The following is a 1,153,433-nucleotide window of genomic DNA, read 5'->3' on the forward strand; positions in this document are numbered from 1 at the left end:
TCACAGGCAATGTTCAGCACGGTTCTTCGGGATGTGTTAACAGCTATGATGCTGTACAAGGATGAGTACATACATTTCCCACGTCCGGAAGAGTTGCCAGCTGTCAAAGCTGGTTTCTATGCACTGGGCCACATACCTCACGTTGTGGGCTCAATTGATGGCACGCACATCGCGCTCATTCCACCACGGGCACGCGAACAAGTGTTCAGGAATCGCAAACACTTTCATTCGCTGAACGTGCAGGTGGTGTGCCTGGCGAGCAACATCATCTCCCATGTGTGTGCAAGATTTCCTGGATCCGCACATGACGCCCACATCATGCGAACCAGCAATGTCCCACGACTCATGGCAAATCTGCCACCCGGTCAAGCGTGGCTTGTTGGTGAGTGTGCAGTGGGGACTCTTGTGATCTCTGTGTTGCATGGGGTACCCACCATATCTTGTTCTGATGTTTGTCTCTGTCATCCCCCTACATAGGCGACTCGGCTTACCCAAACCGGCCCTGGCTCCTCAGTCCCCTACGTAATCCGAGGACGGCGGGTGAAATGCGGTACAATGAGGCACATGGAAGGACACGGAGAGTCATCGAACGTACCTTTGGACTGCTGAAGTCTAGGTTTCGGTGCCTCGATAAGACCGGAGGGGCACTGCCTTACTCACCAGGAAAAGTATGCAAGATCGTGATTGCCTGCTGCATGCTCCACAACCTGGCAGTACGCAATGACATTGAACTGCTGTTGGACCCTGAAGACGAAGGAGTTCCTCGGCCTCCCATCCCACCCATGTCGACTGATGAGGATAGTGGTGAGGAGGAAGGTGTGGACCAGAGGCGCCAGCTCATTGATCGCTACTTCCCTTGAATGTGAGTATCTACCTCTAGTGGCGGTTGACAATGCCTCATGTATGTTTTCTGGTGTTGTGTGGATATGGGGTTATTCAGCTGGGTGTGGTTTGTGATGGTTGCACATGTGTGTCTTCATGTCTTTGGACATAGGAGTGTCCATGATGTGTGTGCTCCCATCCCATGCTTGTGTGATGGTTGTCGTTTGTGTAATGTTGCTGTGCATTGTGTTGTGATGTGTGTGAATCTCTTTACTGACGTGTGTTTGCTGTCTCTGGTTTTCTCTAGGTCACTCCCGCAGCGCCATGATCATGTGCGACTATGATCCCTGTACCTGTTTACGTCTGTATCTGATGGCAATCATGTGAATAAACATGGAGGCAAAACATCATTGTGTGAGTAAATGCAATTTATTGACAGGTTGTGCTTTTGTGCTGGTGAATATTTACAAGTAAGTGGGAGGGAGGGAGTTGGAGTTGTAGGTAATGGCAGATGAAATGTCCGTGCTGACACCACATTGGGGGGTGTCAGGCTAGTCCAGCAGACCAGTGGCAATGATTGTCTATGTGGGACAGGATGGTTTGCAGGGTGAATGTCTGGCACAGGCAGTGGCATTGTCAAGGTCGTCCCCTCTTGGAGCGTGTGCCTGGCGCTCCAACACTGCTCTCAGCAACTTCCTGCCTCGGCCGCCCCCTCCGTCTCGGAGGTGGTACAGAGGCAGCTGGGAGGGCAGGTTGGTGATGGGCCACATCCGTCGCCAGGGGCTCAGGTGGTGGTGGCGGCGGTGGAGGCGGAGGCGGAGGTGACGGGGGAGGCGGAGGTGACGGTGGCGGTGGCGCTGACACACATGGTGGAGGGGGGGGGGGTTGTTCCGGGCAACCCATTCCCTCCACATCGTTGCCTGCTGGCCCATGATCACCAACATCTGGCCAAGGATGCCAGAGATCTCGCGCAGGCTGTTGGTGTTGTCCACTGAGTCCTCGTGAACACGATCAGCGTTTGCCTGGGACCGGTCGTATGAGGCCTGGCACCTGGCAAGAGCTTGTAGGGACTGTGCCACTGGCTCGGGTAGCTGTCCCTCCTCTGACCGGCGGTGTGTGGGTCGCCTGATTGGCAGTTGTCCCGTTGCCTGTGTTTGTGGCCCACTCACCCTGCTTGTGTGTGGGGCCGTTGGACCAGCGTTGCGCGCTGGGTCATGCTGGGTGGCACCGGCAGGAGTCGTGGTGCTCGTGGTAGTGGTGGTAGTGGTGGTACTGGTGGTACTGGTGGTACTGGTGGTGGTGGGGACTGTGCAGATCACAGAGACGGGTGCCGCGGGAGTCACACATGCGACGTTGGTCGGTCCCGGGAGTCCCTGTGAGCCAGATGGCCCTGGCTGCGTGCTTGGTCCCGCTCCATCCTCCGCCCCGGAGCTGCCTGTGTCGTCGTCGGCAGAGAGTCCTGTAGGTGTGGGAGGCGAGGCTGGCGGCCGGGTACTGCTTTCCCCAGTCAGTTGACGATCACCTGAGGGACAAGATCGAGCAGGTCAGTAATGTGGACAGTACATGGTTACATTGATTTGTAGACATTTCTGTTTCCTGTCGCACACACCCCACCCTCCACCACCACCGCCACCCTCCCCGTGCACATGGGGGCCTGTTGGGAGTTGTAGTTTGGGCCTCTCACACACCCCACCCTCCACCACCGCCACCACCACCGCCACCCTCCCCGTGAACATGGGGGCCTGTTGGGAGTTGTAGTTTGGGCCTCTCACACACCCCACCCTCCACCACCGCCACCACCACCACCACCCTCCCCGTGCACATGGGGGCCTGTTGGGAGTTGTAGTTTGGGCCTCTCACACACCCCACCCTCCACCACCGCCACCACCACCGCCACCCTCCCCGTGCACATGGGGGCCTGTTGGGAGTTGTAGTTTGGGCCTCTCACACACCCCACCCTCCACCACCGCCACCACCACCACCACCCTCCCCGTGAACATGGGGGCCTGTTGGGAGCCATGGACATGTTAGTGTGTTGGTGTCCGACGTGCATGGGTTGGGGCGTGGGGGATGTTTCTTCTCAGTTGTGTGAGCCTGACCATGTCGTGCTGATCGTGGTGCTTGGTTTGTACTCACCAGTCTCTTCTCCTTCGTCAAGGCCGTCTAGGCTCTCTGGGTGTAGTATCACCAGCACCTTCTCCTCCCAATCGGTGTAGGGTATGGGCTCCGGGGGTGTGCCACCGCCAGTAAGATTGGCTCTGGCGTGGTTTTTCGCTCGGATGCCCTTGACCCTGGTCTTAAGGTCATGCCACCGCCTCTGAATGTCGTGCTTGGTCCTCGGCACAGTCCCCGACGCATTCACACGAGTGACGATCCTGTCTCACATGTGGTTCTTTTGCGCCACGGTCGTCTGCTGGACTTGGGCCCCGAAGATGTTGGGCTCCACACGGATAATTTCATCTACCATTACCCGCAACTCTGTCTCCGTGAATTTGGGGTTTTTTTTGGGTGCCATGGTGTGTGGTGCTCAGTGTGTGAGTTGAGTGAGTTGGGAGGTGCAGGTGTGTGGTGTGTGATGTGTAGGATTTGTGTGGTGGGTGTTTGTGTGGTAGGGTGGTGGGTGGGTGTCTTCTATGTGATTTTATGTGAGTTAGCAGTGTCTCGAATGGCCCTCTTGCTGGCAGCAATGCTGTGGTGCAAGGGATTGTGGTTGTGTGGGGGTGTCTTTTTATAGTCGTGTCTCGATGGTTGTTGGCAGTCAGGTGGTAGGTGGGCGTGTTGACTTGTGTGCATTATTGGATAATTGGGACGTGTCATGGTGGCTTGTGCTGGGGGGGGGGCCTTGTCAATGTTCGTATGTTTGCTTAGGACTTGCGGTGCACTTTCATACATTTGTTAGGCGCTAGGGATGTTGTGCGTGTTGGCCTTCCGCCCTGATGCTGTGGTTCTCGTTGCATTGTTTCCGCCGCGGACGTGGATGGCTGTGAGTTCCGTTGTACGGGCGGATTTATCCTAATTGCGGCCACGGAGTATTCTCAGGGATGGCGGTACATGTTTTATTTTCCGCGGTCATTTCCGTCCGCGGCAGTGGTTGTTCATTGGACTCCGTCCGCCGCGGACGGACTTGGTTGTGTTCCGTCCACCGCGGACGGTGTTGGTTGTGTTCCGTCCGCCGCGGTCGGAGTTTCGTGACATGAATATCCTAATCCCAACCGCGGTTTCTCCGCGGCGCAGCCGGGAGTAAAATTTCCCCCACCATGGCGGACAGTACCCATTTCCGTCCGCCATCCTAATCGGCCCCATAATGCTTAAGTACTAAAATGAATGCCTATGTATAATACACTACTCCACCCAAAACCCCATTCCCCTTACACCCCTTACACCCTTTCCCTAAAAGATAGTGTTCTTTTTTTATTTAAATATAAAAAATGGTTATATTAAATGTATTCATATTTATTTAAAATACTTATACATTAGCAATCACACTTCAAAATTGATACCTGAGTATTAATACACATCCCCACCCATAACCTGTAAATCTCCTCCATCCCATCCCTAATGGTTACTTCTTCTAATTTGACTTTTTAATAACATTTTTTTTTTTAAAGAGAATGCTTTTATCTTTTTTTAAAAATGCTTGTGTTAAAAATAACACCTAAGTATTATGTACTTTTCCTAAACCAATAAAATCCTTGCATCCTGTCCTTAAACGTTAGTGACCTTACTACAATTTGTTTAAAATACTTTGTTATTATTGTTAATAAAAACAGGGTTAAATGTTAAACATTATACTTACAAACATTTTTACTAACCTGAGTACTTACAACCATGAATTTCATGGTAATGACGTGTTGTGAGCTGCAACTATAAATTTCATTGTAGATGCATGTGTTGTAATGCCATTTGTTGTGAAAAATAATTCTGTTGCAAAATCAAGCACTGTAATGACTCCCTCACGGTTCAGGATTTGTTGTAAAGGCTTCTCATTGTTTAGCCTTCGTTGTTAAGGATGTTTCTTATGTGTTTCAGGTGGCAATCATGTGCAAGCTATAATAATTCACCTAAAATAAACCTGCCTCGTTCGGAATGTCTTGGTGAGGAGGATGAGGATTTTGGGTGGTAGGCAGAGAGGAGAAGGAGACAGGAGAGGATATTTAGGGTGAGGGTCACCCAGTCTGAACAGACTAGGAGGATGTTTACGAGAAGTATAGACTAAGTAGTGTGGTAATTTTGGGTTTAATTGCTGAGTTACATCTTCAGCTACAAAACTCAACAATAAGAAGCAATGCAGTTCCAACACATGTGGAGTTATTATGTTGTCTATACCTTTTAGATTCTGGCAGTTACCAGGGGGTTATAGCAGCGGGGGGTGCCACAAAGTGCATTTTCTAGATTTTTACATAGTTTTTTAGATATCATGGTAGGCAAATTGGAGCAATTTGTGGGGTTTGTTCAAACACTCCCCAAGATATGCAACACACAAAATATATGTTTTATCGGGAGACCAGTTTCCAAATGTTATTGGTTGTGTTGATGGTATACTGACCCATACTTGAATCCGAACCAGAAGTGAAAGGCAGTACAACAGGGCACATAACACAATGCATTAAATAATTTAACAGAATTTTGGAATACTGAAATCATGTTTCCGATATCTACAAAAAGACTGGTGAAATACTTCTCTACAGAACAGAGAGCTGTTGCAAAATCATTGCCACGTGTGCTATTCTTCACAACATAGCCATGAGGAAGGATCTTCACAACATCAACATAGAACCAGAATCAGATGATGAACTACCACCACTACAGATTCAACAGGATGGTACACAGGCAGCAGTGGATTGAGCACCACAAACCGAGATCACAAATAACTCTTTTTAAAGTAAGGACGGTGACCACATCTAAAAAATAGCCAACACATATGATGGTAATGTGTGTCCATTCCTGAAAAAGATTGCCTTTTGTTCAGGTTGTAATTATGTTTTGTAACTGTGTATCATCAAGTGTATCCTTATAGGATATCATTGTTTAAACAAAGCAACAAAGTTTGTGTACACAAACATAGCAATCTAGTAACATATGTCTGAGTGCATAAAAAAGTAACTTTTTACGACTTCTGGTGTTGGTCGCCATCTCAGCTGGACTTGTGTGTTGAGTTGAGGATATATCTGTGCCAGATGTGTGCTGGCATGTTTGCCTTGTACTGCATTCATCTGGCACAGATATGCCACTGAGACTAGAGCCATCTTCAGTTTCAGGTGGCGGTAATATGTTGTGTACTGACAGGTTATGTGTCTGAATGTTCTCCAGAGATGCAGTCACTTACACCAGACCACGTGGTACATCTTGGCAGAAGTGCTGCATCTCACTATGGATGTTCACAGTTCTCTTGGCAAGTGTGGTGGTGGCTACTGCCAATCCATTTATTGATTTGGTAAATGAGTCATAGCATCCCATGTATTGTTTTGCCGGAGAGTTTTCATACTTTGCTAATTTTCCATGCCAGCAAGCCAACTCCCTTAACCTTTCTGCAATTTCAGCATTGAATGTGACATGCTCTGCAGATGCCTATTCACAGTTTTTATCTATTTGGCTTGCAGGTGCTGTACTGTGAAGATTGATTTCTCATGCTGACCAAAGAATTGTGAACTGTCTATGTCATCAGAGACATCACCATTGTGAACTGTACATAGTTGGATTCCAAGGGCCTCATTATGATGTTGGGCAGACGAGTGTCCACCTGACACTGTTGCAGTCTGGAACCGCCCGACCATAGGTCAGCTGTTCCGTCCTCACAATTTGGATTCAACTACCCATTGGACGGTCAGAAACACCAATTTTGCTATGGCAGCTTGTGCCGTGGGTGGAAAAAGCCTGCAGCACAAGCTGCCATATCAAAATGGATGTTTGGAAACATCCCTGCATCGTGTGTCAGGCACCTCATGGTGCTTACCACAAGGTGTAGGACTGTTTAGGTGGGCACCATAGGTGCCCCCAGGCCACATAGCAGAGGGCTGTGGGGGAAAAGGGGGAACTGCTAGGGGCCCCCAAAGTCATTTACCGACAAACTTTCCATGTCGGAAAGGACGATATGGCAAGGCTGTCAGAAAATGTCATCATAACCTTGACGGCAGAGCTGAGGATGGCTCTGACATCGCTAAGGGATCATGAGCATTTCTGATTCCTTGACGAGTTCAGGGAGACCGTCAGAACAGTAGCGGATGGTCCCTCTAACCGATGCCGCCACCTGCTGCATCGTAATGCGGCGGGTGAACCGATATGTCGAATGTCGGGTGGACCGCAACTGATTGTCGGTCAGCTGCGGTCCATCAGACATCATAATCAGTGGCTATGTTGTCTGTGTGACCTATGTGTAGATGAAGTTGTGTTCCTGCCTGGTTCTGCTCTTCTTCACTTTCCTCAAAGTTTGGTAGTGGTGCCACGCTTTCTCTCCTAGTATTTGGAGTTGGAAATGAGGGTGTAGGAGTAGCAATTGTGCTGCCATCAATTTCCACTTGTGTGTCAATTGCTTCATCAGGCTCAATATTTACAGACACGTCATGGGTGTGATCTGCAGAAATGTATGTATATAGTTATTGTAAATAAATGGTTACTAAGTTTGTGCCATATAGTTTACAATGTGATTTATGTGTTTTTGGTAGGAAGATGATATATAATTCTATGTAGTTTATACATCAACACACACTACAACATATAACTTGGTTGTAATGCAACTCCAATATTGCATTACCAAATTACAGCAAACATTTTAATGGAGTTGTTGTAGCTAATGTGCTGTAGTTGAAGGCTAACAAACAATATGTGTAGAAAATTGAAAACAAGAAAAACTTTTACCTTGGCTCGAGCTCTCAGGATTGGAGATGCCAATTTCTGACACTCCCACCAAAATTGCAGGTTTTAGTGTCCCCTCAATAAGTGATTCCATAGGAGTAGGATAAGGATGTTTGGAGGGACCACCACCAGTGCCATGAGCCTCAGCCATCCTGCTGGCCACCTTCTCCTTTGTACAGGATCTTAGGTCATACCAGCATTTCAGTATTTCTGGTATGGTCCTATGTGTGAGACAAAAAGAGTCCACTTTTGCGAGGATGCTGTTCCATATTTAAGTTTTCTGGGCCTCAGGTATAGAAACATATGGTTTGCCAACAGCTGGTCAGTATGTGCCACACATTTCTCAGTCTACAGTTCCAGCTCTTTTATCAGAAAAGTTCACTTTCCTATTCCTGTTGCCAAGGTCCTTATCCCCATCATCCTTAGACATGGTGTTGGAGACAATAAATGTCACTGCCAGTAATTAAACAGGAGCACACCTTCCATCCAACACCTTCTGAGTTGTGGCAACACCTAGTATTTCTAAACGTCCTAGTTCTTAAATAATAAATCTGATTCAGGTCAGTGAGTACTCAGGTAAACTGATTTTGGAGGGTTTGAGTCCCACCTTGGGTTTCTGGTTTTGGTAGGAGAAAAAGGGGCAGATGATATTGGGAGGCAGAGATTGTCAGGCAGTGTAACAAAGTCTGTAGGAGTGATATGGTTGGTTTAGTAGTAGTGTATGTAGACTTCAACACCTCTTTCTTTATACTTCCAAAGTGCCTGTACTCCAAATTATCAATTGCAGTCGCTGACTCCCAGTATTCCCAGTGACTGGTGAAGATTACAATTGAATTCTAGGTAAGAGAATACCTTTAAGTGTACTCCATGACCACGTCCCTAGGAAGCAAAAAGAACACATGAAACACATTTCCCAGTTGTCATGGAAATGCAAAAAGAGTTGAAATGCACAGCTGGCTGCACACTGTAATAATGTTGATAATTTCAATTGGCATGAAGGTCTGGTCACAGCATCCTTTATCTCTTAATCACTTGCAGTCAAGGGAACTGTCAAGTGGGACAATTTGTTTTCTGGGGATGAAGAGTTTCTTGTAACAATGCATAAAGAGAGCTACCAGGTGGGGTGAAAATGTTAAGAAGGGCATCGCACAATATGAGACAATCATGACCTCGCACTCTGTCTCCCTTTTCTTTCACTTTTTCATTTTTATAAGATAAAAGAAGACGATTCCCTTTGAACCTATCATAATCTAAGGTGATCCCAGTCCGTTGCTGAAATTAGCGCATTTACCCATTGGGGGAGCTACGCTCATGGGCAATCTTGTTTCTTCCCCCATGAAAGGAAACTAAAATTAAACTATATTACAAGAAGATCCTCTCCAGCATTTTGGGTTTTAGGGCAGCCACCTCCTTACTTGGGGGGACCTTCAGAGCCCACTTAGCCTGCCCTATTTGAAGGATACATGGCCTCTCAAACAAAGCCATGGCTAGCAAGACTATTAACACTGGTGGAGCATAATCCTCTATGCTCTCACCTGCTCAAATTAAAATGGTAATATCAAATTGTGTTCTGGGGCCTGTGCTTTTGGCAGGCAGAGGTCTCTTCAATGACAAAGCTCACCTCCTTTACCTCTTGTGCGCACCCACCTGTGTCGCGGGTAATGCTGTGGATCAGGCCTGTGAGTGCAGTGAGTGACAAATGCCATCTGTCAGAACCCTCTAGTTTCACTAGTTTCACTGCGACCTACCACTGGAATGGAGAAATTGGGTGAGGTCCTTTAGATGTCCAAAACGCACTTCTTCAGCTCCACAGCAGGAAAAGGCTTCTACAAATGCAATGATTCCTGGGTCCTTCAACCCTCCTACGGCATCTTCTTTTCACTGGGAGACAGGGTAGATGTCATCTAGTGGCAACATTGCTTATAGTAGGACCTTGATTCTAATCCTGATTTTGTAACTTAACCAGAAATTGCATAATGCTGTGCAGATTACTGTATCACCATGTACTCATATTATACATGTGTGTGATGTAAAAACAAACTCTATGGGGTACCTGGTGCATGCTTCCATCCTACCCTGGTTTTCGTAAACTGCTCGATTGGTTCCCATGGATGCAAAACTGTTCCATGTAAAGCACCTCATTCTGAGATACTCCCACTGCAACAAAACCCTTCCTAGCAAAGTTCTCAACTGCGCCTTGGAGTTCAGTTGATACCATTTCAAGTGCCTAATATAAATACAAATGTTGACTGCTGAATCGTCCTAGTGTACCCAAAAGCTACAGCTCGTGGAAATGTGAGATGAGTAAGGACCTGGTGCAAGATGATGGAACTGGAAGGAGTCTTGGGACCTTACAGTGACATCTGCAAAGTTATATCAAAAGCAACGCCCACCTCACACACAGTGTCCCTCTCAGATTCATTGTTAACTCAGGACAGATTAAACAATTATACCCAGGAGAGATGACACAATTAGCAGCTACGCTGCACCTTAGACCCTCCTACCACGCGATGAGGTAGCATTGGCCATTCCTCCAGTCGGACTAGCAGAGCCAGTGCCTCCATAAGGCCAGCAGCCTTAGGGTACCAAATTAGAAGAAATGAGTCGAATATTTAGATTTTTGCAGTAAAAGTGTATTTTACTTGGATCAACAAACAGCCTTGATCTTTTCTTTGATGCCAGAGGTGAACCAAGTATCTTAGCACGGGCTCTTGGCAGTCCCTCATCATCTACACACTGACCTCCATTTGGATAAACATGCTGCCTTAAATTTGAAGAATCGAAATTTATCTTCAGAGAAAGTCCAACACAAATTCCTGCGGGGGGAATATGCTTTCGCAGCAGAGTTGCTTTCCTAAATTAATTTAACTCAAATCTGAGTCATATAAAAACAGAATGCCAAATGCTGCTTTTCGTCAGCATGGGTTTTAATATTTTCTAGGAAAGAAATTGTTCCCTTGGAAAGAAAATGTTGCCCGATTACGCAGACAGACGTAGATATTCAATGTTTATGAATATATATGACTATCCCAAGGCGGATTCTCCTGTACAGTCAATGTAAGAAACCAGACAGCTCGGAGACCTACAGTACACACTGGCAGGTTTTCAATTGCAATCCAGGGAGTGATGATGTATGTAAACAGGATATCAATATCTGAGATTACCCTCCCATAAAAAAGGTGTAATTAGAGGATGACAGCGCTTATGAAGCTATAGCCAGACAGCTGCAGGACTTGCCAGAACTAGGAGCTTTTCTCCATCTCTCAGTGGCTGGTTGCATCCTCTTGTGTTAATCCCAAAGCCAAAGCAAAGATATTCCATCTGTGTAGATTTTAGGCAGCGAAAACCGAGCTCTGATGTGCTTCCTTTTGCTAGAACTGCAAAAACCACAGTTGAAGAATGGTGGTGGATTAAACCCAGATCAGTTGACTGGGGGTGAGTGTTTGATTTGCTCAAACGCTCCGTCCATCATCCCCTTTTGTACCTCCTTTTGCTAGAACAGCAGATGTGCGGCGATTTACCTCTACACCTCTTGAACTAGCCATTACCTGTTAGGTAAATCCCACCTTCTCGAGACAGGAACATTTCAGTAAATGCTTTTTAAAATGCAAATCCACTACAACAGAGTGCCATAACGAGGCTGCCATTCCCAGCAGCCTCCTATTTGTGCCTGTCTAACTGACACAAGATCTTCAGAAAATGCTATGAGCTACCCACTGGGCGCAGACCGCCATCTGTGACACCTTAGCTTTTCCTATGCTTGGTGCAGGAAGAATAAAGACCCCACTATGAGACACTATTTAGAGATGTGAGTTGTTCCCTAGGAAATAGCACCGTGTGTGAGTCTTTTTGTTACAAGATTCTGTTTCTATGTCTGCTCACTATAGCCATGTCGGGCTTAAAGCAGCCATGGGTGTACTACAGAGCCAGCTTGGGGGGCCTGGGTGGCGATTCCCAGGGATGGACCAGCGATGAGGGGCCTGTTCGTCAAAGCCATGTGGAGTGTCGGCTGAATGGCTTTCTCCGGCAGCACAGGTGGGGCAACGATCGGGGAGGACTAAGCTTCAAATATCAGTGACGGTCTTGAGGAGAGAGTCAAAAAGTACTGGTAAGAGAGTGGGATCCGGAAGAGGGTGGCAAAGTGGGTCTATAGGACATGGACTATGGCGGTGCGAGATCCAGGATATAGCACATGGGGCGGGAGATGCCAAGTAAGGCATTGTAACGGAGGGGGGAGTCTTAGAGTAAAATGAGGCTGTGAGGTGCCAATAGTAGAGGCAAAATGGGCATACCTCATTTGGATCGAGAGGTGGAACTTGTACTTGATTGGGGAAAAATGGGGCATACGGCATTGGGATGGAGAGGTAGTAATTGTATACGGGATGGTTGTGCCACACTGGCATTTCCTACGTTGGCTGAAGGCTATGACACTGCTTTTAGAGGTGGATGGGCTGTCATGAATCAACAACTAAAGCTTCATTGGCTCTGTTTTTGGTTCCCTGCACAGCACAGGTCCTGGGTTAAAGAGTGCGTAGTACACTGGGCAGGCAGATGGGAATACTGGGTGTATACGTCATTGGGGTCAGGATGGTGGGAATAACAGGGGTGAAGAATGCATACAACATTGTGGTAAGTAAAAAGGTTGTCGGGAGACAAGATTGTAGTGTAATGATAACTTGTTTATTAGATAAAAATACCCTGAGTAGAAATCTGTGGCTCTCCCTCTGGCCAGTCAATCAGCAACTGCCAAGGAGTAGAACCATAAATGCTTCATAGGAATGTGGAACGCACTAGGCACAGTGCTCCATACTCCATAACCAACATAGAAGATTACAACATATCCTCTTCCCTTATATAAACAAATGACTTAAAGGAAAGTAAGGAATACAATACTCTAAACAATAGCTCAATTTGACCTGAAAGAGATAAAGCTAAAAAAACACACTTATAAGAAATGCAAGAGTAAATACTAAGCAACTTATATGAAGAAAGGAACCTAAAATCATAAAACCGTTGTGAAAGCAAAACATCTCATTTACAAATGTAATCTTTTAGGTAACCTAGAGGATAACGATTTCTGTAAAGTCTTACCTCCCGAGTAGGTTGGCGTACCACAGGAGAAACTGAAGGAACAGGAGCAGGGGCATCACCTCCTCCTTGTACAACTCTTTGAGAAGCAATGTTCTCCTGAGAATTGTAAATGAGGTCATTGTCAGAAATGGACAAAAACGTATTATCTAGAGGAGTATCATAACAATTACTCTTGACCACAACACTTGTAGCCACATTACCTTTCTGGTATAAAACCACCCGCCTGTAATTCCATTTCTCACCATTGTCCAGAACTACACAATATAGTAAGGTAAGTTTAACTTTGAAAGGTCCTAAAAACTTTGTAAATGGAATTCCAGGTCTGCCAGAAAGTATCTTCACCCAGTCTCCCGGACACATTTTCTTCTCTAATTTTTTCCCATAATTCACACTACTTTCTGAAGTAACTGAAGTTGACTTGATGGGAATTGAATCTTTTGTTACAATGTCTCTAATCCAAGTGGGAACAAGTTTTGTGTTAGGTGGTCTCCCACGCATCATCTCAAATGGTGTCTTGTTGGTGACACCATGCACACTAGAGCGATATGCCCAAATCATTTCTGACACCATTGAGTCCACCTCTTTACCACTGGAAATAGCCATTTGAATGACACCGTTGATTAAACGATTGGCTCTCTCAACAATTCCGTTTCCTTGTGGGTTATGTAAAGAAGTACGGCTGTGCTTAATACCACAAGTGGATAAAAAGTTTTTCATTTCAGCAGATGTCAATTGCGTGCCATTGTCTGCTATAAGCACAGAGGTTATACCTTCTTCCCTCCAAATGCTCCTCATAATATTGATGGTAGTTAAAATTGTAATGTCTCTGGTGAATTTAACTACTAACCATTTTGTGTTAACATCTACAACAACTATCCCAAAGCGTAAACTTTCTTTCAGGCCATTCATTGGATCAATGAAGTCCATATATATAGTATGGCAAGGTAGACCTGGATCAAAAATATGACCTGAAGGTGCTTGAATACCAACTTGCAGATTTCACATTTTGTGACCCAAGAATCTACTTCTAAATCCATAGCTGGCCACCACCAATTTGTTCTTAATCTCTTTTTTGTTCAGGTTTGACCCAGTTTGTAGAATGGGATTGTTTTCCCACATTGTTCATGGCACATATCTCATCGCAACTTTTACCATTCTTGTCACCTTTGTTACTGACTTCTTGTACAGTCTTCATCCATTCATCTGACTGTTCAAATGCTTTAGCAGTGGAAATGGTATCATGCAAACTCGGATTACCTAAAATCCATAACTGTTCTTGTGTTTTCTTACTCCTCACATTCACTATGATTTGATCTCTAATCAATTCTATTAAAAGGGCAATGTAGAGAAGATGTAAATAACAATAAAAAGGGAAATGGAAAAGGAAAGGAAATATGACAATGTAACACACCTCTCTCCTAAAGAAAACAAAACAATTAAGAAAAGTTGGAAGCATATATTGCAACACGTCTCACATTCCATACTCTTCCGTCTTGTGTAACTACACTATTGCGATTAACCTTTACGATCTTAATAGGTTTTCCAAATGTATGTTCTCCTTTGGAAACATGCCCTGGTTTTCCTATTCTCACCCATTCTCCAATAGTAAAGAAAGGTTTCTTTACCTTCATATGAGAATCATAATATAGTTTACTTTTGTTTTGTTTAATCTCAATTTTTTGAGCTAGTTCCTCCACATGAACTTCTGAATTACAATTTTTCATAGCATTCTTGAACCACCATGGACATAATTTAGAAATTGGATCGCTACCTCTCAACAAACGGAAAGGAGAAACTTCAGTTGTGGACTGTGGTGTTATACGATACAACCAGAGTCTCTCAATTTTTCCTTCCAAAGAACACCAAAACTACGCTCCCAAAGTATGTCCTGTTTGAGTACTCTATTATACCTTTCCACCTGCCCATTCCCTTGTGGTTCATACAACACGGTAGTCATATGCCTGATATTGTAAAAAATAAGAAACTCTAACATTTGGTTTGACTTAAATTGTACACCATTGTCAGAAATCAGTACTTCTGGGTAACCTTCACGAGCAAATATTTCTTTAAGAAACAAAATCACATTATCAGTACTGGGATGTGGTACTAACTTGACTTCAGGCCATTTCGAATGGTAATCTACTGATACCAAAGCAAATCTGCAGTCTTGAGGTAAAAAATTGAAAGGCCCTGCAATAACTAAACCCACTTTTTGCCAAGGTTTATCTGGATATTTTACAGGAATTAAAGGCGCAGGATCACATATACACATCTTATCACTCCTGTTGCACTCTGGACATTTCCTGACAACTCTATCAATAAATCTATCCATTCCAGGCCACCAAAAAACAGACCTAATCAACCTCTTAAAAACATGATATTCCCAAATGGCTCTCATGACTCATATCCAAAATACGACTAGGAAGAGATGAAGGAGGAATACACTTCCCATCTCTAAAACTAAATCACCTTCTATGACAAGTTCACTGGATACATTCCAAAATTGAACAATTTCAGCAGGAACATCATTCTTGGATGGCCAACCAGTTCTGATGTAATCAATGACTTTTTTCAAAACTTCATCTTCACTCATACTCTTCTTCCACATGTCTTCAGTGATAAAACTAAACTTCTCTGAAACGACTTCAGAAATGCTAGTTACAACTTCTTCCTCTGCACATACCCCTTCCTCATCACATGGAGTCTGGAAAGACAATCAGCCGTCACATTACTTTTACCTGGGACATATTCAATATCAAAGCTATATTCTTGCAACCGTGACATCAGTCTGGCAATGCGAGCCGTAGCTTTTCAATTGGATCACTGACATAATATAGAATGACAAAATATAGACTTACCAAAATATAGTTGCCAAAATATAGAATGCAAAAATATTGAATTCCTATCTACAAACAGGTAAGTACAAAAATATCGAATCCAAAATATAGTCTGTAAAAAATATAGTCAGTCAAAATATCGATTTTTGTTAAATGTCTTAAAAGTAATTTAAAATGAATGAAATAATAAATATAATTAACTAAAACATACTTAAAAATACTCAAATAACCTTAAAATTAAGATATAATTAATTTAAGTTATTAATAAAAAATGTACAATATTTTACCGTAGGATAGCAGGAGGGTAACATTTAATATTACCACTCCAGTGAGTGCAACAGTAGGGAAAGCGTTGGATAGCGTAGGGGTAAAAAATACTATTCCCACTCCAGTGGGTGCAACAGTAGGGAAAGCATTGGATAGCGCAGGGGTAAAAAATACTATTCCCACTCCAGAGAGTGCAACAGTAGGGAAAGTGTTGGATAGCGTAGGGGTAAAACTTACTATTCCCACTCGAGAGAGTGCAACAGTAGGGAAAGCGTTGGATAGCGTAGGGGTAAAAAATACTATTCCCACTCCAGTGAGTGCAACAGTAGGGAAAGCGTTGGATAGCATAAGGGTAAAAATTACTATTCCCACTCCAGAGAGTGCAACAGTAGAGAAAGCGTTGGATAGCGGGAAGGTAAGAATTACTATTCCAACTCCAGAGAGTGCAACAGTAGGGAAAGCGTTGGATAGCGTAGGGGTAAAAATTACTATTCCCACTCCAGAGAGTGCAACAGTAGGGAAAGCGTTGGATATTGGAAGGGTAAAAATTACTATTCCCACTCCAGTGAGTGCCACAGTAGGGAAAGCGTTGGATAGCGCAGGGGTAAAAAATACTATTCCCACTCCAGAGAGTGCAACAGTAGGGAAAGCGTTGGATAGCGTAGGGGTAAAAATTACTATTCCCACTCGAGAGAGTGCAACAGTAGGGAAAGCGTTGGATAGCGTAGGGGTAAAAAATACTATTCCCACTCCAGAGAGTGCAACAGTAGGGAACGCGTTGGACAGCGGAGGGTGAAATTACTATTCCCACTCCAGTGAGTTTAACAGTAGGGAAAGTAATGATTTAATATATTATTACAAATAAATTAAATATCAATACCAATAAAACATTAATTGAAATTAATAACCAATTTAATATTATGTAATAATTAATTAGGAATACAAATACATATTAGTTATTAAAAATTAATAACCTATTCATAATTATTTAACAACTAATTATCTTTCAATAACAAAAACGAATTAATAATAAAAATTAATACCAATTAATAATTAACAGTAAATTAATTGTCAATGCACAAAAAGTATTTTTATTATGTAATTAATTACAATTACATTACTTCCCACCCTATTCCCCTATAAACCCACATCCCACTATAGAAAATACATTAATGCAATTATCATAATTATCAAATATGTAATTAATACAAAATAATTACCAATTAATAAAACTTAATTGCCAATTAATAGAAATTAATTACCAATTAAAAATTAATTACCAATACATTTAAAATCAATACCAATAAATAAATAAAAATATTTACTTAATTACAATTAAATTACTTCCCACCCTATTCCCCTATAAACCCACAACCCGCTACAGAAAATAAATTTTGAAAATTAACATAATTAACAATTAATCAATTAATAAAAATTAATTGCCAATTCATAAAAATAATTACCAATTAAAAATTAACAATAAAATAAAAATGAATACTAATAAATAAATAAAAATATTTAATTAATTACAATTAAATTACTTCCCACCCTATTCCCCTATAAACCCACAACCCGCTACAGAACTAAAAAGCTAAATTTGTATTAAAAATGTATAATAATTGCTCAAAATTAATATTTAATATAATTAAATTACTTCCCGCCCTTTTCCCCTATAAACCCACAACCCGCTACAGAATTAAATTACGCAAAAATTAAATACCATAAAATTCATTACTTAAAATAAATTAAACATACATTACAAAAATGAATATACACTTTTCACACATATACTAACATACAAAACACTTTAAAAAAAATTATATTATTAAAAATTCGATATATTTAATGCCTATATTGTATACTTCGATATTTTGACTTCTATATTTTGAAAATCGATATTACTTACCTTCAATTCGATATTTTTAACCACTATATTGTGTCCATTCGATATTTTGTCCATTCTATATTTTTACTTCGATATTATGTCCATTCTATATTTTGGAATCGATATTTTGACTGTTTACCTTTTGAAACACCACCAGGAGACAAAATGGATACTAAAGGCTTATGATCTGTTCTTAATACAAATCGAGCTCCCCAAATGTAATTGGGGAAATGTTCGACTCCCCAAACACACCCCAACAACTCTTTTTCAATCACAGAATAACGTCTTTCAGATACACAGAGTACGTGAAACAAATGCTACGTTCCATTCCTCTTTCCCTGCTCATTGTGACAACACACATTCTAAACCGTAAAGGCTAGCATCGACTGTGAGAATGCATAACCTGTTCATCCAATATGGTTTAAGTGTAGGTGCTGGTATCATTTCAGCTTTAATATTGTCAAATGCTTCTTGTTGTCTACTTCCCCAAACATAGTCCACATTATTCCTGGAAAGCTCCCTCAATGGTTCCATTTTTGTAGCAAAATTTGGGAAAAATGTACTGTAATACACACAAAGCCACGAGAATGAGAGCAATTTATCTTTACAATTAGGAGTGGGTGCTTTTAGAATAGCATTTACAAGTGACTTTTTGGGGAATACTCCATCTTAAGACACAGTGTGGCCTAGAAAAGAAGACGCAAGAAAGGCTTTGGGCAGCCAAGAACCCTACTTTGAAAGATGCTATAGATATAGCAAAAGTACTTGAACACTCACAATATTGTATGCGTGAAATGAATAAGAAAGAAGAAGTTAGTCCTGGTAATGTTTCCGCAATTTCTTGTGGGGACTCAGATGTTGCAGCAGTGTCCAAATCAGGGAAAAATTTCCAAAGAGGAAGATAACAATTTAGGTCTTGTTACAGGTGTGGAAGCTCATCCCACAATGCAGACTATCGTAAATGTCCTGCCATCGACAAGAATTGTTTAAAATGTTGACGTAAAGGTAATTTTTCAAATATGTGTAGGAAATCATTCAAACAAAGAGTAGCCATGATAGATGATGTGTGCTCCTATTTTAACTAAATCATCCCCTGAGCACTTCCTACCTTTCCCTCACGCTTGCGCTCGCCACATTCAAGCTGGGACCACAGCAGCCGATTAGGTGCTGCTTCAGCTAACATCATCACCATCTTGGGTGAGTCAGAGGGCGAGCAGACCAATTGCTCGGCCCTCCCACCCTCACCACTATAAAAGCCCCATTCGCTCGGCAGCCTGCTTACCTGACAGACCGAGTGTAAGGTTCCTGAGGCAGAAGCCGGGAACATTGATATAGCGATCTTTTTTTAATTGTATTTTGTGTGTACTTTGTGTGCTCCTATTTTAACTAAATCATCCCCTGAGCACTTCCTACCTTTCCCTCACGCTTGCGCTCGCCACATTCAAGCTGGGACCACAGCAGCCGATTAGGTGCTGCTTCAGCTAACATCATCGCCATCTTGGGTGAGTCAGAGGGCGAGCAGACCAATTGCTCGGCCCTCCCACCCTCACCACTATAAAATGTCACCTCCCTCCCGGAAGCGCAGCGGACGGGCGCGGCGGGCGCGCCGGCGGTGCGCCGAAGGCTCGCCAAAGGCAAGCCCGGAAGCGCCTGTCCGAGCCTGTCCCGGGCCCAGGGCCACCCCCCCTCGCCCATACACGTCACACTCTCCTCCTCCTGCTATTCACTACGACGCAGCCTACCTGAAATCACTTAATATTACTAACTTCCACTGTGCCCCTACAGATCTACGGGCTCTCAAGTACGTTCTGTACACTTGTCCCCATTGTTCTTTCCATATTATGGACCACCCTCACTTAATAGCCCCAGCCTTTCCACCTCGTAACAAGTCTATTAATACCATCAAACTAGCCCTTCTAAATGTCAGATCCCTTCCTAAACATAGGTACGAAATTGCCAACTGCATTGAAAGCTGGAAACTGGATATCCTGCTCCTCACCGAAACCTGGGGTTACCAGGCTTCTGACCCCGATTTCACCTCAGCTACCCCGGTGGGATTCACTAATATTAGATTCGACAGATCTAAAAAAAAAGGTGGGGGCATAGCGATTATATATGGTGACGCTCTCCTCCTACGTACAGAACCCTTAAAGACCAATACTTGTGAAGCCTTGAATTTTACCTTTGTTACTCCTTACTCCAGCTCCTTCAGAGGCATCCTGCTCTACCGCCCTCCAGGCCCTCGCTCTGCCTTTTTATCCTCCCTGAGTCACCTCCTAGAGCCCGTACCCGGGGAAAACAATTTTACCATTGTTGGTGATTTTAATTTTCACCTTGAGATCAGTGATAACCCCGATACAAACGCCCTCCTCACTGAAATGAATGCAGCAGGTCTTTACCAACTGGTCCACTCACCTACGCACTCAGCAGGACATACGTTAGATGGAATTTTTTCCAATCTTAACTCTCTGGTCATAGAGAATACCATGCCACTTACCTGGACAGATCACTCCGCTGTCTGCTTCAATATTCTCCCTCCTATACCCCCTCCCAAGAAACCCTGTAATCCCAACATTTTCAAATCATGGAAAAACATCAACATCACCGAATTCAGGAACAAATTAGACCCCATGCAAGAGATTGACACCTCTGACCCAATAACCGCAGCCATCTCCTATATCACTTGCCTCGAAGCCGCAGTCAACACTGCTGTTCCCACTAAAAAACGTTCCACCAACAGACCTTCCAACTCAGCCCCCAGGTTCACTGAGTCGCTTAGATTAGAAAAACAGAGCTGCAGACGACAGGAACGCAAGTGGCGTAACAAATATGACCCCTATGAAAAAAGCTGCTATAAAGAGAAGCTAAAGAACTACAAACAAATGATCATTACGCAGAAGAGCATTTTCTTTAACACTCAAATTGAATCGGCTCAAGATTCAATTAAACAACTCTTTCAGGTCGTCTCCCACCTTTCTGGTCACAACAAACCCTCCACTAAAGAGGCGTCTCAACCCATGTGCGATGCCCTGTCAATATATTTTCAAGAAAAGGTCTGCGATATCTACTCCAAATTCAATAAACTTACCAACGACACAGCCAACCTTCACATCTCTTCCGAACCCACACCTTCCAACTCACACAGGTTTTCCTTCACTCACTCCTCTCCTGAGCTAGTCCTTAAATTTATGATGACTATTAATTCTGGCTCCCCCAACGACCCCTGTCCTCCCTCAGAACTTAAATTGGTCCCCGACACTATCTCGACAATCCTTGCAGACATTATCAATGTTATGATCACATCAGGTACTTACCCCGCCATCTGGAAAAAAACAGTAATTAAACCCCTCCTTAAGAAAACCACCCTAGACCCTTCCAAGGTCACTAGTTATAGACCAATAGCCTGTAGTCCCTATCCTTCTAAGATCATAGAAAAAATAATGAACAGTCAGCTCTCCGAATATATAGACAACAACAACTGTCTAGATGACTCGCAGTTCGGATTTAGAAAGGGACACAGTACAGAAACTGCATTAATAAAAGCTTCGGATGAGATAAGAATGATCCTGGACAATGGAGGTGCCGCAGTGCTCATTATGCTTGATCTTTCCGCAGCATTCGACACGGTCGATCACTCCATCCTTATCGACCGTGTCAAAAAGCTGGAATCTCCCCGAATGCCATTTAATTAATTGTGGGTTTATATAGCGCTAGGAATCGACTCCCGGAGGAGTATCTCCACGCTTCGACCGCTGGGGAACCCGTCCTGGCTCACCCTGAGAGAAGGTCCCTGATGGGTATCTCTAAGGTGCGACCAAGCATCCCCTGCGGTCTGGGGGGGCCGTTGTGAAGATGAGGCAAGCTGATGCCCAGAGTTGCTGAGTGTGGTTTCTGACTAGAGTAGGCACCGAGGCGAGAATTATCGAGTCCGCTGACCCTGGTCCACGACCCTGCCGCGTCGGGAATCGAACCCTGGTCCCGGGCCGTTCTCTGCTTACGGGTCTGCCGCCTCTAACCAGTGAGTCACATTTCCCTCCTTGCCTCATTCCTGACAGACCGGGAGCAATCGGTCTCCATGGGCACCTTCTCCTCCGGCTCCTTTTCACTGCCTTGTGGAGTCCCCCAGGGATCCTCGCTAAGTCCAACACTCTTTAACATCTATGTGGCGGACTTAGCGAGGATCATCAAAGCCCATCGTCTACCAGTAACATCTTACGCAGACGATACGCAGATTGTCCTGGCAATTAACAACAACGGATTGGAAGTCGCTACCAACTTCCAAAAGGGAATGCTTGCCATCAGCAGCTGGATGAATTCAAACTGTCTAAAGCTTAACTCGGATAAAACCGAAGTCATGGTGTTCGGGAAGCTCACCCCGGGCTGGTCTTCCACCTGGTGGCCCTAAGATCTTGGGCCCCCACCCAACCCGGTCACTAAGGTCAGAAACCTAGGCGTGATTTTCGACAATAAACTCTCCTACACTCACCAAGCAAACTCGGTAGTTTCTGCCTCATTTTTTACGCTGAAAATTATCAAAACACTACAACCTTACCTTCCCCCGAACACTATAAACACCTTGATTTCAACTCTACTAATGTCCCGAGTTGACTACTGCAACGCTCTCATGCTCAATGCTCAAGAACAAGTAGTGAACACGCTCCAGCTGGTCCAGAATGCGGCCGCCAGACTTGTTACATGTATACCCAAGTTCAAATCTATCTCCAACAGCATCCGCAAACTCCACTGGTTGCCTGTGAGGCAAAGAATTAAATTCAAGGCCCTTTGTATAGCTTTCAAAAGCATTCACAAAAAAGGCCCATCTTTCCTAAAGGACTCCCTTTGTCCCTACCGACCACTCCGTACACTCAGATCTGCAAATGCTAACCTTCTGAAGGTAGTTAAAACCAAGAAAGCTACACGGGGAGCTCGATCCTTTGCTGTAGTCACGGCCAAATTGTGGAACACCCTTCCCTCTCATCTAAAGAGCATGCCTACACTAACATCCTTTAGGAAACATCTAAAAACATGGTTATTTAACCATTAGATCCAGCTCATGCTCTCAAACCCGAACTCTTTTTGATCTTCTGTCAAGTGCCAAGACACCCACGGGTATTCGCGCGCTCAACAAGTTGTATAAAATAAATAAAGATGATGGTAACGATGGTACACCTCAAAATGCAAACTTAATTGGTGCCACTAATGATGTTCCTTTACAGGTTGATAGCATTTTAAGTGTAGATGATCCCAGTGATCAAATTGGTAGGAAAAACAGACCTAGGGCAGAATTTAAGATCAATGGTGAAACAGTAGAATTGATGGTTGATTGTGGATCTATGTACACCATTATTCCAAGATACATCTATGACAAACTGTGGCCTAACAATGAACAACAACCCAAAGACATCAATCCAGGGGGGTATCACGGTGAAACTATAGATCTTGTAGGTTATATGAAGTCTGTTATCGAATTTAAAGGGAGATCAATTGAAGGTAAAGTATACGTCGCAAGAGATGGACCACCTATTTTAGGATGGATGCATCATTTCGATCTGTCCATCATTATTGATCTCAGAACTCCAACCCAAGTACTAGTCATAGATAATCCCTTTTTAGAAGAAATGTTAAAAGAGGCTAAGGATGTATTTAAAGATGAATTGGGTTGTTTTAAAGGATATGTGCATAAGATAATTTTAAAACCAAATGCAATTCCAATTCAAAATAAAGTACGCAAGATACCTTTGGTAGCTAGGGAAGCTTTTAAAGGAATGCTTCAGGATATGCTTGATTCAGGGGTGATTGAATCAGTTGGGAGCTCCTCATGGGTTTCACCAGTAGTTATTACTGTAAAATCTGACGGGAAGTTTAGGTTCTGCATTGACCTTAGGTCACTTAACATAAATGTGGTGGTTGACACATTTCCACTCCCTAATATTGATGGACTAATCTTAGCATTGAGTGGTGGTAAATTATTTTCAAAACTGAATTTGAAAAATGGGTACCGCCAAATTAGGTTACATGAAGGATCAAAACCCCTAACAGCGTTCATTACCACAGAAGGTATCTATCAATGTATCAGAATGCCTTTTGGACTATGCTCTGCAGCTAGCATATTTCAAAGGATGATGAACGTACTATTCAAGGGAATGAAGAACATCGTCTTCTTCCAAGACGATATTTTAATATTTGGGGACACGGTTGACCAACATAATCATACATGTCGTGAAGCTTTATTCAAAATTAGAGAATCAGGTTTAACCCTTAGACAAGATAAATGTAAATTCTTGCTCTTGTGTATCACCACCAGCTCGCACCCCAGTTTCAATACAATGGCTCCACCACCAATTTCTTTTAAAAGATTAGTTTTTTCAGAAAAGGTACTTACGATGAGTTCCATATTTTCAACAGATGCTCCGGTTTCAGCTGCCAGGATCTATTTTCCACTTCACGGCATACATTACTTTCTTCACACGCTGGGATTCATCTGCCACTTCTGCTCAGGAAGATTAACTTGGCCAAGACGTCGCCAAAATGTGGAAAGTAAAAAAGTTGTGGAGAGACAAGATTGTAGTATAATGATAACTTGTTTATTAGATAATAATAACATGAGTAGAAATCTGTGGCTCTTCCTCTGGCCAGTCAATCAGCAACTGCCAAGGAGTAGAACCATAGATGCTTCATAGGAATGTGGAACACACTAGGCACAGTGCTCCACACTCCATAACCAACATAGAAGATTACAACAGACATGTTGGCTTTTACCTACATAATCACCATACTTAAGCAGAAATATACAGCATATCGCTGTGTATATGAACATTTAATTTGATTATATGTATATATCTACATATGTGTATTTCTTTGTATAAATACATATAATAATGATGTTTCTAAGTATATAGATATTCTTTATGTCTGCTTAACAAATGTGCATATTACTGATAGTTTGAAAAAAAATATATATATATATAATTCTATGCTTAACATTTATATAGGTCACTGCATAGTTTTCATATAAGTTATTTGATTGGATTCTTATTTTTTCCATCTATATATCTATCACAATATGTCAATATTATCATACAGATGTATCTACAATTGCATCACTACTGAATTATTGAAAAAATATTTAATAAAAAGCACAAATAAATTAGCTTAAACCGTTGCGTGCGCACGTTGGCCAATGGCCGTCGCAAGAATTACCTCGGTAGTGCTGCACACGTCCGTTGGCCGACGCGGCCCCGCCCTCCTAATAGAACTCCCGCACCGCAGCGGATATTTGCTCCGCAGTTAAGGAGTTAAAGTACAACAACACTTGAAAATCTGAGTTTATTAAATGCAATTTAAATCTTGATATATTACCTTCCTTATACATGTACACCCTCCATGTACTTAAGTATCTATGTATGTATTACTTCACTATCACTACTGTAAAATAAAATAAATAAATACATTAAAGAAAAAATAAAAAATAAAAATGTTTTGAGTCCCTCCAGCGCACTACCCTATTTTTCACCCAATACCTCTCTCAATATATCCTGAACCTCCACTCTCTGACTCCAAAATAACTCTTTCAAGACTCTTACCTCCTCTGTCCCTCCCTACGTCACCCCAAACATAATTTTATTACTAAGATCTCCCAAACAACCCTTTCTAAATTCTTTCACCATGTATCCCTCTTTAGACTCAACTGAGACCTTATTTTACTACTATGATATCCCTAATCCATTTCTAGGGACGCTTCCCTCCTCCATCTCAAATGTACTCATCCTAAATCTCCTACTACTATTATGATCTCTCAATAAACACTTTCTAGACTCTACCATCTTCTATCCTTCCATTTACCTTTTCAATACAGCTAACGTACTCACATGTACATCGCTCAAATGAATTCATATTCCCCCTATACTAATTCACCACTAACCTTTTTGGGCTCCAGTATAGCGTGCTACTCACCGCAAAGTGCTTTGACGCCTCATCACGGTAGCACGCACTATATAAATACAATTACAATTCCATCTGGTATACAAAACCAGAATTATCGCTTTGTTGATTGATGAAAGGTGGTTGTAATGTCTAGGATCCACTGTGCAAGAACAGAACAGATTTGTGGGAAGTGGTTGTTCTTTATTTAAAATTTATCTCAGCCCAACCTTCTTCTGAAGGTGAGATTGATAGCTGGAGAGAAGAAGGTCTGTAATGCAAGATCCTTGTTAAGGGACTAGTGCAGCATTTTGGCATACGCACACTGGGAGACAGTTCTGTATCTATTGCACACATCCTAGCTTTTGGTTCTAGGATGTGGCAGTATGGGTGATCTTTCTTCTACATATTGTCCAGTCCTGGAAGTTGTTGAATTAAGGTGTTTGGTGTGGTTCAGGCCGATTTATTGCTGATCTGTGTCCTGTGTGCATTTCTGTGGCAGCATTGCAGGAAGAGGACGTCAAATTGAATGTTCTTTCTCCGCTTTAAAATCCATATACTTTTCTCCTCCAAGAAAAAGGTACCATGTGGCTTCCACCAAGATGGAAAAGGAGAGATTGAGATGCAGAGTTATTGAAACATTTGTGCAATGAATATAGGGGCACTGCAGTGTTTTTTATTATTGGGCTAAAGTCTTTATAAACAAGATTTGAACCCACAAATGCTCAGAATCTGATTTCATCTTAAACAAAGAAGTGTGTCCTGATTCCCGAAACAAAAAGTGGAGACATACCTAAAGAAAGTTTTTTCAGTTTATTATCTGGATTTAAGAGTTGGTTGTTTAGTTAAGCCTATCCATCGCAGTCCAACATATACATCTCTAAGAATGTATCCAAACCAGTGTAGGAGGGTACAGAGTGTTCTTCCCTGCTGTAAGGTAAGGAGCAGCAGACTGTGTTTCTGTCTGATGTGCTGTTAGTTATTGTCTGAGTGGTGGAACTGGCAAACGGAGCATCTATGGCTGCCCATTGTAATTTACTCTTTTAGGATTTAGCTACTGATGCATCTCAAACATAAGCTGCTGTTTATATACCTTTCAAGGGAACTAACTTATTTTGAACTGAAATAAGAATAAAGAATGCATCAACCTTTTTAAAGAAATAATCATTATACAGGATTTTTCACCACCAATGACCTTCCTTTGGCTTGGAATGACTTTTTGCCAACCTTCCAGAAAGCAGCAGACCGCAAGTTATTATAGACATTGTGGAAAAAGGTTATTGCACGTGCTGCCCTTAGAAACAGAAGCAAGCTTCGCCTCGACCCCAGCAGTGATCCTGACCCTGCTGAAGGTGGCCTTGAGCTGCTGGTGGGAAGCAGAATTCACCACTTTTGAGCAGTATGGGAAGTGTCTGCTTCAGATTCCTGGGAGCTTCAGATGGTCCAAGGAAGTTATCAGACTGCGTCCTCTTCCTTCTCTCCAGACTTGTGGATCAAGAAAACATTTTGGCGTGTTGTCCAATCAAGAGAGGTGCTTTCTCCGAGACTATTCACAATCTTCAAGAGAAACGTGTGGTGATGCTGTTTTCAATTCTGGAAAGTAAAACAAGATATACTCTACTATGGCTCTGGTTCCGAAAATGTCTGGAACGTACAGAATGGTAATAGATCCAGGAACATAGCTTCAGAAGGGTGTTTGGGGTTGGACCTCCCGCTAATAATGTTGTTATATGGGTCATGGCTTGGCAGAGACAGTCGGATCAGATGACTCCAGCAACAGTGACAATAATTCACTGGTGCTGCTGACTGGGTGGAGGAGGGTGGGCCAACAAATTAAAACAGATATCTGAACGAGTCGAAACATGAACTTATTTGGCATTTAAATCACTCACCAAACATCATGTAGAAATATGATAAAGTTGCTTCGAAATGTTTAATTTGTGAATTTCATTCAAGAGCAGAAGCATTTCACCTTAGTCCAGCAGAATATATCACTACATTAAGAGGCATGTAATAAAGGTGATTTTTTTGAAAAACAAGAACTTAGTACATGCTTGCCCCCCCCCCCCACACACCTTGATGACAATGTAACTAGTAAACCCTGAGGCGTCAGCTATCTGTGCCCCCTATTTGTGGCCTAAATTATTGTTATAGATGGAGCAACATTATAGTCTTTTAAATCAAATACTAGAGGTTTTTGTACATCACACTTCCTGAACTCAAGCATTTGCAGGCACTCTCAGATGTCACATATGCAATAATGAAGAAAAAGGAGGCTGAGCTAAATACAATATCTGTCCGTATCACACAATTTCTTGAAGCGGAGAAGCCGGGATTGAGCCCTAATATTTTGGTTTCACATTATGCAATTTAGCCACAAAATGGGTATCTCCTTCCCTTGCTTACTTCACATTACAGGCAACTGCTTTGCCCCTAATTCTTGGCCCTTGAAGTTAGAGCGTGGGGACAAGCAGGAGCCACATGACAGTTCATCTCGTTTTGGGTTCGAGGGTCCAAGCAGAACTTGAAATGAGCCACAGTTAGGAATCTAACTGGAGCTCTCAGTGGCTTGCCCACCCCTACAACTGGACCTGGGACATCAGAGTGGTTTACGAAGATGTGTGTGATGCTCAGGCAGGGCAGTGTCATTGGGCTAGTTAATGTGGTAATAGTGTGCTGCCTGCAGGGCTTTAAGTGGGTCGGCTCGTGCCAGGTCTCAGATGCAGTAGTATTTAAAAACTGTCTTGGGAATGGACCATATTGGGTCATGAATTCATGTCCCTTATAGGCAAAAAATGCTCAGATTCCAAGCCAGTGTTAAAAACGCTTTGAGGTGATTCATAACAATGCAGTCCTTGTTAATATTTCATTTTAACTTTAGCTTGCAATCTCTAAGAATAGCTGTTTGTTTCACATGTGTTTCTGAAGTTTTTTTTTTGCCACTTATGGGTCTTTTATCAATTGAGTTGCCTCTAGGTGTCCGAGTGAGTTTTGGTTGTGGTTGAGTGTTTATTGATCAGGCACTGGAGATGAATGCACTGCAAACTGCATGCTAAGGGGCAAACTGTGCTGGGAGATCAGCAGTGTGCTCCCACCCCTTCCTGTTTAAAAAGGCTTCCTTGAGCCACTGAGCTGACGAGCTAATGGAGATGCACCTGTGCGCCTGTGAGAGGTACTGAGACCTGTAAGAATTTTGGCAGCCTGCTCAGCAGCCCCAGATGAAAATCGTTTTTTGATCTCTACTGATGACGGATAAAATCCAGAAACACATGTGTCTGGAGATGACAGCACTAATCTGCACCAACTTAGGTGGAACACTCCTGCAAAATACCAAGTAAGCATGCACTGCAAACTGCATTTATCATAATGCTAAGGAGCGAACTGTGCTGGGATGTCAGCAGTGTTCTCCCACTCCTTCCTGTTTAAAAAGGTTCCATTGAGCCACTAAGCTGTCGAGCTAGTAGAGATGCACCTGTGCGCCTGTGAGAGGTACTGAGACCTTTAAAACTTTTGGCAGCCTGCTCAGCAACCCAAGATGAAAATAGTTTTTGGATCGCTACTGATGACTGATAAAATCCAGAAACAGATGTGTCTAGAGATTACAGCACTAATCTGCACCAATTTTGCTGGAACACTCCTGCAAAATACCAAGTAAGCTTGCACTGCAAACTGCATTTACCATAATGCTAGGAGGCGAACTGTGGGAGGTCAGCAGTGTGCTCCTACCCCTTCCAGCTCTGGAGATGAGTCTGAAGGCAGTGTGAATTTCTCACAGGGCCTGCCGGTCGGTCAGAAAGGTGTTCAGACTTCAAACACATGCAGTCCTTGGCCTCTCTGCAGAGCACAGGTCATATATGTTTCAATTGTAATTGTGATTTTATAGGAAAGTGTGTTAGGGAGGTATACAACTGTTAAATATTAACACCACCAAAGATAAATAAAATGCAGTGCTTAAAGCAAGTATGAGCAGAAGAAGAGAGTGACAAGATGGTGTGAAGAGGAAAAGGTTTGATGAGAGAGCTATGCAGTTGGAGAATTATGGGGGGGAAGGGAGTCAGTGTCAAACAGAGTAGGAGACGGCAGATGAAAGTGATGTGAAGAATAATAGAAGAGATTGAGACACTCTGAAGATCACCTCAACTTTCATGGGTCTAATCAATGTTTCATTCTATCACACATTTGTAGAATTTAAACATTTTCAATTCAAAGTATTTTCAATAAAATTTTTGTTGTTACTCATGTATTCGCTACTACTAACAAGCATTGGAAAAGTCAATTAGTCTGGCATGTTCTTAGGCCTAGATCCATTGTTGATGCAACAGCATGATGCTCCCGGAGAAACACCAAATACTGGTGAAGTGGCATGCTCTGTAAACCATAGAATTTGAGAGTTCATATTTTAAGCCACAACCTTAATTACTTAGGCTATGGCTTTTAGAAAGGATTACTAGTTGTACTTCTTTGTTAATGCCCCTTTTGAGAACCCCCCCCCCACAGTTTTTTTCATCTCACTGAAAGCACTATCCGACTGATATGATGATTGCAGTGATCCAATCAATGCACAGCGGTAGAGCTTCAAGCCCATCTCTGGCCTTGCGTGTGGTGGTTGGACACCTGGGACTGGGACTGAGGTTGGCTGTTAAATTATATTTTCATCACTGCAGCATCAGTTTTCCTCTCTCCGAACCCCCTCATATGTATGAGAAGTATCAGACACAGGATCTGCATGCCAGTGTTGGATCCTAACAAAATCCAGCTTTATACACTATCTCCAGTTCTAAGTCTAGCTTTTAAAGCCCCCAGCACTGCACCATCCACTTTCCATTAGGCTCTGCCTGGACTGTCACTGTCACTGTCACTGATCTGTCTCTGCAGTGTGACAATGCACACAGGGCAGGTGTTTGTGATAGTTCCATGTCTACTCTGAGAATAGAGTGTGAAATATGGCCTAACACCACATTGGCTATTAGGACTGCAGTGCGCACTACTTTTGTGAAGAAATTCAGCACAATTCTGTAATATTTAGAACATTTGACCAATATTAAACCATGTTATAACATTTACTCTGAGAATAGAAGCACAAACAGGTACACTGACTAGATTAGTAACACATTGATCCATACTAATATAATAAAGAGAGAGCCCAAACCTTTGAGGCGGGTAATCTCAGGAACCACAGCACCAATCACAACACCCAATACAGCGTTGGAAACGGCAGTTGCAGCAGAAGGACATAGGCTATGCAGACGCCCACCATATACATATAAAAGGTAAAAGAACCGTGCCAGCAAAGTAGTCCCTTGTGGGCGTGTCTGCGTTGTGCTGTGGGCGTGTGCTGGGGCGTGACAAACGCTGGGGGCATGTGGTACTTTCCGCCCTTCATGCCATGTCTCACATCGTGTGCTACTCCCACCCTGCTCCCTTTAAATACCCCTGCAACCCATAATCATAACCCACCCTTACTCCTTAAAATACCCTTAAACACTAACCCATCTTAAATCTATAAATATATCCTGTACCCCAAAACCCAAACCTATCCCTAAACCCTAAAAATATCCCTGTACCCCAAAACCCAAACCTAGCCCTGAACCCTATAAAAACCCCTGTACCTCAAAACCCAAACCTGCCCCTGAACCCTAGAAATACCCCTGTACCCCAAAACCCAAACCTAGCCCTGAACCCTAAAAATACCACTGTACCCCAAACCTGTCCCTGAACCCTAAAATACCCCTGTACCCCCAAACCTAGCCCTGAACCCTTAAAATACCCCTGTACCCCATACCCAAACCTACCCCTGAACCCTAAAAATACCCCTGCACCCCAAAACCCAAACCTAGCCCTGAACCCTAAAAATACTCCTGTACCCCAAAACCCAAACCTACCCCTGAACCCTTAAAATACCCCTGTACCCCAACACCCAAACCTAGCCCTGAACCCTAAAAATACTCCTGTACCCCAAAACCCAAACCTACCCCTGAACCCTTAAAATACCCCTGTACCCCAAAACCCAAACCTACCCCTGAACGCTAAAAATACCCCTATACCCCAAAACCCAAACCTAGCCCTGAACCCTAAAAATACCCCTGTACCCCAAAACCCATACCTATCCCTAAACCCTCAAACTACCCCTGTACCCCATAACCCACAACTATATCTGAACCCTTAAAATACCCAAACACCCCAAAACATATACCTCAGTACCCCAAAACATATACCCCTATACCCATACTTACCTTATCCAAACATTAAACAAAACACATGCTTTTACCATTCATGCATTTACAACTAATATCGTTGTAAATGTATGCGTGGTAAAAGCATATAAAATGTAATGCCATGCGTTATAATGGCATTGCGGAGTCATGGTATACTTTCATAATGAAAGTATGCGGAGTGATGGTATGCGGAAAGAAAGTTGCGGAATAATGGGTGTTTACCCTCCCCTGGTAAGTACATTGGTGGCACGGCAGACCACATCTCCAGCAACATACTCACATTTTTTCACCACCCATTTGAAAAATGCACATGTCTCTCTCATTGATGGCCAGCACCGACATACACTTTTAGACACACCTCCCACCACAAGTTCTAGAATTGCGAACTTTACAGCTGAGGAGCTACGTTCGAATCTCGGCATCAGCTCAACATCCTGTGATTCGAGGCAAATCGCTTTGTCTCCCCTTGCCTACCACAAATGAATGTGTTCTTCTGTAATGTAAATTGTGCTCATGCCATGTTGTCGAGTTTGTGCTATATAATATTGCAAGGAAAAATAAAGTAGGGAAACTCGAGTTCACACACTACTGAACACGCACTCTTAAGTGCATCAGCAGTGCACTGTGAATCGGAGCGTTTCACAGGCCTGTCACAGATAAGAAATGCTATCAAAACGAAATCCTACAAAACAATATACTACTGGCCGACAGCAATTCATACCCTGACAACGTTGGGACGGGCTGCTAGTTAGTTCATGTAGTCCTTAATGTTGTGTCATTCTAAAGCGTTGTAAATAATAAAGGTTCTGATCAATCGGGCGCCTGGTTAGCACAATTGCTGGAGTCACAGTTGAATGTAGAACTTAAAATGACATGTCAACATCATTCTGAGGTAGCTCACTAAAGTTCTTTTTGTTATGAGATTCCCTTATAGACAGCCGTGGCCAAGTCGCTGTGCCAAATCAAAGACAGTTGTTGTTGTAGAATCTTTTGTTACTGGTATATCATTCTCAAGTGCACGAAAGACAACTCCCAGTCAGAGAACAGTATCAGGATTGCTGATGAGAGTCTGTAACATCCTCATCACAGAGACTTATTGTGCTTTGTTGTGCAGCGGGTTGATGCACATGCCCTTCAAAGTCAGTACCCCCTTTTTACAGTTGTCCATGTGCACAAGGGGTGCGGCTCCAAGCATAGCAGCATCAATGTCATTTACGCACATCCATCCAGGTACACCGCTATCTGGGCACATGAGCACATTCACACACAGGACCCATCCATATCTACACACATCCATAGACACACCTCTGGCATATACATATCACACATTCACACAGGGACCTTTATTCCACCCATCCACATAAACTAACCATCACACATCCTTGCACACATATCCATCAATCCACTGACATTTTTTTTCACATGCATCTACTCATCTATCTGCCCACAAACATTCAGCATTCACCAAAACATACATTCATAAGATATTGGCCTCCACTCACAGATCTGTCCACCAACTCACACCACCATCCACTTTTCCATCCAATTGCTCATATATAAATACATGAATGCACACCTCCGCATATGTTATGTGTATTTGTCAGTACACGTTCACCTCTTGGGGCATCTTGGTGTGGAAATCGACGCAAGCACAAGGAGATGATGGACGGAGCGCTGAAACTTTTCAAAAACTCATCCCCAGTCACAGATCTGGGTTGAATCCATCACCGTTCTTTAGCTCACTTCGCCACCCCAGTTCAGACCCAGCCATATGCCAATCAATCTTGACCCTGTTCCTTATGGGAGTAGTCAAGCCTGAACTGCCAAGCCAGGTCTTCCCTGAACCAGAAACAAGCATCCTCGTACTGGTATAGGGGTAACACCCCTCATCAGCCAGGCTAGCTTGAATCCAGTGGCAAAGTTAGCAGAGGACCCACGTCTGGGCATACCCTGCCAACTTAGGGCAAACAAAGTAAACACAAGGAGATAATGGACAGAGTGTTGAAAGTGTTCAGACACTCACCCCCAGTAACAGATCTGGGATGGATCCATCATCGTTCTTTAGCTCACTTCGCCACCCCAGTTTAGACCCAGCCATATGCAAATCAGTTTCAACCCTGTTCTCATCTTGGTACTAAAATAGCAGATGTTTATACTCAATTAATTGATAGCTGACCATTTTTCTTCCTCAACCGTCCATGTTTTACTAATCCACATAGCCATACTGAAACATATACATCGAATTGGCAAGGGTGTTTGAACTACAATTGCGCCTGGTATTTCAGAGAGGCTTCCTGGATACTTTATGAGTTTTACCTGTTCAGTTACAGTAGGAAGATTATTCTGCCATTGTAATGTCTGGAATGGAAACGTTCACTGCTGGTACCATGCAGCACTTGTCCCGTAAAGGAGAGAAGTTTGCGCTGCTGACCATGCTGTTCCTGCTGATGGTGTGTGGTCCCTATTCTGTGAGGGTGAGAAGCTTATACTGAAATTAACCTTCTCGTGTTTCAGAAGTATTATTACGCTCACTGTTGTGTACCTGTCTGTTGGTGTTATGAGGTACAGCTGGCTATGGGTTCTAACCATGACTGTGAGCATTCAGTGAGTGTGCCCATCTTCTTTGAAGACCTACAGGAATGGATGCGCCTTTCTCAGAGAAGAATATAGGTATTCTTAGGTATGCAAGGGCAAGGAGATGGTACTTGAATAGCAGTTTTTGTTAAACCTTCTATATTCTTTTTTTTTTTAAATAATAGAATTTTGCCTCAATTTTTATTAAAACTATTTAAGAATAGATTTGACACTTCTGAAATACTTTATACATAGGTTCATCTTGTAGTTACTGCTTTTTCTATATTTAAAAGGAGAAAATTACAGAATTGTGATGTTTTTCACTTTTTTTATCTGACGTGGCATGAAGATACTGGTGAGACCAATGGTCACACTTTCAAACCTCTTAAAACCATGGCTGAATAATGTGCCTGCACCAGAGCATTGCAGGTAATGTGAACTCTCACATCTGTAGCTTAATTAAGATAGCTTTGTGGTTATTCCTTTTTTTACAAATATCCATGTTTAACCTTTGCCTCCACTAGCTCCCTTCCTTTAGCATCTGCATAAAGGTCTCTCAACAGCTGCTGCGCAGGAGGGTGGAGGTGAGGGTACAGACTAAGGGCCTTATTACGAGTTTGGTGGTCCAACAGCCATTGGATTGCGTCTGCCCCTGCCAGTAGCCCATGCCACTTGCGATCCCAAGACCACAGTATTACAAGTCAACCACGGGGCGAGAGATGTGGAGGCAGGGATCTTGCGGTGGTAGTGAGTACTATTACCAAATATATAGATGCCTGTGCATGCATTTCAACTGTATATCGTCGGATGCACACATATGCATGAAATGTGTGGCACAATACCATTTACCCATTACCAGGGTTTGGCCCATATGTGGGCAGTCCTGGCAGTGGTATATGGTACGAAAAGAACTCCCCTGAAGATCGCCGCACACAGGGTTGTAATTCACTGAGTGAAGATCCTCCTCCGTGAAGGGGGACCTGGAATCTGCCTGGGAGAAGAAAGGGGTGAGTATGCACTCAAAATCCTTCATCACTGCCACACTGAAGCAGGCGGTCGGACCACGGTGCTCAACTCGTGGACCAGGCAACTTGTAATACCCATGGCTGTGCAGCTCCACCTGTACTGCCCTGTGGTGGCTGCCTTTCCCCGATTCCCAGTGGTCGCCGGTCTGCTGGCGGTCTTGGGGATCCAGCGGGCTGTCTTCATAAAACTGATCCACCCAACTTGTAATATGGCGGTCCACGGGACCACCAAACTCGCAATAAGGTCCTTAGACTCAGTAGCTCCCAGTCTCTTCATGCCTTTGCCTGGGTCCATCTACCCTTTCTATTTTTAACTCCTTTCAAGTCAACATGAATAAAACGAAATTAAAAAGGCTCTAATCATTTAATTTTGAAATAAATCTTTTATTTAATTAAATATATTGAATTAAAAACCATTTTCTGAAGTTTAAATTAAAAAATACATTCCCAGGTAACGTAATAAAATATTTTTTATTATGCATAAATATTTATTAAAAGAGATTTGTAGAATTTATTAAGATTAATGTAGTTTTATTTAAATAAAAATGGGTTGGATGTATCTGTAATTTTTAAAAAGGCTCTCACGTGTTATAATTAAATACTATGTAATGTAATTTTATATTACAGCATTACATCACATCTATTTATATTTTTAACTATGTTAAGAGTTTAATGTAATTTAACGTTATTTGCTATAGGATTTTATTTTGCGTCCCTGGCTCCATTATTTTCTTTGTTGGGAGGGGCCATGTGTGGTGCTGGACTTACTACTGTCTCTTTTTTGCCAGTATTAACTTACACTTCTACATTTGGCTCAAACCCCTTTTTCAGGAGGTGGCACAAGTATGCATCTTTAAGCAACTTTACACTCAGATTTTGTGAATAGCTAAAAGTAGTAAAGTTACTCAAAAGTGTAAGAGTAAATTGCAGATGTGAAATAATTACAAGTGTAAGTTTCCTCATGCATACCTTTATTTTTGTAATACAATTTCTATATTTTGTATGAATACGGAGAAAGAAAGAGGGATCACTGATACTTTGCTCTGGTTGCAGCTGCCCAAACCTTTTCTTAGGAGGCTGCCACCCACGTTTGCCTTTGCACCACTCCTTTCCATCACTGGCATTGTCCACTGCCTGCACAGTGAATGCCAAATGTAGATTGCAGCAAATGAGGGGGGTTCGGTGGGGAGGTCTCTCTCTCACTCTCTCTTTCTCTCTGTCTCTATCTCTGTTTCTCTCTCTCTCTTACTAGTTTTTTGTAAACAGGTAAGTCTTGCACTATTTATAAAAGATTAAATGAGAGTCATAAAGATTTCTGGAAGCAGGGCAGTACCAGTCTTGAATTATTTAAAAAAGATTATGTGACAGTCAAAATGATTTCTGGTCCCCTGAAATGAGTGCTGAAGGAGCCCACTGGCACCCACCTTTGGAAATGACCTATTGGTTTTGCATTCGGTCCATGTGTTGTGCTTTTCTTGTATGCTAAAGTCCATTATTGGGGAGGGTATTTCTCACAAGTAATGACTGAGATGAGACCCAGTAGGTCTCAAAGTAATACAGATTACTGGTAACTAGTGAGGACATTGACACCTGCAAAACACCTGACATTATCAGATTAACAAAGGTAATATGTTAGGGCAACCTTTCTGACATAAGTTTCACATGTCACTGGTTCACTCATAAAAATACACTGTGACATGCGTTTCAGATTCATATATGCCCATCCACATTCTAGAGATTTGTGAATGAGACTCTAGTAGCAAGAAGTGGTATCCATTCTCAGACCTCCATGGCATTGATGAATACGGTAACCTGGAAGCAGTGCTTAATTTGTGCCAGTGTTTTCTGTTGCTCGGCACAGGCCCTTATTTCTAAACGCCATTACCTACCATGAGATTACACCACATGGTGGCACTGTGTATCTATTCTGCTGAATTTATCAGTGCAGTGTTTAAAAAAAATATATAAATCTAGCACTTAGGTAATGCTGGTACTGGCATTCAGCAGCAGGGGTAGGGCAGTTGGTAGTACCGGCTGAAGTGGACTTATTTTAACCCCTTCGACGCTCATGACGAGCTGGGCTCGTCATGAGGTAGCCTCCTCGCACGCTCATGACGAGCCCAGCTCGTCATGAATAATGGGTTTTTAAAAAACTCAGCGCAGCAGGGGAAAATGCGCCGCAACGATGCGGTTAAGTGCCTTGGGCCTTGGCACTTAATGTTTTACAAACTAAGCACTGCCTGGAAGGAAAAACTGTATCAACCAGGTGCTCTCTACGGGAACAGGTCTAGCGCAGAACATCTTCCTCTGTGAGATGTTACCTACTAACACCATGTGTGTAAAAGAGAGAAAAACCATGAGTGCAGGGTAAGGGGACAGCCATTGCTAGATGACCCCCATTTGAGAATATTTAGATAGACAGACATACATATAGACATATAGACATACAGATAGATAGATAGATAGATAGATAGATAGATAGATAGATAGATAGATAGATAGATAGATAGATAGATAGATAGATAGATAGATAGATAGATAGATAAAAGATAGACATTACACAGTGAAGCTCTCTACTGTGTAATGATAGGTATGTCAGAGTTTCTATAGGAAGAGTGCTTTTTGGCTCCATTTGAGGAATCTTCACAAAATCTTCCAAAAAATGTTAATCTACCTCAGCTCCTTACTGGAAAGGTTTGGTGTGATCCATGAAGTGGGAACTGGAACAATGGTTAGGGGGTCCCAAAATGTGTTTTAACCATGCAAATTCATATAGGGCATTATACAGAAAAAATGGTTGAACAGAATGACACAATATTTGGCAAAAAGCGAAATCTTGTCTCACAAAGCATGCTTTATGTGAATTGGTGTAAATCTGTTCAATTGTTTTTGAGAAATTAAGCTTTAAAATATAGTAATATCCTGAAAGTTGATCTCACAGGGGTACCACGGTTCTTCTGCAGTACTGCAAATTAAAAACATTTCTGAGTGGTGGAGAGGGCCCAGTCAGTATAGTGAGACCAGTACTAGCCCAGGGGTACCAAGGAATCTGGTGGCTGGCTGCTCCATTGACAGTAATGAGGCCACCATTTTAGGACTTGGGGACTTTGTGTCCTAGGTTTTGAAGAAATTGTGTAAGGGAGGCAGAGCAGGGGTATCTTGATGCAGTTCATTTGTTGGGGGAGGGCACGGCGCCAAAGGGACCCTCCAGAGGCCACAATAAAATAAAATGTTGCTCGGGCCACATTGTACTCCCGCAGGACCCAGAGAGGCCTCCCGTGAGGTCCTGCAGGAATGCCAAGTATTACAGTGTGCGTACCGCAGTGTACTGCAGGACCATGCAGGCATTAAAAAGTCAATCTTGCTCTCTCCCATGATACCTAGGAGTACCGTACATAAGACTGTATCATGGGAGTACCACCATATAGCAAAAACAAACCTTCAAAAATAAAAAATGTAGGGTTGGTATCCATGAGGTGCTGCATCACAATTGGATGTTGGCAAGCAACACAGTGTTGGCCGCTCATAAACAGTTGGGTGAAGGGTCTGTAGCCAATGCCCCACCACACATGGCCAAAGTCTGTGAATGGCTAGGGGTTGGTCGGTCTCTTGGGGGGTTAGAAGCAACACCTGGCCCTCCTGCCAACTCCATGCCAGAGGTAGACCACCCATGAGGGGTTAGGTGAAGGGCTTGGACTCAGGCCAGGACCCTCTCCTATGCATGGTCAACAGCTATGCTCAGTGACATAGTTGGGTGAATATGATAAAAAAAAGTCAATAATTATCTGAAAATATTAAAGTTAAAGTGATGTTATAATTAGGTAGGGTAATAAGATTTTACTTTACGTAAAAACAAATCACATAGAAATTCACTGAAAAACCAAAGGTTAAAGTTATATTATAGTTAGGCCTTTCAGTAACATAAAAAATGGGTTCAAAACACACAAAAAATAGAAATTCACCAGTTATAGTTTATTAAACTAACTATAATGTGTTCACCCACCATGCACTGCTTATGACCGCACGCATTACATCACTCATTACATGTTAAATTACATAATTGATGACATCACTGATGATATCTCAGATGACATCATTGATTTTTTTAACAGTAGTTTTTAATGAGTTTTTCAAGTAGTACAAATCACTCATGTCACATTATGCCGATTTTTGTCATCGCAGAACCTCGTATAATCAGTATTCGTCATGTATGTCATCAATAGTGTAAAATAGTATATATCAGTATTAAAGCATGTAATAACAATCCTAAGAACACCAGCCCAGCAAACCCTTCGAAGTGAGAGTGATTAAGCTTTAATCTAATTGGAGCTTTCCAAGTTTATGTCCCCATTGTAATAGCGTAGCCGCTGTACAATTCACTGAGGATATCAATTACGTGGGGGCGAGCTGTAGTGCATGATGAATGTATGATGACACTACGCGATCATGTTCATCTCGGTATGTTACAACGCAGGCTTTACAACACAAGTCGTTTCAATGACTTGCACTGAAGGGCGCTGGACTTAGGGGTAGTACGATTTACTATTCCAACACCAGTCTACGTACAGTAGGGAAGGTGTTGGAATTGTAAATCATACTATTCCCTAGCTTACAGTGCCATCCAGCTCAAGTCGTTGAAACGACTTTCATTGCAAAACCCGCATTGTAAACCTACCGCGGTGAAACGCCCGCGTAGTAAAGGTCGTCTCCCGTGCAGTATGCACTCTGGAAACAGACCTAAGGGTTACAGACTTGCCTGGGGAGGTGACCTTATCTCCAGAGAGAATTGATTGTGTATATCAAGTGGGATCGTGATCAGCACTGCTAAAGCGGCATGGTATCATTGCTGGTTGTATTCACCATCGCTCCCATCATGGCTTTCCACTATCTGAGATAGGTTTCTTATGCCATCCTCTATATTCTTTTCAATGCAAGGCTTTAAACTCCAAGTCATCCCTATGCCCCACTTCCTAACTCCAAGTGCCACCTCTGGGTGACTGTGCTATTTCCACCTCATAGTAATCGCCCTCTTTGCCAACAACAGAGCCAGGTCAATACATTTTGTACTAACCCTGTTTTTTTACGGTCTGGTGTGGTTGCCTAATAGGCAGCTCTCCACTGAGTGGAAGTTGTCTCGACCCATCACCCGTGTTAGTTCTCCTAATTCTGAGATTCAGTAGGCTTGTATTTTGGGGCAAGCCCACTTCATGTGTAGAAAGTCAGTTAGTTTCACAGGGCAATGTGCATGTGTGGAATAGAACATATGATGCTCTATGTAACTAATTTTATGAATTTAAATCGAGCATTGCGTGACACTTTATGGAGGTAAGCTAAGGGTTTTTCCTACTTTTTATTATGTAAGCATCATCCCAGGTCCATGTCCCATTTATCCCTAAGGGGCAGAAGGTCCACTCAGGTGTACTCCAACAGGGATTTGTATATCCATGTTGCCATGTGGCAAACTGATCCTATAGTGTAACATATTTGCACTAATGTATGTGTGAGAGGAGCAGTGGTTTTCCTTTGCCAATGAAATTGTTGTATTTTGTAAATTCGCTTATAGAGCAGGAATTGGCCACGTGGGAGGTCCCATTGCTCCACTAATGTGGTAAAAGGGTTTCAGAGCATTTTCGGAGTAAAGATCCCCCAGTGTATTTATAGCTGCATTTTCTAGGGATTGTAGCGCATGGCGAGTCAATAAGGCAGGGCCCATCTCCAGGCCCCTGAGTAAAATTTCTGGGGCATAGGGGACAGTGCCTCGGGAACATACTAAAGTGTACTTCCAACAGCACACTGCAGTAGTAGGGAGCAGTGGAAGTGCAGGGCCAATGTCTGTAAGCCTCCTTGGTCTAGCTGTAGTTAAGAAAGGCCCATTTTGCAATGGTGTCTACCTGACAACTAATAGTTCCGGTAATCCGGTGCTCCAATTCCCTCAATGTCAGTGGCAGCCTCAATTTGCTAAGTGCTACTCTATGTCTTCTTTGAGCCGTGATCAACTGCCCCAATTCCATATTAAGCTCTTTGAACACACTCGAGGGCAGTACGAAGGAGAGGTTGGCAAAATAGCATAGCAGGCGTGGGAGCATTACCATTTTGGAAAGTGCAATGCAACTGGGCACCGACAGAGACATTTTCATCCACAAGGATATCTAAGAGCCAACGATCTTATGGCTCAGTGTAAATTATCTTGTATAGTGTGTTGTTCTACATGATATATGTTGACACCTAAATATTTTAATGTGTGGGGTACTCCTCTAAGCATCTGGCCACTCAAAGTTAGTGGCCATTGCGGTTCAGGGAGTCGTAATGGGAATAAACATGATTTTATATAATTAAGCGAAATCTGAGAGACTTTGGGAAAATGGAACAATAATTAGCTGCTTTTTTTCAGGCAGGAGCTACTTAACCCTGGGCGGAGTTATAAAAAAAAGTATGTGGAACTCCGCTCTGCTCTGCCCCAGTCCCACTGAAACTTTTTTTAAAGGGTCAAAAAAAACACTTATCTGCTCTCCGGCATCTGTGGGCCGACCTCCTCCTCACCTTGGTGACTGCTCTTTGCCGCTGCCTTCCTCCTCATTGCCAGTTGCAACCCCCTACGTTTTATGTCTTGCGTGAACTTCACATGCCCAGTCCATGAAATTGTAATTAAATATATTAAATGTAATAAGAATATGCGATAAAACCACTTAACTAAATAAATCATTAAATAAAAAACAATTTTTGATACATCAATATACAAATGTGTCGCTACATTAATAATAGTACACTTATGGTCGCAGAAAATATATATTTAATGTAATTCATAACTGTTTTTTCTGAGAGAGATGGCATCTATCAATTGATTGTTTGCTATATTTTTCTTTTTCAAAGTGTTGTTTCCCTACATATAGCAAGCCTATTTACGTAGGGGTCCCCTGTTTTCCAAAACAGGTAGGGGTTTGCAGCCAGGACGAGGATGGCAGCGAGGAGGAGAGACACCACGGCGAGGAGGAGGGGGCACCGCAGATGCCAGGGAGCAGGTAAGTGATTTTTTTTACCCTTTTTTGGGGCAGTGGAGCAGGGGCTGAGGGGCACACTCTGCTCCACAACGGACTCCGAGTTTTGCCTCAACTTTGCGTTCCCAGTGGAGTGCGGAGTTGGTAAAACTCCACTGGCGGTGCAGAGTATCCCGCCCGGGCTTACTGCTACTATCTCGATATAGAGCAACATGATATCGGCATGAAGACAGACAATATGTGTCTCCTCTCCAATACATATCCCCAGCTCATCACTCAAGACTCACTTTTTTACGGAGAAGTGTTCAAGGGCAAGAATGAAAAAGGATAGGTGATAATGGGCAACCCTGTCTTGTGCCCCTGACAATAATATATGGCCACGAAATGTGTCTTCCCGCCCGTGCTCGTGCTGTAGGCACTGGGTAAAGCAGGTGTATCCAGCCTATTAGGTTTGGTCCCAAGCAAAACCGGCTCAATACAGATTTAATATAGTCCTGGCTTAATGTATCCAAGGCTTGTTCTATGTCTAAAGGAATACAGGCCGCATGGGACCAGATCGTAGGGGATTGTTCTATAATTTGGTATAGCCACCTCAAATTCAATGACGTATTGCGAGGTGGAATGAACCCATTCTGGTCTTTATGGACCAGCTCAGGAGGAAGTGTTAGGATGCTACCTGCTAATAGTTTACTCAGGATCTTGTATCATTCAAAATAGAAATAAATACTGTGGAGTCTCTTCAGGCTTTAATATAGAGGTGACCAGTGCTTCCCGGGTGGTAGAAGGGAGGGAGTCAGCAGACTTGGCCAAGTTGAATTGTGTGAGCAGTTTAGGGGCTAGTAATGCTTTGCAAGTGGCATACAAAAGTATGTAGGTAGCCCATTTGACCGCTTGTCTTACCCTTAGCCGATTGCCGTATACTTTTGTTTCTTGTTTTGTGAGTGGCTCCGATAAGTCTTTTTTTCTGATCAGGAGATATGTGAGGGGCCTCTCTACTGGACAGGATATATGTTAGGGGGGAGGTCCGCTAAGAATTCCTCCACTCTGGTCAAAAGGGAGGGTAGGGGCGTATGATTTCTTGTAATGTTCTCTAAAAGCTAAGTTGATGTTATTTTGCGTTTCAACTCGTTGCCCACTGACGTTAATTATGTTCATAATTGGGGGATCTGAAGGGGGTGGTTTGATGAGCTGGGACAATAGTCTCCCTGCTCTATCGCCTTCTGTATGTTGTAATTCAGTGAACGTCACATTCTCAAGGAACAAAATACGTTCAAATAGGTCTGCATGAGTGTTGCACATCCCTGTCAGTTTGCCCTCCATAGCTTGGTCAGCACTATACTCCTCCAGTGTGTAACTGCCGCTCTACTATTTGGAGTTCTGAGTCAATCGTCTTCCGCACCCCTCTAGTGGAATGGATGCAAACTCCTCTGATAGCGACGGTAAAGGCCTCCCATTCATTGAGGTCTGGAATAGTGGAGGCCTCATTGTTCTCAAAACAGTCCATTTTCTCCGACTGCAGGTCATCCTGAAATACTGGACCCTCCAGCCATGATGGCTGCAGTCTTTAGGTAGGAATTGGTGTAGGTATGATGCCCCAGTGAAGTCCCATCTGCAATGGGCAATGGTCTGAGACCGTTTTCCCAGTATATTCAGTCATAGAAACAGCCCTCTGTATGTGTGAGGAGCAAAGTACGCGATCTAAGCGAACATGTAGATTGTGCATGACAGAATAGTATGAGTACTCAAGAGCCCCAAAGTTCTGAGCGTGCTAGGCATCCATTAGAAGCCAATGGGTAAGCTAGTATTTCAGGGCCTTCGAATTGAAAACAGTAGGGCCTCCTGGTAGGTCGGGTGCTAAAGGTCAAGGTTTATGTCGAACACACAATTGAAGTGGCCCCCACCAAGATACAAGGGGCATCTGCTCAGTCAGCTAATACTCATGACAGGTCATCTAAAAAGTGGGGTTGGTCCATATTAGGGAAGTATAGGCTACCCAGGACTAGTAGTTGGCAGTATAAGTGACCCCAGAGCAAAACATAACACCCCCCCTGGATTATTCCATTTGTCAGTAATCACAAAGGGTGTACCAGGGCTCATCCAAGTCCCTGCGCCAGGGGCATACGCTGATTAAGACATGTAATAGAATTGGTCTTTCCATTTATTTGCAACCCTAGGGACCTCAGTCTCATTAATGTGAGTCTCTTGCAGGAAATCTAGAGTAATATGTTACCGCTTCAGTGACTCATCCATTTTGTAGCATTTGATTGGATTACCCATTCCATTAATATTCCATGTGATGAAGCTATAGCCCCAACAACTACAATCGTGTTCCTCGGGGCACTGGAGACAGCTGAGCGTGGGTAAGGGAAAACATGTATGTTAGGAGCTATTGATTATATGTGGTTGTGGTGCTCTCAGCAAATTTAGAACCATCTCCACAAAACTCCCTGCAAGCACAGAAAAGCGTGCTGACCTAAGCAATTTAACCCCAGAAATCAAACCTTTGTAACATAGGTAATCCGGGCAAAACAATGAGCCACTTGGGTTAGGGGTATCATAAAAAGAATGCCTCATAGACGTCGCAGCCAGTGGTATCAAAGTCCGAGTTTTTATATCACAGAGCAGCTCGACCTACAGGCAAATCCCACTGGAGGGGGAAACTACAGCAATGGCAGCGATGGGAAACGTCATTTACAACGTGGTCGTTACATCGCGATGCCATTACATCACGGTTGTTAGAACGCAAGTCGTTACAACGACTTGCGCTGGATGGCGCTCTAGGACAAGGAATAGTATAATTTACTATCCAACACTTTCCCTACTGTATGTAGACTGGAATTGGAATAGTAAATTATTCTACTCCTAAGTCCAGCGTCCTCCAACGCAAGTCGTTGTAATGACTTGCGTTGTAAGAACCGTGATTTAATGGCATGCGATGTATTAGCATACGTTGTAATGTCATACAACCGGCAGCGATAGCAGTCACTCACTTGCTGATGTTGTGGATTTTTCGGCAAGGAGGTGGTGGACACAGCCTCAGGCCAGTCGCAGGAGCAAAACTTCATAGACAAATGGGGAGGAGGGTGTCAAGTCGCAGCCCATTCATTAGAAGAGTTCATCCACAATTTATGGGATCATGCTAGTTAGGCAATCCCAATCTACACTAGCTTCAGTGTCTCCCACACTATCTTCTGATGTGACACTGCTGTGTGACCCTTCATCACCCCCTAGGACAGCCGCTGTATGGGTTGCTGATCAAGTCCGGCTCCAGGAATTTTTATTTGGGTGGGCCAAGGGGGCATTTGGGTGGGCCACTGCAAGTCCTATTTGTCACTTCTTGTGGTAGCCTACACATCCTAGATTATATTATATCTACTTGTAAACAGTCACCATGATACAACAGATCGATTCTGTGTGTATACAGAGCATGTGGAGAGTTAGTTGAAAGTAAGAGCAATGTCTGGACCTAAGTGAAAACCCTCAAATTCCAGCAGGCCAGGCTTCAACACAAGCTCTTCCAGGCCCATGTATCCACTTTTCTACCATCCCTCTCCTGTGCACCTTATCTCACAGCTGACCTTGGGCCCCAGGCCCATATCAGCCACCATCCTGCCCCACTTTCATTATTTCCCTAACAAACGTTACTACAATCACCTTCAAACTTAAAACATTGAATATATCAGTAAATATAATTAGCCCGCACTTTAAAATATGTTCCACAGTTGCCAAAATTACATGACTGCTAATTAAATAAACAAAATCAGAAAGGCCATGACAGGGCCGGCTTAAGCACTAGCACAAAAGTCTTTTTTAGCGCCCCACCAGTGACTTCTTTCTTCACATATACCATTACTACCACCCTCCAACTGTGCCCTTCATCTCTCCTTAGCCCTTTTCTAATATGCATTTAATTTGTTGTATAGCGTTACTTATATCAGTGTAGGGTGTCACAGTCCTTTACATCATGCATACATTAACAGAGACAATGAATCATACAAGTATGTAAATCAGCCTATTGGGAATGTACATAAGCCAATAAGGATTGCAAGGTGTAGGAATCAGTTGTCATCTATACTGGTGGGCAGTATATTTTAAGATGGTTTGGGCTGGGGAAGCACAAATTCGGGATTTAAAGAACACCCCAGGGGTTGGGAGTTGGCTTTACTAATAAAAATGTATATCAGCCCAAACTCTTTTTGGCAACATTAAAATAACGAGCGACTGGGGAAGTTCTAACTATATTACAACACAAAACGTGTTCATAGACAAATGGGGAGGAGGGTGTCAAGCCGCAGCCCATTCATTAGAAGAGTTCATCCACAATTTATGGGATCATGCTAGTTAGGCAATCCCAATCTACACTAGCTTCAGTGTCTCCCACGCTATCTTCTGATGTGACACTGCTGTGTGACCCTTCATCACCCCCTAGGACAGCCGCTGTTTGGGTTGCTGATCAGGTCCGGCTCCAGGAATTTTTATTTGGGTGGGCCAAGGGGGCATTTGGGTGGGCCACTGCAAGTCCTATTTGTCATTTCTTGTGGTAGCCTACACATCCTAGATTATATTATATCTACTTGTAAACAGTCACCATGATACAACAGATCGATTCTGTGTGTATACAGAGCATGTGGAGAGTTATTTGAAAGTAAGAGCAATGTCTGGACCTAAGTGAAAACCCTCAAATTCCAGCAGGCCAGGCTTCAACACAAGCTCTTCCAGGCCCATTTATCCACTTTTCTACCATCCCTCTCCTGTGCACCTTATCTCACAGCTGACCTTGGGCCCCAGGCCCATATCAGCCACCATCCCGCCCCACTTTCATTATTTCCCTAACAAACGTTACTACAATCACCTTCAAACTTAAAACATTGAATATATCAGTAAATATAATTAGCCCGCACTTTAAAATATGTTCCACAGTTGCCAAAATTACATGACTGCTAATTAAATAAACAAAAACAGAAAGGCCATGACAGGGCCAGCTTAAGCACTAGCACAAAAGTCTTTTTTAGTGCCCCACCAGTGACTTCTTTCTTCGCATATACCATTACTACCACCCTCCAACTGTGCCCTTCATCTCTCCTTAGCCCTTTTCTAATATGCATTTCATTTGTTGTATAGCGTTACTTATATCAGTGTAGGGTGTCACAGTCCTTTACATCATGCATACATTAACAGAGACAATGAATCATACAAGTGTGTAAATCAGCCTATTGGGAATAAGCCAATAAGGATTGCAAGGTGTAGTAATCAGTTGTCATCTATACTGGTGGGAAGTATATTTTAAGAGGGTTTGGGCTGGGGAAGCACAAATTCGGGATTTAAAGAACACCCCAGGGGTTGGGAGTTGGCTTTACTAATAAAAATGTATATCAGCCCAAACTCTTTTTGGCAACATTAAAATAACGAGCGACTGGGGAAGTTCTAACTATATTACAACACAAAACGTGAAGTTCTAACTATACCATTCATGTTTGTAGGCAAGTCTTTGATGACAATTCATAGGTCATTGTCCTATGTTAGGATTGTAGCTTCTAAACTGCAAGTAACAAAATAATCTCTGTGACAAGGGTAGTAACCCACTGAGCTATCCACATAAAATACATCTTATCTGCATAGTGCCCACACCGCCATGCGCTCCCCCCGTTTGTACAATACACAATTACACTTCCCACTCAAAGGAAACTCAGGAGACATATTTTGTGGGAAAGAACTGCTGCAGGTTTATTTCATACAACACAGGTATGACGTTATGGTGGGTCATCTTACGGGCGATCCAAAGCAGGCAGCCCCTCGCTGTCCCGCATGCCTAAGGAGCCATCTTGCACGGCGAGTCGATGCTCTGACGGTGCAGCACATTACCATTCCGTTAAACTCCCGCCCCCCCTGTCAGGGCGGAGCGGTGTGGCACACCCCCGGTCGGTTCAGGCCCCCCGACCGCCCGAAGGACTAACGGGGCGCCGTCGCGGTTTCCCGGAACCTCCTTCGGCTCCTGGTCCTTGGCTCAGGCACCCTTACTGTGCCAGGCAGAGGTACCCTTACTGTACCCTTCTGCTGCAGAGGTACCCTTACTGTCCGTCTGCTTCCAGATCGCCCTGTACTCCGCCACAGCTCTGGAGGAGGCCCCTGTCGATGACAGAGCCCCCCCACCCATCATGCTACTTACAACCCGCCGCCGTCAGAGCCTCTTGTATGTCTGGGAGGAAACATCCATACCCGGCCCAGACAAGTGCCCCCCGTCATTCTCGAAATACCCTTCTGTTCTGTCTTGTATGAGTGCATGTCTAATGAACCGCAGGCCCCTCTTTTCCATGAGCTTCTGCATGTACCTGTTGACCCTCCTGTGGGACTGCTCTATTGCAACCATCGATCTAGCGCCCCTCCACACTTTACGCGGGACAATTTCTGACCAAAATAACTCGGTGGCCCCTAGCCTGTTGGTTACCGCTGCCACATCCTTCTGCATGGCCTGAATCAGGGCCCTCCTCCCCAAAGTGACGAGATCATTCCCTCCCAGTGAATAATGAGGATATTGGGAGGCCCGCCCCGTACCATCAAGCATTGTTCAAGCTTGTGCTTCAGGTGACCCCATTTCATCCCAGGAACACCCAACCACAGAATTTCTGTCCTCGCGAAAGCCAAGTTCCATTTCTTGGATGTCGCCCATTGTTCCAGCCTGGTAACATAAGAATGGCCCATCACCCGCACGCAACAGTCAGCTGTAAGAAACAAGACAATTGTTCAACAACAACTGAAAAAGAGGGAGAGGACTAGACACCGTCACGTTAACACTTTGTTTATTAGTGCACACTGCAAACTTCACTCGAAAGACGTGATGACACATAAATACAGCGACCCGTTCACCCATAAGTGAAGCATTCGATTACATATGTTACAGATTACTAGTCACTTTGTACAGTATCATTGGTACAAGTGATGGCTGCGTGCTGGGCACCACATTTGCTACAATTGTGGGCAAACTTACAAGCTCTACCCCAGGTGCATGTTCCCCCATTGAACAGCCTGCACGTTCCCGAGTTGAAACGTCTCGGTCCGGACCCCTGGCCCCTCCCCCGACCCCCACGAAAGGGCTGCTGGAAGGAACGCCTCGGGAACTGCTCCCACTTCTTAGTGTCCGACTCACCCTGCGCCTTGTACGGTGTGTCTCTCTGACAGCTACCTGTCCTGCACATGTGTTTTATCCAGAGCTGGATATCCTTATGGTCCCACCCTAATTCAGGGCAGCTGGCCATTGTTTTCCTAAAATCCTGGTCATACCCGAACCAACCCATCCCCCCGGACTCCCTTGCTCCCTGTTGGATGTTGGCGTATTCCATCAATGCCTCACTCTGAGCCGGGTCCTTCTGCACTATCACTGCCGCTAAGATGTTAAAAGCCTCAGTCCAATTCTCTATTGTCTTCTCTGGCCAACGCTGATACCTAACTTTCTTCTCATCATCTTTCGCCCCCATCCTCGTAGTGTCTGCACCTGCGGTGTCATGCATCGACAGCGTCAAAATATCAATATACTCCCTCCTCCATATCCCTTCCTTGCAGCCTATGTTACCTGCCGTGCCAGGGAGCAACGACCGGACGCCAGCGGAGCTTGTGTAACACTTGGCTTGCCCGGCCCCACACCAGCTTGTTGTACCGCCTCCACCTGTGCCGGGGCAGCCCCCCCCGAGCCAGGTCGTACTATTCCTGCTGAACCACCCGTGCCGCTGGTTGTACTTGTTGCAACGCCCCCTCTCCGGGGCAGACGCCGACCCCGTGGCTGGCACCTGAACGACATTCTGAGGGGTGGCCATTGTGACAGGCGGCACGGCTGGTGTCGGCACCGTGGCTGCGGAAACCTGCAAGCTAGCTACTGCAGTCCCAGGACCGTGTGACCCCGCAGTGGTTCCCTGCTGAGCCCACACTTGCGCCACTGGATCAGAGGTTGTAGGTGCGGGGGGGTGCCATACCTTTCTGTGCCGCCGCCACATCATCTAAACGTTTTTGGAAGAGTGCCATTAATCCCAACATTCCGTCCATGGCCTTAACCATTTGGGCCAAGTCTGTTGGGCCCGCGGCCGTCTCCTGCACCACAGTAGGTGTCACAGGCAATTCGACGGGCCTCGCCGCGGGGGGCGGTGGCGTCGACTGGTGTTCCTATCGCGCTGGCTCGGCCGGGAATTCTTTGCGTGTGTGCTTTCGCTTCCGAGTGGACCTTCGCGTCGCTTCACCTGAGGGGCCCGCCGCGTCCTCGGGGTTGGGGGCACTAGTTCGCCCAGCGTCCTCCTGCCTACGCGCCTCGATGAAGCCCTGAGCCCATGCTGGCCCCTCTGCCTGTGCGACTGCCAAAAATTCTGCCCACAGCCCTTCTTGAGGTGGCGCGGCGCCGCGAGTGCTCATCACGGTGGCTTCTACCCTTGCGGGTTCCTATGGGTGAGAAAACAAGTGAGGTTGCGCTACTCCTTGCTGAGTCTACTGGCAAGAAAACACGCGAGGTTGCGCCACTCCTTGCTGAGCCTGCTGGCAACCGTAATCCGCTGTGCTAAACTGTTGCATGCTCCATTTACTCACATCCAACCCTTCGCAGGACTCGCACCCATGTAATTACCTGCTGATATACTTGCTAATCTTTCGCGGCTGCCAGTCCTTGCAATGTGTTCCCGGGCGCAACCTGAAAGACAACACCGAATTACTTTTCGTGTACACTGCATTTGTGCTTTATCTGTGTCTGCCGCTTCACCCCGTGCACAGCGGGCGTATTGGGCCGGCACCCGTGGCCTCAGCGGTCACACTGAACTCTGTGCCTACCTTACGAACACCCATGTATTCTACCTACTCTTTATTCTCATATTAGTAGCCTTCAAATTGTCGTGCTTTTCGCTCTGGAGTGGCAGACAAAGAAAGACGCATGATGTTCATTTTGGAAATTACTGTATGTGTTTCAATGTTGCTTGGAGGTGAAACCTTGCACAACATTTATCCGTGCAAACATTATCCGTGTTCATGAACCAGAAGGAGGCCTCATCCGTTCTAATGTCATAAATCAATTTTGCGTGCATTCGACTTCATGAATATGTTTCATGTTCCCAGTGTGACACCACGACCTAACCTGACTATTTATACAACACCATGTTACCCATTCTAAAATCAGTACTACACCTTGTTTTAACCCGAGTAGGTTCAGTTGGTTCAATTCAGTTGGCATAGCCACGACTTCTATTTATTTCTATTATATGTATTTAATCTATCGAATGCGATTTTATATAGCGCGAACTGTACCCGAACGTGGAGGCGTGTGTTTTCACACGGGTGGGTTCCACTCAATTGACGTCGTCACGACTCCTATTCATTTCTATTTTATGTCTTTAATCTATTGAATGCGATTTTATATAGCGCGAACTTTACCTGAACGTGGAGGCGTGACAGGTCGTTTTAGAGAACTGCTGTGCCTCACCAGGAAGAAACGGTGTCATTTAATGCCGGCAGGACAGACCGCAGGAACCCGACTTCCTCCGAAAAGAAGTCATCCGTCATGCGAGTCTGTGGGTATCAGTTTTGTCACGACTACGTCGAGGCCCTAACACGCCATGTCTGTACCATGGCTGCTCCTAAGATCATCGCTATCGGGCAACCTAGCTAATATAACGTTTAACGAAATTAAGCAAAATTTGCACTCTGAAACTGGAACACCTAAATATTCGCGTGTGCTAGAACAATGGCCTATTTTTATCCGCTTTACCCACCGATCGGGCGTACTGGCTCAACTGCATGAAGATCCCCACCCAGAAAGGCAACAACAGTGGCGTCATTGTGCGACCGCAGCTTTCGAGTTTAGTGCTGGTGGAGTTTTGCGCTTACCAGATAACCGCGTATTAGGATCGCCATGATGCGGTCCAGCCCCCGGAAATTAACTGCCTATTACATTCTGTGAATCGTAATCATGGTTCATCTCAACTAAACTAACGAGACTGAAATCCACGGACGTTTGTAGCAGGAAGAACTTATCCAGGCACGGGTGTTACTCATTATAAGAAGGATGTGCTAACCTTCGCAGTGCTAGAAATGCCTCTCATCACGCTTTAATTTATTTAATAAACGAGCTCCGAGAAACAGTCATCATGACCCGTGCAAGGGACGCTGTGAATAGATAACCAGCTTAAAGGCTATGTCCAATGTCGACAGGGCGCGCTCACCACAGAGCGCCTAACGAATGGCTTGTAACAAGGGACCAGTAATGGCGGCCGAATTATGGCGCCAACCCAGTCCCCTCGCTAATCGAATGACCGCTAACAAAGGACTGGTAATGACGGCCGAATTATGGCGCCAACCCAGTCCTTTAGATACTCGAACATCGCTAACTAGGAACACCAGTAGGAGCGAATTATGGCGCCAACCCAGTCCCTCGATAATCTAACATCGCTAACTTAGGAACACCAGTGCGAGTGTGAAACGCGATACAGCAATTAGTGTAAAACATCACGCACCGGAAAATTAGAAGTTTACTAACCACTGCATGAACCGAGACCTAACACTCGGTAGCCCAACGTTACAGGGCCGCCTAGGCATATTCAGTTCTTACGAGCGGAGGGGGAAAATGCCATTGAAAATTGTTACGCGAGATAAACCCATGCACTACGCTACCGTAGTAAACTATAACCCGCATAAGCATTCAAGTATTGACAGCAATTGGGACGGATGCATATCCCCTATTAATTTTCAGAGGAAAGAGGCGGTTTGATGCTAAGCGGAAGACATCGAAGAGGGATGTATTCCCCTATTAACTTTAAGTGAAACAGCGTCTGCTACGGGACCTGGATTCTCCCGGCGGAATCGGGGCTATTGGCCAATCCGCCTAATGTTTCTTTTAACAAACGCCCGTAAACCTGGAGGGACTAACCCGATCCCTTACACACCGAAATTAAAAAAGGTGCTGGCATGGCCCGCGCGGCACTGCGAGCTGGTCCACCCACACCCGCGATTGTCAAACCAGCTCGTGGCTCGCCACCACTAACCCCCCCCCGTGGCTGACACCACTGAGCCCCGTACAACCTGGTCATGCCCAGGGACGAGGCCGGGGGGAGGCAAGTTGGAAGCACATACCTCGCGTGTAACCGACGATCCGACGACGCGAGCCGACAACAGAGCAGAGCCGTGGGAGAATCCAGGAAGGGAAGAGAGAGGCCGAGCTATGGCGCTGCAGCGTTAAGTACTGAGGGGGCGCCCCTCCTCCCCAGATGAGCCCTCCCCTTTGGCCCGTGAGAGGTGGACGCAGGGAGGGGCGCCGATAGGTTGCTCGCTAGCCGGGTGGGACTAAGGCGCTGCCCCGCCCATGCTCCCCTGCGGGTCCCGCGGTCAGCGGCATTTCAAAACTACCAACAGACAAAGGATTGCTCTCCAGCAGGATGATTAATCACCAGTTACCTGGACATTTTTATTGTTGTCTTGCATCCGTGGCCATGATAATGAAAAAACTATGTAAATGAAGCAAACACAAAGTATGTGCTTTGCTGGGCCTGTGCAGACTTAAAAAATAAGAACAAATAGTAACACATTCTCTTACCTGCTCCATTAGGCAAACTTTGTGTCGCAGCCTGATCTGATCAGCAGCTGCAGGGTCAGGAAAGGTGAATAAAGATAAACGAACTTCTGTTCTCCAGTGCTGAATACACAGCACAGTTGGAAGTTACTCTGTGCCAAATAAATAATTTTTCCCCTTCGCCATGCCCCACTGTACCTGCACAACAGCCCACCTTCTAAAAGGAGATGCATGATTGGGGGTGCCTGTGAGAAAGAGCCCAGGCCCAATCACGCAACTCCCAGAAAGGAAGAAAAACAACATTCAGAGGAACGTTTCAAATTAAAGATGCCATTTTCTATTGGACTTCATGTCCTCACTGCGAGGGGCAGGGCTCATGTTTGGGTCTGTGGCTTATCCTCTTCCCTCTCTGGCCTCGTCCCTGGAGGGTGCCGCAGGCAAGCGCCTGCCCCATCCACGGCATTCAGGGCACAGTCACCTAGGCTTACTGTGTGTCCAATCATCGGTGAGCATGTTCAAACAGGCACCTGGGTCTTGCTGAAAGCATTCCTGCCAGTCTGCAGCCTTCCCAGGGTCATTGAATAAAGTTGTATGCTGGGCTGTCAGGATTTTTAGTTTGGCTGGGAACATCAATTACACATTTAATTCCCAGGTCACGTAGCTGGTGCTTGATCATGGTAAAGCTGCCTCTGCATTGCTACACCGCTAGGGTGAAATCAGGAAATATCATCACCTTAAAGTCATCACCTGTAACGTAAAGATTGCAGCAAGAGGTCGCTGTAATACATGATCCTAGCGAGGATGGGCCACAGGAGAGCTCTCGGAACAGTCGCTGTGTGGGTACTCTGTGAGACCTCACCACTACAAAGTATTTGGCTAGGCCCACTGGTGGCAGAGTTGTCTGCAACTAATGTTCGATGAATGCAATGGTGCCTGATTACTCGGTGCACATGAGGAGGCCAACTAAACGAAGGTTGTTGCATCTAGAGCAACCCTCTGCGTCTTCAACCTGACTTTCCACAATGAGAATTTGTTCTGTCAGCACTTGCTCAGCCACATCCTTCACTTGTGGAGTCACTGGTGAGGACTTTGCCCTTAAGTTTGTGCAGGTTGTCAGGAAGCAGGGTGAGGTGTGCCGCCACTGTGTCGATCTTCGCTTCTAGAATTGCTTGGGAACCCTCTATAGCCTCCAGAATATGGTCTTATTTGCCTGTGTAGGGGTTCAAGTCTGATTTGCTTGGGCTTCTGTGGGTAGGAGCACAAATGCAGCCAGGGGGGAAGCCATCTGGCACCGGCACCCTGAGTAGGAGTCTTAGTAGATCAATATTTCCCAATTGGGGAGAACCTTATGACGATGGCAAAAAGTTGGCAATCTGGTCCAGATAGCATCTCTCCAAGCAAGACAGCCCGACAGATGCCTGGACTAGGCTAGGACAGCGATTTACACTATGTCCAGGCCAACACAAGCAACAGTTAGACAGGAATGATAACCAGCATCTTGCCCAGTGGTAGCTTGCTCATCGATTTGGTGGCCTTGTCTTCCCCCGTCAGGGAGGGGAATCCACCGAGCAACGAAGGCGAGATTCAGGGATTGATGACACTGGGGACAGCTGTTGGCCTTAGGTGGGAGAAGTCCCTCTTCAATTTACAGGCCTACCACCTTACGTTTTGCCTCCAGAAGAGTTCATGTAAGGGGTGCAAAGCCCCCCTTTTATATGTCCAACAGGTAATGATCAACCATTCCGGGTGGAAACCAGGTGGCAGAAGTGCACCCGCCCTCTCAGAGATCTCAAGATATGATAATCCTACCTATTGTAGTGTGACTGGGCTCTCCTGAGCCATGGGAGGTCCGCACATCTCACTTACTGCGAGGGAGGAGGCAGCAACGCCAAGGAGGGAGAGGCCAATGTCCGCTAGGCTTCCCTACTCACCAGTCACTGTTCGGCCCCTCGGATCTGCTGCTCCTCTACATGCCAGCTGCATCAGATTCCCCACAATCAGCCCAATATCGCCTCAGCCATGGACTTAACAGCCTTACCCCAAATGTAGGCCAGGACGAGTCTAGTCAGTGCAGCCTCACAGTCGCTACGAGCATGCCATTTCCTCCACCATTTCACCCCAAAAGTACTCCTTTGAGCTATTCAGCCATTGATCCAGTACCTTCTGGCCGTGGAAATACTCTGAGATGGATGGAAGTGAGTATTACAGTTTCGCCTTGCAGATGTTGTGGATGAGCTTGGGCTAGTAAAGCCCCAGATTAAGCATTCAGGCAGTTGGCCACCCTTCCCCCCCAAATTACATCAGTGATGACATCATACATCGTGACACCGTACTACAGCGTTCGTGGTCTAAAGTAATTCTGCACACTGCAGGTGTGGTCAATTTTCTTTTCACCTTAATGAGATTACCCACTTTAATACTTCATATGACCCACAAATGTAAATCAAGAAGATGGCAGGTATACATCTGCCACAGTAAAGACACTTTCTTCCAGGCTCATTGGACTGTAGTTTGTAGTTTGTACTTTAGTAAAATACACTTTATTAGTTGCTGAGATGGGCACAGTAGCATACAACCTCACATCCATGCTTACAACACCAATGAGAGATGAACCAATTTTAAGTTGGACACCCCTACATTCTTCATTAGTCAACAATCTCAAATGCCTCAAAACCTTCCGTGAAGTTTTGGAAATAAACATCCACACTTTATATGATGTCATAGAAAGTAATTTAACATGTCATGAGTGATGTAATGTGTGAGATCATAAGCAGTGCATATGGGGGTGCTAGTATAGTTAGCTCACTAAACTGTAACTGGTAAAATGCAGTGTTGTTTTGTTTTAAAACCATAGTTATTATATTATTACAAAGCCTAACCAATATGTCACTTTAAACTTTGGGTTTTTTGCTGGGTTATGGTTCTGGCTTAAACTCGCCAAACTACTGAAATTCACAAATTATGGTTAGAAATGCAAACAACGCACAACATGACTTTACTTGTATTCATAGTGAACAAGCAAAATTGTTTCAGACTAGGGAAAGGTTATAGACATATGAGTAGGCTACAGCCTTGGAGAAGAGTGTTTCTGAAAGACAACCGTCACTCTAAAAAAAATCATGCTCCCTTGCTAAGAATAAAATAATAATTTTAAGTCAACCCACTGTAATACTTCACCAGCAGCCACTGTTAGTAAATCTAAAATAATTTGATCCCATCTATAACTCCACCTCCTCATTGGACCTGCAGAAAATCTGAACTATCTGCACAGGGTGTAACTTGCTAATTGCCTACACCTCAAAGAAGCAGCTATTGATGTCAGCCAAGAAACATAAACATCTTGTATGGGAGCATAAGAGAAAAGCACAAAGGGCCAAGTGGGTTAAAATCTTTGACTTGATTGCAGCCAATAAACTCCATTAATCTTAGCAGGTACCAAAAATTGATACTTATATCATGAGTACTGCACTAGAGGGTATTTGGTTCCAGCAGGAAATTGGATTGCACATGTCAAAGCTCTCTACACCGAGCACCATGACAAACCCTGGCTAAACAAATTAGATCCCAGGAGGGAAGTAGAGGAAGTTGATGTTGACATGACTGCACCATCAATGGATCGTGCAGCACTGAACGATATACTGGTCTGCAAAGTCCTGAAGAGTATCAAAAGGGATGGTGCTCCCAGCCCTATGTGCCCTACCAGGTTCATTATTTAGAGAAGACACGCAGTTCTGGGCGTCAGCACCCGCCCCGCTGTATGTTGCATGCAGACTCCTTGAAGACATTCCAGAGTCATAGAGGGGCCCTCTCCTGCAGCCCATCTTCAAAAAGGGTGACAACACTGACCCCAGAAATTATCACATAATAGAATTGTTAGACATTGAGGGCAAAGCCTAGACCAGTAAATTTCTACTGGAGCTAGAAACTGGACTTCTGTCGAGGGGCTGCTACCCTGCTATCAAACAGGGTTTCGAGCGTGAGGAACAACAGTGGACAACATTGTTGCCCTCTTGTATCTAGCGCATCAAGCGATAACCTGTACATATACTTCCCATTTTTGCCTGTTTTATCAACTGTTCCTCAGCCTTTGACGGAGTAGTCCGGAACTCCCTCTGGTAGAAAATTAGAGAGGTATAACATCTGCCCCAAATTACTGTGCACCATCATGTCTCTTTACACTAGGACCTGGGTAAAGGTCAAGCTCACATGGGACACAGCATCTGTCAAAATCCCTACTAACCAAGGGTTAAAACAGGGCTGTGTGCTGGCCCACTTCTATTCAACCTATACACAGCTGTTCAAGGCCCGGATCTGTCTTGTGCAAACTTGGACATCCTAAGGATTGGAGACAAAAAATCCACCTTATGCAATACACAAATGATCTAGACCTATTGGGCCACACGAAAGTCAGCCTCCAAAAGGCCCTAATGCCCTGAACACATATAACATAAAGGATGAACTTGTAGCCAATGCAAGCAAAACAAAAATAGTGATCTTCGAACGTTACCTGAAAATAAAGGGCTGCGAGATTGTGGCTTGAATGAGTACAAAATTACAACTACCTGGGAGCATGGCTGAGCAAAACTGGAAGACCGACAGTGCACCTGCAAAAGATGAAGACCAAAGGGAGGATGGTTACGTACGCACTTTGCAAATTAAACAACACCCTCAACAGCCCAACGACTACGGCTATATGGAGCGTGATTCGGGCAAAAATGCTTCCTTCAGTCAATTATGCTGAGCCACTAGCGGAAAGCTGGTGGCCGATCTTGAAAAGATCCTATGCACGGGCTTCAAAAAACTGTTCCAACTACCCTCCTACACAAGTAGCATGTTCATCAGGCTTACATTTGGCCTTGTCAATCAAGAATTTGAATGCATGGCTGCCTTGGCGTAATATTTCTACCAGACAACAGCCGCTACTGGCAACACTATGAAGGCAGTCATAAAAACAATATTCACAAAAGATAATAACCCATGGTCCACAAATCTCACAGCTGCGAGGGAATGCCTGCAACTTGCCGTGGAGAACTGGGAATCACATGCCATTAATTATTATTTTTACTATAATTACAGCTATTAAATCAACAATAAAAAGCAATTATTCCTCTGTTCACATGCACTGGACATGGAAGCCCTACAGGCAAGAGTCTTATATGTGTCCTTAACAACTCCTCAAATAAATCAGTCAGGCAAGAACCATCTCCATCAGGCCATTGGAAAATGCTCGCTAAATCAAATTGCATGGGCAAGACTGGTGTCACTCCCAATTATAGAATTGACCCCCACCAGGAAAACAACTGAAACCAACATGCGCTACAGACTGAGTAATGACAGACGGGAATCACTGACTCACATACTACTCGATTGTCCAGAGCTACTACAAGCTACCGCACCCTATTGGGGCCTATTGTTTTACACCAGGTAACTCATTCAGCAAAAGAGGATCTGCATCTCTTATACACTCTGGATACGTTGGTGGACATGGCCAAGTTTGGGAAATGTATATAACAGGCTCGCTCAATGCTTAAGGAAAAGTTGCCGAAAACAACAGAACAACTACCTGCCACTGTCCAGCCCTTTAACCCGTTAGCCGCGGCCATTGTTTTGCTGCAGTGCGGCGGTTTGAACGAGTGGGCGGGGCTGCGTCGGCTGTTGGACATTCGCAGCACCAGCGAGGTAGTGCTCGCGACGGCCAACGGCTGACGGCAGCAGGGAAGGGGTTAATGACGAGCAGCCAATCGTTCAATAATTTGCACTAATTAATTGACTTTAACAAGCTCTTTATTTCAGACCTGGCTAATATCAGCCACCCTGATCCCTATAAACTGGGTTTACGAACCAAACTCATTTGCCAATCTGTATCTGGAAACATTTATGTCCCGAGCCATCTCGTTTTTGGAATGGAATATTTTGCTGCTTCCATATCTATTATGTATCAACTGATTTTAATAGTTGCTTGCACTTTATTATATGCTGCCGTTATGAATTGCACACATTATAATGATTTTTAAGTAATGTTGCACTTTCTAATATGTTTTTTATCCTGAAATTCATAAACTTGTAATGATTTTAAGTAATCATACAATAAATTATTAATTCATTCTAACTACCTGCCACATATGATGCAGATTCATCAAATAGTGCTGAAGTTATATGGAATTGAAAATGTTATCCCACCTCCTTAACTTTACTCCCCTTGATGAGTTGGCATAAAAATTAAATAACAATCAAAAAGAAACCTTCCAAGCTTTTGTTAAATATTGTGCAGATTCCTCACACTCAGAGTCTTTAGCAAATGAATACAATTTGCCCCCATCCCCACTTCCTTTTATTTTGGTAAACGCTTGGTGGATCTGTGCAAACTTAAAAATACTAAAAGAAGGCTAAATATCCTAAGTCTCTGCCACATTATGTGCAGATCCAGCAAACGTTGACAAAGTTATTAATACATCAAAACAACTTGTTATCCTCCCCTTTGCCCTCCATTGGATCACAAAACCTAATATACCTTCACTGAGTGTCACTTGCCAACTACTGGCCGCACTTGAAAGATATAAATGAAACAGTGCCAAAGTTATAATCCAATGAAAAATGTATTGACCGTCCAAGATTTAACTATGTCCCTACCTTATGGAGTTGTACAAAAATTGACATGCCAATAGAAAACGAATCTTTCCTAACTTCTGTCAAATTGTATGCAGATTTGTCACACAGTGCCAAACTTATTATTAATGGACATGTTTTTGCCCCCACTTTTTAATTGTCACAGCCCCCTTTTATGGTTATGAACAAATCTGAAAATACACACTGTGATCTGGATGTAGTGTCTGCCAAATCTCTGACATATTGGTCAAGTGTTGCTAAAGTTATAAGCAAATTAAGAAATGGCTTTTCAACTGACACATTTTCAAAACGGTTACCCCGTTAAAACCTGTCGGGCACCATATTCAAATTCAAACATCTTAAAAACTAGTGACCAGACATGCACCAAATCAGTGCTGAACTATGAAAACATTTACTCAGGGTACCCCTAAAATGGGGGTCAAGGTGTGGCAGAGAATGGGGGGGTGCATTCACGAGGGCAGGGCATGAAAAGAAGAGTCTGATCGTCAATGTATATATTTGTTTTAAAATATGCTGCAAACCAATTGGAAACCAGGGCAAATGTGACAGCAAATCTGTTCTAGCTAGCTTACTTAATAAGCCACAAAAGGCTGCATTTTAAAATATCTTTCAGTGTTAAGACACCAGCTGCAGACATTTGTGCGTGCCTAGCAATTTTGAGATGGTTGTAATAGCAGTAAGATAGTTCTGGTGGTTAATGCAGTTCTGGGAGAGTTATTTGTTTTATCCGATCACAGGTTTGACTCGTGAAGTACAATAGAGGGTTAATGTGCCTGCTGAAAAGCTCATTGTGTAACATGCAGGTCACAGATCTGTATTTTATGTAGACAGGTAAGAGTGTTGTATAGCTCCTATATATCCTTATATCGTGTTAAGTTAGCATAGGTACATTTCGGATTTAAACGCCATTTTTCCTTTCTTGCAACTTCTGCACACGACCCTTAATTGTTGACTTAGCTTTCAACCTAGTGGTTTGCCGTGGTGTATGTGAGAATAATATGTTATTGCTCTGATATCAGTTTTGTTTAATAAACCATGTCTGCACGGAGAGTGCTGAAGTTTCAGGAGCAACACGATATGGAATTGTTATGAGGTCTGATCTCCACGCCTTCATAGTCATAACACAAGTGCAGCCTTTGCCAACTTGGGCTTGAGGCGGGATTGATATTGCTTTGCACGAGAATTGTTAACACACTTGATGCGGTGCACATGCAGAGAGAGCTGGTGTATGCTGATGTGATTCCTTCATGCTAGGACACTAAGGTATGGGCCCGCCCTAAAACAACCCAAAGAGACCTTCTTAGCTAATAATATAATATATGTGTTAGGGAGGGTGAGATATAAGTGTTGTTAACTCTTATTCATTACAGCATGTTAACATGCTGTCACCATTCGCTTTTTATGTCTTAGTAACTATGCTGATAATTTTGCTACTGATAATAAGTATACTTGTATTATCAAAGATACTGCGCCTGAGAAGACGGCATTAGTAAATAAACATTTCAAATGCACATGTGTCTTCTTTACTCCATGTTCTGGTTTGTAATGATAATATAACGAAAGAGTGTTCATGAGTCCCACGTACCCTGAGGTACTGTAAGTTCATGTTCTGGTTTGTCTAAACATTGGGTGTTTGATATGTCCAATGAGACACTGTAGCTAGCTCGGTAAGGGGTGAGTTGGTTGCTAAGGTAAGTTTTGGGACACCCTAATTTGCCGAGGTTCCACTCCTCTGTGCACAGTTCTGTGTGAGTACAGAAACCCTGCAACATGGCGCCCAACGGTTTCGGTGGTCTTATATCATGACACTCGAGTAGTTTATCGTTCATGCCTTAACCCCTTCACGTCCGTTTCCGGAAAACGGGGTGTCGGTGAAACCTACCTATTTTTTGAAATAGGTCTTTATTCAAGCTTGATTCTTTCTTAAACGGTTTCTTTGAATTACTACCCAGTTGTGCTACAAAGTATTCTTTGTGTTTTCTTATTTCCAATTCTGTAATGGCGGCAGCGGTGGCTATTGCGCAGCATAGTCGCGTAGCGGTACGCAACCATCTTCAGACGTACCAAGTCCCAGTAGATGGGATGGCTGTGATTTTCGTGGTATGTGCAGATCCGGCGTTTCCTTACGAGTTGTTTTACTCTTGGGTTACGTTTCCGGCTGTGGACGCTAATTCTGGTTTGTTCCACTCCTACACCGCCTCGGATGTCCCGGCTGAATATACGCCGTACAGGGCATTGGAAATACCTATTGATCATTGGCAGCATCGAGTTTGGTTTGATGGCGCCCTCCCCCACTCTATGTCCCCTGCGAGGTTAGGCCCACTCTCAATTCCAGGTACTAATTGGCCTGCGTTGGGTGGCTTTACCCCGCACCCGAATCACGGGGCTTGCACCCTGGCTGAAATTCGCAGGCTGCATGTAGTTTCCATTTCCGTGATTCGTGCTTTAGTGCAATACATCGGTCGACATCTTCCTGGTGGTCCCCAGGGGGGTGCGGCCGCTCCCATGGAACGAGGCGGTATGCGTCTCAATCCAGTGATGGTAAATTCGGTTTTTGGTGCGCGTCCTGTTGACAACGATGACTTCCCATTCTGGCTAGCAGAGAAGTTTGATCAACTGGAGGCGGTTTTTCCGAATTCTACTCCTGCTGATAAACATAGAATGTTAACGATTACTCTACCGAAGGATATTACTCCTGAACTTGCTGACTGTGACAGCTGGGGAAAAACATTTGCGGCAGTTTATACAAGGTGTTTCGGCACCCCGTCTATGACTGCCCTGCCTGAAATCGTTAGACGTGTTCAGAATGATCACGGTCCAGAGGCAGCGGTTGAATTGGGTATGCGCCTGTGTGGTTCTTTTGAGATTGTAAGTGATCTCATTCTCTCCAATGTTAAAGGAGATGCAGTTAACTTTCAGGTGTCGAATGCTTTGGCTGCTCTGCCCGATGCCGACAAACCCCGCCAGTTAGCAAAGATTGTGGTGGCCGCTTATAAAACAATTGGCCGCACAAGTAGAGGTCTAAAATATTTTCCAGTAAAGGAGAAAAAACAACCACAGGGACAATCTGCAGTGACGGATGCCCAGCCCAAGTCCAAGAAACAAAATTGGCCTAAAAAACAGACACAGGGGAAGCAGACAACGCAGACTCAGGGTACTTTTCCTGCAATACAAGCTCCTGCGCCACCAGAAAAAGTTTATGATTTGCGCGACCGCGCGATGATTAAATCGCCTGATCGTTTTCAGGGTTCTGATCAACGCTCTCCTCGTTCCTTTCAGGACACATCGGCTCCCAAGACCGGTGGAGGAGGAGGGGGTGGACGTGGACGTGGTGGCCAACAAGGACGTGGTCAGTCCCGCCAGACGGACGGCGCAGTGAAGCAGGAGGATTCTACGCCTAGGCGTCCGCAGTTTGCGAAAAAGAAAGTCGCAGCCTTAACAGCGCATCGATATGCCACAGATAGTGAGAACGCGGCTTCGGAATCTGACGTGGGCTCTGACCTTGCTGGACAGCGCGGCGGAGATAACCATAGTCAGAGAGGCGCTGCGTCCACTACTGAGGGTGACAGCGACTGATGTCTACGTTGTGATAGAAACAGCGGATACGAGACTTGCTCCCCCTGAAAGACTATATGAAATTGTCCTGTTAATTGAAGGTGACATACAGCGTACCGTTAAAGGTGTATTTTGGGAGAATCTGTCTTCTACATATGATATTTTACTTTCGGAGGCTGACTGGCCCCCACCTTTTGTGCTCGCGGCGCCGCGAGGGGAGGAGGTAATCCTACCCAGTTTCGCGAACACTGTCTCGAAAGAGCATGCGCAGCATTTTGCAGAAGAGTGGGCTCGGGCTCTCGCGCCGGCTCTGTACCGTAACCAATGTGGTTGGGATAAATTGTCGCCTTGCCACGAAATTCCGTTGCGGTCTCAGCCGCAGCCTCAACCTCAATATCCCATTCGGCGTGAAGCAAAATCTTCCGTCGCGGAAATCCTTGAACAATTGGAATATCAGGGAGTTATTGAAACGTGTGTGTCACCGATGAATAATCCCCTTTTTACTGTGAATAAACCTGACGGATCATATCGTTTGGTTTTGGATTACCGGCATTTAAACTCGCATTGCCGTAACTGTGCAGTACAGAATACCCACGGCTCTGCCCTAGTGGATAGTCTCGTGCGTAAGCGTTTCAAGACAACGCTTGACATATCCAATGGTTTTTATGCCCACAGATTGGACAGCTTTAGCTCCCAATGGACCAGTTTTACATGCGCTGGAGTCCAAAAGCAATTCCGGCGTCTTCCAATGGGCTACAAGAATAGTCCTGGTGTATTTACCGCTCGAATTGTCTCTATTCTGGAGGCACTCGACCCTGATGCTTTTTCGTATGTGGATGACATATATCTCACAGACGACGATATTTGGGAGCATCTGTGTCGAGTAAATTCTCTTGTTTGCAACTTCGCAGACATGGGTTACAAATTCAACTTTGCAAAGTCGCACATTGCTGAACACACAGTGTTGTTTTTGGGCTATGAGCTCAACAATGAAGGTAGAGGTTTGGCTCCTCACTTCTTGGAGAAGTGCGCACATTTGCGCGCACCAACAACTCTGAAAAAATTACAATCCTTACTGGGCTTTTTGAATTTCGGCAGAACTTACATTCCGGAATATGCCCAGCGTATCAAGCCTTTGTATGCTTTGATACAACCAACTTTCTCAAAATCTTGCTGGCTGCCTGAGCATTCAGCCATTTTGCAATCCTTGCAGGCTGATCTGCTCGCTTCTAAATATTTACTGACTCGTGATAACCACACCAACCTGGTCATAAGAATAATTCCTGGGACGGTGGGTTTCACTTACCTCACTTTTAATGAAGGTGACACAGTACCTATTGCTTACAAGTCACACTTGTACACCTCGGCTGAGATGCGGTTTCCCACCATAGAAAAGGTTTTAACTGCTGTACAGATGGCTATTCTAAAGGAACGTGCTCTGTCACAGGGGAAACGCATGCTAGTGGTAACACCCTGTCCTCATTTGGAGGCAGTCACGAAAGCGAGTGTACCAAATTCAAAAGCTTTGCACCCTCGGTGGATTCAGTGGGCTGCGTCATTGTCATCCTCGGATGTCATGTTTATTTTTGACGCTTCCTTACGGTCGCAGGAGTACTTGCAGTATGAATTCGTTCATCCTGCTCCTCTGGCGATGCGACCTTTGGAGGACTTCCATTGCATCGTTTACACTGATGGGTCGGCGCAGGTTGCGCATGGCTCTAAACATGCCTACGTTTCCGCATGCGCCATTGTGGTCGGTGCTATGTTGAATGATGAGTTCATTTCCAGGGAGGTACACACGTTGCCCCTGGGCGATTGCACCGCACAATTGGCAGAGCTTCGTGCTCTCTTACTAGCTTTGGAGTACGCAGATCCAAGTGTTACTACTCTAATTGTAAGTGATTCTTACTACTGTGTCCAGTCTTACAATGAAAACTTGTTCTTTTGGATTCAAAATGATTTTCATGATTCCAAGGGTAGCACAATAAAACATAAAAAGATCTGGGTTCGAGTGGCAGAGCTTAAGGCTATGTTGCCACTCGTTTATGTGATTCATACTCTCGGTCATCAGCGCGTGGGAGTTCACGCTGTTGGCAACTCGCTTGCTGATGAAGCAGCGAAATCAGCAGTATCTACATACTTAGTTGCAGCAGTTACTAGGTCTAAAACCAAGATTGATAGCGACATCTTGGCAGCGATTGCTGCCTCTGAGAAGGGAAGTAAACATCCTTCGGGATTCCCTTCGAAGTATAAATACCACTTAAGTCCCGAAAAGGTTCCTTTTGTGACAATTCCTGATGTTGGGGAACGGCTGATTCCCAACTCTGATCGCAGAACAGACTTGATTACAGCGGCTCATGAAGGTGTGGCGTCTGCGCATGCGGGCGTCTCAGCCACTGTAACGCAACTACAACAACGTTTCTGGTGGCGGGGACTGTACAAACAGGCGCGTGATTATGTCCTTCTTTGTGACATATGCCAGCAGATTAAACCTTCAACTGCTACGCGTCCGCCTCAGACTCAGTTGTACATTTCTAATAAACCACTAGGCTGTGTTTATTTAGATCACTGCGGTCCATTTTCATCTGATACTGCGTATAAATACATCTTAGTAGCAGTTGACTCATGCACACGCTTTGTGTGGTTATGGCCACATCGCAGCGCTGATTCCCGGACTGTCATCAGAGATTTGCGTATCTTTATAGGGATTTTTGCCTGTGGTACCTTCCATTCGGATCAGGGTCCGGCTTTCGCCTCTAAGGCATATAAGGATGCCATGACTTCGATGGGGGTCCAAGTCAAGTTTTCGTCACCCTACAGACCCGAGGGTAATAGTGTAGTTGAACGAATGAACCGTGATTTAAAGCAATCTTTGACAGCCCGAGTTATAGGCACTGGCAGAAATTGGCTGGCTCACCTCTATGGCGTGCAGCGTGCTCTTAATAATCTCCCTAGAAGGTCTCTGGGTGGGCGGACCCCATACGAATTGCTCTTTGGCATCAAGATGTTCGTCCCTGACCTTGACGGTCTAGACTCGGTGGTTCGCGCCACTTCCTTTGACGCAGATGAACATTGCAATGTTTTACAGAATCTACAAAAGACGAGAGACACTCTTGCAAAGGAACATTTGCCCTCCACATCGGATGATGCGTTGCAGATCCCGGTAGTTGGCTGGCTACCCCAAGTTGGAGAACTGGTTCGAGAGAAGATCGACAACAAGAAAGAGTTTGGTCCCTCCTATCGAGCTCCGGTCCCTGTGCTTGGAGTGAAGGGCACAAGAACAGTCATTTTACCACCACTTCCAGGTCGTAAGGAAAACAGGTTTATTTCTATTGACAATGTCAAGATACACAGAGTGGCCGATTCTTCTTAGCATGACACCGGCTGTTTCCTGTCCTTCCATTGTGAGAAATTCAATTATGCCCACTGCTTCTAATAATGAACCTGAGGTGGCCATCGAATTACCTGCTGTTTCCAGTCCATTATTGAATAATTTACCAGGAACTAACCTTGATGAGACAGACTATACATACCCCACTGATTTGTCCATGCCTGACCTGCAAGCTCGTTTAGCCACGGAATCCAGATTTTCATTTGACTCTGCTTCCCTTGCCTCGAAAAAACCCTCTAAAATTGCAGTATATGCTAGCCTGTTTAAAAAACATTTTTTGATACCTCCTTGGATATACATTTGGCTGGTCCTTTTTTCGGTTTACCTTTTTATGTCAATTGGTTTTGAGTTTTATTTTTTTCGGATTATGAATGGACACTATGTCGAGGAGAGAACTTGCATTACTCATTTGAATGGAACTTTGGCCCCACTTTCCTCTTCACATTCTACACACAGATTAAAAAGAGACTTGACTTTGGTTAACATCACAGCGTGGCCTGTTCTGGATGGAATCGCGTGGGATGCAGTTCGTTTTCAGATTCATGGCCCAACGGAAGTCGTTAATGTCCCTAATGTACTAAGAGTTAATATGGGGGATGTGGTGAAACAAAACATTCGTTCTGATGATTGGGATGTTAATGCTGTGGAAAGTTTGTTTTCTGATTTGAAATATTATGCTGCTTTTGATGCTGAGGATTTATATTTAGAATCTGCTAATTATGGTGAATTGTTCTGTTACCAACATTATGGCAATCACTTCTTACACAAGACATCTTCCCGAAGGGATGCGGTTAATTTTACTCAGTGGGAACATTGCCCAGCACCAACACAAGGGAGTTCAGAAACGTTTCTTAAAAAGTATACTTATTTCACTGACTTTAATCAGTCCAATCCCGAGTCCTTTTATTTTAAATTTCACAAACAGCCACTGTCCAAGGTTCGACTTACAAATACAAAATTGTTATATTCAAAGGCCTTCCTGGATCGATTAGTTAGTGGAGGGTATGAGTTATGGAAGGATACCATAGACCTTAAATCAGTTTGGGGCTCAAGGGCCTGGCAGGTACAAGGCACTGAGGCTTTGCACCGTGCATGTCTCATCCCAAATCATATGTGGTTTTTAAATGAAACCATTTCCCAGACCACATGCTTTGGATTGGCTACATCTAAAAGGTTAAACACCCCGTCTTTCCCGGAGTTGGAGGAATATGAGAATTGGAGTAATTTTACTAAATTGTCCATTAGAGATATACAGACTCTGCTTCTGAATTCCTCCTTTAACATTTCCAGTATGAATCCCAAGGGTTGGCTGCTTTGGCACCGTAGTGCTGATTCTTGCCAAAAGAGATTTTTAAATATAACTGACGGTTTTAAGGCTGTTAGATCTGATCCCCGTTTTGATTTGATTCATACTGTCACCTCTTACTCTGTTGGCAAGTTGTGTCAACCTTGGCTGAAACATTCAACTTTACCTGCGGTTAAGTATCACCTTTCCAAACTGAATGCAGACGTGGATTTGAATGATTTCATTAAGGGCCCAGCTAGTGGCAGGTCGAAAAGGTGGTTATATGGTGTTTACAATGAAATTTGGAAACTCTCACAGATTGAGGCTGCTTCACGCCTTAGGGCTATTGATCAGGCGAATCTTGAGAAAGTGCTTGCAGTTGTTGACAATAGCATTAACGTGCTTTCCTCTAGAATTTACACATTAGATAATATTGTGTCGTCTGTTGTTGATATTGTACATGATGAAGTATCTGTATTATACCATGGTCAAAATCAATTACGTTCGATCATGCAGTTTGCATGGACACTTCAGACTCTGAAAATGGGTAAAGTTCCCTAGGGATACATGAATGTTTCTTCTTTATTTGCACCGTTTAATTTGACAGACAAACAACGCTTGCTTTCAATGCGTGATGCTTCCTTTTCTATGCTCCATATTGAAAGGTTGGAATCTTTACCTTTTTCTGTGGCAGAGGCCACTGCTGCTACGTGGCTTATCCACGGTTTAATAACACTGCCTTTTGCTTTATATAAGTTTTCAAATTGTATGAAATATGTGCCAATAGGTCGTTTTGAACCCTTAGGTAGCGGTTTTCTTCATGAGGTCTGGTCACTCCCATACACATACAGATGTTTCAAGGATGAACAAGAGGTTTATCTAACAGGGGATGAGTGTACTGAGACGCCAGATCATTCTTTAATGTGCAGACACATACAGTTACACGGTTCATGTAACAAGGACCGACCGAATATGGCTTGCGTTTTACAGGGCACGCCAGTTCCTGCTATCATCCCCACGTTTAAATTGTTAGAGAATGGTAGTTATTTAATGCTCAATAATGAAAACTGTTGTGGTTTAATTAAAGGTATAGCTTTCATAGTAACAGTTAGTGAGCGAGTTATTTGCTGCAGAAATGTTCTTTATCCTCCCACACGTGAACATAGGGAGTCTTCCATTTGGCCACAGATACCGACCTTGGGAGCAGAATTCAGCGGCATGGCTAGAATAAGAGCTCTATTGTCCCAGAAAGAGGTGGCCTTGAGCTCGGCCCGTGAAACTTTCGTGCTTCACATTGCTAACACCCGCACGGAGGTTCAGGCTCTTTTAAACACTGATTTGCCCTTGCATTTCGGAGCCATGGTCCGTTCTATCTTTAACGCATCCTCCACAACGGGCCTAGCACATTTTTTTAAAGTTGTTAGCGGTGGTCTCGTGACTTCCTTTGAGAAGATTTTTGGAGTCATCCCTGCTTTCTTCCATTCTATTTTTTCATCCTTATTTGGAGGGTTCCCGTTTTTACTTGCTTTAGCGGCTGGCGCATTGGTGGTTTTCTGCCTTTTTAAATATGGATGCCCGTCCTGTGCAAGTCCACGCACAGCTACTACTGACGCGGTTTCGCAACCGCATGCTTGATTATTATGGCACACTGCCGTTGGCGACTCTGAGCACGGCGTTTGGATTATCTTTTCGGTTCTCCTATTTCACCTGTGTCCAGCCTGTATTTCGCTGCCTGACCTGTGATTTCCTTTGGGCCATTGATTTGTGTCTCTGCGGACCAATATCTTCTGACGTCGATTTTGATCAACTGATGAGTCCTATCATTGCTCACGAGTTGGTTTGTTCTGACGAAAGGATTATGGCCTTGGCGGTGGCACATGGACTAATGGGTCCCTGGGATGTGTTGTCGGCAGCGCGAAATTTCTTGGAACGAAGTTTTCTTGAAAACCCACCGAGCTGTCCTCTGATGGTTATAGAGGATCCGGTGCTGGAAGATCACGTATGTTCCTTTCATCTTTTAAATTGGATGGCTGAACTGTTTTCGGATGAGGACAGTGACTTCCTCCTGGAGGCTGTTGCAGCTTACTTTTCATATACAGTCTTATCATAGACACTGCCTCAAATTGACATGCTGATTGATAGCATTTCCTTGATTTTATTGACTTTTGGTCAAGACATTTTATTTTTGCTTGCCTATTGGCTTGAGCCACATTATACTTGTGGGCTATTTTTTAGCATTAGTTTTTATAATTGAATTTTTATTCATGCTCGTTTATAAATGGATTCTGCTCTCATGTGATGGCACTTCTGTTATCTTATTTAGTCCGTTCTCGGATCATGGGGGGGTGTTGTATAGCTCCTATATATCCTTATATCGTGTTAAGTTAGCATAGGTACATTTCGGATTTAAACGCCATTTTTCCTTTCTTGCAACTTCTGCACACGACCCTTAATTGTTGACTTAGCTTTCAACCTAGTGGTTTGCCGTGGTGTATGTGAGAATAATATGTTATTGCTCTGATATCAGTTTTGTTTAATAAACCATGTCTGCACGGAGAGTGCTGAAGTTTCAGGAGCAACACGATATGGAATTGTTATGAGGTCTGATCTCCACGCCTTCATAGTCATAACACAAGTGCAGCCTTTGCCAACTTGGGCTTGAGGCGGGATTGATATTGCTTTGCACGAGAATTGTTAACACACTTGATGCGGTGCACATGCAGAGAGAGCTGGTGTATGCTGATGTGATTCCTTCATGCTAGGACACTAAGGTATGGGCCCGCCCTAAAACAACCCAAAGAGACCTTCTTAGCTAATAATATAATATATGTGTTAGGGAGGGTGAGATATAAGTGTTGTTAACTCTTATTCATTACAGCATGTTAACATGCTGTCACCATTCGCTTTTTATGTCTTAGTAACTATGCTGATAATTTTGCTACTGATAATAAGTATACTTGTATTATCAAAGATACTGCGCCTGAGAAGACGGCATTAGTAAATAAACATTTCAAATGCACATGTGTCTTCTTTACTCCATGTTCTGGTTTGTAATGATAATATAACGAAAGAGTGTTCATGAGTCCCACGTACCCTGAGGTACTGTAAGTTCATGTTCTGGTTTGTCTAAACATTGGGTGTTTGATATGTCCAATGAGACACTGTAGCTAGCTCGGTAAGGGGTGAGTTGGTTGCTAAGGTAAGTTTTGGGACACCCTAATTTGCCGAGGTTCCACTCCTCTGTGCACAGTTCTGTGTGAGTACAGAAACCCTGCAACAAGAGGGCTACTGCTTTTGACACTGAGATTATTTTGTTAATTTCAGTTCATATATTGCTATTCTTCCAGTATTGCACACTGATCTATTTACAGGCATCAAGGAGCTGCATGAAAACTGTAAGCCAGGGGTTTAGATCCTCTTTTTCTCAATCTGTTTTTATTCTAAGATTTCCTCTGAGAATTAGCAAGTCTTATTAGCACAAACAACCCCAATCAGTGCTTTTATATCCTGACTTGTGTTTCTCGCAAAAGTTCACACAACATATATCTACAAGTACAGACAACATATCATTCCTGCACCACCCTCATGGTTTTAACATTTCCTGTAAATTGATTTAAACATGTTCATGATTTATTGTACTTTTGCAAGTGATGTAAAGTTATCTGACACTCTACACTAGGTTGAGTAGCGCAGTAAAATAATTAAATTAAAAAAACTTTTAGGTGTCATTTAAAAAATGATTAGTGTAATTGCTCATAAACACAGATAAATCTTGCATTCTTAAAGTGCATGCGCATCCCTTACATAGGCGTTTGAAAAAAAGTCAAAATCATGCTTCCAAGTCATAATTTCTCTAAGGTACTTTTGAAGTGAAAAGCTATGTGCCCTTATTTCCATTCGTTGGATTGGCATTTAGGTGTTAGGCTTCATGTGGCTCCCAGCCAGGGCGATGCTGGAACAAAAGAAGGGCTAATGGTCCTTTAAATCAAGCCTTTGTTTTGGACGTAATAATAATTAGAAAACCCCCTCGCTGACTTCAGGCTGCACACCAAACAGAATGTGCCCGTGTCAGAAAATTAACAAAACAATGACTCAGAAATAGCTGTCGGACACGGGATCTGGTGCAATCTCCTTACTTTCCAGCACTGCACCAATTCATAAAACATGCTTTTGGAAATATTTGATGTATAAATTATTTTTTTGCTAAATACTTTGAATAGGTTTGTCTGAAAGCTATATATAATGCTAATAATTGGTATATTGGTATTGGTATATAATTGGTAGGATGATTACGGAGATCAAATATTATGCGACTTCAGCAGTCAAAGTGGGACTAATTGGGCAGCCAAGAATGTTTAAAAGAGTATTTAATTGCTTCATTACTGGTTCTAGTTGTGAAGTGCCTGGGTGCTTTGACTACAGAGGGGCAGCTGATAACTAGGAAGGTCCTCAAAAACTAGAGGAGCTTTCTCCGAGTTTAAACACTTGCAAACAGAGCCTTGAACTTCATCAAATGTGAATAAAACATTGAGAGTGGACATTTCGAGAATGAATTAAGTTTCCTGGGCAACATGGAAAAAAAATGTGGCAAAGTGGTACAACTTCTTCTGTTAGGCCCTGGCAGAGAGGATGATTCCAGTGCAGCAGGAATGTGTGGGTTCTTGCCAACGCTTGAGCACTCAGAGAAATGGCAAGGATCTATGAATTTCTTATTTAAAACACTAAGGAAGGAACCCTTCTTCAGGCTTCACCGGATCAATTGGACAAATTCTAACAGCAGCCGTTCCATTAGAGCAGAGGAGCGCTGCCTCCCCTGCCACCACCAGAAATTAAACGATAATAAAACGGGTTTTAAACCCGTTTTATTTTGTTTAAATATCTTTATTGGTATTTTCTGACTTTATCATAACTGATATCACAGTATTGTACAAAATGTCTGAAGATTGATAACATATGAATATGGCACATAGAAAGAATAGCATTACACATTTCAACAGCGCAATGTTATTATTAGTGTACTATTCTTAATTACAAATACTTATGCCATATATGAATATGCATTCTGAGATCTCCTTGTGCTATCGCTCACTCGTGTTGGTACATCACGATTCATAAATTGTAGTCATAACCACCTACAACCTGCTGAGAACACGCCAGGCCGGAACCGAAATGACGATACCTGATATATATATGGCCTGACCATGCAGAAACTGTTATTAAGCATAATCATGGCGATACTGCAAAAAAAAGTATCACATAATGAAGAGAAACAAGGGAAAAACCACTGAAGGATACCAGTAAGACATATTTTCTATAACGTCCAAACAAAACTAAAACATAAAATATAAAAACTGCCATCAATAAAATGCTAATAGAGACTGGGTATGAAGGTGTATAATCAGTACTGAACTACATAGTGGCTCACCTAGTCGGAGTTTGAATCAGCACACATATCCAAGTACAAAAAAAAAAAGAATGACAAAGGGCACTTCCACGCCTAGGGGTAGGCAGGGCACGGGTGACCACCCACAGTGAACTAGGGGGCGCATAAGCTGTCGATTCTACGTGCTCTAAAGTGTATCCATTCCTCCCAGCTGTGCACTGAATCACTAGTGTTTCTGCTACAGATCAACAGATGGGGCATCATCTCCTTCCGCTATATCACCATGTTGGAGGGCAGTGAGTAGTGTATCCCAGTTTTGTGCAATGGGATATTTGCGGTGCCACACCGTCTCCTTTCTGTGTAATGCTGTGCTTTCCGCCTGTGCCCATATTGTGAGCGAGCACTTCCAGCTGAGTGCCTCTGGGGGATCCGCATGTTTCCATTTCTTGGTTATCTGTCGTTTTGCGGTTATCATCCCTAGATCTCGGAATCTCAAAGTAACTCTGTTCTTTTTGGATCTGGCATAAAGCCCTAAAATACAAACTTCCCATGACAGTGGCAGGAGTGTGTCTGTGCATAAGGCAAGGGTCATGGCCACTTCCTGCCAATATTGTTGAAGGGAGGCACAAGCCCATAACATATGAAGCAGGTCGCATCTAGCTGCTGACAGCGTGGGCATGCAGAAGTGACGATGTGAAAATATCTATTTCTCTTATCAGGTGAGAGGTACACCCTTTGTATAATGTATGTTTGTATAAGCTGGAACCTAAAGTTCCTCGGTATACACCTAGAGCCAGCTAGGATAATGTCCAATTCCATATCAGTCCAAGCCTGGCTTCTATCCACCTCCCATCTGTCTCTGAGATGTTGCATCAGCTTCAATGTATGTACAAGGAGAGCCTCCACCAACCAATGCACTATATGCGACCCTGCCCCTTTACATGTAAGTATTGTAGTAATAGATGTGTTGGTGGCTCAGTCATTAGATCCCCCCATACGGCTGACAAAGCCTTTAGAAGGTAGGTGTGCAGGAGGAATTGGCCTATCTGCAATTCAGTGTCTTCAGCAAATGTCTCGAACGTCAGTAATATGCCGTCCCGGTATAGATCGCCCAAAGTTTCTAGCCCTGCCGTATGCCAGGACGCCAGAGCAGTGTCGAGGTACCCATTCTACCCCTTGGCATTCCCACCAGTAGCAAAATCGGGACGTACGGAAGTGTTGTGCAGGAGAGATATAGACTCCTCCTGTAACATTTATGTGCCAGCCCCAAGTGTAATTGTGGTGGCCGCGGAATCTTGGCAGCCGGGTGGAACAGATGATAGATTTGAGAGTGGGACCAGGGCTGTTAGATGTGTCTTCCAGACACCTGCCCTCTAGCCATTTTGTCTCCCATTGAAGCTGGGCAACTAAGTAATACAGCTCCATATTTGGGACAGGCAGCCCGCCCTGGCTAGTAGGAGCATACATCTTCCACAGGGCAACTCGTGGTCTCCCTTTATTCCATATTAAATCTCGGAAGAGATGCTCTAATTCTCTGAAAATCCTGGGCGGGATATAAAGTGGGAGATTCTAGAAATAATGTAACAACTTTGGAAGTACGATCATTTTCAGCAGGGTGATGCGACTTATGAAATTTAGTGGAAGGGTCTTTCAAAATTGCAGTTGGGCTCGTATAGCCGAGATTGCTCTTATCAAATTACCCTCCAACAAGTCGTCAGGCATCCGGTATACAAATAAACTGAGATATCTGAAGGTAGTGGGATATCACGTAAGTAGTGAGTCATTCAGAAATACATCTTCCTCTGTTGTATCGGTACTAAATTGGTATATCCCTGATTTAGCCCAATTAACCTGGAATCCCGGTATAACAGCAGATCATCTGCATAGAGGGAAACAGTGTGTAGCCCATCTCCCAGCCGTATACCCCACATCTGGCCATCAACCCGGAGCAGCATCGCTAAGTGCTCCATAGCTGGAGAAAACAACAACGGGGACAAAGGGCAGCCCTGGCGCGTCCCTCGCCTCACTCTAATGGGGTCTGAAATTAACCTACCGGTGCGAACCCGAACACTGGGACGCTAATACAATAGGCGAATCATGTTTAAATAGTGCTCCCCCAGTTCATATTTGCTTAAAATTGCTGCCAGATAAGGCCATTCCAGAGAGTCAAAGGGGTTTTAAACCTGTTTTATAATTGTTTTATTTTTATCCCCTAGACCTGCCCCCAGGACGCTGACGAGTCTTGGGGCCAGGTCTACGGAATGACACTGCTGGTGGGGGAGTGGTAGTGCACTCCCTTCACTGCGCATGAGGGTTTCATCGGCCGCCTCAGGCTGGCCAAACACTCATAGGCAGCGAAGCTCTCTCCAGCCCCAGCTGTGTTGCTGGGGCTGGAAAGAGCAGGCCCAGGCTTCCAGTCTGCCTGGGAGCACAAGTTGCCAGAGCTAAGTCCAAAGCTGATGCTGCTTTTATGCAGCATCAGGATTGGCCGGGGTGCAATCTCTGAGCCTGGGCCCAAATGCAGGAAGAGCGTGATGCTGCGGGAGATGGCATCGGCGTCAGCATTAAGATAAGTTATTTATTTATTTATTTTTTATCCCCCGCGCCCCCTCACCTCCACCCCTCCCCACCTTCCTCCTCCGGCCCGCTCCGCCACTTTGGCAGGGGACGGTCCTCTACTGACAAGCTCTCATGGTTTTGAGAGGGTAGAACAATGCCAGTGATATGCATATATGTATACACTGCCCAACTCTCCACACTGAGGATGACAATAGCCAGTACGGTTCTCAGACACAGCTCTGTAAGCCCATCTATGATCATATTTGGGTGGTGAGTGTGTAAACCTTCTTGAGAGGAAGAGCAGTTGCTGCTGTGTGATGCTAGTGAATAGAAGAAAGGCATGCAAGATATAGATTTTGAAAGGTTCTCCAGAGTTATCTGAATGCTGGTGTGCCATAAAAATTAAATATGCAAAGGATTCTAAGAGTCGAATAAGGCAAGAGCCATCGTGTTGTGCTTATTTGACGTACTGAGTGGTGTGGAGAAAAATACTCTGCGGCTCTACGGGTCTTGTGACCTTACATCTGTGAGATATAGGAGGCCAACTCAAACAAGCATTTATAAAGCCAATAGGTCTCGCCTATGCAAGAGCTACTGGCTTTGCCAATGATTTTTAGCTATGTTGTACGCCAGTGTGGCTGCTGTTCAGTATGGCTAAACATTAGCAGCATAAAGCAGAGATCTGTGGAGTATATTGGAGTGCCGTAAAGTAGAGTGGAGAGGCGTAGAGTGGCATAGAGTGGAATAGAGTGAAGTGGCGTAGAATGCAGTGGTGTAGAGTAGATTGTATCAGAATAGAGAGAAGTGGTGTAGCGTGGAGTGGTGTGGAGCAGGGTAAACTACAGTGGTATAAAGTTGAGTGGTCTAAAGTGCAGTGGTGCAGAGTAGATTACAATGGCATAGAGTGGATTGGTGTAGCGTGCCTTAGCTCAGAGTAGAGTGATGCAGAGTAGAGTGGTGTAGAGTGCAGTGGCATAGAGTGTGTTGGTGTAGAGTGTAGTAGAGTGGTATAGAGTTGAGTGGTGCAGAGTGTAGTAGAGTGGTATAGAGTTGAGTGGTGCAAAGTAGAGTGCAGTTGAGTAGAGTGCAGTGACAAAGAGTGCAGAGGTAGAGTGGTGTAGAGTTCAGTGCCAGTGAGTGCAGTGTTGCAGAGTAGAGTGTCATAGAGTGGATTGGAATAGAGTGGAGTGGTCCAGGGTAGAGTGGAGTGATGCACAGTAAACTTGCATAGCGTGCTGTGGCATAGGGTAGAGTAGCATAGAGTGCAGTATTGCAAAGTAGAGTGTTGTAGAGTGCAGTGGTGTATAGTAGAGTGGCTTAGAGTTCATTGGTGGAGCATACAGTGTTGAGGAGTAGAGTGTTGCAGACTGGAGTGGCGTAAAGTAGTGTGGTGCAGGGTAGAGTGCACTAATATAGAGTGGAATGATGCAGAGTGGACTGGTATAGAGTGCAGTAGAGTGGTGTAGAGAGGAGTGCAGTGGTATAGAGTGCAGTGGCATAGAGTAAAGTGGCGGCGAGTGCAATGTTGCAGAGTAGAGTGTCGTAGAGTGTAGAAGTGTATAGTAGGGTGGGGTAGAGTAGATTGGTGCAGAGAAGAGTGTCATGGAGTACAGTGTTGCAGAGTAGAATAAAGTGGCATAGAGTACAGTGATGTAGAGTGCAATATATAGATAGAGTGGCATAGAGTGAAGTGAAGTGGCATAGAGTGCATTGGTTTTGAGTAAAGTGGTGTAGAGTGCAGTGGTTAAAGTTAAGTAGTACAGATTAGAGTGGTGTGGACTGTGGAGTGGTGCAGTGTTGATTGCAGTGGCATAGTGTGCACTGGCATAGAATGGAGTGGTGCAGACTGGAGTAGAGTGGCATCGAGTGCAGTGGCATGGAGTCAATGGTTAAGAGTAGAGTGAAGTTAAGTGGTGTGGAGGGGAGTGGTGCACGGTAGAGTGGAGTGGTGCAGGGTAGAGTGCAGCAGCATAGACTGCAGTGACGTAGAGTAGAATGGTGTAGAGTGCACTGGCATAGAATGGAGTAGTACAGAGTAGAGTGAATTGGCGTAGAGTGCAGTGGCATAGATTGCAGTGTAGAGTGGTGTAAAGTGGAATGGCAGAGAGTGGAGTGGTACAGAGTGAAGTAGTGTAGAGTGCAGTGATGAAGAGTGCAGTGGTGCATAGTTAGAGAAAAGAGGTGTAGAGTGAATAGGTGTAGAGGGGTGTAGAGTGTAGTGCCATAGAGTGCATTGGTGTAGAGTGTAATAGAGTGGTGTAGAGTTGGGTGGTGCAGAGTAAAGTGCAGTGGTGCAGAGTAGAGTGGCGTACAGTTCAGTAGCAGAGAGTGCAGTGTTGCAGAGTAGAATGTCACAGAGTGGAGTGGCATAGCGTGGATGATGTAGAGTAGAATGGTGTAGAGTGCATTGGCATAGAGTGAAGTAGAGTGTTGTAGAGTAGAGTGCAGTCGCATAGATTGCATAGGGTAGAGTGATGTAGAGTGGAGTGTTGCAAAGTAGAGTGTTGTAGAATGCAGTGGTGTATAGTAGAGTGGCTTAGGGTTCATTCGTGGAAAGTGCAGTATTGCAGAGTAGAGTGTTGTAGATTGGAGAGGCGTAGAGAAGAGTAGTGCTGGGTAGAGTTAAGTTATATCGAGTGGAGTGGCAGAGAGTGCAGTAGAGTGGTGCAGGGGATAAAGCAGTGGCATAGAGTAAAGTGGTGAAAAGTGCAGTGTTGCAGAGTAGAGTGTATAGTAGAGTTGGGTAGAGTATAGTGTAGTGGAGCAGAGGTAAGTGACGTAGAGTACAATGGTGCAGAGTGGAATAGAGTTGCATAGAGTGCAATGACAGAGTGTAATGGTGTAGAGTGGCATAGAGTGAAGTGGTGTGGAGTGCATTGGTTTTGAGTATAGTGGTGTAGAGTGCATTGGTGTAGAGTGTAGTAGTTAGAGTAGTGTGGTGCAGACTAGGTTGGCATGGTGTGGTGCAGTGTAGATTGCAGTTACATAGAGTGCAGTGGTATAGAGTGGAATGGCGCAGAGCAGAGTCGAGTGGTGTATAGCCCAATGGCATAGTGTTGATTGTTTCAGAGTAGAATGAAGTGGCATAGAGTGGGGTAGTGCACGGTAGAGTGGAGTGATGACGAGTAGAGTGCAGTGGCATAGAGTGTGGTGGCATAGAGTAGAGTGGTGTAGACCTCACAGGCGTAGAGTGGTAGTAGTACAGAGTAGAGTGCATTGGCGTAGCATGTAGCTGTATAGAGCTCAGTGTTGCAGAGTATAGTGGTGTAGAGTGGGATGGCATGGAGTGGAGTGGAATGATGCAGAGTGAAGTAGTATAGAGTGCAGTGGCGAAAAGTACAGTGGTGCAGAGTTAGAAAAGAGTGGCATACACTGCAGAGGTATAGAGTAGAGTGGTGTAGAGTGGAGTGGTGAAGAACCGAGTGCAAAGCACAGTGTGGAGTGGTGTACAGTGGAGTGGCACAGAGTGTTGTGATTGAGTGGTGTGGCGCACAGTAAAGTGCAGTGGCGTGGAGTGGAGTGGTGCAGTGTACAGTGGAGTGGCTTGAGGGGGAGACTGCATGGTGTGGTAGCACACTGCCTGTACAGACAACACATCTTAAATTGAAAGGACCATTCATTTGTACAGACATACAGGTTTACTAATAAAAGTATACAGCGCACAACGAAAATGTGTGATAATGTCATCACCTAGTGCATTAAGTTGCTAAGATCGTATTAAAATATTTGTTTCCACCACACCTCAGAAGTTCCAAAAAATGTACTTCTCAATTCTGAAATTCCTTCACAATTCCTTTACAGACATTTAAAATGTGTCCTGTGCTAGAAATAAATAACATCCTACAACCTTCCTCCAGCACACCCCCAGTAGCCAACATGTTTTTCACATAAATCCTCTCATTATGAAGTCAGAGAAAGAAAAGTAAACACCAAGCTCCCTGAAAGACAGAGCCTAAAAGTTGACCTCTGTCTTTAAATGCACAGTAAATGTGACAAGATAAAAACCAAATGTAAAGGTCTGTCTACAGAAATCGAACACTGGTGGAAGAATGTAGAGATCTGATATGATCTACGTAGGGACGAACTCAAGCTGGACAGTGTAAAACAAATAAAGCCAGCAAATTGAAAGCAAACACATTTGAGTTACAAACCACAAAGCCAATGGTAAGCAATGGGCGGAATGTACTCCCAGGGAAGCTTTCCGAATGTCCCCAAGGTGCCTTTAAGCTATCTGGTAGGCTTCGACCTAAACATGTTTACCCCATAGAGACAGCACTCATTATTATCCAGGCTGATGCCACCCCAAGTTGGCTTGTTATAGCCTTTACTGGAAGTGCTCTGCTTCATGTTGTCTAGTTTCCAGAAGGACATTTCTTAAACCTGTCCTAGTGCTTAGGATATCGAGAACATGTGGAAGCTTTTCACTTCCTAGTTAGAGCAGAAACTCCGGGTGTACCGTGTGGGGCAGGAACTGTGAGAACGAAGCAAAGTGTGAAGGGAGCTCACAGCTCAGCTCACCTGCTCGGTCCTTGTGGGCGATCCGTGCCTTGCGCCCAGGTCTTTCATCTGCAGGTGTGCGGTAGCCCTGCTGCCACTGCAAGGAGACTGTACATTATTGGTTGTGTTTATATTTGGATTTTTGTTTTATTGGTTTTATAATATCCCCCCTCCCCTTTCTCTTCACAACTCAGCTCTCCGCTCTTCCTCTGCACCTGTTCCCCATCCTCTCTTCTCTCCCCATTGTTCCTTTCTTTACTCCTGTCCTCTCGTCTTATGTTTGCCCTCCTGCTCACTTCTCTCTCTTCTTTCCCTCTCTTCACCTGTCCCTTCCCTTACTCCACCGTCCACGCCTTCCCTCTTCCTCGCCTCTCCTTTCTCACTATTCCACGCGGATTTACACATTTCCCCTCCAGCTGCCCCTGCCTCTCTCCTTCGCCCGATCCCCTCGCAAGCGGAGCGACCCGGGGAGCAGCGGGAGAAAAGGAGGAGCTACCACCGACTCCGGCGGCTCTCCTCGTTTCCAGTTTCCCTCTCTCCATCCCTCCTCTCTCACTTCTGACCCCCTCCTCCTCTCTTTCGCCCCCTCCTGCCGTCACCTCTGCTTCCTCCCCTCGCATCTCGCTCTCTTCCTCCAGCCTCATCCTTCCCTCCTCCTCTCGTCTCCCCACCCTCCTGCCCCCTCCCTCCCTCTCCCGTTCCTGCCGGGGGCGGCGGGGGAGGCTGGGGCGCGGGCTGCGCATGGGGCCGGGCGGGCTGTGAGAGCAGGGCGGCTGCGAGCACCGGCCGAGGGACCGGAGATGCGGGAGCTGCTGCTGGAAGTGGGCGTCCGAGCCCTGCTCTTCGGGGTCTTCGTGTGAGTACCGGGCCGAGGGGGGCCCACCGCTGTGGGGAGAGGGAATATTGCGGGGATGAGTGAGTGAGTGAATACGTCTGAAGTCGCTGCTCAACAGCTGGATCCACTCAAGGGGCGAGTGAGACTAGAGAGGGGCAGTGCGACGAGGGTGAGACTCGGGCCACTGTGGGTAAGAAGGGAGCGCGGACACCTGAGTGACACAGAGGTGGGTAGTGAGAGTGAGACTCGAGTATTGGCGTGCAGTTAGACTCGGGCACTGGCGGGCTGTGAGAGTGACACACTGGCACTGCTGGGCAGTAAGAGTGAGATTCAGGCACTGGCGGGCAGGGAGAGAGACTCGGGCACTGCTCGTCAGTGAGAGTGAGACTCAGTTACTGCTGGGCTGTGAGGGTGAGACTCGGGCCACTGTGGGTAAGTAGGGAGCGCGGACACCTGAGTGACACAGAGATGGGTAGTGAGAGTTAGACTCGGGCACTGGTTGGCAGGTAGAGAGACTCAGGCACTGCTGGGCAGTAAGAATGAGGCTCGGGCACTGCTGGGCAGTGAGGGTCAGACTCAGGCACTGGCGGGCAGCGAGAGTGAGACTCTGGCAATGCTCGTCAGTGAGATTGAGACTCGGGCACTGCTAAGAGTGAGACTCCTGCGCTGCTGGCCAGTGAGAGTGAGACTCAGGCACTGGCAGTCAGTGAGAGTGAGACACAGGCACTGCTGGGCAGTAAGATTGAGACTCCGGCGCTGCTGGGCAGTGAAAGTGAGACTCAGGCACTGGCGGGCAGTGAGAGTGAGACTCAGGCACTGGCGGGCAGTGAGAGTGAGACTCCGGCACTGGCGGGCAGGGGGAGAGACTCGGGCACTGGTACAGGAGTTGGATTCGGCACCGTCCTTAGAGTACGTGTAAAGGCAATTAAGGGCACTGCAGTCGTGCAGTAAAGTGGCACTGCGAGGAGGTGTGGGGTGGGTAGCCTCTGGGCACTGATCGGTCAGAGAGGATGGTGGAGCGCTGCAGAGTGAGACTGCGGGCACTGCTGGGGCAGTGAGAATGATGCACTGCCGGGGCAGTCAGATTGCTGGGGAGTGAGCTCTTGGCCCTGCTGGCGCACTAAGTTCGGGGGGCTTCTGGGAGAGAGAGGGAGTGACTGCTGAGAGAGAACGGGGTACTGCTGAGTGAGTGATGCTGGGCTCTGCTGGGGACTCAGGCAGGAGACTTGCGCGCAGAGAAACCAGGGCAGTGACAGTGGACATGGGGATCTGGAGGCTGCTAGAAGAGTCAGTCTAGAAGACTGCTGTGAGAGTAAATCTCTGGCACTGCTAGAGAGTGAAAGCGGGGACTGACTGCTGAATCGTGCGGCTGCGGCGCTGATGGTGAGGGGGGCTACGGGAAGGAACGACTGACTAGGGGAGTTAAACTGAGGACTGCGGAATCAGTGGGGGGGGGGGGCACTGCTAGGTGAGTAAGACTGAGTGCGGCGCTGCACGTGGAAGGTGGCGCTGCACGGAGAGGGACACATCTGGAGGAAGGGTGCCTTATTTCGTGTCTGGAGAGTAAGACGTGGGGCTTCTCCTGTGGGGTGGCAGGAGGAGAGTGCAGGGGGAGACCAGAAGAGGCCATAACCATTTTAGAACCCCCTCTCCTGGAAGGGTGAGACTGGGCACCGCTGGAGAGGCAAAGCACGTGGGCGCTGCTGGGGCGCGAGACTGTGACCTTGCGCTGGGGTGAGACGGGCCTGGGGCGTGGGTGCACTGCAAGATGAGAAACGGTGGGGCACTTCCGGTGAGTGAGATTATGGCAGTGCTGGTGGGCACTGCTGTGAGAGTGAGAGTGAGACCTATGGGCGCAGACCCGCTAGGAAGAGAGGCCGAGGAGGGAGACTGGGGAGGCCGAGCCGACCAAGTGACATTCCAGAGAGTGAGCCCTTGTGGGCACTACGGGGGCGACGGACTGAATCTGGTGTGGGGTGAAACTTAGGAGGCACAATTCAGGGGAAGCGAGAGGTAGGGCCACTGTTTGGAGGGGAGGCTGGTGGTAGTCCGTGGAGTGAGACATGTACGGCACAGCAGGTGGAGTGAGACTGTGAGGCACTGCTAATGGACATACAATGAGTTTAACCATGGATTTAAGTGGGCCGGGTCCTGCCAGGTCTGAGCACTTTGTAATAGTTAGAAAGGGTGACTGAAACCGCCCCTTCAGGCTCTATGTTCAGCACTTTAGTGAACCGAGAGCTGAAATGCAGGGTCAGCAAGGAGCCGAGTAACGGAAGCACATGCATTTTCTGTACGTATACTTTCTCCCCAGTCACTCCACTTGTTCCTGCAGCAGGACTGTGGCGAGTCTGAAAGGGAAAGAGCGAACATCAATCTGAATATTTCTAAAATGAGAGCCGGCCACTTTCCCCTCTGACCCCTGCCCCGGGTCACTTCCTGCTTGTGTTCCATTGCCGGCCCGAGCCCTGGTTTCCTCGCACCTGCCGGGCTCAGGCGGTTGCTGAGTTTAACAGTTTGTGGGGCACGGGAATCCGGATCCACATTATTTTGGCCACACCCTTAATCACATAGGCAACACCATCTTGTAAAAGGATCCGGTCAATTAGTCCCCCCTGTTTTTTCTACCACTTTAAAGAGGGTTCGCTGGTGGGGGTGAGCAGTGCTTTAAATGGGCCGGTACTGTCCGGATGGAGTACCTTCACTTTTTTATTTTGAGAGGGAGAGTACCTGCACTTCTCAAAAGAAACGTAATACTTTTAATTGGAGAGTACCAGCACCTCTCAGAAACGAGCGGGTACTCACTCCGGTACAGAGTACATGCTCCTCTATTTTCCCATTTCAAGTAGTGGGGGTGTGAGGAGGGGAGAGACGTCTGGAGGAGACACCGTGACAGGGCTGGAGGATGGCCCAGGGACACTGATGGGGGAGCGACGCGTGGGGGTACTCACGGGAAGAGACGCTGTGGGCATGCACTAGGGTGCAAGACGGAGAGGGGGAGCGGGGGCCTGTTTGGAGAACGAGACCATTGGGGAGGGAGTGGGGTGTGAACTGCTGGGGAATTCAACGGGCATGGCTGGGGGGTGGGGGGGCACTGTGGCAACTGTGTGGGGTTGAGACCGTGGCAATGGTGGCGGAGTGATGTGGTATATAAATAAATAATACCGGATCTATTTTTGAATGAATGAATGAATAACAGATAGCTCAATAAATAAGAGTCAAAATTCGAGGTAGTAGGAGTTTTGCAGGTTTATTACAGCATAAGGACAGGAACAGGACAACCTGCACGGAATAGGATGGCAAGCCTGGCAGCGCTGCCGTGGTCAGGGTCTAGAATGGCTCACCAACAGGATCGGAACTGGGAACACTTTTTAATAACAATACATGAGCATATATACATAACGCCAACACATAGCATTACATTGCAGTAGGCGTAGCAGTGGGTGGAACAGAAGGCGTGACGCGAAACAGTCGCGAAAGATAAGGGCTAAAGAGGGTGTAACTGGGTGTGCACATAGACATGTGGTGCAGACGTAACAGGATATGTCATGAATGGGGCGGAAACCATGGAGGGGGCTACCTAAGGAGCCGGGACCTCTAACCTGATGGTGCGCGCGAACTAGCAATGACGTATCACTAGGAGAAGCTGGGGGCTATGAACTCTGTGCTAGGAGCAGAGACTAAAGTCTGGAGGGTCGGAGCGACATGTACCTAAACCCTATCTAGTATCTGATGTTTAGGGAACATGTTGATATGAACTAAAAGTTAGGAGGGGAAAGGCTAACAGACTCTAAGGCTAGAGCATGCATTTATTCTACATGTAGTGCGTGATGAAGAATATTAAATGACCATTAAATACAGTATTTCTCCTAACATGGGGCCGAATAGGCTAGACAATGACGGAAACTATTGATGCAGTTCAGTAGCTTGGGAATGCAGAGAAGGAGGACTAAACTGATAGCTGGAATCATAACATAGTCTTGGCAGACTTAGAGGCAGAGCCAAGCTGCACCGGGCACTGCGAGGCAGGAAGTAAGCGAAAGGTCGAGGATACAGGTGGGGGCTGGATCGCTCCTCAGCGAGGGTTCGGGAGACAGGAGCTGAATCTGGTGTCCGGGCCCTGTTGAGGCCTAGAAACGGGGACTTTATAATAGAATAACGTGCACACTGAGAAACGTGGCAACATAACTTTACATAGGCCTGATACTCATATTACTCATGAGGACTGGGAACTGGCATACTAGAGATGGACACAACTATAATTGCGTCTTGAATCGGACATGGGGAATAACATATGCATATTGGTCATGCACACATAACATATGATGGATGACACGTAGGGACATAGAACATGACAAAATTTACTTTTCCACATTCCCTCCTTGTCACTACGTTTCCATCAGGAAACATCAATATTCATGATACCATCTATCATTTCATACAGTACCATTTGTTCATCTCGAATTGTCTTGGAACGGGATTTAGAACGGGGCTTGGGACTAGGAATACAAGAGGTAGCACACATGCCGCAAATCGCAGGGCCACATTGTATACAGAGGCAGCAGCTGAATATGATCGCTACTGCGATACCTAGAAAGGACAAGACTTTCCATCCCCAGGCGGAAATTATATTCCAGAACCAACCGGACCATGTCCAGGTGCCTGGATCTTGGTGTAACAGATGGGCAATTTTATGGAGTCTGGTTATAGCTGAATAAACAGACGGCGCGTTATTTGGAATGAAAATGCAGCAACTAGATCCGATGACTCTACAGGCCCCGCCCCTATCGGCCAGTATGACGTCAAGGACGAGACGATTCTGTAAAACGACAAATCTCATAAAGGATTGCTCTTCGGTTAAGTTACCTAGAGCGGAGGCAGTCTCATCTACTACAGCTTCAAGGGTTCTTGTTAACCTACGAATTAGCTTACTATTTACAACTGTGCCTAAATAAGGGAAAACACCTTTATCAATATCAATGAATTGCTCTGCAGCAGTTTCAGTATAGTCGACAATCGGGAGATTTCTCTTGTGTCTAGTATGTACTAGGTAGGAATTCCTATGGTAGTCAGGTGGGGCTAGAAAAACAGGTGGCAGTAGGAAGGCAATGTAACAGGTTCCCTCCCAATCGAGGGGCAGACGAACATATGCAGTTCGACCACAAACAAAATAAGAATGACGTGAAGCTTTAAAAATAGATTTCCCACGGTCACTATACTTGACAATAGTAGTACAATCACTATGTCCTACATGTACAGAACCATCATTTCGAACACATAATTCGCCTTTGACTGGTAATACTGAAATAGCAGGTGAGTCTGGAGTAGTATCAGACTGAACATTCAGGACCATAAAATTCGACGAATAGTTACCTAAATTGTACACTTCATTTTCTAGATCTAAACCTGTTCTGTGGGGGGGACCATGCTTGTCTGGGAAACATGTGCTGTTAAGAAAAGACATATCTGTTGAGGATGACGTTAACGTGGACCATGCTCCACACGAACCATTATGGGAAAAAGGATAAGGAAAGAGTGGCAGAACTCCCTTTGACGTCTGGAAAGGGGGGAGTCGACCACACACCCAACAATTAGTGGCATTGCTGGTCTGGTGTGAATAATGCAACATGCGGATAAAAGTATTGTTACGCATAGCGAGGCGGTATGAATATTCATGAGGAGGCAGATCACTAAACGTGTGCTCTACTGTAACATTAGAATGCTTATTTACATGAGGAACTGGAAAACACAGATAAAATGCGTAACTAGTGCAGGAAGTCAAAAGGCTGAGAAATAATATGAAACTTAGAAAAACGATACATCGGATTGAGTTTTGACTAACTCTCTCACTATGGGGGTCTATTTTATACATGTCAGAAACAGTCTAACCGTTTCACCTAGGGGAGGACTTATACAATCAAACTGGCTGACTTATTTTACTAGACCGTAGCTTTTGCTTATACTCCTGCTGCGGAGTTTTCTCTAACAGGGGAGGGGTTGTGTCAATGTCATTTGCGGGATAGTCCTTAGGAACAATGTTTTGACAAGTTTTTAAATCCTGGGAAATGTTCTTAGAGACCGGCTTTAATCCGTAGAATTTCTTGACGTGCGAAAGGTGTACCCAGCCGCGGCGTCCTTCCAATTTCACGGCTGTACGGGTGGTGAGGAGGACCTGACGGGGCTCCTTCCAACGTGGCTCCAGCGGACTTGATCTGTCGAAGTTACGTACGAGGACCATTGAACCTGGAACGATTTCATGCGGGGCCACCTCGGTATTGTCTGGAAATGCGGCGGCAACCTGTGAACGACATGAGTTGAGGGCAGACATCAAGGAAGCTAGGTAATCTGTCAGCATATTACATGAAACATCAGTAATACTTCGGGGTCTAGGAGTACCCCACATGTTAGGGGGGCGGCCGAAAACGACCTCATACGGGGACAGACCTGATCTGGAATGTGCGACCATGCGCATATAAAACAAAGCAACTGGCAGAGCTACTAGCCAGTCCACACCTTTCTCTTTACATATTTTGGCAATTCGGATTTTCAGAGTCTGATTATGTCTCTCGACCAGACCAGCTGCTTCAGGATGGCGTACACAATGAAACTTCCACTGGTACCCTAACAACAGGGAAACGTGCTTCATGAGTTCAGATGAGAATGGCTGACCGTTATCAGAATATACGACTCTAGGGAGTCCATATCGAGGGAAAAACTCACGAACCAACTGCTTGGCAGTGGTCGCGGCTGTGTAATCTGGGACTGGATATGCTTCTGTCCATCTGGACAAAGCGCATACAACTACAAGAACATACTTGAAACCTCGACATCGCTCCATCTGAATATAATCCATCTGGAGGACCTCAAAAGGGTGGTCAGGAGGCTGGAATCCCCCTTGTTCCACCGGGACACTTTTACCTGGATTAAACTGACAACATATCATACAGGTACGGACTTTCTGCTTGGCTGCAGCTCGTAAATGCTTGTTGAACCAAATGTTCTGGATACTGTCTAACATAGCTTTTTCTCCTAAATGTGCTGGACTATGTGCGGTATTAATGATGACTTGAACCATAGAGTCGGGGAGAAACCATGTGGCTCTACCCTTTGTTAACCATCCTTGATCTGTCTGGACCCCTCCTTGTTCGGACCATTTCTTGATTTCATCGGGAGTAGCATGTAACTGGATATCTATGACATCCTGGGTGGGGTCCTTAACTGTCATACATGTAGTCAGATCTGGAGTTTGTGTCTGTGTCGGATTAACTTGAATGTCTGGAGTCTGTGCTGTAAGCTTGGCTGTGCGATCTGCTAGATCATTACCTTGGGAAATAATGTCAGTAACTTTCGTATGTGCTTTGCATTTCATAATAGCAATGGATGTCGGTAAATGTATTGCATCTAACAGAGCTTGGATAAGGAAACCATGCTGAATTTTGGTTCCATGAGAAGTCATGAAACCTCTCTCCTGCCAGAGCACTCCAAAGTCGTGGACGACTCCAAATGCGTAGCGTGAATCTGTGTAAATATTAACTTTCTTTTCCTTGGCGTGTATACAAGCTTGTGTCAGAGCAACTAGCTCTGCTGCTTGAGCGGACAGAGTATCAATACGGTGTGTCTCAATAACTTCAGTGTCAGTAGTCACTGCATACGCGGCAACTAAATCTCCTGTACTAGTTCTCATACATGACCCATCCACATAAAGTGTCAGGTCAGGATCTAGTAACGGAATGTCTGTCAGGTCTTGTCTTGGCTTTGTCGTAATGTTGACTACTTCCACACAATTGTGTGCGGCAGAATTTGAACTAGCTGATGGTAACAGTGTAGCAGGGTTCAGGACGTTGCAGCGTCTGATTTCTATGTGTGGCTGGAACAGTGTCAATTCATAACCTGTTAAACGTGCAATTGTCAAGTGCTGAGTTTGTGTTCTATTCAAAAGAACTTCCACGGAGTGTGGAACTTGTACTGTCAGGGAGTGTCCTAAAACTATGGAATCACTTTGTCTGATAGCTAGTGCTGTGGCTGCAACTGACTTGAGGCACGCGGGCAAAGCCTGGGCGACTGGATCTAATGTGCTAGAAAAATAAGCACACGGCTTGTACTGTCCTGCTTGATCTTGTGTGAGAACAGATAATGCTGTACCTTCGCGTTCAGTAACGAAAAGTGTAAAAGGCTTACTGTAGTTTGGTGTCGCTAGAACTGGAGCTTGGCATAGGGCTTTCTTTAACTCATTGAAACTAAGTGTATGTTCAGATGTCCAAGGGAGGACAGTCGATGCGGCTGCCTCCTGTGCGTTAACTGTATCAGTGGCTTGGCTAGAAATGCATACTGAGGAATCCATTGTCTGCAGTAAGAAGTGAGGCCAATAAAAGCACGTACCTCCTTCTGGGTCCTGGGCTGAGGAAGACTCGCTATCAACTGGATGCGATCGGGTGTCAACTGCCTACCCCTCTTGGACAGCAAGTGTCCTAAGTAAACCACTTGCTGGACACAGAATTGAAGCTTCGAAGGGGACACCTTGTGCCCCATCTCGGCTAGGAAATACAGAACCGTCAGTGACGCTCGCTCACAGTCACGTTCAGAACGGGCTGTGATCAATAGATCATCGACATACTGGAGCAGGGCAGTGTCAGTTGGCATGTGAATATTGTCCAGTTGTCTCTTAAGTGCTTGACTGTAAATACTAGGGCTTTCTGTGAAACCTTGAGGAGCTCGTGTAAACATATAGCTCCTTCCATTTAAACAAAATCCGAAAAGGAACTGGCTGTCTGGATGAATAGGGACACTGAAAAATGCGTTCTTGAGGTCGATTACTGTAAAGAACATGGCTTCGGAATCAATGGCTGTCAATAGGGAAGAGATATCTGGGACAACTGGGTACTGAGGAATAATACATTTGTTAAGTTCTCGTAAATCAATCACTAATCGATATACTGGGGGTGCATTTGGATCAGTACGTTTCATGACTGGAATGATCGGAGAGTTACATACATTGGAGTCAGTTTCTACAACTACTCCTTGAGCCATGAGCTCGTCTATAATTTTGGATAAGGCTGCTACAGCCTCAGGTGGCAATCTATACTGCCTGATTCGTGGTAACACTACACCTGGTTTGAGAGTCACACGATGGGGTGTGATTTGCATGTAACCTACATCAGTTGGACCTTGCGCCCATAAATGCTGCGGGACATTAGACAATCTCGGATCAAAATCTCGTAATACATAGTGACCCTTAAAGTCACGTAGGAACAATCGTATTCCCTCGGGGGAACAACATATAACTGCACCTAACTCTTTCAATGTCTTAATGCCTAACAGATTTTCTGGACATGACTTAGTAAGTAACAGATCAGTAGTGCGGGACAATGGACCTACTTCTAGAGTGACTGGCTTTGAAATCTCATTTACGATAGGCTTTCCTGAAAATCCAAGGGAAACATTTCTAGAGCCTGAGAGCGGAGCCCCTGGAACTTCGGCGTGACTAATTGTGGTCCTACTTGCCCCTGTATCAATCAAAAACTTTCTGTCTTTCCCTAATACTTGACTGTGAACATAGGGACCCTCTTGATCTACAGGTATCTCGATGAGAGGCAAGCCTACCTCCCTCTCTAGGCTGTTTCATGAATACTGCTGGTACTCTGGATACTCAGACTGTGCATACTGGTACATCTGCTGTGTGACATGCTGGGTTGCAGCAATAGGCTGCGGTACTGTAACTGTCTGTTGTGCATTCTGTGGCTGAGGAGTCTGTGAAACTTGCTCTTGTCTAGGCGGACGTGGTCTTTCTTTAGTCTTACCAGTAGCTATGTTGTGTTTCAGAACTGTACACTCGTTTATGAAATGACCTGGCTGTTTACAATAATTGCAGTTCCCTTTAACGGGAGCTGCAGGATGACTGGCTTGATTCGGACCCCTCTTCTGACTGTCGTGAGGAACAGATTGTGCAACTAGCACTTTCATTTTCGTGTCTTTCATACGTTTTCTTTCGTGTTCTTGTTCTTCTCTGATTCTATTCTGGTGATACTGGAGCATCTGGAGCATCTGGGACGGAGTATTAGCTTGCCAGGTACTTTCGACTTTCAGAACTCGTTTTTTAATTGGTGGACTTGAATTCTCGACTAATTTAGTAACAAAGAGATGAGGGTATGACTCGCTACTTGTCTTGAGGCCACTGTTGATACTAAAGCACTTTTCAAACCTAGAATAAAAATCACTAATATCTTCATCTTGTTTCTGTTTACAGGCTGAGATTGCATCCCAGTCTTCCTTTTTCGTTGTTAATAATCTGGGTAAAACTTGAATCAATAATTCTGGTAATTCTTTACATTTCTCTCCTAGACCAGTACCTGGTACACGTATCTTATCTTCTGCATCTAGGACTGCCCAATCTATCTTTTTCTCTCCCACCTCCCATTCTTTCTCTTTGAGCTTTTCATACACCCCTGCGGGCAACAGAACCTTTAACATTTTAATTATATCCGGGTATGTGTATTCTCCCATACGGAGCATGTCTTTTAATTCTCTATGGAACCCTGCTGGATCTTTGTCATGACAGGGAATTAATTTCTTCATCTCTAGAAGTTCCATCTTTGTGATCGGAGTGTATACAAACACTCGTTGCATTTCGCCACCCGCTCCTCTGACTGGGTGGACTTCTCGTAACGGATTCTGTCTGTCTATGTAGAATGATTTACTTTCTGGGGGTGAGACATGAACGAAATGCGGGTTCAAGAACATTTTATATTTATGGCGTTGTTCTAGAATGACACTAATTAAATCGGTACCTAGACCTCTCCATCTGTACTGGAGTAACTCGTTCAGGATATCATGTAACGGGCCTGGATCAGAATGTTGACCCTCATACAGAGTAATGAGGTGCTGAATCATATACATACCCACCAGTCGCTGCTCGGCTGGGGGCATTTTCAGAAACATTTGTGCCACTATTTCGTCTGGAAAAGTGGTAGAATCAGTAATCCATCGGACTGCTGACCGAACTATTTCTTGTTCATACATGGTACTTAACTCACTATAACCGATTCGTGATTTCAGAATGTGATCGGTAGCTTGGAATACTTGTTCTAGGGAACCTTGTTCTGGTGCTGAATGATGGGAAATTGGCTTGTGTTCTAGACGTAAATGGCGATCTGGAAATCTAGGTTTTCCTACATACGCTATTCTGGCGGTATTCTCATCGTCTTCTTCTTCAGGATCAGAGGTACTTTCTTTCTCGCTTACTTGTGCTGCTTTACGCTGTTCGTGTATCTTTATTATCTCTCTACGGATTTTCTTGTACATACTTTCCATGGCACCAATGGTATTGTGCTTTCCTTCGGCTATATTATCACTCCATTTTGTTAGAGTTTTCATTTCTTCCGGGTCTTTAGACGGATGATCCTGTTCTCTTATTAGACAGTTAATTAAGAACTTTAATATCATGCGCTGAATCTCGGCTTTCCTTTGAGACATGGCATCACTAATACTTTGTGGGTCATCCCCTGTACGGATGAAACGATATATCCTGTCTAGATCTTCTTTCATATTCGGTAGGGTGACTAGATACTCGGTCACTCTCCTTACACGTACGGAATATAAAACCATATTAAACTCGCCTGGAACTGGGTCATAGACACATTCGCCAAGGGTTTGCCTGATCTCTGCAACAGACTTATTACTTTTAGGAGTACGCTGTGATGCTTGAGCATGTAATTCGAGTGCTGATAAACGCTTGTATGGCGGCGGGGTTTGAGGAAGACCTCCTCCTGCAGCCCCTAAACTAGAATCATCAACTGATGCTTTTCGTCCTGGCAGGGTGGGTAATTGTAACGTGGGCTGGACTTGTATGGCGGGCTGACCCGGGGGGGCTGTTAAGGGCACCCCGGTGTCTGGGGGAGTAGGAATTACCTGATTTACAGGGACTGGCGGAGCGCGGACAGGATTTACATATTCAGGGATTGTGTCGTCCAAATAGGACGAGATGAAAATATCAGCTGCGGTCGGTTTGTGACGTAGCTTGGTCGGAACTAACGGTGGCGGGAAATTACTGGATGCCTCTGGGGTCGCTTTTGGCAAGCCCTCGGCAAGAAGAGGATACATACCCTTAATGAGGGCGTTCCTCTGTCTGTCTGATTGCTCAGTTCTAACTCGTTCACCTATCTCGATTAATTCCCTTTCTTGGGCTCGTTCTTGGGATTCTCTACTTAGTTCTGACTTTCTGATTTCTTTTTCGGTTCTTTTATGAGCTTCTTTGCGCCATAGCTCGATGGCATCTTTCTGTGATTGTCTGGCTTTCTTTTTCCATAATGCTTCTTCTACTCGCATGATGCATTCGGCATCCCATATACCCGATACGGGCCATCTATACTTTTCTTCTAACTGTTTGGTATACTCTACCCATAAATCTAGATACAATATGGCACTTATGCCATGTTTCTGATACATAAAGTGACCTGGACTGTCCCTGGGCGGGACGGGAACTGCTGCTTCCAGCAGACCCTTTCTAGTTTTTAACTGACGTAACTTGGAAAATATGGGCATGACTGAACTGTAATCTAGACACAATACAATACACAATGAACACGATACTTATACCCCATTCATACCACGACATTAAAATACATGAAAAACATTTAAAAAATAACAGTTCGAACAGAATACTACCTGGAAATACTGAGAACAGAACACATACATTTTCTCGAGAACAGAAACTGACTAGAACAGAAACTAGATGCACTGCTGAAACAGTACGAAACTTACCGGTCTCATAAAGAGACACGTCAGGACCCGCATCCACCGAAGTGGACACTTCGTTTGTGGGACTGTGTACCACCAACCCACAGACCAGAGTCAATTAAATTGACCCTGTCTAGATACCACCCCAGTAACGGTACTCACCGGGCAGCAAGAACGGAAGGCCTCGGACTGGACTGCACTGCTACGACGACGGACGACGAACTTCGGACTTCGGACTTCAGTTACGGGTGGACCTCCGGATACCTCGGACCTTGGACTCTTGGCTTGGGCTCTGGTCGGGACTCGCCGCGTTCCTCCACCGTCTCGTCTGGATGCTGGACCGCCTCCTCCGTCTCCTCCGTGGGCCTGAGGGATACTTGAGCAGAAATATCTGCCACTGCGCAGAAGAGTTCCGTCACGACTGCAGAGGGTCAGGGGGTCGGCGTGGCTTCACCGACGCGTGGGGAAAGGGCAGGTCCCTGTTCGGGCGCCATTATGTGGTATATAAATAAATAATACCGGATCTATTTTTGAATGAATGAATGAATAACAGATAGCTCAATAAATAAGAGTCAAAATTCGAGGTAGTAGGAGTTTTGCAGGTTTATTACAGCATAAGGACAGGAACAGGACAACCTGCACGGAATAGGATGGCAAGCCTGGCAGCGCTGCCGTGGTCAGGGTCTAGAATGGCTCACCAACAGGATCGGAACTGGGAACACTTTTTAATAACAATACATGAGCATATATACATAACGGCAACACATAGCATTACATTGCAGTAGGCGTAGCAGTGGGTGGAACAGAAGGCGTGACGCGAAACAGTCGCGAAAGATAAGGGCTAAAGAGGGTGTAACTGGGTGTGCACATAGACATGTGGTGCAGACGTAACAGGATATGTCATGAATGGGGCGGAAACCATGGAGGGGGCTACCTAAGGAGCCGGGACCTCTAACCTGATGGTGCGCGCGAACTAGCAATGACGTATCACTAGGAGAAGCTGGGGGCTATGAACTCTGTGCTAGGAGCAGAGACTAAAGTCTGGAGGGTCGGAGCGACATGTACCTAAACCCTATCTAGTATCTGATGTTTAGGGAACATGTTGATATGAACTAAAAGTTAGGAGGGGAAAGGCTAACAGACTCTAAGGCTAGAGCATGCATTTATTCTACATGTAGTGCCTGATGAAGAATATTAAATGACCATTAAATACAGTATTTCTCCTAACATGGGGCCGAATAGGCTAGACAATGACGGAAACTATTGATGCAGTTCAGTAGCTTGGGAATGCAGAGAAGGAGGACTAAACTGATAGCTGGAATCATAACATAGTCTTGGCAGACTCAGAGGCAGAGCCAAGCTGCACCGGGCACTGCGAGGCAGGAAGTAAGCGAAAGGTCGAGGATACAGGTGGGGGCTGGATCGCTCCTCAGCGAGGGTTCGGGAGACAGGAGCTGAATCTGGTGTCCGGGCCCTGTTGAGGCCTAGAAACGGGGACTTTATAATAGAATAACGTGCACACTGAGAAACGTGGCAACATAACTTTACATAGGCCTGATACTCATATTACTCATGAGGACTGGGAACTGGCATACTAGAGATGGACACAACTATAATTGCGTCTTGAATCGGACATGGGGAATAACATATGCATATTGGTCATGCACACATAACATATGATGGATGACACGTAGGGACATAGAACATGACAAAATTTACTTTTCCACAGTGAGACTTGGGTAGTATAGAGGAGCGTCACACAGGAGACTGCTGGGGGATTGGGCAAATATTTACAGGGCTTAGAAACAGAAGTACGGGATGAAGCGCTATATCTTAGTATTACAATTATCATTCATTTGTTAGCATTGTTACCGGTGTTGGCTTGTGGAGGTCTATCAGTCGTGACGTGGCAGGGCACTTTCAGAAGGGGTCGACTCGAGATTGTGCGGCAGTATTGGGGGTTTTCAGACTGCGCTACACGGGCGTGAGACGGCAGTGCCACTGGATGCAAGAGACTGGGGAGTGAGAGTGCGAGAGAGCGGGAGCCCGAGGAGTGTGTGTGGTACACCGCCTTTGAATCGAGAGCGCGCAGGGCACTGATAGAATGGGCCTTTCTGGCGGGAAGACAAGGAGACACTCTTTAGGGATGGACAATGCTTTCGGGGGATGTGGAGTGTTTGAAAGTGTCCCTGCTTGACTGAGAACCATTCAACCCTCAAAGCGCGATGGCTATGCAAGCCCTCCCTGAATTCCTGGATTCGATGTTGGGGAGAAGGACAGTCATGTTAATGTTAAGTGGAATGCTTCACTATATTGCTAAAGAGCAGGGATGTTGAAATCACAGGGTTCCAGCATCGTGACGATTGCTCCGTATATTTACGATTTGCCACACTTGCCACATGATCCTGTGCTTCTAGCTCAAACTATTGCAAGTTACAAAGTGCTGGTCATTAAGTGGAACCAAGGGGATGATGGACGAAGTGTTGAACGTTGCAAGCACTCACCCCCAGTCAACTGATCTGGGTTTAATCCATCATCATTCTTTAGCTCACTCCACGACCCCAGTTCAGACATGGCCATATGCAAATCAGTCTGACCCTGTGCCTCATGGGAACAGTCCAGCTCAAAATGCCAAGCCATGTCATCCCTGGACCAGAAACAAGCATCCTGGGACCGGTTTCTGGCTAATCAACCGTCGTTAGCCAGGCTAGCATGAATCCAGTGACTGATTTGCATATGGCCATGTCTGAACTGGGGTGGTGAAGTGAGCTAAAGAATGATGATGGATTAAACCCAGATCAGTTGACTGGGGGTGAGTGTTTGAATTGCTCAAACGCTCCGTCCATGATCCCCTTTGGTATCGCTTTGTTCCCCCTAAGTTGGCAGGGTATGCCCAGACGTGGGTCCCTTGCTCACTTTGCCACTGAATTCAAGCTAGCCTGGCTGATGACGGCTGATTAGCCAGAAGCCGGTCCCAGGATGCTTGTTTCCAGTCCAGGGATGACATGGTTTGGCAGTTCGGGCTGGACTGTTCCCATGAGGCACAGGGTCAGACTGATTTGCATATGGCCAAGTCTGAACTGGGATGGTGGAGTGAGTTAAAGAATGATGATGGATTAAACCCAGATCAGTTGTCTGGGGGTAAGTGTTAGATTTGCTCAAACGCTCCGTCCATCATCCCCTTTGGTATCGCTTTGTACGCCCTAAGTTGGCAGGGTATGCCCAGATGTGGGTCCCTTGCTTACTTTGCCACTGGATTCAAGCTAGCTTGGCTGATGACAGCTGATTAGCCAGACACCGGTTCCAGGATGCTTGTTTCCAGTCCAGGGAAGACATGGTTTGGCAGTTTGCGCTGGACTGTTCCCATGAGGTACAGGATCAGACTGATTTGCATATGGCCAAGTCTGAACTGGGGTGGTGGAGTGAGCGAATGAATGATGATGGATTAAACCCAGATCAGTTGCCTGGGGGTGAGTGTTTGCTTTGCTCAAACACTCCGTCCATCATCCTCTTTGGTATCGCTTCGGTCATTAAGTGGGTTTAGCTCCTTTCAGCTGTTTATTGTGCTCTCCAAGCATTAAAGAGGTACAGGTTGGTATGGGTATTTTTATAGCGCTTATGTCCTCTGATGACACAATTAAGTGCTACGGAACGGGTAACACGCCACTCTGTGGGAGCCCAGTGTTTGTAGTGGAGGTGAACATTCTGCTCGCTTAACACCTTCATGTCGCCCATGCATCAGTTGACTTGTTAAGGAGACTGACTCTGCTGCTGTGGTACTCCACCCTGCTTCCTGCACTATACCTGTTCTGTGAGGGAGACTGGCACTGACCCTTGCTTTCTGTGTATCAGTGTTGTGAGCGAGGCGTGCACTGACGCTTGCTTTCTGTACTATACCAGTGTTGTTAGGGAGGCTTGCACTGACCATTGCTTTCTGTACTATACCAGTGTTGTGAGGGAGGCTTGCACCGACCCTTGCTTTCTGTGCTATACTAGTGTTGTGAGGGAGGCTTGCACCGACCCTTGCTTTCTGTACTATACTAGTGTTGTGAGGGAGGCTTGCACCGACCCTTGCTTTCTGTACTATACTAGTGTTGTGAGGGAGGCTTGCACCGACCCTTGCTTTCTGTACTATACTAGTGTTGTGAGGGAGGCTTGCACCGACCCTTGCTTTCTGTATTATATCAGTGTTGTGAGGGAGGCTTGCACCGACCCTTGCTTTCTGTACTATATCAGTGTTGTGAGGAAGGCTTGCACCGGCCCTTGCTTTCTGTACTATAACAGTGCTGTGAGGGAGGCTTGCACCGGCCCTTGCTTTCTGTACTATATCAGTGTTGTGAGGGAGGCTTGCACCGGCCCTTGCTTTCTGTACTATATCAGTGTTGTGAGGGAGGCTTGCACCGGACTTGCTTTCTGTACTATATCAGTGTTGTGAGGGAGGCTTGAACTGGCTCTTGCTCTCTGTACTACATCAGTGTTGTGAGGGAGGCTTGCACCTGCCCTTGCTTTCTGTACTACATCAGTGTTGTGAGGAAAGCTTGCACCGGCCCTTGCTTTCTGTACTATATCAGTGTTGTGAGGGAGGCTTGCATCAGCGCTTGCTTTCTGTGTTAAATCAGTGTTGTGAGGAAGGCTTGCACTGGCACATGCTTTCTGTACTGTACCAGTGTTGTGAGGAAAACTTGCACTAGCCCTTGCTTTCTGTGCTATATGAGTGTTGTAAGGGAGGCTTGCAGTAGCCCTTGCTTTCTGTGCTATATCAGTTTTGTGGAGGAGGATTGCACCGACCCTTGCTTTCTGTACTATACCAGTGTTGTGAGGGAGGCTTGAACTAGCGCTTGCTTTCTCTACTATATCAGTTTTGTGAGGGAGGATTGCACCGACCCTTGCTTTCTGTACTATACCAGTGTTGTGAGGAAGGCTTGCACTAGCCCCTGCTTTCTGTACTATATCAGTTTTGTGAGGGAGGATTGCACCGACCCATGCTTTCTGTACTATACCAGTGTTGTGAGGGAGGCTTGAACTAGCGCTTGCTTTCTGTGTTAAATCAGTGTTGTGAGGAAGGCTTGCACTGGCCCTTCTTTTCTGTACTATACCAGTGTTGTGAGGAAAGCTTGCACTAGCCCTTGTTTTCCGTGTTAAATCAGTGTTGTGAGGAAGGCTTGCACTGGCCCTTCTTTTCGGTACTATACCAGTGTTGTGAGGAAGGCTTGCACTAGCCCCTGCTTTCTGTGCTATATGAGTGTTGTGAGGGAGGCTTGCATTGGCCCTTGCATTCTGTGCTATATTAGTGTTTTGAAGGAAGCTTGCACTAGCCCTTACTTCCTGTGCTATATTAGTGTTGTGAGCGAGGCTTGCATTGTCCCTTGCTTCCTGTGCTATATCAGTGTTGTGAGCGAGGCTTGCATTGTCCCTTGCTTCCTGTGCTATATCAGTGTTGTCAGGAAAACTTGCACTAGCCCTTGCTTTCTGTGTGATATCAGTGTTGTGAGGAAAACTTGCACTAGCCCTTGCTTTCTGTGTGATATCAGTGTTGTGAGGAAAACTTGCACTAGCCCTGGCTTTCTGTGTGATATCAGTGTTGTGCGGAAGGCTTGCACTGGCCCTTCTTTTCTTTACTATATTAGTGTTGTGAGGAAAACTTGCACTATCCCTTGCTTTCTGTGTGATATCAGTGTTGTGAGGCAACTTGCACTAGCCATTGCTTTCTGTGCTATATCAGTGTTGTGAGGAAAACTTGCACAGACCCTTGCTTTCTGTGTTATATGAGTGTTGTGAGGGAGGCTTGCAGTAGCCCCTGCTTTCTGTACTATATCAGTTTTGTGAGGGAGGATTGCACCGACCCTTGCTTTCTGTACTATACCAGTGTTGTGAGGGAGGCTTGCACTAGCGCTTGCTGTCTGTGTTATATCAGTGTTGTGAGGAAAACTTGCACTATCCCATGCTTTCTGTGTGATATCAGTGTTGTGAGGAAAACTTGCACTAGCCATTGCTTTCTGTGCTATATCAGTGTTGTGAGGAAAACTTGCACAGACCCTTGCTTTCTGTGCTATATCAGTGTTGTGAGGAAAACGTGCACAGACCCTTGCTTTCTGTGTTATAAGAGTGTTGTGAGGGAGGCTTGCAGTAGCCCCTGCTTTCTGTACTATATCAGTTTTGTGAGGGAGGATTGCACCGACCCTTGCTTTCTGTACTATACCAGTGTTGTGAGGAAGGCTTGCACTGGCCCTTCCTTTCTGTGGTATGCCAGTGTTGTGAGGAAAGCTTGCACTAGCCCTTGCTTTCTGTGTTATATCAGTGTTGTGAGGAAAACTTGCACTAGCCCTTGCTTTCTGTGTTATATGAGTGTTGTGAGGGAGGCTTGCACCGGCCCTTGCTTCCTGTGCTATATCAGTGTTGTGAGGGAGGCTTGCACTGGCCCTTCCTTTCTGTGCTATACCAGTGTTGTGAGGAAAGCTTGCACTAGCGCTTGTTTTCTGTGTTATATGAGTGTTGTGAGGGAGGCTTGCACCGGCCCTTGCTTCCTGTGCTGTATCAGTGTTGTGAGGGAGGCTTGGCTTGCACCGGCCCTTGCTTTCTGTGCTATATCAGTGTTGTGAGGGAGGCTTGGCTTGCACCGGCCCTTGCTTCCTGTGCTATATCAGTGTTGTGAGCGAGGCTTGCACTAGGCCTTGCTTTCTGTGCTATATCAGTGTTGTGAGGGAGGCTTGGCTTGCACCGGCCCTTGCTTCCTGTGCTATATCAGTGTTGTGAGGGAGGCTTGGCCTATCCCTTGCTTTCTGTGCTATATCAGTGTTGTGAGGGAGGCTTGGCTTGCACCCGCCCTTGCTTCCTGTGCTATATCAGTGTTGTGAGCGAGTCTTGCACGAGCCCTTGCTTTCTGTACTATATCAGTGTTTTGAGGGAGGCTTGCACCGACCCTTACTTTCTGTACTATATCAGTGTTTTGAGGGAGGCTTGCACCGACCCTTGCTTTCTGTGCAATATCAGTGTTGTGAGGGAGGCTTGCACTAGCCCTTGCTTTCTGTGCTATATCAGTGTTGTGAGGGAGGCTTGCATTAGCCCCTGCTTTCTGTGCTATAGCAGTGGTGTGAAGGAAGCTTGCACTAGCCCTTGCTGTCTGTACTATATCAGTGTTGTGAGGGAGGCTTGCACCGGCCCTTGCTCTCTATACTATATAAGTGTTGTGAGGGAGGCTTGCACCGACCCTTGCTTTCTGTACTATATCAGTGTTGTGAGCGAGGCTTGCACCGGCCCTTGCTTTCTGTACTATACCAGTGTTGTGAGGGAGGCTTGCACCGGCCCTTGCTTTCTGTGCTATAGCAGTGGTGTGAAGGAAGCTTGCACTAGCCCTTGCTTTCTGTACTATATCAGTGTTGTGAGGGAGGCTTGCTCCGGCCCTTGCTCTCTATACTATATCAGTGTTGTGAGGAAAGCTTGCACCGGCCCTTGCTCTCTATACTATATCAGTGGTGTGAGGGAGGCTTGGCTTGCGCCGGCCCTTGCTTTCTGTGCTATATCAGTTTTGTGAGGGAGGCTTGCACCAACCCTTGCTTTCTGTACTATATCAGTGTTGTGAGGGAGGCTTGCTCCGGCCCTTGCTCTCTATACTATATTAGTGGTGTGAGGGAGTGTTGCACTGGCCCTTGCTTTCTGTGCTATATCAGTGTTATGAGGAAAGCTTACACTGGCCCTTGCTTTCTGTGCTATATCAGTGTTATGAGGAAAGCTTGCACTGGCCCTTGCTTTCTGTACTATACCAGTGTTGTGAGGGAGGCTTGCACCGGCCCTTGCTCTCTATACTATATCAGTGGTGTGAGGGAGTGTTGCACTGGCCCTTGCTTTCTGTACTATACCAGTGTTGTGAGGGAGGCTTGGCTTGCGCCGGCCCTTGCTTTCTGTACTATACCAGTGTTGTGAGGAAAGCTTGCACTAGCCTTTGCTTTCTGTGCTATAGCAGTGCAGCCACGGCCGGTGGTAGTTGTAACTGCAGGGCGGTGACGTAGGGAGGGGGAGGGGCAGGGTCGGGGGTTGTAATGTATGGATTATGGATTATGGACTTTAACAGGTAAGTAAACATATAAATAAATAAAACGAATTTCGTTGCGCGCACTGCATCGCATTTGGTGATGCAGTGCACACAACGAAATTCGTTTTATTTATTTATGTTTACTTACCTGTTAAAGTCCATAATCCATACATTATAACCCCCCACCCTGCCCCTCCCCCTCCCTACGTCACCGCCCTGCAGTTACACCTACCACCGGCCGTGGCTGTAGCAGTGTTATGAGAAAAGCTTGCACTAGCCCTTGCTTTCTGGGCTATATCAGTATTGTGAGGGAGACTTGCACTAGCCCTTGCTTTCTGTGCTATAGCAGTGGTGTGAGGGAGGCTTGCACCAGCGCTTACTTTCTGTACTATATCAGTGTTGTGAGGAAGGCATCGCTCTTTGCTTTTCATGCTCTGTGTTTTGTGTGGAAGGCCTCTGTACAAACATCCAGGCTTCAATGTGCAGCTGACAAGGCAGCCAATCTATATTAGCCTCACTGTTAAGAAGAGCGGAACAGACCCTGCTTTATTATACATTGACTGATGTGGTGTTATGGAGACAACTGCATTATGTGACCTCTGCATGTCTCTGTAACTGTATCATGTGCAGCTGAAGATCGCCCTGAGCCCAGTTATGTATTGTATTGTATTGCAACATTTATCTAGCACTTACTACCGCTACGCTAAGCTATACCGTGCAGGGTGTGCGTTTGGAGTGTGTTGTCTTTGTTTTGATCCTGTGTGGGAAGAGTTTCCATGTTGTGTTTGAGGACCACCGAGATGCGTTATGGGAGACAGTGTTAGCAGCATGATGGATGAAGCAGTGTGAGAGATAGGCGCACAGTTTATGGTTCTTAGAAAGATGGCAACTTTGACCAGCTCTGCAGGTCCCTTTATGTATTTCTGATTTTCATAGTCAACTTAGTTGCGGTGGAGAAGAAAAACGCGTTGACTGAGTCAACGCGTTTTTCTTCTCCTCCACCGCAAAATTGCGGAAAGAAGAGTGACTCACACCTGGAGTCACCCTGAAACCTATTATGGTTTGGACCTCTCGACTGGTATGAGCCAACGTGGTCGATTGAGGTTGTGAAGACAACAAATGTCCTCAAGCAGTGGCCACGTTGGCTCATACCAGTCGAGAGTCAACGCGTTTTTCTTCTCCGCCGCCGCAAAATTGCGGAAAGAAGAGTGACTCACACCTGGAGTCACCCTGAAACCTATTATGGTTTGGACCTCTCGACTGGTATGGTCGATTGAGGTTGTGAAGACAACGAATGTCCTCATGCAGTGGCTTAAAAATCTGTGATGCCCTGAAGAAATTGCCCGAAATGGAAGTGGCAAGGAAACATGTCGGCAAGTGGAGTATGGCTAGATAGGTATTAGCCATTCTCACTGTTTTAACATCCCACGACCAACACGAAAGTGACAGAATAAAGCTAAGTTCCGTGTTGTTTGTGGTCTTTTACGTATTTGTGGTTGAACATGTTTTGTGTTTGTTTGTTACTCCCACACACTGCATTCCCTCACAAACACTGTTTTGTTTGTTTTGTGGACACTATTCTTTCTTTTGAGCTTGATGACGCCAATGATGAGATCAGAGCAATCCTGGTGAGTACCTGCCAGGTTCCCGTTGGTGGTTCGCCCGTGAGGCGCCATCTCGCTCACACACACTTTTTTCTAGTTCTCTCCATTTACCTATTTAGGCACATAGGTGTGTGTTATCTGTTGTCTCACAACTGGCTTGTGTTTTTCAAGGGTTTGGGCAGTTGTTTTTTAACTGTGGCATAATTTGGGTGTACCTCCTACCTCAGTAATTAAAAGAGAGGAGTAGTGTGCAAAAAGGTTTTGTATTTGATGGTACACCACTAATTGATTGAATGATTCTATGCCTGCTCGGTCTAGGTCTTGTTTTGTGAATATATAATTGAGTGGAGGGCGACCTATGACCGTTTCTCCCTCTAAGCTCCTTGTTGTTAACTGTATGAGTTGGAGGAAGATATATCAGAGATCTACTGGGGGGGGCTTTGTCACTATCATCCCATATCTGATTGCCATTGTGAGCTGTCAGACGCCGGTTATAGAATGTAGCTTTTTGGGACCTGTAGTAGTGAACTACATTAATGTCCTCCGTGGCCACTGGCATGTGACAGATCTCTTTAGTTATTTCATTCCTATTTTGATTGTGATGGGTGGTTTATTGCTGTGGACTGTCACAGTACTGGGAGATGGACATGACTCATAGTAGTTTTGTCTTATGTGAGCGTGAAAGTGTCAAGCAGCATAAGGAAATTATTATGCATTCTGTATGAGCTATAATCTACTTCCCAATCCCTTGTGTCATGGTATTAGTGTGTGATATATTGTATTGCATTGTAATTGCATTTCTATAGCACTTCCTACCCCTGAAGCTTTACATTGGACTGCATGCTGTCTGGACCCCGGGGTTAGTAGTGTTTTCTTTTGTCTGTTCCTTGATTATTGGGACTAATTTTACATTCTTAAGGAAAACATTCCTTGCATTCACTCCAGTTTTTATATGGTAGATTAAATTATAAGAGTTAGGTGTGACCTTTAGTTGAAGAGGGGGATATGCGAATCCAAGCATTGTTTGGTGTTATAAATAAACAAGCTACAGGTGAGTATGTATTGTTAGGTTGAGAGGGTTTGACTTTTAAAGGAGAGATAAAAGAGAGGCTGAACTTTAAAATAAGGTGTGGGAAATACGTACGGATACAAAATAGAGATTAAGGCAAACATGCATGTGATTTAGAGAGAGGAGACATGCAGAGGATGAAAATGAAGAAGAGCTTTATTGGAAAGAAAAAGGAGAGACGACAATCAGATGTTTTAATTCAGAGTCAGCTTTCATGCAGGGTTTTTATGTGGATTAATATAGTGGCTACTTGAGATTGCATGCAAAACGGTATAAAGAAGCAACACTATTTGTATGCATTGGAATATCATGGTTGGCCATGAGAACACCAGTGCCCACACGCACACCACCATCCTTTGCGGGTAAATATATTTAGAATAAATATATTTTCATTTTCCCACAATGCAGATTGAAGAAAAATGCCAAACAAGAATGTTATACTTTAAATGTCTGTGCTCTTCACTTTTCCATCAGGTGATCAGCGTCAGATGAAGGAGAACAGAGTCTGTTTTAGTGAATTTGTATAAAGTAATGTTTCACATGGCAGCAGAGAGTACTTGGTGGTCTTTGGTCTGAACTGCCCACACCATAGGCTCAATAAAGTGTGAGATCTTGCATCTGGCTCTCATTCAGCCTTCCTGTAGCAGTAACAACAAGCATTTACAATGCAATGGTTTCGCCTTTGGAAAAGTTAGAGTTATTGGCATTGTATATGCCAAAATTTGTATTTATGTTTTTGTTTCGAAAACAGATAAGTAAATGGCATTGTCATTTACATTGCCATTACCTTTTTTTGCAGTCACTTGGCACTCTCTAGCACTCCCTAGTACTCTTTATGCACTCTGCATTTCATATGCACTCCCTGTGCACTCTGCACTCCCTATGCAGCACTCTGTATGCACTCTGTACTCTATATGCACCCTGCACGCTCCACTTCCTATGCACTCCCTATGCACTCTGCACTTTTTATGCAGCACTCTGTATGCACTGTGCACTTTGTATGCACTCCACACTTCCTATGCACTCTGCACTCCCTATGCACTCTGCACTTATCATGCACTCCCTATGCACTCCCTATGCACTCTGCACTCCCTATGCAGCACTTTGCATAGAGAGTGCAGAGTGCCTAAAGAGTGCAGAGTGCACTCCCTATGCACTCTGCACTGTCTATGCACTCTGCACTCCCTATGCACTCCCTATGCACTCTGCACTCCCTATGCACTCTGCACTCCCTATGCACTCTGTATGCATTCTGCATTACCTATGCACTGTGCACTGTCTATGCACTGTGCACTCTGCACTTCTTATGCACTCTGCACTTCTTATGCACTCTGCACTCCCTATGCACTCTCTGCATTCCTTATGCACTCTGCACTTCCTATGCACTCTGCACTCTCTATACACTCTGCACTCCCTATGTACTCTCTCTGCACTTTGCACTGTCTATGCACTCCCTATGCACTCTGCATTACCTATGCACTCTCTATGCACTTTGCACTCCTTATGCACTCTGCACTCTCTCTGCACTCTTTATACATTCTGCACTTTTTATGCACTCTCTCTCTGCACTCTCTATGCACTCTGCACTCCTTATGCACTCTGCACTGTGTATGCACTCCCTATGCACTCTGCATTCCCTATGCACTCTGCACTTTGTATACATTCCCAATGCACTTTGTATGCACTCTTTATGCACTCTCTCTGGACTCTGCATTCCCTATGTACTCTGCACTGCCTATGCACTTTGCACCCTCTATGCACTCTGCACGCACTCTGCACTCTATGCACTCTGCACTCCCCCTGCTCTATGCACTCCCTACTCTGCACTCCCTTTGTTAAAGTTTGAGCTTTTGATAAATGGTGTTTTGTATCTTCATTGAATTATGTGTAAAACGTTGATGTGTTTTACTTTACACAGAAATCTGGAGTGCATTTATAATGCAATTATTTGCAGAGAGAGGGAAGGGATGAAAGAGGCCAGGAGTAAGAAAGCTCAAAAGGAAGCGAGTGCAGGATAGAGAGGGAGGGCAGGAGGGAAGGAATAGACGCAGGAGAGAGGGAGGGCATAAAGGAGTGTGAGGGCATGAGGGAAGGTAGGAAAGTGTGAGAAAGGCAGAAAGGAGAGGGCGGCAGGTAAGAGAGGGAGGGCGGAAAGGAGAAGGAGGGCTAGAGGAGGAGAGAGAGGGAGAGTGGGCAGGAGAGGGTAAAGAAAGCACACGGGCAACAGAGGGTGGGCAGAAGAGGGTAGGGAGAGCACGTGGACAACGGAGGGTGGGCAGGAGATGGAGGGGAGAGCACATGGACAACGAAGGGTGGGCAGGAGAGGGTAAAGAAAGCACACTGGCAACAGGGTGGGCAGAAGAGGGCAGGGAGAGCACAAGGACAACGGAGGGTGGGCAGGGGAGGGTAAAGAAAGCACACTGGCAACAGAGGGTAAGGAGAGCACATGGACAACGGAGGGTGGGCAGGAGATGGAGGGGAGAGCACATGGACAACGAAGGGTGGGCAGGAGAGGGTAAAGAAAGCACACTGGCAACAGGGTGGGCAGAAGAGGGCAGGGAGAGCACAAGGACAACGGAGGGTGGGCAGGGGAGGGTAAAGAAAGCACACTGGCAACAGAGGGTGGGCAGGAGAGGGTAAGGAGAGCACATCGACAACGAAGGGTGGGCAGGAGAGGGTGAGGAGAGCACATGGAAAATGAAGAGTGGGCAGGAGAGGGTAAAGAAAGCACACTGGCAACAGGGTGGGCAGAAGAGGGCAGGGAGAGCACAAGGACAACGGGGGGTGGGCAGGGGAGGGTAAAGAAAGCACACTGGCAACAGAGGGTGGGCAGGAGAGGGTAAGGAGAGCACATGGACAACGAAGGGTGGGCAGGAGAGGGTAAAGAAAGCACACTGGCAACAGAGGGTTGGCATGAGAGGGTAGGGAGAGCACATGGACAACGGAGGGTGGGCAGGAGAGGGTAAAGAAAGCACACGGGCAACAGAGGGCTGGCATGAGAGGGCGGGGAGAGCACACGGAAAATGGAGGGTGGGCAGGAGAGGGTAGGGAGAGCACAGGTCAACAGAGGGTGGGCAGGAGAGGGTATGGAGAGCACATGGACAATGGAGGGTGGGCAGGAGAGGGTAAAGAAAGCACACGGGCAATAGAGGGTGGTCAGGAGAGAGTGGGGAGAGCACACGGACATCGGAGGGTGGGCAGGAGAGGGTAAAAAAAGCACACGTCAACAGAGGGTGGGCAGGAGAGGGTGGGGAGAGCACACGGACATCGGAGGGTGGGCAGGAGAGGGTAAAGAAAGCACACGGGCAATAGAGGGTGGGCAGAGCACACGTCAACAAAGGGTAGGCAGGAGAGGGTATGGAGAGCACATGGACAATGGAGGGTGGGCAGGAGAGGGTAGGGAGAGCACACTGACAACGAAGGATGGGTAGGAGATGCTGGGTCAAGCAAAATGACAAAGGATGAAAGGCAGGAACAGAATGAGTGAGAAACACAGAGGGGGAGAAGTACACAAGGGAGCCAGCTGGAGGAAACACGCACTCTCATAAAGTGGTGCTTAAATTAAAAGAAAAAAGTACCACCTGAAATAGTGAGCCGTGGATGGACAGCAGTGCGTCCATAACGGTAAAGAAGAAAAAAAAAAAAGAAATAAAGTAGAGGGAGGAAAACCTACCGAAGCTAAGAATTCCAAGCAAGCAAAGGAGAGTGACAATGAACCGAAGTAGAAATGGGCGGGCGCTAAGTCCACTGTAAACTACCAAAACGTCTGGCAACAGACAGAGGTGAGACATAATAAAAATAAAATGATGTACACAGTGGGCTTTGGATCCAGTCAGAGGAGTATTGGTCACTCACCTCCTGGTACAGGACAGCGAGGGGGGGGGGAGGGCGGGAACGGGGCACAGGACAGCGAGGGGGGAGGGCGGGAACGGGGCACAGGACAGCGAGGGGGGGAGGGCGGGAACGGGGCACAGGACAGCGAGGGGGGGGGGGGGGCGGGAACAGCACACGGTGTTCAATTATTCTCCTGGCGATGTGATTACTGCCAAAAGAGTCCACTTCAACATAAGAAATTCAAGGCATAGTGCATTTAATCAAAAGTTTGCTAATCCTCCTAATAGCACCATGCCCTGCTCCCAATTAGATAAAAGCCATACAGAAGAAACCATTTAAACCTTTGCGTTTTCAGTGGCAATGTAAACCGAGTGCATTCCAGATGATTTCTTGTTAACTGCAGTCAAATAGTAAGCCTAAACTTGCTCTAAATAGTATGGCAACCACGTGCTTGGGCGATACAAGTCTGAATGCAACCCCCTGGGCACCAAAAACAAACAAGCAACGGAGAGTGAAAGGGGAGGGGGGGCGGAACGGACAGCGGGAGGGGGCGGGAACGGGGCACAGGACAGCGAGGGGGGGGAGGGCGGGAACGGGGCACAGGACAGCGAGGGGGGGGGGGGGGAGGGCCACGTCAACCGTGCTGAAGGCCAACGTTCACAACCAGAAAAACACACCCTAGTAAAACCATAGGTTGAAAACCAGTCCGGTCTCAGAGTCCATTTCCGTTTAATGAGGTATGAAAGGAACCCGGTCCTCTCCAGATGTTTTCCGGCAGTACATCAATAACAACCTGGCCAGGGGAGGATGTAAAGCAACACACAAAAAACCCATGACAAGGGAAGCACAAACCACGTCACAGGAACATTTGACCCGGCTTTGGTGACGAAAGAAACGATTATTTTCTAAACTGGTTACAAAGCGGACACGCTCACACCTTCCTGTGCCTAAAACACATATTTAAGGAGGCTAGCAGCCCTTTTAGCAAGTTTAAATCACTTTGCAACAGTGATGGGCAGAATTGTGGGAGACAGCACAGAAAACATCACAACCTCAGTGCCCACAATTATACATAATCCTACAAGTAACTGGTGCTGACCGTCAAGAAATGTGGTGAGACGACTCGAGCTGGCATAGGGAGTCCAACTTGTGAGGAGTTCTGCTCTGGACACCGTCTGCGGCCGCTCGGAGAACACAGGCGTCCGGGGGCCCTGGCTGGCGAAACCGAAACTGTAGCCGCTCTGGCAGTACATCAATAACAACCTGGCCAGGGGAGGATGTAAAGCAACACACAAAAAACCCATGACAAGGGAAGCACAAACCACGTCACAGGAACATTTGACCCGGCTTTGGTGACGAAAGAAACGATTATTTTCTAAACTGGTTACAAAGCGGACACGCTCACACCTTCCTGTGCCTAAAACACATATTTAAGGAGGCTAGCAGCCCTTTTAGCAAGTTTAAATCACTTTGCAACAGTGATGGGCAGAATTGTGGGAGACAGCACAGAAAACATCACAACCTCAGTGCCCACAATTATACATAATCCTACAAGTAACTGGTGCTGACCGTCAAGAAATGTGGTGAGACGACTCGAGCTGGCATAGGGAGTCCAACTTGTGAGGAGTTCTGCTCTGGACACCGTCTGCGGCCGCTCGGAGAACACAGGCGTCCGGGGGCCTTGGCTGGCGAAACCGAAACTGTAGCCGCGGGCGGTGGTGAGCGCTGCTGCCGTGACGCAAGTCACGCAAGGTGGAGGAAAGTAGCGGTTCGGGCCGGTGGGCTCCCCCTATGGTGCCGAAGAAACGCATGCAATTCAGGGCAGATGCTGGTCCCGGCTGAGGAGGCTGCGGCTCGGTGTGTGGGCGCAGAGAGACTCGCATGGAGCCGGTGGGAACCCTGAGCGCGACTACACAGTAAGCGGTAAGGTCGTGTGTGCAACAAGGAGTCCGTAGGCCCCCCATCAAGTTTTTGAACTGCCGGTTGCGTGGGGCATCGGACGCGGCAGGATTGAGAGCGGTCAGGGTGTCGGGAGCGGCAGGGGTGAGGAGACTTCTGGCGCGTACACCCGTGAACAGCAGGGCTGAGCGGCGCTTACCGGAGTGCGGCACAAGCAGTGCTGGGGGGGCCGCTCTCTTATCCCGGGACCGCCTATGGGCATTGAGATGCGCTGCAGGGCTGAGCGGCGCTTACCGGAGTGCGGCACAAGCAGTGCTGGGGGGGCCGCTCTCTTATCCCGGGACCGCCTATGGGCATTGAGATGCGCTGCCGTTTTTGAATCTCCTCGAGAAGAGGCGTGATTGCGGCGGTATTCAGAGGAGCGTCTTTCCGGGTCCGATTTCGTTTGTCAATATACACTTTACAGACAGAGAAAGACAGGCTCACGGAGAGCGGGAGGGGGACGGCGGGAGGAGGGACACAGAGTAAGGCAGGACAGCAGCAAGCACGGCCCGGCCGGACCAGATTCGGGGGCGTTCCCGGCTTTTGGCTGACGTATCATGACGTAGCCAAAAGCCAAAGATTCTCGGGAACGCCCCCGAATCTGGTCCGGCATTGACGGACAGGCCCCTCGTCCAATGGCTAGGCTCCATTTATGGAGCCAGCCAATAAATGACGAGGGCCGACCCAAACCCCACTACAGTTCTCATCAGGTTTTCGCCTGCGCGAAAAAGCTGCGCAGAGCGCAGCTTTCGCCAGGCAAAACCTAAAAATGAACGGAAAGGTCCTATCTAAAAACTTCCTCCCCTAAACAAAAGAAACTGGAGCACCACCTCACACTTACCATCTACCAACCTGCATTACTCAGGAAAAACAAGTAATAATCAACCCCTTCCTAACAAGGCTCTCAATTAATTTCTAAAGGGGAACACTAAATCCACTTTCTCACTTCACTGTCTGATATCTGCCCCCTCAAGTAATAGGAATACAGGCAATAGGCTTCTACTGTCTGGGGAGGTGATTCCATTTGTCTGTCTTGAGTTCAAAAGAAAGGCAACAGTGCTCACGATTCAAGTACAGTGGCTGCTCCTCCGCTAAGGCAGAGGAGCGCCCCCCCCCCCCCGCCAGCCTCAAAAGTCGAAAACTATATTGGTAATAAACCGCATATATTATTTTATTTTTCAAGTTCAAGTTTTGGGGGCAGGGCCATCGCAGGGGCAGTCTGGAGGGGTATTGGAGGGCACTGGTACTGGTGTGCATGTGTGTTTGGCCGGCCATCGCAGGCTGGCCAAACGCACATGCGCACTGAGCTGTCTCCAACCCCAGCTGCATTTCCAGATTGGAGACAGCAAGGTACAGGTTCCTAGTCTCACTGGGAGCACACATTCTCAGCGCTCAGGCTAATCGTGACACTGCGTTCAGTCATGATAGCAGCATCAGGATTGGTCCCAAGGGAAACTTGGAGCCTGTGTTGCCGCTGCAACGAGACACGGAGTGGAAAAGGGGCGGGAAATCAACAGGTACGTTTTTGTTTTTTCCTTAGTTTTTTCAGTTTTTGTCCTGTTCCCTCCCCTGCCCAACCCCCGCCCCTCCGCCCGCACCGCAGCCGCTACTGTTTAGGTATGATTTTACACCATGAAAAGATGGTCTTTTACAACACAGCCTACAGGTAGAGTGCAGTGGGGTGCACACCCACCCCTCCCAGAGCAGCACAGTTCATCCTGGAGCTACAAGCTGGCAGGGAACATGCCACTCACCCTTGCAGACAGTGGAACTCTTACATAAGCATCAAAGCACATTGAGGCCACTGTGGTGCCAAGTAAATTCTATATAACTGTCTTAATTCGGTGTCAACATGAGTACTAAATGATAAAGTGCGACCGGAATGAGTACAAGAAGTTCATGGCTGTATGTAACCCAAGGACACTCTTTTGGTGTTATGATACACTTGGTTTGAGGAAGAGGCAATACTTTTTCCAAAACAAATGAACGCACCAACAGCAAAGGGGTGTCTCTCACAGCCCAAAAACGTCACAGCAAATTCAAACGAAAAGCAAGAACATGTAGCAATTACACCCACTTTAGGTGTCTTCCGACAGCTTCAGATCAAACACCACAATAGTTAGCGCGCTGACATCACCCCACCTCCTCCTTCCAGGCACTTCCTGCGGAGACAGGTACTCACATGTGATCTGCCGGGGTTGCTCGGCCTGCGGCTTTTGCAGCCAGCTCAGGAAAGTTTGGGTCCACAGTATCTCCAGAAGAATCTGTATCATGTGAAGCAGAAGGATGCTTAGCCTGGCTCTAGATTTGACATGCACTGGACGGAGGCTGTGATCCTGTGTTATGTGCAGGGAAAGAATACACTAATCCTGACTCTGTAGCTGTATCATGTGAAGCTGAAGGGAGCTGTGAGCGTTGAACTGTAACTGTATCTTTCTCTATTTCTTTTTGCTTAATTTATTCAGTTAGAAAAATTAATAACCATAAAAGTGCAAATACATAAAACAGTTAAAAGTACAACATAGGATTAAATTCTGTTCTAAAATTTCATCATAGCTAAAAATATATCACAGTTGTATATGAAAATTACAATTCAGAAAATTAATTTGAAGGTCTTCTGATTAGTGATTTCTTTAACTTAACTCTAACTGTGGAATAGTCAGCCCATAACGCACCTGATGCCCAGGCTGCTGGCGCAAGGCGCCTCTTAGTTCCCATCGTAAATAATTACCAAATAAAGAGACGGGCACTGGAAGCAGGAAGACAAGAATAGAGTTTTATTTCTCATGAGGAGAGCCTGTCATTTCAGACACTCTCATAGTGTCTTCAGGAGGTGCTCTAACAAGTTTCTCTGAGGCCTGGTCTTTTATACACTGGTTTAAGACATGTGAACGTTCTTTATTACAATAAAGACATTGTGAAGTATGAAGATGACATCCCCGGCACCCCCCCCCCCCAGTTCCGGCTCATTCCAACACGTGGCTACAGTAGAGGCCCTTACCCTCCATACAATAGGAGGGGGCTGTCACGCAGCTGAGTGTTCTGCTGATTCCTTTGGAATGTGTGCGCCTGATCGAATCTCAGGGGGTGGGGAGGTCATGATCAATAGTAGCCTCCTTTGAAGAGGGGCGAGTGCATACAGTAGTGGGCAATAAACTGTATCCTCGGGCTAAGGGATGACCAGCGGTCCGTGCAAACAATCGGGCTCAGAGGAAGGGGTCATCAAAGGAGAGATATTCATGAAAGGAAGGATCGGTGTGGACAATCGAGCGTAGAGGAAGGGTTTATCAAAAGAGGGGTATTCATGGAAGGAAAGGAGGTGTTGGTCAGGCGCGGGGTGTGATTCCCAGTGACAGAGTCATGCGGGAGGGGAGGGCTCATGACTTGTGCATGTGAGAGCGGGGGGGGCAGCCAGGGTGCGTGGGGGATGCTTGCAGGGTCAGGGAAGTGCGCCGACGATCGATCGTGAGCAGGGAGACCATGGTACCTAAAATGGCTGTTGTATATACGTGTGTATGGGTCTATGCTGGCGGGATAACACAGTCAGTGTTTTGCAATATCCATCCTGCTTATGACAAGAGGTACAGTGAACACAAATGAACGCCGCTTATGTGCATATACATTGCTATTTTCAACAGTCGCCGCTTTTTAACGTAAGCTAGTTCTTTTGTGTTTACCCTAACTGATGGAGTGTACATATAGTCATGTGTGGCCAATGAAATAGCGTTCGTCAAATGCTATCAAATTGCGTGTACCCATATGCAGTCGATACAATTGGCGGAATGCGGTACATATGAATTTACATTCGTTGGGTTATTCATACAAATCTAGAGATCGTCATAATACTTAGTCGGGGTCAACCAAGGAATGAGGTTCTGACTTTTTCTCCGATGACATCAACATACAGTAAAAAGTGCTCTGATACTTTCGGGTCTTATCAGTGCTATATGAGACCTTTTGGAAGACTGAATACATGAGTGACCGATGAAGAAAATGGCTGAGGGAAGAATACAGCTTGATACAAGCAATTAGTCAAGGGGTGGGTAGTAAGTTCAGGAAGGGGGGTCTTAGTGAAAATGTCTTTTCAACGATGAGCCACCACTGGTAGACTCTGGTAGTCCGTTTTCTTTTCGTTGGCGCTTTTGAGCACCGGCGGTGGAGCTATAAGTCCAGCTCGGAATCATCCTTACGCGTTGCAGGGTGCGATCAGTCCTCTGCTGTTAGATCACAGTCCTGTTTCCTAACTGATCTTCTTGGGGGTGCCTTATGCTGGGCACCTGCGTGTCTTTCTTCTTCCGTGGCAAAACCTAATTCTATAGTCAAAACTTATATGAAAGAGTTTGTTGAATAATCGAGGGAAGAGAGGGCGGAGTGGGGCCAGATCTTTGAACACACCAAGGGACCAAGGGAGCAAAGGACAACGAGCAGGCAGGCCCATCAGTCGGACTCGAAAGGGGACGGGGACTTCAGGCACGAGTGGGTCAGTAAGTCGAGGGCTTCAAGGCAGCCCTTCATTCCTTCATCTGCCGAGTTTGAGAGTTGTGCCTCGTCCCGCGTCTCGTTGCTCTGCGGCTCCACCTTTGGTTGCGGTCACATGTGCTTCATGATCTGTGGCCAGGCTGTGAGTCACGTCCAGCTCCTCTCCTCCGGTGATTGTATCTTTGAATGGGTACAAAACAAGTTTTTAGAAAAACTGGCAGGAGAAGACATTTATATATCTCAATTCCGTCCCCAATCCTATGTAGGTGGGGGATAAGTTCATCGGTCACAGTCAGAAGTCATCACTTATGGAGTACGTAGGAGGGCATTACCATTGAATTCATAAAACCTGTTTGGCGTTCATTCGTGACGTATGTGGAGAGAAATTGGACCTTTATACACAGTGTATTATATCATCACTCAAAATCGAGTCCTTATGTAGAGACTCGCCCTTTTTCATTTTAACCCAAGTACTGACAATCTTACATTTCCCTTCGGGGTTGGCTAACTCTTGCAAGCAGGGGCGTTATCGTCATGAAGAAGGGGGAGGGGAACAGATGTTAAACATGGTTTTCTTGGGGAATGACCGTTAATCAAGGTCATCAATTACATTTCGAGGGTAACTGACATGAAGCTGGGGTTAATCGGGGGAAGCGTGGGCGCTTTGGACAGGGAGCTGGGGTCGATCGGGAGAAGTGGGGTACTCTGGACATCCGCACTTAAGTGCAGAGGGGTGAAGTGATCGGTGCATTGGGAATTGCATTTCTAGCGAACTGGAAAACAGAAGGCCATTGACGTTATAGTCCCCCTATAAAAGGCCAGATTAGGGGACATCCGTCGTCTTACCTGTCCTTTCCTTCGTTACCAACTCGGGTTCTATCGTTTTGCAGAAAGGAGAGGTAGTAATATGGCAAGTCACAATCGTTTTGGTTTCGGTCAATTTTGCTGAACACCTTTGTGTTCGAGGAAACCCAATTATGTTTTGTGCTGGAGGGGCACAACGTCACCATACAAGGAAAGAGGGAACAGGGGGCTTTTGGAGAGAGAGAGAGAGAGAGAAGGAGAGAGAGAGAGAGAGAGAGGGAGAGAGAGAGAGAGACCGCACTCTAAATGGTCCATTCGGTACACGTATGACATGGAGAGAGAAAGAGAGAGAGAGAGAGAGAGAGAGACGTGTACAATAATGGGCCATTCAGCGCACACACAACACAGAACAGCAGGGGTTAAGTAATACGGAAACACAGGCAGAGGGATGACGTAGATCCATGCATCACGTACACACAAACTCAGACGGGGGAGACAGTACATGTATTATATACAAAAATTCAAGACAAAACATAGAACAATTATTGACCAAAATGATCTCTTCCTGTACGCTGCGCATTCTCAGCATCCTAAGCTCTCTTTACTTTTTCTTTTCTTTTTATTGTCGGCTGCCTTTACTGGAGGTTGTGGTTGCACACACTTACGCCTCTGTCAATTGGTCATGAACTAACCTGGTCGGGCTAATGCTCACGGTGGTATTTTCGAGTCATTTTACTAAATGTGTTTCCAGGCTTGAGACAATAGTTGGTGTCAGTTGGAGAACAATGGGGCAGCTTTGGGTTACATGTCAATGAGGATGCGAAAAAGGAGGTAGTAGGTTTTAAATATTGGCAATATTCCTAGTCCTCCCGGCGGAGGATACTTGTGTAAACCTTACCTCGGAATATTCCTTAAACTTTCCCTATTTAGTTAAACGTAGGAATGTATTCATTATTGTACGTCATTTTGGTTGCATTATTCGGGGTTCGTCGCGGTTAGGTACCATAATCAAACCCTCTTTCTCGTCTCTTCGTCCGCTAGATCACCATTTTTGTACATTAATCGACATTCCGATGTGACCTGCAGAGAGAGAGGGAAAAAAAGAAGGGGGGCAGGGGCTACATTGATAGACACATTAGCGTGCATAAACCCAGAAAGGCTTTTACTTACTGCATACGCGGCCTATCTCCACGGGATGCAGTCCCTGCCAACTGGGCGTTAAAGCCCAGGTGGACCGTTAGTGTGACTTTTCTTATACAGGTAGTATATAAAGCATAGGCTAAATACCAGGATCTTTAGCGGTTGCTTTTGGCTGTATAAAAAGGGAAAAATACACAACTAAAACTTGGACCCTTCATATCTGCAATATCTCTATATATTATACCTTTTAACCCTTAACAAATCGAGCTGAGTCATTTCACCTGTATTTTAGTTATATCGGAAATAGAGATCATTTATTTGAAACTTATCAACTTACGCGTGACAACTACGTTTGCTTTTTCCAAAAATCTTTAATAAGAATGTCGGTGCACAAATACGGGCCTACAACCCCGTGGGCCGGCCACGGAGCAGGCTGGAACTGTAGATGTGGGGATACTTTATTAGTGAAAAACTTAATGGAGTCGGTGGTCGTTAATTTTCATAATAAAAAGTGTGACAAGCGCAATATAATCATATCGAAACTTCAGTGTGAGCGAGTATCATAAGCATTGAAATTCGAACTTTCAATAATCATGATGTGCCAAAACTTAACAACAATTCATTGTCCGACTGTTCAATCGGTACCCATCTCATGTCAATTCATTGTCCTTCATTGTCCGAACACATAATCAGTACCCATCCCATATCAATTCATTGTCCGAACTGACAGTATACATCCTATATCAATCCATTGTCCGAACATATAATCAGTACACATCCTATATCAATCCATATGTTTAAAAACTACATACATATCCCATGACACCAAGGCTGAGCAATCGGGGTACAACAAGGAGTTGAAAGTTTCATTTGTACCGGCGCCATTTTGGGTGCAACCAGGCAGATCCAGGCATAGTCTAAATCTCCACTAACTCGTGGTTGGCCCAGAGCCTCTTTCGGCAGTCCAAAAGTTCCGTTAAAGGGCAAAAGAAAGGATCGGTGGTCTGAACCATCAGTCAAAGGGGGAGGGAGGCAACAATTTTCCTACCGGGTCATACTGGGTTTTCACCGGAACTGATCCGAACTGTAGTCTGCAGGATTCTAGTCATTCAAACTGAGGCTGGCGTCAGCATGGGAGCGTCGACGTCTTGCGGCTACATTTTCATCGTTCCGTGGGCAATCATGGCAGTCATTCCCCATCGGGGGTTTCTGCGGGGGTCGGAGGCCCCCGCGGCTCCCATAGAATCTTCAAGGTCGTGGAGAACTTTTATGATGGTGGAGTCAACAAGTGACCGGGCCATTCCTTCATGCTGGGCCCGCTCTTGCAGGGTCGACCGCCATTTTGAGAGTTCGGCAGCCACCGGCAATCGCGGGGTCAAATGAGCAGACGGGCTCCAACCTGCCGGGCGAGGCGTTGCATGAATTATGGTGAGTGGTGGCCCACCTAATCATGCACTGTTCACTTGGTGCTATGCACCTTAAAGCAATATCAAAAATGTTTAACCACAATTAAATTTGTATGTGATGGTAATAATCACATTTATTAAACAGTTTTACAAAATGAGTCATAAATAATGCAACTGAGTGTTATTGTATCATCATAACAATTCTTAAATGTATATGCAAATTAATTGTACAAGCATAATCATTATACATCCTATTCATGACATTCTAAAATTCAAATGATTGACGTGGAGCCCAATGCATTTCGGCACGCATATGGTGCCTTCATCAGGGGCAGTTCTAAAAGGAAGAAGAAGGAATGTGTGTCAGTATCTACATATGCTGGGGGACATGGGGGTGTGTGTATGTTATCGATTTAATCGTACCTCCATGTTTGATTGCTGGAGATCTATTGAAGTTGATAGCCGATTCTACAACCAAAAAATTATGAATGGTAGGTAACGCTGTAATGTGCTCATAAGATGAAATAAATGGAGAACAATGATTTATAAACGTCGTACCTGGTGATCTGGTTGCCAGTAGCTGCAACAATAAATATTGCATATAAGCCGCTATTGTTGATAAATATAACAAAACTTGATAGCATCATGTGCTAAGGGATAAAAATAATGGCCCTACCTTATCTTCGTAATGATGTCGATTCTACCCGGAAGTAAATAATAATAATAGTGAGGCACTAGGTAATTGCCAAATATACAATAAAAACGGTAACGGTGTAATGCGGGAAAGTAATAAACGGTAGTCATTTACCTGACTCCAAAATCCAAAACTCCTATCACGTTAGTTGACTGCTGTTCTATCAGTAATCGTCCACCGGTCTGCCTGCAAACTCCATTAAAAAGTAGCGTGGTGCACATGGCAGTGTAGCCGTGAAAATAAAGAACGGACTATGAAAATAACAAACCCAAAAAATGCCAAAAAAAAAAAAAAAAAAAAAATGCAAAGCGCTTGAGCGCCATCTTAAGAAGGTAAAAAAATATCGACGTCCCACCAATATTGAGTGACTAATGACATATAAAGTCTATGTGAACATAATATCTGGCGCACCAAAGTTGCGTCCGCGCTAAATAGCCTCCATATTATAGGCTCAGAAGCCCAAAATCAAATATCATGTGCGCATTAACTATAACTCATAGTGTTGTGGTCGAGATGCCCATATACCTACAAACGATTGAACGAATCGGGTGCTATTTTATATAATAAATAATATCCGCATATATGCACTAGGTACATGCTTATACCAACAGCTAATGATAGTTTATATATGTGATAAGTGATGCATCCTGGGATATAGAGTGCTTATACATTATGGTACCATTACGAAATGCTACCTATTCATGCTGGTGACTGGAAAGAAGTGTTAACGAAGTGAGTGACGTTTTATGCAATGAGGTAGAAACCATATAAATCATACCTAAACTAACAACAACAGATATTAAGTACACAAGATGATATTAAAGTACATCAAAGATAAGTTTGTCCATCATTGACAATAATATACACAGTGTTATGTTAATAGAACACAGAAAAACATAGGTTGGTTATGTAACATGGTCAACATAAAGCAATAAAATGTGCTGTACAACAACAACATTAATCAAACCTGTGGGTACATGTAGTGAAAGGTATGCTAGTCTATGGTTGACCAGACTATACTGTGGACTATGTGTGATCGTCTAAAATGAATGCACTATGTCAAGATCATGGGAATTGGACCTATAGATAACATGAAAGATCATATTTGTCATTCAGTCCCGCAGGGATCAAAGTGCCAAGATATTTAATCCAGAAAATTTCTCTACGCAATAGCCTTTGGTGATTGTCTAGACCTTGTTGGACCTGCACATGTTCTAGAATAAGGAACCTGAGTTGTGAAATGGTATGTCGTTGTTCCTTCCAATGTAACACCAATGGTGAGGTTAGACTCTCATTGCGAATACGGCTCTTGTGCTCTGTTATCCGTACCTTGGTTTTTCGTTCAGTTTTGCCAATGTACATTTTTCCACATGGACACTTTATTGCGTACACAACATTGGTCGTGTTACAATCGCTGGAATGTTTCAAGTGAATAAGTTTCCCAGAAGTTGGATGCGTACATGTATTGCCAGTAATTACATTATTACAATTTGAACAATTGAGACAGCGCGTAGTGCCCTTGTAGATTACTGGTCCAGTAAGGTGATGTTTCTTTTTTAATCTCTCTCTTAAATTTGGTCCTCGGGTGTACGCATGTAGAGGAAGATCTTTAAAGATCCCGTGAAAATCTGGTTCCAATGTCAGGAGTTCCCATCGCTTATTGATAATCTTCTTGATCTTTTCAGAAAGAGTAGTGTATTTAGTCACAAAAACCATCCGGTTCTGTGGGGATTTACTTTTCTGTGTCAAAAGATCCTGTCTTTGCATTTGTTGTACCCTATTCAATTGCGTTGTGAGAACATCCGGTGGGTATCCTCTAGCTTTGTACTTTTGAACTTGATTCTCAAGTGTAGTCTGACAGGTCACGTCGTTAGAGCAGATGCGTTTAATGCGAATGAATTGTGAAACTGGAAGGTTCCTGATCAGATTTTTGGGATGAAAACTGGTGAATTCAAGTGCGCTATTCCGATCAGTAGGCTTAGTGTACAAAGCAGTATCAAATCCATCAGCTGACTTCGTGATTCTAACATCTAGATAGTCAATGGTGTCTTTGCTGATTTTGTAGGTGAACTGGATCCTCGTGTCAACTTGATTCAATCTGTTGATCAGGGTTTCCAAAGTATTCGGTGTATCGTTCCAAATCAGAAATATATCATCGATATATCGTCCATACATTAATACATGTTTCCATTCATCCTGTGACATAAGGTGTTGCGATTCAAAATAAGCCATAAATGTGTTCGCATACGCAGGAGCCCCTGCAAATCCCATTGCCGTCCCGCTCAGCTGTGCATAGAACTCGTCTTGCCATATGAAATGGCTGTTGTATAAGCAAAATTTCAGTAGTTGAAGCAAAAAAATTTTTTGGGTGGTGGGTAACTGTTCCATACTTAATAACGCCCATTCACTAGCTTCCAATCCTGCTTCATGGGGAATAGAGGTGTAAAGAGCCACCACGTCTATGGTGCACATAATCCAATGATCCTGGTACCCTTCTTCACAGTGGACGAACCCTTTGCCGGGTGCGAGGAGCGTTGGGGGTGCAGCTGGGGAGCCTTCACCTGGGGAGGTGGGAGAGGCTCGTTCGCGCCGCCTCTCCCTCCCGGTGCACCCCGCGGCGTCTCGCTTGACATTGGTTATGGCCGGACCAGGTGATGAGGACGAGGGGGGTGATCGGAGGCATGTGCAAGACATCCCCCCCCAGGGTTGTCGCAGCCATTATAGAAGAAGTGGCGCCTAGTACGTTTCGGGCCGGGCCTCCGGTTGATGGCGGCCGGACGCTCTTCGCCACGGCCCCAGGAACGGGTCCCTTGGTTCATCCGGGGGACAGACCTTGGCGCGTGGTGCCACCTTCGGGCTATTCGCGTAGTGGCCTCTCCACCCCCAGGCCTCTTATGGAAGCCGGTCCAGACTGTCTGAGAGAGGGAGGGTCGGGGGCATGGACATTCCCCCCCTACAACTCTCCAGGGTTGTCGCAGCCGCCACCGCGGCCGGATCCCGTCGGCCCCGGCCTCCCCTCAGGCCCACCTCATGCGATGACCTCCGGCCGACGGCTGGCAGCAGGACCCGCCCTACATGTGTTGAAGATCTCGTCTTCCGGCTGGGCGTAGCCGCAAACCTGTTGCACTTTGGGAGTTTCCAGAATGGGGGCAGATGTTTGCTGACTTGTATCTTTCCCAGGTTGCCGTTATTGGGGCGTGGCAGGCGGTGGGACAGACATGTTTGGAGCAGTGAGGGGCGATGAAGCCTCGTTGCCTCGTGGCCGTCGCAATGTCAAGCTTGGCTTCTCTTATCATTTTCATGTTTCTTATTACGGGCTTATTTCTAACGTTTCTTGTTTCTAGGACAATCATATGTTTTATCATTAAGTATTGTTATCGTTTCCTTATTCGTTATTTAATAAAAATTTCATCAGTGGCCTACTGATTTCGTTTTCCTATTCCTTTCTTTCTAGTTTGTTTCATGCTAAAGTTTCTGTTAACAGGATACAGTGATCACTTCGTTATTATTGCATATGTCCTTTTCACTAGGGGTGCTCTCTGGTCGGGCCAGATGACCTACCTCTAGTAAATGGTCCGGGTGGAACTGGTTTATCAATCAGTGGGGAGTAGATAGGCATGACAGATTACGACGGGGGACAAAGGTCCACATTACCTACCCTTCACTACTTGCAAAGACTAGACAGAGTATTTCTTTTCTATGTTATTTGCAAACAGAGAATACCTCCAAAAAAAGAACAATTCCAAACAGTCAATGTTCAGACAACCAATCAATCAATGAGGAACGAAATAGGCACGACGGGTTACAATGGGGGCAAAAGCCTGCGTTACCTACCCTTCACTATCTGCAAAGGGAGAGAGAATATTCCTATTCTTCCCCGTTTGTAGGCAGAGAAGATCCTTAAGAGAACCAACTTCGAACAATTCAATGCTCGTTCAAACAATCAATCAATGGGGAGAAAAATAGGTATGACGGATTACGATGGGGGACAAAAGTCTGCATTACCTACCCTTCACTATCTGCAAAGGGAGAGAGACGTTCCTATCTGTCGCTGTTTGCAAACAGAGAATGTCTCCAAGAGAACCAATACTTCAAGTAGCACCCAAGGCTAAATGAACCAATCAATAAACAATACCAGTATCTAAATACCGTTACCCGGACCGGACCGTGTGGACAGTTCTTCGTCTTCCTTTCTCCAGCGCCCGATCGTTCTCTTTTCTCCATGTTTTTACCGCAGCATTCCTGTGGGATTCCAGTCAGGACAGTAGGTCACTTGAGAGAGGTCCGCTCGGAATCGGTGAAGTTCATTCAATCGGCAGCCGGACGAGGGCCCTCTCAAGGCAGGTATACTCCAATCATTTAGATGTTCACCCCATCGTCTGGACCTCTCTTACCGGACCCTATGTCGCTGATGGGCCCCACGTGGGCGCCAATTGTGGAATAGTCAGCCCATAACGCACCGGATGCCCAGGCTGCTGGCGCAAGGCGCCTCTTAGTTCCCATCGTAAATAATTACCAAATAAAGAGACGGGCACTGGAAGCAGGAAGACAAGAATAGAGTTTTATTTCTCATGAGGAGAGCCTGTCATTTCGGACACTCTCATAGTGTCTTCAGGAGGTGCTCTAACAAGTTTCTCTGAGGCCTGGTCTTTTATACACTGGTTTAAGACATGTGAACGTTCTTTATTACAATAAAGACATTGTGAAGTATGAAGATGACATCCCCGGCACCCCCCCCCAGTTCCGGCTCATTCCAACACGTGGCTACAGTAGAGGCCCTTACCCTCCATACAATAAGAGGGGGCTGTCACGCAGCTGAGTGTTCTGCTGATTCCTTTGGAATGTGTGCGCCTGATCGAATCTCAGGGGGTGGGGAGGTCATGATCAATAGTAGCCCCCTTTGAAGAGGGGCGAGTGCATACAGTAGTGGGCAATAAACTGTATCCTCGGGCTAAGGGATGACCAGCGGTCCGTGCAAACAATCGGGCTCAGAGGAAGGGGTCATCAAAGGAGAGATATTCATGAAAGGAAGGATCGGTGTGGACAATCGAGCGTAGAGGAAGGGTTTATCAAAAGAGGGGTATTCATGGAAGGAAAGGAGGTGTTGGTCAGGCGCGGGGTGTGATTCCCAGTGACAGAGTCATGCGGGAGGGGAGAGCTCATGACTTGTGCATGTGAGAGCGGGGGGGGCAGCCAGGGTGCGTGGGGGATGCTTGCAGGGTCAGGGAAGTGCGCCGATGATCGATCGTGAACAGGGAGACCATGGTACCTAAAATGGCTGTTGTATATACGTGTGTATGGGTCTATGCTGGCGGGATAACACAGTCAGTGTTTTGCAATATCCATCCTGCTTATGACAAGAGGTACAGTGAACACAAATGAACGCCGCTTATGTGCATATACATTGCTATTTTCAACATAACTGCTAGAAAGCTGGTCTGGAAAAACAGGCATGAACATCAGGTAATAATTGCAAATACATCAAGGTGGAGCACACGCTTTAAATTCAACCTTCTCATAAGGGGGACTACACATTGTAGTCTAGGTTGTTTACAATGACTGCAAAACATAATAGAGTGCAATGTGTCTTGGGGAGAGAAGCCATTACAGTCACAAAGGCCAGACGAGCAGTCAGGATCTGGTGGAATAGCCACCCGCAGAAAAGTGTGCAGCGTATTAAGTCTAAAACGGGTAAATAAAACCAGTGATGCGTATTTGGGACCATCTTAAGATATGGTTCCCTATAGAAATTCATCTGCAGTATAGAGTGTTCCTTGACTGATGGTTTGGCAGGCTCTTTATTTTCCCTTTATGTACATCTCCACCTGAGGTAGTTGGTGCGAATCCACGTAAGATCAGCCTTCCCAATCTTCTCTGGATTCTTATAAAGCTCACTCTCCATAAATCAGATCACCAATTTCTCACAAACCTCAACCATAGTACTGAGTGTCATCTAGTGAGGGAAAGTCAGTCTTTCAGGAGGAGCAGAATCAATTTTAGCTGTGCCTAGTCCAGATATTGAACCACTTAATGAGGGGACTCAACCCAATGACATCTCTCAAATAAGGTAGCCTCAGTTCTTGGTGGATGATGTAAGAAGTGTGGACAACAATCTTCTATAACATTTGTGTTTGATAGTCTGTAGAGAGGCAACTCCCGTGCATCCCCACAAATCCTATGGCTGCTAAGACACACTTGGTCTGATACTATTTAAGCATTGCCCCAGGGGCTTATTGCCCTTCTAGAGGCAAAGCCACTAATTGCCCCAATAATCCTCATCAAGGAAAATGTATTGTTCGACTAAAGGGGGAACCAAGAAAATGCACGGTCAAAGGTGACCTGTACATACTGAAGGAGGTAACACTCAGCAATACATAGCCACTGGCAGGGCACATTCTAGTTTTCATAAACTTGGGACACATAGTCATGACTTAGGATGTACCATAATTGTTAGACAGATCTAGACTTTCCATAAACAAAACCAATGAGTAATTTAATCGTTGAAGCCCCAATGCGATCCGAGAGAAAAGAACCACATCATGTGCATGAAGTAACTTAGATATAAAATGTGACCCCCATCTGCGGGCAATCAAAGTTGGTGGATAATGGAGAGCATTTCAGCCTATTATTATACAGCGTGAAGAGGAATGTGGCCCGGATAAAACCCTGTTGCACTCCACACTTCACTTGAACAAGGATCAGTGTAAGTACTGTTACTATTATATCAAACCATTGATGACATATCAAGGTGCAGATGCCTTAAAAAATATCCCTATTCACTTTATCAAAGGCGGACGCAAGGTTCATGAATGTGAGGTGAAGGCAATCCAACCCCGTGTTTACGTGCTTGCTCACAATCAAGTATAGATTCAGGCATTGATCACGGCCTGACCTAAAGCAGAATTGCGAATCAGAGAGAATACCATTCTCTTCCACCGAGGCCGAAAGCGATTCAGGATAACCCTCCATGTCACCTTTATTATAGTGCCTATTAATGAAATAGGGTGGAAACAATGAGGGTCTGCTCTGTCACCCTTTTTGTAGATGGGGGCGAAAACCAAAGTTGTCCAAGACTTAGGAGGGCCCTCCACAACCACTGCAATATTACAATGGGTCAATATAGGGGTCCGAAAATCAAGATTACTCAGGGACATATCAGCAGGGATCCCATCTGGGACTGGCGCCTTGTTACTGGAAAGAGCCACAAAGGTATTTCTTACTTCCTCTGGCCCACAGATAAGGATGCTACACCCGTTAAAGATTTAGTCTCAGTGGGGCCACTTTCATGACATATATTATATGCTGCTTTGAAATGATTCACACAGGCAGTGGCAGCTTGTGGCCTTTAAAAGGTAGGCTTGACACTACTGTAATGCTCTCCTGTTGGAATCCCCTCACTTCCTGTTGGACAGATTACAAAGAATCCAGTCGGCAGCAGCCAAATTAGTCTAAGGGTGGCCTAGAAGCTCCTCCGCTTCTGCAGCCTTATTAGAACTTCACTGGCTCCCCCTGAGACAGATAGTGCAATTCAAATCTCTTTGCCTTGTTTTTAAGGCCCTTCATGGAATTGGCCCCTTGCGCTTGCGGAAAAAATTTGAATGGTATGTCCCGACAGGAGTATTGCGCTCTTCATCAGCAAGATTAGTGAGGGTTCCCAGGTTTCGAAAGGTTAGGTCAGGAGGTAGATCATTTGGGGTGGCAGTGGCTAAATTGTGGAACAGTCTTCCCTGGGAAATCAGGCAAATCAGTGAGATCCTTCCTTTCAGGAAAAGTGTGAAAACCTGGCCGTTTCCTAAATCTTAGTGGCCGGTTTCCTGCTTTCCTCTCTCTCTCCCCCTTGAGCTACTTTTTTAGCGCCAGGATGCCTGCTAGGTGATAGCGCGCTTTACAAATTAAATAAATAATTAATAAATAAATAATAAAAGTGGTGGGGCGTATTCCTTGGCTCAAATTCCAATGAGCTTTTTCTTGAAGGGTTCGCTCACACTATCTTGCATGAAGTTCACTGTCTCACTCTGTCTCACTAGGTTTCACTAATTCAAGCATTCTCACTCATTCTACTCTAATCTATTATGTCTCACTCAGTCCTACTCATTCTGAATTAACTGTGTCTCACACACAGTAATACTCAGTTGCACTCACTGTCATTCACCTTCACTCGCTCAATTCATTCTCACACAAACTTGTCCGTACTGTCACTCATTCTCACTCACTCTGACTCACTTCTTTCCTGACTCTCTCTCACTTTAACTCATACCCATAGTCACACAGACATTCTAATAGTGTTGGAATTTTATCAGCTTTGAACAGTATCTCTGACGGCTGGCACAGGCACTTTCATGCACCTGTGGTAAGCAATCAAACAATACCACTAGCTGCCTCAGTTTGTTGCTGGACCCGAAGTACGTCTGCATTTTATCTTTATTGCACCAAGAGTGAATAATTATTTACTCTGGATACAATAAAAATAGACTACAAAACAAGGAGAGTGTAGAGAAGCTGTGGTGCCCATAAAGAAGAGACTCCACTGGTCAAGGGACACCCATCTAACAAACCAATCCATCCACTCAATCATCCATCCTTTCACTTATCCATCCCCCTTTAATCCATCCATTCATCCATCCTTTCAATCATACATGCTTTTGCTCATCCATCCACCCTTACTCTCTGCCTACCCATCCTTTCTCTCCATCCATCCATCATCTTCCCTTTGGCTCATCCATCTATCCACCCTTTTACTCAGCCATTCAGCCTTACACCCATACATTCACCCTTCATCCCATCCATCCATCCTTCCAACCATCCATCCATCCCTCTATTTACCATTTCATTCAGTCATCCATCTTTTCACTCACTCATCCACCTAGCCGTATGTTCTTCCACCCATCTATCAATTCACCCTTTCACTCGTCCATCCATCCTTCCCTTCACCCAGATGTCCATCTACCCTGCCTTTCTCTCATCCATCCATTGTTTCTCTCATTCATCTTTATATACATCCTTTCACTCATCCATCCTTTCACTCATCCATCCATACTTCCATCCCCTCATCCATCCATCACTCCATTCACCCATCAATCCTTCCATTCATCCATCCACTTATCCATCCATTTACTCTTCCACTCCTCCATCCATTCATTTTTCACTTATTCTAGCATCCATCCATCCTTCCTCTCATCATCCATCAATCCATCCTGTCCATTCATCCATCCATCCATTATCCATCCATGCATCCATCCACCCTCCCTTTCATTCATACAGCCTTTCTTCCTTTCACTCTTCCATTCTTATGTCCATCCTTTCCCTCTTTCGTCGATGCATCTACCCATCCACCATTTTATCCTCCCGTCCATTCATTCATCCATCCACCCATACCTTTCACTCACTCACCCTCCCAAGTTAATTATGAGCCTTTGTCTGTGGAGCTGCAGACAGAAGAGGCCCATCAAGAACCTCACCCTACTGTAGCTGCTAAAAGGTGGGTGGGTCAGTTGACAATGCCCCTGATGCAGGCAAAAGGTAACTGCACATTTACCTCTTAAAGTCTTAATACAGTTGTTCAATTGTTGTACACTGCTGGTTCCTTCCCTCTCTTGGGCCTCTACAGTCGAAATAAAAAAAAACGAAGTGAAAGCAAATGCAGTACTTAACAGGTGTTACTGCCAGGAAAGCAGCCCCTGCGTCCCTCCTACAGCCTGTCCCTCTGTGCATTCAAAAATGGTTGCCCCCCCCCTTCCTCCTTGACCTCATAGCCTGCCCTACCCCCAGCCATTGAGGTGAATGGACCTTTCTAACTCCTCCCAGGGCCACTGTTTGTGCTCCCCAAAAACAACCGATCCATGGCTTTCTAATTCAGCACTCCCTCTCCTATGATGTCACTACTGTAGTTTGTGCCTGAGGTCGGAGAAAGAGGGTGGCAGGGCAATGCTCCTTTTGCCTATTAACACAAGTCACCCTTGGACACAGGCAGGGATGTGACAGGAGACTAAAGCTGATCTGAGTTATTGAGGGATGGGTGATTGACAATTTCCCAGAATTTAGAACTATTCCGTTATGTTAATGCTAGAAGCAAATCCATGCCATGCCCCCTCCTTAATTCATTTTTTTAACCTGAGGATCTGGGCTTTATTGTCTTTTCTACAACTAATAATCAGTTTTCTGTCTATTGTATGACTCTTTACTGCCTTATGTGTGGCTCCGTGTCCTAGGGAACAATTTGAATCAAACCACCTCCGTAGACTGGGAGAGCCCCTATGGGTATGCGTCTTGAACATAGTGCAGAACGTATTTGCGACCACAGAGAAGGCACATAAGACCTCGGCAGGATTAATTGATCCCCTCCTACAGGACTCCAGCTCCGAAGCACAAGCCTCCGTGAGGTGAACATGAAATCCCTCCCTGACCACTTTTTACCATTTTATTCTTCTTGCTTGGTCACTTAACATTATCTTGTGTGATTGACTTACAGTTGAACCTTTCTTTGGGAAAGGACCACTTCAGCACCACGGATATAGGGTTATGATCTCTAATACCCTCTGGATATATTGCAATATCTTCAAGGTCACTGAACACATTGGCCAATAGCAGGATACAATCAATCACTGTCGCACAGCCCCTTCCTGTAAAAGTTGGGAGAGGGGAATCACGCCCCTTCATATCAAGCAATTCAAATGAACAAATCAAATTATACTCACAAACAAGGGAGTTCATAAAATCCCCTATGTTCGAATTCTCAAATGTTCTGTACTGTATCATGTGCAGTTGAAGAATACTCTGCTTGGCTCTCCAGGTATATGGCATGCTGTGGTTGGAGGCTGGGATCCTGTGTTATGTACAGAGAGAAAGATGCACTAATCCTGATTCGGTAACTGTATCATATGAAGCTGAAAGGAGCTGTAAGGCCACCTCTTTAAGTCTAACATGTGCCGCTGAAGGATGCTCAGCCTGGCTCTCTAGTTGTAAGACAGGCAGTGGACGGAGTCTGTGATCCCATGCTATGTGCAGGGGGAGTATATTCTAATCCTGACTCTGTAACTGTATCATGTGAAGCTCCAGGAAGCTGCGAGCCTTGTTCTGTAACTATATCATGTGCAACTTCAGGATGTTCAGCCTGGCTCTCTAGTTGTATGACATGCAGTGGGCAGAGGCTATGATCCTGTTAATATTGGAAAATACAATATCAATGCACATCATGATATATGTACATATAATACCGAACTCACATCACCTTTGCTGAAATCACCTGATGTGACCTTCCCCTCAACCGCGAGTCACAAGTACGTGGTCAGGCAGGTCCTACGACCTAGGCCTGAAGCAACTGATTGGCAGGGCACAGGTGGGGTGACCCGAAACCCTTTGATAAACGTGCGAACAGGAAAACTCAGATCAATCCCACAGATAGACAGCGACACCACAATGGTCTTAGGAGATCGGCACCAATAACACCCATTTGACCAGCGGGGCACGTTCCCAAGATACCATAAAGTCAGATGCCACACTACGTTAGGAACATCCAGCCAGGCAGAACATAGTCTAAACACTACAAGCAGTGATCACGCGCTCCCCAATTCGAACATCTGGAGATGTGACCGCTAGCTCCGCATTGTGTCTACGCAGGGTCGAGACCCATTTGGCCACCTTATCAAATCACCAGAGTTATTGCCCATGACTAGGCCCAGATCCCTGTTCTAAAAAGAATGTACAAATTGTTTTATTACACTTTAGGAAATTTATAAAATGACGGCCAAAACCAATGTACTTTGAGACAGTCTTCAGACCCAGGCTCTGTTGCCTGCTCTACCGACCGCTGCGTTTAATTAAACCAACTGTTCCTGTTTTGCCAAATGCCTCTTGTCTTTCATTTTTTCAAGGTAAATTCATATTCGAGCAACAATCCTGTGTTATGTGGAGGGGAAGGATGCTCTCTTCATGACTCTAACTGCACAGTGTGCAAGTAAAGGAAGCGGCGAGCCTAGCTCTGTAACTGCATCATATTCAGAAGAGTGAAGAAATAAACCTGGATCAGTGACTGTATCACATGCCTGACATGGAAGATGTCAGGCTGGCTCTGTAATGTCACTGTAATAGAAAGAGGAAGTGCTCAGCCTGGTTCTGTAACTGTATCATGTGCAGCGGAAGGGAGCACGGGGCATGTCTGTAGAACTGTAATACCTGCGCAGGGGAAACTGCTGATCGTGGCTTTCGTATTACACTATGTGCAGGAGGAGGAGGCTGTGGGTCTGGCTGTGTAAAAGTAGAAGTTCCGAGGGAATCACTTCACCTGGCTTTGTCTATAACTTCTGCAGTAGAGTGAGGCATGAGGCCTGACTGTTTTTAATGGTATCTTGTGTCCAGGAAGAAACTCTCTTCCTGTGAGAAAAAGGAGGCCACGAGCCTGGCAGTGCAGCTATACAACGCATCTAGCAATAAAGCACCAAGCCTGGTTGTTTAACTCTCTAATGCGTGGGGAAGCCCAAAGTCTGCCTCTGTAACAGTCTTTTGCAGTGGAGAAAGAAGAAATGAGCCTGGCTCTGTATCATTCTAATGTACAGCACAAGCTCAGACCTTTAACTGGATCCCATGCCCAGCCAGTCCATCTCTGTGACCATGTAATGTGTGGGCGAAGGAAGTGTAAAACTTGCCTCTGTAACTGGTCATGCCCAGAAGAACGGATGCACCTGGCTTTCTATTTACCTTGTGCAGTGGAAGGATGTGCACAGCGGCCAGTACTTAATTTGAGCCAGTGGTGCTCGACACAGGCACTTAATTACCGGCACTGGCACTTAATTGCCAGAACCTGCACTTATGACAGCTGCCATATGATGGCGCTGTTTAAGTAATTTAAAGATGAGCAGTAAACAGTTGCTTGTTCATTCAAAATGCACTACAAGCAACTAGTACCTGCCACCCAAGCCATTCTTAAATTTTGGCGGCCTTGAACCGTCTGAATTGTCACACTTGTAGCAGTGTGATGGTTAGTAGTTGTGAAAGTACGGTGGCAATGTGTGGTGCAAACTGCGGTGGCCTCTTGAGCGAGGTCCCCAGAACGTATTTCTTTTGCAAAGTAAGCACTGTCTGAGCCTGGCTCCATCATGTGCAGTAGTAGCGAGTGCGACATGTGCACTCACAGTTAGGGCCAGCTATTCACACACTTGCAGAAACCAGCAGTGGCACACTCATCATCCGTTCAACTGATAGAGTTGGATAACCTTTTCTAAGTCACATACCCTCGATGTGGACTCTCAGATGGCCTGTATTCTGCCATAGTCTACGGTTCCAGATTGCAACCGAATGCCAGAGAGCAAACCCTATGATCAGTTTTGCTATTCCCACAGCTTAAGTTTGGGAAAAATTAAATTGGCCAGCCTTGAATAAGCGACCGTTGTTCACAAAACAGTGTTGGCAATTATTAACTGGAAATAAGGCTTTTCTGATACTTTATTAAGAAGTGAATTAAATAAAGAATTTTTTGAATCTATATATTATTTGCCTAATTGACTTTATAAAGGGTGTCCTCTAAATTCATACATTTATCAGATTGAGAATTACCTAATGCGTCCAGCACTTGAAAGTCAGTGTTCCTAGAAACACACCCGTATGCCAGGGCTTTTGCAGAATGAGGGAGCCACCGATCAGGACATATAGTAAAAGTCCAGTAGTCTTTATTTAGTCATTTTAAGAGGATAGAAGTAAGCCTGGGTGGAAGTGCATAAAAAGCTCTGCTGCGCCACGCGGGGCTCCGTGGGCAGTGGAGAGCGTTAGATAAATGCTGTTCACTGTGATTTTCAGAGCCAGGTGCTTGTCCGCACTGTGCAATCATCGTGAACAGGACCATGCACAGCGCAAGCGGGCGCTACTTCCTTTCTGCGGCTAAAGTAGATTTTTACTCGAGTGGCAGCTTTCTCAATGTGAACAGACTGTTTCTCAATGCGGGTGGTCGTGGACATATGCGACCACTAGCAATGAGAAATGTGACCTCCCGCATTGAGAAATCTCGCCGGGAGGTTGATTTTCTACGCTCACGCTCGCCAACTTGATGTTGACGATTGCAAACAACAAAAAATCTCGTTGAAAAACGCTTGCGAGGAAAAAAACTCTGCTCCACTATGTGGAACAGAGTTTTTCAGAACTCAGCGAGGTCAGTGTAACGTGGAGTGCAGAAAACTCCGCAAACTCTGCCTGGACTTAAATAAAAGCATTTAGCCAGAACTGTGTGAAATGAGACCGAAAATAGGTGGACGTTCCAGCCAATATGCAGATTCATTAGCTTTAGGTATTTTGGTACAAAATTATTGATTGAAAAACAAAGAGATGGAAAAAGGATTGGTTTAAAAAATATGTATTCAAAAGATTTATTTTTCAGAAAGACTACTATAGACTGAAGAAATATAGTATTTTATGCGGTTCCCCTAGATTAAAACCAGCACATTGTTACTGTACTTAATGTTCTATTTTATTACACTTTACTGTACAGTGAACAGGACTGTGCTGAGAAATGTTGATACCTTATATCAAAACAGGGTGTGGCTCTAAGCAGTAAGGCTGAGCACCAATACATTAACAACCAAACACAATTGCCAATACTGCTATCTATTTATAACTAAATCCTGCTGGAAAAATACGCGGGTAAACCGTCATACCATTTGAAGCTTATTAATTGCTTCTTTTATTTCAATTCATTAAAGAATCTTTTTTTTACTTTTGAACAATTAGCTAATACAAATTTGCATCTCTATACACCATATATATATATATATATATATATATATATATATATATATATATATATATATATATATATATATATATATATATATATTTTTATACAATTTTGAAACACACTACATATACTCGCCATACAACATCCACATCCACAATTTTGTAAAGAAAGAATGAAGAAAAATTGAAGAAAAATTGCATTCACACACACACTCGTACCAAACAGAATTGCATTGAATACATCTTATAATTACATTCTATATACATTTCTTTTCTTGTTTATCCTGTTTAACACATTTACTTTTTTTCAAAACAGCATGAATTTGATCATTTCGGAACCCTTTGATTATGAGCAATTAGTTGGTATTTCCACAGTCTACGCGTTTCGAACCCTTAGACTCCAGGTTCTCATCAGGACCAACCTCACTTTCAACAAAGTGTGCCTTGCATCAAGTATGTTCTGTACTGATTTGTCCATACACCAATAAAGGACAAATGTTGTCACTGGGAGCCAGTAATCATCGTCATGTATAGTCTGCCACTGTATATGTTTGGTGTCCTCCCACTTGTATGGTTAATCCTCGTGGGGGTCAAGTTTGGCAAATTAATTTGGCCAGCAGTGGTGCTCCGCGGTGACCACCACGAGGATTATCCATACAAGTGGGAGGACACCAAACATATACAGTGGCAGACTATACATGACGATGATTACTGGCTCCCAGTGACAACATTTGTCCTTTATTGGTGTATGGACAAATCAGTACAGAACATACTTGATGCAAGGCACACTTTGTTGAAAGTGAGGTTGGTCCTGATGAGAACCTGGAGTCTAAGGGTTCAAAACGCATAGACCGTGGAAATACCAAACTAATTGCTCATAATCAAAGGGTTCCGAAATGATCAAATTCATGTTGTTTTGAAAAAAAGTAAATGTGTTAAAAAGGATAAACAAGAAAAGAAATGTATATAGAATGTAATTATAAGGTGTATTTAATGCAATTCTGTTTGGTACGAGTGTGTGTGTGAATGCAATTTTTCTTCAATTTTTCTTCATTCTTTCTTTACAAAATTGTGGATGTGGATGTTGTATGGTGAGTATATGTAGTGTGTTTCAAAATTGTATATATATATATATATGGTGTATAGAGATGCAAATTTGTATTAGCTAATTGTTCTAAAGTAAAAAAAAAAATCTTTAATGAATTGAAATAAAAGAAGCAATTAATAAGCTTGAAATGGTATGATGGTTTACCCACGTATTTTTTCAACATGATTTAGTTATAAATAGATAGCAGTATTTGCAATTGTGTTAAATTAGAGAAACTTTGATAAGCACCTTTGCCTAGGTTTACTGAAGAGCACACAGAATAGTTGATGTAGTTTAAATATGACCCCGTAATGTTGCTGAGGAATGTTTAGCTGCATTTTAAACTAAAGACTTTCAAACAAAAAAATCAACCAGAAGTGAGATTGTTTAATTGCATACATTTTCAGTCACAAAATGAATATCGAAAAGTTTTGACTAAACGTTATTTGAAAACAAACTCCCTTTGAATACAATGGCCTAACTTGAAATAACGTATTACTCGCGGGACGGGGTGGAGGACAGGAAGGTAATTTAATTGAAACCCTGACTGCAACTAATGCTACATTGTAGTTTAAGGCATGGAAATTATAAGAAGCAAAAATGCCAAAAGAGAACCGGGAAGACTACTCAAGGTGCCGGTGTGGCACTAAAAGATCTTGAGTAAACCAACAAACCAAAGCTGTGAAGACACCGGGTGTCCAGCGTTCTCCAGATTTTCTTCTGGCGCAATTTGGCACATGGTACTGGGGGTCGCCCTCAGAAGAAGTTATTCAATAACTGTTATTCACTAGGGCGCGTCTGAAAGCAGAGCTGATGATTGTAGGCAACGCCATTGTCATGACTCAATATGTATCTGGGAATATCATGCCTAGTTCACCAACACTGGTTTTTCTCTCGTTCCCCTCTCCTGAAAACCGGTTACGCACTAGGCATACACCAACTTGATTTTGTTTGTTCAATGGTGGTCGGTGGCCTGCAGACCTCTCTTGCCTCTGCCAAGGTTTCATTCCATCCTATGGATTGTTTTCTATCAACCTCTAGAAAACCCACCAAAAATCCACTAAAGCAGTTATATTTTGATAAAAACTAAAGATTTCTTACAATCCACGGCTTGTATTGACTTAGAAAAGATAAAATATGTTTTATAACCGGAGCAAAATATAGATGACATCAGTCACTGTGATAACTGAATGGATGAAACACTACTGTTTTGATGATATTTTTTTATTTTATGCAACATGTTTAATGAGATCTTGACAGTGGTTAATTTAAGCTGCTGGATGCAGGTGGGGCCCGCAGGCTGGGCCGGCTTTAGGGCAGTGCGACCGGTGCGGCGCACTGGGCGCTGACCTGTGGAAGGGGGACTGACCTCAAGGGGGGGAGGAGCGCTGTGTTTACCAATAACTTATGATTGGAGAGATGAGGGACACTTTTGCCCATTGGTAGTGAGCGAATCTGAGAAGTCGGTCATGGGATGAGGGGGCGCCAAAAATGATTGTCACACCAGGCGCCAACAGCACTAAAGCCAGGCCTGCCAGCAGGCACCCATTTGTGTAGCCCAGCACTTATTTTATATCAGCTGACTTTGACCCAGAGCAAGAGAGAGCAAAATACAAAAGATGGAAAGGAGGAGCAAGAAAAAGACAGAAAAGCAGTGACAAAGAAAGCAGGACTGAAAAAAAGCGTGAAAGAGTCAGGTGAAGGCGCAGGGAGTGTGTGGTGGATTCAAGAAGCATGAGAAAGAATCAGGACTATGAGCCTTGGTATTGGGCAATCCTGAAATTCATTAGGGCTGCATGGCTTCCGGGATCTGAGGCAGACTTTGGGCACCCGCACTTATTATTTTATAAGTTATGCAGTAGTTCTAGATATGACTCAAACGTGTCAATATAGGGCTCCAGAGAGCTCTATTGCATTTTCAAAAACTTGTAAATTCAAATTTACAGATGCTGCTATTACCCAATTTTATAGCACTCATTATACTTATTATGTAAGAAAGGAAGGTTGGTTCAGTACAGAACTCATCAACATATATCAGAAGCGACCCTTACGTCACTAAGTCATCTTGCAGGTTATGGGGCAGCTGCCCAATTAGGGAGCTGGAGCATTGCCCCCTGCCTTTGTTGCCCCCTTGGCACCACCAGTAGTAATTCTAACATTTACTTTAGGTATTTTTCCCGGCCGACCAGCCTCAGTGCTTTTATTTCAGGTCAGGTGGCAATCATTATGAGTGAGAGTGCAGTGTGGGCATGCTGGGGTGGGCTTTACAGCAGGCTTGGCTTGAAGTAAAGTGTAAATGTTGGGTTGGACAGGTACCTTTCTACATCCAACTCGACATGCGCACTTTCGGCTTCTCCTATATGTGCAAAATTAGTGAGCCGGGGGTCGCAGTTGCAACCCTTCGGTCTCTTAAGGAGCAGTGGGTTTGCCCTTTCCAGGCAATCCTGACGCTGCTTCTTTGCTACATGATAACATAAAAAGCAAAGAAGCAGTGTCTGGATTGGCTCAGGCGATGCAGGCAGGTGGCGCAACACGATGAATTTGTAGTGCTATATAAGAGGCTTTCAAAATAAACCATCAATTGTACACAACATAAAAATGAAAGGCAATTTATTAAGCACACACTGAGCACTTTTAGCATGCCCCGATCAGTTGAGGTGGTGCCTTTGCTTTGTGTTAAATACCACAAATAGACCTTCTTATAAGTCTATCTAATTTAAAGTCTTTTACGGGTCTAGGTTTTCCCTCGTGTCCCCCCATAGGCCTATTTTCCCGTAATAGGTTCTACTACTCTATGGTTTGAGTGTTTTTTATCATCTCCATAATGGCTGCCTCGTTAATATATCCAGTATCAGATAGAGGACGTGGCTCGGTTCAGGGATCCAATTAGAGATTCCACGCTAATATTTATGGGGGATGGCCGAGAGAGCGAAATCTATCACAGCTGACAGGGAGTGTCTGTCCATCCAATTCAGACAAAGGTAAGGAGCTTAGAAGGTAGATATTAGTGTTAGTTTTTAAATCTATTCCCCTTGTTTCAACCAAATACCAGGTATATTGGTAGGGGTGATAGTGTATGATCCGCATATTCAGCTAACAACTTTGATGTCGGCGTAGGTTTTTGACTTAAGACTTCTTTTGACTCAGTTTGTAATGGATCTAGTGGGTCCATGAGGGTGTTTTTTGCTATTAGACCAGTAGTCATGTACCTTAATGGAGAATCGTGACACACACCAGTCTCAATATAGGCGTTGTATATTTCCACTAAGGTAATTGTTTATGAGCCATAGCGGAGAATTATAACACGCAACAGTTCTATTGGGCATACTGCAAATTTCCGTTGAGGCAATTTCTTTCATATCCAACTTATAAATCCCTGTTCACTAACCTCTGTTGAGTGCGTCTTACTTTTTGAAGGGTGAAGTAAGAGCTTGCTAGTAAGGACAATGGGAGGATGATCTGACTTACAGAGAGGACAAGGAAGGGAGGGCCCTGTAGAGATAAGAAAGAGTATATAACAACAAAAGAGAGAGGGAGAGAGAGGCACTCTTAAACCCCCTGGTAATAACTAGGAAACAACTAAAGAGTGACTGTGGAATCACTAGGAAAAACTATAAAAAGAACAGCAAGGGAAAACAAAAGTTTTTTTTAACCCCTTGGCTGCTGCCGTCGGCCAACGGTCGTCAAAACGTCCGTTGGCCGACGGTGCCCCACCTGTTTTTCGAACGTTCAGCACTGGAGCTGAACGTTCGATGCAGCCAAGGTGTTAAAAGAACCCTCACTCACCAACCTAGTTGGTGACATGCTTCATTATTGGGTTCCCACCAAAGGGGCCGAGTGCCTCTCTGGTGTGCTTCGACGCCTGAATTACAGCGAAGCAGGTTTTTCTTGTGGGGGTAGAAGTGAAAGTGATGTTCAAAGTGCAATTAAAAGGTGGCCGATTTTAACCTATTAAATGACTTATTCTAGGCAAATCAGCGACCATTAAAAACAAGTGCGACGGATGCAGACTAGCTGGTTAGTTTAGCCAGAGTCATCTGATTTAGTTAAAGTAGTGATTGGGATTGGTTGACATGTTTCAGCGTATGCGTGCAATATGCTAAGCATTCATCAGGACCTATGATTGTTCCACGGCGGTATGCGCACCCTAAGGCGCACCCTGACCTGCAGAACACTGTAATGGTAAAACTCACGATCCTACCAGTTTGGCCTCCTGGACAATCCTAGACCATTGGAGCCTGAAATAGAAAATCAACAGAGCACATATACAGTTGTTAATACATCATCGTGGTCAACTGTATGACAGGCATCCATAAACAAGAAAATGCATGCTTATACTAGCCTTCTTTTAGTGCCAAAAGAACACACGTGTTCGTGTTCGTTTGATACATCCACTCCATACACATTCAACCGTGGAGGGGTCTAGTTTACACGTATTTATCCGTGTTAACAAATTATACGCCCACGGAATTGTAGGCATTTAGAAACATAACTGTGTTTCTTGTGATTGTAATCTTCAATGTTAATGCTTGCTCAGTGATTAAAAAATGGCGAAGGAAACGTATGTGCACCTTTAAAAATGCCGTGCCATTGTGGTGAGTGCTTCATGAATGAAAGAGGAGGTGCACTTAAACTAAAACAACGGCGTGGAAAAAATTTGCTTACTCGTGAGCCTAATGCAATTTGCGTCATGGGTCCAAGGGGAGGGGAAATTATGCTGTTAGGATCTGGAATAGAAACAAAGGGAAATGCCAATGGTAAGTCACCCCAAAGGGATTGCGTTAGGAGAGGTCCCCCAGCCCCTTTACACTTCTAGAGTCACATACTGCCGCCGGAAACCTCTCGGTGTTCGCCTTGGCCCGAATGTTGCCGCATATCGGCAAAACAGGCTTAAAGTACCCATTTCTGGTCACGGGCGCCGTGCTACAGCGTGTGGCGCGTGACGTGGCTCCGTAATAGAGGACAACTAGAACGCTGCCCTAGTGGCATTTCAAGCCAAAAACTTTATTTATGTACTGTGATCGCTCACACTCTTAATTACGGGGGTTATTTTACATCGGTGCTCTATTTGTGTATATTAATAATAGTAGCAAACTAGAATTTGTTGTAAATGGGAAGGTATGAAAGCCCGCATGTGACCACTGATTGTCACTAAAAATCGAGCGCGCTCACTCGAAAACATTGTCAGACCTGGTGGAAAAAATGGGCATGGACTGCAGTGCCCTTGAAAATTCCCTAAGACACATAACAAAACTATTGCAGAATTGCGTCTTGTAAGCTATGGTAGTGTGTCATGTTAGGTATTGAGTATCAAGCTGGACAAGTACCCCCCTATGAGTTCTAACTGGTAAGGGGATGATTAAGGGGTGGATCTTGTCACAACCCGCTGTGGTATATGATGTTTGGCAGACATTAATCACTGTCAACCTTTAGCTAGGCAAGGACAGCATATCAGAACCATGAACCAAGAAGCAATTATGCAATAGTTTTGTGAATCGTTTATATAGTGCGAACTAGACTCTTGTGGATATCAGAGCGCTTCAAAATGTAGCTATCGAAGATACATAGGCCTATGTTACATAACATTTAGTTCCATACAAATCAAGAGTCGTATAATCACAAAAATATCGAAGATAAATAGGCATATAGTAAAAAACATATAGTTCCATACAAAACAAGAATCGTTTAGTCACAGTAACCTTGGCTCAAGTGAATTTAGTAATGAGAAGAGATTTCACTTCATTATTGAAAGATGCGGTAGAGGGATTCAGTCTAGTTTTTGGGGGCAAAGCATTCCAGATCCTGGGTGCCATCCCCGAGAAGGCTTGGTTGTAGGTTTTCTCCTTGCTGAATCTTTGTGGTTTCAGTAAAAGGTTATTGGCACTTCGGGACACTCTGTTGCCACATGAAGGCACCAGTTTCTGCGCTAGATAGCTTGGAGTGTTGTGATGAATGGCTTTATGCGTCATGCATGCGATTTTTAGTTGGATTCTGGCTTTGAAAGGTAACCAGTTAAGGCAGCTTAGGTCAGGGGATATGTGAGAGTTTCTTTTGGAGCCAGTAATTAGTCTAGCTGCTGCGTTGATTGAAGCTCTTAGAGGGGCCATTGAGGATCTGGGAAGGGCACAGAGGGAGACACTCCCATATTCCACTCTTGGGATTACTAGTGCCTGTACCACCAGTTTGAAGTCCTTTTCAGGCACGAAAGGTTTTAGTTTTCGCAATGTGTTCATCTGAAAGTTTGCTTCTTTTGTTGCTGTGCTGATGTGTTATTGCATATTTAGTTTTCTGTCCAGAGTTATACCCAGAGATTTCGCTGAATCGACAATAAGAGGTTGGCAGTTGGGTGCTGTTAGGTGTTTGATCCATTCTTGAATTATGGGTACTTGGGAGGGGGGAGCGATTAGGAAGAATTTGGTTTAGTTTTAGATGATTTTTGGCCAGCCAGGTCTGAGTTTTTTCCAGAGTTGTGTTGAGAGATTTGATGTCTTCCATTGAATGGATCTTTAGGTATAATTGTGTATTGTCTGCGTACATATGATATTGTATGTTAGAGGAATTGAGAATTTCGGTGAGTGGTTCCATGAACAGATTGAAAAGTGTCAGAGAGAGGGATGATCCTTGTGGGACTCCTAAGGTGACTGGGACAGGTTTGGACAGGGAATGATTAACCTAGAATCATTGTGATCTGTTTTGGAGGAACAAAGTGAATCAAATTAGAACTGATCCTGATCATCCCATTCTGTGTTCTAGAAGGTCTAGCAGGTTGAGGTGTTTGACGGTGTCAAAGACCCAGGAAAGGTCAAGCAAGATAAGTAAACAGGCCTCGTTTTGATTCAGGATTTGTAGTGCATAGTCAATTATGTGGGGCATAGCTGATTCAGTACTGTGTCCTACATGGAAGCAGGATTGGTATTGGTTGAGCAGGTTGAAATGTGTCTCCCAAGCGGAAGGTGTACACATTTTTCTAAGAGTTTTGGCCAGGGTAGGGATGTTGGATATTGGGCGATAATTATTTAAGTCCGCTGGGTCAACCTTTGGCTTCTTTAGGATGGGGGATACCTGCCCGGATTTAAGGATATCAGGGATGGCTCCTTCAAGGAGCAAAGTATTTATAATCTTGGTTCAAAAAGGCAGTAGCAATGGGGTGAAGTCTTTTATCCAGCTAGCGGGAAGAGGGTCAGTGACATGACTGGCAGGGTTCAAAGCCATGAGTATTTTGAGTATAGTTTCTTCACTGTAGGTATTGAAGGATGACCAAGCTGCATTATTTTTTAGGTTGAAGAAGGAGGCAATCTCTTCGCAGTTGGGTAGTGTGTAACCCTGGGCGTTGTTTGCAGAGTAGTGCTACGCATAGCTACGCGAAGTGCACTTCGCACTACACCCGCTACGCTTAGCTACGCGAACTGAGTTGTGTGGTAGGGAAATGCTGTTCGCACTGGTTGCACAGTGCCGGATGCTTGTCCGCACTGTGCAATCATTGCAAATGGCATCTTGCACAGTGCAAGCAGTCAATTTCTGACGCTCGAGTAGATTTGTACTCGAGCGGCAGCTTTCTCAACGCAGACTGGTAGTTTCTCGTCGAGAGCGGACGCGAGCATACGCGATCACTCGCAATGAAACCTGACCTCCCCGCGTTGAGAATCTCGCCGGGAGTTTTGTTTTCCACGCTCGCGATCAGCAACATGAAGTTGCCGATCCCGAGCGTGAAAAATAAACACGGAAAAAGTCTCAGCAGGATGTTGATTTTGGTAGTTCCCGGTCGCCAACTTGACGTGAGGACAGCGAGCAAGCAAAAAATACCTGCCACGCTACGCGTTGTTGCACTGTGCTATGTGAAATACGCGTAGTGTGTAGTATCGCAAACTATGCACGGTCTGCGAGCGTAGCGTAGTTCTGCGCCCAGGTTTAGTAGTCTGCCTGTGTTAGTATAAGGGGGGTGAGGTGCATCCTTAGATTGTGTTTTGATTAGCTCAAAAAGTTTTTGGGGACGGTTCTTGGCCTGGTCTAATTGATGACTGAAAAAGTCTGCTTTAGATCGTCTGAGAGTTAAGGTGCTAGTGGTGCAGTGAAGTGAGTCCTGAGGAGAAGAAAAGGCATGCAGGGGGTGGAGAGGGAACAGTGGAAAGAGCACAGAATAGATGGAGAGGGTACAGAAGGGATAGATGTGGTTCTTGGGGTACAGAGGGGATGGAAAACATACAGATGAGACAGAGGGGATTTCAAGTGTCCAGAAGGGCAGAGGGTGGAGGAATGACAGAGAGCAATACTAGAATGGAAGGTTCAGAAGCGGTAGGCATAGGGTAGAGGGCCATGGAGCATGAGGCAGGTAAAAGATGCACGGAGCAGAGTGTATTGATGGGTCACAGAGAGAACAAGGAGTGGTAATGGTGAAGCAGGAATAGAGAGGGTGCAAAGGGGACAGCAATGGTATAGAGGGACCAAGAAAGGCACAGGATAGAGAGAGTACAAAGGGGGCAAGAAAAACAGACCGAACAGAGAGGATAAATAGAGGGCAACGTTTTTTTTATTTTCAATATCACGAATGTACGAAAAGATTAATTACACTAATAAAACAAGCATTTGCAATGCAATAGGTCTCGCAGCATTAAAGTTTGAGTTATTGGCATTGTATATGACAATGTGTTGCATTACATTTTTAGCAAAGTCTGTATTGGTGTATAAAGATGATTTGCAAGATGATAGCGATGGAGTGGGGGATGGATGGATGGAGTGGAGGGGATGGATGGATGGAGTGGAGGGGATGGATGGATGGAGTGGGGGATGGATGGATGGATGTATGGAGTGGAGGGGATTGATGTATGGAGTGGAGGGGAAGGATGGATGGATGGAGTGGAGGGGATGGATGGATGGATGGAGTGGAGAGGATGGATGGATGGTTGGATGGTTGGATGGATGGATGGATGGGGGAATGGATGGAGTGGGGGGATGGAATTCATGTCTGCATTAAAAAGAGGAATCTAAGGATAGAAATAAACAGGGCACCCTCCACTCGCATAGTGTATATAAATACTAGCCCCATTTATGCACCGCTCATTTCATTGTAGTGGTGCCCTACCTTCTGTACTCAAGCGAAAGGGGCAGCCTTATCCCATCTTAGGTATTGAGATCCAGCAAACTGACTGATGCAACAGTTGACAAACTAGGAGACAGCAACTTACTCACACTCCTTCATATACAACATTCCCTAACTAGCACATATCCTGCCCCTTTCGTGAACTGGGCCCAGATATTTCCCCAGAATCACAGGAATTTGAGCCCAGTAGAGACTCAGCCTTGGTTCCCCAGTTCGCAGTCACAGCTCTGGCAGAGAGTGTCAGGCAGACGCCACATAAAAGCTCGGCTCGAGGTTCTAACAGGACCTTGAGCTGAGCCAGGCTTGAGCCTGGCTCGAGCTTTCTGTGGCTCGCTCGGCTCTTTAGTGAAGTTCATGCATCTTTCCACCTCTTCCAATAGTTTCTGTCTGCTGTTTACAAGCCCCGTGGTTCCTGTCAGTTTGAAGATTTACTACTGAAAATGTACTTCTGCACTGGAGTAAGATTCCGATCTTGCTGGTATTAGCAAAGGATTCCAGAACTTCTTGTAGGAATCGGCAGTGGTTACAGACTCCCACGATTAAATGTGAAACTCTTATAAGGCACATGTGAGACTACCTTTCTGCGTGTGTAGTTGTACTTGCTGTGCATTTAGCTTTAAAAGATGTATTGTGTCTCTGCTGCAAAGTACTTTAACCTACAACCACCAGTTTGTGTTCCCCTCCTGGTGCTGCCCTGATTTGACATGACAATGCTCTGATATATATCATGTGTGAAGACTACACATGGGGTTACTTCTGCACGGCGGGTGTGCGTCTGAGGCGCAGCTCACGGGCGCACGAGGCTCTGTGAATCGACAAAGTTCTGCAGAGAGTCGTCTCTTCTCTGCTCCAGGTGCCTGACTCCAGGACTGACACCCGACCGGTTTTCTACCCGCAGCACCGAAATGTTACTGTCCCAGCCGGTACAGAAATTAGCAAAGTCGCCTAGAACCTGTATTTCTAGGCCTTACCTTACATACTTCAAACAGAAACTGCACACAGAAAAAAACAAGTTATGTGGATAGTAATTGCAAAGAGCAATTTCCGTCCCCATAAACTTTTTTTAAAATTAAATAAGGGCTGTAAGCCCGTGCTTGGTGCTGCTCAAGTGCCTGACTGCCTCTCGTACTTTCTGTGATGAGTGAGGCAGTCAGGACTTTCGAGTGAGAGACATGCTCTATCCACCCCAATGTTAGGGATAGGTAAGTCTGCATTTTAGCAGACATTACATTTTGGAGAAAACAGCAGTTTTCTCCAAAAACTAACGTGTGCTAAAATGCTGGGGCAGCCTTGTAAATATCGCGATGTGAACATTGGCGATATTTGCAAGGTTGTCTATCCGGGGTACGCCCAGTCACTACCACGTTGCATCTCATTAGAGATGCAAAGGGAGGCGTTGGCAAAAAGGGTGCTAACATGCGATTATGCATGTTAGGACCCTCTTGTAAATAGTGTGTTAGTTTTATCTCCGCTTTTGTGGCTTTTTAAGCCAAAAAAGCGAGATAAAGCCCTTGTAAATATGCCCCTTGGTTTTTACCCAAAGAGACAATTATATTTCATAATTTTGCACAACTGAGATTGTATGCTAGATTACAGGGTTGCCATGTATGATTGCCATATAGGTAAAGTGTTTACTTATGTTACACAAATTGGTATGTAAACAACGAGCTAAACAAAACCAATACCTACCGAAGGGCTGATTTTACCACAATGCCCAAAAATATTTGCCCACCTTATATAGCGAGGTTGCCTATCCCACATGTGCATATGAAGATCACCAGTCACAAGAAATATCACACTTCAAGTTGCCTACGTTTTTTTTTTTTTTTAAAACCTTTATTGTGCACATGAAGCTTACAAATACGGGCCTACAACCCATCGGGCCGTCCACCACACTGTATTAGCACGTAGGCCAGGAAAGAAGCTCCAGCGGGTCTCCGATATAACAGAAGCAATAAGGTGAGGCAGAAAGCCACAAGGAAACCACCATGAGTAGGAAAAGTGAAGGTTAATTTTATAATACAATAGGGTGAATAGCAGGAATAGTGCAGTCATTAGGGTCCAAAAGTCTGTGGCGGGCCGTCAGCAAGCAGTAAAACAATACACAGCGAATTTCAAAAAGAACAACCATATTATAGCAAGGGCAAAACGTAAGTCCCACATCTGCAAGCAAGTCCAACCACTGCCCAACGCCCACCCGTTACTACGAAAATACGCAGCAATACATAAAAAGGAAGTCAGGATTGCAATACAAAGAGCCATCCGCTACATCAACCCAAATAAAGGGAGAAAGAAGGGGAAAAAAGGGGAAAAGGACATCAAGAAAAAGGGTAGAAAAAACAGGGAAAAGAGAACGCGGCACCACAGCATGCGCCCCCTGGCAAGCAAAGCATACAAAAGAAAAGGCCAGACTATGGAACCGAAGGAAATAGGATTAGTGGATGCACAATGAACATCGGAGGCAGGGAGATCATAAGGCCCACGCTGGCAAAAACACCCCAGGAGGCCTACATGGAGACGCAGCGTCCAGAAAAGAGGATACATAAGAGCCATAGAACCAAGAACAAAGAAAAAAACAAAAATACAGACCCCCCCCACCCACCCCACCCTGCACCCCTGCAGAAGGCTACGGCCTACCCCCCCAGCAGCGTGCCTGTCGCCCTAACAGGAAACCCGAAATATAGAAGAGTCAAAAAGTAAGGAAGAGACCACATAGGCAAAAAGAGAGGAAGGGGAAAGGAAGGGAAAAAAAAAAAGGAAAAAATCTCTAGTGGGAGAGGAGACACATAATCAAAGCTATCAGCTCCCAACCCCCGTTCGAACACATTTTAGATCCCACGAGAAGATGAAGTCATTTCAAAAAACAGGCACCAGGAATATGAAGAGGAATCAATCATACACGTACAGCTGCAAGGTGGTCATCGGCCATGCCACGAAGTAATAGTCCGACGGCACAAGTGCAAGTCACCCCTGTCCTCGTCTGTCCAGTGCCATAGGCACAGAGTGCACAAAGAACCAGAACTTGAGGGGCCAGAGGTGAAAAGCAGGGATTCCAATCGTCGATATACCACACAAGTTATAGCGGCTTCGGACCGGATGAACAAGAAAGGACAACAACAGCAGCAGGCAACTCAAGCATAGCTCCGCCGACCAAGGAGAAAAAGTCGCCCCGGTGAAACAGTCACAGGATCTCCGCTCGGCAGGTCGAGGCAAAAAAACACCGGGAGACCCGGCGAGACAGTCCCGGACGGATCTCGGCTGGAGGTCCTCCAGTACATCCACCACAGGGAAGAACTCCTGACGACACAAGGCAGTAGGCATCTGTACGTCCAAACAAGCGGTGGCCCCGGTGTCTTCAATTTCCAGGAAGGACTCCGCAGCACACTGAAGCGGTGGAACCGCACACGCAGGGGACGGCCCAACGAGCCCGGTACCAAGACCACCATCCGGCCCAGCAACAGGTACAGTCATGGAAGCACGCCAGGAACACAAGGCGGCGAGGACGTCGCCAACTGTAGGCTCACCTTTACGGTATTCAGCAAACGTGCCGTGCGGCCAGCCGATGTCACGATCTCCAACTGGGCGTAGATACAGGGCGCAGGCCGCCATCTTTTTAGCCCGGCGGGGCCTCGGCAATCTCCGACCCCAATCCGGCCACCGGCGGGGCTCGATGAAATCCAGCCGGCAACAAACAATGGAACCTCCAGGGCAGAAAGGCGGACCACCAGAATATTGAGGCAGCCGGCGCCACCGACCCACAGGCGCCGCCCGCCAAGACCGGGCGGAGGGTTTCAAGATGGCCGGACAGGAGAACAAAGGGGAGACGAGTCGCCCATGCGGTCAACCCCCGTCCGTGGAAGGCAGCGCTCCACCACCAGGCCCCGGACAGCCAGACCAGGCCCGGTCAGTCGCCACCGGTCCAACCGCACAGTGGCTGCTTCGGCCGACCCCACTCCTCCACCAAGGGGTCGGCCCCGGCGCTCCGCCCCGTCCGGGCGCCGCAGACGAGTCCCAGGCCCGCCCGCCCCGGAGGCCCCGAAGCGAACAAGGGCACAGCTCAAGATCCGCGGCACCTAGGATCATCCAGAGCAGACGGTAAGTGCCAGCAAAACGTCATAATTCCATATTCCATCAAATAAGACTTCTCGGGGCATGATAAGGCGCAGGATAGGTAGTGCAAGCAGGAAAGTTGACGGAGCCGAGCTACAACACGGCCATCACGGTCGCGAGCTTGGCTCCTCCCCTAAGTTGCCTACGTTTTAAACGATGCTGTAGCAGTTACTAAAACTGAACACAAGTAAATCTAATGTAAAAAAAACAACGCCATGCTGTTGGGCTGTAAATTACACAATACACTGCATGATGAATTAAGTTGTGGTTGTCAATCAAACAAGCATGTGCACTTTGCACATTCCCAGTAGCTCCTACAGTACATATTAGTAGTTCACACCCAGAGGCTCCTACAGTACATATTAGTAGTTCACACCCAGAGACCAAGAGGAATGCATGTTCTGCTTCCAACATAAACAAAATATTTTCAACAACAGAAAAGATGAAAAAACAAGGTACCTTTTCGGAGAAATATTCATTTGTAAAAGCAAATAATATCCGTGCAAAGAATTCGTAACTTGGTGTGCATTGCTGTCTCGCTCCTATCCATGCTAGAACTCATGACCTTCCTGCAATTCTTCTTTTCATTGCGACTTGATTTTTCGATGTGCACTAATGATCTGGTGCTCCAAAACCCATCAGAGTGTAAAATGCACCTCATAAAACTTAAGAGGTCAAACTTTGATTTCAATCTAAACCAGATACATCTGTGGTTACCCGCAGAGAAGGTTTCTTCATTTTGTTAGTGGTTTTTTTACTTTAATGTTATTATTCAAGGTGCACTGTTATCAAATGTGGGATACAGTGACTTCTTTGTGGATACGATGGAGTTCCCGTTTGTCCAAATCCCTTGATAAAGGGTAATTATTCAAACAGAGCTCTGCTGCATAAATTGCCCATCAGTTACAGGCCTCCAAAGGGGCGTCCTGGCACTACTGATACAGCAAAACACTTTGCACGTGACCAGTGGAATGGCAAACATTAAATGCTGACTATAGAGGACATAAGCAGTGTGCATCTGAAACAGAGAAAGGACAAAGGACAGACCGCAGATCAATTGCTTGTCAAAAGTAACAATATTTTGCAAGCCAACCCACTGTGTGGGCATGTTGCCAGGGGGACGAGGCTAGTGAAGAGTAAGACATATGCAGAGGGAGGGATGGTGTTTAATCAGATTATGCTCCAAGCCTGAAACAGAAGATTGCACAAATTGGACTCTCTTGAAATACCATCAGCCCAAAGCCTGTGTACTTTAATTCCACTATACGTAATACCTCCATGGCTACCCAGGACAGCATATTCCATGCCACCAAAAGATATCCAGCTAAAGACCCATAATATGTATAGAATGTCTCCACTTTTAATTTGAAGTAGGTGCAGTAGAGGAAACTTTTCTCTTTACACTAGATTAATAATTAATAAAGATCACAGGAGGAGCCAAGCTCGCGAGCGTAATGGTCGCCTTGTAGCTCGGCTCCGTCAGCCCTCTGGCCTGACTCGCATATCCTGTTGCATATCCTGCCCAGAGACGACATAATTCCGAAGAAATAGGAACGCAACGTTTCGCTCTTACTCACCGTTTGGCCTGGAGACTCCGGCGTGCAGCGGTTCCGAAGTTGTGCCCCCCGAAGGGACCTGGGCCTTCGTGGTGTTGAGACCGGGGCCTCGCCTATCGGACTCGACCTGGCGTTGTGGTGACCGTCGGCCCCGGCCGAGAGACTGCGCCACTGGTGAGAGCCGTTGTGAGAACATCCCGGTGACCCTGATCCGGGCCCGCCTTTACGGCGGTGAGGCTGGTGCGGGGCGCGGTGCTCCGTGGACTGATCGTGTGAAGGGGTCCCCCCGCCGCTGCTCCGTCCATCGACCCTGGACCCTCGTCCTCGGACTCTGTTTGAGAGGAGCGCCAGCGATACTGCAGACGGCCCCCCGCCTTGGGCGAATCTCCTTTTATCACCGCGGCTGCCATTGCTGGGACCCCCCGGAAATCTGTAAAGGCCCGCATTTGTGAACTGTTCCGAAAATCGCGGAGGGTGGTGAGGAGGCTGAATTCACAAAATGGCTGCCGACGACCTGTGCTGTGGGTCTCCTCGTGATGACGGACTTGGGTTGCTGGACTGCACGGGGGCCTGGACGTGTGAGCGTGAGCCTACGATTGGAGACGTTCTTGATGCCTTACGATCTTTACGCGCGGCCCTGGCCCCCGGTGCTCCGGGAGACTCGATTTGTTCCACCGCCATCTTGGGTGAACACTCCTTCATGGTCCCCTCTTGTCTCAGTGATGCCACTGCCTCGCCTCCCTCGGTCGCTACGAGGGTTACTGTCGCTATCCATCGACGGGTTTGCTGGCCGGTGGATTTGGAACCTCCTGCTCTTCGATGTTTGGAGTTTGGGGACTTGGATGTCGTGCGGGGACCTGATCCTCCCCGGGTGCCTGAGAACAATGGTGGACCGCTGCCTGTTTTTGCCTTGATGAGGTCGTGTTTCTATTTTGCAGGGAAACCCCCGCTTTTCCTAACGGCGAGACTGAACTCCTGTCTATTATTGCCCTTGTTGCTATTGCTGAGACATTTGAACTGCCTATTTGAACTTTTGCCCACTTGCTTATTGATTGCCCTCCCTGGCCTACGTTTTGCTCGTACTTTCTTTCATTTGTGTGCTTGCCTCGCATCGTGTTGTTTACTTCACATTGTCCTGTGGTGGGTGGTAATTGTGGTTAGGAAGGGACTGGGGTGAGATGCACGGCTCCCGGTGGTTTATTGGTGTACAGATCCGTGGCGAAGTTGCTCATATTTCTAGTGCTGTGGGAGACCCCCCTGTACGTTTTTTGGCGCTCGAGATTGTGTCGTCCTGGTTCACATGTAATATAATCGCATGGTTGGGTGGAGGGCTGTGGCCGACCGTATTTGTTTCTGTCCTTTTGCTCCTCCCTCCCATTTATTTCTTTTGTTTTCATGTCCTTTTTTTGTCTCTATATTCTTCTTCTCTCTTATCTCTACTACATTTCGGGTTCTGGTTTAGGGCGACAGGCGCGCTGTTTGGAGGGTAGGCCGTAGCCTTCTGCAGGGGTGCTGGGTGGGATGGGTGGGTTGGGTCTTCTTTGATGTTTTATTTTCCTCAGTTCAATGGCCCTTTTGTATCTCTTTATTGGAGTGCCGCGTCTGTCCTTGCCTTCCGTGGTATGATTGGGGTGGGGTCTGTAATGTCGCTGTTCTTCTTTTTGTAGTTCTGCTGCTTTCCATTGCGACTCCCATGCCCTCCTCGTTGCTGATATTACCGCTCCTTTATGTGTTCCTTGCTAGGGGGCGCTTGTTTAGGCGCGGCATTCTTCTCTTTCGGTCTGTGTTTTTCTTTCCCTCTCTTATTTCCTTTCCCCCCCTCCCCTTTTCCTTCTCTCCCAAGGTCAGTATGACGGGTTAGTCTTGGTGTTGTCGCTATTCCGGCCCCTTTGTTCTGTTTCCGATGTGATCCTGGGTGGTGGGGATGCAAAGTTGTTCTTAATTATGTACTGACTTGTGTTCACGGCTCTGTTTTTATACCGATATATACAGTGCTGACATTCCTGCATGGCTGCCCTTTAGCCTGTCTGTTACCAATGGTTTGATTTGGGAATCCGGATTCCTCTATATTGTCGCCGAGCCTGTCATGCTCCTTATTGCCCTATTATAAAAATAACCTTCTTTGCTCCTGTTTGCTGGCCGTTTGGATCCTCTCTCCTCCCCCCTTTTTAAGATTGTATTGCTTACGTTCCTCTATGATTGATTCTGTAACTTCATTCTGGACTTCTTGACTGCTTTCACGTATTATGGCCGGCCAGTTTGGTTGTAGGCCCAGATTTGTATATCCTGTCTATACCAATAAAGGTTTACAAAAATAAAAAAAAAATAAAGATCACAGGACTCGCTTTCCAAACTGCTTTAGTATTCTGCACTTAAATGCTATGAACAGAAGGCCAGTTGAAACGGCTGCATAATTTCGTTGGAATTGCAAACATCTTTCATAAAAAGCACCCGCCCATCAGGACTCTTTTGAATTTGCAATGTGGTGTCAACTATGTGGCGGCTCCGCACAAAGAACCACCCTGACTACATTCCGCCTCCTCACCCGAATGGCTTCCAAGTAGCTTAAAACATGCATGCCTCAGTCGGCACTCAGAACCAGTCATTTCAGGTGTAGGAATAAAATGTGCTTACCACCGGGAGCGGATCATGAGCAGACCTGGGACCCAACGCAGGGCATAACAAAGGGTTTACTCTCTACGAAATAACTACGTCCTCAAGAGACAATACAAATCTGATGGCTTTACTGTGGTTTGGATGCTCCAACATACAGGTATTTGGAGCTTGACGCGGACTCTGGCTGCGTGCTAAGGTCAAATGTATAACTCGTCATAAGGAATATATGTTCAAAATTCTAAGGAGCAATTGGGGCGACACAAAGAGCCTTCCAAAGCTAAAGTGGAAAGGATAGCTGAGAATGCTCCAGACAAAACGTCAGCGAGCTTTTATAGGAGGCGGATTGTTTTTAGACGTATTCTGCTGTAATGGATTTGGGACCCTTCATCTCCGTCACACTCCCAAGCTAGCATTTCAAGGTACTTACCGATGGTCAAGGTGATTCGTAATTTGAAGCTGTCCGAGGTAACCATGCTTTCAGTGGGAGGGTGGGTACAGAGGAGTGGTGGTGAGTGGAAACGGTAGGGCTCTAAGAAATCTTTAAATCAGCAAAACAGGTTTTGCGACTACCTAAGAAATTAAAAGCAGATTACTTGAAAACAGGGTACTTTGACCGCCGGAAGCAACACTTGAGTTCAGGCACGGTTCCCTGCATGCTTGCAAGCTTACGGAACACGGTTACTGGAAGCACGCGCGCTGCTATCTACAAATAACCATCCACCTCCCTCCTCCCCTAAATTGCTCCTCACATACCCAACGCCAAACACAAACTCTCCGTACTCTCCGCACTCCAGGTTTCGCCCGCTCGCGGCATATTTAAATTAGGGAGGGAGCCCACCCCTCGTGTGCCTTTCATTCACCACCGCAGCCCAGGAGTTTGTTAAAGTCCCCGCCGGGCCGCCGCGCTGCCTGCGACGACCCGGAAGCGGTTTGGCAGCCGGCCAATCCCATCGCGGCCCCAACCGGAAGTCCCGCCCCATCGCGGAGAGAGCGAGAGAGAGCCACGAAGGCTCTGGATTCAGTCCCGGTCCCGAGATGGGGGACCGGGTGAAGAGCGGCCGGGCGCATGGGGAAGGCGGGGCTCTCATGTGGTGAGAGAGCCCCGCAAAGCGCTACCGCCGCCCGAGAGGCAGAACCGCCGCCGAGCACCGCCAGAACCGGTGAGTATGTTGAGGGAGAGAAGGGGTGAGTGGGGGTGGGGTGTACGTGCGTGTGTCTGTTTGAGTGTGTCTGTGCATGCGTCTGTCTGTCTGTGTGCGCGTGTGTCTGTTTAAGGGGGGGTGCGTGTGTGTATGCAGTGTGTGTATGTGCGCATGCGTGAGTGAGGCTTTCTTTGCGCATGGGAATACGTGCGCGCTCACGAGGTACAATCTCCGGCAGGAGAAGCTCGTGACAGTCTGCTGTCCACATTCCCCCAAAAGTGATTACATAAGTTGTCTCGCATAGACAGCAAAAGCTTCGCTTTTGCTTTCGTCTAGCGAGACCTAAAAAGCCCTCACTAAAAATCACTCATACAGATTTACACACATTAAAACAGGGTTTCTTGTACACATTCGATACTGCACATTAAGCGGTCTGTGACAGTGATGCTTAAATACTGTCATTATACCCCAAATAAAAAAATTCATCAAATTTTTTGTTGGATTCAAAACTATATACACCTTCTTCTTCTGGATGATCTATAGCAATAACCCTCTCTAGTACTGGATACAATCGACCAGTCTTTTCAAAGGGGTTCTATACAAAGGACCAACACCAAAAATAACAGCCTGACATACAGTTACAAAGAAAGATACCATTTTATCTACATCAATTCATCCAAATACTCATTAATTCAATGTTGTATTATTTCTCATTAGGAGTGATCAGAAATATCAAGAACAAGAATCAAGAAAGAACCAACCTGTGTCATCTAAAACATAATGTATGTAAAAATAGTAGTCCGAAACGAGTTCCAGTAGAAAACCAGCCACCCAGAATACACATATAGTGAGAAAGGCAATTTCTAACACAAGTGTGTGAAATATATGAGAGTCCAAACTTCACCCAGCTCCAAAACCAGACAAAAGGGACTTTCATGCTTTGCAAGTGTAATCTTCCACTAACTATGTACAGACATCGAATGTGGTAATTTTACTAAATAGCTTATTCACATAAGTATACCAATGTGGAAATAAAACAGGTAAAGTGTATGTTAACAGTGACGTAGCAAGGGCACCCTGGGACCTAATGCAAACAAGGATAGTGGTCCCCTCTAGGTCCTGGTTTAATAGTAAAAGAAAGCTCTAATTGGTGTGCAGTGGATCACTCCTCCCCCTGGCGTCTGTGACACTACATCTACTGCTCTGTTGGAGGCTACAAAACTTCCATGAGAGGGAGTGTGAGTTACAACATATAGAATTATAGACGAGTAACAGTGGATAACAGGGGTGTTTTTCACTGAGGGGTTTGAAGTGACATCACATAGACAGAAAGGGTAAAGGCCAAATCATCTATGATGTCACTAAGAACGCTAAAGTGAAAAACTTCCCCTTTAATTCATTTTACCTATCTATAATATTATGTCATGTGAAGCCCTAAAATCATCTTTGCCAGCTTTGAACTGTTATGGAGGGGCAGAGAATGGAAGAAAATGGGGGAGCCATGCATAACAAGGCCTATTCTTCCTGTCATAATTGTAAAATACCTGGCCTTCGGCCACCTAGTCTCACCACAACCCTCTGTGCCTTCCTGCTCCCTCCCCACATGCAGTTGTGCTCCCTTCTTGGCATCAGAGCAAAGAGCTAGCACTACACTGACTGCATGGCTTGGAGTTCCTTTATGATGTAGCAACAGTGGCAAACAACTTTTGTCAGACCCGTGAATTACCGGAGTTAGAATCTGGTATTCCTGATAGCGGTGTCTAGTGAAAGCCATAAATAACAAGATATTTAGACAATTGGCATAACCCATAAAGGGCCACTATTCATGTTTAATGTGTCGTGCGTGTGTCCGTACTCTGATGCCCATGAGGTAAAGAAATTATGTTAGTTTGCCATTCTGCCTCAGGAATGCAATTTCATCATATTCAAAGACACCTAGAAAAACAGATGCTGGGCTCACTGCAAAAGCCCCAAAAGAAATCTATCATTTAAAAATGATAACACACTCAACTCAACTAAAAACTTTAAAAAGTATATTGTTAAAGGTAAAATATATACAAATTTGCCTTCAGAGAGCAGTGGAAAATCTTATATTTCTAGATATCCTCAAGGTGATGATCTAATTTATTTATGTATTTATTTTATTTTTTATTTTAAGAGTTTTATATAGCGCTGGCTAAACCCGGAGGCATCAGAGCGCTTTACATGAGGTTCCACAAAATTACAAAATCACATCAGTTACAATTTATATCAGTTGCTAGACAAACATTACACGAGCATGGAAGACGAGATAAGTGAAAGTGTAGAGGGGAAGGGGGTTAGGGTAAAGGGGTAGGAGGTAGATAAGGCGGAGAGACGAAGGAAAGACAGACCAAAGTTCGGCTGGGTAGGTGACGGTCAAGGGGGAAGTCCAAAAACCCATCTCCTCTATTCCTCTATAGCAATCAGGTAGCTCCACCGGGCATTGGCTAATTAGCTAGGTCTCAATGGGAAAACATTTAAAGAACATGAATGTTATAACCACTAACAGCAAAACAAAAAATTCAAATGGAAAAAATGCTTTAAAAAATGTCTTTTTCATAACAAATAAATATAAAGAGGTGTTCACGATCACAGATACATTCTCATATCTAGAAATTAGATAAAAGTTGCACAGAAAGGGAGGCAGATTTCGTAGTATATTGGCATGGCTTGTATAATAGGAAAACCGGACACAGTCTCTTATCTGTATTGTTTGATGGGAGCGGAAACGCATACCACACAAGGGTGACTGAGGATTAACTCAACTTTCATCGATTACTCAAAATCTCCATATACTGACATTTACAACCCTGATCCACAACTGATTCTTATGTGTTTAACAAGCAGAATGTTGGAATGCCATTCTTGAGGGGCACATTTATGTCTGCTATGAAACTAATGAAGCGAGGGAAAACAGGGGGCTTAAATTGACCTCCTATTGAGTTTTATCAGACTTACTCTACTATATTGGTAGGTAAGCATTAGGAGGTCTACAGTGGATCCTTTACTCTCCCACATCGTGTGTGTTGCACTGAATAATATCCTGGCCTGTAACAGAAACTGCCAGGTATGCATTCCTTAATGAGTTCATGTTTCATTCAGGGTACATAATGTGTCTCCTTCATACATATCTCCCCTGGTTTGCACATCCCTTGTCTATCCAACTAGCCACACTTTATTCCAGATATACTTTCCTTAATTCTTCAAGATCCCCATAGTGGGCCACATTTCATATAAGGCACTCTTCAAGACTGGTCTAGAGACTCTATTTCATATTTGCGCTAAAAGACGGATTGGATTTCTTGTAATTACATGTAATTTCACATAATTTCCCAGAGATTTGATGTAATTATACAAAAGAAAATTAACGCAACTTCATTATGCTGCTAATGTAGGTTCCATGCAAGCATGCAATCATCCAAAAGTCTTTGCTTTTATCCGGGTGTTTCCGAGAGCCACTCAGAGAGATACTGTTAGTGTGCTAGCAGTCAATAAAATGTCATGTTAGGTACCCCTAGGCCCCCCTCATCCCTGGGAGGTTTCTACCTGTTCAGTTTAATTCTGGGAGAAGTGGTAGCCCGTAAAAGGGATACAATTATCACACAGCCTTCTAAATATTCTGCTAGGGATCAGGCAAAGGTTCCTTGAAACATACACAAGCACTTAGACAAATTCAACATCATTGTTAAGTCCACCTTTCCCAGTGTGCAAAGGAGAAACTCGGACCTAAATGATCTAGGCTTCTCAGTAAATGCCAACCGATCTTTTGATGAATATAACTGCGAAAATCAGGTGTCATTGTAATTCCTAGATACTTCAGTTGAGGTATTCTCCATTTTAGGTCAAAATCGTGAAAAATAGATTCTGCAGCTCATGACCTCACGTCTATGGGGTACAGTCAGGATTTTGAACTGTTAGTGTGAAGGATAGACAGATTTCAACATTCATCAAGAACATGTAACATACAAGCGCCTTGAGACCCTTCCGGGTGAGTAGCGCGCTATACAAGTGTTATGATTGATTGATTGATTGATTGGAGAAGACAGAACATAATTTCTCGAAATTCATACAGGCTGCATGCAGCACGCTCGGGTTCACGAAAAATAGCTTTATTAGGCTACCAACAACAGGTAACGCGTTTCAGCAGCACCGGCTGCCTTTGTCAAACCTAATGTTGTCGCAATATTTGACAATATTTATACATGTTCTTGGAGACTGAGGTTCCGTGGTTTTCGGGACCGGACTCCATTTTGTTTTGGGTTGCTCAAGACGCCATTTTGTGTTGCCCTCACGTAGGCCTAGGTGGTAAACGAACGAACGAAGTTGCATGGGCCTCGCTGCTCATGTACATATTAACATGGCCCTTTTCGACTTACGAGTGAACTGCAGGATGCTGACCCGGTCACCTGAAACTGACCTTTTGCGAAGCCAGTTTTGTTAGCTGATAGTAATCTAGGAATCCAATCATTGTTCAGAATATCGTTAACTTTTAGTTTCTCGCACATATCCTATCCTACTCTACATCTGAATTACTCTTTCCTTTACGATTTTTCATTACATGGGTAGTGCTTTCAATTATGGGTTTGTCCGGCTTTTTTGGTAATCGAATTTGGGACAGTCCTAATAATTAACTTGTGGGTTGGTACAATGTAAAGTGAGTTTTTTGGAATGTAATAATGTACGTAAAATGTGTTTCATTGGTCAGAATTTGCCGCAGTGGGTGTGCATTTGTAATGGGTTGAAACTGTGCATAAAAGAAGATGTCTCGCTCTACAAAAATTGAGCAGTTTCCTGAGTTGTACACCGTGTTGTATTGCTTGGTTCATTGCTACTAGCTGCAGCTAATAAATTGATCTTTGACGCCAACCAGAAGTATTCCGTGTCTCTGTATTACCAAGACAGGTGAATCCGAAGACATCGGGTGTGTCCCTGGCACCGCTGGGTTCTAAGAAAACCCGGTTCTTCAAGACTTCAAACAAAAGTTCTTTAAAGTGACAGTGATACATTGAATTCATAAAAAAACATGTGCTCTTACAAACAAACACCCATTGCCATTATTCCATGGGCATCAACACAATGTTCAGTGGAGCACTCTAGAACACAACCCATTAGTTTATTGGATGGTGGACACGGACTATCCTGAAGGGGTCCCATCTATAATCTACTGCGATACCCCCCTCCCCACTTACTCAAAAGACCAACGCGCATTATAGGGCAAGTGCTCAATGCAAAGCCACCTTCTCACAATACTCTACAACTTTAGATTCATCATATCTCTTAAGTGCCAGCCTTCTGGAAATTACATCATTAACCCATTGTGTTATATATATATATAAATATATCCACACATCAGATTCTCCGCTCTCTGTCAATTCCATCTGCCGGAAAAAGGATAAACATGGACCTCAATTTACTAGTGCAAAACAAAAACAATTTATTGCAGACAGTCCACCATAACACGTTTTGGCATGAACAGGCCTTGATCACATGCCGCCACAGCATTGTGGGACAAAAGTATTTAAAGTGACAAGTGCTGTCCTCATACCATCAACATTGATGGCAGACTGCTTATGCATTCGAACACATAGGGGCCCATTAGGATCACGGGCGGATTGCCACCGCCCGCTTGGCGGTGGCGATCCGCCCGTGATCCGACCCCACGCGCCATCCATTTCCCACCCATAGTAATATGGCGGGGGGGGACTGCGGTGGACAGAAGGACCATCGGCCCCTTTTCCGCCCGGTCAACGAGTTGACCGGGCGGGAAAGGGTTTAATATGGTAGAGGTGTCTGTTAGACACCGCCAGCCATATTACCATGGGTGGGGTAACATGCCTAAGGCCGCCACGGAAAGGCATGCAGGAATAGACTGCGGGGGCCCGTTGCAGGCCTCCAGGGACTCTGGGGGGGTGGAGTTCCATGCACAACATGGCAGGTACTGTACAGTGCTTGCCATGTTGTGCATAGAAGTGCACGACATGCCTTTCTGGCATTGTGGCGGGCGGTGCTGAGTGCACCGCCCGCCACAATGACAGGAATGCAGGATGCGCCCGCCACTGTGGCGGGTGCATCCTAATTGCCCCCAAGGGACCCCCGCCCTTATGGTGGGCGGTCCCGTTTCCCGGTAGGATGGCGGGCGGACTTTGTCCGCCTTCCATCCTAATGACCCCCATAGTATCTTGATTAAATCACATTTGACATAACCTGGTTTAAAATCACGGTAAAATACATCCATGTTATAAAAACATGTATTATCAAATTGGTTATAATCACGATAAAAAGAGCATTTTGTATATATCATCATAAATCATACTTCATGTATTAACATACAGTACAAGCATAAATGCTTTTTCAAAAACCTCATGATGGTGCTCCCTATGATAGAGCTTATTACTTGGACTTGTCTATATATCCTGTTATTAATGGCCAATATTTGCCAGCGCTAGTTATTGAATCATGTACTATCTTCTCATATCAAAAAGGAGTCTGGAAAAGTGCAAGGTGCATGAAAAAAGAAAGTGCAAAATGTGGCTGACTATTTCCTATATGTATTTTCCCTCAATTGTTTTTAAAGTGCAATTAGTATAATATCGGGTAGGTAGCAACAACGTGAAGTAACTAATGGACTTAATGCCCTAAAAAACTGTTCATATCCCTCAAATTGTTACTTGTTGTTAGATCTGGGGGTCTCTACTTGGCAATGGTATTCACCTTTGTCCAAATAGGGACCCTTACTTCTAAGTCAGGATAAGGGGATTACACTCCTTAATAACCCCTGCTCACCCCCTTGGTAGCTTGGCACGAGCAGGCAGGCTTATCTCAGAGGCAGTGTGTTAAGCACTTGTGAATATACACACTATATAGACTTAAACACAAGACCATAAACGACAAAAATCCACAATACTACACTTAAGATTACTTAAAAGATGATTAAAGTCTGTTAGTTCAAGTTGTTCTCAAATGCGACAAAGTTCTCAACAAAGTACCTGGATGTGTAACGGAAAGTGAACAAAAGGCTTGCAAAAGGGGAGATGCGTCGGTTCCATTACCCGGGGGAACGGTTGTGTCCTTCCTCAATGCTTGCGCAGAGTAGGGGACTCGTCGTGAGCCTTACCGGTGCGAAGGTGATGCATAGATTCTCAGCCTGCAGGCCCGTTGCGGTGCACAAGATGGCACCTTGATACGTTGCGATGATCCGGTTTCGATGCCAGAAGATGGCACCCTTGATGCGATGCGATGATGATGCGATGACGCCCTGGCAGCCCTGCGATGACTCTGTAATTTGGAGCCGTGACAGGCCCTGCAACACGCTTCTCAGGTGATGCGATGGCGACTCTCACGATGGCGTCATGCTTCTCCGGTGATGCGACAGCAGACAGCTTTGATGAACACGCGCTTCCAGGGAGATCCGGCAAAGGCTCCCTTCTCCGGCGATGCGACGATTTCAGCTGCGGCGGCGACACGCTTCTTCTCGATGCGTCGTGCTTCCAGCTCCCAGCGGAATGCAAGTGACTGGAGTCAGAATTCCCAGCAAGAAAATTCAGGAGGGAGCTGGAGGTGAAGTTTTCTGTCCCTGAGACTTCAGCAGGAGGCAAGCACAGTTCAAGCCCTTGGAGAATATTCTGTAGATGAAAGTCCTTACAAAGTTCCTTCTCCTTTCCCTTGGCAATGAAGCAACCACTGCAGGCCAACCCAGCACACAGCACACTGGCAGAGGGGCAGTACAACTCCTGCAGCTTCCTTGGTTCTTCTCCTTGGCAGAAAGGTTTCTTGTTCCAGAAGTGATCTAATTTATTGGGATCAGGGTCCCAATATTTATACTCCAAAATCCTTTGTTCTCTGAAGAGAGTCATGTGAACAAAGTGCTCAGGAACTGGTTTGGACTAGGCAGAGGCCTCTCTGCCTAGTCCAAACCAGTTCCTGAGCACTTTGTTCACATGACTCTCTTCTTCCTTTCACTGTGCAGGGCAGAGACATCAGCCGCCCCACAGGAGGTGGAGCCAGTACAGGAGAGGGAAGATACAGCTCTGGAGCACTCTGTTGACATGATTCCTCCTCTCCTTTCACAGTGCAGGGCAGAGACATCAGACAAGCCACAGGAGGTGGAGCCAGCATTGTAGAGGGAAAGCCCAGCCCTATTCAGGTCCCAGGTGCAACTCCTCCTCCCCATCTAGATGCAGATCTATCTATTCACCACTATGCTGCCCCAGCCTGTCTCCCGGAATCCCCCAGCCCTGTCACTCACAAACCCAGACAAGGAATACACAACCCAGCAAAGGCAGGCATGGATGATTAGACAAGTAAATACCTACTTTCTAAAAGTGGGATTTGCAAACACAGAATATTAAAATAAACCTTACTAAAAGATGTACTTTATTATTCTGAGTTCAGGCATACTAAATTCGAATTTCTACCATGTTCCCTGAGTCAGTTAGGGTTATAAGAATGTAATAATCTAACTGCCCATTCTGGCCTATGGAGAACAGTTAGCCTTCAATAGTGAAAAACGAAAATGGCTGTAATTCACTATTAGAGAATGCTACATACATCAGAGCATGTCCTACCTTATACTTACAATGCACCCTGTCCTTGGGCCTACCATAGGGGTGTCTAATATGAAGCAAAGGGAAGGTTTAGGGACTGGCAAGTGGGTGCACTTGTCCAAGTCGACATGGCAGTGCTAGACTGCACACAGGCCTTGCAATGGCAGGCCTGAGATACATTTTACAAGCTGCTTCTGTGGGTGGCACAACCAGTACTGCAAGCCTACCAGCAGCATTTGATTTACAAGCCTTGGGCACACATGGTGCACTAGACTAGGGTCTGACAGGTAAATCAAATAACCCAATCATGGAATAATGAATTAGTACATCAATATAACATAGGGAGCACTTGCACCGTGGCACTGATTAGCAGTGGCACAATGCCCAAAGCATAAAACCAGCAAAAACATATAAAAACAGAGGAGGCAATCCGTCAAAATGGAAGGGAGACTCACGCCAATGATGCCAGGTCTAACACGTGTCCCCTTCAGCTGAAATGTGGGGAGAACTACCCTTCCCCTTGGGAGTTCACTTCACTAAGGCGGAAAAATCTGGACAGACCATCAGGGTTGGCGTGTTCTGTACCTGGGCAGTGTTTCACCGTAAAGTCCATACCCTGTAGGGAGATGGACCACCTCAACAACTTTGGGTTCTCACCCCTCATCTGCATCAGCCATCTGAGGGGCCCGTGGTCGGTCTGAACCCGGAAGTGAGTCCCAAACAAGTGTGGTCTCAACTTCTTCAGTGCCCAGACCACAGCAAATGCCTCACGCTCAATTGCACTCCACCTCTATTCCCGCGGAAGTAACCTCCTACTGATAAAGGCTGCAGGTTGGTCTAGGCCCTCTTCATTAATCTGTGATAGAACAGCCCCTACACCATGCTCTGAAGCGTCTGTCTGTACAATGAATTATTTTGAGAAGTTGGGCGCCTGAAACAGGGGTGCTGTGCACATGGCAGTCTTCAGGGCGTCAAAAGCCTTCTGACAGGTGTCAGTCCAGTTCACTTTCTTGGGCTGCTTCCTGGAAGTCAGCTTAGTCAAGGGTGCAACAATGTTGCCATACCCCTTGACAAACCTCCTGTAGTACCCCGTGAGTCCTAAAAAGGCTCTCACCTGTGTCTGAGTCTTTGGGGGTTCCCATGCCAGGATGGTATCAATCTTGGGTTGTAGGGGCACCACCTGGCCGCTTCCTACCTGGTGACCCAAGTACACAACGGAGCCCTGCCTGATCTGGCACTTACTTGCTTTGATCTTGAGGCCTGCCTTGCGTAGTGCCATCAACACTTCCCAGAGGTGCAGCAGATGTCCTTCCCAACTGGCGCTGAACTCTGCAATGTCATCCAGGTAGGCGGCACTGAAATCCTCCAGTCCAGCCAACACCTGGTTGACCAACCTCTGAAAGGTGGCAGGTGCATTCTTCATCCCAAACGGCATAACCCGGAATTGGTAGTGCCCATCTGGTGTGGAGAATGCTGACCTCTCCTTAGCCCCATCAGTCAAGGAGATCAGCCAGTACCCAGATGTCAAATCAAACATACTAAGGTACAGTGCAGCCCCTAACCGATCAATGAGCTTATCAGCTCTGGGGATGGGGTGTGCATCAGTCCTGGTGACTGTATTGAGCCCTCTGTAGTCCACACAGAACCGGAGTTCAGGTGTGGCACCTGGCGAGGCAGCCTTTGGGACCAAGACCACTGGGCTGGCCCAAGGACTGTTTGAGGACTCAATGACCCTAAAGCAAACATTTTGGAGATTTCCTCCTTAATGTAAGCCCCAACCTTGCCAGTCACTCTGTAAGCCTTGTGCTTCACAGGAGGACTGTCTCCAGTGTCCACATCATGGACGCACCACTCTGTGACACCAGGGACCAAGGAAAATAGATCAGAGAATTGCCCCAACAGCTGGTGACAATCTTTTTTTTTTAACATCGTTTTTATTGCAGATCCAAATTTTTACATATATGATACTTTCATAAGCACGTTACCTTTCCATAAACCATAACAATTAGTAGCTCGGGCGATCCGTCCACACAGCCAATAGGCCCACAACCCGGAGGTCGGGCGGCGTCAAGCAATTCTTCGCCTCTCACATCATCCCCTGAGCATTTTAAAATCTTGTGCTATTATTTGTGCAGTCTGCTTTTACATTTTACTCCCCTTCCCCCCCAAACCTCGCCCCTTCCCTAACTACCCAACTCCCTCCACCCTCCCCTTCTTCACCCAATGCCTACATCTACGCCTGGAATCGCAGTTTGTGTTCGTGTATGACCACAGTCAGGAGGAACCTGTCATTTACAAAGCGTGTGTGCCCGGTGTGCCAGTGGGTTCTTCAGTTTCTGAGTCAGCGTGTTCCTCTTCTTCCTCCCCGGTGCCATCCCGAAGCACTTGTACCAGCGCTTCCCATGCTGTCGCCCTTTCCAGCGCCCTTTCATCAGCAGTGCGTCGGGCTAGTTGGTATCTAATTGTGCTTTCGCACGCCTTCATTTAAGACACTCAGTATACCATCGCTTATAAGTGGGCCCCTTTTTTGATTTCCAATTCCTAGTGATTTCTCTTTTAGGCAGTAGCAACCCCATATCAATAAACATACTAGTTATCTTATTCTTAGGTGTGTGTGGGAACCAGTGTAACACTCCAACCGCCTTAGTGTATGCAGCTCCCTATCCGTAGCGTTGTTCAATGCCTCTCCAATCTCCCGCCAGTAGTCTCGTAAATGCGGACAATCCCATAGCATGTGTCCCAAATCCGCCTCCGCTAAACTGCATCTGGGGCAAGCTGCATTATCCACTCCAAAGTATTTCCCAATTTTCCCCGGTGTGAGGTAGGCCCTATGAATAATATAGAAATGTATCAATTGAAATCTTGCATTTCTCGTGCTCTTCCTGGCTCGCTGCAGCAGCTGCGCCCAAGTAGTGTCAGGAATCTCCATCTGGAGCTCCTGTTCCCACGTGGTCTTCAGCCTCAGCAGTGGCTTTAATGTTTCTCGCAGCATTCGAGAGTATAGACAGGTCACAGCTTTATAAGTGCCAGCTGCCATCATCATATATTGGCAGGCCATGGATGCGGCGGGCTCCTGCAGTCCCTCTCCCCAATGCGCTTGCATGGCTCTGATCACAGCAGTATGCATCAAATAGTCTCCTCTCGGCAGATCGAAACGATCTTGCAAGGTCTGGAATGGGAGCAGTACCCCGTCCTCATACAGGTCACCTAACATTTGGAGTCCTGCATCCTCCCATCCCTGCAGTCGTGACCAGTCACCTCCGTGGGGGAGTGCTGTCACCATACCCAGCGGTATCTCAGGTGCGTACATACGTCGTATTCCTGCCCTCCTCCGCGCACGATTCCAACAAAGCCGAAATGTCTGCTCCTCAGTGGTGAGATCTCCGAGGCGGAGCTTCTGCTGTAGTGTGATGTAATCAAGCACATGCCTGGGGGTGCCCCCATCCCTGTCTATTTCCGGACCTCGATACACCCTCGCCACCTCTTGTGTAAAGACCTGCAACTGAGCCGCTAAGTAGTAAAACTCAAATTCCGGCACAGCCATACCTCCCTCATCCTTGGGTCTAAGCAACGTGTCTAATGCTATTCTGCGTCTGCTTGTGCCCCATAGGAAGGATATCAGCAAAGACCTCAACTGCCGAAAAAGCGAGCCCGGAACCCACACCGGCAACGTGCGAAAATAGTAAAGGAGACGCGGTAGTGCTATCATCTTAAGCAATGATATACGCCCTGTCACCGAGAGCGGAAGAGTGGCCCAGAAGGTCATGCTTCCCTTCAATGCTTTGATACATCGGCCTACATTGCCCTCTAGCATATCTGCTGCCGAATGATATATATAGACTTCCAGGTATTTCAGACATGTAGGCTCCCATTTGAGTATCTGGAGATTATCAGGTCGCTCCCCCCCCTGTCGTAACGGAATAAGCAGGATTTGGCCCAGTTAACCTTTAAGCCTGAAAGCCTGCCGAAGAGTTCCAGAAGTCTTTCCGCCCCCTCCAGGTCCTCATTCGCGTTCTCCAGAAACAGTAAGAGGTCATCCGCGTATAGCGAAATGGTCTGTGGGTTCCCCCGGTATACAAGGCCTTTGTAATACCGCCCCGCCCGTGCTTCCGCTGCAAATGGCTCCATGGCCAGCGCAAACAGCAGAGGGGATAGTGAACACCCCTGCCTAGTGCCATGACCCACTCGAAACTGGCTCGAGATCAAGGAGCCAATTCTGACTCGTGCTTTCGCCGATGTGTATAACACTTTGGTCCAACCAATATACTTATCCCCCAGGCTGAATCGTTGCATTACCCTATAAAGGTAGTCCCATTCCAGACTATCAAAGGCCTTCTCGATATCAATTGATAGCACCAAAGGCATGCTTGTCCTAGACATTGGGTCCCCGAGTAGCCGTATCAGTCTGCGTATATGAATAGTAGTGTTCCGCGCTGGGATGAAGCCGGATTGATCCCTATGGACCAGCTTCGTCATGTGACTCAGCAGTCTATTGGCCAATATTTTGCTCAGGATTTTATAGTCTGTCGTCAACATGGATAACGGACGATAGGAGGAAATTTTTTTACTCTCCCTACCCGGTTTCAGCAGCGGGATCATTAGAGCTTCGCGCATGGAGTAAGGCAGCCACCCTTTCGACCTAGCTTCATTGTAGATCGCCTGGAGTCTCGGAGCTAAGTCCACCAGGTATTTACTGTAAAACTCTATGGGCAAGCCGTCTAACCCTGGGGTTTTGTTCCGGGCCATCTGCTTCACCGCGCTCCCTATCTCCCCTAGTGTAATGTCTCTACCCAGGTCGTCTGCTTGTTCCTGTTCCAGCCGCGGCAATTGCAGTCCCTCCAAAAAGGTATCAGTCTCATATTCCTGGACTTTCGTCCCGCTCTCGTATAACCTTTCATAATACTCCCGGAATCTGTCCAATATTTCAGCGTGGGTATTGTAGGTGTTTCCCCCTCTTCCTCAATCGCCAAGATCGGGTGGCTACGCCTAGTCGGGTTAGCCAGCCAGGCAAGCATCGTTCCCGCCTTGTCCCCCTCGACATGCACCTTCCTCAGGTAGACCTTATAATCAAAGCTCCGCAGCCTTTCCATCTCAACCGCCACTGCCTCTTTGACCTTACTGACCACTCCTTGGAGCTCGGGATGATTAGGGCGCGCCATCTCGGCTTTTCGCAGCTCTCTCTCGGCCCTATCTAGGTCGTCTAAGAGCGTTTTGCGAACTCCCGCATAGGCACCTATACAATGGCCCCTGACGACAACCTTGAAGGCATACCATTCCACCACCCTGGAGGACGTTGTGTCAGTATTCTCATCAAAGTACTGTGTGATCCTCTCACCCAGCGCTTCTCTGAACAGTAAATCGTCCAGGGTATCTGGGCGTAACTGCCAGGTCGGGACTCGAGAGACCTCAGTCATCCAGTTAAGTGTCAACAGTAAGGGGTTGTGGTCAGACAACGTACGAGTCAAGTATTCAGCATTCGCCACAGAAGAAGTCACTAGCGGGGAGCACAAAAATACGTCCAGCCGGACGTGAAGATCGTGTAGACTGGAGTAAAATGAATAGTCCCTCATTGTGGGGTGCAATGCCCTCCAAGCGTCCACTAATTCCCATCTCTCCTGCCATTCTAACCTACGTTTCGCTAGCCTATGCACCGGTGATGCCCTCAACGGTGGGAGGGACCTGTCTAATGTGGTGTCCGCCACTGAATTGAAGTCACCTTCCATGACGACAGGGCCTGCTAAGTAGCTCGCCAGTGTGCCTGAGAGTTTTGTCAGAAAAGCTGACTGATCAATATTAGGCGCATACACGCTACACAGTGTTATGTCCCTGCCCCTGAGTTTCCCGTCTATGCCCACGAATCTGCCCTCCGGGTCTATTATTTGTCTGGTCACTTGGAAGGGAACCCCCGCCCGTATCCATATCAGCGCCCCTCGTGCGAATGCAGAGTATGTAGTGTTGTATAGTTGTCCTCTCCACCTGTGCTGTAGCGCTATGTCCTCCTGTTTTGTCAGGTGTGTCTCCTGCAATAGTGCAATCTGAACTCCTCTACGGACCAAGTAAGCATGCACCTTGTGCCTTCTTGCCATAGTGTGCAGCCCCCGCACATTCCAGGTCACACATTTCAGCCATAGTCTCTCATTATCCAATGTACAAAATCAGCAGTTTGCATCCAGGCGCGTAAGGCATTTTCCCCTTGGTTCATCACCCCCCCCATGCAACAGTTCCCCAAACCCCACTCCCCTCGCCTCGAGCCCCCCCAACTAGTCTCGGCATCCTCCCCCCAGAACAGGACCCACCTTTACAAAAGCAGCTCCCATCCAAACTACAACAAATGGGTCAACTACCCCAGTCGCAAACCCTTACTCTGCAGTCTCCACTACGGTGACCTTAGGGGCCAACAGGGCGTGACACAACTCCGAGGGTGGCTATCACAATCCCGTCCCCTCCGCCCCACAACCCCTCCATAATCACTCACGAGTCTCCGTTTCTCTTCTCCGCAGTTTTTGCATCTGGGGGGCCCCGGTCCCCGTGGCCTCCATATAAACCAGTTCTGCTCGCCGTTCCTCTCAAGCTTCTACAATTTCTTCCGAGGTTTGGGGCGTCACCACTGGCCCCTTGGCACCGCCAAATTCTGAGAGGTCTGTTTCCGAGCCTGTGGCCCGGTCCTCAGAGTTTGAACCCTTACAGGACTGATTACGAGCCGTCCCCGACATGTCCACCACCGCTTGCAGTGCTGCCTTCCTCTCTTCCTCCGTCTGTGATGGTGTCGGCTTCTTAGTCCTTTGCCTGCGCTTCCGGAGCCGCTGTGACTTCCTGACCGGAAGTCTCCGCTGTTCCTCCTCAGCTCTGACTTGTGCTCCGTCCGTCCCGGTCCTGTAGGTGTCCCACCACGCCCAGGCATCTGCTGACGTGGGGAAAAAGAGTGTTTTGTTGTCCACCACAACTCTTAGCTTGGCCGGAAAGAGTAGTGAATACTTGATGCCCTCCACCCACAGCTCACGCTTGAGAGACAAAAAGGAGGCCCGCAGTTTTTGCGTTTCAAAGGTGAAGTCCGGGAACAATGTTAAGTTGTTGTTGTCCACCTGAAAGGGGCCCGCTTCCCTGGCCCTCTGCAGCAGCCAGTCCCTGTCCTTATAGTGCAACAGTTTTATCACCACCGGACGAGGCGGAAGGCCCTGGGCCGGAGGTCTGCCCGGGACCCGGTGCGCCCGCTCTAGCATGAAGAAAGGTGAAAGCCCTTCTGGCGCCACTTCTGTGCGCAACCAATTGTCCAGAAATCCCACCATGTTGTCACCCTCCTTTTTCTCTGGAAGGCCGACCAAGCGTACGTTATTACGCCTACTGCGATTTTCAGCGTCCTCCGCTCGCCGTTCCAGCGCTAGTATTCGGACCAGAGCGTCCCCCAAGCGCCCTTCCATAGATTTATGCTCAGGTACTATCTCTTGCAGGGTGACCTCCGTGCTCTTGACTCTATCCTCCAATTTATCGTGATCCACGCGTAGGAGACCCAATCCTGTTGCGACTTGAGCTATGTCTTGTCGTAGAGCTTCTTTCGTAGCCGTGATAGCTTCCAATATACGGTCTTGCATTTGTTGTAATTCTGTAGGTCCCTGTTCCGCACCATCCGCTGTCTCCGAGCTAGCAGCTCCGTCCCCTTTTCCTTTTGTTTTCCCCATCGCGCCTGGTGCGGCTGGCGGCGGCCTCTGTCCCTGATAACTCAGAAATTGGGGGGAAAGGGGGCTCTCTCACCGTTGCAAGGTGAGGGCTCAACTGTTCAGTTACAAACTCCCGGTGGCCCCACAGACTCCAGGCTCCGAGTTCCTGTCAGCCCCTACTGTCTCAGCCTCCGATCAGCGCACTTTACCTGGGGACAGCCAGATCAGGGGTGGCCCCTTATCGCATCAGCCCCGTTCATATGGGGCTAGTCAGCTACTGCGCCCTATGCCTCCCTTCAAGCTTTGCAGTGTCCACGTCCGGCCAGGGAATATGGATTGCGCTATCCCCAATAGCCCATTGCCATGCTCATCTCCGAAGCTCACTGGGCCTGTGCCTGAGTGTGACCACGGCTGCCGCTGCTCTCTGCTCGGCACTCTCAGCTCCTCAGACCCATCAGCGCCAATACTGCTAAGCGTGGGCACTCGACTCCTATGCAGCTCCTCCTTTCATGACCGGGGGTCCCCGCTTATCCCCATCCACCTCCGCAGCCTCTCCCAGGCGTCACGGGCCTGCGTTTCGGTTTCGTTACCCCCGCGTCTCCGTTTAGGCCGTTCTCCGGTCGCCTACGTCGTCCGCTGTAGAGGGACAGTTCCAATCATTCACCCACTCTGACACAGGGCCACGGGTATTCCCGGTCCCCTAAAGCGTGCGCTCCTCTCAGGGCTCCGAGGCCTCGTAGCGCTATGCGTGTCTGACCTCGCACTCTGTGGGCCAGTGCTGTGTGCAAATGGCGGTGTCTCCAGGTTTCCGGCAGCACCTCTGCTGTGTCACACTGGGCAGGTCGCTTCTCTCCTGCCTACAAGGAAACCCTTCACTCGCCAGCGTTCCATATGCAGCGCTCCGATCTCTCCCGGGCTCCCCAGTTCACTCGTGCTGCGGGTCCCTCAGCTATCACCTCCCGGGTCCGCCACTATCTTACTTTGCTGCCGAAGAGGCCCGACAGCCGCCGTTCGATGCCTCCCGACGAGTGTGATGGGGTTCTATCCGCTGTCTCCGCCGCCGCTGCTACTCAGCACGACCTTCGGCGGCGCCCCGTGTGCTGGCGGTGTGCCCGTGGGGTAGAGCGCCGAGTCTCTGCAGCCTTCAGGTGCACCGGCTCGGTTTCAGTCCGCCATCTTGGGGCGACTCCTCTCGCTCTTCGGACGGTGCTCCGAATCAGATTTCCAAGATGTAGAACGGCTATTCTCTGAAGCCCTGGGGTCCCGTCACCCCACCGATGCTCTTGCCCTCCAGAGCGTTTTTTGCCGCCGGATTACGTGTCGTTTAGCAGGATGTTAGCCGGGATCGGGCGCGGAGCTCCGGGCTCACGCTGCCTACTTCCTCGGCATCCAAGCCACGCCCCTCACAGTTGGTGACAATCTTGCTGCTGATCAGGGGTCAGTGTGGCAGAGAGGCTGACACCATCCACTGACCCATCTTGCTCTGTTACAGACAGGAGGTCAGGAAGAGGCTCGGTCTCCTCCTCCACTCCATCATCTGTTGCTAGGAGCATGCCCACTTTGGACCTTTCTAAGTGGGGCTTCAGGTGGTTAACATGTAGGACCCTCAAAGGGTTCCTTGGAGACCGCAAGTTCACCAGGTAGGTGACATCACTTTTGCGCTCCACCACCTCATATGGACCGGTCCACCTGTCCTGGAGCGCACAAGGCTCCACCAGGGCCATGACCCAAACTTTCTGTCCAGGCTGAAGCTCAATCAGAGTGGCATTCTGATCGTACCACCGCTTCATTTCTTCCTGGCTGGCTTCCAGATCACCTGAGCGAGATCTCTGAAATGCCGAGTCTGGTTCCTGAAGGCCAGCATGTAGCTATATACGTCCTGGGGAGGTTTCCTGGGAGATTGCTCCCAGCCTTCCTTGACTAAACTCAAAGGTCCTCTTACCGGGTGACCATACAAAAGCTCAAAGGGGCTGAACCCTAGAGACTTTTGTGGCTCCTCATGGTAGGCAAACAGAAGGCATGGCAAGAGGACGTAACACTTACGCCTCATTGGTTCTTCAAGACCCATGATAAATCCATTGAGGGTCCAGTTGAATCTTTTAACCAGCCCATTTCCTTGTGGGTGGTAAGGAGTGGTGAACTTGTAGGTAACACCACACTCCTTCCACAGAGACTTCATATAATTAGAAATTAAGTTTGTCCCTCGGTCAGACACAACCTCTCTGGGGAACCCCACACGGAAGAAGATCCCCATCAGTGCACGTCCCACCATGGGGGCCATCACTGTCCTGAGCGGAATGGGTTCCGGGTACCAGGTAGCATGGTCCACCAAGACCAGGATAAACCTGTTGCCCATGGCTGTCTTGAGGTCCAGTGGCCCCACAATGTCAATGCCCACCCGTTCTAAGGGGGTACTGACTACAGGGAAAGGTTGGAGAGGGGCCTTGTGCCTCCTTCCACTTTTCCCACTTGCCTGGCAAGTTTGACAGGTCCTACAATGAGAATCTGAACTCTTCCGCATCTGGGGCCAATACAAGTGGGAGACAAGCCTTTCAAAGGTCTTGTTCTGCCCCAGATGACCAGCTAAAGGAACATCATGAGCCAAACCCAGTAGGAGGGTTCTGAAGCGCTGGAGTACCACCAGCACACGGGCTGACCCAGGCTCAGCAACCTTAGGCTCACTATACAGGAGACCATTCTCCCAATAGATCCAATGTGATCCAGACTGATCACCTGCTGCCTGGTTTGTGGCATGTTGCCTCAAACCCACAATAGAAAGGCACTTCTTCTGCTCTTCACAAAATTCCTCCCTGGAGGGACCCCCTTCTTGCTGCCAATGGGTCAGCTCAGCTCCAGTGGCCCCACAATGTCAATGCCCACCCGTTCAAAGGGGGTACTGACTAAAGGGAAAGGTTGGAGAGGGGCCTTGTGCCTCCTTCCACTTTTCCCACTTGCCTAGCAAGTTTGACAGGTCCTACAATGAGTATCTGAACTCTTCCGCATCTGGGGCCAATACAAGTGGGAGACAAGCCTTTCAAAGGTCTTGTTCTGCCCCAGATGACCAGCTAAAGGAACATCATGAGCCAAACCCAGTAGGAAGGTTCTGAAGCGCTGGGGTACCACCAGCACACGGGCTGACCCAGGCTCAGCAACCTTAGGCTCGCTATACAGGAGACCATTCTCCCAATAGATCCGATGTGATCCAGACTGATCACCTGCTGCCTGGTTTGTGGCCTGTTGCCTCAAACCCACAAGAGAAAGGCACTTCTTCTGCTCTTCACAAAATTCCTCCCTGGAGGGACCCCCTTCTTGCTGCCAATGGGTTTGCTCAGGTAGGTTCCCCAGTTCATAAACGTGCTCCCCTGTAGGTTCCAGGGCATCCCCTCAAGGTCTGCTTCCTCCTGGACCGTGGGAACAATGGGGGCTGGTTTCCCGCGCCCCCTACCTCTTCTCTTTAAGGCAGGTCCCTGGGCCATACTTTCAGGTTCCAGGGTCTCTTGAACACCCTTAGCTGCCATAGACTGAGTGGTCACACATGCCCACTCAGGTAGACCCAACATCTCTAAATGCACTTTCCCCTCCACCTTAACCCAAGGGGAGCTTTCTAAATAATTGCCTAACAGACAATCAACAGGCATGGATGGCCTCACAGCTACTTGAAGAGTACCAGAGACCCCCCCCATTCAAAGGGAACTTGAGCCACCTTGCAATGTCTCTCTGTGTTGTCAGCGGCAACAACTGGGAAGAAGGCATGCGAGAATACCTGCTCTTCAGAGACCAAGTGACACTTGACAGCTGTCACACTTGCTCCTGTGTTCTGAGAGTCTCCTCTCTATGGCCATTGATGGTCACCCACTGCCTGTATTTCTTAGTGTTATCAGGCAGCTGAGTTTTAGGGACCCTCTCAAAGTCTCCTAATAAGACAAGGGACATTTCTGCGGGACCCCACCCACCTTGGGCACCCATCTCCTCCCCACGCAGGGCTACACTGGCCATCTGACGGGGTGGTACACAGGGTGGCACATACTATCCTTTCTGAGGACACTGGGGATCATACCAATGGTGTCCCACCTGCTTACACTGAAAGCAGGTAACAGGCCCCCTATGAACAGGTTTACCTGTTGGGGGTCCTGACTTCTTCTCAGGGGGAGGCTGGGAATCCTTACCTTGGTTCCCTGGGGAATTACTTTGGGGACCTTTTTGGAACTCCCTCTGTTTACCCTTGTCCCCCCCCCCACTCTTCTGCTGGGGACCCAGCCCACCTTTGGCGGAGTCTCCCACAAGACCCTTGTGGACCCTGGTACTGACCCAGTGGTCCGCCTCTTCAGAAAGCTTTCTAGGATTAGTCAACTTGATATCAATAAGGTGCTGGCGTAGCTCTGGAAAAAAATTAGCAGACAAGTGCTCCCTAGCAATCAAATCATAGAGCGCTTGAAAATTATCAACATTGCTACCCCTCACCCAACCATCCATAGCTCTGCAAAAGAAAGACACATATTCTACCCAAGTGGTTCCCTCCAGTTTCTTACAATTCCTGAACCTCTGTCTATAGAGTTCTGGAGTTAACCCATACCTTGTCATCAGTGCTTGTTTCATGTGGTGATAAGACATCCTATGCTCACTGGGTAGGTCTAACAAAGTATCCCTCCCCTCAGTCAGAAAGCGGCTGCACATCCCCGCTTCCCAATCCTTCTCAGGGACCCGGTGGGCCAATTTGCTATCTCATAGGCTGCAAACCACTGACCAATATCGTCACCTTCGTGGAAATCTTTGATGACATCCTTGGGAATATGTACCCTGCCTTCTGAAGGCACAGATGGTGCGCTGCCACCAGAGGGATTGATTTCTAAGCCCTTGGCCTTGATCTCTTACTCCCTCAACATTCTCTCATGCTCCATTCTCATTCTCTCTCTTTCCAAAGACAACCTGTTATTCTCTGTTTCCCTCTGACTCTCCATCTTAAGCTTAACCAACTCCAGCTTGTGTGCCCTATTTCTCTCCCTGTCTTCCACCTCTCTGGGGGACAGGTCTTTGGAAGAGATGCTGCTGCCAGGCGGGGATGGCACCCCTCCCCTGGCTGGAAACACTGGCCTATCAATTTGCCCATCTGCATCCCCAACAGGCTCCCCCACAAGATCAGGGACATTTCTGGCTTCTACCCAGGCCCTCAGCGCCTTTGGTAGTCTTCCTTTTTAGAAATGCCTGGTGTAGCAACTTTCAATTTCCTGCAGAGATACTTGAGCTGTTCCACAGTGTAGGTTTCCAACCTCTCTTCCTCAAAATCAAGATCCATAGGTGCAACAGATGCTGGTTTACTCATGGTAGTAAGAATTGGGAGTTTTCAGGAAAAATAACAGTCCAAGGAAAAAGGATTCTAAAAAAAGTATGTGGTCCCGTTTGGTCTGCACTCACTAGTAGTGTACACCAATCACTGTATATGAAACACAAATGCAAAGTCCAAATCCTCACCACTGACCACCAATGTTAGATCTGGGGGTCTTTAGTTGGCAATGGTATTCACCTTTGTCCAAATAGTGACCCTTACTTCTAAGTCAGGATAAGGGGATTACACTCCTTAATAACCCCTGCTCAACCCCTTGGTAGCTTGGCACAAGCAGGCAGACTTATCTCGGAGGCAGTGTGTTAAGCATTTGTGAATATACACAGTAATACAGTGATAACACTACAGATGGACACAACACAGGTTTTATAAAAATAAGTATTCTTTAAACAGACTTAAACACAAGACGATAAACAACAAAAATCCACAATACTACACTTAAGATTACTTAAAAGATGATTAAAGTCTCTTAGTTCAAGTCATTCGAAAATGCGACAAAGTTCTCAACAAAGTACCTAGATGCGTAACGCAAAGTGAACAAAAGGCTCGCAAAAGGGGAGATGCATCGGTTCCTTGACCCGGGAGAACGGTTGCGTCCTTCCTCAATGCTTGCGCAGAGTAGGGGACTCGTCGTGAGCCTTACCTGTGCGGAGGTGATGCACAGATTCTCGGCCTCCAGGCCCGTTGCGGTGCGCAAGATGGCACCTTGATACAATGCGATGATCCGGTTGCGATGCGAGAAGATGGCGCCCTTGATGCGGCGGTGCGATGACAATGCGATGGCGCCCTGGCAGCCTTATGATGACTCTGTACTTTGGAGCCATGACAGGGCCTGCGACACGCTTCTCTGGTGATGCAATGGCGACTCCCACGATGGCGTCACGCTTCTCCGGTGATGCGACAGCAGACAGCTTCGATGAACACACGCTGCCAGGGAGATCCGGCGAAGGCTCGCTTCTCCGGCGATGCGCCGATTTCAGCTGCACAGGAGCCATTGTCTTTCTTACAATACTTACTTACCCAGGCTCCATTGTGAGTAGGGTTCCCTTGTTCTTTCGTTCACGATTTCAGCTGCGGCGGCGATACGCTTCTTCTCAAGGCGCCGTGCTTCCAGCTCCCAGCGGCACGCAAGTCAATGTTTTGCATTTGACCATATGTTTCTTTTCTTCCACTAAATCTGGTATTGACTGCATACAGATACTGCTGTACGTGGTGTAGGAAACTGTTGATCAGCGCCTATCGTTACCATTGTTTATATCTTTTTTGAGTTATTGTTAACATCACTAATACCCCAGGGTGCGGAGTGCTAAATAAAACTCTTAACTAAGCTAGCACACTGCCATCCCTGCCGAACTAGAAAGTGGCAAAGCCTTTTGCCATTTTTACACCGAAGTCTTTGTGGCAAAAAGCTTGGTCACTTTCTAGCTTGCCGAGGATGGCACTGTGCTTATCCTATGCTTAAAGACTTTGCTCTAAAAATCCTAAAAGGCTTTGTCACTCTCCAGCTCAGCATCTGCTAATCGTATGCTTGGAAACTCCGCTAGAAAAACAGACATTTGATGTGAGCAGATTTAGTGTCACTGGTGTTGTTAGGGTGCCCCACGTCAAGGAGCTGTTTTCCGCCTAAACTTGGGAGCTACCCAGAGTTCCCTGCTTCCTTTTTTGCTTAATTTGTGCAGCACTCTAAGCCTGAAAGAATGTTATCTTAACTTATATTGGTTGCTACCTTGTGTTTTTAAAAAGCTATACCTCTCTGATGAGCTCTAACTAGAATGAAACACATGTATCATGGGTTGCTTTATTCGTTCCAAGTTGGCTGGTTGTAGGGTGCTCCAAATAAAGGATCTGCTTCCTGGTTAAAGTAATAATTAGGTACATTTGTAAGTGACAACATTAATGTTTTGAACTATAAAAACACATAGAAATTCACCCGTTCTAGTTAGCACAGCTAACTATAACTTGCGCCCCCCATGCACTACGTATGACCTCGCATATTACATCACTCATGACATGTTCTGTGACACCGTTTATGACATCTCAAATGACATCATTGATGACATTGCTGATGACATAACTGATTACATCATCCAATGAGTGTGCTAGTTTGTTTTATAGTTTACATAGTGCCTGGTATCTACCATATTAATTTTCTATCTCATTTTGTACTGCTTGCGTCCAGCTAATGGGTGTACCTATTTACAAAATGCATGTGCTTCTAATGCATGATAGGTGTAGGTGTATTGAATACATTATAAATCTTTACATTGAACAGTAACTGTGTGTAGGTGACAGTTAACGATTTATGTTCATTATTGTGCACATGTTATTTTGGTACTACAGAAAAGTTTCCAGCAGGACAAAAATTCTACATACTACATACTAAGTATTGTAAACAGCCTTGAGTTGTTAACCAGAATCATCTCAGCTTGACAATTTCTACTTAGCATAGAAGACTGTTCCCACCAGGTATTAAGCTATGCACATGTGCTAGTTTTGCTTCAGAAGATGTGCTATCTGTAAACTTTTCACAACAGTATGAAAGGTTTCATGTAGTTTCTTTAGCACCTTCAGGTGTTTCTCATTTTAAGTGAATAATGTCTTTTTTGCCAAGTGTTGAAAAGAGTGTACACTTTTCTTAGTAGTCGTTTTTTAATACCCTGTAGTGTATTTCTCATGCAAACAGTTTGGTACAGGGTTAACTCTCTCCATACAGTTAATTCTGTTTACAGTACCCACTTCTCTACTCATATCATCTTCATGTCTCAATGTAGGTTCAGTGACTGTCAGAGGATTCATACAGATAAAAGCTGCCCATAATAGGGCATTCCTTTTGGGGGAGGCTTTCAGTATTTTTAGGAACTTGACTTTCTCTGAATAATTGTATACAGACTAAACACAGTATGCAATGAGGGTTTCCCATATATCTATGGTTGTTTGTTAATGTGTACTATGCTACCATTGCAGTGTATGGTATAGGATCAATGTGGCACATAACTTCCGCTTTCTACAACTAAGCGAGTTGTTTCTCTGCTGGCATTAATGATGCCTCATATGCATCTGAGCTATTTGGTACTTACATTCAGAGCTCTAATGCTGTTTCCATTTATAGAACAATATGTACAAAAGCTTGGATGATGTCATCAATGATGCAATTTGAGATGTCATCAGTGATGTCATAGAACATGTCATGAGTGATGTAATATGTGAGTTCATAAGCAGTGCATGGTGGGGGTGCAAGTTATTGTTAGCTCTGCTAGCTATAACTGTTGAATTTCTACTTTTATTAATAGGCATGGCCAGTACAGGTAAGAGTGGTGGGGGCGGGGAGTCGACATACGACGGATAGGGAAAACAAAATAAATAAATAAATAAAACCACTTACCTTGTCCTCGCCGCATCGCCCCGCTCCTGCCCTGCCCCACCGCTCTTTCTTGTACAGGCAGCGTCTGTTTATTTAGCTCAAAACATTAATGTTGTCACTGACAAATTCACCTAACTATAACGTTACTTTACCCTTTGCTTTTTTCAGTGAAGTTCTAAGGTTCTTTCTTTAAACAAAAACAGATCTTTTTATCGCACTTAACTATAACATCAATTTCACCTTTGGTTTTTTCAGTGAATTTCTAGGGGGTTTTAATGTCAAGACACGTTTTATTACCATCCGTAAAGCCAACCCATTGCTGCACATGGCCTTTGGCCAAGCATGGTTGAGGGGTGGCCACAGGTCCTTATGTTTTCTAAAGGGGAGAGGGGCAGCATGGTCCCCCTCCCTAAGCCTTATTATGCCATGGGGACCACATCCCTGGGGCCTTTCTTTATGAAGGGGGAGGGGGCTACGCGGCCCTTCTCCCAAAGCATCTTAAGGCCCTGGGAACCCCATCCCTCTGGACTTTTTTTCTATTCAAGGGGAGACGGACCACGCAGCCCCCCTCCCCAAAGCCTCTATAGGTCCTGGGGACAACATCCCCCTGCACCGTACATATAAGTCAAAAGGGGAGGGTGGCCGCACCCCCATCTGAGCCTCTTTAGGCCCTTGGAACCACATACCCAGGGCCTTTTATTGTTATTAAAGGGGAAGGGGCCACACATCCCCCCACCCCAAGTCTCTTTAGGGACTATGGACCGCATAACCCAGGGCTTTTTTTCTGTTCAAGGAGAGGGGACCACACACCTCCCTCACAGAGTCTCTTAGATCCTCGAGACCCCATATCCCAGGACCGTAAATATAAGTCAAAAGGGGAGAGGGGCCGTGCAGCCACCCCACTCGAGTCTCTTTAGGGCCTCAGGACCACATCCCCCAGGGCCTTTTCTTTATGAAAGAGGAAGGGGCCACACGGCCCCCCACCCCGCGTCACTTTAGGTCCTGGGGACTTCATCTCCCAGGGCCGTATATATATGTTAAAAAGGGAGAGGGCTGTGAAGCCCCCCTCCTGAGCCTCTTACGCCCTGGAGACCTCATCCTCCAGGACCGTGCATATAAGTTAAAAGTGAGGGGGGCGCTCGGTCCCTTTCCCCAAGTCACTTTAGGCCCTGGGAAGTGGGAACCCCATCCCCCAGGGCATTTTTTCTCCATTGAAAGGGGGGCATGCAGCCCTCCTCCCTGAGCCTCTTAATGCTCTGGGGACCCCGGGACCATACATGAAAGTTAAAAGGGGAGGTGGGCTGCACGGCCCTCATCCCCCAAACTCTTTAGACCCTTAGGACCACATCCCCCATGGCCTTTTTTAAGGGGAGGGGGGCCGCATAGCCACTTAGCCCCCTCCCTAAACCTCTTTAGGCACTGGGGACAACATCCCTCAGGGGCTACACATGTAAGTTAAAATTGGAGGGGGCTGCATGGCCCCCCTCCCTGGGCCTTGTAAGGCCCCGGGGACCCAATTCTCTAGTGCCATTTCTTTCTTAAATAAAGGGGGATACACCCGGCCCCCCTCCCCGAGCCTTGTTAGGCCCTGGGGACATCACCGCCCAGGGCCATTTCTAAAAATAAGCTGTTATGATCCCCGGGGACACTTATTTAAATTAAAGGGAGCCATATTTTGGTCTGTTTCCCTGCTTCAGTGCGGGCAGGGAAACAGATCAAAAGTCTACTCCCAGTTGGCGGGAACATTTCTTAAAGCTGCCATCCGCTGTGGTTGGACTTGATGTTTGTTCCACTTGCCGGGAAAATAAACAAGCATTTACAATGCAATGGTTTCGCCTTTGGAAAAGTTAGAGTTATTGGCATTGTAAATGACAACATTTGTATTTGTGTTGGTTTTGAAAACAGATAAATAAATGGCATTGTCATTTACATTGCCATTAGCTTAATCTCTGCAATCACTCTGCACTCTCTAGCACTCCCTAGAACTCCCTAATCACTCTGCACTCTCTAGCACTCCCTACTCACTCTGCACTCTCTAGCACTCCCTAGCACTCCCTACTCACTCTGCACTCTCTAGCACTCCCTACTCACTCTGCACTCTGCATTCCCTATGCACTCTGCACTCCCTCTGCACTATGCACTCCCTATGCACTCCCTATGCACTCTGCCCTCCCTATGCCCTCCCTATGCACTCTCCACTCCCTATGCACTCTCCACTCCCTATGCACTCTCCACTCCCTATGCACTCTCCACTCTGCGCTCCTTATGCACTCTCCACTCTGCGCTCCCTATGCACTCTCCACTCTGCGCTCCCTATGCACTCCCCACTCTGCGCTCCCTATGCACTCTCCACTCTGCACTCCCTATGCACTCTCCACTCTCCACTCCCTCTGCACTCTCCACTCTCCACTCCCTCTGCACTCTCCACTCTCCACTCCCTCTGCACTCTCCACTCTCCACTCCCTCTGCACTCCCCAAGAACTCGCGTTTCTCGCTCAGATATGGACAAAAAACAAAAGTACTCCCTTGGGCATCTCACCCACTCTGTGAGTTCACACATATCTCCTACACAGCACCAACCCCAGCAAATACAACATTTCTGCAGAACTGCAGCACAGAAGAAACCAAACTGCGATTATCCGAGGTCCTCCAGAGTATCCCCCTGTCCTTAACATCCTACCCACGCTCAGGGCAGAAACACCCCCGAGACTGTCCTCGTCCGTCTATGCCACACCCAGAGCAAACTTCACCCTGACACCAAGCGAAGAGGAGGCGCTTCCATCACCATCTTTCCCACCTTTGGAGCGCACAGATCACCTCACTCGCCAAGAGCGCTCACAAACATTACACGCTGTCCTGACACGCCAGTCAATGTAAATTAATTTTTTTTTTTTTTTTTTTAAACCTTTATTGAAATATGCGTATCAGTACAAGCGCAGGCCTACAACCACAGGGGCCGGCCGCAAAAGCAGGAGAGGCAAAAAAGGAGCAACAACAATGCGTATGACAAACTGAATACAGTATAGACGTGAAATAAAGTCACTACACAGTAGGCGCCAGGATAAGAAAGGTTCCATTTTATATTTATAGAGGAGGTAGCAGCCATATCTACCAGTGCGTCATGCAACATAGACAGGAGAGAAGGGAGGAGGGACGGGAGGGATATAGCCCCCCACGCAATCAGGTAACCATAGTAGGGCAAATCCCAAAGACATCCTATGCCCAACAAAGGGGTCAAAAATCAAGGACAAATCGTAGCAAACAATTGAATAGAACGCCACATAGACAGCCCACCCGCCCCGAAAAGGAGAAAGTGCAGACACTTGCAAAACGAAGGAGGAAGAAAAAGGACATAGCCCACCCCCTAGAAAGGAAGCAAAAAGGGACCATAGAACAAAACAAGCTAAAATAACAAACACCCCCCCCACCCTACATCACTGTAATGGCTATGGCCTACCCCACTAAGCAGCGTGCCTGTCGCCCCAGAAAACCCGAAAGGTAGGAGAAAAGAGAAAGGGAGAAATAACGGAGAAAGAAAAGGAGAAAAAGAGAAAAGAAGAGAAAAAAAGAGAGAGAGAGGAGAGGAGCCGGCGATCGGAATACAGAACACCTCCCCACCCGCAACAAAGATCAATAATCGAGGTCAAAAAGGATACTGAGAAAAGCCGACACACAGGATGGAGACAGAAACTGTCCAAATAATGAAGCCCGGAGATGCCATCAACAAAACGAAAGTCCCGCAGGCACCCAGGCACGATCACCCCTGTCCACTTCTACGAAGAACAGAACTGCCAGACCCCGGCATGGCCAAGAAACAGTACGATATAGTGGGCTCATGCCAGTCAGGGAAAACAAGTGGAATCTTCGCGGAACAGCGTCCCGGCCACCAAGAAGCAACCAGGAAGACTCGGCTGCAGTCAGAATGCAAAAGTACACCAAATATCCACGTGGTCAAGTACAAAATCCGGGCCGTCCAGCACGAAGCAAAGAAATCAGGACGTAGGAAACACTGCAGCACCGGCTTCAAGTCCACTTGATCCCATAGAATCGAGCAACCATCAGGAGATTCCAGCACAACAGCTGGAGGAGGCTCAACGAAACCAACTCGGGGAGACGACACAGCGTCACAAAATGGCGGAGCAACCATGGCGGCGATCCGCAACTCCAAGTCCCGGCATTGCAAGGACAGGTCGATCCGTAGAGCAGACAGGGCAAGCAAAACAGAACTCCGTGTAGGGGCCGCCCAAAGCAAACAAGGGCCGGGGAGAGCAAATGCAGCAACGTCCCTGTCTCCAGGAGGAAGACACTCCGAGGGGCCATCCGCCCTCTTGAGTACATCGCCCGCCGCCATTATCTCGTCCGCCTCCAAGTCCACCATGAGTGCCGGAGGCCCCAGGACACACAGTAGATCCGCGGCGGATGGCGCTCGGCGGAGAAAGGAGAGTCACCAGAAGAGCGGGTGTGCTCCCCACAACTCTCGGGGAGCCCAGCACCGGATCCCAGGCGGGACAATCAACAGGAGTGGGCGTCTCACCCAAGGGGCGCCGGACAACGCGGTTTCTCTCTCCGGTCCGGCAGGAAATCGGGCATGTGGGGCGGCCCACTATCGGGGGTGGGTCCGCTCCAGTCTCTCCGGCCCGCGGCTCTCAGGCTCCCACCATTGGGTCTTTCCACCGGTTCCGGGCCGCCGGCACTCCGAACACCTCCGGGCAGACACAGCACTCGAGGCCCCGGCGTCAGGGCCGGGAAGGCCGGCAGGACGACAAGGGCAGAACGCAGAAACCACTGCACGCCGGAGCCCCGGAAACAGACGGTAAGTGAAGGCTCTTCCTTGGTAACCAAATTCGGAACGCCCCGAACAGGATTAAAGACAGGATAGATGGCGGGGAGGAAAGGATCACGGAGCGAGGCGTTTATGCGACCGTTCCGATCGCCATCTTGGCTCCTCCCCGTAAATTAATTTTTAAGAAAAAAAAACATTTACCTAGCGCAGTAATTAAAAAAAAAAAAAAAAAAAAGGCATCTAGGCGCTGGAATGAATGACTGATATGGTGCTTCGCACGCAAGCCCAACGCACAACACACTAGTGGAACATGCATAGAAGCACACAAATGAGCAAAACAAACTCTATCATACTTAAGAGGAAAATGTAAAGAAAGTATCATTGCGAGTGCTCACACAGCACGTGCACAGCCTCTAATGGCATTGTAAATGGCAATGTCTTTTAGCCATGTGTTATGGAGTGTATGCATGTGGTGTGTAGTGGAATTATGTGGGTTAGATTGGAATTGTAGCAATGGTGGCATGCTGCGCTTTAGATGAATTTTTTTTAAAAAGTAAAGCGCACCGTACTGCGATTGCTACAATAGTTAATTGTGGATGCGTTAACAATTGATGTGTGCACTGATGGCTGGTGGTGTGTGTGTGCCTGTAGAAATTGTGCGCTGGTGGTGTGTGTGCCTGGTGGAAGCGTGCACTGCCATCTGGAGGTGTGTGTGCCTGGTGAAAGCGTGCACAGACGGCTGGTGGTGTGTGTGCCTGGTGAAAGTGTGCACTGATGGCTAGTGGTGTGTGTGTGTGTTTGGTGAAAGCGTGCACTGACGTCTGGTGGTGTGTTCCTGTTGGAAGCGTGCACTGACGGCTAGTGGTGTTTGTACCCAGGAAAGCGTACACTGACGGCTGGGTGGTGGTGTTTGTGCCAGGTGAAAGTGTGCACTGACGACTTATGGTGTCTGTGTCTGGTGAAAGTGTGCACTGACTGTGTGGTGGTGCATGTGTGGTGGTGCGTGTGTGGTGGTGCGTGTGTGGTGGTGAGTGTGTGGTGGTGAGTGTGTGGTGGTGAGTGTGTGGTGGTGAGTGTGTGGTGGTGAGTGTGTGGTGGTGAGTGTGTGTGGTGGTGTGTGGTGGTGTGCGTGTGTGGTGGTGTGCGTGCGTGTGTGGTGGTGGGGTTTGTGGGTGTGGTCTTATGGGTGTGGTCTTATGGGTGTGGTCTTATGGGTGTGGTCTTATGTGGGTGTGTGTGTGTGTGGTGGACTTAGTTCGAGTTTTCGTACACTGCACACTCACACACTGCCCCTACACACTCACACACTGCCCCTACACACTCACAGACTGCTCACTCTACACACTCACAGACTGCTCGCCCTGCACACTCACACAATGTTCGCCCTGCACACTCTGCTCACCCTGCACACTCACACACTGCTCACCCTGCACACTCACACACTGCTCACCCTGCGCACTCACCCTGCAAGCTCACACACTGCTCACCCTGCACAGTCTACACACTCACACACTGCTCACCCTGCACACTCACACACTGCTCATACTGCACACTAACACACTGCTCACCCTGCACACCCACACACTGCTCATCCACACACTGCACACCCTGCACACTGCTCACCCTGCACACCCACACACTGCTCACCCTGCACACCCACACACTGCTCACCCTGCACACTCACACACTGCTCACCCTGCACACTCACACACTGCTCACCCTGCACACCCACACACTGCTCACCCTGCACACCCTGCACACACACACTGCTCACCCTGCGCACTCACACACTGCTCACCCTGCGCACTCACACACTGCTCACCCTGCGCACCCACACACTGCTCACCCTGCGCACCCACACACTGCTCACCCTGCGCACCCACACACTGCTCACCCTGCGCACCCACACACTGCTCACCCTGCGCACCCACACACTGCTCACCCTGCGCACCCACACACTGCTCACCCTGCGCACCCACACACTGCTCACCCTGCGCACCCACACACTGCTCATCCTGCGCACCCACACACTGCTCACCCTGCACACTCACACCCTGCTCACCCTGCACACTCACACCCTGCTCACCCTGCACACTCACACACTGCTGGCCCTGGACACCCACCCTTATTAGCCTTGAAAGCATGTAGGATTTTACAACTATGGAAAATACTCAAAGAAATCCTCCATACAAAGCTCTGATGTTGAATTAAACAATCAGTACTAACTCTGAAACGCTAGGAAATGCAGCTACATGTGCACAGCGGTTTTTTGTGAAACCTATTCCCAGAGTTCGTTGAATCGACGAGGTTCCGTCTCCCAGAGAACTCTTGTCTTCTGACTGAAAATGTTAAAGAAAAAAATGCCAGACCTATTGCAGCAGCATACTATCTGCAGGGGGCAGACACAAGCAATCACCGGGGTGAATATACTGCTGAGTGACAAGAGATGGGAACACCAGCGGATTCATGGAGTGGACTTATGTCTGAGCCTGGGCCTAGGAGCCGAACCATCACAAGATTGCGGCATGTCTTTCTCTCAGCAGGCCAAGCAAGATATCAATAAGTCATTTCTCCAGCATCCCTGTTTCAAACACACACAGCGTATAGCAGTTCTTTCTGTAACATTTATTAAAATAAACATCGAATATCAGGAGACATTCAAGAATACATCTGTGACCTAACGATATTGCTGTGCGTCAGCTGAGAAATTTAGCACTTTGCCATTCATGACGGAATTAAGTACGTCAGCGAAACAAAGTGACCCCTGCGGTCCCACAAGGTGTGCTCTTGATTCGTGAGAAGCATGTGAAGCGCAATTCGCATTAAGTTCAAGCAGGCAATCACATTCATACATCTCAGCCGTCCTGCGTTTAACAATTGTGTCTGTAGCAGGGAGAGGATGGGGCAGTCCTGTGGTGCTCGTCAGGGCTCAGTTATGGTGCAATCCCTCCTGGGATACTGGCCGAACGAACTTTTGGCTAGCCCCCTCCCTAATAAAGGAACAGATGAGTGTACTTTCAGGGTCACGTGTACCTGTAGAGAACACATGAGAGTACACGCTGGGGGATGCTTAATTATGGGGGTTGGCAAGAGTACACCCTGGCTGGGGTAGGCATCAAAGGACAGGTGATGGTACACCCTGCCAGTGGCATATTTGCTGGGATGTGGATAACAGTCCTAAGGACGGTGGGTACACCTGCATGGGCAGGTTTGATTACAGTTGGGGAGGGATAAACCTGTGCGGGACTACAGATGAGCGTTCACCCTCGGAGAGGTATACCTGCAACCAAGGGGTGAGAGTAGTCACAAGGATGGACCCACCTTCAGAGGACAGTTGAGAGTCCACCTGGGGAAATGTAAAATCAAATAGTGGGGGGACGCGGTGTAATTTTCTAGGGTTCAGCGAGGGCGCAGTAGGATACTGTGGGAGCAATCGCCGGGATAAGCATACTGCGGGGAGGGGAGGGGAGGGAGGGGGGGGGGCGGCGGCGGCGGCATTAGGTTCTTTACATGAGCGGCAGATGTGAGCCTGTATCGGGCGGTGGGGTGTTCTTAGAGGCTGGGGTATACCTAGAGGTGACAGGTGTGCATATTCGGGTGAAGTGCTGGTGAGCCCGAGGTGACTCTTTATTGGGCGTACTTAAACCGAGCTTGCCGTTGTTGTGTGTGCACTGCTGAGTCTTTGGCACAGTGGTGAGTCTGTGTGTTTGTGTGGAGAGGGGGGGGGGGTAGTATACCCCTAGAGAAAGGTCCAACTTGACAGTAAATCTGAGAACTAAGGTAAGATTATATTTCAGTAGGTAGATAAGAAGGTAGAGGTATACCCGGGCGAGACCTTCAGTTACACCTGGGGGAGAAGTTGGAGTATTACTCAGGAAAGAGGCAAACTGTATATGGAGAGAGAGGTGTCCACGTATAGCACGACATTCCTTTCAAAGTATCATGATATTGTTGCGTTTTCTAAACTCGTCTTGGTGTTTAAAGAGGTAACATTTCAACGTTTGTATTTCATTTCAGTTAATGTATACACACCTGTCTCAGTAAAGAAGGAAGTGTGTACAGCTGCGTTTTTTTAAATGGCACTGTGTATTGTCTTCCGGTTGTCTCAGAAGGCTGACTTGGGCTCCAGGTGAGGCTGTGTCTCTCAAGAGGGAGGTGGGGTGCTATCCGAGTAGGGAGCGCGGATTATACTGGAGGATAAAGACAGGGTTCTACCTGTGACAGGCAAATATATGCCCGGGTGGGCCGGACAGTGGGAGAAATAAACATGACGAAGATAATGACAGGAGCAAGAGGGAGGTTACCACCTACCAGACCAATACCATAATTTGAAAGTGGGCGCAACGTAGATGGGTAACACCCTGCCAAGGCCAGGACTATGGGCTTCGATAATTGAGGTACACGCGCGCTGTCCCAGCCTTTGCTGGTGGCAATGCTACAAAACTAACATGAAATGCCACGGTCTTTCGGTCACTGTCGAAAACCAACAGAAATTAAACAAGACGTCAGCGGTTGTTTTATTTAGTTGCTTCGCCGTGAAATGGATCCAAAAAAAAAAGCAACGACTGTGAACACCCTGAACTGCCTGCAACTCGTAAATGCTAAAGATGGGAAGGGCAGCCAGGCATGAGAGATAAAAAATCAAAAAAATCGGGCGGGCGCTGTCTTTAATAAAGAAAACAGGGAGCGCGCCTCCTGCTGTGGGCTGAGATGGCACAGTATGCGGCGGCAGAAAGCATCAATTAAAACAAGCTGTATAGACAAAGTTAAAACTGCCCCCACCCCACTCCATCCCAGCTCGCTGCAGCGCCTAAAGAGACCCCTTCCGGGCCCTATGTCCTGCTGCAGTCAAAGACTCTAGAAACATTCACTCTGTGCACGGGATCATGGTATATTGTCACCGTTCACTCATTTCACCAAAGAGAAAAGCGTGAGCTGTCACCCGCTGTCTACAATGACTGAAGCCGGAGTCCAGCGTTTTGAAGCGCCCCCACATCACCCCACCCTGGTGTAGCCCCCCCCTCCCCCCCACAGAACACTTTATAAACTGTGAAAGCACGCACGCACGTGTGCACGCGGGTGCATTTTATATGTACTAGACTTGTGACCTTTCACTCACTTTATTAAAGACTGAAGTGAAAAGGGACGTCTCACTGTCCGAGCTGCCTGCAGACGGGCCCAGCACTTTAAAGCGCCACCACCCCTCATCCGTGCTTTAATGAACTGTTAATGCGCTCGTGAACTGGGGCGCATCTGTTACAACTACTTTTACAAACTTTAAATCATGTAATTAAAGAGAAAGTGTAAACTTTTAGTGTTGCATTGCGCTGATTCTTTGCAGCTTTAAAGTGACGCGGCGTGCTGCGCAAGTTTGTACCTCACCCGGCTGACCAGAAGGACTGCGTGCCTGTGCTGCATTTGGCTCTTGCTTCGCCGTGAAATGGATTAAAAAAATAAAAGCAGCATTGAAAGCGATCCGACCCCAGTCAAACTCTAAAACTTCACCTGTGGCCCCTCAATCATTATTTGGGAGTGTCCCTGTCATACAGGGTACCTGTACCTGCCAGAGACTTTCACCAGGGTGACCAGTCCCAAGCGACCATGGCAAGGACCAATCAGGGGCGCGTTCTGCCTCGCTTCCCACACTCTAGCCAAGGAAACGTGTGTACAAATAAGCCTCCCACTAAAGGCTCTCGTGCGCCGTGCCCCTGCCCCGCACAGTGCACTCTGCTTAATGCGCGGCTCGGAACATTCAAACACTGCAAACAAAGGCTTTATGGAGTGATAATGTGCTCCAAGCCTTAATTAGACGAGCAAGGCAATCTTATACGAGGCGGAATACGTCGTCCTCTCAAAACAACAGGTCAGCGCGACCACATGTAAAAGTTTCATAACGGCACAGGACAGCGAGGGGGGGGAGGGCGGGAACGGGGCACAGGACAGCGAGGGGGGGGAGGGCGGGAACGGGGCACAGGACAGCAAGGGGGGGGAGGGCGGGAACGGGGCACAGGACAGCGAGGGGGGGCGGGAACAGCACACGTTCAGCGGGAGGGGGGGCGGGAAGGCAATGAAAAGGAAAAACAAGCACTCACCCACCTGGACTTCCTCCAACGTCGGTCGGCCGCAGAATGAGAGCAACATGGCGCCGAAAAAAACAAAAACAACTCCGCCCACCGCCGCATGACTCACAGAGGGAACGCCCAGGGAAAAAATCGAGGGAACGCCCACGAATCTGGTCCGTGAATGACGGACAGATGTCTGTTCCAATGGCTAGCCTCCATTTATGGAGCTAGCCAATGGGACAGGGGGGCGTATTCCAGAGTCCTTACTGAAATCAAGAGATTTCTCTGGAAGCGGAGCTTACGCTCCGTTCTCCAGGCGAAACCTAAAAATGATCCTGCCAAGCGAGAGCAAACACAGGTTTCCCTACCCGCGCCGATGGGGGCAGGGACAGCGCTGTGTCCTGGGGTGGGCTCCACAGGACATAGCTACTAAGCTGGCCCCATGGGATGGGGTCCCCAGGCCATTATTGGCTCAGAGAGAGGGCCATAAGGCTCCCCTCCTTATTTACAGTAATTTGGGGACCTGAGTGGGCTCTCTGGGGCTTTCAGAGGCTCAGGGAGGTGGGCCACATCTCCCTCTCCTCATTTTCAATAATTTCTCTCCTGGCGTTGGGCTCCCCTGGGTCTTTAAAGGTTCATGGAAGGAGGACACACTCCCCCCCTTTATACCAGATAGCGCACATGGCAATGGGGTTCAAAGGCCTCTAGAAGCTCAAAGAATGGGGCCGCGCTGCCCCTCTCCCTTCTTTAACAAATGTCAGCAACGGGTGGGCTTCCCAGGGCCTCTAATGTCTCAGGAGGAGGAGGACATCGCCTTTATTAATAAAATTGGCCCCTGGGGGATGGGGTCCCCAGGGCCTCCTTAGGACCTTTTTTAATGATTTCGGCCCTGGAGATAGGCTCCCAGGCCTAAAGCTAATGAATCTGGGCCTGCAAGATCACAGCTTTTTTGCAGATTTTTTTTCTTTTGGGCCCCAGGGGGTCTGGGGCTTAGGGTATCCCTATCCTGCCCCCTTATATTATTATAATTTTTTATCTTAAGGACAGGGAATTAAGTCCCTGAATCCTGTAATGGCTGGCAGCAACATTTTTCTCATGTTTCTGGCAGCCAATCAGAGTGCTTGCTCCCGCAGGAATGAGACTCCCACGTGAGTGAGAGGGCCCAAGGGAACCAGAGCTCTCTGGGCCAATCAGAACATACTATTTTTAAACTGGTGCTCCGCAAGTCTCTCAAGACGCAATCACAGGGAGGCGAGATTAGCAGTCTCTCTAATGAAATGTCACTAGGGAGGTCATTTTGTGACCCTCACTAAATGGCCATTTTGAGATGCGATCTGTGAGTGCATAGGTCGCACCCAAAAATTACAGTCATTTGTAAAAAAGAGTCAGTGTGCAATTAGCATCCACTATTTACGACTTGCCTTTCTGTACATTGGGCTCCAAAATGCTGGGGCGCCATCTCCATTAGGGCGCGGGGGTCTGCCTCTTCCCAATCTGCTGTCTCCTAAATCAAAGAAGATATATATGATTTATAATATATTATTGCCCGTCCCTCGCTGAATCTGAGAGGTCAGGCACCAAGGTACTTCCCGGTAGCACAAATACAAGCTTGCATGTACGTCAGTCTCAGAATGACATCATGACGCAGGGCTCACCTGTAATGTAGGTGCTTATAATAATATGCACGACGCTGTATTTGTGAGTATAAGCACTTTATTTTCTTAATTGTAATCTCTGCTGAGGAGCGCCGGCCGGCGCTTCCTACGGTGCTAGTTCTCAGCGCGCAATGAGGCTGCGCGCGCAGCTTGCCGCCGAGGCCGTCGCACGTCACGCCTACGTGACGTGCAACAACTAGAGTGCGTCCGCTACATATCTCCCCCTTTTTATCAAACAAGAAGAGTCACTTACAGTTCATTGTCCATTTCAAAATCTCGATACCTGGAAGGTCTTACCACCTGCCTTCCGCTCCTCGTGACCCTAACTGGGTTCTCCATTGTCTCTTGACTCTGCAACTCATTGCTTACTGTTCCTTCGTTCAGAGCTCCCTCTTCATGCGTGCTTCTCTCCAATCTGTCCCATTCCATTCCTTGACTTCCATCTTCTCCTTCCTCTTCACTTTCCGTTCCTGCTCTCACTCCGCCTCGCTGCTCCGCGGTCTCTTGACTCCTTTCCACTTCAGAACCTTCATTGTCTTCCCAATCGGTGCCCTGTTGCTCCCAGCCCAAAACCTTATTGCACCTGGCCATGCGGTCTTGGGACCACACGTTTCCGTCGCTTAATAGGGCTGCCCGATCATACACCTCTACCACTTGCAACGGCTTGCTGTACTTGCTGTCTCCCTTCTTCTGCAGGGTGGCCAATCTTACTCTTACCCATTCTCCTTGCTCCAGACCTGTGCTTTTGACATTCCTTCGTCTGTTGTAGTGGTTGCTGTAAACTGTCTGTGCTTTTTCCAGGTTGGCCCTCACCACTGCAGGGGACCATTCACTAGTGATAAGCTTTTCCTTCCACACTCTGTTATCGTGGGTAAAGGGTTCACGTCCTCTCAGTATTTGGAATGGACTATACCCCGTACCAGTGGGTGTTATTCTATAGGCCCATACCATGTTCTCTAGCGCCTTCTCCCAGTTCTGTTCACTTGATATAGCTGCTTGTATGGCTCCCATCACCACCCTGTTAAATCTCTCCACTAAACCGTTTCCAGCCGGATGGTAGATTGCAGTATGCTTGACCGTGACGCCATTTCTTTGCATGAACTTGTTCCACTTTTCTGACGTGAACTGGGGTCCGTTGTCACTCAAGATCGCTTTAGGTATTCCTTCCCTCGTGAAAGTCTCTGACAGAAATTTAAGGATGTTCTCTGTGTCCATAGATTCATCTATTCTCAACTCTGGCCACTTCGAATATCGATCCATGAGTACACACACGTATTTCTGTGTGCCTTGGTCATCTAGGACCGGTCCCAAAATGTCTATGGATAGTTCCTCCCACGGATTAGAAGGGGGGTCAAACTTTCCTATCGCTGGCCTCAATGGTTTTAATGTCTTGTCCGCCCGTTGACATTGGGGACACTCTCTGACATGTCTTTCAGCCCTTATGTCCATGCCTGGCCACCAGTAATTTTGTTTGGCACGTGCTTTGAGTTTCCCTATGCCCAGGTGTCCCTCATGTAGCAAGTCCATCAGTTTTGAAGTGAGGTTCCTTGGGGGAATCACCTTGTCCCCTCTGTATATGAAGATTCCTTTGTCTCCTAACGACAGTTCTTCCCGCACTTCGAAGTACGGCTTGAGACTTGTCCTCACGTTCCTTTTGTCCGGCCATCCCTGTACGATGTACCCCTTCACTTCCTTTATGTCAGTGTCCTCTTCATATGACTCTGTCCATTCTTGTAGGCTGATTAGTTTCTCTTGATCCTCTATTAGCGCTACCAACTCCCCACTGCCAACATGGTCTTCCTCTCCTGGCTCCATGGCAGCTGCCCTGCTCAGATAATCCGCCACTCGGTTCCGGCTCCCCGGAATGTACTCGACATCGTACCTGAACTCGAGCAACTTTAGAGACATTTTGGATATCCGGGGGGTGGCACTGGCATGTCCACTCGACGTCAGCACCTTCACCAACGGTTTGTGGTCTGTCCTGAGTAGGAAGCGTGTTCCCCACAGAAATTGCCGGAATCTCGTCATGGCCCATACGACCGCCAGCATTTCTTTCTCAATCACGCTGTATTTGCTTTCCGTGTCTGACAAGGCTCTGGACGCAAAGCTGATGGTCTTGCATGAGTACAGCACCCAGGCCCTTGTCGCTGGCATCTGTCGTCAGTACAGTGGTGCCTTGTGGGTCGTACCCTTTGAGGGGAACAGCTCCAGTGACATCCCTTTTGATCAGCTCGAACTCTGCTTGGGCTTCTGGTGTCCACTGGAACACTGTGCTGTCTCTGGTCAACAACCTCAAGTTGTGGGTCTTGGAAGCGAAGTGTACCACGAACTTGCTGTAGTACTCCGCCATCCCCAGGAACGACCTGACTTCTTCCTTGTTCCTGGGCGGCGGTGCTTCAGCGATGGCTTTGACATTTTCCGATTTGGGGGTAATGCCCTGTCGTCCGATCTCGTGACCTAGGTACGTTACTGACTGCAGTCCCAACTGACACTTCGACCACTCCGCCGTGAAGCCTTTGTTCTCTAGTGTTTTCAACACCTTTCCCAGCTTCTGATCATGATCCTGCTGGTCTCGGCCCATCACCAAGATGTCATCCTGGAAATACTGGACATCCTTGCAGTCTCTGAACAGTTGGTGCATCATTTTCTGGAAGACAGCGGCTGCGGAGGCCAGCCCAAAAGGCATCCGACAAAATTGGTAACATCCAAACGGGGTGATGAAGGATGTGAGCCGTTTGCTGTCCGGGTGAAGTGCAATTTGATGATAGGCTGAGGTCAAGTCGATGGTGGAGTACCACTGCACCCCCCTGGTCTTAGTCAACATTTCCTCGATCCTGGGGAGGGGAAATTTCTCCACAACAATATTCTTATTCAGTTCTCTTAGGTCCACACAGAGCCGGACCTTCCCATTTGGCTTCATTACGACCACCAGGGGCGCCAACCATTCTGCACAGGTTATCGGCTCTATTATTCCTTTCTTTTCCAGTTCCTGGAGTTCAGTTTGGACTGCTTCTCTCACCGCAATCGGCACATTCCTCACCTTGTGGGCTACCGGAATGGCCCCTTCCTTGAGCACAATCCTGTGTTGGAAGTTTTCCATCCGTCCCACTGTGCCACCAAACACTTTCGGGTAGTTCTCCTTCCATTTGTTCATGTCTGGCCATTCTTCTTGCTCTGTGAGTAATATTTGTTCTTTTCCTCCTGGGTCCAGTTTTATTCCTAGGTCCCCTTGGTCTAGCCATCCCAGGACCGAGGGTTCTTTCTCCGCAATGTACAGCTTGCACCATGCTGACCGGCCCCTGAATTCGAACAGTAGGCGGCGGAACCCCAACATTGGAATGTGGTCGCCATTGTAGGTGACCGGTCGGATGTCTAACTTTTCCAACTCCGGTCCCAACTTGGGTCTGAATGTTTCTTCCCATACTGCCTGTTGGATGACTGTGAAGGGGGATCCTGTGTCCGCCACCACGGTGATGGTGATACCTCCCATTGACATGTCCAGGATGGGTTTTGTGGATTTCCTCCCTTCTATGCTCATTACCTGGTCATAAATGCACAGGACGGTGACCACCTCTTCCTCTGCAACCTCTTCCAAATCTTCTTCCCCTTGCTCGACGCATTTCACTGTCTCCTTAGAGTGTTTCTTCCTACACACCTTTTCGTAGTGGCCCAGGATGCCGCAGTGTAGGCACTTGGCTCGGAATGCGGGACATCTTCTGTCGCGTGCGTCGTGGGACCAACTGCCACATCTGTAGCACGATTTCTTGCTGTCGCTCCCTGTTTGTTTTCCTTGCCATCTACTGGTTCCTTTGGTTGGTGGGTCTCTTCCTCTTTGGTCCTTACGATGGTCTCCCTCTTGTATCCTGTTCACCATTGTTGGGGTGACCACTTCTTTCTTGGTCGCTGCCGCGCACCTCCTGGCAAGCTCCGCCCTTTTTACGATGACCATTACTTCTTTGAGCGTGGTGTCGCCGCTCGCCCACAACTTGTCTTGGACCTGTGTACTCGTCGTGTGCATCACGATCTGGTCTTTTATGAATTCATCCTCCCACAGTGCGTATTTACACGGGGCCGCTAGTTTCCTCAAGGCCCCTACATATTCCTCTATGGTTTCTCCAGCCCGTTGTTTCCTTTGCTGGAAGTTAAACCTATCCACAGACACACATATGGTGGGGCGGTACCTCTCATCCAGGTCTTCTACTGCATGGGCATAGACGTCCGTGTCGTTATCCTCTCTCTTCTTGGGCACCAGGCTCTTGTAAATCCTGAGACCCTCCGGTCCCAGGTTCAGCAGCAGGATACGTTTCTTTCTTTGGGGGGTGAACTTCTCTTCATTTTCATCCTCTAGGACCCCTATGAAATTATCAATATATTCCTTCCAATCTTCCCACTTCATCAGGGGTTCGCCAGGTTTCGGTAGGAACTGCACCGGCGCAATTGCATAGCCTGCCGGTGTGCTCATCTTCACCTCCCTGACCTCAGTCGCCTTGCTGGTGGGGCTCCCTGGGGCACTGTCCTGCACTTCTGTATGCGCGTCCTCCTGGGGACTCCTAGTTCTGGTCCCCTCTTCCTCCCTTTTGGTAGCCAGCTCTGTTCCTACCTTCCCCGTTGCGATGGTAAGGTATTTGCGATTATTGGTCTTCTGCAGGTTGCGGTGTTGCCTCTCCGGCCACTGCGCCGCCCCTCCGGTTGCTGTGGCACTGCCACGCTCCTCAGCCTGTCGTCCTCGGTGGGCTCAGTCTTGCCCCCTTGTGCTCTCCACACTCTGGCCTGTTAGCGCCGCTCTGCGCTGTGTCCCAGTGATCAGGGGGTTGCCTGTTGTGCTGCTGCCCACGTGGTGGGGGTTCGATTTTTTTTTTTTCTTACTTGGTGCCAGGTGGATCCCCTGCCTCGTCGCCACTGTAATGTAGGTGCTTATAATAATATGCACGACGCTGTATTTGTGAGTATAAGCACTTTATTTTCTTAATTGTAATCTCTGCTGAGGAGCGCCGGCCGGCGCTTCCTACGGTGCTAGTTCTCAGCGCGCAATGAGGCTGCGCGCGCAGCTTGCCGCCGAGGCCGTCGCACGTCACGCCTACGTGACGTGCAACAACTAGAGTGCGTCCGCTACATAACCTCTTACCCCTGAACAGCCCCATGTTCCAAACAAAGTGGCATCGGGAAGCTATCGGCCTCGTCACACCGATACTATGCAATCTTGACTGGGTGTCTGCATAGCCGTGTTTGAGGAGAGGCACTTAGGCAGTATGTCAATCAGAGGCAGAGGCCACCATTTCCTTTTCAGCATCGATTAAGCGCATGCAAGTGTAGTGTTGTGACTCTTCTGCAAAGTTCCAGAATTTCTCCCGGACTGGCCTCCTCGTGCGTAAACGCGGGTTTCCCACTGCAGTTTCAGTTGTGATAACCGCGAAAATGCTGTGGAAGAGCACAGATCCAGAGACCTCCAGAGAGGCGCGCGTCTGTAGCTGTCAGGGAGCCTGCCCAGCGGCAAGGACTTCAAATTGAAAGACGCTACGCTGCTGATTAGAAGAAAGGTAAAATGCTTTACATTTTGTAAACCTCCCTGAACTTCTGAATTCAATTATTGGATGTATACGGGAAATGTCATCCGTCTTTCCGTAGGTATATCTGAGGTGGCAGGAGCTAGCAAATACAAACAGGGGGAAAAAAAGCGGACATTTTCCTACCAATCCAATGATGTCACTTCACAGTCCAGTGTTTATTGCCCTTTTATTACCTCCCTGTTGTGAGAGATTACCAGCCTGTAGCATGTGGTGCAGCTAAACTCCAGCTGTGTAGAGAAATTACATTCAAGACAGTTAAATTTTTAATACATTTGTTAAAAAAAAGTTTTCTTTACAAATCATTAATCACAGCAGTGCGTTTTTCTTTTCTTTTTTAAAACATTTCACAAGAAAAAAATTAAACGTGTACATTAGATACAAGGCAATTAATATTACCTAATGCAACTATCTATAATGCCAGCTCCATATTTAACGGCATTGCTGAATTTAATGCTTAAAAGGGTGTAGACATTTACCAAACCTACAGCAAATTATGTTTGTCTCAGCTTCACATAAAACACATCCTGCATCTTCACCAGCCAAAACTCCTCCTGTGATAAACATGGGTTTCAGAGTCTATGTTCTAAAAAAAGAGGAAAGGATTTGCAGCTGCTTTTTTCCTGTGGGGAAGCATCCCCGCAACTGGTAAAGTGCACCTTGGGTTCAATGGTACTCCAGGCAAATGGTAAAGGGCATCCGTAAACTTGACAAAGTAGCGTTGTACTCGACAAATATGAACATTTATTACTAGCACTTAGTATGAAACTTGTATTTCAATCATTTCGTTGGCTGTGGGGTTGAACAATAACTGGTGACCAGGGATAACCTATTATGGCTAGGGAGACAAACAACGTAGGAACAGACAGCATTTATGCTGTTTCTGATGGGGATAAGTTCAGACTAGCAGAAAGGTTTGGCACGGGTAGGAGACAAATTTGTAAACTATAATCAGGGCCATTGGAATTATGAGGCAGAGGAGGACCAAATTATGTGGTAGGTTTGACTAAATAATGCTGCAAAAAACGGCAAATTATGCAGCGTAATGTGGCACATTTTGTGAAAGTATACTTCACTATTTTGTCATTTTTTTTAGTTAATGAAAGCACTGTCTGGGCAAAGATTTCACCCCATGTTTAGCAACCAAATAAAGCAATAAGCATCTGAAAGTTGACGAGTCAACTTTTACGTAGGACCTTTCGCCATGCGTAAACATATATTTTTACATTTTAATAACTTTTAATCATTTGAGCTAGAAACAATTTTCTTTTTTATTTTTTTGCTAAAATCTGCTAATTATGCAGCAGATGATGGATTATATGGCAAATGCAGCAAGCCCATAATTATGCAGACAACACAGCGGCCTGAGAATCACATCATTCCAGTCACCGTGATTATTATTTCAACCATTAACATTTGCAAAGGTTAGGAAACCTGAACAAGTGGTAGAAAAGAGGGGGATTCTGTGGAATATTGCAGCAAGCTAGGTTAAAAGGGGTTTACACCAATATTTTCAGTCTGACATCTTCAATAAAGGTTTTTTGCAGATAAATATTCAGAGAAATCAGCTCCAATCGAGTGATAAGGTACCTAAATACAACCTTAGTCCAAGCATGCAGGGTAGTGAGTAGGGTGTGTAAAACTGTGTGGCATTGCTTCTGCAAGTTTCATGAACATTTGTATAATGAACTTGATGACCATCACACAGTTTCCCAAAAAAGCTGGTATGAACACAGTTAAAATAGGTTTCCCAGGACACAGCCTCCACAAAAGCCATACTTCAACCACATAATCCTCCCACATGCTAGCAAACATTCTTGTGACAAAAGGTTTTTCACCCAATGTGCTACTGTGCTGAGAAATAAACCTTACAACTTCACAACCTTCAAAGTTGTCAACTTTGCACAACTTCACCACAGAGTTTCAATTTTTCTCACCTTTTGAAAGGAAGCATCTGATATGCTGCCATAGACTAACTGTGCAAGCTAAAAAGACACCTCAGGAGAAGACATCATACAGGTGCATAGAGTAATAATGCAGGTGTGGTGTAGACACACCCCTTTCAAGAACCGGTGCCTAAATCACTTCAATTGCATTACTATTATGTCTATTTAAATGTTCTTACTAACTACACCAAACAAATTAATACATTTTTTAAAGACGTGTTTCACTAATAAACAATTACAAATAATTGCTAATCGATATTAGCAAAATGCAGTAATCAACATTATCTACAGAAGGTTATGTACATTCCTTGTTAGAGACTAAAACGAGCTATAGATTTATCTAAACGATAGAAAATCATGCTGTTACATGCATGGAATTCAACTATTTTATTCCTATGCCTCACCACAATATGATATCGAGTAGCAAAATATTGACCTGCAAGAAGATTGAGTGCAAAATATTGACTACCACTATTCACACCTTGACAGTATGCATATCATCAAGATACATAGATGTAGAGTTAAGACTAGGACATGTAAGCATTTGGAATCCTGTCTCTTCTTTTGACAACTGTACCTTCAATGTGCCTCTGTAGACTCTCAGATGGCCACAGGAATCTCCCTAGATTTTCTTTCTTGTTTTTAGATGGAGAGCTTTACACTCTTGGAATGCGTGACTTCTGGTGATTCTCCAGATTTTCAAATCTCAAAGCCTCATTTCCATTAGCATCTGTTTTTAGTTGATGCTTTGCAGACCTGCCTGATGTTAACTGAAGCTGTGAACTCCAATTGTTTTAACTGCAGCAGCATTACAATTACCCTAAACGGTTCTAATTTAGGAGGATACAATCCCTTTATGTCTTGAATAATGTTGTCTAGTTCTGTTTCTGTTCCAAACGACCTGGGTTGTATTCTTTGCAGCCCTTGGGGCCAAATGTGTTATAATGAAGGTCACAAAAAGCAATCACAAATTACTTACTGAATTTTTGTGACCACTATGTTTTTTTTTGCAGACCGACCTATGTATTAATTGATGTGTTCCCAAAATAATTCATCTGAAGGGGTCGCAGAACGACCTGCCTAATTAACATTCATTAGGCAGGATGCAATTTGTGACACCAAGTGATTGGCTACAATCATAGGGAATGTGGCCTGCAAGGCACAGCAGACCACCATCTCTGTGAGTATATTCCAAAACTAATGCTCATTTATTATGTCTTTCAGAGTGCTTCTATTAGCAGTGTAATAATCACAAATAGTTGATTCAAAGGCAATAAACAAGGAAGACTCAGTTCAAGATCATATCCCCGGGGATGAGGAGTAGATGTTTTTAAATAGAAAATTTGGCGGATATGTTTAATGAATAACATGCCAGGTTATTTATTATTTGATTCCTGAAGACTATTGCTCCATATACAAGTAGTTGAAATATTTTGGTGGCTGTGGCATTAAGAGTATGTCCTATAGCCCCTGCTCCTTTTTATTTTTAAATATGTGATTACTTTTATCATTGCAGAAGTATCACTTATCTTCACTATATGAGGCAACCAGTGTAGTTTTGAGTACATTTCAAATCCGAAATATGTGTATTGTGTCACGTGTTCTAGTTTTTGCTTTCTAACTCTCAAATATAACTCAGATTAGCACACCAGAGTGGCATTATGTTTGCTTTGTCAAAGTTAATCAACAAGCTATTCAGTCTATAATAGTCTTGTAGATAATTTAGCTGTCTCTGTAGTTCATTCGGTGTAGTAGATAATAATGCAAGGTCCTTTACATATACTAGATGAGACATTTTCTGTTGTGGTTTTTGAAGAATCACTGTCACTCAGGTTAACTGTTTTTATGAGGTAGGTGGACAATATCAATATACATCCTTCTTTAAGTACGTTATTGGAATGAATCTTTGTGGTTACCCACTGCAATTAATCAGTTTTACCTGGACCCAAGTACTTGTTAGAAGCTCAATTAATTGATGTAACAGAGAGCTTGATCCATATATCCGATAGAAATAGATTGTGTTGTTTTTCAAATTTCGGCGTCCAATGAGCCAGGGTTACTAATGTGACTATATTATCTACAAATTAACAATTTTCTGTCTGATTAGGATTATTTGTTTGCTAGTAACACATAAAGTTTGAAATGTTAAAAGATGTTTAGCAACATTTTCCCCATCTACGGGGTCGATTGCGATGTCGTTTGGAAAGGCTCCGAACGGCATTCGGGTTGTCTGAATCCAATTTGGAAGCCTTGTTTCTGACCATTCGGAAACACTTCCGAACGACTGGTTATGATATTCGGAAACCGTTTGGATTTTCTGACTCGTTTCCGAATGGCGTTCGAAGTAACCGCGTCGTTCGAAGCAGGCTCGTACAGATCTACAAACTGCGTTTCCAAACGAGCGATTAGGATGTTGGATTCGGAAGCCTTTCCGAATCGGTTGTTCCGACACAGATTAGCTGTCGGAATCTGACTTTGGAGGCCTGTAGAAGGCCCCCCTTCACCCGGGGACCTCCGAATCGGGCCCATGAGGGTGCCCATGAATCCCCCTTTACAACCATGCACAGTGTGGCAGGCACCACAGGGTGCACGATTTTCCCCACCCACCCCTTTTTTTAATGGGATCCTTTGTTCTCGTTCAGAACACAGGCTCCCATTGAAGGCAATGCGAGTTCGACCGAATGAGGTTCAGTGTCATCATAATCGGTCATTCGGAATCGCATAACCCGATTCGGTCAGAATCGATTCTGAAACTGATTCGGTCAGATGAATTCCCAAATTATATTGTAATTGACCCCTATGTCTAATAAAGCAATAAGTTGCTAACTAATTGGATCTGTTTTTGGACCCTTTTTAGTCTGGTGTTAGCCTAGACCTTTTGATTGTACTATTACTATATGTGTAATATACTTAAAGGGGCTTCCAGCCACCTCTTTTCGTCCATTCGTCTGTTGGTGTCTCATTCAACATTTTGCTTCCACTCACTACAGAATACAGCATGGGGTAGTTGGTCAGCCTACTTCAGCCACTCGCTAACTTCAGTTTGAGTGACTTCATGCATCATAAGTAGTGCATCCATATTCAAGGTAGCTCCCTTCAGTGACAGAGTTTTTTGTTTACGTAGTCTTTCTTTTTTTAGTCCTCATTCACCTTATTTACCTCCAGCTGCCAACCTTAGATCCCATTGTTCTGCCCTCTTTGTCTTATTTGGGGAGTCATGAGTTTACCAGCCTTGGAAGATTTCTTCCCCACCATTTCAGAGCTACCCCACACCAAGCAGGGTTACCAAGATGTAACCATAGGACACAGGTGTAATCAAAGGACACCTGGAGCAGTTCTTCCTGGATCTTGACGTCGTCCTTTATTCTCTTGATTCTCTCCCCCTTAATGTCCTACTCCCTTCCAAGTGACCACTGGTGACCATATCCTAGATCTTTTTGTGGAAGTAGTATTCATGTACATTTTTAATAGCACATTACAGACTTCAACCATTCGGATTTGGTGGGGGGGTACCTTAGATATCCACTTCCTGCAAATCTCACTTCTCGCCAACAATATCAAATAGATTAGCAGCTTACTGTTGTCCTTGCTCAACTTCACAGACCCAGCAATACTCACAAAAATAATAAATCCAAGGCTTACCTTAATGTCTGCTCGGAGTATATCACTCATAACTTTACCCACATCATTCCAATATTCTTGAATCCAGAGGCATTCTATAAACATATGAATGTGGTCAGCCTTTTTCAAACAACACTTCAAGCAGGATGCAGGAACCATTTTCCCCAGTTTCAAATTTTTTTTCGGTGTCCAGAATACTCTGCGAAAGGGAAAAACACGATTCATTCTTAAATAGGCGGGGTTTACCATGCTGTACAGTGTGCATATTAATACTTGTCATAAGTCTTGGATTTGCAGCCTCAGCAAGTAGCCTTCCCATAACTCCTCAGGCAGATCAAAATCTCTGTCCATGATATCCAGCATCTGCCAATACCAAGGTGAAAACCCTTTCCTGCTTGGGTGCACTTTCCAGAGTTGTACTTCCAATTCGTTTGTGTTATCATCCTCCACCCTCAAAGTTCTTGACCAGCTTTTTAGTTTGAGATACTTAAAGTTGGAGTTGTTCCCCTGGACCACTCTCTGTAAATCACCATAGAAGCGAAGCTTCCCATCCTGTAATATCTGGCCCTTGTTGTGAACGTCCATCTCCAGAAGCAAAGTTGTTAGTTTGTCCTCCAGACTCTGGAGTGCCCAGAGAATCCCAAACAGGAGCGAGCCTACTGTAATACAGAAGCTTGGTGGTCTGCCTATTCTATTACCAAAGGAAAGCCATTGTCTTGCAGACATTTAACCTCACATTTTTGAAAGATTTTACATCCCCGAATTTGTACAGGAAGTTAGATTCACACACTCTTACGTCCTTCAATATTGCCGTGAGTAAGGAGCTGATTCCTGGGTTTTCTAAATATGTGACAAAACACCTATTGTTTTTAACTGAAATACGCATTCATCGAGCTTGAAATTGTCAGTACAACCCCTCCCTTGTCTCATCTCCTACAGAGTTTCTTCCACGAAATCCTTGCTTCCTTTGATGCTCAAATGAATAAATTGACTTTGCCTTGCAGCTTCACCAGTATCTCTTTCTTAAAATATAGGGGGATTGTCATTTTTATCAAGTTGGTCGGTCTAAATTTTGTTAATGGTAAGTAAGACCAAGTCGTTAATAATCTGCTTGTTTCTGTTAACACCCTATTAAAATTATATTCTTCAATCCTATCTAAATCTTGTGTGATTTTAATTCCAAGATATTCCATCTCCTTTTTTATTAGTTGATTTCCCCCTCTACACTGCAAACCATTATCTTGGTCTTTGCAGGCTTTACTGTATAGCCCAACACGTCCCTAAAATCTGATGTCAGCTGGTCAATAACCGGAAGAGTCGTTCATAGTTTTGTGGTGAAGATCATCAGGTCGATGGAATAAAGAGAGACTTTTTTTCCCCAAACGCCATATCTAAAGGGGCTTATTGCACTTTTCTCTCCTATCTTTCATGTCAGGAGTTCTATATATAAATTAAATACCAAGGGGGAATGGGGCACCCCTGCCTCGTTTCCCATGATATTTTAAATTCTGATGTCAACCTACCATGTAAAAGAATTCTAGATGAGGGGTTCGTATAAATCTGCTGTACTGCCCTCTGAAACCTATCTTGAAACCTATCCTCTAAATTAGTGTTTTTAAGTACAACCAGTTGGCCCTCTCGAAGGCTTTAGTAGTGTTCAGTGTCAGGGCAAATATTGGAATTTTAAAATTAGTGGCTAGGTCAATTGAGCTTATTAACTTGTGAGTCAACTCATACAGGTATCTACCCCTCATGAATCCCCCTTGATCCTCATGTATTAAATCCCCCACCACCTTACTCAGACTTTTAGCTAGATTATCAGCAAACATTTTTTAGTCACTATTTAAGAGTGACATAGGTCTATAGGACTTGCAGGAGGTGTTTTTTTAATCTGGTTTCAGAATGAAAGTAATCGTAACCTCCCCCATGATTGTAGTAGTGGGTGCCCTTTCTCTAGAATTTCCCCAAACAACCTAGTCATAAAAGGTATGACTGAACCCCCAGCACCGTAAAAGATTCATTAGGGAGTCCAACCAGGCCTGCTGCTTTCCCTCTCTTACTCAAGCTGATGGCCTGTCAAACTTCACACTGCATGATTTCCTGATCTAGATACTCTTCTTATCACCTGAACATTTGTCTAGTAGATCTTCTTCTAACCATGCACTAGCCCTCTGTTCTGAGACTACCTGAATCTCTGTGTACAATACTCTAAAGAATTTGAGGAAGACATTTTCGATATCTAAACTATTTGTTAAGTGAGATCCTATCCCTTCACTCTTTATCTCTCTTACCACTTTCCTAGTTTGATCAGTTATTAGTTTCTGTGGTAACAACTTTCCAATATTCTCAATATACTTGAAGTGGGCAATCTTACTCGCTTCCCACCTGAACCTTACTCCGGTCTTCAATATCAAGATGAGTGGATCCACCTGCTCCTGTAATTTGTTCCCTAATTATTTTCTATTATTGGCAGGCAATCTCTGATCAGCCCCAGGCGATCCATCTCAATCTCTAATCCATCCATTTCCTTTTTATATACTCTGTTCTTCTGAGCATATATATAAATTACCTTCCTCTTCATAAAAGGCTTCAAGGCATCCCAAACTATATTCAAAAGAGCTGAACCGCCATTTAGTTCTAAAAATTCCTCTGCTGGCTTCAAGCTATCAGCAACCTCCTGATCCAACGTGTTTGCTCTCCTGGATGTCTTCACAGAAAATATGGTCGACTAAGAAATAGTCGATCCTGGAAGAGTGCCCATATTTTAAGGGTCAAGCCTGCGAGAGCATGCGCTAGTGCATGCATTTTGCTTGCATGACTCTTGTGTACAGAAAAGGGCTTGGATCCCGCTTGTTGCCTACCATTGGTTGGCTTGCGGGGCACTTTTCTTTACAGCCTTATAATTTGTCAAGGCAGGCCTAACATCATTTCCGTTCCTCTCTAGAGAGCAGGGACCAAGCACTGATTGATTTAACTTAATTAGTGCCCGTCCACTGCTCCTGATGTGATTGAGGTACTATTTTGTTCTTTTTAACTTTTAATGCCCTGCAAACAGAAGGTTTGTGGCTGGCAAAAACGTGTCCAGCACAACAAACAAGATTGTAAAGATGTATTTTCTATATTTAACTTTCTCTTTATGTGGCATTCTTCTTTTCTCACATTGCACTCACGTTTTCTTTTGTTTTTGATCATGGGTGCTGTTCTCAAAAGACGAGGATTATGTTATTGCAAAGCAACATTATTTCTTTCTTATGTGTAATTTCTGAAATGATGCGTTAACACATAATTGTGCACTACATCCCAATCCACCATACTCATATCTACCCCATTCCAATTCACGCCAATCCACCTCACCTCACCCCACTTCAATCCACCACAATTCAATCATCCCAACCCACCCCACTCCAATCTGCCCCACTCCAATTTGCCCCACTGCAATCCAAAACAATCTGCCCCACACAAATCTTCAGCACTCTAATCAGCCCCACTATAATCCAAAACAATCTTCCCACTCCAATCCAAAACAATCAGCCCCACTCCAAAACAACCTGCCCCACTCCAATCCAAAGCAATCTGCCCCACTCCTATCTAAAACAATCTGCCCCACTCCAATCTACCCTACTTCAATCCAAAACAATCTGCCCACTCTTTTCCAATAAATCTGCCCCACTTCAATCCAAAGCAATCTGCTGCGCTCAATCCAAAGCAACTGCCCCACTCCAATCCAAAACAATCGGTCCCACTCCATTCTGCCTCACTCCAATCCAAAACCATCTGTCCCACTCCAATTTGGCCCACTCCAATCTTCCCTACTCCAATCTTCCCCACTCCAGTTGATAAGAATCTGCCCACTCCAATCCACCCACTCCAATTTGCCCCACTCCAATCCATAACAATCTGCCCCACTCAAATCCATCCCACTCTAATCTGCCCCCCTCCAATCCATACCAATCTGCCCCACTCAAATCCATCCCAGTCCAATCTGCCCCACTCCAATTTACTTCAATCTGCCCCACTCCAATCTGCTTTACTCCAGTCTGCAGAACGCCAATCCGACCCACTCCAGACCAAAACAGTCTGCCCCACTCTAATCTAGCTAATTCTAATCTGCCCGCTCCAATCTATAGAAATCTGCCCACTCCAACACACTCACTCCAATCTGCCCCACTCCAATCCAAAACAATCCGCCCACTCCAATATGCCTTCCATCAATCCACCCAACTCCAATCCACCACAATCCACCCCACCCCACTCCAATCCAATCCATCCCACACCAATTCAACATACCTAAATCCAGCCCAATCCAATCTACCTCAGTCAAATCTAATCCACCTCACCCCAATCCAATTAACCACACTCCTTCCCCAATTCACCACACTTCAGTCCAATCCACCACAATCCACCCCACTGTATTCCAAAACAATCAGCCCACTCTAATCTTCCCCACACTAATCTGCCCCACATTAATCTAAAAGAGCCTGTCTCACTCGATTCCAAAGAAATCTGTCCCACTCCAAGCCAAAATATTCTTCCCCACTCCAATTCAAAACAATCTGCCCGTTTCCAATCTACCTCACCTCACCCCACTTCAATGCACCACAATTCAATCATCCCAACCCACCCCACTCCAATCTGCCCTACTCCAATTTGCCCCACTGCAATCCAAAACAATCTGCCCCACACAAACCTTGGTACAAAAGGGGGTGGTGATGGACGGAGCATCTGAATCAATCAAACACTCACACCCAGTCAAAAGATCTGGGTTTAATCCATCACCGTTCTTTAGCCCACTCTGCCACCCCAGTTCAGACATGGCTATATGCAAATCAGTCTGACCCTGTGCCTCATGGGAACAGTCCAGCCCGAACTGCCAAGCCATGTCTTCCCTGGACCGGAAACAAGCTTCCAAGGACCGGTTTCTGGCATTCCAGCCGTCTTCAGCCCGGCTTGCTTGAGTCCAGTGGCAAAGTGAGCAAGGGACTCACGTCTGAGCATGCCCTGCCACACTTATGGCGGCCAAAAGCGGTACAAAAGGGGGTGGTGATGAACGGAGCATCTGAATCAATCAAACACTCACACCCAGTCAAAAGATCTTGGTTTAATCCATCACCGTTCTTTAGCCCACTCTGCCACCCCAGTTCAGACATGGCTATATGCAAATCAGTCTGACCCTGTGCCTCATGGGAACAGTCCAGCCCGAACTGCCAAGCCATGTCTTCCCTGGACCGGAAACAAGCTTCCGAGGACCGGGCTGAAGACGGCTGGAATGCCAGAAACCGGTCCTCGGAAGCTTGTTTCCGGTACAGGGAAGGCATGGCTTGGCAGTTCGGGCTGGACTGTTCCCATGAGGCACAGGGTCAGACTGATTTGCATATAGCCATGTCTGAACTGGAGTGGCAGAGTGGGCTAAAGAACGGTGATGGATTAAACCCAGATCTTTTGACTGGGTGTGAGTGTTTGATTGATTCAGATGCTCCGTCCATCACCACCCCCTTTTGTACCACCACACAAATCTTCAGCACTCCAATCTGCCCCACTGTAATCCAAAACAATCTTCCCACTCCAATCCAAAACAATCAGCTCCACTCCAAAACAACGTGCCCCACTCCAATCCAAATCAATCTGCCCCACTGTAATCTGCCCCACTCCTATCTAAAACAATCTGCCCCACTCCAATCTACCCTACTTCAATCCAAAACAACCTGCCCATTCTAATCCAATAAATCTGTCCCACTTCAATCCAAAACAATCTGCTCCACTCAATCCAAAGCAACTGCCCCACTCCAATCCAAAACAATCGGTCCCACTCCAATCTGCCTCACTCCAATCCAAAACAATCTGTCCCACTCCAATCTGGCCCACTCCAATCTGCTCTACTCCAATCTTCCCCACTCCAGTTCATAACAATCTGCCTGCTCCTATCCACCCCACTCCAATCTGCTGCACTCTAATCCATAACAATCTGCCCCATTCAAATTCATCCCACTCCAATCTGCCCCACTCCAATCCATAACAATCTGCCCCCCTCGAATCCATCCCAGTTCAATCTGCCCCACTCCAATCTATAACAATCCGCCCCACTCCAATCTGCTTTACTCCAGTCTGCAGAACTCCAATCCGATCCACTCCAGACCAAAACAGTCGGCCCACTCTAATCTAGCCAATTCCGATCTACCCGCTCCAATCTAAGGAAATCTGCCCACTCCAATACGCTCACTCCAATCTGCCCCACTCCAATCCAAAACAATCCGCCCCTCTCCAATATGCCTTGCTTCAATCCACCCAACTCCAATCCACCACAATCCACCTCACCCCACTCCAATCCAATCCAATCCATCCCACACCAATTCAACATACCCAAATCCAGCCAATCCAATCTACCTCAGTCAAATCCAATCCACCTCACCCCAATCCAATCAACCGCACTCCTTCCCCAATCCACCACACTTCAGTCCAATCCACCACAATCCACCCCACTGCAATCCAAAGCAATCCACCCACTCCAATCTCCCCCACACTTATCTGCCCCACATTAATCTAAAAGAGCCTGCCTCAGTCGAGTCCCAAAATCTGCCCCACTCCAAACCAAAATATTCTGCCCCACTCCAATCCAAAACAATCTGCCCCTTTCCAATCTGCCTTACTTCAAGCCAGAACAATCTGCCCACTCCATTCTGCCCCACTCCAATCCAAAACAACCCACTCACTTCAATCTGCCCCACCACAATCCATCCCACTCCAATCTAATCCACCCACCACAATCTAATCCACCTCATTCCAATCCAATTGACCCCACTCCACACCAATCAAATCAACTCCAATCCTACCAAATCCAATTTACCCCACTCCAATCCACCCCACTCCACTCAAATCCACCCCAATCCAATCCACCTGAATCCAGTCAACCCCACCCCAGTGCACTCCAGTTCACCCCACCCCAATCCACCTTAATCCAATCCACCCCTCTACAATCCTGTCTAATATACTCCAATCCACACCATCCCACGCCACTACAATCCATCTCACTCCAATTCACCCCACTCCATTCCACTTCAGTCCACCTCACTTCATTCCACCACACTCCAGTCTATTCCACTCCAATCCACCCCACTCCAATCCATCCCATCCCAGTCTAATCCACCCCACTCTAGTCCAGCCCCACCCCAATCCAATCCACCCCACACCATTTCAATCCACCCCAGTGCAATCAAATCCACCCCATCTAGTCCACTGCACTCCAATTCACTCCACTCTACTGAAGTCCAATCCACCTCATCCAGTCCACCCATTCCAATCTAGCCCACTCCACCCACTTCAATCCACTCCAATCTACTCCAGTCCAGTCAAACCCACCCCACTACCTCAATCCACTCCTCCCTTCTCCACCCTATTCCCCCCCCACTCCATGCCACTCCATTCTGCGCCTCTCCACTCTACTCCACTCAACTCTACGACACTGCTCTCTATGACACTGCACTCTACGCCACTCTTCTGCCTTCTACTCAGCTTAAAGACACTCTGCTCCCCCTTCTGCACTCTACAACACTCTACTCCAACAAATCAAGCCTACGACACTCTACTATCTCCACTCCACTCCAGAACACTCTACTCCACGAAGTTTTAGCCATGCTGAACAGCAGCCACACTGGTGTGCAACATGGCAAAACCACATTGCCAAAGCGAATTGCTCTTGTATAAGCGAGACCTATTGGCTTGGTCAATGCTCATTTATTATGGAAGGGATATCCACAATCATTTCTTGCCCTCATCCTCCAAATCTCACACAGTTCCCAGCTGTCTCATCATGCCTTTGATGAAGTTTTGCATTTTGGAGGACATATTAGGCAGCTGTTGGCAGGCTTATATAGCTTGTTGCCCATATTAAAATCTCCTGTCATGATAATAGTAGAGGAGAAATCTAGCAGCTTTAAACAGATGTTCTTAAGAGGATCTGTGTCCTCCACAATGGGACCATAATGCCCTAAGGTGTACCTACTACTGGCTATTTGTCAGTAGCAGCAATTACCCATCTACCCATCTTGTCCACTAAACTCTCTGTTATGGTTGGCACCCATTTTTGTTGTCAAAATAGCCATCCCTTTGGTGTGGCAGCTTTGGTCCAAACACACTACCTGCTGGACCCACTTCTGTTTACTAAAGACTCCAAATATTCCATCCTAGTTAAATGAGTTTCTTGCAGCACTATGATCTGGGCGGCCGAGTCCCTTAAATACTGCATGATTCTAGCTTGTTGCCGTCCTATCCGAAGCACGTTTACATTCCAGGAGAGAAATTGCACTATTTTTACCTCACCCCCAATTCTAGGATCCATAAACAACTAGTAGTACTGTTGCACGGCATGGTGATCTGAACAGCTATTAGTGTTGACCGAGATGCCAGAGGACTTTTAAAAAATCACTTTTTCCCTTAATGCTCCCCACCCTGTGGTCCTCTGTCCTTGCCCCCCACTTTCCCACCCCTGGAGAACCTTGTCATGCTTCCCCTCAGCCTTGACAGTCCTTTGAGTGCTCGTTAGGATACGAAGAAGAGAAAAGGCACACATAAAAACCTCTAGCCAGAATCCTAGTCCTAACTGCCCTGAATCACTTATATGAACATCATGCTGTGTTTGTGAGAAAGGGAAGAGGTGTGTGCCTCTACCATGACAGGGGGTCACCCTTTCTTGTGCTCCCAGTCAGTTTGTCCGCCTCCTTATAGTCCCTTAAATTATATATTTTGTTGTGGTACATTACCCTGAGGGCGGCAGGAAATCACATCTGGGCAGTGGCACTTAGTTTCCTAAGCTCTTCCAACCCTATCTCCAGCTCCCACTGCTTGTTCAAGGTGGCTCGAGAGCCATCTGACCTGATCTCAAAAGTGAATCCACTTCCCTTCACATAGTAGTTCCCTTCAGTGACAGGGAATACTATAGTAATGTGTGTTTATTTCAAACCAAAACAACATTTTTTCCTTCAGCCAATGTTTTTATTTTTTAGATTGATAAGGGCTTGGCAGCTTGAAGAACAACAACACTTTCCAAAAACCATGACAAAAAACACGAATTGTCAAAAAGCTGGCTGCCAATACCAGACCTTTTGGCTTTGCCACGCTTGTTATATTATGTATGTAAAGCGGAACCCTTTCATGATGGCAAAATTTGTCCATAAAAGATCATGGACTTAAACAAAGTAGAGAGAAAATGCTCATTTTTTGCTGCTAGTTTTAAGACAGTTAAATGAATACCTTGGGAATCGGGAGAGTGAGAATCTTGACAGCTTTTGGGGACCATTTCAGTTTTTATATAAGAAATGAAATATATTTCTTGACTTTCATCATACTCTGAGCTAGTAAAGGTATTATTATTTCTTCCCTTTAGATTGGAAGAGATTTAGGAAAATAATATAATCAGTGAAAGTTTGCCTTGCTGCACAACATAGTCTATAACAGACCAACATTTGCAGATAACCTGTGAGTTAATGCCAAGTTGCAGTTCAGTCAAGTATCCGCCTTTACATTTAGCTTAATGCTATGCAATTTTGAAAGCTCTTACTTCGATGACACTAATATCTGACTTTTGAGAGAGTCTCCATTTTTTTCTGTATAGCCTTTTTTGTACTTAATATTTCTCAGTCCACTTTATTTAGTCTTTAAATCTGTTTGACATTTGATGTTACAGAAATAGAGAAATGATTAAAAACATTTCCCAACAGGGTTTTCCAGATGGATGTCCAGTTCTTGGACAGGATTAAATAAAGAGGCATGCTCAAGAAATCCAAGGTGAACAATTGTTCCCAAAGTTTCCTTTGACAATAGTTAAACTCACAGTTCCATATGGTTCTCTTATTTACTGTCAAATTGTTTGGCTCAATTAAATTGTTAGAATTGAATAGGTGAATTGACCATTCTAGAGTGTCATGCTGTGAGTAATGGTTGCTTTCTGGTCAAGTAATGATTTTATAGTCCAGACTTTTTTCAGACTGTTATATAAAGAAAAGAGTAATCAATTACTGTTTCTTTTCCTAAAAGAAGAAAAGTATGATGAGCTGTTTTTTCATCGGGAATTGCCTACTTCCCAAGTTCCAAGAAAAGTAGTAGATGATCCTTCAATTTGAAGTCAATTTGGTTTTATTCTGAGCCAACTGCGGAAAGAGGTATTGTTCATCCAAGGACTCAGAATTTGCTATTTGTTTATCACAAACTAAATTTGAATTGAAATGTTCAGCAACTTTCTTCTAACTTGTTTGTGCTCTCTGGCTGTTCCTTTATATAATTAGCCCAGAGAACAGGTTCCCCAACATAATTTCCCTTTCTACTTAAAAACAGTACTTGAAAGTAGTTTTACAGGGATGTGTGTGTATCCTCAAAACATACAGGGGAAAGAATATATCATTTTTTGCTAAACACACTCCTTGACAATGAAGGTGTCATGCTCGGTATTTGGACAACCTATTGAGTTTTAAATATCGAGTTGCAAAAATATCAGAAATTAATATTGTTATACTGAAATATTGTGATGCTGAAATATCACTGTTAAGAAAATCTCTTTTTCAGGTAAGTTATACCGTTTACAAAATATCATTGTTAATATTGTTTTCAATTATATAGTTGCAAAAAATATTTTTTGAATTATCTATGTGTTTTAGTTCATATATTAATTGTATGTTTTATTATTGTCTGTAAAATTGTTTATAATATTTTTAAATATAGTTTGTAATTTTGAGTGATTTCGAATTCGAAATTTCATTATTAAGGGCCTGATTACGAGTTTGGTGGTGCGGGAGTGAGAACCGCATGCCGGAGCCCTGCTCCAGCACTGTCAAACCTGTGTGCGCACCGCCTACCAGATTGTGACTTTTTTAGTCACTGGCAGGTGGTTCTTTGGCGTTCCCATGGCAGTGCCTATGAAAAATGTGCCGCAATGGGAATTTCATAGGCAGTACCTGCATTGCATGGACTGGTGCAGTCCATGCCCTGAAGGTACTGGAGAGCATGCACACAGGGGAGCACAACATGTTCGCCCCCTGCATGTACCTCCTGGCCCAGAGGCAACAAGGAGCCCTGTAGGACCCCCTGTTTTTCCTCTCTGCCACAGTTTTCATGGAAGAGGAACCGCCGGTGGGACTGCGGCAGTCTCGCTAAGCATATTGCGGCTTCAAGATCAATCTCTAATCCCTGGCAGTTGTGGAGATGCAATGACCATCCGACTGCCCAACTTGTAATGGGGCAGTAGGACCAGCTGTGCAGTGGTGGGTGGACCACCACCACTGCGCCACCTCTAGTCTGGCAGTCCTCGGACAGCCAGTCTCATAATCAGGCCCCAATAGTAATTTATATTGTCGTAGTGGGTTGCTAGGTTTGCAGGGGTGTAGGGTGGGAAGGTAATTAAGTATAATTAATGATTAACTAGTTATTAATTTAAGATTTAATGTATTTATGATTATGTTAATAATTATATATTTAATATTATATATTATATGTGGGTTGCTGGATTTGCGGGTTGTACGGTGGGAAGTTAATTTAGTAATGATGAATTAACAATTCACTATTAATTTATTATTAATTGGTTAATATACAATATTTTAAGTGTGGGCTGTGAGGTTTGCATAGGTATAGTGTGGTAAGTTAATTAAGTAATAAATAAGGGACAATTGTATTAACTTGATAATTATTTAATTGTTAAATAATCCTGTTATTTGTTTATTCGTTTTCAATTTTTCATATTCATATTAAGAGTTTCATATTTTTATACATTTATAGGGTTATGTTTCATATATGTTATGTGTTCGTAGGGGAGTAGGTTCCCTACTGATGCACTGACTGGAGTGGGACTAGTATATTTAACCTCTTTGAAGTCCAACGCTTTCAATACTGTTGCAAAGGCAGGAGTGAGAGTAGTAAATTTTACCTGTCGAAAGTCCAATGCTTTCCCTACTGTTCCACAGACTTAAGTGGGAATTATAAATCTAACGCCTCCGAAGTCCAACGCTTTACCTACTATTGCACAGACTGGAGTGGGAATAGTAAATGTTACCCCTTGAAAGTTCAACAATTCCCCTACTGTTACACAGATTGGAGTGGGAATAGTAAGCTTAACTTCTCCGAAGTGTAACGCTTTCCTTACTGTTGCACAGACTGGAATGGGAATAGTAAATGTTATCCCTCCGAAGTCTTTCCCTACTGTTGCACAGACCTGGAGTGGGAATAGTAAATGGAACCCCTCTGAAGTCCAACGCTTTCCCTGCTTTTGCACAGACTGGAGTGGGAATAATAAATGTTATTCCTCCGAAGTCCAACACTTTCTCTACTATTGCACAGACTGGAGTAGGAATAGTATATATATTATTCTCAGGCTTCAATACCTTTTTTTAATATTGTTTAAATATATCTATTAATATTTGTTTATTTTCATATTATATATATGTGGAGTGGGAATAGTAAATGTTACCCCTCTGAAGGCCAATGTTTTATCTACTGTTGTACAGACTGGAGTGAGTATAGTAAATGTTACACCTCCAGAGTCAAGCGCTTCCGCTATTGATGCACAGACTGGAGAGGGAATAGTAAATGTAACCCCTCTGAAGTCCAGCGCTTTCTCTACTGTTGCACAGACTGGAGTGGGAATGCTAAATGTTACCCCTCCAAAGTCTAACACTGTCACTACTGTTGCACAGACTGGAGTGAGAATAGTAAATCTTACCCCTCTGTAGTCCAAAACATTCCCTACCGTTGCGCAGACTAGAGTGGGAATAGTAAATTTGACCCCTCCTAAGACCAATGTTTTCCCTACTGTTGTACAGACTAGAGTAGGAATAGTATATTTATTATTCCCAGACTTCAATACCTTTTTTAAATCTTGTTTAAATATATCTATTATTATTTATTTGTTTATTTTTATTATATATATATATATATATATATATATATATATATATATATATATATATATATATATATATATATTACCTACTGGTGGTCGCCAGTAGGTAGTTATAGTTAGGATTGGCTACCAAAAGGAGAGCCGCAACATTCTATTGGGAATAACTCTGGCGCCGGTTGAGAAATTTGTGTGTAATTTTCCAAAATTTTGGCCAGCTCCGCTCCGCTCCTTCCCTGGAAGTTTCGGGGAGATTCATGAAGTGAGGGCTGAGAAAAAAGGGGGGTCCCAAAACGTGTTTTCCCCATGTTAATTTCCATAGGACGGTCTGACAAGTCTACAGCCCGAACCGCTGAACGGAATTACGCCAAACTTGGCAAAATTGTAGGGACTGGTACGCAGATGTGCCTTTGCTATGTTTGGTGAAAATTGCTCCAGTGGTTTTTTTGAAATTTAACTTCAAAAACACATATATATCTATAGGCGCTCTCCGAGCGCTCACAGGTGCGCGTACCGGGGAGCGCACCCGGCGCGCTACGGGAGTGCGCGAGCGGAAATCTGATTGGCTCTCGGGTGTCTGTCAACATTCTAAACAGTCCGGAGAGTCTGCCATCTTGTGACTCAGTAGAATCGAGACACAAGAGGTGAAAAATAAAGGGGGAAATAATTAAAAGGGGGAAGAGTAGACGCCCCCTGACCCCCTAGGTTTTCTGAGGGGGGCCTAGAAGGATCCTGAAGGGTAAGCGCTGGGTGCGTTCCCAGGTGCGCGCTCCGGTACGTGCACCCTGAGCGCACCACAGGAAAAAACAGTGTAAAAAATTATAGTAAAAAAATAATTTAGAGTGCTTAGAGGTAGGGTAGCTCTGAAAAGAGCTGTTGTGTTATGTGGGTGTTTTTTGTACCTACAAGTAGGCACCAATGCAGAGTCTTATATTCAAGAGGAAAACTCTATTCCCCTCATCTGTAAAATGCACACCATCTCTCCTATAGATGTCTTGCATGTTGTAACGCAAGTTGTTGTGGTAAATGGAACCCATACCATAGTCTCTGAGGTAAGCAGAAACAGATTTATTCACATGTTTCCTTGCTTTCTCAATCTGTGGACAAAATTGGTTGGACCAGTTCCATTTTTGCCTTTGGCATATATTAGAAAATACAAGGCAGTTTTTGGAAAAAGTGACATCAATTGCCCAAAGATGTCCTTTAAAAGCATTTCCAGACCTACCCCAGTCAAAGTGCCCAAGTCATTGCCACCACAGTGCACAATTATAAGGTCAGGGTGTGGTAAATGCATAAAAGATTTTACCAATGGTATCAATTGGTGACTCCTCAATCCTCTCTGTCGAATCCATACAATGTCCACATTTGGTAAATCAAGATTGTAAATACCTCTGTTAGCTGCGTATTTGTGACTCCAGTAGACAAAGGTATGACCCACACACCAGACGTTTGTCATCTTGAAGATAGATGTGCTTGTATTCAGATGAGTTGTGGAAATGAAATGGCAGTTTGAAAGTAGGAGTTATGTAAAAAAGTGGTTGAGATTCAGTGCACTTGAAAAACAAAAAATGATTGGTGCTTTCTTAACACCCCCCACTGAAAACTAGGGTGCATGCTTTTGTTGTTTGAAAGAAGTCATTTCAATGGTTGAGGAAAAGTCATTTCAAGAAACACTGCACATGATTAGCTGGTACATTGAGTGGTCATACACCCTTGCTGCATTTTTTTGCAACATAGTATGATGAACTTCTGAACTGTGTGCTGGGTGAGGAGGGAGTTACCATGGTAACAGGGGAATGAGCACTGGGTGGATGGGTGAATGTTATGTGACTTTCAAAGTGTTCAAAAGTACAACCAATTAAAATGTGCAATTTGTTACTCCACTTCATTAACTCCTTCTCTTTCTTCCTCTGTCCTCTTTGTTCTACACTCCCCTTCCCTCAATCTGTCTCTGTTAGTCTCATTCTCTCCGTCCCCTTAGTCTCTCACTCCTCTTCTGTCACGCTCACTGCCTATAACTCAGCCATACTGAAACACTCACCTTCTTTGAAACCTATATTATAATGTGATGCATTGCTGGAGTGTGTCACAAAAGTGACGCAACTCCAGCAATGCATCCTTTCACATGGGGCCAGCCCCATGTGAAAGGGCCTGCATCAGTCTTACGCCTGCTGTGAGGCAGGCGCAAGATTTTGACGCAACGGTGTTCTAAAAGTGACGCAGTGAAAGCTCATAGATTTCACTGCGTCACTTCTACGACCCTTTCTTGCGTCAATACTCCCCCTTTGCATACATTACACCTGGCGCAGGTATAATGTGGAGCAGGGGTTTACAAAGTGACGCATCTACCTAGATGCGTCACTTTGTAAATATGACTCAACAAGGTGCATTTTTTACAGCACTGGTGCGTCACAAAAAGTGACGCACCGGTGGCGTAAAAGTGACGCATGGCCTCATAAATGAGGCCTTCAGTCTTCTACTCATGCGTCATATTTAATGTATGACGCATTATGTCGCAAGGAGTTACAGATACGTCAGTATTTCTGACGTATCTGTAAGCGCAAAAGTGATGCATTGCGGGAGTGTGTCACAAAAGTGACGCAACTCCAGCAATGCATCCTTTCACATGGGGCCAGCCCCATGTGAAAGGGCCTGCGTCAGTCTTACGCCTGCTGTGAGGCAGGCGCTAGATTTTGACGCAACGGTGTCCTAAAAGTGACGCAGTGAAATCTCATAGATTTCACTACGTCACTTCTACGACCCTTCCTTGCGTCAATACGCCCCCTTTGCATACATTACACCTGGTGCAGGTATAATGTGGCGCAGGGGTTTACAAAGTGACGCATCTACCTAGATGCGTCACTTTGTATATATGACTCAACAAGGTGCATTTTTTACAGCACTGGTGCGTCACAAAAAGTGACGCACCAGCGGCGTAAAAGTGACGCATGGCCTCATAAATGAGGCCTTCAGTCTTCTACTCATGCGTCATATTTAATGTATGACGCATTATGTCGCAAGGAGGTACAGATACGTCAGTATTTCTGACGTATCTGTAAGCGCAAAAGTGATGCATTGCTGGAGTGTGTCACAAAAGTGATGCAACTCCAGCAATCCATCCTTTCACATGGGGCCAGCCCCATGTGAAAGGGCCTGCGTCAGTCTTACGCCTGCTGTGAGGCAGGCGCAAGATTTTGACGCAACGGTGTCCTAAAAGTGACGCAGTGAAATCTCATAGATTTCACTGCGTCACTTCTACGACCCTTTCTTGCGTCAATACGCCGCCTTTGCATACATTACACCTGGCGCAGGTATAATGTGGCGCAGGGGTTTACAAAGTGACGCATCTACCTAGATGCGTCACTTTGTAAATATGACTCAACAAGGTGCATTTTTTACAGCACTGGTGCGTCACAAAAAGTGACGCACCGGCGGCGTAAAAGTGACGCACGGCCTCATAAATGAGTCCTTCAGTCTTCTACTCATGCGTCATATTTAATGTATGATGTATTATGTCGCAAGGAGTTACAGATACGTCAGTATTTCTGACGTATCTGTAAGTGCAAAAGTGATGCATTGCTGGAGTGTGTCACAAAAGTGACGCAACTCCAGCAATGTATCCTTTCACATGGGTCCAGTCCCATGTGAAAGGGCCTGCATCAGTTTTACGCCTGCTGTGAGGCAGGCGCAAGATTTTGACGCAACGGCCTCCTAAAAGTGACGCAGTGAAATCTCATAGATTTCACTGCGTCACTTCTACGAACCTTCCTTGCGTCAATACGCCCCCTTTGCATACATTACACCTGGCGCAGGTATAATGTGGCGCAGGGGTTTACAAAGTGACGCATCTATCTAGATGCGTCACTTTGTAAATATGACTCAACAAGGTGCATTTTTTTACACCACTGGTGCGTCACAAAAAGTGACGCACCGGCGGCGTAAAAGTGAGGCATGGCCAGTCTTCTACTCTTACTTTTTCTTTCACTTTCTCTGTCTCTTCACTGCCTTACTCACCTTGTCTCACACTCACTTGTCTTTATCCAGTCTGTATCTCCACTCTTTCCTAAACATCACTGCTCTTTTCTTACCCTTCCACACCCCCGTTCCTTTACTACATTTTCTTCACTTATCCTCATTCCCCATGTTCACTCTCCTTCTCCTCACTCTCCTTCCCCACACTCACCTTCTTTCAGTCCCCCTACTTCACTTCCCTTCCTCTCTCGTCCCTTTCTTTGCTTTCTCACTCATTTTCCTCTCCTCTTTCACTGCACTCCACTTCAGTTACTCTTTTTCATTTTTTTTAAGAATACAGCTCTTTGATGAGAATTGGAGGTAGTTCTGAAAAGAACTTTTATTTTCTTCTTTTTTCCTTTTTTTTGAACAAAAACAAAAACAGGGAATGGGAAACTGCTCAACAGGAGCAAAAAAAAATAATCAAAATTAGGGCTGGGGACGGCAGCGGTGGTTCTCTAGTGCTCGAACCATGAGCATAACACTTTGTTCCCCATAACAAATCAGCTGATCACATCGTCTGCATTTAATTGTGGCTTCATTAAAAGCAGGCTGAATATTAGGGATCAGCTCTTCTGGTCGCCCCCTCACCGATGCAGTCGCTCCTCCAGTTGAAGTAGAGGCACCATCTCTTGGAGCCTCTTGTGCCAGAGCCCTGACACTCTCCCGGGCATAGTTCTGGGGATGCCTTCTCTGCACGTGGCGAATCATGGTAGAATTACCAAAACTGTACTTCCTTGTGGGTTCTCCTCTGGAAAGTACAGTATGGCAGATCTTACATTCCACCTTTGGAGCATTTACTTTCTTACGTCCCTCAGGTATATCAAAACATTTCCAGATAAAATGCTGCTTAACTCTAGGCTGAGGAACCTCTTCATCTATAAAGCCATCTGTGTCATCACTGCTGCTGGATGGTCTGGCAGCCATGGTAATCCAACAAAGATTAAGCAGCAAAAAGACAGGTCTTGCAGTCACAAAAGTGAAAGAAGAAGTGAAGGAAATGGGTGGGGATTTCATTCTTTGTAAAAAAAACTGTTAGCAACCAATGAAAAGTGTTATTTTAAGGTCACATGACTTGACACGCTTACGCTACGCCCACCGGAGCGCTTCCGGGGTCGTTTACGCGGCGCGAACATAGGCGCTTCCGGGGGCGCTTACGCGGCACGCCTGAGTGACGTTTTGGTAGCTTTACGGAAATGCAAAATCATTTTCATTTCGTAAATCAAAAATACTGCTTTTATAAGTATAGTACTGAATGTCGGGAGAGCTTACCGGTGCGCGCACCCTGAGCGCTCCAAGACAAAATGATACGGGTAAGCTTACCGGTGCGCACACCGGGAGCGCAGCAGGAATAAATGATAAAAAAATTTTTTTTAAATAAAATAAATATACATTGAACAAATAATTAAAAAAAATAATAATAGTTATGAAAAACAGCTAATAAAAAAAATAGTAGGTTACAAAGTCGATATACAAAGGAATTAGCTTTTAAAAAAACTATGAAATTCACTGAAAAAACCATAGGTTTCACAAACGTTATAGTTAGGAATTAGCTTTTAAAAAACCTTTGAAATTCACTAAAAAAAACATAGGTTTCACAATCGTTATAGTTAGGAATTAGCATTTAAAAAATCTTTCAAATTCACTGAAAAAACCATAGGTTTCACACTCGTTATAGTTAGAAATTAGCATTTAAAAAACCTTTCAAATTCACTGAAAAAACCATAGGTTTCACACCAGTTATAGTTAGCTGAACATTTTACTCATACAAAACCATTGAAATTCCCACGTTATAGTTAGTTGGACTCACTATAACTCGCGCGCCCGCAATCCACTGCTGATGATGTCACATATTACATCATTCATGACATGGTCAGTGACATCACTGATGACATCACTGATGACATCTCAAATGACATCACTGATGACATCTCAAATGACATCACTGATGACATCACTGATGACATCATCCATGTGATAATACGATGCACCCCCTCACACTCTAAACTAACCTTTGATACACCCAGTGTCAAATACAAACTACCATTCCTGAAGTTATTTACACACCAATACGAGTAACTACATACGCACTCACTGATTTCTAGGTCTACACACACATCCACTCATTCGCCCATACAATCACTCATACATACGGTCACTCATCAATAGAACACTATCATATCCAGTCATACACCTATACAGACACTTACACACTGACACTCATCCACAGAGTTACTCAAACACCTAGTCAGTTATGCAAAAAATCAATCACACTCCCATTTCCTCAACTACACAGTTATACACACTAAACCTTACTTATTCAAACATATAGTAACACATACTTACTCTCTTTTACAATCACTGATACAAGTACACATTGATCTATACAGTCACTTACGCAATCACAGGCTCTCATGTATAGTTATTTATATATGCCAACTCTCACATGCACTGTGTTTTACATATGTACTTACTTGGACATGGAGCACTGAGATAGCCATTCACTCACCAACACATCCATGCAGACAGTCAACCCCCCATACAGCTCTTTCCACATGCACTCTTGAACTCATACACCTAGTGAATCAACTGCTTACACATCTATGTACAGAGTCACACACCTCCCAGCCACCCACACACACACTCGACCTCACATACAAATACTTGGACAACCAATCAATAACCCATATAGCCACTCATATAGCTACTGATCAACACATGCAGCAGCTTACACAACAACAGACATACTGATGCACACATTCAGACAGTTTAGTCACTAACGCATGCATTCAGTAAGACACATTTAATCACTCACTCATACAGTCAGTCACGCACCAACTAAATCCTTCATCCAGACACTTATACATCCACTCATTCTTCAATATATAAAACATATTTTTACTTTTTAGAAACACACATTCACTGGATGATGTCATCAGTGATGTCATTTGAGATGTCATCAGTGATGTCATCAGTGATGTCACTGACCATGTCATGAATGATGTAATATGTGACATCATCAGCAGTGGATTGCGGGCGCGCGAGTTATAGTGAGTCCAACTAACTATAACGTGGGAATTTCAATGGTTTTGTATGAGTAAAATGTTCAGCTAACTATAACTGGTGTGAAACCTATGTTTTTTTCAGTGAATATATATATATATATATATATATATATATATATATATATATATATATATATATATATATATATATATATATTCTATTTTTTTATATTTTCTTACAATATTTTTAATTCATGTATTTTCTGGTTTTTATAGGTAAATAATTTGGCAATTTATTTAATGTTTTGCATTTGATGTGTTAATATATTGTTTTATGTTTTTTGTATTTATATATATATATTTACATATATATGTATATATGCTTTTTATAGTAGTAAATTAAAAGAACACAAAGTTAATAAAATATAAGATATATGTTTTAATCTTTTTTAATAGTGCTATATTAGTTGTATTATATATATATATGTCTCTATAAACATACACACATATTTTTATGTTTTTGTTTATATACGTATATATTTACATATAGTATTAAATATTATTTACATGTATTTAATTTATGTGATTTTATTGTTATATATTGTTTTTAATTCACAATTTTAAACTACATATCTATTAAAAAATGATCTTTTTGTATGTTGTTTAACTAAATTAGTGTGAAACAATATTTTTTCCGGATATTTTTGTGCTTACCATTATAAGTATAACGAATGATATTTCTGTAATCGATATTTCTGACACAATATTTCTTTATCACGATATTGTTGTTCTCAATATTATGTCAGTGATCTGTCATGCTCCAGGCTGAGGGAGCTGCTATTTAGAATTGCGGAATTAAGTATACTGTCATTTTATCGTGTTCTATTTATCGACCCTCGCAAACTTTGCTTGACGTTTTGACATACAGTCGCCAGAACAAACTGAGAGGTGCTGTGTTTGCCTGGTGTAGACAAATGGAAATGGAGTAGCTCATTTTAAAGGAAGCATGCGTAGATCCACAAGATAAGCTATATCTATCTATCTTTTGGCCTTGACCAGCTGTTTGGGGTCAAAGAGGGGAATTTTAGATGCACTATGTTCTGAGTTAATAAGACACCATAAGGTTATCAGGAGGAGAGACGCTACCTAACTTTTTAAAAACAGATTTGTTAGCTTGAATTTCTGATATAAGAAAATAAGAGAAACACATTAAAAAATTGCCTCTTTTCAGCGTGCATTTGAGAGTGGCGCCCAAAAAAGTCCAAATGCAAGGTTTATTACAGCTTATAATAAGTAGCTCTCGACATAAATAATATTCCATAAAAAGAAATGATGCGTGTCAAACTGGATTTACATTCTGCGCGTGCCGTGCATTGCCAATGACGTTTAGGATGCATCTTATGCAGGGTAAGCGGCTACTCCCGGTATGCAAGAATGTGCCCCAGGCTTTCCTGAAGGTTTTATGATAGAGAAGCGAAGGTTTCTTACATGGACTCAACTAGTTCCTGTTTGGAGTGACATCTGTCCTGCTCAGTGAGTGGGTCCTGGTTCCCAGAGGTTGCCTCTGTGACTTGCTCACTGTGCTTATTTCATACCAAGCAATGCTTGGTCCAGGCCAACGTCCAGAGTTGGGAGGAGGTATGCTTCATTTAGAGCTGCTATGACCCAGTAGTGATCGGTAAGTATACGAGGGAGGCGGGTGGGAGGCCACACACGCACACATACACCTCACTCACACCCATGGTTTCACACACACCCGTTCACAACACTCATTAGCAAATTCACATACATTCATTCATACACACAATCCAAACATAACAAAAGATACAGGGCCAGATGCATCAAAGGGTTTCGCCCATTCTGTGACTATGGGAAAATGTGTTCATGCATATGGCCCATAAAACTTACTTTAACTGCAGCTCTCGGATAGAGAAGCATAGAAGGTCCCAGAAGGGTTGGGACTACTGCCTTCCAATGGGCTACTGTCTTCCCTCATTGGCTGGCCTAAGGTCAGCCAATGAGGAAAAGCAGCAGTCCCAAGCCTCTGAGGTTCCAGGAGGGTTGTGACGGCTGCCTTCCCTCATTGGCTGGCCTCAGGTAAGGCAGAAGTCCCAACCTCGCTACAGAGTGGGATGGATGGGGTCAGTGAGACTGCTGACCCCACAGCAGTATGTGACAAGGTGTCAGTGAGTGACACTACTCGTCACGAGGGGGAGTGCCTCGAGGAACGTTTGCCAGGCTGAGGAGGCCACGTTCAAAGGGCTGTGAAATCCTCAGCCTGGCAAAGTTCAGCTCAGGCAGCCAGAAGCATGCGCATTTAGTGCATGTCTAAATGCATTTAGTGCATGCCTAGCTCCTGGCTGCCTGACCAGAAAAAGAAGTGTGTCTGTCAGGCTGACCTTTATCCAGCCTGACAGACACTCTTCTTGCCTGGAAAAAGGTGGCGGGCGTGGCCATTCAGTCCCTATGGACAGGCTGCTGCTGATTATGACCCGATTCCTTCTCACTTCTGAGAGGAGTGCCCTTGGCCACCATCTGCTGGACACTGCTAAACATGGCGTTCTCCTCTCCCTACTCCCCTCCACTACCAGGCGCGGAGTGACCAGAGGAAAGAGCTGCGACCCCGAGATTTCTTTAAAAAGTGACTTTTGCACCCACTACACACATGCAGAGATGCACTAATGAAGCAACCTCTGGGCACAGGCCACAGCAGAGTGAGGACTGGGACCAGGAATGTTAAGAGAAGGATGGAAGAACTGGGCTGGCAGGCTGCCTGATCCCTCAGAAGCACAGCATGAATAGTGCAGGGAGGTACCACTCCTTAACATGTTCAGTTCATTCACCGTCTGACGCCGCCCAGAGAGGAGCACCAGTACTGCCTTTACGGGGGAGAAGGGGGCGATGATTCGTAACATAAAGGAGCAACCTAGGAAGCTGACACTGCATATGGTGCATTATGTACCAGGGAATGGTGGACACTACTACGCTAGCATTGCAATGGACTAGTGCTTACAGTACCACATACTGTAGTACTGTGTCAACTGCCTTGGAAATGTGGGCTTTACACATTTGATGGCAATGTGGATGCTGGCGTTGAAATATTGCTTTAAGTACTGGGGTGATTTTAAATGTAGCTTGCAGCAAAAAGTGTTCTTTACATAGAGGATGCTAGTGAAGAAATTTTGGTTTACACTGAGCAGCAAAGTGGAGAGGGCTCGGCACTATAGACACTGACATGGGCACGGGCACTTCGCACACTGGAGCAATGTATGATATGGTATGGAAACTGATAAGGCAATGTGTACTTTACATACTACAGCAACATAAATGCAAGCTTGGCAAAGTATACCATGCATTTTAAAGCAATGTGAAATTGAAAATGACATGGCAATGTATGATTGGTGTACTGGGGGCAATGCAGGTACTGACATTATAATCTGTGCTTCACATAATTGACAGTCTTGAAACTGACATAGCAACATATTATTATTCACTGCAGGTGGGTGCAGTGTGTTTTACACACGTGTACAATTGGAATATGAGCTCACCACTCAAATATACATTTTAGTTACCGTAGCATATAACGGAAATACCCTGATTTAGTCTAATATCCTTTGGGATTGTATTTTATTTTTGGCACACAAATCTGGAAAAGCTATTACTTGTCACAAACAGAATAAATGGCATTATGTCTTTGCAAAGTATTCAAAACAATGCTGTTTCTTCCGGAATGGGACTTTCCATTGCATTTCCCCTGAATGCGCTCTGCTTCTCCTACACTACACGTGCATTAGCCTGCAGGGGTTTGTATGGGCACACAATGTATGTGCTGCTGCAGGGAAATGTGCATTGCTCTCGAGCCAGACCCTCATTTATTTTCGCTTCTTTACTGCTTGCACATACGAGGGCTCGTTAGCCAAAACATTTAGGAAATTCTGTTCCCAATGCAAAGTCGCTCAGACGTGTTTTTCACATTTTCTTGGCAAGAGAACCTCCCAAAAATTCTTGGAGAATGTCAGGCTCATTATTTCAGTGCAACAGCCGTGGGGCTGGTATGATCAATGGTTTCGAGGACATGTTTTGCTTGTCTGAGTTTTAGGAAGAATATTTTTGATTGAGATTAGTAAAAGGTTACCCATGTCACTGGAGGGATGGAATTGCCTCTGTTAAAGTTGTCTGGCATATTCTGAAGTGCACTGAGAGAAAAAATAATGTAGTGTCTGCCCTTCTTCAATGACTACTCTGGGTAAGGGTTTCTTTCAGGGTCTAACCTTGTTTTAAGAACTGGTTGATTTTTGTGAAAAGAAGACTGGGGCACAGTTACCAGTGGTGCAGCAGGTGCAGTAAACCGGGCCCTTATGAACCCTGCTAATTGCTGTTTGTTAGTACCTCAGCAGCAGTCAAAGGGCCATTTTCCTTGCTTGCATCAGGACCCATGGCATCCTTTCTCCGCATCTGGACGAAGAACCATCATCAGCATCTGCTTCTAGGTCTGACCTAGAGATGGTGTTATCGTCCTTACCAGGAGAATGTAATCTGGAAATCAAACATCATCTTTATACTAATATTACATACAGAAATGCATTTTAAGTCGGCCTTCTTTAGCTATTGGTTGATTGGATTATATATGACATTATATATATATATGGATTATATATGACATTTTAAGTCGTCCTTCTTTAGCTATTGGTTGATTGGATTATATATGACATTATATATATATATGGATTATATATGACATTTTAAGTCGGCCTTCTTTAGCTATTGGTTGATTGGATTATATATGAATTGTTGGCGTTGCAACAGGAAAGCAGACATACAGGGTGGGTAGGGTGTCCCCTTCTGTAGCTATTGGCTTGGTTGGCAGTGTCAGTCTTACCATGGTTAAGCCACAGAACCGGACCTTGCTAATTGCACTCAAAACAATATATTGATGGCATTGTGCTTGTGCACAGGAGTCCAGGGTTTGATGGAGCTGTATGCACGTGTGGTTGCCTCAACATGAGCAGGCCTGGCAGCGGCTGTTGTAGAGCCGATGGACAGAAATTCTGTAGAGCAGTCCACAATAAAGAAAACATGTTCGCTGTTAGTTGCATCATGCATGAACATGCTAGGTCTAATTTATATTGTGTAAACACATGTAACAGGAGCGCATGACCACCAAAAGGTGCGAGGCGTGGGACAAAAAGTCCCGGCCACTCTTCCCTGGTGATGGCAACAGAATATGCCTTTAACAGAGACTTAACTCTTCCCTGAAAGGCGTTACAGATAGTGGGGTAACATATATACTGTAACACTACCTACATTCTGTATGCTTTACTAGTAAGAAATTGGTAAGTTGAGCTATCTTTTTTAGAACCAATATTGACATATAAATGTAAATAAAATCAGCACACAGCACAATAATACAGGTTATTTTTTGATGAAGCACTAACACTGTCCTGTTGCTGATTCTGTTCTGCTGCAAATAACATATTATGTTGTAGGTACCATGGGGCATATTAGCAAGAACCTCGTTAAAATTATCGCCGTTTTAGCAGAAGGAAACTGCCGCTAAAACGGCGATAATGGGCTTGCTAATATGCGTTATAGAATTCCAATAGAAGCCCAGGTTAGATGTCCTGCACATCTAACCTGGGCTTCTATTGGAATTCTATAACGCATATTAGCAAGCCCATTATCGCCGTTTTAGCTGTAGTTTCCTGCCGCTAAAACGGCGATCGTTTTAGCGAGGTTCTTCCTAATATGCCCCACAGTGAGACGCACATTCACAAATATACACAGTCACACAAAGGCTGACACATGCATGCACACAGTCAGAAACACACGAATATCCAAACAGATATTGAGACAGTACTTTCATAATCAATAGTGCTGCAGTTTGCTTAAGAGATGAAGCAGTTTGGGACTATAGTGTAGAATTGTCTAAAGGAAAGCTTTACTGTCACTGTGAGAAGCAATGTAAGAGAACATTACACCCTTTACCCCTTTCCTTTGATCTCTTACCAGGGCCACTGGAATTATGAGGCAAGGGAGGGCTAAATTATGCTGGAGGCTTGAGTAAATTATGCGGCCAGAAAAGGCACATTATGTGGCATCATGTGGCACCTTTTGTGATAGTATTACTTCATTAGTTTGTCTTTTGTGCACTAGTCAACACTTTCTCAGCAATAATGGCACCTCATTGTTACCAGTTAAACACCCACATTTAGCAATGAACAACAGAAAGGTGACCAGACAACCTTTGTAGAGAGCCTTCCAGCATGAATCAACACATGTCACTGGACTCTTGGGAAAGGGTAATATTGAGGAATATGGACTAACACTCCAAAATCGTGTAGACATCACAGAGTTCATCAGTGGCGTAATGAAACTTGAAGGGGCCCCCTGGCAAGTACATGCAGGGGGCCTCCCATGCTCTAGATCCAGTGCGAAACTCTCAAGCCAGTGGCGTTCCAGTGCTGGAGAGACCCCCCTCACCGCGGGGGTCTTTGTTATGCCACTGGAATTCATATAGGGGTATGTGCTATCAGCCACTCTCTTTAACTTATATTTATTGTCCACACACAACATGATCCACTTGGTTAACTCCCAATCTCAAACTAAAAACCATGGGGCCTATTCACAAACTGCATTTTTAGTGAGTTTTGAAGCACTACAACAGAACTACAAACGTTCTAAAAAACGCAACTCACAAATCTGTGTTTGGATTCACGGCGCCCCCATCTTTTTCTTTACAGAGATCTCTGCCCCGACAACAGAGTCTCCGCACACATAAATATGTTTTAGAAGTAAATGTGGGTGGGGTGGTGGTAATTGATGGAAAATGGGGAATACTTACAACTAAAGGGGAGGTGAATACGGAGGACTGAAGAGGGGTTGAGGGAGGTCAAGAAAGGCATTTAGGGAGGGATGTGTTCGCACCCACAAAAGAGTAAGCCCATTGCTATTCACAAAAAGGGGGGTGGTGATGGACAGAGTATCTGAATTAAGCAGAACACTCCTACCCAGTCAAAAGATCAGGGCTTGATCCATCACCGTTTTTTAGCTCACTGCACCATCCCAGTTCAGAACCTGGCTACATGCAAATTAGTCTGTCCCTGGCCCAATGCATCACGGGAACAGGGCAGACCAAACTACCAAGCCAATTCTTTACTGGAAAGGAAACAAGCTTCCGGGGACCGGTTTCTGGCATTACAGCCGTCTTCGGCCCGGCTTGCTTGAATCCTGATGGTGCAGTGAGCAAGGGACTCACATCTGAGCATACCCTTCCACACTTGTGGTGGCCAAAACGATTCAAAAAGGGGGGTGGTGATGGACAGAGTATCTGAATTAAGCAGAACACTCCTACCCAGTCAAAAGATCAGGGCTTGATCCATCACCGTTTTTTAGCTCACTGCACCATCCCAGTTCAGAACCTGGCTACATGCAAATTAGTCTGTCCCTGGCCCAGTGCATCATGGGAACAGGGCAGACCAAACTACCAAGCCAATTCTTTACTGGAAAGGAAACAAGCTTCCGGGGACCGGTTTCTGGCATTACAGCCATCTTCGGCCCGGCTTGCTTGAATCCTGATGGTGCAGTGAGCAAGGGACTCACATCTGAGCATACCCTTCCACACTTGTGGTGGCCAAAACGATTCAAAAAGGGGGGTGGTGATGGACAGAGTATCTGAATTAAGCAGAACACTCCTACCCAGTCAAAAGATCAGGGCTTGATCCATCACCCTTTTTTAGCTCACTGCACCATCCCAGTTCAGAACCTGGCTACAGGCAAATTAGTCTGTCCCTGGCCCAGTGCATCATGGGAACAGGGCAGACCAAACTACCAAGCCAATTCTTTACTGGAAAGGAAACAAGCTTCCGGGGACCGGTTTCTGGCATTACAGCCGTCTTCGGCCTGGCCTGCTTGAATCCTGATGGTGCAGTGAGCAAGGGACTCACATCTGAGCATACCCTTCCACACTTGTGGTGGCCAAAACGATTAAAAAACCACCCCCTTTTCTGAATCGTTTTGGCCACTATAGGAGTGGCAGGGTATGCTCAGACATGAGTCCCTTGCTCACTGCACCATCAGGATTCAAGCAAGCCGGGCCGAAGACGGCTGTAATGCCAGAAACCGGTCCCCGGAAGCTTGTTTCCTTTCCAGTAAAGAATTGGCTTGGTAGTTTAGTCTGCCCTGTTCCCATGATGCACTGGGCCAGGGACAGACTAACTGCATGTAGCCAGGTTCTGAACTGGGATGGTGCAGTGAGCTAAAAAACGGTGATGGATCAAGCCCTGATCTTTTGACTGGGTAGGAGTGTTCTGCTTAATTCAGATACTCTGTCCATCACCACCCCCCTTTTTGAATCGTTTTGGCCACCACAAGTGTGGAAGGGTATGCTCAGATGTGAGTCCCTTGCTCACTGCACCATCAGGATTCAAGCAAGCCCGGCCGAAGACGGCTGTAATGCCAGAAACCGGTCCCCGGAAGCTTGTTTCCTTTCCAGTAAAGAATTGGCTTGGTAGTTTGGTCTGCCCTGTTCTCATGATGCACTGGGCCAGGGACAGACTAATTTGCATGTAGCCAGGTTCTGAACTGGGATGGTGCAGTGAGCTAAAAAACGGTGATGGATCAAGCCCTGATCTTTTGACTGGGTAGGAGTATTCTGCTTAATTCAGATACTCTGTCCATCATCACCCCCCTTTTTGAATCGTTTTGGCCACCACAAGTGTGGAAGGGTATGCTCAGATATGAGTCCCTTGCTCACCGCACCATCAGGATTCAAGCAAGCCGGGCCGAAGACGGCTGTAATGCCAGAAACCGGTCCCCGGAAGCTTGTTTCCTTTCCAGTAAAGAATTGGCTTGGTAGTTTGGTCTGCCCTGTTCCCATGACGCACTGGGCCAGGGACAGACTAATTTGCATGTAGCCAGGTTCTGAACTGGGATGGTGCAGTGAGCTAAAAAACGGTGATGGATCAAGCCCTGATCTTTTGACTGGGTAGGAGTGTTCTGCTTAATTCAGATACTCTGTCCATCACCACCCCCCTTTTTGAATCGTTTTGGCCACCACAAGTGTGGAAGGGTATGCTCAGATGTGAGTCCCTTGCTCACTGCACCATCAGGATTCAAGCAAGCCGGGCCGAAGACGGCTGTAATGCCAGAAACCGGTCCCCGGAAGCTTGTTTCCTTTCCAGTAAAGAATTGGCTTGGTAGTTTGGTCTGCCCTGTTCCCATGATGCACTGGGCCAGGGACAGACTAATTTGCATGTAGCCAGGTTCTGAACTGGGATGGTGCAGTGAGCTAAAAAACAGTGATGGATCAAGCCCTGATCTTTTAACTGGGTAGGAGTGTTCTGCTTAATTCAGATACTCTGTCCATCACCACCCCCCTTTTTGAATCGTAATGACTACGGCTCAGCACAGATTGTATGGGCGACCCTTGGAAATATGGTCGCGAAAAGGGACATTGCCCAGCTCTGGGGTTCACTTAGGCCGCCCACCTTATCCAAGTGGAAAGAAAACATGGACTGGTGCATGTTCCGAGAAAAGACCGTGTACCTTTCCCGGGGACGGCCCAAGAAATGGGTTAGAATCTGGTCCCAATGGAACGCCTATCGTGGTAATATATGTACTCCCCCGCAGGATGTAACCATTGATGTGTCTTCGTCCCCCTGATTGACATTCACTCTTCATCTATTGTCAATGATTCCGCTTGTTTCCTTGTCCGCCCCTATCCCCGTACTAGCCGATTGAAATGTATCCATCTATCCTTTGAGCTCTGCCCGCACGGACCCATGATAATGTACTATTATGTTTTTGCCTTGTGAGGTTTGGTTTGTTTTCATGTATGTTTGTTTAATTTCAATAAAAAATTTAAAATTAAAAAACATATATATATATTTATCATAAAAAAGTATTTTTCTAAACTTTATAAATGTTTTTACTTGTCCCTATACATTAGCATAGGGAGACTACATAGATGTGGAGAGTGGTAAAGTATAGGGAACAGTTCAGTATACCGTACAATCGAGAGGTCTCCCAGTTGGGTACAATCGAGAGGTCTCCCAGTTGGGGCGGAGCTCTCATATGGGAAAGTATAGAGATAATGTCCCAATACTTTAACACAGGGAGATCTCCACCCTGGTGGCGGAGGTCTCTGCATGGAAAGGAATAAGAAAAAGTAAAAAAGTTTATTAAACTTGGAGAAAGTTAGTAAAATATTTTTATGTTAAATATTAAGGTACAACAATGTTATGTTTATTTGAGATGTAAAGCTAAACAATGCGAAAACATTAAATCAATTTGGAATTAAAATGAAATTATGTAAAATATATTAAATGACAATTAAAATATTTTCCTCAAGTTTAAATTGAAAAATAAATTCCCACCTAAAGTAAGTAAAGTTGTGATGTATAAAAATAATTAAAGGTGATTATATTTTGATATAATTTATTGTTATATTAATTTATGCATGCAAAAAAGGTTATTAAAATATTTCGTAACTAAACAAAGATTAAGAACTATTTTTTATAATATTTAACATTAAATTATATTTATTTATATTCTTAACTATTTTAAATTATTTAATTCAATGTAACATTATTTCCAATAGGTTTTACCTTTAAGTCACTACCTCTGGGTTTTGCAGTATAGCAGTGGTTGGCCATGTGTGGTGCTGGACTTTCTATTGTTTTAGTAGCTTACATACATATATTTAGCTCCACCCCCATTTCCAGGTGGCGGATACATGTAAGTCTACAATTTTGAGTAACTTTATGCTTAGATTTTGTGACTTGCCAAAAGTAGTAAAGTTACTCAGAAATGTAAAAGTTACACATGTAAATTACTCACAAGTGTAAATTACTTTTGTGAATAGCCAAATGATTTTACCATTACCAATCTATGCTTCTCATGCTATGCCATTGCTGCTTAGGCTACTCAGCATACATTGAACCCTTAACCTACTTTACTGATAATGTACTTCTCTTTAACGTTTGTAAGGCCAAAGTATCGAACTCTAGGCAGGCAAAGAATCAGGGACATTATTAAGTAGATAGTATAAACTTAGAATGTGTCATTATTACATTATTACACTTACCTCAAGGGTACATTTTATGCCAAACTAAAACACATTTTGTAGGAGTATCTTTTAGGTCTATTTCATTCAACAATGCTCTACTAGGGTGTAAAGTTTATTTTGGAAGTTTTAATCTTACTGTTTGACTTGGATGAATCAGGTGGAAGCTTGAGGTTGGTGCCTCTGAAGAGTTCATGGGTAATTGAAGGAAAGGACTGAGATTATTTCTTAATGGTAGAACATTACCAAAAGCAGCGATCTCTCATTAGAAAAAAGATGGTGCATTTAATGTTCAAAAGTGCTAATTCAATGCTAATCGTTCGAAGACTAAGGTATAGATGCATCAAAGGAAAAACCGGTCGCAAAGGGGTAGATTCTCAGAATCTGCCCCTTTGCGACCAGTATTTTTGCATTTGGGATGCATCATCCCAAATGCAAAAATCGCAATTTAAGAAATCGCAAAGTTGCGATTAACTAAATTGCGATTGCATTTAAGGAATCTCAAATTGAGATTCCTTAAATGCAATGCATCAAAGTAAAAAAAAATGCGATTTCGCTAATAGGGGGAGCAAATTACCATGAAGTTGAACTTCATGGCAATTTGCAAAAACTTTGAAAAATGCACTAAAGTGCATTTTTCAAAGTTCCATTTTACACACACACATGCCCTTGGGGCATGTGTGCGTGTAAGATGTTCTCATATGCAGATTTCAGGGGTGCAACAGGGTGTCCTTTTGACACCCTGGCACCCTTGAAATTGCATTCTCAATTTGCGATTCTCTAATTGAGAATCGCAAATTGAGAATGTCTTCCCATTCATTCCTAAGAGCCTCTAGGCCAATAGGAATGAATGGGGGGTATTCCTTAATTGCAAACTCGCAATTTGCGAGTCGCAATTAAGGAATGTTTAGAAATCGCTATTATTTTTGCGATTTCAACACGCATAGCCTTTTGCTATTCCTTATTAGCCCTTATTAGCGAATCCTTATTTTTCACTAATAAGGAATCGCAAATGGCATTGTTGATGCATCTTTACCTTATACTTTTAACTCCTTCCCATGTTAACATCCTTTTGACAAGACCACAAACATTCTTGCCACACCTTAATCGTCATAGTCTGATTTATGCTTCATTTCATTCACAACAATAAGTTACTTTACTTTCTATTCATGTATGCTTTCATTTCACATTATCGCAATCTTTACTTTCCACATAAAAAAGTAATGTAAAGACATCTTTGAACTACTGCTTCACGTGGTCTACACTGTTAATGTGCACCTCATTTCTTTTACCTAAATGATTCTATTCCCTCTTATGTTCATAATTACTTTGACTGAAAACTACCTCTTCCTGTTTACTATTTTTATTTCCCTGCGCAGTCACCATCTTTTAAATATTTTTAAGACCGTTCTCATTCAATTTGGATAAGTATTTATTTTCTTTTACGTATATAAACTAAAATAGTCTATATACAGGACATCCACCTTTCCTTTATGGAGTCCCATATGTTGCGGATGAAATGGGGGGGGGGCAGTTGTTTGCCACTACCTTTTCGGTCTATGTGAGCGGCGCAGCAGTCTGGATACGGGCTTGAACACCGTTTGAAGTAGTGGATATCAGAATAGATGCCAATGGGTGTTATGTGTTCATACATGGGATCCTGGATGGCCGACCTTTAGTACTGGTTAGTATCCATGCCCCAAACTCAGACCGAGATGTCTTCCTCTCACAGCTATCCTCTGTGTTGCCTGAATGGTCCCACTTGCTGGGGGTCATTGGAGGTGACTTCAATGCAGTAATGGATACATAATTAAAACACTCACGTCCTCTCTTACATAGTGCCCCCTGCCGCAGTTCGACAGGCTCAGGTGCTCAGTAAGTAAGTAAGTAAGTAAGTTACTTACTTACTTAGGTGCTCAGAGACTAGTCATCAAGCTGGTCACTATCAGCCGTGTGGAAAGAAATTAACACAAGCATGCATGAATACTCCTTTTACTCCCCCCACACAAATTACACACCTGTTTCGATCGCATTTTATACCCTTCACATATCCTCCCGAGTTTCACTGACACCACTTATCTGGGAAAACCCTGTGGACGACAATTCTCTGAAGATCATAATATCCCGGGGACGCATTCCCTTCCTGGCAGTAACAGCCCCTTAATTTGGAGGATGGAGTGTTAAGTATACTCTGGCTACTGCCGTCACCAACTATTTTACCAAAAACGCTAACACTGCTTCATCGTTTTGGACTGAATGGGAGGCGTTCAAGGTGATCATGCGGGGGTGTCTATTCCACAATGTCAGGGGCACGACACAAGTCCTGAGAGACCTTATCTCCATTGAAACCCAGTTGGGGCTGCTTGAGAAAGGGAACGTACAAAATACCTCCAAGACAGAGGAGTTCCATGACTGTCGTATTCATAATGACGAACTGTTGGAACACCTGAGAATTATTGACCACAATACATACACTCAGAAGTTGCAGGCAGAGGGGGAGAAAGCCGGTGCACTCTTAGCACATATGATCCATCCACAATTATTCTCCACTCCTGTCCGATCCATACGTGTTCCCACTGGGACCCAACATACGACACAATTAGATATCAATAACACCTTCAGAGACTTTTATGCCCAATTTTATGGCCCACATCTGGCTCCCTCCCCCCACTGCCCTTGCAACCTCCCTGGATGGTCGGCACCTGGCAGGCCTTGTAGCCCCCTTGATGCAGGCAGAAATCTGAAGTGCAATAGCAGAACTTCCCTCCAAAATGACCCCTGGACTGGATGGTTTGCCCTCCGAATTTTATGCCACTTTTAATGCCCGTCTGGTACCTCATTTAGACAAGTTGTATAAGACTTCCCTAGGGTTGGGCACCCTCCTGCCCACAACTCATCAGGCCCTAGTGACATTCCTACCCAAACCAGGCCGTTTTCTCACAGGACATGTCCTCCAATAGGCCACTATCATTATTACAATTCAAAATACTGAGCAAAATCCTGGTTAACCGACTGCTCCCTTTGCTTCCAGACTTGATCCACGCTGACCAGAATGGATTCATTCCCTATCGTAGCAACTCCCTAAACATTAGGCGCTTCTATCAGGTAATGGAAGCTGCTAAATCTACTTACCCAGATGCGGGCTGACTCTCCTTAGGCATCCAGCAAGTATTTGATACCCTTAGCAGGCGATATATGTTCGCCACCTTGACCAAATTTGGCATCCCCCCAATGTATATTAACTCGATCAAACTTTCATACATGGATTCAACATCATGAGCATGAGCATGACCCTAAATATTATCCACCTATTCAATCTAAAGAGGTACCAGACAAGGGTTCCGCATTTCTCCACTATTATCTGTACTCGCTATGGAACCTCAAGTGAAGGGTCTCAGAGAGGTGACCGCAAGGTCTCAGACAGGTGACCGGTGATTGGGGTATACTTCAAGGGCCTCAGTGTCATGCCATACCACTGTATGCTGATAACATTATACTTTACCTATCACTAGACTGTGAATCTCACACCACTTGCCTCCCTGCTCGACCTGTTCGCAGATCTCTCTGGTCTCCGAGCGTACCATACCTAATCATATGCCTTCTCCTTTAGGGAACGTGCACTGGGCAATACATTACCACTGGGCACCTCTACTATCCCAAACGCCTCCCAAACCTTTCCGTATCTTGGAGTGCAGATGTACTGGTCTCCGGCTGACTTGTTAGATGGTAACTTAATTATCACTATTAACTCCTTCCAACCACTGATCTGGTTCTGTTTCCCTCTTCCTCTGTCATTATTGAACTGACTGGCACACTCCAAAATAGTGATGCTCCTTTGACAGTTGTACTTTTTCGTACACCTACCTATAGTGGTCCCTAAAACATACTTTAGAAAACTTGATATGGGGCACAGGGAGGCGCAGAGTGGGCCTGACAAAACTACAGCTACCTCTGAACGAGGGTGGGATGGGTGCCCCTAATTTTTGGGACTACTGTTATGTGGCTCAACTGCAATGGTTGGCTTGTTGGCTGGCAAGCTTCAACCTCGCCGAAATAGATTATACCCCCCGGATGATGCGATTGGGTAAACTTCAGTGACCTACTGCTGGTAGGCAGGCTGTGGCCACCGTGCCTACCACTACTCTTAAGTACTCCCCTAACGTACGGGACAGGCCCCAAAATATGCAGGACCACTACACATTATGCTCCAAATATACCACTGCAAGGGTTACCGACACCTATGGGCTAACTCACGTCCCTTAAGCTGGAACAGTGGGAGTCTGCTGGCATACACACCATGGGAGATCTACTTGCCAATGGAAAATTAATGTCCCATCATGAACTTACCTAAACCCACTACTTGTCCACCTCCCTCCTCTTAACACATGCAACCATTTCATGTTATAACTGTACACACATTGTCCCCACAGGCACTGAACCAGAGACACACTCCTTCATTCAAGTGATGTACGAAAAGGGAGCGGGAGGCACTTGGTCAAATGGCTGTATAATCTCCTTAACACCTCTTCGCACACAATAAGAGGGGTACCTTGGTCGGGCCCTATATAATAAGGAGTGGCACCTCCTGATAGACTACCAAATTAAGATCCCCCGAAACTCCTGCTTTAATTTTCTACAATTCTCAAAACTATACAGGCCCTGTTTCAAACCACTAAAACTGCATAGAAATTTTCCTGTGGTGTCCTCCAGGTGCACAGGTGTCACGCTGACCAGGCAGACTTGATGCACATACTCTGGGTGTGCCCCTCCCTCAGCGCCTACTGGGCCGACAGGCACATCTCCTGGGAAGGGTTGGCGGGCACCCCCCAATGGAACACTGCAGAACACTGCCTACTAGGCTTATACCTGCACCCCAAAGAGGATAAAACATCTCATTTTATGGGCTGGGCCCAACTGGTGGCCAAATGACAAATCACCAGGCGATGGAAATGCCCTCCCACCCCGCGGTGGGCTACTTGGTGGGAGGAGGGTTTACACTGGGGCGAAGCACAGGGGCATGCAAATTGTAGGCAGGAATACCGTGGGCTCTGTAAGCATACAATGGAATCCTTCAGGGCCCAAACTAATGGAGACTAGAAGCATGCACACTACGATGGGTGCTTATCAGACGGTTGTATTCGGTCAAAGCTCCCTCTCCAGTTCCCACATAACAGACCACCACAGAGATCCTCAGACTGATGCCCTCCCTGTGGGTGTGCCTTTTTCCCTTTTGGTGGCCCATCCCCGCTTCCCCCGGTCACTCTTTGATATTATTCCTACAATGGCACTACCATCCCACATCATGAGAACTCTTTAGTTGGGTTTAGGGTGGTGAGGTGGGTAATCTAAGGTTGCAATGTTCTACAATGGGGAGAGGAGTTGGCCTAATGGCTAGGGCGGTCGACCTCAAATATGGGGAACTGGGTTTGAGTCTTGGCAATGACACTGAACATCCTGTGATTCTGGGCAAATCACTTAATCTCACAGGGCCTAACAAAAAAATTAATGTGTCCTCATGTAATGCAACTGGTGCTAAAGTGTCCTGATACCCGATTCGGGTCAAGTTCGCAGTATATAAAACTCTGTTGGATTTACTGATGTTGTCGGATTCATATTTCAGCATTCCCTGAGAAAATCACTCCTCTACTATACCATGAAATACAACTACAATTTGTGTGGCATTTCCCATTATCACAGGGAAGCTTGTAATTTGAAACATTTGTTGCACCCTGTAAATAAAAATGCCTATCATATCGTTACCCATGATACTGTTTTTTAATCAAGTGCTATAAATATCACACTGAGCACTGGGACGCTCTTAATGAGGGTGTTATCCTCATTCTTAAAAACATTCATATATATTTGCAAACCTTTAATCATTTACTGTCACATCTGAATTATATTTTGAAACATCTCTATCCTTTCTCATTAATAGAATAATCATCTAAGAACTCTTGCAATTCAGAATCTTTACTGAAAAATGTATTCACAGTATCAAATGTACTGGTCCAAATTGCCTTTGGTTTCCATAGATTTTGAATTCTATCTAATCAGTTTGGCTTAGGGTTTATTACGAGTCTGGCAGTCCACGGACCACCAGACTCGCGGGGGTGCGGCGGTCTTCCAACAACCCTATTATGACCAGAGTGGTCGGGTGGTCGGGGAGCCCTGGGACCACTGCAACCACCAGGGATCAGAGATCCCTGGCAGTAGCACGGCGCTCTTGAGCGTACAGGACCTGCTAAGCATATCACAAGTTTCCTCACTGCATGAAAAGTATAGTGGTGAGAAAACAAAGCCTCTGCACCATGGGGTGCATGCAGGGGGCACAAGGTATGCCCCCCTGCCTGCATACATACAGCCCAATGTTCCTGCATGGAATGAAATGCAAAATATCGCGCATATCAGTATTTGCAGGAACATGGTTGATGTTCACATTGCAGTGCCAATTTTAAAGGCACCGCTGTGGGAATGCCAAAGAACTGCCCGTCAGCGACTTAAACAGTTGTAATCTGGCAGGCGGTCTGTTTTGGCTTCAGTGATGTGGGAGCGGGGGGGCACCGTGGCGGTCCTGCTCTCACACCGGCAAAGTCATAATAAGGCCCTGAAATTTCAAATGTTCAGTCCTTACGAATCTCAATTTTTCTAAATTGTTCATTAGATCAAGCAAGTAATTGTTGTAGCATCTCGGATAGATTAACTTAGCAGGGGAAAGGAATCAGACTGAATGTAAGCTGTAAGAGGGTCCTTATAAAGTAAAAAACTTACACCTAGAAAGTAATACCAGGTCTCTATGAAGTATCCTGAGCTTGCATTTGGAAGCTTGCTAGGAGCAAAAGGCATCTCTCAAGAAAGTGCATAGGTAGTATTTAGCAGAACCAAATTAGTTAAAGTTACCAAACCAACCTTGTTATAAAGAATAACATTTAATCCTTAACATTATATCAACATAATAAAAAATGGTTACATTAATCAAAGGTTGTGAAATTCTAAAAAACAAAAAAAGCTAAAAGCATCCATAGAAAGCAATGTGGCATATCAAAGTCAGTATTGTTCTTTATTAGGTGCAGTAGACTGGAAACTAGGCAATTTTTTCTTGCTGACTGCAATAGAGTGAGTGTCAGCTAATTCCTAGTAGATTGTCCCTGACAACAGTTTTATTTTCAGGCTTAAAAGTGATTTTCTAAGCTCAAGCAATTCTATATGCTATAGTGGGGCAGGTCTCCACAAGGTTGACTATCTTCCTATCGAGGTCTTGCTGTAACCCTCACCTTTATTCTGAAAAGTCTCATGCAGGGCAAATCTGTAAAAGGTGGTTGGCGGCATCATGTCAGCTTTAGTAAGCTATGTACATTTCCACGATTTTCCAAAAGTTGAAAAAAGTCATAACTTTACCAAAAGTTGAATCTCTTCTTCCTTGATTTTCCAATCATTCTACAACTTTCAGGAACGCTTCTCGGCATACCAGGTTATGAACTTATATGGTAGATAGGTGTTGTGGACTGAAGAATACTGTTGTGCCATAAAGCTGTGCCCCAGAATGTGGGGAAATAATCTCTGAGGGAAGAAATCTGGAAAGAGTTGGAGCAAGTAATCCATTTTCTTGATGATGTTACTTTGATATGTATCAATAAACATGTTTTCAATGTACAAGTTACAGAATGAAGAAAGAGAACCCTTAACAAATTGACAACGAGATGGAGGAGCCTGTGCAGGAGACAGCCATTACATCATCACACCGGAAGAAGATTTAAAGGATGCTCCAACAGAAAAAACAACAAAATAGTCGCAATGTGCTTTGGGATAGTATAGCCTGAAAGATTTATTTGCCACCTACTGAATTTCAGGCAACATGCTTGTTTTAAAGAGGATCACAACATATAAATTTAATGTGACTGTTGGTGGTAGGGTACGTGAGCCTACCATTGTGTGATGGATGGAGCGCTCTAATATTAGTATGTGGGCCTTGCTGTATTCATAGGTATTAGAAGTCGTCTTGGAACATGAGAGGATCACGTGAGCAATGCCAGATGTTGAAAGAATTCAACCATCTTGGAGCGAAAGAAGACCAAATGAGAAATGCTGAATGTCATTGACAAATTGTTTCCAACCTACAAGCTGCAAACCATTGTCACTCAGGCAACACTGTCACCTGATGCTGCCATTTTGGATTGGACAACTGTGCCCAACGTCATGTGGAATGCTAATGCATGAACATTAACTGTGAGAGATGTTTATATTGATGGAATCCAGTCTTTGGAGTCACAATCACCTGTGATCTTTTGGACAGCCCAAATACAATTGCGGGACAGCTATTTTAATCAAACAAGAAGGATTTTTTTTTTCTCTCTCCAGGATCTTCACTGTTGTTTTTTTCGTGTTGTCATTCCAGTTACTATATTTGGGTCATTATTTATTTCCCATTTTTTTCTAAAATTATGATATCTGCAGCATGTATAACCCAACCTCCGCCCTTTTTGACTGCTATGGGTGAACCTCTACTTCCTTGCAAAAGGTGGATGAAAGCAAAGCATATTGCTGCACAATTTAGGGAGAGAGGGAAGGAATATACATGAGAGTCTAGAGGAGATACCATGGGTGGAGGGATAGTAAACCCTGGTGATGTATGTGAAATATCTAAAAAAAAATATAGAGTTGCTTTGTGGATCACAAATTAATGTTGTGATGGAGGAACATAAATTCTTTGCTCATCACTAAGGGGAAACAAAAACAATTGTGAGTTATGTTGCGGTCCTTAGGACCTTGTCATGAACATGTGGCTTTGGGGAGTTGACAGATCCACTAATAAGGAACCAACTGTGCACTGTGCTAATAATCCAAGTGTACCGGAGAATCTATTAGCACATGATCATAACTTGAAAAATGCTATGTCATTGACAGAAGGTATTGAACACACAATGGGGTGGATGAAGGAAACAAAATCTGAGGATACGACGCAAAATGGGATGGGTGAAGGAAACAAAATCTGAGGATATGAAGGCATCCAACATTTCTAGAGTGAAGATGGATAAATGCTGAGCGCACTAACAAGTTCAACAAACAAAATGTAGAAGTACAGAAAATTGCTTCTAAACAATTCAGATATTACTGATCTGGCAGCACCACACATTGTCCCTGTAGCCTGAATTGTTTTGCAAGAAAGTATGTGTGCCAAAGTGTGGCAAGAAGTGGCATTATGTGCCTGTAAAAACCTAGAAGATGATGGTAAGGCCAAGGTGTTCATAGTTGACTAAATACAAGACGTACAAGAAGTTCCCAGCAGGTTTTTTGTCCAGGTTACAAATGTTGTATCTGGTATCAATTAATGTGATGTGAGGAAGATAAAGATGCCAGAATGCAAAATGTTTGTTAAAGACAAATAAGTAGGTATACCTGCAGATTCAGAATCGTTGCATGTCCTTATTGGAGACTAAAATTGGAATAGAATATTTGGAAAAGATGGTCTTTTCTTATGTGGGCCAGATAATAATACAGTGCAGTTTAGGGGTGTTAAAGTGGATGTGTTGGGAAATGTTCCCATGTTGATAACATTCCAGAGGAGACAAACGTTTGTTAAAATCTATGTGGCAAAAAGGGATGACAATCTTTTTAGGTTGCATCATCAACTTGATCTAGCTATCATCCTAAGCCCGATTGCCAAAGATCAGGTGATAATGATGGCTCACATGATTCCTGATGGTGATATTGACAAGCAATTTCCTAAGTGCTTACAAAAGGTCTGGAATTACTGCAGATTATTCCTTGGAGTGGTTTGGTGGAACTAAAATCGTAATTAGAGAGATTGAAGAGTATTGAAGTGATTGTTTAGGATTTAATCCTATGTGTGGTTGGTGCCTTTAGTATTAGCAACTAAGAATGGAGGAAAAAGCATTTGCATGTGTGTTGACTTTTGAGATTTGATAAAATGCTTCTGGGTAGACAGGAAACCGTTGCCCAATATTGCAGAATAACTTTTGATGATTAAAATGAGAAAACTGTGAAAAAGAGAGGAAGAATCTTACTGACTTGGAAAAGAAATTGGATCATGTTAGAGATAAATTGTGCCTAACTGCTTACATTTTCTGTAGAGGACACACAGACGTGTGTGAAGAAGAAATTGGTGAGCCCAGCACTTGATGCCACCTGGGCAGGTATTTAACTAAGAACCAGTTTAGGGAAAGGTATTGGTGGCTGGGGATAGATGGTATTTGTTCCTTAGAGGATTCAAATCTCATAAAAAAGGTCAATTTAGAAAACAAGTTGTTGAGTGTTTCTGTCAATTTTGATTCCCACTTGAATCAATTAAAGTTCTATTTTTAGAGTGAACAGTAGCCGTGTTAGGGTAGGAAGAAGATGGTTTGGTTTAAAGTGCTGGTATTTGTGCATGTATAAGGTACAGTTGGTGGTAAATGTTGGAGGTGTAGTTGTGTGATGTAGATGGTGTTGTGGATGTATGATAGTTGCAAGTGATAGTAGGACATCATTGGTGATTTAAGTACATGTGCTACAAGTTGTGGCTTCAGTATTGTGGTATAGGTAGTGCTGTATCATGTAGGATAATCATGTATGGTGCAGAGTGTGTGTAGTAGTCTCTTGTGAAGACATTAAGTAGTGGTGGTAAGAATAGATGGTGGATTTGGGTGTATGAGGCCTACTTATTAGTTTATAGGGTATATTTGGTGGTGTAAAATAGTGAGGAATTAGGTTTAGAGGGGGTGCAGGGTATTCATGATGGTGTAGGCTTCAGGTGGTGGAGGTGTAGATTTAGGATACAGGTGTAAGGTAGTGGCATATGGTGTAGTTTGTGAGGTAAGTGGTGGTGAAGGGTGTAGGTGTTGATGTACAGGGTAGTTGGATGTGTGTTTGGAGTGGTGGTGTAGGTTGTATGTAGGAGTAATAAATGTAATTGTTGATGTTTATGGCAGCATAAGGATGTAGATTGTGAGCTAAAGCGCACGTTGTTTATGTGTAAGATTGTGTAGATTTACGGTCTTGGTGGGGTTTTTGCCCTAATCTTTCACCAAAACTTAAGCCAATCACACAGGGCGAACCTTGTTGCTTCAAATTAGAGATCACTTCACTATGCTTACACCAATATATCTTGGGGCACTTCTGTAATATCAAGTCAATAGTTTTTCTTCTATCGCTGCTGCAAAACTAAAATGCATTTTCCCATCCCTGCTTTTCAAAATCAGACACTTTCCTCAAGCAACATGTTCTTTTTATTTTCAACTCATTTTGCCAACTGCATCTTCTTTCTCAAAACAGCTTGTCATATCAAATTATTTTAGATTCAAATTTGTTTCTTGAAAGGTTCCAGTGAAAACAAGTATAAAATGATGCAAAAAAACATTAGCGTTTGAATAATGTTTAAATCGTATCTGCAGATTCAAATGTACATTTGATTAATATATATATACAAAAATAATCTTTGAGCATTAAGAGCTCTAACGTTGTGTTTCTGACTCAGTGGTTTCTGAACATTTCTGAGAGGTTCAGGTAAAAATGGGATAAAAAGTAATTAATGAGCAAAGTGTTTAAAATGTATTTTTCCCAATCAGATTCTCCATGTTGCATTGGTTTTTGGTGCTCGAGCCTCATCGGCGGCAAGTTACCAAAGTGACAGGATTAGCTGAAGTGACATCCCACAACCTTTTAGTTCAATGACATCAAATTAAGTGACATCACATGGCCTTTCACTCTGAATACCAGGTGGCATCACAATAATTTATGTAATCGAAGAGTAGTGAATAAATCAGTTAGAAAATGATTTGATAAATCGCAGGAAGATTCTCAATAAAGAGGTTTATAAAAACGATATTGGTCATGCCCAACAGTATTAATCATTTTGGACCATATATTGAATATGAGCAAAGTTATTAGCCTGATTTGTTCCCTCCATAGCCATTATTAACAAGTTTGATTTATAATCATTCCATAGGAGCTATTGTACTTGCACAGCATAGAGGTGGCTGTTTTTTCTCATACATATCCTTGGGCATGGCCTAGAGATGGCTTAAACTGTTTCACCACCCTCATGTAGTTGAAAACAAAACATACATATAAAACCACTAACATATAGATACATAGAGGTGCTTTGGGTCATCACTTTTTATTCATTGATCTGGTCATAATGCTGATTTTGCTTCTACCCACTGCAGCACACAGTGTGGATCAATGGGTTCTCCAACTTCTGTCACTGGCTGCCTTACGCTAAATGTGGCAACCTTTTCCTGACCATATATCCATATCTGCTTGAAAAACAAGTTCACTCCAGTGCCAGAAAGTCTTTTCCACTGCGTTACTCTTTCCGTGAATTTTTTTTCTTTTAATTCCTTATCCGTTAAAAAAATGGCATCTTTGCAGTGGCGTAACAAAAGCCCCTGCAGCCCCTGTGGTGCGGGGGGGGGGGGCTCCCTCTGTCACTGGCAGATCCCTGGCCTGAGAGCTCCACACTGGGTCTGGAGCATGATGGGGGGGCTGCATGCACTTTGCAAGGGGGCTCCCTCAAGTTTTGTTACTGCACTGCGTCCTTGTGTATTTTCAAACTATGTCTTCAGGTTACAGACAATTCGAGTCAATAGTACCTTTTCTTTGCGCCAGTAAAAGACCCATACTGCTCTATTAAAATTGGATGCTATTATTATGGTTTTTAATTTAAATGTGTTATTGCAAGCATATGGCATCACGTTTAGGTGTCTTTTTCAGGTGGCATACCCTTGCGATGAGGAAAAGTGCATATCACCAGCTTGCCAAAACCAGCCCAATTGGCTTTGCCAATGCTTGTTTTTCATGTATGCACAATAATAAAGCATGGTAGCAAGTTTTGAAAAAGTGTATTTGTTGCATTTTATGGGACATTCTAAAGAGTGCTGGACAGCTGAATGCATTTATTTTGCCAAATAAAGTGCAATATCACAGTGGGAGCTGTAGAAAGTAAATAATGCTCATCAAATCAAAACCAACATGCCAAATTGCAGGGCGAGGATGTGCATTAGTCTAACTCCTTGTTATATACTGTTTCTGATTGCTCTCACCCAAAAGAAGAAACACGCCTTCTCCGGGTGCCATCTTGGATTGGGCTGCTGTCCTTAATATTAAATCTGGGAGACACCATGAATGAATGGGAAGCCTGAAATGTCATGAAGTGCCCGGCTATCAGAGTCTCCAGTTGTGCTCCCCATACCAGGTCACAATACTTCTTAAAGCATTTGGAGGAAGAGGAGGACAAGACCCAAGCCTGGAGCTGACAAAGTGCTTTAGTTGTTCCCTTCCCAGGTGCATCTCTTTGACTTGCATCACCAGTACTTTCCTGGAACAGTTCTCTGTGAACATTGTTTTGCTTCCTCCAGGCATCCTCTAATTAGCTATTTGTCCTTATCTGCTACAATGCCTGTCTCTGCATCCAGTAAATTATTGATAACTTCAGTCAATAGTGCTAGAGTTTCAGTCTCTGACCTCCAGGATTACGGCTGCATTAAATATATACTTTAAATGCTTAGTAAATAATTTTTTGAAACATAAAGAACTTATACTCTATAAATCCAGATGACCAAAATCATTGAAAGTCTTGTAAGAGCCCTGTCATCTTCTGGGACAAGTAGGCTGTCTTGACTCCAATTGTGCATTTTGCATAGTCCAAGCGTTGCATAGGCAAAGAATCACATGAAGCGATGTCCAGTCACTGAGTGTAGGCCCGACCTTCTGTGCTACCAAAGACACAAGTACCCCAGAAGTTTGGAGGAGCATGTCTCCCTGCCTGGTGTACACAGTTGAGCCCGGGGATATAAAATGATTAGCTCAAACTAACCCACATGTTTTGGTGAAGACCCAAACCTAGGGTTATGACATAGGTCCTGAAGTTCCAGTGGCAGTACCAAGCCCAAAGAACCTTGACTTTCCAGTAAATTAAAGTATCTGACTTTTTGCTATGCCCACAGCAAAACTGGGTTCATGCCAACAATGCAAATACTCAAAAAGGTGTTTTTGCATCAAAATAGTAGACTACTGTATTTTCCCATGTACCTTCTTTTGCATCATTTGTGATATTGTGTATAATAATGTACCCCGGTTAACCAGATTATAAGGTTATTAAAAAGCCCCATTAGAATGTACTTGTATAAAGCGGTCGGTTTTTTTTGCTTCATATGCTTGCTTGTAGTTCACTGTGGGGGGTGAATTACCCTGCATATTTACACGTATTGTATCCTGGATGTTTTTCCTTATAATTCAGTTTACTTTGTAACAACCTGTGTTTTGAGTCAGTCTGCAGTAATCATTTCTGCAGTCTGTGGGTAATTGGATGGTACCGTATTTAGGCTGCACCGTGATTGCTTCCAGTCCTGAGCCTCTGCTGCTATAATGAGATCCCTTTTACCAACAGGCAATGGCCCTGTCAGCTGTTCTTGAAATTACTAACTCCTTTCATGGTCTATAAAGACAGTAATGACCTGCAGGCATTGCATGCTATAGCAATAAGATTAGTTTACTGAGGAGCCCAGCAGCCAATCAAGTCACAGAGAGTGGGAGAGAGATTCTGGTACAAGACCCGGTGCCAGGTGCATCAAAGGTTTCTGCAGGTGCAAAGAAGACTTCTCTGCAAAACAAAGTCTGTGCTTCATTGCAAATCTAAACTACATTACACTGAACTGAATACACAAAATGCTTTATTAAGTCCTTTGTGAATAGCAAACAGGTATTTTGCGCTTGTTAACAAATAAGTGTGTGTCCTCCCATTCTATTTGGGTCAGCGTCATGTTCAAGCTATCGATTAAGAGAGTAGTGAATCCCAAACGGGGTGGCTCTGACTGCTGACTCTATGTGCTGGGAGTCGGTAGAGTGGTGAGCGCCCCTTCAATACTTCCCACATCGCTGTACCCGCGAGCTCTGATTTCTCTCCTATTCCGGTATAATGGGAAGACCTCCTTGTGTCCTTACACAAAGACAAGGATAGAATTCTGCTGTACCTTGCAGAACTCTGTAAGAGAGTGCATGATCCACCTAGCATAGGTAGGCCTTCTGCCGCCAGTGGAGGTCCCAGCCTTTCCCAAGGCGGCCGTGATAGAAGAGCGGGGGGTAATGTTGGCGAACGGATCTTGCATTTGCTGCCCCGTGCGGGTTCAGATAAGAGTGAGGGGGACTCATTCCCCCCCCTCCACCTCCCTTGCTATGCCACTGGATGGGCCTGATTTCCTACCACCAGTAACTATAGCCAGTACTGGGGAAACACTTGAGGGACTGTGTCACCCACTGGTCCCACAATGTCCTTGAATTTGGGGATTGTTCACCAGAATCGCTTAAACTCTTCACATTTGCAAAAGAAACAGTGAAAAAACAGTATATCTTTAATACAAAAAATGTTCAAGGACCGCCAAAGATCAGGGCTGGTTCTGGGCATTTTACTACGCTGGTCTTTTCCCGGTGGGCTGCAGGCTAGGAGGCTGGTTCTGGGCATTTTACTACTCTGGTCTTTTCCCGGTGGTCTGCAGGCTAGGAGGCTGCTTTCAGAGCACGATGGCCGGTTACAGCTCAACCCCTCCATCACTGCCGCATTACAGCTACAACCTCCAGCAATGTGGATCTGGCTTGACCATTTTTGCAATGGGTTCCAGTCCAGGTCTGACAAAGATTAATTCATCACTAGGACAATTCGAAGATTAGCAAGGGCACCTCCTTACTTCGCTGCATTTGTATTTAGATGTACTTACCATTTTCGCCAGTAAAAATGTGAAGTTAACCAGCTGTGAATTGTGTAGGAGGAATTTTGAATTTATGCTTTTAATTAGAGATAGTCTAATGTGGTATAGGCCGACTGACATGTGTTATATATCTTTTTTAAGAATCTTAGGGCCAGATGTAGGCAGCTTAATACCGGTCTGTAACCGCTACCGACTGGTATTTAGCCCTTTCCAATGTGGGAAGCTCTAAATAAGGATTCAGTAATTTACCGATTCGTTATTTTAAGGAATCAGTAAAATACCGATTCCTTATTTTAAGGAATCGGTAAATTACCGAATCCTTAAAACCTATGTAGGAAGCACTCAAGTGAGTGCATTTTTGCTTTAAGGATTCGTTATTTACCACAAACTACAAGATGGTGGTAAATACCGAATCCCTTCAAAAAAGCAATTATTTGCTTTTTTAAAAGTGCCATGTGGCAGACATACATGCCCTCAGAGAATGTATGTGCGCCACATGTGCACATATGCACGACTCAGGGTTGCAACAGGGTGTCAATGTGACACCTGCCACCCTTGAATATGCTCCGCTATTACCGATTCGGTATTTACCGAATCAGTAATAGTGAATGGCTTCCCATTCATTCCTATGGGCCTTCAGGCCCATAGGAATGAATGGGAAGGTATTCCTCATTACCGAATCAGTATTACTGATTCGGTAATAAGGACTATTACCGAATCGGTAACTTTGACTGATTTATTACCTACATCACATTTACCGATTCTTAAATACCGAATCGGTAAAATTCGGTATTTAAGAATCGGTAAATTGTGATTACCTACATCTAGTGCCTTAGTCACATAAGCAATGCGGTGAGAGTCATGCTATACATAAAAAAGAACTTTCTGAAGACCGAGGGACCATGAAAAATGGAGTGAGACTTCAGATTTAGAGATTAATATAATGTCTTTACACAGTGCCTGAGAGAATATATATTTAATTCTTGGAGGAGTGCAATCAGTAATAATTGGTGCTTCCTTAGCATTTCCCACTAAGGGGCTGTATATTTTTGTATTTTTTTTTAGATTTATATAGCACGCTAGATCCAAAGATATCCGGTATCAGAGCGCTTTACATAGCACCTGTTTCATTACACAAAGACACATTCATTTTTGTTAGGCACGGGGAGATTAAGTGATTTGCCCAGAATCACAGGATGTTGAGCGTCGTTGCCGAGACTCGAACCCGGTTCCCCAGATTCAACGTCAACCGATCTAGCCGTAAGGCTACGTCCCGGTAAATTGCCATCCCTGCGGAAATTCCTGTTTGTGCAGGGAGAGCAATTATAAGTGGTGCGAAGCATATCGCACCCTTTAAATACTGTGCCCAATAACATTTGCACCATCATTACATTTTGGCATGTATATTTAACAGGTGAAAACTGCCTAGAAAATATAGGTACATGAGAATTTTGGAGCGATAAGCACTAAAATCAGCCAGGTTTGCCCCATTTTTTGGCCAAAACTTGTAACCGGTGATATTGATCTCATCCTTCAAATTCTAAACACCTTCGTGCCTTATTTTATTGGGTGTAAAGGTTTTTAAACCCAGGTCTGAGCACTAAAAACAGGTGATAGGTGCCCATTAGGAGTCAGGCAGAGCGGGCTCCATGGGTGGGCACTGACCCACATGATGACAAGTTTTCCTGATTGAGATGATGCACTTGGTAAAACCAAATGTGCCTCTGTGTAAATTAGGCACTGTCTCGAAGCTGGTAGTAAATGTCTCCGGAAAAGGCTCCAGAATCATGAAATGCTTCTGGGCTTTCACTCCTTTAATTCAAGTAGTTCTGCATAGGATTATCCATTCTGTGGCTTGAAACATGTGATCAAGTTATTTAGGGGTGGGGAGCTTCAAGCCATAATTGCTACTCAAGCCCCACTACCTTCCTCTCCAATTACTAGCATCTCATAATGAGATCCTCACAGGTACACCTCAAGTATGGCAGTCATCCTAAGAACAAAGTAGAGCTGCCCGGTAATACTGACCTGCTATCTGTCTTCAACCAACACCTGTTACATATGGTAATTATTTAGATACGAGTGACAATGCCATGTATATTAATGCTATTATTCATTGCAACGTGATAATCACGTCTGCCTGATAATGTTCTTAGTACTCCATCTGAGCTGAACAATCTGTTCTTAATAATTGCTGTTGATTTATGTCATAGAAGTTGATAACTTAATTCCTCTATTATTATCGTTCAATAAAGGGCACAGTTTCACAGATTGAAAGTAAGTTAAAGGCTACTGAGGCTTGTTTTTCTAGTTGTTTCTTCTGAAAGATTAAACAATTGCACGATAATGTTCTATAAGCTAAGAACAGAGAGTGCTGGGTTAGAGAGGAACTTCATGCCAGAAGACTGAAACTGGGCATTCAGAATTATATCATCTACTTCTGCTGAAATGTGACAGGAGGCACTTTCCGCCTTTGCCAGCTGGGCTGGTCAGCCTTCCTTCCAACGCAGACAAGAATGGCAGATGATGCTGATATATTGAATTTAGCCTCATTATTCAAAGCAGGTTTGTAAGCGTGAAACACTGTTGAAACTGGAATTGGACTTTTCTTTTAGTTCTGAGATTAGCTTAGTAAAACAAAGACATGAGGGTATAATTGGTTTAAAATTACATAGCCAATATGCTGCAATATTTTTTGATGTTGACACTTCTTGTACATTTTTCAGCTATTCTTCTATTTGCTTTATCATAGTTACTACTCACATTGTGTGCACTAGAATAGGATTTTGATTTTAAAATACATCTTTAAAAACGATCCCTTGTTTCATAGTGTTCTACCTCATAGAATGTTATCATTATCTGAGACACATTTCAATCAAATGTTGCTCAGTGAGATGTGGGTTGGTTGCAGTCCAATTTATATTTTGTCTTTAGTTGGCACATTGGCAACGTCCATAGTGCAGGAGGTCTAGAAAGCCAGGCAGTGTTCTAGACGATCCAGAAAATGTATCACTAGACTTCAATTAATAACAATATTGTTTACTCTCATTTTAAGGTTTGTTTTGGTTGGGGTACCTAGAAATCAAACATTTACAATGATTTTTTTAAAATTGCAAATTGAGACTCTCCCTTTCATTAATCTTTACCATTTCCTTTTACGCCTTGTATCCTGCTTTTTTTTTTTTTGCATAAGCAATATTCAACAATCAATATAGACACAATAGATACTATATTAGTTATGACATGTCCAGCCGGACAGAGGTCCCAATCTTTTACTTTTTGGAAAAATCACAGATGAAATTCCTTCAACAATTCTTCGTAGTGGGGCACAAGCCTGTACCCTAACACATACAAATTGGCATGGTGAAGAAAAAATCACAGACAAACAGAACAGGGCTTTTAGGCAAAAGCTTCAGATTCCTGTGGTTACTAGTGTAACAGAAATTCAATTCACACCATTACAAGCATATAACACATGGTATACGTTTTTAGTATATGGTGCTCAGAAAAGTCGACAGCGTTTCGATCCCATTATTAAATCAAGGGGATCATCATCAGGACATACATAATGCCTAAACAGTATAAGCCTCTATAGCCGAATACGCCCAACCTAATGAGTAAGGGCAGGGTAAGGAGGAATAGGTTAAATAGCCCGGCAATCCAGCAATCGGGAGCCTTGGGAAAACGCGTCAGCGGAGTGCTTGGTCGCGTTATGTGGAGGGGAAGTTAGCCGGGTCAGTCGGCAGGGGTTTCACAAATATCTGCAGTTTCACAAATATCTGCAGCTGCGTCATGCCCTGGGCCATTGCGGCACCTGCCTGCATGAGATGCCAGAGTTCTGCCCCCTTGAGGTTTGTTTGTTGATGTGGAGGTTGGGTGGGGGGAATAGCCCAGCGATACCAAGCCCTTGTATCCAATGTTCCGGAGACACTAAACCTATTAAAACAGAAATGAGAGGGCTGGATGGGAGAGTTAGAGGAGGTTAAATGGCAGGAGCCCTGCATGGCCCCTAGGGAGCTGGCGATATCGGCACAGCTCCGCCTTATCCAGCGACACTGTCTCCACCAAACTTACATGACTCCCAAAGCGATTGGGATGAGCTGGTACCCTCCTTGACCTTATATGTGCTTCATGTCACTCCTCAGTTACAGAATTTATTGACATGGTCTGGCTGTGTCCTGTGATTGCCCAATACTGGATTTGTAGTGGTACTGTCTTCTCTGCAGTTCTGGGTATCTCAGAAAATTATTATTAAAGCGTATAGCATTCACATACAGCATAGAAATCACAAGCAGTGAAAGAACGCTCTGGAAATGTACAACATTTTATTATAATGCATGTTATGGGAGGTCAACTAGAAAAACATTTAATTGAAAATGTCAGCGAAATTGAAGTAAGAAATGTAATGCAAAAACTCGGAGAAGGTAGTACAGGCTCACAAGAGATTACTAACACAATAAAACAAATCCCCAATTATCCAGAATATACTGCAAGCCAGTGCCCTGCAGTTCCCAATTTTTATAACCAGAACTAGCAAAGAAACCAGAGAAATGTCTGCTGCTCCACAAAGTTTCGAGGATATAAATATCACTGAAAACTTAGCCTTGACATACATAAATTACACTTTTTTTTATACAACAATGGTAACAATGAGAGAAGAATAATTATTCAAGCTACTAACCATAACCTACTAGGGTGTACATAGAGAAACACAGGGATGATGAACAGCACTTTCAAATCATGCAGTCCATCATTGAAACAAATCTACAAAATCCACAGAGAATACCAACACACCAACATCCCCTTAGTGTAAGTACATTTACCAAATAAAAAAAGTGCAACACACCAAGAAATACTAAATGAAAAACAATCTAAAATCAATAATTGCAACCACAAAAAATAATTATAGACTTTAAGCAAGCAATGATTTTGCTATTTTGAAATATATCCATACACAGCGATTCGAGGTTGTTGCTACCACTTTAATTGTATATGGGCACACCTGCAAAAACTGGCAATAAGTGTAGAATAATCCACAAATGCTGAAGTTGCCCATGAGATAATAAAAAGAAAACAAATTGCCCTTGCGTAGGTCCCTCTAACTGAATTAGCTAAACATTACAACCTTTTAATAGAATCACCTTAGTATCAAAGACGTGACAAAGATTAACACTCCTAATGGATACAGGGATTGGGATACTGCACTGTTTTGGTCAAAGACTCCAATTTAACTATTTTATACTGAGGTGGAACGTTTATGATAGTACCATAGCACAATAGGCAAAACAAAACAGAAGGGTGAAACAATCCAATTGAAGGAACTTTAAGATGAATCCACCCCACACTATACCAGTTTTTAGAAACTTAAAAAAAGGAACAAAGGAATCACGGACTAAGACTTTTACAATCCCTAACACAACAAAAACCTGAAGTCTCAAAACAGACCAAAGAAATTCACAACTTGATACAAAGCAATGCCCAATATTTTTCTGACAATCAAAGGCTATCATACCTAGACTCCATAGCAAGAACCTAACTTTAAACTAACACATAAAAAACCCCACTAAAAAGCAGTCCTAAACAAACCTATAAACATCTAAACAATATATTTAATAATAATATTATGTCATTATTTTGCTATTTAATCTTAAGTAAAAAAGTAAGCATACAAAAATATTTCACAATGTTACATTGTAAAAAAGACAAATAAAAGTGAATACAAAAAAATATTAAATACCACAAATATCAACTGAAATAACGCAAAACAAAATACAAAATACAGTATTAAATATACAGGGCATACAAATATTATTTACAATAGAAGATGCAATACAAAACAATGCAATAGCATATTCCAGCCATTAAAAAAATAAAAAAGCATTATATACAGTTTTGTAGCCAAAATCCAAAAGGGATTAATAATTCATATATAAAAAATAAAAATACCCCCCTCCAAAATTCGAAGAAGTAATAGAAAAGCATGGAGACCATCCAAGCCCCAAAAAATATAAATAAAAAACTGTAGAACTGTTGAACAAACACAACACACCCACTCACACAACATAAACCCCATAAACATCATATTACAATATTCAGTTTAAAAAACATGTGCAATCAATGAATAGCTTCCAAACATAGTGGGACTTTAACTATGATACAACAAAGTCTACTTTACTCAGCTAACACATACACAGCATACTTCTAACAATAACCGAACAAAAAATTAACAGACACAAACCTACACAAATTAAACTAATCCTAAAAATAATGCACAGAACACTAAAACCTCAAAAACTTATAGAACTAAACTGTTCCTGACAGGCGTGCAACACCCATTGGCTTAAGCCCATAACACCCCAACCCTCCTTCGTGAGTACAATGTGGGAGAGACCAGAGAGGTGGCTGAAAAAGAACAACACGTTCTGCAACTCAGAGATATATCTTAATGCATTTTTATATTATGATGTCTCGGTTAAGGCGATCACTGACGATGTCCCTGTGTGTAACCAGACAGTCACAGATCTAAATCCAGATTGGTGCACTGGGGAATTGCGATATGTATTCCTAGAGCTATGAGGTTCCAGCTTGTGACAGAAAGCACTGTGAATACACAAGTCATTATTGTATTACACACAATATTAGATAGGCTACCGCAAAATGTGTAAAGATATTTAGGGTCAGATTTTACATTTTCGTGCAAAGCAGCAACCAAAGGTGCTGTGCTGCTTGGTATGAAAGGGATAGAGAATGTCAGCACTATATCTACAAAGTTATGTTGCTCTAGCTCTCTTCCAGATCACCAGTGCACAAACTAGCAGCCTAGCACCACAAACACATCTTTGCACCATAGTGTAAGCGTGGGTGCGTGCTATCTCTCATAGGTTACCCATGTAGTACAACATACTATATTGAGGCATACTTAAAAGTTTTCTCTCATCATATGTGTGTTGTACAGTGCAGCACCCACGTAATGTGGGAAAAGATTGGAAACATAAAAATATTTCTCCTTTTTAATGCCTTTCTTGAGATAGCGTTAATGTTTGGCACAATGCCCTGATTACCATAGGTAGTAGTTAGGGTATTACTTCAAAAACTATGGGTGGTTGCGTGGGAACGCCCATTGACTACCGATGGGATGCCACGTTGATGCAAAGCAGCACAAGCACTACTCTACATAACTTTATGGCTACTTTCTAGCGAAAATAAAGGAAAGTAAATCTGATTTCTAAACTATGTGCGGTGCAAAGTTTTAGTAAATCTACCCCATTTAGTGCTTAAGCTAACACAAGTGTGTTACAATATACATTTTCAGTAATCTGCAATCAGACTATACTAGTACAAATCTTTTTATAAGTTTCCATTAGAAGGACACACTATAGAACTCAGCTGATAACATCCTTCCTTGCATTACCTCTCAAAAAGAATGAATCTATGTCACCACAAAGCCTCAAATTACCCCATTACACAAAGACATAAACTCGCTCCCAAGCAACCATTACATGTTCTACTTAACGAAGCACTATGCTTTGTCCACACAGCCTGTTATGAAACAGGCCCCATACTGCTTATGTGTTAGCTTCCGAGTTTAAGCCATCCCTTCATGTTGGCTCTTGCCCTGATTTAGAAGGACTCAGTGGGGGGCCTGGGCTGTCGTTGGGGATGTTTCTTCTCTTTTATTGCTTAGTCTGTTTGGAATTCACTTTAACCTGACCTGCTCAAAGTAGAGGACAAATATATGTCGAGGAAAGCTGTTAAAATCCATCTACTCTATTGATTATTTTCAAATCTTTTATGATGTTGTTAGCTCAGCACCATGATGCCAAATGCCGCGTGTAGAACTTTATGAGTAACAATTCAACTCAACTTATAACCTGGACTTACAGATTTTTAATATATTTTTGGGTGCCCTCAAAAACTGAAGGCGGGGATAGACCATTTTAGAACAACTCAAGCAGAAATGAAGGGGTGTGGCTCTTGTCCTTTGATAATGGAGCATTGCCACCTGAGAGATAGCTCAGGTGTCTGGCGCTTAACCTCGTGTGTAGACTGATAGACCGCTCAGCTATGTGAAGCAGAGCATATCATGTATGTGTAACTAGAGGCATGCCTCTGCCTCCTAAAGCAAATGCACCTAAGATCAGTTTCTCAGAGTGCATTTTAAGACAAATGTAAAAATTTGCTTTAAAGTATGCCTTGTGTGGTTTTTCGCGAGGATGGCGTCTGTGCAAAGACAGTGAACATGCACTTCCCTTATGTAGTATTGTACTGCTGTGGCGTGCTTCTTCAAAATAGTGTAGTTTGGCAAAGAAATTACTGTGAAATGTATGCGTTGGTCAAACTATGCCTGGGTCTGTCACAAGCAACATAACTCTGATATTGTGTATAATAGGTTACTAATGAAAGGCATTTCGCAATTAAAACAGTGCTTTGTGCAATACTTTTTCCAGTGTTACTTTGACAAACTGATAGCTATACTGTCAGCGTGGTGCCTCTCTTGTGCACCATTTGAGGTTGCTATTTTCTCTACCCAAACCATGCAAATTTCTGTAGGGAGACATTGTTTAGTTTGCATGCTTGCGATACATCGCATGCCATTACAATGCGGTTGTTACAATGACTGTGTTGTTACATCGCATACGATTACATCGTAAGTAGTTACAAAGACTTGCTGTAGGGGGCAGAAGGTGTTGGATTTACAATCATTAACAACACTACTGGGTTCTGGCTCCCAAGCAGTAAGGCCAAGCCTTTGAAACCAATATAACCACAACAATTGCCAATACTGCGACCTGTTATTTCTAATCCCAATTGCCTACCACTAATTGAGAAAAAACAAAAAGGGAGGTACAAGGACTATTATTTGGTCCGATTGAATCAGAAATTAATTTATTCAAGTTATTTCATTTTTAAAGGAAAATATTTTTCAGTTTTTTGTTTTTTGATAGCGGCGATCATACAATTAAAATTTTTTGTGCAAAAATACAAATCAAAACAAAAATAACATTTAGAGCATTAACCTGTGTGATTTTCCTAGCATTCATACCCACTCTACACATTCATCCTACACAACAAAACAATATTTACAGTGATTGAAACTTTTTACATATACATATCACTTCTTATTTGCCATAAAGATAAATGTTTCAGATAAGTTCTCTTTTTAAAGTAAAGTTAACGCAATACTGTTTTTTGCAGAGCTTTTATGGCATGAGAAAACGGGGGGTCCCCCGTTTTCTCATGCCATAAAAGCTCTGCAAAAAACTGAAAAATATTTTCCTTTAAAAATGAAATAACTTGAATAAATTAATTTCTGATTCAATCGGACCAAATAATAGTCCTTGTACCTCCCTTTTTGTTTTTTCTCAATTAGTGGTAGGCAATTGGGATTAGAAATAACAGGTCGCAGTATTGGCAATTGTTGTGGTTATATTGGATTTACAATCAAGCACCTTCCCTGCTGTTGCACAAACTGGAGTAGGAATAGTAAATTATACTATTCCTAAGTCTAGCGCGCTCCCTACAGCAAGTCGTTGTAACGGCTTGCAATGCAATCGTATGCAATGTAACATTAAGGTTGTTGTTACAACCGCGTTGTAATGGCATGCAATGTATTGCATGCGTTATAACGACATATATTAATTTCTGGAATTAGAAAAGACATTAAGTAACAACCATTACAGAGTATAATGTCATTCTTCCCAAAGGAATTGTGGAGAAATTCTCAAGAAATGTTTCATGTTATAATACACATTGCCACTGCAGGATTTAAAAACGCTGTTGACATTTAAGTGGATTTGGCACTTTGGGCCTAATTACGATGTCTGACACCGTTGTGGTCTCAGGATCAACCGACCTCTGGTCGGAGTTCCGACTCCACGATTACAATGCAACTGCACATGGTGCGGTCTCATACTCTCATTTTTCTATGGGAGTTTGTGCTACGGCCGAAACCGGCCGTAGCACAAGCTCCCATTGATAAATGGGAGAATATATTCATCCCTGCACTGCGAGGCAGGCACCTCGAGGTAGCTGCCACACAGTGCAGGCATGAATAGTGCGGCACCATAGGTGCCCCCTTGGCCGCCAACCAGTAGCCGCAGGATGAAGGTGGCCCTGCTAGAGGCTCTCAATGTCGGTTCCCCACAGGCTTTCCATGTCGGAAAGCCAGACATGGAAAGCCTGCCAGAAACCGACATCGTAATCCATATGGCGAAACGTCGGCCATAGTGATTACGTACCGGTCTTCGACTGGCCGATGGGCCCTTCGGAACCCAGCCGGAATGACCGTCTGGTTTCAGTTTGGGCTGCCTGCATTGTAATTCGGTGGTTGAAACTGAAACTGCAATGAGGTTCAGAAGCTCTCCGACTCCCATCGTAATGAAGGCCCTAATGTGCTGTAGACTTCAGAACAGAATTGAAGGCATGGTTGTTTTTATTAGCACTTATGCTATTAAGAGGTACTCGTTTTGTTTCTGTTGAATTGACCTCTTTGCAGAGCATTGCCCATCAGTAATAGATTCTGTGTTCGGGATCTTGAAGGAACATTTGTATTCTTTGCATGCTAGAATTACATTTGTTGCAGAGGTATTTCAAGGCGCCTACCTTTTTTAACAAGTTCTTTAGGCCTAGTGGTTTCCTGTATGGTTGTGGCTCAGCCATATCATATGAGAAATGTTCAATGTGGGATTTTATTTTGATTTTGAATAGTGTGGAATCCAGCCATTGTAAATACCAGGCGGTAATTTATATTACCAACTGATTGGCACTCAGTTCTTAAATCACAGAAGGAATGCACAATACATTAGGAATAAAACCAGAGACTTGCCAGGTACACATGCCTAAATCAGGAGCTTTAACCTACTATGTTCAATATTCTGAAACAAGTTTGAGGCCTCAAACAAGCATATGTTGAAATGTCCCGACTATCAGAATGAAAAGTACCTTTGGTCAACCGTCACACATGAGCATCATTCTGAAGACGGAATTTAAATTATTTAATGAGCTTATTACCATTTCACAGAAGGAATTTTTGTAGAATTGACAAAAAGTATTGCTATCTTGAAGTAGCCTCAATTAGGTGACCTGCTGCTAATTCCAATGTGTAAGTCTAGTTGTGCCTCTAGTTCCAGACCCGGAGAACAGGAAGAGGGAACTGTGACCAAGCACAACCGGAACAGCCCAAGTTAACAAAGAATAAAGTGATACAAATGGTCACTACATAAACATTAAAAAAAGACTGAAACCCCAAAGAGAACAATGCAAAATGAAAATATATTTTTTCTTAATATTTAATTTTAGTAGAGGAAAAATATTGTAAAAATGTAAAAAAAAGTTTAAAAAAATGTAAATGTACCTAAAAAAGTAAATATATATCAAAAAGGACTATACATAACAAATAAAAATTACGTATAGTACTTTTTAACAAATAAAAAATGTTTTTGAATATACAGTGTATACAATAAATTGTATGTATGAAGAAAAAAGTATTGCAATTCTGATTCAATTATGTTAAAACTATATGTAAGTAAAAAAATCTAAAACTATCAAATGTTCAACATAAGTGGTAAAACAATGTATTAAAATATAAAATAAATATGTTTTAAAATGTTCATGTTGATGAAAAATGTATGTACATGAGAATGTTGCTAAAGAAATTATGACAAATTATTGTGGAATACAAAAATGTAAAATGTATAAAAAAAAAAGGAACCGGAAACACACAACTGTCAATGGTACTGAAATGACTACATGTAATAAATACAACTTACCTTTAAAAAACAGTCTTATTCTTGAATTTTCACTTGATAATCTAAAATGTAAATTAAAGCGCATTACACATTTTTTTACCATTACATATAAACACTACTTTCACCTATAAAGCTACAAACAACACAACAAGAACAATGCTTGGTGGGGCTTGTCTTGGAACCGCAAGATGTTGGATGCCTAATAACATCAATGCCGTGGAAGACCCAATATCGGACACCATCCTGGCCGCAGGGAAGATGCCTGGCATCAGTGCAGCAGTTACGGGGACTGAAGGATAGCGTTTTGACTGAGGAAGCAGGCGAACAGGCTGATCCTGGGTGCTGTGGCTGACTGGGGCAGATTACTGCGACGCTGGGCTCCTGGGCTTGGTGGTGTATGGCCTGTGGTGGGTACCGCTGGGCGGGTTGAGTAGACAAGGAACAGGATGGTCTTTGTCCCCCCCTTCACGGTGCAGAGGAGTTCAGGAGACCACATCGGAAGTGATGGCAGCAGCCGCAGGGAGCTGAGGATACTGGGGCTGGGCCTGCAACACCTAAGGACGTCACAGCCCCCTGGGACGTCCCCATGCAGTGGGCAAGAAGAAGCTGCTTTTCCTGACGGGGTGAGTGCTGGAGGATGGTAATATTGATGAGACGCTCCCCCTCGATTCCAGGTGCCTGGTGAGCTGGGGGCTTCCCTGCCCTCATCCTCTGCCCCCCTTCCGAGTTCACAACTGAGGAGCACCACAAGGGGGGTGGTACTGCGGCAGCTGGAGACTTCACAATAGACCTAGGACCAATGGAGGGCCACATTAAGACAGACACTGATTGCGGAATCGGGGTTGGTACATCCCACAGAGTATACTGAGGAGGGAGCTGTTCATACCTGCCCAGGGGCCTTAAGTCTCACCATTGTGGGTGTAGGGCGGGCACCCTACTCCCCACCTTTCAGTGCTTCTTATAATTTTGGTCGAAGGTGGATGTCCCCCTACTGTGGGAAACTGACTCACCTGGGGGCTGCATGGGCCACTCTGAATGCATAGGGCAGACTCCCTCCCCTCGATTCTGGAGGGCTCTCCCCTGCTGGCATCAAAGAACAGTACAATTTCTGTCATCCTTAGAGAAGCAAACAGCTAATTGGCAGGACTGCATGTGTCTCCCTGTCCTGCAGGCCCTATCCTTGACAGATTCTTCAGCCTCCCACGTTGGTGAGAATACTTTAATTAATTTTATGGTGGTATGATTGGTGAAGGGGGCACTGCGGGGTGAGTGGAGCCACTGACCGAGCTTCGTGCTGTGATTTGAGTACTACCCCCTACTCGGTAACCAGCAACGATGATGTCCTCTACAGTATCTGACCACATGGAGGCAAAGACTTAATCAAATCCTCGCTGCCATTATGGACACCAGCTGCGATGTTGGTGGCAGGGTGGATGTGGTAGAATTGGAACTGGGCCTATTGAGGAAGGACCAGTGCAAACTCTCCGACACAGTCTTCCAAGCTGAACCAACTATAGAAGCCCTCCAGCCTGCAACTGAGGAACTTCATTGGCAGATAACGGAGCTTATGATCACAGTCCACTACCTGAAGGGCAGAGTAGAGGATGCAGAAGGGTGATCGAGACACAATAATCTCTGCATCATTCCATTCCCGAATGGGGCAGACCTCACTGCTCTCTTTGGCGCATTACTCTCCACCCCTGTGACTCCCACGGCACTGTCCTCTTTCTCATAGTGGATCAGGCCCACCAGGTGCCTGTGTGGAGCCCTATGCCTGGTGCCCCCTCCCCACGACCAGTGGTAGTTAGGCTCCTGAACTTCACAGACAAAGATACAATACTCAGGAGTGCCACTCAATCGGGTCAAATCGCCTTTGATAATGCGTGAATACTACTCTTCCCAGACTATACATTAACAGTTCAATGTAAACGGGCATCATTTTTTGGGAAGTGAAGAGAAAGTTAAAGGATGCAGGCCTCACATAGTCATTACTCTTCCCTGCCAAACTTAAAGTTATTGCGCATCAAAAAGCTCAATACTTTACTGAACTGGAGGATGCTTGGGATTGGATGCAACAAAGACGTTATGTAAAGTCAGAGTTGGAGACCATCAATGCTGGATAGTGCCCGCTGCTTTACCCGGCCTAAATGCATGAGACCCCTGTTAGACCGGGCACCATTGGCGTGAGTCTCCCTTCCATTTTGACGGATTGCCTCCTCTGTTTTGATATATTTTTGCTGGATTTATGCTTTGGGCACTGCGCCACTGCTAATCAGTGCCACAGTACAAGTGCTCCCTATGTTAAATTGAGGTACTAATTGGTTATTCCATGATTGGGTTATTTGATTTATCTGTCAGCGCCTAGTACAGTGCACCATGTGTGCCCAGGGCTTGTAAATCAAATGCTGCTGCCAAATTTAAAGTTATTGCGCATCAAAAAACTCAATACTTTACGGAACTGGAGGATGCTTGGGATTGGATGAAACAGAGATGTTATGTAAAGTCAGAGTTGGAGACCATCAATGCTGGATAGTGCCCACTGCTGTACCCGGCCTAAATGCATGAGACCCCCAACTGTGGGGATGAACAAAACCAGTTGCCAGCATCCCAGAACCAACCCAGGCTAGGAGGGAAGAAATACAGGTTTTGGCTGTCATGGTTGGAGTCCACACTCAGAGCATGACTCCAACATCAGATGACTCAGAGGGAGTACCCTTTCACCTGAGGAGTTTCGCTGTATAACATGTGTGAAGAAAAATTTGGCATGTAATGTAGATTGTTCTCTCTCTACAGAGAATTCATAAAGAAACCTTTGTCTAGCTAGATCTCCCCTTTTAAAGCTAATAGTTGAAGCTCGTTTCATGATTTTTTTAGGAATCTAGTGATGGAATGTTTTATGGTGCCTAAAATTATTTATGATATTTTTTTATTGTTGTGGTATATGTTGTACACAATCTACTTTTATGGTTTTTACTAACCGAATAAAGTGGTTTTGACTGATTGACTGAGCCTCCGTCAGAGCAGGAGTTAAATACATCTCAGTCTGTAGCCGCCTTGGCCTTGCGCCCCAAAGTTACATGGTAAATGGCAGACTACATTATCTAATCGTGTTTAGGAGCCTCTGTCCTCTGGAGGCACCCTCACCCCTAGACTGCTGTACCACTACTCTGAGTGCTTCAGTGGTCGGGCGCCCCTGCGTTAGTCTGGATACTTACTAATGAACTTCTCACAATCTGTGCACCTTTGGGGCTCCCGTCCCCTGTCCAGGTAGTACTGCACAATTGGCCTACTGAGACATGTTCCCCCCCACTGTTCAAGTGGTTTGCTCTGGAGCTCTCGTACATCGCTCTGAGGGACCCACATTCGTAGAACTTACTGTTCAATGTTTGGGAAGTCAGATGTTGCTCTGCAGCCCTTAGAAAGGGAGTTGGGTACTTTGTTTTGCTGTTCTTATTCAGCCTTTCATCATGTATGCACTGAAGTTTGAGTGGGAACTTCCCATCAGCCTGATCTCATTGTGACCAAGGCCTATCCCCTGCTGCAACCCCCATTCTTCCCTGCCAGTAGCTATTGAATGTCTAAGTTGTTGTTTTTTAACCTGGAATGTCCAGGGTATTGGTACGGCCAAGAAGCGTCACACCATCCATCAATATATTAAAAGATGAGGGTTCCATGTTGAATTCGTCCAAGAAAACCACATAGCCAAGGGGGAAGAACTTAGGCTTCAAAGGCACTGAAGGGGCAGATCTGCACAATTTATTGGGGCTATGAGTGGGGGTTGCTCATATGGGTATGGTCGTAGCCCCCTCCAGGAGTGTGGTTGTTGAGGTGGACCTGGAGGGATGTTATGTGTTTGTGGAGGGCCAACTGGATGGCATGGCTGCATTGCACAGATGCAGTTCCTGGCCCTTGTGCCAACATTATTCACCAGATGGTCCCGTTTGCCTTGTATTACAAGAGGGGATTTCAATTGTGTGATGAACTCTGAATTGGATAGATCATACACGATGTTTCCTTTAGGGGTGCAATTGGCATTTTGATTATTCACACATATTGCATTATTTACTGTAAAGAGATTACAACATTAATGCTGATGTTAATAAAGGTGTTTTAGGTTACAGCTCCGAAATCCATGCCATGACGTATACCTCACTTTTTACGGGCTCGGCGACGTCGCCACGAAGTGGGGAGGAGCTACGACCCGTATTGTTAAGGATGGAAAAAGGGTAGAAAAATTCCTCTGTGCTCGTGGTTTCGCAGTGCTTTATTTTATAATGTGAATGATGATTGGTCCTCGCGGTGCTGTATTTTTAGTAGTCTTGATGCGATTGGGCAGATGTAATTTTCGGCCGCCATTTTTGCCATTTTCTGTGCGGTTTCGCGCACGGCAGTCCATTAATTTTAATTAGGAGCTGTCAGGGTGCCCGTTTAATGCATTCCAGATGGTGTGCGCGCGTTCACCATAGAGCAGTGCGTTTGTCGGGCGCGCGTCCTCCTCACGTGCACACAGGCATAGCGAATCAGTGGCATTTCAAATTGAATTTTGTTTTCCCGCTGGGTAATGTGGCATTGAATGCCTTTGAGGTTATGACCGTTTTACGAAGATTAAGACTTCACACGAGTTTGGTTCTGCTCTGTGCTTTCATCACCTTACTCTGGGTAAAGTGAGTTGTACTTATTCAGCTGGTATGTGATTTGCATGCGTCACTTCCGCCACTCTGGCCATGCGCGGCTCGCCACTGAACAGTAGGACATGCTGACATTCACAGCCTTCTGCTCGGCCATCAGGTGAAATGGCAGATTGCCCTCGAATTACCAGGGTGCGCGCCTGAAATCAACGGGATGGTTAGCTAATGACGCTTGGTAAATGGAGCCTCTGCGGCAAGTGTCACGCGCAGCCTCATTTCCTGAGGGAAAGAAAGGCAGCTCGGGCCCTTTTCGCATATGAACTGATAAAATGTGTGCTGCGCTCAGCAGCTGAATGCAGCCCTCTTTACTTTAAACGCATCGGCTTTTCTTGCAGGGTCCTCTGTGAAGCTGCAGACATATACACAGACAACAAGTAACGTTACATAAAAATATTGTCACCTTCCCACCCCACTGACCCCGGCCCCCGGCAATGCCCGCACAAACACGATGACATTGGGGCGCGCACACACATGAAATATAGACACACAGGTACATGCACACATTTTTTTTCGTTTCATATCCAAATAAATGTAGCTGGTAAAAGTGACTGACCATCCACTCAACGAAATCACACACCTGAAACTCATCTTCTAGATGGCTTATTGATGTTGACCGCGCGGGGCTAGTGAAGCGACCAATTGTATTTTCTCTACAATGGAGCGCGTGCCCCTTCAAAAGGGTTCTGCACATTAAAAGGGTGGTGTGTGTTTGTCAGGCAAGGCGGACTTTTGAATATTCCATTTTTAGGCCTCGGCGACGGAGTGCAGAGTGAGTGCGAGAGTGACAGTGAGTGCAGAGTGAGTGCGAGAGTGACAGTGAGTGCAGAGTGACAGTGAGTGCAGACTGAGTGCAGAGTGACAGTGAGTGCAGACTGAGTGCAGAGTGACAGTGAGTGCAGACTGACTGCAGAGTGACAGTGAGTGCAGACTGAGTGCAGAGTGGCAGTGAGTGCAGAGTGACAGCGAGTGCAGACAGTGAGTGCAGAGTGAGTGCAGAGTGACAGTGAGCGCAGAGTGAGTGCAGAGTGACAGTGAGTGCAGAGTGAGTGCAGAGTGACAGTGAGTGCAGAGTGGCAGTGCGTGCAGACTGAGTGCAGAGTGACAGTGAGTGCAGATTGTCAGTGCGTGCAGAGTGACAGTGCGTGCAGAGTGACAGTGCGTGCAGAGTGACAGTGCATGCAGAGTGACAGTGCATGCAGAGTGACAGTGCGTGCAGAGTGACAGTGAGTGCAGAGTGACAGTGAGTGCAAAGTGATAGTGAGTGACAGTGAGTGCAGAGTGACAGCAAGTGACAGTGAGTGCAGAGTGAGTGCAAAGTGACAGTGAGTGCAGAGTGACAGTGAGTGCAGAGTGAGTGCAGAGTGACAGTGAGTGCAGAGTGACAGTGAGTGCAGAGTGACAGTGAGTGACAGTGAGTGCAGAGTGACATCAAGTGACAGTGAGTGCAGAGTGAGTGCAGAGTGACAGTGAGTGCAGAGTGAGTGCAGAGTGACAGTGAGTGCAGAGTGACAGTGAGTGCAGAGTGTCAGTGAGAGCAGAGTGTCAGTGAGAGCAGAGTGACAGTGAGTGCAGAGTGACAGTGAGTGCAGAGTGACAGTGAGTGCAGAGTGACAGTGAGTGCAGAGTGAGTGCAGAGTGACAGTGAGTCCAGAGTGACAGTGAGTGCAGAGTGACAGTGAGTGCAGAGTGACAGTGAGTGCAGAGTGACAGTGAGTGCAGAGTGACAGTGCGTGCAGAGTGACAGTGAGTGCAGAGTGACAGCAAGTGACAGTGAGTGCAGAGTGAGTGCAGAGTGACAGTGAGTGCAGAGTGAGTGCAGAGTGACAGTGAGTGCAGAGTGACAGTGAGTGCAGAGTGGCAGTGAGTGCAGAGTGGCAGTGAGAGCAGAGTGACAGTGAGAGCAGAGTGACAGTGAGAGCAGAGTGACAGTGAGTGCAGAGTGACAGTGAGTGCAGAGTGACAGTGAGTGCAGAGTGAGTGCAGAGTGACAGTGAGTGCAGAGTGACAGTGAGTGCAGAGTGACAGTGCGTGCAGAGTGACAGTGCGTGCAGAGTGACAGTGAGTGCAGAGTGACAGTGAGTGCAGAGTGACAGTGAGTGCAGAGTGACAGTGTGTGCAGAGTGAGTGCAGAGTGACAGTGAGTGCAGAGTGACAGTGAGTGCAGAGTGACAGTGAGTGCAGAGTGAGTGCAGAGTGACAGTGAGTGCAGAGTGACAGTGAGTGCAGAGTGACAGTGAATGCAGAGTGACAGTGAGTGCAGAGTGACAGTGAGTGCAGAGTGACTGCAGAGACAGTGTGTAAGGGTGCACATAGTGTGAGTGTGCAGAATGAGTGTGCAGGATAAACAGTGGACATTGGGAGTGTGCGGGTGAGCCGTGTGTGAATGTGTAGGGGCAGTGTGTGAGTGTGCAGAAAACACCACACATACATACCACACACACACACCATACACACATACACCCCACACACACACCACACACACATAACGCACACACAAACCACACACCTCAGTCTCTCAACACCACACACTCGTCACCACTCAACACAACACACTCACCACCACACTCACTCCCCAGGCTCACCCCCACAGACTCACCACCTCACACTCACCAGTATACAGAAAAGAAAACACACAACAACACACCCCCAGCCGTCAATGAATGCTTTCACCATGCACAAACACCAACAACCATCAGCCATCTGTGCACGCTTTTACCAAACACACACCCACCAGCCGTCAGTGCACCCTTCCACCAGGCACACACACCTCCAGCCGGCAGTGCACTTTTCCACCAAGCAAACGCAGTATGGTACACTTTACTTTTAAACATATTCATATAAAGCACAGCATGCCACCATTGGTAAAATTACAATTCAACCAACATAATTCCACTACACACCACATGCACACACTCCATAACACATGGCGAAAAGATATTCCCATTTACAATGCCATTAGCTCAAACTCAAATAAATCCGAGCCAGATTGCATTTCTAATGCTTGTTTATTTCTGCTCATGTTCGTGAGCCTTCACGAAACCCTTTGGGCCACATTTACATTAGTGGGCTGTTTTCACCATGAAACTAATTTCAGCATTGTTATTATTATTTATCAATTAAATCCTATACAGTGATTGTGAGCACTCAAAGAGGATACGTATATGGGCCCAATTCACAAAGGTAAACTTAGACATTTGGTCTAAAGTTGGGCCAAACGTCTTTGTTTACGATTTTGGGAATACACATGAGTACTATCTTTATGTCCGCCAGCTATGACTATTGAGAAATGAAAAATGGGGGACAACAGAAGCATTCTTGGTGGAGAATTGAAATTTGTTGAGCAGTAAAATAACAATGGGTATGAATTAAAAAAAAATAAAAACAAGAGAGTGAAATAAAAATGGGAAAGATGGAAAACTAAAGCAAATTAAAAACCGGAATCACAGCAGCGCTAAATTTGAGCCGCTGGTTCCACCAGCACTCATTTTTGGGACTCGACACATGTTTTTCCGAATTAGACATTTAACAATTGCTACAGAGGAAAAACACAAAAAGCAGAAAGACAGTGAAAGATAAAGCCCAAAAACCTGTCAAAAATGGAGAAAGCAGGAACCTACAAAAGTGAGATAAAGGGGCAGGAAGTGTCTGCTAATGGATTAAAGTGGCATGAGATGGATTTAAGACTATTGAGCCTTGGGTTTCGGACTGGTGCACTGCTATTAAATTGCACCTGCTGCGGGCTTTTGAGCAGCGTTTAGGGCACTGGTGCTAATTCAGGTAAAAATTAAGCCCTGAATCAAAGGTAACCAAAACAGCACAAGTAGACAACTAATAATATTGCCTGAGAACTGAAATATCTATGGCACATGATAGGGGCGATTACAGAGATCTAACATATTGGAGCTGGAGAACTGAAACAATGTTGGAACACTGCAAAAATAATTGCTAAGAAATGAAAAAAACTATAAGGAAACAATTAAGCAACAGTGGCAAAGAAAATATCTCCAACAGTGGCAGAAATGCAATTAAATGACTGGAGGACTGATACAATTGTGGAAACTGACACCCTCTTTAGATTTAAATGTTACTCTTTTTTTCCTGTCCCCTAAAGTGCCAGTTTGGGCTGAAAACGAATGTGTCATTTTCTTGCATGCTAATGTGACCCTTTTCCTCGCAACTTTGAAAATGGGTGCATGTGGCCATCATTTTCTTCTTTAAGCACCTTCAAACAGTTGTAAAAATCCTGATAACGACAAACAGAAACTTAAAAACCATGGTTACTACTAATAATATTGTTGAGAATTACAGAAAGTTCAAAAGAGGTATGAATTGCAACTTTGAAACACTCTTACACATTAGACGTGTTGTATCCTGCTATGTCCAAGGCGAGCCTTCTTTAAGTCAAAGCCCCTATTTCTTTTAGTTCATGGTTAGCCTTGGTGGAACGACCCACTCTGGATGTGCAAAGAGTGAATGGGCCCCACAGCTTAACTCCTTTTCATCTTTGATGTGAAGTCACACTCTCCACTACTAATTAACAAACTGCTCATAGCAGGTATCATCAGACCATTTAAATGCTTCAACACTTGCAGGTTGCCCTGAAGAATGAACAGGTGGTGTGGGGGTGGTGCAAGCTTCAAACAACCCACAAAGCACGGAGGCAGAAAGATAGAAAGAGATGGAAGACACCTCAAATCTTACTCATTGGGTCTGAATATCACACCAGGGAATCATCAGATTTCTACTAACACGTGTTTTGGGTTTCAATTAATCTAATCTGAATGAATGTAACAGTATTTGTACAGCACACACTTAGATGGGAAGCATCATAGACCTGAACGGCAGGTGCCTGCTGAAATATGATTAAATTGTTTACAATATCGCAGGTGAAAGTGTTTCTGCTGCATAGGGGGTGGTAACACTACCTCTTGCACCCTCAAATCCCTGCAGTTTGTGACTATTTTTTGCCAGCAGAGACCACCTTTGTAGAACCGAGTGGTGGCTGCGGGGAATTGAAAGTGGTGAGGCATAAAACTAGCAAGCAAACTTTGATATGTGAGCATAGGTAGTGCACAAGCTTCACGTTTTGCAAGGGAGAGTTTAAGGTGGGTCCCTCTCCCGCAAAAGATTTTAAAACTGGTGTAGTATGGTGCATTATCCAGCACAATTTCTATTATAAATGCAGGAGCAGCTGCTGGGCATCAAGGGCTCCTCCCTGCCAATTTTTCGAGTAATGTAGATAGTATTTGCACAGAGCAATTACCATGCGCATTTCTTTTAGAACAAGGCCTGGGCCTCTCTGACTGCCACGCTCCCTAATTGAACAGGCCATGAAGTCAGGCAGTTTTCTTGAGTTACATGTGCAAGTGCGTAAATGACACTATCATAGTTTGTTTTCTTTTTTTTAAAGATTTTGAAATTAATGTAAGCAGCCTAAGGTCTGACGTGGTGACAGAACTAGCATGCCATACTCAGGGATCCTAAGGAACCACCTGTCGATGACACGAAGCAGCATCATATTTTAGAGCTGCCCGGGTGTGTAGGGCATCTGCCCTGTATTTCCAGAGGATGTTGCCAATCTTTTGACTCTGTCTCACCACCCAACCTTTCCCAAATCATCTCAGTATGGGCTGAGGTCACTACTCATCACTGGCGCCACCCCAACCAGTGACGAGGTGGGAAAAGTCGGGTCACATGAGGATACAGGTGTAAAAGGGTGAGACAGTCTGTGGGCATGTGCCCTGACACCACTTAGAGTCATGAGACTCACAGTTCCGGGTCACATGCAACATTCTACCAGCGGGGGCGGCTCCTCCATGTGGGCAGAGGAGAAGAAAAATTAGAATGGTATAATAAATACCATTTTCTATTACTAACTTCTCGCACTGCCAGAAAACAAAAGGGTTTGGTTGAGGGCGGGTGGGTGGGCGCTCCCGCTCTAAGGCAGGGGAGGAGTGGTTTGTTCACTCTGAGAGCTCTGAATGTTTGGTCGGCCCCAGATCCGACCAAACCAGTCATACACACTCTACCTTTTCTCCATGTAGGCTGCATGCTGCTTACATGGAGAAAATGGCTTCCCCATAGACACCTGTGTGATTGGCGTCCCAACCAATCACAATGCTGCCATTGCAGTATTGTGATTGGCTTAGGGGAGGGAAGCTAACTGCTTCCTGTGAGGAGCAAAGAAGTAGAGACGACGCGGGACCGGACTGGGTAAGTTAGCTTTTTTTAAATTAAACCTTTCCCCCGCGCGCCCCACCCACTCCATCCCATCCGCTAGTCATGACAGTCAAAACTGGCTACCAGTACAACCCTCCTCCCACATCAACCAAGTTTGCTCTTTACTCCTTGACCCTCAAGGACCGTCAAAGTCTAACCTTTACAATATTACTAATATGACCTCAAACCCACGCCATGTTTCTCTTTCTGCTGTCTAGGCCTGGGCGGTACATTCCGCTCCACTGGCGGAATTTTGGCAATTCCGGAGTCCGCGGAATTGGCAAAAATACCGCAATCCGCGTTATAGCGGAATTTTTCCCTTGTTTGCACTTTCAAAATGCGTGATCGTACGTGCAGTAGCGACTTACTGGGACCCCTGCATTCGCAGACCAGCTTTCCTATCTGTTTGCGTCCGGCCACGCGATTCCGCAAGAGTGTGCGATCGCGAACACGTCATTCAGACGTGCCATCGGGCATCAGTGTTCGCAAACAGGAAACACGCACCATGAGCGGGCATGACAAGTGAAACGCGATGGCCGCGATCGCATGGGCAAATTCGCAAGATATTTCCTCCAGAGCATGCAAACAGCGCCCCCGAACAGGAAAAACGCATTGTGAACAGGCGGAACAAGCAATTCCTCGTGCTCACGGAATTCTGCCTAGCTCACAGAGATTTTTTACTATTTCACGGAACTTTGCGTAGCACGACTACGCAAATTCCTCCCACCCCTAGTGCTGTCATTAGTCCCTTGTTGCTGTTCATAGCCAACATCAGCCATTAGCAAATGTAAATGCACCATTAAATACAGGAGCTCATGATGTGCATCATATGGAAAAGGAATCCTTTTTGTACAGTGCACAACCTCACTTCCTATATTTCAAGGCGCCCTCATGTCTGCTGATGACTGATGTTGGCTATTGATCCCCGCATCCTGAGCTCATGTATTCCCAAGCACAACATCAGTCAAAAGATATGACAGCGCCTTAAAATTCATGAGCTCAGGGTGTGTGCAGTATATATCTGCTAAAGCTCTCTCATATCTGCTAATGGCTGATGCTGTGCCTCGAAATACATGAACCAAGGATGTGCTCCTGAACAGCTAGCATCAGTTTTTGTACATTGGACAGCACACATCCTGAGATTATGTATTTCAAGATACTTCCATATCTGCTAATAGAAATTTTGTACAGAGCTCATCCTGGGATCATTTTTTGAAGGCGCTCTTGTACCTGCTGACTGATTTTGCACTTGGACATACAAGAGTTCAAGATGTGCACATGAACAGACGGTATGAGTCATTAGTAGATTCAAAGTAGCTGTTAACAGAATGCTTCATGTGACATGACAAAGTTAGTCTCATGACTCTGTGTGATGTCAGGTCACATGCCCATGGACTGGCCCACCATATAACCGTATAAGCTTTCCGTAACCCCACCCTTGCCCATCTTGTCACACGGTGGAGTGCAGTCTGTGTTACTTTTTGTGCAATATTATTACACTGTGTTGTTGCGCTTTTCTGTGGTTTGTGTGTTGCATTTTACTGTTTTACTATGTTATGCCTGATTTGATTGTGTTATTTTTCCCTACATTTTTCAGTATTATTCCAAAGAACAGTAAACATTTTTTAAAAGAACATTTAATTTTATTAAAAACAATGTTCAAAAGTTTAAAAAGACTATATTATATATTCATAATATCCGGCTCATAGAATAGCAATATTGCAGCAGAAATTATATTCAAATCTCCTTTAACAATCATTATATTTACTAACAATCTCCTAACCTTATTTAATTCTGTACAGAAAAAAATCAAATAAATATAATTCTGTAGTGGATAGCCACATACATTACAGTTCTTTCAATAAAGATCAGCTTTTTTTACCTAACCACTAATTTACACAAATTGGTAATATGCCCATCCTAAATTTCACATAAAATCTCACTTCAATGTCCACATTTGCCTGCATATGGAATTTCAATTTACGTGGCCAAGCAACAATTTTTTAATACTGAGATAATCATTTCTAAAAGCTTGCTTGCTTATTTTTCTGTTTCAACATATTTTTCAGTGCAAATTTGAAATTAAAGCAATAACATCCTTCTTCAGGACAGCTAAGCATTTAATGATATAGTATATTTTTAAACATAAAGAGGAAGTATATTGTTATAGGTAGAGCTTGTTGTAATTGTTGAAATAGCGTATTAATTGTATAAAAGCTTTTCATGTGAGACTACCTCACTTTTATCTCAATCCACTCTCCTTTGCCCAATCAGATAAATATTTTCCAAAGCTTTTTCAAACTTTATTATTGATTCACTATTAAAACTCTCTCTTGTATATATTAATATTGCAGATATCTTAGCATTACATATTCTACATAGGGCAGCTACATTCTGGGACTTATATTGATGTCGGTCAGAAAACCTCTGAGCGGTGGTCGGAGGCTTTCCGACTGACATGGAATGTTTACATTCCGACCGTCGAATTACAATGTCGGTTATCGGAGTGTAAACCAGTCGGGAAATTGACTGGCTTCTGATAAGCTCAAGGAGCGAGTCGACCAGTGGGAAGCTGCTCATAATCCCTTAATGACAGTGTTTCTGCCGTAGGGATTATGATGTCGGTTTCTGACAGCCTTACCATGTCGGCCTATGTGACATGGAAAGGCTGTTAGAGAGCAACTTTAGGGGCCCCTAGCAAGACCCCTTTCTCACCTGGCTCTCCAGTGCAGGCCCTAGGGGGCACCATAGTGCCCAGCTTCACATCTGTGCAGCTGCATCCTAATTGCGGTATCAGACCACCAACCGGAGGTCGGTTGGTTCTGCATCGACAACGTAATGAGGCCCTCTGTTTCCTGTGGGATGTAAAAAAATGTATTTATGCCAACCACTACTCAAAATGATCGAGCTAAATGGGATTGAACATGACATGTAAACGGCGTACTACTTGAGAGAAAACTTGTAAATACTTCTGTTACAATTTAAAAGGTTACTTTTATATATCAAGAGAGGGATCAAAATGTATTACCAATATATTTGTAGTTTCATAAATAAAAAGTGCCTTAAACTGTTTTTGTAATCCAGTAGGAGTTAAATCAAATGTTATCATATCATTTGTATACATTATGACTGCAAAATGTTTATCTCCCATCTTCAAAGAGACCCCCCCCCCTTTGGCTATTTAAGATGGCAGTTCCACTATATATAAAGACAATATTAATGTCACTAGGACTTATATTGTTTTAATTCATTAAGGACCTGTATTTGTTCTGCGAATTGATTACTTGTGTCAATTAACACCCTCAACAAAGTATGCGTTTTAAGTGCTTTAATAATGACTGAAGGATCTGGGGATATACACTTTTTCGACAGTTTAGACAACAATAAATCTCAAGCTGTCCAATCAAAGCCACTGGAAAAATCTGTAAATGCAGCATATACTCTGTACCATTTATTTTGTACGTATTGCTTCACAATTAGACACTTTATCAATACATTATCTACAGTACTACTATATAAAAAATATTATATTGTAATATTGTTATCTAAAACAATATTTTAGTCTCTTCAATACTAACTATTTTGGCAAATAGTATAGCTGAGGCATCCATTCAGGCAATTGGGCGATAAATAGTTGAGCTCTGCTGCGACCCTCTCTATAAATTGATATTAATATGCTCATGCGCCACAACTAATGTACAAACAGATTCTTAAAACATTGCTTTATTGTGCAGGTGGTATCTTACTCCACACGTGCGGGCCTGCTTGTAAACAGTAATAGATATGTCACCAGGACCTTGTGCAAGACTCTCCTTTGAACTATTATTAAAAAATAGTACTTCATTTTTGACAAGTGCATACATCATATTACAAAACTATATTATCCCCAATTGATTGAGGATGCAGATCAATATTTTAATTATCATTCATATATAGCTTACAAAAATCATTTTTTCATATCATTTTAAGAAATGGGGACTGTTGGTAGCTCTTTATCTAGTGTATAGGCATCCAAACATCACTTAAATGTGGCTTTTGTCAGGATTCATCAATCAGACACCTACATGTTGCAATATAAAAGTCTCTGCTTTTCTTTCTCTGACATACATAGTATTCTTAGTCAAGGCTGTCTTCTTTGAGAACAAATGTTTCCGAAGTATGAGTGACAGTGCTCATCGATCAAGTGGCATAATATTTAAAATTTCAAACAACTTAAAAATGTCCTCAAATTCAAAATGTGCAATATTACACGCTGCCAATAGCAATTCTGTTATACCCTTTAAAAGTAAAATATCACCATAGGCAGTTTTTTTGCTTGCAAGAAAAATACTGGCCCTTTGTATTTTGTATTGCAACTGTTGTCTTGTAATTTAAAGATAGAAATTCCATTCAAGAACTGTGAGGCTAAAATCAGTCTCTAACATATTAAAAGTATTTACTATATCCAATGCAATATATGGAATTAACATTTATTTAATTCTTGATAATTTTCTTGGTGTACGCAAGTTGGCTTACCAGAAATATCTTTCTTAATTCTACCATTCAAAAGTACAAGATTAGAATTAGTCATCCAGTCACTAATTTCATTGATCACTTCTCTTGTTTGCTATTTGTGAAATGTCTAACTGCCAACATTCATCTTTTGCTGTTTACAGTTTTTCTAGCTGTTTACTGCTACTCTCTTAATAGTATGGATATGCCAACGTCTAGAAACCCTTTTTGTGTAACAGTTCATGCTAAATAAGAAACAAATACAAATCTTGCTAAAAAATGCCAGATGCCTCATAATACCTAGCAACGATGTATGCATTGAAGTCACCCATCGAATATATAACAGTGCTGTGGGGTACCCAAATTAATTTAGTCCTAGTGGTCACATTAAGGATTTAATGTAATAACCCACGAATGTAATGATTTAGGGATTCCTCAACAAGGTTGGTATATACACTGCATTTCTATTAATCTTCCTCGTGTAGCCAAACCACCTATTGCATGACCTCTTATTTCTTCCAGACTCAGTAACCTTATTTAAATAAACAAAATAATGATCCAATTCTATTTTCTGTATTGGCCAATTGTTCTAGAGGCACATCAATGCATATTTTCTATCTTCTGCCAACATTCTACCAGCATTGAATTGTGTAAGCACAGCTACGATTGATCTTAACATACTAACGCGTTGGTTAGTTACCATGTTTGATCCGGCAGATGTCATTTTAGTGAAAATAGCTATCAACCATGTCCAGTTATCCTGCTCAGTTTTGCTGCTACAGGGTTTACCATGCTTTACTTCATCAAACTATCAAAATCCTTTTGTTTTAGTGACAATAGTTTCACCGCCCCCCTAATAAAGAAGGTGTGAAATGTTGTCGCAAAAATCCTTTACAGTCTTTTTAAACAACAACCTCAAGTTCCCATCATTAGGACAACTGGTTGCGAGCTAAAGCATAACTAACTATAAATTGTAAATCTATTCTTGCAATCCATGCCAGCCTCTTCCCCAAACTACCTGTCTTCAGTCCTCAACAGATTTATGAGCAGTAGTACCAATGAAAATAGGGGCCCCCTGAATGCGCAAATACGGGGCAGACGGGCAGGGGAATCAAGAACAATTCAATACAGCAAAACAATCTGCCCCCTCTGATACAGGAAAGGCTTGGTTAGAGTCCCCTCATTAAATTATCAGTAATAAGCTCACTAGAACCAGAACAAAATCTTAATTTCCAAGACAACATAGTCATGACGAAACATTCAGTATTTATTCCATTTTTTTAATATATATACTTATTTTTTCAACAATAGCAAAACATAATTACAATTACCTAAATTAGGATTAAATCATTCAAACTGAATCCCACACATCCCTTCAGTCACTCAATTCAACTCACACATAGTCACACATTCTTCAATCATCCAATACATATCACACTTCAGTTGTCAGTAGTTAACGATGTATCCAGTCCTGAGTAGGCTCCCAAAGACAATTGGAGACTAGATGACCAAATAACAAGACAAGCTTGAAGTGCCAACGCGCGTTTTGATGCTTGGCCGGATCGAAGGCCACACCTTCATCAGGGCACACAATGGAAGGGAGGGGGAGGGACAACAGCAAAGATCTCACAATTTCAATCTGTCCCATAAAATTATTTAGGGCACGTAGATAAATTCAAGGCCAGCCAGTGAAATCCTAATAGGATAGGGATAACGCACAGGACACGAACTTGCGGCACAACAGGGCACAAATACCGATCTGAAAGCCCCTGATCATAAACAAAAGGATAGAGCAACTATCCAAGAAGAAGTCCCATGCGTTGGTAGTAACTCCGTGAGTCGAGTTGAGGCTAGTCGCGATCCCAAACCCGTTTATAAAGATTGAAGATTCGGGCTCTGAAAACGGTTACGAGATCCACTTTTTTCAGATTAAGTGGAGGCTGGAGGGTGCATCTTTTCATTAGCCACTCAAGGATAGAACAATATTCTTCGGGAGCCGGGATCACGTCGACGAGCAACAGGATGTCAGCAAATAAAACGCTGTATTGAATTATGAGCAGTAGTAACTTACGCTCAGCCATGTTACTCTCAGGGAAATTTGAGAAACTTCCATGTGTGTCTTTCAGATTCCAGTTGTTTGATTGATTCTTTCTAGAATCCTCTCCTGACTGATATGTACACTGCCTCTCTGCTAAGCTACTTCAAGGCGGGTATCATGGATCGCTGCATGTCACACAACTCATCATCAGTAATACTGAGCTCACTTTCTGATAATTTGGGTTTATAAATATTTATATGTGGATATATTTGTACTGTCGTATTAACTATTCACCACCCGGCAACCCCATCTCTGCTTTAGTGTTACCACCACACCTGCAACATGCTTATGTCCCAGTTACTATATAGAGCCTTTCCTGTAGACAGTGTTATGCTGTTACAACTAAATAAACGTTGCTCATGTTGTTTGAGCTCTCCGTTGCTGTTGTTTCCTTTCTCTGCAATATTTGTTTCATCTCTTACCATTGTTGTTTATGCTGTTCACCAATGTTGTTTTAGCTCAGTACTTTTGATGTTTCATTTTTCCTATTGCTGTTTCTGTGCTTTACCATTGTTGTTTGAGCTTTGTATCATTATTGTTTCAGCTCTCTGGTGCTGCTGCTTTAATTCTCAGCAATGTTTGTTTTAGTTGGCCACCAATTGTTTCTCGGCTGTGCCTCTAGTGCTGTTATTTATCTCCATTGTTGTTTCTGTTCTCAGCCATCTTTGTTCTAGCGCTCCACCAGTATTTTTTTAGATTTTCAGCACTGATGTCTTGGACTCCACCACTGATGTATAAGTTACTTACCTTTGTTGCTTAAATCCTTCCTGTTTGTTGTTTCAGTTGTCTAATATAATTACTTTGTATCTCTACCATTGGTTATATTTTCTGTCATCGATGGTTCAGCTCTCCATGATTGGTATGCTAGTTCTCCAATATCATCGTTTGGGCTCTTGTTGTTCTTGTTAAGCATCTGCACCACTGAGGATTCTGTACTCCTTCATTCATATTTAACGCTTTCACTACTGTTGCTTTTGTTCTCAGACACTTTAGTTTCTGTCTTCTTCTTGGATGTTTTTGGAATCGAACTGCGTAATCTGCACCTAAAGCTGCTCTTTGGGGAAGGGCCCAGTGTGTACAAAGTGCTTGCTGGGATCTGTGTTCTCTTCTTCTGATACAAATCAGTTCCTTTTCTACCTCTGATGGGACTAAAGGATGTGAATGACATTCGCTCACTTTATTACAAGTGCCACAGGATGTAATGCACTTGTATCAAGGCGGAGGAGATATCTGTCACATTTGTGACAGAGTAATCCATCCACCAAACTCTAAATCAGAATATATGTGTCTTTCGGCTACCCCAGCCTCTCCAGCAGAGCCAGTTTTTGAAAGACAAATGTTAAGGCGAGAGGAGCTGATTTAGAATTTGTAAGAAAGGGTGTATGTTTGCCAGGGTGATGAAGTAAATCACGTTGTTGCCCTAGAAGACATACCGTCCCACAAATCTAGAGATACCTCTTAACATTGTCAGGAACGGCTATCACAGCGGTTGCTGTCAGTGATGTAAAAGTTTAATGTACAGCATCATCAAACAGAAACGCGTCCATCAATGGTTTGCATGATTTCGTTTTTTTTCTGAAAAACACTCCCAAAGCTAGAACCTGTTTTTGAAAAAGTGAAACAAATACACACTATATGTGAGTTTTTTTCCCCATGGCCTGGGGCAATTTTTTAACTTTTACTGTACCTCAGCAAAAAAAACATCGGATTGCTCACTGTATATTGGGCAGATGGGCAGATGGATAATCTCAGATGGCCCGTACTCTATCCGGCCATCAGAAGAGTATGTCAGGGATATGAGCCGGGATATGTCTGGGTGGACCTAAGGTCCACCCAGCCCTAAAGTGATTGCACAGAGGTAACTCTGTCGCTGTTGAAACAGAATACCCTCGCTACCATACTCTACCCCACAGTCTCAGAAAAATAGGGTAACTGATTTATATCTCGCTCCAGAGGTGAAATTATGTATCAGATGTTTTTGTGGTAAGAACAGGCTTCTGAGTTGCAAAGAAGGAAAGTGAAGGGCGAGAGGGTACAGCAGAAAAGGTAAAATAATGATCCTAAGGGAAGGTGCAGAGGCAATATGCATTAATTGGGTCGCAGTGTTGCGATGGTTCTTAAATGCCGAAATAGATCGAAGTGCTTTATTGGGTTTTGAGAGGTATGTATGTGACAAAGCAGACCTGTGACAATCTGAAGCACTCCTTCTCTATACAGAAAAACTGAACCCTGAGAGATCATTCATTTGTCCAGTATCACAGGGAATGTCAGGGAATAGCTACAGAGTATAATTGTGGCCGTGATGGTAGTCTCTTCGATTGCTAGCTAATATATTTCCCTGATCCTGACATAGGTAGGGCTTCTCCTGGGGATATGCACACCTAGGTCTCGATTAGGAGTACTGCAGAGTAGCCTTTACGTTACACACAAGTACCTCATGTAATGTTGTTATTATCTTCCCCCTTCCACAGATGACAGATGCAGGATGTGAGCAAACTGTGTTTATTAGAATTTACAGGTCGCGCTATAACAGAGCGCCGAGCGTGTCACAAACACCGACTCCGGTCCTTCTCCGTCTCCCTCGCTTCGCGCTCTTTTTCCCTCTCTCCGTGCGCATGCGCTAGTGTTCCGCCCAGGCTCCGGCGCACCGCGTCATCACGTCGGACGTCGGAGTCTAGAGCGCAACACTACATATCTCCTTCTTTTCCAATAACAGAACAGAACAAGGTCCAACCATCAATAGTCACTTATATCATAGTCTTTGAACCGAGAGGGCAAAGTGACCACCCTTCCTACTCGGGTTCGTCTTACCGGTGCGAGCTCTTCTCTGTTGGCGTCACAGGGAAGACTCTTCTCTCTCTTGGATGTGTCCATTTCCTTTTCTCCAGCAGGGGTCACGCTCACATTGGTTTCTTCTGACCGTGCTTGTTCCTTCTCCTCCCTGCTTCCTATAATGGGGCTTTCCTTCAAGTCCTCGCTCCCTATCACATTCTCTTCATCGTAGTTGGCTGACTCCTGGCCTTTTCCTCTTCTTCCTTGGCAGCGGGCCACTGCATGATCCTGTTGACTTTTGCCATGCGGTCTTGGGACCACACTCTCCCATCACTGAGTAGGGCAGCTCTTCCGTGTACCTCTCGTACTTGTAGAGGTTTGCTGTACTTGCTTTCGCCTTTTCTTTGGAGAGTCGCCAGCTTGACTCTAACCCACTCCCCTTTTTCCAGAGCTGTGTCTTACGTGTTGTGCCTTTTGTCGTAATGCGCTGCATACACTTTTTGAGCTTTTTCCATGTTGTGCTGGACCACCGCCGGTGACCATTTGCTCGTCACAGTCTTTTCTCTCCATGCCACATTGTCTCTTGTGAAGGGGAGCCTGCCTCTAAGGATTTGGAAGGGGCTGTACCCTACGGTCGTGGGGGTGATCCTGTAAGCCCATAACATGCTCTGCACTTCCACTTCCCAGTCTTTCCCTTGCATTATGGCTGCCTGTATGGAGCCCATCAGTACGCGGTTAAACCGTTCCACCTGACCGTTGCAAGCTGGGTGATACACTGCTGTGTGCTTCGACTGTATTCCATTCCTTTCCATATACTTGTTCCATTTGTCCGACGTAAACTGCGGCCCATTGTCACTTAATATTGTTCTCGGTATCCCTTCTCTCAAGAACAGCGAGGTGAGGAATCTCAGCACAGTGTCCGTGTCCATGGTTTCCTGTATCTCAGTCTCTGGCCATTTCGAGTATTTGTCTATGACTACACAAACGTACTTGGCTATGCCCTTGTTGTCGAGTATGGGCCCTAAAATGTCTATGGCTAAGTCCTCCCAGGGATTCTGGGGCTGTTCGAATTTACCCAATGCTGGCCTCAGGGGTCTTAGGATTTTGTCAGCTCCTTGGCACTGGTTACATTCCCTCACTTGTCTTTCGATGTGGCTGTCCATCCCCGGCCACCAATACATTTGTTTCTCTCTCAACTTGGTTTTGACTATGCCAAGGTGTCCCTCGTGGAGTTGCTCCAGGAGTAGGGGAATTAAAGTCATCGGAGGAATTACCTTGTCCCCCCTGTACATGAAGATGCCTGAGTCGCTCATCGACAATTCCTCCCGTATTTCATAGTACTTCCTCAGGCCTTCTTTGAGGCGTCTTTTCTCTGGCCACCCTGAGATCAGGTACAGCTTTACCTCCTCCATTTCTCTATCTTCCTCATATGCCTGGGCCCACTCCTGCCTGCTGATGGCCTTCTCCGCGTCCTCCATTGCTGCCACCATCTCGTCATAGTCCGGCGGAACAGCCGGTGCATCCTCCATGGCCGAGGCGCGGCTGAGGTAATCCGCAACCTTGTTGCGTGTCCCCGGCAGGTACTCCACATCATAGGTATAGTCCAGAAGCTTGAGTGACATCTTCGCGATGCGAGGGGTGGCCGTGTAATGTCCACTTGAGGTTAACACTTTGACCAGGGGTTTGTGGTCAGTTTGAAGCGGGTGCCCCAGACAAATTGTCTAAATTTTGCCATGGCCCAAGAGACCGCCAGCATCTCCTTCTCGATGACGCTGTATTTCTGCTCCGTGGGTGACAACGCTCTAGATGCAAAACTGAGTGTCTCAACAGTGCCATCCGCTCTTTCTTGTGCTAACACTGCTCCTAAGCCTTTTTCGCTGGCATCCGTTGTAAGGATGGTATCGCTTTTGGGGTCAAAGCCATGAAGAGGTACTGCGTCACTGATGTCAAGTTTCAACTTTTCAAATTCTCTTTGAGCTTCTTCATCCCATGCAAAGTGTGACTTGTCCCTGATGAGCTGGCGGAGTTTGTGTGTCTTGGTGGCAAAGTGTCTGACGAATTTACTATAGTACTCCGCCATCCCGAGGAATGACCTCACTTCTTCCTTGTTGGCCGGGGCTCTCGCATCACAAATGGCTTTCACATTTTGTCATTTTGGAGATATTCCGTCGTTTCCAATTTCATGCCCTAAGTACGTAACTGATGACATGCCCAGCTTGCACTTACTCCATTCAGCAGTGAGTCCTCTTTCCTGGAGTACCGTGAGTACCTTCGTTAGTTTCTCATCATGATCTTCTTGACTGGTTCCCATGATCAGGATGTCATCCTGAAAGTACTGGACACCTGGTGAGTCCTTAAACAGACGGTGCATCAATTTTTGGAACACCGCTGCTGCCGAGGCCAGCCCAAATGGCATGCGGCGAAATTGATAACACCCGAAAGGTGTGATGAACGAGGTTAGTTTCCTGCTAGATGGGTGCAATTCGATCTGATGATATGCCGACGTGAGGTCGATCGTGGAGAACCAAGACACTCCTTTCGTTCTGGCTAGCATCTCCTCAATCCTTGGCAGGGGAAACTTTTCCACAATCAAGCATTTGTTGAGCTCGAGGAGGTCCACACATAAGCGTACCTTGCCGTTGGGTTTCCTGGCCACCACCAGGGGGGCCAACCATTCTGAGCTGTCTATTGGTTCTATAATCCCTTGTTCCTCCAACCTTTGGAGTTCCAACCGGACTGCTTCCTTCACGGCAATGGGAATGTTCCTGACCTTGTGGGACACAGGACGGGCACCTTCCTTGAGGAGTATTTTGTGCACAAACTTGTCCAGCTTGCCCACTGTCCCTCCAAATACTTTGGGAAAAGCCTGCTTAAGTTTCTCTTGCGGCGGCCATGGGTAGTCCTCCGTTAGCAGGATTTGCTCTTTGCCGCCCGGATCCAGCTTGATGCCCAAGTCGCCCTGGTCTCTCCATCCGAGTACTGAGGGACCCCTCTCTGCTACGTACAGCTTGCAATTCGCAGATCTGCCTCTGAATTCGAACTTCAAGGTGCGGAAGCCAACCATGGGGATCGCATTTTCAGTGAACGAAATAGGACGTATGTCTGGGGGATGTAGTCGGGTACCTAGGACGGGCACGAAGTCTTCTTCCCATACTGACCGTTGGACGATGGAGTACGGGGATCCTGAGCCGATTGCGATGTGAACCTTCACTCCCCCTATCAGCATGTCTGTGCGAGGCTTGTCTGACCGCCCGCCTGCTACATTCAGCACGTGATCCTCAATGCACAAGACCATGTCGTCCTCCACCAGGTCGTCGTCCGCCGAGGCCTCCAACGAAGACTGCCCAATGTATTTCACCACATTTATTTTCCCTTTCTTGCGGCACACTTTCTCAAAATGTCCGACAATGCCACAGAACGAGCACCTGGCGCGAAATGCAGGACACCTCTTGTCTTGTGCTGAATGATCTACACTTCCGCACCTGTAGCACAAAAATTTGTTGTCCGTGTGTTGTCTACCTGGTGCAGCTTGCTTTCCTGCCCATCTGGGGTCTTGCCTTCTTTCTCCTGTCGCTCCCTTTTACCTCGGGGATGAGGCCGCGTCGTCTATCTTGTTCACCATCTGTCTCTGCATGCAGTCTTTTTTGGCTGAGTCTGCACATCTCTTTGAAAGTTCAGCCTTCTTCACCATAGCTATGACTTCCTTGAGCGATGTTTCCCCTTGTGCCCACAACTTGTCCTGAACCGACCTGTTCGTGGTATGCATAACTATTTGGTCCTTGATATATTCATCTTGCAGCTGCCCATATTTGCATGGGATGGCTAGACGTCTCAGAGCAGCCACGTAATCGTCTATTGATTCTCCTTGCTCTTGTTTCCTTTGTTGGAAGTTGTAACGGTCGACCGACACGCAGACTGCCGGGCGAAAATGGTTGTCTAGGTCTTCTAAGGCATTCTTGAAGTCGTCATCCGCTGCTGCTGGCCTCTCTGCAGGCACTATGTTCGTGTACACTCGCACCCCTTCTGGGCCCAGGTTGTGCAGCAGTAGTCTTTTCTTCCTAGCATTGGAGAACGGTTCACCATTTTCATCCTCTAAGGCCTCCACGTAGTTCTTGAAATACTCCCTCCAGTCCTCCCATTTCATCAGGGGTTCCCCTGGTCTGGGTAGGAAAGGGACGGGGGCTGTGAGTGATGACATTTGGTTGCTCATTCTGGAGGCAGTATCCGGCTCTCCGTCCCTGTTGCCTGGGCTGCCAGGAGCGTTGCGATTGCTGTCCCTATCTGCGTTGCTCCCTTGGCTGTTGGGACTGCCTGGCGCGTCTAATGGGTTGTCTTGTGGGGCACTGGAGGGGCGCACTTCTCCTACCTCCCTCTCGCTGTCACTGTTTTCTGCCAGGGTCTCAGCTTTGTGATCTGCTGCACTGCGCTGGCTTTGTTCTGCTCAGGGAGGGCTGGTTACTTTGCTATGCTGGGTGCTTGCGTATAGTGCTGCTGCCACGCTCTGTAGTGAATAGCGCTGGTTTCTGGGCCTGCTCTAGGCTTATAGTTTTGTTCTCGCACTCTGACCTGTAGCTCCTTGCTGTCCTGAAGCAGCTCCCTCGTGGTGCTGTGTGGGGGTGGGGTGATCCCAGTCTCGTCGCCACTGTAATGTTGTTATTATCTTCCCCCTTCCACAGATGACAGATGCAGGATGTGAGCAAACTGTGTTTATTAGAATTTACAGGTCGCGCTATAACAGAGCGCCGAGCATGTCACAAACACCGACTCCGGTCCTTCTCCGTCTCCCTCGCTTCGCGCTCCTTTTCCCTCTCTCCGTGCGCATGCGCTAGTGTTCCGCCCAGGCTCCGGCGCACCGCGTCATCACGTCGGGCGTCGGAGTCTAGAGCGCAACACTACACCTCATACGATAACTCATCCGCATGAATGCAAATTGAAAAACCCATGAGGAACGGTTTGCCCGCTTGATAGCGATATACAGCACAATGGCGGCTGGAATATCCCGAGTGTGGTGAGGCGGGGGGTCCATAACAAAATAAAAAATAAAACGCACTTACCTTTTCCTCAAGCTCGATTCCCCTCCACCCCCTCCCCCGATTCTTCTCTCCACAAATAGGCAGCAGGCAGGCTCCTGACTCCCAAACCAACCCTGGTGCTGCTCTCATGCAAGATGAAAGCAGTGCTAAGATTGTTAGTTATTTTTCCGCTCTGACCTGGGGTTTTTGTTTGTTGAGCGACGCCCTCCCTCCCCCCTCCCCCTCCCCCCTCTCCCCAAACGGAGCAACTGCCCCTGACACACCACATGACATAAAACTCGCATTAGGCAAATATCACCCGGGACAATTACTGTATTTAGCACTGAAAGATTACCCTATCCATCAGCAAGTAGCTAACTCGCGAAAAATCATGAATGCTTCCCAGCGTAACACAAAAAAATAAACTCACATGTAAATGTTGTAAAAGAACATCAGTATCCATTTCATTTTCCAATCTTTATTTCGACCATTAGGTCATAAAAGATATACATACAGTAAAATCACATGAATTCTGTCAGATTAATAAAACATCAATACATGATTTTAAGATCAACACACACAATAAAACCAGTTATTTTTAAAAATTGAAGCGGTTCTAAAGTCTACCCAGCATTTTTTAGAAGACATTTACGCGTATACCAAACATTCGTGAAAAATTTGGAAAGTGCAAAAACGGTAGGGCCAAAAACATCGGATTTTAAAATCCTGTACATAGGTGTGTATTCCCTGCCGCCCAGATTCTTAATCATGGGAAGCAGCCAATACTTTCTGGCTGCCTTGTAGGCTGGGCAGAAGAAGACCACATGCAGATCATTTTCCTCTTTATCAATGCAAAGAGGACAGTACTTGGTGGAAGGAACTTGTGACCAAGTGCTTGAAAAGGACCGGAAGGGCAATGTGCCGTATCTCCACTGGAGAAATAACTTTCTGGTGAGTGTCGGATATATGGGATCGAAAGCCTTCTCAAATCTGTAGAGATCCTTGGTTTGGAGGAATTTGGAAGAAAGGGACCCCTCTGTCTGGGTAGCTAGGGCCCTTATCCTTTTGTGTTCGTGGTACAGAATCGCCAGGGATCTTTTAGAGATTCCTGGTGCTGCATTTGCTGGTTCAGTCCACAATTCAGGGAGCCCCAGATCAGTGCAGATTGACTGGATGTTTTTGACCCAGGGAATACTAAGCGCCTTAGGGTGTTTTAATAGTTCGGCCAATTCCGCCCTGTAGTCGGCGAGATCATCGCCACTCCATAGCCTACGCCAGAAGGCAATGGGTCTTAAACTTATCTCGTCGGCAAGTGGCCGTATCCCTAGATCGAGCCTCAGAGGAATGAGTGGGGTACTAGGGGGAAGTGCGGTTATTTGTCTTATAAACCTATTTTCCGTAGAAGACAGGTTCCGACATGGGATGTGACCCCACAATTCAGCCCCGTACAAAATCGCCCCCCTGGCCTGGGCCTTATATATTTGGATTAGGGCCCCCAGTGGGCGGTAAGTCGAACCGGTCATCATCCGGGATATACCCCCGGTAATTTGAACTAATTTAAGGTTCGCCCTGCTCTGATGGGTCACCCAGGTCATATTTTCGTTGAGCGTCACGCCAAGATATTCAAACGTAGATACTCGTTCCAGCCGCTCTGCTCCCAATTGGGGATTCGGGCGCTGTTTGGGGCTCGGATTCAATACCATATATTTGGTTTTTGTGGCGTTGATTTCCAGCCCTCTATCCTGACAGAAGGCCACAAAGGCATCGAGTATCCTTTGAATGCCCATGGGTGTTTTAGAGATCAACAGTGTGTCGTCCGCAAACATTATTGCGGGCAAACTGTTGCCATTTAATTTGGGGGCATCTATATTATCGATAGTATTAAGATGGGCGATTACCCCGTTGACGAAGAGGCAAAACAGGGTCGGCGCCAGCACACAGCCCTGTCTTACCCCTCTGCCAACGGGGAATCTATCAGTCAGTTCCCCCAACCTCCCACACCTCACCTGGGCATAATTATTATGGTGCAGCCTCTGCAAGGTCAATAAAATATCTGGTGGTACGCCCATCCCTGCCAAGATGATCCAGAGTTTTCCCCTAGGCACGAGGTCGAAGGCGGCCCGTAGGTCCACGAAAATCGTGTACAGACTACCGCCCTCGAACCTCGCTGTCCTCCAATAAACCAGATTCAGTCTAAAGACCTGATCCACAGTCGATACCCCTTTCCTAAATCCTGCCTGATAGGGACTCAGGGCGCCCACCTCTTCTATCCATTCCTGGAGCCTATTCAGGAGAACCCTGCCGAACAGCTTCTGTGCTACATCTATCAGGCTAATTGGCCTGTAGTTGGCTGGGAGAAGGGGGGATCCCTTTTTAAAGATCGGGACCACCTCCGCCCCCAGCCAAGTGCTAGGGATTTCCATCCCACCGAGAATACCGTTAAAAAGAGCAGCGAGGTAAGGCGCCCAGACAGTGGGCTCCTGCTTAAACAGATCTCCAGGAAGCCCATCCAGCCCAGGAGCCTTCCCCGAAGCCAGGCCTGAAATAGCGGCAGTGACCTCACTCAATGTTATTAGGTCCGCCTGAGTGCCCAAGCTCTCCGGTTCAACTAACGCAGGAAGTTCTCCGGACTCAGCACTATATAGGGACTGGAAATGGTCCTGCCACACTCCAGGAGCTATGTTAGGCTCCACTGCCGAATGTAGACTCCCTGATCCCCCATTCACAATCCTCCAAAACAGGCGTTGGTTTTGTATTGCCAAGGCCTTTGTAAGCTCTTCCCACTGGTCTTCCTCCCATTCTATTTTGGCCTGAGCGAGAAGCTTCTTGTACGCTTGCCTGCAATGCTTGAGGCGTTCCCCTCCTGCACCCTCCTTAATTGCTCCTAGGAGTTCCGTTTTGGCCCGTCTACAGGCTGCATTGTACCATTGTGTTCTACCTTTGCACCTCGCCCTTGGCTTTCGTAAGTTACGAGTGAAGTGGGGTGCCGCAACTTTTATAAGCTCCTCGTGGGCATCAAACAGTTTACTCCTTATATCTGTTTTATTTGCCACACTATCAAGATCCCCAACAGTTTCCAAGATAGGAGTAATCTCTGCATAGAACAGTGGGAGTTTATCCTTGTTTGTGACCATTTGCTCCCACTTAATTCTTTTCCTACTGTTATCTAGGAGGAGCGTGGGGCGGTTCTCTTCCTCATGGGACACTGGGGCCTGAGGTGCTGGGTGGACAAGGTCTAACTCGAGGGCATTGTGGTCACTGTCCGTCCTGTCTATTACCCTGAAATCCTGTATTGTTGGCCACCTCACTAATTGGACCAGGACATAGTCCAAATGAGACTCTCTTCCCCGGCGGTTGTAAGTAATTTTACCTGGTCTGTCGGACTTGATTCGCCCATTACATGCTCTGAGTCCGAACCTTAACGTCAGGGCAGTAATTTGCCGTGCCAGTGGGGTCCAAGCTTTCGGAGATGGCACATCCACCCATGGTACTGCCCACCTGTCTTCTTCCTCTGATAAGAACCCTTCCTGGATGCCTGGGAGTGGCTCATAGTGAGAGTTAAAATCCCCACCCACCACATAATATGAATCATCCGACAAGTCAGATAAAAAGTTCGAGAGTTCATCAAAGGTCGGTGATTCTTTTCCCCTTCCCATCGGCCTGGAATAGATGTTAACCAGCAGGAGATTAGCTTTGTTTGGCCATGTTAATAAGACCCCGAGGATATCATCAGAATCAAATGGGAGCCGTGTAGCCACACAGCCCAGGTGAGCAGCAACCCACGTCGTGAGGCCCCCTGATGGGCGGCCTTTGCCTTCCCACCTTGCGGAGATATGAAATGATGAATAACCTTGGTGTCCATAGTCCTCTCTGGCCCAGGTTTCCTGGAACATACATATGTCACCAGTCTCTATGTACTTTGCCCAGGCCGGGTCTTCCATTTTGTTAGCCAATCCCGCGATGTTCCAGGAGATTATCTTCAGATGTTCAGGGGTGGCAGATGCCATACCATGAGGGTTGGAAGAGATGAATCCAGGCTCCACTTCAATAGCGGGGCCTGTAGCAGGGGCAGCAAAAGCTGCATGTGGCACCGGGGATCTCGGCGCACCGTTGCCCACAAGGAGAGGAACCATAGTTGTCCCCTCAACAACAGCTACCCCATCAGTGGCTAGCTGAGAAGATTCGGTTCTGCCATGGTCCAAAGCAGCCGGGACATTCAGTGGGCCAGAATTTGGACAGGGGGACGCAATGGGGAGTTCCAGAAGGCCACGGGGGCCCGAGACCCCTAGCCCTGTCTTACAGACAGTAAGTCAATCAACCCCATCCAAATCGTTTAGACAATTAAAGCGATTAAAGTCGCAAAAAGGTGTGTCCGGCGGTTGAAAGCGCGGGCGTTGTGCAAGGCCTTTATGATTGCGTCTGTATTCCACCCTTGTCCAGTCATCATATATTGGAACCTGGTGCCTGGGGGTAGGTGGAAAGAAAAAAGATACTGGGAGGGTCTGTATGGTGGAATCGAGGGAGCGATTCGTGCCTCCACAGATGTGTCGGACCGTACCAGGATCCTTAAAGGTTACCATGATATAGTCCCCCACTATGGTTTTCCTGGTCTTCCCTAGCCATGGGACCCTTCTCACCATGATGATTTCGTTATTAAAATGGTGTGGCAGGGGTCGATTCCAGTTAAGCCATTTAATTACCTTTTTCTTAAGGGACTGGTAGTCCTCATTTTCCCCGGATCTTAAATGGGGGGCACCAGCTAAGACCACCATTAATCTATTGGCTTCGGGCGGGAGGTCTGGCCTCCGTGGTTTTGGAATTGGGCCAACGGGCGTGGGTGGAGGGGCATTAACCCGATCTTGATCTGTTCCGGAGAACTCTGTTTGAAAGCTGTGGGGGGCTAGATCCAGTGGGTGGATAGGTCTAATGCTTTGGTTATTCTGTCGTGCCTGAAGTTGGATGGCCATAAGAGGTTGCAAAGGGGGGGCAGGGGGGGCAGGTGGCGGGTTTCTGGGGGGGGCTTTATTGGCATTAGTTGCAGCTTCTGCTTTGGATGGCTCCCCGACAGAGGAGTGGGTTCCCACTAGCTGTGTCTGCTTACTTACTAGAGTGTTCAGAGTGGTAAGAGAAGTTTCTAGCAGGGTGAGCCTAATCTCGACTTTTTTTAAGCTGTCGGTAATAGGCTGCAAAAGGGAGCGGAGTAGGAATTCAATGCTCCCCTTGGCAGAGAGTGGAAGGTTTAGGTTTGATGAAATAACCTCTGATTCTTTGGTAGTGGCAGTTATACTGGGGTTTGGGGGCTTAGGAGGAGGAATGGTAGGTACCATCTCCGTAGGTTTACCCGGTAGAACGGAATTAGTGCGTTTCTTGCCAAAGTCAAGATGTGATATTTTAGATTTCCCCCACCCCCCCAGTGTTTTCCGAGCACGTTTACTAGGTGGGGGCCTATGTAACTCCACCACTACATTTAATTTGGACTTGCTCTTATTAGCCAATTGCATAGGTGGGGTTTGGGTTAACAAATTAACAGTAGTATGGGAGAACTCTTGTGGGGCTGACTCTGTGTTTTTTCCACCCGCTAGCCCTGGGGTAGAAGGAATCTCCCTTAGTAAAACGGGAAAGTCCTCGAGTGTTGAATTAATTAAACTGTTAGGTGGCGTGCCTTCCTCTTGGGTGATGGGATAAGGGAAGATATCGGTCGAGAGCCTGCTTTTCATAGATTCTATGGAGCGCCTGCGCTCCACCCTACGTTTCTCAAGCGAGCTTTCCTTGTCCACCTCTCCTTTAGTAGCTTTGAAATAGTTATCCAGAGTCCCAGAGCAGGAAGCGCCATCCCTTGAGGGAGTTTCCCGTGGTGGGGGCGAAGGCATTACCTAAAATGTGCAGTAAGGGGGATCAAGAGAGTGGGCCCAGCCCAGCCTCCTTCGGCCACTGACGGCCAAAGACGGTCCCGCCCTTGTCCCGGGCTTATCCCCGGGCGTCCCGCGTAGCGGGTGTCAGCAGTTTCTTATGAGGAGGTGAGGCGGTTGGGGGCGGGGCTACCCGGGAGAGCGTCCAGGTGCAGGGGATGGCTACACAGGGACTCCTGGGAAATGGAGTCCCTGTCCCTCACCTGGTGCTCGCAGCCCGGGCAGAGTGCTCTCTCCTTCCCTCAATGAGGCACACGGTGCGCCGCCAAAGCTCTACACCTCAGCGAGGCAGCCCTGTCCTGGACTGCGGGCGAAGCGGGACCCGCGCAGCGGGTTCCGCGTGGTGTGTAGCAAAGGGTCAGCCCAGCAGCAGGAACGTTGCAGGGATAATCCACGAGGGTCCCTGGTCAGCAGCAGTCAAATTAGCCTTTCCCAGCTTGGTCCAGCAAGCAGCAGCTTTACTCCGGTGGTTGGGGGCGGGGCTACCCGGGAGAGCGTCCAGGTGCAGGGGATGGCTACACAGGGACTCCTGGGAAATGGAGTCCCTGTCCCTCACCTGGTGCTCGCAGCCCGGGCAGAGTGCTCTCTCCTTCCCTCAATGAGGCACACGGTGCGCCGCCAAAGCTCTACACCTCAGCGAGGCAGCCCTGTCCTGGAGTGCGGGCGAAGCGGGACCCGCGCAGCGGGTTCCGCGAGGTGTGTAGCAAAGGGTCAGCCCAGCAGCAGGAACGTTGCAGGGATAATCCACGAGGGTCCCTGGTCAGCAGCAGTCAAATTAGCCTTTCCCAGCTTGGTCCAGCAAGCAGCAGCTTTACTCCGGTGGTTGGGGGCGGGGCTACCCGGGAGAGCGTCCAGGTGCAGGGGATGGCTACACAGGGACTCCTGGGAAATGGAGTCCCTGTCCCTCACCTGGTGCTCGCAGCCCGGGCAGAGTGCTCTCTCCTTCCCTCAATGAGGCACACGGTGCGCCGCCAAAGCTCTACACCTCAGCGAGGCAGCCCTGTCCTGGAGTGCGGGCGAAGCGGGACCCGCGCAGCGGGTTCCGCGAGGTGTGTAGCAAAGGGTCAGCCCAGCAGCAGGAACGTTGCAGGGATAATCCACGAGGGTCCCTGGTCAGCAGCAGTCAAATTAGCCTTTCCCAGCTTGGTCCAGCAAGCAGCAGCTTTACTCCGGTGGTTGGGGGCGGGGCTCCATACACATGGACACTACACGTTGCACAATACATCAATAAATACTTCGGAAAATGCAAAAAAGTGATCCATTTTCAAACATGCAAAATGAAAACCATGTAGCTTACAAATATGCTGTGAAGAACTTTAATGTACATGTCACATAAACAAGCCAGATGTTTTCTCTGAACACTAAGGATAGTCCATCCAGGTGACACCAGTGATGAGCGAATGCAGATGAGGCCTATGAATGTGACCTGGCAATGTGCACCTATTGGCAAAGATATCCACATATACGGTAACGGAGGAATACATATGCCAACATTTAGGGAAAAACACTGCAACTACAGCAAAACAAAATGCCTGTGAACCAAAAGAACCCTCGTTTTTTTCATTTAGGGACAGGCTCCCCTGTAGGGCCCAGTAGTTGAGCAGTGCGTGTTTCCTCCTACCTCCTCTCTGTGGTGTTCCTGTGAGAATTGAGAGGTAAACGTGGTAAAAGGCACTGTCACTTGTCACAAATGGCGGCATCTATGACAAGACCATCTCTTGAGCAGTTGACTCAGTGTCTTCAGTGCTGCAGCTGTAGATGCATCGCCCTCAAACATTTGTCGATTGAGGCCCGAAACGGAGTTTGTTGGAAGATGCTATTTACTGCACCTAATAAATAACAATACAGCAGGGTTCGATATTTATTGGATGCGTTAAAGAACACCTATGCCCAGTTTTTGGGCAATAACATGCGGATATTTATGTGTACTGCACCAAATGTGCATGCTATGGTAGATACTGTATACTTTTCCCGAGTTAAATTGCCAGGTTTGACATGCCGCAATTTAACGAAGGGGGAGATATTTAATGCACCCTGTGATTTACGTGGAGCCAGAATCTCTGATCAGACTGAGTATTGCAGCTTCCTCCTCTGCCAGGGAAGAAACAGAATTGCTGCAGCTCATAGGGAATGTTCCCTTCTCTTGAAGTCGGGTCGCACAGGCAAGGCACTGTTCATGTGAAACATTTTCTTGGCTTTTGCAGAAGCCCAGATGAAGTACAAAGTACTGACCAAAGAGGGAGGTGGGATTTTTTCTTGTTTGGAAATACTAGACACAAGCGAGAGCAAACAAAAGTGTAAGCTTTCTTAGAAATTCGACAGGGACATCTTTCTGCTTGCCATCTTCTTCCCAATATTTTTTTATAGGCAGATAGAAGACATTCTTGTCCGAAGTGGTTAATTCTTTTTGCATGTTCCGAACAGGTAGCATTGGTCTGGTTTCTTCATGCCACTTACAAAAAGGAATTCTGAACAGAATGACACCAATTTAATCAGAAAGTTAGACCTTTACCCAGAGATGGCACTTTTTGGGATTTGGTGTAAATCCGTTCACTAATTTTAGAGTAATAAAGTAAAAAAATGTATATATATCTGGATGTTTGGGCTCATAGTAGTCCCAGAGGGATTCTAATTCAAAAAATGAAACCTTGTGATTGGCTGAGATGTCTCTTTTTCTGTCAGCTGCCTTGCTCCTAAGGTAGCTCTCACAGCTGAACAAAAACATTGCAGCTGCCATTACAGAACTCAGAGACTCGATCCCTGTGCCCTGAAAATACAAATAAAACAAAAGGTGTAATGGGGCAGGGTAGGGGTATCATCACCCCTGGACCTTGTGGGGGAAGGGAGGGATGGGGATCCAAAGGACCGTACCTGGGGTCAAACAAAAATCTTTTATTTTGGATTGCTGCAATCAGGAGTCCCGCAGGAGCAAGCACTGACCCCTAGACTCCCACAGGAGTTTGGCAGGACCGTGATACTAATTTTTTGGGGAAAAGCAGCTTCTGGTGTCTGTTGGAGATGGGGGGGTTGTTGCTCCGGAGTGGTTGGGTGCAAGGCCTGACGCTCAGATTGCCGAACACTGTGTGCGGTGGGGGTGGGGATTAGCGGAGTTAGGTATGGTAATAAAATCTTTATGTTAAAAAACCCTAGAAATTCACTGGAAAATCAAGGGTTAAAAATGACGTTATAGTTAAGTATGTTAATAATATCTTACTTTACATAAACAAAACTTCCGATATTCACAGGAAAAAAAAGAAACAATAAAGTGGCATTATAGCCAGTTCAATGTCACCTAAAATGTAACATTTTAAGCTAAAAAAAACACTGGAATTCACCAGTTATAGGTTACTCAAAGTAACATCCTCTCTATGCACTGCTTATGACTTCACATATTACACACAACACTCATGAAATTCTATAACCAGAGCCACTAGAATTCTGCAGCAGGGAAGCACCAAATTAGGAGACAAAGTTGACTAAATTATGCGGCAAGAAAAGGCAAATTAGGCAGCATAATGCAGCACATTTTCCTATTGTATTACTTCATTCTTTTGAAATTTTCTACACAGGGTAATAATGTCTGGGTATAGATTTCACCTCATCAGTACTGGTTTAACATTCAAATGCAAAAATAGGCAACTGAAAAATGATCAGTTAACCCTTCCAAAGGACATTCCACTGCGCGCAAACACTTTTCTGCATTTATGATAACTTTTGCTCCGTTTGAGCTAGAAACAATTTATTTTTGCTAAAATGTGCATATTGTGCAGCAGATAATGGGTTATGAGGCAAATGCGGCAATTCCATAATTGCCGCAAATGGCATAATTTCAGTGGCCCTGTATATAACACCAATAACAACATCACTGATGACAAGTGAAATGGCATCATTGATGATATCACTGTGCAAGACGAGAGCACAAGTAATTGATCTGCTGCCACAGGGACTCTTGGCATTCGCCTGTCTACAGGTTTTCGTAAAATGAACGAGAGACTGAAAGACAACTAATGATGAGGGTAACCATCTGACCTTGATTATCATTAATTGCTAGAGCGGTAACTTTTGTTGCGTAACTGGCGGGTGAGTAGGTGGACCGTGCTTTCTCCTCATTCATAATCGCATTGCTTAAGGTAGAAGAAGGATTTATCCACTTTTGAAGAATATATAGTGCTTTAATGTCATATTTTGCTTTTAAAAGTGCAAGGAGAACCTGGAGCGAGTGTATAGTTATATATTGTGTCGTTAGTGTCTTGAGTATCAGTCCTAGATCTCTTGGTAGAGGTTGTCTGTCATTGGTTAATCCTGCATTATCTCACCCGTACACAGGTTATGAGTGGGAGTCACATAATCTTTATTGTCTTATAAATACATAACATGTCTGTATAATATTTATAATAATATGTGTGTAATAATGTTCCTGTATTTTCCTTTTGTCTTCGGGAGGTTTGTAACATGTATTAAATCCCCTTCGCCCTAGCAGTGGGTTATGTAGGCCTCTATAATGTAGATCCTGATCACATCATGGTCTGAGGTATTGTTCGCCATGGCGTCTCTACCTATGATGAAGTTCAATAGGGGAGGTGCCACTAGAAGATAATTGATATGGGTGTGTGTGTCAGGTGTGTCAGCAATAAAGGTATAATCTCTCTGTCGAGTGGTTAGTTGTTACAATGAAGGATCTGTCATTCAGGTCTTTTTCTGGGTCGACACACTGTAGGATTGTCTGATTTGTCCAACAATGGCTCTAGCAATTGGTTCCAGCCTCCCCCAATTAATAGTTTGCCTCCCGGCAAAGGAGTCAGAATTCTACTAATTGCTCTGTATAATATCTTTGGTCCCTGAGGGGTATAGGCCGAATATGGCACTACCGTTGCTTTGTGGCTCTAATAAATATATAGTGGCCATCTGGATCCACCCAAGTCTGTGTCTTCTTCAGGGGCGGTCCCTTCTTTATGGTAAGGTTTGGTTGGATAGGCTCCAGCGTCCACTTCTGATTCTTTACAACCATGATATTCTCTCCCCACCCAGTCTTTTTTTAGTTCGTCACTTTCTGTGTGTGAGAGATGTGTCTCTTGTATGAGGGTGATCTCGGTATAACCTGCAGCTCTCGTGTGATTTTCGTATGTGTTCTTTAGGAGTGCAAGCACGTAGACATCTATAGCTATTATGTTAAATGTCATCAGATCACAAATAATGTGAAATAATACATTCAGGCTATCCATCCTCAGGGAATCACGATCAGCCCCGTCCTGATACTAACAAAAAGATAGTGAACATAACTTAGCCCCAATTTGTAGGTGTATCTGGCATTAGAAGGCTCAGAAGCAGACACACTAATAATAGCGGTACAGGCTGAAAACGATTTATCCATACCCCCTTAAATTGGTTCCATGCAGGTGTTCAGATTTATGGGAAGTGTCCCAGTGCTTAATTTGAGCTGGTGCTTTCCGGTGCTCAGCACCGGCACTTAATTGTCAACACCAGTGCTTATGACAGTCTGCCACAAGGTGGCACTGTTTGCCTAATTTAGTGACTTAATTGTCAAAGGTTGTTTATCAATTTAATTTACATTAAAAATGACAAATACTTGCGTTCCAAGCTATCCATTTTGCTTTGGGGGGCCGGAAATAGTTGGAATTCTCACTCTTGTAGGTGTGTGATGGTTGGTAGTTGTGTTGGTACTGTCACTGGCAGCGCTGGCAGGGGCAATGGGCAGTGCAGGCTACAGTGGCCTCCTGATGAGGGCCCTGGCACTTCGTTTTTTTAAAATTAAGCACTGAAGTGTCCCTGTCCATAGTGGCCTTACAACAGAAATTGTTGACCCACGACAACTGGAAGAATTCCTGGGCACTGATATAGTATTAGTACACAGGCATTCTTCCAGTCGTCCTGGGTCAACAAATTCGTTTGTAAGGCCCTCTCTGGTAATCAACATAAGTGCATGGTCAAGCAGGCCATACAGAGCTCTAGTTTTGTAAACCTTGCCCTGCGAGCCAAGAATCTTTTACTCTTCAGCATGGTTTCATGGGACAGATCTTGAGTGACATGTATTTTGTGTTCACCATATATGAATGGTGCCCATTGTCCAGGAGCTTCTGGAACGTATCGTACTTGTTGATGGCATAAGAAACACACTATTACTCATCGAGGACTATCTATATTATTAGTGTTTCTGATTCTGTTCCTATGCACCCTCTGCATTTCAGATTCATAAGTTCCAGGATAAAACGGAGTATGAAAGCAATCATATTGTCTTCTAGAATTTCACAGGAGAACTGCAGGTAATTCTGTCTTTCAGTTCCATGAGCTTCGCTTTCATAAAACAATGGTATTGCTGCCAGTCAAGCGAGTTGTTCAATTTAAGATCCATGCTTGCTAGCCTTTCTTCCATCGTCGACAATAAGAATTATAGGCTCTGAGGTAAACCCTTATTGAAAGGACATCAGTCGATGTTTTGGAGGTATTTTCTTCTACTGCTGAAGCTCTTAAAGCTCTTAGCTCCTTCAGTATTGTTTCTAGATCTGTGTCTTACACCATATTCTCAGGGATTTTTGGGGCCATTGAAGTTTTCCAGCCCTAACTAGAGAGAAAGCAGTGCAGGGTTGCTTGTGATCCAGTTCAGGGAGGACCTGGCCTGGCAGCCCAGGGTGGACTGTTCCCAATGGAGTAGGTTAAAGACTGATTTACAGGTTGCTGTGTCCAAGGTGGCATGGTGTGCAAAATAGCAGTGGACTGGGATGCGGCCCGAGTAATGTCCAGTTGCTGAGATTAATTCAAGAATTTGTATACTTTTTTGTATACTTTAAGGCGTCACCCTAAGCGAGATGGGTGTGCTCAGGCAGGGGCCCTGTGCACACTGTGTCACTGGAACCAAGCTATACCAGGATGATTAGCCCTAACTAGGGTGAAACCGGCTCTGGGATGCCTGTGTTCCGGTTCAGGGAGAAGCATGCCTGACAGTAAGGGCTTTACTGTTTCCATTGGGGCAGGGTTAAGACTGATTTCCATAGGGCTGCATCCAATCTGAAGTGGCGCGGTTAGCAAAATTATGATGGACTGCGGCCCCAATTAATTACCATTGGCTGAGATTAATTCAAGCATTCCATCCATCACATTTTTTGTATAGTTTGGCTTTCCTGCCATTGCCTCTCTTGACATAGTTCCTTAGTCAGTTTGGACATCTGGGGCCTGAACGCAAATCACAGAGTGGTAAATGGTTTAGTACTGCAATATTGCAGCTTGAATTTTCTCTCAATCCATACCGTATTTACTGTCCAGTTCATCTGCACAGTACTACCGGTTTAACGGATTCTCATGACGGTAAAGAACTATGAACTACACCTCAATCTAAATCTTAAGCTTATCCAGCAGTGTAGTGTATACTTCATCTGTATGCCCTGTGAACTTAGTGCAGTAGCTGGCCTTCCATAAGGTATACCAGTATCCTACGGAAGGTCCGTATGCAGAGTTCATAGAGGTTTAAGTGGTTCGAGACAGCTACGGGCATGCAACAGAACTGCCCAAGTCGAGAGGAAGAACAGGGGCTGGGCTACTGGGTATAACTAGAGGCAATAACTAAATGAAGATGGGTCTTATCTCCCATTATGAAAAGAATCATACAGTGTGCAATGTGCTCGATATAATGTTCACATGTTCGGAAGCCAGTGCATTTTTTTGGACCAGACCAAATCTAGGACTGGTAGTACTCTTTCCATTGCTAACCTCTGACCATTGGGAAGAGGAGTTGGCCTAACGGCATAGGGTGGTCGTCCTTGAATCTGGGGAACTAGGTTCGAGTCTCTGCAATGACGCTGAACATCCTGTGTTTCTAGGCAAATCACTTAATCTCCCCGTGCCTAACGAAAAATGAATGTGTCCTCATGTAACGCAACTGGTGCTATGTAAAGCGCTCTGATACCCGATTCAGGTCAAGTTTGCGCTATATAAAACTCCGTAAAATAAAAAATAAAAAAAATTAATAAAAAACATAACATCTGTATCAGACCTGGGAACTCTCCTGTTCATGTCACTTACCAAGCATACCTGCCATCCTGGTGTTATGAGCCCACAGTAGCTGTGTATAGGGTCAGCACTAGGCATAGACAGTGAGGGCAGCGGCACAGGGCCTCCTACTGAGCCCACCAGTATGGGGACCCACATCAGTGCGGCATAGCCAGGCCACGGCATACCAGTCTTTTGTGCCCCCTACTGATCCAATGGAAAGTGTCTAGTTGCAACTGGGCCCACGAGAGGGGGGTCCCTTCTCTGGCCCTCCCACACCTGGTGTGGTGCAACCTAGCGGAGGGGAGCCTCTCCTCTTGCCCCAATTGCAAGGAGAACAATTTTGCAGGTTTGGCCCGCAATTAGGCCTCCTGAACGGCTGCCTATTTAGAGGCACCATAGGACACCCATTGTCCAGCAGTTTAGCTCCTCCACAAATTTAATCCTCAGCCTACAGGCAAATCTCATACCTTCAGCCCTATATGAACTGTAAAAGAGGTGCTTGTAGGTGGCTGAGAGGGACGGCTGTAGCCATGAATGAAGTAGTCTGCACCAAGGTCGGACTGGCCGTACCGCTATTGGGCAATTCCCCTGGAGGCTGGAAGGGTGTAGGCTGCTTTTGTTACCTGGGGCTGGATTTATAGCAGTGCAGCCATTTTAAACGCACTGCAGAGTTCCTTGTATATACAACAGTTTTCAGGCAGCAATAAAAGTGGCAAAACAACTCTGGTGATTAATGTACCTGCTGATCGGAGTTTTGTCTAGTGTCAGTTTTTACTCATCTAATGTAGCACAGAGGGTTAATATGGCTGCTGTAAAGAATGTGTACCATGCAACAGTGTATTATGTGCATAGCTCCATGGGTTACTGCTTTTGTCACAGGGATCCTTTTGTTACTGTGCAGTTCATAAGTTACATTTGTAATCTAGGTTAGAAATTTATGTGTTTGTCCCAGTCTTTCATTATTGTAATTTTGCTCAAAAGGGGTAGAAATAAATTCTTATTAGTAAAGTCAACCCAAACTACTGTGTTACAATCAGAATTCTGAGTTTGCGCTCTCTCGAGACCAAGCACTCCTAAAAAATGCCTACCAGTATGCATGACATGTGAATCCTTCACATTGTAGTCCCCTTTGTCCGATGTAACATATTCTATACACTGATTTACACACAGATGATTCATTTTCCCAGTATGTGTGCATGGTGTAAAATGCTCTGGCACCCTACACTAGTATAAGAGGCAAATGAAATATATGTGAGATAGGGGCTATGGAGAGATGAGAGGCACTGTTGGAGGGTGATAGTGAGGGAATAATTGAATAGCCCTAATAAAGATTGTCCTATCCTGGTGCACTCTAAGGTCATCATTTACTATGCTTTAAAAACTGATTCAATTGAATATGTGATGAAAAATGTGTTGTAGGACGCACCATGCTTGCCATTTTTTCCCAAATTTTCTTGGATGGAGAACTTCCATACCCCCTTGTAGTGGTCAGGCTCGCTCGCTGAGCTCGCTCACTATCACTGTATGAGGTCTGTTCCGAAAAAATTTACCAGAGCTGGTTTGCATTCCCAATCCAGCCTTAGTGTGCACAAAGCATCTTCTGGATCCCTTAATGTGTCAATTATGCAAATTGGAGGGGCCTCACATATCCCTTCTGTCCGGTGACACAAAAATTCCAGAACCGTCTCTGGCCATATGCACAACTTATTTGAGTCCTTTGGCTCCTCGTTTCTTGGTGCTCAACACAATGGGGCTAAAAGCTTGCACCCTGAATCTTTTCCGGGGGGAGGGGCTGTCACCCAGGTGAAAACTCCAGAGCTCCTCAACTGGTCCCTGGCGAGCTCCCCTCTCCAGGCACTTGAGCAGTGGTTCATCATGGCGACGCAGGCTAATGGCAGTGCCACGCGGGGTCCAACTTCAAGAGTGCTGCCACCTTATTACAACTGTATCTCCAATCACCACATGTTTATTCTGATGATTGTTGGCGATATAGGGTTTTGTAAAGATAACTAAATAGACAATGTAATGTTACTGTATTTACTAATGGTTTCCAACTCTATCTGTTAAAAGATGCCTGTGAGACGTCACGGTTTCAAAACGTGTTTTTTTAGAGGAGATCTTTCAGTATGGGAGTAACAAACACAATTTAGCGGAGTACATAATCCAGGAAAGGTGTTGATGTGGCTGGTTAAAAAGGCTGTCTTGACATCCACCTCTGTACACCATTGCCATATATGAATGCATATGTGTAATTATATGAATGGTGCTCTATCTGGGTTCCAAACACACAAGTAATAAATGGAAAAGAAAATGGGTGAGTTATGAGGGAATGGGGCAAACCTTGGAATCTAGGGAACTAGGCGCTATTGCAAGTGGGCACTACTCTTTCATAGATCCAGGACTAACCTTTCAAACTGCACAAGGCAAGAGGGTTGGAACCAGGGCAGCAGCTGCACATGTGAATGTGAAGACCCTTCGTGAAACGTCACGTCCCATTCCGGAAGGTGGTCGTGGCTGTTACATTGCTTTGCAGAATACAATTTTATGGTATGCAGCATTAGTAATATTCCCAACAAATTGTGTAAAAAAATCAGGAGTTTTCTAATAGCTGTTCTCTTTGTGTGAATTGTATTGGGTCGTGGCAACCAATGGGTCTAATGTGTACAGAATAAAAAAGAATACAGCACACATATTTACATGTTTGGAAGAGATCGTTGGATTTGAGGCACCCGTGGAGAACATTTTGCATTATTGAGATATCCTGCATCCACGCAGAGAGAACGCGTGACTGTAAAATGCTGTCAACACAATGGTAATGGAAAGATCTCTTATTGCAGAAGAACAGAAATGTGCATAAGTCAATTATAGTTTGAAAACTGAATGGAGGATAACCTTGAAATTCAAAGGGAATTATTGGATTATTAATTGTTGAGTATTGTTGGCAATTATGCCACAATGTTTCAAATTCAATAGAAAAATATGTTATCCCGTGAATGCACTGTCCTACATTTCTCGCATTATTTGATTGTATAGCCAGGTGTAGGCATGGTGGACCGCTTGAATGCCCCAGCATAAGGTACCAATTTGTATTTGTATTTCCAACTGTATTTTTTATAATTGTTTTGGGGAAAACAACACAAACGCTAGATATATGATTTGTGGTAATCCGATGATCGCTTCTCATCTCCTTACAGCGTTTCAGGTTGGCCATGTCTCTCCTGGCAGCCTAAGACAAAGTTACCATCATACTCCCCCAATTCCCCCCTGCTGCCCCCCCCCCGCTGCCTGTCCAACTCCTCTCTGCATTTGAAGTCAATGGATTAACATTCCTCAATCACTGAACAGGCCGCGCCATAAAATCCTACATTCAGAACATCCCATTGTTTGCTCATTATCTGTCAGTCACCACAGCCTGGCCTCACTCCTCCCTCTCTGGAGATCCACCCGAGTGCTTTGAGGCCTGATGGGCAACCCCCTCTTTGGCTTTTACTCCAATAGGGGGCACCGTGGTTGGACCTCCGAACAGCAGTCTGGCATTACGAAGTTCCCGCCAAGAGTGAGAGCCCCTGCCACGAGTGCGGGCCGCCACCATGAGTGAGGGTCCCCCGCCATGAGTGAGGCCCCCTCCACGAGTGAGGGTCCCCCGCCATGAGTGAGGCTCCCCACCACGAGTGCGGGCCGCCACCATGAGTGAGGGTCCCCCGCCATGAGTGAGGCCCCCTCCACGAGTGAGGGTCCCCCGCCATGAGTGAGGCTCCCCGCCACGAGTGAGGGCCTCCGCCATGAGTGAGGCCCCCCGCCACGAGTGAGGGTCCCCTGCCATGAGTGAGGCCCCCTGCCACGAGTGCGGGCCGCCACCATGAGTGAGGGTCCCCCGCCATGAGTGAGGCCCCCTCCACGAGTGCGAGCCGCCACCATGAGTGAGGGTCCCCCGCCATGAGTGAGGCCCCCTCCACGAGTCAGGGTCCCCCACCATGAGTGCGGGCCGCCACCATGAGTGAGGGTCCCCCGCCATGAGTGAGGCCCCCTCCACGAGTGAGGGTCCCCCGCCATGAGTGAGGCTCCCCGCCACGAGTGAGGGCCTCCGCCATGAGTGAGGGCCCCCTCCACGTGTGTAGATGTCCTTTGTGAATCGGGCGCGCAGGGTCTAATCAGCACTGCACGCTCCTTGAGTACCACCCAAGGGGCTCGTTTAGTGTCACTGTGCACGGTAGCCCACAGTGTGTGCAGAATATTAAATATCTGCTGTTTTTCCTCAGTGGTTTACTGTTGATTGGTTTTCTCTGTACATCGCACAGAGTCTCAAAAGGTCCTCGGGGTGTGCAGGACTTTATTCTCAGTTTTTGAGAAACTAATCAATACGCCAATATCGGTTCATTCCCCTCAGGGGATGCAGATTTCAGTTCGGAAAGTGGAGTCTGGATAATTGGATGGTGGTGGCTACCCTGGTGTAGTGGGAGAGGAAAGAGGAGGAATTGGCGAAACATGGGGAGCTGGCAGAGATTGTAAGAAAAAGAATAATCAAACACTTTTTCGTGGAGAACAGTTCATCAACCCTTTTCACATGCCATCTTCTCCCCAGATCTAAGGCAGTGTGCACTCTTCTGTAGTTGGCATGCCAAGAAAAGCAATTGACGTTTGTCTCCACCGGTCCGGCAGCAGCGGGCCTGCCATACTTAATGCGAGCCTCCATGTCAGTGGGTGTGTTTTTTGCTGAATTGCCATTGTGCGAGCAACTTGGGCTAACAAAAGTGTATGATCAGTCTGCAGCAGCACAGGGCACTCTACACTTTATTGTTTTGCAAAGACAAACCCTCAGGGCGTAGCTTCGGGGGCGCGGTGGTGGGTTTGTGGTGTTACACCCCCCCACCTAATAAATATATTATCTAGTAATTAGTTGGGTACAGGAGCTTTCAGTCGGGCACGGTGAGGTGTCAGTCGGATTTCACCTGGGATTTGTACATAAACACACTCTCTCATGTCGGTTTTCAAAGGTCTTAAATATTGCTTATTTTACAAAATATTGAGGCATATTATCAAGCAGGGCGTTAAAATTATCGCCGTTTTAGCGGCAGAAAACAGCAGCTAAAGCGGCGTTAATGGGCTTGATAATATGCCCTGGAGAATTCCAATTGAAGCCCATGTTAACACCAGAACATGGGTTTCTATTGGAATTCACAAGGCCTTATTATCAAGCCCATTATCGCCGCATTAGCGGCAGTTTCCTGCCGCTAAAACAGCGATAATTTTTAACGCCCTGCTTGATAATATGCCCCATTGTGTTTTAAGTACCCTAACAATCTGCACTCTTCTTCCTCTCCTCTGCCTCTCAAGCCCTTCTCGTGCCCTGTTTCTAATAAAACATATTGTAATATATGACAGCGTGATTGTTGTGAAATCTGAAGCTCAATTCTACATCCCCTCCCCAACCCCTGATCTTACTAAACTACGCCAGTCAAAAAAGTGTCCTCGGAAAATAAAAATCAATGGCAATTTTACCCCTCTGCACAGCGGAAACCTTCGCATTTTTCTGTCTGGAGCTGCCATGCCATGCTTAACTTGTGTGGGTCCTTGAACGCCATCCTTGCCAGCAGTTGTGAGACAGACAGAGTGCTACCAGCAGCAGAACAGATGGTAGGCCTGCCATCCAGAGGCCAGCAAACTCTTAAACCACAAAAACTGTACATGAGGCAGTGGAACCAGAGTGTGGCTGATGAGCCATTCGGAAATTTTGGATGGATGTCTCCTTCCCGCCCAACCCCAAATGAGGTTCTTTGGGATAAACTTTCTGCATCCCAACTGCTTTTGCTTCCCCCTTACATGCATAGCAGCCCTGCTTAAAAGTTGTATTTTGTCCATTTAAAGCACACGGGTGTGCAGAATCTTGGCCCAACCGGTGGTGCCTCTACCCACTGCCTGTACTGGGAGATGGGGCTCCTGGTTAAGCGCATGGTTGTGTCTGGCCTTCCTGAGCTCCATTAAATGTAATCGGAGTCAGTGTCTCACTTAGGATGCAGGAAAGGGGCTTTCACTGCACATCCTAAGCCCTGCAGTTCCACCGTCTTGCTGCAGGCTGTATCAAACGGGTTCTCACAAGCCATTCAGATGACCTTTTAAGGCTCACTTGCTTCGCTTACACTGAAACAGCCTGTTTTGTATCCTTTTGCCTTAACAGTAAATTCATTTTCTGTATTTGTTGATTCATTGTAAAGCTCCCTCATGCTTTGATAAGTGCATTTGTACTATACACAGTTGGTAAACATGTAATTGGCCTCTTGGTGCTCCTGTTTTCCCAGGTAAGGAAATTGACAGACACTGATTTTGTGATTTGCGCAGGCTTACTTACACATGTTGGTTGATTTAGGGAGCTGGGAGTTGAATCCAGGTCTCCATATTCCAAAGTCTGTGTCTTAGCCGCTGGCCATCATTGGCTACACATCAGTCTCAAGTAGTGAAACGTGGGTGTGAGAGAAGCTAAACAGGACCGTTCATGTCTGAAACCTTAAATTTACATCTGAAATTGCTGTGAAGAACCATGTTTATTTTGTACAGTCCTTAATAATGTCCTTGTCCTGACCCTGAATAGCAAACGGATTCCTGCTGGGCCCAGGGGGCATGCTTCCTTCTGCTTGTGGGGGGACCAGCATGTAGAAAACAGTGTGAGTGGTACTAGATAGTAGGCATCAAGGATTGCATTGACTAATGTATTATTGAGTCACAGATTATATTGGACAGATGAGTGAATCATGTCAGTGGATGTGTGTGGCACAGGACTTTGCAGTTTGTTCCTTGTGCTGCAGGGCACATTGTGAAATAAAATAAAAAAAGACATACACTTACCTTGCAGCCGCGACCCTCGTCTCCGCTCCTGCTCGCCTCTGTCTCTTATTCCGTCACTGTCAGGCTCCTCTGACCAATCACAATGCTGCAATGAAGCATTGTGATTGGTAAGCACCTAGGCTCCCTTGACCAATCACAACGCTGGTTGTTCTGAGCGCTGTGACACGCCGTTAAGCCAGGGGCTGGAGGTGTGGGCATGTTCTCCATGCAGGCTGTAATGCAGCCTGCATGGAGAACACTGAAAGTGCGCATGACTGTTTTGGGCTGCCCGACAGGGCCGACCAAGCAGTCATTGCACGCTTAGGAGGGTTCCACCACTCCTCCCCTGCTCTGCAGCCCCACCCCGCCCCTCACTCAAAGCTGCCACAGCAGAAGGACAAAAGAAAATGATAATAACATTATGTTATTATCAATTTATTTATTTCCTGCTTCATGGCAGTCAGGCGACTCTCCTTCGCTAAGGCACCACTGGTACTTATAGGTAAGTGGGTGCATTGTGTGTTGGAGGTGGTGAAGGAGATGCTAGGAATTGCATTCAGAAAAGAGTGAAAAGAGGGTCCTGAAGAGGAAAGAGATGAGTAGTAAGATTAGCAGATGGAGGAAATACAGAGAGAACAAGCATTGGTAAAGGCAATAAGTCTCGCCTATTAAAGAGCTATTGGCTTTGTCAATGTGTTTTAGCCATGTTGTACACCAGTGTGTCTGCTGTTCAGTATGGCTGCAAAAGTTAGTGGTATAGAGGAGAGTTGTGTGGAGTGTCGTAGAGTTGAATAGTGAAGATTGGAGTAGAGTGTTATAGAGCAGAGTAGCAGAGAGTGTTGTGCATTGGAGTGGCATAGTGTGGAGTCAAATAGAATGGCATTCACCAGAGTGTCATAGAGTAGAGTAGAATGGTGTAGGGTGCATTGGTGCAGAGTGTTCTAGAGTATAGTGGCATAGAGTGCAGTGGCATTGAGTGCCATGGCTTTGAAGTCAGCAGCATAAAATGCAGCGTCGTAGAATGCAGTTGCGTAGATTCGAGTGGTGCCTAGTAGAGTGAAGTGGTGCAAAGTAGACTGGAGCAGAGCAGTGTCTAGTGGCATAGAGTCCAATGGCTTAGAGTGCAGAGTAGAGTATAGCGCCGTAAGTGCAATGGCATAGAGTGCAGTGGCATAGAATGGAGTGGCATAGAGTGGAATAGTGCAGCGTAGAGTGGCGTAGAGTTCAGTGGCAGAGAGTGCAGTGATGCAGAGTAGAATGCAGTGACAGTGCAGTGGCATAGTGCGCTTTGCTTAAGAATAGAGGCGCATAAAATGCAGTGGCATAGAGTGGAGTGGAGTAGAGTAGCGTAGAGTAAAGTGACATAGAGTAGATTGTTTTAGAGTAGAGTTAAGTAGCATAGAGTGGAGTGGTCCAGGTTAGAGTGCATTTGCGTAGAGTGACGTAGAGTGTAATGGCATAGGGTAAAGTGGTGTAGAGTGCAGTGGCATAGAGAGCAGTGGTGGAGAGTAGATCAGAGTGGCGTACAGTAGATTGGCGTAGAGTGCAGGGGCACAGAGTTGAGTGTTACAGAGTAAAGTGCATTGGTGTAGAGTGTATTGCATAGAGTGCAGTATCATACAGTGCAGTGTTGCAGAGTGGCGTAGAGGACAGTGGCGTAGCGTAGAGTTGTGCAGAGTAGATTGGGGTGGCCTAGATTTCAGTGGTGTAGAGTGAAGTGGGAAAGCGTGCGGCAGTGTAGAGTAGAGGGGTGAAGAGTGCACTGGCGTAGAGTCGTACAGGGTAGAGTAGAGAGGATTAGTGTGAAGTGGCGTAGAGTGCAGCGGTGTAGAGTGGAGTGGTACAGACTAGAGTGGAGTGGCATAGAACGCCGAATGCATTGTATGGTAGTGCACTGCCATTACAGACAACACATTTTCAATTGAAATGACCATTACATTTACACAGACATACAGTTTTACTAATAAAACTATACACTGCACAAACAAAAATGTATGGAAATTGCATCAACTAATCTAATATTTGCGTTTGATCATATTAAAGTATTTATTTCAAACACACTTCAGAAATAACAAAGTTGTGTTTCATTTGTGTTCCTAATTCCGATATATTCTGAAAATACTTATACAGATCATTTCAATGTTGTTAAAGGCTAGAAAATCCTCGGTCCTACCCCGAGAATCCAGCAAGATTGTCACATAAATCCTTGTACTATGAAGTCAGAGAACGAAAAGTAAATAACCCCCCCCCCCCAAGCCAGCGCTTGACATTTGACCTTGGTCATTGAATGCACAGCAAATATGATAAGGTAAGAATACGATTTTAAGGCCTGTTTACAGAAAGGGATATTGTGGTAGAATACAGTAAACATATTTTAGGAATTGGAGGGAAGAATGGAACCTGGAGAGCCTAAAGAATATGAAGCCTATAAAATAAAAGCCAGAAAATGTGAGTTACAAACTACAAAGCCATTTGTAATCAGCGGACAGATTGCATTCCTAGGTCAACTTTCTGAAAGTTCTTAAGATGTCTTTAGCAAACCATACAGCTGTGCTGTCTTGTAGGCTGCAACCTAAAAAGGGAGAACATGTCTAATATAGTGAAGATAAGAGTGAATGTGGCACTCTGAAAACCATTACCTCTTCCGTAGGGATCAGTAATGTTTAATTCAGTCACACAATTTCAGAAGTGGAACATTTTTAATATTAATTATTTAGAAGAAAATCATTGTTGTTACTTGTTTATCTTAAACAGCTAACAACCATTGACATAGCAAATAGTCCTGGCTGGTTTTAGTTGTGTGTCAGCTGTTGCTATATACCGGTATGCAATAAAAGAAAGCTCAGAGAGGAACCAAAATACCGGTCGGGAGGTACACTATGAAAATCACAGAAATATAGTTTACGTGTCTAAGCCATGCTTATAATAACAGAGGCCATGGCCCTTTTAGAGATTCCCCACTTTTTTCATCCCACTTATAGCCCTGATTAGGGTCCTAGCCTGTCAGGGTAACTCCTGGGAAAAAGGCTTCTCAGGTTGATGATGACATCTGGGCCTACACGCCAGAAAAGACTTTAGTTTCAGCCTAGCATGAATGATGTATCCCAAGTTGACAGTACAGGAATTAAATATAGACACCAGCACTACATTTTTGTTTTTATCTTGCTGGCTCATGCATGAAAAACACAAGCCTTCCTTCCATTCCTCAAGGGGTGTGAAGTGAGAATTCTGAGAAATAATTGCTGGTGCTGAGCGCCAGCAAACACATCAAAAATGAGTCCAGTGCTGTGACCCATGGCAACCACTGAAACAATTTAACTACAAGTAAGAGTTGAGTGTCATTGTGCTATTGGCAATGTGTGAGGTTTTTGTATAACTTGAAATGGATGTGCAGTTGAGGTAGCAAATGTTTAGCCAACTCTCTGGCTTGGGGCTTTATTGTGCACCTGAAGGGGTTTTGTGGTAGTTGTGGGACAGTTGGTCTGCTTACTAAGATTATTAGGATGTAGGTTGTCCTAAGTGAGACAAGTGTAAAGAGAGACCCTGCAAGCTTCATGGTACTAGATACACCTATCCCATAGATGTTCTTTAGTTAGGCTCGAGACATTCATAAATATAGAATAAACAAATGCTGCTTCTAACCATTTATATTCACAAAACACAGTCAAAGGTTAGTTTTGATTTAGTGAACCGTAACCCAAAAAACTCTGATATTCACTAGTCGCACACCCTAATTCATGCACAGGCCACGTTTTACTCTTGGTAGACGCTTCTTTTTCCAGTTCCTTCAGCAATGTGATGCACTGAGCATGGTGGCAGTGTGAGTTATGGTGTTTAAGCTGGGTTGTATGTCAATATCCTAGAGCTGTGCATGGGTTCTACCTCTGGATTAGATTTAGCAGAACCACCAAAGTTTGCTGCACAACGCAGGTGATGTAAGCTCTACACAAGTATGTACAACAGTGCCTGTGACGCATTCTTCACAATATCAAAGTTTATATCGACCTGTGTTAATATTGACCCCACAGTTTCAAATGCAAATGTAGTTGCAAGACAAGTAGAAGTGAATTTAATAGTAGCAAATCTATCCTTCCGTATGTACACGTAACTTGATAATATGTTGGTGGTAGATATTGTGCAATCTATATATGTGCAGGTCAATATTCTTTTACTTGAGATTGTGCCATAAAGCCAGCATTTGCTCATGGAATTTTATTACTTACAGCTAGGGTCACTGGAATTGTGTGATTATGCCACCGCAGCATTTTTTGCATTAATATAGACTTTTCGCATTTGGCACATAATCTAGCATCTGTTGCATAATCTGCAGATTTAGAAAAAAATATGTTGTTTCTATCTTAAATTGATCAAAACTTAGAAAAACATGGTGACGCAAAGCTCTGTGCAATGGAAGGCAATTCACAAATGTTGATTGGTCATCTTTTAGTTGCTTATTGCTGTATTCAGGTGTTAAATTGGAACTAATACCGTGAAATCTTTTCCCAGACAGTGTTAATGCGCGAACAGGTCAAAATAATGAACTAATACTATCACAAAATCTGCTTCATTAAGTCACTTAATGTACATTTTCATGCTACATATTTTATTCAACGCTTAATTTGAAAAAAGAACAATTGATGGGCGGAATGCTGAACAATGCAGACATTCACCCCCAGTGACAAAGATCTGGGTTTAACCCATCATTCCTTTGCTCACTACGCCACCCCAGTTTGGACTCAGCCATATGCAAATCAGTCTTGACCCTTCCCCTCATGGGAGCAGTCCAACCCGAACTGCCAAGCTAGGTCCTCCCTTGACCAGAAACAAGCATCCTGGAACCTGTTTCGGGCTATCACCCCTCATCAGCCAGGCTATCTTGAGTCCAGTGGTGCAGTGAGCATGGGACCCACCTCTGGACATACCTTTTCCACTTAGGGCGACAAAATAATTTGGACCTCCTCTGCCACATAATTTCAGTGGTCTTGCTTATAGCTACAAAAGTGGAATATAGCTTCTGACAGTGTATGTGCTGGGATATTAGAAGAGGCAGTAAGCTTTCCCTTTGGCCACCTTTGTGATGCTAATTAAAAAACAGAAGTTTAAAATTGAAATTGGACATCTGAGGTATAGGATAGCAGTGCCACCTTTCTTGATGTTCTTAGGCTCAAAGATGATGTGACATCACTTTCTTTGAAGTGTTGTTGATTAAAGATTAGGTGATACCACTTATTGTGGTTTCATCAGGGTCTAAAGGTGTGTTATGCCAGTACTACTCCTGATATTTTAGTGAATCAATGTGTGTTCATTACTCATTTCCCAAACTTTTTTTGGGTGTAAAAAAAATTCAACAATTAAAAAACATGGCGTTAGCCGTATTTTTTTGTTTAATCCTAGGAAGATAATTCTTCTTTTCCACTACTCCTTTATACTGTCATTGTTACTGTGGGCTAGGCCCTCACTGCCTAGAGGCGTTGTGGGTTCAGGCCCAGCCTATGGCATGCACAGCTAGACTCATTTTGTGTTGTTCATTCAGCCACAGTCTAAGACATAGCTAATCAATGGGAAGTAATTAATTGCATTACTGAATGTGCGGTGCGTCCATTGCGCCCTCAATAATTTGCGTGCCTGGCTGCCAGGAGATGTAGATTGCACTGGTGAATTGTGACAGTTTTCCCTATCAGATTCACTACAGCGTGGTCATTAATCACTGGCGGATAATCCAATGTCACTTCCATGGCAGACCGCTCAGGGGATGCTATCTGCTTGCTTACTGTGACACAGCTCTGTATCTAGGGGTGTGTATCCTGCAATCCAGGGGTCCCCATTTAGAATGTGAAAATGGGGCGTCCTACATCTCAAGAACACATCTGTTCTGTCTCTGAAGTCTGCTGTATGCTAAAGTGGGTTCATCGCAGTTGTGCAGCTATGGGACTGAGCAATGCAATTATATTTAAGGAGAGGAAAGATTTAAAGGAAGAGGACAGAGAGAAGGGGATCAGAACCGATACAAAGAGATGAGAGTTGGGGGCCTGGGTACAAACTGGACCTGTTTTGCAGCATTGAGGAATTGTCAGGGTGGCATGAAAACAAGAGTGCTTTCCTTCCTTTTTTTTGGCACTGCGAGCGGCTTGCAGAAGTTATCAGTTTGACCATTATTTGTGTGAGGGCCCACATAATGCATTGTGGGTAATTACAATGGAACATGTCGTTATGGGAAGGTCATTCAGTCTCCTTCCTCTGCTTTCCATTGTAGGTATGTGCCTTCTTTCCACAGGTCACACAGACTATCCCGTCGAAGGTGTGGAGGGGGTGATGCTTTCTAGGTGAAAACTGTGTTTTGGAATATATGCAGAGAAAGACAAAGGCCCAACCTGGGCCCTCACTGTTGACAGGTATTGACAATTCAGGGATTTGAAATTTTAGAAACAGTTTTTTTAATTGGAGTCAGAACAGGTGCAACTCAGATGGCAGCACTGCAAAAGCTACCATAAGCTGCAACCCCCCCTCCTCCCTGTGCCTTGAGACCTTCACGGTTGAGTAGCGCACTTTAAAAGCTCCTGATTGATTGATTGGTTGATTGATTGATTGAAGTGTGTGTGCGCACTCACACACACACACCTCCCCCCTCAGGTATAGGCATCCCAGACACATGAAATGGTTACAGCACTCATCAGAGCAAGCATGTCTTGTACTTGAACATTTCAGAATTCACATTGCAGTGTTTGTTTGGTAAGAAGCTTCTACAACCAGTGTAGGGCCCTCCACTGGTTATTAGTTGGCAGAAGATCCACTTTCAAGCGGCTTTGTATCACACATAAAGCAATACAAGGCAGAGGACCACTCTTCATCAGGAAGAAAATCAACAAATGGATGCAAAAAAGGAACCTATGCTCAGGAAAGGCTCCCTATCTCAATAGTCCTGCATACAAGAAAAACACATGAGTGAACATCTTTCTCTGTTCGAGCAGACAAACTATGAAAGTCACTACCCACACACATAAGATTCACTGGCAATCATCTTAGCTTCCGAAGATCAGTCTTGAGCTGGTTTTTCTGCATATGAAACATATACTCACAACATAACAGTGTCTCACAATATTATAGTCTGGCATGACAAACTACACCTCTTATGATAAAGAGATACATTTGTTGGTAAAAAGAAGAAAGAGTTGCCCCTAGGTGGGATGCACTTACAGGTAGGAAATTATGCCAAAGCAAGGGCACGAGCCGTTAACAAAGTCCTTTTCGGTTTTCCTGCCAGACGCATTTCGGGCCAACGCCCTCTTCAGTGGCAGACCATGTGACATGGCGGCATGCGACAAACACCAGTAAATCCCAACAATAATTGTGCTCAGGTGTACACCTGAAGCAATGCTTTCTGGGACTGGTGGTTTAGTAAAAACCCAAGTGGGTCGCCGCCGCCACTCACATAAAAAAAAAAATACATTTGTTGTTATACATGTATCATTGTACATTGAACCATGCTTCCGGTAATAAGCAGTTACGTTTCTATCAAGAAAAATTTATATTACACCATAAGATACATGTGTATATCAGAGAATGTCAAAATTGCTGCTTCTAAGTACATTTAGGTAAATATACAGATAACTGCTACTAAAACTTTGAGAAATGTCATGAATATGTACATTAGACCATGTTATGTTTCAGCTTCTATGCACATGTGGGTATTTTATACAGAGGGTTTTTCTCAAGCCAATAAAACCTTGCCAATTGTCATGTGCATATATGAAGTTATAAGCTAATTTTATAAAATCCTCATTCCAACCTGTCCCACCCCTTCTCTCTATGACTCTTCCCAAACATTCCCAACATCTATGAATCCCCAAACATCCATCTCAAAATGTCCCTTCCTTTTTTAGCCGTGTCAACCAACTAACAGGCACACACTACCACTGCATATAAAAACAATGTACAACTTCCCCATTCAAATCTGTTCTCATCACCCTATCCCTACTCTAAACTCTACTAAACACACAAGAAATCAAGAGCACAGAGGCAACACAACTAATGCACAAAGGGAAAAACAATTACTAATCTGCTAACTATTAACCTCAAATCTTGCCTTCTGTAGAAGAGTGCTACTCGCTCTTCAACACCTCGTCAGGGCTATACATATACAATTTATAATTACAATTCCACTTACAATTTAGGTGGAGCGTGGGTCAATACTCGGCGAGCATTTAACAGAGACACGTACATGTGGTTCCAACGCAAGAGGTTGCTGTTATGAATGCTGCTTGGGTGTTGAGGAACTAGTTGCTAACTTGGTGTCAGACCTAGAGTGTTAGGTATTTTTCAAGACAAATAATGTATTTTAACTCCACGTCCCCCATCGTTGTACTAATACATTCTTATGAGGTGGACAGGGATCCAATGGTGGCTCTCAACCAGAGTCAACCTCAGCTAGGATAGCGCCCCGGGCTAAATCAAATGAACCCCCTTCACGAGCTTCCTCCCCTCTCCGCCACCTCTCCAGTGTTTTATACTAACCTCTTGTAAGGGATGTATACAAGCGGAGTTACTATTACTCCTTTAATAGTGCTTCTGCTGTGCTACATCTTTTCCGTGCAAATGAGAGAAGCTTGGTCTGCTCGATGACACTGTGGTACCCACTATGTCTGCACGAGAAAAATAAGCACTCAAGGAAAATACTCCCCTCACCGTGCTGTCTAACAGTGGTTGGGAGATGTCTGAGCGGCAATAGAGTTTGTGGGTGTAAGGTATGAAAAGTCTGCCACTGACCTAAACCCCTCCTCCCTTCCGCTTGTGATGTTAGTGGGAGGTAGGGGTGGGAGGCTTCATTGTTTACTGGCCCGGAACTCTCCCCCTCACCTGGATCACCTATTCAGATGCTAAGTAAGGTCCCAACACTAAGAGTGTAGGGATGGGGGAGGGTGCGAAGGTGAAGTAAAAAAGGCTGGATAGGCAAACAGAGGGGGCCTTATTTATGAAGGCCTTGCGCCGCCGGTGCGTCACTTTTAACATGGGAAAAAGTGACGCACCGGTGGCGCAAGGCTTTCATAAATGAGGCCCAGGGTGTTTAAGGGGAGGGAACATTTGTGCAGCTCTTGGAGAGATAGGACAGGCACCAGCAGCTTTTAATAAAATTAAATGAAGTGGGCCCAGCTCGCCTATGGCTAAAGCCGGCCCTGCTCTCAACAGTTTGAACCCCGGGCTCGCATGACGTGCAGCACGTGCACGCACATTCCACACGTCCTCGAAGAGGCTGGTGGATAGGTGCCTGGCCTGAGTAGCAGGCTAGGGTGCTCCATTGACATTAGCCGTTAAACGCAACTCTCTTCAAAAAGTGAACACCTCAAGAATCAACACACAGCCCAACTGTTTCTAAATGACCTTGAACCTCTTTTTCCTTTTTTTTAACAGACACATATCCATGTAATGCTCACCTTCGTTGACAGAGTTGTCTTCGCAATGCCTTACTGGCACCCCGACATAACACAAATGTGGCCCACAGTTGGTAGGTCAACGAGTTGCACAGCTTTTTGCACTCACGGTGATTTCGAAATAATCCACCTTAACCACGACTTTTTCAGAGTTCATCCATATTTATACAAATTTTTTCGTTTTTTTGGCACGTCAAAGGGTACAAAATTCATTATGTTCATACATGTAATTTGCTTGAAGATTGCCCATCCAGGCCTATCAATAAGCCGTTTGAATTTTATACTGCTTCCAAAAGAAATCCACACATCATATCCAATGCATTTCGGCTCCTTAGCCTTCGTCAGGGATATCTATGATTTAAAAAATGCGTGTCAGGCACATTGTATTACTTCCAACTTCACATGTGTTTCTCTCAATGATCCTACACTGAATCTCCCCTGTTAACTCCCTCTACACTCCGTATTCTCAGCCAAGTGCACCCTCCTTAACTGAGCTATTAACCTTCAATACGAGTAATTAAATTAATAACTTAACCCAAATCTAACAAGTGCTTCCATCCCCTCGTGATCTAACTCCTTTCTCCTTTCTCCCCCCTCCCAAATCACAAGTAAGGGTGTATAAATAACGAACACTGCATAGTGGTAAGGTAACATGGAAAGGAGCGTGAGCAGCAAGGAAGTAGCGCATGATAGTTTTACATCAGGTATGTGAAGGGAGTGAAGAAGTGAGCGCATGGTATCGAGGGAGAAGAGTAGTGGGTGGTTTCTTAAAAGACACTTATGTTACCGTGAAAAGTGGAGTGCATTAGGAGTTAGACTTGGGTTATGCCGATTTTCTTGTGATTTGGGAGGGGGGAGAAAGGAGTTAGATCACGAGGGGATGGAAGCACTTGTTAGATTTGGGATAAGTTATTAATTTAATTACTCGTATTGAAGGTTAATATATCAGTTAAGGAGGGTGCACTTGGGTGAGAATACGGAGTGTAGAGGGGGTTAACAGGGGAGATTCAGTGTAGGATCATTGAGAGAAACACATGTGAAGTTGGAAGTAATACAATGTGCCTGACACACATTTTTTAAATCATAGATATCCCTGACGAAGGCTAAGGAGCCGAAATGCATTGGATATGATGTGTGGATTTCTTTTGGAAGCAGTATAAAATTCAAACGGCTTATTGATAGGCCTGGATGGGCAATCTTCAAGCAAATTACATGTATGAACATAACGAATTTTGTACCCTTTGACGCGCCAAAAAAACGAAAAATTTGGAATAAATATGGATGAACTCTGAAAAAGTCGTGGTTAAGGTGGATTATTTCGAAATCACCGTGTGTGCAAAAAGCTGTGCACCTCGTCGACCTACCAACTGTGGGCCACATTTGTGTTATGTTTTGATGCAACGTGCTCCATGGAACGGAGCGCTTACCGAGTGAATGCACGCTAAATTTGATTCAATGACTAAGGAAAGAATGATAAATCTAAGGAAAGGGTGTGCTTCGGTTAAACTCTTTTGGATTTACTGGCACCCCGGCCAGCAGTGAAACGTTGCATGTTCCCTCTATTCGGACCTGCACAGGGTACTAAAATACCAGTCCTGAGACATTCATGCTGGCGCTCACAATGTACAACAATAACGATCTGGAATACACTGATATCCAGTGATTCATAAGGCTTGACATACACTGATATTCCAGTATTGAACCATCTGCATAGCTCTTAAAAACCATCTCTTTTCTGTGTGTACTGCTATCTCTGCAGTGAGATATCCACTGAACTCTCAGACTATGTCAATTTATTTTCTTGTCACTCTGCCTCTCTGTCTTCTTGATGTCGCTGTGGAAGTATTTGGTGTGCTATAGAAATAGATTATAGAACAGGAAGTAGCTGGATCCATCACATATCCTTGTTTTTGCATTGTGATTCTCCTCTGGATTCACATGCTGTCTATTACTCCGCAATCTAGAAATTGGGTTCGGAACTCTCCTTTTGCAGCCTTTTTTCTGTGTCTTGTGTGTTTGGGATGCTCGGTGTTGCATATTGCTGTAAGTGAGACATATAGCTCATGATGTATACACATTTAGTGGTCATATGATGTAGGGTGATGGCTTTTCGAAGAAGGAGCCTAAGTCGTCTTACAATCTATGTGAGCTTGTTATCGTGAGCGTCCAATTAGATTGAGAGTAGAATAGCTAGAGGGAGACCCCCGAAGAATATATGTGAGGATGTTGGAAAACCGACTTGTCCACACACCTGCTGCACCACTGCCAGAAGACTACTCCAGATCCTGAAAAGGTGGTACTCTTGCACCCCCAGCCCGCGCACGGCTCATGGTGCCGCACCCAAACACAATCTGGTGATAAAACCAAAAAGATGAAAAGGATCAGTGGCCGCCTGCAGGGAGAGCCATGATCGAAGCCCAGCATTTTCTTGAAACTGCCAACCCAAGTCACTCCGCTAGAGGTGTCACCCATGCACTAAGACTGATGCAGGACATCCCCCTCTTCCACTCACTTACTTTGATTTTGGCCTGCTAATATCAAGCCAGCAGTAGGGGCATAAGTAGCACAGACAGTCACATTGGCAGACAAGGACAGCATTTTGTGTGATGGGCAGAAGCAACACGAAGCCTAGCTGGAGTTGCATCCAGTGACAGCAGAACTGGCGGGAAATAAAACCATATGAGGTTGTTTGCATGATCTATGGACATTGTATGTATCTATTTATGTATGCTTTGGTATTTTTAAAGCACAAACCTAGCAGGCTAGATATGTACAGGGCAAGCCCAAGTGGATATACATTTAGAGATGGAACAGAGGGAGGAGGTGGGGCTAGTGGAAGGGGCGAAGTGTCAGCACATACGATATAATGATCCTAGAAGAGGTGAGCTTTCAATTATTTCATGGATTGCTGGAGGCTGGTGCTTTACTGATGTCAGAGAGGCTGTTGTTCCAGATGCCGGGGTGTAGGCTGGCAAGGCTGGTTTTCTTGTTTGTTTACCCCTGCCTGACTGCGGGGTATAGACTCTAAACTGCTGAGATTGGAGAGCTTCGCCTGGTGTTGACTTCCAGATGTTGTTAACTTGGTAGACAGAGGTGTTGGTGTGGAGGGCCTTGTAGGTGATGCAGCTGAATCTGGTGGTTAGCTGCATTTGCTGGGGAAACCAGTGTAGAACCTCCAATGCAAGGGTGATGTGGTCAGATTTCTTCAGCCCCTTGATTAGCCATGCTGCTGCATGAAGGATGCCTTTGAGGGGAGCGAGGGTGGTCTCTGGGATGCCATTGAGCAGGGTGTTACCTACATCTATGTGTGATAGGACAATACTCAGAGGTAGCAGCAGGATATAATAGGATAAGGCATCTTAGACTTAAGAATATCATAGACTGCAGCACTGCTAGTGAAAGAGAGTGGCAGCAGACTACAAATGACACTTGCATGGGAGGAGCAGTCACACACTCACTTGCTCATCTAAGTGAGTTAAGCACCCACTGCAGAGATCTGTGTGTGGAACTGCATACCATGGTGACTAAGCTGTTCAACGAGTGAAGGAAGCTTGCACTGCTACTGCAGTGCTGTTTCTGTTATGCAGTGAGGTGAAGCTTCTACTTCTTCTGTCTTCTTTGGGAGAATGAAGCTTGATTTTCAGCTCTCATGCTATATGTGTTTTGTTAGGACGTGCAGATGCTCCTCAATGTTGCATGTTCTGCGAAGGACGGAAAGAAGTTTGTCTTTGTCAGCTGCCCAACCTGTACATGTTCTTCGAAGGAGAAACTCTTGCAAACTGGCTGTCTGTGTTGCACCTGTTTTGTGAGAAGGGAGGCATGCACCACTGTTGTCCTGCTGTTCCTGTTCTATGGGAAAGGTCAGTTTGGAGTGCTTCTGTTCTACTCGATCTATGCCTATTCTGTGAGAAAGGAAAGTTTGCACTGTTACCGCCTGTTGTTGCGTTCTGCTAGTTTTGTATGTGTGTTACAGAATCATGTGCCTTTTCTTCTGCTACAACTGTTTATCCTTTTTTACATTTTTAAATTATTGAGTTTAAACTGAAAATAAAAATTGGGATACAGAATATAGGTATAAAAATAAGAATACAGAATATAAAAGTAGGTGTTAATATGGTAAAAAGAGAGAGAACTTGCTACTTATCTTGTACCTATTCACTGCTTCTGTCCCTGCTGTGTGTTAGTGAATGCTGCTATAAAGCGTTCCACTAATCAAAAAAACGAAACGACTGACAATGTCAAAGCTTTGTTTGATGCACTAGAGTCAAATATATTTTACTACTGATCTTGGTTGTGAAGCAAGAAGCCAGTTTACGAAATGACTCAGACAATCACCACTTTGGTTTATGATCCCTTATTTGCAGGTTTGTAGCTTAGTCACTGAGATTCGGGGGATGGTGAATCTCAAATTATCCAACTAAAAAATTGAACCAAGGTTCAAGATGGACTGTTGCCACGAGGAACAGTGTCAGTCCTGATTTACATTTTGTGAGCCTCTGTCAAGAGTGGCAAAGCAGGAGAAAAACAATGGATTGGAATGCTACCCCGAGCGAATTCCACTGGTTGGACTATTTGCAAACTTTCACTCCCATCACCTTTTCGGTGTTTGATTGCCAATACTACACCTGTAAACCTGAGTCTGGTACAGTTTTCCAAGTCTACTACTGCCAATGTTTTTGATTTCCAAGCAGTAGTACATTTCAGGGGCGGCTGGTGATACTTGAAAGTGGTAGGGCATAATACCGGTCCGGAGTTCATCCCATATTTTATTCAAAATTTGCCTCACTCATGCTCACTTCCTATCACATTCAGTCTCTTTCCCTCACTCACTCATACTCCCACTCACTTTTACTCGCACACACATGTACTCATGCTCAGTGGTTCTCATTCTCACTTCCTAACATACACTCACTAAGTGTGGGCCTGGTGCACCTGCTGCTTTATTGATAGTTACACCCCTGACTCACTTCCTCTCCCTGTCACAACCTCTAATCAATCACTCATTCTAACACACTCATGCTCCTTCACTCACTTACTCGTTCTCACTGTCACTTATTGAACACACCCTCAAACTCAGACTCTCACTCACTTCCGCTATCATTGACAATCTCAAATACACTCACACGCGCACTTTCACTCAATCCCGTTCACTCTCTCACTCACAGTCACAAACACATAGACACGTATAGAGAATTTTTTTTTTTTTTACTTACCTTGCTTACTTAACTGGCAACTTTGAGATTCCACAGCAGCAGCAGCAGGATAGGAATCTGGTGCTGGGCATTGGAATCAGCAAGCCATGATTCCCAATGAAGAGCCAAACGGAGCAGCAAGGGCGAATTCAAAAGGGGAAGACCCATCTCAATCCCTCTCCCAGCTTCTTGGTTAGACTGGGAGCACATCCACCAAGAAGCAGGGATTGTGCTGGAGATCCTGTTCCTGCTGCTCTGTGTGGCTTTTCATTGGCTTCAGGGATGCACTGACAGCCACATTTTAACAGATATACTGTGCTGCCTGAGGCATGCGCAGCGGGTCTGTCAAATAAAATAGATTGTGCCTGTGTGAGGGGGGCCATGGTTGAACTATGCCCCTCAGACATGTGGAATCCAGACATCCAGCTACAGAGGGTTTCATTTTGTTAAACAACACCTGGTAGCAGGATCATGCCTCAGTCCCCTCCTCCTCCTTCTGTCATCCGAAGCCTGGAGACGAGGCAGCGAGGGCTGACCTGATCACTGACAGTGTTCATGTAACATGAAAGTCATGTTTTCATGCTCACAGCCTCACAGGAGGCAGGTGGCTCACCCTGAAACCCCTGATAAAGAGTCCCTGCTGGTGAATTTGGGCCCATTCAAGGAGTACTTCTATGGGTGCAGATTTACTATTTTGTTGGTAAATCAGACACTAGATACATTTAAGTTTTCACTCTAAATAATAAACAAGTGAAAAGCTCTTAACGAAAGGAGAATGACAAGAAAAATCAACTCTTGGCCCCCAGACCTCACTATTGAGCGAAGAATGCATTTATATATGTCACATTCCATACACTCACTGCATGTATTCTTCTTTGTCTCGACTATGAGAAGCCTTGATGGTAGAGTTGGCAAATCTGTGCATGTGAGCATGGCTCATGTTTCCACTCCTCGCTTTTTACAAATCATTTTATGAAATGAGGTACGGCCAAATGCATTAGGCCACAGTTGCAACTAGTGGTGGGCATGCCAGCAAATTAATAGGGCAAGCTGAGAAAGAGCCAAGTTCCTGGGTTAGCTCTAAAAGTCCCTGCATGAGCCAAGTCATGAAAACATTTGACATGTATAATGTGCAACAAACATAATCTAAAAGTATAATACAGTCCAAAATTCAAAAAGTGTATTTCTTTAAAATGCAGAAGCATTTCACCTTAATTCATCAGATTATATCACTGCATAGGCAGACATGTATTAAAAGTGATAGTTTTAAAATATGAACTTAGAAACATTAATGGGTAACCCCACGACAATGCCATGCCATTGTCATGCAAGTCAGTAGTCATGTAAGCCTCAAATATGACCTAGATTCTTATTATAGGCTGAGCAACATCCTAATCTAATAAATCAAATAAAAACGGTGCTTGTACAGTGCACATCCTTAACAAAAGTTTTTAAAAGTGCTCTCATGTGATAATGAAGAAAACGTAGGCTCTGTGAAATACAGTGTTTTGCTGGGTTCACTCAATTTAGACAAGCAGGGAAGCAGGTATTGATTCCATTCTATCTGGTTTCACATTTTGAAATTCAGTCCCCATATCATTTATTTTCATTTCATTTTATTTAGTATTTATTTCGACACAAGTCATAAAAGACATTACAGAAAAACATTTTTTAAAAATGACATTACATGCTTAAGTCATCTTAATGTCCTTGTAATCAACGGGAAATTCATGGATTGGCTGAACAGTAAGGTTTAGTGCAGGATGTTCCATATCACATCGATTAAGAAAATAAATATGCTGTTTCTTAAAATTTCGTAAGACATTAAAAAGTAAGTTTTTACATGATTAAAAATTGAAAACATTTTAAAAGCCAGGTTAGGACACTGCTTCTACGTTTGCTTCATTTCGTCTCTGCATATGGTCCACATCCATTTTAGGAACTTTGCAAGTGCTATGACCATGCTGTCGGAGCAGTTAGTTTTTAGAATCCTGAGCGCTATAGTACCATTAAGAATACCTTTTTGTAGACAGATAGGTTTAATCCATTTGTGACGCGGAGCTTTATATACTGGACATATAAAAAGGACATGGGCTAAAGTTTCAGAATGGCCTGTGCAAAAGGGACATTGGTCAGTCTTGTTACTAGTCCATTTGCTTGTAAATGTGTTAATGGGAAGGCTTTCTACCCTATATTGGTGAAAGAGTTTCCTGTCAGTGGGGATGGTAATAAGGTCCCAATATCGCTCGTATACTGGGATGTGTTTAAGTTCCAGGAAAGCCTTGGTTAGTGATGCGTCTGTATGCATTTGGAATTCCCTTTGGGTGATGTTAGCCCAATACATCTCTTTTAGGGCTTTCCGTGATGGGAAAATGTTTTTTGATGGATTTTACCAATGTTGCTCCATACCCAGGACTTTATATTGCGACTTTACCTGTGTAAACCATAGTATTTTCCCCCCTGCGTCCATATTACTAGTTTCTAGGAGTGCTGTAGCATAATGGGTTAGTTCGGGCGTAACCCAAAGCCTTCTCCAATATGCGACTGGCCGGAATCTGGCTATGTCCTGAAGTTTCTGACATCCCAAATCCATGTACAGCGGTGTCAGTGGTGTTGATTTGGGAAGTTTAGTTATACACCGCAAAAATTTGTTTTGGGCATTTGCCAGGTCAGAGACATCAGTGACCCCCCATAGTTCGGCCCCATATAACAACGAAGCCCTGACTTTCGTATCATATATTTTTTAGTGCTGGGGCTATCGGTTGGGTAGCTGATGATTTTATTTCTCTCAGGAGGACACCTGCTAGCTGTGTGTGTTTTGCAGTAAGATAAGTCATGTGTGGTTTCCATTCCAGCCTGGATCCCAGTGTAATGCCCAAATAACTAAAGCAGTCTGTCTGTTCTAAACGCTCTCCATTCATATAAACTGTGCCCCTCACTTTTTTGTGTTTGTGCATTACCATAAAATTAGTTTGTGACACATTAATAATTAAGCCATGGTCTTTGCAGAAATTCTCGAAGCGGCCAATTGCTTTTTGAAGCCCTGCTTGCATCTTAGAAATTAGCAGGGTATCGTCTGCAAACCTTAACAGGGGTATAGGAGTGCCATTTTGTTTAGGTGCATCTGTATTAACCTCCCTGAAATATTCCATAACCCTGTTTATATATAGCGTAAACAGAGTTGGTGCTAAGACGCACCCTTGTCTGACTCCCCTTTCTGTATTGAATTTATCAGTGACCTGACCATGGTTACCCCACCTAACCTGTGCGTAATTATTATTGTGGAATTTAATTAAAAGAGTAAGAAGTTCTTGTGGCATACCTTGATCGTGAAGCACTCGCCACAGCCTTGATCTTGGGACTAAATCGAATGCCGATTTCAAATCGACAAAGGCTGCGTAGAGGGTGCCTCGCCCAAGGATAACCCACTTCCAATATATGTTGGAAAATCTAAAAACTTGATCCACGGTGCTGGTAAATGGGCGGAAGCCTGCCTGTAGTGTAGACATGACCCCCGAATCATCAACCCAGTTCTGGATCCTATGTAGTAGAAGCCTTGCCACCACCTTCTGGATACATGCAATTAGGCTAATTGGCCTGTAATTTGCAGGGTCTGCACGGTCCCCTTTTTTGAAAATTGGGATGATTTCGGCTCCCCTCCAGACGTCGGGTACCGGGGAGCCCCTGGAAATTGCATTGGCCAACAACTCTATGTACGGCACCCAAGCCTCCCTGCAGTGAATAAAAAGATCTGCCGGAATCATATCCGGACCCGGGGCTCTACCTCTCGGGATGGTACTATCCCCCACCGCCGGGACAGGGTTGGAAAATTGGGATTTAAAGTGAGAGACCCATAGTTCTGGAGGGACAAAGTTTTCTGGCTGTGGCCTATGGGATCCCTTGCCCCATTTCACTAAGTTCCAGAATCCTATCATATTTCTAGCCTTGCACGCCTCATATAGCTATTCCCAGTGTTTGTTATCCCAGCATTTTTTTGCTTCCTGCTGAGTCACTTTGTAGTGGCGCCTTGCTTCACATATTGAAAGCCTGTCCTTTGATCTCACGGCCAGTGCTAGGGATTTATAAGCAATTCTACAACTTTTGCCATACCATGATTCCTGTTTCTTTCTATTTTTACGTGAACGATCACTTTGTCGCTTTATAAAAAATTTACTAAGATTTAAAAAAAGAGTTGTGTGAATGGGAACCACCCTGGTCATAAAATCATTACTAGTCATGCAACACTCTAACTCACTGGTTGCACTAGATACCATTTCTTCCATTTCAGGAATGAATTGGCAATTATCCATGCATTCAGCCCATTTTAACCTTCTAGTGTCATTTGCAAGGACTATGTCATTGAATGTGTCTATATCAGAAACACCCGTTTCTAAAATAAAAAGCTGAAACTCTAAACTAAGCGGGTTGTGGTCACTCTCTGTGCTTTCAATAACGTTCATGTCCCGGATGGCCGACCAATATTCCAGATTTACAAAAATATAGTCAATCCTACTAGAACGAATGCCGTTGTTAAGGTAACTCGTCATGGAGTTTCCATTGATTTCAATGGAAATTACATGGGAGAATATCAGGTACCTTAGCATCCAAGTGGTTAAAAGTCGGACTTCCGTCCTTATCCCCTTTGGTTCTGCCATTTACTGCTCTTAGTCCATGCTCAAGACTAAAAGTCTTGAGCTGGATTGCTGCTTGAGTCCACTTCTTTATAGGTGGTATGGTTAGTGGAGGAATTTGCCAGCTATCGTCCTCAGCCTCTGTGAGGTCGATATCAAATTGGTCCAGCGGTTCGAAGGAGCAGTTAAAATCACCTCCTATCAGTATATTTGCTTTTCCCCTGTATAATTTTAAACACTGTCCCAGTTGTTTAACAGTCTCGGTGGGTTTTCCTCCCGCGATTCCTCTTGCATAAACATTAAGCACTATTAGATCCCCAAACTCAAACGAATGGAGCTTGACAATTAAAATGTCCTTAGAGTTGGAATCTAAATACGTCGTGGTGTACCTGGCATCCTGTTTGACCCAGGTGGTCAGGCCCCCCATTGGCCTTCCCCTATGTGAATGCGTCGCTGGTATAGAAAAATTCAGGTAGCCCAGGCGATGGTGGGTTTCCATTGCCCATGTTTCCTGCATGATGATTATACTGTAGTTATCGATAAAGTTTAACCAGTCATGGGATTGTATTTTGTTTTTGAGACCAGCTATATTCCAGGATAGCAGATAGTGGCCACCCTGGTCATTTACCGGATCCCTAGGGGCCAGATCATTTTGTACTTGTACATCCCTGTAAGTATCTGGACTCCGAGTTATATTATCCAATTCATTGGAGATATTACTTGGTAAGCCGATTTTTCGTCCTATATCTACTTCGGCTGGCTGCCCCAGAATCTTCCTTTTATTACGATAGGGCTTGAGGCCAGATAATGTCCTTTCTTTCACCATCGATAACCCTCTTCCCGCTATAGGAGGGTATATTCTGGTCGCAGTTTGAAATTCCACATGGGTTCCCCCTGATAGTATTGTTTTTGGAACAGTATTCAGACTGGTGGATTTACTGTATATTAAATCACTATGAATGTGACTAGGTATGAGTTCTTGCTTCAATGGTTGGTGTGGTGTGGAATACAAAGTAATGTCATCTGAAACCCCAAAGACTGTATCGTCATGATTAGTGGCAGGGAGTGGGCTAACCATACCCATACCCCACCTAAAGTGTTGGCTTCAGTCGCAGTCATCCATTCCATTGAAGACATCAAATCTGTTGGATATCTCCAGGGGAGTAAAGGGCCTCAGATGGTCCATACTTCGGTTAAAGTTTGTGTTTGCACTAAAGGGTACAGTATTCCACCCTTATGGATCTGATACCGGCATTTGATATTGAGTATGTGACAAATGTCCGCTATTGAATGGGGCTGGAAAGAAGGTGTGAATGTTCGTTTGTCTACTCATGTTTTTTGGGGCAAATACCAAGGATCTAGGATAGAAGTAGGTCAGGGGGCGGGGGATGATGCTGTTCTTACCATTCCCTACCGGCCAGTTCAATATGTAATTGACCGCGCCTGGATCTCTAAAATTGACTACAACAACATCTCCCTCAATAGCCTTGCTTCTGCTGCCCAGCCATGGTAGTCGGCGAACATGGACTATGTCGCCATTGATATTGTTTGTGATTGGTCTGTGTAATTTGAGCCAATGCATAATTTTGTTCTTAAGCTGAGCAAATCCTTCCCTTTTATGGTCTGCCAATACAGGAACCCCTGTCAAAACCACCACATACGGCACAGCTTCTGGTGGGAGCTCTGCTAATGGGCCTCTATTCTTTGGAACCCCTATGTTTCTTGAACCTCTCCTTTCATCTTGCATTTTCCCCACGAGTACCTTTTCCTGATCTCTCGTGATGATAGTCGTAGGAGCTGCAGCTGATTTTTTTATCTGTTTTCGGGGGGATGGGTCATTTTGTGTAGAACTTACTGTTTTGGAAAGATTTGATTTGACAGTAGTAGGTTTAAATGAGACTTTCGGGGTAGCAGACGTAACTATTGTAACCGGAATTTGTGGTGGCACTGCCACACTCGCTGAGGCCTCAGATGCATAGTCTTTCCTCCTCATGCCCACCTCCATCTCCTCAAGACGCATCTCTATTTTTCTTAGCCTTTCAATAATTGGTAAAATGAAAGATCTAATTAGATGTTTCAAACTGTCTAGTGAAGCACAAGTATAGGTGGGTTTCAGTATAGATTCTACAGGGACATCAGGGACATCAGTGGATGCACTGGTACTAATGTCCATCCCAGTGTGTGGAGGTACATGTTGAGTTATCAGATTTATTGGTCTGTCTTGTGCAGCCACTGGGGCCTGTTCTGCTGAAATAACACGCTTATGGGACTTGCCGAAGTCTGTATGACTAATCTTAGATTTTTGAACTATCCCCTCTTTCTGTCTTCTCTTACATGGTGGGGGACCCTGAATCTTAGGCATGAATGATCTTTTTTCTTTGCCACGCTTGGTTTTATCGAGTGAACGGTTTGTTGTAACCGTATCCTTAGTTTGACGTTTAGGGCTGGTGAGGGGGATAAGACTCGGGGTCTGTCCCATAGTGGCACACAATGTAGGGGAGCAGTCACACAGCAACAGCGGGACACTCTCTAGCAGATTGAGATCTTCGGTTTCGTTAAGGATATCCCCATTAAAAAGAGAAGCATTCTGCAAGGGATCAGTAATAGTTTTAAGTTTCATTTTTTATATCGAACGGCGGCCCTCCGCCCTATGTTCGGCTAGTAAGGTCTCCTTTTCCAAATCATCAAGGACCTTGGTAAAGTAATTGTCCAGGGTACCCTTTGTTGGCAACCCCCCCCCCACCTTATCAACTATAATTTTTTCAGGGCTCATACCTGTGGCAGTGGCAGACATTTTTCGTTTGTGATGAAAGTAAAGATGTGAAACGATAAAGAAAGAAAAAAGGCCCAGCCCTGACGGCCACAGACGGCCCGCCCTTTGCCCGGGCTTCGCCCGGCGTCCCGCGAGACGGTGCTGATGCTACTTTTAAGCGCCTCCTGGCACTTGCAGGTAACGCGGCTCACTGCAAGGGCTCCTGGATGTTGTGGCCCGCCCTTCGCCGGTCTCCACTCGGCTGCCCCGCTCCAGGTGGTCAAAGAGCGGCAAGGCAGCGGGAGGCAGGCGGGCAGGTCCGCGGGCAGCACGGGAGGTTAGTGGAAGGTTTAAGGGCTCCAGCAAAATCCTACAAAAGCAAGGTAGAAGCGAAGTTCCCCCGCTCAATGGTGTTGATGCTACTTTTAAGCGCCTCCTGGCGCTTGCAGGTGACGCGGCTCACTGCAAGGGCTCCTGGATGTTGTGGTCCGCCCCTCGCCGGTCTCCACTCGGCTGCCCCGCTCCAGGTGGTCAAAGAGCGGCAAGGCAGCGGGAGGCAGGCGGGCAGGTCCGCGGACAGCACGGGAGGTTAGTGGAAGGTTTAAGGGCTCCAGCAAAATCCTACAACAGCAAGGTAGAAGCGAAGTTCCCCTATCTATATCTAGGTCTCTCTTGCTCCTGTTTTACATCAAAGGTCACTGTTTTGTCTTTTAGTCTTTTAGTCTTTGTGCAGGGTGAAACAAATGGGCACAGATGTAACAGACTGGACCCAGGGCCCAGAATGCATTTATTTTGGGGTTTCACACCCCAAAAAGCCCCTGAAGCTAAGCCCTTGTATATTTGCAATGTTAAAATCAAAACTACAAGCTCCACAATGCAATCATGCAGTAGGCTGAAGGACTGGCTGATATCACATATTACATTATAAAAGCAATAAGCGTGTGCCTTTTTCTTGGAGTCTATAAAAGGTTAACCAGTCAACTTTAAGTGACACCTGGCATTGTCTTTAAAGTCCAAACACTATCTTCTCAGGCTAATCTGGGGGCATTTGCACGCCAAACCTTTGAGCCCCCCTAAAACCTCTTCTAACCAAGCACAACAAGAGCCCATATGGGGCATGTGTCCTGAGACACCTGAAATCCCAACTTTCATTTAAAACAATTTCCAGCAGAGGGAGCTAGAGATTCTGAACATGTCTGGTACCCTTTTTTATTTTAACCAAACTCAAGTTTTGGCTACATTAAATCAGCACTTCTGCAACAACTCAGTACTATATACCATCGTCCTTGAAGAGGTGCAACATTTTGCAGGTGATGACCCACTGAAACTGCCAGTTGGCGTATCCCACCTCCAAGACAGGAAACTTTAGTTTTAAATGCAGAAAATGCAAGCCCCAACCCATCATTCTGGGAGCCTCAAAAGGGGCCAGCATTCCTACAATCCTCCACATGTGTTTTTGTCTCCAGTAGTGACATGGAGGTCACGTTTGAGGCTACTGGCTTTGGAATAGGCATTCACTGAGATCCCTCCCTGCAGGCTCATGGGTCACTTGGGGCTAGCCATTGGATGCTCCTCTAGTCAGCAGTTCGACGGGATTCCTGCAATGCTGGTCATCGATGTATCCTCTGTAGAAAGACACGACTGCATGCACAAGTCAGCAGTCTCGCTGCCCCCCAACAGGAACATCTGGGATAAACCTTGAGAATACAAAATCTGGGGCGTTTGGAAAGGATGAGGTCGAGGCTAAACATGGGGAGAGTAGCTCCCTGTTTGTAGGCCCATTGTAAACTAGAGAGGCTTCCAAGTCAGTCAAATAATACATTAATTAATCAGATTTTATATAGCACAATGCTATCACCACTAGGGGTATCTGGGCACTGAGGTTGCTGCATGGCCATCAAACTGCCAGGTATTGAGTCGCTTTCTGAATTCCGCCAGGGAAGGTGCAGTTCGGAGCTGGAGGGGGAGGTCAATCCAGGTCTTAGCGGTGATGTAGGAGAAGGAGCGACCCATTCTGCAGCTGTGATTAACGTTGGGGACGTGTGCGAAGACAAGTGAAGTGGAGTACACTTGTCTCGAGGGTAGATGAAATTTCAGCCGGTGGTTGATCTAGGATGGTCCTTGGTCGTGGAGAGCTTTGTAGGAGTGTGTAAGAATCTTGAACTGGCATCTCTTCTGGATGGGGAGCCATTTGAGGTTTCTGAGGTTGGGAGAGATGAGCTCTAGGTCCATTTGGGGAGGACCAGGATGAGTCTGGTTGCAGCGTTCTTTGTGGTTTGGAGTCTTCTCAGAAGCTCAGTGGGAATTCCTGTGTAAAGAGCATTGCTGTAGTTGAGGTGGCTGATAACAAGAGCTTGTTTGATTGACTTTCTGGTGTTTACTGTGATCCATCTGAAGATTCTGTAGAGAATGCAGATGGTGTGAAAGCAGGATGAGGTGACTGCGCTGACTTGTCATTTCATGGGCAGTTGGTTGTCGAGGATTATACCGAGGTGGTGTGCGTGGTCGGTTGGTGTGGGTGGGGGTCCGGGTTCTTCCGGCCGCCAGCTGTGGCCCCATGAGGAGGTGTTCTTCCTGAAGATGAGTACCTCTGTTTTGTCGGAGTTGAGTTTGAGGCAGCTGTTTCTCATCCAGACTGCTACATCGGTCATGATGTTTGGAGGGGTCCTCGGTGAGCGAGAAGATGAGCTGATTGTTGTGGGCATAGAAGATAATGTTGAGTCCGTGGTCTCTGATGATGTCTGCGAAGGGGGTCATGTTGATGTTGAACAGGTTGGGACTGAGGGATGAACCTTGGGGCACGCCGCATATGATATCCTTGGGAGCCGAGGTGAAGGGAGGTAGACGGATGCTCTGTGTGTGTCCTGAGAGGAATGAGATGATCCACTTGAGGGCGTGTGGCTGAACGCCAATGTTGTGGAGTTTGTCAATGAGGATATGGTGGGAGATGGTGTTGAATGCTGTGGAAAGGTCAAGGAGGATCAGCGCCACCATTTCTCCTCGATTCAGGCGAATTCTTATGTCATATTTTGCAGCGATCAGTGCGGTCTCTCTGCTGTGGTTGGCTCGGAATCCTGATTGTGAGATGTCGAGTAGGTGGTTCCGTTCAAAGTAGTCTGTGAGCTGCAGGTTGATGGCTTTCTCTAGTACTTTGGCTGAGTATGGGAGCCGGGGGATTAGACGGTAGTTTTTGAGGTGGTTGGGGTCGGAGGATGGCTTCTTCAGGAGGGGGTCTGACTTCTGCATGTTTCCACCCATCTGGGAAGGTTGCTGTGGCAATGGAGGCATTGAGGATGGTGGTCAGTTCAGTGCTGATCATGTTGGATCCGAGGTTGAAGAAATGGTGGGAGCAGGGGTCAGTGAGTGACCTGGAGAGGATGGAAGACATGATGGTCGTGGTGGTCTGAATGCTGACCTGGCTGTTATGGCTGGGCAGGTGTTCGTTGGTTGGATGACGTTGTCGTGGCTGCACATGATGGGTTGGGAGTTGAAGTTGTAGATGTTGGCAATCTTCCTGTGGAAGTAGTCCGATAGGGTGTCGCAGAGTTGTTGGAAAGGATGGACTGTGTTTTCTGTGGCTGCCAGGTTGATGAATTTGAAGAACTCCTTAGTGTAGGTGGCCACGGTGTCTATGCAGTCAGTTATAGCTGCTCTTTTGGCTTTATTGATATGCCGGTGGTAGTTGCTGAGTGCTGTTTTGTGAGGGGCTCTGTCGGGGGTCCTTGGTGATATTCCATCGCTGCTCAAGTAGGAGACAATTGTGTTTGGTGGTTATAAGCCCTGGGGTGTGCCAGCCTGCTTGTCTTGAAGTTCTGTTGGTTATTGACGGTTTCATAGGAGCAACTCTGTCAGTGCATATGTTGGTCCAGACGGAGAAGTTGTGAGTGGCTTGGTCGAGGCCGGCTGAAGTTTTGGGTGGTGTGGTGCTGAGAGCTTGTGTCCATTGGCTCTCGGTTACTGTGGCCCAGCTATAGTGGGTGGCGCTGTGGTGCTTGGTGATGGTGTTCTCAGAGTCGGAGATGGTAAAGTGGAAGATTGCGTGGTCGGTCCAGGTGATCTCCGTGATGTGGGTGAATTTGAATTTGTCACTGGAGGAGGAGATGATGTTGAGGCTGTGTCAAGAAATGTGCGTGGGTTCGGTGACTAGTTGGGTGAGTCCGATATTATTGAGGTTCTCCAGTAGGGAGGGGGTATTGGCGTCCTTGTGGTCTTTGCTGTGGAAATTGAGATCGCCAAGCAGGATGTAGTGGAAGGAGATGATGGTATGGGGGGTATGATGTTGGTGATGGTGTCGCAGAAGGGTCATCGGGGTCCCGGTGGTCTGTATGCGAGGGTGCCTTTCATAGTTGTCTTAGTGTTATTTGTAGTAGGAAATTGAGGTGCTTCATGAGAGGCATTGGCTCATCATTTGTTGTGGTGTATTGGATGAATTCCCTGAATATTATGGTGATAGCTCGGCCGTTCTTGTTTGGGTATTCTTGTCAATCATCTTGTAGCGGTCAGGAGTGGCGGTAGTGATGTTGGGTTGAAGGTGGGGTTGAGCCATGTCTCAGTGATGAAGGCAACAACTGGGGTGAGGGTGGTGATGGTGCCCCAGATTTCTGTGGCATATTTCCTGAGGGGTCGGGCGTTGAGCAGGATGTTGTGGTGTGGATCTGGGCTGTTAGTAGTCTTCTGGGAGGTAGCAGCGCTGGGTCCCATGTGGGTGGGTGGTTCTGTGTGGCAGGGGTAGCAGCATTGGTGGCAGGTGAAGGGTCCTTTGGTGGAGCACGGGGAGGACGTGAAGCAGCAGGTGACGTAGTGTCCAGATTTGAGGTTACAGGAGCTCCTTGGTGGAGTAGTAGCATCCCCAAGGACCCCTCCGACAGAGCCATGCACAAAACAGCACTCATCAACTACCACCGGCACATCAAGGATTCCTTTTGGGTTGGCATTAGGACTATTCCCAATTTCTGAGCTTGGCATCCTGGTAGCATCTGGTGTGGGGCCTGTAGTGCTTGTTGTCTGTTGTGCATTGCGATGAAATAGCTTCACTTTCTGAGTACTTTGTCCCATGTTGGCTGAGCAGTGTGGTCACTTGTCAGTTCTCTCTCTCTTCTGTGCATTACTGAATCACTTTAAGAGTAGTGGGGCATGTCTACGCTCCTCAGAGCTGGGACACCCATGAGGAGAAGCCCCTAGAACTAGCGGACGCTGATTAAAATGTTAGCTTGATACTCCGACACGGCTCGCCGAAGGAGGGGCCTGACCGGAATCGAAAGCCAGGGCCTGCAGTGAACGTCGGGGCCGCACCAGTGGGGAAGACCAGGTAGCACACGCAGCAGACCATACGGCCGGCGGGAGACTTCATCGATCCAGGGTTGAGTGGTACGTGATTGCTCTCCCCTCCCTTGCAGCCTTCTCTTGCCTGACCCTGTGACAGACCCACATAGATCCTCTCCCCATTTTCGCAGAGTGAGACAGCCATTACAGCCGAATATAGCAAGTTCAAGCAGCTCGTCTGTACGTAGTGCTCTGCATACTAATGACGCCCGAACACCGCTGATGGGGAATCAGTGCTTCCCAAAAAGCTGGGGCCCCCTAAAGTGCCGGAGTTTAGATGACCCATTAGGCGCTTGGGTCTGGAGCAGCTACCATCTGAGGGGCTCCACCTGACATAACCGAACACACTTTAAATACTCAGTGAACCCTAAATAATTGGTGCTCTTCTTTGCGGCGATTTACGCTGGACACCACTGGTGGCCTGGGCATTTCAGAGTGGTCAGTGGGGGACGACCAGCACAATGGGCGCTGCCAGAAGCCTAACACGATGTCCAACGCTAAGGGTACCAAGATGCTGTCATAGAACAGGCTGGACCACTTTACTTATCAAAAAACGAACTCCCCCGAAGCAGCCACCAAAGAAAAGCCGAGCACTGAGGCTGGGAGTACCCCTCCTGAGCATACCCTGAAGGACGTCATGGACGCCATTGTGGGAGTTTGTACTTCAATGGAATAGCGCAGTGACACCATAACAGTGGAAGTCACCCTCATCAGGCCGGACATCTCCAAGATGAGCGACAAAGTAAAGCAACTTGAGGTTACTTCGTCTAGTCTCGTGGATGATGTCTCACAGTTACAAAACTAACTCCGAGACCTTCAAGCCTTCAAGAAGCAAGTGGAAGACAAGATAGATGATTTTGAGGGCCGCTCTGGAAGAAACAATGTGCAAATTATTGGGGTGCCAGAAAAAGCAGAGAGGCAGGGGCGGCCCTGTTTGTTGAAGACCTTATAATGAAACATCTATGCCACAAAGGCCTGTCTCGTTTATTTGTAGTCGAGAGGGCCCACAGAGTACCTGGAGGAAAACCAAAACTGGGGGCTCCCCCACAGCCAATCCTGGCTCATCTGCTGAATTTTAGGGACTGTGATGTAATCTTGCAGAGCACCAGAGTAGCCTCGCGACTCAAGTATGCTAATGCCGCGATATCCTTTTCTCCAGACTTTACTCAAAATGTACAGAAACTCAGACGTTCCTTTCTTGCAGTCAAGAAGCAGCTACCGGACAAAGGAGTACAGTCAGGGCCGGCACTAGGCATGGGCAGCGTGGGCGGCTGCACAGGGCCTCGCACTCAGCCCACCAGCATGGGGCCACGCACCAGTGATGTGTCCTGTTGTTTCCCTGGCGATCTATTACAAGGTGTCGCCTGCAATTAAGGTCCATTGGAGGGGGCCCCCTGGGCCTCTCATGGATGGTGTCCGGAGGCATAGGAGAGGGAGACGGAGACGCTCCCTCAGTTGCAAAGAGTCCATTCACAGACACTGTTGGGGGCCCATTGTCCAGCATTTTGGCGCCCCCACAGTTTTAACTTTTAGACCACAATCAATTCTCACACCTATCGGACTAAAGGTGTGAGAAATGCTTGTGGAGTAAAAGTTTAAACTGTGGGGGCGCCAAAATGCTGGACAATGGCCCCCCCACAGTGTCTGTGAATGGTCCCCTTGCAGGGGGCCACTTATCTAAATTAGAGGGGGCCTCGCAGGTTCCCTTTTAGCCCAGGGCCTCGCAGATCCTAGAACCGGCCCTGAGTACAGTACTCGATGCTCTTTCCGGCTCGCCTACCTGTGGAATCCAATGGAAAAGCCTGTTCTTCAGGGGTCCTGAGGAGGCAATGGACTGGCCGGAGGGCTGGTGGGATGCGAGAGACCACAACGCCAAGTGAGGTTTCAGAAGGAGCTGATCGAGAAGGGGCCGCACACACTGACCTGGTAAGACGCTTCTCTGACCCTTTCACTGGTTGGAGATGGGAGACACTGATGGGACGCCGGAGGCAGACATACTCTCACCCTGCACTCTGGTCCGGAGTGCTTAATCTGCTGCAAATTGGGACATTAGGGTGGCCTGGCTGAGGAAGTAATCTGGACCTTCTATTTTGTGATTTGGGCAGGCTGGGGGGGCGATTGTTTCCCATAGTTACCTTATTTTATGGTTCACAGGTTGAGTGACAGGCACTCTGCACCGTTATTATATTTGAGTAGTTTGAAGCGAAGAATGCGGGGTAGCAGGGAGGGGGTATTGGGGGTTGGGGAGAGGGAAAGTTCAAAGACTTTTTCTTTTACAGTTTAGATGGTTGTTAATTGAGAAGGCAGCTGGATATCTTGCACTCTATGCACATGGATTATAGTCACGCACATACACGCACAGTTAAAACTACTTAGCTGGAATGTTAACGGACTCGGAGATAGGCTAAAGCGTACATTGGTCCTCCAATACCTCAAGCGTCTCTCCCCGTATATGGTGCTTTTTCAAGGGACCCACCTGAAGGGAATCACCTGTAGAGCCCTCAACAGATCGGGCCGTAAGATGATCGCTCATGCTGGCTTTACCACGAGCTCACGGGGTGGGTATCCTCCTGAAAATCGCGTGTCCCTTTACTTTGCAACAGACACAAACTGATGATGGAGGTAGATACGTGGCTGTCAGGGGAAGGTGGGAGGGACACACCCTCAATCTAATTTCAGTCTACGTCCCGCCTGGCCTCCAACAAACAACATTCACTGACCTGGGGGCGCTTCTCTTGGGACTCCCTGAGGGTCTCCTCTTGGTAGGTGGAGATTTTAATGCAGTAGTTTCAGGCTCGCTAGACACCACCCCAAAGCTTCCTCGAACCGCTGGCTGCCTGATTTTCTTGATTCCCTGGGACTGACAGACACGTAGAGAGCACTCCACCCCACCAGTATACAACACACATTCTTCTCGGGAGCTCACAAGAGCTTCTCTCGCATTGACTGTGTACTCACCCCTGCTACACAAACGACTTACATCCAAGACGTCAAACACCTTGCTAGGGGCATCTCAGACCATTCCCCCCTGTGGGTGCAAATAGGGTTGGGAGAAACACAGACGGGTGGAAGCACACCAATCAATCCATGGTATCTGCGAAACCTGCAGGTCAAAAAAGAACTCTTACAAACTATTCGGTGGTATTTTCAAGAAAACCAGGGCTCGGTAGAATCCCCACAGATACTTTGGGAGGCTTTTAAACAGTTGTTCGGGGTAGTGCCATATCTCTTATTGCTGGGACCAAGAAAGAGAAACATAAAGAATTGGAAAAAATTGAGTCTGACATTTTAGACCTTGAGAGGCTTTCGGATGCGGATCTATCTCCGGACACACTGCATCTCCTACACCTAAAAAGAGAAGAATACAAACACATAGCAACAGATAAAGCCAAGGAATGGGGTGCGGAAGGAGATAGTAGGATCTACAAATGGGGAGACAAAGCCGACAAATTGATCGCCTGGCTCGATAATAAAGAAAGAGCCAGCAGACTAGTCTCCGAGTTGACGGTCAACGGCGGCAGCATAATCAGTGACCCCATGGCAACAACCAAAGCATTTGCAGACCACTTTAGTGAAGTATACAAATCCACATCGCCCCTTGGGGAGGAGGACTCTAGAGCCCTCCTGCGAGACAACAGATTGCCCACACTCTCCCCGACGACAAATTATATTTAGACAGCACTATCACGACCGAAGAGATAGCGCAGGCCATCCGGAGTCTTAAACCAGGGAAGGCCATGGGTCCCAATGGGCTCCCCAACAAACTATATACGCTATGCCCTGACTTGCTCTCTCCGCACCTGAAGGCAATGTATGAAGAGAGTAGAAGTATAGACGCTCTCCCATCGGATCAGCGTGTGGCCTCTCTGGTAGTTCTCCACAAAGAAGGCAAACCTAAGGATCTATTCTCCACTTACAGGCCCAACTCCCTTCTCAATGCGGAACCTAAAATCCTCGCCAAGCTACTTGCTACTAGGCTAATTAAGGTCATAAGTAGCTTAGTGCACGCTGACCAATCGGGGTTCATGTCTCTGCAGAGTAGGGCCATTAACCTGCGGCGAGTACATGGTGTATTGTGCAGAGTTGACGCGATCCAGGAAGACACCATTATACTATCCCTGGATGCCTCGATGGCTTTCGATACTATTTAATGGCCATAACTCATGGCGGTGCTTGAGAAGCTGGTCATGGGGCCTTCCTTTATATCCTGGATCAGACTGCTATATGCGACACCACAGGCACAAGTAGTAGTTAACAACATACACTCTGAGGCCTTTGAGCTAAGCCGAGATACTCGTCAGGGGTGTCCACTGTCACCACTATTATTTGCTTTGTCCCTGGAGCCCCTGGCGGCCTGAATCCGACAGGATCCCGTTATTTGAGGGCTGAAATGGTCAATGGATTGCGAGGATTGCATCTCGCTATATGCAGATGACATACTCCTCTTTTTAACTTCCCCCGTAGGTCGCTCAGGAGTATCCTGGACATTTTTGCAGTATTCGGGTGACACTTCGGTTTTTCGATTAATTGGGATAAATCCACAATGTATGTGCTCAAGGGTGCATCCACCATTTATTTGACGATTGTCCGATTCAGACTGCTGAAGGTGGATTTCGTTATTTGGGAATATTTGTTAGTACTGACCCCAAATTACACTATGCAAGAAACCTGCGCCCACCTTTACAGAGGCTGCGGCGAGATATTGCCACCTGGAGGACGCTGCCTCTCTCACTCCTTGGACGGGCAGCTCTCTTTACCCCGTTTCCTATACACATTATATATACATTATACATTTCAAAATGCACCCAATCCAGTGCCGGCCAATTATTTCAGGGAAATTGAGGGTCTCCAGAGGGAATTGATCTGGAACGGGAGACCTTGCATAGCACATATAAAACTGGTCCTCAACTGGTACGACGGCGGCATAAGCTTCCCAGACATTAACAAATACTATTGGGCTGCCCATCTTGCCGCCGTCAACCAAGCCACTTACTGCAGCCCACATGATCCAGGTTATGCCATGGATAGATGGCTCCTGCCGGGCGGGAACTATAATGTAGCATTGTATTACCCCCACAAAAAAATTCCGCTCACTGGCCCAACCAAACATTTGGTAAGGATTTGGCACGATGCCCAGAAAAGTCTGGGTTGGAGTGGCAGGTTAACTCTTGCCACCCCTCTGTGGGACTCGGAAACAACTAGGCCAGCTGAGTACCTCCAAGTGTTTTGATTGATGGGATCTAATTGGCATATCATGTATAGGTGATCTCTGGTCCAAGGGGGAGGTAGTACCATTTTCGACACTACAACAGCAATATGAGTTGGCGGACACAGAATCCTTCCGATACTTACAGATCTGCCATGCTCTCTATGCAGCTACACCATAGGGCGCTTCGCTCCCTGACTCCTCCCTGCTGGAAGATAGACTCCTGGATGGCTACTTACCACCAAAAGTGGTTTCTCTCACGCATAAGAAACTGCTGCATAATACCCCTGACCACCTTGAGAAACTTAGGGAGCAGTGGGTGGCAGACGGCCTTAATATAAATGATGATGAGTAGCGGGAGGCAGTGGCGTCCCCCCGGGAGGTGGGTATCTCCGCCCAACTGCGACTGGCCCAACTTAAGTTCCTCCATAGGATCTATATCACAGGACCGCAACTGCTATGTATGGGGAGGGGAGGGGAGGGTGAATGCTATAGAGGGTGTGGGCAGGTAGGCACGATTATGCATATCATCTGGGAATGTGACCATATTCAGCGGTTTTGGCAAGCGATCCATCGGACCATTGGGACGGTTCTGAACAAAAACATACACCCCGAAGCGCTGCCTCCTTAACATATGGGAGCCTACTGACCTTAACACCTCCTAGAAAACCTGGGTGACATGAGGTCTTACAGCGGCAAAAAGGGATATTGCACCAAAAAGGGGGTCCGACACGCCACCTACATTAGTAAAATGGAAACAAAACCTTGACTGGTGTATGTTTAGAGAAAAGACTGTATACATTGCACAGGGATGTCCAAAAAAGTGGTCCTCAATTTGGGGCAACTGGAATGCTTACAGAGGGGATATATGAGAGGCACCTTTTATACCATCAGATGATGAAGACCTGTCTTCTTGAGTCCATGTTATGATACTGTCTTGAAATGTAGCACTGATGTTTACTGCAAATATATTGCAGGTGATAAATGCGTTGTATTTCTCTACTGCTATGCCGCTGCCTCTTTGTATTTTCAATAAAAATAATTATAAAAAGAAAAAAAGAATGGTGATCCAGTGATCCTGTATCCAAGCTGCTTCTGACCGGTGGACTAAACTTCCTTCGAGTCTGACCCAGGCTTCTACTCACTCAGACATCTATTGCTCAAGTGCAGCATGGCCTCTTCTATTCACATTGGGACCTGGGGTCTCTTTGTCATCTGTGACTAAGGTTGGTTTAGTGATGCTTGCTTGATTGTCCCATGCCTGGCTCAGAGCCCTGGTTATGCATAGATTGGAAGTGGTTGGCCTCCATTTCCCCTCTCTTTCTGTACTGTCTTGTTTGTGGGATTTATTTTCCCTGTTTGGATGGACCTGTACCCTAGTGCCAATTGCTTTGCCCCTGAATTGTCCTGACTAACACATTGGTTCATTGGGTATTCCCCGGTGGTTCCTGTCAGCTGGTGGTCAAGTTCCCTGCCCAGGGTCTCTGTACTGTCTTCCTTCAAATGAGTCTCTCCCCAACCCCTGATGCTAGCTTCTACCGGCCTGTCTATGTTTACTTTTGGGAAACAGGTGTGGGTGCTTGTCCATATTTCTTCATGCATTTGTATTGACTGGCCCTTATTGTGTATTTGAAGGTGAGGTAGCTTGGGTGCCTGCTTCCTTCTGTGCCTCCAGCATGTGTGTGATCAAGGACTAGTTCTCTGACACCTGTCTTATTTGTGTTGGCAGCTGTCTGGGTGTACGTTGGCTGCCGCGATGCTCTGGGTCAAATTCATGTTTCTCATGACTTAGCCTTCTATTTCTGGTTAATCTTTCCATTACGGATGCCTCATTTGTGATCAGTGGTTGCTGTATAAGATCTGTCTGTTGGGTTTGGCTCATTACCCATTCTCTGACTCTCTCCAGTAGTTCATTTGACAGTCTAGAATCTGTTCTGCCTCTGTGTAGGTCCTGTGTTTAACCGTGGATTACATAATTTCCTGATGTCTTCCGTGAATGCACATGTTCAATTGACTTTATTCTTGTTGCTTTGGTGCTGTTGGTGAACTCCTGTCTCATCCTGGATCACCAAACTTTCTGTGCCTCCACATAAGCCGCAGTGGAGCAAAAGAAAAAAAGCCCTAACTGTTAATTTGAAAAAAACATTATTCTTTGTCCTAGTCCACCTCATTACAGTCCATATTTAGGAGGTGGATCCCATCTTTGAAATACGAAATCTCTGGCTGTGGTGGTGACCCCTATGAAGGTGCGGTAATCTCCACAAGCACACTATCATCTCACAATATTGCAGGAGATATTCCCATAAGGGTGGCAGACCTAATGGCTTCAGCTGTTCTGATGAATGGCTTGTCACAAACTAAAGAATAAATCAAGCTTTAAATCTAATTTATTTATGCACTTACCCCAATAGTAGTGGTACCTGAGTTCAAATAGTAAAAATGAATCCCAAAAATGTATGTCATTCGATTAATTAATTTGGAATTAACAGCTTTATATGTATGTTTTCGTCCTATCTTAAATGTTTAAACTATTGTGTAAATACTTATTGCATTTGTAAAATACTTTAAAAAATGTTTTATAATAGAAAAATAAAATATATAATCATGTTAATGTTTAAATAAATAATGCATATGCTTTTTGATTTATACATTTTAAATACAAATTGGTATATTTATTATAAAGTGATATTTATGTTTTACAGTATTATTCAATTTATTTTAAATAAATAGAAGTATATGCACATATAATAAATGTATTTAATGTTAATAAATAAGTGTTGTTAATGAAAAAGTTATGTAAATTATATTGCAATTAAATGTAGTTTGCTTTAAAAAATTGACAGAATTTTAATAATGTGTTTATTTAAAATTGCAGTTAAAGCATAATATTGGTAATTTTTAGAGACTGCATATTTAGAGATTGAAATTGTTTTGGTTTGCATGGAAAAACGTAGAAAACATTCAACAGTTTTATTAAAAATAATCTAGTTGAATGTATTTTGTATTAAATACAATCTTTTTATTTAAACAATTCAAACAATATTACTATTGAATCTTTTTTTTGCGAAATACAATTAGTTTCCACCTATTTTTGGAAGTTAATATTTTTTATATTTGCTATATTTTGCTGTTTATATTGTTGTACTGAATATTTATCCCATTTACGTTATAAGCATATAAAGTCAATATTTTCGATCAGTATTTTTTACACAGTATTCTTTTGTTATGATATTTATCTGGTCAATATTGTGACATACAACCTCATGTTATCTGTTACACTTTCTTTAATCAGGCTTGATAATCAAGCACAGCTGCATTATGGTACTTGTAGTTTTAAGTTTAAAGTCAGTTGGGACTTATATCACCCAGTATGAAAAGTGTTTTTTTGCCAAAGAGGCAGGTCTCTCTGAAATTTTCTCTCATTATATGGGGGCACTCAGCAGTTAGGTGAGTTGCAAACCAACGTGCAACTAGGCAGATCCACTGTTAAAAAAGTTTTAATTACCAATTGAACTTCCAGCTGACTAGGTTAGAGACACCAAAAGGAATTCTGAATTCTTTTGGATAGAAAGATGTTTCAGTAGTGCTGATGTAAGTAGGGAACTTTCGGAACTGGCAATCTGGGTTATCTAAAGAATGTCCAACAGAAAATTAAATTAAAATATAAAGCGGCTCATGTGGTACATAACCTACGCTCTATTTTGAAATTAATGAGGGAATCTTTTAGAAATGAGTTGCACAAATGTTGATATTAGGAGGTAATTAACATATTCTATTGGCTAACAAATTAGATGATAGAGCGTTTCGGCTACGTGTTGCCTTGAGCGACCTAATCTTGAACACCTGATTAGAGAGCCTCCGACTTCCCAATATCAGTGAACTTCTGCGTCTGGTGGGAGATGCTAGTTGTTTTAGTGTCATTGACCTGCTTGAGCATACCACCAGCTTGAACCTCATCCCAATGTATGTTTTTTTAACTTATTCATTACACTTGTAGGCGTGTATTGATATTGTAGGATGTTATTTGGTTTAGCCTCCGCCGCAGCAGTTCCCCAGCACTTCCTGTAGGGTCTACTTAATTTTTTTGTTTTCCATAATGATATTTTAGTTTATGGATCAGACGTACCCAACCATGATTAAATGATGCAAAGTATACCCAGGAGGCTGACAGAGGCAGATTTAACAGTCAAAAGAAGGAATATGTCAAACTAAAATAGGATCTATCGCTGACCTTGGAAATACCAGTTTAAAAGATGGAGTGATACCAAACCTGGCCTATTAGAAGCAATGAGGAAGGCTCATCTCTCAAGGATAAGGATGTTATGTTATGTGCATTTGTAAAGTGCACTATCACTTGTGAAAGTATCCCTGTGCTCAGCATGTGTGTATGCCTAGCCCTGCCCAGTGTATGTTGGTTAATTGAAAAGCCAGGTCTTCAGCTTCATGCACAATTCAGGATGAGAGATGAAGATTTTTAACGTACAGTTGGCGGTTACTCCATAATTTATGAGTGGCATTAGAGAACAACTATCCTCCTGATCTGGTTCTGTATATGTGCGGTATGTGTGCAAGTAGGAGTCCTGCGGAGTGGAGGTTTTTGGGTTGTTGGTGGAAGGAGATACAACTGTTCAGGTAGGTGGGGCCTGTGTTATGTAGTGCCTTGAATGTGTCTGTAAGGAGTTAGAATAGATCAAGTTTGATCGAGTTTGATCGACTTTATGTATCAGGAGCCAGTGTAGTTTCGTACAATTGTGAGTTGTATGTTGTCTCAGTAGGAGAGGATATTGATGTCTAGTGGTCGGATGACATTGGCCAATGGGATTATGCATACGTTGAAGAGGGTGAGGTGAGCGATGAACCTTGAGGCACTCAACAGATGAGTTTGCCGGCTTCCTAGTATTAAGGTGCGAGGCTTACAGGTTGTGTTCTATCTGTTAAGAAGGGGCAGATCCAGATGAGAGTGGGTCCTTGGATGCCAATATTGTGCAGGTGCCTTGGGTGTGAGACCAAGTCAAATGATGCCAAGAGGTCAACGAGAAGGAGGGCTCCTATCAGGGCTCACCTGGGGTTTCTGTGGGAACGAGAGGCAGAAGACTGTTGCACAGGTCCCAACTTCCCGCTACAACTAGCCCGCCCAACTACATCAAAGCAGAGCCAGTGAGCAGGGGAAGAGGGGAAACAAGGGGAGAAGACAACTGCAGAAGGACCCTCGACTCGACCTGTGCAGCAGAACCACTGGAGAAGGACGTCTCTGCACGACCTGGGCAGCAAGGACTCGTCACTGGAGATGTTGAAATCCTGTGATTTAAAGTAACATCAATGATCTACTCTGAGCTGTTGCTGAGACTAAAACATACTCATTTGAGGTCATACAACAAGAAATCATAAATGGCTACCTGTTGGCTTCCCCTCTTCCACTTGTGTCCAACAACTGAATAAACCAGGAATTCTAATGCAACACTACCTAAACAGAACAGAAAGAAAATTACTTACAGCCTGGAACCCAGTAGTGTAATAAGAGGATATGATGGAAGTTTACCAGTAATGTGGTGCATAGAAAAAGGAAAAATTGCCCAAAAAATGATATAGACTAAGGCCCCCATTAGGATGAAGGGCGGACTTTGTCCGCCCGCCATCCCATCGGAAAAAGGGACCGCCAGCCGTTAGAGCGGGGGTCCCGATGGAGGCATTAGGATGCGCCCGCCATGTGGCGGGCGCATTCTACTGCCACCATTGGGAAGCGGTGGCTGCTGCTTCGTGTATGCAAATGCTGGGGGGTACCACAGGTACCCCCCGTGTGCACCCCCTACCTCTTCTTCACTCTGGGGGCCCGCAGGGGCCCCCCAGAGTGAAGGCCGCATGCCTTTCCGTGGCGGCATCGCCGCCGCGGAAAAGCATCCCACCAAGCCCATCATAATATGGCTGGCGGTGTCTATTAGACACCAACACCATATTAAACCGGACGGACGGTCTTTCCGGCAACCGCGGTCGCCCCGCCATCCTAATATGGCGGGGGGAATATAGGTGCGGATGGCGGGTGGATTGCTACCGCCAGGCTGGCGGTGGCTACCGCCAGCCTGACGGGGGCAATCCGCCTGCCATCCTAATGGGCCCCTAACTGCCTGGAGTCAGTCATGAAAAGGTAATCAAAATGTGCAAAAAGTGCTGGCTAAACTATCTTGTATCTTTGTCTCTGCAGGAACTCGAGATATAGACAACTCAGGGAACTTCTCAGTGTAATATTATCAAAAGTCTCCTTAATCTCAGGAGTTAAAGTATATCCAGAAAGCCCCCTTACACCAGTGGAGCCCCTTCAACTCTCACATATAATGCCAAAACGTTATACACCCCATCAGGGAAATGCTGATGCTCATGAATCACCCCAACACGTGAGTGAGGTGATATATGGGTTAAACACACAAACAGACGTCTGCCATTCACTCAATGTGCAAAACGCTTTACTGCATAGTGTAAGGTGCTCGTTATTGCTTCAGGCGATAGGGAAATCACAAGTCCCCCAAAAAGGTGATGAGCGGAAGGCCAGGAGTAGGTCACTGAAGGACCCCTAGATGGGCCCATTAGGCTCGAGGAGTGACGGCGGTGCTCTAGGAGGTGACGAGCCGGACTTTCGTGGATGCGGCAGCGGCCGCTGTGAACCCGGATGTGAACGTGGAGAAGATCCAGACAGGTAGGGAATGCTAGAAAGGATAGTACGCGAAGCAGTCTTCCTGTCCGGAAGCAGGAATTTACTTCTCCTCAAGCTCCACCCCTTGCCCTGATGGCGGCCGGGACGGAGCGATCTTGACAGCTGCTGTGTTCCCTCTCTCAAAGATCATGTGGATGTTGTCTCTGGCGGTGATGAGTACTGTTTCTGTACTGTGGTTGGGCCTGATCTCAAGTCTTTCATTGAATTTGTTGAATTTTATTCTGAAATCATAAAGATTTGTGCTAGCATTGAAAGCCTCTTCAGGAACATTGTAAACAGGGAAACATGCTTTGTTTGATGTCAGAATTGTAAGGATTCATTTAACAAAGTGAAAGAAGAGGTTTCTAGAGCTCATAATATGGGTATTTTTTATGTCAACAGGCAGGCCATCTTAACCACTGACACTAGCACCAAAGGTTTCAGTTCCACTTGTATGCACATTCTAGGAAACAAAGAGAGAATCGTAGGTCTTGTAAACTAGGGAATGGAAGGAGCAGAAAAACTACACTACAGTGGAATATTCAGCATTTGCATGCTATTGGGTGATAAATCACTTCAAGTTTTATTTGTGGGGTTTGCCCATCCTAGTGGACACAAACCTTTATTCACATTTCCACCATGAAGGGTTTTGAATGCATCATGCCCCATGCTGTAAAAATGTACCCAGGATTAGAAGGTTATAATTCCAAGATGGAGTACTTGAAGAATGTGGCAGTCAGTTGTATTTTCCGTTGACCTTTGAATTAATGGGATGAGGATGGGGATTCATGAAAATGAAGTTGTTTTATCTCTGGGTGTGAAACTTTAGAACATTTAGAGGCCGAGTCACAAACTGCATTTTATAGTACATTTAGTAGTAATAAAACCTACACCTCTCCTATCTTTTATGTGTGGAGATCTCAGCACATATTGATATACGTTTCAGTGGTAAATGTCGGGGGGACTGGGGTAGTGGATGGAAAATAGCAAATATGTAAAAAATAAATGGGAGGCAATATGGAAGGAGATTCACCCATCCACATGAATAAGCTCATTCCTATTCACTACCTGCGCTACTATAGTAACTACAGTCTAAAATTACCTAAATCATCTCAGTCCTGGAGAAAGTCCAGCACTGCACATGGCCACTCATGGGTACTGCAACACCCTCTCAGAGAAAATTATGGCAGTAGAGACTTAAAAGAAAACCCAATGGAAAAAATGTTAAAACAAATTAACTCATAATTTTTTTTTTAACATATATGCAAAATTATTTAAACTTAAAAACATTGAATAAAAATTAAAAATGAGGATTATTTTAATTTAAAATAATGTAATTATATTTTGTGTTCACAAATACATGCAACATTGATTTGATTTAAAAATTACGACATGAAATTATTGTATGCATAACTTTTAGAAACTAAAAAAATGTTAAATACAATTTTCTTTTATGAAAATATACTTACATTTATTTATTTTAAATGAAAAAATAGATAACAGTGCAGTGACATTTGAAACAAATTATTGTACATTTAAAATTCTTATTTACAAAATTATTTAACATTAAACATAGAAAACCGTTTGATTGTTTTTTGTAAACTTTAATTTCCCTATACTTTACTATAGGGGTCTCCTCCCCGATTGCAGAGGTCTATGCCGAGTGTGCAGAACTTCAAATATAGTCGTAAAGTCTAGTAGTAATTTTACAGTTGTACATGATTACTGACACCACCCCATGTTTCATTGGGTGAGAGCACGTAAGTCTACACTTTTGCCTAACTTTACACTTGTAAATGGTGAACAGCCAAAAGCAGTTAACTTACTCAAAAGTGTAAGAGTAAACTTACATGCGTAAATTTACTCATGTGTAGGTTTACCTTTGTGAATAGCCCCTACAGAGTGAGAAGAATTTTGAAGCAATGGATATACGCTTGAAAAGTTTAACAGCTTAGTTTTGAATGTCTTTTTTTAAAGCAAACTGTAGAGGAAGAGCAGAACACTTTCTGGGGAAGTCAAAGATGAATTGAGTTCAATGAATGGGAGATTGCTTAGTAGAATGAAGCGGATAACTCTAGGGAATGTAGTATACTGCATACATAAAATACTGAATAATATATTTCAAAACACATCAAACATAATTGCGGACCACTAATTAACTATTAAAGCAAATGATTGCAATGGAACAATTATAATTTAGAAATTAACATACTATAGGGAAATTAAAAATATTTAAAAGGCATTTAGGAGAAGAGGGAGGGATAAAAGGCAATTAACGCATCAGTAAGAAACACTGAAACCTTAACAGTCAAGTGTTACAGGCTCAAAATGAAGTTCATGCAGGCCAATTCATTCGGCAATCAGGCCCAGACAGCTGGACCATATTCCATTCCCAAGAGCTACCGTGTAAGGAGGGGCCCGATTATGATGCATACCACCTCTGAGTGCGTGAGGGTTTTCGTCCTTTAAGAGTCATACTTCTTGTCCTGCAATCATTGAGGAGTTCATCTAACATATAGCACATATGAGACTCTTTCACTACGTTCTCTTTCTCTTTAAGGCATCTGTGTTGGTTTAATTGAGTTTGTGTGAAGGGCATGCCCAAGTGTTACCTTCATTCTACCCTTTGTTTGTATGTAAAAAAATGGAGACCTATACCCAGACAACTATTTGAGGTTTGTTGGACTTGGCCCTTTTTAAAAGGTCATCCCTGAACTTTTTGCCTTCCTCCGGGTATTTTTTCTGACCTGGTGTTGGTGGTTTTAGGACTCTGGCCACTTTATCGCTGCTGTACAGTGTAAATTGCATGTACTCTCTATGGTAAACGTGGTAAGATTGATCTACACCTGTTTGGCGTATTTAATTTATCTATCAGTCCCTTGTAAATTGGTATATCATATACCCGGAGCCAGTCAATTAAATGCTACTTGTGGGCTTTCAGCACTGATTATGCCACCCACCCATGTAGCCTTTGAAAACTGTCTCAGGCCTCTGCCATTGCAGGGCCTGCGCACGCAGTTTACTGCTGCTGTGACATGGCATATAAGGTGGGTGCCACGTCTGTGACTCCCCTTTTACTACATATCAGTCACCCTTAAGGTAGGCTCTAGCTAGCCCTATGGGCAGGGTGCGCTGTAGGTAAAAGGTAGGACATGTGCCGTAACTGTGTGGCATGTCCTGGTAGTGACAAACAGCCATTTTGGTTTCTCACTACTGTGAGGCTACCCTCTCATATGAATGCATTGGGGATTCCCTGATATGTGTTCAGTGATAATTCCTGACATGAGAGGAGTAGCGTGATCAAGTTTGGTATGTTTAAAATAGTGGTAATAAATTCAGCGTAATGGTGTTTGCAGATTTATTATCACTATTTTAGAAATTCCACTTTTAGAAGTGGCCATTTCTGTGTGATATGATAGTCTTTGTGCCTGCCTGTTGTGTATTGCATGTCTGGCTCTGGAGTGACAGGGGCTGGGGAGGTGCAGTGAGTCCAGAGGGGTTGGGTGAGTCAGCGCTAGGCTGAATAAGCCGATCTGCATTTGGAGTAGTGGGAGGAGTGGCACTTGTGCCTGAATAGGACTGTGCCTGCCTTATACAATGCTGGCTCCACCCCCCTGGGGTGTGTCTGGGGCCAGAGCCTACGGTGACAATGGGGACTGTTGTGCACTTGTTAAATGCCCCCCAGAACTTGTTTGGACAGGGCACAGAGCCCTGTGCCAGGGGAGGAACAAAGACTTAGCTGGTATAAATATTGGGGCTGTTACCTCATGAAGGGTGTACCTGCTTGGAGCTGGAGGACTGCTGGGCACCAGGAGGAACCACTACCCCCCCTATGCTGGAGGGCCCTGTGAGCTGCTCTGCCTGGGCCCAGCTCTGCCCAACCTGGAACATAGCTCAAGGGGAGCGCTGTGCTGTCTGCCTTCCCTTACTGATCGCGGTGCAGTGGGAGCTTAAATCCGACCCAGGAACTAAGAGTGAGGAGGTTACTGCAAGTTGCCTCTCCTTGCTGTACCTTGACATTAGGAGCACTGGGGTGCTTCCCCAGCTGTTTGGGGAATGTGTGTAGCCTTTTCGTGATTTTGCTTTGTGCTCACGAGCGCTGTGCCTGCATAAAGAGGAGGAAGCCTGGCGGCTGTTGCCTGGTTGGGGTCGGGCCCCCGACAACCAGAGAAAGCCAAGTCTCGTGGTCTCGCATCCGCTTTGGGCAGACAGAGTGCAGCAGCGTGAGGAGTAATGCCGGGAGCCTATCCCATGGTATTGCACCAGGAGGGCTTCTCTACACCCCCTCGGACGAGTAGGGCGAATCGGCGGCCGTCCTCAGAAAGTAGAGCTGGAAGTCAGGCGGAGCGAAGCCTGGTTGTAGATGGGGCTGCCTCCCGGAAGGCAACCGCCGGAGACCGCCTACAGCCCTGAGATGACGACAGGAGCCATAGGGAGATCCGGGCCTGGAATGACCTCGTAAGAAGAAGAATCCCTGGGGATGAGCCTCAGAAGGGTCATTGCGGAAATGCCGGTCAAAGGATACAGCCGTAACAACAATGAGTGGCTGGTGGACCGGAGTGCCTTCCGCCCTGGGCCGTGCTGTTGTGTTCCCAGCTCCGAGGGGCTATTAGCCACACCTCACTCGAGTTCAAGGCAGCACTGGGGTTATTCTCGCAGAGGGAAAGATACCACAACGAAGGCCCCTGACCAGCCTTATTGTTTGCGGCATTTGCCCCTCCCCCCCCCCAAGTGCAGCTGCGCTGAATGGTCGCGGGAACCTGGGTGCTTCTGAGATGCCGAGGGCAATTGTGGCAGTCAGGTGACATTGTGGGGTGAGCCCAGGACAGGGCCCCCGCTTGGCAACACGGACTGAGGGACAACGACATTGAGAGGTAATAGGCATACTGAGGGGCTGAGGTTCCCAATAGTAATGTTTAGGCCCAAAGGGGGGCTGATGTAATCATGATGTATGCACAATAAGCTGATTGTGACCACAATGTTCATGTCTCATGCTGGGTGCTAAGTACACTCTCACCAGAAGTTACTGGTTGCCCTCCCTAGTGGTCATTTATGTACTAGAGATGACAGTGACCCGATTGGCCTGGTGATTCATGTGTACTATGACCAGTGTTTACAGTGGTGCACTATGGTAGAGGTATGCAGAATGAGTTTATGCTAAGTACAGTTTACCAGTAGTTACTGGTTGCTTTGCTGACAGAGCCCCAATATAACCTTGTGTGGAGTTTCTTTTAAGTGTGCCTAGTGTGTCGCTGCTGTGTGAGTGTGTTGCACAAATGCTTTACTCATTGCCTCTGATATAAGCCTGACTGCTCTGCCAAGCTACCAAGGGGGTGAGCAGGGGTTATCTTCAGCGTGTAACTTCCTTGCCCTGACTAGAGTGGTGGTTTCTGCCTGGCTTAGGAGCCTGCCCTAGCCAACCAGAAATCACATTTCTAACAAGGTTATTTAAAGTCACTTCTATCCATTTGCAGTTCAGACTTCCTTTGGAGAGGGTCATCAAAATATTTTTGAGAGGTCATCTCACCCTTAACTTATCAAGACATGCTTCATCATTTTACGACCTCTCACACTGGAATAGGAGCAAATCCACCCCAGCAGACTCAATTGAGGTCAGCTATTCTTGACCCTGCAAGTTCTTAGAAATATATTGCCAGAACAATGTCTTGGGTCCTGTTGGTTTGGCAGGAGAATACATTGCAAAAATAGCTAGAGGTATATTCAAACCTACTTTAATACTGAGTACCTCTGTTATGGTTTCCACTAAGAGGCCAGGTTGATTCCCGACTCGGGAAAATGGATAAAGAGATGGATAATTCCAGTCTTCCAACTTTAGGCTCATCTTTACTAAATGTCCATTGCCTTTTTGTCCTCTGTTGTCCTTCTGTGGAATGTTTGTGTGAGTATGCAGACTGTTGAGACTTGTTGAGACTTGTTATCCAGTGTGAACATAGATAAGAATAAACAGCTATCCACAGCTAGGATCAGATGGCTTATTGTGTACACATTCTCTTAACAAACTGCAGATTTTGGAACAGAACCACAATCAATGGGCACCTGTGCGGTTATCTCCTCTGCAGTGCCAGAAATGGTTATTGCCCTGCAACCAATAGTTGGCCATTCAAGCTCAGATCCGCATTAATCTGTCGAAGGGAATTATTTAGATTGTATGAATTCCCAGTCTAGGGAAGCTCATCTGATGTAATTGCAGCAAACAGATCATACCTCTATGCTCATTTGTTCACTGAGTCCATGGTCCTAAGTTACAGATACATTACAGGTTGATCCCAAAGCAGTGCACAGCTGTTTATATGTGTTGGTGGCTATATGACTACTTATGGAAAACAGCTGAAATAACTCCGTTAGAATACCGGAAACAATGGCGTGGACGAGTGACAATAATGATAATTGTATCTCTCATCTTCGGGAAATAAGGCTACAACATTGATGTGAGAAGAGTAGATTATGTTCTCGACTGCGAGACAGAGGTTCCTGAGTGCTTTTAGTATTCATTGGTTGTGCTGTTCAAACTGGTTGAAAACAGTCAAACCTCATTGGACATCCATTCACTATTCTTTAATTCCATGCCTCCGAAGAACCAGAGAGGACGTAATAAGGAGATATTCCGGCAATCGATCTCCAGATACTTCCACAAACATGCATGTAAAGCAGGTAGAGTATAGGTTAGACGCTTGCTGATAGTCACCCAACACACCCAACTTCAGAAGACTCTCAGAGTCTGCAGGTCCAGTCAAGGTACTTTCAGCGCTTCTACTTCCATTCGTTCTTTCTGGTGCTTGAGCGTCCATCAGTAGTTGGAGTAGGTGGGTTGGAAAGCCAAGATGGAAGCACTTCACATTCAGAGAATGCTGCCAGTAAGACAGCGATGTAAGGCTCATTTAGAGGCCAAATTGGAGGTGATTGATGACGTTCCACTCTGTCTCTGGCTAGGGTTGGGTGTTGACTAAGCATGAGCGCAAAATCCGCTCCGATCGCGGATTTTGCGGATTTTCGGTAAATCCGCGATCCGCGAACTCTCGCGGATTTACCGAGAATCCGCAATCCGCGATCGGAGCGGATTTTGCGGTCAAAAGTTCAAGCCTGCATAATTTACGATGGCGCCGGCAAGCTGCCAGCGCCATCCTCAAATGGTTACTTAATTAGCTTCGACAGGAAGCTCTAATAGATAAGATACAGCAGGGGCTCGAGCGCCTGCTTTATTTTAACAGTTAGAGCTTCCTGTTGAAGCTAATTAAGTAACTATTGCAGTAACTATTGCAGGATGGCGCTGGCAGCTTGCCGGCGCCATCGTAAATTATTTCACCGGTGGTGTCTTCTTGAGTAAATATGAAGGGCAGGGTTCATTCGGGCACGACGGTCCTGGCACAAAAAAATAAACCTCAACAGGAAACACTTGCAGATATCAATAAAGCATGTGCCCTAGTTGAAGCTTTAATTCAGTGACTCATTGATCAGCCCAAAAACTAATCTGCTGATCGGTCTCTGCCCTTTTATACACACAAGAGGCATGCTCGCATGGACGCCCCGTCCGTTTGGCCCCCGCCCACACACTCGAGGTGTGCACCGTCTTCCCGCCATTTACCCACTATGATGGACATTTCACTAAAGGGACCCCTGCGCACTTCGGCGCGATTGCATAGTAACACACACTTGGTCGCTGGAACTAGTTGAAGCGCAAATGTAGTGACTCATTCACCAGCCCAAAAAAAATCGTGAGCGTTGGGAGGCTGGGCAGATGTGCCTTCTTCCCAAATATCCCCGGACACACAAGAGGCATGTGCGCTCGCGTGGAAGCCCCGTCCGTTTGGCCCCGCCCACACACTCGAGGGAGCCCCGCCCCCAATCCGCAAATCCGCTGAATCCGCTAAATAGGCGGATTTTGCGGATCCACGATCCGTGGATCCGCTAAATCCGCGAATCGTGGATCCGCAAAATCCGCCCATGCTTAGTGTTGACCACTTAAGCAGTGCACAGTGAATACAAGAAGATGAGTCTGGTGTTTGCTTAGGATCCAGCCACCAGCGAGTCATCCTCAGGGAATAAAAGACATAATGGCCCCCAGGAGGCGCTGTGGAGGGAAGCTGCTCTGGCACAGATTTCACCAGAAGAAGAAAGGATAAGCTGACATCGAAGAATAACATCAAATTGGAGATTTGGGGCACTGGGGGTAAAAGATGAAGGAATTAGTCAGCAAAAATAATCTGCCCTTTGCAAAACACGAAATGATAGCCCCCCCCCCCCCCCTCTCCCTTCCAGAATGTGATGGCGGCCCATGAGTCTCGCATATTTTACAGAAATTCATTGGTCTTGGGCTAAACAGGGGCCCCATCGAGTGCTGGGGGCCAATTGCACGGCTGCAGGGGCTGCATGGGCCTGCGTCACGGCCCTTGTTACTTTGTGAGAAGGTTCTTGGACCCCAGCACATGAATCTCCTCTGTGCGCCGATTCCCCTAAGGTAACGGGATGATGACATCACACGTCTGATATCTGTCACGCACAAGTTAACATTGTTATTTTGTTTTGTTTAATTTTGGTGTTAAACTCGAAGAATTGAGATATACTTCGCGTTATAAACGTGACATAACTCAAATGCAGCGATTAAGTCACAGCAAACATTCAACACCATATGTTGGCGAGAGGCACTAAAAAGGCAAATTGTGGATATAAATATCTTTCAGGTTGTGTGAATAATAACAGCGCAGCACGTTCAAACGAGAGGGACGCCTGAGCAGCCATGAACAGCCGGGTTGTGGGAGTTGAGTGATGCTTCAAACTTGCACTTTCACGGAGAGAAAGAGAGTTCGCTGAGGTTAAATGACATTATTTTCACAGGCACACATTTGTGACTCTATACTAAATAATATAAATTGAAAAGGGAAATAACACGATAGAGCGAATGCTAAATTCAATAATGCTGTACCCATCTAGCAGGGCCGGATGGGCCGTTCATTCCGTCGGCCGTTTTCCCGGGGGACAGGCGTGATTGAGAGCCGTGTGTTTTTAAGGCTCCGGGCAGCTGATGGCGCCCTGGTCCCATTCTCCACCTCCCCAGAGTTAACTGCAGCAGGCTCAGACGGTGGCGGGGATTGGAGAGCTGCAATGACGGAATGAGAACGAACGGGGGAAGGTGGTTGAAAGGAATGGAATTGGGCTGGTTTGAACATTTTTGCCAGGGCTGGATTTTGCGGTTTTCAGTCCAGCCGCACTCAGCAGTAATCATCGTTTAGTGACAGTGGTGGCTGGTAGAGAACGGAGGTGGCAATGTGGTGGGGGACGAGTTGAAAAATATTTCTTTAAACCCAGTTACCTTTTCTGGTGTCTATCCTCTGTCTCCGCTTCTCTTCTCTTCCGGAGTGGAGTCCAGAAGCAGAAGGAAGCACCCGGGCACACAGGTTCCCCTAAGCCAATCACAACATTTCAATGCAGCGTTGTGATTGGTCTGAGCACCATAGAACAGTGGTCAGATGGGGAATGGGAGCCTGTGCATATTGCCCACCAGGCTGTGCATTACAGCCAGGTGGGAAATATGGAAGGTGCGCATGACTGGCTGGGCCAAGATGGCCAGGCAAGCAGTCACACACTTAAGTGTGATCAAACCACTTCTCCTCCCTGAGCCACCGGCCCTGTCCCGCCCAACCCAGCCGAGAAGCAACAAAAATAAAATGATAATAATGATATTATCATTTTATTTTTCCCTTTTTCACTGCTCTAAGAGCAGTGGGGCGACGCTACTCCAATTTAGCATAGGACCTGCCACTGTCAGTGGCCCCTCAGGCCCCTTTGCCCCAGTGCCACTGCCTCTAAGCTATGCCTCTGGTTGTGGTAGCTAGACCTCGTCCCCCTCTCAAAACCAAAAACTATACCTCAGTGTGGTCCAAGTCTTTTGTATCCACCCTACGTCAGCCCAAGTCCCTCAAATATATCTCACATCCTACAGCACGGTGAAATATGGAAAAAGCTGAGTGCCACATAAAATTATAGTTTGGACCCTTAACATAGGAGGTACATGGGGGGGGGACAAATCAACATTGTTCCCATATTTGTCCCTAAGATACTAGATGATCCTTCCTTAGTATTCACCTGGCACGTTCTGTGCCAAAATTATTCTGTAGCCAGTGATTCTCCTTCCATATTTTGGCTTGCAGGCATAGTGCAAAGGATTTCAGTTCATGAGGAAAAATAACACATTTACATTGAGACACGTTCCTCGTTTATTAATAATGAAGTATTTTTTCTCTTATAATTAAGCCCAACAAGGTGTAAGTATCCTTGTAGCGCAGAATATCCTCATCTTGACCAAATGTGGCCAAGCCGACTTATTACCGCAACTCCCAACCTGTGTGTGGACCACTCTGAACAGATCATGGATTGTGGACCATGAAACCTCACCTTCTGGAAGGGCCAGTTCAGGGTCGATGTCTGATGTGGGGAGCTGGGTCTAGGCCCAGGGCGCCAATCGTTGGCGAGCCACACAGAGCTGGTTGCATTAAAGTCTTGCAGACAGCAGCATTCCTCTAACTTCTTTTAAATGATTCCAGTCAAACTGATGTTAAACTTTTTTTTTATTTGTAGGTGCCGTTTTAAACCCCATTCAGCACCTTCCTTCGACTCCCATTTCCCTCGCACTCCCTGCTGCCACGCATCACCAATCCCATCCGCCCAACAACAACTTGGTTCCAACACGATGTAGCTAAGCTGTAAGGGAATTAGGCTCGTTGGGGAAGTTGTAGAGATTTTTGTGTTCAGAGGCCAGTCACTGCTTTGACATAATTACCCAGTCACTGACCTGTGTACACAAAGTGAGCCACCACTTGCAACAGTGAGGGTCATGGACGTCAATTAGGGGTCGCCAGGGGCGCAACTGTGACCCTTCAGCCACCTGTTGTGACCCCTGCCACCTTACTTGTGACCCCTGTCTGTTTGTCAACCTTGGCAAGTGCTCTGGTGGCAAAAAAATAAGCTGAGGTATGAGCAGCCTTGATTGAACTGCTGTTCTGAAGTTCTGCCTCCAGAGACATCATGTTGACCGGCAAGCTGGGCTTGGGTGGGGGAAAGAAGTCGTCTCACTCGTTGCTATGGTGACCCTGGGCTGGGCTGGCCTTCTCAGTCCTTGACTTTATAATAGTAATAATAATAATAATAATATTAATAATCCACGTTCATAAAGCGCAAACATATCACCCCTTGAGGTTTCAAGGCACTGGGGGCCATCTTGGAGATTAAGTGAGCTATTGCCCAGAGTCACATGATGCTGAGCTGCCGCTGGCAATCGAACCGTAAGCCCCGCACTCCGGAGTCACACACCTCCCTGATTTTATACATTGTATGTATCTGCTGCGGACTTGGGCCAGAAAGCTGAGAAAATGAGCTGAAGCCCGCACAGCAGGGCTGGACATGATTGGACAGCGACTAACTATGCATGCTGTAGCTAGGAGAAGGTGTGTATACATGCAAGCGTGCACCTGCTGCACTCTACCCTAGCTGAGGAAGGGGTTCCTAGTGCAGTATGTGTACCACCGCGTTTGTTTTATTTATAGCAGTTTTCAGGCAACAATAAAAGTGTCTAGTGTACTCTGGTGATTTATTAATGTACCTGCTGGAGAGACATGATAGTTTTGTCTTGTAGCAGTTTTCACGTATCTAAGGTAGCGCAGAGAGTTATTATGCCTACTGCAAAGAACGTGTAGCATGCATATCAAAGAACAATATGTTATGTGGCGAGGTCAGTGGGTTACTGCTTTTGTCACAGAGATAATATTGTTACTGTGCAGTTCATAAGTTATATTCATAATCTAGTACAGTTAGCAATTAACTGCCATCTAAAAGCTGCATGGTACAGTTTAGAAAATTATGTGTTTTTCCCAGTTTTTCTATCCTGATGTTGCTAAGAAAGGTTTGTTTGGGTAGAAACACATTCTTATTATTACATTTAACCCTAACCTCTGTGTTATGTTCTGAACCCTGAGTTTATGCTTCTCCAGAGCGAGCACTCTTAAAAAGTGCCTGCCAGTATGAATGACATGTGAATCTACACATTAGTTAGAGTTTCCTTTGCCTTATGTAACATTTTCTATTCACTTATTTACACATGTATGATTCATTGTCTCTGTATGTGTGTGTGATGAATTTTGAAAATGTAGACAGTTTTGCTTTAGGAGCAGTAATTAATGGAGTCATTTTTAAATGTGAACTGTAACATCTGCATTTGTAAAGGAAGCAATCATGCCTTTAGGCATTCTAGCTGTTAGATAGGATGTTTGTTGATGGTAAGGTATGCTAATGCAGAACAAGCATATTATTGATCAACACAAGAACTGTATGAGTAATGTGCATGTTTTCTGAAGAAGTAATTAATGATAGTAAACCTGGAAAAGTTCAATGGCTCCACAGGAAAGGTTCAATGGCTCCACAGGTTTAGAAGTGTGTATACCATGTCTCCACAGTGGCTCCACAGGTTTAGAAGTGTGTATACCATGTCTCCACAGTGGCTCCACAGGTTTAGAAGTGTGTATACCATGTCATGGAAAGGAAGGTTGCTGGGAGAACATGACCTGTATTAAATAGCGCTGTGATCTACCTTCCAAGACTGACATTTAATTACATGGGACTCTTAGTATCTCAAAAAAATGATGAGAGTAAAATTATATTGAAGTTTATAGGCCCATCAACCTCCCCATTTTATAAGTTGTTTGAAATTGATAATGGCTTATTTCCACTTGACTACTGTATTTTCCATTGTTGTACACTATTTGATAGGTTCTTAATCAATGCTACATTAACTTAATTGTATATCTGAAGATACTACCTGAAACAATCTCTGTAGCTGCATTTTCAATCGGATTTGAAGTATGTCTGTGTTGGAAACGGGACCCCCGGCTGGCCAGGGCTTTCGCCAAAGTCAGTCAGAGATCCCTATTCCCAAGTCAGGGCAAGGGAGTCACACAACAAGATAACCCCTGCTCACCCTCTAGGTAACGTGGCGCGAGCAGCAAGGCTGAACTTGTAAGTTAAGTCTTTGCGCGCGCACCCCAGCAACAACAACCAAAGGCCCACCACAAAGGAAACTCCACACCAGGTTATATGAAAATAGCCTTTGTATTATAATAAACATACATTAGATAAGACACACATCTTGTTACACTGTGCCAGAGGCACGGGCAGAATTTACAAGGGATAATGTACAGGACAGGGCCACCTGGACCACTGTCAAGGGTATGCACTTTTAGAACTTAGCACTTGTAGAAAGTAAAATCACTGTAGAGCACAATATAAAAATAGAGCACACAACCAGTAATCACTGGTAACAGGACCTCACTAGCACCACCTGTGCTAGGAGGACAACAACCACCTAAGTATTACAATACCTGTAGGGGTGTAAGAACATAACACATGATGCAATGCATAACATTCATTCAGAGGTGTAAGGAGGGAAAACACATGATGCATCAACAATACATTCAGAGGTGTAGAACAATAAAACACAGTTGCACAAAACTCAGATAAGTCACCACCTGTGACAGTCCCTAGGCCAACTGGCCTCTCTAGGGCTAGGACGCCCTGTGTCCCAAAAGTCAGGGGGCCTAAACGTGGCAGTTGCCCACAAAGTGCTGGGCAACTAGTACAGGGAAAGTTAGGGCAACGTTGGAGCCTTGTGGGCTCAAGAACCACCACTGTGGCACTGCTGAGCCTCTCTGGGCTCTCAAAGCAACTGTGGGCGCAAGAGCCTCTCTGGGCTCGAAATATCCAAATTGCCCCCCAGGAGCCTCGGGGCTCCTAATCTCAAGGCGGCTGCGTTGGAGTCCCTCACGGGGGACTCAGAGCAAGGACAAATGCCCCCAAGAGCCTCATAGGCTCACGAACAAAGAACTGGCCTCGAGCCTCTCTGGGCTCGCGAAGCAAATGTCACCCTCAGAGCCTCGGGGCTCTGCACAAGAAATGCCCTCTCAAGAGCCTCGCTGGGCTCTCAAGACAATTGGCGCCTTCTTGGGGGTCCCCCCCCTCTGGGGGACTCGAGATCCAGTAAATGCCCCCAACCGTTGGAGTCCCGGCTCGGGGGACTCGTGGGGCAAAGGTGCGCCCTGGTGGAGCGGCCCGCTGCCAAGTGGGGGCCGCTCGAGTAGAGGCAGGGGGGGGAAGGTGCACGACCCCGCACCTCTCCCCTAGCCGGCTTTCACTCACCGGCTGTTCCTGCTCTCCTCACGGGCTGCGGGGCTCTTCTTTCACTCGGGGAGCCTCGCCAGGGACTTCGCTTCAGCTTACCCGGCTCCTCTCCTCGCTGGCAGCGCGGGGCTCCTCTCTCCACTCGGGGAGCCTCGGGGACACGGCCGGCTGCTTCACTTCTTGCTGCTCGGCTGCGGGGGCGGGACTTCCGGGTCACCCTCCCTCGGGCCGCGCAGCGATTGGTTGGCCGTCCAACCACTTCCGGGTCGCCGCGGGCAGCGCGGCGGCTCGCTTCAGACAGGCAGGCAGGGTCCCATTATCCGAGGAGTGGGCTCCCTCGCGATAAATTAAAATCCCAGGACGGGGCAATGCCGGGTGGGCACCGGCCTTCAAAAGGCAATAATCCGAGGTGGGCACTCGGACATCAAACGGTGGGCACCACCAAAGCAGCAGGTGCCGGGTGGGCACCGGCTGGGCTCTCAAAGCGCTAACAGCGCTAACAACGAAGACAAGGCGCTCCCAAGCGCCACAGGATAAAATACAGCGCTCACAGCGCTACGGCCAAAATGAAGCGCCCTCAAGCACTAGGCCAGCAATCCTCAGTGCTCCCCAGCACTGGAGGACAGGACAAGGCTCCAGCAAGGGCTGGAGGTAGGCAGAGGGGCAAGGCTGGGCCCAGAGCCAGCACACTGGGTCTCCAGGCAGGGAGACAGTCCAAGTGGCGGTCCTCTGGCCCAGCAGCAGCAACAGCCCCCTCTGGCAGGAACAGAAAAGAGAACCACTTCTGTGGGGACACAGCCCCATTTTTATACACCACATTCCTTTGTTTGGAGGTGCAGGGTGGGGGGAAACCAGTCGCAGCTGGTCTTGGAGCACTCTTGATGGGCCAACCACCCCTTTCATTCACTGGGGAGGCTAGGGTCGTTAGACACACCGCAGGGGGGCGGAGCCGGCATTGTGTGGGGCAAACCCAGCCCATCCAGGACACAGGTACACTCCTCCCACACATCACTCATGCTTCACCACCGGGCAAACCCATCCAGACTTCCTGGAGCCTGGCATGCCAGCCAGCTCCAGCCAATCACGCTCCAGCACCCTCACGGCACACATATCTCAATGTCCAGAAGTAGCACTTCCCTTCTAGACACATACATGCCGCATACACCATCTCGCAGCATTCACTCTCACAAGTTCACACATACTAAACTCGAGCCTGCACTCCCCACGCATCAGGAACTACCAGGGACACACACATTCCCCATGCATTCCTATGGGAGGGCAGGCCAACCATACTACACGCACACACTTTACTCTGGGACACAGGGAAAAAGTGCGCAGAGACCCAAAAATCACTAACACAGGGTCACAAATAAGAGCAAAAAGTTTAGGGGTGAACCTGCCCTAAGGGCCAAGTCCAATAGTCTGTTTATAGGGTACTTCTTTTGTATCTATAGAGATTTTCCAGCCTCTGTGTGTGATGCAAATAATCAACAGTTAGATGCATCACTTCCTGTGATAGCACCAAGCCAAAGGTCATGCAGTGTTGCTTCCTTTCATTTCATGGGGTCCAGTGGTCAGATGTGATATCATCAAGTCAAATGCTGTTTAATATCACTTCCTGTGACATCATCAGGGTAGGTCAGAGGGCAGGTGATGTCAATTCCTGTGATGTCACCAGGTCAAAGTTTGTGTGATGCCACCTCCTGTGACATCAGTTGGGGGACACATGGCAAGTGATGTGACTTCTGCTACCCCTGGTATTTTGATGAATCAATATCCATGGTGAGGGTTCCAAATTTCTTTTCGCCAGGGATGCTAGAGTAAGGCCCGTTTCTAGGCCACTTGGCATGCCTTCTGAGCCTTTTGTAAACATCTTTTTTGTTGGTCCATATTGCATGTGTTCCAGCATGTAATGCACATTTATTTTATTTTATATACTATTGTATGTATTTGTGTAGTGTGTGAATCAGCTCCATGGAGTATCAGAGCAGAGAGGTGGGTAATGTGCCAGAAATTACACAAATTTGATTCGGGAGAAACAGAGGGAGTGAAGTGAATAAAAGGGAGCAAACATTATCATTATTTAACAAGCCCGTATGTCACCAAATGTTTATAAGTGATGCCCATCGAAACCTAATCAGGAAATTCCACACTGAAACAACATTGGCAGAGCCAATAGGTCTGGTGTTGGCTGCCAGCCTTTTAGTTTTTTCAATGCTTGTTTTGTTTTGTCCTGGTTTTTGTAAAACTTGTTGTTGGGGGCACTGCTTGGTCCTCGCTCGTTTGGGCAGAATATATCGAATGGAGGACATGTTCTCATTGAGCAGTCCCTTTGCTTGTATCTTGTGTGACTTTTCAATGTGAGCTATGGCTTCACTCTAAATTTCACAAAATGAAATTTTGAAATTTCACACAGGCTCATGAATGCCAAAGACAGTAAAGATGTTATCTATGTGATTCTAAATTTCTAGCGACCACATCTAGATGCATGTCTCCTATCTGCACATTCCTATATAGTTCAGCCCTGCACGCCCTAATTTTGTAACACTGGTGAAACTTGTGGGCTTTTAGTAAGTGGTGTGTTTCGGAAGGACCATCATTTAAGATGGTCTTTTAAGGATGTAATTAGTGTGCCATAGCCACCTGCAAAGCGTTCTCCAGTCGTTCCTATGACCTATGCAGACACATAAGCATATTCAGTAGTAAGCCGGTTTATCTTTGTTCCGTCTCGAGGTCCACCGATCCACTCAGAGTTGAAGTGATAGATAGTATTTTTAAATAGACCCTGTTTGAGGCCAGTTTTTGTATTTGCACAGAGGTAATCGTGCAATAAGGATTGTTTTCTAGCAGCAAGCTCTTTCCAAGGAGCTGTCACTGCCTAATGTGTCTGCATTATTTTGCATGAGCAGGCTAGAGTTGACGGCCTGGTCCAGTACCCTAAAAATGAAATCCAACAGCTTTCTACTTAAAATATGCTAATGGTTATGACACTTGGAAGTTAGCAATCAGGTGGGAGAGCTGGCAAGAAAGATATATCCAAGAAGCGAAGAACAAAGTGAGCACATGGTGACACCATTCATGCAGTTTGCCAAAGATGGGGCGATGCTTCCCAAGAAAAATGTAGTAGGAAAGATCTGCAAAGAATTGCATAGACATGTATTGGAGATGGGAGATTCAGCTCATCTGGACTGCAGTGTTAAAGATGGCTGTGGTTCTGGAAGCAGTTGGGTGTTGTTATCAGTGCCCAGCATTGTAACCGAAACCTCGAGCATGGGCATCGCCATCATGGAAATTGGACTTGCTTGGGTTTAGGATAAAGTTGCTTCTGAGGCATGACTCATCTTGTGACGGTAAATGTGAGTGTTACGTTAGCTGATGCTTGACTTACAGCTAGACCTACTCGAAAGAGTGAGCAAATATTGCCATGCGTTAGAGTGGGGAAAGAAGCAATTAAAGACTGATGTGTTGATAATAAGATTGAAGAGCTTTGCAGACCCCAAGAAGCAGTTCTTTAATCATAGTGGACAGCATGCGGTAGGCCGTAGCAGAAGAGTCACAATATGTGGCTTGGAGGAGGGTGCCCCAACGCACTGTGATGGAAGCAAAGATTTAGTGGCCAGGAGACTGGATTGACACCACACAGAATGGAAGTGGAGGGCAGGTTTAGGTATCATGAAGGTTAGTGGGTTCATCCTATGCTGATCAATACGAGAAAATGGCTGCCTTGTTTGATCAATTCTGTTAACCAGGCAGAAGGCGCATTGATACATGTTGAGCCAATCCCATTTTTGTAGAATTTGAGACGAGCACTCTGCTAGGAGTAAATCAATAAATCATTTTGCTCAACCTCTGACTAAATTCATGAATGTCATCTAACGTTTTGGGACAGATTATTAAATTAATTTCCTTCTGTGTTTTCAGTTTTACAGAGTTTTTGGATCCTTTCCAGAGAGTTATTCAGCCCGAGGAAATCTGGCTGTACAAGAACCCATTGGTCCAGACTGACAACATCCCCACACGCCTCATGTTTGTAAGTACAATTAGACAGGCCCTGAACTATGGTGTAACTACCTTACCTATGGATGCATTCATGTATAGATTTACGCTTACATAGCGTGCACTACAGATGAATTTGATTTAAAGTCACTCTTGACAGTAGCCAGGAAAAGAACAGAGTAAATTGAAGCTACATAAGGTGCTGGAGCCTGCTACTTTAAATAAATGTTTACATGGCACCTTAGACAAAGACGCTTAACAAAAGACTGTTTAGTTCTGAAGACGAGTTTGAATTAATATATTTAAGATTTCACGAGCCTGGAATTAATATATTTCAGATTACATGAACCTGGAATTAATATATTTCAGATAACATCAATGCTGAATCGGATCTTCTATGGTGCATGTGAAGTGAAAAGGAAGGGGCATTTTATGGGTCAGAGGGGCATTTGCACTGCTCACTTAACCAGCAAACCCAATGAGTTGCTGGATGAAACAGGGGCCTGACTAATAGTAATGCTGATTCTGTACATTTATGAGTATCTCTCCTTGAGAGCCCTACCGCTAAGAGGTCTATGGACCAATAAGATACGAGCGCTGTATGAGCAGGTTAATAATCAGGGTCATTACTATTCAATGCAGCGCAGAGAGTAAGTGGCGGCAGTTCCACAGTGCACTGTAGGAGTCACCGAGGTAATGTCAACCTTTACTGTACAGGTTTGTTTGGGATAGCAAAATAACAAGACGCCTCATAAAAAGGCAGTCCTGGGAACGAATTGTACCCCAGAAAATAGAGAGGTGATTTAAAAACTAATTTACAGATAGGAAAATTGTGTTTAGGCATTAAACAGAATTTTATAATGACAATGATGTGTTATTGGTAGTTTTCCTGAGGGTCCTAGTCTAGCTCTGAATGTGACAGTTCTTTGGAGTAAGATTATGTGCCTTCAGTTTGTTACACTGGGATAAAACTATATGTACAAGCTAGTAGGACTAGCAGCGTATCAGCACTCTCCCTTAGGATCTGTTTGTGGATCACCACTGTGACAGTCGACGGTAAGTGAGTCCTCAGGAGCCTACACCCTATTTGAGTGGCCCCTCAAAGTGCCTAGATTCAGGTCTGCCCTGCAGGGGTTATCCTGGAGCTGTGTGAGAGTTTTAAGTGCTTAAGTCAAGCTAGAGTGCAGTGCTCAAGAGGCCGTAGATTGAGGCTCGCCTTTCCCTTCAGCAAATTTCAGTTAATATTTTTCAATTTTCAGTGAACCAAATCCGCCACTGTAGTATGCTGCTCAGCCTGGATGACCATGTGTGACAAAGTTGGGGTGTAATAAACCTACATGAAAACCACCTCGACTGGACCATCCATCCTATTATTACAGCCACTTTGTTAAGCGTGTTTCCCCATTACCTCGGAGGCTTCACTTTGCACACACAGGACGTGACCAATAGTGCCTTCTTTCTTGGCCCCACACCTGATGTCGCCCTTAGTTCTCTAAAGCACACTTTTTTTGAGGGCCCGATTGACACCACATCCTGAGTAGAAGCAGCTTGATCCTACAAAATTCTTTCTGGAGGCAAATGCCAGGAAGTCCTACAGATCTCTGGTGCAGGAGTGGCAATATAAACCCACCTATTCACAGGCAACATTCAAAGAGCATGTCTTCATGATTTAAAAGGCGTCAATAATAAAGATGTGCTTGATTCTAATCAGGACAGTGGGCTTTACGGAGTCAGTGACAAGTATTTTAATTGATTTTGCTTTGATATTTGGTACAAAAACTATGGCTTGAATGGGAGACACTTCAGTCCCCCTTTTTGCTGAAAAGTGGGTATTTCATAAATCAGACTCCTTGTGCATGAAAGGTTTTTGTTCCTGCATATTCTGTGGTTCCCAAAATTGGAGGCTTTGCTACCACAAAAATCTGACTTCAGATTTACAAAAGGTATATTGTGAGTCATAAATATCTTTATGCCTCTCAGTGACTGCGACTCCTATGAAGTGGTAGGTAAAGGGGGTGTCCCCTCCTCGCGGGAGATGCGCAGTGAGATGTAACAATGGATTGACCCAGCATTTATAAATGGAAACCACTGATTGCAAAATGACTAGTGAAAGGGAACAGTATACCTTTGCCAAGTGGATACTGTCCAAGAGGGAAAGGTGTAATATTTCCATGAGGGACAGCTTCCATTTTGTAAAAGTGGCCATTAGAAGGAACCATGTTTGCACCTTGTGAACAGCAATGCGGAGACGGGGGCCTGCTCTCCCTGAAAGGCCTCCGTCCCTCCATTTGCATCCGTTCGGTAGGATTCTCAAAAAGTATCCTGCCTCATTTATATGTATCAGGCAGGGTTTTTGCACAGAGATAAATTAATGTATTTGTCACCGCGTAAAAACCTTCTCAGATCACAAACCAATCCCTCTGCAGACACGGTGACTGATTTGCACCCCCAGGAAAGTACACTGGGGCCTCAGTTACCAATGAAACCTTACACTCAGTATTCGGCGGAAGTACCATCATAGTGCCCTCATGTCAGTGCCATAACTTTCTGAGTGTCGCCGGGCACGCGAAGTTGTGCTTTCGTAGGTCTAGCACCGCCTTCATCACCTTGGAGCTAGTGCGTCATAAATGGTTGCAACTTAAAATCAGCTCCTGTTTGAATTGATATGGCATGTACCTGCGTGGCTGTGAATGTGCATCTGTGTGCGTGTATGTGGGGCGAGTGCGCACTAGTTTTACTGCAGATACAGCAGGTGTGTTAAAATCAAAATATTTTATGTTCTGTAAACGGCTTTGTGATTGTGTACCATTAATGAACTTATATTTATGTCAACACGAAATTGTTCCATACATAAGCTTTCAATCTATCTATCTATCTATCTATCTATCTATCTATCTATCTATCTATCTATCTATCTATCTATCTATCTATCTATCTATCTATCTATCTATCTTATATATACATACATTTATGTTACTAAATATGTGTATATGTTTTCCCATATAAGAATGTTCTCATACATACAATCTTCCCTGCATAATTGTGTCACTGTATGTCATTGTCTGTTGCTGTACAACAATCCGAGAATGAAAATCCAGTCTGACCTAATTGAAAAGCAAGCTAAGGCAGACCACTGCTTTTACGAAATCACTCAAATGGCTCCATCATCTGGATGGAAAAAAGAAAACGTTCTCATCAGTAGTTTGAGGTTTAATGCGTTGCACGGAAAAGCAATAATCTCCGCTACAAATGAGAAAGCAGCATTGTCTGGCCGCGGCAACCTGGAGAGATGTTTATTTTTTCTATTGCAAGCATAATCCACAAAATAAATATAAAAAATGTAGTTATCTAAACATGGCCATGATATGCATGCAAATAAAATACAAAATGAAAAAGCATTCACTGTAGTGGACGTTTTACTATTGATGTATTTTTAAAACACACTTCATGACAGTATTTTTGCATCTTTGAAAAGGAGATAGAAAATAAAGCACCAAAAGCTAGATGCACAAATAATTTTTGCTGTCTCAAAAGGAATGATTCGCAGAATTGGGCCGTCTTTGCAACTGCAAAATGTTTTTTGTTATGTATAAACTCAAAATGGCGATTCGGTAACTTGTTACCGAATCTCTGTCCGGGTTTGTGAACACAGACAGAATCGTTATTTGGAAGGGATGTGTTCATGACGTCCCTTGCACATAGGGAATCTGAATGGCTTGCACTTATGTTTTGGGACCGTGGTTGCAAAACATTTGTACCTTACCACCAACTGAACGTTGACGTTAACCCATTCGCAGGGACCTCTTCCCATTTGAGAATGTTAAAAAAAAATATTTTAGTTGCAGGCAGTGTTTCCACAGACCACTGCCTACTTTAAAAAAATCAAAATTAAACAATTAATTTTTATTTTTAAATTCATCCCATTTTTCTTTAAGGAAAGCGCGCTGCAGTAAAAAAAAATGATGGCTTTATTTAAATATAAATGCGTATGTATATATATATATTCACTGAAAAAACCATAGGTTATAGACCATATATAGTTAGGAATTAGCATTTAAAAAACCTTATTTTACTCACACAAAACCATTGAAATTCCATATATAGTTAGTTGTACTAACTATATATCGCGCACCCGCAATCCACTGCTGATCATGTCACATATTACATCATTCATGACATGGTCAGTGACATCACTGATGCCATCACTGATGACATCTCAAATGACATCACTGATGACATCACTGATGACATCTCAAATGACATCACTGATGACATCACTGATGACATCTCAAATGACATCACTGATGACATCACTGATGACAACATCCAGTGACTGTATTTTTCTGTAAAGTTAAAATATGTCTTGAGTGGATGTATAAGTGTCTGGATGAAGGATTTAGTAGGTGTATGACTGACTGTATGAGTGAGTGATTAAATGTGTCTCACTGAGTGCATGGGTTAGTGACTAAACTGTCTTAATTTGTGCATCATTATGTCTGTTGTTCTGAAAACTGCTGCATGTGTTGTTCAGTAGCTATATGAGTAACTATATGGGTTATTGATTGGTTGCCCAAGTATTTGTATGGGAGACTGAGTGTATGTGTGGGTGGCTGGGAGGTGTATGACTCTGTGCATAGATGTGTGAGCAGTTGATTCACTAGATGTATGGGTTCAAAAGTGCATGTGGAAACAGCTGTATGGGCGGTTGACTGTGTGCATCAGTGTATTGGTGAGTGAATGGATATCTCAGTGCTACATGTCAAAGTAAGTACATATGTAAAACACAGTACATGTGAGACTTGACATATATAAATAACTGTGCATAAGAGCCAGTGAATGTGTGAGTGGCTGTATGCATCATTGTGAACTTGTATCCAGGATTGTATAAGAGAGTAAATATGTTTTAGTATATGTTTGAATAAGTAAGGTGTGTATAACTGTATAGTTGGGAAAATGGAGGTGTGATTGATTGTTTGCATGACTGACTAGGTGTGTGTGTGTAACTTCATGGATGAATGACAATCTGTGAGTCTGTGTTTACACTGAGTGTATCTAAGGTTATATTAGAGTCTGAAGAGGTTCATCGTATTATCACATGAATGATGTCATCAGTGATGTGATCAGTAATGTCAAATGAGATGTCATCAGTGATGTCATCAGTGATGTCATCAGTGATGTCATCAGTGATGTCATCAGTGATGTCATTTGAGATGTCATCAGTGATGTCATCAGTGATGTCATTTGAGATGTCATCAGTGATGTCATCAGTGATGTCACTGACCATGTCATGAATGATGTAATATGTGACATGATCAGCAGTGGATTGCGGGTGCGCGATATATAGTTAGTACAACTAACTATATATGGAATTTCAATGGTTTTGTGTGAGTAAAATAAGGTTTTTTAAATGCTAATTCCTAACTATATATGGTCTATAACCTATGGTTTTTTCAGTGAATTTTCAAGGTTTTGTAAATGCTAATTCCTAACTATATATGGTCTATAACCTATGGTTTTTTCAGTGAATTTCAATGGTTTTTTAATAGCAAATATCATAAGCTGTCGATTGTCAAGTACGTGGTAAGAAAAAACATTTTCGTGTTTATGCACACTGATCTGCTTTCAATGCTGCCCCCCCCCTCATTTCTATTAGGAGTACTCTCTCTTTGCAGATAGTGAAGGGTAGTTAACGCAGGCCTTTGCCCCCGTTGTAATCCGTCGTGCCTGCTTCTCTCTCCATTTGATTGATTGTTATCCAAGCATTTACTGTTTTAGAATTGGTTCTCTTTGGTTCATTCTCTATTTACAAACAAGCACAGAGTCGCAATACTCTGTTTAGTCTTTGCAGATAGCGAAAAATCGTGTAAAAAAACTAAAGGAATCGAGCAAAATCAGTAGGCCACTAATGGGATCTCTTTTTGACCTCGCTAAAATAGAAACATTAGGAACAACCTGTTGAAAATAGCAATGTGTATGTACATAAGCGGCGTTCATTTGTGTTCACAGTACCCCTTGTTGATTGTTTGAATCGAGCATTGAATTGTTCGAAGTTGGTTCTCTTAAGGATCTTCTCTGCCTGCAAACGGGGAAGAATAGGAATATTCTCTCTCCCTTTGCAGATAGTGAAGGGTAGGTAACGCAAACCTTTAACACGTCGTGCCTATTTCGTTCCTCATTGATTGATTGTTTGCCCGAACATTGACTGTTTGGGAATTGGTTCTTTTTGGAGGTATTCCCTGTTTGCAAATAAACGTAGGAAAATCTTTGCAAGTAGTGAAAGGGTAGGTAATGCGGACCTTTCTCCCCCGTTGTAATCTGTCATGCCTATCTACTCCCCACTGATTGATGCACCTGTTTCACCCGGACCATTTACTAGAGATAGGTCATCTGGCCCGACCAGAGAGCACCCCTAGTGAAAAGGACATATGCAATAATAACGAAGTGATCACTGTATCCTGTTAACAGAAACTTTAGCATGAAACAACCTGGAAAGAAAGGAATAGGAAAACGAAAATCAGTAGGCCACTGATGAACTTTTTATTAAATAACAAACAAAGAAACGATAACAATACGTAATGATAAAACCTATTATTGTCCTAGAAACAAGAAACGTTAGAAGTAAGCCCGTAATAAGAAACCTGAAAACAGTAAGAGAAACCAAGTGTGACATTGCAACGGCCACAAGGCAACGAGGCTTCATCGCCCCTCACTGCCCCAAAACGTGTCTGTCCCACCGCCTGCCACGGCCAAATAACGGCAAACTGGGAAAGATACAAGTCAGCAGACATCCGCCCCATTCTGGAAACTTCCAAAGTGCAACAGGTTTGCGGCTACGCCCAGCCGGAAGCAACACATATAAGGCGGGTCCTGCTGCCAACCGTCGGCAGAAGATCATCACGTAGGGTGTAGCCGGAGGAAAGGCCGAGGCCAATGGGACCCGGCCAGAGGGATTGCTACGACAACCCTGGAGAGTTGCAAGGGGGGGAATGTCTGTGTCCTCGACCCTCCCCTCTCTCTCCCAGTCCGGCCACCATCAACCAGCGGCCGAGGCCGACGGGATCCGGCCGCGGTGGCGGTAACCCTGGAGAATTGCAGGTTAGACCCTCTCTCTCCCAGTCTGGGCCAGCATCCATGGAGGGCCTGGGAGTGGAGAGGCCACTGCACGAAAGGCCCAGGAGAGGCACCACACGCCAAGGCCTGCCCCACCGGATGAGCCAAGGAACCCGTTCATGGGGCCAGAGCAAAGGGCGTCCGGCCGCCATCCACCGGAGGTCCGGCCCAAAGACGGACGGGACATTTCTTCTTTCTTTTATAATGGCTGCGACAACACTGGGGGGGATGTCTTGCACATGCCTCCGACCCCCCTCCCCTCGTCCTCATCGCCTGGTCCGGCCATAACAAATGTCAAGCGAGACGCCGTGGGGTGCACTGGGTGGGAGAGACGGTGCGAACAGGCCTCTCCCGCCTCCCCAGGTGGAGGCTTCCCAGCTGCACCCTCAGCGCTCCAGGCGCCCGGAAAAGGGTTCTTCCACTGTGGCGATGCTGCAACGTCTCGCCCGGCAGGGTGGAGCCCGTCCGCTCATTTGACCCCGCGATCGCCGGTAGCTACCGAACTCTCAAAATGGCGGTCGACCTGGCAAGAGCGGGCCCAGCATAAAGAAATGGCCCGGTCACTGGTTGACTCCACCACCGTAGTCCTCCACGACATTGAAGATTCTAGAGGAGCCGCGGGAGTCCCCGACCCCCGCAGACACCCCCGATGGGGAATGACTGCCATGATCGCCCGTGGAGTGACGAAACTGTAGCCGCGGGACGTCGGCGCCCCCATGCTGGCGCCAGCCTCAGTTTGAATGACTAGAATCCTGCAGACCACAGTTCGGATCAGTTCCGGTGAAAGCACAGTGTGACCCGGTAGGAAAAATTGTTGCACCCCCTCCCCTTTTTGACTGATGGTTCAAACCACCGATCCTTTCCTTTGCCCTTTAAACGGAACTTTGGACTGCCTCAACCCCCCCCCCCCCCCGGGGCGCCCCACGCCGTTATTCGGAGGGCGCCAACTTACTGGACATCACCTTGGTGCCATCCACATTTCAGCGCGTTCTGCTGCCTTGGAACTATTCGCACAACAGACCGCTACTGACGACCCACCCCCCGGGACGCCCCACGCCGGAAACCCAAATCAGTGCGGCACCCAGGCAACATCACCTGGTTGCCGTCCAGAAATCTGGACGTTGTGCTGCCTTGGGACTATTCGCACAACCGACCGCTACTGACCATTGTTCCTTCTTTTTCCCTAAAAATGTTTAAATGTTTTTACTGTTTTTGTTTTGTTGTATATATTTATAAGTTATTAAAGTTTTATATTCCTACTACTTTGTTGGAGTGCTATATATTTTTAATGTGACACATAATTGTAAAAACTTTGATGTACAAAGAGTCATCCCTGGAATCTTCCGCTTCAGGCTCGGTCCCCTCCCCAATCACAATACAGGATGGTTTTCAGATAGTAGGAACGCGTGTGGTGTGACGGATCTCATCGGGTGTGGGCCTTGATCTACTATAACTCCTTTGAAGAGGGGTGATTCTTTACAGCTGGGGCCATAAACTACATCTGCAGGGCTAGCTGATAGCCTGGGACCGGCCTGGACAATCGGACACAGAGGAAGAGGAGTGTCAGAGGGTGCGGTAGTGAATAGGGCGAAAGGGAGGTGTCGGGCGGGCACAGAGTGTGATTCTCAGGGAAGAGCAGCGCAGATGGGGGGAGGTTTATTGCCCATGCATAAGACAGAGAGCGGGGGTGACCAGTGCCTGGGGGAGATGCTTGCGAGGGTGGGGAGCCATGCTACGGATCGACAGCGTGCAGAGAGTGGGTCTGGTCAAGGCATCTAAAATGGCTGCCGTGCACGACAAAAGTGTGGCATTTGAAAAAAGGCAAGATGGCGCAGACAATGTTTTTCAACACTTCCTGATTTCCTTCGAATCGAACGTTAACAGACGTTGGGGCATATTACCAAAGTTAAGCGATATTTATCGCTAACGATGCTTAGCAACGAATTTTTTACCGCTAAGCATCGTCAGAAATTATCGCAGATAAACCTTGCTATTATCAAGGTTTATCGCAAATGCGATAAAAAACGGCCGCAATGCATGAATATCGCTGAAAAGTCAGCGATATTCATGCATTACCGAGCTAATGCTCTTAGCCATGTTATCCACCTCCCATTGGATAACATGGCTAAGAACTGCTCAGTTTTTGGAGATATTCGCGCTTAGCGCGAATATCTCCAAAAGTTGGTAATAGGAGATAGATATCTTGCATGTTGTAATGTAAGTTATTGTGGTATATGGAACTCATACCATAATCTCTCAGGAAAGCAGGAACTGATCCTTTTGGGACCGCCTGAGAAGGCCTAGGGGGTGAGGGGTACTCTACTTTGCCCCCTTTTCACGTTCTGAACTATTTTATTTTACTCTCTTCTGTAATTACACAAAATGGCAGCGATAGGATGCATCAGAGACAGACAGTGAGAGAAAGGAGGCCGGAGATGAAGAAGAGATGTCGAATACACATTGGAGATAATATAGTGGGAGAAGGGAAGTAAATATGAGTAAACTTACTATGTAACATAAAAATGTTGCACTCTATACTATAAGTCTCATTTTATACTACAATCACTTCGCTACAACCTCATAAATTAAAAATAAAAATGAATAATGTCTCAAACAATTTTTGATTTCTAAATATAAATTTATTCTTCTGAATTTTCATAATTTGAAAGAACTAGTAACATGTCCTCATCAGGAATTTCCTCTTCAATCATCTCATCAGGAATCTCCTCATGAAAAGTCTGCAATGATGATTCTTGTAACTCTATGGTCTCCAAACATTCGATAAATTCGCCGTCAAGAGATTGATCAAAAAAATCATTCAAGTCATCTCCTCCTTGTGAGAATATTTCATTATTGGTGCTGTCAATTTCAATAAATGTAGTGGATAATTCAAAAGAAATTGCCACGGTCTCTTCATTGAGATCCATTTTATTTTGAAATTTCTTGCTGTAAATTGCAGAAAAAAATAATCACTTTCATTTATCGTTTTTAGTAATACATAATATAAAACTAACTTTATCAAGTATTTAGTATAACAGAAGGACTGTAAATAAATAACAGAAAACATTTTTCAAATTATCTTAAAGTGTACAACATAGTTCCCCTTACAAATTAACAACTCACCTTTTTGAAAGTAGGAGAAGCGTTAGTACTGTGTAAATCAAACACCAGAAATTGAGCACCAAAAATTCCTCACAAATGTACCTCAGACAGTAGTATCACAAAATGGCTGTGGTTTCCTCTCATTTTAGATATATACATAACCAATTAACTTTCATCACACACAAATACAAAACCAAAGTAACATTTTAATTGGTTCTAAATTTCAACACTTTCAAATGTGTTTTCCCCATGCAATTTTCCATAGGACATTTAGATACGTCTACAGCCTGATTGGCTGAACGGATTTACACCAAACTTGGCAAAATGGTACATCAAACCTTGGGGGTCAGGGAGGATCTACTATGCCCCCTTATGGTCATTTGCCCCTTCGCTTTGGCCTCCTCTTGTCTCTCGATCCTACCGAGAGACAAGATGGCGGCCGCTACGGACTGTTTGGAATGTTTACAGACGCCGGAGAACCAATCAGCTTCGCTTCACAAAGCTCCGTAACGCGAAAAGTACGCAAAGCGGAGCGCTGCCCGGTCCGCTGTCACAGATATATATCTTTTTTTGAACGTTAATTTCTCAAAATCCACTGGAGCACATATATTGAGACATAGCAAAGGCACATCGGGCTACCAGTACCTACAATTTTGCCAAGTTTCGTGCAAATCCATTCAGCCGTTCGATTATTATTATATATTTATTTTTTTTGCCCCGCGGGGCCCTTTTAAAACCTCCACATCAAACCTAGGGGGTCAGGGAGGATCTACTATGCCCCCTTATGGTCATTTGCCCCTTCGCTTTGGCCTCCTCTTGTCTCTCGATCCTACCGAGAGACAAGATGGCGGCCGCTACGGACTGTTTGGAATGTTTACAGACGCCGGAGAACCAATCAGCTTCGCTTCACAAAGCTCCGTAACGCGAAAAGTACGCGAACCGGAGCGCTGCCCGGTCCGCTGTTACAGATATATATCTTTTTTTGAACGTTAATTTCTCAAAATCCACTGGAGCACATATATTGAGACCTAGCAAAGGCACATTGGGCTACTAGTCCCTACAATTTTGCCAAGTTTCGTGCAAATCCATTCAGCCGTTCGGGCTAAAAGTGAGGCCAACCGCCCTATGGAAATTAACATTGGAAAAACGCGTTTTGGGACCCCCCTTTTTTCTCGGCCCCCCCTTGACGAACCCCCCCCAAATTTCCAGGGGCTGCTCAGAAACAAAATGTTCAATTTTCCTGAAAATTTCTGCCAATTCCGTCCACAAACGCCAAAGTTATTAGACATAGAATTTTCAAAAATCCCATAGAGAAAAAATCCTAACTATATATGTCGCCAGTAGGTAATATATGCACATATATATAATAAAAAAAATAAATATATATATATATGTATATATATATATAGATATATATATATATATATATATATATATATATATATATATATATATATATATATCTATATCTATATATATATATATTACGCTCCATGGGGTTGTCCAAGTAGCGGGTAGCACCCGAGCCTGCGTGCGCCTTCCCCAAAGCGTTAGTTGGTATGGGCAGTTGCGTGTTTGAAATAGGCCGGACGCGTTTCGGAAATTTATTTTCCTCATCAGGGGCCAGCAGTAAAGTGCACGACGTCTACCATCTCCCTATATGAAAACACATATTGTGCTTGTGGGAGATGTAGTCCATATATCCTGGATGGATGCACTTTCAAATTACTGCTCGTTCCAAAGGCTCTACCATGAGCCCCAAACATCACTCCTGTCCTCATCCATCGCGCAGCTCCACATACGAGACTCCTTGGATAGCGAGTCTCGTGGCCCCCGTTTCTTCGGGGTGGTGCAACCCAGCGGCAGGACCGCCGCTAATATATTACGCTCCATGGGGTTGTCCAAGTAGCGGGTAGCACCCGAGCCTGCGTGCGCCTTCCCCAAAGCGTTAGTTGGTATGGGCAGTTGCGTGTTTGAAATAGGCCCGACGCGTTTCGGAAATTAATTTTCCTCATCAGGGGCCAGCAGTAAAGTGCACGACGTCTACCATCTCCCTATATGAAAACACATATTGTGCTTGTGGGAGATGTAGTCCATATATCCTGGATGGATGCACTTTCAAATTACTGCTCGTTCCAAAGGCTCTACCATGAGCCCCAAATATCACTCCTGTCCTCATCCATCGCGCAGCTCCACATACGAGACTCCTTGGATAGCGAGTCTCGTGGCCCCCGTTTCTTCGGGGTGGTGCAACCCAGCGGCAGGACCGCCGCTAATGTATTACGCTCCATGGGGTTGTCCAAGTAGCGGGTAGCACCCGAGCCTGCGTGCGCGTTCCCCAAAGCGTTAGTTGGTATGGGCAGTTGCGTGTTTGAAATAGGCCCGACGCGTTTCGGAAATTTATTTTCCTCATCAGGGGCCAGCAGTAAAGTGCACGACGTCTACCATCTCCCTATATGAAAACACATATTGTGCTTGTGGGAGATGTAGTCCATATATCCTGGATGGATCCACTTTCAAATTACTGCTCGTTCCAAAGGCTCTACCATGAGCCCCAAACATCACTCCTGTCCTCATCCATCGCGCAGCTTCACATACGAGACTCCTTGGATAGCGAGTCTCGTGGCCCCCGTTTCTTCGGGGTGGTGCAACCCAGCGGCAGGACCGCCGCTAATGTATTACGCTCCATGGGGTTGTCCAAGTAGCGGGTAGCACCCGAGCCTGCGTGCGCCTTCCCCAAAGCGTTAGTTGGTATGGGCAGTTGCGTGTTTGAAATAGGCCCGACGCGTTTCGGAAATGAATTTTCCTCATCAGGGGCCAGCAGTAAAGTGCACGACGTCTACCATCTCCCTATATGAAAACACATATTGTGCTTGTGGGAGATGTAGTCCATATATCCTGGATGGATGCACTTTCAAATTACTGCTCGTTCCAAAGGCTCTACCATGAGCCCCAAACATCACTCCTGTCCTCATCCATCGCGCAGCTCCACATACGAGACTCCTTGGATAGCGAGTCTCGTGGCCCCCGTTTCTTCGGGGTGGTGCAACCCAGCGGCAGGACCGCCGCTAATGTATTACGCTCCATGGGGTTGTCCAAGTAGCGGGTAGCACCCGAGCCTGCGTGCGCCTTCCCCAAAGCGTTAGTTGGTATGGACAGTTGCGTGTTTGAAATAGGCCCGACGCGTTTCGGAAATTTATTTTCCTCATCAGGGGCCAGCAGTAAAGTGCACGACGTCTACCATCTCCCTATATGAAAACACATATTGTGCTTGTGGGAGATGTAGTCCATATATCCTGGATGGATGCACTTTCAAATTACTGCTCGTTCCAAAGGCTCTACCATGAGCCCCAAACATCACTCCTGTCCTCATCCATCGCGCAGCTCCACATACGAGACTCCTTGGATAGCGAGTCTCGTGGCCCCCGTTTATTCGGGGTGGTGCAACCCAGCCGCAGGACCGCCGCTAATGTATTACGCTCCATGGGGTTGTCCAAGTAGCGGGTAGCACCCGAGCCTGTGTGCGCCTTCTCCAAAGCATTAGTTGGTATGGGCAGTTGCGTGTTTGAAATAGGCCCGACGCGTTTCGGAAATTTATTTTCCTCATCAGGGGCCAGCAGTAAAGTGCACGACGTCTACCATCTCCCTATATGAAAAATTAACTTGGAATGGAGCAAGCAAGGTGTCATTAATTTAAGTCCCACGCACGGCGAGTTCTCACAGGAGGGTAACTTGTTTGATGGATATATATATATATATATATATATATATATATATATATATATAAACATAAAACATATTAGCAAAATGTTAAATAAATTACCAAATTAATAAAATATAAAAAAGTTAAATCAATGAAAAGACATTTACTGAAAATGTGTTCAAAATTAAATAAAAACAATATCTAAATATATATTTATATGCATATATATTTAAACATATAATATCAAATTAAAAAATTATACAAATAATAATAATAGATATATTTAAACGATGGGCCTCATTAGGATGGCTGTCGAACCTCCACTGACAGGTGGTCAGTGGTGGTCTGACCAACATCCAGCAGAAGGGACCGACCGCTGCATTATGATGTGGTTGGTCGGACCACATCGGTCATAGAGACTGACCGATGTTTCAGATGGACTCAGGGAGCTCATCGGTCGGATCATATTCCCTACAGTATGGATGGCGCACTGCCATAGGGATTACAATGTCCCTTTATGACTGCCTCTCCATGATGGTCCGACTGACATGCAAAAACTGTCAGAACGGGACTTTGGGGTGTCTAACAGGGCCACCGTACCCTGTGGGCCTCTGCTATGACGCCCATGGGGTACCTGTGGTGCCCACCCAAACATCCATACCCTGTGTGCCTTGCATCACATGGTGACTGGCACACAGGGTGGATGGATGTTTAAAAACATCCCTTTTTCCATCGCAGCCTGAGCAGCAACAGAAAAAGCCATGATTCCGATCCCCTACACAGTGGCCGCATCGTAATTTTGAGGGTGGGACCACTGATTACTTGTCGTTCGGTCTCAATCTCGGTGCGGTCCGACGCCATCGTAATCAGGCCCAATATTAGGAAAAGTACTGGAGTCTGCAAATGTTATGTTATGTTATTGAGAATTCATAGAGCGCACGTTCACCAACAGGTTTCTTGGTGCTGAATAATTCCTTATTCCATCCTTGGAGACACCGCTAAGAGAAAGCCAAGTCTAACTGTAAACTTGTGAGAAAAGCCAGGTCTTCAGATTTTTTCTGAAACACAGATGGTCAGTTTCCATTCTCAATGACATGGGCAGGGCGTTCCAGAACTTGGGTCACTGAATAGAGAAGTGCGATCCTCCCCTGCGTTTACGTCTGAAACCGGAACCACCAGTAGATTCTTGTGCATGGATGTTAGCGTGCGCTTTGGGGAGTATCTGTGGCATTGAACAGGATACAACCTGTTTTAAACACGGAACGCTGCTCTACAGGAAGCCAGTGCAGTTCCTTCAGCAGTGGTTTAACGTGGCAGTGTCTGCCTTGTTTATAGATGATTCTTGATGCCTGATTTTTATCAGCTGAAGATGTGTATCTGGTTACGCTGGAGGCCTAGGTAAATTGCATTGGCATAGTCAATTTTCCAGAGGATTAAGACAATGATGATTTCAATGCTGGACTCCCTGCTGAAAAACCTTCAGATTTTTCGCAATTTCCTAAGTTGGAAGAAGCAGGCTAAAGTACCTGCCCCGATCTGCGATCATGGTGAGCTGAGAGTCAATATGAATGCCTATACTCTTAATCGAGAACTTAGGAGCAGGTGCCAGTCCTAATTCTTCAGGCGAATGAGTAGGGGTCCAATGCTGAAGTTTATTGTTAGGGATAATGAATTCAGTTTTATCTGAATTCCCACTCCAGTTTCTGCAACAGTAGTGAATGTGTAGGCTTTCAGAGGGGCTACATTTGCTATTACCACTCCAAACAGGTTAACAGTAAGGAGAGTATTTGACTTTGGAGGGATTACATTTACTATTCCACCTCCTGTCTGTGTAACAGTAGTGAAAGCATTGGAGTTCAGGGGAGTTACATTTACTGTTCCCACTCCAGTCTGTGCAACAATAGGATAGTGTAGGACTTTGGAGGGGTAAGATTTACTATTCCTACTTCAGTCTGTGCAACAGTGGGACAAGCGTTGGACTTCGGAAGGGTAAGTTACTATTCCCATTTCACTCTGTGCAACAGTAGGACTTTTAAGTGATTAATTTACTATTCACACTTCAGCCTGTGCAACAGTAGTGAAAGCGTTGGACTTCAGGGTGGTTAAATTTGCTGTTCCCGCTCCAGTCTGTGCAACAGTAGGGAAAGCGTTGGACTTCAGAGGGGTAAGATTTACTATATTTTATGTGTGGGCTGCTGGGTTTGTAGGAGTATAGAGAGATTGTCGCTCATACTAAAAAAAATAAGGGGTCTGTGTGGCATCAGCCAAAAATTGGTGGGTAACTCATCTGCTGAACTCGAGACTGACTGACCAAATTAGCGGTGGGTGAAGTTTCCCTTTCAGAACCTCAGCTGGCTTCACAGTTGTAAACTTCTGACTGACAGCCCATCTGCCACACGGCCGTCAGTTAGGGCCGTACGTTCCATATGTCCTTTTTGCTGTTAAAAAACTTTTGGGAGTCCCTGGTGGTTCAGATTAGGAAACAAAAGAAATGACTATCAAGGGTTAGGAGGAAACTCTTGGTATGTCATAACCATATATGTATTTTTTTCAGTAGCAAACTTCTGCTTTTGCTTGGATAGTTTTTAAACGAAAAATAAAAAGCTTTGCAGAGTGAGTGCATCAAAATTGGCATAAACTCGGGCGGAGTTCTCTAAATCTTGCAGGCAGTTCTGCACCACAACAGAAGCGTCCATAGCCTTTGCTGCCCTGGCCAGCTGGCAGGCCACCCCTTAGGCTACAAATTATCCTGTCAGTGACTAGCAAGGCTGTTGGTGAGATATTTTGATAAGCTATACATTGGATTGCAAATCTGGACATATTATCAAGATCTGAATTCTATTACACTGTCAAAATGACCTTCAGACTAAAAGCAATACCTCGATGTTCTTTTTCCTTACGAAGAAGTGTATGCAGAAGTTGAATCCTGATGACTTGTGGCCATTCTAGGTTGTAATGGGTACTCCAGTGCGCATTGTTAAAAATGCAGATTTCAAACGTTTTGGCTTTAGATTCCTAGCAAGCGTTTGACAACATTGAATTGCATTTCTTATTGTCAGGTGAAAAGAACATGAATCCCGTGTCCTGATCTGGTATCTCTAGTAAGTTATTGAAGAGACTAACCAGGGCCTCTCACTCTCTCAATTGCTGCTCCACATAGCCCTGGTGATGCTAACTATAGCTAGCCATGCTGTCAGCAACAAAAGGGCTTAAAATTCGTTTTTAAGGAATGCAAACGACTAAAATTCTGCTGCTGAAAGATGATCCCTACGAAGACAATACCTACAGTGCTCAGTTCGAGTGACTACTTAAGCACAATCTTAGGCTATGGAATCAACTGTTTCAAGTAAAGTAACAATCGTATCACTAGAGGAACTTGTAAGAAAGAATCTCACTATGGTAACTTTAAGTGATGGTCTCGGAAAGTGAAATGCGTAGGAAATACGCAGAGCAGCCAACACAAATCTGAACTCTTTATATCTGTTTATGGCAAATGGGAAAATAAATGCTATCATAACGGTGGTCTTGCCCAAATGTTTTTGCATCCTGGGTACATTTACCGGTTGGTGTTAGCTCAAAAAATATGCCAGATTAGTCAATACATTCAATATGTTCTTATAAAGTCAAAAGAAATTGTCTATATTATTTTTAACTTGGTGATCCAGATTTGAGCCTTTGAGTATCAACAGATGTGTCAATATGTCTAAAAATAAAATTTGAATTAAGTGCTTTGTTGGATAGCATTAGAAACAAACTATATCAACAAGAACTTTACAGTGTTCCTTCCAGTAAATCATCTCTCCACGCCATCAGTAAAATGGGAATGTTTGCTGGCCACTCCTAACATCATGGGACAAAGCAAACAGGACCAATCTGTACCACTATCAAAATGCTTCACTTTCGTCCGACCCCTCTGACAAAATAAGTGTGAACACTATCAAAGTGCCTTTTTTCATTAAATAAGAGATAGTACAACGCAGAAAAAATTGGGTGGACAATGTTTTGGACCCTTCCATTAACCTGCCAAGAATATCAATAAGGGGGCCGCAAGAGCAAAGATGCTGGAGATACTTGTAATCAGAGGTGGCTTTTAAAAGCATTAGTTATGGGTAAATGATTAAAATTGTGAAACCAGAAAAGTAAACTCTTAACCTCTTCAGATTAATGGATCGTTGAGATGGCTTGGTTAGGAACTTTGGGAAACACTACTGGTTAAAGACCAAGATGGACGACCCTGAAGAATATTTGTATGGATTTCTACGTTTCAGCTGATAGTTCCATTCAAAGTGAATTCTTTGGTTTAACATAAGTTGTTACCTGTATCTTTTTCCCTTTCTCTCTTCTTTAGCTTCTTTATTTTCATCTTCATATTTTCTTCTCTGGCTAGTGTGTCACAATCGTTGTATATATATATTTTTAACCTACAGGATCAGAATGTTTTATTTTGGTAGCAGTCTGCACACTCCGTCATGTTGGTTTGCAGGTTCCTGGCTGTTTGCATTTTGTTGAACAGGTGTTTTCTTTAAATTTAGTAGAGATTGATGTATTATTGTACTTTTGTGTTGTTTTTTTTTTACTCAACTGTATAAGGATTTCATTTTAGTGTACTGGAAGCTTTAGTAGGGATGGACCCGGAAGTTCACTGGGTCTAATGAAATTCCTAACAGTTGCTAATGATGTCATTGGTACATCATTTCTTCACTCCCACAGTTTCAAAAGACTTGCATGCAAGCCACACACTCTTGGTTAACCTGTATGCCTTGTCTGTGCCATCTTTCTAGAAGCATGGCACACAGAGGCGGCTCCTCCTTGATGGCGGAGGAGCGTCGCCCCACTGCTGGAACCAGCAGACAAATGGAAAATAAAAATGCTATATTATCATTTTATCTTACACCAGAGCTGCAGTGGAGTCTTGAGGGAGGGTCCATCCTCTGAGAGACAGCAGCAGGAGGGGTGGTGGGCACAGGGCCCTGCAAGCGCACATGTCAATTTGGCCGGCCGACTTAGGACGGCAAAACCGACATGCACACTTGGAGATCTCCAGGCTGTTGCTTGGAGATATCAGCAGGGCTCAGGAGCACAGGCTCCCAGTCCCTGCTGAAGTGCGAAACCAGCCCGCTCTGCCCAATCCCGGCACTTCTCTCATGCTGGTTAATCAAAGCGTGAAAGCAGCGTCTGGATTGGTGCAGGAGAGTCTGGGAGCCTGTATGTGCATCATTGGGAGCCAAAGAGGCAGCGAGGTGGCTGGGGCAGGCTGCAGGTACGTTTTATTTTTCAAAAACTGTCCACCGCATTGCCCCACCACTTTTCCCTGATAGCAGGCACCGCTGGTGGCACTCTGAGTTAATTTTTTCTTGCACAGTTATTGCGCCTATGTTTCGTCACAATATGGTTGTACTTTGCTCCTAGACAGTATTTTTTCTGTCTTTACTTGTAAGGCAGTCCATCATAGTTATTCACTATTCTGCGCTTTTCATTTGTGTTGGTATATGCACACCCGTGGACTCTAGTGCCTGTCAGTGGCTGCTTGCTGTTTTTAAATTAGGACTAGCTAATTATGTCTTTGGTCAATGAAAACAGCCTTTGTTCCAGTAATAAACGCTTCTGCCTTCTGCACCCAGTAATGGCTCGGCAAGGAATTCCACTCTATACTTATCTTGCTAGGCCATTGCCCATCAGTGCATCATCTCAGTGTTAATGTTTGGATTGACACAGCATGTTCCCTCGCCGTTCCCCTGCTGGCGGGGCTGTGAGACTGTCTCGCAGCTCAGCAGGATGGCTTCTGTGTGATTTAGCGGCACAGCAGTTGCATTAATTATGTTTATTTTGCTAATATGTAATCTTTTTTTTAAATGTTTAAATACTAATTAGGTAACTGGTAAGGGAACAATAGTGCAATGTGTGAGTCAAGCACTGCCTGCCTGTCTTGCAAAAGATACAGGCTCATTTTTAGTTCGAACTGCGAATTTTGTAAATGACAATTCATTGGATAGAAATCCTTCCAAATAAAAATTCCCAAATGACACGATCAATACTGCTAGGGTATCACTAAAATCATTTTACAAAGGGATATAGCCCCAGCGGGTAACGAAGTGAACTCAGTCAATGGAGGGAATGCCCATGGGATGTGCATTGTATACAGCCACTAACTAAAATGGAAATGCAACTATAGGAGAGTATTTATAGACGTCTAAACTGACAAATCCATTTGACTCATTCTAGTATTATGGCTCCCACTTAAGCCAGGACCTTAGGGGCAGATTTATGAAGGCCTTGCGCCTCTTTGCGCCGCAATTGCGTCACTTAATTTGATGCAACGGCGGCGCAAACAATGCGCCCTATTTACAACATGACGCATCTAGGAGATGCGTCACGTTGGAAAGCCCTGCGCCATAAGGAGAAGTTCCTGAGCAGGGGGGGCGTTCCTGCGCAGGAACGCCTCCTAGAAACTTGCGACATGACTCCAGCAATGCGCCGCCCGTACGCCGAAAGATGCGTCACGCATCTTCCCTGCCTTGCACCATGGGTGGCGGAGCTGTGGCGCACTGTCGCGCACATTAACTGGCGCATCCCTGGGGATGCGCCAGTTAACATAAATATGCCCCTTAGTTTTTAGTCATAAGTTTGGAGGGGGCAGAATTGAAGGAGTTTGAATGCATTAATTTCTCAGAATTACATTAAAATTCAGTGAGATTTAGCGGAATTCCACGATGGTTCAAAGTGGTCAGTTAGCACTATTTTCTTAGCGCAAAATGTACCCTCACGTCAAAAAATTGATGCAAGGATGCATTTTGCTCTAAGAAAATAGCACAGCCAAATACCACTCGCCACCCTTACATACTCTGCAGTGATTACTGCAGAGTATGTAAGACGGCAGCTGCTGAGTGGTATACTGTGGTTTCTAAACTTAAGAAACCCCTGCCTAACACTCTGCAGCGCATACCCCTCGGCTCTCTTACATACTCTGCAGTAATCACTGCAATGTATGCAAGGGCACAGAGGGGTATGCACTGAAGTGATTTTTAAACAGGGCGTGAATGGGGGGTAGTCCCTCTAGCTTGAAAAACCACTGCTGATTATAACCCTCAGCAGCGTTATATAGTCTGCATTAATTACTGCAGAGTATGTAAGGGTGTTGGGGGGCATGCACTGCATTGCATACTCCTCGGGGCACTTACCTACCCTGCAGTAATTACTGCAGAGTGTGTACTGACGCTGGGGACTTGCACTGCATTGCATCTACCTCAGCGCCCTTACATACTCTGCCGTGATTACTGCAGACTTTGTAAGGGTGCGGAGGGATATACACTGCAGAGGTTTCTAAACAGGGCCGCAAGAGGAAGCAGTCCCTCTATGTTTAACCACATCAATGCTGATGGTATTCCCCTCCTGTGCTGAGATTTGTTGATTCCCATGTTTCATGACGAGCTGGGCTCGTCATGAGCGTGCGAGGAGGCTACCTCATGACGAGCCCAGCTCGTCATCAGCGTCGAAGGGGTTAAAAACCTACTTTAATCTGAAGTGATTTTGAAACATAGAGGGACTGCTCCCTTTTCCAGCCCACTTTAAAAACAATTTACTGCAGATTCATTTCACTGGTGGATAGTCAGAATTTTTCAGTAATTCCGCGTTACAAGAGTAATGCATAATTACCAAATTACTACGATTCCATTAGCAGAATTAAAATTACCACCCAGGCCTAGTCATAAGCATTGAGTTTCCGTGTATTGAATGCAAGGTCATTTTAGGTCTAGCATAGGTGTTTCACAGGCCTCTTCAAATCATAATTGCATATATACAGAAATAGATTGCTTGTTGAAACTATGGGGCTGATTACCAGTCTTGCGGTCTATGACTGCCAGACTCCCTCTGGCAGTCCTGCGACCACTGTATTATGAGGTGGCCATTTGGACCATCCATCGCTCCCTGGCGGTGGCGCTGCGGACAGGGGTATCCAATAAGCAAGGCGGGACTGCCGCATTCTGCTGAGCAAATTTCAAGTTTCCCCACTCCCAGCCTTTTCATGCCGGTAAGCCCGTCATGAAAAGGCTGGCTGTGGGGAACCAAAGGGGGCCCTTCAGGGCCCCCATGCCCCTGCCGCCATGGGGATGCATTCAGGGGGCACAACATGTACCCCCCTGTTTGCATACACTCCAAGTTCCAGCACGGCATGGACTTCACAGTCCATGCCATTCTGAGACTTCTTCTACAATCCCATTGCGGTGCCTGTTTTCAGGGCACCACCGTGGGAACTGCAAAAGAAAAGCCCACTAACCACACGTTGTTATCGTGATCTGGCGGAGAGACTATGCACAGCTTTGACCGTGCTGTGCAGCCGCAAAGCTGCAGAAGCACCGCCAAAGTTGTAAATGGGCCCTTTGTCTTCAGATTAGAATAATTCAAATCCAAAGTTACCTTTTCTTTGGGCCTGTAAGAATCATATTTTCCTGTAATTTGTATTAAAACTAAAACAGATTTTTATGCCTGTTCTAAGTACAACTGTGGGTTTGATAAAATGTTACACCATGCCTATTTTTTATATATTACTAGCAGCCCGTCCCGACGTTGTCCGGGTATGAATTGCTGCCGGCCAGTAGTATATTGTTTTGTAGGATTTCGCTTAGATAGCATTTCTTATCTGTGACAGGCCTGTGAAACGCTCCGATTCACAGTGCACTGCTGATGCACCGAAGAGTGCGCGTTCAGTAGTGTGTGAACTCGAGTTTCCCTACTTTATTTTTCCTTGCAATATTATATAGCGCGAACTCGACAACATGGCATGAGCACAATTTACATTACAGAAGAACACATTCATTTGTGGTAGGCACGGGGAGACAAAGCGATTTGCCTGGAATCACAGGATGTTGAGCTGATGCCGAGATTCGAACGTAGCACCCCAGCTCTAAAGTTCGCAATTCTAGAACTTGTGGTGGGAGGTGTGTCTAAAAGTGTATGTCGGTGCTGGCCATCAATGAGAGAGACCTGTGCATTTTTCAAATGGGTGGTGAAAAAATATGAGTATGTTGCTGGAGATGTGGGCCGCCGTGCCACCAATGTACTTACCGGGGGAGGGTAAACACCCATTATTCCGCAACTTTCTTTACGCATACCATCACTCCGCATACTTTCATTACGAAAGTACCATGGCTCCGCAATGCCATTATAACGCATGGCATTACATTTTATATGCTTTTACCACGCATACATTTACAACGAAATTCGTTGTAAATGCATGAATGGTAAAAGCATGCTTTTTAAAAAATGTTTGGATAAGGTAAGTATGAGTATAGGGGTATATGTTTTGGGTTATGTGGTACAGGGATAGTTTTAGGGTTTAGAGATAGATATGGGTTTTGGGGTACAGGGGTATTTTAGGGTTCAGGGCTAGGTTTGGGTTTTGGGGTATAGGGGTACTTTTAGGGTTCAGGGCTAGGTTTGGGTTTTGGGGTACAGGGGTATTTTAAGGGTTCAGGGCTAGGTTTGGGTTTTGGGGTACAGGGGTATTTATAGGGTTCAGGGCTAGGTTTGGGTTTTGGGGTGCAGGGGTATTTTTAGGGTTTAGGGATAGGTTTGGGTTTTGGGGTACAGGTATATTTATAGGCTTAAGATGGGTTAGTGTTTAAGGGTGTTGGGGTATTTTAAGGAGTAAGGGTGGGTTATGATTATAGGGTGCAGGGGTATTTAAAGGGAGCAGGGTGGGATTAGCACACGATATGAGACATGGCATGAAGGGCGGAACGTACCACATGCCCCCCAGCACACGCCCACAGCACAACGTAGACACGCCCACAAGGGACTACTTTGCTGGCACGGTTCTTTTTTTTTTTTTTTTTTTTGAGTTCAAAATCAAGTTTATTAAAGAAGAACATGGTAATAATACAAATCCAGAACAATACTAATAAGGGAGCAATGGTGGAGAAATAATAAAGAGGGAGTAGGGGGGAGGGGAAATAAAAACTTACAATGATGAAATAATAAAAAAGAAGAGCAATTCAATTCAACATAATCAATACAATAACAAAATATAGAAGTGAATCATAATTAGGAATGCACAAAATGAAGGGCATAATAAATAAGTAATGTAATAGAATGCAAATATGGCAATGCAGTAACATAGAATGGTTAAATAGAAAGAAATGTGAAGGGCATCAAGGAGGTTTAGGGACTTCCTGCTGCGCAGGTCGAGGGCGAAAAGAACGTAGTGCACATTTATCTAAAACAATGTAATAGGAAGCCATAAGTCAGCACGTTTAGTTGCCAACTGTGGAGGAAAGACAAAAGCAGTATCGAGTCTGTGGTTATGACAGACATTATACCACCAAGCTTTAAAAGTAATACTGGATGTAGACTTCCAATTGATCGTGATCTGTTGAAAAGCAACCGCTAATAATAAATCAACAATTCGAACATTAAGGTCATTATGATCCCAACAGGGGGATAGGCTACCGAGAAAAACATGAGCATTCGAAAACGGAATATTAGTGGAAAAAATGACATTAATTTGTGCCCAAACTTGCAACCAGAAGGCATGAACATTCTTGCAAAGGAACAACATGTGAAACAGGGTAGCTTGTGGGGAAGTACATGACCAACAAGTATCGGGTGTGTTAGGGAAACGTTTGTGAAGGGTGGAAGGAGTGTGTAATAAACGGTTATAAATGAAGAATAGGGATTGCGTCAAGGAAGCAGCCCTGGAGGATTTGCGAATCTTTAACCAGATCCTATCCCAAAGGGGAGTCGGCCAGGAGAGGGAAAGATCAGTCTCCCACTGCTCCTCAACTTTGCTTTTAAGTCTGGGAATAGTATGTACATGAAGCTGTTTATAAAGAACAGAAGCCTTTGGAAGGGTGAGTAAAGTGGAATGAAGGTGTGCGATAGGGTCTGGAGTAGGTGTAGGAGGAGGAGAGGCAGGAAGTGTAACATACACGTCCATGACTGACGCCTTAAGGAGAAGATACTGGGGAAGACAGGAGAGGGGTAGGTGAAAGGCGAGACGAAGAGTGGAAAAGGGTATAAAAGTGGATTGTGAAAACAATTGGGAAATCCAAAGCAGTCTTTTGGATCTCCAAGACTTCCATAGGATGGGTTTGCCTCGGATCAGAAGGTATTTATTATGCCATATAGTTGAGGAGAGGAAGTCAGCAATACAAGTAGGAGCCGGAGGGTGAGAAGAAAGGAGGAGTTTGAGGGTGAACTTATGAATAGGGGTAAGGAGCGAGGCAGGCTTGCGGGAAAAGGAGATGCATTCAGCAAAAGAGAAAGGTGAAAGAAAGAGGCGCTCTACCTTTGTCCATAAAGGGCATGGAGAATCAGGGTCTTGCAACCAAAAGGAAGATTGACGTAGCAAAAAGGCCTTATGATAAGCAGAGAAATTTGGAAAGTTGACCCCACCTTCGGAGGTGGGACGACTAAGTCTAGCTAAAGACATTCTAGGTTTGCTTTTATGCCTAAGAAAGGAAGATAAAACTGAATTTATTTTTTTGAGGAGTTTGGCTGGAATGGGAATGGGAATATTGGATAAGGTATAAAGAATAATAGGGGAGATCATCATCTTGATGGTATCAAGGCGACCCCACCATGACAAGTAAAGGGGATGCCATCTAGCTGTGAGATCAGATATTTTCTGGATGCACTTGGTTAAACAAAGGGAGACAGTGTCACGAATGGAGGGGGTAATATGTAAACCTAGGTATTTAATATTGGAAGGACTCCAGGTGAAGTTTGAGGCAGTGAAATCATTTTTAAAAGTAAACTTTGTTAAAGGTAAAATTTCGCATTTATCATTATTAAGTTTATAACCAGAGACTGAGGAATAATGTTGCACTTCCGTTAAAAAAGCAGGGATGGAAACAGTAGGATTTGAAATAAATAATAAAATGTCGTCCGCGTAAGCAGCCAGTTTTATGGAGAGCTCTGTAGTACTGAAACCAGTAATATTAGGGTTTTGACGAAGTTTGGATAAAAAAGGTTCGAGGGCCAGGTTAAAAAGGAAGGGTGAGAGGGGACATCCTTGACGGACACCTCTGCCAAGATTAAAATAAGGAGAGATTTGGCCATTAGCGAAAACTGCAGCCCGGGGATGAGAGTATAACAATGAGACTAGGGAGATAAATTTAGGACCGAATCCCAACCAATTAAGGGTGTGAAAAAGGTACGGCCATTCGACCCTGTCGAATGCCTTTTCAGCATCTAATGCTATGGCTGCAAGGGGAGATTGGAGACGAGAAGATTTCGTTAAGATGTTGAAGAGGAGCCGTGTATTATCTGTAATGTAACGGCCTTTAACAAAGCCTGATTGTTCATCTCCAAGCAGGTCAGGGAGCAAATGATCTAATCTCATTGCCAATAATTTAGCGAAAATTTTGTAATCTATATTAACTAAGGAAATAGGTCTGTAATTTTTACAATATTGGACGTCTTTTCCGGGTTTGGGAATTAGACAAATATGGGCGTCTGAAAAAGTACCAGAAGAAGTGCCCATGTCAGTAAAGGAGGATATAAGGGAGTGAAGTTTTGGAATAAGAAGCTTCGAAAAGTGAAGATAAAACTCAACAGTGAACCCGTCAGGGCCAGGGGCTTTGTTCAATTTCAAACGATGAAGAGCAGCAAATAATTCTGTTTGTGAGGCATCAGATTCTAAAGAGGAAAGGTCAAGAGGGAAGGAAGGGGGGGCCTGAATAGTGGAGAAAAAGTGAGTAAGAGACTGAGGAGAAGAAGGTGTATCTGAAGTGTATAGGGACTCATAAAAATGTGAGAAAGTAGCAAGAATGTCAGCATCTTTATGTTGTAAATGGGCATTATCATCATAAATTGATTCAATATTGACCTTATTTTGTTTGATCTTTAAGTAATTAGCAAGAATCTTCCCTGCCTTGTTCCTACCACCATAAAATTTGGCACTAGATTTAAGCAAATATAGAGAAGCATCTTCAGTGGACTGTTCATTAAATTTAATTTTGGCAGCAACCAGAGATGTCAGACTATCTGAGGAATGAGAAGTGAAGTAGGCGTGTTCCAATCTTTTAATGTCATGAAGAAGGGTTTTGGTAAATTGGCGTGCAGATTTACGTTTTTTAGCGACATAAGTAATAATAAAATCACGAGCAGCTGCTTTAAAGGTATCCCAGAGGGTATGTTTCGAAATGGGTGGGGTATCATTGAAGAGGAAAAACTCATCAAAAAGGCAGAAAAAGAAGCAGAGAATTTGGGATCCAAAAGAAGGGCATTGTTGAAACGCCATCGTTTAGGACCATCAGTTTTGGGTAAAACTTCGAGACTGACCAATACAGGGGCATGGTCAGAAAGTAAAATCGGGCCAATTTCTGCTGCCTGGAGAGTTTGAGTAAGTGCGTGGGAAACAAAAATGTAATCAAGCCGTGATTGGGACCGATGGTGAGGGGAATAAAAAGTGAATTCTTGTAAAGTTGGGTTACATAAACGCCAGGAGTCCACAAGCTTATGTTGTGAAATAGCTTGGGTGAACAATTTGTGCGATTTTGTAGGAATATAATTGGAATCAGACTTCCTGTCCAGAAAAGGATCATGAGGGTGATTGCAATCACCCGCAAGGATGAAGTTATCATCCATGAAGTGGGTGATGCGGGGAGAAAGATCCGCCCAAAAAAGGGGTTCACCGGCCGTGGGACCATAAACATTAAGGAGAGAGATTGGAACACCTCTAAGTGATAGTCTGACATGAATCCATCTGCCATTGGTATCCGATTCTTGGGAGATAACCGTTAGAGGAAGTGACCTACGACATAAAATGGCAACACCATTACGTTTCCCATCACCCTGCGAGAAAAAGACGTCACCCACCCAACCTCTCTTGAGTTTGTCAGATTCTAGGTCCGAAAGGTGAGTTTCTTGAAGAAACGCAATGTCAACATTCAATTTAGCTAAGTGAGATAAAATGCGCTGACGCTTAATTGGGGAATTAATACCCTTAACATTCCATGAAACCAAATTCAGAGACATAGTATATATATGAAAGCCATAAATTTCTTGAGCAACGATTCAAAGAAGTAATGAGAGATAGAAGAAAAGAAGGTAGAAGAAAATGAAAGAACGAGGAAAAAGAGACGAAAAAAGAAGACAGGAAACTGTGGAAGATGGGAAAAATATACGTGTAAATAAAGATGATAAAAAGGAGAGAGATCAAAGAGTGATGAGTAATGAGTAAGAAGCAGAAGAGGAGTACAGAAGAGTGGAGACAGGGGTAAGAAGTAAAGAGGAAAAAAAGGAAGGAAAGATGTAATATAACCTGAGGAGAAAAAAGTCATCATCGTAAAGCAAAACATGAAGTCATTGATAAAGGAAGGGGAAGTAAGGAGGAATAAAAAACAAGGAAAGTACAAAAAACATGAAATTAACATACCTACGAAGGGGAGGTACAAGAAGAGGTTGAGGGGGGAAGGAGCCAGGTGGGAGAGGCAACACAACTGAGGGCATCCGGGCAAGGAACCAGGGAGATGACATCGTACGATGGGGAGTTCCTGCGGAAACAAAGACGGGGTAAAACTGAGACAATAATACATAGAGCAATAGCAAAAAAGGAAGAGAGGGGAATGAAACTAAATAAAAGCATTACTATATTAAAAAGGAATGAGATAAACAAGCAATCAGAAAGTTCCAAAAAGGGATAGACAAATTAACTGAACGTATGAGGAGAACAAGAGCCGTGCCAGCATAACCAGGTAGTCAGCTAAAAACATGAGGCAAATAACAACATAACATTAAGAGAGCTGTAATGTGAAAACAAGTGTGTGATGCGAAAAGTCAACCAGGAGAGGAGGACGAAGGACCGGAGGTATCCATGGTAGAGGTACGGTGTGCATTAATGAAGCTCTGCAATCTCACAGGATCCTCATAAGTGGTGGTCTTATTATTGTAGGTGACCTTAAACAGACAAGGATGATACAGGCCATATCGGGCACCCATGACACGGAGATCCTCTCTCATGCTGAGGAAGGCTTTCCTACGATTAGCAGTTGCTTTAGCATAGTCCTGGGCGAAGAACAATGGAGAGTCAAGCCAAGACAGTTTGGGAATAGCCTTGGCAGCTGCTAGAACTTTCAGGAGGTCCGTGTATTCCAGGAAATAAAGGATGACCCCTCTTGGCTTTTGTGACATGGAGAGGGATGTAGGCAGACGGCCTAGACGATGCGCCCGCTGAATGTTGAGAGAGGTATCCTGTGGCAGATGTAGCAGTTTGGGAAGGAAAGACTTGAAAAAGGCAAGCGGGTCAGACCCTTCAAGATTTTCCGCCAGGCCGTAAATGCGAAGATTATTACGTCTGCCTCTATTTTCCAACTCCTCCCCCTGCTTCTGAAGGGCTCCTACTTGTGAGGACAAGTGCGTAACTTTAGTTTGAGATTCTTGAAAAGAAGCGACAGAGTGCTCCACCGTAGAGACTCTCGTTTCAATTTGAGACCAATTGTCTGTCAGAACTTGGAGTTTGGTGTTAGTTTCCTCCATGAAGGGGCGTAAGGTCCCAATTTCCTCAAGGAAAGGACGAAAAGAGCGGATTTCCTCCAATAAGAGTTCCATGGAAACAGGTGACGATGATTTAGGTGGAGACGGAGGATGCTTTTTTAGCCGTTTGGCAGTGACTTTTCCTGAAGAAGTAGGAGAGGGCGCTTCCATGAGTGTCTCCGAGTCTGAGGGTGGAAGGGAGTCTTCCAGTTGGGACAAAGCCGAAAAAACTTTAGAGTTCTTAACAAAAGCCACCTTTGCAGGTGCCTTTGGTGAAAAGCGAGACATTTGTTGTTGTTTTCCCATGTAAAGGAGCCCAAACGAAGAATGGCAAACACTTGGTGGTAGCGCGCAAAAACACTAGTCACAACTTTGTAAAGGCACTAGACAACCACCCCAATTATGAGGAATGAAGCCTGAGGGAATTAAAGAGGGAACATTGATAGATATATGCGATGCAAGTAGTAATGAGGTGAATCATGGAAGAAAATACTACAAACAGGGATCATGCATCATTTGAGGATGAAAACACATAGTTAATTGCATCACGGTGAAAAAGTAAAACCTTCACTGAAAAACATGAAGCATTAAATTGTACGTGAAGAACATCAGGAAGTAAGAAAATGTCCAACTCGCAAAATATATATTTAGAAGTGTATCATCATGGCAGTGCTAAAAGTAGAAGCAGGCAAGTAAGGAATATCTGCAGCGGAGATTTAATTCTTAGGTAGATAAACTGCACTGTTGAAAATAGTCTCGGGCAAAGACATTAGCTAGCGGGGATAGTAAGTAATCTACCACCCCTGCGTGCAAAAGAACTTGAATTAAGGCAGAAAAATCGTTTTAGCAGGCAACCAGGCATTAATGTCTCATGTAGAAATCAAGCCTTGAGGCGGAATTGAAGCAGAGAAAACATACCGCTATGCAAGGAGAAAAGTTCCAGAGCGCACAAAATGGCGGCCGCGCTGTGTGGAGAGGCATATGAAACTGCCGGTATGAAGTGACACTGAAGCAAAACAGCAAGCTTGTACCTCAGAAGGGCTGGAGAGGCATTCCAAGAATATTACAGCAGGCGCTCTGGTACTGGGCAGGCGGACCGCTCTCGTCTCCGTCAGGGGACTGCTCCGTGACGGGACTCGCAAAATGGTGTCTGCGAACACCGGAGCGCCCCTGAAAGAGAAGCGGTGATTATTGTCTCCTCCGACGTCGGAAATGAATCTTCAGTAGCACCGCCGCATACCGAAGGTAGTCCGACGGCAGTGCAGGGACGTAGCACAAGAACTACGTGCTAGAAGAAGAAGGTCTCCCGGTGTCTCGTCGGAGCCTCACGGAGTCGCCGCCATCTTCCACGGCGCCAAGCCACGCCCCCGCCAAGCCACGCCCCCCAACCAAGCCACGCCCCCCGCTGGCACGGTTCTTTTACCTTTTAAATGTATATGGTGGGCGTCTGCATAGCCTATGTCCTTCTGCTGCAACTGCCCTTTCCAACGCTGTATTGGGTGTTGTGATTGGTGCTGTGGTTCCTAAGATTACCCGCATCAAAGGTTTGGGCTCTCTCTTTATTATATTAGTATGGATTATTTTTTAATTTAAAACTTGATTGAAGGGATATGGTCACCATGTTTATGTTGTGCGTGTTATTGAAGGGATATGGTCACCATGTTTATGTTGTGCGTGTTATTGAAGGGATATGGTCACCATGTTTATGTTGTGCATGTTTTGTTTTCCTTTTTGTTTTTGTAGCATATGCATGCAATTAAATATTAAACATAATCATCTCACTTGGTTTCCAAAGCCAGACCTACCAGTATTGCCCATGCTTGTGTAATTGCATGGCCTCCTTTTTGATTGCCATTGACCTGTGTTGAGTTGTGAGGTAGCAAAAGGCCAACAGGTTTCAGTGTTGAAACCGGTTAGCTTTGCCAATGCTTTTTTTCATCCTAGACAGCCGCTGTGAAAAAAAAACATCTGCAGCGGCCATCTTTGAATGGGATTTGATAAAACTCAAAGATGCCTGGCACAGATATTTGTTCATTGACAGTGACCATCTTTGAAATATTTTTCATGTTTTTAGGAAACCCGGTTTTAACCCCTTCCGCGCTAATGACAAAGCCAGCTCGTCATGGGCGTTACCTGCGCTACGCGGATGACGAGCTGGCTTTGTCACAAACCGCGCGATTTTGAAAAATCAGCGAACAGCGGGAAAACCCGCTAGCGCGCATGCGGTTAAGACTGGAGCTGTGGATAAACACACACATCTCAAGCCACTATCTTTCAAAACATGTCGTTATATTTTTAGAAATACCTTTGCAAGATGGCCATTGTGGAAGCGGGCACATCCGCAGGGACAATCTTTGAATCATTGTGTGTTATTTTTAAAAATACTATTCAAAGGCTGCTGCCGTGGATTTGAGTGTATTTACGGAAACCATCTTTGAACGGTATTTTGTTAACAATCATCATGCTTGGGATTGGGAAGCTATCTTGGGATCATTAAAAAGCATTTTAAGGTGCCCACCTACAATAGTCCTGCAGGTGGCACATACTACCTAGGAAATGGGTGTATAAGGAGGCTGGGTAGTGGGTGGGTAAGAGTGGGTTATTAAAGAGAGGGGAATGAGGACAAGGGGGAGCAGGGAGAGACAGAGAGACGGAAAATGGAGATGAAATAGTCCCTCACATACACTGCATGTCAAGGTTTGATGTCATCAGTGAAAGAACACACTATAACTTGACTTTGCGACCGAATTTCTCCTGGGTGGGACAAATACAAGAATAGTGAGAAATGTTATAAATCTTAATTCTTACAATTTATGGGGCAGAGGCTCAGACGGAGGATTCCCTCTACCTCTACTTTATCTTAAAGGTGACAATATTATCTGTGTATTTACAAGGAGGCCCTTACCTAAATTATTTTCAAACTTTGAGAGATTGGGTGCATTGTGACAATTTACGTACTCAAATTTAAGATTCTGAAAGTTGGTTGCAGACCATGATCGAGAAGCAAACTGATGTATGATAAACAGTTTGAGCAAGTCTTCTCATATTTGCTGCTTGGAGACCTGTTTCCCTGTGGGGTGAACTGGTTACAGAAAACACTTAACTCTTACAAGCACTATCAAAATCATTGGGTTTGAAATGCGCATCGCGTTCTTTTTACTTTGTCAATGGACCAGACGTTAACTACTACCTCACGCTTATAGAGGCCTTATTACAATTGGTGTGGCTGGTGTAGTCAAACTCTGCTTTTTCACACTTTTCCTCAGGTACTGTCTTTTGCTTGCATTATTCCTTACAGCTTGAACATCCCATCACAGATTTCTGGTAGCATTAACATACTTAATATTGTTTGCTATATTTAGTTATTAGGAACAGGAGCACTGGCTGTACAGAAGATGGTTCCTTAGCGACCTGAATTTAATATATGTAGCAAAAGGGTATTGTAAGGGATCTGGGACTGTTCCTTAGTATTCCCTGATACCGCTGCTCCTAATAGGTCCTATAACTAGTGTCCACTAGTAAGGTATATAATCAAGGACAGCTTTAGCTTTGGTGGCGCTACGTGCAACAATTCTTTTGCCCCTGCAATGACCTCACTACCACCCTACAACAGTGCCCCTAATCTCTTCAAGGCCCGTCTCTCACAAGCAGTTAATTTGTTTTAGGGCCGTACTCATACTAGTTTAGGGTGTTAAAGCACTTTACTTCACACACACATTATACAGAGACAATGAATCATACGTATGTAACTCAGGGCCAGATGTATGACCATTTGAATTTGTGACTCGCAAATTGCACTCGATTGAAAGTCGCAATTTCAAATGTACAACAGTGCCTGATACACAGATTGCTATTCCCAATGGGGTCGCAAAATGTGAGCCTCATGAATATTAATGAGGCACTGGCAATTTGCGACCCCTATGGAAATGGCTGGCCCCCCCAGGGATGGTGTTCTGCTGAGCTCAGCAGACCTCCATGACTGGGACAGCTTTTAAATAAAGCAGTTAAAAAAAATGCATTAAAAACTATTTCTAAATTAAACGTTTTCTTTTAATTTTTTAGGGGCAGGCAGTGGTCTGCCCCTAAAAAATATTTTCCCCTGCATTTGCAAAGGGGAAGGGGTCCCCTGGGTACCCCTCCCTTTTGCAATTGCATTACCACCCTCCTAAAGAGGGCGGTAAATTGCAAGTGTTTTGCGACCGCAATTGCAATTACGGTCGCAAACCATTCGTACATGGCTTGTGAGTCGCTATTGGGAAGGGATTGCTACTTCCTAAAAGCGAGTTTCAAAATAGTGTTAGTACATGGCCCAGAAGAAAATTGCATGCGAAGCGGGTCGCAAACCCGTTTGCCCATGCAATTTCCTGTCATACATCTGGACAATAGTCTATAGGAAAGGTTACATAAGACAAAGAGAAATACAACATGTATGAATCACTTGTCATCCAGACCACTAGGTTATATATTTCAAGAGTGCTTGATCTGGAGAAGCCCAGACTCAGTATTTAAAACTTACCACAGTGGTTGTGGTTGGCTTTACTAGTAAGAATTGATTGCTACCCTTTCAAGCCCTGTTAGCAACACTAGGGTAATGAAAGATTGGGGAAAAACATAATGTTATTACCTATAGCATGCAATTATCATAAGATGATGACAGTTCATAGGTACTGTTCAATATTAGGATTGTAAGTTATGAACTACAAGTAACAAAGGGATCTCTTTGACAAACCCACTGAGCTATACACATAAAAATCAAGTCTGTGATCTGCATGGTACACGTTGCAGCAGGCGTGAAAAACCACTGTGCTACTTTATGATGAGCCAAAACTGCCCCTAGAAAAACTTCGATCTCTCTTTAACAGGAATATTAATTACCAGAGTTATTTTAGCATTTTTATTGCTGCCAGTAAACTGAGCAAAGCAGGTCATTTAAATTTCATTCATGTACTCTAGAATGGGATTTACTGTTGGAAAGTTGAGTGGGACTTTCTGTATTGTTTTGATTTAGTTTGAATTCAGAATTCTTTTTATTGTTAGGTTAATTTTTATCAGAACGAAACAAATTTGATGATAGCATGCCATTTAATTGTAATCACATTTATCTAGCGCTTACTACCCATAACGAGGAGTTGAAGTGTGTAATGGTCAGAACCAAAAGTCAGATCTGCAGTTATTGGTTATTGTTGGGTATTGGGTTTAGTCTTCAGAAAAACATTCCTTGCATTTACTCCAGTTTCTTTGTGGTAGATTAATATATTAGGAGTTACATTTGATAATAAGCAGTGGCTATGTGAATTCTTGCAAGAGGTTAATGGGATAAATAGACCTGCGCAGATTAGGTATTGTTAGCTTGCCGGGATATGGTGTTTAAAAGAAGGGGAGACTGAAACCTATGATTGAGGTGTGGGCAATTTGCAGAAGTGTAATGAAATACAGTACTAGCGATTAAGGCAGGGGCGGCATGCGATTTAGAATTATGCTCAAAGAATGAAACCACGCAGAGGATAGAAGTTAAGGAGAGAGTCAAAAAGAAGAAAGAAAGGAGAGGAAACAATCAGAAGCAGGCGTTTTGAAATAGCATGTACCTGAGGAAGAAGCAACATTATGCAGTGCTCCACCAGCAGGACAGATTGCTTTAACGTGCAACCCCGAGTGAGCAGATCATTTAAACATCAGAGGGCTTATTTACAAGCCCCTTGCGCCGCCGGTACGTCAGTTTTTCTCATTTTAAAAGTGAGGCACTGGCGGCGCAAGGGGCTTGTAAATAAGCCCCTAAGAGCCCAAGCCTTGCGCATGCCAAGGCGAGAGAAGACTATTTAAACAGTCTCATTACTCAAAGCTTGGTACAGGCTCTCTATACTGAAGAAAGGGCGAGGGCACAGACTCCATCTTTAGAAAAAGTCTTATTTAATGATCTTCCGCTCTCTGTATTCTAAAATCACTACATTAAAAGGTTGCTTGACAGCCCCGGCCGGTAGTGGGAGTACGGGCCGGGCGGTGACGTGATAAGGGGGAGGGGCAGGGTGGGGGGTAGTAATGTATGGATTACGGACTTTAAAAGGTAAGTAAACATAAAAATGAATAAAACGAATTTTGTTGCACACACTGCATCACCAAATGCGATGCAGTGTGTGCAACGAAATTCGTTTTATTTATTTGTATGTTTACTTACCTTTTAAAGTCCATAATCCATACATTACAACCCCCCACCCTGCCCCTCCCCCTCCCCACGTCACCGCAGGGCTGGTACTCCCACTACCGGCCATGGCTGTTGCTTCATTGTTTAAAAACGACAGGGCAGATTTACAAGCCCCATGCGCCACTTTTGCGTCACTTTTCCCATTTTAAAAATGACGTAAAAGTGGCGTAAGGGGCTTGTAAATCTGCCCCGACAACTCTTATGCAAAGTTCTATCCCTTAACCTACTAATCCTAAGGCACAGTCTGATATCATGAAGCCCAGTCAGTGGCCACAACATGATCATGGGTCGGTAGGAGCAACCCGGTCCAGTCAATGAAGTGTGGCACAGGATTTTAATAAATTCACAAGCACACAGGTAGTTGACACCCAGCCCTCACCCTGAACCAAGGGACACCTTCAACACCTCTCCAGGGGAGAGGTATGGCGCAGCAGTCAGGGCGTCTGACTCCGGAGCACGGGGCTCATGGTTCAATTCCTGGCGCCGGCGGTTGCTCAGCCCAGCACTGTGTGACTCCGGGCAATAGCTTGCTTAATTTCCCTGATGGCCCCCTGCACCTTGAGACCCTGACCGCTTTACAAATACCAGGTTATATAGAACCTATGCATCAAACATTCCACAGAATGTGTAATGCAGCACCAACCCCAACATATTTCACCCCTTTTTTTTTTTGTTCAGAAAAAGTTTTATTGAAGCAAATAAGATAAAATATACAAACTAAGTCAATAGAGATGTTACATGGGATCATATAGCAAAACAAGTAATACAAATAATAAGAAAAAAATAATAATAATAGAAAAAAACAAAAGTAGGCTATGACTGTAAACATAACCGGCAAGTGGTAAAATATATATCAATAAAATACATAGGAAATATAAAATACAAGTATAAAATGTATAACCAGGGAAGCATGAGGAATAATCAAAAGGAAATCATGGAGGTTTAGGAACTTCTTGTTGCAACGGGGATAGAGGCAGAGAACAGCTAGCACAACATCAAAAAAGGACGTAACTGGACCCCATAATTCTCTTCTCTTCGTAGCCAGAATCAATGGATAATCAAATGTCGTGTCTAATCTATGATTATAGCATACAGCATACCACCAAGCCTGATATGATATTTTGCTAAAGTCTTTCCAATTTTTGGTGATTTGTTGGAAAGCCACTGCTAACAATAAGTCAATTATTCTTACACTGAAAGTGCAGTGACCCCAAATAGGAGAAGCACTCCCCAGGAAAATGTGAGAAACAGAAAGGAGTGAGTGGAAGAGAAAATCTTGTTGATTTGAGACCATACCTTCACCCAAAAACTATGAACTAGGGGGCACACAAAAAGCATGTGGAATAGGTCCGCATGTGGTGAGGAGCAAGACCAGCATGTATCTGTGGTGTCTGGATACCGTTTGCTAAGAATGAGTGGTGGTAATAAAAGACGGTTATAAATAAAAAACAGTGTCTGAGTTGTATTAGCAGCTCTGGATGATTTGCGAAGCTTCATCCAAATTTTATCCCACAATTCTATGGGCCAGGAGGTATCTAGATCTTCCTCCCAAGCTTCCTCTGTCTTGGTTTTAATGCGAGATGGAAATGGAGTTTGAAGAAGAGCATACATTTTTTAAACTATGGCTTCTTTAAGAAGTAAAGATCGTAATAGAAGTGTATTAGAGGGTTCCTGACAAGCGGAGGAAGGAGAAGTAAGGTGTGCATCATAGGCAAGTCGAAGTACATTTGTTAGTAAAGAATATTTAGTGTGGAAAGTGAGAGGAAAATGAAAAGAAGAGGCAGCTGATGAAAAAGAGATAATCCGATTTTGATGGAATAACTGATGAAGCCAGATAAGGCCGCGAGACCTCCAGGATTTCCCAAAAATCGGCTTGTTATTAAGTAAGATAGAAACATTATGCCCAATAGGTTGCTCTAAAAAGGATGAGATAGGAAGAATTGGGAGAATCTTGGAAGTATATTTAAGAATGGGGGTGGATAAGGATTGTGGTTTACGAGAAAACATAAGATATTCTTTGAATGAAAAAGGAGAAATGAAAGAGCGTTCTAAGTCCAACCAGAGAGGAGATGATGGGGAGGAATCCGAAATCCATCTTGAAGCTTGAGGATTTCACCCCTTTAATAAATAACAAAACATCAAAGTCATGAAATAAAAGAAAATAAAGCATAAGAAATTCAATGTGCCAACATACGGATGTTATGAGATATATATATTTCACCGTAAATAGTCAATCAGCAATGTAATCTTTAAATCTGTCTGGCAATTACTTGGAAATTAATGGACATGCAGGAAGAAAAGCTTCTATGGAACAAGGAACTTCCTCAGTTTCTGCAGTTCCCAAATGCTCGCACACCACAACAAATTTGTCAGAAGGAACCACCCCAATTCTATCTTTGTTCCAGTTATGTCCATCACTGGTGCGTACCGTATGAGACATCAAACGCACAACATGCATGGAGAAAAGAAAGTATTTGGATTTGCCCGTCACCACATGTCCTGGTTTCTTTTCCCCCACCCAGCTTCCTTTTTAAAGATCCACACTGTTGCCACAACCTGTAACCTGATAGCTGGCTTGGACCTGCCTCCTGATATCTACCACTTTCCTTAAATGAGAAGAATCAATACCCTGATGTCCCATCCAATCCCTGTTCTATTTGGACCAAGGAACATGTTCTCTCAAAAGTACAAAAAGTCTGCTACCATTTGTTAAATTGGAAGTTGAACGCATTTCCCACAACATGTCACTAATAGCGCACTTACAATTTAGCTGTTTATTATCGCACGGTGCAGTTTATTCTTTAACATACAGTTGAAACTTTCCATCAAACCATTGCTGTTAGGATGGTACAACAAGGAGGACGTGCAAACACTGCCATACCCAGAAAGAAGTCTCTTCAGCAACCAATTGCATGGTACTGAGACTAAAATGTTTACTTTTTGGTGACCGTGGTAGCTATCCCCCAATCAGCCAGCATGCAGCATTTTTGATTGTTTTATTAAACACTCAATTGTTTTCTGCAGTTAATAAAGAGTACACTGGCAAACGTGCCCACACATCATGGTGTAAATCAAATCCACCCTACTCATCATCGAAATAAAAGACAAAAACATGAGACATCATTTCTAATGTACCGGCAATATCATATATATTTCAACTTTCCATGTGTCCCCTTTTCCCAATCATTAGGCATTGTTCACATTTTACGCAACCTCCCGTTCTCGGGAGCCCAGCCCAGCGCAATGTATGCAGTGTCCATATACCCCAGTATCTGTGGGAACATGCTCTCCTGAGATAGTCCACCCTCCCAGCCTCCATACATTGGTCATTGTTAGCTGGTGCATGTCTCCAGTGCTTTACTATAACCTGTTTGGTCATCACCAACACTAAGGAGCAAAGGATCGGTTGTCACCTAACATATCAGCATTGTTCGGGATACCAAGGACCATGATCCGATCTACGACATAATTGCCATGTCTGCACGGCACACGCCAGAGAAGGTGTCTTTCACGCGCGCTTTTAATGGTTGTTAGACCTCATGGCCATGCACATTATGCAGGGAAGCGCCCACTCGCATCACTGCAGTTCAAACATTTCCTGTCACCAAACTTACACTTGCTTTGACTTGTCCTCTGCTCATTTCTGTCCTCAGTCTTAGAAATCATATTTTTTTTAAATTATATTTTAGACCACCTTGTTCCATATACATATATAGAAAAGGCTACATCTGGGCTCGTCGCTGTATAGCGGCTCATTTACAACAGCACATGAATAAGTCCCTCCGTGATGGGGGGAGAGCTGTAGGGTCTCAATGGTGTGATGTAGGAAGTCTAACTAAAGAACATGCATAGGGGCGAGTCCTAGGTTAGTAATGATGCGGTCTAACACTTGTAGGCTAGTGTCATCTGCTTGATAGGTCCTGAATTTAACATTCCTGTACAGAGAAAACAGAAATTAGCTGGCAACAGCATATTGCTGTAACAGTTTACATAACACCGCTGGGCAACATTCCAACTGTGTTGGCAGACCACTCATAATCTTAAAATGTATATTCAGAAAATAGGAACATTTTGGAGGATAACGCAGGACATGTTCAGACTACTATTGCAGTTGACTTGACTGGATTTATTTAGAGAGGCATATAGGTACTTTTAGGATAGGAGTATGTAAAATAGTCGGACTTAATCCCAAAAGGCTGGATTAGACACATCACCCAAAAAAAGTATGATCTGAAGATATTTAACTTCCCTTTTTGCATCTCTCATTCCCTCTTCATATTCCTTTTTGCACCTTTAAAGATTCCTTCTAGTAACAGAAATAAATTAGGGACGGTTAAGATTTTGGACAGAAATATTTGTTTTGTGGTTTGGAAACTTCCCATTTCCATACTGACGCGGGATGCATACAGTTCACTGCACAGTGTCGAGCGCATGCATAGCTGCACAGCGTCACCAGTGAAACATCTGGTATATAATGGTTCAGCTGTCGCATCACAGACCACTTCTGGTTTCATACAAGTGCAAGCTCCCTCGCCTCCCTGTAACCTAGTGTTCAGAGTACTAACTATCACTTGTTTAATACAAGGCAGTGAACAATCAATGTATTGCAAATCAAAGTGACTGCTCTTATTCGGAGCGGTAAAAGCAAATAACATTCAAATTGTTCTTTGAATCAATCACACTGATATGGTGAGTCATGTTATGAAGTGCAATAATTTCATCATTATTGAAGATGTCACACTGACTCGCAAACTGAGGACTTCTAGGCACAATGCAGGCCCTGCTGTGTGGACACCTATTGAATGCACCGCTGGTGCACTGTAATGTCTTGACACACTTTCAGGCCAGGACACAAACCGTGGTCGAATAAAACTGTCACTGACAAAGGCAGGTTTTTTTTCTATACTCGAATGACGCTGAGGCCAAGGAAAAATAGAAACCTATGCTGCTACTTGAATACAGGGTCGGCTTTAGGGCGGTGCCGTCAGAACAGCTAGACCTGGTGCCTTATTTATGAAGGCCAGCTTCACTTTTGAGCCGTCGTTGTATCACTGTTAGTGACGCATCGGCGGTGTAAATAATGCGTCATGTTGCAGCATATTTTCAAAGTGATACATCTAGGCAGATGCGTCACTTCGTAAGCTCCTGCGCTACATTATACCCGCGTCAGGTATGATGTATACAGTGTGGGCGTTCACCCGCAAGAAAGGGTCGTAGGAGTGTAGCAGTGAAATCTATAAGATTTCACTGCACCACTTCTGGGATGCCAAAGCGTTAAAACCTTACGCCTGCCTCATGGCAGGCGTAGAGGGATACAGGCACTTTAACCCAAGCCCCGTGTTAAAGGAACATTGCTGGAGTTGTGTTACGTTTCCGATTCAACTTCAGCAATGAGCCACTTTTGCGCCGACAGATACGTCAGTAATACAGATGTATCTGTCATTCCTTACGACATGATGCGTCATACAGTAAATATGATGCATCAATGGTGTCGCTAGGAGGGCGCACTGAGAAGCTTCGCATCACTGCTTTTACCCAGCGATGCAACACTTCTCATAAATAAGGCCCCTGGCGCTGACCTCCCGGGGTAGTTAGACTACGCCAGATTTGATCGGACCCGTATTCGCTGCCTGTTTCAGCCCGAGATTGATTCTCCGGAGCCCGATCACTTCACGGATCGGCGGTCTCATCGTGTCCGACGGAACTACTGTCCTCGGCCCTACTCTACCTAGCGTTCAGGCCTGCGTCACCCGCGGGACCAATTTGTTCTTCCCCCGAATCGCCGCTGACATTCCAGTAACTACAGCACAATTTCCTCTTCAACCCAGTCCTGAAGATGATCCCAAATAATGAGGATAGAAACGTCGTTGACCACTCAGCGCAATAAGAGGCGCAGCCCACAATGTGGTTCATCCTTACTACAATCAACCTAACTTAGAACTCAAGCTTCACAATTCAGCTGGAGCCACATTGTGTTTCATTTCCTCACTGTATATATCGAAGCACCAGTCACTTTGCACCGTTTATTCTGATCACATTGTCACTTGCGTCGCCACCGTGTTCATCACTTGCACACTTTGAGCACCAAGTACAATTTGGGTTGTATTGTAATTTGTTTACCTACAATGCTGCTACAACTGTATCTTGCCCAACCACCTCCAGATAAATGTGATGCCATGAGCACCTTCGAAATATTCAATGAGTCTCCTTATTTCCTGTTCTGATAATGTTTGCTGCATATCCATTCTAATTGTCTTTCAATAATACCAGTTGGGATACTATATGTTTATTCTAATGACCTCCCGGGGTGCCATGTTTACAAGGAACGTATGTAACAGGTGTACAAGCCCTAGCTGCAGAGTTCCTTATATGTCCAGCTGTTTTCAGGCAACAATAAAAATGCCCAGATAAGTATGGTGATTAATGTTTCTTCTGGAGTGAGATCAGAGTTTTATCTAGTGGCAGTTTTGACTCATAATAAAGTAGCGCAGAGGGTTAATGTGCCTGCTGCTAAGAACGTGTGTCATGCAGGTCACAGAACTGAGCATCCGTTAACTACGTGTAGCCCTATAAAAATGAAATGTATGTCACAGAGTGGCCATGGAGAGATGAGAGGCACTGTTGGAGGGTGGTAGTAAGGGAATTCATGGACTAGGAGGTCATGGGGCGGGGGCACCATCAAAGACTTTCGCACCGGGGACCACTAGCGCTAAAGTCTGCCCTGCATGAATACTGCAAACCAGTAGGTAAATGTGTGAGTTCTGTACCTAATGTGTTTGGAAAAATATCAAATCATTTGGTGGGTATTCATATGCTAATAAACATATGCTGAACCTAACAGATGTTTAATTTTAAATCGTAAATATGATAATATTATAAAGTATTTATAATAAAAACGAAACTATTTTATGATAAATGAATAATAGCAATGGTTATACAAATTCAAAACTGATAAAACCTATACATTAACAAAGTTGAAAACGTTAAGAACAAATCAAAATGTTAAATCATATAAATGAAAAAATATCCTGGCTTGTACAGAAAGTGGGACGTGTAGAATAATGAATTTTCATGCATAAAGGTGACTATTCGCAAATCATTTCCTGCTTCGAGAAGAAAATATTATCGATATGTCATCATAACCGACTAATGATATACTATTAAAGATGCAGCAATAGTAAACGAGGCTTCTCTATTTATATCAGTAACAATGAGTACAGTCATAATGACTGTATATTTCAGTGATTGAAAATCTGTGTAGGTGTAATTATGATAAGTAATAAGGCACAATTATTAGAACACACGGTTTCAAATTAATTATGTATGAGTCACTCTCGTTGAACAGATTAATTACAATTTAGCAAACTTAATTGAGCACTTGCAAAACATAAGCATATTGAAATTGACATTTGACTATTTTTTTTTACAGAGAATGTCCTTTTCATGTTGTTGTTGTCAAATAATGTTGTTTCAAACATCCATCCGTTGTAATGCATCATTTCACTTTCTATTTATTCATGTTGGATAGTTAAGCGTTTGTGACTGATTGCTGACGAGATGGTTTGATTGAAAATATACGCACATTTTGAAATTATTTGACATTTCATTAGAAATTAGATTTTTTGTAGTAACAAATTATTTATAATGATTTACCAAGTCTTACTTTCTCATAAACTTTCAATCAATTTAAAAACACAGTGAATAGCATTAAACTGATACTGTAAGTATATATCTTTTAGAAAACTTTGGCAAGATGAAATCAAGGTACTAGATTAGCAATGGTCTTAATGGTGTGTTACGTATTCATCATTCAACTAGCTGAAAATACATCTGCTCAATAATATTGGATTTAAAATAACTTTAAAGGTGCTTTGTCCTCCATAATTTTCTTGCAAATACGTTTTAAATATCCATAGATGGATCAATATTTCAGTTAATGTAAAATTACTCCCACACTCTGCAGAAACCTTTACTTTACTGCACCTTATTTTCCCATAATTTAAAAGAAAATACAAATGCTATTTGCACATGTTCTTTTATTTTCAGGTCTAGCCTGAGACAGCACATGTGCTATCATTACTAGCGGTATTGTTCTTTTTTTTAAAAAATCCCAAAAGGCTTATATATAGCCCACCCATTTCTAACCATTGGCTTGCTTCCTTGTCACTCTCATTTCTTTGGATTTAATTGGTCAGCGACTGCAGCTGGTTTGCTTTCGCCAGTCACTGCAGAATGCCCAGACGGCTTTGAGAGGTGTTATGTTTCAGGTCGTTAGATTTAACACACACATGCAGACACCAGCTTCGAGCCCACACATACATTATTGTTTGCAGCAATCCATGACACTGCATGTTTTTCAGCTGTGTCACTTGTATGCTTCTCTTCCCCCACCTCCCACCCCCACAGTTTGGCACAACACTGCAATCCCTGTTGCCACTGGAATTATGCAATTGTGTGGCCCTGACGTTTTTCTCATAATTATGGATTTGCCTCATGTTCCACATAATCGGTCATCTGCTGCATCATTTTTGTTTTTAGCATCAAACGTTATTAAAAATAGATCTTCACGTGTTGCCGTGCAGTGGAAGGTCTTCTGGTTACATCGGCTGGTGGTGCTACATCTATTGGTGCTCACATATAGCAGTGTTCACCTTTGTTTATGCTCACATAGATTGGTATTATGTTTGTTGGTGCTCACATTGGTTGCTGTTCATATATTCTGGTGCTCACATAAGCTTGCGTTCACATAGATTGGTGCTCCTATCGCTGCTCACATTTGTTTGTGCTCACATAGATAGGCGTTCATGTTGGTTTGTGCTTACATATACTGGTGCTCACATGTATTCGTGCTCACAGATTGGTGCGCACATTGGTTGGTACTCACATATACTAGTGCTCACATATGTTTGCACTCACATAGATAGGTGCTCACGTTGATTTGTGCTTACATGCACTGGTGCTCACATGTATTTGTGCTCACAGATTGGTGCTCACATTGGTTGGTACTCACATATACTAGTGCTCACATACGTTTGCACTCAGATAGATAGGTGCTCACGTTGGTTGGTTGTTACATATATTGATGACCGCGTAGATTGGCGTTTGAAGATGTTTGTGCTCACATAAATTGGTGCTCACGTGTTAGTGTTAACATTCGTTCATACTGAAATTGGGTCTCATGTATATTGCTGAGCATTCATTTCTGCTCACATACATTGGTGCCCAAGTTGGTTGGTGCTAAGATATACTGGTGCTGACATACATTTATGGTGATATAGAATGTTTTTTATGCTGGTTGGTGCTCACATATATTGGAACTCACATACATTTATGTTCACAAAGATTGGTGCGCTCATATATTTATTGGTACTAAGTGATTACATAGATTGGTGCTCACATTGGTTGATGTTCACATACATTGGTGCTCACATAAACTTGCATTTACATAGATTGGTGCTTCTATCGAGTGGTGCTCACATTAGTTTGTGTTCACATAGATTGGTGCTCACATTGGTTGGTGCTTACGTATACTAGTGCTCACATGCATTTGTGCGCACATAGATTAGTGCTCACATATATTGGTGCTCACATTGATCAGTGCTCTCTTATACTTGTGCTCAGATATATTTGTGCACCTATACATTGGTGCTCATATTGGTTGATGGACGCATATACTGGTGCTTACATACCTTTGTGCGCACATATGTTGGTGCTCAGGTAAGTTTAAGCTCATATAGATTTGTGACCACATATATTGATACTCACATGGATTGATGATCACAAATATCTATGATAGCTTTATTGGCATCCACAAGGACTGGTGCTCTCAGGGGCCGGTGCTCACTGGCATTGGTACTCACAAAAGTGAAAGATGATAGAGGGATGTGCCTCACATGTGCTGGTTATGACACTCTGCCTCAGCAACAAGATACAGTTTTTTATATTGATATAAACAAACACATTTCATTTAGCCACTTCTGTAACCTGTATTTAAAAATGTAAAAATGAGTTATTCTGTTGTTCTCCACACCTACGTTTCTAATATACTAACAAAATGATGGTGTTACTTTGTAGGTCTTGTCCAAGACTGCACATGCGCTGGTGCTTGTACAACATTTTGTTTATTTACAAAGGGCTTAGTTCCTGCCCATTGCATATCAATGGTTGGCTTCAGCGTCACTCTCACGTTCTTGCTTCTCTTTGGTCAGTTCGTTCTGGTATCACTTCCTCTTCATAGGTTTGTCCCCTGGAGCATGGCCCAAGTACGTCTTTCTTGACCAGTGTGTGTCCTATTCTTCGGCAGTACTTTTTTAATTTGCATTTTATAGCACTCCATAAGAGTGCATGTTTTTGCAGGCAGTCTTTGCCCTTCCTTTACCATGTTATTGTTTGCCTTGTTGTTGTTGTTGACTGCTTCATTGTTGCTTTCCTTGTCCTTCCCACTCCCCTCCCACATTGTGTTTCTTCCCCCATTCCCACTCACATTGTTTTGCTTGTCCCATCTCCACCCCTTACCACGTTGTGAGTTCCTTGCCTCATTGTACCGTTGTTGTATTACTTAACCTGTGCCCCTCCTGAATTGTGTTGCTTGTTCCCACCCCTCCCACCAGAAAAAAGGTGCTTGGACATCGCCAGCGCTGATCACATCATAGCACTTTTTTTGCCTTATATTTCGCCAAGCTGCACAGTATCCACACTGCTGTACAACATGGCTAAAAGACATTGACAAAACCAATAGCTCTCACATGGACAAAGACCTACTGGTTCTGCTAATGCTTGTTTCTGCAGTGGTTGAGATGGGAGGGAGATTTTGCTGAATGAAAGTGATCAAAGTGGCTATCTTTTTTGCTGTAATATCCTTACAAGATACACATCCCACCTTCAATGTTGTTCATCCTACCTGGAATTGTCAAGGGTCATGGTATACCCTTCTGATCTTCCCTGAGTGAAGTGCTTGTTCTCTCCCCTTGACTTTCTGTAAATTACTTTTGTGACTCTTTGGTATTCATCTTTAATTTGGGCTAGGGTTTGAGTTTGAGTTTTCTGATTGGAACTCAATTACCATTGGAGTTGCCTCATAGACTCCTAAACCTATAAGTGCTACTTCTACTCCAGCTCAGTTTAAGTCGTACCCATTTGGGTGTGCGGGAAGGGAATGGTTGTGAGGCGGACTGCCTAGTGACTTGGGCTCTTGACTCCCTCTCCAAAACCTCATCTCCTTTGCCAGTCTTGCAGGTCCTGGGCACAATGGGAAAAAGAAGTCAACCCCCATTCCAAATGGAAGTATGCATATGCCGAAATTGCAGGGTTTGTGGGTCTGGGAGATATTTCACTGAAGATTTGCTGTGAAATAGAAGAAAAAAACAATCTCCTCCAAAAGAGTATCACACTAGGATGACAGTCCAATAAAGAGCATGTTTGAAACTATGGAAGAAGTGCTGATTGACCTAGGGCACCCCCACCACTCTGTAAAACTGTACTATTGGGTCCTTCACTGACGGTGCCCATTTCAATTTCGTTATAGATATATGACTGAAAAAAAGTTATCTCTGATTCACATGGAAGATAGAAGGAACTGCTCCAGAAACTAGAGGATTCAATAAAATCTCTATCTAATTCATCAAGAAATATTGTTGGGGGAACATCTATCACTAAGGTCACTTTCATCGATTACACACATTGCACCAGCCTTGGCGAAAATGCAGCCACTTCATGGCCACGCCTATTTGGTCAGGAGTGGCTTAAGGTAAATTGTAAATGAAAAACCCACTGGATCTCCCTCCTGCCCCATTTTCAATCAGTCCACTTTCATTGCTAGGGTTGATCGAGAAGAATATTCCACACTGTGATATATTTGGGCGCAACTGTTGTGAGCGGTGTGTGCGGCATAGGAAAAATAGCATCCATAGGGTAATCCATGGACTGCAGCAGGCATCGCTGTGAAAGGGAGGGGATGTGTTGAAGAAGTAAGCAACGTCGATCCCCAGCCTACAACTGTAAGAAAAAGAGGGGTAACCCTACATGTTCTACTAAAGTCATAGACAAGGCAGCTCTCATGTTTTTAAGCAGACACTCACCTACCTATTACAGTGTGCCATGCTTCATAATCAAGTCGCCACCTGGTACAGGTATTTCGGGTGATTTTTGTAGAAGAAATAAGCACCTCACTAAATTGAGTTGCCTGACACCTGTCATGTGTGCCCCCAAGGCATGAGGGAAGTTTAAATCATAGTGTGGGAAAAAGCTGCAAATAGAATCTTGGGTCAATATCTGAAGCGTCTGTTTGATCTGATCCATCACTGAAAAACAATTATGTTGGAGTCTGTAGATAATGTTGCTACATTTGCTTTTATTAAAGTCATCGAGAAGACCGTCAACAAGCAACTGGCCGCCTTCCTCGAGACGAACGGCTCCCTCGACCTCTCGCAGTCTGGCTTCCGGGCCAACCACAGCACCGAGACCGAGCTGCTCGCAGGTACCGATGACATCCGAGCCCTGCTCGACAACGGGGAAACAGTGGCCCTCATCCTCCTGGACCTATCCGCGGCCTTCGACACTGTCTGCCACCGTACCCTAGTACAGCGCCTCAGCAACGTCGGAATCCAGGAGAAGGCACTGGAGTGGATCATCTCCTTCCTCGCCGGAAGGACACAGAGAGTCCGCCTCCCCCTGTTCAGATCGGAGGCCACCGAAGTCATCTGCGGCGTCCCTCAGGGCTCCTCGCTCAGCCAAACACTCTTCAACGTCTACATGAGCCCCCTCGCAACCATCGCACGCCAGCACAACCTCAACATCATCTCTTACGCCGACGACACCCAGCTGATCCTCTCCCTCACCAACGACCCCGCCACCGCCAGAGCCAACCTACACGAAGGGATGACAGACGTTGCCAAGTGGATGATGAACAGCCGCCTGAAACTGAACTCGGACAAGACGGAAGTCCTCATCCTGGGATCTTCACCCTCTGCCTGGGACGACTCCTGGTGGCCCCCCGCGCTGGGCAGCACACCCAAACCCACAGACCACGCACGCAACCTGGGCTTCATCCTGGACTCCCTCTCCATGACCAGACAAGTCAACGCCGTCTCCTCGTCGTGCTTCAACATCCTGCGCATGCTACGTAAGATCTTCTGATGGATCCCCACCGAGACCAGGAAGACGGTCACCCAGGCCCTCGTCACCAGCCGTCTGGACTACGGCAACTCCCTCTACGCCGGAACCACCGCCAAACTCCAGAAGACGCTCCAGCGGATCCAGAACACCTCAGCACGACTCATCCTGGACATCCCCCGCCGCAGCCACATCTCCGGGCACCTGAGAGACCTGCACTGGCTCCCGGTCAACAAGAGAATCACCTTCCGGCTCCTCACCCACGCACACAAAGCCCTACACAACCAAGGCCCAGAATACCTCAACAGCCGCCTCAACTTCTACGTTCCCAAACGTCAGCTTCGATCGACCAACCGCGCCCTCGCCGCCGTCCCCCGCATCGGAAGAGCCACCACAGGAGGAAGGTCCTTCTCCCACCTGGCCGCCAAGACGTGGAACTCCCTTCCGACCCACCTCCGCCTGACCCAGGACCACCTCGCCTTCAGGAAGCAGCTCAAGACCTGGCTGTTCGAGCAGTAGCAGACCCCCCCCCCAGCGCCTTGAGACCCGCCGGGTGAGTAGTGCGCTATATAAATGCTGTGATTGATTGATTATACTCCTATCCTATCCAGATGATGGAAAGGACCTGGGCAAAAACATATGTCCAATGAATCTAACATTTGTTAGTGTGAGATGCAAATACAGCTTTAACGAGGGTGGTGACAGAAGAGAAACCTTATTAACTCCAGACGGTCTAAGTGAAAGTGTAGAGAGGGTGGGTCCAAAGGGGGCAAATATATCTCTGGAGGCCATTAAAAAAAAATCTAACACGATACTACATATGCTGTCTAAGTAACACCACCTAAAAGCTTGGCCAGACCACTTTACACAAGCACTGGAAAACACGTTAAGCCTGGCTCTCGCTGCCAAGCTAATGTCCTTGACACCTCTTTATTCCTTTGAACCCTTTTACCAAAAAATACCAAAAACTGTTCCAAGACGGCTGTTCATGCATGCACATGTGTGTGGTTGCACTGGTGGCCATATTGTAATGTTTTCTATTAAACTTTGGCAAAACCTAATACAAGATAGCCACTGGTGTATGCAGAGGCATGCACACATATGGGCAGTCACCATTGAATAGTTTGACAGGGTGCAGCACAATTGCTCAAAGATGGATACACATTCGGGGGGCCCACCTGTTCCTACATGTGCACACACAGGTGGCTATCTTTGAATGGCTTTAAAGCCCATTTAGAGATGGGCACCTCTGACTGTATCCTTGAGGGATGCAACACACGGTAAGTGGCAGCAAGGGTCCAGTTGCAGTGTTTGGGGAGCTGTCGGGCTCTTGCTAAAGAAACCATAACTTGAAGTAAAAGTCTTAAAAAGGTCAAAAGAAGGTTCAATAAAAAGGTACATCACATTGGCCCATGAGCCCCTGGCACTGAAGTTGGCTCTGTTTTTCAAAGATGTACACAATTGTGCACATGCCAAATGCTATCCTTCACAGTTAGGGGAGGCAATGGTTTAAGCTGCTGACACATAGCCCTATACTGAATGCTGTGGTAGGTGGATGCAAAATATGAATGATACTAACACACCAATGGAAGAAGAGCTACTAAACAGATGTTCCCTCGACTACGAAGCTGACCCCTCAACATCGACATGCATTACTTTGTCACTTTCCCTTGTCTAGTTTGTTATCTTTGCCATGTACCCTCTGTAAAGCGCTCCGATACCCTCGGGTCAGGCTAGCACTATATAAAACGACTAAAATAAAAATAAAAATAAAAAAAATAAGAGGGCTGACTAAAAGTACCTAAATGTATAATTATAGATGTATGTATTAACGCTTTTTGGGATAACAAAGAAGGTCATTGCAAATGCCAGATGTAAATGAGCACAGTATCTGGTATTTCCTTATTTGAAAGTTAGAGTTTTATGGTAAATGACCTAAACTTTCTATGTGGACACAACGCTGTCCACTTAATATATTCAATTTGAATCTAAAGCCATTGCACAATATTTAGTGGGAAAGTAAAGAAGTGCTATTCAAAACCACTGTGCTTGATCTTCAAATAAATAAAACAGTGTTGTTGTGTTACGTCCGAGTGATTTTCTCAACAATTTGAAGGTACTTCATAGATTTTTTACAAGAAAGAATTTAGTATCACTCAAGATGAATGACACATGGGAGGGGGCATTAGAAAAAAAATTGAATTCAACTAAAAGTCAGCAAGTTTGGTCGGATCACTTGGGATCAGATGCCTTCCTTCCCAAATAAGCCCCTATCCACAGCACAGAGAGGGGTGGCCACCCTCTGAGCCTTGAGAACCGATATTATCATTGGAAGATGAAGGTAGTAACATTCACCTAGTCCCCCTCTCGTTTTTCTATCCACCTAACGAATATGCAACCAAGGCTCTGAGTAGAGGACACCATCAGAATTTTAAGTGAAACTGGCAGGGAAATCAAGGAAGGAGGAGAATACCATTCACTCAATCACAAATACCCCCATTCCGCCCAAACATACATAGTGATCCCCACGGCTGGGAAACTGTCCAGAGAAGAAGGATGGGAGGGGGCGGATTTGATAGAGAGGACCCGTGGGCCCCGAGAATTTACCAGCCACCACCCCAACCTTTGTATAACTACTATGATTGTCTCGAAATGGTTGATTGACAGCGGGCCACCACATCGGGGTTGCAAGTGCAATTGCCAGGAAACGAATATCTGAATTGTTCCCCCCCCAATCTGTAGCCAGGAGATGGAAACATCTGGGACTAGTGAAACACCCCTTGTTCTACATAAAGCAGATATTAATAGAGATGTCCCGCTGATAGATGAGGGGGAAATGGAAAGCCCTCCTCTGTCAGAAAACACAACTCCCACGCCCAAGCAACCAGACACCCAGGAAGCCCCACAAATTTTAAATATTCTTTCGTGGAACGTGGCTGGCTTGTCAAATAAAATAGACTCAGATGCATGGGCGGAACTAACGCAATCAAATAGCGTTTGTCTCTTTCAAGAGACTTGGTCAAGGGACGAGACCCCCTTTCGGGGCTTTCATATATTTTCAATCCCTGCTGTTTGGGGTGGGAAAGGCAGACCATCCGGAGGCTTAGCAACTTGGGTGGCCTCGGACACAGGATGCCGAGCCCCAAGATATCCAGTAGACTCTGTAGATATACTGGCTGTTGTCCTTGAATGGCCAGGTCCTTTCAAACTGTTGGTTATAAATATTTATTCAAGGCCAGTTAAAAATGGGTTCACCCCCAAAACTATAGAACTTCTTTCTTGCCTACTGGAAACTATCCCCGCGGATATGTCTTATTTAATAGGAGGCGACTTCAACTCACATTTTGAGCCTTTACCTGGTTTACTCGATGGACCCTCCCTAGAGGATTCGAGTTGGCAGGTTCCCCGGACGGAAGCACCTCCTCCCAGAGCATGGACAACTCTGGCTGTGCAGATCAACACACTAAATCTCACACACGGGTTGAGAGCCTGTAACGGCCGCACTAGGTCCGACATTCCATCCAAATGTACTTTCAATAAACCAGGGAGGGAATCTAGAACTGATTACTTCCTCGTACAGTTAAAGGCATGGAAAAAGGGTGGTTGATTTCAAAATAACATCAAGACATGACAGTGACCATAACACTCTGGAGTTAGAGTATACTATCCCCTGGGAGAAAGCGATTGGCGAGGAGAAACAGATAGGAGGAATCCTCCTAGAGAACAATAGGAGACGGATAAAATGGGATAGGCTCGTCTCCAGTGGAGAAAGGCTTATCTCTCTCTATGCTGGGGTTGTTCCTATTCTTCAGGAGGCTTTCAATTTGTGGGATCCACACCCCACATTAGATAGAAATGAGGACCTAGCCAAAATCCACACTCATTTAATCAAGAAGCTTGAAGCAGATCTTTTTGTCAAGGGCCGCACGAAACCACAGGGACAATTTACCAATTCGTGGTATAATCGCACTTGCCGTTTGGCAAAACAAGACCTTATTTCCACTATAAAAGAGGGAGGCAGTATGTCAGAGATCCGTTCTAAAAGGAGTGCCTATAAATCACTTCTAGCAAATGCTAGAATGGAGTGGGATATACAACATTGGGAGAATCTAGCGGAGTCCCTAGTCGATAGGGACTCCCGTAGATTCTGGAGAATAATCAACCATGGGAGCGGGGAACTTCCATCTGCAATTGAACCAAACATTGCAGCCAATGTTTGGCAGGATCACTTCCAGGGGCTATATGCCCCCGAGGCTGAGGAGTTAGAGACATCTGTAGCTAGTATTACCACCACAAATAGATCAGCCCCTTTTAGCCTGAAAGATATTGAGACGGCCATATCGGGGTTGCCATCTGGAAAAGCCCCTGGATTAGAGGGGATCCCAGGTGACCTCTTTAGGCAGGAACCTGTGATCTGGGCTCCATACCTGATGGTTTTATTTAATGCAGTGCTGGGGGGAATGGGCATACCAGATACTTGGCTGGGAGGAGAGGTAGTACCGATATATAAAAAGGGCTCGCCTCTGCTCCCCGCCAACTATCGCCCGATTAGCCTTATTGATGTTAGCCAAAAGCTGTTTGGAAGGTTGATCCTGGATAGGCTGCAATGTTGGATGGAAGAGACAAAGATCTTAAGTCCCCTTCAAGCGGGCTTCAGGAAGGGTGTCTCAACAGTGGACCAAATACTGAGACTAAATATTCTATTCTGGAAAACTGCATATTTAGAAGAGGGCTCACTGTACGCAGTTTTTGTGGACCTCCGTGCCGCCTTCGACCTGGTCCCTCGGGCCAGGTTGTGGGCGGTACTAGAGGACATGGGTGTCCCTGGAGATATCCTCCAGATTCTCATTAGGCTCCACACAGACAATTATGCCCGGGTAAGATACGGAAAGGGAGGTAGGCTTACAGATAGGTTCCCTGTCCAACGCGGGGTAAGACAGGGATGTGTGCTGGCGCCGTCTTTGTTTTGTCTATTTACGAACGGGGTGATAGAGCACCTGTGTAGAATCCCTTATATTGATGCGCCACAACTGAACAGCCGTAGGGTGCCGGCGATTATGTTCGCGGACGACACCCTGCTGTTGTCAAAGACACCAATGGGGCTACAAAGGATCCTGGATGGATTCTTGGACTTCTGTAATAAAAGGGGATTAGAAATAAACCCAGCGAAGACCAAATTTATGACCTTGAGCCACAAGCATAAAAGCTGCCCAAATCCACGCCTGGGATCAACATCTCTGGAGAGAGTTCAAGTGATTGAGTATTTGGGCATAACACTCAACCAAAATTTAACTTGGGTGCCACACAAAAGAAACGCAACCACTAAATTAATCCAGAGGGCGGGCGCAATCACAAGAATCGCAAAAAAATCCCCCTTACGTCCATTGGCACCAGCAATACAAATCTACAAGGCCCAAGCACGAGGAGGCATAACTTATGGGGCTGAATTATGGGGACACACACCACTTCACTCTATACAAGTGGCCGAGAATAACTTCATTAGACACTTGACGGCCCTTCCCTCGAGCACTCCACTCCTTCCGCTGAGAATGGACTTGGCATTGTGCCCAATCAGCGAAGAACTGAGCCTGAAACCATTGACTTATTGGAGGCGCTTGTGGAGTAGTCAAGACTTGGGCCACCGTAGAAGTGAATTACAGGAGCTCCTCAGAACGATACAAGTGTCCAAAATTCAATGGCTCAAGTATATTAGAGACATGTGTATGACCCTTGGAGTCCCAGAGCTGTGGAACAGTCCTGAACTAACGTCTGTAAGGCTTCCCCGGAAAGCACTCTCTAAACTTTTCCATGATTTTATGTTGCAAAGTTCCATCAGTTCAATCCGGGAGGGCTCTCTAACTGATATATTTATCAAAACAAAAGACTTTTATAGTTTTGAATATGTCCTTGATGCAATGTCCCCTGTGCACGTTAGAAAATTTTTCCTACAATGGAGATACAGCTCCTTACCGCTGAGGTCGCTCACTAAAAACTGGGATGGTAATCTAGTCTCACCCAACTGCCCTGCGTGCAATTACAAGCTAGAAAGTGACGTACACGTGGTCTTATTTTGCAAAGCTTACAGCAAAATCAGGAGCTACTGGCTCATCCCGTACCTAAGGAACTTGGGCTTTCGAACTTATGCCCCAGCCTACAGAGTCCTTAAAACTGACCTTGCATCTCCAACAGTGTTCGTAATGGCGAAATATCTGACGGCAATGTGGAGAGTCCGTGCAAAAATGATAAGGGATTCTACCGCGCCACGAACAATTTGTCCCTAATTCAGTCTAAAAATGCACTTTAGAAACCTTGAAAATGATTTTAGTCTAAAAATGCATTTCTGGAACCTAGTAAATGATTTTATGGATCTTAACACTGATGAATTATTTTTAACACAAAATTTTATTGTTAACGGTCTAATGTTTGTTTACCTGTTCATCTTTTATGATCTTAACGGTCGAAATAAAGATTGTTTGAATTGAATTGAATTGATATTATAACCTGGCAAATTAATGTTACTAATCCTACCTCAATAACAGGTACTGAATCAGACCCCAAGAATGAGAGAGGTGAAGAGCAAAACTTTGATAGACATGCAGGAATCAAATAGTACTAGGCCTGCAAGAGAAAAATTACTCTCTAAAACATTCCATATCACCCAAGCTTCTAAGTTACCAAACTTTGTTACAAACTGAGAATGCCAAGTCAATTAGTTTATTTGTAACGGAACTCCAACGGAGAATGCACATACATTGTCAGATTCTATGCTACCCTATTGCTCCCTTTTCCCATGACTAGAAATGCCTCTGGGGACCTGCGGCTAAAGAGTTATGGGTGAAGCCCTGATCAATCAAACTAAAGAAAATGTGGGATAATGCACTGTTCAAGTTTAGGCACCAATATCGTTAAATCCGGGTCATGCTTCTAACAAAATCATACAAACACTCCATTCATAATTTACAAGAATCTCATCTCCCTAGGATGGAACCCAGGAGTGTTATTAGTTAGCTATTACAGCTAAGGAGTTGTAATAATGTGTATGTGAAGGGGGCAGTGATTTTTGTCTTGTAAAGTACAGCATTAGACGTTATCAGAACCTTTAAAGGCTAGCCTGAGAGATGGGCCATTGTTACTTGATGGCATAAGTAGTACACTCGTAGAAGACCGTGACCTTTGAATACGGAACACATGCTTGCTCCATTTATGTATTATTGAGGAATTTAAATGTTGCCCTCTTTTTGATATTAGATATTGAAATAAACCATTTTTCTAACCACAGTTTGGTAAAGAACTGTAGCATTCTTCCTGCTTGGCATGCTTTAAATTCCGTAGACCAATCTTTCACTTTTTAATCCCAGAAACATCACATTTTTTTCTTGCTTAATTTGATCTAGATTAATTTATCATAATTTTGTCAACAATATTTTTATCAAGGCAGTGCTCAGATCAGCCTCGAATTCCATGTAGATGAAGGCAGTGTCAAGAGGAGGCCAAGCAGTGTGGTCTAGTTAAAGGAAAGACCCCTATTTAATAAACGATATATCAGACATAATTTCTCTATATATATATTAATATTCAAATATGTATGTCGAGGTTTTTGTGAAGATACTTTGCATAGAACACTTTCTGGGCCTATTGAATTAGTTCACCTTTTGCATTACCAACAGATCATCATCAGGCTATCTCACACCCTTGTTGGTATCTTTTTTGTAAAGCTAGTGTATGTAAGGATTTGTATGGCAGATCAAAAGGCAAGTAGTTCCGTGGGTAAAGCTTCACAGTTGTGCTATAGGTTTTTGGAAATTTGCAAATGAGGGTCTTTCACAGTAGCTAAAAGTCAGCCACAAATCACAGTAGCTAAAGGTCAGCTACACATCACCCTGTCCAACATGGAGGGCACAGCAAGATATTCCTTAAGCTTGCTAACAATTGAAAATGCATTCTTAACAACTCACAAGATAGGATGTCAGCCAGGAATCAGAAAAAGTGATCCTTAATCCTCTGGGGGAAATTATCCTCATAGAAGTGGCTAGACACACTTATTCCTCAAGTGCAAACATAGAACACACTCTCTTGCAGTGATCAGATTACATCAATCTGGGAGACTGGCACTGGTGATGTTAACTTTCCCAGGGTTGTCTATTGCTGGTTCCAAAGGAAGAGAGTGTCTCGGTGCGCCATGAGGGATGTAAGAGGGGACAATCGTTTTAGAGCTGGCAGAACTGTGACATCTTGTGCATAGAGAATTGTGATATTGTAAATAAAATTTGCTAGACACCAGATGAAAGACATACACGTGGAGTACAGAGGACTGTCATTCAGCAATATTAACAGTGGGTTGCTGAGATCCATAAAGTCCTAATGACTATTTGGGACTTGCTGGGCCACACAGTGATATCTCGCTCTAGTTGGTAGTTGTACAGAGATCATGAATCTGGATCAACTTTTGATGAATCCTACCCCACTCCTCCTCATCTCAGACGATCCCATTGATGGTTCCACTACCCCACCCTCGGATAATTGAAGTCTGAGTATAGGGCATGGCGTGGGGAGTGAACATTTGAGAGCATGAAGGTTCTGCTTTGAAAGTAGTTGCCCTATACACCATGGCATGCATGCTTTATTTCCAGCTCCTCCTCCCTTCAGACTCCTTTCACTTGCAGTGTGGAGGTGGCAAATATAGGAGAGCTCCTCTTTTTAAAGGAGGGATGGCACATTGAAGAAGCTATTTTGGGCACATGCATCATTGTAAATTGCATTCGCAAATGGTGCGAATCGCAAAATTCGGCCGTTTGCGAATGCAATTTCAACTTTTGGCATGGATCATCATTTTTGTACTTTTCGCAATTTAAGAAATCGCAAAATTGCGATTTCTTAAATTGCGAATGCATTTAAGTAATCTTAAATTGAGATTCCTTAAATGCAATGCATCAAACTTAAAAAATTACTGATTTCGCTAATAAGGGGAGCAAATTACCATGAAGTTGACCTTCACGGTAATTTGCGAAACTTTGAAAAATGCACTAAGGTGCATTTTTCAAAGTTCCATTTTACACACACACACACACATGCCCTTGGGGCATGTGTGTGTGCAAGATGTACTTATAGGCAGATTTCAGGGGTGCAACAGGGTGTTCTAGTTTGGACAGCCCTGCACCCTTGAAATTGCATTCTCAATTTGCGATTCTCTAATGGAGAATCGCAAATTGAGAATGTCTTCCCATTTATTCCTATGGGCCTCTAGGCCCATAAAAATGAATGTGGAGGTATTCCTTAATTGCGATTCTCAATTAGAGAATCGCAATTAAGGAATTTTAAAAAATCGCTATTTTGTTTGCGATTTCTTGATGCATTGCAGTTTGCAATTACTTAATTGCGATTCCTTATTTTTCGCAATTAAGGAATCGCAAAAAGCAATATTGATGCATGTGCCCCTAAGAAACTAGTATACCCCAGTATGAGAAAGTATGATGCGGCTGCTGGGAAAAAAAATCCACTCATTGTAAGAAGTTCCGGTTGTGATGACATTTTGAATGTTATGCCTCATACTTAGGCACCTTTTGATGTACCGGCCACTACTATAAAATGGTGTGTGTAGACCATTGGTGACAGTTGGTATGTGCCGCCACTCACTGCTCCACTCACCTTGCTTAATAAATATTCCACTCACTTACATTGTGACGGTCCATCATTTAATTGGCATCGAGTCTAGGATGTTCACCGATGTGCTCCATCTGATGTTTTGCAGAGTGTGAGAAGTTCCTTTGTGGTGCTGAGGAGCTGTTTCAGATGGTATTTAAATGAAGACATCCGGAAGGTGATGTGACGAAATATAGCCACAGCTATAGAGAGCAGAGCAATGCAGATGTCTGTCTTCAAAGGTCTTCATATTTGGCTCCGTTGATCATGCACATTAACGTTCATGCACTCTTATGAGCAAAATTGAGCATAGTGATGGCAGGCTAGGGTACAACTTCTGTGCATGTATGAACTGAAGTTACCTGGTCTCAGAATTCCATGTCTCATTTTGGCACAGGCAGACATGTAGCTTGTATTTATGGGTGTGATACAAAGCTTGCTATGGTTTAAGGGAGCCATTTAGACTCGGCTAACATCTAAGAAGAACCATATTTCCAGATGTCATCTTTGTAGTTTAGTCTTTAATGTGCACACATTCTGAAAGATAAAGCATATTCCCAATATTCTTGTATCTGGATCTTGTATCTGTGATGTCCACATACTTTAAAAGTTACGTGCATACAATTCAACAATGCATTTGGAATCTGCAGTTTGCATGTGATCAATCTAATAAGTGGATTAAAATGTAACAAGCATACTTTTGAAGTCAAGGAAAGGTGTACATTTTATGTGTGATCTGCACTAATATTTATATATTTTGGGTTCATGTTTAACAATCAGTCACCAATGTTTTGAGAGTCTGCTATGCATTATGCATGTTCTGATTTAGAGTTTGTTGGACTGGGTTACTCCATCACAAACGAGATGGATATCCCATCTGCCATATTACAAGTTCAATATATCCTGTGGAACTTGTACTGTAACTTATGGAATATCCTCTACGTTTGGGACAAAGAAACCCATCTACAAACTACAAATCAAGCCCTTAAATAAAATAAAAAATTTGAGCTTAAATTTAGGAATATTATTATTACATTAAAAAATTTGGATGGATGTGTGTGAAAGATGCTGTTATATTGACTGTTATTGAATTTTTGCCAATATTTTTGTCAGAGAAGGTTGCCCATCCGTTATCATTAGTGATAACTGTGTTTGATTTATTTAACCTACAATGATAGCTCTTCTTAAGAATTGTGGTATTCATCACAAACAAACTGCGTTCTACCACCCACAAGCGAATACTATGTCTCAAAGGGTTAATAAAGAATGTATACAGTGGGCTCTCACTACTAAGGTAGAGTTTACTAAAGCATAGAGGGCCATGACTTGGGCTCAAAACGTTTATAACAATTCTGTATATTTCGATGATGGGAAATGGTGGAAAGCTAACAGGATCTGTAAAGTATCCAATAAGTGTGTTCATAATGTAGAAACTTTGTTGTAGTTGGGAAGTTATGATTTTATGGATGATCTTAATAGAAGTGAGGAGAGGCAGTTGGAATAGGTAAGTTCCAAAATGCATGAAAGAGAAGAAAGTGAAGGTGTGCCTAGCAATGCACACGCCATGGCTGATACATTTGAAACAAGCGTCATTTTCGGTGGGAGACAAGTTTGAGTTCAAGGAAGATTTTGTGAAATTATCTTAATATTGACTGGAAAGTTTGTTTACACTTCTCTATTTTTATACTTTCTTGGCAATGTGACCTACACATCAATATTATCAAATATGTTTTTTGCACTTAGTAAACACTTATTCTTTCTTCCTGGGTACGTTACAGTAGTTTGCATTATTTTATTTTTGTATTTAGAAGCAAGGGAAAGTTCAATGATGGTTTTTAGTGATTGAAAACATTGTCCTGCTTCTCCAGAATGTTCTGATGTGCGAGGCCATCACTATATAATGGTTTGTGGGGACGGTTGTTGGCAGTTGGTGTGTGTGTCTGCAGATGGCCACTCCGCTCTCTTTCCTTAATAAATATCCTACTCACCTACACTTACTGGGCCTCATTTATGAGGCTATACGTCACTTTTACGCCGCTGGTGCGTCACTTTTTGTGACGCACCAGTGGCGTAAAAAATGCGCCTTGTTGCACCATATTTACAAAGTGACGCATCTAGGTAGATGCGTCACTGTGTAAACCCCTGCGCCACATTATACCTGCGCCAGGTATAATGTATGCAAGGGGGCGTATTGGCGCAAGAAAGGGTCGTAGAAGTGAGGCAGTGAAATCTATGTGATTTCACCGCGCCACTTCTAGGACACAAATGCGTCAATTTCTTATGCCTGCCTCACAGCAGGCGTAAGACTGACGCAGGCCCTTTCACATGGGGCTTGCCCCATGTGAAAGGATACATTGCTGGAGTTGTGTCACTTTTGTGACACACTCCAGCAATGCGTCACTTTTGCGCAAAGCAGATACGTCAGAAATACTGACGTATCTGTAACTCCTTGCACAATGATGCGTCATACTGTAAATATGACGCATCATTGGTGGTGCAAGGAGGGCGCAGTGAAAAGTGACGCATCGCTGTTTTCACGCAGCGATGTGTCACTTTTCATAAATGAGGCCCAGTGTACCCAGACCATCCCATATTCTCAACATACTGTGCAGTCACTTCTCGTAGGCAGCCTTTTCTCTGCTAGACCCATATGAGTCTCTGGAAAAGGTGAACTCCCTAATTAAAGAACTGGAAACCCTCCTAGTGTAGGGCAACGATCAATCTAAAAGTTGTTCAATCTCTCCCTCTTTTTTCCTCTGTTTGTTGTTTTCCAAGCATTGACATCATGCTCTTGCGTCTGTCTTGGCCATGAAGATTCTGAATACAAAAGGGCAATCACAAAGAAGTGATCAAGTCATCGCCTGGTCGGACTTATTGAGTGCGACAAATAGTGGGGATGCCAATAAATTCATCAAAAGCTATCCGTAGAGCCAGGCCCGGACTGGCCATTGCGGGCACCGGGCAATCCCCCGGTCGGCCGCAAGGGTGGGGGGCGTTTTTGGGCCCAAGGGGGCCGTTTTTGTTACAGGGACGTTTTTGCAGCATAGCTGCAAAATCGGCTCTGTAACAAATTCGGCGGAAAAGCGGCCCTGGTAAAGAGCTCGGTGGCATCCCCCCTCCCCCAGGGGAAGGAGGGGTGCCGGCCGAGCACTTTGCCAGGGCCGGTTTTGGTTCCCAGTCCGGCCCTGCGTAGAGCCATTTACTGCACCCCTCGCCTAAAAGGGCAGAGGAGCCGGCTGTAATTGATTATGCTTCTCTATCCGCAGCAGGCATGCTAGTGGGCAGCCCCGTGTTTTGGGGGCCTTTGGACAGTGATGGATACGTCCGTCACTCCTGTGCTTGATTCATTGTGACTTGGTTCCGCTGAGGAGCTGGAAGCAGCTGTGGTCTAAGATGGAAATTAGTATGAACAGGGCGAACCTCTGTAAACAGCGCGGGCGCTGGTAACCGAAGGAAGTTTGAATAGCAGATGATTAATTAACCTCCGATGAAGGGCAGACAGTCTGCAATGCTTTAAGGTGCCTTCGTAAATAACTCTCTGTCTTGTTATGCAAAGAGTGTACTAAATGTCAGTTGAGTAACAAAGAAGAGAACATTTCGTATTGTTTGAAAATGCTTAAGGTATTTAAGAATAAATATTGTCTGAATCGCAAATGGAGTTTTGAGAGGTGTGTTTCCCTACTGGAGTCAGAACTTGGAAAGTTCGCCCAGGGCGGGTGTAGCTTAAGCCAGTCTGAACCATTAGCAGCTTTACAACGCAGATGGCTATTGGCAGGGAGGAGAGGAGGATATGTGGGTACGATGGTCTATTTGGTCATCTTAGAAATGTTTGGAAAACACTCTTAGAGGTGTCAATCACACGGACTGTGAAAAATCCAAGCCTCACACAAAAATGTAAATGTAAATTGATACCTGTATAGCGCACTACTCACCCGCAAGGGTCTCAAGGCGCTTGTACGAATACCGCTGTGGACCCCATCCTGGCTTTCCCTGTGAGGTGTCCACTCCTGGGCACCCCCAAGGTGGAGGCCAGGAATCCTTAGCGTTGTGGAGGCCGTTGTAGAGATTAAGCAAGCTATTGCCCAGAGTTGCAGAATGGGACTCCATGATTGGAATAGGCACCGAGGCGAGAATTATCAGGTCCGTTGAATTTTGAGCCCAAGACCCGCCGAGGCAGGGAATTGAACCCTGGTCCCAGGCTAGATCTCTGCATCAGGGTCTGCCACTCTAACCATTGATGGTACAAAAGGGGGTGGTGATGGACGGAGCATCTGAATCAATCAAACACTTACACCCAGTCAGAAGATCTGGGTTTAATCCATCACCGTTCTTTAGCCCACTCTGCCACCCCAGTTCAGACATGGCTATATGCAAATCAGTCTGACCCTGTGCCTCATGGGAACAGTCCAGCCCGAACTGCCAAGCCATGTCTTCCCTGGACCGGAAACAAGCTTCCAGGGACCGGTTTCTGGCATTCCAGCCGTCTTCAGCCCGGCTTGCTTGAATCCAGTGGCAAAGTGAGCAAGGGACTCACGTCTGAGCATACCCTGCCACACTTATGGCGGCCAAAAGTGGTACAAAAGGGGGTGGTGATGGACGGAGCATCTGAATCAATCAAACACTCACACCCAGTCAAAAGATCTGGGTTTAATCCATCACCGTTCTTTAGCCCACTCTGCCACCCCAGTTCAGACATGGCTATATGCAAATCAGTCTGACCCTGTGCCTCATGGGAACAGTCCAGCCCGAACTGCCAAGCCATGTCTTCCCTGGACCGGAAACAAGCTTCCAGGGACCGGTTTCTGGCATTCCAGCCGTCTTCAGCCCGGCTTGCTTGAATCCAGTGGCAAAGTGAGCAAGGGACTCACGTCTGAGCATACCCTGCCACACTTATGGCGGCCAAAAGTGGTACAAAAGGGGGTGGTGATGGACGGAGCATCTGAATCAATCAAACACTCACACCCAGTCAAAAGATCTGGGTTTAATCCATCACCGTTCTTTAGCCCACTCTGCCACCCCAGTTCAGACATGGCTATATGCAAATCAGTCTGACCCTGTGCCTCATGGGAACAGTCCAGCCCGAACTGCCAAGCCATGTCTTCCCTGGACCGGAAACAAGCTTCCAGGGACCGGTTTCTGGCATTCCAGCCGTCTTCAGCCCGGCTTGCTTGAATCCAGTGGCAAAGTGAGCAAGGGACTCACGTCTGAACTGGGGTGGCAGAGTGGGCTAAAGAACGGTGATGGATCAAACTCAGATCTTTTGACTGGGTGTGAGTGTTTGATTGGTTCTGATGCTCCGTCCATCACCACCCCTTTTGTACCACTCTAACCATTGAGCCACACTTCTCCAATAAGAACTAATGTTGCCAATGCATTCAGTAGGAGAGCAGTACAGGTGTTTTTGGAGCACACTGTCACAAACATATTACTAAAGCATGGTGGGGTAGTGCATTGTCATTTACAGACAGCACGTTTTCTGTTGAAATTGCCACTGAATTTGGGCAGTGTTACACAACAAATGATGTCTGTAAATGACAATGGGATACCCCACCATGCTTTAGTAATATGTTTGTGACACTGTGTTCCAAAAACACCTGTACTGCTCCCCCACTCTCAGAAGTGTTCAGCACCGCTGGAGTGGGCTCCATAGCAGACTCGGTTGAACACCTCATGAAGGTTGTTTTCCACAGCTGGGATTATGATTCAAGTAATGCGAGGGCACAGCTGCTTGTGCCTCACATTATTGAGTTCCTCTATTCCTCACTCTCTTCTATGCCACAATTTTTCCCTTTTATTCTCTTCACCTCTCCCCAGCTCTCAGTTCCTCTCTTCATCTCTCCCCTTTTATCCTCGATCTGGATATTTCACCACCCTCAAGATTTTTTCTTTCCACTTTAATTCTTTTTTTACCCTGCTCGTTGCATCACATTTTGTGTGTATTGCATCCACCTGAGTACCCATCAACCCATCCATCCACCCTTTCTTAAACGCTACCATTCATCGACTGCTAAATCTTGTCAGTGAAATTCTTGTAGATGTTTTGCACCTCTGCTGCCCAGGCAACAGATACAAGAACATCTGCAGGGCATGTGGCATGGGTACCACATGGGCCCCTCTCAAGGTTTCCGCAGGGGGAGGAGGGGCGGGACGGAAGCTATGGTTTTGTTACGCCATTGGAGCAACGCGCAGTCTTTAAGTTTAGATTTTCTTAGTTTAGGAGTAGTAAAGTTAGGAGTCCTAACTTTACCTCTCCTAAACTGCGAAAAATCCTAACTTTGAGACTTTCGGTATTCACAAAAGGCATTTAGGAGTCCTAAAGTTAGGACTCCTAACTTCTGTGAATACCGAAATGAGTAAGTGCCTTCTGTGAATACCAAAATGAGTAAGTGCCTTCTGTGAATACCAAAATGGTAGTATGTTTAGGATTTTGTCTTAAGTTAGTTCTATGAATCTGGCCCTTTGTGTCTGGAATATCTGAACCACAAGGAGCTACCGGGAACTCCCCCTTAGTGATGCTGTGCCAGGCAGCTTGTAATGGCGCTCTAATTGTGGGTAGTACCTTGGCCTCACCCCCCCAACCCCCCCCCAGCAGATGCAGCTGCTCGTGTGATCTGGGGAGATCCGAACTGCGCCAAGCTAAACATAGGGGTATAAAATGGGATGAGGGAATTGACTCTCCTCTGAGATGTCTACTGCGGACCAGAGCTAGGAGTATGCCACTGGCCGATGGTTGGAAGGTAGGGGGCTGTGAATGCGCGACATTCCCAAGGAGGCCTTTTGCCTGGCTGGGCACCTCACCACGGGCCAGGAACTTCAAGACTACGAGCCATATTATCAAGAACGGCGATAACATTATTGCCGCCTTAGCGGCAGGAAACTGCAGTTAAAGAGGCGATAATATGCCCTTGTGAATTCCCATAGAAGCCCAGGTTTACACCAGAACCTGGGCTTCTATGGGAATTCACAAGGGCATAATATCAAGCCCCTTATCGCCGCATTAGCGCCAGTTTCCTGCCGCTAAAGCTGTGATAATGTTATCGCCGTTCTTGATAATATGCCCTATGTTCTTTCCAGAGAGAAAAATGTGGCACCCACATTTGTCCGCAGAGCATTAGGTTCAACTGGAGAGAAGCATAGGAATGCTTTTGAGACTCACACCAGTAGAACCGGATTTCCAGCAGCGGCCTCCGGGAGTGGTAACTCGGCAGCTGCAGTGAGGGAAATGGTAGGAAATTCCCAGAGTGAGGGTGGCTACCTTCTCCCGCACTCCATAACCATAACAATGAGCCCAGTTTGGAATGACTGTACTGGGGCTGAGTGAGGAAGCCCCTGAAGTGAAGTAAACTATGCTCTATGAACGAGAAAGGCAGCATTTTTGCTCTGAGAACCCTGGCTGCAAGACCCTAGGGATGAGAGGCTGGTCTATCTGAATCTGAAGAAATAAGCCTCACGAGGGGTGAGAGAATCTTATGTCCACATTTTACCCTCCACAGAACCATGTGACACATTTTACTAACTTTTACTTAAACTAAAATGTGATTGAAGACTATGATCTTCAAAACAGAACATTGGCCCTCATTACAATGTGGAGCAGACCGCCACCACATTAATCCATACTTCATGGATGAAAGAAGTGCAAAAAGTGCCTTTAGCGAACTGACTAATAGCCTCTAAATCAATGAAAGAAGCTCATCATGTCTTAGATAGCAGCATGAAAGTACTGCTTTTAACAATTAACATTGTAGATTATCATGATGCACACTATTTACATGAGAAGTGCAAATAAGCAAGAACAATAACAACCTTCAGACTTGGTTATAATACAGAAAACGTAAAAATACTATTGCTTTGTGCAGGACATAATTCATACTTAACGATCAACTAAGTGCAAAAAGTGCCATTAGTGAACTAGCTATTAGGCTCTGAAGCACTGAAAGAGCTCATTATATTTTAGGTAGCAGCATGAAACCCCAAACCGCCCCACAAAAAACAGTAATCATTACAATGAACGGGACCCTTATCACATCGATTATTCCATCATCCCCCTGCTAGAGATATTTTCACGTCAAACTGTTTTTAGCTAAAACGGTACATTTACATTTATCATGATACTCATCATATACATCAGGATAACAAAGAATGCAAATAAGCATGAAAAATAAAAAAAAACTTCAATCTTAAATATACTGTTCTCCATTAATCCTCTGTAGGAGATCAAGAATAATTTCTTATATCATTTATAGCGATGATACACCTCAAGAAAGTACTAATAAGATGATTTGAAACTATTCCACTCTATATAACTCATATTGAAGGGGTTCAAATTGGTGCCAGGTAGCTGCAAACCTCTTAACGTAACGCTCCCCACTCTCTTCGCATATGCTTCTTTCAAATTCTTTGTCCTTAGCACTTTTGCACATCACCCCTGGAAGGTTGGAACAGTCGTGTCCAATAATTTTGCATTATTATCCCCCCACTGTACACAAATGTAAGAAATTGGAATATTAAGATGAGTGAGTTAGTCAAAGAACAATCATAACCCTAGTCAGAGTGAATCCTTAAAGTCGATAAATTAACCTGAGCTCATCCCCCTGGTTGCCATGGCACAAAGTAGACAGGATTAACTTATGGTAGTGTGTAAAATGTTCATTCAGTACTAAAACAGTAATGAAGTTGAAATGCAGCACACTAAAAAATCCTAAACATAATAGAGTAAACTTTAATCAACAAAACAATGCCAAAAAATCAATAAGGGCAACTGGAGATTTGAATATTTAAAGTTTCAATTAGGAATGGTGTCAAGAAGCATAAAGTGCCAATGATAGTCAATGGTTGCGGTAGACCGGGACCTAGGCATAATTTAACACTGATGACGATGGAGCTTGAGTAGTATACACCAAGTAGGTTCATCCTGATTAAAGATTTTACCTTCTGACTTTAGTTCTTTGAATTCCAATTCACCCCATGAGTATAGTTTTAAAGCACCCAGGACCTCAGACAAGGCATTTAGAGACTCACAGGGTGTCAGGCAAAAGCCATACAGCATGGTCCAGTCCAGGTCCAATTGACCCTGCTCAGTTGGGCAGTTGCAGGAAAAAGTGTCTTTTAGCTTGTTGTGTCCCTGCAGCTTTGCCAGGAGTAGAGCCTTATGAGCCTTGGAGTCTATTTCTTTGCTCTGGGTATAAGAGTGACCAGGTTCAGTCATACAGGGCTCCTCTCAGGTCACAGGCAGCAAGTCCAGTCCTCTTCTGTTCTTCCTCAGGTCCACAAGTGTTCTCAAGTGGGACCCTGGAGATACCTTATTTATTCCTGGCATGCGCTAGTGGGTGGAATTACTCCTGGGAACGCCCTAACCAGTGGAGTAAGAGTTCCCAGGGCCACTCGAATCCACTTTGGGTATTTCCAAGATGGTGGAAGCCTTCAACACACTTAGAGGCCGATTATGATGGCGGACGGACTTGAGTCCGTCCGCCATCATAGAGTAGGAGGGACCGTCCGCAGGGGCAGCGGCGGTCCCTCCATACAGATTAGGATGTGACCGCCAGGGTGGCGGTCACATCCTCTATTTTTAACATTGCGGCGGGTGGAGCTTCAAGCTGCACCCGCGACAATGTTAAAAATGCATGCACAGCATTTGCGTGCACAAAGCGGCAGGCACCGCGCAGTGCCTACCGCTTTGTTCACGCAAATGCAGGGGGGGTACCATAGGTACCCCCGTGTGCACCCCCCACCCCCCCCCCTTCACCCAGGGGGCCCGCAACGGGCCTCCGAAGTGAAGGTCCGTATGCTTTTCCACGGCGGAAAAGCCGCCGTGGAAAAGCATACTTTTTACTCCATCCTAATATGGCTGGCGGTGTCTGATAGACACCGCCAGCCATGTTACAGCTTTTCCGCCGCGGTTGTAAGCCAACCGCGGCGGAAAAGCGGCGGACGGAAACCAGGACCCACCAGCCATCCTAATGTGGCGGTGGGTCTTTGGTGGGTCCGCAGAGGATTTTCCGCATGCTCCGGGCCGGGCCCAGAGGATGCGGAAAATCCTCCATCATAATGAGCCCCTTAATGTGGGCTCTGAGGGCTAGGGTGTGTATGGGGAGTGTACTACAGCCAGTGTCCTCCCATATCTTAAACTAAACTCCAGTGTGGGGCAGTCACTGTACCCACAATAAACCCAGAGACAGAAGTCTGGTAGAACAAAGCAGGGCTTTCCAGCAACCAGACAGTGCATCTTGTTCTCCCCCTTTGAAGTGTGCCCCAGGTGTTATATGTCTAACCCCAGCAGTACAGTCAAGCTGGATTTGACATTGTCTGACACTGTAATGTCAAACAGGATGCCCACAGCCCCGCCCTGCATATTCGGTACTCTCTGTCCATTCAGGTCAACCTATTGCTTGCTCCTGGGAAGTATTTCACACCTATTCACACCATTCAAATGCTAATTACTGGCTGCCAGAAATTGTATTAAAAAGCAAATGCAAATGGGTATCTAGGGCATTAGGCAGGAGAAAGGTAGCTTTCTAAAAGTACCTTAGCCGTATTAAATAATTAAACATCTGCCTTCACATTGAATAGGATTTTTAGTAACTGTAAAAATGGTTGTTAATTATTTTTCTAGCTGTTTCCTAGCTGAAATAAACATTAATAAATGTCATAATGTAAACCAGTGCTTTCCGATGGAACAGTCAGTCCTGCTACAGTAAAAATAGCTTTTGGAGGTTTTTCACTGTAAAAATATGTTTAACATTAAATTCATACATGTCCTCCTTTAAATACCATGCATCCTGCCATATGGGCAATAGGGATACACGTGGATGACTTGCACATATTTAAGAGGAAGGTTTGTAATGTGTCAAAAGTGGTTATTTTGACAGGTCGAATTTGCAGTTTGAAACTACAAATGGTAAGCCTGCAGGCATGGTTGCAATGTTACTATAGAAAGTGACATAATGGGTGCTGCAGTCCACTAGCAACATTTAGCTTACAGGCCCTTGCTACACTTTGCACCATATAGTAGGGGATTATAGGTAAGTTAAAAATGTCATTTAGGAGTATGCCAATTTCACCAGGTTGAAAGGGGGAGCATAAGCATTGTATTCCTGGTTGCCAGGGGTAAAGTGTGTGGAGTTTTAGAGCCAGAAAAATATAGAGTCCACAAACGGTGAAAAGTCCGGGGTGACTCTGCAGAAAGGGTAAATTTCCTAAACTGGTAGGAGAGTATCTGCCCCCTGCTCTGGCCTGTGGAAGCAAGGGATCTTGGCTAAGGCGAGGTTGGCAGAGCAGAGGTTTCTCTTGAAGGCATGGAGGAGATACGTTCCTTACTGGTATACGTCCTTCACTAACTGGGCGCGGGCGGAGAGCACAGTGCTCCTCCGAGAGGAAACAGCGGGCCTCCGGAAATTCCCTACAACTACAACTACAACTCTGGGACGACCTCCTTAAATCCTTCCAACAAATCTGCCTGGAACAAGGGATAAACTGAGCTGCCTCGCCCCAAACCTCCGCAACGACACAAGATGCTGAGAGACACCACCACACTAAACATCTCCCTCGTCCCCCCCCTCCCCACCCGCCACTAGATGCCGCCACACCCAAACCACCATTGGAATTCCCACTGTACTGTACTGCCAAACATGCTGGAATCACAGTGCCCCTGCACTCACACTTACACTATCAGCCCTATAGCCCACATCGCACACTTAGCCGCCAGGGCCAGACTGATTTCCCTTGCTCGGACCTGTTATGCTTTCATTATTTCTTTTTTAGGCACAAAGCCCGAGATACACGGCTTAACTATGACTATTGACCGAGGATGGGATAGCCACGGGCCCCGAACAAAACCCCCGCACTCTCAAACGCCTACCCTGCCACATTCCGAATGAGGCCCTCTGATCCTCCCTCCCATGGTTGCGACAACTGCCCCCCCTCTGACCCACTGACCGACGCTTATGCTCTCCTTCTCTCTCCCTACCGCAGTTCTTTCATCGTTTTGGTTCACATATTTGTTACCCCATTGGTCGATTTCTCAGACCAGACCTTCTATTGCCACAAACGACAGCAGTCCACACGCCATCGTAACCCCGCTGGAAACTAAACTCCAGCTGACGCCGCGCATTCCGCCGCAGAGACATAATGCTATCCCCACCGCGCACGGTTTGCGGGACACGACTGGGATAAATACCCTTCTAGGCTTAAACACCCAAACCAAGGCGATGCCTCTTGCAATCGACACCCATACTTACATAGCTGTTACTGGGGATTACCATACACGACAGATCACTAGGCACATGCAATTGGCAGCCCCAACTAGGCACTGCTGACACCATGAGATCACTTCCTTGCCATAGTGAGCTATGCCACTCAATACCTATAGCCATTATAACGATATCCCGAAAGTACAATTGTCGGTTCTCCTAATGCCAGATCTCGCACAGACACCGGGGACATATCGAAACACTGGCAGCACCACAAGCAGTTTAACAGGTAAAAAAGCACACAGACCTATTTACCAAACGGACTATTCACCGAAAGATACATACGGATATATATTGTATTACGCCGCCGGACCCCAGGGTTGTCGGCCGGAAGGCTACGTTATCTAAATCGCACTTCATCTGATTGCCACTCTATGCTGCCGGCCCTCATGGGTTGTAGGCCATAAAAGCTGTGTAACTGTAATCATTTGCAATAAAGGTCTTTAAATATATATATAAAAAAATGGAGGAGATGCTTTCCTTCAGGTATTGGGGTCCGGTGTTATGGATGGCTTTGTAGGCGTGTGTGAGAATTTTGAAGGTTATTCAACTTTTGACGGGGACCCAGTGGAGGTCGAGGATGTGTTGGGTGATGTGATCATGTCACAGGATGTCGAGGATAAGTCTGGCTGCAGCATTCTGGAAGGTCTGGAGTTTGCAGAGGAGTTTTTGTTGATACTGGTGTAGGAGGCGTTTCCAAAGTTCAGTCTGCTGGTGATGAGTGCGTGAGTCACGGTCTTCTTGGAGTCAGGGGGATCCATTTGAAAGTCTTGCGAAGTATGCAGAGGGTGTTGAAGCATGTGGAGGACACAGCATTGATCTGGTGGTTCATGGAGAGGGAAAAGTTGAGTATGAAGCTGAGGTTGAGTAAGTGGTCTGTTGGGGTGGGTGAGTGGGTTTCTGAAGGCAAGGGGTCACCAGGTGTTGTCCCATGGGGGGGGGGGTTGAGCCGAGGATGATGACTTCTGTTTTCTCTGAGTTTAGTTGCAGGCAGCTATTGCTTATTCAGGTTGTGACGTCTTTCATCCCTTCTTGGAAATTGCGCTTGGTGATGTTGGGTTCCTTGATGAGGGAGAGGATGAGCTGGGTGTCGTCGGATGAGACTTTGTTGAGTCTGTGGTTTCTGGCGATGGCTGCGAGGGGGGCCATGTAAATGTTGAAGAGCACGGGGCTGAGGGAGGATCCTTGGGGTACTCCGCAGCAGATCTCTGTCAGTTCGGAGAGGAATCTTATTCTTTGTGTTCTGTCTGAGAGGACAAATTGAATCCAGTCTAGTGCTGTGCCTTGGATGCCGGCATCGTGGAGCCGGGAAGCTAGTGTGCGGTGGGTTATGGTGTTTAAAGCTGCTGAAAGATCCAGGAGGATTAGGACTGCTGTATGGCCTTGGTCGAGAAGGGTGCAAATTCTGTCTGTGGTGACTATGAGGGCAGTCTCGGTGCTGTGGTTGCTGCGGAATCCAGATTGAGAGGTGTCTGGGATGTTGCTGGCTTCTATGAAGTGTGCTAGCTGGGTGTTGACTGCTTTTTCAATGACTTTGGTGGCGAAAGGAAGCAGTGAAAGGGGCCTGATGTTATTGACATCAGTCGGGTTTTTGGAGGGCTTCTTAAGGAATGGGTTGACTTCGGCGTGCTTGCAGTCCTCGGGGAATTTGGCAGTCTTGTGGGAGCAGTTGATAGTTCGGCGTAGTTTGGGTGCAATGGTAGTGGAGGCCCTGTAAAAGATTTGCGGCGGGCAGGGGTCAGTAGGTGCTCTAGAGTGGATGCATTTCATTGTCTTTACGGAGTCTTCTGTGGTGAGAGAGGTCCAGGTGAAGAGGGTTTATCGGATGTCGTCGCTGGGGGTAGGATTTGGGGCGGTGCAGTGGTCTTGGTCATCAAAGTTGCGAACAGCATCTTGATCTTGAGGTGAAAGAAGGAGCTGGGTTTTTTGCAGAGGTCTTGGGAGGGCGGGGCTTCAGCTGTTTCGCTGTTGGGTCTGGTGAATTCTTGTATGATGGCGAAAAGTTCCTTGGAGTTGTGGGAGTTGGAGAGGATTTTGTCTTGGATGAATTTTCTGTTAGTTGATTGATGAGTTAGTGGTGTTCCATGGTGGCTGCCTTGTAGGCAGAGAGAGCTTGGGATTTGTTGTTTCTCCACGTCTCCAGTCATCAGCAAGATCGCTTGGATTCTTGGAGGTCTGTGGTGAACGAGTTGGCTTTCTTGTTGAGTCGTCTTGTGGTGTTCTGGAGGGGGGCGAGAACGTTGGTGCAGTGGCGAGCCATTAGTGGAGATTGCTCACTGCTGTGTTGGTGTCTGTCGTAGTTGGGTGGGTTGCTGTTGAGGGCAGAGGTGAGGTGTTCTTCAGAGACTTTGTTCCCAATGGTCTGATAAAATGGTGTCTTTCTTGGGTGAAACATAAGTATCATGTATGAAATAAATGTGAAGAACATTTGGGCTGTTATGCTTTTTGTACAGCAGACATATTCTATGTTGTATAAACACTCTCTGTGATTTGACTTATGTTGTTCAAAATTACAGGTTTATAAACTACAATGTAATAAATGCACATTATTATTATAGAGTTTACCTAACAACAAGCATCACTTTCCCAACTAATGTGAATATCTTAATACCATGCAAGTGACAAAAGGAAGTTATCAAAACACATGAAGGAATGAGGATTCTTTCCCCGGCTCATGTGGGAATAACAAGACACATAATATGACTTCATAATCCAGATAGGATGACTCCTAAAATAGTGCTTGGAAATAAAGTCTAAGGGCCTTAACACAAAGGTTTGCTTGCATGTGTTGATCTACTTATGTGTAGATCCATTCTTATGCTTAGGTGTACATCTGTACTTTTTTGCTAGTCATCATTTCTAAAAGGAGATTTACACCTAGATATAGATTTAAGGGTTTTGCCCCTCCAATGAGAAAGTGCAGACTCCTGTGACTGAATTTGCTAGATATTTGCAAGTTGCTATTAGTAATTAGTAATTTTCCACCTGTTTGTGGAGATCTCTGTAATGGTGAACCCCTTAAATGAAAATATGTAAACGTTTTTATTAAGTTGAATATTTTTAACAAAGTAATAAACTATTGTAATGTTAAATACTTTCAAACAAATAATATTAACCAGGCACTACTTAAAGAGATACAACACACTACTTCCTAAAATTAACTTTGTTTTAAATTGTAAATCAATTCAAATACATTAATTATTTTTAAATACAATTTTTAAACAGTTCCAATTTCAAATCACACACCGTCACTAAAATTTTAATTGTTTTTTGTTTTTAACAAACATAGTTATAATTTGTTTTAATTTCATTTTAATCATTTTTAGACATTTTAAAATAAGTTAAACATTTAAATTCTTTTCAAATTAAGTGTATCATTAAATTAAAAAAAGAAAAGTTAGCATTATAAATACATACGTTTATAACTTGAATATTATATATGCATTTTAAATTTAGATTTTATTTCATTTATTTGAAATTTTATGGGATGTTAATGTTAAACACTGCTTCTGTTATTTTCTATGTGGTTGACTGTGCCTGGTTCTTGGCTTACTGCAACACCAGGCTGGAGTACATTAATCCGAAGTATATTTTGTGAATAGCAAGTGTCTTACATATGGATGTGAGTTTTGTATTAACACATACCTTCCTAAAACTCTCTGTAAATTTCCCCTAACCTTATTCATTTTATATTCCCCATTTTCTCACCACTTGTTACTCATATATATTATAATAAATCCTACAGGTATGTGTGTGTGGATCTCTGCCACTTTGGTGGAAATCTGTGTACAGAAAAGATAGAGTTAGAGGTGGAGATATCTGCCCAAAGGTTTGTGAATAGAGTACTACTTAACATCTTCCCAAATCTTTTTGTGAGTCAGGGCCAAATCCTTAAACATGAGTAGTTTCCTGTTATATTGTGCTATCTTAAGTTCAGTAATTTGTTGAATCCCAGGATATTAACATTCTATAAGATTTACAAAAACTGTGGCAACAAGGTCCCAGCTGCAGGAAATATGTATTTCATTGCCTAACAAAGACAAGTATACTTTATTACTTCAAAATGGCCACCACCCCTTGCAAATATCATGCGAGACCTGTGGCTTCATGGGGAATGTACTTTCCTTGACAAACTCCAGCATCTTGAGTAGCACATTCAGTGAAGATTGGAAGCCTCTCCTGAAGTGACTCAGCAATCTGTTTACATTCTCAGCATTTCCTGCTTCTGAATGTGCACACCATTAGCTAGTTCAGAGTATTGTACTACAGTGCTCATCAAGCACAAAGAGGTAAGTATGTGCTGCAGATCATAATAGCACAACTCTGGATATCAAATCAGTTTTAACACATAACTTCAAAAATTAAGTTCTTGAATATCATTTGAATTCATTTTAATTCCTGTGCCACTATGTCTGATTTCCTCATCTTTATGAAATATCCTGAAGCATTCCAGTGTTAGCCTACTCTTCTACAATAGAAATTATTATAGAAATGTATCATTCTTCACAATAACCAGTGTGTCACAATTTGTATAAACATAATTCAACACCAGTATACCACCACATGTTTGTAAAGCTGAACACTTTAATAACATTAATTAGCTATTATACTAAACCACCTTGTGTGACCAGCATTCAACTCACGCCACCATTAATGACTCTACTAATGACCTTCACCATTTTTAATGCCACAACCTCTTGTGTAACACAATTTAATAGGCCCCCCCCCCATAATGGCAAACATATTTTCTCACAATTAATCTATAAAATGTTAAATACAACAAGAAAGTTAAGTAATTTTATGGAGCTTGAGGGTACACACACACACTAACAAATAGACAAATCGTGCAGTAGTGCTTTTCCATTTTTCACGTATGCTATTTTATGCTTATGTGTATTTGTATAGGGCACAACTCAGCTGGGGGATATCCTGGTGCTGAAGCAAGAGCTGTATGGGCTGAGCCAGGGTCTGGGCTATGTAAACTGCCAGGTCTTCAGTTTCATGTGGAATTAAAGAACTGAGGATGAGGCTCTCAGACAAAACTGATATGCAGTAGTGCTTTTCCATCCTCCATACTACGTATGCTGTGTTGTTATGTTAAGGTATGTTATGCCATGTCATGTTATTTTCTGCCATGTTATGTTATGCTGACTTGTATAGCGCACAACTGGCCCTGAAGCAGGAGCTGTGTGGGCTGAGGCAGGGTCTGGGCTTAGTAACGAGCCAGGGCTTCAGTTTCTTGTGGAACTCAAGAATTGAAGTTGTGACTCTGATGTGCAGTGGCAGGGCGTTGCTGGCTTTAGGTCTGACATAGAAGAAGGCAAGACCGCTGGATCTAGGGTCATATGTACAAAAGCATTTTTGAAGTTATAAATGGTCCGGTTCTCAGAATACGACCATTTCCAACTCTAAAAATGCTTTTACATGTGTACAAAGCACAATTTACTATTTGGTGACATGTTACCGAATTGCAATTTGTGTTTAGCTATTTGGTATTTGGAAGAGGCGTGTTTAGGATGTCCCTTCCAAATTCTGAATTGCAGTGCAATGTATGAAAATTTTGCAACTGAATTATGGTCACAAAAAATTCTTTTTTTACCAACACCTCAAAGGTGGCAGTAACCATTTGCAAATGGGAAGGGGTCCCCAAAGCATGCAGCTTCGAAATGTGGCTATGTCAAACCTTGCACAATACCAATATTTTTGATCAAGCTATCAAGAATATCTCAAGAGTGCTCAAGGACACAGAAAGGAAACGGCCACCTACGTTCCAAAAATCCTCTGTTACCAGAGGTACACAGAAGGTAAATACAAAACAGAATACTGTTCCCGAACAATAGACAAGTAAATAATCAAAATTATATCATCAGAGCATCAGTCCAATAAAGTGTCAGTCCAAAGTCTTATCAAATATTCTTCTTCTTTATTTTCTCATTTCTCAAGTTTTCTCATCCTGTTCACAACCATAGGTATATTACACATTGGTTCATGATAGCAGATTGGCGTAGATGGTATAACCAAGATGTACCCTTGGCTAGACCATCTACGGTGTGGGTCAGAGTTCAGCAGGCCACCAGGTGGAGTCCAAAAGCGAAGTGCTGCTTAAGATTACTACTTCTGTCTTGTCTATGTTGAGCTTCCAAGCTCATAAATGGAGAAGATGGTCAAGGGGTGTTTGGTGTTTTGTCAGGGAAGGTATGTCGTGGGTGCTGTCAGCCTAGGGTGTGATATCGATTCCGTAGGCACAGATAATGCTGGTGAGTGGGGTCTTTTAGGTGTTGATTAGAGTGTGGTTGTGTCAGGATCCTTATGGAACTGTATAGTTGAGGTAGACGGCGTCCAAGGTGAAAGGGGCCTGCAGCCTGCCAGGATGGCGCAAATACAGTGAAGTGCCTGACCCTGAATGCCAGATTCGTGCAGTCATTGTTTAACGATGGAGTGAGAGATGATGTTCAAGGCTGCAGAGAGCTCCAATAGGTGCCACATCTTTCCATAAACATCCAGATTGTAGGAGACTAGGATCTGCTTACTATGGTTACCCCCACTTTTTGCTGGTGGTTCACTGTTACTCAACTTTAGTTTGGCTGGGGTCCTAACCAGCCTAGCTGCTTCCTCTCTAAATTGATTGCATGTACTTTAGGTACACTACAAATTAGTTATTGGGTTACCCTTGTGAGTCCCTAGTATATGATACCTTAGGTACTAAGTGCATAGGTCCCCCAGTGGCCTACCAGGGGCTGAAGTGTGTAATATGCCACCCCTGAGTAGCCTTCCAAAATGGCACCACACTATTATTGAACAGAAGGGAGAGGTTACCTATTTGGTGGACCTAGGAATTCTCAGGAGCCCCCATAGGGTGCTTCCTGTTAACAGACTGAAACCATATGTTGACAGGGCAGACATGGGCTTGCTCATGGCTAATGACGAGGGACAGGAGGAAGAGAGGGATCCACTCTCTGACTTGCTCTCACAGAACCCTGATGATGGGTCAGTAGATGGTGTAGCCTTGGCAGGCAGCCTCACTGACCAGCAGCAAACTGATTGCAGACTGGTACTCAATCAGTTAAGACATATGTTTTTTCTGAATCCCAGTCAGACCACCTGGTGCACCCATGAAGTGGAAACTGGGGACAGTCTGCCTGTTAAAAATAAGATTTGCAGGCAACCTGATTATGTCAGGGACTGTATCAGGACAGAAGTCCAGAAAATGTTGGATTTGGGAGTTATTGAACCCTCAGATAGCCCTTGGGCTAGTCCAGTGGTCTTGGTACCAAAACCTCACACCCAGGGTGTTAAGAGAGAGATGAGGTTTTGTGTTGACTACAGGGGTCTCAATGCAGTCACTAGGACTGACGCCCATCTAATCCCAAGAGCAGATGAGTCTATAGATATGTTGGCCTCAGCCAAATTTCAGAGCACATTTGATCTTACAACTGGCTATTGGCAGATCAGATTAGCTGATGATGCAAAGCCAAAGACAGCATTATCAACCCCTAGTGGGCACTATACATTTGTGGTAATGCCCTTTGGTCTGAAGAATGCACCTGCCACTTTTCAAAGGTTGGTGAACAAAGTTCTAACAGGCCTGGAAGACTATAGTGCAGCATATCTAGATGATATTGCTGTCTTTAGCTCCACCCGGGAGGATCAGCTGGTCCACCTGAGAAATGTTTTGGAGGCACTACAAAAGGCAGGCCTAACTATCAAGGCTACTAAATGCCAGATAGGGCAGAGTCAGGTTGTGTACCTGGGTCACCTTGTAGGTGGAGGCCAGGTTCAACCATTACAGAGCAACATCCAGACCATCATGGAATGCGTTGCTCCAACTACCCAGACTCAGTTCAGAGCTTTCTTGGGCCTGACTGGGTACTACAGAAGATTTGTCAAGGGGTATGGATCCTTTGTGACACCCCTGAATGACTTAACTTCTAAAAGAATGCCAAAAAAAGTTCTGTGGACAGTCAGCTGTCAAAAGGCATTTGATTACCTGAAGCAGGCCATGTGCACTGCACCAATTCTACAAAGTCCTAACTACTCCAAAGAACTCATTGTCCAAACAGATGCATCTGAGTTGGGTGTAGGGGCTGTGCTGTCACTATTAAATGATGAAGGTCAGGACCAGCCAGTAGCTTTTATTAGCAGAAGGCTGACCCCTAGAGAGAAACTTTGGTCAGCTACTGAGAGGGAGGCCTTTGCTGTGGTTTGGGCTCTGAAGAAGCTGAGGCCATATTTGTTTGGCACTCACTTCACTGTTCAGACTGACCATAAGCCCCTCTTACGGCTAAAACAGATAAAGGATGAAAACCCCAAACTTTTGAGGTGGTCCATTTCCCTACAGGGGATGGACTATACAGTGGAACATAGACCTGAGAGTAACCATGCCAATGCAGATGGACTCTCTAGATATTTCCCCTTAGAACATGCAGACTCAACTGGCTAAGATTAGTTTAATGTCCCTGCCTTTTTTTGGGGGGGGGTTGTGTAGGAGAGTAGGATCTGCTTACTATGCTCATCCCCACTTTTTGCTGGTGTTTCACTGTTTCTTGACTTTAGTCTCCTGGGGCCCTGCTAACCAGGACCCCGGCCCAGCTGCTTCCTCTCTAAAATGATTGCATGTACTTTAGGTATAATCCAGATTGCTTACTGGGTTACCCTTGAGAGTCCATAGTATATGGTACCTTAGGTACTAAGGACATAGGTACCCCAGAGGCCTGCCAGGGGCTGAAGCATGTATCATGCCACCCTTGGGAAGCCTTCCAAAATGGCTCCACAGGTCTGCTACTGCAGCCTGGGTAAGGTGGTGCATGCACCCCTTACTAAGATATAGGTTACCTATATCTACCTTTAATCACTGGCACATATAAACCTATAAGTCACTCCTATGGCAGGCCTTAATAATCCCGAAGGCAGACAGTTTGGTTTTGTGTGTGAGGGTGCCCATGCATGAGCAGGACCCCTCTGCAGCTTTTGGAATCTATTCTCCGAGGCTGTTCTGTGATGCAGCCAGACCATATACTCTTAAGTGCATTATAACCTCGCTGTAAATGCTAACTTTGGAATGGCTGCATGAAAACATGTTGTGTTGGTGTCAAACACTTTGGATCCCTCCCCCCCCCCTCGCCAGGCCTGGCGGCAGGGGTAGAATTCCACCCTTCTAGAGGGAGAGACATGTACACACTTACCTAACCGGTAATAGTTTAAAAGAGCCCTAGCATCACAAAATGGATGCTGCAGCCACAGACACGGGTCTGACCTCCTGCTGCTGGACGAAACTCCAGCAGGGGAGGCCTGGGCAATAGGTTTCCTGTCACAGGGAGGTGTAAGAAATGCGCATGCGCAGGTGCCCGCCCATGCGCATTTGTGAGGAAGAAGTCGGCGTTAAACAAGGAAGAGGGAGCCCCGGGACGCCGCATCTCAGGCAAGTCATTTTCATTCGTTTTAGAATGTTTTTAATGATTTTAAGGGCATTTAGAAAAGGGCGGGAGGGAGGCGGGCGGCATATAGTGGGGCTACGCGAAGTGTGTGGGTCTGTGTAGATTCCCCCCACTTCAGGATGCTACACGTAGCCCCACTACGCCCACTACACCCAGGGTTACAAGTGACCCAGACTCTGTCCCCTCTGCTTTCAGGTTCTTCAGATCTCTGATCCATCCTTGGATCCACCCAGACACTTTCAACTTGGTTTCCAGCAGCACTTTGCAGCAGATCACCATTGAAATCGATGACGAAACCCAACACGAAAAGACACCTATACACCCGGCTTCCATGGGTGAGGTAACTCGAGTACTCCGGTATTGACTCTAGAACTGCCTAGTTCTAAAGGGGTTTGCTCCAAGTCCTCTTCTAAGTGTCCTTTAATTGTAATTTTCCAACCGTGACTTTCCCCATAGAAGTTAATGGCGATTCGCGGCTGTGTTTAGACACTGCACGCGTCACCCGTGGGTCCCCTGTGTCACTACCTAGAGTGGTTCCTGGTGGCCCCAGCGGTTCTACAGGCTCTAGGCCTTGTATCTATGTCAGTCGTGGTTCTCATATATGGTTTGGTACACCCCAGGGCTCAATGTATATTGTGCTAATTTACTGTGTGCTAATTAAGTTTACTGAATGTACTCTTGCCTCTAGCCTCATAAAGAGACTAGAGGGATGTGTTTATAATAAATACATATATTTTATATATATATACCTGGTGTGGTTCTCCTTTCATTTGGTCATTCTTGAGATTACAGACTGGTAAAACAAGCTGCTTTACATTCCTTCAAGACTTAGTCTGAAGTCTGCTCTCCACAGCTACCACTAGGATAGCTTTCTATAAAGGTTGTCTTAAACCTACCATCAATAAGGATCATTTGGACTGGTGCAAGGTGCCCACTAGAAGAGTGGACAGCATATGCCAGGCCAACTTCTCACATGGATGTCATCCATATTGGTGATGACGGTAGTTTCTGTACTTTGGATGGGCCGAATTGAGTGGTGTCAAGGAGGTGATAGTCAGTGAGGTGGGTTACTTGGTGTTTGTTTATTATGTTTTCCATTACTTTTGCCGAGTAGGGCAGCAGTGAGATAGACCTATAGTTGGCTAGTGCCTTTTGGGTCTGCTGAGGGATTCTTGAGGAGGGGGAGTATGGTGGCATTTGTTCCAGATGTTAGGATAGGTGGATGTAATCATTGAGTCAGTCATGATTGGGGTTCTGGCTGTGCTGATGGAGTCCAGTCCTTTGATGAAGATGTGTTGAGGACAGGGCTCCAGAGTGTATGGACTGCAAGGCTGTTGCAGTTTCTTAAATGGTGATGGTGGTCAGGGTGGTCCTCTGGGTGTTGGTAGAGCTGGGCAGGAGGGCTGCGAGGTTGATATGTCTGGTTTAGGCTTGAGGTATTTGTAGAAACTGGTGATCTTGTTGCTAAAGAATAGTCACATTTGGGTGAAGAGTTCCTGAGAGAGGGTTGTGCTGGTGGAGCTTGCTGCCAGGGAGGTTAAGTCTTCTTTGGCGTTATTGATGCTTCTTTCGATACAGACAGTGAGTGCAGAGCATTTGGTGGCTCGAATATACTGATGGTAGCTTACAGGGGGGCGGATTTGTGGGTACTCTTGTCTGTATCATTCTGACTTTGTCTCCAGCTGCGTTCAAATAGCTTGCAGTGGCATTTTGTGAGCCTGAGTTCTTTCGTCTACCAACTTGCTTGCAATCTGGTTCTTGTGGCTTTGTTGTCTTTGAGAGGAGAGAAGATGAGGCATCTATGCATGCAGTGATACAGGCGTTGAAGTTAGAGATGGATTAAGGGAGATTGTTGCTGTGTCAAGGCCAGTCTGAGATCTTGTTTCAGTCCTGTTGTAAAGCTTTGGAGATGTTTTTCTGCAATGGTGTGGGATGGATATACTGAAGTGTGATCAGATCAGGTGATCGATGCGGGTATATCTACTCTGATGTTGATGGAGCTGGCGAAGATTGGGTTCAGAAGGTATCCAATGGTGTATGTGGGACTTGCACTTGCTGGGTGAGTCCAAGGTCTGACAGATCCTCAATGAAGTTGTTGGTGTTGAGATTGGTGAGCCCACTAGGTGGTAGTTGAGGTCTGCAAGGTGGATGAAGATGCTGAAGTCGAGGATCTGGGAGGCGACAAAGTCCACCATGATGCTGTTGAAGTTGGCACATGGTCGGGGAGGATGGTAGGCAAGGATGCGACTCAGGGTGTAACTGATGAAGATGAGGAGTCTGAAAGTCAAGTATTCATTTTTGCTGGTGGTGCTTTCTGAGGTGATGCAGCATTGAATGGATTCTTTTAAGTTGTTCTGTCCTGTGATGTGATCTTGCATTCAGGGGTAAAGGAGGACTGCCATGGTGATGACAGGGGCCTCCAAAATAGGCACCCAGATTTTGGTCAGGAAGAACAGGTCGGGTTAGTGGTCCTGCAGCAGGCACCATATTTTGGTGGCATGTTTAGCTATGGAGCTGGTGAAGAGAAGTATGCAGGGCAGGGAGGGGTGTTGCGTATTGGATGTCGGATATGTGTGATATTGTGCATTCAATGTGTTGGGTCTGTGAGGTGCGTGGGGTAAGTGAGGTGGGTGTGGGAAGGAGCATGAGAAATGGTAGGGGGCACAGAAAAATGCAACTTCAGTGTTGGGCAGCTGTGCGTAGGTTATGCTCAGACGTGAGTCCCGTGCTCTCCACACCACTGGAGTCAAGCTATCCTGGCTGATGATGGCTGATAGCCAGAAACCAGTCCTAGGATGCTTGATTTCGGTCCAGGGAAGACATGGCTTGGCAGTTCGGGCTGGACTGTTCCCATGAGGCACAGGGTCAAGCCTGATTTGCATATTGCCATGTCTGAACTGGGGTGGTGTGGAGTGCAACAAAACGATGGATTTAGGTCCAGATCTCTGTACTGGGGTGAATGTATGACATTGTTCTGCATTCTGTCCATCACCTGTTGTTTTTGCATTTGTCACCCCGAGTGGGAAGGGTATACTCAGACGTGAGTCCCGTGCTCTCAACACTACTGGAGTCAAGCTATCCTGGCTGATGACGGCTGATAGCCAGAAACCGGTCCTAGGATGCTTGATTCCGGCCCAGGGAAGACACGGCTTGGCAGTTCGGGCTGGACTGTTCCCATGAGGCACAGGGTCAAGCCTGATTTGCATATGGCCATGTCTGAACTGGGGTGGTGTGGAGTGCAAAAAAACGATGAATTTAGACCCATATGTCTGTACTGAGGTGAATGTATGACATTGTTCTGCATTCTGTCCATCACCTGTTGTTTTTGCATTGGGCAGCTGTGCACAGCAAAAGGTCTGGGAGATGTGACCGTGGTTCAGGGCGTAGAGAGTTGTGATGGAGTAGCGACAGGGGCAAGGCGGGTGGAAGAAGGACAGGGGTCCTCATGTTGGGCACGGGCGAGGCACAGATTGGGCAGGTAGACTTGCGTTTGACACACCTTGGAAGATGCAGACGTGCTGCATGCGTCCATGCTGCAGCCTTCATTAAGGTTAGCTGGACACCAGATGGATGATGGGAAATCCAGTGACACTTCCTGTGCAGATGGATAATGTCAAATGAGTCCTTTTGCTTGGCTTCTTCTGTTGAAGATAATTCTGGCTGGAGACCAGGGATGCCACTTCCTGTGAAGCAGAATGATGGGGAATCCCATTTGTAAAACAATACTGTTAGCAGAAGAGACAAAATGAATAAGGGATCTTAGTTTGTGTTGGAAAGTGGGCTATTAACAGTGGTAAATATATATCTACCACTGGCAATAACGCTCAGTACGGGTCTTAGAAAATATTTCCATGCGCAACCCTTGGTAGCTTGGCTATGAGTAGGCAGGCTTAATTTCAAAGACAGGTATGTAAAGCATTTAAAAACAACAATTCTGTAAATAATTAAGACACCATACACAATAAAAATCCAGCACCAATTTATAAAACTAGGAAATATTTTTACCTTTAACATAAAAGCAAAATAGAAAAAACAATGTAGGGAACCAGAGATATGAATTTGTAAAGATTTAGCATTACAAGGCACATAGAAATCTATAGCGCCTATTGGGACATCTGATCGCGCTGGACCGGGACAAAGTCAAAGTATAAGGCTGACCATGATGGAGCCCTGCGCGGCTACCCTTCACGGTAGGTCTCAGTCAAAGGTTTTTCCTTCGGACTTAGAAACTTTTCTAGAGTTTTTCTTCCCGGGGTACCTCAAAGCTCTCAGCCAGTCTGGATTGGGTGAGGGTTCGTAGGCTTGCTTTGCAACGAGCTCCTGGACAAACTTGTGGAAGTCTGACCTCTGGAGCTTTCCAGTAGGATGAACCAGGGATCCAGGCCAGCTCGCGGTCGAAGGTGGGCGACTTGACTCTCACGCTTGGTCCCAGTCACCTCTCCTATGTTCGGACTTTGACACTTTTTATGGGGGACCCTCATGTCTCTTCACCAGACCGGATTCTGGTAGGGTTCACTGGCGTAAGTTTCAGCTGACTCCCGGTCAAACTCTGGAAGCCGTATCTTTTCAGCGGGATGAAACTCGACAGCAGGCCGGCTTGCAGTTGAGGGTCGACATCCAATGGCCAGGTTGAGTTGGTCGACTTATCAAGCTTTTTGCCAAAATTGCTCCAATCTTCTCCAAACTTCTTGAACTTCTTCCTGAAGTTCCTCAGAGGGTCCCAAAGTGTCCAAAACTTACTCCAAGGGTCTGGAAGCTCCAAGATGGTCCTTGAAAGTTTGAGACTTTAATTCCCACAATCCACTCGGACAAAACACTTACAAATCCACTGGTAGTACTCCAAGCTGATGATTCTTGGTGGTGATTTTCCAGGTGACCTCTGTTAGCCTGTAACTTGCGGGAAGTCCACTCTTTAGTCTTTTTGAAGCCGATTTGATCCACAGGGCTGTAGTGTCATATTGTGCAGCAGGCGCAGTCAGTCAGAGTGCAGGGCCTGCTTGGAGCAAATCAAACTTTTCAGCATGGAACCTTCTTCTTTCTTAAGTTTCAGGTAGCAGATCTGGGAGGCTCTGCCCCTCTCAGATACTTATTCCAAGTTCTCCTGGTCAGGCAGGAGGGCACTTCTATCCAATGAGGTGCAGTGAAACACCCCAGGGTAGAACCACATCCTCCAAAGTGTAGCACTATTTTCTCCCAGAGAACACCAGTTCTCCAAAATTCATCACAGCTGATTTTCCAGCAGGGAGAGGTGTGCTGGCTAAACACACCTCCACAATGGTTAATCTCCATTGTCTCTCCCTCTTGCATCTACTCATTCCTTCCCTAATCCTACCATCTGTCCGGGTTCAAAGAGTAGAGGTGTAAATGAAACAGTCTTCTCCTGCCTGCCTCCTCCTTTCATTGAAGAATATTGTTTAAGACCCACTCCCCCTGGCTCTTGCATTCCTATGTAGCAGAACCCTGCCCTCCCAGAGGAGCTTTCTAACTCCAGGGGCTTTTTATTACCTCATCAAAGGAGCCTGGCTAATCCACTTAACTCTGACCAATCAAGACAGACCACTGGAAGGCTGAATTTTAGCCTACAGACAAGAAAGTCTTAAATCTTCTTGTCTGTACAGGTTAGGAGAAATTCAACAATACCATATTGTTGGATATATCAATACCATTCTAGGAAGTCCTTGAATTATATTTTTATGATTCTTCTTGCGGGAATTATTAGTTCATAACATCTTGCAATCTTAACCCATGTGGCAGGGGATTTGCAATAAATGGGAAAAAGACTTGGGCCATTTTTCCAACATCAGGGCTTATAAAAAAATCTTTTATGAGAGCCCTGCCCATATCTACAGGACCCCCACCCCTGGAACGCATAGGGGAGACGTTAGGGGTTCTAAGTATGTAAAAATATTGCAGATCCTCACCTCACAGTGCTCCTAGTACAACATTCGATTTTGAGAAGCACCTTACCATAATGTTGGGAGTGAAAAGTGCGATTTCATTTCCCCCAGGGCATCTAAAACTCATTTTATAGGGGTCCTCCATATAAATACCTGACCCCCTGCCCCTGAGATAACTAGGGGAGACCCTAGGGCAGCGATCTCCAACCGGTCGATCGCGAGCTACCGGTAGCTCGCCGACCGCCTGGGAGTGGCTCGGCCGGTCATTGCTTCATTCTGATCTCTGGTATCTATTTTTATCCCTTCGTTATTTTTTTTAGGCGTGTTATGAGCTTTTGCCCGCCCTCACCCAAACCAGCTGCTCGGATAGGCTGAAATGAGCTTAGCTGGGGCGGGGCAGGCTGAAGAACATGACGTTCTTCCTGAACTCCGGCACAGGCAGGAACTGCTTCACTGGCCTTTTCCAAACAGTTAGAGCGCTTTATATCCTGCGACGTGTGCTGAAAGCAGCAGGACGGAAAGCCCGGTAGCTGCAGTTCAGGTGGCACAGGCATGGTGATCTATCTATGCGACCGGAAACTGTGCCACATGCCCTTTGATCCTGCGAGATGTGGAGCACATTAGCAGATAGGTAAGCGAGCCCCATGTCCAGTAGCTGCATAGTAAGTGAAAGCAGCTCAGTGCATGCCAGACCTTTTGATGTGAACGTGCGCGGCCGTACATGCAATACTCCCCCCGCCCCCCAAAAAATAATAGGAGTTAAACACTGCCTAATTTGTATGATTCTATAATAGTAGTCAGCATGATTATCGCAAAACCAAACACGTGCACTGGGGAGCACCGTCCTCATCTTCATTTTAAAAAATGTGTGCAGCTGAAAGACATGCACTTTTAATTTCAATTATAACACTTCAGTAAACAAAGGCCTATTTGCAAGTGCTGCGGTTATCAGATTGAAAGATGTATATTTGGAATTCAAGAAACAAGCCAGCGGGGAAAAAGTACTATGAATGAAAGTCAAAATGCTCTTATGGATAGCTATTCCCGTTCCTGTTCACTAGCTGAAATACAATTGCTGAGTGGTCAGGCGACTCTTCATTTATGGGAATGTATTAGGCAATAATCAGATAATAAATAAAGCAATTTAATTTTCCCTTTTTTGGTCACCAATTACTGAGTCAGACGACAGACAGCCCCAGCAGCGAGCAGTCTGAGTGCATGCAAGGCATAAGTGAAGATATACGTTCTCAGAGATGGCAGTTAACCAGATTAGTGAAGGAGGTGCATTTACCTCTGATGTATATTCTAGAACAGAAAACTGTTATCTGTAGGGAAATGTCCTTTAAACTATTCAGCAATCTTACCGGGGCAAAAGTTGTAAACTGTGGGTTACATCTGGAGCTCTGCATCAAGCACAATAACCTCCTGAGCTTTCGTAGTGTGTTTGAATCTGCGAGGTTCAGTTTGCATGCCTATCTCTGCAGCAGGTGCATTAACACATATAAATATTTCAGCAGCAGGTACATTAATCCACTGAGTTCTCTGCTATGGAACCCTAATATGACCAGCATGGAGAACGTGGTTCTCATTAAAAAGTTACCAGCCAGCATATTTTTTGCTTTACAGACGCTGAAAGAGATACTTGGCTAAGTAACCAGATGGCCAGTTTAAGTAGTGTTTGAAACATTAATGATTAGAATTAGATGCAGCTAAAATATCTCAGAACCAGGTGCCAAATTCAAAAGTAGGGACGTAGGAACATTACTCTGTTATTTTCTGGATGTTTTTAATGTAAAGGTGGATGGACGAAAAACAATGCTTATACAGGTACACACCCTGGCGCTGAGAATAATCAAGGGTCGTGCAACTATTTTAACAGTGTTGTTGGCTACGGTCAATTGTAAAACTTTTTTTGAAAACCAACATTTCTATTTTGTGAATATGTTTGTAGAGGGTTTTCAGATTTTCCACATGCTACTTAAAATGAATACAATGTAAAATAAACCCATCCTCTTTAGTCCTACCTTCTAAAGAAGTGGGTAGGCATGTCTGTGGTAGATGTACAAACCTGAGTGACTCCAAAAACATTTATGGGCATGAGCATGCTTTGTCATTTGAAAATAAAATAATGCACATAGTGAAACTAGAGTTGCCACCTTTCCAAATATCGGTCTTTTGTTGTATTTTAATAGTCTGCAAAGGCCCGGACATAAAAGATAATCATATGTATTTATTTTGTAGCATAACTTTTCTCCCTTTGTTTATTTGATAACGAGGAAATGAGAGGCATTTTGTTGCAGCATTTTTATAGCACTTACTAACCCAATGTATGGCACTGAAGTGCTTACCTACATGGTGAGCAAGCTGTTTCCATGACTTGCCTGATGAACACCAAGGTGCAGTTATCATGTTATGGACGCAGCGCGTTGCAGTGTAGTGGGTGATTAGTTGTGAGACAGTTTAAAAGTCAATAAAGCTGGGCGTGGGGGTCTCTCGGAAAAACCTGTGATTTGCTTAACCTTTAGTAGCTCACTCCAATTTTCACTGATCAGAAGTAGCTCTGACTACAAAAAAGGTTGGAGACCCCTGCCCTAGGGGTACCTAACTTGCCAAAACATTGTAGTTTGTCAAGTGCCCAAAACACCAAAGACGAGTTTGGAGCAGACTTTGTATTTTAAAAGTTGTCCTGCAACACTGGTCTGCTTTTAAATTGACCCAGGCTTCAGCAGTGCACACATGTAAGTGCAGATAATCTGCTGGCCTTTAAACTGCCATGCCTGATTATATGCTAGGGTCTTAAAGATAGTTTTAATCCCCCTGCTCTATCACTTCCGCTTACACTTAACGAGGCTGGATGCACCCTGCCAGCTTTTCGCCTATATAGCCTTGAGAAAGTCACGGTACTGATCAATAGTACTGACGAAACATTTGTCGGCTGTTTCTTGTCAACTCTACTTTTATGATGGATCTTCAAATAAAGAAAATGAAATATGAACTTTTTGCTCTTTTGTCCAGTCCAAAGGTGAATACTACAGGATACTTATAGTTTGATTGTTGCTCAATTACAGCATGACTTATTAGTCACTTATGCCTACATGTGCTTTAGGAATGTGCTCTCTTTGACCCCTCTTTTGTACCCGCACATAAAGAGCCAGCTTCCTATAATAAGGTTGTGAATTTGACATATGAAGGCCATCTAGGCAGAAATCTCATTAAGGCCAGGTTGAGAGAGTTGTACTGAGGCCCATGGCTTGATAGGCATGTTGGAGGGGTAGTTAAGGACTGTGCTTCTTGCACCAAGAGTGACCGAGAGTAAGATTGTATCCAAAGCTCCTTGGCCACCTGTAGAAATTCCAAAGGAACCGTGGAGCAAGTCGGGATTAGATTTTGCTGGTCATTTGTATCTGTTACCTCTGAGTGAGAGATACGTGGTTCTATTGGTTGAATATATATCTAAATAGGTAGTGAGTAGGAGTGTGAGCTCAATTGACACTGGAGTGGTGCTCAAGTTTTTAAAAGAGGAGTCTGTTCGGAAAGGAGTTCCGAGTTAACTTATTATGGACAGTGGTGCAGGCCATGCAGATACGAGCTGTGGGGCCAGGGGGGTTGGGGGGGGTCTCGATGGACGATGATGAGGAAAAATGAATTACCTGCATGGGCCGGAGTTGCAATGATGTCCAGTTGACATCACAAGAAATGCAAGAATTTTTGAAGAGTTTCTCTATCATTCCCCAGAGAATGCTGTTGTATTCTTCACAAGCTAACAGTCTTGCGGAGCGCATGAAGCATGTGGTGAAATCTTGTGTACAGAAGGAGAGAGAAACTAGGGCACCTTTGACAAAAGTGTTGAATGAGGTATGGTGAGCTCATTGCAACACTCCCAGTCAGGTAACGTTTAGGTCATCTCTCTTTTAGATGAGAGGGAGTGTAGGAAACATAAAGTTGAACCCGGCTTGGATGTGTGGTGGAATGCATGGGTTGGCAGATGTGCGCCGAAAATTGAATATTGATAAAACTCAGATGTGAAGGCAAGTTGCTTAGAAATGTGTACCAAAAGCAAATACAGGATGAGGTATGATAAGAAGAATTGCACCTGGGTTAGGGCATGGATTGTGGGTGAGAAGGTACTGGTGAAGAGGCCTGTTTTTTTAAGGAAAGGTGGAACTAATTACATGGGCTCGTTCAAAATCAAAATAGAATAAATGAAATATGGGGTTAGGTTGGACAATGGTGATGTGGGGAGCATGTCATGGTTGGTAGAATTGGAGGGAACAAGTGATGATGTTGGCAATGATGAGTCTCATTCTGAGTCCCATCCTGGAACTGGTGCAGGTCATGAGCATCATGACCTGCATGGTAATCACTTGAGTGTCGATGCTCCAAGGTATGTCTCCAGACCTAGTTGGTGGAAAGAGTGTGTTGTTCCTAGTTTCTCACTATGTCTTAAGTACAGAATACTTCATCTGCAATGAGAACGCATAATCTGCAATGAGTAACCTGTTTTAGTTGTTGTTTTTTCAACTCCTGTTGGATTACGAATGATGTGATACCGTATATATGTATCTACTTTCTTTTCGTTCTCTTTAATTACATAGAGTTTCTTAATTTCTGTTACTTTATTGAAATGTTTCATTTTATTGTTCGGGATATGTGTTATGTTGTACTAGGATATAATCCAATAAACTTAATTCAGCTGTTACCTGAAATGTCCCGCCGCGTTATTGGACATCTCAACACACTCTTGCCTTATATTTTTCCACATTATCATACCACCTGTCAATGGTCACATGCCCTGTCTGACACTTACAGCCAGTCTTGGCTTTTTAGCCAATAGCACTTTACTCCCTGGAATATTTTACCCCATTCCTACAATAATTAAAGGGACGATCGCGGTACCTATCACAGTACATCTCAAACCCCCAGCAGATGCCATCAAACAAATTAACATTCTAGAATGCCTATTGTTTGTGATTGTTAGGGATGCAGGTCTGGGCAAACAGAACTGTTCTTGCCTACGTCAATGGACCCAGACTCTTTAAATAAGAAATGACAGGCAATGCGCTGTTGGATAAAACACCAGGACAGATGATGATGCCTCACCAGAAATGGAGCCACTTGGCAGCCTATTTCACAATTTATAAAGTGCAGTTATGTTTAAGTACCTATTTTAGAAATGCAGTCAAATATATGACTGCTAAGCTGCTTCTGCATTTCAGCCGCCATAAATATGTCTACAGTGTGATCCTTTATCAGCAATGAGGGTGAGATTATGGGATTCTTTGGCAGCCCGCCCCCCATGTCTCCTACTCCCACCCAACTGACAACAGATGCTACTGATAGCCCTTTACAGAGTGTCGTACGACCACTCTTTTCTTTCACTTAAATCAAGGTGCTGTCTTCAGGTGATGCCTGCCTCTGTTCCCCAGGGGGTACTAAATGCTGCTCTAGGGCAGAGCCCGGGGGCCTCCCTGACATCGGTGCCTACACCCCCCTCCCTCTGGGTTTATTAATGACGATTTGTGTTTTGAGCATTTGGTTAATGTGTGTTCAATGTGCACTTTTCAACATGAATACGTCACATAACAAATGATATCCACCCCATTTGACCTGTGTATTTTGGGTTAATAGCAGAGAAGCTTTTCGTCGGGTGACTGCCGACTGCGCCGTCTGACAAGGACAGGTTGTATGTTTTCTTTCAGCTCGTTGCACAAATGTGACTCGTCAGTGTGTTTTGCCAGCACCGCTTCTTGTTTTATTTCCCGCCTCCGCTGCCTTCGTGTGGCTGAGCGCCTTCCCTCCGCCCCCTGCCTGCTGTAAAGAGAGCTGTAAATCACATTACCGAGAGCCTGGTAGAAACACCTGGCTGTGTCTCTGGGCTCTACAGACTGAGGACTCGCGTGGAACGTGGAACACTTGTGGAAACCGCCCTTTTTTGACACTTTCCCACACAAAAGAGGCTTCTGTCGTGTGACGAACGAGAGGCTTGTGCTTGTTTGTCTTGCTTTTTCATGGAACATACCAGTTCAGTAATAGACCTCACCTCAGTAGGGTTATCTGTGCGTTTGGGATGTTTTTAACCTATGCGGGATCACGTACCTAAGTGCGGAACGTACTTAAGTGCGGAATGTAATGAAGATGTACAGTGGCAGCTGAGCTTTAGTTCCAGGAGTTTAAATGTGATGAATTGTTGAATGATGAGTCAGTATGAATTGTGCTGTCTGGAGCTGTCCGGGTTTTATTTTTGTCCTGTGAGTCAAGAGGTGAATGTAATTTACTCAGAGCGAGGGGCCGTAAAGTAGGTGCGTATTACCGTTCCTCATAGGAAGAGAAAGACTCGCCTCGGGTGGTTCTAAGCGATGACGTATGTAAGAAGACTAGGTCGAGGTGTGTCTTTGAAGATGGCCCCTCCCAGAGGATGAAGGGATACAGAGGTTCGCAAGGCGAAGCAGCCCCGTGTGAGGGTTTGATTGAGACGTCAATGCCTTTAGCAAAGAAGGCACCATTAGACTTTTCAGAAAAATCAGCGATTCTTTGAAGTACTGAAGGGTAGATTTACAAGCCCCTTGCGCCACTTTTGCGTCACTTTTAACAATGGGAAAAGTGACGCAAAAGTGGCGCAAGGGGCTTGTAAATATGACCCTGAGAATCTGCTCATGGCGACCACGACAGGGCCTCTCTGTAGAACGAACTCTTACTCAATCCAATGTCCGACACATGTTAATCAAACCGTAATGTGGTGACGAGCAGTAGTTATCGGGACTGGGATAAACTAGCAGCGCTCTACTGGTACTAACCAGGCTACCTCTACTCTAGCCAGCTCAGTAATTGAAACTGAGGTACAGGTTCACAAACGCCGCTCCTCTCTAGCAGCGGGGTCATGCCAGCGGCGCCAGCTTTGCTACTGAAAGAGACCTCATTCCGGGATGCGGTTGCTATGTGACGGGCATCCTGCCACTTTACTAGCGATTGTCGCGTCTGTTAGAAGAGTGGAGTGAATGTCTACCGAACAGGACGGCAAATTGTGCACTCTCTGCAGACGGACGGCCTGCTGATCCGAAGCCCGTCACAGCGGAGAAGTGGGAGTGAGAGGGACCCCGCCGCCGACATCACGCAACATATCCATTAGAGGGCCGCATTGTGAAATATATACATCACTTTAGCTGCTTCTGCGGACGCACCATCCGTACTAGGCGCTCCGAGGAAACTTAAAACGTGCGTGCCGTTTCACCGCCATTGCCACGCACAGGGCTCTCCACTGGCAACAAACAGCAACATACTTTAATTTAAAAAAGACCTACTAAATTACAGAAATTCTGTTAATACGGTGCTGACTTCATCATACTGCCAGATCATGTATTAGTTAGACCAGGTACCAACAGCTAAACACTTGGGCTTGTAAAATTCATAATGAAAGTGCCAGTGTGCACTGAGGATTTGAGCGGAGCGCCTCAGGGCGTAGGAGCTTGCTTCTGAAGAGTAGAGTGAGGATATCTGCATCTCCATGTAATGCATTGTCACTAAATTCACGAAGTTTCACACTGTTTTTTGGTGTAGTGAGATTTTGAGGTCATGATCAGCCCTTGAATACCAGATTCACGGACATGGGTAGTGGGCAAACCCACTGCCTCCCAGAGTTCCTAGGGCACCGCTGGCATTCGTGCATTGATTATTTATATGCAGTTGTATTAAGGGCAACGATGCCAGGCAGGGTCAGATAACTTAATGCAAGAGGGTACCACTTTGGTAAGCAGAGATTAAATAATGACAATTACAGAAAAGAATGCTAAATGAATACAAAAGTGAAAAGCAAATCACATCGTGTACAAAATTAACTAAATCAGAAAAAAAACAAAGGGCGATAAAACCTTATAGAGATGTACTCCAGTACTTGGGGGATTAGAGGTGAATTATATACATGCATTAAAAATGCAACACCAGTTTAAGAATGCTGAACTGTTCACAATTATCAGTGCAATAACAAATATAAAGGCATTGCATGAGGGCATGTTGAACATCATGAGCCCCTTTGACTGTATATAAATAAATTGCTTTCCGGGTAAAAGCAGTGCTGGAAAAAAGGGGATCCAGTCAGATTCTGGACCTGGAAGCTGTCATTGAGCTGGATACAGGATCTGTGTGAAATGTGCTGACTGTGTCCGGGGCAATATGCCAACACCTGGACACATTCAGCGGTGCCCACACTTTGTCTGGTTTGCGTTCATAGCAGCAACCTGCTGGTGGTGAGGGAAGCTTCTTACTTACAGAGTCAATAGGGCACAACACAAATGCTTCACTTAAACACTTAAAGGTCCAGTAGCCCTCTTTTTGTCCAGGTGTCATCCTGGCTTGGAGCTTGACACTTTTATGCCAATGTTATTAAGGAAACAAAGCAGCCGCGGCCCGTGCAGGTAAGAGCGGTGGTGCCAGGTTGGGGGGGGGGGGGGGGGGGAGCGAGGGGGGGATTCCCACAGATGATGACAAGAGGAAAATAATTATTTATTTAATTGCCCCTCGTGGTCGCCTGTCGAATCCCACCCCAATCCGGCCCCACTGCTCTTACCTGCACAGGCCGCAGCTGAAACAAAGACACTCTGCCTGTCACTTTACAAGTGCTTAAGCAATGAACTATACATTAATGACTTATAACAAGCTCTGTAGGTAAGAGATGTGCATTTGCTGTAAGACTGTCATATGGTATCTGTCTACTTGAGAAATTGAACAAGTAAACATTAATATAACACTTACAACGAAGGGGCCTACTCACAAACTGCATTTTGTACTACGTTTAGTAGTGCAACAATAGTACAACTAATGTACTACAAAATGCTATTTAGATACCTACGTGCGGAGGTCTTCGCCTCACCTATCTTTAGTGCTTGGTGATTTCCACTCCCAGTGTGGAGATCTCTGCACACATAAGAATGTGTTTTAGTGTTAAATGTGGAAGGTACTGATATATGGCTTCCCCTGTCAGAGGGGAAGGCTCCTCTGCGCACTGCCTTAAAGATCAAGTCTTAGTGTTTCAGATTTTGACCCTCGTTAGGGTTTCTGCATCGATCAATTAGTCATAGACTGTAAAGTTCCTTCACTTCTGCATTTATTACTGGTTTGTCAATGCATGGTATAATTCATTTCATTTCATGATTATTATGCAAGTTGCATCCTCATATCGACCAAAATAATATCACATGTCCCAATGCATTTTGGGCTTTCTGGCAGCCCTTCATTAGGGGATTACTCTACAAGTCAAAAGAAATATGAATGTCCATCAGTATATTTGGGTATATTTATATCATTCATACATACTGTGATGGTAAAATGTCCTATGTTGCCTTGTGCAACCGGGTGGTTAAGGTGCTCGCTAAACGTACTTATGATAAATGAAAAGATGCCTATAGTGAAGATGTTAGGAATTGCTGGTATCCATGGTGTGGACTGGGTTAGCAGGGCAGGCTGTGCTTGGTGCTCGGTAGGGTTACGTGAACTGGTGAAACTATCATTCAAAAGCGGAGCGGAAACTATCTTGGGTAGTGCTCAAAATTAATTAATCAGTGCGTGCCGTAGGTGCTCGCTGGTCGTGCATGCATTAAAATTCCTCGTCCGTGTGTCGGGTACTTACTTGGGGCTGTGAATGCTGTCGCGTACGTCCGTGAGGATGCAGGCGTGAGGCGCGTTTGAAAGTGGAATGATTAAGCTGGCGTTCGGTGTGCGTAAACACTGTAAAGGGACCACATCTTAAGCAGTATATGCGGGCGCCATCTTAGAGTGTCGGGTCAAGGTGGGGAGTGCAGTTACTACGATCAAGTAGCATGCATAGGGTTATGAGAAAAAATGAGATTATAAGCAAAAATTGAAAATCAGAGTGACTAGGAAACTGTGTATGAACAAGACATGAGTATGAATACCCAAAAAGTATATGAGAGACATTATTACAAATAACAAAGAAATTCCATCCGATCATTAAGTCCGAACGGTTGCATCGGGGCCATATATTGGATCCAAAAGTTCTCACGTTTCAATAAAGTGTTTTTGTTCTTTCTGCCTGGTTTGATTTGTTCCAAGATCAAGAATTTCAGTTGTGGTACTGTGTGGTGTTTTTCGTTGAAATGTGCTGCCACTGACGATTTCTGGTTGTTAGTCCTGATGTTACTCTTGTGTTCCAATATCCGTGCTCGTATCTTTCTTTCTGTGTGTCCTATATAACTCAAACCGCAAGGGCATTTGAGCATGTAAATCACGTTGGCGGTATTACATGTGGCGTTGACTTTCAGTTTAATTTGGTAACCTTTCATAGGATGGTTGGTTGAATTCCCTGGTATGATGTTGTGGCAGTTGGTACAGTTATGACATGGCACCAGTCCCTTGTATGACTCTGTTTGTACTGTTTCTCTGGGGTGAGTCAATATATCCTTAATGTTCCTTTCTCTTGTGTAAGCAAATATGGGTGGTTGTGCAAATGCTCCTTGGAAATCCGGTTCGGTGCTCAGTAGTGACCAATGTTTGGATATGATTTTCTTGTATTGGTTGCTGGTGGTGGTATATTTGGATACCACTACCATGCGAGTGTTGTTTGGTTTTGGTTTGATTTGTAATAAATATTTTCTTGTGCTCCTTTTGCTGCGAGAGATCGCTTCTTGGAGTATGGTAGAAGGGTATCCGCGTGATGTAAATCGGTCCACTGTATGGAGAATTTCTTTATCACATTCTGCGTCAATGGATACAATGCGTTTGATCCTCAAGAGTTGAGAATAAGGTAAGTTGCATTTGAGGGCTGGTCGGTGGAAGCTGTTAAAGTGTAAAATGGAGTTTCGATCCGTAGGTTTACGGAAGATTGTTGTGTTGAACTTGGCTCCATCTCTCTGTACTTCTACATCCAGGAAGTGGATGCGTTCCTTGTCGTAGTTCCAGGTGAATTGTATTCTTGCATTGATCTTATTCCAGTTGTTCAAGAATTCCGCCAGAGTGTCGGTATGGCCTGACCATAGGATGAATATATCGTCTATGAATCTCAGATAGAGTTTGCCATGGGTGAGCCACATGGGGTCTTGGAGTATGTGTGTCTCTTCAAAATGTTTCATGAAGATGTTCGCGTAGCATGGAGCTGAACAATTGCCCATGGAGGTACCGCATAGTTGCTGGAAATAGTTGTTGTTGGCAGAGAAGTAGCTGTGATATAGTGTGAAGATCATTAATTCCATCAGTAGTACTTTCAGGTCAGGGTCCAAAGTGGATCCGGCTAATGTTTTCTCTATGGCTTCAATCCCCATATCGTGAGGTATGGACGTGTATAGTGAGCATACGTCCACTGTACATAGTACTAAATCTTGTGCTGTGAGGTCTTCAGTGCATCTTTCCAGTTTGACTAAAAAGTCAGTGGTGTCTCTGATATAGGACTCAGTTTGGAGTACAAAGGGTTGCAGATATTTATCCCAAAATTTGCCCGTGGCCTCATGAATACTCCCTTTAGTAGACACTATCGGCCTCAGTGGAGGCCGGGTGGGGTGTTTGTGCACCTTGGGTACCATGTGTAACACCGGAGTTGTAGAATAGCTAGGTGTGAGGTATCTTCTGGCTCTGTCGGATATGGTGCCGTTGTCAAATGCCTGCTTGATGATGTCGTTGAGTAAGTTGGTATATTCATTAGTTGGGTCCGTGGTGAGTAAGGCATATGGGTTTTTGTCTGATGTGTGAGCATCGACCTGTTCATGATAGTATGTCGCATCCATGATTACTAGGGCTCCCCCTTTATCAGCAGTTTGACACACAATGGATTTGTTGTTAGCAAGTTTCCTCAAAATATTTAGCTCCTTCTTGGTAAGGTTGCTATGTTTCACTGATGGTTGAAATGGGAGATTGGCTATGTCTTGTTTTATCATGGTTTCAAAAGTGTCAATTATCTTGTGGCTTTGTGGGGCCAAGAACGTGCTAGGGGGACGAAGTCCTCTCAAGTCATCTTCCGCTAGTGTGGGTGTGGTTACCTCCACATGGTACCCAAGGTGCACAAACACCCCACCCGTCCTCCACTGAGGCCGATAGTGTCTACTAAAGGGAGTATTCATGAGGCCACGGGCAAATTTTGGGATAAATATCTGCAACCCTTTGTACTCCAAACTGAGTCCTATATCAGAGACACCACTGACTTTTTAGTCAAACTGGAAAGATGCACTGAAGAAGACCTCACAGCACAAGATTTAGTACTATGTACAGTGGACGTATGCTCACTATACACGTCCATACCTCACGATATGGGGATTGAAGCCATAGAGAAAACATTAGCCGGATCCACTTTGGACCCTGACCTGAAAGTACTACTGATGGAATTAATGATCTTCACACTATATCACAGCTACTTCTCTGCCAACAACAACTATTTCCAACAACTATGCGGTACCTCCATGGGCAATTGTTCAGCTCCATGCTACGCGAACATCTTCATGAAACATTTTGAAGAGACACACATACTCCAAGACCCCATGTGGCTCACCCATGGCAAACTCTATCTGAGATTCATAGACGATATATTCATCCTATGGTCAGGCCATTCCGACACTCTGGCGGAATTCTTGAACAACTGGAATAAGATCAATGCAAGAATACAATTCACCTGGAACTACGACAAGGAACGCATCCACTTCCTGGATGTAGAAGTACAGAGAGATGGAGCCAAGTTCAACACAACAATCTTCCGTAAACCTACGGATCGAAACTCCATTTTACACTTTAACAGCTTCCACCGACCAGCCCTCAAATGCAACTTACCCTATTCTCAACTCTTGAGGATCAAACGCATTGTATCCAATGACGCAGAATGTGATAAAGAAATTCTCCATACAGTGGACCAATTTACATCACGCGGATACCCTTCTACCATACTCCAAGAAGCGATCTCTCGCAGCAAAAGGAGCACAAGAAAAGATTTATTACAAATCAAACCAAAACCAAACAACACTCGCATGGTAGTGGTATCCAAATATACCACCACCAGCAACCAATACAAGAAAATCATATCCAAACATTGGTCACTACTGAGCACCGAACCGGATTTCCAAGGAGCATTTGCACAACCACCCATATTTGCTTACACAAGAGGAAGGAACATTAAGGATATATTGACTCACCCCAGAGAAACAGTACAAACAGAGTCATACAAGGGACTGGTGCCATGTCATAACTGTAGCAACTGCCACAACATCATACCAGGGAATTCAACCAACCATCCTATGAAAGGTTACCAAATTAAACTGAAAGTCAACGCCACATGTAATACCGCCAACGTGATTTACATGCTCAAATGCCCATGCGGTTTGAGTTATATAGGACACACAGAAAGAAAGATACGAGCACGGATATTGGAACACAAGAGTAACATCAGGACTAACAACCAGAAATCGTCAGTGGCAGCACATTTCAACGAAAAACACCACACAGTACCACAACTGAAATTCTTGATCTTGGAACAAATCAAACCAGGCAGAAAGAACAAAAACACTTTATTGAAACGTGAGAACTTTTGGATCCGATATATGGCCACGATGCAACCGTTCGGACTTAATGATCGGATGGAATTTCTTTGTTATTTGTAATAATGTCTCTCATATACTTTTTGGGTATTCATACTCATGTCTTGTTCATACACAGTTTCCTAGTGACTCTGATTTTCAACTTTTGCTTATAATCTCATTTTTTCTCATAACCCTATGCATGCTACTTGATCGTAGTAACTGCACTCCCCACCTTGACCGGCACTCTAAGATGGCGCCCGCATATACTGCTTAAGATGTGGTCCCTTTACAGTGTTTACGCACACCGAACGCCAGCTTAATCATTCCACTTTCGAACGCGCCTCACGCCTGCATCCTCACGGACGTACGCGACAGCATTCACAGCCCCAAGTAATTACCCGACACGCGGACGAGGAATTTTAATGCATGCACGACCAGCGAACACCTACGGCACGCACTGATTAATTAATTTTGAGCACTGCCCAAGATAGTTTCCGCTCCGCTTTTGAATGATAGTTTCACCAGTTCACGTAACCCTACCGAGCACCAAGCACAGCCTGCCCTGCTAACCCAGTCCACACCATGGATACCAGCAATTCCTAACATCTTCACTATAGGCATCTTTTCATTTATCATAAGTACGTTTAGCGAGCACCTTAACCACCCGGTTGCACAAGGCAACATATGACATTTTACCATCACAGTATGTATGAATGATATAAATATACCCAAATATACTGATGGACATTCATATTTCTTTTGACTTGTAGAGTAATCCCCTGATGAAGGGCTGCCAGAAAGCCCAAAATGCATTGGGACATGTGATATTATTTTGGTCGATATGAGGATGCAACTTGCATAATAATCATGAAATGAAATGAATTATACCATGCATTGACAAACCAGTAATAAATGCAGAAGTGAAGGAACTTTACAGTCTATGACTAATTGATCGATGCAGAAACCCTAACGAGGGTCAAAATCTGAAACACTAAGACTTGATCTTTAAGGCAGTGCGCAGAGGAGCCTTCCCCTCCGACAGGGGAAGCCATATATCAGTACTGTTGTATTTTCATGCCGTGAGGCACAGACGGCGATTCCCCTGCAGCACGCAAGCATAACATTTTAAAGGAATACATTCGTACCAACCAGCGGTGCCAGTTCCACTCACTAAACTTGGTTAAATGTGGAAGGGACAGAAGGAAGTTGTTGGAAAATGGGAAATACTTTCTACTAAAGGGGAGGGTTTAAGTGAGGGTTAGGGAGGGGTTTAGGGAGGAACATGGGCCCAAAAAAAGAGTAAGGGCCTGATTATAAGATTGGTGGTCTCACAGCAGGCTGCCACACCAGCGCCCTGCTGCGAGACCACCAAACCTGGAGTCAGACCACCTGCTGGATTACGAGTGTAAACTTGGCGGGTGGTCCTGCGGAGGCGGTCCCGTGGCAGTGCCCTTCTAAGGCTCAAAGAAGAACCATAGAACTGCAGCACCATGGGAGCTCCGAAGCAGGTTCCTGCATGGGAAGAAATGCACCATGTTGTGCATTTCTTCCCGTGCAGGAACTGGGATGCTAACATACAGGGGGACACACCAAGCGCCCCCCTGTATGCATGCCCCTGCACAGAGGTGACAGGGGCCCTCTAAGGGCCCCCTGAGTTGCCTCACCACCACTCTTTCCATGGCGGGCTCACTGCCATGGAAAGGGTCGCAGTCATGCAACTCATAATATGCCAAGCGGTGCGCATCAGCACCGCCAGCATATTGCAGCCTCATACTGTTGCACCTCCACCACGGGATCCAAGGTCCCTGGTGGTTGCAGTGGTCCTGTGCTGGTCTGACCGGCAAACTCGAAATATGCTGGTCAGACCACCGGTGTGGCGGTGGCCACATCACCATCACAGATTCGGCCTATCTGATCGACCGGTGAGCTCGTAATTAGGCCCTAAGTCACTTCCTATTCCAAAACTACCCCTCTATAGTTACAAGAGTGAAAAAGGACCCACAACAGTGGTAAATGTACTCCAGGTCGGAGCTGGGATAAGTCCAGCACCACCCACGCCCATTCACAAGTACCACAACACCCTTCCATTGAAAATAAAACCCCGATAGGAACTAATTTAAAAATAAATTGAATTATTTGAACTGATTAAAAATATAATTACATTGCACTTAATGTTAAAAAAATCTAAAAAGAAAACATAATTATTCATGTATTTTAATGTTGTAATCTTTTTAAAAATAATAAAGTAACGATAAGATTCATTAAAATAAATTACTGATAATTCTGTAGAGCACTCTTAAAAATGTGAAATACATTATAAAAATATTGTTTTTACTTTAGGTACGAGTTTCAAAATAATAAAGTGTTCAATGTAATACTAAATTACCCAGCTGTAATGTTTTTATATTATTCTACATTAAAAATACACGTATAGTATAAAATTAACTAACATTCATATTTACTACAACCATAATGTTTCTATTTTTCTAAAAACTTTAATAAACTTTGTAACGTTTCCCTCTGTTTTACAATAGGAAGATCTCTACTCCAGTCACAAAGATCTCCACCTACATGCGAAAAGTTACAAATATTAACTTTACACACATACATTCGTCTCTACCCTCTGAATCAGGGGGTAGGGACATGTAAGTCTACACATTTGAGAAACTTTACTCTCATAAATAGTGAATAGTCTCAAATAATAAAGTTACTCAAAAGTGTAAGAGTAAACTTGCCCATATAGGTGTAGTCTTATTTTAGTTTAACTTTGTGAATAGGCCCCTACACATTTATCCCACCCTAAGGAAATCCTTTTAGCAACTTTAGAAGACACGAGCTGTGAGGAAAAAACTGGTTCTAATGTGTGCATTGCAGTTAGCATGCAGCTTTTGATGTAATTTCATAACTGACTAAGCTGTATTACACAGATTGAAATTTGCTATCTGCAGGTCCATGAAGTATCCCTAAAACTAAAGCAGTAAACCCTTGAACTATTTTACATAGACTACAAATCTGAGACTTCCATGTTCATGCTGTGTTTTCAGCAGACACATTAGCGCTCAATGCTATTTTATGATTAGTCAAACTTGTGACTAGACTGCAATCTAATTACTCCTACAAGTGCACTAACCACCAATTATCTTACTGCTTTCATACCCTAAAACTTGCTGGGCGCACAAAGAACTCTGCAGGTGGGGACATAACCCTACACGATACTGGCTTTGACAATGCCTTTTAGTAATTCTGCATAGCATCAGCAAAATGCTCTGCTTCCTGGCAAAATGCTATAATAAAGCATTTGCAATGCAATCAGTCTCGTTTTTGGGACCTTATAAGTATTTTGCAAGGCAGCACAGTTTCGCACAATACTGCTAATTAAAAGCTATATTTTTGAAGTTGGGAGCTCAGGTTTAGATGCACTGGAAGGTGAAGCCGAAACACCCATACAGCAGCACAGAGAAACTTGGCTTCAGCGACGTGCTATTGGCCTGCACCAGATCAGCTATCCTAAAAAAATTGCCAAAAAGAGCTGAACATTGCAATGATGTTTGTTCAAGTTATGTCCTGGTGATTCACCTGTAGAAAATGGCCTAAATGTTCCCCCTCTTCCAGATAGCGACACAGATGGCGCCTCACTTGATGAACAGAGAAAGGGGGTGCGGGAAACGGTCCGTTTGTTTGTGCTCGGACGTTGAGGGGAGGTCTCAACGCGAACCAGGAGGGTGAAAACATAAAGCCTAGCATGAGAGTGGCAAACTTTAAAGCTCCGAGGTTGGGGTCCAATGGTGGCCTAATAAAAATAAAAATTAAGAGGTGCATGCTGAACAAAAGATAAGGCAGCCATTAACTGAGCGCAAGAGTGAATAAAAAACTCACTTGCACATGGAAAGGGTGGGGAGAGGGAAATGCTGCATTTCTGCTCTGAGGGTGGGGAGAGGGCTTCTATTGTGAACCAGAAGGGGAAAACAATAAAGCCTTATAGCCCGCCGTAGAGGGCTATACCGGCTATTAAAGGCCCTCTCCAGCGTTAAAGGCCCCGAGCCGAAGGCGAGGGCCTTTAACAAGGGAGAGGGACTTTAATAGCGGTATAGCCCATCTACGAAGGGCTATAAGGCTATTAGAACATTCTGTCACTAGAGGACAGAATGTTCTAACAAAACAAACAAAGCCTTTTGGAAGCGTGAGGGGATTGGAATCCCCTCAGGCTCTCTGAAGCCTTTGTTCACAGCCAGAGCTGTGAACAAAGAAGCATTGGAATGTTGGAGCTCCAGGCTTATACCAGCCATTATAAGCCCAGAGCACTCCATTGTTTTCAATGGAGCTCCCAACATTCCAATGTTCTAATAATGCATAAGAGCGTCCCATTTTGAAGCTCCAAGGTGAGTGTGCTTAAGAAAGGAAAGGCACCCATCAACTGAGAGCGGGCTCTGCTCGGGGACAGCTAAAAAATAGCGTTCACAAGTATAATAAATAACATGCAGCGTAAGAGCCCATCTAACAGGGGCAGTCCTCATGGGAGGTTACAAAATTTGAGAAGGAGGGACTAGTACGCTAATTCGCCAATGAAAAAACAGTATTTACCAAGGACAGTAAGAGGAGCCAATAGAAAAGATGGGACCGGCTTCAAGCACATATTTTGAATACAGCATGTCTTGAAGAGACAGTGCAAGCGCCATCTAGGCAAGAGCTAAAAAACTGTGGTGGCCCCTCTTTAACATAGGCAACATCCTCGCCTGTAAATCCACACTGTGGTTTTGCCTTAAAGAGGAAACCAATTTGGTATATACTAAAGTGACAGCGTTTGTGTCACTGTTGTAAAGCTATCTGCATCGGCTTTTTAAGGAAGCACAGATTCCATCTGCAGGCAATAAGCCACATTTCTCCAGAATATCTGACTAGGTGGTTTTTTTTGGTAACATGGAGTTTCTTTGCTTTTAAATTTCTTAAAACCCAATAATTCCAACAGTCTGGGCAAGCAGGTCACTATTCATTGCTAGATATATCTGGGAAGGCAAGTTAAGAATATGTATGTTTTCTTCCTATACCAAAGGACTTGTTGTTCAAATAGAAGGGACTGAAGCTTTAAAAGTGTCCAAAGGATATTATGGGGGTGTCATGGTTATGCATAGATGGTAACCAGAGCTATGTTTACTTATGCTTGTCTGGAATCCCTATACTCCGAAGTCACACGTAGAAAGCTTATTAGTTACCCTCTTCCACAGTCAAGCACCAATGCAATGGAGACGGATAGAAATGTCATTTTTTCAAAATCAATAACATTCTAACAAGCCATTCTTATACTGAATATTATGCACCATCTTCCAGAGAGCCAGTCATAGCAACTGAGATCCAAAACCCAACAATACGTGCCTTGAGGTGTACAGAATTAGAAAATACATGACTTGTCTAGCTTCCTCTATGCTCGCATTATTCTACAAAGAAAAAGACAACTAGAGCTAGCAGAGTGCCCAAACGAATAAGTTGATGGGGAGAGTGGGAAGCAGCTATTATTTGTACGTGGAAGCCAGAACCCCTTTTTGTAACTTTGCATGCCAGCAATCCTCATAATCAGCTACACAAGCAAGTTGGCTGCCCCTTTGCCAAAACAAAAATCTCATCATTTCGGAATTTGACAATAAATTTAGAAACGGTTGGTTTCTGTGGGGTATCCTAGCAGGCTAATAATCGAGTCAAGTGTTTGAACCCATCAATTCCTTGGAGCGTGCAGCTGTTGAAAACGTGTTTTTTGAAGATAGCATTTTTTGTGATTTAATTACCATGGAATTATTATACATCAGTTTCTGCATAAGAAGTTTGTTATGATGGCAAAGTGTAACAGATAAAAAACAATTTACAATAATGCATTTCTTCAATTCCATGATTTTCACTCAGCTCAAAGTTCAGCTAGAGTAGCTTATTTCTTAAGCCTTTCCATCAGAATCGGACCCTGTAGTTAAGGAGTTCTGAGTGCTGCTATACAGCCAATAACAATAGCTGGACTTCCCCACACCTTTCAACAATGCTTTGAATTGACGGAATTAAGTACCTTTCACACCCTATCAAAAGCAGCGTGCACTTTCACACCAGTGTCATAAAACAACGAGTCAGTCAGAAATCACTACATAAAAAACAAGTCTGAATGATAATGCTATCTGACAAATACAAACTCTTCAGGTGCTTCTTCCCAGTAAATATTTATTTTGTCTCCATGTGCCAAAGTTTCCTCATCTGTCAAAGTTAGAAGGCTGAAAGGATGATTCAGTGAGCTGAATGCTCTGGACCCATACAAGAAACATAATCCATAGGACGAATTCTTCCGTGTAAATTGGATAATGTTAACATCTCTTATCCACGGAGCTTATAAACGTGTAGTGTAAAACGCTAGGCAAGAAACAAGCTACCGAAAAGTTTTAACACCAGCATTAAGAGCTACATACGTGGCCGCTAAAAATTATGCAGTAGTGGATGGCCAAATTATGCAGTAGGAGAGGACCAAATAATTCAGCAAGAAAAGGCAAGTCATGCATTTTAATGCAGAACATTTTATGATAGTGTTACTTGATAATTGTCTTTTTTCACGTTATCATCGTCTGGGAAAAGGTATCACCTCATTAATAGCAGTTTAACCTTCAAATACAGTAAAAGCAACAGAAAGATTACCAGCAAACCTTTGAATGGGGCTTTACACTACACTCTGCGAGACATGCTGTATTCATTATATGGGCTTTCAACACGCTCAGCATGTCTGGTTGAGTGATTGGGCTGCCTTTGAAAATCCCTTTACTTTGGTTGGTGAATGCTATCCATCTGTACCACCTTTGGGTGCTTGGTTCCCTCCGAGGAAATCACTAATTGTTTCTTTTGGTTTCTCTGTGCTGCTGTGTGTGTTTAGGCTTTGCCTACAAGTGCATCTAAACCTGAGCTCTCAACTCCAAAAAGATAGCTTTCAGTAGCAGTAATGTGCAATAATGTGCTGCATCGTAAAATACTGATAGGGTCCCAAAAGCGAGACCGATTGCATTGCAAATGCTTGTTTAACAAGCAAATTGATTTCCCAATGGAACAGCTCTCCTAAACTAGAGCTAAAAGGAGAGTTATAAAGATCACAAACAGAGAGTAGTGTGCAGACAAGTGTAAGGACGGAAGGAGACATGGAAAGAGAGTGCACGATAGGGGGTGGTGAGAGGGGGAGGTAGGGAGAATTTGAAGTAAATGGAAGAAAATTAGAGAGGGAGCTCTAAACAGTTAGAGAGGAAGTTCTAAAAAGAAAGAGAGAGCAGGAGATCCGAAGAACATAAAAGAGGGAACATTTGAGAGCGGGGAAAGAGCCTGAGGAATGAGGTGAAAATAGAAAAAGAAACAGATAATATATCAAGAAGGAAAGATAAAGATAAAAAGTGAAAAGAAAGAGGAGGCAGGTATACAATGGGAGAGCAAGAGAAAAGAGACAACGTGGAGTAAATACAAACAGCAAGAGAAAGTGTGGGTGACAGAAGAGAGAAAAAGAATGGAAAGGTATATGTAAACTGAAGAAAGGAAGAGAGAACAGCAAAGATAGGAGGGCAAGAGAGATAAATATAGAGACGAATTAGTCTGCAGAGGGGCAATGGGTAAGATATGCAGAGGGGAGCAGGCATGTGAGAAGAAGGGCAGTAAGAGAGAAAGATAAGGTAAAGATGAGATGTAGAGAAAGAGACAGAGAAGGGGACTTGTCTTTAAGTGCTCTTTAAAATCCTATTACAGTATTACTAACTTTATTAGCCCAATGTGCTTTAAAATGCACTTTTCCATGCAAATGTTGCCAAACACTCCTTGAGCCGCACCTCTATGCCACATTCTAAAGTAATCATCAAAGGTTCCAAATGCACACATATTCACTCATTTTCTACAAATGTGTGAAAGGTGGGACAATATAGTACCTCCTGAACACATGACATGACTTATCCGCAGAAACGATGGCTCCTTCTTGTGGATACTTGTGCAACTAGCAGTGATAAGTGTGCAAGAGACAGATATCCACAGAGAAAGGCCACCATAGGAGTTAAAAGCCAAATGGCAGAAAACACTAGACAGATATGCACTGGCAGCAGACAGATATGAAAATCGCACAAAACAGAACTAGGGCAGAATAGGATCAGCAAGTAGGAATCCAAGGCTGAAAAAACTGAAAGTAAAAATTCAAGAGACTAAAATAGAAGTGAGAAAATGAAAAACAGCCCGCCAAAAATACTCCTATTGCCTTGTGATATGATACCACTGAATGTATGAGGACTTATATAATGGAGAAAGAACAGCAAAAAAGATAGGAACAGGAAATTATCTACAGGAAGCAGACTCATCTTGGCTTGAGAAGACTTCTCTATTTAATGATGTGAAAGCATCCATCTTATGTAGTTATGTAGTAGAGGAACTAGGACAAGAAGCAAACATTACCTATAATAAGCAGGGAGTCGTCTTAGCTTGGGAAGACTGCTATAACCAGTGGCATGGAAACATCAATGATAAATAAGTACATTAATTAATAAGTAAGACAAGGACTAGAATCATTAGATCAAAGTAGTATGTGAAGAGAGGTTAGAGAAACCTCTATAGCATTGATGCTCAAAGTATAGCCCGGGGGGCTCCTAACCTTTACATGCAGCCCCCTGGTCAAGAGCAGCACTGGACTAATGTTTGCCTGACTCAGCACTAACATAAATATTTTGTTAAATAACCAGGCAAGCATTTATTTAAAAGTTAATTGAAATTAAAGAAAGGAATTAACTAGGGTGTCCTAAACCATTTAACTTTAGGAACACCATCACTTATAAAAACATCTTGCAGTAAAAGTATGATAAAGTCTGTTAATAATTCATTTACATGCAAAACCGTTAAGTCTTAGTGCATCAGATTATCAGTGCACTAGCAGCCTGTCCCGACCTTGTCCGGGAGCAATCAGGCTTCCCTGACCCCCGCCCGCCCCGACATTGTCCAGCAGCCCGGCCCCCCGCCCGCCCCGTCCCCCACCTGCCCCGACATTGTCCGTGGGTCCCCTGGAGCCTTACCTGAGCCGCCGCTCCTCCCCCGCGCTCCTCAGTTCACCTCTCCGCCGCTCCTCGCCACTCGTCACCGCTCCTCCCGCCTGTCCGCCGCTCCTCACCGCCTGTCCGCCGCTCCTCACCGCTCCTCCCTGCGCCATGTCCGCCGCTCCTCCCCGCGCTCCTGACGTCAGCACGCAGGTCGCGGCCGGCGCTACTTCGCAGGGACTACTATTTAGGTCTCGCCTGTCAATGCGCTTGCGCATTGAGCTTGCGAGAATATAGGGGCTTATCCAGAGTTTAACCAAACTGGCGATTTCATGAGGTGCCTGTGATAAGCAAGCTCAATGCGCAAGCGCAGTGACCTAAAATGCGCGTGCACATGAAAGCCAGCCATCTGCCACCAGCAGCTTCACCGCCCACTGCTGCATCAAAGGCTTTCGGAGTTTCCACTTTCACGGCCGCCAGGCCGTGTCTCTCATTTCTCCTCCCCCCTTTCCCCTCCCCACTCGCTCATCAAAGGCTGCTCACTCTCCTTCTCCCCCGCCCCTCACCCCATCAGACTTGTTCACTTAGTTGCAGCGTTTTAACTTGTTTTTTTAAACGTGTTTTGCTTTCCTTTTCACCCGTTTCTTTTAACTGTTAATGCATTTCAACTGCTACGTATGCAAAAAAAACTCCTCCAACTTGTGCATTCGCGAACTTTAGTAGTCTCGTGTGCGATCACGCCAATAATGTGTTGACATATCACCTGTTTTCTTTTGCCTCCCCCACACGCCCACCCGTTGCTGCGTTTCCTGTTCGTATCAGGGCTCATTGTAATTCAGTTAATCTCGATGTGCGGCACCGTCTCTATCACCCCCACCCCCCTGCCCGTCGTTCTATTTGGTATGTGTATATTCGCACTGTGATTTACATTTCTTTTACAATATTTACTTAAACTGTTTTGCTCGTAGCGTTCTCGTTTTCAGTTTCTCCGCATTGTAAAGCAGCAGGGGATGTTCAGCCAGTGTGCTCGCATGATTAGATGAATGCTTTCTCACACTTGTGTTAGCTGGGGCTCGGCTTATTCAGGGCAGCAGTAACTGCCTGTTTCACATTCCTCAGAAATACAATTGGTTTGCATATATTTATGCTAACATTCTAGACTTATTTCACACATGGGCCTAAAATGTGCACTTTTGTTAAAACACAGAGGAAGCGGTCTTGCACTGTGTATCTATCTATCATATAAGTATTGCCAATTCAAATAACAAAATTAATACTTTTATAATTTGGAAAACATAAACAAAAATTTAAAAATATTTACATTTAACACACCAAAAGCTCAAACTTTTCTATTGCGAGACCTATTGCATTTCCAATGCTTGTTTTTTTAAGGTACATTTTTTAAATAACGCATATTTTTATAGTTTATATAGCCTATGTCCATCTGCACACCCTGACGATTACAATGATGTATCGGGTGTGTGGATTGGCGCTGTGGTTCCCGAGTTTACCCGCCTCAAAGGTTCAAAGTTCTTGCTTTATAATAGTAGTATAGATTAAGAAGCATTTTTTTGTGATAGTTTTCAAAATGAATTGAGAAACATTCATTCTTCCCTACACCCTGATAATGATGCCAATAGTTCATGAAGAGGCAAGTCACTTGTCACGTGCATCTTTTGGGGGCTGGGGTTTCTATTATACATGAACAACATATAGTTTATTGAATCAAACACTGAAGAAGGCTTTGTACGCACACATCCTGAAGTCATGTATTTCGAGGTCCTTCTGTGCTAATGAAGAAAAAGGAGGAAAATTTAAATAAAATAATTTCCTAGGATCACACAGTTTGGATAAGCGGAAAAGCTGTGATTAATCTCAAGTTTTTGGATTCACATTGTGCAATTCAGACACTTAGGGGGTCATTAGGATGGCGGGCGGATTGCCCACGCCAGGCTGGCGGTAGCCACTGCCTGCCTGGCGGGGGCAATCCGCCCGCCATCCTCAGCTAAATTACCACCCGCCATATTAGTATGGCGGGGGGACCGCGGTGGACGGAAAGACCGTCCACCGCTTTTCCGCCCCGGTCGCCTTGCGTCCTAATACCCCCCACGGGACCCCCGACCTAATGGCGGGCGGTCCCAGTCACCGATGGGATGACGGGCGGACTAAGTCCGCCTGCCATCCTAATGACCCCCTAGATGTATATGCCTAACTTCCCTTACACCCACCTTGCCACAAACCCCTCCCCACACCCTGACTGCCACCTTGCTGGTATCAATGCGGCCCTTGGTCACATCACAGACCAAATTTGTGGCCCCTGAGAAAATGTTTTTGAATACCCATGCTCTACAGCATGGCTGCAGAGCATGGAGGAGCAGACAGAGATAAGCCTCCTGGCTGTTTTGCTTGCAGATAAGAAGTACTCCCATTACATAAGCTATTCTCTGCAGGCCCTCAATGATACCTGTACCCCATCAATTGTGCTGCCCATGATACAGAACATGGCGTGCTCAAGGGAACGACAAAGTGTAAAGATCTCCCAGCCTGACAAGATGTCCTTGTATAATAAGACTTCTATTAAAATATGACCAATGGGACAGCAATTGCTTACTAGGAATCCGCTTAGATATAGAACATCATAACCTATCCTTCAATGAGACTGACTGACATTTTAGTGTGTCTAAGGTAAAGGAGTGTTGCGGTTGCCGGGACAGGGTAGAAGTTGATTTTAGTCGCTCCTTAAATTAACATTATGAATAAGAGGGCCATCCAGAAATTTTTGTTTGATGAAGTGGTATGAGGAAAGTAAGGCAGAAGAAGATTTGTTCATCTTTTACTTGTAGATGGCATAAGAAACCAAATGAGGAGATGTCACAAGGGAGACGGTGTACTGGAATAATAGAAGTCGACTTGCAGACAGTTTGTGGTGAAAGCAAGGAGGACTGTGATAGTCTGGTTACCGGGCTAGAAGGAGAAGAAGTCCAAAGCTTTGCCACTGATCACTAGGCAGGTAAGGATTGTAAGCTTTGTTGGATGGTCGATTGAATAGATGGCACAGAAAAGCGGAGCAGAATATCAACATCGTGTGGTGATTGTAGGGAGCAAAGGCTAAGGTGAAAATAAGTGTAATAGACAATGCAGCGGAGCAGCGGTGAAAAAAGCTGGATTGCAGTAGATTGAATGAATTCTTACATTAATAAGATGCATTTCATTCTTAGGTTTGAACACGTAGGTCATCTAGGTCATCCTAAAAAGTCTCCGGGGATTTTAAAATATATCATGATAATACTCTATCTTAGGTCGTAAGGCAGCAAGTTTCAGAAAATGCGACCCTGCACCGAGAATTCTTAGACTTCTCTGCTTTGAAGTTGGGCCTGAGGTTGGTCATTTGGTCCTGTTAGTATTTCTAAAGTTGTGTGGTTAGATGGTGATACTGATAAGGCTGATGATTCTAGAGAGCCAGGTGTGGAGTGATTAATGACATGAACTATGGAGTGCAACACTAAGGTGACTGGTTTGGACTGGCAATGGACGCAGGGAGTTCTTAGCTTGAAAGAAGGGAAGGAGCCGGCTGAACACCAATCCCTGACGGCGTTAGAGTAGGACAGCTCAGGAGAGGATGGCGATGTGATGCAGTGGTGGAGAGGATGGACGAGTTGCTGTACTATTAGCAGGTGCAGGACTGCTGCAGGTTTAAAGCATTCCTGGTAGGACTAGGTAGGAGGGTGGGTATAGAGGGAGCGCTCAGTGCCTTCTCTCACACTGCCTTCTCTGTGTGCTTGATAGGTACCTATAAATCTCGTAGTATTACTCTACGGTACGGAGACTCCAGAAGAGTGAGCTCTCCGACCCCCCCACAGCCGTCCCACTCCTACCCTTCATTACCCAGGGCCGAGAGAACTGAGATCCCCCAGAAAGGATAACTGGAGATGAAGGATAGAGTATGCATCAGAAAGGGATGTTGGTGTAAACCTCCTGAGGGATTGAGAGACCTGGGAGTAAAGGGCTTCTGCGCTTCTCTTAATATCTCACCTTCTCAGAAGCTGCTACCAGGCGCTGCGTCCTCGCCACCGCATCTGCACCCACCAGAGGATCTCCATGCTCCCAGCTCTTTGATTAGACCTTGCTGCTGAGCTCCACAGAAAAAGTGCCTTCTTCTTTTTTTTTTATGACTTCGGCGTTTCAGAGTTTCACATTTTGAGGCTAGTCTCTCAGCCGAGGGCCTAGCTAGCCACAGGAGCAAGTGTTGGCTTATGATTGAAACGTTGAGATGGGCAGGGAGGATCTTGACTTCAGGAGCCACCTGAGAGAAAAAGAGGGTTACTAAGTTTGCGCATGTGCTACACTTGCCCGCCTGCCACAAATTGGTATTTATTTATTTATATATTTATGTAGGAGAGCTATACATCAATGCATGTTTCCTTTCCTTTCTTTTCTAGTGCTATGATTGGTGCCTTGCAGCATTTGGGTGCTGATAACACAGAGATGGGGGAAAGTCAGAGTAGAAACCTAATCCCTAACCTGATTTGCAGAAAATTTAATTACAGACAGACTCGAACAGCTCATTTTTTGGACCTTTTCCCAAGTGCATGTGGTTGAATTTGACCCTGCGGCAAAAGTTCAAGACATTTTACTATTTTCCGTGGCATAGCTAGGGTGCCATGGGGCCTCATGCAAGCCAGCAAAATGATACCCACTTCCCTGTTTAGATGGTGTTTAGATGGTGAAACACAGCCACAATTAAGGTGCAGAGAGTCTCTAAGCCAGGAGTCTCCAACCTTTTCTGTAGTGAGAGCTAATTCTGCTTAAGGAAAGTCCTGCTGAGCTACTAGCATACTTTATCACTGTCAAATGCTGATGATATATATTAACATTACACTATGACCACCCTAAGCACAATTATCAATAGTAACCACCCAAAAATTCCATGTGAAGATATTAGCAGAATGATAGGAAAACGTTTATCAATATTAAATGCTTGTAATCAAGTAAAATTCAAATCATCACATGCAGTGTGCCACAAACGATATTACCACAGCAGTAAATCTCCACAACTCCGATTTAAAGCGGATAAACATGTTTCGTGTGGCAGAACCATAGGCCAACGCTGAAGCTTCCACATGCTTAAACACCCTCAACATACTAAGCAAGACCTTCAAATGCACCCACCCCCCCAAATCAAGGAAGACCGTCACCCATGCACTCATCACCAGCAGGCTGGACTACGGAAACGCCCTCTATACCGGAATCAACAAAGCTCTACTCCACAAAGTTCAGACTGTCCAGAACACCGCAGACAGACTTATCCTCAACATCCCACGACAAGACCACATTACCCAGCATAAACAAGCGTTCCACTTCGAAAAAAGAGTGACCTTCAAGCTGCTCACACACACCTATAAAGCCCTCCACAACACCGGGCTCCAATACCTCAATCTCCTTCTACACCCCGAAAAGAAACCTCCACTCCACTGACCAGGCCTTGGCCGAAATCTTCTGCACCCACAGAACCAGACAGGAGGCACACACTTCTCCTACATCATGGCCAAGACCTGGAAGGAACTCCCCCTTAGCATCAGATGAAGCCCCACACTTAAAGCATTCAGCAAAAGCCATAAGACCTGGCTTTTCAAATGACCAAAGCTGCACAAATCCCCCCCACACACTCCCCCAGCACCTGGAGACCCTCACAGGTGAGTTGTGCGCTCTATACATCCCTGATTGATTGATTGATAGGCTACCACAGTGTGTGTTTGAGTGTTATCAACAGTCCCTGCCATTGGTTTGGCTGTCTGTAACTCTTAAGGGTAGTGAAATGAGCTGTGCTGCCTTCTTTAATATACACAGAATCTCTGAGATTGGCTTGGTTTGGCTTCACCTCTGAGAGCTACTTTGAGGGTGCTAGTGAGCTACCAGTAGCTCCCGAGCTACTGGTTGGAGACCCCTGCTCTAAGCCCTGATGCTACTGGAAGCAGAGCTGTCAGGTTTAGCCCTTTGTTTTTCTCACTACCTGAGACCAGTTACTCGGCCATTGATCAAGGGTTTCTAGTTGATCTGTAGCGGGACACCAGTTTCTGAGGCTGCCCAATATGTTTTGAACAAGTAATAAAGGTATTTAAACTGTATCCTTCACCTACCAACATCCAATGAACTGCTAGTAGAACTGATGTTATGGGATCGTGCTGGCACCATGGATGTCTTCTGCGACCCCTGGTTTGCCTCTTGCTACCCCTGGCACTGCTTTTGCGACCCCTGGCCTCAGAGTTGACACAATTAGTGCCCAGAACATAGGGGCAGCTCTTCCTAATGGACGCGGATTGGAGCTCCACTTGCCTCGTTTCTGTCAACTTTTTTATTATATAAATAGTGAATGATATTATGCACTAATAATGTAATAACAAATGGAGTACATTATTTGGGCTATGACCCTATCTGGAAGCTAAGGTAAGTAAAAAACGCTGTTAAATGTATGCTGTATGCAAGCTTGCGGTGCGAGTGTGTTTATGTGTGTGAGTGTTAGTATGTGTAAGCATGTGTATGTGAGTCAAAGTAAAGGTCAAATGGCCTGCAATATCACTTCCACTACCCCTTGCATTTTGGTGAATTGGCGTCCATGGCTGGCACGCAGATTGTGGCTGCCTTTTTTGTGGCTTTAGCTTCTTGGAAGTGCAGTGTACATGACATTGCATCAGTCCAGGCCAGCCATCACCAGGGCTGTTATCAGTTCTACCCAGAGCTCAGTTCACCACAGACAGCTGCTATTTAATGCCCTTGACCATTGTGCTAGTTTGAAAGACATGTGAGGCAGGCTCAAGTTCCTTACTTACTGCAAAGGAGATATAGATGATACTCGGGTGAGAGGAAGTGGATTGCGCTATATTGCTCCCCACACCAGAGTCACGGGCTTGGCTTGATTTATGTAAGCCTAGATCAGGATAAGCAATGGTACATATCTTCTTTTATCGAGGGAACAGTTGCGGCCGGCATGATTTGCGGGTGGTGTTGTCACTAGGGGTTCACGGGGTGGAGGCTGGAGGGGTTTAATTCAATTTTTTTTAAAGTTGCTTTTCTGGTCCCGTGCTGCCTCAGCTCCTGGCCGGGTCCCGCATTTTCCTGCGGCTCTCCTGAACAGGAAGCAGCCACAGGCAACCTCCCTCCCTTTCCCATAGCCAATCACAATGCTGCCATGGCAGCATTGTGATTGGTGGAGACAGACCCCAGGCGGGTGTCTATGGGGAGGCCATTTTCTCTATGTAGGCTACATGCAGCCTACATAGAGAAAAGGGAGAGTGCATATAACTGGTTTTGTCGGACCCGGAGGGCCGACCAAACAGTCAGGGCCCACAGCATTGGGCAAGCCACTCCTCCCCTGCTTTTGAGCAGACACACCCACCCGCTCGCCCCAAACCAAAGCCTTCTGCTTTCGAGCAGCGCAAGAAGCAGAAACATAAAATGGTAGTTTCTGCTTCTCGCACTGCAAGAAAGCAGTGGGTCGTCGCTCCTCCTTCCTAATGGAGGAGCCGCCCCTGCCAGGTAAAAGAGAAACTTCTGCAGAACCCGGTACTCAGGTACTGATTATCTTCCATTATCAGCCTGGAGTGGGGTACAGGGACCTGCTAAGTTAAGCTGGTTTCTCGGGCAATACCCGCATAGGAGTAGGGATCGTTTCTCAGGGCTTGCATCCTAAATACTCTCTTCTCTGAAATTAATTATTTCCTTGTCTACTATCAATAAAGTGCTGGGAAAAAAGCATGACATGCTTGTGCAGGGCAGTGCATCAGCACAGTAATACAAGGCTCGATAGGCAAGTCTGAGTAAGGAGTGATACCTGTTTCAGCTGTGTCTTCCTCTGCACCTGCTCCTCACTAGGACAGACCGTGGACAGGAAAGGAAAGGACAAGGGGAGCATGCTTCGATGGGAGGATGCCTTTAGAGGTGCCTTAGGTATGGGCATTGACCAGCCCTCTAACTGATGTACTATGCAGTCTGTAGCCATCTTTCACAGTCCTGTTCTCTGCCTCTACACCTGTCTATTGCCGCATCTTCTCCAGAACTTTTTTTACTTGATTTCTGGTGGTCAGTCTAAATGTTCCTCTTTATTTTGCAGGCTGTGTCTTTCCTCACTCCTCTGGCTGTTATCTTTGTTGTGAAGATAATCCAACGGACGGACCGGACTGAGCTCAAAGAGGCCTGTTTAGGTAAGAGTGCTGTTTATCTTACCACAGACATCTATGTAGAATGATATTTGAGTCTTTTCCTGATTTCTATCTGAGTGCCTGCTTGAAAGAATGAACTAACCTGCAGTTCAGTTTCCACCAAAATGACTCATCTGCACCATCAATGCCACCTAATCTCCACTGAAATGCAAACATATGCAATACCAACCTCTAAGGGGATGTTTAGTGGCTTTTTTCCCGGCACTATGTTTCCTGCACACAACCCATAAATAGTCAGTATTGGAAATAACATGCTCTTCCATGGGTGTCTACATGTTGGAGGTGGGGTTGCCTGTTACAGCAATCATGTTCCTTGTGCCTGACAAACATAGCGCTAAGGGGTCTGATTTAAAGTGACGCTGATTGATTTTCCCTCAATCCCTCATCACATTTAAAGTTCACCACCATCACAGCACAAAATCCAGCACAGAGTACATGGTCAGTGCCCATATATCTGGTCTCACTGGTGATTATTTTCCAGAAACTTGAGACACTATACTGGCCTTTTGCTGAAGGCCTGGCACATCAGTAGCAGTCTTTCACAGAGGTGACCTCACCATGAATGGTACAGATCAGTCGTTCTAGATCAGGATGATACTTCGTTACCATTTATAGCAGCAAAACCTCTGAACCAGAGTGCACCCACTGACTGAGCTGGAGGCAGTGCTGTCTTAACGAATGGGCACGCTGGGCAGTTGCCCGCGGGCCTTATGAGCATAGAGGTACCATGCAGACCAGAATTTAACACTAATTTTCCGTCAAACATTTTTATTCCTGTGAGAGGCTGTGTAGGCAGGGCCCAGTGCACTGCTTTGCCCGGGGGCCTATAATGCTGTTAAGGCAACCCTAGCTGGAAGAATCTCTAGTGACGGGATGGCTGCCACATAAGCAGCGGCAAATACAGTGGTAAAATTAGCAGAAGTACAGGCTTAGAATCTGTTGTTTCATTAGTGGGTTTCAAATTACTGCTTTCCTCTAAATCGGACCCTGAAAATCAAGGCCCTTATTTAGAGTGTAGCACACACAAGGAGATGATGGGCGAGCGCTGAAACCTTTCAGACACTCATTCCCAGTCACAGATCTGGGTTGAATCCATCGTCGCTCTTTAGCTCACTTCGCCACCCCAGTTCAGACCCAGCTATATGCAAATCAGTCTTGACTCTGTGCCTCATGGTAACAGTCCAGCCCCAACTGCCAAGCCAGGTCCTCCCTGAACCGGAAACAAGAATCCTGGTCCGGTTTCGGGGTAACACCCCTCATCAGCCAGGCTAGCTTGAATCCAGTGGCAAAGTGAGCAAGGGACCCACGTCTGGGCATACCCTGCCAACTTAAGGCAAACAAAGCAAACACAAGGAGATGATGGACGGAGCGCTGAAACATTTCAGACACTCACCCCCAGTCACAGATCTGAGTTGAATTCATCATTGTTCTTTAGCTCACTTTGCCACCCCAGTTCAGACCCAGCTATATGCAAATCAGTCTGACCCTGTGTCTCATGGGAACAGTCAAGACCGAACTGCCAAGCCACGTCTTCCCTGGACCAGAAACAAGCATCCTGGGACTCTAAAAGCCCACAACATATCTGTTACAAGTGGCATCCAGTTTATGCTGTTTACTAATGCCAACTGCAACTGATCTTTTAAAACATGATTGATCATCGGCACCAACCCATTACTCCTAGGATTATAAAGATACAACCTGATTTGACATATTCCAGATTTTTGAGGAAATTCTCTCATCTCCAATGGCACCAATTGGGTACCATTGTCGTTTACTAGCTCTTCAGGATAACTTTATTGTAAAAATACTTTGCAAGGGAATTCTATTACAGAACAGGTGGACACATTTTCAACCATTTCGATCTCTGGCTACTTTGAAAAAGAATCAATAAGTATCATTGCACATTTGTAGGTACTGTTAAGACTCCAAAAGGACCAGAAATATCCAAACGCAAGTTTTCTTCAGGACATAGATGGAGGATTAATGGGCATAACCATAGAAGGTACAGTCACCTATGTCTTATCGCTAATGACACATGCATTACAATCTCTGACAAAACGCTCTGCTGCCCTATCTAAACCTGGCCATTAAAAGTCTTCTCCTATTCTGTGTTTTAGCACTTTAATTCCTCCCTGACCTCTATATGTGAGGGAAAGTACTTTACCACGCAAACACATACGTATAACCAAAAGTCCCTTTTGCCTCAAAATTACATCAGCCAATGATAACTCATCACCAACTTTCACCAATGGAACAAGCTCCTCCTTCACACTTTTAATCATGGGCCAGCCACATACAACAATTTCCATCACTTCACACAAAATATCATCAGCCTTAGTATATACTGCACTCATTCATTCTTGAATAATGCACCATTCCGTACTTTACTGACCATATTTACCAACCAAACAATGTCCATCTGATCCATGTTGTCATCAATCTGATTTTCTTCGACATTCAATGACAATCTAGATAAACAATCCACAGCAAAATAACTTACAGCTGACACCATCTCCAATTTATATTGGAATTCCTGCACATGAAACTGCCACTTGGGAATGCAAGGAAAAGCTTTTCCACCTTCACGGGTGCTAAACAAATCCACAAAGGGCTTTGCATAAAATGAACTTATTGCTCCACAGAAAGTTTTTTATATGCTCCACCCCCAGCACAATGCTACAGCATCTTTCTCAGTAGATGAGTATGTCGCGTCTGCTCCATACAAAGCCCTTGACACAAAAGCAATTATCTCTTCACCTTCCATTACTATGTTTCTCCATTAATACCGCACCTAAGCCAACATTGCTTGCATCAGTCATTACAATGCTAATATCATTTTTTACACAAAAATGTGGGCAGTGGACCACTTTTACACCTTCAGAGCACCAACTCAAATATCACCATTATTTATATATACTGGATCTTTCGAATAGCGTGCAATTTTCAAATACTCCCCGCCCTGAGAGTATATCCCAATTCCTTGGGCAAAATCAATATTGTACCAAACTATGAAAAGCACCGCCAACAGAATTTTTAAATCTCCACCATGTGTGGTTAGTAAAGTCTAGAAGCAAAATTGTTTCAAAATGAAGGACGCTGTATTCGTGAATGCCAAAAAAGTTCAAGATTCCTTTAATAATCCATATGAAGTGCCAGCCAACGCGTTTCGTTCCGTCAAGCGGAACTTCTTCAGGGCTGTAAATCAAAAAATAAAACATACAAAAAACCCTAGTGAATTCCTTCAAAGTAACATAAATACACACATGAAATGTTATAGAAAAACATTAAACATTAGACATTATATATACAAAACGAAACCCAAGTTAAAAACATTCTTTTCGAATAAAAATGCAGCATGTATGACTGCATTATTTTATCCCTTTCTTTGGGTTCTTGTGCTGCACAATTAGATACATTGACAATATCATTATACACTCTCAAATAATCCAAAACAGATAAAGAAAAGCAGAAATGAGAGTAAGGGACCCATTCGTTGGGTCACATATTAGAAGTTTAAAAAACAGATCCACAGGGATTTCTGCATTTGGTTTTCAATTATCAAAAACAGCGTCAATATCATTGTGATCATCTAAATCTAAGCTTAAAACTGCAATCGTAATTCCGCACCAAACATTTGCATATCCAGACAGGTTTTATCAATTTCTAGTATCAGTAATATTTGTTTATTTAACCATATGGTCCCAGAATACTCTTCCTAACCTTATCCACATCTTGAACAATGCTTAAAACCTATTTCCTAAGGTCCACCTGTTTGGGATAACTCTTTATCCCAAACACCACTAGGGCCAGCCCCGGCCACACGCAAAAAGAACAGCAACTCTCTCCACATTTATTTCACATGGTTGCGGAAGTCACACAAAAGGAAAGAAAACACATGTTCTTCCTACCGCAATGAATATCATCAGCCGTATTTGTCTTCCAAATCGCAATATCGAAATTGGATACAGATCAGTTCCCTCAATGTGGGTGATTGATAAGCGGGCAGCTATTTCGAAATATCTATTCAAGATATGATGTTCACCTAGGATTGTATCAAGTGAAAATACATATAAGGGCAATGTTAGGTCCCACCTTTTTCTACGTGTACACATATTTTATAAAAAACATTTTAGCACTATCCACAATTAGAATGTATAATAATAGTATATAGTTCTATACCTTATGATTTCAAAGGGTATGTTTCTTGGAAATTATTCCTATGTCTCCATCTTGGTTATCGATGTAATTTGATAATTTTCTGAAAGGCACTAACCTAAAAGATATATATAATCATAATGTAACTGATTCTAATATGTGCTTATTCTCTACATTACTAAAATTACTCTCTTAATGCCAGTAAAGAACTCGCGTGGAATATTGGCAATGTAAGTCACATACCTTAGATAATATAACGTGCACGTCCTGCACCGTTACTTGGTCAGACTTCTAAATCCTCAATGTGACTCACAGTTTCCAATTATTTAAGGCAGTAACCTAAAAAATCAATCAATATAGGTGTTCATGGACCACAAGAGAAACTCCGCTCACAATACAAGTGTAGAATGACATGCGTTTCCAAAAAACATCGTCTATATCTGCCCGATAAGAGTAGCACAAAAATGACCCCCCACATCGACCCCCAGTAACCGCATACGAGTATCCACAGGACATGTATAATGTCCCCATTGTCAATATCACAGGGCACGGCACAGAGGCGTTGTCGACCAACACGAACAACATAAGGAAGAGCAAACGACAAAGAAATTGTAATTAGCATTTCAAGGGAACCCGCTATTATGAGGGCAACCCGCCATGGCAATATTATTTTATTTAAAGTCTCCCAAATGCCAATGATGTTATATAGCACCTGCCTGTCGGGGTCAAGTTATGGAACCCCCAGGCGGCGTGTTGATAATCCACCCGCCAACTCCTTTCCCGCAGGAGTTGCGAAGCGCCCTCCCTTGACAAATCGTGGGAACCCGCTATTTGACGGGCAACCCGCTTCGGCAAAATTATTAAATTTTAGCGTGTCATAAACGCAAATGATTATATATAACTCTTACCTATCAGGGTCAGGTATTAAAACCCCCAGTCGGCGTCTCGATAATCCGCACGCCAGATACTTTCCCGCAAAAGTTGCGTAGTGCCCTCCATTGGAAGGCTTTAAAAGTAACCAATCCCGATCCACGTGTGAGTGACGCTAGGTCCCACAACTTTTGCCACTATCATTTCAGCTAATACGGGCGCCATTTTAAGCTAGTCACCCAGGGCTCACGCCAGTTCTATTTTCTATGTTGGCCTCAATAGATTATCGATAATGTCTCTGAAATTTATGCAATACTTACACCGAGTTTTTTATTTTTATACAATTAAGTTTAATTTATAAAGCGCAACAAAGTATTTTTTATTGTTCTTAATTTATAAAACGTTACGTTGTTTCTACCGGTTCTGTTGGATTCGAATACACTAATTATGTTGTGTAAAAGACTTCAAGAATTGTTATATTCATGATGCAAGCTGGGGGTCACGTAGCTTATGGTTGTGATAGACCTGTTGTATAGCTCTATTCGGGGGTAGATAAATATGGTCTACTTAACTGATGATAATATGTACTTTCGAAGATAGGAGAGTGTCACTGCTATTCCACGTGAAACCGGGCTGGCAACATAATGGCTGCAGACAAACAGTCCAAACGTGATCATACCAAGGTACCATAGATGCCTTCGGAGGAAACACCACAAATATGTGCATTGAATCCTCACAAGGCATTGCGACTCATATACAGTACTTCATTAGTTATCATTCATTTAAGGGGCAAATAGTGAAACAAGGCAAAAATGTACTGATACAAGGAAAAATATATATATATATATATGCGCATCCCCAAATTCGAAACATGGGTACGAAAGAATGGACACATATTCAGATTGCTCAAACAAGAGTGAACTAAAAATTGTTGTTTGCAGTTTCACTGGTATCATGTTGGCAAATTTACACTTGCACCCTAGTTTATTGTAAAAAGTGGTGCATCTCCCCTTCTGTATTATGGCCCATTTCCACACATCGCAAGCGACATATCCAAGCTGCCTCCCTTTTTCTTAGAGTGAGTTCACGATTACCCCCCCTCGGATGCGGTGGTATATGGTCAATGCCCTGAAACCATATTGTCTTATTGTCTTTGTGATGTTCTTGCATATGATAGGCCATAGGGTACTTTAAGTCATAGTTTTTCACAGCTCGGGTATGTTCTTGGATCCTTAGTTTTAGTGGTCGCATAGTGCTCCCAACGTATATTTTTTCGCATGCGCACCCAATAACTAAATCACATAGCTCGTATTGCAATTTATATAGTGCCTTATTTCGTATTCTTTCTCACTGTTGAATTTGAACTTTTTTGTTTTATTCTTGCCAAGGGGGCAGATGTTACACCCTCCGCAAGTATAAAAACCGTTTGGTTTTGTTCGCATCCATGTACCTGGTTTGTTCCTAATGGGATAACTGGGGCACAAAATATTCCGCAAAGTCCTACCTCTCCTAAAGGTGACTCTTGGCGTCTCACTGATGTCTTCCTTTAGGTTGGGGACCTCACTCAATAATTTCCAATGTTTCCTCAGAACTTTAAGCACTTCCGTGCTATTTTGTGTATATTGGGTAATGAAAGCCATACTGGATTTGTTCATCTTATCATTTTTCTTCGCTTTCTTGATTAGAGTATTACTACGTGTTACAGTCAGAATTCTCTTTTCAGCCTTATCTATTGTTTTCCTGTCATAACCTCTATTGGCAAATCTGCTTTTGCTGTTTTGTATAGCATCCCGAAAATTATTTTCTTTACTGCAATTACGCCTAATGCGCACCATCTCTCCATATGGAATATTACGGATAGTGGAACTGGGGTGCGCGCTTGACGCATGCAGTATGCTGTTGCATGACGTGCTTTTGCGATACAAGTTGCTTTGTATTGTGTTGTTTTCTACATAGAAGAGTATGTCCAAGAATTCTATTTGATTGTGATTTGATTTGACTGTCAATTGTATGTTATAAGGATTATCATTCAAGTAATTGAAGTACTTCAGTAATTGTGCTTCACTCCCTTTCCATAGCATTATGATGTCGTCAATATACCTCCCCCAGAAGATAATCATATCCATCCAGGGGGAGGCATATTTGCCCCAGGCATGTTCTCGTTCCCACCACCCCATAAAAAGGGGTTTTTTATGGGGTGGTGGGAACGAGACGAGAAGTTTAGAGTATTACTACGTGTTACAGTCAGAATTCTCTTTTCAGCCTTATCTATTGTTTTCCTGTCATAACCTCTATTGGCAAATCTGCTTTTGCTGTTTTGTATAGCATCCCGAAAATTATTTTCTTTACTGCAATTACGCCTAATGCGCACCATCTCTCCATATGGAATATTACGGATAGTGGAACTGGGGTGCACGCTTGACGCATGCAGTATGCTGTTGCATGACGTGCTTTTGCGATACAAGTTGCTTTGTATTGTGTTGTTTTCTACATAGAAGAGTATGTCCAAGAATTCTATTTGATTGTGATTTGATTTGACTGTCAATTGTATGTTATAAGGATTATCATTCAAGTAATTGAAGTACTCCAGTAATTGTGCTTCACTCCCTTTCCATAGCATTATGATGTCGTCAATATACCTCCCCCAGAAGATAATCATATCCATCCAGGGGGAGGCATATTTGCCCCAGGCATGTTCTCGTTCCCACCACCCCATAAAAAACCCCTTTTTATGGGGTGGTGGGAACGAGAACATGCCTGGGGCAAATATGCCTCCCCCTGGATGGATATGATTATCTTCTGGGGGAGGTATATTGACGACATCATAATGCTATGGAAAGGGAGTGAAGCACAATTACTGGAGTACTTCAATTACTTGAATGATAATCCTTATAACATACAATTGACAGTCAAATCAAATCACAATCAAATAGAATTCTTGGACATACTCTTCTATGTAGAAAACAACACAATACAAAGCAACTTGTATCGCAAAAGCACGTCATGCAACAGCATACTGCATGCGTCAAGCGCGCACCCCAGTTCCACTATCCGTAATATTCCATATGGAGAGATGGTGCGCATTAGGCGTAATTGCAGTAAAGAAAATAATTTTCGGGATGCTATACAAAACAGCAAAAGCAGATTTGCCAATAGAGGTTATGACAGGAAAACAATAGATAAGGCTGAAAAGAGAATTCTGACTGTAACACGTAGTAATACTCTAATCAAGAAAGCGAAGAAAAATGATAAGATGAACAAATCCAGTATGGCTTTCATTACCCAATATACACAAAATAGCACGGAAGTGTTTAAAGTTCTGAGGAAACATTGGAAATTATTGAGTGAGGTCCCCAACCTAAAGGAAGACATCAGTGAGACGCCAAGAGTCACCTTTAGGAGAGGTAGGACTTTGCGGAATATTTTGTGCCCCAGTTATCCCATTAGGAACAAACCAGGTACATGGATGCGAACAAAACCAAACGGTTTTTATACTTGCGGAGGGTGTAACATCTGCCCCCTTGGCAAGAATAAAACAAAAAAGTTCAAATTTAACAGTGAGAAAGAATACGAAATAAGGCACTATATAAATTGCAATACGAGCTATGTGATTTATGTTATTGGGTGCGCATGCGAAAAAATATACGTTGGGAGCACTATGCGACCACTAAAACTAAGGATCCAAGAACATACCCGAGCTGTGAAAAACTATGACTTAAAGTACCCTATGGCCTATCATATGCAAGAACATCACAAAGACAATAAGACAATATGGTTTCAGGGCATTGACCATATACCACCGCATCCGAGGGGGGGTAATCGTGAACTCACTCTAAGAAAAAGGGAGGCAGCTTGGATATGTCGCTTGCGATGTGTGGAAATGGGCCATAATACAGAAGGGGAGATGCACCACTTTTTACAATAAACTAGGGTGCAAGTGTAAATTTGCCAACATGATACCAGTGAAACTGCAAACAACAATTTTTAGTTCACTCTTGTTTGAGCAATCTGAATATGTGTCCATTCTTTCGTACCCATGTTTCGAATTTGGGGATGCGCATATATATATATATATATTTTTCCTTGTATCAGTACATTTTTGCCTTGTTTCACTATTTGCCCCTTAAATGAATGATAACTAATGAAGTACTGTATATGAGTCGCGATGCCTTGTGAGGATTCAATGCACATATTTGTGGTGTTTCCTCCGAAGGCATCTATGGTACCTTGGTATGATCACGTTTGGACTGTTTGTCTGCAGCCATTATGTTGCCAGCCCGGTTTCACGTGGAATAGCAGTGACACTCTCCTATCTTCGAAAGTACATATTATCATCAGTTAAGTAGACCATATTTATCTACCCCCGAATAGAGCTATACAACAGGTCTATCACAACCATAAGCTACGTGACCCCCAGCTTGCATCATGAATATAACAATTCTTGAAGTCTTTTACACAACATAATTAGTGTATTCGAATCCAACAGAACCGGTAGAAACAACGTAACGTTTTATAAATTAAGAACAATAAAAAATACTTTGTTGCGCTTTATAAATTAAACTTAATTGTATAAAAATAAAAAACTCGGTGTAAGTATTGCATAAATTTCAGAGACATTATCGATAATCTATTGAGGCCAACATAGAAAATAGAACTGGCGTGAGCCCTGGGTGACTAGCTTAAAATGGCGCCCGTATTAGCTGAAATGATAGTGGCAAAAGTTGTGGGACCTAGCGTCACTCACACGTGGATCGGGATTGGTTACTTTTAAAGCCTTCCAATGGAGGGCACTACGCAACTTTTGCGGGAAAGTATCTGGCATGCGGATTATCGAGACGCCGACTGGGGGTTTTAATACCTGACCCTGATAGGTAAGAGTTATATATAATCATTTGCGTTTATGACACGCTAAAATTTAATAATTTTGCCGAAGCGGGTTGCCCGTCAAATAGCGGGTTCCCACGATTTGTCAAGGGAGGGCGCTTCGCAACTCCTGCGGGAAAGGAGTTGGCGGGTGGATTATCAACACGCCGCCTGGGGGTTCCATAACTTGACCCCGACAGGCAGGTGCTATATAACATCATTGGCATTTGGGAGACTTTAAATAAAATAATATTGCCAAGGCGGGTTGCCCTCATAATAGCGGGTTCCCTTGAAATGCTAATTACAATTTCTTTGTCGTTTGCTCTTCCTTATGTTGTTCGTGTTGGTCGACAACGCCTCTGTGCCATGCCCTGTGATATTGACAATGGGGACATTATACATGTCCTGTGGATACTCGTATGCGGTTACTGGGGGTCGATGTGGGGGGTCGTTTTTGTGCTACTCTTATCGGGCAGATATAGACGATGTTTTTTGGAAATGCATGTCATTCTAGACTTGTATTGTGAGCGGAGTTTCTCTTGTGGTCCATGAACACCTATATTGATTGATTTTTTAGGTTACTGCCTTAAATAATTGGAAACTGTGAGTCACATTGAGGATTTAGAAGTCTGACCAAGTAACGGTGCAGGACGTGCACGTTATATTATCTAAGGCATGTGACTTACATTGCCAATATTCCACGCGAGTTCTTTACTGGCATTAAGAGAGTAATTTTAGTAATGTAGAGAATAAGCACATATTGGAATCAGTTACATTATGATTATATATATCTTTTAGGTTAGTGCCTTTCAGAAAATTATCAAAATACATCGATAACCAAGATGGAGACATAGGAATAATTTCCAAGAAACATACCCTTTGAAATCATACGGTATAGAACTATATACTATTATTATACATTCTAATTGTGGATAGTGCTAAAATGTTTTTTATAAAATATGTGTACACGTAGAAAAAGGTGGGACCTAACATTGCCCTTATATGTATTTTCACTTGATACAATCCTAGGTGAACATCATATCTTGAATAGATATTTCGAAATAGCTGCCCGCTTATCAATCACCCACATTGAGGGAACTGATCTGTATCCAATTTCGATATTGCGATTTGGAAGACAAATACGGCTGATGATATTCATTGCGGTAGGAAGAACATGTGTTTTCTTTCCTTTTGTGTGACTTCCGCAACCATGTGAAATAAATGTGGAGGGAGTTGCTGTTCTTTTTGCGTGTGGCCGGGGCTGGCCCTAGTGGTGTTTGGGATAAAGAGTTATCCCAAACAGGTGGACCTTAGGAAATAGGTTTTAAGCATTGTTCAAGATGTGGATAAGGTTAGGAAGAGTATTCTGGGACCATATGGTTAAATAAACAAATATTACTGATACTAGAAATTGATAAAACCTGTCTGGATATGCAAATGTTTGGTGCGGAATTACGATTGCAGTTTTAAGCTTAGATTTAGATGATCACAATGATATTGACGCTGTTTTTGATAATTGAAAACCAAATGCAGAAATCCCTGTGGATCTGTTTTTTAAACTTCTAATATGTGACCCAACGAATGGGTCCCTTACTCTCATTTCTGCTTTTCTTTATCTGTTTTGGATTATTTGAGAGTGTATAATGATATTGTCAATGTATCTAATTGTGCAGCACAAGAACCCAAAGAAAGGGATAAAATAATGCATTCATACATGCTGCATTTTTATTCGAAAAGAATGTTTTTAACTTGGGTTTCGTTTTGTATATATAATGTCTAATGTCTAATGTTTAATGTTTTTCTATAACATTTCATGTGTGTATTTATGTTACTTTGAAGGAATTCACTAGGGTTTTTTGTATGTTTTATTTTTTGATTTACAGCCCTGAAGAAGTTCCGCTTGACGGAACGAAACGCGTTGGCTGGCACTTCATATGGATTATTAAAGGAATCTTGAACTTTTTTGGCATTCACAAATACAGCGTCCTTCATTTTGAAACAATTTTGCTTCTAGACTTTACTAACCACACATGGTGGAGATTAAAAAATTCTGTTGGCGGTGCTTTTCATAGTTTGGTACAACAATGCTAATATCATTAGAGACAAAATATTTCAAAGGTTGGTCAGACAGTATACTTCTTTTGATTTGATCAAAAATCCTTTCACACTCATCTGCTCTCACATACTTGACATTCTTCTTTTATAGTTCTTGAAGAATAGTTATTTTACTTGCAAACTGTGGGATAAACTTGGCATAAGATTCTACTAATCGTAATAAGGATCTTAGTTTATCTTTATCCAGAGGTGAAGGTGCATCCTTTGTAGCACTCAAGATTTTTAACTTAGTTTGTATGCCACTGACAGACACATGATGACCAATATAATCAGCTCCTAACTGGGCAAATTTGCACTTGATGTCATTGCACTCTGCTTCCACATTTCTAATACCTGCTCCAGCCTGGAATCATGTTCACCTTTATCCTTGCCAAAAATGAATATGTCATTCTGGAAACATTCTACCTATTCAACTTCTCTGAACAAATTCTACCTATTCAACTTCTCTGAACAAAGAATCCATCCCCCTTTGGAACACGGAGGATACAGATGCCAGGCAAGCGGCATACAAATATAGCGAAAGGCACCTTCCGATGTCACAAATTAAGTGAGTTATTTAACGTCTTGATGCAACTCTATTAGATTATATACCTCAGACACATACAATGGTGTAAAAACCGCAGCATATTTCAAGGTTTCCATCATTTCATTGATATTAGGTGTGACTGGCTGTCCACCCAAATATGGCAACTGAGAATATGAATATCTACACTCAAACGTAACGATTGATCAGCCTTACCCGACAATACCACAAGTGACAACCATTTGGAACCCTCAAAGGGATCAATAATAGACAGTGAGCACAGTTTTTCCAGTTCCTCCTTCAACTCATGTCTTAACCACAAAGGTACCAAATGTGGTGTGTGACTAGGCCAGCATTACTCTTCAAAACAATGCGATGCTTAAAAACTTGCATTTTTCTGTGGCGATCACAAAACACATTGGATATTTGTCAATCAATTTCCCTCCAACAACATAACTTTCCACAGTAACAGCACTTAAACATGAAGCTAGTAACGTGTCTTTGGTTATAACCAAATCAGGGTGATTGGCATCAAGAATTATATTGAGGTCTCCTTGATTGTCCCAACCTAACAAATGTTGTACATTCCTCACTACATAAACTTCACCTTGAGTACAATAGTTCTGAAACTCAAATTTAGCCTTAAACTTTCCCACAACCTCAGCTCTCTTGCCTCCATGCACAAGCAATTTAATGTGTGACTCTTCCAATGTCAAATGGTGGAAAAATTCTAATTCTATTTTACCTATCAACTTAAATTGCGAACAAGAATCTGCTATGAAGTGCATATTGTGACAATTAATTAAAATATTACAATAAGGTGGTTGCCTTTTTTCCACATGCTGAATAACAACGTTTTCCTCTTTGGTTTCTGTTCTTGTCTAATCATCAGAATGTAACCATCACCATAATCTGCAGATTATGTAGCAGCATGATGGATTATGTGGCTCATGCGGCAAATCCGTAATTGTGTGAAAAAAGCTGCAGAAGCACATAATTTCAGTGACCCTGGCTATACCGAGCATTGCTTCATCCTTACCATTTGACAGTATGGCTCAGAAAGACTCTGTACGGATGTCATTGCATTGCCATTTACATTGCACTGACACAAACACCGCGTTACTGCATGTTTGCCGTTGCACTGCTACATAGGCATCATGACTGCATGGTTGCTTTTGCATTGCTTTACAATTCAGACGGCTTTATCACTGTTGGACAGATGTGTGCAATCAAAGCATGACTGTAAGATTGACATTGCGTTGTCACGTGCACATCATGTCTGCAGCATCGTGATAGCACGGCTACAGCACACAGGATGAAAGAAAGATGTTTTCCAGTTTTTCTGCAGTTTTATTTAGCGCGATTTGACCCTAGGGCACTGGAGCGTTCTACATGAGCACACCGCATGATTGCAGTTGCACTGCTGTACACAGGAGCATCAGCATGACTACAAGGAGGCCGCTCCCCTTCCCGCGCGCGCACAATAGCCTTGTGTGCTCGCGGCACACCTCTGTTGGAAGGGTAATGTTAAATCAAGACAACGCAGCAGGTAAAAGGTTGGATCAGCAGAAAGAGCCCACGTCCCGTCCTCGTCTGTCCGGAGGAACAGTGCACCCTCGGCGTTGCTTCCCTTCGCTCCCTCGCTGCCGGTGAGGAGCGCGCGCCGTCACCGGGTGATGGCTCGATATCCTGTCAGGGCCGTCATGTTTCCCGCCTGTCCTCGGCGCCCGCGGCGGAGCGCGGGAAGCAGAGCGGCGCCATCCGGTGTCTGCTCTATCAAGTGAGCAGCGCACACGATAATCTGCTTTGAAAACGAGTAAATGTGCTCTTCTCTCGAGGCGCCCCTCCGGCGCTGTCCCCAGCTGCAGGTTTGTGGATAGTGAAGGCCCAGCACCTGACACCTGCTTCAGTGAGCTGGAATGAGGTGTAGGGGTTCTTTTTGATGGGGATGCAGGGGTTGGAGTGGAAGGTGCGACATTCTGAATACTATCTTGTCCCCATGGTGTTTGGTGAATTTTTTGCTATCAATGACGACAATGAAAAAGTCCCACTGAGCCGGAGGCATACTGTCAGTGCCCAGCTCATGATGGCGGAGCCGGAGACAGATGCTGCTCTGCCTGGGACCCTGCATGGGGACAGTTCCTAGCATAGAGGTTCAATCATGGCGGGCAGAGAAGGAGGAGTTGCCATTTCCTGATAGGTCCTTAATTACCACCAACGTCTAAGCAAAGCCTTCTATTTGTTGACACTGCAGAAGAAGAAACGTCTTGATTATCATTCGGACAGCCATTTTAGTAAAGCCATGGTCACTACCCTGGAACGTAGCCCTACAGCCCTTACACTTTTTTCCATAAGGCAAACTGGCTTTGCTCTGTTTTGCTGCTAACATCTGTTGGAAATAAAACACAACCCAAGGGGAAGTTTAAAGTCCAACTAGTGTTTAATGCGAATTAGCAAGCAACACAGCAAAAAATCGAAGACAATTTTCATTTGAACAGACAAGGGCTCTTGCTAAAAGCGGCCATTTGGAGCTCAGCGATAAAATTCAGATAAAATCAATTAGTAAAAATACACTTTCTCTCAATATAAGTCAATGCAGGATGAGGATGTGCCAAAACCTTGTAACTCTCAGCAAAATGTACCTAATGTGCAGGTGTCAGGATCTTCCCCTTAAAACAGCTTTCAAAGAAGATTTTATTCGTGCACACAAAACTGCCAATGAAGGTTTGCAAGCATATTAACCCCTTCGGTGCTGAGGACGGCTCCCGGTCGTCATCAGTTACGGTGGGCATGTGATGATGACGGCCGGGAGCCGTCATGACCACGCCCGCGATCGGAATGTGCCACACAGACGCAGAATTACGGCCGCACCCAGGAGGTTAAATGTCACAATAAGCTTCCAGCTCATGCAAAATGACATACATATATGATAAACTGGTTGACACTTTCAAGATTGCATATGTGGCTGCTAACAAAAAGGAAATATGTTAATATGATACAGGCAGATCGCAAGCTTGTTTCCACACAACTCCTTCTACTGGCATTGAGATGACTGCTAAGTACTAGGTTCTTCTGTCATTTATTCAAAACAGCATAATTTTTTATCCCCTTCTTCCTTGCCACCCTTTTTCTCCCTCTCCTTCTGTCTTTTACTCCCCCTCAGATGCGTTTCACGTGTATGCTGTTACATGTACCTCTATTGTCAACCCGTCTTTCAAAAGACTCCTCATGATTCACAGATTTTGTGCCTCTAAAGTGCTCTGATACCCGTCTGTCACATGAAACTTCTTAGAACGAATCTTTTCTGCTCTATTCCATATTATGCAAACAACAATAGTGCAAAATATATTTTCTCCATGGTATTGCGCAGGTGAAAACTGGAAATACTTAGGTCCCCGATTCTCAAACTTCACACTACGAAGCAGAAACTGTACTCTGATGGCCCCAGGGTTCTCCGTACCCTACAAGAGCAGGAGTAAAACTATTGGCAGCAGAACACTCTGTGCTTGGAGCTTCACCTTCCATGCTGGCTTTAGCCAAGATGAAATGTACATGGCAAGGTCACGATTCGTCCTGTGGCCAGGGCTCTCTGTTTAAAACTTTGTGTGGCTCACTCGCTGTATGAAAAATAATTTATTGTTAGGATATTGTTTATCTTGATTGTAATTTTGCTCAGGTTTATTGACCCTACCCCCAAAAAAACAAGTGCACTACAAGAAATATACAAACAAGCACTGGCAAATCTAATTGAATTTGCTGCTGCCGACCTTTTGGCTTTGGCAGAGTTGTTGCCAATCCTCAACAGAATTGGCAAAAAGAAAAAAAGGTTGCTGATGCAGAATTGCATTGGCAAAAAACAGAAGTGAAAATGGCATTCCTAGCATGATATTGTATACGTGTGCATGCATCACCTTGCAGGTGCACATATACGTCATGACGCTGTAGTGAACGTTTGATTATTGTTTAGCCTGCTCCAGCTTGATGATGTATACATGTGCATGCATTGTCAAGCATGCACACTTATGGACCATGATGCTGTGGTAGACGATTTTTACTGTATGATCAGCCGGATCATGAAGACGTAATCATGTGCATGCTTCCCCATGCACGCTTACGTAAGAGTCATGATAGTGCTACAGGCATTTTTTTTATTTACCATCCCTAGATGCAGACCTAGATCCTGTAGCAGTACATTTTAAAATACAAATTGGTCAAAAGTACATTATCTAGAAAGGAGTAACGCGGCAGAAAATTACAGCTCACAAAATATAGCTTTTGTTGGACTTGGCCCTTTTGGCAGGTTCACCCTGAAACTTTTTGCGTTCTCCTAGCCTGTTTCTGTAACCTGGTGTTGGTGATTTTAGGCCTCAGAGCACTTTTTCACTGTGGTCCAGTGTAAAGTGCGTGCGCTCTCTGTGTATGTGTAGTGAGACTGGCCTGCCCTCCCATAGGAATGCATGGGTGATATGTGTGTCCCTGGTAGTTCCTGATGTGAGAGGAGTGCAGGGGCGAGTTAGGTATGTGCAAACTCGAGAGAATAAATGCTGCGCATTGGTGTGCGCAGATTAAATGTGGTTAGTCTAGAAGTGTCACTTTTAGAAGTTGGCATTTCTGTGTGCAGTGTCTGCCTGCCTGATGTGAATTGTATGTCTGGCTTGTGATTGACAGGGGCTGGCTGGTGTGCTTGGCTCCAGGAGCCAGTATGGGTCTGCCCGGTGGTGAATAGGGAGATCTGCATGTAGATGGGAGGGAGGAGTTGCACCAGGGACATGAATAGGGCTGTGCTTTCCCTTCACAATGCTGGCTCCACCCCCTGTGGTGCGTCTGATGTCCCTAGCCTGTCCTGTGAACGGGAGAGAGGGGCTGAGCAAAACAAAGTGCTCAGGGGTTCCCCTGAATCAGTTGTAGCTGGTTCTCCCATTGCCTGCACCTTTTAGACAAAGGATTTAGGTGTATAAAAGAAAGGTCTGTAACCCCATGTTGCTGTTCTCTGCTTGGATCCTGATTGCTGCAGGGCGTGCTGCTGGGGCCCAGGAGGACTTTCCAGGAGGGCTGCCTCCCTGGGCCAAGCTATGCCCTGAAACCTTTGTGACTTTATTTCCTGATTTAAAGACATCCTCATTCCCCTTGTCCCAGGACTGTGGCTGCCTCTTAGCGCCTGGTGAGCGCTGTATTTTAAAATTCCCCAACGAAGGAGGACTGCGTGGATTTGGCAGCACGGTGCTGCTCAACGAGGAGAGGGAATCCCCGGCAAGGGATTCCCCCGAGATGCTGCCGGGAGCGGGTGCCCACCCCGCATTGTGGTGCCTCCACTGGCGGGAGCCTCCCCCTCTTTATTTTTTATTTTTATGCGGCCTAGCGGGAGCCTACCCTGCTTATCTTTATGTTTTAGTGTGCGGGTGCCCATCCCGCGACTTTGCCTGTATTTGTTTTATTTAAATCACAGCGGGTGCCCACCCCGAGTCTCAGCACCGCAGCACACGCCGCTTTCCGAACGTTGCCGGGCCGCTGCAAATGCGACCTGGAAGTCAGGCACCCTCGTTGGGATATGGGCGTGGCCTCGTGAGGCCTGAAGGAAGTCCAGAGGAAGCCGGAAGTAAGGAGGTGGTGGTGCGGGGCTCCCGGGGGCTGGTGGGAGCCCCAGTGCGCAAAATGATGGCCGAAGTCTGGCGGGAGCCTCCCCCTCGTTTGTGTGCCCTGTAGAGTGCGGCCGCAATGTCCGGGTGAAGTGAGGAAGAGAAGCAGTGATGAGCGGGGCTCTCGCATGCCGGTGAGAGCCCCACCGCTTGTGCAGAAAAGCCCCGGGTCCCAGGAGGGGGCCCGGGTGAAGAGGAGATCAGAGGAGCCGAGAAGTGCCTGGAGAGCCCGGTAAGTGTGGGCCTCTCGGTTGTGGTGATGCCGGTTGAAGCCAGGATCAGAGCAGCCCGCGTGTGCAGGGGGGCCGCTCCACCGATGGGCATAGTCGTTTCCTGGGACTGAGGGGCCCATGGTTGCCCCAGTTGTGGGCATATTCATTTTAAGAGCCAGATGGCGTCAACCCGGGGCAATGCTATTTCCAAGGTCCCATGGAGGGCCTGAGGGCACCATGGTTCTCTTTGTTGATTGGTTCTCTGAGTCTGTGGGCTCCAACGAGGGGCACAAAGTGTTACCTAGAGGGTCCAGAGGGGCCATGTTTTCCCCCCTGGTGTGGCACAGTGGTACCCACGTTTTTGGCAGTAATAAAGAGAGTCCCTGAGAGGGACAGAAGCGGCACAGTGGTGCCAGGCCTCATGTGGAGATCCCCAGCTGCTCAGCAAGTAGTGGGCAGCTGCAACGTTTAGGTCTTTCTTGACTTTGGGGGGCATGTCTGAGCTAGGTGTGAGTTGCACTCCTCTGCCCCTGACACAGCTGCGCAGCACTTAGTGCCAGCTGCACGTTTAGGTTTGCGCACTGGCGCCATTGGATTTTGCTGCATTGGCAGCGCGCCCTGACATTCTGGACACAGGGCATTTGAGCCCCTTCTTGAATGGCCAGTTGGCCAGGGGGACTGGTAGATTTATAGGGCGCCAGGCCCTAATGTCATTTAGGTGCTAACGTGATGTGGTGCTAGGAAATGTAATGCATTCAGTATGTTCTACGCACCCTGTTTGATGACTCTAAATATGGTTTATGATTATGAGGTTGTTTTGCATATCATGGTTTATGCTAGTGAGATTATGTTTTACTGTGTGATGAACACCCCTAATGTGAGTTATGCTTAAGAGGTTAGGGTCTAATGTGTTTAGACTGGTGAGAGAATTGCATAATGTGTTTATGCTGGTGAGGTTGGCGCAGAATGTAATTCGCGCCTGATGTGACTGTGCATAATGTAATCTATGTTACAGGCTGATGCTGAGTACAGTGGTTACTGGTGTTTACTGGTTGTACGTTTATGACCTGTCTTATTTACTAAGTTCGCTTTGTGATGGTTCTGACAGTGGTCCATGTGGCCCTGTCATGTGTATATAATCCCATGTGAATATTGCCCCTGCTAGTTGGCACAGTGTATGTTATGTGTTTACTATTCTAATGTGTTTTGAGAATACAAAGGCTATATTTGATATAACCTTTTGTGAAGTACCTTTTGTAGTGTGCCTGGGATGTTGTTGCTGTTGTGTGCATGCGCAAATGCTTTACACATGGCCTCCGGGATAAGCCTGACTTCTCGTGCCAAGCTACCAAGGGGTTGAGCAGGGGTTATCTTTGGCGTGTAACTCCCAAGCCCTGACTAGAGTGGTGGTTTCTGCCTGGCTTTAGCGCAAGCCTTAGCCAACCAGAAATCCCATTTATTACAGCTTTCATTTGAACAAAATGTAGATCTAATAAAAATAGACTATCACTAGAGCATACACATACATATCATACAATCATAAAGCTGAGATGTATGTACAAGCACCATTCAAAAGGACACAAATCTACAAGAACCACAAATCTACAAGAAATCAATGTCCATAAGGAGTTGTTTTTAAATCTTTTTTGAATGCTGGAAAGGAGGTAGTGGTGTGCCTTGCTTGCGCGTTAGCATTTCAGACTTCAAAACCAGAACACAAGAAACAACTGGTTTAAAGTATGTTTTTTTGTTGAAAACTGGAATTTCACATAAAAAGGGTGTCTAACCTACGAAGTTGGGGAGAACCTCTCGAGATCTTCAACGCTTTGGCCACGTAATGAGACCGATCAGAGGGTTGAAGCTGATGCATTAAATGCTCAATAAGTAGCCAGCCCAAAGATCGCAGGTCAGAAGTAATGTGAACAAAGTGGGGATTCCTTGATACCAGACAAACTGCTGCAAGAATGGAGGCTTTGTAAGAGTAAGTACAAATTTTAAGGATATCAGCGAGATGGCATTCCCATAGTCTAATGTACACATTCCCAGGGCTCGGACTACCTCTTTGAGGTCCTGTTCAGGAAAGAAAGGTTTAAGTTCCCATTTAGTATTAAGATTATGATTTACATTTTAAGCCATGTTATTGATGTGTTTATGACTTTTGAGCCAGCTGTCAAGAATAATGAAAGAAATGTTGAACTTTCAGTGATCAATCAATCAATCAATTAATCAGGGATTTGTAAAGCGTGCTACTCACCTGTGAGGGTCTCAAGGTGCTGAGGGCTGTTCGGGGGTGCAGCTTCGGGTCATTCGAGGAGTCAGGTCATGAGGCTCTTCCTGAAGGTGTGCAGAGTGGGGAAGCTTCTGGTGTTGACTGGGAGCTCATTCCATGCCTTTGCTGCGACGTAGGAGAAGGCTCTTCCACCTGCTCTGGCTCTGCGGATGCGTGGGGTCTCTGTCAGGGCGAGGTCAGTGGAGCGGGGGTTCCTTTTGGGTACGTGGAAGGAGACTCTTTCGGTGAGGTATTTGGGTCCGATGTTGTGGTGGGATTTGTAGGCGTGTGTGAGGAGCTTGAAGGTTACTCTCTTCTCGATGGGGAGCCAGTGGAGGTCTCATAGGTGCTGGGTCATGTGCTCGTGTCGTGGGGTTCCGAGGACGAGTCTGGCTGCGGTTTTCTGGTTGGTTTGGAGCTCGTGTAGCAGGGATTTGTTGATTCCGGCGTAGAAGGCGTTACCGTAGTCCATTCTGCTGGTTATGAAAGCGTGGGTGACAGTCTTTCTGTATTAGAGGGGGATCCACTTGAAGGTCTTGCGGAGGATGCAGAGGCAGTTGAAACAGGTGGAGGCAACTGCTTTGATCTGGTGGGTCATGGTGAGGTAGGAGTCTAGAATGATGCTGAGGTTGCGGGTGTGGTCTGTCAGAGTGGGTAGGTTTCCGAGCGCAGAGGGCCACCAGGTGTTGTCCCACTTTGTGGGGGAGCGTTCAAGGATGAGCACCGCTGTCTTCTCCGAAGTGAGCTTTAGGCAGCTGTTGCTCATCCAGGCTGCGACATCTTTCATGCCTTCCTGGAAGCAGAGTCTGGTGTCTTCAGGGTTCTTCGTGAGGGAGAGGATGAGCTGGGTGTCAGTTGAGTAACGGTCGGGGAGCAGTCTCAGATGCACATGATGCAAAGAGCTTAGGACCTGCACAGCTTCCAGGAGGTGTGACATCAGTCTTAGTCCATGTCTTCTCCACTTGGATTTCTTGTCTTTGGGTGTGTGAAGCTTGTGGACTCATGCACATTGGTTGTGAGATTTATTTAGTGACATCCTTTTCATCCTTTCCAGGTTAGAATTTCAACCTTGTCCTCCAAATTAAGCTTAAGGATTTTGACTTCTGACAGGAGTGGAAACAATAGAGAAGACAAGGTCCAAGGTGTGATTCTTCTTATGAGGGCAGAATATGATAATAAAGACAAATTCATGACTCCAAGATTCTCTGACAACCGCTTTGCATGAACTGTCCCCAATCCCCTGGCACTGCATGCACTACATACATTATCATCACATTTGGCTATTCCACATTTTCTGTGCGGGATGAAGAACAGATGTACATGTCATAGCCCGCCCTCCCAATTTTCCCTCATACCAAAGAGCCACTGCTTCCAGACTACTGAAGTACGCTGCGTTACCTCTTGGAGACCGCAGAAGAATGAAACATAAACTGTTAAATGAAATCCAGGAAACACCTGTACACAGTAGATGACAAAATGTTATCTGCTTTATCGCTTGAATGCTGTTACCTCCATGCTTTGCCTGTGTATTCTCTGATAGAAGTGGTCTTGTTTCTGACTCTTGCCTTCTCCATTCCTCTTCCAGCTGTTTCGTTGGCTTTGGCTCTGAACGGTGTGTGCACCAACACAATCAAGCTGATAGTGGGGAGGTAAGATGGGCCCTTAAGGGAAAGACACATCTACAATGATTGCTATGCTTATCTCTACTTTTGTATACAGTATTTTCTCATCCAAGTTCATTTCACATTTGGTTCACTTACTCTAGGCTTTCTGTGTGCTGGTGAAGGGGACTTACCCTTTGAGCTGCTATAGACGAGGGACAGTGGTGAAAGGAAACCTTAGGGGGCCCTCTGCAAGGAATGATGACGGGGGCCCTGGCAATACCTATGTCCTCGAGCTGACAAGCTGAGAGGGCCCCCTTTATGTCTAAATGACTGCCCCCTCTCACCAAGGGGGATGCGGGGGTGTCTTTACGCCCCTGACGAAGGAATCGGAAAGAAGTGGTTGCCATTGGAAGTGTTACATTTGGATAACAGTATTCTTTTTAGGATGATTGCACAAGGGCAAACCACTGCCTAATTTGTAAAAAAAAAAGTGTGGTACCCAAAGCTCTACTGAGAAGCCAGCCGCCATAGAAATTAAATGTGAGCATGCCCATACCAAGGCTGCGTAGTCTTAAACTCACCTCCTGCCTCTTTGATCCACTAACAGATATTCCCTGTCCTTTTATCTCACTCCTGTGGGTCCCAACTTTCTTCCTTTTGATGGTTTTTCTGTCTTTATCTTTCTTTGTCTTGTGGCTTTGTTTGGTTTTCTCTCTCTTGCTGGTCCCCAAAATGAGTGCCCGTGGTCCCCACTGGCAACCACCAGATCAAGTTAGGCACTGCAGAATACACTTCACTCTATTCACCAATTACTCCCTCAATGGGTGGTCTCAGCATTGGGAAGACTAAGTGGCCTGTGGAGGGTTTCACATTTGGGAAGTCTAAACGTGGGCAGTAGAGGGACAACTTTGTGCTATGTTTTGGCCACTAGGCATCCCATTGGCAAAATGGAGGTCTAATCTTTGGGCTACATACTATATAGTTGGGGTGGGGAAGCGAAATGGACTGAACTTTCGTCTGGATGGCTTTGAACAGTTTTCACTCACATGCAGTCTTCCATACTTTGCAAAACACATTTGCAGTGTGCATTAACAAATTAATCACTACCCCTATTTACAAGTTTGGGGGCACTTTTTTAACTGTCTAATTCACTAACGGGAGGCACTTTTATTTTGGTGGGCAGGTCTGTTTTCTGTCCCAGCCCGACTTTGGTTCAGATCCTGTTCAGTGGTGCTTCGTGCAGAGGTACAGAATAAATTGCTACTACTGGGCATTAAAAACTAGACAAAGAACTACAGATTGTGTGCTATAACCAGAATTCGGGAAACATACTGAACTTACAGCACATTGAACCTGTAGTTGCTTAACTTAAATGTGCTTATCAAATTAACCCTAAAATGACCGTAACAGCATAAAGACTACTTTGGATCTGCAGGACAATGCAACTCCTGATATAATATTGCCATGAGTAATGGCAACAAAGTAGAAAACTGCAGCTTTCTCTCTGGACAAGCTATGAACTCAGGACAAGACATATCTTGTTGAAAGGCAATGCCTTGTCTGAGGCGGTTCCATTTGCAGGGCTGACCCAGGAACTTAACGGGTAGAATTCGTGTCTCTTCTCTACTGAGGTGCAAATGACTGGTGATCAACAGAAAAGGATCCCACTGACACACTTCAAAGGCTTTCCCAGAGAACTTAGCTCTGGTATTGTTTTGGGTAATTCACCGGGGTCACTAGGCCTTTCTTGGCATTATCCTCCTCCCTGCTGCTATATACATTATCCTGCTCCTGAAAAACATCTTTCCATAGCACCAGAGGTAGGAATTAAGAGGGTTATCGAGGTTTATGGCAAACAATGACAAAAAAGTTGGTCTGCATGTACTTTTCCTTTTGGCTGTAAAGCATTTATGTATTCAAGTAGCTTAAACACCATTATGAGCCCAGGGAAGCCAGACCAGACATGCTTAAATCTCTGGTCACTGTGCTCCCCTAAACCTAAGTGTATCTAGAAGTAAAGTGTTTCCAACATTATTAGTCACAGGTTCAACATAGACACATGACAGGGAGTACAGATCCTGCTGTGGATAGGAAGCTCCACTTGCTTAGCCAGAGGTTTTAGTACTTGCACAACGCGAAATGGGTAGCCCAAACAGGATTAGTTATCCAGCTGGTCATTAAGAACAGTCTCACACAAAGCTCACTTATTTCCCATTAGCAACCTGTCTGGCAATGAAATTCTGTTGTGAAACGTAGCACACTTTTCAACAACTGATTTACTAGTTTCCATCAACACATTTCTACCACATACTGCCAGAGTCGGTCATCTTACCACGGCCATGTATTACTTTGCTCATAAAGTAGAGTTCGACAGGTAAAGACCCTGGAGATGCCTTACTGCAAGGTCCTATGTGGAAAACAAGTTGCTGCTCTGCCCAAGAGGAAGCATGATATTTCTCTCACCTGGAGGGCACGCACAAGGCCCAGCTGGCTAGGAGGTACATGGTTTCCTCCAACCAGAAGCATGCCCCAGAGTCATGATGTCATGCCCAAGCGCAATGTGTATCACCTAAGCGTCAAGGGAGTACTGTTTCCTTCGAAAGACTTTCCCTGTTGGTGAGCCTGCAGTGCCCCTTGACCCAGCTCAGTTAGTGAGAGAATGTATCACCTGACCTGATTCTTTAAAAGGACATGGTGGATTTTGTCTTTCATCCGGTATCCTTAGAATAAGTAACACTGGCTGAGGCTGGTCATCGTTTTCTATAAATGTTGGTTAGGGTTAGGAAATATTTTAACATTTTCACATCTACTGGATAAATTAATACGTGCATGTACTGACTGTTGACAGAAGAAGTGGTGAAATATAGATTTTCTTTTACGAAGATGGGTAGCTTCAGAGGCAGGTGAAGTATCACTACCTTGACTGCCTTCACTGAGTTGAAGATTTGACCACAGGGTATCCCTGTGCATAATAACATTTATGCTTGTGCAACTTGCTAAGATATACTATATCCTTCTCCATTTTTTATATACAACTACTCCCAACAATCTGTGTTACTAAACCCATTGCACATCAACTTTGGCCTGCGCCCAGCTTCCTCAGCAACCAACCCCCATTGCACTGGAGTTGGCAGCATGACCTCCTCTATGGCCTGGCTTTATGCCCAGCCCTCTATGCTGCTACCCCCCCACTTTGCGTGGTGTTTAACTTGGTGCAGCAGAATTTGGCCAAAGGACCTGTACCCTACATCCAGTTCTGCCAACCGTAGCTGCTCCTGGCCTTTGAGTGTTTGCAACTAGAACTGGTTTGCAGTCAGGCCCTATGCCCAACCTCCCACACAGTTAACCTAGCATACGGCCACACCCTACTGTGTAGATATACCATACAGATGCCAGGTTGGTGTAGGTGCCTAGTTTTTAAATTACCAGGACATGTGCCAGCCATCACCGCAGTTTGCACCACCCATTGCTCCTGCCAGCACTGCCAATGACATTCACTAACCATGACACTGTTACAAGTGAATTTAAACTGATCCATGGCCCCAAGGTATGAGAATGGCTTGGGGGGCAGGTATAAGTCTTTTTAATGTATACAGATTTAATAAACAACTGTTGTTCTGCTAATTTCCAAATTAGACAGCCAGCACCACCATGTGGCAGACTGTCATGGATGTCAGTGTTGACAATTAAGTGCTGATGCCAAATACCGGATACCACCAGCTCAAATTAAGCATTGCACACAGTCATTGGCCATGCATAGTGGGCTCTGGGTGCAGGCCATGCACTAGCCCCATAGACCACTAGACAAGCTGTGTGGGGCCTTTGGCCATGTGAAGTGGGCTCTAGGAATAAGGTCTGGCTATATATGTGCCAGCCCATGGATCCACAGAGTTCACTGTGTGTGGTCTTGGAAGGGCAAAATGTGTTTCCCCACCTAAATATCCCTGAGGACTGTGATGTCGATTGTATCCTGTTTGTGGGCTCCCTCTAAGCTGGCTGAGTGGTGGACCCAGCGTCCCCTCCACAGGGGGGGTCATCCCTGTCAATTTACCATTCCAGCCTAGGAATCGCTGCACGGATTGCCAGCAAAGAAAGATCACATGAGTGATGTCAGGCAGGCTGTAGGGTATTGGAGCACCATATAGCACATCCAGAATGCAGTATAAAACCAAGGAGTAGAGTTCTTTTCGGTATGTTGGATTATTCTACCCACCAATCATTAACAACAATTAGTTGGGAGGCTAGATAGTAACATTAGAGGTCCACCATCCCCAGTCCACCATCATACGGAGAATCTCGAGCATTGGGAAATGCTATTCAGGAGCAACCGCCCGACCAAAGAAAGGAGCGGAGAGTAGAGTTGAGCTTTTGAAACCAACACAGGAGTATTGGGGGTTGAAAGTGAATATGTATAGGAAGCGAGGGAGAATCATCATTTTGAAGATACAGCTACATGCACGGGAAGACCGGACCACTCCTGGGTGTCGCTTTTCATTTTAGACACTAGCTGGGTCAAATTGAGGTGTAAGGTCAGGGAGCAGGGAGATGTGAAACCCCAGGTACTTGAAGGAGAGACAACTCACTGGGATATCGGATTGCAACAAGTGGGTGCTGATGTCGCCAGACTAGGAGACTGCTCACTAAATAACATAAGGATACCAAGACAGCAGGGCCCGAAGCTTGGGGGCTCAGCCAGGAACAATAGAACGTCATCAGCATAGAGAGCAATCCTAAGCTCTGACCCTCCATCCTACGACCAACCGCTATGTTGGGCATTGCTATGGATGAGTCACGCTAGGGGTTCAATTGTGAGGGAGAATAGTAATGGGGACAGCCCTGACGTGTTCCCCTCTGGATATGGAAGAATCTGACAGCCAGCCATTGACCCAGAATTGTGCAAGGGGATGATGGTAAAAGGCACCAATGACATTCCTTATTTACTTCCCCGGACCGGCACGTTCAAGTACAGCCTCAAGGAAGGACCAGTCCAACATGTAAAATACCTTCTCGTAGTCTAGAATGAGCAGTGCTGCTATTGTTTGGGACACACCCAACATAGAGAGTGCCACCTGAACCCTTCTGATGCAGTCTCTCATGCTATGCCAGGGCATAAAGCCCCTTTGATCATGGCTGATTAGGTATGGTAAAGCGGGTTGCAGCTGGTTGGCCAGGATTTTAGCCTAGAGTTGGCTAGTAACTGTATTTTAAAAAGGTCTCATGTAAGTTGATTACCTTTCTTGTAAAACATGGACATTTATTTTTTGTTGAAAAGCTGAAGCCACATTGAAAATGTGTAATGTTTATTTTTCTTATTTCTCATGCAGAGAAGGATGTTTTCTTCCTTGAGATTGTGGTGGAATTTCTGGTGAACAGCGTTTACAAAGCAACTTTTACAACAAACTACCTTTACCATGCAACTTTTACAACTCCAGTTGTTACAACGACTTGCGCTGGGGGGCGCTCTAGGATAGGGAATAGTTTAATTTACTATCCAACACCTTCCCTACTATCCACGGGGACTGGAGTTGGAATAGTAAATTAAACTATTCACTATCCAGCGCCCCCCAATGCGTTGTAAAAGTTGCGTGGTAAAGGCATGCGTTGTAAAAGCGTGCGTGCTAACGACATACATCCGGAATTTCCTTATTAAATAGAGCACTTTTAGTTGTATGAGCAACCCATATGTTTTATCTGTTAATTTTAAGGTCACAGTTGGAGCCCGTTGTGAGAAAGTTTTGCACAGTTTAATGAGACTGGAACAGCATCTTTCCTGTCTATCCTTGATTGGTTGACTGTTCTGAAAGTTGACATATTACTGATAATGTTAGAATTCTGTTGTTTTAAGAATGTCTTCTCAGTGTTTTAGACAGAGATTACTTTTTAACTTTCTTTAGGGTAGATGCCTTTCCAGCTTTCTTTACAGGAGAGGCTCCTTTTAGCACCCTTCTAGGGTAGATCCTTTTTTAACTTGCTTTAGAGCAGATTCGTTTACGTTTTCTTAAGACGCAGATAGCATTTAGCTTCCTTTAGAGCAGATGTTTTTTTGTGCCGGAAGGAGTATAACTGGCTCATGGACAGATGCCTTCCCGGCTTGCTAGATGAAGCTTTATTTGATTTATATATCCTGTCATTCAGAGGCATTCCACGCTGACACCTTCTGCCTGAATTCTTTCTAAACTTTGCAACTTTTTCTTAACTTAGATGAAAAGGGGTTTCTCTACAAGGGAAATTAGTCTGCTTTGATATATTTTGAGACAACTCTATGCTGGTTTATCTTTGTATTTGTGATTTTGAATTGCTTTGAATTATACTGATTTATGTGTTCCTATATTGGCTCTTGCATTGCAACTAATTTGACTATTTGAATTTGAGTTTGCTAATCTTTTAATAAAACATTCATGGTTTGCAAATCCAACACTCTATGTCCTCCTTGTGCGACTAAACGTGCTTTCCAATATTTAATTGTATTGATTGTTATGACTGCCACAGTCCAGAACTAAAAGTCCATCAGAGTGCAGCCTGAACCTGAATTTGCACCAGAAAGTTGCAAGGTGCAAAGTGCTGCATCACTACAAACTATCAAGAACTAGGCAATCTCACCTAGTTCTCTATAGCTGTAGCAAATGACAAGTCTCAGACTGTTTATCAATAAGCAACTGAAGAGGGATAATGTATGCCAGATCGCCCTCCCATCATCAAATATTCAAACACAAAAGGGCAACACCCATGTATTCTATGTAAGACTGGTGTGGGGGTTTCTACCTCAACCTAACTGCTGCTATTCAGTTATACAGTCCAACCCAGTCCTCTGTGCCCATCTCTCTAATATTTTCTATAAAAAAAAGGGGAGAAGAATGTAGATCAGATCACTCGTAAAACAACATACCCTCTACAATTAAGTGTATGTGTACCACAAAGAAATGTGTGTGAAAAAATGAGAAAGCACCTCATGTGCGCACTACCAGAGGCGCTACTGACATGTTCTCACCAGCTTGCCCACGTCTTTATCATCATCGGTGACTTTCTTATATAGAAAAAAGATTTGTGTCCAGTAAGAAAGGTGTCAAGAGGTTCACAGTGTGATCAACATATCACTAAAGAAAACAGGAAAAGAAAATGAAGACCCCGTGAGAAACACGAGACAGAATATCTCAACTAAAAATATAATTGAGCTCAACTCACGTATATGGTTATACCCTTTTTAATCCGAAGTGTGAGCTTGCTCAACATTAAAAACACAGCATGTTGTAAACCACTTCAAGGAAGGCAAGCCCAACATGTTTCATTGCCTATATGTCTTTGGGTCAAATTAGTCAGGGCTTCAAGGTCAGCAATCACCTCCCTGGACATCTGAGATGGCGCCACGAGTGACTGACAAACAAACAAATAATATTGGTTAAAATCACCCCTATTCGCAGCTTATTTCAACCCAGGTACTGTTTAGTCAGAACGCGGACTGAGACATGGCCCCAATTCCTGTACTATAAAAATTATTATATTTACCTAGTGGGAGCCACGGGCCCGCGTACCAGCTCCCAAAAAGTCAAGAGGGTGTATATCTCTTATACTTTAATCCGTCAAACACAGCACAGCCGTTGCTTATAGATTAATCTGTGGAAACATACACATCTCATTGTTTATGTCTAAAGAATCGTCCCTCAATGCACCTCAACATTGTTATTTTTAATTCCATAACTGGGATCTGAAATTCTTATCATCATTCACTACATCTGTATATGCCTTTGTATATCGATAATGCTTCAATTTCTAAAACACACACATGGCATACCAAGCTCAAGCCACACGGCGTACTATCGCCAGCTGTATATTTAACCACACCTTGGCTACTGTGCTGGGACCGGCAGAAGTACCGGAAACACATGTTAAATTTTTCAAACACTAGAAACTCTCTCATCCAGGTTCGAATAGCACATTCCAGACGCGCACATCTCCTGTTCGCATACACCCCATAGCACGCATACACTTACCGCTACCCAATGACCATCATGCGGTATCTCAACCTGGCGTGTGGGTGCACAAGAGCCGCCACTTGATAAAATCATGTGGCCAATCTGGACTACGTTACGTAATTCACGCCCTTTACGTGGCGTCCGATCTAAAATTTTGTGTGGGCCCCATCTTGGACGTCCCATTTCTCAACTTACAGGTACCACTAAGCCGAAATGATTTGCCATAAATCATGCAATGAACGATTTAATTATCATATTATTTTGGCAGCAATAACGTCAATAGGTATTACGTTTTTACGATGTTGTTATAAGTTTGATATTTCAAGCAGCTCAAATCAGACACGTATCGTAGTTCACACCCCTTACGTGGTGCCCAATCTAGAATTAAATATGGGTGCCATCTTGGACTTCCCATTTCGCAACCCATGGGTACCAATAACCCAAAGGATGTACCATAACCCATGTCATGATCAATATATTTGGCATATTATTTTGGCAACGATAACCTCAGTCGTGTATAGGTTTCTACAATATTAATTAAGTGTTTCAAACAGCTCTAATCGGGGCTGGTCAGCGCGCTCAGGCTAAATATTGTATAGGTATATCTAAGACAACATGGATTCACGTGACTATCTTTTTTCAAAAACACAGAAAAATGCACCATATCCACAAATTAATGGAAATATCATATTATCTGGATTGCGACACAATTACCACTGTCTTGCATGAACCATGTCATATTCTCAGACCAAGTTCTGAGTGCTAGGCTTAGCTTGGTCATAACCTCTAAAGTATTATTCCTTCATATCACTGTTTGCTGATCTTATTCCACTCTATTTGGTCATTCAACCCAAGTAGAAGTGCTTTTTCAGAGAAGATCCAATGGGCTTCTTTTGTGGCCAGAATCTTCTGCAGATTACTTACCTCGCCCACAACTTTCTCTAGCTCCACCCATTTCAAAGCTCTGTGATGGTGTTGATGTTCCCGAAAGTGTTGTACCAAACGTGTGGTCAACTTTCCTGATTTAATCGTGCTAAGATGCTCCTGTACACGAACCTTGATTTCATGAGAAGTCAAACCAATGTAGTGCAACCCACACTGGCACATCAGTCTGTAAATCACATTAACAGAATTGCAGTTGCTCAATCTGCTAACAAAGAAAGGGCAAATGGCAGACCAAGGTCAAGCACATCCAGTCCACATGTACAATAAATTAGAAAGTAGCGCAATCATTTTCCGCGCCCGTCGAACAGAGGTGTCAGTAGTAGCCCAATTTTCAAGAAGAAATGGAAGGTGCACTCGTTGTGAAGTCAATACACGCAAGAATATCTGTTCCAAAATTGCTTCTTTTTATTCAATCAATCTTTAAAACTGGCACACAGCCAACGCGTTTTCTTCCCGATTTTTGCCAGAAGGAACTTCGTCAGGGCTCCTATATAATCAGCTGGTCTGTGGCAGTAATAAGTATGTATGATGAAATTGGACCTCAAAGGGCAGAATTAGCCTCAGTGGCAGTATGTTTTGTGAAATCTCGCGCCTCAGAATTGTAGGCTTACAAATATCTTGTGTAATAAAATCGAATGAAGACAAGGTCCATTCATCACTATTCCGTCAAGGGACTTTGTTGATATAAAGTCATGCTGTATGTACTAATAAAACAGCGGGATAGCCGCTGTACGAGAAGACGCCGTTTTATTAAAGTATAAAAGATATACACCCTCTTGACTTTGTGGGAGCTGGTACGAGGGCCCGTGGCTCCCACCAGGTAAATATAATAATTTTTATAGTAAAGAACTTGGGGCCATGTCTCAGTCCATGTTCTGACTAAACAGTACCTGTGTTGAAGTAATCTGCGAATGGGGGTGACTTTAACTAATATTATTTGTTTGTTTGTCAGTCACTCGTGACTCAATGTCAGATGTCTAGGGAGGTGATTGCTGACCTCGAAGCCCTGACAAATCTGCCGCAAAGACATATAGGCAATGAAACATGTTGGCCTTGCCTTCTTTGAAGTGGTTTAAACATGCTGTGTTTTTAATGCCGTGCAAGTTCACACTTTGGATTAAAAAGGGTATAACCATATAAGTGAGTTGAGCTCAATTTATTTGTTGGTTGAGACATTCTGTCTCATGTTTTTCACGGGATCTTCATATTCTTTTCCTGTTTTCTTTAGTAATATGTTGATCACACTGTGCACCTCTTGACACCTTTCTTACTGGACACAAATCTTTTTTCTATATGAGAAAGTCACCAATGATGATAAAGACGTGGGCAAGCAGGTGAGAACCTGCCAATAGCTCCTCCGGTGGTGCACACGTGAGGTGTTTTCTCATTTTTCCACACATTTTTCTTCGTGGTACAAATACACTTAATTGTAGAGGGTATGTTGTTTTATGATTTATCTGATCTACGTTCTTCTCCCCTTTTTTATAAAAATATTAGAGAGATGGGCACAGAGGACTGGGTTGGACTGTAAAACTAAATAGCAGCAGTTAGGTTGAGGTAGAAACCCGCTACACCAGTCTTACTTAGAATACATGGGTGTTGCCTGACAACGCCAGATATTTTGTGTTTGAATAAGTCTCAGACTGTAGCAGGAATCCTACTGTGCAACTGGGGAGCATCCCAAGTCGTAACAAATCTTCCACACCATCAAGAGTCAGCTTAAAAGGAGACAGAAGGGAACAAGTACTGGTAACATCAAAAAGCGTCAAGAAAACTGAGCCCACGGAAGGCAAGAAAACAAAAAACAGCAAGAACACCAAATGGCGCATGAGTACTATGGGCAATTGGAACTAAACAACCTATGAAATTCGCCAGGCATCTGTCTTTTCCTAGTGCCAATACTTGAACTGCTTAACCCTTCCTCTGCTTGGGATTCTGGTTGGATGTTCCTTGTATCAATCATTGAGGACTCTGCTTGTGTGCGCCCCGAAAGTCCCATCCTTTCCTACAACATCAGAGCTACCTTAGTCTAGTCGGCCAAACTTGCAAACCAGCTCGTCTTGGTCTAAGAATAGCTGTCCTTTTTATGGCTTTGTTATATAGTTCTCTTTGCAAAGATCCTCACATCTGGGACCTCAACACACCTTCTCTGGGGTCAGGGAATGCTGCCCCCCCATTACAATCTTCTTGTATGTTTTTTTCATGACAGGCTTCGCAAATCATCATGTGATGGTTGCACAAACAAAATTCCCAGTTGCTGCTAGAATTTTTCCATTGTCATCACTACAGTAAAAATTGCTGCACGAAATTATGGCAAATTTGGCATGATACTGCTCTGCAACATTTTTGGATGACTTTGGTGTCTATGTCCGCTGCCTGCTTTTGATTTAATGGCTAATACTATGCTTGTCTGGCCAAGGAGCATTTTTGTCTCACAGTGTTCTGATTAGATTAATTGTTTCTTCCACTGCATACTTGAGGGAGTGAATTATTAATTTATTTTACAGGGCCTGGGAACAGCAACTTGCTCCTGGACCACTCACTTTCCTTTTTGTACTTCACACACACTTCTTTTTCACTTTTGAAAGAAATATGTTGATTTACCATTCTAGCATTGTCAATGTCCATGTTAGAATGCTAAATTAAAATAGCCAAAATACATCACAACGTTTGCACACAAATGCACCATGATGCATGCATCAGGAAAGACACATGCATGGGCATAAGCATCTATCTTTGATGGGTTTTCTTTAGTAGCAAGATTGCTGGTAATGCGTGCACATGCGTCTTGCACATTTGTTAACATGCGATTGGCAAAATGTATTGGCAAGGCCAATTGTTTGGCTTTTAAAGCAGAGCCCTCTAGTCTTTACCAATATTTGTTATGGTTTGGTGTAACTCTATTCAGTAATTTTTGCCATATTTAAGCTACAAAAAGTGTCAAACCAGCCTATTGATTTCTACCTGACACCTGTTTACATTATGCAATTCTCTTTTGTTTACCAATGTTTCCAAGAGCATATTACGTCAGTATAATTTTTTCGTACAGATCTTCCCGAATATAGCGCACTAATGGGCCTTTAATCTTTCTTGTACCTATGTAATTATGTCATGTGGTTTAGGGCCCACTGGTGGTGGTCATTGTATGTACTCCATCATCACGCTGTAGTGTAGTTCCTATTATCCCAATAGGCTCTGCACATTGGAATAATACCTTCAATAGTATAGACCTAGGGCATAGGTTAACTAGGTCTTCTACTGACGATATTAGACTTAAAGTTTTGTGTTTGCCAGCTAGCTCAGAGTTCACTAGAAACTTTCTCGAATAGGCAAGGAGGATTTTAACCTCCCTGGATAGACAAGAAGGGATTTAGTTTCTGACAACCATAGAACATGACAACTTTGCTCTCCCCTAATCAAGAGTGTATCTCTAGAGTCGTGTGAAAACAAAAGACAACTTATTTTACTCAGTCAGTTCAGTGCATTCTTAGTTTCACCAGATTGTAGAGAAAAGGAAGAGACGGGCGTGTTCAATAAAAGATGTTATTTATTGATCAGTCTCTTTTCTCATACAAGAGAAATGGATCGATATTATTGCGATACTTATGGTTAAGTAAAGTGCATACAGTAAAGACAGAATTATAAAATAATACTGTAGAAGCATTGATATGGTTTCTTAGCCATATGATATTTAAAATGAATAAAATAGATACATACATATATACATTTGACTAATCGTACTCAACTGGTGCTTCTAACTACGCCTACCCCGGTGTACCTGACCTAAGCCTAATACGTGGGCGGGAGTAGATAAATAGCAGTTTAAGTTAAGTTTGTTTTGCCAAGGGACTGACTCAAGAATTCCCTGCAAGGGGTTATTCAGTTCTGTACCTGGGACCTAGAAGTCTGGAGGGCTGGTATCTCTCGTCTTTGGTCTTGATATTCCAGCTGCCTGCAAGGGCTGCTTGGAAGCGCCGGAGCTGGATTTCTCGGCAGGAGAAAGGCAGCGTCTCCTCCTCAGCGCGTCAGGAAGGCGGGGCAGCGTCTGTGGGCTTCGCTTTCAGCTGGGCTCCTCGACAGGTCTCGCTGCTCCAATCTCGTCACCACCGCGTGTGTTTGCTTAAGGCAATGTCGGTAATATTTATACCTGAAAGGTGCCGAGATTGACGTAAGGATGGACATATATATACGTCAATAAGGATGTCATACGAACGGGTTCGTTCGCACATTCTTTACTGAAGTTCTCGGTGAAATCAAAACAATGGCTATGGGATTTTCCCAGGTTGCTGCAGGTTTGATTTGTTTTGAGAACTCCGTATGCCTTATCAGGGGCTGGAGGAATAGTGCCTGCCTAATTAGATGGCATGAGTTATGACCTAATCAGATAACGCGCTTCTGTGCCGTGGTGTGGCTTAATCAGATAACGGGTTTATGCGCCGTTGGATGGCTGCTAGTTACTTATTAACCAGACCAGGGTCAGGAATAGGGGGATCGATACAGTACCTATAGGAATATATCACAACGCCGATGAAGGTCATGCTGCATGTTGCATCAGTGTGCATGTTGTTACACCAGTTTTCACCCCCACTTAAAAAAATCTTCTGGGATCTAGTTATGGTGTCCTGGGGCCCTGCTGGTTCCATGTAAGTACACAGACTTGAGCTGCACCAGCTTTAGGCAAGCAATCACCCAGTGGAAATACGGTACCTTAACTAGTATGATCTGCTCTCTGCGGGTTCTCCTTCTGCTCTCCCCTTAGAGTGTCTAATCATATCAGAGACTGAACATTCAAATGACCCATAATCAGATTTACAATCCAGACCATTATTTAATATTTACCAACAGTAGTATGGGGCCCAACCCTTGCCACTGTATAGGCTGCGGACCTGGGCAAAACAGTCTTAAACAAAGATATAGAATAACATGATTGCTTGAATGATGATCAACACAATCTCTAAAACTTTCGCTCCCTAACCTAAAATATGCTTTTCAACCAGGCCCAAACACCACTAAATGCAAATCTATTTTATGGAATCCTTAAATATTGTCACAAATATGATCAGTTTACTCATGTATGCCTAGAAATATGTTTGGGACAAATGTTCCACATTCTCTATCAATAATAGCACAAACACCGTCTTTGGCAGCGGTCTGATCTTGAACAATTGCAGTTCGCTGAGTCACTAAATCAGTAATCAACCCTATGACATTGCTACTTCCCCTAAAACCTTGAGACCTAGCGTATTCCGTAAATGGACAGTCTAACCCACAGCTTTAGATCAGAATGGCAAAGGATCATTTAGCATCTAAAATGTCTGTGGGCTGTTTGTTTCATGGGATCAGAGGCTATGTGAAAGATGTGTGATGGGGCTTGAAGTATGTGGGGTAGCATACCCAGGCCAGTCTCTGGGTGACCAGACATATAAATAAGTGAATGAACAAATTACTACTGACCAGGCCTTTATGTACAGGGCATACTTAAACCCAAGGGCTTCTTGGTGCTGCATGCAAGTCTTAGACATTGCAATGAGAAATAGTTACTTCAGTCCAGGAACCCAGGCTTAGCTGAACAGAAACGTTTTCAGTTTTCCCCTAAAAGACATCAAATTACTCTAAGTTCAAATAGAGTTTGTAAGTGTGTAGTGATAAAGCTGCATATCTTTAGGAAACTAAAACCTTCCTCCCCTCGGCCGACCTCACAACTGTGACTTATGCAGTTGTGCTCTCAAAACCTGACTACGGTAGCACTAAGCAAACACGAGGAGATGATGGACAGAGTGCTGAAACTTTTCAGACACACTCCCAGTCACAGATCTGGGTTGAATCCATCATTGTTCTTTAGCTCACTTCGCCACTTCAGTTCAGACCCAGCTATTTGCAAACAGTCTTGACCCTGTGCCTCATGGGAACAGTCCAGCCCTAACTGCCAAGCCAGGTCTTCATCTTTTATATTCTGTTATTTTGTATTTTTATTCGTGATTATGTAACCTTAGTAATTGCTGCTATTTTGTTTACATATCCCACTTTATATTGTTTATTCTTTTTTATCGTTACTATATATTTTTATTTACTCTTTATGTTCCTCATGTTTTTCAGTTTTGCTTACTCTGTAAAGCACTCTGACACCTTGGGGTCATGTTTGCGCTATATAAAACTCCTCAAGTAAATAATAGTGGTTCCGACTCTGTAAATGCTCAGCCACCAGTTGTATGTGTTTCACTGTATGAACATGTATCAGAAAGCAATTATCAGACCATAGTCTTCTAACCTCTTGTTTTTGGTAGCAGACTTTATTGTGGCCCACTCTGTGGCATAAACAGAAGACTTTCAACTTTAAACAACTCTCCACAGGAAGCCAGTTGAGAGATCTCCAAATTTCAGAGACAGAGACCTGTTTGAATCTTTAAAAATGACTCTTACTTCCACATTTTGTACCATTTGGAGTTTAGTAATAGCTTTTCCTGGGAGCCCTAAGTAACCTGTTGGAGTAGTGCAATCATGAATTAATCACAGCATTAGCAACTCTTAGGAATAAAGTGTCTTGAGGAGTAGCCTGAATTGCATAAAACATGCCGAGCCAATAGAGAATATTTGTGGTAGACAACTGAGCTCTTTATACAATGTGGGTCAAAAGTGTTAATTCTTTTCTGCAGCTACGGAGGAACTACACAGACTCATGGGCCAAAAGAAAAAGGACCATACATTGTCTTAACCATAGACAATCATTTCTGTTTTTGATGGGTCAGCCGAAATCTGTCCATCCAGCGTTTTGGCTTCATTAGACAGTTGATTGACTGGTTTCTTAGATTATCATTTTAAAACCAAGGGCCAGATGTAGGAAGCTTTTTTTCTGCTTGCATACTGCCCTATTTGGGCTGTTTGTAACCAGAAAAAAACATTTTCTGGTTACCAAACCCTATTTGCAATTCGGCAACCTAACACTGAAACGCATATAGGGTTTGTGATTCAGTGTTAGGAAGGGGCGTGTTTAGGGCATCCCTTCCAAATACTGAAACACAGCGGTATGTAAGAATGTTTTGCAACTGAATTGGGGCCGCAAAACATTCGTATTTTACCACCAACTTCAAGTTGGTGGTAGCCCTTCCCAAATGGGAACAGTTCTCCAAAGAGAACGCTTCCCCTTTGTGAATGGTAATACAAACATTTTTTCTGAGCAGCGGCATTAACGGACTATTAGACTATTAGATGCTACAGATTAAACTGACCTTGTTACTAAAAGCAAAAAGGAAATCGATGCATGCATCAAAAAACATGAAGATGTCATTAAGGAAAGCACAATATACAAGTTTGCATGTGATCAAAATGATTATGCTACCGGCAGAATATTTACATTCGCCCATAAGTATGATCATTACAAACATCAGGCTCTAACTGGGAGCAAATCACAGAGCAAACAAGTTACCATTGGCAGTAATGAGACACCAATAGAAGGCGACTCTGACTCTGCCTCACTGACATCAAACAGCGATATAGAGGACAACAGACCTGGAACCTCAGCCATAAATCAACCAGGCATGATGAACTTTTCCCTTGCTGAAGAGTTGAATTTTGTGAGCGAGGACCGGCGGTATTCCTTGCGCCCCCACATGCCTCTATATGCGCGAGAAAACCAGCAAACAAATGAAGGCGTGAGAGGAGGGTCAGACACAGGCAAGCCTTTCTCAAGAGGCAATACAAGGAAGACTTGGAAAAAATAACAAGTAGCACAGAAAACACAGGGGCATATTACCAACCAATAGAGATAATTTTTGTCTCTAACTTGTTTAGAGACAAAAATTATCGCCGCACATCGGCGATTTTTATCGCAGATAAACCTTGCTATTAGCAAGGTTTATCGCAAATGCGATAAAAAACGGCCGCAATGCATGAATATCGCTGAAAAGTCAGCGATATTCATGCATTATCGAGCAAATGCTCTTAGCCATATTATCCACCTCCCATTGGTTAACATGGCTAAGAACTGCTCAGGGCAGGTGTTAGCTTTTGGAGATATTCGCGCTTAGCTCGAATATCTCCAAAAGTTGGTAATAGGAGATAGCGATGTTAGCGACTGTTTCCAGTCGCTAACATCTTGGCACGCCCACTTTGCATGTCATTAGTGATAAATATCACTGACATGCAAAGCGGGGCCCAAGATGGTCGCTATCTCCTATTAGCTGTCGCTAACTGGTGTTAGCGACAGCTTGGTAATAGGGAGATAATTTTATCTCCACTTTCTTGACTTTTAAAGCCAAAAAAGCGGAGATAAACCCCCTTGATAATATGCCCCACAGTGATTAACCTGACTGACATAGTGCTATCAAAAGCAGAGGAACAACTTCTCTCATTGGTATTGTCATTTTGTCCCAAAAATCGCTTTTCATATAACCAAGCCCGCATTGACGTATTTAAATTCATTAGGAAAATAAAGCTCATCAAATATTTTCAACTAAATAAGTTTTCAGACAAAGCAACTGAAACAACATCTGAGGTTCTCCATACTGAAGGTGCAATGCAGGTCAAAGAGAGTTCTAACTTACAAGCATTATATGATTTAGCCTATGAGAATGATTCCGAGGAAGCCCCTACTGTCAGCCAAACTATCAATGTGTGTAAACCAGCTAAAAGTCCTTTCTGTCCAGGTTCCACCTTTCTACCCCTAATGCCTGAAGATGCGATCGATGTTTACAGTGACAGGGTCCTCACAGAGCTTAAAAGTCTTAATAGAACTGTAATGTCACAAACACGTAAGAGAGATTACCGGAACAACCAGTACCATCAACTTATCAGAAAACTTCAAAGTAAATGTGACGTGATTATAAACAAATCCGACAGAGGCGGAAATACAGTATTGTGGTCAAAAAAAGAAAGATTATTTAATAGCGGCAGATCAGCATCTAACTGACCTAACATGCTACAGGAAATCATCAAAATTTGAAATGAGAAAAGCAGAAGAGAAAATCCGCAAAAAAATTCATCATTGGCGGTGTATTGGACTGTTAACTAAAGAGGAAATTAATTTTTTTAATGTTGAACATCCTATTATACCAGTCCTCTATTTGTTACCAAAAGTCCATAAGCAAATTCTACCTGTACCAGGGCGGCAAATTATTTCTGCCCAGGGTAGCATGAATGAAAAACTGTCAAAATATGTAGATTTCTTTCTGCAGCCACATGTAAATAGTTTGCCGTCTTATCTTAAAGACACTAAAGACTTTCTTAACAAAATCAATTATGTCATTTGGTGTTCAGATTATTAGCTAGTTGTAATGGATATTGAACCCCTTTATACTAGTATTAATCATTGCCACGGTATGAGTGCCACTGAACATTTTCTAGATAACCGTGATATGTCTATGAGAGAACATAACAATATGTTGTTGGAAATCATTGAAGTATGCCTCACTACCAACTTCTTTCAATGTAACAATGAGATTTACCAGCAGCTGCGTGGTGTGGCAATGGGCTCGTTCTTCTCCCCCAGCTATTCATGTTTACATGTAGGCTGGTGGGAGAAGCACGTCCTCAGAACCACCCACCGGCGCTGGTGGAATCTCATAGCACATTATTGGCGTTACATTGACGATGTTTGTCTCATATGGAAGGGGTCTAAGGACGTAGCCTTGAAATTTATTGATGACATCAATGTAAACAATTTAAATCTAAGGTTTACTGCCACCATTGACAAATCCATGGTTGAATTCTTGGATGTATTGTTATATGTTGATGGTGGTGTCCTACAGACCATGCCGCATAGGAAATCTACTGCCGGAAATTCAATTCTCCATGCCCACAGTGCACATCCTAGGCACTTGATTAATAGCATTCTGTATGGCGAGTTTATCCGCATACGTCGGATTTGTAGCTCTGAATCTATATCTAGAAAGTGTCCGTTGGAGGCATTCCAAAGATTTCTGAATAGAGGCTACACTAAAAATCAACTGACTATTGCTTTAAACAAAGCTAATGCCAGACAAAGGGAGACTCTGCTTCAGCCTAAGCCTGGCAAAAAGGTTGACATAACTGTTTCTGATAACAATGTACAGTCTATTCGGCTAATAACTACTTTCAATGTTCAGGAGCAAGTAATTCATAGAATAATTTATTCTGAATGGCCCATTGTTTTAACTGACAACATTCTGGGACCAATCCTGACCAATCTGCCAGCCATCACTTTTAGACGGGCTCCCACTATGAGGGATGCCTTAGTTAAATCAATGCCAGAGATAAATGCTAAAAGTACTTGGCTTATGAAAACTGGTTTCTTTAAGTGTAGTTCTTGCCGATCCTGCACATTCGCCAAAAATTCTACTCACTACACTACAGCTTTTAGTGACAAGAAAATTGCTATTCAGGAACACCTAACATGCCGCTCAGAATACGCAATATACAAACTGAAGTGCACTTGTAACTTAGAATATATTGGCAGCACAAAGCTTCCTGTGAACAAGCGCATCCTCCAGCATGTTAGGGCAATTGCCAACTCCAACCACAATTATCCAGTCGTGAGACACTTCAAGTCAGTTCAGGATAATAAACTCAAAGACCTGGAGTACACAATTTGGGAATCTGTCACCAACCCCGGACGGGAAGGGAATCATGATAAGATGCTCAGACAAAAGGAATACCAATTTATTTTAGCTCTCGACACTAGAGTCCCTAATGGCTTGAACATGAATGAAGATCTCCACAATTGTCTGTAGAGTCCCTAGCTAAGCCCATTAGATCGTGGCACATACACTGTGGCTTTTATCTGATTCGAAATATGATTAAAATCTACCACTGTTCTGATGTCCTTTTTACTATATTAACTCTATTATGTGACTGTAGGCACATTTTGCACTTTAGGATTGCTTAGGCTTAAGCAATCCAGGATTATTTTCTTTTCTGCTGCTAAAATATAGAGTTATTAGTTGTACATTATACACTTTTTTTGCACAGCACTATTTTGCACATATCAGACGTTTGTCACTTTTGGTCATTTTTAATATTCATCGGATAGTTGTGGAATGAGGCATTTAAACTATGTATTGTGGTCTTTTCATTGGCAGATATTTCCGTTTTTAACATCAGTGGTTTTACTTTTATCTCCAGACATATAGTAATTAATGATTGACATGTCATGTATGGAAATTGCACTTGCACCTTATATATTAAATGTCTTTGATATATGTTTGTTGATCGATTAACCATGCACATTGGTGCCATTTCAACTGTTTGGAAATACTGCTTAGTTCAATACTATGTATTGAAATTTGCCTTTTCACAACGAATAATTTAAAGATGTTGCAATACATTGATATATGACATTGTTGCTCATAATTCAGGCAGATATGTCTATGAAAATGCCATTTTTTGCACTATGCAATTATTTAATGCAATAGCTGTTATTTGCACTACGTACTTTATCTCATTATATTTTGCACAGCCAGTAATTTCTGACCTGACTATAGGAGAAATAATATGTCAGTAAAGGGTTGAAATGTATATGCACTATGTATAGATTACCTGAGCTGCTATATGCATTTTGCACTTTTTTTATCATGTTATTTGCGTACATCATTTGCCTAAGTCTGTTGTTTAGCTTCATTGTAAAGCAATCAGTTAGCCTATTTTCTATGGCTAATAGTGCACTTTAATCACTTTAAATACGTCATTGTAATGGAGACGCATCATGTGATCAAGCTCCTAGAAGGGGCAAAACACGTCATGGGGGACACTGGTCCTTGCAATTACATGCCGAAATAAATTTGCACTGCATTTCCACTAAATTGGTGTGGAGGCTCTTAATTTCTTGGGAGAAGCTGCGAGGTCCGAGCCTGTTTGGTGCCGTTCCGAGAATTGGGACTTTTTTCGTTATATATATATATATATATATATATATATATATATATATATATATATATATAGAGATATAGATATATATATATATATATATATATATATATATATATCTATATCTCTATATATATATATATATATATATTTCAACACAAAGGGATCCAAGCAGATAAGGAGAGCGGTCGTCAGCATGTGCATCGCTCAGGGGTCGGATCCAGACCCATAATCAATTTAAAAAAAATATCTATATATATATATATATATATATATATATATATATATATAATGAAAAAAGTATATATATTGAATAGAATACGTGATAGTATACCTATGGGGCCATGTGACCTGTTACTCGTAGAGTAGGTTCAAACAATGGTAGTTTCATTATGAACTTTCTGTTCCACAAATTCACCCAAACTTAGGGGCCTATTATGATGGCGGACGGACCTGCGTCCGTCCGCCACCCCCGAGGTGGAGGGACCATCTGCAGGGGCAGCGGCGGTTCCTCCGTCGGAATTAGGATGTGACCGCCACCCTGGTGGTCACATCCCGTATATTTAACATTGCGGCGGGTGCTGCTTGAAGCAGCACCCACCGCAAGGTTAAATATGCATGCTTTGCATATGCATGCACAAAGCGGCAGGCACCGCGCGGTGCCTGCTGCTTTGTGCATGCACATGCAGAGGGGTACCATAGGTACCCCCCATGTGCACCTCCCACCCCCCCTTCACACTGGGAGCCCGCTAAGGATCCCCAAAGGAAAGGCCGTATGCCTTTCCACAGCGGAAATGCCGCAGTGGAAAGGCATAAGACCGCGGGCATCATAATATGGCTGGCGGTGTCTCATAGACACCGCCACCATATGTATGCACTATTTCCGCCGGTCGCGAAGGCGACCAGCGGAAAAGTGGCGGACGGTCTTGCCGTCCGCCGCGGACCCCCCAGCCATCCTAATGTGGCGGGGCGTCTTTTCAGTCACCGCAGCGGTGAATCCGCATCCTCCGGGCCGGCGGTGGCTTCCGCCGGCCCAGAGGATGCGGATTCACCACAATCCTAATCGGCCACTATGTTTGTGAATCTACCAATACAACTTGGACTACTAATGATATTCTTGATTCAAGTTTATATTTTATGGAATGGGGTATTGAGATTAAGAAATGCACCCCCTCAAAATATCCCTCTACACTCGAAGTAGTATTCCCAAATTTTGTTTAAAAAGCTGATTGTAAAATGTCAATTACATTACATAGAGGTTCAATTGGACCACTGAATAACGCAGTTAACAACGAAAGCCTTTTAGTTACAAACAAGTTAAAAGCAGTGTGAATTGTTAACTAAAAATAAAATGCCACATGATGATTGGGTATGGTTTCCCTTACCAATACGTCTTCTGGTGATGCAGACTGAATTCTGCTTGCTGCTAGTGGAAATGATAAACAATTAAGAATATGTTCTTGGAATGGCCTTGGTATAGCTGACTTGTTGGCCAACCCTGACACACTTTCCTTTTTAAATTCTTTTGAAATTCTGATGTTTCAGGAAACATGGAGAGAGGAAGATTCTCAATTTCTCGGTTTAAATTAATGTAATCTGCCAGCTATACATATTAATAATCAAGGCAGAGTAAAGGGCAGTCTTTCATTATATATCACAAACGAGTTAAGAGTAAAAGTAGAAGCAATTGATTTGCAGTTGCCATGGATACAAGGGGCCCGATTCACAGAACTAACTTAAGACAACATCCTAAACTTCCTACCATTTTGGTATTCACAGAAGGCACTATTCACTCATTTTGTAATTCACAGAAGTCATTTAGGAGTCCTAAAGTTAGGAGTCCTAACTTTTCTACTCCTAAACTGAGAAAAATCCTAACTTTAAGACTTTCGGTATTCACAGAAGGCATTTTTCTCACTTTAGGAGCAGTAAAGTTAGGACTCCTAACTTTAGGACTTCTAAATGTCTTCTGTGAATACTAAAAGTCTTAAAGTTAGGATTTTTCTCAGTTTAGGAGTAGAAAATAAGTAATCGCAAAATTCGCGATTCCTTAAATGGAATGTATGAGGCACCCAAGTCGTGCGAATATGGCATAAGGAATCACAAATTACCACCAACTACAGGTTGGTGGTAATTTGCGATTTCTTTAAAAAATGCACATTTTGGCATTTTTCAAAGTGGAATGTGGCTCACACACATGCCCTTAGGGCATGTTTGTGCGCCACATGTGCACCCATGCTCATTTCAGGGGTGCAACAGGGTGTCCTTTTGACACCATCGCACCCTTGAAATTGCATTCTCAATTTGTGATTCTCTAATCGTATCGCAAATTGAGAATGTCTTCCCATTCATTCCTATGGGCTGATGGGGAGGTATTCCTTAACTCCTTCACTGCGGCGGCTATTCCGCCGCAGTGCTAAGCCGTTGGGGCGGCCGCGCGGCAGCCGCATGCTGGTGAAGGAGCCGCTCCATCACCAGCGTCGGCTGAGCTGTGCTCATGACGGAGCGGTTCCGTCACGGCCCGCCCCGCTCAATAGAACGCTCAGCGCAGGCGCGGAATTCGTGCCGCGCAGGCGTGCCGAGCGGGCCGTGACGGAACCGCTCCGTCATGAGCACAGCTCAGCCGACGATGGTGACGGAGCGGTTCCGTCACCAGCACCGAAGGGGTTAATTGCGAATCGCAATTTGCAATTCACAATTAAGGAATATGTAGGCTTCGCAAAATTATTTGCAAATCCTACATACATAGCGTTTTGCGAATCTCAAATAACGATTCGCAAAAAATCGCTATTTGAGAATCACTAAAACCAAAGTTTCATACATATGACCCTATGGGCCAGATGTAGGTAAAACTTATTTACCGATTCTTAATTACCGAATTTTACCGATTCGGTAATTAAGAATCGGTAAAAAAGAAGTGGGGGTATGTAGGAACATCCAGATGTTCCATTTACCGAATCGTTAAGAATCGGTATTTACCGATTCGGTAAATACCGACCGGTAATGCTCCATTCATTCCTATGGGCTATGAAGCCCATAGGAATGAATGGGGCATTACCGGTCGGTATTTACCGATTCGGTAAATACCGATTTTGACAAGGGTGCAGGGGGTGTCACTTTGACACCCTCTAGCACCCCCACAAAAGGTTCAGGGGCCATATGGCAGGCAGACCTGCCCTAAGGGCAGGTCTGCCTGTCATATGGCACAGGTGTGCATGCACACCTGAATCGGTATTTTAACATCAAATACAATTTGATGGTAAAATACCGATTTTGTAGGCCTTGTGGGACTCAGAAGAGTCCCACCTACATATCAATTTTACCGATTCTGTAAATATACCGGTCGGTAAATTTACCGACCGGTATATTTACCGAATCGGTAAAATTACCGATTTTCCCTGTTTACCTGCCCCTACATATCAAATGCCAAATACCGGTCGGTAACGGCCGAATTCGGCCGTTACCGACCGGTAAAACCCTACCTACATCTGGCCCTAAGTTCCTTCTGTGAATTCCAAAATGAGTAATTGCCTTCTGTGAATACCAATCTCAAATTGAGATTCCTTAAATGCAATGCATCAAACTGTTAAAATTTGCAAATTCGCAAATAAGGGGAGCAAATTACCATGAAGTTGACCTTCATGGTAATTTGAGAAAACTTTGAAAAATGCACTAAAGTGCATTTTTCAAAGTTCCATTTTACACACACACATGCCCGTGGGGCATGTGAGTGTGCAAAATGTACTTCTAAACAGATTTCAGGGGTGCAACAGGGTGTTTGGACACCCCTGCACCCTTGAAATTGCATTCTTAATTTGCTAATTTCTAATGGTGAATTGCAAATTAAGAATGTCTTTCCATTCATTCCTATGGGCCTCTGGGCCCATCGGAATGGATGGGAGGTATACCTTAATTGCGATTCTCAATTAGAGAATCGCAATTAAGGAATTTTAAGAAATCACTATTTTTTTAGCAATTTCTTGATGCATTGCAGTTTGCAATTCCTTAATTGCGATTCCTTATTTTTTGCAATTAAGGAATCGCAAATTGCAATATTGATGCATGTGCCACATTGTTGCTTACCTTGTGGGATATTATAAGAACATTAGTACTCCGGTATCCAACGGCCGGCTTGATTATTTCTGGAGATTTTAATCTACATCTGGTCGCATTTAACTCTTTAGATGGGCAGAGTAATGGTACTGCTAAAATGTGTTGTGACAATCTGCAGCAGCTTGGGCTAAGAATGTTATATGAATCATATTTGTGTAAATCAAGGGTAGTTCCAACTTTTAAAGAGTTTAAGTATGGTTCAAATATTGATTACACTTTTGTTTCAGATAAACAGGGTTCATAAATTCTGAAATGCAAGGTGACTCGTCGAGTCAAAAGCTATCATATTCCTCAGTTATTAACTCCACATTTGCCAATAAGCTGCAATCCTAAAGCAAATGTGCTTCAAAATACTGCACATTCTTCATATAATTTGAAAAGGCTGGTATAGCACTCAGAAAAACAAGTTGAAATAATGAAGTTTGCTGAACTTTTAATCAAAGACAGTGATCAAGGCTTGACTGGAGTAGGATCGATGAGGGGTAGGGGGAACTATATCACTTCATCATTGGTTGAGAAATTTATAGCATGAAACCCAGCAAAAGCGAATCCATTACTATCCACCACTAACAAATGGTATTCATCTAAGTTACTTACATCAAAACAGTCACTTAGTAGGGCTTCAAGGGAATTTTTTGACCATCAATATTGACAATCGTATCATGTTTAAGGGAAAAACTGAGGTAATTAAGAAGGTCATATAGACAAGAAGTGTGGCTAGCGAAATCACTCTATCAAATAGGGCTATGGCACATATTATTAAATGCTACTAAGCTAAATAATTAGCGCCGTGTGCTTTACAAATGCGAGTAAAATAATGTGAAATCTTTTTGGGATATCATTAATAAATTGGAAAGGGGAGGCAATAGGGCCTATAGTGTCAATATTATGTAGGAGAAATTGGTGAGGTTTATTACCAACCTGTATGGACCTAGTGCTTTTGATACAAATAGCCCAGATCTGAGTCACTACTATGTGAAATTAAGCAAGCCATTCACAGAGAAAGGGAATAGTCCCAGACTTTTCGTCGAATTAGATCGAATGGGGCTCCTGGCCCAAATAGCTCCCTAATGTTATATTTCCTGCCAATGTTAATATGGGGACCGAATTGTTGACTCCTGTGCTTAATGAGGAATTTGCATTGAATATTGTGCCTGAGTCATGGCAAGGCAGCATTGTAGAGCCAATTTTTAATGGCGGCCCAGTGGATAATCCTTCAAACTGTTGGTTAATTGCCTTAACTGATGTAGAAGCTAAGGTCTTTGCTTCCCGATTATTGAACGATCTGGAAGATTGTGCAGCATTGCAGGAAATAATCCTAATTAACCAGGCAGGATTTTGTAAGGGCTTAACTAGAACTACTAATTTGCTGACCCATACTTTACTAGCTGAGTGGGCTGTTTTAAAAAAACCAAAATCTATATATTTGTTTTATAGATATAAAAACGTTTGCGATTTAGTTCCACGATTACTATTATGGCAAAAACTTGCAGGATCGGGTATTCCCCAAAGGTTGCTGGGTGCTAAAATACCCTTGCATAAAAATACTTGGGTTCAGGTTAAGTTAGGTGATGGTTTTACTTTGCCTCAAAAAATTAAAACTTCTAATTGTCTTAAACATGGCTGTGTACTTGTGTCCTGTCTTTTTAATCTTTTTATGTCAGACCTGCTACAGCACTTTGAGTCTGTAAAAGCCTACTCTCCAAAACGTGCTGATGTTCATCTTAACTATCTACAATATGCTGACGATACGATTTTGTTGAGTTAAACTCCGACAGGTTTACAAAGATTAATTATTGCAATTGATGATTATATTTTAGTTAATGGCCTGGAGGTGAATGTTAAAAAAACTGAAATCATGGAAATTGACGCAGTGAAGTTTAAGACCAGATCATAGAGAGCTAGAGGGTGGGCAATTGAAGTAGTGAAGACAAATACATATCTGGGCATTTTATTTGATAATAAAGTCTTGTTTAAAAGCCATTTTAATGTTCTAAGGGCAAAAACATCATCTCTAATGTATTTTTTTAAATCTCTATGTAAATCATTGAGATGTTAATTATACAAACATCTTAATAAAGTTTTGAGAGCCAAGCTACAGCCAACCATTGCATATGGCTCGCTTTTCACCAGGGGAAAAGACGCTAAGCTATTGGGTTTACTAGTAAATTAGGCTTGTAAATGAGTCTTTGGAATTCCCCTGTCAATTGGCGAAGCATAAATGTATTTGGAGTTTTGTCTCCAAAGACAGTCCATGGTGGGGCAAGGGTCATTTTTGAAATGTATATATTCCTTGTTTTCATCTGGTTCCGACTCTCTAGCAAACAATAGCTGTTGTGAAATAAATCATTCTGTTTACACAGATACTTGGTGATCCCATATTTCAACATGTTTCCAGAGTTTTGATCTGCAGTCAGGGTTTCCAGCTTTTAACAGATTTTAAATAAAAAGATAAAAATTAATTCACTCATTGCAGATAAGAGGCTTTAGTGGCAAAAACACATGCTTAGTCAGTGATTAATTCTCATCAGACTTTGCAAATTCAGCCCTATTTGACTGCTTATTTTTCAGCCCATACGAGGGATACATTTTCAAAGTTAAGGCTTGGCAGATAACCCACTAAAGAGGGCACACTGACCCGGATACAACAGAGCCCAACCAGTGAATGTAGACTGTGCGGGTGGCCACGTGAAACTTTACTACACATCATGTGTGCATGTCCAAAATTGCTTACAACACGTTGTGCATTACTAAAACCTTTCATTCTTAAAGCTGAGGTGAGATCTGCTCGCCAGGCCCTTGTTTCATGTTTATCAGTGTGTTTCTTCTATCAATTTGTCAAATGATAACATTTAAACAATTGCTGAAAAAAGCTGGCCTCTGTAGCTTAAATTTGTTCGTTTATGCCTTTTCTAAAGGGTAATTCTATAGGATTGGATAAAATAAGGTCACTGTTTTAGGCACTTGGCACTCTGGATTTTTATGTAGCTGTTTTTAGTTTTTTTTAATTCAATACACCTAATGTAATTTTTTTTGTTTGTTTAACGCAAAGATTCGGTTTTCGGCAAATTTTGGGATTAGGCTCTAAAGCTTCTGTGTAAGCACAGAGGCACTTTGTTGCTCGTTTGCACAATGGTATATAATTTTTACAGTTTCATTGAATTGTTTTATGGCCTTTTATACTATAGTTCTATGTTGGTCAGGCTTTTAGGTGCTTGTGAGATTATCCGCATACGTCGGATTTGTAGCTCTGAATCTATATCTAGGAAGTGTCAGATGGAGGCATTCCAAAGATTTCTGAATAGATGCTACACTAAAAATCAACTGACTATTGCTTTAAACAAAGCTAATGCCAGACAAAGGGAGACTCTGCTTCAGTCTAAGCCTGACAAAAAGGTTGACATAACTGTTTCTGATAACAATGTACAGTCTATTCAGCTAATAACCACTTTCAATGTTCAGGAGCAAGTAATTCATAGAATATTTTATTCTGAATGGCCCATTGTTTTAACTGACAACATTCTGGGACCAATCCTGACCAATCTGCCAGCCATCACTTTTAGACGGGCTCCCACTATGAGGGATGCCTTAGTTAAATCAATGCCAGAGATAAATGCTAAAAGTACTTGGCTTATGAAAACTGGTTTCTTTAAGTGTAGTTCTTGCCGAGCCTGCACATTCGCAAAAAATTCTACTCACTACACTACACCTTTTAGTGACAAGAAAATTGCTATTCAGGAACACCTAACATGCCGCTCAGAATACGCAATATACAAACTGAAGTGCATTTGTAACTTAGAATATATTGGCAGCACAAAGATTCCTATGAACAAGCGCATCCTCCAGCACCTTAGGGCAATTGCAACTCCGACCACAATTATCCAGTGGCAAGACACTTCAAGTCAGTTCAGGATAATAATCTCAAAGACCTGGAGTACACAGTTTTGAAATCTGTCGCCAACCCCGGACGGGGAGGGAATCATGATAAGATGCTCAGACGAAAGGAATACCAATTTATTTTAGCTCTCGACACTAGAGTCCCTAATGGCTTGAACATGAATGAAGATCTCCACAATTGTCTGTAGAGTCCCTAGCTGAGCCCATTAGATCTGACAGAAACAAATGCATTAGAATTGACAACTACATTGAGCGTTTCAACTGAGGGAAATATTATTGGAATTTCAGATGTTTTAAAGGCAGATATGCCAGACCATTATGAATATGGTATGAAGTGGACTTTCTTTTGATAACACGTCACACCTATGGCCCCTTGCCTTCTGATCTAACTGGAATCAAAGCATTAGTCCGCTTCACTCAGGCTGTCCTAAAAGGCAGGGTATTAAGACGTAATTGAGATTGAAAGGGTATATTATGTATGAATGTACATGGTATTTCTAAAGCACAAATCAAGACAAAAGGCAGCGGAACACGGTCAAATGAAGTTTAAAGTCCATGACTAAAATGAGACGAAGCTGGGTCAGGGACAGTTGATGTATTGTAATGTAGTGTTCTTTAAAGGCGTCAGCCTTCAACTCTTTCTTAAATTGATCAACTTTGGGGGTAGTCCTGATGGTTAGGAGGATGTTGTTCCAGATCCTGGATGCAAATTACTAATTTGTGGATCACAAGCTCATCCGGCCAGAGGTTTCCTAGAAATCTGGGAGTCAAGCATGCCAACACACACATTGATAGTATTCAGTAGTTGGTTCTGCAATGGGGATCAGATGTTGCAACTCAACCAAAGGGGCATTCAGATGTACAGGAAATTAGGTCATTTGAAAGGAATAAGACAATATCAGTTGTAATAAGAATGTAAACATTTTTGTCTGAACAAACTAATCAACACCTTCCCATCTCAGGAGCCAAAATGGGAAAGAGAGGTGAGGTGAAGTGCCCTTCAGTGATGTGCACTTTTGTTAGGCACCTGTTATTGTGAGCAGCTAAATATGTCTGAAGCAACTTACAGTTTAGCTAATAAAAGCATCACTTCACATTCTGACTTTTTGTTGTGGCAGCCATAATAGTACCAAAGCCGCAGAGGCAGGGTAGGTACAGGTTGACAGAGGGAACATCCCTAGGGTAGGTACAGGTTGACAGAGGGAACATCCCTAGATCCCAGAGAGGGTGCAGAGTCTGTATTTTAGAGGATGGGACAGCCCATAAAAATACAAAATATGTTTTGTTGCAGGATTTGTGTGCCCAGAATAAAATATGAAGATCCACAGGTAGATCAGGAAATATTTGTTTAACGCATTATGGGCCCGATGTAGGTAATTCCGATTTACCGACTCTTAAATACCGAATCATACCGATTCGGTATTTAAGAGTCAGTAAATCGGAAGCAGGCAGATGTGGGTAATAAATTACCGATTCTGTACGAATTGGGGTGCTACAGGGTGTCAAAGTGACACCCCGTTCACCCTTGCACGATTCAGTATTTACCGAATCGGTAAATACCGAATCGCTATTTCCCATTGATTCCTATGGGCCTTGAAGCCTATAGGAATCAATGGGAAATACCGAATCGGTATTTACCGATTCGGTAAATACTGAATCCTGCAAGGGTGAACGGGGTGTCACTTTGACACCCTGTAGCACCCCAATTCCAGGCTTGTGTGTCATGTGGCACACATACATGCCCTAAGGGCATGTCTGCGTGTCACATGGCACAGGTGTACATGCACAGATGTGCATGTACACCTGAATTCGGTATTTTACCACCCAATTGTATTGGGTGATAAAATACCGAATTCTGAAGGCCTGTAGCACTGTAAACAGTGCTACCTACAGCTGGGATTTACCGAATCGGTAAAATTACCGATACGGTATTTTACAGAATCAGTAAATTTACCAATTCGGTAAATTTACCGATTCTGTAAAATAATGGCCCCTACATCTCAATCACCAAATACCGGTCGGTAACGGACGAATTCGGCAGTTCCAGACCGGTATTTGGTGACCTACATCGGGCCCTATATTTCTTTTAATTTGTAGATCTTGGAAAATAATACAACAACAGTATGCATGCAAAGACCATGTGCAGTGAGAATAATTGGACTACCTGGCTGAGTGGCTAGAGGTATGCAAAGACCTGTGTGTAGACGCCACTACACACAGCCAAATGCTATGAGAAGTTTGTTCATTGACACTGTGGCTGGCACAGGTCATGACCATAGGCCACTTCCTGTACCCACAACCGACTGCTTATATGAAGCTAGTTTGTAGGCACAAGTTGCTGCTGCAAGTCCTGCACCTAGTGCCAACTGCACAATTGTGAAAGTCATGCATAACTGATCTGATGGTACAGCTGGTGGCAGAGTGACTGCTTCACAATGCTGAACACTGAGCACTGCTTGTTCAAAGGCACATGACTAGTGCATGGATTAGCTACAGGCCATGCCCTGAGCCTGCTTCATATGTGAGAAAAAGAATCAAAACCCTAGACACCTACACAGACCCTACTGTAGGCCTGGGCGAAATTCTTTTTTACGTTGGAGTAATTGAAGGGATGTATGACGGTACAATGCGTGGTATTACCACGCGTACCGTTACAACGCGTCTTTTACAATGCAAGTCGTTACCACGACTTGCGCTGTAGGGGTGCGGACTTAGGAGTAGTTAAATTTACTATTCCAACACCAGCCTACGTACAGTAGGGAAGGTGTTGGAATAGTAAATCTACTATTCCTTATCCTTGAGCGCCCTCCAGCGCAAGTCGTGGTTACGACTTGCGTTGTAAAAGACACGTTGTAATGGTACTGCGGGGTAACATCCGCGTTGTAAAGGATGATCCCCAATTGAAGTAATTTTAGTAATTACGCATTACACTTGTAATGCAAAATTGTGCAATTACACAAGCTTGAGTAATTAAGAGTAATTTGGGGCAGAAATCCTACTACAAGCATAGGCCCGTGTCTAGTTCTCACTGTCAACATTTGGTCCTCGCAAGTGGAATTCCTCATCTAGCAACCATTTTCCACCTCGAAATTTAACAAGGATTTTTGTCCTAGCCTTATGGTATACAAAATGCATCACAACCCTCACTGATGACTTTTTGCAGTAGACACTAGCAAATTCTAAATACTACAGACCAATCCTTGATGCTCACAGTGTTATATTTATCATGTTTTTTTCTTTTTTGGTATATCCCTTTTTGAATTATATATTTTAGTTATTTGAATTTTTAAATGATGAATATGAAATGAACATTTATCCATGCCACTATTCATTGCAAAATTATAATCAGGCCTGCTTGAATATATTCATGGTATTTTATCTGAGTGGGGTTCTCTGTTTCAATAATTGTTTTGACTTCATGACAAAGGTTTCATAGAAATGAGTACTTTCAGTTCCTGTTTATTATTATTATTAAATAATGAGCACTGTTCCACTGAATGTAGGTAAGAGGTTGCAAGACCATTCCTGCTAATTGTTTTTTGAAAGATTCAACAATGATCAGATATGTTATAAAAGCTAAGAACAGAGTGTAAGAGATAGAGAGGAACTTTGTACCAGAAACCTGGGAACAAAGATCATACAGAGTGGTGTCACCTTCTTTTTGCTGAACTCTAAGGAGAGGCATGCTTAGCAGGCTTATCTGCCTCCCTGAGTATGCGGATAAGATAAGAATACCAGAGACTGCTATATAACTGAACACTGTTTCTTTGTTCAGAGAAGGTATGCGAGTATTTCACCGTTGCTAAAATACCATCTGCAGACTGGATAATCCATGGGTACATCACTCTGCCAATTTTGACATTTCATTTTCAGTACTATCTGCAACGCTACCAAGTAGGCAGATATGAAGCATTAGAGGAAGGGTTTGTACATGAGTACTGGGAAGTAACTTTCAAATGTTGGTGTCGAAATAGGGAAACTGAGGTTTTTCTCAGTGGTTTAAACTGCAGGAATACATTAAGTGGATCCTTAGTGTGAAAGGATGTTACGCCAGATGGTGCCTGTCATTCTTCTGTGGCAAACTTATCTTGCTATTTGAAAGGTTCCCCAGTGGCCATGATATGTCTGGCTTTCAGATTGCTCTCTAACGGGAGTTACCTAATGCTGACCAGTCAAGTTTACTGTAGAATGAAACTAGGGATTGCCTTTCTGGTGACAGTTTCTTCTATTGTTACTTGTACACAAGTATTCTTTCCGCCTGCCCATTCAGTTAGGGAGGATATGCTTTGGCCTTCAATAAATCTTACCAATGTGCGTTTTGATGCTCTGAGCAAACCGACAACCGTACTGTTTCAGAAAGATATGGCCTTAACTTCTGCTAGGGAGACATTTGATCTTCAGGTTGAAAGTCATCTTCAGAGATACAGGCACTACTCAGCACTAACTTTCATAACATTTTGGAGAGCTGGTGTATCGTATTTTTAACATGTCTTGTACAAAGGGAGTAGCACATTTTTTCAAAAGTTTAGGCTCTGGTTTGGGTAGCAACTTCCAGACAGTGTTCGGAGTCATTCCATCTTTTATACAATCCGTGCTTTGAAGCACCTTTGGAAGTTGTCCATAGGTCCTGCTCTTGATTATCGGGACTGTGATTTAAATTTTTCTGTTCTGCAATGGATGTCCCATTTCAAGAACAAATGGAGCTAGCACTACTACATGTTTTGCTGTGCCGTAAGTACATGGTGCATTGCTCTGGCATACCCTTGTTACGAGAACTGAATGCGCATTGATTCTTTTCATTTCGGGCTCTGCAGCTTTTCTGTGCACACCCCGTGCTCTGCTGTCTCTTGTGCACTTTTTAGTATGCCTTGGACTTGTACCTGGGATCGCAACTGTTTGAGCCTTTAGACATAAATGTACTGGTGGACCCCTTAAAGGCCCCTACGTAAAGCTGTCCACTGCGTATTATGTTGTTCTTGGCTGCTTTCTATGAGCCTTCTTGGGGTGCATCTGCTCCTGGTGAATTGGATCATAGCTCGTGTTCAGCGCGACTACTCACAGCTGTAGTTACCCCCTCAGTTGTTGCTGTGGTGGTTGGATGGGAACACATTTGCTCTATAAACCTGTTCTGAGGAATGCCTCTGGGATCATCATCTGCAGATGCTGGGAACAAAAATGTTTTGTCTACCTTTCAGAACACATAAACATTCAGCTATTCTGTTTGGTGGGAACTTTTAATTTGGCCTGTTTTTACATCCTAAATTGTTTTTAAATTGTTTTTTATTTTTGCTTTTATTTCAAATGGCTTTCTTTGTGCTTTGGGCTCCTAAATATCATGATTGCCTTTTTAAAAAATAGTTTTAGCTTAATTTTAAAAGTGAATTTTGGGATTTCTTTTTACATTTATATATGCTGATGCATTTTTAGTGGCAGCTTTATGTTTATTTAGCTTAGTAATCGACTTTTGTTGCGGTGCGGATGTCATGTGTCCCGATTAGGCTTAAAGGGAAACACTGGAATTTTACATGCACATGGGTTTCTCCTAAATTGTCTTCACTCTCACACAATGACTTTTGACACATATTTGCGACCATCCAAGTGGGGGAACAGCCATGACAATGCTGGGATTACCCCGCACTGCCATTACAACGCGTGGATTACAACGAAAGTCGTTACAACGACTTTCGCTGGAGGGTGCTGTTGGATAGGGAATAGTTTAATTTTCTATCCAACACCTTCCCTACTGTCAACGTGGGCTGGAGTTGGAATAGAAAATTAAACTATTCCACTATCCAGCGCCCTCCAGTGAAAGTCGTTGTAACGGCTTTCGTTGTAATCCCCGCGTTGTAATGGCACGCGGGGTAAAAGCCCTCTTTGTAATGCCATTCAACCATGGCAGTGAGAATCAGTATCCATGAAAATACACTTGTTTACAAAATCAACTTTGCAACAACACTATCATGATACATTGAACTACACGTACAAGGTCTATACATACATTGTGCAAATGTGATTGTTTGTTTTCAAAACTGTGAATTATATAAATACCTCATTTGTGACAAGACAAAAGAAATGAACAGTATGAATTTCGGAGTACATGGAATGAAGCAAATCAAACATGGATAAAAGTTCTGCTAAGCAGCGCACCTTGGACGAATTCACCGGCGCTTCGATTGATCATGGAGGAGCGTTTGTTGGCATGCCAGACAACACTGTGCTTATGGCGGCCATTTGAAAGTCCCAGGATGCCTTGGATGCTAAAATCAGGGCCATAGGCTCCTATGCCATGCTCCTGTGGTAGGACCTGTGCCATGCGGTGGAGCGCATCACGGAGGCCGAGACCAGAATCTCTGGAGTGGAAGACACTGTTGATACTCTACAGAAAAAAGTTGCTTCGCTGGAGGCGGTTCAGCGGGGTCTGGCGATGCGAGTGGAAAATGCAGAGGGCAGGGCTAAACGGAATAATCTCTGCTTTGTTGGTTTCCCCGAGGGCTGCGAAGGGGGAGGATATGGAGCGGTTCCTTACCATTTGGCTGGAGAGCTGGATTCCCCGGAGTTCCTGTCCCGCTGCTTTGTGGTGGAACGTGCCCATAGGGCTCTGACGCAGAAGCCTCCACCGGGAGAACGGCCGAGGCCTGTGATAACCAAACTATTTAACTATCATGATATTATCCTGAAAAAGGCCATAGCCAAGGAGCCACTAATGTATGAGAAAGCCCGCATTCTTGAATTCCCTGACTATACGAGGCTGGTCCAACAGAAGAGACAGTTGTTCTTGGCAGCTAAGGTTCGTCTACGAGATTTGAAGCTCCCCTATGCCTTGTTATACCCAGCCAGACTGCGGATGATCTACCAGTCACGCACGGTCTTCGATTCGCCGGTGGATGTTTTTCCCTGGACAGATGAGACTGTAAAAGTTCGACCCCACATGCTACCCAGGAGGGAGTCAGACTCTTCATCTAGTGATGTGGTTGGTAAGCTGCCAAAGCCCAAAACCAAAGGGAACAGGCACTCCAAGTCCAGACATCGATCTCAGTCCTGCAGTGACCCTGGCAGAGCCGCGTCGATGCCTCAGTCGGGAGCCTCAGCCTCCTAGATGCTTTGGAGACCCCCTGCCCGGGGGGGCTTTGGACACTACTCACCTTGACTGGAGAAGCACATATGAGGGCCAGTACCTTTGCCAGCCCTTGCTGGACAGGGGGAACGCTTGCTGACAATGGGTTGGAATTTGGGGATCCATTGGTGGGGTTTGGCTGGGTACTCCCATTGGGGTCCGCAGGCCGCCTCCACTGCGACAGCTACTTCAGCGGTTTTGAGGTATATGGAGGGGGTGGGGGGTTGTTGTGTTGTTTTTGTTTTTTGATTGCACTATGTCATATTTGTACAGAGCCGCCACGCACAACCGAATGCTTATCCTTCCATCTGTAGTTGTAACGGGGTCCTTCAATGACAGTCCCATCGAATAGACAGTGAGTTCACCCCAGTATTCTCTGGATAGTGAGCTGAAATGTAAGGGGGCATTAGACAAAGTCAAAAGAGGGGCCATACTCCAGCAGGCCAAGCGCACGCATGCAGATATCCTTATGTGGCAGGAGACGCACTTAATGGGGATGAAGGCCCTGTGCTTCCTCCGCTATGGATATATCCAAGTGTTCACTCTGGGCTTATAAGAGGATCCCGTGGGGTGGCAATCCTGATCCACCGCAGGGTTTCATATCAGCATATTAAAACATGGACGGACACCCTGGGGAGATATCTTTTCCTGAGTGGTAACATTTATGAGGAGCAGTTGGTGTTGGGGTGTGTATATATCCCTCTGCAGCTGTCATGGGTGTTGGTTGAGCGACTCATGACCCTGTGGGCGTATATGCCATACGGGCTGTCTATAGTAGGGGGGGACTGGAATGGTGTAATGGATATGGTCAGGGACAGGTGGAGACTGGGGTGCGCTCCATTGTTTGTCAGACCACTAAATTGTACTCCCTGGTTTCAGGACTGTGCTGGGTTGATCGTTGGCGTTGGTCGCACGGGGAGGAACGGGGGTACACGTATCTCTCGGTGGTACATGATTCATACTCCCAGCTAGATTATCTATTTGTACCATTGGGGGTGGCGGGCAGAGTGGTGGCGGACGATATTCTTCTGCGGGACCTGTTGGACCACTCGCCGGTCGCCCTCACTTTACAGCTGGGCCAAATGCGGCAGCCCTTTCGATGGCACCTATCGGTTTGGATTTTGCAGAACGAGGAATATAGGGTGCATATTGAGAAAGCTCTTGAGAATTACCTGGATCGTACTGTGGGATCAGTGGAAGGGGCCGAACCCCTGTGGGAGGCAATGAAGCTCAAAGGCCGTAACGGGGGGAGGGAAGACGCCAAGTGAGTAACCAGCTACTGCTAGCACAGCAGACACATGCGGACCTCCTGCTGGAAGAGGCCCGTCTGGCGTGGTTGGCTACCCGGAACAGGATTTATCAGTGGGAGAATAAGTCTAGCAAGTTGCTCCATAGATTGTGCCAGGGAGTCTTGCACCCCCCGGCTCTCCCGAGCATATGGGGCCCATATGGAAAGTCTGTTGGAGTCCCCTCCGAGGTTGCTGAAAGCTTTGCAACATACTACGCAAACTTTATGCGCACAGGGAATGTCTATAGGATGATGTGATTTGCCTTTTTCTTGATGATTTTCCACTTATGGCCCCTCCAATGAGGCACGTACGGAACTGGATCTCCCACTCACGGAGGTGGAGCTGGGTACTGCCCTTGGGGAGCTGAATTCTGGGAAAGCCCCGGATCCTAAAGGCTTCTCGTTTTAATATTTTAAGAAATACTCCCTGCAGCTGTGGCCCACCTCCTTAGAGTGATAGATGAAGCAAGGGAGCGAGGATGTTTTCCCCCTGACTGGAGACATGCAGAAGTGGTGGTTTTTCGTAAGCCGGGCCGTCCCCCGGACCAACATGCCTCGTATCGTCCTATCTCTCTGCTGAACGTAGAGGCCAAAATCTTGGCCAAAGTTTTGGCCAATCGCCTTTGATCTTACATCACTACCCTTGTGCACCAAAGACCGACACAGCACAACATTTGCTGTGCGCATGTTGCCGTGGCTACCATTCAGGATTTGAGAAACAGGGAGCATTGTTATTAGCAGATATGGATAGGGCGTTTGATTCCCTTAGCTGGGTGTATCTGTTTGCCCTTCTACGCCGCTTGAATATCGGCCCACGCTCCCTGCCTTACCTGACACTGCTTTACACAGACCGCATGACTTCGGTGCGCATTGCAGGATCCATATCCTCCACTTTTTACATCGGGACTTGGGACCCGTCAAGACTGTCCCCTGTCTCTCTATCTGTTTTCTTTGGCTATGGAGCCCTTGGCTGCTTGGGTGCGGATGGATGCACAGTTGGCGGGATTTGAGCGGGCACACAGGCTTTCGGCCCGCATCGCGTTATATGCGGATGATGTGTTATTTTTTCTGACTGATGTCAATAGGACGGGTCCTAGGTTGCTTCGCACCATGAAGATCTTTGGGGAGTCATCGGGATTGTATATGAATCCCCGCAAATCTACCTTCTGGGTGTTGGGAGATGCGGCGTATCTAGGGCTGTGGGCGTCGGCAGTGCAGGTCACCATGAGGGGGCTGAAATACTTGGGTGTATATTTGTCTGACTATTGCTCCGGTATGGGCGCGTGTGCGGGAGGATCTTAAGGCATGGTCACATATGCCCTTGTCTATTTACGGTACATCGTCCGCTTGATGGTTTCGCTGTCACGCCTGCTGTATCAATTGCAAAACCACCCATATCTGATCCTTCGCACATGGTTCGAGCAGGGTCGCCCTAAGGACATGTTTTCAATTGACATATTGTGGAGGGCTGGCTGCTTCGGATATTCAATCATACTATATGGTATTGCACCTGCTTGTAGTGAATGAGTGGTGGTATGGAGAGAGAGTCGACCCGACATATGCGGTCGAGCAATGGTGCACGGGGGATTCTACCCTACATACCATTTTATATTCAGCACCCCTGAGCAATTCCTAGCCACCAGCCACTAGGGTGGTGTTTCAGATATGGAAACTGTCTCTCCGTAAAATGGGGTGGTGGGTAGGTTGACAAGGGAGACTCCCCTGTTGCATAATGGGCGATTTCTGCAGTTGGCTGCCCTGTCTGGGTTTCATAGTTGGGACAACAGCGGACTTTCAGATGCCGAAGACCCAATTTTATTGATACCTTGGGAGGCTGCAATTGCGGTGCGCCTGCGCCTCGTTCAGTTCAAGTACCTTCATCGGGTATACTATAGTAAGGTCTGGCTTTGGGGGGGGGGATTGGTGGCTTCCCCTGTGCGCCTCCGATGTGAGCGAGAAGAAGGGACTCTAATACACACAATATGGCACTGCACTGCTCTAGCAACATTTTGGAGAGGTGTTATGGCTTGTCTTATGGAAGTATTGGGTTGGGACCTCCCCTCCTCACCCAGGCTGGTACTCTTGCATATCATGAATGGGGTTGGGGCAACATTTATAAAGGCCACCTTATGTTTAGGTTTTACACTGGCCAAAAGAGACATTGCAAAATCTTGGAAGGCATCTGTTGCACCCTCCCTGTCCGCTTGGAAGAATGGTCTCGACTTCTGTATGGGGTTGGAAATCCCCATTTTCAAAGCATGAGTTGCCCACAAAACATTTCAAAATCTGGAAATGATGGGCGGACTTTCGGGGCCTGCAGTTAGAGCCCGTATCTATTGCAGATGTTATGGACCCAGTTTAACATTTCAAGTGTATGTGATGAGAATCTTTAGGTGTAGCAATGTATTCTACAAGTTAGGGTGGGTGCGAGAGTGGCGTACAGGTTCAGTGAAGGTACTAGTGCGATGGGAGGGGGGTTGTTATGGTATGTTTCTTTTTCTTTCTTTATTCCTTTTGTTGTCTTCTTAACTTTTATTGCATTCCATTTTTTTTAGATTATGTTCTTGTAAATGTCAAAGCTACACGAATGTCAACTTATTATGCAGACTGTCTCTGGGGTACAGAGCTCTGCTGCAGATGTGCTATTTGACAATAAAACCTGTTTAAAAAAAACATGGATAAAAGTGTGGTATTTTGGTCAATAATTATGGACCAAGCTGTGCGTCATGGAAAGGAGTGTTACTTCGCTCCAATATTTGAATTGTTGTTTTCATCCATGAGGCTACACAGCTATCTATATTACATAAATAATGGTGGCCTGACTAGAATCTCGGCCCAAGGCAAGGATGCTTTCTGTAATAAATAATAAGCATTTCCAGGTTTAGGCAGAGGAGCACTTGCTGTCATTTACGAGGTCGCTACACGCTGAAACCTTAGCCCAGCAGGTAGCTGATCCCTAGGTGAGGGATGGCCAACTTGTGGCCCTAACGGTGGTTCAGGTAATGGGGTTGGAGCATTCAAAGGGGATTCCTGGAAGAACACTGATTAGGGAACATGTAGTAGGTGTATGGTATATATATTGCACATGAATAAAGTACAACCTTAACAGAAGACTGGAATTGCAGTGTCAGTGTCTGGCTGTTTAAAATTGCTTGCTTGAGTTGGTTGTGTATATATATATATATATATATATATATATATATATATATATATATATATATATATATATATATAGGACTGTGATCAAGGGCACCAGCCCGAAACGCGTCAGTTTTCGCTTCTGCTCAGTTTTGCTCATTAAAATTTTCCAACTGCCTCATATCGGCGTCGTTGAGTCGTCTGTTTGTCCTGAGGATCTGGGGCTACAGTTTGGCTTTTGTCTCGAGCATATATATATATATATCTATATATATATATCTATATATATATATATATATATATATATATATATATATATATATATATATATATATATATATATATATATATATATATATATAATTAACTGCAAAAACTAAGGTTTAAGGGACGATATAGTTTGGCTGAAAATGCTGCTTATGACCTCACATATTACATCTCTCATGACATGGTCAGCGACATCTCAAATTACTTCACTCATGACTTCTCAAATGACATCACTGACGACATCATCCACAGGACCACTGACACACCCACGTACACACCATAAAATGCCTCATACACCCACTCCCACACAACTCCTGACATACTCATTCATGGATTCTATGCCTGCTCTGGTATTATGACTCCAATACTCACACCCATGTATATTAAAATGGATTTTAGAGAGAGCCAATGGCACATTTAAACAAGGTTTAGCTGCTAGAGTATTAGATGCAGGATTGACCTTGCTACATAGTCTTTAGAGTGTTCAAAGAGCACTAAATCATTTGTCTAGCGGTGTATTGGGTGGGCACACCTCATAATACCTATTCTTAAGAGTGTGACTGATCTCGATGTTGCTGGAAATGTGATGGAGTTGAAAATACCTGGTCCAGGAACCTAAAAGCTAAGTTATTCAACAAGAAGAATTCTACCTCTTCGACCAACAAAGATAAAGTTACTAAAGCCGCTGATGGGTGGTTCCCCAAAGTGGGAGAGCTAGTTCAGGAAAGAATCCCAAATAAGCAAATCTTTGGACCATCATACCGACCACCTGTTCCAGTTCTTGGGAAAGATGAAGTGGCAGCTCCTTACACTGGGCTATGAGCTTCTCGCCCTCCTTATTACCTACCCTTTCTTTTTTCTATTAGTATTCCCCTGAAAGTGCTAGCAGCCTTGACATTCATTAAAGAGGCATTAATGCTCTTTTTTCAGACACTTTATGTTGGTCAGCATATGCCTGCTGTCACATTTTTTGCTGGTATCACCTTTCCTCAGCCCCAGTCCCAGCCCCCAGTGACTTGCCAGGGTTTAGGACCACACCCCTTATGGGATGATGCAGCCTGGCTAATTGAAAATAGCACAGGCATGTTATAATTAGGGCTCCCGGTTTTATGGTATTTATTTGTTTAATATGTCTGCCTGGTATTATTCATAAATTTGTATGGTCATTTTATCTGTATTTATCAACATTTATTATTGTTGCAAGCAAAAGAAGACGCTGCAGCAAGTATTTCTCCACATTTATTTAAATAGACATGCACACTTGCACTTGCTTGCTATAGGTTGTTATAACTGTTTTTGAAATTGGAGCCTACTCTAAGTGCACTTTATATATTGGGAGCAAATGTAATCTGTGTCCTCTAAGAAAAGATATGCAAATTAGTGCCATTGAATGTGTCTCCTTTGTGAAGCTGTCTGGCAAAAAGTCAAGGCAATGCTCCTCTTTTACTCGCATTTGTCTGCTCGAAGAATATCAGGTCATTTTTATTGTTTGCTAGAAGATTACCTCCTCCCTCAAGGCATTGTAATTCATTGAAATATCTAAAGAGTCCTGCATATTTATCTGTACTGAGTAGTTTTCTGATATGGACACTACGGAGAATTCCATAAGTTAATGAATTTCATGCAGAGCACATTTACCACACTGTATCACTATTTAGAATATCTTGTTTTGTATGATTTGGAATAGCCAAGTCAATTAAAAAAATACTTTATTTCAACTTAACAGCCATAAAAGCACAACATATTTTGCATTGAATAAAACTAGGTATTGAACAGGAAAGACAATTAAAATGGATGATCAAAAACAGCCATTCGTTTGTAGACAAAAATAAGTTAAGTCTATACTACAGCCTTAACAAACAATAGTTGGCTACCCAGACCCCAAATTAGAAGCCAAGAGGATGTCAAAAGGACCCAGATCTCTTAGTTAGAAACTTTTTAAACTATTAGAAGTCAATGTCAAATCACATACAAAATTAATTAAGCTATTTGTTAAAAAATAAATTAAAAAGAATAAGATTAAAAATTGACATTCGCATGCAAACAAAGTAAAAACACTTATTGATATCAAATTCTCTGAAGAATGCTATATAGCAACGCAGGGCAATAGAGAGGTAGTATGAAGGGCAACATCAACTGTTACCCATCTCTTTCCCCTTTAAAATGCCTCTGCGAGTACACCACAACATTGCAAAAAGGAATTTCGAGATGGCGACTACAAATAATGGTAGTGTTTCGTATTTAAGTAGCCTAAAAACCTCGAGATGGTTTCTAAGCCCTAAATTTCTGCACAGCTGGAGAACCCACTTCAATCTAGACCTATGGTATGCAGGACAGAAAAGCATTAGATGGAGTTCGGTTTCTTTCGTGGCAGAACAGCCAGGGCAATCTAATTTGGCTGTACCCTTCCATTTGTTCATAAATGCACCTAACGGAAGGGATCCATGCCTAAATTGTATAAAGAGTTTTTTGCCATGAATGGTTGAATACTGTCCAAGGTCTTTTCCAGTTTATATTGCTGCTTGGCATCAAGAAACCTTGAAGTCAAGGAGCATGAGGTTGTGCTTTGAATTAATTGGGCAAGTTTAAATTCCTTCAAGGCTAGAGCTAGGGATTTTTTGGAAATACTAGAACAGGTCTCCTCCGGATTTGACCACAAGTTACCACAACCCAATGAAAAACAGAGATTCCTAACATAGGACAGCCAAGGTAGATTTATAGCCCCCAGTTTACACATAACATCCCTCAGTTCCTCCCTATTGTTAGTTAACTCTGGCGTGCTCCAGATATGGCACCAGAAGAGGAGAGGACGAGAGGCGATTAAATCTGATATGGGGCCAATACCCAGGTCCATCCTAAGCGGAGGTAAGGGCGTGCTTTTTGACAGACCCAACAATGCCTAACAAATATGTTCTCAGTCACCTGTAGGGGATGGGATTGACAATGTCCCCAAAGTTCGGCACCATAAAGGGATGCTCCCCTTGCTTGTATTTTGTAGATTTCAGCCGGAGGGCCAATCGCTTTTTGGGAGATGTTTTTATACACTTTAAGAATGCCTCCCATTGACTGCGTTAATTTCAAATTAGCCTGCATTATTTATGTCCTCCAATCCATTTTATCATTCAATGTGATGCCCAGTTAATCAAAGATGGGGACTCTCTCTAGGGGTCTACCATCCATTTGGGGATGTGGACAGTTCGTGGTTTTGGCATGGAAAACCATATATTTGTTTTTTTATGTTTATCACCAGATTCCTTTTCCTACAGAGTGAACTGAACTCATCCAAAACACGCTGCATCCCCATAGATGATTTAGACAGGAGCAGCGTGTCAGCAGCAAACATTAAAGCTGGTATTTTCCTATTTGCTCACCTTGATGAGTCTATGTCCTTCACGGCCAAAAGTGTATCAATTAAGCCGTTCAGGAAGATGGAAAAGAGGATTGGCGCTAGAACACATCCTTGCCTCACCCCTTTCTCCACAGGAAAAGGTGCAGTCAGTTCTCCATTCTTGCCAAACCTTACCCTTGCATAGGTGCCTTCATGGAGGTGCTTTAAAAGCTGGCAAAGGTAAACCGGCACCCCTAGGTCAAATAGGAGTCCACATAGCTGCTCACGATGGACCAAATCAAAAGTTGACTTAAGGTCCACAAAAGTCAGGTAAAGACTACCCCCTCATAAAGTTACTGTCTTCCAGTAAATTAATTGTAATCTAAAGATTTGGTCTATGGTCGACATTTTAGGCCTAAATCCTGCTTGTAGGTGGGTTAAAATATTGGACTCGTCCATCCATGCTTGTAGTCGCCCCAAGAGGACACGGGCAAATATCTTTTGAGTGACATTGATAAGGCTAATCCTTGGAACCCCACATTCGCCATCTCTTTCCTTTGGTTCAGGCAGGGTACCGAAAGCGTGGAAAGAGGCTGTGGTGCTCCCCCTTAAAAAAAAGAGTAATATCAGCGCAGAGCAACTTGATAACTTGCGTCCCATCTCACTTCTCCCCTACTTTGCTAAGATCGCGGAGACAGTTGTCAATATACAACTGACAGACCATATTGAGACTCATAAACTGCTACACCCCACCCAATCGGGTTTTCGGTCGTCCTATTCCACTGAATCAGCCTTGCTTCTGTCCACTGAGATCGTACGGAAGTTGGTGGATGAAGGTCAGACAGCAGCACTTATCCTTTTGGATTTAAGTGCTGCCTTTGACACTGTAGCACATCACACCTTGCTGCAGTGTCTAAAAAAGGGCGGTGTGACAGGCAAAGCATTGGAATGGCTGAAGTCATTCCTACACAATCGCAGTTTCCAAGTAGCTCAGGGGCGATATCGGTCTAAAGACATCAGTCTGAAACAGGGGGTGCCACAAGGGTCCAGCTTGAGCCCTACTCTTTTTAATCTTTATGTGGCACCAGTTGCAGAGATCACTGAAAGATTTGGGGTGCAAGTTGTGTCCTACGCTGATGATACCCAACTTGTCGTGTCTCTCGCACAATCAGATGAGTCAGCAGCCAGCATTTTTTCTGACTGTTTGCAGAAAGTAGCTGCCTGGATGGCTAATAACTGCTTGAAATTAAACGTAAGCCAGACTGAGGTGCTGGTTGTGGGGAAAGCACCTTCGGTGTGGACATCAGCGTGGTGGCCGCAAGTGCTGGGACCTCAACCCTCTCCCAGCGAACAAGTCAGAAACTTGGGAATCTGGCTAGACAGTAAAATCTCCTTTGAGTACCATTCCAGGCGAGTGGCAGGTCTGTGTTTTGGTATCTTGAGGAGCACGAGGAAGACTCTTGATCTTCTTCCTACCACAGCCAGGAAAACCCTTGTCCATGCTCTCATCACATCCAGGCTGGACTATGGGAATGCCCTGTATCTGGGAGCTAATGTCAAGTGTATTACTAGACTACAGCGTATACAGAATGCAGCGGCCCGTCTGGTTTTGATGCTGCCTAAGAGAGCATCATCCAAGAAAGCACTAGAAACACTGCACTGGATACCGATTAAGGAACGGGTGTTGTTCAAAACCCTATCGATCAGTCATCGCATTATGCAGGGGAAAGGGCCTACCTATCTTCTTAACCTGCTGACCCCCTTCGTGACAATTGAGATCCAGTGGTGTGGGGCTGGTCAAGGTTCCCAAGATCAGAAGTGCTCGGATGGGAGGGCGCTCTTTCCGTGTTCAGGCAGCCCGACACTGGAACAGACTCCCAACTAGCTTGCGGCTGGAGACCTCAGAATTGGTGTTTCGTAAACAACTGAAAACATACCTCTTCCCTTCTGGGCAGAGGGGGGTGGGCTCTTCTGTGGGGATAGAGTTAGAGATACTTGGTACTCTTAACTATTACTAGCCGTATCATAGCGCGGGGACACACTGGCCTTAGTGTAACCAGGCGCTTTAAAAATTTCTTCTTATTATTATTTTAATAGACCGATAATTTGCCGGATCTAATGGGGAGCATTTTTTATGAATTGTGATAATCTCCGCGCCAGCCCAGGTTGCGGGGAGCTCCATACCTTCAATAATAGAGTTAAATAAAAACTGCAAATAGGCAGCCCAGACTGCCTGTTCTGTTCTGAACAGGTCACCAGGGATTCTGTCCAGACCCGGTGCCTTATTAGGAAGTATCTTGCCCAATGCCAAGGTAACTTCCAAAAATGTGCAGGGAGGTGGTGCCGTATTTAGGGGGATATGAAAAACATCTACTAGCCCTTGCAATTCAGTATCGTTCAGGGACCTAGAATATAACATTTTAAAATGCGATCTCCAAGCTTCTTCCGCTAGATTTGGAGCAATGGCCAGGTTGCCTTCAGAGTGACCGGTCTTCACTAGATTCCAAAAGGAACGCATATCTCTAGTGTCCAAAGCTTTCCAGATCGCTTCCCATTTCTCACTCTCCCAGGCTGCTTTGGCCTCAGCCAGAGTTTTTTTTTTAAATGAGACCTGGCTGATCTGATGCCTAAGACAATCTTGCTCTTAACTTCTTGTACCAGAGCAGTCTTAGCATCCCTGCACACCTTGTTGAACCATTGGTGCGTCGGTTAAGGGGTCGGGCTTATTGTTGATTTCATGTTTAAAAAAAAGGCTGCCAATTTTAAAAACATCTCCCGATGATTGTTTTCATCATCAGCATTAGTTCCTGGTCTTGATAGTTTTTGATCATAGAAAAAGCTAATTCTAAGAAAGGGATGATCTCAGTATACAAAGACACCATGTTCTCGTCTGATGCAGCTTCGTACCCCAACGAACTCTTCTACCACCTTCTCTTGCAATTACATTTGGAGGAGGTTGGGTGGGGTGGCCCTGATCTTTCCTAAATTGAGGAATACACAAGTCAAGTTTTGATCGCTTTCACATCGTGGTTGAACAACAAAAAAAAGAGCGCGGTCGCACACCCAACTCCTCCAGGGGGACGGGGGTCAGGCCGAGCACTTTGCCAGGGCCGGTTTCGGTTCCCAGTCCGGCCCTGATAAAAATCCATTTAAACGGAAAACCCGGAGTCTTAGTTATGATTCAGCCCTGTACTTCCCAAAGCTGTGTGTCAATCAGCGAGAATGCACACCACCCTTTCCCATCTTGTCACAGGGCATGGTGGGATCAGCAAGATTTATTGATTCCACCTCGTCCTTGTGATGAGATGGTAAAGGGGCGTGGTCCAAAAGAAGCTCCAGATATTTACACTAAATCATCAATCAATCAATCAATCAAACTAGATTTATAGGGCGCTACTTATCAAGTTCTGCTGCTCCAAGCTATTTATTGAATAGCCAGATTTTCAGTCTCCTTCTGAACTCCAGTAGTGTTGGTGCTGATCGAAGTGGTAGAGGGTAGTCATTCCAGAGTTTGGGGGCAAGAAGGAGAAGGATCAGCTTCCGTTTCTAATGATTCGAGGGGAGAGGGCAAGGAGGAGCGAAGCTGTCTTGTGGGCTAATGGAAGTTCGCTCTGGGATTGAGGTAGGCTGGGTGCTCATTGTGGAGAGCTTTGTAAGTGTTGGTGAGGAGTTTGAAATGGCAGCATTTGCTGACGGGGTGCCAGTGCAGTGCTGTGATGGGGGTTATGTGGGTCCGTCTCTGGAGGTCGAAGACGAGCCTGGTAGCCGCGTTCTGTTTTGTCTGGAGTCCGTTTTGGAGTTGGGTGTTAATCCCTACATAGAGGGCTTTGCCCTAGTCCAGGCGGCAGGTGATGAGGTTGTTTCATTCCCCCAGATGCATCAAGAAAACATTTTGCTATTCCTTAATAGCAAAAAAATAACGATTCGCTATTAAGGAAAAGCTAAATGCAATACATGAAGAAATCACTACAAAAATAGCGATTTCTTAAAATTCCTTAATTGCGACTCGCAAATTGCGAGTCGCAATTAAGGAATACCTCCCATTCATTCCTATGAGCCTAGAGGCCCATAAGAATGAATGGTAAGACATTCTCAATTTGCTAATCACAATTAGCGAATTGCTAATTGAGAATGCGATTTCAAGGGTGCAGGGGTGTCCAAAGGACACCCTGTTGCACCCCTGAAATTGATATGTTGCACACACACATGCCCTTAGGGCATGTGTGTGCGCAACATGAAACTTTGAAAAATGCACTTTAGAGCATTTTTCAACGTTTTTGCAAATTACCATGAAGTTCAACTTCATGGTAATTTGCGAGCCCTATTAGCGAAATCGCTATTTTTTAAACTTTAATGCATAAGTAATCGCAATTTTGCAATTTCTTAATTTGCGATTTTTGCATTTGGGATGATGCATCCCAAGTGCAAAAATACCGGTCGCAAAGGGGCAGATTCTGAGACTGCCCCTTTGCGAGCGGATTTTACCTTGATGCATCTGGGCCAAAATGATTCGTGTGGTGGCAACGGAATTCTCGCAAAGTTTCTGTAAGCCACCTGGGCTTTCCTCCAGAGAACCCGAAACAGGCACATTCCAGCAATTGATAAAGTTAATTAGCTTTAAGGGGCTTATATTTAAAGATGCAGTTTTATCAGCTGCTGAAATGTGCCAGTCTTGACCTCTGTGTAGAAAATCTGAGGAAGTGTCCAATAAAAAATACCTCAGATGTTTTGCCTCTTCATTGTGGGATTTTAGATTTAAATTCATTATTATTAAATAGTATCAACATTCAATATCTAAACTCCTTTTCATAACTAGCACAATATGTAGCAAATAAAAGGATGCTTTGGCGAGAAGGTAGGATGAACAGACGGGTAAGAAATCAGACTGATGGGGAAGAGAGACCCCAGACTAAAAAGGAGAAAGAGTGTTGGAAGTCATAGGGAAATAGAAATAGAGATTAGAGGACAAGAAAAACACTGGAAGGAGATTAGGACCATCTGATGGGAAGAAGGCGATTGAAAGTCCTGGTGCATACATAATGTGAAAGGAGACCGGAATCTGAAATAGATGCCTGCAATATTCATGCCGCTGCATAGGGAGATAAAGAAATGGTAAACCAAGCAGCAGTTTATTGAACCCACTCACCCACTCTCTCTCACTCCCTGTGTTCAAGGACATTAACGGGCTCATCTAAAATAATGTCTGCTGGCCTGAATAAATGTGATAATATGCCTATCGCTGTCAGTTGTCTCCTTTTTTCTTCCCTGCGAGTAAACAGATAAAAAGAGAAGTAATGGCGATGACAGCTGGGAGCCTCTCAATTTGCTGCAGAGTAGATGCGCTCGAGTGTTTATAGACAATGTGCACTGTTCCGGTAGAAGAGCATCCACAGGCTTGAAAAGCAAGAAAATGGAGTGACTAAGGCAATTTCCTATCAGCATCTCTGAAGACAGCATAGTGCCTTTCAAAAAAAGGCATCGATTTTTAATGCATATGTATATTCATCCAATGACTTGGACTCGCTTGGTTCGCTCGCCTGCTCCTTGGAATGCCAGATAAGAGTTTATGCCCCATCACTTTCACCTGTCACCAGCCGCCATAGGCAGAAGGTACTCGGACAGTAACCTTGCTGCCAATTCCCGGTGCAATTAAAAGCAGGAAGGTGCAAAGTGATCATGATAAAAAGCATTAGGTGGCCTATTCTCTTCAGCAGATTTCATTAACGGCAAGATGCTTCAGGAGTACATCACCATGTCCTCTCCCTACTCTAGAAGATCAACCCCAAGAAGAGTACCACCGTTCTGAAATCAGCCCCATCCCAGGGGCAGCTCTGCCGTCAGCTTTATACCAACTTTCACCAGTTTCATTGAGTGCACCTGATGCTACAATATTGACTAATGCAGCTACTGCAATGATGGCTTATTGTGACCCACCAACCGAGCCCACATTGATTGAAATTATGCCACTGAAAATAATTGTGTTATATGAAAATTACCCTGACACAGATTTTGAAAGAAGAGCGATCTTCATACCTTGCAGGTAACCAAAGTTACAGATTTGCTTGCTTGCTTTTGGTTCCATGCCATAGACCTTTTCCACCTTCCTCTTACATCTGGATTGCTACTGGAGTAATATCCCTTCCACAGTGGATTTTATGTTGATTATAAATAGTGCTCCCAGTTTCATGGTATTTATTTTTTAACATTTCCATCTGTATCTATCCATATTTCTTTTTTGCCCATCTTATCAGTATTTATCCATATTTATTTTGTATTTTGCGTATATATGTCATCAAATTTTATATTTCCACATTTATTTAACTGATAAACATGCACTCATATGTTGCTGCCTGTCTCGTGTTAGCAAATTAAGCAGCCAAATATAGCAAAACGCTACACCTACAGGTAAATATGAGCATTATTATACAAATATATGTTACCAAACACCTGCATTTAGGACATTTTCAACCTATTTTTAACTTCCCATTCTACCTATCTGCTCAGCTGTTGTCTTAGAAATCACGAAAACCGCCTAGCGAGTCACCCTCAAGAAGCACACTTTTCTGCATGTATCTACTTTAAAAAATAAACATAGACAGGAAATATTTTGTTTTCTGTCTGTAATTATCTGTAAAAATCCATAGAAAACGGAAAACCGGGAGCTTCAATTTATTATAATTTTCTAGACAACATATAATTCCTGTCCCATTTGGAAAATTCATGGGACATAAATGCTGCCAAACAGCTAATAGTTGATCTATCTTCCTGTTCCTATTTAGACAGTGATGATCCCAATATTTTTACTGAAAATCATCAAGAGTTATTGAACTGTAGCAGAAGGTAGGAGAACAGGGGTCTAATGCTTTGCCCCATTGCTGATCAATGAGTCGTAGTAGTGGAAGACCTTAAAAAATACGGGGAGAGAGATGATAGACCTCCATGATCTGTACACAGCGGTGTAAGAAGAGGGTGCGGTGGGTGCTGGCTGCTCTGGGTGTCATCACTGAGGGAGGTGACAAAATGGCAAAAATATGTTTTTAAAATAAATTTGAAGAATTGGGCTCACAACACTTTTAAAAAAAAAGAGTTATTTAAAACGAGTTTAATAACTTTGTCTGACAACAAGAAACGTGGCTGAACTCGACACGAGGGGCGGTGACAAGAAATATTCTGCACAGGATACCACCTGACCTTGCTACGCCACTATCTGTACACTACAGAGTTACACCACCTGGTAAATGCTGAGCCTGCCTGCATACCCAGCTTTCTACTCTGCAGATCAGAGGAAGACAACCGCCTCTTACAAGGATGTCTTCCTGCTGTGGCAACGGCCCCTACCCAGACCCCCCCGTCAGCTAACGTTTCAGGAACTGGGGAAGGGTAACATAGTGAGCCACAGTATTTGCTTCCTGCTTGTCGCTCCAGGTGGTTAGGGGCGTAAGGGAGAAGGGAGTTATATTGGGTTTACTGGTTATATACTATCTATTTTATTATATGTTATTAGTTATTAGTAGAAGAACAGGTATATTCTGAAAGAGAAGTATCAGAAGGATTCAGAGAGACTGAGACAGAGAGACTGACAGACACAAATTTCAGACTACATTTAAGGTGATTGACAATGGTTTCCAAACAACTTCAAAGAGGGCATTATTTGTTCTGCCCTCAGTCTTTTAATAAAAGCTTTGACTCGAAAACAGGCTCAAATGCGACCAAAAATTTAATTGGATTAAACTTTACAAGCTCTGAAAAGTGGTAAAGTATCTATGGCAGCTCATAAATGAAAGTTCCATGTTTGAGCTCTATAATCTGCCCTCAAGGTAGATAACAATCGTTAGAAAATAAGTATTGCACACGCTTTTATTGACAGAAGAGATATAGAACTCCATTTTTCGTGTGGCAGAAGACCCACACCTTACGTCGCTCTTTCAGGAGTAATCTCCTGGCCATTTCATGCCTTTTATTTCTGTGATTGTCAAAAACACACATCCTTGGGTTAGTTTGAGAAAATGCGTAATGCCTTCATTTACCATGCCTGGATATTTCCTTTTGATTTCCACCAAAAAAGATCCTGCATTCATAATCACAACTGCATTCACCAACCCACTCGGACATTCAGCGCTCCGTGTCTTTGATCTCTTTGGCAGAAACTTTTGCCTTTCAAACAGCCTAGCCTGCATCTGAACTAGAGCGTCTACAGATGCAATTTCAAAAGCTTTTTGCGTATTTGTTGCACACCACCTTTCATGCATTAATCATAACAAGTGTAGTCCTTGATTTTAAAACCATTGGCTCAAGCTGTTGATGGGCTTTCAAACTACTTTAGGATGTTTTCTTTCCTTTTATAGTTTGCTGTTCTCTAATCTGTTTGTTGGAATTTCAAATACACTTCTGGTAGCAGCTTGTGCAATTCTCATATTTTTCCTAGTAAAAACATCAAGCCTGCCTAAATGTAAATGAGGTGACATTTTTCCGACTGAACAAAAGTGCTGTGAATTCATGGCATTCTACTGTGGAGGAGAAATATTAAAATAGATAAGCAAAAAACGACCTCATTCTTTGAGAGACTTATGGTAACTACACCAACATCGATATCTAGAGAAACCTAATAAAAATTGTACCAAAAATGTGATAATGTTTTGTTTCTTTGCAATCCCTTGTTGAAGAAAACATTGCATCTATATATACATATATTCATATATAGCTATATTCACTGAAAAAAACAAAGGTTAAAGTAACGTTATAGTTAGGTGAAATGTTCAGTTACAACATAATGTTTTAAACCCTAAAAACTGCAGAAATTCATTAGTTGTAGTTATCCTAAGTAACTAAAACTCATGCCTTAAGGTAACTATAAATCAAACCCCCACCATGCACAGTTTTCTCATCAATAACTTCATTGTAAATGTTGAAGTGATATTATCAATGATGTCATAGAAGACATTTTGAGTGATGTAACATGTGAGGTAATAAGCAGTGCACGGCGAGGGAGCGAGTTCTAATTACCTAAGGGAACGAGTTAGAGTTACTTAAGATAACTATAACTGGTGATTTTCTGTGGTTTTTAATGTTTAAATCTTTATTACCTAACTATAACATTACTTTAACCTTTTGTTTTTTTTAGTGAATTTCTAGTGTTTTTTAATGTATAGCAATATTTTATTACCATACGTAAAGCCAACCTCCCGCCATGCTTGGCCTACGGCCAACCCCTCGCAGGCAGCCAACCCCACGCAGCACATAGTCTTTGACCGTGCCGGCCGGCGTTCCCTGCAGCCTGTGGACAAGACTTGAAGCCCATTTCTGCAGCTAACTCATGCAGGGAGCCAGGCTACCCCCTTCACCCTCCCTCCACACCCACCTTATATATAAAGCAGATCTATCATCTTTCTCCAAAAATTACCAATAATTGTAATCAAAAGTATATTTCTATAATGACTTAAAAACCATTTAATAAAGTTTATTGAACTAAATGTCTGTGACGCTTTCTTTTTACATAGTTTTCATTACTACATTTTGGGAGTGGAAATTGTGAAAATAAATATTCAGAGATACACTATTTTTTCTGTAACAAAAAAATAAAACAAATATGTCTCTGTTATACGTTTTACACCCCATAGATGTAGTGGCAAAAATAACCACCTAAAGTGCCTGTATTGTATGTGAAATATCTTTAACACATAATATTCAACCGGTCTTAGGTAGCACTACAATCCCAGCTGTAAAGCAAAAGCTCCAGCCTCGGAAATGCTTTAGAAAAATATGGTAGGTTCTCCTGGGGTCATGGTTTCATTGACCCAGGAGACTTAAGTTATTTTTCGAGTGTTGCTAGGGGACTGCAGATCTCCCTACAGCCCCCACAATTTTAAAAAACAAATTGGGACATCATCAAAAATAAAATATATGTAAATAGCCCTCACAGGGCATTATGGGGCTTTCCTTGAAGGATCTGTGAATAATAAATGAGCGTCTGTGGTCGCCCATTTATTATTCACTTTTAGTTTTTATAATAAAACAAAATCTGTGTGTTTCTGTCCCGCTTGGTACTCCCACTATTTTTTTTCTAAGGGGCTGTGGGAGGAGCCCCAGGGCCACTGCAGTCGCTCCGGCTCCCTGCAAGCGTGTAGCAGGCGGGTGTTTTTAAATCCAAGGGGAGCCCTGGTACCCACCTGGGAAACCCAACACCGTTATTATTGTTGGGGACCATGAGGTGAGCCCCAGGGGCTCTGCGGCCTTGCCACCATTTAAACTTTTTTTAATAATAAAGTAACATGTCCTGGTGACCACCTGGGGCAGACCACATCTAGCACTATTATTGTTTTTGGAGCACTACTTGGCTAGTCCTTCGTTGGGAGCTGCAGGGGGAGGCCCAGGGCCCCAGTGCCCTGTGGCCTCACTTGCTTGCTCCCATTGGTGGTGCAGGGGAGCCAGCATTGCTTCAACCCCGTGGGAGCAGTTTGTTTTTGCTCCTGCAGTGTGGAAGCAATCAAAGCATTTCCCTGCCCTAGACCCTGAGCAGGGAAATGTTTCTTCCTTCCACCGGGCGGGAGCAGCTTTGTGCTATTGGGTTGAGGACCCCGGGGCCATCAATTGTATGGCTTAGAGAGGGGAGCCATAACAGATTCCACCAATCCGCACAGCCTGCATTACTGAATGAATCAAATTAATTAAATTCAAACAAATTATCTTCTTTTTAGTCCAAATTTTTAAACTTCACTTTATATCCTTCTTTTGCAATTATTCATTCAACTCATTTTATCCTTTCCATTGATGCACGAAGATATCAACTCAAGACCAGGAGCGAAAGTAGGTTCCACATGTCAAGATTTATTTAAAAATAGCTCTATGCATTTCGGGATAAAACCCTTTGTTTGAGATTAATTCATTTGATTCATTCAGTAATGCAGGCTGTGCGGCTTGGTGGAATCTGGTATGGTTCCCCTTGTGGTTTGTATCATTACAGCGCAATGAGGCGAAGCGCGACAAGCACGCACGCTGATACAGTTTTGAATAGGTTTAAATCTGGAAGAACATGGATTATAAGGTGTGCATCTCACCACCTCTAATGTTCATTAGAGAGGGGAGCAGCACGCCCTACCTCTTCATTTAGATTACTGGTCCTGGGGGATGGGGTCCCCAGGACCACTTGGAGGTTTGTTGGGGGTGGGCCATGTGCCTCCCTCCCATTTAAATAAATGCTGCGCCATTACCCCACAGCCCTGGCCCATCTGGTTTTGCAACAGATATCCGGATCCTCCTCGAATTTGCAGCAAACACAATTATATATATATATATATATTTATGGCCCCTGGCATGGTCCCTCTGGGACCCCAGCACTAAGGGTCAGGGCATCCCTACCCTGCCCCCCCCCATGTCTTTTTTTTACACATTTTTTAAGACTCCTAAGATGGCTGCCACCACTTCCTGGTTGAGGTGGTGGCAGCCAATCAGATCTCAGGATGAGATGTGTCGGCTCTGCAGATCCTCATCAGCGTGATATGTATAATTTTTTTAACCTTGAATTTGTTTAACTACTGCACGGGGTGGTTGCAGTCCAACTGACTTTCTGTTTTGGGTTGCCACATTGATAAAGTCCTTAGTGCCAGGATATTAAGAAAGCCTCATTTTGGGCTTTTGATCTAAAAGACGTATCAACAGAATCCTACCTTCCCCAGTCTACTAGCCTGTTCTGGTTATTTTGATTGACCTCCAGTATGGTCCCCTTAAAGAACTACATTAATATTTCCCCTTTTATACCAAATTTGTAAAGTGGAGCCTGGATACACTTCTTTCATATTAAGAAACAATAGAATACTCAAAGTTCAAACAAAAATCGAACAAGCATTTAGATTACGGTTTTCAGCTTGTCCTTTATCATTTCCACTACCCCAAAAGCAGGCTGCTGTTATTTTTAATTTTTAATAAATCAACTACTTGAAATGCACGATCCACCAATGAAAAGATTTGCTTAGTTTTTATCATGTAATGAACCCCTGAACCTAAATTTGAAAGCAAAAGGCTGAACAAAATCATGTGCACGTTCAGATTTCTGTATTTCAACCTATTGCTTTACCCCATCTAACAAGAAAACTTTAACTAACCAAATAAGACATATAAATAATACTTGGAGAAAATAAGTACAGCTCACGTTAATGTATATTCAATATTGAAATTATGCAGATTTTGAGATATTAAGAACATTTGCTGTTTTTGAATTATTGCATGTCACGGGGCTTGAATGTGGACTGAGAACTGCTTAGAAAATATAATGTTTGCACCTTAAAGCAAACATTCTTTTCGTTTTTAATAGATTGACATTCTGCAGGGAGAGTTGAAGAAGGCGGATTAGCTTAAAAATCCTTGAAATGATCGACTGAATGGTAATAACATGTAGCTAGTGAAGAGCAAACATTAGAACCGAGAGCTTAGGCCGAATCACAGTTTACACATTTGATGAGATTGCATGGTTTTTGGAAAATTACACTTTGTGCTTGTCTGACTGTTCCTTTATCTACCTAAAACCTAAGAGTGGATGGAAGCATTTCACTTGGCAACCACCATTTAGCATAATGTATTCATTCACTCTGAGTTGATTAATTTCCGTTATGAATAGTTAGTTCAGTCTGTCCTGTCGTTATTTTATTTCCATTCTGCTACTTGCAGGCTTTCTAAATTAGAAAGGGACAACTGAAGGCACCACAATGTAAAAGAAAGAAAACACAACTGGGTGACCTACTCAGGTTGGGCATTGGACAGCATAAAAACATTGCATTTTGTGTTGATATCGGAGGCTCTCCTTATGCATAACTTCTTTTATTGCGCCTTCAAGTATCTCTTTAAAGCTTAACACCACCACAACCAAAACTCTAAAAAAGAAAACACTCCAGCAACCCATAAATCCCTCCAGCTCTCGTCTCTCTTCCTCTTTTCATTTCTGCTCCCTGCTAGGCATTATTTACATATTCTTTGTTTTATTATAAAATGCCAGATGTGCTTTGTTTAGGCAATTTCGGAATGTGAGAGATGTTCCAAATGATCTGATTTTGAGTATGGGTGAAATTTTGTTTATTTACGAAAAGCACTAATGGGTGTCTCTTTTCCAATTTATGGATACTGTTTTTTGAGCTGGTGTAGGTTCTTTTTTTTCCTTTTGAGCTTTCAGAAAAGTGGAATATTAGAGGCTACTTTGCAATGCTTAACTTGTAAAATAATTAATGTTGGCTTGACCAAGGCTCGCAGTCTTTAATCCACCCAGTGCCTTTCTAATCTACCCTACTCCTTGATTTCACTCTTGCAGGTTCCTGCTTTCTCCATTTAAGATGTTTTTTCTGTCTTTCTCTTCTCCATATTTCTGTTTTGTTTGCTTTTGCCTTTTTTGCTCATGGTAAAAGTCTGGTGCAGAAAAATAAGTGTGGTCCCTAAAAATGACTGCAATGGCCCCCACAGCCAACCACTAGCTCAAATTAAGCACTGCTACTTTGACAAGTTAAAAAAGCAAGCAGGAAAGAAATCCCTGTTAGCGTTCATACAAAAGGGCTTTTATTTGGTGGTGGAATGGTAAAGGGGCTTGGCAAATGTGTTACAACCTCCACTGTGCTTGATAAAGCAGTACGGTCATGAAGTAGCATTTTTGGAGATTCTTTCAATGGCTGGGAGAAGGAGATGTTTTGCCAGGCATTCTTTCTGAAGGCCCCACTATCAGCACCAGAGTGGCACTTTCAGAGGATTTTAGGCAAATTCGGGTCTATACCTGCGAATGGGGTAGAGCGACTAGAGGTTGTTCTAGAAGAGGGAAAGCAATGCAGCCTCATGCTAACCAAGGAATTCAAACTGTTTTTCCCAACAAAAGGTAGGTGGAAGGATTAAGTTGTTCCAGAACAACTGAAAGATTTTGATCAACAGTCCATGAGTTCTACAGACTGAAGATAGTAACAGGATCGAATTTGCAGAGGAGCCTTATCAGATCAGATTATCTGAATACATTGTTTTTCACAGGGCAGCAATGTTTATTGATGGAGATATAGATGGAGCAAATGCTTCTAAAAGATCTGATTATTCAGGTTTCAGAGGACATCAAGGTTTTTGTGAGTTTCCTTTTTTGGATGGAAAAGAAGGTCAAAGAAGCCGTTGATAAATTTGCAGTACCTGAATTGGTTTGTGGAAAATTGTCATTTCATCTTTTAATGGATTTCTTTCAGGTGGGACACTGGCTCATGCAGCTGGACCTACAGGATACTTATTTCATAGAGCCAATGGCCAAGGAGAGTAAGATGTTTCTGCAGTTCCGATGGGCAGTTTGTCTCTAACAATTTGAAAGTATTCTATTCGGTTTAGCTTCAATGGCAGGGTGTTTCACAAAGGTGATGAGATAGGTGACAGCATTTTTTGCATGAAAAAGCGACCAGGTTGACTATGGACCTAGATGTCTTCCTTCTCATGTTCCAGTATTATGTAGAGTTAAAGAGTCACTTGTTGTTGCCAGTGGATTTAATGTACGGCTTGGGTTTCATGACAAACCATAAGTCGTCAATTGTGGAGCTGAGCAGTGAGTTGGAGTTTTTAATGTTCCAAGTGGATACAATGAAGTCAGTGTAAAGGATCCCAGGGAGAAAGGTGAGAATGAGGTTAGAAATTTGGGAGTTGATAAACAAGGAAAGTTTTTTCCATGAGAAAGTTGGCAAATATGAAAGATCTGTTATTGTCTTCATTTCAGACTATATTTCCGGGGTCACTGCATTACATGGCCATTCAACGTCTGAAAGGAGGGTGTCTAGGGAAGGATGTGTGATACAAAGATTGTGCAAGTCTGATGAAGGACGCGAGAGAGAAAGTAATTTCGTAGTTAGAATTTAGATTCCTGGACTGGTCAGGCTATTTTTGTGGCAAGCCCACAGTTTGCTTTAAAGTCACACACAAGCCTGTATACTTGTGGAATATGAGTGGAACAAGTGGAGACATAAGGCCAATGGTCTGCAGAGCAAAAATGTTTGCAAATAATTGCTTGGAGATAGAATCAGATTTCTGTGTGCTAAAGAGTTTGACCAACAAGATTGACACCCTGTCGACTGTGTGTTACATATATCGTTTGGGTGGAAATAGGTGAAATAAATTGTTGAATTTGGAGGAGGAACACATGCTAGAGTGCAGGATGATTCTCTGAAAAACATTTTCTAGATCAGGCGAATTAGGTAGTGAAGTGAAATTCTGGGCGTTTGAGGAATTTCAGCAACTGGATTTTGAGTCGGGGGTTTCAAGCAAATTCAAGGGCTCCACGTCTGGGCATACCCATGCCACTTAGAGTGGCACATGAAACACACAAAAGATGCCAAGGCAGGTCCTCCCTCCATAGCTCACCGTGCCACTGGAATCAAGCTATACAGGCTGAAGAACCCATAACAAGGGCAAAACCGGTCCTGGGTTGCATGTGTTCTAGTATGGGGAGGACTTGGCCTGGCAGTTGTTTTCATTAGGAACAGAGTCAAGCCAGATTTGTATATGGCTGGATGCAAACTGAGGTGGCATGGTGGGCGAAAAACTAAAGATTGGAATGCTGCCCGAGCGATTGCCAGCGGCTGAGATTAACTCAAACATTCCATCCATCACTTTGTTGTATTTACTTTTAGAAAGTTGTCCTTCTCTTGCCTTTACAATTTAGTGCCTGCAGAACTATCTCTGGGTCACATGACTTGGTGTAGCTGACAGTTAAGGTTTGTGTGTTCCTCCTCGACAGCCGCACGCAATAGAGAGCTTAAGTGTGTCTGGAAGGGTCATCACTGACAGGATGGGAGGCCTGAGCTGAGCACAGTCCTACTTACACTTCAGCAGGATGTGTCCTGCCTCCATACAAAGGGCTACATACTCCCTGTAGTCAGTCTGGAGTTAGGGCAGGGAAGGCAGGAAGAATTTCTAGAAGCTTCTTCCACTTTCCAGACAAAGGGCACCAAGTATAAACATTGGACCTCTAGAAACCAACTTTTCAGTACATTTCTAGATTTGTGGTTACTCTTCTGTGCTACTGAAAGGGATGCCACTCTGCTGAACAGGTGCTCTGAAGGGTTTCTGCCCTGCTGTGCTGACCTGCTGCCCTCTTGTCTGGATGAGAAGTACCTGCATCTGTGGAAATTAGGACCCCAAAGTGACTCCAAGGGGTAGTTGGCTCACCTCCTGACCTGGGCCACAAGGATGGAAGACTTCAACAAGCTCAACCACAGCACCTGGACTCTGCCATATTTCAGTCTACCCTGATAAGTGGTGCCACCCCATTCACGTACCCATGGAAGTGAGCCTAAGGTTCTCTGCCAGCCTCTGTGGATCCAGCATAACTGGTGCATCTTCTCTGCTTCACAGCGCAACCCTGAGCAGACCCTCATATCCGTAGTCATCGGCAGCCTTGACGACAACGATGGACTCCACATCATATCCTTGCAGCTCCACGGAACCAACACATCACCCTGACTATGAGATGCATCCTTGATGCAGGAATTCACATCGCAAGCCTTCATTGAGAGGATCTGCAATGACAAACTAAGGACCTTGCATCGCAGCCTTGCCGAATCTCGGAACCGAAGCAATGCTTCAGGGGCATGACGCATAACTGCAATACTAAAAAAGTGATTTAGTACATCAAATGTCCATGCAAAAAAATATACATTGGTTGAACTACCCAAGTCATACAGTAGCATATTTTGCAGGATTGGCCACAAATAAGATGCTACACACAAGGTGCACCTGAAGTCGATCACTATATATCATTGAAACATGCTGAAAACAAATTGTTCTGGTCAGTTTTGTATGTTGTAGAACACAATTTGCTTGGTCCACCTATGTCAACTCTACTATCAAAGATGGAAGCGAGAATGATTGGTAAATTTCATACAGCTGGTTCTGAATTGAATAACCTGCAAGGAATGTAAGCAATAATATAAGAATCGGTAGTCATCTAGTACTGTTGCTAAGTTTTACTGAAGTTATAGCTATATTTATTTCCATGTTTTTGATGTATCTAATACAGCCTTTTCTGTGATGTTTGCACATATCAGAAAGAGCTTAATATTAAGATATGTGATCGATTAACTTACAATTTATGATATTCAAAAACATAGAAATGCCTGTATATTGGGTTGACTGAGTACATATGTGTTAAGCATTATTGTTTAGATGTGAGTGTTTGGACTGTAAAAACATTTTTCAGCCTCTTCTATTTATGTCAAACGTTTTAAGATGGCCACCATGGGCTATGAGCCAGTCACATGATTTGAAGGCACCACTATTCAAGAATGCAATAAGTTGCAGGCACTTCTTTATGGCATGCAGTCAGTCCCAATGAGGTGTTACTTTTTGATTTCGAGGATAGCTTTTTTAAATAAATTCTTTGAATTAATATAGTTTGTCATTTGCATATTTAGTATTGGTTATTCTTTCAAAAGAATGATACTAAGCTTAGTGTTATTTCAATATGGCCACACAAAAAAGATGGTGGACAGAATGCTGAACATTGTTTTCACTCACCCCCAGTCACAGATCTGGGTTACAGCCATCAGTTTTTTACTCACCATGCTACCCCAGTTTGGACCAAGCTGTATGCAATTCAGTCTTGACCCTGCTCCCTCTGGGAACAGTCCAGTTCGAACTGCCAAGCCAGGTCCTCCCTGGACTGGAAGCAAGCATTCATGGACCGGTTTCGGGGTATCACCCCTCATCAGCCAGACTAGCTCGAATTCAGTGACAAAGTAAGCATGGGACCCACGTCTTGGCATAACCTTCCCACTTATGGAATGTCCAAATGTGTGTCCCTTTGTCGCTGTGTGATTGGGGAATCTGGATTTGAGACAAGTAGCATTATCCCTCCAATCCCATCCTATAGGTGTTTCAATTCTGCGTGAAAAAGGAGAGGAAGGCCATACTAGAATATTTGTAATGAGCTTTATCTGGATATGTTTTTTCATTCTTTTATGATTAATGTTTCTTTTGACAGATGGACAATAAGGACAGTTTACTAAGTTCTGGAAGTCTGTAAAGGGTTTGTATAATGAGGAAGAAGAAGCAGATGCAAAGAGGAAGAGAGAGGGTAGTTTTAGGGTAATATTCGCTTAGGATGGTTCCAATTCTAGAATTTGGGAAGTGCATATCTTAAGCTTGAAGAGCAACCTGCCGTGCACTAAAGAAAGGTATGCCTAATTGTAGTTTCTTTATTAAAATCAAGAATTTTAACACGAATCTTACAAATACATACAATGTCCACAACCTGCACAGCCCTTATATATGGCAGATTTTTTTAAAATGCATACTAATCCTTCAATGGATAGAAGTGCAATGCAAAACATTTTAACAGTTTTACAAAATATATTGGGTCGTATCAGGGATTCACACCAGCAATGGCCACGAGACAGAACCATAGAGACACCACCCCTCCTCAAAAACCAAATTCCTAATTGTAATTCCATCTAGTGGGCACGTGAATGAAGAACTTCCTACTACCATCTCTTCATCAGGTCAGCTCAGTATTTCATCCTTTTTATGTCAAATAATTGGATTACATTACAACTGTTTTTTACAGCATTTAGAAACAGTACAAAGCTAGGTTTAAGCACTAAGGAGTTTCTTATAATGTTGGACGGACTTACGTCTGCCTGACACCGTTGTAGATTGAAACCGCCCAACATCACGGTGCCTGCCACGGGGTGCAGGAATGTATAGGGGGGCAACATAGCGGAGGGCCAGGAGGGCCCAAAGTCATTTTCTGATAGCCTTTCCGGGTTGGAAAGGCCAACATGAAAAGGATGTCAGAAAATGACATCATAATCCAAACGGCGGAGCAGCCACCATTAAGGGATTATGATCATTTCGTGCACACTGATGCATCCTCCCGCCACATCATATTGCGGTGGGCGGATCAGAGGGGCAGATGATGGTGGGTCTGACACCTATGGGGCATTGGTGTCGGACCCTCCAACATCATAATTAGCCACTACATGTGATTAAAAAAAATCTTGTATGTATTATTAATATAGGCATTATTATTATTAGTGACATGTTATGTTATGTTAGGTAAATTTATTAGGCGCACAGATGCTCCAGCAAAGGAGCGTCCTGGCGCCCGTCAGGTAGCAACACAACATAACCAGATAAAAAAGGAACAAGACTAGGGAAACAAGAAGGTTTTTACAGCCCGCCGAAAGGAGAACAGATCCTCAAGTGCACGGATCTCAAAAGGGAGGGAATTCCATAAAGCAGCTGCTCGCACTTGGAAGGAGCGGCCCCCGGCGCGACAGCGTTTAAACCGGGGGACCACGGCAAGCTGTAGGTCAGAGGATCTTAGGGCATGGCCAGGAATATAGCGGGACAGGAGGTTTGCAAGGATAAGGGCAGGGGGTCCCTTAATGATTTTAAAAGCAACGCAGAGAGCCTTGAACTGAATTCTGCGGGCAATCGGTAGCCAGTGCAACCTGCTCAAGGTGTTAGAGGTGGCGCAGAATCTGGGCAGGCCCACGACCGCTCTTGCTGCTGCGTTCTGGACCCGCTGCAGGCGAGTGAGTTCCGCCTGATTTAAGCCCATTAACAAGGCATTAGCATAGTCAAGGCGTGACATCACCGTGGCCTGGATGACAAGTTGCCTGGTTTTCGCATCAAAGAATTTTAATACGGGTCGAAGACCTCGCAAGATGCCAAAACAACAGGCAGCCGTACGTTTAGTGTGGCATTCAAAAGAAAGAGACGGATCGAGCCACACCCCAAGGTTTTTCAGTTGGACGACCGGAGTTGGTGTAGGGCCTAGATCCGTTGGCCACCATCTGTCGCCCCAGAGTTCCGTCTGCTTACCAAAGATCATAACCTCTGTCTTACCTGCGTTCAGCTGGAGACAGTTTGAGGTCATCCAGCTGGCCACCGCACAAAGTCCCTCCTGGAATCTGGGGGCATCCACCTCTGCATCCCCGCTGATAGTAACCGCTAGCTGGGTGTCATCTGCATAGGACACCATAGTCATGCCCCAATGCCTGACAACCTCAGCCAGCGGTCTCACATATAGGTTAAATAATGTGGGACTCAGCGAGGATCCTTGGGGGACCCCCAGTTCCAGAGGATGGAAAGCGGACTGGTGGGGAGGGACGGCGACGCAGTAAGAACGGTTGGTAAGAAACGATCGGAACCACTGGAGTGCGAGACCGGTGACACCGGCTTCCTCCAAGTGCTGCAGAAGGATCGGGTGGGCCACGGTGTCAAAGGCGGCGCTAAGATCTAAAAGTACCAGCGCCGCCGTTTGGCCCGAGTCCAGCACGGAACGCAAATGCTCCACCATATAAAGTAGAGCCGTCTCCGTGCTGTGCCCCGCTCGAAAACCATTCTGCGTCCTGTCCAGAATGTCAGCTTGTAAAAGATGGTCAGAGAGGACCGAGTTGACATGCGCTTCCAGCACTTTGGCAGGCCACGGGAGGAGGGAAATCGGGCGGTAGTTCTCTGGTTTGTCGGCATCCAAAGTTGGTTTCTTAAGGATAGGCACGACAACCGCCTGTTTCCACTTCGCTGGGACCACTCCGGATGCCAAAGAGTTGTTGATAAGGGAGCAAACCGGAGGGAGACCAGTCGATGGGAGGTCACTAAACAGAAACGGGCGAAGCGGATCAGCCGGGGATCCGGACTTAACCTGTTGGGCCAGCTTACCAAAGCTCACCGATGTTAATCTCGGGAAAGAATGTAGCACATTCAAGGTAAGAGGTTTAAAGGGGCCAGCAACAGGGGGGGCCGCGATAGGAAAGGCTCTATAGATCGCCTTTACCTTTTCCCGAAAGTATGCAGCCAAAGCCTCACAGTGGGCCATAGAACCCTGATGCGTCGAGATCACTCTTTTAGAGGTGAGATCTTTCAAGGCTTTGAAGATCGTTTTGGAAGGGTTAGTGCTGGTACGAAATTGAAGGGTATAATATGCCGCACGAGTTTTGCAAACTGCTCGATGATAGACTTTTACTGCAGCAGAATACAGAGCTTTTTTATCACTGGCATACGCTTTACGATATAGCCGCTCGGCTCGTCGGAAGATGTTTTTAAGTGCCCGTAGAGAATCGTCGTACCAAGGACTAGGGTCCCTGGTCCCACGCTTACACGCAACTAATGGAATAAGGGAATCAAGAGCCCTATCCTGGCTAACCCTGGGCGTAGTGTGCATAGAGGGGCTACGCGGAGTGTCAGGGAGTGGGAAACAAACTCTGCACTCTCTGCACACTCCGCGTATCCCCACTACATGCCACCTGCCTCCCTCCCACCCTATCAGCAATGAAATTACAAGGATTAAAAGTAATATAAAAGTAAAGTAAAACGGCTTACCTGAGCTGCGGTGTCCTTGGGCTCCCTCTTCCTCCTTCATCGCGACTTCTTGCTCGAAACTGCGAGAAATGCGCATGTGCGGGTGCTCATGCATGCGCAGTTTTGACCAAAGAAGTTGCGATGAAGGAGGAAGAGGGAACCCCGGGACACCGCAGCTCCGGTAAGCCGTTTTACTTTACTTTTAAATTGCTTTAAACCTTGTAATTTCATTGTGAATAGGGCGGGGCCAGTCAACTCCGCTTCGCCGCGGAGTATGCAGAGTTTTGCCTACTTCAGGGAGCGTGGAGTAGGCAAAATTCCACTCTCTCCGCAGGTGGAGCAGAGCTCTCCGCCCACCCTTAATCCTGGCCCACTAGCAATGTTTGGTGTCATTTTAATCAGAGCGTCATTTTGGATTATTGCAATCGAGAGTGCATGTTTGTTGTAATGATATTGGGGTTCTGGTCCGGCAGTAATTGTTTATACCCTCGGTTCTGCTGACAGTGAGATATCTTCTATTGACTCTGTAATCAGGGGGCTTTATTTTTAATTACATTGGACTTTTGTCCTACTACAAATGTCTGAAGCCATATAAGGAGGTAAAGTCAAGCTACGGCCCCAAACGTTGAAGGGCCCCTCGAAAACTTTAGAGGTGTCAATGGTGGTGTTACACTTTAGGCACTGAATGTGACAGGTGAAATATCAGAGAATCGACAGTCATCCTCTACCTGGTACAACAAGATGTATGAAACGGGTAAATAAAGATCTTTTGTTATCAACAAATTATTATGCCTCTAGATATTAAGAAAAAAGTAATTTAGGCTCTGCCAGTGTCCACTGTGTGGAATAAACTAGATTGTTTTGAGAGTTGAAGTTGTGCAGCCCATTCCAATTTGTTTGCACCAAACAATACTGCCATTTTCATAACAGAAGTGAGATAAGAATTTGTTGGTAGATAAAGAGAATGAGGGAAGGCAGCAGGAGACACACGGCCCTGCCACATTTTTATCCAGGCCCCCAAAAATCATTGAATGTCTGTGTGAGCAGCAACTGTAGGGAGTCTAATGTGGAGTAATTGACTGCAAAATCTACTGAATGCTCTGAAGACCTCCAGCTTGGACAGCACAGCCTAGAACACCTCTACCTCAGGCCTACTGGGACACTGGTGCCACTACCACAGCAGCTAGGCTAGACACAGATTGAACCAAGCTGAACAATGTATTTTTATTTTTTATTTAAGAGTTCTACATAATGCTGACAAGAACTGGGGGTATCTAATCAGAGCACTTTTCATCAGTACTTGTTCAACAAATAACGAGTATAAACCGAACAGTTGAATCGAAACAGGAAAAGGCAAGGGTTGAGCATGATGGAGGAAAAATAGCAGGGAAGGTAAAAGGAGATCAAGGGTTGAGGTAATGTCTTTGCGGGTGATTGGTGTCTTGCTAGTTGAGATGTTGGATTAGGAGGAGATCCTTTAGCGGTCTTTTGAAGTTCAAGAAGGAGGGGTTGGCCTTGATATGTACTGAAATGGAGTTCCAGATTTTTAGGGTTTTGCTTGAGCAGTGTGAATGAGTTTTTTGTTTGTGAGCTTTTGCAGGAATGAGGAGTGGGATGTTAGAGCTCCTTAGGTTTCTGGTTTGACCTGCCTTTTTGAGTTTTGAGGCGAGGTAAGCTGGTTTCCCAGTGTAAAGGGCTTTGTGAGTTAGTCAGGCCATTCTGAAACTGCTGCGACCTTCGATTGGGAGTCAGTCCAGTTCTTTCAGTACAGGTAAGATGTGCTCGTATTTTTTGATTCCTATGACCATTCTGGCTGCTGCATTGAGGGTAGGTCAATGGAGGACATTGTGGGATTTCGCAGTGTCTCTGATGGTGGCATTCTCATAGTCTAATCTAGACAACACCAGTGCTTGCATGGCAAATTAAGTAATTCTGCGTGGTAGGGTTTGATTTTGTTCAGAAGTTTCAAGTTGTAGAAGGCACTATTCTTCATATGCTCTGTCATGGTCCAGTTAAGTTCAATAGGCTTTAGTTGGTCGTAATATTGACAATAAAAACACAGATTTAAAAATACATTGTCCATCAAATAGTTTCTGATTCAAAGATTATTGAGAAAATGTCACAGATCAAATAAGACAAATTTAAAACATTGTAAAATATAATTTGTGTATGCATTTAGCAAATGGTATAAATTGTCTTTATGGCACCCGTGGTGACTGGCATTCATTCAAAAACTATTAACAATCTCTTCAAAGCTAAAATATATATTCTTCTGAAGCATACCTCTTCCTCAATTTTATTGCAGACAAAATATAATTAAGGACAGAGAAACAAATTGTATGAGAATTTAGACATTTTAAAAAGAACAGCCCCTATTAGCGCAATGTAAAGTGCTTGTGCTTTAAAAGTAGTTGTAAGAAGTGTCATCTCAAACTGTTATATAAAGTGCAAAAAAGTATAAAATGCACTGTCAATTAAGATGAAGATTTACTACATGGACAACCCGGAAGAAATTCAAACAAAGAGCCAGAGTTAGGTAAAGCAACCAGATAATAAATTGAATGTAAGCTGAGCCTTGTTAGATAAAATTGTTATTCTGGTTTTTCCACCTAGGTTCAATACTACTCTATCCCAAGCAGTGTAGAAATTGGCAAATACTTAAGAACTGAGGTTAAATTACTTGACCATTTGATTCTAATATCTTCATTTATCATAATAAATGTTTCCTTAAAACTATAGCCTTATATAAGATAGTTTAATCAGGCCCATTTCAATAAAGCTTTTCCTGACATATACCAGCCAAGGGATAGAGTATCTATTGTCCAAATTCAGACAAATTAAACGGGGAGTCCTTTTAACGTTGGCTACCAAACATCCCTAATCGACCCCAAGCTTTATCTCCCATAGTGAACTGAGCGTTCACTATGGGAGATAAAACTTGGGGTCGATTTAGGGATGACCAGTGACCGACTAAGGAACTTTTTTTCAAAGGCCTGCATTCTAGGTGGTGTTTCATGACCCCACACGCCAGCTCCACATGTTCCCATGCCCAGACATTTCAGTTTATATAGCTAGACCATCGTTTTAATTGGCTTGTGCCCCAATTATTATGAGAATCTAAAAATAGATTGGCACACTACTCCCATTTTCTGTATTCTCCGGCTGGTCATGCCACCCCATAACATATTTGTCTCAAACAGGATACGTAGATAATTAAACTATTAAGCCTTAGTGATCAATGTCTTGCCAATAAAGAAAGGTTTTGGTTTGTTATTTTTTGGACCACAGGTTAAAATGAATCATTTCTGGTGATTTACTTTTTAACTCAGGTTTGACATAAAACCATTGAAAGCATTTAAACGTTTCTGGAGTCCAATTGCTGTTTGTGGGATTAAAACTGTGTCATCTGCATATAAAAGAACGGGGACTGGTTGAGAGATGATTCTAGTGGTATTACCACTACATAAACTCAGGGCTTTGTCTAAGGAATTAATATATAATAAAAATTGAAAAGGTGCCAATATACAGCTGTGCCTGACCCCTCTGGCTACCATTATAGGTTGTGTACAATCACCTTTTTGAATGTAGCGGACTTAGGTAGTGGTGTCCCAGTGTAACCGCCCTATAAGGTTCAGCAATGATGGGTCCAAGCCAGTTGGCTCCATGGTCATTTGGGGATTCAGTGTTATTCCTAGAGATTTGGCAGAGTCTACTAGAGATAGCTTGCAGATAACAGCATGAACGGATTTAGAAAATCTTCCATTAGTGGGGACGGTTCTGTCTTTGATATGGGGAGAATTTAAGTTTTACCTTAGGTGGTTGTGGGCAAGCTAGTGTTGGAATTCTTTCTGGGTGGCATTTAACTGGCATACGTCAAGTGTTTTCATGTAGACATGGGTGTCATCTGCGTATAGATGGATGGAGATGTTTTCTTGGATGAGAGTGACTATGAGGGGTTCCATGTAGATATTGAACACTGTGGGAAAGAGGACCGAGCCTTGAGGGACACCCCAGGCAATTTCTGTTGTGTCAGAGGTCACGTTGTTTACTTTTATTTTTTTAGATTCTTTTTGTAGAAAAGATGTGAACCAGCATAGGACCATCCCCTTTGTGTCAATCCTTTATTGGATGGACTCAAGAGGAACTTGTGCTCGACCTTGTCGAAGGCTGCTGAAAGGTCTAGGAGTATGAGCAGACACCATCAGTGTGTATTCAGGGAATTGAGGAGGTCATCTACGCTGCTCAGAGCACAATAAATAAAACCTGCTGAAACCAGAGAGGTTTTAAGGTGTGAGCAAAAAGAGCAATTGCACAGTGCCCCCACCTCCCAAAGGCCCCCATGGGAAAGTGTGTTTTCTCTCTCAACCTCTGTCTATCTCTGAAGCTATCTCTGACTCTGTATTTCTATACCAAGTGTCAAAATCACGATTTGGGGGGCCCTTGGCTAGAGATATTTCTGTTGTCTTTGTGTAACCTCGTTTTTGAAAGTTAAATTGTTATCATTATACAGGCTTAAAATAACAGCAAATCTGTTATGAAAGCAAAATTGTTCCATACAGGGACCCCACTATGTCTTGGTTGGTTACTCCTAAAATTCTCACGATAACCCTGCTCACACTCTGAAACGTTTGAGACACTGCCTATATTACAAAAGATCTGTTGAATTAGAGGCTTTACCTTATGGCCACACTTAAACCATGGCAAAATTAGAGCCCTCAACTGTGGCCCGTCCGTAGGGGCTGAGGGGCCAAGCCCCCCACCTTTTTCTAGGCAAGAAGAGTGTTTGTCAGGTTGAACAATGGTCAGTCTAACAGACACTCTTCTTGTTCAAGTCAGGCAGCCACAAGCAAGATATGCACTATATGCGCCGGCTCCTGACTGCCTGAGATGAACTTTTCCAAGTTTGGGATTTCACAGCCCTGTGGGCATGACCTCCTCAGCCTGGAAAAAGTGCCCGGAGGTTCTCCCCCTCGTAACAAGGGTTAGCATCACAGATTGTCTTGGTCCTGAGCACTTCAGTGTTAGGCCCTGAAGAGCCCAGGGCTGAGTGTTAATCAGTGGCAACTCGTCACAGAGTGGGGTGGGATCAGCAGCTCTCAATGACACCATCCCACTCTGTGATGAAGGAGGAACTGCTCCCTTTCCTCATTGGCTGGAAGGAAGGCAGCACTTCCAACCCTCCTGGGACCTCCAAGACTTCTCTCTCCAGGAGCTGCAGGATGGGTAAGTTTAGGTAAGTTTCATGTTTTTGAATGTTTGGTGCATGAGTGTGTGTATGTATAAGTGTATTAATTTTCTGTGAGTGAGTGAATAGGTGTGTGTGTAAATGCATGGGCATGAGTGAATGAGTGTGTATGTGTGCACCCGCCCCACTCCCTGGTAAACTCACACGCTGGTCTTGGGAGTCCCTCCAAACATTTTCCCAGAACTGCTGTGGCAAGCAGGCGGTCTGAGTAAAGAATGTCAACTAATGGCCTCCATGTGCAGGGAGAAATCTTGCTACACGCCAAGATGTTGACTTTTTGTTTTACACCAGAAAACTCCTACAATGGAAGTGTAGATCTGTAAAACAAGAAAGTTTGAAATATTGGCAAAAAGCAAATGGTAAAATCAGAAAATTCCCTTGGCGGAAATGCTGAGAAGTTTAGCCCATATATTAGTGATGGACACTAGTACTGGTTAATCACAGACAGAAAAATTATGTATATAAAAGTATTTGAAATTTTTATTTTTGCATTAAAAACATTTTAAAAACAAATTATAATTCCATGAACACCATATACGATATCACAATCACAGTTCGTCTAAAATTCATCTGAAATTCGTAGATCTCCTGCTACACCTGCGAACAACATAAATTAAGCGGGTCCAGGATTGAGTTTTGAATTATGGTCTTGATGTGTAAACTCTTATGACAAATTGTACTGTCTATGTTTGTCTCTCCCCTTTTTATTTAATTTTGTTTTCATGTTATTGTTTTCATTTAGTCGATAATCTGTTGTCTGCAATACTAGGTGTAGCAGGAGTTCTACGAATTTCAGATGAATTTTAGACGAACTGTGATTGTGATATCGTATATGGTGTTTATGGAATTATAATTTGTTTTTAAAATGTTTTCTAGGCTATGGTTTTAATACAAAAATAAAAATTTCAAATACTTTTATATACATAATTTTTCTGTCTGTGATTAACCAGTACTAGTGTCCATCACTAATATATGGGCTAAACGTCTCAGCATTTCCGCCAAGGGAATTTTCTGATTTTACTGTTTACAAGTACCCTATTCCCCTGGTGTGCCAAGGGGTCTCTCTCGATTTTTATAAAAAGCAAATGGTACCTTGCTCGTCAAAATGATATCCCTTCAGGGCATCCACTCCATCACCGGTTGTTGTGAAGGCTTTAGAGAACCTCACATGAGGCCGCATTAAGCATAGTGCCCTGGGGACGCAAAGGGCCTGTGTGTCTGTTTTGCAATTCCGTTGGGGCACTATGATATTGCGGAAGGGACCACAGACACCTTTGCTATCCCTTCTGTATTACTGATAGCGCTGGCACACAAGTAGCTCCAGCACTGTTGTGACAGGGCATACTCTAATTTGCATGGGGGCATGGTCCTATTGCGAATGATGCAATCACTTTGCCTCTGCGTCTGCGTCCAATTACAAAGGGACAGAGTCAAACAGGCCCTTAGTAGGCGCTGACAGTGCATCACAAAAAGGTAGGACAATGTTAGAGTGCCTCCTGGTGGCTGCCCTGAAAGGGGAGGAGGCCACATTATCACCTCAGACATCCCAGTGCAGGTGGGTGCAGTGAGTCACTACACCAGCTTGCAGGGGGATCTCTGTCACCTCTTTAAAGTGCAGGCGACTTGCAACCTGCAACTATCCACTTCTTCCCTTGATGCAATCTGTTCACTGTGCATCCAAATCCAAACACCTGCTGCCTTGAATGAATCTCTTTATCATGCTGTGTTCATTATCCTAGGTCATTACATAGTTTCCTATTGTGAGAATTAACATATAATCACTGAAGTGGGTATCTGAAATTTCTAGATATTTCAACATAAACTGTTCCATTGAAGTTGCAAGGACCGGTGTAAGCTTTCTCTCAGCTATAACTGAATTTAACTTAACATACATAAGATTTGTTTAATATTGAATTGATAGTGAGATCTTTCACAGCTTCACTAAGTCTTGGTTTTTCCATTTGGCCTTTCATTTTCTTCAACGTTCCAGTTAGAATTTGGCAAACATCAGCCTTTGTGTTTCCTGAAATGTGGGTTTCTTCTAAGCAGTTCTGTAGTATTTGTCTTACAAAACAACGGTGTGTAGGTTTTCATGGTACTGCAGTATTTCCTCAAGATTTATGACTCACTGTTATACATAAGGAAGCTAGGTGATTGCAGCATATACCGCTTAGCAGTGCATCATGTTTCATTTGAGAGTTAAGAGTCAATGGGCATATGCATCAAGATAAGGAATTGTGATTCCTTAATAGCGATTTTTAAGGAATCGCTATTTAGGAGTCGCAATTCCTTCTGCATGCAGGTTTTGCAAAAATAATCGCAATCCCTACACATTCCTTAATAGCGTATCGCAAACTGCGATTCGCTATTAGAGAATGCTTTCCCATTCATTCCTATGGGCCTAGGGGCCCATAGGAATGAATGGGAAAGCATTTGCAATTTGCGATTATCAAAAAGGTAATCTCAAATTGCGAATGCAATCGCAAGGGTGCTAGGGGGCCTAAGGCCCTCCTGATGCACCCCCAAAAAAGGTAAGTGTGCACATGTAGCGCACATACATGCCCTAGGGCATGTATATACACCACATGGCACTTAAAAAAACACTATTTTGTACATTTTTCCAAGTATCTGCAAATAAACATTAATTTGAAGTTGATGTTAATTTGCAATTCCTTAATGCAGAGGTTCCCAATCTGTGCGCCGCGGCACCCTGGTGCGCCATCAATACTAGCCAGGGGCGCCGTGCACAGAGTTTGGGAACCACCAGTAGCTAATTAGGGTGCCAGCTGTTAGACTTGTTTTGCTCTGGCCTACTACAGCTGTTACCAGCGTTCGTTGATAAATCTGAGGATACAGGGAGCCAACTAAGCCTTTTACCCAGGCTGAAAAACTGTGAAAACCACCACATGAGAATACCACATCGTGGCTTTTTACAGTGTTTAAAGAGTGCAGCCACTAATACTGGGGACAGTTTCATGTCTGACAATTTCTAAGAAGCCTTGAATTCTACACAAACAATATCGCTGTTCTTGAAAACAGAAAAGAAAATAGAGCATTATGTTCTGTGCCGTTTGTTTCCCAAAGCAAAAGATAAAGTTACGCTGGGGGGTATCCGATATCTTTTGCGGCTCGCTATTTGCACATTGCTCTAGTTGTCTAGTTCCTGTGTGTAACTTTTGCAGTGAAGTTTTCTAAAGGCAGAAAATGGAGTACATGTGCAAGGCTCCATCAATTGTCGTGCGTGCAGACTAGATACCACTCACTTTCTAACTAATTGAGCACATAGATCAGCTGGGCATCTCCCAGATTGGTGGTCCCATCCTGCTGTGAGTGCGAGCTGCTGAAAACGATGTACAGCAGACATGATTATTGAATCAAATGCTGGACCTAAAATACCTTTTTCTAGAAATCTGTTTCTTGTAGTGGGGACAAAAGCTACCTGCTCTATTTACTGGTGCAACATACAACAACCACTAAGGCAGACAGAAACAATGGAAACGTTTTCAACATTTAAAATAAATATTAAAAGAAGAGAAAACTACAAGATGTGTGTTAATCTGCCTCGAGGCCTTTAAAAATGATCGATACGCAAATTCACAATTTCAATCATATATGTAAAAGGAATTCAATTATAGTAATTCTAAATACACATGCTTTTATTTGGAGGGAACAGAAAGCTGCAAAAGGCAAACTGTATGTACCATACACATAACACTTTCTTGGAGTCATATATTCTTTATATTTGGTACTTGCCATTCCTAAAACTGATGTGATCGAAGATGGAGAAATTATTCCCAGGGCTTCGTTGATGAGCCTCACAATGTGACCAGCATGACATGGACGATAGTCCTGATGTTGAATAAATGCATGTATTTATTCTGGGCTTTGGCAGACTAAAGAGAAAATGACCATGGCTACTTTGGTTGCAGCAAAATCTGTGCATGTTAAACTGCACACAACCACCTCCTTCCAGCAATTCTAGATGTACAGGTTCTCCCACAGAAATACTTCTGGCATGCTTAGTCATAGAAATGCAGGCAACACAAACAAATCAAGAACTCTCCATGACTTTGAGAAGACGGCACGTTTAAGAGGAGGTGTAGCGCCTTGACACCCGCGAATGAATGTTTGCGCTCTACAAATCTCCTTTTACTTTCATTTCTATGTGGATGGCTTTCTGAAAAGCCACGGAATGGGGCACTGTTGGCTTCCATTTCTTTGGCATGAGGGCTGGACCAGCACACAACTAGACGCTAGTTCCCTGTGGGTGTGGTCTTCGGTTTGTGAGCGTAATTCTGTGGTAATGGACATGTTTCCATGCTTTCAGGCGATTTATGATTATAATTCCTTCATCTGCTTCATCCCAATTATTTTCAGGGAGAAAATTTTTAGTACTCCCGAGGCCGATCTTGCATCCCCCCCCACTCGATAAAATAAAGTAACATAATGGGGAGCCGCGGCCAGCGACCAGTAGGTCAAGGGAGCCATGGGTTGAAACAGTTTGGGAACCACTGCCTTAATGCAAAGTCGCTATTTGAAAATGCTTCTTGCATTGCATATAGGGAACCGCAAATTGCGATTCCATAAATGTATTCGCAAAATAGGTAATCGCAAAAATTGGGATGACCTATTTTGCGAATGCATTTTGGGTTGATACATCGGAAATGGCTTTTTACAGATCGAAAAAAAGCCGATTCTGCAAATCAGCCCTTTTGTGACCGGCAATAAGCTTGATGCATGTGCCCCCATCATCCTAGTCTACCTCTCACTCAGTTGAGACCCAAAGTAGGGCGGACACTTACCTCAGACACAAGGCTTGGTATTTGTGGACCTTCTTCCTGAATACAAGTAAAGGACGCAAAGGGCAATTTAGACGCTTATGCTACTGGAGGAATATGTTCCTTAGGAAATCCTGATAAATCTCTTGTCAGATCCTGAATATTTCAATTGCTCCCTCTAAACCCTACCACTCTTTTTATATACCACATATTCTATTCAGACCGTCAAACAGAAATCTTGTAGTTAAGACTATGGCCTTATGAACTTACAATCGTGCTTCCACTGATCTTGCTCCAAGAATTTGGAACGATCTTCCTCCCGAAATCAGATCCAACCCATCCACCACATCTTTAAAGAACATGTCAAATGGCTCATCTTGAGTAAACAACAACAACATCATTAACCTTGTTTACCTTCCCTAGACTCCTCTCTATCCAGATTTGATACTTCTTTTAAACCGTTTGTTTGAATTCTATGCTTTCTGTTCACTTGTTATCTCATTCTATGAACCACCTTTCTGAAAAGGGACCTCCGTCATGCGGCTGACTCCTCACCTACAGACTATGGCTTCTGCACAAATATTTTATTGGTAGATTTGCCTCTTCTTGTTGATTTTCCTGTTACATCCACGTACACATATTTCACAAGGCCACATCCATACAGAACTGTCCCGGGGCACCCCATGAAGCCATGATAAGCATGGCACCTAGGGCAAAGAACCCCCAAGGGCCTGTACTGAAACGATCTCAAACAGTCTACGGAAGCTTCTGCTTGTTAAATCTATTTATATAGCCCTAATGTCCATGCAGGACAACCAGTTTGGCCTCCACCTTGTTCATTTGGGCCATTGCCCAGCGCATTAAATAGTGATGGTGAATGGGCCCCACACAATGCTGAAAGAGCCGAGCTGTTGTAAAATTGATCATTTTAAGCTTTTTATTGCTGGTTTCAATAAAAGTGGTGTTATATTCTTTAATCATATTTAAATTACTCAGGGTCCCAACATATGCAAATAGACTGGGTTTTCTGATTTTAAATACCATTGAGCTTCGTCCTTGTTGAGAGATCCTTAGGGGGGGGGTTACAAAGGTAATTTACACTAGTGAGTGCTTTACACTTGTACACAAGATACAGCCTGGTGGGAAACATGCATAGTACGCATGACTGTTTGTCCGGCCTAAGACGGCTGGTCAAACAACCATGCACACTTAGAGTGGGCACATCACTCCTCTCCCTGTGACCCCAGCCCCGCCCTAACCCCGCCCCGTAGCAAAGGAAAAAAACATATAATAACACGGTTATTATCATTTTCTTTTTCTTTTTTCTACTCTGAGAGCAGTGGGGTGACCTACCGCCACCTTAGTGGAGGGGCCGCCCCTGCAGCCCACTTCAGCCACTGGCTGACTTCACTGTGAAGGGGTGGATTCACAAAGTAGTTCCCTTCAGTGCTAGATACTACTATGGCAACGAGTGCTTTTTTAGGACAAAGAATGTTTTTGCTTGCAGCCAATGGCTTTTTAGATCAATGAGTCCTCAAAAATAAAGTTTTTCAAAAACAAAATCAAGCATTAAAATAGCCAAAAAGCTGGTTACCAATGCCAAACCTATTTGCTTCAGCAGTGCTCATTGTCTTTGTTGCTTTATATTTGTTATCCTGCACAAACGTTTTCACAAGCTTTCTCCATCCTGTGGATTAAACCACAGTTATTGGTGGGTGACTGGCATTTCCAATCAGGAAGCCTCTTCTTTTTCTCATATTCGCTTTACTCTCTGAGATCTGAGGGGGAATGTAATTCCTCCAACTCTCTTCCTTCACTGGCCATCATGTATGCAGTGCACACTGAAAGCAAATTGTCTCTAGGCCCTTGAACACTTGATGAAATTATCTGAATGACTCTTAATTGCCAATTTGGGATGAAGAAAGACTGACTCATCCCAGCTAGGAATCAAACCTGATATATGCAGGCTGAACATAACGCTCTGCATCATGCGCATAACCCAATGAGTAATCCTGCTTTGCCATTGCCGACAACGGGTAACAGGTGCAGCTCCCATCATTAACCCTTTTTGAGCTACTTGCCAATCACAGTGACCTCATACATAGAGGTCAACGAGACTTTGCCACCTCATCATAGTCCATCAGGATGAGAGAGCGGTTCCTTGCACACATGACATCCCTCATTTAGTCTTTGCAGTATGAAACTTTGGCACGAGGTATGGCATATGATCGTTTTTTTTCTCAGTCTTTCCACAGCAGTGCCTGGCTGCTGCTACCCCTTTCCCGCCAGTGTATGTGTTGGCAGCCTCCTGGATGCCCCTGGCACATGGAGCCGGTGAGGTGTTAACATTATGTTACTGGAGATGTTCAATCTTGCCCCTGGCAGCAAAGAAAGCAATATACAACAAGGTGTATTGACTGTCCCTTCCCCTGGGCCCGTAGTGCAATCACTCAGCGCCTCCATCAAAGTCAATACCTCACACTGAGTGTTTACAGGCGACATTTCAGCTTCTTTTCTGCTGCCTCTGTTTCGGCGTAGGGATGGTCAGAATGTACACCATTTTTTCCTAATTCCTAAACGTATTTAAATTGTCCGTACATGTTTTTATTTCGTAAAACATGCACATACAGGCATTGAATAATACGACGTCAGCCAAATTTTCTGACCCCCGAGTACATGCACCAAGTACACATAGGAAATATGAGATATTCCATAATTTTTCTTTGGTTTTTATTTTTCCCGTTTGAAAACGTTACGCTTCCCCGTCTGAGTCCCAGACACATCTTATCCAAAGCGAGGCACTTTGATGTACTTTGCAGTAGCCCACCCCTTGTTAATATCCCTCCCTTTCCGCTTTGAGGCTATTGTGCCACCCCTGCGCACCCCTCGGCGACGCAGAGGACAATTGATGTGTCAATCAGCCAAGATAGAAGGGGCTGCTGAGCTCACAATGCTCCTTCATCCTACTCTAGTGATCGCACGTGCTCCCTTGAGAGTACGTGGGATGGTAAATTCACATGGAGGGCCCCATCTTCACAGATCTGAAATCTAAATACTTGTCTTGACGAGGAAGTGGCGATAATCCCAGAACCAGAGGCTTTAAAAACCAAGGCACGTTTCTGTTAAAATACTGTTCTGTATATTGTCTTTTAGGTGACTTGTTCATTTTTGATTATCGCATTTCTCTTTATTTTAATATATTGTTCACATTCCACTGTATTTGTGAATATGTCACGGACTGGCCTATGTTATGGTTTATTGTTTTTTATTCTTCAATAAAAAAACCAAGGCATGTGATGTAGCCTCCATCTTTATACAATAGTAAGGATTTCTTGAAATTACTATGCGATATTCACCACTATCAAATAGACGTGTTATTTGCTCACATATAAGAACTGGACTTTGGAAAACGAGTCGCGTGTAGACGTTCTCCCATTGCTGCGGATTCTTTACTTAGATCCCCCAAAAGACGCACACACTCCCCATTTGAAAAGTCCACTTTTGTAACAGTGAGAAAAAATACTACTTTTGAAACTCTCCCAAGTGGAAAGTGATAGTTACTTTTCCTCTCAGTCACAAATGTGAGCTTTTACCACGAAGGTAATAGTTTTTCTTTTAGAAAAATAAAGTTTAAAAAAATCTGTTATTTCCTCACAGTCACCCAGGTAAAATTCTTTAGAATGAAACAAGTATACTTTATGTACTACAAGAAAAACAGGAGCATATCATGTGCTTCTTACTCACTCACCTTCTGTCGCCCACAATGTGTTCATATTATTGTGAGTCGATTAAGAGTGAGTTGTTTGCACTTATATTTCCTGTTGGGAGTCAGGTGCATTCTACTCGTGCAAATTGCTCATCCTTAGCCAGCGGATGTATTTTTTAGAGCACGTTTTCCTTTTGTGAGTCAGTGCTTGCATGTGCGCGGACTATGCAGTTGCATATGCATACTGTATGCATTTACTTCTATTTCACGCTTTATGATTCAGATATAAGATACACATTTCTAAGTTAGAACTTTTACCTGAAGTAAATCCGACTTACACCTTGGAGATGCTGCGTGAGTTGGTCCTGTTGTTTTGCTTCAATGAAACAAGTTCCCTCTGTGGCCTCTTTCAGGAAGTGCTGCTGACTCTCTCCAATCCACATGTGTTTTAAGAATTCTCTGCCCATGGGATATTGTAAGAGGCCTTCAAATTCATGGGCCCTCTGTGTACCAGCAAGCCCTCCTGGCTGAACCCGTTCTTTGCGGGTTATAAGCAGCAGAAGGCAGTGGTAGTGAAGCGCTCTGGTGTAACAAGGCACACATGAGAGGGCAGTCTTGGCCGGAACCACGTAGATGTACCACAAAGCAGGTTTCCATTCTTGAAGGCATTACACAAGAGCAGGGGGCAGGCAGTAGCAGTATGAGCTCAGAGAACAATGGTGCGGTGTCCATGAAGATGGGAAACCGAGGAACATAGGCAGCTCTGAGGAGGCTGGAAGCAGGCACCATGGGGGTGCCGTCAGTGTCTGGTCTTTCAGGAAAGTTAAAAGGCAGCTGGGGAGCAGGACAATCCAGGGTGCAGCACATTACTCAGTGGCACAGTGTGTAAACATTGGGCTTGTCAAATACCCTCTTATACAGCTGAAATGCAGCGGGGAAATGTGTATCTCCCTACTATGAGCAGGCAACTGGCAAGCAGAAGACACTGGATTTATGGTTCATGCATCAGAAGTAGAAGACGAGGGATCCAGTGTGCATGAATTTAGGAGGTAGAAGATGGGGATTCATGATGCACATAGGGCCAGATTTAGAGTTTGGCGGATGAGTACTCTGTCAAAAGCATGACAGATATCCCATCCGCCTTATTGCAAGTGCATTAGGCCATACTGCACTTGTAATAAACAGACAGACTCTCTGTCACGCTTGCAATGGAGTAGACCCTCTGTCAATCTCTAAACCAGGCCCATAGATAGGAAGTAGAAGAAGAGGATTCAGTGTGCATATACTTGGGAAGTAGAAGACGGGATCCAGTACACATGCAGTTAGGAAGTAGAAAACTGGACTCAGTGAGCGAGCTGCTAACTGTCAGAGGACGCTGGATTCAGTGAGCAGGCAGGTTGCAGCAGAGAGCCTCTAAAGTTCAGTCTCAAACAAACCAGATCACGAAAGTTGGAAAATCATATTTACAAAGTTTCTTTTTAGCGTTTAATCAGATTTATTAGTTTACATTATGGTTAGATACAATGAAAAGAAAGCAGTCGAAAAAATCTGGTTGTTTATGTGGCACATGAGGCACTAAGCCCTGTGTCTCTTGTACATTTTTGAAGCAATGTAGATGAATGCACATTTAAGCAATTAATAGTGGTAATAAGGTAACTGTGCAAATAATGAGAACCATATAAAATAGATAAAACTCAACACAAAAAACAATATTATTAGAATGTATTTAGAGTTGTGTACTCAATAAACGTTATTAAAAATGTGCCATTAAATTGCCATAATTAAGAAGCTATCACCATTATTTGAAACATTAGAAAGTTATTTTTTATAATAGTTCATTAGAAAAACATAACAAAAAGAAATCTGATATTGCAAATTGTATTACAATTGATGAAGCACATTTGAAATATTAGAAAATAAAAACAATTTCTAGACACCGGCCCTCTTAGATATGGAAAATAAAAAAAAGGTAATCACAACCTTAATCTAAAGTATAATCTTAATTGTGTATTGATTTTCCATAATAACAGAACATTAGGATAGCTCTGAATGGCTATTTATGTTACTCAATGAACAAGCATTTTAAGATTACCTCTCGAGTTATAATAATTTGAAACATAGGTCAAGGATATGGTCAATAATCACTAACTGAGGATTTAAGAGGCAACATTACCTTATATGCGTATATGAGCCGAGTGCAGGTGGCAATGGAAGAGCTCCAGGACACCTCATGGCAAACTTAGATTTGGTCGAAGTAGAAAACATGAGATCAGAGAGTGGCCTTTTAAAATGGATGGCGGTGAAACTATTCAGAGTTGAAGTACCCAATCCAACATCTGGCAGCGTTTCTTCCTGTCAGATCAGTTCGTGTTTGTAGTGTATAGAAGACAGCAATTGGAAAAGAGGTGTCACAATACAAGGCATGCCCACATTTTTTGTTGCACTTACCACGTGTTGTTTTTTTTTTGCTACAATTTCTTTCCTTGCCAGTTTTGATTTTTCATTCAAGAATTATCCTTCTGTAATTTGCTAATTCGGTTTGGTGTTTCAGCATTCTTATTGTTATCCTTTTGTGAAGAAGTTGGAATTTATTGTGCATCTTCTCCCTAGGAACTGTTGTTTTTGCTTGGCTCTTTTCCCCTTTTTGATGTTCAAGAGGCATTTGGTGTCATGCTGTTATCTCCAACAATATCTACTACACTTTGAATCAAGAATCACAAACTTGCTAAAGGATTTTTATTTCCTTTCCCTGGTTTTGACTCTTAGCTGCGACCCTCTACAAAAGACACCTATCACCTTTTCACATAGATTATTATGTGAGGATTGGCACTGTGGCTGCAAGTAGGAGTTGCCCTTTAATCGGGCCATCTAAAAGGGTTTACAACAAACCATCTTCCTATTCAGTCCTTGGCACATACCATGAGCACACAAACTATATAATTGGAGTGTAACAACGTCAGAAAATGAACAAATGCTTGTTTTTTCTTTAAGTTTAAATTGGAAAACAAATATGACTGCATTCTGGTAGACGTCAGAGTTCCTAAAAGAGCGAGAAGAACAGTCAACTAAAAGTTTTGGCTTTCAAACAAAAACAAAGTTATCATTACTTTGATCTGTTTCTCTATTTTATTTTATTATATATTCAAACAAAAGAATCAATTGGGAAAATCAATGTATGTTTATCAAGCATTTTCCATACACATTTATAATAATTTGTTGACCTACCCAAAGAGCTGTGATGTATATCACCCCAATCACTTTATCTTAAGGTAGTATTGGGAGCCACGCAATGCTGTTCAAGACAAACATTTTGGTCAACCAAATCTGACATAGCAGTTAAACTTACTTACTAACTAAGAAGGGACTGTAGATTGAATGTGGTAAGACAAAACATTTGGATTTAATGCCCTACATGGCTTACCATGAGCGATGACTGTTCAATCCATCAGTAGAGCATTCAGTTCAGAAAACAATTCTTAAGGTTGGACGTATAGGGCCACATGTATGAAGCCTTTTTGAGGTTGCAATCGGGCAATTTGCAAAGTCGGCCCATTTGTAAATGCAAAAACGGCTCTTCACATGTATCAAACCCAAATTGCGATTCGGTAACCTGCTACTGAATCGCAATTTGAGTTTGTGATTTGAAAGGGGCATGTTTAGTGCGTCCCTTCCAAATACCGAATCGCATTGGTATGTATGAATGTTTTGCGACCAAATGTGGGTGCAAAACATTCACATTTTACCACCTACTTCAAGTAGATGGTAACCCCTATGCAAACAGGAAGGGGTCTGAATGTATGCAAACACTTTTTTAAGAGCAGGTAGGGGTCCCATGGACCACTGCCTATGCTTAAAAAAATGAAACAACAACTTTTAATTTTTCTTTTTGGAAAGCATCCCATTTTACTTTAGGGAAAAAGGGCTGCTTTACAAAAAAATTGCTTTATTTGAAAGCAATCATAGACATGGTGGTCTGCTCACCACAGCGAGGAAACAACCATTACAACGCAGTCATTACAACGCACAACCTTTATAACGCAGTCATTACAACGCAACTGCCTTTACATTGCATGCCGTTACAACGCATGTCACTACAACGCATGTCACTACAACACTTTCCATTACAATGCATACCATTACAACGTATGCCATTAGAACGCATTATAAGGTAAGTAATAGATATTTTTTAGTTTTAGGGTGGGTATGGGTTTTGAGGTACTTGGGGATAGTATTTTTACCCCTACACTATCCAACACTTACCCTACTGTTGCACTCACTGGAGTGGGAATTGTAAGTTTTACCTGTACACTATCCAATACTTACCCTACTGTTCCAGTAACTGGAGTGGGAATTGTAATTTTTACCCCTACACCATCCAACACTGTTGCCCCAAAAGTATTAAGCGTTGTAATGGTATGCATTGTAGTGGTATGCATTGTAATGGCATGCGTTGTAATGGTAGTTGCAATGTAAAAGCTGTGTTGTAAAGGCATGCGTTGTAATTGTTTGCGTTGTAACGTCATTTATTCGACCACAGCAGGCCACCATCCCTGTGATTTTTGCGATTCCTAATGGGACACGAATTGTGACATACCTCATTAATATTCATGAGGTAGGTCATTTGCGACTCACTGGGAATAGTAGAAAGTGTTCAACACACTTTCATACGTGCCCTTTTGCGATTTCCTAATTGCAAATTACAAGGATTCGAAATTAGGAAATCGCAAAACGTTTTCTTAATACATCTGGCATATAGCGTGGCCTACTTAAGTTGAATTGAATATTTTGAAGCTCTTAGTCCCAGACACTGCATACTATTTTCGGTTGGCTACAGGCAAGGTCCGAGGCAGCAACTGACCAAGGGCCATTCCCAAATAATTTTATGTGTTGACTTGTTTCTAGCTTGGGGCGTCTATTCCCTCAAAGCAAGCAGGGGAACAGGTTTTGGAACCAAACATAGGGGCCGATTATGATAGCGGATAATCCACATCCTCTGGGCCGGCGGAAGCCACCGCCGGGCCGGAGGATGCGGATTATCCGCTGCGGACTGAAGAAATACCCCCCGTCATGCTTACCCCCCCGTCAGATTAGCATGACGGGGGGATATTTTTACTGTCCGCAGCTTGGAAAAGCTCTAACATGGCTGGCTGTGTCTATCAGACACCGCCAGGCATATTAGGATGGCTGCGGTCCTATGCCTTTCCACGGCGGCATTTCCGCCGTGGAAAGGCATACGGTCTTTTGTTTGGGGGCCCGTTGCAGGCCCCCAGGGGTGAAGGTGGGGTGGGGGTTGCACATGGGGGGTACCTATGGTACACCCCTGCCTTTGCGTGCACGAAGCGGCAGGCACCACGCGGTGCCTGCCGCTTCGTGCATGCAAAGGTCAACATGCACTTTTTAACTTTGCGGTGAGTGCTGCTTGAAGCAGCATCCACCGCATTGTTAAAAATACAGGATGTGACCGCCAGGGTGGCGGTCACATCCTAATTGCCATGGAGGGACCGCCGCTGCCCATGCGGACGGTCCCTCTTCCTCGGGGATGGCGGACGGACGCAGGTCCATCTCCATCCTAATACGGCCCTAAATAATGTTTGTTTTTCATCAAGTTAATTACTAATGAGATTTCTGTACTAAATGATTGTAGAAATTAAAGCAGCCCTCAGAGTTTATTAGGTATAGTGTGTAAAAATAAGATATTTATGAGGACAGACATGGATAGCATCTGGTTTTGTGGCGAAAACAATTATTAGTACTCCAGTCATCATTAAGATTTTACATAAACATACAAAAGACAGCGGGCAAGAAAACAACCTCACAGTAATCCATTTTCAATTGAATCTATGGTGAAACATCATCCTTTAACCAATCTTATCTTTTTGTCTGAATAAAAATAATTTATTAAAATATTAGTGAGTGGTCTATCCCACAGTTTAAACCACAAGGCGTTCCTGTCAATTTTGACAAATTCATCTGAGTAATTAACCAAAGTGCAAATATACTTGCATTGTGAATATACTTAAAGAGCCCTCTTAGTTAAATACAGATGCTTTTTTTCTTATGGACATTATAAAAGTCTTAACAGGAGTTCTGCAGTTAATTTCAGCTCAAAATCCTGAAGTACAATACAGCAATAATGTTCTGGGTCCAAACGACATTCTGTTACAGAAAATGTTTTAAGTGGCCTGTCTTTTCATGATCGGTGAATTTTGGGAGGGGAGCATGGTCTTATATGAAATGTCTGATGCAAAAGGGCTACAATCAAAGCATGGGAAACAGGAGTAAATTCATGTATGTTGATTGCCATCCAACTGGACATGGTGCCATAGCTGAATGAGGATCTCCTATTAGGTTGGCTTTGGTGTGAAGCAATATTTATTTTCAAATGATTTCCAGTTCATAACTGGGCTAGAAAATCGATCAGAAGGGCCAGATTGCCACAACTTTGGAATTGCGAGCGGGATAGTGTCAAAGTCCATCCCTCTCTCCCCCCTAGAGCTCATAGTCACCCCTTGTATGCTGTCAAGGATAGAAACAAAGACCCAGGCTTACAGAAAATGGGGTGAGGAAACGGAGATAGACAGGCACTCTTCTTACAGGTTGGGAGTTGGAACATCCAGACTGGATTCCTAGGCACAACGTCTCCAGTTAGGCTTATCAAGGTTAAGTCTCCACTTACAGATGAGAGAACACAAATTACTAAGAGGCCTACTCTTCAAAAGGAAGTACTAGGCACAAATTTCACAGACTGGGACTTACCTAGTGCAAGCATATGCTGCACTGTAAACCACAACCAGTATACCACGAAACCAGCCCAGAAGTCAAAGATGAAGGCTACTGCAACACCAGGAAAAGAAGAAGAAGGCTCTATGAGGAATACAAACTCAACAAAAGGGTAAGCAAGATAATAATAAGTCACAACAGGAGAAGGAAGAAGGGTGCCCAGGAACCAGAACAAGGGGGAAAATAACTAAAAGCAAAAGAACTAGTCCTGAAGCATGCTAGCAAATGTGAGTAGGGAGGAGTCACAGCAACCGCTGTTACCAGAAACGTGAATTTGTGTGAATCAGGCCTAAATATTGCAACTACTGCCATTGACCTGGAAGCGTGTCTGTAAGAACAAGTTCTTTAGTATCTGTGGCTGCAACTCGGAATTTAGAAAGTGTCGTTTTACGTGTAAAACAGTGTAATTTTCATTGCCCTGTGTCTCATCTCTTCCAAGTTTGCCTTCTCATATGCCTTACTGTGTCCTGTGACCTGACACATTTCCCCAAGATTAAAAATCTAAATTCAGTTTTCTGCCTGAAATCCCAATAGCACATGTTTGGCCAAGAAGTAAAAAAAGTACATTTTAAAGTTTTATGGCAAAATAAATTAGTCTTTGGGGATAGCTGCTTATGTTTTTTTCCTTTAAAAATGCTTTCTTTAGCTTGCAAGTTTTGTTTCACCAATATATTCTTTTCAAGGGTCCTTTAAAATGTATTTATTTGAGATTGGAGTTCTTTTGCAACTCTTATACAATGATCATTCCAAGAACCGTGGAAATGTGTAGCTCTATGCACCACATCTTTTAAAAGGGTTGTCAACTTAAATCAACTTTAATTTTATATAAGTAGAAAGTGAACTTTTCTTATATTGCAGTGCACGTTTTTTCATCATTTATTTTGCTTTAACAATCCTGAATGACCTCAATGATCCACATTTCTATTTCTGTTTTTATTTCTAGCCTCCAATAAATTGCTCATAAGGATACTATTTCTATGGATGTCTTCAGATAAATGTTAAATCTTATTTGCCATAAAATACGCTAAAATAATTGTTATTGGTTTTTAATTAGGGAGTTATATTTTATTCAAGCTGGTGGCACCCCAAATTTGAAACCTTCTGAATTATGAGTCACCCTTCCATAGTTCCTTTATGGTTGAATGTGCAACTAGGGAAATTCCAACATTCACCTGTTTCTGCAGAATCAGAAGGATAATCGGTTGATGGAATAATTGTGCATTAAAGTCACCAAATATTAAAACGAAACTTAAAAAGATTAGTTTATGGTTTAATTTTCAAAAACAATCAGCCCTGTCTCCTGTAGTTTAAACAATCTAAGTAGAGTTATTCTGTTCTAAATACACATTAATAGTTTACTTTGACTTGTAAATTGTTGACTAGGAATTTTTTATGTTACACAAGAAACAAAATATATTCTAATGAAGTCTCAAGGATGTCTCCAAACCAGTTCACCACTGTTGCAGATATTAACATAAGACCTCCCTTTAGGTAATAATGAATGCATTTTAATGTTGTTGTTCATAGTAGGGGAAATTGAAAAAAACCATTGGGTAAGTTTCAAGGTTTCTTGCAAACATGTAGTACAACTTTTGCCACAAATATGTTCAAATTACCATGAACTAACGACACCAGTGCAAGAAACAACATGAATTCAAGATTCCAAGATACAATGTGCTGAGATTAGCCCTTGAATTATTTGGCTAGGAGTCTTAGGGCCTGATTAAGAATTTGATGGATAGGTTAGTCTATTGCAAACGTGATGGATATCCTTTCCACTTATTTATTACAGGTGCATTATAGCCTTTGGCACTTGTAATAGGGCATCACATACAATTCAAATGTTGTTATTTGGGCAATGTGAAGTAAACATCTGTTAGTAAAGAACACCTAGATCCTAATTACGATGTTGGACACCATTGCGGAAAGGAACCGCCGACCTTAGGTCAGAGGTTCCGACCACAGTCTTACAATGTGACCAACTATAAGGCGGTCAAAATCTCCATTTGTCAGTGGAAGCTTGTGTGGCGGGAGAAAAAGGCACACAGCACAAGCTTCCATTGACAAATGGAGGTTTGTAAACATACCTGCACAGTGTGGGAGGCACCTCACGGTGCCTGCCACATGGTGAAGGGATATTTAGTGGGGCACCATAGGTACCACTCAGGCACCATTTTGGAGGGCCAGGGGGGGAAGGAAGCCGTGCTAGGAGCCCCCAATGTCACTTTCCAACGGCCTTTCCATGTGAAAATGGCTGACATAGAATGGCTGTTGGAAACCAACATAAAAAATCAACGGCAGAGCTGCCAATATTAAGAGATTATGCGGTCCGTCTGATGCACCGATGGGCTCCTTGAGCCCGTCGGAACCCTGTTGGAATCCCTCATCAGGTTTACCTTCAACTGCCATCATCCTAATACCGTGGTCAGACTGTAAACCTACCATGTTGGGTGGAAAGCCTACGACTGCTGGTGGGAGACTTTCTGCCCGACATCATAATGAGGCCCCTAAATGGGGCACCTAATATGTAAAATAGACAAGAGCTTTCAAGTTTTGCTATACCAGCTATTAATAATTAATAGAGTTTAAATAAAGAAGTGAGAAAGACCATGTGTTGAATAAGGATGCAAATTAAATTAAGAGATGTATGCCAGTTATACTATTCATCTGAATCACATTAATTGTTTGGGAAATATGGTAAAGTAAAATAATAAAAAGCAAAGGCAAGTAAGGATTTAATGAAGTCTGACATTAGATATCATCTGGATTGGAGATTTTGAAGGGTCAATAGGATTGTACAGTTACTTAGCAGTGGCTAATTAGTGATTTACCCTAATTGATGGATCTAATGTGAACAAAACCTGGCACCTAATGGATGCCAACTCAAATTGACTGCCTTTCTCAGTTCTCAATTTGTTCCAGTTAATCAGTTCCCTTAGTGGGACTTTGTTTCTTGAAAGGTAATTATTCTTTCTTGTCCCTCATCATTCAATTCCCCTGACTAAATAGCCTACATAGCAAAAGTCAAAACCTTCCACTGCTGTAAGCAAGAAATGCACCCAGACCAGCAACTCTAAAATAACAATAAATGTATCTCTTAGGTACAATCAAAAGAAATGTACCTCTTTGGTAATAGAAAAAAACGAACCCATCAACTAAATTTAATACTGAATAACTCTAATCCTATTCATGTTAGTACAGTCTAGGAAATATCCTAAGACAGTGAGTGGAGGAGATATTCTCTCCCTCCTCCAGAAAAACCTCATACTTATAACACCAATCACCAGTTAGAGTCCATGAGTGTTTTTTGTTAATGTGCTTTAACTACAGCATTGTCTACAACGGGCCCCCAAAACGATTATTAACATGTTTAGAAGGTACTTGCTTATTAGAATTATATGTGATTATTACCATGAGATATTTGCAATTGAAATGAAAAAGCTGTAATGTGTAGAACTGCTTTCATGGCCTAATACTAACTATGTCTCGACTCCATTTTTATAAAATATGGCTGCGGTCTCATAATATTCATTGCGTGTTTATATTTCTGGTTGACGCAGCACACATAAAAATGCACAATGTAGATTTAATATGACATGTTGGTCTCTCAGAACTCTCTGGAGGAAGCCTTTGGGTACTTTTCAAGGCGGTTCCTGCTCGCACACAGTAATGTATTATTCTTACATTTTTTGATGTAACTAGTTTGCTCTGACATATCAGATAACATTAAGCTAAAATGGGCATAATAATTATTCATGCTAGGGAATAGTGTTGGGATGGCGGGATTGAATGAGGTTTTATTATGCTGATATGTAATTTGGTTTAATGTTGATTCTTTTGTTCACATCAGGCTGACAGTGCATTTCCTATTAATTTTATGGTGAAACTGATTATAAACCCCCCCATTTGAGTTTTGAACCAGCTCTTTTTGGGTCTCTGTGAGGTACCCCTCGCCCCCAGTTCTCTATTGATTTGCTACATATTTTGAACTTAAGTCTATTTTTCATATGTTGCTCATAGTCGTACTTATCTCATACTCTGAGACCATACTTGGCAATAGATTTCTTTGTCATTTGACTGATTTATTGAGACTGCTATATTTTACCTTCCTTTTTCTTAATTTACTGATCTTGAACTCTTTTTTTGAGACCATTCTTCATTATAGACTGTATTTTGAAATGCTGTTTGGATCTTATCAATAGAACATGTTGCCTCATCTATTCTTCAGGACAACACCGTCCCCCAATACCGCATCCGGGTGCTATGAGTGCTATGACTATTGCACAGATTACCTAACAGATAGTGCTCAGTTTTTAGTGGCAAATACAGGAAAAGATTAAAGTTAAGATATTTGATCTACCCCAAGATAATTTTTGTACTCCTTCTGCAACCTGTCTGCATTTTCGATTTTCACAAATAGACCTATATTGGATTATTTGATGCGTTTGAGAGCAATTCTTGAGTTAAAGAATGAACATTAGTAGGGCAGAATATATTGTGAGTGATTGTGGCATGTTGCTAGTGCATTGTGAGATTTGTAGTTTAAGAGTGTGAAAATTGCTGTTTTGTGTGGAGTTATGAGTTACACTGTGAGGTTTTTGGTTATGCACTTTTAATCTGCGGTTCATTAGGTGGTTTGATTAATGTGATTATGATGAATTTTTCATAGTTGCGACTTAGAGTTAATATTGATTGTCTTTGCATATTTTTATATGAGAGGAGTTACGCTGAGAAAATATTGAGTTTATATCTATATATTGGTCAAGTTAAACGGATTATACAAATCAAAAACAGCTTTATTCGATTTTGATAGAAGAAAAATCATAAAAGCACAATAAAAACAATAAATAAACATTTGCGTCTTAATTCATATAAGTATATTAAAAAAAGTAAAAAACATTTTAAAAGGGAGAGTTTAACATGATTACAAAATGTATACTAAATTAGTTCATTGAGATCCTAGTTCTAATTATAGTTTTTAGGAATGATGACACAAGGTACATGATCAATTCGTTTTTCAACATTTTCAGTCTCAATACCGCTGTCCTACATTGTCTTAGACCTCACTTTCTCAGGACTGGGAGTAAAAATCTTTTCCTTCAGAAACTGTAAAATTTGCAGAAATGTATACAATGTAAAGTGGACTGTGCTGAAACATCATCACAGGGGCATAATATCAAATTATTGGACCAACAATTTAAATCAGGGAACGTAACCAATCTAAAAAAGGTCCCCCCCCTAAATCGTGTGAGTAGCATGCGAGAATAACAGCTTTGCACCTGAGTCAAATACGGCTGGAAGCCTTGACCTTGAAGAATCAGATGGTTCTCCATGACTGAGATCTTACATTTCTCATTCTTCCATCGCTTGTTCTCTAAAAAGTGCAAGCAAGTTTTTTTCAGCTGCTTCCTTGAAACAGTCGCAAGGCAACTCGGGGAGTCAAAATATTCCTCATGTCCAATATCGGCTAAGAATCTTTTGACATACATGATCCAGGGAATCCTTGTGACCCCCCTCTAACTGAAGGCAATCCAAAATTACATTTCTGTTCAGGCCTGTCTCATCACTCGACCACACCTTATGCCACAGTAATATGGGATCGACTTTAATAAGGTCTGAGATATAATGAATAACTAGTTCTTGATGGCACACATAGGTAGACGTGGACTGCGGGACGGCTAACAGGTAGCGGAGGAATGCGTTCTCACACAGCTGTAATGTGTGAGTTTCTTTAATCCCCCATACCCCTGCACCATATATTGCTGTGGACACACATTTAGATTTGTAAATGTCCAATAATACTGGGACTGGACACCCCCCCCAACTTGTTTGTGAAGTTTCGGACAGCCCCGATTGCTTGTGAGAATGCAGTTTGCTAGCCTGGGCTGCCGAGGACCAGGTCCCCCTTTTATCAAAGTTAATGCCCAGGTAAGAAAATGTGTCAGTTGTATCTATTTTTGTGCCTGAAATAAAGATTTTACATGTTGGGGACTTCTTCATAGTACAGCACATAGTGAAGGTCTTACTTATGTTTATCTTTAGGCCTCTGTCACTCATGTACTGTGAGAATTTGATAAGCAATCTTTGAAGGCCGACTTGGGTCCGTGCCATAATCACTGCATCGTCTGCATATAAAAAAATGGGGACAGGGGTATTCCTAATTTTGGGGTAATCCTGCGGCTCTTCCATAAGATGAGAGGCTACACTTTTTATGTATAAATTAAACAGGAATGGTGCAAGTATGCACCCCTGTCTCACACCCTTTTTTATATCAAATTTGGAAGTACATTCGCCCTTGTTTCCGTACCTTACCCTTGCCCCAGCCCCCCGTTATAGTTCCTTTATGAAATTTAGCAGATTCGGATCAACACCCAGTTGCAGTAATATGGTCCAAAGGTTGTCATGGTTCAAACAGTCAAAGGCCGAGCTTAGGTCTACATAAGTTAAAAATATTTTTTCTTTTGCAGCCGCTACATACTTGGCTATTATCAATGCTAAGTTCAGCCCTTGCTCTGTTGTGCCAAGTCCTGCCCTAAACCCATATTGATACTGTGAGAGTATACCGTGGTCTTCCACCCAAAGTTGCAGTCTGTTAAGTATGACCCTCCCAGCAACCTTCATGAGTGAATCCAATAACTAAATGGGTCGATAACATTTTGGTTCACTATGGTCGCCCTTCTTAGAAATGGGGATCACAATGGCCTCTTGCCATGTGTTAAAAAACCCATGTTTATTACAGCTGTTTAAGACATTAGTTAAAAGTGGGGCCCATAATTCTATGTTGGATTTATATACATCTACCGGCACCCCGTCCGGTCCTGGTGCTTTCCCTGTAGCACTATAATTAATGGCCATTTCAACTTCCTTATGTGTAAATTCAATATTTATGGGAAAAGTTACTTGTGCCACATCAGATACTCCCTCAGTGTGTTCTGGACTCAAAGCCTCGTTTAAAACATCTGCCTGATAGAGCTCACTAAAGTAGGGTACCCATGTTTCTTCGGTAATTGCCACTTCTATCGAATCAGTTTCATTAGCAGAGAAAAAAGGGGCATTTACGGCCTTCCAAAGCCCAATATTGTCTTAGGTCAGGCAGGCTTGATGTAGCACCTCCATGGCTTCCTGTTTCAATTCTCTTTTACGAGTTTTTACTGCATGTTGATAAGCAGTTCTGGCTGATCTTATCAACTGGGTTTCTTGGCTCACTCTTTGAAGTTACCATTAAATGTGCATGCGTCTTACTGCACTCCGAGTTGAACCATCTCTGGATCTTTGCTTTGCCAGGTATCTGTGAGGTTGTAAGAAGCTGTCGGATTTCCTCGCTAATTATCAGAAAGGCCTTACTAACTATCGCATCATCATTATCCGCATTGAGACATGTTTCAAATTCCCTGTATTTGTTTTTAATGAGACTTTCAAAGAAGGCAACTGGCTCTACCTTGTTCCAATTAATTGCGTAACCATTCTTCTTAGCAAGGCTTAACTTATAACTGTATAAACTTTCAGTTTAATTATTTACTTTACCATGGCACCTTGCAAAAGAGAGGGATAGGGCAATTGGGAGATGATCACTCATTGCTATCTCACATGCGTTATAAGTGAGAACGCAACTAGAATGCCGCTTAGATATTAAGGCAAAGTCTATGACCGATTTACATCCCCTACCAATATATGTTGGCCTAAAGGGAACCGGAGGAGAGCATAGTTCGTTTGTAAAGCCCAAGTCTAATTTAAAACTAAATCATTAAAGAGATTGCCCAAGGTAGTAAGTGACCGCTGAGCCTGCTCCAGGCGAGGTCACCCCTCACGCGCCACCGCTGTTGCCGCTGCCTGCCTCCTGTTCTGCCTGTCTCGAGCGACCCAGCCGCCGCTGAGCCGCCCGCTTGCCAGAGTCTTTTCCCGCTGCTGCCTCCCTGCGGCCCCGCCCCCCACCAGCCCATTCGCCGCCCCGCTCCCGCCACCCAGCTGACCCGCCCTCCCGGATTCCTTCTTTATGATGCCCACGCGTATGCGCAGCGTTGACACGCAGCGGGCGTGCCGATTGTGCGCCGAAGGCATGCCAAAGGCAAGCCCGTCTGCGCCCGTCCGCACCTGGCCCGCGCCCAGCGCCAGGACCCCTGGCCCTCGCCAATGCAAGACGACCCGACAGACCTACGACGCCGCCGCCCTCAACGCACTCAATGCCGGCCGGAACCCCGCCTGCTGCCGGGCCACCCCGAAACGCATCCACGGACCCTTCACCTGCAAAACCTGCAAGTTCACCTGCCTCCGAACCTGCACCGCACCCGCCAAGTCAAACACCAGCAGCAACCACCTCAAGTGCATCCTGCTCAACACCCGCTCCGTCCACAGACACGCCGTGGAACTCTGGAACCTCCTCGACACAACATCACCAGACATCGCCTTTCTCACGGAAACCTGGATGAACATCTCCTCAGCCCCCGACATCGCCATCGCCATCCCGGACGGGTACAAGATCATCAGGAGGGACCGCATCAACCAGACCGGAGGAGGCATCGCCATCGTCCACAAGAACACCATCCACATCACGACTGATTCCAACGACACCTTCGTCACCGCGGAGCACCTCCACTTCCAAATACACACCGACCCAAAGACGACCCTCAGAGGCACCCTCGTCTACAGACCCCCGGGACCACGCACACAATTCAGCGAAGACATCACGGACTTCATCAGCCCGCACGCCCTCCCCTCCGCCGACTACATCCTCCTAGGGGACCTCAACTTCCACCTGGAGTACAACATGGACCGCAACACCGCCGCCCTGCTGGAAAACCTCGCCAACCTCGGACTCAAGCAACTGGTCAACACCCCCACCCACTACGCCGACCACACGCTTGATCCCGTCTTCTCCTCCAGCCAGCACATCAACTTCAGCCACGCCACCGGACTCCACTGGACCGACCACAGCTGCGTCCACTTCAGCTTCAGAAGAACCACGACCCACCACCACCCGCAACAGGCTCCTCACAGGAGCTGGAGCAAGATCACCGCTGACCAGCTCACCACCTCCCTCAGCAAGAGCCCACCCGCCAGGACAACGGACCCCAACGAAGCAGCCCGCAACTTCACACAGTGGCTGACCGCCTGCGCCGACGACCTCGCATCACTGAAGAACCCTCCCAGCAGACCCAGAAGCAAGAAGGCCTCCTGGTTCACCGGCGAACTCCAGGACTCCAAGAAGAACTGCCGCACCCTCGAGAAAGCCTGGCTCCGCGACCAGACCACAGACAACATGACCGCCCTCAAACAAGCCACCCGCAAGCACCACCAGCTTATCCGCACCACCAAGAAAAAATCACTGAAGGAACGACTGGACAACAACGCCCACGACAGCAAGGAACTATTCAGCATCGTCAAGGAGTTCTCCAACCCCAGCACCGGCAACAACGACATCACTCCTTCACAAGATCTCTGCGACTCCCTCGCCTCGTTCTTCCACCGCAAGATCGCCGACATCCACAACAGCTTCGCCGCACCATCCACGCACCCAACCGTCGAACCAACGCCCCCCACCGCCACCCTCCGCACCTGGACCACGGTGACCACCGAAGACACAGCCCACACGATGAACACCATCCACTCCGGATCTCGGACCGGCCCCTGCCCCCACCACGTCTTCAACAAGGCCGACTCCACCATCGCACCCCAACTCCGGAACATCATCAACACCTCCTTCAACACCGCCACCTTCCCGGAGAGCTGGAAGCATGCCGAGCTCAGCGCCCTACTGAAGAAACCAACAGCGAACCCCACCGACCTCAAGAACTTCCGCCCCATCTCGCTCCTCCCTTTTCCTGCGAAAGTCATCGAGAAGATCGTCAAAAGACAGCTGGCCGCCTTCCTCGAGACGAATGAATCCCTCGACCCCTCGCAGTCCGGTTTCAGAGCCAATCACAGCACCGAGACCTCCCTGATCGCAGCCACCGACGACATCCGAGCCCTGCTCGACAATGGGGAAACAGCGGCCCTCATCCTCCTGGACCTCTCTGCAGTGTTCGACACTGTCTGCCACCGCACCCTAGTCCAACGCCTCAGCAACATCGGCATCCAAGAGAAGGCACTGGAGTGGATCATCTTGTTCCTCGCCGGAAGAACACAGAGAGTTCGCCTTCCCCCGTTTCGATCGGAGGCCACCGAAGTCATCTGCGGCGTACCACAAGGATCTTCACTCAGCCCCATGCTCTCTCAACGTCTACATGAGACCTCTTGCAGCCATCGCACGCCAACACAACCTCAACATCATCTCCTACGTCGACGACACCCAGCTGATCCTCTCCCTCACCAGGGACCCCGACACCGCCAGAACCAGCCTACACGAAGGGATGAAAGATGTCGCCGAGTGGATGAAGAACAGCCGCCTCAAACTGAACTCAGACAAGAAGGAAGTCCTCATCCTGGGACCATCGCCCTCTGCCTGGGACGACTCCTGGTGGCCTCCCGCCCTGGGCACCGCTCCCAAGCCAACAGACCACGCACGCAACCTGGGCTTCATCCTGGACTCTTCTCTCTCGATGACCAGACAAGTCAACACCGTCTCCTCATCGTGCTTCAACACCCTACGCATGCTCCGCAAGATCTTCCGATGGACCCCGACCGAAACCAGGAAGACGGTCACCCAGGCACTCGTTACCAGCCGACTGGACTACGGAAACACCCTCTACGCCGGAACCACAGCCAAGCTACAGAGGAGACTCCAACGCATCCAGAACGCCTCCGCCCGACTCATCCTGGACATCCCCCGGCGCAGCCACATCTCCGGCCACCTGAGGGACCTGCACTGGCTCCCCGTCAACAAGAGGATCACGTTCAGGCTCCTCACCCACGCACACAAGTCTCTCCACGACCTGGGCCCCAAGTACCTCAACGACCGACTGACCTTCTACATGCCCACCCGCCAGCTACGATCTACTAGCCTCGCCCTCGCCGCCGTACCACGCATCCGAAGAGCCACCGCCGGAGGCAGATCCTTTTCCTACCTGGCGGCCAAGACATGGAACTCCCTCCCCATCCACCTTCGACTGACCCAGGACCATCTCGCCTTCAGGAAACAACTCAAGACCTGGCTGTTCGAGCAGTAGCGGACCCCTTCCCCCAAGCGCCTTGAGACCTTCCCGGGTGAGTAGCGCGCTATACAAATGCTATGATTGATTGATTGATTGATTGTGCGCAAGTATTTTCTTTGCCTGAGCCCAAGCTACAGATGTTCAAGTCGCTATGTGGGCATAGGAGATAGTTAAAATCGCCCACCCATATAATGCATCTGTCCCCTGTCTTCTTTTCTTCAATGCTCTTTATGGTTTGGGGCATGCCCTCTAAAATCTTGCTTCTCTCTGTTTTTAGAATATTATTGTAAAAATGTATCAGGACTGTTTTTTGATTTCCCCCAACCGTCATCTGCAATATCTGGTAGTATTCAGAGACGGATTCGAATTTTACTTTTACGCCGTTTAGGAGATTAGAAACGTAGGTGCAAAGGCCCCCCTTGTTTCTTCCCCTTGCCACATGAGTAGCAGGGGTATGGAAAGTGCGATAGCCATTTATATGGATAGGCTCCATTACCCAGCATTCCTGTAAACAAATGATGGAGTATTCTCGAATAAATGATAGGCAGCAAGGATCCCTTGTCCTGGCAGATAGCCCTGCGATTTTCCAAGACATCAGTCTGATGTTGTCTACTATATCTAAGTTGGAGGCTGTTAACCTATCATCTGTCTGTAAAGGTATATCAGCTGGCCGGACGCCGGTATTTCTATAGCATATCAATTGATGGTCTCTATGGGCCCTAGCCTGTTCATTGAGTACCGGAGATACTGCCCCTACTGTTGAATTCGTAAGTAAATGTAACTTACACAAGTTATCAGCTTTGTTATGTATATGATGATTATTTTCTATGATAGTATCGGTATTAAGCCCTTTATCTGTTTTATTTCTTATATTCTGGGCAAGAGGGATTTCCAGCTCATCCAGGATCCTGTTAGGAGATTGTTTTTTAAGATTATTCCTGCTAGTTTTTATTTCCTTTATCTTTTACCTAAAATTATTAGCAGTGGGGGGATTTGATGTCAGCAAGTCAACCATGTCGAGGGTACTATATCTGTTACTTGTTGAAAAACCCATTTCCAGCCCATGGCCCTCAAAACGTATTCTATTTCTAGGATGTTCTAGTCCTGTATTCGACTCCATGTTTTTAGCCTGCAGAACATAATTTGACCTGCTTATTTTAAGGCTATAAAAGTAAGTAAGATCAAATGGCTGTATTCTTGTTTTTGTCATATGGGGCCACCCTTCACAGATGTGCTGAGGAGCTTGCGTGTCACCGAAATTTATGATAATGCAATCTCCTGGGATGTTTTTCCTGCTCCTCCCCACCCAACTGACCCTACCTACAAGCAGAATCTTGCTGTGAATGTGTGGGGGAAGGGGTCTATTAGCGTTAAGCCAATGTATGGTCTTATTTTTTAGTTCTACAAAAGATTCCAGGGAACCTTTCCCTAGTTCAGGGACCCCTGTCAGAACAATGACATAGGGGGTAGATTCAGGGGGCAGGTCTATGGTTGGTAACAAACATCCTTGTTCGTGATTAGTATCAAAACTTCTCCCCCCCTCCTTCAAGGTTTTACTTGTTCCCCTGATGGAGCGGTAATTTCTTCTGGTAGTTTCTCAATGCAAAACCCTCATGCTACCTTTAATTTACCGCTCAAAAGGTGTTGGGCCCTTCACACCATGTATTACCTTCAGGAGATTTTAAATAATCATGAACAGTAAAAACTGCAATTATTATTCAAGCCAATAAAGAGAGTTGTTGAGTATTTTAAAGGGTTTTATTTTCTAGTCAAAAGTTAATTTTTCTCTCACCCTTTATTCATTAGTAAAATATCAATCAGGTTACATAATTTGGAAAACAGGAAAAATATCAATAATACAGAACACATTACAGTCTGCATATAAGCATTACATGTAGTTATGAAAATGTGGCGCACAATTCTTAAAGAGTTTGTAAAAAAAATAGTCTTGCAAAGCTAATCAATGATTAAATAGTTGGCAAAAATCTCCCATTAAGAGAAATAAATGCATAAGTCAAATAAATCTTTTCAGACCTAATTAATTAGTCAAAGCATAAACTTAAAGTTTAGCATCTAATTCTATCCTGATCCACTGCACTCTCTGTCTGTCTGTGTCTAAAGAGGAAAGCAGCCCCTCCTTCACAGGCCTCAAAGGAATGTGGCCTGAAGTGCCAAGATATGACGTGGAAGCAAGAAACCTCCCCCTGAACCTCCTCGGACGCACCTCCCCTTCAGCAATCTCCCGGGACGTTTCTCGTACCTAACCCATAGAAGCCAGCTGAGCTGAGAAAAGCCAGCCCCCATCCAGAGAGGACATTATTTTATACCCTAATTATTGGCAGACTACACAAAGATGTAGCATCTTTCAGGAAAACCTGTACGTGATTGGTCAGTAATGATGGCATGGGTTGTCACTCCCCTGACTCATTCTAAAAACCTGACTTCACCAGTTTTAACAAAAGAAGCATACATGAATAACTACATTTATAAACATTTGCAACATTTACTAGGAAAAATGTTTCAATTTAATTCATCCTTCCTTCCTTCCACAGCGTAGTCAGATGGACACTTTTAACTAACACTGGTACATTAGCAGAATCACAAGAATGTACAGTTTAAGATGTCCTTCACTTCTTGTCATGAGGAAGTCTGCCACAGTCTGCGCATGCTCCCTTCTCATTAAATTGCAAGCCATAGCCTCGATGGATTCACAGGCAGCCATGTTTTGTGTAGGCCCCAAAAATAAAACAAACACAAAGATAATATTAATTTCATGTAAATCAGACCATTATGTTACAATCCCTCATACTAATACCCCTTATAAATGTTTACCTAGCCAAGCTATTAGTGAAAAGCAGCTTTTCTATTATTTATGACAACATGCAAAATAAATGTGTAACATAGCATTTTCATGCATTTAGTGTAAAATTTAAAAGCACACACAATTAATATAGTGCACACAGCAACATGCATTAGGGTTTTAGATAGGTTTTCATGCAAAAAGCATTTAGTCCCCTGTGTAGTGTTTGGCGCATTTGTTAATTCACACACATTATAAAAAGAGGTGTTATTTAACTGAAAATATTTATCAAAATATGAAACAAGTCAGAGTCTTTTAAGACAGAAATATTGAATTTTAGATTGCATGGGATGGGCTGGGAAGAGAAAAACACATTCTATTAATCTTCAAAGCTAAAAAGGCCACTTTTCTCTACACTGTAAAAACACATGTTAATGCAGCACAAGCATTTCAGACTGAATAGGTCTCACTTTCATTGTTTTTCATGTGCCATGTTTTTAACTAGCACCAAAATGTGTGTGGCAATTTAAATGCAGTCTGATGCACAAAAAATAAAACAATGCCTGACTGCAGATGAAATCTGCTCCATCAATCCACCCTTCTGATGATTCAAATCATAATAACATGATTTATAACTCATCACACATATTTAATTTCACTAGTGACATTTCTTATTGCAAAAGCTGAGCATACAACAATGTTACTTCTATTTCTAAGGAAAACACAAGTCTGGTCTGTAATCAGATCATATATAGCCAAGCTCAAATGTTTTAGTGCAGAGATCTGTAAGTAGCTTCTTGGAACAGTAAGTCTTCTTTAAAACAAGTAACTAAAATAATAAAAAAGAATTCAACAGGACAGTTTCAGCATTTCTTTGCTCGTTGTCATCAGCTTGGCATCAGTATGGCTCATACTTTCCATGCAAATTGGACTACTTAGGTGCTGTGAAACTCTGATAGAGCACCATCAATCCTTTGCACTTTTTCAACCAAGGCCTTTCACTCTTATTTTCACTTTGATCAGATTCAGATGTTTCACCACAGCATCTCTCAGACCAAAGCTGTTGCACCATCCATTATGCAGATCTTGTGTAGCAGCTGCAATCTGGTGAGAAACTGCACACTGTACATCAACCAGACCTACACAGCAATGGCTAGTGTTCTCCTCAGTGTTTTCCACAAGTGCATTTGCATATGCATTTTCAAGCCACTTTAGTGTTGCTGAAACACAGTCTTTTACAAAAGGTACCTCAGTGCTGCCATTGTGTTTCTGATTTCAGAGAAACTGGCAATCTATACCTGGGCATCAGTTTTTGCAATAACACATTTGTCACTTTGCAGTTGTAATTTTTTTCAAAAATAGTTCTGATACAACCCTGTTGTGCTGCTTCAAAAACATTTTCTTGAGCCTCTTTTAATTCAACTGTGAAGACTCCATAGAATGCATATGCTAACAGAACACAATTTTGTGCTACTGAATTAGCATTTCTCTCTCCCATGACAACAGTGACTCCTAATTCAGCAGATATACTGCATGTTATGGTAAGGGCAATCAATTTCGAATTTTGGGCTGGGGTAACTACTGAAAGCCATAAAGCTTTGACAACATCATGTATAAGGAGCACAGCATGTGCTGCTTTTAATGTGTCATCTTTCAAACATGGGCCATCTACTAAATGGACATTGTTGGGCTGTCTCAGACATTCATCCTTAAAGTCTGAATTTGGCTTTATGCATATTTTCATGATATTTAGACACTCATATTCATTTTCATCATAATCCAATTCATTTGCTGACATTTCTGTGAAGTTAGGGTCAAAGGTCATTGGGCAATACATCACAAACCTTTGAACACAGTCATCTTTTTCAATAGGCAATGAGAGAGTGCAGCCCTCCCTCTCACTGCAAATGAGTGTATTTTCTTTCAAATAAACTTTCATTCCTAGTGCTGGGGCGCGACATGTTTTCTCTTTCAACTCTAGGAATGCTTTTGTGCAGTTGTTGTCCAATGGAAGAGGATCAGACATACCTGAGTGTGTCAGCCTCAGTAAAGGCTTAGCCACTAGGGAAAGGTTTAGTAACCACTCTCTACAGTAGCTAACCATTCCCAAAAATGTCCTGGCTTCTTTCTGAATTTGAGGTGTATTCATCTTGGAAATTATTTCCACCTTCTCTGGTGACACCTTTCTACCTCCCTTTCCAATGTTGTGTCCCAGGTATTCATCTTCTTTTTGACAGTACTCCTGACTATTCTCATGCAATGGCACTGTGACATGAACTTGGCAAAAACCAATAAAAATAAGCCATTCTTCACCACATGGAATGTGAAAAAATATTTTGGCTGGATTCGGTACCACAGGACAACATGGGAAAAATATGCTTTTAATCTCCTGCACTATTCTATTCTTTTCATTTATTTTCTGTGAACCTGTGATCAGAAAGTTACACAAACTTCCAATCAATTCCATCAAAAATCCTTTTATTGGTAAAATTCCTGCAACTGATGGTATTCCTGAATACATGTCATCTGGTTCTAATTTTAATAAGACATGTTCTGAACATTTTATTAATCTGGCATCTTTCTCTGTGAACTCTCTTATTTCTGTGTTTATTATTTTTTCAAAAGCAGAAGGTAATTTTTCAACTGTCTTTTCTGAAAAAAATGGTACAGCTGTCTCTTGTTGGGCCATTTTAAAAGGTACATCCTCTTCAGGAATCTGAAAATAAACATTATCTGATGTACAGTATTCTGTGCTGTTTAATTTGCAAAACAATTGTTTTCTTGCTAGGCCTGAATCACAGACAACAGTTTTGCAATTTTCCTCAAATGGGCCTAATTTTGGTGCACATTCTTCTAAAACTGGGTTTGTAATTTCTTTGTTTAAAACTCCTGCAACTAAATTTGGACTTTCCACTGCCTTCACAATGGAATTGGTAAATTCAGAATTGTGAGTGTTAAAACTCTCATTTGCAAACAAAGCAACCTGTTGGACTGCGTTCTGTTTTTGTCTCTGGAAATAATTCACATTTGCTCTGGACACCTTATTTAAATTAACTTTAGCATTTTCCATATTTTGTGGGACCATCTGTGCTTGACAAATTCCTGCCATTGGTACCTGTACTGACATTTGCATTTGCTTAACTGGCATATTTTGCATCTGCATTTCTCCATGTTTTTGTGCATTATGTTTAAATTTATTTATCTTCTTCTAATGCTCAAATCTGTTATAAAGATGGCAAAAGGACACATTTTCCAGCAGTACAACATCCATACCTGAATTTGCACAAACCAACACACCTTTACTTCCATCCTGTGCTCTTTTAATCTGTACCCAATCAACATCCTTTGCTGGCACTCTGCCCTTTAGGAAATAAATCACTGCTATATTTTCCTCCATAACAACAGAAAATGATGGTGCATTCATGCAAACCCTTTTCACTGTCTCCTTACTTGGCCTTTTCACAACAACTTTAGATTCAAACCACAATTTAGTCAGCATGGCAATATAAAAGAACATTTCCAAATTAATGCACAACTCTTTTAAAAATTCATCAAATCCATCAACTTGTGGGTACCACAGCACAATCATGTCTCTCAATTGTGGGAATGTGTTCAGAAATGCTGCAAGTTCACTTTTATTCTGTAGCATAGGAAAATACATTTCTCCCACCTTTTCTCTCAATGAGTAAGCAAAAGCTTCTCCCTCATTCTGCTTATTATTTTTCTCAATTATATCTGGTGGCTTCTTTTCCTTATCCATTTTCCTTGCTAGGTCTGGTGGTTTCTTTTTCTTCTCATGTTTTCTTGCCCACTTGTCTCCTAATTTCTCAAACCCATTGCATTTGAAAATATATTTTATTTCTGCAATGTGCAAATGCATTCCTGAAGAACACATTTTCTCATTTGCTTCATCATCCATGTGTACCCTGAAACCTTTCTGAAATGGAAAACTTCCTGAAACATCATTTTCATATTTTTGAGCCAAATCTGTCAGTCCATTATGTGTAGTTAATGCACATGCAGCTGTTTCCTTACTCAGGGAAATTAATTCTTTTTCCTGACACTGGTTCACATTTTCATTATTTAAACAGAAAGGACTGTTATTTTCCCCATGTTCAAATGCTTAATTTAAAACACTAAGCTGTTTCTCTTTTTCAGGGCCTGTGTTAATATGTTCTCCCATGCTCTCTATCTTTTTAATCACTGCTGCTTCCTCAAAGCAGGTTTGAAAAATCCCATTTTCAATTACATTCATTTTATCCTGGGCTGCAGATGTTGTAAATACCATTTTTCCCTCACCTTTTAGTGCTTGGGGTAATTTCTGTTCAATAATCTGTGTATTCTGAGTTTCTGAAATAAACCCTGCCATAATCTCTGATTCTGCAGCTCTTTGAACCTTTTCAGTAGGGACCATATTAATTGGGACAGTCATAATTTTTCTAGGCATTATCTGTGCATCTGCAGTTTGTAATTCTTGAACTGAATCAGGCACATTTGAAGGAGTAACACCTGGAGGTATCACTGTCAGTACTGAATCTACAGGTAATGGGTCAATATAAAATGTTTGCACAGTTTTCTCAGTCTGTATTTCTCCCTGTTCAACAGAAGCAGTAGCCCCTGTAGTATTTACTGGTTCATTATTTTCAGTCTTTTTCATGGGAACCACATAAAGTGGTGGACACTAAGTTAACGATTCATCCATTATTTCATCCCCTGAATTATTATTTATTTGAAGCTCTTTATCAGCATTAATTCCCTTCTCCTTTATCTGGTGCTTTACCTTTTTATCCTCACATGCTTTCTCTCTTGCTGTCTTTTCCCACATGCTTAAGGCCTCAAATTGTGCAGCTTTAGATGGTGTCTTTATTTCACATAACACTTCCCTTAATTTGTCAATAATTTGCAATTCAAAAGTACCATCTTTTGGAAACCTCAAAGCACCTTCTTTTTCAGTAATCTTGCACCATTGGTGAACCCACATACATGTATTTTGTCCCAAATTGGTAGACATAAAATGCATAGGTGTTCCTTCAGGAGCATCACCAATAAAAAACACATTTTTCACTTTACCTCCTAACAGCTTCTTTAAACCTTCAAACATTTTCATTTTTGCAATAGTTCAATGCAATTTCTTTTTTCAAAAGCTGTCAATTTCAATTTCAGTCAGTTTTACTCCTACCACTGACCCTCCACAAAATCTTACTGCAATATTTCTCTTAATCAATAACTCTGTTAGTAACAACATAAATACATTCGCTACTCTGTCTGTTGTGCTAAATAAAGGATAGATTTATATTCACTGCGAGTAACACATTCCGCTTACCCTTCACACTGTAAGACCTTCCGTTTACTCTTCAAACACTACAGGTAAATCCCTTCCGCTTACCTTTCACTCAAGCTCAGAAGAACCTACTACTCCTTTGGACTTATCCTTCAGGATATATCTTAGGCCAAAGTTTCACCAGCGAAGCCTTTTGCTGTCACTCAAGCTCAGAAGAACCTGCTACTCCTTTGGTGTGACCCTTTCTAGGTGATATCAGACCAAAGTTTCACCAGCGAACTCTTTGCTATCAATCACTCACACAGAAAATAGTCCCTAATTTAACACTGCCAGCCCTACCTAGCTTCTCAGTGTTATTCCAACAGACGAGTAACCTCAGTGCAGTGGGGCTTCCATTTACCACCCGCTATTCCTTTCCGGGATTCCACAGGTGTGCATACCTGGGTGTTCCAGACAACATAGAACAAGACACTAACTTAACATGAAGAGTTAAAACATGTAATCAATAACCAAAAAAGTATGTCCTATGAAATTACCAATATAATCAATAACACCATCAATTCAAAATGAGCAAAATTTCACCAACAATAAAAAATGTAATATTTTCAACCCTTCAAAAATACATGCTAGCATATTAACAACATTTCACAACCCTATTGATACTGACACCACTTCTTGCATCACCTGCCAGTACTGCTTTGCCCGTCTTCAGGCTCTGAGCATTGGAGTCAGGAATCAGGACTTGGTCATTTATCTGACTTGGGCAATTATTTAATTTCCCTTCTTAAGGTCAATGATCCATTAGTTGAATAGTTGATGGTGAAATCAATAATCATTAATCACCAAACTAATCAATAATAACCATCCTCTGATTACCAAAAACTGATGGAGCGGTAATTTCTTCTGGTAGTTTCTCAATGCAAAACCCTCATGCTACCTCTAATTTACCGCTCAAAAGGTGTTGGGCCCTTCACACCATGTATTACCTTCAGGAGATTTTAAATAATCTCGAACAGTAAAAACTGCAATTATTATTCAAGCCAATAAAGAGAGTTGTTGAGTATTTTAAAGGGTTTTATTTTCTAGTCAAAAGTTAATTTTTCTCTCACCCTTTATTCATTAGTAAAATATCAATCAGGTTACATAATTTGGAAAACAGGAAAAATATCAATAATACAGAACACATTACAGTCTGCATATAAGCATTACATGTAGTTATGAAAATGTGGCGCACAATTCTTAAAGAGTTTGTAAGAAAAATAGTCTTGCAAAGCTAATCAATGATTAAATAGTTGGCAAAAATCTCCCATTAAGAGAAATAAATGCATAAGTCAAATAAATCTTTTCAGACTTAATTAACTAGTCAAAGCATAAACTTAAAGTTTAGCATCTAATTCTATCCTGATCCACTGCACTCTCTGTCTGTCTGTGTCTAAAGAGGAAAGCAGCCCCTCCTTCACAGGCCTCAAAGGAATGGGGCCTGAAGTGCCAAGATATGACGTGGAAGCAAGAAACCTCCCCCTGAACCTCCTCGGACGCACCTCCCCTTCAGCAATCTCCCGGGACGTTTCTCGTACCTAACCCATAGAAGCCAGCTGAGCTGAAAAAAGCCAGCCCCCATCCAGAGAGGACATTATTTTATACCCTAATTATTGGCAGACTACACAAAGATGTAGCATCTTTCAGGAAAACCTGTACGTGATTGGTCAGTCATGATGGCATGGATTGTCACTCCCCTGACTCATTCTAAAAACCTGACTTCACCAGTTTTAACAAAAGAAGCATACATGAATAACTACATTTATAAACATTTGCAACATTTACTAGGAAAAATGTTTCAATCTAATTCATCCTTCCTTCCTTCCACAGCGTAGTCAGATGGACACTTTTAACTAACACTGGTACATTGGCAGAATCACAAGAATGTACAGTTTAAGATGTCCTTCACTTCTTGTCATGAGGAAGTCTGCCACAGTCTGCGCATGCTCCCTTCTCATTAAATTGCAAGCCATAGCCTTGATGGATTCACAGGCAGCCATGTTTTGTGTAGGCCCCAAAAATAAAACAACACAAAGATAATATTAATTTCATGTAAATCAGACCATTATGTTACCCTCCCTCATACTAATACCCCTTATAAATGTTTACCTAGCCAAGCTATTAGTGAAAAGCAGCTTTTCTATTATTCATGACAACATGCAAAATAAATGTGTAACAAAGCATTTTCATGCATTTAGTGTAAAATTTAAAAGCACACACAATTAATATAGTGCACACAGCAACATGCATTAGTGTTTTAGATAGCTTTTCATGCAAAAAGCATTTAGTCCCCTGTGTAGTGTTTGGCGCATTTGTTAATTCACACACATTATAAAAAGAGGTGTTATTTAACTGAAAATATTTATCAAAATATGCAACAAGTCAAAGTCTTTTAAGACAGAAATATTGAATTTTAGATTGCATGGGATGGGCTGGGAAGAGAAAAACACATTCTATTAATCTTCAAAGCTAAAAAGGCCACTTTTCTCTACACTGTTTAAACACATGTTAATGCAGCACAAGCATTTCAGACTGAATAGGTCTCACTTTCATTGTTTTTCATGTGCCATGTTTTTAACTAGCACCAAAATGTGTGTGCCAATTTAAATGCAGTCTGATGCACAAAAAATAAAACAATGCCTGACTGCAGATGAAATCTGCTCCATCACCCCCATTGAGCGGATGATTTATGTCCCTTTTTCCAGAAGTATTGTCAGGGTTCTTGGTATGGAGTGCAGCTTCAGCACTTCTTTGTGGTGATCCTGGCATTAGAACAAGACCGGATGACTGAGATGTGGAAGATGGCACCAAGGCATTCCTTGTCTCTTTTAATTGGTGATGCATCTCTTGGATCACTGTTGACATTATCGGATGTGTCTTTTTGTTAAGCTCGAGATTCGATGCAGTCAGTTGCTCGAGTTTTTTTAGTCTTTCTTCGATACATATCAGTCTATCCGTAATGGGCTTGATGGAAGATGTTACGATTTCACCCACTTTTACCCAGAAGCCCTCACCCAGAAGTGTCGAGGGGCAGACCGGCATATTAACAGAAGTAGTGCTTATTCCCAATGCATGTATATCAGGGGTAGTTTGTATGACCGATGTCGCGATATCTTTATTAGATTTTACGGTTTTTTGTTGCCTTCCTTTTTTAGAGTCCACCACCTTCTTCTGTTTGGGTATTGCTCCCGGTGTATGACCCGGCAATGTATGAATTCCCCCTTTCTCGACCAGGGTTTGTGCACGAGTAGATACTCCATCTGGCAGGATTATCGCTTTGTCTGTTGTGTTTGAGGACTGTGTATTGGTGATTCCACTAGCTATAGTAGTTGTGATGTCTGTGATTGTATAGCTATTTAAACTTATAGTTGCTGAGTCATTAGTGGCATTAGTATTTTCACTTTCCTCTGGGCTGACAGACAATGCAAATTTTCCCAAGGAAGACCGTTTACTAAATGCTGGGTCTAACGAGAGGCGACGTTCAGTTAGATCGATTTCAGGAGCTAATACAGAAGCAGCTCATATAATGAAATTATCTAATGTTCCTGCTACAGAACCTCCAGATATTCCAGTCTTCTCTCTTCCTAAGCGACCCGCCATTACGGATTATATTGCTACTGCTTCAATCTATTAATTCAAGTAGGTACACTTACTGGATTCTGGTAGATCACCAGAGTTAGGGGGATTAGTCATAATCCAATATCTCCAGATATAATGTTGAATTTATTTGCAAGCGGTTGTGCTGTTTTGAGAGGTACCACAGACACAGTGTGATAGGGGTTTCAGAATTAATACCAGCTGTTGTTGAGTGTATTTCAATCTAGATTGTGTTTGTTCTTCAGTGCACAGGAGTAAACACGGTATTCAGGGGTAGATTACCCCTGATTGTGAATCTACCTTAGTGTGATTGACAGTGGTGACTCATCTCTACTATTTTTAAATTTGTCAAATTGATCTACCTTCCTTCCTCTAATTTAGATTGAGTAGACAAGATTTACTTAGTATCTGTGGATTCTTGTGGTTGAAGGCACTGTATTAATTTCTTTTCACGAAGAGGTTGCACTGCAATTCAATCAATCAATCAGTCATTCTGAGGAAACTGCAGGAAAAGGGAAAAAACAAGCAGAAAAAGGCAAAACAGAGGACAGAAAAATGAGAAGAACAGGAAAAACACAGGACAGAAGAATGAGCAGCAAAGTCACAACAAAGCAGATGAGGGCAGAACTGAGGGCAGGAACGAGCAGAAAAACGCAAAATCGAGGGCAAAAATATGAGCAGAAAAGCCAAAACAGAAAACAATGAGCAGAAAAGGAAAAACAGAGGGAAGAAAAGAAGTAGAAAAAGGCAAAACAGGAAAATGAGTAGAAAAGGCAGAGCAGAGCAGGAAAGAGCAGAAAAGAGCAAAACAGAGGACTGAAAAATGACCAGAAAAGGCAAAACAGAGGGCAGAAAAAGGCAAAACAGAGGGCAGAGAAATGAGTATAAAAGGATAAACGGGGCAGAAAAATGAGCAGGGTAGGCAAAACAGAGAGCCGAAGAATGAGCAGAAAAAGGCAAAACAGAGCAGGAAATGAGCAGGGGCGGCACAAACAGAGGGCAGCTGGTAGACAGGTAGCAGGGGTAGCAGACTGCGGGCAAACTGGACAAGAGAACTGTCACAGGGAGAGCTGGAACGAGGACCTGCAATTGGTTAATTTTCACCACTGCACAACATTGGACCAGTTTACCTCAGCTACAACCCCCATGTTTGCCGTCCCTCCAGACACCTGGCTCTGCTTCACTCTCTCTCTCGCACACACCCCTCACATCTGCAAAATCAGAACAGGAGGTCATAGCCTTCTGCTTACCTTTTAACTAGTTAGGTGCTACATGATTGTCGTGTGGTTTGCTCTAAAAACTAGCCTCATGTATTATGCATGAGGATTCTCAATATCACAGCAGGATTACCATCTTCTGCATAATAACTCTGTATATGGGTCATCATTGTCATCATCCCTGCCCGGCATGCCCATAGTACACTTCTAAGTAGAACCCCTGAGGGTACCTTTCGGGTAGATAAGCACTACATCATCGTTGGGCAAACCAGGGAGGAAAAAAGAGACTTTCCATGTTAACACACTGACGCAAGATGATGTAGTTCCTGCACACAGACACTCCAGCATGCAGTGGTCTGACATCTCTCATGGGGTCTCCTTCTTGAGACCAAGGCGATGTCCTTCACTCTCCCACATCAGGTAATGGGGATGGCTTTATCCTAAGGGAATTCTTGCCTACAAAACTACATACTTGCTAGGTACACTTAGGTACATCTAGATAGGGTTCATCGTAGGAGTATGCATTATTACTGTCATGTATCTATTTGCCTGCATACATTCATTGTTTTAGCACTATGGTAGAATTCTACCTTTTCTTTTCTCTGCTGGTGCTAATAACCATATATATCTGTTTCTGTCTCATGGTTGTTGCAGCACATGTATTTTACACTAGAATGATGCTGGTTCAATAAATGCTTATTGAAAACGTCCCCACTGTTTATTCTGTGTATCTCTCTGAGACAAAGTGAGCATGAGTGACTGAGCAAAAAGTACTGTACTGTTTCCACGATCCCTGAGGGGTCAGGGTGGTCATGTTCTATAGTTGCCAGAAACTATTTGCTCCTTGGTAAGAGGGGCTTGTTGCGGCACAGTGAGCTAGCAGGACTAACAGACTAACATATCCTTTGGGTGTGTCTTGAATCAGTCTGGAAACCAATCCCTTAGTTTATGTTGTCTTAACATGCAAATCCTATATAGATTTATAGGAACTACACAACAGGTTGGTGGTTTATTTGTAGCAACTGTGGTCACAGAGGTGTCATGACATCCTCTGTTACTCCCATTAGTAATGGCCCATACATTCAGAATTTGTTTGAGGTCTTTCAGCAGCCTAAAAAGATTGCAGTTGGAAAGTGCATTGCTCATAAGTCTGGTGATGACATGGTACCCATGGCCAATCGCTATGGCGATCATGTTACTAGGTACTGCACTCTTGAAATTGTAATAATCAAATCAGAAGATCAAGAATAAGAGAAAGAATAGGAACAATGTAAAGCTGAGGCAGAAACTGATAAAACTGAAACTAATAATGTGAGTTATTTTTGTTGAACCCAGGACAAACAACATTGAGTTAACTCAGAGAACTTCAAGAGGAAGAACCATAGGATGAAAAGAAAAGGTGGGAAACAACCGCTTGTAAAAAAAGACTGTAATGACATTTGGGTAACCACACCTTATCAATATGTACTCCCTTATTCAATGCTGGTAACCATGGCAAGGTTAATACATGGATGGACACATGTAGGGATAGATATTATGGTGAGGATCTTCAAAACATTCTGGCATTATAGTCACTTTAGGGATGTAACAGAAGATATATGCCAGAGATGTATTACTTGACAGAAAAAAATCAAGGTAAAAGAAAATTAGTGACCATAAGTCACACAGGCAAGTCAGATTAACCTTTCACAAGACTTCAAGCAGATTACTTTGAGATGCCTATATGCAATAGGATTGAGTATATCTTGGTAACTGTCTTCTTATTTTCCAAGTGGGTGGAAGCCTATCCAACTAGTAGAAATGATAGCATTACTGTGGCCAAACTGTTCTTGAGGAGGTGATGAGAAACCTGTGTATTCCTTCAACAGCAGTTGTATCAATAACTGATTGTGTTAGGTTACTGTAAAGGTCTGGCTGAAGTGGTGAAATCTGTCTCTCCTCAGGTAAATGTCACAACACCATCATCAAAAGAAGTATACTACAACCTGGTGACTGGGTACTGATGAAGAGGTATTGTCTCAAGAATTACTTGCATCACATTGGTGAGGTCCCCATCAAGTGATTCTTGTGACTAACACTGCTGTGAAGTGTTTTGGAATCCCACAGTGGTTCCATGCTGCTCACACGAAGAGAGTAAAGACTGTAGATGAATATAAGTCAAGCTCAAGTTCACAACTTGGCTCCAGAGGGGTTAGAAGGTGAAACTGAATCTGAAGTTCTAGAGAGGGTGGCAAAAATCACAATCAAGACGAACCATTCCAATATTAAGAATAAGAATCACAAAAAACTGAAATTCCGGCTTGTGAGAAAGTAAAGTTGAGGAATTTTCATTTCAAAAGCCCCAAAGGGAAAGTGGTTTACAGTGAGCCCAGCTGCTGATGCAGATGAAAGCACAAATCCAGCTGCAAGTGAAGAAGATTCAGTAGTAGTAATAAGAGAATCTGAAGATAGAAAGTGAATTTCTCTTGTCTTGAATCTGTGAGAAGAAGCAAACATTTGCCCTGGAAGACTCAAAAGCCAGAGATGATCAGAGTAGAAACAGAGACAATTGAAGTAGACTCGGAAAATAGTGAAAGAGAATTGCCATAGCAACAGTACCAACAAGAGAAAATGTGCTGTAGATAATTGGGGTTATTGTTTGAAGGGAAGAAGCCCCACTCAGGCAACAACCGCTATCCACGTCAGGGGGAACCACAAAAGTCACTAAATTAACTTGGGCTTAACCCTCTGGTAGCTTGACACAAATGCTGCCAGGCTTAACTTAGAGGCAAAAGTTGAAGTATTTATGCAGTTCAAAAACAGTAATAAAGTGAAAAACATGGAAAATATCAAACACATTTAAAATACTAAACTACTTGCTAATAAATAAAATGACACCAGAATGACAAAAATCCAATCAGTAGACCCAGAGATATTCAATTTGAAAGTTTTAAGTAAATATAGTGCCTAAAAATACAAAGCACCACTCGTGATCATTTAGTCGTAGCAGGTTGGAAAAAAAATCACAAGTTCAGGCCGACTGCAATAGAGTACAGGTCAGCTACAGGGATCAGGTGAGTCCCTCTGAAAGAGTTGCCTTCTAAAAGTCTGGCATGAAGTGTTCCATTCATGATGGAGGAGCCCATGAGGAGCAAGGACAGCATTGCAGATAGTCATCGCTTTAGCAAGAAGAGTTGGCTGGGTGGTTCAAGCTGTCATCACTGTAGCACGAAAAGCCAGTCAGGAATGATAGATGGCCATTGCTTGAGCCTCGTGTTGGCAGTCACCATGGGCTGTCGTTGCTGTAGAGCAGTGCAGATCTGGTGATGGCAGTCACTGTATTGTGAAGAGCAGGTCATCACCGGAGTTTCATGTTGATGGTCAACATGGGCGGCATAATCTTGGCACAAAGGGCCCTGTTTGCGGTCACAAGAAGCCCAAAATTCAGCATTTCACCTTTTGTTCTTTGGAGGAACTCACACTGATGGCAATTAATAGGCTGCAGGACCCGGGGGACTCCTCTTGGTTATCAGGAACTCACTCCAGCAGAGGTCATCAGGGCTTAGGCAGGTCCAGTTGCAGGTCAAATGTAGCAGGTCAGCGAGCAGTTGCAGGGAGGCCTCTGACCTCTGTTATGTTCCTGTTGCTCAAACAAGCGGTGAGCCAACTGGCCATTGAGGTCACTCAGGTTAGCATGGGATGAAGGTAATCAGGTTGTGTCTTCCTTCTCAGACACTAAGGCAATCCTCAAGCACTGCACCAAATTTACAAAGAATTCCCATAACACAACGCAGCAATAAAAATTGCTGTGCTGGATCGTGTGAAAGGGGGAAAGAAGAGCAGTGCCATATCTAATAAGATATAGCACTGTGTTTCTCTCTCTCATGCTAGTGCACTGAAGGACATCTTGCTCTAACTGAAACACCATTGCACCATAGTGCAAGAGTGTGTGTGTGATGTTAAGCATATGTTTTGCATTGGAATGGAAAACTTCCAGTACAAAATACTGTGCTTTCACATAGTTTAACACTTTTATAGCTTTGTATGTGTTCTGTGCATTACACAATACATGCAGATTTAGAAAAGTGTGGACAAAAGAAAACGTTTCCCTAACGTTACGCCTGCCTCGAGAAGGTGTATATTTTTGGTGCAAATCTCTTGTCAATGTTAGCAGAGAGGGATGTTCATCAAAAATGTATAGCTGGTTGCATGGGGATGCCAATGTACCACCCACTGTAAGCCCCACTGACTCAAAGTAGCACTAAGTAGTGAAATGTTCTTTTTTTGTATTACTTAGTAGCTACTTCCCAGTCCAAAACATGTTTTGTGTTGGAAAGTAAATTCCAAAATCAACACTTTTCGTCTGACTTGAGTCACAAAAGGGACACAGACCGATCTAAAGTGTTGATACATTTGGCCATCTACATTCATAGTTACCATTTCTCCTTTGTCTTTCTTCAAATTAAGAAAACAAGAGTGCCACCTTTCTCTGTTAGGAATGAGGTTGGAACTCACAGCCATTCAGTTGTTTTAACTTTTCAACGTAAAACTGTTCGGTTATTCTGCATTGTCTACGCCTTCTTCGGTGTATCTGAAGATTGGAATGTGAATGTTCTCTGTGTAAATGTATTGTCTTCTGTAGTTTGGGAATAGCCATGGTAGAGGAGCGCTCCACTGGGAGTTTGATTCATACACCATGGGGGGAGTTCCCAGTGTGCAAAATTGAGGGGCCCAGGTTTCAGTGTATTATCTTCTCATGCCTGTGGGTCATACTGTGTGCATTATGAACGGTTATTGAGAGTGTTGCACTGATTGCCCTCTCCCCCCCCCCCCATTTAGCCAGATACATCTTAGCCAGCATCGGCTTGTGCTGATAAGCTATCCTGCAATGAGAGGAAGGCCAACAGTACTTCAAACCACTGATGTGCATGTGTTTTGAGCAGTGTTGCGCTTTCAGCTTTGGCCCGCTTTTGTACCCATTACATCCATTGGTTCAGAGATGGGCCTGTGGGATATTTCCATGCCGTAGCCAACAATCTTTTGCCAAGTGGAAGTGCCAGGTTTATAAATCTGATGCCTGCTTTTATAGCCTCGGGTCCCATTTAGCAGCCTAGTTGGCAGCCTCCAGGTGTGACAGGTTCCCTCTCCCTGTTAAGGCCTCAAGCTGTTCCGTTAAGCCATCTGAATTTTATTTAAGTTGAAGATAGCTACTTACCAAAAGATAAAAACCAAAGTCCGTCAATGGAATTGTCTTGATATGTTATGCAGTTTTATAGAAGTAAGGAAATGTGAAGCAAAAAATTAAATTATGTATATTTAAAGCAAGCGTTTCTTGATACTGTGTTTTTATATTGTAAAATGAATACACATCCTCTGTCATTGAGGTCTCTTATCAAGTCCATTTCCCATTTTGCTTTCCGGTCATTTGGGTTAGTTTTGGTCATGTTTGTTAAGGCTTTGCATGACCAATTCCTTTGGTCTTTCCCTGTGTCCTACTGTATATATGAATTGTAACAACTCATGTGATTGTGGCTCATTGCCTATCCCACCCCACTCCATATATCGATGTATAGCTACAAGATAGTGCATGGACGGAGGAGGCTAATTTACTTCTCGAAGGCTTTTGGCATTTCATTGTAAAGTTATTTTTTTTCTCCTGGGCTACTAAGTAACCTTTTCCCACTGGAACATTTTCCACATACATTCCCTTGTCAACTGGACATTCTGCAGGTATTCCTAAAATCATGTTGGCATCTCCTGACAGGCACAGTCTAGCTCCTAATGGTTGCAGGAAAGCTATAATTTTCTACTAATGTCACTGCAGTAGTTTCACATAGGATTCTTGCTCAGTGGGGACAGAAGAAAAGTAGCAAGTCAGCAGGGTTAAAGTCTTACTGAAATATCCTTTCCTGTCGGATGTAGAGGCCTCCTCATAGTACAGATTAATGTACCAAATAATTGATTAAGTGTTTCCCCTCCTCTGGTGACCAAAGTGCAACTTTAACTCATGCAACAGTTTTCCTAAGCTACAAAACCAAGGGGTCGATTCCAATTCGGGAAAAAAAACGTCCGTACGATTTGTATCCGGAGCCCTCTCCGTACGAATCGTACCCGTCAGTCCGAATCACGAAGTACGATCCGTATTCCGTGAATCCGTCCGAATCGTCGCGATCCGTACGTATTGCAAGGCTGAAACCGTGAACCGTACGACTCGTACACATACCGTACGACTCGTACACATGCCGTACGACCCGACGAGTACGATCTGGACCGGGGTATGAGGACGCGATTCGTACGGTCCACGTCAGGTAAAGGCAAGTCGTACGGGAAAGCACACAAACACATACACACCGTACGGTGCGTACCCCCAATGATCGCAGGGGTAAGCACCGTACACCTGCGATCATGGGGTGTACGAGCCGTACCCCCATTGTACGATCGGTGTACGGGTCGTACCCCATGTACGATCGGTGGGGTACACCGATCGTACAATGGGGTACGGCTCATACACCGATCGTACAATGGGGGTACGGCTCGTACACCGTTCGTACAATGGGGGTACGGCTCGTACACCGATCGTACAATGGGGGTACGGCTCGTACACCGATCGTACAATGAGGGTACGGCTCGTACACCGATTGTACAATGGGGGTACGGCCGTACACCGATCGTACAATGGGGGTACGGCTCATACACCCCATGATCGCAGGGGTACGTTGTGTACCCCTGCGATCATGGGGGGTACGCACCATACCCGGGGGGGGGGGCGTTCCGTACCTGTTTCGGCGCGAACTCTGCTTTTACGGCTGTTTTCAGCTCCCGTAGAAAAAGGGTCGTACGGTGTGTACCCGACACGTATCGTACTTGCTGGGTCGTAAAAACCAGCTGCGAACCGTACGGATGTCGCGTACAGCAGGTTCCGAGGGAGAATCGTATGGAGATTAGAGTCGTACGGTGTCTTGTATGACTCGTACGGAGTACGGCTCCTGGTACGAATCGTACTTCGTCGTACGTACGGGGAACGTTGCAGGGTACGATTCGTACGGGAAAAACGCTCCGAGCGGCTATTCGGAGCGGTTTTTCCCGAATTGGAATCGACCCCTCTGTGTTTCAGATCAAAGCGTCATGTCTGTTCCTCGTGGTTTCTGCATTGTAGATCAAACAAAATCCTCCATGTGCTGCCATTTGCTAGAAAACCAGCAATGATCCTGGAAGATGGAGATGGGTGGGTTTCACTCAGGCAGTATGGTCCCAGAACATGGTAACCAAATATTGTCAGACGGAAATATTGAATCCCATTTATCCTGTAAAGTTTACCAATATATCGTCCCACTGGAGTTAATAATAAAACATTTACACCTAATGGCACAATATCTCTCTAATGGGTACCTAAGACAATATGTCTGTCAGGTGATATTTATGGTAATGATATTATGGCATATTACATAGAGCAAAGGAATAGGCTGCTGGTAGAGCAGGTTTTGGGGAGCCTGGCTTGTGAAGGAGAAGTATCTGGCTGGAAATACCTAGCCTTCCCAAAGAAGAGCCACTATCTTATGCACACAGGGTCAAAATGGAACCACAAGGCAGGCTTTTTTCTGTGAACAACATACACATCAACACACAACTTCCACAAATGCCCACTCATGATAAAACCAATTTATAGGGACTTGATAGATCTTTAAGTGCCAGTAGGCATCCTCCCTACAGGTTTAAAAACAAAGGCTATAACCCTCGACTATGAAGCCATGCCACCACTTTCAGTTACAACGTAGTATGGGTTAAAGAGGCAGTGGCACCTAGATGGGGGAGTACACATAGGGCGACTCAGGACACTTATGCACCATGGATCGCATCAGCAACAAAAAGAAGTGTTCTCTTCCAGTGATTTGCATGATTGTGAAAATCATGAAAGGAAAATAAGTGCTAGCTATAAAATATGGATGCAGATTTACATCAAAGCACCTTAATTTTCGGAGGCGTGGCTTAGCCGCGGAACGAAATGCCCGCCACTTGATCTAGCTCCGTTATACACCCGACCACTTTCCTTACATCCGCCCAACAAATCTGTTGCCATTATATGGGAAGGGATGCCTGAATCTGCCCAGTGGTCGGGATGCCGCACGGCAGACTCGCTCGACCGCTGGGCACCGGGACAGCCGGTGTTCCAGATCGTGGCCTGCGGCGCCTCTGAAGCCGGGAGCTGCTGCATCAGTGAAGTGGGAGTGGCACAGCCGGATCCGGCCTCCTGTGTACGCAAGGTGGTGGTTGCAGCGGAGCTCAGGCCTGGGCCGGAAGACGTATCGGCCCGGTCGCGGAATCCTGTGCCCGGTGGGGGCAGTAATGACCAGGGGTCGGGATTGTGGTGCCCGCGGCAAGAAGTAATACCGCAGAGACCCCTATCAGAATGCACAACTCAGCGCCATTCTGTGCACCGGTGTGCCGCCCATCCTGCTGTGGCAGGGTAGGAGACGGCCTGGGGGCCACCTGGCGCTGTACAATGATGGCGGCGATGGGGCTGTAGTTACGTAGGACCCAGAATGATTTTCGTCCACCGACCCAGGGGAGTCAGCATATTGTCTGGTGGTTTGGTGTCCTGAGCCCATCTAAAGAACTGGAGACCGGCGGGGAGAATCAACCGACTGCCCGTGATCGGTGCTCCGTGGCCCTGGACTATCACACCCATAGAAGCAACATAGGGAGCAGTGAAGCCGAGTTAAACACCAACTACATGAAGTACTAACTTGCGGCGCTTGGAACTGTGGTGTGGCCTTTCCTCTCCCCCCCCCCCCCCACCCCATCTGGTACTGGACACACAGACACAATACTGGTGTACTGCGAGGGACGACTTGCCAGCAGAGCAGAGGGTGTCGACGTTGGGGAGTGAGAGTCTACTGGCCTAATGTAAAATTTCGACTGCAAGGGGTGCTCAAACCACGCAGCAAACCAGACTTGACAAGAATGCGCTGCCGAAACCGGCTGACCCTGAACAAGGTGACAAAAGGAAGAAGATGCCCAGGTCGAAGGGGGAGCTTCTGGACCCGACCCTAAAGGACATAATGGACGCCATCTCTGGGGTGCCTACCTCCCTTGAGCAGAGGATGGACACCATCACATCTGAAGTGATGCCTATCTGGGCAGACCTGAACAAAACTGGTAAAAGAAAGTAAAGCAAATGGAGTTAGTTACTGCAAGCCTCATGGGAGACACAACACAACTCCAGCAAGACGTCAAGGACCTACAGGCCTTCTGCACATTCGCAGAGGACAAATTGGATGACTATGAAGGGCACTCCAGATGGAATAACGTGAGGATCATAGGCGTGTCGGAGAAGGCGGAAGGACCGGCCGCTGACCTATTCGTGGAAGAACTCATCCTTAAGCATATCCAGCCCAAACATCTGCCACAATTCTTTGTTGTAGAAAGGGCGCACAGAGTCCCTGGGGGACGTTTGAAACCTGGGTCTCCTCCCAGCCCACTATTGGCGAGACTCTTAAACTTCAGAGATAGGGACATAATCCTGCAGACCTCTCGTACGGGCCCCCCTTTGAAATACAAGAACTCTGAGATTTCCTTATTTTGAGGAAAATTGAATTTTGCCTTGTTATATGTGCCTACGTGTTCCCCATCCTATGTTATATGTGCATGATCGATATGCGTATATCCCCTTCTGATCGATTAAAGACGCAATTATGGTTGTGTCCAACTCTAGTATGTCAGTACCCAGTTCTCGTGAAAGCAACGAGTATTAGGCCTATGTTGCCACGTTTCACAGTGTGCACGTTAATTCACCGCATTGTCCCCGTTTCTAGGCCTCAAAGGGCCCGGACACCAGATTCAAGCTCCAGTCTCCTGAACCCACTCTGAGGAGCGATGCAGCCCCCACCTGCATCCCTGACCCTTCACTTACTTCCTGCCTCGCAGCGCGGTGCCCGGCCTGGCTCTGCCTGCCTGTCTGCCAAGAATATGTTATGCTTCCAGTTATCAGTCCAGCTTTCCTTCTCTGCATTCCTAAGCTACTGAACCGCATAAACAGTTCAGCTATAGTCTAGTCTTTCTGTCTCCATGTAAAGAGAAATACTGTATTAGTATTCATAGAAGATTCCTAGCACAAGCAATACATGTAGAATATATGCATGCATCAGCCTTAGTGTCAAGTAGCCTTTGCCCTGATAACTTTTAGATTCTATCGACATGTACTCCAAACACCAGATACCAGATATGCTATAGGTACATGTCGTCCTGACACCGCAGACTTTAGTCTCCTCTTCTAGTGCAGAAGTCATAGCCCCAGTTCTCCCTAGTAACACGTCATTGCCCGTTTGCGCGCACCACTAGGTTAAAGGTCCCAGCTGCTCTCAGGTAGCCCCCTCCATGTTTCCGCCCACTCATGACATTTCTATGACGTTTCACATCACATGTCTCAGTGCACGCCCTGTACACGCCTTCTGTTTCCGCCCATGTGTTCTTATCTTATGCTTGTCACAAGTTACGCCTACTGTATGTAATGTATTTGAAATGTCTTACTATATATACACTGCACTGTTAATGAAATGGTGCAGCTGCCTTCCTTCCTACTTTACTCAGGCTGTCCCGTTCCAGTCCCTTCCCTTTTGCCTGAATAAAGCCTGTTCAACTCGTACACATCGGATCCTGCCTCTTATTTATTGAGCTATCTGTTATTGTTAATATATTCAAAAATAGTACCGGTAATTAAATATTTATTTACCACATAATGGCGCCCGAACAGGGACGAGCCCCTTCCTCACGTGCTGGCGATGCAACGCCGGTCCCCTGACCCTCTGCAGCCGTGACGGAACAATACCGTGCACGTGCAGATATTTCTGCTTCAAGTCTCCCTCAGGCCCACGGAGGAGACGGAGACTGCGGTCCGACATCCAGACGAAGCGGTGTGGAATGCGGTTCGTCCCGACCAGAGCCCAAGCCGAGAGAGCAAGGTCCGAAGTATCTGGAGGCCCACCTGTTTCCGAAGTTTCCGAAGTATGTAGTAGTCCGACGTCGTAGCAGTCCAGTCCAGTCCGAGGCCTTCCAGTTTCTGCTTCCCGGTGAGTACCGTCGCGGGGGAAGTATCTAGACAGGATCATTAGTTTGTTCCTGGTCCGTTGGGTTTGGGTACACAGATCCAGTCCGAAGTATTCACCTAGGTGGATACGGTCCGACGTGTCTCTTTATGGGACCGGTATGTTCTGTACTGTTTTAGCAGTGCATCTAGTAATTCTAGTAAGTTTCGTTCGAGAAATTCATGTGTTCTGTTTTCAGTGTATCAGGTAGTATTCTGTTCGAACTGTTATCAATGTATTTTTATGTCGTGGTATGAGAGATTTGTTTGCTATTCTATTACTGTGATTATTGTGTATTGTGTTCCAAGTGTATTTCCGAAATGCCTCTGTTCTCGAAATTACGTCAGTTAAAGACCAGAAAAGGGTTACTCGAAGAAGCAGTTCCTGTCCCTCCTAGGGACAGTCCAGGACATTTTATGTATCACAAGCATGGCCTAGATGCCATAATATATCTAGACTTATGGGTGGACTATACTAAGGAACTAGAAGAGAAATATAGATGGCCCGTATCAGGTACATGGGATGCCGAGTGCATCATGCGAGTAGAAGAAGCATTATGGAAAAAGAAAGCCAGACAGTCCCAGAAAGATGCTATCGAGTTATGGCGCAAAGAATCTCATAAAAGAACCGAAAAAGAATTCAGAAAAACAGAATTAAGTAGGGAATCCGCAGAAAAAGCCCAAGAAAGGGAATTAATCGAAGAAGGTGAACGAGTTAGAGCAGAACAGTCAGACAGACAGAGGAATGCCCTTATTAAAGGTATGTATCCTCTTCTTGCCGAGGGCTTGCCAAAAGCAACCCCGGAAGCACCCTGTAATTTACCGCCGCCAATGGTCCCGATTAAGCTACGTCATAAACCGACCGCAGCTGAAATTTTTCTTTCGTCCTATTTGGACGACACAGTCCCAGCATATGCAAATCATGTTCTGCCTGTTCCGCCTGCTCCCGTTAATAATGTAATACCTGTCCCGCCAACTACTGTTCCCGGGGGTCAAGTTCATGTTCCAGCACCCCCGGACCAGCCCACAGTAAATGTACCCGTTATGCCAGTCACTCTACCAGCCCGTACAGTATTCACCGACGATTCTAGTTTAGGAGCCGCGGGGGGAAGTGCTCCTCGCACCCCGCCTCAACCGAAACGTCTGACGCTGCACGACGTAGCGTTACAGCGTACGCCAAAAGTGGCGACATACACAGATCTCAAGCGACTTCTTACTGATTGTATATATGATCCAGTTCCAGGCGAGGATCACATGATCTTATATTCAGTACGTTTAAGACGGGTGGCCAGCTTTTTGATCACCCTGCCCGATATGAAGGAACATCTGAACAGAATATATCGTTTCATCCGTACAGGAGAGAATCCAGAAAGTATTCACGAAGCCATGTCACAAAGGAAAGCCGAGGTTCAACTTATGATTTTAAAGTTCCTGATTAACTGTTTAATCAGAGAGCAAGATTATCCAGATAAAGACCAAGACGAGATGAAAGTCCTAACAAGGTGGAGTGACAATATAGCCGATGGAAAACACAAGACACAAGGTTGTATAGAGAGTATGTATAAGAAAATTCGTAAGGAAATAATACGTATACACAAGGAACGAGAAGCAAAAAGAGCAACCGAGAAAGAGAGTGACTCTTCTAGTGAAGAGGTAGACAGCGAGAATCGCTCCAGAATAGCGTATGTAGGTAGAACTAGACTTTCCGACCGATATTCACGCCTAGATTACAAGAAAGCTTTTCCTCCTCCTGCACCAGAACAGTGTTCTCTTGAGCAAGTATTCCAGGCCACCGATCAAATTCTGAAATCACGAATAGGTTATAGCGAGCTTAGTACAATGCATGAACAAGAACTCGCCCGATCAGCAGACGGATGGACTAGTGATTCCACCACGTTTCCAGATGAAATAGTGGCACAAACGTTTCTGAAACTGCCCCCAGCCGAGCAACGTCTGGTGGGTACATATATGATCCAGCACCTCATTACACTGTATGAGGAACAACATTCTGACCCAGGTCCTCTACATGATGTATTGAACGAGTTACTCCAATACAGATGGAAAGGTCTAGGTACCGATTTAATTAGTGTCATTCTAGAACAGCGCCATAAATACCGAACATTTCTGAATCCACATTTTGTTCACGCCTCACCCCCAGAAAGAAAATCATTCTACATAGACAGACAGAATCCGTTACGGGAAGTGCATCCAGTTAAGGGAGAAGATGGTGGTCTAGAACGAGTATTTGTTTACACCCCTATCACGAAAATAGAACTCTTAGAAATGAAAAAGTTAATTCCCTGTCATGATAAAGATCCAGCAGGGTTCCACCGTGAATTAAAGGACATGCTCCGTATGGGAGAATACACGTATCCTGATATCATTAAAATGTTAAAGGTCCTGTTGCCTGCGGGCATATATGAAAAACTCAAAGAAAAAGAATGGGAGGTGGGAGAGAAAAAGATAGATTGGACAGCATTAGAAACTGAAGATAATAAACGAGTACCAGGTACCGGTCTTGGGGATAAAGCTAAAGCTTTGCCCGAATTGTTAATACAAGTCTTGCCAAGATTACTAGCCACGAAAAAGGAAGATTGGGATGCCATCTCAGCCTGTAAACAGAAACAAGACGAAGATACTAGTGATTTTTATTCTAGATTTGAGAAATGTTTCATTATTAATAGTGGTCTGAAAACAAGTAGTGAATCGTACCCTCATCTTTTTGTTACCAAACTAGTCGAGAATTCAAGTCCACAAGTTAAAAATCGAGTACTGAAAGTCGAAAGTACCTGGCAAGCTAATACTCCGTCACAGATGCTCCAGATGCTCCAGTACCACCAGAACAGAATCAGGGAAGAGCAGGAACACGAAAAGAGACGTATGAAAGACACAAAAATGAAAGTACTAGTTGCACAATCTGTTCCACAAGACAGTCATAAGAGGGGTCCGAATCAAGCCAGTCATCCTGCAGCTCCTGTTAAAGGGACATGCAATTACTGTAAACAGCCAGGTCATTTTATAAACGAATGTGCAGTTCTGAAACACAACATAGCTACTGGTAAGACTAAAGAGAGACCACGTCCGTCTAGACAAGAACAAGTTTCACAGACTTCCCAGCCGCCACAGAATGCACAACAGACAGTCACAGTACCGCAGCCTATCGCTGCAACACAACACGTTACACAGCAGATGTACCAGTACGCACAGTCAGAGTATCCAGATTATCAGCCATATTCATGAAACAGCCTAGAGAGGGAGGTAGGCTTGCCTCTCATCGAGATTCCTGTAGATCAAGAGGGTCCCTATGTACACAGTCAAGTATTGGGGAAAGACAGAAAGTTTCTGATTGATACAGGGGCAAGTAGGACTACCATCAGTCATGACGAGGTTCCAGGGGCTCCGCTCTCAGGCTCTAGAAATGTTTCCCTTGGATTTTCAGGAAAGCCTATTGTTAATGAAATATCGAAACCAGTTACTCTAGAAGTTGGTCCATTGTCCCGAACTACAGATTTGTTACTCACGAAATCTTGTCCAGAGAATCTGTTAGGCATAAAGACTCTTAAAGAATTAGGAGCAGTCATATGCTGCTCCCCAGAAGGGGTCCGATTGTTTCTGCGTGATTTTAAAGGTCATTATGTATTACGTGATTTTGATCCAAGATTATTGAATGTACCGCAGCATTTATGGGCGCAAGGTCCAACTGATGTAGGTTGTATGCATATCACACCCCATCGTGTCACTCTGAAGAAAGGTGTTGTATTACCACGAATCCGACAGTACAAATTGCCACCTGAGGCTGTAGCAGCCTTATCCAAAATTATTGACGAACTCATTGCTCAAGGAGTGGTTGTAGAAACTGACTCCAATGTATGTAATTCTCCTATCATTCCGATTCTGAAACGTACTGATCCAAATGCACCTCCAGTTTATCGATTAGTGATTGACCTTCGAGAACTTAATAAATGTATCATACCCCAATACCCAGTGGTCCCTGATATTTCCTCTCTCTTGACAGCCATTGATTCTGAGGCTACGTTCTTTACGGTTATCGATCTCAAGAACGCATTCTTTAGTGTCCCTATTCATCCAGACAGCCAGTTCCTTTTCGGTTTCTGTTTAAATGGAAGAAGCTATAAATTCACACGAGCTCCTCAAGGTTTCACAGAAAGTCCTAGTATTTACAGTCAAGCACTTAAAAGACAACTAGACAATATTCACATGCCAACTGACACTGCTCTGCTTCAGTATGTCGATGATCTACTGATCACAGCCCGTTCTGAACGTGACTGCGAACGTGCGTCACTTACAGTCCTGTATTTTCTGGCCGAGATGGGGCACAAGGTGTCCCCTTCCAAGTTGCAATTCTGTGTCCAGCAAGTGGTCTACCTTGGGCACTTACTGTCCAAGAGGGGTAGGCAGTTGACACCAGACCGTATCCAGTTAATAGCACGTCTTCCACAGCCCAAGACACAGAAGGAGGTACGAGCTTTTATCTGCCTCACTTCTTATTGCAGACAATGGATTCCTCAGTATGCATTTCTAGCCAAGCCACTGATACAGTTAACGACACAGGAGGCAGCCGTATCGACTGTCCTCCCTTGGACCCAGGAACATACACTTGTTTTCAATGAGTTAAAGAAAGCTTTATGTAACGCACCTGTTCTAGCAACACCGAACTATAGTAAGCCCTTTACACTTTTTGTTACTGAACGTGATGGTACTGCATTATCTGTTCTCACACAAGATCAAGCAGGACAATACAAGCCCTGTGCTTATTTTTCTAGCACATTAGATCCAGTAGCCCAGGCTCTGCCTGCGTGCCTCAAGTCAGTTGCAGCCACAGCTCTAGCTATCAGACAAAGTGATTCCATAGTGTTAGGACACTCCCTGACAGTACAAGTTCCACACTCCGTGGAGGTTCTTTTAAACCGAACACAGACTCAGCACTTGACAATTGCACGTTTAACAGGTTATGAACTGACACTGTTCCAGCCACACATAGAAATCAAACGCTGCAACATTTTAAATCCAGCTACACTGTTACCGTCAGTTACTTCAAATCCTGCCACACATGACTGTGTGGAAGTTGTTAACACTATGACAAAGCCAAGACAAGACTTGACAGACATTGCATTACCTAATCCCGACCTGACACTTTATGTGGATGGTTCATGTATGAGGACAAGTACAGGAGAACTAGTAGCCGCGTATGCAGTGACTACTGACACTGAAGTTATAGAAACACATCGTATTGACACCCTGTCTGCTCAAGCAGCAGAGCTTGTCGCTCTGACCCAAGCCTGCATACGAGCCAAGAACCTGAAAGTAAACATATACACAGATTTACGTTATGCATTCGGAGTCGTACACGACTTTGGAGTCCTCTGGCAAGAAAGAGGTTTTATGACTTCTCATGGAACCAAGATTCAGCATGGCCCCCTCATTCAAGCTCTGTTAGATGCAATACATTTACCGACAGCCATTGCCATCATGAAGTGCAAGGCACATACGAAAGTCACCAACATCATTTCCCAAGGTAACGATCTAGCAGATCAAACAGCCAAGCTCACAGCTCAGACTCCAGACAGTCCAGTTAACACGACACCGACACACATTCCAGATCAGACTACTTGTATGACAGTTAAGGACCCAACACAAGATGTAATAGATATACAGTCACATGCTACTCCCGATGAAATCAAGAAATGGTCCGAACAAGGAGGGGTCCAGACAGATCAAGGATGGTTGACGAAGGGAAAATCCACATGGTTTCTCCCCGACTCTATGGTTCAAGTCATTATTAACACCGCACATAGTCCAGCACACTTAGGAGAAAAAGCCATGTTAGACAGTATCCAGAACATCTGGTTTAACAAGCATTTACGAGCAGCAGCCAAGCAGAAAGTGCGTACCTGCATGATATGTCTGCCTAGTCCTCTCCGCGCAGCCGAGGTGGTCGCTGCAGCGGGTCGAGGCTCTGCTTTCGCCGTCATCGGCGTCCCGCCCATACAAGCCACGCCCACTTACGACTGGCCACGCCCCCTCCGGGCATAAAATAGGAGCTGATTTGCTAGCTCGTCCCTGGACACTCCCTTGCCTTCCGCGGGAGCCCTAGTTTGTAGCGCTCTGATTTTAAAATCCTTTTCCTCTGTTTAATTTGTGTTGCTTTTATTACAAGTCCTACCTCTCTCACCTCGCAAGCACTTTGTCTGCCTAGTCCTCTCCGCGCAGCCGAGGTGGTCGCTGCAGCGGGTCGAGGCTCTGCTTTCGCCGTCATCGGCGTCCCGCCCATACAAGCCACGCCCACTTACGACTGGCCACGCCCTGATTGCCCTATAAATCATGTGCGCTCCTCGTATGCGCAGCGGACGGGCGCAGCGGGCGCGCCGTTTGCGCGCCGAAGGCGCGCCTAAGGCAAGCCCGTCTGCGCCCGTCCGCGACGGGCCGGGACCAGGGGCCATAGACTCTGCCCTTCCACTGATGTACTCTTCTGCCCAACTATCTTCTCTTTCAGCTTCTACCCCTCTCTCCCCCTCCACAGTCGAACACCTATCCTCGCATGGTATCTATGTCCTCCCCCATACTGGTCCAGCTCCACCCACTCCCCCTTCCTTAACTCCTTCCACGCCTCCCCTTACCTGTGCTACCCCTGGTTTCCCTGCTGCCTCTGCTGTTCTTCTCAACACTCGCTCTGCCGCAAAAAACCAAACCGCTCTTTTCAACCTCTTGGATACTGCCTCCCCGGATTTCCTTTTCCTCACTGAGACTTGGTTCTCTTCGGATTCCCTCCCTGACCTTCTGGCCATTCTCCCTGGTACCCACTATGCCCTCCGTGCTGACCGCCCCGACGGAAAAACTGGAGGTGGAGTGGCCATGATAGTCCGTCGTTCTTTACAATTTCAGCTCCTGCCACATCCCAGTATCTCTGGTGTTGACTTTCTGGTGGCCCGCTCGCTTAATCTCCCGGCTCCCCTCACGGTGATCCTCCTGTACCGCCCCCCTCAAAACATGCCATCGTTTGTGTCCACCCTGCAGGATCTCCTGGCCACCCTGGCTGTAGATAACTCCTCGTTACTCCTGCTCGGGGATTTCAATTTTTGGCCGGGTGACCCGAGGGAGGATTCCTCCTCTAAAGACTTCTCTGCCACCCTTCGTTGTCTTAACTTTTTGCCTCACGTCTCGGTTCCCACGCACACCCATGGCCACACCCTGGACCAGATCTGGTCTTTACGTTGCAGTCCCTCGGTGAATTCGATCTCTCCTTGCGTTTGGTCAGATCATTTTCTGATCTCTTTTTCTATCCACCTAGCTCATCCCGAGAAAGCCCCCCTGCCCAAAAACATCTGGGCTCGGAGTTGGAATAAGACTGATCTTAATGATCTTTCTTCCTCTCTGTCCTCATCGGCTCCTACCCTGACCGACCTCTCTGTGGAGAATCAGGCGGCTGCCATTAACACCTGGCTTTCCTTGGCTTGTGACCGGGCCGCTCCATTAAAAAAGATCAGATCAGCCCGCCCTCACGATGCTCACAAGTGGTTTACCAACGACCTCAGATCCCTGAAATTAGAGCTCAGGCGCTCTGAGCGTCGCTGGCGCCGTAACTACTGCCCCACCCTCCGCCTCAACTACAAGGCTCTTCTAAATAACTACAAACTGGCCATCTTAGCGGCCAAATCCAAATATTTTACGGAGCGCGTAGCCCTCTCGGCCAATAAATCTCGCGAGATTTTCTCACTGGTGCGTAGTCTTGCCACCTCCGACCGTGCTAGCCTTTCCCCTGCTCCTTCTCAATCTTTCTGCCATTCTCTTAATGATTATTTTATCAATAAAATAATCACCATCAAGGCTAACATTCCGATCGTGCTCTTACCTAACTTGCCGGATCATTCCCTCTCTTCCTCCTCTGTCTTGGATCGCTTCAAGCCTATTTCACCTGAGCTCTTCCGCAACCTTCTTGTTAAGGTCAAGTCCGGTTCTCCGGCGGATTGTGCACCTGCTCGGATCCTTAGAACCCTATACACCAGCTGCCCTACCCCTCCCTTAACCCTTCTCAATTCTTGTTTAGCTCTGGGTTCTGTCCCCTCTCTCTTTAAAACTGCCATTGTGCTTCCTATCCTGAAGAAAGCTGGCCTGGACCCCTCCCTTCCATCTAATTTCAGGCCGATCTCCCTTCTTCCCTATCTTGGGAAGATTCTTGAGAGCTACGTGACATCTTGTCTCTCCAATTACATCGAGGAGAATAACATCCTGGCCTCTCACCAGGCCGGCTTTCGACCTGGCCACTCTACTGAGAGTGTGGTCCTTGCGGTCCTGGATGAACTGAAAGGGAAGGCTGACAGCAATCTCCCCCAGGCCTTAGTCCTCCTGGATTTGTCCGCTGCGTTTGATACGGTCGACCATGCCATTCTTCTCGACCGTGTCAGCGCAGCGGGCATCCAGGGTACCGCCCTCTCTTGGATCGCGTCCTTTCTTCAGGGCAGATCACTGAGTTCACCTCTCTGATTTCTCTGCACCCCCCCTCCCGGTCACTTGTGGGGTACCCCAAGGCTCTTCTCTTTCCCCTCTTCTCTTCAATCTCTATATCCGCCCCCTCATTTCCTCTCTTCTTGAGCTGGGGGTCTCGGTGTATAACTACGCAGATGACCTCCAGCTCATCTTTGACCTATCTTCTCCTACTCACTCTCTCCCCAAGCTCAGCTCTACTCTTGTCTTTATCTCCCAATGGATGAGCTTCAATCATTTGAAGCTCAATCCTGACAAGACAGAGCTTGTTCTCACCGGTGGTCCCTCTAACCCCTGGTCCTCTGTTCACTGGCCCCTTTCCTTTGGTCCTCCCCCCTCCCCAGTTTCTTCTGTCCGGACCTTGGGCATCAAGATCAGTAATGATCTCTCCATGCATGCGCACATCAGTTCTGTCGTCTCCTCTTGTTTTCTTTCCCTCCGCCTCATTCGAAAAATTTCCCGTTTTTTTTCTGTGGATGCCCTCAAAGCCATCATTTCTGCCCTTATTACATCCCGCCTGGATTATGGAAATGGCCTGTACGTAGGCATTCCGGCCTACGAAACTCGCCGGCTCCAGGCCATCCAGAACCAGGCGGCCTGTCTTGTCCTTCGTCTCCCTAAGTTTTCCCACATCACCCCTGTCCTTAAATCCCTTCACTGGCTCCCCGTTCATTTTAGATCCCAATTTAAACTTGCCTGTTTGGCTTTTCGGGCGCATGCCCGCTCTGCTCCTCTCTTTATCAATTCTCTAATCTCTTCTCACGTCCCTTGCCGTTCTCTTCGTTCGTCTTCTCTCTCTCTTCTTCACGTTCCCCGCTTCCGCAAATCCCGCACCGGAGGCACCCGCTTCTCGGTGCGGGCTCCCCAGATCTGGAATACCCTCCCTCTCTCTATTCGTTCCATTCCTATCTTTTCACACTTTCGTAAAGCTCTCAAAACTTTCCTTTTTCTTCAGGCTTTCCCTGGCTAAATCCCTTGGACCCCTGGCAGATACGGTTGTGTTCCTCAGCGCCAGGAAGCCGCTTGGCCGCAGTGCGCTCTAGAAGTTCTTTTTTCATTTTCATTTTTCATTTTCATTTTCATTTCATTTTCATATGTTGTCAGTTCAATCCAGGTAAAGGTGTCCCGGTGGAACAAGGTGGATTCCATCCTCCTGACCACCCTTTTGAAGTCCTCCAGATGGATTATATTCAGATGGAGCGATGTCGAGGTTTCAAGTATGTCCTCGTAGTCGTATGCGCTTTGTCCAGGTGGACAGAAGCATATCCAGTTCCAGATTACACAGCTGCGACCACGGCCAGGCAGTTGGTTCGTGAGTTCTTTCCCCGCTATGGATTACCTAGGGTCGTGTATTCAGATAACGGCCAGCCATTCTCATCCGAGCTCATGAAACAAGTTTCCCTTCTGTTAGGGTACCAGTAGAAGTTCCATTGCGTACGACATCCTGAAGCAGCCGGTCTCGTAGAGAGACATAACCAGACTCTGAAAATCCGCATTGCTAAAGTGTGTGCAGAGAAAGGTGTAGATTGGATAGTAGCACTGCCAGTCGCCCTTTTCTATATGAGAATGGTCGCTCACTCCCGTTCAGGTCTGTCCCCGTATGAGATAGTGTTTGGACGTCCCCCCAATATGTGGGGTACACCTAGACCCCGTATCATTACCGATGTTGACAGTAATATGCTGACAGATTACCTTGCCTCCTTGATGTCTGCACTACAATCTTGTCGTTCACAGGTTGCCGCTGCATTTCCAGACAACACCGAAGTGAAACCGCACAAAGTCATACCAGGCGACTTCGTCCTCGTGAGAAATTTTGATCGTTCAAGTCCGCTGCAGCCCCGCTGGAAGGAGCCCCGCCTCGTTCTCCTCACCACCCGGACAGCAGTGAAGATTGAAAACCGAAAAGGGTGGCTACACGCCAGCCACGTCAAGAAATTCCATGGACTCAAAGCTAAATCTTTTCTCAAGGACTGCCCCGTTCTCAAGGACTGCCCAGAAACTGAATCTAAAATTCCCCTGTTAGAGAAAACTCCGCAGCAGGAGTATAAATCCAAGTTGAGGTCTAGTAAGTCAGCCAGTTTAATTGTCTAAGTCCCTCTCGGGTGAAACGGTTAGACAGGTTCCTGACATGTATGAGATAGACCCACACAGTGAAAGAGTTAGTCAAAACTCTAAGAGAATACGCTATCGAAAGAATCTTTGCAGTCGATGTATAGCTACTCTGTTCTTTTTATTATTTTTAAGCCTTATGGTTACATGCATAAGTTATGCGTTGCATTTATGCTTTCCTATTTCACATGTACATATGTTTTCTAATGTTACAGTAGAGCACACATTTAGTGACCTGCCTCCTCACGAGTTATCCTATCGTCTTGCTATGCGTAATAATACTTTTATCCGAATGCTGCACTATTCACACCAGACCAGCAATGCCACTAATTGTTGGGTGTGTGGTCGACTCCCCCCTTTCCAGACACCGAAGGGAGTTCTGCCACTCTTTCCTTATCCTTTTTCACATAATGGTTCGTGTGGAGCATGGTCCACGTTAACGTCATCCCTAACTGATATGTCCCTTCTGAATCGAACATGTTTCCCAGACAAGGAAGGTCTTTCCCATAGAACAGGGTTAGATCTAGAAAATGAAGTATATGATCTAGGTAATTATTCCTCGAATTTCATGGTTTTGAATGTTCAGTCCGAGACTACTCCAGATTTGCCTGCTATTTCAGTTCTACCAGTTAAAGGCGAATTATGTGTCAGAAAGAATGGTTCCGCACATGTAGGTCATAGTGATTGTACTACTGTAGTCGAGTATAGTGACAGTGGGAAATCTATTTTCAAAGCCTCACGTCATTCTTATTTTGTTTGTGGTCAGACCGCATATGTTCGTCTGCCCCTAGATTGGGATGGAACATGTTACATTGCCTTCCTACTGCCACCAGTTTTTCTAGCCCCATCTGATTATCACCGAAACACGCATCTAGTACACGTTAGACATAGAAGGGAGACTGAGTCCCCAATTGTCGATCAAACTGAAACTACCTTAGAACAGTATCAAGACTTCAATAAAGGTTTCTTTTTCTTCATAGGTCCTGTCCAGAATAGTAAGGTAATACGTAGGCTAACCAGAACCCTTGAAGCAGTAGTGAATGAGACTACTTCCGCTCTAGGTAATTTAACCGAAGAGCAATCTGCCATTAGATTTGTCGTGCTCCAAAATCGTCTCGTTCTTGACGTCATACTGGCCGATAGAGGAGGAGCTTGTAGAGTCATCGGATCTAGTTGCTGCATTTTCATTCCTAATAACGCGCCGTCTGTTTATTCAGCTATAACGAGACTTCATAAAATTGCCCATCAGTTACACCAGAATCCAGGCACCTGGACATGGTCCGGTTGGCTCTGGAATATCATATCTGCCTGGGGATGGAAAGTATTGTCATTCCTAGGTATAGCAGTAATGATCATATTCAGTTGCTGCCTCTGTTTACAATGTGGCCCTGCGATTTGCGGCTTGTGTGCTACCTCTTGTATTCCTAGTCCTAAGTCCCGTTCCAAGACAATTCGAGACGAGCAAATGATGCTATATGAACAGATAGATAGTATCATGAATATTGATGTTTCCTGATGGAAACGTAGGGCACAAGGAGGGAATGAGGAAAATTGAATTTTGCCTTGTTATATGTGCCTACGTGTTCCCCATCCTATGTTATATGTGCATGATCGATATGCGTATATCCCCTTCTGATCGATTAAAGACGCAATTATGGTTGTGTCCAACTCTAGTATGTCAGTACCCAGTTCTCGTGAAAGCAACGAGTATTAGGCCTATGTTGCCACGTTTCACAGTGTGCACGTTAATTCACCGCATTGTCCCCGTTTCTAGGCCTCAAAGGGCCCGGACACCAGATTCAAGCTCCAGTCTCCTGAACCCACTCTGAGGAGCGATGCAGCCCCCACCTGCATCCCTGACCCTTCACTTACTTCCTGCCTCGCAGCGCGGTGCCCGGCCTGGCTCTGCCTGCCTGTCTGCCAAGAATATGTTATGCTTCCAGTTATCAGTCCAGCTTTCCTTCTCTGCATTCCTAAGCTACTGAACCGCATAAACAGTTCAGCTATAGTCTAGTCTTTCTGTCTCCATGTAAAGAGAAATACTGTATTAGTATTCATAGAAGATTCCTAGCACAAGCAATACATGTAGAATATATGCATGCATCAGCCTTAGTGTCAAGTAGCCTTTGCCCTGATAACTTTTAGATTCTATCGACATGTACTCCAAACACCAGATACCAGATATGCTATAGGTACATGTCGTCCTGACACCGCAGACTTTAGTCTCCTCTTCTAGTGCAGAAGTCATAGCCCCAGTTCTCCCTAGTAACACGTCATTGCCCGTTTGCGCGCACCACTAGGTTAAAGGTTCCAGCTGCTCTCAGGTAGCCCCCTCCATGTTTCCGCCCACTCATGACATTTCTATGACGTTTCACATCACATGTCTCAGTGCACGCCCTGTACACGCCTTCTGTTTCCGCCCATGTGTTCTTATCTTACACTTGTCACAAGTTACGCCTACTGTATGTAATGTATTTGAAATGTCTTACTATATATACACTGCACTGTTAATGAAATGGTGCAGCTGCCTTCCTTCCTACTTTACTCAGGCTGTCCCGTTCCAGTCCCTTCCCTTTTGCCTGAATAAAGCCTGTTCAACTCGGACACATCGGATCCTGCCTCTTATTTATTGAGCTATCTGTTATTGTTAATATATTCAAAAATAGTACCGGTAATTAATTATTTATTTACCACAATTTCCAGACTTCACTTTGAATGTTCAATGACAACGACGATCCTTCTTGGAGGTGAAGAAGCACCTCCGCGATAAACGTATAAGTATTCTATGCTGTATCCGGCCCAGCTCCGTGTTGAAGCAGGGGACAGGTTCTGGTTTTTTTATGGACCTGAAGCAGCTGCGGACTGGCTCACCGGCTGGAGAGCTGCGAAGGATCACAAGGCTCGCTAGATGGTAGAGGGGGTCAATTCGCCTGGGGACTTGGCCCGATGAGAAAGGGCACTGGAGTCAGGTGTTGACGCCGGTATAGAGTCAAAATATTGAGTTTTTAATATCGATATGCATTAATATCGATTAAAAAATATAGAATGGACACAATATCGACTGGACAGAATATAGCCTACAAAAATATCGAATAAGATAGCATTAATATCGAATCAAAAAACTATAGAATGGACATAATATCGAATGGACAGAATATAGACAACAAAATATAGAATGACAGAATATAGACAACAAAAATATAGAATGACAGAATATAGACAATAAAAATATAGAATGGACAGAATATAGACAACAAAAATTTCGAATTTGAGGTGAGTAAGTTATTATTACGTTTTTTAAAGTATATTTTATGTTAGTATATGTGTGAAAAGTGTATGTTTATTGTATAAGTTATTTTAATTAATTATTTTATGGTATTTAATTTTTGCGTAATATAAATCTGTAGCGGTTTGTGGGTTTATAGGGGAATAGGGTGGGAAGTAATTTAATTATAATTAATTAAATATGTTAATGTATTTTTTGGTATTTATTTTGAATTAATTGTCAATTAATAATTAATTGGTAATTAATTAAAATTTAATTGGTAATTATTTTAATTAATTGATTAATTGATAATTATGTTAATTATGTTAACTTTATTAATGTATTTTCTGTAGCGGGTTGTGGGTTTATAGGGGAATAGGGTGGGAAGTAATTTAAATATAATTATTTTAATTTTTAAATGTATTTATTGGTATTTATTTTGAATTCATTGATATTTAAATTTTTAATTGGTAATTAATTAAAACATAATTGGTAATTAATTTTAATTAATTGATTAATTGATAAGTATGTAAATTGTATTAATGTATTTTCTGTAGTGGGTTGTGGGTTTATAGGGGAATAGGGTGGGAAGTAATTTAATTGTAAGTAATTAAATATTAATTATTTATTGGTTTTGTTTTGTTGTAATTTTTAATAATTGTTTAATTGTTAATTAATTAATCGGTAATTGCTAAATAATTTGTATTAATAGGTAATTATTTGTAACAATTTATTTTTTGTATTTTTAATTTATTAATTATTACATTATATAAAATTGTTAATTACTTTTAAATAATTTGTATTTGATATTAATATTTAATTTATTTTTATTCATATATGAAGTATTTACTTTCCCTACTGTTGCACTCTTTGGAGTGGGAATAGTAATTTTTACCCCTACGCTATCCAACGCTTTACCTACTGTTGCACTCTTTGGAGTGGGAATAGTTATTTTCACCCCTACGCTATCCCATGCTTTCCCTACTGTTGCACTCTTTGGAGTGTGAATAGTAATTTTTACCCCTACGCTATCCAACACTTTCCCTACTGTTTCACTCTCTGGAGTGGGAATAGTAATGTTAACCCTCCCGCTATCCAACGCTTTCCTTACTGTTGCACTCTTTGGAGTGGGAATAGTAATTTTAACTCTCCCGCTATCCAATGCTTTCCCTACTGTTGCACTCTCTGGAGTGGGAATAGTCATTTTTACCCCTACGCTATCCAACGCTTTCCCTACTGTTGCACTCACTGGAGTGGGAATAGTAATTTTTACCCCTACTCAATCCAACGCTTTCCCTACTGTTGCACTCGTTGGAGTGGGAATAGTAATTTTTACCCCTACGCTATCCAACACTTTCCCTACTGTTGCACTCTCTGGAGTGGGAATAGTGATTTTAACCCTCCCGCTATCCAACGCTTTTCTTACTGTTGCACTTTCAGGAATGGGAATAGTAATTTTTACCCCTACACTATCCAATGCTTTCCCTACTGTTGCACTCTTTGGAGTGGGAATAGTCATTTTAACTCTCCCGCTATCCAACGCTTTCCCTACTGTTGCACTTTCTGGATTGGGAATAGTAATTTTTACCCCTACGCTATCCAATACTTTCCATATTGTTGCACTCTTTGGAGTGGGAATAGTAATTTTAACTCTCCAGCTATCCAACGCTTTCCCTACTGTTGCACTCTCTGGAGTGGGAATAGTAATTTTTACCCCTACGCTATCCAACGCTTTCCCTACTGTTGCACTCACTGGAGTGGGAATAGTAATTTTTACCCCTACGCTATCTAACGCTTTCTCTACTGTTGCATTCTCTGGAGTGGGAATAGTAATTTGTACCCCTACGCTATCCAACGCTTTCCCTACTGTTGCATTCACTGGAGTGGGAATAGTAATTTTTACCCCTACGCTATCCAACGCTTTCCCTACTGTTGCATTCTCTGGAGTGGAAATAGTAATTTTTACCCCTACGCTATCCAACGCTTTCCCTACTGTTGCCATCTTTGGAGTGGGAATAGTAAATTTTACCCTGCCGCTATTGCCCTACTGTTGCACTCGTTGGAGTGGGAATAGTAATTTTTACCCCTACGCTATCCAACGCTTTCCCTACTGTTGCACTCTTTCGAGTGGGAATAGTAAATTTTACCCTGCTGCTATCCAACGCTTTTCCTACTGTTGCACTCGTTGGAGTGGGAATAGTAATTTTTACCCCTACGCTATCCAACACTTTCCCTACTGTTGCACTCTTTGGAGTGGGAATAGTCATTTTAACTCCCCCGCTATCCAACGCGTTCCCTACTGTTGCACTTTCTAGATTGGGAATAGTAATTTTTACCCCTACGCCATCCAACGCTTTCCCTACTGTTGCATTCACTGGAGTGGGAATAGTAATTTTTACCCCTACGCTATCCAACGCTTTCCCTACTGTTGCATTCTCTGGAGTGGGAATAGTAATTTTTACCCCTACGCTATCCAACGCTTTCCCTACTGTTGCCATCTTTGGAGTGGGAATAGTAAATTTTACCCTGCTGCTATCCAACGCTTTCCCTACTGTTGCACTCGTTGGAGTGGAAATAGTAATTTTTACCCCTACGCTATCCAACGCTTTCCCTACTGTTGCACTCTTTGGAGTGGGAATAGTAAATTTTACACTGCTGCTATCCAACGCTTTTCCTACTGTTGCACTCGTTGGAGTGGGAATAGTAATTTTTACCCCTACGCTATCCAACACTTTCCCTACTGTTGCACTCTTTGGAGTGGGAATAGTAATTATAACTCCCCCGCTATCCAACGCTTTCCCTACTGTTGCACTTTCTGGATTGGGAATAGTAATTTTTACCCCTACGCTATCCAATGCTTTCCATACTGTTGCACTCTTTGGAGTGGGAATAGTCATTTTAAGTCTCCCGCTATCCAACGCTTTCCTTACTGTTGCACTCTCTGGAGTGGGAATAGTAATGTTTACCCCTACGCCATCCAACGCTTTCCCTACTGTTGCACTCACTGGAGTGGGAATAGTAATTTTTACCCCTACGCTATCCAACGCTTTCTCTACTGTTGCATTCTCTGGAGTGGGAATAGTAATTTTTACCCCTACGCTATCCAACGCTTTCCCTACTGTTGCACTTACTGGAGTGGGAATAGTAATTTTTACCCCTACGCTATCCAACGCTTTTCCTACTGTTGCATTCTCTGGAGTGGGAATAGTAATTTTTACCCCTACGCTATCCAACGCTTTCCCTACTGTTGCACTCTTTGGAGTGGGAATAGTAAATTTTACCCTTCCACTATCCAACGCTTTCCCTACTGTTGCACTCTCTTGCACTTCGTCAGCCCGCATGCCCTCCCCTCCGCTGACTACATCCTCCTGGGAGACCTCAACTTCCATCTGGAAAACAACAACGACCGCAACACCAGCACCCTGCTCGACAACCTCGCCAACCTGGGACTCAAGCAACTGGTGTCCACCCCCACCCACCGCGCCGGACACACACTCGACGCCGTCTTCTCATCCAGCACAGACATCGACTTCAGCCACGCCACAGAGCTTCAATGGACGGACCACAGCTGCGTCCACTTCACCTTCAAGAGAACGACGACCCACCAACACCAGCAACAGGCCGCCCGCAGAAGCTGGAACAAGATCACAGCAGTCCAGCTCGCCACCTCCCTGAGCCAGCACCCTCCTGCCAGCTCAGCGAACCCCAGCCAGGCCGCCGACAACCTCACGAAGTGGATCAGCAACTGCGCGGACGAACTCGCCCCTCTGAGGACCCCGCCTAGCAGACCCGGCAGCAAGAAGGCCCCATGGTTCACCGACGAACTCAAGAGCTCCAAGAAGAACTGCCGAGCCCTCGAGAAAGTCTGGAAAAGGGAACCGACACCGGACAACAGGACCTCCTACAAACTTGCCACCCGGAAACACCACCAGCTGATCCGCGCTGCCAAGAAAACAGCATTTAAGGACCGGTTGGACAACAACGCACACAACTGCAAGGAACTCTTCAACATCGTGAAAGAGCTTTCCAACCCCAGCGCAGGAAACAACGACGTCACCCCATCGCAAGACCTCTGCAACTCCCTCGCTTCATACTTCCACAACAAGATCACGGACATACACAGCAGCTTCAACAACCAACCAACGCACACCATGACCGAACAACCACCCCCCACCACCACCCTCCACGCTTGGACCCCGATCAGCACCGAAGACACCATCCGCACGATGAACTCCATCCACTCCGGATCACCGACCGACCCCTGCCCTCACCACGTCTTCAACAAGGCCGACGCTGTCATCGCACCCCACCTGCGAGACATCATCAACACATCCTTCGACACCACCATCTTCCCTGAGAGCTGGAAACACGCCGAACTCAGCGCTCTACTCAAGAAACCAACAGCGGACCCCACCGACCTCAAGAATTACCGCCCCATCTCGCTTCTCCCGTTTCCAGCCAAAGTCATCGAGAAGACCGTCAACAAGCAGATGGCCGCCTTCCTCGAGACGAACGGATCCCTCGACCCCTCACAGTCCGGCTTCCGAGCCAACCACAGCACCGAGACCGCCCTCATCGCCGCCACCGATGACATCCGAGCCCTGATGGACAATGGAGAAACAGCGGCCCTCATCCTCCTAGACCTCTCCGCGGCATTCGACACTGTCTGCCACCGCACCCTAGTGCAGCGCCTCAGCGACGTCGGAATTCAGGAGAAGGCACTGGAATGGATCATCTCCTTCCTCGACGGAAGAACACAGAGAGTCCGCCTACCACCGTACAAGTCAGAGGCCTCCGAAGTCATCTGCGGCGTCCCCCAAGGATCATCTCTGAGCCCCACCCTCTTCAACGTCTACATGAGCCCCCTCGCGGCCATCGTACGCAAACACAACCTCAGCATAATCTCCTACGCCGACGACACCCAGCTGATCCTCTCCCTGACCAACGACCCCGCCGCCGCCAGAGCCAACCTGCACGAAGGGATGAAAGAGGTAGCCGAGTGGATGACGATCAGCCGCCTGAAACTGAACTCGGACAAGACGGAGGTCCTCATCCTGGGCTCCTCACCCTCCGCCTGGGACGACTCCTGGTGGCCCCCCGCCCTGGGCACCGCACCCAAACCGACAGACCATGCACGCAACCTGGGCTTCATCCTGGACTCCTCCCTCTCCATGACCAGGCAAGTAAACAACGTCTCCTCGGCGTGCTTCAACATCCTACGCATGCTACGGAAGATCTTCTGGTGGATCCCCACCGAGACCAGGAAGACCGTCACCCAGGCCCTCGTCACCAGCCGTCTGGACTACGGCAACGCCCTATACGCCGGTACCACCGCCAAGCTCCAGAAGAGACTCCAGCGGATCCAGAACGCCTCAGCCAGACTCATCCTCGACATCCCACGAACCAGCCACATCTCCGGACATCTGAGAGACCTTCACTGGCTCCCCGTCAACAAAAGAATCACCTTCCGCTCCTCACCCACGCACACAAAGCCCTACACGACCAAGGCCCGAGCTACCTCAACAGCCGAGTCAACTTCTACGCTCCCAAACACCACCTCCGATCAGCCAACCACGCCCTCGCCGCCGTCCCCCGCATCCGAAGAGCTACTACAGGAGGAAGGTCCTTCTCCTACCTGGCCGCCAAGACCTGGAACTCCCTCCCGACCGACCTGCGCCTGACCCAAGACCACCTCTCCTTCAGGAAGAAGCTGAAGACCTGGCTGTTCGAGCAGTAGCGGCACCCCCCCACCCCCCAGCGCCTTGAGACCCTACGGGTATGTAGCGCGCTTTATAAGTGTCACTGATTGATTGATTGATTGATAGTAATTTTTATCCCTACGCTATCCAACGCTTTCCCTACTGTTGCACTCTCTGGAGTGGGAATAGTAATTTTTACCCCTACGCTATCCAACGCTTTCCCTACTGTTGCACTCACTGGAGTGGTTATAATAAATTTTACCCTTTCTGCTATACTACAGGAAAAATATTGTACATATTTGATTAATATTGTGTTTATATATATATATGTGTATTAACAAATCAATTTTTATTAAATTAATTTTTTTTTAATTTTAAGGCTATTTAAGTATTTTAAGTATTTTAAGTATGTTTAAGTTAATTATATTTATTATTTCATTACTTTTTAACTAATTTAAAGCATTTTAAAAAAAATTCGATATTTTGACTAACTATAGTTTTTTACATCGATATTTTTGATTCGATATTTTTGTACTTACCTGTTTGGAGATAGGAGGTCGATATTTTGGTATTCTATATTTTTACCTCGATATTTTGGTAGGTCGATATTTTGGCATTCTACATTATGTCAGTGATCTGTTGACATCTCATCCGGAGGCGACCTCGCTCTAAAGCACAGACCGACCTTCCCCGAAGGACACTGGTTGACTGATTCGATTGATCATCACGTATATCCCTTTTCTTGGTATTGAAATGGCCACTCTGGCTGGGCACAATATGGTAGGTCATGGAGGGCGGTCAGGGTGGCGGAGTTCCCACCCCCTATTGTATTCTACCTTTAGTTCCAGTTTGGGCAACAGGCACTCTGCATAGTTGAATTATGGGCAGTTTTAGGCCCAGAGTGCAAGGGAGCATGGAGGGTGGGAGTCGGGGTGGTGAGGAGTTGTTATTTGTTTTGTTAGAAAAAGTGACATTACAAATCACTAAAAGAGTGCGTAAAAGTTGAATCTATACATAGGGACACTTTGGGAAAAGGCCTTTAAGCTCCTAAGCTGGAATGTGAACGAGCTCGGGGACAGAGTAAAATGGAGTATCGTATTGCAATATGTCAAACATCACGCCCCAGAGGTGGTGCCTCTCCGGGAGACACATCTGGTTGGCAACTCCTGCAGGGCCATGAATTGATAGGGATATCGACTGGTAGCCCATTCTGGCTTTACATTGGGTTCCAGGGGGGGCGGGTATCCTCTTAAGAACCTCTTACCAAATGTCAATACACCATACGTGCACTGATGAGATGGGTAGGTATGTGGCAATCGCCGGGCTGTGGGAGGGTAAGACACTCAAGTTAGTCTCAGTATATATCCCACCAGGGTTGCAGGGCAAGTCCTTTGGGGATCTAGGTAAAATTGTGTTATCATTCCCTGATGGTTGTTTGGCCGTGGGAGGACATTTTAATTCAGTGGTCAGGATCTATGGACCGTAGTCCTCCCCGGATCCTCAGCCCCTCACAAACTTGCCTCCCAAAGTTTCTTGATGCTATGGGCATGGTGGATATGTGGAGGGTGTTCCACCCACGGCACATCCAACGCACCTTCCACTCTGGGGCTCATAACTGCCTATCTCGAATAGACTACCTCCTAACTCCAGCACCCCAAGCCGGTAGCATTAGGGAAATCCAGCACCTAGCCCGGGGTATATCTGATCACTCCCCACTGTGGGCAGAAGTAGTTATTGGTCAGAAGAGAGTTGGGAGGGTGGCGCCAATTAACCTGTGGTACCTCAAAAACCCAGTCGTGAAAGACAAGGTAACTGCAGCTATTGAAGCCTACTTTCCAGAAAACAGGGAGTCAGTTGCCTCATCTCAAACCCTCTGGAAAGCTTTCAAAACCGTGGTGCCGGGTCAGGCGCTCTCGCTAATAGCTGGGATGAGGAAATAAAAGTCGAAGGACTTGACGCGCTTGGAGGATGACATCCTCTGCCTCGAAGACGATGGTGGGGGGTCGGTGTCGCAATATAGGCTTCACCCGTTGAAGCTGAATACAAATCTACAGCGACAGACATGGCCAAGGCATTGGGGAGAGACAAAGAGGGCAGGCTTTATGACCTAGGTGACAAGGCTGGGAAATTACTGGCATGGCTGGATAAAAAAGAACTGGCCAACAGACTGGTCCCGGAACTCCTGAAGAGGCCTGGGAGGTCAGGTCGGACCCACACGCGATTTCTACTGAATTTGCTGAATATTACCGCTCTATGTACAGCACGAGCTCTTCTTTCACAGAAGAGGACTCGCAAGCCCTGATCAGAGATATTAAACTTCCCTCCCTGACAGCGGAGGACAAAGACCTGCTAGAAAGTGACTTGACCAACGATGAAGTAGCCCAGGCAATCAGAAGCCTCCAGTCCGGCAAGGCATCAGGCCCAAACGTCCTGCCAATTGAGCTGTGAAAGCTGAAGCCGGATCTTCTCGCCACATACATGCGAGAAATCATTGAAGACAGTCGTGATTCGGGGCTGCTCCTACCAGACCAGATGGTTGCAAATCTGGTCACCATACATAAAAGTGGCAAGCCTAGGGATGCATGCTCATCCTATAGACCCATCTCGCTCCTAAATGCTGATCACAGATACTGGCCAAGCTCCTCGCCAGATGTTTGGTCCAGGGAATTGATAAATTAGTACACCCGGATCAATCAGGCATTATGCCCCACTGGAACACCTATTTGAATCTGAGAAGGCTGCATGGTGTCATGGGACGCAGGGGTACGATTCAGGAAGATGCGGTCGTGGTCTCGTTGGATGCCGCGATGGCCTTCGCTACAAGACAATGGCCGTATCTCTTTACAGTCTTGACCAAGATGGGTTTCGGACCTAAATTTATTGGGTGGGTGCGCCTTTTGCATGCTAAGCCCTTGGCGCAAGTGGTCATTAACAACAAGAAATCAGAGGTATTCGAGCTGAGCCGCTGGACGCGGCAGGGATGTCCGCTGTCTTCCCTCTTTTTTGTCCTCACCCTGGAACCATTGGCGGCCTGGATCCGTAGAGACCAGTAATCTGGGGACTGAGGTGGACTGATGCATGGGAGGACCGCATCTCACTATATGCTGACGACATACTTCTGTATCTTGCATCTCTCAGGTCATCGATCCACAGAGTCCTGGATATTTACACAAACTTTGGGAGATACTCTGGGTATACGATCAACTGGATCAAATCCTTGATATATAAACTCAATGGCGAGATATCTCCGCTGCCCAGAGGGTGCCCCCTTGAAGGAAGGGAAAGATGGATTTCGGTATCTGGGAATCTTTATCACGGCAGATCCTAAGGCTAGCTATGACCGGAATCTCCTCCCCCCGCTGCAGAGGCTGAAACAGGATGTTGCCAATTGGAAGACCCTACCAATCTCACTGTTGGGGAGGGCGGCCTTATTTAAAATGATGTCTCTACCCCGGTTTTTATACGCACTGCAGAACTTCACAGATCCAGTCCCTCCCAAATATTTTAAGGAGGTGGAAAGTCTCCAGAGGGAATTGCTCAGGGACTGCCGCCCCCGTATAACCCTTCCCAAGCTTGTACTGAGCTGGTGTGACGGGGGATTGGGCTACCCGACATTAGGAAGTACTATTGGGCAGCTTACCTGGCAGCCATAAACCAATGCATCTATCGGCAGGGAGATGATCCAGGCTATAAAATGGACAAGTGGCTACTGCCAGGGGGAAACTATACTGCGGCCCTTTATTCCAGACCTAGGAGAATTCCCTTAACAGGGTGAAATAGACAGTCAGTGCCTGTGTGGCATACGGTAAATAGGAAGGTGGGGTGGGACCGAAAGCTCACGATGGCGACCCCCTTGTGGGACTCGGAACATTTGGGCACCCTGAGACGATAGAAGGGATTTGATACATGGGACCTAATAGGAATTATGAAAATCGATGACCCATGGCAAAAAGGAGACGTGATCTCCTTTGCCGTTATGCAACTAGAATATGAGTTAGCTGACTCTGAATATTTTCGCTATCTACAGGTGAGGCATGCCTTGAGGAAGCAATTGCAGAGGGGTGCATCCCTCCTGGATGCATCTCCGTTTGAGGACAGGCTGCTCGATGGTTACCTGCCAACGAAGGAAGTCTCTTTGATGTACAAGAAGTAGGTCAATAATACAGCAGACCCCCTCCAAGTTCTCCGTGACCGTTGAGGGAGCGATGGGTTGGAACTTGATGACGAAGAGTGGCAGGAGGCAGTGGCCTCACAGAGAGAAGTGGCAATCTCCTCCAGGCTACGCCTTGTCCAATTGAAGAGCCTACATAGAATTTACATTACCGGGCCTAGGCTCGACAGCATGGGAATGGTGGAAGAGGGCCTGTGCAGGAGATAATGCGGACAAGAGGGCACATTTATGCATAGCCTGTGGGAGTGTGAATACATACAGAGATATTGGAGGAGGATGCACGCTTGTATGGGGGAGGTCCTCAGGCTTGCTGTTGGGATTGAGGCTAAGAGATGTCTCCTAAATGTCTTAGAGCCCACAGATTTGGGTAGAAAGGATCATATTTGGGTTACCCTGGGGCTAATGCTCGCACAATGGAACCTGGCAAGACTGTGGGGGGCCATGGCACCACCCACTGTTGATGGGTGGAAAGCGACATTGACTGGTGCACGTTGTGTGAGAAATATGTGCATATCTCTAGAGGCTGCCCTATGAAATGGATAGGTATTTGGAACAAGTGGAATAACTACTGTGGCAATATCTGTGAACCCCCAGTTGTTCTCTCTTTGGAAGATCCTGTAACACTATAGAGATCGCTATATTATTGTATTATTGCACATTGTATAACGGTGAAGAATGTCTCCACAATCATGCAAATGTGAATTACTCTTCTGAAATTGTGATTGAGATGTCTGAATGTTGTTTAATAAAAATATTATTTTTTTAAGCATCTTAATTTCTTTAAATTTACATAGTCTTTTGGGGCGGGTGGGAAGAGAGGAAAGATGTCAAGTATATAAGTCTTTAGGGTACCTTGTGGGCAGCAGGATCCCTGGAATGGCTTTTCAGGGGAGGAGTAGGCCACTGAGCTATCCCAAAAAGAATAAAAGAGGAGAAATGGTGGCATTTTTATCACTGTATTCGCCTCAAAAATGCCTTAATAAATGTAAATGCATGTCACAAAATTTCCATTTTATGCCGCAAAATTTTTAAAGCAATACCGCAATAGCCTGTGGGGTCTGACTGTCTGGGAGCAATACACAACCCCCACAGCACAAAGCCACTTACGGGTTTGTGACCCTTGATGGGGGCAGAAGGCACAAATGGTTATGACAAGAAAATGCTCAAAGGTTTGTGGCGTGCCATTTTCACGTCACCAACAAGTTACACATCCTTTTGAACAAATTGCATCTGAATCCAATTTATACCAAAGTAATCAATTTTAATCTATTTGGTTAATCCATTTTTTCAAACTTTATCCTTGCTTTATCCATTTACTTCAAAGGCTAATGGGATGTCAACTTTTTTGTGCTTTTTTAAGTCAAGGGGAGGCATGGGCCTTACAGTAGTGAAAAGCAGCTTTGGGAGTTTTCCACTGCAAGAACATGTAAAGTGTAAGTGCATGTCCTACTTTTCAAATACAACACACCCTGCTCAATGAGCATTTAGTGCCTTCCTTATGTGTGGTTTATGTGTATTAAAAAGGAAGTTATAGGCTTGGGAAAAGGTTTTTGGCTGGACAAAATGGCAGTTGAAAACTACACTACAGGTTTCCGTGGCAGACCTGAGACATGTTTTTTAAAGGCTTCTTTAGTGGGTAGCACAATGAGTGCTGCTGCTCAGTAGAAGAGCATTTAATTTGCAGACCCTGGGTACATGTAGCACCAGTTAATAGGGACTTACAAGTATATTAAATATACCAATTAGGTTGGCGCCAATTGTACAAGGCTGTTGGGAGAGAGCACAAGCACTTTACCACTGATTACTAAATAAAAAGTGCACAGAGTCCTAATGCCCACAGAAACGGGTAAAGAAAAAGAAGGTAAAAATCTGGGGGAGACCCTGTGTTAGACTTGGAATCCTTGGTGTGGTTTTCCCCTATTTTTTTGCCTTTAGACCTCCTGTTTATTCTGACTTCATTTTTGTTGGTCTTAGTACTCTGAGCACCTTTACGACTGCTAAACAGAGCTAAAGTGTGTGTGCCGTCTCCTTAAAACATGTTAGATTGGCCAATACCCAATTGGCATATATATTTTACTTGTAAGTCCCTCGTAAAGTGGTATTACCTGCGCACAGGGCCTGTAAATGAAATGCTACTGGTGGGCCTGCAGCACTGATTGTGCCACTCACTTAATTGGCACTTTATAAATGTCTCATGTCTGCCATTGCAGCGTGTATATGTGCAGTTTTAACCTGCCATTTCGACCTGGCAAGTAAACCATTTGCCAGACACAGCCCTTCATTTTTAAAACATATAAGTCACCCCTAAGGAAGACCATGGATAGCCAAAAGGGTGGGGTGCAGTAAATTTAAAAAGTTGGACACATACTTTTGAGGTTTGCATGTCCTGCCAGTGAAAAACTTGAAATATAATTTTTCACTTCTGCAAGTTCTATCTCTCCATTAGGATAACATTGAAATGACCTTATTACTTTTTATAGGTATAATTTCAAATGGGAGCAGGTGACCCCTTTATGTTTGGTGTCTCTGGAATTGCATTTTAAAATCCCAACTTATTACGAAGTCGGATTTTAAATTACATTTCCGAAAATTCCACTTTTAGAAAGTTGTAATTTTCTTCCCATTTGAAGCCAGATGTACTAAGTTTCCCGTTTGCATTTCTTAAATAGCGACTTCGTAGGAATCGCTATTTAAGAAATGCAAAAGGATATGTACAAAATGTGCGATTCCCTCCTATGGGTAAAATTGGAAATGGTTTGCATTTCCTAAACTTCAATTTCCTAATATGAAATCACAATTTAAGAAATGCAAAGGCCTCTGTGCCTCTGGGTTTAAGGCCCCCATGGAGCCACCCTGAATTTCCTAGTGCACATGTAAGTGCACATATGTCCTAGGGGAACATGTGCTCTTCATGTCAAAATTTTAAAAATTCATTTTTAATGCATTTTTTATTTTGCACATGGTTATCATCGACTTGAAGTTGATGGTAATTGCATTTCCTAAATACCCCAATTTGCGATTCCTAAATCTCGGTCGCAATTTGCAATTTCTACCGTGTAGAATTCGCAAATTGTGACTAAGAGTGGGTGGAGTTGACGGACTGCCACTATGCGGAATTTCATGGAGATGCCTAAAGACTCTGTGGAATCCTCTCCTCGTCTGTGCAAAACCCCTACGCTGTACATCTTGGGAGGACTGAGCATACCTGTGATTCTATTGGGTGGATTTTTTTTGTTTTGATCTTGTTTTATTTATTTCAGAAAATTCTATTTTTCGAACCTGGTGTAGGATCCTTTTTGTGTGGTGCTTTTACTTTATTACTGTTAAAGTGTTGCACAAATACTGTATACACCAGGGCTCAGACCCCTGTCAACCAATCTGACCACCTAAACCTCCGGTCCAGGTCAGCACTCTCCCCAGCAGCTTCGCGTGTTAAGCACCGCATCCAGAGACCTCCTTCCCACCAGTGTTCGCGCCTGCAGCTCTCCGCTCTCGCGCTACGGTACATTTATCATCCGAGTGCCCTGCTGGGCTCCTAAGCGTATTTCATAGCTTGCGCCCTGATTTTTTTGTGCATTGTGCAGTAATTTTTCCCCATCGAGTATCCCACTTGGTCCCCTAAGCGCTATCTAATTACGTGTGCCCTGATACTTATGTGCATTGTTGTTCTTGGGTTCCTTTTCTTCACGTTTCAGGTTCGGCGTTTTCTCCCGCCGCTGCCGTCCCTGCGGCCCCGCCCCGTCACAGCCCCCATTCTCGACTCCCTACCTTCAGTCCTGCTCCCCCACATCTAATCCGGAGCCGCACCCGCCCCCCCCCCAGTGGCTTGAGACTCTCACGGGTGAGTAGCACGCTATATAAACCCCTGATTGATTGATTGAAATTTCGCACACTCTGCAAAAAGAGCTTGGTCCAACAAGAGCCCAACAGAAAAATGCATCACTTGAATGACTTATCTATCTTTACTCTCTGCAGATGAATCAGGTGTGGCGGTCTATGATTTGACAAAATGCCTTCAGTTCATTTTCAAAGAGGAACCTGAAGCACCACCTTGAACTCAATAAAAATGTGGTTGAGTGGAAATTTTGAAACACACAAGAACATCTCTCTAATTGATTTTTGTTTTGTGCCTTAGGTATCTAGACGAAGGTAGCAGGGTTTCCTAAATTCCATTAACTAAATAATCTAAAGTATTTTAAAGATTGAATCCTGATGTTCTACCTTTTTAGAATTTGGGTGTCCTATCTCATTTTTATATTTATTTAGTAGAAGATGGCTAGTGGCAGTCGAAGGTGCTGCAACGTTTTGATGACATTTCATCCCTAGTTATATTAATAATTCTAGTTGGCCTTTTGCTGTGTTTGATTTCACCACTACAAGTTGAGTTAACCTCTATACACAATAATATAATAGATGTGAAGTTACCACATAGGAATAGATGTAGGTAATTATAGCTAGAATCTATATTCAAATTTGTTAGAGAAAAATATTAGTATCGTGAATCTTAAGGATCATTAGTTCTGAACATATTTAACTTAATCTGTTGCATAGAGTGGATCCTATTGTCACTCTCATAGTTATTATCTTGTAATGCTTTTTCTAGTGCTTTCCACAATAGAGAGTTTGTAGCTCCATATTTTTTGAACTTCAACACTTCACTGAAGATTCTGGGAGTTTTGTAACTTAAGTATTTAAGAGCAATTGTTCAACCTACTGCTCAAAATAAAAAAAAAATGTATGTAGTGCAAGTGAAGAAGAGTGTGAGTTTAAAGAGTATAATGCAAGAAGTGTGAAAATGTTAAAAAGGAGGGAGAATGTTTCGGAGGTTAACATTTGATACTCTATTTTAATCTCATGAATTATTGTGTTAATGTGTTCAACTGTGTTAATGTGTTCAATTGGTTTCATTCTCTTGCTTAAATTGTTTAAAGCAAAATGTTTTATTTCTTTCTATAATGGGATAAATTGTGGGTGCAAGAAGAAGGTGTCTGCAATGTTGGAAAAAAGGAACCACAATGTTTTTGAGTTCGAAAATTTCAAAGCCAGAGCCTTTGATGACATGATGTCTGAAAAATCGAGTTACAAAAGTCAGAAAGTGATGCAGACTGTATTATGCTTCATTTGACGAAAGTTAAAGGCACGATCTATAGTGCATTGCTGGTCTTTATATGTTACTGATTCAATTCGTGGACATCTAGTGATATAATATGTAGTAGTGTATTTTTTGAAAGACTAAGGGGCACATTACAATCGCGGACGGACTTGCGTCCGTCCGCGAGCCCAGAGTAGGAGGGAACGTCCGCATGTGCTGCGGCGTTCCCTCCTGTGCAATTAAGATGTGACCGCCAGGGTGGCGGTCACATCCTCTATCTTTAACATTGCGGCGGGGGCAGCTTCAAGCTGCACCCGCCGCAATGTCAAAAATGCATGCATCGCATTTGCATGCACAAAGCGGCAGGCACCGCGCAGTGCCTGCTGCTTTGTGCACGCAAATGCAGGGGTGTACCATAGGTACCCCCCATGTGCACCCCCCACCCTCCCTTCACCCAGGGGGCCCGCAACTGGCCCCTGAAGTGAAACTCCATATGCTTTTCCACGGCGGAAAAGCCGCCGCGGAAAAGCATGTCATTCACACCATCCTAATATGGCTGGCGGTGTCTGATAGACACCGCCAGCCATGTTAGAGCTTTTCCGCCGCGGTCGGAAGGTGACCGCGGCAGAAAGCTGCGGATGGAATCCCAGACCCACCGCCAACCTAATTTGGCGGTGGGTCTTTTGAGGCTCCGCAGCGGTTTTCCCACATCCTCCGGGCCGGCGGTGGCTTCCGCCGGCCTGGAGGATGCGGGAAAACCGCTATCATAATCGGCCCCTAATTTTGTTGCATTAAAACATCTTCCTTTTTTATTTTGTATATGTGGTCTTGATGTGCGTATGTTTTTATAGTGATTGATTTTAAGGATTTTTTTTATCTCAGTAAGATTAAAACCATATATATTTGTCAATACTTCTGTGGTATTCAATTGTGGTGCATTTTATAAAATGTGTGAAAGTATATAGATTGTGAAAAGAGTGATTGCTTGTGGTTTTAATGTCCACCTAGGGGAGTCTTGAGGTATTTGGTTATGCTTCATTTGCCTCATGTAGTCTTGAGGACAACACCGTCACTGACCCCGCATCTGGGCACAATGAGTGATATGACTGTCATGCAGATTATCTGAGGGAAAGCACCCTCATATGCTACAATGTTCAACAATCAGGCAGGCAACCTATTGCTATATATACGAATATGCAAACATTAAACATATCAAACAGCCTTAAAGTGCTCCATAACCTCCCAGAGGAAGCACGGATCAAGTTCAAAGTCCTCTCTACCATTCACAAAGCTTACTAGGGAACAGCACCAAGAAATCTCCAAAAACAGATCTCCATTTTGCCCCAACAAAAACCAGCACTTGACAATAGCCAACCGTGTCACTCAGAAATGTTTCAAATGGCTAAGCAAAGAGGAAGATTGCTGGGAGACTTCGGTTCCATTTTGTGGAAGACATTCAACCCAAGTCTGTGGACAAAGCCATATTACATGCGTTTCAGGAAAGGTCTCAAAATTGAAGTGCTCTGCACTGTCCATAACTGTGTATAAGCGGGATGTAGCTTCTGCTGTCCATTAGACTCTGACATCCCATATCTTCACAACTTCCAGGTTCTTATCTATAGCACTCTAAAGTAGCTGAAATATGAGATGCGCCTATACAAAACTCTCCCCACACAAAAAAATATGTTAGTCAGCCTTTGCAAAGGGGTTGCATAAAAAGCATGCCCCTGTTTGGCACTGACCATAGCATGAAGTGTGGTGAAACTCACTTTTCTACATTTCATAGTTCACTAAACTGAACTCGGAGTTTCACAACCCAGCCTTCGGCCTTGTTCCTCGACATGGCCATGCAACTCCTCAGAGGTTTGCTATATCGTTGTGATTTAATGCAGGAGCTACATTATTCCATATCTGCTACACATAAAATATATTTTAACACCACCACCTTCTTCCTCCAGCCCATGTTAGATGCTTTTTGTCATTCTCGTTCGGATGAAGTTCTTTGGTCATAGAAATGTCAAATAAATGTTGACTGTAGCAGGCACACAAATCATTATAAGTGTCACGGAGGGAATATTCAAAGGAAAAGAAATATAAAAAGCTGGCTTTTCTCTTTACTGCTTAAGCAACAAGGTGCGTCTTTTCATATTTGATTCTGGCTCAAGCCGAGGATTTCACACATCACAACTCGTTTATATTAGCTCGTTCCAGTAGAGTGGCGATGAAATCTTCTTTGTAGAGGTTTATGTCAATATTCGACTACAATACGAAAATTCGATGTGGCTGAGTTTGTCATTATCACAGGCTTGCTGGTTTAATAATGGTAATAACGCCATGGTGGTGAAGGATAACAGAGGAAAACGTAATTGGAAATCTAGAAACACTTAAAACCGCAGTGTTTACGAGCATCCCACTTAAAATGAGGTGCTGGTAAGATTTCCTCTACTGTGTTTTTTGTTTTTACTGTTCTATAAACCATTTCCTGTTTGATTATAACATGCTTTATCATGGCTAAGCAACCTAACTAAATATAGCGTGCAAACAAATTACAGATTCTTGCGAATTACCACCTGGGATACCATCTCGGGCGTCTGCCACATTAATAAACCATTCCACCTTTGCTTGGGTGGACACCACACCCGTTGCAGGCCGGTAGTTTCTTTTAGTAGGTTGTTATCAGTCTTGCTGTATGCTCATGTCACTTTGGATATCTTTGCTCATGATACATTGCTGCCTTCTTTTCAGGCCGCGGCCGGATTTCTTTTACCGCTGCTTCCCGGATGGAGTGATGAACTCGGAGATGCACTGCACAGGCGAGGCGGACCTGGTGTCCGAGGGCCGGAAGAGCTTTCCCAGCATCCACTCCTCCTGTAAGTGCCTCTTCTGCTCTTGGTACTCGCCTCTTTGCTTTACTCCTTTCCTTACTTCTACCCGAGCGTGAACAACCTGTGGCATGGGTGGTGGGGTGACCACGGTCAGGCACGATGTATCCATGAATGGATAGAGCACATTTCCCTGGGCTAGATAGAGCCTCTTTGAGTCACTGGGGATGCCTCTGTTTCTCTTTCTGATAACCAGTGTGTCCTGAAATTGACGGAATTACATCACATCCAAATCAATAAATAAAGAGAACAAGAACACGGCTATAGCCTTTCTTTTTTGCCTTGTGCTTCCATAAGCGCAATTTCCAACTAACGTGGAGTAGCTGCAGCACAGTTCACTTTAGTTCATGCTCTGCTTTGCTTTTCAAGAAACCTGGCTGATGAATGGTGAGGCCCGGAAACCGGTCCTAGAATGCTTGTTTCTGGTCCAGGGAGAAACTGGCTTGGCAGTTCGGGCAGGACTGGTCTCAGGCACAGAGTCAAGAATGATTTGCATATGGCTGGGTCCAAACTGGGGTGGCAAAGTGAGCTAAAGCACGATGATGGATTCAACCCAGATCTATTGACTGGGGCAGAATGTTTGATTTACTCTGCATTCTGTCCATTATCTGTGTGTCTTTTGCTTGCTTTTCAACCAGGCACTGACTAATGAAAGCATGGATGTATTTTTTATGTAGTTGAATAATTTTTGCTTCTGTTCCCCAGTGCCCAATTCATTTGTCAGCAATCTGGTTCTCTGGTGTTAAATCTCTTCCAGCTTTATGTCCCCATCATTGCTTCAATGTTCCAGGCACCCTGCCCACACGAACACACCTTTCCATTGTCTTCACCAAGCTCAGAATTCAAATTGTAGTGAAAATATTCTCAGTAGCTTTCTATGCCTCTTGTTTTTATGTCTCGGTATTGAATGATGCATAAACAGCAGTAGAGGCAATGCATTGCTTCGAATCTTCAAAATGTAAGGCCTGAAGCATGGAAGTGCCAAACAGCATCAGGTGTCCTCTCTCACTCATTAGCGCGGCTCTACATATATACCATGGGACCTAATTATGTGAGTATGGCGCAGTGACTTTCCCTTCCTTCCACTTCCTTTTTAGATTTTGCGTGCACAGCGCTTGCGCTGTGCTTGAGAAATCTATTGTTTATAACACAAACATAAAAGGGACTTGCCTCCTCCCTTTCCTGGTTTCTCATTGGTTCCTGTGTGTACCACCTACCTTTCCTCCATTTCTATTGGCTGTAGCATATTTTTCAGCATTTACCTATGCTTGTTCCTCCTGCTTCTCTTATCACATTCTCTCTGCCGAAATACTGTTATCATCCGCTTTGGTGGAACTATATTTTCATAAAGGTTTGCCTTTTACTATTGCAGCATATTTATAGAACATTTTATCACCGGAGAGATTAAGTGATTTGCATAGAATCACAAGATGTTGTATAGCACCGCCGAGACTCAAACCGGGATCCCCAGCCCTTGATTTAGCTGCTCTGCCAGCTGCACCTCATCCTCTCCAATCCTGTATTATTGTATTGTATTGTAATTGCATTTATATAGCGCTTACTACCTCTGACCAGGCGTCAAAGCGCTTCATCTGTCACAGAGTTCTTTCCTTCTCTCGGACGATGATTGATGAAAACAGCTCTTCATTCATTCCATAGGTGAAACTGATGCATTACCAATGCTTGTTTTTCATTCTATGGTACCCACTGCCCCTACCCAGCATCTGACCCTGCCCATGCATCTTTGGTGCCTGATCTAAAGATGTTTTTTTGGGCCAGTACAGAGCTGAAGTGTGCACATGCCTGTTGACAAGTTGATGCTCAACTTTTGCTCAGGGATATCCCCTGGGTCCTAGAGCCCTCCATTCACTGCAGTTTCCATACCTCTTGTGTGCCACTCCTCACATCTCATTATGTGGAAGCAGACTCTCCCTTTGACCTTTCGTCAGCAGCTGCTGTATTCTGTTTACTAATTTGCCGCCCAGGCTTTGAGTCCACTGGCCTACCTCACAGCATCACGTGCATTGCCAGTCATGGGCTGAGTTCTCCTAGTAGAGTGGATTCATGTAGAATCTTCCCCAAAGGCTTGCCACTGGTAGTGGCACAGTGGACAATCTTTAGAGGGGAGCTTCGCTCTCTAAATTCCAAAGTTCAAGCTGTGCATTTTATTGCACTAAAAATACAGAATTGGCTATTCATTCCTCTCACCGGGTTTCCTTGCTTTAGGTGCTTGAAAGGCTCAGAGTGTGGGAGTTTTGAACTGAGGTCTATTGAAATTAACTTCTGTCAGCAAAGTTTGCCATACTTGATTGACACCAGTGGCAAGGATACACAGAAGACCAGTGCACTTGAAGAAAGAGCGTACATCAAATCCAAAAAAAAACATTAATGGACTCATTTGGTGTTTTGATTGTCTGTCAGACATTGTGATTTTACCACAACATGGGAAGCTGAGGAAAATTTGCAATATTTTGAGTTCCCACTCAGTCAGGAGATTTCACCAAAATGTTTGTATCTATCTCCAAAGGAGCTACCTTAAAGAGCTGTCTCTGCCAAAATATCCACCAATGACCGTCTCTCCAGTGGTGGCATTACTTGCAGTGTAGGCACTGGGATTGTAACGCCAATTCAAAAGCACATTTTCATCAGCAACACACACATACCTCATCATACTTATATGCGAGGTAGTTGTTCTCAGCATGTTAATGAGAATCATTTTTACATTTGCAATATTGTCTGCTCCCTCCCTTGGCGGTCTCTGTCAGAAGTAAGTCCTTATCGTAGTAATTCAACGCGGCAGATAGTATGGAGTTGATCTTCTTCAAGTTTATTGGCAGAAAATAATTCTGGTCCTAGCAAGCTAGACTCCCCCAGCCGCCTTCTTCCACCAGCCGCCTTGGAACCACATGAAGGCACAACCCTTAGATAGATAACATCTGAGGGCAACATCACAGAGCTGGGTGAGTGGAAGAGCACCGGACAGGATAACACAAGCCACACTATAAGAGTCCTCCTCTCATGGTGGTACAGCAGTCACTGTAGTGTGGTCTGGGCAGGTGGTCCGCGGCGCCAACGTTGCTGTCCTAGTTCCTCTACATTTGGATGGATTGGGTGGTGGAACCAGAAGAAATGCCAGTGGTTAATAAAGGTACATGCCTTTTCTTTAGCATTAGAACATTTATTTATTTTGATTAATCACAAGGTTGTGCACGTCTTGAAATAAATGGTGGCACTTTAATCCTAGCTCCCCATCTGTGTGTTTATTGACTTCAGGCTTCTGTGATACCCCTGGGTCCTGGCTCAGCACCCCTGCCATTCTCACTTACAGTTTTCATGCTGACAAAAGAAAGAATGCCTTAAGCTGGATAATGTTTGCTTCGACGATTTCTTTTTTTTTTGTGTCTACGTTTAAGGAATGTTAAATCTATATGTGGTTAAATGCAGACATTCCTATAGGGAAATCAAAAACTCAAAAACTGTTGCTGAGTTTGGAAAGCCTGGCGGGCGGGAGCAGTCAGCACATCAGTCAGGGCTGTCTTTAATTCAAGAGCTTTCATCCCTCCACGTGTGAGGGAAGCTTGCAGTGTCGCTGCCCGGGGCGTATTTGCTCTGCGTCTTGCTGAATTTAGCAGGATGCTTCCGCTTTCTCTCACTTATATAGTTGTTCTTTTATCTTTTCTTTTGATCTTTTCTTTTTATCGTTTCTTTCTGGGAAGGTTACACAAGAAGAAAAGTAATATCCGTCTTGAAAATCGATAGCTTGTAAAGAGTGATCAGACTTTGAAGTAGGAGATGCCCTGTGCATCTTTATCACTCTCTCTCGTTGTCTCTTTCTCTCCCTCTCTCTGTGTCCCTTTCCAAGACCTAACCTAGTCAAATAGAACAAGCATTTGCAATGCAATAGGTCTCGCTTTAGGAAAGTTTGAGCTATTGCTATTGTAAATGACACATTTTGTATTTATGTGTTGGTTTTGAAAATAAATTAATAGCTTTGTCATTCACAATGCCAATAATTTTAACTTTCGTAAATGTGACACCTATAGCATTTGTAATGCAATATGTGTTGTATTTACGTGACTTAGATTTATTGATATTACAAATAACAATGGCTTTTTTAAAAATAATTAATACTTAAATAAAAGTTATTTTAATTTATAATGGCAATAGCTTAAACTTTTGTAAATAACTTTTGTGAAGATTATGTTCAGTGTATTTTATTTTGACAAAAATCCAAAAACAGAGTTGAAATATTAACATCTTTTTGTGACATTTGTAATAAAGCTTGAAACTTTGAGAGAACATATTTGAACCAGTTGTTGTTGAACGGTTGCACAGATTGATGCTGTGGTGGCGCTGAGTGATGTTGTGGTGTCGACGAGTGATGCTGTGGCGTCCAGTGATGCTGTGGTAGCGCATAGTGATGTTGTGGTGCCCCTGAGTGAAGCTGTGGTGGTGCTGAGTGATGCTGTGGTGATGCGATAGATAGATAGAGTGAGTGTGATAGATAATAGAGTGAGGGCAATAGATAGATAGATAAAGTGATGGCGATAGAGTGAGGGTGATATATAGACAGATAGACAGATAGAGTTAGGGCGATAGATAGATAGAGTGAGGGCGATAGATAGATAGAGTGAGGGCGATAGATAGAGTGAGGGCGATAGATAGATCGAGTGAGGGTGATAGATAGTGAGGGCAATAGATAGATAGAGTGAGGGCAATAGATAGAGTGAGGGCGATAGATAGATAGATAGATAGATAGATAGATAGATATATAGATCAATAGATAGATAGATAGATAGATAGATAGATAGATAGATAGATAGATAGATAGAGTGAGATAGATAGATAGATAGATAGATAGATAGATAGATAGATAGATAGATAGATAGATAGATAGATAGATAGATAGATAGATAGATAGATAGATAGATAGATAGAGCAATAGATAGCTAGAGTGAGGGTGATAGATAGAGTGAGGCTGATAGAGTGAGGGCGATAGATATCCGCTTTTACCCCCCAAAAAACTAGATGAATTTTTTTGGGTCAAAGCCCCTATGCTGCAGTTCCACTTTAATGTGGGACACGCCCCTTTCTTTAGACGCAGCTTGTCTAAAGAAAGGGGCGTGTGGGAAAGCACAGCCTGGGCGCTACTAAAACAAATATTTGCAAGTAATAGGTCTCGCATTTGCGAAAGTTTAAGGTATTGCATTGCCAATAGCTTAAATTCTTGTTAATGCGAGACCTAATGCATTGCAAATGCTTGTTTATAATGGAATAAAGAAAACCACAAGTCCCACAATTCAATGAAAAAGACTGGGACTGGAGCATTACATCAACCATGGATGGTGGAAACTTGACAGGGCTGCGTTTTTAGAAGTCACTCCATTTTCCCCGTGGCAAGTCCACTTCCTCGAGCACCAAAGACCGCCCCAAACTTTAAAAGGTCATCTGCGCCAACTCCTGGATCCTGCATTCTTTCAGATGCCCCAGGGCAGACCTTCAATGTTAATGAAACCAGGTTTGGCTTTAATGTTGGCAAAGGGAACAAAAACCAGTTGAACTCTAGGAAATGCCTCTAGTAGTTACTATAACAAACACCAGAAATATTCCATGCTGCCCATACTGTGGCATTGCATGAGAGAGCGTTCCGGGGTGATAGTGGTTCTTACCATGATTTGGTGGATTACGTAAGGCTGCGTGCTTTGGTCAAAGGGCGTCAAGGGTGTGACGCAGCCCGCTGCGGCATGCTCAGGTCCCAACCCTTCATGGCCCTTTACATCCTTCAAGTGGGCCCATTCCGCCGAAAGTCAAGGTATATCTGTGAGATGCGGGACACTCAGGGGCCCCCTCACATTCTGCCGGTTGGAGGCGTCATTTTAGGTTACGTCACCGGTGAGAGCGCCTCCGGAGCGAATCAAGGATTAAACCGCGCTCTAAAAATGTTGACTTCCCCCTTAGAGGGGTCGGGGCCTGGGGACACGAGGAGCCACCGTAGCCACGCACCCTGCCGTTAGTTTTAAAATATCCCTTGCGGTTACACTAGGCCCTTGAACCAATAAGAGATCTGAGGTAATGACCCCTGGTAAAAATGCAAAAACCTGTAATTCATCCAAATGTAACGTCACTGGTGCTCATGTAAAGCGCTCCAATACCTTTCGGGTCGAGTTCTTGCTAAATAAATCTGCACCAAAAAAAAAAAATCACTAGGCAGTTTTAAAATATTCCATTAATCTTCCATGCTGCGACCACTCAGACAGCTGGTCCTAAAGCAGGATTTTTTTTAAGCAGGGCACAGAGATTGGTGAAGAACAGAACACAGTGCATGGTAGTTAAAAAAGGTTATAGCTTTTATGAATAAAAAAAAATGAATTGGTTTCTGTTAAGAATAAGCATGAGTCGTGACCTGTCTTGATGTCGCCTGATGCAGAGCGAAGGAAAGCGTAATTAAAACCATAAAATGTAAGACAAGTCAGGTATTGAAAAACTCACCGGCGCTGCCCGGCTTGGACAGGAAGCCAGGCAACCTGTGTTGGGACGGGGCGGGGCCGCAAAAGTCAGGAAGCAGACGGGAGCCTACCCCGCGCTCCTGTGCCCGTGAAGCCAGCCGGAAGATTTGCGTGTCAGCTAGCGGGGCTCCCGTGCTCGTGGAGAGCCCCGCCTGTTGCCGAGCCTGACACGCTGGATGCCGAGGGAGAGAGGGACACGCGGAAAGAGCCCGATGAGTGGGATGGGCGGGGGATGTGTGCGTGTGTGTGTGTGCGCTTGTGTCTGTGTGTGTGCGAGTGTGTCTGTGTGTGTGTCTGTCTGTGTGTGTGTGTGTGTGTGTCTGTGTGTGTGTGTGCGCGCGTGTGTCTGTGTGTGTGTGTGTGCGCACGAGTGTGTGTGTAGCTGTGCGGGTGCGTGCGTCCTGATCCATTGTGGACTGGGAACAGCTTGCTGGAATCAGAGCACGTGTTCACGAGCGCAACCTGATCCGATTCCGGCATGCTGCGCGTGCCCATCTCTCGTCTCCTTGTAAGCACAGCCGCCGACTATAGGTCTCGCTGTGAAGGTTTATGAGCAGGAGTAAGAAATGTATTGGGTTCTTTAGGTCAGCAGAGCTGTAGTGCCAGATTCCTGTCACTAGGCACTGTGGCATCTGTACATGGAAGAGGTGTGGGCAGCGACAAGGGCGCCTTACTCTGGACCACAGGGTTCAGAGTTTGATCCCCAGTGCCAGTGGCAGGTTAGTCCAGCACCATGTGACTGTACAATAGCTCGCTTAATCTTCACAACGGACCCCAGCGCCTTGCCACCCTCGGGTATTTGTGCTCTTTACAAATACTGGATTTCATTTCACTGTTCTCTGTTACTCAGAGAAATAAGGCTGCGCAAGGAAACGTCATTTAATTGAAATCAGCAGGAGGGCGGCACGTGCTTCTATTCTAGGAAGGCATTGGTGTCAGCATGGCTTGAAAGGCCTCCCTCCTGTACCACTGCATTCTGGGAAAACATCCGGGCATTTATACTTGTCTGGACCTTAGCCTGCACTCCCTAGTTTTACAGAAAGATCTTCTTTGGGATCCTCGATTAATCGGCTTCTTCCCATAAACAGTTATTTGCAAATAATGTGATGCTGGACCACCTCACACACAGAAAACATGCGTTAACACTATTCTACCCCTGCAGGAGCTCCTCTGGTTTTGTTCCTTGGAAGAATAGAGAGGACCTTCGAATTTATATTGAATATTATGAGTTGGGAAATATTACGCAAAGAATCACTATCCATTTACTTTGGTTCGTGTTTTAGTAGCTAGTGTTTTGGAATCACTGATCGAAGTTAACTTTGATTAAAAAAGTGCTTGGGATTTCTGCACATGAAAGATCGTCTGTTTCCTCAGTAACCGCCCTTGCAACAACTTTTACCTTCTGGAGCACTTGCCATGATCCTGTTGTTAGGTTTTTACTTAGCTGTAATTATGTCTGCTGTGAATGTTCCCTTGACTTTTGTGATTGATGTCTGTGTTCATCTCTTTCCTTTCCTTTTCTCACTCATCTCTACAGTCCCTAATGAAGTACAATCCCAGTGGGTAAAACCTACTAATTTATATAAATAAAGTGCTTTGTGTCGCCTTTCGGTTACTTCATAGCACTTATCAGAAGGAAAATACAACTTGATGAGAAAGGAAGTTGAAGTTTAATCAGATGGGGTAAGAGAGCCTTGAATAAAATCCATCTATCATGAACACTCTTCTATGAGTTCAGTTAATGGCCAGCCTTAACAATTCAGATTTCAAATGTCTCCTGAACTGCGTGTAATTGGCTTCAGATCTCTAGCATTGGCTGGATGTGTTCTAGGCTCTAGGTCCTCTGTGCCTGCGATCTGTGTGCATGTATAATCCTTATCAATGATTGTTGGTTGAATAAATGGGTGTATGTTCAACAAAGAATTTTCACAAAAGTATGGTGAGGTGTTGTGAGTCCGGAGGGTACATGGCTGTGGATTTAATCCTAGAATCTAATGGCAGCCAATGGAGTGCTTTGAGGGCAGGTTTGATATGATTGCACTTATAAAGGCTACAGTAAAATATGGATACATAGAACCAGAGTAATTGATATTGCATGCCAACACAAGGCAACAGAAATCCACTCTAATCTAATCCAGTCTCCTCCTGCCCCAGCAATGTGACCATAACCTTCCAATAACCTTTTGACTACTAATCCCCAGTGACTTTTCAAATCTTTTCTAGGGAATACATTAGGCCAACCTACAAGAACAAGCAACAACAACATTATTCAAAACAGTCACTGAAAAGTAAATGAGCACTATTCTGAGCTCCTGACATTCAAAAATTCATTGCTATTTCACAACTTCCAGTTAATGTCTATTGGTATATGACTATAAAGCCTCCATGTGCTCACAGGTCATGGATCTTCATTAAGGTGCTGCTTGCTTTAAACTCCATGTCTTTGCATGCTCTTTATATCCTAGTATTTTAATTCAAGATTTTCTTGCAAGGCTCCACCACAATGTAGTCTTACTATTTTTCAGTCACACCTTCACTCGCAGGCAACATCGTTTTTGTCTTATGAGAGCATTTGTATCATAGCCCTTCAATAGTTTCTTCTTTGTTTTGTGAAGATAAATAACACTGTAACCATCTCCTAATTTTACAGTTCCTCCTTCTTCATAAGGAATACATGCTTTGAAATTCATTGAGATCCCGACCAAATACTACTTCAGCTTTCTCCACCCTGCAGCTTTCAATTTGTTGTCATTAAATCGATCACCGCTCTAGGCAGTTTGTTAATGATGCCAAATACTTAACACTGAATTTCAACATGATTAATAAAATCTTAGATAAATATTTACAAAAGGGTTATTCCTATATCTACATCCTTCTGTTTATCACACCAATCTGGGACATCATTCTGTTAAATCCTGAGGTTCTTGTTGATGTAATGACATTCAAGTTGGAAAAGCTTTCAGATTCTTCTGGATGGCCTTGAATGGTTGAGGGCTGGATACTATTATCTATCCATAGTGAAATTAGTATAGCACCCACTGCAAGGGTTGGTGTGGACATTGGAAGGCCGGACTGGGAACCCAAAGCAGCCGTGGCAAATTTGGTCGTACCAGCCCCTGTACGGTGCACAGAGAGTGCAGCGAGCAAGTCAGACCACAACAAAGGAGGGGTTTGGGGGTTCTCTCCTTCAAGAAAATATGGGGGAAATGGTGTATTCTACAACAGATTTGTCATTATATATTCAATTGTATTAGCTTTTAAAGCAAAGTAAATGATGACCTTACTGTGCACCAGGATACAACAATCTTTCTTGGGGCTCTTCAGTGATTCCCTCACTATCACCCGCCAACAGTCCCTCTCATCTCTCCATAGTCCCTCTCTCACATGTATTTATTTGTTCTATTGCACCTCTTATAACAGTGTAGCGTGTCGGAGCACTTTACATCACACACATACAGAGACAATGAATCATTAGTGTTTAAATCAGTGTATAAAATGTTTTTCATATGGCAAAGGGGACTAGAAGGTGTAGGATTCACATGCCATTCATACTGGTAGTCACGTTTTAAGAGTGTTTGATCTGCAGAAGCACAAACTCATGATTCAAAACATAACTCAGTGGTTAGTGATGACTTTAATAATGAGAAATTATTTCTATCCAAACAAACCTTTTTAGCAGCATCTGGATAATGAAAGACTGAGAAAAAGCATAACTTTCCAACCTGTACCATGCAATTGCATGCAGCTCTTTGATGGCAGTTCACAGCTCACTGTGCTAGATTACGATTGTAACTTATGAACTATCTCTGTTACAAAAGCAGTAACCCATTGAGTTAGCCACATAAAATATTGTTCTTTGATATGCATGTTACACGTTCTTTGCAGCAGGCATACTTACTAACCCTGTGTACTACCTTGGGTGAGTCAAAACTGCCACTAGACAAAACTCCAGTCTCTCTCCAGCAGGTACATTAATCACTAGCATTATCTTGACACTTTTATTGTTACCCAAAAACTGCTGAATACACAAGGAACTTTGTGGTGCTTTTAAAACTGCTGCACTGCTACAAAACCGGCCCCTAGTAACAAAAGCAGCGCCCCACCGTTCAGCCTTCTAGATAAACACCCAGTGCCCGGTCAGCCAGTCCGGCCTTAGACATTGGAATATCCCAAACCTTTAACATGACATGAAGATCCAACTCTCTATCTCGTATATATGCTTTAGCTCTAAATCTCCTGGCCTGGCTGATGATGGAGGGACGCAAAGATAGGAACTACTATTCACGCTTCAAATCATTGACCACTAATGCATGTTAGCATTTGTTAAAACCCCCAATAATAATGTATTCCCTAGTATTTTGAGAATGTACAAGACTGCTCATTCATCAGACCTGAACTATTTGCTTTGACCGACATCACTGCCTGGTCTGCTATATACTTGACCAATATATGGGAACAGGAATCCGTCAAATATCATGGTATTGAAGGTGAGTTTGTTAGTGCTGTGTCTGATAAGGCTCAACTTTGGATTTGCTCTCATCTAATCAAAGTTGCCTGAGAATCCAAGATGTCCATAATACTGAAACTGTTGTTTTTCTTTGTAAATATTCCCATCTGGCTATCTCAGTCTTTCTTTGAACGTCCATGGGTATTGAGGATTGAGGATTTGATTTTGAAAGCGCTTTGCACACCTACTTAGTGCTAAGAGCCTGGACAGTGAATAAGCGCTCCATAAAACTTTGGTAACATAACATTCAAAACTCAAGCAAATAAATGTCATCTGCGTCCACATATGAGACGTCCTAATTTGCTAAATAAAGATCTGTGTATTATTGCAGGTGTACAGAAGGTATTCTGCTTGTCACTGTTGTGAGTGAAGCTCAGGGGATAGAATGTGGGTTTTGTCATGGATTCTCAAATGATGGCCACAGATGTTTTTTGGAACATCTACCTATGAATGACCCGCTTCGTTGCAATTGTATAAGTGGATGATAATAGATGCTTTGACCGGCTTCTGAATTAGTAGTCGTGTATTTTTGAGATGGTGGAATTTTTGTGTCCCCCTCAGGCTGGATAAAAGTGAGTAGACAAAAATCCTTAAACAGATGAATGACCTGGTGGCTGGATTTCAAAATGTGAAGCCTGATGACCTGGAATCAATACTGAGTTCCAGGATTATCCAAATGGTGTGATCCTACGCAAATACTTTATTTCACAGAGCCTCCTATTTGCTTTATTATCAAATATGAGAGCACTTTGAAATGCTTGAGTTTAGGATGTGCGCTGTACATCCACCGTTTATGTTTGATGTAATAGAATATAATGCTGCTCCTTCTAAAATACAAATCTAGGCCGTGTTCTGGGCTACAAGACTTAAGACTTGAATCACTAATGGCATTGAGTGGAGAAGGAAGCATTAATGTTCCTAAGTTCATGTTTTAAAACTATCCCTTTCGATAAATGCTCGTCTTTGCAGGGATATAATCCGATGTACTAAGATGAAACACAGCTGCATGTTAAAGACATACACTTTTTTGTTTGAAGTGACTGCACCATATGTTCGCGTTACTCTAATTGCATGATATACATGGCAAACGTTTTCATGGCTTGGCTAATGCATGGACTCTAGCAGCCAAGTCGGTCCCATAGCTCAGCTCTGGCTTGGCTCACCCTGCTTGAATTAATCTCAGCAGGATGAAAACTGATATGCACGTGGCTTGATCCACACTTAGGTGGCATGGTGTGCAAAATAACTGACTTGGATGTGGTCCGAGTATTTACCATCGGCTGAGATTAATTCAAACATTCCATCCATCCCTTTTTTCTGTCCTTTAGTGTATCACCCTAATTGGGACTGGTATGGCCAGACGTGGGTCCTGGGCACACTATGTCACTGGATCCAAGCAAAACCTGGCTGATGAGCTCTAACTAGGGCAACACCTGTCGTGGGTTCCTTGTATTACAGTTTAAGGAGGACCTGGCCTGGTAGTTCAGGCTAGACTGTTCCCAATGGAGCAGGGTCAAGGCTGGGTCCAAACTGAGGTGGCATGGTGTGCAAAATAAAGATAGATCAGGATGCGGCCCGAGTAATTACCTGTGACTGAGAATAATTCAAGCTTTCCATCCATCTTTTAAAAAAATACTTTAGTGTAAATTTCAGCATAAGTAGCAGCATTACCACCTTTTAACCTAATCATTTGATGCTTTTAAGGAAGGATCCAGCTGCTCCTTCCAGGTCTGGTGATATTGTTTGCCACTGTTCATGAATTTCCTCAATTTTTTTTCCTGGTGCAGCCAAAAGCATCGGAGCAGAACGCACCGATACTATGTACTTTTTGCAGTACCTTAATTATGGTATCTTACCCCAATGAATGTGTCTTACCCGTAGTTACTGCCCTTAAAGGTCTTATGCTTTCTGGTGCATGGAAATACTTCATTCAGAAGTGTGTTACAACTTATTTATATCACGGCCAATAGTATACATTATTACCAATTGATAAAAGGTTTTCTCAGGTTTGAAAATCTGACAATCTCTCTGGTGCTGCTATTTTGAAAGCAAAGACAAGGAGATTTTGCTCTCCTGAACAGCCAGCTAGGACCCCCTTCTAGAAGGGACCACAAGTAACCCTAGACCGGTTATGCCTTCCCTGGGGCTTGCCGGCAACATGTAGCTTGAGTCCTATGGCACAGCAACGACAGGACCCATGTCTGGGCATACCTGTGTCACGTAGAGCGTCAATTACAACAACAAGGTGATGGATGGAATGCTTGAACTATTCTCAGCCACTGGCAATCGTGTGGGGCGCATTCCAGGAGGAAACCTGTCTGGGGATGCTTCTGGTTCTTTCTCAAGGGGGCCTCATCTGGCAGTTAGGGACAGACTATTTCCATGAGCAGCAGGCTCAGAACTGATTTGCATAAGGTGGGCCTTTGTCTAGAGTGGCATGGTGGGTGAAAAACGATGCACTGGAATCCAGCCCGAGCAATTGCCAGTGGCTGAGACTAAATCAAGCATTCCATCCATCACCTTTTGTTGACGCCATCTTGAGAGCAGCATACTGGGATAAAACATTTGGATCATAAGCATGCAGCTGGGAAGCAGTGGGTGGCAGCAAAGTAGAGCTGGAGGAACTGGATCATGTAAAGGATTTTCATAGCATGTACAATTCAATTATTTGTAATGCGAATACGACTGCATATCCCCTTTTAATGAATATGGTTATTCACTTTGGCTTGAAGATAAGGTGGCAAATGTCTTCTATGCTCCTATCGGCTAGCTCTGAATTATACATCTGCCTGCTGGGATCCGCTAATGCCTTCCTAGCACAGTGAGAGCTAAGGGGAAGGCAGGACCTGCTCTGTGCCACTTACGCTGACAGTAACCTACCGCTACAATCAAGGGCTTATTAATGCACTTACTCTACGGAGGTTAAAGGTAATCATGGGGAGAATTGACACTGAACAAATAAAATTGTCCTTTGACCCCAAAAGACAGCAAAAGCCTGGGGAGATGGATGCAAATGAAGATGCCAATAAAAAGGAGGGAGAGGGACGTGTTGTCATGGGGAGGTATCTCGCCTTACCCAGACAGTAAGTGTAAACTACAACAGTGAAGAGTGACCCCCTCGGTATGATTTTTGGGGGTGCCCATTTCCACCTTCACATTAAAGGGAGAAAGGGGCAAAGGACTCTAATTCACACAAAGTTGTGTGGCATGCTTCATCCTTCATCCTCGAGTGCTTATCCTGGTCATCTAATACACCTGGATGGGCTCAGCGCTTGCTCTCTGGTTTTGTGTTTTGTTTTTTGGGACTCTACTCTATAGAGTAAAATAGCTTTCATGTCCCCCTTGAAAACCTTTAATCTCCAGGGTCCTTATACTGCGTTAAGAAAAAATTACACATGCTCGGAGCATGCTATTTCTCCCACATCTGTTTTTGTCAACATATTTGAACCGGCTCTTTCATTGCCTCAGCAGTCACAGAGGATGGCTGTGTAACCTATGAAACTGATGCCCTATCAGAGGCATGTATGTCTTCTTGCACAGCTCTGGACCTCATGAAGGGGCAACAGGTGTACTAGACACTTTAGAGGATACTGCTCTGGCTTGGCTCGGAAGATGGCATATGGCATGTCTGCTACAACTCGGTTCAGATGCAGAAACTGTTGAGACAATTAAGAGCCTACCAAGATTTAAAAGCCCTGGTAATTAACAATGATGTGAATATACTAGCAAAAATACTGGCAAATAGGCTTTTGTCCATGTTGCAGGACGCGATATTGCCAGGCCAATTGGGCTTATTCTCACATGGTCAAGAGCATATAAATTGCACTCTTAAATCCGCTAGAGCAAGAGCTGGAGGTAGGAGTCTTGCTTTGGGCACTGCCAAAGCATTTGAGTCTCCTAAGTGAAGTTATCTATTCACTGTCCTGCAGAGACTGGGGATGCATACCTACTTTGTACAGTGGATCCAGATACTGTATAAATAATCCACCGCAATGGTTCAAATCAGTGTCATATCAAAACTGGTGGAACTGGTCTAGGCACATGTCAAGGTTGCCGGCTGTCACCAATATTATTTGCCTTGGTGATTGAGCTGTCGATGTCAGTGTGCTGGCTACAACACTATCGGGCTGTTAAAGCCTTAAACTAGAGATAGGAAGATGCTCATTTTGTGACATGTGGATCACATGGTAGTCTATGTTCGTGACCCCATCAATATTTCCCCCTGTTATCAGGGAATACATTAAATCAGGCTTCCTTTAAGGGTTACAGATAAATTGGAATTAACGGAAAGTATACCTCATTACCCAGACAACAGACCAATGTGCCACCAGGTACCTCTTAGAATGGCCAACGATGTCCATGAAAGATCTGGAGATCTGGCTAAAAAGAGGAAGTGATAATAAGGGCAAACTATAGGAAGTCATAGCTAAACTAGAGACACAAATCGACAGGTGAATACGACTTGCTGATTCTCGCAGGGAGGTAAGGCATAATAAAGATGATTGTCCTCCTTTGGTTTTTATACACCTTCAATAGTATCCCCCTTACTTTAAGCCAACATTTCTTTGAAATGCTAAGATTCCTTTTGGTGAGACTGGCCAGGGTGGGAAAGCAGCCGAGGCTTTGGTGTGAGGTACCACTTGTAACATGAATAGGGAGGATTCATGGCAACAGAAGTGGAGGTGTACTAATTATGTGGAGAAACACAGCATGCCAGGCACTAGTGCCACCCGACCCCAAACGTGCGACGTCTGGCTGTGGAGAATAGATGCGGGTCAGTGACACTTGGAGATATGATCTACCAGTTGGTCCCATGAAGGCACTCATCCATTGGCATGGTCACTAGTACGGTGCGTGCTTGTCACAGAATCAAAGAAAGAGTGCATTGGACTGCAATATATGCCCCAGGGTTTGCCACTCTGACATTATCCGAGCATAATACAGTCCGGAGAGGGCACTGCAGTTGTCCACTTTAGTGTGTGAAAAGAGCCTGCATCTACCCTTAATATCTTAATTTCTACCACAAGATCTGAGATCTTTGTGTCCATGGCACCAGATTGTGTCCCCACCGACGAAATCTCCTTCAGGCTGGGTTCCATGAAGGCCTCCTGTCGTGTTGCATGTATGATGCCTGATAGTTTGGTATCCCCCACCACCTACGTAAAAAGAAGGTGCCTTGTGGCTTCGCCACTTGCCATGTCAGTGGGCAGTTCGTATCCAGGAGGGTAAAAATAGAAAACACTGTGAGGCGCACCAGATGTCTGCATTACAGGCATACCTTCCTGCCCAAAATAATCCTTAAAGACATTTTCCTCTTTCTATGTGGGCATCAGAATGCAGCATTCACAGAAAGAGGAAACAACAAGGAGAAATAAATATATCTGTCCCCGTCACAACTGCTTCAGGGAGGCATAGCTTTTTAACACATTCCCAGGTTTACTACCTTTAGTAAGTCTGGGGATGGGCTTAAATCATGGGTGGATGCACAGGAACGCCAATGCTCTATCCATGGAAGGCCTTCCCAATGCAAGTTAACTCAGGGCAGAGCTGTGTGCTGCCTTGCGTTACTTTGTATTTACAAAGCCACGCAAATTGACTTTGCCTGGCTTAGTAAATGCCAAAAAGGATTTTGTGTGGAACTGTGCCATGAAAGTGATACAACCCCGATGCAAAACCTTAGTAAATCTGCCCCTCAATGTATTGCAGTGAGTAATTTGAAAGCTATGAAAAACTGCTGAATGAAGCCTCTTGGCCGAAGGACATTTGGCTACCGCTTCAGCAATTTTTACAAAGACAGTAGGAAACTTCAAGGTAAAGCCCAGAGCATTAGGCAAGCCAGGATGACAGTGGGAGTTGCAAGGAACGAGATAGCCAACTTAAGCCTGTCTAACATGCTTTATTAAGTGAGGATGTACACTAATTTCCTATGAGTTACCCATTGATTTGTTGACTTTTTATTGTTGACATTATTGTTGTATTGTTGATTAAAATGAAAAATAATACAAAGAAAATATTATGCGCTTTGGCTTTTATGAATTACTCCATCAAGTTTCTAGCAGCAAATTCAGCCCACCTGCATCACCTGGTAATCCATGTCCATTGTTACTTGGACATCTGTCTGATCATTATCTGATCATGGTCTCTTCTCCAGCATTGCCCCTGCAAAGCTTAAGACTGACTCTGGAAATCCCTCACTCTTTGAGTTTATCCATTAATCTGTCCTGGCTGTTCTTTTAACCATTGCAGACTTTCATTCTTATTAGGAATTCCTAACCGTGGGCAGAGGCTTCCACTCTAGAACTGTTCAAATCTGTCCATAACACTATACCTTAGTAGGCCTCAACTATAGATGAATTTGTGAGTGACATTACCGCAGATGGGAAGCATAGCCTACTTTTTAGACTTTACAGTTGAGAAAGGAGGTAAAGTAAGCTACAGTAGTGGTTTGGTCCATCACACTTTTCACCAGTTCATCAGATTTCAAATAACAGAGCCGATAAACACCCAGTCGCTGCTAAAAACGCACATCGGTTGCTGATGGGAGACGGGTAGCGCTACATCAGCAGTCGAGAACTCAGGGTTATCCTGCAGGCTTTGAAGTGTTTATCCCTCTGCCCCAAAGAGAAATATTCTTATGCACACCTACACCACTAAACCTTTCGGCCTGAACAAAAGCCACAGATCCATCTAAGCTGGCTTGCTACAGTCCTGAGGGACTTGGCATTGAACCAGATGACGTTGTTCAGCTGACAGGAGTCAAGCCAGTGGAGATAGATAGGCTGGACTCAGCCACACCTCACTGTACTGGAATTGTTTTTAATTTTTTTTATTTTATTTTACAGAGTTTTATATAGCGCAAACTTTATTCGAATAGAGTATCAGAGCACTTTACACAGCACCAGCTGCATTACATGAGAACACATTCATTCTTGTTAGGCACGGGGAGATTAAGTGATTTGCCCAGAATCAGAGGAGGTTCAGCGTCACTGCTGAGACTAGAACCCAGTTCCCCAGATTCGAGGTGGACCGCCCTAACCGTTAGGCCAACCCCTCTCCCCTAACCCTATTTTAATTTAACCCTAATGTGTTCAATTGGATATTCAGTACCAAAAATCTTGCGTAGGATCCCCGCTGTGAGTCTGTACAACTCCATAAGACTCCTTTTTTGCCTGCCGGAAGTGTGGCAGTGAAGGATTGTGCCACTTTGAAGTGGTCATGGAGATTTTAAAACATTTGCCCTCTCCTCCATTTGTTCAAAGGCTCTCCTGCAAGTGTCAGCATCACAGTCATTGCAGGTTGGCCCAGATAGCAAGCATGTAAGGCTGAGAGATGTGGATATGTCAAGGGTTTTACCTGTGGCCAATCTGTTTGCGTACGGAGGGAGGGGCAATTAGACCTGCATCTTCACTCAACTAAATTGTTGAGCTGGGCGACTGCTTCCCCAGGCTCCTTTACTCAGTCATATACATATCTGATGACAACATTGCCGTCAGTAAGCTTGCCACCCAGTCACAGAACAGGAATAAATTGACTGACCTTTATTATTGGCCTGGGAGACAAAAGTTTAACCTGCTTCCTCCTGCAGGCTCGTCTGGCTGGCTCTGCGCCAGGTCTGCTGGCCCTTCAGCTTGCAACGTCTGCCCCTTCCCCATTACACCGGTCTGCCTCTTCATGCGCTCTGTTAAGGCAGAACTTGCACACCATAGATAGATGTACCAGAGCTTGGTATGCACAAATGTGGCACTTCTGTTATGAAGATCATCAAGTATGAGACATTTGTTTTAACTCACATCTAGAAGTCACCTAGGGGCTATTGTTCAGAGCACAGGTTTTCATTCTGGAACTCTGTGGATGAAATGTGATCCGAGGGACAACAATTGCTGACTGTGCAACCAGAAGAGTCAGGCTAATAACTTAGATTCCCCACCTGTGAAAATGGTATGATCCTGAGCAAATGAGTATCTTCCTGTGCCTAGATTCCCATATATGCTACAAAGAAAATTAGAACTGTTGAATATGGGCTGAAAGCGCCATGAAGAGTAGTCAAGTGCTATATAAAAATTGCATTCTACAATATATGTGTACAATGTAGTCTGCAAGTGTGGTGATTCTGTTGGCTTATCACATATTCTGAATTGCTAACTTTGGAGGCGGCCGAAAAAGGTAGGAAGGAAAAAACACGCCTTAGACTGTAGATCGCAGGTATTCTCTCCTCTTTCTGTAAGAAGCCATCTTTTTCCTGGCTCACACACTACTTGCCTGGTTGAATATTAGAAACTGAAAAAGTACTTTTACACTTTGTCCAAGAAGATAAAGAGAGTCAAAAAGTGTCAGCAGGAGAAGGATCCGGAGATGCCCTCTAAATAATGAGAGTCTCTCCGGGGGAGAAATGTTCTTAAACCCTTTATTAGAGCTGCTCAGCCAGCAGGATCCGAGGGAAGCCCGCGTGGGCTTGAGCGTGACGCGGGGGCGCGGGCGGGAGGATCCATTACCTGCGAGCGCGCGGGAGGGCGCGCGGGCCCTGGAGGCACCTGAGGTGCACGCCGGCAGCTACCGACGGATCATAATTAAACCGCGCTGGCACCGGGACACGCCGGGCTGAGCTGGCAGGAGAGAACTCGGCAGGGGGAAAGGAAACCAGTGGAATGTAATTAAACCAAGAGGCGCAAATCATCACTGTGGCTTTTCGGTGGAAATGAGCTGCCAAGGAAGGAAGGCGGGAACATCATAATACGAAAGAATAAACGCTAAGCCGATGAAACAGATAATGCCTTTCCTATCAGTCCTCGTCATGTTAGACTTTGATAATTGTGCACGGATATTTTGTTAGCCCTGGGTGTAGTCATTCTGCATAAAAGTAAACCTAAACCAGGTGAAAGCGCAATCCTGCAGCACTGGCGGCCCTCAAGGGCTGCGCCGAGGCTGGGATTACAAAGCGCCAGGGCGTGCGTATCCAAAACCTTTAATGTTACCTGTCCAGGGCATAGTAACTTATGCTGTGGCCAGGATGCTGTAAATAGCAATGACCTGGTAGGTGCCAGCTACTTCCCAATGCCAGGAACCCCAGAGGAGCAACACTAACAGCAGGTCTCCAATGACAGAGCAGGACTTTCTGGAGGCTCACTTGGAAAACCACCTAAAAGAGAATGGTGTCAGAACTCGCATAGTCACTCGTTCATCCACCAATTCATTCCTCTCTCACAAGTCACTCATTCATTCACCAATTCATTCCTCTCGTTGAGTGAAGCACCGGCTCCAGAGATCTGTCTGTAACCTACAAGTCAGTCGTGCCTTACCTGTTCCAGGTTCTGTGAGTGATAAAAGATTCTACTAGTCTGCCCTGTTAGTTTTCTTCTTTAGGAAAAGGGAACCATTGCACTTGTTGCCTTCTGTGAGAGAGGGAAGCCCGCTCTCCTCCTGCCATGCAGTCCGTTTTCTTTGAGAAAGTAAAGCTGCACTGCTGGGGTCCAAGTTGTACCTGTCCTGTGATGAGAAAAAGTTGAGCTGATCGTATCCTATCTACACCTGTCCTCTGAAGGAGAAATGCTTGCACTGTTTCTGCCCAAGTTATAGCTGTTCTTTGAAAAGGGGTGTCTCCAATGCTGTTCCCCCATCTTATCAAAAACAAAGGATATTTGGAATATACTTGAATAACATGCTTAACCCAGTGAGAAGCATTTGTTGGACTCAGGGCAAAAATTAGTTACAGGGTGCTTACCAAAAATTAGTTACAGGGTGCTTACCAAAAACTAGTTACAGGGTGCTTACCCAGAAACTCTGGTTTCATTCCCAGCTTCCTAGCTTGACCAAATTGTGTGACCCTGGGCAGTTACTTTTCTACCTTCTGCCTGCTTTTCCATGTTCCTAATATTTGCAAGCACCTTGAAATAACTCAGTTCAGGATACACTCTGTAAAATATTCTCTGTGTGTAGTCTTATATTACATAATGTTGCTCCATCTATAAAAAAAAAAAGTAAAGGCTTCCAAGGAGAAACAAAAGATGTGACTTGAGTCAGTATTAAAATCGTCACAGCAGAAGAGAATGTTCACTAATTCTAATGAAGCTCTCTGTTGTGGTTGTCCTGCATGCTTGAGAGAATTGTGTAGTGTTCATTCTGCAACTGCTACTTGTCCTTTGCGCAATCTTTGTCCGCACATATGAAATATCTATCCACATTGACAATGATTCTTTTAATGCATTATATGCATGTGTGAAAGAGTCAACACAACGTACGTAAGCCAAGTTTACTTTTGATTGTAGGCATGAATCAGTTTTATAAACGGCGTAGGCAACTTTGTTACATGTTAAAACATAGCTTACAAGTGGGCGTATGTCATGTGTAATAACTCAAGCCAGTTCTGCCATTCCAGCCAACAGATCTAGGCATGTTAGGGTTCTGCAACCATAATTAAACTGTTGAAAGCAAAACTAATAGCCCCACAATGCCACATGCTGTTTGCTAAAAAAAAAATGTAGATGGTGTCCTATGTTGTAGTGGCAAAGATCGGGGTTGTGAATACAAAATTAAATGTAGTTCCTGACTTTCTGACTTTTTCCTATGACCAAACAGGAGTTATACAGCCCAGTGGGTGAAAAGTCAGCGAAAGCCTTTCAGCTGCTCATCAGAGCATCTCACTGCTAAAGGGTAAAACTTATGTTGTCACCCTTCTTCCCTAGCACATCCTGGGCCTAGAAGTTGGTGAGCTCGGTGTTTAAGAAGTACCGCACATGCTGCAGGTGCTGCATCGCGAGGGCTGCCAATGTGCAGCACAATGAGATGGAGTTTGGTGCAATCCTAGCCCTCCATCTGAAGCGTTCACCATCATCTTGATGTCACTATGATCTCTACCTTTCCTGCCAATCCAGCCCATTTATTAAGTTGGTTGGGAAGTGTACATTCTCTGTAAAGAATGTCCTTGGTTTATTGCAGTGGTTCTTTACCTGTGGCCCACCTACTTAAAATGCCATGTATATATGAAGAAATTTGAAATTGGAAGCTTAAAATTAAGTTGATATATCCTTCTCGTGATTCATAGATTAACACAAAAACAGTAAACTGAATCTTTTATGGCCAATTGGCCACCTCAATTGAAACAGCACTGGTATGCGCCAAGAAAAAGAGAGAATGCATTAGAAGCACAAGCATTGGCATAGCCAATAGGTCTCACCTTTGGGGTCTTATAAGTGTTTAGCCAGAGCTATTGGCTTTGCCAATGTCTTTAAGTATGTTGTACAGCATTGTGGCTGCTGTGCAGCATGTTGAAAAGTTATAATAAAAAAGTTTTATAAGCAATTTTTTTACTTTATGTATAGCCAAGAAGACATTATGTACTCGCATTTGCTTGAGTTAAAGCTATTGGCATTGTAAATGACAATAGGGCATATTACCAACAAGTAGCGGTATTTATCGCTAAATAGGTTTAGCGATGATTTTTTTACCGCTGCCTATCACTGGATATGTTTGCGGAAAAAACTTGCTATTGGCAACGTTTTTCTCCATTGTGCTAAAATATCCAGCGATAGTGGCGAAATGCGTGAACATCGCTGAGAATACAGCGATATTCACGCATTAGCGCCGAAATGCTCTTAGCCATGTTATCCACCTCCCATTGCATAAGATGGCTAAGAACTGGTCTGGGCAGGTGTTAGTATTTGGAGATATTTGCGCTTAGCGCGAATATTTCCAACGCTACGCCTGCCTTGCTAATAGGCGATAGCGACGTTAGCGACTGCTTTCAGTTGCTAACTGGTTGGGTACTCCCACTTTGCATGTCATTAGCGATAAACATCGATGACATGCAAAGCAGACCCCAAACCGCTCGCTATCGCCTAAAAGCTGTCGCTAACATCAGTTAGCGACAGCTTGCTAATAGGGCGATAGAATTATCGCCCCTTGGCGATAATTGCCTATCGCCCCCCCTTGGTAATATGCCCCAATGTCTTTTACCTATGTGTTATGAAGTGTATGGATATTGTGTGTAGTTGAATTATGTGTGTTTGATTTGAATTGTTAGTTGTCAAATTATGTGGTGTGGAATTGTATAGTGGGAGTGGGTTTGTGTAGTGGAATTATGTGGCATGGTGTGCAGTGGAATTTTGTGGATAGTAATTATGTGGTATTGAGTGCACTGGAATTATGTGGAGTGGGAGTGTGTGTTATGGAGTGTAATTATGTGGAATGGTATTTTGTTTCATGGAGTGGTATGTAGTGGAGTTTAATTATGTGCTGCGCTGTTGAATTTTGTGGCATGGTGTGTAATTTTGTGATGTCAATTGGATGTATGTGGAGTCTTATTTAGTTATATTGTTGAGCTGAATTATGTGGTTTGGTGTTCAATTTTGTGGTGTGGATTGGAAAAGCGTGGAGTTGAATTGTGTGGCGTGAAACTGTGTGGATAATCAATGCTAACTTGTTAAAATCAACATACTAGAGGGAAGAGCTACGCTAGCAACCAAGATGGCCGCGTAAGCTCCCGGCTCCGCCGACCTCCGCCAGCAGCTCGAATATCCTGCCTTTAATCCTGGACTCACACCAGATTTCCGTGTTCATGAAGTTTTTCTGCTTCTAAAGGTACAATCCCGAGTTTTCTACCTCTTCCGCAGACGAAGATACGCCGTGTTTCCATTCTCGGCCTAACAACGTGTGGAAGCCTGGGCCTCGATTTCTAGCCTATCCGGATCGGAATTGATCAACATCGGCCGTGAGACCTGGACTGAGCCCGGTCTCCCGAAGTGTGCCATGAATTGTTGATTTTTGGTGACGATCCTGTGAACAGTCTACACCGAGGACGCACCAGCGTGCCACACCGGCTGCCGTGGTGGGGGTCTGGTGCCCGGAGACCTTGCTACCCTCTCGGGGTCGACGGGCTGGGGCCCTCGCTAACGGTGACGGTGTGTTCTGCCAGACGAGGAGCGCCCACTTTTCGACATAGGATCTGCGTGGCCTGTTACCCCGGAGTAACCGGCCTCCGGGGTTCAAGCCCTGCTCTATCGCCTATTGAGGGGGGATGGAGCGGATGGAAGGCACGCCATCCCTGCAGGCCATTATGGCCGCCATTGGGGCGCTCCATTCGCACACCATCGCTATGTTCCGGACACTGATTGTAAAAGTGGACGGTATCCTGGGACCGGAGGACGACTCTCCGTTAACTTTCCAGCTAGCTGTGATACCAGCGCTGCACTGCACATCTGAGATCGAGGTCCCCAGGCAGATCCCGGATTTAACGAGCCTTGGCGGTCCCCCATCGACAACAAGCCAGCCCGTGCTTATCGCCAGCGTCTCCTGCGCAAATCTGCTGCCGCCTAATACATCTATAGACGGTTTTCTGTGTGGTAACAAGTTCCTCAGTGACTTTTGGAGACATTCGTTGTTCCTGGACACCTTTCCTCGTTCGATTGGTGGACTTCGTGAATTTTTATCCTGTTTTCGATCCTTCTGCACTGACATGAACTTTTATGAACGCTCTGCCTTTTCCATCAAGATGGCGGCTCGAGTGAGAAAGACTCTTATGAAAGACCGTACTGGCCAGGGCTGAGCTTGATCGCTTGGATCTGATACAATAACTATATACAATGCCGGGGTTGTGCCTATAATGTGACGGGAGTCGGGTGGTTATTGATTATACTCCCCTGATTGGTTTGTATATTTTGCTGGACATTGATTTTATTATGTTCCGGGGTGGTCGCTACTGGCGGGGGGTATGGGAGACCGGGAGTGTGTTTGCCTTTTCCTCCTCCACTTTCTCTTTTTCCCTTCTTTTAGGGTAGTTCTTGGGCGACAGGCACGCTGCTAGTGGGGTTAGGCCGTAGCCTTTGCAGGGGTGCAGGGTGGGGGATTCGGGAGGGTTTTTTTATTTTGCCTTTGTTTTGTTCTATGGCCCCTTTTCTCTTTCCTTTTTCCTTTTTTACGAGAGGTAGGCTGTTTCTTCTCCATGGATCCTTTATTGTCCGGGTGTCTACTTTAGCTCTAATTATCCGGTATCATTGAGGACGGGGTAGCGCGGGTGGGATTGTTTTTGATCGTATAATAGACTGCTTATTTCTCTTTCTCGTATATGTGCAATCGCGATAGGCCATGTGTTCCTTACGATGGTTATTTGTATGTATAATTCCCCCGCCTGTCCCTGATCTGCATTTCACTGTTTGACACCTGATATCTGTAATGCCTCCTCTTGTCTTACTGTTAAAATAAAAAATATATATAAATAAAAAAATAAAATAAACATACTACAGAAGCAAAAACGCTTAACAATCACGTAAGATGACCTAATCCAAGCAGCAAGTATTGAAGAACATGCGCACATGAAAGCGTACATACAACAGATACAACTCGACTACCATAACCCTAGCACAGTGATCCTCAGTTTATTGGTGTGTGCCTACCTGAACAATACAGCATCCATCTGTCCCGGCAGCACAGAATACTGCTGCAAAAAGATATTGCAGGCAGGTCAGAGCCAAGTCACAAACACAGCTGGAAAACCAAAAGCACAAAAGGACCAGTAACATAACATAATCTAATGCATTTCATTCTCGCTGATCCCAGTGCTAAAATTGGAAATATAGAAGTGTAGGTATTCACTATTTAGAGTACCTGTTTGCTCCTGAGAAGTGCAGGCACTCTCCCAGTAAATGTATTGCAGCAGTACTAAGAAGTGCCAGTACTCGTCCTTTCAAATGAAAGAAATGCAGGTACTCATGACCAGATAGTACATGCACATTTAAAACACCGCCTGTTTCTATCCACAAAGTTCCACTTTGCAGTGTAAAATGTTAGGATGTGTGTGGTTGTAAACAGCATAGGAGTGGAAAGAGTAACATGAAAGTGGTCACCTTACGGCTAGAGCGGTCGACCTCGAATCTGGGGAACCGGGTTCGATTCTTGGCAAGGACACTCAACATCCTGTGATTCTGGGCAAATCAATTAATCTCCCCACACCTTACAAAGAAAATGAATGTGTCTGTCTGTAATGAAACTGGTGCTCATGTAAAGCGTTCTGATACCTGATACCTTCGGGTCAAGTTCGCACTATATAAAACAAAAACAAAAAGAGCAAGATAAAAGCAGAGACTGAGAGACAGAAGAGTGAGAGGAAAGTAGTCACAGAGCGCTAAAAAAGTATACCAAAGAGTGAGACAGCAAGAGTTATTGGAAAGTCGCTACTGGAAGTTCAAAGAGAGCAAAAGAGAAATTCCAGATGAGGAAGGAAGCAGGTGCTTGAGGTTGGAGGCCTCGAACAGCGTTGGAGCTGGGTCTGCAAGGCATAGTCCAAGGAATTGGCACCGGTAAGTCTGAACTCCTCTTGCAGAGGCATAGTTAAAGATCTGAAAAACAAATAATCTCCCATTCTTAAAAAGATGCCCTGTTTTCGAATGTGTTTAAAATGTAACAGCAACAGAATTGAAATGTTTTCCAGTAAGCATCCCACAGGGGGTAATAAAATGTACATAATCTCAATTACAACGAAATACCTCTGAACTAAGTAAACCGACATGCAGCAGGCAGACCACAGCCTCGTCCACGCCGCCTTCATAAGCTGAGGCAAGGAGCTCTAGCATCACTGTAGAAGAACGTCGGTCACAATTTGTCCCTGGCTCTGCTGGAAAGACGGGAGGAAGTAGGAGACATAACATGGCAGTGGCATTAATAGCTTTCAGGGCAGCTGGGGGTGTCCTTGGGGGAGCGGTGAGAAGGGGAACAAGAGGGAGGGAACAGGGAAAGAGGGGAAGTACCTATAGAACTCAACAGTTGCTGAGGAGTTGGTATTCCATCTCAGTGTGATATACTGCCCCCCACTGAGTGAGCACTTACCAGAGATTGAGACTGCTTTATTTAGTGAGTGACACTTTTCCAATCACTGTGTGAGTTCGCCCCCCCATCGCTTGCTTCAGTGTTAGCTGGTATGTGCCTCACCAATATGCCTGCTCCCAAGTGAGATATCACCCCCGTGGCCAAGGCAGTTTATTCCCATTGCGGAGACCTTCCTTTTACCTAGAAGCTTGCTGTCTTCAGATATCAATGCTAATCCAGTCAGCGATAAGGAATGTTACTGCAGCAAAATGTCTATCCACTACCATGCTAGGGGAGGTGAAACAATGGCAATGAATGTGTATAGGATCACAAACTGGGTGGGAGGATTTAAAAGAAAGAAACAATTGGCACTGGTTACGCCTCCGATGCCTGCTGTTTGCTGCCCAGGCAGGGGCAACCATATCAAAAATATTCTGTTAAAACAATATAGCGCAGCCATGTTAAAGCTGTGTTTAAGGCATGAGACCAATTCAGTGAAAAAAAGAGTGTGCTAACAAACGATAAATAGATCAAATAGTAAGGTGACATGTAACAAGGGCAGTTGCCACAAAATGGAAAAACACACCCAAAGGCAGGACAAAGACCAATGTTCTACCAATAAAAATAAAGGATTACAGACACGCACCCAAAGGAACAAATGCAAAATGATGGGCATATTCTAAAAACCCTGAGTAGATACTACATGCCTCGCAGAGCAGGGCATGCACGCTGCGCTAGGCTCAACCTAAAAAAGGCAAAGTGAAATGGCAGAGACTAGCATATCTCTCTGTCTTTTAGAAATAAAACTACATTTTGAAAAGCTCCAACCTTTCCATTAAATGTAACATTTAGATTTCCACTTTTTTTGTTTATAAATTAAATATAATATTTTCAGAATTTGTAAATTTGTTCCTGTATTCCTGTTTCTGTATTTTTGTGTATTATTTTCAGGTCCAAATCATAGAAATTGCTTAGGGAGGGGTGCCTACCTTCCAGTATTGATTCAGTAGGGGTCCATGGAAGTACAAATCTTAAGAACCTCCAGTTTACTGTGTTGGATTTCTTAATTGAGGATGATGAATTTGGTTAATCTAAGGTCAGAGGTGGTAATATTTTAGTTTTTGAACAATCTTGGTTTATGATTTCTCAAAATTAATAACTTGCTTGATTTTTTAATCAGGGATGAACTGAGAACTCTAAACTCTCTTTAAGGGATTTAATGGGGTGGAAACCCTTGACAAAGTGTCACTCTTAAAAAGAAAACCCTGACAATACAGCTGTAGTTCACAACGCACAATCTCTGTTAACATTCTGTAGTTGTTACAGGCAGCCACATTACTACCACTTTGGGCACCATCACTAGTCGTAAATGGCTGAACGTCTCACTTCAATCAAAGCTTGGATGATGTCTAATGGGCTGCGCTGTAACATAATATAGCCAATAGGCAACCCACCAATTTGAACAACACTATGTCACGAAACACAGTTTCACAACTTCACACAACATTTTTATCAAGCATATCCTCACAGATTACACCACACTTCTCTGCACTACATGGCACTGCACTTTGCAGTCCCATCCCACCACACACACCATCAACCTCCACATCATGCCACCCTACATTTCTCTGCCATCTACCTATATTGTTTGACATGACCGTTAACATTTCTGAACTCTTCAAACCTCAGACTCCCCACCACTAATCACATGTACCTTTACATCCTTCTGGAGCACTTCAGATAACACCACGGCATACCCACATCATCACGACTTAAATCACAGTACACAAACTACATCCACCATACCACCCAAACCTATGACTACCAGAATCAGATGCACAGTCATAGTAAGGTAAACACATCTACTGTTAACACAGTAAAGTGTAAACAATATCAACGAATACAAGGATACTACATGCACACACATCAGACCACACCACCGTACAAAGTACTACCTGTACTAATATCAGCACGTTAGGCAATATAAAGACCACACAAAACAAAGCCAAACAACACCACTGAAGGGATGTGTTATGATGGGGCTATAGTAGATATACGCTATTCACTATTCTCTTAAATGGTGTATTTTAGCGTGGTGTGATATGATGAGGACAACTTGTAGGTATGGTGAAGGTTCCACTGAGTGTAAATGTGTTGCTTGTGTACTGGAGTAGGTTCAGGGACGGCATGGGTGCTCTGAGTCGAGGTGCATGTTGATGCAAGTGTCATTGGGTGTGAATGCGCTACAGATACCATAAAGGTAGCACTTATAGTAGGTGCAGTCCAGGTGCCTCTGAACGTAGGTGCAGATGAAAGCGCAAATGCTGATTTAGGTACCAAAGCAAACTGATGGTATGTACTTTCAGTGCAGGTACCATTCAGTGTAGATGTAGCGATGACACCCACGTGTGGATGCAGTGGAGTTTCTAGACAGTGTCAGAGTTATGCAGGTGCAAATAATGTAAACAAGGGGTGGATGCCAGGTGGCTGGTGCTTTTGTAGAGCAGGTGTCAGTGGGTGCCGAAGAGGGTGAAGGATGAGAGTTTCACAGGATAAGGAAGGAGGTATACGGAATGTGAGGTAGGGCAGAAGGAGATCGGATGACGGATGAATACAGGTGAAAAAGAAGAGAGAAAGAGGTCAGGAGAGAAGTACGATAGAGAGTACAAAATGGAGAGCGCCATAACCTTTATCATACATACGTGCACAGGCAGACCGAGAAATACATACACCCGTGCACAAAGACCAACAGATCAGTAGACCCACAGGCACCCCTGCACAAAGACCCCACTCGTTGTTCTTGTTTGGAAATTAGTTCTAGCTTAAAATGATGTTGCAAATAGTTTACATGATAAGGTTGACACTAATGCTGTCAGGGCTTCTTGAGTTTGCTTTGAAGCCACCCATTCTCATACAGAAGCTGTAGATCTCCACTAGACAGTTGAGTTTCCAGCAAGGGTCGGATGTTCATAATCACAAGAGACAAGAGGGCAACGGGCGAGTCACTCAAAGCAACCATATGCATGATCAATACAAAGGGTGCGAGCATACAGCAAGAAGTTGAGACCAGTCTGACCTCCAGCTTCGCCCTTCGCGCAATATGATGGCCATAGATTTATTGCATGTTTAGAAGTATGGAACCGCTGCATCCCTGAAGCCTCTGTTCCCCACCATCGTGACCGAACATTGTCTCCTTTGAAAAACCCTCCATACTTGGGGCCTTATTTATGAAGGCCTTGCGTCGCCGGTGCGTCACTTTTAACATGGGAAAAAGTGACGCACCGGTGGCGCAAGGCCTTCATAAATAAGGCTCTTGATATCTACGACCATTAACAAGAGCCTACATCTTAAAAGGATATAAAAAGAACCTATACCAAGGTACACTCCGATTTTTTGACACAGATATTTTCTGTGGAAAATACAAATTTCTTGCTTTCCCACAGGTTTTGTAACTTGTGGAAATTTCCTGCACATTTTAGCCTGTACGTTTTTAACTTAGCTCTGCTTTAGCTTTCAGGAAAAGCGAAGGTCTGCCCAGGCACTGTAAATGCAGGAGGATTACCTGGACCAAGGCGGTAGGGCCTCAGCGGCAGTTTACTTGGGGAACAAGCACCACGGCTGACAGTGGCTCTGAAGCTATTTCCTTGTAAAGCCAGCTCTGGTGAGCTGCAGGTTGGGCTGAGGTATGATTAATTACTTATGGGGAGTCTTCATTACTCCTAGTCGTAAGTGTCCTTGTCCCATTCATTAACAGTGAGGAGGTTCACATCTCAATGGATGTAATGGATTGCGGGAGGAAACAAAGGACCAGGGGGCATATTATCAACAAATAGCGATATTTATCGCTAAGTAGGGTTAGAGACAATTTTGTTTATCGCTAAGTATCACTAAGCATCGCCTATTTTTATCGCTTAGGAACCTTGCTATTATCAAGGTTTATCTCCTAAGTGATAAAAATCGGCCGAAATGCATGAATATCGCTGAAAAGTCAGCGATATTCATGCATTATCGAGCTAATGCTCTTAGCCATGTTATCCACCTCCCATTGGATAACATGGCTAAGAACTGCTCAGGGGCAGGTGTTAGCTTTTGGAGATATTCGTGCTTAGCGCGAATATCTCCAAAAGTTGATAATAGGAGATAGCGATGTTAGCGACTGTTTCCAGTCGCTAACATCTTGGCACGCCCACTTTGCATGTCATTAGTGATAAATATCACTGACATGCAAAGTGGGGCCCAAGATGGTCGCTATCTCCTACTAGCTGTCGCTAACTGGTGTTAGCGGCAGCTTGGTAATAGGGAGATAATTTTATCTCCGCTTTCTTGGCTTTTAAAGCCAAAAAAGCGGAGATAAACCCCCTTGATAATATGCCCCCAGGTGTAATGAAGATTACCAGTAAGTAATTTATTTATTTTATTTAATGCGATTTTCTTTAGTGCAAACTTTACCCGAAGGTGTCAGAGCGCTTTACATAAGAACCAGTTGCAAAACATAAGGATTTAGGATTACATGCGTTACATAAAAGATACAAGCAGAAAAAATTGCAAATGTACAAGCTGTAGAGTCACACAAGGAAGAGAGTCACTCAAGGAAAAGATACAAATGGATAAACTCTAAGCGTCACATAGGAATGGTAGAGAGTACAATGGTCTACATCATATACTAGTGATTAGAGTTATCTCTATATACATATATATACAAATAGTAGATTTGGGTGGGAGTAGGGAGGGTGAGAGGGATACAGGGGTATGGAGAAAAGGCAAATCAGAAACATTTGAGGATCGTCAAGGGGGAAACGAGGGAGAAGGGTAAAGGCCGAGGGAACGGACAAGATGGCAGGCTAGGGTCAGGAGAAAAAAGTGGCTGAGAGCAGCAGCAAAATGGCGGCCAGGACAAAAAAAAAAGTAAAGAAGTCCATGAGAGTAACCCAGTGAGTATGACCCAAAGTGCCAAAGTGTCACTAACCTTCACGTACTGGGCCCTTGTCCTCTTCAATACTAGTGAAATATATCAAAGGTTGCTGTGTTCTTTAGAAGGTAATAAACATTATGAAGACACTACAACATTGTGATTTTTTTCCAACGAATATCCATTTGTTACTTAAACAGTAGCAGCTGCTACCGAACAAGGGTGGTGGGGGAGGGGAAAGGGGGGACGAAGGGAGGGGGTGAGAAATAATACAATAAAGAATATATAACGTACCTTTTTACCGCCGGCCCCTGGCTCTTCTTCCGCCGTCTTCCTGTCTGCACTCAGCCAGAAGAACTCAGCCTCCCAGAATACCCTGACCAATCACAGCGCTGCTTTAGTTGCGTTGTGATTGGTCTGAGCGCTGTGGTTTGGCACTCAGACAGGGGTCTGGCAAGCTGTGCATGTTCTCCACGCAGGCTGTAATGCAGCCTGCATGGAGACCATGCACAATTCGCATGACGCTTTGGCCGGACAGAGACGGCCAGCCAAAGCGTCATGCGCACTTTAGGTGCTGTCACCACTCCTCCCCCTGTGACGAGGGGAGCTCAGCCAACTCCTGCCTCCCCCCGCCTGGTTTCAGCTGCAAGCTGAAAATGATAGAAACAAAAGAAACAAACGTTATTATCATTTTATTTTTTGTATTCAGCTTGCAGCTGAAGCAGTGGGGTGATGCTCCTCCACCTTAGCGGAGGAGCCGCCACTGTACTTAAAGTAACACAGAATTCAAGACTGCAATACCAATATTCTTCCATTAATTCATTCAAAACATTTTGATGCCTGCAATGCTTTACAGAAGTACTTGGAGCTTCCTTGGCTGCAGCCCTGAAAACGTCATATGATATGACTCCATTGATTTCCACCCAAGAGGCAGACGTCCCTCTTGTAGCTCGGCCCTGAATGCCTCCAGGCTTGGGAACATCTGTTATAGAATATGTCAATACTAATGTACACTTAACCACCTGCTGACAGAAATTGCTTTCCCTGTCTCGCAATGTGCAAAACAAAATCAGACTTTCTGAAGGATGAGGATCTTTCGAAGTAAATCAACAAAGCCCTCTTAACAACCACCAAATGCCACTCAGCTTCAAAAGGTGGAGGGGACAGTGACTGATCGCTGCTTCCTCTTTATAAAAGATGAGAATATCTTTGGTAAAAAAAAAAAAAAAGGATCCAGCCTACGGATTAACCTATCTTCCTTGATCACTAGAACAGGATCTCCAATCAACAGAGCTCCTATTGCCCTAATTCTTCAGGCTGAGGTTTTGGACTCTAAAAATACCAGTTTCATAGTGAGAAATGTAATGTCCACAAAAGAAAGCGGCTCAAAAAAGGTGACCTGTTAAGAATCTTAAACCCAGAGGTAAATCCGATATGGGAAAAGCAGGTTTGGCCACCACTAGCTCTTTAACAATCTAGACAGTGAAGCTTCTTCATCATTGAACTTCTGAATGCTCTTGATCACGCACTGCTTGGCTACTAAACGTGAAACAGACATTTTGTGCTCAAACCCATCCCAGAGGAACTGAATAACTGCAACTATATAACTAGCATTCCAGCTGGGGCAAGTATTGCACAGTGCACCACATTTGGAATTTACCCCAATGTCTTGTATCCAACTTTAATATCGATGTATGGCGAGACCCTTGAACCGCAATATCTAAAATGTCTCAGGATTCCCTTTTTCTGCAGTCTTTTCCCCTCAACTGCCAAACTGAGAGGCATAGCCTCTGCAGTAGAAGAACCTCCAAAAACATCAGAATAGAAGGGCAGAGAAGAAGAATGCAACAAGACAGAGTTGCTATGGACTTGAGGATGGTGAACCCTTCAGTGCCAAAATGGAACTACAAAGAGTAGTTGCCTGTCCTCCCTCTGAAACCATGCCAACAACTTTGAAATTAACTGGAAGGGGGGAACCATACAGGAGCTTGTGAGCTCATGAAGGTGAAAGAGCGCCCACAGCCCTAGATCCTTTCCCGAGCCTCATAAAGCAAAACCTGAGAACTTGAGAATTTCAAGTGGATGCAAAGAGATTCAGGAATGGCTTTCTGAATCTCATGCATTTCTTTTCAAACACCCCCTGGTTAGGGGGAATTCCTGTGATGATGGGAATATCCAATTCAAATTGTCTGCCTGGATGTTGGTTCTCCCTTTTGTATGAACTGAAAATGCTGAAAGGAGATTCTCCTCTGCCCATGTCAGAAGTTGACAAGCTATTGAGTTCAATGGTTTTGACTTTGTGCTCCCCTGATTGTTCACACATACCATTAATATCAAATTGTCCAATATCACTATGAGGTTGTGCCCTGCAACCCAACTGTGAAAGAGCATCCTTGCCCTCCACACAGCAATTATTCTGTCCAATTGAATGATCAACAACTTTGTGGTATTGAAAAGTTTGCTTGGACAGACGTTGTTAAACCCAATTTTGCTCCTTGCCAAAAGGAGCTTGCGTTCATTGATTGGACTAAAAGAGGATCCAGGTATAGCTGAATAGAGTCTACAGTCTTAACCACCAGAGTAGTTCCTGTCTTATCTTTCGAGACACTGGCACATGCAGGTTGAAATTCTGAGATGTTGTATCCCATTGTGAGTGAAGATGCACTTAAAGATGATGGAGATGAAACCCCGTCCTAGGTACTCACAGCCCTGCAGCAGCCATATTACCCTGGACCTTCACCATTCTCTCAAAGAGGCTGATTGCTTGTGAATGATCTTCAGTGATGCCTTTTTCAAGGATTTTGGCCTTAATGGATCCATTCAGAATCTTAATGCAATTAATGTTAGGTCTTGACAGGGTAGTAAGTAACACTGAGAACTTTCAGCCGAAAACCAGGATGCTTCTACTAGTTGTACACTGTTTTTTGATTCTTCCAATACACGTTCTTTCCAAGATGCATGGAGAAGCCAGTTTTTGAAAGGGTGTAACTTCTTTTCTCGCAGATGCAACAGTGCAACCACTGATTACTACAGGGTGTATTTGAGGCCAAGCAAAAGTACTATGGTTTTGAAATGCTTCTTCTCAATGCAGGACCAGAGAATTGTTTGATGCCCTACAGCAATGGCACACAATGTCAGCGCCGTCTGCCTAGAGTATGTGTCAGAAATGTCAGTCTTCCGACAACCCTAACTCTTCTCCCAGTTAGCACCGGAATAAATGAAACACAATTCATTCCATCGAACTGTGGAACTACATTTGGGAATATTACTGTGGCAGACAAACTAGACGTTCCGCAAATGGATTCCCCTGTGCAATATGACAAGAATTCAGATTGTACTTTGAAATAAAACACTGCTCAAGCACAGGTCCCCAATGCAAAAAGCTGTTGACATCTGCTGCAGAAAAGACAATCACGACTGCAATGTAATTACATATAAATGCCTTAGGACAGACCTGCTTCAAGTGCAGAGAAGTGTGAATTATGATAATGGTATTTCAACAGCTATGATAGATAAACACCAGTCGAGGGAAAAAAGCACCACAGCCACATCAAGGATTAAAAAGCATAGCGCTCCTATGGTATCATTATCCCAATCCTTAATAAAGGACACTAAAAAACTTGAACTGCAATGAACAGAGAGATGTAAGTGTTAGCCTTGCCCAGGCAAAGATACCAAACCAAACCGGGCTCAGGTTGTACGTCCCAAGGCCAGTAGATGGGTGGATCTGGTGGTAGCATTGATCAATGGTGTATCAAGCTCTCTGCTTATGACAGCAGTACGGCTAGTAAAATCAAAAATCATGTTCACTGCACAAAGGGAAATGTTGATGAAAATGCTAAATAACAAGAGGCAGAAACATGATAAGCAAGCCCCCTAGGTTACTAAGGTTGTCTAGACACAGACACAGTCTATGAATCATAATGCTCTGCAGCAAACTGGAAGTAATAATCTCTGTACTGACTCCAATTAAAAAGTGTGAATACAACCCCCCCCCTGACATCTCTGGGAGATCACCCACCACTCTGATTCAAGACCTGGTATCTGTAGACACTAATATGAGCAAATCTTATGATCACAAACCAACCTTATTTGAGACTTTTCAGTTGATAGAGACACATAAAACAGAGGCTCAAGCTCGATACATCAACGTTAAACCTAAGTAAATTGCTGTTAATGTTGGCACAATCATGAACCGATTGACTGGTCTTGAGAAAGGCACAGCATAAAATGAGAAGGAAATAAGAGAAATTAAATTAGAGGATGCTGCACAGGATTCTTTAGAGATGGACCTAAATGTAAAGTTGTCAGCGGCATCACAATTTGAGTGTTTTAGGCTTCAAGGAAGGTGACCCCAACAGGATGCCGCTGAGGCATGGAGGCGCTGCTAGGGGCCCCCAAAGTCGCTTTCCAACAGGCTTTTTCATGTTGGAAAGCCTGACATGAAAATCCTGTTAGAAACCAACATCATAATCCCCACGGCAGAAACACCGTCCGAAGGGGATTATGTGCGGCCTCCAACTGGCCGACGGGCTCCTTTAGCCAGTCGGAAGCCAGTTGGTCTAACCAGCTGGTGTAAACTCCGACCGCCTACATTGTAATTAGGCGGTCGGACTTTAAACCTACAATGTCAGTCAGTGAGCCTCTGATGAGTGGTCGGAGGCTCACCGACCAACATCGTAAGAGGGCCCTAAATATCATAAAATGAAATGTTTTCTGAACCTGGAATATAACAAAATAAAATAAAAATAGTGTGCTAATATATGAGACAACATTCATTCTTAGGCAGGAGATTTAAACAAAAACTAGACCACCTGCCCCACTTTCTGTTTGAGATATAACTCCTTTTTTGCACTCTGATTTCTGCTATTCGATGGTGGAGTGCAGTAGCAGCCCTGCAAAATGATTGCACTGACCCACTTCAGGAAGTGGTAGCTCAGGTTTAACTACAAGGACCCTCTAGATTGAGGGCATACAAGAATTGTCACACACACTTCTGCAATGGTGTGGGTAAGAACACTGGCCTTGATCAACTCAAAATCCAATCTATTAATTCCTTCTTGGGTGTGCTTGTTGGTTACGGAATAATTGATCCGAACATATGAAAAAAATAGTTTTGAAAGTGTTGTGTAACCACCACAGTACCTGACAGTTGGGTAAGTTCCTATTACCTTGGAGGACCTTGGCTAATACTTAAGTCTTATAATGAAGAATCTGATATATAAGGGAGTAGTAAATATTGTTGCTAATATAGATACATTCTGGCAAAACATGACAAACATCCAAACACCAGATCTTTTTATTAAATTTGTTGACTGGGCTAGAGCAGGTGAAGGTATGCTTGATCTATGCCGATCATACTCGATGGAAAGTTAGGGGTGGATTTCTCTGTGAGGATCTTTGGGTATGCATATTCTTCACAGGGGGTGGTGTTGTGATGCATTTTGAAAATTGGGTTAAAAATAGAGGAGTGGAAGGTTGTAAACATTTTTTTTTCAGGAGCCAAAATGCAAGACTGTGTGCATGGCTAAAGGCAGACCTCATTAAGATCTCTAAACAGGATGGCACATCATAACCTTACCATTATTAGCTGGAATGTTCAGGGGTTGAACAGTTCTCATAAGTGCAGGGCTGTTAATGCCTTTCTGACTACATATAATCCATACATAGCTTTTTCTGTTGGAAACTCACATTGCTTACAAAGTTATAAAAGTTTTTTGTCAGATGGGGTTTATTGTTTTAACATGCACCTCACAACAACTATCAATTAGAGATGTTGCTATACTTGGCGTGCTTAATGTTTGCAGCCAAGTTCTTCTAACTCGTGGCTACGCAAAAGGCAGATGAGTGGCTATGCAAATTCAAATCGAATAATATATATATATATATATATATATATATATATTTTATTTATTTTTTTATTTTTTTTTATTCATCATATGTGCAATTAATGGGCCCAATCAAGGCGAACGGCAAATAATTGATTCTATTCCTTTTAAATTAGCCAAAGAGTCATGGAAAATTATTTTTGTAGGGAATTCCAACTGCACAACAGCATATAAGTTAGATTCAACTAATCGTTTAGATACCCCTAATAATTTTAAAAAAAAGTGTGTAATGCTATTAAGCAACTTGTACAAGTGTGCAGGCTTAAAGATTTAAGGTGTCTACATGTGTTGCTAGCGGATTTACTTATTACTCACCTATGCATGAACATTACTCATGTATAGAAATAGCATTTATCGCAAGCAGTATAAACGCAATGGCAAACATGGCTATATTTCCTATGGTTACATCTGATCATTACCTGTTTTAATCGAACCACGTATTAAGGGCTTAAGGGCTAAATGGACTTTTGATAGCACTTTGTTAAAAGAAAATGAATAGTGAAAATATATGAGTAAGTCAATATAGCAATGTCTTTGTAATAATATTGGCAGATCACCTCTTCAAGTAGTGTGGGATACATTAAGGCCTGTATATATACTCTAGCGCATGTTAACACTAGCGAATAGGGCAAGGAAACTAGCTGCTAGCAAAGATTCCCTCAAACTGTAAACACTTGAAATTCAACATATAAATTCCATTACCAGTTTATTGACCAGTGCAAAAGAGATATATGGGCAACTGATTATATGTCGGCCTTGAATTAGCAGGCATGTTAGGGAAAAAGAAGCAGTGGGATATTTATGTCATCAAGGTCAGGAGATTTAATATGGGGAATCTATTGGTTGCCTTCTTGAGTATACGATCCAAGAGTGCAGGAATACCATGAGCATTGCTGGTATTCTGGATGTACTGGATAAATGGTTCATGGCCCAGAAAGTATTGTTAGGCACTTTCAGATTTATTACCAGAAATCGTATAATAATTATATTCATACTGAATCGGCTGCTAATAATGACTATATCTGTACAACTGAGTTAGTGCAATCTGATGTAAATCTGCGTGAAACTGAAATCACACTGCAAGAAGTTATAGTTGCGATATAGCTATGGTTAGTAGCAAAGCCACTAGAGATGACACAATTCCTCCTCAATTTTATAAAGCATTTTCTCAGCTACTTGGGATGATAGTTATAGTTAGAGATAACGACAAAGAATTTAAGACCCCATCTTAATGAGGCTGGTGCCAATGCCACACAAAATCAGCCAAGCTCATTGTTTGCTGCTGTCCAGCCTTGTCACGCCAGTGGCGACTATACCTCAGAATGATGTTTTTGCAAAACGGACCAAGAACATGCAAGGAGGCCCCAACGTTTACCTACACAACCGCAGTGCCAATGGATCTTGCACGAATTGGCAAGTTTTAAGCGGATGCAGGAAGGATTCTACGAACATCCCATGAATCGAAGACAAAAGTCAGCAAAGCACACATTGGCGATCGTTTATTGTTGTAGAAATACTCTCCTGGGGAGCACTTTACATGAATTGTTACTGGATGGCTCAACATATATACCCCGTACTCCAGAACCTTTAGGTGCACATTTGTATGCATGAAGCTTGCACCTCAAGGGACCTGTGCGTGGTTCTGAATCTACATTCTGTGCCTCATTCACCTCTGGCACAATCTCTTTGGTGGGGTTTTTTGCATGAATAGGAGCCACACAGATCTATGAGCTTTTCCTGCACCCTAGGACTCAACACCTTATTGTAAATCGTTTTGGGAGGAGCCCCACATTTTGACTTGCACCACACGCTTTTTTGCACTAATCTGGCACCCAGAATATGCAGTGGCGTAGGGTTGCACGCACGCACTCCACACTTTATGGCACTTGAATGCTCCAGCATTACTTGATTCTTTGCCAATGCATGCTTGAGCACCTTAGAGCCACACCTACACTCGGCTTTGATGCAAAACATTGAGGGTCACAATGCAACCCTAGAGTAATCCACTGCAATTAGTTGATACAACCCCACACACTTTATAATCTTATGCATACCTGTTCATAGAATAAAATTGCACGCCCATGCACCCCACTGCTTTTTGCATGCTTGGGGATGCCTTATTATGCCTGGCCATACAAAACAACCTTTTGAGCTATTTGTTGCTCCCACAACACTGGGCCCTTGCATTTCCTAATCCTGCTATCCTTATTTGGGCTTAAAATGTTGTGCCTTTTTATATTCCTCTATTGTTGATTTTATATTCATAATCTATAATTTATGTCGCATACACATAGGCTGCCAGTTTTGCATGGGTCTTTAAAAAAAGAGATTTTAACATAATCTTAACAAGATTTCTTAAATGATTTTTGTATAGGTTTCAACCACCTGGTTTTATATTTGATTCCTGTTTTTATGTCGCAATTTACATCATCTTTTGTAAATGATTTTAGGGCATTATACAGTTAATCATTGCAGTTTCTTAACAAACAATAATATCAGCTGATGAATGCGGGGCCTACTGACCCATTTTATTTATTAGGTCAGTAATAATGATGTCTCGTAGTCCATGTTTATTAAGGAGGTTGATTAATTCAGGAATAATAGGCCAAAGAATACAGACCTATATGTCTTTGAGAGGTTACATATTTGGGTATTAGACTAAGCAGTGATGTAGCTAAAGTATGAACTATGAGACAATATTAAAATGGTGCACTGCACCACTTCACAATTGGAATCAACTCCCACCAACAAGTATTGGTCCTGTATTATTATTAAGATGGATAGTCTTCCCACATTTTTGTATATATTTCGTTCTATCAATGTCTGTAACTAACACTTTTTTCTGCAGACTAGATTCCATAATTGGTAACTTTATTTAGACATATCAAAAGGCTAGACAGGCTTTATGGTTTCTGAAGCTTCCACTTTATAAAGAAGGACTAGCCCTCCCTGACTTTAAATGTTACTATTTTGTTAGAAAACCAAAGAGAATGGGCCTCTTATTCGCAGAAGATTGCCATGAGCTATACTCTGTGATGATGCAACTTCGCACAGATTACAAGCTAGCACTGTTGAAACACTTCAACCCAAATTATTTTAGGCGGGTTCAAGTTAAGGTCAGTAAAGCCATTCTTTGTGTGGGGGAGAAATGTTGTAAATTGCTTAATATCACAATGATAAATATGTGCACATCTTTATTTAGTAAATCCTCACTATCTAGTATTTTCCAGGATTATATTGTTACAAAATGGGCACCAAGAAGATTTGTAACTGTTAAAAAAAAAATGCATTTCAATGGGATATTTCAGTCTCTGTTAGAATTACAATTTTTTTTAAATAACGGTGGCCTTTTTCTTTAAATATTTGCAAATCAGGAACTTTTTCTTTAAATATAATACGTCAACAAGAGACTAGTGTAATTGAAATACTTTAGCTTTTTGGTCAGTCCTCAAATAAAATGTGTTTAGGTGCTATATAGAGGATTTTTTTAAATTCAGGAGATGATTGGTTAGAAAAGTTGTCTACAAAATGCTATACTAAACTTGGTGTTGGTATCAATCCAAACTCTATGTTAGCTGTAATTGATATAAGTAAAAAAACATTTAGAGTCGATGTCTATGGTTGGAGCCGTTTGAGGTGATAAATATGCTATGCTAGATTCTAAATAAGCTATATACATGTGCGTGTCCGGTTGATTCTAAATGCCAAGCTGTGGACACCCTGAAATGGATGATTTATACATGTTTGTTCTTCTCAGAATATTATGATTGATATCGATGTGCCATTTCCACATAAACAGGTCACATTTAAGTATAAGGCTATAGTCATTGCAATGCTGTGTATCGCCTTAGCATTGACAAATTATGGAATGAGATGTACAAAGTGTATGAACTCAAACCAACTGCTCAGTATGCTCACAGAATAGAAGGAAGATTCAATTCCATCCCAGCTGGGACCTTTACTTCTAAGGCAGGCATTGTGTTTATACATTTTGGAGCATATTTAATAAGAAATCGCACCACACACATTGCAACACACATAGAAAGAGGAAGTAACAGAGTGAAATAGAGATATTTCTCGTTGTTATGGCTCACCTGGGGAGGCGTAGCCTTTTGATGCATTCCCAGATCTACTATTAATGGTAAATTTAGGAATGCACCAAAATCATGTCCTCCTCTGACCCTGAGGAGGGACCTGCGGGAACATAATTCCTACTTTAATGAGTATCTCAACTGTTGTTGCTTCCATTATTTTTACGCCCTCTCCTTCTCTTCTTCCTTTTCAATCTCATTTTTATGGGTTTCTCCAAGGAAACGTAATGAGTCTCATTTTATGTAGTACCCTACCTGGGCGGGGTTGTGCTTTCTTTGACCTCCATATTATAATCACGAGTATGTGGGCTGCAATTCCCATTTTCCAGAAGTATTCTATACTGCTTCCAGTACATTTGCAGTGTGTCATGTTCATTTGCCTTTTCTTCAAAATGCAAAAGAAAATAGTTAAACAAATCCATGGGTGGATGCATAGGAAAGCCCATGTTTCACCCATGGAAAGCCTCAGTGGAGCAGAATAATTCAACACATTGATTGCTCTGTGTTGCGTTACTCTGGATTTATCAAGGCAGTCAAGGCCATGCAAGGTGGCCTTGCGTGGCTAGATAAAATCACAACTTAGGTATCGTGTTGCCCTTGCACCCCCTTACGTTGCACAAGGGCAATGCAAAACCTACATAAACATGGCCCATGATTTTTTAATACTTCTGTATTTAAATCAGATAGTATTATACGAGAATATTACAGAAACATTCTGCATGTCTTTGCATTTTTTTCTTTTCTTGCCACAATGAATTATGTGTATATGAAATGTCTTATTTGTATATTTATATTTGATATTCTATTTTCTTCCCCTTGATAAAAAATAAAACGTACTCTATTTGCCTTTACATGCATTCTAACAATGAGCAGTCCTCCAGGGCTGTGTCTACAGGAAAATGTGATAGTACCTCTGTTCCGCTGTGGTTTTTTAAAAATTGCTTGAAATCTGAAATAAGGCGCCGCATAGACTCCAGCATGGACAAAATATACTTTCTTCACGGAAGAGTGAAGCTTCTTGCCTACTTGGTCTTTAACAATGAATTTCTCTGCTAACCACGATCTGCCCACAAGTCTTGCCACAAGTGTGATCATGGGAAATGAATCAGGAAGGCGTTTTTTACACCCGAAGACCACTTTTGCCCTGATTGGGGCTTTTCATTTGGGTGTAGCTTTATTTCAGTAGCACACTGAGCATGGGACCCACATCTGGTAATACCCTTGGCACTAAGGGCATTGCCTCGAAATATACAAAAAATCGAAGGGCGGAATGCTTGATTTATTCTCAGCCACTGGTAAGGAATCGGGCCGCATATCAGCCCATTATTATTTTGCGCCATGTGACCTCAGTTTGGACCCATTCATATGCCAATCAGGCTTGACCTGCTCCAAAATGTGCATTCCAGTTTCAACTGCCAGGCCAGGTCTGCCCGAACCAGAATACAAGCAACCCAAGATCGGTTTTGCCCTGATTCAGGCTCTTTAATCGGGTGTGGATTGATTCCAGTGGCACAGTGAGTACGGAACCAATGTCTCAGCATCCCCATCACACTCATTGAGTTACTCTGAAGTACACAAAAAAGTGATTGGTGGAATGCTTGAATTAATCTCAACCACTGGCACTTACTCAGGAAGCATCCAAGTTCATTGTTAGTTTTCATAGAATGTGACCTCAATTTGGACCCGGCCACATGGATATCAGTCTTGGTGCTGCTCCAACATGGACTGTCAAGCCCAAACTGCCAGGCCAGGTCTTTTGTGAACCAAAACACAAGTGACCCAAGACCGGTTTTGGCCTGATTGGGTTTCTTCATTTGGGTGTAACTTGATTCCAGGAGCACAGTGAGCAAAGTACCAAAACCTGGGCACCTCTGTCACACTTAGGGCATCACACTGAAGTATACAGTGTGCTGAACATGGACACGTGTGTGTGTGAGTGTGTGTGTGTGTGTGTGAGCATGCATTTTGCCTTGCCTTTGAAATATTCAGGAGAAAAAGTCAGCAACTACAGCTTGATGAATTTGATTGATAATTTTGGCATTAAATTGAGATTATCGTGCCCATTTCATATATTTTTTCAAAAATATAAACACATTTCCACTGAATATAGCATGTTTTTCAAACGGTCTGCTCTGTTGTTACCTACACTAATGAGGAATACCCCATCTCCAGTTTCTCACCTCACCTCCTACCGCCTTACATTAAATCTTCCTCCTTGTCCTTCAAGTTCTATTGATTAAATAAAGAACACTTTGTAATGAAAAATGAAATCTGATATATTGGAAAACACCTAAATTTGTATTGTTTTTTGTTTGAATATTTCTGATCTACAGCAGCTGATTTGCAAGAATGGCTCCTTTTGTAACTTGTGTTAAGGAGACATCAGCGTTTTCAATGCCCTTTTAATGCTGAGAGGGAAATTAATTAGGACTCTGCAAAAAGTAATTGCTGCATGTAATTGTAATTGTATTTATATAGCACTTACTACCCCTGACTAGGCATTGAAGTGCTTTTAGGCAAGTGGGACGCTACTACGGAATTCAAGGTTAGTGGTTAATCCAGTGGTTAATCCAGTGATTAAATGTTGGTTATTGCCATTAGTCGTGTGCCCTCAAGAAACAACTTTGCATGCTCCAGTTACTTTGTGATAGATTATATAGATACCAGTTAGTTGTGATCATTAATGAGGCTATGTGGTTTCAGGTGAATGGTTGGAGAAATAGTTAGGCTGGGGGAGATTAGGCAATGTTAAATTGCAGGGATAGGTTTTTAAAGCAGGTGATGCTGTGATCTATGAAATGAGGTGTCAGCCTTTTGCAGAATTACAATAAGAGAGAATAAGGCAGACAGGCGTGAGTCTGATGAGGCTATAATGAGAAATAATATGGATGCGGGTTATGGAAGGTAAGAAGAGGGTAACTGAAGAAACAATAAGGAGAGGAATGCGGCTTAAGGGAATCAAGTGAAAAATAAGTCAAGTCCAGTTTTTTGGGGTGAGTTTTAGGTTTAAAGTGGAAGGTGGCTTTCTAAGATAGCAAACAATCTAGGGTTGCAGTTGTAGGAAGCAATCTGAGGATGTAAACTGTAAAAAGAAAACATTATACATAGTGCTCCATATCTGGGACCAACAGCTTAAAACATTCACGTTCGAGTGTACACATCACTTAAATATTGAGGGGCAGATTTATGAAGGCCTTGCGCCGCCGGTGCGTCATTTTTAACATGGGAAAAAGTGACGCACCGGCGGCGCAAGGCCTTCATAAATCTGCCCCTGAGAGTCTAGCCTGCTGTGTGGCAACCCCTAAATAGATTTGTGGAGGTTTGTGCTCTTAGAGGTCTGGAAGGTAATTTCTCTAAAACTAATCGTATGATCATAAACCCACGCAAATACTTTACTATTTCTATGGGTGTTATATCATAAAAAAATGAATTTTGACAGACCATTTTAGGAGCAAGAGATACACATTTAGAATTCCAAGATCAACGTTATTTGCTTCTAACACATTTTTTTTGTCACTCATGTTATTCTAAGACGGGTATGATGTGTGACTATTTGCTTAATAGCACATGCTTCCTTTTGGAAGTACTCTAAGGCTAAGCTAACTAGATTGGTGAATTCGAACTTACAGACTTCTATTTTACCGGTTTGTCCTATGCACCACGGGTAATTCCTGCAGAGAATTTAGCGCATGACGGATTGATTCTCACCTGCCCTTCAATGAAGCCCGGCTTTTCCCGACGAAGGGCTTCTGTGGCACTTTTCTGAAACACATAACCTTCTGCATTTTATTATGGATATTAACCTCAGATTTGATGTTCACCTGAACTGAAAAGATTTTCAAAGCAATAGGAATTGGTATGAACAGAAGCGCTTTCTCTTACCCTCCATAAATCACTTAGGGTTTGCCGATGGGAAATTATATTTTCAGAGCTCCAGAATAATAATGCTAATTACCTCATTTCCTGGCTTTAAAAATTCATAGACCACAATTATTTAATTATGCTTTGCGCCATGTTTGTACACCATAGGTTTTATTTTGTTTCTTCGTGGTTGTTTCTAGTTTGTTATTGCAAACTCGGCAATTGCTTCCGAATTAATAAAAAAAGTAGCGGAATGTTCTCTAATTGCTCTGTGCTGACCAACTCAGTGAGTTGCCAGCTGCGGCAGGTGAAGGTAAGAGCGGTGCGGCGGTGGGGCCCGGTGGGAGGGATTTCGAAGGACGATGAAGAGGGAAAATTAATTATTTATTTAATGTTCCCTCTTCATTGAGCCCAAATATCCACGGACTCGATCATTCTCGTTTCGGTGCCTACTCGAATCACGGGTTCACACTCCGCAGCCTGCTTAATCTCCGCTACGGCCCTCCCACGGCGGGATGCCTGGCTTTCACCTTGGGGATGCCCAGTACGGGTATCTCACAGGGAAAAAGCCAGGACGGGTTCCCAAGGCAAGCGCCGAGATGCCTACGGGTAATCGAGCGCTATATAAGAACGCATAATAATAATAATAATAATAACTCGTATAGCATCCCTTACACCTTCCTTTACGCTAACCCCAGTGGTGACTCACTTCTTAAATCTATCCCATCCCTCTCCCTAACCCCGTCCCTTAATCTGACTCTTACCTTAACACTCAACCAAGACCCTTGCACTAACTAACCCCTTATTCTACCTCTAGCCCTTTACCTTGTCCTAATCCTCTACTCTGATCCTTAGACTGAACCAACCCTTACCTTGTCCAGTACCTTACTCTCATCCTTACACTGACCCTTAACTATAACCCTTCTTAAAAACATTTTGCAATAATTTTTATCTTTTTTTATTTTTAAAAACCAAATGCACGTGTAAAAGAGCAGTTATTTAGATCACAAATTTAAAGAACTTTGACATTAAAAATAAAAGTTAAGTAGTCCACTATTCTGACATAAATGTTTTATGTTGCATTTTTTTTTTTATAATTTTTTTTTTAAACCAAACAGACATACAACAAACAAAAAAAAAAACTCCACAAGGCAAATACACTTGAAGACATCATCGCGGATCCGTGAGTTGAGCTCCAGAGCGGGGCATATTCAATACAGTCGGGTACATCAGGGGTAGGGGCAGGCAAGGAGACATGCGACAAATATAACAGCAATGGTAAATGAACGCCAATTAAGGGCACAGTGACTCATCAACAGACAGGTCGTGAGGGGGAGCACATATGTCACCCCTATGCGCATTCCATTGGGACCAGATACGACCCCACTTCTTGGGACGCCCACGGGAAAGAAATACAGTCTTTTCTCGAAACATACACCAGTCCATGTTGTCTTCCCAGGCGGATATGGTAGGTGGTCTATTGGAGCCCCAAAGCTGAGCGATATCCCTCTTAGCGACCATGTTACCAAGGGTCGCCCAAGTGGCCTGCGAAGAATTGTAGTCGTTAGGCTCCCACACATTGAGCAGACAGCGCCTGGCTTCAGGCAGCAGGGACACACCCGTAACACTCTCCATAACAGCATGCACACGAGACCAGAATCGCGCCACCTCCGGGCATTCCCATAATATATGGAGAAAGGTGCCAGACATACCACAGCCACGCTTGCATAACGGAAAAGCCCATACGAACCAAGCAAGGCCCAGTGACATACACTCTGTGGAGTACTTTCAATTGAACAAAGCGTAGGCGGGCAGGAATGGCGACCTCCTTGGGAGAAGACAAGGCAGACTGCCAATCTTCATCATCAAGTTCCAGGCCGTCAGAGCACCACGCCTCTCTAAGACGAATCAGCAAATCCGCCCTGTTGTTAATAAGCTTCTTATAAATCAGGGAGATCGTACTGTCCGGCACAGGACCATCGAGAATGCGATCTTCCAAGGGGGAGGATTCAGGGACGTCAGTGCCTACAGGGAACACAGACAACAATGCATGGCGGACCTGGGCATATCGAAAGAATTCTGTGGTATTCAGTTCGTATTCCTGACGCACCACTTCGAAAGACTTATTGGACCCCTTCGACCACAAGTCACACACTCTACTGATGCCAATCATGCCCCATTTGCCAAAGCCTTTCGTCCGCCACAGAGAACCCAGGCATTCCGAGTCATACAGAGGGGTGGCCAAGGTGAGTCTACCACGCCAACCCAAAGCAGCAGTCGCATTATGCCACACACTCACAGCAATCCTGGTGGGACCGGTCAGTGCTCCGCGGCGTCCGCCCGAGTAAAGTGCTCTACTAAAGGACCCTCCTGGAAGGATAAACGTATCCATAGCAAACGCCGGCGCAGGTCCCGGGGCGTATGTCGCGTGATTAATCGCGCTGAGCTGAGACGTCCAGTAATACCTCCTGATGTCAGGGAGGGCGATACCTCCGTCATACCAAGGGAGTGTGAGCTTCGAAAGAGCAATGCGTGCACGCCCATCCCAGATAAGGCGCCTCTGAAGATGTTCCACTTCATGGAAGTAACTGGGCGCAATCGGGTCAAAGGAGTTTTGCAGTGCATACAGGAAACGGGGCAAGGACATCATCTTAAAAAGCGCCGCTCGGCCAAGGGGTGAGAGCGGTAACTTACGCCAGCGAGCCACATCAAGTCGAAGCCGCTGTAGGGGGGGCAGTAGATTAAGTTCATAGCGAGTGGCGGAGTCCAATGAGACATAAATCCCCAGGTACTTAAAACCGGTCTGCGCCAACAGGATTGGAAATCTACGTGGCAACGGAGGTAGCACTCCCGCCAAAACGTAGACGCAGGATTTAGCCCAATTGATGACGAGACCGGAGTTCTTGCCAAAGGAAGCAAGGACATCAAAAAGCACATTGAGGGATTTGTGAGGCGAGGTGAGATAGAGGAGAATATCGTCCGCGTACAGCGAAACGCGATCCTCAAAGTCGGGGGACCATCGAATGCCCCGCATAGACGGTTCCCAACGGAGCCACTCCGCAAGCGGTTCGAGGGCAAGAGCAAAGAGCAAAGGGGACAATGGACAGCCCTGCCTGGTGCCTCGTCCGAGTTCAAAGATACAAGAAACCCGTCCGTTGACCACTACCTGGGCCAGGGGGTTTTCATAAAGAAGTTTCACCCATGCTATGTAGCCCGGCCCAAACCCAAATTTCGAGAGGGCAGCCCACAGGTAGGGCCATTCAATCGTATCGAAGGCCATGGTAGCGTCGAGTGAAACCAAAATGGCCGGCTCCGCAAGCGTCCCAGCTCTCGCGAGAACTCCATGGAGTCTGCGCAGATTCAAAGCGGTGTTGCGGTGCGCGATAAAGCCGGATTGATCCGGATGGACCAAGTCACCAATCACCGTGACCAATCGATTAGCCAAGACTTTCGCCAAGATCTTAGGCTCAGCATTAAGCAAGGAAATAGGCCTGTAGGAGGCGCAACGATCACGTGGTTTACCTTCCTTAGGGATAACAACGATAGTAGCAAGGCGTTGGTCAACGGGGAGGGAGCCGGACTCCAGGGCCTCAAGAAACATGTTTCTAAGATGAGGCGCCATCTTGTCAGGCTGCAACTTGTAAAGCTCGATAGGCAAACCATTGGGGCCCAACGCTTTACCGGTATGGAGGGATCGAATCGCAGTTGCGATTTCATCCACCGATGGCGGGGCGTCCAAAAGGTACCTGTCTGCGTCAGAGAGACAGGGTAAAGCAATGTCCTTTAACAGTAAACGAGAGTCCTCCTCATCTCGATCACAGACCGAGGTATACACAGTCTCAAAGTGATCCGCGAAACACTGAACGATCCCAGCGGGGTCTGTAATGCACTCACCATCCAGCTGCTCAACCACCGGGACCACACGGTTCACTCTCTCCTTCCTATCCAGCCACGCCAACAATTTACCTGCTTTATCACCCACATCATACAATCGTCCCTGCTGCTCCCTGTTCATCATCTTTGCTGCGTCCGTGACAAGGGCCTTGTAATCCGCCTGCTTCAAAGCTAGAGAATGCAGCTTGGAACTAGTTACACCAAGACGGAGGTCATCCTTCAGAGCAGCTATTTCAGACTCCATCCGAACAACCTCCTCAGTAGCGGCTCGTTTCGCAGCAGCTATTAGCGATAGAGACTGCCCACCCACAACAGTTTTGAATGCTTCCCACAATGAAACAGCAGAGGCGACAGATCCCACATTTCCAGCAAAATAATTCTCAATCGTTTTGACAAGGCCGCAGCGGGTCAGGGGATTATGGAAATGCCACGGGTTAATCGGAGCAACTCTACCCTCGACACCCACACCAACTTCGAAATGGAGCCATAAGGGGGAGTGATCTGAAATTCCCCTAGGGAGCTGACGGACTTCCTTTACAGAAGTAGACTGTACCGCTGGTAGGAGAAAGTAGTCCAGTCTAGACAAACTACCATGGGCCCCAGAGTGAAAAGTGTACTGCAGTTGTGTGGGGTGAAGCAGCCTCCAAGTGTCGACAAGCCCAAAAGTGTCAATAAAAGCAGACAACCATTGATGAGCTCTAGGTAAGTCCCTGGGTGGATACCGATCAGAAGTTCCAGAGACAACAGAGTTAAAGTCCCCACCTAGAAGCAAGGGCCCTACGGGAAGGCCTAGGAGGACACCAGACAAGTCGGCAAAGGTCGCCGTCTGTAAGCCCGGGGGGACATAGATTGAAAGAATAGACAATGTCTTCCCTTCCCATCTGCCCGTGATCACGGCATAGCGCCCCCTGTTGTCAAGTATAACCTTGTCAACTGCAAAAGGGAGAGAAGACCGAAGAAGGATGCCCACCCCCCTGGATCCCGAAGTAAACCCGGCGTGGGCCACCAGGCGGTAACCACGTCGATTAAGAGCCTGACAAGAATTACCTATCAAATGTGTCTCCTGCAACAACACAATGTCAGGGGAATGGCGTCTAAGGAATTTCAATACAATACTCCGCTTAATCCTATCACCCAAACCATTGACGTTCCAGGATAGAAGTCTCAACTCACCGCCCCCCATCCCCAATGCATGAATGGAGCAGAAACCACACAGATCACCACAATCAATACGCTGCCTTGTGAAAAAACATAAACACACCAACCCCCCCTCCCCACCCCAAAACAAACCCAGAACTGTCCCCCCACCCTGCACCCCTGCGTTAGACTAAAAAGCCACCCCAACTTGCAGTGTGCCTGTCGCCCCATAGCTAAACTAAACTACGCTAAGAACCCAGGAGGAGGAAGAGTCCCCGAACCACCCCCCAATCCCCCCCCGATCCAGTACAAGGCCGAAGGAGTCCCAAGGCCAAACTCAGCTGATACATCGGGCAAAAGTCCTGGTAACGGGATCCACGAACAAAGTCCTCATTCGGCCACACCACCTTCAGCGCCACCAGGATGTTCGGTGCGATCAAGTCCCTCAGGGAGCGAGTCCAGCCAGTCATTAACAGCTTCAGGGCGGTCAAAAAAGAATGTACGATCCCGGTATTCAACCCGCAGCCGGGTAGGAAACAATAGGGAATATTTCAGGCCCAAGTCTCGCAATCGTCTCTTGACACCCTGAAATCCAAGCCGCTGTTTCTGGACAAGGGGCGAGTAATCCGGGTTAAAGGAGATAGAGGCGTTCTCAAACTTCACCGGTCCCTTGTCTCGTGAAGCCTGCAACACTGCATCTCGGTCTCGGAAGTGGAAGAGCCTGGCAATAATGGGTCGCGGAGGGAAACCCAGCTTGGCCTTTCCGCCGGGAACGCGATGAGCTCGTTCGACCGCAAAAAACTTGGTGAGTCCCATGGGGGACAGATAATTGGTGACCAAGTCTTCAACCAGGAGATCAGCCCCCTCTGCCTCCGATCCCTCCGGAACACCAATGAGGCATACGTTGTTGCGGCGGGCCCTATTTTCATAGTCTTCAAGGCGACGAGCCCGATGATCATGGGAGGATCGGAGAGTAGTGATCTCTGCCTGGGCGTCCGTGACATCCGTGATCAGACTAGAGGTCTTCAGGCCCAACGATTCCACCCTCTCATTAGTTTTCGAGAGATCCGCTCTAATCAGCGTGATATCGATGGCCACCGTGTCGATCTTGGTAGCCAGAGCCTCGTATTGTTGCCCCATAGAGGTCTGCATGGCAGCGATGGCTCCCATAACGTCCGCCAAAGATGGGTCCGAGGACGCCGGAAGGGGGACTTTAACAATGTCAGAGACTCTGCCAACAGGGCCAGGCGATCCCTTAGCATGAGCATAGTGGTCCATAGTGTTAGTCTGTTGCTGGCCACCACGGTGAGGCACCTTAGTCTTCCGCCTCTCGAGGGGCTGTCCGGTCGCCATCTTGAAAGTGGGACCGTCCCTGCGACCTGGTGAAAATGGCCGGGAACGAACGCCCAAACAGACAGTAAAAGAAAGTCCGAACAACGCTCACAAGGGCACACCGGGTTGCGAACAAGGCACCAGGTAGTCCAAGAGAGGGGGCGGTGGGCCAAGCGGAGGCCGCGAAAGACCGTACCCTTGCCAGTGGAGCCGGGAGCAGAATCGAAACTGAAAGTCAGAAGGGGCCGGACCATGCGACCCTCGCTGCCGTTGTTGATCAACTGCTCCACGGCCTGTTGCCAGAACCAAACCCCCGGATCGCCTCGGGGTGGGCCTCAAAATGTAGAAACAGGATCAAAGTAGATCCCGAAGTCCGAATTCGATTTTTCGAAGTGCCCGATGATCAGCAAGGATAGGGGGTCAAGAGCCCGTCGACGATTTCAGGATGCAGACAGGATAATCGGAGGGGGTGGCACAGGTCCGGGGAGCTCTGTGCTCACGCGACCATCTTGGATGCCCGCGTAGCTCCTCCTCCTATGTTGCATTTTTTTATTGTTCTTTTAATTGGATTTAGGAAATTAAGCAGTTAAACAAAGTTGTTGTAACATACTTAACAACACAAAATACAATCCAAGAATTGGACATATTGATACAGTACAACACCTTTTAAACGTTGTAACATTTTCAGTTGGATAATATATCAATGAAATATTGGATCCACAGACCACATTTTATCTATCATTTGCTGCTGGATGTATGACATTACAATACATGCTTTTACATCGCATGCTTTTACAACGCAGTTTTTACAACGCATACCATTACAACGCATAGTGCTTTTAGGCGCTGGATAGTGAATTGTTTAATTTACTATTCCAACTCCAGTCCCCGTGGATAGTAGGGAAGGTGTTGGATAGTACATTAAACACATTCCCTATCCTAGAGCGCCCCCCAGCGCAATGCGTTGTAATAGTTTGCGTTGTAAAAGTTGCGTCGTAAAGGCACTGCGTGGTAAAAGTTGCGTTGTAAAGGTTGTTTACCTTTGCTGCTTCATCTCCTGTTGGTGGATAACACTTGCTAAACCTTGGCTGTGTAATCCATGACTTTCAACACCTCTGCAATCAAAGGCGCAGTCTCTGAAGGCCAATGTCTCACTATGTCGCATTTGGTCAGCATCATTGCATTCGCAAGTCTGTCCAGCCCCCGCAGCAGATCCGCAATCCTGAGTATTGCAATTTTGGGTTTGAAGACAATCGGGGACCCTGTTACTACAACAGGTGCAGTGTGTATGTACTTCCAGTATCTTAACAATAACCTGCCATGACCAAATCATATGAAAGAAGCTTCCTCTTGCTGTTTTACACAGGTAACAATGTGGACCATGGCGGCTATGTAGTTTCCTCAGTCTTATAGGCTAATAATAAGACTTGTGCAAGTATCTGAATTGCATAAGGCATAATCGTGATGAGATGGCAAGGGCTGTGTAGCATCTTAGACTCTGTTCATTCTTCGTCCTCCAGTGTGTTAAGCCCAAGGGATGTATACCCTTGTGGTAAACCGCTGTTACACAATTGTTCTACCATCATTTTGGGCTTACGTGGGCTAAATTCGGGAAGCAGTATTGGGGCTGTTACGTGCGTTTCCAATGCAGGTCTTATCTGTAAATACTAAAGAAATTGTGCTCTGTGAAGTTTGTGTTTTTGGAAAAGTGGATCATACACTTTCATGTGGTCCCCTTTCCATACGTTCCTCAATTTTGAAATACCAATAGAGTAACTGTTTCACCATTCAGTTTGGTGATATTGTCCAATCAATTTCCATACTAGAGTCTCCTAAATGGGCCTCTCCTTTCAACATATCTACTTGAAAATCCTTTTCCAACATTGTAACGGAATAATGGTAACCATGCACATTTGGCGTAGGGATCCCACAGAGTATGCTTAGCACACCAGAGCCCTCCATTAAGTGGACTTCTCGTCTAATTATAGGGTCTTCTCTGTCTTCAAAAATCTAGGTATTTATTTTAAGTATTTAGACCACCAAATAACATAGCTTTATATCTGCAATCAGGGTGATTGTGTGCCCTTAAGGTAAGAAACCCTGGGAACGCCCCCATTCAAAGTAAGTGGTGAAGATGACAAACGTCTTGAGAACAAAGTAGGGGGGATTATGTATGGGTTGGTTTGTAAAACATATATAAGCTGGGTTAGGGAAATCATCTTGAATAATGCTCTTCTTCCTATTATGTTTAGAGGAGGCTTTCTTTAGGCTTTCATTTCCATCTGTATGCATAAGAGTAATGGAGTTCCCAACTAATCTGTGGGTCCCTTGAGACATATAAACCCAGGTTCTTAAACTTTACTCTCTCCCACTACAGATTAGTGGCATGTTGGGTCCACAGGTGTGAACCAGTCAATGGGGTGTACATGGATCTATCCCAAGAGATTCTAAGACCTAAAGATGATCTGTGGGCCTGTGTGAGGTGCATTAGTCAGAGAGAACGGATAGGTCTGGTTGCTGAATGTATAACATATCCTCACAACACAGTTAGCCTCTGTCCTCAAATCCCTCAGACATACTGAATATCCATATTTGCATGCCCTTTCTATGTAGTTTTGGAATAGGTTCCATTATCAAGAAAAACAGCAAATGCATAACAGGTACCCCTGGTGCATGCCCCTCTCTAGTGCCCAGGTGAGGGAGCGAACTCTGTTAACCTGGACCTGTGCCAACGGATCGTGTATAAGATTTTAACTAGCCTCATGAAGAGGGGTTCAAAGCCTGTCCTCTCCAGTACCTGAAGGGTAATTGGCCAGTGCACCAAATCAAAGTCCTTAACATTGATTCAAATCAGGGCACTTCCCCTTGTAGATGACCCATTTGGGCCAGAGCCAAATGCAATTGTCTGAGGCAATGGAGCATGCTGCGATCGAACATGAAGCCGTCCTGGTCACGATGGGCAAGTGCTGGTATGAATCTGATTAATCTATTTACAAAGACTTTGGCTAGTGCTTCATTTTGGTATTTGTAAGCAATAAGGATGCCCTTAGAAGCACTTATATGGGGGCTTCCTCAGCATGGGCAGCACTGCTATTGTTACTGTTCCCATGTTATACAGGAGCTGGCCAGTTTGGATGACCTCTTCCCCAACTAATGGATAACGCCATTTGTTAGGGAACTAGAGGTGATGTTTTGCACTTGGGGAATTCCAAAGGAATTCCATTATGTTCTGGGGTCTTCCTGGATGGCCTCGCTGTGAATACTTCTGCATTTCTTCGGTGATATGTAGGCCTCCTATTCTGCTGTGCCAGTTATGCAGTTGAGAGTGACCCGGAAACACCACCAACTGATCCGCGCCACCAAGAAAAATACATACAAGGACCGGCTGGACAACAACGCACACAACTGCAAGGAACTCTTCAACATCGTGAAAGAACTCTCCAACCCCAACGCCGGAAACAATGACATCACCCCGTCACAAGACCTCTGCAACTCCCTCGCGTCCTACTTCCACAACAAGATCACGGACATACACAACAGCTTCAGCATCCAACCAATGCACGCCACAACCACAACAACGCCACCCACCACCACCCTCCGCACCTGGACTCCGATCAGCACCGAAGACACCATCCGCACAATGAACTCTGTCCACTCCGGATCTCCGACTGACCCCTGCCCTCACCACATCTTCAACAAGGCCGACGCTGTCATCGCACCCCACCTGCGGGACATTATCAACACCTCCTTCGACACCGCCACCTTCCCGGAGAGCTGGAAGCACGCAGAACTCAGCGCTCTTCTCAAGAAACCTACAGCAGACCCCACCGAACTCAAGAACTACCGTCCCATCTCGCTCCTCCCGTTCCCGGCCAAAATCATCGAGAAGACCGTCAACAAACAGCTGGCCGCCTTCCTCGAGACAAATGGATCCCTCGACCCCTCACAGTCTGGCTTCCGAGCCAACCACAGCACCGAGACCGCCCTCATCGCTGCCACCGATGACATCCGAACCCTGATGGACAACGGAGAAACAGCGGCCCTCATCCTCTTGGACCTCTCCGCGGCCTTCGACACTGTCTGCCACCGCACCCTAGTACAGCGCCTCGGCAACATCGGAATCCAGGAGAAGGCACTGGAATGGATCACCTCCTTCCTCAACGGAAGAACACAGAGAGTCCGCCTACCACCGTACAAATCAGAGGCCACCGAAGTCATCTGCGGCGTCCCTCAAGGATCCTCGCTGAGCCCCACCCTCTTCAACGTCTACATGAGCCCCCTCGCGGCCATCGCACGCCAACACAACCTCAACATAATCTCCTACGCCGACGACACCCAGCTGATCCTCTCCCTGACCAACGACCCCGCCACCGCCAAAGCCAACCTGCACGAAGGGATGAGAGATGTAGCCGAATGGATGACGACCAGCCGCCTGAAGCTGAACTCAGACAAGACGGAGGTCCTCATCCTGGGCTCCTCACCCTCCGCCTGGGACGACTCCTGGTGGCCCCCCGCCCTGGGCACCGCACCCAAACCGACGGACCACGCACGCAACCTGGGCTTCATCCTGGACTCCTCCCTCTCCATGACCAGACAAGTCAACGCCGTCTCCTCGTCGTGCTTCAACATCCTACGCATGCTACGGAAGATCTTCTGGTGGATCCCCACCGAGACCAGGAAGACGGTCACCCAGGCCCTCGTCACCAGCCGACTGGACTACGGCAACGCCCTCTACGCCGGAACCACCGCCAAGCTCCAGAAGAGACTCAAGCGGATCCAGAATGCCTCAGCCAGACTCATCCTCGACATCCCACGAAACAGCCACATCTCCGGACATCTGAGAGACCTGCACTGGCTCCCCGTCAACAAAAGAATCACCTTCCGTCTCCTCACCCACGCGCACAAAGCCCTACACGACCAAGGCCCGAGCTACCTCAACAACCGAATCAACTTCTACACTCCCAAGCGCCACCTCAGATCAACCAGCCACGCCCTCGCCGCCGTCCCCCGCATCCGAAGAGCGACAACAGGAGGAAGGTCCTTCTCCTACCTGGCCGCCAAGACCTGGAACTCTCTCCCGACCGACCTGCGCCTGACCCAGGACCACCTCTCCTTCAGGAAGAAGCTCAAGACCTGGCTGTTCGAGCAGTAACGGCACCCCCCCCCACCTAGCGCCTTGAGACCCTACGGGTGAGTAGTGCGCTCTATAAATGACTTGATTGATTGATTGGTTGGTCATTCATTATTGGATTTTCCAATTCTCTGTCGAGGTTTACCTTGTAAAGCTATCTGTAATAACTCGCAAATAAGATGGCTATTACCAGAGAACCCTTAATTTGCCCCTTAATGGGATCTTTTATGGCCAGAACTATGCTGTAGCTTATTCTTTAATTGCCAACCAACACAGTAGCTTTCTAGCTTTGTCAATAGCAGTATATTCAGGCTCTCCACACCATTCTGGCTGTGTCCAACAACTTCTGTCCAAATGAGTGGCATACAGCACACAATTTACACTGGTGCTCTTTATCGTATTGAATAACCAGTGTATGTTGAATCTCTATAATCAACTTCTGTAGGGATCGCACCTCCTGTTATCTGTCTTTAGCTCTGCTTGCCAAATATAATATTGCTTTCCTATGGGTAGTGTCCTTAAATGTTTTTCTTTGACTTTCAGCTGACTGACACTGAACGTTGTACTGCTGAAGAACAAGGAAAGAGGCGGGAGACACGCTGTTACCATCTCCAATGCCCATCTCAGCCAGGCCTATGTTTTCCAACAAGAATTTGTCTATGAGCAGTTTGTTGGAAGGCAACAAAGTGTTCTAGATTTTTTGGGAGCTTCTTACAAACAAGCTACTGTGGGAATCTTTTGTGTGATATTGAACCATACAGCATGCCACAGTGCCAGGCCTGTACAGCTCACTAAACAGCTCTACCGCTTTATAGAAGTTGCCTACATAAAGGTTTCAACCTTTATGGAGGAGTGATTGGACAAGCTCCCATACAATGTTTGCTGTGATTCCTAGTGTGGAAGGGCAAACCTACAGGATTTAGAGCGGAGTCCTTCCTTGTATACAGTCGCAGGATTATATACATCACCAGTAGAGTTCTAACACAGCATGTACATTTTGAGACCATATTGAGCTCTTTTGCTCTGTATGTAATGCCTAAACAGAAGCCTCCCTATGAACAGGATCAAGGACTCATCAATGGCTATATTCATTCCAGGAGTACAAATCTCTGGAAACCTGCCAGACAACTGTTCCATGACAGGCCAAATTTTGAGCAACCTGTCATGGTCTGGATGGTCCCGGGGAAATGCAGCAGAATTATCCTTGAAATGCAGCATACACTGCATTAGCAAAATAAAATGCGCTGATCCTGCAGCCTTGCCACGTCCTCTACAGCAGATGAAGTGGAGGGTAATGCTTCTTCAGCAGTAAGACTTTCAATTTCAGTCAACTGAAAGTCAAACAAAAACATTGGTCTTCCTGTGGTGGTCTGCCGATAAACAGCATATGCATTGTATGTTGCCAGCTGGATCAGGTGGGCAAACAGTTTCTTATACCATGTCTGAATTTTACGACTCACATTGCATATCTGAAGTACCTGGTCCTTCTTAACCACTGCAATTGTAATTGTTGTAGCCACGTATACAGGTGTGCTTGTGAACTTCGGCCAGCTGACCTCAAACAGTGACTGGGGAATTGCTTTCACCGTGGATTTGTAGTGAGTACGTATACATCCCGCCTATCGGAGAATTTGACTACGAGCAGTTCGTTGGAAGGCAACACAGTGCTCTGGGATTTTTGGAGCTTCTTACAAACAAGCTACTGTAGGAATCTTTTGCGGTGACATTGATCTGTACCGCATGCCACAGTGCCAGATTTGTGCAACTCGCTGAACAGCTCTTCTTCTGTATAGAAGTTGTCCACATAAAGGTTACAACTTTTATGAAGGATTGGTTGGACACGCTCCCATATAATGTTTGCTGTGACTCCTAGTGTGGAAGGGCAAACCTAAAGGATTTAGAGAGGAGTCCTTCCTTGCATACAGTCTCTGGCTATATACATAACCAGCAGAGCTCTCACACACACATGTACATTTTAATGCCATATTAAGCTCTTTTGCTCAGTATGTACTGCCTGAACAGTAACAACCCTGTGTACAAGATCAAGGACACATCAATGGCAATTCGAGGAAGTTAAATCCCTGGAACCTGCCAGAGAAATGTTCCATGACAGGCCAAATTTTAAGCAACCTGTCATAGTCTGGATGGTCCTGGGAAAATGCAGCACAATTATAATTGAAATGCAGCATACACTGCAATAGCAAAAAAGGATTTATTTTCATCACCGGTGCGAAGCTGGGTGTTACCCAAACCATGCGAGTAGCCCTGTAGGGCTGTACGCTTGGTTTGTGTAGTATCCTCATTTGGCGTGTGAGATCCAGAAATTTCTTCAACTCACCAAGTGAAGTAGGAGTCCACCGGTGTGACCTACAATGAGGCCTAAGAGTGCCTCAAAGCTCCCTCCAAACTGTTCGACACACACATTTATTTGCCGCACAATTTCCTCAAGGGTGTCAGCATCCAAAAAGAGATGGACATAGTTAATAGGCAAATAATTGACTGTATTGACTTTAGATCCAGCATCTGCAGTGAACTGGGGAGTTTGGGGCAGCACTAAACTAGGAGGCTGCCAAGAAAGCACTCAGTATGTGCTTGCCACTGCGAATGACTGCTCTCTGGGCTTGTCTAGCTGCTACTGTCTCTCTGCTGCACAGATTGTGCTTGCCACAAGGGACATCATGACTGCCGTGACCATGTTCATCAAAATCACTGGAAGACGAGTCATCGGATAGAAATTCGCCAACTGAAAAATCACTTCCAGATTCGGTTCCATTTTTCATAACCCTCAGATACTGTCTCAATATCTGATCCTGCCACAGAACTGTTCTCCATTACTCGAGTACGGGCTGGGTAGAAATCATTCATTGAGATTCAATCACTGTTAACTGTCTAAAGCCTTCCTTCTGAAAAACATTGTCCTATGTCGAAGGCTGAAGTATGGTTCAAAATCAGTGGGTGTGTGTGTGTGTGTGTGTGTGTGACGTGTGTGACAAACTGTGAAAGCACTTAGCTTATCACTGGGTGTGTGCATCTGTGAGATGTGTGTGACAAAGTATAAAAGCAAACAAGCACTTAGCTTATCAAATAAGCTGCAGGCTCTTCAAAGACGCTAAAAAGAGACAAAAAAACTAAATATTACTTTAACTTGCCACTTACTCCATACAGTGAGCCAAGTTGGTGCGCCGCATCACCCGAAGAGAGCAGAACTAATCCACCATATCAGTGAAAAAAAGGTGCAAATCTGCTCTCTCCGTGCACTGGTGCACTATGTGTTGCCTTGTGCTAATGCAGGCGCCTTTGCACCATAGTACAAAGGTGTTTGCATTATGGTCAAGATAGTTTTTGTGCAGGGAGGGTCCTGTTACTGCATAACAAATACCCCCTGAGTCTTTTTCCTCTATGTGCATGTATTGCAGAATGCAGTACACATGCAAAGAGAAGAGGAAAAAATGAGGAGAAGACATTTCTCCTTCTTTTACCAGCCTCAGGAAGGTGCAGCATTTTGGCACAAATCCATGTATACAAGTCTGATATGGACTTGCATCAAAAAACAAATGTGAATGCATGGGAAAGTCCATGAACCACGAACTACCAAGTGTAATAACATACACTTTTGATGTAATTCCAGGATTACAACTGGCCAACCGGCAGTACTGCAGCATCCGCCCATAGAAAATAAATGAGGCAGGGACTTACTACAAAAGTGTAAGTTATTACAAAAGTGAGGTTTGTGAATACCAAAAAGTAGTACTTTCAACAAAAGTGTAGTTTGTGACTAGCCCTTTGTAGTATGTTTTGTAGTACTACAAAATGTATTAGAAAGTGCAGTTTGTGAATGAGGCCCTATCTCTTTTGGTTTGCTCCTTTTTACAGTATTGTTCTTTCAGTTTAGTGATGCACAGGGTTCTATTGTTTCACTGTCCATGTGTTGTGGATACATTCTTGCCAAGTATGCAGATACTTCTTTCTTGGTGACTTTGTTATGTTAAGTTGTGTTGTGTTAAGTTAGGTTATGCTTTGTTATGTGTATTTGTAAAGTGCACTATAGCTTGTGAGGATGCCCTGGTGCTGAGCAGCATGTGTGCCTAGCCCTGTCTATAGTAGGCTGGATGATTGAAAACTCCAGATCTTCAGCTTCTTGCAGAAATCAAGAAGACGGGAGGAATGGAAGGCTGTTCCACACTTTAGAAGTGATGTAAGAGAACACTCTCTTTCCTGATCTGCTTCTGTGTATGTGTGAACTCCCTGAGGTGTGGTGTGATGTGAGATCTGTGTCAGAGACTGAGAATGAGTTTGGCTGCCAAGTTCTGGATGGTTTGTAGTCTTCCAGTGATCCCGGTGAAAAGGATGTTCCTGTAACTCGACTTGCTGATGACTAGGGCGTGAGTGGCGTTTTTTCTCGTATTGCTTGGGAGCCATTTGAAGATTGTTCTCATCATCTTCAGTGTCTGGAAGCATGATGCATTGACAGCATTGACTTGTGTGGTCATATCCAGTTTGCTGTTGATTATTTTTCAGAGGTTCCTGGCATGTATGCTGGATGCTGGATGTAGGTGTGGGTTTGGACAGTCATCAGCTGGAGTCCCATGGTGAGATGTTCTTGCTGAAGATCACTGCTTCTGTCTTATCAGTGTTGAGCTTGAGACACTTAGCTTTCATCCACTTAGTTACTTCGATCACGCAGGTTATTAACTTGTTTTTTTATGTTGGAGGTTTTGTCCGAGAGAGAGAATATGAGTTATGTATCGTCGGATAAGGAGAGGATGTTGATGTAATTTGCACGGATGGCGCTGGCCAGAGGGATCATGAGTGCGTTGAAGAGGGTGTACATGATGCGGCGGATCTTGAAGATGATGCGATCATGGAAGGAGAGCCAGTGTAATTCCCTTGTGCTGGTGTGAAGTGCTCACTCTTTTTCAGACTTTTGCCGAGACTTTCTGCAGCAGAGTGGATGCCTTTCAGTGTAGCAAGTTTGTGAGATCGGCGAGACCTTTGCGCAGGGTGTAGCCTCCTTGAAGGTGCAAGACATAATGCTTGGACATTGGTACCATGCTGTCTGGGTTACTGCTGCTATGTGTAAAGAAAGGTTGGTGTGCAGGCTGAATCGGAGTGACTTTGTGTTGGCTATCAACAGGTGTGATTAAATCAGCTGGGGGATATTCAGTAGGCCCAAAGATGAATGTGGATTTCTAGCAGCTTAGGATTTTTTCTTAATTAACATCATGTTTTTATGCTGTCAGCAAGGTACTGTAGTTTTGTAATAATGTGTCTGATGTAGTAAAATATATCCTATGGTTTTGTGGTGATTCTTCTGCTGCTGGCATGTGTCTTCTCCAGTTTTGTGGTGACTCTTCTGATGCTGGCACGTGTCTCCTCCGGTTTTGTGGTGATTCTTCTGATGCTGGCACGTTTATGCTTCAGTTTTTTCTTTATAGCACATTTTATTAGGTTTTTCATCCAAACATAGGTCAAGCTTGAACTCATGTTGCCTTAAGGGCCTTTCTTTCAAAATCTCAATAGTCAGCACCAACAATACAATGTTGCTTGTAGAATGAAGAATCCCATCAGGACAATACTCACCCCTCTCCAGCACATTACATATTGCCATCAGGACAGGCCCCTTACAAATGAGTCCATGGGGCTATATCTTTTCCTATTTCTGGTGTACTCTTCATACCTTATATACAAATCTTTCCATTGCTGCACACTAGTCCATATCCCTGATCCACTCACACAGTGGAGGTGTTGCTCCCCCCCTCAGTGCCTGGCCAGATCACTTTTAGCCACCAGGAAGGCCATTGTGATAAACAAGCCAGCGGCTCGCCACCCCAACAGGGTATCCATAATACCTAATAGTGTTAGCTTGGGGTCCAGGATTAAATGCCTCCCTGTCATCTTCCTTACAAGCTTAGTTACCTCGCCCTAGTATGCCTGCACCACTGGGCACTCCCAGATCACATGATACCACAGCCAAGCAGGAGTGTAATACATACAACTGAAGTATTTGAAATATATTAGGCAAATCACATGGAGATTGTAAATTGTCTGGGCACCATATTAGCCTCCAATGATTCCTCATCATTGGGAGAGCCCACATTTGCCTCCCACGTTGTCCTCAGGCTTATCAGGGGTATTGTTGACTAGTTGTTAGAAATGGGGGTCTCTAGTAGGGACCCTTGCTTCTAGTCAGGATAAGGAAGTTACACACTTTAGATAACCCCTCCTCACCCCCTGGGTAGTTTGGCAAGAGCAGACAGGTTTATTCCTAAGGCAATGTACATGGATTTGAACCTAGACACACAGTAGCACAGTGAAAACACTATAAATGGACATCACACCAGTTTAGAAAAATAAAGTAACTTTATCTAAACCAAACAAGACCAAAATGATAAAAATCCAACATACACAATTCAAAATATGACTTTTAAAAGGTTTCAAGCAATTAAGTCCACAGGAAACTATGGATGCATGACTTTTTCTAAAAGTACCTCAAATGGGCCATAAGATAAAACAGCTGCAGAGAAGGGAAGAGTCGAAAAACACAGTGATGAGTCAGTTCCTCAGTCCTTGGGGAGGCGATATGACAGTTCGGCTGCACTCAGGAGAAGTGATGTGTCGAATCTGGACTGTAAGAGGAACTGATACGTTGATTCCAAGATTGCTCTGGTCTGCGGGTGATGCGTCGGAAAACTTGTCACACAGGTGCGATGCGTGGAAATCCGGGATGCGCTGGAGGTTGGACAGCGGCGGCACACAGGCGATGCATCAATTTCTTCAGCTGCGATCCCACAATCTCTTCGATTCTTTCAGCCGCACAACAGAGCCTGAGTAGGAGTCTGTGCGGTGATCTTAGGCTTCAGAGGTCGGTGCACTGGTCTCAGTGTAGATGCTTTGGCTGCATGGGTGGGTGGAAGTTCTTTCCGCACGGTGTTGTGGCATTGGAAAAATTGGTGCTGGAAGAGCAATGCACCGATTCTCTTGATTTCTTCGTGTTATTTTCAGTTCCCAGGGACAGAAATGACCTTCAGAGTAACCCTGGGCAAAGCACTTGTAGTGTAGTTCCTATTATCCCAATAGGCTCTGCGCATTGGAATAATACCTTCAATAGTATAGGCCTAGACCAGACGTTAACTAGGTCTTCTACTGTCGATATTAGACTTAAAGTTTTGGGTTTGCCAGCTAGCTCAGAGTTCACTAGAAACTTTCTCGAATAGGCAAGGAGGAGATGAACCTCCCTGGATAGACAAGAAGGGATTTAGTTTCTGACAACCATAGAACATGACAACTTTGCTCTCCCCTAATCAAGAGTGTATCAGAGTCGTGTGAAAACAAAAGACAACTTATTTTACTCAGTCAGTACGTGCATTCTTAGTCTCACCAGATTGTAGAGAAAAGGAAGAGACGGGCGTGTTCAATAAAAGATGGTATTTATTGATCAGTCTCTTTTCTCATACAAGAGAAATGGATCGATATTATTGCAATACTTATGGTTAAGTAAAGTGCATACATTAAAAGCAGAAGTATAAAATAATACTGTAAAAACATTGATATGGTTTCTAAGCCATATGAAGGTTTAAAATGGATAAAATAGATACATACACATATACATTTGACTAATCGTACTCAACTGGTGTTTCTAACTACGCCTACCCCAATGTACCTGACCTAAGCCTAATACGTGGGCGGGAATAGAAAGTAGCAGTTTAAGTTAAGTTTGTTTTTGCCAAGTGACTGACTCAAGAATTCTCTGCGAGGGGTTATTCAGTTCTGTACCTGGAATGTAGGATGAATGAGGGATGGTATCTCTCGTCTCTGGTCTTGATATTCCAGGCTGCCTGCGAGGGCTACCCGGAAGCGCCGGAGCTGGATTTCTCGGCAGGAGAAAGGCAGCGTCTCGTTCTCAGCGCGTCAGGAAGGCGGGGCTGCGCCAGCGGGGTCTGCTCTGCTCTGGGCTTCGGCAAGTCTGGCTGCTCCAATCTCGTCACCACCGCGTGTGTTTTGCTTAAGGCAATATCGGTAATATTTATACCTTTAAGGTGCCGAGATTGACGTAAGGATGGACATAGATACGTCAATAAGGATGTCATACGACCTGGTCGTTAGCACATTCTTTTGCTGAAGTTCTCGATGAAATCAAAACAATGGCCGCAGGGTTTTTCCCAGGTTGTCATAGGTTTGATTTGTTTTGAGAACTCCGTATGCCTTATCAGGGGCTGGAGGAATATCGCTTGTCTAATTAGATGGCAAGCGTTATGACCTAATCAGATAACACGTTCCTGTGCCGTAGTGTGGCTTAATCAGATAACGGTTTCTGCATCATGGGGGTTTTCTGCATCATGGGAGGGCTGCTAGTTAACTTGTTAACCAGAATAGGGTCAGGAATAGGGGGATCGATACAGAACCTATAGGAATACATCACACCCACTCCACGCTAACTATGGACATATTTACGAATCTAGGCATAGTAAAACATACTGTAGAGTATTGTGTATACCTTACCACCCCAAAATACATAAATGCATTTTGAAATTATCTAATATACGGAAAAAGGCAGTCACATGTATTATATGCACTCAAGCTGTAGAATAATGCTAAAGTAATCACGCATATCTATACATTATCACTAATTTGTATATGAGAATTTACACATGAAATGGCTCTTAATACAGAAAAAAGGTTCGAGACCATTCCATCACAGAATAAAATAATTATGAACATACCAGCGGGCAGCTAATGTCTATAAAGTATCTAAAAATAGAAATTTTAGTTCTCTAAGAATAGTTCTTACTTTAAGCAGAAGATAAGTGTCCCGAAAAATGTTAAAAATATTTTGGGGCTGCTGAAAAAATTGCTGTCCGTGAACTGAAGGGAAAATTGTTCATGTGACTTTATTATTAAAGTTGAAGGCCAAATTCAGGGTGTTGGGAACGCCGTGTGCTAGCTTGCTCAAAAGTCTCTATTTCTGCTCTGGTGAGAACATCATATCATTTAGACTGTCGAAAAAGCTGTCAACAGCTTCCTGGGAGAGTTCCACTAACTCGGAAAAAGGTGTAACCATGCATTCGTGCGCATGATTGTCTCCATTGACGTTTTGATTAGTATTGCTAACAGAAGGTCGTACCTGATCGATGCTGCTTTCATCTTGGACTTCACTACCCCTCAATCGTAGTGGTGAAGTTTCCACGAATGCCGTCATCAGGATTGGTAGCCTTTGAGGGCAGCACAAAGCATGAGCCTTTATTGGACTCAACAATGTTTCTGCATCCATTGGCGCATCCGATTGTAGCGTCAGACAGGTGTCTAACACGCATTCTTCTCCGCATAGCAAGCACCTTAATACAGGTAAAACACATCAATGCCACATTGGTCGAAATGATAGAAACCAAGTCATGTTCAGGTCTCTAAGCCGGGATAGTCCCAGGATTTTTGATATCCGGTCCCGGTATCCAATGGCTCGGATTGTTTCTTCCCTTGTCGCAGGTGTTTTGTCTGTGACACGGTTTGCCATAACGAAATATTAGGACCAAGAATAGGATTCCTGCAATTAGTCCCAAAATGAGGGGAAGTCCGCCAAAAATCGAATGGACGAAATCTGGAAAAATACCCAGTATGGCTTTGAATGGTGTTGCCATCGAAAATACTGTCTTAAATACCTTTGAGACTCCACTGGTATCAGAAATATTTAAGATTTCATTCAGCATTTCTGCGAAATGTATGGGGGAATTAGTTGATAACAATGAGTGAATCTCTGCAGTCGTCCTTGCGACTTGGAGATCATACGTTTCTTTTGATGACGTGAGCCTGGTCGGCGTCTGAAGAAGCCCTGTTTTCATTCTGCTTAAAGTATCTATTCGAATAGAAGTAATTTTCAAGTTGGGCCATGCCCTTGCCTCCCTGTCTGGAAAGGAGCTGGGGAACAATGAGCGTCCACAGCACTTGACCTTCGCAGTCGTAGTTACGAGATAAGGAGTCCCGGGCATAAGACTACAACATCTGCGGTCCACAATTAGAACGTAACTCCCATTATAGAGTCTTTGAAAGAATGGTTCTATCTCTGTTGCAGGTGCGCCTAGCTGGTGACATGAAAGGTTATATGAATTCCCTTCACAGGCTCCATGCAAACTAATTCCATTACACAGAAGTGTACCGCTTAGTGACATTGCACAATTATTGCCACTAAGAAACACTTTCTGTCCTTTATTACTGACACATGCATGTGAATAGGGCAAGTTCCATGTTGTTTTAATGTACCCTTTTCCCAATTTTTCGTACATGCCAGCCTGTATATATTTTTGGCAGTATTGAAACCTGAAGGTTGATATTGGAATATTAATTATCCCATGTATTATCCATTCACTGACAGGTCGTTCTGACATTGTCACTGGTAATCTCTCGAGTTTCTCAATGCTCAGGATTGTATAATCAGCCCCCTTCTGTGCCATACTGATTTGTTTATCAGTAAGGTTAAAGATATTGAATAGTGACGTTGTGTTGATTAAACGCCAAGGCACATAGCCTGAACGCAGATTTTGTAACGTCCAGCCAAGCTGTACAATAGAACGCAATTGAGACTGACCGTGTTGTAACAACAGTAAGTCTTGCGATAATATGTTGATTGCTGAAGACACAATGCTGTCCAAAGAAAAAATTCTGGAGGACAGAGTCATTAACCCATTGTCCACTACAGAAAGTGATTTTTCCAAATTAATACGGTCAATTTCCCGTATACTTTCTGCTGTTTCAATTTGAGTCACCTTCCAGGCCTCGTTGTATGCTGCATATACAGAGGCTGCTATGACGCTGTTTGCGTGGTCCCATAATGAAATCACGCAAGTCAGCACCATCAGTAAGTAAAGTTAGGTGTTGCTTAATTTCTGCCAGTGTGGAAGTTTGTAGCCATTGAAGGCATAATTTGCCCACACTGTAGGTGGTTATTATCCCTGGGTGTTGTCTTTGGGAATATCTAGGGTCTGGCCTGGTCAATTTGAACCCCTGTGTTTTGTTCAGGAATCTGTCTTGACAGTTATTAGTATCTGTGGGCCAGATCAACCACTGTTTCCAATCAGGATGTGTTCTGTTTTGGTTTAATACATAGTTTACGTCTATCTCTTCATCTGTAGAGCTATTGCTGTTCATTGTTGGCTTTGGAATAGACGGTTTATTTAAGTCTTTGATTTTGGCTAGGCCAAGACAGGTAGTTTGTTGAACAGTGTCATTTAAAAATATAATTTGTTCTGGGATCATGCAGGCTCTAAACAAAGATTCTATACCTCGTACTTGCCATTCTTTTGTACCCCAAACACTTTTTACTTCAACATTTTTGTCCCAATAATCAAAACCAAAAGTATTCATTTGTTCAAAAAATGAGTCTGAATATATCAATTTCGTGTTTGTTATCATGGTCTTTGTCCCTGTCTTATTTGACAATTTGAAATAAAATGTTTCAGCATTACTTGTGTTAAAACCTGAAAAGTATGAATATTTGTCATAAAAGGTTCTTGAGCTTCCTTTTGGAGGGGTTGCACAATGTTCCCATTGATTATAATTTAAAACATTTCTAGGTTGTGCAGATCTATGTAGAAAATGGTTACCATAGTGGTTGTAGCAGTACATACTATCATAATTTGTCGAACCCTGCAAATAATCATGTTTGGTAAATTTAGCAGACATCACTAAGTCAGACATCATATTATTAATGCTTTCGAAGTCCCAATCATCAGCAAATGAGCTTGGTTTTACAAAGTCACTCAATGAGATCTTGATTTGGTGTGGATATTTCAGGATTTCAACCGGACCATAAATTTCGTAGTCAGTGTTGTCCCATGCTACCCCACCCGGTATAGGATTGGCTGTGAAGTTGACTGAAGAAAGTTCTCTTTTCTCGACGTGTGAAGATGTGTGTGGTTTGAGGATCAAGTTGATTTTCTGACTTGCTGTGTCCATTTTAGCATATTTTCCCTCAATGAAGCGTCCCAAAGTTAGTACCATGATGAGCCAAAGTATGAGGATAAATGCACCAAAACCCACCCAAAATTCGATCCATGGAGAAATCAGATATGTTTCTTTCAGTTGTTTAAAAAGTTCTTTAGCTTTATCTTTAAAGGTTTTTGTTGATGGCTGTGCTTTTGATTCACTGAGGTCTTCAGAGAAATCATCGAAGTTTATGAAGTAGCCGGATGCAGTTCTGTCAATTGTTCCAATTGCTTCAGGATTACTGTTTCTTGCATATTCGTTTGGTACTTCATTGTAGGTTGGTGTGTCTCTGCTAAATGTTTTTATTTGGGTTTTCAGAGGTTTAAGTTCCATTGCATTGTTGCATAGTCCTTGTTGTTCTTCTGTAGGCGTTTCGAATGTGAGTAGCCTCTTAGTTAGGACCTCTGTATTGGTAGCAAACCTTGGTGTTCTGCTACTTATGGGGAGTCCACTTGGCCTACTATTTGTTATCGGCCACATGATTGTGGTTTTACCAGGTCGATGGATACAAGTCGGTTCTCCTTTTTACCAGCAAGCGGCGGTAGTACAACTGATCTTGTCCCGTTGATAGATAAGACAGGAACTGCTTTTCTGTAAGAAGGCCCAAATTCCTTCTTTACCGCGATCTTTTCTCTGACTAGATCCCCGACTTTTGGAATCCAGACAGGTCTTGCTGGGACAGGTGGTGGATCTTCAGTGGTTGTTGGCTGTTGTTTCAACTTTATGTTGCTCAGGTCTTTTCTTGTTTCGTTTAAGTCCTGTAAAATAGCCAGCGCCTTGAGACCCTACGGGTGAGTAGTGCGCTCTATAAATGGCCTGATTGATTGATTGATTGATATCAAAGCTTTTTTCCTTCACCACTGAAGTCTGACTGTCGAGATCTAAGACTAACATCCTAGTTCCAAACAATAATTCGTACGGACTGAATCCCTTCAGAGAATTTCTTGGCAGGTTATTTAGACTACGTTGGACACTTATTAGATGTTTGACCCACCCCGCTCCCGAACCTAATATCCTTTCCGTTATAGATTGCTTTCTGCCTTGGTTTTTTCTTTACACCATCCCGTATCCCTCAGGAAGGAAGTGAGAAGAATCCCGCTATGCTATGCTCATTTGGCCATGTTTCCCTACAAGCTCGGGGGCTTAAGTGAAAACATTGGTCAAACGTAGCATGCTCCTAGCGTATATGCCATTTAGACTCGCAAATCTTTGTATAACAGTCCAGACGTCAGCCGAGTGCTGGGGATCTACATTATAAGTGGAAACTAGCCTGTATATGTTAATTGGACGCTTTGTTTTTTACTTTTGATTTTTTCTGGAGTGAAACGCCACGGTAGTATACCGTTTCTCTCGCCACTGCGATCTCTGTTGCAGTCCGGGCATTTTTTTACAAAAATGTGATGCTGCAGGCTCATGCCTGGCCACCAGTACACTGATTGTAATTCTTCCAGAGAATCTTTTAGTTTGAGGTGTGAGAGACCCTCACCCATATGTGCGTCTGCAATTAACAACGTTCTGCTGTCCATGTTTGGAATTACTCTATCCCCCACTCCAGGGATTCGAGCAAAAGGGACGGAGTTTGTATCGATTATGTATGTATAATTGAGTGGATAGTTGATCGGTAGCGCTGAGCAGTCGCCTTTTGATGACGTTTTCCCCGCCAGCACTGTTTCACCGTCAATGTATTTTACTGTACGCTTTTTTCTAGCTACGGAAGCCCTTCGGTAGTGTTTCTATCGAATCCTTTTCTGTAGCGCTGACAGCCTGTAATATTTCGCTGTCTATTTTTGTTTTTGACCGTGTGATGGCAGCTACGGAAGCCGTTTGCACAGCTGCCTTCGCGGCCTCATCAGCCAATTAATTCCCTGCAACGTGAACGCCATCACGTTGATGACTCAGTGTATGTATCACGTGAGTCTTTGGTAGTTCTTTTTGTAATAGAACTACTTGTTCCCAAAGCATTTTATGCTTGATTGTGCCTCCTTTTGCATCCTTAAAACCATTCTGAAGCCAGATCTGCAAATATTCATTGTAAGACTGAACGCAATAATACGAATCGCACACTATGAGTGTGGGGAATTCTCGATCGGTATTTTCAAGCGCCATTTTGAATGCCAGTAGTTCAGCTCGCTGAGTTGTACAATCTCCTAGAGATTGTGTTTTAGTGACCGCTGGTTTAAATTTCCCTTCGTGCCAGCGACCTTTAACAATCGCGCACGCAGCACTGTAAGCTTGTTTACCCCCCACTGCGGGTTGTGCTGATCCGTCTGTATATATTATACAGCTGTAATGTTCTAGAGGCAGAATTTCGGTCGGCGGAGGACATTCGAATTCATATTGGAGAAATTCTTGTGTTTTTAAGTTAGGATCAAATTCGTATGCCACGTCTGTTGCAGCAAGAGAATTAGCCCATTGTATCCATCTCGGATGGAGCGCTTTAGCATTCGGAATGCTTGCTTTTGTTACAGCCTCTAGGGCTGGTATCGGTGTCACGATTATTATTCGTTTACCTTGTGCCAGGGCTCGTTCTTTTGCTATAGCTGTCTGTGTTGCAGTTAGAATTGTTTCCGTTGGGCTAAATTTCATTTCAGCCTTAGTGTACAAGTGTGATTTGAATGCAATTGGTACCTTTTCTCCCTCATTAGAGGTCAGGTATGTGAATCCGCATCTTCCTGGGATGACTCGAATCACAAGATTGCGTGTGTTATCACGTGTTTCTAATTTTGTTTTAATTAACATGTCTGTTTGTAAGGATCTCAGAATTTCTGTGTGTATTTGAGTCCAATTGGTTCTTTTAAAATCTGGTTTTATTAGATCATAAAGGGGTTTGACCCTTTCTGCGTAGTTTGCAATGTATGTTCTTCCGAAATTTAGGAAGCCTAGAATTGACTGTAGGATTTTTAGTGTTCTAGGTGCTTGGAGTACGGCACATTTCTCTAGGAAATTGTCAGCCAGGCTTTTGCCTTCACTTGATAATTCATATCCTAAGAACAGGACTGTTAGATGGGCAATTCTGGATTTTTTAAAGTTGAATTTGTAACCCTCTGCTGCGAACCCAAGTATTATGGTGTTCACTCTCTTCAAGTGAGTATCCAAGTCATCATCTGTCAGGTATATGTCGTCGACATAAGATAATGCTTCGTCATCATATGTTTGTAGTAATTCTGTTACTCTCGCTGAGAATACCCCTGGGCTGTTCTTGTACCCCTGGGCTAACCGACAGAATTGTTTTTGAGTGCCATTTATTGAGAACGCAGACAAATATCTGCTCTCTGGTGCTATGTTTTGACAAAAGAATCCATTAGAGATGTCTAATGTTGTTTTGTATTTTTTGCGCACTATGTTATTCATTAGTGCAGCACTATGCGAGTTTTGCACTGCAAAAGTTTTGCAACATGAGTTAAGGTGTCTGTAATCCAAAACTAGACGATATGAATTGTCTAGTTTGGAGACCGGAAACAAAGGGTTGTTCATTTGTGAGGTGCAAGTTTCAATCACCCCCTGGTATTCTAATTGATCTAGGATTTCTTTTACCTGTTTTTTAGCTTCTTGCTTAATTGGGTACTGTCTTTGTGCAGTAGGTTGTGATTTTAACTGGATTTTGTGAGGAGGAGAGTCCTCATCCCATCCTACGTGATTTTTATATAAAGCAGGAGCTTGAGCTACTGCCCACTTTCTAGCAAGTGTGTATTTTTTATGAATTGGGATATGATTTGAGAAGGCAGGCATAATTATTTCTTCGCCATGAGGGCAGTCCCTGACAAACTCTGGTGGCCAGTCTTTTTCAGCTAGAAGGATGTCATAGCCCTTGGAGAGATTATCCCAAAATAGTCCCCTTATTTTTCTAGTCTTATCCCCTTCTATACGTAAAGTTATTTCATATATTTTGTGAGGTTTGCTAACTCTGGTGTCTGCAGTTTCCACTTGAAGATATTGATTCGTGTCCACTGTCTCCAGATGATTCATAAGGACTTTGCGAGCTATGCTCACTTCTGCTGCGCTGTCTAGCATTGTCTGAGCCCATTCTCCGTTTTTCAGTTGTGTCCTCAGAATTCTCGGCATTGTTAACTATTTTAATACTGGCTACCTTCTTTTTTGGAAATTGTAATTTCTTTTTTAGATGAGCAGGTTCCTTGTCTTTGGACTTGACGTGCTCTTCTCTTTGTTCTGATCGTCCTCTTCTTTCCGATTTCTGCGAGGAAGTCTGAAAAGATTGAGAGGGGCGTGTATCAATTTCTTGATATCTATCAGGCTTCTTTATATTATCCCTATTTCTAAGGTTATATCTTTTCCCAGAGGGATCACTTTGGGGTGACCTGTGTCTTTGGTTCGGAGATCTTTCTCTCCGCCGAGGAGACCTTCCTCTGGACTGGAATTTCTTTTCTTTAGGATTGGATTGTTTGTTTCCATTCCAGCTCTTTTTTTGTGATGTTGAATTATTATTAAAAAATATTTTTTCAGGACTTTCAATCAGTTGTGGTTTTACTGGTATTCCACCTAAACTATCTCTACCTAGTTCCTCATAGGACTTTTCTATAATTCTGGCAATTTCAGCTGGTTGTTCTGCTATATCTATTTCTTTTAACCTCTGGCGGATCGCCACGTTTGCTGCTTCTCCCTTTATGTTGGCTAATAATATAGCCAAGCCCTGCTTGAAGTCTTTTAGTAATTTCATACCAAGAGTTAAAGCGGGTTCTGGACCGTATTCATCTTGAATTTGTTTTAGCACATCTGGTATTACCGAGATGGATGGAACACCATGCATTTTTGTGTAAATTGAAGCAAAGACTGTACCCCAAGTGTCACAGTCCTCCACGTGTGGTGCGATTCCCATTGGAAGACAGATAGTCAGAATCCTGTGTTTTTCTAGCGGGGTGGTGTCTGGAAACACCGCCTCTATTTGGGTGATTTTTTGTGCTAGCCAGAATGGTATTTGTTCCCGTTTAGCTGGTACTTTACCTAGGCAGGACTGTATGTTCTGTGGTGTAATTTTATTTGTGTTCCCCTGATGAGGGGTCAGCTGTGGAATTTTAATTGCTGGTTGGATTGTTGAAGTCCGCATCACATATTGGACTAATTGTCTATGTAATTTTATTAATTGTTTTAGCTGTGTTAAAAGCTCTGCTGCAGACATCCCGTCGATGTCTGGATGTGGTGTGTATCCGGCTAGGACCGGCCACGTTGCTCCTGGTCTACCTAAGGGACCGAGCCTGGTGATGTGATTATTATGTTTTAGGGCGCCATTAAACAAGAGCAGGTGCTCTTGAAATTTTAGTGGTACTTCCACCTCCTCGTAAGGAGTGTACGCATCAGGAGGTTCCTCTGTTTTGTAATAGTGGAAGACCTTTGTTACAGCGTTAGCTGCTGGAAAGTTTATCCATGTGTAGAATACCTCTGTCTGCCGATATTCGTGTGCCTCAATTACGAATATGACTGTGCCACCTCTAGGTGTCAGTCCATTTTCTATAAGTTTTAAAGTTATAGATTTTCTTATCTTGACCGGGATGATTATTATACCCGGGTCTGCTTCTTGCATAGCAGTATCAGCTGCTGCGAGTTCAGCTGTTATTCTAGCTGCCTCTCTTTCTCCTTCACTGTCTGACATTGTACTGTCCAGAAGGTTATTTCGTTTGTTTGCAGATCAGGTTCTTATGGAAACAAAGATTAGATGCACAATATTTTGGAACAGTGTATCCTTCAACGTTGACTAAACCAAGAACCATACATAGGAGTTTCCTCCTGCGAGGTCTGGCGGATATGACCTTTCACCCACTCCAGACGTCTTTGGAGTATTATGGGAAAAAAGGGGTCTGAGTGAAAAAGCACGACTGAGTTACTCTAATGTCTTGCGTTAGTTTTATCGCCTTTCCAAACGTTTGGGCGCCATGTAGTGTTGTTCCTATTATCCCAATAGGCTCTGCGCATTGGAATAATACCTTCAATAGTATAGGCCTAGACCAGACGTTAACTAGGTCTTCTACTGTCGATATTAGACTTAAAGTTTTGGGTTTGCCAGCTAGCTCAGAGTTCACTAGAAACTTTCTCGAATAGGCAAGGAGGAGTTGAACCTCCCTGGATAGACAAGAAGGGATTTAGTTTCTGACAACCATAGAACATGACAACTTTGCTCTCCCCTAATCAAGAGTGTATCTCTAGAGTCGTGTGAAAACAAAAGACAACTTATTTTACTCAGTCAGTACGTGCATTCTTAGTCTCACCAGATTGTAGAGAAAAGGAAGAGACGGGCGTGTTCAATAAAAGATGGTATTTATTGATCAGTCTCTTTTCTCATACAAGAGAAATGGATCGATATTATTGCAATACTTATGGTTAAGTAAAGTGCATACATTAAAAGCAGAAGTATAAAATAATACTGTAAAAACATTGATATGGTTTCTAAGCCATATGAAGGTTTAAAATGGATAAAATAGATACATACACATATACATTTGACTAATCGTACTCAACTGGTGTTTCTAACTACGCCTACCCCAATGTACCTGACCTAAGCCTAATACGTGGGCGGGAATAGAAAGTAGCAGTTTAAGTTAAGTTTGTTTTTGCCAAGTGACTGACTCAAGAATTCTCTGCGAGGGGTTATTCAGTTCTGTACCTGGAATGTAGGATGAATGAGGGATGGTATCTCTCGTCTCTGGTCTCGATATTCCAGGCTGCCTGCGAGGGCTACCCGGAAGCGCCGGAGCTGGATTTCTCGGCAGGAGAAAGGCAGCGTCTCGTTCTCAGCGCGTCAGGAAGGCGGGGCTGCGCCAGCGGGGTGTGCTCTGCTCTGGGCTTCCATTACTGGAATGGGGTAACCCAATAAGGTTCAAGGACCTGGGTGAAACGTTATATAGAAAAACAATGGTCCCAACCAAATAGTTTCTTTCAAAGAACAAAATCTGTACTGAGTAAATTGTTTAAATGAGCTTCTTCAATCAATAACGCTCTATTGAATCAATCAATTTTAGCAAAAAAACAATTTTCAACACATTAATTTTTGTCGAAAAACCTGACACAAACCAAAGTATTATTCGAAACAGTTCGGAGTTTAATGTTTCACTCCATTAAAACTCAATAATTGAATATATACACATTTTTCATTTATATACAATTCGGACTAACGGTAAAAAGAAGAGCAGTCAGCTTCTAAAAGAAGTGCAGAAAAAAGGAGAAGAAATAGTGATTGTGATAAGAAGGGTGCAAGCCTCAAAAGAAAATTAGTGACAAGTGAAATAGAAATTCGGATTTGATTTATGCTGTACTCAGAATCCAGCTAGTTATTTTCTAAATAGGCCACAGATAGTTGTTGTTATCTCCACTCATTTATACAGTCACAGGTGACATGTATAATGGTTTCCAGCGTGGTCCTATTTGTATAGCTTAAAGAAAGGCGTCGACGTTTCGACCCGTCTTTTGGTGCGTGGGCAAGTTGGAGCCTCGACCTGCGGGTCTTCCTCAGGACGGATGTTGCACATGCGTTTTTACCGTAGACTTCACACAACAGTATCCTAAGTTAAAATTCATAAAAAGATTGGTGGTCAGGATTTTTGATAGTGTATATGGATTTTAACTTTCCATAACCGATATGTTTCTTACCCAATGATTATTTATGGGCTGCCTCCATCATCCTATTTCGAATATGGACGAAAGATGTAATTCAATCGTAGAGACCCACCTGTAATTAATGAGGCATGGGTGGTCTATTACTAAATATTGCATGTGAATCAACTTATGGTAACATATTTACCTAGTTTATCTAATGCTGCCTAACATAAAACTAGGAGTGCTTACCCTGAACTGGGTGGTACGGCGTCTGAGTTGGTTGTCCAGACCTTGATGGTTAAAATTCAAGCAGAACGTCCCTGGACACTATATAGGAGACAACAAAATAAGGGGTGTATTGAATTTCTAAAGTCCCCCACTGTAACAACCGTATGGACACTATACGTTAGTGAATTAGTGCATACCTTCTGTGTCAGGCGTTGTGCATATCAAGTGTCAGCCAGTTGGAATTTTGCAATTGTTCCAAAACAGTTCCTGATTGAATAAGTTACCAGGCGCTGAAAAAGATCGTACGCAGTGGTTCAGTATAGTGAAAGGGACGTTTAAATCGTGTGCGATAAGGGATGGCGAGTCGTAAAGTAAGCCTACCTCTCTGACTCGCGTCTGTTGCCGCAGAAAATGCCGACCTGCCGTGTCAAGTTCAGGCGCGACGTGATGGCGTCACAAACACGTGTTGTTTTGAAGCCTTTCAATAGAAAGGGACAAAAGACTGCCCAAAGGTGATATTCAGTCCTACATGGATGATTAAATTAATTAAATTAATTTAACAAATTCATGTGGAGTACACAGTCAGCCAGTATTCAAGATAGACACTTGTTTGTTGATCTCTTCATACTCATTGAGTCCCCGCTTGATTGTGTCGAAGAAATGTATAAAGCGACACTCTCGAACACTTAGAATTTGGCTAAAGTCTCCCCCCCTAGGGTTCGGGGACACCTTTTCTAGGATACACCAGGTCAAGCTATCTGGGGCATGGTCAAATCTCATAAAGTGTTCAACTAACGGTGCTCCTTGGGTTTTGCATTTTATCCGGCTGATGTGTTGTAATATCCGACATTTGGCTTTTTGGATCGTTTGCCCGATATATACAAAACCACATGGGCACGTGATGGCATAAATAACGCCAGAGGAGTTGCAGTTACTATGATCCCGCATCACATGTGTGTGGTTGTTATATTTAAACTCTTTGATTTCTTGAGTAAGCGGACATACCTTGCAGTTACCGCATTTTACGTGTCCTCTTATTGGTGGAATTCCCCACAGTACTCTTTGGCTAGGTTGACTTGCTGTAGGGAGAAGAGCCCTTACCACATAGTCCCTTATATTTTTAGCCTTTTTAAAGGCATGCAGGGGCGGGGGAGCATTCCCTATTTCATCTGCAATCATGTGCCAATGCTGGTTTATTATCTTTTTAATTTTGTTGCTCTTGGTTGAGTACGTGGTTACGCAAACCAGTTTTTCATCAGTGGCCTTTTTCTTTGATGTACCTAAAAGGTGCTCTCTGTGATTGTGCCACGCTCGTTTTCGTGCCTGCTTCAGGAGCCTAATGGGGTACCCTCTGTCATGGAGTCTTTCTAGCAGGCATGAAGATTCATTGAAAAAATCTTCTTTTTTTGAACAATTCCTCCGCAACCTCAGGAATTGACCAAATGGAAGGTTATCTCTGAGGTTGCGGGGGTGGTGGCTCGTATAGCGGAGTAGGGTGTTTCTCTCACTGCTTTTTCGATAAAGACCAGTGTATAGTATTCCTGATTCAGCATTGATCGTTATGTCCAAAAAACTTATTTTCTGTTTATCGAATTCTACAGTGAATTTTATGTCATCAGATACTGTGTTCAACCACTGGTGGAAAGAAGTTAATTGCTCTGAGGTGCCATTCCAGATAATCAAGACGTCGTCTATATATCGACGCCATAACCCTATGTGATGGTAATATGGGTTACTTACATTGAGTATATGTCTATGTTCGAAGGCATCCATGAAAATTATTGCTAGATTGGGGGCAAAACTAGCCCCCATCGCTACTCCCTTCGTCTGGACATAAAATTTCCCCAGAAACGAAAAATAGTTCTTTGTCATGGCCAGAGTAAGAAGTTCTATAATGAACTCCGTTGGTACGAAAGTGGGTGCAGGACGTGAGTTAAGCACTGTTTCAATTACAGTCAGAGCTAGATCTTGCGGGATGTTTGTATATAATGATTGGATGTCCATTGTGGCCAGCAGATTTTCATTAGGATCATGGGCACGGCCATCCAATAATTGTATTGTTTGTAGTGTGTCCTTTAAGTATGTCGCAGTATTTTCAGCCAAGGGTTTTAAAAAGGTGTCGATATATTTACACAGGGGCTCGAGTAGAGAACCACAACCAGAAATTATTGGTCTGCCCGGCGGGTTCTGCATTCTTTTATGGATTTTTGGGAGGGTATATATGGTAGGCATTCTGGGGTTGCGATTATTTAAATATTCAAATTCATGTTTGTTTAGAAAACCTGACTCTAACCCTCTTGTTGTTATTGAGGTGATTTTCTTAGAGAGTTCTTTAGTTGGATCACTCCTCAATTTTTCATAGTTACCCTCCACATTCAATTGGTCCAATATCTCTTTTGTGTAGTCATCATAGTTCTGGACTACGATCGCCCCACCCTTGTCTGCGGGCTTTATAACAATTTTTGTATTTTCTTTTAGAGTAGTAAGGGCCTGTCGTTCTGCCTTTGTGACATTATATTTCACATAATGTCGTTCAGATAATGTTTTTTCTACATCTCGTAGAACAACTTGTTCGTACGCCAGAATTTTTGATGGCATTTGGTATGCAGGAGGATTGAATTTAGATGGTGGCCTCAAGCCACTGCCCGTGAGGATGGGGTTGTGTGGAACCTTTAAAAAGAAGTGCTTCAGTCTAATCTTTCTAAAAAACTGATGTAACTCAACTTTGAGATTAAAGGAGTTAGGTATAGCTGTAGGGACAAAAGAAAGACCCTTTTCTAGGACACTTTGTTCGTCCAAATCTAGTTGGTAAGTTGAGAGATTGATTATTGGGTTTTCGGTTCTATTCCTCACCACCTGTAGTGCTGTCTCCTGGTTTGTATCTCTCCATGGGACGTCTGCTGGAATTGTGTCGGTCGTTTGCTTTTTCCTCTCCCTCGGTTCCAAGACTGTGTTCGTGACCCCCTGGGTCTCCCCCAGGGGCGCCCCCTGCCTCGTGGTTCCCACCATTGATCCTGTTCTAAAAAATCAGTTTGATCTGAAAAGTTGTCGGAATTGGCAGTGTTACTACTGGTACCTGGTTGTTCTGAGTCGCTATCTGTGTTACTGCCAAAAGATGATCCAGAGAAGGTAGTATATTTCCTATACCCTCGTCTACCTCTGCTCGAATATGTACCTGACTGTTCCTTTGTGTAATACCCTTCCTGCAGGTATGGGTACGTTAGTTTTTTATCATAAAATTTAATGTCTTTTGCCACTTTGTCCAATTTCGTGGCTTGGGTATATAACTCAAACTCATGTATAGTCTTCTCCACTCTCTCTAGAGCCTCTTTGGCATTAGTTAAAGCTTTGTCTTCAATAATTTCCTTTTTCAGCTCTGCGATCTCTTTTATTAGTTTCTCAGCCTCTACCACAGCGGTCTCCACCCCTAACACCATCCAGTGGCGTGAGCATGTATTGGAGACAAAGCTGAAACTCTCCCTGAACTTGGGGTTGTCGATAAAGATTGCTGGCTCGTTTCTGACTCTAAGTCCCACCGGGATCACATTGGATTTAAGATATTTTGCTAGGGTGTGCCCGTGGAGTCTGGTTCTTATTAATTTCTTTTCCAATCTCTCTAACTTTGCAACCCTTTCATTGAGAGTAATGTCAATATTTCTGGTATCGTTCCCTAGGAGCACGCCTGCTCCTTCATCACTTAACAATTTGTCAATATAATCTTCGCTGTATGACAGTGTTTCTTTTTCGGACATATTACAATACGTCACATACGAATATACAACATACAAAACTTCTCAAACATTCAACACTCAGTTTATCAACATGAAAAACCCTCGCAGGAATCCCTGCACAAGGTAGCCATTACTGGAATGGGGTAACCCAATAAGGTTCAAGGACCTGGGTGAAACGTTATATAGAAAAACAATGGTCCCAACCAAATAGTTTCTTTCAAAGAACAAAATCTGTACTGAGTAAATTGTTTAAATGAGCTTCTTCAATCAATAACGCTCTATTGAATCAATCAATTTTAGCAAAAAAACAATTTTCAACACATTAATTTTTGTCGAAAAACCTGACACAAACCAAAGTATTATTCGAAACAGTTCGGAGTTTAATGTTTCACTCCATTAAAACTCAATAATTGAATATATACACATTTTTCATTTATATACAATTCGGACTAACGGTAAAAAGAAGAGCAGTCAGCTTCTAAAAGAAGTGCAGAAAAAAGGAGAAGAAATAGTGATTGTGATAAGAAGGGTGCAAGCCTCAAAAGAAAATTAGTGACAAGTGAAATAGAAATTCGGATTTGATTTATGCTGTACTCAGAATCCAGCTAGTTATTTTCTAAATAGGCCACAGATAGTTGTTGTTATCTCCACTCATTTATACAGTCACAGGTGACATGTATAATGGTTTCCAGCGTGGTCCTATTTGTATAGCTTAAAGAAAGGCGTCGACGTTTCGACCCGTCTTTTGGTGCGTGGGCAAGTTGGAGCCTCGACCTGCGGGTCTTCCTCAGGACGGATGTTGCACATGCGTTTTTACCGTAGACTTCACACAACAGTATCCTAAGTTAAAATTCATAAAAAGATTGGTGGTCAGGATTTTTGATAGTGTATATGGATTTTAACTTTCCATAACCGATATGTTTCTTACCCAATGATTATTTATGGGCTGCCTCCATCATCCTATTTCGAATATGGACGAAAGATGTAATTCAATCGTAGAGACCCACCTGTAATTAATGAGGCATGGGTGGTCTATTACTAAATATTGCATGTGAATCAACTTATGGTAACATATTTACCTAGTTTATCTAATGCTGCCTAACATAAAACTAGGAGTGCTTACCCTGAACTGGGTGGTACGGCGTCTGAGTTGGTTGTCCAGACCTTGATGGTTAAAATTCAAGCAGAACGTCCCTGGACACTATATAGGAGACAACAAAATAAGGGGTGTATTGAATTTCTAAAGTCCCCCACTGTAACAACCGTATGGACACTATACGTTAGTGAATTAGTGCATACCTTCTGTGTCAGGCGTTGTGCATATCAAGTGTCAGCCAGTTGGAATTTTGCAATTGTTCCAAAACAGTTCCTGATTGAATAAGTTACCAGGCGCTGAAAAAGATCGTACGCAGTGGTTCAGTATAGTGAAAGGGACGTTTAAATCGTGTGCGATAAGGGATGGCGAGTCGTAAAGTAAGCCTACCTCTCTGACTCGCGTCTGTTGCCGCAGAAAATGCCGACCTGCCGTGTCAAGTTCAGGCGCGACGTGATGGCGTCACAAACACGTGTTGTTTTGAAGCCTTTCAATAGAAAGGGACAAAAGACTGCCCAAAGGTGATATTCAGTCCTACATGGATGATTAAATTAATTAAATTAATTTAACAAATTCATGTGGAGTACACAGTCAGCCAGTATTCAAGATAGACACTTGTTTGTTGATCTCTTCATACTCATTGAGTCCCCGCTTGATTGTGTCGAAGAAATGTATAAAGCGACACTCTCGAACACTTAGAATTTGGCTAAAGTCTCCCCCCCTAGGGTTCGGGGACACCTTTTCTAGGATACACCAGGTCAAGCTATCTGGGGCATGGTCAAATCTCATAAAGTGTTCAACTAACGGTGCTCCTTGGGTTTTGCATTTTATCCGGCTGATGTGTTGTAATATCCGACATTTGGCTTTTTGGATCGTTTGCCCGATATATACAAAACCACATGGGCACGTGATGGCATAAATAACGCCAGAGGAGTTGCAGTTACTATGATCCCGCATCACATGTGTGTGGTTGTTATATTTAAACTCTTTGATTTCTTGAGTAAGCGGACATACCTTGCAGTTACCGCATTTTACGTGTCCTCTTATTGGTGGAATTCCCCACAGTACTGTTTGGCTAGGTTGACTTGCTGTAGGGAGAAGAGCCCTTACCACATAGTCCCTTATATTTTTAGCCTTTTTAAAGGCATGCAGGGGCGGGGGAGCATTCCCTATTTCATCTGCAATCATGTGCCAATGCTGGTTTATTATCTTTTTAATTTTGTTGCTCTTGGTTGAGTACGTGGTTACGCAAACCAGTTTTTCATCAGTGGCCTTTTTCTTTGATGTACCTAAAAGGTGCTCTCTGTGATTGTGCCACGCTCGTTTTCGTGCCTGCTTCAGGAGCCTAATGGGGTACCCTCTGTCATGGAGTCTTTCTAGCAGGCATGAAAATTCATTGAAAAAATCTTCTTTTTTTGAACAATTCCTCCGCAACCTCAGGAATTGACCAAATGGAAGGTTATCTCTGAGGTTGCGGGGGTGGTGGCTCGTATAGCGGAGTAGGGTGTTTCTCTCACTTCTTTTTCGATAAAGACCAGTGTATAGTATTCCTGATTCAGCATTGATCGTTATGTCCAAAAAACTTATTTTCTGTTTATCGAATTCTACAGTGAATTTTATGTCATCAGATACTGTGTTCAACCACTGGTGGAAAGAAGTTAATTGCTCTGAGGTGCCATTCCAGATAATCAAGACGTCGTCTATATATCGACGCCATAACCCTATGTGATGGTAATATGGGTTACTTACATTGAGTATATGTCTATGTTCGAAGGCATCCATGAAAATTATTGCTAGATTGGGGGCAAAACTAGCCCCCATCGCTACTCCCTTCGTCTGGACATAAAATTTCCCCAGAAACGAAAAATAGTTCTTTGTCATGGCCAGAGTAAGAAGTTCTATAATGAACTCCGTTGGTACGAAAGTGGGTGCAGGACGTGAGTTAAGCACTGTTTCAATTACAGTCAGAGCTAGATCTTGCGGGATGTTTGTATATAATGATTGGATGTCCATTGTGGCCAGCAGATTTTCATTAGGATCATGGGCACGGCCATCCAATAATTGTATTGTTTGTAGTGTGTCCTTTAAGTATGTCGCAGTATTTTCAGCCAAGGGTTTTAAAAAGGTGTCGATATATTTACACAGGGGCTCGAGTAGAGAACCACAACCAGAAATTATTGGTCTGCCCGGCGGGTTCTGCATTCTTTTATGGATTTTTGGGAGGGTATATATGGTAGGCATTCTGGGGTTGCGATTATTTAAATATTCAAATTCATGTTTGTTTAGAAAACCTGACTCTAACCCTCTTGTTGTTATTGAGGTGATTTTCTTAGAGAGTTCTTTAGTTGGATCACTCCTCAATTTTTCATAGTTACCCTCCACATTCAATTGGTCCAATATCTCTTTTGTGTAGTCATCATAGTTCTGGACTACGATCGCCCCACCCTTGTCTGCGGGCTTTATAACAATTTTTGTATTTTCTTTTAGAGTAGTAAGGGCCTGTCGTTCTGCCTTTGTGACATTATATTTCACATAATGTCGTTCAGATAATGTTTTTTCTACATCTCGTAGAACAACTTGTTCGTACGCCAGAATTTTTGATGGCATTTGGTATGCAGGAGGATTGAATTTAGATGGTGGCCTCAAGCCACTGCCCGTGAGGATGGGGTTGTGTGGAACCTTTAAAAAGAAGTGCTTCAGTCTAATCTTTCTAAAAAACTGATGTAACTCAACTTTGAGATTAAAGGAGTTAGGTATAGCTGTAGGGACAAAAGAAAGACCCTTTTCTAGGACACTTTGTTCGTCCAAATCTAGTTGGTAAGTTGAGAGATTGATTATTGGGTTTTCGGTTCTATTCCTCACCACCTGTAGTGCTGTCTCCTGGTTTGTATCTCTCCATGGGACGTCTGCTGGAATTGTGTCGGTCGTTTGCTTTTTCCTCTCCCTCGGTTCCAAGACTGTGTTCGTGACCCCCTGGGTCTCCCCCAGGGGCGCCCCCTGCCTCGTGGTTCCCACCATTGATCCTGTTCTAAAAAATCAGTTTGATCTGAAAAGTTGTCGGAATTGGCAGTGTTACTACTGGTACCTGGTTGTTCTGAGTCGCTGCTCTGGGCTTCGGCAAGTCTGGCTGCTCCGATCTCGTCACCACCGCGTGTGTTTTGCTTAAGGCAATATCGGTAATATTTATACCTTTAAGGTGCCGAGATTGACGTAAGGATGGACATAGATACGTCAATAAGGATGTCATACGACCTGGTCGTTAGCACATTCTTTTGCTGAAGTTCTCGATGAAATCAAAACAATGGCCGCAGGGTTTTTCCCAGGTTGTCATAGGTTTGATTTGTTTTGAGAACTCCGTATGCCTTATCAGGGGCTGGAGGAATATCGCTTGTCTAATTAGATGGCAAGCGTTATGACCTAATCAGATAACACGTTCCTGTGCCGTAGTGTGGCTTAATCAGATAACGGTTTCTGCATCATGGGGGTTTTCTGCATCATGGGATGGCTGCTAGTTAACTTGTTAACCAGAATAGGGTCAGGAATAGGGGGATCGATACAGAACCTATAGGAATACATCACACACTATGCTACGCTCGCGTAGTTTGCGAAGTTTGCGCAACTTCGCACTACGCAAACTGCATGTAGCACAGTGCAAACATGTGTAGCGTAGCGTAGTGCAGCTGTGATTTTTTGCCTGCTCGCGTTCCTCTACGTCAAGTTGGCGACCGCGAGCAAGCAAAATGACATCCTCGCGAGACTTTTTCCTTGTTCGCGATCAGCAACATCAAGTTGCTGATCGCGAGCATGGAAAATAAACCTCCCAGCGAGATTCTCAACGCGGGGAGGTCAGGTTTCTCATTGCGAGTGGTCGCCCCTGCTCGCGACCGCTCGTGATGAGAAACTACCAGTCCGCGTTGAGAAAGCTGCAGCTCGAATAAAAATCTACTCGAGCGTCAGAAAGGAACAGCTCGCTCTGTGCAAGATGCTGTTTTCAATGATTGCACATTGACGGATGCTTGTCCGCACTGTGCAATCATTGAAAACAACATTTTGCACAGTGTGAACATGCTACTACGCAGTTCGCGTAGTTTTAAGAGTAGCTCGTGTAATGTGAATTGCAATTCGCGTAGCTACGCGTAGCGCTACTTCGCGAACTACGCCCACCTCTACTTAAGAGGCCCAGAACTGGAATAGGCACCTCCTGGAAGATAAGAACTCCCAGCACTGTAGTTATGGGAAGCTGTTGGTGAAGTTTTTGTGTCCCTGAGACTTCAGAATAGAAGGCAAGCACACACAAGCCCTTGGAGATTCGTCACAAGCAGGTCAACAGCAAAGTTTCAGTCTTTGTCCTCTCCTTGGCAGAAACAGCAACTGCAGGCCAATCCAGCAACACAACACACAGCAAAGGGGTCGTCTCTTCCTCACAGCTCTTCAGCTCTTCTTCCCTGGTGGAAGTTCCTCCTGATTCCAGAAGTAATCTAAAGTTCTGGGGTTTTAGGTCTAATATTTATACTCCATTTTATCTCTGTAGTCTATGTTGCAAGAGTCTCTGAGCTCAGTAAAACCACTTCTGCCCTCACTGGTCCAGCTTTACTACAGGAGGTGGAAACACCATTGTGGAGAGCAGACACAACCTATTCAGGTGCTATTGAAAACCACCCCCACCACTTTAAATGCAGAAAGGTCTATTCAGCCTGGCTATGAGTAACCCAGGAAAGGCAGGGCACACCTCCAGCCCACTGTGACTGTCTAGACTAAACGCACATCCCCAGTCATTCCAAAACCAGACAGTGAAAATTCAAACAGGCAGAGGCACACAGGATGGTTAAACAAGAAAATGGCTACTTTCTAAAAGTGCCATTTTCAAACACACATTTTAAAAACTACCTTTACTAAACGGTGTTATTAAATTCTGAGCCTAAACTCCAAATCTCTAGCTTTTCCCAATTGGAAATTACACATGTAAAATGTTACAGTGCAGCTCCAATGATAGCCTATGAGACAGTCAGCTGTCCAACAGTAAAAAATTAAATACAATGTATTTCACTATCAGGACATGTAAAACACACCAGTACATGTCCGACCTTTCACATACACTGCACCCTTAGGGGGTGCCTTACATGTAAGAAAAGGGAAGGTTCGGGCCTGACAAGTGGGTGCACTTGCCAGCTCTGGCAGTTTAAAACTGTGCACGTAGACACTGCAGTGGCAGGTCTGAGACATGTTTACAGTTACTCAGGTGGGCACACACAGTGCACTTTACTAGTGATTTACCAGTGACTCAAATATGTCAATCATGGACAACAATTTACACAGGGAGCAGTTGCACTTTGACATTAATCAGCAGTGACAAAGTGCCCAAATAATCTAAGCCAGCAAAAATGAAATCCAGTATACAGTAAAAAATGCCGAGGTAGAGGCAAAAAGTCGGAGGAAACCACGCCAAGGATGCCAAGTCTAACACTAGTGATTTGTACTGTCACAATATACCTCCCCATTCCACAGCATCTATTATTAATTTTCATTCTAACAGATTATATTCAGGGAGTGATCATAGCTGCTCTTTGTGACCTTCCAGTTCATGCCTAAGTTGGAGGACTGGGAGGAATGAAGGTTGAACTTAATCTCCAACTCCTGGAAGGACTTCATGTGTCCATCCACCCAGATATCCCCCAGGGTGGAGATTCCAATAAGGTCCTTACTGTGAAACACCCCTAAATTTGCAGTCTTGGACAGCCACATCCCACACAACAGGGATGTATTCCTGGTACAATGCCAAACCACTTCATATGACAGAGGGCTGCATACCAGCACTCAATGGGGATGCGAGTGACGGGGAGGGAGAGAGGAGGAGATTCACTATACAGCACTGTGAGGACGCCTGACCCAGTCATTATTATTAACTAATTGGGAAGCCCAATAATACAACTGTACATCTGCTCAGTTCAGCCCCACCTTATACAGAATAAAATTGCATTCAGCAAATAAAATTCTGGGAGTCTTCCCAGCCCAAAGAAATCTGGTGATTTGTGCCTGTTGCTCTGTGTTAAAGGTAGGTGGAAGTATGTATGGGTACTGCTGTAAGATGTACAGTATCGGGGAGGGCCACCATTTTGAACAGTGCCCCCCTGACTGGCATGGAAGGGGGAGTGTCCAGCAGTTTTGTGGTGATTCTACTGGTGCCGGCGCATGTGTTCTTCAGTTTTGTGGCGGTTACTCTGATACTGGCACATGTGTCCTGTAGTATTGTGGTGATTTTTCTGATGCCGGCACGTGTTCTTCAGTTTTGTGGTGGTCACTCTGATGCTGGATCATGTGTCCTGTAGAGTTGTGGTGGTTGTGGTGGTTACTTTGATGCTGGCACGTGTGTCCTGTAGTATTGTTGTGATTCTTCCCATGCCGTCACGTGTTCTTCAGTTTTGTGGTGGTTACTCTGCTGCTGGCACGTGTGCCCTGTAGTATTGTTGTGATTCTTCTGATGCCATCAGGTGTTCTTAAGTTTTGTGGCGGTTACTCTGATGCTGGCACATGTGTCCTGTAGTATTGTGGTGAGTCCTCTGATGCCGGTACGTATTCTTCAGTTTTGTGGTGGCCACTCTGATGCTGGATCATGTGTCCTGTAAATTTGTGGTGGTTACTTTGATGCTGGCACGTGTGTCCTGTAGTATTGTGGTGATTTATCTGATGCCGGCACGTGTTCTTCAGTTTTGTGGTGGTTACTCTGATGCTGGTACATGTGTCCTGTAGAGTTGTGGTGGTTACTTTGATGCTGGCACGTGTGTCCTGTGGTATTGTTGTGATTCTTCTCATGCCGTCACGTGTTCTTCAGTTTTGTGGTGGTAACTCTGATGCTGACACGTGTGCCCTGTAGTATTGTTGTGATTCTTCTGATGCCGTCAGGTGTTCTTCAGTTTTGTGGCAGTTACTCTGATGCTGGCACATGTGTCCTGTAGTATTGTGGTGATTCCTCTGATGCCGGTACGTATTCTTCAGTTTTGTGGTGGCCACTCTGATGCTGGATCATGTGTCCTGTAAATTTGTGGTGGTTACTCTGATACTTTCACATGTGTCCTGTAGTATTGTGGTGATTTATCTGATGCCGGCACGTGTTCTTCAGTTTTGTGGTGGTTACTCTGATGCTGGTACATGTGTCCTGTAGAGTTGTGGTGGTTACTTTGATGCTGGCACGTGTGTCCTGTAGTATTGTTGTGATTCTTCTCATGCCGTCACGTGTTCTTCAGTTTTGTGGTGGTTACTCTGATGCTGGTACATGTGTCCTGTAGAGTTGTGGTGGTTACTTTGATGCTGGCACGTGTGTCCTGTAGTATTGTTGTGATTCTTCTCATGCCGTCACGTGTTCTTCAGTTTTGTGGTGGTTACTCTGATGCTGGCATGTGTGCCCTGTAGTATTGTTGTGATTCTTCTGATGCCGTCAGGTGTTCTTAAGTTTTGTTGTGGATACTCTGATGCTGGCACATGTGTCCTGTAGTATTGTGGTGATTCCTCTGATGCCGGTACGTATTCTTCAGTTTTGTGGTGGCCACTCTGATGCTGGATCATGTGTCCTTTAAATTTGTGGTGGTTACTTTGATGCTGGCACGTGTGTCCTGTAGTATTGTGGTGATTTATCTGATGCCGGCACGTGTTCTTCAGTTTTGTGGTGGTTACTCTGATGCTGGTACATGTGTCCTGTAGTATTGGGTTGATTCCTCTGACGCCGGTACGTATTCTTCAGTTTTGTGGTGGTTACTTGATGCTGGAGCACGTGTCCTGAAGAATAGTGATGGTGGTCCTCTCATTCAGGCACCAGTTCCTGCACTTTTCTTGGGCTCCTTGATCCACTCACTCGCTGCTATCCTTTCATTTTCTGCTGATGCTTTGATTGCAGAAGTGGGTGATGCAGTTTACATTCAGCGCCATACTTTCTCTCCCTGTTCACTCCTATGTCATGCGTTCGCCAGTCTCCCCTAAACTCATTAATCCCAAAAATCCATCACCAGTGCTCAGCTCACATCTGTTCTGTCAGTTTGCTAAATAGTAACACAGTTTTCCCTGTTTTATGTTTATTTGCTGGGGCTGTTTTGCCTGCAAAAATCAGCAGCTGCGAGATTTGCTTCACAAACGCTGCTGTTCATCATCCCACCTGTCTGTGGGAGTCATTCTCAGGCATGTGTGTCATTAATACCGAAGGCAAGTGGAATGGCAGCAGCATGTTAAAAATGCAGTTTTTGTATTCTGTCTCAGTCGAGCTGTCGCTTTCTTTCCAGCAACTTGCGCAGCAAAGGCCAATGCCTTTTTACAGTAGTTCATGGAAAAAAGCCTGAGGCGGAAATTAATGAAATATGGTTGTTTGAAAAGGCAAAACACAAGATATTAATTGAAACACACAAGTAATAAAAATTTTTAATATTTGGCAGTATATGCAATCTTTGATAAGGGGATTTCAAACAAAATAAACTCACCACTTGGGAGAATCTGCATTGCCAATTGCTTCTTCCTTCTCCTTTTACAGACTTCCCTCTTTGTTGGAAAATTTAAATTGTTTTCTGTAAAAATATCTTGCATACATAACTTCCGTTCTGTGTAAAGTGCTCGGATACTTTCTGGTGGAGAGGTGTTAGAGATGAATATACAAATAAATAAATATCCGTTTCATAAGGAACCCATCGCTCCCCCGCACATCCTTCGTATGAACCCACTTATGATAGACCTGTCGTTTTCTGATGGTGCCCCTAGGTTCTTGAATAATTTAACAACTCTGGATTTTGCACCCTACTGTATAGCCATTCACAGCCGCGGTCAGCAGTGGGATGACCTGCAGGGCGGTGACGTGGGGAGGGGGAGGGGCAGGGCCGGACTGAGAACCAAAACCAGCCCTGGCAAAGTGCTCGGCCGGCCCCCTGGGGGGCTGGTTTTCGGCCGTTTTTGTTACAGGACCGTTTTTGCAGCTAAGCTGCAAAAACGGCCCTGTAACAAAAACGGCCCCCAGGGCCCAAAACCGGCCCCCACCCTTGCGGCGCACGCGCACAGGGGGATTGCTCGGTGCCCGCAACGGCCAGTCCGGGCCTGGGGAGGGGCAGGGTGGGGGGTAGTAATGTATGGATTACGGAGTTTTACAGGTAAGTAAACATATAAATAAATAAAACGAATTTCGTTGCGCACACTGCATTGCATTTGGTGATGCAGTACAGGCAACAAAATTCGTTTTATTTATTTATATGTTTACTTACCTGTAAAACTTTGTAATCCATACATTACTACCCCCCACACGGCCCCTCCCCCTCCCCACGTCACCGCCCTGCATGTCATCCCATTACCGACTGCGGCTGGTCATTCAGAAAGTTCTGGATAATGCTTTGTCCAGAATACTTCCCAGAGTTCAGAACCTCCAAACTTTTTTCTGTTTTATGAAGTGACTCTGCTGTTTAATACCTTTGTATGCACTAATATATCTGCCCATATATAGAAACATTACCGCCTACCATACCGCTGGTACAGTTTGCTTGGACAGGAAGTTGGATTATAAACCCAAATCCCACTCCACCCAACCAAGCAGTAAAAAGGGACAAGTGTTCGTGGCTCTACACCCATTTGTGCCCATCACTCCGGGGCAATGACAGTTCAAAATGCTGCTTCTCAGGAGAGGTGTCCCCCAGGCTGGAAATAACCCAAGTTCCCTGGGCTCCTCGCACCTTAGTGGTTTTGCCAAGAGCCTAACAGGTCTTGAAGAAATCTTCCAGGATAAGACCAGAAAAAGTCAGTCTTACTCTAGGCAGTTTCACCCATGCTCTGTCTCTGAAGTTCTTACCCTTCCAGCATTTGGAATAGGTGGAGCCAGTGGGTGGGACCACATTGGCACGGGGCAGATATGAGAACTGAGGAGCAGGGAGTTACACTAGCAGGCCTGAGAAGATACAAGTTTCTAAAGTAGAAAAAACAGAGCTAGAACTGCCACCTTCTGTTTTCAAAGTTAGAAATTTCATCAGTGGACCACATCTCATCTATGTTATGGATTGGACTGGCCTACTTTAACATATGTTGGGTGCACATTGATATACCATGTAGCTATCTGTATCTGCTGTTGGTGCCTTGCACCATGGCACAAGTATGGGTGTGACGGAGCTGGACTTATTATATCTTGGTCTTCGGGTGGAATCATTATATAACCCCTGCCATTGGTCATATGTCTTCGCCTTTGTTCGTCGACGAAGAGAGTTTAAAAGGAGTAATCAGGTAAATCAATCTTCCAATATCAACAATTCATTTGTCATTTGTAAGTCAATAATGAGAACTTGAGTGTGTTAATTCTAAAACCTTCAAATTGTCCTATTCAGAAGGTAATAATCTTTTGTCATTGTTATTATAAATTCAAATATTCCATTACTCATTATTTCAAAACAAGATAAAATACAATATTAGTAAGAAATTATAGTCAAAATAGTAATAATGTAACAAGCCTGTTTCATAAATAAATTCCCCTAATCTAAAATAGGTTAAGAATAGAATAAGGTATAAATTCAGATACCCAGTAAAGAATTCCGATGAGAGAATAATGCATAAGCATGAAGCCTTTGCACTTCAAATAAAAAGAATATAGTTACGCTGGAAAATATTCTCAGCTATAAATCAGCAGATATCTTTTAAAGGGAATAGGTTCAAAAGTAATCTCTTTTGCAGAGAGATATGGTCTCAAGAAACCCAGGGAAGGATCTTCAGTAGTGAGACTACCTACTCTAGGGATACGCGCTAATATAAACACAGTGAATTATGAATCAAAACAGGTATCCCATTCTCCATTCGCAGCATCCTTTAGGATTTCAGTAAACTCCTGGGAGTAGGTAAACACCCCAGTTTCTCCTGCTTCACAGTGAGCACAGACAAAAGTCCTTGAATAGATACTTCATCCATATTTTGCGGGTCAGACAGTTCTTCCCATGAATCATCGGTCCTGTTGTGAGAACCTCGTTCTCTAATACACAACAAATGCCTATTCATTAAATAACAGAAAACTTCTGTAAAGTTGAAGCATCTGCAGTGGAAATAAAACATCTCGTGCAAAACAACAGCTCAATGTGAAAAATGTTTCAATGTTAGCATGACAATCTCTGTTAACATGATATTAACAGCTAGGCTAACTTAAATCAGCACATTATTATGTCTTTTATATGCTTAGAATGCCTAAGTATGATTACCTTCCACAAAAAGTTTATTCATAATGTATGTGTTATTTATAGTCTTGGGTAGAGCTTGCAGAGTTACGTTCTGCAAGTGGGCGGAGTATCCCCACAATGCCCACTGGGGATTGAAAATGCCTTGCTATCTTTTTCCAGTTCTGTCCATAAGCAGCACAGCCGTAGCCGGCAGTGGGAGTACCTGCAGGGCAGTGACACGGGGAGGGGGAGGGGCAGGGTGGGGGTGTAGTAATGTATGGATTACGGAGCTTCCCAGGTAAGTAAACATTTAAATGAATAAAACGAATTTCGTTGAGTGCACTGCATCCAGGGCCGGACTGGCTACCGGGCATTTTGACATTCTACAGTGCTGGGGGCTGATTTCGTTGATGGGGACCTGCGTGTGCAAAACGAAATTCGTTTTGCATTGTTGATTTCGAAGCACACGCAGGTCTCCATCTACGAAATTAGCCCCCACCGCAGTGACATCAGCCCCCAGCTCTGCAGAATGCCAAACTGCCCGGTAGCCAGTCCGGCCCTGACTGCATCCCCAAATGCGATGCAGTGCACGCAACGAAATATGTTTTATTTATTTAAATGTTTACTTACCTTTAAAACTCCGTAATCCATACATTACTACCCCCCACCCTGCCCCTCCCCCTCCTCATGTCACTGCCTGCCGTGGCTGAAGCAGCAGTGTGTTTTTAGTAACTTGCACCAGGCTCTCGGTTATTGTATCTACTGCATGCCTTGATCGTGTGATTCATGTAATGTTCCGAAATCATAGACATCGTAGTGAAAATTGAAGGTTAATGTGCAGCGCAAGGCATCCGGCAACACTTGAGTGGCCCCTATGTTGCAGCGCACTCATGCGCCCGCTAATTACCATTCCTTGGTGGAGGTGCTGGCAGTGGCACACATGACCGCAGGGGTCAATTTACATTCCCAGAATTGATCAGCAACTTTTGTAATTGGGGAAACAAGGCAAAGTGCAAACTATGGGGTATATTATCAAGGGGGTTTATCTCCGCTTTTTTGGCTTTAAAAGCCAAGAAAGCGGAGATAAAATTATCTCCCTATTACCAAGCTGTCGCTAACACCAGTTAGTGACAGCTAATAGGAGATAGCGACCATCTTGGGCCCCGCTTTGCATGTCAGTGATATTTATCACTAATGACATGCAAAGTGGGCGTGCCAAGATGTTAGCGACTGGAAACAGTCGCTAACATCGATATCTCCTATTACCAACTTTTGGAGATATTCGCGCTAAGCGCGAATATCTCCAAAAGCTAACACCTGCCCTGAGCAGTTCTTCACCATGTTATCCAATGGGAGGTGGATAACATGGCTAAGAGCATTTGCTCGATAATGCATGAATATCGCTGACTTTTCAGCGATATTCATGCATTGCGGCCGTTTTTTATCGCATTTGCGATAAACCTTGCTAATAGCAAGGTTTATCTGCGATAAAAATCGCCGATGTGCGGCGATAATTTTTGTCTCTAAACAAGTTAGAGACAAAAATTATCGCTAGTTGTTGGTAATATGCCCCTATATAATTTCACTCGTAACTGCTGGGCGCTCTCTCGATTTCCCACCCTGCCTGGCTCCTGAAATGTCATATTCCTCGTTGTAGGCCAATGTTGGTCTTACTGTTCTTTTCTAAGGGTCCTTTTACTGGTTGCCTAAAATACAGAACCATAGTGTTTTAAAGTTTTATTACAAGGCGGTTTTTCCTAAAGACCGCCCGTTATGTAATTAGAAATATAATGTTATGTATACCATAATCAATCACAGATTTAATGTTGCTTAAGGCCTGACACTTTTAAACTGTGGTTTCATGGTGCCATGCAAACATCACCCTCATATACTTTTGAAAAGGTAGCAGACATAAAGCAGTGGCAGGAACACCACACAGACAGCGTGCAGAGTGTGTGCTCTGTTCTATGACATTTTTCTGCACATGTTTTAATACGTATGGAGGGAGGCGCATACGGAAAGCAAGCATGCAGCTGACTGGATAGGGAAGATGGTTTGTGGACCTGATGACTGCATGTCACCGGGACCCAAATTGTTATTCCTGGGCTAGACTTAGATATCAGTGCATTCTGGGAGTTGTAGTCTACACTTACTTTAATTGAGCTAATTAGACTAATGCACCGAGGAACACTGATCTGTAAAAAACACAAAGTCCTGAAAAGAGAAAACTGTCCGGTCAGCTGGTCACCCTACGCCTAAAGCTACTAACTGAACCTGTATCTTTGCAAGGAAGCTGGTGATCGCAGCACACTTGAGGGCATGGGCGTCCGCAAAGGGGGGGCAAGGAGGGGTACTTGCCCCCCCCCCCCGGAGCACCCCTCCTTGCCCCCCCTGCGGACGCCAACGGCGGAGTGGTCACTGATAGTTAAGAGAAACAGTTCCTTTCTTCTCCGTGTGAGAGGCCCTGGCCTGGGAGGGGCACAGGGGCTGCAGCAGAGCGAAGCCTGCCTCGTCTCACTCAGGAGGCCATGAAAGATACACTTAACACCTATTTTACAAACACCTTTTGTCGGTAATTCTGGGCCCTGCAGGGAGCAGAGCTGCTCCCTGCCAGAGCCCTCAACTCCCTGAGTGGGTGCCTCGCACTCCTCCTCGCAGCCCATTGTCATTCGGTCTGTGGCCGATTGTCACCTACAGAATGACAATGGGCAGTTTGAGCTGCCAAAGCATTCTTCCCACCCTAGAACCTCTAAATCGGCTGGCGAGTGCTTGTTGTTTTAACTTGCCTGAGCGCTTCGCTGGGGTTCCTTAAATAACTTAGGGGCATATTACCAACGTTAAGCGATATGTATCGCTAACGATGCTTAGCAGCAAATTTTTTAACGCTAAGCATCGTCAGAAATTATCGCAGATAAACCTTGCTATTATCAAGGTTTATCGCAAATGCGATAAAAAACGGCCGCAATGCATGAATATCGCTGAAAAGTCAGCGATATTCATGCATTACCGAGCTAATGCTCTTAGCCATGTTATCCACCTCCCATTGGATAACATGGCTAAGAACTGCTCAGGGCAGGTGTTAGTTTTTGGAGATATTCATGCTTAGCGCGAATATCTCCAAAAGTTGGTAATAGGAGATAGCGATGTTAGCGACTGTTTCCAGTCGCTAACATCTTGGCACGCCCACTTTGCATGTCATTAGTGATAAATATCACTGACATGCAAAGTGGGGCCCAAGATGGTCGCTATCTCCTACTAGCTGTCGCTAACTGGTGTTAATAATTTTATCTCTGCTTTCTTGGCTTTTAAAGCCAAAAAAGCGGAGATAAACCTCCTTGATAATATGCCCCCTATTTTGCTATCACATTTTCGAACAACGAAGCATATTTGTGTCGGAACCACGGTTAACTCAGCTGCAGCCAGTAAATTAAAGACGGAGACTTTTTTTTATTCCTTTCTTAGATGCTAAATTAGCTTCATGTAGTATGAGAAATCGCCCGTACCCCGTAAATACCTTTATGTTGCTGTCACCTTTTTGCGATTCCAGCCCGTGCTCTAACGGCATTTCTGATGGAGTCAAGGCGCATTCTTCCATAGAGCCGCCGTTGATTGTCTTCATATACTCGGCATAGGTTCAGCAGTCTCTGGAAGCCGATTACCTATTTCCGTGTGTTTGAAGTTGCAGTACTTGCTTTTTGGCTGCCATTCTTTATTCTCTCAGGTACTATACGAAGTCATTTATTTTTTTGAATAGTTTAATCACAGACCTGTTCTTATTTGCTACAAAGAACTTGGTATACGTTTGGTTAAAGGTTTAGAGGGATTGCCAATCTTGCACACAGGGTCGCCGCTGTCGGTAGTGTGGGTGGTACTGATAGGGGGAGAGGGGTAAATGGAGGACTACGGGGACACACAGGCAGGTTATATGCATTGTTCTGGCAAGGAGAAAGAATGCATGGAGGGATTCCGTTTTGATGTGTCCTAGGGTAAGGGGGGGTATATTTCACCCGATATTGGGGTTAGACACCTGAGATATTTGTTTATATTTGAACATCATCTTCTGCCCCATTCTACTCAGATTACTGTTTAGTAGCAACCCTCTTGGTGCACATCATGCTGCGATCCGGTATCCAGAAGCCTCTCCTAGCTGTACCCAGCACAGTTGAAAGGCGGCAAATAGTGGTTTTCTTAATACAGCTTTAATTAAAATTAGCTGGCGGCTGCCATCTGGTCTCGGGCACCCTTTGTGGACCCATGTTAATGGCGGTTGCCGGTAGTGACAGTAGTTTGGGTTTTATGAAGAAAGAGTGGATTTTGATAATATTCGCACAATTTCCTCCATCTTTATGAGGCACCAGCTTAGTATTTGAGTTATTACCGTGGATTGCCTAGGCCACCCTCAGAGTTACGCTGAGCAAGGCATACTTTGGGGCAGATTTACAAGCCCCTTGCACCACTTTTGCGTCACTTTTCGCATGTTAAAATTTACGCAAAAGTGGCGCAAGGGACTTGTTAATCTGCCCCTTTGCTTTTCCTCATTCTGCGCCGACCTTCGTGCTCTTGCTACACAGTATTGTACAGATCCAATGCCCAAGCCCGCGCTAGCCCTGAGTGTCTATTTGTTCTTCTAGCCAACTGTGGGACATATTATCAAGCACGGCGTTAAAATTATCGCCGCTTTAACGGCAGAAAACTACTGCTAAAGCAGCAATAATGGGCTTGATAATATGCCCTTGAGAATTCCAATAGAAGCCCACGTTCACACCAGAACATGGACTTCCATTGGAAATCACAAGGGCATATTATCAAGCCCATTATCGCTGCTCCGTCCTTGATAATATGCCACCAGGTTGTTAGGCAACACTTGGGTCAAGTGGGTGAAACTCATTTTTTCATTAAACACAACCAAATTCTTTCAGGACTATGCATACTTTTCATGTAACTTTTGTTTGAACCCGTTTTAATGTCAGCCGAGGCTAGGCCTTTGTGTGCTGTTAAGAACAACATTTTTTCTTATTTGAATGTGTCTGGACACATACTACTGATGCTGCCTTAATGCGACGCATATTCTTCTGGTATCTGTCCACCAGCCCGTCTTTAGAAAGGAGTTACATAATCCATTTTATAAACACAGACGCTGCAGTTTCTATCTCACTGTGACGACACGAATCGATTCATATATGCTTTACAGTCTAGATAAATCCTACTCATTCGTGCGTCAGTTGCATTGTTAACTTTCTTCGTTGTGTTTCCACCATATATTTCCTTTACATGCCGTGTGTTTTGGAAGAAGGTCTAGACAGATGAATTTGTTTTAGCCAAAGGGCATACAGACGCTTTCTGACCCTTGTGTTTTTTTGTGCAAGATTTTACTATCATCTGGCGATCCCCTTTTGCACAGGAGATGCAAAATAGATTGCTATACATCTTATGACAAAATAGTCCCCAAAGCCAGCATCGGTAATAATGTTGTCATTTTTTCACAGGAAATATTCCTAATAAACATTTCTGTACGGCCACACCCTGGACATCTGTGATAAGCTGCTTCTCCACTTTAACACTCAACCTCCAAAACTCCTTCAACCTGTTTTTACGTCCTAGATCAAAAGTTCGCATGATCATGTTGATTCTAACGAATGCTGCTAATTTATCTGGGTAGATCCATACCAGCTTCTTGGGAACCTCCTCCCCCCAATTTCAAAAGTTAGTTCGTAATCTTATGTTCTGGCGGGCTTCTGGGAACATACTCCAGATACTTCTGACTTTATGTGCAACTTTTGGTATATTGTAAAAAATTGACCTACTCTTACCCGGAATAATGTTTGGGCTTGCATAAATGTATTCCCTACTATGTGGCAATCTACCTACCACCTGCCATCTCAAGAAGGAAATATCTTTCCTCAGTGTTTGGAACGGATGAATGGCCCAGAAGGGTACTTTGCAAACTGATCTCTTTCACAATCTAATACAAGCCTGTACCACCCTCACCATCTGCTGGGCAAATATGGAATGTTTGCTTGGCACTATCTAGCTCCAAGGTAAATGTCTAACTTGGTGTGTAGTCTATACATGTTACAGCCAACATGGGCTTCCTTCATCGACCTACCTGAACTGTGTGCTGCAGCTGAGCTGTTGCATAATATATAACAAGCATTTGCAATGCAATAGGTCTCGCATTTACACAAGTTTAAGCTTTTGGCATTGTAAATGATGATGCCTTTTATTTATGTTTTAAAAACGAAAACAAAAATAAAAGGCATTGTTATTTGCAATGTCAATAGCTTAAACTTGCGTAGATACGAGATCTATTGCATTGCAAATGCTTGTCTCAGCTTGGCCTGAGCATAACCTTATCCTGATTGTTTGCCATTTTAGCCCCGCCCCTATTGATTAACATTAGCCACGCCCCTTCATTTGCCAGGTTTGCCCCCCTGGAAAAATTTCTGCGGAGGCCCATGCTTGAGGGGGTTCCTGTGCGCAGCCAGAACAGGGGCGCGGTTTGAGCGGTGATCTACCATTTCTGTCTTTTGTGAGAGGTTAGCAGTACTCACTCGCGTGTCTTCTCTCGCACTGACTGCACCCAGCCCAAAGCATTTCAAACGTCCTCAGAAAGCGGCTGGATTGCAGACACTGGAAGTGAACAGTAATGGGCCCAAAGTCGGACTGTGTTACAACAGCAGATCCGGAGTGGGGGTGAGACTAGGATATGGTGGAGAAGAGAAACACAGCTAATGCTCGCGCCCGTCTTGGTGTACACCCTTTCATGTGTTTACACTCAGCCGCGGTCGGTAGTGGGAGTACCTGAGGGCGGTGACGTGGAGAGGGGGAGGGGCAGGGTGGGCGGTAGTAATCTATGGATTACGGAGCTTTACAGGTACGTAAACATATAAATAAAACACATTTCGTTGCTTGCACTGCATCCCCAAATGCGATGCAGTACGTGCAACGAAATTTGTTTTATTTATATGTTTACTTACCTGTAAAGCTCCATGATCCATAGATTACTACCTCCCACCCTGCCCCACCCCCTCCCCTCGTCACAGCCCGGCAGGTACTCCCACTACCGACCGTGGCTGTTTACATTGTGTATGAGCAATATGGTTCTGAAGCTGTACGCTGCTTTGCAATATATTATGTGATTGCACATGCTGTCATTTAGTGCTGAATGTGTTGCAGAGGGATGAGCTGAGTTCTGGACAGAGTCTGAAAGGTTCCTGGGAGAGTTGCGTGAGTGGGGAGCTCAGAAAGCTAGCAGCAGACCGCCCCCCTGCCTCACAGTCAAGGTAGGTTCAGGATAGCGGACTCCTTGAGGAGGTGGTTGCTCTGCCGGGACTCGCTAGATGCTTTGTGTGTGGATTCATCCTTTGATCTGGCCCTTATGGTCCCTGCTGGCTCGGCTGCAGATATTGCTCTGCTGTCCCCTAGGCATCAATGTGTAGAAGCCATCTCTATCTAACAAGACCATTCCAAAATTAGGGCTCACTGACAAAATTTCGGTGTAAAAAATGTAGAAGTAAAAAATATCTCTGAAAAAATATAGAATGCAAAAATATTGACTCCCTATACTTAAATAGGTATGTACAAAAATATAGAGAACAAAATATTGATGTTAAAAATATAGTTGGACATAATATCAATTTTTATTTATATATAAAATCTAATAATAAATATCAAATATATGAAATAATACAATTAATTAAAAAAATAAAGTGGATTTAATATACCTTTTAACAAATATAACAAATAAAAGTCATTAAAAAATGTAAACACAAACATAATAATCAAAATATGTATATATTTGTAACTTTAAAACAATGAATAAACTATTCATTCTAATTTATTTTATCATTTTAAAATTAAAAAAATATATACACATATTTAAAAATACATATATGTGTATATATATATGTGTCTGTGTATGTATATATATATATATATATATATATATATATATATATATACACATATATATATATATATATATATCTCTTGTGTATATATATTATATATATCTATCTATACCAATAACATAAAATGTATTACATAAAACATTCTAAATTAAAACATTAAACTATTTAAAACTCTTTTAACTTCAATTTACCACTCCAGTCAGTGCAACAGTAGGGAAAGTGTTGGATAGCGGAGAGGTAAAAATTACTATTCCCATTCCAGTGAGTGCAACAGTAGAGAAAGTGTTGGATAGCGGAGGGGTATAAATTACTATTCCCATTCCAGTGGGTGCAACAGTAGGGACAGTGTTGGATAGCAGAGGGGTAAATATTAGTATTCCCACTCCAGTGAGTGAAACAGTAGGGAAAGTGGTGGATTGCTTGTGGGTAAAAATTACTATTCCCACTCCAGTGAGTGCAACATTAGAGAAAATGTTGGATAGTGGCAGGATAAAATTTACTATTCTCACTCCAATTACTGCAACAGTGGGGAAAATGCTGGATTGAAAAGGGGTAACAATTAGTATTCTTACTCTAATCAGTTCAATAATAAAAACAAACAAAATATTGACCAATTTAAAAAAAACATAATAAATACAAAAATATATAAAGATATAAACAATTCAAATACAAATATATTAAATATTACAAATTAAAAAAAATATTATAATGTTAAATGCATATGACAAATACCTCCAGATATTATATTAAGTTAAATAAAAAATATTTTTCAAACACATCCTTTCTTTATTTAGAAATTATTTAGAATCAAAAATATTCGTTATTACATAAATTCACTTTTTTAATTTCCTACCCTATAACACCACACAATTCACAACCCACATCTAAATCTTATAAACACATGTACTTACATAATTAACATAATTAATTATCAATTAAAGAAATATTATAAAACTCATCAATAAACTTACAATACTTTATCCTTACAATCCCCACAAACCACTGGTAAAATAAAACTGTAAAAGATTTCATTACCCAATTAAAACTTATTTTTAATTAAACAACTTATAATATATAAAAACTAACTATAAAGTAAGTAAAACTAATTTACTCCCCACCCTTTACTCCTAAAAAAGTAAAACCCACACACACAAAAATATAAATGACTACCCTAATGAAATATCAATTCATTAATTAGCATTAATGATCAACCAATTGTTAATTAATTAAACATAAATTACTTTCCACCCTATACCCCATAAACCCATAACCCACACCTCAAATTAATTACACACATTCTATATTTAATTTTCAATTAATTAATTCATATGAATTAAGAACTAATTATTAATTAATTAAAAAGAAATTACTTCCCACCGTTTACCCCATAAACCCCATAACCCACACCTAAAAAATCACACAATTACATAATTATCAAGTAATTAGGTGATATAAATTAACAACCTATTAATAATTAATTCAACTTAAATTAGTTCCCACCCTTTACCCCATAAACCCCACAACTCACACCTAAAATTAATTACACGATTTCCATAATTAATGTTCAATTAATTAATATAAATTAACAACTAATTAGTAATTAATCAAAAATAAATTACTTCCCACCTTTACCCTTATAAACCCCACTACCTGCTCCTAAAAATAACTACACAATTACCATATTAATTATCAATTAATTAATTAATATTAATTACCAACCAATTAATAATCAATTGCAAATAAATTACTTCCCACAATTAACACTATAAAATCTAAATGTAATAAATACAAAATAATAATTAATTTATTGTAATTAAATTTCTTCCCGTCCTATTCCCCTATAAACCCACAACCCACTACAAAACTAAAAATCACATTTAATTAAAATAAAATTGCTAACCACTAAAAATTTAACACACATTTGAAAAAACATAACAATACTTATACAAAAAACATGCTTCACATACATCTAAAATATAAACCAAAATACATAACACTAATCAAAAAAGTCAATATTTTAAACTGCTATAATTTTGCAAACAATATTAATGACTTCTATATTTTTCAAAATTATATTTCTTACCTTAAGTTCGATATTCTTGACCACAATATTCTTACTGTTGATATTTCTGAATCACAATATTTCCAACGATATTTGTGTAAATCAACATTTCCTTCTCGATATTCTCTCAGCACCGTTATTTAGCATAGACTTTTGCACTGAAAAAAAAAACTTTATCTGCATTTTTGTTTGTAAAATAAGACATTCGCTACAGCAGGTGCAAGGGGGTAGAGGGAACAGAGCAGAGGTACTTTGTGCTTGCTCAGTGTTATCAGAAGAATAAGGACAAGTTCAAGTAAAAAGTGATAATGCTGTTGGATTCGAAAATGGGTAATTTCAGAGCCACCTGGAGAGACCTTTCAAGATGGTCTGCTGTCCAGGAGCACGTGTTAACCTAAATCTGTCTCCCAGTGTGCAGGTGGGTGCACAGCTTACCTATACACTGCGGATAAAACCTTGACAAGCGCTTTTGCTAAATATTGTGTTTAGAATATTGAATATTTTAATATAAAAAAAAAGAATATTGAAGTGTGTGTATGAATACCATTAGGGGAAGTTATATGCTAGCTGTTTTATTGTTTCCATACAGTTTTGATGAATTTGAAGGGGTTCCCAGGAAACAGGCACACATGGGAGACAGAAATGATTGGAGCAGGTGTGAACCTGATGGGCTAGAAGCCAGAACGAGTCCAGCCATGTAAACACGGTGCAGCGTCCAAGCTCCTTAAATGCCCTTGGCAGGATCCTGGAGTATCAAAGCAACATTAGATTACAATTACGGAAGCTTTCAGGGATGCAGGCGGGCTGAGGGCACCCATGTCTAATTGATCTGCACAGAAACTCTGAGGTAAAGAAGCTGCAGCTACAGTGGTTGAAGCCGTGGGAAGCAAGAGGGGAGTGGAATGAGACAGCGAGGAAGCATAGAAGGGGATATGATACGACAAGAAACAGAACATGAATACTTTTTCAGTGTTTTCGAAGGAAGACAAAGAGAAGCCGCGGGTGTACATTTTGGAGGCTGCTCAAGTGGGTAGTGGTGAATTCTGGGCACACTGACGTCAAAATAAAAGTATCATTAATGTTAGATCACTGCCCATACACTCGCTCGACATCTTTAATATACCCTCCTCCTTTAACTTGGACAGAGCCTTTCTCATGGAAACTTGGATTAATAGTTCAACTTCCATGCACAACATGACAGGCACCGCGCGGTGCCTGCCAAGTTGTGCATGGAATTTCAGGGGGGGTACCCCCCATGTGCACCCCCCACCTCCCTGGAGTCCCTGGGTGTCCACAACGGGCCCTCCAAGCAGACTCCGCATACCTTTCCGTGCATTTCAAAACCCACATACTAATATGGCTGGCGGTGTCTTTCAGACACAAAAACCCTATTGAACCCTTTTCCACCCGGTTGACATGTCGACCAGGCGGAAAAGCGGCAGACGGTCTTTCCGTCTGCCGCAGACCCCTCAGCCATTGTAATATGGCGGGGGTCATTTCTGCACGGATGGCGGGCGGATCGCCCCCGCCGGGCTGGCGGGGGTAATCAGCCCGCCAATCCTAATTGGGCCCTTAGTCTCCACCAGCACACATACGGCGGGACATACAATTGGCCTAATCTTTTGTAATCTATAGTCCCTTTTAGTTGGTCCCCCGCGTCCACTCACATGATCATTTTATTTATTCCACTCATTCTTTCGGAACTCTCTGGTCTCTCCCCTCAACGAAGAGTGGTTGCATTGCAATGGGGTTTGCTGCCTGCAGCACGGTGGGTGCAGGGCCTAGGCCTGTCCAAAGCTCAGACCCTGTGGTCAACCCACACTCCAAGCACCTAAAGGTGGCGTACAGTGGGATTGGCCTCCCATGGCAGTTTAGGCCAGGCCTTATAGCTGTGTGCTGGCCTGCTAGCCATAACTAGGAGGTGAGGCTCAAAGAACATTTGTATGTAGTATATGATCAAAAACCCAGAAACTCACTACCAATCCAGCGTTAAAATGAAGTTTTGGTTAGCTATAGCTATAAGATCTTAAAGCATGTTTAAAAAAACGTCGGAAATTCACTGAAAAAAACATAGTTAAAGGGCAGTTAAAGTTACAAAACAGTGAAATTCACCAGATATGGTTAAGTAAACTAACCATACCTTATAATGCCATCCTTCACTGCTTAGGATCTTACATATTCAATAATTCATGTTAAATTACATTAGTGATTACCTTAAAGAGATGACATCTCGGTTCCATGCCATGTACAAAGAGCTAACAATGACCCTGATTGCATTTAAAATGATCGGGTTTTCTCTGATGTTCACACACTGACTGCTCTTTCAACAACGAGTAATGTCTAAGATCTTAGATTTGGAGGTAATAATAGGAGCAGAACAATATTTTTGTAAATGATATTTAAAACACAATAATTATGTCCAACGATACTTCAGTGAGGGATATTCTCACAGATGTTTTGACATCCACCCAATGTGAATGTCCTGGTTTAGCTTTCATTAAGAGGTATTCATTAAATAATGGGTGAATCTCTGTAGAGGCTGACAAATATACACAGATAAAAACGTTTTTTCCAATGCATTTAAACAAAGTAAATGGTGTCTGCTTTTTATCAATTAACAAGAAGGATATTTGTCAACTATTGAACATAACTATTTTAACTCTGAGACATTGATTACATTATTTTGCAAGTGATGCGTGTATGCATGAATAAACAGTCCTTCCATTGCAGGTATGTGATGTGGCTAGTTTGTTTGCTTTAATTTGACCCAGTGTTACTGTTTGTAATGTTAATTAATCACTGATCAGCATGAAATTGTGAGCAATCCCTTGGGTACCCCTGAGGCAGTTCAAATCTTCACCATCCATAATGATGTGTTCTTTATCATGATGTTAGTATTGTGTAGCCAGAGTGTCCTGGGCCCTAGTGCAAGTAGGTAAATAACCCCTAGCCACTGTGTGTGAACTGTGAATTATAAAAATAATCAGGGTTCAGTGGGCCACTCAAGCCTACGGGTCCTGGTGCCACTGTACCTGCTGCACCAATGGAAGTTACGCCCCCTGCCTCCCTCCCACAATTTGTGGAGAAAGTGTCACTTCTCAGCCCCTTTTTATCATTTTAGTGGTCTCCAGTAATCATTTTGTCGTCCATTCGACCTTGTATCTCCACTCGCAGAACATCCCAGGATTGAACATGTGCCTTGTTTCTAAGGGCCATATGTATCAATGTTAGGTTTTGCGATTCTCAAATAGCGTATTTTTGAGACTCGCTATTTGAGAATCGCAAAAAGCTATGTATGTAGGATTTGCAATAAATTTTGCGAATCCTACATATTCCTTAATTGCAAATCGCAAATTGCAATTCGCAATTAAGAAATACCTACCCATTCATTCCTATGGGCCTAGAGGCCCATAGGAATGAATGGGAAGACATTCTCAATTTGCAATTCTCAATTAGAGATTCGCAAATTGAGAATGCAATTTCAAGTGTGCCAGGGTGTCAAAAGGTAAGGAGTGCCTTCAAGGGAATTTGCTTTCAAGAGATAACTTTTGGGACTAATTTATCAAGCTTTTTACGACAATTCAATGGTCCTCTGGTGGAATCAATCCCAAAAAGAACTTACAACCAACATATACAATGTAATACAACATAAAACAAGCAAAGAGAGCACTGCAAGGGTGTATAGAAAAATATTGAATTTATCGTTCAGTTAAAAGGTAATCAATTTGAAATACAAATATATATCAGCAGGCCTACAGGTACATTAATTATAAACAAATATATGACTCTGTAAGTCCAGATAACACTTTTCCTAAATCTCAATTTGTTGAATAGAGAAGGAGAAGGCGCTGGTCGACTTTCAGTCTCCTAAGTGTTAATCTGTGAGACCATCTTCAGGACTGTTAGAAGTTATATTTGTAAAAACCTGGTGTTGACTGACACAAAAATATTTACATTTACACTTAGATACAGATTTAAGAACAAATTCATATATAACACCCATATCTAAATTAAACTACAAACATACATGAATTACAAAAGAAAAAGACATGAATCATATACATATACAAATATACAGACAACATAAAATATACTGTTATTGCATAATTTCTGATAATGGACCAACATCATTAGAGTTTCTCAAAAATTGTAATGGTCAGAAAAATGAATTTTATTCATTTATGATTCAGTTGTAATACTGCAATGATGGTGGTTCATTTTTCTGACCATTACAATTTTGGTCAGCTGGAGCCTGCGCAAAAGGACTTTGGGAAGACCCAGGTAGAGCAAGTAGACGTAGTCAATTCTGGACATGACTAAAGCTATAATTACTTGGGTCAAAGCCTCCCTAGTAAGGAATTTTTTTATCTGTTGTATGCGTCGGAGCTGGCAGAAACTGCTAGCTGAGGTCACAGCTCCTACCTGCTGCTTGAAAGATAGTTCCTCACCGATAATAAGGCCCAAACTTTGTATTGCCTTTTTGGGTGCGGGGGGAGGAACCCATCTCGCTAGGCCAGAATGAGGGGGTCCAATGATCCATCTTACTTTTTGAGATGATTCTCTCTGTTTTATCGAAAATTCATCATCAGATGGTTGCTGTTCGTCCAATCCCAGATGAACAACATAGTCTCCTGAAATTGCTATTGAGACGTGGGGCTATCATTAATCATGAATAGCAGTTGCATGTCGTCCACATAGTTAAAAATGTTGATTTCCCTATGTTTTAGGGCTTTAATCAAGGGGCAAATATAGATGTTGAAAAGGTGGGGGACAGAGAAGAACCTGGAGGAACCCCACAATTCAGTTGCACCTCGGTAGAAGATAAAGGGGGTAGCCTGACTGATTGATAGCTATCTCTTAGAAAGGAGATAAGCCAGGTCAGTGCTGATTCCCGAAAACCTACAGCCCTAACCCAGTCAGCCAAGATTATATGGTTGACCGTGTCAAAGGCCGCAGACAAGTCCAATAGTACCAAGGCTTGAGTATTGCCATTGTCTACTTCTTTACGCCTGTCATCGCCGACAGACATGATCACTTTTATGGACAGATTGTCCCCCAAACTCAATTTAAGTAACATGTTCAGCACTCCATACATGGACAGCTCTCTGCCCTGTCCAGCTTATAGGTTGCAGGTTATACTGACACCAGTCGCATGCATCAAAAATTGCATTATGTTTGTCAATCATTCTGTCGTAAATCGCAAATTGTTTTAATCTATTTTCCCTGTACATGTTTCCCACACTGGAAACTGTTGCAGCAGTCCAAGTCGACTGTTTGCATGGTCAGTCTGATCCTCCCACGCTAGGCTAGGCAAGATCAGGACATGCAGTGAAGATATTGCTCTTGAGCCTATCGGTATGTGAATCTGGCCCAGCAGTACAAAGTCAATCTCAGTAAAACAGGCTCCACCTATGGTAAAGTTTTGAGTGTAAGAAAAAGTCCAATGAAATCAGACAGGGAGCATACTGAGGTCACCAGCTCAGTTTCCAGGGAGGATGCATCTGAGAATCATGCCATTTATCACAGGGGCTGTACAGCTAGATAGTAAACCTCATTATCTGGAACCTTCAGCCCACCCGTGGATGGGGGAAGTGAAATCTTTTATAAGAGTCACCCTGTCTGTCCACCCTCCAGATCAAATTCAGCAAGATTATATGTTACCTTAAATAGCCATACTGGGAGTCGAATCAGCAGGTTGACACATAGGGGCCGATTCCGATTCGGGAAAAACTGCTCCGAATAGCCGTTCGGAGCGTTTTTCCCATACGAATCGTACCCTGCAACGTCCCCCATATGTACGATGAAGTACGATTCGCACCAGGAGCCGTACTCCGTACGAGTCGTACAGAGACCGTACGACTCTAATCTCCGTACGATTCTCCCTCGGAACCCGCTGTACGCGACATCTGTACGGTTCGCGGCTGGTTTTTACGACCCAGCAAGTACGATACGTGTCGGGGATGCACCGTATGACCCTTTTTCTACGGGAGCTCAAAACAGCCGTAAAAGCAGAATTTGTGCCGAAACAGGTACGGAACGGCCCCCCCGGGTATGGTGCGTACCCCTGCGATCATGGGGTGTACGCACCGTACCCCATGTACGATGGGTACACCCGACGAGTACGATCCGGACCGGGGTATGAGGATGCGATTCGTACGTTCCACAACACGTAAGGGCGAGTCGTAAGGAAAAGCACACAAACACATACACACCGTATGGTCCGTACCCCCCATGATCGCAGGGGTACGGTGCGTACCCCTGCGATCATGGGGTTTACGCAGCGTACTCCATGTACGATGGGTGTACATCGCCGGTTCGTACGGCATGTGTACGAGTCGTACGGCATGTGTACGAGTCGTACGGTTCACGGTTTCAGCCTTGCAATACATACGGATCGCGACGATTCGGACGGATTCACGGAATACGGATCGTACTACGCGACTCGGACGGACGGGTACGATTTGTACGGAGAGGGCTCCCGATACAAATCGTACGGACGTTTTTCTTCCCAAATCGGAATCGGCCCCTTAATGTAAAATTCTAGGGAGTGTCATTATTTTGGACAGAGCTATACGGCTTCAGTCAAGGAACAGTAAAATTTGGTCTTTAAAATCGAGCACCCCTTGCCCTTCACTCAGATTTTCTGGTTAGGTCTAGCTCTGCCATCCTTAACTCGCACAGCAGTCATGCTAACCATAAATCGTGCACCAAATGCAATGCTCAAAAACTCACTCACAATGTGAAAGATCACATAACAAATTACATCAACAATCTCATTGGTGACATGGCATAAGACTTTTCCATTAACATTCTCAATGAAGGGTGAATGTATATAGGATGCTTTCTTTGTTTGAATTTGTGTTGCTCTGTTATGATATTTAGTACAGGTGGACGTAATTTGCGAAGTTTCATTCTGTGGAATTCTGTGCACTTACATTCAAATTCCACAGAATTCCGAGGAATGCCACCAAGGAGGTGGGCACGGAAGTGTGCAGTACATTACTTTTGGTGTCCTTACATAAGTATGTAAAGGCATTGAGGAGTATCCACTCTGGTGCATACCCCTCAGTACCCTTACATACTTATGAATGAGCACCAAGGGGTACGCAGTGGATTGTAGTGTAGTGCATACCCCTTGGTTCCTTTACATAAGTATGCAAGAGCACCGAGGGGTATGCAGCACACTACAGTGCAGTGCATATCCCTCGGTGCCCTAACATACTTATGTAAGGGAACTGAGGGGTATGTGCCCTGTAATAATACTTAAACATATCTTGAACAGGGAGCAGTCCCTCTGTTTAAAAATCACTGCAGATTAAAGTTTAATCTGCACTGTTTTTAAAAATAGCGGGACTGCTCCCTCTTAGCCCTCTTTAAGTACCATTACAGTGCTGATTTAAATCCGCCGACGGAACGGCTGGATTAATTAGTAATTCAGCATTAGATGAGCCATTTAGAATCACTAAATTACTCCAATTCTGATGGCGGAATTAAAAATTCCACCCACCCTTAATATTGAGCTGTCAGGGGTTCTTAGTGGTATAAATTTAGCGAAGTCATAAGTGGGTGTGTGTGAAATTTTTTTAATTTGATTTTGTGTAATTATTTGAAATTTTGGGTAAATTACATGATGTAGGGTAATGGTACAATGTATTGAATTTTGCATAACAAGCGTAACAGGAAATTCCCTAAATTTAAATTTTGTCTTGGCCTAGCTATAAATATATTATTTGGTGGGTGAGATTTGGTTCTAGGGATGGTTTATTATTGCTAGACAGGCTTCTGCCTCTGGTATACTGGAACCAAGAGAATACAGTATGTGGCTGGGTGACAGTGTACTGCTACCTCCAGGCTCCTGGTACGCTTACTTCCATTTTCGTTGCTGTTCACCAGTCACAGAATCCAATTTTCGACAAAGTGAATCAAGTTTATAAAATCCACTTTGGCTAATGTTAGAGGGCAGAGTAAATTGCAGGTTTGCTTATAGTGGTGGGAGGGAGAGAGGCGTTGCTGTGTGTCCTGGGGCGCACTGTACATCTACAGGGAGGTGTGGGTGGAGAGGCGGCTGGTGATTATCCGCAGGAGGCAATTTCACGGCAGATTATCACACAGCACTGGCCAGAATCACACAGCTTGAGCCCCATGTGGCACCACTGATTACTTTCATCATAAATGCTGCTCCTCTGATTTCCTTGATAAATCGGTGAATTGGCAGCGCGCTCTGGAGCGCACGGTCATGTAGTACTGACGGCCACCTTCCGCGGTCTGTGAGCGGCTGAGCCGGGAGCCAAGCTGTGAACGGCACGGATATGCAAATTACCGCAAGTCATACTCTCTGCGTGCCTGTAGTTGTCAGTTCCATTAGAATTCACCACAAAGCTTGTAGACCAAAATCACCTTTGAGCGTGATTTTTCTGCAACTGCAAAGATTGTATGAATGATCAAATAATGCAATATACTCTGTTGTTTGGCTAGTAGGTAGAACGTATGTTACTACTTCAACTACCACTGCCTCCACCTACCACTGAGTCGGAGCCACCACCCGACCACCACTACTTTTTAATAGGGTGCATAAAATAATTGACCTCTCTGCCCTACATTTACCTCAACACCAACACTATCCATTGTTCTACATGCATTTGAATGCAATACCTTTAAATATTGTAGTATTAGAATGAAGTTAAATTGAATGAAATCACATTAAATAAATGAAATAAAGTTTCATGTTACATTTATTTCAATTACTATCCTTTAAATATACCTAAAAATGATTATATCCTAACCCAAGTCATGTGTATAAAAATGTAACTCTAATGCTATTCGTAACTGTTAGACCTGGCCCTTTTTGCAGGTTTATCTCCAAACTTTTCCCCTTTTGTATCCTATTTTTCTGACCCTGTTTTCGTTGGCTACAGGACTCTGGGCACTTTATCCCTGCTGATCAGTGATAAAGTGCATATGAGCTCTATGTAAATTGTGATTATGATTGGTTATCCATAATTGGCGTATCTGATGTACTGGTAAGTCCCCAGTAAAGTGCACAGTGTGTGCCAGGACCTATAAATCAAATGCTACTAGTGGACCTGCTCTGGAAAAGAGACAGTGATGCAGAGGAACAAATCTGCCAATAGGTTTATCCAAGGGAGAACTAAATTGATCCCTATCTATGAGTGATAAATCTCTAAAAAAAAAAATATTATATGGAACTCCAATACTTACTCCAGAAGTAGTTGTAAAATATTTGTTTTTATCAAATTTTTCAGAAACAAAAATAACAAATATACCAGGCATACAAATACATATATCTACATATATTAAAAAAACAATCTTTCCTGCCCATTGTTTTTGCGTGTGGATGTGTCAACGACATAATTCCATTCGTCACTAGAAAAAGAAAAAGAAAGAGGTAGTCCTGTACACATTCTAGGGGATTTTTCGACCCTCACTCTATTATCTGGAACATGTACACAATTTTGTCACATTAATCAGCATCTGGCGGACTCCTCTGTATCATGGAGTTGACACGTTTTGGCCATATTCATTTTGGCCTCATCAGGACAGTAACGGCAAGGAAATAGAAATACCCAAATTGTCTGTAAGACTTAATCTTCCCAATATGCACTTTAACCAAAGGAGGGAAAGAAACCTCTTCCTGTTTTCCTATTGTCATTGTGTACTTAATCCACAGAACAAGTGTAGTGTGCTGCCTCACTGGCAATAGTGTATCAGTCGGTCCTTTGTATCAAACTTATTAGTGCGTATCCTGCATCCTCTTGAGTAAATCCTGAGGTTATCGGGAAACATGCATTTATTCCCGGGCTTTCACGCCACTCGTAAAGTGATTCTTGCCGTGTCTTCCGTGCCGGGATTCGACCACTACTATTGGGCATAAGTAATGAGTCTACCATGATGTATGCTCTACCTTTACCTTTGTTTCAACCTGTCGCTGCGAAATGCCATGATGGGCACTCAGGAGCATATGAAAAATGGAAAAAGAAAATTTAAATAAAGAATTAAGGTGGAACTACGCTGTCTCAGTAGTGACTTTATAAAGTTTTTGAAGAATGATGGAACAAGGAATTGCATAACGATTGGTATTAAATGAAGTAAAAGGATAATTCTACAGTGAGTGGTTTAGCATGAGGGATGTTTTCCCGCTCAGCAGTGCGACAGATGGGTGCGTGAGTTTGTGCCCGGAGTTAACGCTTATGCTGTGACTGAGGCAGTTCACAGAAACTGTTTGCACGCATCTACAGATGTTAAACTTTTGAATAAGGAAAGATTACAGGGGAAGTCGTGCATTCTTACCATACAGTTTCTGTTCTTTTAGAAAGTGGGCATTTTCTTGCTTTACCATTCTGTGTGCCTCTGACTGATTGTGTATTCAGGGTCTGGTTTTGGAGTGACAGGAGCTGGGAATGTGCATTCACTTGAGACTGTCACAAGGGGGGGTTGAGGTGTGTCCTGCCTTGCCTGGGTGACTCATCTCTAGGCTGAATAGACCTGGTCTGCGTTTAGAGTGGTGGGGGGAGTTTCACTTCCGCCTGAATAGGCGGTGTCTCCTTTGCACAGTGCTATCTCCACCCCCTGTGGTCATGCTGCACCAATGAGGACAGGACTGGTTTGAACTGGGTTCAGAGAACCTTGCCACAAAGAGAACAATGACAAAATGGGGTATACGTATTGGACCTAAAACCTCAAGACTTTAGATTGCTTCATGAAACAAGAGGTCCCTGCCAAGAGGATCAGCTGTGTGAGGTGTGCTACCTTTTTTGTGTGAGGGGGTGGGTTGGCCTGCAGTTGCTGTTTCTGTCTGTGGTGGAGGCAAATAACTGACTCTTTTTGTCCTGCTGTGGTGTCCTGCTTGTGAAGAATCTCCAAGGGCTTGTGTTTGCTTGCCTCCTGTTGCAAGTCTCAAGGAGATAAAAGACTTCAGGAAAGATCCTTGCTGGATCTAAAAGGAACCTGCCTGGAAGGAGAGCGGAAGGAGTGTGTGAGGTGTAATGCTCCTGATGTCTGTGGAGTAGGGTGGGATGGCCTGTTGTTGGTGCCGGTGTACAGTCATAATATCGAGTCTTTTATTTCGACTGGACAGAATATCGAGTAAAAAATATAGAATGGACATAATATCGACTTGACATAATATAGACAACAAAAATATCGACTAGAGAAAATTAATATCGAATAGAATGGACATAATATCGAATCAAAAATATAGAATGGACATAATATCGACTAGACATAATATAGACAACAAAAATATCGAATTTAAGGTAAGTTAATAATAATTTTTATTTTTTGTGTAATATAAGTCTGTAGCGGGTTGTGGGTTTATAGGGGAATAGGGTGGGAAGTAATTTAATTCTAATTAATTAAATATGTTAATTTATTTATTGATATATATTTAGAATTAATTGTTAATTAATTATTAATTGGTAATTAATTAAAATATAATTGGTAATTAATTATAATTGATTAATTGATAAATATTTTAATTTTAGTAATTTATTTTCTGTAGCGGGTTGTGGGTTTATAGGGGAATAGGGTGGGAAGTAATTTAATTATAATTAATTAAATATGTTAATTTATTTATTGATATATATTTAGAATTAATTGTTAATTAATTATTAATTGGTAATTAATTAAAATATAATTGGTAATTAATTATAATTGATTAATTGATAAATATTTTAATTTTAGGGTTCAGGGTTCAGGGTCAGTTTTCAGTTTTTGGGTAAAGGGGTATTTTTAGGGTTCAGGGTCAGTTTTCAGTTTTTGGGGTAAAGGGGTATTTTTAGGGTTCAGGGTCAGTTTTCAGTTTTTGGGGTAAAGGAGTATTTTTAGGGATCAGGGTCAGTTTTCAGTTTTTAGGTAAAGGGGTATTTTTAGGGTTCAGGGTCAGTTTTCAGTTTTTGGGTAAAGGGGTATTTTTAGGGTTCAGGGTCAGTTTTCAGTTTTTGGGTAAAGGGGTATTTTTAGGGTTCAGGGTCAGTTTTCAATTTTTGGGTAAAGGGGTATTTTTAGGGTTCAGGGTCAGTTTTCAGTTTTTGGGGTAAAGGGGTATTTTTAGGGTTCAGGGTCAGTTTTCAGTTTTTGGGTAAAGGGGTATTTTTAGGGTTCAGGGTCAGTTTTCAGGGTAAAGGGGTATTTTTAGGTTTCAGGGTCAGTTATCAGTTTTTGGGGTAAAGGGGTATTTTTAGGGGTCAGGGTCAGTTTTCAGTTTTTGGGGTAAACCCAGACCAACTTCGAATTTATTTTGTTCATTTTCTGCTAGTGGAAGCTGGCCTGATACCAAAGAAATCTTCAGGAATGAGGTCAGAGAAAATAGTTGAAATATGTCTTTCTAGAGGCTCCAAAAATCCTTTACATGGCCCTGGGCAAAGAGAAGGGAGGTCAGAGCTATCTAGAGGCGTGATAGTCAGAAAGTCCACTTTCTCAGGAGCCCACTTGGAACATGGAGTGCCTGGACAATTGACCTCTTTGCCCATACCTTAAAACGTCTCTGTCTAGAGATCTCCCACATTTATACTCTATTCAGATTACGCCCTCTGGTTTTATTTAACTTTGCCAAAATGTCTCCTAATTTAGGGAAACTTCTTCGACTGAAGCATGTCCCCAGCAGATTATCCCTTTTACATGTATCAAAGACATCCATTTTGTGGCAACTATTTTGTTTTAAGTCATTCATTAATCATTAATTAGGGGTGGGGACTACAAAACTAAGATCTCATTCGGACATTTTCACTACTAAGACACGTGAATCCCGCCGTAGCCAATCAGCGCTCGATGCAAAATACAGCTTTACTGGACCGCAAATACCAATCTGCTGCTCTGATGTCGAATTATCATCAGGAGCGCCCCAATGTGATTTTTGACAAAAGCGTAAATTGACGCGGCTTATACCGCATTTGAGAGTGACATATTCTTTCATAGTTTCATAAACGTCCTATTTATGTCTTCTTATTGATCGCATTGTTTGGTTGATACAGTAAAAACTGTTTGAAATATATATTTGTTTACGAAAAAGGACAGCGACGACTGGCCCCGCAACCTACAGGAACTGATGCGTGTCTGTGAAATAGTTTCGAAAATGACTTCTGTAGGTCAGTGCTCCCGGCAGCCTGTCCTAAACTGCAAAGAAAGAAGCCGAACCAATGCATTGATCAGGGTTGATAAGAGTTGATTTACTGTAAATGTAACATAGTGATGCGCAGGCACCCCACGGCACGCATCACCGTCGGGGTGTGTGTGCGTGCATGTGTGTGTGTCTTCCACCCGAACTCTGTGTGCTGGGCTGGCAGACTCAATTACAGATTTTTCTCCATCAAACCCCCCCCAGCTCTCTTGGGTGAGGAGGTAGAGGGAGTGAACCATCTTAAGGGTGGGAAAGAATGATGACAGGTGGAATTGTATTGCATTATATTGGGAGTTATACAGCCCGTCCCTACTCCTGATGAGCACCTACATGCTTTTGGAAGTACAATTTTAGTCTAGCACATCTCAGTGGTAGGGTGTTGATATGTAACTTCGTATTCAGCTTACTGGGACGTTGATTGATCAATAATAATGAAAAACGAATACATCTGAGAGGGATACATCGCTTACGTACTCCACAGATGTAGGGAAACCACAAATCACACAAGGGACAAGGGGGCATATTATCAAGGGGGTTTATCTCCGCTTTTTTGGCTTTAAAAGCCAAGAAAGCGGAGATAAAATTATCTCCCTATTACCTAGCTGTCGCTAACACCAGTTAGCGACAGCTAGTAGGAGATAGCGACCATCTTGGGCCCCACTTTGCATGTCAGTGATATTTATCACTAATGACATGCAAAGTGGGCGTGCCACGATGTTAGCGACTGGAAACAGTCGCTAACATCGCTATCTCCTATTACCAACTTTTGGAGATATTCGCGCAAAGCGCGAATATCTCCAAAAACTAACACCTGCCCTGAGCAGTTCTTAGCCATGTTATCCAATGGGAGGTGGATAACATGGCTAAGAGCATTAGCTCGGTAATGCATGAATATCGCTGACTTTTCAGCGATATTCATGCTTTGCGGCCGTTTTTTATCGCATTTGCGATAAACCTTGATAATAGCAAGGTTTATCTGCGATAATTTCTGACGATGCTTAGCGTTAAAAAATTTGTTGCTAATCATCGTTAGCGATAAATATCGCTTAACGTTGGTAATATGCCCCAAGATTCCTGATGGCCATCACAACTACTGAACTCAACCAGAGTCATAGTGGATCCTTTCAACTGAGGACCTCGCCTCTATGTTGAAGGAACATCTCCGGTCTGCAGCTTTCAATCATATTTTCCGAGCTGCAGTAACAGCTGCTCTGGTCTATGCCTTGTCTCCTTGGAGTAACTCTACCAACAATCGAAAGAAATGACAGACCTATCTCAGCATCACATTCAGAGCTACAGACTCGAATGTTGAAGGGCTGAATCTCTCCCTTGCCCCAAACCATCCATCCCATACTTATTAAAATCAACAAAAGCCCGAACAAACCTTAAGGCTGACAAATCCAAACTGTGCTAAAGGGAAGCATTACTCCCTGACCCCCTGGCTCATAAATAGAGTGTCAGAGCCCATTCAGGTGGGGCCATAGGGGACATAAGGCTACTGCACCCAATTATATGGGGTCATTTGCAACTTGGGTCCTGGGCCCTTCCAACTACGGCTCTGTAAACTGGAACAAGTGCAACCCCTTCCCGACTTGACTGAGTGGTAGTCGTGGCTCTCTTCTCAGGGAGGTTTTGTGTGGTGCTCAAGCCTAGAACTCCACAATCAACCAGTAGACACAAAACCTCTAAAGTCCAGCTCAGTGATTATCTTTTCAAAGAAAAAAAGTGCTTTTACTCACACAGTTTAGCTAAATACACCGCAAAGCAATGCATTATATATATATTAGAGTCTTGTGGTGCTACACTCTCCACATGCCCTCTATTCTAATCCTTTGGTGGGTGTCCCCTACCTGCTGGGTCCCCAAACGCTCTGTGACATCTGTATTTATTGTGATGTGAATCAAGCGTGGGTGCTGCCTTTTCTTGCTCATAGTCAAATAAGCACTCAATGTTCAATCTAACACCCATGTGATATTGCAATGGCACACAAATCTGCAGAAAGCGACAATTTCACTGGGCACATGAAGAAGCTAAGTGCCAGCTGTGTATATCTGTGCACCCACCGAGCCTTAGTCCGCAGTGTTGGCACAGATTTAGACCACGCTACAGCAGTCTCCAGTAAATGTGGTGATGTGACGCAGCCTGGGCCAAGGACAGCCACTACTGTGAAAGGGCCAATGGTGGTCACAGCAGTTGCAATCTCGATTGGACTGGAGGGCGATGAGACCCTGACTGGGCCTATGATGATCTCTGCAGTTGATGCCCCCATCCTGCATATGATGATCACAAAGTTGGAGTACCAACTGGACCTCTGATGATCATAATAGTTGCAGTCCTTGTTGGGGCCTACAATGATCATGTAGATGCTGTTCTGAATTGGCCTATGATGATTAAATACTTGCATCCCGACTGGGTCTTGATAATCACGCCAGTTGCAGCCCTGGACTTATGATGATCATGGCAGGCACCAGAATGAGAGACCACGGGGTCCACATGACACACGGGTCGACTGTAGCTCATACAGTAGACTTCTAGGTGCTCAGGGCAGATGCACAGCTACTCCAGCTGAAAGTGCAGCTATCACATCTAGGCAGCTGTCATGCCAACATTAGTCTTTGTTGTGCAGCAGTCCGTCGATTACTCTATAAAGCACTTCCTTCTCTGTTATAAATGACCTGGAACTGGAACAATGTGGGCTGGTTTGGGTTCCAGTTTTATACACGTCTTATAGAAATGGGATATGGGTCAAGCTGGAACACCCACAACAGAGGCACGAAGGGTTGTATGTTTTCTGCACCTTTCTGTCATCAGCCCAACTGAAGGGGTAATCATTGACAGAGAAAAGGGCATGTCTTCCTTGAAACTTCCTCACCTCTCACAATAGAGACCACAATCGTTCCCCTACCATCCACCGAATGGCAGTGTTCAGGAAACCTAAACAATATCTCTTTGCTAATAAAAATAAATTTCCATGGGTTTTCTGAAGGTTGCCCTGTCTCTATCCTGTGCACCTCCACTGTCTGGGATCACAATCCTCACCCTCCATTTTGTGTTATGCCAGGCCAGGGGCCTCCACAATGGACCCCACTTGCCTCCATCGCTCAAGCTCACTCATGTTCACCATTCATGACCACATCTGTTTCACATGCACTTCACATGTGCATGACCTGAAATACTCGTGGGAGGGCAGTGCAAGGGTATGGACATACACATTACAGCAGAGGTTTACACATGTGGGCCAGTATGGCCACTCTCAGGGACCCAGTCAAAAAGGTCCGGTCACACTACTGACTTCTTCTAAAAACACAGTTTGCTGCCATCAGCCCCTTATACACTGTACCCAGACAGTAGTCCACTGCCCACAATGAGGGCACGCTCTGTGTGACACTCCAGGTCACGGGACATTTCCAAGATCTTACATAGTCTGAAACAGGCCTAGGCCTCTGTGCCTATGTGCCCATACTATATTAGCGTGATCACAGGGCCAAAGGAAAAGTCAGCATACCAGATATACATTAATTTGGGAACTTAGGGCAAGACCCTTGAACCATGCAGTGAACATACCGTCTCAATGTGGAGACATTCCCATTCTGAGGGGAATGGTTTTCTGCAGAAAATCCACATTTCTTAACATTATGCAGATATTGGACATTTTGCTAATTTTTAGCAACTTTTGGGGGTTATTGGAAAGTTTCCTGCTGTACTCCTTTATGTTATGTTTAACATTATTTTACATGAAATTAATTGTAATTATTTATTTTATAGTTTTTTTTAACTATACTAAATGTAAGGGGAGGAGAGGAGGGGAGGGGAGGGGAGGGGAGGAGGGGAGGGGACGGCAGGGGAGGGGAAGAGGGGAGGGGAGGAGATAGAGAGGGAGAGAGGGGAGGGGAGGAGAGGAGAGCAGTGCCTCTTATTAAAGTGCAAAGAGGCAATGCAGTTTGCAATACGAGCTGTAAATTTGAAAGCCATAATTTCACAGCATTATCTGGGGCATAGAATGTCACCTGACTTCACTTAAGCTGGTGCTGCCTACGGCGCTCGTAAATTAGCAGGGCGAGGGCTCTTTCACCAAGTCCCTGGTCGTGCCTGCTCCTCAGCCCCCCCAGGAGGCTGCAAACACTTACAGGGATATCCCGGGTGGAGAGGTGATTGCACATTCAGCTGTCAGAATGCATAAATCAGTCAGATTTCACTTCTCTGCTGATAAATATGCATGACGCATTAGTATACGTGGGCGTTTACTGGCTGTTATTTGCATATTTGTCGGTCAGTCGGTACATGAGATGTACACTGCAATCCGACAGAGTTCGGTGCCACCCAGTCTGTGCACAGCCCGTGCTGCGCCGGTACACTACTGTACAGAGTCCCTGCTGTTGTAGTGCTCTGCTGTCCAGTGCCCTGACTGTGCTGGTGCACTAGTGTTCAGAGTCCGGGTTCTACCAGTGTAATGATTTCTGGGGTTCTAGATGCGCTGATGCACTGCTGTCTGTGGTCCTGGCTGTGCTGGTGCACTGCTGTCTATGGCCCTCACTGAGCTGGTGCACTACTGTCTATGGCCCTGACGACTGTACTTGTGCACTGTTGTCAATGCATCCTGGTTCTGCTGGTGCACTGCCGTCTATGGCCATGAGTGTGCTGGGCTCTACTCTCTATGGTCCTGCCTGTGCTGTTGCACTACTGTCTATGGTTGCGCCACTGTTGTTGCACTGCTGTCTATGGTCCTGCCTGTGCTGTTGCACCGCTGTCTATGGCCCTGCCTGTGCTGGAACTCTACTGTCTATGGCACTACTGTCTATGATCATGACAGCGACTTTCTCTGGTCCTGAATGCGCGAGTGCACCCCTGGTGTGTTTTAGCCTGGCTATGCCGGTGCACTGTAGTCCGTGGCATATCCCTAGCTGTGATATGGGGCTGCTCTCTATGATCCTGGTTTTGCAGGTGCACTGATACTGTCATGTGGTGGTACAGTGCTGGTGTCAATAGTCCTGGCTGTGCCAGTGCACTTTTGCTATGATGCTGGTGGCGCTGGTAAGTCACTTTAGTTGGTCCTGGTCTATTGCTCTGGCTGTGGTGGTGCACTGCTGCCTTTGTACCCGGTTGTGGTGGTGTAATGCTGCCCACAGCCCTTGCTGTTTTGGTGTGCTCCTGGCTGTGCTGGTGTTCCTTTGTCCGAGAACCTGACTTTTAATGGTGTATTGCTGCTTTTGGCCTGGACTGCGTAGGTGCACTGTTATCCCATGGTCCTGACTGCTCTAGTGCACTCTGTCCGAGGTCCTGACTTTGCTGATGCACTGCAGCTTCTTCCTTGCCTGTGGTGGTGTACTGCTGTCCGTGGTCCTGACTGCTCTGGTGCACTCTGTCCGAGGTCCTGACTTTGCTGGTGGACTGCGGCTTTTTCTTTGACTTTGGTGGTGTACTGCTGTCCATGGTCCCGACGGCTCTGATGCACTCTGTCCGAGGTCCTGACTTTGCTGGTGGACTGCGGCTTTTTCTTTGACTTTGGTGGTGTACTGCTGTCCATGGTCCTGACGGCTCGGATGCACTCTGTCCGAGGTCCTGACTTTGCTGGTGGACTGCTGTCCGTGTTAAGTGGGGAGTCAGGTTCGAATCTAGGCATATACTCAACATCTTGCGATTCTGAACAAATCACTTAATTTCACCCAACCTAATAAATAAATATATATATTTTTTTTAAACGGACCTTGTGCAATGTAATTTGTTGCTCTGAAACTCTACTGCCCTTGGGCCGGTTTTTACGCTACATAAATCTGTTTAAAAAATGCAAAAAAAAACATGCAGGTTTATTGCTATCCACGGTCCTGCCTGCAGAACCTCGAACTCAGCCCTGGCAACTCGTTATTTGCAAGTTGGAGCTAGGCAATTCAGCTTTTGACTTTGCAACACTCTGAAGCTCTGTCTGCCTCCTCTTCTTTTTTGCGGCATATTACTTACTTAGCAGCGACAACAGAAATGCGGCACATAAGAAAAGCGGTGCATAGAAACGAGATGGTGCATTTAACATGCAGCAGTCATGTTTGGATAAATCGTGCCATTGTAAAAAAAAGTCAGACAAGCGTCTGCGCGCTATGGTGGGCCGAGACAAACTTGATTGGAGTAGCTGACGCCGGGCCTGCCCTGTTCCCGCATCACTGTAAGGCACGGGGCTGGCTTCAGCTGTTGACTGTTAGAAACACAGAGAGAGTGGCCCCACTATCCAAGAGACAGGCTGCAATATACAGTAAATGTATACAAAGAGACTTTCTCTTGGATCACACCTCGAAAACAATATAATCATCCACACTAAGTCATACAAAGGTCATTCAAATACCCTTAGTCAACTATCATACCAGGACCCATAAATCAATTATATATATATTTTCTTTTTGTATGTATCAAAAGCAAATTTATTAAAAAAAAACATTTCAATCATATAGGACACAATTAAATAAAACAATGCTTTTTTCATAGGTTAAAAAACAATTAGATTCACATACATAACAATTGAGCTTCAATAAAAACGAGAGACAAAACAAGTGACAACTTAAAATCATCATAACAAAGTTAATTTAACTGAATCAATGTTCTTGAAGTCTTAAATTCTTCTGTAGTTAGACTTAAAAGTTCCTTGACTTTAACAATGAAAACAGAAGCTTCAACACGTTTCGGGGGGAGCAGTATATTGCTAAGCCACCTTCTTGAAGACTCAATTTTAATGTCTCGCTTAGAAATGACACAGTACAATATGTGCCTTATCGTGGCACGATTCCATCTAGAAGGAAAGGTGTCAAATATAATTCCACATTTAGAATATGGTATTTTCTTGCATCCTGAGATTGTTGATCTCAATCTCTGATGATCACTAACACACCAAGAGTTAGATAAATATACTCCACAAATGTATGCTCCGGATATTCGCCGGTATGTGAAGGGGGCCAGTATAAACTACGATCCCACCGGGGTCAAAGTCCCTCCAGATAAAAGACCTCCAAAGAGGCAAATATGTCCTCCACCTGATTTGAACGTTTCCAATATCTCCCAAATCACCAATATTATTTTCAGGTGTATATAACGGGGATCTTTAAAAATCCTTCTGCGGTGTGGAATACCGTCCGGCTATACTCAAGAGCAGGGAGCTTAGCAATATACTGCTCACCGAAACGCATCAACGCTTCTGTTTTCATTGTTAAATTCGAGGAACTTTTAAGTCTAACTACAAAAGAATTTATAGACTTCAAGAACATTGATTCAGTCGAATTAACTTGGTTATGATGATTTTAAGTTGTCACTAGTTTTTCCTTTCGTTTTTATTGAAGCTCAATTGACCTTTGAAAAGATCTTTGTATTTATTATTGTATTGTGTCCTGTATGATTGAAATTGTTTTTTAATAAACGTGCTTTGATACATACAAAAAGAAGAAAAAAAAAGTATAATTGGTTTATGGGTCCTGGTGTGATAGTTGACTGAGGATATTTGAATGACCTTTGTATGACTTAGTGTGAATGATTATATTGTTTTTGAGGTGTGATCCAAGAGAAAGTCTCTTTTTATACATTCAGCTGATGACCCCCGCAACCCCCATCAAAGATCCCCACTGCGCGCACCTGTTCCCGCGTCTGACTACTGAGCTCATTGAATGCAGCGAGTGGTGCCCTCTTATTGAAAACATTCCTATTGGTTGCCTGACAGAACCTGCTTCCTTTTAGAATTCACGAGTTTACAGAATTTAAAAATATCCATGTTGTCTTTTTGCCATCGATCCTTCAAGTTCAATTGTGTCGCCAGCCCACTTTGCCATCATGTAAAATGTGGGAGCCTGCACTGCTGGTAAAACACCTGTTTCCAGTGTCCTCGCTACAGTCTAGGTGAGACATCATTGCTCGCCTGTAATCAGATCATTACTGCACTGTAATAATATGTTTACAGCACACATGTTTAGCACAATGTCTGCCACCACAACCAGCAGAAAGTGTGAAAAGCAGTTCTCTGGGCAGAGCACGAACAGCATTGTAAACCACTGCAAAGCTTTTCCATTCTTCCTTCAAAGATGCAGGCATTGACTATTGAGAAATGGACCTGACTTTATTACACAGCAACAGTTCATTAGAGTAGAACAGGGATCTCGCTGGGTGTTACTATGTGCGATAAATCACAAGGCGCGTATGGGGTGTTTACATATACTGCGCTTTATTTGCACTCTCCCTATCTGCAACCATCAGCGCTGCTCTGTGAATAGCAGCAAGAGATGAGGAGGACAGAGAGTGCGGGAGAGGGATATCGAGGGCAATATGTGGAATGTCCTGAGCTAGACAGCACCGCCGTGAGGGAAACGGCTTTCCGAACTTACCTCCTTGGGGCCACTAAAACTGTGTCTTAGCACCGCCGTGAGGGAAACGGCGCAACGAACCGCAACACCTTGAACGACGGCGCCGAGCGGGCAGGGAACTACAATTCCCAGGTGCCCCGGCGGCCGTGACGACAGCAGAGCGCCCGGAGGCGCGTAAAAAGAGTGCAGCGCCGAGCGTGCACTGGGAGCTTCCTGAGCTAGACAGCACCGCCGTGAGGGAAACGGCTTTCCGAACTTACCTCCTTGGGGCCACTAAAACTGGGTCTTAGCACCGCCGTGAGGGAAACGGCGCAACGAACCGCAACACCTTGAACGACGGCGCCGAGCGGGAAGGGAACTACAATTCCCAGGTGCCCCGGCGGCCGTGACGACAGCAGAGCGCCCGGAGGCGCGTAAAAAGAGTGCAACACCTCTCGCCCCGCGAGTCGCGTGCGGGGAGAAGCCCGGGCAAAGGGCGGGCCGTCTGTGGCCGTCCGAGGTCGGCCAAGGTTGGGTTGGGCCAGGGACCCTGCCTGTCATCCAAAACACTCTTTATTGGATACAGCCTACCAGGGGCACTGACTTCCAGGTAAACATATATTTCATCACTCCTGCGACCTATAACGTTTGCATCAAGTGTATTGTTACTTGGGTAAATGCCTGCTAAAAAGACACCCTCTGTCTCCAACACAATGGAGAACTATTTAGTTCAAGTTGTGACGAAAATTAATACAGAAAGAAGGGCTTCTTTGGGACTGGAATCCCCTTTACAATCACCCTTGGTAGATATTGGGACCGAGGATTCATTCGCCTTGCTAAACAACAGTCTTCTGGGTGAGGCAAATGACTCAATCCAGGATACAAATAGTATCCAGCCTAGTGGCATAGTAGCCAGCACTGAGGAAAATAGTGATATTGACGCTTTGACTGTGCTTCCTACAAATAGTGAGTCTATCATCTCCACTGCTCCCCCTATCCCCGCGCCGAGGGTCTCAGGGGGTAAAAGAAAAGCCATTCAAAAGCGAGGAGGCCTAAGATCAGCCAAAAATAAAACTGCTACGCCACCAAGGAAAACCATCGACAATGATGAGGAAGATCTAACTGGGGATACATATGTAACTCTTTCCGATGATCTACTACAGAAACTTTGCTGTCTGATGGACACAAAAATTAAAGGGATGGTAAAACCCCTGATCAGCAAAATAGATAAATTAACTGCTGAGGTAAGCAAACTGGAGGGTCTATTGGGAAAAACCCTGGGGGAAGTGAGGAAACTTCCGGAAGTTATTACAACAAGTGTCCAGCCATTGATGAGCGAAATCCAATCTGGCAAATCTGTCGGACCGACTCCTGCAGTTGTACCAAACCCCCCACTGCCTTCACTGACAATTTTAACCGACAGACCCTCCGGTGAGGTACCGACTACTTCATCTTATGGGGTACCTAATCCCTTGAAAGGATCATCCGAGCTTGTTGTGGAAGCCTCACCATTAGTTCTTGTTCTTGCTAATGTACCTCCACTAGCCCCAGGTGATGCTGAATCAACCTCATCATTGCTAAATAAATCGCTATCATGGCTAACTAATAACATGGCCATAACTCCTTGGGGCAAAGAGCAACTAGCCGATGAACTGGTGAATGCAAGAAGGGTTGAGTGGATTGGGAATAGGGTAAAAAAATTTCAGGGGGATTGTGTCGTGCTTAATTTCTCAGACCCTGAGGTTTTGCCAAATATCCTGCCCAATCTCAACCCGCCACAGAAAAGATCTACCCCAATTGTCCCATTGACCCTAGACTTCTTCTACCCTAGGAACGGTAGAGGCCCTAATTGCAATACACTGAGAACAAAGTGGAATGTCGTAACTAAGAGGTGCTGCAAGAACCCTGATTATGCCGAGTGGGGTCTAGGTTTGGATAACAGATTTTCTGCTCTTTCCAACCTTGACGCATGCGATTGACTACCATCTACCCCCACTAACTTGCTGCAAATTCGCACGGCTGCACATCCAATAGAGGTGTCCAGTTGCCCATCAGTTTTACAAAATATGACCAATAACAATGTAACTAGAGCTGGATCAACTGTTGCAAATATAAATGAAATTGGTTTTGCTGATACACTGTAAACTGGGCATGCTCACAGTACCTATCCAGCAATGGTAAATGCTACTGGGAATCTATTGTCTTGGAATATTGCTGGGCTCTGTTCTAAAATGGTTTGTGGAGAATGGTTTGGGTTTGTGAGTCAGTATGATGTCATTATTTTTCAAGAGACCTGGGCCTGTGATCCCATATTTGTATTGGGTTATTTGAATTTCTATCTTCCGGCCACTAAGGGCCCAAAAGGGAGACCGATGGGGGGTCTCACTATATGGGTGCGCCAGTCTCTTAAGATTGATGTGAGTAATATTGAGCTGCACCAAAAAGATATTCAGCTCATTCGACTAAAGGGCAATACATCTACCTCCCTGGATATCTATAATGTATATGCTAGAGGGGGTAGTGTAGGAAAATCTGAAGTCCTTTTGTCTTTGTATAATCTGTTAGAAACTCACTCAACAGGGAAAAACATAGTTATAGCTGGCGACCTAAATCGCATTTTTTAACCACTAGATATTGGCGATGATCATTTGGGTACTGAGGAAGATATGCTATGGGAAATCCCTGTTCTTAATACTACCCCAATAACACGCTGGACTGAGGATATCCTTGGCCTAAACGCTATGTGCCTTGAATACGGGCTAAGGGCCTTGAATGGTCGGACAATGTCTGACAGAGTACCAGCTATGACATTCAACAATGGGAGAAATAAGAGCCGTATTGATTACGTTATATGCAGCATGCTTTTATGGCCATCTGTCACTGATATGGTTGTTCGGGAGAGGCTTGAGAGTGACCATAACCCTTTATGTGTTCTCCATAAGTGGTGGTTGTCTGATGTTGTTTCAAGTACCCATGTTGACTCTCTTCCACCTCTGACTGTACCTACCAACGATTTGCGCAGACTGAGGTGGGCAAGAGTCAGAACTGACCCGCTGGTTATGGAGAAAATAAGTATGGCAACTGATAAGGCCATAGTGGCCCTTGAAGGCGATGCTGGGCTTTCTTCTACCCAAAACAATGTCACCAAGGTCCATGATGACCTTTTTGAAGAAATAAAATGCCACTTCATAAAACCGGCAAACAAAAGGAGGCCCGGGGCCTATAGGCCAGCTAAATGGTACAACCAGGATTGCAAGGGGGCTAGGGCCCGTTTTGGGTGCTGCAATCAAGAACAAAAACACGGAGGCTACTAGGATAGCTAGGAAACAATATAAACGTTCCATCACTAAAGCTAAAAAAGACTGGGACGAAGCTCATTGGAATATGCTAAAGAGCGCCAGTGACCAAAATCACTCTCGGCTATTTTGGCACATACTCAAATGGGGTCATGACAGGCTCGAAGACGCCGCAACAAACAATGTCCCCCAGGATGCCTGGGTAAAATTCTTCAGCGTACAATACGCTTCTGGTGACCAGTCTGTTGACAGAGTGTGCCTTCCCTCTTCCCTGACAAATGACGATATTTTCTCACAGAGTGAAATACTCTCAGCTCTTAAAACTGTACATAGTGGTCGAGCCCCCGGTATTGACGGAGTTCCCGCTGATGTCTTTTTAAATGACATTGTAAGATGGTGCAAATATATCCATCTGTTAATTAATCACATTGCCAGAGGTGCAGACATTCCAGCAACATGGCGGGGTGCTGTCATCATTCCGGTATATAAGAAAGGAGACCGCGCTCAGCCTAGTAATTACCGCCCAATCAGTCTGATCGACACTATTCAGAAAATAGTGGGGCGCGTAATCGTCAACAGGTTGATTGATTGGGCTGAGGATAACAACATCTTATCCCCCTTTCAGGCTGGTTTTCGTAGGGCAACCAGCACTGTGGACCAGGTCTTCCGTCTCCAACTGATCCAGTGGAGGACCGTGGTATTAGGCGGAGGCAGCCTGTACGCAGCATTCGTTGATTTGCGGGCTGCCTTCGACCTGGTACCAAGGGCTAAACTTTGGGAAGTACTTGTGACCCTTGGGGTCCCTGGTGAACTGTTGTCCTTAATAATGCGTTTACATGAGGGTAATTACGCTAAAATTCGCTGGGGTGGGTACGGCAATGACACCGCCGAATTCCCAGTTGAGCGCGGGGTCCGGCAGGGATGTTCAATGGCCCCTACTCTATTCACTCTTTTTATTAACGGTGTGGTTTCTTGCATGCAATCGCAGGCAGTGGATGCTCCCTTTCTTGCAGGTGAAAAAGTTCCAATTTTAATGTTTGCCGATGATACCTTAATTTTATCTAAAACACCAGCTGGGTTGCAAAAAGCATTAGCAATATTTGATGATTTCTGTATGGATCACGGTTTGGAGGTGAATGGGTCTAAGACAAAACTCATGGCCTTCAATCCCCACAGAAATTTTAAACCCAACATTTCCCTGAGTGGTCGTACCCTGGAGGTTGTAAAATCTTTTACTTACCTAGGGATTCACATTTCGAATGATAATAGGTGGCAGTCACATCTTAACATTGCTACTTTAAGGCATAAACAATTAGCTGGTACAATTATCAAGGAGCATAGGAAATCGCTCACTAAGCCTATTAAACCTCCACTGATAATCTATGAGGCAAAAGCAATAGGGTCTGCCCTGTATGGAGCGGAGTTATGGGGGCACGAAAATTTTCATGAACTCCAAACTTCAGAAAACAAATTCTATAGAACACTGATAGGTGCCCCCCAGAGCAGCCCGCTATTGCCGCTAAGATACGAATTAGGTAGGAGAGCGATCTCTGATAAAGCCAAACTGCGCCCGATTTTATACTGGCGCAGACTTTGGACCACGCCGGAGATTTCACACTATGCGAATGGGTTCAAAGATGTTGTCAATGCTGATTGTTACAATAAAATAAAATGGTTTAAATCACTAAAGCTCGCCTTGTTCGAACTGGGACTCGATGCTTTATGGACTGACCCAGCAGGGGCTTTATTTCCGTCCAAGTCCACCCTAAAAAACATTTATTGGGAACATGTCGTTAACAAGAGTACGCTTAATACACAGAGTGGGTCTATGACAACTAGCTACTTGGAGATCAAGTTGCACCCAGTTTATGAAATGTATTGGGATTACATATTAAACCCCATGGACAGGAAACTGCTTTTCCAGCTGAGGGTAGGTTCCCTCCCCCTCTCGTATATAACATCGAAATGGAAAGCAGGGGGTGTTACAATCTGTCCAGTCTGTGGGGTTGGTAATGAGACACTTGGTCAATTCTTGTTCTCTTGTCCAAAGTACTCTGCACCACGGCGAGCCTGGTTGGCCCCCATGTGCAAGAACCTAGGTACAAAAAGCAGTACGGTAGCATTGCGGATTGTAAGATCCACTTCTGTCAATTGGATTATAATAGCTACTGCAAAGTACCTGGGGTGGGCTTGGATTATACGACAAAGATTGCTGGCAGGATAACTATTTTAGACGCATGTCTATTCTCTTTAATAATTCATTGCATCACAGAGACTGCTAGACAACTGTCTATTCTCTGTAAATGTTGATTAGTTGATTAGAGACTGCTAGACCAGTGTCTATTTATCCTTGTAATGTATATATGGATTACATGTATCATCGGTATGATATTTTATGACATGAATTACTTTTTAATTATTTCCTGTGACTACTATTATGTGTTTTTACTTACAATGAACTTATACCTGCTTTTTCATATGTATATCGCTTTTTTTTAAATCTTCACTTTTGTGCTTATGACTAAATTGAATATGTAAATTTAATTGTTTTTTATTACATGTATGTTTGTCTGCTTTTATGAGTAATTACTCGAATAAAGCACTTTTTGAATTGAATTGAATTGAATTGAATACTCGTCCTTTTACCACTAGTCCCCTCGGGGAGCTTTAACCTTCAGCCGTATCCCTCTGTTTTGTCACAGTACTGCACTGTGACTTGCCGCACCCTTATGCTCATACGAGGGGGCTATATTCAGTGCTTAATTTGAGCCGGTGGGGACCACCAGCACTCATTTTTAGGGATATGAACTCATTTTTCCTCATCAGACATTTACCAAGAGCAAGAGAGGGAAAACCACACAAAGGCGGAAGAAGGAGGAAGAGAAAGATGGAAACCGTCACAGAAGGAGAAAGCAGGAACCTGCCAGAGTGAGATTAAGGGCAGGCAGTGTCTGGCAGTGGAGTAGAGGCGAGAGGTGGATTTAAGGCTATGTACTGAGTGGCCCCAATGTAATGACTCAGCCTCAGTCAGTGTATCAAGGCTTCTGGTGGTACAGAATACAGCAGCCTGTCTGACCCTTAACAAACAGGCACGGACTCCTTCTGCCCCCCTGCTGAACCTGTTACACTGGCTCCCGATTAGAAAGCGAGCTATCTTTAAGATGCTCTGTATAGTCTTTAGATCACTACAAGGGAGTGGGCCGGCTTACTTTAGAAACAAGCTTAGCTGGTATCAGCGTGCTCGACAACTTAGATCTGGCAATGCCAACCTGTTGTGTACTCAGAGATTACACAAGGTCAGGATGGGTGGCAGAGCCTTTTCCTATCTGGCACCCAGTCATTGGAACAAAATGCCACAGAACATCAGAGCCTGGAAGGAGTTAACCAGTTTCAAGAAACTTCTAAAGACCTGGCTGTTTTAGTCACACACGTGTATTAAGTACTCTTTCCTCGAAGCGCCGAGAGATCCCTCTGGGGATGATTCGCTTGCACTCTACAAATCCACAAGTAAAGTAAAGGCTTCTGGGTAGATATTTGGGCATGCCTGGCTTTCATTCTTTTACAAATTAAGTACAGGCGCACCTCCCCACTACATGAAGCAGAAATAAGCAAACAGCGAGGTGGCGTCAGAGAGATCCACACTGAAACCTGAGAACGCAGACACCTTCTAAGACGCTCCAGTCTCAGTTGAACCTGTAACAAGGCATGCTCTCTCGATGTTATATGATGTGTTGTTCATTAAATAAACACGTTTGCTGCCACGTTGAATACATTTATCAATATTCGTTCGAGTCTCCAGCGGGATGAAGTGTCCCAGCACGTGCTCATCTTCATCTTTCCCAGCGCCGTCTATCTGCGCCTGCTGTGTGCAGCTGTGTTTCCAGCGGTGGCTGCAGAAAGGTTGTCCTCAAGGGCTGAGAGGCAGACGGCACAACATTCCCCGTGAGGGATGTGGTCTCTGGCCTGCGCTGGTGCCACCGCTGCCTCATCAGATGATGTCCTGACAGGAGGCGGCCCTCCCTTTGATGGGAGTCCAGAGGCCTGGAGTCCAGATGGATCACAGCATCTGATGTCTTCCTTGGTGCCAAGGGCATCAAAGACGAGGAGCTGAAGAAGCGCTTTATTTTCAAACTTTACCTAAAAGAGAAAGATTGTACACATATGTAAGGCCTCAGAAAATTGTTGACTATGAACACTGCATCTTTCATTCTATGTATCAAACTCTAGGTGCAATCCTTGCCACCTCTTTTCACTGGAAGGTGTGCGGTCCTAAGAGTCACTCAGCTCCGCACCAGCACCCGCCAATGTGTCACGAGCCAGTGTCCTCACGGGCAGGGCAGGCTGCTTTGCATATACATTTAGAATGTGCTCAATCTGGGGTCCCCGGGGGAATCTAACCAAGAGGGAACGTTCATTCTCTGGTCATAGGCATATCCAAATTCATGTGAAGCCATTAAATCACACTCCATGACACACTCTGTAACGGCAGCTCAGGCTGAAGTCAGGGTGGATGTTAGACTCGCAGGGCTAGAGGCAGCCAGGCGTGACACGTCACTACTTATGCGTAGAACCTGACAGGACAGACCGAAATGGCAAAGAATTGAAAGTGCTCGCTGATCATCAACCTCTCTTGCCCATCTTCAGTACTCTCTGGCAGAAGTGGCACCTCTCATGAGCAGTACAGTAAAAGATTGAAAGACAACAGGCCGCAACAGTATATTTCAACATTTAGGTAAATGGTAAAGTCAGACAATGGCTTACCTTTCAGTGGAAAGAAACATAAGGAGTTTGCCAACTACGTGGGGCCTCACCACAGGAAAATCACTCCCCAGTGGCAGATGTCATTGTGGAATGCTTCAAGGCAATGCCAAAGAAATCCATGCAAGTTGCCAAGGTTAGAAAGAAGTCCATATCCCAGGTAACCTGAGGTGTTACCACAACACATGTCACCACACCAATGGCAAGCCCCCCGGCGGACTTAGCTTCTCTGTGGCAGAAAGATCTGTGCCTCGCTTGCACCAGAAGGTTCAGCGACTGGATCATGAAGAGTCAGAAACAATTAAATTATATGTGGAGAGGAGGGGGGAAGCCGACCCATCAAGCCTGTGTCAAGGACAGCCAGAAAGAAAGGGCACTCTATGCTGACTCCACCTTGAATTCTGAGCCGTTCATTGTGACCAAATCCACAGTCCCTGCTCACTCAATAACCCCAAACTCCTCACTCTGCACAATGCTGGGGGAGACTCCGATTTCACTGGAGAGTGAGGGCATGGATATTGATAGACCTCAGAAGAGGATTCACCCACGCTTCACTTCACTCCTGAGTCCCCCAGTTCAGCCTTCTCGCGCCCTCTCCCCTTTAAAGACGCCTTCAGCATCCATTGGTTGTAGAATCTTGAAGGAGATGCACTGTCGTCATTTCCAATGTATGTGTAATTGAAGCGCACCCCAGAAATCAAGGAGCAGGGCAAGGCAAACCCCCAGTCAGAGAGAGCAGACGCCTTCTAAGAAGCAACATGCACCTACATATCCCTCTCCCCGCCATATTGTGGGCTACCGTACATGGCATGCCTATTAGATGCGTTGCACCAAAACAAAGGATTTTGCACACACTTTTTGTTGCCCCATAGAATGGATGTAAAAAAACCCGTTTTTATCTTAGTTTTACACAGCAGTCAAACACGACAGGAAGGGCCACACAAGGCATCAATGCTGTGCACATTCAAGTGATAAATCTAGGAGCCGTCGAGCCCTGTGCTCTTGGCCACCATCATAAACCTGCTTAGATCAGTGATAAATTCCCCCCACCCTGCAGAGTACCTCCATAAAAACGCCTCCCACTTATCATGCTGCCAGCAGAGCAAGCCACACAGATATAGGTGGGTTGTGCTGCATACAGCAGACCTTTAATGCATAGCTGCCTTTGGGCATCTTCACCTGCTTACACACCCCAGTCACACAGTGGGATAGTGTATAGGATGATACGTCTTGTTTAGTACTACCTTTCGTGGATTCCTGCCTAACCGGATGCCTGGATGAAAAAGCCCTTCTTTTTAGGAGACTGTTCGCCATCTGTGGCCTGCACAGTGAAAGTGGAGGGAACAGCCCAACTTTAAGAAATGAGCCCCTTCAGACACTGGCAGCTAGCCAGACCATACTGGCATACAATGTGAGGAGTTCATAGGGGTGGCAGGAGCAATGCCACTTATTTTGCAGTGTGGGTATCATTTTGTGTTATGATGCTGGTTTCATGGGCCCTCACCCCCGAACCACACCCTCTTCTACGTTGACATACCCATTGAAATACGTACTCATGCCCTTCAAGGCCTCATCTCAGAAGTTCCCCTCATTTAGAGGGCATCAGCCCTTCTTGAAAATCTACATCCTCCAAAGCACAAGTTGTCTCCCACGCCTTCCAATACCAGTCTTGCACATCTTCTTCATTTGGGAATGAGTCATCTCTCCCTCACCTTCTTTACAATCAACAAATGCCTCCATCCCCTTCATTTGGGTCACCGTCTTTGCAGACGTGTTCATGCCCTGAAATGATCTACTCCTTTGACATTCACTTGATCACCCGCCTATATCATGTGATTTCACCAGTCGCTGCTGCTCTCAGACCCTTGCTCTACCTGCGACCTGTCCTAGCAGATCCCAGCAGTAACAAGCCTCAGTCCAAACCAGCCACCTCCGCTGAACCAGCTGCTTACTTTCCTGTTATTCTTCCAATCATCTCCTTGATTCTCTTCCACCTTCAGCTGCTTGTCCTACATCCTATCAGTGGAAACAGCAGGACCCCAACAGACAACGAAACAATGTGGATAAGGCTGATTGAGACAGGTCTGCACTAACAATAACCAACCCTAGCCACGCCTTACTGACTAACATCCTGGCCCCACTGCCTAACTACTAGCAAGAGCAATCCCAACCCCCTGAAACCTCCCGCACATAAAGTCACCCTTAAACAATCCTTTAACTCGTACTCTACCAAACCCGCTGTGCTGCTGATAGTCTTAAGCTCATTTCCCATTATTCTCGCTCTGGTCTTTGCATGCCATCATTGACTCCCAGTGGCGGCTCCTCTGCTAAGGTGGATGAGCGTCGCCCCACTGCTTTAAAGCAATGCAATTGAAAAAATAAAATGATAATAATAGATGTATTTATTTTATTTTCTGCATTCCTGTTGCTGCCTGGTTAGGGCAGGGACGGGATGGAGTCCCATTATGTCGGGGATGGGGTGTCTGCTGCTGCACCTAAATTGCACATGACAGTTTTGCCGGATGTTTCGGACTGGCCAAACAGTCATGAGCACTTTGCATGTTATCCACCAAGGCTGCATTACAGCCTGGGTGGAGCACAGGGCCAAGCCCCTTTACCTCTCTGAGCACCGAACCACAGTGCTCAGACCCATTACAATGCTGAAATTAGCAGTGTCGTGATTGGTCAGGGGAGTCTGGAAGCCTGGGTACTTACTGTTCCTCCGAGAAGAGGTGGCGGCTGGCGACAGCGAACAGCAGGCATGCTTTATTTTTAATTCCTAACCCTCCACTACCTTCTCCTGCCTCCCACCACTGTCCCCTACCAGCCACCACTGTTGACTCCTTCACTGCGATAGTTCTGTTACAGATTCCTTCATTAACAGAGGATCACAGCTCTGCTCCATTCATTTCACTGCTTCACTGAAATGACTTGTCTTTTTAGGGTCCAAACTAAAAATATTATAACCACTCAAACTGTTACCAACTGCACCTAAGAAAAAAACATTTACCTGCCACATCCAACAAGTTCTACTCATCCAACAAGTTCTACTCTGCCCTGCCCTCATTCCTCTCACCCCTACACCATCTTCCTTCCAATCACTTCACTACCACTTCCTGAGTCTCTAAGAAATAATTGACGCAATGCAAATGCCAGCCAAGTGCCCTAAATCCCGTTCCAAACATGATAATCTGTTAAATGAACTAAATAATGAACAACCAGCATATTCAGGCAACTCTCTCTGCTACAACAGCAAATGAAGCAAGAAAAATTGCTCACAATTATTACTCATGTCAGCAGAGATTCAGCAGATGAATCTAAATATCCTATGACTTATGGAGTTCACATAATAGCTCCCAAACATCCCTTCTACTGATGACTTCCAACCCCCTTGAGAAGGTGAGAGCAGCATCGGATACCATCTCTCAACACAAAAGCTGAGTCTTTGTAAGACAAACAAATGGTTCAGTGATGACTTGTGCCGCTCAAAATACCGTGGCAAAGCACTTGAAACAAATATTAACTATCTGCTGATCTGATTACTTGCCAAGTACAATCTAAATGCTGTGTATCAGCTTGCACCAGAGCACAAATGGGTATTACCAAGCCTTCATCTCAGATGTAGACCACTCTACTAAAGAACCTTTCTGCATATACATGGAACTGGTGTTACCTAAACAAACGTCAAGACCTCTTGGGCCTTGAAAGGATTTAGATTATAACCTTCTGCCCTTCATCATTAGCAAAATGGATGCTCCTCGAGAAAGGATCTCCTCCTCCCTGCAAGCCCAGGAGCCCCACTTCCTAGTAATTTCCCACCACACTTACAATGTTCGCACACACCACTGAGGATGAAGTCTATAAAAACAATCCAATAGTAGAGCACTCTCTGGCCACCTTGTGCTTCCAAGGCCCTCTAAACGGTGGTCGAAAACCTACTGTCCTCTCACCTGGAAGCTCATCACTTGTTTAGCACCTTTCCGTCAGGCTGTGTACCATGACGGAGCAAAGAATCTAGGGGCATATTATCAAAAACTAGCGATATTTATCGCTAAATAAGCTTAGCGAAATTGTTTTTTATCGCCACGCATCGGCGGATTTTATTGCAGAGATAACGTGCTATTAGCAACGTTTATCTCCAAAGCGATAAAATATCTGGCGATAGCGGCGAATTGCATGAATATCACTGAAAATCCAGCGATATTCAGGCATTATCACTAATTGGGACTTAGCCTGAATATCCACCTCCCATTGGATATACAGGCTAAGAACTGGTCTGAGCGGGCGTTAGTTTTCAGCGATATTCGCGCTTAGCGCAAATTTTTAGTTGCCACGCCTGCGTTGATAATAGGCGTTAGCGATGTTAGCGACTGCTTTCCGTCACTAACAGGTTGGATACACCCACTTTGCATGTCATTAGCGATAAAAATCGCTGACATGCAAAGCGGGCCCCAAACCGCTCGCTATCACCTAAAAGCTGTCGCTAACTGATGTTACGACATCTTGCTAATAGGGTGATTAAATTATAGCTGCTTTGCGCAATAGCAGCGAAAATTTTATATCGCCTGCCTTGGTAATATGTCCCTCACAGTTTTAATCATTGGGGAAGAACTTCTGAATTTGTGCTATGTGCCTTAATCATTCTGGAACTTGCCACAGTGTTCAATACTATTGACCAATATGGGCTCCTTGTTGGCTTTAAACTCTCAGCCAGCTTCAATGTGATGATGGTATTCTAGTGTTTCTCCTTCCTCCTAAACTGCTGTCATCAGGTCAAGCTTGACCCTTTTCTCTCCAGCAGTGCTACAGTCTCCTGCGGCACAGACCTGCGGGGCCCGCTAGGCTCAGCTTGATCACCCATGCTGCGAGATATAATGTGTATGCTGATTATACAAAGCTACACAAAAGTTTGACAACAGTTCTGGCAAATCATTGAAAGTCTCACACTGCTTATCTCAGGTTCACCAACGGATGCAGAAAAATGTCTGCGCCCGAACGGTGGGAAAACTGAAAGTCTATTAATGGATCCATTTCCTTGGCCCATCTTCCTTTTTCCCTGGCTTGATTCCCTTGGTATCCAGCCCTAACCAGTGGAAAAACTTTGCAACCTCAGAGTGATGTTGAACAGAAGTCTCTCGTTCATCCATCATATAAGTGATATTACAAAAGCTGCTTTTCACCATCTGAAACTACTCCAAGTTGTTCTTCCTATACTCAACCTCACTCACAAAATAACCTTATTACTCGAAGAGGTAATACCCCAAATTGACTACTGAATGGCCTCTATGCCAAACTCCCTGAAAGAAATTGACAGATAAACTTGAACAGGTCTCGAACAAGACTGCCATCTCTTCTTTGGCCTGGATCCCGGAGATCACATCCCATCCGCACAACAATACCTCCACTAGATCCTAGTGAAGGAACAAGCTGACTTACCATCCTTACACTTCATCTACGATGCACTTCAGGGGCGGTAACAGGAGAAACCTGTAGAAGCTGTTCCTCCCATACTTGCAATCCAGAAACCTCAGATCAGCCAATCACAGATTAGTGTCTATCCGACCACACGGATACAGGAAGTATAGTGTTAGGATTCTTCACTCACACGGATCGTCCCTCTGGACCTCTTTCCCAATGCATCGAAGAACTGAACCCGACTTCAGCAGGTTCAGAAACTGTTAAAAATCACATTTATTGAGACAACCATTTGGTTGACCCCTCCGGCTGCTGTCATCTGTGCGTGGCCCAGACACATTACCTGCATAAAACCAGCCCCACAACCTAATAAGTCAATTCCGTTTTGAGGATTCACCACCCACTTCCTACTGTTATGTAGTACTCTGAGGCCATCTCCGTGTTTTCAAGTACTTTATAAAACTCCAAATAAAATAAATAAATAAATATCACCAACTTGGCAGGCCCAACCTCATCAAACATTTCCGAAAAACAAATACCAACTAAAAACTCATGAATGGATGGCCCATTTGGTGCCAAAATAATTGTCCTTCACATTTTCCCCCAATTATTTCAAAGCCTTTCATGAACATATATTTTCCCCAGCCTAAACCCCTACAAAGTTCTTTCCAACTCGAAATTGATTTGTCCTAGATTTCTTCAACTCAGCCACTAGCTTGTCACCTCACAATCAAAAGTCCTTCCACTGTAATCCACCACCACCCATAGTACATTAATGCTTTGAAATCTCCAAGGCCCAAAAATCATTCATACGATACAAGGTCTGAATGGCTTAAACTCCTACTTTAAAAAAACAACATGCATAATGTCCCTTTCGGAAGTGCACCTTTCCAGTTAGAGCCCTTTTCATCACTCAACATTCTAACATCATGTAGCCCATTTCACACACAAAAAGCATATAACCCCAAAAGCACCTACTTTAAAATGCAACTTCCACTAATTCATGTCCAATTGTAACTGACAACAAACCTTTATCAATCAAATCCATTATAAAATGAACAACAACATTTCTCCTCAGAGCCTCTCCAGTACATTCACTTCTACGCCTTTTCCCTTTCCTCCTGAGAACCTCCTGCCATGCTTTCTTGTATGCCTTCATCGTCGATTTGGCTAGTGGTTTTGCAATCAACTGGAACGCCTTCAATCCCTTAATCCCAGAGCTAAAATGGTATTTCTATTCCCGAACAATTCTGCTCCTGGCACCAGCCCACAGAATCTCTGCCACTGAGAATGAAACAAAGCAACCACAATGTCATTATCACCCTGGAGACGTGCTTAGCCTGAAACAATGCTGTCCGGCGTGCACCCAAACACAAAATCCTCAAGAGTCTCCCATCCTTTGACATCCGTCTGTTCACAAGTGATAAATCTGCCTCAATTTCTACATTAAAATAAACCATCTTGTTTGCCAGAATGGCACCTACTGTACAAAATCCATCACCAGGGGAAGTTATTCCAAATATAAAGTATTCTTTATTTCCCTTAGCCACTTAGGCCACGTCTGTGATCAGAATTTGCTGCTATAAATCAAAGCCACCTGTCCTTGCCACTTCTGAAAATATCTGTACCTGTCATTCTGTTCTGTTATCTCAATGACCACACAGTCAGGCTGTTGAAATTCCTCAGACATTCTGACCACAACTTCACCTCTGCTTTCCCTGCCACTGTTCAACCTGTGATGTGAAGAGGCCACACCACTCCTGGCATGGTGAAATCTTTCCTTCTACAGATTGTCCTACCTGCTTGCACCACCCAGCATGCAAAATTAGAATGCTCCAATCTGCCTTGCACTTTTATCATGTTTCTTCACCTTCAACAATAACGTAATCATTTCCAGTATCGTTTCCATCTTCTCCTTCATCAGTTTTGCTATTTCTCCCACTCTAACTCAACAACCAACAGAGTGATTATGGTAGCGGTACCTTCTGTCTATTCACACACCTAGGGTACACCAATGCTTCCAGCATCTCCTTAAACTTCTCAAATGCCTCTTTGCATTTGACTCCTTTCCTCTTCACTGCCAAAAAGCAAATGTCTGTGTAATCCTTTGTGATCATGTTGCTGCTGAGAAGAACCACTGCAAAAACTGACTGCACTTTTTAAACAACGCATAAAATATTACATAACCTATTTGGAATGCTGTGTCTACATTTATGTCCTCCAAACTACATACCAAGTACAGAGAAATCCTGTGGGTGAACTGGGAAAAGGCAAAAGGATAACTTGATGTCGCACATTATTATTAGAAAAAAAGGGTATGCAGTTCCTCTGGACAATCAAAAAGAGAGGGAGATATGTCAGAAAGTCACACGAGGGGGTGCTTATCCTCGATAGGTCGAAAGGAGGGGAATTCCTCCTGTCGGAACTAGGGCCCTCACACACCCAGCCAGCTATCATATGGTCCTGCTCCTCGTCGGGTTGGTGCTACAATACCAGACGGGCACCCATAGAGGAGCTCTTTGGCGGCGATCTTTTGATGAGGAGCAGGCCCATATGATGAAGCATGAAACCTAGCTGGCTGAGTGTGTGAGGGCCCTTGTTCCGACAGGAGGAATTCCCCTCCTTTCAACCTATCTAGGATAAGCACCCCTCGTGTGACTTTCCGACATATCTCCCCCTGTTTTTGACTATCCACAGGAATGCATACCCTTTTTTCTAATTATATGCCTGGGCATGTATGCTGGACCTCCATAAAAAAAAACTATAGTTCCCCTTGTTGATTGATTGATGTCACACATTGCCATCTCCAGTCCTACCCACATTACCAAAGTACCTTGAATTTGTCATCCACACTCGAATGGTGACTGCGGCGCTCTGCTACAGGATTATAACCTTTACCCTGTACAATATTGGCCCTGTCAAATAGTGGATTATTTAAAAAATCTACCTTAATTTTTTTAGGTAACTGCACCCTCCCTAAAATGGACAGAATTAATTTCTCCAGTGGCCAAAAATCAAACTCTCGTCTCTTTCACTTCCTTCAACAACTTTTTTTCTAACTATTTTCTACGATTGCGAAAGCTGACATCAAATTTTCTACCATTAGTCTTTGATTCCCTAACCTGAACTCAAATGTTTTGTTATTCCAATGTTTTGTAGTTTTTAAAACGTCCCCTTTACAAACGATGTCCCTCTAGATCTGTATGTCCTTCCCCTCACTATCACCTGTTACTGTTTCATCAACAACCTCCTTCCAGTTCTCTTTCACATCAGTTTTTTTATATTTTGTTTCTTTCTCATCCATATTCACAGCATTCACTTTGTCCTTCTCTACTTCTTTATTTTACAGGCTTCTTTGTTCCACTCCCCAATCAATGCACCATTTGATGTGACGTCCTCACCGTTGAACTCTGTACTCTTTGTGGGGCCCTTATGGCCCCTGCCTTTTAACACCACCCCTTCCCAAACTGTAATGAGAAAGGCCCTAAACACGGCTACATTAGTTACGAAGAGTCCCCTCACGGGAACAACATAGATACCACAGTTGCAGGCGGCTACAGTGCCCTGGACTTCTCATTATTGGTGCTCTCTCACTAGAATGCTATACCAGTGCCATGACTCATGTTAGGCCCACTGCACCGAGTAATTGTCTCCTGAGTAAATGTAGCTCTTACTGACAAACTTTTTTAAATTACAGAAAAGTCTGATGGGTTTGGGGGTATTTGTTAGCTGGTGTGTAATGTGTGTCCTCACATTTATTAAAACACATCAGGGTGATGCCTATATGTTTTAACGTGTGTTGCATCTCTACCATGTGTTACATTTCAGGCCATGGTAAGACCTGTAATAATGTAGGCTGACATGTTTCATTGCAGATACTATGTATGGCAATTTCAAAGGACCAAGAAAAGACTGACCAGTGTATGTTGCCTCACAGTTGCATCTGAAAAGATGCCAGGAGAAAGAGAAGCCTTTTTGGGGGAATTCTAAAACCTATACATACCAGTGTTTTGTAGACTAATGAAAGGCTCACAGTTACTTGAACCCACTCGGGAAATCACATACCAAGTTCAAGGAGTGTGTGTAATGCTGAAGATCATTTAAAAGATCCTTTGCTTTGGAAATTTCTGAAAAAAATAATGCCAATTACATTGCAATGTGTGTGAGTAAATTCAGGACATAATAGGTAGTTATACCCTTATAAAGATCTTACACTTATACTAAAACCCAATGACATCATATTCTTATGTCTACGAATATACATATGTGCCACCGTCGCACCCAACATGCTTCTTAAGAAACCTCCTCTTCTTAACAAAAGTCACACTGGCAAAAACAAAACAGAATCACTTCTAGATCACACCTTTTTCTAAAGAACGAAGTTGCGTTCTCAATGGTTTCTCGTGGTTCAGAAATGGAAATCAGTCACAGAGCGAAGGGTGGGCACAAGCGAGCCTCACTAGTTCCTACAGCAAGGAAGCTGACCCGAAGCCCAGCTGTCACTCAGCTGGAAACTACCACACTCTCCCAGAGTAAGGCGGTGTTAATGTGTCGTCATCATGTTTGATAATCTTCCTGATCCCAACACCTTAGCCCCAGTCTCCCCTTCCTTCAATCCCTTCATTCTCGTCATAGCCCAGCAGCACCTTCTAACCCTTCCACTACATCTGCATTGTCCCCCAGCCACTTGTCCTTGGCCCTTCTCCATCACCAACGCATCTGTTAGAAAAGCCACAACAGCTCCTCTTCACCATCGACATTATATGGGCCTCACTGGACCAGGCCTCTTGTTAGAGGGTTGTCCCGGGCCATTCCAGGCTCTCCTGGCATCTGCATCGCACCAGCAATCCTCTTCACTGGTTCCACTTGCCTCTGGCCTACCTCGTGGTGCACGCCAGGGAGGCCTGCACCCTCAGGGCCCCATGACTAGCAGAGAGAGCCCTCTCAGCCACCTCCTTTCCTTCTTCCCCTACAGCCGCCTATCTAACATCTCCCCATTCTCTACCTCCTCGAAAGACATGGAAGCCCCTTTCCAGGCTAACTCCAATACCCCATTTTCCTCCTGCTTTTCCCACACACTAGTTCTGTCCACTTTATCAACCCCTTTCCCCTCACGTGTCTCCTAGTGTACCCCATGCTGTGCCCCCCGCCCCACTACCTCGTCCACCAATGTTCTTCTCCCCTCCTGACTGGCTCTCGATGGCTGGTGGCCCTCCCTCGTACTCCACTAGCAAAGGATCATGAGTCCTTCCTCTCTGTCCTTCCCCACAGCACTAATGCTCCTGGGCCATGGAGCACAGCAGCAAAAAAGCCAGAGCAGCAGCGGCCGCCTCCAGCAGGCATGTTCATCGCCTTGGTCTCCCTGCCTGTTCCCAACGCCTCTCTGGGGGCCTAGAGATCCACCCTCCACACCCACTCAGCACCCAGAGGGCCTCTCGCTGGTAACCTCGACTCTGCACCCCAACAGACTGACACTCTACCACCACCAGACAAAGCACAGCCAACTGTTCTACCTCTTCCTACCTCAACACTCCACCTGCAGCACACCGCTCTGCCACCTACTTCTCTAAAAGTACATCTGACATCTCAGGCTCCTGCCCTCCTCCCAACCACCATGGCCAACTAACCCTCAAAGGCACAGACCCAGCGGTGAGGAGATAGGAAGCAAAACACTGAGCCTTCCCCTGCACACCTACACTTAAACCATGTGCCCTCTCCTCCTCTTCTCTACAGGCCAGTCACGCGGCCTCCGTCACCCACTCACTGCCACCTGCCCGAATCACCCCGGGGGCGAGAGCTCTACACACTCCAGGCCCTCGTCCTACCAGTCGATTGCTGCTGTACAGGCACCGCCCCGTGGTTATTGATCCCTGCCCCGATTGCCTTCTGCTGCTCTACCTACCTCCTGCCCGCTTGACTTCTGCTGCTCTACCCACCTCCTGCCCCGCTTGCCTTCTGCTGCTCTACCTACCTTCTGTCCACTTGCCTTCTGCTGCTCTACCCACCTCCTGCTCTGCTTGACTTCTGCTGCTCTACCCACCTCCTGCCCCGCTTGCCTTCTGCTGCTCTACCTACCTCCTGTCCACTTGCCTCCTGCTGCTCTACCCACCTCCTGCCCTGCTTGATTTCTGCTGCTCTACCCACCTCCTGCCCGCTTGCCTTCTGCTGCTCTACCCACCTCCTGCCCCGAATGCCTTCTGCTGCTCTACCCACGTCCTGCCCGCTTGCCTTCTGCTGCTCTACTCACCTCCTGCCCCGCCTGACTTCTGCTGCTCTACCTACTTCCTGCCCTGCTTGCATTCTGCTGCTCTACCTACCTCCTGCCTGCTTGACTTCTGCTGCTCTACCCACCTCCTGCCCCGCTTGCCTTCTGCTGCTCTACCTACCTTCTGTCCACTTGCCTTCTGCTGCTCTACCCACCGCCTGCCCTGCTTGACTTCTGCTGCTCTACCCACCTCCTGCCCCGCTTGCCTTCTGCTGCTCTACCTACCTCCTGTCCACTTGCCTCCTGCTGCTCTACCCACCTCCTGCCCTGCTTGGTTTCTGCTGCTCTACCCACCTCCTGCCCGCTTGCCTTCTGCTGCTCTACCCACCTCCTGCCCAGAATGCCTTCTGCTGCTCTACCCACGTCCTGCCCTACTTGGCTTCTGCTGCTCTACTCACCTCCTGCCCCGCCTGACTTCTGCTGCTCTACTCACCTCCTGCCCCGCTTACCTTCTGCTGCTCTACCCACCTCCTGCCCGCTTGCCTTCTGCTGCTCTACCCACCTCCTGCCCAGCCTGACTTCTGCTGATCTACCCACCTCCTGCCCCGCTTGCCTTCTGCTGCTCTACCTACCTCCTGCCCCACTTGTCTTCTGCTACTCTACTCACCTCCTGCCCTGCTTGCCTACTGCTGCTCTACTCACCTCCTGCCCCAATTTTCTTCTGCTGCTCTATCCACCTCCTGCCCCGCTTGACTACTGCTGCTCTACTCACCTCCTGCTCCGCTTCCATTATGCTGCTCTACCCACCTCCTCTCCGCTTCCCTTCCCCTGCTCTACTCACCTCCTGCCCCGCCTGCCCCGCCTGACTTCAACTGCTCTACCCACCTCCTGCCCCGATTGCCTTCTGCTGCTCTATCCACCTCCTGCCTGATTATCTTCTGCTGCTCTACCCACCTCCTGCCCCGCTTGCCTTCTGCTGCTCTACTCACCTCCTGCCCTGCCTGATTTCTGCTGCTCTACCCACCTCCTGCCCCGCTTACCTTCTGCTGCTCTACCCACCTCCTGCCCGGTTGCCTTCTGCTGCTCTACCTACCTCCTGCCCAGCCTGACTTCTGCTGATCTACCCACCTCCTGCCCCGCTTGCCTTCTGCTGCTCTACCCACCTCCTGCCCACTTGTCTTCTGCTACTCTACTCACCACCTGCCCTGCTTGTCTACTGCTGCTCTACTCACCTCCTGCCCCACTTGTCTTCTGCTGCTCTACTCACCTCCTGCCCCGCTTGCCTACTGCTGCTCTACTCACCTCCTGCCCCACTTGTCTTCTGCTGCTCTACTCACCTCCTGCCCCGCCTGACTTCTGCTGCTCTACCCACCTCCTGCCCCGATTGCCCTCTGCTGCTCTATCCACCTCCTGCCCCACTTGTCTTCTGCTACTCTACTCACCTCCTGCCCCGCTTGCCTACTGCTGCTCTACTCACCTCCTGCCCCACTTGTCTTCTGCTGCTCTACTCACCTGCTGGCCAGCCTGACTTCTGCTGATCTACCCACCTCCTGCCCCGCTTGTCTACTGCTGCTCTACTCACCTCCTGCTTCGCTTCCCTTCTGCTGCTCTACCCACCTCCTCTCCGCTAACCCTTCCCCTGCTCTACCCACCTCCTGCCCCAATTGTCTTCTGCTGCTCTACTCACCTCCTGCCCGCTTGCCTTCTGCTGCTCTACCCACCTCCTGCCCCACTTGTATTCTGCTGCTCTACTCACCTCCTGCCCGATTGACTTCTGCTTCTCTACCCACCTCCTGCCCCGCTTGCCTTCTGCTGCTCTACTCACCTCCTGCCCCGCCTGACTACTTCTGCTCTACCTACCTCCTGCCCAGCTTACCTTCTGCTGCTCTACCCACCTCCTGCCCGCTTGCCTTCTGCTGCTCTACCCACCTCCTGCCCAGCCTGACTTCTGCTGATCTACCCACCTCCTGCCTGCTTGCCTTCTGCTGCTCTACCCACCTCCTGCCCCACTTGTCTTCTGCTACTCTACTCACCTCCTGCCCTGCTTGCCTACTGCTGCTCTACTCACCTCCTGCCCCACTTGTCTTCTGCTGCTCTATCCACCTCCTGCCCCACTTGTCTTCTGCTGCTCTATCCACCTCCTGCCCCACTTGTCTTCTGCTGCTCTACTCACCTCCTGCCCCACTTGTCTTCTGCTGCTCTATCCACCTCCTGCCCCCCTTGTCTTCTGCTACTCTACTCACCACCTGCCCTGCTTGCCTACTGCTGCTCTACCCACCTCCTGCCCCACTTGTCTTCTGCTGCTCTACTCACCTCCTGCCCCGCTTGCCTACTGCTGCTCTACTCAGCTCCTGCCCCACTTGTCTTCTGCTGCTCTACTCACCTCCTGCCCCGCCTGACTTCTGCTGCTCTACCCACCTCCTGCCCCGATTGCCTTCTGCTGCTCTATCCACCTCCTGCCCCACTTGTCTTCTGCTACTCTACTCACCTCCTGCCCCGCTTGCCTACTGCTGCTCTACCCACCTCCTGCCCCGCTTGCCTTCTGCTGCTCTACTCACCTCCTGCCCCGATTGCCTTCTGCTGCTCTATCCACCTCCTGCCCCACTTGTCTTCTGCTGCTCTACTCACCTCCTGCCCCACTTGTCTTCTGCTGCTCTACTCACCTCCTGCCCCGCCTGACTTCTGCTGATCTACCCACCTCCTGCCCCGCTTGCCTACTGCTGCTCTACTCACCTCCTGTTCCGCTTCCCTTCTGCTGCTCTACCCACCTCCTCTCCATTTGCCTTCTGCTGCTCTACCCACCTCCTCTCCGCTTGCCTTCTGCTGCTCTACCCACCTCCTCTCCGCTTGCCTTCTGCTGCTCTACCCACCTCCTCTCCGCTTGCCTTCTGCTGCTCTATCCACCTCCTGTCCGCTTCCCTTCTGCTGCTCTACCCACCTCCTCTCCGCTTCCCTTCTGCTGCTCTACCCACCACCTGTCCGCTTCCCTTCTGCTGCTCTACCCACCTCCTGTCCGCTTCCCTACTGCTGCTCTACTCACCCCCTGCCCCGCTTCCCTTCTGCTGCTCTACCCACCTCCTGTCCGCTTCCCTTCTGCTGCTCTACCCACCTCCTGTTCGCTTCCCTACTGCTGCTCTACTCACCTCCTACCCCACTTGTCTTCTGCTGCTCTATCCACCTCCTGCCCCACTTGTCTTCTGCTACTCTACTCACCACCTGCCCTGCTTGCCTACTGCTACTCTACCCACCTCCTGCCCCACTTGTCTTCTGCTGCTCTACTCACCTCCAGCCCGCTTGCCTACTGCTGCTCTACTCAGCTCCTGCCCCACTTGTCTTCTGCTGCTCTACCCACCTCCTGCCCCACTTGTCTTCCTCTGCTCTAGCCACCTCCTTCCCCACTTGTCTTCTGCTACTCTACTCACCTCCTGCCCCGCTTGCCTACTGCTGCTCTACCCACCTCCTGCCCCGCTTGCCTTCTGCTGCTCTACCCACCTCCTCTCCGCTTGCTTACTGCTGCTCTACCCACCTCCTCTCCGCTTGCCTTCTGCTGCTCTACCCACCTCCTGTCCGCTTCCCTTCTGCTGCTCTACCCACTTCCTCTCCGCTTCCCTTCTACTGCTCTACCCACCTCCTGTCCGCTTCCCTTCTGCTGCTCTACCCACCTCCTGTCTGCTTCCCTTCTGCTGCTCTACCCACTTCCTCTCCGCTTGCCTTCTGCTGCTCTATCCACCTCCTGTCCGCTTCCCTTCTGCTGCTCTACCCACTTCCTCTCCGCTTCCCTTCTGCTGCTCTACCCACCTCCTGTCCACTTCCCTTCTGCTGCTCTACCCACCTCCTCTCCGCTTGCCTTCTGCTGCTCTACCCACCTCCTGTCCGCTTCCCTTCTGCTGCTCTACCCACTTCCTCTACGCTTCCCTTCTGCTGCTCTACCCACCTCCTGTCCGCTTCCCTTCTGCTGCTCTACCCACCTCCTGTCTGCTTCCCTTCTGCTGCTCTACCCACCTCCTCTCCGCTTCCCTTCTGCTGCTCTACCCACCTCCTGTCCGCTTCCCTTCTGCTGCTCTACCCACTTCCTCTCCGCTTCCCTTCTGCTGCTCTACCCACCTCCTGTCCGCTTCCCTTCTGCTGCTCTACCCATCTCCTGTCTGCTTCCCTACTGCTGCTCTACTCACCCCCTGCCCCGCTTCCCTTCTGCTACTCTACCCACCTCCTGTCCGCTTCCCTTCTGCTGCACTACCCACCTCCTGTCCGCTTCCCTTCTGCTGCTCTACCCACCTCCAAGCCCTTGGTGCGCAGTTTCAGATGACTTGTCTACGACTCGTTTGATCTTGTACACCTTGGTATTGCCAGTCTAGCTTGGGATCCTCCTTTAAGGAGGGTTTATTCGAGAGGGGGGAGCGGTTCTAGCTAGTCAGGGTCTTGTACCTGACAAATCCTGTTTACAAGAGGCAAATTCTCTGAAAGAGGTGCTCTGGAGGTGCAAACGGTGAAAGCACCCTCACAAACGAATGTCTTTGGCAGAAGGCTCCTCACACTTGCCCAATGTACTCTAGCCACCAATTTGAGCACAAAAGAGTATTTTTAAGTCACCATTAAGGACGAATGACTGATGAATGGGTATTGATGGCAAGCAGGAGCCAGTAGACTCATGCAGACTGTGCATTTTGCTGGCTGCTGCAACAACTAAAAGACTCCATTTGTGTTGGTATTGCTTTTTTGGGCCTTTGGTAGAGCATTTAACATGACCATACTAGTGCATTTTCCAATGGAGCGGCATTGTGTTGATTGCCACTTGTTATGGTGTTGGTTGTGTAGGTTTGACCTGTGTTTCATTCTCTAATCTAGTATTGTCTCCTTTTTATTTTGCAGTTGCCTTCTCTGGCCTCGGCTTCACTTCCTTCTACCTGGCGGGGAAGCTGCACTGCTTCACAGAGGCGGGCCTGGGCAAGAGCTGGCGGCTCTGCGCAGCCATTCTGCCGCTCTACTGCGCCATGATGGTGGCGCTCTCGCGCATGTGCGACTACAAGCACCACTGGCAAGGTGAGGAGGGGTCTGCGGCACTACTTGGGATGTTCTTGGAGGTGAAAGAAGAGTACACATAGGCACACATATCCCCTTCCCCCTCGTCCACTGAGCTTGTATAACTCAGAATCGTCTCTCTTTTATCCCTCCCTCCTCCACTATGCTTGAATGTATGTGATAATTACACTTTTTTTGTCATACCCCCTCCTTTTTCTGATATGCATGTATCTCTGAGGTTTTGAATGTGTCATATCGCCCTTCTGTCTCCTCCACTGTTTTAGGACTGGCCTGACAGTGCATCTGTCTATTAGACCTTTTGTTCGCAGTTCTTCAAAATATACAGAATGGGCTTTGGGTGTGCCTGAGGATAATTTTTCTCCCACCACGTGCACGTGGCTGTGTTGTGCATTATGCCTTCTCCTATGGAGAGCTTGTGCAACAATACATTAGGGACTATTTTATATCCCATAAGCAATATTCCCTCTAATTTTTTTCCTCTGTGTGCGGCACTGGAGGGTCTCTGTGCGCTGCAACCATGGCTATGTGCGCCAGGAACCAAACCACGTGTGTCTACGGCACCAAATGGCACTCAAAACGTTTTCTTTAATAAGTGAAAAGATGATACATTTTCACACATACAGAGCCACAAATAGGGGCTTAAGGGCAGTTTGCAAATATTTTGTATTGCCTGTATTTTCATTGTTGTGTCTCTGACTGCTGTTGTCTGTCTTCCCCGCTGCCTGTACGTGTTCCATGCCCCGTTTTCTTCCCTCTGTTCCCCTCGCTATCCCCGTGCTCTCTCTGCACGGTCTTTCCTTCTGTACTCCTCGCTGCCCGTGTCTCTGCCCAGTTTTCCCTTCTGTTTCCCTCGCTGCACCCGGAACCTCTCTGCCCGTTCTGCCTTCTGTTCTTAGCTGCCCCTATATTTCTGTATTCTGCCTCTATGCCATTAGTTTTTTGTGCCCGTCTGCCCTCTGTGCCACTCGTTTTTGTGCCCTTCTGCCCTCTGTCCCACTCGTTTTTTTGTGCCTTTCTGTCCTCTGCCTGTGTCCCACTCGTTTTTTGTGCTTTTATGCTCTCTGTCCCACTTGTTTTTTGTGACTTTCTGCCCTCTGCCCCAGTCTTTCTGCCCTCTGTCCCAATCACTTTTTGTGCCTTTATGCTCTCTGTCCCACTCGTTTTTTGTGCCTTTATGTCCTCTGTCCCACTCGTTTTTTGTGCCTTTCTGCCCTCTGTCCCACTCGTTTTTTTGTGCCTTTCTGTCCTCTGTCTGTGTCCCACTCGTTTTCTTGTGCCTTTCTGTCCTCTGTCTGTGTCCCACTCGTTTTTTTGTGCCTTTATGTCCTCTGTCTGTGTCCCACTCGTTTTTTTTGTGCTTTTATGGCCTCTGTCTGTGTCCCACTCGTTTTTTTTGTGCCTTTCTGTCCTCTGTCTGTGTCCCACTCGTGCCTTTATGCCCTCATGCCTTCTGTTCCGCTCGTTCCCCAGCAGCTGTGGCCTTTTGTTTAAATATTGCTGTTAATCGGATCCCCTTCACGGGCTCTGATTAACAGCAATACTTAAACAAAATGCCACAGTCTGCCCCGCGCTTTACTAACAAAAGTTAGACACTTTCCAAACACAGCGCGTGCTCGCGCTGTGTTTGGAAAGTGTCTACGCTTTTGTTAGTAAAGCGCGGGGCAGACTGTGGCATTTTGTTTAAGTATTGCTGTTAATCGGAGCCCGTGAAGGGGCTCCGATTAACTGCAATATTTAAACAAAAGGCCACAGTCTGCCCCGCTCGCACAGCCGCAAGCGCCATAATCCCCACCAGCCCCCCGCCTCCTTACCTGCACTCCTCACGCCCGCTCCACCGCCACCACTGGAAAAGTACTCATGTTCGCGCCGCTCGCGTTTTAAAAGCGGCGAGCGGCGCGACTCTCTAGCGACGTCCTGTGTGCGCGCTCCACGCTAGGTGGTGCGCGTTGACTTGGGGGGAGGTGCGCGCGCGCGGCCTAGAGGGAACGGTGCCCATAAGTCCTCTTAATGATCACACATTGAATTATTTATCTCATACATGCATTGTATACACTAACCATAGTAATTTGTTTTACACACCAGAAGGCTTTTAAAGATTTAATTCAGGATTTGAAATGCAAGCCAGATCTATTGGGTTTGTCAATCCTTTTTTTATAAGTCTTGTTCCTTCCTCCGCTCTGACAGATAAATGAGAAATTTAAAAGTATCTCGTAGCTTTCCTGTCACTCCTCTAATGTGTTTAAATGTCGAGTGTATTTATTTTCTCCCTATCAATTATCGGCATTCACTACTAGACTGTGTTTAGATTTCTGAGCTATTGAAACTCTCTTCTTTCATCCTGGAAGCCTCCGGGGACACTTCTGGTCTCAAGGTCAAATGGCCCAAGTCCTTGCTAATCCTTCCTAAGGGGTACAGAGCTGCTGAGACCTGGATCCCGACCCTGTCAATCCTGCATCTAAGTTTTGCTACTTGGGAAATGTATATGACGTGGGTGCTGGACCAGGCTGGAGTCTCAACCTTAGCTCCCTTATCCGGGCCTTCCAGGCTGACCTCGACAGATGGACCAAGCGGCCATTAAATGCGCTTGGCACAGTAGCTCTGTACAAAATGATGGTCCTCCTGTGCCTATTGTACATCACCCAAAATGTCACCTTCCCTGTGTCAAATCAGTGGTTTGCTGTCATGACCGCACAAGCACGGAGATTCCTCTGGCCAATAAACCTCCTTTGACTAATGTGTCCTCTACATACGAAGGTGGTTTGGCGATGGATGACATCCGCCTCTGTTATTAGGCAGCAGTTACTGTTGTAGGGGACGATTGGATGAATGAAGGGTTGGGAGACCCAGCACTTAGACTAGAGGCTCACTGATCAGCCTTGATAATCCTATGGGTATGCTCTAAGGCGCAATCATTGCCCGCTTGCTCAGGCAGATCACCAAACTGGTCTTCATGACTTGGAGGGCAGCCCTGTGAATGACAGGGTGGGACAGACGGGTTACCCTAGAAACTCCACTGTGAACTGGCAATTGTCTAGACCAGGTGGCGCGATTGGAGAGGTTCAGGGGATGGAATGCTATTGGCATCTCTCAGCTGGGGGACATTTGGGAGGGTGACCCCATGAAGTCCTTCCAGATCTCCAATTACTGTTTTCCCTACTCCAATCACAATTCTTCTGCTGCCTCCAACATCACCACGCACTCTTAGGATATCGAGCGGTGCTGGCCTGCCCCCCCCACTCCCGACTACAACCCCTTGGAGGTCAGGCTCCTTATGGGCATGCTGCCCGGGGGCGTCTTGCAGGTCTGTAAGGCCCTGGTCCCTATTTCTCCTTGCATACTGTCACCCCTGAGGGATCGTTGGGAGGGGTGGTTGGGCTTGCTGGAGGAAGGGGAGTGCAGGGAGGCATGTATGGCACCTGTACCCTGGCCGTCTCTACCCAGTTATGCCCTAACCAGTTGAAATTTCTCCATTGTACCCACTACACACCCAAGTGCCTGTAGAGAACACAAAGCTACCCCATTCCTCCTGCAGTAGGTGTGGGAGGTATCTGGGGGATTTCTATCACATGGACTTTGAATGCCCCGTTACCCACAAAGACCTGGGCCTGACGTTTGTGGGGGTGCTGAGCTAGAACACAGCAGCATCTGCAAATATCTCATTGCTTGGGCTGGTGGAGGACCTGGGGTGCCCTAGAGGAGACCATATGTTAGTGGGGCAAGACACACAACTCACGACGAGTGACATGGCAAGACACTGGAAATCGCCAGCTGCCCCAACACTGAAGGAATGGAGGGCAGGGATGGTCTGTTCCACAAAATTGGAGGAGACCATAGGAAACCCCAAGGAACACCTGAAGATTTGGGGGAAATTTTGGTAATACTATGCTTTGAGCATTAGGTCTAGGTGTCTTCTGGGGGACGGGGCGGGTTGAGGGTGAGAGCTGTCCTCGATTGTATAAGCGATCCCCTGGTAGATCGGCGTTGTGTGTTTTGCTTTGTGTCTCAATAAAACCAATAAATTGTTGTTATAAAAAAGAAAGTCTCCCCATAGCAGGGCCGGTCCGAGCATTTTTGGGGCCCTGGGCAAAAGGGAATGTGCAAGGCCCCTGAAAGTTACCTAAGTGACACCTTCTGATCTCAGGGAAGCTGCTTTGTGCAGACTCCACCTGGGCCACAGCTCCTCCTCTCAGCCACCCAAGCACCTCTTGTACAGCCTATTTCGGACTGAAGGTGTGAGAATTGCTTGGGGGCTGAGTTAAACCTGTGTGGGCTAAAGTGCCGACAATGGGCGCCCTGCCGAGTCTCTGAATGGGGAGCCTGAGCGGTGTCCCCCTCCGCTAGGCCTTCCCACACCATCCCTTAGAGGCCCCGGGGGGGGGGGGGGGCCTCCCATGAGCCCAATTGTGAAGAGACGCATTTCTTTTACTCTGAGCGGCAGGAGGACTGATGGGGTGTTAATTGCCATTGTGGGAGGGCCCCATCCTGGCCGACAGAGTGCTAGGCCCTGGGCAGCTGCCCATGCTGCCCATGCCTAGCGCGCCCCTCTCCTCCTACACTGTTCCTATTTTGCAAAGATATTTAAGTCTTTTTCTGCTATCTCTCCTTTCTTCGCTGTGTATATGCCTGTGACATGTAAATGTGTCTCTCTTATCTCCCGTCGTACTACTCGCTTTGCTCATGTCTGAGATCTATCAATATCTACCTCGTACAAATGTAGATCTTTAATCTACATTTGCTTCCTCTATCCCCGACTGTGCTTATACGCCTCTTCCTCCACTGTATTTATATGTCTGGTATTCACATGCCTCTCTCATATCTCCCATCATGCTCCTCCACACTCTGAGGTGTTTACATGTCTGCCCCCTACCTCCGTCCCCCTCCACCACTGTGTGTGGATGCCTGAAATGTTATCCCTTCCACATGTGTCTTCTATTGTCCCCAGTGTGTTCGTGCACCTCTCCCTCCCCTCCACTGGGTTTAAAAGGTGGAGATTTGAAATGTCCCTCAAAATCTGCCTCCTCGCTCTCCCACTGTGCATACGCACCTATTGCAGGGCCTGACTCTCTCCTACTTAGAAATGCAGCCACCAGCCTGCATGCCTTGTCATCACCTTATGGGAGGGCTTGCATATTTTTAACTCAAACACTCATGGGGGCATATTCACAAGCCCCTTTCAGTGACGTTGTGATGGTGATAGGGGCTTCGCCTTATTTACAATGCAGCATTAAGCCACTATACGTGGTTTAACGCTGCCTTGTAAATAAGGCACCCTTTCATGCTGTACTTAGGGAGAAAGGGGGTGTAATTGGAGTTGCAGTGGGCATTCCACCGCAACACCCATTGATTTTGACGCTGCCCCCTATTTACAAGGGCAACGTAAATAGGACGCAGCGCCAAAAAGAAAACCAGGTAAAACCTGATCTTAAACAGGCAAAACGAGGATAAATGCTTCATTTCTCCTCGTTTTTCTGTTTCAATGTGTGCTGCCTTGTGCAGCACACATAGAAACAGCAAATTGCCTATGATTGTTTATGTGTAGGAAGGTCCCCCTTCCAGCACATAAACAATCATTTTAACAAAGTGCAGTTTTGCAACTTCCATGTGTGCTGCATTAAGTAGCACACATAGAAGTTACAAACTGGCATTTATAGATTGTTTATGTGGAGTAAGGGGTACCTTCCTGCACATAAACAATCTTCCCCTCAACACAGGCACCCTTGCACTATGGTGCAAGGGTCCTTGCATTGGCGCAAGGCAGCTAAAGTTAGCGCCAGCGCAGGGGGAACTGCAGGGCTGCACCATATTCTAGTAAATATGGTGCAGCCCTGCGTTTCTAAAGTGACAAAGCGTGTCATTAGCCTTCTTGGCTTAACAACACGCTTTGCCCCTTTATCGTAAATATGCCCCATGGTGTTTTTAGCCTCCCGAGTCTTTGAATGCGCATTCCCTGTCGAACTTCACACGGGGCGAAACAGATGTCCATCTTTAGCTCACGGAGTCTATCTCATTACATGTGGTGCTTCTTAATAAAGTAGTGAAGTATGTCGGAGCCCTTGCTAGCAAGTCACAATGGCTTCTCTTTGCAGTTATTGAAGGTATGTAGTGGGGTCCTCAGTGCGGGTTTTGCATAGACAAAGCCATGGCCTGTGCATTGATTTTAGGAGCGAGAACCCACCTCCAGGGGCTGCCTGCATTATGGGTTTTCACGATGAATGTTTCTATTCTTCCAGTCTAGGTCTGTGAGGACTGCTCACAGTGGTCTGCCGGCAGCACCCTCGGCTTGTGGACTCTGAGGGCTCGTTGTCTCGCGACAGTGTGTTTTCCGATTGTAGGTCACACCTGGGCATCACGTGGGAGCACCCAGGTGTGCACGCCCTTGCTAACCCGCCATACCCTCTAAAATGCTGCTCGACAAACCATGCGCTGATTGGCAGATGCTAAAGAATAACTTATCCCTTTGACTTGGAGAGGAGATTGGATCTTGGGGTGATGAGTGGACATCGAAGACAGTCACGAGGGCGGAAAGGAGAATGTAGGACAGAGGAGCAGATAACAGTCCTTTTGCATCGTGATTGGAGGAAAGAGGGAGGTGCAGGCAGCCCAACTGGAGATCAGTGTGTTTGTTCATGAAGAGAGAGGGAATAAAGGCCTGATGGGTATGAGGGGGTAGAGGGATGCATAGATACTTAGGCGAGAGTGCAAGAGACAAATTGAGTGGGGACAGAGGGCAGGAGGCCGAGGGCAAACATGTTTTTCCTACCAACGCATACGGAGAAAAACAATCCAAATCTCCCCAAACCATTACTCTATGACTCATCCTATTCCTCTTTCAAAATATCCCCTACCTCCACTCACTGACTCATCCCAAACCTCTATTACTACTAGGAACTCCTAAATAACCATTTCCAAACTCATCCCTCCTCCATCCATCCTGTATTATATTCATCCAACTAACAGACTCACATGTTCAGCACTTCCAATAACAGCTTATATTTCCCTCTACCAATTCACCACTAATCCACCTTGAGTTCCGGAGTAGTGTGCTACTTGGTGAAAAGGGCTTCAATGCGTCACCATGCTTAGTAAGTGATATATAAATACAGTTAAAATTACAATTGAAATTACGATTACATATCTAGTATGCGTTGGGTTAAACAGGGTCAGGCTGGAAAAAAAATAGGCCTGGGCACCAAATCAAAAATGTACCTTATTAGCAGACCACTTAGCTAAAAAGGTGACCCATATTTGCAAAGTTTCCCAGTTTTGAACTTGAAAGATATGCTGTATGGGTGTTTTTGAATGTGTGAGAGTCTGCATGCATTTGTATTTGCTCCAGGCAAAGTTTGTATTAATATTAGAGAAATCAACCTTAAAAAACATTAAAACATTAAAAAAAACTTAAAGCCATAAAACAGGCACACAAACTGCTAAAAAAAGGTCCACACACTGATCTGTCAGACCAGCCCATCGGGCACTGCCTGGTCCCTTTACAGACCAGTCCGTCCAACACTAGGAGTTAATGGAGAAGGGAGGCATGACTTGGGGAAGGAGCACTTGTGCATCTATAAGTGTGAGTCCGCATGAGTGGGGGACAGAGGGGATATATTCCCCGAGATTTTGGAGTGGAAAGACAGAGGGGGCAATATCCCCATCCCCAGATTTTTAGGTGGAAACTGCTTTTAAACAATGGCGCACTGCCTTTTCGAAGCTACGCTGCACCTCACCTAAGTCTCCTTGAAGCTCTGTAACCTGAGTAGCAAACTCTTAGGGGCTCTATCATCACTTTGTTTTGTTAATTATTTAGTGCGGTCATTGAGGTGTTGAGCTCTTCTAAAAATCTATTTGCCAGCCAGCAGAGGAAGGTAATTCAGGAGATGCTACTTTATGGTAATGCAACTTCTGGCTCTGCTGACTTGACAAAATCCGATTCTAGGAAAGGCTCAACACCTCAATGAACTCATTTAAATAATTAGCAAAAAATAGCGGTCTCCAAGTACCCAAAGAGTTTGCTCCTGCAGCATAATTTCCGACAGGCGGGTTCTGTCACTGTGTTTGATCTTCAATGTTTGTGGAAATAGTGCAAAGAGAAAATCATACTTTTAAATCCTGGCTTCCACACTTAACCAAATTGTGTGGTCCACGGTCCATCGCTTTACTTTACTATGTATCAGTTTCCTTAGCCATACAGCTGGAGAGCACATTGAAGTACAGGATCAGAGCTCTAGAAAAACCTCACTTTTATATGCTTAATACAAAATTATCAGGCTTCACATTGTATAGCAATATAAACTGCATACATAGAGATAATGACAAACGGACACATTTGAGGTAATTTGTGGCCATTTCGTCAAAGCAAGGGGTATTCTTGAATGTTTCATTTGATCAAAAAGGGCACTCAATTTAGTGGTATAAACAAATGTGCCTAATTGAAACACTGGGAAGTGTTGAAAAATAAATTGTGTTCATTTTCAAGGCGCTATCATATTTTTTCATGCAATCTGTTGCCTGAGATACATCTTTTCATGACTCGGGTCGTGCTTTGGCCCTTAGAGCCAAACCAGACCCCAAGATTGTCCGTGTCCCCTTCTACTACCCCCCACCCACGCACAAGAAAAGTGGTGCCTCAGATCCGTGTGACTATATGCGCGCGTGTCGGTGTGTGGGAAGCTAGATAAGAAAACAGACTAGCGGGGGAAGTAAGATAGTTTAAGTGAGGGGGCGGAGGATGCAGTAAAGAGAGGCCGAGTCCGTGCGTGACTGAGAGGAGACGAATGAGCTAAGAAGGTAAACAGACAGCGTATGTGCCTATGATGAGTAACAGCGAGCGGGAAAGTGACAGAAACTGTGAAGGAAAGAAGTAATTCCCCTCTTTTAATTTTCTGGAAAGGGCCATATGCATCCGCGCCTGATACTCACTGCAGTTAAGAGTCTGTGAAATCGAGCTGTACAACCTTTCTAAATCGTGATTTTATTTTCTCCACTGAAATTGGCACTTTAATTTAAAATGAAAAACAAAACAGGCTGTTCGTGTCGCTGCCTCTTCGCGCGTACGGGCTGCTCCCGGTAGCGGGAAAGCCCTGCGGCACAGAGTCGGATTTCTAGCCCCATTTGTCATCATTGTTTTCGGCGCGCTGGGTGGATTTACAGCCCGCCGCAGGGCCGTGCCGATGCATATTCATCTCGCCAGCGGTGTCAGTGCAGGCAGCCCGCCGCGCCCCCAGACGGAGCCTCGCGGGCTTCCCGCCCTCGCCGCGCGCGCCTTGGCTTCCCGCCCTCGCCGCGCGCGCCTTGGCCTCCCGCCAACCACCGGCTGCAGACGGCCACGTGCTCGAGGCGAGCGGCACGAGCCCTCGGCGGAGACTGACACGGCCTCTGCAGAATCAATTAGCCAGGCCCGGGAGATGCTCCGGAGCTCAGAGGCGCTCATCAGGCGACGCGGGCACAGCCAGTCACAAGCCTGACCTGGAGGGCTCACTCACAGCGTGTGCGTGTCACTCCGCCGCGCCCACGCACTCCTGCCTGGTGCGACGTGTGTCGGGTCTTTGATTTCCTGGAGATGCAGCGAGACGTGGTGTGAGCGACAGAGTGGCCTCTTCCACAAGAGAGAACAGATCAAGCGCTTTTGGAAAACTACGTGTCACTCTGCTGCCTACTTAGGTAGCTGTGTTATTATTGCAACGGCGTCCAGAGTAGGTGCAGGAGGCTGGATCCATGGCATTCCTAATTCATTGCACCATGTTACCCCTAACACCTCCCTTGCCTTGAGTTAAGCCTTGGCTGCTCGCCCTCGGCCACCCAGAGAAAAAAAGGCTTTGGCGAGGCCCGCTTTCTGTTGCCGACTTGGCATCTGGTTGCAGGGACCCCCATCTCTCTCCTTTTAGGAGAGCCCAATGTAGTCCCTGGTTGTGTATAATTAATATAGTACTTACCACTGAACTTGTCTGGTCCAGTTTAGAAATGTTTTTCACTCTACCTGATGGACGCCCAGATGATTTCTAGTCAGTAAGTCTTGGTGAGGAACATGTGTTTGGAGAGTCAGACCCCAGACCTTGTGGCATCGTTTTCAGTAGATGTTGCCTGACCTCACTTAGTTGTTGCTTCTGCCCACCTCTGCTGAATGTTCATGGTTAGATTTGTGCTAGTGATGGAGGGCACAAGGTGAGTCGTCCAACAGGCAGCGAATGCAGAATACAGTGAGTGGGGCTCCAATTTTATGTCCATCATCTCTACTGGTCAGCATTTATTTTTCCAGCAAGGAATATATCCTAGGATCTCTGAAAGTAATCAAAGAACATTCCTGATGGAAAAGAATCAGCTTTCAAAGATAAGTGAGGAATATCAATGGGGAAGCTGGATTTTTAAATGCCTAGAAAAAATCCAGGAGCTCATTTACAAGCCCCTTGCGCTTCCGTTGTCTCACTTTTTTTTGATTCAACAACAGCATTTTATTCGCTCCAAATTTACAAGGATGCACTTTTCATCAGGTTACGTTAGTTTTTCGTGCATCGGAATCGGCTGTGTCACATTAGTTTTTAACTAATGCAAGGTATGCATTTCATCAGAAACGCCCTCGTAAAACGAATGCAGTGGTATTTATGATTTTTTTAGTTCTTGGAGCATCTTGCTGCTGCACTGCCATTGCATCACAATCCCTATGCCTGCTAAATCCAGGCATAGGCTGGATTTATGCATTGCATTGGCTGTAGCCAAGGGATCACACCAGCTGTAGTGACTTGACTGCAATCAAGTCACATGGTCAGTGGGCCACAGAAGGTAGCTATGTGCACATAATGTCAAATTGTGTGGCATTACGTGCTTATGTCCCACATACAAGTGGGCACTATGCCCACTTGTATGCGTCACATCCAGGACGAATATGTTAAAGCGCAAGTGTTAGACTTGGCATCTTTGGCGTGGTTTCCGCAGACTTTTTTCCTCTGCCTCCTGTATTTTTTATGCTGTGCTGGATTACGTCTTTGCTGGCTTAGATGCTTTAGGCACTTTACCACTGCTGTTCAGTGTCAAAGTGCAAGTGCTCCCTCTGTAAATTGTTAATACAGTTGATTCTCCCAGATTGATATATTTGATTTACTGGTAATTCTCTAGTTAAATGCACTGAAGTGTGACAGGGCCTGTAAATCAAATGCTACCAGCGGGCCTGCAGCACTGATTGTGCCACCCACATGAGTAGCTCTGAAAAGGTATCTGAAACCTGCCACTGCAGTGTCTATGCGCAGTTTGTCAACTGCCATGTCGACTTGGCAAGTACATCCTCTTGCAAGGCCCCAACCTTCCCTTTTCTCACATGTAAGGCATCCCTATGGTAGGCTCAAGGTACCCCCCTGCAGGGCAGGGTACAGTGTATGTGAAAGGTAGGACATGGACTGGTGTGTGTGACATGTCCTGATAGTGAAATACTGCCCATTTCGTTTTACACTATTGAAAGGCTATCTTGCCCCGTAAGATAGAATGGGATGTGATTTTTATCATCTTACAAGTATAACTTCCCCTTGGGACAAGATAGAGAAATAAAGTTTAGGCTCTCTAAACTCAGAATTCAATTACACATCTTTTAGTAAAGATGGTTTGTAAATTGTGTGTTTGAAAATGCCACTTTTAGAAAGTACACCGAACAAGGTAGGAATATAGTTGAAAGTTGTTGGACGTATCTGAGAGGTAATACAAGCCCACAAATATTAAACCAATCCTGCATTGCCCATAGGTGAAAAGTGTTTCCGAGCCATAGGGAGGCGCCCATAAACGGACTCACAAGACTAAATAAAGGTATGTCACGCAGTGTTTTGTTAAAGTAACCTTAAGGCTCAATCCAAGTCTGGCTCTAAACAGAATTATTCTTCAGATTGCAGCTCTAAAGATCTAAAACCGAACATAGGATTACCACAGCCACATGAAAGGTAACATGGACTATAAACGCAGTATAATGCAAGCTTTGCAGACATATGAGGCTAGAGAATTTACACTGAAACACCGTTTGGTGCTTTTCTTTTTTCTATACACATGCAGATAGAAGTGACAAGGCCCTGAGGAGAACCCATAACTGTTGTGTGGTGTTCGAAACGCGTCGGCAGAACGGAGATACAATTTAAAAATACTAATAACTATTGACTCATAGAATTGATAATGAGTGTTATCTCTTGTTGATTATGACTTTGTTCACTACTGTTCCTCTAATTGTAATCATTGATGGTCAATAAGGCGAAGAACTGATATTTGCCTGAGGAACGGCCGAAAATAGATTTGTATAAGTGAGGTTGTATATAATGAAAGTCTAGTGTATAGTGTACAGTGAATGTTTACATGTATGTAATAATGTTTTTCGGTAAATGGTGTGTATAAGTTGATGTATATATTTGTTATATATGTTGTGTTGTTTTTTTCTGACATAGAAACAATTGATTTTTTCTATAAAGTGAACCTAAAGAGAAGGTAAAAATAAATATACCTAACAAATCAAAATTGATTTTGATCTGTTGCTAATGATTTAGAGCAAAACCAAACAAAGTGGGTTGGCATACATATATTTTTCACTTTTAGAAAGTAGGCATTTTCTTGTTTAACCATTCTGTGTGCTTCTGCCTGTTTGTGTATTGACTGTCTGGTTTTGGAGTGACAGGGGCTGGGGATGTGCATTCACTGTAGAAAGCCACTTGGGGGTTGAGGTGAGCCTGGTCCTTCCTGGATGACTCAGAGCTGAGCTGAATGGGGCTTGGCTGCATTTAGAATAGTGGGAGATTTTCTTGCACCTGAACAGGGCCTGTCTCCTTCGCACAATGCTGTGTCCATCCCCTGTGGTCATACTGCACCAGTGAGAATAGAACTGGTTTGGACTGGGCTCAGAGACCCTTGCACAAAGAGAACAAATACTACTACTAATAATAATAATAATTCTTTATTTAGATATAAAAACATATCTTTAAAAGATTGCATAAATCACATTGTGTACAGTTTTATGAATAAAAATTGGTAAAAGAGTAGAAAAATAAAATATGACCGTGGGCATGCTAGTTAAATCATTTCAATTTGTAAATTAGCCCTCCCGGTCTTTGCAAGTTCTATTAAAATACATGTTCAATCTTGTCAACGAGCAGTATGGCCTCAGCTGTGTCCATTTTGTCTAGGTTGCGGTAAGCATGCTGAATAAATACATTTTGGGGTCTAAGTATTAGACCTAAAATCCCAGAGATTTAGATCACTTCTGGACTCAAGAGGAACCTTTGCCAAGGAGAAGAGCTGAAGAGCTGTGAGGAGGAGTACTGCCCCTTTGCTGTGTGCTGTGTGGTGTTGGCCTTCAGTTGCTGTTTCTGCAAAGGAAAGGACAAAGACTGGAACTTTGCTTTGAACCTGCTTGTAAAAGAGCTCCAAGGGCCTGTGTGTGCTGGCCTCCTGTTCTGAGGTCTCAGGTACACAAAGACTTCACCCCCAGCCCCCCTGAACTCTGCTGATGAGAGTTCTGACCTTCCAGGAGGTGCCTGTTCCAGTTCTGGGCCTCTGGAGGTTGTGCTTGCTGCTGGGAGCTTGAAGAAACCTGAAGAACTAAGAAAATCGACACATCACTCTTCTTGCAGCTGTTTTTCCGACACAGTACCACTGTACAAGAAGAAATCGCCACGCATTGCCACGTCACTGCCGAACCGACACAGTGCCTGTTGCCACTGCAAGAACCAATGCCTCGAGGGTTCGCAGCTGAAGAAACCGCCGCAGCACAGCTTGACTCCGCTACATCTGTCACTGATGCATCCCGGATTTCCAGGCATCGTACCGTGCAACAGTTTTTCCTGACGCATCACCCACGGACCAGATTCGTCGTGGAGTCTACTCATCACTTTCCCATACAGACCGTATTTGCCGCATTACTTCTCCTGTGTGCAGCAGAACTGTCACATCACCTCCCCAAGTTCTCAGGAAATTACGCATCTCTTTGTTTCTGACCCTTCCCATCTCTGCAGCTGTTAGGCCTTGTGAATTTTGATGCATCTACTGGTACTTTGTTAGAAATCACACATTCATTGTTTTCTATGGGAACATTTGTTTGAAACCTTTCTAAAGTCATATTCTTATTACATGTATGTTGGATTTTTGTTGTTTTGGTTTTGTTGAGCTTAGATAAAAATAATTTATTTTTCTAAACTGGTGTGGTGTCCATTTGTGGTGTTATTACTGTATTACTGTGTGTTTTGAGTACAAATACTTTACACATTGCCTATAAGATAAGTCTGTCTGCTCATGCTAAGCTACCCAGGGGTGAGCAGGGGTTATCTAAAGTGTGTATCCCCCTTACCCAGACTAGAAGCAAGGGCCCCTATTTGGACAAAGGTACCTACCTCTGCCAAGTAGAGACCCCCATTTCTAACAGCAAGGTGATTATGTCACCTTTTCAAGCTCAAACACTTTGGGGCTAATTTACAAACCCCTTGCGGCCCCGTTGTGCCACTTTTTTTGATGCAATGGCTCCACTTCATTTATTCCATATTTACAAGAATGCAGACGCATCACTTTTGGTTGGGCTACGTCGGTTTTTCCTGTGTTGTAATCAACTGCTTTGTGTTGGTTTTTTAATTTATGCTGGGTAGGCGTTCTGTCAGAAATGCCCCCCATTAAATGAAAGCAGTGGTAGTCATGATTTATTTTAGTTTTTGGTGCATCCGGTTTTCTGCGCCGAATGCTGTGCGGCATCCTTTACACATTCATCAGGAAGGAGAGAAGAGGAGTTGAAGTCCATTCAGTTCCCCTAAATAGATTCTATGGCAATCAAAAATGGGAATGGACACTGGTGTCTACTATAACCATTGGTTATATTTGAAAACCCTCATAGACGCTGTGATTTTGACGATGCGGTGTATCTTATTGTCCGCCCCTTATCTAGCGTCATGGCATAGTCATCGGGTAATCAAATGACGTGCTATATGCCTGCCTCACCCGAGGCAACCTCTGGTAAATGTAGAAGTGTCCAGAAATTACAGGGACAGCAACAGAGGAATGATACATAGAGCAGTCAAGAGGATTATTAAAAAACAGTGTCACACCAAAACCAACATTTATTTTAAAGAGGTGGGCACTGGTGGATAAAAGATGCTGCGGTATATAGGATAATCGAGTTACTGGATTACCATATGTCTCTATAGGTAGGTCGACATGTTTCAGCTCTCCTGGGCCCAGCAGGGTTTGTGGAGCTTTCGTCAGGACAATACAAAAAAAGAAGGGGGTGATACTCACACAACTTGTGTAGTTTTCAATTATTGTATGAGACTCTCATACTTAAGTTCCTTCGTTTGAAGTGAATGAGTCTATGAGGGTTTTCAAATATAACCAATGGTTATAGTAGACACCAGTGTCCATTCCCATTTTTGATTGCCATAGCATCCTTTACACAGGCACGTCAGAATTTCCAACGTATCCTTGAAACCTTGCATCATGGATGTTTGTCTTGTTAATACCAATGAACACAAAAGGTGCCTAAACCATTTTAAATTTCAAATTATCAACTTCCTGGTCAAACACAAATTCTTTTAGTTTGCACCGGTATTTTATATATACCTTATGATTTCAATTTTTTTTTATGTATCTCTTTATCGCAATTTTGAATGAAAAAGAAAAACCATATATTATATACAACATTTACAAAAATGGACAGCGTAATTTACAAACACTTATTTACATTCCACCTAATTACTGAAACATACTTCCTAAATACAAAGCTTTATACAAACAACAATATATACTTATATCTGTACTATTTAGAAACTGAATGAATCTATATCCAAATGAAAGACAAAGTCCGAAAAAAGGAGCAAAACCACCAAATGATAACAATTTTCAATAATAGCAGAAATGAATTCGAACTATCAATGTCGTTATAAGCTCCTTGATTGTGCCGACGCGTTTCAAATCCATGAAAACCAATTCCCAGATTCTCATCAGGGCTTTGTCACTTTCTGTATAAGATGTAAGAAAGACAATAACCTGTGAACTCCTTCTCTTTTCTTCAATTACACTACTTAGGAATGGGGCTCTATTCATGTACCTAAGTAACTTGGGCAATGGAGCCTTCTTGATGTTAATGGTAGGCTCTTATTGCGATGTCTCAGTCCATATATTTGGAAAACAAGGGTCACTTTGATAGATTGTGGTGTTAAATCCTTAAAGAAGAAGATATGTATATATCTGTCAGACTTGCTGATGTATCGCAATCTGTTTTTCCCTGTAAATCCCTATTTTATTCATACCTCAATTTTTCAGGCCGATATCGCTGATCGTTAAGATATGGCACCAATCTTTATTTCTTGTCAGAATCTACCAAGGAACACAATCAATTTAGACTCTCTCAACTCGCTGTTCATAAAACATGTTTCTAAGAAAACGTTTATGGAAAACTCTCTCAGCACGTGTCACGTACCTTTCAACGTGCTTTGTGCGGACTGCTGTAATCCTTTTTGTTATGCCTCTCGATAATGCGTTAGTTTATGTTCGCCGCATTCTATGTAATTTAAGCTGGCGAAGAAAAGGGGATACATTTGTATTCGTATAAACCACGGAATGTAATTAGATGGATACAATGTAAACCGCGGCGTGTTGATGCGTACCTGCTCACTGTTATCTGACGATTCCCATGCAGTGCGAGATTCGTGTTTACTCCCAGGCGATTCCTAAAGCGCAACAACAATCGCATTACTCCCTGCTGTCAACTACGGGCTCCATCATAGTTATTCAAAAAGCGGAGAAAGATAAGGCACAGTACCTCTTTTTTAGACCTCCCGCACAGTTCAATTTCAAACGACCATCGCGGCGGCCATCTTAGAAACAGTAGTATTAACTCTTCCTACTGCAGTGGGGCACGTAGTATTTTTTAGAAAAAGTGTCACATCGAGTGGCCAAATATTCTTAACTTTTAATAGGATCACTACAAAAGTTATATATATATGAAACAGACATTGTCCTTCTTTTTACCTCATTCTTCTACCAACCAGAGGGATTTAATTATGATGAAACACGAAGTCTACTGGTGCACAATAGCAGTTCAACTAACTGCAGGATACTGGAATTCAGAGTCTACATTTCAATTTATGTAGAATTATATCGCCCGAATACATTTACATACACATTTAAGGAGGCATGGGTACATAACTATGTACTACAATCTAGATATTTCTGACAAATTGTTAAGCCCTGTCTGCGTGCCATTAAATTTCAAAATTAGGTATGCTTCCTTTTGAAGTCTGTATCCGCACGGCGCTTTGTTGGATTCATAGTGAATAGAATTGACCATTTAAAATCATTTTCCCCATGTGAATTTTCAACAAAATGTTCCACTATTGGGGCTGTCAAAACTTTCTTTTTAATGCGGGACCTGTGTTGGGCAATTCTCATGTTAATTTGCTGATTGGTCTTTCCTATATAGATCTTCATACAGGGACATATTATCACATAAACCACATTTCTTGTTTTGAAGTTTGAGAAGCCCAAATTTTCCATTTTATGCCTAAGTGATTAAACTCATTTCCTTCAATAGTGTTAGGACAAGCCACACAATTTCCACACTTGTGGTGGCCCTCAACTGGTTAAAGGTTCCATTGGGATAGTAGGTCACTTTTTGCTTTTGGTATTGTAACATCTGCTCGGACAAACTGTTGCCCTATACTTTTATTCTTTCTAAAGGCAAAAATTGGTCTTGGAAAAGGACATTCAAGGTCTTCAAGGAGGTGCCAGTTTTTAAGTACCACCTGTACCATTCTGTGTGTATCTGGTCCATAAGTAGTTACACATACCAATCTATCCAGTTCTGGTTTCTCTTTCACCTGTAAGAGGCATTCACGTGGTATAAATCGTGCCCTTTTTAAATGAATGTTTTAAGAGTTTTTTTGGATACCCTCTATGTATTATTTCCCTACAGAAGGTTTGAGCATGTTCTTCGAAATCACTGACTTCCGTGCAGTTTCTCCTAATTCGTAGGAGCTGCCCGTATGGAAGATTTGCTTTTAAATTCCTTGGATTGGCACTTTTGTGATGCAGAATAGTATTTTTGTCCGTACCTTTTTTGTACAAAGATGTTTTCAACTGCCCTTCAACACGTCAACTCCACATCCAAGAATGTCATCTTAGTTTTACTGTACTCAATGGAAAATTTTATATCCTTGTGTCTGGCATTAAGCCATTCGTGGAAAGCTAGTAGCTCCACCTGACTCCCCTGCCACAGGAGCCAGATGTCGTCAATATAGCGTAACCATTGACTGATATGATCTCCAAATGGGTTGTTAGTCTCTACGAATCTTTTTCCATATTGGGCCATGTACAGCACTGCCATTTCTGGGGCATAAGGACACCCCATCGCAGTGCCTTTCACCTGCATAAAAAATTGATCATTAAAGGTGAAATAATTCTTTTTTAGAGCAATCTCAGCCAGTTTTAAAATGAATGCCGATGGTACTCTATGTGGTCTCTCCCTACTCTCTTAGTATAGTTCCATCACTTGCAACGCCTCGTCCTGACGAATCTGCGTATAAAGCGATGTGACATCCATCGTCACCATAATTTGGGTTTGTTGATCAAATGAGATTCCTTCTACCTTCGTCAAAAAATCTGTAGTATCTCTTAAATACGATTTCACCTCCTTAAGGAATGGCTTCAGAAGAAGTCTACGTATTTTGAAATGGGTTCAAGACAAGAGTCGCACCCGAGACTAATGGACGTCCTGGGGGTTCACTGAGATTTTTATGAATCTTTGGCAGAAGATATAACACCGGGGTTCTGGGGAATTTTTTTACCAAAAACTCATATTCCTTTGGACCCAGGAAACCTCCGTCTTTTCCTATTTGTAGGATTCTCAAAATCATTCCTTGTATCTGTCTGACTGGATCTTCTGGAAGCCGTCGATACCAGGTGCTGTTGTTGACCTGTTTCAATCCCTCACTCAAATACATATCGCGTGGCCAGATGACAACTGCCCCGCCTTTGTCGGCTTGTTTTATCACAACTGAAGAATCTTCTTTCAAACTTTTTATAGCTGCTCGTTGTCTAAGACTAATATTTTGTTGAACATCTTTCTTAGTCTTTTCTAGTTTATTAATAGATGACGACAATATCTGCTCAAATGCATATATTTGTTTGGGGATATTCTGACTGGGAACAAATTTAGATTTATTTTTCAGTCCTGTCACCTCGGTATTAGATATTAACGGTTGGTTAGCAAAAAAGGCCTTTAGTCTTATTTTTCTGCAAAACTCTTTTGCTTCCATTTTAAGCTTTGTATAGTCATCTGTTTACATGGTCCAAATTTCAAACCCAAATTCAATACAGCTTCCTCATCACTAGAGAGTACCCTTGCTGATAAGTTGACTACAGTAGTAGAACCCCCTACGATTTGTAGAAGCGGTTCCGAGTTCTCATTTCCCATGGCGCCTTGTACCTTGTTTTTGGTTGTTGACCCTTCTCTAAAAAAGAAACCTGCTTCTTAGAATTATTACTTCTTCTTTAGGGATTTAACACCACAATCTATCAAAGTGACCCTTGTTCTCCAAATATATGGACAGAGACATCGCAATAAGAGCCTACCATTAACATCAAGAAGGCTCCATTGCCCAAGTTACTCAGGTACATAAATAGAGCTCCATTCCTAAGTAGTGTAATTGAAGAAAAGAGAAGGAGTTCACATGTTTAAATAAAACTTTATTGTCTTTCTTACATCTTATACAGAAAGTGACAAAGCCCTAATGAGAATCTGGGAATTGGTTTTCCTGGATTTGAAACGCGTCGGCACAATCAAGGAGCTTATAACGACATTGATTGTTCGAAATAATTTCTGCTATTATTGAAAATTGTTATCATTCGGTGGTTTTGCTCCTTTTTTCTGACTTTGTCTTTCATTTGGATATAGATTCATTCAGTTTCGAAATAGTACAGATATAAATATATATTGTTGTTTGTATAAAGCTTTGTATTTAGGATGTATGATGTCAAGTATGTTTCAGTAATTATGTGGAATGTAAATAAGTGTATGTAAATTACGTTGTCCATTTTTGTAAATGTTGTATATAATGTATGTTTTTTTCCTTTTCATTCAAAATTGCGATAAAGAGATACATAACATTTTTTTAAAATCATAAGGTATAAATAAAATACCGGTGCAAACTAAAAGTATTTGTGTTTGACCAGGAAGTTGATAATTTGAAATTTAAAATGGTTTAGGCACCTTTTGTGTTCATTGATATATATAGGGCCCTGCCTATTCCATATTCCTATGGGCCTAACTCCTTAGCTTTTTGTGTTGTTAATACGGCGCATCCATGGTGACCCAAGGGTTTCTGCCGCAGGCGCAAGTAAAACTGACGCATCGCTGTTTTAGCACTGCAATGCACCAGGGCTTGTAAATAAGGCCCCCAGATTGGAATTGGAATGAAAAGGGCAGATACTGTTGGAAAGTAAAATTCCGGAATTTTCATTAGATAAGGATGGTAAATAGATGTGGGTCATGTAACTTAAGCCCAGTGGTACTATTTTAATTTGTTTTAAATGCATTAGCTACACGGGTATACGATTTAGTCCCCTCTCTGACCAGGAGTGCTTAAATTACTCTTAACACTTTAAAATTTGTCAGTATTTCTGAACTATTCTCTGTAGCAGGAAATCATTTATGTACCCTTCACAAGGATTACAAGTATGAACAGAAGAAACAAAAGGGATAAAAATGAATAAAAAGTTAAATGTACAGCAGAACTTTTATTGTGGATTGGCAACTGGTGACTTAGTGAAGCATTTTTTGTTTAGGACAACCCATATAAACATTTAATTAACACACAGGTATAGCACACCATCGCATGCCTTTAACCCTTTTTGTTCGTCGGTTGGACGGGGGTGGGCGTGTGCGGAAGACGGCCGGGGTCCGTCCTGACCACTGCCAGTCTAAAATCACCTGCACCGCGGCGGAATTCCAGCCGCTGTCAACGGGTTAATATAAGCAAAGCTCAAAATTAATTACGATATATTTTGCAAAAAAATACCAGTCTGTGTTGTTGTCTGGGACATAGCGGTCCTTGAGAGGCCTGTATTGGGCAGATCCATCTTCTTTTCCTACCAGAACAAGACACAGGAAAAGGGGCATAAACTATTTTTAACTTAGGAAGCCACTGGGGCAACTCTCTTCTTGAGGACAATCCCAACCCCCCTTTCCCTGGAAATTTGAGGTGTTACACCCCCCCTAAAAATGTATTCTGTCATAAGTAGTTGGTTATAAGGGCTTTCAGTCGGTTATGATAAAGTTTCTGTTGGATTTTACCTGGGATTTTTACATGTTCACCCTAACAAATACACATACACACACACTCGCTCTCATCTCTGTTTTGAATGCCTTAAAAAGCTGTGTTTTAAATGCCCCTCACAATCCACACTCCTCTCTCTTTTCACTGCCCCTGAAGCCCCCCTCATGCCCTGCGTCTCATGTAATGTGTTTTAACAAGATATCCCAGAATGACTGTTGGGAAATCTGAAGCTCATCCCCTAATCTTATTGACCAAGCTACTTCCCTGGCAGTATATAGTCATCAGACACAACAGTGGACCCTAACTCTTGCACTCTTCTGCTCCATCACATCCGACTACCTGCCCTGCATAAAATGCCATTTTCATGGTTCTGATAACAGTTTGTTTTTTGTCGATCCCTTACAGATGCCTTTGTGGGAGGACTGATCGGCCTGCTCTTTGCCTACATCTGCTACCGCCAGCATTATCCTGCACTGACTTACAAGTCCTGCCACCAACCCTATGTCTGCCTCCGCACCCAACCGACCCCGCACAAGGAAGAGCATCCCCCGGTGGAAAACGCCACAGGCCTCCCCCTGGAGGGTGTAACGGAAGGGCCCGTATGACCTGCATAGACACTAGTGAACTCATACATGCCCGCCTCCCAGAGGGCACCTTCATACATTCCTCTCCATCCATGTTTATTTTTCAAAGATCCTGCAGGAAACCTTGAATACAAAGTCCCTGCAGTTTTCAGCCATGGATGCTCTCCATCTCCTTTATATGTATTTTTGGTCTAAAAGTTTTAAAAGAAAAAAATAAGGAAAACCTGAAAAAAATGAAGGAAAGCAACAGCCTCAACCTGGCTTTTATACTCCGGAAAGCATTGTGTGTTCTGATGACTGCCTTCAGTCTTGTGCTGCTCGAACTGTTGTTTGTGTAATTTTGTCTTCTTAACAATGATGTGTCCATGAAGGAGATGTTTTCACTTTTTCACTGTTTTTGACAAAAATAAAGGTGCTCATGGTGAATAGAAACTTGTCTTATTTATATATTGCTTTTCTGACCAGGATGGTTTATAACAATTTCCTTCTCCACAGGGCCATCAGATGAGAGGGTGCAGAACTGTAATTTTCCCCATGTCTCAGGCTTATTTAGGGCCCTACGCTGGCTCTGCAACATTTATTTATACATTTTAAAGCATGAATGCCCTATTTATTAGCCAATGCTACTAACGCGGCTTAAAGCACTACAAGGCAGCGAATGCTGTTTATACTGTTTTCTCTTTACCTGCAGGGTGTTTTCTAAAAGCCTTTAAACAGGTCCTCCCTTTAGAGGTGCACGCTTGAATTTGTTAATCCGAGCCCGACAAAAACCTATGCCATGCAATTCATAACATATTTTGGATTTGTGCTGTATGAATATTTAACTGCTCACAAACCAGTAGTCTTACTGTCCTTTGGGGCACCTTTCGGAGAGGAGACCGAACTTCGCCCCAGGCTGCACCATAGGCTTCACAATAATTGACCATTTCACCATTAATTTTACCATTGAAATGCTTTGTTTGGCTTCCAACCCCCTGCAATTGGGACAGCTGTCGAAACTCCTCACTCACGATCTGTAGCCTCATTCGTTGCCTCAATGTCCTATAATTATGGGTTTGGACACTTCATAAATTATTATCAACCATCGTGCTTTAGTGCGCCTTGTAGTGCTCTACCATCATCTTCAGAAATTGCAGTATCCCAATGGGTGCTCGTATTTAGGCATTTTTTTCCGTCTCAGGCATATTCATTTATGTCCTGATGATGATCCCCATATTGTAAAGTGGGATTGAAACGTCATCGATAAATAGTACCATGACTACTGCGAATGTCTCTTTCAAATTACAATAGCATTGGTACTTTAAACTGACATGTGAAATAAACTGTTTATTATTTCTACAATCACTAGGAAATGATAGAGCTTTGATCGTTCTAACTCTTGTTTTTCCTGCTGCTTCCCATTTTTAGTTTTACTGTGGACGTTTTATGATTTAATAAATATTTGCACATATCCATTTCAGATTTCCTGACATAGAACTAATTTCTCTTCTATGGCCTATTGGTGATATTCCTTTATAAGATACTTTCCTCTGAGGCTGTCCAAGTAGACCGAAATATGACGTTTGAGTTGCATTAATTAAAATTAAAGCGAAGCAAGTTGCCAAATATACCTTTATAGCCTGCTATACTTGGGCTATACCGGCATTAATGTCCCGTTCCATTGTAAAAGTCCTGGGATGAAGGCTCAGGCCTTTAATGCTGGACCGGGTGTTTAATGGCTGGCGTAGCCCGCTACGGCGAGCTATAAGGGTATATTTGGCAACTATATAGCAGTGAGCAGCCATACAACTAAAACATCTTTTCCAGGCAGCAGGGCCGGCCCTAAATCAGACTCACCGGCACAGAGCCCTTGACAGAAAAAAAATTGGTGTTTGTTTTGGGGGGGGGGGGAGGGGATGGGGGTGCAGTGTGATAGCAGGAGGTGTGAGGAAGATGGGAAGAGGCCAGAGGGTTGATGGGGTAACAAGTACACTGAAGCACATTTAGGGCTGATTACATAGTCTGTAAAGATAATTGATTGAGACCAAGTGGGATGTACATGCTACTGTTTGCATGACACTGTCAGGCAGCTCATTGCTGCACCCCTTGAAATATTGATGTCCTGGGCCTGGGCCAAGCTCGCCCATGTCCAGGCAGCTTCCTTAGTAAGTAAGACGTGAAGTTTATATACTCAAATGCCTATGTCAGTGAAAACCTAACCTGGAAGTGAGAATCTCGAAGGTGGTTAGCCGTCTAGACTATCTTTCCAGCCCCAACTGCTCAGTATTGTGGGACAGCTGGAATTATAGTCTCTTAATAAACAGCATATATATATATATTTTTTTTTTTAAACAAACCCTGATATTACAAATGGGTCCATTAAGCCCAATATATTCATTTTCTATGGGCCTTCAAAATGCTTAATTGGCAATTAATTTCATGCTGCTTTCTTTGGAATGAATGTTGAATATTATATGTAGTAGTGGCAGTCTTTTAAACCACTAGACAAAAAGTCCAATGTCAGATTAAAAAGAGCATTTTACACTTTTTGTGAAAATGTTGCGAATTCCAGTGTGTTAAATTTATCAATTGATCAGTTTTATCCACAATATCATTTTCTTTAATCACCCAATAACAGGAAAGTTCGGAGTAGAATTACGAAAATGTACTGGCCCTTCCCCATAAGGTAGAGGGCCTAACCAATGTCAAACAATGGTTATATGTGTTTTTTTGCTCAAAACCTCAATCATTTTTGCCGCTATGCTTTCCAGTTGGGCTATGTGATTTGTAGACAATGATGTTTTACTATAACCTGACTGCCGGAAACTGTATTTAACCCCTACTCAAGTTATTCCAGCCACGATCGACCCATTAGCACCGGTAAGAAATGAGCTGTACATGTTTGCCCAAGTCATGGATCCTGTCTATTTCTTTTTAGATTATCTTCATTAGGTTTTGTAAAACTCTATCTAACCCATTCACATGCATTCTACAGCACACATTGAAAGAGGAAAAAGATTCTTGTGATTGTTTTTGTGCAGGAAGGAACACCTTCCTGCACAAAAACAATCTCCCCACGACACAGGCATCCTTGCACCATGGTGCAAGGGTGCCTGCGCCGGCGCATGGCTGCAGTTTGTGCGTCAGCGCAGGGGAAGCACAGAGATGCGACATATTCTTGTAAATATGTCGCATCTCTGTGCTTTACATACTAACGCAGCACGGTGCAGCAAAATGACTTGCTGCACCGCGCTGCGATCCTTTGTTGTAAATCTGCCCCTTAGACTGTAGATTCTTTTGAGAGCAGTTGGGAAGTGTAAAGATTATCTGGGCATCCCCTGCATGGAACTGAGCCAACAAGGTCAATAAGTGCTTAAGTTGTGCTTATTTGTAGGCATTACTAGCAACAGGAAAAGAAAGGGTTGTGGGGGTGATTCACATCAGAAGGATGTTTTGTTTGAAAAGTCATTTTGAAAAGAAGCAGGTACATGTGACCCGGTATCCTCACCTGACTCCGGTTATCGGCGCCATACTGGGTTTCACCATTACTCGAACACGGACCCTGAAGCGTCCGTAGCAATCAGAACTCCACCCCTCTGTCCTCTCTCATTCCAGGAACCAATCCCCTTTGAGGAAGAACTGGAAGGACACCCGGCCGACCCCGGAAGTCCCTCCCCTCACCAGAAACTAAAAACAGGAAGCGCTGAACACCAAGAAGAGAACGCCGTCGGGAGAGTGAACTCGTGGCAGGAGATTCGAGCCGAAGGAACAGCAGAACAAGAGACGGAGACGGGAGAGGAAGAGGACGAGTGGAGCGAGGAGTGGTGGTGTCCAAAGGAGTTGGCTAGGGAGCGGCCGCAACTCACTGGAGAGTTGCGGCGGAGCCGGTGAGTACCCACTACCAGAGAGCAGACACTGAAAACACAATAGATGCACTGTATATAGAATTTGTCACCGACGGTTCACGCTGTTCACTATAAGTATTGTATAGCACACCCTTGGAGTATCACTACCCCTTCCCTTAAACCTGCTTTTTCACTTCCCTCCAGAAACCCCACACTATTTCCCACCTGACGTTGATAGCCCTTTATTTTTCTCTTCTTCCGACCCATCCTACTATCGATACCCCTACCCTCCTCACTGTCTCTCTTAACAACCCTCACATCCCGGGTTTCGGTAAGCGGTGCTCCGCATTCATAGTCCGATAGGACTAACGGCTCCTTTCTTTTGTTTTCCCTCACGCCCTCCGAGGACTACCCGAGTAACAACACCAAGGAGACGCAGCGGTGCAACCCCCTTGATATCCAGACCCTTCCCCGGATGAAGACTCGGAGGCCTACCCTTTTGGAGTCAGAGTGTTCTTTTCTTTATATCGACCCTTTGACTGTACTGTCAGTAATAAACACCAAAGCCATTGCACACCTTATTCAGCCTCCACGCCTGTTTTTCCGGCCTGCCCTACCCCCACTATCACAGGTTGTGTCAGAAGTGGGATCTGCCGGAAGCATGGATGCCGCGGTTAAACAAATGGCGGAGACCCAGGAACAATTGGGAAGAATGATGGAAAGGTTTCTCAAAGTAGCGGAAGATGACAGGGGACAGCTACAGGATGTACTTAAAGGCCAAGGGGAAGCACATGACTTGGCGCTAGGGAAACTCACCGACGTTATGGGACAACAAAGACCGGTCACTTCCCTTCCCTCAGTAGTATTATAGAAATACGTACCGGGGAAGACCCAGATTATTTCTTTACCAATTTTGAGCGGATGGCCCAGGCCGCTTCCTGGCCTGTGGAACGATGGGGCCAGTACTTGGGGCCCTTACTGACGGGGGATCTACAATCCACCTACCAACAAGCGAATATCCAAGGCAACAACCCCTATGAAGACATCAAAAGGTGCATCCTCAAGCGTTTAGGTATCGATGACGAGACGTATAGGGTCAAACTACGACAAGCAAAAGGGGGGCCCCAAGAGACCCCCAGAGCCTTATCGTTTCATATTAAAGACTTAACAAACCGATGGCTCAGACCTGCCACTTCCTCAAAAGAAGAGATTCTAGCCAAAATTTACCTGGAGCAATTTCTGGCCTCCTTACACCCTCCCACCCAGAGGTGGGTACGACAACATGCTCACCTCATGCTCAACAGTGCTGTTGACATCGCTAGTGCATTCAGTCGAGCCCAGGAACTCCAGAGAGGAAAAGAAGAACATGCACCCTGGCCAGGCACCCTAACCAGTTCCCGACCTCATCGTGGGCCCATTCCCCGGAAACCGGAACCTATCCCTCTCTTGCCAATCCCTGTCATATTCAGACCTTCTAATCCTGGACCACAGTGTTATAACTACCGGGCTTACGGACACATAGCCAGAATGTGCCCTCAGAAGGAAGAGCCTATGGAGGTGGGGATAGCCCGGAACTATGTATGTGCAACCCCAGAGACGACACCCCCACCATATCGCTTTTCAGTGAAAATTGATGGGCAGACTGTATTAGCTTTAGCTGATACAGGGTGTAGACAGAGCGTGCTCCGACCCCAAGACATGAATACACCAGTTGGGCCTCTCACCGGCACTGTTGCTATCCAGTGTGTCCATGGGGACACCAAAAGGTACCCGACCGCTCAAGTATGTATTCAACACCCCACCGACCCCGGAACTGATTTAACGGTAGGCCTTATTCCCAGGCTACCAGAGCAGATAATCCTGGGGAGCGATTATTCTGGCCTTCCTAGCCTCCTCAAGGACACGTCCGGCTCTCTATCCCACTGGTGGGCTGAGGCACCTTTTTCACAAGAAAACCCTCCCCCGGGCTCAACGGCAAAAGAACGGAAAACCCGTAGTCAAAAAAGAAAAGAGAAACAACAGTATGTCACGGTCTGCCCTGTCAGGACCGAAGAACACCCCTGGGAGACAGACAGAGAATTCAGAGCTACCCAGAGAGAAGACCCCGTATTGCACGAAGCATGGGGAAAAACCTTGGAAAACGAGGATCGCTTACATGTAGGTCCCTACTTTTTCAAAAAGAATGGCTTACTATACCGAAAAGGCAGTCCTAACCAATTACCCCAGTTATTGATTCCGGGCCCCTTTCATGATAAGATCCTGTTTCTAGCTCATAGCCACTTGCTAGGGGGGCATTTTAGTGATGAAAAAAACCAGACACGCCATTTTGGAAAAATTCTACTGGCCCGGGGTCTACCAACAGATACAGGCCTACTGCCGTGAATGCCCAGTCTGCCAGAGAAACAGCAGATATCGTCCCCCGAAAGTACCCCTTCAACCCCTGCCTGGCATAGACAATCCTTTTAGCAGAGTGGGTATGGGAATCATAGGGTTCCTACTGCCCTCCCGAAGCGGGTGTCGATATGCTTTGGTCCTTGTTGACTATGCCACCCACTTCCCGGAGGCCGTACCGATGCGACACCCCACCTCCCAGAACATAGCAAAAGCCATGATCTCGATTTTTGCTCGAGTGGGGTTCCCGAGGGAGATCTTAACAGATCAAGGTACCCCCTTCGTTTCCGCCCTAATGAGACAAGTATGTTCGCAACTGGGGATTAAACAAATCCGTACGTCCGCTTACCACCCTCAGACCGATGGGTTGGTAGAGCGTTATAACGCTACTCTCAAAACAACCCTGAAGAAGTTGCTGGCCCTGGAGTCTAAGAGGTGGGAGGAGATGCTGCTGTTAGCCCTTTTTGCTATACGGTGCAAGGTACAGAGCAGCACAGGGTACTCCCCCTATGAGCTCCTTTATGGACATCCCCCCCAAACCCTTTTAGACATGTCAAAAGAGTCTTGGGAAGCAGAACCAGACCGAACCCGAGCCCTCCCTGAGTACATAGACAACCTCAAGACCCATTTAGGACAAATACGGGATATCGTCCGACAGAACTTGGAAAACGCACAAGTATTCCAAAAACGACAGTATGACAAGGGCACCAAATCCCGAAGCTTTTCGGTAGGGGACCTGGTACTCTTAATGATGCCTTCCTCCGATCAAAAACTTTTGGGACAATGGCAGGGCCCCTACCCCATTCTCCAACAAATAACTCCTGTTACCTATGAACTAGAGTTGGATCATGTTCGTGGGACCACCCAGATCTAACACATAAACCACCTTAAAAAATGGGAAGGTCCCCGTCCGTTCTTGTCAGGGACACCCTTAAACCCTGCTCCTCTTTTGGATCTTTGTTTTGATACAGAGTTGACGGAGTCCCAGAAACAGGACCTCCGAGACGTCCTCCAACCCCTACAACGTGTCTTTTCCAATCTACCCGGACGTACCAAAGTAATTGAACACGCTATACAGACGGATCCGGGGAAAACTGTACGGCTCTGACCCTACCGGGTCCCGGAAGCCTGTAGACCTGTCATTAAACAGGAGATAGAACAGATGTTACACATGGGGATCATTGAACCGTCCATAAGCAATTGGAACTCCCCCATGGTGTTAGTTCCAAAGCCCAACGGGTCAATACGCTTCTGTATTGACTTCCGTGAAGTAAATAAGATCTCGAACTTTGACACCTACCCTCTACCTCGCGTAGTTGAAATGATTGAAAGAATAGGGAAAGCCAAATATATCACCACTCTCGCCCTGTGTAAAGGCTACTGGCAGAGCCCCTTAAAAGAACAGGATAAAAAGAAAACAGCTTTTTCCACCCCGGAGGGATTGTTCCAATACACGGTTTTACCCTTTGGGCTTCATGGCGCTCCAGCGAAATTACAAAGGGCTATGAACTTTGTCTTGCGACCCCATGCCCAATACGCTGGGGCCTATCTCAATGACATCGTCATCTACAGCGATACTTGGGAGCAGCATTTAACACACTTATATCAGGTTGTACAATCTCTTGGGTCCTACAACTTCACTATCAACCCCACCAAGAGTACCCTAGCCGCCCAAACCGTAAAATATCTTGGTTTCCTTCTGGCTGAAGGGGTCATCCGCCCTCAAGACAACAAAATCACAGCTATACAAGCCATTCCCTTTCCCCACTCCTGAAAGGACCTCCGCACTTTTTTTGGGTCTTTTAGGATACTATCGCAGATTTATCCCCAAATTCTCCCAAAGGGCTGCCCCTCTCACAGATCTCCTAAAAAAGTCAGTAAAAACAGAGAAATACCTGGAAAACCCCACACCCCAGCTCTGGCAGGCTTTTAATGGGCTCAAACTGTCTCTTATGTCCAAACCTGTATTGGCTAGCCCCGACTATTCCCGGCCCTTCGTACTCCAGACAGACGCCTCAGATCAGGGCTTAGGAGCAGTTCTCTCCAAACCTGACGTCAATGGTGACGAAAAACCAATACTATATCTCAGCAGGAAGCTGTTTCCACGAGAAAGAAATTATTCAGTCATAGAAAAGGAAGCCCTCGCCATCAAATGGGCTATAGAAAGCCTTCGGTACTATTTAGAGGGCCGTGATTTTACATTATATACAGACCATGCACCACTGGAATGGATGGCTCGCAACGAAGGACACAACGACCGAGTCCTCCAGTGGTTTTTGGCCTTACAACCGTTTAGGTTCAGGAAGGGGACAGAACAAGGGAACGCGGATTTCTTGTCCCGTTATCCCTCCTCAACCCGTACAAGAAGGACAGCTAGGGGAAGGGGATGTGACCCGGGATCCTCACATGACTCCCGTTATCGGTGCCATACCGGGTTTCACCATTACTCGAACAAAGACCCTGAAGCGTCCGTAGCAATCAGAACTCCACCCCTCTGTCCTCTCTCATTCCAGGAATCAATCCATTTCGAGGACGAACCGGAAGGACACCCGGCTGACCCCGGAAGTCCCTCCCCTCACCAGGAACTGAAAACAGGAAGCGCTGAACACCAAGACGAGAACGCCGTCGGGAGAGTGAACTTGTGGCAGGAGATTCGAGCCGAAGGAACAACGGAACAAGAGACGGAGACGGGAGAGGAAGAGGACAAGTGGAACGAGGAGTGGTGGTGTCCAAAGGAGGTGGCTGCGGCAGAGCCGGTGAGTACCCACTACCAGAGAGCAGACACTGAAAACACAATAGGTGCACTGTATATAGAATTTGTCACTGACGGTTCACGCTGTTCACTATAAGTATTGTATAGCACACCCTTGGAGTATCACTACCCCTTCCCTTAAACCTGGTTTTCACTTCCCTCCAAAAACCCCACACTATTTCCCACATGACGTTGATAGCCCTTTCTTTTTCCCTTCTTCCGACCCATCCTACTATCGATACCCCTACCCTCCTCACCGTCTCTCTTAACAACCCTCACATGCCGGGTTTCGGTAAGCAGTGCTCCGCATTCATAGTCCGATAGGACTAACGGCTCCTTTCTTTTGAGGACTACCCGAGTAACAACACCAAGTAGACGCAGAGGTGCAACCCCCTCGATATCCAGACCCTTCCCCGGACGAAGACCCGGAGGCCTACGCTTTTGGAGCCAGATTGTTTGTGTTCTTTTCTTTATATCGACCCTTTGACTGTACTGTCAGTCATAAACACCGAAGCCATTGCACACCTTATACAGCCTCCACGCCTGTTTTCCTGGCCCGCCCTACCCCCACGATCACAGTACACCACTTGGATGTTTCGACACTTCAACCACTTTCTCTTTCCTTTAACAAAGAGAGTTGCAGTTGGTGTGTTAAATGCTGCTTATAAGCCAAACATTTGCCGAATTGCTGCATTATCCCGACCATGAAATGGGATCACTGACAGGTTATCGAGGAGAAGAATATCGAGCTGCCACAATATCGAAGTAAAACTATCAAGTGACAGAATATCGACTTCCTATCTACAAACAGTTAAGTACAAAAATATTGAATCCTAAATATCGTTGTTAATAATATAGTTTGCTAAAATATCAACTTTTTTAAAATGTCTTAAAAGTAATATAAAACTAACTAAATAATAAATATAAGTAAGTAAAACTTACTTAAAAATTATTTTAAAAGGTTACAATTAATAAATAATAAATGTAATGTAAAAAAAGAAACATGTATTTTTAATTTTTTAATATATATTAACTTAATAATATAAAAAATAATTAATAATTTTACTTATAAAATGTTAAAAACATAATGTAAAATATAATTAAATATATATATATATATATATATATATATATATATATATATATAAATTAACCTATAATATAAATATAAAAATAAATTATATATAATAAGTTAAAACATTGCAATAAATATTTTTTTTAAATATTGTTTTACACTACATTAAATCTAACAATACTGAAAACGTTGCATAGCGTAGGGGATAAAATTACTATTCCCACTCCAGCGAGTGCAACTGTAGGGCAAGTGTTGGATAGCGAGTGGGTAAAAATTATTATTCCCACTCCAGTGAGTGCAACAGTAGGGAAAGTGTTGGATAGCGGGAGGGTAAAAATTACTATTCCCACTCCAGTGACTCAAACAGTAGGGAAAGTGTTGGATAGCGGGTGGGTAAAAATTACTATTCTCACGCCAGTGAGTGCAACAGTAGGGAAAGTGTTGGATAGCGGGTGGGAATAATGTACTATTCCCACTCCACCAAGTGTAACAGTAGAGAAAGTGTTGGATAGCGGGAGGGTAAAAATTACTATTCCCATTCCATCGAGTGGAACACTAAGGAAAGTTTTGGATAGTTTTGGAAGTTGTGGAGAAGCGTGGCTCAGTGGTTAGAGGCGGCAGACCCGGAAGCTGAGATCGACCGTGGACCAGGGTTTGATTCCCCGCCTCGGCGGGTCTCGGGCTCAAATATTCCACGGACTCGACAATTCTCGCCCCGGTGCCTACTCGAATCACGGGGTCACACTCTGCAACTCTGGGCAATAGCTCGCTTAATCTCCACTACGGCCCCTCGCGGCGGGATGCCTGGCTTTCACCTTGTGGACACCCTGCCGGGGTTTCTCACAGGGGAATACCAGGACGGGTTCCCTAAGCAAGCGCCAGGATGCCCTTTGGGTGACAGGTTTGCGCTATATAAGTACACCTACATTTACATTTACATAGCGGGAGGGTAAAAATTTCTATTCCCACTCCAGCGAGTGGAACAGTAGGGAAAGTTTTGGATAGCGGGTGGGTAAAAATTACTATTTCCACTCCAGTGAGTGCCCCAGGAGGGATAGTATTTGATAGCGGGTGGGTAAAAATTACTATTCCCACTCCAGTGAGTGCAGCAGTAGAGAAAGTGTTGGATAGTGGGTGGGTAAAAATTACTATTCCCACTCCAGGGAGTGCAACAGTAGGGAAGGTGTTGGATAGTGGGAGGGTAAACATTACTATTCCCACTCCAGTGAGTGCAGCAGTAGGGAAAGTATTGGATAGTGGGTAGGTAAAAATTACTATTCCCACTCCAGGGAGTGCAACAGTAGGGAAGGTGTTGGATAGTGGGAGGGTAAAAATTGCTATTCCCACTCCAACGAATGTAACAGTAGGGAAAGTGTTGGATAGCAGGTGGGAATAATTGAATATTCCTATACCACCAAGTGTAACAGTAGGGAAAGTGTTGGATAGCATAGGGGAATCATTTAGTATACCCACTCCTGCAATATATTTAACATTAATTAACAATTATTTATTTTTTCAAAATTAATTTACCTCCCACCATTTCCTCCTATAAACATCACCTACAATATTGTAAAATATTAATAAATTAACATAATTAATTAACAATTAATTAATTAATTAATTAACTAATGGCAATTAACAATACAATTAATAACTATCAAATCTAAATTAATTCACACAATTAACACTATAAAATAACTTTAAATAAATATTATATAAAAAATAATAAAAATGATATTAAAATTAAATTACTTCCCACCCTACTCCCCTATCAACCCTCAACCCGCTCCTAAAAAAAGTACACAATTAACATATTTACAAATTAATTATTAATAATTAATATCTAATTAATTACTAATTAATCAAACTAATATAACACAATTAAAATAACTACCAATTAATTTTTAATTGCTATTAATCAATGTATAATAAATAAATAATACATTAATTAACGTAATTAACAATATAAATTCTTAAATACTAAATTATTAATTAATAAAATAATTAATTAATTAATTTCAATTACATTTCTTCCCATCCTAGTCCCCTATAAACCCTCAACCCGCTACAGAATTAAATTACGCAAAAAGTAATTAACATATAATTAATTAATTCTAAATTATTCTTAAAAAATATATTATAATTAAATGACTTCCCTCCCTATTTCCCTATGAACCCACAACCAGCTCGAAATTAAAATACGCAAAAATGTATTAACATAAAATTCATTACTTTAAAAAAACTCAAACATACATTACAAAAAGAATACATACTTTTAACATATATACTAACATACAAAACACACAGAAAATCAATATTATTAACAACGATATTTTTACTAACGATATTAATAACTTCGATATTATGAAAAACTATATCTCTTACCTGCATGTTGATATTCTTAACCACTATATTTTTGCAGGTCGATATCCCGACCACTCGATATTCAAAACTCGATTTTTTGTCCACTCGATATTTTGAATTCGATATTATGACTAGTTACCCATGAAATGATAGCTATTTTGCCATATAAGAATCATGTATCAGCGCCTTGGTAGAGACATAACCCTCATTGTCATTCCTTCCAAAAAGGTTAGTTCATTACTGTGAGAAAGACAACCTTTTTGCCCTAATCACCCCCATTTTGTGACTGATACTGGTGGTAACTAACTCTGACTGCACCCTGGGCTCTGCTAACCAGGCCCAGGGCCAGTTCTCTGATTGAAAAGGTATATGATCATTTGGTGTAATTACAATTGGCACTGACAACCTACCTGTAATTCCCTAGTATATGTTAGGGCATGTAGTTTTGGAGGTCCAGCAGCTTTGAGGCACATTAGTGTGCATTGCTACGTTGCCTGCTGTCATATTAAAAATCAGCCCTGCTTTGCAAGCTGTTTTTAAATTGAAATTACATGCACACTTGACTTTGGATTTAAAGGTGCTGACAAAGTATTAAACTATCTGATTTTTACATATAAGTCACCCCTAAGGTCTACCCTAGAGGGCCATGAAAAAATAAGCAGGGACATTTTCGAAGATGTTTTATATGTCCTGGTGAGGTTTTAAAAAAAGACTACCAATTTCATTTCCCTCCATTCTAGCCTTTAAGATTTGTAGGCTACCTTGGGAATACATTAATAAAGTATAATTCTTGATAGGATTGAGTTAAAATAATATTTCAAGGGCTTAAACCATTGGTAATGAGAAATCCAACAACTTGCCACTGTTGAATTCATCAAAACGAGTACAGAAAATACGTTATGAAACTTTCTTGCCTCTGAGCCAAAATCCAGCCTTCGAGCAACGTTTCCTGATTGGCCAATTTAGGCAGGCTGAGCCAACCTGCTTTGATAAAGTGATAAGTGTCCTGCATAGAGACAGAGGTTATCTGGTGGGGGAGATCTGCAGGTGGAGAGCACAGGCCACGAAGGAGGCTAAGTAATCAAACTGATCTTCAAAGAGAGCAGGACAGTAAGAATGCAAACCAGGCCTACCCCCTCATCCTATAACCCCCCCAGCCAGATGGGACCCCCAGGAATGAAATTGGCAGAAGGTCTGGCAGGGAGGGTGTTAAGGGAAATGTACCACACCAGTAGGTTGGCTTAGCCAGGTCTTCACGTCACAGAGAAAGATTCTCCATTTTGAATATTAAAGTGCAGTGCTTTGGCGAACAAGAACATGTCATACTTTGGAGGAAGCTAGCATGCTTTTGTGGGGCTCCCGAGAATACAATCTGACAAAGTCACTGCAAATCTGGCCTGTTGGAGCAGCCTGATCGAAGTCAAGATAAAATCCTCCAGAAAATGTTCTAAGTGCAAAGGTAACATTTTGGCAAAGGCCTACCGCTTAGTGTATCCACCCAGGGCCCCTTCACGGTTGGCCTCAAACTTTCACTTTGTCCCTATCAAGGGGCCGATTCCGATCCGGTAAAATTCTCGTCCGTACGATTCGTATCCGGAGCCGTTTCTGAACAACTCGTACACACACAGTACGACTCGACAAGTACGATCCGGACCGGGGTATCAGGACGCGATTCGTACGGTCCACGTCAGGTAAGGGCGATTCGTACGGAAAAGCGCACATTCACATACACACCGTACAGTGCGTACCCCCCCATGATCGCAGGGGTACGCACCGTACCCCATGCGATCATGGGGGGTACGCACCGTACACCCAGCGGACGTGGGGTACGCACTGTACATCCAGCATACATGGGGTACGGAGCGTACACCCCAAGATCGTGGGGTTCGGTGCGTACACCCCGTGATCGCAGGGGTACGCACTGTACCCCTGCGATCATGGGGTGTACGCACCGTACCCGGGGGGGGCGTTCCATACCTGTTTCGGGGCAAACTCCGCTTTTACGGCTGTTTTTAGCTCCCGTAGAAAAAGGGTCATACGGTGCGTACCCAACACGAATCGTACTTGCCGGTTCTGAAAAAGCAGCCGCAAACCGTACAGATGTTGCGTACAGCGGGTTCCGAGGGAGATTCGTACGGGGATTTGATTTGTAGGTCCCTGTACAATTTGTACGGAGTCCAGCTCCTGGTACGAATCGTACTTCGTTGCACGTACGGGGGACGTTGCAGGGTACGATTCGTATGGGAAAAACGCTCCGAACGGTAATTCGGAGTGCTTTTTACCGGATCGGAATTGACCCCCAAGTTTGACCAGATGTCCCAATTTGGCACTATTAGTCTTTAAGTACTAGAAAGTGTTTATTCTTAAAAATATATATATACATATATATACATATATATCATTGACTTCGAGACCTTACATCCAATTGGGATGAATTGCAGTGAAGAAATGGCAGTCCACCTATGATAATTTGCGTAAATGTAATCAGGTTCAGACATCTCTCTCTAGTTTTAACATGTAAATATGTCGAATATATGGATTTTAAAAGATACATTTTTTTCATGCAGGAACATATAACAAGATCTGGAGGACAAACGTAACATTTCTTTTTTGGAACAAGGAGAGCCACCCACAAGTAGCCCACTGGGGCAAGACTTATGATAACTTTGGAGTAAATCAGCTCAAGAACTATTATTTGGTACACTAGCCCACTGGGGCATGAATTAAGTCAAAACAGGCTATATAATTAGTTGATATATTTAATTATGAAATGTTGGAATTCAATTGCCCACGGCGGTATTATTGAAAGTTTAAATATATGTTTTACAGTAGCCCATTGAGGCATATATGATACTAAATTTGGCGATATAATTTGTTGACAAATTTGAGAGTGTATTATGGAAACTGAATTGCCCACTTGGGCGTTATTGAGCAAACTCCATGTAAATAATTACGAACAAGCATAAAGCTGGAATAATTTAATTTTGAAAATACAATGTGGCAAAAAAATTATATTATTGTACATTCAAAGATGGCGACTACAGGGTAGTCCGTGAAGGCTAACGAAAGTCCTCTGTTTATGTTTATGATTTAAGATGTAAATAGCACTTTGTAACTGACCACATTCACCGTGACCAAGCCTTGGTGGCGAAACGCGTCGGTAGGGAGCTGCTGACTTCGTGTTAATAAATCACTGAAGCATCGTGAGTAGTCTGTGAAATTTCTTCAAACCAGGAGGAAAGGTTGTTTGTTTATATAGGGTGGCCGGCACCCGCACAGACTCGCCGTAACCAGAGACTGGGAACAGCCGGGAATGGTTGTTGCATATATATATATATATATATATATATACATATATATATATATATATATATATATATATATATATATATATATATATATATATATTACCTACTGGCGGTCGCCAGTAGGTATATATAGTTAGGATTTTTTCTCTATGGGATTTTTGAAAATTCTATGTCAAATAACTTTGGCGTTTGTGGACGGAATTGGCTGAAATTTTCAGGAAAATGGCACATTTTGTTTCTGAGCAGCCCCTGAAAATTGGGGGGGGGTTCGTCCAGGGGGGGGTCGAGAAAAAAGGGGGGTCCCAAAACGTGTTTTTAACATTGAGTTTTCCATAGGGCGGTTGGCCTCACTTTTAGCCCGAACGGCTGAATGGATTTGCACGAAACTTGGCAAAATTGTAGGGACTGGTAGCCCGATGTGCCTTTTGTAGGTCTCAATATATGTGCTACAGTGGATTTTGAGAAATTAACGTTTAAAAAAAGATATATATCTGTAACAGCGGACCGGGCAGCGCTCCGGTTCGCGGACTTTTCGCGCAACGGAGCTTTGTGAAGCGAAGCTGATTGGTTCTCCGGCGTCTGTCAACATTCCAAACAGTCCGTAGCGGCCGCCATCTTGTCTCTCGGTAGGATCGAGAGACAAGAGGAGGCCAAAGCGAAGGGGCAAATGACCATAAGGGGGCATAGTAGATCCTCGCTGACCCCCTAGGTTTGATGTGGAGGTTTTAAAAGGGCCCCGCGGGGCAAAAAAAATAAATAATAATAATAATCGAACGGCTGAATGGATTTGCACGAAACTTGGTAAAATATTAGGGACTGGTAGCCCGATGTGCCTTTGCTAGGTCTCAATATATGTGCTCCAGTGGATTTTGAGAAATTAACGTTCAAAAAAAGATATATATCTGTAACAGCGCTCCGCTTCGCGTAACGGAGGTTTGCGAAGCTGATTGGTCATTCTGTCACTGGGCTATAGTTGGGCTACATCTGGCTGATATTTGGGCTACATTTGTTTTTTTTGTCTCTGGCGGCCATCTTTGGGCTACATTGGGCTACATTGGGCTTCATTGGGCTTCATTGGGCTACATTGGGCTACATTTGGGCTCCAACATATATATAGGCCAATGTAGCCCAATATATATTTTTCAAAGTTAATTTTCGTAAAAACCACTGGAGCATATATCTTGAGACATAGCAAAGGCACATCGGGCTACCAGTCCCTACAATTTTGCCAAGTTTCGTGGAAATCCATTCAGCCGTTCGAGCTAAAAGTGAGTCCAACCGCCCTATGGAAATGAAGGAAATGAATGGGTAATTTGTAATTAGCAAATAGCTCATCGCAAACTAGGAATGGTAAAGAATCGCTATTTATTCCTTAAAGTTCGCTATTTAGGAAATGCAAAAAACTTTGATGATACATATGGCGGTTCATCTCTAACAAGATAAGAAGCATAGGGATAGATTTATGATGACTGGCGCATCACCAGGGATGTGTTAGTCATTCTGTGCCGCTGTTCCGTCACCTATGGTGTGCTGCATTTACAATGCGGCGCATCATGGGGCAAAAACAGCACAGATGCGTGATGTATCTGTGCCGTAAAGGTGGCGCATTGCTGGAGTTGTATCGCAAGTGTGATGAAGCTCCAGCAAGGGTCGGGGGTGCCCCTGTCGCAGGGTTTCTGTTCTCACACAGAACTGTGGACAGAGGATTGGAACCTCGGCGAATTAGGGTGCCCCAAAACTCACCTTAGTAATCAAAAACCCCTTAGCAAGCTAGGTACAGTGTCACATTGGATATAACAAACTCTCAATGTTTAGACAATCCAGAATATGAACTTATAGTACCTCAGGATACGTGGAACTCATGAACAGTCGGTCGTTATATATTTCTTAGAAACCAGAACATGGAGTTAAGAAGAACACATGTGTATTTGAAATGTTTATTTACTAATGCCGTCTTCTCAGGCGTAGTATCTTAGATAATACAAGTACACATATTATCAGTAGCAAAATTACCAGCATAGTTACTAGTACATAAAAAGCGAATGGTGACAGTATGTTAACATGCTGCAAATGAATAAGAGTTAGCAACACTTATAAGCAGCCACGGGCCGTGGAGGGAGTTACGGTGGGGCAGGGAGGCGGGGAGGGGGAGGGGCAGGGTGGAGAGGGCTCCACCCTGCCCCTCCCCCTCCCCGCCTCCCTGCCCCACCGTAACTCCCTCCACGGCCCGCGGCTGCTTATATCTCACCCTCCCTAATACACATATTATATTATTTGCTAAGAAGGTCTGTTTGTGTTGGTTTAGGGCGTGCCCATACTTTAGTGTCTTAGATTTGAAGGAATCACATCAGCATACACCAGCTCTCTCTTCATGTGAACCGCATCAACTGTTGTGTATGTGTGTTCGGCAAAGCAATATAAAACCCGCCTCATGCCCAGAATTGGCAGAAGCTGCACTTATGTTATGAGTATGAAGTCGTGGAGATCAGACCTCATAACAATTCTGTATCGTGTTGTTCTTGAAACTTCAGCACTCGCTGTACAGATATAGTTTAACAAGCAAAGCAGATAGTAGAGGAATAACATATTATTCTCATGTAAACCACGATGAACTACTAGGTTGAAAGCTAAAGCAACAACTAAGTGTCGTGTGCAGAAGTTGCAAAAAAGGAAAAATGGCGTTTAAACCGGTAATGAGCCCATGCTAACTTAACACGGTGTAAAGATATCCAGGACCTAGATGACACCTCCCCATGATCCGGAAACGAACTGAATAAGATAATAGAAGTGCCATCTCATGAGAGCAGATTGCAACTTTATATGTGGACGGTCCGCAAGGTAAAACATTAAAAACTAGGAAAATTTAATGCTAAAGAAAAATAAAACAGCCAAGTACTTTATCGAGTCTTAAGCCAATAGGCAAGCTAAATAATAAAAACTTGACAAATAAGTCAATGAATTGTCAATGAAATGCTAGTACTCAGCATATCAAACATGAAAAAGGTCTATGACATAACTGTGTATGCAAAATAAGCTGCAACAGCCTCCAATAGGAAGTCACCGTCTTCATCCGAAAAGAGTTCAGCCATCCAATTTAAAAGCGGAAAAGAACATACGTGCTCTCCCAGCACCGGATCCTCTATCACCATCAGAGGACAGCTCGGTGGGTTTTCAAGAAAGCTCTGTTCCAAGAAAGACTGTGTTGCCGCCAGTAAATTCCAGGGACCAATTAGTCCATGCATCAATGCCACAGCCATAATCCTTTCGCCAGGACAAACCAACTCGTGAGTAATGATAGGAGTCATCAGCTGATTAAAGTCGACGTCAGGAGAAACCGGTCCGCAGAGACACAAATCAATGGCCCAATCGAAATCACAGGTCAGGCAGTGAAATACAGGCTGGACACAGGTGAAGTAGGAGAATCGAAAAGATAATCCATATGCCGTGCTTAATATCGCCAACGGCATTGTGCCATAATATTCTAGCATGCGATTGCGGAACAGTGTCAGCAGCTGCAGGGCGGGAGCTTGCACAGGAGGGACATCCATATTTAAAAATGTAAAAAAGCACAAGAGCGTCCGCTGGTAATGCAAGTAAAAATGGGAATCCACGAAGCACAGTGGAAAAAAATAGAATGAAAGAAAGCAGGGATGACTCCAAAGATTTTCTCAAATGAAGTCACGAGACCACTGGTAACAACTTTAAAAAAGTGCGCCAGGCCCTTTGTGGAGGACGCGTTAAAGATAGTCCGAACCATCTTGCTGAAACGGAAAGGCGAATCTGTATTGAAAAGGGTCTGCACCTCTGTACGGGTGTTCGCTATGTGAAGCACGAAAGTTTCACGGGCCGAACTCAAGGCCACCTCTCTCTGAGACAAAAGAGCTCTTATTCTTGCCATGCCGTTGAAATCTGCTCCCAAGGTTGGTATTTGTGGCCAGATTGAAAACTCCCTATGTTCATGTGTGGGAGGAAATAGAACATTTCTGCAGCAAATAACCCGTTCACTTACTGTTACGATAAAAGGAATACTTTTAATTAACCCAGAACAATCTTCATTATTGAGCATCAAATAACTACCATTTTCCAACAACTTGAACGTGGGGATGATAGCAGGAACTGGCGTGCCTTGCAACACGCAAGCCATATTTGGTCGGTGTTTGTTGCATGAACCGTGTAACTGTATGTGCCTACACATTAGTGAATGATCTGGCGTCTGAGTGCATTCCTCTCCATTCAGATAAACTTCTTGATCATCTTTGAAACATCTGTATGTGTATGGAAGCGACCAGACCTCATGAAGAAAAGCACTACCTAAAGGTTCATAACGACCTATTGGTATATATTTCATACAATTTGAAAACTTATATAAAGCAAAAGGCAGCGTTATTAAACCGTGAATAAGGCACGTTGCCAAAAAACCCGCAATCCTCTGCTGATGATGTCACTGAGCATGTCATGAATGATGTAATATGTGACATCATCAGCAGTGGATTACGGGTAATAGTATCTCTAGTTTACTCCCCTATAGCTGTCTTTCTTTTAACATAAGTGTCTGTTTCCTTCCCTTATACTTACTGTTCTTTTTTTTAAAAAAAAATTTTGGTTCACTTACGGTTCGCGTACCGGCGAGCGAACTGGGAAGCGAACTACGAGAAATAGAGGTTGGCACAGTTCCAAATATTGTACCAATTTTTTAATAACGGGGAGGTAGTTCTGAAAATAACTTTTTTTTAATTGTTTTTGTTGTTTTATATTTTTTTTATTATTTTTCTGAACATTTTTTTACTTTTTTTGAATTTTTCTGAACAGTTTTATATTTTTTGGGGTTTTTCTTGCAGGGGGCAATGAAAACGATTCATTGTAAAGGGCTCAACAGGAGCAACAAAACAAAAAAAAAGTATTTATTATTTGGGGCGTTTCGTACAAACTTGCATATGATAGTCAATAGCTCTGTTGATCAGAGTGATGCTTCTTTCTCCGTAGCAAATGAATCCATTGCAATGTACGCAGACGTGTTTTACTTCATGAAATCTCGTTTGAATATTTGGCACCATCTCCCTGCCCTCTGGTCCCGTTACTTCCGGTACAACAGATCTTCTGGCCATAATAGGGAGATTATCTAGGTCGTTACGAAACTGTGCAGCACTGTAGTTGTTAGGATGCCACCTAGTCATATGGCGATGCATTGTGTAGTTTCCGAAACTGTATTTTTTGTCGGTCCATCTGGACAGTCTATCTTGACATATAAGGCAAGTTACGTATCTTGCATTTACTTTTTTCTGACCTTTGGGAATTTAAAAAAATTGCCAAATGAAGTTTTCTTTCCGGTGAGACGTCCTGGGCTCCTCAGGCAAAAAGTGCCTCTCTTCGTGCTCGTCGTCCTGTTCCTCTTCTTCCTCTTCTTGCTGAATTATAACTTGAGCAGGTGGTCCACTCTTCCTTGGATGTGGTGGAGGTGGTGGGGAAGCACCAGCTGAAGCTACTAAAGAAGCCATTGCTCACTGGTAACAAAGGGTCTTTCTCTCACAATGATGAAAGTCAGAGTGAGGAAAGAAGGAGGGATTTTCATCATTTGGGAAAAACAATAGTTCTCAACCAATGAAAAGTGTTCATTTTAGATTATATGACCTAGTCTTACATCATTAGGAAACCAAAAGTGAAATGAACCAATGAAAAGTGTTATTACCAAGTCACATGACCTGCTGTGTTTACGTTAAGCGCTTTGCAGGGCCTCCCGGTTTGCTTCCAGAAACCTGTGCTTTGCGACTCGGTAAGCGTACCAGTTCGCTAACGTAGCACGTCATATGACGTATCACGCGACAACGCGAAACGTCATGCGGACGGGAGGCGTCACGATGTTGTTTTCTAACGCGGCAGTTGCGGTAAAGAAACGTTTACCGGCTCGCGGTCTATTTCGCGGCATCAAGGTCAGCTAACGGGAAGCTTCCCGATTCGCGAAGCGGGAACGAAGAAAAAAAAATATTTAAAAAAAAATTATTAATAAACATATAAAATATATTTTTGGATTTAAAGAAGAATACATTTTACAGCTACAGATATTAGCTGTTAAAAAACCAATGAAATTCACTGAAAAAACCATAGGTTATAGACCATATATAGTTAGGAATTAGCATTTACAAAACCTTGAAAATTCACTGAAAAAACCATAGGTTATAGACCATATATAGTTAGGAATTAGCATTTAGAAAACCTTATTTTACTCACACAAAACCATTGAAATTCCATATATAGCTAGTTGCACTAACTATATATCGCGCACCCGCAATCCACTGCTGATGATGTCACATATTACATCATTCATGACATGGTCAGTGACATCACTGATGACATCACTGATGACATCTCAAATGACATCACTGATGACATCACTGATGACATCTCAAATGACATCACTGATGACATCATGACACACCAATACCAGTTACTACATACGCACTCACTGATTCCTACGTCTACACACACATTCACTCATTCACCCATACAATCACTCATACATACAGTCACTCATTATTACAACACTATCATATGCACTCATACACCTATGCAGACAGTCACACACTGCCACTCATCCATGGAGTTACTCACACACCAAGTCAGTCCTGTAAAGAATCAATCACACTTCCATTTCTTCATCTATACAGTTAAACACAGAACACCATACTTCAGTGACATCACTGATGACATCACTAATGACATCTGAAATGACATCACTGATGACATCTCAAATGACATCACTGATGACATCATGACACACCAATACCAGTTACTACATACGCACTCACTGATTCGTACGTCTACACACACATTCACTCATTCACCCATACAATTACTCATACATACAGTCAGTTATTATTAGAACACTATCATATGCACTCATACACCTAGTCAGTCCTGTGAAGAATCAATCACACTTCGATTTCCTCATCTATAGTTAAACACAGAACACCATACTTTTCACACATATACTAACACATACTTACTCTCTTATACAATCACTGATACAAGTACACATTGATATGCACAGCGTCACACACCTCCCAGCCAGCCACACACACACTCAGTCTTCCATCCATCCAGTCATTCTTCAATATGTAAAACGTATTTAAACTTTACAAAAACACACAGACACTAGATGATGTCATCAGTTGTTGAAAATTAGTACGGTTTGGTGAACATTATCTGCGCCATCTTGCCTCTTCCCCTGATGCCACACTTTTGTCGTGCGCACCCGCCATTTTAGAATGCCCTGATCAGAACGAACCCTTTTTCATGCCGCTGGCCCCTGACATAGCCCTTCGCCTTCACTAAGCCTGCACGCTGACCAACCCCCTGCTTGCACCTGCCTAGAATCATAAACCCCTCTTCGGCGCTGCTCTGCCCCAGGCCCTCATCCTGTTCCCAGCGCGACACCTCCCTTCTTCCCTTTCATGATCTCCGGCCCTTAGATGCAAAATCCCCTTTTTCCCCGTGTGCCCGTTTGTCTTCCCCGTTCCCAGGCCGACACCCAGCTCTGCCGATACCATTCCTTGCCCCTCCCTGTACAATAGAAAGCTTCCCCCATCAAAGGATCCCCGGGTTGATCAAAGCCCCCACTCCATGAGATCCGATCAAACCCCCCACATTCCGTGACTCGGCGGAATATCCAGCTGCGCGATACTCATCACCTGTTGTGACTAGGGTGGGGACTTCAACTGTAAATGTGTGTGGGAACGGGCCCAAAGGGGAGTTCCGGGAATGTCTTTTCCATACATCAAAGCTTTAACATGAATATGTAATCTGCAATAAAGTCATAAAACAGTGTATAAGAGGCCAGGCCTCAGAAATGTAGTTAGAGCACCTCAGAACGATACCTTCTGTCCGTTTTGTTGTGTTCTCCTCCGGAGAGAATAAAAAACCTTGTTTCCTGCCTTCCAGTCTCCAGCGCCTGCCTCTTCATTGATTAAATAACTAGAGGGTCACAGAGGCAATACCGCCGGGCAAATACCGATTGTCCCCGACCCGACCGCAGGTTTCAACAATTGGCGTCCCAAGCGTGGGGCCCATCAGCGACTCGTGGATCCAGTGGGAGAGGTCCCGACGACAGAGTGAACGACTGCAACGATCGGGAGAGCTCTTGCCCAATAGACCCTCGTCTGGCAGCCGATCATCCGAACTTCACTAGTTCCGAACAGACCTCTCTCGAGTGATCTACGGTCCTGACTGGGGACCATTAGGAGTGCCGTGAGAAATACGAGAAAAAGAGGACGATCGGGTGCTGGATTCGGAAGACAAGAAACTGTCCACATGGTCCGGGTAAGGTCGTGTAATCACGACAAGTTGCGAAATAATTGCTTGATTGTTTGATTGCTTGATTGTTTAAAAATACTAGTATTGCTCTTTATTTATTTGGAGATTCACTGTCTACAAACGGAGAAACAACGGGCTCTCTCTTCGCAAGCAGTGGAGGATAGGTAGGGGAGCAGCCGTGCTTATTTTTTCTCCCCCACTCAATAATTACTTGAAACTGAACTGTTGTTCGCAAAACTATTGTTTCCTGGAGATTCCCTGTCTGCAAACAGGGAAGAGACCACCCTTTTTGCAGATAGTGAAAAGGGTAGGTAACGCAGATCTTTGCGGACCTACTCATTCTCCCCATTGTTATTTATTGGTCTTTTTGTTATTTTTGATCCATGAGGTATTCACTGCCTGCAAACAACGTAGAATAGAAATATTCTGTCCAGTCTTTGCACCTAGTGATAAGATAGGCAGTGCTGACTTTTTAGTCCCTCGTTACGAGCCGTCATGTCTGTCTTCTCCCCACTGATTAGTAGCCTGTTTAGCCCGGACCGTGTATTAGAGGTGGACCATATAGCTCCACTAGAAGGCACCCCTAATAAGGACATGTTCATAAACTATGGATTAGTCACCATAGCCTATAATAAATTGTGGCACAGGTATACCGAAGAAAGTCAAGACAAACAGTGGCCACTGGCAGGATCCTTTGACCTTGATAAAATAGAAACGTTAGAAATAGCCCTTCGAAATAATAAGACAACGCCAATTATGCTCGACAGTCTCGGTATGTGGCGCAGAGAGGCTATGCAACGACAGAGAAAAGACGAGGACAAACCAAGTAGAGAAATATACCGACAGGACAACCCCAGGACACCGCTACCCACAACTTATCCCCCGACACTATGCAAAAGACGACCAGACTTAGGGCCAGACCAATGCGCTTTTTGTAGGTATGTCGGACACTAGAAAGCCCAATGCCCGACTCTACTGAGCGTGAGTAAAGGCAAAGGGCCGACAGGAACGACAGACCGGCAGTACGAGAAAAAGCGCGAGACAAAGAAGAACCCGACTTACATAGACAGACCAGATAGAACCACCACGTTTGATTGTGCCCGATGGCACAGATTTCGCCAGGACAATTTCAGCGGCATGCTCAAGTTCTCCTAGGTCGGGCAACGTCAAGACGGGAACCCAGCCTCGCTTTAAAATTCACAGACGGAAAGAGATAATCATGACCAATAACTGTTTTATATTCGTCTTGGGTCTTTGTATGTCGTACTTGTACTGTCCCCCGTCTGAGTTTGTGTGTATGTAATGTACGAATCTGCGTCATCCCTCTACACGTGTTTCCGTGTTACTCAACCTCTGTTAGCAGAAACTTAACATAAAAGCAACCTGGAAAGAAAGAAATGGTAAAACAAAATCCGTAGACCATTGATGAACTTGAACTTTTAATTTAGCACAACAAACAAGGAATAATAACGGTAAACTGTAGAAAATGAAAGTCAAACAGAACATTCGCCCCCCCCCATTCTGGAACCTTCCAAAGTAGGGCAGGGTTACGGCTACGCCCAACCAACGGCAACCCATATAAGGCGGGCCCGGCCGCCAACTCTTGGTCAGGAAATCTTAACGTATGGGGGAGCCGGAGGAGAGGCAGGAGCCAGCAGCCTGGGCAGTTGTAGGTAGTCCCGCCACATGTCTCCTCGGCCAGCCGCAACGGGCCTGGATAGACTTAAGTAGTCCCGCCACATGTCCAGAGAAGAACGAGGCACCTCTTCCTTTTCCCTTCCGTAACAGCCGCAGCAGCTCTGGACGGCGGGATGTCCTGCACGTACCTCCACAACAATTTGTCCAAGTTGGGCTGGGAGGGAGAGGCGACGCGGACGAGCCTCTCCCACCTCCACCGATAGGAGGTCTCCCAGCCCCCGGCCCGACGCCGAACACCCCCAGTCAGGCGATGGTGCCAATACTTCCACAGCACCGAACACACCATGGTGGCACCCCAGTACTTGCGCAGCACCGAACGTGCAATGGTGGCCATATTTTCGGAACACCGAACCTGCAATGACTGCACTGATACTCGTGCCGCGCCGAATGCGCGCCACAGGTGGCCATACTCCCACAGCACTGAGCACAAGACTTGGGGAACACCGGATGTGGAGAGACCTTCATGCGGGGCGATGAAAAAGAACAGCATGGAGTGCACCGGGAGAAGGAGACGGCGCGAACGAGTCTCCCTCGCCCCCCCCAGGTGGGGGCATCACAGCTGCACCCCAGCTGAACGTCCCGCTTTCACACAACAGGGACCTCTTCCTTTCACTCCGAAGGATCTCTTCCGCTCTTGCAAACTCGACGAGAGTGGCCCCTGTAGGGCCTCAAAATGGCGTCTGGGTCCGCTGGAAGGCGGGCCCCGGCCACTAGAGTAACTTTGACCAGCAATATAACTCGGACATTTGCCCACAGGGGCACGAGCCCCCATCTCCGACAGCATCTCCGCAGCCTTGGAGACCCTACAAAAGTCCCCGGCGGAACCTTCGGCCTCTGCAGGTTTCCGGTAAGGGACGGCTGCCTTGATCGCCAACGAAATAAACGTGACATTGCCACTCCCTCTGTTAGCATGAATTCTAGAACTGCCGAAAAGGACTCTGGTCCAACTGCCAGTAATGGGAAACATTTCCCCCTGATGCTGCTTCCGGACTGAGCCGGCCCCGCCCAAGATGGCGCTGGTATCAATCGGAACTTACGAACACCTCGTGGTGTTCCTTCGCACTAATATAAACTTGATGTTCTGAGACTTTATATGATCCTTTGTACACTTGGCTAGAAAAGACAAGGAGAGCTCACTCGACGAACAGTATGAAAGGATCCCGTTACAAATGTTGATCACAAATGTACAATGTATTATATTTTTTATAGCTGATGTATAACCTCATCTACGACGCACACATACGGTATACATATAGGAAATCTGATTGCAACTATTATGATTATGCTTCTAAATTATGAAAATAAATGCCCCCCCGAACCCCCAGCCAATTAATAGACGTTTTAGTTTCTTACAAATGAATGAATAAAACTTTCCGATGTTTTTATTGCTGCAAACGACACCCCCACTGTACGCACTTTAGCCATTGCCACGACCGGCCAAATACGACCGCACCCTCATAATCCACGTGCTGAAATGATTTTGAAAAATAAAGTTTTTTTGAAACTATGGACGGGTATCGCATGCTTTATTTAAAAAAATGTGGGATCGGTGGGAAAGTTCTTTTCTGTGCACCCTACTCTGCTCTCTCTTTAAGGTTAAAAGAAGATGGTTGCCCAGCCCTGGAGGACGGATCGGATCGACAACACGACACTCCGCCTTCAAAGTACGCGACTGACCCATGAACTCTCGCGTAGAGGAAGACCTTGACTTCCAAGGATGGGTAAAACGAACGGTGTAAATGAGGGAATGTAAATGTAGGGCGAAATGAAATAATGTAAATGTTATAAAGTACAACGTTCCAAGGTATCAGGGAACGGAGCTGACCCAAGAACCGAAGAACCTTAGAACGCCACAGCGTTGAAAGAGGTTTAAGGATCCCGATAGTGAGATACATCCTTTGACTAGATACCTCGCACTAAGCACCTCTGGTTTCCTTTTCACATTTCCCCGCACACGACCTATATGGACACACTACCCCCCCTCGACTCCAGAAACCATATCCCCGGGGACCCTGCCCCGAGGAGGAAAGACGAGTAAGAGGTAAGTAAAGGACTTATGAATCCATGTATTTGAATATGCGCGAATGCTGTCTCCCCCACCCCCTTTTTTTCCTCCCTCTGCAGGTTACATCAGAGATTACAGCCGAGGTGTGGCGAAGATCTGAAGCCTTGCCATGTCTAATACACGAAGCAGACTAGCGCCGCAAGGTGGTGCCTAAGCACGCCTGCAAACTACTCACGTGTCGAACAAACCCGAAAAAAAATTAGCACAACCTGATAAAAAGTGATCGCCCTTAAACCAGACCGGACGAATGAACCCATGTCACGTATGATGCGAAACTATGAGAGAATGTGTGTGTGTGACTGAGGCGTTGACCCAACTGGTCGAAGGACCGAGAATGCGAGAAAGTGCGACAAAATGGTACCTCCTTTCTTCTTTCCTTTTTCTCAAGGCACGTCCCCTCTACCCTGTCTAATGCTCAAACTGCATGATTACAAGATTCTAACGCAGACCCGTGAATGCCCTTTACTGTGTAATGCACTAAATAGCCTTTCTTGAATACACTGCCACCCTCTCTGTTGCACGTGTACTATTTAGCCTGCCGTTGCACTCTCTCTCTCTCTCTCTCTCTCTCTCTCTCTCTCTCTCTCTCTCTCTCTCTCTCTCTCTCTCTCTCTCTCTATTTTTGCACTCCCACTCTTCCGAGTGATTAGCCCCGAAATTGGCAGACTGCCACCCCTAGCGCACCACCTAATTGGCTTCAAATACCGTCAGTATTTGCACAAAAACTTGTCTTTAATACAATCACCCTGAGACCGTGTCATTACCTCTCCTTTTCCGCTAGAAGCCAATGAACCGAGGTTGGGCCGTAAGGGAAAGGACAGGTAAGACGACAGAGGGTCCCTAATCTGGCCCGTAATAAGGGAACTACATGTCAACGGCTCCTATGGTATAAAACAAGGACCCCAGAATACACGACCCTCCCCGCCCCGAATTGTCGCAATACCCAAACAGGAAAAATGATCACCCCTGTTACATCCCCTGTATCAGCCGCTCCAAATTGGAGTTATGAAACTACCCCTCATTCCCGGTTATGAGAGATGGGTCGATTTACGCCCTTACCATAAGTTTTCTATGTCCCTAGGTGTCTTCCGATGAGACCCCTGTCTTCTCTAATTTAGTAATCCGGCCGCGAGAGGCTGCATAGGGACCAGAATGATGTTTTGCAAAGTTAAGATTAGACTGGAGCAAAGAAAACCATTACACTGTACCATGCCGAAAGCGAAAATGTTTAGTTGAGAAACAGGAGGCATTGATAGAAAATAAATGTTTAGCCTATGTTCGTCCCTCAGCAAAATGCCTGTGTAGTACCATGTTGACAACTCACAGTACCCTTTGTAAATGTAAAACTCTAGAGAACGGCATATCTTTGCCAGGTTCGTCTCACGAAGGTGGGTCACCATCCGATGAACTGTCGTGACTGTAATAAATAATTGTGAAGGAAAGTCATAGTAAATCCAACAGGCCCGTCACCGGTCATTCATATGCCAGTTGTGAACACTAATATAACGGGCATTTTCATTCTTTGCCTGGAGCTGGGAGAGAAATAGACTTTTTGATTATCTTCATCTGCAAATTCTCTAAAGACTGTCTTTTCAAACTTGTTTAAGGGTACTGCTGTTGGAGGAGAGAAGGACCGGATGTGGGAGCACGAGGCCTGACTGCAGACTAAGGAACACCTGCGACATTAGCCAAGGCGAGACCCCGACAGAAAAGAGCTACAAGACGAGGCACTGTTTTCGACAACATGAGAAGAAAGGGCCGACCTGATGCCCCTGCTCGATGTCCAGTGTTTGCCGACAAGTCCCCGCTCTCTGAATTCCGTCACACGCCCGCCTATCTGAAGTCTCTCGTTCCCCTAGTTTGTTCCTAATTTGGCCTTGCTCCATCCCCCTTTTTCTCCGACCTACCCTATGGACTGTTTTGTACGCTCTTCTTCCATCTGAACTTTCTGACAATCACCTCAAAGGACACAGGGCGAAAAGGACCTTTCCGACCAGAAACGCGAGGAAAGGGTCGTGCCCTGCAACGCAGAACTTAGAATAGAGCTGGACTTGTAGCTCCACCGCCGGTGCTCCTCAGCGCCAACGAAAGACAACAAAGAATAATGAGAACTCGTTAACTTCGAACATTTGACATCCTCAATCACCGTTTCTGCTATGCCTCATTTCTCTCCCAGCCGCCATTGTATTGATCATGCTCCAATCCGAATCTGATATATGTAGTAACTTACCAGTTCACGTTATGAAATGTATTCGCTGCTCTCGCTACAGAATCGTTTTTTTTGTATTACATTTTTATGACTTTCCTGCTAAACAAATTGATCAAAGTTTATCAAATAGGTCCACCTCCTAAAAACTAGAAATGTTAAAATGTATTGTTTACAACTCTTTTTCATCTAGGGTTCCTACCGTTTTCTTTCTCATGCCCACCACAATAGAACCGAGTAGAAAATGAACCAGCAAGATGTCTTGAATATGTTAAAGGGAGGACTGTTGAAAATTAGTACGGTTTGGTGAACATTATCTGCGCCATCTTGCCTCTTCCCCTGATGCCACACTTTTGTCGTGCGCACCCGCCATTTTAGAATGCCCTGATCAGAACGAACCCTTTTTCATGCCGCTGGCCCCTGACATAGCCCTTCGCCTTCACTAAGCCTGCACGCTGACCAACCCCCTGCTTGCACCTGCCTAGAATCATAAACCCCTCTTCGGCGCTGCTCTGCCCCAGGCCCTCATCCTGTTCCCAGCGCGACACCTCCCTTCTTCCCTTTCATGATCTCCGGCCCTTAGATGCAAAATCCCCTTTTTCCCCGTGTGCCCGTTTGTCTTCCCCGTTCCCAGGCCGACACCCAGCTCTGCCGATACCATTCCTTGCCCCTCCCTGTACAATAGAAAGCTTCCCCCATCAAAGGATCCCCGGGTTGATCAAAGCCCCCACTCCATGAGATCCGATCAAACCCCCCACATTCCGTGACTCGGCGGAATATCCAGCTGCGCGATACTCATCACCTGTTGTGACTAGGGTGGGGACTTCAACTGTAAATGTGTGTGGGAACGGGCCCAAAGGGGAGTTCCGGGAATGTCTTTTCCATACATCAAAGCTTTAACATGAATATGTAATCTGCAATAAAGTCATAAAACAGTGTATAAGAGGCCAGGCCTCAGAAATGTAGTTAGAGCACCTCAGAACGATACCTTCTGCCCGTTTTGTTGTGTTCTCCTCCGGAGAGAATAAAAAACCTTGTTTCCTGCCTTCCAGTCTCCAGCGCCTGCCTCTTCATTGATTAAATAACTAGAGGGTCACAGAGGCAATACCGCCGGGCAAATACCGATTGTCCCCGACCCGACCGCAGGTTTCAACACAGTGATGTCATCAGTGATGTCACTGACCATGTCATGAATGATGTAATATGTGACATCATCAGCAGTGGATTGCGGGTGCGCGATATATAGTTAGTGCAACTAACTATATATGGAATTTCAATGGTTTTGTGTGAGTAAAATAAGGTTTTCTAAATGCTAATTCCTAACTATATATGGTCTATAACCTATGGTTTTTTCAGTGAATATATATATATATATATAGTTCCCTACATTGGATTTTTGTTGTTTTGGTGTCATTTTAAAGATAGAAAGCGTATTTCCTATTTTCATAAATTAGTGTTGATATTTCATTGTGTGTTGTGTCTTACTTATTTAATGTATTGTGTTTTTAAATGCTCTACACACCTGTCTCCTAAGTTAAGCCTGTCTGCTCATTCCCAGCTATCAAGGATTGAGCAAGAGAATAATTTATTGAGCCCTTGTCTGGACCTTGTGTTAGTGGCCTCTTTGCTAGTGGTAGGTCCAGACTTCCCCTACTAATAATACGCCTTCCAACAATTACAATATCAAGAACACAGCAAATCTAGTAACATCAGTTTCCTTGTGGTAGAATATAGTAATAGGAGTTAGGTGTGATCTTTAGTGGGGGGATGTGAGTTCATGCAGATGTATGCTGGGATCAGTAAATGAGATAATGGAGATTAGGTATTGTTAGGTTGCAAGGTAAGAACGTTCAAGAAAGGAGAGATTGTGATCTCTGAAACTAGTTGTGAGCAAGTTGCAGAAATGCAATAGTAGAGCTGAAGGCAGACATGCATGTGTCTTAGCATAGGTTGCCTCCTGAGGAGGCATGCAGGAGATGGAAGGGAAGAAGAGTACCATTAAGAACAAAAAAGGAGATGCAATAATCAGAAGCTTTCAGAAAAGGTCCGTTTTTAATGCAGGGTTTTGGGAATACAGAGGATGTGTTTTGAGATAGCATGTGATTTGAGGATGCAGGACTGTAGAAAGACGCTACATTATTTGCATGTGAGATAGTGCTATATTAGTTACTTTTGCTAAAATCAAGCGAACTACCTGTCTGCTGCTAGTCTATAACTAGACTACTGCTCCATCAAGCTCATTTGATCAGCTCAGGTGTTGAAAAGTAAAGTAATTTCGGAGCAAATATATAGGGAAATATTGAGAGCTTTTGGATGCGCTCTACAAAAGCACTAACCTGAATGTCATATCAGGGTGAGCAAATATATGGGTAAAGAACATACATTTTGAAAGGAGACTCTGAAAATACAGGCAGATTTCTATGATGTTCAGCCTTCTCGCTCACAATATTAAGTACAAGAGCAGAGGGGAATCCATTTAGATGCAGCTGGTTTGATGGCACAGGGTGGGGATTAATAAGGATGGCTTCTCAGGCAGTGGAAGTGGATCCCTTTAGTAGTTAATTGAAGACTTTGGGGCCCATTAGGATGTCGGGCGGATAGCCCCCGCCAGGCTGGCGGGGGCAATCCGCCCGACATCCTCACTAGTTTTCCCCCCCGCCATATTAGTATGGCGGGGGGACCTCGGCGGACAGAAAGACCGTCCGCCGCTTTGCCGCCAGCCATATTAGCATGGGCATTTTACAATGCCTTTCCGTGGCGGCAATGCCGCCACGGAAAGGCATGCGGTCTTCACTCTGGGGGCCCCCTGTGGGCCCCCAGAGTGAAGATGGGGCGGGCGCTGCACACGGGGGGTACCTGTGGTACCCCCCCACATTTGCATAATCAAAGCGGCAGGCACCGTGCGGTGCCTGCCGCTTTGTATATGCAAATGCTGAAATGCATTTCTAGCATTGTAGAGGGCGGTGCTGAGAGCACCGCCCGCCACAATGCTACAAATGCAGGATGTGCCCGCCACGGGACCCCCGCCCTTATAGCGGGCGGTCCCAATCCCCTCTAGGATGACGGGCGGACAAAGTCCGCCCATCATCCTAATGGACATCCTAATGGACTCCTTTGTTAGCAAGGAGCAGTATTCTTGAAACGCCGCCTTTTGATAGATTGTGGGGGTAAAGGGTGGGACTTTAATCTCTTTTGTTAAATGTGGAAGGGACTTCTTAGATGGTTTTTAGGTTGCCTTTAGTCTTCCTTGATGACACTTTCAGTTGGGCTGATGACAGCCAAGTGCATAAACTTCACATCTCTTTGTGCCTCTCTCGTGGGTGCCTAAGGCCGAAGACTATCCTACTGTGAGAGGCCCGATTCTACTCAAAGGCTGTGTCTGTAGAGCAGCCTGGATAGGATATTTGAAAGGAGAGCCATCCAAACCAGATATAGGGTGAATTTTTCAATAGTGCTGAATGTATAAAAAAGCATGTTTCCTAATTAACAGTAGGTACAAGCGTATGCTTGGTGAGGTGCAAAGGTCAAAAGGGCTTGGTGAAAGGCACCCTTTAAGTTTTTAATATAGGTTGGTGCATAGTGCCAGAGGTTTCATGCACACACCTTTGAATAGAAGTTGGTGCGTATCATGCAAACGTTGCCGACTCAGCGATGCAGCGAGGGCAAGGTAAGTGGTTTTAATTTTTATTTTATTTTACTTTCCATATCCCGTCGTCTTTCTACTTTTCCCGCCCTGCCCTGCCCCACTGCTTTTACCTGTGCCAGCCGTGCCTGCTGGCGTCGCTGTATATTTAAATAACCATACGAACTTGAAACATGCCCAGCCCTGAATATCGTGGACTGCATCCAGGAGATATACTGTATGTGCAAAACTTGAATAACAGATGAAAAGACATCTTTTTACTAGCAAGGTTGTAAGAACCCCACCCTATTCAAATCTATTTCAATAGGGTTTGGGGGATAAAAGGCCATAGCATCAGCTACAGCAACTCGAGTGTATCTCATGCCTCTCTGGTGCATATACCGAACATCACTAATTTATACATTTATGTTTTATTATGTATGACATATCATGATGTATTGTGAAAGACCTCTCAGTCACTGCACAAGTACACTCCCATTAAAGTTACATTAGAAATTAAAACTTTTTGCAAAACGTGTCTTCCATGGGTCTCTTTCCTGAATCTCGTGAATGTGACTGAAGGTTGGTGATGGTTCTTGGTCTAGGAATTTCCCTGAGGGTTTGTACCTTGTTTTTAGTGAGAATTGTAACCCACCAATTCAAGCCTTGGTATTGTCAAACAATATTGTTTATACATTGAGCTTTCAGGAACAGGCAACACAAAAACAGCTGAAAGCCCATGCTGCTAGGCATCCTCCTGTCAAATACTACAACAAGTAATCATGACCAAGGATTGATAAAGTCATTTCTTTCTGTGCTTGGATCTAGATTTTTTTGTCTCACAGCAATATTATAGATGGAATGTATTGTCTAGCCAGACAGCTCCCCCATTGTAGAATGACTTAGTGGCTGTTTAGTGGACAGGCACATAAGATTAAAATAAGATATATGGATACAGAGCTTGCAATTGAAGATGTAATTGCTGGAAATGTGTAATTATAAATAAATGCCCCACAACAACTGGCCTTCTTGCTGCAATAGTAAAAATCATAGCCCTAATCTAAGGATTGTTGCCATTAGTTGGATGAAATAAGATTATTTTTCCATAGCCCCTCCCCCTCATCCTCTCTTTTTTATATGTAAACGTCTCTGGCCAAGACAGTGACACCTGTCTCTACTGAGGTAGAAAAATGGGATGAGGGTCTACAGAACGACTGAGAGGCAATGAAAATGGCACAGCGAGAGATGTGAAGAGGAGGAAGAACGGGGGTAGCGATAGATGCTATAGAGAGATAGTTGAGGTAGGGAGATATGTAAAATAAAGAGAGAAAGGTAAGGTAGCCTGAAAGAAAGCAACAGAGGAAGAGATTGGAAGAGGGAAGAGTGATAGGTAACATATTGGGGTGAGGGAGCTAGATAAATGCAGAGGGCAGCGCTACACAGAGGGGTACGGTATAGCGAGTGGTGAGGTAGACAGAAAAGTAAGGCAGAGAGAGCTTGATGCATAGCAAGGCAGATGTGTATAGCAATGAGGTAGTGAGATTAGGAAGGGTGAAGTAAAGTAGAAAGTGGTGAGTTAGTGCGAGAAGTAAAATAAGAAATGAGGTATAGAGAAAAGGCCAACTATGAGAGTTGGAAAGCATAGTGAACGGTAGAGCAAGAAAATTGAAAAGTAGAAAGGCAGATGAGTAGCTGAGGTCTAGAGTGAGCGAGAGGTAGACAGAGAGAAAGGTAGAAAAAGAGGGCGGTAGAGACAGACGTGGGTTAGAGAGAGGTTGAGAGAGAGATAAGTAGGAAGAAAGGTAAAGTTATGATAAACAGGGAGGCACAGAGAGTGATCTGAGAGAGATTAGTTCGTAATAGAAGAAGGAGCTACTGGTAGGGAAACAGGAGTACTGACAAGGGAGTAAGGTTGTGAAGAGGTGACATAAAGGGTAGAGAGGTAGAAAGATGATGTGGAAGAGGTGAAGGAGCGAATGAATTGTGAGGTAAATTGAGTGATTAGGTAGTGGAAGATGGGAAGAAGCGAGGGATGTGGTAGACAGTAAGATTTGAGGTAGAGAGAGTTGAGAAAGAGAGGGTTTAGGTAGAGAGAGGTGTGAGAGTAAGATAGCCAAAGTCGAGGCATAGGGAAATGGAGAGAGAAAGAAAGGTTAGGTAAAGAGAGGTATAATGTTGAGAGAGAGGTGAGGTAGATGGAGGAAAGATACTGAGAGGTGAAATCAAAACTGAATAGTGAGGTACAGTAGTAGGGGTTAGGTAGAGATGGGGTGAGATACAGGAAAGGTGGAAAGGTAGACATGTAGAGGTAAACTAGGAGTGGTAGAGAGAGAGAGAGGTAAATGAGATCAGCACAGAGGTTGAGAGGTGGAGTTTAGACAGAGGTCTGTTTGAGAGAGTGAGTTGAGGTAGAAAGGTGAGGGAGAGGGAGTTGAGTTAGAGCTGGAGCAGGCACATAGAGAAACAGAGATAGCTAGAAAAAGGAGGTGGATGAAGAGGCAATGGAGAAGAGGTGGAGTGAAGTAATGGGAGGTGCCTGAGACAGAAAGAGACATATCAGAGCATGAGCAGCAAGTAGTGGTGAAGGGAGGTGACAGCAGTAGTAAAATTATTGCTAGATAGTGAGTTAGAGAGAAGGGTAGGGATTTAGCGATTGGGAAGGTGGAGAGACATGAGATACAATAAGACTCTCTGTGCTGTGCTTTTCCAAGCATAAAAAGCACATAGGCTCTGTGCTGTGGTTTCAAAGCATTAGATGCTCATTGTCCCTGTGCTGTGGTTTCAAAACATGAGAAGCCCATATGCTCTGTGGTGTGGTTCAAGGCATGAGATGCTCATAGGCTCTGTGCTCTGGTTTCAAGGCATGAGAAGCTCATAAGCTCTGTGCTGTGGTTTCAAGGCATGAAAAGCTCATAGGCTCTGTGCTGTGGTTTCAAGGCATGAGAAGCTAATAAGCTCTGTGCTGTGGTTTCAAGGCATGAGAAGCTCATAGTCACTGTGTTGTGGTTTCAAGGCATGAGAAGCTCGTAAGCTCTGTGCTGTAGTTTCACTGCAAGAGAAGCTCATAAGCTCTGTGCTGTGGTTTCAAGGCATGAGAAGCTCATAGACTCTGTGCTGTGGTTTCAAGGCATGAGAAGCTCATAAACTCTGTCCTGTGGATAAATTCCTTGGCTAATCTCGTTCCCTCAGCCACCTGAGAGACTAGTGCCTTATCCTGCATCCTTGTACATTACCTTTCTTGTTCATTGTATTATATTTGTCCTGCTGTTTATCCTATCATATCCCCCAGGTACAGTACCTGTTTACTACCCTGTCCCACCTTCATCCCCCTGATTTTCTGTAAACTCTCCTATGTACTAATTTTTATAGTTTTTACCTGTTTGTTGTTGTGCTATGACCTGCCATGACCCTGTATTATTCTATTGTATCTGTAAAGTGCTCTGATACCCTCACGGGTCATTTTCGCGCTCTATAAAACCTTAAAATAAAAAAAATAATAAAATAAATAAATGAGACTCTCATAGGCTCTGTGCTGTGGTTTCAAGGCATGAGAAGCTCATAGGCTCTGTGCTGTGGTTTCAAGGCACGAGAAGCTCACAGTCTCTGTGCTGTTGTTAAGGGTTTTCTGGCAGCACTATTTTTGATTACTCAATAGCTCGAATCTCACCCTAAGTACCTGTTGCCTTGTTTTTATATAACACGTCTTACATTACTATCTGCTCAATTTCATTACATATCTTAGTACCAATTGATATACCTTTATGTATTTAGTATTTATCATATCCCTGTTGATTTTCCACACAAATGTGTCCTTTTGTGAAGCGCTGTGTCCCCGTCTTGTATGTGGTGTAAAAAAAACCTGCTTGAAAATAAAAATAAAACCGATATACATGACTGGCAACGCATGGGAACAGGTATGTAAATACTATTCTGGATGCAGACTCTCCAGAGCCTCCTGATCTTATGATGCATATGGATGAGGTGTCATCTCAAGAAGCTCTTCCTCATTTGCTTTCTGGCAACAACGTGCCTTAATATTCTATCTTAATAATTAATTGCCATCAATAATCAGGAGATACTTGAAGCCTGACTGGCTCCCAGAACATTCTTCTTAAGACACAGCCAACAGAAGTATCTAGTCCCATCATTTCACCTGTTCAGAATGTAAACCATCCTCTGGGGGGGTGGGGAGGGGGGGAGGAAGCATTTCATTCATCGCCAGGCGCTGCCTTTGTGAATACCACAAAATGTCCGCTGTGCTTACAGATGCAAGCCATCTGTCCCCCGTTGCTCCTGTAATGATTAGCAATGTCAGTCCACCGCATGTGTAGTTAGTTCCTCAATGTTTAGACTCACCTCATTGTGAAACGATCCACACACCCATCTACACGTTGCCAATGATGCATGCAACCTGTATGACCCTAGATGCCGCTGCTGCTGCAGCCAGCTGGCAAACAGTAGCACCTGCAACACAGGAGTCTACATCACACGATAAGTACTGACATGCATCTACTGATGACACTGACACGCATCCATTGATGACACTGACACGCATCCATTGACGACACTGACACGCATCCATTGATGACTCTGACACTCATTCATTGACAACACTGACACGCATCCATTGACGACACTGACACGCATCCATTGACGACACTGACACGCATCCATTGACGACGACACTGACACGCATCTATTGACGACACTGACACGCATCCATTGACGACACTGACACACATCCATTGACGACACTGACACACATTCATTGACGACACTGACACACATCCATTGATGACACTGACACACATTCATTGACGACACTGACACGCATCCATTGACGACACTGACACGCACCCGTTGACGACACTGACACACATCCATTGACAACACTGACACACATTCATTGACGACACTGACACGCATCCATTGACAACACTGACACTCATTCATTGACGACACTAACATGCATCCATTGAGGACACTGACATGCACCCATTGACGACACTGACACGCATCCATTGACGACACTGACCTGCATCCATTGACAACACTGACACGCATCCATTGACGACGACACTGACACGCATTCATTCACGACACTGACACACCTCCATTGACGACACTGACACGCATCCATTGACGACACTGACACGCATCCATTGACGACGACACTGACACGCATCCCTTGACGACACTGACACACATCCATTGATGACGACACTGACACGCATCCATTGACGACGACACTGACATGCATCCATTGACGACACTGACACGCATCCATTGACGACACTTACACGCATCCATTGACAACACTGACACGCATTCATTGACGACACTGACACACATCCATTGATGACACTGACACACATTCATTGACGACACTGACACGCATCCATTGACGACACTGACACGCACCCGTTGACGACACTGACACACATCCATTGACAACACTGACACACATTCATTGACGACACTGACACGCATCCATTGACAACACTGACACTCATTCATTGACGACACTAACATGCATCCATTGAGGACACTGACATGCACCCATTGACGACACTGACACGCATCCATTGACGACACTGACCTGCATCCATTGACAACACTGACACGCATCCATTGACGACGACACTGACACGCATTCATTCACGACACTGACACACCTCCATTGACGACACTGACACGCATCCATTGACGACACTGACACGCATCCATTGACGACGACACTGACACGCATCCCTTGACGACACTGACACACATCCATTGATGACGACACTGACACGCATCCATTGACGACGACACTGACATGCATCCATTGACGACACTGACACGCATCCATTGACGACACTTACACGCATCCATTGACAACACTGACACGCATCCATTGACGACACTGACACACATCCATTGACGACACTGACACACATCCATTGATGACAACACTGACACGCATCCATTGACGACGACACTGACAGGAATCCATTGACGACACTGACACGCATCCATTGGCGACACTGACACGCATCCATTGACGACACTGACACACATCCATTAACGACACTGACACACATTCATTGATGACACTGACACACATTCATTGACGACACTGACACACATTCATTGACGACACTGACACGCATCTATTGACGACACTGACACGCATCCATTAACGTCACTGACAAGCATCCATTGACGACACTGACACGCATCCATTGACGACACTGACACGCACCCGTTGACGACACTGACACACATCCATTGACAACACTGACACACATTCATTGACGACACTGACACGCATCCATTGACAACACTGACACTCATTCATTGACGACACTAACATGCATCCATTGAGGACACTGACATGCACCCATTGACGACACTGACACGCATCCATTGACGACACTGACCTGCATCCATTGACAACACTGACACGCATTCATTGACGACGACACTGACACGCATTCATTCACAACACTGACACACCTCCATTGACGACACTGACACGCATCCATTGACGACACTGACACGCATCCATTGACGACGACACTGACACGCATCCCTTGACGACACTGACACACATCCATTGATGACGACACTGACACGCATCCATTGACGACGACACTGACATGCATCCATTGACGACACTGACACGCATCCATTGTCGACACTTACACGCATCCATTGACAACACTGACACGCATCCATTGACGACACTGACACACATTCATTGATGACACTGACACACATTCATTGACGACACTGACACACATTCATTGACGACACTGACACGCATCTATTGACGACACTGACACGCATCCATTAACGTCACTGACAAGCATCCATTGACGACACTGACACGCATCCATTGACGACACTGACACGCACCCGTTGACGACACTGACACACATCCATTGACAACACTGACACACATTCATTGACGACACTGACACGCATCCATTGACAACACTGACACTCATTCATTGACGACACTAACATGCATCCATTGAGGACACTGACATGCACCCATTGACGACACTGACACGCATCCATTGACGACACTGACCTGCATCCATTGACAACACTGACACGCATTCATTGACGACGACACTGACACGCATTCATTCACGACACTGACACACCTCCATTGACGACACTGACACGCATCCATTGACGACACTGACACGCATCCATTGACGACGACACTGACACGCATCCCTTGACGACACTGACACACATCCATTGATGACGACACTGACACGCATCCATTGACGACGACACTGACATGCATCCATTGACGACACTGACACGCATCCATTGTCGACACTTACACGCATCCATTGACAACACTGACACGCATCCATTGACGACACTGACACACATCCATTGACGACACTGACACACATCCATTGATGACAACACTGACACGCATCCATTGACGACGACACTGACAGGCATCCATTGACGACACTGACACGCATCCATTGGCGACACTGACACGCATCCATTGACGACACTGACACACATCCATTAACGACACTGACACACATTCATTGATGACACTGACACACATTCATTGACGACACTGACACACATTCATTGACGACACTGACACGCATCTATTGACGACACTGACACGCATCCATTAACGTCACTGACAAGCATCCATTGACGACACTGACACCATCAGGAAGATGTGCTTCAACCAGCGGATGCCACAGATCAAAACTTGTAAACTCAAAAGAAGGCTAGAATTGACAAGAATAAGTCTAGAAATCTTCTTTCTCGCTGTAGTAATAAAAAGAAATCTAAGAAACTGAAAAAAAAGTCTTCAAGCAGAAATAGCAAATACATTTTTTTTTAAATGTTGTAGCGAAATTTCAACCATGCGTTTAGGGTGGTATTTTCTGCAAAACCTGATTATGAGCAATTACGAACACTACTTTATTAACGGATTTCAGGAGCAGTTAAGACACTATATCTTATGGGATGGCTTTAATGCCTTTCACCTCCCGATCCAAGTGGCATTTCATCTTATAAACAGCAAGAAGAAAAAGTGTGTGAAAGGTCAGGAAGTACCTCACGTAAGCATCACCAAGGGAGCTGCTGGTTGGTACTTACCAGTTTGCCAACGCTATCATCATTGGTAACTTTCCTAATCATAAAAGAAGAAAAAGTGTCCACATTTGTAAGAGGAGAAGAAAAGAAAAGAGAGAAGTGAGGTCTATACTAATGCACTATAAGTGCTTGTGTCATTCTATACCCACTGGGCCCATCTTGAAAAGAGAAAAAAGATTTGCTTCTCCAAGCTAAAATGAGGTGTAACTCACTTGCAAACAAGCATACTTTATTGGGTGTAGTGAGTACCCTCAGATTAAAAGAACAGCATGTATTTGACCCTTTCAAATAGGAAAGGTCGACATGTTTTGGTACCAATCTATTTGCGGCAACTTCATCATGGCTTGGGGACCAATTTTCACCTCACTGGTACTTCAAGCTTAGCGTGTGGTGATCGACAATTAATAAATGAAAGATTGTGCCAACCATGAAAAACACGTAAAAAGCAAACACCTTTTAGATGCACCAGAAATTCAGTGCATGCCAGCTCATCAAGGTAACATATTTACTGGGTGGTTGCTGTCATTTGTTTGCAAGTGAGTTACACCTCATTTTAGCTTGGAGAAGCAAATATTTTTTCTCTTTTCACGACAGGGCCCAGTGGGTATAGAATGACACAAGCACTTATAGTGCATTCGAGTACACATCACTTCTCTCTTTTCTTTCCATCCTAAACATTTGGACACTTTTTCTCTTCTTTATGGTTATGAAAATTACCAATGATGATAGCGTGGGAAAACTGCGGTTTACAAGATAAAATGCCACTTGGTGTATTGACAAATAGTAGTGATTGAACACTCGTGAGAGGAGTCACTTGCTTTACTCGTTTCCTGCTTCCCTGCGCTACAGGAGTAGCCTGCTTCTGTGCGTGGACACTTTGCCAGCGTGAGGAGGGTCAGGCGTGAGGCCGCAGAGGAGGTGAGAGGCACGGCCCCGGGACTGCGAGGACCAGCCTTCAACACCCACAGCTGTGTCCTCTTCCCGGGTGAGCCGCGCCCCCTCCCAGTGCCCGCCCCCATCTGAGCGCTATTTACTCCTCGCGGCCCCCGCTCCGTGGGTGCCGCTCGTGAGAGGAGTCACTTGCTTTACTCGTTTCCTGCTTCCCGGCGCTACAGGAGTAGCCTGCTTCTGTGCGTGGACACTTTGCCAGCGTGAGGAGGGTCAGGCGTGAGGCCGCAGAGGAGGTGAGAGGCGCGGCCCCGGGACTGCGAGGACCAGCCTTCAACACCCACAGCTGTGTCCTCTTCCCGGGTGAGCCGCGCCCCCTCCCAGTGCCACGCCCCCTTAGAAGTCCTGCCTACATCAGCAAGGTCAGTGTCGCGGCCCGCGGGACGCGCGCGGGACGCAGCCCGGGGCTAAGCCCGGGCAAAGGGCGGGCCCTCTGTGGCCCTCCGGGGTACGAGGGTGCCGGGCCGGGGCCATATCCCCTGACAAGTCTGTTCCCCACCAGCGCAAGTACTTTGCTATATGAGACGGAAACTGCCCTGGAAATATTAACCACGCATGTCCAGCTAAGTTCCTAATTAAACCCCATAATGCCCTCTAAATTGGTAACCATGGACAATTTTTTAATTAAAAAGGTTGCCCAAATCAATAGTAATAGAAGGGCGTCTCTGGGGTTGGACCTCTCTTCTACGACTACTCTGGAGCAACCACTTATTCCCATAGAGACTCCAGTGTTAGAGGAACCCCCTGTCCCTGTACGCAAGACAATTACTGCAGTTGCCCTGATACATGCGGGCCATAATGATGAGGATTCCAGTGTCCCAGTCTTACTAGGGACAGGTATAGCCTCTTCTGGATTACACGAGCTTGCAGTAAAGGAATCACCACGTAGATTTAAAAAAGCTCGGGTGAGGCGTAGGGGGAAGCAAGGGAAAAATAGCTCTAAGCATCCAGAAGGAGGGGGGGGGTTGAGTCTGTATCTTCATCAGTTTTTATAGGAAATAGATTAGGTGCATTCGGTGAGACAGGAGATACTACTGTGCCTAAACGACTTGGTGTTCCTTGTCTCCTGATTGATTTTTCAGACACAGGGGTTGTTGCCAATGGCGAAAGCGTTGCCAATGAACCCAACATGATTAACAACCAGCCATTGTCCAGTACACCTACTAGTGTATCTGTACTGGACCTACTCACTGGGAATGATAGTATTAGGCTGTCAGGTTCACCGAAACTCCCCATTGAGTCATCTCCCATGTCCCCTACATCCCCCCTCATCAGGTCAAGTAATGAAAATAGGGAGGGGAAGTCATTGGGAAGTCAAGTATATAAAATACGGGAAGAGGCTGAGAGTGTTTCCCAATCAGAAACTGGCGAAACCCCCGGTTGTGAGGAAGCTATGATGGCCAAAATTGTAGATCTTATCAGGGGAGTGATGCAACCTCTCCTTGACAGGACTTCTACGATGTGTGCACATCTAGACCTAATTGAAAAGAAGGTTGAACAGAATTCCCTCCTCCTATCAGATCTGGTAAAGGGGATAGGAAACTCTAAGGAAAATCCGCTACCAAAATCAAATCCACCTGTGAAACCTTTAGTAATAGGTCCTCCCTCACTGCAAGTAATAACGACACCAGCACAAATAATATCAAAGCCTAAGCAAAAACCAGTGAAAGAGGGAGTAAGCTCGGCTAGCCCGGCGATTACATTAATCACCCCGACCCCACCGATGGCCACACCACAACCGGTGGCTCCTGTAACTAAGGAGCAACCGTCTAAGACAGGGGGAGGTCAAATTAAAGATGCTAGTAAGGACATGGTAACGACTAAGTCGAATATAGCTAACAATAATCCCACTGTCCCTCAAAAAACTAAAACTAAAACTAACCATAATATAGACCTAACCCCTGACTCTGCCCCTTATGTTATTGTATTGGCAGGGGTACCGGAACTGCCTGCAGGTAAATGGGAAGATCAGGGAGCGCTACGGAACAAGGTGGTGTTCTGGCTCCGTGATAATAGACCGTTACCCGCCTCAATAAACGGTGAAATTCTAAGCCTAAGGCGTGCTAGCTGGGTAAGAGTGAGGCCTAAGGACAAAATTGGTGATGTTATAATCATCAATTTTAAGGATCATAGGGCCGTGAGGCATATCGGGGACTGGTTTGATGTTAGTAGTAGTGATTCAATTTCTACGCATCTCCTCTCTTACTTTTATCCCTATGCACCCCCGAAAAGCACCAACAACTGGGGCAGGGATAGTCAACTTATTAGGAAGCCTCCTCAACAACGTCGGAGGTTTGGAAATGCAAGATTATGGGACATGGCTGGGTTGGAGGGAGTACCGTCCCCGTTGGGTGATCATGGTTATGTAAATGGTCAAGGTTCCTCCCTTTACACCCAGAGACCGGAGGACTATTATCCCAGAAATGGGTATCCATCCTACCAACACCCCCCTCTCAGCGACCATTACCCATTACATCTGGAACCCAACCCTTACCAACGTAGATTAAGGAACTACAGAGAATTACTACCAAACATGTATAATTTACCAATCCAAAATCGATACCAGATTTTTTCTGGTTTGGATGGGGTAGATTGACAACAAGCCCAGTTCCCTATAGAATTCCTGGATGGGAATAGGCCGCTGTCTCCAGTTCCCGAAATGTGCACTAAGGATGGAGTTTCTTTCTCTAATATCATTCCTAATGGTATAGACGCCCCTAGTGAACTTTTACAAGAACCTTCTGTACTAAATAAGACTTGCGCCTCCGATAGGCTGACACCCTGTGACAGTGTTCGTCTGGATCAGGTGCATTCCCTTGTAGGTGTTAATAATAATGGGAGTAGGGGAAAGATAGGCATTGGTTCAGGGCAGGCGAAGAGTACTTTTTGTGAATTGCTCTTTTGGAATGTAGCTGGGCTAAAGCAAAAAATTACTAACCCAGCCTGGGAGTCTGTAATAGGAGGCAAGGATATAGTGGCCCTACAAGAAACATGGACCCAGGACCCTATCCATATAAATGGCTATAGAACCTTTTTTACCCCCGCAGTTGGAGGCCATTTCGGTAGGGCAAAAGGCGGTTTGACTACCTATGTTTCTAACCACCTTAAAATAAAACAGGTCCATTGTCACTTAAACTCCAAATACTTCCAGTTAATAATTCTTAGAGACCTTAAAAGAGCAAGGGTGATTATTATTAATTTTTACAATAATGTCCCGAGGGATGAAATCGTGGTCGCGATTAAGCTCCTTAAGGAGGAAGTTCAATTAGAGGTAGACAAAAATGATAGAGAACTAGTAATTTTATGGGGGGGGGGATTTTAACTGTTCGCTTTGTACCAAAGGGAGTCAGGGCCTATGCGGTCTAATGACCGAGAGAGATGTGAATTTGACCCACTTCGATCACACTTTAATGGGGGATTTGTTGAATGAAATATTGTTTATGTTTGACTTAGGGTTTGCCAATGAATTAGCGTTAAAACCCACACCCTTTGTCCCGACCTTTGTTGGTAGAGGTTCATCCACCATTGACTTTATCATCACCTCCAGTAACCTTGGCCATAGAGTCGCGACGGTTACTAACATTCCATTGCCCATAAGTGATCATTTTCCCCAATGCCTTAAGATTGTAGATCTCTTCCAGGACCCATCTACGGCCGCGCCACTTGTTGAGGCAGCGGTTGATGTGGCTCTTGGGAGACATAATGGCTATTCACTTAATTGGAGTAAAGTAATCCCCTCGACTTTTTTCAAGGAACTCTGGGAGGCGTGTTCTACTAGTTTTACGATCTGTCTGGGGCATAACTCTAGTGGTGATCAAATAATTGACCACTTTGGCATAATAGCTGCAAACATATAAAGCAGTTTAAGGGTGGAGTCGAAGCGTAGAGGTAAGGGCCCTAGGAGCTGGTTTGATAATGCATGCACCAGGGCTCTGAAAAATCTAAAACATGCAGTGCATTGAAGCCCCAGGGATATTGGCGAAATTAGATCATGTAGGTTGGCATACAATCAGGCCCCTAAAGCAAGGAAATCTGCATTAAATAAGGAGGCCATTGACTTACTCTGTGAGGCTTCAAAGTCAAAAAACCCTGCTGCATTTTGGAAAGTAATCAACACCCCTTTTCCCTACGAAACCCATAAGGCGCGATTGGAGATCGCTACTACTGAAGATAATTGGGTGGACCATTTCTCCAACCTTTACAATGTACAGGTCGACACTCATAGTAGCGATTCTCAGACCAGCTGGGACTCGGAACCAGGTCCAAATCTGGTTGTTTCACTTGACGAGGTACTGCTCGCTCTAAGAGCTACTAAAGGAGGAAAGGCAGCAGGACCTGACGGGATCCCCGCGGATATATTCAAAGAAAACCCTGAAATCTGGGGCCCATTGTTGGTACAACTTTTTAATGCGGCCTTATCAAGGGGCCTAAAGGAGTCTTGGTTCACTTCAGTCATTGTTCCCATTTATAAGAAGGGCGATAGAAACAGCTGCGCCTGTTATAGGCCAATCTCCCTTCTTGATTCCTCAATCAAAATCTTGGGTCGAATAGTGTTGGCAAGACTCCAAAGCTGGGCGGAGGAAAACGAAATTATGAGCGACCTCCAATTTGGTTTCCAAAAAGGGATTGGCACAACCGAACAAGGCTTAAACTTGATGTTACTGCAACACAAATATATAAGGATTAAGTCGGAACGCTTGTATTTTACTTTTGTGGACCTCTCATCAGCGTTCGATTGTGTGTCGCACACCAAACTGTGGGCAGCTATGAAAACTTTGGGAGTGGACACGACCATCATCTCTTTCTTGAGGGAACTGTACAGTGGAGCCACAGCTTCTGTTCGCTACGGCAGGGGGGGTGAATGCTCCAGACAATTTAGTGTGGGTCGTGGAGTGCGCCAAGGATGCGTTTTAGCACCTTTCCTTTTCCTGCTTTACATTAACGGGCTTGAGCACCACCTGTTGCATGAGTGTGGGGATATGCCCAGAGTGGGGAGGAGGGCAATCCCTGCATTAATGTATGCGGATGATGCCGTGCTTATGGCACGCACTCCCCGGGCACTGCAAAAACTAGTAGTATGCTTCGAGAATTTTATGCTTAATCTAGACCTGCTAGTTAATTGTAGCAAAACTTTCACAATGAACTGTGGTCCCAAATCGAGTAAACCGATGAAACGGATGATTTTAAATAACGTTCCACTAGACAATACCCCAACTTTTTCGTATTTAGGCATTTTATTCCAGGAGTCAGGTTCTTGGACAAGTGCCATCAAGGCGAGAACCCTTTTATTTATGAAAACTATCATGGCTTTAAAGAATTTTGTAAGAAAACTGGACAGGAAGCCGATAAAAGAAATGATAACCATTTACAAAGCAACATGTGTGTCGGTGGCTATGTATGGCTCAGGCTTGTGGGGGTACTCAAATGTTGATCCAATTCAGGTTGTGGAAAACAAATTTTTGAGGGAAGTCCTTGCTGTTCCACAGTGTGTTGCCACTTTTAATTGTCACGCTGAACTTGCCCTGTCACACATAACTGACATTATTAAAATTCAACCCATCCTGTTGTGGCACAGGGTATGGACTACAAACGAATGTGTTTTGAACCGGGCTCTACTACAGGACACCCTCAATTTGGATCACGTGGAGAGATCACAATGGTTGGGCTACGTTAAGAGCTTTTTGACTGAGATTGGGTGCTATTCTTATTATTCGGATCCATCTACAATGGATAGCATCTCAAGGCGTTCACTGAAGGCCCTCTGCTTGGTTCACCTTGAAGCTAAGAGGAGGAGAGTTGAATCTCTAAAACATTCAGTACAGTCACACCTCCTGACCTTATGTGAGATTAAGTCTGTACAGCCATATCTATCCCTGCCTATGACAAACTATGATCGTTTTCTTTTAACTCGATTCAGATTTTGTATATTTTTTAGATTGGTGTCACTTCCAAAAATGAACTCATGGATACGTACTTTGCCCTTCTGCCCGTGCGATGTCACCTCACAACAATCGGATATCCATATCCTCTTTTTTTGCAGACTCTATAGTGCCTTACGTAGAGAAATTATAATTCCCTTTTTAAAAGAAATGAATTTTACCAGATGTCGGCCAGCCTTTTTAGAGCTCCAAAAAATGGATACGGTTTTATCTGTATCTGTGGTTTTAAAATTTTTAAAGAGTGTTTTTAAACTACGGAAACATATGACAACAGAAATCTGATAAATGTCTAGTTCTTTTTCCGTTTTAAGAATCTGTCTTTTTGGTCCTCGGTATTGAACTTACTCTAAGAGCTGTAATTATTGTAATTTGTTTTTGATGTTTGTTACTTTCTTGGTTACTTGCTTTTAACCGAATAAAGATCATTGAATCTGAATCTGAATCTGATTGAACACTCGGATCAGGAGGTGAATGGCATTAAAACCATCCCATGAGCAGAGATAATGACTTATCTGCTCCTCACATCTGTTAATAATGTAGTGTTTGGAAATAATCATGTTTTGTGAATCTATAAGTGAATGAGTGGGGGGCATCCTGATTATTATTCCCCCTCATGCTCCTTTTTGTGTATTGTATTTTCTGCAGCCAATAAAAACATAAGTCTTCTTTGTTCTATCAAAGTAATAACTAACCCAAGCACTGAAAACTTCCATACTTTTGTTGCGGAGCCTACAAGTTGAGTTTAGCAGATAGGATACTTTGTCACAAACGCGGTGTATGTCACATTTGTCATTTTCCCAATGCAATAGGATATGAATTACCTTACATCACATCTGCCATATTTCAAGTGCAATAGGCTATATTGTACTTTTAATACAGCGGGCCAGATATCTGCCACGTTTGTGATGAAGTATCCCATTCACCAAACTCTAAATAAGGCCCATACTCGTTTCCCATAGCATCTTATCATGCACATTAAGTTTGATAAATGTGTTTGTTTTCTCTGCATTGCAGGCAAAAGAGTGACATTGTTTGCTTTGGTCTCTATGATGTGCCATATCAATGGTACTTGGATAGAGATACTACTGTCACCTCTTTTTACCTTTATGAACCTTCTCCTGCATCTGTAACTGATGCTGATGCTCTTCAGTAGCATCAGTTGTTGCGTCTCAAAACCCATGAATATATCTAATAGGTTTCCTAATCGTACAATTTATTTTTGTGAGGTCGAGGTATCTTCCTTAGATTGAAAAAAAGACAGTATTCTTTCTGATGTAAAGGGAAAAGTTCTCTTAACATACGCACCCATAGTAAGAGCGCTGAGTGTGACAATATAATTTTATTTGCTCCAAGGGATATTTAGTGGGAAACGCAATGCTTTTAACAGGAGCTCACAGGGGAGGTCTGGGATGTGTCTTCAAACAGTATCTTATCAGTAGTGTTAGTTCCCATAGGTGATAACTCCAAGGCTTTCCACCCCGTTGAGCCAACTGTGGACTTGAGTCTTTCCAGTGCATACTTATTCGTTCTTTGGGAGACTGACCTCTCCGAGTTACGGCTGGTTAATTATCCATCAGCTCTTCTTGTAGGGTGAGAGCAGTCTAAAAACAAATCATGCTCTCTATCTGGTTTCACCCTGTGTAATGCAAAGGGCGCCAAGACCAGTACATTTTCTCAAAGGGGCAATATTGCACACTATGATGGCCGAACTGGCCGTAAATATGATAAGAAGATGGTTGTATCCCCAGTAAATGAGAGCTCTTGAAAGGTTTTTTGAGCATCCCAGATCTTCCTGTTCCTAACTCGCCATCATCTGAGCCTCCATTGGGCCCCTGTGGTTTATGCTAGGGGAATTAGAATGTTATTATGGATCATAGTCAGGTGCAGTAGACCGATGGGATGTAATGCTGTTGAAAAGTTATTTAATAACTGTGAAATAATGTTTTCAGACATTTTCTCGTTTTGATTCTAATGCTAAAATGTCTGCAGCCTGCCCTTTGGGAAGACCGAAGGGGTCTCCTAACTTAAAATAAAAAGAAAATACCCCCTCACACTGTGGGAGTTTCCTCCCAAGATGAAGGGGCATTGAGCACTTTTCAATGCCTTTTATACCAGGTTTTTCCTGGTGGTAATAGGCATTGAAAAATGGCTTTATGTCTGCCCATCTAAATTCGGTGGGTGGACATACTGCGAAAACTCTGACAGGGCCCTTACTCCATCGGGCCATCGGAGGAGTTTTCACGCGGGGATACAGTTGTCTCCACCGTCTTCAAACTATGGTCCACCAGAATGAAAATTGGGTGGGCAGGCCATAATGTTGGCAGGAGGGAACTTCTTCGCAACAGCAACAGAGTTCCCTCTTTGCCAACATTTAAATTGAGCCCTATGTTCCTACGTCTAAATGAGATATAGCTGTAGAAATTCAAGAGGTACTATCCATTTTAAAAATGACAGCACTATAGGTCTGAGAGAAAATAATCAGCGCTTTTAGATCTTTTACACAGTATGTACACTTGCTCCTTGAATGGCCAAGTTCCGTCTGATATACGTACTTCCGATTCTTATAGGGGCCAATTCACAAACATATTTATGAGCATGTGAAGTACTACTACTGCCAGGGGCGGCCTTAGGCATGTGCAAGCTGTGCACCTGCACAGGGCCTCCAAACCCTAGGGGCCACCACGCAAATATATATCCTTAATATAATAATCCACTGAGGATGGATACATATTTGCGTGGCAGCCCCTGGCAGGGATTTTGCGGCCTCCGGCTCTATCCCACTTCCAAACACCCTGACCCCGGCCCCCCCTTCACTGGCCTCCGCACCTGCGTTCCTCCTGGTTCCTGATTGGTTTCTTTTTTTCCCTACCCACTGCTGGCCCGCTGGTACAGCCGTATATAAGCCACGGACACAGGGGCAGCCACGCCAATATATGCTATGTGCAGTGTCCGCAACGGAGATGGCCATCCGCCATGCGTAAGACACCATATTCGATATGGTATCGATATTAATGTTTCCGGGCAAAGAGCCACCGATTCTTTCTCTGTGGGGGGGCTGTGGGTCCGGGGCCCCTGTCATGGCCCTGGCACTGCAGCCATCTGTGCCAGTCCCTCACGTCGTTGTGTGTCACCATACCCTCCTCCTCCTAAATGTTATCATTCTGAGACGAATTTGGAAGGGTAGGAGCAGCCGCAGGTACTGGTCATCTAACGCCTTTTCTGGATGCTTTATTAGAACACCTTCCACAAGCTCCACGGGGCTCCGCCCTGCCCGGACCCCCTCTTCCGGGGCCACCTACCTACGCGCCCTGCCCAGGGCCGCCATGAGCCTAGAGCCGCCCCTGATACTGCTTCATATACATATAGATGTTATTGTGAATTGACCCCTAAATTCCCAGCTTCCTATTAGAAACAGTGAAAAGAGGGCAAAGTCTTTTATATTTGTAATTTGTAAATTATTTTTCCACGACTATTCATATTTTAGATGTTTTGGGCCAACTCACAAAGGCAATTAACAGTGTGTGAAGTAGTACTATAAAAGTACTACTTGGCATGGGCCTGAATGTGTTTGTTGATCACATCTATTCTTGGTCTTGTTCAGCTAGTGAAGGTTGTAAATTTGTCACAGAAGCATGAGATGCATCTTTCAAATATTTCCATAATTCAGAATTATAGCACTTTATCATATTAGACTTTGGCCATATGGACTCTAAAAATCTTAGGGAAACTGGTAATATTGTAGGTTAGCTCTATGTCGATGGTCAGAGTAGGAAGCACTAGAGATTAATATCTGGATAGCAGCATTCAAACCATATCATGAAATGAAATTCTTTGTTGTTTCTACAGTGTTGTTTGTGACAATATCGTGATCAATAGTATGGATCTGCACAGTATCCCTTTTAAAATATGAACTACTATCATATCGTCAAATTAATATGTACAGAATATAGATTTGCTATTCTTAGCCCTACTTCTACTTACCGTGATGATATGTATGAAGTGCAACAGTCAATATATTATTGGTGTAGGTCGATATTTCGACCACGATAGTGTGACCCTCATTTATTACAGCCATGGGTAAAGGGCTTTGTCCTACTTTTGGTATGCCAAACATTTCCCCTACCACAGGAGGTCGACTCAACATTGAATCAATGGTAGGAAAAATCCCTTGGTGAGAAGAAATATCACTTAAGAGCCACTTTAAGAGTACTGCAGAAAAATCTGACACATATCTGTATGAAAAAGGATGAAGGAATAATGCCAACGGATATGGGAGGCTATGTTAACCTCAATGCTAGAATCGGGAAAAATTTACTCCAGGAACCCATAAATTAGGGGTCAAGGTGTGGCAGAGGAAAGGGGTGGAGTCACACGCGCAAACAGGGAAAACGCGCCCTATTACCACAAATGCGCTGTCCCCAGGGCAGCCTCGAACTTGTGCTGCCCTGGGGGCAGCGCATTCCTGTGAGAAACTACTCCGTGTTTTTACAGAGCAGGTTATCCAGCGGAAGGTCAAGGTTGTAAAGTTCACTAAACCATATCTCAATCGGCCTGTACCCCCTTATCCGAGTGTTCATTCACGCTCTCTGGCCAGATTGGCTGGGAGATCAAGTTTTATAATTCACTTAAATTCTGATTATTTAATTCTCTGTAACCACAAAATTGGTTTAAATTAACATTTCAATGCCTAACTAATCTTCACAAATCAACACTGTTTCCTCTGGTTGATGGACCATTAGTTGAGTTAGTTGATGATGATATTAACAACTATTTAACTAATCCACAGATCTCAGTGAAATAACCACAGACTCTGGGTAAGATTAATTAGCTTTATCTAAGACTTCAGTCATACATTGAACACTCATATTACAGATTCAAAGTGCAAATTCCATCATTCTTAATATGGGAGAGATTAATTCATTTAGCAAGAATATTCATTAACACAGAATTCATTCAACAAATCAAATGCAAAAGAGTGGATAGATGTAGATACAAAAAGGCATATTATAAAATACATTTGCAAAGAAATATGCACATTTGAGACAGAATGATAATTATCTAATAAAATACTGAAAACCACCACTCTGGCCAAAGGGCTGGTGCGGCTCCCCTGAATTAGGGTCAGGAGACAAAGACTATAGGACAGGATCAGGACAGGACAGATACTTACTAGACCTCTCTATAAACACGACGCACCAGGGCGCTTCCCTCTCTTACAGTCTCTTACTCCTCGATGTCCTTCCAGAATCTTCTAATCTAATCAGGCTGTCATTTGGATCGGAATCTTCCCAGTATGCTCTCTCTTCTTTTTCTTCTAGAAGCTCTCGCCTCTCTCTCTCTCTCTCTCTCTCTCTCTCTCTCTCTCTCTCTCTCTCTCTCTCTCTCTCTCTCTCTCTCAGCATCGATGTGTGTCAATAACTTAAGTCACTCTAGTTATAGTCTTTATTTCTACATGTCCCACCCTCAAAGTTGCAAATATTGATGAAATACTGAATATGATTGGACGGGGCCAGGGGAGTTTTCATCACACCACGCTGACATATTCAATTTTATGAAAGTTCTTATTGTCTTGCAACCTTTCCCCTTTAGCTCATTCACAACTTTTAAATTCTCATAAATGTATTGTTGCAATATTGAATAACATTTAATACAGGCTCCATGGGCGAGGGATACATATCTCCTTTTTCTCACATCTTCTGTCTTTGCTCTTTGGCAGCTATTCAGCTTGGTGGTCATTAGGTCACATTGCAAATCCACTGAGCACGCGCGACTCTCTATCATCCGTTGCCATTTTTCTTTCAGTCATGTGCGATAGCAGGCCCAAATGTACAGTATTAAAAAAGGAATCATAAACAGATGTTAATTTCTCAAATATATAGTTCTCACTGTTCACCACCCACTTCTACTCTATCCCATGTTATTATTATTCTCTTGAGCAAAAGCATTAACAATAGCAGCTTTCCTTTGAGTTCCATCAAGCAGATGCCGGGCATGCGGTGCCTCAAGACCGCATGTTAGTCCTTCTTGCGCATGCTTGAGAGTTTTTCCCTCCCAAAGCAAGTTAGTCACATTACTTCTACGTAATTCAGGTTTGCACATGCGCAAAGCATTTTTCCAAGGTAAACAAGTTTTAGTCATGTTGCATTTATTCCACGTTAATTAAGCATGCGTAAAACTTTTTCCCACGTGTCAGTGTCTGGTGTATATTAGTTTCATCTCATCTACAGTTTTTTTTAACAGTTCGTAAATGTTAATGAGGGATTGCTCCGAGCAAGTTTTGTTATCTTGATTCCTTGTACCATCACAGGCGGCAACCCGCTTGCACTTTTGAAGGGGATTACAGGTCGCATTGCAGGCGGGTGCAGTCAGTGACTGCACCCGTCTGCATGCGGATGTCTGGGGGGTCCATGGGACTCCGTCCCCCCCCCCCCCCAGTGGGCTGCCATCCGATTTTAGATGCCGCCCTCTCCGTGAGCCTCCTGAGGGCTTCTTTGCCTCTGCTCCCGCATCTGCAAAATGGCGCAGAGGCAAAGGGATTCCCTCATTTGCATGGGACGCGCCCCAGTGTAAATGTGGGAACACACCCTGCAGATAGCGCTGATGCTTTATGAGCGCCAATGCAATCGGTATTATGGAAGAGGTAGCACATGCGTCTGTGGCCCCTACTGTAATACCAAAGTGCACCGGAGGCACTTTATGTACTATGACCCCTTGCCTTCAAGTTGTTCAAAAGACTGTACTGCTGAGCTATGTCAGTAGTTCCATAGGCAGGCAGACCAGTAGATGCTGAAGATCAGCATTATCTTGTGCCCTTGGTCTGAAGAGGGAGGCTTTCCACATGAGATCTGAATCCATCCAGTGTTTGCCATTGGACAGATATGTCCATATTATAAGAGGTGCTAGACAGATACATAGAGCCAGTCACCCAAACGGAAACAGCTTCTGGGCCACCTTTACTGGTCATGGATTGGCCTTGTGTGAAGAGAAGCTGCCACTTCTGGCAAGCTGGCAAAATCTCTGACTGCCAGAAATGGACTCATTTAGGTTGTGGGATAGTGTTATGAATGGAACTTTTTTATCAATGCTAAATGAATCTTAAATTCTAAGAAGGGGGTGTAAATGTCACAACCATGGGCCGGGATAGGTAATAGGGCTTGACCAGTCTTTCGACTCCGCGTGCTTCGTAGAATTCTCTTTCGATTTTACATTTCATACAACATGATTTATCTCCATTAATGACTGGACCCGGTCTCTGATTGAAAAACTGGGGTTTCAAGACCCAGCGGCGTCAGGGACACGCCCGAAGTCTTCGGGTTCCCTTGCCTTGGTATACAGAGACACGGAATACTTCTAGATGGCGTCAGAGATCAAATTTATTAGCTGCAGCTAGTAACAGTAATCCCAGCAATACAACACGGTGTACAACTCAAGAAACTGCTCAATTTTCATAGAGCAAGACATCATTATTTATACACCATATTCTCATTATACATACACACCCACTGCGCAAAATTCTGACCAATAGGACACATTTTCTAACTGAGTATCACATTAACAAAAACCCAATTTACAGTAACCCAACCCAAAAGTTAAATATTAGGACTGTCCCAAATTCGATCTTTGCAAGCCGGACAAATTTATAATTGAAAAGCACAACCCATGAAAAGAAAAGTCGTAAGGAAAGAAACAATTCAGATGCTGATTAGGATAAGATATGTGCAAGGAAACTAAAGTTAACGATCTCCTGAACATTGATTAGCAATCTCAGACAACGATCAGCTAGAGAAACTTGCCTCGCAAAAGGTCAGTTTCTCTGCAGTTCTTTCAGAGTCGAAAAGGGCCTGTTAATGCAATACATGAACAATGAGGCCCATGCAACTTTGTTAGTTCGTTCACCTCTACGGCCTACGTGAGGGCAACACTAAAATGGTGTCTACGAACAATTCAGACAAAATGGAGTCAGGCTCAAGAATCACAGAACCTCAGGCCCTCCTTTTGCCATTACATAGGCAATAACCTAAACTCACGTTAATCTGAATCCAGGTCTATATCTATTCTCATCAGGTCATCAAGGTGTTGCTGTAACATCATCTTATTATCCTTCACTTCTCTCGGGACTGGTCTACTCACACAGATTGCAGCACAAAGGCCACAAATGGCGGGACCACACTGGATGCATAAGCAACACGAGCAAAGGATTGCTAAAGCCATACCAAGAAACATCAGAATCTTCCATCCCCATTTGGACAGCAGTTCCCAAAACCATTCTATCAATGACCAGTTCCCTTCGTCTACATGTATAGACTCAGCAAACTTATGTAACCTCAAGATGGCTTGATACACTGTCGGGCGTTATCTGGTATGAAAACACAGCAACTAGACCCGATCAATTTACATACCCCACCTCTATCTGCAAGTATAATATCTAAAACAAAGCGGTTCTGTAATGTCATAAGGCGATCCGCTTGAAGCTCAGCTGTAATATTGCTAAGGGCACCTGCAGTCTCATTTATAGTGGCCTCGACCACTCTCGTAAGCTGACAAATACTCCTACTATTGGCCATAGGACCCCAAAAGGCACGTAACCCTTAAAGAAGTCTCCAACTTCTTGTCCTGCAGTATCTTTCTCATCGATAACACCTCTATCATATCTTGTCTTATGGTAATTGAAAACAGCTGTGTATGTAGGGGGAAGCAAAAATGCCACATAACATGTGCCTGAGAAATCAGAAGGCAACCATGTATATGCTCTGTCGTGACAAACAAAATACGTACCTTTAGCAGGCACGAACGGTGGAGAAGTCTGAGACGAATAGACATAAGTGTGATCACACACACTCCTACCAAGCTGAGCTCTCGGATTCTGACCATTACCTTGCAGACAAAAATTACCTCGGTGGGGTACAATCCAAATAGGGGGAGACCTTCGCTGTCTCTCTTTCTCCGTCAAACTAACACTATATGTCATCTTATTCCAACCGACATATGCTCGTACCTCATCTTTAGGGATAGCGTTATATGCATCGATATCTCTAATCATATCAACTATTCCCCGTATCAAGGCATTATTACTCGCATTGTTTTTAACGGAACGTACAGAAGAGGCTTCATTCGCATAGATAAACATTGATTGGAGTGCCCAAACTGACCCATTAGGTGAAAAAGGCAAAACCAAATATGGCATTCCCTTATCTATCATATGTGGCATAAGACCACACACCCAACAGTTCGTGGTATTTACAACTAGCTGATGCTGATGCAACATCTGTATGAACGAATTGTTCACAAATTCTGATCTTCGTGTCTGTTCATGTTCAGGCAACGTATGAAACTCATGTGGGGAAACAGTAGAAAAAGAAAGAGTAGGTTGGGAGGTAGATGCAAGCGTATGTTGTGTGACATAGACAATCCAACCCACACATCCAAACGTAATATTCAAAAGCATCAAGAAACACAATATCAAAAAACATTTGCTACGGACCAATGTACACATTTTCTTTTCAGAGCCAATTTTCTCAACACTCTTATCATATCTAAAAGACTCCATCCTCTAACGTGCTGCTCACGGCTATTACCTTCTTCACTTAAGTGTGCGCCAAGATCGCACTAACGACCCTGAACCACAGACCTTATGTCAATACGCGGCTCACCCCTTAAGGCTGTACCGCGACCCTGCAGCCGGATGGTGACTCGAAAAAGAAAAAAGAAAAAAAGTCTCTTGATCTGACAAGGTGTAATTCACTATATAAAAAAATTCAATCTTTATTTGTCCATTAACATGTCCTTTTTCGATCTCAGATTGTAGCGCTCTTTGCCAGGCACAGTTTGGTCCTTAAAAAGGAGCTCCGGATTCGTCGTGTCGAGGTTCAGATGTGGAGGCACAGCAGCTTGCAGAACATCATCATCCTCGCGCTCTGACCGAGTCCATGTCAAATGAGCATCACTAAAAGGCACAAACCTAGGAGTTCTCTCGCATTCAGAATTGCCAATACCTCCCCTCACCCACTTATCATACGGTAAGGGTACCTGGATCCGCAGACGCTGCCGGTAAACTGTCATAGACCTGTTGGTGGAGAACACGTAATTTAGCAGTCAAGTCATGTAAGTAATCCACCAACATAGGGTACTCAATACTGCTGTATTTTTTTGGACCAGGCACACCCCAAACATTCGCTGGACGACCAAAAACTATTTCGTATGGGCTAAGTCCCACACGAGAATGCACTGTCGTTCTTGTTGACAAAAGAGCCAACGGCAAGGCATCCGGCCATGTACGACCAGTGCTCGCTTGTACCTTAGCAAATTTCAGCTTCAAGGTACCATTGGAACATTCAACAAGTCTAGCAGACTGGGGGTGATTCGCTGCGTGGAACTTCTGCCTGATATCCAAACCAACGCATACTTTCTTCATGATTTGACCCACAAATTCACTCCCATTGTCCGACCATACAGTTCTCGGCAAACCAAATCTGGGGAAATACTCTTTGAGCAAAACCTTGGCTGTAGACAAGGCAGTATTATCCTTTAGGGGGTAGGCCTCTATCCATCTGGAAAAGGCACAAACAACCACAAGGACATACTTCAAATTATTGCATCTCTCCATGTGAATGTAATCTAACTGTATCACTTCAAACGGATATGTTGGAGGGGCACAATGACCAGCTGGAGTTGGAGTTCCCTTTCCAGGATTGTACTTCAAACAAATCATACAATGTTTCACCACATTCTCAGTACATTTAGGAATTCCAGCATTCTGCCATACTTAAGCCAACAACTTACATATTCCTTTCGAACTAATATGAGCCATTCCATGAGCCATAGTAACCACTGGGAGCACATACGCATCAGGCAACAACCATCGCTGGTGTTCTGACAACTCAACCCAACAACCTGTAGAATCCAACATACCCGTACTTTCTCTCCACGTACTCACTTCTTTCTCCGTAGCTTCAGCCTGTATCAACTTCACACTTTCCACTGTGTTTTCACACATTCCACCTGCCATGACCCAATTAGCAGGGCCCGCAACATACATTCGGCTCCTCATATCTTTCGCTGTTTCTTTCGCAACTTCATCCGCAAACGCATTTCCTCGACCCACATCATCCACAACCTTTTATGTGCACTGCACTTCACAATTGCAATCTGTTTTGGGAGAGTAAGTGATTCCAGAAGATCATTCACCAACTGCCCATGCTGAATTTTTGTGCCATGGGAAGTAAGGAATCCTCTTTCTCTCCACAAACGTCCAAAACTATGGGCAACACCAAACGCATACTGGCTATCAGTATAAACATTCACTCGCTTTCCCTCTGATAATACACACGCTCTAGTCAATGCAATCAACTCTGCTGCTTGCGCAGAATTCTGTGCTATGCGTGCTGTCTCAACAACTGTATGTAAAGTTGTGACAGCATATGCTGCAGTCGTCTCACCATTCAGAAGCTTAAAACACGAACCATCTACCCATAAGGTACCATCAACATTCTCAAGAGGAGTATCTTTTAGGTCAACTCTAGCCTTCGTTTCTTCCTCTGTCCGAAGGAAGCAATCATGTTGTTCCTGAGCATCTGTCTCTGTAGAGATCGGCAACAACGTAGCTGGATTCAACACATTACATCTTTTAATGTGAACATGGCTAGCCAACAGTGTCAACTCATAACCTGAAAGACGTGCACTAGTAAGGTGCTGTGTCTTGGTACTGTTTAATAAAGTATCCACTGCATGTGGGACCATCACAATCAACGTATTATCCAATACCAAACCAGCAGACTGTCGGATTGAAACAGCCGCTGCCGCTGTATCTCTCAAACAGCTCGGCAACGCTTTAGCTACCAGATCTAACGTCGCTGAAAAATACGCACATGGGCGTTGCTTGTCTCCAAACTGTTGAGTCAACACTGACAATGCACAACCTTCTCTCTCGTGAACGTACAACGTGAGAGGTTTACTGTAGTCAGGAGTACCCAATACCGGAGCCGAACACAATGCATCACGTAATTCAGAAAAACTTTTCTGACACTCATCAGACCAAGGGAGAGGATGCGGAGTATCTTTAAGAGTCAGCGCCAACAGAGGTTTCGCTAGCAGGGAAAAATTAGGGATCCATTGTCTACAATACGAGGTGATACCTAAGAAAGCACGCACTTCTCTCTGTGTGGATGGTACACTCATTTGAGCAATCGCTTGAATTCGTTCTGGGGTCAACCTTCTTCCCTCCTTCGACAAGAGATGACCTAAGTAGGTTACTTCTTGTCGGCATTACTGTAACTTTGAAGGCGACACTTTATGATGGAGGTCAGACAAATGTCGTAACAAAGAAAGAGTAGCATTTTTACAGATCTCTTCGTCATCAGCAGTAATCAGTAAATCATCAACGTACTGAATAAGAGTAGCACCAGTAGGCAACACAAAGCTATCAAGCTGAGTTTTCAACGCCTGACTATAGATGGAGGGACTTTCACAATAACCTTGGGGAGCTCTCTTAAACCGGAAGCTTCGTCCTCCTAAAGAGAAGCCAAAATTATCCCTACTCTCCTCAGCAATCGGAATGCTAAAGAAAGCATTCTTCAAGTCAATAACAGAAAACCAGGCTGCCGAAGCAGGAATCAGAGTCAACAAAGCAGTGATATCAGGGACAACAGGAAACTGTGGCACCACAATCTTATTCACTTCTCGAAGATCGACCACAAACTGATACACAGGTGGCTGAGAAGCATCAGTCCGCTTAAGGACAGGCAAAACAGGACTGTTACACACATTATCTCTCGTTTCTTCAATTACACCCTTCTCAACCAAATCATAAATAATCGCTAGAAGAGCTCTCTCGCCATCGCTAGAGATTTTATATTGCGGAATACGAGGTAGCCTAGCATTTGACTTAAGGGTAACAACATAAGGTGGAATCTGCAAAAGACCAACATCATTGGGACCTGTAGCCCAAAGTGTATCAGGAAGAGAACGCAATTCCAGTGGAAGGCAATCTTTAGACAAATACATCAGAGAAATCACTTTCTTACCCAAGGTAAGATGTACTCCCGAAGGAGAACAATGTAATGTCGCATGCAGTCTTTTCAGCAAGTCCAAACCCAACAGATTCTCATTACAACCAGTCGCCAGAATAAGGGGGGCTTCCAATTCACAAGGACCAATAGAAAGAGGCAAAGGTCTAGAAACCGGATTACGAACTGGGGCGCCTGAAAATCCCACAGAAACATTAGTCAAGCCAGACAAAGGTGCGCCAGGAAGTTTAAAGTGCATAATAGAACTCTTCGTTGCACCAGTATCCAAAAGAAAAGGTTCTGCCACACCTGATGTAATCACTTCAACATAAGGTCCACTCTGGTCTACTGGAACTGACACTACTCCCTCTCTTTGCCCATGGCTGTCCTAACTATCATTATAACCAGCACTCTCACTCTCGACATAATAATCATCAACATAGTACTGTGCAGACTGACCACTCGGAACATTCTGTCTGTCAAAATAATTCGCAGAATTCTGAAGGGAAGAGGAACACTCATTCTGGGGTAACACACCACGCCCCCTACCCCTAGGAGCTTGCTGGAAACCACCACGACCTCTCTGACCAGACATACCATTCGCACGCTGTAACAAAGCCGGGCAACTATTCTTGAAATGACCTTCCTCTCTGCAATAAGCACACTGATTAGGTCCAGGAAAAAATCGCAGAGCATAAGGCTCAGGCTTCTGTAACAATCTCTGAAACTATGGAGGTTGCTGAAACTGAGGCTGATTCTGACGAGGTGGATAAGCTTGCTGCAAAAGAACTTTCGTCTTTAAATCTTTAGTCTTCTTCTCTGCTTTATCCTTCTCATTTTTATCCCTATTCTCATAATATTTTGCAGTAGCCAATATCTGGGCCGACGAAGAAACAGCCCATGAACTCTCAGTCCTTTAACTTATTAGAAAGTTCGGGAAGCAAATTAAAGACAAATTTGTCCACGAACAACCTTTGACCACCTTCCGTACTCATGTCCTGACCACTATGATCAATTCCTCAAACCTCGTGAAGAAATCAGATACACTCTCATCTTTCTTTTGCTTACATGCTGCTAACTTGTCCCAATTCACTCGCAAAGCAGGCATCATAGTTTTCATTAAATGAATAATCCTACCTGGTAATTCTGCAACTAAAGGTTCAGGTTTAGCACCTCCTACCTGCCGACCATCTGCAGCAACAATATTAGCCCACGTATCTCCTAACTCTGCCGCATGATTCTCATGACGAATCTTCGCCCACAAAGGTTGAGGAACTACATTACCCATTAACATATCTATGTCAGCTAAATTCATAATACACGCATCAACTGTCTGAGACAACTCCTTATAATAACCGGCAGGATTCTTACGGGGATCAGGTAAGGTCTGCTTAAGAGCCAAGACCTCTGCTCTCTTCCAAGGAACATGTACCCATACTCGCTGAAAATTAGCCTCTGCGGCCTGAATACCCAAATTAACATTAGCAGCAACTGCTTCTCTCCATACAGGGGGAACCTCTCTCATAGGATACTGCTTCACTTTCCTCCTAACAGAAGAATCAGGTTCGTACAATGTCTGAGGCGATAATCTAGACCTAAAAGCAAGTATCATCTCTACGGCTTCCTCAACATCAGACTCCACTATCGTCCCTTTAGCAAATTCGGACTGAACATCAAGCACTTCCTGTGGAATCGGACCCAACTCATTATCTTCCCATTCCTGACGAAGAAAAGTACACATTACATCAAAAACATACCTTTTCTTCGGCGGTTCCCACTGAAAGAAAACATCCATAACCGCTTGCAAATCGTATCTAGAAGCATTTAAAACCCATCTACGAGCCAATAGATCCAACACTGTCCGCTCCTCGGAACTAGGAAGCTGACTAAGACTCTGCTTAGGTTCCGAAACAGGGGTCATACTCAGTGGCCCAAACAATGGAGACAACAGATTAACAACAGTTTCTGTCATTCGTTTTCGAGCAGACGGAGAAGAAGCAGACATAAGAACAGGAGAATAAGTATTTTGATGCAAAAGAGGTGTAGGAACAAGAGCAGTAGGAGTTGAAAATACAGAAGTAGAAGGCAAAGGAGTTTGAGGCAAAGCTGGTAGCAAAGCTTGCGACCCTAGAGTGGGTAGCGCAGTAGGAGGCAAAACCATCTATGGAGCACCGGGTGGCTGAACAACAGCAGGAGGTTGAACAACAAAGGGTGGAACAACCGGGGGTAATGGAGGCGCAGTAGCACCCTGCACATAAGGGGGTGGCAATCTCAGAAAATGAGAAATCAAAGGATCTTTTTCAGGGTCTTCATTCACTTTTGGAAGGGAAGGCGGCAAGGCCGGATAACATTTATCGATAGCCATGCAACGCTGTCTATCTAAAACTTCACTCGCACGCTCTTCTCCTTCTTCCTTAAACTGCCTAGCAGCTTGTAGTACTGACATATTCTCATCTTTCCTATCTCTCTTTGCTTGCTTAATTTCTTGCTGTTTGGCTTCCTTACGCCAAAGGCGGAAGGAGTCATAGCGCAACTTCTAAATTATCTAAAATCTCTGTTTCAAAACTACCATGTGGGGCCATTGTAAAACACCATCCTTCCTAGTGTAGCGGACCCAAACCTCATTAAAGGTAATGGGACCTACGCCATGTTTCGAATAAAGCTCATAAGTTGGAGTTCCAACCGGAGGTATCGGACACGAATCCTCCAATCGGGAATCCCTGTTACAACCACAAACAAACCAATTACCAAGTTTACCAAGACCAGGCATCTTGCTCACTAGTCTGGTTTCAAACTTCAAGGTGTATCAACTATCGATATACTCATAAATATACAAGCCCCTCGGCTTTGATTATTGCAATAACCAAATCAAAACCAAGAACCAAAACAAAGTCGTGGGAGCGACCCACTTATACTTAACCAAATATCTGTCACGCCACCAGAAGAACGTCTATCGTCTTGCTTTACAAAGGATTTATCAAGGGTCCAAGACAGGGTGACAGTCAGGGCAGCAGTCCTTCGTAGCCGTTGGAAAGCGGGAAGCCTTGCAGAAAAAACCTTTGGTCCACGTCGACATGCAGGGGTCGATGAAGTGGCGGCCTTCCTCCAGAATTTCCTCACGTGGCTCCTCACGATCCTCGGGCTTGGACCAGTACCTCTGAAGTCGCCCCACGTTGGCCGTGCCAACTGAAGAATTGGGGTTTCAAGACCCAGCGGCGTCAGGGACACGCCCGAAGTCTTCGGGTTCCCTTGCCTTGGTATACAGAGACACGGAATACTTCTAGATGGCGTCAGAGATCAAATTTATTAGCTGCAGCTAGTAACAGTAATCCCAGCAATACAACACGGTGTACAACTCAAGAAACTGCTCAATTTTCATAGAGCAAGACATCATTATTTATACACCATATTCTCATTATAAATGCACACCCACTGCGCAAAATTCTGACCAATAGGACACATTTTCTAACTGAGTATCACATTAACAAAAACCCAATTTACAGGAACTCAACCCAAAAGTTAATTATTAGGACTGTCCCAAATTCGATCTTTGCAAGCCGGACAAATTTATAATTGAAAAGCACAACCCATGAAATGAAAAGTCGTAAGGAAAGAAACAATTCAGATGCTGATTAGGATAAGATATGTGCAAGGAAACTAAAGTTAACGATCTCCTGAACATTGATTAGCAATCTGAGACAACGATCAGCTAGAGAAACTTGCCTCGCAAAAGGTCAGTTTCAGGTGAAGAGGTCAGTTTCTCTGCAGTTTTTACAGAGTCGAAAAGGGCCTGTTAATGCATACATGAACAATGAGGCCCATGCAACTTTGTTAGTTCGTTCACCTCTACGGCCTACGTGAGGGCAACACTAAAATGGTGTCTACGAACAATTCAGACAAAATGGAGTCAGGCTCAAGAATCACAGAACCTCATGATGGCATTCTTCTCAATGCAAGGGAGGCAACTGGCTTTATGTGTGTTGCATGGCTCTAGGGGTTGTGCTATGTCTCAGTAACCCTATTTACTGGGGTTATGTGAGTTTTTATGTGCTTTATTAACATCTGTACTTGTTTTCGTCTTTACAAAACCTATTAAAGAATTATTGTAAAAAAAGCTGCCCTGCAAATATCCTATAGGCTCAGTTAGAATCAGTGTCTCGTCAGTTTCTTTTGCTTCTGTCTTCCAAAGCAAGCATGACAGCTGCATAGTCGTCTTTCGTTGGGGCTGACGAGGTTTCCTTATTTAGCTGACATTTATTTTACATTTACAATTTCTAATTTCTAATTTCTAATTTAATTTCTAATTTAAAATACTTGTAGAGCGCAGCGTACACCTTGCGGTTTCTTGGCGCTGGGGGGATCGGCAACTGAGATGAAGAGGGACCAGGGAGAGATGAAAAAAAAAAATATTGAGGGAGTTTTTAAGTGGGGAAAGCCTGACTAAAAAGAAACGTTTTTAGTTCTCTGCGAAAAGGGAGATACTGAGTAGCAGAGCGGAGGTGGTCAGGAAGTGAGTTCCAGAAGGTTGGGGCTAGGGTGGAGAAATTAGCCCCGCCCCACTTTTTGCGAGTGAAGCGAGGGATCTGGAGGAGGGACCTGGAGGAAGACCGAAGTTCTCTTGCAGGTACATAGGACTTGATTAGTGAGGAGATGAAGGCAGGGGCAGAGCCCTGACGGGCCTGGAAAACCATGCACCCGATCTTGAATAGAGCCCGTTCCTTTATGGGGAGCCAGTGGAGCTCCCTGAGAAGGGGGGTGGAATGGTGATATCGAGGGAGGCCGTACACAAGCCGGGCCGCTTGATTCTGAACGGTCTGGAGTCTACGCAAACTATAAGCAGGGATGCCGTGGTAAAGAGCGTTTGCGTAGTCCAATTTGGATATTACAAGTGCGGCCATGATGATCCTGAGTGCCTGGGGGGAAAAGAAGCGGGAAACAGTGCGGATAGTGCGGAGAGAAAGGAAACAAGAGGACACCACAGAGCTAATTTGTGAATGAAGAGTGAGTTGGCTATTAATTTTGACCCCAAGTGTTTTGACCGTGGTGGAGGGGGTCGGTGCAGAGCCAAGAGAAGGGGGCCAGAAGAGAGAGTTCCAGGGACTGGATGAACCACCGGTGAGGACCAGCTCGGTTTTATCCGGGTTCAATTTAAGGTGGTTGTGGTTCATCCAGTCCCTGATGAATGTCATAGTTGACTGGAAATTGGAGACCGAAAGAGGAGAGGGGGACACATCAAAGATGAGCTGGAGGTCATCCGCGTAGTTATAGACAGTGACCTCCAGCCGCTGTAGTGCAAAGATGAGAGGAGAGATATAAAGGTTGAAAAGTAAAGGGGAAAGCGAGGAACCCTGGGGAACACCGCAAGTGACAGGGAGGGGAGTAGCCGTGAAGTTGCCTAGTCGGACCGCCTGAGTGCGTTCCCTCAGAAAGGAGGAGAGCCAGATCAGAGCTGATCCCCCGATGCCAGCCGCCTTGACACGGGTGAGTAGGATGGTGTGGTCCACCGTGTCAAAGGCGGCGGAAAGATCAAGGAGGACCAGTGCCTGGTGTTTATTTTCGTCCATACCTTTTCTGAGTTTGTCCAAGACTGAGACCACGACTGACTCGGTCGAGTGCCTGGGACGAAACCCAGCTTGGCGGGAGGCCAAACTCCCATTTGCCTCAACATGGGCGCTGAGCACCGCGGTGACATGGCGTTCCATCACCTTGCCCAGGAAGGGTAGCAAGGAGATAGGGCGATAGTTGGCCGAGATAGAGGAGTCAGCGCCAGATTTCTTCAGGATGGGCACTATGGTAGCTGCCTTAAGTGGATAGGGTACTACGCCTTGTGCCAGGGAGCTGTTGAGGAAGGCAATGGGGGGGTCGGGGCAGCTGGAGTAGATTTGCTGCAGGACTCGTGCTGGGCAGACGTCCGCGGGAGATCCCGACTTCACTTTAGGGAGTATCTCCAGGAAGGAATCCTGCGTGAGGGGAGGAATAGAAGTAAGCAGGTAAGGAAGGGGAGGGGGGGCGGGGTCGACGAAGGCAGAGGAGGGTGGAGGGATATTGACCTTAATGGTTGCTATTTTGTCCAAAAAATAGGTATTAAGCTGGTCGCAGAGAAGTTGGGAGGGAAGGATATTGGGCGAGGTACGGTCTGAGAATGCCAGGTCATTCACTGTTCTAAAAATTTCCCTGGGTTTGTTTTCGGCGGAGGTAATTTTAAATGAAAAGTAGGTGGACTTAGCAGCCAAGATCGCTGTTTTATATTTGTCCAGAGCTGATAAGTAGTGGGTTTTTAATAGGGGATCGTAGTTTTTCCTCCATTGCCTTTCAGCTTGTCGGGCGCTCAATTTAAGGTCTTTTAGATGGTCATTGAACCATCTATTACAGTCCTTAGGTCGGCGGATGGAGATGCGGCGTAAGGGCGCCACAGAGTCGCAGCCATCCGCCAGCCAGATGTTAATGGCTTCGGCTTGAGAGGTAGATGTTAAGCCAGTAAGGATAGGAGTAGAGTCGTGTAGCATGGAGGTCAAGGAGGGGTAATCTAATCTATTCCAGTTCCGTGCCCAGGTGTTTTTGGCACGCGGAGTTTTAGACATCGCGTTACGGGGAATAGAGAAGGAGATGAGGGCATGGTCGGACCAAGGGCAAGGCGAGACAGTGACCGAGGCCACAGGGAGATTGAGGGACCAGACCTGGTCCAATGTGTGCCCATGGCAGTGAGTGGGGACGGCTATGTGCGACACAAAATTGAGGGTTGAGAGGCAGTCTGTGAACTCTTTAGAGGCTGAGCACTCGTGCAGGTCTAAGGGCCAATAATTGAAGTCCCCTACCACCAAGACCGAAGCGTAGTTGACCACCAAGTTGGCCAGTAGGTCTTGAAAAGCCGGCAAGAATGCAGGCGAGGGCTGAGGGGGCCGGTACATTAATAGACAGGTGATGGGGGGGGAGAAAGAAAGAGAACGGGCTACCAGAAAGTCAGCGGGGGGAATGGGGGGTGAGGGAAGTAATTGGAAATTCAACTCCGACCGAGCGATCAGGGCAACCCCACCACCAGCCTTACCCGCCGGCCGGTCGGCTCGAAGGGCCACATAAGAGGGGGGTAGGGTGGCTAGGAGAGCAGGGAGGGAAGTGTCACAGTACCAGGTTTCGGTCAAGAGCAGTAGGTCAGGTTTCTCAGTATCGAGTAAGACGAACAGCTCATGGTGGTGCTTGACCGCTGACCTGGTATTGAGTAAGAAGACAGACAGTGCCGGCGAAGGGGGGGGGGGGTCGGGGGGAGGGGTGGGGCAGGGTGGCGAGGGAGCGGGTAGCGGGAAGTGAGGGGCTATGGGGGAAGTGGGGGCAAGGCCTAGAGAGGAGATCAATCTGCGGGTGGAATCTGGAAGTAGCCATTGACCTTGAAGGGCAATAAGATCCTTTGGAGAGTAGGATGTAGTTTTGGCATAGAGTCGAGCCCCTAGCCCCGTCCGGCCGCGGACGGGCGCAGACGGGCTTGCCTTAGGCGCGCCTTCGGCGCGCAAAAGTCGCGCCCGCTGCGCTCGTCCGCTGCGCTTCCTGCCAAAACACATGCTTTATACCGGTAGGTGAGGAGGTTGGGGGGGGTGTGGCCAGCCGAGGGGGCGTGTCTCGCCTCGCCCTCGAGAATGGCGACTGAAGCGAAGGGGTCGTTGCAGCGAGTAGCGCTGTTCTAGGATGCCAAGATACAGGTAAAGGGATATCAGGTTTTAAAAGCACAGTAATTAGACACAGAATACAATTTTAAAAATTCGTCCCTGCTCCCGGCTTTCCGCCTCAGGAGCCAATCATTAGTGCAGCGCCTGGCGTTGGGGGCGCGCTATTTGTAGTCGTGGCGGGGGGGCGTGGCCAGCCGAGGGGGCGTGTCTCGCCTCGCCCTCGAGAATGGCGACTGAAGCGAAGGGGTCGTTGCAGCGAGTAGCGCTGTTCTAGGATGCCAAGATACAGGTAAAGGGATATCAGGTTTTAAAAGCACAGTAATTAGACACAGAATACAATTTTAAAAATTCGTCCCTGCTCCCGGCTTTCCGCCTCAGGAGCCAATCATTTACAAGCTTCAACTACCTGGTTCCTCTGGTAATTCGACTAAAACCATCCTATGGAACGAGATTAACTCAAACACATTAGACTGCTCTGCGCCACACCATAAGGGTTGTTTTCGGAAGTTCCAAGTGAAGGACCTGTGGGGAAACACAGATTTCTCTCAGAAATGCTGTGATTAATTTGAGCCGTGGTTTCCGGTGCTCAGCACTGGCAATTAATCATCTACACCAGCGCTTTTCATGAACACCAGTTAAGGACACATTCATTTATGCACGGGGAGATTAAGTGATTTGCCCAGAATCACAGGATATTGAGCCTACCTGAGACTAGGACCTGGTTCCCCAGCTCCGAAGTAGGCAGCTACTTATTTTATTTACGCTGTTTTTTTTTGTATGTTTGTGTTTTTTTAATACTACTATTTCTTTATTTTCTGTTGGAGGGCCATATTACAATTGTGAAATTGCTATGCTTTTCTGCTTATATCAGGTGAGGTTATTATATATTCATTTTTATTGTTGTTGCCCTTATTGTCTCATCTTTTTGTAATGTTTTTCATTATTTGAATAAATAAACATCTCTACTGACTGGCAATGGCCTCATTGGACACACATTGACCCATGTGGTGTGATAGTACAGTTTTTTGGCAAGCCAGTGACAACCCTTTACTGAACTAAAAATGAATAAGAAATTAAGAAATGGAGGCAAACACACCTTTGTGCTCAGGGGCGTAGCTTCAGGGGGTGTGTTTGGGATGTTACACCCCCCTAATATATTTTCAGATGAATAGTTAGGTACAGGTGCTTTCTGTCGGGTGTGGTGAGGTGTCTGAAAGATTTCACCTTGTATTTTTGCATACACACACTGCCAAAACCACACACACACTCTCTCTCTCATCTCTGTTTTGAAAGCCCTAAAAATGCTGATTCATTTATAAAATATTGGGGCATATTCTCAAGGACTTATCACTGAGTTATCTGCACTTTATCGCATCCAAAGTCGGGATAAATATATCGCCCCATTCACAAGCTGGTGCTAACAGCCCATATCACCAGTTTACCTGTGATCGCAGCCGCAAAAATCATCGCCACAGATGACCCCGGCAACTAACGCTAATGAGATGCAGAGTAGGCGTTCCCTTGCAAAAAGCAGCGACAGCACCACGTCACAACATTCTCAGCGGCCTGCCAGATCTGCGATAAGATCACAAAACATGCAATAAGGTGCATTAGAAGCAGGAATTTAACACCTGCTCTCACCTGTTGTAAGGTCTGACTACAACCTGCACCAAAAAAGGGAGCCCAGCCCAGAGCCACTCCCGAAGAACAACAGATGCCATGGAGCTACTGATCATGCAGCTCGGACACCCAAGAGGGCACAACACCCGCCGCTACTCCCCAGGAACTCCCCCTCTGGGGCCCTACTCCGGGCACCCCCACCTCCCCCGGACCAAGAGTTTGCACATCAACGTCACAAAATCATAAACAAAATCATTCGCCTGATGTCGCACAATATCAACAAATAACATTCATGTGAGTACAGAAAAAGCAGAATCAATCATTCACCACTGAAAGTCCAAACAAAATATCACAATCAAATTTGTCTCCACACAACTATTTTGAAGAGTCATGGCGGGTCATCTCTGGACAATCTGTAAGTGGCAGCCTGCAAGACAATATCCAAGTTAAGATGGTGTGTCAGGCACTCATCAAAGGACAAGAGAGAGAGAGAGAGAGAGAGAGAGAGAAGAGAGAGAGAGAGAGAGAGAGAGAGAGAGAGAGAGAGAGAGAGAGAGAGAGAGAGAGAGAGAGAGAGAGAGAGAGAGAGAGAGAGAGAGAGAGAGAGAGAGAGAGAGAGAGAGAGAGAGAGAGAGAGAGAGAGAGAGAGAGAGAGAGAGAAAAGAAAGAGAAAAAGAAAGAGAAAAAGAAAGAAAGAAGGCAAGAGAAAGAGTGAGACTGAACAAGGAGTGCAAGTCCAATCGGGACCCTTGTCTCATACATGGCAACTGTTGCGTGTGTTTCACAATTGGTGCACCCTAACTCTAAGGCCTGGCATCAATTTCAGCGCGAAGGACACATCACATTTCAGAAATGCAAGCAGTAGTCAGACTACAATTAGGTATGAAAGCTCCTTTGTCTCAATACACAAGGGGGAAAGACATCTGAACCTTCGACCTGAGTCTTAAATGCGGCTGGCACCCCCTGAGTGAGATACCATACCATGAACTGCACTAATGAAAGACCAACGTGTCCACACCCCACACACACTTTGCCCTGCTCAAGGGACACCTGCATGGGATGCCCTTGACACATTGGTAAAAAACAACCCATACGTCAAATGTTGCACACAATTACGACTAAATGTTTCCTAGCTGTGGTATATCATCCACATAACTGCCGCCGGTCAGAAGAGTGCCAGGTCTACGAGACCAACAAACGCAATGGCAGGCAATCCCGGGCACATGCACGTGGAAGTGTACCGTGCACAAATGCTGTATCTGTTGGGATCAGTGCCACTGGCAGTGCTGCGGATCAGTTTCCGTTTGAGCTTCCGTCTTGCTTAAGTCACCTGCGTCCAGCCCTGGTTCCACTGTCGAACATGCACATTTGAGTGGCCCATGGATGTCTGCCTATCCAATACAACGGTAGCTGAACTGGATTATGACTTGTGTGTGCGCCCCTGTTGGCCCACAACCAGGAGTGCAACCGTGATACCCGTGCATGGGATGCCTTGATTTTTGGCGTATGTGCTGTCAGTTGGGGATTGGAGATAGCAGAAGTCATCGTGTGCAGTGACCACATCGAGGCGCTCTCCTATTAGGCTGTGTTGCGGATTGGTGAAACTGCGTGGACGGAGCACATCTGTCCGGACCAGTTAATGGATTGGCTCTCCCTCGTGTTCGTTGAACTGGAGAACGACATACTCTTGAAACTGATTGCCCATGAGGCTGCGCTCGCATTCATGAATGAGTAACTACGTTCCTGCAGCCACAACTGATTGACACCCAGAGCACAGGTCCCAATACCTTGTTGCATCTTGGAGGAATGGTCGCAGATCCCACTGCAACAGTGGACATGTCTGCATTCGCCCAGACTCAGAATGCATGTGCGTGCACCTATTGCGTATTGATACACACCAGTGCAAGGTGATGCAGTCCCATGGGCGGAGCTGCATAGCGTTGTTTGGCAACGGTCCGAAATCAGACATACTGCTGGCGTGAGACTACACACATGGCAATGTAGCACGACATGTGACCTTGTCGGACCCTTACACCTGCTCACTGTCAGCAGAGCAGACAGTCAGCACAGTCCAGTGGTACAGCACTATGCAGATCCCATGGGCTGTGAGTCATGCCCCTTGACACGAGGCAATGAGCAGACGCCAAACATCACATGACTCGTCCATCAATGCAAGAAGGGCTGAGACCATTCCCATCCTTAATGATTTGTGTTCATTTTTGCATCCCCATTTCTTGCACCTCGACATGTTCCTATGCTGCCTGTCAGTGTCTTAAGCATTTGTCTGCATGTTGTGGCCCATGCCTTGCCTGTACTGACAGGCACATGCTAATAAAGTCTACGTAACTTCACCGGTTTACAACTGTGATGAGTGTTGATTAGTATGACAAATCGTGTGCCTCAATGAGCATTGTCCGTACACAGGGAGGGTTAGACTGCCGCATGTACATTGGGGGTGAGTCCCTATTGGCATCTCCACCGCTGTGAGCAAGACATTGTGGTTGTGATAGTTGCTGGTAGACCTGTGCTCTTATGTGTCTTCAGTAATGTGAGTATGGTGTCCAACTTCTTGCCATGTGGATCAATGTGATCCATCAAAACAGGCTATGTCCACACAGATGTGTGCGAGTAGGTATGCAAAGAGATGTTTTGTTGCCACATGTGATGGAGGACACTACTTCAGGCCTGCTACAGATTTTGGCATTTCTACACACAGCCCTGATTAATACATGGACATGGGGCTACGTTGGGGGGTTGTGAGATTGATGTTCATCTGCAATGAGGCCACAGCTAGTTCACAGATTCGCAGTCATCTAATTGACCATGTGGGTCAGGGTCAAACATGCGCCTTGTTGTCATTTACCAGGGTGTACCGTATAGTGCAACCAATGTCCCTACATTCATCCATACTTTTATACTTGAGTGAACATAGACATGACACATTTGTGTGATTTTGAATGTTTAATTCATATTCTGTGGAGTGTCGGAGTTGGAGCAGTACATGGCCATGCAAGCCAACATTACATGGTTGCCCAGTGGTGGGCCAACCAGAGTCCTTGGGGGATAAAAAGTTAATTGGAAGAGGAAGAGTTCAGTCCGCAGGCGGATTGCTGTGTCATTGGTAACCACAGCAGATATGGAAGTTCATTTTGGGGTCCAGGTGAATGTCACAGAGTGTTTTATAGGACAGTGTGTGGTGTGTTTTCCAGGGCATGATGCAGAGGGCGGAACCAGGCAGGGACAGGCCACATGGTGGGGATGGATGCCACTACCTCCTTCCTCACACAGTCATTGCCTTCCACATCTTACTCCTCTGATACGTCTTCTGAGTCCGGTGTGTCAGATGTGTGTGGTGGTGTTATGGCTGCATCACTGTGTGCCACTGACACATCAGGGGTCGGAGTTGTGTGTCTCGAATTTCCTGCAGCAGTTATCTGGGACAGGCTATATGGCAGAAATGGCAAATTGAGGATCTGCAGGGCATGGAAGATCCCAGCTACATCTCGCTGGTGTTCAGTCGTGGCAGCCATACTTCCAGCCTGCATCGGCTCCATGGTCTCAATGTCCTCTGCATCTGTGCCAACTCTGTGCTGTGTCAGCGCTGGAGCCTGACTGACTAGACCGTTCATGTATCCGAGTAATGGCACCAGCGAGGTCAGCCAAGGATTGCTGGGGAGTATGGAGTGGACAGTGGGTGTCTGTTAGGGACTGTAAGGGGTCCCTGATGGGACTTAGACACCCACGTATGGCATCTAGTTTGGCTGCCATGAGGTCGAACCTCACCCGCAGCTGATCAGCCATCTTTTCCTGGCACCCTAACACACGGCGTTGGTAAGCCATGTGTTGGTCGTGGGGGTCCTGTGAGCCAGCTGTAGTGGTGTGTGCTTCCTGCTGTGTGGTCTGTGCAGGGAGTGGGGTCTTCTCGATGCAGCTGGACTGCCCTGCTCCTGGAGATGGGGTACAGAGGCTGTCTGCGATACATTGGATGGTGTTGGTGAAGATGACCGGGATGTCCTCTTCATCATCACTGAAGATATGTCTGTTCTGCTCTGCAGGATGTGTTGATTGCCCCTCTGCAGGGTAAATGGGAGATGCAGGTAAACTGTGTGTCCCATGTATGTTGACGCATTGTCCATGTTCCCAGACAGGCAGCATGACAATGTACTTTGTGACTGTTTTTGAGCAGCTGGCTATTTGATAGGAGACACTGGACATTTGGACTACATGACGGATATGCTGTTGTACTCGCACATTATCATTTCACAGTTTCATGCAATGCCAAATGCGATTGGCCAGTTTCTGAGCACAAGCAGCACCAGTTGTGTCCTCTGTCCTGTGGTGTAAGTGTTGCACTTTGTACCACATTGTCGACAATGTTGATGTGTTGTGATTGCTATGTGTGTGTGCTGCATTGTGGGGGAGTCACCCCTGCAGCTCTGATTTAGCTGCCCCTTATCCCTTTGAGGCAGTTTGCCTTTGTCTTGTGTGCTTATCGGGTGCTGAGGTGTGCACGATTTGGGTTATTTGTGCTCTTGTGCATTGTTTGTCTGCAGATGTGTTGTTGACGTCAGGGGTTGTATGTGAACGTGGAGGTGTTAGAATGTGACCTGCTACTTTGAGGATGAGGTCCATACTGGGCCAGCTCAGTGTCATGTCATGCACCATGTCCTGTATTTTGGCGGCAGCCATGCTATCGATCATGCGGTGTCACTTGCATTGTCAGTGTGGCTCACAGAGCCGCGGCTTTGCTGGATTCTGCACATGTGCATGGGTAGGTTGTGTGATTGGTGATGGGGAGGGTTTGTGGGTGTGCAGTGTGCTATACTTGATTGTGCATGTGTGCCGTTGTGCCCATCTCCCCCTGTCCTCCCAGTCCCTGGTCATTAATAGGGGTGGGCGGAATTTGAGTAGTCGCGCTACATAAAGCTTCACGAAACAGTAAAAAATCTCCGCGAGCACGCAAAAGTTCCACGAACACGGGGAATTGCTTGTTCCGCATGTTCTCAATACTTTTTTCCTGTTCGCGAATGATGTTTGCGTGCTCGGGGAGTAATATCTTGCGAACACACATTTTGAAAGCGCGAACAAGCAAAAATTCCGCAAAGCTGTGGATCACAGAATTTTTGGCAATTCCGCGTTCTCCGCGTAACGCAAAATTACCCAAATTCCGCAAGCCGAACGGAATTTACTGGCCAGGCCTAGTCGTTACTCACCCTGCTGCTGTTGTGTCAGGTCATGTTGAGCAGTGTCCGGACCACCAACTCCTTGCACCGTCTCCACACTGATGACTGTGGCCACCATTTCCTCCAGCTCCTGTTGCCTTTTCTGCCTTCCTGTTGGCAGTGAGTTTCTGTTTTGTTTGGCTTTGCACATCATGCCAGCATCCCTTGACCTCCTCCATTGACCTCCTCAACACTCCATTCACGTTGTTGACGATGGACTGCCATATTTCCATTTGTGTTGCCTATGACACAGTGGAGGTGATGAACAGTTGTTGGTAGTGTTCTGTCACCTCCGTGACGATAATCCAGTCTTCCTGCGGACTGAACTCCGTCTTCCTCTTCCTCTTCTCCTTGCCCTTTCCCGGACACGGGGTTCCTGGCTGGTCCTCCGTGGGGCTTGTGGGGTTCGGGTTGTCCTCTGCACTCAGTCCGTTTGCATCTATGGTGCTACGCAGTTTGAGTTGGTTTAGGTGTGGTTTTTTTGGTGCTTTTATAGTGCATTTTTCCGCATGACGCGTGGGAATTGCAGGTCTGTCGCTGATTTTTCTATTGCGATTTGGACATCGCAACTTTTTTCGCTTTCGTGTTTCGCATTTTTTTGGCGCTGCGTTGACTTTTAAGCTGTAATTTGGCACGTTGTCCTGCAACTATCGCATGGTGCCGCCGAGTTGGGAATACAACGATGTGCAAAGTTGCGTTAAAGCTAATTTGGTGATGTTTATCACACGTTCTTGAGAATATCCCCATTGTGTTTCTCTCAATTAGTGCTCATACTAATCCGTATTCCTATCCCTTTCCACAGCATTAAGCCCCTCTCATGCCCCCTGCTTGTCGTGTAATGTATTTAAACATGATATGCCAGAGTGATTGTTGGGAAATCTGACGCCCATACACCCTAATCTTTTATCTAAGAATTTTTTTTTTCATAAAGGTCTGGAGAAGCTGAAAGAGGAATGAATGAGAGACACAGATTGAGTCCGTTAGCGCAAAACAGGCTGCTGTCTGGTTTAATGCTTCACCAATCGTTTTAACCTAATGGGGATGTTTCTTCTAGTGAATGACAGCTTTTCCTTTTGTAGGACACTACTGGAGATTTCTTTAGGAGCCGCTTGTGTTCTCCACATGTAATCAGCTCTCTGATTAGCCTGTTTCACTCCTTTTAGCGATGCTGATATCCAGTGAGCCGACTGAGTAGCCAGAAAATGAAAATATTAATACCGCCGACTTTGAATTTGAATTTTGAATTTAAAAGCATTTATTGAGCGCGCTTATACCCAGCGGTTTCATGGCGCTTTAAGGACTACGACCAGCAACAGCAGCAAAAGAGACAGGCTAGGCAGCAAAAGCTCTGGAAAAAAGGAAGGTTTTCAGGTTTTTCCGGAACTCCAAATAGGAAGTTGAGGATCTGAGTGTCACAGGGAGGGAGTTCCAGAAGACAGGTGCAAGGACCGCAAATTTCGCCCCACCTGCTTTCTTTTTCTTAAAGCGAGGTGTGGCCAGGAGTGCCATATGGGTAGAGCGGAGTTCTCTGCCCGGCAGGTAAGGTTTGATGGCTGAGCATATGAACTCGGGGGCAGTGCCCATCCTGGCCTGGAAGGTGAGGCAGCCTAATTTAAATAAGGCCCGCTCCCTCACAGGTAGCCAGTGCAATGATTTCAGCAGTGGGGTGACTCGATGGAATTTGGGCAACCCATGAATCAGGCGGGCAGCCTGATTTTGCACTAGCTGCAAGCGGTGTATGGCATAGGCCGGTGTGCCGTTATAGATTATGTTCCCATAATCAAGGCGCGAGAGCACCATTGCCATCACAATTATTTTCAATGCCGGAAGGGAGAAGAAGCGGGATATCTTCCTAATTGTCCGGAGGGAGAAAAAGCAAGAGGAAACCACCGAACTGACCTGGGGATTTACAGATAGTTGGGAGTTGAGAAAAATCCCAAGGGTTTTAACTTTGGGGACCGGGAGGGGGGGGGACACCAAGTGAAAGGGGCCAAAACGAGGGGGACCAGAGACTGCAACCACCTCCTGTCAAGACCAGCTCTGTCTTGTCAGGATTGAGTTTGAGGTGGTTGCAGTTCATCCAATCTTGGATGAATAACATAACAGTTTGAAAGTTCTGGACAGAAGAGGGGGAGTGAGAAAGGTTAAAGATAAGCTGGAGGTCATCGGCGTAGTTAAACACCGTGACCTCGAGCTGCTGCAACATAAAAATGAGGGGATAGATATATAGATTAAACAAAAGGGGGGATAAAGAAGAGCCCTGAGGGACGCCGCACTCCACCTTTCGTGAGGGGGCAGCAAAACCAGCGAGATGGACAGCCTGTGCCCTATCACACAGGAAGGAATTGAGCCAGGAGAGGGCGGAGCCATCTATGCCCGCCGCCCTGACACGAGTGAGAAGGATGGAATGATCCACCGTGTCAAAAGCGGCGGACAGGTCTAAAAGGACAAGGGCTTGCGGAAGGTTGGTGTCAATACCCTCGCGGAGTCCATCCATCACTGAGATCACTACCTTCTCTGTGGAGTGCAGAGGTCGAAGGCCCGCCTGGCAGGAGGAGAGGCAATGATTTGCCTCCACATAAGTGCTCAGGGTACTCGTAACGTGGGTTTCTAAGACCTTTCCCAAATAGGGCAGGAGGGAGATGGGGCGGTAATTGGCTGGGGACGAGGGATCAGCGCCAGCTTTTTTTTAAATCGGGATGATGACTGCTGATTTGTGAAGGGTGGGAACAACACCATTGCTTAGTGAGTCATTAAGGAACGTCAGGGAAGGGGTAGGACAGGCCGAAAAAATCTCTCTTAAAACATGGGCGGGACCAAAATCCAAGGGGGAGCCCGACTTCACCCGCCGAAGCAAAGGGAGGAGTGAGTCCTTGGTCAGCAAGGGGATGCTAGCCGGTTTGGAGGTAGAAGGGGGAGGGGACGGATTAGCAAATGTTAACGAAGGAGGTGGTATATTAATTTTAATCTGTGCAACCTTCTCAATGAAGAATTCATTTAGCGAGTCGCAAAGATGTTGAGAAGGAGGGATTGTTGCCGTAACTCTATCAGATGCTGCCAATTCATGGACGGCAGCAAGGATCTCTTTGGATTGGGACTCTGCCGCTAGAATCCTGCCTGAGTAATATTCTGTCTTAGCCTCAAGGATGCCTTTTTTTATAAGTCTGTAAGACAGAATGGTATGCGGATCTTAGTAAAGGACAATAGGCTCTCCTCCAAGCTCGCTCAGCTCTCCGTGCAGCTAGTTTTTTCGCCTTGAGGTAATCCGCCTCAGGGGAGCGAATTCGTCGCCCGATTGAATCAGCCAATTATTGATGGATTCCAGTTGAACTGGGGCTGCAAGGCCTGAGAGGTCAGGGCTGGTCTCGGACAAGGACGAGCAGAGGGACGGCATGTCCGCTTTGCCCCACTTCCTGATCCAGATGTTCTTAGGGAGCGGGGGCTTAACCTCAGGGGATAGTGCAAGGGAAAAGGAGATGAGAGAATGGTCCGACCAAGGGCAGGGAGAGATAGTGGGGAGCGTTGTAGGGACATTTAGGGCCCAAATTTTGTCCAGTGCATGACCATGAATATGAGTAGGGCTATGAATGTAAGGTACAAAGTTAAGGCTAATCATAAGGTCAGTGAAATCCTTAGAGTAAGAGGTTTCGGCGGGGTCGTTAGGCCAATAATTAAGGTCCCCTAGGACTAAGACTAATGAATTGTTTATCGCCAAAGTAGCCAGGAGATCTTGGAAACAAGGAATGAAAGATGAGGTGAGTTGAGGGGGGCGGTAGATAAGGACACAGGTCAAAGGGGTTTGGTATGAGGTCGAACGCGCTACCAAGTAGTCCACTTCAGGGATTATGGGGGAGGGAAGAATCTGAAAATGCAGATCAGCACGAGCTATCAAGGCTACTCCTCCGCCCATCTTGCCCTCAGGCTGGTCCGCTCGGATGGCAGAATGTGAGGGGGGCAATGCGGCTAGAACATTGGGCAGGGAGTCCGCTCTGAACCAGGTCTCAGTTAAGAACAAGAGGTCAGGTTCATGCGTGTCGATATAGTCAAATAGCTCATACTGGTGTTGAACAGCTGACCGGGTGTTGAGTAGGGCAGCCGAGATGTTGAAAACCGGTGTTTGAGGGTTAAAAGAAGGGGGTGGGGTGGGGAGTGAGGTAGGAGGCAAGAGTGTCAGCTGGGTAACAATCTCCGGAGGAGAACAAGGAGGTGAAATAAACAAACCAAAGGAGGTCACACGGTTGAATACTGCGAGAGGAATGGTAGCAGGGGTCCAATAGGAGCAGAGCTGTGATGGGGTGTATCTAATCAGCTGGGCAGAACGAGGTGCCCCTGGCCCCGGTCGGCCGCGGACGGGTGCAGACGGGCACGACTTTGGCGCAACTTCAGCGCGCAGTCGGCGCTCCCGCTGCGCTCGTCCGCTGCGCTTCCGCCAGGTCGCCATTTTATTCAAGAGGGAAGTGAGCCACTAGACCGCTGGACCTATACCCCTACTAGAATTGAGCAACCCACCCTAGATTTGTTCCATTCAACCTTCCACTCTTTCTACCATTTATCTACCCGTTCATCCTTCTAGGCTTCCACCCACCCACCCATCCAGCTCTCATTTCTGCTTTACTTTCATTCTTTCATCACTCCATTCATATTTTAGCCATTCTTACCTTCTGTCTTTTCACTCTTTCTTCGGTCCATTGATCCTATTGTTATGTTATGTTATATACACTTGTAACACGCGCAGGTACTCCAAGGAGTGTCCCGGCGCGAACCTGAGAAGACAGATAAAAGAACTAAAACAGAAAAGTTTTCAACTTTTTTTTAAAAGATCAAAGGATCTTTAATGCCCCTCAAAGCCAATTGCAGAGCATTCCATGCCTGAGCCGCCAGCCGTGAAAAAGAGCTCCCACCAAGCCTTTGGTGCTTGAATCGAGGAGTCTGCGCCAAAAGTTGAGAGGACGAATGCAGCTGTCTTGCCGGAGTATAGAACGCCAACCTCTTCTGTAGATAGATGGGACCCAGCCCATAGAGGGCTTCATGAGCAATGGAAAGCATTGTATCCGAGCCTTAGCCGGCAGCCAATGCAGAGATCGCAGATGAGAACGCACACTGCACCTGCTGGAAAGACCCAGCAGGAGTCGAGCAGCTGAATTTTGAATCACCTGTAATTTATCCATCAGGTAACCCGGAATACCAGCGGACAAGCATAGTCGAGGCACGAGAGAATTAAAGCATGAACCACAGTCTCCTTTTCAGCCTTGGGCAAAAGAGGAAGAAGCTTCCTGAAAGACTTAAGGATGCCAAAGCAGGAGCCTGCCAGCTTCTTGACCTGCGAGGAGAAGATCAAGTTCTCACAGAAACCAGACCCCGAGGTTCTTAACGGAATCACTCTTAAAGCTGGGAAGAGGGGAGCCGGGGGCCATAACTTCTCTCTGAAGTCGTCCGGGAATGCGCCATACAAGAGGATCTCCGATTTCTCCTCATTGCATTTGAGCTGTGCATGAGTGAGCCACTGAAAGACTGAGGATAGGCAGTGTGGGCAGGGAGAACCAAATCCTCGTTGCGACCCCAGGAAAACAGCAGTTGGGTGTCGTCGGCATAGGCATTTGTCTTTCTTTTCTTACGTTCTCACTCTTTTCCTTCCGGGTTTCCTTCTGCCCATTCACCATCCAGTCCTTTATAACACCCATCCTTCCTTTCTAATATCCTTCATTGTTTTCATGCTTTCTTCCGTCTTTTAATCTTTGCAACTGTCTCTCTTGTTTCCTACATACTTTTTCTTTCCCTCCTTTTTCTTTCCTTTCTTTCTTTTTCCAACTCCCTCTAGTTGCCCCTCTCTCTCCCTTTAGCCATTTTACTCTTTTCAGCATCTCTTGTTTGTCATCATACTTCTCTGCTCTGTCACGGTTTCCCCTAACATTGCTATTGTTGAGTTTTGTCTTCAGGTTTGCAAGCAGACAAGGCCCATAAATAACTAATCATGGTTTTGAGACCCAACTCACTAGCTCATTGCCCCAGTAGTAGCCCAGACTCCTCTTTACTAAAGCTAAAGTGACTTTAGGTTCTAGAGTAGAGAGTTTACGACGCCACTGTAGGGTCCTAATGACTCTCCACAGTAATCCTCCTGAGGAAAATTGTGCTGTCACAACACCTTCTGCACAGAACGCAGGAGCAGACTTTGGGCCGGATATACGACCGTTTTTTGTGGTCACAAACAGGAAATTGTCCCGTTTGGGACCACAAAATAGACCTGGTCCTTGTACAAACCCTATTTTGCGAGTCTGTAACCTATTACCGACTCGCAAAATAGGGTTTGTGACTTGCTATTAGGAAACGGTGTGGCAAGGGCGTCCCTTCCTAATAGCAAATCACAATTTCACGTTCCATTGTTTTGCAACCGCAATTGGTTGCAAAACACTCTCAGTTTACCACCTACTTCAAGTAGGTGGTAAGCCACTCACAAACGGGAAGGGGTCCCCAGGGGACCCCTTTTCCTTTGTAACTAGAATTCAAAATACTTTTTAAGAGTAGGCAGTGGTCCCACGGAACACTGCTTACTCTTAAAAAAAGAAACAAAAATGTTGAATTTTTCTTTTGTTAAATGCTGCATTTAAAAAAACAAAAACTGCTTTATAAAAAAAGTAGTCACAATCATGGTGGTCTGCTGACCCAGCAGGCCACCATCCCGGGGAGTGCTAACCATTCCCAATGAAGTCACAAATTGCACCTGCCTCATGGATATTAATGAGGCATGCAATTTACGACCCCATTAGGAATCGCAAACAGTGTCTGAAACACTGTTGTAAATTACAATTTGGGAATCGCAAATTGCGAGTCGCAAAATGATGCAATTTGCAACTCTCAAATTGTAAGGGTCATACATCTGGCCCTTTGATCAATAAATCAATTACCCACAAACAGATGAGGAAACCTCGAATTTTTCATTTATTTAGTATTAAAGATGCAATATTTCAAGCTCTCTACAGTTGTGTTTTAAGATAATACACCTATGACCAGGCCCTCCATAGCCCAAACAGTAACGTTTTATGATACCAGTAATTGTGTGATACTGCATTTGTCAGCTGGGGTGCAAGTAGTGTAAATATTGGCAGAGTGCAATATAATAGTGATCAGGAGTTTTCTGCTTTGCTGTCTTTTCTATTGCTGGCACGGCTAAAGTTGTCGGAGTGAGGTGGACAAAATTATGCCTAATGAGAAAGGGGTGCAAAGGGGCCCATATAGATCTTTTGTAGAGGTGTTGGGTGCTACTGATGCATAGAGGTATATGTTATTGTTACAGTATATGTAATCCCATAACCAGAATTGTACTGCACAGCCTGCTTTGGTGTCTGACGTCTTCTCTGCCGCACCCTCAGCTGTCGATAAGTATTGTCATGGCAGTGGTATTCTAGGGCAGTGGTCTTCTAGTGCTGGCCCTAACTTCATCGTGGCCCTCACCTGCCATACAGGGGTCACCAGCTTTTCACAGCAAGAGTGGCAGCCCTAACTTTATGCCGTTCCGGTCCCTACCTGGCACGTGGGGTTTGCCAACTTTACACAGCAAGGGTGACCACCATAAGTTTACTGAAGCCCCAACCTTGCATAAGGGGATCACCAACTATACACAGAAGCATAGACAGGCCAACCTTCACTGTGGCCCTCACATGGCATACAAGGTTTGCAAACCTCTATACGCTGGAGGGATGGCCCACACTCTGGCAACAATCCATACTGGATGTCTCACACTTCGCTCACTGGGATCCACGTGACAGGAGCCCCACTGGGCCTTGCTCCCTCCAGGTGTTCTCCTCCTTCTCACGAGTTCTGCTGGTCTTGGCAGGCAGGCAGAAGGCTGGTGCTCCAGGTTCAACAAGTCATATTGGCTTCCTGTGTGACAGCCACTCACCCAGAAGGAAGATTAGCACACCTTGATCCCTAAGCCTGGTTACACCTGCTGCTGGCAGTCTTGCTGATCTTTCCACACTGGTTCACAGCACTTTTGAATAACTTGAGGGACTCACACTCCTAACTTCAAAGACCATAATCCAGACACAGATGTATTTTAGTGTCTGGTGCAGTGAATTTTGTGTTGTGGGTTGCAACTCCTTTGAAGTGCCCTCTCCACTGTCCCACCCTCTGTCAAAAGGAAAGTCTGTCAGAACAAGAGTCTCTCCAGTTCTGACTGACCCTCCACCAAGGCCAAGGTAGTAACTTGGATTACATCTGGACATCAGCCTCCACTGAATTATGCCTCACAAAGGTTTAAAGGCCTAATCGCTCCCTTTTATTGATTCCGCTAGTTCTACAGTGCCAAGCATATCAGATCCACCATCTCACCTGACAAAGAGCCTAGGCCCCACAGTAACGTTTCCTTGAATTAAAGAGTCTATTGATCTATACAGAGGAAACTCTGCAATACTTCCTTCAGTGTGTGTCCCCAATCTAGCCCTCAGAAATGTCAGCAATCCACATCTACTATCTGTAGGGTTCCAGTCCTCACCTCACACTAGCCTTTCCAGGCCCTGGGCTTCCAAACTAGAACCCACAGGCCTCCATGTCATGTAACATCCACAGGCACATTCATCCCAGCATGCTCTTGCAAATATCACATACTGCGTGGTGCTAAGTACGGCCATCATGTTACACATAAGCACAACATTGGTATGCTACCACCACCACACCCATGTCAGTTAACACCTGGCAAGGACTGCAGTCCTTCACCAGTACAAGAGTAGTGCTTGGGAAATCCCTTCCAGACTAACAAGACTGCAGTACCATAAGGCAGGACTAGATCATGGTGCACACACATGATCTATATTTTCCCATGACCATAAATCAGTACCAGGGGATGTGGCTGAGTCCTTCAAGATGGTGGACGTGTGAAACGTTAGCTCCCCGCCCGGCCTCTTTCTTATACATAATCCACACATACTGGGGACCCCCACTACCCTGTGAAGGTCACCAAGGAGCCACTGTTGCCCCTAACATGCATTGGGGTCGCCAGCTCATTTCCCTAAATGCTGCACCAATGCACTGAGCCGAGGCCTGAGGTGAAGTGAGCGGCTATCTTGGCCCACAAACCTCCGAGCGGCTGTCCCGGTACAGGGTGCCCCTGCCATATGCAGTGAAGCCTGGAGGACACCCTGATCCTCCCCAATGCCTACCAGAGTGCTATAACAATGGCAGCAGCCTCATCCAACTTCGGGGGAGCAGTAACCGACCGGGCATGGAGACGATCGCGCTTATATGGCCGATCCGGCCTAGGCCATGAGGACCTGCGACCACTGCCACATCATTGCTGTGATCCCTCTCACCTTCCACACACCTAAGGGAGTCTCCAACCAAGCATGAAGTGTCCCAACTGCATGCAGTGGGGCCTGAGGTGCTTTTAACTCTCCCGGTAACTATTGTAGCTACCTGCTGCTGATTCCTGCTCTTCCCAACCCATAGAAAGATGACTCCACTTGCACAGCCAGCTGAGCCTTGGGCGAAGGGGGAGGGGGATGCGATCCCCATTGCATTGGCACTGTGACCCCCACCACACCTGCACTGGAGCAAAAGGATAACAAGGTACACCCTGCAACCCCCCAGTACCCTCCCGGATGTCAAGCATGATTGCACTAGCTTTCCCCACTACTGCCTACTTTCCCGCTTATATTTGGGGGCTGCCTTACTGTTTCGGGGGAGGGGAGCAAGGGCCAAAGCATGCCTTCTGCAGCTTTGGGCCCGCAGTGCTCTGAGTATCCCTGGTACACTGACTCTGGCGGGCACTGCATCAGTCCCAGGTCTGCTTCTCCTCACTACCGACATAGCTGGTAATGGGGCACTAGCCTTGCACATAGCTACCCCCCTGGGAGCTGGCGATGTGGCAGGAGGGCGTAGCAAAAAGGACTCCTCCATTAAATCTTTCCTCCAAAATCCACCTCAACCTTAATCCCGCTCCCAGCAACAGATAGCCAAACTCCCACGAAGGAAGACGGAACCCAGCCTATCACCAGGGGCTTGCTCCTTCAGCTGGTCCAGAAGATTAAGGATGTCATCAAGGGGGTGAAGACCAACCTACAGTATAGCTAGGCTTTCCTGTTTTCAGTTTCTATTTTTGGTAAATTCTGGTGGGGTTTTTTCAGTGATTTCAAGACCTTAAAAAAAGTTGTTATCAGTGGTTACACATTTTTGCACCACTAAAATCAACAGAAAAGGTTTTTTTCCAGTGTTTATGAAATGTTTTGCTTTTATTATTGCTTAGTTTCTGCACTGATAGAACATGGTATATAGACAGTGTACGTATCGTGTATATGAGGTCCGAATAGATTTTTGCAAATTAAACTTATTCTAGTACACCGTACAAGACTTCTTCAATGAGTCTTTAGTCATGTGTGCTCGCTCTTTCCTTCCCATGTAAACTTCTGTGAAAAGGCCCACTCAACAATGGCACTTGGGACAGACAACGCCAAAACAGCCAGTACACCATTTGTTAACTCTAGTCACTGACATAGCTTTCCGTGCCAATACTAGTGCACTTGAAGATTGCGATTCTCAGGGCAGGTTCTGTAACATTTGTATGGAGCTGGGTACTTATACCCTCAGTTATTGAAGCGGTCAAAAATGAAGCAGCACTTTTAAAACTACGGAGGAAATTCCCCTTTACTGAAGGGATCTAGAACTTGTACAGAGTACCACAGTGAGATTTCATTGACTTCAAATGCCATTGGTGCCGAAGGGACATTTCTATGCATCATTGCAAGCCATTTCTCATACATCACTATATCTTGCATTGAATGTTTAAAGCCTGAGGTGTTGGCAATTCACCTACTATCAATTCTGACCCACTAGAAAATGGGAGCTGCTGCATTAAGGGTTTTTACCCATTCTTTGTGGGTAAATGTGATGACACGTATTAGGAAAGATTCTTATGAAACCACCCATTTTACCTATCAGTTAAAGAATCAAATGCAGCCAAAATATCAAATATGATTTTGATATTTCCTGATTCTCTACAGTTTATAAAATAATTAAATGAGACTTCTAAACCCTGCATCTTCAGACCAAAGACCACAAAACTGAAAAAGAAAAAGGAAGAAGAAACAATATTTTAGTGAAATCCCTAAACAACAAAACTCAAGCAGCCTTTCTTACTGCTAGCTTGTATAACAAAGTTACACTGTATTGGCCTCTTCAGGATGAAAAACAATACTCTTTCACTCTCTTTTTCCTTCCTTTGAATGGCATTTAGTTTGTGGTTGTGCAGGTGTTTTTTCGGTGTTTATATGTATTCACTGGTGATGGCTATTTCTCTTTCAGTGGGGTTTTATCAATTATTATAGGTTTAAACCTAAAACCCCACAGCCTAATTTTAGCTTACGCACCCTTCAATGGTACATTGATGATCTTGACGAATTATGCAAAGAATTCACAGCACTGCAGCAGCGTATCCTCAGACTTGAAGACCAACAAATTAGCCTGCAAGAAAAATGTGAGGACTTGGAAAGGATCCATATGCCATTATATTCAAATTCGAGGGGCCTAGACCAAAGTGGTGGAGACGGACCTCACCCAATGCCTCTCCGATCTTTTCAATGCCATCCTGGAACGTGACACTGGTGACCCGATTCGTATGGACAGAGTTCAAAGGGTAATAGCACTCACCTCTGGAAGCGTCAGCCTGGTGTCCTTGCCCGCATACATCACTTCATAAAGAAAGAAGGAATTATGTCCAAAGCGCCACAGGGGGGCCCTATGGCACTCAACTTCTCTTTTTCCAGGATCTCTCTCTGCTAAAACTCTGGCAAAGTGACTTAGCTTTAAACCAATCAGACTTTTTGATCTCCAAGAACATGAAATACCCATGGCTTCACCCATTCCTCCTTGTTGACACCTGAGAGGGCTGTACACATCTCACAGCCTCCCTCCAGAAAGCCAACAAATCCTCAACCTACCTGCTGACAATCAGGGGGACGACCCCTCTGAGACTCGGACATCAGCCGCAGTAATAGCTCAGGCTAGCAACAAAGTACCAGAATGTGAAAGGCGTTATTGTCCGAGCACCACATACATCAAACATAGGTTCAACTCATGAACCATCTCTGCAAAGCAACCATAGATGACGTAAAACAAACTGACCACTCAATGGGGCCGACAATGCTCCTCTCATGGGTTAGCGGCTCTGTATCTCAACCCAACATACTGTGACTGACACCTACCACCTGGCTTGGCGGGGCAGGGACTGAACCACCTCATGGAGTATTCACAGCCGATAACCCCCTCAAACCTTAAGTTGACTCTGTATACGGTGGACTCCCATGTGGCAGTCCCCCGGGACACACCCTTAACTAAAGTTGGTTGGTTATTAATGTTTGGTTCCTTGGATGTTCTATTTTTCAAACTTTCAGGGGGAAGGAGTAGGTGCCCACACCACACACCATCACTTAAATACATGCACAGACACAATACCAATTGTAGGCAGGCGGAAATTATCCCTCACCTTTCCACATACATCTCCCACACCATGACTACTATGCCCTTCTCCCTGAACGTCGGCACTTACAATGTTAGAGGACTTAACCCCTCTAAATGCTTGAGCATTTTGGGAGGACTCCCTCCAAGCCTTTTAAACCCAGATATGCTTTTTCCAAGAAACCCATCCCCTAAGCACAGATATACACAGATTGCAGTCCCTGAAATTCCCTGTACATTACCATACTTCTTCATACAGTAAAACAGTGTTCACTGCAATCCTCTTTCCTCACTCTACCCCCTTCACTGCAAGTATCCACAAGTCTGATGGGGTGGGCATCAATTTATGCACCCCACACTGGCCAAGAACGTTTCCTGCACGATACACCCCAGATGATTGTAGCTTTCACTAAGGCCCTCTTATCAGTATAGGCAACTTCAATATCATCCTCAGCGCTGCTTAGTACATATTGCACCAGTGTCATGGGGGCCCCAGAACTATCCGTTGAGGGGAGAGCTTAGCTCACCGATTCATGGCATCCTAGTTGCATAGCGTACTTGTCATCCTGTTACGGCAGACTACTACTCATCAGCCCACCCTACCTATGCCCATAGACACATTGGTGACATTAAGGTAGTAGACAACACCACCCACACAATTGTAGAGGGTACACTCCAAGCTTTTCAGACCTTTGACCAGTCCATCTATGTGGTAAACCTAACCCCCCCGGAATACAGAGAAATGCTTTTAAACTCCTTCACCCTATCAGGGCTCTCATTAACTGAGGCCACAGACCTCTACTCCCTTATATCAGCTGCCAAAATTTTAACTGCCATCAACCAATTTAAGGTCTCTAAAGCCCCAGGGCCGAATGGGTTCAACCCACTCTTTTAAAATTGATTTGGCCTGCAACTTCTACCTTTCCTTACTACTCTTTTTAATATCCTGACGGCAGAACAAGGAGCCTCCACATGCATGATGGAAGCATGTATTACATTAATACCCAAACCTGGCAAGGACCCAATGCTCTGTCCATCTTACCACCCGATATCCTTCCTGAACCTCGATTTAAAACTCTTTGCAAAAGTCCTGGTCAATCAGCTCGACAAACTGATGCCCAATCTAATGCACTCTGATCAGGGAGCCTTTATAAATAAATGTATGATAAAACTAAACTTGCCCTACACCTCATTGACATTGCCAAGAAAAAAGGGAGAGCAGCGATCCTCCTATTTCAGTACACCAAGAACGCTTTTGACAGAATTGACTGGGTAATGCTCTTCGAAATGCTCAGAGGCTTCGGCATAGCAACAGGATTGAGAGGTTGGATCTCTGCACTCTACAGCAAACCTACCACCAAAATGAGACTTAGGGGCAGATGTATCAAGATTGGGTTTTGCGAATCTGTAATTGCGATATTTTGCGATTCGCCTTTGCAGATTCGCAAAACGGGATGTATGATGACATTTGCGACTATCGCAAAAAATTCTCAGAATCCCTTGTGATTTCTTAAATTGCGAAATTCGCAAATTAAGAAATCGCAAAAAACGGGAATCTGCAAAGCAGGAGCAGGTTGATGACATCACAACTAGGAAGAGGGAGTGATTACCTGCACCTGCTTGTCTGAGCCACACCCAGTGGCAGTTGGAAGAGTGTGCTGAGGCTGAACAGACTTGCTTGCTGTGAAATGGAGTCCCAGAGCACACAGAAGGGAATGGCTGGTGAAAAAAGAAAAAGAAAACATAAGTTTTCAGAAAAGGAGCAAGAAATCTTAATTGAGGAGATGGTGTGCAGCCATGAACTGCTTTTTGGAAAAACACATTAAAAGTACCTGAATCGAGAAAAAGGATGATCTGGCTGGATATACAACAAAAAGTGAATGCAGTGGGAGTCACCAACCGTACCATAGAAGAACTGAGGAAAAGATGGTATGACATGCGCCAGAGATTGAAAGAAAGGGTGGCTGAAAGGATAAAGGAGGCACACAAGACTGGAGGTGAAACTTCCACAGCAGAGCAACCTACACCACATGAAGAACTTGAGGAGGCCACTCTCCTGCCTGAGAGTGTGAGTGGAGTGGCTGATATTGACAGCTCTGACCCTACACAAAGTGCTCAAGTAAGATGCATGTGATGAAGTCCTAAGTTAGTGGGTAATGCATGGACACAGTTCTGATACATGTACTTAGTGCAAGGAATTTCTAAGTTCTGGTACACTGCTTAACATACATACAGAAATGCATCATGGGAGTTGTAGTATTAGAAGGATTTTTTTCATCTTACATCAATGAAACACAGGCCCACATTGTGGTGTTGTTGGTAGTCAGAATTAGAGTGTGAATAATGGCAGAATTTAAAATCAAAAAGCTTTATTTGTTTCAAGTTGCACAGCAAAACACAAACTCATATGTCTCACTCTACATCCACAGCACAATCAAGGGCATCAAGGGATCACACAGAGGGCGATGATTCACCACTCCATGTTGGCTCTGGGGCAGAAGCAGAAAGAAGTGATGAGAATCTGACTACTCCAATTGTGCGTAAGAAGCGCAGACATATGGCCCCTCTACCTCCTTTGGAAGATGACCATGACCTTCTAGGGGATACAAGAGACAGTGGCCTTGATACAGTGGTCCCTGTTGATAGCCAAGTCCAACAATAAACGCCAAGAAGACCACGTACATATAGTTTTGAAAGATCCAGGAGCAGCAGTGTTCATCCAGAAACACCCACAGTCTTTGCTGGTTTAGAGCAGGATATGCTTGATGTGCAGAACCTGCAACATAAGGCACTACGGTCAATTAATAGACAGCTCTCAAAACTCAACAATAACCAACAAAGCATGGGTGAGGGCATGAAGTGTATGGCAGCTGCAATTGACAAACTGTGCATGATACGTGAACGCACAGAGACATCTAGGAACAGGGTTGCTCACGGTGCACATGGAAGAATGCATGGTTATATAAAGGCCATTAACCGCCTATGTACAGGTACATCTAACTTTACTAGGCGCAGCATCAACATGCAGAGGGAGGTGAGTGAATGCACTCACAGTATTGCCAAAGGCCTGGATAAGGTTACATGTGCTGTTGAAATTTTACAAACTGCCAACTCGGTGCCAGCGCCCTTATGGCTTCTGCAGACAGTGAGGACACCTTTAGCAGGAGTAGCAACAACCCCACTCCAACTTCACAACTCATGCAGCACAGAAGTGGAAGACATGCTGGTACTACACCTGTGATGGAGAGCATGGAATCTGAACACCGCCCTGCATCTAGCCGCCACCGCAAAAATTGAACATGTACACTGCACTACTTTCCCCTTTGTGCATTATCACATATGGCTGTACTTTTACTTAATGGGACAGTAGCATGACTGTGCAGTAACATGTCATGGGTTTTCTCAAAAGTAAGGTTTCTGATTGGTGATTAAACACATCACCTGAAAAAAACAGATATGTTGTGAGAGTACTTGTCTTACCTAAAAGTAATTTTGTGTTATCTCAGACCGTCTCTGCTGGCCAGCCGCTGCTCCTACTCCTGCTGTTGCCCTTCTAGGTGGAGGTATGGCATCATCATCAGATGTGTCAGAGTCACTCACTTCAATGTCTGTGCCTTTTCTAATTGCCATGTTATGTAGCATTGCGCAGCTAGTTACAATCTTACAACATGTTTCTGGACTGTACTGCAATGCACCTCCACTTTTTTGTATGCACCGGAAACGGCTTTTTGAAATTCCAAATGTGTGTTCAATGACGCCGCGCGTTGACCGGTGTGCCCTGTTGTATCTTCTCTTAATTGCATTTGATGGATTTAATTAAATATGGCGTTAGGATGAAGCCACGCACTGCGTAGGCACTGTCACCTGCATGGAAGAAAAGTAAGAGTGAGTGTATGTTCCTTTGATAATTTACTAATGGATGGATGGATGGATGGATGAGATTCATTTACCAAGCAGGTATCCCTCTCCAAACTGTCCAGCACTCAAACGTCTATGAATCCCACTATGTCGGAAAATGAAGGAGTCATGTGTGCTGCCTGGGTATTTTGCCACAATATCATTGATTATGGCTTTGGCATTGTACACAATCTAGATGTTGAGGGAATGGTAGCTTTTCCTATTTCTAAATACATATTCTGTAGCTGCTGGTGGTGTGATGGCAATATGGGTGCCATCAATGCAACCAATCACATGTGGAAAACGTGCAATTTGGTAAAAATCCAGTTTTGTTTCTTGCAAGGCTTGTTGGGTGTTTGAAAAGTAGATGTGATGTTGAAGCCTGTTCATCATTGCATCCAGAAAGGCATGGAAAAAGCGCGAAAGAGCACTTTGGGACACCCCATCAACCTCTGCTATTACGCTTTGGAAAGACCCTGAAGCCAGAAGGTGCAGTGAGCACAATACCTGCACATGTGTAGGAATTGATTGTGTGCTGCCTGTTGGATGTTCCAAAAAAGGTTTCAATTCATTAATGAGATCCAAGATGGTGTGTGGGTGAAGTCTGTATTTGTCATAGATGTCCTCTTCAGTCTGCTGGAACAGCGTAAAGCGCAGTCTGAATATTCGCTCCTGTCTCTGTCTCCTCTGTGCAACAGCAACGCCGGGACAGCGCTTCACTCGCCGACTTGGATTCACCGCAGAAAATTGACTCTCCGCCTACTCCGTGCTCATGCCCAGATTCACTTCGGCTACTTCGAGAATTGCCGCATTCACCAGTTTGACATCGAGGGAGTCCAGGATGTAACCTGGCATTTCACCATCTACCTGCACCTGATTGCCCCATTGATTCTTACAACGTGGGCACAACCCAGCTGCCAGACGCACTACGTCCAGCCCCACAGTCCTGATGATGATCCCAATTACTAGGGATCGAAACGCCGTCGACTTCCCAGCGATAATTTAGGCGCCCTTTATCCAGTGGCTGTCAGAGAACCGAAAATTGGAAATTGAACTTTTTGAATTTTATACTGTTCTCATGCACTGTATATAATTCTTCACAATTCACCTTGCGCCGTCCACGCTGTTTGTTCACTGTCACTTGCGTCGCCGTAGTGCCACCCACCTTGCACTCGTGCACCTAGTACAACCTTGGGCTGATATCTGTTATTGAATAATTGCAGTGCTGCTATTAACTGTAATTGCGTTTGTTTTCCACTCAAATCCTTTTTGATAAACTGACATAAATGATGTTTTTAATACATATGATAACTGAATTGAGTCTCCTTGTTTCCTTTGGATAATACCGTATAGATATCCTAATTAATTGTCTATGAATAATACCAGTTGGGATATTGTCTTTTGTATATATCTTCTTACCCCAATCCCAGCAAGGTTGATGGGTTTTCGCTCCTGTTTCCTTCACACTCCTCTGTGCAAGGGCATGGATATGCAGCCTGCTGGCTATCAGGTATATTCCAGCCATTTTGGAACTTTCCATTGCATTGTGGGTTCCTTTTTATACTTTCAACTAGGTTACCACCTGCATGTATTTGGTGTTAATTGCAATTTCTTAAAATGCGATTTTTCAAATTCGCAACTTGCGAATTTTTCATACATCTCCTTGCGATTTCTTAATTTGCAATTTCTGGTTTGCGAATATCGCAAACAAAAGAACCCACAAAATTCGAAAACGCAGAAAAGGTGTTCTTGCAACTTAAAGAATCGCAAATTTAGCGATTCCTTACATTGCGATGTGAATTCTTACATACATACAATTTTTCTCTTTTTTAGTCGCAAACGCTGTTTTTTTTGTGATTCGCAGCGTTTGCGACTAAAATATGTGTTGATACATCTGCCCCTTAATGGCTACTCTTCAATCTCTGTCCAAACTCGAAGGGGTACCCACCAGCGATGCCCCCTATTCTGTCTTCTGTTTGACTTCTTTTTGAAGCCCCTCCTCCAGTGCATTAGAAACAGTCCTCAGATCCAAGGCATCTCGTTCTGCAGAGATTCCTTCAAGCTTTCGACCTCGCCAACAACATTTTGCTCTTTCTTACAGAGCTACAGCACTCGTTTCAAGTCCTGAATTGCCTCCTGGAGGGCTTTCAAGCATTTGCATGCCTGCAGATCAATATGACAAAATCTTAGGGTCTGATCCTAGTAGGCAGGAACTCCTTAGCAGAATCCCTAACAATGCCAATGCTGTTCCACTGAACAATCCAACCCATCAGATATCTGGGCATCCACTTGAGGCCCACCCTCCCGCCTGTTCTAATTTAAACTGACCTCTAAAATGCTTTTATGCCAGATCAAAACATCACTGTCAGCCTGGAGGAATCACTCGCTTACGTGGGTAGGGCGCCTTGCAGATCTTAAAATGACCTTACTACCCCGCACACTTTACCTTTTCCAAACTATGTTCCTACTTATCACCAAAGAGGACATCGCCCGTCTCCAGCTGCTTGTATGTCTTACATCTGGGAAGGGAGGTGCCCCAGACTGGTCCTATAGACTTGTACCACGAAACCCTCAAGAGGGAGGGCTGGGAGTGCCCCACCTGCTTCACTATTATCAGATGTCCCAACTAGGATACATGATTGAGTGGCTCAAAGATGAAAAATAACTTAGCAACCAGACCACTAGGTAAGGTCCCGTGGGTCCCCAAGATCATGAGAGGCAGACTTCTAATACCTCCCTGGTCACTAGAGACACCCTAGCGGTTTGGGACTCAATCAAAATTAAACAGGGGCTCACTTCCTTTCCCTTCCTACTCACGCCCACCCTAGACAACACCGGGTTCCCCTCTAGACTCATGAAACAGGCCATTCAAAGCTGCAAGGAAAATGACTGCTTTCGCCTTCTGGACTTTTTCGAGGGACACCAAGTGAAAACATTCTAGGAACTCAAGCCCACTCCGAGATCCCGGAATCTGAGCACTTCCACTACATCCAGATCTGTGACTAGACCTCTCACACTAGTATCAGAGCGCAGGTGACAAAGGCGCTCACTGTGAGAAGTTGGCCTGGTATATGATGTTCACTATTCTAGTGAGCACCTTGCACCAGTCCAAACAACCCTTATGGTGATGGTTGTAAAGTCAACCTTATAGACCAGCTATCCTAGTGGTAGCATGGACAAAAGCAGTCTTAGGCTAAACTCAAGAGGGCATGTGAAGCCAGCTGTTTTACCATATGCAATCCCTTTAATACCAAATTAAAGGACACCACACAGGTTATATATTCAAAATATATATGTGTTTATTTCTAAATCAATCCTCTGAACTCTTTATGAGGTCAGAGGCACAAGCGCATAACAAGAAACTTTTTTTATTTTTATTCTGTTTATTAGTTTTTAAAACATAAAACAACAATAAAGGGAGAAAAAAAATACAAAGACATACATGGAGTGGAGCTTTGAGTCAGGAAAATCATAATAGCAAACAGTTACGGTGGTGTATACTTTGATTCGCAAGCGTAAGCAACAATGACATTTCGTCTTTGGGGTAGGTACATGCTTAGTTGCGAGGCACATCATCAATAGGCAATCATGCACATTACGGATCAAGTTAGAAATTCTCATAGGGGGTGCGAGCGTAACGTGAGTAATCACAGACGTAGTGTGGGCTTACAGCCCATTTAGGTCGTGTGTGTTACCTGAAGGGACAGATATTCAGGCGTGGATCCGATGCATTACTGTGGATGAACCCTAGTGGGGCATTCATTGGTAGGCGATACTAGGCATTCTCCAGCATCAGTGGAAGTACGGGTATCTCCACCCCCTGGGCTGTCCCCCTCATCTGTTTGGGCTAGTAGATAGTTGATTAAGGGACCCCATATGTCCTTGGGTTGACTTGCAATCGGTAATAGTTCAGTGAAAGTTGCGTGTTGTTCCTGACTATATGTCATGTCGGCTAACCATTCCTTGAATTTAGGGGCTCTGCCACGTCCCCAGCGACACGCTATGCGCCGCTTTGCCAAGAGCAGTGCAATATCTAAGAATTTCCTGCAGGATTTAGGAATATGCGGCGTGTAACCGAGTAGCATAAGCAGTGGGTCAAGAGACATGGACTCCCCTGTCATGGCCACTAGGGCGTCATGCACCTGTTGCCAATAGAGGCAAATAGGAGGGCACTCCCAGGCAAGATGCAGGAAGCCTGCATGTTCTGCGCGGCAACGCTCACATCTGTCGTTATCTGTCAGTCGGAACTTATGTTTCTTAACCGGAGTGCAATATAGCTGTTGTAAGAACTTATAATGTATTATCTTAAGTCTACTGCTGCCTGATATTTGAGCCGTAAGGGCACAGCAGTATTGCCATTGTTCGTCACTGAGTTCGATCGCCAAGTCTGCGTCCCAGTGTAGCCGGGCCCTAGTTCCAGAAGCCGGGACATTCGCCCTTAGATGTCGATACAACCCAGATACTAGGTGTGAGCCGTCTTGTGAGCAGAGCATGTAGTGCAGTGGAGGTGTGTTTTCAGGTTCACTAGGGAATTCAGGTAGGATGTCCTTCACCCCTTGACGTAAGCGTAGATAGTAGAATACATCAAGTGGGGTGCGGGCATGGGAGGAGAAAAATAGCTCAGCGCTCTTGAATATCCCGTTTGAAAAAAGGTCACCCCAACAGGTGATCTTTACTCGGTCGCATAGTAGCTGGAAGCCTTGCTCCTGTAGGAGTGCAAGGTTAGGATGATATGTCAGTGGCAACTGTGAAGAGTATAGTAGGCGGCAAGAGAGTCGCTTAGCTATGCGGCGCCAGGCATCCAGAGTGCATGAGACGGAGGTAAGCGGTGTAATAATAGATGATTCCGAGCAGTGGAGCAGGCCATTGAGTGGGAGGGGATGAACAATCCAGTCCTCCACTGCCAATTGTGGCATGAAGGGGGTGGGAACCATCCAATGGTAAGCATAGTGTGCTTGCGCGCTGAGGTAGTAGGCCTCAAAATCAGGGACATCGAAGCCGCCTTTGTCGTATGGCTGTGTCAATATGGACCATTTAAGCCTCGGAGTTTTTCCCCCCCAGAACAAGCGACACAGCTCTGTCCTTAATGTTTTAAAAAAGAAAGCACCTGGATAGTAAGGTATGTTGAGAAAGAGGTAAAGAAATCGAGGTAGGACAATCATTTTGATGAGGGAAGCTCTACCAGCCATGGAGAGTGGGAGAGCAATCCAACGGTCCACCGATGAGGTGAGTTTCGCGATCGCCACGCCGTAATTGGAACGTAGCGTTTCGTCTTTGTCACGCGAGATCTGTATCCCTAGATAACGTAAGTCTGACCTGCACCACTCGAGAGGATAGTCGAGGGGAAAGTCGGTAACTGCATCCGTGAGCGGATAAAATTGTGATTTGGCCCAATTTATGTGCACTCCAGACATCCTGCCAAATAGGACGAATTCCCTAAGTAAAGGATTGAGGTTCGAGGCTGGATGTTTGACAAAGAGTGTCATATCATCGGCGTATAAGGACACGTCGATATGACGCTGAAAACATCGGATCGAACCATCGCGATGCAGCTGTCGGAGCCTGCAGGCAAGAGGCTCCACAGCGATCGCGAACAGGAGTGGGGCTAGTGGGCACCCCTGGCGGGGACCCCTGGTGATGGCAATGGAGTGCGAGAGGCGACCGTTGATGAGGACCTTCGCCGTGGGCTGCGTATAGAGCAACTGTACCCAGGAAATAAACAACTTGGGGAATCCCATGCTCGCCAGGACAGTGAAGAGATAAGGCCATTCGACCGAGTCAAAGGCTTTGGTGGCATCGAGGAAAACCGCTGCCACGGGGAGGTCAGGGTGCACCGTGCGGAGTAAGGAAAACAATGTACGCAGATTGTGAGAAGTGGAGCGGCCCGAAACAAATCCAGATTGATCGGGTAGGACAATTCTGGTCATTAAAAGGGATAATCTGGTTGCCAGTATCTTCGCAAGTATTTTAACATCGCAGTTCAAGAGGGAGAGCGGGCGGTAGGAGTCGCAGGAACTGGGGTTTTTGCCGGGTTTCAGAAGCGAGGTGATGACGACCTCTCGCATGGAACAGGGGAGTACACCATCAGCCAGCGATTCCTCGAAGACCTCGCGTAGGACAGGGGCCATGATATCAATGTACATTTTATAAAATTCGGCCGGGATCCCGTCCAGTCCGGGCGCCTTCCCGTATTTGAGGGACATAATGGCCTCACGGACCTCATCCAATTCAAAAGGGGTAGCTAGGAAGGCCCTGTCGCCGTCACTGAGCCAGCAAAGGGCTACGTCACCTAACAATTCACTATAAGGCACATCAGTAGTCGTGGCTGTAGTGTAAAGCGTACTGTAATGAGCGACGAAGGAAGAGAGTATATTGTCCGTGTCTCTAATAGTGTGTCCCTGGTCATCTGCGAGCTCCAAAATCGTGTTGTGATCATGCGGGGTGCGTGTCATCACGGCCAGTGCTCTACCAGGTCTGTCCCCTTCGCAGTATTTCCTAGCCTGCCAGTGCTTCCCCCTGAATTTAGCTTCCCTGTTGGCCTCTTCTTCATATTTTCTCAGCTTATCTCTAAACTCTGCGTGGATAGTGGCACTGTCCTCCTCCACCATCCGGGTTTCTAAGGCCCTTAGCTCGCCCTCAAGCATGCTGATAGTGTGTTGAATGTCCCGAAGGACCCCAAAGCTTTTAGATACGCAATATCCCCTGATCGTAACTTTAAATGCCTCCCAGATACATTCGACCGAGTCTACAGAACCCTTGTTTCTAGGGAAGTAAGCAGCTATTTCTTCTCCTAGTTCTGCGCGAAATACAGCATCCAGTAGGGCAGTAGGCTGTAACCGCCATCGCGGCCTAGGGGTGTCCCAACCTGGCACCTGCATGCGTATCAGAACAGGGCTGTGATCGGAATATGTCCTCGGTAAGTGTTGTATTTTTCCCATTCCAGCAGATATCTCCCTGGTCGTAAGGAAGCAATCAAGCCGTGCCCATGTGCCTGTCTGTGAGGTGAAATGTGTGCCCTCTCTCCGAGAGGGATGTACAGACCTCCATATGTCCACCAACCCGCCCTCCAGAATCACATCTCCCAGTGTTTCCCTGGATCTGGGCTTGTAGTGTATCGCCCCATCTGCTCTATCAAGGTGCGGTTGTAGAACTAAGTTAAAGTCACCTCCCCAGATAACGTGTCGGGACCCTATATCTACAACTTTACCCCAGAGTGTAGTGAAGAAAGAAGGCATATCAATGTTAGGTGCATAGCAGTTAGCTAAGGTGACAGTATCATGTCCCTGCCGCCCCCACAACAGGGCGAAGCGCTCCTCCTTATCTGTTAACTCGCCGTGCATATGGAATGGTACAGTGCGTCTGATGAGGATTGCAACTCCCCGCGCATAGGTAGAATAGGAGGAAAATACACGGGTGCTAGCCCATTTAGCGGCAAAGGCAACTCGTGTTTGTGGAGATAAATGGGTTTCCTGTAACATGACAATATGAACTTGATGGCGGTTTAAATAAGCAAGCACATTTCGACATTTTTTAGCGTTATTGAGCCCTCTGATATTCCACGACATGCAGTTCAATTGTGCATTAGTTCTCAGATCAGCCAGAGTCTGTGACACAGCACACCCTTGATGCCCACCCCTACGAATGCAGCAACACCTTTCCGAAACAAATGATACAGATTGTCATAACTCTCCGTTACTCTTTTGTCCGTTCTATACATCGAACTCCCCTCCCCAACAGATCCCAACCCCCCACCCACCACTGCATCCCAATCATGACAGCAGCCGCCCATCCCTCCCCCCCCCGCAACATCCGCAACTTAGTGACTTGAATGGGGTATACCCGTGGGGGAAACAACATCGAGGGCACACAGCCACTTCTCCCTCCGGTGGCCTCCAAAACTGTACCGCCCTCGGTGGAGGCCAGGTCAGGAGTTGTGGTCCCTGGAATACGTTACCACTGAAGTGTTCATGTAGTCCCATTCGGCATCATGTTGTCCGAGCCCTCTGAGATTGCATAGTATGGGCAAAGCCCATCAGTTCTGGAGTATAGCAGACTGGGTCATACAGGCATCCACCGATTAGTGCTCATCGGCAGACGCGGCTGGGTCATCTTCGGGCCCTGCTGATTGTCTTTAAGAAGTCCTCTGCCTTTTGTGGGTTCGTGAAAAAGCGATGTTTTCCCTGGTGTGTCACCCGTAGCCTCGCCGGGTAGAGTAAGGCATACTCGAGCTGGGCTTCCCGCAGTTTCTTTTTCACCGCAATGAATTTGCGCCTCTCCTCCTGTACCATAGGAGTGAAGTCAGGATAAATGGAAAAGGTAATTCCGTTATAGTGCAGATTTTGTTGTGTCTGAGCTGCTCTTAAGGCTACATCACGATCGCGATAGTTCAACAATCGAGCGATGATCGGCCTAGGCGGTAGGCCGGGTTTGGGGACGGGGCCAGGGATCTGTGCGCCCGTTCAACGATGAATTGTGGAGAGAAGGCATCTTCACCCACCGATCCCTTGAGGAGCTTTTCCACATATAGTTCCATCTTGCCAGTGTCTGTGGACTCCGGAATTCCCGTGACGCGGATGTTGTTGCGTCGACTACGGGCTTCCAAGTCCTCGTTCTTGGCTGTGATAATTCGTAGGAGATTATCCATACGGGCAAGCTGTAAGGTATGAGAAGCGGTGAGGTCGTCATTGTCAGAGATCCGTTGTTCCGTTGTCGTGATCCGTTCCTCGTGTTGATCGGCCTTGTGCACTAAAGCGTCCATCCTGGAGGACATCTTGTCTACTTTCTCCACCACCGTAGCGAATCCCTGCCTCATTTCTTGAAACAGGTGATGGAGGTCCAGCTCCCTGGGGGGAGTAGCAGTAGCAGGAGGAGAAGCGGAACTAGGACCCGGCTCGGTAGGAGTCGTCCTCGTCCCTCTTTTAGCACTGTCAAAATTGATTTTTGTCTGGCGGTTCTCAGGGCGCACCATCTTGTTACCACGCCCTTCACCCCACCTCGCCACCAGGCCCGCCGAATCTGGTACGGGCGCCTCCCAGCCAGGTGGGGCGTCACGTCGCAATTTGATCTACTGCACACCGGGCTCCTTTTATGTGACACACCGGTCGTCCCCGGACGACGTGAAGAGGCCTCAATATCCCAGGCGAATACACAGTATAATATGTCCACCCCAGCAGCAGATAGCAAACTAACGACGGCAATCAGAGGTCACCTGTGAGGTCTTGTCAGAAGAATGCAGCTTTCGTTGGCACTTGAAGTGGGCGATTCTCATATAGCAGCAACACTCGTAGGCAACACCTTAGTAGATACGCGGGACTGCAGAGGCAGGCAGCAACATGTAGGTTAGTCTGTAGTGGGTGTAGCCTCTACTCGTGAACGGGGACGCGGCCTATGGAATCGCCAGCCGCGGGCTCCGAGCTCAGGCAGCCAGGTAGCTGTAGTGCACCAGGGCGGAGCAGGACCACCCTTCGCCCCCCGACCGTCAGCAGCCGTGCAGGCCAAGGATAATGCACGCGTCCCGGTAGAGGCCCAGCGGGTCGAAGGGCGATGGGCGCAACCTCGGCCTCCCCACTGGCTACTCGGCAGGGCACCAAGTCGCAGCCACAGGCATGGACGAGCGCGTCCCGCCACTCCCCCACCGCGAGCCGCGATCACACAGTGGCACCGGTGGGCGTCCGCTCCCACGCTGAGGCGCCAGGGGTCCGGGCAGCCGAGTAGGTCTACCTCCCGGCGGCCGCAGCTCACCGCACTCCGCGCGGGGCTCGGCTGGAGTCTCCTCGTCTGGCCGCAGGAGCCGCCCCGGCTGGCCGGCAATAGCAATTATGCAGCGGGCAGAAGGGTGGTATGGACGCCAGGGAGCCAGGTGTGTTGGGCCGATGATAAGGCCAGGGGACGGTATCACACCGGGCGCCGTAATCGTGCGGCGTAGGAGAGGCCTGCCGCCTCGTGGCAAGCACCGGTCTCGAGGGCCAGTCCGCAGCCGGCCTCCTCACCTCGCGAGCTCCAAGGGCACCACCGGCCAATTTCTCGGGTCCGATCTCTCCGCACCAGGCGCCGCCAGAGCACTGCAATTCGGGTCGTTTGTAGAGGGTCTTCTCACGCTCCGATTAGGCTATAGTAGTGGGATACTACTCCTCAGTAGTAAAGGATAGTAGCAGGATTACTGTTCCAGGGAACGGGAGCCACTTAACTAGGCGGCCATTTCGTGCGCGCGCCCTCTAGCGCCCCGCGCATAACAAGAAACTTAATATAACATACAATAAGTTGCACAAATATGGATAGGCCCTGGTGGCTCGCTAAACAATATACTAAAATAGTGGTATAAGAACCACGTCACGAACAATGGAAAGGCCTAGGGCCTTGGGAATCGCTGGGCTACACTGGACTAACAGTTGTTAGGGAGCAGGAGGCCCACGGGATGCGTGTGCGGTGTCTAATTGCGCACGCGTGCACACATAGAAGTCAATGGGTGTGTAAAGTTACAAAGTTAAAGAATTAGGAGTCTTCCGACTGGACTAGAAGCTAACCACTTGAAACTAGGACACTAGGAGAGTTAATCTTCACAGGAGCACCGCAGTACTCGCGTTACCTCACCCACAGGAAGTGGGTGCATAGGTCCCAAAGTGTGTCGGGTTTCGTCGTGGAGTTCTATGGAGCCTTGGAGAAAAGATGCTGCAGGCGACCAGGAGAGAAGAGTCCGGTTGAATCCAAGGGTGGATCGAGGATGAAGAGTACCTGAAAGCAGAGGGGACAGTCTGGGTCACTAGCCAGTGACCAGGAAGGAACCAGGAAGGAACCAGGCGATGTCGGGAAGCAATCAGGTGATGTTGTGAAGCTTGTCTCTGCAGCCACGTGGACCAGGAGGTGTTGACGACAACCAGGAGCTAGATACGGACTGTCCCACAAAGGCTCTCGCTGTTGGCGGTGTCAGTTCTCGATTCGGAGTCAACAGGCGTTGGCAAATGCAACCCATGCAGGAATCAAAGATGGCTTCTTACTCAGGCCAGCAAGGACTGAGGGGCTTCTCCTTTGCAGGGAAGCAAGGGCCAGTCTGGAGCAACCAGACCAGCGGTGTAGATTTTGGGTTTCGTTGTCACAAAGGCCACTAGCCAACGGGCAAGTGACCGGACAGACACGTCGAGCAGGAAAATGCAAAAGGGCCCAACGCAGCACTCGGTGAGTGTGGAGAGGTGATCTTCGGTACAGTTGGTGCTCGGGGCTGGGGCTTCTCAATCCCCAATGCACAACTTCGAGGGTGCCTCAGAAGTTGCACGGAAAGCAATTCGCTGGCTTTCCAAGATGGCCGGTCCCACATCTCTTGTCGCCTCCATGGGTCTCAGCTTTGCTGTGGCTGTGGATCGGGCTGTTGGATGTCTGGAAGTCTGGGTCTTGTCAGGCTCTGTGTTCGAGCTGCGGCGGGAGCAATGACAAAGCAAACCGTTGAGCGCTTGATGGTGCCTGCTTGCACAGGGTGGTCACTCCTTGACCACAAGGGAGATTCTTCAGTCTTCTACGTCGAGTAGGATGTCAAAGGTCCAGAGTTTTGTATCAGAGTTTCAGTCAGGATAAATCTAAAGTCTAAGGACACAGCTCCTACCTATATACCAAATCTAGGGGCTGGATTACCTGCTAGGTCCCTCCAATGGGTGGGACCCAGGAAGGGGGTGGTTACACCCCTTTCCCTTTGTCCAGTTTCGTGCCAGAGCTGGGGCTGGAGTGCCCCAGCACCGGTTTGAACTGGACTATGCATGGGACACCTTGTGTGCCCCAGGCAGTGTCTCCTTTCATTCAGCCCTCCCTGCCCCAATACACTATAGCCTGTCTGGGGTGGTGATAGCACCTCCCTGTGACAGGAAACCTATTGCCCAAGCCTCCCTCACTGGAAGGACTCCCAGCAGCAGGAGGTCAGACTTGTGTCTGTGGCAGCAGCATCCATTTTGTGATGCTGAGGCTCTGGTTAACTTTAACCGGGATTAATGGAAGTAACATGTCTTCTCCCTCTAGAAGGGTGGAATGCTACTCCCGTCGCCAGAACTGGCGAGGGGGTAGTATTCCAAAGCGTATGACGCCTTACACGACATGTTTTGATAAAGCCAAACCAAAGATAGCATTTAACCGCGAGGTTCATAATGCACTTAAGAGTATATGGTATGGCATTATCCTAGAACAGCTATAAGGACATGGTACCGAAAGCTGCAGACAGGCTCAGCTCATGCTAGAGCACCATCTCACATAAAACCAAGCACTCTGCCTTCAGGATTGTTAAGGCCTGCCATAGGAGTGACTTATAGGTGCATAGGTGTCTAGATATAAGGTTTAGACATAGGAATACTATATCTAAGCAAGGGGTGATTACACGACCTTGCACCAGCTGAGTGATCAGCCAGTGTGTAAGTTTGGATGGCCAGCCAGGGGTGGCAAAAGATATGCTGCAGCCCCTGGTAGGCCTTGGGTGCACCTATGCCCTGGGTACCTAAAGTACACTGTACAGGGGCTCATAAGAGTGACCCAAATCCCAATTGGTGATGTACCTAAAGTACATGGTGTTAATTAAGAGAGAGAACAGCAGCAGGCCCACAGCCACATTAAGTCAAAAACCAGTGCAGCAAAAAGCAAAAAATGGGGTGACCATAGGAAAGCAGACCCTGCTCTCCTACACTCACCACATTACAAAAGTTCCTCCTGCGCTTAACTGCTGCTAAACAGCTGGTCTCTACTCCCTATAGCGTCCTTACCAATCGGACGGGGACAACCAAAGGGTCATTCCAACTACGTTGGGAGAATGACCTTCAGATTACCCTAGACACTAAACAATGGCAAGTAGTGTTTCACCACACCACTAACTTTACCAGCCACGTTCAGGGCAGGGAGATCCTATATAAAATCTTGAACTGCAGGCACCTCAACCCCCCCCCACACACACACACATTATCAATCCCGGTCACTCCGAGGCATGCAGAGCCGATTAACGCTGGTTCCTTACGCCAGGCTAATTGCTGACTTACCCATATTGCCCTATGGGGGGTGGATTATCATGCCGAATACCCCATGGCATATCAACAAGGACTACCCTATCGCGGACATGTTATCGCTGGATTACCAGCTATGTTGCATTATTTCGCCGCTATCGCTGGATATATTATCGCTTTGGAGATAGCCGTTGTTGATAACGCGCTATCTCAGCGATAATATCCAGCAATTGCCTGCGATAACTTCAATCGCGCTAAGCACGATTAGCGATATTTATCGCTGGGCCTTGTGGATATGCCCCTTAGACTCTTACTTTCGAGGCCAGACATGCCCACAGAAACTCCATGAACTGGGCTTACTCGACCCAACGCTAACCCCTTGCTTTGGCGCACTTTACACCTCTGACGTGTAGTCCATGGTGATTTATTATGAGATACATTTGGTGTGGGACCGGGAGGGATGGGACGGTTTTGGGCACTTTTGTAGGGTTGTTTACCCTTGAGGGTATGTAATGTGTTTGTTATATGCAACAACTCGATTAAACACTAATGAAACATAAAAATCAGTCCCAGGGTCCAGATATTCATGCAGCTTGGGGTCTCACGGCAGGGTTGCACGTCAGTCAGCATGCAGGGCACGTTTCTGTCCCAACAGAGACCGATATGAGCACGTCATAGTTGTACATTATCATCTCATTAAATCATCCAAGCCTGAGTGGCTCAAGCAGGATGCTCATGACTACAACTGAAGATCCTAACACTGGTAGCCCAAATGTAGAACGTAAATTCACCCTTTCCCCACAAACACAATGTCAAGAAGGCCCTGCTTAGTATGGCCCGTGTGTGGGGAAGCAGTACTTTGAAGTCTCTTGTGCTAAGTCCTTTCAGCAAAGTACATGTTGGGCATCCTTCACCCAGAGAGATGTGACTGTATTCAAGCTGCATGCAAATGGAGGACGTGCTGAGCGGGAGTGTGCAGCAATGAAGCATGAGCTCAAACAGGCAAGGACTCTTGCTTGCCTACAGGGGCAGCAGCTATCCGGGAACTTCTGCTACAACTGTCCCCATGATTTATGACTAGGCAATCATGCTACTATGTTGATGCCGTCAGGGCCTCCCTACATGGATGTCGGATATCAGTAGTCAAGATGCATTGCTTTCCAAAGGATTATGCTGTGGACATTGATAGATGATAGAGAAGTATCCTGATGTTGTGTATAGTTAAAAGCACATTTTTGTACACTTGTTTCCATCCTATTTGAACTGTAAGAATGGGTTTCAATTATCCAGCAAACTTGGGCTCTGCCTCTCGAGCACTCTCGAACCTCTGGAAACATTAGGAGAATCATTTCATCTACACTCAGAGAAATCTTGGGACATCTGCTCGAATTAACAAGCATTTGCAATGCAATAGGTCTCGTAAGCAAGGACTATAAGTACAAAGTGTGTGTTTATGCACCTCTTGCAGGTTTTTAAAATACAAGAAGGAAAGTAATTTACAATGCAAATAGCTCAAACTCTCACAAAAGCAATACCTATTGTATTGCACATGTTTGTTTGATTAAATCCCCACACTAAGGAAGGGCATCCAAGAGCTTTTTTCCTTATACTGTGCGTGATCTGCTCCTATGCCCTGTCCTATGAACTATGGTTGGCAGATGGTTTGCGCATTGGTTGAACAGAGATCTATGAATTGATGGAACATATTGAGAGGCCAGCATTTCCATGTACCATATGGCAGAGTGCTACAATGCAGTGTGTCAATAAAGGGACATTAAGGCATTATTTCCAGTTCAGAGACACACTTGGGGCCATATGCATCAAAAAAGAGTTTTGCGATTCTCAAATAGCGATTTTTAGCGAATCGCAATTAGAGAATCGCAAAATGCAATGTATGTAGGATTTACTAAAAATTTTGCGAATCCCACATATTCCTTATTTGCGAGTCGCAAATTGAGATTCGCAAATAAGAAATACCTTCCTATTCATTCCTATGGGCTAGGAGGCCCGTAGGAATGAATGGGAAGACATTATCAACTTGCCATTACCAATTAGAGAATCGCAAATTGAGAATGCAATTTCAAGACTGCAAGGGTGCCAAAAGGACACCCTGTTGCACCCCTGAAATATGCACGTGTGCAAATTTTGTACGTATGTAAGGGCATGTATGTGCGACATATGGCACTTTTTAAAAAATCAAAAAAGTGCTTTTTTAAAGAAAATCGCAAATTACCACCAACTTAAAGTTGGTGGTAATTTGCAATTCCTTAAGGCCAAATAACAAATTTCTGGTGCTTCCAGAATTGCATTTAAGGAATCGCAATTTGCAATTCCTTAATTGCATTCGCCAAATAGAGATTCGCAAAGTTTGCAATTCTCTATTTTGCAATGGCCTTTTGGGATGATACATCCCAAAAGGCTTTTTCCAATTCACAAACGGCTCGATTCTGAGAATCTGCCCGTTTGCAAACGGGAAAAAGGCTTGATACATATGGCCCTTGGTGACTAATTGTATGCATGTTGCAGAGTGACAATACGCTTTCTCATGTGTGGCTCATATTGCAACGATCAAGAGACATTTGTAATGAATTACCTGCTTGGAGATGTTTTAGGACTTTGAGTATTATTGACAGCTGGAAATTGGTTCATTTTACCATTGCATGTGTCGGGGGCGAGGTAGACGACCTGTTTCTCAGATTGCTTGCTGGATGTAAGGCAATCCATAAGGCTAGAGGCATGAAATTGGAATATCTTTTGCACCAACCTATAGCATAAACTTTTTTTTTTATGTCATTGAGACATAGAAAGCTCCCTCTAACCTGTGAATTACGTGAGAGACTATAAGAGGGAATGTTCTATCTATATTGTGTCACTAGTTATAGAATTGCTTTCCAAGCAGATTTCAATGCAATGGGAATTTGATCAAGTTCTGCAGTGTACTAGAAACCGCCCGTTCAAAGATGTTTTCACTGGAGGCTAGACAATAGGCCGTACACTCAGGCGCCTGGCACTTGCATATTGCTAAAAGTTGTGGCACAGTGGCCAGAGCGGCTGACTCCGAGCGCGGGGCTCATGGTTTGATCCCGGTTCCTGCGGCAGCTCAGCTCACTTAACCTCCCTTACTGCTCTCAGGGCCTTGAAACCCTTACCACTCATATGTTTGCGCTTTAAAAATAGGAATTATTCCTGCTTACCTTGTAAAACACATGTATGCTTGTTAAAAATATGATAAAAACAAAATGAAGGCTTTAACCCATTCCCCGCTCATGATGGAACCACGCCGTCATGAGCCACGGGCGGCGTGTGCTCATGATGGCGTGGTTCCGTCATGCTGCGGCCGCCCCGCCCACGCGGCACTGATTCCCCGCCTGTGCAGGCGAATTAGTGAGTGGGCGGAGTCGTGACGGAACCACGCCGTCATGAGCACAGCTCACCCGTGGCTCATGACGGCGTGGTTCCGTCACGAGCACTGCGGCGCCGCGCTTCCCCCCTCTCCCCCAGCGCCGCTGCGGAATTACCGCTGCAGCCAAGGGGTTAATTCAACTGGTCACCTGAGCTGTAGGGGCATTGGAACTCAGGAGACGCTAAACTGAAGAGTCTAGCATGTGGACACACATGGACGCTGCCACCTGAGCTCCTCAACAGCCAACCAAAGCAGTGTAGATGAGACGCTTCTGGTACCAGGGGAAATACAGTTTAAATAGAGTACGTAAAAAAAAATGAAACAATACAACAATAAAGAGAGAGTGCATGCTCTGCAACAAACACGATGGAAAGTAAAATACAATGGGGCGGACAAAGCCCCCCTTCATAAAAGCGAGCAGTTTGATCAGTATAAAGGCAGAATATGTCATAGATTTCAGTGTTTTGCACTTTTGATAATTCTTCACTATAACTTGTGTGGGTCTTTGTCTGGTCTATGGTGCATGATGCAGGTTTTTGGATGGATACAGTGTTACTGTAACAGGCTGATTGATCTCCACTTAGATTAGCCTTTATCCCTTGAGACATGTCCCACCAGTCACGACTCTCAACAGTAGAAGGTTGAAAAGGCAAATATCATTCGTTAAACAGGTAAATACATTTTAAGTGCCCTTAGAATGCAAAAGAACAGAGAGGCACGACACAGAGACTGGCAAAAACGTCCATTTAAAATGGATAATTCCAGATTTAGAGAGCAGGCATGAGCCTTAGTCAAATAGAACGGGCTGGGGCTGGGTACAAGAGCAGGAGTCGAATGCCAGCGTTCACCCTGTCCCATACAGCAGGGCACAGTGGTTCAAGACTGCACAACAACTATTCAAAGACCAACAAGATGGAATTCAGATGCCCTGCCCTCCCCATCATGCAAAGGCAATGGCAAAGACAAAGAAACTCTCTTTCCTTGCAGCCACCTCTCCATAGAGGAGGCACAGCGCACCAGCCCAAAGAGAAAAGGCAAGATATATATTTATCCAACTTCCTCTCCAATCTCTGAGATGTCTACCAAAATAAGAAAGACGACGAGCAGTGTGGCAGCCGTGAGCATCCAGCGCCTGCGTCAGATGCATGGCTCAGAGTGGGCAGAGGTGGACGCGCTGTGAGCTCAGCAACAAAAGAGCTGCGTGGGATTCTCAGCTCGCCTTCGCCTCACAAACTGCCCGAACTCCGTCCAGTCCACATCTGGTGGTCTGCAAAGCACACGCTGACTCTGCCCCGAGGAGGGCAGCTCTCCTGCTGTCTCCAGCACCTCCTCTCTGCACGGACTCACTGTAAAACAAAAAGTTACAGTCAGAACTGAATTTTTTAAATAGGGAGACGCGCCTTTCCCTATGAAATTGGCATGCATCGCTATAATATTTATCGATAATCTATCAAACACTAATACCGAGCAATTGTTATTTGGGGTCCCAGAGCAGAGCCTTACGGAGTGTAATTTAATTGAAATTAATGGCAGCCATTGTGCTGCTCATGCTGTGCTGGAGGTGGGAGTGGTCTGCTTTACAGGCACGGGAACACAAGGGCAGCATCCAGCAAGTGGTGTGTGCGGAGGTGGCGGCCAATATTGTGAAACTAAAAGCGTACATGAAGCGCTGAAATAAAAAATGAAACTGAAAGCGCGCATGGCGGACTGAAAATAAAAACAACACAAGCATTGGTCAATGGAGGAAAATATGCTACAGCCAATAGAACTGGAGGAAAAGTAAGTGGCCAGCACAGAAGCCAATGAAGATAGGGGGCACGATGTAAACCCTTTGCAGGCCATACCTAAAAAGCATGCCCAATCCCCCTTAAAAGAAAGCCCAGTGGGCCTTATCCGTCGCTGCATCTTCTTTATTATAACTCAATAAAAAGATTTCAAACTAAAAGGAAGCCCAAACCACACAAATATCCTGCCCGAAAAAGTCTTACTGATGGTGGACATTGAAAAGTGCAAAAAGCCTAATTAAAAAAATACAAGCAACGAGCGGGAGTCACTGTGGGGGAGACAGCAGTAAAAAAGGCAGCAGTAACACAACTGTGGCATTAAGAGGAGGTGGGAGGAAGAATACTATATTTGAATGTAAGCATCTAGGGCACCGAAACTAAACAGAGACAACCACGTATTTGTGCGCTATACAAATTGCATAAATAAATAAATAAACAATATCTCTATCTGCTCTGTACTACTGTTTTTCAGCGTCGAGTCACCTCCGGGTATTTGTGCGCTATACAAATTGCATAAATAAATAAATAACAGAGCAGGAAACCAACAAAAAATAGCCCCCAAAGAATAGATACAGAACTGTAGCAGAATGAGACCGTACTCAGTCCCTGCTCTGTGGGAGGAACAGAAGAGAGAAAGGAGGGACAAATAGGCATGACTGACCACTAGCAAGCAGGGATTTCTAAAGGGCACTGACATAGGCAAATGAAAAGAAATGGCGAGAAAGGGCGTGGACTTGAAGCCCACAGACTGAGTAGAGCAAGTCTCGAATAGACAGCGCATGAGTTCTTCATAAGATGGACATTTTGAGGAAATATGCTATACTGGGCAGTGTTTGCTGAATACGTGATTGGGCCGAATGGAAGTTAGTGCACAACAATCAGTTGAGAAGCTACCTCCTTTTGTCCCCTGTTAGAAAAGTTTAAGGAAACTAAAGGTTGGCGCATGTTTGACTACAAGGCATAAGGTATCTCATCCAGTTAAATGAACCCTGACGATCGATCAACTCTCATTTAAAAAATAAGCCTATGGAAAACAATTGACATTTTATTTCAAGAATCTGTGAGAAAATATTAGCCACATTTATTTAGAATTGGTATTTCTTTTCTACAATGTATATTTTCTCTCAAAACATTCCTCAACGAAGCCTTGAGGAGCGTCTAGATCCAAATATTCCCCAAAGATCTAAAGAAAATCAAATAAGACACAAATGAAGCAGCACCAAGGAAATATCCATTTACCAAGACTGCTTCATTTAAATGGCTCTATCCCTGTGCCAGGGATGTAGTTTGCAGCTCCTCTTAAAACTATTATCTTTCCTGGGATAATATCCATCACTAAATTATTGTTCAACTAAAATATTACAGCTAGAATACTGACTTCCCAAATATGGTGATGGTTTGATTTTATATAGATAAGTAGATATTTACTATTCTTAACTCCATATGTATCTATACCTGAATTGTCAAGATACATTTATGTTGAAGTTAAGTATAATAGATCTATACTTACCTATAAATATTTCCTTCCCGATATTTTTGTAGCTGATATCCAGGCTACGAAGGTTTTGTAGCACAATATTTAGGACTCAGTATTCTGGTGGCACACCCAGGGAAACTTCGTCATTCCTTCTTACACCAATAAGTAATAAACTACCAAACTATGTATACCAATGTGAACTTTCAACCTGTCATTCGGAAATAGAATTGCACTTTGTCTGTAAAAAGCCCGAAAGTCTAGCAGCGATTTCACCGCCATGGTGTAGAATCATAGAAAAGGGTAATGAGATCACCTGTTCATCTATTTATTCAGTTTTGCTAATATTTGGAATGAAGGATTAGTATATGGGCAGCTGATTGACTTGGTTACTTTTAATTCACAAATGAAATGCAGTAGAGCGTAAAAGAGAACACGTTGCAGTAGGCTCTACAATATTCTCTCTATCCCTTCTCTTTAATAGGTGATGATGCAAATTGAGCGCAAGACATACTGATGTGTTTTTCCGACATAAAATTCAGTGAGGTTAACTCAGCCGGGTTCAGCCGATAGTGCCATGTATCAACTGTTCTGAAAAAAGTAATCCTAATGCATATCCCTTCTGCTTGTTAAAACACGATGGCAAGGGAAAGAAAATGGAGCATTTCATGCACCAAGCTGTGCCCTGAGGCCTTTGGGACCCACTTAATGATCTGAATAAAAATGAGGCAAGAATTGTGACTTCCACAGCTTAAATCTGCTTAAGGTCCCTTCCATATAAATTGGCATTTATATAGAGGGAAATGAGCCACGAAGTAACTGAGTGCTGTACAATACAATTGTATACATGAAGAAAATGTTACATAAATTAATTTCACACATATAGAAATACAGGTAGACTAAGGGCCTGATTACAAGTTTGGCGGTGTGGGAGCGGGCCACCACGCCACCGTCCACTCACACACCACCAAACAAGACCGCCACCCACCCACCAGATTATGAGTAATTTTGCTGTTTGGCAGGTGGGCTGCGTGGTGATCCCGCGGCGGTGCAGTACAAAGGTTCATACATGAGCCTTAGAACCGCACCGCCGTGGAACTGTCAATGCGCGTTCCTGCATGGCATGGACTGTGCAGTCCATGCTATGCAGGAATAGGGGTTCATGCACACAGTGGGGGCACAACATGTACACCCATGCATGCACCCCCATGCACCGGGGCAAGAGGGGGCCCCTTGTGTTTCTTCACCGCCAGCAGATTCATGGCGTGAGAACCGCCATGAGACCACTGGCGGTGAGGAAATGCATAATATGTTTGGCAGTGCTGCAGCAACACCACCAAGCATATTGCACCCTCAAGAATGCAGCACCACTGCATTCTTTCATGGATCTCTGGCGGTTGCGGTTATTCTCTAGAGGTCTGACCGCTGTACTCATAATATGCTATTCGGACCATGGGTGCGGCAGTAACCGACTGCCACCGCACCTCCATTGTGAGTTTGGCGGTCCACTTGGACTGCCAAACTCATAATTAGGCCCATAACATTTTTTGCCAAATTATACAATGTTAAAACAAGGGCAGAGGCAGGGATTTGAAATTTGGTTCCTTCTGTTTCAAATCTGGTAGCTGTAGGCGCTAGGCCACATCTCCTCTCCTTCCTCCTACCAGAAAAGGTCACTGCTCAGCAGTGTCTGTTTTCAAGTTAGCACACTTTTGTTTTAATTCAAAGCTATAGAGAGCCAATGTATGGAATGTCACAGAAGCATCTTATTTCAATCTCTGTTCATAGTACTAAATGGAACAAGTTGGACTTGGCCCTTTCATCCCCAACCTTTTTGCCTTCACCTTCCTGTTTCCTGAACCCGTTTTTGTCAGCTTTTAAGACTCTGGGCACTGTACTACTGCTAACCAGTGCTTAGGTGCTTGTGCTCTCTCCTTAAAACATGGTAGAATTAGCTTACCTAATTGGCATATATATATATATATATATATATATATATATATATATATATATATATATATATATATATATATATATAAATATTGAAAAGCAAAAGCGCCAGGCGCTATGGGAGGGCTACCCATGGCGCATCTAGACTCTCCAGCCTTGTACTGCCCCAAACAACCTCACAGCCTTCCTTCAAGGAATTAAACAGAAGTCTGACACGTTTCGGGGCAGACACGCCCCTTCTTCATGGACATAGACAAAGTGCACAGTAACTCACCAATTGGATTCAAATGCAATTTATTCAAATCCTGGCCGCCCTTAGTGGGTGTGGCTCTTCATGCTATGCTGCCAGGCATGCTGGTAGCTGTAGTCTTGATGGTGAGTGTGTTATTGTTCCTTGAGTAGGTTGTGCAACAATGCGCTTTATTTGTCATCTTGATTAATTTTCCCAAGGTTTAGGGTGGAGGGTAGGCTCTGAGGTAGTAGTTATTTTGCGATCCGTCGTGCTGAACAAGCGAGGAAGTGTGGCCTCGCTCCAGTCCTCGCCATGTTTGTAGCTCAAGGCATCTGACGAAGTGGAGCCCCTCCCACGGTTGTGGCAAACCGGAATATGTTGAAAAGCAAAAGCGCCAGGCGCTATGGGAGGGCTACCCACGGCGCATCTAGACTCTCCAGTCTTGTACTGCCCCAAACAACCTCACAGCCTTCCTTCAAGGAATTAAACAGAAGTCTGACGCGTTTCGGGGCCTTTTCAGAGCCTACCCTCCACCCTTAACCTTGGGAAAATTAATCAAGATGACAAATAAAGCGCATTGTTGCACAACCTACTCAAGGAACAATAACACACTCACCATCAAGACTACAGCTACCAGCATGCCTGGCAGCACAGCATGAAGAGCCACACCCACTAAGGGCGGCCGGGATTTGAATAAATTGCATTTGAATCCAATTGGTGAGTTACTGTGCACTTTGTCTATGTCCATGAAGAAGGGGCGTGTCTGCCCCGAAACGCGTCGGACTTCTGTTTAATTCCTTGAAGGAAGGCTGTGAGGTTGTTTGGGGCAGTACAAGGCTGGAGAGTCTAGATGCGCCGTGGGTAGCCCTCCCATAGCGCCTGGCGCTTTTGCTTTTCAATATATATATATATATATATATATATATATGTTTTATTGGGATGTATGACATTACAACGCTTGCTTTTACATCGCATGTCTTTACAACGCAAGTATTACATTGCAGTCCATTACAACGCATAGTGCTTTGGGGTGCTGGATAGTGAATAGTTTAATTTACTATTCCAACTCCAGTCCCCGTGGACACTAGGGAAGGTTATTGGATAGTAAATGAACCTATTCCCTATCCTAGAGCGCCCCCCAGAGCAATGCGTTGTAATAGTTTGCGTTGTAATGGTTGCGTTGTAAAGGCTCTGCGATGTAAAAGTTGCGTTGTAAAGGTTGTTTACCGTTTTATTGTCTTTATTGCGTTTCAAAATGAAACAATAAAACAATTAACAATCGCATCATCGCAGCCATTCACAGTATTGAACCTCATATAGATGAATAAGTAGCTATTGTAGACTACATTTGCCATCACTATCAGCCATACAATTAACCTGGTAAGTACCGTGCCACACAAGCCTAGAGATTTTCTTTGAAGAGTCACCCAGGGGGGCCTCTCTCATGTGGTGTTTCGGGGGTGAGGATTGGGGAGGTGCTCAGTGTTAGAGCCTGGAGATATATGTGTAAGGGTGACCAAATGTCCCTAGAGTGAAATGTAGGGAGCTGCTGGCTAGCGTAGTCCTCCCCCATACTCTCACAGCAGCTCATGCTCTCCATCCAGTCTGATGCAGTGGGTGATCTGGCACTGCCCCAGTGCAGGTCTATCTCTCTTTTGCCCAGCAGCAGTGCCATAGAAACTAAGCGCCGTATGGCCTGCGGTATGTTTTAGGTGTATCCCAGGAGAGCAATTAAGGGGGCTGGTTTTATAGCATGGGAGGTTATCTCTGAAATGTTGGAGCAAATAGCGGTACAGTTGGTGTCAATCACTGGGCATGTCCAAGTGAGGTGTGCAAAGTCTGCACCAGGGGAGCCGTATTTCTGATATCGGTCGGACCTGGAGGGGGTTAATTTTACAATGTCGACTGGGGAGAGATAGTACCTATGCAAATACTTAAAGTGGATCAACTGATGTCTCTGATATGTAGATATTTTCTTTTTTTTTTTTCTTTTTTTTTTTTCTTCATTTGCCCCTCCTCACCCTTTTCTCTTACGATGGCTCCCTAGGGTGGTTTCATCTCATATAATAGGAAATTTTGCTCTCTTGGGAGGGAGTACACTCCCTTAAAACCGGCCTACGTGAGAGATATTTCCACCAAGATTTCGGAGAGACTTAATCATAGGACTTTCTTCCACCCTTGCCTTCACCAGTTTCCGATAACCTTCACCCATAACAATTTAGAAAAGGAATCCAGAATCTATATCTCTTCTTATGCTGGCCGACCATATCCAACTTTGAATTTTGAGAAAATACAGCCCGACTCATAGATCTTATCCAGGACAAATCTGACGGAGGATCAGCAGAGACCCAAAGCTTGCAAATTTCCCTTCGGGCCAACAATGTAGCATAGAACACCAATTTTACTTTATCATCGATGCTCTTATCTTGTAGATCTGCTCTTCCCGTGATAACAAGTTCGGGGCTTACCTCGATATGTTGGGCCAGTGCACTACACCCCAGAAAACTTTTATCGCCGGGCATGTAACGAACATATGCATATCATCCTCGTTTGGGCTGCTGCATTTAGGGCATCTCACAATTCCATCATCTTTGAATTTCGCCAATTTTTTGGGAGACCAATACGCCCTGTGGAGAGTAAACAAGTGGTTCCTTCTTAAATTCGCAGGTTTTACCACCGTGTATAGAATCAACATAGTTACTTGCCATTGGTCTTTTGTGGCGATCCTCGGCAAGCACTCTCCCCACAGGCTCTCCGGCAATGTAAACAGTCCATCCTCCATTTCGACTATTGCCCAGTACCACATCGCCACTTCTTTTTTGATCGGAACCTCCGATGCCAGTTTCTCTTCAAACTCGTTATATAGCCCAATTAAATGTTCTTTGCCAGCTGCCCAGCTTTGTATCTGAAGATATTTGAATTTCGAGAAAATACAGCCCCACTCTTGTTCACAATATCTCCATGGCAATAGGCTGCGATCTGAAAACAGATCTCCCCATTTCTGAGGTCCCTCTGATTTTAATGTTTTAGCCAACGCATCCTCAGCCCAACTCGGGGCACCTGGTGATTCCCATATCGGTGCTCTTATACTAAAATATGGTATTTTTGTGGCCCTCCTGATTCTATACCAGACCATCGCCAGATCTTTCAAAACTTTTAATCTTACTTTTTTAAAGTACTTTGGGTCAGAAAATTTATACATAAACCCATTCTGTCTTGTATTCTCAACTTTTAGCAATGCAGACAAAAGTTCACCAATAACCGAGCTCCCTGGTGTGCCCAAAAGCATTCTACAATTTTTAAGCAAAAAAGCCCAAGAGTATATCTGGAAATCTGGTGCGGGCAAACCTCCTTTCAAAAGCCTTCTCCTGATTTTCTCCCAAGATAGGCGCGATCCCTTAGATGCCCAAATAAAAGACCCAATTTCACTCTGGAGTCTCGAAAAACCCTCTTTCTCAAACATAAGAGGAAGCACATCAAATAAAAAAGTTATCTTAGGTAGCGCCATCATCTTCACCAAACTTACACGACCATACAATGTTAAAGGCAGATGGGCCCAGCCCTTCATATCCGAGGAAATTTCCTTCCTAACTTTAGCAAAGTTTACTTTAGTTAGGTCCTTTATGTCTTGAGTAATTTGAACCCCTAGATATCTTATTTCTTTTTTGCAAACTATATCTTCTGTTGCCAAGTTCCAGGACATAATTTCTGTTTTATCTACATTTAACTGATATCCTGAGACTTTGCCAAATATCCTCGTTATAGAGTCTATGGAGTCCAAGGTTTGATGCAAATTTGATGATAAAATAACTATGTCGTCTGCATACAGCCCGATCTTTCTGGCCCATCCCTGAAACTCAAAGGGGGAAATCATGTCTGCCTCTCTAATTCTGCAAGCTAACGGTTCAATATATAAATCAAATAGGAGAGGGGATAAAGGGCATCCCTGCCTAGTACCTCTCATTACCTTTATTGGCTCAGTTAATACCCCATTTACTGGAACTCTCGAGATAGGTGATTGGTATATTTGAGCCAAAACCGGACCATAATTAACCCCCAGCCGCAAGTGTGTTATTAAGGCCTTCAGGGACTCCCAATTGACACGATCGAACGCTTTAGCGGCGTCGAGAGCAACTACCGCCAATGGGAGATTATGTGTAACAGCCACATCAATGCTAGCTATTATAGAAAAGGTTAGCTCTTTTAAGTATCTGCCCTTGATAAACCCTTTCTGGTCCTCATGAATGAAATAGGGAATTACTCTGCCAAGCCTATCTGCCATAATTTTAGCAAACAACTTATAGTCGCTGTTTAACAGCGATATAGGCCTGTACGAATCCATGTTTTTTGGTGATTTCCCAGGTTTAGGAATAACTATAATGTTCGCCTCATTCCATGATGTGGGAAGAGGCGCCTTCCCAACAAAAATCTCATTAAAGAGCTTTGTTATTAATTGTGCCAGACTCCCACCCAAAACCTTATAGACCTCAACAGGAAGCCCATCCGGACCTGGTGCTTTCCCTTTCTTGGCCTGCTTAATAACCTCCTCTACTTCAACATGTCTGATCTCCTAATTCAAGAACTCTTGGAGCTCTTCTGTCAATGGGTCTAGCGCTTTTATCCACTTTTCTACCTCATACTTGTCTGGGACTAAATCTTCCCTATAAACCTCCTCAAAATAGCTATGAAAGGCGTCAACAATATCTTTAATATCTGTTACTAAACGGCCTGACTCTCTCTCTTTCACCTCTTTAATCGTGTTTCTGATCCGGTCTTTCCTTGCTTTCCAAGCTAATAATTTACTCGAGCCTTCTCCATACTCAAAGTGCGCCAAATTAACCGCCTCCCATCTTTCTTTCACCCTGTTATTAACAACTGTAGCTATCTCCTCTTTCAAATGTTCCAATTCTTGAACGGTTTTTTCCTTTATCAAGATATTCTCCGTGTTTACCACTACTGCCTCCTTTTGCCCTATTTCCTTCTCTAAAAACTCTACTGTATTATAATACGCTCTTCTTCTCCTAGCACCCATTACTCCCAACCTCCCCCGAAGAAATGCCTTTGCCGCCTCCCATACAATATCTATCCATGCTGAACCCACATTCTGCTCAACAAATACGTCAACTTCCTGCCTGAGGATCTCCATAACCTCATGATCGTACAGAACAGTACGATCCAGCCTCCAGACTGAAACCAAATCAATAGTTCCTAACTTGAGTTCCAAAATAACCGCTGAATGATCTGATAGATGGACCCCCACGTGCATGATCTGTTTCGCTCTATCTTTAAGTCTAAAGTCTATTAAAAAGTAGTCAATTCGAGATCTATGGTTGTATTTTTTATTATAGTACGTGTACCCTAATACCTGCCCCGACCTCTGTCTCCATACATCGTAAAGATATGTAGATATCTTGATTTGTTTGCAGCAATTGCCCCATATTTGGTCTCTGAGTTGCAGGCCTATTTCCTCCTTCCACCTCTCTTGTGTAGGGGTGTCTGGTCTCAAGGCCATGCAAGAATGATATAGTTTGGAAGTCATACGGTTGCCATCTGCGGCTGTGATTAACATATGTAGGGGTGGAAAGTCCTCCGGAGATAGTGGGTATGTAGGTATGAGGAAGCGTAGATTGTTGTGGAGTCTCCTAAAGATAAACAGGTCCATATTGGGAATATCATGTGCTGGCATGGTGTCCGCTCACCGAATTGGCATATTTATTTTAATTGTAAGTCTCTAGTACGGTGGCACTACCTGTGCCTAACGCCTGTAAATTACATGCTACTGCTGGGCATGCAGCACAGGTTGTGCCACCCACTTATCGTACACTTTAAACATGTCTCAGGCCTGCAATTTCTGCCTGCATAAGCAGCTTTAAACTGCCATTTCAATAAACCTTTTATACATATACACTCATTGGGATGGTGCACTCTCCAAGGCTGCACACCAAAAGATTGCCTTCAAGCATAAAAATAAATCTTTTGCAGACTTTGAAATTGGTGTGTATTCTACCATTTATTATGAAAATAAACCTTTTGACAAGCCCAAATCTTCCTTGTTAATACATTAAATTCATACCTTTGGGTAGGCCCTGGGCAACCCAGAGGGCAGGTGCAGTTTATTAAAAAGAATTGGACATGGATTTTTAGTTTACCTGTCCTGATAATGAAAAACCCTTAAAATTGTTTTTCACTATTGCAAGACCTGTCTCTCTCATTGGATAGCGTTGGAGTTCCCTTATTACATTTAATAAGCTGTATTTTCCAAATGGGAACAGGTAATTCATTCAGCTTTGGTGTCTTTGAAATTTTAAAGAAAAATCCTATCTTATGGCGAAGTAGGATTTTGAATTCAGAAAATCACTATGCAAACAAATGATGGACAGAACGCCAAATGAATCATACATCCACCCACAGTCAAGAGATCTGGGTTAAATCCATTGTTCTTTTGCTCACTACGCCAGCCCAGTTTGGGCCCAGCCATATGCAAATCAGTTTTGATCCTGTTCCTCATGGGAACAGTCAAGCCCGAACTGCCAAGCTGGGTCCTCCCTGAACTGGAAACAAGCATCCTGGGACCGGTTTCGGGGTAACACTCCTCATCAATCAGGATAGTTTGAATCCAGTGGCACAGTGAGAAAGGGACCCACATCGGGGCACACCCATCTGCTGCCCTGCTGAGCTGACCTGCTGCCTGCTGCCCTCCTGTCTGGGTGAAAAGGGCTGGACCTGCAATTGTTGAACCCAGGACCATCAGAGTGACTCCAAGGGCTTGGGCTGACCTCCTGACTTGGGCCTTAGGGACAGAAGGCTCCAACAACCTCGACCCCAGCACCTGGACCGGTCATCTGATAGTCTACACTGCAAGTGGTGCCACCCCAGTCCTGGATCCTTTTGAGTGTGGAAGGTGGTCTGCCAGCTTTTATAGGTCCAATGGAATCTATGCATCTCCTCTGCTGCGTGGCGCAACCCTGAGCAGAACCAATGCATCTCCACTGCTTTGTGGACCCAAAGCAAAGACATGCATCACCTCCGCAGCCTGTGGCCACTTCAGAACCACCCCTGTGTGATGCATTCTCGGTGCCGGCCTTTGCATTCCTTGTTGCTGGCAGCTTTGACGATGAGGGTAGACTCTTCATTGCAGCCTCACAGCTCCTTGGAACCGATGCATTGCTCTGCCTGCACGATGCATCTTCAATACCGAACTTTGCATCGCAAGCCCTCATCTACAGCATCCTCTGCAACAACACTGGACCTCGCATCACAGCCTCACTGCACCTCGGAACTGACATATCGCTTCGGCTGTGCGACACATCTTTGACACGGATCCTTGCAACACTCCAAAAACCAGGATTTAAGGTACTTTGTTCAGTGGTCCTAACGGGTCCTTGTAGCCAGTCCATGCTCTATCATAGTTGGCCTGAACTTGTGACTTTGTCCCAGTCTGGAAATACCAGATATCCACAGTTGGCGCTTTGTGCTTTCTGGGTGCTATTTTCACAAAAATCTTTAAAATGACATATCTCCGATTCTACTGATTAGATTTTTTGTCGTTTTGGTCTTATTTTATTTAGGTAAACATCCTTCACAACACAATCAAAACTTACAACGCAAGTCGTTACCACGACTTGCGCTGGAGGGCGCTCTAGACTAAGGAATAGAAGATTTACTATTTCAACACCTTCCCTACTGTACGTAGGCTGGAGTTGGAATAGTACATCTTACTATTCCTAAGTCCAGCACCCTACAGCGCAAGTCGAGGTAACGACTTGCGTTGTAAAATATGCGTTGTGATGTACCGCGATCATTTTGATCGCGTTGTAACATCATACATCCGTGTGTTGCACAATTACTTTACACATTGCCTCTAAATTAAGCCTGACTACTCTGTGCCAAGCTACCAGAGGGTTGAGCACAGGTTAATTTAGGGTTGGCTAGTTCCTCACTCCGACATAAATTGTGGTTGTTGCTTGATCAGGGCTCACACCCCAGTCTACCAACAATCCAATTTCTTACAGAACAATATGATGGGTGAGTGCAGCAAAAAAGAGAAACAGTACCAACACAAAATGATCAAGTTGAGATGCTGCTTTCAGGAAAGTGAATACGATTTGACCTGTTAGGCGAACACACTCAAAATGTGGTTGGTGAAAGAATGTTATGTTTAAAACAGACTGCTTAAAAAGAAGGATCACATACCCCAACACCAAAGAAAAGGACCAGAATACTCACTTAGGGAATATGAACTTCAGGTAAAGAATTAGAAGCAGTGTTTCATCCCTGGAACTCTAGGAAATGTACTCCTATGACTCTAATAGCTGCCTAATTTTAGATCTAGATGAATCCTGAAGCCTTGTTGCTGCTCTGTCCCTTAGAGGGATAGGCCTGTGTGAAGCTAAATAAATAACTGAAGGCAAATTCTGAGTATTTGTTACAGCAATAGAGAAGTCAGTTGTTTATAGCACAAGGCTTTAAACTTGATTTTAGCACAGGAGCAAGTGTTTTGCCTCCTATTCTGAATGCCATTGGATTACTGTGGATTGCTTTGTACTTATTTTTTAGACCTTAGAGCTTACTCTCAGTTTATTTGTTCAATGATTACTGCTATTTTTAAAAATATATCTTTAACCCGTCTCCTTTGGGAAGGCAGGAGGGTTTTCCAGGGCCAAATATTCCTATGGTATTTTAGAGTTCCCATCTATGCCCTATATGTTTAACCATGTCAGCACGTCTCTAGATGGTAAGAGATCACTAAAACCAGATCACGAGCAACTCAATTGGGGTTAAAGTGGAGTCTTATCTTTACTGGTGGAACAATGCATGGCCTCCGTGGTAGTCTCATCCGTGGATAATAATCTGTGTGCCACACTCGATAATCAAAAGCACGGCGGAGGTGCCCTCAGAGGCATCCTGGGCCCTCAAGTGAGAAGCGAGACCCTGATAGAAGACCAGTGAGCATGGAGTTACCACTGAGGAGCATAGACATTGAAACTGTCATAGCTGAAACTGAGCTACAAAGTAGAGTCCACTGAATTTCAAGCTTTCCTCTTGTGAGTCCACTCCACGTTTTTCAGTCAGCCGAGACGCCGAGACGCCGAGGAGCGAGGAGCAGAGCAGAGCTGGCTGCGGGCTGCGGTGCGGTTGGGCGTAATTATCGAACGCTGAACGCTGGGGACAACAACGCCACCGCTGCCGCTAAGCCGTCGCAGCAGGGGTAACTGCCGAGAGCCGAGAGCCGAGGGCGGCTGAGACACGGAAATGGCAAGCCTGGATTGGGAGATTGGGACCTGATTGGGACCTGTTGCCTTGGTGTTCTGTTTGGCGCCCTCCCTCCCTGCCTGGTCGGCCTGGCTTTGCTGGCCTGCTGGCCCCCCACCCCTCATTATTGATAGAAGGTCTGGGAGCCGCTGCACGATACGGAGGGGGCCAGAACGCCTGCTGAGTGTGGTGAGTGTGGCGAGGTACTCTAACACTTCAAAACACTCAAAAGTTCAGGCTAAGGATTACAGAGTGGTGTATGGCCTTGAACTATTGATTAAAGCTGATTAAAGCTACTGATTGAAGATTGAAGATTGCAGAATTGCGGACTCTTTGCCTGCTGCCTGCCTGCTGCCTGCTACAGTTGCAGGCATTTGCAGGCATTTGGATTTGGATTTGGTTTGGTCTGCCGGTTTTGCTGGATTGAGTTCCTCCCCCGCTCTCCATTTACCTGAAGCCACTGTTTACCTTCTGACGGCTGTCGCCTTTCTTCCTGCTGTCCTGCTGTCTGCCGTGCTACCTGGTACACCGTGCCACGACACCTTGTTGCTCCGTTCTGGTATCGGCGATTTGGCGCTTCTGGCGCTTCTGGCGTGTGGTGCATGTGGTTTTTGCGGGCCTGGGAAGGACGGGTCGGGAGTTGGACGGCGGTCGTGTGTGGAGCCTGTGCTTGATTGGTCTTCCAACGTGCAGTGCAGCAAAGGTGGAGGTGAGCTCATGATCCAGCAGTGAATAGTAAGTCAGCAAAGGTCGGATACTTCTAATATAAGCAAGATAAATAAAGGTAAATAAAGGCAAATAAAGATAACAAACAATGCGCTCAGGGAAAGAAAGGCCACTGGGTACTCCTGTGCGAAGGGCACGTAAATCTAAAGTATTAAACATATTAAAAAAAACAAAGGCACAACCAAAGGAGTCAAATCAGACGCTTATATCTCCAATTGCAAGGATGTTTCAGAAAAGTACAAAAATCCCTCAAAAATTTGATTTTCTAAAAGATCCAACAGGGGTTTTAATGTCAATACAAAGTGATCCACAAGTAGGTAATCTACAGACACCTATTAAGCCCATTAGTACCCAGAAGGGAATGATTCGACAATCCAGACAAAATCAAGATCTCCAGAGCTCTAAGGAATCAATAACAAATGGAGAAAATTAGTTTTATAAATCAGTGATGTTAACAAATGAAACCTTTATGCAAGTTATTAACCAGGATATAAAATGCATAAGTGACCTTGATGAAGGGAATACTCTAGAGCACCAAAAAACATCTATCTCACACGAAAAATTGACAACGGAATTTGGAACAATAACTAAGCCATTAAGTCTGCCAATAGAGGTAAACGTGGAAATAAGGAAAAAGTCCACTCACAATTTAGTATTGACAACAGACAACCAAAATGTATCGGACTCCGTCTCCGTCCTGGAAGTCCAATTAATTAAAAAAGAATCTGCTTTTTCCATGTCGGATATAGCCATACCTTCAGCAAATCTCGAAGCTATACATTTTCAAAATATCTCCAACGATCAGAGCACCCAGGAGAAAGAAGCGTTGAAATTATTGCCTACTAACCCGGATACTAACCAGGTTATACAATCTGATAAAGCAAGTCTGGGCACAGAAATAATACAACCTACAGAAATCCAACTAAGACGGGACTCGGAAGCAGAACACTTAGTACAATCTGATGGCTATAACAAATCCAACCGAAAAAATTCCCCTTGTTCAAAACAAGAATCACGGGTGAATGAAAACACTAAAACTATAGAAAATCAGGATTTGGGCTCTATCTGGGATATCTTTTATCAAACATCAACACTCACCCTAGAAGCATTGGCACTCCAGTCAAATAAAATGGACATACAAATTGAAATATTAGGAACAATGGCAAAAGCAGTCGCTGGTATAGATCTTAAACTAGCTGACCTTAATTGCCTGATAATTAGAGTTCAAGCAGATCCATCAACCTCTTACATAGAATGTGCTTGTGTTCCGATAATTAATAAACTAACATCAATACCGGAAATTATTAGTACCATACTGGAGGATGTTAAGATAAGTCTCCATAGGGAGGAGAGTAGAAAATCAGCTGACAAAGAAGGTTCTTGTCCCACAACGGAAAACAAGCATACAAAATCGGATTCCCCACCAGCCCATTGTGACTTAGATATTAAAAATCGATCATCCGCTCCAACATTACAAAATATTGGACAGGACGTCATTCCTGCCATAAAGGAGAAACCAATCAATCAAGTAGTGGAAAAGAAAAATGCGGAAAAGGATGAAAAGGATGTAAAGGAAGATGAGGACGAAACTGATCTTGTACCTATACCATTTACAATGACAAAAAGGCATAAGAAAAAACTACGCAAAGCACGTAATAAAGCAAGGGTGCAGGATCAAAAAAATCCAGAATTGTATGAGGAAATAAGTTACAATAGGATCAATAAGGGGAAGTTACCCTTAAAAGAAGTAACTGGAGTTAAAATGGATAGAGGTAACAACACATCAATAAAACCCATTGAAACTCAAACTAAGTATTTTGATATCTTTATGCAACACGGGAATCATACAAATTCAAAAAATAGCCAGGAAAAGAAGACTGCAAAAGCAAAAGTAAATGAAAGTGATATAGATGACAAAACACTTGATAAAGCGTCTGATGTCGGGAAAATTTTCCTATTAAGGGAGCCCATTAGTCATAAGTCTAGAACTGGCAGCATTGAAGACATCCCCAAGAAGGATAGCCTTAATGGAATACATCCAAAAAGAGACCATATAATTAGTTCTACAAAATCGGAAATAAATCAAGCTGAAGTAGAAAAAAAGAATCAAGGCATACTGTATGCTGACATTGGGGAACAACAAATAACAAACCTAAATTGTAATGAGGAAATACACGTAAACCATCCACCAACCGGCGAACTAGGAAAACTATCTGATGCAAAAGATGAAGAAGAGTGTTTAACTCAAATAAAAAATCTGGATCAAATAATAATAGTTAGAAGTGGTAACAATAAACGAATGATAAACATAGTTAATCAACTTCAAACTAATAGCAGCGAAATGGTCCTGGTAAATCAACGGACGGAACAAATTATCTTCAAACCTGTATATGAGTCTAGAGGACGTCAAGATATACTAAACAGAGGCAATCTTTTGTGCCTATTTAAATCGGTCCCATCTCTAGCAAATCTGACAACTAGTGCAATTGAATGTGTTGGCTTTTTACAAACAAAACCCAGAAGGTTTACTGCCATTAACATTGATGACAGTAACACCTCCTTCTGTAGCTGACCAAATCATGAAGGAAGAACATACTTTTCGTAGATGGGGAATAGTGGTCAGTAAAGTTGCCCCTAAGGAATACGCTACACCGTTTATTAAAGCAAAAAATAAGCCAATCTTTGAGGAAGAAAAAAAAGGGCTACAACCCTTTTCTGTACTAAAAAATCCAATACAAAAAATAGATCAAAGCCTTGCAAGTGCATTGGGCACCAAAAGGAGGGAAAGGGAAAACGGAATAAATGAGACATGGATTACGATGGCCTTACATGGAAATGAGAATCAATGACAAGCAAATCAAAAAACAACAGTGAAAAACTTAAATGATGGTAGAGATACTGTAACAATTTGCTCTTGGAATATAAACGGGATAGGCAAAAAGCTGGAGCGTATATCCAAGGTACTAAAAAGTTATCAAATAATATTATTGCAAGAGACCTGGGCAATATCTCCGTTTGTTATTCATGGATATAAAGGATACTTTGAACCTGCAATTAAGCAAAGCAATTATGGTCGCCCATGCGGCGGCCTGGCAATATTCATTTCAATTGACTTAAATGCAGAACATATCCAATTGGTTACAAACAATTGCAATATCCAGACTGTGCTGTTAAAATACAAGATATATAACCAAGTCCAAATGTTAAAATTGGTCAATGTATACATTCCGCCAACATATAACTCTAGGAAGACAATGTGTGATACTCTCTCCAGTTACGTAGTAGAGCAAAGGATAGAGGACCCACTTATGGATTTTATTATTACTGGAGATTTCAATTTAAACTTGTTAATATCGTTTACAAGAGATGATGTGACACAGTCCCAAGATCACCAATGGCTAATTCCATCTCAAGTAACAGAGACCAAACCCAAACCGAGACAAAATCGATTAGGTCTAAATTTAGTGAAGGATATGGAAGCTTTGGGACTACGAATACTCAATGGTAGATTTCCAACTGATTCTCCTTCAGCATGGTCTTTCTATACCCAAAATGTGAAATCTCGAATTGATTATACCTTGGCATCGTTGAATATCTTTAATAACTGTACTACGTATTGTTTAAAGAGGGTCCCAGAGAGTGACCACAGTCAGCAAATAATAACCACATCATTTAAGAATATAAAATATCAATCCTATTTAACAACTCAAGGTCAAATTGATACCATCAACTTCCGGAAATTAAATTGGAAATCAAAGAATAAACGACTGACCAATGTCTCTGCACTAAAACTGGCTAGTGAATGTCTCCAAGAAATATTCGCTACATCAATAATTGACCAATGGGTTAGCTTTATATCCAACCTACCTAACCAGAATGCGATCCATAAAAACCCTTGTAATAGATATGTAACTCGGATACAAAAAAAAGAAACCCACATTAACCTTCCGTATGCAGTACAAAAACTGAAACGGACACGAAACAAACTGAGGAAAGAGCTGACAAAACTCCCGAATAAAGAAGATACAAAAGCTGAACTAAAGGACTTGAATCAAAAATTAAGGAAATTAATCTGGAACGAAAAAACCGCAGCTAATAACGAACGCTGGACCAGAATTTTTTATGCCAGTAATCAAGGAAACTCAAGGGAGTTTTGGAAGATGATAAATAACTTAACAAGACCTGATAAACCTATAGTTTCATCAGTACTGACTGAGACGGAATGGGTGAAATTTCTGGGGCACCACCTAAATTCGGAACTTACGGAAATTGGAACCAAAGATGAATATATATGGAAAGGCACTTTAAATCCTCAGCAAGATAATTATCTTGATATTACTAAAGAACAAATTGCCAAGCAAATAAAAAAACAGAAAGATGGAGCACCGGGCCCAAATGGTATTCCTTTTGCCCTGTATAAGGAGGACCCAGACACATGGGCAGAATATCTTGTTAGGGTTTTTAAAGAAGTAGTCCGGAAAGGGAGGATACCTGAAACCTGGAGAGGGTCCCTAATATCCCCGATCTATAAAAAGGGAGATTGGGCATTGCCTGGAAATTACTGATTAATAACCCTACAGGATACCGACGCAAAACTTTTTGCAGGGATCTTGCTAACAAAACTATCAGACTGGGCAAAGGACAACTGCATTCTTCCACCTAATCAAACTGGCTTTATAAAAGGTCTAGGAACAGCTACTAACATCTTAGCTCTATCAGTCCTAATCGACAAGGCAATTACAAAAAGGCAACCTCTGTACCTATGCTTTATCGACTTTAAATCAGCGTTTGATTGTGTGGACAGAGAACGTTTGTGGCAAAAACTATGCCTACAAGGGATTCCTCCTTTTTTACTTCACCTGATCCGTCTGCTACATACACATACTTGGGCTAGAGTACGTATCGGTAATGGTCAGTCACTAACTAGGGAAATACCTACATTAGGAGGCCTGAAGCAAGGGTGCGTATTGGCTCCTCTACTATTTAACCTGTTTTTAGCCGATCTGACTGAGGCCTTGAATGGCACAAATGCTCACTCGCCTAAGCTTGCCGATAAAACCATATCAAATCTACTTTATGCAGATGATGTCATTCTTTTAAGTTACACAAAGGTGGGATTACAACTCTTAATAACTCGTACAATGGAATATGCCACAGAAAATAATATGGTAATAAATGAAACCAAATCTAAAGTTATGGTTATTACAAAAAATTCAACACGGAAATATAAATCAAAATGGTTTCTGGGGAAGGAGAACTTGGAACAAGTTGAAACCTATAGATATTTGGGAGTCATATTTAATGACAACGGCAACTTTACCCCCCAAAAACTTGATATCACTAGGAAAGCAAATGCCCTAACAGCTGCATTTGGGATCATCAAAAAGTCAACGAGTAACCTAACCTATCAACCTCTCCTTAAGGTGATATCAGCTAAATTATTACCATCTCTAACTTATGGCAGCGAGGCCCTAAATGGGAAAGATGCAATGATCATTAATAACGCTATTTCAAAAACTTTTAAATCCCTTTTCCGTCTTCCAAAAAATGCTTCACAAGCCCAGATCAGGCTGGAATTCGGTCTGAATAACCAGCTGATCGCACGAAAGGGTAATGCTATTAAAGTATGGAACAGAGTAAAAAATGATAAGGAGAACTTAATTTCTCAGCTTTTATGGAAAGAAATTGAAGGAAACAATAAATCACCAGCCTGGAAATACCTGGACATGGCTCTGGAAGAATTTGAGGTTAGAGGAATTTGGACGTCTCCTATAACACAGGAATCGTTCAAAAAAGCTGTGAATAAAACAACTGATTACCTATCAATGATAAGTGACAAAGCTACCTTTGTCAAAAGGAAACATGCGTGGTCCATAATAAATGGCTATACGAAAAAGAGGCCACAACAATATTTGGACACGGCATGGTCGCTGAAAAGTAAACAGCTTTTCATCAAAGCACGATTTGGAGTATGGCCGGGTGAAGCCCACGCACCACCATGGAAAAAACTCGATAATAACAAAATATGCAGGTTGTGTAAATTTGGTGGGGAAAATATAATACATTTCTTATGCCTCTGTCCAGAACTGAGAAATGAAAGACTAACAATACTAAAAAGGTTATTCAATGAGAGAGGGATAAGGACATGTAGACAAGCTTTGATTCGATGCCTTTGCTCAGATGATCTATCCATTAACTCTGCCCTGACAAAAGTTTTAACAATAGTATGGAAAAAATTGGAATAATATGCTATTTTGAAATTACAATGATCATATATTTTCCCTAGTTCTGAACATATGAATTTGCTTTTTAAGTCGTTTTTAAAGAATGTCCACAATTTTAAGATTTACTGTTATTCTAAAATGTAATTTTAATGATTTACTATTATTTTAATGGAGCAATTGTCTTTTTTGTAAAGATTTTAATTAATCAATCAATAAAACTTTACTGTACTGAGTCCACTGAATCCCCTTTTTCCACTCAGCCATTTGTGCTGCTGCCCTGTTTGCTGTTATCTGGCCCGCCACCACACCGATTTGAGGTGCTCTGGCTGTCTTAGTGATTCTGAAGTCCCTGGAAGACAGGGACTGAACCATAAAGGGCAAGCTTTAACTACTGTCGCCAGTATGTGAAAAGGGATTTTTTTCCAGCCAGGATTTTACCTGCAGAGTAGATATCACGAGCACCATGCTTCATGGTTTCATTTGGCCTAGGTTCATTGCCCACTTAGTGCTAGTTTTCGAACAAAGAGCAATCACTGGGCAGAGAACCCCCTGTCAGGCTGGGTTCAGTGCACAATTTGTCTGCTACCAGATACCAACTGTGTAAATTTGACAGACACTGTTTGTTCTGCATCAAGGTGGACCTCAAACTAGAAGACGTGGAGTTTTAAAAAAAACATATGCAGCAGTCTCCAACCTCCAGGAAGGAATGAAGGACGTCGCGGAATGGATGAAGCTCAGTCGGCTGAAACTGAACTCAGACAAAACGGAGGTACTCATCCTCGGACAATCCCCATCCGCCTGGGACGACTCCTGGTGGCCCACAGCGCTGGGCACAGCACCGTCACCCACGGACCACGCATGCAACCTGGGATTCATCCAGGACTCATCCCTCACGATGACCAAACAAGTCAATGCCATCTCATCCTCATGCTTCAACACCCTGCGCATGCTCAGTAAGATCTTCCGGTGGATCCCCACAGAAACCAGAAAGGCGGTCACCCAGGCCCTCGTCACCAGCCGACTGGACTACGAGAATGCCCTTTACGCAGGAACCACAGCCAAACTTCAGAAACGACTTCAACACATACCGAACGCCTCCACACGACTCATCCTTGACATCCCTCGCCACAGCCACATATCTGCCCACCTGAGAAATCTGCACTCGCTCCCCGTCAGCAAGAGGATCATGTTCAGGCTCCTCACCCACGCACACAAAGCGCTCCACGACATGGGCCCCGAATACCTCAACAACCGCCTCTCATTCTACACTTCAACCCGCCAGCTCTGCTCCACCAGCCTCGCCCTTGCAACAGTCCCACGGATCCGCAGAGCCACCACCGGAGGAAGATTGTTCTCCTACCTGGCCGCCAAGACATGGAACTCCCTCCCCGCACACCTACGACTGACCCAGGACCATCTCACCTTCAGGAAACACCTCAAGACCTGGCTATTCCAGCAGTAGCGCCCCCCCCCTCTCCCTTCAGCGCCTTGAGACCCTCACGGGTGAGTAGCGCACTCTATAAATGTATTTGATTGATTGATTGATTGTATGGAGGTGCAAATTATGGATCCAGTAATATTAATGTACCTCAATACTGTAGCCAAAATATTGAAGACTAAATAATCAACAAATTAGTATCTAGCTAAGTATTATGGTAAATCGATATTCCCTACTTCTATTTGCAGTTAGGTAAATTTGTTTATATTTTTACCATCTTGGATAAGGATCCAGTGCTGATCAAAAAGGTCTTTCGTTCCTAGATTTTTGGAGAGGCGGGTCATGGCTAAGGGTGTGTAGCCAGCCAGTCATTTAACCAAGGCCCCAAAGGCTCTTATATAGATCAGGGCTCCTACAGAAGCAACCACTGTGAATGCGAGAGTTGTTTCCAGGGATTCCTTCTCTCTAGAGGCAGACCAGATGAGGGGCACAGCTCTTGCAGCAACTACCACTATTTTTATGGTAACAATGCCATAAGATATTCCAATTAGAACTATCAATTTTTCCCGATTAGGTCTGCAGGGAAGCTGGTCTAGCTTGTCTCCAATTGGTATCTCCTGTTAAGAAAAGCATGAGTATTTCAAACCGCGACAGGGTTTCATATTGAGTTCCGTTGGACTCGGAGGCAGGTGGGGAGATCCCCAACCTTGGTGTTTTCAGAGCAGGAGCCCACGTTGCAGACAAGTACATGGCAAAGTTAGAGGCCGAAGGGGCAACAATTTGAAATACAGGCCAAAGTTGCAAAAGTCTGAATATTATTACAGTCTTTGAGCTTTGTGTTCAATTTGTTCAAGGTGGAAAAGAAGGGCATGGGTTATCTGTTTGTGAGCAACCTGTAAGACTTCAACATGCAGTTGGTCTACATAAATTTCAAGATGGAGGGAACCCGTCATCTTAGAAATACCCTGCTAAAGGGAGACTGGATGGTTCAGCTCGACTTGAAGGATGCATACTCAATGGTTCATATCTTTCCTTCTCACAACATGTGTTTACAATTCACTTGAAAGGGGACAGGTACTCACGTTTTCTGCCCTTTTTCAGACTTTTGGGCTTTCCTTGCCCCCTGCCAGTGGTAGTGTTCCTGAGGATTGTGCAAGGTAGGCAGATAGTTTACATGGATGACTTCCTTTTTATAGGAACAGGAAGAGCATGTATTGTAGGAACAACTGTTACAGGTAGTAGACCTTCCCCATAACAATAGGTTTGCTATAAATGCAGACAAATCAGACTTGGTCCCCAGTGATTCATTAACTGGGATACACATTCTGCAATGTTGAAACTTCCCCTGATGACAGAGGAAAGAGTTGAGGAGGGCTTTTAAAAGAAGATTTCCTTATGCCATTTTGGGCGGCTGATTGGCCTCATGGTTATGTAGGTTCAGGCAATATTTGTGCTCCCCATACCTTACTGGGTCATCCAGTTGAAGGAGCAGGCATAGACAGAGATCAACTGGTGGCTATATGTCATGAAAGGCAAGTCAAATTTTGTGCGACTCAAGACCACGTCATACATTTTGATGCCAGTTGTATAGGTTTGTGGCACACTACAGGGATGCTGCTAGTAATAGAAAGTGATCAGGAGTGGAGCTGAACATTGACATCCTAGCCGCCTCCATTGCAGTCAACTGCCCAAAGCTACAAAGTGTGGTGTGTTGTGTATTCCTGATGCTAGGCAACATATTGGTAATTAGGTACATACACAACCTGACAGGTAGGAGATTCACAATGTTGGTGGAGTAAGTGAATAATTTTTATTTCTACTGTTTCAAAAACAAGACCTCTGTCAGGGTGGAATACCTGCCGGGGAGATAGAATGGCTGCAGAGTGAAAATCCATGTAATTTGGGACACCAGCAATTGGAAGCTGGAGAAGACTATGGTTCAGATATTGATGGCCAGATGAGACCCATCCAAGCCCAATCTCTTTGCAAAAAGATGAAACATGCAGCCTCCAATATTTTCAGCTAGCGCTTGTATCCAGAGGGGGCAGAAGCAAACACATTTCTGCAGGTTTGAGCAAGTGCAAACAACATAGGGGATATTCTCAAGCATGTGTGTTAATCATCGCAAAATTAGCTTAACGCAACCTTTCACATCGTAGTCTATAACGGGAAAAGAACACTATGTTAACGTTGTATTCTCAACACGGCCGTATCATGCGATAGTCTCACAATAGAGCGTCAAATGACCACGTTAAAATTAACGCAACGCCTAAAAAATGCAAAACACGAATGCGAAAAAAGCGGCACTGTCCCAAATCAGAGATAACCAGCAACAGGCCTGCAATCCCCACGAGTCATGCGGGAAAATGCACCATAAAAGCAGAGAAAAAAAACAGTGAGATGACAATGTACGAGTACAACCACACATCCGTGATGTAGTACAAATGTCCACTGTCCCGCATCAAATAGGCATCTCCTCACAAACACTCACAATGTACATTGTCATGCAGTCTGTATGTAAACTTCACCAATGCGTAAACATACATTGAGCACACTGTGAAACCGCATCTCCCCATAACATTGCAGAGGGACAATCAACACCTCTTGCAGAGCAGACAAGACATCACATCAGTGATGATGGAGACGACCCTCAGGACAACGACTACGACAAACACCAATGGTTCATGGACAACCTCCGCACCCCACCTCCAGAAGCAGGGCAGCCCAGCACCATCGAGGTGAGTCCACCCCTGCACAGACCACACAGCAGGAAGCACCCACCTCCACGTTTGGCAACCAGCACCTCACCGAAGAACACATGGCGTTCCAACGCCGTGTGTTAGACCGCCAGAGAGAGCTGGCTGAAAATGTGCGGGTGGGGTTCGACCTCATGGCAGCCAAACTAGATGCCATACGTGGGTGTCTAAGTCCCATCAGGGACCACGTACACACCCTAACGGACGCCCACAATCCGCACCATGCCCTCCAACAATTCATGGCTGCAGTCACTGGAGTCATGACTCAGAGACAACAACAAATGTCTAGTCAGAGTGGCCACAGGGATGTCATCCGTGATTTGGGAAACATAAGGAGGGTCATGGAGAACATGAAGAGGATCCAGGCCCAAAGAATGGCTACCATGGCTGCACACGAGAAAGCTGTAGAGGGGATCTTCCATGCTCTGCAGATCCTCATCATGGGAGTGATGCCACAAGACATTGTGTAGATGAATGCAGCTACTACTTCTACATCCACATCACCGGCCCCTGATGTGTCAGTGTCACACAGTGCAGGTGAGTAAAGAACTTAAGTAGCAAAAAATAAATTATGTACTGCCCTAATATATTCTATATTTTGTCTACACAAGAGAAGAACAGACATTCAAGTAAAACACATAATGAGTACGGTATGTGTCTGAAATATAATTTATTTTTTATATATTTTTTAGAAAAAATATTATTTTATATATTGTCTTTGTTCCCTTTTCCCATTTTTTGGGGTTTTACATAAAAGATTTATTTACAAAATACATAAATTTTACATAAGCAGTGAAAAATATAAATTACAAAAAAACACATATATACATAACGTAATTGTGGTCGATGTTTTTACTAGTGTAGGCAATATGTTGTTGAACAACGCGCGTTTCGACCTGTAGCCTTCATCAGGTGACCGTCCTACATATATAACATACACATTTACACAACAGAAATTTCACAAAAATCTGTAAAGAAGAAAAACACATATCATTTATTTAATAAACATAATTCAAAGTAACAATTGCTTAATCTCAAAATTGTGTAGACATAAATAGCTAGGGTCAGTTCAATTTTATAATTATTAAAGTTATTCAAGTGAAACAACTTCTATAAGTTCTCTATTATAAGAAACGGATAATAACGTTAATTATAAGAGAGAAACACAAAATTGGGTGTAGTCGCCTGTCGCATCATTTCAACAGAGATTTGTTGTATTCATTATAGTCCAGGCTTAATCTGTATTTTGTTACATGGATTGTTCAGTTAATCTCTTTTCTCTTCAGTGGTAATCATCAGCAGTATCATATTTGATTATCTGTTTCTGATACATATCATACATTTTTTCATTCTTATTTTTACTGCTTTGTTATATCTAATACTGAATATGAGGACAAACTCGCAGATTTTAGAAAGTTAGCAGTCAGTTCGATGCATAGAGAAGGAAAGGATAGCGTTTTGTTATCTAAGAGAAGTAAAAATAAAGTGAAAAAATAGAGAAATTATATGTGCTTAAACGATGTCTGTACAACTCCTTCTTTCATAATGAAGAAGATGGCTTATGGGTCAAAGAGTGGTTTTCGGAGAATATCTGCACTTACTTAAAAAAGCGAGGGGGAAACTCATTTAGTTAAGTTCTTTTCTAGGACATACTTCTATTTAAGTATCTTCATAGTTGGTCCTTCAAGTCAGCTCAAGATTATTATTGATACCCTGCGGAGACAGAAAAAAGCCTATCAGAAGTAGTTGGTTCCACCCTCAACTTGACGGGGGGAAGTTTGGCTTGAATAGTAATTTTTAACCAAAACCAGTCCTAGGTAACATCATAGAGAGAAGACAAAAAAAGCGGGGGGGACTGATATAATACAATGTAGGTGTTTTATTCAGATATGCACATATATGTTCGCTGGTTTATATTAAAGTCAAACTTAATATCTAGACATCCATGTACACTTTAGTTATATTATCATTACTCCCCACATTCTTATAAAACTATATGGGACAAGAGGATAGTACCTTATGTTTGTCTTGGGATTTTTTTAAAATATTGTATGGATCCTCAGTTCGATGGATTTATTTATAGCGATATAGCTGGACGTAGACAGTAGAATATAATATATTTTTTCCGTTAGAGTGCCATAATAGAATCAAGATGTGAGATATATCCATTCATGCTATTAAGATTAAATTACCTTAATTACATTCGATGCCGCGGTAGCGTGGGGATCTATTTTGAATCAATGTGAGCGTTTGATACACTTTTATACTTCAGAGAACGCATGGAGCCTCCTGGATAGTTTCAAATCGAAATTTTCTTAAAAAATATAAACATAAAAGGAGATCTATTTTTCACTATTCTGATGGTAGAAAAAAAGCCTTTGACATATAAAGCTTGAATTATTGAGTTACCTTAAGTTTAAAGTAAGTGCTTTATTGTTCGGGGGTTCTGTTCAAGCCAGCTCATAGTAATCGTGCGGCCATGACTGGAAATAATCGTAAACTTCTTTATCTAAGGGAAAAGGTACGCAAATTATTGATCAATTCCAGAGAGTTTAAGTATGCATAATAACGGCAAGTATATCAGGGGAAGTCCTTCACTCTTGACGGACCTGTGTTGTTGATACATTTTATCGTAATCTGGGGTTCTCTGGAAATCCGTCACGTTGATCCGGCGGTAAGGGGGATAAAGGGATTGTGAACATGTTTGTTCTTTTATATAGTGGCACTAACTGGGCTAAAGACAACTAAAGTCTTTTCAGCTGAGTAGGCGTCTCATGGCGCTTAGAAAACACGTCATTTCGAAGAGACTAGTTTGTTAAGAAAAATAGATGAAGGACTTAGGTAATGGCCTGATACTAAGACGGGATATTTCGTCTACCTTGTTCTAAGCTTAGACACTAAAAACGGACAGAGATGTTCTTCTTAGCCGATTTCGATGTCTGAATATTTGTCGACATAAAGTATCTTAATTGTCTATTATCTTTATGGCACAGTATTAATCTAATATCTGATCCAAATTTAAGTAATGGCAATAGTAATAAGATAAAGACTTATTTTATTTGCAGGGATTTCCTAATTTTCTCTCAATACATCGATCCTAAATTAAATAAGAACGGAAAGGAATCAAATCTTTTATTTACGGCACTAATTTACGTGCATAAACGTATAATTATAATGAAAAGTACGGGCTTGCTTTAATTATCGACTTAACGGTGAGGTACAGATACCCATAAGTTTTGTACATGGGTGTATCCAATATCAATAGACCATAAATATATGTCATCGTATCTATGTCCCAGATAAACAAACAATTTTTTATATATATAGTTGATGTCTTATGGTTATAAGATAGCCTGTTCCCATGGGATTTCTAAATGTAATCCCGACTTAACTGTCTCTAGGGAAAAAATCCAAAAGACTTCTCGTTTGTGTCGGATCTTATCCGAGCACAAACCTGCTTTCGGGACTTTTTTTCCAGAATAATCCAGTGAATATCTTCTGGTTTATGGTCCGCTTCTATACAATGGGCCACTATCGGGGCATGTATTTTTTTCGTTTTGATTGCTGACTTATTTTCAGTAAGTCTGATATACATCGATCTAGACAATTCTCCTACATATCCCTTTTTACATGGACATATCAGTAGGTAGATAATATTTTTGGTCTTACAATTCGTCATATAGCCATTTTTTATTGTGACGCCATTAAAAAGAAAATCAGTTGTCACAATGGTTTGTGGACAGATTTTACAGTTTCCACATTTGAAATTCCCGGTCACCGGAGCCCCGGTGATCGGGTTACTGTATAAGTTCCCTTTGGATACCGTCATACGCGATCTTACCACCAAGTCTTTAAGATTTTTGTTTTTGCGATATGCAAACAAAGGCTTGGGGATCAATTCCTGTTTTGTTTTATTCACGTTTAGTATATGCCAATGGGAATATAAGATTTGGCGAACTTTGTTGTTGAGTTGGGAATGTCTCGTAACAAATACCAGACTGGCATCTTTTTTCGGTTTGGTATTATTGAGAAGATGTTGTCTATCATAATACCTAGCTCTTTTGCAAGATTTCCTAATCAATCTGTGTGGGTAGCCTCGTTCTATAAACTTCTCCTTCATTACAGCAGCTCTCTCATCAAAATCTGTAAGATGGGTACAATTCCTCCTAAGTCTTAGAAATTGACTAAAGGGGATGCTGTTTTTTGTGTTACAGGGTGGAAGCTGCTATAATGAAGGAGAGTATTACGGGCACTTGGTTTCACAAACAAATCCATGACAAGAATACCTTCATCATGTTTGATGGTCAGATCAAGGAATTCTAGTTCGGTTTTACTTTTCTTTTCCGTAAATCTTAAATTGGGATCACAAACATTTAACCAAGACATGAATTCCTGTAGCATATCTTCTTCATCATTCCAAATAAATACAATGTCGTCAATATATCTTGACCAGTAGAATATTGACTCGAAAAAAGGAGCTACCTCATTGAAAATGTGTTTCATTTCAAAATGAGCTACATAAATGTTAGCGATAGTAGGGGCGCAAGAAGCGCCCATGCTAACTCCCTTAGTTTGCCTATACATATTGCCTCGGAATTCAAAAATGTTATCAAATAGGATGATCTTAAGACACTCTACAATAAAATTAATATTGCAATCTATGTCATATAGTTCTATAAACCATTTGGTCGCCTCTATGGCGCCTATACATGGGATATTAGAATAAAGGCTCTCAACGTCCAATGTTACCATCCATTGGCTGTTAACATTGAACGGGGTGCCTTCAAGTTCTTTGATGACGTGACGGGTATCTTGAATGTATCCTGGTATCTTATTTATATGAGGGCGTAATATCGTGTCCAAATATGTAGAGATTGACTCTGTAACGCTCCCAATAGTTGTTACAATGGGGCGAAAGGGAGGATCCCATTCATTTTTGTGCACTTTTGGAATTCCGTGTCACACAGTGCTGCAGAACAAACACCACCACCCACATGTGAGGCACATGAAATGTCAGAGGATGAAGATGAGGATTAATCTGCCTTAGTGGTAAGAAGGAAGCAGTAGCACTCATCTCCGCCATATGGCTTGTTTCTGCTTGGTTCTGCCCTCTGCATCATGCCCTGGAATAACACCTTCCCCCATCCCCGATACAGTCTGCGACAATAACCTTTGACCTTGACATGGAATACCCTATTTTGTTTGCTTAACAATGAATCAGCAATCAGCCTGCGGACTGGAGTCTTCCCTTTCCGAGTAACTTGTCAATCCCTAAAAGACTCTGGCTGGCCCTCCACGGGGCAACATTGTAAAGTGTTGTCTGCCTGGCCCAGTACTAAGACAGCTTCAACACTCCACTGAACGTGAACAATACATACCAATACACACAGACGTGTCATGTCTATGATCAATCAAGTATGAAAGCATGGACGCATGTAGGGGCAGTGATTCCCCTTATGTCCATGTTGCTCATGTTGTGGGACTTGAGTCACAGGGTGCATCCCTGCATCATGGAGGTACATATTTGAGCTCAAAAGAAGTCCTGTTGTCAATTGTAGGTCACAAATAAAGCCTATATGCAATGATTTGTGACACATGTGAAACGCTGATGAGTGGGATTCTGTACTACCTTTGACACACAGAAATTGCATTTTGAATACGTGACACCCTAAACAGCCTCTCTGTACAGAGGTGACACACCCACCATCTATTTTCAAATTATGAGATTGTTAGCACTACATGTTGCACTTACACTTGTCAGAGTGATGTGCTTGTACAGAGGAGTGACATGGACTCAGGGAGTGTGTGTTGGAATGAATTTATTTGCACATGCTGTGCCTGTGATCATTTCTGTACTGTCCCATGATCCAAAGGACTGTGACAATGTGACGTGCTCATGTAAATAAATTGCCAATGATGGTGTTCCTACGGGCTATTCCTCCTGCAGCTGCAGTGGGGTGTGGTCCACCTGCCTCATCCTCCTCATCATCGTCCGGTGCATCTGGCACTTGTATTCATGGAGCATTGGTGCGTATACATATGTTGTACAACACACAATATGCAACGATCATCTTACACACAATGTCTGGGCTGTACAGGAGCCTTTCACCTGTGATGTCCAGGCACCTGAAACGTGATTTCAACACATCAAATGTGCATTCCATGATGCCCCTGGTGCATTTGTGGGCCGCATTGTACTGCCTCTGGGTCTGTGTGTGTTCAGGGCTCGGAGGGGTGTCAACATCCAAGGGCAGAGTGTATATCCTTGGTCACCTGTGACAGTGCAGAGAGACATGAGTCAATAGTTGGTTCTGCATGATGGGTTGACAGGCTCACTGGTTCATTGGTGTGCAATATGTGTGACTTAGTGATTCCTGTTTGACATGCACTACTTGAAGCGAATGATCTGCATCAATGTGTATTACATAGCCTCACTGCTGCTCCTCCCTCCCCCAAGCCTATTTACTAGGGTGCGCAGCACGGTTGCATCACTTGCATTCCTACGGCACACCATTGTCATGCCTGTGTGTGCATGTCCACAAGCCTGACAACGAAAATGTGATGTTGTGCATTGAAGGTGGGCAGCCAAGTGTGTGTAGGCCTATGGTAAGGATAGGGTGGACACAGATGTAGAGTTCATGGCTGACTGAACACACAATGTGATTGAGGGTAGACCTTTGGCTTATGCTGCAGTAATAGCGACACACACAACAGTTGGCATGCAGGATCCCAGACCACGAGCAGGCTTGCACTCCCTCATTTACCCCTTCGACCGAGCCCGCACCCCGGATGCATGCTACATTGCAACATTGTCTATTGCTGGGCGGGTGGCGCCGACACTACAACAGAGACACACGCATTAGTAACTTCCTTGGCAAGGCCAAACTTAACCACCCCCAGAGCCCCGGGTTGATGAACCACACCCCTATGGTAGACTGTCGTACGCCAGTCCACTCCACTTACGCATACAGAGGGGTATGACACAGCTACATGCCCCAGGTCTACCCCACTGCCTGAGGTGACATGGTTGTGTCCTCTGTACACAGCACAATGTTATGTAGTAGGGCCCGGAGCCCTCATATATACATAATGACCACAGGGACACACTTAGATAGTTTGTGGAACTGGCTATGCACGTGAGCCCGGCCCCTTTTATTGCCAGGGTCACATGTCCAGTGACGCCTGTACTGGATGGGTGTGGGGTGAGTGCAAGCCAGCCCTCAGGGAGTGGTTGATGCTGGCAATAACTACAACAGTGATCAGACAATCAAAGTTCAAACAGCAAGGGTCCATGACTGGAGCTGCACATAGTGACCCCGGCTGCACTGCGGCCGGCACAGGCACACCGCAACAGGACATTGATTTGTGGTGCACTGAGGTAGGGCCACGAGAGCTGAGCAGGTCCTCGTCGAAGTCCAAGGTGAATGTCGCGGAGTGTTTCCGGGGACAGTGGAAGGTGTTCTTCCAAGGCATGATGCAGAGGGCAGAACCAAGCAGAAACAGGCAATATGGAGGAGATGAATGCTACAGACTCATTCTTAACACCAAGTCTTTATCAGCTACATAATGATGAAGACAACCCCCAGGCCATATACTCAGACGCCACCAAGGTTCAAACAGTGAGTGTCCATGAATGTCCGGGCACAGACTTAGTGGCACCAGAGCTGAAAGGGTATGCAGTCTGCTATGAGGCCTGTACAATATTATAAACTCTGCCATAAATAAATCAAGACTCAGTTCCAAATGTGTGACCTACTCGACCGCAATGTAGGCCGGAGTCAGCAGTCAACAGGGGCCCAAAGCCCCCAAGTGTCATTGGCTTGCAATGCACAGTTAGTGGCACCAGAGATGAAAGGGGATGCAGTCTGCGATGAGGCCTGTACAATGATATAAAGTCTGCCATAAATAAATCAAGACTCAGTTCCAAATGTGCAACCTACTCGACCCAATGTAGGCTGGAGGCTGCGGTCAGCAGGGGCCCACAGCCAAGTGTTGTTGGCTTGCAATGCACAGAGTTAGTGACACCAGAGCAGTTGTTGGTAGTGTTCGATCACCTCCATAACGATGATCCTCTTTCCCTCAGGACTGAACCGCATCTTCCTCTTATTCCTCTCCTTGCGTACAATGATATTAACCCTGCCATTGAGAAATCTACACTCAGTTCCAAATTTGTGACATACTAGACCGCAGTGTAGGCCGGATGCAGCGGTGAGGTACGTCAACGGGTAAGGAGTGCTGGCAGCCTGTGTCGTGGAAGACAGAGATGGTCTGAGGAGGTTGCCAAGGTCGCGGTCCTCCGGCTTGGAGCTTGCACCGGCACGTGGTGGGCCCTCTTTGACACATGCCGGTGTCGGCAGGTGAGCAGTGAGGCCTGGGTGTGCAGGGGGCGGGCAAGACGGGTCTGGGGAGCAGCGGGCCGGGGTGCAGCAGGCGCACAGGATCACAGGCAACAGCGCTCATGGCATCGGCCTCGTGGCGGTGTGAGAGGCGTCGCCCTGGCAGACAGGTTGGCCATTCCGGAAGAGAACCACACCCAGAGATACATGCTTTTTTTTCACACTCCTACACTAGCATGGCGTACGCCGGGCCAGCACTCTACGTTCACGCATACAGGGGGGACGTAACAAGCTACATTTCTACATTCTTCCCCACTGGCAGAGGTAACATGGATGCGTCCACTTTTCACTACACTCCAAACACCAGCAGTGTATGTCAACATGGATATGTCTGTTGTCTGCATACTGCAGTCTGGCCAGCACATCCATGCCACACTTGGCATTGTGTACATTCTCATTAATGGATCACTTGCCTCCTTTGCACATGCCTGGTTCCCACCTCTCCCCACAATCTGCTATTGTGTGGCTGCGGTGCCATGCCATTGATGGCTTCTGTACATGGCTAGCCCAGGTTACCACAGTACGTTGTGTTGTCATGTCTGGTAGGTGGGCATGTTGTTTGGCATGTAAGTCCAGTGGGTCGCTTTCCACAAGACCCAGGCAGAGGCGCACCCGCTGATGCTGACTACAAGGACCACAACGCATCGGGGCTACACGCTGGTAGGATAAGTGGTGAGCGACCCACTGGACTTACTTGTACATTCAGGCTCCCTTGAGCCGGTGGGGCTGACGAGCCCGGGTTGCGCTCCTACGTGCCACGAGCGGTACCACACCTGAAAATATTTTTGGCAGCCTACGCAGCACCCCTTCACACATTCCTACTCCCTGCTGACGAGAGGCAACAACCTCGAAACACCGGTGTCCAGGGATGGCCAACGCGACTGATTTTTCCACAAGACCCAGGCAGAGGCGCACCCGCTGATGCTGACTACAAGGACCACAACGCATCGGGGCTACACGCTGGTAGGATAAGTGGTGAGCGACCCACTGGACTTACTTGTACATTCAGGCTCCCTTGAGCCGGTGGGGCTGACGAGCCCGGGTTGCGCTCCTACGTGCCACGAGCGGTACCACACCTGAAAATATTTTTGGCAGCCTACGCAGCACCCCTTCACACATTCCTACTCCCTGCTGACGAGAGGCAACAACCTCGAAACACCGGTGTCCAGGGATGGCCAACGCGACTGATTTTTCCACAAGACCCAGGCAGAGGCGCACCCGCTGATGCTGACTACAAGGACCACAACGCATCGGGGCTACACGCTGGTAGGATAAGTGGTGAGCGACCCACTGGACTTACTTGTACATTCAGGCTCCCTTGAGCCGGTGGGGCTGACGAGCCCGGGTTGCGCTCCTACGTGCCACGAGCGGTACCACACCTGAAAATATTTTTGGCAGCCTACGCAGCACCCCTTCACACATTCCTACTCCCTGCTGACGAGAGGCAACAACCTCGAAACACCGGTGTCCAGGGATGGCCAACGCGACTGATTTTTCCACAAGACCCAGGCAGAGGCGCACCCGCTGATGCTGACTACAAGGACCACAACGCATCGGGGCTACACGCTGGTAGGATAAGTGGTGAGCGACCCACTGGACTTACTTGTACATTCAGGCTCCCTTGAGCCGGTGGGGCTGACGAGCCCGGGTTGCGCTCCTACGTGCCACGAGCGGTACCACACCTGAAAATATTTTTGGCAGCCTACGCAGCACCCCTTCACACATTCCTACTCCCTGCTGACGAGAGGCAACAACCTCGAAACACCGGTGTCCAGGGATGGCCAACGCGACTGATTTTTCCACAAGACCCAGGCAGAGGCGCACCCGCTGATGCTGACTACAAGGACCACAACGCATCGGGGCTACACGCTGGTAGGATAAGTGGTGAGCGACCCACTGGACTTACTTGTACATTCAGGCTCCCTTGAGCCGGTGGGGCTGACGAGCCCGGGTTGCGCTCCTACGTGCCACGAGCGGTACCACACCTGAAAATATTTTTGGCAGCCTACGCAGCACCCCTTCACACATTCCTACTCCCTGCTGACGAGAGGCAACAACCTCGAAACACCGGTGTCCAGGGATGGCCAACGCGACTGATTTTTCCACAAGACCCAGGCAGAGGCGCACCCGCTGATGCTGACTACAAGGACCACAACGCATCGGGGCTACACGCTGGTAGGATAAGTGGTGAGCGACCCACTGGACTTACTTGTACATTCAGGCTCCCTTGAGCCGGTGGGGCTGACGAGCCCGGGTTGCGCTCCTACGTGCCACGAGCGGTACCACACCTGAAAATATTTTTGGCAGCCTACGCAGCACCCCTTCACACATTCCTACTCCCTGCTGACGAGAGGCAACAACCTCGAAACACCGGTGTCCAGGGATGGCCAACGCGACTGATTTTTCCACAAGACCCAGGCAGAGGCGCACCCGCTGATGCTGACTACAAGGACCACAACGCATCGGGGCTACACGCTGGTAGGATAAGTGGTGAGCGACCCACTGGACTTACTTGTACATTCAGGCTCCCTTGAGCCGGTGGGGCTGACGAGCCCGGGTTGCGCTCCTACGTGCCACGAGCGGTACCACACCTGAAAATATTTTTGGCAGCCTACGCAGCACCCCTTCACACATTCCTACTCCCTGCTGACGAGAGGCAACAACCTCGAAACACCGGTGTCCAGGGATGGCCAACGCGACTGATTTTTCCACAAGACCCAGGCAGAGGCGCACCCGCTGATGCTGACTACAAGGACCACAACGCATCGGGGCTACACGCTGGTAGGATAAGTGGTGAGCGACCCACTGGACTTACTTGTACATTCAGGCTCCCTTGAGCCGGTGGGGCTGACGAGCCCGGGTTGCGCTCCTACGTGCCACGAGCGGTACCACACCTGAAAATATTTTTGGCAGCCTACGCAGCACCCCTTCACACATTCCTACTCCCTGCTGACGAGAGGCAACAACCTCGAAACACCGGTGTCCAGGGATGGCCAACGCGACTGATTTTTCCACAAGACCCAGGCAGAGGCGCACCCGCTGATGCTGACTACAAGGACCACAACGCATCGGGGCTACACGCTGGTAGGATAAGTGGTGAGCGACCCACTGGACTTACTTGTACATTCAGGCTCCCTTGAGCCGGTGGGGCTGACGAGCCCGGGTTGCGCTCCTACGTGCCACGAGCGGTACCACACCTGAAAATATTTTTGGCAGCCTACGCAGCACCCCTTCACACATTCCTACTCCCTGCTGACGAGAGGCAACAACCTCGAAACACCGGTGTCCAGGGATGGCCAACGCGACTGATTTTTCCACAAGACCCAGGCAGAGGCGCACCCGCTGATGCTGACTACAAGGACCACAACGCATCGGGGCTACACGCTGGTAGGATAAGTGGTGAGCGACCCACTGGACTTACTTGTACATTCAGGCTCCCTTGAGCCGGTGGGGCTGACGAGCCCGGGTTGCGCTCCTACGTGCCACGAGCGGTACCACACCTGAAAATATTTTTGGCAGCCTACGCAGCACCCCTTCACACATTCCTACTCCCTGCTGACGAGAGGCAACAACCTCGAAACACCGGTGTCCAGGGATGGCCAACGCGACTGATTTTTCCACAAGACCCAGGCAGAGGCGCACCCGCTGATGCTGACTACAAGGACCACAACGCATCGGGGCTACACGCTGGTAGGATAAGTGGTGAGCGACCCACTGGACTTACTTGTACATTCAGGCTCCCTTGAGCTGGTGGGGCTGACGAGCCCGGGTTGCGCTCCTACGTGCCACGAGCGGTACCACACCTGAAAATATTTTTGGCAGCCTACGCAGCACCCCTTCACACATTCCTACTCCCTGCTGACGAGAGGCAACAACCTCGAAACACCGGTGTCCAGGGATGGCCAACGCGACTGATTTTTCCACAAGACCCAGGCAGAGGCGCACCCGCTGATGCTGACTACAAGGACCACAACGCATCGGGGCTACACGCTGGTAGGATAAGTGGTGAGCGACCCACTGGACTTACTTGTACATTCAGGCTCCCTTGAGCCGGTGGGGCTGACGAGCCCGGGTTGCGCTCCTACGTGCCACGAGCGGTACCACACCTGAAAATATTTTTGGCAGCCTACGCAGCACCCCTTCACACATTCCTACTCCCTGCTGACGAGAGGCAACAACCTCGAAACACCGGTGTCCAGGGATGGCCAACGCGACTGATTTTTCCACAAGACCCAGGCAGAGGCGCACCCGCTGATGCTGACTACAAGGACCACAACGCATCGGGGCTACACGCTGGTAGGATAAGTGGTGAGCGACCCACTGGACTTATGTTGTTTGGCATGTTGTATGTGAGTCTGTAACATGTACATTCCCAGAGTTGTGAGTTGCATGATTGTGGAGTTGAGGTGTGTGGTGTGTTCATTTGGTGCTTACCAACGAGCAATGCATTGCCGTAGGTGCCATCCTGGAAGCGCTGGTTGATGATGGACTGTCAGAAGATGTAGGAATCATGCACACTGCCTGGCTAGTTGGCGACGACATTGGTGAAGAGTTCCCGCGGTCCACTATTGCCTGCACATTGATGGAATGTGTGCGCTTTCTGTTGCGGTAATTGTGTGCAATGTCGGCAGGGGGCACAAGTAGGACATGTGTGCAGTCAATTGCCCCCAACATGTGCGGGAAGCCAGCTATGGAGTAGAAGCCTTGCTTGGTTGACAGCTGTTCCTGAGCAGTGTGGGGGAAGTGAAGGTGATGGGGTACCAAGCTGATGCATCTGTTGATCTTCAGGTGTGGCTCTGGGCTGGGTTCCCTTTTATGGTGCAAGTTGTCGTCCGACTTAACACCATGTAAGAGCAGGTGTTAAATCCCTGCTGCTAATCCGCCTTATTCCTATTTTGGGATCTTATCGCCGATCTGGCTGGTCGTTGAGAATGTTGCGGAGTGATGTTGTTGCTGCTTTTTGCCTAATCTGCATATCATTAGCGTTAGTTGCCGGGGTCATCTCTGGCAATATGGTTTTGTGTTTGCTATCGCAGGTAAACTGGTGATATCGGCTGTTAGCACCAGCTTGTGAATAGGGGGATAAATGCATCGCCACTGTGGCTGCGATAAATTGCTGATAACTCTGTGATTAGTCCTTGAGAAAATGCCCCAAAGTTTTTTCCGTTTGTGGTGATGCGTTGGTTTACATAGGGTAACTACATGGGACAGGTGGCAGAGAGCAAACTTGACGCCAAACATGCCAATGTGGAACTACTGGTTTACAGATCTCATTTCTTCTGGCTCACATCATCAGCGTACAACCCCAAACAGAGGCCTTTAGGCTGGGGCTGACTGGTCACTCAACTTCAAAGTTATCCCCAATTCTTTAGGTGAATCAAGTGTTACAATGTACAGCCTTTTGTAGGTGTTACATCAACTCCATGGTTACCAGATATCAAAAGATGCACAGTCACTTAGACCTCCCCAATGGGGCCCTTGGGGTAGGTGAAGCACATCATAATCTCCACTGCAATGTATCAGGTCCACATAATCTACACCACTCAGGGTCTGATGAGATCTTCAGTATCCTAATGTATTTATGAGTATGATTTCTAGAGTGCTCAAATACTGATATGGCGGCCTGGCACTAACAGACTATGATCATAGATAACATCGAGTCATATGGTGAAAAGCCAGGTTTTAAGGGTTTTCCTATACTAGAAACGTTTGGTCATAGTAAAAATGTGCAACGGGAGGGAGTTTCAAAGCCTGTACGCCTGATAAGAGAAGGAGCATATTCCATTTATTTTATTTTATTTATTTAATTTATAAAGTTTTATATAGCGCCCAAAGGATATCAAAGCGCCTTACAGAGGGATGGAACGAAGGTAATAAATGCAATATCAACATCAAAAGTAAGATAAAAAAACAAGAATAATCACATAATTACAAGACAGATGGGTCAAAGGAGAGTAATACAATAATCAGGAACTTGGTGGGCTATGAGAGGGGCCACTATGAGGTAATGAAGAGCAACATCCACTGATGGTCCTATTGTTGTAGGATCAATGACTTTGAGCAGATGGACCTAGCCCAATTAAGGTAGGAATTTGTTCATTAGGAATCTTTTAGCTTACAGTTTGAACGCAATTGTTGAAGAGATTCTGCTGAAAGAGAGTTCCATATCTTTGGGGCACCACTGGAGAAGGCTCGTGGCAAGTTCTCTTTTTGCTAACGATGTATGGTTTCAAGAGGAAAGTGTTAGCACTTCATGAGGCTCTAATGCCACAGGATAGTTCAAATGTTTGCACTAGGTACCTGGGTGTTTTGAAATGGAGGGCTCCATGCTGAGTTCTTTTAATTATAGGGGCCTTTAGGGTGCAAGAGCTGTCTGATTGGAACATCCAAGGAGGTTGGTAGAATTGAAAAAGTTCGATAGTGGTCTTTCTACCAGAGCATGTAATGTTTTACCACAAATAAAGAAGCTTTTAAATGCTTCTCTTCTAATGAGTAACCAATGTATTTTTTACATGAGAGGAAATCCAAATGTGAGAAGGTAATTTAAAGAATTCACACAGCAATGCTCTGAAAAATGTGTAAACCGCGCTTAAGATAGTTAGCAAATCCAAGATAGAAGTAATTACAATAATTACGTTTTGTTTTGATTTGACTGTTGATTCTTGAATAGATAAGAGAACATTTTCTTAAGAATGTTAAACACTAGATAGCACTGAGGAGCTTATAGCAATATGGTTTGAGAAGGCGAGTGAGATGTTAAAGTTTATCCCAAGGTTTTGAGCGATTTCAGTGGTGCTGGACAGGGTCTCAAATTGTTTGTCCATAATTAATTGAGCAATTTGAAGAATTAGGGCCAAAGATAATCATCTCCATCTTGTCAGAAATTACATTACGAAGATTAGTTCTCATCCAGCTGGCTACTGTAATCATGCGATTTTTAATTTTTTTCTTAAATTCTATATAATACGTTTTTTCTCTGTAAAAAGAAATACTTTCATAATTAAAATGCAATCTTTTATTTTTTTTAATGTATTTACAATTGTGAAAATTTCTCTAGTAGAGTTTAGGGATTTAGTTATATGCTTGGAATATACAAAGAATGGTTTTTCTTTATTTTTGCAATGTATTTCTTGAGGGCGGAGGAGTAAATTAATTTTGCTTCTAAAGAATACGTGCAGAGCCAATTCCACTCTAAACCTTTAGAATGTTTATTTTGCATTGTGAGAGATTCTGTATACCATGGAGCAGGGGGAGTGGTGTGATAAGAGACTGAGCACCAGATTTACAAAAGGATTGCGTTGCCCTAGCTTCACATAGAAAGATTGTGTTGCCATTACATTTCTCTGCGTGGCTTGGTAAAACTGGAGTAACGCAAGGCAGCAACTTCTGCACCAGCATGACATTACATGGTGGAGAGTGGGTGTTCCCATGCATCTACTCACATATTTTGGTCCATTCCCATATTAACGAAGACAATTAAACCTGGGAATGCATCAAAGGTGTACACCTTTCCAATAGAGGCACAAGAGAAATATCTTTATTTCTCCATGTTTTTTTTTTTCTTTTTATGTGTGCTGCATTCTATAGCACACTTAGAAAGTAGAAAACACCTCTTAGGAAAGTAAACCTCGAAGGTTTACCTTCCTGCACAAAAATAATCCTGCCTGCAATGCAGACACCTTTGCACCATGGTGTACAGGTGCTTGCGTTGATGTTACGGCAGCTCACAGTGCGGCAGTGCAGCAAGAGAGCAGGACTGTGCCTTATGTTAGCAAATACGGGGCCATACATAACAACATGTAACAACATATGTAATAGTGATTACCTAATTGTGATTTTCTGCATATCACAATTAGGTGAGAATTGCATCTTTTATCACGCATGCCAAAACCACGCGTGGCTTCACAACTTCAATAGCATGACTGTGTTGTTACAAGTTCCATTACAACGCATGTCATTACAATGACTTGCTTTGGGAAGCGCTTGACTTTGGAATAGCCTAAATTACTATTCCAACTCCAGTTGGTGCATCAGTAGGGAAGGTGTTGGACTTAAAATCCAGCACCAGTCTTACACCGCATTCCCTAAAGCAAGTTGCTGTAATGACTTGCATTGTAATGGAAGTTGTTGTAATGTTGCAGTCGTGTTACAGACTGCATTGTAAAGGCACTATGATGTAATGCCTGCGTTGTAATAGATGTTTCCCTTAGGTAATCACTAATACAAATGTATGAAACTGATTGAGTTTCATTTAGCGATTCCAAGGGAGTCGCAAATCGACCTGCCTCATTAATATTAATGAGGTAGATCGCAACTGGTGACCGCCTAGGAATCGCTAAAATCATGGGCATGGTGGTGTGCTGGGAACAACAGACCGCCATGTCTGGAATTGCTTTTAAATAAAGCAATCTTATTTATAAATGCAGCCCGTTTTCCTTAAAGGAAAACGGGTTGCGTTTAAGAAAAAGTAATGAAAAGTTTCTTTTCATTCTTTAAGGGCAGGCAGTGGTCAGTGGGACCACTTCCTGCTCTTAAAGTTGTTTACAAACATTCACAAAAGGGAAGGGGTCCGTCTGCGGGTCTCCTGTTCTCTCTGGGATCTCAGGGACATCAAATATCTCCTGCAAGGGATCTATACCATTTACCTTACATCTGGAGAGTGGTGCCCTTTCAAGTGGCCACATCGGCTACTAAATCCCATCAAGTAGCGTGATGTAAGCACAGAAAAGACTTATGCCTGGAGACCAGATTGTCTAGTGCAGAGGCCAGGAATCTTGCCCGCATTGGGGAGAGGATGTGGTCTGACGGCTAGACTGCCGACTTTGGTGCTGGAAACCAAGGTTTGAGCTTTGGGGTTGCGTCCACATCCAGTGATTCTGGGAAAATCACGTAATCTTCCTGTGCCTGAATGTGTCCTTGTGTAACGTAACCAGTGCTCATGTAAAGCGCTCCAATACCTTTGGGTTGAGTTTGCACTATATAAATTTGCATTCAAAACAAATTCCCAAAAACACAGGCACCCTGACACTCATAAGCTTCTAGTTAGTGGTGAGAGGATTCACCAATGGAGGGATCCAAAGTGACTGCTGCTTTGATTGTGTTGCAGTTCTCTCATGTGACACGCCGACTGCATAATTTTAACAAGAAGAATATGCTGTTCGAATGAATTTGAGAGACAAAGAATACAGGGAATTATAAACCAACCTGACCACTGGGGTTCAAAGTTGGGAATCCATTGTATTGGATTGTAATGCCCTCACACACCCTGTCGGGTGTCATGCTTCATCATCGGGCACTCCTCATAGGGTCGGCGGTGCAATACCCGATGGTCTCTCTATTGTAGGGGCACTTTATCGGAGATCTTTTTCCAATAGCCGTTTGGTGAAGTACAGGTGGGGGGCCTCGTGTGTGTAGATGTGTGTAAATTTTGGTTGTAACTGTAAAATAGGGTTGGGAGTACCTAAGAAAATAACTTTAATCATGGGGTCTCCTACCCTAAGTAAAAACTGAACTATAAGGCGCAAAACGGAGGTAATGTCTCAGGTTGTGTGCGTCCTTATAATTAATGGGTCAACATGTTTCTCGCCAAAATTAGAATTCTTCAGGCGATTCGTCAGGACCAAAAGGGAAAAAAACTATCTACATCTAAAAACTATAGGACTTGTATTGTGGCTGCACACTCACAACAATAATAGGACTAAATAGTCGAATACCTGGTAGAACTGGAACTACCTGTTGAGAGAAAATACATCACATGGGTCAGAGTGATACAGTTGCGAAAGGTGGATTCTCTCAAATTCTCTGTGCATAGCTGTCTCTTTGTAATTATATTGTGAGCATCAAGCAGTTAAAACCATTAAGAACCAGGGTGTCACACAGTGAAGACAATAGGTGAGCAGGCATTTGGATGTCACCTAGTGTGGCACGCGCATGTGAGTAATGGCGAGAGGGAACTTACCCAGACTAATGTACTAACCAGGCGTCACAGTACCCGGTAGGTTTTTAAACACACGAGGGGCTCCTCATGTACTGGGGAACAAAAATGGAAAAGAGGGAACAAAGAGCGGATGGACACATCACATTTAATGCAAGATCATGTACAGTCACATATTCATTCTTGACCTCCTATCTCTTGTCATACGTGTTCATGGGAAACTAAACTATAGGGACATGTTGCATGGTTAAGTGAAATCTTCCTGTGAGAATAGGCTACGAGTGTAATACACCAGGTCACGTGTGCTCAGGTAGGTGTAATGTATAGTAATCTAGTGCACCCCTAGTTACCATGCTTAAAAAGAATTTTTGAGGTGCACAGAATTACCATCAAGCCTTGTGTGCAGAAATGTTAGGAGCACACAACTATAACGAATCTAAAAGTGAAGAGATGTGTGGTTTGATGTGCTCAACTGGTGGAACACTGCCTCTCTGGTTAGTTGTTTAATTTCGATTTATTCAGACAACAAACAATGGAGAGCTTTCCCAAGCAATAATTTTCTATCAGCGTGATAAGAAAGACTCTATTGGCGCTCACGCGCAGTAGGTCTCATTAAGTAGAGTTCAGGAGGCTGGCACATGGCTGCACCTGAAAACATTAGAGTGCTGCCTAGAAACTAGTCCTAAATTGGCGAGTGATAAGGAGAATCAGAATCAAACCCACAGTGACAAGTGGAACCCAAAACAAATTATATATCGATACTTACACCCAATGGGAGAGGAGGCGACACGAGCAAACAGCTGTGGGCAAACAACAATCAGAAAATAATAGTAATATCAGCTTAAAAATGTGTTTTTTTTATTTTCTTTGGGCAAGGTGTAGGAAGCAAAATAGCGATAGCAAACGCTGAAATTCGCAGAATTTCAGCATTTGCGATCGCAATTTGGCTGTGTGCGATGTAGGTATGCAAATACTCTCTCGCAAAATATGGAATCGGAAAAATTGTGATTCCTTATTTTGGTCAAACATTTAGAGAATCGCAATTTGAAATTCCCTAAATACTATGCTAGTAGGCATCGCAAATTGCGATATTACCTTAAGGAATCGCAAATTAACACCAACTTCAAGTTGGTGTTAATTTGCGATTTCCTTTAAAAAAGCACTTTTTTGCTTTTCTTAAAGTGCTATGTGGCATACATACATGCCCTTAGGTCATGTATGTGCGCCACATGTGCACACATGCACATTTCAGGGGTGCAACCGGGTGTCTTTTTGGAACCCCTGCACCCTTGAAATTGCGCATGCAATTTCCAGTGCCTCATGATTACTCACAAATTGCGTGCGCAAATCCCATTCATTCCTATGGGCCTCTTGGCCCATAAGAATGAATGGGAAGGTATTCCTTGATTGCGAATCTCAATTTGCGATTCGCAATTAAGAAATATTAAGGAATCACACTTATTATTGCGATTCCTACATACATTCCATTTTGCAAGTCCTTAATAGTGATTCGGTATAAATCGCTATTAAGAACTCGCAAAACTAACTTTACCTACAGCTGGCCCTTAATTCGGCCATATGTGGCCATACAAGACAAAAACAATACAGAGCAATTAAATGATTATAAAATAAATAACTCCATCAACCTCGGCATAATTAATAAGATAAATGATCTAATAACCAAAAGGTTCAGCAACAAAATAAAACTACAACACATGAATTCTTTAAAATAATTAGCATATCCACATATAAAGTGCATAGTTCAGTACAGTAAATCTCCAAAATAAGAATAAGATCATATTTAAGTGAGCAGTACTTAAAAATGTTTTTAGAAAGTACCGGACATTTAGATAACATGCATTTAAATAACTTACCCAACCAATTATTTTCTATCACCCTGATTCGCATAGGATGAGGAGGATGGGCAGGCAGACCATCTCTTTTGTGTCCCACCTTCTAGACCTCATGGATCAAGGGAAAGTGGACAGTGTGTTGTACAAAGAGAAAGGTGTGTGGCCCACAAATATCAATGAGTTATCACCAACCATTAGTCATGTCACAGCCATGTTCATGGGGACACTTGTCCTCACATGATGGTAGAATGATCATTTTGGGTGGACCGCTACACGCCAGCAGAGTTCAGAAATCTGCCAAGGAGAATCAAAAAAATCCCACACAGGAGCTTTCACTGGATTCGTGACATTGGTTTTCTGTGGACTGTGTTCGTGGTTGATTGGAATGATGAAATGAGGAGCAGGATGGACTATGGCCATCACACTCAGAACTTTAATCCCTATCGTTGTAAACTAAATAGGAATAAATACTCTCTTTGAGCTCTGCTTTTGTGTTGGCATAACACTCGTGGCCACATTGCACACATTGTGCAGGGACCACAGCAGCTGCCGCATGGCCTATGAAAGGGTCTGGAACTGCATCCACCCTTGTGGGAGCAGCCACGACTGCCTTAAAAGTTTGGGGTATCATCAAGACCTCTTCTAAGTTTGGCGCAACCTGCATACCCCAGTGATGTGATTCAGAAAGCCGCCTGGACTGGGAGTGTGAGGCTACATGATAGGATGAGTTAATTTTGTGTGTAATGATGTGAACGACCATTGGTTGTATATGCACAGCGCAATGGTGTGTGTGTGTGCAAACGAGGACTGCACGTTGATTTGCTTAAGAGATAGTCCTCTGATGCTTCTATAATTGAACTCTGAATATGGTGCATCCTGTACATCCTATTCTCTTAGGATATCTAATTCTATGCAGAATTATTAAAAAGCACCTGGTCACCGAGGATTTGGGTGGAGAAGTGATAGGGGGTGATTACGATGTAGGACGGATCGCCACCGCCAGCATGGCGATCTATCCTACATTTCCCTCCGCCCGCCACACATTTTACCCCGCCATATTAGTATGGCGGGGGGACCCCGGCGGACGGAAAGACCGTCCACTGGTTTTCCTCCGGTCGACCAGTCTACGAGGCAGAAAAGGGGCTAGATATGGTGGCGGTATCTGCTGGACACTGCCATCATATTTGCATGGGTACGGAAAGGAATGCAGATTCTGCTGTCGGGGGCCTGTTGCGGGCCCCCAAGCTATTAGGGGTGCGGGGTTGCACATGGGGGGTACCTATGGTACCCCCCTACATTGTCATGGACAAGGTGGCAGGCACCGTGTGCCTGACAATGCACACAGTGCCTTCCCAGCATTGTGTCAGGAGGTGCTGTGAGCACCGCCCACCACAATGCTGGGAATAGAGGATGCCACCGCCACTGAGGAGGTGGCATCCTAACCACTGTCGGCCGGTCCCCGCCCACCATCCTAATCGGTGAAACGAGACGAACCTTCACGAACTCAATGGGGACTCGAAAAATCAGTAGAGTAACTATGGCGAAAAGGGCCTCTCTTAAGAGGGGCCCACGCGCTGGAACAACTTTCCAATGTATCACTGACATTAAGACCGACAGTATAGCGCTCATTATAAGCTCACTCGTCTATTGGTGCTTTAGAAATAAGCACTGTTATTTCTCTGCTAGATGACACTCATTTAATTGATTTTGGTCTCGAAGAGTTAAAAGGCCGAGTCAGTCCAGATGAGATTCCAAACTGTGACGTCATATTGCACAAATGCATTACAGTGTTAATGCATAGCAACAGACAAGATATACAGTGGTAGAACGTTTCCTTTTCTCTGTGGAGGTGTGTGCAAAAAGCAATAAACCTAAGATACACAGCTACACCTACATATTTGAAATACTATGGCTGTGCGATGCGCGATGGTTCTAGCGGCTCTACTTTTGCGTTTGAGGTAAACAGATTGTGCAAGAGGTTGACATCCTCCAAATGAAGATGCATTACCTGGAAACAGAAAATAAACTCTGCGATGAAGCAGCGAAGACGAGTCTCTTCAACAGGCCGTCAGCTCCCCGCCTGCTCGGTCGAGTTCATCATGCCTGTGAGAGCGGAAGCAGGCAGACACGCTTCTGCCTGGTTCACGCTTTTGTAAATCAGCGGCCTGGAAGGTGCCTTCTTAAGTTCTCCCTCCCTCAGAGATTCCCCGAGGCCCTGGGCCGTGCTCGTCCATACAAAGCACCCTTGCCATTGGCAAGCCAATAAAACAAAGGAAATAAAAAAAACAATAATGACTTTGGCGCCCGCGCCAGCTTGTTCGAGCAATTTGTTCTCGCTGACACCAATGAGTATAAAGCAGTTTCATGTTTCTCCTGGAAGCGCTGCGCGCGCGATTTATCGCTCGCGCCCAGGAAGTAAAGCGCCTCCTGCCTCCCTCCTTCGGAGAGTCGGCGTTTTTAATGCTTCTGGGTTTCAGATGCTTTGTGCACAATTTTAATTATGCAGCAATAGAAGACACATAGGAGCATATTTACAAGCCCCTAGCGCCACCTGAGCGTCCCTTTTTTTGACACTCCGGTGGTGCTGTGTGCTGGCCCATATTTACAAGTCCACTCAAAGCCACCCTGCGTGGCTTTTCATAGGCTTGTAAATACGGATCCTTTTCAGGCATCACTTTGGGTAAAAGGGACGTGCAATGGGTGTTGCTATGGACAGTCCCATGCAACACCCATTGCTTTTTGACCTGCCCCAGATTTACAAGGATGTGTATATCTGAGGCAGTGGCAAAAACTAACGCCATTAAAAAAGAAGGTGTTAGAATGGCGCAGCAAGGAGAAATACTTTCATCTCTCCTATTTCTTTGCTCTTTCTATGTGTTCTGCATTAACAGGAACAAATCGCCTTTAATGATTGTTTATGTGCAGGAAGGTTTCCCTTCCAGCACATAAACAATCATCCCTGCAACACAGCTTGCACCAGGGCGCAAGGGTCCCTGCATTGGCGGCAGGCAACTTTTTTAGCGTTGGCGCAAGGCAAAACACTGGGGTGCACACTGTTCTTATGAATACAGCACATCCCATTTCTTAAATGGCGCAGCATGGCGCTGCTAAATTGCTTGCAGCACTGCGCTGCATAATTTCTTTGTAAATACGCGCCCCAGTACGGCAGAATTGACTAAGTTATGTGTCCCAAAAAGTCAAATTATGTGGCATAATATTGCCAATGCCTGTATGTAGTATCCTATATGTCCCCATTCTGGGTATATCTGAGCTGGTGTCAGGAACTCTGAGAGTGAAGGAAGGAATAGAATGTTGATGTGTGTGGTGTAGAGTGGAAGCTCGTAGATCAGGATAATTGAAGGGAGGATGGAACCATGACAGGAACGAACTGCTGCTGTTGCTGTTCTCTAGGGGCCTACCATGAAATATAAAACTTATCTTCTACCGCCAGGTTCTTGTATGAGGACCCTGCCGTCTAACCTCAGCACTTTGGCAACGAGTTGTTATAGGACCAGGTGAACATGCAGCAAGCCTCTGGTGGCAGTTGGGAGCTATTTCTGATGCAGAAGGAGGCCTGTTGTGAAAAGCAAGATGTCCCTGTGACCATTGGTGACTAGTTTGGGCCCGCCTACCCAGAAATCTACCAGCAAGGGTTGTCACCTTAAACTGCAAGGCAGGAGGAACCCAGTGAGGGTGTGGCCAAGATCTGGCTAGGAAAAGGAGCCAGCTGAGGGGATTTGTAAACTGAGGTAACCTATATATAGTCCTAAGCTTTAGGACAATGCTAAGGAGACTGTGTTAAAAGGATAGCACTATGGAGACAGATGGCTATTCACTCATTGACATAATTTCTCCGCTAACCAGTAGGCAGTGCATATCGCCAGGACACCTCAGGGTAACCGCTGCGCTCTAAAAAATTCAATTAACATAACATAACATAACACTGCTGAGGAGACAGAGGGAAGAAGGCAGGAAATCTTCTTCACTGTAAATATAACTCAGAAGAGACTCATGGAACTTCAAGCTGTAATACATTCCATGGAAACATTTACATAAGGAGAAGCATTGGTGAGTGTGCAATATGCTTTCTCAATTTAGGTGCCTGTGGCACAGGCTAGCCACCCCTTCGGAGGGTCAGGTGTGTCCTGTTGGTGTTAGCATACTGCCACGTTTGCACATGACTCCCTATGGATTGAAGGATCACAAGTGCTGGGATCATATGTCACTCACAAGCTGGTCACTGCTCTGTTTGGAGCCACAAGCTCTGCCTGCGTTGCTAGTGGGGCATGCGTTGTGTAACAAGCAATAACCCTGGTGAGCGCATGCGCTTGACCAAGTTTGAGGAAGACAGTATGCGTCTCTAAGAGCAGTGATTAAAGGTATTTTCTGGCACCCAGGGCAGAGCCACCACAGGAGATAACACTGCTCCTGCCAGCAGTGTGGTTAGGGCAATTGAGAGATGTCTTGTGACAATGAACAGCACCAGGCAAATAGGGATTTCCTCTTCTGAGCGAGTCAGCCCTGGAAGAAGAGACTGTGTTGTTCTGGGACATAGCAGTGCAACTTGTTCATGAGAAAGCTTCACCAGTGTCTTGGGTTCCTGACCTGGGTGTGTGAGAGAAGGCGCTGGGCAAGTAAACTTTGACAACATAAAGAAAGGAGGTACGGTGATGTATGATTGTGACACGTCCAGAGAGAGTTTGAAGAAAGAGTACTCAAGGCCTCCTGGTTAATTTAGAAAGAGAAGTAGGACTTTCTCCTAGGCCTCTGGAGATAGAAATAGGACTATGTTGCTCGAGGGTATACTATCTCCGGAAATCATGGGAAGTCGAAACATCACATGCCTGGCATTTGTTCAATTGCAATGTTAAAATATGATATTCAGAAAATTAATCAGTGGGGTCATTTGGCAGTCATCAAGTTTATATTATTATATGAGCTTATGTTAGAAAATGTGGCTTATTTTCCACTAACTGTGAGGTTTTTTAGGTTGGGGAACAGTTTGGGTGGTGATTCTTGTATAATGACGTGCCATATACATCTTACCGGTAATGCATGTCAGGCTAGTAAGTTTCTGTGTAAGAGGACTTCTATTGTTTGGGTGTTGTAATTTATGTTAATGGCTGTAGTGTGCTGAATTCTTGGTACTGCAACAGAGGTTGGGAAGCTTTAATTATCCAACTGTAGGGGTTCTGGGAGTTCTGTGTGAGTATTTACGTTGGTCCCTGTAAGAAGATACTGCAAGCTTCCTTGCGCTGGAGCAGGTAAGACTGGTTACATGCCTATTGAGCACAGAGGACTTGCTACTAAGTGTGCTCTGGGGCCAAGACAGTTTGACTACTTTGCTCAGAGCCATAGTAGAGTCTTAAGTTATGGCCTACTAGTGAGGATTCCAGTGAATGGGGAAAAACTCCTACCACATTACGAAGAGCGTGGATTTGCCAGCGAAACACTTGAGCCATCAATAGGAAATGTGTTATTGTTTGTACGTCATAACATGCTTTGAATGCATAGAGTTAGAGATAAAATACTTCTTTTTATTTTAAAATAAGTATTTGAGTAGACCTCGATATATTGACACTGCTGTGCGCTCTTTGATTTACGAGTAGTATTCACTAACCTGCATTCACACTCCCCCCTCCCTCCCCCGAAGCAGCGTTTGATTGCTCGTCCACAGCTACTACTGAAAGTCAAGTGCAGAAAGATTACTTGGCCTAGTTGCTCAGGATCCATAGTGGGACATCAGGAGTAAAGGCTTCAACCACAACAGTTCTGCCCAGTGGCCCTCTGAAAGGGGTATGACAGCTGCAAATCCAGTTCTACAGAAGTCACAGAAGGGTTTCAGGGGAACATCATGACTATTTTATATAGCTATGCCTCAACAACACCACCGAACTCCCTTGGACCGACCACCGCTGCATCCACTTCACCTTCCAGAAACCCACCACACACCACCGCACCCAACAGATCCCCGACAGTGCTGGAGCAAAGTCACCGAAGACCAACTACATGCAAACCTTGCTCTCAGCCCACCCACCGAACCCTCCAACACCGACGACGACGCCCACAGCCTCAGACGCTGGATCAGCGACTGAGCCTACACCCTCGCCCCGCTAAAGTAACCCCCTCACAAAGACACCAGCAAGAGTGCCAGCTGGTTCATCCCAGAACTCCTAGCCTCCAAGCAAGCGTGCCGGAAAATGAAGAATAAGTGGCACAGTGAACAGACCCCAGACAGCCACGCATCCACAAGGATGCCATTCGCAACCACCATCACCGCATCAGGACTGCCAAGAAGACCTCCTTCAAAGACCGCCTCAACAACAACACACACAACAGCAAGGAGCTCTTCAACATTGTGAAGGAACTCTCCAACCCCAGCTCCAACACCAACAACATCCTGCCGTCGCAAGCCCTGTGCGATTCCCTCACCACTTTCTTCCACCGCAAGATAGCAGATATCCACGACAGCTTGAACACCCAGACAGCCCCAACAGACAGCAACACAACAGACTCTCCACACAGCGTCGACCACGACCCCCTGCTAGCCTGGGCCAGCGCGAGCACTGATGACACCATCAAGACCATGAGCACAATCCACAATCCACTCCGGCTCCCCGTCAGACCCCTTCCCACACCACATCTTCAACAAAGCAAGCAGCTCCACCGCACCCCACCTGCGCAACGTCATCAATCTCTCCCTCGAAACCGCGACCTTCCCAGAGAGCTGGAAACACGCCAAGATCAACGCCCTACTCAAAAAAAAACAAGGCAGACCCAAGAGATTTCTCTGCTCCCGTTCCCGGCCAAGGTCCTCAAGAAGGTCGTCAACAGACAGCTAACCCGATACCTCGAAGAAAACAGAATCCTGGACCCTTCCCAGTCAGGGTTCCGCAGCAACCACAGCACAGAGACCGCCCTCATCGCCGCCACAGATGACATCAGGACCCTGCTGGACAATGGTGAGACCGCAGCCCTCATCCTCCTGGACCTCTCCGCCGCCTTTGACACCGTCTGCCACCGCACACTACGCGCACGCCTCCACGCCGCAGGAATCGAAACAGGGCTCTGGAATGGACCTCCTCCTTCCTCTCGGGCAGAACTCAGAGCGTCCGCCTCTCCTCATTCCGAACCGAAGCCTCCGAGATCATCTGCGGCATACCACAGGGATCCTCCCTCAGCCCAACACTGTTCAACATTTGCGTGGCCCCGCTCGCACACGTCGCCCGACAGCATGACCTCACCTTATCTCCTACGTCGACGACACTCAACTGATCCTCTCCCTCACCAAGGACCCCATCACCGCCAAAGCCAACCTCCACGAAGGAATGCAGTCCGTCGCCAACTGGATGAAGATCAGCCATCTGAAACTGAACTCGAACAAGACAGAGATCCTCATCCTCGGCTCCAACCCTTCAGCCTGGGACGACTCCTGGTGGCCGACGGCACAGGGGGCACCCTCGAAACCCACCGACCATGCACGCAACCTGGGAATCATCCTCGACTCAACGCTCTCAATGACCAAGCAAGTCAACGCTATCTCCTCCTCCTGCTTCAACACCCTCCGCATGCTTCGCAAGATCTACAGGTGGATCCCGATCGATACAAGAAGGACAGTCACCCAGGCCCTAGTCAGCAGCAGACTCGACTACGGAAACGCCCTCTACGCAGGAGCCCCGACAAAGCTCATCAAACGACTGCAACCCATCCAAAACGCGTCGGCACGACTGATCCTCGACGTACCACGCCAAGGCCACATCACCCCCCACCTGAGAAACCTGCAATGGCTCCCCGTCAACAAGAGGATATCCTTCAAGCTCCTCATCCTCGCATACAAGGCACTCCACAAGACAGGCCCAGCCTACCTCAACTAACGACTCTCCTTCTACATCCTCAACCGCCAGCTCTGCTCCGCCGACCTCGCACTCGCCACCGGCCCTCGTATCTGAAGAACAACCACCGGCGGGAGATCCTTCTCCCACCTCGCCGCCAAGACATGGAACACCCTCCCACTGAGCCTACGACAGACCCAAGACCTGATGACCTTCAGGAGGCTACTCAAGACCTCGCTGTTCGATCAGTAGCGCCCCCCTTCCCAGAGCCTTGAGACCCTCGCGGGTATGTAGTGCGCTTTACAAGTGATTGATTGATTGATTGATTGATTGATTATTCCTTTCTACTTTACCTGCTGATGCTGTGTGATAGAGATAACAGAAGTGACAATCTTTTTGTAGCCCCTCGCAAACTGCATGTATTACTGTAGACCTGGCTTGGCATGCCGAATGCCATGATAAGTCTCTGAGTAATCATTCAGCAAATGTGACTGCAGCAGTGCAGGCACATGGATACTCCTCTAATTATCCCTGAAACATGCAGACCACTGCAAAAACATAGAGTAATTTGCACATTTAGGCAGCAGTATAAAATCAACCTTGATGTTTACAAAGTGGGCCCAGTGTCGAGGGTGAGAAGCAGGTTTGGCCTTAACCCCCTTTTCCAAATGTGAATAACAAGCAGGTGGCACAGGATTGCCAATAACTTTGGGCTTTAGAAGAAAAGATGAGTGAATACCAATGGGGTGCAGTGGCATGTATCCCACTGGTGGGGTGCTCCCTGATACAACTTGGCGAGGTTGGGGAGTAGAAATATGGGTGTAGACACCTCTCCACACCCTCTCTGTGTCTCTTTTACATTGTTGTTTGATCCAGGACTGCTTACATTGTTAATGGATTGCTCCTGCAATTGTGACAAATCTTTTATTGTTGGCACAGAAAATAGATTGGTGTTCATAACATGCATGGCACCATCAGCAGTGGCATTCTTACCAGCAGAATCAGTTAAGACATTACCTCTTGAAACATATTAATAAGAGAGGTCACCTTTCTGGTAATTGAAAAGCATTTAAAAGTGTTAAATCATACTGCCCTTTTTTATTTGAGTACCTGCCAAGGTCAAGAAAACCCTTTGCAACCAGAGCAGCCCAAAGTCATGCATCATGACTAACTCGAAACACATATTTTGAGTCCAGTCCTTTCTTTGGCTAGAATGGAAGCCTGGGTGTATGCAATGAGCTTTGCAACCTTAGCCGATTTCCCTGTGGGAAGATTACAGCTTCCCACCAAATGACATATATACATTTAACATGGCTTAACGCAGCCTTGTAAATAATCCCCCTATTCTCGCAGCTCTGAGCGTGAAAAGAGACTACAATGGGTGTTGCAATGGGCGTTCCACCGCAACTCCCATTGCTTATTGACGCTGCCCAATATTTACAAGGTATGGCGCAGTGTCAAAAGTACCGCCAGGGAATTCCTGGTCTTAAGCAGGCAATACAAGGAGAAATGGTTTCTTTCTCCTCGTATTTTACACTTTCCACGTCTGCTGCATTCTGCAGCACACATAGATAGAACAAATTGCCTGTAAAGGCGTCCCTTCTTGCACATAAAAATTGCCCCTTCTGCATAGGCGCCCTTGCAAAATGGTGCAAGGGTGCCTGCTGTTTTAGTGTCAGTGGTAGGGGAAACGCAGGGGTGTACCACATTCTTGTGAATACGGGACATCCCTGCGTTTTGAAACTGTCAGAGCGCGGCGTTGCCATTTTTGGCATAACACCACACTGCACCAGTTTCTTGTAAATATGCCCCTGAGTGTTCCTTGCACTGATCTATAGTAACAGACCGAATCAGTATATCATCAACACTTTGTATAAGTGTAGACCCCCGGGGGGAACCAACATGTCCAAATCCCTCTTTAGGGCTTGTGAGAGGATCGAGAGGGACTCAATAAATCTAAATCCTCATGAAAGTTGGGACCCTCAGAATGTAAACGAGAAGAGATACTGACTCTCCTCATGTATGGAGATAGAAACAAGTTTGCAGAACAGAGGACAACCATAGTGAGCTCTTGGGCACTAGCGGGGCTAGAAGAAGAAATGGTAGCAGGGTTGGGGACTATGGGGACACTTGGAATAGCCACATTATTTCCAGCTCTAAAGTCCTGCATGAGCCCGAATACATCAGCCTTCCCAGCTTCATATACCAGGAGAATGGAGGATTTACATCTACTAACAATAGGTATTAGAACTCCTTGCTTAATCATACTTGGTATTGTAGGATGGATGCCTTCCTCTGCCTCAGCTTTTAGCAGGCATTGAGGTATTCCGGGTGACTTCTCCCGTGGGGTGAGCATCTTAGAGAGGAACCCTACACTGCTGTCTCTTGTGGCCCATGATGCAGATAACACCTATAAAAGTAATTTGGTTAAACAAGGCGACATGACAATAAGGCCTACCTAATTTAAACATTTGCATAATAAGACAAGGGCCTTACCGTCTTGTCTCCGGGGTATATTAAAAACACTCCATCTGTGGTACAGAACACAATACAATTAGCAAACATCTCTGCCTAGTAGGTTAGTTAGGGTAGTAGGACAGAAGAAGAAAGAATATTTATTACCAGATATCCTACGAAAATGAACAATGGATCTATAATATGGTGGGTGACTGGTTATATGGAAATACAGATTGTATCAATGGACAAGCCCGAGAGAGGCAAATAAGGGAATTTAGAGGTTTTACAGGACGAATAACTTAAGTCTATATCAACGTCAAGTGGTGAATTTCCCATTGATGAAACAGTCTAAATAAGGGCTCAGTCTGGCCTGCTCTAAATGACAGCCAGCAGGCCTTCCATGTAGGGCACCATTCATAATGCCAACTCATTTGGCCTTTCTTATTCCGGTCCTGCATGATTGCACCCCATATTTAAGTGTCAATATGGGGAAAGACACATATGCTTGACAGGTGTCTGAGGAGTGCATCCAATAAATAGATGCACTCCCTATTCACTGTGCCTTGACCTCCCCAAATTAACAAATTCATTGTCTGTATTTAGAAGAAGGAGAGGGGAAATTAAGCAATAATGAGCGATAGTTGCTGTGTCCTAGTCACCATTGTCACTGGTACATGGCAGAGGTTTGAAAACACAGTATCTGTTATGCTCATAAAAGCAGCTATAAGGATCTCTTTCTTCGCCATAATAAAGAAACTCTTCATCACAACTGTAAAAACTGAATATGTATATATATATATATATATATATATATATATATATACAAACAGCAGTGTAGTGCTGTAAATTATCAAAGACAAGCAGAAAGTCAACGTGTAATAAGAAACTGGATTGTGAACAGTAAATGCTTTTGATGTAGTGCTGTTTAAGAGGCAAATCTTCAATTCTGTCCTAAATAGGAGCAGTGTGGTGCAGTCCTGAAGGATTGTTGTCTTCCTTTTTTTCTTTTTACACTTCTTATCTTCAGTCTGATGGTGTCATGGTTGAGGGTGTGACGAGAACTACCAGAGATGGTGAGCTTATCTGCAAGATAAGCAGGGTGCTCATCATGAGGGCTTTGTAAATCATGCAGCTGGTTTTGAAGATGATGAGGGCCAGCAAAGGAAGCCAATGGAGTTCCATCAGGATAGGGGTGATGTGATCATAGTTCTTCAAGCCATGGATGAGATGTGCATTGTGTCATACATGCTGAGCTACCCAATTCAGGATGGTGACTCCTGATTTTTAAAGCAAAAAATAGCTTTATGTAGCTTTCCCCGATCTAAAAGTTCCCCCACTTCAATACAAGCTAATGAGGACAATTTCCCTACTTACTTTTTCCAAATGTTGGTATGCATGGAGAGTGTGGGATGCCCTGAAGGACTGTCAGTTTGGAGTCTGGGAGGCCATGAAGATGGGCATTACCACCACCCAGATGCTAGAGCATGAGGGCTTGAACAGCAGTTCTTAAATCACTTTCTGAAAAAAACAGTTTTTACTTACTTTAGAAAAGAAAGCTGGTACCAAGCAGTCTTTGTGTTTTGCACTTTTATATTACTGGCTGTTCTCCTCAGATGTATATGTAAAACAGCACTTTATCTTGTATTTTTGTCCTGATTTTTTACAGTCACTTTTCAGAATTTGCCTAAATGCCACGTGATCACCCTGGCACATAGAAGTAAACTCAGCCGTTAGGCCGCTGAGCTAAATGTGAGCCTCTGTTTAGATAACTTGAATTAGCTTGAGGCAGACACAAGTTAGCTCTGTGGAATAAGCTTCAAGGGGCATATTTACAATAAGTGGCACACCCCTGCAGTTCAGCAGGGATGCGCCAGTTATTTTGCATGACGTTAGGAACCCCTTGCACCACCATGGATGCACCGCATTTACAATGCGGCGCACCGTGGCGCAGGTAGAGACAGATGCGTGATGCATCTGTCAGCGTATAGATGACGCAGTGCTGGAGTCCTGTCGCAAGCGCGATGCAACTCCAGCACTGCTCAGGGGCATCCTATACTTGCAATGCTGCGTCACTCCTTACGCCTGCTACAAGCAGACGTAAAGTTTTGACGCAGCATAGACATAAAAGTGACTCCGTTAAATCTTATAGATTTCACTGCGTCACTTTGACGGGGCTTCCTTGCGACGGAACGTACACCCTGCATACATTATACCTGACGCAGGTATAATGTAGCACAAGGCTGTACAACGTGATGCATCTCACTAGATGCGTCACGTTATAAATCTGTCGCATAGTGGCGCATAGTTTACGACGACGCTGCGTCACAGAAGTGACTCAACGTGTCGTAAAGATGACGCAAGGGGCTTGTAAATCTGCCCGCTGGTGTTTGCTTAATTTTTCTTCAACCAACCATGCGCTCTGAGGCTGGAGTGAGCCCGCATTCGTTGAGTCAGCGGAACGGCAGTGTTGACGGATGCCTCGCTCCTTCACTGAAGAGCATTAGCATGCCGGGCGACTGCTCTGCATACTGCAGCCCTGGATTTGCATAAGTGATGCGGTTTTTGCCTCTGTGGTAGACCAGCGCTGTGCTGAGGCATTCACGGCAATGACGTGAGATGCCCTTTGAGTACCAGGGGCAGGCCAGAGCACCCATTTTAGTCCAACATACCACTTGATGCCTGTAGCCATATAAGTATTCCAAATCTGTGTAAGATATGTCTGACTCTGTCTCTAAATCACGAGATATCCCGGCAAGGATCTGCTCCCTGCTAAAAGCTGCTGCAGGAGCAGAGGATGGCACTGGGGAGGGTGAGAGGAAGGGAAGGCGAAGGTTTAGGGAAATGGATTTAATGGATTGGGGGAGCGCACAGTCATAAATTGCTAATTGCGCCAGAGAAAACAAACAGGCCTATCACACCTGCCATCCAAGTGGGCAAAAGAAACGAGACTGAATTTGGCGCATGTAAATCAGCACCTAGAGAAAGTGCTGAGCTGGTGAGAAGAAAGCTGCAGGGAACAATTAAACAGGGTTCGAAGGTTATCACTAACAGCAAAATAATCTTCCATAAAGTAGCAGTTCATGTCATGTGTTTCTATAACCGAAACCTATTTTTCTTCCACAACAGGCAGCGTCTGCTGCCTACAAGTAGACTTGGAAGACTTCGGTAGAATTTAATCCAATTATTGACCACCACCCCTCTAAATCCCATAGGCCTTATTTACGGAGGCCTTGCGCCGCCGATGCGCCACTTTTAAAATGGGAAAAAGTGACGCACCGGCGGCGCAAGGCCTTCATAAATAAGGCCCCATATTTTTTCAAGTCATGCGAATTTTGCTTTTTGCCCCTTGGCAAAGAGGTCAGGCCCTGGAGTTTTCTCATGTCATGCTCCAAAACGTAAAAGCCTCTATTGGGAAAGCCTTAAATGGAGCCTTAAAAGATGGCAACACGTTGAAGATGGGGACTCTGGTTAGCTTTAATGGGTAATTAGTCAGGGCTTCAAGTGAGCCGGGTCTCTATCGAGCTCTTTTTTGTGCCCTGGCATGGTCCTTTTTGTCCCGGACTGCAGTGACAGCAGGCACATCGATGGGTGCGCTGCCCACACTGCTCACACTGCTCACTTCTCGCTGGTCACGGCATGACGTCATGCCAGGTGAGCGTTGTAGGGGAAGGGAAATTCTTTAAAGAGAGTCATTTTCTCTTTGGATTCCCCTTCTCTTTTTGAAACTCAGGAGCAGCAACATTGTCGTGATGTTACCAGGGCTTTAAGTGGAAGCTTTTTCAATAATATATACAAGCCATAGTTGCTGCTTATGTATCTTATGTAACTAATAACCATTGTCAAAGCCAATAGCCCTGACTTGTTGTAGGTATGATGGTACTTGTGGTATCATATCTGGATGCAATGACAGAAACAGCAAAATACAAGTCTGGCGACACACTATGCTGAGCACAGATTTTTAGCTTCCATGTTCTTAAGCCATGCCCCTAATTAACCTGGCCACTCTCCTTTGAGAGACCCCCAGTTTTTTCATACCACTTAAATCCCTGTAATTAGTTAATATATTTGAGTTGAACCCTTTAAATGTGAGGGTGAGGCGCTAAAGAGGGAGAGAGGATGATCTAATACCCATCAGAAAGATTTGTCCAGACCAACTCAGGCTCTCACTGTACTTTCCTGTGTCAACATACCAGTCCAGAATGTTTGTTTCCTCGATCAAGATCTGCCGTAAAGATGTCTGAGCCCAACTGTAAAATCGCAGTTGCTACAGGAAAAGTTGAGGTGGGAGGAATGATGCGATGTTTGTTGCTGGTACACATAGATGGATCAGATGTACCAGTGCCTGGATACCCTCATGGGTGACAAGCAGCTTCACTGATTGAATGATCAGAGCTGACGATTTTGTCAACATCACCTTGCTTTCTGGGAATTGTAGTTTCGCTTTTGCATAATTTACTAAGTGTCAATACCTCGATTGCTAACTGTTGTTGGATAAAAAGTTATGCTGTGTTAGCCCCGGATTATTCGGGTCAGACACAGTAGACTCTCAAGCCTCAAAAGGTAAATACTGACTTTTTAGAACAAAGTGCTTCTCACTCAGGCCATTCAAGCAGTGTTAGGGGTTGGACAGATCTGTCAGATTATTTCTCATCTGTAGACAACGTAGATTTCAGTACAGATTTCAGACTTCGCAACTACGTGTATTCTGAATCTAAATCTGAACTATGTATTCTCTTTGACATTTTTAAAACATGAACTTTACTGCAATCACTGCATTGTTGTATCCACATGGGGTCAATTGATAATTGATTTGCCCACATGGGAAATGCATTCAATTCAGATTGCGCTATTGCGATTATCCTGAACATGAATTTTTCTATGGTAATAAGGAGCAAGATCCTACTGGCCCATTCCTGTATATTTACATGTCCAATAGGGAAGCCTGAATCCTGGCACCGAGATCCCAAGCACATTGAGAAGCATATGCTGTGTACAAAAAGCATGTACAACACTGCATGAATGCATGAGTGAACAAAAGAGGCATGGGTCCCTGGTTTCCACTTTGGAAGCACTTGGCCTGTTCAAGTGCACAAGATGGAGGTGAGGTTGCTTTTCCGGACAGTGGAAGTGTGTTGCTAATATTCCTCAAATTGTACAGAGGAAACCCAGACACTGAGGTGGGAGAAGAGGAGTTTCCCGTATAAATTAGATTCGCCCCTTTTGATACAGAGGAGTTCAGATTCGTTTTCTTGAGAATGACATTTGATGGATGGTAGGGTAGCAGGGTGGAATAGCAGTTCCTGTTCTCCAGATATTGGGGTCCTATTTGGGGGCCAGCACTTTGTCTCTCTTCCTGATCACTATAAGGCTTGGCTGTTGGCAGTCGGGTGCAAACTGTTCACGCCTCTTTGTACCTCTTTGGGAAGGACAAATGAAATGAGAACCAGCCCAAGCTGCTTCTTAAAAAAACAGAAAGAGAATCCGGAAACCCTTACGGTCAACCGTGTATAAGAGGGGTAGCTGCTGGCCCACTTGTTGTCCCAGTTCTAAGTCTTCTCTGACCAAGGAGGGGGTGCTCCACAGGGCTCTCAGAGGTCTACAAGACAACTATGGCTGATGTCTGTCTGACAGCCAGTTTCCCAGAATTGAGGGGACATCACCTGGTGTCTGATCTTAAGGAGGAACTTCCTGTCTTGTCCTGAAAACCTGAGTAGTCATGGGTGAGTGAGAGAGAAGGAGCGAGCCGACCCTATTGGAATGGCTGACTTCTGGTGTAGACAGAAGCGGTTGATGCTGGTGCTGTATTCTGATCACCAGAGATTCTCAACTAGTATGACTGGTACTCTGGCTGGGAGCCAGCCATGTAGTGAGGGTTGGGCCTTGTTGCGCACAGTGCTATGTTAGCATAGGCTTATTAGATGTTTAAACGCCATTTTACCTTTTTGCTGCTTTTGCACACGACACTGCATATAACTGTTGTTGTAAGTTAGGCTGCGTGAAATGCTTCACATGAGAATGATTTGTTTTCAGCATCCCTAGACTTACATTGTGACTCTAGTCTGCACACTGAGTGCTAAAGCCTCCATGGTTATCATAACAAGGTAGCTGTTGTTCGGGCTGATCGGCTCACATTTTAGCCATAACATACATGCAGCTGCAGCCAACGTGATTCTGGTGCCTTTAATATTGCACTGAAAGCATGATTGCAGGCACTTGAAAGATTCCTGGTTTCCAGAGAGACAGAGAGCTTTTGCAGATCCTGTTGTGATTTACTCCTGCTGATCTTGGAAGTATGGAGTTCCCCACACAAGCCTAAGAGACCTTCTATATTTTATAAAAAATAGTTCCTAGGTAGGGATGGTAAAATACTAGGCGCTATAAGTCCTTTTTTCACCATCATTGTAATATGATTTCTCCTTTTGTGTTTTATGGAATTGTAACAATGCTTCTCATATTATTTCTAATCATATGTCTGCTTATGTTAGCAAAGATACTGCATTTTAGAGCACGTCGTTAAAATAAATATTTTAACCTTTGCCGTGTCTCTTTTTTACTCCTGTTATGGACTGGTATGAGAGTATAATAAAAGAGTGTTCTTGCTTCCCACCATTCCTGAGTATAACCTCAGTCGCTTGTTCTGGGTTGTCTAATCATTGGTTTCTTTGCTATAGGACGAAGAGCTAATGTGACACTGATGCTAGCTGGTTAGGGTTTCTAGGCACTGAGGTGAGTTTTTTGGTACACCACAATTCACTGAGGTCCTGGGTCTCTGTGCACAGTTCTGTGTAGGAGCAGAAACCCTGCGACAGCCTCTGAACTCATCAAGGGAACTATGGTACTTCTGAAGCATGCCAGAGAGACGCCCTCTGTTATCCCCCATGGGGCAGCCATGGCACTTGCCCAAGTGTGCCCCATCAGCCTGCTCAGCTGAAAATGGATTGACATGTCTCATACCCCCTTCTGTTTGCCCATTATCTTGGTTGGGATGACCATGACACAACCAAACTGTGCCCAAGAGGTCCCTGCCACTGAAGTCTCCTAAATTGGCAGACATGTGGTGCCCACCCAATGGTACCCTGCTAACTGCCTGAATGTCTAGCCTAGCATTAACCCAAGGTTACAAGTGGAGTACAGCGCTCTGAAGGAAAGGACGTGGCCTTGAGGCACTCTACGCTGAAGCACTGTTCTGCGATAGTACTGGAGTCCTGAGTGCTGGATTGGACTTAGGTATCCTTGCCCCAAAGAGCCTCAAAGTAATCAAGTGACCCCCAGAGTCCTGCACTTGGAAGGAAAATTGCAATATCGCCATATCTCAGGGAGGACCAGAGCAACAACTATCAAGGCTCACCAGATCAGAGGAACTGGACACACTGCAACCACATGGCTTACCTGCTGCCAACGCTCACAAAGCACAGAAGAGCACTATCACTAAAAGTTTTCTTCCCATGCCATTGTTCTTGAGACTCTGCTGAGCAGCCTGAGCCCCAAGCCCTAGTTGTTCTACTGCATGTTTCAACTGCAGCCCAGCACAACTCCAGAGAGCACAGACTGAGAGCAAAAGGCCCATCATGGCTGTTGCTGCTCAGAGAGTGGGTGAGAGACTATTTGGCTGCTCTGGCTATAGAGACTGTATGCCAATGAAATGAAAACACTGCACCTGCTCTAGCTACACCACCAGAGGACTCTAGATTTGAGGGGTGGGGGGTGGTAGAGTGAGGTCAAACTATTAGGATATTGACCGTTCACCTGTGCACTGGATATCTGACAACGTTTGTGTTGTGTGTAGTATCGTACCTAACAGTATAATAAAATAGTTAATTCTGCATGAAGAAAATCATTAGGGTGACAACCATAATATTGTAATTCTGGGTCTTGTGTTGAGTGCTGAGCCTGTTGTACCCCACGCCTGTCTCCCTGAGTAGCCTGTGACAGACCATCATTGATACCACTGAGAGTAAAGTGTTGAGGTGGTTGTACTTTGGCTAAGTGTTTCAGGGCCATATTAGGATATACCCAGAAACAAAAGAGGCAAATGATTCCAGCCCCCATGCCTGCGACCTAGTAGTCCCTGCCTGTCCCAGGGGCCCCTGGATGGTGTCTAACACTTACACAGTGTGTATTGTGTATTGCTGTCTGTTTTGTCCTATTACCCTCCAAGACAGGTTCCAGTAGCCCCACAATCTTCCAAAGTACCAATTGTCAATGTTTAAGCAGAGTACATCTGTCTAGGGATTGTGGTGCTAAGTAATTCTTATTAATAAATCATACTGTGAAGAGATTAGTTACAGAGTTACAAGGTGATAGCCAGGCAGGCAAGACCACCCCAGAAAAGGTGGAGTTCCTTCCTGAAACAAAATTCCTTTAATCATCAACAATTTGTATTGGGCAGAGAGTTACTTATGAGAGTTTTAAGGCCAACTCCAGCTCTCCCAGGAGCAGATCATTTCGGGCTGCATTGAAAGAGGTTTCACAGCAAACTTTTTCAGGCTTGATATTCTCACCAACCAGTTAGCCAAACCTGGCTATAATAAGTGCTGTGCTATGCCACTGCAGAATTGTATGATCTGAGACCTGACTTGCACCCTTAAACACTATTACAATTGAACCATGTACTATGCGGTTGACATGCAAATCTAGATTCCTTTGGGACATTGACAAACCTGTGCACCATGAACCACTGAGCTTTGATCCAGCTGCATTGTGCCTTAGTGCCTTGAAACCTGAAGGGTCTAGACTGTGGTGGCTGAGAAGAGAATGGAGAGAAAAGAAAGGCCTGCAGGATTCTAGGGGAAGATCTCAGCAGTTGAGATATCCAGGCTAAAAACCAGTTATGGAGAATTTTGTTCAAGTGGTTATAAGTGTATCAGGCTAGGACTAGGGTCTGGTTTTCCTTATTGCAGCTTTTCCTAGTTTGCAAAACCTATGACTGCATGAAACTCTAGAAACTCGCATACTAATGCACTACCTGTTAATTCTTACAATGGGAGTCATGTAATGTCTTGTAATGTAATCTTAGGCCAAGAGTTTGTCTCTGTAAATAAAGTTTAACGTATATTATCCATATCTTTCGTACTGTGTACAGGGCTAAGTTGGACTAGAAAATACTTACCCTACTAGCCCTATGCTGGGTGAATCAAGCTGCAGGGCTCAAGGCAATCAAACTGGCTCTAGTAAAAATCATTTCTTGCTTATGGAGCATCTCAACTCTCTGTCTCCGCCTTCAGGGTCTGGTTTCTTAGGCAAAAGCATTGGATATAGACATATGCGTAATGGAAAGCAAACTGCTTAGGTCTAGTGTCTTTGGGCTAAATATCAATTTATAAATTAACACCTCAACCTTGACTATTTCTTCATCTCCTTGAGTTGTTTTTCAATAATCTAGAGAACTTCAATATCTGGAACTTCAACTCCTTGATGACCAGCACCGCCAACTGAGTTCCTCCCACCAAACAAGCCAAAACGCACAGACACACCAAACAATCCAGCTGGTACACCCCGAATTCAGTACATCGAAGCGCAGTTGCAAACAACTGGAAAGAAGATGGCGTAACAGCAGGAACCACATAAATCAGCCTCAATGTCTACCACCCCCAGCTCAAAGATGCAAAAAAGGAGGTCCTGACCCGCCGGATGGAGACCAGCACCAACCAAACAAAGGAACTCTTCACCATTGTCAGAGAGTTCACCAGCCCGTCAGCCACCGAAAAATCGATCCTCTCCTCACAAGGACTCCGCGACACCCTCGGTGACCAGTTCCACAACAAGATTGCACCATCTATAGAAACATCGATCCCCAACACTCTGACCTCTCCAGCAACCCATCAACCACCCCGCCAACCACCTGTTCACCGCATGGGAACAACTCAGCAAACTGAAAAAAAACACTCTTGTTAACTTCGTACACTCAGAAGTGCCCAATGACCCATGCCCTCACCAACTCTCATAAGAGACTAGATCAGCCAACAGCTCATCACCATCCTAAACACTTTCATAACCACAGCCACCTTTCCCGATGCCTGTAAACACACTGAAGTCAGACTCCTACTCAAGAAACCTTCGGCAAAACTCAGCGAGCTCCAGAACTACCATCCCATGTTCCTGCTCCCGTTCCCTGCCATATTCCTGGAGAAGGCCATCAACCTCCACTTCACCGAACACCTGGAGAGAAACAACCTACTGGACCCTTTCCAATCAGACGTCAGAACCAACCACAGCACTGCGACAGCCCTGATCGCCACAACAAATGACATCCACACCCTAGTCAACAGAGGAGAATCAGCTGCCCTTATCTTTCTGGACCTCTCTCCAGACTTTGACACCCACTCTCATCGCACACTTAACGATACCTATACCAGATGGGAATCACAGATGATGCAGTCAGATGAATGGCATTGTTTTTCATGGGATGCACCCGGAGAGTCCGCCTCCCCCTTCACCTGTCAACCCAAGCACAGCATCTGCGGCGTACCCCAAGGCTCATCCCTCAGTCCAACCCTCTTCAACATCTTCATAACACCACTCACATACATTGCCAGATCACACAACATTAACATCATTTCCTACACTGACGATACCCAGCTCATTCTCTTGCTCTCAGTGGACCCTACCTCTACGAAGACCAACTTCCACAACTCTATGAAGAACGTCTCTGTCTGGATGAAGGAGAACTGCTTTAAACTCGACATTGACAAAGCTAAAGTTCTGTTCTTCTTCAGATACACCGCTCTCTGGAATGATTTCTGGTGGCTGGTGGGGTTTGGACCCACTCCCATGCCGAAAGACCACTCCCACAACTTCTTCATCATCCTGGACAGCAAACTCTCTATGAAACGTCAGGTCAACCCCCTTTCCTCAGCTTGTTTCCACACGCTTCGCATATCCCACAAAGTCTTCAGGTGGCTTCCCATCAGTACCAGGAATACAGTGACACAAGCGCTCATCACCAGCCAACTAGAAAACGGCAACACACTCTATGCAGGCATCACTACTGAACTCATGCAAAGACTTAAGACGATCCTAAATGCACCTGCCAGACTGATCCTCAACCTGCCCAAGAGGACACACATCACCCAGCACCTGAAGGACCTCCACTGGCTCCCCAACCAGAAGAGATGCTATTTCAAGCTTTTGATCCACGCCTACAGAGCGCACAACAACCAAGGGCCTGCATACAGGAACCAATCAATCAATCAATCAAAGCATTTGTATAGCGCACTACTCACCCGGAGGGTCTCAAGGCGCTGGGGGGAGGGGGTCCGCTACTGCTCGAACAGCCAGGTCTTGAGCTGTTTCCTGAAGGCGAGGTGGTCTTGGGTCAGGCGGAGGTGGGTCGGGAGGGAGTTCCAGGTCTTGGCGGCCAGGTAGGAGAAGGACCTTCCTCCTGTGGTGGCTCTTCGGATGCGGGGGACGGCGGCGAGGGCGTGGCTGGTCGATCGAAGCTGGCGTTTGGGAGCGTAGAAGTTGAGGCGGCTGTTGAGGTATCCTGGGCCTTGGTTGTGTAGGGCTTTGTGTGCGTGGGTGAGGAGCCGGAAGGTGATTCTCTTGTTGACTGGGAGCCAGTGCAGGTCTCTCAGGTGTCCCGAGATGTGGCTTCGGCGGGGGATGTCCAGGATGAGTCGTGCTGAGGTGTTCTGGATCCGCTGGAGTCTCTTCTGGAGTTTGGCGGTGGTTCCGGCGTAGAGGGAGTTGCCGTAGTCCAGACGGCTGGTGACGAGGGCCTGGGTGACCGTCTTCCTGGTCTCGGTGGGGATCCACCGGAAGATCTTACGTAGCATGCGCAGGATGTTGAAGCACGACGAGGAGACGGCGTTGACTTGTCTGGTCATGGAGAGGGAGGAGTCCAGGATGAAGCCCAGGTTGCGTGCGTGGTCTGTTGGTTTGGGTGCGCTGCCCAGGGCGGGGGGCCACCAGGAGTCGTCCCAGGCGGAGGGTGAGGATCCCAGGATGAGGACTTCCGTCTTGTCCGAGTTCAGTTTCAGGCGGCTGTTCGACATCCATTTGGCTACGTCTGTCATCCCTTCGTGCAGGTTGGCTCTGGCGGTGGCGGGGTCGTTGGTGAGGGAGAGGATCAGCTGGGTGTCGTCGGCGTAGGAGATGATGTTGAGGTTGTGCTGGCGTGCGATGGCTGCGAGGGGGCTCATGTATACGTTGAAGAGTGTTGGGCTGAGCGAGGAGCCTTGAGGAACGCCGCAGATGACTTTGGTGGCCTCCGATCTGAACGGGGGGAGGCGGACTCTCTGTGTCCTTCCGGCGAGGAAGGAGATGATCCACTCCAGTGCCTTCTCCTGGATTCCGACGTTGCTGAGGCGCTGTACTAGGGTACGGTGGCAGACAGTGTCGAAGGCCGCAGAGAGGTCCAGGAGGATGAGGGCCGCTGTTTCTCCGTTGTCGAGTAGGGCTCGGATGTCATCGGTAGCTGCGATCAGGGCGGTCTCGGTGCTGTGGTTGGCCCGGAAGCCAGACTGCGAGAGGTCGAGGGACCCGTTCGTCTCGAGGAAGGCGGCCAGTTGCTTGTTGACGGTCTTCTCGATGACTTTTGCCAGAAACGGGAGTAGCGAGATGGGGCGGTAGTTCTTGAGGTCGGTGGGGTCGACTGATGGTTTCTTGAGTAGAGCGCTGAGTTCGGCGTGTTTCCAGCTCTCCGGGAAGGTGGCGATGTCGAAGGAGGTGTTGATGATGTCCCGCAGGTGGGGTGCGATGACAGCGTCGGCCTTGTTGAAGACGTGGTGAGGGCAGGGGTCTGTCGGAGATCCGGAGTGGATGGAGTTCATCGTGCGGATGGTGTCTTCGGTGCTGATCGGGGTCCAGGCGCGGAGGGTGGTGGTGGGGGGCGGTGGTTCGGTCGCGGCGTCGTCGGTTGAGTGCTGAAGCTGTTGTGTATGTCCGCGATCTTGTTGTGGAAGTAGGAGGCGAGGGAGTTGCAGAGGTGTTGCGAAGGGGTGATGTCGTAGTTTCTGGCGTTGGGGTTGGAGAGCTCTTTGACGATGTTGAAGAGTTCCTTGCTGTTGTGTGCGTTGTCCAGTCGTTCCTTGAATGCGGTTTTCTTGGTGGTGTGGATCAGTTGGTGGTGTTTTCGGGTGGCGAGCTTGAGGGCAGTCATGTTGTCCGGTGTTGGGTCTCTGCGCCAGGTTTTCTCGAGTGCTCTGCAGTTCTTCTTGGAGCTCTTGAGTTCGTCGTTAAACCATGGGGCTTTCTTGCTGCCGGGTCTGCTCGGCTGGGTCTTCAGAGGGGCGAGGTCGTCTGCGCAGTCGCTGATCCATTTCGTGAGGTTGGTGGCCGCTTGGCTGGGGTTCGTTGTGCTGGTGGGAGGGTTCTTGCTCAGGGAAGTAGCGAGCTGGTCTGCAGTGATCTTGTTCCAGCTTCTGCGGGGAGCCTGTTGCTGGTGATGGTGGAGCGTGGTCCTTCTGAAGCTGAAGTGGACGCAGCTGTGGTCCGTCCAGTGGAGTCCTGTGGCGTGGCTGAAGGCGATGTCCTTGCTGGAAGAGAAGACCGGGTCGAGTGTGTGTCTGGCGTAGTGGGTGGGGGTGGTCACCAGTTGCTTGAGTCCGAGGTTGGCGAGGATGTCCAGCAGGGTGGTGGTGTTGCAGTCGTTGTTGTTCTCCAGGTGGAAGTTGAGGTCCCCGAGGAGGATGTAGTCGGCGGAGGGGAGGGCGTGAGGGCTGATGAAGTCGGCGATGTCCTCGCTGAATTGAGTGCGTGGTCCCGGAGGTCTGTAGATGAGGGTGCCTCTGAGGGTGGTCTTGGGGTTGACGTGGATCTGGAAGTGCAGGTGTTCGGCGGGTGCGAGGGTGTCGTCGGTGTTGGTCGTGATGCGGATGGAGTTCCTGTGGATGATGGCGATGCCTCCTCCTGTCTGGTTGACGCGGTCCCTCCGATGATCTTGTAGCCGTCCGTGATGGCGATGGCGATGTCGGGCGCTGAGGAGGCATTCATCCAGGTTTCCGTGAGGAAGGCGACGTCTGGGGCTGTGGTGTCGAGCAGGTTCCAGAGCTCGACGTCGTGTCTGTGGACGGAGCGGGTGTTGAGCAGGATGCACTTCAGGTGGGTGCTGCTGGCGTTCGGTTTGGTGGGTGCTGGTGTGGCGTGGGTCCGGTTGCAGGTGAACTTGCAGGAGTGGCAGCTGAAGGGTCCGTGGGTGCGTCTCGGTGTGGCTCGGTAGCAGCCCGGGGTTCGGCCGGTGTTGAGTGCGATGAGTTTGGTGGCATCGTAGGTCCGTCGGGTCGGCTTCCGTCGGTGGGGGCCAGGGGTCCTGGCACTGGGCGCGGTCCAGGCGCGGACGGGCGCAGACGGGCTTACCTTTGGCGCACCTTCGGCGCTCATTCGGTGCTCCCGCTGCGCGTGTCCGCTGCGCGGTCGCTGAGGGGGCGTCATAAGAAGGGAGCCGGGAGGGCGGGTCAGCTGGGAGGCGGGATCGTCTGGTCCAATCGTCTGGCATGGGGGCGGGTCCGCAGGCAGGAAGCGGCGGGAAAAACGGGAGCAGGCAAGGCGGGCGGCCCAGCGGCGGCTGGGGCGATGCGACGGCGTCGGCTCTCAGCGGCGATGAGTTCAGGCAGCAGGAGGCTCTGGGGCAGGAGAGGTGAGGAGCGAGGGGGCGACCAGACCAGAAGCGCAGTGGTCACTCCCAGGTGGCAGGCAGGGTCCCCTTAAGAAGGGAGCCGGGAGGGCGGGTCAGCTGGGAGGCGGGATCGTCTGGTCCAATCGTCTGGCGTGGGGGCGGGTCCGCAGGCAGGAAGCGGCGGGAAAAACGGGAGCAGGCAAGGCGGGTGGCCCAGCGGCGGCTGGGGCGCTGCGATGGCGTCGGCTCTCAGCGGCGATGAGTTCAGGCAGCAGGAGGCTCTGGGGCAGGAGAGGTGAGGAGCGAGGGGGCGACCAGGCCACAAGCGCAGTGGTCAATGCATTTCCACGACCGACCAGGAATCTCTGCTCCGCACAACTCGCCCTCGCTCAGATACCACATATCCGCCACTCCCGCTCCAGAGAACGATCGTTCTCGCAGCCAAAGCCTAGAATGCCTTCCTCCTTCACCTCTCCTCCGGATCCCTTGCTGACCCACTTCCACTTCAGGAAGGGACTCAAGACCTGACTCTCCGACTGAAACCTCCAGCACAGTGCCTGGATACCTTGTATGGTGATAAGCTGTGCTATACAAGTATTACTTGATTGATTGATTGATTGATTGATCCATAACTTGCATGTGATCATGTAGCATGAAGATACATATATTTTCAAGGTAAATAGATGAGGAGATAGGAATAGTAAATCTATATTAACCTGTATATATTTACTTTGCAGATGTTTTAGTAATTAATATTCTGGCTATAATATTTTTATAGCACGATATTTAAAACATAAATACTGGCAGGATACTATCTTTTCTCAGCTTTAATTTCTACAGTTTTCCTTCTCGCTTAATTACTTTTCTTTCTTGTTCACCTCTCCCCCCTTTTGCTCCCCAGCTCCCCTCTGCAGTTTAAGATGCAGTGTTCCCTCCAGCCTCTCTGCTTCCTTCTTCGCATCTGTCACTCTCCACTATTTGTTCTCTTCCCAGCTCTTCAACTCCTCTCCTTGCATGCCAATAGATGTTTTGAAATGGCAGGCATAAAGAAAAAAATAAGATTACAAAAGTCAAAGGGTGCCTGTGAAGTGGTGTCAGAGAACTGTTCAACCATGCATGTGTCTAGTACATTTATAATGACATTACATTTCTGAGTTGCTTGGTTTTAATGAGAGTGCAGAACAAGCTTGATGACTGTGTCACAGACCCTTGGTTTTATTGATAGTGTTGCCTTATGCTGTTAGTGTCTTTGTGAGGGCATTGCAAGTGGGGTCCATAGAGAGCATAGTACCTTCTACTCCATCATAGTTGCATGAATTTGTTAGGCTGTTGAAAGGTGCATGTGCAGAAGGAAGAGATGTAACTGCACATACCTTTAGATCAATACTAGCTGTGTACTGGAAATAATGGTGCAGCTAGATGCATGTACCTGAGAGCAATGCTTCATATGTATTGTGCAAAAACAACAATTGATGGACAGAATGTAGCACAATGGCAAAACTTTCACCCCCAGTCACGGATCTGGGTTTAATCCATCGTTATTTTGCTCACCACACCACCCCAGTTCAGACATGGCCATATGCAAATCAGTCTTGACCCTGTGCCTCATGGGAACAGTCCAGCCCGAACTGCCAAGCCATGTCTTCCCTGGACCGGAATCAAGCATCCTAGGACCGGTTTCTGGCTATCAGCCATCATCAGCTAGGATAGCTTGATTCCAGTGGCATGGAGAGCACAGGACTCACGTCTGAGCATACCCGTCCCACTCGGGGTGACAAATGCAAAAACAACAATTGATGGACGGAATGTTGCACAATGGCAAAACATTCACCCCCAGTCACAGATCTGAGTTTAATCCATTGTTGTTTTTGCTCACCACACCACCCCAGTTCAGACATGGCCATATGCAAATCAGTCTTGACCCTGTGCCTCATGTGAACAGTCCAGCCTGAACTGCCAGGCCATGTCTTCCCTGGACCGGAATCAAGCATCCTAGGGCCGGTTTCTGACTATCAGCCGTCATCAGCCAGGATAGCTTGATTCCAGTGGCATGGAGAGCACGGGACTCACGTCTGAGCATACCCGTCCCACTCGGGTGACAAATGCAAAAACAACAATTGATGGACGGAATGTTGCACAATGGCAAAACATTCACGCCCAGTCACAGATCTGGGTTTAATCCATCGTTATGTTGCTCACCACACCACCCAGTTCAGACATGGCCATATGCAAATCAGTCTTGACCCTGTGCCTCATGGGAACAGTCCAGCCCGAACTGCCAAGCCATGTGTTCCCTGTACCGGAATCAAGCATCCTAGGACCGTTTTCTGGCTATCAGCAGTCATCAGTCAGGATAGCTTGATTCCAGTGGCATGGAGAGCACAGGACTGTAATTGCAATGCCTACATCACAGAGGGGGTGTAGGGGGGGATTGACCTTAATGGGGGACAGGAGAAAAAGGGGGTCTTGGGAGGTTCAAGCGCTTTTAAGGGCAGGGAGGGTTTCCACAGAAGGGGCCCCAGATATCCTTCCCCCGCTGAAAGTTTCTTGCTATTGGCGCAGGCCAAAACCACTGGTAGGGTGGGGCAGGAGGTTTCTTCACCCCGGGTAGTAACACCCCAGGGGTTCCCATGGTGGGGGACCCCAACAAACATTGCCCACGGTGGGAGGAGGGTGTGGTAGAGTTGAGTGTCCGGCAGGTCCTCCAGGTTAACTGGTGGAGAGGTGAGTAACCCAGGGGTGGCCCCTGATAGTGGGTGCCCCAAAGGAGGGTAGTTCTTGAGTGATGGTGTGTAGTGGTAGTTATAGTCATAGACATAGTCATACATTCTTATATAGCGCACAGTTCACCACAAGGACTGGTAGCCCCTAGGTACCTTAGGTGGGTTAGGTAACTGACCCAGAGGAGATCTGAGTGGGTGTGATGTGCTCCCTAGTTTCCAGTTGAAGGGTTAGTGGTGGACGGTGACCAGTCCGGTAGTTCCTGTGGGACTTGAACCCCAGGACCAGGAGCTGGTGGAGGGAACCTGAAGTGGTGGCTGGGGCAATGTCTAGCCAGTAATCAGTCAGGTAGGTCCTGTGGGACATGAACCCCAGGACCAGGAGCATTGGGGTCTTCCCCTAGTTCGAGGCAGGAGGTGGACTTTTGCAAGGTAGTACCACCCTGACCACAGGTGGGGCCTATCTTAAGTGAAGGGAGCCTGTGTTTCACGAAGGGGTGGTGCAGGTCTAGCTGGGATCTTTAGGGCCCCTGGCTGAGAGTGGTAGTACTACCCTGAAGGCAGGTGGGGCCTATCTTAAGTGAAGGGACCCTACTCTACAGAAGGGGTGGTGCAGGCCATCCAGGGACCATGTAGGTCCCTGGACGGTCTCCCAAAGCACTGCTGGGAGACCGGGGAGAGCCATGAGAAGTGGGCATGGGTCTAGCTAACTCGGGGCCCACAGGCTCTCTAAGGGTACTCCGGGAGGAGAGCGCGCCTCTCGGAGGGAAGGGTGCATAGGCCCTGTTCTCGCAGCGGAGAACAAGGAAGGGGTCTAGGTTCCCGGGGTAGTTTCTGTGTGGAGCTACTGACGGGGGAATGAGCTGTAGGGGGTCTTATGAGGCACTCTCAGTGTTCCTCCCTAGCACTGCCAGTGTGGTAGTGAGGCCGGTCTGAGGTCCTATTTTTGGAGTCAGGCCAGTGGCCAGAGGAGCTTTTCTGTGTGGGAAAAGCATGAGTGGCTGTGCTTTCTTTAGGGAAGCCAGTCATCCCGAAAGGGTGGCGGCAGAAAAATGACCTCAGTGGCAGGCTGAGGGTGAGGGTCCAGAGAGGTTGCATCTTTGGGGTGCAAGGACCAAAACGGAGAGAGGGTACTGGTTGGAACAAACTCTGGAAGGGAGACCAGGTAGTGACCCAGGGATGGGATGTAGACCTATCCCAGGAGACCGCATCAGTGCTGAGGCACTATACCCTTGTCCAGAGAAGGGGTAGGCGTAGCGTTGCATGCCCAAGGGCAAAGGTGGGCCTAGTTAGGCTGAGTCCATGTAGACCAGGAGAGACCTGGAGGTATCTAATCTAGAGCCTGGAGGGTTCTTAGGGTAGTCTGGGATCCCTGTCATGGGTGGAGATTTCATGGAAGGGAGGAGCAGGTGATCTGAGCGGATAACTGGTGAGTAAGCGGGGCCTGGTCAGAACCCGTTATAACTAGTTATCGCTGACTACAGGAAGTGTACCCATGTAAAGTGGCTACTTCTTCCCTGTAGGAATCAGCTGGGCGCAGCGTGTGTTAGAAGGTGGTTCTGACACCAGGGGCCGCCTGGATTTTTTGCTTTTTGCGCACCTGAGTGTTGAGCTTTTACTGTGGGGGAGCCTCATAATCTGAGACTCACCCACAGTGAACTCCTAACGAAGGAGACTGCATGGAGATTATACTGGTGTCCCCCTGGCTTGACTAGGCCGCTGCACAGCAGCTGGAGTATGGGGCACTGCACTGGTTACATGCAGACACATGTGTCTATTCGTGTGCACACGTGTAGGGGCTGCGCGGGGGAGATTCCTAGCGTGCGCAGTCCAGGAGGTACAAATTGAATGGTGTGGCAGGACTTATGTAGAATTGGGTGGTGATATGGAATAGGTTTTATACACTGGAAGGAAACATGCCAGGGAAAGTCAGTGTGTTTTACTGTGTTTTTCACTTCATTATTCCCTTATGGGTAGGTGGAACCCATGGCTAGAGTAACTTCCACAAGGCCTACAGATTCCAGACACGCACTAAAGGGAAGTACTCTGCAGAATCCAAAGTCATATTTGTACTGCCTTTCGGTCGTCCAAAAATGTCATATTTCTCTGAGTCCCTGGCAGGGGTCTGGCCCTGGCAGGTTAGATTAATGACCTCTCCTCCTAGAGCGAAGATCTTCCCCCCAAGGAGAAAAGATAGGTGGAGCTACAAGCCAATCCATCAACTGCAGTCGCTGGATGCCAGGCACCAAGCTGAACCACAGTGAGGGCAGTGAGGGGGGAAGGAGTTGGGTTTCAGAGGCCATGTGGCCAGAGACACTGGACAACGCCATTTTGAACAAATCCAGACGCTGGACAAGAAGGAGGGAGTAGGGGCCGGAAAGTGATGTGTCGCTGTTTGATAGGACACACAGAGACTTCCTTCCAGCCCCCTACTCAACTTTTAAAAAGTACTTGCACAGGAAGAGAAGCTCTCTCTGGGGTGTGGTCTGCTGAGGCAGAAGGTGCTGGAGCCTGGCAATGGGCAGTTGAAAGGAGAGACCCCCTGACTGTCACCCAGGCCCCTAACAGCGCCAGAAGAAGAGCCCAGGACCGGTGATCAGAAGAGGAGGCCTCTGCGCAGGGAGAAGAGAGGCACAGGGAGCCAGTTAAGACCGCTCCCTGCTGAATGCACCCTCTTGGCGACCCGAAGAACAAAGGAGAGGGCTCCCAGTGGCTGGGGGACACCATCAGGAACTAGAAGACGCAAAAATCTGGCAGATCAGACCCCCAGGGGCTGAGATATAGCCCCCAGAAAGTAGGCAACCTTTGACCCCTAAGAAGACAGACGATGAAGCTCGTGGGGCTCAGCCGCCGGTCTCAGAGATGCCCCCAGGGTGGGTCAGGTCCCGGGGGCTGCCCCAGGATGAAGCAAAGCCGGGGGCACCGTCGTGCCTCCTGTGAAGATGCCAGAAAGGGGCCAGGAGCCCACCCTGGCCCCCGGTGATGTGAAGGAGGCGGGCAGGGAGCGCTGTTGTGCCCCCCCCGTGAAAGCCCAGGAGCCCACCATGATCCCTCGCCGATGCAGGATGCGGGGGAGAGCCATCGCCATCGCGCCCCCCGAAGATGTCCAGGGGCCCGGGACCCAATCCCCTCTCTTTAACTGGCTAGTCTTCAAGGACCAGGCTTATTAAGTTATAGACCACTGTTTAAGAGACCTCGTGAGAGGTTCGAGCCCTTAGTTATTTGAGGTTTCTTGAATGGCTATTGAACATGAAGCTAAGGATAACGTTAGGAGTGTTTGTATTAGTGCAAAATAGAGTGGAATTAAGTTTTTTCACCTACCTGCATCATGCACCCGTATCCTTACTTTTCTGGAGCGTGGCCTCATTATTCCTGAGTGTGTCTCCAGGTGAGGTGAGGCCAAATCCCCGGTCGTGCTGGGTGAGTGTTCTAAATCTTAATTTTTCTCACTAGAAAAGGTATGAGTGGGACATGTTACATTTTAAATATTATGTTTGCTTTGTGTTTTGTGGTTTCAGATGCATGTAATCATCTACTGACACAGAGGATATGCTACTGAATTATCGTATCCTTTTTTGATTTTTCACTTTATTGTTTCTTTGTCACCTGAGTTTTTTTCGTGTGACATAATCACTTTGCAGTAGCAACGTTTAGAACAGAGGCCCTGAAGAAAGCCTTGGGTCTTCCCCATTTAGGCTGAAACATGTTGGCTCTTATGCAGTTATTTGTTTAACACTGCTTTCTTGCACTGTTCTTGTTTTTAATTAGGAAGAGGCCAGATCTCTAATAAATTTATTTCTTTTGTCCTCTATCCTGTTTTAACATTAACCACCTTTATGATTTTCTTGCACTGCACTCTAACCCATCAGTTTGATACTACTTGGTCAAAAAGTGTTTGTGGGCAGTGACCCGACCATGGTACAAGGTAAGAAGATGGTCTCAATGATCAAGAGACTGTATTTTCTTGGTTGGATGACCAAATGATAATATTGATCATCGCAAGTTTTTGATGGGAATCCTACGAATACCTTTTAGGGTTCTTCTCACAAATCACCGCAGACATTGTATTTGTTAGTGTTGTCCCACTCGTTATAACTAGTTGCTAGTCATTCATGTATGGTTAAACTTTTATGACAGTTTGAGATAATTCCTCTTTCCTAGACCCCTAGGCTTCTTTGTTGTTTATATATTGTTTAAGGGGGTGTAAACCTAGGCTTGGTCTTTAAAAAATTCCCTCAGACCCTTTCTCCATCAGTATGTTGTGTTACCTGGTGAACTTGCGCCTGCGTGTGTGACCGGATTGGTTTGCTGCAACCTGTATTATTGTGCACCGAACATTGTGCCTCATTTATAGTGAAGTATGGAATTGCAACTCTTTGTGTTTGAAACCTGAAGTGTCTGGTGCGACTCATGCCAATGCTACCAGATGTAGTGCCTGGATTGCCTGGGCAGGACCCTGATCATCATGTACCTGTCGGGGTGCCTCCTCCTACTGAGAGGCTTCCCTTTGTTATTATCCATTCATCAGTTTTTCCCTTTCTGACCCTCATCCCAGTGGACCAACTCTCCACACCTTGCCCCTCCCGAAGACATTGTGGTGCCAGGTAGTAGGGAGAGAGATTGACTGAGTTGAAGGAACGCTTCCGAGACAGTTTGGACCAAGAGACCGTGTGACTCCATTGTGTTTTGAGACCTGTGGGTGAACTTCCTGAGTTGCTGATAAACTCCCCTTGTTTACGTCTACATCTTAATTAAAACTTGCTACATATGCCAACCTGCTTCCAGAGGACCCAGACTCAGTGCCTGACTACGACTGCGGTGGTCCATAGGACCCGCTGTAGTCATGCTGGTGGTACAACCACCGCCACACTGCGGTACCGTGCACCACAATACAAGAGTGGTGGTCAGACCGCGACAGGACACCTGCAACCTCCGGGGATCCACAGCAGTCAGAGGCAGCAGCACAGCCAAGCATGTTACAAGTTGCCTCAAAGCCACCCTTTTGATGGCAGTGAGACCAGCATTAAATGGTGGCGTTGAGCCAACAAAGGGAGCCCTTACAGGGACCCTTGTGCCTCTGGGCTTAGGGGTGCATACAGGGGAGAATATGCCCCCCCAGTTCCTGCACGGAAAATAATGCATGATATGGTGCATTACTTCCCATGCAGGAATGTGCTGCGGCAGTCCCAAGGTGATGCCTGTCAAAGGCTCTCCTATGAGCCTTCGAGAGGCACTGCTGTGGAACCGCCAATGCACTGCCCGCCCACCAAGGGTTTAAATCATAATCTGGCAGGCAGTGTGAGAATGGCTTTGGCAGTATGACCACCAAAATTGCAATCAGGCCCTCAGTGTGACTTGTATCAGGGAGGAGGGACTGGTTATCTTCCATCCTTGGGTATAGGACAATTGGGTGAACTAGAGGGTGGAGGAAGGCTGGGGCCACGGAGTCTGCAGGGTGTTATCCATTGACCTGCTGGGTGCCAGTGGCATCGCATTAGGGTTCTGAGTGGGTGTGTGTGCAAGAGTGTTCCGTACAGACTGGGCTGTAACCTGTCGCACAGTGTAGCGGTGCGGAGTGAGTGTGTGAGTCTGAGTGATCGTCTGCGGATTGCTTGTGATTCACAACACTGGCAAAAGCACAATACATTTGACATTGAGTTTTATCCGCATGGCTCTGGCCCGTGGTGCTGCTAAAATATTTTTCTAGTTTCATGTATGGACATAGTTTTGATATCATTGTGACCTGGGGTGTACTCTATAGCTAAGTGGGACCTGGGGTGGACAGTGTGTCGCACAGCATAAGGGTGCTTTCTCTGGGGAGTGAGATTAAAGTAGGAATTCTCCTACACTGTGCATACTATTGATATCATAACAATACAAGTGGGTCTAGGACTGCTAGAAATATTTCCATGTGTCTCATGCCCAAAAGTACATAATATTCATGTTATAATGATTAAATATGTGTGTTGAATATAAACGTTTTTACATACATCCTGTGTGAAGTCTCTTTTGTGAAGCTCAGTGTATTTATCGCGAGTGGCTGCCCTGCCTTTGCTTTACACTTCGCCTCTGAATTAAGCCTGACTGCTCAGTGCCAAGACCTCTCCTTCAAGACCGCAACCTTCCCTGAGAGCTGGAAACATGCCGAGATCAACGCCCTACTGAAGAAACCCAAGGCGGACCTGAGCGACCTTAAGAATTTCCGGCCCATCTCCCTTCTTCCGTTCCCTGCTAAAGTCATCAAAAAGATCGTCAACACCCAGCTCACCCGCTCCCTAGAAGACAACATCATCCTCGACCCCTCCCAGTCAGGCTTCCGCAAGAACCACAGCACCGAGACCGCCCTCATTGCCGCCACGGACGACATCAGACTCCTGCTCGACAACGGGGAGACAGCAGCCCTCATCCTCCTCGACCTCTCCGCTGCCTTCGACACCGTATGCCACCACACTCTGCGTACACGCCTCTTCAACGCATGGATTCGCGTCAAGGCCCTGGACAGGATCCCCTCCTTCCTCTCAGACAGAACCCAAAGAGTCCGCCTCCCCCGTTCCACTCCGGAGTCACCAAGACGATCTGCGGTGTCCCTCAAGGATCATCCCTCAGCCCTATGCTCTTCAACGTCTACATGGCCCCGCTCACACGCATCGCCAGACTCCACGACCTCAACATTATCTCCTACACCGACGACACCCAACTGATCCTCTCCTTCACCAACGAACCCCGCACCGCCAAAGCCAACCTCCACCGCGGCATGAAGGCTGTCGCCGACTGGATGGAAGAAAGCCGGCTCAAGCTCAACACAGACAAGACAGAGATCCTCATTCTCGGACCCAACCCTTCAGCCTGGGACGACTCATGGTGGCCCACCTCCCTGGGCATCGCCCCTACAACAACCAGCCACGCACGCAATCTGGGAGTCATCCTCGACTCAAAACTCTCCATGGCCAACCAGATCAACGCCGTCTCCTCAACCTGCTTCTACACCCTCCGCATGCTCCGCAAGATCTACAAATGGATCCCGACCGACACACGAAAGTCCGTCACACACGCCCTCATCAGCAGTAGACTCGACTACGGCAACATCCTCTATGCTGGAGCACCTGCCAAACTCATCAGCAGACTTCAAAGAATCCAGAACGCCTCCGCCCGCCTGATCACCAACGCCCCCCCGCCGAGACCACATCACCCCCCACCTGAGAAACCTGCACTGGCTTCCCATCGACAGAAGAATCACCTTCAAGCTCCTCACCCACGCACACAAGGCACTCCACAACACCGGCCCGGCCTTCCTCAACAACCGACTATCATTCTACGCACCCAATAGGAGACGCCGCTCCGCCGACCTCTCCCTGGCCGCTATCCCACGCATCCACAGAACCACCGCCGGAGGCAGATCCTTCTCCTACCGCGCCGCCAAGACTTGGAACTCCCTCCCCCTCCACCTTCAGCAGACAGAGGACCCTCAGACCTTCAGGAGACTACTCAAATCCTGGCTCTTTGACCTCTAGCTGCAGCCCCCCCCCCCCCCCCCTCAGCAACTTGGGACCCTCACGGGTATGTAGCGCGCTTTATAAATGCCTGATTGAAGCTACCTAGGGGGGAGCACAGGTAATGCAGTGAGTGTAATCACCCACCCCTGACAGGAGCAGAAGGTTCAGCCTGGACGGGAGCATCCCTGCAGCCAACCAGAAAGTGCCAGTTCCAACTGGCCCACTTCATGTTGTCATCCCCCTTATACTTCATCTCAGAAAGAGAATGGGAGCTCTCCACAAATGCACTGATGAGGATACAAAAACCCATTTCTTTGTTGTTAATTCTGTGTGAAGAGGCTGGCGCTGTAGAAGGAACATTCTAAAGAGCAGCTAATCTTTTCAAGTGCTTCGTATATTATGATAAATCCATTCTCTTTTGTATCAGGAGTGGTTTATTGGGCTTCAGAGGTGTAAATTTCAAATTGGCCTGCTACATGCACTTTAGCTTATATGATGTGTAATCGACCGAGAGTGGGTTAGCGAGGAGGGTGACCTTGAGTTAGCTTTAAAATATGATTGCATAGTTAAACGCATTTATTCATTCGAAATCATCGTCTAGTTGCATGCATCTTTAGAGGCCCAGTATGTACTTTCAGAGGAGAATCGATATGTGTAGTAAAAGTGATTTATAGGAGAAGCATTTTCCTTTTGAAAAATACTCTGGTGTAAATCTGCCCCTAAATTATTATTTATTTAGTAATTTGCTTTGATTTCTACATTTTGTGTTTTGCTTGTTTTATGAGCAGTGTTCAAAATTGTATTTTCTCTCTCTCTCTCTCGTACATTTCCACTGCACGGAGTCTCAGGTAACACAACCTTGCTTTCTCAGTCACTGCTTAGATACACTGCTGGAGTTTAACAAAACATCACATGTACGCATTACAGCTGGAATGTAGAATGAATGCATTCCCGAGATCCGGTCAGTCAGGTGTGCAGGCTCGCACAATAAATGTTCCTTTGAAGTATATATTTGCAAGTGAATTAGATCCATAATATTAGAGTCGCCATTGCCAACTCCAAGTTATGGAGAGAGAGAGAAAGTAAGACGCGATACATTATGGTACCTGTGTGTAATGGTTTAATTAGGCCATCAAAGGGTTCTGATGACAGATTTAACTGAGTTGGCTTTATTGGAATATAGTGCCCATTACCCAATGGATAATTTATATTACATGTATATTTTAGACGAAATACGTGTTAAATAATACACTATACTAAAATGAAAATAAGATTTTGAAGACAAAGGTGAGGTTTTAGCGCAGGCATTTTTGCTGGGCTAACTGGCACATTATTTCTGCAAATGTGAGAGGTTCTTTAAGATGCAAGGTCCAACTAGCAATGGATTGCAATTAGAATACTCAGATGTTGTCTGACTTTCATGAAGAGTATACTGATTAACCCAAAAGCAACGATGAAGCTCAGCAGTGTGATTCGGGGCTGTCATCATCGAAATGGTCTATCTGCTTAAAGTAAAGTAAAGTAAAGTCCACATTTGTAAAGCGCACAATCACCCATAAGGGTCTCTAGGCGCTGGGGGCCGTCGGGAAGATTAAGCAAGCTATTGCCCAGAGTCACATGGTGCTGGGCTAACCTGTCGCCGGAGCCGGGGATCGAACCGTGGTCCCCAGATACCAGCGTCATCCCCAGATACCAGCGTCAGTGACCCTGGCCGCGGCGCCACGAGACACATCATAAGAAGAGAAAAAAGTCGAACTTAGGGGTCAATTCATATCTTGTAAGTAAGGATACTCCATCGCAATGGCATTTCCTTACCCCCAAGATAATGGTCCACCCGCCCGATATGCGGGCGGACAGTTGGTGTAACCATAGCAGAGACTACCCCGTCTCCACCATGGTTGGAGCCCTCCAATTGCCCGACGATGTAAGGCCCATCTGTGAATTGGCTATATGTGCATCCGCCCAATTAGGATGGGAGGAACTATATGTCCATCACCGCCAGGCAAACCCTGGAGGTGAGGGATAGTGAAAAATAAAATAATACTCATCTGGCCATTGGAGATAACTTCCATGGCAAGGAGGACATTATCGTTTTCATTTTCAAAAAGAACACCAGTTTCGGGATTTTCTTTTTTAAAAGAAAAGAGAAAACTGTTTGATGCAAGGCTTCATCATGTTGACTGAGCCCTGCACCAAACAGTGAAATGCATTGACAGGAACCACTCTGACAATGGTTCCTGCCAATGCTTTAAAAATGCCCGCCAACTTGGCACCAGGGCGACAGAGGAATTTGCTCAGTCCCCTGGAGGCCGACTGCCAATAATTAAATCAGGCCCTAAGTATCTTGGGCTCTGGGTATAATAAAAAATTCATAGGAATAATGCCATACCCATGACTTATTAAAAATAACAAAAATAATGTATGGCCATGATTGCAGTTGGTTCAGACAAAATAGCGCTCAGGACTAGCCAGATGTTTGAAGGCCCTGCAGATAGATAGCAACCAGGAAGGAAGGCTGAGGTAAGTGGCTGGGTGTGAGTATGATTGACAGGGACTGCTGCTGACTGGGTATCTTTGAAGAAGCATGGGTGTAGGATATGTGGAAGACTCTGGATTGGAAGTGCAGAGCTGGTCTCTGATAAGGCCGACAGAGCAGCTCTGTGGATCCTGTACTGTGCTAATCCTACCTGGTGGCAGTGGCAACCCTTGTAGGAGGTTCTTCATGGAGTGGGGATATTTTGAATGGTCTGAATCTGCTATTATGCTTGGTTAAGCCAGGAGGAGCCAGGTTTTCTGAGGGTCAGTGACAGTAGAGGAGTCGCTGGACCCAGAAAGTGGACAAGACATTGCGAGTCAAAATGTAAGGGCTACAAGGTCCAGGGCAGTGATGGGGATCCTGGTGCATTTGCCTATAAATAATAATGTACATGTGTACATACATTTTTGCTGTGGGTATGATTCAAGTGATATATTTCCATGAACAAAGGTTTTTGTCAATAGCACTTGTAAAGTAAGTATATTCAAACTTTACCGTCTTCTGTTAAATCGTAAAGAGCTGTATTTTATAGATTGAGACGTAAGGGTTTAAATGACGTAGCTGATAGCTTTCTATTGACATGCATTGTACGGTTATTTGAGGTGTATGTACTATCTGCTTCGGATAGCCATTGCTGGCTGTGATATTATGGAAGAGTGTTCTGGGCTAGGATTGATCATTTGAGAATGGGCATTATGCCTTTTCACGGTTAACACTGTTGGCTGCTTACCTGTGGTAACATGAGAAACGAAAAGCAGGATGGGACATTTTTGGTCTTTTGTTACAAGAGTGTTAATTGTAGGAGAGATATGTTAACGGATCATTTTTTTTAGGTCTCGCCTGGTGAAAGCAGCGCATGCGCTTCTCTCGCCATGAAGGGCACCTTTTGGAATCAATTCAGCTGAGGGCTTGTATGTGCGCATCTGCATGGACAAACATGGCTGCTCTCGCCATCTGTCCAATGTAGACAGCATGCGTGTGTCCCTACAGACTGTGTACAGTCCGACGCCATCTTGTGCCAAGCTTGCCATTGTCATGGCAACTGGCGGCGTGTGTTCGCTTTCACGCGCATGGAGGGACAAAGATGGTGTCGGGTTGTCCACAAATTCTGTATTGTAGGAAGCTCCTGTGTTGAGCCTATTTCACGCCAAACAAAGTGCCTATGATTGACCGTGTTTTACGAATTTTTTGTGCAAGTAACCCCTTGAGTTGAGCATGTTTTCCATATCATATATGACATGATCATGTTTCACAATCTTTGTTGTGTAAGATATGCCTTGAGTTCACAAATTTCACGTCTTGCAAGATACTCTTGATGTTAAGCATATGTTTCAAGTTGTAACTAGAACTAATCAAATAAAATGTACAGCACACCAACTAATTCAATTATTTGTGCATTGGATAATTAATTAATTAATTAAAATATATCTATTTAATTCATAAATGATATTTCCTAAAGATAGATAAAAAAAATCACACCCACGGTAACATATTTATTTATATTTAACCTATATACAAAATGTTGTTAAAAGTCATGGATAGAATCTATTTAAATTATATTTCTTTGTTTCAATAAAAGTTTAAAAAGTTTGATTTCATTTTATATTTAACTAAGTTCTTGATTAAATTTCAAAATAAGACAATAACCACTTAAAAAAAATTCAAATATTTTAACATTAAAAAAAATAGTTGTATATTAAGAATCAAAATGTTTTTATTTAACATTATTTCCTGTGTGGCGTTATTTTAAGTCCCTGCCTCTGTTATTTTCTGTTTATTCCAAGGTTTAACCCATTTAACTGTGCATTCATATAACAATTTACAATTTATAATTAATATAAATCATTAAAACTGTTAAAATGAGAGTAAAAAGATCAATGTATAATTCATCTGTGCATCGCCTTTCCTTTTACATATTTTCTGTTTAACTTCCATGCAAATAAAACACTAATAGCAATTAATTAATTAGGGTCAGATCTCAGTATTCTTAATGCCTCATCGTGGCTCAGCAGTCCCTGTTGCGACAAATAGGTATGATACATCTATTGCGATAAGGGATATAACATTACAAAAGAACATTAAGTGGTCAACTGACTCTCTTTCCGTCTTACATACATGGCATTTGTCATTGAGGCCAGTGGCCCACTTGCTACAGACACTGGGGCATATGTACAAGCACCGGGGAAAAATATTGCTAACGTTAGTTAGCAGCAACAGGTGAATGCTGTCGGGGAGGTGAGGAGGACAATGAACGACTGCAAGAAGCGCTGGCATGATGCTAAGTGCAAGACCAAGAAGAAACTGGCGGCCAAACACAATACAGCACTGCAGACCGGAGGTGGGAGTCCAGCGCACAGGAGGGGCTGGATGCGTAGGAGGAACAGGTGTCCACAGTCATCTGTGAGGAGTCAGTGGTTGGAGTCCAGGAACAGGATACTGCTGAACATGACCAGCAACATCAGCAACATGGTGAGTAACAACCAGGGACTGGGGGGACAAGGGTGGATGGGCACAATATCACTCATGCACAATTAAATATCTACAAGTGTACATCCACAATGACTGCAGATCTTGTCACAGATACTCTTTTCCCTGGCAACAGAGACACATATCACCCTAATCAACAAATATATTGCAAGACACTTATTGGTGGGGTCATACACCTGGAAATTTGCACAGAAAAGTAAATCTAAATATAGTTAAAGATTCACATCAGACCACAATATAACGGCAACATGAAAGAGCTAAGTGGTATATTGCCTGGAGATGCGGAAGGCTGGCAAAGTTTCTCCCTTGCCTTAACACCACACACACAATTGTCTTCACATGGATGAATTTCTTTGTTGACAAAATGAGGATGCACTGAGAATGTGACTGATGATGTGCATAAGTGAGCATGCACCTACCAATGTCAGCACAACATGCACCATTGTGCACGTCTGTCTGACTTGATTTTCAGATTGTCTATGTGCATGAAGAGGGACTTTACTGCACATACACATTCTTGCACACAACTCAGACAGACGTGCACAATGATGCATGTGTGCTGACATTGGTGGGGGCATGCTCACTTCTGCACATCATCTGTCGCATTCACAGTGCATCCTCATTTTGTCATCAAAGAGATGCAGCCCTGTGCAGACAAATGTATGTGTGTGGTGGTGAGGCAAGGGGGATATTTTGCCAGCTTGCCACATCTCCAGGCAATGTTCCCCTTTCCATGTTCATTAGATGCAGCCCTGTGCACACCAAGTGAGACAGCATGGAGTGAGTCTGCATTCCATGAACACATGCATTGTCACAATATAATGATCATGCAGCCTACTGTCCAAAAGGTGCATATCCCACAATGCACACATTCATCACAGTTGAGTCAAAATGTCATGTAATACCATAAGCAAGGGGGACATGCCTTCAACAGCACAGTGCATGGACTATGCATATCAGGAATGTGTCACCATAATGTTTTATTACGTGTCTTGTCTGTGTACTATACTCACAGAAGTAAAAGTGTCCCTGTAAAGAAGTATGATAGATCAAGTATGACACCAGGCAAGAATATCAATGTAGCAACCAAAAATATCAAATAGGTATATGGCACAACCTCCCCTTAGCTCAAAAATCACTCCTATACTTTGAAGTGCATTCATGTGTATTACCTAAAACTGTACCATAAATTAGTTCTGATGTGACCTTCCCATCACACATTGATGTGCATATAAACAAGTATTTTGGGCAAGTCAACATTGTCAATGAACAAATATACAGTCAGAACTGTTATCACCTGCACACAAACACTAGCAGCAAAAATTCTGAAATAGTACAGCATGTATCATCATGTAGGCATCTGCTTGCAATATTCACAAACACACATCACCCTGCCAATCCCACATGATGTGATGTGGGTGCGGGGTGGTAGGGCCAAAGCAGCACAAATTAGTATTCTTGAATACACATCCCTGAAATCCAGGCCCACTTACACACCACACGTGATGTCAACGTTGAGGGTAATGGGTGTTTTAACAGTCTGTTCGGCTGGCAACAACAATAGAAAGTATCCATGCACCAGTCTCACAACGGTTAAGCCAACAGTAGGGCAGTAAGCAATGCATGCATAGAAAAACGTGCATGACGCCATGCACACAAGAGAAATCACAAGACCCAAAGCTATTTGTATGGCCTTGACCCCCAGCCACATGGCCAGGCCCTGCCTGGACCAGGCCTCAAAATGGCCCCCACCCACATGGCCAGGCCCCAACAACACCCCAAAAAGTAGAAAAACACACACAAATCACCACAATCCAATGCCATCCATGCCCTCAATGATGTTTCAATTCACGACACCCCACAGAAAGACTTGGTCCATGCACCACTGAGTACCTCTGGGCCTAATGGAAGAAATCAAGGCAAACTGGGTGCAGGCCTGAGCACACTGCCTGGCTTCAAAATTGCCCCTTGACCCCCAGCCACATTGCCAGGCCCTGCCTGGACCAGGCCTCAAAATGGCCCCCACCCACATGGCCAGGCCCCAGCAACACCCCAAAAAGTCGAAAAACACACAAAAATCACCACAATCCAATGCCATCCATGCCCTCAATGATGTTTAAATTCAAGACACCCCACAGAAAAACTTGGTCCATGCACCACTCACTACCCCTGGGACTAATGGAAGAAAGCAAGGCAAACTGGGTGCAGGCCTGAGCACACTGCCAGGCTTCAAAATGAGCCCTTGACCCCCAGCTACATGGCCAGGCCCTGCCTGGACCAGGCCTCAAAATGCCCCCCACCCACATGGCCAGGCCCCAGCAACACCCCAAAAAGTCAAAAAACACACACAAATCACCACAATCCAATGCCATCCATGCCCTCAATGATGTTTAAATTCAAGACACCCCACAGAAAGACTTGGTCCATGCACCACTCACTACCCCTGGGCCTAATGGAAGAAAGCAAGGCAAACTGGGTGCAGGCCTGAGCACACTGCCTGGCCTCAAAATGGGCCCTTGACCCCCAGCCACATGGCCAGGCCCTGCCTGGACCAGGCCTCAAAATGGCCCCCAACCACATGGCCAGGCCCCAACAACACCCCAAAACAGTCGAAAAACACACAAAAATCACCACAATCCAATGTCCTCAATGCCCTCAATGATGTCTAAATTAAAGACACCCCACAGAAAGACTTTGTCCATGCACCACTCACTACCCCTGGGCCTACTGGCTAGTGAGGCTTTACAGGCACCCCCAAATTAAAAAAAAAATCAACATATAACAGTGAGCTAAAATTCCATGACATAAATGAGAATTAAGTTAAAAAGAAACCACAGAAACAGTTGTATCATGCACTCATGACTAACCCTGAGCCTACTGGATACTGTGGCTACCCACAATATATATTTTTTTTAAGTTGTGAAAAAAGTTTTAAAACTGTAGTTGCAGCAACTGCAATGCCCCAAACAAACAACACCAACTTACTTGTAAAATCTCAAGTCCAAAAGTGATCCAAACTCCAAACTCAAAAAAGTCCTCAAATATCAATATCCAGCAGCAGTCACAAAAAATAATCCTTCCAGCTCCAGATCCAAATCAAAAGTGACCAGGACATGGACAAAGCACTAGGAGGAGCCTGCTGGACAGGTACAGGAAGTTGGAGACGCTGGGGCAATTCCTTCTTCCCACCCCCCCACCCCAAAAAATGGACTCCTTGCACCAAAATGTGCAGCCGAATGTCAATCTGAGGAGTTATTCTGATCAAAATCATCATTTTCAAAAGGTTTATGCTGCCTGCGGTGGATTTCTTGTGCAAAATTGCAACTTTTGCAATTTCGGGAAAGCGAGCTGTTCAAATCTCCCGCCGGAAGTCAGCTGCGCGCCGCATCAACGTGTTCGGCATTGTTTACTCTCGCAATGCGTAATTGCGGGCCCTTATGACGTACTCACGTTGTCAAACTCTCGCTGTGAAAGATGGCGGGTCGCGATGACGTAATCGCGGTCGAAAAACTCTCGCGCGATCACACAGCAAGATCCAAAATGGCGCAGCACACACAAACCGGGAGAAAAACAACTCGGCGAACACAGAATCACGGTAAGTCAACGCAGCACCCGCGATATTGTATTTTTCAATTTGCGGATTTTTGGGCAAATTCGCGCGATTTGCGGACTGCGAATTTGCCAAAAATCTGCAAATTCCGCAAATGAAACGAATTTTACGCCCACGCTTAATGTACATGGGCACTGCATTGAGCCACACACATGGAAAAAGCAAAATTGATACAAAATTATGCATTTCTCCTTGGTTTGCAATCCTAAGAATAGTTTATACCTGGTCTTAATTTTTGCACGGCCTCCTATGTACGCCACCCAAAAATGAATTGGTGTTGTGGTGGAATGGCCACCGCAACACCCACTGCCCACCCCTTTCACACTAAGCATAATGTGAAAGGGGGCCTTATGTACAAAGCCAAGTTAAGACACATTAAGTGGCAACGCTGCCTTGTACATAAGGCACAGCCCCCATTGTGACCACAACGTCAATATAGGGGACATTGTTGTGGCAATAGGGCCTTGTATATATGAACCTATGAATGTACATTGTCATGCTATCTGCTGTACACCAATCCAATGCATGATCATACTATAAACACACATACAAATGCAGCTCTCCTTTACATTGCAGAGAGAGAAACATCACCTCCTGTACAGCAACCTGTCCCTCTCTTCAATGATGAAGAGGTAGACCTAGCAACCAACGATCAGGACACACTTCAACATCTGCTCGACTCAATTAGCACCCCATCTCCAGAAGCAGGGCCATCCAGCAGTATTGCGGAAACTACAGCCCCAGCACAAACAACCCAGCAGCAAGCACCGACCACCACAATTGTCTCCCAGGACCTTGAGGACCAACTTCTGGTATTTCAAAGTCATGCGGTAGAGGTCCAGCAGGAGATGGCTGGTCAGGTGCGGTTGGGGTTTGACAGCCTGGCTGCCAAATTAGATGAGTTACTTTGGTGTTTCTGTCCCATTCAGGACCACCTACAGACCATCACAGACACCCACAGTCTGCTCCATGCTCTCCAGCATTCCATGGCTGACGTTGCTGGAGTACTGACTCAGAGACAAGAACAACTGTCCAGTCTGAGTGGCTCCAGCGATGTCAGCAAGGAGTTGCGTCACATGTGAATGATCGTGGAGAACATGGAGCGGATGCAAGCCTGGCTAATGGCAGACACGGTTGAACACCACAGACACATTGCTGGAATCTTTCATGCCCTGTAGCTGCTCGTCATAGCTGCGCGTAGATGCTCGTCATAGCTGCTCGTCATAGCAGTGCTGCATCAAGGCTTGGCACAAATGAATGCTGCTGCTGCTTCAACATCCACGTCTCTGCCCCCTGATCTGTCAGTGCTTCACAGTCCCGCTGACAATCTACGACTGCGCACACTGGAGGCACATGACACACCAGAGGATGAAGATGTTGATAATTCTGCAATATTGCTCAGAAGAAAGCTGAAGAATTCATCAATACCAAATGGTCAGTTCATCATCTTACAATGTCCTCTGCTACACACTGTGACACTCACCTTGGGCCTCAATATGGACTGCCACAATGTGTGTTGTACCCAAAGACACTGCAATCAGCCTGCTGACTGAACTCTGCTTCTTCCTCTGGACATGTTCCACACAAAGTACTCTGTCAGGCCCTCTACTGGGCATTTATGAAATGTGGGGGTTGTTTGACCAAGTACTGTGGCAGTCTTTGCCAATTCACATGCTAATTAAAACCTAAAATTTACACAGATGTGTGTTTATCATGACCATTCAGGTATAGAAGTCTCTAATAATGTTTGAGTAGTGAATCCATCCAAATGTACACTGAATGACATATGATAAATGTTCATGTTCAACTGTGTCACAGATAGGTAGTGAGACGACTGGGCATGTTAGATCTAGCCATGCCCTCATTGATCAAATATGACCTAATAGCAATATCCAAACATTGCCCTCTGTACATGATGGCAATAGGCATGTGTGGAAATAGGTCCAAGTCTGTTGCATGCCACAAGTAGTGTCTCCATTTAGCATTGAAAACAAGTCTCACTTCGCAGATCTACTCACACTCTACAGGGTGGACAAAGATTGTTGTATGGTGGTCATTGCATGTCACATTCCAAGATAGAGCACACCACATGCACATAGATGACGATTCATTATGGCACCTATCGCCCACCTGCTATTGGAATCACAATGCCTGTTTCAGTGAAGCTGTGTTGGCAATAGGGACTTAGCCTAAAGTGCAAGTCCACAGTCAGACACTTACCATGGCTTAACATTGCATTGGAAACAAGGAACCCTCTCCTGCTGTGCTCACTTTGAAAGGAAAGGGCAATGTGTCCAGGGATGTGTAGTGCACTGCACTTAGCACATATTCAGATGCTGTATCACAAGTGTGGCATCACTATGAGGCAATGACAAAACTAACAGCGTGGAAAAGTGGGTATGACACTGGCACTACAGCGAGCAATGCTAAATTTCCCCTCCTGTGTGTTGCAGAACTGTGTTCTGCCTTGTGCCATGCACATTAGATCAGCAAATTTACAGCATTGTGCATTGGCAGGAGGGTGAGCCACCAGCCACAGGAACAACCAATGTCCATAATGATGACACACTTGTACTACACAGCAAGTGTGCCAATGTCTGTGCATGTTAGATAGACTCAGCGCCAGGCTCTTGTGATATGAAGGGTGTGGACGTAATCTGTGGAACACGGTGCAGACATCCATCACCATGCTCAACAATAGTTGCAATGTCAATGACTGTTCAAGGCCATGTTCCAACATTGTGTTGCAATTGATGCTTCAAATTGCATTCCAACTCTGTGATTCACATAAAAGATGTTCAACTTCACAAAAGAGTGTCCTTAGCCTATGCCATGACTCCAACTTGCCAAACTCTAATGCATGCTAGTTCACTGTGCTCAAATCAAAAGGATCCTGACACTATCCGTCCAGCTAAAGTACATGGCATGACCACATATGCACCTTCAAATGATTGCCCTGAGATTGAAGAAGTTGGAAACAAGCTAAAAAGCAACACTCCACCAAACCACTTCAGACATAAGTGCTAACTGAATTCCAAAACAGTATGAATTTATTAACATTTAAGCAAATAAACTATCCTAAACTGACACTAAGCACTACTACAACTAACCTAATCTTACCTTACTATGACAAAGTGAATAATAACCTTAACTATCCAACGTAACCAATACTAAACATGCAACAACATTTCTGAGACATCAACCCCACTCCCACCCTTAAAGCACATTAGAAGATAGGACAAATATATCTTAGCTAAACAAAAAACTAACTGCACAGATATCATACACAAATATATATTTTTATGTTTTTTAAATAATTTGTTTGAAGAATAAAGACATCAATCCCTCTACCCAAAGAAAAAGGAAACGTGTCCACAAATACTACAAGATAATAAATATAATATATAACTATGCTAAAATCTAACACTACCTATTACTACACTACAACTAAACTACCTAACAATAAAACAACTAACCTATCACTAACTACTAAGTATACATTACATTAGGGGAATGTAGAAAAGGGGGATGGGTCTCCATTGGCCAGTTCAAAATGGGAGACCCAGGGCAGCCTTTTTGTCCAGCATGTGGGTGGTCTGCTCAGACATCTCACATTCTAAACGTGCCAACCTGACAGTTCAAAATGGGAGAACCATGGCAGCCTTTTTTTTGTCCTGCATGTAGGTGGTCTGATCAGACATCTCACGTTCTAAACATGCCAACCTGACATTCATGTCCATTATGGCACGGCGCTCCCGCATGGTAAACAGGACCCCCTGATCAGATCCTGCTGCTGCCATTGTAGCTTGTTCTTGGGTCTGTGAGGGGGCACCAGAATGTGTTCCGGATACTGAGTTTGTAGCTTGTCTCGGTGTTCTTCCAGCGGGGTGTGCAGATCCCTGCCCATGTTGGGACTCACGCCTGTCACCAGAAGTGCCAGGTCTGGCCTGTGTCACACTCTGGCTGTATCCTTGGTCTACATTGGGCACCAATTTCCACCTACCAACGTCTTGGTCAGCTTGATACTTTCTTGACATGTTGCGGTATCCCTTTGCCACCTCGCAGATGTGGAGATACCAGTCCTTCCAGACCTTGAAAGGCATGGGCCTCCTCTGGCGACCTGTTGTCTATCAAAGAAGAGCAATGACCAAATCTGAGTCATGAAGACTATGTCACATCTCTCCATTTAACACAGAAACACTAGGTCAGTGGAACATGGGGGCCTACACTCTAACAAAAGATTGTGAAGTTGTAAAATAACATGTACAATGTAATGTACAATCAATGATCAGTTACAACATGCTAGCAACACTGACATGACAGTGCATGACATATGACTGGTAGCGTCACAACCCCATGAGACTGTCTGGGGCATACGTACAAGCCCCTATCGCCACCATAACGTCACTTTCAGTGACATTATTGTGGAGAAAGGGGCTGCACTTTATGTACTAGGCAGCACTAAGACATGTAACGTGGCATAACACTGCCTTGTATATCAGGCACCCTTTCACACTATGGTTAGTGTAAAAGGTGCATCCAGTGGGTGATGTGTGGGTCTTTCCAGTGCAACTCCCATTATATTTGATGCTGGCCCTATGTACAAGGGTTTCCTACATATGAGGCAGCACCAGAAATAAGACCTTGATAATCCTGGTCCAAAATAGTCAAAAGGAGGAGAACCAATGCATTTCTCATCGTAGTTGATTCTTCAACTACTTAACTGCCTTGTGCAGCACACATGCAATAGTCAAAATGCCATGTTTTGTATATGTACATGAAGGTATGCCTTTCTGTAAATGAACAAAGGGGGATACATACTAGGAAGTGGCAAAGCGTGTCGTTAGCCTCCTTGGCTTAACAACACTCTATGCCACTTTTGAAACGCAAGGCTGCACCGTAGTCACAAGAATATGGTGCAGCCTTGTCTTTCATACTGCAATGCTAAGTTTAACTACTTTGCACCAGAGAGCAAGGATGTCTGTCTGCACGTGATAATTGTTCATCGGTAGGAAGGTGTCCCTTCATGCGCATGAACAATCCTGGAGAAGCCGTACTGTCAATTTCACTGGTGCTGTATCAAGCAACACACATTGCAAAACAACATTTGGTGTATGAACATTGACTTGTACATGAGGCGCAGCCCCTCTTGCCACCACTACCTCACAATAGGGGATGTAATGGTGGTGATCCGGACCAACGTGGTTTAATCCACATCTTTGACCCTGCTGAAATTTTAAAACACAGGACTGTACACCGCTAAATGTTTATAAGACATTCCCAAAAGTAACCCCCCTGTAGTCAGAATAGTAGTTGTGATTTAATGGGGAATGTCTTGTAATGAATTAAAACATGTGGATTAAAAGCATGCCTGGAAAATGCATGTGGTCACAAATTCTGTGAGAGTGGCTTGAACATTTGACCTTGAGTCAAATGAGGGAATGAGTCCAAGGAGACAGCTTTACAACACCATTGCAGGGCTGCAGTCCCTTGGGTTCTTGTGTATGGTGGTTGGACATATTTCAAGGCATGTTGTTTGACATTTGCTTTCTCACATTTGTGTGCTACATGATTGTGGACTTGATGTGTGGTGTTCAGTTTGTACTTTCCAACAAGCAGTGCATTTCCATATGTGCCATTCTCAAACCGCTGGTTGATGATGGACTGCTGGCAGATGTAGGAGTCATGCGCACTCCCTGGAAACTTGTCTAGGGGATTCGTGAACAAGCCACGGTGGTCCACAGTTGCCAGCTCGTTCATGGAGTGTGTGTGCTTCCTGTTCAGGGAAATGTGTGCAGTGTCCGTAGGAGGCACAAGTAGGAAATGGGTGCAGTCAATTGCCCCCAACACATGGGGAAAGCCAGCAATGGCATAGAAGCCTTGTTTGGTGTCAAGCTGTTCTTAAGCAGTGTTGGGGAAGCATAAGTGCTGTGGCGTCAGGCTGATGATGGCATCCAAGACTTTTGGGAGGAACCTTGAAAAGGATGACTGGGAGGCTCCTCTAACTCTGGCAGTGATTGGTTGGAAGCTACATGAGCAGCACTGCCAGAAGCTTCATCTGCGGAGGGATGTTGTTGCAACGCTGTGTTGGTGTCTACAGCCTGGGAGCTATCTAGGTCAATATGCGGTGGATGGAGTACCTTTTCAGCCTGTAGTGGGCTATCACATCCTCTGGCGTTAGGTCTATCAGGGTGATGCATTAACGATAGACCAGCTGTCTTCTTTGGTGCTTCCTCCGTGGTGGTCCTGGGGGCGGGGGCGGTGGTTGTCGTGGTCTTTTTGGTGCTCCCCCTTATATCCTGCTTTGTTATCTTCATTTTTAAGACCACCTTTTTTCTAGTCTTAGAAACCAGCCACTAACGGGCCTTAACGTTTTGCCGCCCCCGGTGATCATTGTTCATATTGCAAATTGGGGTTAGCTGCGGTTTCTACGTGGGAATGCCTACCTTGCATCTAATTTTTGTTAGCCATCACTAGCAGAAGTGGCGAATGGAAAAACAGACGATATTGGCAGAATGCTGTCGCTAACCACCGTTAGAGACAACTTGTACATACGACGATAAAAAAAAAGCAGCCGTAGCGTCAGAAACCTGATGCGACAGCAGCGTTAACTCCTTGTACGTATGCCCCACTGTTTCTCGGCAGGATCCCATATCTGAACTTAGTGTAAAGTTACTTTGCAGAATGGTGGACTATAAAGTAATAAAATGGTTCAAAAGCATAAATGCTCTTGTTGTCCATAAAATAATCTGATAGACTACCTGTTTAACATCTTGTGAGTGAGCCCTCAAATGGACCAGCCATAAGTTCTCAAGCCAAATCATGTATAACATTGATTTTAAATATCTCAACCACAGCATCTTATGCTGGTAATTTCACGTTCTAAGGCTCACCTAGAATGGCCAAGCTGATCAACTTGCCAAAGCTTCACTACTATACCAGCAGTCCAATTCCTATTTTGAAAGCTTTTGGTTTCAACCCTGGGTCCATTTGTAAAGGCAATAGGAGGACATTCTGTAGAAAACTGGTCAGAGATTGTATTTATTTATTTTCATTTTTTTTAGATTCTAGATCTTATTATGTCTTCAAGGTTCTGCTTCACATAGACTTCAACCCCTTTGTCTTATACATTTCTTATGCAGGCGAGATCGCCCTTGAGGTTATTGCCCTCAGGATAGCGTTTACGCTATGCTATACTTTTAGGGCACTCTTTGTTAACTGGGAGTACTACCGCCACATAATCAAAGTCTATGACATACTCATTACTGATGTCCCCAACATTTGACGTGTCTAGGGATGTCTGCTAAGAATTAAAAACAGCTGTTCCCTATTTAACTTGTGCATAATTGTTTTCATGCAACTGAATTATTCTAGAAAGGATGTTTTAGGGCATGCCAATTTTCTCTAGAGCTGGCTATAATCTTTGTGGGCCCAATGTTCCACCTTAAACTTTTCTTGTTCTTACAACAGCCAAATATCAAAACCTTTGCCTTTTCCTGTTTGATTTTTAGAGCGTTAGCAGTATTATATTTGCGGAGCGTGCTTAAAGCTTGTTGAAGGCCAGATTTTGCCTGGTCCATTATAACAATATCGTCGGCATATTGCAAAATGTGCAGGTTCGTTTTTGCGAGGCCCAGTTTTGGCGGAAGGAGATTGCTTTTCTCCAGGAATCTTCCCAGGTCTGCGGTGTAAAGGTTGAACAAGAGGGGGACAAGAAGGCAACCTTGCTTTAGGCCGTCTGAGGTTGGAATTTTTGCAGAGACTGTCGTTGGGCCAGTTCTAACTCGTACCCATGTGTTCTTATGCAAGGAGATAAGGGCTCCTAGCAGACTCTGAGGGATCCCCCACTTGTCTAATTTCCTCCATAAGGTGTTGCGAGACACTTTATCAAAGGCAGCGCTGTAGTCTATAAAGCAGCAATAAAGAGGGAGATGATTTTTTTGTGCTGCTTGTTGACTCAGGATCGCTAGAGTAGTGATGTTGTCTATTGTGGAATCCGAGGATCGAAACCCAGTTTGAAAGTATGGTGGAATGTTGTTTTCTACTACCCATTTTTCTAGTGACCTGAGAAGACACCTGGCATATACCTTGGCCTCAAGGTCTAATAGGGCAAGTAGTTGATAATTAGCTGAAAGAGAGGGATCTCCTTTCTTAAATATTGGGCATAAGATTGAGTCAGTCCATGAGTCTGGTAACCGATAGGTAGTAAACGCGTTGTTGTATAAGGGGACCAAAAGCTTAGCCCACTATTCCAGCGTACATTTGAATACCACAGATGGAAGACCATTGGGCCCGGGAGAGCCATAGTTTTTCATGGCTTTCAAATACTTGGAGACCTCGGCGGGAGTAGTCAGCTCCTGGGTTTCTATCTGCGTAGTATCGACACAATCTCTAAATACGCACACCACAGGGTCCAGGGTGTCACAGCAGTATTGGTGAATCACATGCTGGGCCCAATCTTCTTCACGGACCGCATTCCCTCTGTTCTTATTGGAGGAACAAAGCTTGTTTATGTGGTTCCAAAACTGGGTCATGTTTTTCCCTTTAACAGGGCAAACATTTTAAGCCACTCATTCTGTTTTTTTGTCTCTTAGCTTCCCATGATGATTTTTTAAAGGCGCGCAGTGAGGCCATATTGTTAGCAGAGTGCACAGTGCCTTTCGATTTGTGCAGGCGCACAGCCCTCCTTAGGGCTCTTCTTTGGCTGGCTAACACCGGGTCAAAAGCCAGGTGCCCACCTTATCAGAACCCAAGGCGTCCCATTTAATTTGTCTAACTAGAGTATGGAGTTCGACCTGCATGAAATGCCCCACTTATATATAATAAGAGTATAATCCACATTTGTAAAGCGCACAATCACCGTAAGGGTCTCTAGGCGCTACCAGGAAGATTAAGCAAGCTATTGCCCAGAGTCACACGGTGCTGGGCTAATCTGCCTCTGGTGCCGGGGATCGAACCGTGATCCCCAAATTCCAGAGTCAGTCGCCCTAGCCACGGCGCCACACCGCTTCAGTTATTTCGGTAGCGGCAGACACTTGCAGGTCCATTGTTACAGTCAAGGGGTTATGGTCGCTCTCGGTGCGAGTGGGGATTTCCATCATGATTAATTAAGTAATTAAGTAATAGCCAGGGAAAGCCGATGGAGATAGAGACCAAGTCTCTTTAAAACTAATGATGTCACTTTTATTTAGAAATTCCACTGCTGATTTGGATTAGAAGATTGATTTGACAGCACAGTATGCGATATGCTAATTTTCAAAGTTGAAAATATACTTTTGTGTGTGGCATCCCACGTCCTAACCCACTTAGCATGATATAATGTCTTCCCTTTGGCAGGCTTCTTTCTACATCCTTTCTGATCGCACTCGCCTCCAATGAAACACAAGTGATATCTTCATGCAGTTGTGTTCACAACCTAGCAGAGATGGCACTGGTTAACGTGTTTTGTGGCTATGGTAACAAAATTAAATTACGTATTTAGTTGGGAGGCTTTTTGTTTAGTGTTTTCCATTGCAGCTTTTATTATTGCACATTTTTTACAAACATGAATGTAAAGGGTAGGATTTGCTACAGATTATACAGATTACCTAAATGCCCCTGTCCACAGACCCACGCTTGCTTCCCATAACGCACCCTTTGTTAGTGATAGGAGCTTTCACGTGCACTTGATTTATTAGCGCTGTGAAGACTTGGAGTCACTGGAGCAGAGCGCGCAAGAGGAAATGCCGGGGTCATGTTTCACAGAGGATCGGGCAGAGTTATCAGCCAGGAGAAACCTTGTGTAATGAGGAGGCCAGGGGTAGATATAGATAAGGTTTATTTGAGTTAAATACAGGATAACAGGTGAGCGCCAGGGAGCAGCTACCAAAACAGCCTTACAGCTCCGCTACCGCTGCACCACTCACAAGATGCACATTCTACATTCTGAAACCTCACAGCATTCCTACCATGAGGCAATGCATCTTAAAGGTACATACAAAGTACGACATAACACATCCCCCCTTCAATTGAAATAAAAAAAACAAAAGAAAAACAAAAGAAAAGAATAAATGAATAAGAAAACTTATGTCTGAACAATAAGGATCAATTCATGACATAGTCTTTGAATCTACAAGGCAAAGTAGAAATTCTCTTACCATTACCATACTCAACAACACTGGGGTTAGCTGGGGAAACATTGGAATCACCACAATTACTTAGACCAGTAACACTTTCCCCCTCTTCGCAAGAAGGTCGACTCACAACAAGTGAGCCACGCATGGTCGCATCAGCATTCCCCTCAGAATCAGCAAACTGTGCTTGCAGACAACTGTTCTCAAAATGGTCTTCCATCCAATCATACATATTTTGACTATCTTGGATATCTCCATCACCCTCCACAGATTTATCTTGACTAAAGGCAATACTTTTCATATTCCATACCTTCCCATCACTCAATCTAACAGCATTTCTTAAAACCTCAATGACTTGTTTCTGTGGGTCAAAACGACTTTCACCCTTTGGCACTTTAAAAGGTTTCTTAACCCGTACCCAATCACCTACTTTAACATTCACACTTTTAGTGCCAAAGTGTCTATCATAAAACTCTTTGCTTTTAGAATGAAGTAACTCCAAGTCATTCTTTACTTCTGTAGGAGACCACTGCTTAACATTTCCACCCAACAACCAACCAGGGTTAAATTTGCTTCTTGGTAACCTCCCTCTCATCATAACAAAAGGTGATAAACCTGCACTTGTTTGTGCTGTAATCCTGTAAGACCAAACAGCTTTCTGTACTTGGACCTTCCAATCCAATTTTTTGTTGACAGCCGCTTGAATAACTCCCTTGATCACCCTGTTGAACCTCTCAACAGTGCCATTACCACTGGGATTGTACAATGCAGTAGTTTTGTGTTTAACACCACATTTCTGAAAGTAATCGCTAGCCCTGTGTGACAAAAACTGTACCCCATTATCTGTAAGGATACAAACCGGTAAACCTTCCATAATAAAAACTTTGTCTAAAAATTTCAACACACTACATGTATCCGCCTTATCCACAAATCTCACAACAGGCCACTTTGTAAATAAATCAATAGCCACCAATCCAAACTCTTTCATTTCACCAATAGGCCCAATGATGTCCACAGCAATGGTCTCCCATGGAAGTTCTGGAATAAGTCCTTCAATCATGCAGGGTTTTAAAGTTCTAAGGGTCTTGTCCGCAGAACTACACACCTCACAATTCCTGACAAACAATTCCGTGTCCTTATCCACACCTGGCCACCAGAACATACTTTTCACTACCATTTTACTTCTCCCAATACCAAAATGTCCCTCATGACATAGCTCTAAAACTATCCTTCTCAAGGAAACCGGAGGAATCACTCTGTCGCCTCTGAAAAGTATATCCCTTTCTAAAGATAGTTCCATTCTTACTTCCCAAAAAGCTCTAAATTTCCCTTCTATAAAACACTGTCTTGGCCAACCTTTGCAGATATACTTCCTAACCTCTTTAAGTTCTAAGGGGCAGATTTATGATGCCCTTGCGCCGCAATTGCGTCACTTAATGTGACGCAACGGCGACGCAAACAATGCGCCCTATTTACAACGTGATGCATCTAGGAGATGCGTCACGTTGGAAAGCCCTGCGCCATAAGGAGGCGTTCCTGCGCAGGGGGGGGCGTTCCTGCGCAAGGGGGGGCGTTCCTGCGCAGGAACGCCTCCTAAAAGTGGCTGAGTGAAATCTATGAGATTTTACTCAGTCACTTTCTACGTCAATTCCTTACGCCTGCTTGAAGCAGGCGTAAGGGTGACGCACCATGCATGGAAGAGGTGGCTCCTGTGCATTGCAGGAGTCATGTCGCACTTGCGACATGACTCCTGCAATGCGCCGCCCATACGCCGAGAGATGCGTCACGCATCTTCACTGCCTTGCACCATGGTGCGCCGCATCATAAATGCGGCGCACCATGGGTGGCGGAGCAGTGGCGCACTGTGGCGCACGTTAACTGGCGCATCCCTGGGGATGCGCCAGTTAACATAAATCTGCCCCTAAGTCCTTGTCCTGTTCCTCCAACCATTCTTTATTACTAATAGCAGGAACACCTGAATCATGAATCAAAGCAATATTGACATTACCCCAGGATCATCCACACATTCTTCAAGTGGAGATGGCAACCTGGATAAGCAATCTGCAACTACATTGTCTCTTCCTGGCAAATAAACCATCTCATAAATGAATTCCTTCATTCGCATAGACAACCTCGCCATCCTAGCTGAAGCTCCAGAAATGCCATCTGACGACAAAAGTTTTACTAACGGGCGATGGTCAGTCCTAATGGTCACCGGTTTGCCCCACACGAAGGCTCTAAATGCTCCAACGCCCACGCGCATGCTAACGCCTCCCTTTCAATAATAGGATACCTGACTTCAGCTGGGGAAAGTGCCCTAGAAGCAAAAATAATTATTACTTCTTTTCCCCTAGAATCTCTCTGGGATAAAACCGCACCTACGCCCTTGTCGCTCGCATCTGTTGTCAATAAACATTCCACATTGGGGTCAAAACTCGCCAAAGCATTAACACTCTGTAACTCCACTTTAATTTTGTCAAATTCTTCCTAGCACTCTTTCGTCCAAACAAACTTCACATTCTTTTTAAGCAAACTACGAATTTTTAACACCTTTGATGCAAAATTCTTTACGAACTTCGCGCAATACTCTGCCATTCCTAGGAACGCTCTTATCTCCTCTTTAGTGCTTGGTGCTCCTGAATTCACAATATTCTCAATTAAAGCCGGTTTGGGTTTCACTCCTTCCTAACTTATAATGTGTCCTAAATAAGATACACTTCTTTTGCAGAACTTATATTTTGATAACTCTATTGTCAGTCCTGCCTTTTCTAGAATACTTAAAACCTGTCTCAATTTAGAGTCATGTTCCTCTTTGTCTGCCACTAAAATATCATCCTGGAAAAATGCAATAATTTCTATGCTCCCCAATAATCTATACATCAACCTCTGAAATACCGCCGCTGCCGACGCTAATCCAAAAGGCATTCGTTTGAATTGATAACACCCGAAAGGTGTGATAAAACCTGTCAGTTATCTAGACTCATTTTCTAACTCTACTTGATGGTATGCAGCAGACAAATCTATGGTTGAAAACCATGTTGCACCCTTAAACGATGATACCATCTCGTTGATCTTGGGTAAAGGAAACTTTTCTATTACAATGTTGTTGTTTAGATGGCGTAAATCTATGCACAAACGGATCTTTCCATTAGATTTACGTGCAACAACAATTGGACTAATCCATTCAGAGGCCTCTATTTCCTCATAATTCCTTTGTTCAAAAGTCCCTGTAATTCTCCCTTTACTTCTTCTCTAATTAACATTGGCACGGGTCTAACTTTGTGTACTTTTGGTTGTGCATTGGCTTTGAGTCGTATTTTGTGTTCAAAACCTCTCAACTTCCCCAGTACAGTACTGAACACCCCCGAAAATTCTTTGTACAAAACATCACTCAATTTGCTTTCCATGACCAACACTTTCTCTTCACTGTTGGGATCTAAAATAATACTTAAATTCTTCTGATCCCACCATCCTAAAACTGATGGCCCCACTTTGGATACATATAATTTCCCCCTTGTGTCCCTTCCTTTAAATAAAAACGTGAGCCATCTGTATCCTAACATTTCAATTTTCTTCCCTGTGTATCCAACAGGACAGATATCTGACGCACTCAATTGATCTCCAATTTTTCCTACAAAATATTTTTTCCAAATTTCTTCATTTACAATAGTATAGGGAGAACCTGAACCTGCATATACTTCCACCACCACACCACCAAAAGACACTTTACATGAAGGTTTCCCTTCCAAAGCCTCATCAGATATGTTGATGACACAATTACCTCTTACATTCTTTACCCATTCCAAATTGTCTTCATCCTCCTCAGCCAACACCTCTTCTTCATCCCACCCTCGTCGCCAATTGTAATGAGGAGGCCAGGGGTAGATATAGATAAGGTTTATTTGAGTTAAATACAGGATAACAGGTGAGCGCCAGGGAGCAGCTACCAAAACAGCCTTACAGCTCCGCAACCGCTGCACCACTCACAAGATGCAAATTCTACATTCTGAAACCTCACAGCATTCCTACCATGAGGCAATGCATCTTAAAGGTACATACAAAGTACGACATAACACCTTGTTTGCCACACTGGGCTATTGTTAGCACTGCCTTTTCAGCACACAGCATGAGCTCGCCCACGACTCAAAGTTACCAGTACCATGTCATTCCAATGCAATACTGCCCCTGTGAAATATTCATGCTCACCCAACTACATCCCATCTCATCTCACCTTAAAGCAAAGAGTGCTTATGCCCAATCTCCACTCCACTCCTAGCCTGTGTGCTTCTGTGTTTTTTATGTATAACGTAAACTCGACCCAAAGGCATTACAACGCTCTCGGAGCACAAGCTCTGTTACACAAGGTCACATGCATTTTTTAAGCATGGGAGATTATGTTATATTTCCAAGATCACAGGATGTTAAGCTGACTCCGGAACACGAACCTGGTTCCACACTTCCAAAGTCGTCAGCCCTGACAGTAAGGCCACGTGCTTTGCTTAGGAAAGTCATAGTTTTCCCTTGATGTATTGTCATAATAAATATGACGTGTCAGTCTCGCCTGGGCAGTCCGAGACAAGCAGCCGACTGAGTTTGTTTATGTATTTTTGTCACCACCCGAGCACGCTTGTAGTCTCTCGGTAAAGCCCCAAATGCACTAGCACCAACTGAATGTTCTAAGCATTTAACTTCGATCTCATCGCCTGAGGGGAGCACCTGGAGGGGGCCCGCAGACTGTCAATGTAAATTAAAGCTCAGTGACTACAGATCTTGCTAAGAGTGAGCTCCCAGTGTTCACGAGAGTGCCAGGGATCATTCTGTTACACCCTGCTGATATCCATGCTCTGGGGAGGCGAATGTGTAAGTGGGGCTAGCTTTATTCAGATGGGTTGAGAATGGAATGAATCACTGGCTGTGAGAAGAGAACAACATTGGTGGCCTTAAATTGAGCCACCAAAGAATGCTTGATCTGGGTTCAACACATGGCATCCGACTGACACTGCCACTCCTGTTTTAATTTCCTGCCACTCCAGTTTTCATTTTCTGCCACTCATGTTTCTATTTTCTTTCAGTGACTTTTTTGTATTCTTTTCAATTCAGTGATGTAAGTGGCTTCTGTTGCAGAGAAAGCTCCAAATAAATAAATAAATGTGTGTTTGCACAATAAGGAAGCTCTGGTCATTGGAATGACTACATTATATCAATGATCCTTTTTGAGTATTACAGGCAGGGCTGAAAAGGCTATGGCAGTTATATCTGATGTTTTTTTAACAAGAAGATATGAAAATGTTGAAGTGCTCCACGGTAAAGAATTATTTACATCTTCGCACAATTACCCCTGCGAGATTTTGTTGTTCATCTCTTCCCGCTTATTGCAAGCACAGTTCAGGGCACTCAGATACTCTAACGTTGTTTGCTCCTTAATGCAGGATTTGTTAGTTGATTTCGGATTTTCATTCACAGCCCAAAGCAACATAATCAGACTAACTTGTTTGATTTCACGTTTGGCACAAAAAATGGTATTAGTAAATGTTCAACCAATTCTTCACAAGCACTCGAAATTGCTCTTGGTAGCATTCCATGCCACTTATTTAGAGCTTGTAGTTGCCTTTACCGAAGGAGGTCTTCCATTTGGCAATCATTCCTATGCCTTTCTACACACCCCATAACTAATAAATACAGCCTAGCTCTAGCTCTGTTCTTCAGCAGGCGCTCACAAGCAAGTAATTAATGGGATGTTTTGGTCTCATTGGGCTTTATCAGTACTGTACAGCAGGCTCAGCACTCTGTTCTGGACATGCCCTCCCCAGTAAAGGAGGTTCATTGGTACATCAAAACATTAATGGATGCAAATAGGCCGATGCCTATTAAAGAAGCTTCCTAACCACTGCATGTTTCTATGGACAACATTCAATTCTATGGTTTTTTGGCTTTTCTATGTAAGTTTAGAAACAAACTGACCATATATTATTAATCAGGAAGAATTCCTGATGCTTAAGTGAGCTCTATTATCTTTGTCAATGTTTTTTAGCCATGTTGTAGAGCAGCATGCAACAAGGCTGAAAGCAAAGAAAAGGAGCATTTGCAATGCAATAGGTCTCGCATTTACGAGAGTTTAAGCTATTGGCATTGTAAATGACAATGCCTTTCATTTATGTTTTAAAAACCAACACGTAAATAAAAGGCATTGCCATTTACAATGCCAATAGCTCAAACTCTCAGAACTGCCAGACCTATTGCATTGCAAATGCTTGTTTGTTTTATTGCTAGGTTATCTTGGTGGGTGCATCCTCTCCAGCCTCACTGTGCATTGCCTGAGTTGTGCTGTACTCCTAACGGGTGGTTGATACTTCATTGGATGCAAATGTGCTGTAGTTTGCAGTATGTCTATCTACTGTGAGACGTAAGATGTTGCATGTTACTTTTTGTTTGTGTTGACTCTTCAAAAGTCAGCAGATGTCTGGAATCCTGCTGTGACTCTTGTCTGTCTTCCAGCTTCTGTTGACCTATGTCTTTGTAGGTGATTTTAGTTCCATTGTGTTCTTTGGTCAGATCTAACTGGTTCCATCTAGAAACAACACAGTGGTGCCCAGTGGCATGTGCTGTACAGCTTACCACTATTGTGCCCACCTTTTCTATATATATTTGCTAATAACCTTATGTGAAACTGTTCCTGCTCTAGCCAATCATAATTTTAAGGGTGCTGTCTGATTTCTGCAAGTACAAGTATTATTATTCAATCCACTCTTCTAAGAGCTGAGTGCTCATCCTTTATTCAGATAGAAAGAAACGATGTCACTTTGAGATATTACTTATTTTTCCAGCTAAATTTAATGTGAACCTTACCGTGGGTTTAGAGTTTGCTATAGGAGACCCTGAAATTCATAGTAGATTTAATTTCGTAAGAGGAAAGGGGAACAAATGCTGGTACTCTGCTAGTGGAGAAAGGAGCTATCAAAAAGTGGCTGCACACACTCAACTCCACAATTTTGAAGAACAGTGAACGCATACAAATCTCTATCACAAAGCTTGTTGCTCCATTGGAGGAGAAAGAAGGTAAATATCCTCCACAATCTCACCTCTGTAAAGATAAATAATGAGTCTGAAGATCTTGTTCTAAAAACTTCAGTCTCCGTATGATGGCACAGGAAGAAGCTAGAAATGGTGTCCCAAGTGTATCAGCAATACGATGAGAGCTGACAAAGGCCCTTGTGCGCATGGTGAGGTGGAGAAGTGGTGTATAGGAGCAACAGGAAGTGGGTTTCTGTTCATTCACTACCTAAAATATGTCCCGCAGGTGAAGTACATCTTTCATCTGAGGCTGGATGAGAACAAGTGTTCTCTGTATTCTTGGTGTTTAGAACTTCCCAACTCACAAGCCAGCAATTCTGGAATGCCCAGCTGAGAGGTCCACAGTCTCTAGGTCGCTCTTTATTTAAGGCTTGGTTTACACAGGTATATGGTCAGAGGAGAAAAGGCAACCTGAGTGAGCCAATGGCATTCTTTTAAATGCATTCAATCCACCCATTTTGTGACTATTCACTTTTGGGCTTTTAGCAGTTTCTCCAGAACTGTCAAGCGCAGTCCAATTTTCTCTCTCCCCAACTTGAGCTAGGAGAATTGTCTCTTTTCCTGAGCTGGAAACTTAGCAAACCTGCCCTGTAACTTCAATCACATTGTCCTTGCCGTGCCTAGGTAAAGGAGGACATCTCATATGAAGACCTGTCTTTTTCTGTGACAGTGTGGAAAGACATGGGAAAAGTTTAGGTTTGTATAATACCCGGATGATATGGAGAGCCTTCTGCCTGGGTATTTTGCAACTGGCAGCAGAAGCCACAAGAGCGCTGCTCTGAAATGTAGCCACAAGGAGGCTGGTGGTGTAGGAGATTGGGAACCACGCTCACAGGTCCAGACTTTAATGTCTACAAGAGAGACTGACTAGATGTGTGAGTGTTGCAAAGTCATCCGGTGCCCCGGGCACCCCCCAACTTTTTGCTGACTGATACTGTTGGTGACTGACTCTGACTGACCCTGGGCTCTGCTTAACCAGGCCCAGGGAAAGTGTTATCCTGAAAACACTTAGAATAACACCTACATACACTAGGGTACACTAAGCGTTGGAGTACCCCTGTGATTTGCATAACCTACCCCATAGGGCCCTAGTACTTTATAGTACAGGGGGATTGAAACTACCTCTCAATCCCTAGTATATAATAGGACATGGTAGTTTAGAGGCCAGCAGTCCTTTTCTGCACTTGCATGTGTGCACTGCTGAGTCTGAGGTCAGTCTAAAAGTAGCCCTGTGCTGCAGGACTGCTTTTAAAAAGTAAATTGTGCCCAAACTCTGTTTGTGTTTGGGGCACTTAAAGATGGATAACCTACAATGTCTGGGCATATTAGGTACCCCCAGAGTCTCTCTAGGTGTCCTAGGGGTTTGGGGTCAGGTATCTATAAGGTAGACCCTTATAAGACGGGTTCTATATGCCCTGGGTAAAGTGAAATATCAGATTTCACTCCCAACATTGTGATAAAGTGCTGCCTAGAATCAACTTTGGTGGTAGGAGCACTGTGGAGGGAGGATCTGCAATATTTCTGTATATGCGGAACCCCTAAAGTCTCCCCTAGGTATACCAGGGGTGGGGGTTCTGTAGATATAGGCAGAGTACATATAAAACATGTTTTTATAAGCCCTGGTGCTGGAAAAATTACCCAAGCCATGGTTCCCATTGCAAACCCCTCCCACATAAGATAACATGGGAGAAAGTTATTAACTAATAACTCTTGATAGGAGAAGGCTAAAAGTTCCTTTCAAAGACTTCCCAGAATGGTATTAATAAATCCAACTTTATGATATTGTTGAATTTCTCCTAAAATGAACATACAAGAAGCTAGTAGACTTTCTTGTTTGTAAGTCTAAATTCAGCCTTCCAGTGGTCTGTCCTAGTTGGTCAGAGTTAAGGGAATTAGCCAGGCTTCTTTGAAGAGGTGATAAAGAGCCCCTGGGGTTGAGCAGTTCTGCTGGTAGTGCAGGGTCCTGTTGTACAGGAATGCCAGAGCAGGGGGATGAGCCATAAACAATGGACTTCAGGGGAAAGGGAGGATGCCAGTGTCATTTACAACTTTACCTTTGTGGACCCCAGCCAGATGGTAGGATTATGGAAGGAATGAGCAGATGCAAGGGGGAGAGACTATGGAGATTTGTCATCCTAGGGGTGTGTTTAGCCAGCTCTTTTCTCCCTGCTAGAAAATCAGCCATTATGAATTTGGAAGAATTGGTGCACTCTGGGACAAAATAATGCTGCACTCTGCAGGAAGTGGTCAGACCTTTGGGTGGTATCCTGCAGCCCATTGGACAGGAGTGACGTCCTGCTTGACCTAGAGAAGTTTGAATAAGTACCTGAGAAGACAGAGCCCCTCAGCTCTGCTGCTTGAAACTTAAGAAAGCAAGATTGTCCATGTTGGAAGTTTGATGTGCATTTCCTAAGGCCTGCACTCTGAAGACTGCACCTTCTGCACCATCTGAAACTACAGCCTGTGGATTACCTTGCTGTAAATAGGACTAAATAGACAAGATACAGGTTAACAGGGCTCACCTGGAACATCACCACCAAGGATCCTCAACCTGGAGAACTACCAGTGGCTATGTAAGGGTTTTGTCCAAGTGGATTGTGAGAACTGAAGTCCTCAACTTTCAAGGACCATCTTGGAGTGCGTTTGAGACACTTTGGGACTCTTTGGGGAACTCCAGGAAGAAGTTCCAGAAGTTTGGAGAAGTTGGGAGCAACTTTGGAAAAAAGCTCCAAAAGTGGACTGACTCAACCTGGTCAGCCTGCCTTCTAGGTGTGCCCTGCTGAGAAGCTCCGTAGGTCCTACTTCCAGAATTTGACCGGGAGTAGACAAAATCCAAGGCTGGTTAGCCCTCACCGAATCAAGCCGTAAAAGTTTCTAAGTCCAAACGAAGAAAAGGAGACCGAGAGCAACTGCGAAAGCCAAGCCGCCTGCCTTTCAACTGCGTGTCGGCCCTAGATCCTTGATTTGCCCCACTGGAACACTCCGAAGGTCGGACTTCCATAAGTTTGCCGGGAGCTCGTTGCAAGGCAGTCCGGGGAACCCTCACTGAATCCGGACTGGCTGAGAGCTTCAAGAGACCCGGGAAGAAAAGCTCCAGAAAAGTTTCTAAGTCAGAAGGTAAACACTTTGACCCAGGCCTACCGCGAGGGGTATCCGCCCAGGGCACCATCGCGGTCAGCCTGAAACTTTAACTTTGACCTGGTCTATCGTGACTAGATGTCCCAAAAAGGCGCTATACGTTTCTATGTGCTTGAACGTGCTAAATCTTTGAAAATTTATATCTCCATTTCCCTACATTGGATTCTTTGTCGTTTTGGTGTCATTTTAAAGATACAAATATTTCCTATTTTCATAAATTGGTGTTGGATATTTATTTTGTATTGTGTCTTAATTATCTACTGAAATTGTGTTTTAATGCTTTACATACCTGTCTTTGAAGTTAAACCTGCTTACTCGCAGCCAAGCTACCAAGGGTTGAGCATAGGAATAATTTTCTAAGACCTATTTTGAGCCCTATACTATGTTAGTGGTCTTATTGCCAGTGGCAGACCTACATTTGCCCCCACCAACAATCAACTATCAAACAGTGAGAAAGAGACATGGTGATAGGATCTGGTAGAAGTTGAGAAGTGCAGAACATGGCACTTGCTAGCAGCATGTGTGAGAGAGAGCTACGCTGAAAGGGTCTGATGACAAAACCAGGAAGGGATAATGATGGGATGTGGGAAGAAAGGCTGAAATGGTGGGGGTGCTCCTACTGTGCCAGGGGCTTTCTGATAATTCATTTCTCCATGTCCCAGTGGAAGATGCTGTTTTCCTTATCCCAAAAACATTTCTGCCTAGATGAAATGGGGCTTGACTACCAATTTTAATTTCTTTCCAGAGCTCAGTCTCTGACTTGTATATATTGAACAAGAACAGTATGAAAACCAATGCCAAAATGCAAGGTGCTGTAGAAAGGAGGAAGAGAATGGTCATGTCTCCATACACATTGCTAGTTGAAGAAGGTGAAGGCAAAATGTAAAGCTCTGTAGGATTTGAAGAAAGCAATGACAGCATTCTTGGCTCCATGGTATAGCGGAAGAAGGGCTTTGTCCTTTCCCCTCAGCTCATGATTAAATCGAACAGAGTAACATTTCAACAACGTACAATCTCCCTAAGCTGATGGGAGTATGTAATTGGTCTAGCCCAAAACACATAGGGGCCCATTAGGATGTCGGGCGGATCGCCACCGCCATGCGGGCGGTGGTGATCCACCCGACATCCTTTCCCGCCCGCCACCCATTTCCCCCCTGCCATATTACTATGGCGGGGGGGGACCGTGGCGGACGGAAACACCGTCTGCCACTTTTTCGCCCCGGTCGCCTTTGCGACCGGGGCGGAAAAGGGTTTATATGGTGACGGTGTCTTTCACAAACCACCAGCCATATTAGGACGGGCTTTTGAAGATGCCTTTCCGTGGCAGTAGTGCCGCCACAGAAAGGCATGCGGAGTCTGCTTTGGGGGCCCGTTGCGGGACCCCGAGGACTCCGGGGGTGGGGGGTGCACATGGGGGTACCTATGGTACCCCCCAGCAGTTCCATGCACAGCATGCCTTCCTGCCTTTGTGCCGGGCAGTGCTGAGTGCACTGCCCGCCACGATGGTTGGAATGCTGGATGCGAGACGTGTCCCTAACCAATTTATCTACAAGGTGAAAGACCTCGTAGTTACCACCCTGTATGATGAGAATAACTAGCTGTAGCTCTACTCCTTCCTTGATCTTCAAGTCTCTAGATCCCCAATGACTCTTAACCCTGTATTCACACCAATCCTAACAGTGATTCCAGAATCTTGAATTCATGTTGACAAACCAATTCATCTAAATCTCCATCCCCTTCACATGTTCAGTGAGACTAGAAATTCAGGGGAACTGGTCCTGGATTTGAGGCATGCAGTCATAGATTTGATCTACAAAAAGGGGAAACCTAAAAAAGATTGTGCTTCATACAGGCCAGTTTTTCTGCTGAACACCGAGGTCAAATTTCTGGGCCAAAATACTGGCACAGAGGATGATCAAGGTAATTGCTCAGGTGGTTCACAATGACCAGATGGGCTTTCCTTCCCGGTAGATTGGCTGGTCTAAATATCAGAAGACTGCACACATTCTTAGACAGGATTAGAGGCATCACAGACCCACTAGAGTAGTCGCACTAGACAGAGGAAAACTGTTTTATTCACTTGATTGGGATTATCTATCCCAAGACCGTCAAAGGTTCAGACTTGGTCAGGGTTCTGTATATGGGTAGCCCTGCTGTGCAAGGGTCCAACAGCAGCAGTGAAAGTCAACACATCTCCACTGGAGAGGAGCAGCCATCAGGGCTGCCCCCTCTCTCTTCTACTTGCTGACCTGTGTATGAAGCCACTGGCATGTTGGGTTAGAATGTGGTTTTGCTAGAACCTAAGAATAATCTTTATATGCAGGCAACATCTTGCTGTACCTTTCAGACCCTACATCCTTGATTCCCAGGTACTCTCCATTTTTCCTAACTTTGAGAAGTACTTGGGGTACACGATAAACTGGATGAGTCAATTCCGTACAAGTTGGGAGACTGGGCCATATTAGGAGACATTGCCCATGTGGACAAATTTCAGATACTTGGACAGTGAGATCACCCAGGACAAGGCAAACTTCATGGAGAGGAATTTAGAGAATGTCCTTAGAAACTTACTTGGGTGGGGCATCTAGTAGAAGAGGACTACTGACTCCCACTCGTGGCACACTGTCGGCTTGGAACAAGGGGCTGAAGTATGTGGAATGGAAGGGTAGGCTGTCGGAGGCATCCACTCCCTAGAAAGCAGGCCAACTGAGGTCAGTAAAAGAAGCTGGAGGGTTTCTAGTGATGGAAATTCATAAGGACCTTCATACTAGGAGATGTGAGACGAGAGAGACATTAAATAGCTTCAAAACTTACAAACAGAATACAATTTGGCACCCACCTAAAATTACAAATTTATCCAACTGAAAAAGGCGTTTTGAGGCAGAACAGATAAACTGGACGGACTTGCCTGACAATATCCCATTGGAGGGCAGAGTCTCACCTTGAATAGCAACAGGTGGGAGAATCTTCAGAAATTTAGAGAGCGATGGGAGGTGGAGCTATGTAAATTGGACTACGTTGGCTGGAAAGCGTCACTGATGCACCCTTGGGAGTCGGCCATAAAAGCCAAATTAAATCTCCTCGAGCTAAAGATACTCTACAGTCTTATAATAAAAGTGGGCTATATAAAATGGGTAGGGCCCAATCAGCGAAGGTATTGAAACACAACAGAGGAAACTTTCTTTCAAACTATTTGGGAATGCCTAATTATAAAAGAGTTGTGGTAGACGATAGCCGTGGAACTAGCAGCAGCCAAGCTACCAAGGGTTGAGCATAGGAATAATTTTCTAAGACCTATTTTGAGCCCTATACTATGTTAGTGGTCTTATTGCCAGTGGCAGACCTACATTTGCCCCCACCAACAATCAACTATCAAACAGTGAGAAAGAGACATGGTGATAGGATCTGGTAGAAGTTGAGAAGTGCAGAACATGGCGCTTGCTAGCAGCATGTGTGAGAGAGAGCTACGCTGAAAGGGTCTGATGACAAAACCAGGAAGGGATAATGATGGGATGTGGGAAGAAAGGCTGCAATGGTGGGGGTGCTCCTACTGTGCCAGGGGCTTTCTGATAATTCATTTCTCCATGTCCCAGTGGAAGATGCTGTTTTCCTTATCCAAAAAACATTTCTGCCTAGATGAAATGGGGCTTGACTACCAATTTTAATTTCTTTCCAGAGCTCAGTCTATGACTTGTATATATTGAACAAGAACAGAATGAAAACCAATGCCAAAATGCAAGGTGCTGTAGAAAGGAGGAAGAGAATGGTCATGTCTCCATACACATTGCTAGTTGAAGAAGGTGAAGGCAAAATGTAAAGCTCTGTAGGATTTGAAGAAAGCAATGACAGCATTCTTGGCTCCATGGTATAGCGGAAGAAGGGCTATGTCCTTTCCCCTCAGCTCGTGATTAAATCGAACAGAGTAACATTTCAACAACGTACAATCTCCCTAAGCTGATGGGAGTATGTAATTGGTCTAGCCCAAAACACATAGGGGCCCATTAGGATGTCGGGCGGATCGCCACCGCCATGCGGGCGGTGGCGATCCACCCGACATCCTTTCCCGCCCGCCACCCATTTCCCCCCTGCCATATTACTATGGCGGGGGGGCCGCGGCGGACAGAAACACCGTCCGCCACTTTTCCGCCCCGGTCGCAAAGGCGACTGGGGCGGAAAAGGGTTTATATGGTGACGGTGTCTTTCACACACCACCAGCCATATTAGGACGGGCTTTTGAAGATGCCTTTCCGTGGCAGTAGTGCCGCCACAGAAAGGCATGCGGAGTCTGCTTTGGGGACCCGTTGCGGGACCCCGAGGACTCCGGGGGTGGGGGGTGCACATGAGGGTACCTATGGTACCCCCCAGCAGTTCCATGCACAGCATGCCTTCCTGCCTTTGTGCCGGGCAGTGCTGAGTGCACTGCCCGCCACGATGGTTGGAATGCTGGATGCGAGACGTGTCCCTAACCAATTTATTTACAAGGTGAAAGACCTCGTAGTTACCACCCTGTATGATGAGAATAACAAGCTGTAGCTCTACTCCTTCCTTGATCTTCAAGTCTCTAGATCCCCAATGACTCTTAACCCTGTATTCACACCAATCCTAACAGTGATTCCAGAATCTTGAATTCATGTTGACAAAGCAATTCATCTAAATCTCCATCCCCTTCACATGTTCAGTGAGACTAGAAATTCAGGGGAACTGGTCCTGGATTTGAGGCATGCAGTCATAGATTAGATCTACAAAAAGGGGAAACCTAAAAAAGATTGTGCTTCATACAGGCCAGTTTTTCTGCTGAACACCGAGGTCAAATTTCTGGGCCAAAATACTGGCACAGAGGATGATCAAGGTAATTGCTCAGGTGGTTCACAATGACCAGATGGGCTTTCCTTCCCGGTAGATTGGCTGGTCTAATTATCAGAAGACTGCACACATTCTTAGACAGGATTAGAGGCATCACAGACCCACTAGAGTAGTCGCACTAGACAGAGGAAAACTGTTTTATTCACTTGATTGGGATTATCTATCCCAAGACCGTCAAAGGTTCAGACTTGGTCAGGGTTCTGTATATGGGTAGCCCTGCTGTGCAAGGGTCCAACAGCAGCAGTGAAAGTCAACACATCTCCACTGGAGAGGAGCAGCCATCAGGGCTGCCCCCTCTCTCTTCTACTTGCTGAGCTGTGTATGAAGCCACTGGCATGTTGGGTTAGAATGTGGTTTTGCTAGAACCTAAGAATAATCTTTATATGCAGGCAACATCTTGCTGTACCTTTCAGACCCTACATCCTTGATTCCCAGGTACTCTCCATGTTTCCTAACTTTGAGAAGTACTTGGGGTACACGATAAACTGGATGAGTCAATTCCGTACAAGTTGGGAGACTGGGCCATATTAGGAGACATTGCCCATGTGGACAAATTTCAGATACTTGGACAGTGAGATCACCCAGGACAAGGCAAACTTCATGGAGAGGAATTTAGAGAATGTCCTTAGAAACTTACTTGGCTGGGGCATCTAGTAGAAGAGGACTACTGACTCCCACTCGTGGCACACTGTCGGCTTGGAACAAGGGGCTGAGATATGTGGAATGGAAGGGTAGGCTGTCGGAGGCATCCACTCCCTAGAAAGCAGGCCAACTGAGGTCAGTAAAAGAAGCTGGAGGGTTTCTGGTGATGGAAATTCATAAGGACCTTCATACTAGGAGATGTGAGACGAGAGAGACATTAAATAGCTTCAAAACTTACAAACAGAATACAATTTGGCACCCACCTAAAATTACAAATTTATCCAACTGAAAAAGGCGTTTTGAGGCAGAACAGATAAACTGGACGGACTTGCCTGACAATAGCCCATTGGAGGGCAGAGTCTCACCTTGAATAGCAACAGGTGGGAGAATCTTCAGAAATTTAGAGAGCGATGGGAGGTGGAGCTATGTAAATTGGACTACGTTGGCTGGAAAGCGTCACTGATGCACCCTTGGGAGTCGGCCATAAAAGCCAAATTAAATCTCCTCGAGCTAAAGATACTCTACAGTCTTATAATAAAAGTGGGCTATATAAAATGGGTAGGGCCCAATCAGCGAAGTGATTGAAACACAACAGAGGAAACTTTCTTTCAAACTATTTGGGAATGCCTAATTATAAAAGAGTTGTGGTAGACGATAGCCGTGGAACTAGCAGCAGCCCTCGGCATGGGTGATGGAGGCATTCAGGATGGGGGTGAGCTCCTTGCTGATGGAGCTGGTTCCTTTGTTAAACATGTGGTGAGGACAGGGGTCGCTTTGATTTCTGGAGTGGATGGAACTCATGAGGGTGGCGGAGTGATGAGGGGTTCCCAGATTGAGATGGTGGCTGAGGTGCTGTCTTTGTCGATGTATAGAGTGCTGAAGTGGTGAAGAGGGGGTTGGGGGGTTGGGGGTCGAAGTATTTAATATTGTTGCAATTTTGTTGTGGGTGGAAGAACTCTGAAAGGGAGTCACAGAGGTCTTGGGAGGCGGTGATGGCATTTTCTGTTGCTGTTGGATTGGTGAACTCCCTGACGATGCCAAAGAGTTCCTTGCTGTGATTGGAGCTGGCTTGTAGGATGTTATTGAGGGCCTTTTTCTTGGTGCTCTTTAGTTGGGAGTGGTATTTGTTGAGTGCTCTTTTGAGATGCTCCCTGTTGGAGGGGATCTTGTTGGTGCACCAGGTCCAGTTTCTTGAAGTTATTTATAGTGCTGACGGTTTCATCTTTTTACCAATTGGCTCGGTGGGTGGATTTGCGGGGTCTGGTGGGTTTAAGGGGGGGTTACTTTTTCGGAGCAGTGGGGTTCTAGGTAATTACTTTTTTGACGGCTTCGTCAGGATTGTGGGAGGGGGATATAGTGATGCAGGGTGTGTGTCCGGAGGTCCCCTGATACCTTGCTCCAGCTCCTCTGGGGAAGTGCTGGAGAGGTCAGTCAGGGGCTTGGTGGTGGAGTAGATGAGGAAGTGTACTATAGAGTGGTCAGACCAGGTGATTTCGCTTGTGTGGCTGTAGGTGATTTTGTTGCTGGTGGAAAAAATGAGGTCCAGTGTGTGTCTGAGGGTCTGTGGGGTTTTGGTTACTAGGCTGGAGAGGGAAGAACAGCTGGGTGGGTGAGCATAGATGAGCATGGATGCCTGGGGGGGGCGAGTGGCTTAAAAACAAGAGGGAATCTGTTGAAAAAAGAAAGAAACAAAGTTAGGAAATCTGAAAGAGAATGACAAGTTTAGGGTATCTGAAAAAAACAACAATGTTTAGGGAATCTGTGGGGGGAAAACAAGTTTATGGAAGACATGAGGACAGAAAGGCTGCTAGGAATGAGGGAAAAGAAGCAAAAAAGAGGCAAAAGCATGAGCGGTTAGACAGGAGAGAATTGTGAGAAAGAGGCAGAGATACATAGATGGCAAACTGTGGAGAACAGGCTGAGGGACAGAAAATGCAGAGGAGTGCAGCTGTTAAGGTGAGTGAGAAAGAGCCTGCTGGTGCGAGCGGCAGTGGAGAGCTGACCCAGGGACCTGGCCACTATCAAGGATGCCTTTTTGGGCCAGAAATAATAACGGCTGACTTTCATGGAACAGGGTTTAAACTCTGATACCACAACAGCCTCACCAGAAAGGCCTGCGCCTGTCACAAAAAGTGACTTCCATGATTTTATGCAAGCATTGCGTAAAGGAATGTCCTCTCTGTGCCAGAATGTTAATAAATCAATCACTGACCTGGCGTTCCATCTCCTGGTATTGGAAGAATGCATGGAACAACTCAAGGTCCTGGCAAATGAAAGTGAACATGAGCAGGATACCCTTTTTGAAAGAGTCATAAATTTGGATCGATCTCAACAATAACTGATCAGGTAAATCGCTGATGAGGAAAATGAAAGCTCCCACAATAATCCATGCAGAAGAGGAATAAATACAACCATCCCGGACTCTGTGTTTCCTGCCTACGTGCATCAGCTATTTTGGAATTTATTAGAATCCTCTGATGATACAGACATGATCCTGGACCATAAACATAGGGAGAACTAAGAGTTCTCAAGAAAAAAAACCTTATGCTGATGAGAGTCCACTTCTACCAACAGAAAGAAGAAATCTTTCAAGCCTCATGTTCCCTGGGAAAATCCAGCATGATGGAGATGAACTGTTAATCTTCCAAGAGATCTCAGCATACACACTGACCAAAGGTAACACGTTTTAAACTGTGACTGATTATATGAGTGGGGTGAATATTAGCCATATCAATGGGGATTTCTCCAATCAAACAATTATGTTGAGGGTGTTGGACACTAAAGGGGTTAAATTTACTATTGCATCTCCAATCTAAACCATTTTGTGGAAGGTGCTAGACACTAAAGGGATCAAATATGCTAATCCCACTCCATTGTAAACCAGTTTGGGTAAGATGTTAGACACTAAACGGGGTACACTTGCAATTCCCCTTTCAATCTAAACCGTTTTGTTAAAGGTGTTGGCACTAAACGTATCAAATATACTATTTTCATTTCAATCTAAACCATTTTGGGGAAGATGTTGGACACTAAATGGGTTAAATTTACTATTTCCACTACAATTGATACCATTTCAGGGAAGGTTTTGGACACTAAAGTGACATAATATGCTATTCCCACTCCAATGTAAGTCATTTTGGGGAAGGTGTTAGACACTAAAAAGATCAAATATACTAATTCCACTCAAATGTAAACCATTTTGGGGGAGGTGTTAGATACCAAAAGGGTTACATTTGCAATTCCCATTCCAATCCAACCCATCGTGTGGAAGGTGTCGGACACTAAAGGGATCAACTATACCATTCAGACTACAATGTAAACCATTTCGCGGGAGGTTCTGGACACTAAAGGTGTTTGATTTATTATTCCCACTTCAATGTAAACCATTTATGCAAAGAGTTGGACATATAGTGATTAGATATAGTATTCCTGCTCCAATGTAAACCATTTTGGAGAAGCTGTTAGGGCACTAAAGGGGTAAACCACCATGAGGTGGGCGTTTACAATACTGGCTACAGACAACATTTAACCTCTGATCTTCTCTTTTCTTGATACGATGCCTTGATGTAAAACAATAAATAGAGGTATTCCATAAAGGGGTTAGATTTACTATTCCCTCGCCAATCTACTTTTTTTTGTAGAAGATGTTGATACTAAAGGGGTTAGGTTTATGATTCCCACTCCAATTTAAACCATCTTGGGAAAGGTGTTGGATACTAAGGGCCTGATTATGAGTTCAGAGGTCCAGGAACCACCGTGCCTGTGGTTGCTGTCTGGCCGCCGTGAGTTTGACGGTCCGACCGTCGTATTATGAGATTGTCGGATTGCTTTTGCAAAGACTACCGGCGAACCACAAACACTGCCAGCCATCCACAGACCACCACAGCTGCAGTTTGTTAAAATCATATGGCATAGGACAATACTGAGAAATTGCACTGCTGTCCATATTATAAGTTTGCTATCTGAAGAGCCAACCATGGCGGTGTTATTAGCTAAACAAAGTTAAATATATTTTAAGATTTTTTAATACAAACTATTTTATATGAATATATATTTTAAAACAAAACTTTAGCTAATAATAAAATAATACATTAAAAATATAGTTTTAATATTTTCCTTTTAATTTCACAAACAAAAATATACACAAAATAACATAACATAAGGAAGTTAAATAAATAATAATTACATTTATGCATTTTTAGAACTAAGAAAATTTACAACATAAATATATAACTTGCACTAAATACATTTTTTATATTAAAACATTACTTTAAAAAATGTATCTTTATATATATATATATTTACATTGTAAAATTTCCCAAAATTAACATTATTAAATACAACATATAAAACTTTATGGTTCCACTCTGACACAACTACTCCAAGAGACCTGTTTCAGAAAGGCAAGCCCCTTACAGGGACTTAGATTACTCAGCATGAATTTTGGAAGACGGACATGCCTTTCGCCTGATGCAACTCTTGCACTTAATCCTTTTAGAACCCCAAAGGACACTTGTCACAAGAGATCTTACACCTACAGAAGTGCTTATGAAAGACCATGAGACAAGAAAATACATCACCCAGTATATCAGATACTAGAAAACTCACGGACGTTACTTAAAACCGATTATGTAGTTAAATGGGAGTTAGGATTTGGGACAAAAATAGATGAGAATTTATGTACCTACATATGGGAACAAGGTATGTCATCCTCCGTGTGCAGGGTGATGTAAGGATAAAGGTTATAAAATAACTTTAAGATGGAACCTGACTCTGGAACACCTCCAAGCTTTGTTTGGGAGCCCACCATATTGTTGGTGATGCGCCCGAGAGTGATTAACCTGCGAGGTAGTCCAAATATTTTGGAAGAACAGAGTCAGCAAGACGGTAGTAGGGTTATACTTATATTGAACTCCTGACTTTACCTTTGGATGATGCTGGAGAGGATTCTGAATACTCTTTGACCACACTGGGCGGAAAACTCATCTGTTTGCTTCTAGCCTCCAGAACCCCTTAGGGGTCTCCAACCGTTTCTGTATTGAGAGCTACTTATGTTCAATGAAATGCATTGAGAGCTGATAATATTGTTAGTGTTGTATAATCTCAGTTTTTTATATGTAAATTAATTGAAATAAGCAAAAGCTTTATAATTTAATAGGCTGGGCTGCACACAGGTGAACTACTCAGAAGTATCTGGAGAGCTACAGTAGCTCACGAGCTAATGGTTGGAGACCCCTCCAGATTCACTATAACTGGCCATCTTCGACCACACCTTTGATACAGTGTGGTGGTCCAGGGTCTGATCGATACATGCAATGGAAAAGCTTACAGCATTTGTCAGGGATAGGGTCTCAAATTTTAAAAAATCAAGGGCCTCTTTTTTGTACCTACATCAAATAACAGGATTTACAGATAGGATCGAAAATTGGGGTACAAAAAAGATCATGGGGAGTGAAACTATTTGGATGCCTCCATTCTTACCAGTTGGTAAATGTTAGATAAAAATCAATAAAACTATGTCAATATAAAACATCCATGCCTACACAGCAATGCAAAATGATTTTATGGAAGGCAAAAGAAAGAAGCCCAGAAGTAAAAGTTGTGTTCCCTATGTCCAGGTAGCGATAAACGTATTCTAGCACATTCAAGGTCTCTGGTAAACTGCAGAAGTTTGAACATAAGCTATAACTTGTGATTGGGCAGTGTCATTCCCTCCCTCCAATCCCTAAGGATAACTCTCTGACTCAGGGCTTTAAGTGGGATGAAAACATTGATTGTGGGGTCTCCCATAGGGGCGTGGACAATTTAATTAAGGCTGTGGCTTAAAACATTAATGCTAAAAATGTCTGCTGAGCATAGTGTGCCGCCCGACTTGTATTTTGCTGCTTCTGTACATTCATCCAGATATATAATACAATAAGTAACATTACATATACAAATTAGCAACACCTATGACTTCGTTGTATATAATATTAAAAATGGTTCAGTTCTAATAGGCGAGGTTGTGGGGTAAGGCTAGAGCTACCGACTGAGAAACCAGGTTCGAGCCTGACATCCGCTCAACATCCTGTGATTCAAAAACTGAACACGTCCTTGTGTAATGTAACTTTTGCTCATGTTTGCGTTATATAAAACTGAAAAATGAGTCACTATGCAGTGACAGGTGCTGCTATTGCAGAGTGAAATTTCCTACCCCCACCTCCACCCCGAGGATAAAAATGGAGATCCTGATAGTGATCCATTTCGGCAAGACCCGGCCCACTTAAAGCCCTGCTCTGACTGATTTGTAATCAGGCCTACTGTCTTTAATGAACTCTCCCCCTAAAAACATAGAGGTGTAAAGTGGTGGGGGTCATCTTGTTTGGATTGAGGTCTCTCAGAGAATCTTGAGAAACTGATGAACTACCTTAACCTTGTTATACCTTTATTGCCCCCTGTCACTGCTGAATACAGATTACAAGATACTTAGCAAGGTTTTATGTAAGAGACTGATGAAGGTTACACAATTACTGGTACATCCGGATCAAAATGGTTTTACACCTAATAGAAATCCTGGCCTAAATGTACGGCGTCTCTTTTGATTATTGGCATAGGCACATACATCCAGAGAAGAGGCGTGGATAGCCTCCCTTGATATAGAGAAGTCATTCAACACCCTAGGCTGGGAGTATCTGGACATGGTGCTAACAAACTATGTCATAGGTCCCAAATTCCTGAAATGAATTAGATTGTTATATAGCGCTCCACAGGCCAGGATCAAAACTGGCCGTTATATCTCAGACTCGTTTAGTATCAGGCACGGCACCAGACAGGGTTGTCCTCTCTCCCCTATCATGTTTGCTCTGGTGCTGGAAGCCCTGGCCTGCGCACTGCATAGTATAGTAATGGACTGGGGCATCAAAGCTCATAACCAATGGCACATAATATCATTGTATGCGGACGATGCATTAATCTATATCCGGGATCACCAAGCAGCGTTATAGGATCTGATGGCACTGCAAGAATCTTTTTTGATGGGCTTCAGGTTTTAAAATAAATTGGGAGAAATCCCTACTGTTTCCGATAGAGCAACATGCGACCTTATCCCCAGCACCTCTCACCGGACATATGACTCATTTAAATATCATGGGGAGCAAAGCACAAGCGAACGTCATAGACGGCAATTTGAGGAAGACAATCACAAGGACCTGCTCTTCCAGGACATTTTGGACAGATTTGTCTCTTTCCCCAATGGGTCGATTAACAATATTCAAAATGCTATTATTACCTTGACTGTTATCTTATTTTGCGGCTCTACCATTCCCGTTGCCAAACACACTGTTCCGGGAATTGAAGTCAATTCTAACTTCCCTAATCTGTAGAAGATCTAGAGTCAGAGTAGCCCTCACGAAGCTTTATGCTCCAATTACAGAGGGAGGGTCGGGGTCCTCTAATTATGTAAAATACTATGCAGCTGCACAACTTCAAAGGCCTATGAGGTGGTTGGCAATTGTTTCCGAATTGGAGCAGTGGTCACCACATAACACTCAGACGACATTACTGCAGTGGCTGGATGGATCGCACACAATGATTCCAAAACACCCTGATAACATCTCAATGTCCACAGCACGTAGCTGCTGGACTCAATACGTACAGTCCACACGCTTACCCACACCCTATGCCCCAGACCTACCTATAAGGGTGCTCCCCAAGACGTCTGGCGTCCAGAAACAACAGAATGGCAAGCGGCGGGACTTGCGACTTGGAGAGACCTATTTAGCGACACCACACTTTGTGAATTTAAGACACTAGTAATGCTAACGGGAGATCCCCTGGATCGTTCCTATTATAAGCATTGCTAACACAACGATTATCTCAGATATGGGGTACTAGACTAGCTGAACCAGAAACTTTTGACATACTCCAAACACTCCTGACACATGGCAGGGGTAGGATAGCAATCACTATGATATATACTTCATTCAAACCGGATATCTACTCCCTTATGGCCCCCCTCATGGATTATTGAGATACTGTACTCTAGACCCCACTCACAGACAAACAATGGGCACAGGGTTCATCACACCCAAAAATAATATCACTCAATGCTCAAATTAAATTCAAACAATTTAACTATTTCCACCACACCTATTTAACTCCACACAAATTAGCAAATATGTACGAAGACCCATGTGACATCTGTCCCTCTTGCCGCAGCAATGGAGCCATGTTCATACACACGTGTGTGACTGTCTGAATATAACAGTATATTGGAACGAGGGGAAAACCTTTCTATCAGGAGCACTCAGACATCAGTGGTAGCACAAGGGCAACACTTCCTTTTAGGAATTACCAAGCACACTGCCGGGAAGTAAAATATGAATACATTTATGGACCTGGCACTCTGACTGGGTAAACGTCGACTGGCTATGACGTGGAAGTCAAGCCAACCTCCAGGTATACATAATTGGCTCACAGAACGTAAGTCTGCACTAATTGCAGAGCACTCACATCTACAGGACATCGTACATACGCAAAATATAGGGGCCAACCCCCCTGAGTGGCGAAAATACTTAACATATGTGGAATAGGGCATGTGGCGGCGCGAAAATATTGCACCGCCTCTCTACAATATCCCCCCCTACTCCCCCCCACCTTATCGCTCCGCCAGGAACTGCGTCTTCTTGACCAATCTCAATTGGGACAATCGCAACTAAACATCTCAACCCCCTCTGTCCTCTACAGCCAGTGCTTTAAATGGGCCGGTACTAAGTACCAGCACTTCCAAATTCTGTCGCTTGAGTACCAGAACTTTTCCTTGCACAAAGAAAGTACCGGTACTCATGGGGCATCAAGCCAAGCTCAGTGAAATTTAGCATATACAAAAAAGAAGCGCGACACAGCTGACAAGTTGGTCCATTTTCGTGAAGCACTCTGATCAAGTGCTAATCTCCCCTCCTGCTGGCATAGCAGAATATGGCAGCATTTGTTTGGAGTTCGATTAAGGAGGTAGGTGGTGATAGTGATGCAGTAGCCAGTGGCAATCAAGGCTTGGTAATGTGGACAGACTCCCTTTATCGGACTCCAAACAAATGCTGCCGTATTCTGCTATGCCAGCAGGAGGGCAGGAGGGGAAAAACGGACCAACTTGTCAGCTGTGTCGCGCTTCTTTTTTGTATATGCTAAATTTCACTCAATTTTGAAAAGCCAAACCTTTGGCAGGCACAATTGCTAGTTGATCTGAATATGTATTGAATAGTGCTTGAACTCTGATGGAGACACGTCATCGACAGGACTGATGTGCGAGCGGCCCCCAGCCTAGATTTCTGTCACCACTTCTGCTAGCTACATTGTGACCCTGAACAGGATTTCCTGCTCGCCCAGCACATCGAGATCGAATCAACCACAAAGCGCTTATGATGAGAAATTCCCAAAAGGCAAGTCGTGGCACATTTGAAACATTGTCCTTTGTCAGGCCCGTTGGATGTGAAGGGTGCAGGGGGCATTACAACCAGAAGCAAACATATTCTTTTTCAGTGAGAAATACTCCGAGCTGAAATTAAAACTTTCTCATAGAGAGTGAAGTTTGCTTTGTGGGAAAAGAGGTTGTGTTCAGAAGTACAGCAATAATTCTCTGTGAGTGAACCAGCAAATAGGTTTGCTCATTTGTGTGTCAAGTGCGTTGCCTAAAGCAAATGTTTTGTTATTTGTTGGGTAATTGATCGTAAGGTCTAATGCTCTAATTTATGAGAAATTTACCACTTTACCTCAATAATGTTCAAACCCTACTACAGAGCACTTTGTGAATTGTTTTTCTCCGACCACGGAATATCCTAAGTTCTCTAAGAACGTGAGTTGGCAGTCTGTACCTTAAAGCTCTTGAACTCACAAGGCCACCTGATCTAGAAGAGAACCCAGGGGCATATTATCAAGCAGAGCGTTAAAAATTATCGCTGTTTTAGCGGCAAAAAACTGCTGCTAAAGCGGCAATAATGAGCTTGATAATATGGCCTTGTGAATTCCAATAGAAACCCATGTTCTGGTGTGTAAAAGGGCTTCTATTGGAATTCTCCAGGGCATATTATCAAGCCCATTATCACTGCATTAGCAGCAGTTTTCTGCCGCAAGCAGCGATAATTTTAATGCCCTGCTTGATAATATGCCCCCTAGAAATTTAAACCAAAGTCCTTTGGATTTTCTAAACTAATATTTTATTGGCCTAAATTCTGTACTTCGTTTTTGTGAACTTTTTCAATACAAGAAGCTTCCTTGATATTTTGGCCAAGCTGGTGCATCTCTTTGGTCCCCAAAATTCCCCTGTGACTTGCACGGAGATGGTGAAAACAGAGTGCTGTAGTCCAACAGTATTATTTTTGGCACCCACTCTTTTTCTTCTGAGAAGGCAGAGGCACAGCAGCCTAAGGGGTGACCCTGTAATAGGACAATTACTCCGATTTAATCTGCTTTTCTCACTTTTTGCTGGGTTTTGTGAGTGGACTTAGCTACTGTGAAGATTGTTGGCCTATTTAGTGAAGCGTAATCAAATTGTTCTCAGGCTAGATTAGAAACACATTTCAATTGAGTGGCTCAGGTGAATGTATATTTTGCATCTTAGTATCATTCTGCACATCTGCGCGGATGTATGTCATTACCACGCATGCTTTTACAACGCGTGCCTTTACCACGCAACTTTTACAACGCAAGTCATTACAACGACTTGCGTTGGGGGGTGCTGGATAGTGAATAGTTTAATTTACTATTCCAACTCCAGTCCCTGTGGATAGTAGGGAAGGTTTTGGATAGTAAATTAACTATTCCCTATCCTAGAGCGCCCCCCAGCGCAAGTCGTTGTAATGACTTTCGTTGTAAAAGTTGCATGGTAAAGGTACTGCGTTGTAAAAGTTGCGTTGTAAACACTGTTTACCCATCTGCGCATCAATTGAATCACAGTCAAATTAAATGTGTCTCTGGCCGGGTCCCTTAGCTTTGCCAGTAGCCCCGCCACCATAGCCCCGCCCCAAACCCAGCCCACTAGTCCACATCTCAATTTGGTGAGTACCTGCACTTATTTCTTTCCATTTAAAGTACTGTCTACAGCCCCACCTTGATCCGGTATGGACATAATTGTCCGTAGGATTTACATCTCTCCAAGGGCATTGCCAGGCTGTGAATTAGCTCTTCCTCCCATGCACATACCAGCACATTTGTTAGTCGAACCACTGTGCACTACAGCACAATGAAACAAGCAGGTAAGAGCAAAATAAATAAGGAAGTCCAGTCTCATCAATTTCTAGGGCTTTCACTGTTAATAAATAGTTGTTTATATTTTGTAGTATTTGAATCAAGTAATAGAAGTACAGCAGTATCATAATATGTTTTCAAATACTTGCATGAACCTCATGGATATAAAACTTTGATATTCAGTACCCTATACCATATGTCATATCTTAATGTATGTATATCCTTAAACTGCTGTTACCCAGATGTGTTGACTTGAAAACCAATAAATATTATTTACAAAAAAACCTTGTTATACCTTGACTACTTTGGATCAGGTATCCACAGCAGGGACACAATTATTAATTATTACAGAAACTGTCAGTGTAGGTGGCCCAGTGCTTAATTTGATCCTGTGGTTTTCGGGCTCACCATCGCACTTAATTGTCAACATCAGTGCTTGTGACAGTCTGCCACAATGTGGCGCTGTCTGGTTACCTTGGAGATGACCTCAACAACAGTTGATCAAAAATTCAATATACATTAAAAATGACTATTAGGCGCCTCCTGGTGAGACCCCTGGCACTTGTTTTTTTTTTTTTTTTTTTTTTTACAAATGAAGCACTTAGTTGTTTCATTTTTTTCACGGTTTGCAAATGCTCTTTTCATAAGCTGGCCCAGTTCAGGAAGTGGGAGGGGCTGGAGAGCCAGGCTCCCCCAAGAGAGCCTCCTAGCCCACTCAATGTCCTTTCAGAAGTGGAATTGCATCTGTTTGTTTGTTTCCAAATGCTTCAAATGGGCCTGCAGCCCCTTTCTCCGCTTAACTTTCATGATAAGAAGAAGGCTTAGGGTGACTTTGAGATCCTGAGGACAGCTTTGAACTCAGCAGGAATCGAAGGCGATGTTAGCAGATTGCTGCTCAGCGCACGCATGAACAGCAGGGAACCCTCAGCCTGCCTGTTCCCTTCACAATGAACTTGTGGGATAAGACAGAAAGAATCTGAAAAGGGTGATGATTCCTTACCAAGAAAAGTACATGAAAATGTTTGTGGATTTATTTCTAACTTGTGGTGGTATATGAAAAATAAAAGTGAACAAATCAAATATTGCAATCATCTGTCAGGTTATCTAAAAAACGTTCTATTTTTAAGTCAGGAATGAGGCAAAAGAAGTGTGAATGATTCTATTTATCACAAAACAGCACTCTTTTCTTGACTGATAATCAGTGAAGGATCATTAGCATGTGAATTTTAGGGCTGGCGCTAGTCAGTAGTCGGGCACTGGAATTTTGAACAAGCTCAATCCTTCTAAAAGGTTTCTCCTAGTCCTAGAAAGATGGCATTTCCATAGTCCAGCCGTGATTAGACTAAGGCTGCAACTACAGGGATGTGGTATTGTGGAGCTGTTTAGAAGAGGAGTATGCACAGGAGTTGGCTACCTTGAATATCAGAATTTCTAGGAAATGTCTGAATTTAAGTGACTACCCAATTATCCGAATCGCTTTAGCTGAAGGATGTGGAGACCCCATCTCTGCGTGCCAGCATAGCGAGATCCATTGGTCAAGGGTATTTTTGTAATCAGAAAATCTGTTTTTAATGGATTTAATTTGAGAACTTTAGAGTATATCCATTGGCAAACACTGATTATGACATCATTTAACCTCTTCTAGATGAGTATTAACAATAGATAATTATCTTCAGCATATAAATAAAACTGTACTGTCTCAGGGCTTAGCAGCATAGCAAGAATTCTAAGAGTAAAATTCAAATATTAGAAAGCTCGTGGGAAAATACGAAACCCTGAGGCACTCCGCAGTTACTTTGACTTAGCACTGACTTGAAAGGTGGTTGAAAAACTGTCTTGGAGCAATCTGTCAAAAACAAGTTGGGACATTTTAGTACAAGATTATCTAGGCCAATATTCTTCAATATGAAAAGCAACAGTCATTGGTCAATGGTATAATAAGCTGCAGAAAGGTTCAGAGGGCCACAGCCTATGCAAAACCATGGTCCACTAGCCTTCAGAGACCATTGAGGGCAGACGTCACTCCCATCTCTGTGCTTTGACCAAATATGAAGCCCGCTTGATGGAGATGTCAAATATTATTGTTCTCAATAAAGGTGTGTGCCTGCGTGAATGCCAACTTTCCCAAAAAGTTATCCAAGAGATTATAGTGATAATAGTCAGACGTCCTCTACTGAAGAGAGACCTTTTAATAGAGGTTTGACCATCGCTGCCTTCCACTCTAACTGAATAATACCTTGATTTAGTGAAATATTAAACATACTGATTAAACTTGAGGTGAGCTGTGGAACCAGTTAATCCACTTTAGGATCTGTGCAGACATCAGCTGGGGAGCTGGAGGGTCTTTTAGGAAAGAGAATCTTAACTACATGCATGACTGAAGTCTCAACTCTAACCCAGGGCAAAGTGAAGGAGTGGTATTAAGGGAGGCTTCCTGCTGAGTATAGGTTAGGATGTTATTGATCTTGGTGGCAATAGACCTGTACCAGTTTGTTACACTGAGCTGGAAAAGGCTCAAATTACTTATCATTTTAGAGAGGATGCCAGCTTCACAATATCTGTGAAGATCTCTTTTGATCTGTTGGTTGTTTTAGTTTTGTTTAGCTAACAGTATCTGTTGCTTGCCTGAGGCGTTTGTCATGATTTAAACTTATTTTGTCCCACTGTTGTCATTTTGCCACCATTTCCTTTCAGATCTCCTGGCTTCGAGTTAACAGGTGCAGACCAAAGGTGGTTCATGTGAGAGAGATATTTGAGCCATCAGCTGGACTCAATGGGCAATGTTTTTCTGAATACATCTGTTACATTCTAATTAAAAGCTGCTAAGGCACAATTTATGTGACTTGGGTTAGCCACTATGGGTTTGGAAGCAGAGGTGGATGTAATTGCAGAGGTGGATGTAATTACTTCACTTTCTCCATAGAGAGAGAAGGATCTCCAACATCTGTCTGTTGGTATGGCCGCCCTTCTATTGTTTTTCATGGTTTGGGGTGTTTTGTGTATGAAAGGCACTTTGTAGTCGTCTGACAATGGTAATGTAGTAAGGGTTCTCAAGGAAATGAGAAGCAGGCAAATCCAAACTGTAGTGAAGAAGTGTTTATTGGAGCATCCACCTTCTTGAAGATCAGCAGAGCAACTGCTCACAACTGATCTTTCAAGAAGTAACATAACAAACCACATTTCAAAGATATACAGCACCAAGCAGAGAACATTGTGCAGAACACATTCTACAGAGAATGAACTCTGAGAATTCCTGGAGGAATTCTCAAATAGTAAACATTCTATTACAAACACCATACTACACATCCCCTCCCTTTATAAACAAAAAGAAAAAAGAATACAAAAATGTTACTTATTTGTACAAAACAAAATCATCAAACTTCCAAGGAATACATTTCTGCCTTTTAGAGAAACGGTGAACATTATCTCCCTGAAAAGAAGTTTGTGTCAAAGAAGAAGAAAGATTAGTATCAATAAATCTATGATCAACAATCTCAGAACCTGTACTTTTTTCTGCAACAACTGTGTCACTTGAAAAATCAGGATCCATAGACATGCAATGTCTAAAAATAGATAGATCAACCATCGCAATTTTTGAAATATTCCACCAGGATCCATTATCCAAAAGAACAGAAGTTTTCCCAATTTTACAAATCTCAAAAATATCTGAAAATTTAGACTGACCTTTTTTAACAAAAATAGGTAGTTTAATTTTAACTTTGTCACCTACATACAATTCTGATTTAAATGTTGAATGACCTATATTATTTGATTCACCAACATTTTGTTTAGCCTTTTTATAAATGATACTCATATCATCTTTTGATTTGGCCTTTTCAATCCAGGAAAGAGAAATCTCTTGTTGAGGACTCCTGCCTTTAAGCAAAAGAAAAGGCGAGAATTTTGTAGAAGAATGTGGAGTACAAAGATAAGACCAAACCAAATTTGCCACGTGATTCTTAACATCAATGTGAGATTTAATAGCTAACTGTATACCCTCAACTAAAACTCTATTAAACCTTTCTACAAGACCATTCATGTTAAGTGAATATAAAGCAGTCTTGCAATGCTTAATGTTATTTTTTTTTAATGAAAACATCAAACAAATGTGATGTAAATTGTGTTCCATTATCAGAGATCAAAGTTAATGGCAACCCCTCTCTTTAAAATATTTCCTAAAGAAATTTGATCACAGAAATAGTATCAATTTGTGTAGACCATTTATATTCTACCCATTTCGAGAAATAATCAATGACCACAAAAAGATATACTTTTTGTGCCTGAATACCCTCATACGGACCTAAAATATCAATCGCTATTTTATTCCATGGATTATCAGCACATTTGAATGTAAAGGCTTCAAAACTTTATCCGAATTAGCACATAAAGAGCACTTCTTAATAAACTGAACAATTTGATCATCCATATAAGGCTACCAAAAAATATCTCTAATCTTTTTGATAATACTAGACTGTCCTAAATGACCAAGTTGAGCAATAGAAATAATCTTTTGTCTAATAGAAACCGGTGGTACAAAGCAATCCCCTTTCAAAATCAAATTTTCATTACAAGTCAAGTCATCTCTAACTTTCCAAAACACCGCAAGATCCTTTGAAAGATATTTCTCAACTGGCCAACAATCCATCATGTACTCACAGACTAGCTTAAGTTGATCATCCAAATCCATAGCTTTGGACCACTCATCTTTTGTAACCAAATCTGACATGGAAAGAACAACATCATCCACAGATGCTACAACACATTCATCAAAACTCTCAGAATGATTAGCAAAACTGACACTTGGTAACAACCTTGAAAAACAATCAGCCCCAGTATTTTCTGAACCAGAAAAATAAACAATATCAAAATTATACTCATATAATTTTGCCAAAATACGGACCAACCTAGCAGATGCTTTTCCAACACCGTTGTTAGATAATAAAGAAATTAAGGGTTTATGATCACTCTTAATTTTAAAAGACTTTCCCCACAAATAGGTTTTAAAATGTTCAACTGCCCATGAACAACCTAAAGCCTCTCTCTCAATCATAGAGTATTTTACCTCAGCAGTTGACAATGGTCTTGACGCAAAAGCAATTGTTACTTCTTTATCATTTTTAACCTGACTCAACACAGCACCAAGACCAGTGGCGCTAGCATCAACAGTAATCACACTTGAAGCATTAGAAGAAAAAGGAGAAAGAGGTTTGCAATCAATTATTGCAGATTTAATAGCAGAGAAAGACTTAGAATGCACATCACTCCAATCAAATTTACATCCCTTTTTCAGAAGTAATCTCAAAGGTAAAACAATATCTGAAAATTGCTGAACAAATCTTGAGTAATATTCACACAAACCTAAAAATGATTTAAGTTGATCTTTATCTTTAGGTTCACACATTTGTTTGATGGAAGCAAGAAGATCATTCTTAGGAAAAATGCCCTGCGAATTAATCATATGTCCAAGATATTCAACCTCCGATGCAAAAAATATGCACTTATCTAACCTAATAGTCATACCTCTTTCATCTAAAATAGACAATATTCTGTCAAGGATGTCTCTGTGTTGTGCAACTGAATCAGAAAATACTAAAATGTCATCCTGAAAAGCCATAACATTATCAATATCCTTAAAAAGAGAATTCATCAATTTCTGAAACACTGAGGCTGCAGATGAAAGCCCAAATGGCATCCTAATATATCTAAATGAATGTTGTAATGTCTCGTGAATCTTCTGTAAGTTCTACTTGATGGTAAGCAGACTTCAAATCTATGCTGCTAAAAATTCTTGCCCCATCCAATTTTGGTTAATAAATCTTGTATTTTAGGCAACAGATGACACTCCATGACAATTTGTTTGTTTACAGACCTCAAATCCGTGCACATTCTAAGCTCGCCATTTTTTTTACTAAAACTATGGGAGACACCCATTCAGAGGCATTAACAGGTTCAATAACACCTTCCTTACATAACTTTTTAATCATTTCAGATAGTTCACCTCTGACAGATAAAGGAACATTTCTCAGTTTATGTTTTGAAGGTACTGCATTTTTTTAAGCACAATTTTGTGTGAAAATCCTTTAACCTTACCAAGTTCCTTTTTAAAAATATTGCTGTGCTTACTGACAATGTCTGAAACAGAACTTCCATTACTTCCATTTTCAAGACTGTTCACATGTAAATCTTCAAAGAAACACACTTGTTCCTTCGCATTGGGACACAAAGTAATGTAAAATGTTCTTTGGTGTTTCCACCCGAGTACTTGCAAACCGTCTACTGCCACATAAACTTTTCCACAAATGATTTTATGCCTAAAAATAATATCAGAAATAAAATAACCCAACATATGAATTTCTTTTCCACCCAAACCAAAACACGAATATCATTTGGAAGTAAAGATTTGTTATCCCAAGATTTATAAAAGAAAGAATCAGAAATAATAGTATAAGAAGACCCAGAGTCTGCCATAACCTCAATATCCCTTCCTTCTACTGAAATGGTACACACTGGAGGAATGTAAGGTTCAGAGTCAACATCATCATCATTGGTAATAACTTGTCCCAATGTATGAACTTCAGTGACAGCAAGAATCTCATTATCACAAAAAATGTCTGTAGATGTTTCTTCCTGATCTTCAATCTCAGAAAGAACAGCAACCCTCTTATTAGATAGACAATATGTCCCAAAATGACCAATTGTTTTACATTTAAAACATTCTTTGCCCTAGCTGGACATTGTTTGAATTGAAAAGTATGTGCTCTTGAACCACAACGATTGCAAAAAATCTTTCTAGAATTAATGTGTGACTTCACATTATCTTGAACATTTGATTTTTTAAACGCATTCTTGCTGTTAGAAACAAATTGGGTTTTTACATCTTTCACATTAACAACAGCAACACCAGTAGTAATTTTGTCAACATTAATAGTGTTGAAAGAAATAATAGATCGTTCCACACTTTTTGCAATCCTTATTGTTTCCTCTAAAGTCGGATTGCGTTATCTAAGTAACTGCTCCAGAATTTTGTTTATTGGAACAGCGAATAATCAGTTGATCTCTAATATATCTATCAACTTGATCTCCAAAATCCCATTCAGCAGCTAAAACTCTGAGACACTCAACATAAGTATCGACAGGTTCGTTAAGTAATTGATGTCTAGTGTAGAAATTATATCTTTCCATGACTATATGAGGTTGTTCGGTAAACCTTTTTTTAACCTGTCAATAGCTTCTGCAAAACAATCATAATCTCCACTGTCCATTCCACTAGGAGTAGGAGAGACTGGTAAATGAATAAACACATCCTCAGCATGACCCCCTAAAGTATTTAGCAAAATAGCTAATTTTCCAGAAGCAGTGAAACTTGCACCATCAATAGCTAATAAATAATGATCAAATAATCTATACCATTTTTCCCATTTCATATTGGGCTGATTAGGACCTGAATAAAAAGGAGGGGGTGGTGTACCACACACAGTACTCATTGTATAAATGTAGACTGTAAGGATAAAATAAAGTACAAATGATAGTAATAAATAGTTACTAAAAGCGAAAATAAAATGCAAGATTACCCTATAAGAATATCTTCCCAAAATATAAACTTAAACAGGGTTAAACAGCAATACAAATGCTTGTATGATTCTTCGTGGAGTTGCTAAGCAACTAACTAAATAAACAAAATGGCCGCCCAAGCGTGATGACGGCACCACGTAGCAGAGAATGTTAAACGTAAGGTGTGCGCGTCACCGCGATGTGCCAGGAACGTAGCTTGAAGATCGAAAAGAAAGCTCAAGTAAACAGATTCCAGAATCCTGAAGATGAAGAGTACACGGTACGTTCCCTTTTTAAATGTACACAGACCGCAACTGTAAGGGTACCGATCAACCCTGAAGAAAGGCTCAAAAATCAAATATTCTTTTCTCAGCAAACTTGCGGTCAAAGTTCATGAACCAATCAAACGATTTCGTCGCTGCAATGCCACTCCAGTTGCTGCAATCGTACAAAGCCAGTAGCTGAAAATAGGGTCTATCTGAACATAAAAACTCCAAACAGCTGCGCTTCAATATTGCTTTCTCTTTTTTTTTTTATCGGGCACTTAGCAACACTTTTTGACGAACTGCCCCACACTCTTATCTTGAAGATGGCAGCATTTTTAAATTCAGTTGAAGACTCGATATATAGTTAAATTTTACTCGTAAACAAGCATTTTCTGGAACAATCCTTTGATAGGTTAGTTTCCTGAGTGCACTACAAGGAAGTTTAGCATCCGTAATTCAAATCCATTATCCATGACTTTATAAATGGACAAAAAATAAAAGAAAACTTCCCAAATACCGATCAGTAGATGCTCCTAACACGTTAGAAAAATCCCAAACGACGTCAATATGTAGTAAGGGTTCTCAAAGAAATGAGAAGCAGGCACATCCAAACTGTAGTGAAGAAGTGTTTATTGGAGCATCCACCTTCTTGAAGATCAGCAGAGCAACTGCTCACAACTGATCTTTCAAGAAGTAACATAACAAACCACATTTCAAAGATATACAGCACCACGCAGAGAACATTGTGCAGAACACATTCTACAGAGAATGAACTATGAGAATTCCTGGAGGAATTCTCAAGTAGTAAATATTCTATTATAAACACCATAGTACAGGTAACAATGCACCAGGGCTTACGGTGCAATGCAGGTTAGAGGAGGAAAACATAGCATCTAGTAGATCTCTTGATGGTTGAGTGGGATCACACTGTTCAGCAGTGTTAGATTATGAAGTTTGAGCTTCTTTAAAAAGCAATGGCCAATCCCAACCGGACATTGTACTTGATAGCTGAAGTCACCCAGAACAATGGAATGGCACTTGTTGACAGTGATACTTCAGATATCTTCTATAAAAGGAGTCCCAACTGATGGAGAGGAAAGTGGAGAGCAACACACTAAAAGCAAATGGATTGTTATGTACACAATTTAGCATTTGTAGGCAAGAGCGATACCTAAAAAGGTGAGTTGTACATTTTTTGGTTTAATATTTTCTAATAAATAATGGATGCCCAGCCTCTGTGTTTATTAGATCAATCAACCCTCAGGATCTAATAGCTGGTAATAGTTCAAACAGTATATCATCTGAAATTTCCTGTAAACAAGTCTCAATTAGGCAACAGAAGTCAAGATTATGAGAGACACCGAATCTGGCAATCTGAATGTGTGTTGCTGCTTACCTCACATTACATAAAATAGTCTTCAGATGTACGTGGAATGTGATATAGAAGAATTAGGTGGCAAAAGAATAAGACTTTGCACAGAGGAACCTTGTGATATAAATTGCCTGGTTTTAGAGAACTTTTGGTAGCATCAGAAAGAATATAACACGGGGAAAACAACATGGCTAATTCCTTGGCACTATACATAAGAGGGTGACTACATCAGACCGTCTGTTCCTGGTAAAACTTGATACATTAGGCAGCATCTCTGGAGGCAGGTGGGCGAGAACAAAGAGATGGTGCTGCTTGGGGAAACCAATACCCGACCACTCACAGAAAAGGTAAAAAGAGCTTGAATTAATTGATATTTTCACAAAAGTAAATTGTAAGAACGAATGGCATGAATCCGAAGTAGCTGTAAATCCCTTTTGTGGACATGCCACCCACCAAATTTACTTGATCCTATACCAATCTAATTTCAAAACAGCCAGGTGTCGAAACAGACTGTGGCACTGTGGTTGTGGCTCATAAGTCGACGCTGGCTTGACACATTGCAGCCTACAGTGTGACACAAAGATTGCGGAAGCATCTGGGCACGAGTTGGGGGTACAGGCGGGTGGATGGTGTCCACCTACTATTTTCACAGGGTGAACACCATCCACCCTGCCAAGAATTTGGGCCCCACTGAACAATGTGCTGAACTCGTGCCAGTGTAATTTCCAAACACCGGGACACTTTCAACAGGTCCTGCACTTGTCTGCTTTCCATCTTCAACAAGCAACAACGTGCAGGCAGGGATGGGGTTTTCATAACAAAGGCTGTATTTGAGGGATCATCAGGCCTCCTTTCGTTCAAGTCTCTTGACTGCGAGCAGTCAAGAGCCTCACACCTGATGCAAATGAAGTAGAGGGGAAACAAAGGCTCACACCTTGTTAGCTCTTCACACATACTTAAGAGAGGCTTCTTTTCACTTTGATCAGTCCCTGTTCGCGAGATATGCATGCACTGTAAAAATATCAGATGTTGGTCTTTCCCCAAAGAAAATTGCATTTATATAGAGCTTATTACACCTGAGGAGACGTTGTAATAATTTAAGAACCACTATTTCTTCTTGTATAGCCCTACCTATCCCAATGCAGGGTGTCAGCGTGCTTTACATCAACACTCGCATATTACATGTACAATAAATTATATGTTTGTAAATGAATGTACAGGATGTGTTACATAAAACTGGGGGATTGTGATGCAGCGCAGCTCTGGACATTTTCTATAAACCATCACCTTAACCCAGGGAGCTATTCACAATTTACTCATCAGTGGGCCCATATCACTGCAAGTCACTCATAAACACATTTACTCTGCTCCGAGGATTCACTGAAAACCAAAGGAGAGCTGCTGGATTATAGCCGAGTGTCTAGAACAAAACATTTTTTTATTCTGAATGTATTTATTTGCTTTAAAAAGAATCCCCCAACAAAGGAGATTCTGACGATGTGTTTAGTTAGTGCCATTTATGCGATTCTTTAGTGCCATGTATATATTCCTATTTTCGATTTTGTGACCTTATGCTCTTAGCCAGCAGTTTGCAGGGTTAGTGGGCACATTTTTTTTTTTTTACTTTTATTGTAAACATTAAGATCTGCTTGTACAAGTAATCATCTACACTTCATTACATTACAGCTATTGCTTTACATTTCTCCACATTCGACTTCACAATTCCTCTTCTCATTCTTACATGTCATCTTCTGAGTCACTTTCTTCCTCGGGGGGGGGGCACATATATCTCCTCTTTACGTATTCCACTTTCCCCAAACTCTACCCCATTTTTTGGGACATTTCCTATTCACAAATGTGGCCTTCTCCACCACCATTGCCACATCCATATCTTTGGCCCATTGCACCACAGATGGTGTGTTTTCAGCCCCCCATTTTTGCGCAATATTTCTCTTGGCTATTATCAAACCTGTTGTAGCTTATTGTCGTTCGGCATGCGTAAGATTGGTAGGCCCCGATATATTTAAGAGACAACATTTGGGCTCCAGCGGGACTTGTTTCTCCGTTACCTAGGCAATGGTTCGCACCACTGCTTCCCAGTACAGTCCGAGTTTTGTACAGTTCCCCAGCGTGTGATAGAAGGGGCCTACCTCCCCACACCGTCGCAGGCAATTCGGGTCAGTTGACCTTTCCATCTTGAGCAGATAGAACTAAAATTGTATACATTATTTACATCTGCAGGTTAATTTAATACTATGGTTTTGATTCAAAGGAAAACAATTTAAAACACCCCACCATTATTTGTCAATGGATCTGCTAGTAAAAGTTAACTAAAGGATAACAAGACCTGCTTAATTCTCCATTTATTTAATTTGTATTTGGAGATAAAATCTCCTAGCATTACCTCTAAGTTTTATTTCAATGGAAAAATTCAATTATGCATTACTAACCTGAAAGAAAAGTTTAAAATTTAAAACATTCATTTATTAGCATGACAGTTCAGAAAATAAGAAAAATTAATATTACCAAATTGTAGAAACGCAGACATCAGCGTAAGACAGAATAGTTCCCAAAGAACTCCTCTCTATCTCTCTCGATGTTCCCCTCATATAAGACTCCGCACCCATTCAAAAGTTAAAGTTCAGAAAAATTTCAAAGTCCCTGCGCCATAGGAAAATTACGCAGTCCGACAGGATCTCAGGATGCAAAGATTAGATTGAAAAGCAAGCTAATTTCATCGTCCCAAATGTACTCTTTTATACCCTTTTTCACTAACTTATCTATCTAAAATTTGTAACTCTAGGGTCCTGGAGTGTCCGTGATTGGTCAATTAAGGGGTGGATGAGCATCACTTCATCGCCTTACTGTTCAATTTCCGCAGAGTCATCATTATAATCGAAAAAATAGTAAACCCATTGTTCTGTCATGCTTCTTCCATTGTGTCCTTTAATTAGTTATTCAATGCCCTATTCCCACGTTCAAGATGCTGACATTCGAAAAAGTTGGCATCTGTTCCAAGTGGCAGGCCACACTGTCCTTGACCCATTCTACACAGGCACAGGCAGCTCGCTCTTCTTCTTAGTGCATGCGCGCTTAGATCACCACCTCAGAGTCACAGTCAGCTTCCATTTTCTAAGGCCACATAGGCCTCAATATGAGAACTATTATAGAAACATACACAAATAAATGTAAATTTGAGAAATAAAGCCCTTCTGTTTACCTCCCCCTTCTAATAGTTTCCCAGTTAGTATTTACCTAGCTTTAAGCAACACAAATGCGTGAATTTATTTACCAATCTTCATGATTTATGCCACAAATTAAACAGACAGAAAGCACATTCATGCAATTTCCGATTAGATTATGACAAATCCGTACTTTTTATGACGAGATGCAAAACAAATTAGTAAATTAAGCTTGGCCATTACATGCAAATTAGTATCCTACATGTATTTGTGTAGGTGCATTCTATTCTATGTTGGTTAATTTCAAAATCACACGTTTAATAGATGTTACTGTTATGGAGAATTGACTTAACAAGGGGTATACAAACATTTTTGTTTCCACCTTGCTCCATCAACTTCCCCCTTTGGTGATTTTATCACCAAACATCTCCCAAAATGTTATCTCAACATATTTCAAATTATTTTAATTAGTATGAGTTACACTTTTGTTTCTTCCATTTTCTTCCTGTATTGATAAAGCTTCTCTTTAAACTCCTCCATCTCAATATCATCCTTTTCTCTTTCCCTGTCTTGTTTTTTTCAATCATTTTCTTTAAAGACTTTTTAACATTTCGTCTCTTTCTACATTGACAACTTAATCTCAAAACTAAGATCACTATTATTATTACAGTAACTGGTATTAGTATTTTCCCTATAATAGATCTACCTATTTCATAAAACCAATTTTTCACTGCTGAAAAACTTCTACCAAGTTTCTCAAGAACATCATCAACCTCCAGTGGTTCTATTTCTTTATGCAATTATGTAATATTTGAAATATACTTCTCAATGTTTGGAATTTTATCAGGAATGTAGGTACAACAATGTTGCACCTTTAAAATTCCACAAACAACTCCTTCTTTTGCCAAAATTATATCTAAAGCAAGTCGATTTTGCATCACCATACTCCTCATAGCAAACATTTCAGTGTTTACCATTAAAAATCCTCCAGATGTGTCTGTTGACAATCAATCTACTATAGTTGACAATTTTCTAATTCTATTCGCATTAAAAGATATACCCACTGCTGGTATCAGTGCTCCAAAAACTTCACCAATTATTTCAATTACACTTTCTCTTCTTCTACGACTTAAAGGTTTGCCTATTTCATGAATTCCATTAGTTTCTCTATCTACATGAAAGATTTTAAGAAAGACCAAGCCAACATAACATGAGCCATACCAGTGATTGGGTAATTTGTAATGAGCTTTGTTCCCACACAAGAAATAAATTCCTGGAAAAACTGGGTCATTACCACCTTTAAAACCCCACCTCCCTTTTATGATATAAGTGTCTTCACATTGACTTGCACCCACAAAATAATTGTCATACACAGTGTTATCTCTTCGAATACATAATTTTCCCAATAATGGTGTGTTGGACCTGGCCCTTTTGGCAGGTTCACCCCGAGACTTTTTGCTTTTTCCTAGCCTATTTCTGTAACCTGGTGTTGGTGATTTTAGGCCTCTTCGCACTTTTTGACTGTGGTACAGTGTAAAGTGCGTGAGCTCTCTGTGTATGTGTGGTGAGTGACCTGCCCTCCCATAGGAATGCATGGGGAATATGTGTGACCATGGTAGTTCCTGATGTGTGGGGAGTGCAGGGTCGAGTTTGGTATGTGCGAACTCGTGAGATTGAATGCTGCGCAATGATGTATGCGGCATGATTGTGTCTAGTGTGGAAGTGCCACTTCTAGAGGTTGGCATGTTTGTGTAATTTGTGTCTGGCGTGTGATTGGCTGGAGCTGGCTGGTGAGCCTGGCTCCAGGAGTCAGGATGGGTCTGCCCCGGTGGTGAATGCAGAGATTAGCATGCTGATGTGAGGGAGGGGTACACCTGGGACCTGAATAGGGATAGGGTTTTCCCTCCACAATGCTGGCTCCACCCCCTGTGGTGCGTCTGATGTCCCTAGCCTGGCCAGTGAAAGGGAGTCCCTAATAACCAGCTGTAGCTGGTTCTTACATTACCTACAACCTGCTAGACAAAGGGATTTTTGTGTATAACAAGAGGCTGTGACCTCTTGTAAAATATTCTTGTTTGCCAAACTTGAAACTACCAGGGGCATGCTGCTGCTTGGGCCCAGGGAAAGGCTTGCCTCCCTGGGCCCTGCCCAGCCCCTGGATTCCTGGAGGAGTTGCCTTTACTGGGAGCTGCTGGGCTCCCTCTTATTGCTCCAGGACTTCTTTTACCCTTTTCCTTCTGCAGGGGTCATCTCTGGGGACTTGTGGGGCTGTCAGTGCCCCCAGCGCGATGTGAACGCTTTATTTTTAAATGTCCCAGGAGGAATGCGTGGATTGTGGCAGCACGGCGAGGCCTGACGAAGGGAAGGGAATCCCCTGCGAGGGATTCTCCTGTGATGCCGTCATTGCGAGAGCCCACCTCGCTGCTTCAAGGTTGGATTCTTATTTATTATAATTTACGGGTGCCACCCTGTTTATCTGCCCCTTAGCGAGTGCCCACCTCGCTTCTACGTTTATTTTGCCTACTGAGGGTGCCCACCCCTTGTTTGCTGATCTAGAAATCGCCGCGGCCCGCCTGACTGTGGGCGGGGCCGCAGGAGGGAAGTCCCGAGTTTGGCCGGAAAATGCGCCACGATAGAGGAGGTCGGGAGCCCACCCCCGCCTCCTCGAGCCAGAGTGAGAAAAAGTAAAGTTCTCCTGCAGCCCGGGGCTCCGATAGCTGTGGAGAGCCCCGGGCCGCCAGTGGTAAGGAGAAGCCATTGCCAGCCTTTCTGGTCTCCCGAATGCCGAGGGAGACCGGAGATAACCTAAGGGCCAGTGATTGGGGCCACTAGCGCAGCAGAGAGGAGCCGAGCTGTTGTGGGGCTCCCGTGTCCTGGAGGGAGCCCCGGCAGAGATGTCCCGCACTGCCGTCCGCCGAGGAGTCCTCAGCGAAGTGTCCCGCCGCTCGGAGTAACCCCGACACGAGAGAACAGCCCGGTGAGTGTGAAAGGGCTGGGGGAAGCTCCGGGTGGGCGCAGTGGTGCCTTGGGGGCACCAGGACGGTATTTGCTTTAGAGCGGCCCCGGATGCCAGTGGGCCGCTCCAACACGGGAAGCATTTGGTGGATTCAGAGCCACGAGGCTCACGCGGGCATTAATGTGTTTTTAGCCCACGAGTGCTCCAATGCACCTTGTTGCACCCTGTTGATAAAAGGGGCCAGAGCAGCCCGTGCTGAGCCCCGTGGCTCCAACGATGGGGGCCCGGGCGTGCCCTCTATTTGGCGCCCAATGCTTTAGGAGCCAGTGTGCTCCTGGGGGCAAAGAGATTTGTAGAGCCTGCGGGCATGTTTCTTTTCAGAGCCTGAGGGCTCCACCGATGGGCAAGCGTTGGCTCAGAGCCTAGAGGGCTCCCCTGTGCGCTACATGTATTCTCAGAGCCAGAGGGCTTCAACAGTGTGCGCAGTTTGGTTTCCTGGGTCAGTGAGGGCCCTGTCACAGTGTTGTTGTTTCCCAGCTGCCCAGCCATTAGTGGGCAGCTGCACCGTTTAGGCGCCATTTGAGTGAAAGTCCTTGTGAGGGACGGAGATGGCACAGAGGTGACAGGCCTTTATTTTATTTTATTTTATTTTTGCTATTTGTAAAGCGCTCTGCAACCCTACGGGCATCCTGGCGCTGCGTACATATGGCTGAAAAATACTGTGCCTTCCACAGCTGCGCAGCACTTAGTGCCAGCTGCAGCGTTTAGGCCCTTGGGATTGTCATCAGCTGCCCAGAAATTAGTGGGCAGCTGCAACGTTTAGGTTTGCGCCGGTGGGCCACCCTTGACTGGCGCTGCGTTGGCAGCGCGCCCTGACATTCTGGACACAGGGCATTTGAGCCCCTTCTGAGATGGCCAGTTGGCCAGGGGGCTGGTATGTGGGTAGGGCGCAAGGCCCTAATGTGATTTTTGTGCAATGTGATTTTACTATGTTTATGATGGTAATTGCCTAATGTGATTTTTGCGCAATGTGATTTTACTATGTTTATGATGGTAATTGCCTAATGTGTTTTATGGGCTAGAGTGATGTGGTGCTAGGAAATGTAATGCATTTAGTATGTTTTACGCACCCTGTGTTTTATACCTCTAAACTTTGCGTTATGATTATGAGGTTATTTTACCTATGTAGGTTTATGCTAGTGAGATGTTTTCACTCTGTGAGTTACGCCCCTAAATGTGATTTATTCTTAGGAGGCAGAGTCTAATTTGTTTAGGCTAGTGAGAGATTGCCTACTGTAGTGATACTGCTTAGGCCTAAATATGATCGCTGCGTAATGTGCTTTGCCTTTATGCCTGTGTTATACTTCTAAAGGTGCTCATGCTTAGAAGTTTGTTTTGCCTAGTATAATTTATACTAGAGAGGTTATGTGTCCCTGAGTGATCTAGGCCTATGGTTATTAGTATTGCGTAGTGTGTACCTACCTGTTATCAGTGGTTACTGGTTGTGATCTATAATTGTCAGTTTGCTTACAGTTATTCTAAGTGCTAGTTCTACTAAGTGCTGATTCTGACAGTGGCCCACGTGGCCCTGTCCTGGTGTAAATAATCCCATGTGAATATTGCCCGTGCCAGTTGGCACAATGTATATTGTGTGATACTATCTGATGTGTTTTTACAATACAAAAGTCATTTTTATATAACCTTGTGTGGAGTTCCTTTTGTGGTGTGCCTAGGATGTTGTTGCTGTTGTGTGCGTGCGCAAATGCTTTACACATTGCCTCCGGGCCAAGCTACCAAGGGGGTGAGCAGGGGTTATATTGGCGTGTGACTCTCTTGCCCTGACTAGAATGGTGGTTTCTGCCTGGCTTTGGCGTAAACCTTAGCCAACCAGAAAATCCCAGTTCTAACATGGTGTATATATGTTTATAGCCACATTTAAATTATGTCCCTCAATATTATCATCTGAAAACGCCCACTTTGTAGATTTAGTTTGTTTCACTTTTTCCTGTCTCTTATATTGTTGTCTTCTTTCCCCAACCATATTCAGAAAAACTTTCTCTTCATTTCTCATTTTACAAGTCAAATTATGTTTAAAGGCATAATCATGTGTCAACTCTTATTATTCTAAGAAATATTCTCCAAAAACTTTAGCAGGCTTAATTTGATTTAGTTCAGCAACAATTTTCAATTTTGCAAATACATCATCAGAATCCGTATAATAGTATTCTAATTTCCCTGCCCTATAAAATAAACTTGTTATTACACTACATGTCACTCCATATGTTAACTGTAAATGGTGGTAAGTCACACCCTCGGACACAGATGCTGGCAGTTTTACACAGACATAGCAGTCGCTGGCATCCATTGTCCTCACATACTCAGATCATAATCTTGAAAAGATGTTTTGTGAAAAGTCGCTAACTGACTTATCTTGATGAATTTCAGGCCTATATACATGTAATTTTTCATTTTCTAATTCATTATTCTTAACTTTCAAATTCTTATTTGCTTTCAATTTTTCAAAATCAGGTCTAGAAGGAATGATGATAGCAATAATTAACCATACTAACATTAATATTCCAGTGCATAATAACCACATTCTACACCATTTAAAAAAAATAGAACACTTAGATTGGGTTACTTCATTAGTAGACATTTTTTTTTTACACAGCAAATTTCACAATCTTTTCACTCTTTAGATTGTCTCTCTTTACCTTTGTTTTTCACTTACAGTGTTCTTTTCAATCTATATAACAGATTTTGTTTTATATATATTTTCTTTTCACGGTTTCTCCAAAACCTCTTTGAAATCTCCTTTGCTTTCTTTGAGTCACAGTTTACTCACTTTCTTTTTCATCACCTGGACAATGCAAATTCTCTTGGCTGCTATTTACTTCACTTATTGGAGGCAGCAACATATAGGACCGCTCAGGTGATTTATATTTTTGATTTGGTCTTCTCACTCTTTTTGGCCTTTGCACAATCTCTATTTTCCTTCCCAACAACTCTTTTTGACTTGTTATTTCATTCACTTGATCTTCTTGTACTTTTGCTTTATTAACCCGTTTAATATTCAGTCCAGCAGTTCCGATAGGCCAATTATCTCCTTTTCGAACTCTTTTTATTTCAGGTTCAACAGTGTTTTGCTCCAGTCTCCAGGCTCTTTTTTTTAACTTCTCCTTAATTGAGTGTCATCATCACTGTCATCAGTCTCTGTTTCAGATCTTTCTATAGTTTCATTTATAATAAATTTTACAGGATTTGATTCTTTTTCTGAGCTTATTTTCTCTTTGGTCAGTTCTTTCACTCTGTTAGGAACTTCTCCATAGCTGGTACTTGCAAGCTCATCCTCATCGTGAGTTATTTCCTTTTCACCATTTTCGAGATTTTGGTTCCTGCTTTCAGAGCTTTCAGACTGTCCTTCAGTATCTTCTTGATTACCAGTTTTATTTTCACTTAGCTCTGTGTCCTTACTGGTATCAGTCTCTCCCAAATCTTGACTTACAGGTTGATCTTCAAAATTTGGTATTTCAACAATCTCATTTTCTTCTTCAGATGCAGAACTAGTATCTGATATCTCCAGATGTCGACGAACAGGTTGAGCTTCAGTATCTGGATGTCTTTCTGGTTCACCCTCAGAGTCCGAGTCAGTGGTGCTTTCACTTTCTTCCTGTGGATTTTCAGGCTCAGGCACACAAATGGTGTGGCTGGCGTGCACCCAACTCTTGACTCCAGCACACTTAACTGCAGTGGTACTAAACAGAATAACTTGTCGTGGCTTTTGCCAGCGAGACACTAGACAGTTTCTTCTCCTGTTAACCTTTATCCAAACCCAATCTCCAGGGACTAGATCATGAGCTGGATGTTTTTCTTTCATTTGGGCCTCAGTTCCCACCTGAAGGAACACAAAAGTTACCACGTCAGACAGATTTTTGCAGTAATCCAGTATGATATCATCATTTATACTCAACAGTTTATCAACTGGCACAAAGGCTTGTCTCATTACTCTTCCCATCAAAATCTCATGGGGACTTCATACTGTTCTTTTATCAGGAATGCTCCTCAGAGTCATTAGAACAAGTGGCAGAGCATCGGGCCATTTTAGTCCGGTGGCCAAATACATTTTTGCAATTCTGTTGATGAAGCAGATATTTCTATGATACCAAATACATTTGTTTCCAGGCCTATATTCTTCTTTGAACTACTAAAGGATTGACACCAGCAGGAATTCACAAAATGGTTGCATGTTCCATTTTGTGTGTCAGTCAGCTGCAACATGCAAAGCAACGCAAGGCTTTCCGAGAACAAGCATGCCAGCTTCCAGCTAGCTATTGCAAAACCTCACATTTCAGTAATAATGTCGACATGACCTGGCCGGTCACGTCCGTGCCAAGTCCACGTATACCAGAGGCACAGATTTCACCTTTATGGAATAACCCGAATCTCACCTTGTAGATGGCACGTGGGCAGCAACGCCAGGTTATAGACATATTTCGTGCCTTAAAAGGGTATCACGCCACAATTGCCCTTCATTGATTGGTCCAGCAGGACGTAGTCTGATCTAGGTTACGTATGCTATGATGCCCATCCTGTAGGGCTTGTACCTATAAATTGTCTCTGCACTGTCATGCCAATTGGGCACTCAGTAAGCTTTGCTGAGGCCTCCGTGTGCACGTATATTTTGCATTCTGGTTGGGTTCCCAATAAATCTTGCAAAACTTGTGTGCTGAGAGAGAATTGTTTATTTCAGTGTTGTCATTTATCCTTTATTTTTCAGTACGCTTCAACACTGTTTTTTATTGTTACATTTACTTGTTCAACCACCCTAGAAGCTTCTGATCTGTAAACACAGTGTAACTTTTGACGAATGTCCAAGGCTACACAAATCATTTGCATTAATTAATTATGGAAATGTGTTCCACGATCTGTTTCAATTGTTACTGGGAAAACGTAGCGTGGTATTATCTCATGCAACAGGAGTTTTACGACTGTCACTCCATCATTCCTTCTGGTCGGAAAGGTTTGGACCCACCGTGAAAACAGACAAATGATCAAAAGTACATTCCTAAGTCTATTACAAGGTGGTAACTCGACAAAATCCAACTGCATTCTTGTAAATGGAGCTCCCTCCCGTCCTATGGTTCCCAAACTCACAACTGTTTTCCTTCTTGGGTTTAATTGCTGACATACAAGGCATCTCTGGCACAGACTTCTGCAATCATCCTAAACTTAGGGTTGTAGTTGTACCATGTCTGTCTAAACATTCGAATCATAGGGTCTCTCCCGATATGGGCTTGACCATGATACATTCGGGACATATTTGAGATCATGTTAACAGGCATTACTGGTCTTTCATCTTTGTGAACCCAGATTTCATCCTCTTCTCTCTATATCCTTCTTTTAACCAGTTAACTTTTTCTTCTTCACTGTCTTCCTCCTGCATTTATCTCACCTCCTGCCATGTCTCAACTACTGTGGTTAGCATCAAAGCCTTGAAACATGTTCTGTTTGTCTATCCCGATTTATGGATGCAAGATTTTTGGCACAATATTTTGCAATTGAACTGACGTATTTGTTGCCTCTGGTAATATAATAATCTCCTTTCTTGTGAGATGCACATTTTACAACTGCTATCTTATCAGGTAATTGAATTGCATCAATCAACATTCTCACAAATTCAGCATTTCTGATGGGGGATCCTGCCGAAGTCATATAACCTCTTTGGGACCACAGTTGACCATAATCATGGACATCCCCAAAACCATATTGACTGTCAGTCACTATGGTGACCCTTATCTCTTTTCCCAACTCACATGCTTGAATTAAAGCAATCAATTCTGCAATCTGAGCAGAACGAATTCCTTTCAGACAAGATGCTTCTAGGATATCTGCTACTGTACAAACAGCATATGCAGCACTCAGTACACCTTTATCTGTTCTTAAACATGAGCCATCAACAAACATCACATAATCAGATTCAGGCAATGGTACATCTTTGATGTCAGGACTTGGTTTGGTACAGTATTCAAGAACATCCAAACATTTGTGATCAACCTAATTTCTTACTTCCACATCCATAACATCAGGTAACAGTGTAGATGGATTCTCATTTACACATCTTGAAATTGTCACATTATCTGCACCTAAGATTGTTTTCTAGTATTTTGTCATTCTGTTATTGATAAGGTACTGTGTTTTGGTTCTAGTGAGGAGCATCTCCACCGAATGAGGTACATACACTCTCAAAGGAAATCCCATCACTATACCTTCACTTTGTTCCAGACTCATACTTGTAGCAGCTACTGCTTTTAAACATCCCGGCAATGCTCTTGCAATGGGATCTAAAACAGGAGAAAAGTATGCAATTGTTTTTCTCAGTTTTCCATGTCTTTGTATTAGAACTGACAATGCGCATCCTTCTCTCTCACTGCAATACAGTTCAAATTATTTATCATAATCTGGCATTCCTAATGCTGGTGCTTCACATAGACTTGTTTTTAGCGGTTCAAAGGCTTCTAATTCTGCTATATTCAGTATTTTTGGATCTTTTATATTTGCTTTTGTCAATCTCTGTAGTGGTTTAGCTATTAGTGAAAATCCACTAATCCACTGTCGACAATATCCTACCATTCCAAGAAACATTCTCACCTGTCTCTTTGTTTTGGAAGGTTTCATTCCTTGTATCATTTTGATCCTTTCTATGGTGACTTGTCTAATTCCTTTAGCAATCGTGTGGCCTAAATATTGTACTTCTTTCTGACAAACACTGTAGTTTTGACGGTGACAACTTATGTCCTTCTTCTGCTAAATGATTTAACAATGCAATAGTGTGTGAAACACATGCATCTTTTGTTTTTGATGCCACTAACAAATCATCAATGTACTGCACTAAAACTGATTCTCCCGGCATACTTAAACTTTCTAATGATTTCTTTAGCAATTGATTAAAGATGGATGGACTTTCAGTATACCCCTGAGGAATTCGGCACCATGCCAAGATACGGTCTCCGAACCGGGACCCAAATATTGGCTGACTTTCAGGGTGTAATGGAACAGTGAAGAATGCATTACATAGATCAATGACTGTATACCATTCTGCATCATGTGGAATTTGGTATAGAATTACTGCTTGGTTTGGCACAATTGGACAACATGGAACAACAATTTTATTTACCTTCCTCATATCCTGCACTATTCTGAATGACTGTTAGGCTTTTTCAATCCCATTATAGGCAAATCACAAGGACTGCTTTCTATTTCTCTCAAGATCCCTTGTTTGAACATTTTATTTATCACTGGGGTTATTCCTTTAATTATTTCAGCTGTCATTTTGTATTGGGGAATATTTGGGTAACTTATTCCTTCTTTCACAGAAACTTTCACAGGATCTATGTTTTTCATCAAGCCAATATCTTCTCCTGTGAAATCCCACACGTGTTCTTTGACTACCTCCTTCAATTCATCAGGCATTTTCTCTCGATCAAAAACAGGAAACATACTATTCTTTTCTGATTCTATTAGTGACATTGTCATTTTATACAAGCTATACTCATCTGGGGTTTGAAGTTCAATGCCATCTGGTGAACAGTAAATGGCACAATTCATTTTGCACAGTATGTCCCTTCCAAGAAGATTAACAGGACTACTGTCATACACCACAAATCGATGCATGTCTTTGAAGTTCCCAATTTCTATTTCAACTCGTTTTGTAAAGGATGTTTTAATCTGCTTATTAGCTACACCTACAACTTGAATGTGTTCACCCAAGAGAGGAAGATTTTGAATTTCCACTGATCTAACATTAGAACGGGTAGCACCTGTGTCCACTAGGAAAGTCACATCTACATCATTCTCCTTTCCATTCACTTAAGGACCAGATTGATCTACTTCTAGAGTAGGCCCAAGTAGGCACTCTTCTCCCTCTCTCAGGCACCGTCAGAAACTGTCATACGACTCACTCCCATCTTCCTTCAGCCAATACTGCGGACTCACATTCACTCTTGGATTTCTTGTTACCTGATCTCCTGCGCAGAATCCAGTCTCTGTATTGTATCTCTGTAGGCTTACACTGTGAGGAAGTGGAGGTTGTGGCACCTGACACTGTGGATTAACTACCTGTTGCTGTGGCGATGGCTGTTGAATTACCTCATTCTGCCCCTGCGGATTCAATGATGTATTTTCTGAATTAACTCGCGGTGGATACTTACACTCTTTTCTCCAATGCCCCATCCTGCCGCCATTGTGACATGGATATTTCTTCTTTAATTCTTCTATATTTCCTGTTAATTTTGGCTTACTGGAATTTCCTTTCACTCTATTCTGGCTTCCTTCTGTAGTTTTATTCTCTAATTGAGCTACCTGATGTTCAGCAACTTTCATTTGTTCCCACATTGCTTTCTCTTTAAGTTTCCTTTGCTTTACTTCAATTTCATCACTACAGTATTTTCCATGTCTCAAAACCTCATCTACTGAACATGACTGCCATCCCATCAAATTATGCTTAATCATATCCCCTATTTCTGGTCTTAGTCCAAACACAAAACGATATACAAAATGACTCATATCTTTTTCTTTCAGTTCCTCATATCCACTGTATTTTTTAAACACTAATAACAGTCTCTCATAAAATGCATGAACTGATTATTTTGCTTCTTGTATCGTCCTGTCTATTTTTACCCAATCTGACTCTTTTGGTGGGATTTTGTTTTTCAAAAACACTATCCATTGATCATATTTTTGCATTACTTCAGGTCCAGGAGCACCTGTCACTTTATCTCGCAGATATTCAGATTTTGGCCAGTCTTTGGTTATCTTACACTCCGACCATAGATCTGCTGGTACTACTATGTCACATAATCCATCCAAATCTTCCCACAAGACTTTTGAAACTTTTACAAATCGATCTACTTGCCTATACCGTTCTACTGGTTTCTCTCTCAATCTGGGAAAGTAATCTGTAAATGATAAAATATCCTGTATGCTCCAAGGTACACGTACATATCCTTCTCCTGGTATTTCTCTAATAGGAAACTCATTTACCACTTCTTCTTTCTCTCCTCCTGGGAAGGCTAATGTGGATTTGCAACTGTTTTCCTCTTTTTTCTTTGCCCAAATCATTTTCCACTTATCAATGTCTCCCCATTTTCTCAACAACACAATCAATTCTTTTATTTGGGTAATTCTTTCTGCTGTATTCATATTTACTATATCTTTTTCCGTAAAATCCACTCTATAAGGTTTCTGCAACCCTTTAAATTTTGAAAATTCAACATCCATTTCACTTGCTAACAATTCAAATCGATCATGCATATTTTTTGTTTTCCATGTAATACTTTTACACATGAACATTAATTCATAAATCTTGATAACTTTTCAATCTATCTGTCCCAATCGTTCCAATGATAAGTTCTTCCATATCAATTTTTAGTCTAGCCACGTCTATTGGTTTTGGTTCATTTTCTTTTAATTTTAGCATTTTAATCCAATCACTTAATTCCTGCTCTGATGGTCCTACTGGAGTTTGATTCAAATCGATTTTCTCTACACTTTTCTCAGGAGTCATGGAATCAGACTCTGCTCCTGTTGGGAATTTATACGGAAGTCTCTGATTAAAAGTTAAATCAGGCGGTGTCATTTGATTAGTATGTTTAATTTTCAACAAGTCTGGGTAATCCTTTTCCTTTACTCTTTGTAGACTCTGATTTAAAGGAATAGTTAAAGACTGTTCCTTTATCTTTTGGTCTTCAAACACTGGAATTACAGGACCTATTGTTACCGGAACAGTTACAGCTTCTATATTTTTTGTACGTTCTTGTATCTTTTCAGCCAATTCATTTGTTGAACGTATATATTCAGAAGTACTCTTTTGTGCTTCAATTTGTTGTTCTACTCTATTCTCATATTTCCTTGTTTTATCATTTTGTTTAGGTGTCCCAGTAAATCTGGTTCCTATCAATGGAACATCAGAATCATATCTCATTTCCACTATTTCCGGAAGACCTCTAAAATTTGAAAATTGTTTTAGAGTTTCTGCAAGTCTATCCTGTGAAGCATTTGGGGTTGTACCCATAGAGCTTGGTTGATCTGGTGGTGGCGTCCTATTTAAGATCTCCTCCAACACTGCATCCTCAGATTCACAATCCTCATAACTTCTCCTTTCTATCTCTACATTATTTTTCTTTTCTGTACATTTTCGTTCTACCCCCTCATCAACCAATCTGACTGGATACATTCCATCACACATGTTAGCATTTCTCCATCTCCTCATTCTACTTTCATGTTATGTTATGTTATGTTATGTTATGTTAAAAGTTTTTCTATAGCGCACAGCTGCCCCAGCAAAGGGGCGTCCCGGCACTCAGGATCAAAACAGCAAACACAGCCGCAAGGTCGTCACAGATGACACAAAACCAATAGACTACACTGAGTGTTTCTCTCCAAAATCTACGACATCTATTCTTTGGTCCCATGTAATCTTCAAACCGTTCTTGCTCTAAATCATGCATTTCATCTTCCCACTTAGCTAAAGCTTCAAACTGAGTCGGTCTAGGTCTTGGTTCAAGCTTCATCATCTTTTCTCTCAAATTTCTCAATACTGCAACACTGAAAGATCCTACTTCTGGAAAAGCTAATGTACCATCATTTTTGATATACCTTGCCCAATTTTCTAACAATATACATGTATGGTAGCCATATTTTGTCTTCATGTATGATGCAGGCTTTTAACGCGGAGGAATTATTTTTCCCTCTCTTGTTCCAATTACTTTCTCTCTCTATACCATAGTAAAATTCAATTTTTTTCTCTTAATTTCCTGTCTTTCAAAAGATCGCGCACTCTACCGTAAACTGCTTCGTAACACCAGCCGATCACAGCGAGGTTCACACTAACGCACCAATTAGAACAAGATACGTTTCAGTAGTGCTCAACCAATCACTTCACTGCTTTTACTAATGCACCAATCAGCCCTTACTCTGTCTTGGTCACGCGGACCAATCCCAGCGCGACACTTTTGGCGTCAGCTCTGCTCCGGCTTCTGCAGCTCGACTGGCCCCTCCTTTACAAAATTAATCGGCACACTGTATTTACACTTTTATACAGCAAAATCAGTTAGTAACTACATAAAAGAACTCCATTCGCCTGTTTCGCTAAAACCAAAGTGATAGCACTTCCCTCTACCTTACCCTTCTCTCAAGCTTAGGTTAAACTTTATTACTATCTCCGGGTAGAGTTTTATCCAGAATATGCAATGATCCCTATGCTCAGACCCAAGATTTCACAGGTTGCCCTCGCTATACATTCACCACTTTTACACGTAAAGGTCCCTAAACTTGTAACATACGACGATGTCACCACTTTGAAACAGACTATGTGATGTGCGACTTCACTTGCCACACTTCCTCTGCCTGCCGACAGAGTGACCAGCTTCCCACACTTTTGGAAGCCTTTTGCAGACTACATATAACGTAATACGAACTCAACAGATGTTAGTCATGAATTCTGTACATCAAAATTCTATATACTCTACTCTACACATCATATATCCCAGTCAACCTATAGCAACCTATGGTCTGCTACCAAGAATTACTGATGCAGCGCAGCTCCAGAAATGTTCTATAAACCATCACCTATTCACAATTTACTCATCAGTGGGCCCATAATACTGTAAGTTACTCATAAACACATTTACTCTGCTCCGAGGATTCAGTGAAAACCAAAGGAGAGCTGCTGGATTATAGCGGAGTGTCTAGAACTAACATTTTATACATTATTTACATCTTCAGTTTAATCTTAATACCATGCTTTTGATTCAAAGGAAAACAATTTAAAACACCCCACCATTATTTGTCAATGGATCTGCTAGTAAAAGTTAACCTAAGAATAACAAGACCTGCTTAATTCTCCATTTATTTAATTTTTATTTAGAGATAAAATCTCCTAGCATGACCTCTATGTTTTATTTCAAAGGAAAAATTCAATTATGCATTAATAACCTGAAGGAAAAGTTTAAAATTTCAAACATTAATTTATTAGCATCACAGTTCAGAAAATAAAAAAATGAATATTACCAAATTGTAGAAACGCAGACATCAGTGTAATACAAAATAGTTCCCAAAGAACACCTCTCTATCTCTCTCAATGTTCCCCTCATATAGGACTCCGCACCCATTCAAAAGTTAAAGTTCAGAAAAATTTCAAAGTCCCTGTGCAATAGGAAAATTACGCAGTCCAACAGCATCTCAGGATGCAAAGATTAGATTGAAAAGCAAGCTAATTTCATCGTTCCAAATGTCCTCTTTTATACCCTTTTTCACTAACTTATCTATCTAAAATTCGTAACTCTAGGGTCCTGGAGTGTCCGTGATTGGTCAATTAAGGGGTGGATGAGCATCACCTCATCGCCTTACTGTTCAATTTCCACAGTCATCATTATAATAGAAAAAAAATAGTAAACTCATTGTTCATGTCATGCTTCGTCCGTTGTGTCCTTTAATTCATTATTCGATGTCCTATTCCCACGTTCAGGATGCTGACATTCGAAAAAGTTAGCATCTGTTTCGAGTGGCAGGCCACACTGTCCTTGACCCATTCTACACAGGCACAGGCAGCTCGCTCTTCTTCTTAGTGCGTGCGCACTTAGATCACCACCTCAGAGTCACAGTCAGCTTCCATTATCTTAGGCCACATACGCCTCAATTTGGGAACTATTAGAGAAACAAACCCAAATAAGTGTAAATTTGAGAAATAAAGCTCTTCTGTTTACCTCCCCCTTCTAATAGTATCCAAGTTAGAATTTACCTAGCTTTAAGCAACACATATGCGTGAATTGACTTAACAAGGGGTATACAAAATTTTTGTTTCCACCTTGCTCCATCAATTACAATGTGTAGAAGTCACATGTCATCTTCCATAGCTCAACACAGGACGCATTCCTACCGATTAGAAGATGGCATCTATTTTCCCCATATTGAAAAAAAGTAATCTGCACCCCATGGAACCAAGCAGTTATAGACCCATCACCAGGCTTCCCTTCGCTGCCAAAATACTTGCAAATGCACTAAATACTGAGTTGATGACCTGTATTCATAATAATAATCTGCTGGATTCTTCACAATACAGTTTTAGAAAGGCACATAGCACAGGAACCTCTTTGCTTGCCACCACCGAAGAGATCAGATGGGCCTTGGATAAAGGTGATCAAGCTTTCTTGATATTGAGAATTGCTATTGCGTTGTTAGAAGCCGAACTGATTACTAGTCTCTGCTCAGCGGCTACAGGGTCATAGTGGGGAGCGCGCTGCTAGAATGACATAGATTCGTGGCAGCCTGCACGCTTGGTTAAATGTGCACTCGTTTTTAAATTTGCGTCGTTAATTTTTAAAATTGTATTAATACTTGGCATACTTGTTTCCTGTGCATACCTTTCACACCACCACCGTTTTCATCGCCGCATTGCTCCCCGGTCCACCGCAGCAAGTGCTGATTGTGTGGAGGGAGACAGCACGACAGAGAGGAAGCGAGATCCTCACTTCCTGGGGTACACCAGATGCGGCCATCTTGGCTGAGGTTGACGGTCCAGTTGTTGGATAGGACCGAGCCCAGCCTTCTATTTAGAGGACGGGTGGGAAGACGCAAGCAGAATTGCTATTGCGTTGTTAGAAGCCGGACTGATTACTAGTCTCTGCTCAGCGGCTTCAGGGTCATAGTGTGGAGCGCGCTGCTAGAATGACATAGATTCGTGGCAGCCTGCACGCTTGGTTAAATTTGAACTCGTTTTTAAATTTGCGACGTTAATTTTTAAAATTGGATTAATACTTGGCATACTTGTTTCCTGTGCATACCTTTCACACCACCACCGTTTTCATCGCCGCATTGCTCCCCGGTCCCCCGCAGCAAGTGCTGATTGTGTGGAGGGAGACAGCACGGCAGAGAGGAAGCGAGATCCTCACTTCCTGGGGTACACCAGATGCGGCCATCCTGGTTGAGGTTGAGGGTCCAGTTGTTGGATAGGACCGAGCCCAGCCTTCTATTTAAAGCACATATGGAAACGTCGCGCAGCGGACGCGCGCAGTGGGCGCACCGATGTCGCGCCGAAGGCATGCCAAATGTAAGCCCGTCTGCACCCGTCCGCGCACCGGCCAGGCACAGGGCCGGAGATGCTGCTCGTCCAGCCAACAACAGGAAATTTAGTAGGAAGGAGCTTTTGTTACTTCAAATTAGCTCCATTATCTGTGTGCACCAACTGGATGTATCACTATGGAATGGCCCTGTGAGCTTTCGGGAATGTAAGAAAACCTTCCCTTATTCACAAATCATCGTACTTACAGCTGGCAGTAATGATCTGAAGGGGGGGTTAATCAATGCTAGATCCCTGCCCAAACACACATTACATATCCATGACTTAATAACTGAAAAGAACATGGATTGTCTCTTTATTACGGAAACTTGGCTTAAACCATGGTGTAATCCCGACATAGTGCACGCCCTACCGCCTGGCTATCGCATACAAAGGGCGGACAGAGGGGGAAAGCGGGGGGGGAGGCGTCGCGATCATTTATAGGGATTCTCTCAACTGCACTGTGGTTGAACTGCAGGATTTGAAAGATGCCGAAGGGATGGGTTTTCTCATTAAGGTCAATGACACTTTCACGCTTGCGGGTGCTCTGATCTATCGTCCCCCGGGCCCACACAAGGGCTTCCGGGAGAGTATTGGGGATGCTTTAAGTAATCTGGCACTCCGGTTCTCCAATTTGTCGGTTCTTGAGGATATTAACATCCATCTTGACTCTCCTACAGACGCCGCAGCTATTTCCTTTAGAGATACCATGGATGTACTAGGACTAGCTATTCTCACCACACAATCCACGCATAGGGCAGGCCACATTATTGACTGCATCTCTTCCAACATAGCTACACTTAAGGTCAATCACCCTAAGATCCAAACAGGGACAGATCATGCGCTGATACCGTTCAATCTCTCACTAGAGGCTACTGTGAAAGGTAAGCAGTCGGGAAAAAGCACCCTGGCTAGAAATGAAGGATGGAAAGCCATCATGGGTCACCCGGAATTGACTGCGATGGTCAGTGAGTGTAGGCCACATCTGATAGGAAATCTGGAAACAGATAATAACACCTTTAGGGAATGGATGTCCGAGCTTAAAGCTAAGGCGGGCCCTATGAAAAGTGGAAATAGGCAAGGCCATAAGAGACTATCAACCCTTGCTTTGATCAGTCACTCAAAGTAAAACAAGGGGAGGTACGGAGAGCCGAACGTAGGCGGCGGAAAGAGTACCGTGACGAGGAGCGCTGTAACTACAAAACAGCAAGGAGTTCATATCATGCACTTATCAAACAAGCAAAAATCTAATTTTATACTGCAGCTATAGAAACTGCGAGCAACAAACAAAAAGCTATTTTTAAGATCGTAAATAGCTTTAATAACCCCAAGACATTAGTGCAAGAAATCCCACCCTCTGAGAATTTCTGTAACATCATTGCAGAGTTCTTTGAGGAAAAAGTACAAGGCCTCACGAAGGATTTTGCAGTCCCTGTCATAGAGTCAGGAGAAGGTAGCTGTATGGAGAACGGTCCTGTGGACCAGTTGGCGATTTTTCGGCCAATTAGTTTGGAGGAGTCTCATCGGGCAATACTAGCGACCAAATCAGGGTCACCGTTTGATCCATGCCCCCCTGTGCTCTTACACTTGATCGTTGATGTTGTCAACCCCGCGATTAATGAAATTGTAAATACATCACTGGCCACTGCCAAAATCCCCTCAGAATGGAAATTAGTGGTGGTTAAACCGCTGCAGAAAAAACAGTTGTCGGACCCCACCACTTTATCAAATCTCCGACCAATCTCACTACTCCCCTATTGTGTAAGATTGCGGAGTCTTTCGTAAATAAACAAATTACCAAGTTCCTTGAGGATAGCGACGCCTGGCACCCTAATCAATCAGGCTTTAGAGCACAGCACTCTACCGAGTCAGCGCTCCTGTTTACCACCGATACCATTCGTATGGCCCTTGACCAGGGTAAGAAGGCTGTCCTAATCTTATTAGATTTGTCGGCAGCTTTCGACATGGTCTCACATGCCATCTTGATTGACCGGCTAGCAACATCTGGCATTACTGGTAAGGTCCTGGAATGGATCAAGAACTTTTTGAGTGACAGGAGACAAGTGGTCATCCTGGGTGATTTCTGTTCAAAGGAAAAATCACTTACGACGGGAGTACCACAAGGGTCTAGTCTTAGCCCGACATTGTTCAATCTGTATACCACCCCTCTGATCAGGTTGATATCATCATTCAGTATTGACGTAGTCGCATATGCCGATGATACTCAACTGATCCTGGTCCTTGATAAAGATACTCAGGACTGGGAAGAAAATCTGAAATGTTGCCTGACGGCTACATTCGATTGGATGGGGAAGAACCATTTGAAAGGTAACACGGGCAAGACGGAGATCATGCCAATGGGTCCACATAACGATTTTGTCCCCAAACTGTGGTGGCCGGAGAAGGCAGAGATACCGCCCCATACCACCAATTCGGCCCGTAATTTGGGGATCAATTTTGATACCGCCCTGTCCTTCAAGCAACAGGCACTGACAGTGGCAGGGACCTGCTTCGGTATCATCAAGGGACTAAGGAAGTTTTTTTATCTACTTCCTTTGGCGGCTAGGAAAACGGTAACGGTCGCCCTTGTAACATCAAGGATAGACTACTGTAACAGCCTATATGCAGGGACCAATAAACTTGTCACTCACAAACTTCAGATGGTGCAATACGCAGCAGCTAGGCTGGTGTTGAAATGGCCTTAGAGATCATCAGCATCTGCCGCATTAAATACCTTGCACTGGCTACCGATAATCAAAAGGGTCCTGTTCAAGATCCTGATTATCACCTTTAGAGCCGTCCACTCCCAAGGGCCGAAGTACCTAAGGGGAAAATTCTCTAGGTATTATCCTACGCGTACCTTGTGGTCCTCAAATGCCAATCTGCTGTCTGTTCCAGCTTTCAGACTTAGCACGAGAGAAGGTAAATCACTACCAGTTCCAGGGTCAAAAGCCTGGAACACTCTTCCCCCTCACCTTCGGGCACTAGAGCGGGAAGTAGAATTCCGAAATGCTTTGAAAACTTGGATCTTTAACTTATAGGACATCCGCGCTAGAGCACTAGTGTGAGAGCCGGACAAATTACCATAAGCAATTTGACCGTGGTTTAGATCTTTTGGTCAACAGTGGTGCCTAGAAGCTCCTTGGAGCGACAGCTGCGCGGTATAAATGCAACATTACATTACAATACATTTACATTACATATTACTTGATCTCTCAGCGGCATTTGATATGGTTAACCATACTATATTGATTAGCTGACTAAGGGACATAGGAATTAGAGGAGTTGCCTTGACCCTTCTACAAGATTTCTTAACAAATAGAAGAAACCATGTGTCATTGGGCAACTGTACATCTCAGTAATTTAGTCTGCCATTTGGGGTACCATATGGGTTCTTCACTAAGTCCCACCCTTTTCAACCTGCATGTTGCACCCCTGGTGAAATTGATAAAGTCCCTGGGTTTTTCGGTAGTGTCTTACGCCGACGACACACAAATTGTGGTGTCTATCCCCAAAGATTCAAAAGAGGCGGGCCATAGGTTTAGCTTTTATATGATGCAAGTTGATCAGTTGATGAAAACTAATTATTTAAAGCTCGACTCTGGCAAAACAGAGGTGCTACTTTTCAGTAACGGTAGATCCGTCTGATCTCCCAGCTGGTGGCCCCAGAATATGGGACCTTTGCCTACTCCAGCTCAAAAAGGAAGAAACTTGGCAGTCATCTTTGATGATATGCTCCATTTTGATCATCAAGTAAACGCTCTTTCCTCTTCAGTATTTTATATACTGAAACTTATAAAGAAAATCAGACCTTTTATCCCAAATGAACTTCAAAGATTGGTTGTCACCTCTCTTGTTTTGACCAAGCTGGATTATGGAAATGCGCTATTTATTGGTATCTGCAAGAAGTCTCTACAGAAACTACAAACAATACAAAACGCGTCAGCCAGACTTCCCGCTGGAATTCCCAAATATAAATCAGTAGGGCAAACTTTGATTAACCTACACTGGCTGCCTATAGCAAAACGTCTAGAATTTAAAACACTATGCATAACTTTTAAGGCACTGCATAATTCTGGGCCCAGCTATGTTCGTAGTAAATTAGCCTGGCACTTGCCAAGCAGGAATCTCAGGTCCTAAGAAGCGAGGCTACCATCTATCCCTACATCAAAGCTCATGGCCTGGGGTGGCTAGAGTTTTTTGCTAAAGGCAGCCACACCTTGGAATGCACTACCTTTACCCATCAAACCGTAGACTGTTTAGGAAGGAAATTAAGACATGGTTTTTCACTCAATGATGTATCGGTTAGCACCTGATTGGTTACCTTGCTTAGCGCCAAGACGCCTCGGCATTAGTGCGCTTTAGAAATACCATCAGTCAGTCAGTCAGTCAAATGATGTGCTGACTTCCTGAGGTTTCGAAGGCAAGTTAAAACCTGGCTGTTCTCTCACCTATAATTAAGAATTACCTCCGTCCAGTCCTCGCATCTTCTTGTCTGCTTCAGCGCCAAGACGCCCCTGGGCATTCGAGCGCTATATAAACCCTAATATCAAATCAAATCATATCTCACTGTGGTATTTTACTGACAATGCGCTCAAACGTACTATCAATAGACCTGCTAAACATATATGTGAGGGCTTTGGATCTGATGTCACTTCTTGTGATGCGGTGGTTAATCAAAAAGAACTAGCTACAAGCTAGTTCTCTTTGATTAACCACTATATCCCAGGGGCAACAAACTAGCTACTCTAGTTCCACTCTTTCTCCTTGATTAACAGAACTTCTTGTGATGCCACTTCCTGTAAAGCCGTGGCTTGTGATGCCACTTTCTATGATGTAAATTCCTGTGATGCCATGTGTGATGTCATGCACCGTGATGTCGCGCGATGTGATGTCACTTGCATACTGCCTAACTAGGTTAGTCCCCCACTTTTTTTTAAGACTTGTGCCCTGGGAAGCATACACCCTTTATGGCCGGCACAGAGCTAACAGGAAGATTCAGCGTGGCTTGGTGAAATGAACACCCGATTGACCAGTAGTAAAGGTGGGAGGAGTTTGCATTGGAAAATAAATAGTTCGAAAAAATGGCAAAAATTGAGAACTAGCTTCAAGTCCCTTTTAGACCCACAAGCCCCGTCACTCTTCAGCCACCAAATGTATTCCATTCTTTGCCAAGCAGATTTCACAACAGTCACTTGTCTAAACTATATGCTGCACCACAGTGTTGACTTAATAGTTGCCTCTTGTTCAACACATTGAAGACTAGCGCGTAATACAATGAATGAATGTGCAATCATACACCTAATATGGCAGTGCTGAGGGAACTGGAAGATTCTGTGCACTCCAGGAAATGAGCAGGAAACATAAAAATAGGGTGCATCATGGATCCCGAATGTTGGAGGCAGCCCTTTTCATAAGGGAAGGCATAACCGAAGCAGTTAAAGTAGAAATACATCAAATGGTGAACGAAATATTGTGAAATACACCTCGTTGCAAGATGTGGCCAAACACCTCCAACTAACTACATTTTTTGGTGAAAGGAGATGGAAACATAGGGGATGTATTACAGATAAAGATTAATTAAAGTACTGGCAGAGGAGCAAAAAGAGACCAGTGTGTTGTTGACAAGTGGAGAAAGGGGCACCGACTAGAGAAAGCAAGGGTGTAGCTCTCAATTGAACAGCACATGCAGTGGCACTGGGGACACAAGTTTGAAGAGCCCTCAGCATGCCCTAAATAGCAGTTTTTCTCTACTATAACGGTGGAAGGGGCTCCTTTTTAGGTCGAGCCTGGGCAGCGCATGTGCTGCTCTGCGAGGCATGCTGTATTGAAGTATGGACTTGAAGCCCCGCCCACTCTCCGCCCAAATTTGTCATTGGCTTGTGTCATTGTCCTTCGTAAATGCTGGCTTCTGATTAATTAATAGACTAGTTAGGCCCTCTTTATTCCCGCCTTGTCTTCATTTGTAACCTCCCATAAGAACTGTCCCTTTTGCTTCAGTGGTTACACCGTAAGTTAAGTCTTATTTAGTCTGTAAGCACTATTTTCTTTAATAAGTTTCTCCTACTGCAGGCACTACATACTTTCCTGTAACATACAACGCATTATTGCGTGCTTTCACAGGGTGCTTTTACAAAAAAAAGCATTTGTTTGTTAACTTGACAAACTACTGATTTTTTTGGTAAAAGTGCCCCATACCACGCTTTCACTTTTATAGCGGCTGCAGACCTTTCTGTAGACATGGCTCATCTAAAGAAAGGGCCGTGGCTTCTATTAACATGATAGCGCAGCATGGGGCACTTGTAAAAAACAAGCATTTGCAATGCAATAGGTCTCGCATTTCATTGGTATTGTAAATGACAAATCCTTTTATTATTGCAGGTTTTTAAAACTCATAAATTAAAGGCATTTATAATTTTGGGCCATGTGACCCTCGGGTGAGGCGACTCATCTATTTTGTCCGAGAGAGTGATCTCGATCTCCCTTCGGCTCTTACAACATTACAACATGCAGTGCGGCTTCTCCATCCATCTCTGTCCAACTACAAATCAAATTGTAAATTGGCTCAAAATGAATTCTATCTTAAGATACTTAAGAAAGTACTTGGGGGTCAAAAGAGTAGCTGCGCTCACCTGAAGCTCCGCTCTGTGGTCTGTGGAAACTATGTACATCTGCTAATGTCTCAAGCAAGAGGGAGTACAGATGAGAAGCAGCCTGGCTTTTACCTCTGTCAGACACAGGTCTCACCTACAAAATCACAGGCAATGTGATGTTGAGAATTTTTGTGACCCTGGATAGGAATATTTTGGGGCCCCTTGTTTGGAACAAATTTGGATTTTATTACTTATTATCTGATCATTTAAGCCTACATGATGCCAAACAAAATGTAATTATACTTTAACACGAAAACAGCTGCAAATTCTTCTTGAGACCCTAACTTCCTAGCATGCATTGGCAATGGCAATAGGTCCGGCTTTAAAAGAATGTAAATAGCATGGGAATTAATATGTATTTGTGTGGAATCAAAGAACTGTAGAATTATATTAGTGTAGTTTAAAAGGCCAGGTGACAGTTGACCTGCTTAGCCAGATCTAAAAATCCATTTAGGTTAATGACTGCCCTCCTCCCATCAGTGCTGCTGCCAGATAAAAACAACATAAATTATCTAGTTATCTAAGACACTTTAACAAGCAGTCCAATTTAATGTATGTGCCCCTGAAAGTTCAAGCTTATGCAGCTGAATAAATAAATCAATCACAGCAAAGTGGAGGTCAAGAGCTTTTATTTGTCGAAATACACAACTTCTGTCCAATCAAAATATGCACTCCTGGCTCCCAACATGTGGGCAAAGTCAAAGCCCCTCATTAGGAATTCTCACATAGGTTTCTGGAGACAGCTGAGCTGTCAAGCTAGACAATAAAATGTCATTCAGAGGTGAAAATCAGAGATGGAGATGGGCAGGGAGAGGTTCTCATAGAGCTGGAAAGAGATCATTTTACCGGGGCTGTGGGCTTGGTGGCTCTGATCACGGGCAGAACATTTGTGCTTGGTTTCGTAACACTTATACTTGTTGTGCAACATACTTAACAACTTATTCCAGTACGCAATGCTGTACCACATCTATCAGCATGACACAATGTTTTTTTTAACATGCATATTATTCATTTCTTATGAGTGGCTCTTTTCTTTGTGTTTCTTGTTAGTTTCCTTTTAATGTATTTTCCATAGTTCATGCATGAACCCCCACCCAGGCATCATCTGTCACTATAATTAAACATTTCATGACAGCAAGAACATCTTATATATGTGAAGTGCTGTAAACCGAGCAGCAAGGTGCGTGAGGTCCATTTGTCACTAGGTAACAGAGAAATGAATGTGGGATATGAGCTCACTTAAATGGCAACGTGCGAGACAATAACTTTTCTTTAAAATGTTACATCCCATGTGTGTGGGTTGCATCATGTAGAATTTAAAAAACATTTATACATCTGTATAAATTAAAAATCCACGAATCTCAAGGTGTATAGAACTGTGTATGCAAACTCCCACATGATTATTAGTAATCATAGGCTGCGTTGAGTAGTCCAAGAAAAAGACAACATATAACATGCCTGCAGCTATTCCAGAGAACCCTCCTCTTCCTGTCACAGATTCCATATTCATATCAATGTGTGCTGAAATATACCACTGCGCCCCTAACCTTTATTCTGGCAGTCTAAGAGAGCTGTGGAATAGATTTAGGGAACCTCAAATCTCATAAGATCAAAATAGGAAACGCTATTTCTACATCAATGTCTGTTGGACATGGCGTCCCTCAAGGTTCTATCCTTGCACCCACTTTGTTCAATCTCTACATGAAACCATTGGGAAATCTCCTTAAAAAAGCTGGGATCCGCTATCACCTCTACGCAGATGACACCAAAATCTACCTTAAGGTGTCTTCCGCACACAACATCTCAATCCATAACACCACTCTCAACTCCATCCAAAATTGGATGTCAACTCATCAACGTATTCTGAATAATTCCTTCTTCTCTCTACCTCTCTTTCTCCTCTTCCTGCGCTAAATCCATAGGTGTCATACTTGACAAAAGGCTTAATCTACACTCCTATATCAATACCATCACCAAGAATGCATGTTACAAACGGTGCCTTCTCTGAAGGGTTAGGCATTTCTTTCTTGTGCAAGACCTAAAAACCTTGGTCCAATCACTGTTCAGTTCAGTTCTTTATTTATTTCGGTGGTTAAAAACCATCATAAAAAATGCATAACATTACAAATCCACATATAATCAGACTGAACATAACAATATTAAAAACAGGTGTAAATTTTTTTATTATTTACAAGCTTTATCCAATATAAGGGAGCAATAAATTCATAACATCCTCCATCAACCCCTTGTATTTCTTAATTTTACCACAATTTTTAAAAACCTCATAATAGTACACAGGATACGTGTCTCAGTTGCTCTTTGCAAAAATAATAAAGCAGTTTTTGCATGATAAATTTTTGATTCCTTTAAAATGTCCACCAGGAATCTTCGACAAGGCATTTTATAAAAAGAACAAAATAGTACAAAATGAAGGGTGTCCTGCGGAGACCTATTGTCGCAGCCGCAGGCACCCTTCTGCTCAATTGTTAATGTAAAACCAGACGGGTAAGATAAAATATTGTGTAACAAATTGAGCCTAAAACGTGTCATTAAAAACCTCTCATGTTGACTGTGGACTAAAAAGAGATACGGTTCCATACCCATTTCATTGCTTACAAGCGAGTGGGCTGCTACCGAGGATTTTTTAGAATCAAATTCGTTCCTCCTGTGGTCGTATTTTTGTGACAGCTGCTTTTGGACATAAGATTTACAAGAGCTGTCCACGTTTGAAGGGTCAGAAAATAATATTTGCTGGTCAATGGACTCTAGGGTTTCTTTAATGTATCTTAACCAGGGGATTTGCAACCATCTGTCTCTCTGGAGGCAATCCTTAATAATCTGTCTTGTTAGTTCCGCATTTGGGTTTAGCCAGATTCTAAACCAGGTCAAAATTGGTCTCACTCTAATCAGATCAGATATATATGGAGTGCCCAGCTCTTTATGAATGATAGCTGCCGGGATGCTCTGTGGTAGCTTTAATAGTTTCTTTAAAAATTTGTCTTCTTCCACTTGTATCTGATGTGCATCCCTAAAACCCCACACCTCTGCCCCGTAGGTGGCTTTAGAGATACTGACCGCTCTGTACAGTGTCATCACCTGCTCGGGAGACCAACGTCCCATCCTTCGTGTGAAGTTTAGTATGGCCCCGTTTGCTGAGACGAGTTTCCTGGACCTTTCCTCAACCAGTGGGGCAAACTTAATCTTTTCATCAAACAGGAGACCCAGGTATGGGAAAGTGGTCACAGTGTCCAAAACATGAGTTCCTATTTTGAACACAAATCTCTTGTGAGGTTTTTTCCCTGTCACCATAATAAAAGACTTGGTTAGATTAACAGAAAGATCCAGATTCCTCATGAATTCAGCAAAACCAGTAATTAGAAGCTGGAGGCTCACTGCTGTTCGAGCGAGGAGGACCGCGTCATCCGCGTACAGCAGTACCGGTATATGGCGCGATCCCACTCTTGGGTAGTCAGTTCCCAGTGTCAGCAGGGCACTCTCTAGGTCATTTATGTAAAGAGAGAATAGAAATGGAGCCAGGATACACCCCTGCCTTACCCCGTCAGAGCACGGGAAGGGATCGGTGCTCACCCCCCCCGTGCTATAGCGGACCTTGGCAGAGGTGTTCCAATGCAGTTCCTTGAGTATATTGATCAGATCTGGGTTGATTCCCAATCTAAACATAAATGCCCAGAATTTAGCTCTATTAACATTGTCAAATGCCGCTGCCAGATGCATAAATACCATATACAGGGTCCCGACATCTGACTTGATGTATTTGGCTGCTAAAAGATATAAGTTTAGACACTGGTCACTTGTAGACCTGCCTGTTCGAAAACCATACTGGGTGTCCACCAAGGTGTTATGGGTGCCAGTCCACTCTATCAGGCGGTTAAGAATTGCCCTACCTAATACTTTGGCCGAGACATCAATCAGCGAGATTGGTCTGTAACACTGTGGGTTGTCTCTGCAGCCTTTCTTATATATGGGGACAATCACTGCTGTTGACGAAGATCTCGGTAGACCAGATTTAATTGCGGCATTAAGTACTCGGGTCAGAATTGGTGCCCATAAATCAGTATTGCTTAAAAATAGGTCTGGGGGGGTGCCATCCGGGCCTGGTGCCTTATTACGCGTCAGCCCTGACACTGCTTTTAGAACTTCCGGCAAGGAAAATTCTAAATCGGTTGCTCTGGGTCCCTCCCAAATCCCATCCTCAATAACTACCTCCTTCTGATTATACAGGGTCTTAAAGTGGTTCATCCATTGGTCTGGTAATATATTGGTACTGATTACTGGTGAGCTTGAGTCTTGGTAACAAGGCCTATTTATGATTTTCCAAAATTGGGCATAATCCCTATTTTCCCCTGCTTCTCGAAGGTCTGCCCAAACTTCCTTTTGAAGAGCACTCTTCCTTCTCTTAACCTGCGTTTTGTAATTCTGTCTACAGTGGGCGATTTCAATCTTATCTCTCGGGGCCTTCTTTAAACTCTGTTTTAATTCTCTTAATGCCCTCGAGCAATTTGTGTCAAACCATCTTGGAGAAGACAGTTCCTTTATTGGCCTCTTAGTTTTTAATAGCCCATCCACTATTTTGGTTAAAGATTCATAAGCCAGAACCACTCCTCTGCCCTCTATCGCCAGGTCTAGGCAGATCTCTATGTGTTCTTTCCCTTTGCCCACTAGGTTGGTGTAGAAATTCTGCGGGTCAATCATTCCCCACCTTATCCGCCTCCCTTGGTCTGTAGGTTGAATGACAGTACTTCCTCCCATATTTTTTACTGGTATATCATTATATTTAATTTCCAGAACGAGAGGATTATGATCGCTAAAGGGGCTCCATTCCGTTCTTGCTCTTATAATCTGATCTTTTGCGAAGGCAGAGATTACCATAAAGTCTATTGTAGACGCACAGCCTCTGCCTTTGAATGTAGGTATGGGAGTCTCCCCTGCTTTCAACGGCACCAGATCCATGGTGTGGGTAAGCGCGAAGCTGTCTAAAAGCCTCATCAATAATGTGCCCTCCTTATTGTGTTCAAAGTGGGGACCCTTTTCTACAGGGCAAGAGGACCAATCAGGAGAGATGGGGAGTAATTTAGGGCACAGATGACAGTTAAAGTCCCCCATCAGCAAGATAGTTGGTTCAAGCCCTCCCCTCCTTAAATCTGTTTCCTCATTTAGCCTACTCTCAAGCTCTAGCAGAATGGGGAAATTTCCATCACTTGAACCCGGGTTATAAAAGTTTAAGATCAGAATTCTCTGGCCCTGCCCCTGCAGTAAAACTGCTTGTAATGTATCTGACGCCCAGACCGGTTGTGACCAGGTGCCCTTTAGATCTAGGTCTGCATATATCACCAATCCTCCTTTTGCTCTCCCAGAATTAACTTCTTTGGCTGATCTTAAAAATCATTTATAGCCCTCCAGTTGACCTGAGTCTGAGTCTCGCGCCCATGTCTCTTGTAGAGCTATAATGTTAAAGCCCCTTATGTATTCATTCCACTCCTTATTCTTAAGTTTAGCCCCCAAGCCTGCTATATTCCAAGACAGGACCGTAAGTCCGGCCCTATTCGCCTTCCTCCCCTCTGTCCTAGGTACCTTTATTATACAGTCTCCTAATTCTATGGGTTCTGTCGCATTTTCAGTCTCGACTCTCTGCTTGGGGGTTCTTCCAGTCTCAGTTGTGGCTCACGCCTTGCGCTGACAGGACCAATCTCTATTGCAGACACAATGAATTCCCCAGTTGCTAGAGGTTCTACAGACTCATTTTCCGTCATAGGTAGTCAGTCATTTTCCTCGAGTGACTGCAAAGGGGCAAATCTATTTCTCCACTGCGAGTAGTCTCGTGGGGGTAGAAACTGATCAGGATATCTTGTAGGTCTGGCTCTTTGTATGTGTTGCGGCATTACAGGATGCCACCCAGCATTATCAGCATTATTGGCATTGTTACTGTTATTGTTACTACTCCTGCTCCTTGGGTAAAATCACTGGTTCTCTTCAGATTGGACTACTGCACCTCTCTCCTTGCTAGCCTCCATAAAAAAGCTCGCCTTTCCCCTCTTAAATCCGTCCTCCATTCAGCAGCATGCTTCGTATATGGGGTCAAAACATATGATCAAATCACTCCCACACTGTCTTCTCCTAGCTGGCTTCCCATCGAAGCATGGTCAATTTACAAGACTGCCTGTATCACCCACAAAGCGTTGCACACTCCCACCCCTCGCTATCTGGTGAATAAACTAAAAGTCTCAAGCGACTCTAGACCTTCACACAATGCTGAAAAACTACTGCTCCCTACTTTCAAAAAAGAAAGATGTATGGCTCAATCATTTTCAGGAAATGCAGCTACAATCTGGAACTCACTTCCACCAACCCTCCAAACCACAGCCTCTATCCGGACCTTCAAAACAGATCTTAAATATCTTCACATCATAAGACACTTCCAAGCTTAATTCAACTCTCTCTTGTCCCGCAAGACTGCTTAGCATTCATTTGAACGCAACGCTGTAAATTTGTCTCCTATACCTGTATAAAATTATTCCTTGCACCTCTTATTTTATCTTTACCTTTTTAATTATCCTGATTGTATTTGTTACTAGTTAGTGTGTGATTCTCCTTAAGTAACATACTTGATTCTATTGTAAAGCGCTCTGACACATTTGGGTAAAGTATGCGCTATATAAAACTGCATTAAATAAAATATAATAAAATAAAATCAACCTGCCACACAAAGAATTTGATTGAGAGAGTCAAAGAATAGTAGGCTTACAGGGGGCACCCCTAGACAAAATGGAGTGCATAACCTCATCCCACTGTCTTGAAAAACCTAAAATGTATCACGAGAAGGATGCCAGAGAAGAAGGTCTAGTAGTGGCCAACCTCGCCACAGAACACTTTCAAGCCAGGCCTCGGTTGTAATATTTACAAGTCAAGTAAGTGTCAGGGGTACTGGAGATACTGGAACAACAGGATTAAGAGCTACACATAGCAGGGAAAGGAGCCTGGTTAGTGGCTGCTGAGGCACAGGGGGAAAAGGTGAGCCTTCCAGGCCAGGTTCACTAAAGGACCAATCAAAGTGAAGCCCTAAGGGAAGGCAATGCTTACAGGTGAATTTAAGAACTTTCAGTAACAGTGGTCAGTTGCCTGGCAACAGCTTAATTGTATGACTCTCCGCTTCATAGTTTCACCCAATGTTTGCTGCTTGCATGCACCTTTGTTGTTTTTCCCTTTACCATCCTTGTTTTATTGCCCTTGCTGCATGAACCCCCAGCTTTAGCAGCTACAGCAGGGTGGTGTTCCTTATGGGCATCTTGTGTCTGCAAGTCAGAAGACAAAGCTTATCCTTAACGATGGAATACAGCATTAATAGAAGAGCACGCAGGCGCAAGAAAAAAAGACAGCTGGGTAAATAGAAGAGGGAACGAAAGAATGAATACTGGAAGGAAGGGTGAAAAGGAGAAAATAAGAATGAATGAGTGGGTGGATGAAAGAATGAGTGGGTGAAAGGAAGGGTGAATGATATGTGTATACACACGTGAAAGGATGGCAAGTAAAGTGATGGGTGGATGGATGAGTGAGTGAATGGATTGGTGGGTGAACAGGTGAAAGGATTGTACAGTAAAGGAATGGATAGATAGATCGATTGGCGGGTGAAAGAATTGCAGATTGGATGGCTGGGTGGATAGATAGGTGGTTGGACAGGCAAAAGGATGCCAGAGTAAAGTAGGGTGACCAAAGGTCATGGGTGCAAATTCAGGACGGTGAGTGTACAAATTCAGGACAATGGGTCAAAATCCAGGACAAAAATTCAGGACAAGGGGTCAAAATTCAGGACAAATCTTCGGGACAAAAGGTAGGTTTTACAGACACATCAAAGGAGTCGTGCAATAGTATATAAGTAATCCCATTTATATCCAAACATATTCATCCATTTGCAAACCTATCCATTGTGTATCCTTTCAGCCATCATTTCAATCATCCATCCCTCCACCTTTTCACCCTATCCATCTGTACACTAATCCATTCATTCTTCCATCCAGCCATTTACCCTTTCACCCATCCAACTATCCTTTCACTTACTCATCCATCCAGTCACTCATCCTTTCACCCATTCACCTTTTCAGTCATCAATCCATCCTCCCTTTCTCTCTCCATCGACCCTTTCACTTAGCCATCCTTTCTTCCATCCATCCACCCACGTATCCATCCACTCATCCACTCGAGAATCCATCCATTGACCCTATCACTCATCCATCGTTTCACTCATCCATCCACCCATTCACTCACCGATCATCCACCCTTTCACTCATCCATCCATCCTTTGGCCCATTTACACCTATTCACCTTTTCAATCATCCATTCACCAATCCATCCCTTCACTTACTCACACTCCAACCTTTTCATATTAATTATGAGCTGAGCCTTCATCTACAGAGTTCCAGACAGAAGAGGCCCATCAAAAATGTCACCCTTGCTGTAGTTCCTAAAGCAAGGGGTGGGGTGGTGGAGGGTTCACTATGCCCCTGCACATAGGCAATCTGAAAAAGTGGAAGGGTATACTCAGATGTGAGTCCCTTGCTCATTGCACCATCAGGATTCAAGCAAGCCGGGCCGAAGACGGCTGAAATCCCAGAAACCGGTCCCCGGAAGCTTGTTTCCTTCCCAGTGTAAGAATTGGCTTTTGTAGTCTGGTCTGCCCTGTTCCCATGATGCACTGGGCCAGGGACAGACTAATTTGCATACAGCCAGGTTCTGAAACTGGGATGGTGCAATGAGCTAAAAAACGGTGTTGGATCTAGCCCTGATCTCTTGACTGGGTGAGAGTATTCTGCTTATTCAGAGACTCTGTCCATCACCACCCCCTGTTGTAAATATTTTTGTCCACCCTAAGCGTGGAAGGGTATACTCAGATGTGAGTCCCTTGCTCATTGCACCATCAGGATTCAAGCAAGCCGGGCCGAAGACGGCTGAAATGCCAGAAACCGGTCCCCGGAAGCTTGTTTCCTTCCCAGTGTAAGAATTGGCTTTTGTAGTCTGGTCTGCCCTGTTCCCATGATGCACTGGGCCAGGGACAGACTAATTTGCATACAGCCAGGTTCTGAAACTGGGATGGGGCAATGAGCTAAAAAACGGTGTTGGATCTAGCCCTGATCTCTTGACTGGGTGAGAGTATTCTGCTTAATTCAGAGACTCTGTCCATCACCACCCCCTGTTGTAAATATTTTTGTCCACCCTAAGCGTGGAAGGGTATACTCAGATGTGAGTCCCTTGCTCATTGCACCATCAGGATTCAAGCAAGCCGGGCCGAAGACGGCTGAACTGCCAGAAACCGGTCCCCGGAAGCTTGTTTCCTTCCCAGTGTAAGAATTGTTTTTTGTAGTCTGGTCTGCCCTGTTCCCATGATGCACTGGGCCAGGGACAGACTAATTTGCATACAGCCAGGTTCTGAAACTGGGATGGTGCAATGAGCTAAAAAACGGTGTTGGATCTAGCCCTGATCTCTTGACTGGGTGAGAGTATTCTGCTTAATTCAGAGACTCTGTCCATCACCACCCCCTGTTGTAAATATTTTTGTCCACCCTAAGCGTGGAAGGGTATACTCAGATGTGAGTCCCTTGCTCATTGCACCATCAGGATTCAAGCAAGCCGGGCCGAAGACGGCTGAAATGCCAGAAACCGGTCCCCGGAAGCTTGTTTCCTTCCCAGTGTAAGAATTGGCTTTTGTAGTCTGGTCTGCCCTGTTCCCATGATGCACTGGGCCAGGGACAGACTAATTTGCATACAGCCAGGTTCTGAAACTGGGATGGTGCAATGAGCTAAAAAACGGTGTTGGATCTAGCCCTGATCTCTTGACTGGGTGAGAGTATTCTGCTTAATTCAGAGACTCTGTCCATCACCACCCCCTGTTGTAAATATTTTTGTCCACCCTAAGCGTGGAAGGGTATACTCAGATGTGAGTCCCTTGCTCATTGCACCATCAGGATTCAAGCAAGCCGGGCCGAAGACGGCTGAAATGCCAGAAGCCGGTCCCCGGAAGCTTGTTTCCTTCCCAGTGTAAGAATTGGCTTTTGTAGTCTGGTCTGCCCTGTTCCCATGATGCACTGGGCCAGGGACAGACTAATTTGCATACAGCCAGGTTCTGAAACTGGGATGGTGCAATGAGCTAAAAAACGGTGTTGGATCTAGCCATGATCTCTTGACTGGGTGAGAGTATTCTGCTTAATTCAGAGACTCTGTCCATCACCACCCCCTGTTGTAAATATTTTTGTCCACCCTAAGCGTGGAAGGGTATACTCAGATGTGAGTCCCTTGCTCATTGCACCATCAGGATTCAAGCATGCCGGGCCGAAGACAGCTGAAATGCCAGAAACCGGTCCCCGGAAGCTTGTTTCCTTCCCAGTGTAAGAATTGGCTTTTGTAGTCTGGTCTGCCCTGTTCCCATGATGCACTGGGCCAGGGACAGACTAATTTGCATACAGCCAGGTTCTGAAACTGGGATGGTGCAATGAGCTAAAAAACGGTGTTGGATCTAGCCCTGATCTCTTGACTGGGTGAGAGTATTCTGCTTAATTCAGAGACTCTGTCCATCACCACCCCCTGTTGTAAATATTTTTGTCCACCCTAAGCGTGGAAGGGTATACTCAGATGTGAGTCCCTTGCTCATTGCACCATCAGGATTCAAGCAAGCCGGGCCGAAGACGGCTGAAATGCCAGAAACCGGTCCCCGGAAGCTTGTTTCCTTCCCAGTGTAAGAATTGGCTTTTGTAGTCTGGTCTGCCCTGTTCCCATGATGCACTGGGCCAGGGACAGACTAATTTGCATACAGCCAGGTTCTGAAACTGGGATGGTGCAATGAGCTAAAAAACGGTGTTGGATCTAGCCCTGATCTCTTGACTGGGTGAGAGTATTCTGCTTAATTCAGAGACTCTGTCCATCACCACCCCCTGTTGTAAATATGAAAAGTGGAAGGCATGAGTCATGCATGATGCAGTGCTAGGACTTGAGGGGACTGTGATATGGTGTTGTTTCCAGGGCTTTAAGCGGGATGAAAAAAAAGGGGGGTCGTCTCTCAAAAGGGGGTGTTTGATGTAATTAAGGGCAGGGCTTAAAACAACTAAGCTAAAAATCTGTGTTTAGCATAGTGTGCCACCGGACTGGTATTTTGCCTCTTATGTCATTGTATCCAGATATATAACACAAGTAACGTTACACCTAAAGCAAGCCAGAAGTATTGGCTTTGCCAGTGGTTGTTAGATGCATAAAATAAAAATGCAGCAATCATGGCTTTGTTCAATATAATATTGAATCTACACTTTGCTAAAATGATGAGACTGAAAGAACTCTAGCCCAGGCCCCTTCTTTTCAACTTTTTTCACCAGCTTCTTTGAATGAACTGGAATCTGTAGCAGCCTGTGCGTGTTTGCACATTCCTTCCTTCTAACAAAATGCACTGCCTTAGACCAAGGCAGGAGGAGGCCCACCGCATGCGGTAACACTTCAGACTCGCCCATTGTCATTCTGTATGTGGCAATCATCAGCTCCATACAGAATGACAATGGGCGGGTGGGGCTGCTCTTGTGCCTGTGAAGGAGCGCGAGGCGCCAGCATCAAGGGGCTCGAGGCTTCTCGCAGGGAGCAGTGCTGCTCCCTGTGATGGCCAAAATTACGGACAAACAGCGTCCTTTAAAAGGATCCTCACGGACAACGGACGTGAGGTCCAATTTACGGACTGTCCGTGAAATTTACGGACGGTTGGTCACCCTACGGCTCAGTAAAGGGATGTATGGATGAGTTGAGGAAAAGATGAGTTATGAATGGCAGAGAGGATAGATGGAAGGCAGAGTGGATGAGTGGATGATGGATGCATGGCAGAGTGGATGGGTAGATGGCAGAGTGGATGGGTAGATGGCAGAGTGGATGGATGGATGACAGAATGGATTGATGCATGGCACCGTGTATGAATTGAAGGACGAATGGCAGAGTTGACGGAATGATGGATGCTAGAGTGGGTGGATGGCAGAATGGAATGGTAGATGGCAGAATGGATGGATACAGTGAAAGGAGAGATGGCATAGTGGATGGATAGATGACAGAGGGGATGGATTGATAGAGTAGATGATGGCTGGTTGGATGGGTGGATGGCAGAGTGGTTTTATGTACGGCAGAGTGGATGGATGGATGGATGGCAGAATGGATGGATGGATAGATAGATGGCAGAGTGAATGGATAGATGGCAGAGTGGATTGGTGGGTGGATAGCGGAGTGAATTGATGAATAGATGGCAGAGAGAATAGATAGATGGATGATGGCAGACTGGATGGATGGATGGCAAAGTACAGGGATGGATGGATGGATGACAGAGTGTCCATAGGATTGATAGGCGGATGGATCGATGGATCGATGGTGGCAGAGTGGATGAATGAATGGCAGAGTGTATGGATGGACCAAATGATGGATAACAGAATGAATGGATTGCTGAATACAAAGCTGAAATAGTGGATATCAGCAGGTGGGTGGAATGGTGAACGAATTAATGCACAAATGCAAAGATTGGAAGCTGCTTTATGTTTTGTTCAGCTCACTTGTTTGGTGCCATCAGCACTTTAGTTTAAAGTGTGGACGATTTTAATTTTTTGGCTACTCCCTTGCATGAAGTCTCATCTACCTTGTCGGTTTCCCCGCTCCTGCTTTTGATGTCTAGCATACCTCACTTCACTTTGAGTCCACCTGAGTGGTTTATTCAACCGGTGGCTTTTCACTCAGAACCCAGTGGTTCCATACCCACCACCTCTTATCTAGAAGGCTCTTTAAGTAGCAAAAGAGTTAGCAATACTCCTTGGCCTGTTTCTGGCAACTTCGTACTGAAAACCTGGTAAATCCTGGACTTGAAATGGGCGCAGATGGTATTGCGCACTGCTTGTATTAACTATCTCCTTTGTCCTCTCACTAGTCAGTACAGAGTTGATGTGTGCAAGTGTTATTCATGTCTGAAGAGTTGTCAATGCCTGTGAAGCTGGTATTGATCCACTGAAGACAGCTGCAGTGTTTCTCTCTAACGTTTTCCTCCATTTCCCCCAACAGAGAGAATGGGCTCTGAATTGCTGTCACTCTCAGTAACGTCATTCTCCAGGGGTGGAGGATTAGCATCGGAATCAAACAAATGTATCCTTTAATGCTCAAACTTCACAGTAAGTAACAATAGCCCATGGGCAAGATGGACTAGACAGTTAGTTATTTTTTAAAACAGTATCCCATGCCTAGAATACACGCATAGGAATGCTATGTAAGAAGTCACAATTTTTTATCATGCAGCGTGATTTCTTGTAAATTCCTTCATTTCATATTACACTTGCGATATGTATCCTAGTAATTTTCCCATTATGCCGCGCCGCATAAATGAGATTTTAGTCATCATCATCACAATAACTTTATTCGGTTTCAAAAAGAGAACCATAAAAGTGCATAAAAACGACTTTACAGATTATAATTCCGTTGACCTATTTACAAAGCAGTGTGAAGGGTCATTCATACAATTCAGATGTTAAAAGTAAGTGAAACCGTTTGCCTTACGGGGCACTTAGTACCCCGTCAAGGCGTGTCCTCCCCCATAAAAATATATCATAGCTTAAAGTATATAATAACAATTTGAACGGTTCAAATTAAACTACAGTCACTAATACCGTTTCCTAATAGCCATTGCAACTTTAATATAGTTTGAGACCTTAATACATATATCATATGTGGCCAAAGAGTGAAAGTAATTAAAAACTTCATTATAAGAACATGGCCTAGTTTATTTTAAAATCAGGATTACAATTTTTCCTTTCACCTCTTTATAAAGAGTGCAAACAAGCATAAAGTGCAATGTGCTCTGGACTGCCAGATTATCACAGGGGCAGGGCACCAGATTGTCTGCCCACCCAGTTTGTTTCGGAAATGCCACTAAAAAATACAGAGTAAGTAGACGAAATCTTGTTAAATAGAATCCTGTCTGTGTGTTTATAGTGAAGGTTAAGTAAAACTGCTGCTGGGCGGGGAATAAACAGGGGGGGGGGGCTGCTACTTCGAGTTGAGAGTGGCTTGTATTTGCCCTTACAGAGTGCGCATCTTTTATGATATTTTTCGCATTCTCATGGATGCCGACTGGGCGCTCAAAATATTAACCCAAGCCTAGCCTATCAAAACCATCCCTGACAAATCGGAACCAAGGGACAGTTAAAGCTCTATCAAGATTAAGATAAACGTTTATAATCTCTCTGGAGAACACCAACTCCTCTGATAACCAGATTTTATCCCATAAAAGAAGGGGGGCAATATCTATGCAATCCTCTGCAAAGCCAAGCTCCAACTCGTGAAGACAAAGAATTGTAGGGGCACTATTTAGAATCATCAGTAGCCTTTTTATGAATTTATTTTGCATGACTTGTAACTAGTGGCTGTTATGGTAACCCCATATTCCTGCTCCGTATGTTGCCACAGGGACACATTTGGCTTTATAAAGTGTAACTAGCTCAGTCACTGGTTTATGGCCCAGTTTACAGGCAAAACAAAAAGCCCCTCAACAACCCTGCCCACATGTTGCACCCTTGCAGTAACAAGCGAATCCCAGACCAACCTATTATGAAAAAGGTTCCCTAGATAATTTAAATTGGACATTTTTTCAATTTGCTTAGCACCCACAGCGTATTTCCTAGTTTTCGTTGTTTTAGGCCCACACACCATCACATATGACTTAAAAAAATTAACTTTTAAATCAAGTGCCAGCATAAAATCCGCAAATGCATTAAGTAACTTTTGGAGGCCATTTGCTGTCAGGGCCAATAATACATTATCATCCGCATAAGATAGTAGGAGGACCCGGGTGACCCCAATGCGTGGACAGTCAATTTCTTTGTCACACAAAAAAGCATCTAGACCATTGGTTCACATTTTTATTAAAAAGGAGCTAAAATACATCCCTGCCGGACACCTTCTGTGGAGGCAACAGGCCTAATTTTTCCCCACGTAGACCGTATCTTAGTTACAGATGTGGAAGCATGGAGCCTACGAAGAAGAGAAATTAGAGCTTCTTCGACTCCCATTTTCCCCATTAGTGACCACAGCTTTTCCTGATTTACGGTATCAAAAGCACTGGACAAGTCCATGAAGGCCAGATGGATAGGAACCTTCCTGGCCTTCATGTACTTGCCCATAATCGGGGACAAATTGAGGCACTGTTCAGTGGTGCCCATTCCCCTCCTAAAGCCATACTATGTTCTTGCTTTCACCTCTGTGTCTAACGCCCAGGTTTCAATTCTGGCGAGAACGACCCTTCTCAATAGCTTTTCTGTGGCGTCAATAAGGGAGATCGGCCTACAACAGGCAGGGGCGCTTCTATTACCTTTTTTGAACACAGGGACCACAATGGCCTCCTTCCAGGTTGTTGGGATAGGGCCGGTCACCACTGCTTTAAACACATTGGTCAATAATGGGGCCCACAGCTTTGGATTACTTTTAAAAAGGTCTAATGGCATCCCTACGGACCTGGAGCTTTCATGCTAATTCCTTTTGCCATAGCTTCCTCAACCTTATAAATAAAATGCCAAGGTTAGATCTAGGGGCAAATCCTCAGTGGGTACCTCGAGCTAGTGGCCATTGGGGTTGAATATAGTCGCAAAGTGAGCTTCCCAGGCATCCCCAGGATCAGGGAATCCATTTTGCTCACCTCTTCACTAAACAGTGGGCGATTTATGATTTCCCAGAAGCTTTGCCAGTCCTTAAGGGAACTAGCTCTCTCCAAGTCGTCCCAAGCTAGGCACCTCAGTTCTTCTTTCCTCTGCTTTACTATACTTTTATAAGCCTTCCGAGCATATTTGATTTGAGCCCTATCTCGAGGAATTGCGTGTAATGCCAGCTTTAAGATTTTATGGGCTCTTGAGCATTCCACATTAAACCACCTTTTCTCCTGGAAGTCCTTAACCTTAATTGATTTGGTCAAATTTTTAGCTACATCAGAGCAAATCAATTCAAATTCCCGAATAATCTCGGCTGGGGGCAACTCATGGGATATACACCTCATCATCAAGTCTAATTAGTTATGACGGTTTCTGCCTCAAATTCAGAGGGGTTTACTTTATTCCAGTTGAGTGTTACTCCTTTGTTGGGATTACAATGACTTGATAGCCATTCACGGTCCCTATCTGGGCTAGTATACTAAGGGGCGCTATGAGGGGATTAGGATCACTTGCGCTTTTTGGCTCCACCTCAAAGTCTCTGATAAGTGGCAAGAATTTCCGTGAAATAAACATAGAATCAATAAAACTTTCCCTACCTCCAACAACATAAGTTGGGCACTGCATTGAGGAATTACTAGCTAAGCCATTAATGAGGACCAAAAAATTATCCAAAATAATAGAATTCAGGGCCTCACCCTGAGGGGAGTGAGTGAAGTGCTTCAGATGCTGTCCTATACTTAACATCCCACAGGCATGGTCAATGCTATGGGGCAAATAGAATAATTAAAATCACCCACCCAGAGATTACATAATGGTTGCCATTTCTCAAGAATGTTATTAATTTCTACCTGTAAAGCCTCAATAACCTGGCAATTGTTATGGTTAAAAATATTATAATACCAGTTCGCCACTAGTAGCTTAACCTGTAACATGTTAGAGATCATAATTAAATGGAACCAGGGAGATGCGCCAACAACAATAATCTTTAGGGACTCATATTTGACCGAAATTAACAGAACCAACCATCCTTTTGCTCTCCCTGCAGGCGAGGGTATTGTGTGGACTATGTAAGAACAGTAACCATTCAGCACAATATCTTTTTTATACCACATCTCTTAGAGAAAGATTATGTCAAAACCTCTGATATATTTTAACCATACCTCGTCAGTCAGTTTGGACGAATACCTGCTATATTCCATGAAATAAGTTTACGTAGAAGCTTATTGCGACCCTGTTTTCCCAACCTCGCAGTTTCGTTATTTATGACTTGATCAGTTATAGTGGGAGGGTGGTCCGGATTCTCCCTAGCTAAGGTGCCATTTAAAATTAAGTTGTGGCAGGGGGAACAATTTTCTATTTTATCTTGAGTCTTCCTATTAATATTTAATTTAGGGGAGAACATTTAAAAAAGGTCAACAGAATCCCTATTAGTCAGTTCATCTATATTAGCACCTCTCCCTTGAGCACTATATAACAGTCCCATTCTTGCCATGGCAACTGGTTGTCTGAAATACCCAGTTAGTCAGTCTATTTCTAAGAGCCCAGAAAGCACGTCAAAACGGCTGGGGTGACTAAATGGAGGAGGCTGAGTAAGCAGATGTGTGCTTAAATCCGGCCACAAGAACTGTTCTCTCCCCATGTGTTTAGGTTGTGGAGGATACAAAAAATCCAAACAAAACGTACACACCATGTATTGGTAAAATTAAGGACAACACAATCCCCTCCCCCACATTTAGTTGTGTGACCCAACCAGCTCACTCGCCTAGCCATAATAACTTTTTCCAAACAATTTATTTTAGGCAAGATTTTCTTAAAACATCAATGAGCCACCTTTTGGATTCCATGGAATTGCAGTTGTTAGACCTGTTGTTAACTATTGCAGTAAAAGTCATTCTCATGGAATGAAAGTATTTTTCTTCAATCTCCTATCATACTTGGTGGGCTTGGGTTTCCTTTTTACGGAGTGCTCATACTTCAGTTGATCATGCTCATCTTTCTCCTTCCATATCTGGGGGGGTTTGGTCTGCCTTAGATTTGTACATGGATTCAGCCTCGAAAGGGTTAGTAGCTCCATTTCCCTTCGATATGTCTGCTTAAATGATGTTTTCCTTTTTAGGAAGGTTCTTTTGAAGTCCATTTTCTCTCGCTCTCCTTTCTTTCTTCCTTTCTCTGTCCTCTTTTTTCTTTGCTTTCTTGCTCCCTCTTCCTCTCTTTTCTACTTCTCTTCTCTTCCCCTCTTTTCCCGTAATTTTATTATCTGATAGTGGTACTTTTGAGAGTCCCGTCTGCTGCATATTAATTTTTCTCCTTTAACTGACTTTGTCTTTCTGATTTCAGTAGACCTAATGTATTAGAAATATGTCTCGAGCCACTTATTTTTGAACCTCATATGTTGATTGTAATTCTCCGATTTCAATGGTATCCCTATTGTCTGTACCTTATTTCCTTATGTGCTCCTTAAAAATAATAAAATCTTTTGAAATGAAAAAATAAACATCAATGAGCCAATTTGTTGACAAGGCTTTGACATGTTTCTTGCTGACCAAAGGCCAAACAGGGGACCCCCTTCAGGATAAAGGTATACGGTGTGCATTCCGGTGGTAGATTTAACACGTCTTTTGCACCCCGCTCACTACTTTGGTCGTAAACTGTGCAATTTGTAATTACATTTCCTTGTGATCTTCCACCTCTGACTGTCATAGGTAAACTTGGTTGATCTGTTGCCCCCTGACCCGGTCTCGTGTTGATCCTAGCAAGCTTCCTAGCCATGATGGGGTCTTGAGTTGCTAAAACCACTGGGTTGTTACTAACATTATTAGGAAGGGGCTCTGTGCGAGGAACCTGGGTGTTTACTGCAGATATTGTGCTTGGGAAAGTGAAGCGGCTCAACGGGGCACTAGGAGTTATATCAATTAAGTCAGAACTTCTTAGGCAGGTGACATTATCAATCTGTTTTTCAGAAACCGAAATATTAACTAGACCCGTCAGAACTTGAGCGAGCTGCTCTTCGATACTGGCTACTCTAGCTAGGGTGGGTGTCAGGGCCTTATTAACAATTCTACTCAATTTATCAACATTGGTATCACCATTAATATCCAGATCTTGTGATGCACTGATTTTACCTCCTCCCAGCCGGGTCCTAGGGATATTTACAATTAGATGAGTTTGCTTAGTTCTTTTGACCTTTGGAGAATGACCTTTTAATTTACAGTCAACCTCTGCCATGTCCATACGTTTTCTTTTTCCTCCTGTTGGGACTTGAGGTACAGTAGGTTTCTCCACTGGACGAGTGAGAGAGTCAATTGCTTCATTGGGAACATGTAAAACCCCCTGGCTCGAGATGATTACAGTATGGGATAAAGGAGGTTGCGGCCTCTGTTCAGCAACTAGTTCCGAAATGGTTATTTGACAGTCACTTGGAACAGATGTAATTGAGCAAGGAGCTAATTAGAGTCTACGTTCAGCACTTTCTATCTCCTTAGTTAGCGCCCCAACCGCTTTTTGTAAGTAGTCATCCATTGTTGTATCCATTGTCTTTGGTGTGGGGGTAGGCTTCCATTTCCCCATAATACCAATAGTCTTAGAAAAATAACAACTGGGGAAAAAATATAAAGTGTAAACATGATTTACCTTCACGTGGCTTCACAAGACTACGCCTTAGACCAGGAATTCCCAAGTCCAGATGGTGAGAGACCAAGGGCCTCATTTATGAAAAGTGACGCATCGCTGCGTGAAAACTGCGATGCGTCACTTTTTGCTGCGCCCTCCTTGCACCACCAATGATGCGTCATATTTACAGTATGACGCATCATTGTGCAAGGAGTTACAGATACGTCAGTATTTCTGACGTATCTGCATGGCGCAAAAGTGGCGCATTGCTGGAGTGTGTCACAAAAGTGACGCAACTCCAGCAATGTATCCTTTCACATGGGGCAAGCCCCATGTGAAAGGGCCTGCGTCAGTCTTACCCCTGCTGTTAGGCAGGCGTAACAAATTGACGCATTTGTGTCCTAGAAGTGGCGCAGTGAAATCATATAGATTTCACTGCGTCACTTCTATGACCCTTTCTTGTGTCAATACGCCCCCTTGCATACATTATACCTGGCGCAGGTATAATGTGGCGCAGGGGTTTACAAAGTGACGCATCTACCTAGATGCGTCACTTTGTAAATATGGCGCAACAAGCCGCATTTTTCACTCCACTGGTGCGTCACAAAAAGTGGCGCACCAGCGGCGTAAAAGTGACGCATAGCCTCATAAATGAGGCCCCAAGATTAATGGCCCAGCCTCCTCCGGGCTCTGACGGGTGCAGATGGGCCCAGGCTTTGCCCAGGCGCGTCCTGCTCCGCGGGAGCCCAAGGATGCTTTTATGCACCTCTTGGAAATGTTGCGGGTGCCTCCTGGCACTAGGGATGTTGTGGGATGCAGTCCCTGGCGGCCCCCGTCCCCACTAAAGTGCTTGGTGCTGTGTTAGCTGCTGCAGGTCCGAAAAACGGGTTCCCGGGATAAAATGGACGTTTACAGTGGCTGGATTTTGGTTTTCTTCGAATAAACGAAGTAGATCAAAGAACAAAAGTGTCTAAGAAAGGAAAGTCTATCCCTTCAATATGTAGAATTTGGTAACACAAGCAGTTGTGTAAGCTGAATAATGTCTGCAACATACCCCCACGTAGCTATCAAGCACCGCGAGCCCCCTGCTCTCACACCTTCTATCTTTGCCCCCGCACGTATTACTTGCACCTCTCTACACATTATACCGAAATCCAGTATGCTGCGCCGCGTAAATGAGATTGTAGTTATATTAAAAACTTATCATGGGAACACAGGAGCAATGCTAGAAGGACTTCCAAAATGCGAGCAACTGTTGTATGGGCTCTTCTTTGTCGCCGGGCACCAATTATTGACCAAAATGAATATCCAGTTGTGTTTTTTATTTATCAGAGAGCACCTTTCGTACAACTTTAATACTGCAAGCTGAAAGCGGCTGGGACTGGGGCGGGCTGCACAGGACATAAATTGACTTCCAGTGGCAATATAAATCCATTTGTGACACCAGACCCAGTGATTGACATTATGAACTCGGCATCTTTTTTCCCCTTCTAATTGTTCTTTAACTAGAAGAAGAAGAAAGGGAAACCCAGACCGCATGGGGTCAGAGGCAGTATCAAGATCCCCCACTAAGGGGCATATTATCAAGGGGGGCGATAGGCACTTTTCGCCGGTTTAGCGGCCGTTTTCGGCCGCTTAGCTGCAAAAATTCTATCGCCCTATTATCAAGCTGTCGCTAACAGCAGTTAGCGACAGCTTGAAGGCGATAGCGAGCGGTTTGGGGCCCGCTTTGCATGTCAGCGATATTTATCGCTAATGACATGCAAAGTGGGCGTACCCAACCCGTTAGCAACTGAAAGCAGTCGATAACGTCGCTATCGCCTATTCACACGGCTGGCGTAGCGATGGAAATATGACCGCTATCGCCAAAAACTAACGCCTGCTCTGACTAGTTCTTAGCCATGTTATCCAATGGGAGGTGGATAACATGGCTAAGAGCATTTAGTCGCTAATGCGAGAACATCGCTATATTCTCAGTGATATTCTCGCATTACGCCACTATAGCTGGATATTTTAGCGCTACGGAGAAAAACGTTGCTAATAGCATGTTTTCTCCGCTAAAATATCCAGCGATAGGCAGCAATAAAAAAAAGTCGCGAAGCGCATTTAGCGATAAATATCGCTAGTTGTTGGTAATATGCACCTAAATACCTATTGATCATGATCACCTCCAATCTTCCATGCAAAAAGCAAGGCAATAAAAAACACCACCGCTTATGACCAGGCTTGAAGGCAGCCTTAAGGATCATTGTGGCAAATGCATGGAAAAGTTGGATAAACTGGACAACCTATTCAATACTTTTTGTTCCCCAATATTAAGCAAAATAAGACTTGGATGACAAGCTCACAGCCTTCTGTGGAGCTTCCAGTAATTAACCCTGTGAGTGAAAAACCTAGGAAATCTTCCACTCGTTCATTGACAACAAGGGGCCCAGATCAAAGCCTAATTCATAGCCACATTTTGACTGATGTTATGCACAGAATGATTCATAGGGGTTTTGCTTGACCCAAGACAACATCACCCCCTTTTGTACCAAGACAACATGGCATCCCAAGGGAAGTGACTCAATTTGAGCAACGTGCGCATTCCAGCCCCCAAAACCAACAACATCTGATGCCAAAGGCTGCATGCCTCCAGATTCTCCCAGAATGTGCACCGTACACTATAGTGCTAGAGAATGTTCATAAATAGCACATTCCCAGAAGGAAGGCCACATGTTACTCAAAGCAAAGTCATTCATTGGTTAGGAAACAAGGGTGGATATGTAATTAGCACAGAGAAATTCTTTTGGTGAGAAGAGTTGCCTGGGTTGGCATGAGTAAGAAGGGCTTTCCAAGGAGCAGTGTGTAATTGTGAACTGTAAAAATCCTTTTTCTTATCCAATCAATGCTACATTGCTTACACCTAGCAGCCAATAAAACTGCAAATATCAAAGCCCATTCTTTAGGTTTATTTCATGGCCCAATTAGTAGGCCCAAGAGATCCCAGAACATTGAATCACATGGCTTCATTTTTAGGTCTCGCCTGGGCGGTGCTTGCCCTGTCTCTTCGAGACATGCTGTATTCAGGATATGGGTATAAAGCTCTGCCCACTTCCACCCATCTTTTTAATTGCCTCCTGCCCTGTCCTTTGTAAATGGTGGCTTTTCATTGGTCAATAGATGTAGTAGTCCCTCCTCAGTACCGCCTTGTCTCCTATTGTAACCTCCTTTGAGAACATCCCATGTTAAATGTGTTGTTACTCTGTAGGTTTTAATTACAGCCTCAAGGCACTATTTTCTAACAAAGCTTCAAGCATGCCACATACTTGGTCCTAAACTAGGCTGGCAGTGGTTACTTCACTCCCTAGAACATCTCACAAATTATGTTAACCCTGGGTGGAGCAGGCGTAGTGCCTCTAAGCAAAGTTCCACGGAGTTGGAAAACAAATCAGTGGAACTTCGCTCCACTCCTCGCCCTCCCAAAATAATTCTAAAGTAATTAAGAAGGCACTTACCTGCCATGGCTGCCTCCTCCTCGCCATACCAGCTCTCCTTCCTCGTCCTCACCATCCTTCTTCTTCGATGACCCCTACTTTGTACATCTTGCGCTTGTGCATTCTCAAGACGTACAACATAGAGGTTATCAGTGAAGAAGAACGGCAAGGAGGAGGAAGGAGAGCGGAGATGATGAATTGAGTGTCTTCAGTGTATGATATGATGTTCATGACGTGAGACTTGACCAGGCGGGCCTGAAGGGCCATGTATGTGTTGAACATGGTTGGGCTCAGTGAGGACCCATTGGGTATGCCACAATTATGTTCTTTGGGCCCGAGGTGTGGGGTGGGAGGCAGACGCTCTGGGTTCTTCCGGTGAGGAAAGAAGCGATCCATTTGAGGGCATCCCTTTGGATCCCCATCTAGTGGAGTCGTTTCAAGAGGGTGCAGTGAGACACAGTGTCGTAGAGCTGCTGAGATGTCGAGGTTAATTAGGGCTGTAGTTTCTTCCTGGTCTAGGAGAGACCTGATGTTGTCGGTTGCTGCAAGTAGGGTAAGCTCTGTGCTGTGATTTGAGTGGAACCCTGATTGGGATGGGTCCAACAGGTCATTGTTCTCACGGTAGTCTGTGAGTTGCTGGTTGATCGCCTATTCAGATCTTTTACAGAGAAAGGGAGCAGAGATATTGGCTGGTAGTTCATGATCTCTTCCGAATCTATGGAAGGGTTTTTGAGGAGATGCTTGACTTCCACATGTTTCAATTCCACTGGGAAGGAAGCAGAAATGATGGATGCATTGAGGATTGAGGTGAGTTCCTTGCGGATATTGCTATTCCCCAGGTTTAATAGGTGGTGGGGTTAGGGGTCCCTAGGTTATCCTGAGCGGATGGAACTCATGATGGTGGCAGTGGGTTGTGTTGTGAGATGGTCCCACATTGTGATCCTTGGGTTTGAGTTGGAGTTGGTGAGGCTGCGGATGTTGGTAAAGGGTGGTTGGGGGTCAAAGTGGATGTGATGAAGAAATGGACGATTGAGTGATCGGGTCATGTGATTTTGGAGGCATGACTATACCTGATTCTGTCGCTGGCTGTGAGGATGGGGTCCAGTGTGTGCCCGGCAATTTGCACGGGGTCGGTGACTCGTTGGGTGAGGCCTAGGTTGTTCATGCTCTTGATTAGGTAGGCTGTGTTGCCGTCATCGGGTCATTAATGTGGAAGCTGAGTAGAATAATACTGTCACCAATTCCGGTGTTTGCATTGGATTATGAGACTATCATTCCCCTTTACCCCCAAACTTCAATGGAGCTGGAAACCATAGTGACATTGAGCCCATAATTCTTTCATTAGAACTTGTCCCCATTTTAAATGAGTAACTGGTACTGGCAAGTTGTATTAGTCATCATAATCTGCTTATTCTATATCTTAATATTGATTGTGTGAATGAGGAAGCTTTGTCTCTTTTTGGAGATATTGACTAGACACAGAATAAGGGTAATCCGAATTATTTGGGACAAGGTGGACATGGACCAATTTTTGCAGGTGTTTGTGGAGGACAATAAGAAGGCTCTCAATTTCGCTCCACTTGTCATTCTCACTGCATTCAACTCTCTATGCACATAGATTTCTCCAAAGTTAACAGTGCACAAAGATCTCTGCCAAATTAAAACTGGCAAGTTAGATCGCACCTTTTCCCTAGCCCACAAATGCAGTGAGCTAGCTTTAGGGAAACATTCTTGTAGCAAGAACAAGGTGACTTCAGCCAGACAAGATTTAAAGCAGCAGTGACAGCAAGGAAATTGGAAATTAGGAAGACGGCCTTGATGAACCTTGAAACGGCAGGGAAACTCAAGGACCCTAGTGCTTTCTGGGGAGTGGTCAACCACCTTTTTTTCTCAGACTATGACAGACCACAGATAGACACAGTAATTACAGTTCAAGCGTGGGTTGACCATTTTACTAAGACCTTCAATACAAGAAATAAGGTCCAGGTGGCCATAGAGGAGATTGCCCATGACCTAGAGGCTGCTACTTGCTTGTTCGAATCAACTGATGTTAAGGATGTGGCCCTAGTAATTATTAATAGCTCATCAGGCAAAGCATCTGGTCCAGATGGATACCGATGGACATATTTAAAGAACATTTTTCATTCTGGTCTCCAATAATTACTAATGTGCTAAAAGATGAAATTGTAGGTCCACTCGTTCCAACTTGTCAGGAAGCTATAGTTGTCCCAATATTTAAGAAGGGGGACAAAAGCCTTCCCAGCTGCTATCACACTATTTAATTGCCAGATAGCACTGTAAAGTTCCTAGGCAAAGTTATACTCTCCAGACTTGAGTGGGTACTTGTGTACAAGGTACTGTGGGGTGAGTAATATGGGTTCCGTCCAGGGCTGAGCATTGAGAATCAATGTTTAAATGTACATCTAATTACACAAACATACATTAGGACAAAGAGAGAAACAATTCATTTGGCTTTTATGGACCTCACCTTTGCCTTTGACATGGTGCAATGCCCAAAACTCTGCGATATAATGGAGGAGATGGCATAGATAAGGCTTGCCATCGCAGGCTAACATGGCACACTACAACACAGATACAATATAGTAATAGTGGTGAGCTTTTCCCTAAAATAAATTACACAGTTGAGGTGTGACAGGTCTGTGTTATAGCCCCATTTTTTTTACTTTATATTAATGGCCTAGAGAAATTTTTGATCTGAGTGGGGAAAGATCTGCCCAAAATAGATGCCACCCCCCACCCAGTACTATTGCATGCGGATGACGCTTTGCCAGAACCGCTAACGGGTTTGAGATACTCCTTGATGCCTTTTGCACCTTCATGAATAACCTAGGGCTGAAAACTAATTTGACAAAATCACTTGTAATGAAATGTGGGCAGAAGGATTCCAAATCTAAGAATGTCACTATGTCGGGGGAATAGGTGGCTAAGGTCCAAAACTTTACACATTTGGGAGTACCGATAGACACAGCATGCAATTGGAAGTTTCCATTAAAAGTTAGGCCTCTCCAATTTCAGATGTGATAGACCTAATCTTTCGTTTTGATAGAAGGTTGGGCCATAAGCCAGTGAAGCAATTAGTCCACATTTGTAAGATCCAATGCCTCTCAATTAGTACTTTTGGCGATGGAGTATGGTGGAATATAGATGTTGATTGTTTACAAAAGGTTGAAAACAAATTTTTGCATAGGCTTCTGGTTTTGCCACAGTCTTCATTTACCATATTTTGTCATGCAGAGATTGGCTTGGGTCTTGTGTAGGACTATATTAAATTGCAGCCCCTATTGTTGTGGCTGGGAGTGTGAGGAAATCTGGAAGCATACTTTGCCAGGGCTGTAATATCTGATTGTCTTGCCCTCGGCAACTGCATATCTGATAGTCCCTGGTTGGGATATAGCAAGAAAATTTCCAAGAATTTGGGGGTTCCAGTACTTGCGTCTCTTTCACGGGGGTTCTTTCACTGTCTTGACACGTGGGCCATTGGAGCGCTATGTGGCACGCATTTCTGTCATTGGGGTACACACTCCATGCGCACTTACTCACTTTTAGGGCTTGAGTTCCTATGTAATGTTTTCTGTTTGTAATTCCTTGCCTTTGTCGCTCTGTGTTTTTCGGGCTATTCCGCATTGGTGGATGATTTGTCGAGTTCGGGTTTGCAGTCTGTCTGTTTTTCAAGCTGTGCACTTTTGATTTTGATTTTCCTATGTTATGTATTCGTTGTTGTATTGATGTCCAATCAATGGAGATAAATCTGTATGTATATGTTTGTATGTGTGTATATATCTAGATGTATGTCTGTATATATGTGTGTGTATGTGTATATATATATGTGTGTATGTGTATATATATATGTGTGTATGTGTATATATATATGTGTGTGTATGTATGTGTATGTGTGTGTTTGTGTATGCAACAATGCAAATCTCACAATTTGTGATTTGAACAAGCAGTTGTAGAATGACAGACTGTCTCATACTTTGATGTCTGTAATGGAGCTACATAGCAGAGCATATTATATCTTAGCACTGCCACCTGCCTAGAACCATTAAAAAATAATTCCACCCTCATTTGAGTGGAGTGAGCCTTTTGAGACCTCACTATTAGAAACAGTCAGGGTGTTTACATACAGCAACATAATAATTTATATTAACATAAATATACCCCCTGCATAGGAACAATAAATGTGCATGCAAGGGTAGCAAGCGCTATATAAATACAAACCGTTTTCCCTCTTCTATCCCTACACTATCCTTCTCAATCCACATAACTAACTAACATATCCACCGCTTAAATGACCTTCATATTTTTACTATACTAATTCACCACTAATCCTTTATGGGTTCTAGAATAGCGTGCTTTTTGCCGAAAAAATGCTTTGACACCTCGTCAGGGGTAGTAAGCGCTATATAAATGCAATTACAATACAATATATAAACCCAGTGAAGAATTTGCAATTTGCACTAGACCAGATAAAATGCTTCTATTTTAAGTGGTGCTGTACCATACGTAGGGAGGAAATTCAGGACAGACAGCCTGGGGAGCCTTTATGGACTGAAATTGTAAGACCTGACCATCAGGCCTATTTGTCATGTATCTCAAATGTATGGTATAGATTTCTCCTCACGAGATTACGTTTTAATCTTGTTTATTTCTTGTTGGACTTTCCCACCCAAGGCTTCTGGTTCTGAAACCTCCCACCATGCCCTTGTGATGGTTGTTCAATTCAAAGCACCCTGCACTTTTTTTTTGCACACTTTACACCATACATTGGACACGTTTTCTGATTTCAGTTTTACAAAATGCAAACATTAAAGTGTATAAGCATTCTTTTTTTTCTTACAACGACTACGAAGGCCTGAGGTTTGTTTTGTGATGAGTAATTTTATAAGATGTTCATTGACGACAAGAAAGAATTATTGAACATTGACTTGGCTTAATGCATTCTCGTTGTATGTTTATTTTTTCTAATGCCCTTATTGTTTTTTACTACGGTTCATATTGTAATTATTTTAGAGTAATAGTATTTGTGTAAAATATTTGAATCACGTCTTTGTGAGGTTTTTTTAAGTACGATATTTTTTATTGTTGTCTTTTTATGCATGCATTTGTTCTATTGTGTACGTTTATGGTTATTGTATTTAATTTTAGCCGTATAAATTTAATTAATAATACTAACTAGTGCAAAATAAAAATAAAATAAAACAGGGGAACTGTCATAGAAAGGGAAGTTACTGTAATTGCACAACTTCTTCTTCCAGTTCTCCAAACACCTCCCTGTTTCTTTTTGACGCCTTGTTATTTTGTGTATGGAAACTGGAGGAAAAGCATATCTCATCCTTAAACAGTATTCTCTGTTGCATCAACTACAATAACATTTTTTTTTTAGCTTTTGGAGAAATCAAGTAAGTTCAGTTCAGTTCTTTGAACTATATTTCTTTTGATGGCCGATGTTTGATGAAGGGGAGGATCCACTTTTCTCCTTTTTTGAATGTATATTGTTTTTCTGAAATTTTGGGAGTCTGTACTAAGTAGTACAGAATAGGCCCAGGTGGGGAGTAATGCACAATGTATATGCAATGGGCATTTTTGGTGGTGGAGGCTTTGGGATATAATTTTGTCCCTTCTCTTTGGTTTTTTGGTTCAGATTTGAAATTATACTGTGGTGTTTTACTATTTGGAGTTTCGTCTGCTGTAGGGCATTTATGGGTTTTCTCAGGTATTTAAATTCATTGTTCACAATCGCATTTTTGTTTCAGTAGAGGTAGTTTAATGGCCTGTGGATGGCTTTGAATTCATGTCAAATATTTGTCTCCATGTACCCGTTGGAGGATGGGAGGAGTGTCAATCCAGAAGCTCAGGCCCAGAAAGCGAGTCATTTTCCTTTGTTTTCAACCACTTTTTTTCTATATGGGCTTGTTCACCATTTTTGGTGTGAAATCGTTGAATAATGTGTATTTTCTGCAATTTCTAAAAAATCTTTGGCTGGGATATTTGTTTGAGTTTGGGGTATTTTTATCATTTTTATTTTTATTAATTTTTTATATTTTTTTGGCAGCCTTACTGATAGTGTATGGGCCTATGAATGGGGCTAGTTGCATTTTGAGTCTGTTTTTTGTGCAACTTTTGACCCACAATGCTGCAACTGTTTGTTTGTGGAGGGACGTGGGAAAGAGGTACCCCAGGGCAAATAAACATGTGCTCTTTGTCCTTCATGCCTCATTTTTGCTTGACATGTGATCTTCCACCATTTTCTGAAACCAGTGTGTGTCTGGTAGGCGACCATTTTTGCCTTTGTTCTCTGTGCCTTCTTCCTTGCCAATCCACATGCTTGTCCACTATATTGTGGAACCAATGTGTGTCTGGTAGGTGGTCATTTTGTGCTTGACCTCCATGCCTTCTTCCTTGCCAACTCCTGGGCTTGTTCACCATTTTCTGAAAACATTGTTTGTCTGATACACATTCATTTTGTTCTCCATGTCTTCATCCTTGACAAGCTATCTGTTCAATCATTTTGTGACACGTGTGAGTCTATCAGACAGCTAGTTTGTCTTTGTTCTCCATACCCTCTGCCTTGTAAAGGCATGTGCTCCTCACCGTTTCTTGCCACCAAAGGTCTCTGATGGTTAATTATTAATCATTTTCCGTCACCTTTTGAATTCTTCTCATATACACACACACACACACACACACACACACACACACACACACTTATCCGGCCTCCTCTTTACTCCCATATGGGTGCCAGTGACCTGTAGTGGCAGCAGACAATATTTCTAATTTTTAGATTTGTTTTACATATTATGCCATTGTGATTGGCCCTTCTGAGCCATGGCTATTATTTTTGAATCATTTAATTGATTTTGCCAGCCTCTTCCCTGCTCTCATAGGGGTTCCAAGGGGCCTGGACGAACACCAGATATTTATTGCCACTTTCTATTTAAGATAGTTGGTGCTGTTCTAATAGTGTTATGTTAGACTAGTTGCATCAGCTGTCAGTACTGAGGCTATTTACTACATTGAAATAAGCATTTTTTTTTAACAATTTCTTCAACAGCAGCTTTTCATTGACTTTGTCCAGCCCAGTCCAACAATTAATTTATACATGCACATAGGTACTAGTGTTGTATGTAATGATGTCTTGTACTACATGCATTAGAGTGGCCATGTCTGACCGGCTTCCTTCTTATTTTTTCTGTCATTTAGGTGGAAGAAAATGAGACAGACACAAGTCTTTGAATTAGCTAGCATTAGAGTCAAAATGGCTCTCTGCTATGTTGATAGTAACCAACGAGCAGTAAAAAAGATGGGGGCAGATTTTCAAGCTCCTTGCGCCCCTTTTGTGTCACTTTTAACATTGGAAAAGTGACGCAAAAGTGGCGCAAGGAGCTTGTAAATCTGTCCCATGGAACTCAAGAAATAGATTTCTACCAAGACAGTGGCCAGTGAGGAGACAACGCCTGTTAGTACCACTAGATGAACAATGTCATCAACCTCTGCTCTTCTTTCTACCAAAGCGTGCAATGTGTGTACTCACTCACCCTTTGCAAAACTGGGAGATGCTGGGATCATCCCTAGATAAAAACATATCTTTCTGTGCTGTAATGTCTGTAGTTATTGCTGAGATAAGTGAGACTAAAAGCGATTAGCCCCAGCAAACAGAATCTTCCCAGCCAACACAACAGAAACAAGAATCCGCTACACCTTATCTTCCTAAGGCAGGAGCAGAGCAGAAAATAGAGCATGCAGTGCAACAGGATGGGATGGGACGTTTTCACTATCTCCTCCTCCAAGAAAAATGAGGTAAACACCTCCACCTTCTCCAAGTCTCCCTTCAGATAAAAGTGATATGGGGTAAACGCGTGATCCTCGCTGTGGATAGAAAGGCAGAAGGGAGGTTCAAGAAAGCTTAGTTGAAAGTGAGGAAGATGAATCAGTTATTGATCATGTCAGAGTGGCATTAAGGGAGAACAAAGCACTTCTGTTAAGCCTCCTATTGTACTACCACCACCTTCTTCTATCTTCTCATAATTCTAAAAATCAACAACAACCTCCACTGTAGTCTGAGCCCACACTAAGGAAAAGCCAACTCCACATGGCTCCACCACAAAATCTCCTTGGTTTACCTCTTTAAGGAAGCTCTTCTCCCCAATATGGAACTTCTTTACAATTAGGTCAAACACAGAGTATATTACAAACTGCACAGTTTGCCACAAAAATAATGTGTCATTGGAGCTCAGGTGGACATCCTGAATGAAGGGGGGGTCAGTCAGTTTATATGAAAAACAAGCATCCAAGTTTACGGGAACATCTCCTACAAACAATGGGTATTACTTATAACGAAGATCCTGATCTGATAAAAGGAGGGGATGATGATGATGATGTAAATGATATTGCTGTCAGAAGGCGCGGCTAACTTGACCAACATGGCTGCCACCTAAGCACTGAGCTCCGACACTGGCCTCAATAAGCCATTGGCATCTTGGGCGCCGGATCCCTGTTGGAGGCTACAGCAGCTACCTGAGCCTGAAAGGAGTGCGGGGAGCCTGCAGTGGTTGCTGCAGCAGTGAGAAACCTTCTGGGAGGTGAGCGGGGCTACGGAGGAGCTGGCAGCCGTGAGGTGCAGCCAGTGGTGGTACCGGGCGTCTGAGCTCTGTGGGCCCTCGGAGAAACAAAGATGCACCATGCCCATCTGCCCTAGGTGAGCCAGGGATCGTGGGCAACCCACCATGGCATGAGGTGAGCACCAGTATATGTCTTTTGGGTGTTGGTGGCTGCAAGCAGTCACACGTCACTGTCTGGCCCCTTCTCCCCTTGTTTACTGGGCATTTGGATCCCCATGTTCTTGACCATGATGGGGCACACCAGATCACTGAAATCAGAATGCTCTTCTCTTACACCCACAGAGCCTATATTTATAATAATGGAAGACATTGTTATAAATGTACATTTTCCTTCAGGCTATCAAAGCCACCAAGATCTCCCTTGAGGACTAGATCAACTGAGTGGCAGCGACCCGACTCTCTTGCGTTATGACCATCATAAGCTCCCAGAATGAGTCACTAAGTCAGAGAAGACCTTGACTGACGTTGCACCCCAGACAATCAATCTTCTGACCCAGGTATCTGACCTTAGCAAGGGGGGCAAGCTCCTTGTGGACTAGACAGAGGACATGGAGGGCCGCTTCTACCACAATAAGATTCGAGTGGTGGGCCTGCCAGAGAACACTGAGGATCAAAAGGTAGAAGAATTCCTGGAGACCTGTCTCTTTGAACTGCTTTCAGAGGAGGAACTGACCTTAACAGCTCAATCACAGACTATCACAGACTAATGTTTTACAGACCTGGAGGATGCCTAGAGGTGGCTGGAGGTGTGAAATGCCTCTGCGGGGGACGAGTGGTCCCGGGGGTGGCCCCTACAGTTGCTCCAGGTACGTCGGTGACAGTCCCAGGTGATGTCAGCCACGCAATTGCCATCCCAGGTCTTGGATGGCCAGCGCTCGGCCCTGGACACAGTTGCAGTGTTTCACTGCTCCCACCTTAAGGCCTCTGGAGGTGAGACCCAGGACGATACATTCTCCTCCTCCTCAACTCCACAGGGCCTCAGTCTCCTGCCTCAGTGGACCCCACAGACTGTGGATGAGATTATGTGACTCCTTTGAGTGAGGCTGCCCCCCATTTAGGCTGTCAGAGGAGGGGTGGGGACATCTTGGGGCTCTGGCATGCAGCGGGCCGCAGTAATGCCTGTTACGTGATTTTCCAAACAAGGCCTGAACCATGGTACCACTGTCACTTTACATTTCTCCTTGCTCGGCGCCCATAACATCCTTTCTTCCTATGTACATAGTCGTATTTCGTACTTAAGCTCCACCTAGCATACCCAGACCCTGTGCTGGGATGGTTATATTGAGGTTTAGATGCGAGCTCAGAGCCTGTCGTCCATAGAATTTTCTGTTGTTGACACCCTGTTAGTGTCTTGTTTACTGGTTTTTATGGTTGCCAACATGCCCACTCCATACCCACTGCATTCCCACCCGACACCCTTTAGCCCGGATAAGTCCTCTGACTCCCACACCCCCATGGGAATACACAGGGGTTGCCCTGCAATTATGCCGCCACCCTGCATGTTTCAGAATATCTCTTGGAATATTGGAGCCTTTCATTCACCCCCAGCTCCACCACTATAAAATACATTCCTAACTTAAACGCAGACTGGTTGACATAGCACTCTTGCAGAGCCTGACCGACTCCGGCATTGCTGGTGCCCTTCTTTGAATACCAGCGGGTACTCCCTTACAGGTCCTGGCCCAAGAAATAGACCCGGAATGCCACTTTGTTCTACTAGAGGCTAGACTAGATGGCACACTCCCACTACTGAGTAACATTTATGCCTCACATTTTGATCGGATGACCTTTTTCCACTGCCTGTCAACCCACTTAGCATGATGCTTGGAGTATCATTGGGGAATTTATTTACGTCCTTGACCACTCTTTGGACAGATCACACCCCCAACTCCTGACTGGCCCTAACGTAACTAAAGTCCATAGCCTGCCTATCTGACTTCGGCAGTGGTCCCTTAGTGATGCCTGGCTGCATCATAATTCTCATGTCTGGCTAAACTCGTACAACTCCACTATACATGACCTCTATGTACGCCTTGACCACAGAGTGTGTTTCACCTCAATATGCTCCTTGATCTCCTCCCCTGACTACCTGGACAGGGAACTATCAGACCGTAACCCCTTATTGATGCTTCTCCGATGAGGAAAGACTCACTTCAAAATTACCATATGGAAGCTGCAACCTGCTACCTTTGCGGACCCCACCTTTGCTACAGTGATCTTGAACCAGACTGTGGATTATGTCGAGCATAATGAAGAGTCACCCCCTTCCCTGAGTGGGAAGCCTTTAAGGTGGTTGTCTGAGGGGTTTATATCTGTACTATGAGTGGTGAACGCCATACTCTCTCAGACGTTCTGCACTGAGTGGAATGGGCTTATGTAACAATCAAGAGGCAGGTGGTGGAGGACGCAAAGTAGCAGGCCTCCGTGGCACCACTCCGAGAGCTGGTGATTCGACTCATGGAGCATCTCTGCTGTCTAGGCTACTGGTCATATGTTGCTAGGGTGCACTCAGAGGACTACAAATTGGGCCAACTCCTGGCCTTGTTAATTCGGAACAAATCACATCAGCTATTATACCACATCTCCATCAGTCAGATGGTGCCGGCTTTTATTCCAAGGAAGACATTCAAAAGACCTTTGCATCTTTCTATGCCTCTCTCTATTCTCAACTCCTGGCTGCCCAAGAGAGTTTTTGGTGACAGTCCCTCTCTCTGTCTGTGCTCGAGAGAGTAGAGATAGATGCTCCTATCACACAGGCAGATGTGAGGGAGGCAATCCTAGGGAAGGTGACTGGAAAATTACCAGGGACCGATTGTTTACCAACTGAATTTTAGAATCACTATACACCACTCTCGCCCTGCTCCTAGTTAAAGTGTTTGACTTCATTCTGCAGTTGGGTCACTTCTTCCGAACCATGAATGACTCACTATTCGTCTGAAACCAGAGAATGATACCCTAAGTGGCTGTGGCCTACTGGAATCCTTATCATGCCACGTTATGTTCCATCCGCACTTACTACATCTTGTGCCACATTAACTCCATCCTGAACGTCCTGGAGAACCTATGCATGCTCCTTCTGACATACGTGTCCTCTATAGAGAACCCTGCGGTCCACGAGTTGGCCTTCATTGGGTTCATGATCTTTTCCCACAGCCTCATGATTCTGACCTGTCTCCTCTGGAAGATGACTGGGAAAAACATAGTTAGGTCTGAGCATCATCCTCTGCACCCAAGAACTAAATGTGAAAATATCTGGATTACTGATGTACAGCGTACAATAAACTTCTGTCAGTTGGGATAAATAATCGAATTACAAACTGTGTGCTTCATGTCCTTGGTGGGAAAGCTCCTGGATTGGCCTGAGCTAGGCTTTTACCTTAGAGATGGGGCAAACTCCTGGCCACAGAGATGAAACAGTCTGTTCTCCAAATTGATGCTGGTTGTTCCCATTTAGTGCTCTTTCATTCTTTGTTTAATTCCTATGCTCCTATCCCCTCTCCCCTGAATTTCTCCCCTTGCCTGCCAAGCTGCCTAGCCCCCTGTCCCTTGTGCCCTTTGACTAAGCACACCTTCTCCCCTTGTTGGGGAAAGATACAATATCTATACTCTGGAGTCTCAGTGAACCCACTGAGAGAGTCCACAGCACCAAGGGAGCCTTCCGCAATAGAGATGGGGGAATGATACTACTTACCCTGGGATCACAGCTTACTGGACTTTGGACACAGCTTTGACTCTTCTACTGGTTTGTGTCCCCGTCACCCTCCCCCTCCTCTTTGCATGCTGTGTCTCTCACCCGCCCCTTCTCTTTCCCTCCTTCATTTTCTGTCTACTTCCCCTGCTCCTAACTCCTCTCCCCATAATCTCTCCCCTTGCCTGCTTTTTTCAGGAAACGTCATTTACAACGCGGTTGTTACATCGCGATGCCATTACATTGCGGTTTTTAGAACACAAGTCGTTACAACTACTTGCGCTGGATGGCGCTCTAGGACAAGGAATAGTATAATTTACTATCCAACACCTTCCTTACTGTATGTAGACTGGAGTTGGAATAGTAAATTATACTACTCCTAAGTCCAGCGTCCTTCAACGCAAGTCGTTGTAACGACTTGCGTTGTAAAAACCGTGATGTAATGGCATGCGATGTATTAGCATGCGTTGTAATGTCATACAACCGTTTTATTCTCTTAAGTATATGTCCTTACTGTTTGTCTCGACCTAACATGTAACTTTGTTGCCATGCGCTAATAACTGTGTAACCTTTGTAATGATGTAACCTGCAACTATGGTCTGATACTCATGTAAAGGGCTCTGATACCTCCGGGTCTAGCCAGCGCTATATGAAACCTTTCAAAAAAATAAATAAGTGTGTCTTCATATCGCCCTAAAGCTATTTTAAGCACAAGCCATAAACTCCTCTCTAAGATTCTGACCGCTAGAATCCAAAGAGTCTTTCCACGTCTCCATGTAGTGATCCATGCAGACCTGTAAGGATATGTCCTGGGCCGTAATACTGCATATAACATTAGACTTTTTTTTTATATAATGGAGGGGGCACAGCCCAACTGACCCTGTGCGGCAGCCCTAGTTCTCGTCCTGGAGAATGCCCTCAGCTCCCTCAGCTGAGAGTATCTCTCCAATGTGCTTGACCACTTTTGGCTCCGGGCCCATTCTTCTAGACTAATTAGGTGCAAGCCCAAATGGGAGGACTTGTGTCCCGGGCTATCTCGGTGGAGAGGGACACCCACCAGGGGTGTTTACTGTTCCCGCTCCTATTTGCACTTGTGGGGGAACTACTAGCCTCCCATGCTCGCCAAACAGGGATCTCATGGGGAATTTCCCTCTTAGATAGCATGCATATCATCTTCATGTCCACATGCAATGCATTATTTTACATCAGAGATATCAGACCATATTCGGGTATCTGTCAGGCCTTAGAGTAATTTTAATAATTTATTTTTTTTTAAATTTATAATGCGCAACAGCTACCGAAAAAGGGTTTTCCGGCGCAGACCGCAGATCCAAGAGGGGCTGGAGACAAGGTGGCCGATTAGTTCTTAAAGAGCCATGTCTTCAAGGATTTCCAAATTGAATGTAGTCAATCTCATTGCGTAGTGTTGTAGGCAGTGCATTCCAAACGGAGGGACCTAGATACGAGAAAGACCATCCACCCATCCGGGAAAGTTTGATTTTGGGAACGATGAATTTCCCTTGCTTGGAAGAACGGAGATTTCGAGAAGGGAAATAGGGGCGGACCAGGGATTGAAGGTATTTTGGGGCATTTCCTGCTTTAATTTTGTGCATGAAACTCGGGGCTTTGAATTTGGCTCGGTTTTCAATCCTGAACCAGTGCAGGTTCTGTAGGTATTGAGAGGTAGGAGTGGCTCTTGGGACCTCACATAACAGCCTGGCTGCACAATTCTGAACCGTCTGCAGTCTGCGTGTTACTTTGTTAGAGCCCAGGTAAAGCATGTTTCCATAGTCAAGCCTTGATGTGATCAGGGCATTGACCACGGTTTTCTGGGTGGACTCTGGCAGCATCCAATAGATTTTTTTAGCCATTTGCGGATGGCGAAACACGTGGCTGTAACTTTTACCACGTGCAAGTGCATGCTAAGCGAGTCATCGATGATGACCCCCAGATTACGCGCTTGGGGAGAGGGAGTGGGAAGAGCACCCATTTCACATGGCCAGTGTTGGGGACCCCATAAATCTTTGTTTCTACCAAATATGATCACTTCGGTTTTTCCTCCGTGTAATTTGAGATAGTTTTGTTGCATCCATCATGCTATTTTGACTAAGCCCATTTTTAGGGGGGAGGAGTCCTTGGCATTCGATGAAGAAAGAGAAAATATAAGTTGTGAATCATCGGCATATGAATATAACATCAATCCAGATTTCTCTACCACTTCGGCCAGGGGTCTCACATACAAATTAAAAAGAAGAGGACTAAGTATGGAGCCCTGTGGCACCCCATGGGCAAAGACATGCGTGTCAGAGTAGGCTGTATGGGAGAAAACTTGAAACATGCGATTGGTCAGAAATGAGGAAAGCCAGTTGAGAGCTGAGCCCCGGATGCCCAAGGAGCTAAGAGTGTTAATTAATACAGTATGAGATACCGAATCGAAAGCGGCGCTCAAGTCCAATAGGACGAGCGCCACTGTGTCTCCAGTATCCAGGTGGCTGCGTATGTTTTCCGTGACTCCTAACAGGGTGGTTTCTGTGGAGAAGCCAGTTCTAAAGTCCGACTGGGTAGGATGTAACAGGTTTTGGGTGGTTACGAACTGGGCGAGGTGAAGATGCACATGCTTCTCTAAACTTTTTGAGAACACCGGTAAAAGAGAGATGGGTCGATAATTCGTGGGTTGGTTGGGGTCAGCGCCTGCTTTTTTCAGAAGTGGGTGTATCGTGGCATGCTTCCAGTCAGGCGGAACAGTAGCTTCCTGAAGGGAAGCATTAAGGAGATCTGTAATTACTGCCAGTGAAGAAGAATCTAGCTGCTTGAGTACAGAGATGGGCAGAGGATCTTTGGGAGATCCGGATTTGATGTTATTAAGAAGTTTCATTAAAGTGTCTAGATTTAGCCTCGGCCAGTAATCAATAAAACCATCCAGAGTGTCAGGTGACTTTATTTGGTTACTGTAGATATTGTCAACGACAGGCGAAATAGATGATTCAAACGAGGAGGGGGGACACTTATCCTGCGCAAGCACGATGTCTTGGTAGATTTTGTCAACCTTTTGTACAAAAAAGGTGGCCAGAGTCTCGCATTGCTGCATAGTTAGTGATGGGGGTGTGGCTATAGTTTTTGAGCCTGCCAGCTCCTTGACCATATTAAAAAGCGTTTTGGAGCAGTTGAGGGCATCTGAAATGGTAGAGGAAACATAATCTGTTCGAGCTTTCCTGCAATGGTTATGATGACTTTTTAACCTAGTTTTGTAGGCATTTTTAGATTCGAACGTGTAGCTTTTTCTCCACCTACGCTCTAACGCTTTGCAGTCAGATTTTTCTGCTTTCAACTGTTCAGTGTACCAGGGTGCTGGGGGCTGGTGATTGTTAACTCGTTTGTTTGAGAGTGGTAGGCAACTGTCTATCGCTGTGAGAAGCCAATTCTGCACTGAAATGGACAATGAGTGAACTAATTGTTTAGAACAGGGAAGGTGAGAGTTTAAATAGGTATTCAGGATAGTAATATCCAGTTTTTTCCAGTTCCTAGTTAGAGCAATTTGATCAGAGGGGGTTAGTACCCCATTTGCTGGAATTGTTAGGGTGAATCCAATAAGATAGTGATCAGACCAGCATATTGGTAGAGCAGGAGAACAAGTAATCTCAGTGAGATTTGAAAATATAGTGTCTAATAAGTGACCCGCCTTATGTGTAGGTCCAGAGTTGAGCAAATTAATGTTTAAGGAGGCCAAATCAGGAGGGCGCTAGGTGGCGCCAAACCAAGATGGCCGCACTGGAGTGAGGCTCCCGCCAGGCCTGGCACTAATCAATATCCTACAACATCCTGATCGGTAATACTGGACCGAAACCCTCCCCACTGGCTCCGTTGTGGTGTCCTGCACGCAACGGTGTAAAAATCGCTCGATTTGCGCTGCGGATTGCCTTGGGAGACGCCGTCGATTCGAGAGCGGGAGGAGGTGTCGAAGCGAGGGATGCTGCCAACCGGGCCTGCAGACTAGGACAGACCGGGGATCTGCGGCCTCTCCGACAGCGCCGGTGAACATTGGCCCGAAGGCTGGGCCCTGGTCCACCCTCTCCTTCCCCCCGGTGACCGACCTGGAGAAACACTGCGCCGGTGATCCCGGTGTGAGACATTGGTGGAGAGCACAACCAACGGCTTTCCTGTCGGCCGGGGGCGGCACTGTCCATTGCTGGCACCTGGGAGGAGTGTTGCGGCGTTGCGGAGCATTCAGATGGTGAGGGGGTGTGAGCAGACACACTTCGTGCTGACTTTCTTCCCGGAGGGCGGACTGGACTGGAGGGGAGTGTTGCGGTGATGCGGAGCATATAGACGGTGAGAGGGTGAGAGCGGACACACTCCGTGCTGAATTTACTCCCAGTGGGCAGACCGGCCTGGGGAGATCCGTATCTGCACCCTGCTAGACCATCGCGTCACCCCTGTCAAACCTGCGGGGCCTGCACCGGCTTGGCCGGGACTGTAGAGGAGAATTGCCTACCAAACTGAGCCCGCGTCCCCCTACAGTGTGTGGCCATGCACCTACGGCCAGCGCGCCCCAGGCCTGGTACCACTCTTTTGGGCCGCGGAGGCGCGAAAATTCCTGGCCTAGCCGGAGCCGCCGCAGGCCATCGTGACGTCGCCTACTGGGAGCAGGCCTTGAGACCCTAGGAAGAAGGAGGCCATTATAATAAGCTGAACTGGTTCCTTGCCCGGGGAGCGACGGACCCCCTCTCCAAGGAGGTCCAGTGAACACTGACCGCGCAATCCTCGCGTGGAGGTGGAATCAGATGCGCCTTCTGACCCTGAGCTAGGTTATTTCCACTGGAAGGCAAAAACAGCAGGAGGAGGGGCTTCATAGCGCGCTTGTCACCCCTATACCAAGCCCCGGCGACAAAGTAAAACAGAGGACTGATTCTAGCACGGGGTGTCTGCTCGCGCCTACCATATACAAATCTCCTCTAACCGGGATACTGGCGACCTCATCACTGGCGGCGGCCCGGACTCCGAGACGCGACATGGGACGCAACGATGCCAGGCAGTCCAAGACACCGTTTGAGTCCAAAAAACCTGCCAAAGGGACGCCGGATGCGGAGGGGAGCCCCGCCGCACAGACCCCCCAAGACGACGATTGGAAGACGCTCCTGCTTGGCATGAAGCAGAGCCTATCGACCATTGATGCCAAGATTGACACCATTAACACCCGTATAGATAGTGTCGTGACGAGACTGGAACAGCATGACACCCGCATCAAAGAAACCGAAGACAGGATCTCTGTGCTGGAAGACGGGCGACAATGACCACCAGGCAAGTCTCGCAAATGGATAAACTGCTCAAGGTAATTGCGGATAAAAATGAAGATTTAGAAGCGAGGTCCAGGCGCAATAACATCCGCGTCCTGGGCCTTGCGGAAACAACAAACACTGGAAAACTGGAGATCTTCATGGAAAAACTGGTGGTGGAACTGTTCGGGAAGGAATCCTTCTCCCCACATCTAATAGTGGAAAGGGCACATAGATCACTTGCTGCGCCTCCTCCCCTTGGGCTGCCCCCGCGCCCTATCATCGCCCGCTTCCTGAACTACAGGGACAGAGATGCAGTTCTTCGTCGCGCAAGAGAGCTGGGCACAGTAACCTATGGCAACGCAACGCTGTCCTTCTTTCCTGATTTTACCCCCTCAGTACAGGATGCAAGACGCAAATTTGCCGCCGTAAAAAAGAAACTACAAACCCACGAAATCCCATATGCCATGCTTTATCCTGCGAAGTTAAAGATCACACACCGCGGCACTCACCACTTCTTTAACAACCCACAACAGGTGGAAGATTTTCTAAAGCAGCAAAGGAAGGAAAGGCTCCGAGAAGAGAGGGAGGAGCGACGGTCCAGGTCACAATCTCCGTTATCCCAACAAGACTAATCAAGACAGTCCTGTATTCATCATGGTGCCGCCGCCGGTAACAGCCCTCCTCTGGACTAGATGCAACACTTTCTGGTGAGGTAACACTTCAGATTTTATTTCTCACCGATCTACAACATTGACAAGTGCCGGATCACCCACCTCTGTCCCACGGCCGACGTCTGGGCCTTGTCCCAGATGTCAGTGGGTGCAAGTAAGGAGGTGGAGGGCAGGTCTGGCGCCCCTTAGACTACGCCTCCAATGGGCGATCCCCATAACACCTCTCCCCCTTCTGGGGTCAGGGTTACTGTAGTTCTTGTATTGATTTTGGTTCTTGGTTTGGTTCTTTTTGGGTTGTGGGAGGGAGGGTGGGTTCTGCATGCCCGGCAAGTTGGGGAAGCCGGAGTGGGTGAGCGGAACACATGCACTGCCTCAGCGATTATCAGTAAACTTGATACACTAGTGGGAGGCGGGCATTTCAGGGTTGCGGGGTGGGTGATGATCCGGTCAGTTGGGGATGCCGGAGGGAGGATGGGAGTGGGAGGTCGGCTAGTTACTTACACTGTTTTTGACCTATTGGAGGTGTGTCCCGGGGGGGGGGAGGCCCCAGGGTGGAGGGCTGGGTAATGTCCTAATTTGTCATTCTGCTGATGCTTGTTCGATGCTCGTTGCTACACCTACATGTTCAGTTTATTTGTCATTGCGGGGATGGGAGACGAAACGAATTCACCACCAGGGCTCCAACTCCAGGTGTTGTCATGGAATGTGCGAGGGCTTAATAACCCTAGAAAGAAAAGACACATTTTGGGATACCTGGACAGACATGGAGTGGCTATAGCTCTTCTACAGGAGACTCATCTACTGCCAAATGGGTCCCCTCTTTTCGCATCCATATGGGCCTCGTGCAAGGTCTTTTCATCTTACTCCAGTTATGCTAGAGGGGTCACGATCCTAGTGCGTAGAGGGGTGGGTTTTACCCCAGCGGGCACGGACATGGACAGTGGGGGGAGATACTGCATGGTCTGGGGGAAATTGTACTCTCACACAGTGCTCATTGCATGCTACTACGGCCCGAACACGGATGACCCATCTGCACTTCTCACGATGTGGGGCAAAATTCAGACGCTGGGCATAGCTCATGTAATACTTGGGGGAGACTTCAATACAGCCGTACAACCTGTTCTTGACAGATCGCACCCACAATCGACACATTACACAAACACCCAACGCTCCCTACTGGGCATTATGGAAGATCACCATTTAGTTGACGCCTGGAGACATTCTCACCCCACCATGCGCCAAGGTACTCACTATTCAGCAGTTCACTCTACCTGGGCTCGCATAGACTACATCTTCCTCACGGCAGGCCTCACACCCTGGGTAGTTAACACCATTCACCTGGCTCGTACTTTTTCGGACCACTCACCTGTCCTCCTTACTCTGCGCGTCCCCCATGAAGTCTCCCCTTATTTAAGCTGGCGCCTCAACCCCGCGCATCTCGCAGATTCAGCCTTTAAGTCGGAACTGGAGCTGGACATACATGACTTCTTTGATCGTAATATTAACTCTGTTGGCAGCCTTACTACTGTTTGGGAGGCTTTCAAAGTCACCGTTAGGGGCTGGTGTATTTCCAAGGGAGGAGGAGTACTCAAATCCCTGCGGGGGGAGCTGCGCAAGTTAGAGTCCGAGATACGCACACTTGAGAGGGATGTCGCTCGCGGCACGGTGGAATATGAGAAACGTGCTCAGCTCAGGGAGAAGATCAATGAGTATTCGGAAGCGGCGGAAAAAGAAGGTCAATTCCTAGGTAAACCCTACATGGCGCGCATATATGGCGAGGGAGACAGGCCGGGAAGAGCCCTGGCCACGGCTGTAAAACCCCCTAGACATTGCAATTACGTAACTTCTCTGTGCGATGACCAACAGGTGCCTCAGAGAGACCTACCGGGACAGCTCCGTGTACTCACGAACCACTACAAGGCGCTGTACTCCTCACAGAGGCGAGTGCCGCTGGAGCTTAATACATACCTTGATGACACGGCTATTGCATGGTTGGGCCCGACGCAACAGAAGTTCTTACACCTCGAACTTGAGCTAGATGAAATAAAGGACGCCATTATGTCCATGAAATCTGGCAAATCTCCAGGATCGGATGGGCTGCCGATAGATTTCTATAAAACCTACATCCACCTACTTGCCCCCATCCTGAAGCAGGTGTATTACTCAGCTCTCGAGGAAGGAGCATTGCCTGACAGTATGAGAGAGGCACTGATAGCGTCACTGCTTAAGCCAGGTAAACCTCCGGAGCTTTGTGACTCCTACCGACCCCTGTCACTATTAAATACTGACGTTAAAATACTGGCAAAAGTACTCGCGACGCGCCTGAATCTTCTTATGGAGAGGCTGGTCCTCCCAGATCAGGCGGGGTTTGTCCCGAACCGTGCGACTTCGCACAATCTTCGCACCCTGCAGGCGGTCATGCAAGATATAGATCCCAAATGTGAAGCAGCTGCAATATTTCTAGATGCTACCAAAGCATTCGATTCCCTGGAATGGGACTACCTCTTGGAGTTACTGGAACGGATGGGTACTCCATTCAGCTTTTTGGATTGGATCAAACTTTTGTACACCAAACCACGGGCTTCGGTCCTCCTAAACGGGTCCCGCTCCGCACCCTTCGAGATACACAGAGGAACCCGACAGGGTTGCCCATTATCCCCAGTATTATTTGAGATAGCAATCGAACCCCTGGCAGCCAAGCTTCGCCAACATCATAACCATAGGTCCCTGATTTACCCGGAACGTCAGCTGCTCATCTCCTTATACGCGGATGATATGACTTTATACGTCCATAAACCGCGAGTTAATCTCAATCCCCTACTGCGCGAGATTACCAAATTTGGAGTGATAGCGGGGGTACAAATCAACTGGTCCAAATCAGCCTTGTTCCCCCTCACTGACAACACTCCCCAGTTCCCCCTTGACTAGCCGCTAGTTTGGGCACAAGACGAGATAAAGTACTTAGGAGTCATCGTGACCAGGAACCGAGAAGCTCTGATCAGGGCGAACTACGGTACGGTCCTGGACAAATTAACGGACAGCATAACGAAATGGATTCATCTTCCGTTGTCCATGGCGGGGCGCGTATCCATGATCAAAATGGTCATTCTCCCTAAACTGCTGTACCTTTTCACCAATATTCCCTATAGTCCAGGCCCGCATTTCTTTAAGGCGCTGGAGTCCCAGCTCTCCCGACTTATATGGGGGGGGAAACAGGCTCGGCTAAAACTGGCAACGCTCATGTTACCTTACCATCAAGGCGGATTTGATGTACCAAACTTCTGATTGTACTACGACTGCGCACAGGGCCACTTTGCTTCCTACTGGCTTCACCCCCCGCCCTTCATGGCGCACCTTGCTGTGGAAGATGGATATATGAGACCAGAAAAACCGTCGGGGTACCTTTACAAGGAGGTTAGTGTAACGGATCGGGACCCATCCACGGTAGATTGTACAGTACGAGCTTGGCGTAGAATTACGGAACGTATGGGGGTGACCCTTATGTATTCCCCAAGCATGATTCTGGCTAATGACCCTAGAGTGAGTATTGCCCGAGAGGAAATAGGCCGTAAACTACTCTCCAAACTGGCCCTTTACAAATGGGGAGATTTATACGTGAATGGCCAGTTTTGTACAAAGGCTCAATTTTTCGGGGAACAAACGCCTTCTATTATGGACACATTTCTATACACGCGGCTCCGACAGAATATCAAATCTGTAACACTGGAGTTCCCGGATGAGCCGGAGACCTTTGCGCCCCTACATGCACTGCTTCAACAGGACACCCCGAAACACGTTGTTTCCATGCTCTACAACCACACGTATGCGTCCTCCGCTCCCCCAGAACTGCGTGCCAGACGTGACTGGGCCGCGGACCTAGATCCTCCCCTTTCAGACGAACAATGGGAGGACAGCTGCTCCCATACAGTATCGGTGACGGGAAATGCTCGCCTTAGACTGATCCACTATAAATTCCTACACCGCCTCTATTACACTCCCGCCAAGCTATGCCGTTTTGGTCTTCGAGAGGATGACCGTTGCGCCAGATGCAGACAAGCAGGAGCTGACTTTATGCACTTGGCGTGAACATGCCCAGCAGTCGCGCTGTACTGGGCGCAGGTGACCGAGGCCATGTCCACAATGATAGGGCTGGAATTAGAAGCCTGTCCCAAGGTTGCATTATTGGGGCTCCCCACCGCAGCAAATAACAGATTCCGGAAATTCACAAAATGGGCTTCCTACTTGCAAAACGCCATGTGGCGTGCAGATGGGGCCGGGGCCGTGCCCCCAAATTCAAATTATGGCTGGCAACAATGTCAACCTGGCAAGACCAACTACACAATTATGCCGACTTGCTACCACATAAATCGCGACCCAAAGATCTATGGGGCCCGCTCTCCGCCTATCTGCTCCGCGCCCAATCTACTGCTGAAGCTGGTACTGAAGACCAGGAGGAAGCGGGGCAGGTTGAGCAACCCTGTGGACTGCAAGGAGCCTCCTCTCAATCGTGAGGACGAGACAAGGCACGCCTACCACCCGCCTGCTAGAGGGCACCTAGCTGGGATTTATTGCCTGCAATGCTCCTCCCCGCGTGATTCCTAGAGCCAACGTGGGGGTGTATGGGGTTGCCCTCAGATCATTCCTGGTGCGCACGAGAGACGGAGCTATGAACCACTATTGGCGTGGTTTGGCCCAGCTAATCTCCTCCCCCCCCCACCTTCCTTCCTCTTCCCCTCCCCCTTCCCCCCCCTACCTTCCCTCGCGCATTGCACATGTCTTGGCATTTCAGGGTGGAACATCGCCCCCATACCCGGAGACAGGCATAGACTATACACATAGCCCTCCCACGCCCCCTCCCCCAGTGAGAAGTACATGACTGACCGTACACCAAGGTATGCAACCACACGCACACTCAATCTACTGCTCAGAGTCACACCACGCCGGACTTGGAGTCCGGAGACCCTGACTACCACACCCCCCCGCCGGGGAACTCACATGGGAATTGGACTGACCTCCTTGGTTCTGTAACGAGTTGTTGTTAATGTTTAGAGTGCGACAAAAAGTAAAAAATTAGACCTCAAGGGTGTACGAATTGCTATTGACTGATCGGTTGCTTGCGGTAATACGCTTCATTCTACAGCTTTAAATAACAGTTATCGCGGCCGGCCTTCATGGGTTGTAGGCGACATGCTGTGTACGTAATTGGCACTGTGCCCAAGGTCGGGGAATATGCTCGATCTATGTACTATCGCTGCCGGCCTGACACATCGGGTTGTAGGCACAAAGCTGTGGTTTACCTCTGTAACGACAATAAAGGTCTTCAAAAAAAAAAAAAAAAAAAAAAGGAGGCCAAATCAGAGATGAACTCAGTAATCGTTTTGTAAGCCGGATTTTCTAAATGAATGTTTAAGCCCCCTAAAAGGGAAAAGTTAGCTGTAACCAGAGGAGCTATAAGTTCGGGAAAGGCAGAAGCCCAGTGGGCGACAGGGGCCAGGGATCGATAAACAAGTGCATCAGAGAATGTAAATTTGGGAGTAAGAGACAACTTGAATAGAGCTGCTTCACAATTGGCGATCGGTAGATGTGTAAATTCGCAGTGATATTCTTTTTTAAAAATGATGCAGATGCCACCCCCTGTTTTAGAAGTGCGATCTATCCTGACAATTGTGTAATTGTCAGGCACGGCAACCGCAATGTCAGGACCTGAACTCTCGTGGAGCCAGGTTTCGGTGAGAAAGATAGAGTCGGGTTTGTCGTTTATAAGCAGATTAAACAACTCAATGTGTGTTTAAATGTAGTATACTTGTAAAGCGCACAGCTGCCCCAGCAACGGGGCGTCCCGGCGCTGTATAACTCTGGGGAACCCGTCCTGGCTTTCCCTGTGGGATGGTCCCTGCTGGGAGTCCCCAAGGTGGAGCCAGGCATCCCCGGAATTGGTGGGGCCGTTGTGGAGATTAGGCAAGCTAATGCCCAGAGTTGCCGAGTGGAACCCCTGATTAGAGTAAGCACCGAAGCGAGAATTATCGAGTCCGCTGACCAAGGTCCACGACCCTGCCGCGTCGGGAATTGAACCCTGGTCCCAGGCTGACTTCTACTCTCGGGCCTGCCGCCTCTAATCAGTGAGCCACACTACACCACTAGGAGGGATCTGCAGTTTAAGCTAATAAAAGAAAAGGATTTATTTTGTGGGATTCCTTGCTTGGTGCTGTGACTTTTGTTATCTATCTTGGAGTTATGGTTATTAGTAAAAGCAAAGCCACATTTTGAGCATGAGGCTGTTTTAGCATCCATGTGTAGTTTAGCACATTCTGAGGATAGGGGGACCTGAAAAGCCTTTAACTGTTCAGGAGTGTACATGAGCATCTGAAATTTCATATGTTCTAGTGAATGGTTTACCTGATTGTGTGTCTCGGGCAGGATTGTAATACAGCTGTTGGGTATAGAACCAGGGTTATTGGCCCTCGGCCCGGGCCAGGCGCGGACGGGCACAGACGGGCTTGCCTTTGGCACGCCAGTGGCGCGCCCGCTGCGCCCGTCCGCTGCGCGTCCCAGGCATTGGCTCTTTATGTGCTTTCCGCCTGATTAGTTAGGAGGGGGCGTGTTGCGCTCTGTTGGTCCGCCCTCCACACAAGCAGCAACAGCTGTGGTGGACCGGGGTCGGAGCGAGCAGCGAGCGGAGTAACCTGGACAAAATCATGTGTTTTTCCGCTGGATCCCATAACACCTCCTCACTGGCTGGTCATGGGCGAGTTACCCTTATCGTGGGAGGTTGGCTCATTCCGATACCTGGGCATGAATGTTTATCACTCAGCCGCAATCTCCTGAAGGCTAATTTAATGAGAACAGTGTCCTCCTTGAGAAGCCAGGTCGCCTTCTGGAGTATCCTCCCCTTATCTGTGAAAGGGCGTATAGCCAATACAAAAATTATAATGCTCCTGTGTCTGCTTTACCATTTCACCGCTCTCTCAGTGGTTCCCCATGACTCACTGGTTCGAGAATTGCACCAACTATGAGAGGATCCTATCTGGCACTGTGACAGATGCAGGGTGGCCCTCACAAAATTGCAGCTACCACCCCGAATTTGGAACAATATTTCCTAGCAGTGCAGCTGCAATGGCTCTCCCACTGGTTGGTTGGTGGGCTACGATTTGGCAGACACCAGTTCAGCTACTCACCCCTTGTCTAAGGCGACACCTCTGGCCCTCTCGATCCCTGGAGCGAGGCTTTCCTGCATGTACCAACATGTGATGTCAGTGGTGCTTCACTATCTTCGAAAAAGTTATTGGCTGACTCGCAGTACTCCTTCCTGTGCTCACTCTATTCCCTTACTGGGCCTCTCTGGCGGAGTGATCACTTCGAGCCAAACTCTCAGCTCTTGGGCATCTGTTTGCCAATGACCAACTCCTCTCAATCAAAGAATTGAAAGATCAATATGGACTTCATCAACAGCAGTTCCCAACCTAGGGTCTCCTGTGAAACCTTGTGAGAGACCACTGGCAGGCCAATACCGCTGAACCATCCACGAGTGCCCTAGTAGATAGTCTACAAACTTCAGGTGCGGGGGGAGACTGATAACCAGGCTCATGAGAGCTATGATCACGCACACACATCACTCTTTACAGTCTCTCCGTGACAGCACCCCCACCTCTCAATCCCTGTTAAATTCCTTCCATTGCTCACCCCTGGGAGCCTCTGTCATGACAGTGTGCAACCGGGCCTGACTCCTGCCTAGTATTAATCATGACCAGGACCCCCCATGTTCCACACCCCCTCACCACAGGACACGTATTGAGTAGGACCCACCCCACCTTAATCTTTCCCCGACCCAATCCCCTGCCTCATTGTTATACCCTTGTTCTTGGTTAACCTCAAGCAGACTGAATCCTGACTTCGGAGCTGATCGGATACTATGGAGTCCCCCTTGATAATCTGTATGCCCACAGGTCTCATTTGAGACCTTTTTACACTCTCCAATTGGAGGCAGACTTCAGAGCATACCCTGTTAGCCGTTGTACCCATACACTGCTACAAAATGTAATTTTAGGCTGTTGAATCTTTGTTTACTAAATTTAGTAAAATGTGTTAAAAAAGAAAAAAAACATATTGTTGTCAGGATAAACCACCCTGACGCTCAGTGGCATATTTACAAGCCCCGATCGCCACCACAATGTCAGTTTTAGTGATGTTATGGCGGCAATAGGGGCTTCCCCTTAATTACAAGGCAGCGTTTATCCACTTAACGTGGCTTTACGCTGTCTTGTAAATAAGGCACCCTTTCACGCTGTACTTAGCATGAAAGGGGAGGGCAATGGGTGTTGCGATAAGTGTTCCACTGCAACACCCATTGATTTTGACCCTGCCCCCTATTTACAAGGGTGGTGTAAATAGGAGGTAGAGCCAAAATTAACGCCTGAACCGCGGCAGCAAACCTGCCGCAGTGTGGGCGTTCTAATGGGTGGGCAGGGCTGCGTCGGCCAAAGGTCGCTCGCAGCACCAGGGAGGGAGTGCTCCCGTCGGCCAACGGGTCGGCACTGAACGGGTTAAGACCAGGGAAAACCTGGTCTTAAACAAGTGAAACGCTGTTTTCATCTGTGCAGCACACATAGAAACAGCAAATTGCCATTGATTGTGTATGTGCAGGAAGATGACCCTTCCTACATATAAACACTTTTTTAAAAATTACGTTTTGCAACTTCTATGTGTGCTCCATTAAGCAGCATACTTAGAAGTTGCAAAACAAGATGAATGATTGTTAATGTGCAGGAAGGGAGACCTTCCTGCACATAAACAATAATTTCCCCCAATGCAGACAGCTTTACACGATGGTGCAAATGTGTCTGCTTTGGAGCTAGGCAGCTGAACCCAGAGCCAGCACTCAGGGAAATGCAGAAGTGCTGCACATTATTGTGAATACGGTGCATCCCTGTGTTTTCAGAATGGAGAAACGTGGCATTCTCAATGTTTGCTTAATGCCACGCTTCTCCAGTCTGTTGTAAATATGCCCCTTTGTGTGCAGTGTCAAATTCATGATCTAGTCATTTTGTACAATGGAAAACATACTGGCAATTGACCTGCTTGTGTTTCCTTTGGTGGAAGGTGATAAAGCGCTGGAATTTTATATATGCCCTATATCCAAAATCGAAGGTTCCAATCTCAACAACTGCCCTGTGGAGTACTGGGTTTCATTGAGAAGGTAATGAAGGAGAGCGCTGTCTAGTGCGCACTGCTTAATTAAAGAAACAATAAGTGCCAGGGCCCTCGGCTGGAGTCCACAGCAGCTTGGACCACCCATTGCCACTGCCAGCGCTGCCAATGACAGAACCTGCACAACTACTAACCATCCCACTGCTACAAGTGTGACAATTCAGATTGTTCAAGGTCCCCAAAGCTATAAAAATGGCTTGGGCGGCAGGTGTTAGTTGTTTTTATATGTATATTGCATTAATAAACAACTGTTGTTCTGCTCATTTCTAAATTACACAAACAGTGCCAAGATATGTCAGCTGTCATAAGGGGCCGGTGTTGAGAATTTAGTGCCGGGCCGAGCACTGGAAACCACTGGCTCAAATTAAGCACTGGTAGCGCGTTCATCTCACTAGAGACATGTCGGCCGGTTGTCAAGCAACGAACTATATGTGCATCACTGCACACTCGGTCTCATTCAAGACAGATGAAGGAAGCTATTACTTGATGCCACCAGCACTGATGTGTTTCAAGGTGTTCTTCACAATGCAACAGTTACAATGTTTGGAGAAATCAGAGCTTCCAATATCCTGGAAGAATTAAATATCAAAGTCTACAAATGGCCTGACCCCAGAAATCTCAAGACTGAATTGACTGCCACTGACATGGCAGTAACATTGCCAAATACATGGTGGATGGAGAATACTTCAGACTGCTCTGTTCCCCTCATTTAGCCAGTTGCATTTACCTGCAGGATGTCTTAAAAAATAAGAAATAATAAACCACTAGTGGTGACCTGTGAGAGGATTTGCACACATTTTAGCGGTTGTATGTCAATACAACGCGGTGTTTACACCGCACTACCATTAAACCGCTGGTTACCACGACTTGCGCTGTAGGGTGCTGGACTTAGGAATAGTAAGATTTACTATTCCAACAACTACGTACAGTAGGGAAGGTGTTGGAATACACTGTGGAGTGGTGTGGCTCACTGGTTAGAGGCGGCATACCTGAAAGCAGAGAATGGCCCGGGACCAGGGTTCAATTCCCGACGCGGCAGGATCTTGGACCAGGGTCAACGGACTTGATAATTCTCGCCTCAGTGCCTACTCTAAACAGGGAACACACTCGGCAACTTTGGGCATTAAGCTTGCCTCATCTCTACAACGGCCCCCAGATGCTGGGGATGCCTGGTTTCATCCTGGAGATACCCAGAAAGGGACCATCTCACAGGGAAAACCAGGACGGGTTCCCCAGAGGTCTACAGCGCCAGGACACTCAGTTAGAGTAACAGTGCGCTTTACAAATATCCCACATTTACATTTACATTTACATTCCTTAGCCTAGAGTGCCTTCCAGCGCAAGTCGTGGTAACGGCTTGCGTTGTAAAACCATTGTTGTAATGGTAGTGCGGTGTAAGCACCGCGTCGTAATGGATGTTCCCCCGTTTTGGCCAATTGATTACTTCCTTCAAGTCTCTGATGATCATTCAGCGAGGCAATAAAGTCCTTGTAAATGCTCTCAGCCAGGAGGTTCTGACTCCCCAGGGCTCTTCCTTATGCATGCTGCAATACATGTTTCAGCAGTCCAAGTCCATAAATGAGTATGTGCTACAAGAGCGAGGAATTGCAACTGTTAAAGCCAAGTCAATGGATGCTGACAAAAAGGGGTTAATAGAGTGCTTGATCAAAATGCGTACAGCATTCGAGAGTCTGAGACGAGGAGGCACTTGCTGCAGTTCCATTTGCAGAAGACGGAAAGACATTCAGCAGTAATATCCAAGACGCAGCTGGTTTTGTCAACATCTTGACCCATCTCTGGATACAAATAGCAAGCTACAATGAAGGATCATATCCTCCACAATATTGCATCTACAACACAAATATGGGCTGCCTACTTTCTTTCCTTCTTCACTATTGGATGTCTCCGTTTACAGGAAATGGATTGTAAAGAAAGTGGATGTACCTGAAAACGAATAATTGTAACTTCGAGAGCAAATAAGAACTAAAGTGCTTTCTACCGGAAAGCACACTGGCTGCAGGATGTCACAACATCAGCACCCGCCAGTGGTACAACAGTCACGATTACACATCCTTTCTGCTGCAAAAGTAGCAGCATCACTGGAATCATCATCTTTGTTGAGATTGTTTGCAGGAGTTCCAGGACTTACATCAGCCCACAGAGCAGGCAATGACAACCATGACAATTGAGAAGATTTTAGAGGAGCATTCGAATGACTAAACAAGATCCCCAGTAGATCAAGACTCTTTGAGCCAGTGGCATGTTAAAAAAAACAGTGGTCAGAACTTAGCAGGCAGGAATATAATATCTAGCATGTTTGGAAGTTGGTGTATCGTCGGAGCGAGTAAATATGCTTGCAGCTTTGGTCAGAAGGGCCATTCTGGTTCCTCAAAATTTGAGTGACATGATGAATGACATTAACAATATTTCATTTCTAAATATATGTCAGGCAGCACAAGACACGCCAGTGGATCAGGATGAGTTCTCAGACATCACAAGTGTGGCATTGTAGTCTCCAGAGGAAGTCTCTGAATTGAAGACGAACTGTACATACTGGACTAAAAACTAGAAGGTAACAACACAATACCTGCTGCAAAAAAAATAAACAGAACTTGTTTGTATTATAGTTAGCAGGCCAAAAATGTAAATAGATGCATTCTCAGTGTGCAAGGCTCAGGCAGATAATCAAGGACACAGTCGTTTTGGCATGGTGAGTGGTGACAAAGACAACTAATTCATTATTAAAGCCACCCACAGATTTTGCAATGAATAACAGCCTCTATGTCTGCTTTGGATGCTATCATTTCCTGACAGAACTCGAGGTCACCCGTGCCTAACCATTCATTCCTATTCAAGACTGAAAGGGCTGTGCTGTTTATGTGTTTGGCTGCCATAGAAAATGAGATGCATAGATACCACACAGGTTTGGAAAGTGGGGTCCTGCATTAAGTAATGAATGCCGAATCGGAGTGATTATTGGGACAGACTTAACTAAACTTGGCATTTTGTTTACTTTTGGGTGATCATTCTGGATTCATGCTTCTAAGTGTCTCTGGGTGTGTTACTTGATTGGCATTTAGTTAACTCTTGGTTCTTCTGGGACCTCTCAGTTTACATTGACTCTAAAGGGCAGATGTATTATTGCTTAGCGCAACCAGTGGTGTAGCAAAGGGGTGGTCAGCCCCATGCACCATGAGTTTTGGGGGCGGCAGCCTCCCCCACTCTTATCTGCGGCCGCCGCAGGAATCGCCAGCACCCCCCTCTTACCTGTAGCTGGGGCCATCGCAGGAATCACCAGCACCCCCCGCTCTTATATGCAGTGCCCGCTGGTGGCAAACGCAGGGACAGCCACAGGCGCCACATGGTCTACCTATGCCACTGAGCCCAACCCAACCAAAGTTGCTGTACTATTTTGCGCAAGGGGGCAAAGCAGCACAGAACCATAATTATTAATTTAAATAACTTGCTGCTGCTCAGTTTCCCAATGCTGGTGCACAAACTGGCTGCCTAGATCCATGCACAACCTTTGCACTATAGTGCAGAGGTGCTTGCGTGCTGTCTTGTATGTGATTTCCACTGGAAGCATACCGTTTCAGTACAAAATCCAATGCTTAGACACATTCTTAAATATCCCACACATTGTATGTGTGCTGTGGTGTGCAGCACACATGAAATATGTGGAGTGTTTGAAGAAATGAAAAGTGTCTCCTTGTTAGCAGCTGCTTCAAGGAGACATTACTTTTTACACTTCCACAAACCCAATCCAAGTCTGTTCTAACCTGTTCCAGTCCACAGATTCTGCTTGTTCTGTTCCTTCCAAACTTTCGAGCATTGTCTTGTGTATACTAAACCCTGGCCCGGAATTACCTTTTCCTTGCTGAGGACAAGCTCTCCTTGATCATTCGTGTAGTCCTGATCTCCGGCAAGCCCATGAGAGCTATGAGCTGCAATGCAAGCACGTCCCCTCCCACCCATCCCCGGTACCAGGGTGGGTCGTAAAAAGAGCGATGAAGCGGGTGCCGTGCACCTGCCGCAGATAGGCTGAGTTATGCTTTTTTAGCGTTTTCAATTAGATTGTTTTGCCCGTGGGTGCCCAGCAGCGTGTGTGTTTAGCTCCTCTAACAATCCAGGCTGCTGTGCTCTTGGTTGTTTGCAGTGTGTCAGTTGTGAAAGAGGCAGACAGGTATAAAATGCAGATGCAGTGGGTAAAGTTTTCAGTCTACGAAATCATTACTCCTTTTCTCAAGGAACTAAGGCTATGCCTTGGGAGGAAGGGTTGTGGGTGGAGAAAGAGTTTCACGTGACCATTGTGTTGGTTGCATCTGTTGCTTGGAGGGTAAGCTCCTGTCAGTGACAGGCATAATTGAGCCACAAGATGGTGGTTGGTCCTTCGTTTGCACTTTGTCACTCTGATGGTAATGAATGTGTGTTGTGTTGGGGTTAAGTGCAGCCAAAGAAAAGAGGAAAATCCTCTCTCGCATGGAAATGAACATGCCTCAGGTCATACTTACTAGGTTTGTGTCTACACTCAAGCCATCCATTCATAGACTGTCTTCCACCATAATCAGTTCCCCCAAAAGCATTATTCCTAGAGGCAGGGCATAAGTCCTAAAAAAAGAAGTGGGGGGACGCCGACGTCACGACAGGAAGTGATGTCACTAAAGGAGGCTTGCACCATCAGACTCACCCCTTAGCAAATGGAGCCACACATTCACTCTTTGGCCTCTCTGGGTCGAGATCTCGCCCCAGAGAGGCCAAAGAGTGAATGGGTGGCTCCATTTGCTCCAGTTATCG

General features: G+C 44.6%; 1 protein-coding gene across 1 annotated transcript; it reads left to right on the forward strand.

Moving 5' to 3' along the window:
* Positions 1-82,066: 82,066 nt before the first annotated feature.
* PLPP4 (phospholipid phosphatase 4) lies at positions 82,067-827,104 on the forward strand. The gene is made up of 7 exons (XM_078641202.1): positions 82,067-82,166; positions 364,480-364,588; positions 481,085-481,175; positions 503,422-503,485; positions 655,802-655,926; positions 804,660-804,830; positions 826,505-827,104. Exons 1-7 carry the CDS (start codon positions 82,111-82,113, stop codon positions 826,702-826,704), a joined length of 816 nt encoding a protein of 271 aa, XP_078497328.1. The 5' UTR covers positions 82,067-82,110; the 3' UTR covers positions 826,705-827,104.
* The last annotated feature ends 326,329 nt before the right edge of the window (positions 827,105-1,153,433 follow it).

Source organism: Lissotriton helveticus, chromosome 5_1 (assembly GCF_964261635.1).
Source record: "Lissotriton helveticus chromosome 5_1, aLisHel1.1, whole genome shotgun sequence".
In the NCBI taxonomy this organism is placed as follows: domain Eukaryota; kingdom Metazoa; phylum Chordata; class Amphibia; order Caudata; family Salamandridae; genus Lissotriton; species Lissotriton helveticus.

Coding starts and splice junctions, on each gene's coding strand:
- PLPP4 (XM_078641202.1), top strand. CDS start 82,111: ATGCGGGAGCTGCTGCTGGAAGTGGGCGTCCGAGCCCTGCTCTTCGGG. Junction 481,176..503,421: donor GCTCAAAGAGGCCTGTTTAG/GTAAGAGTGCTG, acceptor TTCCTCTTCCAG/CTGTTTCGTTGGCTTTGGCT. Junction 804,831..826,504: donor CTACAAGCACCACTGGCAAG/GTGAGGAGGGGT, acceptor GATCCCTTACAG/ATGCCTTTGTGGGAGGACTG.